This window comes from Saimiri boliviensis, chromosome 3 (genome assembly GCF_048565385.1).
Source record: "Saimiri boliviensis isolate mSaiBol1 chromosome 3, mSaiBol1.pri, whole genome shotgun sequence".
NCBI lineage: Eukaryota > Metazoa > Chordata > Mammalia > Primates > Cebidae > Saimiri > Saimiri boliviensis.
Genome location: NC_133451.1, coordinates 177,943,516 through 179,096,948, shown reverse-complemented (window position 1 = coordinate 179,096,948; position 1,153,433 = coordinate 177,943,516). Strand labels below are relative to the sequence as shown.

At 39.3% G+C, this 1,153,433-nt stretch overlaps 4 protein-coding genes, 1 long non-coding RNA gene and 4 other non-coding genes across 31 annotated transcripts; 5 read left to right on the top strand and 4 right to left on the bottom strand.

The window, feature by feature from the left end:
* The first annotated feature begins 186,457 nt into the window (after positions 1 to 186,457).
* ANXA10 (annexin A10) lies at positions 186,458 to 278,934 on the top strand. The gene is made up of 12 exons (XM_003938715.4): positions 186,458 to 186,636; positions 219,384 to 219,465; positions 229,884 to 229,978; positions 254,032 to 254,145; positions 255,703 to 255,793; positions 256,749 to 256,828; positions 269,983 to 270,036; positions 270,133 to 270,226; positions 271,490 to 271,585; positions 273,621 to 273,679; positions 276,197 to 276,319; positions 278,595 to 278,934. Exons 1-12 carry the CDS (start codon positions 186,619 to 186,621, stop codon positions 278,661 to 278,663), a joined length of 975 nt encoding a protein of 324 aa, XP_003938764.1. The 5' UTR covers positions 186,458 to 186,618; the 3' UTR covers positions 278,664 to 278,934.
* Positions 278,935 to 295,393: 16,459 nt separating this feature from the next.
* On the bottom strand, positions 295,394 to 553,846 carry LOC101050820 (DExD/H-box helicase 60). 10 transcript variants are annotated; one of them, XM_074397000.1, is made up of 39 exons: positions 553,447 to 553,525; positions 550,717 to 550,805; positions 544,533 to 544,651; positions 544,295 to 544,364; positions 543,595 to 543,784; positions 537,566 to 537,907; positions 527,537 to 527,653; positions 525,729 to 525,842; positions 522,428 to 522,586; positions 518,601 to 518,742; positions 517,395 to 517,550; positions 510,319 to 510,424; positions 509,719 to 509,834; positions 507,956 to 508,116; positions 503,081 to 503,336; positions 499,455 to 499,621; positions 498,350 to 498,508; positions 497,608 to 497,757; positions 496,120 to 496,239; positions 495,322 to 495,417; positions 492,678 to 492,793; positions 491,272 to 491,414; positions 491,034 to 491,143; positions 480,371 to 480,475; positions 479,720 to 479,848; positions 477,155 to 477,279; positions 473,136 to 473,297; positions 469,115 to 469,280; positions 467,749 to 467,901; positions 465,797 to 465,901; positions 458,982 to 459,182; positions 453,700 to 453,804; positions 453,343 to 453,484; positions 452,324 to 452,445; positions 449,354 to 449,501; positions 447,355 to 447,497; positions 445,129 to 445,280; positions 439,314 to 439,376; positions 435,243 to 436,776 (listed from the first exon to the last, which is right to left on the bottom strand). In XM_074397000.1, the coding sequence occupies exons 3-39, from the start codon at positions 544,534 to 544,536 to the stop codon at positions 436,644 to 436,646; spliced, it is 5,148 nt and encodes a 1,715-aa protein (XP_074253101.1). In that variant the 5' UTR covers positions 544,537 to 544,651; positions 550,717 to 550,805; positions 553,447 to 553,525; the 3' UTR covers positions 435,243 to 436,643. The 10 variants fall into 10 exon arrangements, with proteins under 10 accessions (XP_039335096.2, XP_074253100.1, XP_074253107.1 ...); XM_039479162.2 differs by lacking the exons at positions 435,243 to 436,776; positions 439,314 to 439,376; positions 445,129 to 445,280; ... (34 more) ...; positions 550,717 to 550,805; positions 553,447 to 553,525 and adding exons at positions 295,394 to 296,123; positions 299,414 to 299,476; positions 300,770 to 300,921; ... (33 more) ...; positions 393,432 to 393,525; positions 399,603 to 399,698; XM_074396999.1 differs by lacking the exons at positions 435,243 to 436,776; positions 439,314 to 439,376; positions 445,129 to 445,280; ... (34 more) ...; positions 550,717 to 550,805; positions 553,447 to 553,525 and adding exons at positions 295,394 to 296,123; positions 299,414 to 299,476; positions 300,770 to 300,921; ... (33 more) ...; positions 393,432 to 393,525; positions 399,260 to 399,423.
* LOC120367804 (small nucleolar RNA U13) lies at positions 392,845 to 392,948 on the top strand. The gene has a single exon (XR_005582086.1). It is a non-coding gene; the product is annotated as a small nucleolar RNA U13 (small nucleolar RNA).
* On the top strand, positions 543,234 to 543,362 carry LOC120367797 (small nucleolar RNA SNORA51). The gene has a single exon (XR_005582080.1). It is a non-coding gene; the product is annotated as a small nucleolar RNA SNORA51 (small nucleolar RNA).
* A 10,596-nt stretch (positions 553,847 to 564,442) lies between the features above and the next one.
* Positions 564,443 to 1,013,547, top strand: PALLD (palladin, cytoskeletal associated protein). 7 transcript variants are annotated; one of them, XM_039479028.2, is made up of 23 exons: positions 564,443 to 564,591; positions 579,753 to 580,727; positions 751,506 to 751,684; positions 767,263 to 767,329; positions 768,906 to 769,011; positions 771,409 to 771,483; positions 777,036 to 777,177; positions 777,704 to 777,727; positions 799,017 to 799,136; positions 801,520 to 801,862; positions 965,891 to 966,535; positions 978,654 to 978,789; positions 982,564 to 982,662; positions 984,309 to 984,359; positions 986,192 to 986,413; positions 991,393 to 991,542; positions 1,001,569 to 1,001,663; positions 1,003,756 to 1,003,888; positions 1,007,118 to 1,007,325; positions 1,010,275 to 1,010,440; positions 1,010,955 to 1,011,088; positions 1,011,253 to 1,011,298; positions 1,012,230 to 1,013,547. In XM_039479028.2, exons 2-22 carry the CDS (start codon positions 579,829 to 579,831, stop codon positions 1,011,264 to 1,011,266), a joined length of 4,008 nt encoding a protein of 1,335 aa, XP_039334962.2. In that variant the 5' UTR covers positions 564,443 to 564,591; positions 579,753 to 579,828; the 3' UTR covers positions 1,011,267 to 1,011,298; positions 1,012,230 to 1,013,547. The 7 variants fall into 7 exon arrangements, with proteins under 7 accessions (XP_039334962.2, XP_039334964.2, XP_039334960.2 ...); XM_039479030.2 differs by lacking the exon at positions 984,309 to 984,359 and having other exon boundaries at positions 564,444 to 564,591; XM_039479026.2 differs by lacking the exon at positions 1,011,253 to 1,011,298 and having other exon boundaries at positions 564,446 to 564,591.
* On the bottom strand, positions 772,829 to 772,930 carry LOC120367843 (U6 spliceosomal RNA). The gene has a single exon (XR_005582115.2). It is a non-coding gene; the product is annotated as a U6 spliceosomal RNA (small nuclear RNA).
* On the bottom strand, positions 901,661 to 921,765 carry LOC141584089 (uncharacterized). 2 transcript variants are annotated; one of them, XR_012517054.1, is made up of 4 exons: positions 920,856 to 921,765; positions 915,146 to 915,420; positions 913,848 to 913,934; positions 901,661 to 905,439 (listed from the first exon to the last, which is right to left on the bottom strand). It is a non-coding gene; the product is annotated as an uncharacterized LOC141584089 (long non-coding RNA). The 2 variants fall into 2 exon arrangements; XR_012517053.1 differs by having other exon boundaries at positions 913,848 to 915,420.
* On the bottom strand, positions 946,887 to 1,083,896 carry CBR4 (carbonyl reductase 4). Of its 7 annotated transcripts, XR_012517052.1 has the most exons (8): positions 1,083,557 to 1,083,896; positions 1,081,237 to 1,081,357; positions 1,079,770 to 1,079,906; positions 1,077,191 to 1,077,325; positions 961,633 to 961,719; positions 954,861 to 956,252; positions 952,453 to 952,544; positions 946,887 to 952,204 (listed from the first exon to the last, which is right to left on the bottom strand). XR_012517052.1 is itself a non-coding variant. In XM_074396995.1 (6 exons), exons 1-6 carry the CDS (start codon positions 1,083,696 to 1,083,698, stop codon positions 982,720 to 982,722), a joined length of 606 nt encoding a protein of 201 aa, XP_074253096.1. In that variant the 5' UTR covers positions 1,083,699 to 1,083,896; the 3' UTR covers positions 969,402 to 982,719. The 7 variants fall into 7 exon arrangements, 6 of the variants coding, with proteins under 6 accessions (XP_074253098.1, XP_074253096.1, XP_074253095.1 ...); XM_074396995.1 differs by lacking the exons at positions 946,887 to 952,204; positions 952,453 to 952,544; positions 954,861 to 956,252; positions 961,633 to 961,719 and adding exons at positions 969,402 to 982,746; positions 985,887 to 985,930; XM_074396997.1 differs by lacking the exons at positions 946,887 to 952,204; positions 952,453 to 952,544; positions 954,861 to 956,252 and having other exon boundaries at positions 961,279 to 961,719.
* Positions 973,501 to 973,603, top strand: LOC120367836 (U6 spliceosomal RNA). Its single transcript, XR_005582110.1, has one exon. It is a non-coding gene; the product is annotated as a U6 spliceosomal RNA (small nuclear RNA).
* Positions 1,083,897 to 1,153,433: the final 69,537 nt, after the last annotated feature.

Below are 1,153,433 nucleotides of genomic sequence, written 5' to 3'. Positions count from 1 at the left end.
GGCAATTTTTTATTTGTTTTGTTTTCTCAAGAGAAAAGTTAAAATTAGTCTTTGTGACTCCATCTTGGGCAAAACCTGAAATTTCATTTGTGGATATAAATTCAAAGATAATGAATAAAATATTTGAAAGCAAAAGCCAACTCTACCTTAATAAAATAATAAACCATGACATAATGAGACTTACTTCAGGAATACTAGGTTGATTCAATATTAGGAAATCCTTTAATATCATATACCATATTAATAAATCTAATTTTAAAACCATATAATTATCTTGCTCAATGTGGAAACAGTCTTTGCCAAAATGTCAAATGCAATCGTGGTTTAAAACTCTCAAGAATATAAGAATTGATAGATAATTAACATGATGAATAATTATACATGTATATATATAGAAACACACACAATGCTTATCTGAAAAGCCAGTGCTATGCTTAATCAGAAACACTAGAGTTCTTTTGATGAAAATTTAGAATTAGGCAAAGATATTCACTGACCTCATTAACATTCAATATTGTATTAGAAGTAACTGCCCATACAATTGAACAAAAGAATTCAAATAGAAGCATTAGAATTGTCAAAACCAAAATATATAGAATTAAAAATATTGTTTTAAATGATATGATATGATGATATACTCAAAAAGTCATTCAGAACCAGTGATAAAACTACCTGAAGCAATAAAACAGTTCAATAAGGTAGCCTGCTATAAAATTCACTTACACAAATAAAACCCCCTCATATGTTTGAGAAATAATGGTAGAAACGTTTCTGTACACAACAGCAAACAAGAAGATTAAACACTTAGAAATAAAATTAAGAACAGATGCACAAAAGCTCTGTGATGAAAACTATATAAAACACTTGAAAGACAACGAAGTAGACTTGAACTAATGGAAGTCTTACTCTCCCTCATCCTGTCTACCTATTCTAATTTCTCCATTCTTTTCACCCAGCTTGCATCTGCCACAATAGGTAAGCAATCTATGTAGTCTCTTTTATCATTCCTGTGTTTATGTTTGCCTAAATTACCAGACACATGTATATTTTATTATATGTCTTTATTATAAGAATTGCATACAGTATAGCTAGCTATTTTGTACTTTTCTCACTTAAAATATATTGCAGAATTGACTTCATATCTTTTTGGATATGTTTCTTCTTATTATTTGGAGCTGCAAAGTTCTCTTCTGGGTAGATCTATCATTCAACTTCTGATTTATATATGAATACTTAGGTTGTTTCCAGTACTTTAAAATGACAAATGTTAACATCCTGAAAAGCCCAGCAAAGGGTATGTAAAAAGCAGTATTTGGGAAACATTTTTCCATGTCTGAAATTATTTTAAGAAAAAGGTTACAATCGTAATAAAATATATTCCCTCTATATTAAAAAATCTGACTCTGAAAAATATGTGTACCTGTTAATTAAATGACTATTTCTACTTAGAAATAAAATAAAAGATGTTATGGGACAGCCAAAATGTACTATATATCTTTTAGTTCTATTTACTTTCTACCATTCAAGCTTAGCAGAATCTCAAACAATTATGGAAGAGAAGGTCAGATCATTCATGTAAAAGTCAGAAATATTACATAGAGGGGGATACATTCTATAGTCTCTTTTATGCAACAATGTATAATAAAGGTATTTCAATCAGGCCATTAATTTTTAATGAGAGAGTGCATTTGGACTTTTGGTTTAGTTCATCTTCAATGCTAAACACCTCAAGATTATATCTGTGATATGAGCGATAGCAAGTTATGGATCTATTTCTAGATGAATACCTTCCTCTCACTGTCTGGTAGAGAATGTATAGTTAATTGAATGTGTTAGCATTTAGAGCAGCGTCAGGAGTTATTAGCCATTATTGTTGTTGTCATTGTTACTGTGAACATGATGGGGTTGCCCTCTCTGATCTTTAACAAAAATAACTCAGCAAGCAAGTTTTAATTTTCCTTAAAGCTGTTCAACCCTGAACTACTTAAATTTCAGGCACTAAGTGATTTAATACAAGCAAGTAGAAAAGCACCATTGAATTATTCAAACATTAAATTCCATAGCACTCAAGCATCAAAGTAGACCTGCTTAAATTGGCAGCTTTCAGTCTCTCTAGCGCTCCTGCTTGATGACCTTTGAGAAGGCAATGATCTTTAAGTCATCTTGTTCTGCTTCATGTTCTGCTTTGTGTTTGGCACATAAAATCCTCCAAAATAATCACCACCCATGAATGTCAATGGAATTGTGCCATTCTCTTCTATAAACTTGGTTTGTGTCATGTAAGACCAAAAAATGCAAAGAGAGAGTTCAGACATTTCACCAAAGCACAATAGTGACTCATGTTTTAAGCAGATTAAGCTATATCTGCCACTTATCTTTAAGAAACTAAATAGCAAGATAAACTGTGGAGCAGAGATTCTGAAATGCTTTGGAGAGATTGTTGAAAAAATTTCCATTACCATGTTTAATAAGGAAGATAATTTCTCTAGACATAATGAATAACATTTGTAATCCTGGAAATGAAGTAGTCTGAAATTATTCCTGTATAGACAGGTTACAAGGTTGGAGGGAGGGGGGAAGGACAGTCCATTATAAAAAGGATTTTGAAAGATTCCCTCAGATGTCAGTCTCAAGAATATAGTAATTCTTTAACAGAATATACATGAATAAACATAACGGAATGCAGGGCCTCTGTATAATTCAGTTTATTAAGTGTATATTTAAATCTCCATGTTTTAAGGTTACATTTCAAATACCTACGTTTATAATCAATGATAAGATTTTGAATCTATTATGTGTTTTCTCTCAGCTCATTGTATTATCTTATAAAAAATGTAAAGAAGAAACTATTTAACTTATGGCAATATAATTTTAAAGAAGAGCTTTGGGAACAAGGAAATAAATATAAAAAATAGTTTAATATTCCGATCTGCTGTAGCCCCATACTGAATCATAAAAGAAAGCAATGGTCTAAGTTTGAATAGGATCTCAAGGGATATATAATCACATACCTTTGTTTAAGTGAAAGACTAGAACCTAGAAAGACTGGAAACTAGAAATTGTACATTTAACTCACTAGTAAGGACAAATACATGGTTCTGTAATTCACCCATTAATTAAGCAATTACTTATTATCATGATCTTTGCACAGTGCTGGGGAAAATAGGAAAGTATGAGGGGGAAAATATCTGTCTTCACAGAGTTTACTACATGATTATTTTAGTTGATTACTAATTTAATACATGTGAGTGAAATGACAAAGCAGCACCAAAAAAGTCCAAAAAACGGATAAAGAACAAATTCATGCAATAGATGTGCATTCTCATCATTCTCATTTATGGAAATGAGTCATTTTGGTTTTGCTAGCAATGATCTTGGGATTTAGATGTGTAATCCTATATTTCATTGTTGTTAATTTGTAAAAAAGATCTTTTAAAAATTCTCTCTGCAAGAGTTTAATGCCTTGTTTTTGTCAAAATACCTAGCTTCATTATTTTATTGTCATAGTTTCTGTGGGTATGGATCTAAAGTTTTGGAGGCCTGACACATAATCTTTGGAGTTCACTTTAGGGGAAAGAACTCAGACATCATAAATACTACATGGGCATTTGTTTAATTTTTTTAGAATAAAATATCACTCATTATTTTTTAAAGATATATTGTAAATGTTGGAAAATTCTGAAAAATTAAGTCTATTTCATAAGTCACAACCTGACATCTTAATCATTCTTTCCTTTCCAGCTGCGGTCAGCAGAGGAATTCTTTTCAGAATTTGTAATTTATATTCCCTCAAAAAAGGTAAATTAGCAAAAGGTAATTCTAAGATTATAAGTTAATAAAACCAATAAATAAAAAAAGGAATATGACTAGTCTCTTAGATCTTTAGGGCCACAATCATATTTTCCCTCCGCCACCCACATATTTTGGGTAGCAGGTAGAATAGGACATGTGGCGCGTGCCTGTCATCCCAGCTACTCGGGAGGCTGAGGCAGGAGAATTGCCTGAACCCAGGAGGCGGAGGCTGCGGTGAGCCGAGATCGCGCCATTGCACTCCAGCCTGGGAAACAAGAGTGAAACTCCGTCTCAAAAAAAAAAAAAAGAAAAGAAAAAGAAAAAAGAAAGAAAGAAAGAAATCACACTGTGTCCTCTAGCTAAGCACTTTCATAACATGACACAAAGTAGGTAGGCAAGGGGGAATTAGGGGTACCCCTGAAGGCCATTCTCAGTCAGAATGTCAATAATTTTAACACACACAGGGGGATGTCGTTTGTTACTTTATTGCCTCTCAGCTCCAAAATAACCCTTCATTCCCCATTCTGTGAAAATCAGTCTGGGCCCTGTAAATACGGTTTCTGCCAGCTGGCACAAGGTTAAGCTTTTTAAAGTAGTAGGTATGAGTGAGACCGTGCATACAGGAAGGAGTTTTGTTTCTTGATTTCAGCTGCTCTGCTTTTGTCATTTTTTTCAAGTTTTAATTTCAGGGGTACACGTGCAGGTTTCTTACATAGGTATGCTTGTTCACAGGGCTTTGTTGTGCAGATTGTTTCATCACACAGGTACTAAGCCCCGTACCTAGCAGTTATTTTTCCTGATCCTCTCCCTCCTCCCACTCTCCACCCTCAAGTAGACCCCAGTGTTTCCTGTCCCCTGCCCTGTGTCTATGTGTTCTGGTCATTACCTTCCACTTACATGTGGTATTTGGTTTTCTGTTCCTGAGTTAGTTTGCTAAGGATAACGGCCTCCAGCTCCATCCACGTTCCTGCCAAGGACATAATTCTTTTTTTTTAAATGTCTGCATAGTATTCTGTGATGTAACATGACTTCTCCTGCATTCTGGGGTCTGGTGACTAATATTCCATAGCCCTCCCAATAAGAACACCACACGTGCTAAGCTTTTAAAATATGTCTTACTCCTGTACACACGTCCTGATCTTTGCAAAGTGTTGGAGAAAATAGAAAAGGATCAGGGAATAACTTTGTCTTCACAAAGTTTACTACATGATTATTTTAGTTCATTAAACTAATTTAGTACATATGATTGATGTGACAAAGCAGCATGAAAGGTACCAAGTGCTTGTACTCTGAAGGATTGCCTGCTACCATCTGATGATTTTGAATCTGCACTGGCACTAGCAACCCACAGAAACTCTCCACCACCCACCCAGTGAGCTGCAACCGTACTTTCTCCAGAAAAGTCTCCAGGCAACTTAAAGAGGGGGATTCCAGTCCAGCTTTGTCCTCTCTTGGATAATCTCCCTCAGTCCTATAACATTATTGAATTACTGTTAACATGTTTGTATTTTCTCTTTCCTTTTAGATTAAATATGCTTCATATTAAACTTCCACCTTTAACCGCAGCATGGGTTTTGTCTTTTGATTGTACCCAGACTCATACAGAAGAGTAACTGAGATACATGTAAGTACAAATCCAAAGTAAATGTTTCCTAAACTAATTTTCCTTTGATTTGAACTAAAAAAAAAAAATGTCTATGACCATTAAAACATCACCAAAAAAGATAAGGTAGGTAAAGTTAATTCATAGTTGAAAGAGACAGCAGTTTTAATCAGTGCACTTAATTATTTATCTCTCTCTATGTATATATATGGATGTATGTGTGTATATACACACATGTATGTAAGTGTATATATTTGTGTATACATACATATATATATCCATGCACCCAGACAGGTAAACACACACACACACACACACACACACACACACACACACACACATGTCTTGGCCCTGGAAGGGTCTATGTAAGTTAGCTTAATGAAAAATTATCCTCAGCCTTGAGAAGGAGAAGTCTAGTGTGTCTCTGGACAATAATTTCTCCATAAAAAGTCCATCTCAGGATTGGCAAACTACAGCCAGTGAGAAATTCAGTCTGATGTGCTTTTATAAATAAAGTTTTATTAAAACACATCCATGCCAATTCCTCTCAATATTCTCTATGGCTACTTTCATGTTTGTAATGGCATAGTTGAGTAGGTACAATAGAGATCATATGAATCACAAAGCTAAAATATTTACTGCTTTGTTTTTATTGAGGAGATCTGCTGATGTTTACCTATATTATTAAAGGGTGTTGAAATTTCAATAGACAACCATTTACATTGCAAACAAACAAAAAATGTGAGGTCTTTCAAGTCAGCTATTAGTTTCTGATTCAGAAACTGAGGAACAGCTCTATGTATTTCTATTCAAAGTCAAGCAGTTGATAGCTACTATTTTCCTTGCCACTCAGGGACCTTACATTTTATATTTAACTCCTCTACTATGCTATGAATTATTGTTAATGTCAGAAGTCTGAACACTGAATTATTATGTTACCTTGTAACAGTGCTTAAAAAAGGCAAGGAAAATATACCCTTAAAGGAATTCTGCAGTAGGAGCAAAGAGAAAATGCACTTGAGTACCACTGTAGATAAGGAAAAGCTCTTATCAAAGCAGAAAGGCTGGGATTTGGAACTCATATTGGAAGCATTTTTGGAGAAGATAAGTGGAAATTTAAGATGAGACTGGAAAAATAGATTACTCGGGCACTTCAGCCCACAATTTCTCTCCTTTCAAATAAGACTAGCATACATAGAGAACAATATTAAGGAAGGCTTATAAAGGGATTGAGACATAATATAAAGATCAGCTATCTACTGAGATTGGCAGGATCTCTTTACTTCAAAAGACTGCCAAGTCCAGCTAAGCAATGAGATAATTCCAAAAACAAATGAGGATATATTGAAGTGATATTTAAATGGAGGTACAGCTAGAATCAAATTTGATTTTGCTTTGTTTCAAGAAAAATATGGAAGAAATACTTCTGATATGCCAACTGCCAACCTAAATAGATAAAAATATGAAAATCTGAAGTGAAAAAGACAGGTAGATCTTTCTTAAATAACAAAAACTGAAGAACACTGGTTATTTGACATTATTCTTTCTGTTCTTAAATGTATCTCAGAGAAAGATTTAAACAAGTACTCAAATAAATATTTAGCATCAATCCTATCATTAGACATTAATTTAAATGCAATCATACTTAAAATAAAATTTCCTTTCTGTGGACACCTAGGGAAAGAGGGATGTACTTAATTTAATAGGCAAATGTCTTTAACTGTGGAGTCTGAATATAGAAGCAGCTAGTTTGCATGCTCTATTGTTTTATGCATATTCTGATATATACTCTGAATCTGCCATAAAGCATTATTCACCATATCAAGGAAGAGAATTTGCCTTTCTTGATGTGGTGTGTTTGAAATATAATAGGAGAATAACAAATACATATTACTTTGAAGAGAAAATATGAAATCTCTTACAGTATAGCTGTTATTGTATTTTGTCTAAATAAGCTTTCTTTTAAGTTTGTATTTAGGTGCGAAACAGATAGTACAAGTGTTTTAAATGATTTGTCTGAAAGTCACTAGATTCATACAGTTCTTATACTTCTCAACACAAGGACATCTCATTCATTAACATATGTTTCATTACTGATATATAAGTAGTTATGATAACATTGGTATTCAGGAATTATCACTGATACCACAATAAGGCATATTAAGAGTCAACTTATTCAACTTACTCAGAGACAGTAAAAGTAGTATCTTACCCAAGGGAAGAAGAGGTGTATTTATTATAACCCTTTCCAGTATTGTCATATGGTGCCATTTTGTTGATTTTCTAAAGGAGAAAACATCTCGTAGAAGGAGATTAGTAATGTGTTCCAAGAATGGCATTTTCTAACTCCAGAGTATGTCTTGACTCCATAGGTTAAAACACTTTTATTAATTCAGTCTCAGAGAAGTCACTCATAATGAGACAGGTAAAAATGCCAACTAATTAATTGTAAAATGAAGCTTCATCATTTTTTAATAAGACTTAAGCCTCTCTTTGGTGACTCCTCTTCTTAGTACCAAGGTGCTGTCCCCAAAACAAAAATATCACAAAGTATTGATTGACAAAATGAGTTGAGCAAACCAAAAATATATGTTGCTGTCAAGTTCTTTCTCTCCCACAGTAGAAAATACTCATTTAGAGACTAGGATATTCTTAGCTCACTGTCCTATGGACAGTGCTAGATAAAGGATGAAAAATTATAAATATTTTTCCCCATTTTTATCTCCATTCAGATCACTACTCTTCTGCTAAGACAAGCTATCTTCTTATAGCTTCAAGGAAGGGATTATTTTTCAGCATTGCAGTATTACTTTCCTTTCAAACTTTAGTCCTTCTAATTCCCTATCAACAACACATTTAACTACCATTATTTAGGATAGATTTTTGTCATAATTAATCCATCTCATTCATTGGACTTTAGCTTATACTGTTTTAACTCAGAGACAGTAAACTCAATATTAACCCCAAGGAAAGAAAGTGAGCAGGAGGAAGAAAAAAATGGAGGAAGAAGAATATCATAGTAAGGGAGGAAAGCAGTCATTATGGATAACATATTGAGAATGTATTGGAAATGCTTATTTACATGTGTTTAACCAACCAACCAGACCCAAAATGCAACACAAATGCAAAACAAATAATTTGTCACTCTGAATGCCAAAGTCAACACATGGAAAAACCTGAGTTGTAAAGGTAGGGAGTGTTTTCATAATATAGTGGTATGCATATTTTCTAGTAAGAAAGATTTTAAATAACCTCATTCTTTTCTTGGTTAGTTTATTCAACAAATTTGTATTTCAGGGCTACTCTACTCAGAGATGGTTCTGGGTTCTGGGAATAGAGAGCTGAACAAGAGAGGTAAGATCCCCATTCTTCTGGAATTTGCAGTCTAGTTAGAAAAAAATTAGAGGAGAGCAACTAGAAATCATTTCTACATATTGTAAGTTCTTTCAATTGAAGCAAGAATAACATTGTGACATGCTTTAATCTGATTTATGTTGTCCTTTATTAATAAAGTTTGAAGCAAAAAAGAACATAGAAAGTGAGTCCTCACTTCAGAAGTAGAATTGTCATTAAATCAGTGTAAATTTTTATTTTGATTACATATTTTTGATAACCGTATACTGTTTAGATACAAAAGTCTACCTAAAATGTTCCACCTGTTGAGATATTGCTTTCGAAACTTCTTGAGGACAGGGTTCCACAAATTTGCTCTGTAAAAGGCCAGACAGTAAATGTTTTTGGCTTTGCAAGGCAAGAGATGAAATTGAGGATATTATATAGATACTTACATTGCTAGAGATGCTAGAGAGAAAATCATTCTTCACAAATTTTTATTGATGAAATTGAAAACATAACAATAGTAGAACTGTATTTTTTTTGTAATACAGATCTACTTATGAGTAATGGAATTTTGGAAAGGAAGCTAACACCTAATTGAGAATCAGTGATTTTATCTCATCAAGAACAACTGCATATGTTCATCTATTAATGGTAATCTGTAGTGATATTTTATATATGTTCTCTTTGAAAATACCTTCTCACATAGATCCTGCCAAATATTGATTATCAATCAACCAGCAAATTATTTTAGGTAAATATATATCTTTTGGAAGACATTTATAGAATTCCATTACATTCTTGTTCTTGATAGTTGCCTTTAAGCAATTATTATATTACAGATTAACACTTCCAATTGAAAATTAGGCAGAAGCTCCTCAATAGCATAATTAAAATGAATTTTGAAATATGAAATTTACTTTGCACTAGTCTGAGTTTGGAAAATCTAGCTGGTGCAAAATTGGGTGGGAGTGAGGATCTGGCTTCTTGTTTTAACTGTTGAGAGAACATTTGCACAAAGTAGCCTGACATTGCTTGTGACTCAAGCAATGTTTAAGTTATTGAAATAACTTTACTACAGTGTATGCTTCACGTTTGAGTACTATTTAACCCTGTAGTTTTATGTTGAACTCATTATAAAACATCAAATCTGCAGCAAAAACTAATTTAATGCTATTTATTTTCTGATAATAGTGGTTGAGGGCATTTCTTTCCTTCCAGAAAAATTTCTGCATCAACTCTGAGCTGAAAATATCACAATAAAACTTGACCACTCTTAAGCTGTTGAAATGTGCAATGGGGCGAGTCAAGATACTCAGTTTTCATTTCAGTCAAAAATTCATAAAATTGACAATGGTTGAGTCCATGAGAGGGAATGAAGTTTATTGTTGAGATGACTGATTCAATAAAACCTAATAGATTTTAGCTTTTTCTTCAAATATCTGCTGGTGAATAATAAAGTGGGCAATGGTGGCCTTTAAATACTTTACATTTTCACACATATTTTAAGTTTGTCCAAATAAGCCTTTCCCTGCTCCTTATGTATTTTTATTATCATTCGTACCAGCAGAGTCCATTTCAGGTTGTACTCTATTCAAGCTTTCTCAACCTCTATAAAAATTGCATTTGACTGAGCAATCCCATTACTGGGTATATATCCAAAGGATTATAAATCGTTCTGTTATAAGGACACATGCACAGGAATGTCTATTGTGGCACTGTTTACAATAGCAAAGACTTGGAACCAACCAAAATGCCATCGATGATAGACTAGACAGGGAAAACGTGACACATATGCACCATGGAATACTATGCAGCCATAAAAAACAATGAGTTCATGTCCTTTGTAGGGACATGGATGAGCCTGGACACCATCATTCTCAGCAAACTGACACAAGAACAGAACATCAAACACCACATGTTCTCACTCATAGGTGGGTGTTGAACAATTAGAGCACATGGACACATGGAGGGGAGCACTACACACTGGGGTCTGTCGGGGGAAGCTTGGGGAGGGACAGCAGGGAGTGGGGAGTTGGGGAGGAATAACATGGGGAGAAATGCCAGATATAGGTGATGGAGAGGAAGGCAGCAAACCACATTGCCATGTATGTACCTATGCAACAATCTTTCATGTTCTTCACATGTACCCCAAAACCTAAAATGCAATATATATACATATATATATATAAAATAAAGAATTTCTCACCTCCCTTAGTTTTGTGCACACCATTCCTAGCAGTTAATTATATAGTCAGTTAAAGCTTGGTATTGACTCATCAAATAAATAACAACTGATGAGTGTCAGCAACATCTGTGAACTCATCGGGAGCAAAGCAAAGCCACTCAAAATCATTTGCTTTTAAAAAAATTAGTTAACTGATTATTGATGCTGCTCCCAATGTCCTTAACTCATCAAGTAACTGTTCTAGCTAAAAGGCTTATCATATTAAACAAGTTTGTTTTCTCTAAACACATTTCTTCAGCTTCTCTAATCTAACACGATTTAAATAACTCAACATTGGTAAATGATTTTTCTTGCTTGGCTAACAAATGCGGCATTTGAAATTTTATTTTGGTTGTAGCCTCATTCTAATTTTTTTATTTTTCTTAAGAAATTCTGCTGTGATGAGATATGCTGTTTTAAATTTTCTAGTTTTTCTAAATATTGCATTTCTGTGAGTAGGAAATATTGTGAAGAATGCTTAGTTTGTTAATGTCAACATAATCCTTTTAAGAATAGGTATATTGTCATTGGGTAATTTGCTATGAAATTCAGTACAGAATAATTCATACTCAATTGTGCCTTAAAAATGCAACATTTGAAGTCACTTTTCTTCTTTTTGTTTTAAATTTGTGGTTGTGTATTAGTAATAAACCATACATTAAGTATTGCGTTATAGTGACACGTGGAATTTGGAATGCTGCTGAGTTTTAATTATCTTAGCACAATTTGTAGAGTACCAAGCATTAGTATGAAGCAATGAGAGTGTCACATACATACATTTTCAAGACAACTTCTCTACTGCTGTAATGCAAGGAAGCCATAGACAATACATGAATGAAGAGTGTGGCTGCCTTCCAATAAACCTGTACTTATGAACCCTAAAATTTGATTCCAAATTTTTATATGTCATAAAATTTATTCTTTTGGTATTTTCACCCATTTAAAAATGTGAAGACAACTTCATGCTCACACACTTAAGAAATTGCAGGCAGGCCAGCTTTACTCAACAGCTTGTAGTTTGCTAACCTGTAGTTTCTGATTTGGAAAACAAAATGTAACTATTTAATGTGTATAAGACATAAAATTAAAACTTAAGAATATTAAAAGCTGGGTAGCCAAATAGTAACCCAAGAAAGCTGGTAGCATTCTGCTATTTTGGTTTTTCACTTTTTAATTCTGATAGATTTTAGTGTTTTGTTTTTGCTGTTGCTAATGTATCCTCACTAAGGTTTGCTAAGCCTCCCAAAACCAATGGTTTGATATTCTTCTTCAATTTTTGAAAACTCTCAAGCACTAGGTCTCTTTTCTTGTCTCTTTTTGTGATTGTAATAATGTATTTTATATTATATAATTATGAATAATGTATATCACTTGATATTGTCAAATAGTAAACCCATCTGATTAATTTTTTATTTCTGATGTCTCATTCTCTTCGTTTCTAACATCTGCATTTGAGTTTTCTTTAAATCATGTTCATATATTTACTGAAATTCCCCATTTTTCTCCTGTATTTTTACATATTTTGTTTACCATAATTGCTATAGTTATTTTGAAGTCCTTCTTGGATATTTCCAATATCTGGGCTTTCATCCTTTCTTGAATGTGAGTCACATTTCTTTGCTTCTTTATGTGTCTTGTAGTGTTTGGTTTTATGCTGGATCCTAAGTATACAAGAAAAAATAGAGACTGAAATAAATAATACTTAAAACCAGAAAAATGCAGATTCATTCTGTCATTGCATTATTAATGTGAAAGATGAAGTTGACTTAATCCATAATGTAACTGGGCAAGAATTTGATAAAATATTTGTTTGACTCAATTCATAATTTCTTTCCAGTATTTTTTGCGCAAAGTTAGAACTGACCTTTCATTCTGACTTAGACTCTGATGTGTTCTTTTTGTGTTTAAATCCAAATCATTGGCTACTAAATCTTGGAATCTCTTGATAACTCTCTCTCTCTCTCTCTCTCTCCTGTTCTCTACACTCTGTAGACCACATTTGCCAGCTTTCTAGGTTTCTGGGGATTTCTGGGTGCCCCTACACTTTTGCTCAGTTTCCAGCCTTTACAACTAATAAAAGCTTGGAGCACCCAGGAGAACGTTTTCTCACCTCTCTGACTTCCTCAATTTGTCAGTACCCCACCATCGACTACAGCAAAACTTCAGAAGACTTCCTCTTGGATCACCTTTCTTTGGCTCTCTTTCACTGGCTCTAGACTGTGGATCACTACTCCATACACTGAATACAAGGCCCATGGTCTAACATTAGTTGGTAGATGCAGACATAATTTATTCCTAGGGCTTATCTGCATTCTAATCAGTTCTCTTAGCCAACATATGACAACTAAAAGTTTATTAACAGTTCAACTGGCTTCTCCATATTTCCATCTACAATACAGCTACTCTTCTCCTCTTGTTCTAAAATAATAGCAATTATAGATCTCTTCTGTTTTGGGAATAAAATAGAAACACTGTTTTCCATGAGATGAATTAGTGGTGAATTTTCTAAAATCTATTTTATGGAGACTCATGTATAAAATATTTGAGAGCAATTTTGGAATAAGACATATATTTATATTAAACCTAAAAGTATTTATTAGGAAACAATTATTTTTACCATTGCAAAATAATTCTCTGTCTACCAAGTTGTGTAGCTAATTATAACCTTAATGTAAATTCACTCCATTTAAGAAATCTACAGCTGGAATCATAAATGTGAATCAGAAAGTTGGTGTTCTAACTGGTTTGTTTACAGTTGGTGTACAAACCCCTAGGATAATTCTTACAAATTAGCAAACCATAAGAAGTCTAGAACATAAACATACATACAAAAGATGAAATATCATTTTACCAAGTGTCTACTGGGTTTAAGTGCTAACAATAAATTTCATAAAAATTGAGAAGGTGTGCCTACTTATATAAGGGCTACTCTATTAATTATAATGAATATCTGCAGTTAAAAACTCAAAGGATTCTGCCTGTTTCCTGTTTTTATCCTAGATTCCTACATCAGGTTGACAGATGACACAGACAAATTTATATGGATCTGGTATGTGGAGGTAGCTTAGACCATGGATTCCCTAACCATTGTTAAACATATAAATGGTAATATTACTAATAGCATTAATATTTTATAATATGAATGTCTAAAAAATTACCTTAAATTTTATATGGGCTTTTAAAATAACTTATTTCCTACATTATTATTTAGTAAAATTATCTTTCTCTTCCATTGGTGTATAGTTCTATGAAGTTTAATACATGTTTTTATTATTTTTATTGTACTTTGATTTATTCCTTCCCTACCTCAATCAGGGTAAAGACCAATTCAATTACCCAAAAAACTTCCTCATACACCCTATTTAAAACCACATCCTTCTCTTCCTCCGCTCCTTGAAACCACTGAGTCTTTTTCCATCATTTTGCCTTTCTGAGAATTTCATAGAAATGAAATTATATAGTATGCAAATGTTTGAGCCTGGCTTCTTTCACTAAGAAGGTACATTAGATATTCCTCCAAGTTGGGAGCGTATCAATATGCATTTGATTTTTATTGCACAGTAGTATTCCATCATGCGGATATACCAGTGTTTATTAAGCTACTTATTTGTTAAAAGATATTAGAGTTATTTTCAGCTTGAAGCAATTATGAATAATAGTGCTATAAACATTTGTCTATAGGTTTTTAGTGTAAACTAAAGAACATCTAAGACAAGTCTCAAGCAATTTAGGAAGCTTATTTTGAGGATGCACCCATGACACAGCTCAGGAGGTCCTGACAACACGTGCCTGAGGTGGTCAGAGCACAGATTGGTTTTACACATTTTAGGGAAACATGCCACATGAATCAGTATATATAAGATGTATATTTGTTCTGTCCAGAAAGGTGGGACAACTTGAAGTGGACAGGGGGCTTCCAGGTCATAGGTAAGAGACAAACTGTTAAATTCTTCTGAGTTTCTGATTAGCCTTTAACTGAATATATATCTTCCTGGATTTATAGAAATAATCACTAATGTCTTAGTCTGGCTTAGTTGAAGCAATAAGGCAAAGGAAGCAACTGAATATGGATTTGTCTCAAGTGAGCAGAGGCAGGACTTTGAGTTCTGTCTGCCCTCTGTCCACAAGGAATTTCTTTGTGAGAAAATTAGGAGAGAGGCAGGTAGCTTTTTTATCTTATTTAGGAATATAATGGGAGACAAGTTTGCCCCATGCAATTCCCAGCTTGACTTTTTCTTCGGCTTAGCGATTTGGGGGTCCCAATATTTATTTTCCTTTCACAGTAGTAAACACTTATTATTTTTTATTTTATTATTCTGTGGTAAATACCCAGGAGTGAAACTGCTGTCATATGACAAGTATATTTGTAACTTTATGAGAAAATGCCAAATCATTTTCTGGATTGGCTATAGCATTTTCCATTTTCTCCAGCAATGTATGAGAGCTCCAATGCTCAACATTTTCACCAGCATTTGGTATTATTATTTTCTTTATTTTAACCATTCTAATAAATATATATTGGTAGCTTATCATAGCTTTCATATTCATTTCACTAATAGCTAATGGCATTGAACATATTTTCATGTGCTTATTAGTCATCCTTTTGATGTTTATTAAAATTTTTTCTCAATTAATTTTTTTTAATTTTTCTGTTGTTGACTGTTTAACAATCTTCATATTCTGAATACAAAGCTCTTGTACTGTGATTTGAAAATGTAATCCAGCCTGCAGCTAATCTTTTTATTCTCATACAGTGTCCTTAGCAGAGCAATTTTGAGAAAATATTATTTACCATTTTATTTCCCTTTTGTAGGTACTACGTTTGTTGCCATGACTCAGAACCCTACATATCTTTGGGTTAAATTTTTTTATATGTTGTATTTTACATACTTATTAAATCCACGACTCCTTTGAAGTTAATATTGGTACAGATGTGAGATTTAAAGTTGAGATTCTTTTCTGTGTATGAATGAGAACAAATACCGAGGTATGTAAGAATATACATCATGACAGTAAAGAGTCTGGAAACATTAGAGGGCATTATTTTCCTTGGCACAGGTTTGGATTTAAGACTGAAGGGTTTTAAGTAAAGTAGGAGCATGACCAGAGTTACCTCTTAGAAATGTACTGGGAGCAAAATTGGTGGAAAAAAAAAAATCTTAACATTACTGCATGTTAATGAGAAGGATGTGAAGGAACATGAAACAGTTGCCTATTGGACATGAAAGTCCATATTCTAGATTTAAGGATATATAATATTTATTTTGAAAAATAAGAAAAGGAGAGGAATAAAGAGGTGGGAATAATACTGTATGATCCTCAGATCTCTGTATTTCATGACTATAATAGAAAATATGCCAGGCACGGTGGCTCATGCCTGTAATCCTAGCACTTCAGGAGGTCGAAGCAGGTGGATCACCTGAGATCAGGAGTTCAAGACCAGTCTGGCTAATATGGTGAAACCCCATCTCTACTAAAATAAAAATTTTAAAAAACACATTAGCCAGCCGTGGTGGCATGTGCCTGTAATTCCAGCTACTCAGGAGGCTGAGGTAGGAGAATCACTTGAACCTGGGAGGCGGAAGTTGTGGTGAGCCAAGATCATACAATTGCACTCCAGGCTGGGCAACAAAAGTGAAATTTCATCTCTAAAAAACAAAATTTAAGAAATAAAAATAATGTGGGGGGAAGATAAATTTCTAGCTGAAGAGGAAAATGATTCTATAATTACCTGTGGATTGTTGAACACAATACTTGGTCTTGGCTTATGAAATTACAATGCATCATAAATGTGCTGGTAGTTGCACAAGATTGAGCAACCAGGTTATAATGACCTCTAGAAAATGAAGCAGAAAAATTGGAAAAAGAATTGGAGAGTATTTTTTAAATGGTAGTTGAATGCATAAAATATGTGGTCTAAGTTAATGTCTTCTTAAATTCATAACACATCTACCCAGTCAGGGCAAAATCCCCCCTGCTTCTTACACCCCGTCTATTCCCTCATTTCCATGGTAGAGTAACCACAGTGATAATAAAGAGTTAGGGCAGAAATAGAAAGTGCTTTAAAATTTTGTAAAATTTTGTAAAGGATAATTTTGTAAGGAAGTGAACAAAAAAGTTGCCCAATGATTTTTTAAACTGAATCTTATCACATTATAAATGTTTTAAATAATAAAAGTTACTAGGCATTTATTATTTAAATAAATACATAAATAATAAAATGTGACCTGGATGCAAATTTTGGGGAGATTATTAAGATGCAAGGACATAATTTTCATATAAATATTAAAATATGCATATATTTATCCTAAAATTGGCATGTTTAGAATCAGCCCAGAACAAAATATATTGGTAATTTGAAGTTAAACCAGCAGACTTTTTTAAAAGTCAAATTTAGTATAGCTTACAAAACAAAATATCTATCATTTCATTTTTTTTCTTTAAGAACAATACATAATGCTGGAGAGTGACAAATTCTGGATGTTAACGTCACTAAAAAGCATTGAGGAGAATGAGATTCAATACTCAATTTTAAGTTATATGTTCCAATCTCTTGCTGATACACTGTGTTCCTGTGCAAATTTTCACTATTACCTCCAAATTTCTAATTCAGCTGCAAGGTATGGAAATTGTTCACATGTCTCTTTGTTCAAATTAAATTAAATATAATTATTAATATTCTACATATTGTTTTGTAAAATTAAATATAAAGGGCTTATGTCTAGATACATGTTGGTGCTGGGCAGAGACTGATCAGGAATGCAGAGAATCAGTAATATAGAACATTCAAAGAAAGAAGAAAATTGAAGCAAGAGATCATTATAGAATTATAAACTCCTTGAGAGTTTTCATACATACAATGAGAGAAAATGATTTTACAAAGCTAAAAGTTTTGGGAACATGCAGAGATAACTGCTTGGTTACATTAATATAGTAAGATATATACAGATATGATAGTTCTATTATGTGCTTTTGGGGCCTTCATTGTCTAACCTTACGTTATTAAATTCTAGAAAACTGTTGCAGGTATAATTACATATATTTTAATGTGATTTATTTCCTTTAAGTGAAATCTAATATACTTTTTTAGTTCTACTTTAAAGTCCATTGGTGTTTTTGGAATAACTCTAAATGTTTCACTAAACAGAATAAATTCATGCATGTGGAATAAATGGAGGGAGCTAGAACTAGTTTGATGTTTCCTTAGAGTCTCATAACATATCCTTTTGTCATTATATACTACAAAAAACGCTGATATTGATGGTATAATAGCAATACTTACTTTCAGAATACGCAAGTGGTTCAGAAATCATAATCATCAACATATCTAATTGTGCTCTTTGGTTTGTATGGTGCTTCTCTACCTGTCAGTGGTAGGGCTTTGTGCATAAACTATAATTCCAACAAAATGATTCTGAGAGTCAGTAAAACCTAATAATCCCCACACTTTCAAAGAGATGTACACTGAAAGAGATTTGTTTGGTGACTGTTTGCAGATGTGATCACTGGCTTGAAACTGCAGATAGTCTTTTTCTTAAAACAGTAATAAACCTGAGTACTATCTGTATTGAATAGATGTAACTTTATATTACTTTCATTATACAGCAAAGGACAATTTGTGCAATGCAAAACTTACTTTAGAAAAAAAGTTCAATATATCCCATTCATGTAGGATTTCTGTTCAATGAAATTCTGGTTTATTCTGATTCTGGAGAGAGACTTGTAGAGGTGAAATAATGTTAAAATGCATGCCATTTTAGTTTAGATGTGCTGTTTGGATTCACAGCATGCTATAATTAAGTAGTTGATTGCTGATGTTGTGTAGGTAATTGCTTTATAAAAGCCATGCTGGATTTTCAAGGCAACACCTAATGATGACATTACCGTTTGGATTATTTCAAAAGGACTGAATATATCACTTTCTCTTTGTTTTCCTGTGGTTTCATTGCTCATTTTCTGTTTTGCTCCCCTCTCCATTACCCACACCCCCCAACACACACATATATACACATACACACACACACACACACACACATATCTGAGAGACAGAAACAGAGAACTGAGGTGAAGACCACTGAATGTGGAGGCAGGCAAGTACTTTAATTTCAAGTCTCAGTTTGGGCCCTGTCCAACCTTCGTTCTTCAGCTTGTGCAAAAAACCTCTATGTACCGGTTTTGTTAAGCACAAAATAGAAGGATGAAGCACCTTATCTCTTTCATGTTTTTAATCCATATTTCTTGAGAGCCTATTATGTTCCAGGCACTGGAAATATCTAGAAGTTGATAGAGGGCAATTCATGGGGGTAGAAGGTGTAGTCCATGTCTAAATACTTAAACTATTTAGTTTCAAGGCAACTAGTAACTAATGATCCACTCATCAGATTTGTCTTTCTCTTCTGGGAGCATGGTGGATGAGAGGGAGGACTAGATTGCAGCTCCGGACAGAGCAGCAAGAGGAGGTTTACACTGTGAGTTTTAGCTGCAGATTGATTGCAAGAACAAGCCAGCAACCCTGAGAGAACCCACAAACCCTCTGAAGGAAGCAGACTGCTCCTGCAGGACCTGGGAGACACCCCAAATACTGCGAGTGCCCCAACTGCAAAAGTGGAAAAGGGAGACACTCCTCTCCCAAACGAACAAACAAACCCACTCGAGAAGCTGAATGTTTGCTGGAGGGAGAAGTTTCCGACTTTACTTAAGCCGAGTGAAGTTAGAGCTGAGTGAAATACAGGTGTACAGGAAGCCGTAGAAAGGCCCTGGGAGCTCGCTGGGTCCGCAAGCAGCCCATTCCTGTCTGGCACCACAGGGATCCATCATGAGGGTGGCCAGAGGAGCAGTGGGTAAAACTCCACAGGGAAAAGGATTTCTCTCACGGAGCTCTGTAACAATTCGAACAGGGCAAGAAGTGTCCAGGCCAGAACTTGGGGGAGGGTGCAAATTGGGCATGCACACTTCACAGGTGGGAAGAGCTAAAGCCCTTTTCTCTGGCAGCTGGGAGGCAGATAGTCTCATGCAAGTTTTCAAGCCCCTCTTGCCCTCCACCTAGAAACAGACTCAGGGCTGTTGATGGGACATGGTGGGAATGAGACCAGCCCTTCAATTTGCCTGGAAGCTGGGTGAAGCCCATGACTGCCAACTTTCCCCAAGTTCCCTGACAAGCTGCATGACTCAGCAGAGGCAGCCGTAATCCTCCTAGGTACACAACTCCATTGATCTGGGAATTTCATCCCCATCCCCTACAGCAGCCACCACAAACCCACCCAAGGAGATTCTGAGCTCAGACATGCCTATTCCCACCCCCACCTGATGGTCCTTCCCTAGCCTCCCTGGTAGTGGAAGACAAAGGACATGTAATCTTGGGAGTTATATGGACCTGCCCACTGCTGCTCCCTCTCCACACTAGTACAGCTGATGCTTTCTGAAAAGCACCATCTCCTGGCAGGAGGCCAACCAGCACAAAAGTAGAGCATTAAACCACCAAAGCTAAGGGCCCTCACAGAGTCCATTACATCCTCCACCACCACCACCAGAACAGATGCTGGTATCCATGGCTGAGAGACTCAAAGACAGTTCACATCACAGAACTCTGTGCAGACAACCACCAGTACCAGCCCAGAGCTGCGTAGACTCACTCAGTGGCTAGACACAGAAGACAGACAACAATCACTGTAGCTCAGCTCTCAGGAAGCCACATTCACAGGAAAAAAGGAGAGGGTACTACATCAAGGGAACATCTTGTGGGACAAAAGAGTCTGAACAACAGCCTTCAGCCCTTCCCTTTGACAGAGCCTACCCAAATTAGAAGGAACCAAAAAACCAACCCTGGTAATATGAAAAAAAAAAAAGACTCTTTAATATCCCCCAAAATCACACTGCTCACCAGCAGTGGATCCAAACTAAGAAGAAATCCTTGATTTACCTGAAAGAGAATTCATAGATTAGTTATCAAGCTAATCAGGGAGGGACCAGAGCAAGGCAAAGCCCAATGCAAGGAAATCCAAAAAAATGATATAAGAAGTGAAGGGGGAAATATATTCATGGAAATAGATAGCTTATAGAAATAAAACAATAAAAATTTCAGGAAATGTTGGACACACTTTTAGAAATGCAAAATGTTCTGGAAAGTTTCAGAAATCAAATTGAACAAGTAGAAGAAAGAAATTCAGAGTTTGAAGACAAGGTATTTGAACTAACCCAACACAAGAAAGAAAAGAAAAAGAATAAGGAAATATAAACAAAGGCTCCAAGCACTAAGCAGGTTAACATGAGAGAAAGTCAATAAAGAAACAATAGATTTAAACTACACCTTGGAACAAAATGAACTTAACAGATATATACAGAACATTTTATCGAACAACCACAGAATATACATTCTATTCAACAGCACATGGAACTTTCTCCAAGATAGACCATATGACAGGCTATAAAACAAGCCTCAACAAATTTAAGAAAATTGAAATTATATCAAACACATTCTCAGACCGTAGCAGAACAAAACTGAAAATTAACTCCAAAAAGAACCTTCAAAACCATTCAACTACTGGAAATTAAATAACCTGTTCCGGAATGAGCATTGGGTAAAAAACTAAGTCAAGATGGAAATTTGAAAATTCTTCAAACAGAATGACAATAGTGACACAACCTATCGAAACCTCTGGGATACAGCAAAGGTGGTGCTAAGAGGAAAGTCCATAGCCCTAAACGCCTACATCAAAAAGCCTGAAAGAGTACACATAGACAATCTAAGGTCACAACTCAAAGAACCAGAGAAACAAGAACAAACCAAATCCCAACCGAGAAGAAGAAAGGAAATAACCACAATCAGAGCAGAGCTAAATGAAATTGAAACAAACAAAAATACAAAAGACAAATGAAACAAAAAGCTGATTCTTTGAAAGACAAATAAAATTGACAGAACATTAGCAAGATTATCCAAGAAAAGAAAGAGAAAATCCAAATAGCCTCAGTAAGAAACAAAACAGGAGATACTACAACTGACACCACTGAAATACAAAAGATCATTCGAGACTGCTATGAGCATCTTTAGACACATAAACTAGAAAACCTAGAAGAGATGGATAAATTTCTGGAAAAATACAACACTCTTATCTTAAATAAGGAAGAAATACATACCCTAAACAGACCAACAGCAACCAGTGAAATTAAATGGTAATTTAAAAATTACCAACATAGAAAAAGTCCAGGACCAGATGATTCATAGCAGAATTCTAACAGACATTCAAAGAAGAATGGGTATCAATCTTTTTGACACTATTCTACAAGATAGAGAAAGAAGGAACCCTTAATAAGGACCCTATTAAGCCAGCATCACCCTAATACCAAAACCACGAAAGGAGATAACCAAAAAGGAAAACTATAGACCAATATCCCTGATGAACATAGATGCTAAAATTCTTAACAATATACTATCTAACCAAATCCAACAGCATATCTAAGAGATAATACAGTGTGATCATGTGCGTTTCATACCAGGGATGCAGGGATGGTTTAACATACACCAGTCAATAAATGTGATACACCACATAAACAGAATTAAAAACAAAAATCACATGATCATCTCAATAGATGCAGAAAAAGCATTCAACAAAACACAGCATCCCTTTATGATTAAAACTCTCAGCAAAATTGGCATACAAGGCACATAGCTTAATGTGATAACAGCCATCTATGACAAACCCACAGCCAACATAATACTGAATGCAGAAAGGTTGAAAACATTCCCTCTGAGAACTGGAACAAGACAAGGATACCCACTCCCAGCACTCCTCTTCAACATAGTACTGGAAGTCCTAGCCAGAGAAGTCAGACAATAGAAAGAAATCAAGGGTATCCAAATCAGTAAAGAGGAAGTCAAAAGATCACTATTTGCCAATGATATGATTGTTTACCTTGAAAACCCTAAGAACTCCTCTGGAATGCTCCTATAACTGATAAAGGAATTCAGCAGTTTCTGGATACAAGATTAATGTACACAAATCAGTAGTTCTTCTATACACCAAGAGTGACTAAGCAAAGAATCAAATCAAGAACTCAACACTTTTATAATAGCTACATATATATATATATATATATATATATATATATATATATATATATATATTTAGGACTATACCTAACAAAGAAATTGAAAGACCTCTACAAGGAAAACTACAAAACACTGATAAAAGAAATCATAGACAGCATAAATGGAAACACATCCTATGCTCATGGATGGGTAGAATCAATGTTGTGAAAATGACCATACTGCCAAAAGCCATTTACAAATTCAAGGAAATCCTTATCAGAATACCACCATCATTCTTCACAGAATTAGAAAAAAAAATTCTAAAATTCAAATGGAACCAAAAAATTCTGCATAGCCAAAGGAAGGCTAAACAAATCTGGAGGCATCACACTACCTGATTTCAAACTATGCTATATGGCCATAGTCACCAAAACAGTAAGACCTAACACCATAAAAATCCTAGAAGAAAATCTAGACAAAACCATTCAGGACATAGGTGTAGGCAAGGACTTCATGACCAAAACACCAAAAGCATTGGCAACAGAAGCCAAAATAGACAAATGGGACCTAATCAAACTCCACAGCTTCTGCACGGCAAAAGAAACAGTCATTAGAGTGAATCAGCAACCAACAGAATGGGAAAAATTTTTGCAGTCTACCCATCTGACAAGGGGCTGATATCCAGAATTTACAAAGAACTAAAACAGATCTAAAAGAAAAAAACAAACAAGCCCATTCGAAAGTGGGTGAAGGATATGAACAGACACTTTACAAAAGAAGACATACAGGAGGCCAACAAACATATGAAAAAATGCTCATCATCACTGGTCATCAGAGAAATGCAAATCAAAACTACATTGAGATACCATCTCATGCCAGTTCGAATGGCGATCATTAACAAATCTGGAAACAACAGATGCTGGAGAGGATGTGGAGAAATAGGAACACTTTTACACTGTTGGTGGGAGTGTAAATTAGTTCAACCATTGTGGAAGACAGTGTGGCAATTCCTTAAGGACCTAGAAATAGAAATTCCATTTACCCAGCAATCCCATTACTGGGTATATATCCAAAGGATTATAAATCATTCTACTATAAGGACACATGCACCCGAATGTTCATAGCAGCACTGTTTACAATAGCAAAGACCTGGAACCAACCCAAATGCCCATCGATGATAGACTGGACAGGGAAAATGTGGTACATATACACCATGGAATATTATGCAGCCATCAAAAACGATAAGTTCATGTCCTTTCTAGGGACATGGATGAATCTGGAAACCATCATTCTCAGCAAACTGACACGAGAGTAGAAAATCAAACACCACGTATTGTCACTCACAGGTGAGTGTTGAACAATGAGAACACATGGACACAGGGAACGAAGCACTACACACTGGGGTCTGTTGGGGAGAAATGGGGGAGGGGCGGGGGTGGGGAGGTGGGGAGAGATAGCATGGGGAAGAATGTCAGATATAGGTGAAGGGGAGGAAGGCAGCAAATCACACTGCCATGTGTGTACCTATGCAACAATCTTGCATTTTCTTCAAGTGTACCCCAAAACATAAAATGCAATTAAAAAAAAAGCACATAGACTGATGGAACACAATAGAGAGCCCAGAAATAAACCCAAATACTTACAGCCAACTGATCTTTAACAAAGCAAACAAAAAGTGAAGAAAGGATATTCTTTCCAACAAATTGTGCTGAGATTATTGGCTAGCCACAGGTAGAAGAATTAAACTGAATCCTCATCTCTCACCTTATATGAAAATCAACTAAAGACAGATTAAGAACTTAAACCTAAGACCTAAAACTATAAAAATTCTAGAAGATAATATTGAAAAAAGCCTTCTAGGCATGAGCCTGGGCAAGGATAATCATGACCAGGAGCCCAAAAGCAAGTGCAGTAAAAACAAAGATAAATAGCTGGGACCTAATTAAACTAAAGAGATTTTGCACAGCAAAAGGAACACTCAGCAGTGTAAAGAGACAACCCACAGAGTGGAAGAAATTCTTTACAATCTGTACATCTGACAAAGGTCTAATATCCAGAAGCTACAATGAACTCAAACAAATCAGTAAGAAAAAAGAAATCCCATCAAAAAGTGGGCTAAGGGTCTGCATAGAAAATTCTCAAAAGAAGATACACAAGTGACCAACAAACATATGAAAAAATGCTCAACATCACTAATGATCAGGGAAATGCAAATCAAAACCTCAATGCAATACCACCTTACTCCTGCAAAAATGGTCATAATCAAAAAATTAAAAAACAGTAGATTTTGGCATGGACGTGGTGAACAGGGAACACTGCTACACGGTTGGTGGGAATGGAAACTAATATAGCTTCTATGGAAAACAGTATGGAAATTCCTGAAAGAATTAAAAGTACCATTTGATCTAGCAATCCCACTACTGTACTTTGTATCTACCCAGGGGAAAATAAGTCATTACTCAAAAAAGATACTTGCATACACATGTAGTTATCATTACCCTCTGAGGGTATCAACCAGAGCGCCTCAATGCTGGTTCATACTTCTTATTCTACACACTGGCAGGATCTCTTCCATTACTAATTATGCTCCTCTATCACTTAAATAGCTTAGGGTCCTTAAATATACTGGCAATAATAATTAACACCAAAGAACTATTACTTTCCTGAACTAATAATGTTATATGACTAGGGTGCATAATAGCCTTTATAGTCTGTACAATTAACAACTGCAAAATCCTGGAACCAACCCAAATGTCCATCAATCAATGAGTGCATAAAGAAACTATGGTACACTTACACAAAGGAATACTACAGAGCCGTAAAAAGAAATGAATTAACAGCATTTACAGTAACCTGGATGATATTAGAGACTATTATGCTAAGTGATGCATCACAGGAATGGAAAACCAACATCATATGTTCTCACTAATATGTGGGAGCTAAGCTATAAGAACACAAAGGCATAAGAATAATAGGGACTTGGGAGAAAGAGTGGGAAGGAGTGAGAAATAAAACACTACAAATATAGTGCAGTGTATACATGGGTGATGTGTGCACCAAAATCTCTCAAAGCACCCCTAGAGAACTTAGGCATACAACCAAATACCACCTGTACCCCAATAACTTATGGAAAAATAAAAAAACAGAACAAAATAAAAGATATCTGAACTCAAAGAACATAATTGTCTTTCTGAGTATCATTAAGTTTGGGAGGGGATGGTGATACAGGATTTTTTAATGCTTAGTTCAGCTAAATCTGGGTTCTTGTCTCACAACCAGGAAAAATTAGGCACATGGACACATTGAAAGGCGACAAGGGCAGAATTTATTTATATATATATATATTTATTATTTTTTTGAGACAAAGTCTCACTCTGTCACCCACGCTGGAGGGCAGTGGCATGATCTTGGTTCACTGCAATCTTTGCCTCACGGGTTCAAGCAATTCTCTTGCTTCAATGTCCCAAGGAGCTGGGACTACAGGCTCCCTCCACCACACCCAGCTAATTGTGTTTTTAGTAAAGGCAGGGTTTTGCCATGTTGGCCAGGCTGGTCTCAAACTCCAGACCTCAGGTGATCTGCCTGCCTCAGCCTCCCAAAGTTCTAGGACTACGGGTATGAGCCACCACACCCAGCCCAGAATTTATTAAGTGAAAGAAAGTTCTCAGCAAAAAGAACAGTTCTGCACTCAAGTTTACACCTCACATATTGCATACCAGGCCACCACACACCAGTTGATGAGGCCAGGCTCCTCCCCAGCATACGGCACAAATTCCTGGTGGCTCTACCTCATTTCCCTCGTGCACGTGGGCCTCCAGTTCGTTGTGGGCATGCCCAGGCAAGACCCTGCGTGGGTTCCCTTATCGGCACAAAAAACATCTGGTGTAAATACTTGTGGAAGAGGTCGGAGGTTTTCCAGGAGCCCTTCCCTGTTTCCTAGTCATTTACCTGTCTGCTGCCTCTATCAATAGTAAAAGTCCCTTTCTCACAGTTTAAGAGTTAATGTATGAAAAGCAACCTGTAAAGTGTGAAGTACAAACTTATTTTTGAAAAACCACATGAATCACCAGAATTTTTGTGCCTATGCTAACGTTTACCAAAGACAAATGACTAAAGCTATGAGTTATCATTCAGAAATTATCTATTCTCGATCTGGCCATTGGATTCCTCTAAGTCCTTAACCTTGTTATTTTAGCAGATGACATTGTTTTATCATTAACAGGCATACTTTTCTTTGAATCCAAATGAAATTTACTTGTTTCTGTTTTAGTATATTTTTAAAATTACATATGCTAAAGACAAATTAATATTTTTCAGAGAGTAAAACTCCTTGGAGGTAATGATGTTTTATTTGTTCCTTTTTAAAATTGTTTAGAAAAATCAGTGACTGCATGATTTCTCCTGATTGTAAAATAATTCATATTGATTATTGAAAAGTTGGGCAATATGAAAATTATAAAGAAGATAATGAAGATGTCTTTAAAAATCATACAATAGAGATAAATATTGGCTATATTTCTTTTCAATATTTGGTGTTTGGAAAATACATCAGACTCTGAATTACTCATTGACTATATAATTTGGAATTAATCATTTTCAACAAATGATTTTAAATACCGATTTATAATTTCTACAAATCATTTCTATATATTTACATATCATAATTTCTTAATGCCTCAGGACATTTTATTTTTGCCTATTTATTTAAGAAGTGGGTTTGTATGAAAGAATATATAAATGAGATATTAATGAAGACAAAAACAGACACTAATAACTAGAAAATAAAATTTTGGAATAGATAGTCATAAAAAATAGTTATCTTTAAAAGTACAATAAAATAATCAATAGAAAGAAAATTTTCTCAGGTTTTAAATCCCAATTATGTTTTGTCCAGTTCTTCCAAAGAATTTTAAGCATTTTGGTTCACTCTGCAGTCTAAAAGCATTAATTGCCTATTGGATCACTCGTGAAGAAAAAGGTAAAGAAGTTATTATCCTTACTGACATCATTTTCTAGTGGAGAACATAATCAACTAGCAAGCAATATAATACATAAGCTACAATTTAGTTGATATAGTCTATACAAAAACAAAGCAGTTTACAGGGTAAAAATGGGACGTATAATTGTATATCAGTTAGGGCAGTCAGAAAGACCTTCTTGAGTAGGGCGACTTTTGAACAGAAACGAAAATATCGGAAAAGAAAGAAACTGTGGCATGTTTGCAAGGGCCAAAGAAGAGCAAGTGAATAGCCTCAAAACTATGTTAAAAAGAAAACAATAAAAAAAAAACATATGTTCCAGAAACCCCAAGACAGTCTGTACAGCTGTAGTGGTGTGAGCTGAAGGGTGGTAATAGATATGATTGTGAAAGTACGCAGGTTTCAGGCCCTCTGGAGCATGGTGTGCTAGTGAGAAGTATTTGTCTCTCGCAGTAAATGTATTATGGTAAACTCTCAGTAGAAGTTTTTGAATAGAAAAGGGAAATAATCATCTTTACTCTGGTTTGTCTCTGGTTTCCGAGTAGAGAATGAACTGTACGTGTCAAGATAGCACGAGGAGAAATGCCAGATATAGATGATGGGGAGGAAGGCAGCAAATCACACTGCCACTTGTGTACCTATGCAACAATCTTGCATGTTCTTCACATGTACCCCAAAATCTAATATGCAATAAAATAAATTTTTAAAAAAAGATTGAATATGGTTAGAAGGATTTTTTCAGTTGCTCACATGAAAGATAATGCTTTGAAGTGAGGTGGTAGTGATGGAAGTGATGAGAAGCTGTATGGTATAAAATATAATCTTAAAAGAAATGCAGATTTAATTACACAGAAATGAGGAGGAGGAAAAGAACTTCCCTTTATGACAGGTAAGTTAAAACCACGTCAAGACATGTGAACACCAAGGGAGCTTTGGGTACAGGGTGAAATGCAAACATTCCCTCTGAGAGAAGCTATTGAGGCATCCCAGTTCAGATGCACTGTAGGCATCAATGATATGAATTTAGAAGACTACCGTCTGGTGGTAAAATCTGAAGATATAAATTTGCCATTATTGAATTATAATATTTGAAGACACAGTAACAAAGGTGTTTACAATGGGAGAGACCATGGATAACAAAAAGAAGAGAGCAGAAGATTTAGTTTTAAGGGCACTTTCGCATGGAGAAGCTGGTAAACGAATTCACCAAAGGACACTGAGAAAAAAGGGCTACTTAATTAGAAATTAAAATATGGAAAAAAATCAATGAATATGTATTTCAGTAAGAGGGAAATAACTATTAACTGCTGCTCAAATGTTAACTAAGATAATTACTCAAAATTGACAATTGGATGTAGAAAGATGGGATAATTTATGAATTTAACTAGGCTTAAGAAAATAAAGATTAAGAAAAGTAGGTATGGAAATTTGTCTTTCTACAGATAAAGTTTGCTACTTCAGATGGAGGAATAGAACTAAATAAACAAAGACATTGATCTTGCTTTATCAGTTAGGACTAAATTTGCTGGTGAGGAACCAAAGGTTATATCACAGTGGCTTAAACAATTAAATCATTTTTTTATGTAATGAGAAAACTAGTGATAAGCAGTTTGGGGAGTTGGTTCAGCATCTTAAATAATATCAGGACTGCATTCTCGTGACATTTCCTTCATGCTTCCAAGATGAGAGCTGCTGCTGCTGCAATATTCAAATCTTAAAGAAAAGGGGGAAAGGGACAAAAGATAATGTATCCTTAGAGTAGTTTGCTTTTTTTAATCAGTTAAGAAAATAACCCAAAATTCCCAACTACCTTTCCCCTAATTTTGTCTCTTTGACAGAATCTGGTCACATGGCCTAGAATTCAACCTTCCAGTTGAATTCTGAGAATGAGAATATTTTCTTTTTTATCTTCTCTGATGCTCTAAATTATAAGCTTTATTTTATACCTACTTCTTAGTAAATCAACTTGGTATATTTTGGATGACAAATCGCTACTCAACTGATCAATTCACAGATTTTTTTTTACTCAAGTAATTGATAAGTTCCAGACACTTCTCTAGGTGCCAGGGACAACAAAATACTGAAAGCAAAACTCATGTCTTCATAAAGTTTGCATACATGTTGGGAAGACAGGTGATCAATAAATAAGAAAGAAAAGAAAAAGGAAGGAAGGAAGGAAGGAAGGAGAAAGGAAGGAAGGAAGAAAGAGAAAGAAAGAAAGAAAGAAAGAAAGAAAGAAAGAAAGAAAGAAAGAAAGAAAGAGAAAGAAAGAAAGAAAAAAGAGAAAGAAAGAAAGAAAAAGAAAGAAAGAAAGAAAGAAAGAAAGAAAGAAAGAAAGAAAGAAAGAAAGAAAGAAAGAAAGAAAGAAAAAAGAAAAAGTAAGTGAGACTTGAGAAGTACCATTTTAGTGAGAATTGTCAGGGAATACTTCTCTGAAGAGGCCATGTTCTTCCAGGGTTGTGATTTAAGAACTGAGGTCTAGGAATATCTACAGTCACTGAGGTAGACCAGGCTTCTTACGTTTAAAAGATAGAAATATGGTAAAATGGAATGACTAAAGGGAGAATCATAGGAAATAAGAAGAGAGAGGTACCCAAAAGCTAAATTGTATATATCATCTTAAGACACAATAATCACTAAAAGATTTTAAGCAGGATATTGACTACACTTGTTTATTCTTTTCAAAAAAATTACTCAAAATTTTTGGAGCATGCCCTATAGAGAAGCAAGGACAGTAAAAATCAACTGCATTTTTATAAATAAACAGCTAAGATTTTAAATAAATTTTTTTTAAAAAATGCTATTTACTGGTTTCCAACAACATGAAATCCTTTTAGAGAAATTTAGCAAGACATGTGCAAGAACTGTATGTTGAAAACAATAAACTCAATGAGAGAAATTAGATGAAACCAAATGTATGAAGATATACACCATGAGTACAAATTAGAAAACTTTGGGGAATTGTCACTATATTTATTTATGGATTCAATGCAATCCCAATTAAAATGTCTAAAGCTTAGGAAAAACACTTTGAATTTATTTTAAATTCAGTATGAAAACACATATAACCTAGATGGTGCAAAAGAAATTTTTAAAGTCATAGCAAATTTAAAGTTAAATAGCAATACTGCCTGATTTAAAAACTTAAAGCTTTAAAACATCTGATACTGTGATGTTGAAGAAAGGATAGACAAATATATCAATTAAATAGGAGCAAGAATTCAGAAATCATAAATACACACACTCAACTTTTGTGGAATGTATATGACTTTGGATACTTTAAAGCTAAATGATTTAAACATGAAAATAAGAGGCTCTTGAGAAAAAAGTGCTCAAACATAATTTTAGAAGAGGTTACTTACTATCATGTTGCTCTTGTAGAATGTTGCTGAAAATAATTGTTACTTGCCTAGGACTATGGTAACCAAGTGTCACAAATGAGGTGGCTTGAAACAATAGAAATTCTTTCTTTCATAGGTTAGAAGCCAGAAATATGAAATTAAGGTGTCAACAAGGCCATGGGCTCTCTGAAAGCTGCAGAGGAGAATCTATTTCATGTCTTCTCTGAGCTCCTGGTGCTGCCAGCCATTGTGAGTATTTCCTGGCTTGTGGATGCATCATTCTCATCTCTGCCTCTGTCATCATGTGGTGTTCTTGCTTGTGTCTGTGTGTTTGTGTTCATTCTCTTCTTATAAGGAGTCCAGTCATACTGTATTAGGCTCCACTTTTCCAGTTTGATTTTATCTTAACTACATTTGCAATGATGCTATTTACCAAGAACACACATTCTGAGATGCCAAGAGTCAGAACGTCAGCATACCTTTCATTGAGAAGAAGAGGAAAGCATGACTCAACTCAAACAATTACATTGCAAATGAGTCACCATATGATACATTCTTTATTTGTTTTAACCATCATTACTTAGTCATGGTTATAGATTATTTAAATACATGAGATAGATGAAAAGTGTGTCCATAATGTTTAATTTCATTTTCCAGGTAAAGTTTCATACCAAATTTTTGTGGTTTCCATTTTTACATATATTTTTAGTTTGAAATGTTCTCCATTTGAATTATATTTATTTTAATGACTTTTACAATATTACAGTTACTTTTACATATGGAGGACAAATAACTATGACTCAGTTTTTTCTGTATTTAAAGAAAAATCAAATTTATAATGAAAATAGGTAAGAGTAAACCCAATACATAAATAAATCATTGTTGAGGTTAAAAGTAACATTAATTTTTTGAAGCAGATATTGAGGGCAAAATTTATTTGTAAAAAACATAACATAGTCTCTGAAGAGATTAAAAATAATCAAGAATACACTACTACTATGAATGAAAAACATCATCAATTATCAAAATTCAGAGATGGGAAAAACCATAATTTAACATTTTAATAAAATATTTAAAATGGAAACAGCTGAAATCCACATTGGAGAAATCATCTAGAAAAAGTGTCATTAGTATGATTAATATTTTTAATCCTGGATTAGGGAAATAATCAATGTCATGTAGCCAACTTCAATTATGATAAGTGTTACTTTAACACAACAGGAGAACAGTATTTCAGAAGACTTGACCCCTTCCCTCAAAGGAATTTAATACCTATATATCTATTTGAGAAAGGAAATTATCTTCTGTGTTGCCACCCAATGAATTCTATGTTTACATTTTACCTGTCATATTGGACAATCCTTAGCCACTCCAAGAATGTCACATATATATATACATATATATATATATATAAATATATATATATATACACACACACACACACACACACACATACATATGTACATATATATACATATGATATATCCTTACCTTGAGTTATTTGTAATTGGCTTTATTATTGCCATAAACAACAGCCATGTTGTGTCAGTTATAATAATGAATTTCTAAAATCTCCTTCGAGGGAATATGGTCAGTGACAGGAACAATACTTTAAGATGAGGCAAAAGTCTAGCTATATTTCACGTTTTGATTAAACCACATGGATTAAGCAGTCATTTACATTTGAGGAAAATAACCATTAATTAAACGTGCAAACTGTGCTAACAGTGAGGTGCATTGACAGCATCATCCTCATACATATCTTTAATAATTCCAAAGACAGTTGCTGTATAAATAGGGGGATTTGAATTTTCAGTCTCTGGTCTGGCGTAGAAGAAATTTAGAAGTTTAGAGCTCTGCAATCGTGCTAACAAACATAAAGCTGAAAAACTTAATCAACAGCTCTTCCTGGGTTCCTATGAGGAGTGAGTTCACAGGGCAAGCCACTACCCCCAAAACTGGAGGCATAGACAGGCAAATGCAGAGAATCACAGCTTATAGGAGAAGAAAGCCGTGAGCAGTAACCCCCATAGGAGTAAACACTGGGTTAGAAAAACCTGACTTAATAGATGAGTTGCTGGAGGATCAGTATGGACAAATGTGAGAGTTGAAACAATCCAGGGGGACCTATTGATGGGAACCCTCACACTTATGTGAGTTTTACCTCCTGGAGTTCTACCAGGTTCTCACAGTGAATATTAGATAAAAATCCCCTTATGCTTCTGGCAGAGGGTGGGAAAAAGAAACCATTTTGTAAAATACAAAGCATTCTGTTCTTCTTAATAAGGTGTGCTCTCATAAGACTCTATTTAAACAGAGCCTGCCATTTTTTTGTTTGTTTGTTTGTTTGTTTTTTGAGATGGAGTCTTGCTTTTGTCACCCAGGTTGGAGTGCAGTGGTGCAATCTCAGCTCACTACAACTTCCGCCTCCTGAGTTCAAGTGATTCTCCTGCCTTAGTCTTCTGAGTAGCTGGAATTACAGGCACCTACCACCATGCCCAGATGATTTTTGTATTTTTAGTAGAGATGGGGTTTCACCATGTTGGTCAGTCTGGTCTGGAACTCTTGAACTCAGGTGATCCACTCACTTCGGCCTCCCAAAGTGCTGGGATTACAGGCATGAGTCATTGTGCCCAGGCCATGCTGGGATTTTATTACAGCCTAACTTACCTGGGAGAGAAAAATATCTAACTCCAGCTGATTCTAGATTTCCACTTGGAAGAAGAAAGATACTCCACTCCAGTCTCCTCTCACCTGTCATGTGAAAATAGAAAAACACCCAGATTCAACCCACTCTAACCCATTCAACACCTAGGGGGACTGTGGGAGAAAACTGAGAGACATTTGTGAAGGGCGCAGTCCAAAGGTACAGGATATCTAAAAGACTGTAACACATCATGGAATTAAAGAATGTTCTCCCCCTACACATTGCTTCTGCATTACTAAGCACCTATTTACAGCCATTTGTTTTAATCAGTTCATCATGTCCTAATATTATGGAAAATTTACAAGTATTACTAAAAGACCGAAAACAGCTTGAAAAGACAGAACAGCATGAAAACCTACTCAGATATGGCCAGGATATTTAAGTTATCACAGCAGGCATGTAAAACTACCGTGGTTATTATGCTAAGAGTTCTAATGGACAAAGTAGACCAAATGCACAAACAAGGGAGCAATATAAGAATAAATTTGAAAATTCTAATAAAAAGTGAAAGAGAAATGCTCAAGATAAAAAACACTGTAACAGAAATAAAGAATGCCTCGAAGGATTATAGACTGAACACAGAAGAAAAAGAATCCCTGAGATTGAGGATATCTCTGTATAAACCCCCAAAACTGAAAATCAAAGAGAAAAAAAAGACAAAAAAAAAGTATAGAACCACGAGACAACTATAAAAGATGTACATGTAATGGGAAAACCAGAGGAGAAAAAAAGGAAAAAAGGAACCAAAGAAGTATTTGAAAAAATAATGACTCAGAATTCCCCAAATTAGTATCAGATATCAAATCACAGATCCAGGAAGTTTAAAGAACATCAAGTAGGAAAAATATCAAAAATAAAAAACAAACCAAAAACCCTGTTTCTAAAACTATCGTATTTAAATTATAGAAATTAGAATTATTTTAGCTGCTTGTACTCACTGTGAAGCAGTACAGTGTTATTTGCAAGTAGACTTGGATTCATTGTAAGTGTATTGGAAACTCCAGGCCAACCACTAAAAAGTTAATAAAAAAGGAGTACAACCGATATTCTCAGAAAGGAGAGAAAATTAAATCAATAAAATGCTTAAATAAGATCACAAAATGCATAAAAAAGAGTAGAAGATAAAAAATAGGAACAATACAAGGTAAAATAGAAAATAATAATAAATATGGTATATATAAAACTTATTTGACAATTATTTTAATCACAAATCATCTAAGCACACTGATTAAAAGACAGAAAGTATCAGATGGATAAAAAATAAAACCCAACTAACTATATGTTGCCTGAAAGAAATCCACTTTACTAAAATGAAGATATATAGATTATAAGGAAATGGATAGTGAAAGATATATCATGCTAACACTAATCAAAAGAAAGCAGATGTAGCTACATCACTTTCAGAGCTAACTTGAGAGCAAGTCAAGTTATCAGGGATAGGAAGGGATACTACACAATAATAAAGGAGTCAATTTTTTTCTAAACATGACAATTCTTAGCAAGTATGTGCCTAACAACAAAGCATCAAGATATGTGAGGCAAGAACTAATAAAACTATAAGGAGAAATAGAAGAATACACTATCATAGTTGAAACTTAGACACCTTGCTATCAGAAATGATTATATCCAAGAGGCAAAAAATAAGTAAGGTTTTAGCTGAACTCAACAATACTATCAACCAAATAAATATAACTGACAGTTATATACTTCATTTAACAACAGCAGAATACATTTTTCTCAAGTTCACATAGAACATTCACCAAGATTAATCATATTCTGGGCAACAAAACCTACCTTTACAAAGATAAAAACATAGAAATTACATAATGACACATGCCTGTAGCTGCACCTACTCAGGAGGGTGAGGCAGGAGAATCATTTGAGCCCAGTAGTTGACCTGCAGTGAGCTATGATTGTACCATTGCACTCTAGCCTGGATGACACAATAAGACCTTGTCTCTAAAAAGAAAAAAGAGAGAAATCAAAAAAATGTCTGCTCTCTGATTACAGTGGAATTAACTAAAAATCAATAACAAAAAGATAACTGGAAAATCCCCAAATACTTGAACATTAAACAGAACACTTCTAAAGAGCACATGAAAATATACAAATGACAAAAAGTATACAAAAAGATGTTCTACATCATATGTCAGCAGATACCTACAAATGGAAACAGCAGTGAGATGCTACATTCTTATCAGAATGGCCCAAATCCAGAACACTGGCAACACTGAATACTGAAGAGGATGTGAAGCAACACAATCTCTCACTCATTGTTGGCCAGAATGCAAAAATGGAACAGGCCTGTTAGAAGACAGTATGACAATTTTTTTACAAAACTGACATACATTTACCATAGGATTTTGCAATCGTGCTTTCCAAAGGAATTGAAAGCTTTTGTCCACATAAAAACCGGAACATGAATGTTTATAGCAGCTTTATTTATGATTGCCAAAAGCTGGAATGACCATAATGTCATTCAGTTGGTAAAAGGATAAATAAACTACGGTACATGTAGACAGTGGAATAATATTAATCACTCAGAAGAATGAGCTATCAAGCCATGAAAAGCATGAAGGGAACTTATGCAAACTTAGTAATGCAGATTACTAAGTGAAAGAACCCAATGTGGAAAGGCTGTAGACTGTATCATTACAACCGTATGACATTCTCTGGGGATTCACTCAGGGTGGTAACAAAAATATTAGAGAACAGTATAGAATAAAGTCTCAAACCCTTTGGAAGGCCTAAGAGTTTTTTCTACACTTCTTGGCTGAAGGCAGTCTTGTCCCCTTAGTTAAATAAATTACAGTAGAAACAAAGGAATGTGGGGAGTTTACCTAACTTGTTTACTCATGTGGTCTTAAAACTAACCTTTGAGTCTTAAAACTAACCTTTGAGCCCAAAGGCCCTCTCAGGGGGAAGTCAACCAGGGAAATTACCCACTAAGGGTGTTTGCTTTAGGTCTTCAAACCTGTCCTTTTATCTTCAACCTCTGCTGGTATTGACTTGAAGCTTTTCTCATTTAATGTGTGCTGAATAAAGGCCAGAGTAGCCAGTGTGTCTGGGCAGAGATCACAACCATTTACAGCATTCTCCAGGGAGTCTCTAAGCAGCCCCCAGCCCCTCAGTCGAACTGGCAAAGCATAATATCTGTATGTCAGTATACTTTGCTCATCTGTTGCTGAGTCAGGGTCTGTAGGACAGGACCCTGCAGGTGGTGACCCTGACAGTGGAGCCCTGTGTGAGGAGGAGATCCCGACAACATTCAGGAAAAGCCAAAACTATGGAGACAGTAAAGAGATTAGTGGTTGCCAAGGGTCAAGGGGGTGGGAGGGCTGAACAGAAGTACAGAAGATTTTTTGGTAATGAAAGTACTCTGAATGGTACATATGGTGTAACGTTGGATACATGTAATTATGGATTCTTCCAGACTCATAAACATACAACATTAAGAGTGAATCCTAATGTAAACTATGGACGCTGGGTGATAACTGTCAATTTACATTCATTAACTGTAACAGATGTATTCTCTGCTGTGGTAAATCAATAATGGAGAAGTCTATGCATGTATAGGGGCAGGATACAAAAAGGAAATCTGTACCTTCCTCTTAATTTTGCTGTGTACCTAAAACTGCTTTAAAAATCTAGCCTATTCCCAGCACTTTGGGAGGCCAAGATGGGTGGATCACGAGGTCAAGAGATCGAGACCATGCTGGTCAACATGGTGAAACTCCATCTCTACTAAAAATACAAAAATTAGCTGGGCATGGTGGCACACGCCTGTAGTCCCAGCTACTCAGGAGGCTGAGGTAGAATTGCTTGAACCCAGGAGGCAGAGGTTGCGGTGAGCCAAGATCGTGCCATTGCACTCCAGCCTGGGTAACAAGAGCGAAACTCCATCTCAAAAAATATATATATATATATATATATATATATATATATATATATATATATACATATATATATATATGGCCTATTAAAATTAAAAATTGGAAGATCTGTATAATTTTCTTTTAGGTAGAGATGGGTCAAACAAAATAACAAACACTACCACGAAATTTCTCTGTTGGGGCAATGGTGCCAATGGTGCCACATGAGTAATGCCATTCTGACCTTACTTGTATGGCTGTGGCAGAACTCGAAGAAAAAAGACAAAGTACAAAGGTCTTTGGAGGCCTAAGCTCAGAACTGGCGTGTCATCAGCCTGCTGTGTTCTATCAGCAAAAGGAAGTTGTGATGTCAGATCAGATTGAAGGGGTGGGCGATTATACCCCACCCACTGATGAGGAAAACTGCAAAGACATACTGCAAAGGATGCATATTCACAGAGGTGTGAAGGGTCAGAGCCATTTCTATAACCAGTTTTCACATCAGCTCTTCCATACATTTCTGAAAAATGACACGATGAACATGGTTACCTATTGTTAAGACCACCGACATTTAGAAATTGACATAAACATTTATTTTGCTGCTATTTTTCAACTCAGTTTTCTTTTTTACTGAACTATTACATGAAATATTTTGTAGTTTATGCTCAGCTTGTCATTTCCATTTTTAAATATTGTAAATTTTGTCATGGAATTAAAATTAAGAATAAGAACTCAAGAGCAAATTAAAAGTGTAAACTCAAAGTGCAATTACCGGCCAGGCGCGGTGCCTCTCGCCTGTAATCCCAGCACTGTGGAAGGCCATGGCAGGCAGATCCACTGAAGTCGGGAGTTTGAGACCATCCTGCCAACATGGCAAAACCCCATTTCCACTAAAATTACAGAAGTTATCTGGGCATGGTAGCGGGCACCTGTAATACCAGATACTCGGAAGGTTGAGGTAGGAGAATCACTTGAACCCTGGAGGCAGAGGTTGCACTAAGCCAAGATCCCACAACTACACTCCAGCCTGGGAGACAGAGCAAGACTCCATCTCAGGGAAAAAACACACACACACACAATTACCAAAAATAATAATCTAAAGAATATTTGTTTTTATCTTTTATGTTTTTGGTGACCATAATAAATCAGTAAAAGTCTTAATTTTATTGTTTGTTCAAAATGTACAGTGTAGTGAAATTAAAGATAATTAATATTTATCTTTAAAACAAATTATCATGATCATTATTGGAACAAAATGATCACAATTAAGAATGCATGGTCTAGATCTGGTAAATGAACCATCTGATAATTCTATTGTTGGACCAGGAAGGGCAAGTAGGAGATGCTGAGTCTGTCTTTTATTCAGACATGTTTGTCATACAGTAGAATGTGAGTAGCGAGGAATTTTGCCAGTCTGTAGAGTCCCTCAATGCTAATACCAAGTTTTTTTTCTGTTTTTTTTAATTGCATTTTAGGTTTTGGGGTACATTTGAAGAACATGCAAGATAGTTGCATAGGTACATACATGGCAGTGTGATTTGCTGCCTTCCTCCCCATCACCTATATCTGGCATTTCTCCCCATGCTATCTCTTCCCAACTCCTACCCTCCATTGTCCCTCCCCTATTTCCCCCCAACAGACCCCAGTGTTTAGTGCTCCCCTCCCTGTGACCATGTGTTCTCATTGTTCAACACCCGCCTATGAGTGAGAACATGTGGTGTTTGATTTTCTCCTCTTGTGTCAGTTTGCTGGGAATGATGGTGTCCAGGTTCATCCATGTCCCTACAAAGGACATGAACTCATCGTTTTGGATGGCTGCATAATATTCCATGGTGTATATGTGCCACATTTTCCCTGTCCAGTCTATCATCAATGGGCATTTGGGTCGGTTCCAGGTCTTTGCTATTGTCAACAGTGCTGCAATGAACATTCATGTGCATGTGTCCTTATAGCAGAATGATTTATAATACTTCAGATATATACCCAGTAATGGGATTGCTGGGTCAAATAGAATTTCTATTTCTAAGTCCTTAAGGAATTGCCACACTGTCTTCCACAATGGTTGAACTAATTTACACTCCCACCAACCGTTTAAATGTTTCTATTTCTCCACATCCTCTCCAGCATCTGTTGTCTCTATATTTTTTAATGATCACCATTCAAACTGGCATGAGATGGTAATACCAAGATTTTAACAAGTAGTTTTTCCCAGAAAAGAATAGCATTGGAAAGTAGAGTTTCCTTCTTATCTACCAGAAAAAAATTATGCAGATCCCTCACTCTGGCAAACAGCTTTGCATCAGACAACTGGTCTCTGCCATGCCCAGAAGTTTCCCTATCAGTACCTCTGAAAAAAATAAAATAAAAAACCTTTATTTTCAACATGGCAGAAAGGATCATCGGTGACCACAAAAGAGTCATCTGGAAGAGTTGGAGACCAGTAGCCTTCTGTCGGAGGCAGTACCTGGACAACTTGAGAAACTGCTACTCTCCCAATGGAAGACAGCTTATTAAAAAAAAAAAAAAAAAAACTGGAATGATTCATCAAAGTGTTTGCTTTTCTTGTGTTCCCAGTAATTAGTTCAGAGGGAACCCCAAAGAAGAATAGATTTGCTGGGAACTCAGAATTATATTGCACATATTTTGAAGATTGAAAGAGTAGTTACCTGTCTTACAGATCACAAACAGGTGAAATAGATCATATCCGTAAAATTAGATAATGAAATACATTAATGATAAAGTTATTGCCTACAATGCTGTTATTATTATATAGAAATGACAAATGGAGGAAAAATGCAGTAAATTACATACAGTAGTCTGTAGGGAGTGCAAGGCAACAGATCCAAATGTCTAAGTAATTGAGAATGCCGGAAAATATTTAAAAATTGCCTCTTTTAATTAGAAATTCATTTATTATTTGCTGTCAAGGTAAGTTCCCTTTCCATAGTGACACAATAAGCTGCTGTAGAATTGTACATCACAATGCAGGTTGATTTTTCCCTTCCCAGAGCAGAATTTCATCTAAAAGACTTCATTGTCCAAGATTGCTTACCCTGTGAAAATTGTGTAAGAAGACAGAGTTAAACTCTGTGTGCAGCAATTATTCTTGCTGTCAGCAGAAGCCAAATTTACCACCAAAGGAAAATCAAACGTGCTGTCATGTAGAAGTCAAATAACACTCCTGAGTTCTTTCTTAGCTTCCTCGTAAAAATCCTGGGTAAGAAATGCTGTGGCTCATAATTTCATGAATGTGATGAAAACACATTCAAGTAGCAGGTTTTCTATGGACATGGAGTGCATTATTCTTTATAGAAATATGGCTAGTGGAGCAGTGAGAAATTATTTAGTCTGAGTTTAAGAATAGGTATTCTCCTAGGGTATCTACTTCTCTTTTATATACATGTTGAGAGGATACCTTGCATTCTACCTGATCCAATATGCTATCTGCCTATATATTTTTCCAAATATGACCTATATCTGTGTCTTTGTCGTTTATCTTCTGGAAAATCAATTCATTGGAAGACTAACTTATTTTCGAGAGTAATCCCTTACTAGGCACGTATCCTTGAGATATTCACTCTTTCTTCATAATTTCTGTATCCTCAGTAGCTCTCCTACAGGGCAGTAGAAAAATGTAAGGAGGAAAAGCTTCTGATCAACAGACAAACTAGCTTATAAACAATAGCTTTCACAGGGGATGTCCAGCCAGCTCTCTGTGGCTTCCTGCCTTCTACCTCAAAGTGGCCACCTGTCAATATGCTCATTAGCTTTTTATTTCACTCAAACTGTGGTTCTCAGTTTCAGAAGACAAAGGACTCTGTTTTCATGTTTTTAAACAATTAATGTCACAGACTCTCCAAGAACTCCCTTTACCTTTCAGAAAGCATGCAGGTTGTGCTTTTTAAAACAGTTTCACTTTTAATTATCTTGTAAAGAAAAGGTGTTTGTTTTATTTTCCTGAAACTGAAGATTTTGTTGCCATATTATTTCTTCGTAGTTTGATTTTGCACTTTGGACTTTCTGATTAGGTACAGGAAACCCTCAGAGATCTTTGGGCACAGGCTACATTCAAATTAAGGTATGTTACACTCAGAGAAAGGAAATGATGCTTTTCTGGAGACCATCCCATAACCATTTCAGGACATTTGCCATTTGCTAAAGAAGGCTGCAGTCAGCAGGGGTGGGAAGCAAACACTACAGAGAGCCCTAGATGGAGCAGTGCTTGTGGTCAAGAAAAGTAGAGAGACTAAGAGACGCTAAGTGAGGACCTGGGAATGGCGGCAGCCTCTGCATCCACGCAGGGAGAGGCGAGACTCCAAGGGCTGTCCAAGACAGATAAACAGGCATGCATATAATTCAATTAGTGCTGGTCTAGAAGTCAGCAAGGCAATGAATGACACATTTCCGTGCCTCTCCCCGACCCTGCCCCACCCCAAGAGCCTCCTTGAATAGTCTGGAAATTAAACTTCCCTTTCAGACCTTCTGATTATAGTAGGCAGGGCAACCCGGCTATTAAAAAAAGGAAAGAAAGAAAAGAAAGAGCCAGCACGTGCAGGATCTCAAGGGAAACTTCTATTTTGGGGTGAAACAGTGCATTCATTACATAAAGTCAACACTGAATTCAAAGTACTAGAAAACCCATCCAAGCTAATCACCCACGTTCTAGTGACTGTAGTTTTGGAAAGCTGTGAGGCAATGTTCTCGGAGGGAGCAGTCAAGCGCTCACGCATAGAAAAGAAGTCCACAGCATTGGAAGTGTGCAGATGTTGTGAGTTCTCTAGTTTCTTGCCACCGAATATTCCTGGGGGCCTCCTAACCTTCCTGCCAAGAGAAGGGACTGCTCACCAAAGACAGTAGGATTGTGGCCACTGAGAATACCTCAGCTGCACTTCCTAACTGGAGCATACATTGAACGGTAAAGACTATAGGAAAGCACAAATTGTAATAATTATGTAGCCTCTGCTCTAAAGGAACCTGTGTCCTTTTGGGATAATAATAAACACAGAGTACAGCGAGCCTCATCTCTGGATCCTCCCTGCAGAACCCCTGCCTGGCCCTGCCAAGCTGGACCCATTTCGGGCTCCTTGCTACGCTTTCAGTACCTGCTCTTTCCTTTGCCTGAACCTTTTCTTTTTCCATCCACTGTCCCTACTTAACCCTGAATCCTCCTTCATTTCAGATCTCCTTCCAGAATCTTTTCCTGATGTTTTAAATTGATAGGATGTACATGTCCCTCCCCCACATACACATAGGATCACAAGACCTGTATCTGTGTGTTGTCCCTACGCAATGTCCATTGCATCATATTCCACTTCCGTGGAAGTTTCCCTACACACCGATCCCTAGATTACACAAACGGCAGGTACAGGAATCATATTCATCTTGCTCACTCCTATGTTCTTAGGATCAGATTTGTATCTGGACATAATAGGAATGCAGTAGATAATCTGCCTAAGTGATATAAAACTGCACTGAAAAGTTTTAAAGAGCTTAAAACTGTTTTACAAATGCCTTTTTCCCCTAATTTGAATAATATCAGCATTTAACTCTTTTTAAAAGTCTAAGTAACTCCTGAGGGGTTTCTCCATTTACCACAGAAGCCAAAGAAGGGTTTCTGTACCATTAAGCTGAAACAGGATAGTTTGGCCAGTCTGACAGTGATTCTTTCCAGAATTGTTGCACTGACCACCTGAAAACCTGCTTTCTTCTGCTCGGACTCCCTACCTCACATGCCCATGGAATTCATCCTTTATTCTGTATACAGAGTGCTCGTCTTAAAACAGAAATTCTGGCTGGCATGATGGCTCATGCCTGTAGTCCCAGCATTTTGTGAGGCCAAGGTGGGCAGATCACTTGAACTCAGGAGTTTGAGACCAGATTGGCCAACATAGCAAAACCCTGTCTCTACTAAAAACACAAAAATTAGCTGGGTGTAGTGGCAGGTGCCTGTAATCCCAGCCACTTGGGAGGCTGAGGCATGAGAATTGCTTGAACCCAGGAGGCGGAGGTTGCAGTGAGCCAAGGTGGAGCCACTGCACTCCAGCCTGAGTGACAGAACAAGACTCTGTCTCAAAAATAAATAAATAAACAAACAAAATGAAGCAGAAACCTGAACATAGTATCCTCTAAGCTTCTTTATTGGCCATCCAACCCATATCTATATTCCATACATAGAGAATAAATTTCAGGTTACTGAACATAGAACATAAAGCCTTCTGATATTTGACCCCCGCCCACCTTCTCAGCTTCAAATCTCGTCAATTGATGCTTCAAAATATACACACCAACAAGACGAAACCATTTGTTTCCATTGCGATGTCACTATTTGAGAATAACAAAATTACACAGATAATATGAAATCACTTACATATTTACCTAAACCATAAACTCTACCTCCAAAGCAAAAGTGTGGGAAATTATACCACTTCCTTTCACACTCTTACCAATTTACAGGCAGTCCTACAGTTTACCTCTTTCTCTTCTTTAAGGTTATGTGTCGTCCATTTTAAAGTTAACTCCACAGAATCTTTTATATGTATCTCATCTGTATTGAATTGTTAAAAGAGAAAGAAGTTCAATATTTAGGTATCTTTTCTACAACCCACTACCCTGTAGAGTGAATTTAAGGGATGGTGAATTCACAGAATGGTCTTTGCGTACAGTGACCTGAGTTAGTCTGCATGGCCAGAAGAACCTTTCCTGGCTAGGAGCTTGTCCTCCTACCTGCACCTGACTGACGTCCTGAATCCCGCAGAGTTTACTGCTGTACCGATTCTCTTTTCACTTTGGTATCAAATCTACAATGGAGGACACAATAAAGAGCATCATTTTAGAGCAACTGCCAAATATTTTGATCAAAATTACACTGAAATGAAAAGCTACCCAGAATTGCCACTTCTGAATGCATACTTAGAGAACTGCATACATTTTGTGGAATGAGGCACAATGGAAACCGGCTAGCCATTGCTAATATAGATGTGAGTTAAAGGCATGCATTATGTATAAATGCATAATTTTAACTACTGAGCATTGCTGGGATAATACAGATGTGCCCCAGCTGTATTGCTAGAGGCTTTCATCACCTTCCACATAAAACCTGTTTATTTCTAAGATTAGTTTACTTGACTTAGGTTGCAGTTATCGTGACAATAGCAAATATATCTTGTTAACTGAGATTCTTATTTTAGTTTGAATTTGGCTATCACCTTTTAAAAACATACTAAATTATTAACAATTCTATGCAATGAATGTTTTTTTCTCCTTGATATTCTATCCTCTATTTAACATGTTCAAATGTTTTAAGATAATATTCAAATCCTTTAAAATTATGCATATGAGAATATATTTCAGAGCACTTTTTCAACTAATTTATATGAAATTGATATCCCTATGCAAGAAGTCACAAAAAGGGAAGAAATATTTTCATGGTTCAAATTTAAGGCTTATTTTTTTTTCTCCTTTCTATAAGAGCAGCTCAAATGTCAGCATATCATCATATCATTTCATTTTCATTGAGCTGTTTGCCCAGTATTCACAAATCCAATTACTTTTCTGTAGTGTCAAACAAGATTCTTACATTTTATTCTGCAACTCTGAACTTCCTTCCTGCTGTTTTCTGCTTTGCTTGCTTAAAAAAAAAAAATCTGACATTTTTTTGGTGATGTATCAGCAGGTTTTATCCTCATCATGGGTGAAACAAACATTCATCCAAGAAGTGAATACCAGCCTTGCTTCACACATTGAATCTAGTTAAGATGAGGTATCATAGTACAGATATTTTTCTGTCAATGATAAGCTTTAGTTTATGACAGAAACCACAAGTCCTTACTTCACAGATTGCTTTTACTAAGGACTTGATTCTGAATTTTCCTATAAATTAAATCTTTTTGACCTTCAAATCGCCCCTCTTTACAGCAATATTTTTGTATTTACCATCCTACACAAGTTTATGTGTAAAAATTACCCTTTCTCTCACTCTTAAAGCTCATTTAGATCATTTCTTCAATTGGAAAGTGAAATTTGCATCTGTTACTTACCATTGGTCACAAAGGGAACATGATAAGAATAGAGAATAGAGACAGATTAACTCAGGCAAATGTGCAATAGCAACTCATCAGTATTTGAGTGGCCGCACAGTGAGACACACGCTGTCTCACATGTCGACCTCTGTAAGCCTTTCCTATGGTTGAGACCACTATTATTTCAGAAACTGCAAAAATTGAAAACTTTCAAACAAATGAATGTCAATGGAAAATGTAGAGAACTGGGCATCACAAATTACAAACTATCTCTCTTAGTGTTCCTGAAACTGGAACCATTTAAATTATGTCACTCTTTGGCATTAGTAATGCACTCTGTGGACAAGGGATAAATAAACAGCAGGAACATGAAGCTCCTAAACGAAACTCAGAAATCCTTCAGTCATGTTGCACTGAGGTTCATCATATGTTACTCCATTCTGTGTCACTCTTTCTATAAAGTAAATCGACAGAATTAGGAAACTATATCTGTCTTTCAAGTTGAAATAACAACTAATAGCATGGTGAGTAGATTACATTTGGTAAAATCCCTTCACTAACATATCAAGTGATTTCTTAACAGATTTGTACATTGTAACTATACCAATTTTACAGCTGTGAAAATGAGATCCGAAAGGCTAAAAACAAAACATTTTAACAGCCACATGATTAACTGTTACAGCTATGACAAGACCCTTAGATCATCTGATTGTGTCACCACTGTCCCCATGACAAACAAAATGATGATGGGAGATCACAGCCCATGTCTTTCAGAGAATGGCCCTGCCCTTTATTTATCTAATTTTTCTAAGTGAACTTTGCTCTTGGAGTAGTATCAGTTTGGATACTGTAGTTGATTTTGATCTATACATGCTAACTTAGATGGAATCACATTCCTGTATGCTCTCAGGGCCTCAATGATGAATTATTTCTATGCCTGACATCACCATATCAGGTCACCCAGGAATTTTGAAGAGAGAAAGATGCAGTCTATTTAATAATGGTAGGGAGCCTTCGGTGGCATATTGAAAGGGATTTTAGAATCTTTTCATTTATTGTTAGCTTTGAGATGATAGCAGTTGAAAAAAGTATCATACAATTAGGCTCCTTTCTGTCTCGGGAGCAAATTTATTGAGATGTCTGAGATAACAGACTGATCATTTGCCTTGGTTCTAGAGTTATAGACGCAAAAGAAGCCCACAGTGCTCTCTCCACAATCACTCACTGGCCCATGTGCCTTGCACCAAATTTCAATCGATAATTTATTTTTATGTCATGTGTCTGTATTATGAAAATATTTGTCCTTCATTTAGATTATAAGCAGAAGTCAGGGATTCTGGTAGCTTGCATTGATGGTTCTAATTCTCTACTGCAATTTGAAATCCTCTTTCTGCCCACTCTTACCCTTTCCCCACACTTGCCCAAGGGCAAAAGAAGATGGGTGTCCCAGCTCAAGGAGGGCGATAATTTGCTTTCCCTTTGTGTTTTGGTTCTATTTGACCCTCTGTAGGTTGGATGATGCCCACCCACATTGGTCCATTTTTGCACTGCTATAGAGAAATACCTGTGAATGAGTAATGTATAAGGAAAAGAGGATTAATTGGCTCATGGTTTTGCAGGCTGTAGAGAAAGCATAGTGGCTTCTGCTTCTAGGGAGGCCTCAGGAAACTTACAATCATAGGAGAAGGTGAAGGAGAAGCAGGTATGTCCTACATGGCCAGAGCAGGAGGAAGAGAGAGGAGAAAGGTGCTATACATGTTAAGAAAACCTCATGAGAACTCACTGGGTATTATGACTTCAGCACCAAGGGGGATGGTGGTAATTCACGAGAAACCAACACCATGATCTAATCACCTCTCACCAGGCCCCATCTCCAACATTGAGGATTATAATTAAACGTGAGATTTGGGCAGGTACACAGATCAAAACCATGTCACTCAGTCTTCTGATTCAAATGCTAATCACCTCCAGAAATACCTGCAGAGACATACTCAGGCATGTTTTCCCAGCTATCTGGGTATCCTTGACTCACTTGACACATAGCATTAACCATCACAATGAGCTTTTACAGATGAGTTTATTACTATTACATTTTCCATTTCTACCCCCACAAATCATTACAAACTTAAACACGATTTGGCAATGATGTAGTGATGGCTTTCAATAAATCACCGCTATTGATATTATGCCCTAAATCTCCAGCTGTGAAAACATGTCTATGCTATCTGTGTTTGAACCAAGGGATTTGGCAGTATTTTCTTGGCATACAGTTTTTAACTTTAAAATATAAATTTGTGTATAAATTAGAACATACACAATTTTATTTTAAAACAAAATTGGTGATAACAACATCATTCAATTAACTTTGAAGAAATAGTAAGACAAGAAGACAAGACAGGCTGAAGACCGAAATAGTACCTGATCACAAAATATCTTACAGGCCATAGAAAGGAGTGTAGGCTTCACATAGGAGCAATGGGAATCTGAATTCATTCCCTAAGACTGCCATAATGGTATCACAAAATGGGTGGCATAACACAGCAGAAATGTATTATCTCACAGTTCTGGAGGCTAGAGGTCCACAATCAAGGTGTGAACAGGGCTGTACTTCCTCCAGTGTCCCCAGAGAAAAATTCTGCCCTGTCGTTTCTAGCTTACGGTGGTTGTTTTCAGTCCTTGGTGTTTTTGGCTTGTGGCAGCATCACTCCAATCTCTGCCTTTATCTTTACATAGCCATCATCCCTCTGTCTGAATCAATGTCCAAATTTCGCTTTTAAGGACATCAGTCATTGGTCTAGGGGCCACCGTAATCCAGTATGAACTCATGTTAACTTGATAACATCTGCAGAAAACCTATCTCCAATTAAGGTCACATTCTCAGGTTCTAAGTGAACATGACTTTTGGGGGGACAATTTTCAACTCAGTACAGAATCACTGAAAGGCTTTATGTAAGAAATCAATTTGACAATGTGACCTGTTATACACACACACACACACACACACACACACACACACACACACACACACACATATCTTAGCTGTATATAACACTGATTAGGAATCTTATTCCATTAAACGTTATTATTAACATAGAATCTTCCTTAAATATAGACAGTGTTTATCAAACATCTCAAATATTTAAAAATTTTAATATGTAGCAAAATAAAATAAATTTATTTAAATTATTTTGTATTTTTAGGATAGTGTACTTGAAATTTAGCTTCTGTGTTTCTGATTAGTTTATATTTAAATAACCAAACACATCAGTTTTCCCAGGTTTAATAGTTTGATATTGTATATGTACACACACACATACATACATGAGACATATACAGACAGACAGAAAAAAGAGAATTATAGTACCAAACATATCAATAACAAATGCAAATTAAGAAGCTTCAAGGAAAAATATAATCTAATATGATAATAAAAAGAAGAATTTGCTTAATTTAAATTCTATTTGATAATTTTCATTGCTAAAAGAGCAAAAATAAACATATCATATTTTGCAAAATGTCTAGAATATAGAGTTTATTGTCAAGGGCGGTTTCAAAATTCAAATGAATCCCTAGATTATATAACAACGAATTTCCAACGAATTCAGCCATGTAACCCACAAGAATAGATTTTCTCCAGAAATTTTGTGGCTTCTTCATTAGTCTCGGGCAGAAAAATTCCAGGAATATATATATTTTTTCTATTAATTTATGTATTTGCTTCATTTTTTTCTTCTCCATTTGATGAGGAAAAGTCTTAAAGGCACATTTCTGAAACATTTGAAATACTTGTACTGAAATGAGTTCCTATAGCTGATAAAACTGTAAACATGTGGAGACTATGACTTTGAAGGACTTCATCAGGTTTAGATTTCCAGGAATTAAATTTATATGGATTTTACACTGATGTAAAGGCTTTAGAAATGTCACCGTGCTGTCTTGTCAATAATCAATACACAGTTGGCTCTATCTTCCTTTCCCAGTGCCACAATTCCTCCTTCTCACGCTCCTAGAGCAGTCTTCTGGCGAAACACTCAGGTAAATGGATACTCACAATGAAGTCCTTGTGTAAAGCCTTATAATAGGAAACCTCCTTATATTCTAGACTAGAGTTTCTGAATTCATGACTGCTTCGATGAGTATCTCAAGTATGTGAACATCCTGAAGTTGCATTCAGCATTGTATGGGGAGAAATTATTAAACTCTCTGTTACGTATTTGGATGGGAGAACATAGAGAAGTAAGTGTTATGTGATTTGCCTATCACAAAATTTGTAAGAACTCCAAAAACAATTTCCCAGGTAATATAAAGATATAAAAATTTCTTGTAGTTTCAGGCAGTCTGTACTTGCACATAAAGTTTGTTTCTAACTTCTGTGAATTTTAAAAAGCAAAGCAAAATACCATGGTGGACTTTTGAACTAAACCTATTCTACTGGCTCTAAGCGTTGAACAGAAGCATCTCCAAAGGAGGTCTGCAATGGAATCTACAATTAGCCTAGTTACGAGATCATTAATGTCATGCTACAATGAAATATTTGAACATAAATAGCTATTTTTAAAAAGTCTCTAAAATCATGCTGTTGATGCAGAAAGAGAAGTAAATTGAAATTCAATTAGTTTCTACTTTTAGAACTCCTTTAATTATTAGGTTGGAAAACCATATCAATTGAATCCCCATTCAATAAGGACATGAATTTTTAGGATTCTCCTGAATTTCACATACATATAAAACCTTTTGTTATGTAAAGCATTTGGAGGTGTTGTTCCAAAATGAAAAATAACTAGAGCAATGTAAGTAGCACTTTAACACAGATTCTGTACTAACTTACCTTCAGAATCTGGGACTTTATTTGACTTCATCACATATACATTGCATATGTTCCACCTCTCAGCACTTGCTGGAGTTTGGATTAACAGGAAGAAATCGGTAATCAGTAATTATCATAAATGTCACTTATACATTTTGGCCTTGGTTCTAAACTGATATAGACCGATAAGTGTAAACATTTCTTCATCTTATGCACAGCTTTTTTCTTCACTGTTTTGTATTTTTCTTCCAAAAAGAAGCTACAAAGAGCCATTTTCAAAATATATAAGGTAACTCTACACATCAGTTTTAAAATCACAAGCAACCCAGTTTAAGAAAGTGAGCAAAATATTTGAACAGCACTGCACAGGAGAAAGTATCTATATTTATAATAAAACAATGAAATCATCTCTAGATCTCTAGTCAATGGAAAATGCACATTAAAATCACAAGCAGATCCTACTTCACTCTCATCCAAATGGCAAAAAAAAAAAAAAAGAAAAGAAAAGCCATACAATAAAATCCAGTCTCAAGATTTATAAAGGATGTGGAGCATCTACACTTCCTCATGAACTGCAGATTAATAAAACCATTTTGGTAATCTTAGCAGCTGCTAATACATCTGAATGTAATGCACATGCATCACCCAGTGATTCAATTCTTAAATACATACCCAATATTAATTATTATACATTTAAGCCAAAAGACATGCTTAGGAATGTTTTTAACAGTGGTATTCACAGAAACTAGAAACAGAAAACAGCCTCACACATCTATCCATAAAGTTCGATATCAGGCAGTATGAAGAACAAATCATTGAAGTATGCCACCACAGTAATACATTTCACTAACAGGATATGTATTACTCCCAAAAATTCCAGACCCAACTGGTAAATACTTTAAAATTTCACTTGAAAGCATTTAAAAGGCAAAAGTAATATTTGGTGAGAGGTCAAAATAGTGGTTGCCATTTGAGATATTGACTGAAAGAAGGCCCAGAAAAGCCTTTTGGAATGCTGAAGTTGTTGTATATTTTAACAGTTCTAAGGGCATATTAATGTGTAAAATCAGCTTGAACTTTCAAGATTTGTTTTAAATGTATGTATGAATGTATTTATGTAATTTTGCATAAGCACATACACATACATATTTTACTTCAATAAAAATGCTGTGTACATACATTTCAAGCAAATTTTGTATAGTTCTTAGTAATGTGTCAAGGAATTTTAGGTAACCAGTAGTTATTATTTTCTTCTCAACTAGTAGTCTGACATAATTAATATTCTAAAATAACTACTAATCACAATCAAAAGATACTAAAGAAATTAAAATGTAAGACAGACATACATTTTAATACTTTGCTATTTCTACATAAAATAAGAGAAATTGGTCTTAAAAATTATTACAGGAAGCAGATAAGATATTGTGATACATTAACAAACAACAATCAAGATTTCAATAAAGAAATGGCCACATGTGCTTAGAAGGAGTGGACAAAGACTTGTGTGTACATTCAAAATTTTTGCATTAAGCCAGGATTATTAAAAAGCCTGAAATAATCCCAGGTTGGTATTAGTTTAACTCACAAGCCACAATTGCAAATCATCCCTGAAAAAATGTATTCTACATGTAGGCCCTCAGATTTGATACAGATTGAATTAAACTACATATCAGATCACAATGAAAATGTATCAAATAAGCAGACCCTAAAAAGTAGGTTTTTTTTTAAACTTCTGATATTGTTTATTTTATATGGGTTTTACATTGCTTAATGTGAAATATTTAAATTAAAAAACCATGAAATCAGGAAAATAAGAAAGCAAGATATAGGTCTAAAAATGATTTGGCATATTTCAAAATGAACCATTTTGCATTTTGAGAAATAAAAAATATACTCATTCAAATAAAAACTCAGCAGATTTGCTAGAAAACAAGTTAAGCAACACAAAACAAGAATTAGTACTTAAAGGGTAAATATGAAGAAAGTACTTTAAATGAGTCTCAGAGAAATCAACAATACAAACAAGTAGTTAAGGAACATAGAAGAAAATAAAGAGGTGAAAAGAAGAGGAGATGCCAGTTGAAAAGGACATGAATCTGCAGACACAGGAAGCACAATCCAGAGGGAAAGTTCATAATTACATCTGTTGTAGAATATTATAATGACAGAATGGTTTTATCAGAACCATGAGATATAAACAATATTCTTAAATTGAGTCAGAAGGAAAAGTCAGATTACCTACAATGTACAAACTAAAACCATTAGATGAAGGGTAGAGATCTTAACCACAATAACAATGTTTAGAGGAAAGTGGAAGAGTATCTTCAAAGTGCTAGAAGAGAATAACTCTCAGTGCAGAATTATATACCCCAAAAAATATTTTTTTGTAAATAAACGTAAGAACTTTTTTGTAAACAAAAACTGAGAAAATATTTCACCAACAGAGAGTCACCCAAATAATTCTATGTACTTCAATAAAAGAAAACACATACATACACACTCACACAGAGTCTACAATAGAAGGAAAATTCGGCAAATGAGTTGGTAAGTCTTGAGATAAATGTAAACAAAAGTTATGTTATAAAATAGTAATAACAATTATAATAAAATAATAATGCCTTATATTATTATTATTCTAGGTAGTTATAGTCTCTAAAGTCACCCTGAACACGAACATATTGGAAACTGAACCATTGTTCTAAGGAAAAATATGGGGTCTTTTCTATTCCTTCCAAATTTTATTTTAGCTTCCAGGGGTACATGTACAGGTTTGTTATCTGGGCAAATTGCATGTCACAGGGATTTGGTGTACAATTTTGTCACTGAGGTAATCAGCATAATACTCAATAGGCAGTTTTTCAATCTTCGTGCTGCTCCCATCATCCACCATCAAGTAGGAGGTGGTGCTGTTGTTCCATTCTTTGTGTCCATGTGTACTCAATGTTTAGCTCCAACTTACAAGTGAGAACATGCAGTTTTGGTTTTCTGGTTTCTGAATTAACTCACTTAGGATATTGGCCTCCAGATCCATTAATGTTCCTGCAAATGCCATGATCTCAGTCTTTTTTATCGCTGAGTAGTATTCCATGGTGTATATGTACCACATTTTCTTTATCTAGCCCACCATTGATGAACATCTGGGTTGATTCTATGTGTTTGCTATTGTGAATAGTGCTGGAATAAACAGAGGCATTTATGTGTCTTTATGGGTCAGATTTAAATTTTTTGGAGTATATACCCAGTAATGTAATTGCTGGGCCAAATGATAGGTCTTTTTTGATATGGATTGTCTGTGTCTTCACCGAAATATCATCTTGAATTGTAGCTCCCATAATCCCCACATGTCATGGGAGGAACCTGGTGGGAGGTAATTGAATCATGGGGGCAGGCTTTTCCCATGCTGTTCTCATGATAGTGAACAAGTCTTATAAGAGCTGATGGTTTTATAAAGGGCAGTTCCCCTGCACATGCTCTCTTGCCTGCCACCATGTAAAACATACCTTTGCTCCTCCTTCACCTTCTGCCATGATTACGATGCCTCCCCAGACATGTGGAACTGTGAGTCCATTTAAATTCTTTTTCTTTATTAACTACCCAGCCTCAGGCATTTCTTCATAGCAGTATGAAAATGGACTAATACAGTAAATTGGTACTGGTAGAGTGCTGCTCCTATAAGAATACCCAAAAATGTGGAAGTAATTTGGAAGTGGGTAACAGGCAGAGGTTCTAACCAACTCTGAAACAATTTGGAGGGCTCAGAAGAAGACAGGAAAATGTAGAGAAGTTGGAACTTCATAGAGGCTTCAAGAACTCAGATGACAGAAAGATGTGGAAAAGTTTAGAACTTCTAAAAGATTTGTTGAATGGCTTTGACCAAAATTCTAACAGTGATATGGACAATAAAGGCCAAGCTGAGGTGGTCTCAGATGAAGATGAGGAACTTCTTGGGAACTAAAGCAAAGGTGACTCTTCTTATGCTTTAGCAAAGAGACTGGCAGCATTTTTCCCCTGCCCTAGAGATCTGTGGAACTTTGAACTTGAGAAAAATGATTTAGGCTTTCTGGTAGAAGAAATTTCTAAGAAGCAAAGTGTTCAAGAGGAGTCAGAGAATAGAAGTTTGGGAAATGTGCAGCCTGATGATGTAACAGAAAAGAAAAACCTGTTTGCTGGGGAGAAATACAAGCCTGCTGCAGAAATTTGAATAGGTGACAATAAACTGATTGTTAATCACCAAAACAATGGGAAAATATCTCCAGAGCATGTCAGAGACCTTCACAGCAACCCTTCTTGTCACAGGTCTGGAGGCATAGGAGGAAAAATATTGTTTCTGGTTTCATGTGCTGGGCCCAAGCTGCCCCTGCTGTGTGTAGCCTAGGAACTTGGTGCCCTACATCCCAACTGCTCCAGCCATGGCTAAAAGGGGCCAAGGTACAGTTCAGACTGTGGCCTCAGAGGGTGCAAGCCCCAAACCTTGCCAGCTTCTACATGGTGTTAAGCCTGAAGGTGCATAGAAGTCAAGAATTGAGGCTTAGGAACCTTCGCCTAGATTTCAGGAGATATGTATCATTGCCTGAATATCCAGGCAGAAGTTTGCTGTGGGGGTGGAGCTTCATGGAGAACCACTGCTAAGGCAGTGCAGAAGGGAAATATGGGGTAAGAGCCCCACACGAAGTTCCCACTGCCTAGTAGGGCACTGCCTAGTGAAGCTACGAGAAGAGGGCCACCATCCTCCAGAGCCCAGAATGGCAAATCCACCAATAGCTTGCATCATGCACCTGGAATGGCCACAGGTGCTTGATGTGAAACATGGAGTCAAAGGAGATCATTTAGGAACTTTAAGATTTAATAACTACCCTATTGGATTTTGGATTAGCATGGGGCCTGTGGCCTCTTTGGTTTGTTTGAATTCTCCCATTTAGAATGGCTGTATTTACTTAATGCCTGTACCACCATTGTACCTAGGAAGTAAGTAACTTGCTTTTGATTTTACAGTCTCATAGGTGGAAGGGACTTGCCTTGGCTCAGATGAGACTTTGGACATGGACTTTTGAATTAATGCTGGAAGGAGTTAAGACTGGAGGCCTGCTGAAAGGGCATAACTGTGTTTTGAATTGTGAGGACATGAGATTTGGGAGGAGCCAAGGGAAGAATGATATGGTTTGTCTGTGTCTCCATCAAAATCTTATCTTGAATTTTAGTTCCGTTAATCCCTACATGTCATAGGAGGGATGATGTGGGAGTTAATTGAATCATGGACACAGGTTTTTCCTATTCTTTTCTCATAATAGTGAATAAGTCTCATGAGATCTGATGACTTCATAAAGGGAGCATTCCCTGCACATGCTCTCTTGCTTGCCGCCTATAAGATGTGCCTTTGCTCCTCCTTCACCTTCCACCATGATTATAAGGCCTCCCCAGCCATGTGAATCCTTTAAACCTTTTTGTCTTTATAAATTACCTAGTCTTAGGTATTTCTTCATAGTAGTATGAAAATGGACTAATACATCCTTTAAGTTTTTTGAGATTCCTCAAACCTCAAAAACTAAAAACTTTCCACAGTGGCTGAACTAATGTACATTCCCACTAGCAGTGTATAAGCCTTTAGGTTCAGATTCTTGAAAGCCTCTGGTCACAATATTTTCATCAACTAATCAATACATAACATTATTTTGTACATATTCTTGTTTAAAATATCTTATTTAATATATTATTTTTACATGTAATTATATGTAATATTTCTGCATAATAAAATAACATTCCAATGGTAGCATTTTTGTGTAATGTATTCCACTGCACTGTGATTGTGCTACTTTAACTATTTTACATGGTAATACATGCACACACACACACACACACACACACACACACACACATACAAAGAGTATACATATGCTGTACTCACAATAAATACACACAGTATGCTGGCACTGTATAGTACTCACATTTAGTTAACATGCACAGTGTTGTGAACACGGACAAAAGGTATAATACAGTCATGCAAATAAAGTCCTGAAAACCTTAAAATAAAAACTAAGCATTTACCTTTTAGAAAAACATTAACTAACATTTTACTTTGAATAGAACTCTAGCATGTCATGGGAAAGTATACTGTGTGGTTAAACCTCTTAATACTGACTCTCCCCAAAACCCAAAGGACAGGTTAGTGGGACTTATTTTGTAGAAGGAGATGTTTGATGAGGATGGTATTATGACATCTAAAATTCCAACCTCTGGAGTTTGATCCTTGCAACTTTTTGAGATCATAGGCCATTTTCGCCTTCTGAACTGGCTTAAAATTGTAACTTCTGAACTAAATGTGAGTACTATATAGTGCCAGCATACTGTGTGTATTTATTTGTTCATTTGGCTTTTGCCTCAAATCTTTAAGCACTTCAGTATAAGACTTGAACACAGTGGAAGTTAATTTAAACTAGAGGATATGTTCTAGCATGTGGCCACATTCCTCCTTGTCATTGAAAAGTTTTTGCCAGGTAAAATTCCATTTAAATATTTTGGTTGCTGTAAAAGAAACAATTCTTGGAGTCTTAGGCCTACTTTCATTGCCATCCTTGTCCTTGATGACATATGCCTTGTTTTTCCATCTTGTTTAAGTATTTATTGGTGGGTTTTAAGCCTTTGTCTGTCAAAATTTTTTCCACGTATTTTTCCTTTATGTCATTGATATCTTCTACACTTATTTGCCATATGATATATATTATATTTGTGGCACTATTTTATTTTTATAACACCTCCAAAACCTTCCAAAGTATTTATCCAATATACCTTAAAAGCTTATATAATGCCCTGAATGAGAGGTAGAATGACAGATGTAGAGATTGGGAGTATAAAAATAGCTTCTATGTTGGAGTAGTTTTTCAAGTTCACAACAATATTCTAGGACATTATCCAAAATTAACAAAAATCTTGAAGGCAAGGTTTTTGACTTGGAGATAGCATTCAGTTTCTGGGATGAAGAAGTTGTGGAATATATAACAGAATAACACAGGGGCATACACCATTTTCTTGTTTTGATTGCTGAGCTATAAAACATTTTTTTTCCTTAAATGCTCAGGAATTGGGAGCTTTTTACACTATTACAGGCTTACATTTAAAGTCTCTCTTAGTGCACAAGGATACCCCAGTCTTTGAAATATTCAAAGCTAGGACTTTGGTGTCATTTATTTTATATAGGTTTGTTTGTTGATGTCCTTGCAAAACAGGCCAGTCTCATAGATATTGAAAATCTCTTTTGTCACGTAACTCTAATTCTGTATAATACATAGCAATTATTTATTTATTTATTTATTTATTTATTTATTTATTTATTGAGATGGAGTCTCACTCTGTCACCAGGCTGGGATTGCAGTGGCAAAATCTTGGCTCACTGCAACCTCCAACTCCCTGGTTCAAGTAATTCTCCTCTTTCAGTCTCCTGAATAGCTGGGATTACAGACATGCACCACCATGCCCAGCTAATTTTTGTATTTTAGTTGAGACGGGGTTTCATATGTTGGCCAGGATGGTCTCTGTCTCCTGACCTCATTATTCATCCACCTCAGCCTCCCAAAGTGCTGGGATTACTGGTGTGAACACTGCAAGTGTTTTTTTAAAACAATTCTCTTGACTCTAGATTTTCAGAAAATGCCTCGACCCCAAGTTTTACATTTTTCTTATCATATCACCTTTGGAAATGTGTGAGTTGGCGAGAGGTAACCAAGAAATATTTAACATTTTCCTGATCCTGGGTAATGTGACTAAATTTCTTTGGATTTCAGCCTCAAAGCAATGGTGTCAGCTATCGTTTTTTTTTTTTTTTTTTGAGACGGAGTTTCGCTGTTGTTGCCCAGGCTGGAGTGCAATGGCGCGATCTCGGCTCACCGCAACCTCCGCCTCCTGGGCTCAGGCAATTCTCCTGCCTCAGCCTCCTGAGTAGCTGGGATTATAGGCACACGCCACCATGCCCAGCTAATTTTTTGTATTTTTAGTAGAGACGGGGTTTCACCATGTTGACCAGGATGGTCTCGATCTCCTGACCTCGTGATCCACCTGCCTCGGCCTCCCAAAGTGCTGGGATTACAGGCTTGAGCCACCGCGCCCGGCCAGCTATAGTTTTTTATAGGCAGTCATCCCATGAATCCACAAATATAGCTGCTTTTAAACCCTTTCCATAGAAAAAAAATTTATATTACACAATTTAGATTACACACTTCCCAGAGGGCATTATGCACTGATCAGTGATTTTCCTTTTCCATTTGCTATAGGTACTGTAATGTTGCTCTATTAACGTTGCATGTATCACAGCAATAACTATAACCTTTGCCTGAATAAAACTTAACTAACTCATTTTTTTTTCCATACAACGCATCACAGTCTTCTTGGACTTAGAAACATGAGACAGGACTTTAGCAATCTACTTGAGAAACATTTTAAACTGCAAAAGTGCCAACAAAATGCACCAAAATGCCAAAAAAGTGACAGTAAATAAACCATAAAAAAGATACATTTATAGTATGAGAGTTAAACAGGAAGGTAGAGTGCAGTCTCGTTCACTTGTAGCTTGGAACGTGCACGAGACAACTCAGACTTTGCCACATTGTGCATGTTCTTGAATGACAGCAAAAGCACTAGGAGTATTAATTTTGGATTACAAGTAAATTTAGCAAGTAGACAAATTCATAAATATATACTCTGAAAATAATGAAGATAAACTGCACTTCATATAGTTTATAGTTATTCTTACTGTTGCTATATAAGCTTAAAACTTACCCCTTACATTATCTTACGTTTCAATAGGTTGGAAGCCAAGGCACAGAAAGACTCAACCCAGTCCTCTGCTCAGAGCCTAATAAGAGTAAAATCAAGAGATAATATCCATATCCGAGTAAAGGAAAGTCAGAAAAACCTCTAAACAGATTAATCCCAAATAAGACTACCTCAAGTACTACAATAATTAATTCTAAAAAGTCAGTAAGAAAGAAATTATACTGTGAGAAGCAAGAGAGAAGAAGGAAATGACATACAAAGGAGGTCCAGTCCATGTAGCAACAGACTTCTCAATCAAAACCTGATAGACAAGGAGATAGTAAAACGACAGTTTTAACATTTTAAATGAAAAAAATCCTGCCATTCAAGAATAGCATATCCTTCAAATATAAAGGAGCGATAACGTATTTCCCAGATAAACAAAAGCTGAGAAAATTCACCACCATAAGACAAGTCTTATAAGAAATGTTAAAGGAAGTTCTTCAAGCTAAAGGGAAAAAAACACTTAATGTTCACAAATAAAACATTTAAAGGTAGGAAACCCACTAGCAAAATTATGCAAACTAAACTCAAATACTATAATACTGTAAGTGTGGTGTGCAATTTATTTTTTCTTTTATCAACTGAAAAAATATGACTATGATTTTATGTTATTTTCTTTGCCTTCCCATAAGTTTAATTATAGCAAATGTATTTCTATGTGTCTTAATAAGAATATAATTTTGAAAACATATAATTGAAGGTATAAATCAAATTTTAATTATCTCATCTTAATAAAATACAGAAATAGCATTTTCACTAAGTAAAATTTAATAAACACCAGAGCACTACTACAGGTGAATTGGCCTTCTACTTCTTTTAACATCCTATGGTATTTCATTGTATGTCTCATAATATCTCATTTTCAAAAGGTAACCTCAAGGACTCAACCAGAGGTGGATCTGCCATATGTAGGAATAACCGAGAATACTTTGAAATTTTCCTGATTCATCTTACACACTCCAGATATCCATAATGGTTCTGTGTTGGATGTGATTCTATCTCAAAACAAAGGCCATCGGACACCCCATTGCAATATGCCAGTCTTTGGTACCCAAACTACTGCCCGCGGGCCGCATGCAGCCCCCTGAGGCCATTTATCCAGCCCCCCTCTGCAATTCAGGAAGGGGCACCTCTTTCATTGGTGGTCAGTGAGAGGAGCACAGTATGTGGCGGCCCTCCAAGGGTCTGAGGGACAGTGAACTGGCCCCCTGTGTAAAAGGTTTGGGGACGCCTGAAGAATCTCCAGAGGAGTGCCTTCGCCTTATACAGAGAAACAGAAAATTACATACTTCCACATTCTGTGTCAATTTCAGTGTTATAAGTTACTCCCTACTGCCAGAGCAGTTACTGTGGAAATGAGATAAAAGTGAAACAGCCACATGGATATGGCCTTCCCATATAAGCGTGTTCAATAAAATACCAGTTATGGCTTAGATATTTATGTCAGTGCTTTTATACATTAAATAACTTGTTAAGCTAGCCTTTCCGAGGAGTAGGGCTGCTCTATTTCAGCAAGTGAACCTGTGCCATCACTGTGACATCACTTCTCTTTCCTGTTTGCTCAGTTTAAACACATTGTTTATACTGCTTACATTCCGGAAAACAGAGCTGAAAACAGGTAGGATTTCAATATAGGCAGAATAATATTTTTCCTCTGTTTGTTACTGTTTCTGAGTAGGTAAAGTGGAATAATAATTATGTTTCCTTGTGAGGATAATGGTAAGAATAAAATAAAATTTTGCATACAGATCAATGAGAAGAATTCCTGTTGTATAATAAGCCCTAAATAAATAGTGGCTAATGTTAGTATAAATTATTAATTTGGAGATCAAGTATTTTATTTTTTATTTGTTATTTCTTTATTTTACTGATACAGAATAATTGCACAAACTTATAGAGTAAAACATGGGATATTTTAATATGTGCATACATTGTGTAATGATTGATTCAGGGTATTTAGGAATATTCATCAACTTGAACATTTATTGTTTCTTTGTACTGGGAACATTTCACATCTTCTATTCTAGTAATCTTGAAAAATATAATGCATTATTGTTAACTATAGTCATCCAACTGTGCTGTAGAATGCTACGAATTAGATAGAAGGAGTAGAATAATAGAATACAAGTTAGATAGAAGGAATTCTATCTAACTATATGTTTGTATTCATTAACCAACCTCCTTTCCTGGCCCACACACCTTTCTCAGTCTCTAGTACCTTTTTGAGATAATATGAGTGAAAACATGCAATATTTGTCTTTCTATTTCTGATTTATTTAACTTATCATAATAATCTTCAGTTCCATTCTTATTGCAGGAAATAACCAGATTTCATTCTTTTTTGTGACTGAATAGCATTCCGTTTTATATCTATACCACATTTTCTTTATCCTAAGTTGATGTAAATCTAAATTGATTCCATATCTTATCTATAAAATGTGGGAGTAAAGCTATCTTTTGATATGCTGATTTACATTCCTCAAGATAAATACCCAGTGGAGGGATTGCTGCATACAATGTAGCTCCATTTTTAGTCTTCTGAAGAAATTCCGTAGAGTTTTCTGTAGTTGCAGTATTAATTTCCATTCCCACTAATGGTGTACAAGGGTTCCCCTTCTTTACATTCTTGCCAGCCTCTGTTATTCCCTGTTTTTGATAAAATCCATTTTAATATGGATGAGATGATATCACACTGTGTGGTTTTGATTTGCATTTCCCTGATGACTACATATATTAAGCATTTTTCATGAACCTGTTGACCATTTTTATATGTTTTGAGAAGTATTCATTCAGATCCTTTGCCCACTTTTTAATGGGTTTTTTTTTCTGTAGAATTGTTTTAGTTTATCGTATGTTCAGGATATTAGTCCCCTATGAGATGAATATTTTCTCCTATTCAAGAAGTTGTATCCTCATTGGTTAACTATTTTGTTTGCTGTGCAGAAGTCTTATAGCATAGTCTCTCTTTTTTCTTTTTTTGTTTTTGTTGCCTGTGCTTTTAAGGTCTTAGTCATAAAATTATTCCCTAAACTAATGTCTTAAAGCATTTCCCACATGGTTTCTCAGGAAGTTTTACCACTTTGAATATTATGTTCAAGTCTTCAATCAATTTTTAGTTTATTTTTGTATGTATGGCAAGAGACATGGGTCTATTTCATTCCTGTGAATATGCATGTCCACTTTACCCAGCACCATTTATTGAAGACTATTCCTTCCCCCAATAAGTATTCTAAAACTCAGTTGGATATAAATGGGTGGATTTATTTCTAGGTTTCCTATTCTGTTTCAATGGTTTATGTGTCTATTTTTATATCAATACCATGCTGTTTTCATTCTTATAGCTATGTAATATAATTTGAGTCAGGTAGTGTGATGCTCCCTGCTTTGTTCTTTTTGCTCAAGATTGCTTTGGCTAATTGGAATCTTTAGTGGTTCTATATAAATTTTGAAAGTAGTTTTTCTATTTCTCTGAAGAATGTCACTGGCATTTAATAAGGATTGCACTGAATTATAGAAGATAGCTTTGAGCACTATGACCATATTAATTCTAAACTGAAGAGTTTTTGCATGGCATAAGAAACTATCAACAGAGTAAACTGACAGCTACTGAATGGGAGAAAATGTTGCCAACTCTGCATCTGGCAAAGGTCTAATATCCAGGAAAAATAAAAAATAAATAAAAAAATAACCGCATTAAAAAGTAGGCAAAGAACATGACAAACATTTTTCAAATGAGGAAATACCTGTGGCCAACAATCTTCTAAAACAAATGTTCAATATCACTGATCATTAGAGAAATGCAAATCAAAAACACAATGAGAAACCATGTCACACCAGTCTGAATGGCTAGCATTAAAAAGTTTCAAAAATAACAGCTGCTGGTGAGGTTTCAGAGAAAAAGGAATGTGCACACACTGTTGGTGGGTGTGTAATTTGTTAAGCTATTGATGAAAAAATGTGGCAATTACTCAAAGACCTAAAAACAGAACTACCAGTTGACCCAGCAATCCCATTACTGAACATATACCCAAAGGATTATAAATCATTCTACTGTAAAGAAACATGCACACATATATTCACTGCTGCACTATTCACAACAGCAAAGACATGGAATCAACCTAAATGTCCACCAGTGACAGGCTGGATAAAGAAGATGTGGTTCATACATCCCATGGAATACTATGCAGCCAAAAAAAATGAGAACACGTCCTTTGCAGGAACAGGAACATGTATAGTGCTGGAGGCCATTATACTTAGCATACTAATGAAGGAACAGGAAACCAAATAACTGCATGTTCTCACTTGTAAATGGGAGCTAGATGATGAGAACACATGCACACATAGAGGGGAACAGTCGACACTAGAACCTACTTGACTGAAGAAGGTGGGAGGAGGGGGAGGATCAGAAAAAATATCTAGTGGGCAGTAGGCTTAATACCTGAGTTACAAAGTAATCTGTACAACAAACCCTCATGATATGAGCTTACCTATCTAACAAACCTGCACATGTACTCTTGAACCCCTAAAATAAATGTTAAAAAAGAAAACTCAGTGAAGTTGAAGGATACAAAATCAATATACAAACATCAGTACTCCTTCTGTAAGCCAACGGTGAGCAATCTGAAAACAAAATTAAAAAGTAATCTCATTTACAATAGCCACATAAAATTAAATACATAGGAATTAACCAACAAAAGGAAGATCTATATAATAAAAACTAGGAAACAGTGTTGAAGGAAATTGAAGATATGAAAGAATGGAAAATATTGCCTGTTCATGAATTGGGAGGATCAATATTGTTAAAAGGTCCCTACTACCCAAAGCAATCTTTTAATGCAATCTCCATCAAAATTTCAATGACATTCTTCACAGAAATTGGAAAAAAAAATCCTAAAATGTATACAGAACTGCAAAAGTCTCAGAATATCCAAAGCTGTACTAAGCATAAAGAGCATAATGGGAGGAATCACACTACCTGACTTCAAACTATACTTTAGAGTTCTAATAACCAAAAGAGCAGGATTCTGGCATAAAAACAAACAGGTATACCAGAGGAACAAAATAGAGAACTCAGAAAGACATCCACAAATCTACTACAGTAAATGCATTTTTGACAAAAGTGCCAACAACGTACACTGGAGAAAAGGCATCCACTTCAATAAATGATGCTGAAAAAACTGGACATCAGTATGCACACACAAAAAAAATGAATCTAGACCCCTATCTTTTGCCATATACAAAAAAAATGAAAGCAAAATATATTAAAGACTTAAATCTAAAACTGAAAACTGTGAAAGTAGTGCAAAAACCATTGAGGAAAATTCCTAGGACATTGTTGTCATAAAAATTCTTGAGCAATAACCTAAAAGAACAGGCAATCAAAGGAAAAATGGAAAAATGGGATTGTATCAAGTTAAAAAGCTTCTGTCCAGCAAAAGAAACAATAAAGTGGAGATACAACCAACAGAATGGGAAAATATATTTGCAATCCACACATCTGTCAAGGGATGAATAACCAGCATCTATATGGAACTCAACTCTATGGAATAAAAGCTAGCACTCTGATCAAAACATGGAACGAAGATTTGAATGGAGGATTCTCAAAGAAGACATACAAATGGCAAACAGACATATAAAAATGTGCTCAATGTCATTGATCATCAGAAAAATGCAAATCAAAACTACAATGAGATATCACTTCAACCCAGTTAAAACGGCTTTTATTCAAAAAACAGACAATAAGAAATGCTGGTGAGGATTTAGAGAAAAAGGAACCCTTGTATGCTGTTGGTGGGAATGTAAATGGGTACAACCACTATGGAGAATAGTTTGAGATTTTGTCAAAAAACTAAAAATAGAGCTACCACATGATCTGGCAATTTCACTGCTGGGTATATACCCAAAAGAAAGGAAATTAGTAAACTGAAGAGATATCTACACTCTTATGCTTGCTGCAACACTGTTCACAATAGTCAAGATTTGGAAGCAACTTGCATCTTTCAATATATGAATGGATAAAAAAAATGTGGTACATAGAAACAATAGAGTACTATTCAACTATGAAAAAGAATGTGATCCTGCCATTTGCAACAATGTGAATGGAACTGGAGATCATTATATTAAGTAAAATAAGCCAGGCACAAAAGACAAACATTGCATATTCTCACTTATTTGTGGGATCTAAAAATTAAAACAATTGATCTCACATTCAGATAGGAGAAGAATAGTTATCAAAGGTTGGGAAAGGTAGTAAGGGACAGAGGAGAGATAGGAATTGTTAACTACTACCAAAAAAGTAGTTAGAAAGAATGATTAAGACCTACTATTTGACAGCACAACAAGGTGATTACATTCAATAATAATTTTACATTTTAAAATAATTAAAAGACTATAATTGGATTGTTTCTAACACAAAAGATACCTGCTGGAGGGGATAAATACCCCATTCTTCATGATGTGTTTGTTGACATTGCATGCCTCTATCAAGACTTCTCATGTATCTCATAAATACGTAGACCTATTAAGTACCCACAAAAACTAAAAGAATTAATTGTATCAAGTGCTTCCTTTGCTTCTATTGGGATGATCATATGGTTTTTGTTCTTCATTCTATTGATACGTCATATATATTGATTTGCATAGGTTGGATAATCCTTGCATTGCTGCTACAAATTTCATTTGATTGCAGTATTATCTGTTTGTTGTGCTGTTGGATTCAGTTTTGCATCTATGTTTAACAGAAATATTGGCCTATAGTTTTCTCTTTTGTTGTTGCATCCTTGTTTGGTTTTAGTATTAAGGTAATGCTTGCTTCATAAGATGAGTTAGGAAAATATTTTTCTTCAATTTTTTCAAATAGTTTAATAAGAATTGGCATTATTTCTTCTTTATATATTGGTGGAATTCAACAATGACAGACACTATGTGGTTCTGTCCTTTCCTAAGTTGGGAGGCCTTTTATTATTGATTAAATTCCTTTACTCATTATCAGTCTATGCAGGTTTTCTCTTTCTTTTTGGGTATATCCTGGTAGTTTTTATGTGCCCAGGAATTTGCCATTCCCTTAGGTTTTCCATTTTGGTAGCATATAATCATAATGCTCTTATTTTATATATTGTATTTCTTGGTACCAGTTGAAATGTCTCCTCTTTCACTGCTGATTTTGTTTTTTAGATCCTATTTTTCTTAGACTACTTTGTTTATCTTTTCAAAAACCTACTTTGTTACATTGATTTTTATATTGTTTTTCTAGTCTCTGTTTCCTTTAATTCTGATCTGATCTTCTTTCCTTCTGCAAATTTGGGGGAGGGGTGAGGTTTTGTTCTTTTTTTCCCCGCCCCTTCAGGTATGATTCGGTTGTTAATTTGAAATCTTTCTACTTATTTGATACAGGTGTTTATCGCCATAAACTTCCCTTTTAGTTGTTTTTGTCTTATTCTGTAGGTTTTGGAATGTTGTGTCTCCAATTTCCCTTATTTCAATATTTTTTATTATCTTCTTAACTTCTTTATTAAGCCTATGGTCATTTAGGGTCACGTTGTTTAGTTTCTATGCATTTGCCCAATTTCCAATATTTTTTTTGTTAATTTCTCATGTTATTCCATTGTGGTCTGAAAAGACACTTGATATCATTTTGACTTTTAAATATTTTGTTGAGACTTTTTCTGTCGCCTTAACATATGGTCTATCATGGAGAATGTACCATGGATTATAAGAAAATGTGTATTCTTCAATTGTTGGATAAAATGTTCTGTCAATGTCTGTTATATCTATTTGATCTAAAATGTACTTTAGCTTCAATGTTTGTTGATTTTCTGTATAGATGATCTATCTAATGCTGGCGTGATTGTTCAGTTCCTCATTATTACTAATCAGAGTCCCTCTCCCCCTTTACATCTAATAATATCTGCTTTAAATATTTGGATGCTTCAGTGTTGACTGCATATTTAGTTAGAATTATTACGTCCTCTTGATGAACTGATTCCTTATCTTATCTAATAACTTTCCATGTCTCTTTTTATAGGTTTTCACTTAAAATTTATTTTATGTGACATACCTACTACTGCTCACTTGGTTTCCATTTGCATAGAATATCTCTTCACCTCTCTCTCAGTCTCCTTGTGGCCTTATAGGTGACTTGCTTATTATAGGCAGCATATAGTTCAGTCATGTTTTTTAATCTGTTCAGCCAATGTGTATCTTTTAAGTGAAAAATTTAATCCATTTACATTCAAGGTTATTAGTGACAGGCGAGGACTTATTCCTATTACTTGGCTAAGTATTTTTGTTTTTTTTTAATATTCTTTATTCCATTCTTTCTCTCTTATTGTTTATCATTGAAATTTAGCGGTTTACTGTAGTGGTAACATTTGAGCCCTTTCTCTTTCCCATCTGTGTATGCATTTTACTAGTGTTTTATAATGTTCTGTTTTTGTGATGGTAGATACAACCCTTTTGTTTCCAGATGTAGAACTCCCACAAGCATTTCCTGTAGGGTTTGTCTAATGCTAATGAATTGCTCAGTTTTTGCTTATCTGGAGAATTCTTAATTTATACTTAATTTTTGAATGATAGCTTTGCAGGGTATCCTAACTTTGGTTGGCAGTTTTATTTTCTTCTTTCAACATTTTGATATATTATCCCATTCTTACTCGTAAAGTGTCTGCTGAGAAATCTACTATTAGTCTGATAGAAATTCCTTTACATGTGATTTGATGCTTTTCTCTTGTTCTTAGAATTCCCTCTTTGTCTCTGACTTTTGACAGTTTGATTTCAATGTACCCTGGAGAAGACCTTCTGTGGTTGAATACATTTGGATTTCTTTGAGCTTTCCATACCGGGATCTCTTGAAAGACTTGGAAAGTTTTCAGCTAGTATTTTGTTAGATAGGCTTTCTATGCCTCTGCCCATCTTGTCTCTTTACCTAAAACACCCACAATTCTAATATTGGTACTTTATGGTGTCCCATAAGTCATGCACCCTTTAATAATTCTTTTTGTAAAATGTGCAGAAAGCTGAAACTGGATCCCTTCCTTACACCTTATACAAAAATTGACTCCAGATGGATTAAAGATTTAAGCATAAGACCTAACACCCTAAAAACCCTAGAAGAAAGCCTAGACAATACCTAGGCATAGGAAAGGACTTCAAGACTAAAACACTAAAAACAACAACAACAAAAGCTAAAAAAGACAAATGGGATCTAATTAAACTTAAGAGCTTCTGTACAGCAAAAGAAACAATCATTAGAGTGAAATGGCCACCAATAGAATGGGAAAAAAATTTTGCTATCTATCCATCTGACAAACGGCTAATATACAGAATCTACAAAGAACTGAAACAAATATACAAGAAACGAACAAACAACCCCATCAAAATGTGGGTGAAGAATATGAGCAGACACTTTTCAAAAGTAGACATTTATACGGCCAACAAACATATGAAAAAATGATCATCATCACTGGTCATTAGAGAAATGCAAATCAAAACCACATTGAGATACCATCTCATGCTGGTTAGAATGGCAATCATTAAAAAATCTGGCCGGTCGCGGTGGCTCAAGCCTGTAATCCCAGCACTTTGGGAGGCAGAGGCAGGTGGATCATGAGGTCAAGAGATCGAGACCATCCTGGTCAACATGGTGAAACCCCGTCTCTACTAAAAATACAAAAAATTAGCTGGGCATGGTGGCACGTGTCTGTAATCCCAGCTACTCAGGAGGCTGAGGCAGGAGAATTGCCTGAACCCAGGAGGCGGAGGTTGCAGTGAGCCGAGATCGCGCCATTGCACTCCAGCCTGGGTAACAAGAGTGAAACTCCGTCTCAAAAAAAAAAAAAAAGAAAAAAGAAAAAAAAAAAAGAAAAATCTGGAGACCACAAATGCTGGAGAGGATGTGGAGAAAAAGGAACACTTGTACACTGTTGGTGGGAGTGTAAATTAGTTCAACCATTGTGGAAGACAGTGTGGTGATTCCTCAAGGATCTCGAAATAGAAATTCTATTTGGCCCAGCAATCCCATTACTGGGTATATATCCAAAGGATTACACCTTGTTCTATTATAAAGACACATGAACAGGTTTGTGTAACGGGGGCAGGGGAGGGAGAGAGGTGTCCTGAAGATGGTTTCTGTCTCCCAGATCCGTTTTTCCTGACATGCCCAGGCCCTTGACCTCTCTTACCCCAGGAATGGGGAACGGGTCTCAGAGGCTCGGTGAGCTTACCATTTGAATAAATATCTTGGACCCAAAGAGTTTAGCAGAAAGCAATTTATTAGGCAGAGAGACAGAGAGAAAGACAGAAGAGTGAGCACCCATGCTGCCATCGGAGGGGATCCAAAGGAGGAATCTGTATAGGTAAGGAGTAGTGTTCTTGTCCAATGGGAGGAATTCTTTCAAACTTCCACTGGAGTTATTGATCCTTGACTTCTACACTGGATTGTCTGCTGGCCCACAATCAGAGCCCCCTCCTTCCAGATCTTTCCACAGGGTTTTTGGAACAAAGAAACTCACCTGGAATTTCTACCTAGCTCACACCCATGGGGAAGTCAGATAAAGAACTTTATGTTCCCAAATGGGGACGTGGATGGAGGCATGGTGTTGGAAAATTTCTGACTTTGAAACAATGCCCCTTGTGGCCTCGGTTTTCCTTAACACAGTCCCTCAATTGTGGCACTGTTTACAATAGCAAAGACCTGGAACCAACCCAAATGCCCATCAATGATGCAGTGAATAAAGAAAATGTGTCATATGAACACCATGGAATACTATGCAGCCCTAAAAAGGGTGAGTTCATGTCCTTTCCGGGGACATGGATGAAGCTGGAAACCACCATTCTCAGCAAACTGATACAAGAATGGAAAATCAAAGACAGCATGTTCTCACTCATAAGTGAGTGTTGAAAAATGAGAACACATGGACACAGGGAGAGGAACATCACACAGTGGGGTCTGTTGGGGGGTGTGGGACTAGGGGAGGGATAGCAGAGTGTGGGGAGATTGGGGAGGGGTCACATTGAGAGAAATACCTAATGTGGTGGGGGGATGGAGGCTGCAAACCACCATGGCATGTGTATAACTATGTAACAATCTTGCAAGATCTGCACTTGTACCCCAGAACTTAAAGTAAAATTTAAAAAAAAAATCTAGAATTATATATAAAGCAAAGAAAAAAAATTATTCTGACAACCTTATTTCAAAAGGCCTGTCTTCGACTTCAGAAATTCTTCACTTGATCTAGTCTATTCTTGAAGATCTTGATTTTCCTGTTTTAGGTCATTCATTGAATTTTTCAGTTCAGGATTTGTGTTTGATCCTTTGTGATATATATCCCTTTGCTTAATTTTGAATTTAGATAAATAATTCCTTTCCTGATTTCTTTATCTGCGTTCTCTTGTACTGCATTAAACTACTTTAATATTGCTATATTGAATGTTTTTTTTCAGGCATTTCACAGATTGGCTTTTCATTGGAATCTGCTGCTGGATAATTATTGTTACATGAAGGTTTCATGTTTTCTTACTTTTTCATGTTTTTTGTGTCCTTATGTTGATATCCATGTATCTGGTTAACATTTTTTCCACTTTTTAGAAATCAGCTTCCTTATAGGGAAAGACTCTTCCTTTTAGATGTATCATCTAAAATTTCACTTGTGTCAAAAACATTGGCTTAGATTCTGTGTGCACACAGTAACGGAATTTCTTGGTGACATTATTGGCTGCATTCAGCATCAGTATTGTGGGAGAGCTTTGCTGGGGACATGGATGCCAAGTAGGCCAGTCCTCAGGCACCAGTGGTAGTGACAGTGGGCTACTCATGCCAGCCACTGGGTCCCTGGACAGTGCATGCGAGTCCTGACAATAATGCATCTGGGCTGGACAATTCTTGAATCTCCGGATAGCTTTCTGGGGACCCATCAATGGCAGCATTGAGCCAGGAAGGCCTCTGAGCAGTGTTCAGGGTGTTGACAATGTCAGTAACAATGGCGGGCCAACCCTCAGGCCCTCAGATAGCATGCACTAGCACCAACAGCGGTGGTGGTGGATGTGTGAGCCCATCCCCAGGTCCCTACGTAGTATGTGGGAGCAGGCTTGGAAAGCCCATCTCAGGCCCTCAGGAGGCAGGAACATGTAGATGAAGCTGTTCGATGCCCAGGCACCAAAATAACATGTGTGGCCTGAAATAGGCTTGGTAGATCTGTCATCAGGCCCTCTGATGGTATGTACAAGTGCCAGCTGCAGGGGTCAGGGCAAGTCAGTCTTCCGGATGGTCTGCATGGCCTCAGCAGTGGAGATGGCAGTGGTGGGTGAGATGAGCTTGTCCTCAGGCCATGGGATGTCGCTGATGCGGGCAGGCTTCCAGGCCTACTGAACTCTCATGCACGTGCATGTCAGTTTTGTTGCTGGCAGGGGTGCTTGCAGTCAGTAGCAGTAGCCCCAGGCAGGGACTCTCAGGCTCTGGGGAGCACACACTTGGACCTTCTGTCCCAAGGGCAGCTTCTCTGAAGTGCTGCACTGCCTGATCCCTGGGATATGGCATGAATTAGGATGTTGGGGACACAGGTGCACTGCTGATTCCAGCCAGCATCACCATGCTGTAGTGCTCTATGCAGATGTAGGGTGATGTCAGCAGGGTTCCAGAGTTGTGAATAAATGGGGGGGTCTTGAGCCCAAGGCAGGATATAGTCTAGTGGGGGTTGCGGTCTCAAAATGGCACTTTGCTACAGCTATTTGTGTTTTAAGGGGTGTGTGAGACCTAGCACAAAACTCCCTTTCTGTAACAAATCCAGCCAGCTCTGTGTCGTAGTCTCAAGGCCCAGGAAAACTGAGAGGTTCTTCTGTGGAAGGATTACAACGGTCCACAGGGCAAGTGTGGACTTCTGGGGATCTCTTGCTTACCTTTTCTCCTCACTGGAAGTTTCTCCTGGCTCTAAGCCCATTCTGGCCAGGCCAGCTTCTTCTCTTTTCTCTCCTTACATGCCTCAAATATCCCGTCACTTCCCTGCTGAATCTCAGTGTTCTCTCTTAGAGGCCCTGTTTGATATGCTATTATTTAGCTCTTTTCTGAGGCAGTAAGTGCCAGATACCTATAATCACCCATCTTCAGGCCCTGCATTAGTTCAAGTATTTTAAATTTCCCATTATGGAATGGTGAAGAAGAGCCCTAAAATAAAATTAAGGAAGACATTTAAGTCAATTTATGTTAAGAACAATAAGAAGATTCAATTTTATTAATCATTTCTTGATTTCATTTTATTAACTTCTCCATATGGATAGCCAGTGGTGAAAAAACATATCTACAGATAGTTTCAAGAAAAAGAATATGTCCTACACTGTGATCACAAATTGTGGAAGCAGAATGATTCAGGGTTCCAGTCAATACACTTATAAATCAAAAGTGAGTATCTTACAATGTCATGTGCATTGTTAGGTGAAAACTCAAACTGGTCAAAGATAGATGTAGTCCCATGTTTCTGATGGTTGTTAAAGGTGACAGGTGAAATGACTCTGGCAGTTTCACTCAGATTCCCGGAGAACAAGAGTCAAATTCAAGATACAAACAGTAAAAAAATGTTGTATGAAAGTGACACAGAGCTTGATAGATTGAAACATACTCTCAGTGCGATGGGGAGGAGAGAATAAAGCCAGTCAAGTCCTATTAAATTGTCTATAGGATTCAAGGATTATATTATTCAGTAACTAAAGTTACAGAGCATTCGGAATTGGCTTTCTGTATCAAAAATTCTATTAATTTTTTTTATGTTGGACAATATAAGGTCTCCATTCTTGTAGCAGTTTTGGCAATTGCTAACCAGTTGGGCAAATATTCTGCAATATTAATAAGCTGAAAACAAAATTCCTTATTTTATTTGTTCATCATTTGTCATTGTGTTTGTGTCTATTCATCAATTTGTACAGACTTTAACTCCTGAAAACCAGATTCTAACAAGGATGTTCTGAAATATTAAAAGACAAGTTTTTTTTTAATGAAGTGAACCTCATTTCCTATGTAGATTTATGTTACTAAGTATCGCAAGTTAAACTGAGGAAGAAACCACTCAGTTATTTTCTTGTTATAGTAATTTTATGTAAATGCGTACAGTTCTAAACTCCTTGGCACTATTTCTTCTCTTTTCAGCACTATGTATTTTGTTTTGTTTTGTTTTGTTTGGGAAGGGCAGGGTAGGGATCCAGGCTACTTAAAGATTGCAACAACATTAAGCAGAATTTTTCACAGTAATATAGATGACTCTGGAAAATTCCATAAACAATTCCTGCAGAGGAATGTCTATTCTCTCACTTGGAGGTCAACAACAATGCTTTTCTAGTAGGCATAATGGACCATCACTACATTATTTCAGAAGAGAAACTGTGGTTCAAGTTTAACATTAGACTCTGTGTTTTAGCCCATCTTGACTTTCTATGGGTCTCCTTTTATAAGCATTTTAAAGCCTTTAGAGAGCATTAGAGAGGCGTAAGCTCTACAGCCTAAAGAGGAATTTACCACAGGTGAACATTTAATTAGCCTCTTGTTCAATAGAATTGACCTTCATTATGGATCTACTATAAAAATTTCCCTGTAGTGAAAACTGGACTTGATGGTGTTTTAAGTTTTCTTTCAGGGAAGCGCTTCAGAATATACACAGCACAACTTGAAAATCAAAGAAAAACGGTCTACATTGCAATCAATTATTTCTGATACAGAGGCATTTCCTGATTTTTTTTTTTTTTGAGACGGAGTTTCGCTCTTGTTACCCTGGCTGGAGTGCAATGGCCCGATCTCAGCTCACCGCACCTCCAAGAGGCATTTCTTTGATCAATTGTAGTTTCTGTGTTCTTAATGTGCATGCTAAGCCCACACATTAAACCACATGAGAGAAATTTTGGTATGCATTTAGGCATTTAAAAAGTCATGACTTTGAACAAAATAAACAAAAATGTCATAACATTTCCTAGAAACTGTAACTTAGGACAAGTTTAAATAATTTTAAAATACTACAATATTATTACCAAATGCTTGGCCTATCCCTTATTGCAACACTATTCACAATAGGTGAGATTGGAAGCAACCCCAGTGTCCATCAGTAAATGAATGGTTAAATAAAATGTGGCACATATACACCATGGAGTACTATTCAGCCATAAAAATGAGTGAGATTCTGTCATTTGTAACAACATGGATGGAACTGGAGGTCACTATGTTAAATAAGCCAGGCACAGAAAGACAAGTTTCATGCATTCTCATGTATTTGTGGGAGCTAAAAATTAAAACAACTGGACTCATGGAAATTTACTCTTTGAAAGCACAACAGAATGACTATAGTCAATGTAACTGTACATTGAAAAATAGCTAAAAGGGTGCAGTTGGAATGTTCATAACACAAATGATAAATACTTGAGGTGATGGATGCTTTGTTTACCCAGATGTGATTATTACATAGTGAATGCCTTTATCAAAATATCCCCTACATCTCATCAATATATACAATTACTATGTACTCACAAATTTTTTTAAATGTAAAATATTCCACAAGTTGTTATCTATATACTGGTGCTTTCTCCTCCCAACAAATTACCCCATATTTGTATGCTATTTAAGTATGGGTCTTTTACAATTATAATTTTTTGGACAATTGGTAAATAGTTGTTAACTGTGGACCTTAGGTCAGTACTAGACAGTAATTATTTCATATAATACAATTATTCTGCTTGCTTCCTTCTCTTTCTATGTGTAGTTAGAATTATTGAGTAATTCTTTATCTTACTAAATTAGTCAAGAGAAGGACTGATGCTTCGACAGTTAATGTTTCATGTGGATTATATTCATGAGATATATCTATAAACTACATGATAGCTTATGTATCTTGTATTTGAGGCCATAAATTCTTACAGCCAGAGACTACATTCTTTTTCTCTTTTTATAGCTCTCTATAATGTACGTGCTAAGACAGTGCATTTAGCTTTTTCACAAATGTTTACTGAATGAACACATTTGGAATTTAAATATAGTGCTGTGTTGTTAGTTTTTCTTTGTTGATTTTGTTTATTCAAGGTGATGGCAGTAAAGGACCTTTGTTCTACCTATAAGAATGAAAGAACAAAGCTCAAACACTTCAACTTCTTCCACATATAAAAAGTAGCTCCCTGTGTGCTGGACGACATATGCATCCCTACACATAAACACACCACACTCACTAAAGGAATGTGCAAAGAGACAGAAAATTATTAAAATGGCAATAAATTTGTTAATTTTCATAAATAACAAGGTGTACATTTTTATTCCATGTATTATCTGTCTTTGTCTATGACATTTTAGTATAAGCTTCAATTCATTAATTTAATGAACTAGTAGAAATATATGCCACCTTGGGCATTTTAAAGTACACCTGAATAAAAAGAATAAATTCTATGTTCAGGGATAGGTGAGACTTCTAGAAAGCTGTTTAGTTCAAATTTGTCATATAAGGCAGATGACACTAGAGCTATGTTAGGTCAATGACAGTTTTCAAATGAAAAATATTACATTAAGCTTTGAGTATGCCAAGTGGAATTGAAACATAGAATACTGAAGAAGGAATGTTAGAGAAGAAGCTTAAACTTTAAAAGTTGATGTACAAACATCAGAGAAGTGAATTTATATAGTTGTTTTTAATTGCTTACAAATAAGCATGTGATTACTTCACTAATCAGAAAGGAGGTTGCCCTGAATTTTTGGATTTCCTAGCAAATGCATTTATAATAGTGATGATACTTACAAGAAAGAAAAAGATAATAACACATTATTACTTACTGATATTGACCAGCATAATTGCAATTTTTCTGTTGTGAAAATGTAAGATACTCTAGGTTAATTTTTGAGTATTTGTTGTTTTCTATAGCAATAACATGCTGAAATGTCTTGTAATTGCTCAGTTTTATTGCTGTCAGAAGTTTCATGCATTGTCTTATTAATTGCATTTAGCTTGTATCATTCTAAGTTTGCAACTAAAATGACCAAGACTCAGAAATGTTCAATAATTTGCTCAAAACCACAGAACTTGTTAGAAGGCCTTGGACTATAACTCAAGACCTTGGAGCTTCTTCTACTAATTGTACAAATAAAATAAAATAAAATAAGTCTGTCTTTTTTTCCACCACACACCCTCAGTATTATGCAGACTAATTTCATATAAAGATAGATTTTTCACAACTAATTTTGAAAACTGGATATTGCTTTTTGTTGTGAATTAACACCTTAAATGAGGTCAAACAAGCTTGAGAGTAAAACTATTACATATAAGACTTTCCCATTGAAAACTTTTAAAATAAAGATATTGTGTTCATTTTCTATGTATGTATAATTCATATATCTGTATAAATTTACATTGTAAGATAATTTCTGATTTCCTTTGAGGTAGGGTCTCATTCTGTCAGCCAGGCCGGAGTGCAGTGGCATGATTTTGGCTCACTGTAGCCGCCTCAACCTCCTGGGATCAAGCGATCCTCCTACCTCAGTCTCCAGAGTATCTGGGATGGCAAGCATGGGCCACCACACCTGGCTAGTTTTGTTTGTAGCTTTTGTAGAGACAGGATTTTGTCATGTTTCCTAGGCTGGTCTTGAACTCCTGAGCTCAAGGCATTCTTCTGCCTCAGCCTCTCAAAGTGGTCACAGGAGTGAAACCATCATGCCTAGTAATTTCTGAATTTTTAAATACTACCAAAACAATGCAATAAAATCAAGAGAGAGACATAAAAAGATATTATGGCTTATGTATGAGATGGCCATTTGATCACATAACTGGAAGGGTTAAGTATATAAACAAAGACTATGAATGTACCATGAGGACAACAACAAAAACCTTAAATACAAATAAGATAATAGTAGTTAGCTGACTATTAGAATGGCATGCAATGCTCTGCCTGCTGAGAATTCTAGAAGCGTTCTTCTGAAACTTTCGCAATATTGTATTTATTCAATGTCAACAACTTATCATTAGCTCTTCCTTTGGAATGTACTTTTCCGTTATGATGTTTAACTAGATAATTCAAAAAGTATCACTATTGAATTATATAACTTAAAGGAATAGTTTCCATTTTCTCCAATTGGGATCTATGAATTGAACCTTTATTTGCACACTTTCCCCACATGCACACAAATGATAAACTATAGATGTCATAGTTTGCTGAGTAGTTGTGAAAAAGCTATGTGGTTAGAAGACTATCTATCTACCCACTGTCTTCTGGGCTTGCAACATTTATCTTTGCTTTATCCTAACTGGATGTTTTATAATTTTTCTATGCTAAAAGAACATAGAATTTTAGGTAAGAAAGAAGTCAGATAGATAGATAGATAGATAGATAGATAGATAGATAGATAGAGATATAAATTACATTTTGCAGATAACTAATAATTTTTTTTATTTTATAAATGAGAACACTCAGCACAAAGAGCTGTAATTTACATAAGAACTCATGGGAGCCTGGGAGTGCAGACATCTCATTATACTATTTTTCTTTCTTTGGGTATATACTTAACAGTGGAGTTGCTGGATCATATGGTACCAATATTTGTACTTTTTCTGAGGAATCTCCAAACTATTCTCCGTGGTGATTATACTAATTTACATTGTCACTATCAGTGAACAAAGGTTTGCTTTTCTACACATCTTTGCTAGGAATTGTCATTGTCTGTCTTTTGAATAAAGACCATTTTAACTGGGGTGAGATGATAACTTATTGCAGTTTTGATTTGCATTTCTCTAGTGATCAATGATGTTGAGTACCTTTCATATACCTGTGTGCCCTTTGTATGTCTCGTTTTGAGAAATGCCTATTCATATCTTTAGTTCATTTTTTAATTGGATTATTGGGTTTTTTCCTATAGAGTTGTTTGAGCTTCTATATGTTCTGGTTATAAATCCCTTGTCAGATGAATAGTTTCAAACATTTTTCCTCTTGTTGTCACTTCACTTTGTGGATTGTTTCCTTTGCTTTGCAGCATTTTAGCTTGATGCAATCTCATTTTGCTTTGGTTGCCTGTGATCACAGGATGTTACTCAAAAGATCTTTGGTTTTCTGTTCCTGTGTCAGTTTGCTGAGGATGACGGCTTCTAGATTCATCCATGTCCCTGCAAAGGGCATGAACTCATCTGGTGGGTATTGAACAATGAGAACACATGGACACAAGGAGGGAAAAAGCACACACTGGGGTCAGTTTAGGGGTGGGTGGCTAAAGGAGGGATAGCAGGAGGTGGGAAGATTGGGGAGGGATAACACTGGGAGAAATACCTTATGTAGGTGACAGAGAGTGGAGGCAGCAAATTACCATGGCATGTGTATACCTATACAACAATCCTGCAAGATCTGCACATGTACCCCAGAACATAAAGTATAATAAAAAAAACTAAATAAAATTTAAAAATTTGCCCAGTCCAGTGTCCTAGAGAGCTTTCACAATGTTTTCTTGGAGTTCTTTCATAGATTGAGGTCTGAGATTTAAATCTTCAATACAATGTGATCTGAGTTTTTGTAAATAGTGAGATGGAAGCATCATTTTCCTGAATATTTTCTGCATCCAGGTTTCCCAGTACCATTTCTTGAAGAGAATGCCTCTTCCCCAGTGTATGTTCTTGACAATTTTGTCAAAAGTGAGTTTGCTGTAGAAGTATGGATTTGTATCTGGGTTTTCCATTCTGTTTCCTTGGTCTATGTGTCTGTTTTTATGCCATTACAGTGCTATTTTGCTTACAATTGTTCTGTTGTATAATTTGAAGTCAGACGATGTTTCATTCTTTCTGTTCCTGTTAGCTTTGGCTTTTGTGCATCTTTTGTGGTTCTATATAAATTTTAGGATTGCTTTTTCTATTTCTGTCAAGAATATTATTGGTATTTTGATAAGGATTGCATTGATTATATGTATTGTTTTGAGTAGTATGGACAGTTTAACAATATTAGTTCTTTCAATCCATGAACACAAGCTATCTTTTCATTTTTTTGGGAAAAAAAGTTTCATTCCATTCCTTTCATAAATTTTAAGTAGTTTTCAATAGAGAGGTATTTCACTTCTTTTGTTAATTTCTAGGTATTTAATTTATATCTTGCTACTCTTAATAAGAGTACTTTCTTGATTTCTTTTTGAGATTGGTCATTGTTGGTACATAGAAATCGTAATGATGTCTGTTTATTGATTTTTGTCCTATAACTATACTCAATGTACAACGTGTTTATCAATTCCAACAGTTTTTTTGGTGGAGTCTTTAGATTTTTATAAATATAAGATGAAATCATCTGCAACCGAGTATATTTTGACTTCTTCCTTTCCAATTTGGATGCTCTTTATTTCTTTCTTGAGTCTGGTTGCTCTAGCCAGTACCTCCAGTACAATGCTGAATAGCGGTGGTGAAAGTGAGCATCCTTTTCGTGTTACAGATCTTAGAAGAAAACGTTTTCCCATTCAGTATTATATTAGCTGTGGGTCTAGTATATATGGCTTTTATTATTTTGAGATCTATTCCTTCTATACCCAGTTTTTTGAGGGTTTTTATCATGAAGGGATGTTAAATTTTGTCAAATGATATTTTAGTATCAATTGAAATGATCATATGGTTTTTGTCTTTTATTCTGTTGATATACCACAGCATATTGATTGCTTTGTGTATGTTGAACCATCCTTGCATCCCTGGGATAAATGATCTTTTTAACGTGTTATTGAATTCAGTTAGTATTTTATTATTATTGCATAATTATTTAATAACAGATACTGCCCAGCAGTTTTCTTTTTTATAAATGTCTTTGTCTGGTTTTGTTATCAGGGTAATGCTAGCCTCATAAATGAGTTAGAAAGTATTCTGTCTGCCTTTATTTTTCAGAGTGGTTTGAAGAAGATTGCTGTTAGCTCCTCTTTTAAAGTTTGCTAAAATTCAGCAGGGAAGCCTCAGGTTTCAGGTTTTCTCTTGATGGGTGACTTTCTACTATGGCTTTCATCTATCCATTTCTATATAACTGGAATGTGTGCCAAGGAGCTAATACATTTCTTCTAGATTTTTCAACTTAAGGGCATATAGTTGCTCACACTAGTCTCTAATGGTCTTTTAATTTCAGTGATATTGGTTGATATGTTTTCTTTTTAATCTCTGAAAATTTATTTGAGTCTTCTCTCCTCCTTCCTAGTTAATCTGGCTAAAAGTTTGCCAATTTTGTTTATCTTTCAAACAGCCAACTTGTTTCATTGATTTTTTTTTGTATTGCTTGTTTTATTTCAATTTCCTTTATTTCTGCTGTTATCTTTATTATTACCTTTTTTCTACTTACTTTAGGTTTGGTTTGCCCTTATATCTAGCTCTTTAAGATGCTTTGTTAAGTTGTGTATACGAAGCTTTTCTTCTCTTTTGGTGTAGGCACTTATAGCTGTAAATTTGCTTCTTAGTACTGCTTTCACTATATCTCATAGGTTTTGGTATGGTGTCTTTCCCTTATCATTTGTTTCAAGATATGTTTCAATTTTCTTCTTAATTTTTTTCATTGATCCATTGGTCATTCAGAAGTATATTGTTCAATTTTCATGTGTTTGTATAGTTTCCAAAATTCCTTTTGTTGCTGATTTTTAGTTGTATTCCTTTATGGTCAGAGAAAATGCTTGACACTATTTAAAACTTCTTTGAATATTTTAAAACTTGCTTTATGCACTAACATATGGTTAATCTTTGAGAATGATCCATGTGCTGAGTAGGAATGTGTGGATTCTGCAGTTGTTGAATGAAATGTTCTGGAAATAGCTATTAGTACAATTTGTTCTACAGTGCAGATTAAGTCTGAGGTTCCTTTATTGAATTTCTGCCTGAATGATCTGTCCATTGCTGTCCATTGGTGTTGAAGTCTCCATCTAATATTGTATTAGAGTCTATCTCTCACTTTAGCTTTAATATTTGCTTTATATTTCTGGTTACTCCAGTGTTGGGTACACAGATATTTACAATTATTATGGCTAGTTGCTGAATTGACTCCTTTATTGTTATACAATAACTTTATTTGTCTCTTTTCATAGTTTTTGTCTTGAAATCTATTTTGTCTACCATAAGTATAGCTTCTGCTTTTTTGGTTTCCGATGGCATGGAATATCTTTTTCCATCCCTTTAAAATATGTTTTTAAAAAATAGATATGAGGGAAAAACTTGTTTTATGGTAAAGGTAATAAATATGATTTTTTCAAATAAAAAACTACCAGTAAATTGTTCAGATTGAAATAATCTGCAGGCCTTGATAAATGAGGAACTGAAAATTAGGACTCATAGCTGGAGGCATGAAATGAGAAAATATGTATAAAGAGGTGATAGTTCGAGTCCTGAGAAAAGGGTGAGATTTTCCCAAGTGACAGAGAAGAAGAAAAGGAGAGAGTCAATGGCAGTGTAAGCAAAGGAAGTGAAGACAACAGCACTTACGGAATGCCTCTATACAGGGTGAGAGAAGAACAGAAAGCAGAGGATACAGGACAAACTTTTGCAAGCAGGGATCAAATGTGGGGACATTTCAACAATGGCAAGGGGCAGAAAACTTTAAATGAAGAGAGACCAGGAGGCTGAGTGAAGAAGTTTGAAAAACATTAAGATGACCAAAGGATCTAAGGACTAGGAAAATATTTACAACCTTCACAAAAGTAGTTTGGGACAATGATGAAGGGGGAAAAAAAAAAGATATCAGGAGTGAATGAAAGATTAAAAAAAAAAAAAGTAATACACGTATTGGACCATCTTTTGAGAAGTTTCATAAGCAAAAAAGCAATTAGAAAACTCAGAGGGATTATGGAAAACATTTTTTTTTTTTTTTTGAGATGGAATCTTGCTCTGCCACCCAGGCTGGAGTTCAGTGGCGTGATTTCAACTCACTACAACCTCCACCTACCGGGTTCAAGCAATTCTCTGCTTCAGCCTGCTGAGCAGTTGGTACTACAGGTGTCTGCCACCATGCTCCGTTAATTTTTTGCATTTTTAGTAGAGACAGAGTATCAACATATTAGCCAGGATGGTCTCAATCTCCTGACCTCGTGATCTGCTGGCTTCGGCCTCCCACAGTGCTGGGTTTACAGGCCTGAGCCACTGAGCCCAGCCTAGGGAAAACATTTTTGGAAGTCCTGTATTTTTATAAACATAAATACAAAATTATAATTAGAAGAAATTATTAGGATAATAACTGATGGGACAACATCTACCAGAAATTCAAAATAAACCTTTTCCCAGGCAGCCAAAAACTGGGCAGCCTAGGATTGCTCTCTTACTTTGCATCTTAAAACTCTTAAATAATGAGGGAGTAATCTGACTACACAAAGTGAGAATGAAATTTTGAAACTTTGCTTTTTGAACTATAACTGAAATTGAAGAAAGCATTGAACGTATACAGGGAGGATATGGCCAGATGACTAATGACTATGACCATATGGCCAGGTGACTCTTCCATTAAACATTTTTATTTTAAAAATAAACTATATAAAAATTTCTGATTAATTTTCATATGAACGTTTAAAAATTTTAAGACAGAAAATGAATTTTTCTAATGTTGGATGATTTTACTGTTTTTGTTGTTGTTATTGTTGTTGTTCTGTATATTCAATTTATCCATAATAGTTCAGGTTCCTACTAACAGAAAGAATGGGGTTGGCAGGAGGAGCATGTAGCTACCCATGTCTCATATTGGAGGTGAATTTCTGCCAGAATTCAAGCCCACCACTTTCCTTGCCTTGCACTTTGTCCATCTGAATTTTCTTCAATCACAGTAATACTTTTAACCAACAATTGGTTATATAGAACATTGTCTTTTGCAAAAGCTAACTGGCAGGAAGGTTAGTGATTTTCAAAGTAATATTTTTCTGGGCTAAACTCAGTGTTTTGATTTTATCAGCTGGCTGCCTTTTATCACTTACATTACAGTTCTATATTCTTTTTTTTTTTTTTTTTTTTTTTTTTTTGAGACAGAGTTTCACTCTTGCTACCCAGGCTGGAGTGCAATGGCATAATCTCGGCTCACCGCAACCTCCGCCTCCTGGGTTCAGGCAATTCTCCCGCCTCAGCCTCCTGAGTAGCTGGGATTACAGGCACGCACCACCATGCCCAGCTAATTTTTTGTATTTTTAGTAGAGACGGGATTTCACCCTGTTGACCAGGATGATCTCGATCTCTTGACCTCGTGATCCACCTGCCTCGCCCTCCCAAAGTGCTGGGATTACAGGCGTGAACCACCGCACCCGGCGACAGTCCTATATTCTTAATTCTGTCGCCCCAGAATGAGGTTCTTGACAATTCAGCTGCTATTTGCCTGTTCCTCTCCATTGCTGGTTCTTCCCTTGCTCCCCTCAGTGTACCAGTTCTAATTTATATATTGGAAATTTTTCTTCTTGTTTCAATTTGCTTTTTCCTAGATTTCTTTTTCTTTTATTTTCATATATGTATACACATATTTTACTGCACTTTAGGTTCTGGGGTACACGTGCAGATCACGGAGGATTGTTACTATCTTTGTTTGTTTGTGATGGAGTTTTGCTTTTGTTGCTCGAGGTGGAGTGCAACGGTGCTATCTCGTCTCTTTGCAACCTCTGCCTCCTGGGTTCAAGGGATTCTCCTGCCTCAACCTCCCTAGTAGGTGGGATTACAGGCACCTGCCACCACACCCAGCTAATTTTTTGCATTTTGGGTAGAGACGGATTTCACCATGTTGACCAGGCTTGCCTCAACCTCCTGACCTCAGGTGATCTACCCACCTTAGCCTCCCAAAGTATTGGGATTACAGGCGTGGGCCACCTCGCCTGGCCAATTTTACTGTTTGCAAAATGCTCTCTGAAGCTTCAAGAGAACGGTTGAGGAAAAGACTGTAGCACGTATTGCCAACAGCGACCCTCACACCCTGAAATCAACTTTAAAACATCGCATGGAAATCCTCTTGTTTTTACTAAACTTATAAGAATTGGCATTTGTCTGAGGTTAATTACCTCAGCCATTACGATGGGTCATAATCTTACTCAGCAAATCATTAATAATGAGAAACTGTCTTAGAGATCAATCATTATTGTGTGGACATTAAAAATTCATTCTAAAGCTGATTATCTTTGGTGATTTTAAAAGCCTGAGAAGACAACATCGTGAAGGATATGGAACATCGTTGACATTCAGGCAATATCTAATCCTGACCCACAAGCAAATGTGAGGCACAGCCATGACTCCTCTAATACAGCAGCTTACTGATTCTAGTTTTAAAGCAGCAGAGGAAAGCTGAATGACGGAGAATGAGGAGGGCCCTGGCTTTGAGGAGGCTGATCTTGTAGGAAATAAGCACAGCTAGAAGAGTGAATTTAAGAGACCAAGATGAATTTTATATTTTGGTTCTGGTTTCAGACAGATTGGAACATGTACTAGGTCACTGTTTAATTCAATTAAAGCTCTGCATTTGAGCACCAATAAAGTACATGTAAAGATGTGGTCCTTGAGCACCCTTGCTGGCCGAAAATATAAAGCTTTCTTTTCTGGAGAGTAAGAAGAGAAAGAGAAAACTTTGTGTCACCTGATGTGTAGCAAAGGCTGTGAGCAATTATATAGTAAATACTGTACAAAAAAAAAAAAAAGGATTTTTGAAGATTTTATTACCATCTGAGTGATTAGCTATTACTTTTAAAAGTAATAATAATGTCTTACAATGTTTATTTTTGAGGCTTTCCACTGCAAATTTGCATACTGTATCCCCTTTGAATCCTTGCCAGAGACTTATAAATTAATGATAAAGAAATTATTTAGTCTTATGGGATCCAAAATATCTTCATGTATAAGCACAAAGATTTCCTAATTCAAGGCAACTAAATTGTCAGATATGATATTTATAGAGGCTGACTTCATTTAACTCAAGAGAGAAAACTAATTGGAATGTTCTACTTACATGTACTGTATTAAGTAATCAGGTAGAAGGTTGAGATCAAATATCCACTTTAGGGCTTGAATTATTTAGCATAATAAACTAAATGATGGACAAAAGAGAAAATCTCCTTCAAGTTGAATTAGACACTGCAGGTTACTTTTTATGTACAAAATACCATCCAACACCTGCTGAAGTGTTTAGAAATGTATAAAATGTTGTCAGCTGCCCCATAAGAGCTCACATAAATGCTATAGACATACGCATACATCATGAAATTCAGTAAATAGCATGGTTAATAGGGCAAGCTCTGAACTAAAATCACATGAGTTCAGACACTGGCACACAGCAGGTTCATGTTACTTACATGAATGAATTGATTCAATTGTTAGAACTGGAGGATGTGTACGCAACAGTTACTGGCTAATTCGTAGATGCATAATAAATATATGTGTGTAAAATTTGGTATAGATTCGATTCATGGTTTTATCTGAAAAATCTTTAGTCTATCTCTTTTAACCAATAGATCTTTTTTCTGTTATCTTACACAAAACCAAAGAGTTCAATTTCCTCTTTATTTGTTTCTCACTTATCTTTCTTTTACACTTTTGATCCTAGAGAGATGACGAAAGACAATGAAACTGAGTCCAACACTGACCTTGTGTTTTAGCATGTGTACGAAATGACATGGGAAAGAGGAGAGAAAGAAATAAGCTTAAATTTAAAAAGATGAACATCATCTTGGAATCTAGAGCAAAGACATTAACATGGACTCTATCATCAAACCCTGAAAATGATGAAAGTCTGTGGCTGTGGGTTCAGACTGAAACTAGGAAGATCTGAGTGAATAAATTGTTACTTATGAGCGACATACAGGGAGTTATTTGCAGAAGAGATTTTCATTTCTGTCTGTAAACTACATTTTAGAAGTGCAGCAACATGTTCCATCTTACATTTGTAAGTCTTTTTCTTTCCATTAATAGCATTATTCTCTTGAATATTTTTTGTTTCCTTCCCTTTGTTGTTTGTCTGTACCAAAATACGTACAGGCATCGTCTGCTAGAATGTGGTCTTTTTCAGTTTACACAAATGGAGTACAAATATTTTTTGTCTTTTTTTTTTTTTGTCCAAGAATTTACCCTGGTCCCTGTGTACAATCAACAAATATATTTTATCTCATCTGAACAGAGATCATTTACCAGCTTAAAATGTCTACAAAATATATTATGTTCCTGAAAACGGAGAGAGGAGAAGTGAACTCTTCAGTATCAGTAATCAGATCATGTACACACCTGGCAGATGGTCAGCAGCTTAAAGTAAATACTCTTCAAGGAGGAGAGAGGAGATAAACTACCTTTACTGAGCACAGACCTTGTGTCTGCCATTACACTGCATAACTTACCAAATGGGTAAAAAATAGATTCTGCATAAAAGGGATAAAAGGCAATATCTTTCTGTGTCACTTACCTTATTTAGCTTAGCATAATGTACTGTATCAGGATGATTCCAACAATGAATTTTTTTCTGATATTCATTTGAGAACTATTTTTGAAGGAAAGGACATGAATTGTCTATTTTAAATAATAGGAGACTTTGTGAAAAAATATTTCTCGTAATTTCAGTTTTACTTCTAAGAAACTAGAGGTAAACCAGAAGGTACTTGATTTGCTCAATATCTTACATTCTGCAAGCAACAAAGCCTAATAATTAAAGTTAATATTAAAGCAATAATAATGATAACGTTGTTAGTAGTAACAGAAATATCTATAATTTATGAAGTTCTTAATGAGACAAGAATGTACCACCACTTTTCATGTACTATCTATGTAATTGTTATATTCTCTAGACAACAGGAGGAAACAGTGACTCAAGTAAATTAAGGCATTAGATATGTACACAGAGATTTACTTTTATCATTGGAGCTGATGACTACTGACAAAGACTTGAATACCAGCCAATTGCATTGTACTTTCCTTCAAAAGGTGGCTCAAGCCTGTAATCCCAGCACTTTGGGAGGCCGAGGCGGGTGGATCATGAGGTCAAGAGATCGAGACCAACCTGGTCAACATCGTGAAACCCCGTCTCTACTAAAAATACAAAAAATTAGCTGGGCATGGTGGCGCGTGCCTGTAATCCCAGCTATTCAGGAGGCTGAGGCAGGAGAATTGCCTGAACCCAGGAGGCGGAGGTTGCGGTGAGCCGAGATCGCGCCATTGCACTCCAGCCTGGGAAACAAGAGCAAAACTCCGTCTCAAAAAAAAAAAAAAAAAAAAAAAAAAAGTAGTTCTCAAATAATATCAGGAAAAAATGATCGCTGGAATCATCCTGGCACAGTACATTATGCTGAGTCAAATAAGCCAGGGGACACAGAAAGGTATTGCATTTAGCGATTTTATGTGAAATCTTAAAAATGTCGAACTCACAGAAACAAAGACTTAAATGGTGATTGCCAGGTGATGGGGGTGGGAGATAAAGGGAGATGATTAACGGTGCAAACTTTCGCTTATAATATGGACAAATTCTAGAGATTTAATGTATAGCATGGTAACTCTGGTTAACAATAATGTTTACTTGAAATATTCTAAGAGTTCATCTTAGTGTTTCTCTCTCACACACACATATGCATTTTTTAAAAAATAAAAAGTTAAATTGTTAACAGGTTTGTAAGTAATGCTGCTGTGGCGGTTTGAGGACTTCATTTTGAGGACAATTGATTTAGACAATGGGATAATAGTTTTCTTTACTGTTATTTGCATGTAAATGTAATTTCTGGAGGAGGCACGCACCTGGACATTTCTAAGGACTCCGTGTCGCATTGACTCTACCCTCATGTGTGCATGTGTGTAATGCACAAAAAAAAGGTTGACATTTAAGAGATTCAAGGCTTAAAAAATAAGTAAATAAAAGAGAGGGAGAAAAAAACAATAAAGAAAACGGTCTTTGAAGGCACACAGAGATTAGCTAAAAGCTGAGATGTGCCCATTCCTAAATTTTTAATTCCGAGCAGATTATTTAAATTTTTACAATTTATTATATATTTCTGCAAATCGATATAATAATCTCTAATTTTAGGGACATTGTGAAGATTAAAGATTAAATAAAAGAATAGGCAATTTATGTCAATATATGAACTGTGACGATCCGGACAATATATAGCAGCCATAAGTATCACAGCCCGAAAGAGCAAAGTCGTTCACCCTTCTAGTTCCCTGTTTGCTGAAAGAAAGAATACAAAGCACTAAGTATATTTCATTTTAAAGCAGTCTGTTAATTCTTAATTGATGCCAAATGTGCATGACTTTACAGATAGTACAGAGTAAAAATAAATGTGGAGAATTAAAATTGTATAATTATATTTAATTATCTTAAAGTCTCAACAATGAAAACAATACAAAAGCAAGTCACATATTGGGAGAAAATATGTCCAAAACACATATGTGACAAAGGACTTGAATCCAAAATATACAAAGAACTCTTAAAACTCAAAGTTAAGAAAAGAACAACCCAGCCAAAAGGTGGGCAAATATCTGAACAAACACTTCACCAAATAAAATATACGGATAGAAATAAACATATGAAAAAATATCAGCATCCTATGTCAGCATCCTTAAGCATTTGCAAGTGAAAACAATCAAATACCATTACACACCTATTAGAGTGGCTAAAATTCCAAACACTGATCATACCAAATGCTAATGACAATGTAGAGCAACAGATACTCTCACTCATTGCTGGTGAAAATGCAAAATGCTATAGACAACTTGGGAAGACAGTCTGACAGTCTCTTACAAAGCTAAACATCGCCTTACCATATGATCTAGCAGTCATTCTCTTAGGCATTTATCCAAATAAATTAAAATCATAAATCCACACAAAAACCTATACTTCAGTGTTTATGGTAGCTTTATTCTGAATTGCCAAAAACTGGGAGCAAGCAACATGTCCTTCAATGGGAGAATGAATAAACACATTGAGGTATATTAAGACGATGGAATATTATTTCAAGATTAAACAAAATGAGCTATCAAACCAAAATACACATGGGGAAATCCTAAATGGATATTTGCTAAGTGAAGTGTTAATTCTGAAAATTATACACACTGTGTAATTCCTCTATAAGACAGTCCAGAAAAGGCAAATGTACAGAGATAGTAAAAATATCAGTGGAGAAAGATCAGTTGTTACCAGGGTTTGGGAAAAGAGAGGAAAGGATGAGTGGATATGGAGAAAAGGGATGTTTAAGTCAGTAAAAGTGTTCTGCATACTGTGATGGTGAATACGTGATATTGTCCAAACTCAGAGGATTGTACAGCACAGAAAGTGAATGTAAACTAAGAACTTTAGTTAAAAATATTCATCAGTGGGGCACGGTGGCTCACTCCTGTAATCCCAGCACTTTGGAAGGCCAAGATGGGCGGATCACAAGGTCAGAAAATCAAGACCATCCTGGCCAACATGGTGAAACCCCATCTCTACTAATAATAGAAAAATTAGCCAGGTGCCATGGCACACATCTGTAATCCCAGCTACTTGGGAGGCTGAGGCAGAAGAATCACCTGAATCCAGGAGACAGAGGCTGCAATGAGCCGAGATCACGCCACTGCACTCTAGACAGGGCAACTGAGTAAGACTCTGTCTCAAAAAAACAAAAATTACATCAATACTGCATCTGTTATAATAAATGTACCACACTAGGGTAGAAGATTATATGTAAACTCTGTTCTTTATGCTCAGTTATTTTAGTAAACCTAAAATGCTCTAAAATGATAGTCTAATAATTAAAAAGCAACCCACAAAAATAAAATAATGGTCTTTTAAATCTAGGTAAAACAATTAAGGAGACTATATATACTATATTCCTCTCTTACGTATTCAAAATTGCACATGTATATTAAAAGTTGAGAGGATCTAAGTAAAGAAATACATTTAAGGTTGGATGCAGTGGCTCACACCTATAATCCCAGCACTTTGGGAGGCTTGAAGTGGGAGATCACTTGAGCCCAGGGGTTTGAGAGCAGACTGAGCAACATAGTGAAACCTCATTGCTACAAAAAAAATTTAAAAATTACCCAGGAGGACCAGGAGGAGGGGTCCACCTGTGTACTACTCAGCAGGCTGAAGTAGGAGGACCACTTGAACCCAGAAGGTCAAGACAAAAAAAAGAAAGAAAGAAAGAAATATGTTTAATTCTTTTTAACCTCATGTTTCCCAAACTTTTTTGGTTACTGACTGGACTCCTTTAACCCCTAAGAATCTCTATTAACGTTCTGTGGGACACCTTTTGGGGAATGTTGCCCTGGACATTAAGTTTCTCTTAAACTACCTTCCAAACTTATTTGGACTGCTAGGATAATTATTTTTCCTTTACTTAAGCATATATTTAAATATGTATACTGACATTTATACTTATATTTAAATATATGCTTAATATAAGCTTAAGTAAAGGAAAAATAATCATCCCAGCAGTTTCATTACACAGCACTCTCTGCTCAAAACCCTACGGGTGTCTTCTGTCACCATTACTCTTTGAAAAAAACAGACTGAAATCATCATATTGGGGAATGCAAAGATCATTTCTCAATTCTAATCTGGATAAACAGTTCGATGAACCTGGAAACCATCATTCTCAGCAAACTGACACAAGAGCAGAAAATCAAACACCGTATATTCTCGCTCATAGGCGGGTGTTGAACAATGAGAACACATGGACACAGGGAGGGGAGCACTACACACTGGGGTCTGTTGGGGTGAAATGGGGGAGGGGCGGGGGGTGGGGAGGTGGGAAGAGATAGCATGGGGAGAATTGACAGATACAGGTGAGGGGACGGAAGGCAGCAAAGCACACTGCCATGTGTGTACCTATGCAACAATCTTGCATGTTCATTACATGTACCCCAAAACCTAAAATGCAATAAAAAAAAATAAAATAAAAAAAAAAAAAAAAAAAAACAGTTCAACATTGTATTAGCCAGGATTCTCTAAAAGGACAGAAATTATAGGATATATGTGTATATGAAAGGGAGTTTATTAGAGGAATTGACTCGCGTGATCACAAGGTGAATTTGCAAACAGGCCATCTGCAAGCTGAGGGGCAAGGAAGCCAGGGGTGGATCAGTACAAGACCCAAAACCTCAAAAGTAGGGAAGATGACAGTGTAGCCTTCAGTCTCTGGCTGAAAGCCAGAGAGCCCCTGGCTAATCACTGGTGTAGGTCCAAGAGTCCAAAAGTTGAATAACTTGGAGTCTGATGTTCAAGGGCAGGAAGCATCCAACACAGAAGAAAGATGGAGCCTGGAAGACTCAGCCAGTCTTTTCTTTCCAACTTCTGCCTGCTTTAGCTAGCCACGCTGACAGCTAATTAGACGGTGCCGACCTAGATCAAGGATGGGTCTGCCTCTCCCAGTCCACTGACTCAAATGTTAATCCAGGTTCCCACATAGGGTCAGTTCACTAATATGTGCCTTACACAGTTTTTTTCTGCTGCAGGTATCAGGCAAAATGATAATTTTGTGATTATTTGACTAATATCTATTTTCACTGCCACACTAGAAACCATTTGGCAAGTGTTTTTATACCATTCTATGATTTGTTCACCTTCCTTAAAGCAGAATGCCTGGCTCAGTTTTTGGCAAATATTTGTTAAATTAATTAATTAAATTCTATGTCATAAATTCAGAACATATAGGTGTGCCACTCACATTAACTTGAGGAAAAAGGTTGATTCCATGAGGATCCAACATAGTGTAGGCAAAGAGCAGAAAATAATTAGTAGCTATCCTCTCAAGCTGAAAAGAGCAGGCCAAGAAAGCAAAAATTAAATTAAAAAAAACTAGAATTTAATTAGAAAAATCACAGGTGATTAAAAAATAAAAGGGAAAAACTGTCTTTATTCCTTCTTTGCGTATAACTTGATAGCATAAGATAACAGCTGATAATACACTGAGGACTACAGTGGAATGGTAATAATAGTACCTATCATGAAAGGTTAGGTGAGACCATTGCAAAATTAGATAAATAAATACAACTAAAGCAGTTAGAAGAACGCCTGACAAATAATCAGCTCAGTATAAGTAATAGCAATTTTAGAAGGGGTCCACTGACAGTAGGTGGTTCCACTAATTTCATTTTATTGTATCCTCAGAAAGTGACCAAAAAGAATCATATATATATATGAGTGAAGACAAAATACAAAAAACTACCTATCAGGTACTACCTATTAGCTATACATGTGTGTGTGTGTGTGTATATATATATATATACACACACATATACATATGTATAGCTGTCCATATTTTTCATATAAGGAAACTGAAGCTCAATCAAGAAATTATTTTATTCCAGTTCATGAAAGCAGTTAGTGGAGGAAGTGAGATTTAACTTGAGTAATTGACAATGTTTTTCCAGCTATTTCCATTATGCTGTACTATTTTCCTTATGATTTATCAGCTTCCCAAAGGCATAGATTCATTAAAATTTAAAGATATTATATTCCAATCAACATTTTCAAAAATTTTCATTTTTACTCACTTTTTTCTTTCATAATATGGCATGTGTTTCAGCTCCAGAGTACAGGTTTCTACTTCCAAAGGTGTGAGACCTCCCTCTCTATGTTCCTACGAGTGTTGTTTTCTATGACCATGTGTTCAGCCAACAAAAAACAACGATTATGCAGAAAATTTGCGGGTTTGAAAGTTATTTAGGTAAAAATTTTTAACTAGTAACAATAAACCACAAAATTAACAAAGTTAAAAGATTAGACCCATGTACCAACTCCATGGATGAAGAAGCACAGAAATCCACGTATTTAAGATCTTTTAATGTAGGAAAATCTGATTGGAATGTTAAGATTATAGTCCATCTTACAAGTGAGTATTAGAATGATAAAAATCTATGATTTATATGATATTAGCATTTAGTTCAAAAGCAGACTTTATATGTGCTCCTTTTTTTTTTTTTTTTTTTTTGAGACGGAGTTTTCCTCTTGTTACCCAGGCTGGAGTGCAATGGCACGATCTCGGCTCACCACAACCTCCGCCTCCTGGGTTCAGGCAATTCTCCTGCCTCAGCCTCCTGAGTAGCTGGGACTACAGGCACGCGCCACCACGCCCAGCAAATTTTTTGTTGACCACCTGCCTCGGTCTCCCAAAGTGCTGGCATTACAGGTGTGAGCCACCGCGCCCAGCGCCTATATGTGCTTCTTATAGAAGAGCCATTGATTCCTCTTTGCCTGTGTTACCTAAGAAATTAGTAATACATATTTTTAATCTTAAAAGTTGCTTGACTAAGGGAAGTTCTCCTGCACATTATAATTGCCTGGAGATGGTTCTCATTACACAATGTACTCACGTTAGGGGATTCAATACTTTAACCTATATGGATAATTCAAGTATGGACTCCATGGGGGCAGGGCTCTATCTGTCTTATCCACTACCGTCAGTCAGCACCAAGGACAGTGCCCAGCACTTGCTGGGCTCTATATTTGCGGAACCAAGGAATGCCGTGGAAAGGACAATTATAACTACATGTGAATAGTACTTTTCTACACAGATTTAGAATGCTGCCAAACAACTTCAGTAACAGACCAAATTATACAGTGTTAGCACTTTTAAATTTATCATTTTCTGTTGAAATTATTCTGTATAAACTCTGATTTGGTTAGGCTTTGTGTCCCACCCAACTCTCATCTTGAATTGTAATCCCCATAATCCCCATAATCCCCATGTCTCCAGGGAGAGACTAGGTGGAGGCAACTGAATCGTGAGAGCGGTTTCCCCCATGCTGTTCTCGTGATAGTGAGTTCTCATGAGATCCGATGGTTTTATAAAGACCTCTTCCCTTTTCGCTTGGCACTTCTCCTCCCTACCGCCTAGTGAACAAGGTGCCTTGCTTCTCCTTCACCTTCTGCCATGATTGAAAGTTTCCTGATACCTCCCCAGCCATGCTGAACTATGAGTCAATTAAACTTCTTTGCTTTATAAATGTTTTTAAAAAGGAAGAAATAAAAAGACAGTTATTTAATGACTCTGGGATTTCTGTTTTCTGAGTAAGAAAATTGACATTGTGTTATCTATATTTAATTCAAAGGCAACTTATCTGTATTGTTATTATTATTATTACAGAAGTAAATATTCTTCGAAAAAGAAGAGGCAAGAATTACGATGTCTGTTAGCATTTAATATAACCTGAGAACTTTTGTTCTTAGATTAAAAAAAAAAAAAAAAAGACATTGAAACACCTGGATTTCCACACATCCAAGCTCTGTCCCTGTGTAGCTGAGTGACCCCGACCCCTTCATATGTATGTCCCTGGCACATAGTAAGCTTTCAGTAAATATTAGCAGCTTTTACTCTTATTTTTATTTTTCTCAAATGTCAAATTTGTTCTGACATTGTGGCCTTCTTAAAAAGAGAAAGACTCTGAATGCTGAAGCAAAACCAGAAGCTACCACACAATAGCAAGCATTGCACAATTTAAAAGCAACCAGTTAGAAGAGGAAAATTCATGTAAAATGGTATTTAATGTTGGCACCTGTAGCCCTCTTTATTTTCCTGTCCCTTTACATACTTCTGGGCAGGGACCTTGGTAGAGGGCCAAAGTGGGGCACTGGTTTCAGTGGGGACTGACAATTAGAACAGCATATTGAACTAAACAAGGACATGGGTTGTTTGAGTGGATAATGGAAACTGAAAGATGATATGCAAAGCTGCCTATTACACACTGGTGGTGCAAGACAATTTCATGTTTCAGGGAAATAAATTCAGGGCTCGACCAGTGGCTCACACCTGTAATCCCAGCACTTTCAGAAGCCAAGGCAGAAGGACTGCTTCAGCCCAGGAGTTCGAGATGAGCCTGGGCAACATAGTGAAACTTCTTCTCTACTAAAAATAAAATTTTAAAAAACCAGCCAGATGTGGTGGTGCACGCCTGTGGTCCTCAGGTGGGAGGATCATTTGAACCAGGGAGTTTGAGGCTGCAATGAGCCATGCTCTCACCACCACACTCTAGCCTGGGTAACAGAGCTAAACCCTGTCACAAACAAACAAGCAAATAAATGAGAGGCTTAATTTCCCCTTTGAAAATAAAGAAAAAGATTTATCTTCCCTTCGTCTCTTTTCTCAGGACATTTTTCCTTCGGTCAAAATCACATATACAATGACTTCAATGTTTAGTCTATGCTTTGAGTTTTTAATCTATGGTTCTCTAATGTGTAACATAATTCAGATTTAGGAAAAAGATTTCAAATGTTGGGCCTAATTCTGAAAACAATGTTCACTTTTCAGTGATTATCTCACATTATGCATTAAGTATATGCTGGTTAAATTAATATCTCACTGGGATGAAAAAAACTTCTCCTTTGAAACCTGAACATATTATAAAAATTGAATCTACAATAATAAAAAGTTTGTTGAACATTTGAAAACCCAATGTTCATTATTAGTTGTCTGCTTTACTTGACTAGTGTGGATCCTAATGAAATAAACTGATGTAAAAGTGTGTCATATGCTCTTCACTAATTTTTGTAATTACTTACTTATAATTAATGCAGCAATAAAATGTGACTGGTAACAATTTGGTATAAGTTGTCAGATATTAACCTAGTATTCATTATGCTTGCATTAATCATGTTATTGTGGATATAAAATATTCTTTTAGAGATATGCATTCATTATTCTGAATGAGCTGCAGCACTTTAATAGCTCCATTCTATAAAAGTACATAATTAATAGTTTTTCTTCTCTTGAAATCTATGTGCACATCAATGAATGAACATAAATTTTTTATTACATTTGTATCTCTTTAAATAGTCTTAGAGTTAAACTAAGGTCATTAGCATTCATTAACTTGCACTGGGTTTTTTATAATGGTCCTGCTGAGAATGAACTTCAGTTCACACATTTTAGAGAGAGTTTGTTCATCTTTTATTGAAAGACTATGATTGCTTCCTAAGTTTGCTATAGGCATTTCATTATTACTGCAAATAAGCTCAAAGCCATGCTTAAAATGGATTACATGCATGTGGCTTAAATATTTGTATTTTTGTTGTTCATTATTTTCTTGATAATTATAATTAAAAATGATTTTTTAACATATCTATAAGTTGGCAGCTAAACCACCAAATAATTTCAACTCCATGTATTTATAAATTTTTATCTCAAATATTTTCACATCAAAAACTTAACCACAGCTTACATTACATATTTAAATATCATAGCCAGATGCAGTGGTTCATGCCTGTAATCCGAGCACTTTGGGAGGCCAAGAAGGGCAGGTTGCCAAACCTCAGGAGTTTGAGACCAGCCTGGGCGATATGGTGAAACACCGTCTCTACTAAATACAAAAAATTAGCCGGGTGTGTCAGTGTGTGCTTGTAGTCCCAGCTACAGGCTGATGCAGGAGAATCGTGTGAATCTGGAAGGTGGAGGTCACAGTGAGCAAAGATCGCACCACTGCACTCCAGCAAGACTCCGGCTCCATAAGTAAAATAAATAAATAAATAAATAAATAGATAGATAGATAAAATTAAACCAAAATATAAGAGTATATTTTTACATTTAATATATAATTACATGGTGGGTTAGTATTCTTGGACTGCTGTAACAAAGTAGCACAAACTGGATGACTTAAAATAACAGAAATTTACTGTTTCAGAAACCTGGGGAGTAGAAAGTTGAAATTGAGGTGATGGTAAGGTTAATCCTTAAGAGAGCATTGAGGTCCTGCATTACTCCTTTCTTTATACAATACCATGAGAAAAATCATTATTGTCACCTTCATTGTTAGAATAAGGACATTGAAATACAGAGAAGTTAATAGCCTAACTAAGGTCTCATAGCAAAAGGAATGATAGAGTCAGGTTTTGAACCCACAGCTGGGCTCCAGAGTTCACACTAGAAAGTCAAAATATGAGGAGCAGGAAAGGTGTTAGAATAATATTTAAAGCATGATTATGAAGATTTGATATCCTATCAATTAACATTGTTCAGACAGAAAAGGTAAAATATTCTCATCTCAATAGGTACAAAAGCATTGAGAATATAAATTTGGTTTACATATATCATGTACATATTTTATATTTTATATAACATTTTAAGCATATATAACATCATATGTGTATGACATATGGTATACCTACATAATACATAAAAAGACCTAAATTTAGATTCTCAATTTTGTATGATTATATGTACATATAAACAACAAATATTTCTATTGATAAAGAATACCTGGGGGAAAATGAAGTACAAAAGCAAAATATAGAAACTAAATTTTCTCAAACCAATCACCATGTATCCATCAGGTAGAAATATAATATGTATGGACAATCTTCTGAAAGCAATGAATTTTTGTTTTTGTAATATATAGCAAAGTACTGAAGTTGTTATTTCAAAGCAATCAAATGGAGGTATTTGAGCTGATATTCTAAAGCAATCAAACTTTTTTTTAAAAAAGAACCAATGGTCAAATATATTGGATCCAAATCTTATGTATATAAATTATTAAGATTAAAAAGAGCTCTCCATAAAGCCTACTAAAATACATTAGTGAGGCATGCACAATGGCTCACATTTGTAATCTCAGGGCTTTGAGAAGGAGAGATGAGAGAATATTTTGAGTCCAGGAGTTTGAAACCAGACTGGACAACATATTGAGACCCTGTCTCTAAAATATATATATATATATATATATATATATATATATATATATATATGTGATAATCATTCTAAACAACTAACTCTATATAAACAAGAAATCAAACCAAAAGAAATTGAAAGACTTTGCAATAATATTGATGACTGAACTGTATTTCACAAGCTCCAGAATCTTAATATTTCTACCTGTAATACTTGTAATGCTATTTTTTCTGTAAGCATATATCTAATAATATTTGCATATTTCTCTCATTAATCTATGCTCCTTCTTTTAATATACTTTATAAGCTAGATTCATCTAAATTTTAATAAATAAAAATTGCAGTTTTAAAAATTATCCAGTGGTTTCAATATCAACAATACATTCAAACAAATGTACCAAAAGATGACTAAATAGAAAGTGTTTAAACATAGGAAGCCTTAAAAAAAAACACACAGAATGCCAATAATGGACAACGTTTACTTTCTTACAAATGCCCTTTTGTTTCTAAACAAAAACGCAATTTGCCTTGTCCCTATAAATGTGTCATCTTAACAGCTCCTGACAGAACAATAATTCACCCTTTCTTATATAGTGGGAAAAAAATTACTGAAGTCTAATTGAAAGAGGGGAAAACTAGCATAGGTTATATACAAAAGCTCTTCAACGATATTAATGTAGAATCTTAGTCAAACACCCTATAATATCAGAAACAAGCATAACCACTATTACCGTTCCTATGTGGCATAAGGCAAGCTAAGATTGTTAATATACTAAAATAAGAAAAACTTAAAATGTTAATAAAATGTAAAGATAAAGTAAAAGGTCCTCATCACTTGCCTGTGGTATGATTATGGAAAATGGACACTTTAACAAATTATTAACATTAAAAATGAAACTTATCAGACATAAAAATCAACTGCATTTCTGTACAACATACATAATCAATCAAATACATAGTAGAAAATAAAATAGTATTTGCAAAAGGAACAAAATTATAAAGATCTGTTAAAAAGCATAAAGAACACCAAAAACAACGGAATGCCACACTTTGGCTTTGAATGAAATAATTCAACATTTTAAAATTTCAGTAACTGATTTTTTCAAAATTAATTTTTTTTTCAAAAATTCAATGCTGACAATCTAAATATCTGAATATGTTTTTCCTAAATCTTGACAAATCCTATTTATAAATGTGTTCTGTAAGGAAATATTCTATAAGTAGTTAAATCAACTACACAAGGAAACTAAAACAGGTTTCCCACTGCATCAGGACATTTTTAGATTATACCTCCTGTGATGGTTAACACCGAGTGTCAACTTGATGGAATTGAAGTATCATTCCTGGCTGTGTCTGTGGGAGGGGTGCCAAAGGAGATTAACACATTTGAGTCTGTGGACTGGGAAAGACAGACCCACCATCAATCTGGATGGGCATCATCTAAGCAGCTGCCAGTGCAGCTAGCATAAAGCAGGAAGAAGCTGGAAAAAGCAGACTGGTTGAGTCTTCTGGCCTTCATCATTCCCCCGTGTTGGATGCTTCCTGATCTTGAACATCAGATTTAAAGTTCTGCAGTTTCTGGACCCTTGGACTTAACACCAGTGATTTTCCAGGGGCTCTCAGTCTTTCGCCACAGACTGAAAGCTGCACTGTTTGGCTTTTCTGCTTTTGAGGTTTTGGGTCTCAGACTGGCTTCCTTGCTCTTCAGCTTGCAGATGGTCTATTGGGGGACTTCACCTTGTGATTGTGTGAGTCAGTACTTCTTAATAGACTCCTGTTCATATGTACAGCTATCCTATTAGGTCTGTCTCTCTTGAGAACTCTGACTAATACACTTCCCCATTTCCCGTTGTTATATATAATCATGTGACTAAGTGTAGCCAATAAAATGAGAACAAAAGTGACATACGCCACTTTGGGGCTCTAGCGGCTGATTGTCAGTACATTAGTCACTGGCATTCTTTTCCCTTGCCATTGTGATGTGGGAGCACCTGCTCAGGTTGACAGCACTATGAAATGGTAGCATGTTATCCATCATTGCCACTTTCAATCCACAGAAAGCAAGAGCCCCTCTGAATCGAAGTGTGGGTATGCTTCATCAACAAAACTAAAACATTGTTTTTCTAGCACTGAAAGATCTGACAATTGTTTGCTACCACAATGTAACATTAAGCTGCTCAACAAGTGGATTTCTTCAATTTTAGGAGATTTCTTTAAATCCGTGGGGAATTTCCAACAAGAGGCCTAGGCATACTATAAAATAATAAGGAACAATAAGATGAGGCAAAAATATTAATGGGAAAAAGTAAAACCCTCAAAAAGAGTCTAAGGTACACATAGACACTTGATAGGTGGTAAAATTAGCAGCAACAGTAAATGAGGAAGTGAGATGCTATTTCAGTAGACGTCTCACTTAGCTGAGAACATTAAAACTGAAGCCTGTCTTACACCATGACTAAAAGTGGGTTTGAAGTGCGTTATAATATGAATGTGAGAGGTAAAACTACATATTGATTAGGAGAAAATATAGAGAAGAGGAAGAGGTATTTGCAGCTTGGAGGAGAGAAATCCTAAAAAAAAAAAAAGAAAGAAACGAAAAGAAAAAAGAAAAAGACCCAAATAACCCAAATTGATGATTTTGATTCCATCAAGAAAGGGTTTCACTTAAACAACAGACACCCAAGAAAAGTTAACGGAGAGATAACAGGTTGGGAAAAAAAATACTTATGATATCTGAAATTTCATGGGATTCATTTTTAGAATAAGAAGAACCTTTTATATCAACTTGCAAAATATAGAAAACTGAAAGAAAAACATGACAGATAATAAAAAGGCAACTACATGATTAATAAGTATATGGTAAGATGTGAAAATTTGATGAGACAGCACAAATGAAATAATAAGAGAGCTTTAGGTTGACAAAATTTAGAAAGTTGGACAAAGCCATATATTGGAAAATAAATTAAGGAAAACAGCAAAACTTGTATAGTACTGATAGAAGTACTTGTATACTATTGATAGAAGTATAATGTGAAGATGGTCTGGAGAAAATATGATAGTATTTACAAAAATTAAATAATTTTATACCCAATGACACATCTATATCTTGAGGTGTAGTCAAGGGTCCCTGAGGAAACATAAATGAATGTTTCCTGCATGATTATTTGTGGTAGAAGGAATTACAAGACCTTAGCATTCTGGAAACATACCCCTAGGGAGAGGATGTAAAAGTAGGCTAAAAGAGATCATGCGGATTATTACTTAGCAATTAAAAACTGCAAACTCCGTATGTTTCCAGTGACATAATTAGATAATAAAAATCTCTCCTCATTGAAAGAAACTAAACAAAGTATTTTGCACAATATTATTATACAAGTTCATAAGGCATAAATATTAAATATTTTGTAACAACTGAATTTGTAATGATAGTAGGAGTATTAAGATTGTAAATAGGGATTAATATTTTTAAGAATTAAAAGGCTTTATAGGATCCAACAATGATTACATGCCATAAATTATCTTGTTCAATAATTCCTAAAATCGATTAATGTTTTATATTTGAACAATTTCTCCATTTAATAATATAAATTTTCATAATGGAAGCAAAAAGCTCAAACATTGGATATGTTCATGTAGTTTAAACTTGAGTAGACACAGGCCCAAATTAGGCCTAACATTGGCTGATGATTTTACACTATCCTTGTATGTCAGCAAGTTACTAAACCAAAAAGGCAACTTGATCAATCTTATAATACAATAAATCCAAAGTCATTGACAAGCAGTCTTTGAAAAGAAAACTTGAATATACTGTTAATATTGAGTGTCAACGTGATGGGATTAAAGAATGCAAAGGCTTTATAAGACCCAACAATGATAACATGCCAAAAATTACCGTGTGGAATTATAAGGTAGGCATTAAATAAAAATATGCATTCACCAAATGAGTGAAGGTAGACATAAAATAAAAATATACATTCACTAAATGAGAAGGGGATTAGTGGTTCTAAAAGTCATGGTAGAGAATAATGGACTTTCACATGAGCACCACTTCAACCATTCTGTTTACTGGTACAAGGCTGTATTTTACCCAAATCATTTTACATAAGCAAACAATATAATCCAGAATAGTTGACTTCTTGTGGTTCCAGCATTCCCCATGGATTCTTTCCCCTACTAATGCAATATTGTTTCTTCTTCATCCACTGGATTACTCAGAGATTTCAGAGATAAATCTGTAGCTCTGTGTCATGACCAGTGGAAGATACCAGATTAAAGTAACTAAAATCTGTTTCCCATAACTTTAAAAAATTTCATGAGCTGGCTTGACACACATATTTTCCCAAATCAAAGCAATTCTAACAAAAGATGTGTCTGACTTTTCTGTGCCTTCTGTGCCCACCCCAGGCTGCTAACACAGCAGCACAAATGATGTGAATCCTGATGTCAATTCTTACCTACCTCCACTCTTTGCTGCAGAACCTTAGGTTATTCCCCAGTTTCCCTGCATTGTGCCAGTAAAATAAAAGTCCCACCATGTGGCACAAAGGCTGTCTAAACTTCTCCTCCTGAGAGACTCATTAATCACAGTTGTTGTGTTAGTTTTCATCCTTCAAGAGGCTGGCCCAAAGCTGGGAATAAATGTGTCAGAGGATTACTGGAGAATAAAAATTGTGTAGGAAAATGGGAAAGGAATCAATGGAGGCTGAAGAGCTGTCTGACCACTAAGATCAGGTCTGAACATGATGACGAAAGGTGAAATAATTTTGAAAGAAGATCTTATAGAAGTGCATTGCAATCTATTGATAAATGATATTTGCAGACAGGAATGGCAAATGTACACCCAGAATGTGAGATACTTAACCTAGTTGTCTCTAAAAGTTTTATAATCATGAGTTAAATATATGTTATCTCCTATTAATTGCTTTTATGTGATCAATAAATCTTTTGCAAACCCAGCTACTCATTTCTTTCCTATTAATACTTTGCCTGTTTCAATGTGTATGGAATGAGCCATATAAAGTTGTCACCATCAATGTTTTTATCTGATAATATTAAATATTTTTTAACTTAAAAAAAAAAAAAAAAAACCTTTCTGGTGTTTTTTCCCCATACCCAGACAGGAATGACAAACCCATACCCAGAATAGGTATCCATTCTCGTGAGACTGATCCAAGGGCCCCAGGAAGAAAGGGACCCAATTTAGTCAATCTACTACAAAGTGGGTGCTTCCTTTTCCAAAGGAATAGAGCTATAAAAGACACCCAGTGTTGGTCTCCACGTTGATCAGTTGGACATTCAAGGACAGCAGTATCTATATCAGCCTTGGTAAGTGGGAGTCCATACTACTGAGCCCATGTATCACTCCCATCTCTGCTAGCATGGAAACTCCACGTTGTGAATCCACAGCACCAATTTGGGGGCATCTTATAGCAAAGGCTGGCAAACGCCCACTGGCCACATCATTTTGTCCACTTGATTGCTCAATGCCTCTTCCATTGTAGACATTTTCTCACAGGTGATAAACTATGACTATATTAGTTTTGTAATGCTCCTCTGAAAAATTACCATAAAATTAGTGACTTCAAACAAATTTACTCCCTTATGCTTTTGGGGAGCGTGAGAAGTCTGACATGAGTCTTAGAAAGCTCTTACAAAGTGTTGCTAGGGCTGGTTCCTACTGGAGGCTCTAAAGAAGAAGCAGTTTCCTTGCCTTTTCCAGCTTCTGGCTGCATTCCTTCCATTCCTTGCTCCATGGTCCTTTCCTCCACCTTCAAAGTCAGCAACTTGGTATCTTCCAAAATGTCTCTTTTTTCACTGTCTTATTTCCTACTCCTCTTCTGTGAACAAACCTCTTTTTGCCCTCCTCTTATAAGGACACCTGTGGTTGCATTTAGGGTCCACTGGATAATTAAAGATAATCTTTCTATTTCAAAATCAATAACTTAAATCTGGGAAAGTCACTTTTGTCCTATAAAATAACAATCAGAAGTTACAGACTCTCAGAACATTGTTATATTTGGCAGTCATTTGTCTGTCTAACACAGTGGCACAAATGTTTACTACTTTGCATGCATTACCATGTTCATTCACATGCCTCTACACCAGACTTCCAGACTCTTACATTCCAAGCCCCTGAGTAGGTAGCCAGACCATTGGCCACTGCTCAGAAAATTGCATGCATTCTCACCTCGGGTCACTTTTCCTTCCCCATCAAAACAGTGAGCAAGAGCACTACTTTATGCCTCCAGCACGGAGAAGGCTTTTCTTCTCCATTGTGTTATAAAGCCATACCAAAATGTGGCTGTAATATTGACTGTGTTCAGTTTAAAGCCATGAATCAAACTGACCCATCTATAAACTTTCTTTTTTTTCTCTCTTCTTTCACCTTGTTGTAAAACAACAACAACAAAACCTACATATAGACATAAGTACAAGATGGGGGAAGAGAATCAGAGAAATTCTGGGGGGTGGCCTGAAGGTCTGGGCCATGTACTCATGAGATTTACTCATGCCCACTGCTCCTGCCAGAGCTCCATCTCAGAGACATCACTTCTTCATGTCTATGTTATGAGGGATTGCTGTGGGGCATAGGTAACTTTTGAGCTGGTGGGTCAGCTGGAACTCAACACATAAGGGGCAGATCCAGACCCGTTGTCATTTGGTGATCAGCAACCAAGCATTCTGTCTCTACCAGGGCCCTTTGACATGCCAGGAGCCATTTTTTTAACAGGTCTATCATGCTCTGCTGAAGATGGCATGACCTTGCTCCATTGTTCTTAGGGCTTGGATAGTAATTCCCCAATGAAGGCTTGATGTGAGACCCAAACAGCTTCTTTGTCCACCACTGTCATCTTCAACACCATTGGTTCTGCCAGGCTAAGGGCCAGGGCTGTGTACAGCAAACTATGAAGACGTTGGAGCCCTTTCCCACTGAAGGCTTTATTCACCACTAGCTGGATTCCATGTCACCTTATTTCTGTGATGTACAATATTCCTCTGTGTGAAACATTTCACCCCAAAAAAGGCCTGCTTGTTTCTGTGCTTCCATATTTTTATGTGACTAGAAATACAAGATCTCACCATTTCTTCCTTTTAGAGGCTATCTTGGCATGCCCCTGACCACTGAACTTTTACAAACTTCACCAAAAGGATAGGCCCATGAATCTTTATGTATCTCCCATCTGCTGGAGCACCAGGAAGCCAGGGTGCTAGCCAATATCCTCAGGGGCATCCATCCAGATGTGTCTTTCCCATATTTCTGGGTTTCGGGTTTTCTCAATCAGAATTCTGATATTAGAAAAGAGATATGTCTTGGCCAAACCTTTAAACATCTCGGCAGCTCGTCATCTCCTTCAAATATTGTACTTGTTCCTCAGTTGTTTCCACCATTGCGCCTCAGGAGATACAGGTGTAATTGCATGTTACCAAAGAAACCCTTTGACTCTCATGTTTAGTCTTTCATTGCTTTTTAATGGCTCTCAGGATTTTGTTAGTCCTAGTAGAATATCAATACAACTTAAACAGAATCCAAGCACCTTTACGGTTTTTGTAGGATTTGTCCCTCCATATCTTTTATTCATTGCACCAGCAAGAGCCCTCTTCTCCACTGGGTTACTTCCCCAGGTCACCTCCAGTGGACCCTTTAGCAAATAGATAACAAATAGGCTACGGATTTCCTTTGTCCCATATTCCACTCAGAATGGTGTGTGCCTTTTGTTTTGCTTGTTTTGTTTTTTCCACTAGCAATCAGTGAGTGTGTTGGTCCACTTTGCCTTGCTAAAAAGGAATACCTGAGGCTGGGATACAAAATAAATGTGCAGAAATCACAAGCATTCCTATACACCAATAATAGACAGAGAGCCAAATCAAGAGCCAACTCCCATTCACGATTGCTACAGGAAGAATAAAATACCTAGGAATATAACTAACAAAGAAGGTAAAGGACTTCTTCCAGAAGAACTACAAACTACTGCTCAAGGAAATAAGAGAAGACACAAACATATGGAAAAACACTCCATGCTCATGGTTAGGAAGAATCAATATTGTGAAAATGGCCATACTGTCCAAAGTGATTTATAGATTTAATGCTATCGGCATCAAACTACCAATGATTATCTTCACAGAACTGGAAAAAAAACACCTTAAACTTCATATGGAACCAAAAAAGAGCCAGTATAGGCAAGACAATCCTAAGCAAACAGAATAAAGCTGGTGGCATCACACTGCCAGACTTCAAGCTATACTACAAGACAACAGTAACCAAAACAGCATGGTACTAGTATCAAAACAGAGACCAATGGAACAGAACAGAGGCCTCTGGAACAACACCACACATCTACAACCATCTGATCTTTGACTAACCTGACAAAAACAAGCAATGGGGAAAGGATCCCCTGTTAAATAAATGGTGTTGGGAAAAATGACTGGCAATGTGCAGAAAGCAGAAACTGGACACCTTCCTGACACCTTACACTAAAATTAACTCCAGATGGATTAAGAACTTAAACATAAGACCTAACATCATAAAAGCACTAGAAGAAAACCTAGACAAAACCATTCAGAACGTAGGCATAGGCAAGGGCTTCATGACTAAAGCACCAAAAGCAATGGCAACAAAAGCCAAAATAGACAAATGTAATCTAACTAAACTTCAAAGATTCTGTACAGCAAAAGAAACAATCATTAGAGTGAACCAGCAACCAACAGAATGGGAAAAATTTTTTTTGCAATCTACCTATCTGACAAAGGGCTAATATCCAGAATCTACAAAGAACTAAAACAGATTTACAAGAAAAAAAAAAAAACCCATTCAAAAGTGGGCGAAAGATATGAACAGACACTTTTCAAAAGAAGACATATATGAGGTCAACAAACATACGAATAAGTGCTCATCATCACTGGTTATTAGAGAAATGCAAATCAAAACCACATTGAGATACCATCTCAGGCCAGTTAGAATGGTGACCATTAAAAACTCTGGAGATAACAGATGCTGGTAAGGATGTGGAGAAATAGGATCACTTTTATACTGTTGGTGGGAGTGTAAATTAGTTCAGCCATTGTGGAAGACAGTTTGGTGATGCCTCAAGGACCTAGAAATAGAAATTCCATTTGACCCAGCAATCCCATTACTGGGTATATACCCAAAGGACTATAAATCATTCTATTATAAAGACATATGCACACGCATGTTCGTCACAGCAGTGTTTACAATAGCAAAGACCTGGAACCAACCCTAATGCCCATGAATGACAAACTAGACAAAGAAAATGTGGCACATATACACCATGGAATACTATGCAGCCATAAAAAAAAACTATCCATTCCCGTCCTTCCTATGGACATGGATGAACCTGGAAACCATCATTCTCAGCAAACTGACACAAGACCAGAAAATCAGACACTGAATGTCCTCACTCATAGGCAGGCATTGAACAATGAGAACACTTGGACACAAAGAGGGGACCATCACACACTGGACTCCATTGTTGGGGAGAGATAATGTGGGGAGACATGTCAGGTATAGGTGATGGGGGGATCATGGCAACAAACCACCTTGCCAGGAATGTACCTATGCAACAATCTTGCATGATCTACACATGTGCCCTAGAATCTAAAGTACAATTTTTAAAAAAAGAAGAAGACATTTATTTGGCTCACAGTTCTGCAGGCTGTACACGAATAGCGCCAGCATCTTCTCGACCTCAGGAATCTTTTACGCATGGCAGAAGGTGGAAAGGGAGCAGGTGTGTCACATGGCAAGTGAGGGAGCAAGAGAGATGTCAGGTTCCTTCAAACAACCAACTCTCACATGAACTAATAGAGTGAGAACTCACTCGTTAACATGGGGAAGGCACCAAGACATTCATGAGGTATCCACCCCAATGGCCAAAGCAGCACCAAGCAGCCCCCATCTCCACAATTGGGGATTGAATTAAACATAAGATTTGGAAGGGACAAATATCCAAAACGTATAGTCAGCCAGTTCTAGTACCTACCCACACTGCCTGTGTTCCAGAACCACCCCAGCAATTTATAAGGAAAATGGCTGTCAGAAAAAAATGGAAAGGGAACCAGAAGAGACTAAAGAGCCATTCAACAGAAATGAAAATCTGCTGCCTGTGAAAGAGACAGGGAAGGAGGAGAAGATTCATAGAAAGAGACGTAGACTCCAGTGCATTTCTAAGAGAGTTCAGCCAAGCTCAAAGGTGAGTCCTTGAGCTAGAGTCACTTGTCAGAGGAGTTTCTGTCTCACAGGAATGGATCTTTCTTAGTAACAAGACTCTGCTCTGTCAGTGACCAAGAACATTGTTTTGGAAGTGTGGCTACTTCATAAGCCTAGTGGTAGATTCGGAGACATCAGTTACATCAGTTAATAAAGTCATAAGTCAATTAAGGAGATCTGAGAGGCCAATATTAATGGTTACCACAACTAGCAACTTCAAAAGAGCACTTGGTGAAAAACACACAGCAGCTACAGAATTGCTTTGTGCCTCGTTTTTTTCTGAACAAAGAAGGGTTTTGAAGATGTAGGTTTCTTGCTCATGGGCCCCACAATGTTATATTCTAGTTCTGCAGCTGCACAAACTGCTTCCCTCTTCTTTATTGTGAAGCAATCTTCTTGAAAACAGATGTGTCAGGAAGGAATGAAAACTATCTCCTCTATTCAAAATTGCATTTGTAAGAGATTCATGTTCAGTGTTATCTTAAGAATCCATTTTTCCTTTTTAAAGTTTTAACTTTTAATTATATCATTCCAAGGACAAGTGAAAAGGAATTTCTCATTGAACTATCATTTTCCATCCACAGGCCGTTTTTATTTACCCCTCAATTCCCATCAATCTGGTTCAATTCTTTTATGCATGTGCACTCATATAGAGCAGTAGAAGAATATAAAGGGATATGATTATGAAATACATTGTCACAAAGCTGTAATAAATTATTCCTCTCTCCCATCGCTTTGCCTACACTTTGCAAATTGGGCTGACTAATATTAGAGATGTGGAGTTCTATACTCTACTAATTTATATAATACCTTGTTTCTATCTTTTCTACCTTTTCCTTCTATTTAGTACACTTTCCTTCTACTTAGGTCCACTGTTATTAGTAGGGGATTAACAAGAACTTTTGTAACTTTTTAGGTTAACTTAATTTTATAGAACACTGATTGAATAGTCATCTAAGTAAAATTCGAGGATGTGGTTGATTTTCCTTCTTAATACTCCTGACAAGTATATACCTACACTCATAACTGGAGGTTGTCCTTCAAATAGCATATACCTATTACCACTTTTCCTTCACTCTTTTTATTACCCCAAATAATCAAACCTTCCCAAGTCTTGAGTCATAGAGCAACAACATAGGGCCAAATCAAAAACAAGTGGAATTGTTCTTCACAGTTCCTCCATTTCCTCACCCAGCCATGCTCCATTGACTTGATGCAGACTTCCCTGGCTTCATCACTTTTCTGATCCCAGCTCCCTGACATCCTTATCATGCCCACAGATTTTTCTGCAGATTTCCAGAACATCCTCATGAAATTACTTCAGTTTTCCCCTGCTATTATTCATCAGAGCCTCATCATTACAAGCTGAGGAGCACGAGCCCCCATGCCAAGGTGACCTAAAAACAGAGCAGAGCCCTGAAGGAAGTTAAGGTACCACATAGCCGTTACGGCAATTGTTTAGGAAGATGTCCTAACTCTCCTCTTCCATCCGCATGTCTGTGAAACTGACATTCCAGATCTTCCCATAAACAGGTAGCATCTGTTTTCCTATTTTTTGTCACTTACTTTGAAAAATAAAATACAACCAGATAATATTGTGGCAGTTTAGAGCTCAGGCTTTAAGAGGTCTTCTACAATTTCTCTCTCTCTCTCTCTCTCTCTCTCTCTCTCTCTCTCTCTCTCTCTCTCCTGTCTCTCTCTCTCTCTCCTGTCTCTCTCTCTCTCTCCTCTCTCTCTCTCTCTCTCCTGTCTCTCTCTCTCTCTCCTGTCTCCTCTCTCTCTCCTGTCTCTCTCTCCCTCTCTCCTGTCTCTCTCTCTCTCTCCTCTCTCTCTCTCTCTCTCTCTGTCTCTCTGTCTCTCCCTCTCTCTCTCTCTCTGAAATTTTAACAAGCGTCCTTGTGAACAAGCCTCAGATTGCCTGCTGGAGAATGAGAAACCATGTGCATTAAAATTAATAGATCCTAATGATATCTTTCTAGATTATCCATCCCGATTCCCAGCACACTCTAACACTCTAGCAGCTGAATGCAGCACATGAGTAAATTTAGCTGAGAACAGAAGAATCACATAGTTGAACCCCCGCCAAATTTTTGATGCACATAATTGTGAGTTACTAGATGGATGTTGTTTTAACACCATATTTTAGAATGCTTTGCTATACAACAGAGCTAACTGATACACTGTGGGAAGAAACTTTCAGACAAAAGTTAATCAAAGGTCTTAAAATAGTAGTGTTTTGGTGACCTAGAACACAGTTTATAGTAAGACTTTTGGATTTTATTCACTACATCACTGGAGATTTTTGAGCTGAGTAGTAGGCCAATGTGCAAAACTGTAATTTTAAATCACAAAGAAATTGAACTACTTCCATTTGTGAAGAGAAACTGTAACTATAATTTTTTCATAAGAGAATAGAAAATATTTGCATGGATATAGTAGACAGCATAGTAATATATGAAGATATATATTCTAATGATTTAATACAAATCCATGTTTTATTCACTTTTTAAGCATAGTCTTATAAATATTTTCTCATTTATGAAGCATATTTATGTGAAAGACAAGCTCTATAAGCCAGAGTAGAATTCCACCTCTCATTATTTTTCATATTCTTGCTATTTAAAGAAGCATAATAAAATGGAACATTGACAAATGCTTTGAGCTAAACAACTTAAATACACTTTCTAAACAGACGCTTTTTTAAACCAACTAAATGTGCAGTTTTCTTTCAAGAATCTTTCAAGTAAAAATTGATGTATAAAAATCATTGCTTATACATTCACATAAATTGTCCATGATATAAAATTATTAAAATTTTCTGCTCAGTGGAATAAAATAACAATGTATGTGATGTATAACAGGAACTATAAACACTACCAAAAATCAATATAATAAACGCTGGATAGCAAAATAATGGCCATTTATAAGTAGATTCTTGAACAGTTATCATGGAAAAAAGCTAAATCTATCTATTTAAAGGGTTTTAGAATAGAAAAATAAAGTTTATTTTCTGTCAAAAAGCTGTTGTTTATTACAATGCTTTGGAAATTTGTTATCTTAGCAAGAATGGAAGACTTAAACTTCAGTTTGAAAATACAGTATTTTAAAATAGGCCAAATTACTAAATATGTTTAAATATATTTCATCCCTACAAAATACATTTTTATTATAATAATAATTTATTCATTTTTGAGAGTGATGAGTTTATATAGTAAGAAAATGATTACATGAAAATATAAAATATATTTCCTTTACTCAGAAGTTTCAAACCAGTATTCTAATAACACAGTAGTCAATGAATTCATATGCAAAAGGTCATAGAAAATGACTTTTTATTTCAGTATGAAATGCAAACATGGTCTTTAAATATTAGAAAAATTTTGTGACCTCATAACATAAAATCAGATAGTCATTGGGTGTTTAACATAAAAAGCACTCTCAGATTACTTAATGAATACAATGTATATTATTCAGGTGATAAAGGCACAAAACACCCAGACTTTACCACTATGCAATATGCCCATGTGACAAAATTGCACTTGTACCCCTTAAATTTATAAAAAGAAATAAATAAATAATAAATAAAAAGTATTCCCAGACTCAGCAAAACTACCAAGATTTTAGTACAGAATAATTTAAATTAATATTAGCAAACATCTTTTTTATTACATTTGTGTTAAGTCCAAACACATTTTAAGTAAAGAAATAAACTATTATATTCTGTCTTTTTAATGAACTGTAAAGTTTAGATGAACTTCATCTGTGCAATAAACAAAGCAGAATTTCTAGTTTATCTGAAATGTATAATCACATGACTGGCTTCAGGCCAATAGAATGTGTGCCCATTCCAACTATAATGGTCCTTTTTCATGCTGCTGATAAAGACATACCAAAGACTTGGCAATTTACAAAAGAAAGAGGTTTACTGGACTTATAGGTCCACATGACTGGAGAGGCCTCACTATCATGGCAGAAGGTGAAAGACATGCCTCACAGGTGGCAGACAAGAGAAGAGAGCTTGCACAGAGAAACTTCCTCTTATAAAACCATCAGATCTCATTCAATTTATTCACTAACAAGAGAACAGCATGGGGAAGACTTACCCCCATGATTCAACTACCCTACAACAGGCCCTTCCCACACACAAGGGAATTCAAGATGAGATTTGGGTAGGGATATAGCCAAACCACATCATTTCACCCCAGCCCCTCTCAAATTTCATATCTTCATAGTTCAAAACCAATTATGCCTTCCCAACAGTTCCCAAAAGTCTTAACTTATTTTAGCATTAACTCAAAAGTCCAGAGTCCAAAGTCTCATCTGAGACCAGGCAAGTCTCTCCTTCTTATGAGCTTTTAAAATCAAAGGCATGTAAGTTACTTCCTAGATAAAATTGGGATATAGACATTGGATAAATACAGCCATTTGAAATGGGAGAAATTGGCCCAAAAAAGAGTCCACAGGCCTCAGGCAAGTCTGAAATCCAGTGAGGCAGTCAAATCTTAAAGCACCAAAATGATCTCTTTTGACTTAAAGTCTCACAACCAGGTCATGCTGATGTAAGAGGTGAGTTCCCATGGTCTTGGGCAGCTCTGTCCCTGTGGTTTGCAGGGTATAGCCTCCTCCTGGCTGCCTTCACAAGCTGGCATTGAGTGTCTGTAGCTTTTTCATGTGCATGGTGCAAGCTGTCAGTAGATCCACCATTTTGGGGTCTGGAGGACAGTAGCCCTCTTCTCACAGCTTCACAAGGCAGTGCCCTAGTAGGGAAACTGTGGGGGCTCTGACCTCACATTTCCCTTCCACACTGCCTGAGCAGGGGTTCTCCATGAAGGCACCACCCCTGTGGCAAACTTCTGCCTGGGCATCCAGGCATTTTCATACATCTTTTGAAATCTAGGTGGACATTTATGAACCTCAGTTCTTGACTTCTGTGCACTCACAGGTTCAACACCATATGGAAGCTGCCAAGGCTTGGGGCTTGCACCCTCTGAAGTGACACCACCTTGAGGTCTATATTAGCACCTTTCAGCCATGGCTGGATCAGCTAACATGCAGAACACCAAATCCTTAAGCTGCACATATTATGGGGACCCAGGGCCCAGCCTAATAAACCACTCTTTCCTCATTGGCCCCAGACGGTGATGGGAGTGACTGCTGTGAAGACCTCTGACAGGCTCTGTAGACATTTTCCCAATTGTCTTGGGGATTAACATTAAGTTCCTCATTACTTATGCAAATATCTGCAGTCAGCTTGAATTTCTCCTCAGAAAATGGTGTTTTCTTTTCTATCATATTGTCAGGCTGCAACTTTTTCAAACTTTTATGCTCTGTTTTCTTCATAAAACTGAATGCCTTTAACAGCATTCAAGTCATTTCTTGAATGCTTTGTTTCTTAGGAATTTCTTCCACCAGATATTCTAAATCATCTTCTCAAGTTCAAAGTTCCACAAATCTCTAGAGCAGGGCAAAATGCCTCCAGTATCTGCCAAAACATAACAAGAATCACCTTTTCTCCAGTTCCCAACAAGGTCCTCATGTCCATTTGAGACCACCTCAACCTGGATTTTATTGTCTACATCATTACCAGTATTTTGGATAAAATCATTCAACAAGTCTCTATGAAGTTCCAAACTTTCCCATATTTTTCTGTCTTCTTATGAGCCCTCCATACTGTTCCAAACCCTGCCTATTACCCAATCCCAAAGTCACTTCTACATTTTCAGGTATCTTTTCAGTAGCACCTCACTATGCTGTTACCAGTTTACTGTATTATTCTGTTTTCATGCTACTAGTAAAGACATACCCAATATTGTGCAATTTTCAAAAGAAAGAGGTTTAATGGACTTACAGTTCCACGTGACTGAGGAGGTCTCACGATCATGGTAGAAGGTGAAAGGCACATCTTACAAGGCAGCAGACAAGAGAAGAGGGCTTGTGCAGGGAAACTCCACCTTATAAAACCATCATATCTTGTGAAATTTATTCACTATCATGAGAACAACATGAGAAAAACCTGCCCCCATTATTCAACTACCTCTTCACCAGCTCTCTCCTACAACACATGGGAATTTAAGATGAGATTTGGGTGGGGACACAGCCAAACCAATATACCCTATGAAATACTCCCATGGATAACACTCTTTTTATCTGTCTCCTATACTTGTCAGATATGTATGAACACAGTGGTCTTCATGACCATAAATTGAAGATAGTGGAGACACAGCAGGAAGAAGAAGAAGAAGAAGAAGAAGAAGAAGAAGAAGAAGAAGAAGAAGAAGAAGAAGAAGAAGAAGAAGAAGAAGAAGAAGAGGAGGAGGAGTGAGGAGGAGGAGGAGGAGGAAGAGGAGGAGGAGGAAGAGGAGGAGGAGGAAAAGGAGGAAGAGGAGGAAGAGGAGGAGGAGAGGAGAAGGAGGAGGAGGAGAGGAGAAGGAGGAGGAGGAGAGGAGAAGGAGGAGGAGGAGAGGAGAAGGAGGAGGAGGAGAGGAGAAGGAGGAGGAGGAGAGGAGAAGGAGGAGGAGGAGAGGAGAAGGAGGAGGAGGAGAGGAGAAGGAGGAGGAGGAGGAAGAGGAGGAGGGAGAAGAGGAATATGAAGAAGAGGAGGAGGAAGAAGAAGAAGGGGAGGAGGAGGAGCATGAGGAGGAGGAAGAAGAAGAGGAAGAAGAAGAGAGAAGAAGAAGAAGGGGAGGAGGAAGGAGGAGGAGGAAGAAGAAGAAGAAAGAAGAAGAAGAAGGAGAAGAAGAATCTTGGAGTCCTACATCTACCACTTGGGGAAATACTGCCCACTGATAATGAATACATACTTGGAGTTCCATAACAGATAATCTTATTTGAATATTTCCTCATATATTTCAAGGTGTACTTTTTTTCTTGCACTAGCATATGAAATATATTACATTGTTTTACTGAGGAAAACAGACATTTGTGATTTCTAAGAAGAAATACATTATTACATTGACATCATGCCAACTACATAAATTTAAAATAGGCAGAAGTTATAACAGTACAGGATGTATCTCAGATGTTTGATGCTGATTAAAATAACAAATTCAGATAGATCCTTATACATATAAACTTATTTCTGCAAATTTAAAATATAAATGTAAATTAATTATCTGATTGAGAATTTTCATAACTTGTTTTAGGAGCCATAAATATATATATATTTTGTGTGTGTGTGTGTGTGTGTGTGTGTGTGTGTGTTTGTGTAAGAGCAGATATAACTGGGTTAAGATTCTTCTGTTGACTTAAATAAGATTTGGATTTTCTCTATACAAATTAAACATATCCATAATGCTCTACTCTACCTAACAAAACCATTTGAGAGAATAAAAATTCATCCAGATAAATTAGAAAATCTTATGTCAATTATACAAATGTCAATTTATCACTTCACTTTGACTGTCACATATCTGGATTCCTAATTATGGAAAAGGAATCAGTCTGGCAAGAACAAGGAAAAGCAAAGAGAAAAGGCAGATAAACTGCAGGTTTGCCTTTCTTCATGGTCCAGGACATATAACCCTCCTGCACAGATAATGTATATAACTCACAGTCTTCCCACACCCAGATTATCATCAAATACTTCAATTTATCATCAAATTCCTTGGCTGATAGAAAAATGTAAGTTGGCTCCCTGCAACCTTGGCATTATCAGTGCTGCATGTAGCTCTTCAGCACAAGTTACAGCCTATTAAATGCCCCAAACGCCTTTGTTTCCTGGCAGGCAGCTCCTCTTCTGCTGACCTACCCGTTGCCTTCTAGCAATGTATTTTCAGACTTTCTTTAATAAATCTCTCTTTCTTTACCTATAGCTGCCTTGGCAAATTCTTCTTACTCCCATGCCACCAGCCCCAGATAGTTGCTGCTTGCTCAGAGAATATATGGAATTATTTTGTTCTTAATCAAATAATAAAAACATGTAGTACAAATACACACACACATACATATGGAGATAACATAAATCATACAAACTAGTTCTTTCTTCACCAATATATTTATTGAGATGTAAGACCTAGTGAACATAAAAGATGATTATTTGATGTTAAGTATAAATTTTAAATAAATTTTTTAAACATTATCTAAAAAACAATAAGAGGAAAATGTACAAGGAATGTTATAGCTTTAGTATAGTCACCATTGTAGAAAAAGTAAATAAAGAAAGAAAAATCAGTTCATAGTTTCTCCTAGACTGAAAAGGAAAGAATTATAAGCATTCTCAGCATTGGCAATTTTTCCCCTGTGGAAATAAGCATGTGAAAACTACAAGATAAGACTGCAAGTGCTTTTGCCATCATACATTTACCATAGTTGTTTTTATGCCATTGTATGACCAAAAGCTCCTGGAGGAGAGGACCCAAGATGGCAGATGAGGAACAGCTCAGGATTGCAGCTTCCAGTGAAAGCGCAGAGGGGGAGTGGAGGCCACATTTCCAGATGGATTTTTATTGCCCCAGACCAGGAGATTCCCAGGCGGAGGAGCCCCATGGGTCGCCAGAGTGGCTGTTTAGGCCGGGGCGGCTGCTTTGCTGGTGCCCTGATGCGGGGGTTCTCCATAAAAAATACACTGGTCCAGGTGTCCTTTTAGCTGATGATTGGAGACCTGGGAAGGCAGATCACCCATTCATCTGATTTTAAAAGGAACTGAAACAGGAAGCCAGGCCAGGAGATTCCTGGGCAAAAAAAAAATGCCAGGAATCTCAGCGCTGCTATTTCAGCTGGCGCAGTGAGTCACCACACGGGAAATCACACAGATCCCAGTGTCTTATCAACAGGTGACTCGAACACCTAGGAGAGAGTTGACTGTTCAACTGAAAAAAAAAAAAAAAAAAAAAAAAAAAAAAAAAAACAGACTCTGAGTCAGGGAGTCAGGTGACTAGGCTCAGCTGGACCCACCCCCACAAAAAAAAAAAAAAAAAAAAAAACCCAGCAATTGAAAACTCTCTGGGTTGAGAGTTTCACAGCAAGCACAGCTAAACCCAGGATGGTCCAGCTCTGTTGGGGAAGGGCATCTACCATGACAGAGACACTCCACCACTAAGAATGTAGTTTGCATCACTGAGGCAGCCCAGCATTGCCGAGGAAACCCAACATTGCTGAGGCAACCTGACATTACAGAGAGAGTCTGCCATTACAGAGGCGGGCCACCATTGCCAAAGCAGTTCTAACTACACCTATATAAACAGGACTGCAGGGAAGATCCCACAGCAGCTAGGCGGAGCCCACAGCAGCTCAGCAAAGCCTCTGCAGGCCGACATTTACCAGGCTGTCTCCTTGCTGGGCAGGGCAGCCCTGAAAAAAAAAGGCAGCAGCACAACGGAAACTCATAAATAAAGCCCTAACTCCCTGGGACAGAGCACCTGGGAGAAAAAAACGTTTATGAGTTCTGCTGCAACAGACCTAGACGTACCTGCCCAGCAGCTCTGAATGAACAACGTAGCTTACAGCTCAGCACTTGAGCTCATGCAAAGGACAGACTGTCTTCTCAAGCAGCTCCCTGACACCCCGTATGTCCAAAGAGTCATCTCATAAAGGAGACAACAGACTGATATTTGGCGGGTATCCTTCTGGGACAAAGATAGCAGAAGAAGAAACTGGTAACAACCTTTACTGTTCTGCAGCTGCTGCAGGAGATCCCCAGGCAGGCAGGCCCTGAAGTGGACCTCAGCAGTCCTACAGCAGAGGGGCCAGACTGTTAGAAGGAAACTAAGAAACAGAAATAACTTCATCATCCACAAACTGGAAGTTCACCCAGAAACCCAATCTGAAAGTCAGCAACTACAAAGACAACAGGTGGATAAAACATAAACATGGGAAGAAACCAGTGCAAAAAGGATGAAAACACCTGAAACCAGAACCCCTCTCTCCTACAAGGTATCAAACTCCTAACAGCAAGGGAACAAGGCTGGATGGAGAATAAGTGTGATGAACTGACATAATCAGACTTCAAAAGGTGGGTAATAAGAAACTTCTGTGAGCTAAAAGAACATGTTCTAACCCAATGCAAAGAAACTAAGAACTTGACAAAAGATTTGACAAAATGCTAACGAGAATGGACAACACAGAGAGGAATGTAAGTGAATTGATGGAGCTGAAAAACACAACACAAGAACTTCACGAAGCATGCACAAGTTTCCTTTTTTTAAAATTGCATTTTAGGTTTTGGGGTACATGTGAAGAACATGCAAGATTGTTGCATGGGTACACACATGGCAGTGTGATTTGCTGCCTTCTTCTCCTTCACCTATATCTGGCATTTCTCCACATGCTATCTCTCCCCACTTCCCCACCCCCCGTCCCTCCCCAATTTCCCCCCAACAGACCCCAGTGTGTAGGCATGCACAAGTTTCAACAGCCGAATTGACCAAGCCAAAGAAAGGATTTCAGAGGTCAAAGATCAACTCAATGAAATAAAACGAGAAGGTAAGAATAGTGAAAAAAGGGCAAAAAGGAATGAACAAAGGCTCCAAGAAATGTGGGACTATGTGAAAAGACCTAATCTAATTGATAGGTGTTCCTGAATGTGACAAAGAGAATGAATCCAAGCTGGAAAATACTCTTCAGGATATTATCCAGGAAAACTTCCCTAACCTAGCAAGACAGGCCCATTTTCAAGTCCAGGAAATACAGAGAACACCACAAAGATATTCCTCAAGAAGAGCAACCCCAAGGCACATAATCATCAGATTCACCAGGGTCAAAATGAAGGAGAAAATGCTAAGGGCAGTCAGAGAGAAAGGTCAGGTTACCCACAAAGGGAAGCCCACTAAACTCACAAAAATGTCTCAGAAGAAACCCTACAAGCCAGAAGAGAGGGGGGTCAATATTCAACATCCTTAAAGAAAAGAACTTTCAACCCAGAATCTGATATACAGCCAAACTAAGCTTCATAAGCGAAGGAAAAATAAAATCCTTTGCAAACAAGCAAGTACTCAGAGATTTCATCACCACCAGGCCTGCATTACAAGAGCTCCTGAAAGAGGCTCTACACATAGAAAGGAACAACCAGTACCAGCCACTCCAAAAACATACCAAATGGTAAAGAGCATCAACATAATCAAGAATCTGCATCAACTAATACACAAAACAGCCAGCTAGCATCAAAATGGCAGTATCAAATTCACACATAACAATATTAACCCTAAATATAAATGGACTAAATGTCCCAATCAAAAGACACAGACTGGCAAATTGGATAAAAAGCCAAAACCCATCAGTGTGCTGTATCCAGGAAACGCATCTCACTTGAAAGGATACACAAAGGCTCAAAATAAAGGGATGGAGGAATATTTATCAAGCAAATTGAGAGCAAAAAAAAAGCAGAAGTTGCGATTCTCATCTCTGAGAAAATACACTTTAAAGCAACAAGGATCAAAAGAGACAAAGAAAGAAACTACATAACGGAAAAAGGATCAATGCAACAAGAAGAGCTAAAGAACCTAAATATATACACACCCAATACAGGAGCACCCAGATATATAAGGCAAGTTCTTAATGACTTACAAAGAGACTTAGACTCTCACACAATAATAGTGGGAAACTTTAACACCCCATTGTCAATATTAGACAGATCAACAAGACAAAAAATTAACAAGAATATCCAGGACTTGAACGCAGACCTGGAATAAGCAAACCTAATAGACATTTACAGAACTCTCCACCCCAAATCCACAGAATAAACATTCTTCTCAGCACCACCTCACACCTACTCTAAAACTGACCATGTAATTGGAAGCAAATCACTCCACAGCAAATGCAAAAGAATGGAAATCATAACAAACAGTCTCTCAGACCACAGTGCAATCAAGTTAGAACTCAGAATGCAGAAACTAACTCAGAACCGCACAGTTTCATGGAAACTGAACAACTGGCTCTTGAATGTTGACTGGATAAACAGTGAAATGAAGGCAGAAATAAAGATTTTCTTTGAAACCAGTGAGAACGAATATACAACATACCAGAATCTCTGGAACACATTTAAGGCAGTCTCTAGAGGAAAATATATAGCAATAAGTGCCCACATGAGAAGAAAGGAGAGATCTAAAGTTGACACCCTATCACCAAAATTGAAAGAGCTAAAGGAGCAGGATCAAAAAACTCAAAAGCTAGCAGAAGACAAGAAACAACTAAGATCAGAGCAGAACTGAAGGAGATAGAGACACAAAAAAACCTTCAAAAAATCAATAAATGAAGGAGATGGTTTTTTGAAAAGATCAACAAAATAGACACACCACTGGCCAGATTAATAAAAAAGAAAAGAGAGAATAACCAAATAGATGCAATAAAAAAGATAGAGGGGATATCACCACAGATTCCACAGAAATTCAAACCATCATCAGAGATTATTACAAACAACTCTATGCAGGCCAATATATATGATGAACATAGATGCAAAAATCTTCAATAAAATACTGGCAAGCCGATTGCAACAGTACATCAAAAAGCTTATCCACCATGATCAAGTAGGCTTCATCCCGGGGTTGCAAGGCTGGTTCAACATATGCAAGTCTATAAATGTAATACACCACGTAAACAGAACCAAAGACAAAAACCACATGATTATCTCAATTGATGCAGAGAAGGCCTTTGACAAAATTGAACAGCCCTCTATGCTAAAAACTCTCAATAAACTAGGTATTGATGGAATGTATCTCAGAATAATAAAAGCTATTTATGACAAACCAGCAGGCAATATCATACTGAATGGGCAAAAACTGGAAGCATTCCCTTTGAAATCTGGCACTAGATAAGGATGCCCTCTCTCACCACTCTTATTCAATATAGTATTGGAAGTTCTAGCCAGAGCAGTCAGGCAAGAAAAAGAAATAAAGGGTATTCATATAGGAAAGGAGGAAGTCAAATTGTCTCTATCTGCAGATGACATGATTGTATATCTAGAAGACCCCATTGTCTCAGCCCATAATCTCCTGAAACTGATAAGCAACTTCGGCAAAGTCTCAGGGTACAAAATCACTGGCAGAAATCACAAGCATTCCTATACACCAATAACAGACTTAAAGACAGCCAAATCAAGAATAAACTGCCATTCACAATTGCTACAAAAAGAATAAAATATCTAGGGATACAACTAACAAGGAAAGTAAAGGACGTCTTCAAGGAGAACTACAAGCCACTGCCCATCAAAATAAGAGAGGACAGAAACAGACGGAGAAACATTCTATGTTCATGGTTAGGAAGAATCAATGTCATGAAAATGGCCATACTGACCAAAGTAATTTACAGATTCAACACTATCCCCAACAAGCTACAAATGAACTTCTTCAAAGAACTGGAAAAAAAAAACACCTTAAACTTCATATGGAACCAAAAGAGAGCCCGCATAGCCAAGCCAACTCTAAGCAAAAAGAACAAAGCAGGAGGCATCATGCTACCGGACTTCAAACTATACTACAAGCCTACAGTAATCAAAACAGCATGGTACTAGTACCGAAACAGAGATATAGACCAATGGAACAGAACAGAGGCTTCGGAGGCAACACAACATATCTACAATCATCTGATCTTTGACAAATCTGAAAAAAACAAGCAATGGGGAAAGGATTCCCTGTTTAACAAATAGTGTTGGGAAAACTGGCTAGCTATGTGCAGAAAGCAGAAACTGGATTCCTTCCTGACACCTTACACTAAAATTAACTCCAGATGGATTAAAGACTTAAACATAAGACCTAACACCATAAAAACCCTAGTAGAAAACCTAGGCAAAACCATTCAGGACATAGGTGTAGGCAAGGACTTCATGACCAAAACACCAAAAGCATTCACAACAAAAGTCAAAATAGGCAAATGGGACCTAATCAAACTTCACAGCTTCTGCATGGCAAAAGAAACAGTCAGTAGAGTGAATCGGCAACCAACAGAATGGGAAAAAATTTTTCAGTATACGCATCTGACAAAGGGCTGATATCCAGAATTTACAAAGAACTAAAACAGATTTACAAGAAAAAAAAAAAAAAAAAACAAGCCCACTCAAAAGTGGGCAAAAAATATGTATAGATACTTTACAAAAGAAGACATTCATGAGGCCAATAAACATGAAAAAAATGCTCATCATCACTGGTTATTAGAGAAATGCAAATCAAAACTACATTGAGATACCATCTCACGCCAGTTTGAATGGTGATCATTAAAAAATCTAGAGACAACAGATGCTGGAGAGGATGTGGAGTAATAGGAACACTTTTACACTGTTGGTGTGAGTGTAAATTAGTTCAACCATTGTGGAAGACAGTGTGGCGATTCCTTAAGGACCTAGACATAGAAATTCCATTAGACCCAGCAATCCCATTACTGGGTATATATCGAAAGGATTATAAAACATTCTACTGTAAGGACACGTGCACATGAATGTTCATTGCAGCACTGTTTACAATAGCAAAGACCTGGAACCAACCCAAATGCCCATTGAAGATAGACTGGATAGGGAAGATGTGGCACATATACACCATGGAATATTACGCAGCCATCAAAAATGATGAGTTCATGTCCTTTGTAGGGACATGGATGAACCTGGAAACCATCATTCTCAGCAAACTGACACAAGAGCAGAAAATCAAACACCACATGTTCTCACTCATAGGTGGGTGTTGTACAATAAGAACACATGGACACAGGGAGGGGAGCACTACACACTGGGGCCTGTTGGGGGAAAATAGGGGTGGGACTGTGGGGGGTGGGGAGTTGGGTAGAGATAGCATGGGGAGAAATGCCAGATATAGGTGAAAGGACGGAAGGTAGCAAATCACACTGCCATGTGTGTACCTATGCAACTTCTTGCATGTTCTTCAAATGTACCCCAAAACCTAAAATGCAATTTAAAAAAAGAAAGAAAAAAAATTTGCAGTTGATTGCAATTTTCTTCCTCATTTGAAATAATATTATCTTTTGTGTAAAAAAAAAAAAAAAAAAAGCTTCTAGAAATTTGGCATATGCCACCATTCACATTCACATTTTGTGTTATGTATGACTTCTCCTCAAAACATTTTATTTAAAAGGTAAAGGAAGTCATTTATATTTTATTCTCTATATTTCGTACTGGGTCCTAAGTGAAATTTAGATCAACATATAGCAACCGCCACCAGCTGTGGAATCCTCTGTGTGGCCTGACCAACAACCTTCTTTAATTATTTCAACGCATATGGGATCACAGTGGTCTAACCACGTTCTCTTATTTGCATAGAGCTCTGTTTCCTCATGAGAAAATATTTAAACGTATCTTCAGTAGAGGTTAGAGAACTGATGAGCATGTCTGATAGGCCATGGAATGGGATGTCTTTTGGATGTCATAGAATCATTCTCTGAGATAAAAGCAGCATAAATATGGAATGTGAGTCAAAAAAGACCAAATGCAGCAGGGCTGTCTGAGTGAATGCAGAACAATGTGAGACTATACTTTTCCTGAGATGCCCTTCAAGGTTATGTATGGGACAAGGGGAGGCCTGGACTTTACAGCAGAATAGAGAGACCGGCTCCAGTATCCAGAAGGAGGTCTACCCTCCTTCCTTCAATTTCCAGAATCACCTGGGTCTCCTGGGCAGTAATAGCAGCTTGAGCCACTGGAGTCAGGGAATTGAGCCCTGGGACTTGTCAATCTTGCTGGATCATTTGTGAGACCAGTGTTGAACCCAGTGACCTATATCTCCAAGGGCAATCTGACCTCCAGTGGTTCCTGCCACAGGCTGGACAGGGTTGAGGTGGCTTCTTCTTACTGTCTGGACAGTTCTTAAAGTGTCCTGATTTGCCATACTGATGGTAATTAGTGGATGTGCTTTGAGGATTATGGACTTTACAGGCCTCCGTTCTTTTCCTGTAATTCTTCTGTTTTTCTTGGGCCTCCTTCTGATTCCTATTATAAAAGACCAAGGTGGCCACTCTCAGGAAGTTCTCCAGTGTACCATCTAGACCTATAGCCTGCTTCTGTAATTTTCTTCTAATATCAGGGGCTGTCTGAGTAATAAGCTTGCCCTTTAGGATCAGCTATGCTTCATCTGAGTCAGGAGACATGGAAGTGTGTTTCATAAAGGACTCTCAGCTTTTCCAAGAAAACCTTCCATCTGGTCTCTGATCTACTGTGAACAGTTTAGAGTAATTTAGAGTAATTAAGAGGTTTGGCCTCAGTTTTTTGTAGGCCCTCCAATATGTACATTAAAAAGTGAGGTCACTAGGGTCCCAGTCAGGGTTTTCAAGGGGTATTGCCTCTCTCCCTATTGGGAATGGTTGTTTCATAATTACCTTCCTTTCCTGATCTCCTCTTTTTCTTTTTTGCCTGTCATAGGAAACATGCTGTTCATCCCTGATTTTTTGTTGTTGTTGTTGTTGCCTGTAGAGCTGTCTCTCAATGACTGTTAGGATTTGGTTTAAGGGTAATATAACAACTTTCCACATGAGCTCATACAACAGGGCTAGATCTTTGAAAGCTTCTATATACCTGTTGGAGTCATCAGAGAACCTACCCAGGTCTCCTTTGATTGGTCTCAGGTCTTATAATGAGAAGGGAGCCTGAACCATTGTGGCATCACATCCATTGGACATTTCTTATAGTGGTAACAGTGAACCTGGGGAAGTAGGGAGTTTTGGAAGTGGTGGAACTGGAAAAGCCAATGGTGCAGTTGAAGAAGGGGGCCTCATATAACGGGGACAAAAAGACTGAGACACTCAATAGTTGTCTCAGAGGATTACCCAGGAATTTGTTTCCTTAGCTCTGGAGAAACAGTCCCTATAGTCATATGACTGTTAAAAGAGCGAGGTCAATTGTATATTACTTGCAGAGGTCTGGGTTGTCCCACAGGGCGAAGAAAGTTTGTACACAGGGGACGTTGGACCATTTGCCCTCCCATATACAGAAAAAATCTAATTGTTGGATAGTAAATCAAGACTTCCTTCAGAGGGCCATTTATCCAACCCCAAGCTGATAAGAAGGCCAAGCCCTTGTGCAAAAGAATGTGAGATGCTTTTTCTTCAGATTTTCAGGGTCACAGGATTTCTAGTGCTTCAGAATGCACTTGAGAGGAATGCAGGCTGAAGATCGTTCGTTAACCATCTAGAAGGGGGCCCAGAGGGAGAAAAGGTGTCCTTGAGTTTTCTCCCTTTCTTTGGAGTGACCCAGGTGGAGAGGAAGGCAGTGGGGGCATCCCCCCCATTATCCTTCTTCCTTCACTACCTGTGCCTCGGCATCTATTAAAGGTATCATCCATGAATGTAAGAGTAACCTCCACCCATGGACCAGGAGGAGTGGGTCAGGCAGGAATAGTCACACTCACCTGTGTGAGACCTAGTCCTCTGCTGATAACTCCCCTTTGATTCCTTACATTTGTGTGGTTGGCGTGTCCCCTCTATAGATGGATCTCAAGCAAGACTATGTAATAGTTGTATTTGGGCAAGGCCCTTCAATGAAGGGAGTATTCTGAGTTGAGTCCTATATTCTGTTATAGAGCTCAAAATATCTATCCTTAGGCTGTGGTTCTGATTAAACTTTTAAATATAGAATCTCTTCTTTATTTAAATTTTATTCTAGTTGGAGGCAGAATAGGTGTCTCAAAAAGATGTAACGCTTGAATGACGGTCTTTCTGTTGATGGAGACAGTATTGAGGATTAGAAGAACCTCTCCCTCCTCTGAGCTGTAGGCAGTGTTTTCCCATTCACAGAGAGGGCATAAGATCTGGTCTCTAGAAGAGGGGCTCAACAAGGAGAAGAATTGGGGAAGCAGAGGCTTTTGGCAAACAGTCAACAAGTTTCCCCATGGAGAAGATTTCCATCCATTAGGTGTCATTATAAACCTGGAACTACCAGGCTGTAGTTTTTGCCTCCAGATTCTCTCTAGACATGTGTTGAGAGAGAGGTCTAGAGTATGACAGGCCATCCCCACAACATGTCTCCCAGTAGGAGAAAGTTAGTTCATCTCATAGAAAGACTATCTAGTTCAACCGGGCAATGTTGACTCCTCTCATGGGAAAAGAAACAGTCCAAATGAAGAGGGGGCCACTCACTGGGGTTGGGGGGATAGCCCCCTATCTAAGCTGGGAAGTATCATCGTGGGGAGTTAAATGATCTCTTAGATCCAGATCGTGAAACTCTCTTGTTTCTAAAAAATTACAATAGTAATCTCTTGAGCTATATTCTCGATTGCTAAGTCACTTGTTAATGTGCCCTAACAAGTCTACTTCCCCAAGCTATAACCCATGCGACAACATTGCATAAAGAGAGGAAATAGAAGACACAAAAACCATGGAAAGAAAGGGAGAAAAATGACAGAAAAAGTTTGAAGGTTCTGTTGCCAACACCCACTGGGCAGTCAGGGGCTGGGATTAATCCAGAACCCTTCAGGTAACACCAGGTGTGGCCCTAGCCAGAAACCCTCAGTTGCCTCAGGACCTCTTCCAGCCCCATGCAACAGCTAGGCTCTCCATGAAAGGAAAAAAGTCTGGAGCAGAGCCCACGTTCTCAGGATCCTGAGGGTGCTGGGGATGAGCTAAGTCATTCCCAGCAAGCCTGTCATCTGTGTCTTTAGACAGTGGCCATGCTTGTCACGTTTTTATGGCCAACAGATGCCTGGTGTTTTTCTTGCAAGTGTTGAACAATGAGAACACATAGACACAGGGAGGGGAGCACTACACACTGGGGTCTGTTGGGGGAAATAAAGGAGGGACAGTGGGTGTGGGGAGTTGGGGAGAGATAGCATGGGGAGAAATACCAGATATAGGTGAAGGGGAGGAAGACAGCAGACCATACTGCCATGTGTGTACCTATGCAACAATCTTGCATGTTCTTCAAATGTACCTCAAAACCTAAAATGCAATAAAAAGAAATAAGAAACAGAGGCCTCAGAAATGAAAGCAAAATGTTGGGGTCTTCTCCTTCTTACCCTTTCAATGAAATCCCAGATGAGCCTCCAAAAGGAAAATGGTCTCATTCTCTGAGGCATCACCCAAAGTTCTTGGTCTCATGGCCAAGGAAATCAAAGAGGTTGACACTCTAAAGGTGAGGTTAGAGTGCAAGTTTAATAAGTGAAAGGAAGACAGTTCTCTGGAGTAAAGAGGGGTCCCAGAAAGATGGATTGTCATTTCACAGCGAAATATAAGTGTCTTAATATACAAGTTTTTCAGGAGGGGTATTTTATTTACATAAGGTGTGAATTTCTGAGTCCCCACCCCACCCTTTTTAATATGTATGTGGGCTTCTTAGTTTGAGTTATTCGATGTTCTCTCTCCCTGTTGTGTATGTGTGAAAAAGGCAGCGGGGTAAAACACTCTAAGGTGGACACATCTGGTTCAGGGTAGTTCTCATCAGTGTTGTTGTAGGTACTCCTCCTGTGTGAGTCTCCTCATCTCAATATTTTTAAGGGAGAGGATTGTGTTTAATGGTGTCCACTGTATGTCTGTATGTCACATGGGAGGCCCCTTTCTGTGTTAGAGTTTGCGTCCCTTATCTGTGTTTGTAACCTGTTCTCTCAGGCTACTCTTTGTGGAAAGAAAAATAATCTCTTGGGTTGTTTTTTGTTAGAAGGGAATTCTACCAAGGACCCTTGCCCTAACTATCTGCCTAGTTGATTTCCCTCTCTCTCATCTCACAGTATTTTTAATTTTACCTCTCTTCTGGGGTGTAATGTATTTCATTGTGATCTTTATTTTATATCTCCCCGATGAATACAGATGTTCAGTGTTTTTTTGCATTTTGCAGAACTTCAGCTGTGAAATGTTGCTACAAAAGTTTTGCCTATTTATACTTGTGTTGTACTTTTTACTACATAATATTGACCATTTTTATATGCTCAAAATATGTTATTTGATATGTATATGGAAAGTATTTTCTACCACTTTGGGACTTATCTTTTAATTTTTTTAACAATGCCTTTTGAGGGTTAGAAATTTTTAATTTTGAAAAATAACAATGTGTCTGTGTGTATGTATGATATATGTGTGTATGTATGATATGTGTGTGTATGTATGATACACACACAGAGACACACACACAATGTCTTGTCTCACTTAATAACGGGGATACATTCTGAGAAATGCACCCCTAGAAGATTTTGTTGTGCTACTATCATAGAGTGTACTTACAAAAATGTAGATGTATAACCTACTACACACCTGGATAATATGGTATAGCTTATTGCTTGAAGTCTCAAACCTGTGTGACACGTTACTGTACTGAATTCTGTAGACAATTGTAGCATAATGGTATTCATACACCTAAACACATCTAAACAAAGAAAAGGTACAATAAAAACACAGCATAAAAGATTTTTAAATGATAAACCTAGATAGGGGACTTACCATGATTGGAGCTTGCAGGACTGAAAGTTGCTCTGGATGAGTCAGTGAGTGAGTAAACCTGAAGGCCTAGGACAACCCTGTATGCTACTGGAGACTTAATAAATACTATAGACTTAGTCTTCACTAAATTTACTTAAAATTTTTTTCTTCAGTAATAAACTAATCTTAGCTTACTGTAACTTTATAAACTTTCTTTAAAATTTTAACTTTTGCAATAATTCTTAGCTTAAAACACACACACTGTATAGCTGCACAAAAATATATTCTCTCCTTTTTCTATAAGTATTTACTTATTACTTTAAAAATTCTTTTGTTAAAAATTAAGACACAAACACGCACATTAGCATAGGCCTGCATGGGGTCAGGATCACGAATATCACTGCCTTCCACCTCCACACCTTGTCCCACTGGAAGATCTTCAGGGGGAATAACATGCATGGAGCTGTCACCTCCTGCGATAACAAGGCCTTCTTCTGGAATCCCTCCGAAGGACCTGCCTGAGCCTATTTTACAGTTCACTTTTTTTTAATAAGTAGGAGGAGTATACTCTAAAATAATGATTGAAGGTTTAGTTTAAAATACGTATACTAGTAACATAGTTGTTTATTTTCATTATAAAGTATTATATACTGAACACAATACTATGTGCTATATTTTTATTCAACTAGCAGTGCAGTAAGTTTTTCACATCCGCCTCATTACAAACACGTAAGAAATGTGCTGTACTATGACATCATGGTGGCTATGACGTCAGCAGGTGGTAGAAATTTTTCAGTTTCCTTATAATCTTAAGAGATCATATGTGGTTCACTGTTAACAGAAACACCATTGTGTAGCACATGATGATAATATATAAGTATTTATGGTTGGTGTTTTTTGAGAAATCTGTGCCCAATCCAAGATCACAAAGATATTTGACATTCTTTTTTAAAAGTGTTACAGTTTGAGTTTCACATTTAGATTTGGGATCTATTTCCAATTACTTTTCTACGTGTATATGGTGTAAGGAAATGGTTGTTATTTCTTAATCACTATCCATTTTGAAATTAGAGAAAAATGCTTCCCTATTGAGGTGCCTTTGTTGAAAAGCAATTGGCAAAATATGTATGTTTCCATTTCTATATTATCTCCCCATATGTCAATCTTTTGCAAACACCATGCTGTCCTGCTTACTCCAGCTTTATAATAAGGCTTGATGTCAAGAAAAGTAAATTAATCCAATTTACTCTTTTTTCCCAAAATTGTATTGTATTTTTCTTTTACACAGTCTGTTAAATATTTGAAGAAACATGTTCATTTCTACCCCATCCCAAGAACAAGAGCCTGCTGAGATTTTGAATGTACTTACATTGAACTGATAGATAAATTTAGGGAAAATGATGTTTTAAAATGGTTGAGCCTTCCAATGTCTGCACATGCATATGAAGGTCTTATTTTCCTTAGCAACGTTTTGTAATTTTTAGTAGTACTTTCAGGTCTTGCACATACTTAGCTAATTTATCTCTAAGTGTATCACACATTTGGGTGCTAGTTTAATTTGCATTTTTTAAAATTAATATTCTAATTGTTCATTGCTGGTGCATAGGTATTTTTCTGAATATTACTCATTGAATAAATTGCCTCTAGAAATACATATGTGAGTTCTTTCAGCTTTTTGCACATTCCTTCATTTGTCTAAATACTCAATAAAGCCTTATAAGAATAGAAACAGTGTCACTAATTCATTTTCAATCTTTATGCCTTTATTTCATTTCCTTTATTTGCCTTGATGTACCAGGTAGGTCCTCCAGTAAAAACATGCAGAGAGTGGTGAAAACAGCATCAGTCTTTCTCCTGATCTTAAGAATGAGATATTCAGTATTTCATCTTTTAGAATATTTCATTTTTATTAGCCCTTTATTCTGTTGAAATCCTCTTCTGTATTAGGTAGTTGAAAGCTTTTATCCTAATTGGATGCTGAATTAAATCAAAGTTTTTATCTGTATGTATCAAGATAATCAAATGCCTTTGCTTCTCAGTTCTTGAAATGTATATTGGGGCAATGAAAATGATTGATTTTGTAATGCTAAACCAACCATGCGTTCATGAAAAAAATCTCATATGGCTGGGGTATATCATTCTTTATGAATATTGCTAGATTGTCTTTGCTAATAATTTCCAAAAAATTTTTGCATCAGTGCCTAAGTGTATTGTTCTGAAGTTTTATTTTCTTCTCAAGCTATTATTTGGTTTGACTCTCAGGAAATTGTTAGTTTTTTTTTCTCTAGAAATGAAGCTAAAAAGACTTTTTTTTCTCAAGATATGGGGCTAAAAGCCATTTTGGCTCAAGAAATTAAGCTAAAATTTATTGAGAAAATGGAACTAAAATGTTACCTCCAGTTTCCACTTTCAAAGTTGAAAATGAATGACCATTATCAAAAAGTCAAAAGAAAATAGATGCTGGGAATTTCCCAGAGAAAAGGGAACACTTATACACTGTTGGGGTGTAAGTTAGTTTGCTCATTGTGGAAAACTGTGGCAATTCCTCAAAGAGCTAAAAACAGAACTACCATTTGACCCAGCAATCCCATTACTGGATACATACCCAAAGCAATAGAAATTATCCTATATAAAAATACATGTGCATGTATATTCTTTGCAGCACTATTCACAACAGCAAAGACATGGAATCAATCCAAATGCCCATCAGTGAAAGACTGGATAAAGAAAATGTATTAAAATACATATACACCATGGAATACTATGCAGCTGTAAAAAAAACTAGATCATGTCCTTGGCAGGGACATGAACATAACTGGAAGCCATTATACTGATTTCCTTCCTAAATAATTTTTGGCCTCTTCTTACTTTAGTTTTAATTTGTTCTAATTCTGTCTTCTGAAGGTGTACACTTACTAGATCTCAGAAATTTCCTATTGTCTAACATAAACATTTAAAACCACCAACTTATCTCTAAACACTGATCTAGCTTATCCTAGAAATTAGGATGTATTGCATTTTTCTTTTGTTTGTTTGGAAATACATGTTCAAATTATCATTGTAATGCCTTCTTAACTCTGTTTTTACTTAGAATAGTATTCCTTGTTTACAAATTTTCATGATTTTCTAAATTTCTCAATTTATTTAAATTCATTGTGATTGCAAAACAAACTAATTCTGTATAAATTTAATAGTTGAAATCTAATACTTCTTTTGTGGCCTGGCATCTAATCTATTTTGGTGAATATTTTTAATAGATTGTTCAAGTATTTTTTATTCTAAAGTATTTCAGACTAGTTTACTAGACAAAATTACTGAGAAAGGAATGTTGAAGTCTTTCTGTAAAAAAAAAAGGGGGGGGTTTCTTCATATATTGGTCTATAATTAGGCACATTATACTTCTGTGATTATAATTGCTTTTCTTCATCCCTGGTATTATACTTTGACCTAAAGTTCACTTCAGTTGATATAAATACAGTTATTATAGCTTTCTAAATTTTAGTAGGTTTGTAAAGTATACTCATATTTTACTTTTATCTCACAGCAATTAATTCTCACAGGCTTTATTTTTGTAAAATGCCTTTATTTAATGTTTATTTTAAGTGATATTTATACAAATAAACAATTCTTCTTTGGTATATTTTAGGTTTTTCCTATAGCACTTTGAGAATGCTCTTCTGCTATGATTGGGCTACATTGTTTGGATGAGCAATCTGAAGATACTCTGAACTTGATCATATTGTTTCTCTTCTCTCTGGCTTCTTTGATATTTAACTTTATATTTCATTATTCCTGAATTTCAGAAAATGTATTAAAATGTGCCTTCTACTGTCATATCTGTGATTATTTGTAGATGATTGGTGTCTATCAAAATTATTCCTTCAAATTGTTTTCTGCACTGATGGACTCACTCCTCTCCTTCTAGAACTGCAATAGTTCATATGCCAGATTGCATGATATTGTCCCACAGGTAACTAAGACTGTTCGTTTTCTTCATCTTTTTTTTTTTTTTTGAATCTCTGTACATTGCCCTGAATAGTGTCTGGTCCTATGACTTTAAGTTCAGTGATATCTTTTGTTGTTATTTTTATTTTTCTTTAGTGTCGCATTATCCTATGTTACCCATTGAATTTTTCATTTTAAATATTACATTTTTCATTTGGAAAAGTTATCGTTTTTCATTTCTAAGTATTCCATTCCTCTCCTAATTATGATATTCCCCTCTGTATTCTTGAGCATATTTATTATATTTATAATAGCTGTTTAAATTCTTGTCAGTAAATCTATCATCTCTGTTGTTCTGTTGCTTATAGGTCTTTTCCTATTAATGGATTTCTTCCTTCCTGGGTTATGGATCACGTTTGATAATTTCCATAGTAGTTTTGTATGGGATGCTTGGCATTGCATATATAATGTCTAGTATTTAAGGCAGTCACTTACTTGGCCAGAGAGAATGCAAATAATTCCCAACACTGTGTGAGCACTGGGAATTATTCAACTTACAACTCTCCAAGAGTTGTTCTTGCTTAGATTCCTGGAGTTCTGTAGAACTCCGGGATAGATGAGTAAATCGTAAAAGACTCAACAGGATTTCTGTCCTGATTTCTTGAGCTCTTTTTTTCTTCATCGTTATCTCCACTATATTCTTCCTTGCAAATTTTAGCTGCCTCAGCTTCCCATAGCTCCCTTCTTTGTCTCACCTTAAGAGATTGCCTTGCTTTGCTCGTGTTCTCCCTTCTACTGTGTTCTTAAAAGTATGAGTTAAGAAACAATGGCTCATGCCTGTAATCCCAGCACTTTGAGAGGCCGAGGTGGGTGGATCACTTGAGGTCAGGAGTTTGAGACCAGCCTTGCCAACATGGTGAAATCCCGTCTTTACTGAAAATACAGAAAATTAGCCAGATGTGATGGTGTGTGCCTGTAATCCCAGTTACATGGGAGGCTGAGAGGCAGAAAAATTGCTTGAGTCCGGGAGGTTGCAGTGAGCTGATATCATGCCACTGCACTCCAGCCTGGGCAACAAAGCGAGACTCCATCTAAGAGAACTTAAACTGTAATAAGTAAATTAAAAAAAAAAAAAAAGAAGCAATTTTAGGGCTCCACTCATTTATTTCCTTTCTCTCAAGATTTTCAATCCTGTCTTGGCTTTTGTGCCAATGAATGAAAACAGATGTTTCATTTATTTTACCCAATTTTTTGAGCAGAGTATAAGTTCTGCATGAGAAATATTTATGGACAGACACATAAGTTTAAGCATGACATTTACAACACTTATATATCATCAAAATATAGTGATTTACGTTTATTGCCTCTCCTTTTTCACACCATGAGGTAACACTCTGACACAAATGGACACCGGAGTCTGCAGAAACGGAAAGACCTGTATAATCTCTCTGGTTTCCAAGCTTCAAAATTGTGTTATTTAAGCATCCAGCAAGTTAATCTCATTACTTCAATTGTGTCCTTCCTGAATCAAGCTTGACTGACAGGTAAAGTTTGTTACTGGGTCCACGAATCACAAAAACATTGTTTCTAAGTTTTTGCAACCTAGCATAATGCTCCTGATCTCATAGAATTATGAGAAAGTCCTAAAATATGCCACATGTAAACATTCTTTCCAGTGTGATATAAGAGATCATTAGGAATAATGTGAACAGTGAGAAGGACAGTGGTATGGGATCCTCAAAATTAGGTGAATTTCTCCAGGAAATGTGTAAGTCATAAGAAGTAAAAAATTTCCCATAATACAATAAAATAAATTATTCAGGTTTACATACTGCTACAAAATACTGAGTAACACATTATACAACATAGAGATATGAAAATGCATTTTAAAATTTCAGCGATTAGTTTCATATTAATTTATCAGAGCAATGAAGGAATGATAAGATGTTACTTATTTTTAAAATAATGCTAAATATTAAAGGTTATTTTCAGAAGAAAAAAATCTTACATTGGACATTATAAAAACATTGTATCATTCAAGACCATTCTAATTCTGCTGCTAACAGATTTTCTCTGCTTTGAGAAAAATCTTGAGTATGAAATTTTGAATGTGTTTAAGCAAGTTTGCAGTAAACAGAAGGCTTGCAGAATACCTCAGAAGGAACATTTTTCCAATGTTGGCAACACAGACTATGTTTTCCATGCATAGTCTGTTGGGGAAAAAAGGTTGCTGGAATACGAACACTACCGTGTTTTTCTTCAGCTGAATATGTATTTCAAAGAATAAGAGAGAGTTGAGATGATGCAAATTTAAAAAGGCTGTCTTCATTAGCAAACATCTAAGACAAATGTTGAAATATTTTGTCTGCACTGGTATAACTCCATAAGGATTTACAATCTGGCAATAATTTCACTAAACATTTAAGATTATTCTGTCAGTTTTGCATTAAACTCAAAGGAAAACTGAGTTTTAACAGCTAAAAGATGTGCTCAAGCACAAAATCTGTGATAATGTTAAGAAAATAAACATTTTGAGTTACAGCTTTCAAAGTAGACAGAGAAAAAGAAAAAATGGTAACACTGTAAGATGGAAATCTTTGACACACAGACATTTCTAAGTACCTCTTATCTTCCTATTAGTGATATATTAGCACTTACAGTAGGCGAGGTTGGGCAAATGATTAGCTTTGAGTGAAGTAAGAATCTTGAATCATAAGAATACATTTGTGATATTTTTCAAAAACTGGGTAAATAAAGTACAAACCACCTTAAAATCTAAAGTTAAACAAACTTTAGTCAATTTAAAAAATGAATGACTGACTCCATTTCAAACCATTAAAGCTAGATATTATTGAACTTTGTTAGAGATATGGCTTTCACACATGCACATGAATGTTCATTGAAGCACTGTTTACAATAGCAAAGACTTGGAACCAACCCAAATGCCCATTGATGATAGACTGGACTGGCACATAAACACCATGGAATATTATGCAGCCATTAAAAATGATGATTCACGTCCTTTATAGGGACATGGTTGAACTTGGAAACCATCATTCTCAGCAAACTGACAAAAGAATGGAAAATCAAACACCACATGTTCTCACTCATAGGCGGGTGTTGAACAATGAGAACACATGAACACAGGGAGGGGAGATTCACACACTGGGGTCTGCAGGGGGAAACTAGGGAAGGGACAGTGGGGGTGGGGAGTTGGGAAGGGATAACATGGGGAGAAATGCCAGATACAAGGGATGGGGAGGAAGGCAGCAAACCACATTGCCATGTATGTACCTATGCAACAATTTTGCATGTTTTTCACATGTACTCCCAAACCTAAAACCCAATAAAATATATATTTAAAAAAAAAAAGAAAAAGAAAATAACAAGTGATTGTGTTTCATGCTTGTACATGAACAAGAATCTATAGAGACAGATCTGAACCTAAGTCAAGGCAGACTTGTAGGGGTTAACTGATGTATAATCTGTATTTCATTTTGCAGAGTTAGTACAGAATAGTAGAGAAAATAGACTGCTTACTAATTCTACTTTCAATAGCATTGGTAGAATAATTTTGCAAACTCAAACAGGTTAATTGAAGCTTTCTCACTTTCAAGATAAAAAATGTTGATCCTATCTAGGTAATCTCTAGGATTTGTTCTAACTCTAAAAATTAAATTACAATTTTAAATGAAGGAAAAATTGACAGAATCAACAGAAGGTCCTGGAGTTCATTACAAATAGAAGTAAAAATAGTTTTGATTTTTTTTATTTCAGTAGAAAATCTAAAGTTTTGTGCAGTTATATATTATTTATACCTATGCAAAATGCTGAATTTGGTATTGCTTTATTGCAAGAAGATGTACAAGTGGTAATCTAAATCCAAAACTGTTGAGAGTGTTTGGAATCACAAATAATTTATAACTGTCATCATTTCCTTTAATCTGTAGAAGTAGCCTACATTTATTTCCAGTGAAATTATCTGTATATGTTCTATTTTCCATTAAAATAAAAAAATTACAGCAAAAGTTTATTATCCACATTGTCTAATACATGTAAAACTGTCACAATAATAATATATAATCATAGATTGATTGCATCCACGAAGAAAATATCAATAAACTTAGAAGAAAATGATAAGTTCATTCATACTTAAGGATAGTCTAAACAAAAAAACCAGGTCAAAGATACAAACTCCAGTCTGGGAAACATGGTAAAACCCAGTCTCTACAAAACACAAAAATTTAGCTAGTGCATGGTGGCGCATTGCTGTGGTTGAAGCTACTCAGAAGCTCAAATGGGGGAATTACCTGAGCTGGAGAGGTTGAGGTTGCAGTGAGCTGAGACTGTGCTACTGTACTCCAGCCTGGGTGACATAGTTGAGACCCTGTCTCCAAAAAAAGAGAAAAATATATATACAAACTGTTATACTTTCAAATCAATTCGAATAGAGACGCATTACATTACATTGTTTGGAAATCTTTTAAAAAGCAATTCTTTTTATTTTTTTAACTTTTTTCGGAGATGTTTTTATCTGTTTCTTATTTAAGTACTCCAACACCAGGAAGCGTTATTTCTTTATAATAAAACAAAATGAATTCAACTGTTAGGAGTGAATTCCTGTCTTCCAGTAACCTGTACTATCATATCGTATGCTGGCTCACTATTCAGAACAAATCTGTTTTTTCTTTCAGCCAGTCAAATATACAATATCAAATAACAGATCCCATCTTCTTTATGACACTTCTCTCAATATTGTAAGCCAACTATTCTTTTCTTGGTCTACTTCTCTCTAAACGAAGTCTCTCATTATCCTTCAGCAACTGTTGAATTGGTTTGAAGACTTCTTTACATATCATTGGCTTTCCTTGGAATGCACCTTACTCTGTTTTCTGTTAAATATTATCAAGGAATATATATACTCTATACCCAATATATTAGGCAGGGTTTTTCAGAGAAATTGAAACAACAGAAGATTATATCCCAGGAGAGCCAAAAAAGAAATGCAGTTCCAGTTCGAATTCTAAAACAATGTGCCTGCTGGTATGACAAGACCTGAAGAAAACAGTATTCCTTTTCCAAGTTTCTCACAAAAGTGATTAACTTTGGCATAACCATGACAATCCTCAGACAAAAACATGTTTAAAACATTTATATAATAATTGCCCTATATCTTCAACAGGCCAAGGTCATAAAACAAAAATAAATCTCAATAATTTTTTTTTTTTTCAGAAAAAAAGGAGAGTAACATTACAACTGAAATCAATGCATGATTCATGATTAGATTTGAGAACAAAATAGCCACTGGTGGTATAATTGGAAAAAAATTAATATGGGATGTAGATTATATAAAAATGTATGGTATTAAATTTTCTAATTTATATAAATGTACTGTTATTCAGAAAGAAAAAGTTATTTGTCCTTAGCTAAGAAGTAAATTTTTAGGGATAAAGGCACATGCTTTGATGAATGCAATTTACTTTCAATTTATGTGGTCTCAAATGACACAAGTGTATGTGGGCATGTATTTGTGTGAAAAATAGAGGACAAGAGAAAGAGAACATGAAAGAGAAACAAGGAAAGAGAATGAAAGTGAGAAAACGTGAAAGCAAATGGGACAAAAAAAACTGACAAATGACACTGAGCAAAGCTTAGGTGAAAATTCTTTATATTACTCTTATGATTTTTGCTGAACAATTGAAATTATATTTTAAAAAAAACTGACCCCCATCAAAAATATACATATTAGTGCCAACTGGAAATGTTCAAGTCTTTTAGACCAAATACATTACAAGCTTAAAATAATAGCTTCCTCTGTGTGTATGTGTGTGTGTGTGTGTGTGTGTGTGTATTATATATAATACATTACCTTAATATATAATAGGCACATATATAGTACCTTAATCATGAAGAGAATAACCTTTTTCCTCACATCTAAACTATGATAATACTAAACTTACATGTTCTCAAAAATTCTGTTTTACTATGAAATTATAATCACTTTACATCAAGCAATTATTTTTAAAACTAAAGCATAAAAGATCTGCCTGCTTTAAAAAAATAGTTCATGTAAATCTTAAATTATTGAAAGAAACATCTGTATATTACAGATGTAAGCATGTTACCAAAATGTGATTTATAGTCACTAATACAATATAATGGCATAAAATTCTAATTTGCAAAATACATGTCATTGTACAATTTTCATTTTCAAAATGTTCTTTCTCTAATAATTTATGAACCAGCAGTAAATTTTATGTACTCAGTTATTTAAATTGCTTTGAAATATAATGCTAAGCAGACAGTAAAGTGTTTAAAATTGCTAATTTAATATTGTATCATTGCAAAATAAAAGATTTTGAGAATTATAGAATATAAATGTAATGATATACATCTAAGTTTGGCAGCCATGTTAATTGATATTGTCTCATAAAAGATAAATATTGAGAATTTTTATAACATGAAAACCACCATCAGAATCTAACAAAATGTAATAAGAAATAAATATCATTATATAAAATGCATATTATCCAGATAGCATATTTGATGTTTTATTTAAAGATAAGGACACTCCTTAGAATTTTAAAATAATTATAATTTTTTTAAAATTGTACTTTAAGTTCTAGGGTACCTGTGCAGGTAGTTCAGGATTGTTGCATAGGTGCATACATAGCAAGGTGGTTTGCTGCCTCCATCCCCCTGTCACCCACACCTGGCATTTCTCCCCATGTTAACCCTCCCCAACCTCCCCAGCCCAATCTCGTTGTTCCTCCCCCAACCTCCCCCAACAGACCCCAGTGTGTGATGCTCCCCTCTCTGTGTCCATGTGTTCTCATTGTTCAACACCTGCCTATGGGTGAGAACATGTAGTGTTTGATTTTCTGTTCTTGTGTCAGTTTCCTGAGAATGATTGTTTCCAGATTCATCCATGTCTCTGCAAAGAACATGAACTCATCATTTTTGATGGTTGCATAGTATTCCATGGTGTATATGTGCCACATTTTCCATGTCCAGTCTATCATTGATGGGCATTTGGGTTGGTTCCAGGTCTTTGCTATTGTAAATGTGCCACAATGAACATATATGTGCATGTATCTTTATAAAATAATGATTTATAATCCTGTGGGTATATACCCAGTAATGGGATTGCTGGGTCAAATGGAATTTCTATTTCTAGGTCCTTGAGGATTTGCCACACTGTCTTCCACAATGGTTGAACTAATTTACACTCCCACCAACAGTGTAAAAGTGTTCCTATTTCTCCACATCCTCTCTAGCTTCTGTTGTCTCCAGATATTTTAATGATCGCCATTCTAACTGGCATGAGATGGTATCTCAATGTGGCTTTGATTTGCATTTCTCTAATAACCAGTGATGATGAACATTTTTTCATATGTTTATTTGGCCTCATATATGTCTTCTTTTAAAAAGCATCTGTTCAAATCTTTCACCCACTTTTGAATGGGTTTGTTTTTTTCTTGTACATTTTCTTTAGTTATTTGTAAATTCTGGATACTAGCCCTTTGTCAGATGAGGAGATTGCAAAAAATTTTTCACATTCTGTTGATTGCTGGTTCACTCTAATGATTGTTTCTTTTGCTGTACAGAAACTCTGGAGTTATGTTTAAGTCCTTAATCCATCTGGATTAATTTTACTGTAAGGTGTCAGGAAGGGGTCCGGTGTCTGCTTTCTGCACATGGCTAGCCAGTTTTTTCAACAGCATTTATTGAACAGGGAATCCTTTCCCCATTGCTTATTGTTGTCAGATTTGTCAAAGATCAGATGGTTGTAGATGTGTGGAGTTGCCTCCAAGGCCTCTGTTCTGTTCCATTGGTCTATATCTCTGTTTTGGTACTGGTACCATGCTGTTTTGATTACTGTAGCCTTGTAGTATAGTTTGAAGTCAGGTAGCGTGATGCCTCTGGCTTTGTTCTTTTTGCTTAAAATTCTCTTGGCTATGTAGGCTCTTTTTTGGTTCCATATGAAGTTTAAGGTTTTTTGTTGTTGTTGTTCTGTGAAGACAGTCATTGGTAACTTGACGGGGATAGCATTGAACCGATAAATAACTTTGGGCAGTATGGCCCTTTTCACAATATTGATTCTTTCATGATTGAGCTTGAAATGTTTTTCCATCTCTTTGTGTCTTCTTTCATTTCCTTGAGCAGTAGTTTGTAGTTCTCCTTTAAGAGGTCCTTTACATCATTTGCTGGTTGTATTTCTAGGTATTTTATTCTCTTTGTAGCAATCGTGAATGGGAATTCACTCTTAATTTGGCTCTCTTTTAGTCTGTTATGGGTATATAGGAATACTTGTGATTTCTGCAATTGATTTTGTATCCTGAAACTTTGCTGAAGTTGCTTATTAGTTTAAGGAGGTTTTGGACTGAGACAATGGGGTCTTCTAAATATGCAATCATGTCGTCTGCAAATAGAGACAATCTGACTTCCTCCTTTCCTCATTGAATACTTTTATTTCTTTTTCTTGCCTGATTGCTCTGGTAGAACTTCCAATAATATATTGAATAGGAGTGGTGAGAGAGGGCATCCTTTTCTAGTGCCAGATTTCAAAGGAAATGCTTTCAGTTTTTACCCATTCAGTATGACATTGGCTGTGAGTTTGTCATAAATAGCTTTTATTATTTTGTGACACATTTTGTCAATACCTAATTTACTGAGAGTGTTTAGCTTAAAGGGCTGTTGAATTTTGTTGAAGGCCTTCTGTGCATCTATTGAGATAATCATGTGGTTTTTGTCCTTGGTTCTGTTTATGTGGTGGATTAAATTTATAGAATTTTGTATGTTGATTCAGCCTTGCATCCCGGGATTGAAGCCTACTTGATCATGATGAATAAGCTTTTTGATGTGCTGTTGCATTTGGTTTGCCAGTATTTTATTGAAAATTTTGCATCTATCTTCATCATGAATAATGACCTGAGTTTTCTATTTTTCTTTTTTTTTTTTTTTTTTTTTTTTTTTTTGAGTCTCTGACAGGTTTTGGTATCAGGATGATGTTGATCTCATAAAATGAGCTGCGGAGGATTCCTTCTTTTTGTATTGTTGGGAATACTTTCAGAAGGAATGGTACCAGCTCCTCTTTCTATGTCTACTAGAATTCATCTGTAAACCCATCTGGACCTGAAATTTTTTTGGTTGGTAGGCTATTAATTGTTGCCTCAATTTCAGACTTTGTTATTCGCCTATTCAGGATTTCAAACTCTTCCTGGTTTACACTTGGAAGGGTGCAAGTGTCCAGGAATTTATCCATTTCTTGCAGGTTTACTGGTTTATATGCATGGAGTTGTTTTTAGTAATCTCTGATGGTAGTTTGTAGTTCTGTGGAATCAGTGTTGATATCCCCTTTATCATTTTTTATTGCATCTATTTGATTCTTCTCTCTTTTCTTTTTTATTAATCTGGCTAGTGATCTGTCTATTTTGTTTATCTTTTCAGAAAAACAGCTCATGGATTTATTAATTTTTTTAAGGATTTTTGTGTCTCTGTCTCCTTCAGTTCTGCTCTGATCTTAGTTATTTCTTGTCTTCTGCTAGCTTTTGAGGTTTTTGATCTTGCTCCTCTAGCTCTTTCAATTTTGAGGATAGGGTGTCTATTGTAGATCTTTCCTTGCTTCTCATGTGGTCATTTATTGCTATAAATTTCCTCCTAGACACTGCTTTAAATGTGACCCAGAGTTTCTGTTGCATTGTGTCTTCATTCTCATTGGATTCAAAAAACATCTTTATTTCTGCCTTCATATCATTGTTTATTCAGTCAACATTCAGGAGCCAGTTGTTCAGTTTCCATGCCATTGTGTGGTTCTGAGTTAGTTTCTTAATCTTGAGTTCTAATTTGATTGCACTGTGGTCTGAGAGACTGTGCTATGATTCCCACACTTGCATTTGCTGAGGAGTGATTCACTTCCAATTATGTGGTCGGTTTAAGAGTAGGTGTGATGTGGTGCTGAGAAGAATGTATTTTCTGTGGATTTGGAGTGGAGAGTTCCGTAGATGTCTGTTAGGTCCACTTGGTCCATATCTGAGTTCAAGTCCTGGATATCCTTGTTAATTTTCTGTCTCATTGATCTGTCTAATATTGATGGTAGAGTGTTAAAGTCTCCCAATATTAATGCGTGGGAGTCTAAGTCTCTTTGTAGGTCATTAAGAACTTGCTTTATGTATTTGGGTGCTCCTGTATCAGGTGTGTATATATTTAGGATCATTAGCTCTTCTTGTTGCATTGATCTTTTTACCATTATATAATGCCCTTCTTTGTCTCTTTTTATCTTTGTTAGTTTAAAGTCCATTTTATCAGAGACTAGGATTGCAACTCCTGCTTTTTTTACTTTCCATTTGTTTTGTAATTCTTCCTCCATCCCTTTATTTTGAACCTATGTGTGTCCTTGCACATGAGATGGGTTTCCTGAATAGAGCACACTGATGGGTTTTGACTTTTTATCCAATTTGCCAGTCTGGGTCTTTTGATTGGGGCATTTAGCCCATCTATATTTAAGGTTAATATTGTTATGTGTGAATTTGATCCTGCCATTTTGATGCCAGCTGGTTGTTTTGACCATTAGTTGACACAGTTTCTTCATTGTGTCAATGGTCTATATCAGTTGGTACGTTTCTGGAGTAGCTGGTACTCGTTGTTCCTTTCCACGTTTAGTGCTTCTTTCAGGAGCTCTCATAAGGCAGGCCTCACGGTGACGAAATGTCTCAGCAATTGCTTGTCCATAAAGGATTTTATTTCTCCTTCACTTATGAAGCTTAGTTTGGCTGAATAGGAAATTCTAGGTTGAAAGTTATTTTCTTTAAGGATGTTGAATATTGGTCCCCATTCTCTTCTGGCTTGTAGGATTCCAGTTGAGAGATCCACTGTGAGTCTGATTGGTTTCCCCTTTGCGGGTAACCCAACCTTTCTCTCTGGCTGCCTTAGTAATTGTTCCTTCATTTCAACACTGGTGAATCTGATGATTATGTGCTTTGGGGTTGCTCTTGTTGAGGAATATCTTTGTGGCATTCTCTGTATTTCCTGTACTTGAATGGTGGCCTGCCTTGTTAGGTTGGAGATATTCTCCTGGAAAATATCCTGAAGAGTGTTTTCCAGCTTGGACTCATTCTCTCTGTCACATTCAGGTACACCTATCAAATGTAGATTAGGTCTTTTCACATAATCCCATATTTCTTGGAGGCTTTGTTCATTTCTTTTCACTCTTTTTTCTCTAATCTTTCCTTCTCATTTTATTTCATTGAGATGATCATCAATCTCTGATATCCTTTCTTCTGCTTGGTTGATTCAGCTATTGAAATTTGTGTATACTTCGCGAAGTTCTCATGATGTGGTTTTCTGTTCCATCAGGTCATTTATGATCTTCTTTAAGCTAATTAATCTAGTTAGCATTTTGTCTAACCTTTTTTCAATGTTCTCCATTCCTTTGCATTGAGTTTAAACATGTTCTTTTAGCTCAGAGAAGTTTGTTATTACCCACCTTTTGAAGCCTGCTTCTGTCAATTCATCAGATTCATTCTCCATCCAGCTTTGGTCCCTTTTTTGTGAAGAATTGTGATCCCTTGGAGAAGGATGGGCATCCTGGTTTTTTGTTGTTTTCATCCTTTTTACACTGGTTTCTTCCCATTTTCATGGATTTATCTACCTGTAGTCTTTGTAGTTGGTGAATTTTGGATGGGATCTCTGAGTGGACATCCTTTTTGTTGATGTTGAAGGTATTTCCTTTTGTGTTTTAGTTTTCCTTCTAATAGTCATTCCCCTCTGCTGCAGGACTACTAGAGGTCCACTTCAGACCCTGCTTGCCTGGGAATCACCCACAGAGGCTTCAGAACAGTAATTGTTGTTGCCAGCTTCTTCTTCTGTTATCTTCATCTCAGAAGGGTAACTGCCAGATGTCAGCCAGAGCTCTCCTTTATGAGGTGCTTCTTTGGATATATGGGGATTAGGGAACTGCTTGAGGAGACAGTCTGTCCCTTATTAGAGCTCAAGTGCTGTGCTGGGATCTCCGTTGTTCCATTCATAGCTGCTGGGAAGATACGTTTAAGTCTGCTGCAGCAGAACTCATAACTACCTCTTTTCCCACATGTTCTGTCCTGGGAAGTTGGGGCTTTATTTATAAGTTCCTGACATGCTGCTGCCTTTTTTCAGAGATTCCCTGCCCAGCAAGGAGGCAGTCTAGTCACAGTCTACCAACAGAGGCATTGCTGAGCGGCCATGGGCTCTGCCCAGCTGCTGTGTAATCTTCCTTACAGTTTTGTTTACAGAGGTACAGTTAGAACTGCCTCAGTAATGGCAGATTGCCTTGGTAATGGCAGACTGCCTCAGTAATGGTGGACTGCCTTGCTGGTGGTGGACTGCCTAGGTAATGGCAGACGCCCTTCCCCCACAAAGCTGGACCTTCCTGGGTCCAGCTGCACTTGCTGTGAAACCCTCAATCCAGAGCACTTCATATTGCTGGTGTTTGTGGGTGTGGGACCCACTGAGCCAGATCACCTGGCTCCTGCCTTCAGCCCCCTCCATTTCAGTTGAATCAGAGGCTCGGTCTCCCAGGCATTCCAGATGCCAGTTGAAATAGCTGCCCAGGTTTCTGTGCGTTTCTGTGCAGAAGGAAACCCACGGTGCTGACTGAAGCAGCCATGCTGAAAACACTTGGCACTTTTTGGCCCGGGAATCTCTTGGACTGTGGGTGGTAAAAACTGCAGGAGAGGTGCAGTATCTGAACTGGAGTGCTGGAGTGGATGGGAAAGTCTCCGATGGCTTCTGTCGGGTAGAGAGGGGGGTCCTCCAGAGATTACACTTCCAGGGTGAGGCAGAGCCCAACCCTGCCTCGACTCACCCTTCTTGGGCTACACCCACTGTGCAAACAGTCCCATTGAGATGCACCTGGTACCTTGTTTGGAAATGAGATGATCACTCACCCTCTGCATTGCTCTCCCTGGGAACTGCAATCCAGAGCTGTTCTTATTCAGCCATCTTGGAGTCCCTAATTATAATTATTTTATTGATATTATATAAAATAATAACTTTCAAAACTTAAAATACTATTGCTAACAATATAAATTAGTTTTCTATTTTTTAATAATTAGCTAAATCTACTTTAAAACTTTTTTCTGTTAATGCTCAACCTACCTCAGAGGAAGAAGCACATTAGCTAAATCTCAAAGAATAAATAAGTGATTGCAAAGTGAAAACATTTCAAGGCTATATTCCTGAAGGACCCTGGCATGTTTAAACAACATCTCAATGTATTACAATATTTAAAAGAGGTAAGAAAGAGATCAAACATATAAGCAAGAAAAAAAATAATCCTATTAAAAAGTAGGCACAATGCATGAATAGAAACTTCTCCAAAAATGTGCAAATGGCTAACAAACATATGAAATAGTACACATCACTAATTATCAGCAAAATATCACTTAATACCACAGCGAGATACCACTTTGCCCCAGCCAGAATAGCCACTATTAAATAGTCAAAAAACAATACATATTGGCATGGATTTGCTAAAAAAAAAATGGATATTTATACACTACTAGTGGAAATATAAATCAGTACAGTATCTATGGACAATAGTATAGAGATTTCTTAAATAACTAAAAGCAGATTTACTGTTTCATCCAGCAATACCACTACTACCTACTCAAAGCAAAAGAAGTCACTGTATGAAAAAGACACTTGTACATGTACATTTATTGTAGTACAATTACAAAGACACGGAATCAACCTAAGCGTCCATCGACTGATGAGTGGATAAAGAAAACGTGGTTTTATACACACACTCACACACACCACAGAATACTATTCATCCATAAAAAAGAATAAAATAATGTATTTTGCAACACTTGGATGGAACTGGAGGCCAGTATTCCAAGTGAAGTAACTCAGAAATCAAAACTAGATACTGCACATTCTCACTTGTAAGTGGAGCTAAGCTATGGGTACACAAAGGCATGTGAAGCAGAATAAGGATCATTGGAGATTCAATGGGGGAAGATGTGAGGGGAATGAGGGATAAAAAATTACCTTTTGTATACAATGTACACTTGGGCGACAGCTGCACTAAAATTCTAGATTTCAACACTATACAATTCATCCATATATCCAAAAACTACTTGTAGCCCTAAAGCTATTGAAATACAAATTATAAGATATTAAAAAAAATAGGAAAAATAAATTTTAAAAAATAATGTGGTTAGAATGAGAAAAGTTTCATTTATGACCAGAGAAAAGGCTGGAGTAACAAGTTAGTGTTATATTGTAAATGGTCTCACAAAATCAAAAAATAAAAAATTTAGGTTTTATCCTACAGGCAAGAAAAGCATTGACTGCTTTCAAAATTAATTTTGTTTAGGAGAAAAATATATTTGGGAAAAGAACTCTACAGCAATATGAAAATGGAGCAAATGTATCAGCCAAAAAAAAGGAACTTAGTGATAAAATCTAGGAGATTGTTCCAATAGATCAAGCTAGTAATGTTAAATACCGTAAACTACATGACGATAATACCAGAGCAGAATTTAGCTTCTGGTAACTTATTGAGTGTTGTGTACATAGCACTGGTTTCTGGCTTTTGAGACTGTTGATACGGTTTGGAAATGATTTGTCTCCGCCAAAACTCATGTTAATATTCAAACTTCAATTTGGTGGTGTTGGGAAGTGGAACCTGGTAGGAGGTGTTGGGTAAGGGGGGTAGGTCTCTTGTGAATGGCTTTGTGAGGCTCTCAAGGTAGGAATGAGTTCTCGCTCTTGCACGAGTGTATTATTTTTCATCGAAACGGATTCGTTCTCACAAGCGTGAGTTGTCATAAAGCCACAGCACTCCTCAGGATTTTCCTTCTTTGCTTCTATCAGTTTCCCCTTTGACCTTGTCTGCCACATTGTGACATGGCATGAAAGTCCTCACTAGAAGCCAGGGCCATGCCCTTGGACTTCTTAGCCTGCAGAGCCATGAAGCTGAATAAACCTCTTTTCTTTGTTAATTACCAGTATTTTTATAGCAACACAAAATAGACTATGATATTGGGTAAATAGCAAAGCCAGCATTCTTAAATGTGCAGTTTGCAGTGAGTGAGGGTTAGACTTGTCACTAAGTACAATATACTTGGGAATATAATGCATCTTCATACTGTCACTGGAAAAAGCCAAGACATGAAAATGATGCTAGCTAAATTGACTATGTAGTCCATAAGGACAAAGCCAAAGAGACAAACTCTTGTTTCTGACCTAGATTTGAGAGCTCTGTACATTTGATGCTACACAAAATGCTACAGAAAATACCATGCAGCCAGTGGGGTTACTATATACAGAAGTATACAGCAAGCTGTTCCAGAATGTGAGGACAAGCTTATGCTCTGAAAATACCACAAATTAATTGCTCGTGACAAAACTTACTTCAAATGAAATTTACACACAGAATTCATGTATAAGAAAGTATTTTTGTACAGTTCTTAGATCATTAAAATTTAAATTTTACAGTATAATTTTAGACAAACATATATAAAGGTTGAATTTATTTAATGCAATTTGTCCCAGAAAAAGTCTAAGTATTATCTCTCAATTATTTTTAGAACATAACAAATGACCAAAAATTCTTCTCTGATCTTATTTTTTTCCTTTCAAACATGTATCATACTAAAACAACCAATAAAAAAAATAAAGATAAATTTAGGATAAACTTATAAATAAACATACCTAGAATCTCATTATTTCCACAAATTAAAATCTACCATATCCACAAAATCAAAAAATCTAATGTTTAATACAAATTTCCTAATGGATTGTTTCCTATAGAAAAATCCATTCAGGATGTGTTTGTATGTCTGTGTAATTTAGCTTCTAAAGCCTTATCATAAAACCACAGATCAAATAGTAGATTACCCTAGAAAATTTCTTTTATTGATCTAAATATTATTTTAGATGTTATTATTGTATTTATCTTTTGATAATCCATAATTAACCTTAATTTCTAAGAGCAGAATAAAGGTAAGCACTGAAAAAATGTTGTTTCAATTCAGAAGCTGATACACATTCTGTATATTGGTAAATAAGATACTTTTTAAAATGTTCTTTTCACAGTCCATATTTATGAAATGAATTTAGCCTAAGTCTTTTCCCATAAGAGAAGCATTTTCTGTAGGTTATTATTATAATGGCCTTTGTAAATCTGTGAAACAAAAATCAGAATTCTTAGTAGGCTAGTCAGTGCTCTAAAAGCATAGTCATTATGCCAGAAATTGTGTTTTCTTTCCCAAACTATTAATGTTATGAAAAACAGTAAAAAGATAACATCCAATTTATGCCAGATAAATAAGATATAACTATCTCCTGTTCACCACCAGGCCTACAGTTAGCAATACTGTATTGTGCACTTAAAAATTTCTTAAGGGATCAGATGTCATATTAAATATTTTCACCACAATACAATATGTATTTATACATGGATAAATGTGTGTTCATATAAATGCACATTAAGGCAAAAATTTAAAACATTTTATAGTAATCATCTAAACAATAAAATACAAGTAGATAATTAAAAGTAATACTCAAAATACAGAAATAAGAAATAAAGACATAACTATGATATGTGTCTAACAAATAGTGTGTAATGACTAACAAATATTAGAAGTTGAGAAGATAAAATCTCAAAGATGAATCTAATAATTTATTATTTCAACAGAAGGCACAATATAGATATAATGATAGAAATTGGGAAAAAAAAGATTTATGGCTATAGTGTTTGATATATCATGGCTTATGTTACCTTTAATTTCAGTTAAAAACTGGATTTAGCAACCAATCTAAAGTAATGATAGTTTTAGAATCTGTATCTTCTCTTTCCACTCTTTTAAAAAACACTTTAGTTTAAACCATATTTTCTGAATTAACTTCTCTTTTTTGAAGAAAAAGGTAGAAACCACTACACACAGAATTGTACCAGATCTTTGCAAAAATAAAACATTCATACAAAAAATTATTTGTAATATTTCACCACATTGGGTTCGATCTAATTAAATTGTCTACATATCACCAGGCTTTCCTCTTTACATGCCTAACAATACTGTGTTACAATGTTAAGACTCAAATATTATTACACTATTGAATTTTTTTAAAAAACTCATATTCAATGCAAAAGCTAATGCCCTTTTTATAAAAAGGGCAAATATAGCAATAAAAGCTCTAAGTGTTCAATTAGTTATTTGCTGATTTGGCAACAACCTACATTTTCATTTCAACTGATGAAGAATTTCTGCAAAAAAAAAAAAAAAAAAATCCAAAAACCAAAATAACACTTATTTTTCCTTAGTAATGATCAAGGAGAAATGATAGAAGCATTTTCAAGGTTTTTGCATAATGAATCTCTGCAGGTTTTCTTAGTGGATTTTTTTTCTCCGATGACTTCGTGCTTCTTATACAAGCAATAATTGAAAAAAAAAAAAAGTAAAAGAAAATGTACTCAAAAAACCACTTTATACAAACCTCTTAGGAGAAATTACGTATTAAATTTTTTTCCTCCAATTCTGCTCTCATGCTCCCTTTCCACTCACCATCTCCCTGTGCCTGCCACACACACACACACACACACACACACACACACACACTCCCTCACTATAGTAATAGGCTCTTCTTATCAGAGGGTTCAAATGGGAAAAAGAAAACATTTGTTCTTGTAAAACTGATGTTTTGTTTAAATTAGTTTAAAATCATGGCCCTTGTTCATTTATTTATGTTATTAAATGCCAACGGCTTTCTTTAAATCTTTATTGTGGTAGGCTACAGTGTCCAGTCATGAAATCTAAATTATTTGAATATATGAATCCACGTGCTATGTACACACAAATAATTAAAAGGCCCACATGTACCATAAAGAAGTTGCAAGTTTAATGATTTCCTGTAGCTAAATAAAATTTATGTTCTTCTCACTTAAAGTTATACTGAAAATAAATATCTCATTTACATTTTTAAAGACTCAGTTTATCTACATTCAGTAGGGTTTTTTGAATTAAATATGGTATAACATAATAAATGTATTTATCAACCAGTTTTATCCTTTTTACACTTACTGTGATGGGAAACTCCTCAAACTATCTGCATTTACATTTTGTGTTTAATGAGATGTCTTTCCTTTAATGCTTTCAAAATTACTTACACAGTACTAATGCTCACAGAATTCTGTTTTAAGAGTTTTTGCCTTTGGAACATAATAAAGAAAAATAAACATCTCTTATTTCCTTTGATTTTTACTGTCTCTTTGGCTTTGAACTGCATTTCAGAAAAAAATAATGCATACAATTGAATGCTTTTTAATAAATTAATGGAGTTATACAACCATCAACACATTCCGGTTTTTGAACATTTCTGTCACTACAAAAAGCGTCCACCTGGCCCTGTGTGATCAATTGCCTTTTCTTTGGTATCCTACTTAACCCTCTCACCCTCCCTACCCCCACCCTGGGCACAAAATCCAATCTTTCGGCATCTCTATGATGCAGGATATTTCCCTGACCCCTCCATGGGGCTTGCCCTCGTTTACTCAGCCTGTAATTCTCAACTTGCTTGTGGGAGGGAGCACACGGTGAACAAGGTGGGAACTGGAGTGCATGAGTGCTGGAACCAGCTGGCCGTTTGGGCACTGGCAGGACCAAACCCCACTCACTGAGACCCGCTGCGCTCCACCCCATGTGGGAGGCAGTGCACAGGTGAGCAAGTGCAGGAAGCAGAGCCAGCGCGGCAGGCGCGAACTCCTGCAGGCCCTAAGGCAGCAGACAGGGAGTGCCTGTGACTACCAAAGCCCCAGAGGGTGTGTCTTTTAGCTCTGCCATCCACAGACAGCTTCAGGGTTAACAGCTCCCTGAGCCCTCTGCCTTTTCATGGGAGGCGGCTTCCCTCTGCCAGGGAGGGCAAAGAGCCAGTGGGATGATCTTTTGTGTCAGCTCTGTGGTTCCCAAGCTCTTATCCAGTGTCCAGGAAAAATAAGGTTGCACGAAGCAATTGAAGGACGGTAAATGTGGGAAATTTGTTTGCCATTGAAAGTGGCTGCCAGTGAGAAGGGGAGCTAAAAAGGGAAGAGCGGTGTAGGCAGTGTTCCCCTGAAGTCTAGCTTTCTCCAACTGTTATTTTCTTAAGTTACCATGTCAAGCTGTCCCTCTGAAGTCAAGTCACTTCTCTCTGACATCCAGCTGTAGTTCCCACTCCTCTCCAGCTGAGTCTGGGATCTTGATAAGGTACCGGATTAGGGGCAGGATGGGCCATGGATGGTTTAGGAAAAGGCGACATTCAAGCAGGAAAACACAGATATTAAGTTCTCGCTTTGGACTGTGGTTTCAGGTTTTCCGGAGTGAGGGTGGGGTTTCACCAGGGACTCACTCCTTTCTGCCTGGAATTTCTCTGCCTCCTGTCCCTATCGTCTATTCATAGAATCATGTCGATATGGTTTGGTTTTGCCCCAAATCTCAACTTGAATTCTCTCTCCCAGAATTTCCACGTTATGGAAGGGACCCAGCAGGAGGTAATTGAATCATGGGGGCCAGTCTTTCCCTTGCTATTCTGATGATAGTGAATAAGTCTCATGAGGTCTGATGGGTTGAGCAGGAATTTCCACTTTTGTTTCTTCCTCATTTTCTCTTGCCATCACCATGTAAGAAGTGCCTTTCACTTCCCGCCATGATTCTGAGACCTCCCCAGCCATGTGGAACTCTAAGTCCAATTAAACCTCTTTTTCTTCCCAGTCTTGGGTATGTCTTCATCAGCAGAGTGAAAACAGACTAATGCAGTAAACCGGTACCAGGTGTAAAGCATTACTGAAAGTATACCTGAAAAGGTGGAAGCGGCTTTGAAATTGGGTAAAAGGCAGGAGATTGGAACAGTTTGAAGGGCTCAGAAGGAAACAGGAAAATGTGGGAAAGGTGGAACTTCTTACTGCCTTGTTGAATGGCTTTGATCAAAATATTGATAGTGATATGGACAATAAAATCCAGGCTTGAGATGGTTTCAGATGGAGATGAGAAAATTGTTGGGAACTGGAGCAAAAGTGACTCTTTTTCGTGTTTTAGCAAAGACATTGACAGCATTTTGCCTCTGCCCTAGAGACTTGTGGAACTTTGAACTTGAGAGAGATGATTTAGGCTATCTGACAGAAGAAATTTCTAATTAGCAAAGCATTCAAGAGGTGACTTGGGTACTGTTACAGGCATTCAGTTTTAAAAGGGAAATAGAGCATAAAAGTTCAGAAAATTTGGAACCTGCCTATACAATAGAAAATAAAATTCCATTTTCTGAAGAGAAATTCAAGCCAGCTGCAGAAATTTGTGTAAGTAGCAAGGAGCCTAATGTTAATCCCCAAGATAAGGGAGACAATGTCTCTAGGGCATGTCAGAGACCATTATGACTGCCTCTCCCATCACAGGTCTGGAGACCCAAGAGGAAAATGGTTTTGTGGGTCAGGCCCAAGGTCCCCATGCTGTGTGTAGCCTAGTGACTTGGTGCACTGAGTCCTAGCTGCTCCAGCTGTGTCTGAAAGGGGCCAACATGCAGCTTAGGCTGTGACTTCAGAGGATGGAATCCCCAAGCATTGGCCGCTTCCATGTGGTGTTGAGCCTGTGGGTTCACAGAAGTCAAAATTGAGGTTTGGAAACCTCCGCCTAGATTTCAGAGGATGTATGGAAACTCCTGGATGTCCAGGCAAAAGATTGCTGAAGAGTTGGGGCCCTCATGGAGAACCTCTGCTAGGGCAGTGCAGAAGGGAAATGTGGGGTCTGAGCCCCCACAAGAGTCCCTACTGGGGTACCACCTGGTGGAGCTGTGAGAAAAGGGCCACTGTCCTTCATACCCCAGAATGGTAGATTCATGGACAGCTTGCACTGTGACCCTGGAAAAGCTACCAACATGGAACACCAGCCCAGGAAAACAGCCAGGAGGGAGTCTGTACCCTGCAAGCCACAGAGATGGAGCTGCCCAAGACCATGGGAGCCCACCTCTTGAAAAATATGACCTTGGTGAGAGACCTGGAGTCACAGGAGATTATTTTGGAGCTGTAAAATTTGACTGCCGTACTGGATTTTAGACTTGCATGGGACCTTTAGTCCTTTTGTTTTGTCCAATTTCTCTCATTCGGAATGGCTGTATTTACCCAATACCTGTACCACCATTGTATCTAGGAAGTAACTAGCTTGCTTTTGATTTTACAGGCTCATAGGCAAAAGGGACTTGCCTTGTCTCAGATGAGATGTTGGACTGTGGACTTTCAGGTTAATGCTGAAATGAGTTAAGACTCTGGAGAACTGTTTGGAAGGCACAATTAGTTTTGAAATGTGAGGACATGAGATTTGAAGGAGACTGAGGCAGAATAATATGATTTGACTGTGTCCCCACCCAAATCTCAATTTGAACTGTATCTCAGTTCCTACGTGTTGATGGAGGAATTCCCACGTGTTGATGGAGGAACCCAGGGAGAGGGTTCATGGGGGCTAGTCTTTCCTATGTTATTCTCATGATAGTGAATAAGTTTCATGAGTTCTGATGTGTTTATCAGAGGTTTCCCCCTTTGTTTCTTCTTCATCCTCTCTTGCTGCCACCATGCAAAAAGTGTTTTTCACCTCCCGCCATGATTCTGAGGTCTCTCCAGCCATGTGGAACTGGAAGACCAATTAAACCTCTTTTTCTTCCCATTCTTGAGTGTGTCTGTACCAGCAACATAAGAAGAGACTAATATACATATAATATATAGTTTTTTGAGTCTGGCTTCTTAATTATAAGGACAATCCATGTAATAGCATATTTAAGTAGTTTATTCCTTTTTATTGCTGAATAGCATTTCACTGAGTGGATGTACCACATTTTTTCCACTCACTAATTTACAGACATTTTGATTGTTTTGTGCTTTTTGATTATTGTAAATAGCACTACTTCCACCCTGAGAAAAAGTACACTACTTATTGTATACACAATGAGTACACTAATAATACATTTATGTAAACATATTGTGAATAAGTACTCAGGTACAAGCCTTTATGTAGACATATATTTTCATTAATTTTGGGGTAGTACTGAGACATAGAATTGCTGGGTTGTAAAATAAATTTATATTAATCAACTTGCTAAAACTGCTGAACTTTTTCCAAGTAGGCTGTACCAGCAATGCAAAACGGTCCAATGTCTTCACATCCTTGCTATTTTCCTTTTAATAAATTATCACTGTAGACATCTTACTGACTATAAAGTGGTCCATCATTGTGGTTTTTAATTATTCTAATTAGTACTAATGATGAACCTTTTTCATTTGCTTAATGGGCAGTTCTTAAACCTTTTGCTTAAAATGGGTTGTTCATCTCCTTATCCAGTTCTCAGAGTCTTATTTTGTTCTGCATACAAATCCTTTATTGTATATTTGATTTTCAAATATTTTCTACACAAGTTTGTGGCTTTACATTTTGTTAATAAAATATTTTGAAGGTCAGGTGTCATTTTTAATTTTTATGAAGTTTACTTTATTTATTCTTTATTTTTGTTTTTAATTATACTTTTGGTTTCTTACCCTTAGAAATCTTGGCTTAACCCAGATTTTAAAGATTATCTATGTTTTTAAGAATATACATATAATTTAAACTCATCTTCAGTTCAAAAATCTACTATGTTTTTTATTGTGTGTATTGTATGAAAGAGTATAAATTCGTCTTTCTGTCTGTGAATATGCAATTATTTTAGCAGTATTTTTGAAATGAACTACCTTTTTTATTGAATTCACCTGGTTTCTTTGTTGGAAATCAATTGACCTTAAAGAGAACATTTTTATACGTAATTTTATCGATTCAATGTTTATGCTTATGCTAATATCACATTGTCTTGATTCCTTAGCATCATAGTAAGTTTTTAAGTAAGGAAGTATAAGTTCTTCTTTTCATTCTTCTCTTTAAATTTGTTGAAGCTATTCTGGATTCTTTGCATTTCCATATAAATTTTAGGATAAGCGCATCAATTTCAGCAAAATGCCTGCTGGGGATTTTATGGAGATAACCTTTCTGAACAATATTGAATCTTCAATCCTCCACAGGATGTCTCAATTTATTTAGAATTTTGTTACTTTCTATCAACAATACTTTTAGTTTTCAGTGTAAGAGTCTTACACTTCTTTGTTAAATTTGTTTTTCTCTATTTTTTTGAATATTAACATCCAAAAGTTCTTTAGTATTTCAGTTGCTAGTATATAGAAATGCAAATGATTTCTATACATTTTTCTTACATCCTGTGAACTGACTCAGCTTGTTTATTGGCTCTAGAAGTGATTTTGTGGATTACTTAAGACTGTCTACATACACAGTCATGTCGCCCGCAAATAGAGACAGTTTTATTTTTTCTTTCCAATTGAGATGATTTTGGGTTTTTCTGTCTTTCCTTATTGTGCTGGTAGAACTTTCAATTCAATATTGAATTGGAGTAGTGAGAATGACTATTTCCTTAGTCCAAATCTTTGGGGAAAAGCATTTAGTCTTTTACCCTTAAGCATGATGCTAGCTCTAGTGTTTCCATAGACGCCGATTATCAGGTTGAGAAAGTTTCCTTTTGTACTTAATTTATTGAGTTATTGCCATTAATAGATGTTGGATATTGTCAAATGATATTTCCATTTTTTATTTACTTTATTTAATATGGCAAATGACATTAATTAATGTTCTGATGCTAAACCAATCTTGAATTTTTGGGATAAATCCTACTTGGTTATGATTTATAATCATTTTTATATGTTGCTGAATTTGGTTTCCTGAAGTTTTTGATCTGTACTCATGAATGATATTAGCCCATTGCTTTCTTGTAATTATCTGGCTTTGGTATCACGGGTATTATAAAATAAATTGAGAAGTGGCCTCCCCTTCTCTATTTTCTGGATTTTTTGAAGTACTACTATTACTTCTTTCTTAAATATTAGATAGAATGATTTCTCTTTCAATTCCTTTAAAATATTAGTGTTCTCTTCAAACTGTTCCAGTTGTGCTCTCATATTATTTCATGCACTCTCCTTTAATAAGCAAATCTGCAACTATACTATCAGCTTGCAGTTTGTAAACTGAGGACGTCCAAATCTGTATCTCCAATTCAAATTTCCCTCTTAAGTTCTATATTTCTTTTTAATTGGCTATTGGCTATTTGTCCCTAAATGTTCACTGGCATTTCAACTACCAAAATTATTCTCTCTTTGATAATAGAATAAAAGCCATATAGTTTCACCCAGAACCATGAGCTTACCCACATCTATCTTGTGCTCCATATATTTGATGATTACTAAATCTTGTAAACACTACATCCAGGATATCTCTGTTGAATCTTCCTTCTCATCTTCTCCTCTGACACAATTATTTTTTCCCACTTGGATTAAACTAATCACTTAACAGCTTTTTTTGTTGTTGTTGCTCCTGTTTGGGGGCGACTTTTAATCACATGTTTTAACCAGAAGACCTCATTTGAAATATTAGGGGTGGTAACTGGAATATGCTCTAATTTGTTGGTGAAATCTTTAATCAATAGAAAAGGCAATGTCCTCCAAAGCAGCCTGACTTTACAGCTGTGTGTAGCAGTGTGATAAAGAATAATAATAGATCCCTTCTTGGTATTTATACTTTTTCTTCTTGTTGTCTTTTTATAATGTAAACACTCTGCCTAAGGTTAATACTATTCTTTTCTCCACCAAAAAATGTATCTTACCCTTAATTATTTGCTGCAAGGGGATTGTAAAATTTATCAGCTTTTCACCAAAAACCTTAGATCCACAAGGGAAGTTATCATGTATATTGTCAAAAACATAAATTACAAATAACCTTTTGGTATCATAATTTTCTTTAGTCCTCTCATGTGACTATCTACTGATAACATTTCCCTAAAAAACAATCAGCGAAAGTAGAGCTTTAAAAGAATAGATTAAAAGTCAAGCACAATTATCCATAGATAACAAAATCTGGGAAAAGAGAAAGATGAGAAATAAGAAAAAGAAATTATTTTCCTACTCCTAAGCCTCAGAAAGTTATGTGTCATACATTTGCTTGATGAATGGATATTGTAGTTTCAATCACAAAAAGCAATTACAGTGACATTTTTAACAATCTGCATGCACAATAACAATTGTTCTGAAATGCCCATGATTATATATTTAAACTAACTGCTATTAATAAAATCGCTTATTTTTAAAAAATCAGTTAACTTTACAAATGAAATAACAGTTAATACCAATTACCAGTTGTCAAGCTAACTGCTGAATACTAAAAGGTAGATATTTTGTTCCTTCAGCTTGTTCAGTTTGCTTCCAAAATGGGGAAAAGGGTATAAAGTTAAACATCTATAAGATTACAATACTGGGGTCAGATACTCTTCCTCTGGCATTTACACACTATCATTAAAGTTATATTTCAACACTATTAATTATGCTTGACTGTCTCCTTGTCTAGTTTTAAAAGCAAGTAATTACAGAATATTTATATCCTGAAACATTGCTACATCGCTAGTTCAAAAGACATGCTTTTCAATATAGTGAGATTGTTCTTTCTTTCAACAAAAGTCACTTTATTTAAAATTAAATGGAAGGCTCTGTGGAGCCATTTCTCTTTCATATAAATCACATAGAAAATTTAAAAACCAAAACCAATGGTACATACAAGACCTTAAAAGATCCACATTATGGTCATATTTTCTGATTTCTGATTTTCTGAATTTTAAAAATATACTTACAAGAGAATTTTTGTGGAACCCACTTTTCTTTGTATAGTGTTATTCTTTTTATATAATCATACATTTTATTTGTGTAAATGCTGCATACCTTGTAGCTCTTAAGTGGCAAAAATTATTTTTTGCTCAAATTTGTTCATATTTAATGCAAGTTGAATATATTGTATAAAATGGCTTTTAACATCTTGGTGTTTAAAAATATCCAGTAGATGAAAAAGATAGTCCTTTATAACAATTTATGCTATGTCAGTATCTTGCTTATATTTAGTTGTAGAAGAAGTGCTATATTCATAAAGGTCTATATGGTAAGGATATTAGAAATTATCTAGACCCACAGTTCTCAAACTGTGTTTCTGAACAGGTAGCATCAGCATCACCTGGACATGTGTTAGAAATGCACATTCTCAGGCTCCAAGAAGACCTATTCTGTGGATGGGGCTCTGACATCTATTTAAACTAGTCCTACTGGTTATGCTGAGGCCTGCAAAGTTTGAGAACCACTGGGCTAGACTAGTTATTCCCAAACACCTGTCTGTAGATGGATGCTGATACATGGCAAAATCACACCAGTTAGTGTGAGGGGAAAAAATTACAGCAGGCAGCAATTTCTTAGAAAACAGGGAACTTTACTCTAAAATGATGTCTTATTGGCAATTTCTGGAATTAAATGATTAAATGATGATGATGGTAAGTCTCTTCCTGAGGTCCTTTTTTAGTAAAATTTGAGGTCTGACACTCAATGCTTATTGTTAATATTTTTTGTGTGTTATGGGATGGGAGTGGAGGCCACTGTGTCGTGGTGAGTAAACTATTAGTTCGTATAATTCCTGTAATTTATAGATGAAAAGCTGACCCAGCAAGATTAAGGAAACGTCTCTAAGTCATATAATTATCTATATGTACAGCTAGAAAAAATCCACAAATCTGATCACCATGGAATCCAGTGATGTTTGATTATATTATGCTTTTTCTATAGAAACATAGGAGCAAATTTAATGGTACATGGTTTCACAGAACTATAAACACAAAGGGATCTATGATGAAGCAGAAGTAATAAATAATCCATAAAGTAACAGAAGGCCACGTGTGGTGGCTCATGCCTATAATCCCAGCACTCTGGGATGCCAAGGTGAGAAGATCACCTGAGGTCAGAAGTTCAAGACCAGCCTGGCCAACACGGAAAAACTCCATCTCTACTAAAAATACAAAAAAAAAAAAAAATAGCCAGGCGTTGTGGCAGTCACCTGTAGTCACCTATAGTTTCAGCTACTCAGAGGACTCAGGCAAGAGAATTGCTTGAATCTGGGAGACAGAGGTTGCGATGAGCTTAGATCATGCCATTGCACTCCAGCCTGCAGAACAGGAACTCCATCTCGCCGTGTCTCATGCCTGGAATCCCAGGGAAGCTGAGGCGGGCAGATCACCTGAGATCAGGAATTCTAGACCAGCCTAGCCAATATGGAGACATCCCATCTCTACCAAAAATACAAAAAATTAGCCAGGTGTTGTGGCAATTACCCGTTATCCCAGCTCCTTGAGAGACTGAGGCAAGAGAATTGCTTAAACCTGGGAATTGGAGGTTGCAGTGAGCCCAGATTGTGCCATTGCACTCCAGCCTGGGCAACAGAGGGGGACTCCTTCTCAAAAAATAAAGTAGCAGAAGACCCTCGGTCAGGAAAAGCCATTAATGAGGTCAGCAAATCCTCAAGAATTCAACAGGGTTGTGCCAAATGAGATCACCATGAATGACAATTTGGCTGACAAAACTGTATGGGGACCTTCATATGTCTGTACCTTCCCTTAATATTTTGCCTTTTCTCAGAGTCATAGAATCTTTTCCTCTACATTGTGCTAATAAAATACATAGGATTTATATGAAATGCTATTTTTTTTTCAATCTTAGAAATGAGCATACAGAATTCCACTCTAAATTAGATTCATTTTACCACAGCTAAGGATAATTAGCCAAATTGGGGATACATTTAAAATCTGATTTTGAGTCACAGGATGTGGAGGTGGAACAGAGAGGAAAGATGAACACAACTTCCCTTCCTGCTTCAAAACAACAGATTACTGCCTTGTTTCACAATTTGAGTGATTCTGATGCACCTTTGCAAAAGTTAAGGGTGAAGCAGAATAGTAGTAAATAAAGTGAGAAACAGAACGTGTTATCCATTCAGAGTAGCTTTTGTTTTATGTTGGTTGATGTCTAATTTCTTTCCCTTCATGAACTAAGGGGATGCTCTGTCCTTGGTTGTCAAAGTGTGATACTGTATGTAAACGAATCAAAGTAAAACAAAACAGACTTAACTTGCCGCTAACTCATCCTTAAGTAAGACATCAGAAAATCTCCCTACTTATAAAAGTTATTGCTGATTGAGATATTATATAACATGGATATGATTACTTGAGGTTTAGCAAGGCAGCACCTAATACAGTGCTATGTTTTAAAAAAATTAGTAAATAGTATAATCCATCTACCATTTTAATATGACAGACTTATTCGAAACCAAAGTATGCTGAAAGGATGAATCTTTTTTAAAGGGAACTCAAATTTATACTGAAAAATTCAAAGATTAGTTCAGCAAGTTTAATAGTTTATAAGTTTTATGGCCTTAGGTTCATATATTTAAATACGTTGTTTTTGTTTACTATCTCTACTAAAGTAAGACTAGCAATAAAATCAAACAACTTAGATGCTTCCTTTTCTAGCATCATCAATTTGTCCACTTGCAAGAGTGAAACAGATGGTTGCCTACATGCATGGTCTGAATGGAAGAATTCCAGAAAGGTTTCCTGCACAAAAATTATTCTTTCATAAGTTCAAATAATTTTACAAAGAGCCTATTATTCTTATGCATTAACCATTGCTTTTTCCATACATTCCCATTAAAATTTTAATTTGTCCTAGACCTTAACCTATCACAATAGTAAGACTATTCTTAGCAGCTTCTCTTTTCTCTTCCAACATAACCAAGGGCATCATAAGAGCACTGTGACCCTGAATACAAAAGGTAGACAGGAGTTCACTGAAGAAATACTGATTGCTACACAATACGGTCCTGAGCTTACCTCCTACAATACCTTTCTTGAGTTTTCACAGGATTTGCTATCAACACCAAGCCTTATGGAGTTTAAATTCATTTAATCAGTCTTTGCCTTTTTGACTCTCAAAAGGTGCTTTTATGGATGTTATCAACTACCTCTACCAAAATCGAATAAGTATAATTGGATTTTCTTGTATATGTATTCACAGCTTTAAGAAAAAGAAACTAATCATTTATTTCAAATACTTTTTTATTTGACTTTCACAATATCATACTCCTAATTTCACTATTACTTGTTGACTACTAATTTCTCATTTTCCAGCCATTTCAAAGCTATTTGTCTCAAGTCTCAGTCTTCAGATGTCTACACTACACCCTTGTCCTTGGTGACCTCTTCCAGTCTTGTGGCTTTAAACAAGGTATATATGTTGAGGCTCCCCTAATATACATCTCCAGTCTTAACTCAGACCAGAAATCCTATCTAGTCACTATGACTGCCTGTATATCATCTTTTCATCAAAGTCTAATGGGACTCAACTTCACATGTCAAAAAATACAACTCTCATTCCTCCCAAAAATAAACTCCTCCATTTCTCCCATGTCAGTTATTAGAAGCCAGATCTTTCCAGATACTCAAGTCAAAAACAGGGCAGTCGTCTGGGATTCATCTTTTCCTCTACCTCCCACATTCAACTTATCTGGCAATCAAATTGACTCTACCTTCAAAATCTGAATATCTCTCACCACCTTCACTTCCACTGCCCTGGCTTATCTCATGATTGTTTCGTAGTTTTAGCTTCCTAACTACTTTAATTGATGATTGTTTCCTCACCTCACCTCCTTTCAATCTGTTAACAACTCAATAGTGAGAGTCATTCAGTTACAACAGAAGTCAGATCACTTACGTGGCCAAATCCCATCGGAACCCTCTTAGAACTAAGTCTCTAGACGTGTCAAGCACCTGCCTCAGCATTCTGATCTTATTATCTATCGCTTTCTTCTGTCTCCCTTACGTACATATACACTATTTTCTTGAATGTGCCTGGAACACTGTCAGTTTGGAGATTCTGACCTTACTCTCTTCCCTAGCATGAAACGTATTTCCCCCCAATAACATTATGGCATGACCCCTCATCTCCCATAAGTCTTTGTCTGAAAAGTCATTTTCTCAGTGAGCCTTTCTTTCCACCATGTACTCAATACATCTACCCCATTTAAAATGGAAACTTCCTTCACCCATGACACTTTCTATTTCCCTTTCCTGCCATGTTTTTTCTCTGTGGCGTTTATATTGTCTAACTATAGTGCACCTATCCAATGGAGTCATTGTAGGCACTTTGGCCTTCTTTAAATAATCATATAGTTTAATTTATTTAATCTGTTATAAATTACAGAGCCTATTTAAAATATAAAGCTCCTACATTTTAATATGTTTTATTACCCTTTGTGCTGACATGTATTTATACAGCACATCATTATTTCCAAAGTATTTTTCCATTAACTTTCTTCCCAATGGCCACAAAGCAATAGTATGTTAAGTAGGGAGGCATCATTATCAAAATTCCGTTGATGAGAGCGCAAGGCCCACTGAATACGAGGAGCTGTCTACTCTTGCTTACTCGGGGCAAATGGTAAAAATAAAGCAAAGCTTTAAACATTAGCATCACTATTAAATAATGATCATTTCAAAAAAGTGTAAAATGCTTTTTGTATATTTTGAATTTAATTTTTCTTGATTTGAGGGAAAAGATGAAATAAACGACAATCTCCATCCTCTGCATGAAAATAATCCGGGTGCCAGTTTTAGCTGTAATCCACCTAAATTGATTTTTTGCTTATACACTTGTGTTTTAATTTGCTCTTTCTTCTGGAAAATCCATAGGCACATGGATTTTCATTATTTAACTATCCAGTTAATTTTTTCACCATCACTGCATTTGTTTAAATGTGGACCTTTAAAACATGAAAATGGTTCTTTTAATCTGGTTTAAATTCAGACTTGGAGAAAAATGTAGAAATACATTAAGCATTCTATATTTACTAATTTAATTAAAATTAAATGGGCGTATCAATAAAACAAGATAATAGTCTTGATAAAATGAACTACATTACTCATACAAACCCTGCATGAAAATGTCTTATGTTGTTCTCAAATTACACTCAATCCTGAATATATCCCGTGTTTGCTTGTGGTGGTAATTTGTTTCTTAGTAATGGTAAAATGCTTGCTATTATAAGTTGATGAATGATTTGCAATTGTTATAGACTAACTTTGCAAACTGGGAACAACATTCTTGCTGTTCTGCTGGTCACTACTTTTTCTAAAGTAAACAAAAAAGAGACAAACAGTGAAGAACAACCATTGTCATAATATGCTTTCATTGGAAGGCTGAAATTTTCTGCATATTTACTTCACTTTATTATCTTGTAGAAACATAGACTTCTGGATCATATTATGTTTATTTTTTCCAAAATGACTTTGTCAAAATATTTAAGTATATAGAATAAAAATTATATATGGTAATATGTTTTTACATATAATATACTTATCACTGAGTTATCAACTATTATGTCTTGATATTTTCTTTCTTTTTCTTTTTCTTTTTTTTCTTTTTTTTTTTTTGAGATGGAGTCTCACTCTGTCACCCAGTCTGGAGTGCAGTGGAGGGATCTTGGCTTACTGCAATCTCCACCTACCAGGTTCAAGTGATTCTCCTGCCTCAGCATCTCAAGTAGCTGGAATGACAGGCAAATGACATCGTGCCCAGATAATTTTTGTATTTTTGATAGATACAGAGTGTCACCATGTTGGCCAAGCTGGTCTTGAACTCTTGACCTCAGGCATTCCACCCACTTCAGCCTTCCAAAGTGCTGAGATTACAAGTATGAGCCACCACGCCCAGCCATTTTGATATTTTCTATGTGTTTATTTTGTTTGGTGTTTGGTGAGCTTTTTGAATCTGTTCATACTTTCCATCTAATTTGAAAAATTTAAATGACTTTTCTTAAAATAATTTTTCTAATCCTTCGCTTCTCTCTCTTCTTTTCTGAAACTTCAGTTACATGCTAGTTGGTGAGCTTGATATTGTTCCACAAATTACACAGACTTTTTTTTCTTTGCATTAATATGCATAGTTGATACCACTGTATCCACAGATTCACCTTTCTTTCTGAAGTGCTTAATTTGTATTTAACCTCAATGAGCATATTTCCATTTTATATTAAATTTCTCAGATTCTATTTGCTTGTATGTTTATGCATGTGATGTTTCGCATATGTTCTTCTCATTTTTTTCTCCTGATTTTTATTATTACTTTTAAATTCAGAGTATTTTTGCAATAGCTGTTAAGAAATGTGTCTGCTAATTTCCGTATTTCTACGATGTTTGGTCTGTTTTATTAAATAGTTTTTATCCAGCAAATGGATCACATTTTATGTTGGGTTTTTTTTTCCCCTTTTTTGGTACATGATTATTTTCATTGGATGCCATCGCTGCATTTATTATGTTGTTAACTATCTGTATTTTGTTGCCTTTCTCTACAGAATTTTCAACTTTGAATTTGCAGGGAGTTAACTTACTTGTTTCTGGTTATTAAGCTTTGATGGGATGTGTTTGAAGTAGTTAGAATTTTCAGAGAAAATATAGGAAGCCCAGTTAAATTTGAAATTTAAAATTTGAAATTAGATAAACAAAAACAAAACATTTTTTATTATAAGTATACCTCATATGTTATTGTAAATTAAAAATTGGGGCATTAAACTGAAATTTCAATTCTAATACTTGAGACCTCCATATATAAAAATGCTGTTTATCTGAAATTGAAATGAACTAAGCATCCTGTATTTTTTTTTAAATTTGGCAACCCTAGGATTTATCTACTGGGGTCTCTATTAAATGATCCAAGTACTCACCAAGATCTCTCAACTTTGGCTGGCTGGATGTTGACCATCTCCCATCCTATCTTACCTCTAGGAATTTCTTAGCTTACAGCTTCTTGACAATTTTCTTTGCCTGAGCTTGTGAGTTTTCACCCTGTGTTTGTGTAGCTTCATCTTCACACAAGGAGTTAAGAGAAATCCTACTTACATGTCATGGATTCTGTATTAGTTTCCTATGGCTGCTGTAATAAATGATCACAGATTTAGTTGTTTAATACAATAGAAATTAATTCTCTCATAGTGCGGAAACCAGAAGTCTGAAATCAGTATCACTGGACTGAAATCATGGTGTCAAGCAGGGCCACACTCCCTCTGGAAGCTCTCATGGAAAATTCACTCTTGCATCTTCCAACCTCTGGGGACTATAGGAATTCCCTGGCTTGTGGTGTAATCTCTCCATTCTCTGCCTCCACGTTCATATTCACGTCTTCACTTCTGTCTGCCAAAATTCTCTGTGTTTCTCTATATAATGAAGACACTTGTGTTGATTGCACTTAAGGTTGACTTGGATTATCCAGGATAATCTCCCTTTCTTAAAATTCTTAATCATACCTGGGAAGACTCTTTTAAATACAAAGTAATATTTACAGATTCCAAGGATTAGGACCTGACATTATTAGAAGCCATTCTTAAACCTACTACAAACTCTTTCTTTGCATAGCTCTGTATACTCCTCTACTTATAAAGAGCCACAAATTTCAGATGTTCTAGCATGTTTAAACTTTGATTTCTGTCTTCTCAACTCAGACTTTACTCAGCGTGGGTGCCTCTTCCCTGTGTTGTAGTTGAGAATATGTCTCCAGGCAGAGAGCAGGGTAAAATTATTTTCAAATTTATTTATTTACTAGATAAATTCTTAATAAACAGGAAGTCTGTGCCAGGTGAATAAGTTACAGTGAGTCTGCTAAGGTGGGTCCTAATCTAATGTATAATCCAGTATGCCTGGTATCCTTGTAATTTACAGTTACACAAAAAATACCTAGAAATAAATTTAACCAAAGTAAAAAAGAAAAAAAATTACAAAAACCCTATGAAACACTGATGAAATAAATTGAAGAGGGCTTAAAAAATGGAAACATCTCCCATGCTCATGAACTGGAAGAATTAATATTGATAAAATGTTCATACTACCCTAAGTGATATACAGATTCAATGCAATTCTTATAAAAATATCAATGATATCCTTCACAGAAATAGAAAACTAATCTTAAAATTTGTGTGGAACAACACAGTACCCAAATAGCCAAAGCAATTCTGAGCAAAAAAAAAAAAAACTGCATATATCACACTAACTGACTTCAAATTATACTATGAGATACAGTAACCAAAACAGCATCTTCTGGCATAAAAACAGACACAGAAACCTTTCAAACAGAAGAGAGGTTCAAAAATAAATCCACTCATTATGACCAATGGATTTTGGACAAAGTTTCTATAATATACAATGGGAAAAAGACAGTCTGCTCAATAAATGGTGTATGAAAAATATAATATCCATATGCAAAATAATGAAATTGGACCATTTTCTGATACCATGTAAAGAACACATCAAAATGGATTGAAGACTTAAATGTAAAGACCTGATACTGTGAAATTGTCAGAAGAAAACAGTGGGGAGGTAAATGCATCAGGATAGTGATATGAGCAAAGATTCTTGAATAAGATTTCCAAAGCACAAGCTACAAAAACAGACTCAGACAAACAGGAATACATGAAGCTAAAAAGCTTCTTCACAAACAACCAACAAAGTGAAGAGACAGCTTACAGAACTGGAGAAAATGTTTGCAACCTGTTCATCTGAAAAGCATACATGTGATCAATAAGCAGAATATATAAGGAACTCAAACAGCTTAATAGCAAAAAAGGCAAATAATGCAATCATAAAATGAGCAAAACCTGAACAAACATATCACAAAAGAAGACATACAAATAACCAGTAGGTATATGAAAAAATGTTCAACATCGTTTGGTCACCAGGGAAATCCAAATCAAATCCACACTGAGATATTCTCTTAACCAAGCTAGAATGGCTTTTATTAAAAGAACAAAAAATAACAGATGCTTGCAAGGATGTGGAGAAAGTTGGAAAGATTGTACACTGTTGGTGGAAATGTGAAGTAATACAGCTTCTATGGAAAAGAGTATGAAGGTTCCTCAAAAACATAAAATAGAACTTCCATACATCCACCTCTGCGTATATACTCAAAACAAAGAAGTCAGTAGGTATATGTGATACCTGCAGTCCCCTGTTTAATCCATCACTATTCAACATAGCCAAAATATTTGTGTTTATCAACAGTTAAAACGTTAAAGAAAATATGGTATACATACACAACAGAATATTATTCACCCATTTAAAAAAATTAATTCCTATAACATTTGCAAAGCAACAAGGATAAAACTGCAGGTTAATATGTTAAATGAAATAAGCCAGGCATAGGATTCTCATTCATATGTAAGAGCTAAAAAAAAGTGGATTTCATGGGGAAAGAGAGTAAAATGTTGGTGACCAGAGGCCCGGGGTAGGGGGAGGAAATGAAGAGACTTCAGTTAATGGATACAAAAATACATTCTGATAGGAAGAGTAGGTTCTAGTATTTGATAGTACAGTAGGGAGATGATAGTTAATAATTATTGTACATTTCAAAATAGCTAGAAGAGAATTGAAATGTCCCCAATACAAAGAAAAGATATGTGTCTGAGGCGATAGATACCCCAATTACTCCAATTTGATCACTACACTTTGTATACAGGCATCAAAATATAACATGTACCCCTAAAATATATTAACGCATATATCAGTAAAAAGAAAAATTACCAAAAAAAAAAGAAAGAAGAGGAGATGAGGAGACACAGAGACATCTACATGTGCACGCACTAAGGACAGGCCACACGGACACAGTGGGAAGATGGAGAGTCAAGCCAATGAGAGAAGCCTCGGAAGAATCCAAACCCACTGAAATGTCTATCCTGAAAACTTCCGTATTCCAGAACGATGAGAACATAAATTTCTGTTGTAGTCTGTGGAATTTTGTGAATGGCAGCCCTAGGAAATACAAGCATTTCTTCCGCAAACTTCACAGGAATTCACATAATGAATAACAGGAAGTTATTCATGATGCTTCCTTCTGCAAACTGCACAGTTATTCACATAATGAATAACAGGAAGTTATTCATGATGCTTCCCTGAGCAGCCCATGAAGGATCCATTAAAAGTGAAATACAACTTAAAGCTCAAAATCTTAAATCTTGTTGCTGTCTTGAAATGGTTCCTTTTGAATGGCTTACACCACTTACAAATCAAAGCAATGGGAGTACACGAGGAGGGGACTCAAGAATTCTTGCTCATGTCTGAGATACCTGAGAGGTGCATGCTGTCTGAGACTGCTGGGAGTAGCTATACATGGGTATGTAATTCTGGAACAGATATCAACCTCTTTAAGTTAAAATATTGCAGGACTACCCATAGCAAGAGTCACCACAAGGTAATCTCAAAGAAAGCAGGTCAGGATCAGTGGTGATATGATGTTGCATATTGGAAATATCATTGAAAAGATATATTAATATGTGTGTCTAATCTTGTTTCAGTCTTACAAGGTCCTCTGAAGAAGAGAGGGAGAGAAAGAGGAGGAAAAGTAGTGACTGTTTACCCTACATGTTATGTATTAATACAAAGAACACAGTGAGTGGACTTATTGCCACTGAACAACTGTTACTGAAAAGAAACTAAAAAGATGTCCCATTTATGCTAGGCTGATTGTAGACACAGAATTTTAAATGAATTTTGCATAGGGCAAAGGATTCTTGATAGTGCTTGTCAAAATAGTTCCACTCCTGGAACAGTAAGAAATCTGGAGTTTTAGACTGAGGGGAAAGCCACAGATGTGTGACCTTACTCTAAGCCTCCCCAAAGTTTATCAAATTACAATGATCACTAACAACGATGGTCATGAAGTTATATCTCATCATAGTAAAATAATCTGATGAGAAAATAATACTTTTATAGAGGAACAGAACACAGCAAACACATTAAATTTAACACTTTAGAGAAACTTGAGTTTAGTTACAAGACTGTGCCTACATACAAGCTGAAGTAGAATATTAAGAAGTAACAGGAAAGCTTTACTTAAAAAGAAAATGTGTCTACAACTGCTTGGACTCCTTATTACCTGTATTGCTGCAGAGATAAGAAGGGGTCAGCGAAACTATAAAAGCACTCCTTGCCCATCTACTGCAAATAAGGGTTTATGATGGAAAGATGATTCAGATTAGCCAAAAGAAAGGGAATATGGATAAAAGGGGTGAAAAAAAAAATCTTGAGAAAATTTAAACTGAATATCACTGTTCAGAAGGCTAATTAAAAATAACATTAATAGGCCAGGCTCAGTGGCTGACACCTGCAATCCCAGCACTTTGGGAGGCTGAGGCAGGCAGATCACAAGGTCAAGAGACCAAGACCAGCCTGGCCAACATGGTGAAACCCCATCTCTACTAAAAATACAAAAATTCCCAGAGCTTGGCCATGCGATTCTGTAGTCCCAGCTACTCAGGAGGCTGAGGCAGGAGAATCACTTGAACCCGGGAGGCGGAGGTTGCAGTGAGCCGAGATCACGCCACTGCCCTCCAGCCTGGTGAGAGAGCAAGAATCTGTCTCAAAAAAAAAAAAAAAAAAAAAAGAAAGAAAGAAAGAAAAACAACAGATGTTGTAACCGCTAAAATTGTAATGAATGGCTATGTAGAGATTAGGTGGTCTGGTTGCTTCATCAATTTTTCAACCTATAAAGGAATTGTGATAGTTTCGCTCGATTTATTTTCATTTCAATATATTTTTGAGAATCTGATTATTGTACAAAAAGAAATTCATCATCCCCTAAGTGTCAAGACCCATGAAAATTGTATGGAGAAAAAGAGAAGATTCTAGATGACAGGAGGGCCACAGTCCCTTGACTCAACACCCCAGCAGGGGATCCAAGGCTGTTTCCATTGGTATAAGTAAAATGACCCAAGGGTGGTGAAGGAACTCTAGTTGGCTTTCTGGACACTGATGTCTAATACAGCATCATACAAAGCTCATTAAGGAAAAGTTAACAGGCAGTAAAATTGAGTTAGGCAGATACAGTGAGCAACTCCAAGAAACAGCAGACAAAAGCATGGCTAGAATGTAGGCATTTATTACCAAAAGTTATATAGGGTTGTTGCCTCACTCTTCCAGAATGTTGGTTAGAATGGATCTAATGTCTGAATGAAGGACTCTTGTCTTTCCCAGGTTATTAGGGAAAAGGTTGGCTTCCAAATCCATTTTTAATTCTCTTTTACTGGAGCACAGTAGATGGGAAATTTCAAAATTATCTAAGCCCACTCAAGTGGCCAATTTACAATAATTAGAATAGACTAAGTTTGGATACCTGGGGCACATAAAGAAATATTTTTTTCAATTAAAAATGTTTTAGATGTAGGTATATTAATATCCACAAATTCCTGGTTTAATAGCCTGTGGGGAAAATGATGAAACCCAGAGATTCACTATAGAGTATAGAAATAATAATAAATAATAACTCTCATGCCACGGGTAGTACAAATATCGTATTAACTATGCAAGCTGAACAACAAGCTAAGGGAGACTATTATTCTGTGACCAGTTTGACTAATGCTTTCTTTTCTGTTTCTATTTATGAAGAAATTTAGAGCCAATTTGCATTTGCGTGAGATGGATGGAAAAATACACATTCACTATGCTCTGGCAAAGATATTTAAATTCTCCTGCTTATTGTTGTACCTGATGAGCTGAAACAGATTTGATTCAATTGAAGAGTACTGCTATTTGTGACAGTAATGATATATTGTTTATGTATCCATCTGAACACTATGCTAAAATTGCATTATAAATGCTTGTTAATCATACGATTTCAGAAGATGGCTGATTAACTATCATACAATACAGATCTCAGAAAAATGGTGAAATTCCTTGACATCTCTTGGACAGAGGAGTCTAGGGCATCCCTCAGAAAACAAAAAATAAGTTATTTTCTCTGTGAACTCCAAAATCAAAGCAAGCAGGATAAAGACTGATTAGGTTCTTTGGTTTCTAGAGAATTCGCGTACCACATCTGAGAAATGTTATAAACCCCTATTCACAAAATTACCAAGAAAAAAAAAAAAAAAAAAAAACCTGAATTTGAGCAACAGCAGTTCTTTTATTTATTTATTTATTTATTTATTTATTTATTTATTTATTTTAGTTTCAAAGAACCTTAGCACAATCAGGTCTCTGTGACCTTACTAAACATATGGTCACTTTATTACCTCCATGTTTCAACGACTTTGGAAATGTCCAGTCACAGCAGCCATGCTATGCTGACTGAAGCATTTGGCTAAAGCCCTTGACTGACACCCAGTGGTAATTGCTGGTATTTGGGACTAGAAAGTAACCTATTTCAACTTTAAGGTAAGCATCCTTTGAAAACGACCACTGGTTTTTTATCCTATAAGTGAAATCGTTTTTATTACAAAAAATATACATTTATTTTGAGATATGAGATATCTATTGTCATGAGTTATATCATATCATCATTCCTACATGAAAGCAAATGAAGAAAGGAATTTCCTCATCAAATGAAGATGGACATTAACTTTCCCCGTGGAGTTGTGAAAGGACGTAACTTGTTCTTCTGCCAAGTTTCCAAAGGGTGCTGAAGGGTGTCAAACAAGTAAATGAATTTTAGGTGGTTCCCAAGGGCGGAAGACAAACACAGTAAGATTTCAATCTAGAAATCAGCCCCATTGTTGAAATGTTGGTGACCTTACTTTACGTGAAGATGTAAAAAATAAATCTGCTTCATAGGCAGAAACGAGTCATGTTTCTTCTGGCATCAGAGGAACTGGATAATAACAAAAGTGACTTTTGCCAATTCTTGGGTAGAAATCAATAGAGTTGGCGTATAGTCCCAAAGAAAATGAACCTGAGATAACGGGAAAATAAAGGAACCCCATTGGGGTTCCGTATGATGAAATTTGATATGGAATTGGAGATCATCAAAGTGTAGCACTCAGAAAGTAAAACCCAAATACCTCCCAAAATAGCGCAGGTAACTCCTATTACTGACTACTCACTTTGGCTTAGTTACATAACTAGAGGACATAAAAGATTCCAACAGAAACTTTTAAGAAGTTTTCCCAAAACAAGGTTCATTGAACAAACAGAAGCCCAAACTGGGGAGAAAGCATGTTCTGTGCATGTAATGAAGGACTTTGATCAGCAGGCCTCTAATGTTTGCCTCAACTCTTTCCCCTACTCAACTGTGTTCTTTGCCTTTATTAAAAGCCTTGTAAAAGGATGCTGTGTGAAGTCCGGTGGGCCTTTCAATTATCGAAATCTAATTTTCAATCGATGGAATACCCATCTGTATTATTAAATAATAATAATGCCTACTTTGTAGGGTTGTTTCAAGGAATGAATTAAACCATTTAAAGTGCTTAAGATAAAAGTGGCACATTCAGTGATTAAAAATATTATTATGTCACTGGAACAATGACATCATTACAGTAGTTTATGTATAATCTTTCATGGTAAGTGACAATACACACTTGTATATATACATTATAATATATTTAAATTACTTATGAAATCCTGTATTTCAGTCAAAACCTATTTTTTTATTTCAATGGATAAAACTATTATTTGTATATATTGAAAGCAAAATATTCTCATATTATAATATACAAACGTACCTAGAGTTTGTTCTAATCTTTGTATGGGATATATGAAAATTATTATTTCAAGGATGTGGGCTTTGTTTCAAATTAATATACATGACTAATATTATAGAATTTAATTTTCAATGTGATAAAAATAAGTTTATAGTAAGTTTTTCTTTGAGTTTTAATTAAGTTTCTCCTACAAGGATTAGGAAATATAATTTTTAAATTATATTTTACTGATTCCAAGAAAAGCACAATCAGGTTTAAAGCTCTACTTGTGGCCATGTTTATTCCATAAAAACATAGTCTTCCCTACTGCAGGTAAATCATGTTGAAGATAAATAAGATAAACAAAATGTAGTTTATTTCAAAACAAAAGTATTCATAAGCCAAAAGATAAATATGGTTCGGAAACACTTGCTACTATTTCAATATTCCTTGCTTTTAATTGTAATATTACCTATCAAAAATATTCAGATGAGAACAATTTAGCAGCACATTATTTTTTCTTTAATGATAATGGTCCTCTGACTACTAATCTCTGTGTGGGATATATGAAAATTATTATTCCAAGGATGTGAGCTTTGTTTCAAATTAATATGCATGACTAATATGATAGAATTTAATTTTCAAAGTGATAAAAATAAGTTAATAATAAGTTAGTTTTGCTTTGGCTTTTAATTAAATTTCTCCTAAAAGGATTAGGAAATATAATTTTTAAAATAATTAAAATTGGATTATTTTTATTCATGACTTCTATTGCTACAAGTTGGAAAGGGTCAGTGCAAATTTCCAATTAGAATGAATTTTAAATGGACTTTAAAACATCAGAACATGTCCAAAGTATGGAAATAAAGATAATTTTTAAAATCGTATGTTGTTCATTTACCTAAAAAATGGATATTTATAGTGCGTTGTATGCAGACATTCAGTCCTGAAACTTGCTTTACATTTCTACATCAATTCCCTTTTACAAGCCATAAAAAGCAGTGGCATTTTGAAAGGGATACGTAGTATCTACAATAAAAATCTATTATTATGAAGGATCAGCAATATAATTCAGGAAAGATAATTTCTACTGGTTCGCTTTACAAAGATTCATGAAGTACATAGAGAAGGAGGTTACAGATATTGCTAGCTGGAATGATCAACGATAACATTTTTTAAGTCATAGAAAAAGAAATTCAAAGAAAAGAGAATCTGGTGACATATAACATTGGTTCTTAAGCCAACAGATGTTCTGTATACACATCAGAGGTTAAGTGGCCTGCCACAGAGGAGGGTTGCCAGGGGAAATATTATGGCCCCACCAACATAGATGACAGCCTTGCCCTCACCTACACATGTTTTCTTTCCCTTTTTTTTTTTTTTTTTTTTTTTTTTGAGATGAAGTCTCACTCTGCTACCCAGGCTGGAGTGCAGTGACGAGATCTTGCCGTACTGCGACCTCCACCTCCTGGGTTCAAGCAAGCCATATCCCTCAGCTTTCCAAGTAGCTGGGATTACAGGTATCTGCCACCATGCCTGGCTAATTTTTGCATTTTTAGTAGAGACAAGGTTTTACCATGTTGACCAGGATGGTCTTGATCTCCTGACTTCGTGATCCTCCCGCCTCAGACTCCCAAAGTTCTGAGATTACAGGTGTGAGCCACTGAGCTCAGCCACCTCCAAATTCTCAAAAATCACATTCATTCATTCATTCAAAAAATTCTTGTTGGATACTGTTTTAGATGTTTTATACACCATTTTATGTACTATCATTATGGTAGTGAGGAAGACCAAGACATTTTCTATCTATAAAGAGTTTGTTTTAATGTTAGAAATACATTTTAAAATATAACATATATATATATATATATATATATATAGTGTGTGTGTGTGTATATATATATATATATATATATATATATATAGTGAAAATATAAACCAAAAAAAAACAGAATAATGTAGATAGTAACGTAAGTGGAATTTACAACAAAGGTGACTGAGAAGATACAATCAATATAGTGAAAGTAAAACAAAGAGAATGTAGCTTCCAGAAGAATGAAGGAGAAACAATTATGTCAAGATGAGAACAGAGAATAATCCACTAGACTTGCAAAGATGACCGTCGTTTATAACAACAGCAGGTTCAGTGTTGTGAGGGAATACTTGATTGACATGTATTAAATTTCAGGGATAAAGCAGGAATAGACAAGTGGAGAGAGTGGGTATAGATAGCTGTTTGAAGCACTTTCACTATGAAATGAAAAGAAAAACAAAGTTGTAGCAGGTGGAGAATACAAAGCCAAGGGAATTCTTTTGTTTGGTTGGTGGCTTGCTTTTTAAAATTACGGTTGCTGTAACATAACTTTGGGCTGTTGGAAATAATAAAAGAATAAAATGATGATGTATAGAAATGGGATAATTTCAGGAACGAAATCTTGGATAAGTGAGAAGAAGGCATAAGTTAGCTGTGCACTGTTAGAGAGAAATGGGAGAGAATACAAAGGCACGCATACACCTAGAAGAATGAAAAAACTCCTGTTTGCATCAATGGCTGTATCCTCAGTACAACGACAAGGGAGGCATCAGCTGAAAATTAGAAGGGTGAAAGAGTATAGAGTTTTGAAGACTGATAAAAATAAAAATGTGGAGTTCGATTAGGTCCTATTTGTCTATTTTGGCTTTTGTTGCCAATGCTTTTGGTGTTTTAGTCATGAAGTCTTTGCCTATGCCTGTGTCCTGAATGGTTTTTCCTAGAACCCAAATGCCCATTGATGATAGACTGGACAGGGAAAATGTGGCACATATACACCATGGAATACTATGCAGCCAGAAAAAACGATGAGTTCATGTCCTTTGTAGGGACGTGGATGAAGCTGGAAACCATCATTCTCAGCAAACTGACACAAGAACAGAAAATCAAACATCGCATGTTCTTACTCATAGGTGGGTGTTGAGCAATGAGAACACATGGACACAGGGAGGGGAGAATCACACACTGGGGTCTGTCAGGGGGAAACAGGAGAGGGACAGTGGGGAGTGGGGAGTTGGGGAGGGATAACATGGGGAGAAATGCCAGATATAGGTGATGGGGAGGAAGGCAGCAGAAATGCCAGATGTAGGTGATGGGGAAGAAGGCACTGCCACATATATACCTATGCAACAATTTTACATGTTCTTCACATGTACCCCAAAACCTAAAATGCAATAAAAAAAATAAATAAAATTAAAATAAAAATGTGAAATAGACCTTCAAGAGTGACACAGCCAGAAAGGATATTGAGAAATAACTGGCTATCACATACTCGATATTTGCTGTCACATATTAAAATTGTAGATAATCAATATAATGCATTTCTTGTGTGTATGTGTTTCTGATATTTATTGTGACTTGACTCTACATATTTCTCTCCTCACATATAAATTTGAGTGTAACAGAAATGTGAATTTCACAATAAACTATTCACTTAACAGGAATTACTAATGTAATCTGTAAGCCTTGCACTTTTACTCACCTAATAGTTACTCACTTGGATTGTTGTTAAAACTCAAAAAGCAAACAATCCTGCATTCTAAGAAGAACACTTCAACTTATGTATAGGTATAGGACACAATGTCCTTCACTGCATTCTGAAACATAATGCCTAAGATTTTGGAGTACCAGATTCATTTAATTAGGATTAATTATTCTCTCTCACAGATGTGCCTGTGCTATTCCAATTCTGTCAGTCAAAGTCCTAAACTTAATTATAGTTGACCCTTGAACAGCTTTGGTTGGAACTGCATGGGCCTGCTTATATGTGGATTTTCTTCAGCCTCTGACACTCCTGAGACAGCAACACCAGCCACGCCCTCCCGTTCAGCCTACTGAACATGAAGGCCGTGAGGATAAAGACCTTTATGATGATCCACTTCCGCTTAACGAATGGTAACTGTATTTTCTCTTCCTTATGATGTTCTTAACAACATTTTTTTCTCTAACTCATGTTAACTACTATAAAATCCAGTGTATAATGCATATAACATACAAAATATGTGTTAATTGGCTCTTTATGTTATTGGTAAGGCTCCCAGGTTACAGTAGACTATTAGTAGTTAAGTTTTGGGGGAGTCAAAAGTTACATGTAAATTGTTTACTGTTCATAGGGTCAGCACCCCAATGCCTGCACAATTTAAGGGCCAGCTCTGTTTTCGAACCTGATATGAAATTTCTAGTATATCTATATAAATATTTATAAAATGGGCCGGGCGCGGTGGCTCAAGCCTGTAATCCCAGCACTTTGGGAGGCCGAGGCGGGTGGATCACGAGGTCAAGAGATCGAGACCAACCTGGTCAACATGGTGAAACCCCGTCTCTACTAAAAATACAAAAATTAGCTGGGCATGGTGGCACGTGCCTGTAATCCCAGCTACTCAGGAGGCTGAGGCAGGAGAATTGCCTGAACCCAGGAGGCAGAGGTTGCGGTGAGCCGAGATCGCGCCATTGCACTCCAGCCTGGGTAACAAGAGCAAAACTGTGTCTCAAAAAAAAAAATAAATAAATAAATAAAATTTAAAAAATAAATAAATAAATATTTATAAAATGTCTGCACTTCTTTCCACTTATCAAGCCTTTTCAAGGGACTTCAAAATAGTTAAGAAAATTAAACATTAACATTATTATATAGGTTTTGATATGAGGTGACAGAAACAGTTTGACTAATACGTTTCCTGTTTACAGAGTTGTCTTTCTCTGTTTGTGGCCGTTTTTAACTCTGACAACAAGGTGTATCTAGGACAAGGATAACAACACAATTATTAGTAATTAAGAAGTCTTCCCTGTTGGTGTATTTATTAAAAATTGAGAGGATAAATGAATAACATATCCTTCTGGACAAAATTTATGTTGGTGATAAATTATAATGTTAGTATCATTCAGAACTTCAAAGAATTGAGTCACATTTCTGCAATAACATTTCTTCTCTTCCTATTGAAATACTTATTTTAACATGGTTCTCAAGAACTTGTACCTCTTAAACAAGTAAGACCAGGATGTATGCTATACTTTTCCCTAACTTTAGCCATCCTTGCACACATGGACTCATTAAAAAAAATTGTTTAGCAATCTCATTGTATTTATAATATATTGGGAAAATATTATTTTTTGTGCACTATTAATCTAAGGGAATCTCCATCAAGAAAAAAATTAACACTAAGAGGCTATGCTTACAGATTTGTTTTAAAGTAAATCACAATGTATTAAGGAAAGACTTTCAGTAATGGTATTTAAGTAAAATTGTTGTGTAAGCTCTCCCACAGATAGAAACTAGATAAAACTTAAAAGTCAACTACATAAAAGCACGTAGAAATTGTCCAGAATCAGACAGAAGCGGTAGCAAATGTTATTCCCTGTCTTTCCCCGACCAACAACCCACCAAAAAAAAAAAAAAAAAAAAAAAAAAAAGCCAGCTCCAGAAAGAGTGAGAAATCTGAGATTGAAGCTTTCAAGCCTGACTGTGTGCCTTTTGGATTAAGGAGCCTCTCAACCCCACAGCTCCAGTGCTGTAAACATGCAGTAGAAAACCACTGTCTTAACGGCAAAAGTACCAGAAGTGAGAGTTCAAAATTGAAAGACCAGTTAGAAACTTAGAGGTAAAATATTGGCAGCAAGCAGACTGAAAAAGAAAGGAAGGAAAGGAGAATAGGTATCCTAGCCTTTTACAACTCTTAGCGGGAAGCATTCAGTTTTTCATCATTAAGTATACTATTAGCTATTGGTCTTTAATACGTATTCTGTTTCAGTTTGAGAAAGTTTCTAACAACGTCATTAGCTGATACAAAGTACATTTGCACAAAGAAGTTCTAAGGTGTAGGGGTAGGGCATAATAAAAAGGCAGGTATAAATCAGAGAGAAATCTACTCTTGAAAATTTTGTGACTTTTTTTTTTTTTTTGAGGAAGAGGAGTTTAACTCTGTCATCCAGGCTGGAGTGCAGTGGCACAATCTCAGCTCACTGCAACTTCCACCTCCTGGGTTCAAGTAATTCTCCTGCCTCAACCTCCTGAGTAGCTGGGATTACAGGTGCATGCCACCTGGCCCAGATAATTTTTTTATGTTTTTGGTAGAGACGGAGTTTCACCATGTTGGCCAGGCTGGGCTAGAACTCCTGACCTCAAATAACCCTCCTGCCTTGGCCTCCCAAAGTGCTGGGATTACAGGTGTGAGTCACTGTGCCTGCCCACCGCCCCTTGCCAAAAAACAAACAAACAAACAAAAAAGACTTACTTTTATGATTATTTAACTGAGTGTACTCTTTGACCATGCACAGTCAGGTGGCAGAAGAAGTCTTATTGGCTTAAAGTATGAGAAGAGATCTTAAGACCAGAATAGTGGTAGAAAATTACATGTGAATTTCTACAAACAAGTAAGCCACAGGCATGGAAGGACCACATATCTAAATATTATCTCTGGCCCAAAACTTGGGTAACAATGAATCCAGGCAAATGGAAATATGCCCTATATCCCCACCTCCCTTACCCCTAGCCCCAGCCCCAACCACACAAGAAACAAGATAAGGAAAGCAATAGTTGGAAGCTGTAAGACCAAGGCAGAAAATTCATCTATTCCATAGCATAGGGAAGACACATTTTCTGTCTGAGTCTATGCAACTTGACTAGCTATTAGGACAAAATCAAGCAATCTCAGAAGAATGCAACAGTATCCAGAGTCCATTATCAGTGGTTGGCTTTAAAACAAAAATTACTAGACATTCCAATAATCAGCAAAGTGTGGCACATATCCAGGAAAAAAGATGGTTCATTAAAACTGATTCTAAGTGTGTCACCCTATAAATTTAGAAGAAAAGCCTTCAAAGTGCATATTAAAAACATTTGAACATAAAATAAAAGATAAATTTGAATAGCTATATAAATTGAATCCATAATTTATAAAATAAACTTTTTCACATAGAAATATAGACAAGATTGGCTTCACCGGTAAAATCTACCAAATATTTCAAAAAGAAAAAATATCAATTTTACACAAATATTTTTAATGAAGGAAAATTAAATACTTTACAACTTATTTTAAGAGGCCAGCATTGCTCTAGTAAAATTCTAGACAAAGTCATAATGAAATTTTCAAAAATGCTACCAACTAATATTCTTTGTGACTATTATATGCAAATATTTGTAAATGTAGCAAATCAAAATTAACATTACATAAATAACATAATCCAGAATGACCAAGTGAAGTTTTTCCCAGAAATATAGGTTAATTTAAGATTCAAAATAGATTAATATAACTCACCACATTAATAGAATTTAAAAAAATTGATCATTTCAGTTTCAGAAAAAGAAATTTTTAAAACTACTAAACTATGAATAAAAAAGAACTTTCTCAGATGTCCTAAAAAAAGGACATCTATTACAAAACCATATCTAATAACATACATAGTGATGAAAATGAAATGCTTCCCCCTAAGATTCATAAAAGGCTATATTGCCTCTACCATATATTCAGTATTATACTGAAATTCACATTTAATAAAAGACGATAAGAAAAATAATTTTTAAAATAATTCAGATTGGAGAGGAAGTAAAACTATCTTTAAAAAAAAGTTTACCTAATCGTAATCTGTTTGGATTGCTATAACAAAATACTACAGACTGGGTAATTTACAAACAATAGACATGTCTTCCTCACAGTTCAGAAGAGTGGGAAATTCATGATCAAGGCACTGACAGGTTTGGTGTCTGAGAAGGGGCCAATCTCTCTGCTTCCAAGATGGTGCCTTGTTATTGCATTCTCTGGAGAGAATGAATGCTGTGTCCTCACATGGTGGAAGGGAAGAAAAGCAAAAAAAAAAAAAAAAAGAGGAAGAAAAAAAGAAAAATTTTTAAAAGGTGAGCTCTGTGAGAAGCCTCTTTAATAAGTTCCCTCAAGCTTATTCACGAGAAAGGATTTTTTATGACTTAATCATCTTCAAGGCTCCACTTCTTAAAACTATTGCATTGGAGGTAAAGTTTCAACATGAATTTTGGGTGGATTGCAGACATTCAAATGATAACCTGACAGTAATAACTAACAAGTTAACTTAGCAAAGTCACAGAATACAATGTGAACCTATACAATGCAATACAGCTAGTGCTCGACTTACAACCACAATTGGTTCTGACAGACCAGTCGTAACACCATTTGGTCGTAAGTCAAGTAGGCTATACGTACAGTACTGTGAAATGATGTTATAAAAATCTTTAAGTCAGATATTTAAGCCTTCTTGGCAGGCTGAGGTGTAGACAAAGACAATTTCCTCTTGGTAGACATCTTGGGAGGGGTTTGATGAAAAATATCCAAGACACAAAACACAAATTGCTGTACGGAGTCTGGGATAACAGTTGAAATGGTGCACGCGGAGATGGTAGTGCTGCCGGAAGTTGGTCCACACTGTCCTACGCCCAGCTGGGCAATCTTTGCACTGCCAGACATGGAGCAGTCGTGGCTAGTGATTGTGGTTGTAAAGGCGAATGGTTGTAAGTTGCATAGGTCGTAAGTTGATCAATACCCATAGTATATTTATTGATTGATACAAATAATTCAAAAACAAAAAATCACGTCATTTTTAATAAAATCAGAAAATATGAGGTATTTTAAAAATAAAAATAAATGCTCTTAAAGCAACAACATATTAATGAAAGTAAAGACTTCAATACGTTCAATAGAGATACAGTATGTTCATAGATCAGAAGACTGGATGTTAATATATGATCTCTTCCTCCAGATAAGCCTATGGATTTAATGTGATTAAGTTACCAGTAGGCTTTTTAAGAAATTGACAAGGACAGTCATAATTTATCAAATAAAAAGCATAACCTACAGGAGCCAAAGCAATTTTAAAAAAAAGGAGAGGGAGAAGAATAGTAACAAAGCTTCAGAATTCACATTACTTAATTTTCACAATTATAAATCTACAGTTATGAATTAAAATGATATGGTATTGGTGAAAGAATGACTATCTAGATCAATGAGGCATAAGATTAGTCCAGAAATAGACCTATACATATATGATAAAGTAATTTTTGACTAATGTGTAAAAACAAATCAATGAGAAAAAAATAAAATAAATGGTATTTTAACAACTGATTATCCCTATGAAGAGAAAAAATGAAATTTACCTACACCATACAAAATATAACTATTTATTATATTTTATAAAAACTGTAACTATAAATTTCTAGAGGAAACATTCAGATCTTGGGTTAGGCAAAAAAAAATTTAAATATGAAAAGCTTGAAGAGGAATATTAATTGTAGTTATAAATTAGAAGCAAACAAAAATATACTATTCATGAAACATTTTAAAAATAAAAAGACAAGCCACAAACTGAAAGCAAATGTTTACAAATCAAAACTGATAAAAGTTATGTGTCCAGAATTCATAAAGATCTCCTGCAAATCAATACTAAATATACCAACTTTGTTGAAAATGGAGAAAATATTTGAACAATTTGCATAAGAACATGTAAGGATGGTCATGTAACATATAAAAAGAATATATGCTTAGCTATAAGAGAATTGCAAATTAGGAGCATGATGTAATACAAGCACACAACAATTTCATAGCTAAAACTTAAAAGGGTGCAAATGTCAAGTATTAGCCCCAAATCATCTTTACTAATAACAGTCAAATGATTATCAACATGTTAGTGGATAAATAATATCTGGTATATCTATAAAATGGAATATTATTCTGTACTAAATAGGAAGAAGCTCTTGATACCTATAACATGGTTGAATCTCAAATATATTATGCTGAAAGAATCTATATATACACACACATATATATAGATTCTGCCACCCAGGTTGGAGTGCAGTGGCACAATCTCAGCTCACTGCAACCTCCATCTCCCAGGTTCAAGTGATTCTCATGCCTCATCCTCCTAAGTCACTGGGACTACAGATGTGCACCACCATGCTTAGCTACTTTGTGTATTTTTAATTGAGGTGAGATTTTGCCATTTTGGCCAGGCTGTTCTCAAACTCCTGACCTCAAGTAATCTGCCCTCCTCAGCCTCCCAAAGTGCTGGGATTACAGGTGTGAGCCACCATGCCCAGCCTAGTAATATATTATTCCATCTATATGAAATTCTAGATAAATCAAACTAATCTATAGTCACAGAATACAGATCAGCAGTTGCCTGAGGCAAGACAGGGAAAGAGGGATAAGCTATATTGGAAATGGAAAGATCTTTGTGGATGAGTGTTATGAATCTTCATTGTGGTATTAGTGTCACAGATTTGTATATCTTCAAATCTTATCAGATAGTACACTTTAAATAGATTCACTTAACTGTAGACAATTTATACCTTATTAAAGTTATTTATTAAAATAACAAAGATTGGTGGGAAGATCCCATGGCTTCCAGTTTGAATAAAGATGGAAATCGTTACAAGCAACTTTCTTTAAGTTATAAATGTAATTTATAAATATATGATAAGGTGATCCCCTAAAAGTTATTCGGGCATAAATTACCTCATAATAAATGACTATGCAGGAAATAGAATGGAAATAAGAATAAGAGAAATAGAGAAATGATCCAAAATATTCAACTGTTAAATAAGCACTTAGTTTACATATTTTAAATGAATGAAGTGGACATTGAATTGTTATGGTATTGAAATCACATTGGATGCTTTGAGAAGAATTAAAACATAACTGTGACTATTTAAACCTGAATGAAAATATTTTATATAACATTTGTAAAAAAATTAGAAGTGGTAGATAGTTTTTCCAAATTCTTTGGGGAATATTGAGACAAAACAAATTGAAGATCATTGTCTAATTGGAAAAGAAATAGTTCTATGTCTAGCCTTCATCTTATGATTGTTGTTTTAGGCAATTTGTAGTACTCAAGAAGGCAGTCAATATCAACTATACATAAATATATATATAAACATATTAAACAATTTTTATTAAATATACTTTTATCATGTATAAATTAAAAATTCCAAATCCTTAATTAATGTATATAAGCACCATAAGACAGAGATTTTTGCCTATCTTGTTTCATGAAGTATCCCAAACACCTATTACACAGTTAGAAACCTATTAGTTGCCTAATACATGTCTGCTAATAAATTGAATAAAATGATAAAAATGTGATTCCAAGAAGGATTAAAAGCTTGTTTAATATGGCACATGAGACAGTAATTCAAATTTTGCTAGATGCTGACACCAGCAACAGGAAAGAATAGAAAAATTATAATTATCCCTCCTCCCACAGACACACCAACTTAACACCTACACATGGATCAATTCTCTTCAAGAGAATGATAGAATTTAGTTGAAAGACTCCTCCACACTGGATAATTACTTTGGGCAGTATGGCCATTTTCACAATATTAATTCCATACTGCCCAAAGTAATTTATGGATTCAGTGCTATCCCCATCAAGCTACCAATGACCTTATTCACAGAACTGGAAAAAAATCACCTTAAACTTCATATGGGACCAAAAGGGAGCCCACATAGCCAAGTCAATTCTAAGCAAAAAGAACAAAGCTGGACGCATCACACTACCGGACTTCAAACTATACTACAAGGCTACAGTAATCAAAACAGCATGGTACTAGTACCGAAACAGAGATATAGACCAATGGAACAGAACAGAGGCCTCGGAGGCAAAGCCACACATCTACAACCATATGATCTTTGACAAACCTCACAAAAACAAGCAATGGGGAAAGGATTCCCTGTTTAATAAATGATGTTGGGAAAACTGGCTAGCCATGTGCAGAAAGCAGAAACTGGACCCCTTCCTGACACCGTACACTAAAATTAACTCCGGATAGATTAAAGACTTAAACATAAGACCTAACACCATAAAACTCTAGAAGAAAACCTAGGCAAAACCATTCAGGACACAGGCATAGGCAAGGACTTCATGACTAAAACACCAAAAGCAATGGCAATAAAAGCCAACATAGACAAATGGGATCTAATTAAAATTAAGAACTTCTGTATAGCAAACGAAACCATCATTAGAGTGAATTGGCAACCAACAGAATGGGAAAAAAAATTTGCAATCTATCCATCTGACAAAGGGCTAATATCCAGAATCTACAAAGAACTAAAACAGATTTACAAGAAAAAAAAAAAAACAAGCCCATTCAAAAGTAGGTGAAGCATATGAACAGACACTTTTCAAAAGGAGACATATATGAGGCCAACAAACATATGAAAAAATGCTCATCATCACTGGTCATTAGAAAAATGCAAATCAAAACCACATTAGGGAAAATATTTTGGTCTCAAATATTTTGACAACTTTTGTTCAGATTCACATATTTAGTCTATAATGAAAGCTTACTAAAATAATCATAAAAAATTGTAGTTGAAAACTCTTCTTTTGTTTCTGAATACTAGAGTTTTAATAAGTATATCTATTATTTTATAATTGCTATACGCTGTCTAAATATACACAACAAAAACACAAGACCTTGATTCATACACAGACACATACACATACATAGTAGAACTTACTACATTTTAGTGTTTTTGAACCAAAGATCATGCTTCCATATATCTCTCATAGTACCAGGTATACTGGTAAGCTAATCAGATAATATTATAAATTGAATGCTGAATAACATATAGCTGCTATGTATATATATATTTTATATAAATATATGTATATAAATATTTATATATTTATATACACATACACTTGTGTGCATTACATTAAGACATCTTGCTTCATGGCTTTTACTCATATTTTAACATCAGAATTATTTTGGGTAGTTCTAGAGCTATGGATCCTGATCAGTTGACACTTGCAGTATTCTGTTCTTTCAATAAAGAATTATTTTCTCCTAATTCTTTTTCAAAAGTTTTAAAATATTTTTATAAATGAACACTATATTGTTCACTAAGTAGCAAGTAGCAGTAAAATAACATAATACAGATTCATTTTGTTATTTTTGGAATGATGTATGAATGTATCTAGATAGTTTCCAATACCGTATTGAACTTGACAGGTTTTTCTAAAATTTGTTTCCTTAAAATGCAATCGTTAAACATTAAAATTACATATACAATATATAAAAATTAAGTACAAAAATTATGGTGAATATGTTTCTCCAAAGACTTTTATTGGAGGATAATGAGTTCTTTCCTAAATACATTGAAAATATATTTTTTTATTTTTGTATTTTTAGTAGAGACAGGGTTTTGCCGTTTTGCCCAGGCTGATATCAAACTCCTGACCTCAAGTGATAAGCCTGTCTCGGCCTCCCAAAGTCCTGGGATTACAAGCATGAGTCACCGTGCCTGGCTCCTAAATATTTTTTAAATGGTGTAGATACATATAGAGCCTAGCAATTTAAGATATGAAACTAGGGGTGGAGCACTTGAAAGAGTTTGGATGTTAATAACAATTAATCAGAAATAAATCATTAACTTTGTGGGTAATCAACTAAGCTTTCCATAAGTCATCAGCTTTTTCAAAAGATTACATTTCTTCCATTGGTTGGCTACTTTACGTGTCTTAAATCAACATGCAAGAGATTAGGTTAATGGTTCTATTTATTTTGCGCAGTAATTCTGTATACTCACCTATGATTGATAACTAAGTATAAATACGTATCTCAATTTATGCTGTGACAGATTTGCTCTTCCATTTTCTCACCTGTGTCTGAGGTGAACAGTGAATGTATTTACATTTTATTTAGTGGTGAACCTCCATTCTTTCTGGCTTCACAGCGAAACAAGTTTATGCGATTGATCAAATATTTTGATCCCTGAAGCTAACCATAATCGTCAAAATGTTTTGTGGAGATTATGTGAGTACAATGGTTATTTCTGTAAAGCTTTTAAGTCTTTTGAGAATTCATTAGTAAAATTTCATTTGTGTTTCTTGACTTTTTAAAAGAAAATATTGTTTTAATTTGTTTTTCATAAATTTTTAATTAGTGGGTCTTCAATATAACTATTGTACAGAGTTAATATTATTAACTCCTAAATCCATGCTAATTTTGAAACAATGTATTATCCCACAGAGGCCAGTCAGTTGTCCCTACTTTCATAAGTAATTTGATTCAGAATTCTAACTGAAGTTATCATAAGATTCTTTAACCTCAATATTGATTTCAATCTATAAAAAATTAAAAAATAATTTGACTACTAATTTTATTTTAAATCCATGCTTTCTTTAGAAGATAGCTTATTTTTTAATAATTTTATGTTGAACTAAAGCAATGTATAACAAGATTTAGTTTTTTATTTTTTGTTTGGTCCTTGTCTGAATCATTTCAGTGTAACTGCTCTGATAGTTCACTATTATTATTATTTTTTTTTTTTTTGAGATGGAGTTTCTCTCTTGTTACCCAGGCTGGAGTGCAATGGCGGGATCTCGGCTCACCACAACCTCCCCCTCCTGGGTTCAAACGATTCTCCTGCCTCAGCCACCCGAGTAGCTGGGATTACAGGCACATGCCACCATGCCCAGCTAAGTTTCTGTATTTTTAGTAGAGACGGGATTTCACCATGTTGACCAGGATGGTCTCGATCTCTTGACATCGTGATCCATCCGCCTTGGTCTCCCAAAGTGCTGGGATTACAGGCGTGAGCCACCCTTGCCCGGCCCTAGTTCGCTAACTTTTAAAGAGCCAACATAAACATCAAGTTATCTGAATATATATTATATGTAAAGGTCTCCATTTCACACAGTCTTGAAAATTTTATGCAAGAGTGTATCTATTCCTTATGGTCTTGGAAATTATACGCAAGTACATGTGTGTTAATGACGATTCTTTAAAAATCTGTATTATAAAAGAAAAGCTTTCTGGGAACTTTTATGCAAAAACAATCATAACATAATTATTTGGTTAAACTTTGGCAAACAAACGATATTGTTTCCTCATACAAAGTCATCATTGCAAGAAAATTCTACTTATGTATTTTGTTTCTTCACATAAATACTGAAATAGGAATTATAATGTGGCTATATTTCCATCACTGTTAGTTTAACAATCTTAATTTCATCTTAAGATTTCAAGTTCCCATTTTGCAGCTGAAAGTTACCATTGTTGTTGTATTACTTGTGAGGTAGTTACACTTCACTATAAAGAAATAAAAGTTACCAAGTAATTAGGCCAGCATGGTAAATGGTTAAATATGAAAATGCCTTTTGTTTTCTCTTTCTGTTCATTTGAGTATAATTACTTGGAAATAATTACTATTATATTCAGTGCTTTGTGTGGTCTAATGTTACTATTTATATGTCAGTTTTCCAAAAAAAAAACATTTATAAAAGCAAGATTTCATTAAGAGACAATTGCAAGCCTGAGTTTTGATATATTAGTCAGCCATAAATCATATTGTAGGAAGATATTATTATATTATAATAGTTCTCTTAGTATGGAGGAAATTGAACTATACAGGTACGTGCCCGAGCCAGTATTTAAACCCAGGTATCTCTATGTCCATAGAACTCAAATTCTTTTTATTAATATATAATGTCTCTTTAGAGTACCTCTTCCTCTTTAGAATAGAATTTTCTTGTAAAAATTATTCGCTGATTTTGTCCTGTTTTGTCATCAACTGATCCCCGTTTTTCATACAGTTGCATTTTATTTACTATAGATTCATTTCTTAGAAGCTATCCTTCCTTTTGGCTTCTCATAGGATTAGTTAACTTTAATCCTGTTTGCTTTTCTATTCTTTTGACACCTTTTCCTATTTCTATCATATTCATTGACTGACAGAAAATGTTAATCATAGCAGTATAAAAAGCAAGATACATATTGATATATTTCTTATGTAAAATAGCATTATATATTACACAAACATACAGAAATTTTATAGTAATTGCCTGAATGTCTATATACATAATCCATACCTTGTTTAATCTTCACAGCAAGTTGTCTTATAAAAATACCATTTAACATGCAAAGGTCTGAAGTACTTTTGGAGGTACTATTCTACTCAGATGTTTTATATATGTTATTTTTGTGTTTGCCACCTTCAAGGACAGTGTTAACATCCCCTTTTTCCAGATGAAAATACTGAGGTTCAAAGAAATTAAATACTTTTTCCAGAAGTAAAAAACTAAGGAGGTAAGGGATACATAGGATCCTTTGTAACTCCAAAATCATTTCTACCACAACAAGATAAAAATGCCTAGATATGATTACTCTTCGTGATCCTAATTAAAGGAGAAAATCTTAGCAGCACTATCTTTACAAAGATGTTTTGACTCATGCATTTTCCCCATAATAGCTCGGGAGCACCAAAGTCAGACAACAGCAAGTTATACAATGTCTACCATGGACAATGAGACATATGGCATTTTAGCCTAACCAGAATAAAATAAACACATTGGTTTCCAGCAGTAGATTACACGTAGTGAAGGAAAGGCACTCCATAAATCGGAAAAGAGTTCAGGCCATATTGCATGAGAGTGGTTGCAGACTGGGAACACATCTCATGGGAGGAGAGGTGGTTGATAAGGTGAGATTATTTTCAAACCTGACTTTTCCTATAGAAAGTAATTCCCAAGACAAAAACTTCCATCCAAGAAATCTGGCTTTGATTGTTTATCTGCAATATGACTTACTGAGCAAATATTATTAAAAGGTTATTCATACTTTAGATCGCTTTTCACTATCATAAGACTACATTGTCTGAACTTTACACACTTTGATTCAACAAAAGTTATGAATCGTGCTGGTTATGGCCTCAACTTTTACTGAAGCTTCTGTGGAACTAATAAGAATTGGATTGGAGCATGTTCTTCACATGTACCCAAAAACCTAAAATGCAATAAAAAAAAAAGAATTGGATTGGAAAAATTAAATGTAATAACTTTTTCCTTGAAGAGGTATGCATACATCTTGTTAATTTTTAAAAAATATTATTATAACAATGATAAATTGCTCTTAATCTAGGGGCTGGGCAAATATGACTGTAGAATAGTGACTAAACACACACTTAAAGCTAGCCTTTCTGCATAGGATCCACGTGACTGAGCACAGGTTGCTGAATATTTCTGCATCTTAATGTTTCTGCCTGTTAAGTGAGTGTGATAACAGCAGCTATCTTTATTTTATTACACTTTAGGTTTTGGGGTACATGTGAAGAACATGCAAGATTGTTGCATAGGTACACACATGGCAGTGTGATTTGCTGCCTTCCTCCCCCTCACCTATATCTGGCATTTCTCCCCATGCCATCCCCCCACCAAATCCCCACCCACCACTGTCCCTCCCCTATTTCCCTCCAACATACCCCAGTGTGTAGTGCTCCCATCCCTGTGTCTATGTGTTCCCATTTGGAAGCCATCATTCTCAACAAACTGACACAGGAGCAAAAAATCAAACACCACATGTTCTCACTCATAGGTGGGTGTTGAACAGCAGCTATCTTATAAGAGTATCTTGAGAATTGTTTGGCAGGTAAAGCACAAAGAAGAGTATCTAGAGCATAGAAGTATCCCAAAAAGATGAGCTGTTATTCACAGTTTTATTTAGTACCAGTGCCAAAACTTGAATCCAACTCTCTAATTCAAAAGCCCTGGCCTTCAGCAGTCCAATGCGCTGCTTCTAGAGCAGAGGTTAAGTGTGTATTCATTCCTAATACAAGTGTTTGTGTGTGTGTGTGTGTGTGTGTGTGTGTGTGTGTACAACACATATATAAGCATATATGTATACATGTATATATACACCAGTCCCAAATTTTATGAAGAAATTTGAGAAACATCAAAAGTTTCACACATGGAAATATATTTTCTCTTAAACTCAGCATAATGTTTATTTGTAAGTAGATTCTATCATGCAAAAAAAATTCATAAACCCACTTACTTCAATTTCTGCTAACTTCTCTTCTTTGTTATGGCAAAACTCCTCAAACATGTATTACACCCATTACATACATTTCTTCTCCTTCAATTACCTCTGTATCCACTCATTGAGTTTCTTTCTCAAATGCCCTGCCTGAACTGCTCTTATTAAGGTAAACAGTGACCTTGATTTGGTTAAATCCTGTGCCCAATTCTCTCCTGTAATCTTGCTAGATATATATGGGTGTTATTAGAAACAATCGCCTTTGAGAGAAATATTCCAGGGCTAAATTCTGAAACTATTCTCCTTCCTATTTATAGCCTCTTCTTTGTTCATAGCATCCAGGATAATGGTTTTAATTTCATTCTACATACAGATTCTTTTCTGAATTTATTTCTCAACCCAGAAACTATGCCTAAATTCCACATTCCTATAACCAAGTGTCTACTCAGGAAGTAAAAACTCATCCTCTTATTAGTACAGAAAAAGAAAAGTAAAAAAGAAAATTAAGCATTGGCTTGTTGGGATTCAGGGGTTCAGAGGAGCCCTCAGCTTCCCTGAGAGGATGTTTGTCCAGATTCTTGGTCTATCACTCTCCCAAGAATGAGAGAGCAGACCACAGCACCGTGCACTCGTGAAATAGATACCAGATCCCAAAAGTGTGGCAGAAAAGTGATTTATTTAGGTGGAGATTGAAAAATCAGAAGGAGAGAGAAAGAAACAGCTAGCTGTCACACCGAATGAGAGAAAGAAAAGCCGCTCTGACCCTGAGTGAGGTTTCCCAGAGGGAGAAAAGCAGAGAAGGAAAACTCCCCTCACAGTGAGTGAGAGAACCTGGAAAAATGGAATCCAGGAGAGGAAGGGCAGCTTCCACACTGAGTGAAAGGGGACCCCAGAGGGGGCATCCAGGAGGGGAAAGGGAGCTCCCACGACGTGGGCGGGGGTTCCAGAGAGCTGGAAATCCGGGTACGTGAGGGAGCAGGGGAATTTGTCCTGAGAGAAACTCCCACCTCCCCATGTTCCTCTGGCCAATGAAAGGAGATCCTTTAAACTTCCACTGGGGTGATTGACTCTTATTTTCTTCCCGAGCCTGCAAAATTTAAGCATAAAGCATTAAGTCACCTGGATGGAGAGAGACGGGAGGCGGGCAGGGCACTGGGAAGATCTTGTCCTTAAAACTACAGCCCCTTGTGGACCCAGAAAGGGAACACACCCCGTCAGGCTCACGTTCTCTCATACCTTACATCACCATCCTCTGCCAGCTTCCACAGTGGCTTCCTACCTGGTGTCCTGATCCCACTTTTAGGTACTGGGCAGACAGTAATAAATTCAATTGTCATAAACCCTGCCCTCTTGAAACGAGTTTCGTTGATGTACGGGACTCAGTCAGTCTGAAATTAGACAAAGTAATAAAATAGGAGGTAAAAGTCATCAAAGAGGAGATTTTGAGAAAGTCATCTAGGTTTTCAAGTTCTTAATGTGTCGTAATACCCAGAGCAATAAAAAGACAATAAATAGAATCACTTGCATTTTTCCAAGTGAGAAGTTAGAACACCTCTCTAGATATGTTGGTTTCTCTTGAATGCTAGTTTTTGAGATCATTATAAAATCATCTGTATTTTGACATTATACCTATACCATTAACATTAATACGTTGTGCCCATTTAAATAACTATTGCTTTGAATCTAAGGCACTTTTTGAATTTAAAGAAAAGATGGTTAACTACATGTTCATTTTTTTTTTATTTTTCCTAATTAATTGACTCATTTAACAAACAGTGAAAGAAAAACGTTATCAGACTATCACAAATTACAAGCGTTAAGAACTTACTTCTTTCCTTAACCCTTAAGGAAAAGCCGTCAGAAATTATGTTTGAGCAATATGAGTCATAGTTACTTTAATGAGTCATGCATTCCTGCAATTAGGTGGGGCAGAAAAAGCAGAAAGAAAGGAGGCATTTAGAGGTCATTACTTACCAACTTTTTATTATTTGGTACAGCCTCACACACGAACATCTGATCCTTACCTCCCGCAGAGTTATTCTATCAGGAGAAATTATTTGTAATCAGAAGTAGCTCAGCCTGGTTCACCAAAAAGGAAGAGATTACTATATATAACAAACTCTTCAAGATCTCACTCCCTTCTACATAAGATGATATGTTTTATATACTCCTACATATATGTTGTAATCCCTTTATTTATATATATATTTATGTGTGTGTGTGTGTGTGTGCGTGTGTGTGTATGTATCCCTATTTATGTAATTTTATGCAATCCCTATATATATGTATATATGTAATTATGTATATACGTACACACACACACACACACACACACACACACACTTTTTTTTTTTTTTTTTTTTTTTTTTTGAGACGGAGTCTCACTCTGTCACCAGGCTAGAGTGCAGAGGTGCAATTTTGGCTCACTGCAATCTCCACCTCTTGGTTCAAGCGATTCTCCTGCCTCAGCCTCCTGAGTAGCTAGGATTACAGGCACCCACCAACACACCCAGACTGGCTAGTTTTTGTACTTTTAGTAGAGACAGGTTTCATCATGTTGGCCAGAATGGTCTCGATCTCCTGACCTCATGATCCATCTGCCTCTGGCTCCCAAAGTGCTGGGATTACAGGTGTGAGCCACCGCACCCGGCCTACAATACATTTTTAAAGAGATTTCAGAGTTTATGCTGTCGATGTCCCAGTATCAGCTTCTTCTAAATAGTCTCCAGCTATTCGTAAGACATTACTCATAGCTTGTGGACATGCATTCGTCCTCGAAAGCAGAGTAAAACTTGATTCCTGGGGCCTATTTTCTTTGCCAGCATCACAGTCTTAAAACACACAGTTATGAATATATTATTCCTCAATTACACTTTTATTTATGTCCTGTAGACATTCTGAGTAATTATGCTAGAAGGAACCGAAAAAGAAAAAAGACTATTACAAGTATCATGTACAAAACATAATAGTAATTTCTACATGAGATAGTGTGTTTTATATACTCCTATTCTAGATACAGTGGGAATCCGCTATACTCACAGCAATTTTGGATTGGCTTTTCAGCTTTATTTGTTGGCAATTTGTAATAATAAAGCAACAGAATGTCTTCATGTATTTTATCATTCTATCTCTTAATTGAAACATTTCTGCTATTTTATTTTTAAATAAGCCAGAATGAAGAGCATTGTAGTATTACTTTTTCAGTTACGTAAAAAGAAAGCACTTTAACCCCAGCAGACATAACATTCTTAGTACTATGAACTAGTAATGATTTGAAAATATGTAAATCATATTGTATTTTATGGGTAGGTTATTCTTTTGTTGTTGCCATTAGTACAGTAGTTAACTTCTTTAATTATTGTTCAACCCTTTGGAGATATTGAATATATATACATATTCTTCTAGGCATGCATTTAGTAGCCAATCTCAAAATATCACTGCTTTAAAAAGTAAGAAAACGGTCAAACGTGCCAAAAGAGAGAGGCGTCAGTACCTGGAGACACACGCACCTTCTATGTACCTTTCCTCACCTGTGTGCTGACTGCCGTGTGTTGATCAAGAGTGTGACTCATATATAGAAAAGTAAACAGTCACAGTCAATATAGTAGTCCCTTCACAGCAGGAAAGAGTTAGATTCATGAACCCTTAGTGAAAGGTAATTACTGGTTTTAAAATAAGACTTTTTCATATAACAATAGTTACAACTGAACCTAACACAAATTAATGACCAGAAGAAACTCATCCCTTCTTGTTCTTAATGTTTTTCATTCCTGATAATATAAATACTAGAGTGGCTGTAGGTGGCTATGCTTGGTTTTCCTTCAAGATATTCAATGACTTTTAATTTCAAGACTTAGTGGACTTGGTCTTTTTTTTTTTAATATATGATCCATATGTGAGTAATCTGAATGCTGCAGAGACAGAAATGGGTTTTAGAAAATGTTATTTTAGTTATTTGGCAGATGGAAATCAGCATTAAATAATCCCTCTTCTAAGAATCACAGAGTTACTTATAACCTGTATGCCAATAATAACAGAAACGAGTGGGTCAGTCCCTTTCAAATATTAGCCTTCACTTCTCTCTCGTACAACATGCAAGAGTCCAGCTTTACAGTTTACGTTCATTTTCTTTTATGTTCCTTCTTGATTCTTTTTGTATATTGAGACAGTTTTCAAATAAAACTTCATGTAATCTAGAATTAGTCGCTGAAATTTTTAAGATAGGTGTACTAAACTCAGAAAACTGGTCAAATGCTGTATTGCAATTAAAGGCGTCTGATTAACTTTTCTTACATTTGGTCATGTTTTTAATCTAGATTTTTTTTTAATCTCTGATTTAGAGAGACATGTAGACAGGATACATTTTACAAAAATACTTAGCTATATTGGCAATGTAGCTTATTCTTCTCTCATCTGATTTTGAATGACAAGAACGCTCTTTCCTTAGAGTGGGATATAAAACATATTCGTTATGAAATCGTACTCCCCTGTAAGGCCTTCTGTCACCTCACTATGACAATGTGTGAGGCAGGACATTTCCATATGGTGAAGATGGTGGTCAGCCTTCTTTCTGTTCACAAATGTGTTTCCTTCTTAAGCCTCTCATACAGGTTCTTTCACCCTTAGCTCTAAGTACTCTCTGCTTCTCTCTCTTGTATAGGGTGCTCTTCAAAGTGAAGTTAAAAACAACTGGGATCTGTTTCCTGCTACAACTCATTATTATTCTCATGTTTGAACCTCTGTCTTAATTATTCAGTTGTAATTCCTGTGAATTCTTTTATCAAACTACATGATTTGAAGCTAAATTCAAACCAATATGGTAATTTCTGATTTAAAAGTTTCCCATATTTGGTTTTATGAGACTAGATGTGCACCTAAAAATACTATGTGTAAACTTTTTGTTTTGGAAAAAATTTTGATGTACAAAAAAAAGTTGTAAAAATAATTTGCAATTTGAATTACCCTTCCCCCAGCTTTCTCTAATGTTTACATTTTATTCTAATGATACTGAAGTTATCAAAACAGTTTATTAACATAAGCACAGTGCAATTAATTAAGCCACAGATATAATTTGTATTATACCAATTTTTCTGCTAATCTTTTGGTTTCCTGCTTGATGTGATTTGGATCTGTGTCCCCACCAAATCTCATGTAGAATTGTAATCCCCAGTGTTGGCGGTGGCGCCTGGTGGGAGGTGATTGGATAGTGGAGACTGTTTCTCACGAGCACTGTTTCCTTGTGCCGTTCTCGTGAGAGTGAGTTCTTGCAAGATCTGCTTGTTTAAAAGTGTGTAGCACCTCTCACCTCTCCCTCTCATTTTCCTGCTCTGGTTGTGTGATTTTCCTGCTCCAGCTGCCCCTTTGCTTTCTTCGATGATTGTAAGTTTCCTGAGGCCTCCCCAGAAGCTGAGCCCATGCCAGCATTATACTTCCTGTTCCTTTGGAACCGTGGGTCAGTAAGACCTCTCTTCTGTATAAATTACCCAGCCTCAGATTTTTCCTTATAGCAATGTGAGAATGAACTAATACACTGCTCCTAGGAGCTGATGGCCACTGGGAACAGTTTTAAGCTTAGTCTCATTTTTGACATTTCTTTCTTTTCTATTTTCTCTCTTTTTGGGGGGTGGGGGCAGTGGGGAGCTTTTCGTTACTTACAGCTACAAGATGCATTAATCTAATCTCGCATTTTTTCCTATTCCAGCCGTAGAATCAACCACTTCTCTAAAAACTCTGATTCCTTTCATTGAAAACTGATATTTAAAACCAAGATCTGGATACAATTATAGTTATACTCATTGCTACTAGGGTATCACTGTTTAGTTATACTCATTGCTACTAGGGTATCACTGTTTACATGCCCTCTTGAGAGTATAGAAAAAAAAATGTGTATATACTAACACATTTATCTGCACACATCTATGTTTAGTTTTGTACATGTATATATATATGTTTGTATGTGTACATGTCTCCATATGCCTTCTTAATTGCCTATTTCTGTTTATACATCTACCATCTATCTTCATATTAATACCTCCAATCAAATCAACAGCACCCTTCTAACCCTCACCACTATTTGTTACTTATTTTTCAGACAGTAAAAACTAACACTACCAATATCTGAAATACATTTGCTTCTTTGTTTATCCCTACCATACATATAGTTTCAAACTTACTAAGCCATTGCCCTGTGAGAAACAACTTTCACAAGATGAGTATGTTGTTTGGATTATTTTTATTTTTAGCTTTACAGTATTCCATCAAAACACTATTTTCCAAAATTACTTAGGGCACATCCCCTCTCTCTACTGACCTTATTGTGTTTATGAGATTTATTTGTAATATAAATTCATAAATTTGCTACAATCTGCATTTTCTGTTGGGTCTCCCATATATCATTGTTGATTTTGTTAAACCTACATTTAATAAAATGTGTTTTCTGTGATATACAATTTTGTGATTTAAGTCATGTATCCAATGCCATATTTCCTTAGAGAAGACTTTCATCATCCAAAAATTCCTCCACACTACCCGCCTGTAATCAGCTACAGTCCTTAAACTCCAGGCTCTGGCAAATACTGCACTGTTTGCCACTGCTATAGTTTCACCTTCTCCAGAATGTCACATGAATAGAATCATAAACTATTAAACCTTTTCGAGATGGCTGCCTCCACTTAGTAGAATGCATTTAACCCTTATTCATATTGTATTAATCAATGGTTCTGCCTTTTTATTGCAGAACTTTTTATTGCAGAACTTTTTATTGCTCTCTGTTGTATGGAGGTACCACAATTTGTTTATCCATTCACAGTTTGAATGGACAAACTGTAGGTTGTTTCCAGGTTTTAATGATTATAAACAAAGCTGCCATAAACATTCAACTTAAAGATTTTGAGAGAAGATATGCTTCCATTTCTTTTGGGTAAACACTTAGGAACAAGATTGCTAGGTCATATGGTAACAGTATGTTTATGTTTAGCTTTAGAAGAAACTGTCAAACTATTTTCCCAAAGTGGCAATGCAATTTTGCATTCTCACCACAATATATTACAGTACAATATCATTGTAGTTTTAGTTTGCCTTTCTTTATGGGTAATGATATTGATAATATCTTCATCTGCTCATCTACTAAACCTTCAGTGTGGATGTGTTTCTTTAAAATGCTTATCTATTTTCGTATCATTTTCTTTAATTGTTTATTTTTTATTGTCCTATACGTATTCTGGACGTATGAATATGTAAAGTTACATGAAAATGTAACTTACAAACCTTTTCTTTCATTCTGTGGACTGTCTTTTCAGTCTTTTAACAATGCTTTTCACCAAGCAAAAGTTTTCAGTTTTGACAAAATCCAATTTATATTTTCATTATGGATCCTATTTTTGTTGTCTAAAAATTTTTTGACTACCCTAAGTGATGTAGTTTTCCTATATTTTTCTTCTAGAAGTTTTATAGACTTACATTTCTACTTAGGTCTATGACAAATTTTGAGTCAATTTTTGTGTTAGATAGCAGGTATATGTCAAGCTTAGTTTTTTTTATATGAATCTCCAGCTTTATAGTACCATTTCTCGTGGAAACTATTTTTCTCTACTGAACTGTTTTTACAACTTTGTCAAAAGTTACTTGTGTGTATTTATGTGAGTCTAGTTTTTTTAATTCTGTTTAATGAAGCTAGTCCTCTAGATTGTTTTGCTTTTACAACTTTGTCAAAAGTAACTTCTGTGTATTTATGGGAGTAGATGTTTTTTATTCTGTTTAATTAAGCTAGTCTTCTAGATCATTACTTAATAGCAGAGTTTTATTATTACTGTGACTTTATAATAATTCTTAAATCATTTAGCATTACTTCTACAATTTTGGAGTTTCTTTTCAAATTTGTTTCAGCTATTCTAGGTACTTTGCACTTCCACAAAAATTTTGGAACAAAATTGTCAAAAGAGACAAAAAATTCTGCTAGAATATCGATTGGGATTTTGTTTAAATTGTAGGCCAATTTAAGGAGAATTGACATCCTAACAATATTAAATTTTCTAGCCCTAAAAATAATACATATCTTTATTTATATAAGTCTTCTTTAGTAACTGTCAGAGGTATTCCATTTCTTCTGTTCCAATACATATACTCTTTCTTTTGATTGTCTTACTGCATTGCCCAAGATTTTTCATTATGGTATTGAAGTGATGAAAAATAACATTCTTGCTTTCCATATATATATATACATAAATTATTGCATTTTATGTTCTGTGGTACATGTAAAGAATATGCAGGATTGTTGCATAGATACATATGTGGCAATGTGGTTTGCTGCCTCTATCCCCATCACCTATATCTCGCCTTTCTCCCAATGTTATCCCTCCCCAATTCCCTACCCTTCACTGTCCCTCCCCTAGTTCCCCCTCAGCAGACCTCAGTGTGTGATGCTCCCCTCCCTGTGTCCATGTGTTCTCATTGTTCAACACCCATCTATGAGTGAGAACATGCAGTGCTTGATGCTCCATTCCTGTGTCAGTTTGCAGAGAATGATGCTTTCCAGGTTCATCCATGTCCCTACAAAGACAGGAACTCATCATATTTTATGGCTCCATAGTATTCCATGGTGTATATGTGCCAAATTTTCTCATCCAGTCTATCATTGATGAGCATTTAGGTTGGTTCCAAGTCTTTGCTATTGTAAACAGTGCTGCAATGAACATTCGTGTATATGTGTCCTTATAGTAGAACGATTTATAACCCTTTGTATATATACCCAGTAACGAGATTGCTGGGTCAAATGGAATTTCTATTTCTAGGTCCTTGAGGAATCACCACACTGTCTTCTATAATGGTTGAACTAATTTACACTCCCACCAACAGTGTAAAATTATCCTATTTCTCCACATCCTCTTCAGCATCTATTGTCTCCACATTTTTTAATGATCGCCATTCTAACTGGCGTGAGATGGTATCTCAATGTAGTTTTGATTTGCATTTCTCTAATGACTGGTGATGATGAGTATTTTTTCATATGTTTGTTGGCCTCATATATGTATTCTTTTGAAAAGTGTCTGTTCATATTCTTTGACCACTTTTGAATGCCTTTGTTTTTTTCTTGTAAATCTGTTTTAGTACTTTGTAGATTTTGGATATAAATCCTTTGTCAGATGGGTAGATCACAAAAATTTTATCTCATTCTGTTGGTTGCTGGTTCACTCTAATGATTGTTTCTTTTACTGTGCAGAAGCTCTGGAGTTTAATTAGATCCTATTTATCTATTTTGGCTTTTGTTGCCAATGCTGTTGTTGTTTTAGTCATGAAGTCCTTGCTTATGCCTATGTCCTGAATGGTTTTGCCTAGGTTTTCTTCTAGAGTTTTTATGGTGTTAGGTCTTATGTTTAAGTCTTTAATCCATCTGGAGTTAATTTTAGTGTAAGGTGTCAGGAAGTGGTACAGTTTCTGCTTTCTGCACATGGCTAGCCAGTTTTCCCAACATCATTTATTAAACAGGGAATCCTTTCCCCATTGCTTGTTTTTGTGATGTTTGTCAAAGATCAGATGGTTGTAGATGTGTGGCATTGCCTCCAAGGGCTCTGTTCTGTTCCATTGGTCCATAGCTCTGTTTTGGTACCGGTACCATGCTGTTTTGATTACTGTAGCCTTGTAGTATAGTTTGAAGTCAGGTAGTGTGATGCTCCTCTAGCTCTTTCAATTTTGATGATAGTGTGTCAGCCGCAGTCTAGAGCAGACTGGGGCAGTGGAAAGGGAGGTGAAACATTCAATATTTCACCTTTAAGTAAATTTTAGATGTAGAGTTTTTGTAGATGTCTTTTATCAAATTACGAACTTACTTTGTCTTTTAAGTTTGCTGAGTTTTCAACATGAATAGATGCTATACTGTCTAATGCTTTTTCTGCACAGTGTTTTGATGACCATATAAGTTTTATTGCTTAAATTGTTAATATGGGGAACTAAATTGATTGATTTTTTAATGTTGGGCCAGTCTTGCATTATTGAGATGAACACAACTAAGTTTTAATACATTCTCCTTTTTATGTATTACTACACTGAGTTTTCTTAAACTATGTTGGGCATATTTAGATTTATGTTCATAAGGCATTATGATTCTACAATATTCTTTTGTTGTAATGTTGATTTGGGTTTGGTATCAGTATAATCTAGTTTCATAAAATGAGTCAGAAAGTGTTCTCTTCTATTTTCTAGAAGAAATTTGGTAGAATTCGTATTATTTCTTCCTTAAATGGTTAGCAGAAACCTCCAGTAAAACCATGGAGGCTGGAGTTTGTCTTGCTGAAAAGTTTCTAAATATGAATTCAATTTCCTGGCAGTGAGCAGAGATCTTACCACTGTACTCTGTCTGGGGAGAAAAAAAGGCAAGAAAAGAAAAGCCAGATTACCAAAAAAAATGTAAATGTGACTTTTTTATTTCATTTAGAAATGAATACCTTATGATTTATATAAACATGTGAGAAGCATAAGAAGAGCACTTGGTGGTCTATTTTCTTTTTTACAGCTATTAAAATATTTAATAATAATTTGTAGACAATGAGATCATAAATGATTTTTCATAACTTTTTATGTCAGAGGGTTTTTTATTTGCCAAATTCAATACATTAAGTACATATTAATTTTTGAATGACTAAAAAATACTGCCATCTGTATTTCTCCTTCATATGGAAGTTTAGTCTAGCAATCAAGAACCTTTTAAATCAGACAAATTTGGATTTCCATTTCGGCTCCACACTTTACTAGTCATAAGACCTAACAAAAGTAATTAATCCATCTGCCAGTGCAGTGGCTCAAGCCTGTAATTCCAGCATTTGGGAGGCCAGGATGAGTGGATCATTTGTGATTAGGAGTTTGAGACCAGCCTGACCAACATGGTGAATTCCCGTTTCTAATAAAAATTCAGAAAAATTAGCTGGGTGTGGGGCACATTCCTGTAGTCCCAGTGACTTCAGAGAATGAGTCAGGAGAATTACTTTAACTTGGGAGGCAAAGGCTTCAGTGAGCTGAGATTGTGCCACTGCACTCCAGCCTGGGTAACAGAAGGAGACTCGATCTCAAAAACAAAAATGTTGGGGGTCTAGGAGAGGAATTGAAGGGAGCTGGGGGATTGGGGAGAAATAACATTGGGAGAAATATCTAATGTAGATGACAAGGAGATGGATGCAGCAAACCACCATGGCATGATGGTATGTGTGTACCTATGTAACAATCCTGCATGATCCGCACACGTACCCCAGAACATAAAGTATAATAAAAAAAAAAAAGAGAGAGAGAGAGAAAGAAAAAGAAAAAAATTTAGTCTCTCTACATCCGTTTCTTCAACTTTAGCAGTAGGACCAATCCCATTTGTTTGTATATTTGATTGCTTAATGCCTGAGAGTTAAATATGCTGTCTTAGTTCATTTTGTGCTGCTATTACACAATATTTAAAACTATATAATTTATAAAGAACAAAAATTTATTTTCTTACAGTTCTGGAGGGTGGAAAGTCCAAGATCAAGGTGCTCTCACTTTGGTCCAGTTTCTGCTTCCACAGTGGTGCCTTAAACTTGTGTCCTCTCTAAAGGAAAAATGCTGTGTTCTCAAGTAACAGAAGGCGGAGGAACTCCTTTCATCAAGCCCTTTTATAAAAGTACATAACCTCATTCATGAGGGCAGAGCTGTCGTGACCTAATCAGCTCCCAGAGGCTCCACCTTCTGACCCGATCCACTTAGTAATTAGGTTATATTACAGATGTTGGAAATTCAAACCATAGCATAAGGTAATATAAGTTATTTAGCACTACTCTTGATATATATTGAAAATGCAATGTGTTGAATTTTCAATATATATCGATTGATATATATTGAAAATTATATATATTTCTTTTGATATATTTCTATTGATATATATTGAAAATTATATATATTTCTTATATATAAATATATAAGAGAAGAAGTAAAACTACTTCTTTTTTTCCATTCACTACTTTTTACATTTTCTCAGCTTTCATTTGGTTGGAAGTACTCTCGAATATTATGTTTGGAAAGGTTGTACAGGTGGCATTTATCTTTTTGTCTTTCCTTTAAATTATAATTTGCTGGTTTTAAAGCTTTTCAGTTTGAAACCTTTCCTGTTGGATTCTGGAAAGGCTGATTAAATGTCTTCTCACATTTAATTTTGCAGAAAAGAAGGCTGATGCCAGTTTGGTTATTTCTTTTGTAAATAAGTCTAAATATTATATTTGTAAGTAGATCTAAATATTATGTTTCTAATGTTAATCTTGTTTGTTTGTTTGTTTGTTTTTCACTAGTATTCTCCAACATGAGGTAATCACTTTTCCTTTACGGATGTGATTCTTTCAATACTTAAATTTACTTATGTTTTATTTATTAATTTTTTTCTTTCATTGCTATCGTCCAGATGTATAAAAACCTTTTGATGAGAATAGAGGGTGCTTCATGAGGAGTGGACAAATTTGTGGCATAAGAGTTTAGGATTGATGGACACATAGATAGATGGCTTTCAACATAAATGTATTAGTTCCCTGTTGCTACTGTAACAAATTAGCACAAACTTAGTGGCTTGAAATAACACAGATTTCTTCTCTTACAGTTCTAGAGGTCATAAATTTTGAAATCAATTTCACCGAACTAAAGTTAAGGTATCAACAGAGATGATTCCTTCTGGAGACTCCAGGGCAGAAACAGCTTCCTTGCCTTGTCTAGCTTCTAGACGTTACCTACATTCCTTGGGTCATGCTTCCTTCTTTCATCTTCAAATCTGGTAACACAGCATTGTGCTTTTGTTATCATGCTGCCTTCTTCTGCAGTCAAAACTTCCTCCTCCTCCCTTTCATGAAAAGACATTCAGAAGGATATTAATGGCCCACCAGATAATCCAGGATAATCTCAAGAGTCTTAATTAGCCATATTTGCAAATTCCCTTTTTTCATATAAGGCAACATCGGCAGGGTTCAGGGATTGGAGATAGGGTATCTTGAGCCTTGACTAGTAACTAGTCATTTGATACTATCTCTTTTAAGTTCAGCAGTCTTCTATTGAAGTAATTTTCTGTAACATCTTCCTAGAAATTTGTTTTTGAAAATAGTAAAAGCACATTAGTTGAAGATACACTTATATCTTAATTGTGAGAGGCTGTCTGGGTGAAATCAGTTCTCCTCTATCTCTTTTTTAACTGCAGACATCTATCTACCTAATTGTAAACATTTTATGGCAACTAATTAATCATAAATTTGGTCAAGCAGCAAATATCTTGGAAACTGGTTGTGATAGCACACCAGGAATTACAAAAATGATCGTGGATGTCCTTGACTCATGGGCCTGATTTTCATTTAGCACACTTTCCCCTATACAAGTAGAGTGAAGCAATCAATCGTCACAGAATCACAGAATTTTTAATTGTTGATAGAGTTCTGGGTTCTTCAAAAGCAGCCACCGTACAGTGAGACCATGTTTATGCTACATGGTTTTTAGGTACCTGGATTTTATAGCTTACCCTGAGCTTTGCAATTCAACTGTATATGTTTCAAAAAGTTTAGAACTATATTAATATGTATATCTTTGGTTAATAGATGAGATACTTTGAAATATTGTTATACACTGCAAACAATTGATCAGCTATAAGCCCGGCCAAAGTGCTAGGCCTTGAACTTTGAGAAATAGAAATTACTGCACAAACCATGATTCCTAACTACGGGAAGGCGTGAAATTTGGTTGTGTCCCCAAAACAAACAAATTATTTCATTGATAAGATGGTGCCACAAGAAAGGTATATACACACCAAATTAAGTAGTACAAGAAACTAGGGAAAGAATTTAAGTTTTTGGGCCATAATAGATTGGCATAAAATTTGAAAGAAATAATATTACTAAGTCTATTTTAATATCAGACTGTACTAGTACTAATGAACTATCCATCAGTCCATTAAATTTTATATTGATTAGATAACATTCATATTTTCTTTACAAGCATAACACAGCTATAAGCTGAAATAAGCTTTAAGATTTCAATTAGCTTCACAAAATTTCTATTTCAGTGACTGTCTTTCGAAAGAGTTCTTTTCCTGAGGCTAGAAGAACACAGGAAATAAAGATTAACAATCAACTTACTCGTTTGATGCTCTATGTTTTCATATCATTTGACTAATTAGTCTAAGGAACATCCAGCCAGCACATGCATACTGTCCCCTCTTTTTTTAGCAATTTTTTAAAACTTTTATTATAAGTTCGAGGACATAAGTGCAGGATTTGTTACATAGGTAAACTCATGTCATGGAAGTTTGTTATACCTAATAGTTATTTCTCCTGATCATCTTTCTTCCCTGCAAACTCCACCTTCTGAAACTCCCCAGTGTGTACTGTTCCCCTCTAAGTGTTCATGTGTTCTTATTATTTAGCTTCCACTTGTAAGTGAGAACATGTGATATTTGGTTTTCTGTTCCTATGTTAGTTTGCTAAGGATAATGGCCTAAAGCTCCAACCATGTCCCTGCAAAGGACATGATCTGGCTTATTTTTATGGCTGCATAGTATTCCATGGTGTACATATACCACATTTTCTGTTTTTTTCTTTTTCCTTTTTTTGAGGCAGGATCTTATGTTGTAGCCCAGGCTGGAGTGCAGTGGTACAATCTCAGCTCACCACAACCTCCATCTCCAGGACTCAAACAATCCTTCCACCTCAGCCTCCCAAGTAGCGGGGACCACAAGCATATACCACCATGCCCAGCTAATTTTGGGTCAAGATAGGGTTTTGTCATTTTGCCTGCTCAGGCTGATCTGGAAATCTTGGACTCAAGCAATCTATCCACCTCAGATTCCAAAAGTGCTGGGATTACAGGCATGAGTCATCAAGCCCTGCCTCTGTACCACATTTTGTTTATCCAGTCTATCACTGATGGACATTTAGGTTGATTCCATCTTGATGCTGAATAACCCTATCTTGGGCAAAACTCTGATATCTTCACTCCTCAAAAATACCACCAACTAAAATCTACTCCAACTAACCTCTATTGAAAGTTCATGACAATAGATGGGTTTACACAGGGGTTGTGCAAATAACTGGAAATACTTGACATTCTGTTCTTAACACACTTCAGCAACCCAGCCAATGGGAATTTCTTTTTGTGTGTCTTATTCTTTTTCCATCCCTTCCTACAAAACACACACACACACACAACACACCCTTCTTTCTTCTTTCTCTTTGAACTTACATAAAAATAAGAACTCATCCTTTTAGAGTTTTGTTTTTACTTGTAGGGTCCTTTGAAAATGGATTTGTTCGTATTAGTGGAAAAAAAAAAGCCTTAATAGTATATGTTATTTTATTTTACACAAATTACAGCTATAATGGAAAGGGCATAAACCGTGAAGTTAAATTTGAATTTGAACGTTGGCTTCATGACTCACTACCTGTGTGGTTTTAAACAACTTACTCAGCCTCATAACTTTGTCGTGTGTGAAATAAGATTAATATTATCAGTCTCACAAGGCTGCTGAGGTGATTACCAAGGAAATACAGGTGAAAATGCCTACAGCACAGCCTGCTTACATGAATAATGAATTTTAAAACCCATTGGGTAAACAAAAGATGTCACTGTGGTGCATGGATTTTTTTTATACTTTATAAACATGCTCTGAGCTCACATTACATATAAAGCACTGCCCTAGACACTTTTTAAAGCAAGAAAAGAAAGTCTCAAAATACTTGGTAAAATCTGTAAATATTTCACCTAATATAGTTGGAATGTGAACTGGGTCCCAAATTTTGGGTGGGATATGATCTATATAGATAAAACAGATGCAGAAAAAAATAATTTTGCTTTTTGATTCTAAGAAATCACTATTAAACACTCTATTGACAAGCATGAGTAAAATCCAAAGATTGACCTACAGATGTGACCAGCTTGGAGATTTTAGACAAAATCAGCTCTCTTTTCCTGAATCTGTGCCTCTTTGTGTAAATCACATGTGCAGCATTCCTCTGAGCCAATTTTGTTGCATATGAGCCAGTCATGGGCCGATGACCATTTACTTCAAGAAAAACAGAAGTATGGTGTTTATTATAGCATCTTCTATAGCCAGAAGAACAAAACCAAATTAAAAAATGAAAGAATGAGTATCTCCAGATATCTCCCTGCCCCCCAAAAATAACTAGAACTTTCAATAGGATACTAAATCAGAGAGGCAAAAAGGTGCTATTTTATTTTTTCATATTTTCTTTATTATTATAGAAGAAATCCAATTACTATGCTATTTGTTTTAATAATTAAGAAAAACATCTCATCATGGAATAATGGTAGTATTTTTAACTGGTGTCATTCTTTATGTAGAATAACTACCAACCAGAGCTTGGTAAGGCAAATATTTTTCTAGATGTAGGGATGTGTTTGAGCCAAATCCACTCATATTTTTTAATCCACGTCCTTTGTGACCTAACAGTGAAGTTAAGTTTGCTTCACTGAAGCCACTAAGTGATGAAACACTATGAAATTTACTAGCAATTATTTTTCCATTTAATTTTATAAATTTCCCCCAGTTTCACTAATACCCCAGCAAATTTATCACACAGAGACACAAATACACACAATGTGGTGTTAACAGCTTTATTAATCTGTACCTCATTAGTTTTAGCCTTCGCTAATTGTAAACATCAAATCCATCATAAAATAATATGTATTCAGCCAGGAGCATGTGGTCCCCACTGCACAGGAGGCTGAGGTAGGAAGATGACTTCAGCCTGGTTAGTTGAGGATGCAGTCAGCTGTGATTGCACCACTGCGCTCCAGCCTGGGTAACAGAACAAAATCCTGTCTCAGAAATACTAATAAGAAGAGGTATTCAACTATCTCTGAAAGCAATTCTGAAATTATTATTCAAAAGTGATATTTGAACAAATGGAAAAAGTGTATGTTCTCCAAGATAACTCCTTTTAAACATACAACCTTAAGATTAAATACAAAAATCTGTGCTGCATTTGTCTAATCTTTGGCAGGAACATATCACATCACTTCATGGTTTCTTATCACACACTTGGTATTACCAGTTGCATACCCACTTTTTGCAAATAGGGACTGAATCACCCATGTGTAGCTCTGCCATTGTACAGTAAGTCCTCGCTTATGTCATGGATAGGTTCTTGGAATCTGTACCTTTAAGGAAAACAATGTATAATAAGATCAATTTTACCCATAGGCTAATTGATAGAAGCAAGGGTTACGTTCCTACGTCTCTCATCACAAAAACACCACCAAAGTTCAAAATAGACCAAACACTTCCAATATTAAAATTGATATAAATGCGAGCTCTGCATACATTTAAGAAAGATTAGTAAAAACAAGATAACTATTCACCCACTACTTCCAGTTCAGGGTACTCGGTGGCCCTGGAGCCTATGCCAGCAGCACAGGCACAAGGCAGGAACTGACCTTGACCAGGATGCCTGTCCACCACAGGGTTCACTCATAGAGTACTCCTCACTCACTCATGCACTCACTCACTCATGCACTCACTCACACACTCACTCATTCACTCACGCACCCACTCACACACAAACTCGTGTACTCACTCATGCACTCATGCACTCACACACTCACGTACTCAATCACACACGCTCACGAACTCATTCATGCGCTCATGCACTCACGCATTCACGCACTCACTCACATACTCATGCACTCATGCACTCACTCATGCATTCACTCACACACATGTACTCACTCATGCCCTCATGCCCTCACTCATGCACTCACTCATGCACTCACTCAGGCACTCACTCACACACACGTACTCACTCATTCACTCATGCACTCACTCACGCACTCACACAAACATACTCACTCATGCACTCATGCACTCATGCACTCACGCACTCACGTACTCATGCACTCATGCACTCACTCATGCATTCACTCACACTCATGTACTCACTCATGCCCTCATGCACTCATTCACTCATGTACTCATGCACTCATGCACTCATACACTCACGCACTCACGCACTCATGCACTCATGCACCTATGCACTCACGCACTCACTCACGCACTCATTCACTCATTCACTCACTCACAAACGCGTACTCATGCACTCATGCACTCACACACACAGTCACGCACTCACGAGTACTCATGCACTCATGCACTCACTCATATACTCATGCACTCATGCACTCACACACTCACACACTCACGCATTCATTCACTCATTCACTCACAAACGCGTACTCATGCACTCATGTACTCACACTCACTCACACACACGTACTCACTCATGCACTCATGCACTCACGCACTCACGTACTTACTCATGCACTCATGCACTCATTCATACACTCACGTACTCATGCACTCATGCACTCACTCGTGCTCACTCACTCACACGTACTCATGTACTCACGCACTCATTCACTCACTCATTCACTCACACACAAAGTCACGTACTCATGCACTCAGGCACTCACATACTCACTCATGCAGTCACACACACACACTCATGTACTCACTCATGCACTCATTCACTCATTCACTCATGCACTCATGCACTCATGCACTCACACACATACTCCTGCACTCACGCACTCACACACTGACACACTCACATACTCATGCACTCGTGCACTCCCACACTCACGTACTCTCTCATGCACTCAGGCACTCACACATGTACTCACTCATGCACTCATGCACTCACTCATGCACTCACTCATATACTCACTCATGCACTCATGCACTCATGTACTCACTCATGCACTCACACACTCACACTCACTCATGCACTCACACACTCACGTACTCATGCACTCACACACTCACACACTGACACACTCACATACTCATGCACTCATGCACTCCCACACTCACGTACTCTCTCATGCACTCAGGCACTCACACACGTACTCACTCATGCACTCATGCACTCACTCATGCACTCACTCATGTACTCATGCACTCATGCACTCACACACTCACGTACTCACTCATGCACTCACACACTCGCACTCACTCATACACTCACACACTCACGTACTCATGCACTCACTCACACACTCCCTCACATACTCATGCACTCATGCACTAATGCACTCACTCACTCACGTACTCATGCACTCATGCACTCATGCACTCACTCACACACATACTCATGCATTCACGCACTCATGCACTCATGTACTCACTCACACACTCACGTACTCACTCATGCACTCATGCACTCACGCACTTACGTACACACTCATGCACTCATACACTCACTCACTCATTCACTCACTCACAGGGGGACCATGTAGACAAGCGGATGAACCTAATGTGCACATCAGTGGAATATGGGAGAATAAAGGAGTATCTGGAGAAAACTCACGCAGACATAAAGAAAACATGCCAACTCCACACAGTGTCACTGCCTGGGAGTCTTTTTTTTTTTTCCTCATTAATTTATAACAAGATGATGTTAAATAAAATGACATCACTAGAGGACCTGGACCTGCTGTGTGTAAGAATTGAGGACTGTTGTAAAACTCTAAAGTAACAAGGGGAAAAAATGGACTCTTGACCTAATCAGCCTGGGATAGTAACGAACTAAGTTTATATTTACTCATTCAAACGATTAACTATAAGCGTAAGCATTTCCTGTTTCAGCTGAAATGATGATGGTGAATGTTGTGTGATGCTCAGTGCCCAGAAGCTCCAGCCGTGTCCCAGCCATGTGTATTCTATTTCAGGGAGGGAGCTGTTCTAACTCTGCAGGGTCTCACTCACTTTGATGATGGTGTGCTCTCAGCTCCTGAAAAATCCTTTAGAACATCTGAGAAGTGACTGTGATCCAATTGCTCTCTCAGAGCAGCAGGGATTCTCTGATGGCGCTAGTAATGTTCTGTCTTTTCTAATGAGTTCTAGTAAGGAGTGGGGAGTTGGTACCCAACTATTGAGAACCTGGCTGGTATTTTGCTTAAAAAGGGTATATTCTCCTCAGAGAATATATTCTGTACTCTAGAGGATGTTCCCTTTACAGCCATTTAATGATAGGGAAGCAGACTTTTGGAGATTTGCTTTTAAAAAATATATGTGTATATGTATTTTTTAACCAAGAAGAAAACAATTCTGAAAACGTTGCTGAAATGCGTAAAGACACATTCATGTTATATCCTATTTTTTAATTGGAGAAAGAAATAATATCAATATCAGTGCTACAAAAATTATTATTCATAATTTTCTGTATTTTTGTATTAATATATTTTATAGCTAATTATGAAGTATCTGGCTAAGAGAGAACTATATTTGTCCAAACAATCAAAGATGATAAAAACTAGTTGCAAATATTTCATATCTATGCTTGTTTTATATTTACTCATTAATTACATGATTTTGATTTAGTGTCCTTTGACATATATTTTTCTTCCACAATGTGTAAGATTCTATCTCATATTCTCTTCTTAGTTCTAAGCATTTACTACTATTTAGATTCATGATGAAGAAATAAGGCTGGAAATAATAGGATATGACAAAAAAGTAACTAATAGTGTACAGCGCATAAAACTATCTCAGGAAACGGGGTGGAACCTCAGAAAGATAACCTCATAAGAGAAATCAGAAAAGTCTACATTGCACGTCCACATAATTGGAAATTGGCTGTGATAGCACACCAGTAATTACGAGAATGATTGTAGATGTCCTTGACTCATAAGGCTGATTTTCATTTAGCACACCTTTTCATATACAGGTAAGGTGAAGCAATCAATTGTCAAAGAATAACAGAATTTTTAATTTTCGATAGTGTTCTGAGTTGTTCCAAAGCAGCCACCATACAATGGGATCATGTTTATGCTACATGGTTTATAGGTACCTGGACTTTATAGCTTTGCATTGCAAAGCTCGGTATATACATGCTTCAAAAATTTAGAACTATATTAATATGTATATCTTTGGTTAATAGATGGGATACTTTGAAATATTCTTATACATTGCAAACAATTGATTAGTTATAAACCCATCAAGGTGCTAGGTCTTGACCTTTGAGAAACGGAAAGTACTGCACAAAGCATGATTCCTAATTATAAGGGGAATGAAATTTGGTTATGTTTCCCAAACAAATTATTTCAGTGATAACGCAGTGCTACAAAAAGTGCATACACACCAAATTAAGTGGTACAAGAAATTAGGGGAAGTATTTAAGTTTTTGGCTTGGCATCACATAAATTTCGATTCAAGCCTCTTCTTTGCCACTAAGTAGCTGTGGTGCCACAGTGAGTTTCTTACCATTGCTATGTCTCACTTTTCTCAATTACAAAATGGGGAATAATATAGCTGTAATAGCATAGGGCAGCTTTAAGAACGAAATACAATACCAAGAAATGAAGCTTTGCAACACTTGACATTCTGTAAATGGCAGCTATTATAGCAACTCATGAAAGATTATAAGTTTGGTAGCCAGAAAACACGTAATGTAGATGGGCTTTACTGGAACATTGAAAATTATGTATGAACTTCATAAATATGAAACGTATAGGAAAAAATCAAAATAGGAAGCCTCAATCCTAGAAATACTACCAGATATGTAAACTTGTTACATAATTTGTACTTAAAGCTAGTTTCCAAGAAACATAAAATTTCCAAGCAATGCCTTTCCAGGTGGAATGCCTGTTGCAATCTAATCAAGCAAAAAATTTTCACCTCAAATAAAACATCACTCATAAACACATCTTGGGGGGAAAATACTTGTTGGCAAAATTCATTTAAGAAAATATTAATGCTTCAGGAACAAAAAGCTCTGGGTAAAATAACTGGTTATAAGACTTTCTTAACATATTTCTATAAATTTATTGGAATATTGTTGAACAATTGTGGCTATTATGGTAATGGTACAGAATGTACATGTAATAAATTTTGATGGCATCGTAATGTTAATAAAATACCTAACAGCATTAACAGAGAGAAGAGGGAAATTAAGAAAAAATGTGGGATTATCAATATCTTCATCTTTTACATAATGTTTGCATTTTAATCCATCTAAAATTGAAAACTTGTTTATGAGATATAATGACTTAATGTTTCTAACTCTTTTCACCTGAAAGCGACATTTTAAAACGCAAGTACTTAGAGTGCTTACAATAGATTTGTTAAAAATCAGTTTTTCAATATCACTTCATTAATTTTTTTTTATTTAATCTAACTATTATTTACCCCAAATTGCATTTAGTAAAAGATATTTCTTGCTTTATATCCAGATGTAGGTCACAGCTGCTTTGGCTCATAAGGAAAACTTCATGTAGCTGTCTGCTTACATTTTCAGCACTTCAATTCAATGTATTTCCGTTTCTTTAGTATAAAAAGTTTTTTAAAGGTAACTTATCTTTTAAAAATGTTTATTTTTGTAACCATATTTTCATTTGATGTTTAGAATTTTTAATTCTAAGTAGTGAGATTTAGGTTTTTTTAATTATTTGTAGTTTTCTTCATCGCTTACATCCTTCGAGTAAACATATGTCTTCTACACATACCAAAAAAAAAAAATTATATATATATATATATATATATATATATATATATAAAACAAGGCATTAACTTTTCTATTTTTCATGTGAAATTATCATTTTCCTTCAAATTCCAATGTTAGACTTTTATAATACAATGTATCATCTTCTTCCTTGAATCCATTGTGTATATGCATTTAATTTACAATAGTAAAACTATATTACACATGTTAGCTGTTTAACTTTCTTCAAAAAGTAACATGACATTTAGCTATTTTGAATCTAGGAAAGTTAAATTCTATAAAAGTACAATGAGCATGGGATACAATTTAATTAAAATGTACTTTTAAAGTAAATAGTTTAATTCTCTTAATCTCAAAGTTCATCTCAAAAATTTGATTGAAAACATATTATCAAATAATTAAATACTTAGAGCTAAAAACTGAGAACACTCACTGCTTATTCAACAACGTTCCAAGCTTCATTGTTTTAGAATATTAAAGATCATATTTCGCTATTTTATAGTATACATTAAAAATATTTATTTCCCATACACTCTCAATTTTTTTCGTTGAACATGTTCTTTTCACAGAGAAACATTCTCCTTTAGTTTTTCAGCTTTTTAATCCTCCATTTTGACCTTCCAGGAAGGAGACTCATTCTCTCAAATCCATATCCAGTGAAGTCTCTTCAGATCAGTGGTATAGTGATATTGCTTCTAAACCTTCTATTCTCATTAGAAATATAAGAGTAGTAAGAGGATGGAGAGGAAGTTTCTGAGATCAGGTGATTAGAAAATAGTTACCACTTACTGGATTGTCTAGAAAGTAATTTACCTTGAAATTTGCTCATAAATTTTAAGCTCAATATAATACTATGTGCTACAGAACTAAATTTCAATTGTGTGAATTACAAATACTGAGGGGCTATATCTAGAACTGAAGTCAATATATCATATTGTATTAGGTCGTTCTCACATTGCTTTAAAGAAATAGCTGAGACTGAGTAATGTATAAGGAAAAGAAGTTTAATTGGCTCACGGTTCTGCAAGCTGTACACACATGGCGCTGGCATCTTCTTGTCTTCTGGGGAAGCCTCAGGAAGCTTTTATTCATGGCAAAGGTGAACCAGTAAGTTGTGTGTCACATGGTGAAAACAGGAGCAAGAGAGAGGGTTGGCGGGGAGGGTGTCACACACTTTTAACCAACCAGTCTCATGAGAACTCACTCACTATTGCGACGACAGCACCAAGCCATCAGGGATCCACCCTCGTGACCCCAACGCCTCCCACAAGGTGCCCCCTCCAATGCTGGGGACCACATTTCTAAAGGAGATTGGGAAGGGACACATATTCAAATCATTTCACATATTTAGCCTCATTTCAAGTTAATTTTGTGAAGGAATTTGTGTAATCAAAATTCTACCAGTCTATTGAAAGCTTTGAAAAGGTGAAATCAGAAATTTTTTCAAATCAAATACAGTACTATCAATAAAAGAACACTGCACAAAATCTATTGTTTTGAGAACTTACAGTCTAGAAGAAGCAGAAAACCATGTATGTTTTTGTGGAGGTCTGTACATAAGATTGCCTCAAATACCCTGAGCATGCAATGTGAAGTCCAAAGCCTTCCGAGATTTCTTCAAATTCCTAGCATGTTTTGCTACCATGATTCTTACCCCATGTGAGCTCTATAGCTGTGCATTGCTAAAGAAACAAGAGCTGAGTAGCAATTAAAATGGTAAAAACAGACTTTATAGAGGAACTATTGCAATAGGGGAAAACAGGCTTCAGTAAGGAATAGAACTGAGCTCACTTGCAAATATATCATGGATAACTGGGGATTTATAGTCAAGTGAGGGAAGTCTAGAATGAAAAATTACAGAGATTAAGCATCAAGAGTAGAGGGTAGATCCTGGTTTAATATACCTAACAGGAATCTTGCTGAAGGCAGACCAGGGTGACCAGCTATCACTTGGGGGATGAGGAATTTGATCAACTACTGAGGTTCATCAGATATCACAGTTGGGACTTTTTTTTTTTTAACTGACTTAGCAAGAGTCTCATTATTATCAGGTGATGCCAAAACTAACAGAGATGCCCAAATGTAAAGCAGTAGTTGAGAACAGGATTCAGAGGCGCCTAATCAAAGTTTGACTGAAGAGAGCCTTTGTCAGCATGTTATATTATTTTTGCCCAGACAAACCCAAATAACTCATTAATTTCCCCAATTTCTATTTTAAAAAAAAAGCACTTGTAACCAACTTTTAACAAATGTTAATAAAAAGTTGTGAATAATGAGAGGAATTTTGCCTTTTTCCATTTTTGTTCCTTGTTAGGTCTCTTCCCAAATTATTTCCTGGAGGTCCAAATCATTCTTTCTTTACTTGCAGAACAGTTCTGTTTTCAAATCTGCACAGCCACTCACACTCAGGTTTACTCTCAAGACAACTGAGGAAGCCCAGTTAATAGGACCCATTATTCTCAGAAAGCCAGTATAATTAGAAATGGAAATTTTCTGCTGAAGTGCAATTGATGCTGTAGTAGCGTGTGCTAAAGTTCCATGCCCAGGATAAAGTAGAAGGCACGAGGGAGGGAATGGACAGTTCTACCAGAGGCATCAGGAATGGCTCCAGGTAAAAGATGACTCTGGAGCTAAAGCTTGAAAGATGACATCTTGTATAGGTGTTCACCGAGATCATAAGGTGAATTCAAGAGATCAGAAATGGGGAGGAAATATTCAAAAGGATGGAACAAAATGAACAATGACACAGAAGTTCCTTTTAGCTGGAGTGTGTGACTGTGAGTCACGGTGTGGAAATAGAGAGGCTCAGGGGACAGAAAATAAAATATGAAACTCTCGAGGGAGTAAAGAATCAGGTCATGAAGAGCATTGTATACTCCGTTAAAAATTTGAATTGAATCCCATGAGTCATCTATTCTGATATTCTGAGTCATAGGAATACGTTGCAGCATGCATTGAAAATGTTTAATACTGAGAAACCAAAGTCTGACTTTTTCTATCCTATGTGATTCCTACATTGCCTATATAATACTCTCACTCAGTTGGATTGCAATATACTCCCTTGAGTGTGCAAGAATGGGATGTAATTAAAGCTAGCATACTGGGACTTGTTCATAAGCCTAGATGTTCTCAAGGATGTTTCTTTCTTCTGAAAACGATGCATTATGTGTGCCAGAGTAGAAAACAAATACTGAGAAGCATCACTTTGGACATTTAGTATTTTAAGCAGAGAAGGGCAAATAATACCTGATCTTTTAGAAGGATCATTTTGGTAGACAAATAGGACCTACTTACCAGATCTTATCGGCTTATCAGATATAACTCAAAGGACAATTGGCAAAGGTCTGTATTAAGTAGTAGTAACAGAAATTAAAAGAAGGCAAATTACATGAAAACTATTGTGAGGCTAGGAATGATGGAATTGGACTGAAGGGCTCATTAGCTGTGGAAGAGTAAGGAAGAGAAGCAGTGTGCTCGTGCTTGGTAATCCACCCTGTAGTGCTGGCTGTCTTTAAAGCCATTGAAACTGCTTTGGAAGAACTCTCTCGAGACATGAGGCAGAAGGTGTTAAAATGACTGAAGACCTTTAGGAGAGTTTGGGTCCAAAGTAAAATCCAAGGAGCCAAAGCTAAGTAAGTGCCATGTTCGGGGTAAATGCCTCATGAAAGGAAATCCTAAGGTTTCTGTAAAATTTCCTCTGACGGCCCTTAAAGTCTTTAATTAACTAGAGATCTAATATCAACTGTACTAAAACTAAGCTATTTCAAACACACCAAATTCTCCATTGAAACCCACACTCTTGTAAGTTGTCTTGTTAGTCAAGCTGTCACCTTGAGTAGCTGACATTTCAAACTCAAGAAGTCTTGAGGCACTCAGATTGTCAAGGTGCTTGAGACTCAAAAGGCACATGAGAAAAAGTATTCAAATGCGGAAGCCTAGGGGTGTTGGATCTGGAAGGATATGGTTTTGTGAATCCTGGCCACCTAATTGGCTATGAGTAAATGAAATATGATGCACTTCACATATTGATGGACCTAGTGATATGAGATTGTAAAATAATTTTTTCGACTTCTTGTGTAAAACAAGTTTTTTTTTTTTGAGCCTGTACTCAGTCTCAGGCATTAACAAATTTGAAATTTTTCTGTCATTTAATGAAATATATTTGCGGAGGTGGGGAGTTAGTTTCTAGAACCAAATTTTAAGGGTACAAATTACTCATACTCTTTTGTATAGTAAGTTTATGTGGCTGTTTATTCTGTCTTCTAAGAGTATTCTTTATTCATTTTTAAAACCCAAATTCATATGTAACTAGAAGCAAAGATTATATTTTTATTTCCTTGTGGTAAGAATTTAAACATAAATGATAGGCATTACAATTTATTTTGCCTTAGGCAAGTCATACTGTTTCCAAATCTGGCCACTTTCAAAGAAATTAAACAATCTTAATACATACAGATACACATTATTTCTCACAGTCACATTGAAAAATATACATTTTTTTCAAATTTTCCAATTTGCTCCAATGCCAGAATTTAAAAAGAGTCATGCATATAAAAAGGGCATTGTTTGAAATGTATAAACTCTGGAAAACTCCTAAAACAGTCTCTGCATGGTTCAAGGTAACTATTCAGGATAAACTGCCATTATTGGGTTAAGTTAAAATGTGTCTCAAAAAAATTAGCAGGTTAAATTACATTTCATTAACCAAGAAATCTGTATTTACTGAAAACATGCTATTTAGTTCAGGTTTATATTCTGGCTCAACTGGGATTCTAAATTAGCCACTCTTCAACTGGTGTTACTTCTTTTTGTTTCATTCTTTACATTGTTACAAAGTGTTACCACTGGTATTCAAATCATATTATATCACTTTCTTACTTAGTAACCTTGTGGCTGCCACCTTCAACTCTATCTTTTGCAACTCATATACATCAGCTGTGGAAACACTGCAGTCCTCTTGCCAGATCACTTGCTCATTCATACATGTGGTTGCGGTTGACCCTCTCATCTAGGACCAGCTCTTTCCCCACACCTTCTTCTCCAGGCTAACTCTTATGAGCCTGTCTGATGTATATATTGCTGTTTTATTTTCCTGATGCAAAACATTAAATATTATAAGTATAATGATTGAAGGAATCTGCATAATTCACAGAATAAGAATTTCACTGTTATAGTTGTACTTCTAAGAATGAAAATACAGACATATCACAATCATCATGTTTTTTGGTCTACTTCAAATAGACAACTTCATATTTATTAATACTGGTGAGGTAGAATCCAAACTGAATCCAGTTCTTAGTTTGGAGTTCTTAGTCCTTCAGATTCCTTTTACAAATATTTTGGTGTTGGTCTATGTCTATTCATTTAGCTAGAGATGATGGTATACTCTTCTCATTAGTTAATTAACTTAATTAATAAGAATGTCTGAGTTCCTCTCAGGGCCTAGTAACTCATTTGCTGTGGGAAGGCATAATTTCCCCAGTGTGTCTGGGCATACTGGCAAACAGAAGAGCTGCCATTCTTTATCAGTTTTGATAGACAGCTCTATTGTGCTGGGTGTGAATATATGCTGCTTAGTTCTAGTGGGCTCAGCCTAAACTAATGGACCATGTGGATCACAAGCCTGCTTTAAATGTTCTGCCATTTTACAATTGTCAAGACAGAGAATTTAAATAGAATGTCAGTTAATAGAATGTCAAGTGTTTATGTTTACCCCCGCAGCCATGAGCCTTGGCTAGATGACCTCTGCCTTACCTATATCACTTGGATTTTTATGAAGCTCATAATCCAAATTCAATTATTTTCATTTTTTCTAATATGATTTTAGGGTCTCCTCAGTGGAAAAAACTGTGGTAGGAAGTACCACTTCTAATTCATATGAATGAAATGAATCCTACCAATACCCTTGTCTATTTCAGTTTCTATAAAATAATCTCTACTCTCTAAAAGATAAATTACTGTTTGTCAAGAAGATACATATTATTAATTTGATTCTTACTTTTTTTACTATTGGTTTTAGTAGCATAGTCTCTCATTTGAATAATATATGCCAACGTAGTAGAGACCAACAGATTAAATGAACTCAATTTTTCTCTCTCCAATAGACACACAAGTAAGACATTTGTTTAACAGACTTTTGTGTATGTCTTGTAGTAACTTAAACACACAGAATATACTTTCATTTTCATTTGTCTGGAAAACAATGTTTCAACATTAACGTGAATTATTACAATCACTTCTCATTGATTTTCCCACCAGGTGCAAGGAACTATCTTCCCAGCTCCCAATTTCAATCCCATAATGGATGCCCAAATGCTAGGAGGAGCCCTCCAAGGGTTTGGTAAGTCTGATTATTTTACCATCTTTTATTGCAATTATTTTTTGCTTTACCTTGTTTTAAGACTATACTGTAGGTGTACAATAGCTGATGTCTTACAAAACACATATACAGATTAGACCAAAAAAAAAAAGAAAGAAAGAAAGAAAGAAAGAAAACCGAGCAAAGTAGAATGAGAAGAAAAATAAGAGAAAAAGACAATAATGATGAAGAAATTTGCCATGAGAAATTGCTAGTCTAATCTTGAAATACTGCTTTAAATCCATAAATGCCTCATCAGTAAGTACTAAATGAAATCTCAACTAAAACACCTTAATCTAGGATTGAGATTCTTTTTAACCTTTGCCTTTGTTTTCTAGCTTCTTTCATTTGCTATTTCCATTTCCAGTCAAATCAGACTGCTTCCTATTCCCTTAAATGACTCTGCTTTTCACATCTCTGTAAATCGGTCCAATCATTTCTCTGCCTGGAATGCTATTTTCTTCTCCTTTCTACTTTTCATCTAAATTCTCTTTCTCCAATAATCTGTTCAGATGAGCCTTCCTCTTTGAATCCTTCTCTGGGCACTGTAAGCTCAACCAGCTTTCTACCTCCCACTCCCTAATCTCACCGGCACTGTGCTTGTGTTTATATCACCTGCTCACTGAACTGTGAACTCACAGAGCCTGGAGTTTGACATAGAGGTGATCAATAACAAATAAGGCTACAGTTTAGAAAAGGAATATAGAGAGAAGAAGACAGGAACATTTTGGGATTCTTGTACCAAAAAATTTAGTTTTAAGATCTGATACGGAGGTGTTAAACTTTCATATAGCTTCCTGGAATAAGACCTGTTTTAAGAGGCCTTCTGCTGAGCACAAAGATAAACATAGACAACATAAAAGAAATCTTTGCATAAGACATGCAAAACCTTTCATAAGAAAGGAAGCTCTTAACTTTGAAGACAAGGTCGCCTTTACAGGAACTTTTACTCTGTGTGTGTGTGTGTGTCTGTATGTGTGTGCATGATGGCACATCTGTGTGTTTTGTTCACTAGCAGTATCCCATAGGAAAACAATAGAGAACTTAAAATATGCTCTCTAAAGCTGACTTCAGTAGTTTTCAATGCTTTCATGCCTTTTAAAATATCAATCACCACCAGAAAAATAAAAAGACAAGTTAACACAAAGTTACGAATTAACTTTTTATTGAGGAGTGCGATTTTTGCTTTAAAACTATAGATTACAGCAAGCTATTCACCAAAAAGTTTTTCTTTGCTCCAGTTTCAATGTTCTTGTCATTGCAATTTTAGCGTCAGAATAGGGACTCATTTTGACAATCATAGTTTGTTGCTGGTCAGTGTGTTAGACTGAAGTACGCTGGGAGGTTTTGGCTTTGATTGCACCGTGTCCACTGTAGCATACCAGAGAATGAACACAGCTCAAATTGCATTAAAGGTCTATCCATCCCCATGACTCTGACAAAGTGTTATTGAAAAAGACAATTAGTAATGTTTTCTTAGCTACTCTGTTTTATTTAGAAAAACCTGAAAGCAAAAATGTATTCTGAAACAAATGAAAATGTGTAGCTTTGATAGAAATTGCTCTCAGTTGTATAAAAAATGTATTCATCATCGGCCGGGCGCGGTGGCTCATGCCTGTAATCCCAGCACTTTAGGAGGCCGAGGCGGGCGGATCACGAGGTCAAGAGATTGAGAACATCCTGACCAACATGGTGAAGCCCCATCTTTACTAAAATACAAAAATTAGGCGGGTGTGGTGGCACATGCCTGTAATCCCAGCTACTCGGGAGACTGAGGCAGAAGAATCGGTTGGACCCGGGAGGCAGAGATTGCAGTGAGCCAAGATCAGCCACTGCATTCCCGCCTGGTGACAGAGTGAGACTCTGTCTAAAAAAAAAAAAAAAAAATTGGTACAATTCATCAGTGAAGCTATATGGTCCTAGTGCTTCCTATTTGGTTGGTTATTAATTACTGACTTTAGTTTTTGTTCATTACAGGCCCATTTAGACTGACTGTCCATTTTTTTCTAGTATGAGTGTGGATAGGCTGTGTCTTTGAAGAAATTGATCCATATCATCTAGACTATCAAATTTGTGAGCTTAAAATTGTCAATAATATTTTATTATTATTTTAATGTCCATGAGATTGGTAGTAATGGCTCCTATTTCATTTCTGATATTACTAAGGTATTTCTCTCTCTCCCCCCTTATCCTGGCTAAAGGCCTATAAATTATATTAGTGCTTTCCCAAAAAACTTATCTTTTGGTGCCATTGATGTTTTCTCTTGATTTTTTAATTTCCAATTCATTGATTATTGCTCTAATCTTCCTTTTCTTCTGTTTACATTAGGTTTAATTTGCTCTCCCTTTTCCAGTTCCCTAAGGTGCAAGCTTAGATTAGTGATTTCAGATTTCTTTTTGTTTCTCTGTAGGCATTCAGTGCTATACATTTTTCTCTAAGCATTGTATTTGCTGTATATCTCATAAATTTTGAGTCATATTTTTACTTTCAATTTGTTTGAAATTTTAAAAAATTCTCTTGTCACTTCTTCTTTGTCCTATGTGTATTTAGAAGTGTGTTGTTTAATCTGTGTGAATTTGGGGATTTTCCAGCCATCTTTCTGTTATTGATGTCTAGTTTAATCTCATTGTGGTCTCAGAGCCTATTTTGTATGTTTTTTATTATTTAAATTGTTAAGATATGTTTTGTGGTCCAGAATGTGGTCTATTTTGGTTAATGCTCCATGTAACTTGAGAAGAATGTATATTCTATTTTTGTTGCAATAAGCATTCTACAAATGTTAATTAGATCCACTTGATTGATGGTGCTGTTCATTTCAATTATACCCTCACTGGTTGTCTGTCTGCTGGATTTTTCAATTATTTATAGAGTAATTGACAAATTACTCTAGAGTTGTTAAATTGCCCAGTTATACAGTGGATTAATCTATTTCTCTTTGCAATTCTATTGTTTTTTCCTCATCTCTTTTGGCACTCTGTTGTTTGACACATACATATTAAGATTTGTTACATGTTCTTGAAGAACTGATCCCTTTATCATTTTGTAATAATCCTTTTATTCCTGATAGTTTTATTTGCTTTGAAGTATTCTTTGTGTAAAATTAATATCACTACTCCAACTTTCTTTTATTGCATTAACATGATATATAGTTTTCCATTCTTTACTTTTAATCTATCTGCGTCTTTAATGTTGGTTTCTTGTAGACCACTCAGTGCTATTAGGAAATAATTTTACTCACTTTAGTTAAAATAAGTTTTATCCAAAAGACAGACAATAACAAATTCTGGCAAGAATAAGGAGAAAAGAGAACCCTTGTACATTGCTGGTAGAAATGTGCATTACTACCACCACTATGAAAAACAGTTTTGAGGTTCTTCAAAAACTTAAAAAGTGGGCTATACTATATGATCCAGCAAATCCACTGCTGGGTATATACCTAAAAGAAAGGAAATCAATATATCAAAAAGATATCTGCACTCCTGTGCTTGTTCCAGCAATATTTATAACAGCTAAGACTAAGAAGCAACCTGTGCATCAACAGATGAATGGATAAAGAAAAATATGGTTCAAATATACAACAGAGTACAATTTAGCCATAAAAAAGAATGAGATCCTGTCACGTGCAATAATACGGATGAAACTAAAGATCATTATGTTAAGTGAAATAAGCCAGGCACAGAAAGACAAACATTGAAGGTTCTCATTTATTTCTGGGATCTAAAAATTAAAACAATTGAACACATGAACATAAAAAGTAGAAGGATGATCACCGAAGATTGAGAAGCATAGTGGAGGGCTGCTGAGGAGGTGAGGATGGTTAATGGGTATGAAAAAGAGGAAGAATGAGTAAAACCTACTATTTGATAGCATCGCAAGGTGACTATAGTCAATAATAACTGTATACTTTTAAATATCTAAAACTGTATAATTGGATTTCAATGCTAACAAGACTGGCTTATTTCATTACAACTCAATGAATAAATACTCGAGGAGATGGATAACCCATTCTTCATGATGTGCTTATTTCATTTTGCATGTCTATATCAAAACATCTGTGTACCCCATAAATATATATACCTACTATGTAACCACAAAAATTAAAAATAAAATATTTAAGAAATAATTTAAAATTTTAGTAATAATTGTTTTCTTGCCTAGGAGGCTACTTTTATGTGTTTGACCATATAATCAATCCTCATTATTTACAAATACTATAATTACAAATTTATCTACCTACTAAAATTGTTTTATAACCCTCAATCAATATTCACAGATATTTCATGGTCATTTGCAGTCATGCGCAGAGACATGAAAAATTTTAGTCACTAGAATGCATATTCCTGGTTGAAATCAAACAAGGTGACCTCTGCCTTCTTCTTTTAGCTTTCAAGCTCTAAATAAGCCCTTTATACAGTCTATGGAGTGTCACAATTTTGCATTTTTGTGCTTTACTTGGTCATTGTGCTGTTTAAAATGGCCTCGAACATAGTGTTGAAGTGCTGTCTAGTGTGTTCCTATGCACAAAAAGAAGCATTCGATTACAAAAAAAGTGTGTGTTACATAAACTAAATTCAAATGAGTTATAGTACTGTTGGCCATGAGTTTAACATTAATGAATTAGTAAAAGAATAGAAAATGTATTAATCTGTGCATGATGCTCTTTGGAAAATGCTGAAGTAACATCTATTCAATGTTATGAAGTATGGAAAAGATGAAAAAAATAGCTGAATTTGTGTGTTCATGAAATGATAGCTGATGATAAAATTTATAATTTTTTAAAATAATCAAGGTGTCAGCTTTCTTTTGAAAGTCGTGTTGGGTGGCAAGTTAGAAAAGTTATGTAGATCAGGAAGCTATAGAAGAGCTTTTAAAATACCTCTTAAATGTTTATACAGGAGAAGGATATGTGGAAGTGTAGTTTTCAACGCTAACAAGAACTGGCTTGTTTCATAAGGACACTGGCAAACAAACTTATAATGCAAATGATATTTCAGTTGACAAAAAATGTTGTAACCTTAGGGTTTCAGAAATCTCACCCTGCATTTTCTCTAGGAAAATAGTTCAATATTTACTAATTCAGTGTTCATGGCAAATTTGTAGACTGTAAATACTACATATAACAAGAGTCAATTGTACAAAATAAAATTCAATAAAATTGTGATGGTTCATTATGCCAAAATTTTCCATTAAAATCAGAAAAAGATGAATTATTTAGAAATCCCTGACCTAACACAGTAGGGGAAGAAAGAGAAAAACATACAATTATTACAAAGAAGACATCCAAGTTGTGATTATATGAAGAAGAAATTATATATCTGTAAATTCAAGAGTAATAAAAATGTACTATCATAAGAGAGTTCAGTAACTTTTTAGAATACAAAGTAAACACAAAATTCAATGTGACCTCTTCAATTAAGCAGTTATGTGTTAGTAAATGAAACAAAAGTAACATAACTAGGAATATCAATAGAAATGCAAATATAAATAACTTTAGCAAAATAAAGCTTCTTGTCATTAGCCAAAAGCTCTGCAAGTCTTTACTAATTCTTTTAGAAAAGAAATAACTTTAAATAATAGGTTGGCAGAAATGTCATGTAATGACAGAAAGACAACACTTAAAAATTAATTCTCAAATTTACAGCTATTTTAATTTTAAAATGTTAATACAATGATTGATATTCATATAAAATATCTCTGGGAAAATAAACAAGAATTACTATAAAAACTTAAAAATAAGGGCAATTCAGAGGGCTAGGATGTGGATAATCTCAATAGAACAAGAAAAAAAGCAAGACTATAATAATTTCATAAGTGTGATAATAGTAAGAATAAGACAAAGAAAGTAATTTGAAAATCTTCTATTTATTATTAAAGATATATTCATTTTGGAATGTCCATCATGCAGTTAACAGATTCCTCTATAGCTATATTTTTTTGCCTTTAGTCCAGGGTCTTATCCGGGCTTGAGCCAGACATCACATTTCTCTATGCCTTTTCAGTGGAGTCTGCCTTTTCTCTCATTACCTATTAATTTCTATATTTGGAGCCAATTCTAAGCCTTTCTCCCTCCCTGTTACAGATTTCAGAGCATTTGTCTGTGCATAAGATACCCTGATCCTCCCTCTGCTTTTCATTGGTACGGTCTTCTGTGTAAATTTTTAATACTGGTTCTCATTCACTGGATATTTCAGCACCTTGATAGCCTTCCTGTGATCCTAAGCCCATCCAGGATGGATTTAACTTCCAAAAAGATGATTTGCTTAACATCCTAGCTTTTTAATTCATTTTTCTCCCCATCTCCATTAAATATCTCCTCTTGTCAAAGAAAAATGACATCAGATGGAATTAAACAGGCAAGGAAGACTTCTGCAGCAGGGATTGAGACCAAGAAGGGAGAGAGAGTGTGCTCAAATCCTATGAAACAAAAGGCAGGAGAGTTTTTAAGCAGTGAGGTGAGCTAGTGGGGAAGTACTGAGGAATGTTGGACAGGGAAGGCATTGGTCAATGTGATTAGGCCATCTGTGATTGCTGATTGGCACTTAACAAAGGCAGGTTCTTGTCCTCATGCAGACACTGGGAAAAACGGTTTCTATCTTCCCAATTACATTTCAAAAGGATGGCTCCCATATCCCTGAGAAATACAATATTGGATTGCCAAACTGCTAGGGGCCGGGAAGAGATTTACATCTCAAAGAGGCAGAGAAAGAATTGAAACTGCATGTTTTCTAAAATAAATGCTCTAATAAAAGGAAGGTTAGGAACCTGTAGTTAGGAAGAAACCTGTCTAAATTTTCGTCAGGCTGAGGGAAAGGCTAATGTCACATTGCTCACACTGCTGTGACTATAGTTACACCTAAATTTATCTAAACTAATTGTGCACTAACCTTGTCTCTTAGTTCAGTGTGTTGGCACATGAAGAAGTGAAGGATACACAGACCAGAAACAGTTTATTTTAGGGAGGAGATAGACTGTGTTCCACACAAAACACAGCAGGGTCACACTATCCCTCAGAAGCACGCAGATGCCTTGTGCTTTCGTGATTTCCTTCTTGATTACTCCTCCCTCCTTAATACATGTACATTATAAGCCATCTCTCCCTAACTTTTCAACAAGAACAATGCAATATTAGTCAATTCCCACACTGCCATAAAAAACTACCCAAGACTGGATAATTTATGATAAAAAGACATTTAATTGGCTCATGGTTTTGCAGGCTGTAAGAATGCATGGCTAGGGAGACCTCAGGAAACTTACAATCCTGGCACAAGACAAAGGAGAAGCAGGCACATCCTAGGTGCCTAAAGCAGGAGGTAGGGAGGGAAGGGTGGTGCAACACACTTTTAAACAACCAGATCTCATGAGAACTCATTCACTAGCACAAGACCAGCAAGGGGGAAATCCGCCCCCATGATCCAATCACCTTACCCCAGGCCCCTCCTCCAGCATTGGGGATTACAATTTGACATGAGATTTGCAAGGAGACATAAATCCAACCATATCATTCTCCGCTGTCCCCTCCCAAATCTTATGTTCTCACATTGCAAAATGCAGTTACCCATTCTCGACAGTCTCCTAAGCCTTAACTCATTTCAGCATTAACTTAAAAGTTCACAGTCCAAAGTCTCTTCTGAGACAAGGGTAGTCCCTTCTGCCTATGAGCCTATAAAATCAAAAACGAGTTAGTTACTTTCAGTGTACAATGGGGGCATGGCATTGGCTACATACTCCCTTTCCAAAGGGAAGAAATCAGTGAAAATAAAGGTGCTAGAGGCCCCCATGCAAGCCTGACACTTGGCAGGGCAGTCATTGAATCTTAAAGTTCCAGAACAATCTCCTTTGACTCCATGTCTCACATCCAGGCTACACTCATGCAAGGGGTGGGTTCCCAAGGCCTCAGGAAGCTCCACCCCCATGGCTTTGCAGAGCTCAGCCCCCATGGCTACTCTCAAGGGCTGGTGTTGAGTCCCTGTGCTTCTCCAGGTGCATAGTGCAAGATGTCAGTGGATCTACCATTCTGGGGTCTGGAGGATGGTGGCCCTCTTCTCACAGCTCCACCAGGCAGTGCCCCAGTGTAGGGGCTCCAACCCCACTTTTTCCCTCCACACTCACCTAGTATATGTTTCCCCATGAAGACTCTGCATCTGCAGCAGACTTCTGCATGGACAGACATATGTTTCCATATATCCTTTGAAATCTAGGCAGAGGCTCCAAAACCTCAACTCTCGCTGTCCATGCACTCACAGACTTAACACCACGTAGAAGTCTTAGCAATTCCAGCTTGCACCCTCTGGAGCAGCAGCCTGGGAAATATCTGGAGCCCTTTTAGCCAAGGCTGGAGCTGAAGCAGCTGGGATGCAGGAAGCAGTGTCTCAAAGTTGCACAGGTTAGCCGGGTGGGGACATAAATCCAAACCATATCAGATGTTGCTCCCATTTAAACACTAATCAGCTTAAAGGTCAAGGAAGCCATTTCTGGTGGAGTAAAAGAGCTGGTTGAAGAGACGCTATATTTTCTTCACTCCCCTGTACTTTTGATTGGATTTTTACTTTGCTTTCAAAGTTGTTTATATATTTAAGAGGGACAAGTGGAGTCTGTGCTTTTAGTGTACCCATCACCTGAATACTGAATATCATACCCAATAGGGAATTTTTTAACCCTTTCCTCTCTTCCACACTCTCCCTGTTTGGAGTCTCTAATATCTATTATCCTACTCAACATGTCCACAAGTATCCTTCATTTAGTGTCCCACCCATCAGTGAGAACAAATAGTACTTGACAGTTTTTGAGTTCTTTCACTTAGGATAATGACCTCCAATTCCATCTATGTTGTTGCAAAAGACAATATTTCTCTCTTTTTTATAGCTGAATAGTATTCCATGGTATGTATATGCCACATTTTCTTTATCCAATCATCCATTGATAGATACTTAGGTTGATTCCATATCTTGGCTATTATACATGGTGCTGCAATAAACATAGAAGTGCAGGTATCTTTTTATATAATAATTATTTTCCCTTGGGGTATGTACACACCATAGTGGAATTGCTGAGTCAAATGGTCATTCTATTTTTAGTTCTTTGAGAAGTCTCCATACTGTCTCCCATAAAGATCTACTAATTTACATTCCTACCAACAGTGTTTAAGCATTCCTTTTTTTTGCACATCCTCTCCAACTTCTGTTGTTTTAACATTTTAATAATAGCCATTCTGACTGATGTAAGATGGTATCTCATTGTGGTTTTAACTTGCATTTCTCTGCTGATTCATGATGTTGAGCATGTATTCATGTTTGGTGGCTGCTTGTATGTCTTCTTTTGGAAAAAAAAAATCTGTTCATATCCTTTGCTCACTTTTTAATGGAGTTATTGTTTTTTTCTTGTTTTTATGGTGGTACCATGCTGTTTTGATTACTATAGCTTTGTAATACAATGTGAAATGAGGTAATATGATGACTTTGGCTTTGTTCTCTTTGTGTTGGATTGCTTTGGCTGTTCAGGCTCTTTTTTTGGCTTCTTATGGACTTTAGGATTGTTTTATCCTAATTCTATGAAAAATAACACTGATAATCTGATAGTGATTGCACTGAATCTGTAAATTGCCCTGAACAGTATAATAATTTTAGTGATATTTATTCTTCCAATTCATAAGCATGGAATATTTTTCCATTTGTTTGTACCATCTGTGATTTTTTTCAACAGTGTTTTGTAGTTACCCTTATAGAGATCTTTCACTTCCTAGGTTAAATGTATTCTTAGATATTTTATTTATTTTTTGTAGCTATTATAAATGAAATTGAGTACTTGATTTGGTTCTCAGCTTGATCATTGTTGGTGTATAGCAATGCTGCTGATTTTCATGTATTGATTTTGTATCCCTAAACTTTACTGAAGTCATTTATCAAATATAGGAGTCTTCTGGAGGAGTCTTTATACTTTTCTATAAGATAGTAAGATCATATCAGCAAACTAAGATACTTTGGCTTTCTTTTTTTCTAATTTGGATGCTTTTTTCCTCTTGCCTGATTGCTCTAGGTAGGACTTCCAGTACTATGTTGAATAGGAGTGGTGAAAGAAAACATCCTTGTCTTGTTCCAGTTCTCAGAGGGAAAGTTTTCCGTGTTCAGTATGATGTTGGTTGTGAGTTTGTCATATATGGCTTTTGTTATTTTGAGGAATGTTCCTTCAATGCTTAGTTTGTAGTAATGGCACTAACATAGGAAGTAGAATCCAGGCTTCATCCAGCATCATTATATGATTTCCAATTTTAGTTAAAATTGTTCCCTGCTGTAAAATGCCATCAAGGATAATGCTTGCACACTGTTTATGATCCCTAGAAAATGGATTCTTCCTAACTACAAAGTAGCAACTTTGCTAATCTTTAAGTATTATTCTTTTCCAGACTGTGACAAAGACATGCTGATCAACATTCTAACTCAGCGCTGCAATGCACAAAGGCTGATGATTGCAGAGGCATACAAGAGCATGTATGGCCGGGTAAGGTCACTTTATCTTGACCTATTTCTAGGGCAATCTCCTGAAAGACTCACAGAGAATCGGACTTATTTTTTTTTAATCTCAGATTGCAAGCCTCTCAGATACCATTGTATGTCAGAAACAGTTCATGCTCCTCAAACATGTTTCAGGGAATGAAATCTATATTATGAAACAAATATGCATGTGAAATATGTTCACACTCACAGTGACCAGTGACCACAAGTTCTTTCCCCAGAATCATTCAGTGTCCCCAAATGAAAAGTTTTGATAAACTTACATTGCCAGTGGGTCCAATTAGGCTTCAAGTGTTGTATTGGAAACGCCCCTGCCTAGAGCTGTAGGGAAGGCTTATAAAAAACTAATGATCACCAGGTCAAAAAATAACAGCTTTTCCTGCAATTCTCTGCAGGTCCTCACCTAATTCTCAACCAAAGTGAATTCTCTACTAGCTTTTCCTTTCACTGGCATGCAGCTATAGAGACCATTAAAAAAAGAATGGCAGTTTAAAAATAGTTTAAGGCAATACAACTATCCATAGTGTTTTAAAGTAATCACACTCTAATTTCAAAGCAACTACCATTAAAGACTCCCTGCTTGTGTTATGCATTTAAACCACAAATTCAGAACAAAAACTCTTCAGGCCAAAAGGGCAATTACCTCATCAGCTGAGGTTTATCCATAAAACACTAGCATAAACGTTTTCTGTAGAGTTACTCCGTGCAAATTTACTCCACCTCTAAATCCCAGTCTTTGAACAACTATAATTAATACATGAAATAAAAGATAGCCCTCAGCTTTAGATTGAGTTAATAATCTAAAAGCCAATTCCACTAGTGACATTAGTTGAATTAAGCCAAAATAGAAGAGCAGTTACACCTTCTTTTCCATACAAACTGTTACCTCAGCTTATGTCCCCCTGGCACCAGTACTAGATTTCTTTTGAAAGAGAATATAAAAACCATAAAAGTTGTATCATTGGTAATGTAACATTGTTTTAATATGCATAGCGCTATAAGAAATGTCATTTTTAAGTAACTTTTTTTTTGAGCCAAAGGTTTACATACATGTTTTCTTTTTATATATCAGGTTAAATTTAGCCTGAAAACGTTACTTTATCAAGCTCTACAAAAGTATGCTAAAGCAGAGTAAAATAATTTTAAATGAGTTACTTACACTCAAGGAATTTAAAATCTACTAAAGAATTTATACTCCAGTGAAGAACTTTTCACTATACATGTAAAGTCTCAGAGTTTGTTAAACCCTCGGTTTTGCTGAATAATTCATACCTCCTGGAAAACCGCAGCTGATACACTAAATTGCACCAGCTGGAAAACTGGAAGTCACCTTTGTCTCTCTCCTCTGAAATACCCTTGTCATTTACAATCAGTTATCAAGTTCTGTAAATTACTTCTCTTCTCACATTTCTCTCTTCAAACTCACTTACACAATCTTAATTTAGATCTTCATCATTTTGTGCCCAGACTAATGCTGAAACTCCTAACTGGTCCCGGCTACCCTTAGTCCCTTCCCACTCCGGTCTGTCCCCACACTGAAGCCAGAATGACTCAAGATCTACATTTTCACACATCACTTTGCCCCTTTAATCCTTGAATGTTTATTTCTCCCTACAAATATCCCTGTGTTCATGCATTACTCAGAAGTGTGGGGAATCCTCGGTCCTTAGTCATGTCGGGAGTAAGATAAGGGCCAAGTGACAATGCAGAGACAGCAGAAAGCTTTACTTGAAGGAAAATAGGAAGCAGAGTTTATTTAAAGAGACAGGACATTCTATATGAGGCCAACAAACATGAACAAATGCTCATCATCACTGGTCATTAGAGAAATGCAAATCAAAACCGCACTGAGATACCATCTCACACCAGTTAGAATGGCGATCATTAAAAAATCTGGAGACAACAGATGCTGGAGAGGATGTGGAGAAATAGGAACACTTTTACACTGTTGGTGGGAATGTAAATTAGTTCAACCATTGTAGAAGACAGTGTGGCAATTTCTCAAGGATCTAGAAATAGAAATACCATTTGACCCAGCAATTCCATTACTAGGTATATGCCAAAAGAACTATAAATCGTTCTACTGTAAAGACACATGCACACATATGTTCATTGCAGCACTGTGTACAATAGCAAAGACCTGGAACCAACCCAAATGCCCATCAATGATAGACTGGATAGGGAAAACGTGGTACATATACACCATGGAATATTATGCAGCCATCAAAAACGATGAGTTCACGTCCTTTGTAGGGACATGGATGAACCTGGAAACCATCATTCTCAGCAAACTGACACAAGAGCAGAAAATCAAACACCGCATGTTCTCAGTCATAGGTGGGTGTTGAACAATAAGAACACATAGACACAGGGAGAGGAGCATCACACACTGGGGGCAGTTGGGGGGGTAGGGGAGAGGCAGTGGGGGGTGGGAAGGGATAACATGGGGAGAAATGCCAGATATAGTATGCACCTAAAGTAAAAAAAATACATTTTAAAAATAAATAAATGAAAAGAGACAGGACATTTTGAAAGGTAAGGCAGAGCGAGCTGCTGAAAGAGCATGGGCCAGCAGCACCCCATGAGTCCTGCATTGGGTTTTATAGCATTGGATTTTTTCTAGATATTTCCCTGCCTGTCTTGAGTCTCTGCTTTTTTTTTTTTTTTAAATCTAGTTTTCCTGCTTCTGCCGTAAGCCTTTACCCTTTCCCTGCCTAGTTTCCACCAGGTCTGCGGGGCCCTCCCTTACTATTAGTCAGTGCAGGTGTTGGATGGGAATTCTACCTAATGGCTGCATTGCTCATCGCCGCCACCCCAGGAAGGCCACACAGCACTCACATTTATACTTGCTGTGCCTATGTATCTCTTATTCATTTCTCCTTTGCCTTTTTTTCTTCTTTCTGCTTTCAATTGACAAATTGTCTACCCACTCCTGCATTAGAGATGCTATTAATATGTAAATGGTGGGTGGTCCCTGGGGCCTGAGTCTTCCCAAGCTTTTCCTTTCTCAAGGGCTCCCCCACCTGCACAGGTCTAGCTATCTGCCTACTCTAACACATGGAAATAACCTAATGCCTCCCCAGGGCTCACAAAGCCTCGCTTGCTTTGTTTCTGCCCTCTGTCTTCATCCCTCTCCCCTTTCCTAACACCTTTCACCTGCAGCCAAATGGAACTGCTCTACTTGTAGTTCTTCACATTGACCACGCCTGCCCCTCGTCTCCAGTCCTGTTGCTGCATCTGTCTTCAATAACCTGACTTTGGTATCACATGCTGAACATCTATCATCCTTCCAGATACTGAACACAAGACCTCGCAGCCCCCCACCAGAACAAGTGCCACAGACCTCACTGCTAATACATCCTTTTATTTTCTTTTTTTTTAATTTAATTTTATTTTTATTGCATTTTAGGTTTTGGGGTACATTTGAAGAATACGCAAGATAGTTGCATAGGTACACACGTGGCAGTGTGATTTGCCGCCTTCTTCCCCATCACCTATATCTGGCATTTCTCCCCATGCTCTCCCTCCCCAACTCCCCACCCCGCACTGTCCCTCCCCTATTTCCCCCCCAACAGACCCCAGTGTGTAGTGCTCCCCTCCCTGTGTCCATGTAACACATCCTTTTTGTAACTTCCTCACGGTAATGACACATCTGTGAGCTTGTTTGTATCTGTTTCACTTTACCATGGTCTAAATCCTTGAGAGCTGGGATGATTCTTGTTCATCCTAGAGCTTACCACAAATTTCTGTCTAGCAAACCAAGATTGCTTAATTCATGTTATTGAATGACATCGTGAAGGCACATCTAGCTGCAACTCCTGCAATAACACGCAGGCATGCCTTGGCTGTTCTGGGCAGCCTGTCACACTCACCCTCTGCTCTGACGAGCTGTTTCTTGCCTGGTTCCAAGAGGTCCTTGTGTATAATGCTACCATGGCCCTTGCCATATTGAGTTTTGCTGGTTCACTTTTACATCTTGCCAACAACACTGTAATCTCCCGGAAAACCAGGGACTATATTATTTGCTGCTCTCCCTCCAGAGCTCAGCTCAGGTCTGGCATAAAAGAGGCGTTTTGTTTACAGAATCAGTGCATCTAAGAAATTGTATTGTGCCTATTTGCTTTTTTTTTTAAAGAAAAGGAAAAACACCCTTTCATTATCCACTCTGTAGTTAAAATGAATCCATACCAATTGCCTAGATTTCTCTGTTCTCTCATCCTTGCCCTGGCTGCTACCAGGTAAATATCACTGACCATCAGTAAGATCTTCTTGACATCTACTTCTGCTTACATTTAGGACTAGGTGTATCTCTGTGGTGAGAATGTATACATTAGCCCCCACGCTAATCAAATGATATTTTTAATTTATATTAACAAGAATACTCAAGAGTTGAAAGCACTATTTTCTGAGTGCTGAGTGAAGTGAAATTCTCAGCATGCTCCATAAACACTTCTTCCTTGACATTTTACATTGGTGCAGAGTGGCTGAATTTCATCAGCTTTGCCTTACCTATTGCAGAAACTAATCCCTAGACTCAACTAAAAATCCACTTGGAATTCCGCTGATTGACATATTTATCAGTATAATTCATGAGGTCACTTCCAACCTTCCACACCAAAGCAAGTGCTAGCTAAAAGCAATGCAGTGGAAGAGAACAATGGAATTCCCTTGCAGATGGGGAGAAGGACACACAGTGATTCTTGAAGGAGTTTAAATTCAGCATTGATGAACTACATGTTCTCAGTTTTCACCTAAAACAGGGACTATCTACTCTAACATATGCTGGTGTCTGTCATTCATTTAGCCCGCACTGTTGGTTAAGCAATTTAGCACCGGGGCTCACTTGCCCAAAGGTAAAACTTGAACCAAGGTTATGTGACTCTTACACTGTCTCTTCCACGGTTTCTCAGTAATGCCCGCTGTTCTCAATGGAGCAAACACTGACTTAGAAGAGCAGATATTAGCACTGTTAATCACCTCACGTCTTTCCAGGTTTTGCTCAATTGTCGACTACTCGAGGGGGACTAATCTAAAGTTGTCACTCACTCTAAGGCTTATGCTGGAGCTCCAGATACCCCTCAGCTGACCATAGGAGGAAGCCCAGGGCAACCTATCTTGTAATAGTCTTAGCCAATCTTGCTCTGTCGCCCAAGCTGGAGTGCAATGGTGCCATCGCAGCTCACTGCAACTTCTGCTTCCTGGTTCAAGCAATTCTCCTGCCTCAGCCTCCTGAGTAGCTGGGATTACAGGAGCGTGCCACTATGCCCAGCTAATTTTTGTATTTTGGTAGAGATGGGGATTCTCCATGTTGGCAAGGCTGGTCTTGAACTCCTGACCTCAGCTGATCACTCACCTCAGCCTCCCAAAGTCCTGGGGTTACAGGTGTGAGCTACCATGCCCAGCTGTTGTTCTTACTCTACCACCAGGAAATTGACTTGTCCCATTCCAGTAGCTGTAACTTCAGGTTTGTTTGTTTGTTGTTTGTTTGTTTGTTTCTATCATTTCCAACTTACACCTAGAACTTTTATGTTGAATGATCAGGTACAAGAGGGATAAAGCCATTTTCATACAGTTTCCAGAAAGCTATGATGCCCCACACATAGTGTTCCCAAAAGAATGATCCTTATCCTTATGATCTATGATGATGAGATTCCAGAGAGAATCCAACCTACTGAACCAGAATTGAATTTGAATTCCTCTGCTCACTTTTGATGAGGCTACCACCCAGCGAGGAGATCAACCAGGACACCTTGAAGTTGGTGTTGTAACCGCCCAGTGGGTTCCCTTTGCCCACTCACAAGCCAGAGCCAATTTATCAAGACAGTGGCATGTAAACAGAGAGAGTTTAATTCACACAGAGCCAGTGTACAGGGGACTGGCATTCTGCTGTTATTCAAATCAGTCTTTCTGAAAACCTGGGGACTGGGGTTTTTAAGGATAATTTGGTGGGAAGGGAGTCAGAAAGTGCGGAGTGCTGACTGCTTGGTTCAGATATGAAATCACAGGGAGTGAAAGCCGTCCTATTCACTGAATTAGCTTACTGCTGGGTGGGGACCACAAGACCAGCTAATCCACTGAGCACAGGGTCTGCAAAATATCTCAAGCACCTAAGCTTGGTTTTATAATAGTGATGATATCCCAAGGAACAAGTTAGGGAGGCTCAGAATGGTGCAGCCTCCAGCTGCAAGACTCCTAAGCCATAATTTCTAATCTCGTAGCTAATTTGTTAGTCTTGCAAAGGCATTCTAGGGGATTTGTTTTAGAAAAGGGATATCTTTGTTTCAAAGTTAAACTGTAAGATAAGTTCCTCCCAAAGTTCGTTCAGCAGATGCCCAGGAATTAACAAGGACAGCTAGGCAGTTAGAAGCAAGATGGAGTCAGTTAGGCCGGATTTCTTTCACCATAATCATTGTCTCAGTTGTAAGTTTTGCAAAGGTGGTTTCAGTATTAAGAGAGAGAAGCATCACACTCAGAAAAGGTCAGCGTGAAATTCCAAATTTTCAAAATAGGTTTACATGACCCTCTTCCTCCGTCATGGTCATTTTCCAGGAAACTGAAAGGAGGTTATTATTTTTCAGAAACTACTGAATTCAGGGACCAGACTTCCCTACTGAGCTAAGTAGGCCAGACGAAGGTCAAGAAGATAGAGTCAGAAATCTTCCTGAGCTGATCAATTGGCAGCAATACCAGAAGCCTAGGGGCAGCAGAGAGCGTCAAAGGTCTATCAAATATCTTGACTCTTAGTCTATTTTTGAGTGGCTTTTTTTTTATTATTATTATTGACAGAGTCTTGCTCTGTTGCCCAGGCTTGAGTGCAGTGGTGTGATCTTGGCTCACTGCAACCTCCGCCTCCCAGGTTCAAGCAGCCTCCTGAGTAGCTGGGATTATAGGCGCAAGCCACCACACCCAGCTAATTTATGTATTTTTGATAGTGACAAGGTTTCACCCTTTTAGCCAGGCTGGTCTTGAACTCCTGACCTCAGGTGATCTGCCCACCTCAGCCTCCCAAAGTCCTGGGATTACATGCCCAAACTTGAGTGGCATTTTTAATAAAACTGCATGACGGTCAGAGTGCAAGTAGTGTGGAAAGCCAAAAACATGGGGCACAGATTATTTTCATGGACGCAGCAATGTGGCTGAAGTCAGCTGATTGAACTGAAACAGCAATATTGTAACTTGAAAATGTGTCATTTGTGAGGACCTACAGAAGCCCTATGAGGTGATCAAAGTCTCTGCCACAACTGCAGGGGTAATGTCCAGTGAATTGTGATTTCCTTTCCCATGAAAAACACAAGTCAATCTTTGACAAAAATGACCAGATTGGCAAGCGGTGATAACCTTGGCATCAGAAACATAGAATGCTTTACCACATGTCCAGCTTTTGATGGTGTGTATATTGTGATGTCCAGTCCGATGATGAATCCAGGTAGCAATTGCGTGGTCTGAGCAATGCAGGCAAATCAGCACCTGGATTCCAATGGGTCTCATCAGAGAATCAGCCCTTACTGTGGACAGCTGTAAGAAGAACACAAAAGTTACCAGCACCTGCAATTTTTCCCCACAGACTACAGAAGGAAACTCCTGTTGAATATGCAGGTTATGTTTTTCCAAAAGTGTAGCCAAAGAGAAGGCCTAACAACCCAAGAGTGAGTAAAAAGATTGAGTTTATTAAGGGGAACACTGTTGAGAGCTGTAATAGCCTTGATGTCTTCCCATGGGGCAAGAATCATTCATTTTCAGTTTTGTACAGGTGTTTCTGAGTTGAGCACCCGCAGCAGCACAGTGGACACTATCTGATTTCAGCTTATCTGAATCACCAGCCAACCAGGCCGTGGCATTTAGAGCAACTGATTGTGGCCCCCACTGAATCAGCAGCTGGTTTCCCCCAGAAGAATAGCTGCCATTTTTTTTTTTTTTCATGTAAATTCAAGGCACTGCCGGGTCCAGACCTGCTGGATTCTTCGAAGGGTCACTTCTATTTGACAGGTGAGACTTGCTGGTTTCCTTCCACCTTGTCAGTGAATGAGTCCCGGTTGACCTACCCCAACCTGGGAATGTCAGGCATCAGGGTCACGAGGCCTCCATAGATCAGGCATTCAGTTTCTAGAAGAGTCCAATCAGAGGCCAGTAGCTGCTTTCTAAAAGGGATACACCTGAAAAAGTATCAGGAAGGCAACAAGTTTAAAGCATCAACAGGCACCTTTGAGAGGCAGCTCTCCCTCGCCAGAGGCTCCAGTCGGCAAACCATCTATCACAGAAACTTGTGCCTGAAAGTGATCCTTAGGCATATGGGACGTCATCGGTAGTAGCACTTCTTACATATGCTCTTTTCCTATGGAAAGCCTTCCTCCAGTATTTAGGAGCATTCACAGAAGAAACAAATAAACATGAATACCAAGTAAATTCAACAGTGGAAGTTATAATAGTCCAAAGGTCTCCAATCATAAGGTTTTTTGACTTTCCTTCTTCATTTTAAACCTTGCTCAAACCCATCCTTTGAATTTGGGTGTACTTCCACCTATGGGTCCAGGTAGAATGGCGACATGGACATCTGCATTGAACAAATTTATATATCCCGGAGTCCTCCTGCCCCACCAAAGGCAAGCCTGCATAGTCCTAGTCCCAAGGGAAACAGGAAAATCTCTGTCCCAACCCCACTCATCTTTTCTTGAAAGCAGTAGAAGCTGGGGGAGACGGAAGGAAAAGATCAGGGAACATGGAGAGAGCAGCTCTGTATCCGTCAGCATGACACATTGATTTCCTGTACCTGGCTGTGCACACTTTAATCAAATTAATTTCCAATGGTTTTGGGCTATACAAAGTCCTGCATCAGGTGCAACTTCTTCATTACTGACCCCAGGTGTTTCAGCTTTGTGGACCCTTGAGTCAGAGGTCAGAACTACAGTTATTTCATAGCCAAGGGGTTTGAGCCCTTTGACTGACTTGGGTTTGACTCATAGGTGAAAATTATTATTATTATTAATATATTAATTAATATATAATAGTTAATATAAATATAAAAATAACAAAGTTAATATTATTATATTATTATTAACTTCATGAGACAGAGTCTTGCTCTGTTGCTCAGTTTGGAGTGCAGTGGCGCAATCCTGGCTCACTGCAATTTCCAGCTCCCAGGTTCAAGGAGTTCTCTGCCTCAGCCTCCTGAGTAGCTAGAACTACAGGCACCCGCCATCACACTGGGCTAATTTTTATATTTTTAGTAGAGACGGGGGTTTCACCATCGTGGCCAGGCTGGTCTTGAACTCCTGATCTTGTGATCCACCCACCTTGGCCTCCCAAAGAGCTGGGATTATAGGCGTGAGCCACCACACCCAGCCGTGACAATTGTTTTTTAAAGGAGTCAGTATTTAAAATGGACTCTGTCTTACTTGCTAACCTATATTCAGGATAACATCTCTTATCTCAAGTTTTTGCCTGTTGACATAAAAGCTGAGGAAATTTCCCAGGCAGCATATTATTATTGCCCAATATTTTTATTCCACCTTGTTTTATACTTCCCCAAATTAATCATTATTATGCCATTGCGTAAGTTAGTGTTTTGTTAGTTTTATTTGTGATTTTTATTTATTTATACACTTTTCTTCTAATAACCAATTCTATCTGGTTTCAACGTGATTTTTTTCAAAAGGATATACATCAGCAGTTCCTTTTCTTCTTCTTTTTTTGGAAATAAACAAATGTTAAATTGTTTCAGTCTTGTCCTGAGAATATCTTCATCATTTCCTCATTGTTAAATATTGGTTTAGATAGTTATAGAATTCTGGGCTGAATCCTAGCTATTTTTCCCTATATCCTTGCAAATATAGCTTTATTTTTTCTTTTTCTGGTCCTTATCGACAATTTTGAGAAAGCTCTTCTCACACCGAGAGGTGTTATTTTGTTTGTTTTCATTCTTTTTTCTATAGATTCTTTTATTCTCTGGATGCATTTTTTTTTTTTTTTTTTTTTTAGACGGAGTTTCGCTCTTGTTACCCAGGCTGGAGTACAATGGTGCGATCTCGGCTCACCGAAACCTCCACCTCCTGGGTTCAGGCAATTCTCCTGCCTCAGCCTCCTGGTAGCTGAGATTACAGGCACGTGCCACCATGCCCAGCTAATTTTTTGTATTTTTAGTAGAGATGGGGTTTCACCATGTTGACCAGGATGGTCTCTATCTCTTGACCTCATGATCTACCCGCCTTGGCCTCCCTGGATGCTTTTAAGATAGTTTTCAATTTTGGTATTCTGCAGTTTCAGTGTGGTACTCAACGTGCTTGTATATTTTTGTCTAAATAGCTGAGGATTCACATATTATGGAAGACTGGAAATAGTGTCTCTCTCTACATTCTCTCTTACTGTGAATCCTATTAGATCAAACTCTGTCCTTCTTCTTCACTCTTTCAAGTCTTTTATGTCCATACCATAGATTTCTTGTCTACATATATGGAATGTTTTTTGTCACTTTAAAATATATTTTGCCAATGCACTGATTTTATCTTCAGTTTTTTGTTAGCTACTCTTAATAAATTCTAATGGTTTTTAATTTCTAGAATTTTATTTGCCTTCTTTAAATAATCTGTTAACTTTTTTCATAGCATATCTTCAGATTGTTATTAACAATCTCAAATTCAATGGGGTTCCAATTCTGATTGTTGCAGAGTCTACTAGGTATTTATTTCTTTAGTGAGAATCTTTTTCTGTTTTGGAGTGTCCAAGAATTTCTAAAGACTGGTTTTGAATTGGCTTCTTCTGTTCCATGAGAATCACCAGTTTAGGATCCGCTTTCATGATGATTTCTCTTCTTGAAGGTCTCTGTTCCTATGAGTAAAATAAATTTGAACCTCAAGCCCAAGGAAAACACAGGTCTGTTATTTCAGATTATCGGGGAACATGTCCATTCACTCAAAGCCCAGGCAAGGAGTGATGAGCGTGAGCTTTCTGTCAGTCTTTCAATGCTGAATGATTATTTTTCTTCTAGTTCATGCTGCTACTGCAGATAGAACCCTTTGAGGGTGGCAACCTCATATGTGAGGTTTCAGGCTTAATTCCCTGTGTTACATTGCCCAGTAATGTTCTCTTCTCCTCATACAGTGCCCTAAATTAGGCATTAAAGCTCAAACAAAACAGTTCTCAAAACCAAACTCTCCTTTCCCCAGTCACCTGTAAGTTCATCTCCAAGGTCAGCTCACTTGCTTACCTTCTGACTTTTCATTTTTTCCCTGATTTTTACATCCAGTGGTTTCTCTTTCTTCTGAATGATGCATACCGTTAAAGTATTTTTGTTACATTTTATCAGGTATTTGAAAGGGGAGCATTTTAACTTTCATATACTACGTTTGTCTAGAAGACCCAAGTGTTATTATCAGACAAAAAAATAAGAATGCAAATTTTATTGAAAATCATATCATTATGTAAACTGCGAAAATATCTGTAAAAAGAAGTTACTGAAAAGAACATTCTCTTACCACTGCAAAGTAACAAAGCAACTTGCACAAACGTTGTCATGATATTGTCAATGAAGAATAACAAGGTTCATAAATCTGGAAAGGAAAGCTTTATTTTTTATAAAAGGTTGCAGCCTGCAAGGAGGCCATTCTAACAGGCTTGGAAGCGTCGTCTCCTGCCAAAAACTGGAAATAGACAGTTTGATAGCCACGAGAATAAGACATGAACTTAGGCAGAACAGGGTGGCTGAAGATACATATTCAAAGAGCTACAGGAGTCATGAATATTTACAAAAGGAGAAACAGGCGCATGCGCAGTTAAGCTTCATCGCTCTCCGTGGGACCCACGTTCAAAACATGGTGGTGTTAGCATGATACGAAGGTGGAATTTTCAGCACTCTGACCCCAAAAGGGGACAGAAAACCCTCTCTCCACATCCTCCGTAGACTGGCCAGAACCACTCAGTGGCCGGTGGTCTCTATCCAGGAAAGAATGCTGAGCGGTTGTTTTGTCTAAACCACTAAAAGGAGGGGCAGCGTAAGAGGGTTGGTTGGTATGGGGTGGAGTGAATCTTTCCAAAGGGCTGGTTTCTGTTAACTCTCAGGAAAGAGAGGCGGTGAGCTAGGGAGGGCGTATCATAACGTCTGTTCTACCTGCCATCCATCATTGCCAGGAACTCAGTTTTCAAGATTTCACTAGGGCCCCCTTGGCCAGGAAGGGGTTCATTCAGTCAGCTGAGGGACTTAGGATTTCAATTTTACTTTTCAATATGATATAAAATTGTGCAAGTATTTGCATCGTGACCACTGGGGGAGGGAGGTAGAATTAAGACACATTCTAAATTTCACTTTATACAGCATGCATCATTGATATTTAAATAGCAAATACCATTTTTAATAATAATTTTAAAAAAGGCATACAAGTGAAAAGCATAGGAAACTATTACCCTAAGCATATTCAGACAAGAAAAAATGTTAGTTTTACCTCTATTTCGTGCCCCTGTTTATCCATAATAAGATAAAGGTAAGAGGAATAAGAAATAAGAAAATGCCATTTTATTTTTAATTTAAATGGTTAGAATAGCTGCAGCAGGAGTAGTCTGCAGTTACATCAGCAACACAGAACAGCTCAATTTGCAAACAAGTGCTCAATAGCTTAATGTAAGGCCAAGCTGTGATTCCAGTAGAGTCGCTTTAGGGCAAGTCTTCAGAAAACAGGAAAGCAGAGGCAGTCAGGCGGGGGAAAGTCACGCTCCAAAGGTTGCATTTGAAAAGTAGTATATATATATATATGTGTGTGTGTGTGTGTGTGTGTGTGTGTGTGTGTGTAAGTGTGTAAGTCCAAGCAAGAATTTAATACTCTAATTAGAGAACCTATTTGAAGGCTCCGCTTTGAACTTGCAATGTTTAGTTATTTAAACATGTTATTCAATATTTATCTTCCCAACTGAAAGTAATATTTTCTTCCTGTGTCCTGGTAATAGCATGCTACTCCCACTACTATAGCACTTAACCAAATTTTGTATCATGGTGTAATTGTAATTCCACTATTTCTCTGCTCTCTCCACTGAAGAAAACTGCTTGATGATAAGGACCTTCATATATTTATGTTCAAATCGCCAAGAATGACTCCAAACAAATAATTGTTGAACTTCAAGTAGTCCTCACTCATTCATTCATTCATTTTGTACCTATACTGTAAGTGATTGCTATGTAGCAGGCACAGTTCTGTGGGCTTGTGAAATAGCTGTGAAGGAAACCGACCAACAGCTCTGCCATGATGGACCTTACGTTCTACCTATTCTACCTGGCTGGGAGAGATCATGCACAGAAGGCAATAAATGCTTTGGAAAAAAGAATCCAGGTGAGAAGTACAGGGAGTGCTGGCAGACGGGGAATAAGATAAACACGGCAGGCTTCACTGAGAGGGTAGAAGGGGTGGGCCTGAAGCAGGAGCAGCCGCCAACAAACCTCTCCAACGCCGAACTGGGAAGGAAGTGGCTTTTTGTTCCTCAGGGAGTCCAGGCAGACTCTCCTTTCAAGAACCAAGCTCCCCCACTAGAACATCCTGGCCTTTTATTCATTCATTCATTTATTCATTCATTTTTTGAGACGGAGTTTCGCTCTTGTTGCCCAGGCTGGAGTGCAATGGCGCGATCTCGGCTCACCACAACCTCCGCCTCCAGGGTTCAAGCAATTCTCCTGTCTCAGCCTCCTGAGTAGCTGGGATTACAGGCTCGTGCCACCACGCCCAGCTAATTTTTGTATTTTTAGTAGAGATGGGGTTTCACCATGTTGACCAGGATGGGCTCGATCTCTTGACAGCATGGTGCACCCTCCTCGGCCTCCCAAAGTGCTGGGATTATAGGTATGAACCACCGCGCCCGGCCCATCCTGGCCTCTTTTAAAGGCTCACAATCTTAAAGGGTGCATGTGACAGGGTCGTGATGGATGAGGTAAGCGAGGGGTACGTGACTTAGGTGTGGGTCTAATTATGATTTAGCAAGAACAATACCTTCCGGGGAACGTTCCTCCATACCATGCCTGCGATCTGTAGACAGGGTAGTGTGACCTGGTCTCCGGACGGGGCTCAGCTCCCCCTGATTTGAGGTGCGTGAGGTTCTTGGGCTCCCTTCCCTCAGGAATGAAAGAGAGGCCCTGGCTGCCCTGTGAGCTTACCAGTTACGTAAGTATCAGACCCAAAGAGCTTTGCAGAGAGCGATTTATTGGGCAGAAAGAGAGAGAGAGAGAGTAGAGAGCGCTCCCACGCTGTTGTGGGAGGGGATGCCAGAGAGGGAACTCTGAGCAGGCAAGGAGCAGTGGGGTTTTAACTTTGAGGTGATTCCCGCCCCGTTCACGTTCTCATCCTGTGAGAGGAGTTCTTTCCCACGTCCTCTGCAGTGACTGATCTCCGACTCTGGTATTCGATCGGTCGCCTGGCTTGCAATCAAAGCCTCCTCCCTCTGAGCTTTTGGTGGGCTTTCTAAACGAAGGAAGCTCACCCTGGGAAAGTTAGACAAAGCGCTCCAGGTTCCTGGATGGGGCGGTGGATGGAGGGATGGCGCTGGGAAGGTCTCGCCTTTGGAACCATGCCCTTTGGCCAGGCGCGGTGGCTCACGCCTGTAATCCTAGCACTTTGGGACGCCGAGGTGGGTGGATCACCTGAGGCCAGGAGTTCAAGACCAGCCTGGCCATCAGGCTGAAACCCCACCTTTCAAATAAAAAAAAGAAGAAGAAACCAGGACCCTTGTGGACCCGGGAAGAGAAGTTAACACAGTCCCTCAGTAGGAACTAGGGTGGGGGGTTCGATCTTTAACCTCCAGGTCTGGTTCTGTCTCCTCCACTGACCTTGTGCCTTCTATTTTCAACTATTACTTCTCCTTTTGAAATGCAATATGGAAGGCTGAGGGTCTTAGAAGCTTAAGAGGAAGGAGTCTCCTTCCTCAGGCCATGTGAATACCTAAGGGAAGAATATCAAAGGCAGAGTGAAGGGCAGAAGTAGACGCCCTGACGCCAGCAGATCCGCTATTCCGGGTTCAGGAGGAAGCTCACTGTAGCCAGAGCAGAGAAATCAGGAGTGAGGAGAACTGCAGGAGATGAAGTCAGAGAAGTCACCGAGAAGAGGTCATGTGTCTTGCTGACCATGTAAGGACTTTGGCATTTACACGGGAATAAAACATTTTGAGTGTTCATTTTCTTCTAAGATGAACTGTGTGAAATAATTCTATAGTTTATTTTGCAGGGTGGAGTGAGAAAACATTTCGAGCAGAGGAGTAACTAATCTGATTTTTATTTTCCCAGATTCCACTCTCAGGAGTGTTGAAGGAGATTGCAAGGTGCAAGGACAGAAGGAAAACTCACTTGAAGTTTTATTATAATATATATAATAATATATATTGTAATATATAGTTATATAATATATTTATTATAATATATAGTTATGTCATATATATTTATTATAATATGTATAATTTTATATAATATATATTATATCCAAATATATAATAAATTATATATTTGTATAGTCGCCTCCCAGAAGTTCTATTTATATGAAATATATTTTGTGTAAATAAACTCTAACTCGTAGGGTTTATTGAATATATAAATAATATATCTATGATTTTTTGAGACAGTCAGTCATCAGACTGGCACAGTCACAGCTCACTACAGCCTCACCCTCACGAGCTCAGGTAATCTTCCCACCTCAGCCTCCCAAGTAGCTGGAATTATAGGTGCATGCCACCACACTCAGTACGTTTTTGGCATTTTTTGTGGAGACGAACTTCACCAAGCTGCCCAGTCTGGTCTTGAACTCAAGCAATCTGCCCACCTTAGCCTCCCAACATACAGGCATGCACCACTGTGCCCAACCAGAGGCTATCGTATTAACAAAGGCAAGTGATGATGGCAGCCTGGATAAGGGTTGTAGCAGTAAAAGTAGTAACAATTCAGCCGTTTCTAGATAGATTTGTAAGTTGGAGACAATGGAACCCATGGGCAATCAGATACAGCAGGGGTGTCCAAGGGAGAGAGCACAACCATGGGTCCTTAGTTTCTGTTTCTGGTGGGCCAGTAAAGGCCCTTCCCCATCCCTCTGTGATAAGTGGAAACCACTTATCACTAGAGAGAGAGACTGAAAACCATGGCTTCAAGCTGCTAAAAGCCAAAAGCAAAACAAAACAGAATAACAACAAAATAAGGCAGGTTGAACAAGCTTGAGAGATAGCAAAAGTTGCAAGAAATACGGGCAAAACTGTGAGGTAGAGAGAGAGAGAGACACACAGACAAAGACGGGGACACGAGACAGAGGGAAACAAGCTAATATTGGCATTGACACTAACTGATCATGTTTTATTTGCCACAAGTGACTTAGCGTTTTGTGGGATTGGAAAAACGTATATTGAATGCCTATAATATGCCGTAAAGTATTTTAAGAATTTTACCTGAGTTCAGCCTTTTAACATTTATATCCACCCTGCGAGGCAGGTGCTGTGATTCTTTTCACTTTGCAGATTGGGAAACAGACACAAAGAAGTTAAGTAACATATCTGGAATATCACAGCTGCTATTTTGCAGTCAGGATTCGAGCCTAGACACCCCACCTCCGGAACCTGTGCATTCTAACATTAGATGATATCTGAGATTGTTTCTTTTCCTAAAACTATATCATTTCTTTTTTTTTTTACTATAGCTATGTTCACTGTAACTATAACTATGTATACACACGCACGCGCACACACACACGCGCACACACACACGCCTCTGCGTTAAAAACAGAGATACAAGCGCCATCTAGTGGCACTACTAATCTCAGTCTATCGTTCAATATTAATATAAAAATATAATACGTAAAGGGAGTGGTGAATGTATGGGGTGGGAGTAGTGATAAAGAAATGTGACTAAAGGTTAAACAACAAACTTTTGTGATGTTTTCATCATCTTCAGCTTGAAGGTTGCTTTTTTAATCCTTTACCACGTTTTTCGCTATCCACATTCATCCATTTATTCTTTCATGTGCTTATATATTCATATTTATGAATTATTCATACACTGTACTCTACATATTTTGTGCACTCAGTACTTTGCTAGAGCCAGATGCTGAATTTTGAAGAATTTGTTAGAAAGTCCATGTCCTGATAGACTCTTGGGGGAAATATGCACATATGTTTATCATATAATGTGGTCATTGAAATATAGTGTAATAAACGCAAAGATAAAGCAGTGATGGCCGAGAAATAATCAACTTCACTTAGATATAGAAGGAGACTCATGGAAGAGATGATCGTTTTAATGTTTCTACCGTTCTGTCAACTGCCAAGTACCACTATTCTGCAGAAATAAAAATGTATTTAATTGATCCACTTGCATTCAAACCTTCAACACACTGCCACCAGATTTATTAATAAATGCCTAAAACATGCCACATGTACCACCAACTTGCTACGTTTGTCACTTTGGTGGCACATAATTAGTGGCTTTCTATGGTGCTATGTCACCTTTGTGTGTCTGATTTTCTTGTCTACATAGTAGAATGAATACAGTTCCTAACTCATAGGGTTGTTGTAATAAATTGTTACAGTTATTCTAATATGCCAGAATACTGTCTGGAAAATATTGAGTATTCAGTAAATACTAGTTGTTATGATAATCATTACATTCTTCTGCCTGGCCTACTCAACTTCCCATTATTAGGGCCTCATAGAATATCCTTTGCACTACAAGGGAGGTTGGAGTAACGGACATCCAAAGTCTCTTCTAAAATATTCAGATTTTAAATCAATCCAACATTTATTGAGAGCTAGCTTCACATGCACATTCTGCTCTACCCAGAACAGTACCTTCTCTGTCTTGAAACATTATTTACTGTTGGTATCTCCTAAGCCTTTGCCTGATCAAATCCCACTTCATCTCTCAAGGCTTACCTCACAACGCTTTCCACAAACCTTCATTTTATTAATAATATCTCTCATCTATACATTCCTACAATTCTGTAAGTTTCAATGCCTTGCCCTTAAAGGTCCCATGTGAACCCTTGGTAATATATATATATAGTTGATGATCACATTGCTTTTAAGTGCTTTTAATTTCTTGTTTTTATCCATCTTGGTGATGTTTAGCTGGAGTAAAGGGACATACACCTGGCCTCCAAACAGGAGACTCTATTAATTTTGAATAATTTTACAAACTCTTCCTCTTACCTAGGATTCTCATGTCACCTCTATCCCCAGTCCTATTAAAGAATCATTCCTCTAGGCCACCAATATTAATGATGAAGTTCACATTTTTCCTGAGGTATATTACTGTGAAAAAAATAGCTAAAATTACTACATTACCTGATAAATAATTTGAAACCAGCGATTAAGTGGTATGGCATATATATCTGAAATAAGTAAATTGAAGATTTAGAAAATATTCACTTTATAGATGCCAAAACAACATTTTAAACTTTAAATTCACAATATTAAGTACAATTTCTGTAATGTAAAAATCATTTATGTTAATTCAGTTTGGACGCAGCACAGTCAAGGTATACAACATTTTAATACCCCAGATATTGTGCCTGCTCTTTTGCAGGCTGTGTCTTGACATCCTCCTGCTGAAAGCAACCACTGATCTGCCTTCTACTTGTCTAAATGGATAAATTTTTGCTATTTCTAGAATTTAATATAGATGTAATCATGTAATATGTGCTCTTTTGTATCTGGATTCATTTTCTCAGAAGAATGTTTTTAACATTCATTTGTGTAGTACTAGTTCATTTTCTTTTATTGCTGAGTGTTTTTCTAGCACATAAATATATCAGTATTTATTTAGTCATTTCCCTGATGATAGACATTTAGGTCATTTTCAATTTGGGGTTATTATGAATAAATGTGCTATAAATATTCATGTTCTGTGAGTTCATAAATGTTCAGTTTTGTTAGTTAATGCTGAGGAGTGGATTTGATAGACTGTTTTAAAAATATGTTTAAACACATGAGAAACTACACAAGAGATTGCTGAAGTGGTTGCAATATATTACATTCTCATCAGTGATGGCAGTTCCAAATGATCTACATCCTTACCAACACCTGGTATTATCAGTCTTTTAACTTTAGCCATTCTAGAGAATAAGTAGTGGTACCTCATGATGGTTTTAATTTCCATTAGTCTAATGACTAATGTTTTAAGCATGAAAATATTTAACCATTCCACAGGCTTATTCCCAGTTTGCATGTTTTATTTGGGGAAGTGTTAGGTGAAAGCTCTTTTCCATATTTTCATTAGAATGTCTTATTATTGAGTTTTAAAAGATTCTTACATCTTCTGGGCACAAGTCTTTTGTCAAATATGTGAAGTGATAATTGTGGTTTGCTTTTACTTTCTTAAAAGTTCCTTTCAAAAATTTAAAGTTTCTATTTCAAAGAAGTTAAATTCATCCTTTTTTCATATATTGTTTATACTTTTATGCACAATCTAAGAACTTTTTGTCTACACCAAGTTGCAAAGATTTTTTTCTAGACTTTCTTTGAGAAGATTTCAAGTTTTAGTTTTTCTTTTTAAGCATATACCTCTAGAACAAATTCCAGTAGAATATCAGTAAGAGCAGACATCCTTGCCTTGCTCTTAATCTTAGAGGATAAACTGGTATCCTCTTCCCTGCAGAAATTTCATAAATGTCCTCTATCAGGTTGAGAAAGATTCCTTCTTTCTTTGCTAAGACTTTTTTTAAAATTATGATTGTGTGTTAAACATTCTCAAATGCTTTTGCTACGTGATTTGGTTTAGAGATGTGCCCCCTCCAAATCTCATGTTGAAATGTGACCCCCAGTGCTGGAGGTAGGCCTGGAGGGAGGTGTTTGGGTCATGGGAGCAGATTCCTCTTTAAGAGCTCTTTCTCTCAGCAATGAGTTCTTTTTTTTTTTTTTTTTTTTTTTTTGTATAAGACAGGGTTTCACCATGGTGGTCAGACTGGTCTTGAACTCCCGACCTCAGGTGATCCGCCCGCCTTGGCCTCCAAAGTGCTTGGATTAGTAATGAGTTCTTAAGGAGCCTGGCAGTTCCTCTCTCCAGCTTTTGCTCTCTCTTTGCCTTCTGCCATGATTGTAAGCTTCTTGAGTTCTCACCAGAAGCAGACACTGGTGCCCTGCTTCTTGAACAGCTTGCGGAACCATAAAGCAATCAAATCTCTTTGTAAATTACCTAGCTACAGGTTTTTCTTTACGGCAACACAAAGTGGACCAACACACTGCTTCTATTGAAATCATCATATACCTTTTCTCTTTCTACTGCTAAAATGAAATTTTACATTGATTAATTTTCAAATGCAGACCAGCTTTGCATTCCTGGGATCAACGCTACTTGCTTATTAGGTGTCATTCTTTTTATGTATTACTAGATGTGCTTTATAAATATATAAAGTTTTTATTTTGATTTTTTATTACGGCAATGCTGGCAGATAAAGTAAAATGAGAAATCTTCTATCATCCACTAATTTTTTTTCAAGACTTTGTACAGGATTTACTTTACTCTTTCCTTAGTGGCTTGATAGATTACATTAGTGATTCCACCTGGGTCTAGAGCTAGGAGGGAGCATTAACTACAAATTCAATGTCTTTAATTGACATTGGGCAATCAAGATTTTCTATTTATGCTTGAGACTATTTAGTAATTTGTATTTATTCTGTAATTTGTCCATTTCAACTAAATTTTAAAATATAGTGACATAAATGTGTTTATAATTTTCTGTTTTTACCCCTTAGTGTCTATGGTATACATATACACAACTCTTACACTTCCAGTATTGGTATTTTGTATTTTCTCTTTTCTTATAATGATTTTATCTACTAAAAAATAAAATCCACAGCATATGAAAGGTGTTGTTGGATTATGCCAAATAAAATGAAAATTAGGATTACCTTGTTATTTCAATGAGGCATCTTTTACTTGAATTCTAATACTGAACCACCTCACAACTAAAATATTGCAATTTTTTAAGTAAAACTAAATATACTTTACACACTTTAGTGAGAGATTATTCTAAACATCATTCAGATTTTTTGGTAACTCTATAGAAAATAAATTCAGCATATATATTTTTCCCGTCAAATTTTATTTTAAGTTCAGGGATACATATGCAGGATGTACAGGTTTATTTCATACGTAAACATAAACCATGGTGGTTTGTTGTATCTATCAACCTATAACCTAGATATTATCCCCAGCATCCATTAGCTTTTCTTCCTGATGCTCTCCCGCCCTTAACAGGTCCTAGTGTGTGTTATTCCCTTCCATGTGTCCATGTGTTCTCATCATTCAGCTTCCACTTGTGAGAACATGCAGTGTTTGGTTTTATGTTCCTGTGTTACTTTGCAGAGGATAGCAGAGGATAATAGCCTCCAACTGTCCATGTCTCCGCAAAAGATATGATCTTTAAAAAAATGAATCCTAAAAAAAAATAAAGCAAATATGCCATGAAATACTATGCAGCCATTAAAAATGGATAAGATCTTACTTTCCTTGTTAGTTGTATTCCTAGATATTTTATTCTCTTTGTAGCAATTGTGAACGGCAGTTTGTTCTTGATTTGGCTCTCTTTAAGTTTGTTACTGGTGTATAGGAATGCTTGTGATTTTTGCACATTGATTTTGTATCCTGAGACTTTGCTAAATTTGTTTATCAGTTTCAGGAGATTTTGGGCTGAGACGATGGGGTCTTCTAAATTTACAATCATGTCATCTGCAAATAGAGACAATTTGATTTCCTCCTTTCCAATTTGGATACCCTTTATTTCTTTTTCTTGCCTGATTGCTCTGGCTAGAACTTCCAGTACTATATTGAATAGGAGTGGTGAGAGAGGGCATCCTTGTCTAGTGCCAGATTTCAAAGGAATGCTTCCAGTTTTTGCCCATTCAGTATAATATTGGCTGTTGGTTTGTCGTAAATAGCTTTTATTGTTTTGAGATACGTTCTGTCAATACCTAGTTTATTGAGGGTTTTTAGCATGAAGGGTTGTTGAATTTTGTCAAAGGCCTTCTCTGCATCAATTGAGATAACCACGTGGTTTTTGTCTTTGGTTCTGTTTATGTGGTGAATTACGTTTATGGACTTGCATATGTTGAACAAGCCTTGCATCCCCGGATGAATCCTACTTGATCATGGTGGATGAGCTTTTTGATATGCTGTTGCAATCTGTTTGCCAGTATTTTATTGAAGATTTTTGGATCTATGTTCATCATGGATATTAGCCTGAAATTTTCTTTTCTTGTTGAGTCTCTGCCGGGTTTTGGTATCAGGATGATGTTTGTCTCATAAAATGATTTGGGAAGGATTCCCTCTTTTTGGATTGTCTGGAATAGTTTCAGAAGGAATGGTATCAGCTCCTTTTTGTATGTCTGGTAGAATTCGGCTGTGAACCCATCTGGACCTGGGCTTTTTTTGGGTGGTAGGCTCTTTATTGTCCTTTGCCCATTTTTTAATGGGGTTGTTTGTTTCTTATAAATTTGTTTAAGTTCTTTGCAAACTCTGATTATTAGACCTTTGTCAGATGGATAGATTGCGAAAACTTTCTCCCATTCTGTAGGCTGCCTGTTCACTCTAATGATAGTTTATTTTGCTGTGCAGAAGCTCTTTAGTTTAATTAGATTCTATTTGTCAATTTTTGCTGTTGTTGCAATTGCTTTTGGCATTTTCATCATAAAATATTTGCCTGTGCCTATGTCCTCAATGGTATTGCCTAGATTTTTTGCTAAGTTTTTGATAGTTTGGATTTTACATTTAAGTCTTTAATTCATCTTGAGTTAATTTTTGCATAGGACATAAGGAAGGGGTCCAGTTTCAGTTTTCTGCATATAGCTAGACAGTTCTCCCAGCACCATTTATTAAATAGAAAATCTTTTCCCTATTGCTTGTTTCTGTCAGGTTTGTCAAAGATCAAATGGTTGTAAGTGTATGGTCTTATTTCTGAGCTTTCTATTCATTCCACTGGTCTGTATGTCTGTACCTGTACGAGTACCATTCTACTTTGATTACTGTAGCCTTGTAGTACAGTTTGAAGCTAAATAGTTTAATGCCTCCAGCTTTGTTCTTTTTGCTTAGGATTGACTTGGCTATTCAGGCTCTTTTTGTGTTACATATGAATTTTAAAATAGGTTTTTTTTTCTAATTCCATGAAGAATGTTAATGGGAGTTTAATGGGAATAGCATTGAACCTATAAATTACTTTGGCCAGTATGACCATTTTCATGATATTGATTCTTCCTATCCATGAGCATAGAATGTTCTTCCATGTGTTTGTTTCATCTCTCATTTCTTTGAGCAGTGGTTTGTAGCTCTCCTTGAAGAGATCCTTCACTTTCCTTGTTAGCTATATTCCTGGGTATTTTATTCTCTTTGTAGCAATTGTCAATAGGAGTTCATTGATGATTTGGCTCTTGGCTTGCCTGTTGTTGGTGTACAGGAAAAGCATATATATTTTTTAATTCCACTCTACATTTGTCAAATAAAATGCAAAAAATTTAAATGATCACTTTTATATTTTTATGTCTGTTTTTACAGCACAAAAATTTAGTATGCATGTATTTCTCTTTAAATGCTTAACTTTCAATATTTAAAATAATATTGCTTGCTATTTGAAGAAAGTTCTAAGACTGCTAACACACTACTTAATGAATTTACATAAGCTGTTTGGCAATAATATAACCAGGGACTTCTGCTAAAAGAGACTGCTGCAATGATAAAATAAAATAAAGTGTTTATTTTCTTAATGTTTCAGTAATTCCACACAAGAAAACCAAGGATGCCAATTAAATGTGTTTAAGTTTTAACTTTTACATATTTTCATAACAAGATCAAAAGAGGAGTTGGAGTTTGGGGCTGGAGAAAGAAAATCATTCTATGTTCATACGACTACAACGTGCATATGCTATGTCATGCAGGGGTGATTCAAGTTCATCATCTCATATAACCCATACATATACACGTGGATCAGACTTGTTATTATGTTATTATTAAATGATGGGAAAAAGAGAATATTGAAAGACTTTCTGCCCTTATCTCATTTCTCTTGTAAATTTGATAACATATAATAAAAATATATACTTTTTCTTCCACAGGACCTGATTGGGGATCTGAAGGAGCAGCTTTCAAATCACTTCAAAGACGTGATGGTTGGCCTCATGTACCCACCACCATCGTATGATGCTCATGAGCTCTGGCATGCCATGAAGGTAGTGATCTGATCCAAAAATATGCCTATAACAAGTACAGGCCAGTATTTCAATCAAGGGGAAACTTTCCTGTGATGCTCCTACATACGTATATGATCAAAGAGAGGGGAAGGGATATCTAAGCAACGATGTAACACTGAATGTGTTGTGGTCAAGGAAGTGGCCTTGTTAGGAAGCTGGAGCCTCCTGGGCTCAGTGGCTAGGATCAACCTGGTTTTTTGTTGTACTAAGTCACAAACTTACTGAGCCAGATCCAATGCTGACCTAAGGAAAAGTGAACAAGCCTCCAGGGCTATTGAGATTTGTCTGAGTACGTATTTCTATCTTGAGGAGAATGTATTGAAAATGATGTGAACCTTGTTACGTTATTTATAAAAATTCGATTAAGTCAAAAGAGGATATTAAATAAGAGACAATATATAGATGACATCTTTATATTTTCTTTTTATGATCTGAAGTTCATTCTTTATAGAAACAATTCTTTTTTTTTTTTTTTTTTTTTTTGCTCAAGTGTATCAGAATTTTAATTCAGAAGAATTAGAATCAGTCTTTCTTACGGGAAAGTCATTTCCATGAAATAGGTTCACTGTGGGTTTGTTACAGATTTTCTTGGCTAGGGACAAAAAACAAAGAGGGCCTTGGCCTTACTTCTTTCCAAATGCAGATGTTAAGCACCTGCAGAACTGCTGAAATCATTCCAGTGTGATGCTTGCCAAGGACCAGATCACCACAATCTGTGAACAGTGTGTGACAGAAAAGAGGCAACAGGAAAAAATAAAGGACACGGATTTCGGCCATCATATTTACTGAACCAAATACGCATTGTACAAAAATTGTGTGAATTTTAGCTAATCACTTTCAACAAATGTTGCATGTCAATTCCTGTGTCTTGCAAAATTATGTGTCTAGAAGTGATTTTTAAAATGAAGTTGTATGTTTATATGTTGGCTTTGATTAAACAAGGGGATTTTTGTCAATATTTAATAGAATGCTAAGGATTTCTGAGGCTTTCCTTAAAAAGGTGTGTTATCTTTAAGATCGTTTTCACAGACCAATATGTGCAAGAGACCACAGAAAACTTCTGTCCAAATATTTATGCAAATTGTACAAAATTCCACATCTAGAGAGGTAGGCCCAGGTCCCTAAGATATTCTCAGCAAATTAGAAAACCTGTATTTTAATGTCAGCTTTCTGAAGAACTGATATTTCAGCAGCAAGTGGAATAGCAAATTTCATTCCAACAGCAAATGGAAATGCTCAGTGCCATGAGCATCACTTGAACATGTCTTTCTCTGCATTGTTTAGAAATGCTCATACTGTTTTATTCTAAATGAAGAAACAGAGTTTCCTGCAGATAATATTAATTCCTAAGGGTCAAATAGGCAGTAAATGGCAAAGCTGGAGCTGAGGTTGTGCCTACGTTGATCCTAAACACACTTCCTTGCCCCTGCCACCTCTCAAAACACTGGAAATGCTATATCCCTTTCTTCTATAAAAAGTGTGCTCTTACTCGCAGTAAGAATATCCTTGCACTTATCTCTTTTTTCCTTTCTCTAGGGAGTAGGCACTGATGAGAATTGCCTCATTGAAATACTAGCTTCAAGAACAAATGGAGAAATTTTCCAGATGCGAGAAGCCTACTGCTTGCGTAAGGAAATATACATATGTGAATATGTTTTACACTTATATGAACATTGTAACACCTTAAATATTCCAGTTTATGTATTTTAAAGAATTCTCTAAGACAGTCTTACATTTAACATAGGACTCACTGAAACCAAGAAACTCATTAGGTAAAATTAACGATTAGTGCACTAAAAATGAAACCGTTCCCTAGACAGTCAAGTTAAGCTAATTTTCCAGGAAAATAACCACAAGCCTCCATGAGGTGAACGTTTTCACTAAGACAGGAAAGTGTCCCACACTTTAATTCAGGGGGCGTTTCATCTCTTACCCTGGAAAGACCCAGTACATAGAAAAAATACAGTATAGTAATGGCTCAGTGAATTCTACAAATATATCTGATTCTCTTTACATAAATTTCCCATTCCTGTAATTTACCTTAAAATCAGATATTTATACATTTCAGAAGTAGAAAGGGTAACTATTTTAACTTTCAAAAAGGTATAATGCAGTAAGTTCTATTGCTTTATGTATTATGTGACATAGAGTGTCAAGAAAATGTTTCAGACAGTCATCTCTATTGCATTCAAACACAAACAAGACTTTTCTGAACAGAAAGTAAGGACTTTCACTAACATTTTAAAATGAGATGAAGCCCTTATTAAAAGTATTGGGCTGGACAGCAGTCTGTGGAAATAGAATGCATAATTCTGAATTTTGAGAATTAGAAAATGTGAAATGACTCTCAATTCTGTTTTTCAATTTGGGAATAAAGATTTTTTTAAAAATAGTCCCATGCTTATGTTACCATTTGGTAACAGAATTCTTTGACAGACACTTTATTAACAAAGAAATATCCACAGGTTTACTATATTTCCTGGACTTCCCAGTCACAACTGGGAAATAGTATTAACTTATTGAAAACACACAGATACATGGTTCAATGATAAATCATACCTTTAACATGATTTCTTACACAGAATACAGCAATAACCTTCAAGAGGACATTTATTCAGAGACCTCAGGACACTTCAGAGATACTCTCATGAACTTGGTCCAGGTATGGCATTTCAAAATTCACACTACTTTGCACTATTTAAAAAAATAGGTATATGCCATTGCCAAGAAACAAAATAGAAGAGAAAACTCCAGTATATTACAGTTCAGCAGTAAATTCTGTGTAGTAACATTTTCTGAAGCCATGTCAAAGTGCTCAACTAGAAACTTGAGTTGAATATAAAGACAAATATGGATAATGTATCAGGTTGATTTCCAAAAAAAGTAAAAATCTAGTCTTCTAAAGGGATTATAAATATACATGTATGTATTATTAATTATATATTCCAAAAAAGTTAAAAGATTAGAAACAATTCAGTTAAAAATTAATAATTCTAATTAGAAATCACTTATTTCTCTCTCTTTTTTTTTTGAGATGGAGTCTCACTCTCTCACTGAGGCTGGAGTGCAGTGGCGCAATCTCAACTCACTGTAACCTCCTCCTCCAGGGTTCAAGTGATGCTCCTGCCTCAGCCTCCCATGTAGCTGGGACTCCAGGCACATACCACCACACCCAGCTAATTTTTTTTATTTTTAGTAGAGATGTGTTTTCACCATGTTGGCCAGACTGGTCTCGAACTCCTGACCTCAGGTGATCCACCCACCTCGGCCTCCCAAGGTGTTAGGATTACGAGCATGAGCCACCGTGCCCAACTTTAGAAATAAATTCATTTTTTAAACTGCTACATGGGCTTGGGGCACACTCACATTTCTGAGTTTCTACAAGGTATCTAGTACTGTGTGAGAAGAGAAACCTTTTTCTCATTTAATAACAACAAAACACTATAATACAAATATTCTCATAAGTACTTCAGAAAAGAATAGAGAATCAAAAAGTATAAAGTTCTAGCTCTCTGTTTGTCTCAAGAGCTAATAAGTGAAATCCAGAATTTGAATCCTAGAGACTTCAAAGGCCAGCATATGATCTTCAGTGCAACCTATAAAAATTCTGTGGTGTTGTATATTACCAAAATGGAACATTACTTCAAGTTAAAAATAGATTTTATCATTTATGTTTCTGTACTGACTAAATGATATATAAGTATCTCCATTTCATAAATATTTCTTGAAAACATTCCACATATTAGCATTGTAATACAAATAATATTTTTATTATACTTTAGGTTCTGGGGTACATGTGCAGAATGAGCAGGTTTTGTCACATAGGTATACACGGGCCATGGCAGTTTGCTGCATCCATCATCCCGTCATCTACAATAGATATTTCTCCTAATGCTATTCCTCTGCTAACCCCCTACCTCCTCAACATTCCCCAGTGTGTGATGTTTCCCTCCCTGTGTCCATGGGTTCTCATTGTTCAGCTCCCACTTATGAGTGAGAACATGCGGTGTTTGGTTTTCTGCTGTTGTGTCAGTTTGCTGAGAATGATGCTTTCCAGCTTCATTCATGTCCCTGCAAAGGACATGAACTCATTCTTTTTTATGGCTGCATAGTATTCCATGGTGTATATGTGCCACATTTTCTTTATCCAGTCTATCATTGATAGGCATTTGGGTTGGTTCCAAGTCTTTGCTATTGTGAACAGTGCCACAATATATACTGGGTATATATTGTATATACCATTACTGCATATATACCCAAAGGATTATAAATCATTCTATTATAAAGACACGTGTACACCTTTACAATAGAATGATTTATAATCCTTTGGGTATACACCCAGTAATGGGATTGCTGAGTCAAATAGTATTTCTATTTCTAGGTCCTTGAGGAATCGCCACACTGTCTTCCACAATGGTTGAACTAATTTACACTCCCACCAACAGTGTAAAAGCGTTCCTATTTCTCCACATCCTCCCTTTATTTTTAAAGATGTAATTATCTTTTGTTCTATACATATTCTCCAATATACCTGTTATCCTATTTAGAAAAGGCACTCAGGAATGCAAAGAGAAAGGGATCAGTGCTCAGCTCTTAAATTCTGAAAGAGAATCTCGAAGGCCACAGCTGAGAAAAATGTCTTGAAAGCCAGAATTTTGATTTGGTTTTGTGGGGTATGTGTCGGGGGAGGGTGTGTGGGTGGGTGTTTGAAATGAAACAAGAGTTTTGAAATCCCCAAACCTTTCCTTTATACATCAAAGGCATAGTACTTAGCAAAGAATTAGTCGTTACCAAAGAATTTTCACTAAAACCCCAAAGTCAATAGAACTTTGTACAAGGGAACATGAAGTTAGAAAGGACTTCAATGGCTTTAAAGGAAGAAGAATACATGAAAGCCTTTTTAGTGGGGAGAAAGGTGGAAGAGTAGGACCTAGAAGAGAGAAAGATCTATAGTCCAGGTGGAGGGGACTAGAGTGAGAATCCTGCCTAAGATCCTCAAGAACACAGAGCCCCACACTATTAGGTGAGGGGTTAGAATCACCAGATAAAAATGCAAGATAGGTCATTGTCTATTCTTTCTTCCTTTGCTCTGAACCACTCGAGTGCCAGTTGCCTCCATGGGTTCCTGGATTTGTTTTTAATCTAAACGTTTCTTGGCTACTTTGATAAACTCTGAGAAGTCCTTCCCTGTCCTTTATCCTGCTTGGTGTATCTGAAAAGGTGCTGTGGAGAACAGGCAGTCCTCAGTCTCTGAATTTTTATGGTCTGACTTATCTACTTCATGGTACCTTTCTACTTTATGATGGTGCAAAACTGCTGCAATTTTCACATAGTCGTTCATATTCCATAAATTATGTGAGATGTTTAACACACTTTATTATAAAATAGGCTTTGTGTTAGGTAATTTTCTCCAGCTGTAGGCTACTGCAAGTGTTCTGAGCACATTTAAGGTAGGCTGCACTAAGCTGTGATGTTCAATGTATTAAATGCATTTTTGACTTGGGATATTTTAATTTACAATGGATTTATCAGGATGTAATCTTGTTATAAGTCAAGAAGCCTCTTTATATTCTTGAAGGTGGTACCACTTTCACAGCAGCTCAACTTTGGCAAATTTAGAGGCTTCACAGTTTGTTAACAACATACGTTATCAATGTTTCCTGGATCTGGGTTTGTATTGTCTTTGAAAATGAGGATCTCTTAAAAACTTAGAAGAGTGATGATCTGCTTGCTTTTGGTTAGGTCCCTTTACCATTTCACTATGTGCAAAGTTCTTTCCTAGCTATATTTCTCCAGGATGACTTTATTTGCATCCTTGCTCCCTCGCTTCCTCATTTGTGCCTTTTTTATTTTCACAACTCAAAAACATTTCCTTGAAGGCTCTCTCAGAAAGTAAAACTGTCTGAGTCTTCCTAGAGGGCTGAGTCGTAAAAGGCCCTTACTTTTCAAAGCCTCTTCAAGTCTCAGCGTACATTGCTTGGAATCAGTAAGTGGTTTCTATTTCTTTGTTGTTGTTGTTGTTGTTGTTTGAGATGGAGTTTCGCTCTTGTTACCCAGGCTGGAGTGCAGGTGCGATCTCGGCTCACCGCAACCTCCGCCTCCTGGGCTCAGGCAATTCTCCTGCCTCAGCCTCCTGAGTAGCTGGGATTACAGGCACGCGCCACCATGCCCAGCTAATTTTTTGTATTTTTAGTAGAGACGGGGTTTCACCATGTTGACCGGGACGGTCTCGATCTCTTGACCTCGTGATCCATCCGCCTCGGCCTCCCAAAGTGCTGGGATTACAGGCTTGAGCCACTGCGCCCGCAGTGATTTCTATTTCTAACTCTTCAAGACATCAGATTTCTAAACTTTCTTCTCTCTTTTATGTCTGCTTGCAAACTAGCCAGTTATTTACTGAGCTCATCTCTTTCTTTTAATGCATGACTAAAAGCATAAAGTAAATGCCATTTCTCAAGCTCATAGGAAGATCAGAACAGGTGCAACCGATCAGAGTGCAGTTCCCTTCCAAGAAGTGATCCAGAGACTTAGTCTCCTTTCACCCTTACAACTAGCTTGTTAGTTTATCATGTCTGTCTTCAACCTACAGAAGCAGAAAGAGAATAGAGTTTTCTTCACGGAAGTGTTTATGAGCTTTGCTGGAATGCATATCCATTTCTCCTCAAGTGTCATTGACTAAACCTCAGTCAAATAGGCCTACTTAATATCAAAGGTGGTGAAGTTATTGGTCTTCAGGGACGTTGAAACAAGTCTTACAATCTGTAATCAGTGTATTTCAAAGCTGTAGAAAAGAATTGAATATTGCAACCAAGAAACACAAATGGGTAACAGAAGATAGTAAAGACAAAGACATATCTGTCAATAAATAGAAAACTTATGATGACGACTATATCAGGCTGCAAACTAGCCAGTTATTTACTGAGCTCGTATCTTTCTTTTAGAATTTCTAAAAGGGAACGATATATAAACAACAACAACAAGACACACAAAATGTCCTGCCTTCCTTCTTAAATATACTTTAAAAAGGAAACTGTCTTTGAATTTGTATCCATGCTTTATGTTTTGAACATATCTTTACTGTGTCACCATTTCCGATAATTTTGTTCCTACTTTTAATCTCACTTTGAGAGTGATGATGTTTATTATATTATCAAAGAAGAAATAAAAGATTGTGTAAAAAGCAAAAAAAAAAAGCAATTTTAATCTGAATACATCAGATTAAAATATTTTAGTATATAAAATGTATAGAAATATGTTACATATATATCATATTTCTGTATAATTAATCCTACCATTAATAACTAGTTTCTAGGAGATAAATAAAAGGCCAAAGATGAGGCTATATTTAAATTTTTTATTCCTTCTGTTTTGTTTTTGCCATTAAGTATGTTTTAAAATATGGAGTTAAACATTTATCTATATAACAGTTTTTCTTCTGTTAGAGTTTGCATTTGTGCCCCCAAACCTCATGTTGAAATGTGATGCCCAATGCTAAAGGTGAGGCCTAATGAGAGGTGTCTGAATCGTGAGGATGGAGTTCTCTTGACTAGCTCGATGCTGATTCTCACTGTAATGAGTGAGTTCTCACCCTGTTGGTTCCCAGGAGAGCTGGTTGTTAATAAGAGCCTGGCATTTTCCACCTCTTGCTCTTGCTTTTTTGATCTCACCACATGATCTCTTCACATGCCAGTTCCCTTTCACCTTCCATTATGAGTGGAAACATTAGCATTAGCTCTCAGCATTAGCAGATGGAGCCATGGAGCTCTCAGCATTAGCAGCTGCTGCAGCCATGCTTCTGGTACAGTCTGCAGAGCTGTGACCCAAATAAACTTACATTCTTTATAAATTGCCCAACCTCAGAAATTCCTTTCTAGCAACACAAATGGACTAAGACAGAAAATTGTTCCAATACAGAACAAAAGCAGATTTCAAAAATGCCAGTATGGAATGAAGTTCATCATTTCCCATCAGACCTCGTAAAGAATCTATTCTCCAAAGCCTACTTCCACTCTATAAGAACTGCTCTCCTCCAAACCTTTTATATGCATTTGCATTATAATCTTACCCTGTGATATTGAATCTGTTTGCATATCCATCTTTCCCATTAGACTGAGTTCTCCAAACATAAAATCTAGTTTTATTCCAATTTGTAATCTTATAACTAAGCTCTTCACATGATATATTGTAAGCGATTTATATTTTTAAAAATAAATGGTAAAAAGAATAAAATTCAATGCTGGATAAAGAAAAAGAAGAAAGCTTCATATATGTTGCTTCTTTAACAGGATCTTGGAAAATGATCATCACTTGCAAACATGAGAGGAGGAAGGAAGGGTGGTTCGGGATGGGTGAATAGGTGCTGCCTGAGAATCAGGCTGGCTCAAAGGACTACTGTTGAATAGGGAACGTTTTTCCGATTAGAGAGCTGGTGGAGATGTTAAACAGAAGAGTTTATGTAGGCAGGAAAGAGCCAGGGGGAAATTTTTAAGCAGAATGTGAGATGATTAGGAAATTTTTGAGAATTGCACATGGCATGATAATTTACCACTCACTCGTAGTGAGTACCTCACTTGTGACTTAAATTAAGAGAACTTGATTTGCTTGAGATAAAAACCAGTTTTCCTTCTTAGCATTTCTTTAATTTCTATAATCCTATTCTTCCCTTTGAGTTTATATGATCAAATCAATCAGATATACCCTGATTTATATATATATATATACATATCTATATATTTATGTACTAATAATACAGTATATATGTGCATATACTGTACTATGTACTAATAACACAGTATATGTGTACTAATAATACATGTACATGTATACATATATACTGTATTATTCGTATATGCTGAAGCAATATAAGAAACTATGAGAAAATTCACCAGAAGGAGAGGAACATATAGTCAGGCAGGAAAAGGCTGGTAAGAAGAATTGTATCTTATTGTTCAGATTCTCTTAATAGCCACATTTTAGCAGTGAGCACTGTTAGATTGAATTCTTGGTGTCCTAGCTCCTATCACAGAATGAACAGAAACGAGGAAACATGCAAGTCAGAACAGAAGTGCCTAAATTCAGAAAATTAGAAAAGATGAAAAGTGAATAATGGGGTTTTAAAAGTCCATCCCTTCTCTTGATTATCATCTGTGATATACACCTCTTCAGAAAGAATCTGTCTGGATATTTTACAAAAAGAAATGGAATTTCTTCCTAGAGAGAGGTGAAATTTGAAGCTCGTGAGTTCCTAGTGGATAACTGTGGGAAACTGCTCTGCAATTAAATCTCTCCCATCCTGTTCTCTTCCATGGTCTTGGGATCATTATTCTCTCTCTCTGTCTCTCTACTCCTCCATCTCTCTCTATGTATGGGGACACGTGTGTGTAAAACAGCAAGAGCTATTTGTTTCCCTCTAGCTCTGTTATAATTCAGTTTTATGTCTTTGGATTTATCATTTAACCTTTATGAGATTCAGGTTTTTACTCTGTAAATTAAAGGATATAAGCTCATTCTTCCTTCAGTTTCTTCCCAATAGAAAAGTTCTCTAAGTATTGGGTTGTTATAACCAAGTCCTTTACCTCCCTATGCACCTTCACTTTTAAAATCAAAGGAAAGATGAACCATGGTTTTCATATTTTTAACATCATTAAAATTCAGACACACCTATTTTTTTGAATTAATAGAGACTGGAGTAATTGGAGCATAGAAACCTTAGGTTTTTATGAAATGGAAAGTGCTCAAAATCATTGTCATATTTTCCAGGAGAGAAGACCTTTTACTTTATGATCTATAAAGTATTTCCTGATGGGACAATTTCTAATAAGGAAACAACTGAGCTGTAACACATTATTCTTGAAAACTAATGCCAATTATTAAACTGGCTCACAATGCTTCCTGCATGCTTCTATTACACAGATATATGAAAGAACTAATTATCTGTCAAATAATGAAAAATTAGTCACTAGGAGATTAATTAATCAATATCTGCAAATCACACTGCAGATGATAAATGTTTTCAGGGAGAGAAAGAATGGAATTGGATACTTACTGCTTATCTTGGCTTTCAGGATTCTCCTATGACAGTTTCTTGAACTCATTCAATGAGGCTTCTGGGAGTGTTATTGCCATCAGCTTTCAATATTCATCTGTAATCAATTCGCCTCCAAATATTTTCACCCACATCTTGTTTCTTTTAATTTTTTTCCTTTCCCGTTTTTTTCATGCCCTTAAACTAAATTCTGTATTCATGTATGCCATTTTCTGGTATTGACATCAATTAAACATAACATGTGGCTCTCTTAGGCCCTTTACATGAGAAAGCCAGCTTGACTCTGCCTTTGCCAAAGCCAAATCATACTTATTCACATTTTTTAAATCCACCAGTCTGCTTAAAGAGCTCTTGGCAATTAACTGCATAGGAAAATAAACAGATGGGCACCATTTCAAGTTAAATGTCCAAAACAAATTATCTTTCCAAACAATATTTCAGATATGTGAAGCTGCAGACAATTCTTAAATATTTCTCACAAACTTTGCAAGGCCAGGAGCTGACTTAGCTATAAAGGTTGAAGATCACTAAGAAAATATCAATAATCCAGAAAATCTTTCCACATCCACTAAAGGATCTTTGAAGTCTGCTATGTAAGTTATTCCTTTACTTTTCCATTTAGCATTTATTGAATGCCTATCATGTGCCAAGCATAATTTTAGATAATTGGGAATTATTGGTGAAAAGAAGAGATGAAGATCCCAGCCCCTAAGATGTTTAGATTCTAGCAAGAGAATATGAACAGCTAAACATCAATTTAATTAATAGGTGCATTATGTATAATATTAGAAGGTTGATGAAAGATATGGCAGTAGAGAGTGACAGGAAGAGGTATTGTAGGGCTGGGCATTATGGGTATGTTGCCATATTATACAGGTTGGTCAGGTTAGGTCTCATTGAAAAGATGAGATTTGAGTAAAGAAGTGAATAAAAGAATGAGTTTAAATTGATGTGGTAGGATGTTCCAAGATAAGAGTTAACTAGAGAAAAAGTGTAAATTAAAAAAAAAAAAAAAAAAAAAAGCTAATGGGTTTGAGGGATAGCAAGGCCAGTTGGTGGCCTCTTAGTAAGCAAAAGAAATGTACTAATAATATATCAATTCAGAGAAGTAGCACGCAATGGCTCATGCCTTTAATCCCAGCCCTTTGTGAGACCAAGGTAGGCAGATCACAAGGTCAGGAGTTTGAGATCAGCCTGACCAACATGGTGAAACCTCTTCTTACTGAAAATTCAAAAATTAGCCAGGTATGGTGGTGCATGCCTGTAATCCCAGATACTCAGGAGGCTGAAGCAGGGGAATCACTTGATCCTGGAAGATGGAAGTTGTAATGGGCCAAGATCATGCCACTGCACTCCAGCTTGGGTGACAGAGTGAGACCTCTGTCCCCCCCCCCCCCCAATAAAAGTAGCATGTGGTAAGTTTATGTCAAATCCTGCAGCCATTCTAAGAACTTTGGCTTTTATTTTGAGTGAAATAGACAAGAGATAAGTCATTACTGGGTCATTAGTGAAGGAATGTGATCTTATGCTTTAAAATACTCATAATAGCTGCTATATTGAGAAAAGACTATAGGGAGACAAAAGTAGAAACAGAAGCCTGTAAGGAGGCTGCTTCAGCAGTAAAGCAAGCTATGATATTAACTTGGGCCCACAGGAGAGCATTGGCAGTGGTGATATGTGCCCAATTTCTGGATGTATAGATAGAGGCAGGAGACAGACAAACCTTTAGGCAGATAGGGGTGGTGAAACCTGACCTTCAAACCAAAGGCAGTTTAAAGCAGAAAACCGATCTACAAATCTTAGAAAAATCCACAGACCAGATTGAGAACCCCTCTTCCCATTCGAGGTGCTTTCCTCTGGTTGATTCCCACCCTCCACCTATTTTATATTTAACTACCCTTCTTGAACTGATTTTTCACACTGTTGTGCCCATCTTTGAGTGGTGGCTTTTGCGTGCTAACAAACCAATCAGCACATACTCCCCCATTCTGAGCCCATAAAATCCCTGGACTCAGCCAGACCAGGGGACTGCCCACCTTTGGATGTTGTGGGAAAGGACTACCTGACTTTGGGTTAGGGGGCTGTTCAACCTGGATCTCTCTCTGCTGAGAGCTGCTTCTTCACTTAATAAAACTCTTTGCCTTGCTCACCCACTGGCTGTCAATGTAACCTCATTCTTCTTGGATGTGGGACAAGAACTTGGGTGAGTGTGAACAGAGCTGTAGGCCTGTAGCACTCTCTTTCCACTCACCAAGCAATGGAAGAAGGAGCTGCTTGGCTCCACACATCCCGTTTAGTCAGGCTGCAGATGGTAGAACTAAAAGAGCTATTAACACACCCCTATTCACCTGGCATCTCTAAGTTTTTAGGCACCACCATGTCCCCTTTGTCTGGACAGTGGAGTCACTTGTGACATGCCTGGTCCAGCTGCAAGCCCCACATGGAGCATGCACCTGTGCCAGCACTTGGAGTCACTAGTTGGACTACATGCTCACTCATTCACACACCCCCTCTCTCTGCAGGCTGAGCACACAGTCACAGTGGCCACGGGATCCAGGCCAGGTTGCAAGCCAAACAGCCCCACAGGCTAAGTGGGCAGGGTACCTCCTGCCACAAGCCTGGGGTGAGCAAGTCCCTGGCAGGAGCATTGCCAGCCATGGAGATATTCAACTGGCAAAACACACAGAAAAAAATCCTGTGTTATTTTGAAGTCAGTGTCTTTATTATTTCCCGAGGAATTGGATGTGGGATATGAAAAGGCAAAAGAAAAAGAAATCAAATGTGACTCCGTTTCTTAGTCTGAGCAACAGAAAGGATGAAGTACAGTGTGGGAGACTGGGAATGTAGAAAGGTTTTGAGGTGGAGGGAGTTGAGGCACTGGATTTTCAACATGTTAAATCTGATATATGTATTAGAAAATCAAGTGGAGATGCTGAATTGGCAATTAGAATATACATATCTGAAGTTCAGATGACAGATCTTTGCTGGAGATCATAAATAAATAGGTAAGCTAAATGGATGTCATCACAATATAGATGGAATTTAAAGCCACATGAGTAGATAGCATCACCAAGAGAAGAAATGTAAACACAGACAAAAAGATGACCAAAGATTGACTACTTGGAGCTTCCAAAATTAAGAGATTGAAAAGAAGAGAAACCAGTTCATAAGACTGAGGCATAACCAATAAAATAAACTAAAACAAAGTAGGTTACAGGATCCTGGAAACCAAGTAATAAAGTATAGTAAGAAGAGAGTGTTAATTATACCAAATCCTACTGGTAGATCAAATAAGATGACGACTAAGAATTACTATAAATGTATGCTATTAAATAAATGGCATATAGTCACAGAAGATATAGCATATTAATTGCTTTTAATTATTTGTTGCTTGGTATAAGTTAAATTCATAAGAGAGAATTTGAAAAGGAGCCAGTGCATACTGTGTACAAATAATAAGTTATTTAAGCTCAGGGAAGAGTATGAAATCTCAGAGTCAGAAATGCCACTGAAATTTCATAAACATTCTTCTCTAACAATCAGATCTTGGGAAATTGGGCAATTCACTTAATATCTCTAACTTTTATCTCCAGAATAAGAGATGGAGCTCCTAAAGTACCTGTACCTTTACATTTTCATGATTTGAAAATAACACTCATAGTCCTACTAGTCAATCAAATTATTCCCTCCTTTAATTTAACATACAGATTTTAAAATAAGACTTGCATTCTTAGTATCCTGGTATTTTAAGCAAAGGAAATTGAAGCAGAAGAAATGTGACTGACAAACTCATGCCTATTTTTAATCAGTTTTTCACCTTTAGGCAACATAGTGTTTTAGTTATAATTAAACATTAAATGTTCCAGGGCTACAAATTTACTCACAAATGGTATCTTATTCACTTCTTTGTGAATAAATTGCATTTTCTTATATGCCTCTAGCTTTTTGTTATCAAGAAAAAAAGCCCTAATATTTAATCTAAAATGGCAAATTTAAACTATGCAATACTTTCGATACTGAATGTGGGTGCATGTTCAGTCTCATTCATACTTTTATTGAGTTAAGTAATTGACTCACAGATTTCTGGCCATCCTCCTCCTTTGCCTCCAAGAATGCAATTGGTAGAGAGATGTGTGTGTGGTTATGAAATATCTCGGCAACGAGAAGATCACTGTGTCCTTAGATCAAGATACCATCTGCATCTTTGCTGGTTTAGACTATGGAATGGGTATTCTTGGCAATTCTGAATATTGAACATATGAGATGTCAATGACCAGCATATGGGCATTTATCAGTGTTAGCTGCCAAAATAAGCCACCAATTTAATTTATGATCTTTTCTCTGTCTCACTTTGGTCAGAGCCAAACTGACCAGTTGGATCAGAATAACCTTTCAGGATGATTTTCCCTCACCTTTACTCTCATGGGAGCAGAAGACTCCTCCTAAGGCCTAGCTGTGTCTCTCACACAGTTCAAGTCAATGTGGTGTATCCTGTAGCCCTTGGCTGCCAGAACACTGTTCCTGCCACGGTCACAAACAACTCAGTCTGGCAAGCTTTCCCACGGGTTCTCAGCTAGATTGCAAGTTCCTCCATTGGGAATAGGTAAGAAATTTGGGATCCCATTATGCTATTTAGGGATTGAGATTAATTCAAGGAAGTTGTGTTCAAGACCTCCCTGTGCTGGATCTTGCTGTCTCACTGGGTTCACTGCACTGTGGCTATTTTCAGTGTTCTAAAAAATGATAGTGCTAGGTACAGTGGCTCATGCCTGTAACCCCAACATTTTGAGAGGCTGAGAATGAAGAATCGTTTGAGGCCAGGAGGTCAAGACCAGCCTGGTCAACATGGTGAGATCCCCTTTCTGAGAAAAAAAGTATTAGCCAAACATAGTGGCACATACCTGTAGTCTCAGCTACTCAGGAGGCTGAGGCAGGAGGATTGCTTGAGTCCAGGAGATTGAGATTACAGTGAACTATGATCATACCATTGCATTCCAACCTGTGCAACAGAGCAAGGCCCTGTCTCAAAAAAAAAAAAAAAATGGTAGAAGCAGAAGCTGCTGTATTTTCAGTATTCTCTTTACATAGTTGGAGCTGGGAGAAACCTCCCCTCTATATATCAATCCATAATGAACAATTAAATAGACTGATCACATGCATCCCTACCTCCTTCTCCCCACTGGCCCTCATAACCCTCAGGAACTGATGGACCCTGCACTGGTTAGCACCTTTCTCTCTTGTTTCAAATGATCAACTGGACCATGGCTGTTCTTTAAATGATCATGGAGTGAGAGTTAAAAGACTTACAAAATATACTTAGTGCACAAAGTCTAGGTTTCATTACTATTTTATTGGTGTATAAATCCTATTGTGCAAGTCAGAGATGGACTTTCTCTGCATTTTTGCTCTGACAGTGTTCACACCCATTTCTACCACCCATTGCCATGGTCAGATAGTGGATGCTCATTTTAATAAAGGAGAAGATACTCCACAGAGACCTAGAAAACTGAAAAATCCCTCAATGTCTTTCAAAGATTACCAGTATTGCAAAGAAACAGTAAACCAAAATAATGAATATTTTAAAATAAAAACTCATATGCTATCTTCTAAAGTATTTGAGAATTCAGGAAACGAAAACTTACTCCAGATAATAATAGAACCTCCTTGGGAACAATCAGAGTGTTTGGTGGTTGAAGGACTTTCGTCCCGCTAGTCCTATATGAGTTGCTGACTAAGAACATTTACATGGAAAATCTGTGCTTCCTTTACAGGGGACCAGAGAGGAAGGATATACAGACCCTGCTATGGCGGCTCAGGATGCAATGGTAACCAGAACCAGTTCTCACACTGACTGCAAAGAACCTTGGTTAAAATGGGCGGGAGTGGTTCTGACACTCCTTCTCTGCTGGCTAATGTTTCAGGTCCTGTGGGAAGCCTGTCAGCAGAAGACGGGGGAACATAAAACCATGCTGCAAATGATCCTGTGCAACAAGAGCTACCAGCAGCTGTGGCTGGGTAATTATTCACTGGGTTTCTTTCCAGCTACTCAACCTGTTGTATAACAAAAAGAAGGTGGTTAACTTGAAACAAATATGAAATATTACAAGGAAATAGAGGAGAGTCAGTTATCACAAAGGTACTTATTTTGAATTTTGTTTCTAAGATACGCCCTATTTAATGACATTACTAAGGAATAAATATTTCCTTATTGTTTTTTCCAATAACTGAATAATGTAACTTTCAAATACTGAGCATTTTAAAAATTATCTCTGTATTTGATGGAGTACTTATTCAAATATATTAGCTATTTCCTATTAGGTATATTATATGTCTTGCAAAGTATGTAGTAAATATAGTTTAACCTGTCAATACTGCGTCAAGGCCATTATTACTGATGTCATCATTTCTGCAATATTGAGAGAACCTTATTGGTCTTAGAGGGTGCACTCATGTTAGTGTGCACTTTGTTTGACATTCCCTAAACTACTGTATCGTTCTTTTTCCCTTATTTAAAAACATTTTTGTGTTTTCTATATAAAACACACAAATGCTGACAATTTTCAACAGATGGGCTACCCTAACCCAATCCCATATCTAGACTCTACAAGTCATTAAGAGGCATTACCTTTCTTAATGGTAATAATAATAATAATAATTAATAATAAGACATCTCCTTGCTTCTAACTGTCTGTAAGAATGTTTGAAATCTAAAGTTGCCTAGAATACAGTCAGATAACTAAGTTATTGAAATAAGGAATCTTACTGTAATACAATTCTAAATTAGTAAACCTTAGTCTACACCCATAAAGTTGATTTCATATTTCTCAGAATATTCTTTATTGATATCACAACCACTATATTAATCATCACAGAGAGGACTTTTACACTTAATTCTCATATTTAAGCTCAAGTAGGAAGTTTGCTGTTGACATGTCTATTATGCATGTCTTAAATAACTGGTTTGTAAATAATGGCTAATATGTTTCTTCTCCATGTAAATCAGCAGTGAGTTAGTGGGTCCCACTGGAGGTGGCATTTGGTCCCCAGGAGAAGAGAATAACAGCAGGCCTTTGAAGTTCAAGATTTATGCTGCCTCTACTAAGAGTATTTGTATTTGTTTCCATTGTATTTATACTAAACGTAATTGGTTGCAGTAGTGTTTTAAATTATTTTATGGAAAATATAAACTTTCACTATGTGTAACAATCTAATTAATATTTGTATTATAAATTTAAAATATATACAAAATCCCCTTTGAATTACATCAATATGTTGAAGTTTTCCAGGAATTTCAAAATATTTCTGGGCAAGACATCGTAGATGCCATTAATGAATGCTATGATGGATACTTTCAGGAGCTGCTAGTTGCAATTGGTAAGTAATAAATTATTGGAAGCACAGCAGACATTTTCTTTTGCAATAAATACTGAGTGGCTCTGATTGAACTAGAGGTGCATGAGTAAGGTCTCGATGGAGTCATTTTTCTCTTGAATTTTATTATTTAAAAGAATGTAAACTCCACAGGGGAAGAGTACATCAGCTACCAATAAAACGCACCACCTGGCAACCTGGTGACTTGAATGAACTGATATCCTTCCCTGACAGCTACTTCAACTTTCATATCAGAAAACACATCATTCTCAGATATTTTCTCTTTAGAATTGGCTTCTCACACTGTTCAATACATTTTATCTTTACTGACTTCCATTCCCTGGCTCAAGAGCAGATAAATAAACTTAACAATGTGGTTTTCTTCTCTTCACAAGGAAAAGGATTTTTTTAGTCACCATTACTAATAAATTTGGTTTTAGAAGTAAATCCTACTATAAAAGAGATTTATCAAGTAGTGATTTTCCTCAGGCTATTGTGATAGTGACACACTGCTTGCTCCTTCCTAAGAAGCGATATCCCTCCATAGAGGATAAAACAGCACTATTTATCCAGAAAAACTGCAATAGAACTACCTTTGTGAGGTGACAGCATACATTTCAGGGATAACCAAAGCGAATCATTGTGAAATATCCATCACAGGCATTGTCAAGTAATCACTTAGATACTAGTTGAATAAATGAATATTGTGATTTTCCATCCTTGAATGACAGAGGCACACATGGGTATGAGAGCTGAGAGATAAAGGAATTTTTGTAGCTTATCTAGTAAAGAAGTCTCAAGTTAGGGTTCCATGAAAATGGTTTGATGGAACCCCTAAAATAGGATGCAAGAAATGACTATTAATATCTGTGTGTTTCTTCTGAGAATGTCGCATTTATTCCAGAAAATTCTCTACAAAATTTAATAACTACATATCACATCAAAATCCTTCATTTTATAAACAATGCCTAAGGAAATCGACTGCCTCAAATGATTAACAGCAAAGTTATGACGAAAACTCATAATATTCGAATCTCAGGATAGCTTCCTTTCCACGAAAGACTGCTGCCACAAAGCGGTGAGCATAAGAGAGGAAGTGGCGGACATTAAAAATGCCGGGAAACGTTCCAAGTGATGGATTCACTCAGTGGACATTTATTGAGCACCTACTGTTCTAGACACGGACTTAGGCACTACAGATAGAACAGTGAAACAAGAAAAACTGCAAAAGTTGCTGCCTCCAAGGAACTTATGATGAATAGTGACTCAAGAGTTAGGACGAGGCTTTGTGTATTAAAAATGAAAGAAAAGATGAGGGTATAATCTCACAATCTAAAATAATTATTTAAAGTACCAGGGAAAACTGTTATGATGATTTTCTTCTGGCTAGAAATTATAGCCTCTCATACATTACCCATTCATGTATTTATTTGTTAACCTATTCAAATAAACACTACTGAATGTTTATGATCATCAACTGACTTCCAGGAAGGATAACTGTTGACCAGGTGCTAGACTGTTCTAACGCCTTAGCGGTTTTTATTAGATGACTTCTAAAACCAGTCTAGACCAGCTGTGGTCCATACAATTTCTCCAGGTTTAGAGACTTCAGGCTTACTTGCAAAGCTATAAGTTACTAAAAATAGTATTCAAATCAATGAATGCATTATATGGGAGCTATGTCATATTGAATCCTACAATAATAATAATCTATAATAGTGATAATAACCTAACTCTCTTTGAAGCTCTGTTGATTTAATTTTCAGATAAAGAGGATAACTTTTCCTTCACTACGCTATATGAAGGAACTAACAGGGTTCCAACAGAAATAGACCAAGTGAAAATCTGCATGACTCATTATAATGTTGTTGCTTTATATTTTTCTTCTGTGGTTTATGGTGTTATTATTACTGTAAGTGTTGAAATTATAATACAATGTAATAATTGTAACAGGAAAAGTGTTATTGTTTCTCAAATTCTGAAGAAAATATATGTTTTCACTCTTGATGTTTTTTCTTTTCTCTCTGATTTCTCCTAGTTCTCTGTGTTCGAGATAAACCAGCCTACTTTGCATATAGATTATATAGTGCAATCCATGTAAGTAAGACTTACATGTTTTCAAAATTTCTCCGGAAACTGTGTCTGTTTTCTCAAAGGATTAATTTTACTTCCATCATTTAAATGTTCATTACCATTTTGGAACTTGTATGTACAAAGAAAATACACCCAACTGGAAAAAAAAAAAAGGTTTAGAAACCAAAAATAAGACATATCAAATTAAAATAATGCTATGCTTTTGTATCAAATTTAGGGAACCAAAAAGTATGAGTCTTTAGAGTTTATCTCCCCGTGTGCTTTAGAATTTTTTCACATCTGCAGAAACTGGTAAATTCAAACGTTTTTGTATATTTCCAGAGACCCCCCACATCAGACCTATGCAAGTACAAAACATATGATATCAAGCAGAAGACGTCAAAACATTATAAACTCTCAGCAAGAAATTGCTATATTTCTGAAGTTTCATTACAAAAAATTATGTCAATGATTTAAAATTATGTCAATGATTTTAAAATATCATGCTATTTTCAAAAGGTGTTTGAAGTGGTAACAAGAAAACCATAAACTCTAAATCTATTTTTTAATTAAATGGGAATGTTTTCATACTTTAGTGTGTTATTCATTCACACAGATTTTGGAGCATTCATTTTTTAAAAAACAAACACTTAAGTGCATCACATAATGCACACCTTATCCGTATGTACATGAAACATAGTTAGAAAAAGAAAGTCTCATACAGATAATTATACACGTCATAGCCTTGAAAACGCAAATAAAAGAATTAAACACAATCCACCAACACAGTAGTTTTAATAACCAGTTTTATCCTCAAAGTAAATTTAACAGATATACTTTTTTTTTTTTTTTTTTTTTTTTTTTTTTTGAGGCGGAGTTTCGCTCTTGTTACCCAGGCTGGAGTGCAATGGCGCGATCTCGGCTCACCGCAACCTCCGCCTCCCGGATTCAGGCAATTCTCCTGCCTCAGCCTCCTGAGTAGCTGGGATTACAGGCACGTGCCACCATGCCCAGCTAATTTTTTTGTATTTTTAGTAGAGACGAGGTTTCACCATGTTGACCAGGATGGTCTCGATCTCTTGACCTTGTGATCCACCCGCCTCGGCCTCCCAAAGTGCTGGGATTACAGGCTTGAGCCACCGTGACCGGCCCAGATATACTTCTTAAAAGTAGCCAGCATTCTGGGAAAATGTGTTAATCGTCAAGAATATTTTATTTTATATCCTCTGCAGTGAATTTTCTCATTTATGCAAAGGAAGAACCTGTATCATGCCAGAACACAAAAGAAAGATCAATGCTCACAGTCTTGCTTCTCTTTTATTCTGTTTTCTAGGAGAAACAGTTAATTTGATTAAACATTTATTTGAAATAGCGTATTTGGAAATCCATTAGGACAATTTCAGTTATTTCTTTCTCAAAGAATCAACCATTACAACAACAGTATGAAGCTTCGTTTGTGAATGAGTATGGGAAAATAATCACTATTACCTTGATTACAATTATGCACAAATTCAAGGCTACTTATTCTAATAATAAATAAAAAGCACATTTTTGCTATGTGTGCTATAAGGCGAAAGGAAGGTATGCGTACTTAACAAATAGTTTATAGGTCGACAGAAGGATTGCATATTCAAGTAATCTAATTTTTAATACATGAAGACCTCAAATGTCAAATATTTGTCAAAAAGCTGCTTTAATCACCCCTAAACCAAAACTATATCCTGTGTTATTCTCCAGTGCATTCTAAGTGAATCTTCTATAATTTAAATTTGAATACTTGGTTAGATCATTCATTTTAACCACCTCAAATTATGAGAGGTTTATTAGTGATATGCATCGGAAACATTTAGACTTCTAAGATTAGATTCTGTTTGCTGGCCACTAGATGTCACATTTACTCCATTTGGAAAGACATTTTGAAACTGATTTTTTAGGGTGTAGTATTTCTTGGGCTAGCATACAGACATTGATGTTGGTATTTTTCTGCATTTGAATTTAAATCAGCAACTATTTGAAGCACCTAGAATTCTAATTTCTACAATTTCTCAATAATGACCAGAAAATAAAGTTAAAATATCATTGATTTCTTAGACAAATCAATGTCCATCTGACAGAGTTCAGAATGTCTTCCTCTCGAAGGAAGAATTCTTACCTAGAAGGACCACAGGATCAGATTTGCCATTTTTAACGCAGCATGAGCAGGACCGTGTGAAGGCCGACAAGGCTAAAAAGGAGGAGCAGCTATTGTAGAATCAGGGTGAAATGATAAGGGTCAGAGTCAAGGTTGTGGCTCTGAAATAGAGAGCACAGGCATTTAGAAAACAGAAGAGAGTAAGTCACTTTCAGCGTGCAGTAAGGGACAGAGAGAAGTGAAAGAAACGACTCGGGATCCAAGCGACGCCCTGTGTGGCCAGTGATGCCAGTGTTTGGGGTCCTCGCGAAGAAGAGAAAATGACTACAGAAAAGGGGCGAGGCCACTTGGGACAGACTGACTTTCAAGACGTCGTCTTCTCATTTCCCCCACTTTTCTGTATCTTTTAGGACTTTGGTTTCCATAATAAAACTGTAATCAGGATTCTAATTGCCAGAAGTGAAATAGACCTGCTGACCATAAGGAAACGATACAAAGAGCGATATGGAAAATCCCTGTTTCATGATATCAAAGTAAGTCTCCTGTACGTGGTTTATTTTGACCCACATTTTATCCTTTTGGAAATGGAGATAAAAGCTCTCATTCAATAACTTCATGACAGAATCTAAAAAGTTAACTATTCAGGCAGGGGTAACTTAGAAAACTCTTTACCTCAATGACAGAACGTATTTCTCTTTGATGTGTTTTACCCAGAAGCATTGATGCAGTCATGCAAAATATTCATTCTCTATAATTGTGCTTAAACAGCTAATGTCTGAAGTATGATCAGGCTCAGGGAAAATATATATTGCAAAAGGCTGCGTTAATTTTGAAGAGGTTTCTTAAATCAGTTCAGCTCTCCTCTCATGTTGTCATAGAAGTCAGGGCAGTCGGTCAAATATCATAAATGGCTAACTCGGAGGGACTTAGTGATCCTAGCTATGTACAGCTCTGCATATCCTTATCCCTTTAGCCCTTGAAAGGCAAAGGACCAATGATTCAGTACTAAACAAGCCAATGTTCTCCTTCTGATACTTTTACACTTCACCTTGCATTTTGATAAGACCTAACAAAGAATTCTCAGAATATATATGACCATTACATAACTGAGAGCCTAGTGTAAAATAAAAATAAGTTTAAAGAATTTCAAGCCAAGCACAGGGACATGAGACTAACTTTTAAATTCTATTTTGCACAGAGCTAAGAGCTATTACCTTGTTCACATTGTTTTCTGCTGAAATTTTTAATTGCAAGAAGCAGTGCTTTTGTTTATTGAAAGAGTAATCTAGATGCGATCTAAGGCCCAAGACACCACACAGGACAGAAGACTTTGTAGGCCCCTGGAGAGCTAAAATGATTTCCAGGAGGAAGAACTGATGGAGCAGTTAAGAGAAAACTTATTCCTTCGTCTTTGATAAAACTGTTCTATCTTCAAAACCCTAAACTCTTTTAGTGATAATAAGCATTTCCCATGGAGAAATGCAGGACATAATTCATTTTCCAAATGAATAAATTGGTTCTTAGGTACTTATTAGAATTAATCACAACCACCTCAAAGTCTGCTAATACGAAAATGTAATTAATGCAACTTTACTATGTACATTTAAAGCACTGAATTACAATTACATGACTTTGTGCCAAAGCACCTTAATATGAAAGTTGATATTTAACAAAGAGACATTTTATAATAATATTAATTACTATCATTGATTTCGGAAAATTTAGAAATTAGAGAAAACCATTACAAAAAAAATTAAAATTCCCCTAATTTCCTACAGATAACTATTAATAAAATTTTATTCTGCTATGGTCTGAATGTTTGTGTCTCCCCAAAATGTATCTGCAGAAATTCTAATCCCAAAGTGATATGAGGAGGTGGGGATCTTTGGGAGGTGATTAGGTCATGAGGGGAAGGCCCATGAACAGGATTAGTGTCCTTATAATATAGGCCGAAGAGAACACCTTCATCCCTTCTGCATGTGAGTTTAGAATGAGAAGAAGTCTGTCTATAAAAAACGGGCACTCAGCAGGCACCAGATCTGCTTGATCTTGGCCTTGCCAGCCTCTAGAACTGTCAGAAGTCAATTCTTATTGTTTATAAATCACCTAGTTTATGATGTTTTTGTCATAGCTACCTGAACACGCAAAGACAAGTTCTTTCAGTCACTCTCTAAATATATATAAATAATAATGTGTTTTGCTATGTAAAAGAGTATTTTTATTGAATCATGGTATTCTGTTGTATAAGCTATAAAGTACACAAACTGCCACACATTATTATACATTGCTTTTCAGTGTTTCACTATCATACATAATATTATGGTGTATATATTTCTAGCATAAAACTGTGCTTATCAATGATACATAGTAACTTTCTTAATATGTATTTCTTGAAGTAGAATTACTGCTACATTAATAATTACAAACCTTTTTAAATCCTTTGGGACCTATTAATTCTCTCTTTACATTCTACATTCACATATGATTATAATATTAATATTAGGACATGTCTTCCTGAAGTTGAGGAGAATATTTAATTCTAAGGTAAGTTATTGTTCTTATAAATACACATTCAGGTTCAAGCAACTTTATATAAACCACATACTACTGACTCTAACCAGAGTATTATTCTTCAACAACTTCCACTGGGAATAGTATTTAGGAAATGTTAAATCTTTAGATGAGAAAAGTAAGTGATTTTTGAAAGGCTAATGGTCCATGGCTCTTTCGTAGGGTAGTTCAGAGGAATTATGCTTCCTTTTTAGAACTACTGTGACATATTATTTCAAACCTATTTTTTATTTTCAGAATTTTGCTTCAGGACATTATAAGAAAGCCCTGCTTGCCATCTGTGCTGGGGATGCTGAGGACTACTAAAAAGAAGAGGACTTGCAGCACAGTGCACTTCTCTTTCTAGACACGTCCAAACAGAGATTTGTACTGTTCATGGCACTATAACGAAACTATACACTCATATTTTCTATTCTATCTTTGAAATTATTCAAAGCCAAAGAAAACTATGAATGAAAGTATATGATACTAAATTTGCCTATTATCTAATCAGCAATTAAATAAATTGTGCATGATGGAATAATAGACAAGTCTTATTGAAATAGATTCTATTTAAATACGAACCACCAACAACCTACAACAAGGCTGTTTTTATCAGGATTTGAAAGACCAAGGAAAATGTAGCACAGCCATCCTTATTTGGGGAATTTTTGAGGCTCCTGTACAATTACAATAAATCTAGAGTGATTATCTAAATGAGGCTTTAAAAATAAGTAAAGATTTAAAACAGCAAAATGCAGCCAGATATACGCTTGCCTGGATTAGGTGTATAAGAGATTTGGATGTAAAAATAGTTGTGTGTGTGTGTGTGTGTGTGTGTGTGTGTGTGTGTGTGTGTGTTTGTGTGTGTTTGACTTCCAGCTGTTTTTTTGAGACAGTACTTAACCAACTACTTGCCCAAGCTATACGAGAAAAGTCATTTCTCTCTGTTTTTATCTTCACCTTTTAACAGCAGCCTCAGTTACTTTTGGCAGTTAATACATGCTTTGTGGCATCAGTAGAGCATGGTCTCTCCTGTCTCTCAAGGTTCAGAAAGTTAGAAGTGACAAAGGAAAAATATTTACTGAGATCAGACTTGGGAGATAATCTAAACTGATGCCACAGTCTAGCCAAGACTCAAAGCAGAGGCAGGATGGGTGAGTGTAACATGGAACCAAAAGGAAGAAAGTTATCATCCTGAAAACACATGAAAATATAAAGTTTACTAGTAAAGCAAACACACAAATAAGGAAGAGAAAGGAGTCAAATAGTATCACCACCAAAAAACACCAAACCATAAGAATAAGCAGAGAGAGAAAAAAAGAAGCAAAGAATATACAAAACAACCAGTAAACAACAATATAACACGAACAAAACCTCATGTATCAGTAATAACCTTGAATATAAACACCTTAAATTCTCCACCTAAAAGATATACACTGGCTGAAAGGATAAAACAGATTCAACTATATGCTGCCCACAAGAAATGCACTTCACCTGTAAAGACATATACCGACTGAAAATAAAGCTATGGAAAAGAGATTTCAAGCAAACAGAAACGCAAAGCAAGCAGGAGTAGCTATATTTATATTACATAAAATGAAATTTATGTCAAAAAGTAAAAATAAGGCTACATAGGTCATTACATAATGATAAAGGGATCAATCCAGTAAAAGGAAATAACAATTCCAAATATATATGCACCCAACATTAGAACACCCACATTCAGAGAGTAAATACTACCATATCTAAACACAGAGATAAACTCCAATACAGTAATGTTGCAAGAATTCAACACCACATCCTTAGCATTAGGCAGATCATTTAGAAATAAAATCAACAAAGAAACATTGGATTTCAACTGCACTTTAGGGCTGGGCATGGTAGCTCATGCCTGTAGTCTCAGTTACTTGGGAGGCTAAAGTAGGAGGATTGCTTGAGCCCAAGAGATTGAGGCTGCAGTGAACTGTAGTCACACCACTGCAGTCCATCCTGGGCAACAGAATATGACCCTGTCTCAAAAAATAAATGAATAAGTTAATTGCACTTTATACCAAATGGACCTAACACATATTTATAGAACATTTTCTATAACAACTACAGAAGACACATTCTTCTTATCAGCACATGCAACATTCTCTAGAAAGGACTGAATGTTAGACCATAAAACAAGCCCCAGTAATTTTTTAAAAAAATTATTCATATCAAGCATCTTTTTAGACTACAATGAAATAAAACTAAAAATAAATAAGAAGAAGTTTGGTGTGTATACGCATAGGTGGAAACCAAATAACATGCTCCTAAGTGAACATCAAATCAGTAAAAACAATTAAGAAAGAAATCAGAAAATTTCTTGGACAAATGGAAATGGAAACACAGCATACCAAAACCTGTGTGATACAGCAAAAGCAATGCAAAGAAGGAAGCTTACAGCAATAAATAATTACATAAAGAAATCTTTCAAATAAAATCTGACAATGCACCTCAAGGAACTAGAAGAGCAAAAACAAACAGATCCCAAAATTAGCAGAAGAGAAGAAAAATAAACATTAGAGCAGAACTAAATTGAGACTGAAAAAATCAATACAAAGGATCACCAAAACGAAAAAATGGTTCTTCTAAAAAAGAATCAAAATTGACAAACTCTTAGCTAGACTAATCAAGAAGAGACATACAAATAAAAACAGAAATGAAAATGGAGGCATTAAAACTGATATCACAGAAATATAGAAGATGATCAAAGACTATTATGAATAACTGTATGCTAATAACCTGTAAAACCTAGAAGAGATGGATAAATTTGTGCAAACATAAAACCTACCAAGATTGAATTAGAAGGAAATAGAAAACAAGAAACTACCAATAATAAATAGTAAAATAAAATTGGTAATAAAATGTGTCCCAAAAAAGAAAAGACCAGGACCAAATAGATTATCTTTTGAATTCTATCAAATGTATAATGAAGAGCTCATATCAATCTTCCACAAACTATTCCAAAAGATTGAAGAGGAGAGAATTCACCTTAATTCATTCAACAAGGCTAGCATTACCAAATGCTGATACCAAAACCAGACAAGGAAAACGACAGATGAACATAAATGCAAAAATCCTAAACAAAGTACTGTCAAATCAAATCCAACAGCACATCAAAAGGATAATACAGCACAAACAAGTGGGACTTATTCCGGGGATACTATGATAGTTTTGACATGTGCAGATGAATAAATATAATGATAAATCACGTCAATAGAATGAAGGACAAAAAAACAATAGCAAAGACTTGGAATCAACCCAAATGCTCATCAGCAGTAGACTGGATAAAGAAGATGTGGCACATATACACCATGGAATACTATGCAACCATAAAAAAGGATGCATCCATGTCCTTTGCAGGAACATGGATGAAGCTGGAAACCATCATTCTCAGCAAACTGACACAAGAATAGAAAACCAAACACCGCATGTTATCACTCATAAGTAGGTGTTGAACAATGAGAACACATGGACAAAGGGAGGGGAACACCACACACCAGGACTTGTCGGGGGCCTGGGGGAGTAGGGGAGGAATAGCAGGGATTGGGGGAAAGATGAGGGGATGGATGCAGCAAACCACCATGGCACATGTATACCTATGTAACAGACTTGCACATTTTGCACAAGTACCCCAGAATTTAAAGTATAATAATAAAAAAAAAAGAGATCATAGATGACACAAGCAGATGGAAAAACATTCTATGTTCATGGATTAGAAGAATCTATATGTTAAAATGGACTTGCTGCCTAAAGCAATCTACAGATTCAATAAAGATTCATTTTCAATGGCATTTCTTACAGAATGAGGAAAAAAAACTATTATAATATTCATATGGAAACAAAAATAAGAGCCAAAATGGCCAAAGGAATCCTAAGTAAAAACAGCAAAGCCAGAGGCATCACATTACTCAAATTTAAACTATACTATAAGACTACAGGAACCAAATCCTGGTTAAAAAAAAATTTGAAAAAGACACATATGCCAATGGAACATAATAGAGAACCCAGAAATAAAGCCACACCTACAGCTGTTCAATCTTCAACAAAGTTGACAAAAATAGACTGTAGGGAAAGGATTCCCTATTTAATAAATAATACTGGGATAGCTACCTAGCCTTATGCAGAAGAATGAAACTGGACCCTTACCTTTCACCATATACAGAAAGTAACTCAACAGGGATTAAAAATTTTAGTGTAAGACCTCAAATTATAAGGCTCATAGAAGAAAACCTAGGAAACACTATTCTGAACATCAGACTCAGGAGATAATTTATGACATAATTCTGAAAGGTAATTGAAACCAAAACAAAAATCGACAAGTAGAACCTAAACCAAAGAGGTTCTGAACAGCAGAAGAAACGATCAGCAGATACACAGCCATAAAAAATGATGAGTTCATGTCCTTTGTGGGGACATGGATGAACCTGGAAACCATCATTCTCAGCAAACTGACACAAGGACAGAAAATCAAACACCGCATGTGCTCACTCATAGGTGGGTGTTGAACAATGAGAACACATGGACACAGGGAGGGGAGCACTACACACTGGGGTCCATTTTGGAGGGCTAAGGGAGGGACAGTGGGGGTGGGAAGGTTGGGGAGAGAGAACATCGGGAGAGATGCCAGATATAGGTGATGGGGGGATGGAGGCAGCAAACCACCTTGCCATGTGTGTACCTATGCAACAATCCTGCATAATCTGCACATGTACCCCAGAACCTAAAGTACAATTAAAAAAAAAAAAGAAGGAAAGAAAAGAAACGATCAGTAGAGGAAATAGATAAGTCATAGAACGGCAGAAGATATTCTCAAACTACGTATCCAACAAAAGTCTTATATCCAGAACTCATTAGGAACTTAATTGAACAAGCTAAAAACAAATAACCCTATAAAAAATGGGCAAAAGGCACAAACAAATACTTCTCAAAGGAAGACATACAAGTGGCCATCAAATTTCTCAAATAAAGTTCCATATATTTTTAATCATCTGAAAATGCAAATCAAAAGCACAATGAAGTACCATTTCATACCAGTCAGAATGGCTATTATGAAAAGTCAAATAATGCCAGTTACTGGTGAGGCTACAGAGAAAAGGGAATGCTTATACACTGCTTATGGGATTGTAAATTAGTTCAGCCACTGTGCAAAGCAGTTTGTGGCACGTATACACCACGGAATACTTTGCAGCCATAAAAAAGGATGAGTTCATGTCCTTTGCAGTTCATGTCCTTTTTTAGTTTCTCAAGAAACTAAAAACGGAGCTGCTATTCAACCTAGCAATCTCATTACTGAGTATATATTCACAGAAAAATACATTGTTTTACCAAAAAGACACATGCACTCACATGTTCATTGCAGCTCTATTCACAATAGCAAAGACATAGCATCAATCCAGGCACATATGAACAGTGGATTGAATAAAGATTATGTTGTGCATACACACTATGGAATGCTATGCAGCAATAGGAAACAACAAAATCATGTTATTTGCAGCAAGATATGAATTAACAGAAGAACAGAAAATCAAGTTCCACATATTCTCACTTATCAAAGAGAGCTAAACAATGGGTATACATGAATATAAAGATGAAAACACTAGAAACTAGGAACTACTCAATGTGAAAGTTAGGAGGAAGGGAAGAGTTGAACAACTAGCCATTGAGTACTATGCTTAATACCTGAGTGATGGGATTATCTGTACCCCAAACTTCAGCATTACACAATATACTAAAATAACAAATCTGCATATGTACTTCCTAAATCTAAAATAAAATTTAAAGAAAATAAATAAATACAATTTTAAAGAAAGAAAACAGAAACAGTTGAACTTAATTCTAATAAGTATTTTATATAAAACTCACTATATCAGGATACTATAATTTCAACATATAATGAATAAAAATATTAAAGAACTACAAAAAATCTGTTACAAAGAAAGCTTTATGTATTGAGAAAAGAGTTAATTTGTCTAGAAGTTATCACAACTATAAAGATACAGGTTCCAAATAACAGAGCCCCCAAATATATAAGGCAAACACTGACAGAACTAAAGGAAAAAATTAAAATTGACCATTCAAAAATATTAATTGAAGACTTCAATATCTCACCTCCAATAATGGATATAATATCTAGAGAGAAGATCAAGATCAACAAGTGATAAATAACGTAAACACCATAACTAGATTTAAGAGACTAATTTAGAAGACTTCACCCAACAACAGCAGAATACATATTCTTCACAGGTCTATATTAAATATTCTCAATAATAGACCATAATTTAGGCCACAAAATAGTTTTAATATACTTAAACATAGTTAAATCTTATGAAATATCTTCTCAGACCACAATGCAATAAATCTGGAAATCAATATTCAAAGAACAATTGGAAAACTGACAAATATAGGGAGACTAAATACCATAGAAATAATGGGTAAAAGAAAAAATCAGAAGGGAAATTAGAAACAAATGAAAATTAAAGGATGACATACCAAAACTTATGATATGCTGAGAAAGCAGTACTCAGAAGGAAATTTATACCAATTAATGCCAACATAGAGAAGAATAAAAGGTTTAAAATAAAAAGCCTAACTTTTTACCTTAGAGAACTAGAAAAAGTAGAGTGAACTAAAAACTAAGGTAGTAGAAGAAAGGAAAGAGAAAGTTTTATAGTATAAAGTATAAAATACAGAATAAAATGCAATAGAAACTATCTGTGAAACAATAGAAAGTATCTGTTGGATCTTTGATTAACAAAATTGACAAACCTTTAGGCAACTGTACAAAAAAAGAGAGAGGATATGAATAACTAAATTCAGAGATCAATGAAAAAAGTATTATTGATGCTATCAAAATAAAAAGGAGGATTATGAAAGAATACTATAAACAATTGCTTACCAAAGAAAAATTATATAATCTGGATGAAATGAACACCCTAGAACCATACAAATTACCAAAACTTATTCCACAGAAATGGGAAATCTAATGAAACCAATATGTAAACAAAAATAATACACAAAAAGATTGAATATGTAATAATAAACAAAAAGATTGAATCAATTATTAAAAACCAGTTGAATTCATTATTGAATTCTACTCTATCAAAAATCAAAAGAGAAAGAGTACTTCCAAACTCATTCTGAGGCTAATATTGCCCTGATATCAAAGCCAGACTAAGACATCACGAGAAAACTATAGAACAATAATGTTTATGAATATAGGTGCAAAAAGCCCTCAACAAAATACCAGCAAACTGAGTGCAACAGCATATTAAAAAGATTATACATGGCCAGGCGCAGAGAGTGGCTCATGCCTGCAATCCCAGCACTTTGGGAGGCTAAGGCGGGCAGATAACAAGGTCAGGAGATCAAGACCATTCTGGCCAACATGGTAAAACCCCTTCTCCACTAAAATACAAAAAATTAGCCAGGTGTGGTTGCACGCATCTGTAGTCCCAGCTACTCGGGAGACTGAAGCAAAAGACTGTCTTGAACCCATGAGGCAAAGATTGCAGTGAGCCGAGATTGTGTCACTGCATTCCAGCCTTGGTGACAGAGCAAGACTCCATCTCAAAAAGAAAAAAAAAAAAGATTCATTTAGATTACATATATTGTGTGTCTTATAAACTGTACAGCACTGTATAGAGACACACACATACTGTAATAGGCTGAATTGTGTCCTTGTAAATTTATATTTGAAGTATTATCCCCCAGTGCCTCAAAATGTGATCATATTTCGAGATAGGGTCTTTAAGGGTAATTAAGTTAAAATAAGGACATTGAAGTGGGCTTTTACTTAATATGACTATTGTTCTTATAAGAAGTAGACATTTGGCAGACACTTGGACATAAGATAAAAAATGATGTGAAGATATAGGGAGATGTTTGTCTATAAGCCAAGAGAGAGATCTAGAACAGATCCTTCTCTTATGACTTCCCCCAAACACCAGCCCTACTAACACCTCGATCTCAGACTTCTAGCTTCCAAAACTGTTAAAAAAATAAATAAATTTATGTTGTTGCAATGGCCTACCCTATGGTACATTGTTACAGAAGCCTTAGCAAACTAATATATACACACAAATGTATCACCTTTTCTTTGCTTTTATGTGATTATCTACAAGTGTACAATTGGCATAAGTATAGTCAGAAGAAACTTCATGATACTTCTTAAGGTTTCTCTCTATTTCCTTTATTTCACCTTGCCATAAAAGTATTATTTTAATTCTAGTATTTGAATATGAATTTAAATGTCTGAAGTTAAAAAATGAAGACAATCTGTAAATGTATTGAGTAGTGCTTCTTTATTTTTTGAGTTGGAGATTAGTTAGGTAATTTAAGCCCAAAACACAATTGCCCATATTAGAGGATATTTACTAGGTCTTAATTACCTCAATTCTCTGCTTATCAGCTTATAATTTAAGTATACTTTAAATGTATACTTGGACCCATACTTAACAGAAAATACAAAACATTCTAATGCCCACATGACCACAGAACTTGGCATCAAGCTGTCTGTGGACTCCAGCAGCAGGACACTCCCCAGAATCAGTGAGTCATCCCACTAGTGGACTCTACTAGTTGGTTCATTCAGAATCTCAGTCTGAGCTGATTGGTGAAGGAATTTTCTCATCAAAGCCAGAAGATAAAAACTAGAAGAGGTGAATGTTTTTTCAAATGCACAGACACCAGTGTGAGTATACAAGAATCACAAAGAGTCAGAGAAATATGATATCATCAATAGAATTTTAAATTTTAAAAAGTTTCAGTAACAAGCCCTAGAAAAAATTGAAGTCTATGTATATCTGACAAAGAATTCAAGTTAATCATCTTTAAGGTCAGTAAGTGACAAGAGAACACATGTAGAGAACTAAATGAAATCAGAAAATTAATACATGAATATATTATGAGTTCAACCAAAAGACAGAAGCCATAAAATAGAACTAGGCAGAAATTCTAGAGATGATAAATACAATGATTGCATTGAAAAATGGAATAGAGACCTTCAGCAGCAGTGTCAAGCAGAAGAAATAATGATCAAACTCATAGAAAGTTCGTTTGAGTTGTCCTGTCAGAGGGACAAAAAGAAAGAAAGAATTTAAAAGAGGGAAAAAATGCCCATGGGAATTATGGAGCACCACCAAGTGAACCAATTAATACATTATGGGAACTTCAGAAGGAGAGGAGAAAGAACAAGGAGCAAAAAGCTTACTGAAAGAAGAAGTAGATAACATACTCCCAAATCTGAAAAAGGAAATAGGAATCCATATTCAAGAAACTCAAAGGCCCCAATTGGATAGAATATAAAGTGATGTAGCAAGACATATAATAAATAAATGGACAAAAGTCAATAAAAACAGAATATTTTGAAAGCAGTAAGATAAAAACAACTCATCACATACAAGGACACTCTCCATAAGAATATTATGAGATTGCTCAGCAGAAATCTTAAGGATTAGAAAAAAGTTGGTTGATATATCCAAAGCACTGGGGAAAAAAAAAAACATACACACACTGCAAATCCAAATGCCAAATGCTATATGTGACAAAACCATCCTCTTGTAAAAGGATATAAGGCATAGAAAAAAACCTAGACATGAGGGAGTATTGCCAGGGGTCATTGCAAGAAGTGTGTGTGTGTGTGTGTGTGTGTGTGTGTGTGTGTGTGTGTGTGTATTTACAAATATATGTATATATGGTCCCTATATCTCAGCCACTCCAGCTCCAGCAGTGGCTAAAAGGGGTCAAGGTACAGCTTGGACCATTGCTTCTGAGGGTGCAAGCCACAAGCCTATATTTCAGAGGATGTATAGAAATGCCTAGATGTCTAGGCAGAAGTCTGCTGCAGAGGTGGAGCCTGTATGGAGAACCTCTACTAGAGCAGTGCAGAGGGGAAATGTGGGGTTGGAGCCCCACAGAGAGTCTTCACTGGGGCACTGACTAATGGTGCTGAGAAAAAAAAGGGCTACCATCTTCCAGATCCCAAAATGGTGGATCCAACAACAACTTGTGTGCCTGGAAAAGCTGCAGACACTCAACACCAGGCTGTGAAAGCAGCTGTAGGGGCTGTACCATTATGGGCCACAGAAGCAGAGCTGCACAAGGACTTGGGAGCCCATCTCTTACATCAGCGTGTCCTGAAGGTGAGAAATAGAGTCAAAGGAGACTATTTTGGAGCTTTAAGATTTAATGACTGCCCTGTTAGGTTTCAAACATGCCCTGTAGCCTCATCATTATGACCAATTTCTCCCTTTTGGAATGGAAGCATTTACCCAATGCCTCTATCCCCATTGTATCTAGGAAGCAGCTAACTTGTTTTTTATTACAGGCTCACAGATAGAAGGGACTTGTTTGTCTCAGATGAGACTTTGGACTTGGACTTGAGCTAATGCTGGAATGAATTAAGACTTTGTTGGATTATTGGAAAGGCATAATTATGTTTTGAAATGTGAGAACATGAGATTTGAAAGGAAACAGGGGCAGAATAATATGGTTTAGCTCTGTTTCCCCACCCAAATCTCAAGACTTGTAATTCTCAATGTTAAGAGAGGGACCTGGTGGGAGATGATTGGATCAGGGGCAGATTTCTCCGTTTCTGTTCTCATAATAGTGAGTGAGTTCTCACAAGATCTGATTGTTTAAAAGTGTGTAGTACTTCCCCCTTTGCCCTCTCTCTTTCTTGCCTCCATGTGAATATGTGCTTGCTCCCCTTCACCCTTCCATGGTGATATTAAGTTTTCTGAGGCCTCCTCAGCCATACTTCCTGTACAGCCTGAGTAAATTTGAATCTTAATCACTTTTTCTTAATAAATTACCCAGTCTCTGGTAGTTCTTTAGAGTAGTGTGAGAACAGACAATACATAAATATTGTGTTATATATGCAAAAAAAGAATATACATTTAAAATCAATGAATAAAATAATGGGTAAGGAAATGAATATACTTGGAGCCCAGATTGAGATGTATTCTAAATCTCTTCCCTGAAATTCCCCTTTTCTAGCACTGTAAGATAACCACAACTCCTTTATATCACGGGATATTTCCTTGCTTTTGTATTTCACTCTGCAATTTATCCCCCAAACTATAAATATAAGTAATGGTGGTATTTTAGGAAGTTAATAATATACAATATGAAATACACTTTTTATTCTTACATGGCATGAGTGAATTGGAAAATGACAGAGGTAATAGATGAATGGAAATAAAAATGTTAGCCTTGTGACTATAATAAATTTTCTATTGCTTCTATTAATAAGTTACTGTAAAATTAGTGGTAATATCACTGTTATCAAAGTCAGACATCTAAAATGGCTTTCACAGTGCTAGAATTAAGTGGCTGGCAGGACAGTGTTTCTTTCTGGAGGTTCTAATAGAGGATCTTTCTTTGCTAGACAGGGGAATGGCTGGATGGACAATGTAACTGAATAAGCCAAGGTGGAAACATAATGGGGGCCGTAAGAGTCACATGCTAGAAAGCAACATGAATATGTGCTAATAGATGTATGCTAACATTCCTATCTGTATGGTATATTTTTAAAAACTTCATATTTTCCAAATGCTTCAAAATTGCTGCAAACAGGCTTGAACACCCTGCCCAGGCATCCACGTGTACTTCTTTTCCTCCCAACTGTCACCTACTGACATTCAAACATACCAATGAAATCCCTCATCCCTGATCCCTAATAAAAACAACATATACTCCATCACACACACATCAAGACTTTCTCCCAGCAAAAGACGTTTGCCCAGGGTTCCTCTCTCTCTCCATTTCCCACCTACTTAGTTGAGCCTGAATGCTGGCCATTCCTCCCCCTCTAGAACCTGTGAGGATAATAATTCTTTTCATTTCCTCTGCCTCCACAAGTGTACTGTCTACAGCCATGTTAAATTAATTTTTTAAGACCCTACAAGAAAGACGCACTGCCCAATTTATAACCTGCTATTGATAAGCAAAATCCTAGCTCATCCTTCATTTTTTTATGTCATATTGCTTATGTAATTGATCAACAACGTAAGTCCTACTTGAGTTTACACATTCTCTGCTTTTCTACCATAGCTAATTTAATACAAGGCACATACTTGTGTCATCATGACTGTCATAGCAGCCTCCTTCCTTCCTTGCCTCCTCCAGTCTGTTTCTCACAAGGTAAAAGAACATCACTTGTACATGCAAATCATAGCATGTCTTGACATGTCTTGACCAAAATGTTCCAGTGGATTCTTCAAATCTATAGCCTACAAGCCCCCTCCTTCAATTCCACTCTGATCTCTTACCACTTTCCTTGTTTACTTCCACAGTCACACTACACCTCTCGATGTATCTTAAACACAGTTTTATTCTCCTATCAGGGCCTTTGCACTGCTGGTTCTCTGCCTGATTTTTTTTTTAATTTTTTGAGACAGAGTGTCACTCTGTCACCCATGCTGGAGTGCAGTGGCACAATCATTGCTCACTGCAGCCTCGACATCCCAGGCTCCAGTGATCCTCCTACCTCAGCTTCCAGAGTAGCTGGGACCACAGGCATGTGCCACTACACCTATTTTTGCATTTTTGGTAGAGATGGAGTCTTGCTGTGTTTCTAAGGCTAATTTTGAACTCCTGCGCTCAAGCAATCCACCTGCTTTAGCTTCCCTTAGTTCTGGGATTATGGGCATGAACCACTGCATCTGGCCTCCCTAAAAATTTCTTTCTTTGAACCCATGTGTGTTTTTTTTTCCTCCCCTTCCCTAACAGCTTTTATATAATTATCTGATCCTTATCCTATTTTGTCAGTGACTGTAATATGACATAAAATTATGTTATATATTTATGTGCAAAAACTGCAATTACTTTTGCACCAAACTAATATTTCAGCCTCAATTTTATTGACCTGTACACCCAACCTGCATAAAATCAGCCAGGTATGATTCTTTCTCAGAGAATTAAACATCCATGTAGAGCTGTATCAACAGAGCCAATCACTGCAATTAAAAGAGTCTACATTTTCTGGTTTTTATTATACTGTTCAACTGCATCAGCTATGATAAAGGCTTGCTGTTAACTTCAGAGTCACAAAGATGGTAGTACAAACATTATTTATAATAGGTGTGGTATTTATAATAGTACAACCAGTCTATTTATTACTGGGAAATGAAGTTTTGTTTCAGATTGGTGCACTCACATAAATACCTAAGAGCTAATACAGTTTTAATCAATTGTGTTGGTAAGACACAACTTTCCTTCATATGCACTCAATCTAGTAAGAACTTCAACTGTTTGTGATATAAAAATGATAAAGTGGGTCTTTATTGCACAGGGAGATACAAGCAGGATCACAAATGGATATTGACAAGAACAGGGACTGAGTACTTGAGTACGTTTTCATCTTGCTCAGAGCTCCAGTCACTTTGAGCTCTATCTTGCTCTAAGCACCATCTGCACAGAGCATTATCTTTCTTGGAGTTCTGATCAATCTTAGGTGCATCTTACTCTGAGCACCATCTGCTTAGAGCTCCAGCTTGCTCTGAGTACCATCTGCTTGGAACTACATCTTACTGGAAGCAACAATCTGCTAGCTCCTTCTGTTCTGAGCTCCAACCACTCTGAGCTCCAAAGCATACCTATTCTTAATGAGTGGGTAAAGGAAGTTCTCCCAACAGAAAGAAAACAAATACAAAAGAGAGCGTGGGACTTCAGAAAGGAAAGAAGAAAACCAAAAGAGAAAAGAAATAGGGTTAAATATAATAGAATATTCTTCCCATGAGCTTTTTAAGTCATATTTGATAGGTGAAGCAGAATTTTTAACATCATCTAATGTGGTGCTCAATGCATATGGAGGAAATTTTTAAGATTTTCTTATAACCACATATATCTGCAAATGTCTCAAAATAAATGTGTGGAGGGTAAAAAAAAAAAAAAACTAAATAAAAATAAGGTGATACAAACTTTGATACCAGTATACTGTGATAAGTTACATATGCATTGGTGCAATTTCCATGTGTCCCCCAAATTTCATGTTTTGGAAACTTAGTTCCCAGATTCATATGTTGATGATATTTGGAGATAAGGCCTTTGGGAGATAATTAGGATCAGGTTAAAATATCTGAGTGAGATCCCTATGGCAGGACTGGTGACCATAAGAAGATAAAAAGATAGTTCCAGCACTTTGAGAGGCCAAGGAGGGTGGATTACCTGAGGTCACGGGTTCAAGTCTGGCCAACATGGCAAAACCCTGTCTCTCCTGAAAATACAAAAATTAGCCAGATGTAGTGACATGCACCTGTAATCCCAGCTACTCAGGAGGCTGAGGCATAAGAATCACTTGAACTTGGAAGGCAGAGGCTGCAATGAATTGAGATCACACCACTGCTCTCCAGCCTGGATAACAGAGTGAGACTCTGTCTCAAAAAAAAAAAGAGAGAGAGAGAGAAAAAGAGACCCAAGCTGACACACTCATGCCCTCTCATGGTATGATGCTCTCTGCCGCATTATAAAGCAGCAAGAAGGCCCTCACCAGATGCCAGCACCACACCCTTGAACTTTTCAGCTTCCAAAACCAGGAGCCAAATAAACTTCTGTTCTTTACAAATCATCCATATTCTAATATTCTGTTATAGTGACAGAAAACAAAGACATGTACATTGTGACACCTAGAGCAACCACTAAGAATACTATACATAGCGATATACTAAAAAACAATATAATTAAATCAAAATGGATGCCTTAAAAATGTTCAGAGAATTCACAGGAATACAAGAAAGGAGAAATAAGAGAATAACAAACAGAAGGAATGTAAATATTTGCAGCATAACCTAAAACTAGAAACAAGCTAAATGTCCTTCAATGGGTTGAATGATGAACAAACCATGGTACATCTATACCATGGCGCTGTTCATTAATAAAGAGGAAACAAACTATTGATATAAGCAGTGGCTTGGATGGTCTCAAGGGAATTATGCTAAGTGAGAAAGGCGTATCTCAAAAGGTTACACATTGTATGATTTGATTCCATTTACATAGGTTTTTGTTGTTGCTGTTTTGAGACAGAGTCTCCCTGTGTCACCCAGGCTAGAGTGCAGTGGTGTGATCTTGGCTCACTGCAACCTCCACATCCTGGATTCAAGCAATTCTCCTGCCTCAGCCTCCTGAGTAGCTAAGATTACCTTCATGAGTCACCATGCCAGGCTAATTTATTTATATTTATTGTACAGATGGGGTTTCACCATGTTTGCCAGGCTGGTCTCGAACTACTGACCTCAGGTGATCTGCCCACCTTGGCCTCCCAAAGTGCTGTTACAGGCATGCACCACCACGCCTGGCCTCCATTTATATAAGTCTTGAGATAATAAAATTACAGAAATAGAGGACAGCCAGTGGTTGCCAGAGGTTGAAGAAAGGGAGTGTGTTAGATGAGGGGTATATGGAAGAGAGTGAGAGGGAGGTGGGGATGGTTATAAAAGGGCAAGAAGAAGCATTCTTGTGGTGATGGAATTCTTCTGCATCTCGACTATGGTATACACAAACCTATCCATGCAATACAATTGCATGGCACTAAATTCACATAAATGAGTGCATGTAAAACTGCACTATTAAACGATAGATCATTGAGTGTTAAGTTTTTCCTGGTTCTGCTATTATATTACACTATAATTATGCAAGCTGTTACCATTTGAAAAACTTGGCAAAGGGTATACAGGATCTCTTGTGTATTACTTCTTATAACCACATATATTTGCAAATGTCTCAAAATAAATAACTTTAATAATTGGCTATTGCAGGACACCTTGTAAAGGCCCAATGACAATATGATATTTCCCTCTCAGGAAAAGGATGGGAGGGAACTGTGGCCATTGTAACTATTCTCCAGCAAATCTCACCAAGGCCTCTGCATGTTTCTTAAAAAGAAAAATTACATTTTATTGCCACAAATAAACATAAAATGCTTTTAGAGTTTCTGTACAAACTCATTCTTAATAAATTGTTGCAGGTTTTTGTTAAAAAAAAGAAAAAGATTTTTTTTTTGTTTTTTTGTCTTTTTGTTTTTTTGCTAAAAAACAAAAAGAAAGCTGCCCATTGGACCCACTTCAAGGTGGTTAGGTATAACTACCCTCTTTTTAGAAGACTTTAGATTGTAAAAAAAAAGTAAATAAATAAAATCTCATTTTCCTCCTAAAAATTAAGAAGTCAGATTGGCTCAGTAATATGGAAAAAAAAATCTTCATGTCTCAATCAGACTCATGAAACTAAAATAGGGGAAACCATCATGACAATCTATTAATATTGTGTACCATTGTTTTGAGTACAGATTAACAGGCAGCAGAAAACACTTTAGTTCTTTCTTTTATTATTATACTTTTTAAGTTCTGGGGTACATGTTCAGAATGTGCAGGTTTGTTACATAGGTATACACATGCCATGGTGATTTGCTGCATCCATCTACATTAGTTATTTCTCTTAATGCTATCCCTCCCTTATCCCCCCACCCACTCCTATCTCTCCCCTTGTCCCCAACCCCCCTGGTGTGTGATGTTTCCCTCCCTGTGCCCATGTGTTCTCATTGCTCAGCTCCCACTCATGAGTGACAATATGCAGTGTTTGATTTTTTGTTCCTGTGATAGTTTGCTGAGAATAATGGTTTCCAGCTTCATCCATGTCCCTGCAAAGGACATGAACTCATCCTTTTTGGATGAGACCTATAATATGGTACATGAAATGATGGTTTAGTCAGAAATCAGAATATTTTTATATCTCCAGACAAAATGAACAACAGGTGTTATTCCACGCCACGATAATCTATTTATAAAAACTAGCATACAAGAGATAATCTTTCAGTAGGATATCTGGGTGGTAGGAGACAGCAGACTTTTTGCTCTGAGAATAAAAAGTTTTATGTTTAGTTTACAATCTAAAATAGATTCTAGAACTGTGACCTGAGGCTAACAGTAAAGAGGCAAGATTATTACATATAAATTACAATATATATAATGAATACATTGTGCAAGTGGATTGATTGATAGATGCATATATTTAACACAATAAGACCAATGATAAACAGATCAAACCCACTTTATTTCTTTGTGGTTCTCCAGTCACTTATATACAATTACAATAAAGCAAATCATTCACTATATTTTTGTTAAATCATCACAAAATATATACCAAAACTCCTATTTATATGTTTAAAAACTAGTTTAAGTTTACTAGAAAATACTATCTCAATAACAGTATAGCTAACTTATGTAATCATATTTATGTTAATTGGAGAGAATATATTTCAGCTTCAGGATACTATAATCATTTTGTCAAGGCTTAACAAATATTTTATAAATATTGATGCTGGGGATAAAAATAATGAGACTATAATATTTACTTTGGCTTCACAGAGTAAAAATGGTTATTCAGTCACATAGGAGATTCTTGCATTTTCTTAGTCAATCCTCCAACTGCCTGAGACATAAGCACTATTACTCAGTTATAAACAGAAACCAAGATTCAGGTATACTAAGCAATTTGTGAGTATTCATGATAGAACATTGCAGGTTTGATTGCAACTCTGATTGCAAAGTGCTTCTTCTTTCCAATTCATCATAATGTATTTCTGGCAAGAACCATGAGAATCAAAAGCATGACCTGAAAAACTACTACAGAATTATTTTTAAGTGGTTTGCATAGACTTTGTTTTAGACATTGCTCAACTTTTCCCAAAAAGTTGTACTCAGTTGTTCAAAGGCTAAGACAACGTTGTCATCTTCATTTTCACATAGCTCACGCAAGGAAACGCTGCAAATGAGGAAAAAAATGCACCCATTTTAGTGAAATTGAATATTTTAAGAAAGGTTTTCCTTGGATAGGAAGAAGTAAGTAAATCCCTTTAGATGATGAAATTATGCTAGCAAAATATGAGGAATAATGATAAGAAACACATTTCTTCTAAAAAATCTTGTGTAACATTTTTTTAAAAGATAACAAGACAATCCCCATGCAGTTTTTCTCCATGACTATTGCCAAGAGAGTCTGAGAGGCTATCAAATTCCACGTAACTTGATCCCTTCTTCCTTCAATAGTGCAACAACACAAATTCTTTTTCTTTTCTCTATGTATCTCTTGTGGAATCATTTTGTGTTATTTATGATACTGTGTCCCCCGTATACTGAAACCCACAGGCAGCTACACCTATGATGAGACAAATATTCCTTTCTTTACCTAGATGTGTAAAAAGATAAGGAAAACAAGATACGGTAAGCAGAATAATGGCCCTCCAAAGACGTGCACATCATATTCCCCAGAAACTGATGAATAGGTTAAGTTACATGGCAAAGGGGAATGAATTATGGAATCAAATGAGTTAAAGTTGCTAATCAGCTGACCTTGAGATGGGAAAATAATCCTGGATTATCTGGGCAGGTTCAGTGTAATCTCAAAGGTAAGTGGAAGAGTCAGGCAGGAAAGAGTCAGAAGGATGCAGTGTGAGTCTATCAAACATTGCTGGCTTTGGAGATGAAAGGGAGCCACAAGCCAAGGAATGCTAGCAACCTCTGAACGCTGGAAAAGGCAATAAAAGCAGATTGTCCCTTAAGAGTCTCTAGAAAGAAATGCAGCCCTGATGACAGCTGGATTGAGCCCATTAAGACACATTTTGGACTTCTGACCTCCAGAACTGTAAAATAATAAATTTGTGTTGGTTTAAACCACTATGTTTGTGGTCATTTGTTGCAGCAGCGTTAAGAAAGTAACGTACAAGTAACAGAAAAGGAGAGAATAAATCCAAAAAGAGCAGTACAGCTGGGCTGATCAAGGGCTGAAAACTATCATGATATGACATCTTATCAGCCTTTTATTATTCGCATCTACCTTGTCTCCACTAGAGTTTCCGTTTTTTTCTAGTGTCGTCACTAACTTACCACAAAAATTGATCAGATCTGTCTGAGTTACGCCACATTTCCTTCTGAGTTACAGACTTACATTCGTGACTACTGAACACTTCCTCCTGATTAGTATCTCCCAGATGTAATGTGAGGGGTATAAATTCTAACTCATGAATTTTCATTCTCATCCTCAAATGTCATTCTCACCCTTGTTTCCCATGCATCCTTAACAAAAATAGGAACTGTGGTCACCTTTATTAACTGCATAATTTTTTTTTTACCAATTTCTTGAATTTTACTTCGTAAATACTTTTCTGATCATGCTTCTGCATATTTCAATTCCCTCAATTCAGACCTTCACTCATTTTCACCTGCACGACTGTTGCAGTCTTTGCACCTACACATTTCTGCCACATATACAGTCCGCATGCTCAGGCCACCCTCATGCTTATGCACTGTCCACACATTGCTCAGAAGATGAAGGCCAAACTTTTTAATGTTAATATATAGACTTTCCTGATATAGATCCAAATTCCATTTAAAGTCTCTTACAACAACCTGGCATCTTCCCCCATCTCTGTCAAATCCCCACATTCTCCATGTCGATGTAATGAGTTTCGAGTCTTTCCCTGACACATCAGCCTCCTTCTCATTGCTGTACTTTGAAAATACTATTTCTTCTTCCCCATAATTAAGGGCTTAGTCAAAAAACTACTTCATGTGAGACTCTTTCTTTGAATGCAAATAGAGTTAGCCATTCCTTTAACTGCCATCATAGCTCTGGCTGTGTTTGGAAGGTCTGTAAGTCAGCTTCTTTCACTACAGTGTAAGAGTTTGTTTGTTTGTTTTTTTTTTTTTTTAAGCAGGTATATCAATTAAATGATCCTTTGGCAGGGCATGGTGGCTCACACCTGTAATCCTAGCACTCTAGGAGGCCGAGGCAGGCAGATTGCCTGAGTTTAGGAATTTCGAGACAAGCCTGGGCAACAGGGTGAAACCCTGTCTCTACTAAAAATACAAAAAAATTATCCAGGCGTGGTGATGGGCACCTGTAGTCCCAGCTGCTCGGGAGGCTGATGCAGGAGAACTGCTTGAACCAAGGAGGCAGAGGCTGCAGTGAGCCAAGATGGTGCCACTGCACTCCAGCCTGGGCAACAGAGGAAGACTCCATCTTGAAAAAAAAATGTTTTTTGATGATCCTTTATAGCTCACATACTTAGAAGTGTGTCTCATACCAATAATGCTTCAATACTTCCTAGATGATGTATAAATGAGTGATTTCCTCGGCCAAGCCTTAGAGACAGCTTCCAAGTCTGTGGAGTTTCTTAGGCTGCTCTGGAGATTATAACTTGAGTAACCACAAGCCACTCAAAGAATACCCTATCTAAAGATAATACAAGTGGACAAACCAGTTTCCTTCTGCTCCCAAAAGTTTTACTCTCTGTATGAAAAGTCCAAACAGGCCTAATTCTGCTCAGATCCAAGATATAAAACAAGACTTGATTAGCAAGAACCTAATAATGGAGAGATGTGTGTCAAATTAAATATATAAAAAGTGACAGGACAAAGAAACACCCATAAACTATTGAGATGCATCCAGATTGAAGGCTTCGGAAAGATGGACATTTAACTAAGCAACATTAGATGGTCAATTGAGCCTAAGAATGGGGTACCCAAATAAAGTTTGGTATTGCTTGGGACCCTACTAGGTTTTGTTAAAGATGAAAATAGGAGGCCAATATGAGAGATTAGAGTCAGATGGAGCCTGGAGAAAACACTGGAGAAAACAAGAAAGTCAAAGTATATAACAGAATATAAACCAGAGACCTGATGGAGCCCTAAGGAGCCCTCTGAAATATCATGTCCTTGACACACATTGCTTGTGGCAATTGAGAATACAAGGATCCAGGAGTCAGTGAAGTATGCAAAACTATTGCTGCCTGTCAGTGCATGATGCCTGGGGCTGAGACTCTAGTCTGGATGAAACTTAATCTCAGATAGACATTGGAATTAATTCTATTATAGACATAATGCAACAGGTGTTGAGGAGACATTCTGCAGAGCTTTTGGGGAGCCGAACTGCATCGCACATAAGAAGCTTAAAGGCGCTTTCATGTACATGGCTTATAGTAAGGGTTCAACATTTTTCAAATTATAAATAAATTATTAAAAACTCTAAAATCAGTATTTAAATACACAACACACCTGATAGATTTAAGGGTGAGTGCAAAATCCTTCAACAAGTAATAAGCATCTCCTTCATTCATCCTAAGCAAGATAACATTTTAAAAATTAATAACACAAAACTTTAAAGAACATGTCATTTCATATTTAAATGTTGGATTTATTGATAGGCTACTTTGTCTGTCAAGATCTATTTCCCATAATCATTTCTGCCACAGACTCCCAGATATTGATTTAATCTATGGCAATGGTGATTACGAATTCAAGAAGTGAAATTTCACAACCATAGATAATAAAAATACGAGGCTGGACATCTCAGGAGATAACTAAAATAGAAAATTAAAACTCAGCAGGGTAAATTGGAACTAGAGACTCCAAAGAAACAGATGTATTATTTACTAATGTCTTAGCTGCTTTATTCACAATGAGTCACTTTTTTTCAAAACAGTGCTCGACATCTTTGAAGATTGTCAGAATTTCTTAACACCTTAATTCAGTAAAGATTGCTCAAAATTTTACGTAAAAAGTAAATTGGTGGCTGGGTACTGTAGCTCACTCCTAGAAACCCAGCACTTTGGGAGGCTAACGGGGAGAGATCACAAGGTCAAGAGATTGAGGTCATCCTGGCCAACATGGTGAAACTCCGACTCTACTTAAAATACAAAAATTAGCCGGGTGTGGTGGTGTGCACCTGTAGTCCCAGTTAGTCCCAGTTACTTGGGAGGCTGAGACAGGAGAATCACTTGAACCTGGGAGGCGGAAGATGCAGTGAGCCAAGATCGCACCACTGTACTTCAGCCTGGTGACAGAGCGAGAATCCATCTCAAAAAAATAAATAGGTTTCCTGCTTTGGTGTGACAGAATCCCCCACCCCATGACTGTGGTCCAAGTCAATTTCTTCATCCTAGGTAAATTCAAGAGTGTTTACTCCTGGTTACTATTTTTGAAAACGTTTTTCCTGCCACAGAACTAAAACAATTGTTATGTACTCAGTCCTATATCTACTCTTCTCAAATGTTGGAGAGCAAGGCATTATTTGTTATTATTTATTGTTTTAAAATTTATATTAATGAATAAATAGGATAGTAATAAATAAAAATATATCTATGAGCATATGGAGATATTTATATCTTTAGAGTACAGCATTATGTCATGTGAGCCGGCCTAAGTATCAAAATTTTGCTGGAAAACCACAAACAAAAATAATACTGAATTTGTTATTCTCTCTTGCCATTAGTCTCCAAAAAAATCTCATATATTTAGCATGATTTAAACTATACTTGAAACTGTAATGAGGATTCTTCCTTAAAATTCATTAAATTAATTCATTAGGGATGGAGACAGGGGGACAGAGAGACATAGACAGAGAGGACATACCTGTTATCCTGGACTAATCCTAGCAAGGAGCCATGTTTGTAGAAATCCAGGGCATAGGCATTAAGTGGCATTTTCCTTCCTCGGTTATCAAATCTCTGTGACAACAGCACTGGAGCCTGAGAGCAATTGACGCCGATTGTGCCTAGAGTAACCTGAGAAAATACGATTCTCCTTCATGTATTATTCGTGTATAAAGAAAGTTTATAATTTCTTATGTGGTGCTTTGTAGTTACATCCTTTAGTCACCATTTTTAAAGCCCATTCTTTGCTGTGAAAGAAGAGGGCGTCTTACCCACACATGGTAGTAGCACCATCCTAAGCAAGCCTGGAGAGAGGCTCAGCTCCACCCCATAAAGATTATTGCCTCCACAAAATACTGATAACACTTTCAACCAACCACCCACTAGACTATAGACACACTTGCTAGGAAAGAAAACGTAACATCATTTTATTCTCCTTATTGGTGGTAGAAATTTACTTGTAAACAGAGTATCAATCAGCTAGAGGCTTATACATCACAAGAAAATAATTCAACTGAATTCTAACAATCTTTGGAACCCAATTACCTAAATTAAAAAAAAAAAAAAAAAAAAGGAGGAAGAAGGAGGAGGGACAAAAAGAAGTAAAGTGAAAACGAGAAGGCAAACCAGTTTTTCCATGTCTGTTTTTTTTTTCCACTTTTTAGAATGATTTAATTGAGATATAATACACATACTATACAATTCACCCATTTAAAGTGTGCAAGTCAATTTTTTTAGTATATTCAGAGTTGTGCAACCATTACCACAGTCTAATTTTACAGCACTTTTGTCCCCCTTAAAAGGAATCCTGTACTCACCAACAGTGCTGGCCTGCTTCCCACTCTCTTCTCTGTTGCCCCAGTCCTAGGCAACCACTCATCTACTTTCTGTCTCTAGATTTGTCTGTTCTAAGCATTTGATGTAAATGGAATGATTGATAGAATGTGTGGTTTTGTTTCTGGCTTCTTTCACTTAGCATAATGTTTTCAAGGTTCATCCATGTTGCCACTTTTCTTTTCATCATAATCACTTTTAATCATAATTTGTTTATAATCAGTAATTGGATGCATTTGATAAGATATATTTATATTAATAATATAAACAGATATATTTATATTATAAATATAAACAGATATATTTATATTATAAATATAAACAGATATATTTATATTATAAATATAAACAGATATATTTATATTATAAATATAAACAGATATATTTATATTATAAATATAAATATATATATTTATAATCAGTAATTGGCTGCATTTGATAATATATCTTATTATCAAATGCAACCAATTACTGATTATAAATAAATAAATTATGGTCAATTTCTATGACCACCAGTCTGTCTTGCTTCCTTCTTTGGAATCTTCTTTCTGAAGTACATTCTGTGATATATCAGTTCTTTACTAAGAGTCTATTAGTGGAACATAGTCACTATAGATTTTAATATGTTTTTATTTTGCTTTCATTCTTTATGATTGCTTAGCTGGGTAGGGAGTCCTGGCTTTTTCATTCTTTTCTCCTAACATTTTGAACTTATAACTCCATTATCTTCTAGGCATCCATTATTGCTGATGAAGTGTTTGCTGTCTAACTGTTGTTTTTTGGTAGGCAATATTTTTTTAAATTGCATTTTAGGTTTTGGGGTACATGTGAAGAACATGCAAGATTGTTGCATAGGTACATGCATGGCAGCATGATTTGTCATGTGTGTTCTTTTTTTGGCAAACTATACTGTATGGGATCAACAGAACTCTAGCAAAATGTTAGTATGAGTGTAAATTGGTACAACTACTTTGTAAATGAGTTGGTAGTCACTTGAAAAGTTTAATAGTTGAATATTCTTATTCCTATCTGACTCAGAAAGTTATTTTAACCCAGAAAATCAATACCTAAGAGAAACTATTGCATATATGCACCAGACATCCATAGCAACCCTTTGTGTGATAGCAAAGACTGGAAAGAAACACAACCATTCAAAACAGGACAATAGACCAAAAGGCTCTTTGATATTCACACTATAAAGTATTATTAAGTAGTAAAAGTAAAGGACAGTTTGACGTTATAACAGGGATAAACTTTAAGGCATAGCATTGAATTTAAATAAAAGTGACTTCTAGGAGACTGAAGTAACTATTACTTTACTTTTCATAAAATTCAAGCAAACAAATATAAAAAGGGAGTTTCTGATATGTAGTTTTTAAAAAGGAAAATGAAAAACACTAAGTTTAGAAAGGTTGATGGCCTGGGGGAAGAAGAAGACAAGAAAATTAAATGTGGGAGTAGCATACATATCCTTAGTACATGGTGCCCATTTAGTTTGAGGCTTTATAGCTTATCTATGTGCTATAAAAGTATGTATTTGTATGTATATTTAACATTATATTAAAATATAATAAATAATAAAAGCAAAACAATTTAAGAGGTTATAATTTATTCTAGTAAAGTAAATTTGTATAAAGTGAGTTAGGTAAGGTAAATTATGTGAGGGAATATGAAAAAAAGAAATGTGAGTTAATAACTGCAAATTTATAAATCCTTATAAAAAGTTTTTCCTGACTTGTTTTTAACTTAATGACCATGGGTGTAAAAACACTTTCTTGTTGACACTCCATTTTATACAATTAAAAGAATAATTCATTGGTTTCAGCATACCAACATTTATTTGAAACTAAAAATTATATCATTAGGAAGTATTTAAATTTAGGATAAAAATATATGTGCTTATTTAAAATGCACAAGGTGTATATCATTTTCAAAATTAAGTGATAGAGGACTATGATTTTGGAATAAAATAGAGTTGAGACACCAATATCAATCCATAACATCAAATGTAATAAAAACATTTTCCTCAAATTTTGTATTAAAATATAAATTAAATTTCAACAAGTTTCAACATTCATATGAATTATCCAGGATCTTCGAGATGTGTCTAGCTCTTTGCATTCCATTTTAGGCATCATGGATGCAGAATATAAGCAGTATTCACAGCATTTATAGCAGTACTGAGACAGCTTGAAGACAGTTTTATGTGCTACTTTCATAGCAAACCTGTGTCAATATTAGTAGAATCTTCAGAGATGGAAGAAAAGTAGTAGTGCCTGGAAACTCCTGAGTAGTGTCCTCAGGCCAGTTCTGAGAAAGTGAAATCATACTGGCTTCAAGAGCAACAATATCTGTTGATATGTCCAGATTTTTTCTTTCCTTTTTAATCAGGGAAATTTGAAGTTCTTTCTAAGCTGCCTAGCAACATAAATCCATTCTTTCTCAAACATCTTTTATTAATAAAACCCATTCTTCACTTACATGGTTTGGAGTTTCCAGTTGAAGCAAATCACCATCAAAGTTCCCAGACAGACAAACAAATGGTGAAATTGCTACTCTTCCTTCCTTGCAGCTCATCAAATGAGATATGAGTTGGGAGTCTTCACACTCTTTACCTGTGAATTCTGACCATAATAGTTAGAAATAGATTAGTTTTGAACTCAGCCAAATTGTCAAACCCCAGATACTTTCTCTAGACCATGTTACAAGGGGAGCCATTCAGCTTCATGTAATGAAGACTGAAATGTTTTGTAAGTTATATCACATAAGGTAAGTAGCATAGCTTGGCACAGAACACATTAAATGCAAGTTGGCTATTAATGTTCGTATCACTATTATAAAAATTTGTATTACATTTTAGTTGCTTTAATCAATAAGAAATGAAAGACTAAATTTAAATTGTACTCTTATCAGAGAATTATAGTTATTACCTTTGTACTTTTTCTTACTGCACTCAGATTTGGCTTCAGAATCTTTCTTGAAACCATACAGCCACTATTGGTACGTTTGGAAGTAGTGCATGAGAATAAAAAATATTTTTCATTTATATCCTTATAAATGTAAAATAGATCAGACATTCAAACTGGGCTCTAATTTGTAACTGAGGCAAAATATTAACAGACTCCAATCTCACCCCATCTGTGATGTTCACTTTTTCGTGTCCATTTTACCTTAGAGGGCTTCCATCTATTAGCTCATGAGAAGAGCAAATGCTAAGAGTGTTAACCATATGATAAACATTATTTTAAAATCTTCATATATAGTAAATTGATTATTTAACACTCATCAAAGCTAGGTAGATAATGTATTCCCTTTCTCATATGTCTTTTCAGAAAACTAAAGCATGAGTGTGGAGTCTCTCACTCAAGATCTCACAGCTAATAAGTCACAGCCAGAGTTTGGAACCAGGAAAGATGCTCAGAGTCTATGTTTATGAACACTAAGCATAGTTCCTCTCAAGACAGAGTAACAGAATTAGTCTCTAGTTTCTCTTTATCTCATAGATGACTTACTGTATTTTCCAGGCTTGACCCTGAAGCAACACTTAACAAGATGGTTATAAATGGCCCTACTTAGTTTCCATCTCTTTTTCCCTTTTATGCACAATTTTTTTCTTTAGAAAGCAAAAGGAATCTCCTCACTTAAATGCAGGATAATGGGGTTCCACTCTTCTTTGAGAATAAATTATGCTTAGACAAGATTATTTATTCTTCAAATCTTTTTCAAAATAGAGGTAAAATATACTTACTGATTTTTGACAATGGGAGTTGATACTCCTGATTCATATCAGCCAGTTTGGAAACAATTTGTAGGAAAGTGGAAAAGTTCTCCATAACTTTCCTGTTATACTCATCTAAAGCATCACTGAAATCCTCAGGGAGATCATCAAGGAACACCTAGAAGCCAAATAATTTTCAGGGAGATCTATTTACTTTCTTTCAAAACTGAATCTTTGGAATAAAAAAGGTAAAGAACATGGCAATATAATTCTATAGTTATCTATTAATATTTATTCAATAATGTCATTGTTTTATTTTTCACTGGTGAAATTCAGGTAAATTCATCTTCTGTTTCTATTTGCTACTACAAAAACAAATATCTTATTCTTTACCCTTAAAAATATATTTTAACATACTGAATCAAAACCACTTTTAAATAGAAGTGTGCCCTCAAATAGCATTAGACTTACAAATATTTTAAAGACTCTTAGTGACACATTTGAATAGCAAGCAATGAGACAAAGTACATTTGCATGCCTAGAATAAATCTCACTTAGTTGTGAGCATTTTTTAAACTCTCACTGGATTCATTTTGCTAACAATTTGTTAATTATTTTTTCACTCATATTCATGAAAGAGAAGTATCTTAATATCCAAACCAGGAAATGACATAACAACAACAACAAAAAAGAAAACCACAGACCAGTATCTCTGAGGAATGTAAACGCAAAAATCCTCAACAAAATAGTAGCTAACAGAATCCAACAGCATATCAGAAAGATAATCCATCATGATCAAGATGATCAAGTGGGTTTCATACTAGGGATGCAGGGATGGTTTAACACATGCAGGTTAATAAATGTGATACACCACATAAACAGAATTAAAAATCACATAGTCATCTAAACAGATGCAGAGAAAGCATTTGACAAAATCCAGCATCTCTTTATGATTAAATCCCTCAGCAAAATTGACATAGACGGGACATATCTTAAGGTAATAAAAGTCATCTACAACAAACTCACAGCCAACATTATACTTTACAGGGAAAAGTTGAAAACATTCCCGGGGGAAATGCATTCAAAAGCATTTTGAAAAAGACTCTCATTCAAAAAGCTTCTAGAGCTGATTGATGAATTTGGTTAAGTTTCAGGATACAATATTAATGTACACAAATAAATAACTGTGCCATATACCAACAGTGACCAAGCTGAGAATCAAATCAAAAACTCAACCCCTTTTACAATAGCTGCAAAAATAAATAAATAAAATAAAATACTTAGAAATATACCTAGCCAGGAGATGAAAGACCTCTACAAGGGAAACTACAAAACACTGCTGAAAGGAATAATAGACATCACAAACAAACTGAAACATGCTCATGTATGGGTAAAATCAATATTGTGAAAATGACCATACTGCCAAAAGCAATCTACAAATTCAATACAATTCCCATCAAATTACCATGATTATTCTTAATAGAGCTAGAAAACACAATCCTAAAATTCATATGGAACAAAAGAAAAAAAAGCCCACATAGCCAAAGCAAAACTGAGCAAAAAGAACAAATCTGGAGACATCATATTACCTGACTTCAAACTATACTATACCATTACAGTCACCAAACCACAAGGTACTGGCAGAAAAATAGACACATAGACCAATGGAACAGAATAAAAAACACAGAAATAAAGGCAAACACTTACAGCCAACTATCGTTGACAAAGCAAATGAAAGCATAAAGTGAGGAAAGGATATCCTATTTAACAAATGGTCCTGGGATAGTTGGGCAAGCCACATGTAGCCAAATGAAACTGAATCCTTCTCTCACCTTATACAAAAATCAATACAAGATGGATAGAAGATTTAAATCTAAGACCCGAAAGCATAAAAATTCTAGAAGATAACATTGGAAAAAAATTTTCTAGACATTGGCTTAGACAAAGGCTTCATGACCAAGATCCCAAAAGAAAATGCAACCAAAACAAAGATAAATAGATGGGACTTAATTAAATTAAAAACTGTCTGCACAGCAAAAGAGGTAATCAGCAGAGTAAGCAGACAACCCACAGAGTGGGAGAAAATCTTTGCAAACTACGCATCCAACAAAGGACTAAATACACAGAATCTACAAGGAACTCAAATCAGCAACAAAAAAACAATCCCAACAAAAAGTGAGCTAAGGACATGAATAGACAATTCTCAAAAGAAAATATACAAATGGCCAACAAACTTATGAAAAAAATGCTTAAAATGACTAATTATCGTGGAAATGCAAATCAAAACCACAATGCAATGCCATTTTACTTCTGCAAGAATGGCCATAATCAAAAAATCAAAAAATGATAGACGTCAGCATGGATGTGGTGAAAAGGAAATGCTTTTATACTGCCAGTGAAATTGTAAAGTGGTAAAACCACCATGGAAAACAGTGTGGAGATTCCTTAACAAACTAAAAGTAGATCTACCATTTGATCCAGCAATCCCACTACTGGGTACCTACCCAGAGGAAAATAAGTCTTTATACAAAAAAGATACTTGCACAGGCATGGTTACGGCAGCACAATTTGCAATTGGAAAAACATGGAGCCAGCCTAATTGCCCACCAATCAACGAGTAGATAAAGAAAATGTCTTACATACATATTATGGAATACTACTCAGACATAAATAGAAATGAAATAATGGCATTCACAGCAACCTACATAGAGTTGGAGACCGTTATTCTCAGTATAAATGAGACCATTTTTCTCTTATATAAATGAGAGCTGAGCTCTGAGGACACAAAGGCATAAAAATGATACAACGGACTTTGGGGACTCATGGGAAAAGGTGCGAGGGGGTGAGGGATGAAAGACGACACATTGGGTGCAGTGTACACTGCTTGGATGATGGGTGCACCGAAATCTCAGAAACCACCACTAAAGAACTTACACGTGTAACCAAACCAATTTAATCAAAATTGATAAAATCGTTTCATCAATTTTGCCTCCCCTCCTATTTTCTTGAACGTATTAATCACACTTAAAGTCCTTATATGTTAACACTAACATCTGGATCATTTATGTAGCTACAATTATCAACCTCTTTTCTTCCTGCTTATTGGTCCTGTCTTCATGCCTACTGCTTCCCAAAAAACTACTGAAATTTTTAAAAATCCCCCTAAAAAATTCATATGTGGTCATCTGAAAAAGTATCTTTGATATAAATATAAAAAAGCAAATAGTATGTTTAATGTGTTTCTAGTTATGTATTACCAAGAGTTTATGTATGTGTATATCTGATGAATGTGTGTATTTGCATATAAAATATCTGAATCAACAACAACAAAATATTGCACCATTGTCCACTAGCTTCCATTATTTTGATTAAAAAGAGATCTATCATTCTCATTATTGCTTCTTAGAAGGAAATGTGTCACTTTATTTCTGTCCTAGGTGATTTATGATTTTCTCTCTATGTTTTAAGCAGTTTTAGCTTAGTGTTTTTCTATATTTATTCTTCCTGAAGTTGACTAGGGTTTTAAAACTATGGTGAGCTATCTTTCATCAGCTTTGGAAAATTCCCAGCTATTATCTTTTTGATAATATCTTTGGCCATTTTTCTCCGTCTTCTTTTTCTGGGACTCCCATTATTTATACATTAAACTTTTTCAGTGTGATTCATGTTTCTTATGCTGTCTGATTTTTTAAATTTCTTTTATCTCTGTGCTATACTTTGGATGCTTTCTGTTATGCTACTTGTCAACTTACTGATCATAACTTCTGAAATGCATATTCTGAAAGGAAGATATTGCATTTTCAGTTCTAGAATGTCCATTTAGTTTGACACATTCTAATTATCTACTAAAAATATCCATCCATTTACCAGTTTTTGTGTCTCCTCCTATTTTCTTAAACATATTAATCATACTTAAAGTCCTTATGTGCTAACACTAATGTCTGGATCATATATGGGTCTACAATCATCAACCTCTTTTCTTCTTGCTTATTGGTTATATGTTCATGCTTACTCACCTTTTCAGGTTTTATTTTTCGTTTTGGTTTTGCACCAGAAACTGTTTTCAAAGGAGTTTACAGGCTTTAGATGTTATCTTTCGCCAGAATGAATGCCCCCATTTTCATATGTAGCCAAGAAAGTGAAAGTATGATCACTTCAATTCAAGTGCAGACTGCAGTGGATATTGTTGTACAGTTTTAATAAGCCTCATTCTATATCTGCTTTGTCATTCCAGGTCACGACTCTCTTGGAATTTTGAGAACGAGGCTAATTGGTCTTAGTCTTCTCAAATATAAAAAACTACTGAAGATCCCCCTCTTTCCTGTACAGTTCCTAAACTGCTATTTAATTTTCCAGTCCTACATGGCTTCGAAAATGTCTTGAAGGGGATACAAACCTATCCATGAAGGCAGACCCAGATCCTTTTCTCTACTCAGTTTTTATTGAATATACGGGACTTTATAAATTATTATCTAATTTTTTCTTTTTCTTAGAGATGGGGTCTCCCTATGTTCCCCAGGTTGGCCTCAAACTCCTGGGCTCAAGCAATCCTCCCACCGTTGACACCCAAAGTGCTGGGATTACAGGCATAAGTCACCATGTCTGGCCTATTTTTCAGTCATTTGGTGTAGCACTCCAACATTTCATGCAGATCTGTCTGTTACCCAGAAAAGTGTATTTTTATCATGATCTTTTTTTCAAAATAGAGATACTAAATTTTCTAAGTTAAATATAAATCTGTTTAAACAGAACAATTAAATAATTGTTTCAAAAATGTATGGGTAGTGAAAAGTGTGAAGATGATAGATTAGAGCATGTGTTCACTGCTCTAGAGGACATTCTGTGAGAGCAAAGATTTGTAATCCAACATCGTGGGATTAGAAGATATATATTAACTCTTTTTGTTTTGTTCTGTACCACCTTCTCACTACGGTTGTCTAGTACACCAGCAAATCCCATTTTATTCTAGGGAAGTATAATAGTAATAGTATTTGATGTCGATTTGATGGTAGAGAATCATAACCAAAGAAAATGTTGCATGTTACAAATAAAATTGAAAAAGTACTTCTCTGTTTTTTCGTTTCTGTGAGTCAAGGAATGGTTTCTTAGATAACTATTCTAATATTTTCTAAGAGAAGATGTTATAATTCACAACGTATACTTTCCTTCCGTAGTCCTACCTAAGGTAAAAGGATCCTAAAAGAACAGTATATTTGGCGATAAAGATAGTTGTTTCACTTAAATGTATAAATAGCAAATATTTTCTTTAGTCACCTGATGTTATAATTTGATACAATCAGATGAAAAACATGAGTAAAATGTTGATCGTGTTTTTTCACAAAGACTTGAACTTTTTGGTAGGTTTACAGAGGGAGACATGAATTACAGATTAAATATCACACTGATTACAGAAAGAACAAATTATTCTACAAAATGAACTGTCCTCTGATTGCAATTTTACTGCTGCTGAGTCATTTTAGGTAAGATCTATTTAGTGATTTTACATTACTAAATTTTATCAGAATCATACATTTTACCTTTGATTGATAGAACTCGTATTTAGCATCTTGGAACTTTGGTGGAAAATACTGTCTTCCAAAGAGATGTGCCAATACTAACATTAGCTTTTCCATAACGTCTTGAGAAAAATGTTTTGAGCCTATAGAAAACAAAGTATCTCTTTGTAAATATAAAAGGGTATCATTCTAGTTTTTTCAAGTTTAAATGGAATGTCATATTACATTTCATTTCATGGAAATTAAAAATGTATGACAAATACAGCAATGGAAGAGTTACCATATATCTGCTAACAGTTTTTATCTGTGCCTTCTTTTCCGTTCTTGTTACCTATACCCTAATTTGGATCCTAATCATCCCACACACGAATTGCCTTATTTCCTGGCCTAGATTTTTCTCACGTTAGTCTATCTTACTTAGTGATTTTAAGAATGCCCTACAGATCTAGTGTTTAAATGTAAAAATCAAAGATTTTAAACAAAAATGTATTAAATAAAATGCATTTTAAAATTTACTTATTCTGGGTAAAATTTTGGTATTTTTAGGGGAAGATATGATTCTAAATTACACTATTAATATAAAATCTGCTATTTAGGTTATACTATACAATAATAGTCAAGGCAAATATGATTGGAAGAAAATATTCACAAATATTAACAGTGATTAACTGTGGATAGTGTAATTGTAAGTAATTTTTTATTTTTAACTTAATGCTTTCCTATATCCTTTTACTATGATGATCATATATTGTATTTAATTAGAAGAAAATATTTTCTGAAAAGTGTATATTAGTTAATATGTTATTATTCCTGGAGGCAAGGAATCACTGAAGTTAATACTTTGAAGGCATTAAATAGGTGTCATAAAATATAGCTGACTATCCTATAATATGTATGAGTAGATATTTATTTTGTCAATTGAAGATCTATAAATAATCTACATATTAATTGTATTTTCTTTATGAAAAATATTCCTGCCATGTTGGTTTTCTACAAATCTATTGCTATTTTTGTACTCTGTCTCTCCATAGATACATAAAATCTCAAGCTTACCTTTCCTGGTTGGCTGACAGAGATCATGGAAAAGGCCACTTAGAAGAAAACTGACAAAAACAAGATTCGAAGGTTCATGATAATGCAAATGTGATACAAGTCCAGCAAACCCCATAGGATTACCTTCTTGATCTAAATAGCCCTAAGGAACAAAAAGCAATTTATTAGTTTGAGTCAACTCACCACATAAATAATAAGTAACTTAGTAAGTACCAGTTTAAAATAGTATTCAATGCCAATATAAGAAATATTTGTAACTATTACATGGCCCAACTTTTACAATTATACCACTTATAAGTAATATCAGTCTTTGGATAGAACGTTCCAAAAGCTACAATTAGTACAGCATGGTAAGAAATCCAGATAGTAGCAACGATATTTCCCCACAAAAAAAAAAAAAGTGTAGTTAATACATACCTCTTTCACCAGGAACTGCAAAGAAAACACGAAGTAAAGTTTTAACATGTCCATGGCTCTCGGTTGCTTGAAGGACAGCAATGAATGCTTTAGCACTGATAGCACCTTTAAAGAAAAGAGTGCTTTTAGACACACAACTTTAAGTGTTAAGAAATATATTTGAAAATGATAATAAAGGATAGATCAATGTCTATTATACCACACAGATATTATAAATGTATCAGATAAAATTCGATGTATTTGTTTTATAGTGTTACATGGCAAATTCTTTCTTTAACAAAATAGAGCACAAACACACACAATTGTCAGAAATGAAAGTACTGCCAAACAGTCTGATTATAAAAGCCATTCCAGTTGTAGAGCTTATAGCTTTTAAATTGTTCTAGAAGAAACACGAGATGTTATCCCATGTTCTGCAGTATTGCTGCAAAAATATGTAACCAGGTTGATTTCAACCAATGTTATAAAAATATTGCTTGTTTTCCAGTGTAAAACTGCATTAAAGTACATGTATCTTTCAACTTCCACTAAAATGTCTATGAAATTAAAAAAAAATAAAAATCCCGGCATCACCAAAGTTGAACTTATTAGGCCTGAGGGTTATAGAACCTAGAAAAAGTCTCTACTTATATAACACTAGTGGACTAGGAGGAAGGAAGGAGGGGGGAAGGAAAGAGGGAGGGAAGAAGGAAGGAAGGAAGGAAGCAAGAAAGAAAGGAAGGAAGCAAGGAAGGAAGGAAGGAGGGAAGGAGGAAAGAGGGAGGGAGGGAAGAAGGAAGGAAGAAAGGAAGGAAGCGAGGAAGAAAAGGAGGGAGGAAGGAAGAAGAAAGGAAGGAAAGAATGAAGGAAGCAAGGAAGGAAGAAAGGAAGGAGGGAGGGAGGAAGAAAGGAAGGAAGGAAGGAAGGAGGGAAGGAGAGAAGAAGGAAGGAAGGAAAGAAGGAGGGAGGGAAGAAGGAAGGAAGTAGGAAAGGAGAGATGGAAAGAAGAAGAGAAGGGAAGAAGGGAAGAGGGAAAAAGGGAAGGAGAGAGAAAAGGAGAAAGAGTGGAAGGGTGGAAGAAGGGAATGCACTTTCCTTCTCCTTACTGTGGGATGATACTTTCTGAGGGCATCATATATGACCTTTTTTTTACAACCTCTTCTCTCTCACATGCCACACTGAGTCCAAGATGGCAGTGGTCAGAAAACAGCTGTGTAGTAAGGAGTGAGAGTTTCATGGTGGTTCACTATAACCACAGAGATAGAGACCTTATATGTAAAGTCATACTAAGATGGTAAGAATCCTGATGGCATTGCATACTGTAGTTTATTGTGATTAATGTCATCCATATATCAATGTGTGAGTAAGAATGGCAAAATTAGAACATGACATTTCAGTCCAGAAACTACATAGATGAAGATCTGCAAAACACTGGTGTTTGGGCCAAAAACTAGTCATCCAGCTCAGATTTGAAAGGGTATTTGATTAGCATTTAAATGAATAGAGTGAAGCCAGAAGAAATTTCATACATCCTATTGCTTGGCAAACCATTAGATTTGGATAGATGCATACAAAATGATAAAATAGAAAAATCCACAACAGATCACTTCTTAGAAAAATTGATCATCTTCCTAAAATTATTGTCATGCTATAAATATTTATTGAATGTCTACTTCAGAAAATCAGACAAAGTATTGGCCTTGAAGTGCTTACATTCTAATGGGAAACATAGAGAAAATACATAAAAACATGATAGAAATACAAAGAAAGATAATAGATAGGTAGATAGATGGCTGACATGTAGATAGATTTAGACAGATAGATGATAGAACAATATATGAAAGCTAGAAAGGTAAGTAGATAGAATATAGATAGATACATAGATACATAGATAGATGATAGAAGACAGAGAGATGATAGATACATGTAGGTAGGTAGATGGATAGAAAGACAGATGATAGACATAAAGAAGGATAGGTCAATGCAGATAGATATATAGTTAGATAGACTTGTTATATGGTAAGTGATGAGAATTCTATTGAACTGAATAAGGAACATTGTCAGTGCCACAGACAGGAGAAATATTTACAATTTAGAAGTCATAGTGAGGGTAGGCTTCAGTAAGTAATGCTAGAGCAAAGAATTTAATGTGGTAAGAGAGTGAGGTCATGCATATGTCACAGGAAATATCTCAGAAGCAGAAGAAACAGCAGGAGCCATGGTCTTTAGACAGGAATATGCCTGGAGTGTTCATGGAGCGGGTAGCAGGCCACTTGGGAAAGAGGAAGAAGTGAGCTCTACAATCTGACAAGAGATCAGATTCTGCAGAACCTCATAGACTGTGACAAGGACATCTTTTCCTCTAAAGAAAAGATTTGATCTATGAAAACTGCTTTCTGTATGCAGAAAAAAAAGATATTTTGATAAAATATTTACATGCCCTCTCTCACCACTCCTATTCAACATAGTATGAAACTTCTGGCCAGGTCAACCCGTCAAGAGAAAGAAATAAATGATATTGAAAGAGGAAGAGACACAGTAAAAAAGTTGTCTTGTTTGCAGATGACATGACCCTATATCTAGAAAACTCCAATATCTCAAACCAAAAGCTTCTTAAGCTGATAAGCAACTTCAGCAAAATCTCAGGATACAAAATCAATGTGCGAAAAATCACAAGCATTTTACTATAAACCAACAACAGACAAACAGAGAGCCAAATCACAAATGAACTCCCCTTCACAATTACTACAAAGAGAATATAAAACCTAGGAATACAGCTAACAAGGGAAGTGAAGGATTTCTTCAAGGAGAACTATAAACCACTGCTCAAGGATATCAGAGAGGACACAAACAAATGGAAAAACATTTCATGCTCATGCATAGAATCAATATTGTGAAAATGGCCTGTCTGCTGAAAGTAATTTATGTATTCAGTGTTATTCCCATTAAACTACCACTGACATTCTCCACAGAATTAGAAAAAAAACTATTTTAAAATTCATAGTGGAACCAAAAAAGAGCCCAAATAGACAAGACAATTCTAAGAAAAAAGAACAAAGCTGGAGGCATCACACTACCTGGCTTCTACCATTAATACAAGGCTACAGTAACCAAAACTGCATGGTACTGGTACAAAAACAGAGAGACAGACCATTGGAAAAGAACAGAGAACTTAGAAACAAGAATATACATCTACAACCATCTGATCATCAACAAACCTGACAAAAACAAGCAATGGGGAAAGAATTCCCTATTTAATAAATGGAGATGGGAGAACTGGCTAGCCATATGCAGAAAATTGAACTGGACCCTATTCTTAAACCTTATACAAAAATCAACTCAAGATGGATTGAAGACTTAAAGGGAAACCCAAAAGCTATATTCTAGAAGATAACCTAGGCAATACTATTCAGGATATAGGCATCAGCAAAGATTTCATGATTGATGTGGTTTGGCTGTGTACCCACCCAAATTGCATCTTTAATTATAACTCCCACAATTCCCTCATGTCACGGAAGGAACCCAGTAGGAGGTAATTGAATCATGGGGGTGGATCTTACTCATGCACTTTTCATGATAGTGAGTAAGTCTCATGAAATCTGATGGTTTTAAAAACCACAAGCGCTCTCTCTCTCTCTCTCTCTCTCTCTCTCTCTCTCTCTCTCTCTGTCTGTCTGCTACCATTCATTGTAAGCTGTGACTTGCTCCTCCTTGAATTCTGTCATGACTGTGAGGCTTCCCCAGCCATATGGAGCTGTAAGTTCATTAAAATTCCTTCTTTTGTAAATTTCCCAGTATCAATTATGTCTTTATCAGGAGTGTGAAAACAGACTAATATAGTATTGCTACCAGATTGGTACCAGTAGAGTGGGGCACTGCTGAAAAGACATCTAAAAATGTAAAAGTGACTTTAGAACTGGGTAACAGACAGAAATGGGAAGTTTGGTCTGCTCAGAAGAACACAGAAAAATGTGGGAAAGTTTGGAACTCCCTAGAGACTTCTTGAATGGCTTCAACCAAAATGCTGATAATGATATGGACAATAAAATCCAGGTTGAAGTGGTCTCAGATGGAGATGAGGAACTTGTTGGGAATAAGAGCAAAGGTGACTTTTATTATGTTTTAGCTAAAAGACTGGCAGCATTTTGCCTCTGCCTGAGAGATTTATGGAACTTTGAACTTAAGAGAAATGATTTAAGGTGTCTGGCAGAAGAAATTCCTAAGCAGCAAAGCATTCAAGATGTAACATGGGTGCTGTTGAAGGCATTCAGTTTTATAAAAAAAAGCAGAGCATAAAAGTTCAGAAAATTTGCAGCCTGACAATGTGAAAGAAATTCTCATTTTCTAAGGATAAATTCAAGCTGGCTGCAGAAATTTGCATAAGTAATAGGGATCCAAACATTAATCACCAAGACAATGGAGAAAATGTCTTCAGGGCATGTCAGACACCTTTGTGGCAGCCCCTTTCATCACAGGCCCAGAGGTATAGGAGGAAAAAATGGTTTTATGGGCCAGGCCCAGGGTCTGTCTGCTGTGTACAGTCTAGGGACTTGGTTTCCTGCATTCCAGCTGATCCAGCTAAAAGAGACCAAGGTACAGCTCGAGCTGTTGCTTCAGAGGGTGGAAGCCCCAAGCCTTGGCAGCTTACACATGATGTTGAACCTGTGGGTGCACAGAAGTCAAGAACTGAGGTTTGGGAACCTCTGCCTAGATTTCAGAGGATGTATGGAAATGCCTGCATGTCAAGGAGGAAGTTTACTGCAGGGATGGGGTCCTCATGGAGAACCTCTGCTAGGGCAGTGCAAAGGAGGAATATGAAGTTGGAGACCCCACATAGAGTCCCTGCTAGGGACCACCTAGTGTAGCTGTGAGAAGAGGACCACTGTCCTCCAGACCCTAGAATGATAGATCCACCTACCACTTGTACCGTGTGCCTGGAAAAGTCACAGACACTCAACACCAGCCCATGAAGGCAACCAGGAGGGGCACTACACTCTGCAAAGCCACAGGAGTGGAATGGCCCAAGGCCATGGAAGCCCACCGCTTGCATCAGCATGAACTGGATGTGAGACATGGAGTCAAAGGAGATCACCTTGGAGCTTTAAGATTTGATGTCCCTGATGGATTCTGGACTTGCATAGGGCCTGTGGCCCCTTGGATTTGGCCAATTTCTCCCATTTGGAATGGCTGTATGTACCTAATGCCTGTACCCTCATTGTATCTAGGAAGTTACTAACTTCCTTTTGATGTTACTGGCTCATAGGTAAAAGGGACTTGCCTTGTTTCAGATGAGACTTTGGACTGCGGAGTTTTAAGTTAATGCTGAAATGAGTTAAGACTTTGGGGAACTGCTGGAAAGGCATGATTGATTTTGAAATGTTAGGATATGAGATTTGGGAGGGACCAGTGATGGAATTATATGATTTGGCTGTGTCCTCACCCAAATCACATGGTGAATTATAACTCCCACAATTCCCATGTGTAGTGGAATGAAACTGATGGGAGGTAATTGAATCATGGGGGTAAGTCTTTCCATGTTGTTCTTGTGATCGTGAGTAAGTTTTATGAGATATGATGCTTTTAAAAAGACAAGTTCCCTTGCACAAGCTCCCTCTCTCTCTCTCTCTCTCTCTCTCTCTCTCTCTCTCACTCACTCACTCTCTCTCTCTTTGCCTGCTGCTTTGCATTGTAAGATGTGGCTTGCTTCTCCTTCCCTTCCGCTATGATTGTGGGGCCTCCACAACCACGTGGAACTGTAAATCTATTAAGCCTCTTTCTTTTGTAAATTTCCCAGTCTTGGGTATGTCTTTATCAGCAGCATGAACATGGAAGAATACACTGATGAAAATGCCAAAAGCAATTGCAACTAAAGTAAAACTTGATAAATGGGATCTAATTAAGCTCAAGAGCTTCTGCACAGCAAAACAAACTATCAGAGCAGACAACATACAAAATGGAAGAAAATTATCCATTCAACAAAGGTCTAATACCCAGAATGTACAAGGAACTTAAATTTATAAGAAAAAAGCAAATAACCCCACTAAATAGTGGGCAAAGCACAGGAACAGGCACTTCTCAAAAGAAGACATACATGCAGCAAACATAGAACTGGCAACCAATAGAATGGGAAAAAATATTACAATCTACCCATCTGACAAATGGCCAATAACCAAAATCTACAAAAAAACTTAAACAAATTTACAAGAAATAAGACAAACAACCCCACCAAAAAGTGGGTGAAGAATATGAACTGACACTTCCCAAAAGTAGGCATTTTTTCAGCCAACAAACATATGAAAAAAAGCTCATCATCACTGGTCATTAGAGAAATGCAAATCAAAACCACACAGAGATACCATCTCTCATGCCAGTTAGAATGGCGATCATTAAAAAATCTGGAGACAGATGCTGGAGAAGATGTGGAGAAATAGGAATGGTGGGTGTGTAAATTAGTTCAACCATTGTGGAAAACAGTGTGGTGATTCCTCAAGGAACTAGAAATAGAAATACCATTTCACCCAGTAATCCCATTACTGGGTATATACTCAAAGAATTACAAAACATTCCATTATAAAGACACATACATACGTATGTTTATTGTGGCACTGTTTACAATAGCAAAGACTTGGAACCAACCCAAATGCCCCTCAGTGAAAGGCTGGATAATGAAAATGTGGCAATATACCCCATGGAATATTATGCAGCCATAAAAAAGATGAGTTCATGTCCTTTGCAGGGACATGGATGAAGCTGGAAAGCATCATTCTCAGCAAACTGACACAAGAATTGAAAACCAAACACTGCATGTTCTCGCTCTTAGGCAGGTGTTGAACTATGAGCACACATGGACACAGGGAAAGAAACACCACACACTAGGGCCTGTCAGGCGGAGGGGGTTGGGAGAAGGATAGCAGGAGGTGGGGGGATTGGGGAGGGATAACATTAGGAGAAATACCTAATGTAGATGATGGGGGGATGGATGCAGCAAGCCACCATGGCACATGTATACTTATGTAACAAACCTACACAATCTGCACATATGTCCCAGAAGTATGAATAAATAAATAAATAAATAACCCAAAATCACTGCTAATTAGAGAAATGCAAATAAAAATCACGAGATACCATCTCACACTAATCAAAATGGTGATTATTAAAAAGTCAAGAAACAACAGATGCTGGTGAGGTAGCAGAGAAATAGCAATGCTTTTACACTGTTGCTGGGAGTGTAAATCAGTTCAACCACATTGTGCAAGACAGTGTGGAGATTCCTCAAAGATCTAGAGGTAGAAATGCCATTAGACCCAGCAATCCCATTACTGGGTATACGGCCAAAGGAATATAAATCCTTCAATTATAAAGATATATGCATGCATATGTTCACTGCAAAACTTCACAATAGCAAAGACATGGAATCACCCCAAATGCCCATCAACGATAGACTGGATTTTTAAAATGTGGTACATATACATCATGCAATACTATGCAGCCATAAAAAAGAATGAGAGCATATTCTTTGTAGGGACATGGACAGAGTTGGAAGCCATCATCCTCAGCAAACTAATGCCAGAGCCGAAAACTGAGCACCACGTATTCTAACTTATGTGTGCGAGGTGAACTATGCAAACACATGGACACAGGGAGGGCAATAACACACACTGGAGCCTGTAGGGGAAGGGAAAGGGAGAGCATCAGGATAAATAGCTAATCTATGCTAGGCTTAACACCTTGGTGATGGGTTGACAGGTGCAGCAAACCACCATGGCACATCTTTAGGTAACAAACTTGCACATCCTGCACGTGTGCCTCAGAACTTAAAATAAGAAGATGGAAAAAAAGGAAAAATTATTTTCATCCTTATTAGATGCCAAATGATATGGCCTCTTTGAGACAAGGCACTACAGCATATGGTATAGAAACAATATAAATGACATTTTAAAAATACGTTATTATGATATGAAAAAGTGATGAACGGAGTAGTAAAGAATTTCAGGAGCCAGGCGTGGTGGTTCACATCTGTAATCCCAGCACTTTGGGAGGCTGAGGTGGGTGGATCACAAGCTCAGGAGATCAAGACCATCCTGGCCAACATGGTGAAACCCCGTCTCTATTTAAAATACAAAAAAGTAGCCAGGTGTGGTGGCACGTGCCTGTAGTCCCAGATACTCAGGAGGCTGGAACAGGGGAATTGCTTGAATCCAGGAGGCAGAGGTTGCAGTGAGCCAAGATTGCACCACTGCACTCCAGCCTGGTGACAGAACAAGACTTCGTCTCAAAAAAAAATCCTCACTTCAGAACAGTATCTGATTTTACTGGGCACACTAATTCACATACAAAAACAGGAAGAATAGGTATCATTAACAATGTATCTTCATAAAGATGAGAATCAAATTACTTAATTATGAATTTTAAATCCATCCTTGAGGGCTTGGTACAAAATTTGTATCTGAGCAACATACATCAGGAAATGTTTACAACCATACTTTGAAGTTCTGTTATATGCAACTATATCAGTGTTTAAAAATGAAATGCACACCCATGCCTAGAAAAATGACTGGAAAAAATGCTAATGTGAATGTCTTTGGGGAGTGGAGCATGGATACTTTTTCCTTATTTCAACATTCTATATTTCCCAAATATTCTTACGTTTGAGTTACATTTTTATGAAACATTAACTTATTATAAAATCATAAAAACATATCTTTTTTTCTTTCTAAATTGTAGAAAGGAATCTATTAATTGCCTGGCACTTTTTAAATCCATGGCCAGCACTTAACTACTATAGGACACTGCCTTTCACTTGAACATAGTAACTCTGTGCCCATGGGTGATTTTCAGTGCCCATCCAGCCACAAATTCCATGTCTGACAGTGGAAACAAACAAAACTGTTATTCTCCCTAGCTAGCCCCAATTCTATACTATTCAAGACATGATAAAAACATCAAGACTGATGAAACTCAAGGGTTATTGCTACAGACTTCTAAAAGAGCAGCAGACCTGACTACAGCTGGGCCAGTGATGGAGACTGAACCTCGGGCAGTGTCTAGCACGGTACCTTTGCTTTAGCATCCTCTCGGTCATCTCCTTTGGAAGCCAGCAGCATGAGTCGCAGAACCAGGGTTATGCTGAGAGGGAACTGTCCTCTCAGCTCAGGAACATTGGATTTTATGAGTTTTCCTATTTTGGGGAAGGGAATATCAAAGAAATACACATCTCCCATCAGGTCTTGACCTCTTCTTCCAGCACGACCAGACATCTGGAAAGACAATCGAATTACAATGTAAAACCTCCCCCAAATACTTCTACTGCCACAGTGTAAGCATGAGCCCTTTACTCTGCTTTGGAGCATGGAAACTGTGCGTATGTCTAACCATTAAGGAATGGACCCTAACATGCAACTACATAGTGCTTAGGAAATTTGCCATGACTGAGACAGATCTAAAAACTGGCACATCTGTCATCAACATGTACCGGTTTCATGCCATTAATTTCAGTAAGTATTTGTATAATGTATATACAAGAAATAACCTATTGAAGAAACAAAGAACAATGGCAAAACAGTGATGTCAAAATCACTTACAGAAGTGTGTTGAGTTACAAATCACAAAATAAAATGTGTACACAAATAGAATAAACATGAGTGAAATAAAATTCAAAAATGCTGCTTGTAAAAAAAAAGCAAGTTAAGAATAAACTCTGCAGAGGTTATATTAATTCTGATTTTATTAAGTGACTACACTACGCTGAGGCACTGGGAATATACGAAATGTGCCCATACTGAAACAATCACAGAGTGGAAGATTCAGAACTCAAATCCCGGCATTTCAGTTCCCAAATCCGTCATCCCAAATATCAAACACCCTAGCTCCAGAGCCCAAAGTAGAAGACTCCCAAAAGTGAGATAGAAGAATTCATTCAATGTCTGTATGGCAGCAGCAGTAGTAGAAATTAAAAAAAGGATTAGTTAGTAACATGGTAGGAAATTATATGAGGATGTTCGGCAGGAACAAAGTGTAAAAGGAGAACAAAAAGTTTTTAGAAATAAAGGGAGGGAAGCACGTTGATAAAAACCCGAACGTGGGTGAGATATCTAAATTTGATTCTGCTAGCAGAAATAGTTATCAAATGTCTCTGAGCAGGGAAGTCGCATGAAGATAAACCACACTATCTTCAGGACATGGTAGAAAAAGGAGAATGGGGAGTCGGGGAAACTGTACTAATAACACAAGGCCTGGAACGTCTGATGAAAGATGGTGGATACAGAAATTGCAAGGCAAAAATCAAATACCACTATGGGAAAGCAATGGTGTGGGCTTGATAATAGATTGAATGTCAGAAGTAAAGATGAGTAGAGCATTAACGATAATTCTAGAGTGCAAAATCTTGCACATAGCAAATGAGTGAGTAAATGTTTATCAAGCACCTTTAATGTCTAACCTTTCTTACAAATCACTTATTTAATTCTTGCCAATGCTGTGGGAGAGTAATTATGGCTCTTATTTTGGAGATGGAAAATGAGAACCAGGCAGTTTAGATATCTCATCCAACGTCACACATCTGACTAATCACACAATCCCAAATGCAGGTGCTTTCAACTACACAGCTGTAACTGACAGCCAGGCATGGATGAATGCCCAGTGATGCTACTACGAATTGGGGAGTGTTTGTAAACTAAGGGTTCACATTTTTTACTATGCTATGGCCATATTTCAACAATACAATCAGCAAGTTCATGCATATTGCAATACCTGTCTGTAATTCAGAGCATCCAGATAGACTGAGTTTTGAGCAAAAACCACAGATCTACAAGGCATGTTGATACCTAAAGCAAGTGTTCCAGTAGCTGTCACCACCTTGAAAGAGAATAAAACAATTACTTCATAAAATAGCATTTCAATAGAAAGCAAGTATTTCCTGTCATAAAGTTGCTGAAAGACTCTTTGAGCTTCAATTAAGCCACAGTGGGAAAGCTAGAGAAAGGAGACACATTGGTGTTATTGCTATTTCACAAATACCACAAGTACATTTCCAAATGTGCTGTTTGCTTTGCACAGAATATTCTTCCCCAAATATTCATTTGTCTGGCTTCTTCAGTCGTCTGCTCAAATGTCACAGAGGAATCTGTAGACCGCCACATCCAAAATAAGCACCCCACCATCATTATCTATCTCTGTCTTACATGATTTATCTTCATAGCATTAATAACCACCTCAGTAACATTACTTGTTTGTTCCCTGCTCTTATCCGAGATGCCAAACAAGATTCATTACTGTATCCACAGCACCCATAAGCATACCTGGCAACTGATACGAGTTCAGTAATTTTTTTTTTTTTGAGACAGAATTTTGATCTTGTCACCCAAGCTGGAGAGCAATGGTGCATGGTGCCATCTTGGCTCACTGCAGCACGCAACCTCCACCTCCCAGGTTCAGGCAATTCTCCTGCTTCAGCCTCCCAAGTAGCTGGGATTATAGGCTTCCAACACCACGCTCAGCTAACTTTTGTGTCTTTAGTAGAGATGGGATTTCACCACATTGGCTAGGTTGGTCTAAAACTCCTGACCTCAGGTGATCCACCTGCCCCGGCCTCCCAAAGTGCTGGGATTACATGCATGAGCCACTTTGCCCAGCCCAGGAAATATTTTTCAATGAATAACTAGAAAGTAAATTTTTTATGATTGGGAAATAATGCTTTTCCAAATCCACTTCTGGACAATTACCTATTTTGTCTACTAAAATTTGTTGAGATTACATCTATAGAAATAACATACCTCAGTAATTTAAAAAAGTTGTTTTCCCCACTAAACCTAAGTAAATAAATAAATTAGTTATTTAGATAATCCTCTTTTTATATAATGCTGGGTATTTCTAATCATCTTCTCTTTCTTTTTATATTGATTGTCATAGATGCCATGGTTAGCATTAAAGTTTAAGTATATGAAATGATTTCTCTAATTATACTGTAACTGAAATCTATACATTTGTCAAAATGCAACACACCATTTATTACCTGTTTCTCTAAAGTTTTTTGATATGAAAAAATAGAAAATAATAATACATTTAGAAAATAACTAGAAAAATACCTTTTAAAAAAAATGTTCTCTATGGCAAAGCGATCACTACCATAGCACCTTTTCTGTAGTGATCTCATTATTCATTCGTTATCCTATTAGTAATTGAGCAACTAGTGTTTAACAGATACTACTTTAAACACAGAATACACTGATCAAAATAGGTGTCTATGCTGATAAAAATAGGTGTGTCTCTCTTCTAACAATTCATAATCATGTAGAAAATATTGTATCTGGTTATCAGTCTTTAAAATAAATACGCAATTTGTTATTAGTTAAGAGAAAAGCATGGCAAAGTTGTTAATGCTACATCTTGGGATTTTTTTTAAGGCAATAGAATTGTTAACTATGGTGTCAGATTTTCCTTAACATTTAATTTAAGATTAAAAGATGCTACCTAGAGTAGTAAAAACAATCTCAATCACTTCTCTCTCTCTCTCTCTCTCTCTCTCTCTCTCTCTCTCTCTCTGATGAATGTAATGTCATACAAAATTTCATAATTTTTAAAAGTCAGTCTATTTGTGAACATTACTCAGGATCCAAATTTACAGGTAAACTATATAAAGCCCCATCTGGAGTTTATCCAGAAAATCCTCATGCATTCTCATGGGACACACTAAACAAAACAACAAGGGTTTAGTTTGAAAGTTATTTAAGTTCATCTTCCTTTTGTCAGTTATCACTGATAAGAGAGAAAACATAGATATATTTCATTGTAAAAATACTTTGAAAAGTATCTGTTTAGGATTTGTTTTTATTCTCATGCAAAAGAGATAAACTGACTGGTACACTTCAATCCCCCCTTCAATTAAGTAAGACAGAGGATACACAGTCATACCATGACATACTTCTTTAAAAGACAATTAAATGAGAAAAAAAGAAAAGTGGTGGTTGTATTCTTTACTTTTTCCACGAACATTCAGCTTGAAATAGTCATAATTTCAACTTTTAGAATAAAATAATTCACCTACCCTAAGAAATCCTTTCCTAAAGAGGATTTCAACTAATTGTTTTTCTTTGGCATTCATAGCACTGTGGTGATATCCAATACCCCTTTCTGCCAAGGCTTTCAATTCTTCACCTTTTCTTGCAAATTTAACTCGATCAAATACCTTCTGCAAAGTCTAAAAGGAGCAAGACATTTAGGGATTACGATTCAATTTTAATTATAATAAAAATGTATAAATGCAAATGACATTCATGGTATGTAATAACTTGACTAATTGAGGCAACTGTGTGAAATTGACTCTATATGAATACAAAGAACACTTTATGGCAGCAACAGTAACTACAAGAAAAATCTTCCCAATTCTTCGGACAGACTATCCTAAACTCTTACTCCACTTCTAGGGCAGAAAATTTTTGACAAAATAGCAGATCAAACACCCAGCATGGCTCTTGAGTGAGGGATGTGACTCTTGCCTGACGGATGTCACTTGGCTATTGGAGCTTTAGGAGTTTTCCCCAACAGAGAGACTTCTCCAAGAAGGCAGAGTAGGTTCCTTACCCTATGTGGTCTGGGAATGCCTACTTCCCATTGAACTTGAACACAAATGGCCTTAAAAATATCCAGGTCTTAAACAGGAAATCCAGTTGTGTCCAGCATTATATGAACAAAGATAAAGAACTGTTAACGCAGAGGGAGGGACAAAAAAAAAAAGCTTCCAAAAGCAAAGGCTGGTTAGTAGTTACTTCATTCACTCCTACAACAGAATCTCAAGGATTCATTAAAATCATGGTGTAAATTCATGCTTATAAAAATAAGACACCACGAAGCTTACAAAACAAGGTACACAGCAGAATGAACATGTGTGTGTGCGTGCACACACACACAATATATGTAAGTATGTATGTGTATAGTCACAGGAAAATGAGGTAAAAGGTTTGTCTGGTGGACTTAAAGGAATTCCTTAGGAAAAAAGAAAAAGAAAAAGAAAGGTTGGTCTGGAAGGAGAGTGAGTACTTGTGAGTGATGACATTGCTTTTATTACTACTAATTTGTATTTTCAAATTAGTCCACCATAAGAATGAGTAATTTGCATTTTAAAAGGTTTCTGCATACCAATTTTAGATATTCCAATAACTCTTTGGTGTTTTACCCATAATGTAAAAAGCTTCTGTTTTTGAGAAATTATGTGAATATTATTTGAAGTGTATTGGGCCACATGCATCCAAATTTTCAAATGAAGCATGTGAAATTGAAGTCTAGAATTCAGGCTGTGGAAACAATGTAATAGAAAGAAATAGTGAAAGGGCAGACATTTTCAGAGGTGAACTGTTAACAAGCAAGAAACAATCTACAAATCCTGAATCACTTGCACGGGTATCCTCATCTCAGTGTGTGCTCCTAGGGAACTGGACCTAGCAGACTCTTTCACAAACCCTGGGTGAGACTCTTCTGTCCTTTTTAGATACGCTCTGCAGTGCCTTCAAGAGTGATATGCAGCTGCAGGAGATTTCTCTTTTGTACGGATTGTATTAATTATGTAATGCGTTATGCATACATCTTATTAAACATTGTCTACAACTAAGAAGCGATGGCTGCTGAATGAAGTAGCCTGGAGCATGGTCTCCTTTTAAGTGCTGACCTCAGTGTCCACTGTCTTTCGATCAGCATATGTGCAGTCCTGTGGGATTTCCAGGTTCTTCTCAAGACTCTTCAGTAGATTATCATGTTCAGCTTCATGGATTAGGCTTTGATCCACATTTCTGGGTTTTTTCTGGCTCTTTTCATCTCTGTTCATAAAAATAAAATTTTAATTAACAGAATTGTAAGTAATGAATGAAGTAATTAATTAACTTGGCCACCATAGGATGCCCAAGACTTTCCAAATCAGTCTTCTTGCCCTGTCTTCCACTGTTGTGTGTCTTATTTTATTTTATTTTTTTCAAATCTTGCTCTGTCACCCAGGCTGGCATGCAGTGGTGCGATCTTGGCTCACTGCAACCTCTACCTCATGGGTTCAAGTGATTCTCCTACCTCAGCCTCCCGAGTAGCTGGGATTACAGGTGCCTGCCACTACACCCAGCTAATTTTTGTATTTTTAGTTGAGTCAAGGTTCCACCATGTTGGCAGGATGGTCTCGAACTCCTGACCTCGTGATCTGCCCACCTTAGCCTTCCAAAGTGCTGGGATTCCAGGCATGAGTGACTGCACCCAGTCTGCTGTGCAACTTTAATAACTCAGTCTTCTTCTTCAGCCTCTGGATGATATGATTCATCATGAGAAAATTCTATCATATATTTATCTTTCCTGTGATGTTCCCTTTCCTTCTGGCTGTAGCCTTCTTGCCAAACCCAGTTTTCCCCAGATGACTCTGTTTCTCCTTGCTAAAGTGATGATCATTTTCTCTTCCTTGGCCTTCATGACCCTGGACTTGGAGGTCAGGTAGGCATTCTCCTTGCTCCACATTGCCAAATTCAGTCATTCTCCTTCCCTCCTTGTAGTGGATGCTACAGCTGCTCTGAGTTTGGTTGCTAAGGCTCTCAGCTGCACCATTCCCTGGAAAATTGCCCTAAACTGACAGGGGCCTCTTGGAAATGCCTGCGTGGTTACAACCTCCCCTGGGGATGGGAAATAGCCCACAGCCCATGTCAGACTGATATGAAGTATAAAAATCAGCCCCCTTGACTCAGGGTAGGGCAATTCTCTGGTGCCCCAGCATTCCCAATAGGGCGAGAATCAGGCTATATTCTAGCAGAAGCCACATTCTTGCTTTTCTTCACCTTCCCTTTTTTGCTTCCTTCACTTTCTTACAGGTTCCTCATGAGCACACACCTTCAATAAATCCCTTCCACAGATATCTTCATCTCAGTGTTTGCTACTATGGAATCTGACCTAGGAGATACTTCCATAAACCCTGGCTGAGACTCTTCCATCATCATGCCCTATTGTGCATCCGTCACCCCTCAATGTAGCATGCACCCAAATCACTTATCCTTACTCGGATTTTTAAAATTTTCTTTTAACTGTGCACTGAAGGCAATTCTAAATATGAGATGAGCTCATTTGTATTTTATCAATACGTGTTCTTACCTCCAACCAACATTACCCTTAACTCAGGGGAACAGGTCCTGACTATGGAAGAGCCTGGCCCTAAAATTTGCAGAGCATGCAGCAAAGCTCCACATAGTATTGCCTCACTGTAAGATTTCAGTTGAGGTCATAAATTGTCAAATAAATTCTATCCTCCTACCTTGACAAATAGAGCTCCATGATAACCTGGAATTCGAGGGTGAGAGTGAGCACTGGGCATGCTGCCCCTTGCTTTATAGGAGCAGATGCAGATGGAAGAGGCCAGAGTGTGACTATCTAAAGGGCCCCCTCACTCTGAGTGTGGTAATGAATAACACATTAAAACATGCTTTATTGTCATAACTTGAATCAGGTCACAAATCCAACCTGAAATGTGGCTCCTAGTGCCCTCAGGAAAAGTCGTTGAGGATCAGTTACTAAAAAGGATTACACCTGTTATGCTGTCCCTGGCTTTTTCCCCTCCTACACTTCCAAAGAAACAGAAAAAAAGGCAGGGGAAATATAAGCAGAAGGATCAGCAGAAAATTCTACTTTGCTCTAGAATTTGGGAAACCCAAATCAGAGATGCTCTAAAAGTTGTTTCAACTTGGAGAGAGATATCTATCATTCATTCAAATATATTTATGGAATAGTATTACCTGCCGGGTAATGTGCTAAGCACTGAAGACACAGAAAGAAAAATACACTGTTCCTGTTGTAAAGGAACTTAAAATTTAGGGAGAAGAAACACATACAACAACACATTACAATAATTGATCTACAAGCTATTGAAAGTGTAGCAAGAACACGGGAGAAAGGGCAGAAAGTCTAACTGTAGTAATTAAGAAAAGATTTGGAGATGAGATAGCAAAAGTTATGAGTGCGAGTTTTGGGAGCAATCAGGAAGGAGGACACTCAAGGCAAATGGGTCAGTTAATGGAAAGAAAGACGTAGAAAAGTAAGTCATGTGAGGCGAACCATGAATGTTGACTATTGATAGAGGAAAGTGCTAGGAAAGAAGACAGAAAGAGTTAAGGCAAATACCAAAGAATTTTGACATAATGCTCAACAAGTTTAGACTCCATCAGCTAAGCAAGGGTGAAGGAAGAATACTGAGCATGGGATAATTTAATCAATTTGAATGTGTGCAAGATCATTGGTTGACTAGATTGGAAAGCAGTGAACCTCAAGACTCTGAAGTCAAAAAAATAAATAAATAAACAAAAAGGACTTCTGTGATCATCCAGGAAAGACATGATGAGCTTCTAATGCAGGAAGTGACTTAAGATGGAGAGGATCAGGGAGAGGGGATAAACATTTTGGCTTTAGAGTTGACAGAATTAGACATTGAGAGCAAGGAAGAAAAGTCACAGAAAAGAAAAGTCACGTTTGCCTGTTGGGTTTTTAATACCCACCTTTAAAATGTTACCCACCTTTTAATACCCACTTTTAAAAAGTCTTTCCAAGCACCAAATCAGCACTTCCATCCATTCTCAAGTTCACTTTTTGACCACTTATAAAACTGTGATGGTATGTATACTAGTGAGACTTCTTTATCATGACCAAAGACAAAGTGTGTAGTCTATATTTCAACCTTCTGAGGACTAACTGACAGCCAGAGTTCATATATGTCAAAGATGTGCTTACTGTGCAGGCTGATTATGTCAGGGTATAAAACTACCTAGGCTAACAGGCTGTGGTCTTCCTCTACCAAGACCTAAATGAGACTGATCGATGCAATTAAGGAATGAATGATCACTCATCTTTACCCCATTCTCTCATCGAAATGTACTCAATTTAAAAATAAGTCCAAGCAAGGCTGGGCGCGGTGGCTCACACTTGCAATCATAGCACTTTGGGAGGTCGAGGCGGGGGAATAAAATCACAAGGTCAGGAGTTCTACACCAGCCTGGCTAAGATGGTGAAACCCCATCTCTATTAAAAATACAGAAATTAGCTGGGCACAGAGGCACGCTCCTGTAAGTGCAGCTACCCGGGAGGCTGAGTCAGGAGAATCACTTGAACCTGGGGGCAGAGGTTGCAGTGAACTGAGATTACACCAGTGAACTCTAGCCTGGGCAACAGAGCAAGATTCCCTCAGAAAGAAACAAAGAAAGAGAGAAAGAAAGAAAGAAAGAAAGAAAGAAAGAAAGAAAGAGAGAGAGAGAGAGAGAGAGAGAGAGAGAAAGAAAAGGAAGGAACGAAGGAAGGAAGGAAAGGAAGAGAAAGAAAGAAAGAGAGAGAAAGAAAGTTTCCTGCTGGAACTTGAGGAGTATTTTAACCCTCTACTTATCCATTTCTTTAGTTAACTACTTACATGATCTTTTGTTTCTCTATGGATTTTTTGACTTTCCGAAGTTTGTTAGCCATGACCTGGGCTTCTTTATCAGCTTTAGGAGGCCTTTTCTTCTCCTGCTTTTCCTCCAGGAAAGCGCTCACACTTTTAGCTGTATTTTCTACAGCTCCTAACTTGAATCTGGAAATTTAAAAAGCATACGTCTTGAAAATAACATGATAAATGCAATTCAAAAACTCATATTTCCATCTACTGCTATCATCCCGACGTTTGCCTGTTGGGTTTTTAATACCCACCTTTACAATGTTACCCAGAATGTCCAGACCACGTTTTCTGAATCAGCAGACTCCTTAATAACCTCGTAGTAAATAATGTTGCCTGTCCTCCCCCACTTACCCCCACAACAGACTTTACTCCTGGGACAATGCAATGAGAACTTATGGAAATGTTTCTTCTAAGAGTAGTCAAATATTCCATAAGCAAGGAATAGAGAACAACAGCCTTTCCCCATTTTTATAGAGAAAAAAAGATAGCTATCCCCATCACCACCCTTCTGCAAAAATGAAAAAAAAAAAAAAAAGATTAATCAACAAAAAATTGTTCTTTTGGTAGAGGGTAAGAACCTACGATTCTTTCCAAAAGAATAAACATAGGTGTTGCTGAACTTCGCAATGCAGAAATGTCTGGAGGTCTGGGCTTTAAACCATTGAAATGTAGATACCTAGGAATGCAGTGACCCATACTTCCTGGTACCTTGGAGCTTGACCCAGCAACCTGGTCTAGCTTGTACTCAGCTGGCTTTCTCAGAGCTGAGCGGTTAGCTACAAATTGCTACAGACATTTATAGACAAATGGCTACAGATTATGAAGGGTAAACTCTTTCTAGAGGAGTAAAGGCAAACATTTCCTATGTTTATTTCACATGAATTTCCTGTGTCAGGAAGCTAGGGCTTTTTACCTGAGCACTGAAAAGCCCAGGGAGGTCTTCCCCATGGCACCTCGGTGGCTGCAAGTAGCCAGTAGAGATTGTCACTATATTAACCATAGCTTACTATAGCAAGTCAAAGGTTTGGTTTGTACAATGAAGTTTTTAAAATCTATGTTGTAAAGCAAAGGGTCTTTCTAAAGTCTTTATAGAGCTATCATTTAAAGGATATTTGTTTAGCTAGTGAGCAAGTAAATAAACTGGCACACTGGTGAAGTAAGAATTTTAAAAGTGACAGTCTATGCCATATGGCAAGAAATTTCAGATAGTAGACAATGAAATATTAATAACAGAAAACATTTATATTATACACAGTTGGCCAAGCATGGTGGCTCACACCTATAATCACAGCACCGTGGGAGGTCAAGGTGGGCAGGAATTGGAGACCAGCCTGGCCAACATGGTGAAACAGAATACAAAAATTAGCCGAGTGTGGTGGTCCATGCCTGTAATCCAGCTTGGGAGGCTGAGGCAGGAGAATTGCTTGAACCCGGGAGGTGGAGGTTGCAGTGAGACGAGATAGTGCCCCTGCACTCCAGCCTGGGAGACGGAGTGAAACTCTGTCCCCACTTGGAATAAAAAGAAAAATTATACACAGTTGTCAACCATTATTCTCAGTGACTTCAGTCTATTAACTCATTTAAGACTCACAATGACCCTATGAAGAAGGCGCTATTAGTATCTCTAGTATTATCCTTATTTTCCAGATGAAAAAATTGATACATAAAAAGATTAAGTGACCTGCTCAAGAGCCCACAGCTTACATGTGGCAGAGTCTGGCCTGCAAGCCTCTGTGCTCTACTCCCCTTTTTTTTTGAGACAGAGTTTCGCTCTTGTTACCCAGGCTGGAGTGCAATGGCGCGATCTCAGCTCACCACAGCCTCTGCCTCCTGGGTTCAGGCAATTCTCCTGCCTCAGCCTCCTGAGTAGCTGGGATTACAGGCACGCACCACCATGCCCAGCTAACTTTTTGTATATTTGGTAGAGACGGGGTTTCACCATGTTGACCAGGATGGTCTCGATCTCTCGACCTCGTGATCCACCCGCCTCGGCCTCCCAAAGTGCTGGGATTACAGGCTTGAGCCACCACGCCCGGCTCCACTCCCCTTTTTAACTGACATATATTGAGTCTCTTTTTACATGAATGCAAGTTACTGGGGCCTAGGAACATATTACTTTTTAAAATGATGTCACTTTTATCACAGTACTCCATTTTGTCAAAAACTCTTAGAAATAATGTTCAGAGATCACTTGAAAATAATGCTGCCTCTTAAATCTCTCCAGTAGCCTACTTACTATGTTAACCAAAACAAAATCAAAGAAAAAATATCTCCAAGTATGTTGACTACATTTGGAATTAAAAATGAGAATTATAACCCAAGATGCACAGTTATGAAAACCACATAGGTATCTGAAGGGATATCTGCAATCCCAGCCCAGGAGGCTGAGGCAGGAGAACCGCTTGAGCCTTCTGCACCATATAAAACATGTGACATATATGTGCATGCTTTTCTATTGATTTGCCTTATATCAATATAATTCTCAGGTCCAAGTAAAAAATCCTAAGGTGGTAGACGTAAAATTTTGCCTCCCCTATATTTGTATGAAGGTATGAATAATAAACGGCAATTTTTCAGTGTCTGATTTGCAGCGAGGCTCTTAGAACTATCCCAGAGGTACAGGAGTATTTGAGGAGTATAAAAGGAAGCTCGTATTGGCAAAAGGAGAGGTTCATATAAGCTGCTTAGAAACACAGTTTGTTGGTTTTAGAGACGCAAAACTAAAGCTGGCATCCGTTTATCGGTAGAGACGCCATTGCTGGGTGTTCTTTCAAGGGCATCTTATCTGAATTGCTCCAGTCCTGAAGAAAGAATTGCCTGTGGGATGATTTTAGAAAGTCCTTGAGACAGGACTTTATCTCAGCCATGCAAGCCTGAAAACTCTCAGCTCTAGTCTGTTTGGATCTGACAAAAAGTGATCATCCTGGTATCCGCAACTTTCACAAGAAGCAATGTGACCTAGAGATTTGTACGTTATTAATAACATTTTTGTAGCAATGAGCTAAGTGCTCTCATAACTTATTTTTATTTAATTCTCACTCCAGTCCTGTGTATTATTATTTTGATCATCTCATTTTGCAAATAAGGAAATTAAGGCTCAAAGTCATTAAGTACCTGTCCAGAAATAACACAGCTCGTGGGGGCAGAGGTGGGATCCAAGCTTGGGCCTGGCCATGAGGTGTGTGCCCTAAGCACACACTACTATTGGCATCAAACATTGAATATGCTCCATGCATTTTTTTTTCCAGAGACTAGACTGCAGAAGGCTGAAGGGTACACTACTATTTGAAAAACTCCTAGCGGTAAAACTTGAGCCCAGACAAATCCTCAGCTCTCTTGATGATCTGAGGCTACTTAGCACTAAATCAAATTAGGTAAGTCCAAGGCTGTTCTCAGTTTATTTTGTAGAGAATCCAAGAGTCCTATAAACATGTCAAACTTCGATTCTTCAAGTAGAATTAAACATTTGATGTTTTTGTGAAATATTTTAGTTTTGAAATATTTTAAGTATGTGACGGACTTTGGGAGTACATGCTACTCCCAAAATACACCACCTTGGCATAGTCACTATTTTGAGTTGAAAGCACGTGGAAAAACAGCAGGGTCAACATCATGCTGATCTTCTTTCTTTTTCTTAAAAGTAGCAGATTAAATGTCCACGTAAAATGTTTTTTATACCAGAAGGAGAGTAACATTCCTATCTTCAAAGATGGGAAGTTGTAGCCAAGGAAAATCTATACTAACAAACCTTGTTAAACTAACTCTTACCTTCTTAGTCACCTCTTCACCCAAATTATCCTAGCGCAAGCCCCTTTACCTTGTGATGTTTTCACAATTTACTACTCTTTGTCCAATTCACCATGCAAGTGTTCAATTCTAACTTTCATCTTTGTGTCTTCATCTCCTTATGGAGCCTTCTGCACCATATAAAACATATTACATGTATGTGCATGCTTTTCCATTGATTTGTCTTATATCAATTTAATTCCCAGGGCCAAAAAAAAAAATCCTAAGATGGTAGAGATAAAATTTTGCCTCCCCTATACGTGTACATAAGTATGAATAATAAACAGCTATTTTTCAGTTTCTGTTTTACAAACAGCTATATTTCAGAAATATCCCAGAGGTACAGAATTATTTTTGTTTCTGATTACAATCTATAGCCACACTTGAAAGTGAAGTAGGTGAGCTTTGTAAATCCTTGGCAGTTCAGATATTTATTTTCCTTATCCCAACAATGAAGATAAAAGGAGTAATATGATAGCCATTCCCCAAATTTCCAAACAGAGTCTTATATTCACCCATCATCATTATTTTAGGAATATATCACCAGTGATTCATTCTTAGCAAGACTCTGGATTTATTTACTTCAGCATCCATGACTTACATGTAGTTTAAAATTATCCAAATTTAATAGTGTTGTGCTCTAGTCCCAAACTATTTTAGCAAGTTTAATCCAGTATCTAATATGTTGTCCATTTAATAAATTATACTTTGATGTCACATTATTGAAACTGCACTATTTTGTTCAATTTTAAGCTATATTATACTACAATATATAAAATTTAGCAAGATGTCAGTGTATCTGGATCACAGTTTTCATTACTATAAATTCAGTATAATAAAATGAACTTTCAATAAGTAGTATATTGTGAGAATAGTTTAATGGGATGTGGGATACTTCTGTGCACTGAATGTGTGCATTGAATGGGTGCATTGAACTTGTAGTTCAATGGGTTTTCCAAAGAACCTAGGTATATACTGAAAATTACCAAGATTAAATAAAAACTAATAGTTTATGGTAGAAAAAATACAAAGATAGAGTAGCAAACTAAATAAAGAAGGAAATTCATAATAGCACAAATACAAATACAAGAATTTAACTAGAAACTTGTATTTAAAAAACAAAACAAAACATATGTATTCAAATAACCAATGGGCCCCAGAAATAGTAATGAATAAATACTGTACTATGATAGGAAAGTTTGTATAACTCCCTCACTTTAAAGCAGCAGTCCTCAACCTTTTTGGCACGAGGGACTGACTTCAGGGAAGACAGTTTGGCGGTGGGTGGCAGGGGAGAGGGGTGCACAAGAATGTGGGGGTGGTTTGGGGATGAAACTGCTCCACCTCAGATCACCAAGCATTCGTTAGAGTCTCATAAGAAGCATGCAACCTAGACCCCTCACATGTGCAGTTCACAACAGGGTTTGCCTCCTATGAGAATCTAGCCCCACCACTGACCTGACAGGAGGCAGGGCTCAGGCAGTAATGCTGGCTGATCCACCACTCACCTCCTGCTCTGTGACCCAGTTCCTAACAGGCCATGGGCTGGGCCGGTACTGCTCTGTGGCCGGGAGGCTGGGGACCCTTGCCTTAAAGGAATGAGTCTAATACAATTACAAGTAAAACCAAATTAAATTAAATAACTTACAAAAAAAACAGCGCAGGCAACTTCTCCATTTTCCTTAGTTTTTCAACTAGAAGTGGAAACATTGTGATCATGTTTTCTGGACTAAAATCTGCTTTAGGACTAAGAGTCTTAAGTACCATTCTGGCCTGTAGCAATGAATACAAAACAATTTTAAGTTCTGCATAAGAAAGAAATAAATTACTACTTTTTGCTAAAATATTTTCATAGCTGTCTAATGTATGTTTTTTTAAATAGTCCTATGAAAGCACATTATAACACTATGCAAAGAACCATCAAAGAAACATACATATCAATATGCTACAAAACAAAAATTGGGCAGTAATTACACACACGTGCCATTTAGCCTGCAATTTTTCAGGCAATACAAATCAGGAATAAAAACATTTTTCAGCACATGATGCTGGTTTCACTGTAACAGCAGAGCAAGTGTGAATCACTTTCTACATTATGTAGAAAAATCACATCCAAATACATCTCCAAGATTTGTAACTAACAAATTAGCTAGAAGAAAACGTAACTCAATTATATTATGTTTCTGAATGCAAAGAGATTAAGGTATAATGGCAAAAAATATCCAATGAGAAAAGTCTAATATGTGTCTTTTCTCAATCTGTACCAATAAATCAAATTTCAAAATATGAAGACCATCAACTTATTAAAACAAACATGCATAACTTACATAATTCCAGGTGAAGTTTTAATACACAAATAGTTCCTAAGACTTGAAATAACAATATGAAAAAAATAATAAACTCAAAGTCAATAAAGAAAGAGGAGTAAAACATTCTTCTCAGAGGCTGTTATTGTGAGTTCAGTCTCTCTGCTGCCACGATATCAACAATATCATCTCTACGGAGAGTGAACCTTTTGTTCTTATCTGCTAAACCATTTAGAAGCAACCAGTAGCCTCTGGCACATGGTTCACAAGACACTGAGGATAACACAAAGACAATTTACTTTCTCTTTCTTTAGTCTATTTCAAAATCACTAGACTTTGTGTTCAACTTAAAATTCTAAAATAAAAATTGAGGATTAAAAAAATTAGAAAATGATATTAATGGAATGATATACCTCAAGAAAACAATAAAAATGTAGTATGGCCAGAAAATGTGTGAAAGTTACCTCTTCTATGTTGCCATTTTTAATCCAACTTGTTAATTCCGCCTTTAGACTCTCTTCGTATTTTCTAGCATCCATCTTTTTAATGACTAATTTATTGTTAAAATGAATAAAGTTTTCTGGACACAGTTCCTTAAAAACAAATATTACAAAATTAAGTACAATCATGCAAGAAAATTCAAAGGTATTTCTTGATTATATGACTCATTAGCAGCGTTACAGGTTTCTCGAGCAGAGGAATGGTTAAACTTTTTATCTCCCCATGGCTTCTAAAGCATAACAGCAGGAGGATAATGAACACTTCAAAAGAAAAGATATAAAGAAAAACAAAGCAGAAGATGAAAACAAACAGCAATTGGGACTTAGAAGGGAAGCAAGCATAATAATAAACAGAAAATATGAATCCAAGGTGTAAGAAGACGGAAATATAATAGTGTTCCAGAAGTTGAAAAGATTTCAAAAAATAAATAAATAAATAAATAAAAATAAAAGAAGCGATATTTTCAGGAATCAAAATAAAATACAAATTAAGACCCATTAAAAAACAAAGAGAAAATGTTAGAAATATGAGAAGAGGCAATCTTATTTTAGGAAGAGTCGACTAATAATTTTAAAAGATCAGATGCAAGTGATTAGAAAGGGTGAGAGTTTGTCTTTCTCAACAGCAGTGTTATCATCGTCTATAGTTGTGTTAATTACATCATTATTATTTACCTGGGCCCGGGGCCAACTTTCCCAAATTTGAAACATGGTGTCATATAGCTGGATGCTTTCTCGAGGTGAAAGGGAAAGATCAGGAGGGAATCCATACCTTTCAATCTGTTTAAAATAAAGTTAAAATGTTTACTATTTATTTTATTTTATGTCTTATGCTTTGCCTCTTAGTCACTATCATAACCCAAGGACACTGACAGGAGTTAAAGTAAAATGTTCAAATGCTGATAGGTGCTAAATGCCAACATTGATACTACCTACAAGTGTATTTGAATCACTAAAGTGGAAAAAAAGTCAAAATCCCACCAAAAAATTTAAATGTTACTTTCTCAGACCTTTTCATTTTGCTAATTTTCTATGAACTGTCTCCATGATCGAAATCAGAGCACTGAGAAGCTGAAAGATTTGTGGACTCAGTTTAGACAAGGCATAACTTCTACTTTACAGCTAACACCATAAGTGAAGTAATTAAGAATGTGATTCTTTACTTTTATGTATACCGAGCCAGGCTAAAAAAAGAAAGTCTTATTTGCTTAAGTTACAAGATAAGAACTGGGTCAACTTCAAGATAAAGGTTCTCAAACCACCTTCAAGACTCCAAGAAACTTCTCCCAAAGGTCACTGAAGGGTCTGCTTTATGTCTTCTGAATAAAGTATGCCATTCATTTTTTCCACAAGTGGAAATAAAAATTTTTAAGTGGAAATAAAAAATTCCTGTTCTCAACAAGGTTCATTGTAGTATTTCCTACTGGTTCCAATCACTACTGCTAAAAATCATTTGCATGCAAAAACATACTATCTGAGATGTTAATAGGAATGTAATACAGACTGAATGTTTGTCTGCTCCCAAAACTTGTATGTTGAAACCAAATCCCCAATGGGATGGTATCTGGAGGCAAATCCTTTGGGAGATGATTAGGTCATGAAGAAGGAACTCTCATGAATGGGATTAATGCTGTTGTAAAAGAGACAGCAAGATCTCCCCTGTCCCTCCTGCCATGTGAGGGCACAGGAAGAAGTCAGCTATCTATGATCCAGAAAGCAGGCCTTCACAGACACCAAACCTCCCAGTGCCTTGACCTTGGACTTCCCTCCAGAATTCTGAAAAATCAATATTTGTTTCTAAAGCCTCTCCATTTGTGATATTTTTGTTATAGAAGCCTATTGAATGTGCTGAGACAGTATGCTTCAAAAAAGAAAAGGTCAGGAGAAATGATATATATTGAATCAAATAGGATTCTTAGAGATTTCTCACTGGAAACGTTAAATCTCAAAGAAGTAAATACAGTATGCAAATTTATCCAAAATAATTTGACGGTACTGAACTTGTTTTAGTAAATAGCTATTAAAAGGTTTTAAAATTCAGGTTTCAAAATTCAGGGCTAAAAAAGCCACTCCAAACACAACACAGTTGAAGAAATATGGAGATGCCATTCAGTAGAGTGGGAAGTGCACAAGAGTATGAATCAGAAGATCTGGTTCTAATCACACCTGTGAACACTAGTTCTTCATCTGTAAGATAGTAATGAAAATACAATATTTACACTTTCACCTTAAAGACTGCAGTGAGAGCGAACAAAATTAACGTATCACCATATGTTCTTCGAACTTTTAACACTGTAGAATGTAAAACAATGCCTGGAATCATCATTTAACATCTCAGTTGGAGCACTGAAAGATAGTTAAATGCTAAGGACTGCATTGCGCCAATGTACTAAATAGAACAAAACACGTATTATCTTGCAATGTTGGTGCCTTGCTCTCTTATTAGGTATAACTTATTCCACCTAACTAAAATTAAAACATACAATAAGTCCAAGATCTATTATAATTTTAAAATATAAATCTTCTGTTTTTGGTTGCTGGGATGCTTATAATTTCTTAAGTCTCTTAGCCTTTTAGAGAGGCCCAAATTTCCTCATTTCTAAAATGAAGGATAATTCTGCCTGTGACATAGATTTTTCAGGAGAATTATATTAGATAACATATGTAACATACCTAGTAAAATGCCTGACATATGATTAATGCCACAGCCATCAATCTGATTGATTAATTATCCCTTATAGGTCTTAATTTGTGAAGTCAGTTTACCAGTCCTATGCCTAAATGCCAAGGATTCAATTCAGTGATTCTCCACTACATAGTGACTAGCGAACCTGCAAACGTTGAGCCAGCCTAGGCAGAGAAGGAAGAGAAACAAAAGGTCATAGAGGCGGGCGCAGTGGCTCACACCACTGTAATCTCAGCACTTTGGGAGGCTGAGGCGGGTGGATCATGAGGTCAGAAGTTCAAGACCAGCCTGGCCAAGATGGTGAAACCCCTTCTCTACTAAAAATACAAAAATTAGTAGTGGGCGTAGTGGCAGGTACCTATAATTGCAGCTACTTGGGAGGCTGAGGCAGAGAACTGCTTGACCCCAGCAGACCGAGGTTACAGTGAGCTGTGATTGTGCCACTGCACTCCAGCCTGGGCGACAGAGCAAGACTCCATCTCAAAAAATAAGGTAATAGATTTGTACCATTCTTTGTTTATAAACACAATAGTATTATACCATGATGCTGTTTTTGTAAACATTGTCCCTATGTCATAGGTGATGGTAAGCACTGATCCACACTTAGCAGAAAGAGACAGCCATTCTTTCAAGCACCTCCTAGGACTGATAACTCTCCAGGAGTCAGCAGCTGTTGCCGTGTGGCATGAAAATTGGGGCAAAGGCCAAAGGATACTGTTCTTAGCCAGAAACCAGCTATATATGGATCAAAGGCGATTCCTCACCATGGTTGGATTCAGACCAGCTCACTCACCCTGCCCCACTCCTGAAATCATTTTTACGCTACAACTGTCCAGGAAAGGACCCAGGTGGATGGCCCTTCTTATGTTGCCACAGTTTATGTTTTTCTTGCCACTCCCTTTTTCCATTTTAATCTGAAATGTACTACATAAGACCAGGAATTATTTATTCAGCTGAAAGGCCTCCTTGGTTTTTATCACTGCTACTTTAGGATATGTCCGATATAAACACATGCTATACACAAAGCTGTCAAAATGGGCTCACTAATACCTAAGGCTTTGTGTTCATCCTGCACTCCTGCCACAAAAGTCTAGACGTCTTAAGAAGACTCATACAACAGCATGGCCTTTGCAGAAGTCATCTGGGGCCGGAGCACACTGCAGCGGCTTGACTGCTTTCCAGTGACTCCATTCATAGCTACTGAAAACAGAGGAAAGGCACTTGGACCAAAGTGACAGTTTCAGCAAGTACTCCAAACCACCACACTCACTGCTGTTTAAAGACAACCTGCCTTAAACCATCCTACACAGAATAATTGTTAATGCTATGCTATTTTAAAAATGCCGCATAATGATGAAAATGTCAGATAACTCCTGGATATCAGAAAGGAAAGAAGGGAGGGAAGGAGTGAAGGAAGGAAGGAAAGAAGGAAGGAGTGAAGGAGGGAAGGAAGGGAGGGAGAGAGGGAGGGAGGGAGAGAGGGAGGGAGGGAGGGAGAGAGGGAGGGAGAGAGAAAGAAAAAAGAGAGGATAAAGTGCCTTTTATTACTATATGTGGGTTATCCTCCATATTCTAGGTTTCGGGTATGAGTCAGGTCACAGGAATTTTGTTCATATTTTAAGTTTATTTAGAATTTGGATTGGGCCATTGTCACACAAGAGAGAAGTTTCCATAACAAAATCCTATTAGAAAACGACCACCGAAGCCAGCCTGCTTGAGGTTGCATCCCGGCACCACCATTTACTTAATGATGCAACATTGAGCCACTTAAGTTCCCTATGCCTCACCTTCCTCATTGTGAAGTGGGAATAGTGTTAAGACATCTATCGTAAGATTGCTGTTGTGGCTAAAAGAGGTTTAAAACTGTAGAATTTGTAGAACACTAAGTAAGTGCTCAATTTAAGTTGGCTGTTCTTATTTAACATACACTTAGTAAGTACCGTTTGTATACATAGCAGTTTTTTGGGAACTGAAAGACATAAAGTTTGTCTTCAAAGAGTCATTCTAGCCAGTAAGGAATATATACATGTCAACAGCTTAAGCTGTAGGCTCATCAGGACTGGTGTTGTGTTAGATACACAGATAAGGTATTATGGAGAGAAGAAAGGTTATACCTAGCTAAGACAGTCAGAGAAGAATTCTGAAAAGGTTTCACTTTAGGAGAATTATGGAAGATGGACAGGATCGGAACAGCTGGTATTTGGTATCTGGGTTGAAATATTCCAAGAGCAATGTACAGCATGAGGGCCGCCAGGTAAGATACCCCAGTGGATGAATGAAAGGACACTGTGATCGGGTCATACAAGACCTTGGCTGTCAAGCTAAGGAACTATGTATTTAGCTTTTTCCAAAAGAAGGCCAGTAAAGACTTGGAAAGATCAAAATGATCTTTAAGGAAAGTTGAGAGCTATGTTTCATTATATTCATGTTAAAATTATGTTTACTTTTGTGCTCTAAAAGTTTTGCATATTTTATCTCCTTTAATCATCACAGCACTCATGATGGATGGTCTATTATGTTTCACATGACAGAATGTAGAATATATTTAAATTTTCAGGTCTTAGCAGGAAGACAAAGCTGTTAACTAATCATCACTTTGAAAGCCACTAATCATCACTTTGGAAGCTTATTTAAATGGGTCATTTATGAGAATAGGATGAGAGAGGAAGAGAAATAGGATAAGATAGGAAGAAATACATGCAAGAAAAATTAAGAAATCTTTCTCCACTCACACCCCAGTGTACCAGCTGACATTTTTTTTTTTGAGATGGGGTCTCATTCTGTTGCCCCAGCTGGAGGGCAATGGCTCTATCTCAGCTCAGTGCAACATCTGCCTCCCAGTTTTAAGCGATTCTCCTGCCTCAGCCTCCCAAGTAGCTGGGACTACAGGTGACTGCCACCATGCCCAGCTAATTGTTTGTATTTTTAGTAGAGATGGGGTTTCATCATACTGGCCAGGCTGGTCTCAAACTCCTCACCTGTGATTTGCCTGTTCCAGCCTCCCAAAGTGCTGGGATTACAGGCGTGAGCCATTGCACCCAGCCCCCCAGCTGAAATCATCTTAAGGTCCCCACCTTACTGGCTCACCACCCAAAAGTCATGTCATGATTGCTATGTTAGGGAGAATATCATATGTAGTAGGGATTGTCCACAAAAAAACTTTATGGTTGCACTTTATAGACAGACATACATGGGTGTTGAGAAGAAGAGAAACTGGCAAAGATAACCTCCAAGGATAAATAAAATTAGCAAACACTTCCAGTTAAATCTGTAGTAGTTTTTAATCATTATTCAGACACTATTGAGGAACCAATTAAAATTAAAAGAATGTTCTTGGTATTTTTAAAATCAAGATTAAAGTATTAGTTTCTGTCATTCTGCAGTTCTATCATTCTGATAAGTATCAATTAGACAGCTTTTGTTTATAATATAGACAAATATTTTAAATGACTCAGAACAAATATGGCTAAAATATTACTTACATGGTCTGTTGTTAATGCAGCACATGGGTGGAAATGATCAAAATGAATGTCATCATCTTTTATTGAACATACATGCTTCTCTAGATCGTTGTATCTCTCTCCATAGAGCACTAAAAACCAAGAGCAAGAATTTCCACATCAATGGAAATATAATGAATGAAATACATTTAAAGTAAAAGGGATAATGGTAGATTTAAAAATAAAAATAAAAAGTAAAAGGCAAACTTTATATAAATATATCAAACCTACCAAGTCTAACTTTATATGATTGTTTTACTTGCAAGTGGTCTTTGGGAAAACTGAGATGATGACCCACATGTCTCTTAGAAGTAACAGTATTTTCAATTATTTTGTCTTTCTCTTTCCAGTACCATTTTACCGATTGTAGCCACCTTAAAAAATACAGATTTACATATTATTTAGCAGAACCTGGAACTACTTCCTGTGAAATGAAGCAGTTTAAGTAAAGAAAATTTCATGTTCCTTATAAATTGTACTTAGGGGAATAGACTCAGAAGCCAGACTACCTGAACTTAAATCCCAACCTTCTTACTAATCGCTGTGTCTCTTGATTGAATAACTTCATCTTTCTGTTCCTAGTTTTTCACATTTCAAAATGGAAATATGGTAGCAATACTGTGTGACTATTTAATAGTAGTAATGGAAGTAAGCATAAATCATAAGGGTTGGCAGACATTTAAAATAAATTAATACACGTAAAGTACTTAGAACAGTACTAGGCATGCAGGAGGTATTATAGGATCATTATTAGTAAATAAATATTATTATAGGATCATTATTAGTAAATAAATATTATTATAAAGTAAAAAAAATAGTTTTTAGTAGGCAAAAATCAAGCCCAATTGCAACATGATATGGGGCTTTCAATTTCAGGATTTGCAATTTCAGGATTTGCTATCTTTCTAAACATCTCTACAAACTAGGAAAATGGATCATAGGTCCCATGTCTGAGGGTGCTTTTATAGCATTTTATTTTTTATTTCTTGGTGAAGGACACAAAAATGAACATAAATATATCTTTTCTGACGAATCATTTTTGGGATGGGGGAAATTTCCTACTCAGTTGCAGATCTCGGTGGGAAAGTCTTTGATTTTCCTCAGCAATGGCCAGGAGGTGTAGAGAGGTGCAGTTTCTTGGAGATCCAGAAATAAACTACTAAATTCACCAGAAAATTATGAAGCTCTTCAGAACCCAGAGAGAAATTATGAAATTCAAACATTAAGACAGATAAACGCTCTGTCCAAGTTGGAACGTGATGCCTACTCGGTGAGATGTTCAGGATTACTTATGGTAGCTGAAAGGGCCAAAAAGGGGCACCGGATCATGACAAGGAGATGCTCCCAGATTTCTGCTCCAATTTCTCCGCCAAGACAATGAACCTATTGAAGAAAAAAAATTCTCAACTGAAAAGCTGATTTCAAAATAGCCACTGAAGGGAAGACATGGAATCTTGAAATTGTCATGCATGCCTTCCCATTGCCTTTAAGTGACCAAGTTTAAAGACACAGTAAAGAAATATTAAAAATCCCCACAAACAATTCACCAACAATTCTGCTTTACTTTACTTTCAAAAATGTGTTTCAAATCAATGGATTTCTCTTCATGTCTACCACCAACCCAACTACTGTCACATCTCAGCAGAGCTACTTCAGCTACTATACTAACGTCCCTATTCGCCCTTAAGTTCTTCACATCACAGCCAAAAGAAAAATTATATCAAGTCATGTCACCAAATAAATTGCTTTACTATCTTCCCTTTGCATGTGGAATAAATTATAAACTCCTTAATGGGATGTTTAATGGCTAGCATCATCTGGCCGCTGCTGCCTCTCTAGCTTTATCTCAAACCAATCTCCACCTTTACTGTGGTCCAGAAAGAATTACCTTTTCTTTGTTCCTTGAACACACCCTTCCTACCTAAGAGCTTTCCCATATATTGTTCCGTCTGCTTACAATGTTCTTACTCTTTCTTATTCTTATAACTGTAAGTTTCAGCTCAATGGCACTCCATAAAAAAGACTTTTCTGGGTCAGGTGCAGTGGCTCATGCCTGTAATCCCAGCACTTTGGGAGGCCAAGTCAGGTGATTCATGAGGTAAGGAAATCAAGACCATCCTGACCAACATGGTGAAACCCTGTCTCTACTAACATTACAAAAAATTAGCCAGGTGTGATGGTGTGCACCTGTAGTCCCAGCTACCTGGGAGGCAGAGGCAGGAGAATTGGTTGAACCTGGGAGGCAGAGGTTGCAGTGAGCTGAGATCGCGCCACTGGGCTCCAGCCTGGGCAACAGAGCAAGACTCCATCTCAAAAAAAAAAAAAAAAAAAAAAAAAAAAAAGACTTTTCTGACCACCTCTTCCACAGTTGCCTCCTCCTGCCACCTACCATGACTGTAGTCTCAACAACCAGCTCTCTCCCTTCACGGTTTGCACCGACGTGGGCTGGCACCATCATCTGTGAGCTCACTTGTTTATTTCCTCTTTCTTAAGTAAACTGCTGTCAGCTCCAGTGTCTAATAGAGAAGGTATTAAGTAAACTGTAACCTTAGACCTGAAGATTCTATTCCTAGCCACTGACACAGAGCCTTGCACCGAGGAAGCACTCCTTCAATATCTGCCGAGTAAATGAATGGATGAGCAAATCAAACCCGATTCAGAAAAGAGTCTCAAATGTGGTCTTCATTAAACAGATTAAATTATGATGCCTGGCAATCAACTGAAAAAGACTTACTATCAGAGCCAAATTATATATCTATTTAGAATATGCATCTCCACTGCCCATATGAGCTTGTCCTGGTCATATAAAATACTACTCATCAAATATTGACCTTATGCTTTGCACTAGATAGCACTTTTCCCTGATTCTGCCAGAATAGATGTTAGCCTTTAAAACCTTTCTGTTTTATCCCTCATATAAAATTGGAAAAGCTGAAATACCCGAAGTCATACTGCTTCCGAGTTTTGAGATGAGATTTTAATTAAAGTTCTAAACTGTGTAGACAAAGTTGTTGGATTTTTTAAAACAAGAATATTCAAGGCCTTCATGATGCAATATGAGATTAACCAAAAATAAATATAATAGATCAGCATCAAACAAATCCAAAGTACAGCCTATTTGGTAGCTCCAAGTTGAGAGCAATGAAAAGGTAAGTTACAGAGATTTGTTAACCTTTTCCCCTTTGAATGGAAAATTCCATGGAGTCAAAGAATATATCTTTTGATAGTGTTTTAAATCTCTTTTAATAAATATTCCTTTTTTCTTTTCTTTTTTTTTCTTTCTTTCTTTCTTTTTTTTTTTTTTTTTTTTTTTTTTTTTGAGATGGAGCTTTGCTTTTGTTACCCAGGCCGGGCACAATCTTCGCTCACTGCAACCTCTGCCTCCTGGGTTCAAGCGATTCTCCTGCCTCAGCCACCCGAGTAGCTGGCATTATAGGCACCCACCACCATGCCTGGCTAATTTTTGTATTTTTAGTAGAGATGGGGTTTCACCATGCTGGCCAGGCTGGTCTTGAGCTCCTGACCTCAGGCAATCCACCTGCCTTGGCCTCCCAAAGTGCTGGGATTACAGGTGTGAGCCACTGCACATGACCAATAGATATTCTTACTAATGCTGCAGTTTAACTTTGCTAAGTATATTTCCTTTGTCCCAATACATTGCTATAAATCTACATTGTTTTTTATTTTGCTCTCTCTTCCCAGGGAAACTGATCTATAGGCACTTCCTCAAAAGGGCTCTTATAATTTCTGGTTCCACTGGGTTTGGCCCATGGAGGTCATTGGCCAGAGATCAGAAGTGGAGAGAATGAGGTTGAGGTCTTTGTTCCATTGGCTTCTTTTCTGCAAAGCTGCCTTGAATCAGCTATGTTCCTCACTCAGTCAGCTATGGCCAACTCAACTGGAATCTCCTTTTGCCTTTCCATAATGCTTCCACGCCTAAAGGTAAGCTACTAGCTCTAGATTACTCACTAAACTTTATGGATTCCCTGACACACCCTTTTGAAAAAAAATGCTCATCTCAAATTGTATTTCAAGGGTATCATTTAATATCTGTTGGGATGATGACTGATAAATAACTTATGTGATTGACATCATCATTAGAGCCAAAAATTACTTGCTTTCTGTGGGGGCGCATGGCAACATATTCAAGCTTATATACAAGGCATTTGAGGTCGGGCAAGGAAAAATATTGAGGCACTGTGTGTATGTTATTTGTGCATGGGAATGAAACTCACTGACCCTGAAAATAGGACAAGGAGTGGAGTATGTGGTATGATAACGAACGCTGAAAACAACCTCCTGAAAATGCTGTTTGAGTGTGTAAAGGTCACAGGTGCCTCAGCAACCCACCTCAAATGACCATCTAGTGAATGTTTAGTTAACACAAGCCCTTTCATAAATACTTGGCAGACCAATGCTGGGGCAGACTCTCTCGGAAGAGCTTCCCCCAGCCCTGCTCAGCTGGAACTGTCTGAGTACTTCGTTCTTGGCGTTCGCTGCAAGCTATAAGCTCTCCACTTTAGAGGTAAAAGACTGGATTGAAATCTCATCCTAGGAAAGTTGTGCCAGGATGGTTGAATTCTATTTCCTCTGAAATAGTTGCCAATGAAAGTTTCCTCTCCCTTGTAAGAACTCTGCAGGGTGTACCATTATATCCTATTGAGTCACAACAGGTAAAGAGAGCAAAAAACTGTAATTCCTAGAAAAAAAAATACTCAGGGAAAAAAAAAAGGTGGTCTTCTCAATCTGAACTCCATCCAAGGGGATAGATGTCCTGAAACACCAAATATCTTTATTACTATGCAAATGCACACTAGGAAATTAAGCAGAGAAATAACACCAAGCCTACCTCATCAAATATAACATATCTGATCTTTTTCACCCAGTTCTGGCGATGAGGAGCAAGCAGCAGAATTTCAAAGCAGGCAGGCACTGTAATAAGTACCTACAAAAAATAATATTGTGTGAAGTAACATTTTGAGCAGTTACTATGTGTAAACATAGTTACAAGAATATATAAGATAGACTTATGAGTCCTGAATATACCTGCTGATAATTGGCATATAATACTGCTTCTGATAATTCAGGGTTTCATCAAAACTGTCCTATAGTCATCTGAACCGTATAAAACTGACACTGATAGACAAACAATGGTAGAAAATCAGATTTGAAGTTGACATCCTTGTTTATGAGCATTCAGAGTTTAAAAATAGAAATTATTCGTGGTCACAGGTTTGGTTCCTTAAACCCTAACCCTGACATAGAGTTTGGACTGAGAGATGTTTATTAAGAATCTACTAGTGTGAAAAGAGCAGGGAAGCAGAAATGAGCAGCAGGAGAAGCCTCACTGTAAGGCAGGCATGATGGAGCCTCAGCCAGCCTCGCGTGGTGCTCTGGAGTGACGACTGCTCGGCCCAGTGTTTATATCTCTACTTAGCTCGGTTGCAGGGTACAGACTGTGGAGGTAGAATTTGGGGGAGCTGATAGCTGATATCTATCTTAACCACACTCCACACATCAAGCCCTTCTTTGAAAGGCAATCTGGATAGAACATCTCCAAGTCTACCACGCAATGTTCTATAATCATGTGTTCACTCTTTTAATTGTTGATCTGTGAGTTCCTAAGGGTGTAAACTGTTTACAATTTAACACCAGGTATACTATCCCTAATTCAACATTGTCTAAATCATGAGTATCCTTAACAGATGTTTATGAAGAAAAACTAATTGATTTAAAATTGAGGTTTGTTAATTTTTTATAACATAGCATTCTTTTTTTTTTTTTTTTTTTTTTTGAGCTAGAGTCTCACTCTGTCACCAAGGCTGCAATGCAGTGGCGCGATCTTGGCTCACTGCAGCCTCCACCTCCCAGTTCAAGTGATTCTCCTGCCTTAGCCTCCCAAGTTGCTGGGATAACAGGTGCATGCCACCACACTCAGCTAGTTTTTTGTATTTTTCATAGAGACAGGATTTAACCGTGTTAGCCAGGATGGTCTCAATCTCCTGACCTCAGCTGATCCACCCACCTCGGCCTCCCAAAGTGCTGGGATTACAGCCGTGAGCCACCGTACCCAGCCCCATAACTTATCATTCTTTAGATCATTTTGAATCCATTTATAAACCAAGATGATGCACTAAACTATAAATGAAATCAGAAATCCAAAGGTCAGAGTCCTTAAAAAATGAGTTCTAGTTCTCACTATTTGAAATGTAGCAATATTACATTTTCTCTAAAAGTATTTTGTCTTTCATAAATTCAAGGAAACTATTTTCACAAAGCCTTGTGAAGATGTTGAATTTCTAGTCAAAGATACACAAAAATGCAGTTATATAATTTGATAACACACTTATTAATTAAAATACCCTACCTGACAGTTTAAGGCGTCATGACGATAATCCCTGGTGAAAACACCACAGAGAGCTTCACCACTTGGCAGATTTTTCGTAAAACGATTCTGAACAGTTGCTGCCACTTGATTAACAAGGGCCTGATTGACAAAGAAAAAGATCCATTCATCACATAATAGGGAGAGCTGAAATCTCAGAAGACAAGAAGAACTGTCTAAAAGTGTGTCCCGCCTTCAGTGCAGAAAGCTTAGTAACCCCTTTCGTCAACTCATTACTGTAAACACAGTAACATGTTCTCTTTGAGACAGTCGACTCAGCCTACAAACCTCACTGATAAACCTCAACCTAAAGAAAATTGAAATTTAAAAAGTATTCATCAGAAGGAAAAAGAAAAAACAGAAAACATTGCCTATGCATTACAAAAAAATTATGCCTCTTATATTTGGTGGTTTTCCCCCAATGTCTAAAGTTTGAAAACATATATGTTATTTTATGTATATCTTTGTGTGTGTGTGTGTGTGTGTGTATATATATATATATATGTGTGTGTGTGTGTGTGTGTGTGTGTGTGTGTGTGTGTTTATATATTATTTTAGCTTCAGAAACTAGAACAAGAAAATGCAGGTTAAAAAATAAAGTGGGCCAGGTGCATTGGCTCATGCCTCTAATCCCAGGAATTTGGGAGGCTGAGGGAGGTGGATCACAGGGTCAGGAGTTCAAGACCAGACTAACCAACATGGTGAAACCTAAAATACAAAAAAAAACAATTACTATTCCACTAAAAATACGAAAAAAAAATTAGCTGGGTGTGGTGGTGCGTGCCTGTAGTCCCAGCTACTCCAGAGGCTGAGGCAGGAAAACCACTTGAACCCAGGAGCCGGAGGTTGCAGTAAGCCGAGATCATGACACTGCACCCCAGCCTGGGCAACACAGCAAGACTCCATCTCAAAAAATAAATAAATAAAAATAAAATAAAGTGAACAGTGGACTGGATCTACCATGTGACCATGTTCATTATTCTTAAAGAGTAGGTTCAGGAATGAAAGAGAATATTGAGTACTACCTTTGTGGGCGCAACGTACACAACCACCCCATCGTCGCTCTCCCTCAGCACTTTCTCCATGCAGTAGTAGGAAGCATAGGTTTTGCCTGAGGACGTTGGGGCCACAATTACTGCTGACTCATTCTTATCCACGACATCAAGGAGCTCTCGCTGCAGGGCCAGACCATTGAGTCAAGAAAGTGAACAGCATGTCGTCAAAACAAAGACAATCTATTAATAGATTTCCAATAGGATTTTCTGAACCTCAAAGGATCTATAGGAAAATCTGAAGGTCTCATGTCATTTTATGCTTCTGAGCATCTCCAAGGTAGGTTTTATGTGTGAAAAATGGAGAGTATGTCTGAACAAAATATCTTATTATTGAGAAAATGTCTTGTAATTATTTGTTGTTTAATAAGTGCAGTTGAGAACTTAAGTTCTAAGAAGTAAACACTGCGTATATGACTGATGGTGAAAACAACAGCTGAGGAGAAGAAACATCAAACATTCTTCATTTTACTATTTATCTTCTACTTTCTATAAAGAAGCATGCCAAGCTTGAGAGAGCTCCATCCCTGCAGTCTATGCTTTTATTCATCAAGATGTTGACTAGCCAAAGAATGGTTATAAGCCTTTATAATAGAGAAACACCTCAAAACCCCAACTGGTCCACTCCTGGACACACCTCAGAATGAATTAGGCATCAGAAGAGTCACAATGTGAATGGAAATAATGGAGAGCATTACTGCCTCCCGTCCGACACTGAAGTAAGAAACCAGTCCTCCTGCTCATGAAAAGCTGGCATGAACTTTTTAACATACTCCACCATCCTAAGAAAGGTAAAGTCAGATTCTGAAGGGGACAGTCTACTAGACTGAAGTGATAAAATTGCATTGCTTTTGGTTAATAGGTTCCATTTATCAGCGTTTGTATGGTTCAATGTATGTAGAAATGCATCCTTTTCTTCTAAATCTTATATCCATGAGTATTAATTTTATATACATTTTTAGAATAGCTATCTACTATGGTGACAGATGCAATGTGTAAATATCTAAACCACTGTGCCTACTATTTAAACTATCCAAATTTCTTTATGCACATTTATATATTTACGTAAGAAATTCTACTGACATAGAAAAAACCTGGAGGCTGCTCCATAATAATAGAGCTGGATGGCTGAGACACTATCAGAGCTAAATATACGAATCCATTAATGTACCTCCAAGGAAATGGTCTATATAATAAAAGAAAATCTCATCTTCTTTAAATGGGGAAAAATTGTCCACATTTGACATTTTCAGTAACAAACTCTCTTTAAATGACATCAGGAAGTTCATGCCAAATATAATATGTAAAGCCACAATACTGAGAAACCTCTGAGATCACATATAATAAGAAACTACAGTAACTTTTTTTTGCTTTTTTAATTAATTCATTTATTATTTAATTTATTTATTTTTGATATGTTTTCCTCTTTTATTGCATTTTAGGTTTTGGCATACATGTGAAGAACATGTAAGATTGTTGCACAGGTACACACATGGCAGTGTGGTTTGTTACCTTCCTCCACATCACCAAAATACAGTAATTTTTGTTTCAGTTGCAATATTACCTGCCATGTGTCGGGAATAAAATCCTGGACCCTGGGATCCGGATCTTTTCTCTCATCTCGTATCAAGTAATGGCCCATGTATTGCAGTTGGAACCGAGCTGGCCCCATACCAACTGAATACTTACTCCTCTTCTTTGCTTTCACATCATTTTCTGCATCCTGTATTATTTTAAAAGTCCATTTTGAAAATGACAGTGAATTAGAATATCATTGAAATAAGTAAAACATTTATTACCGAGCACCTTCTATGAAAAGCATTTTACCACCTTTTAAACTTAATTTTCTAAAATCATTGTCTTAACTATGAAAAAATAGTAGACATCAAGATTTTCAAATATACATCATGATATTTGTAGCTACAACCTTATATATTTAAAGACAATTGAATAATCACACTATAGTTTTAAGATGTTTTGCTATAATTAAGTATAGGGTTAGTTTTAAGGGTCTGCAGAGATAGACATTGAATCTGTTTGCCCAGGTAAGCATTTGTACAAATTTTCTAATTATGCATTACTTTAAGATTGGGCAGTTGGGTTACTACTAATAATAGTATTTTCCATAAAAAAACAAAAATCTGGAAGAGATGACTATATTTGCAAAATACTTTATGTATACGTAATAATGACCCTGTTGAAATTGAGCTGTTCGGATAATATTACCTGGGTTGGATGTAAAGAACTTGCCAACTCATCAAATCCTAGATACTTAAGGCATCTGGCTATGAGTTGCTGATCCTCTTCTTGTAAAAGTTCTGAGTATTTTTCGATCAAGGAGTGGATCCTTTTCATCATCTGAACAGCTACACTTAAATCTTTTGTGGCTTTGCCTTGGTAAAGAATAAACAATAAAAGTGTTATAAAGACCATCAAAAATAATTCATGTTGATTATCCAAGATTAATCATCCCCATGGCCTTACTGTCTTACTTGGCATTAGTGGAGGATTTGGAGTAGAAAGGATAAAATAAAATAAAATTCAAGTTCAACTATCCACACTTCATCATCTCCGTGGATTATTGGGATGTAGCTTTGTCAGTGTTGGGGAAAAATTATAGTTCAAAATATAAATAAGCTCATAACCAATCTTTTTTCTGACTATTATTTTCATATTTCTTCTACTATGTTCAAAGAAAACATCTTTATGACTTTAAATATCTGGTTAAAACTTTAGCAACATGTATTGACTCCTACTGTTGCCCACAGGTTAAGTCTATTTGGAGTAATCACTGCAGCCCTTCAATTCAATCCATCTATTTCAACTGACACATTCAAGACTTTGCTAATCTCTCTGCATTGCTTTATATTTATACATATCCTTTTAGTTCCTCTGCTCTGCTAATTATTTCATACTTATCTTGTCAGGGTTTCTTCTAGTCAATCTATATTTCACTTATTTAACAGTATTATCAAACACCTACTGAATGCAGTAAGAGGCCACAAAGGAAATGTAATACAATTCATACTGATTAAGTTTTATGCACTGCTTTTATAAGTGAGCAGTTCACTTGGAAAAACAATGCATAACACTTGATCAGTCCCAATTAAGCAGTAGAAACAATAGGTTGGGGGCGGGGTTCAGGGTGTTGGAGAAAACATGGAGGTCATGTATTAAATGGATCCAAGTGTGGACATGCTCAAAACTGACAGATAAAGTAGGTTTGCTCAGAAGAACTGTCACTTTGGAGGTATTACAGAACAAGATCATTTCACTTGCTGTGAATTTATACATCCTGATGTGGTCCCATTTCACCTTTATGTTCCTCTTTCTGCCTCTTCTTTTCTTTTTTTACTACCTGCTATGGAAATTATAAAGCAGAGCACATGGTTTCCATAACAGCTTTGAAAGGACTCAGCATGCTAGGCAAGCAGGAATACAGTGTTACCCAAAAAGGAAATGTTTACTCTTTGGTCTCAGAATTGAATGGCAGATTCTTCCAGGGTGCCTCACTATTTTTGCTGGCTCCCTTAACTATCCCCACAACTTTAAAAGTTGTTCTTTTTGCACCCGCCAGCACCTTGACTATGGCATCATTCATTTTGTCAAACCACATACAACTGCCTGCTGTTGGATTACATTCCATCAGCAATTGATGCAGACCTTAATCTGGACATAATAATTGTGCTGTAAATTATTCACCATTGCTGATGCAATAAAAATCACCAAAGATGCGATGGATGAATTAAACCCAAAAACTATAAATGCCTGCTGGAAGAATTTATGGAATGAAGCCCTGAGTGATTTTCAAGGCTTCTTGAGGATCACTGAAGAAGTTAGGAAAATAATTCATGCAGCAAGACTAACTCATAGAGAGGGATTTGCCAAAGTGCTTGATAAAGAAGTGAAACAACATAACGAAGTTCATTAAGAAATGTTAACAAATGAGGAAATGGAAGAACTTATTGAGTCATCCACAGAGGAAGATGAAGAAGAAGAACCTGGCGCAGAACTTGAATTTGCTGAAGTGTTTCAAATTACACAGATATTAAAAGAAAAAACTATGGAATACAGTTCTTAGATGAACACAGCATTAAAGTCACCCATATAATCACAAAAGAATTGCAACCTTCATGGAAACAGTGGTGGGTCATGGTGGCTCGTGCCTGTAATCCCACCACTTTGGGAGACTGAGGTGGGGGGATCATGAGGTCAGGAGTTTGAGACCAGCCTGGCCAATATGGTGAAACCCCATCTCTACTAAAAATACAAAAATTAGCTGAGCATGGTGACACATGCTTGTAGTCCCAGTTACTTGAGAGGCTGAGGCAAGAGAATCACTTAAACCTGGGAGGCAGAGGTTGCAGTCAGCTGAGATCATGCCACTGCACTCCAGACTGGGCAACAGAGCAAGACTCCATCAAAAAAAAAAAGTGACAACAGTTACTGATAATGTTGTTCTTCCAAAACATTTCATCAGAAATCTTTCAACTATGGAGGTCCTCAATCATCAATATCGTCTGCTCCTAACATCAATCATCTGCTCCATCATGGCTTAGTGATGCAAGATCACCTGAAGCAGAAGATCCTGCACCTTTTGTATCATTAGAAGGTCAACAACAGCCTACATCATTCACGTCACTTCACCTCACCATGCAGCCATTCTATCATCTCACATTCTCATAAGAAGAAAAAGGATAGGTACGGGACAAAAAGGTATTTTGAGGAAGAGAGACCATATTTATATAACTTTTATTGCAGTATATTGTTATAATTATTAGCTATTGTTGATAATCTCTTACTGTACCTAATTTAGAAATTAAACTTTATCATAGGTATGTATGAATAGGAAAAAACAGCGTGTATGTAGCATTTGGTCCTATCTGTAATTTCAGGCAATCACTGTGGGTCTTAGAACACACCTCCTGCAGATAGCAGGAAACTACTGTAGAGGTAATAATCCATAAAACAGGATAGTGCAAGTCAGTCTTCTAATACAAGTCTTCCAGTTAGTAAATGGCAACTGTCATCATTACTTTTGTATTAATTCTCCAACTCACCGAAACGAGAAAACACAGAATCACGTACCTTCTTCACTGCGGCACTGCTCTTTCCAGGCTTTCAGGCAGGCAGTTAACCCCACCATTTCAACCCGAAATTTCACAGAGCTACTTTTACAGGATTTCAGAAAGTCTTCCAGCTTCTTTATTCCAGACTGTAAATTCGCTTTCATTTCCTCTTCAATAGAATATGACAAAGAATTCCACTTCTGCTCTTCCTTTTGTTCTTCTTTGGCAAATAATCTTTTCTTATTCTCTCTAGCAATTATTTCAGCCTTGGTCTCCTGCCCCATAGGAAAAAAGAAATCTCTTAAAACAAGTTAGAAATATTCTAAGACAATATTAAGTGTGTATTGATGACTTTGATCATCATCCCATTTTGAAAAGATGTGAAAATTTCTTTTTTTGTTTTGTGAATTAAGCCTCTGTTAATTTATAACTCATGACAATTTAATTTAGGGAGTATAAAGTCTCTCTGTAGATAATTTCTAGATTTCTGAGTGGTGTGGTTTATAAATAAAAGAGTAAATGTCACTGGGCACGGTGGCTCACGCCTGTAATCCTAGCACTTTGGGAGGCTGAGGCTGGCAGATCACCTGATACCAGGAGTTTTGAGATCAGCCTGGTCAACATGGTGAAATCTCTTCTCTACTAAAAATACAAAAATTAGCAGAGCGTGGTGGCATTTGCCTGTAGTCCCAGCTGCTCAGGAGGCTGAGGCACGAGAATCCCTTGAATCCGGGAGGCAGAGATTGCAGAGAGCCGAGATTGGGCCACTGTTCTCCAGCCTGGGTGATGGAACAAGACCCTGTCTCATAAATAAATAAATAAGAAAGAAAAAGAGTTAATATCACAAAATCAGAGACAAGAGGCCACCACTCTTTTCATAACATCTCTCAAAACAAATGAATGAAAATAAGACTCCAACTAATCAAGGCCCAGATGTTTCAGATATGAAAAAATAAAAATGACCATTAATCTAGTAAATATAAATGGGCAAACAACAGGTGATCCAAAGCATGGATCACCGCAACCTACAAATGATCCCTCTACCGATTTGACTGCCCCTGCAAACATTACAGAAAGCTGCTCCCCAAGAGGAGGAGAGCAAGCTTACCCGTAAGTCCGTTTCCTAGCAACTAAAGGCCTAGTCCTAAAAGAAAGCAGTATTTCTGTTGAGAAGAAAAATGCCTTTGAGTTGCTTTTTCATACCTATTGGAAATAATAAAAACTTACTGAGTATGTAAAAAAAAAAAAAAAAAGCAAAAAAAACGGAAAGCAGCAGCTTTTATCACCCATAAATGTTTAATTGAATAGTCTCACTGACAATCAAATCGGCTATAAAAATGAAAAGGAGGAGAGAAACAATGATCACATAGTTGGGCTTGAAGAGGCTTCTCTTTGACTCAGAAAACAAAAGATGGGACAACCCAATTTCTGCCTGAACTTTTGAAGCACTTCCGGAATAGAGGCTTCACAGAAGGTCTGAGAACTTTTCAGAGTAATTTGTAATTAGTTTTTGATGTTATCTTGAGTAGAAAATAAAAGAGCTTTTCTCGGCAAGTCCTTGAACTGATGAAGTGTCTGTCTCTAATGTTCTGCAATGTCCATTGAAGGCTTGGTGATGCACATTTTCCTGATCTTGCCAAAAATTTCACAAAAGTAATTATTCAGAAGTGAGAATAAAAATATGTTTTGAGGTCCTTATAGGTTTCATTTCTGATAACTTCACCATGTTTATTTCAATCTGTTAAGGTAGACATGTGACAAATGCCTTTATTCGTCATTGGTTTTGTTAAGCTGGTACTTTCTCTTTATATTAAAACTTTCATTTTGGGAGAAGCTTTTTGTGAAAAGAAATGCCAATCACAAATCTCCAACTTTGAGGCCCATAGAAATATGCTAAAGCCTGATGAGTTTCCCATTTGTTTAAAATGGAAACCTTTATGACCTTTCTCTAAAGTCGTAAAATCAGAAAATTCAGTTTTAAAATAAAAATTTCTGTACTTAAACATTAATGTTATCAGGAATTATCAACTGATAATTTTCAGATCATAAGCTATTAGAATTATTATTCCAGGAATAGATTGTAACTTTCCTTATTTATTCATAGGAGTATTATTATTATTGTAGTAGTATTATTTCAGAAATAGACTTGTAACTTTCCTTATTTACTCATTGAAGTATGATTATTATTATAGTATTATTATTCCAGAACTAGATTGTATTATTACAGTAGTATTATTCCAGAACTAGATTGTAACTTTCCTTTATTTACTTAGTAATAAGGAAAGTTACAATTATTTTCCTTTATTTCCTATTATTCCAGAACTAGATTGTAACTTTCCTTTATTTACTTAGTAATAAGGAAAGTTACAATCTAGTTCTGGAATAATAATTAATTCCCCAGTTACGGCCCTTGGGAAAAGCGTAGAAAAACAACATCCCAAGAAGGAAAAAGGAGAGGTCACAGGAGTCCAACCCACACAGAAAAAGGAAACGGAGACATCTAACCTTCTACCCCAAAAACGGGGTGGATTAATCAGTCATTTAAATACTTTGTAAAAGTGTAAACAATCTTTACAATTTAGAAAAAATTAGATAAGTATTTCATATCTGTTTTTACCACCTATATGAAAAAGATTTTTACTACCATTAGCTAATAAACAAATACATGTATTTTGAGATGGAGTCTCACACTGTTGCCCAGGCTGTAGTGCAGTGGCACAATCTCGGCTCACTGCAACCTCCACCTTCCCAGTTCAAGTAATTCTCCTGCCTCAGCCTCCCGAGTCACCGGGATTACAGGTGACTACCACCATACCTGGCTAATTTTTTTTTTTTGTATTTTTCATGCAGACGGGGTTTCACCATGTTGTCCAGGCTGGTCTCAAACTCCTGACCTCGTGATTCACCTGCCTCAGCCTCCCAAAGCACTTGGATTACAGGTGTGAGCCACTGTGCCCAGCCTATATTTTTAATGTTATTTCAACATTTCTAAACACAAAACTTTAGTCACTTAATTATTTTTCAAATAGATACATATGTTATTATGTATAGAATACCATTACAACTTTTTTATACAGGTTAGGCTTTTTCAGCAAGTAGTTAAAATAACAAGTAATCACTTATAAAAATATATGCATATATATGTGTGTGTATATATACATATATATATATAAAGAAAAAGCATTATATAAAAATAAAACAACAAAGGGATAACAAATATCAACTTGAGAAAAGAAAAAGAAAAATTTTTAAATTTGATAGAATTTATAGGACCTACATGTGCCTTTTTGCTCTTGGGCCCACTAAAATCTTTCTTCGACTTAAAAGTTTGAGTCACGATGACTTTGGAAGAGACTGTTTCTAATGAATTCCCATAAAATCGTTGGAAAACATGATACTTCTGCAGAGATTTAAGAGCACGAGGATCTCTAGATTTTTCTGAAAAAGAAAAGACTTAAAATGTAACATTACTGTAGTTTTTCAATAGCATTCTCATCAATTCTTCATATTATCCCATATCCAGTAGTTAAATTAGTGGAAAGTAATTTAATCTTATTATGCTTCCTAAAGAGAGAATGTAAAATCAGATTATCTATGGATAATAATTCCTTCTCTTATTTAAAAGGTGGAAGTGACAAAACTTACTTTAATGGTCTACTCCCTAAATCAAGTATCAGAGTGCAATGAAAAAAGGACAGATTTCAGGCATTACCCATGTCCTGTGCCCTGTGAATTAGTTTAAGAAGAAAGTAGAGGCAGAGTCAAGAAGACAAACATCTAAAATATTCTGACTTCTTGCATCACTGCCTATAAAAAATCCTTACTCCAGACCATAGCCAGAGAGCCAGAGCCCAGAGCATGGCAGCTAAACTGATAAAATCTAATAAGAAGTCCCAATAAACAGCAGGTGCAGTGGCTCGCACCTAATCCCAGCACTTTGGGAGGTAGGTGGATCATCTGAGATCAGGAGTTCAAGACCAGCCTGACCAACATGGAGAAACCCCATCTCTACTAAAAATACAAAATTAGCCAGTTATGGTGGCGCATACCTGTAAACCCAGCTACTTGGGAGGCTGAGGCAGGAGAATCACTTGAACCTGGGGGTCAGAGGTTGCAGTGAGCTGAGATCGCACCACTGCACTCTAGCCAGGGTGACAGAGTGAAACACCATCCCCCCCCAAAAAAAAGTCCCAATAATAGTCAAGGTATGTCTTACTCCCTTACCTCCATAAAAAACTGTAATACTCATGGAAATGCAGTGACTAAGATGATTAATTTTTCTGTATCTGTAACTATATACATCAAACCAAACCACTTGGAAGCATGTTAATGGTTCATCGAAAGCATCCCCCCACACGTTGGTCATTATTTACATACCAGGCTAATAAATACTTCATACGAGCATACTTGCTATGCCTACTCCTAGATTATTCTCAGAGTAACTCTTTGCAACTCTAAGTGGGGTGGGGGCAAGCACAGGGATACAGAAAGTTGAGATGAAGACTAGACCCCTAATTCAGTCTCTGGTGATCCACTTTAGTGGTTTTATGGGCCTCCTGTTGTCGTTTCAGCCACCCTGAGCATGAAGGCAGATAGAATGCTGGTGCTCATGACATGCAGTCAGTCAGACGGTGTGTAAACAGGTAAAACTGCTTGAAAGACTATGGTCTCAATATATCTGACTCCAAGGAATACATTCATTGCTTAAACTACAAACCATCTTTCCCTAAAACAACTTCTAGCACTTTCTCCTAAACACCTACATGTCTACATAACATACGTATGACTGCCAGTAAAGAAAAAGATAAGTTATCATTACGGTCTTTCCCAATGCACATCTAAATATCTCGTAGACTATATTCAAAAATTTTAATTTGTGTCTCATGATATGATACTTTTCCACTATAAAGTAAAAGGTAGAGAGTCAAGTAGATTTAAGTTTATTTCACCAGAGTCACAGAGCTCACCATCAAACTGACATTTGGTCCTGTCATAATCGTCACTCAAGGGTTTATGAGAATGCCAGTGCACAAGCTCATCAAATTCCTTTTGTTTAACCAATGAAGTAACGATGGGATCATCACTGTGAGACAAAAAAAAAAAAAACAAAAAAAAAAAAAAAAAACATATTTTAAATTGCACGCTTCCAAATATAACACAGCACACATTTTATTTTATGATATTTTTGAAAATCATAGCTACCCTTCTTCTTTCCGCAATATCACATGGGTGATAGAATCCAAAGAGCAGTTTATTAGAGGTTTAAAAAATCAAAATCTACTCCTTGTCTCTAACAGTCCCATCCAAATCAACTAATATTCATTAACTCATTCATTAATTTAAAATACGCAGCTGTAGTGATTCACTCTAAGATTAAAAGCTATATAGATTTTTACACAGTAATGGCCAAAGGGCACTGAAAGTTTTGATTTTAAATTCGTTGTGTATTACAAATACATGCTACATGTCATGTACACCAGTCTTCTACATTTCAAATAAGCTTTGTTGAATAACTCATGCATTCTATACAAGTATTTATTAAGGCACACTTTTGGGCCTCATACCTCTTTAGAAAAGGCAAATCTTTCAAAATATCTCCAGCAAATTGATCAACTAGAGAAGATGACATTGGAATAAAACCTAAATTGGGCACCATTTCACTGGAGCTGTCTGTAAACAGAAAATGGAGATAAGGACAAACGTAAAACTTTCAGACAGGAATATTATGTATTATTTTCTAAAATTTCACATTAAAAACATTTTGCCTTAATCTTATTTATATGTATCAAGTTAAGCCCTTCTTAGAAAGCTATTTCCCACAGTAAAAGACTTTGGCATAGAGCAGAGTATAATTAGGCAGCATTTTGGCGTATATGTGGATATGTATGGGGGACGTGTGCGTGGGTGGGTGGATGGATGGATGGGTAAGTAGATAGATCATAAATGGATAAATCAGATAGGAGGAAGGAAGGAAGAAAGGGAGGGAGGGAGGGAGGGAGAAAGAGAAGAAGGGAAAGAGGAAGGGCGGAGGGAAAAACACCTATGCCTTTTATTTTCAAGTGTGAATTCCTTTTATTATTTCTTATTACAAGCAAAGTGTTTGAAGATGGAAACCTCAGAGATTATAGATCTATATCTATATACACGTACATATACACACAGAGAGAGACTTTCATAAAAATGAAATGAGAAATAAGTAGGGAAAAATACAGATGGTAGTGAAATTATTTGATACCATTACAGTATTCTCTTGGATCTGCCTTGATTTTATACACATATATGCACACACGATGTAGACAGATAGAAGATAGATAGATAGATGTAAATAGGTAGATAGATAATAGATAGGTAGATAGATAATAGATGACAGATGATTGATAGATAATAAATGATAGATAGGTGATTAATGGAGAATAATAGGTGATAGATAATTGATAGAAGACAGGTAGATAGATGATAGATAGATGATTAATAGATAGGGAATAGATAGATGATAAATAGATGATTGATAGATCAAAGATAGGTAGATAGATGATAGATACTTATGATGATCCATATATACACACACCACACACAAACACATACACATGCACACATTAATGAAAATGAAATAAAGAAGTAGGGAAAAATACAGATGATAGTGAAATTATTTGATTCCATTGCAATATTCTCTTTGATCCTCCTTGATTTTACACACACACACACACACACACACACACACACATTAGAAAGATCGATAGATGGATCGATAGATGATTAATAGAAGATAGATCGGTAGGTAGATGATAAATGATAGATGATTGATAGATAATAGACTGATAATTAATAGATAGGGAATAGATAGATAGATAGATAGAGGTAGACAGATGACAGATAGATGATACATACATACATACATACATATCGTGTACATGATGATGATAATGGAGGAATGGATGACTTTCTGTGTAACATCTGGCTCATGATTCCAGGTAAACCGCCATTGCTCTGCCTGAGCTCCTGGCCCTCCCTCTGCCTGTGTTTGTCCAGATCCTTTCTGATTTAAGCCCCTGCAACTCGCTGCCTAAAAGAGCCAGAGAGCCCACGTGGCCCTCCCTAAATTTTTCAGCCCCTAGGATTCCTCTTCTATTGTTTTGAGCTTAGCTATAATTATATGAAAAGATATTTGGTGTCTCTTATCCAGCATTTCAGGTGTTTTACACAAAGAGATTTTTTTCTGTTGATCTATACTGCCATATTACTGGAAATGGAAGTCACATATACCTGGCTGTGTTTCATAATTGAAACAATATTAATTATAAGCAAAATGTAAACCTTGATTATTATAGCATACCACTCCAAGGAGATAGAATAAAGCTAACTTATTTTTGTTGTTAAAATCAAGTGCCAGAAAATTATTTATTCTTGCAGCACTGAATTAGTGGTGTTTACTAAACATTTTCAGAGGAATGGTGCTTTCATTTCAGATTAAATTAGAAGTTTATTACCTTTGATTGGTGACGGTTTCTTTTGAAGAAAACAAAATTTTGTTGTTCTCAGAGGAAATGGCTGTCCAACCTCAAAGTCTCTGACCACCTTTGATATGGTGTTCCAGAGATATTCATAATCTTTCATAATGGTATCTCCCAAATTCAAATGTAGGCCTACATAACAATTAAAAACACTAAATAGTAGAAGCTATTCACACCCACACAAAGAATCATTAGCCACATTTTGAGTAAATTAATGGAATTTTGAAATACTTTCTACACGGTGAAATTTTTACTGAGTTCCACATTGGACATAAATGAAAATAGTCACTAGTGTTGACAAAGAGATACAGATTGTAAAGTTTATCTTGTTTTTCTTTTTAATAACTAAGTATTAAAATTATAACTATATTAACTAAAAAAACAAATCAGCCTGTAATCTCAGAACTTTGGGAGACCGAGGCGGGCAGATCACAAGGTCAAGAGATCGAGACCATCCTGGCCAACATGGTGAAACCCTGTCTCTACTAAAAACACAAAAATTAGCCTGGCATGGTGGCATGTGCCTGTGGTCCCAACTACTCAGTAGGCTGAGCAGAAAAATCGCTTGAACCCAGGAGGCGGAGGTTGCAGTGAGCCGAGATTGCGCCACTGCACTCCAGCCCGGCTACAGAGCAAGACTCTCTCAAAACAAAACAAAACAAAACAAAATCATGAACCTTTAACTACTCTTTAAGGTAATAAAAACATCATGCCACGCATAACTTTACAACCAACAAAACTGAATAAAAACTTTAATTTTTGAGAGATGAGAAAAATTTGTAAAAGATTGTTAAGTTTACATGTAGCCAGTTTATTATGGTGATTACAATATGAAGGAACCACATCACAGTGGTCAAAACTTCAATAATGTTCAATCAGTTAGAGTTCTGTCCAAATATGTTTTTGTTTTGTTTTGTTTAACTATTAGGAAATATCAGAAACCTTATCTTAAGAAAAGATATTAAGGAAAGAAAAACAAATTATATATAAAATATGTAAATCAGACTTATCTTTTGGAATAAAATTAAATTTCTTAAATATCTTAATGACAGTGAAATGATTAATTAAATTTTATGAAGAGATATTATGCATGCATTTAAATGAAAAATTCAACTTTTGAAATTAACTGAAAATGCTGAACGTGCAAACATATATTTTCTCCAGAAATACTTTTAATGTAATATTAACTGAAGAAATATTTTAAAATACATCATTCCCTCTGATTGCAACTAAAATATTACATACATATATGAACAAAGATGAAAAATGAATATAATTGCTATGTTATATGTTGAAAATGCAGAAAAATTATTTTGCAGTTTTAAATTCCTTATAAGGCTTGTCTGTGGATGAAAATACAATTATCATAATATACTGAGATGGTACCTTTTATATTTTCATTTTCATAATAAAAAGCAATATTCTTCAACAAAAGCTCATCACTTAAGTCAGAAAGGTGAATTAAGTTCAGATTCCAGAATTCAAAACTATGTATATTTCTTAGGACAAAATATTCACACCACTTTTTCTGAAAATTGAAGAGAAAACCAAGTTATTGGCAATTTTCATATTAATAAACTATAGAGTTCATATGCTTCTGAACTGAAAGGCAGTGCATAGCACGGTTCCAATTCTTACTAATGAAAGCGCATTCAGGCTGAGGAATGGTGAATGCCTTAAGGAATTAAAGCATAAAATAAAATAAAAACTGATCCAAAAAATGTGTTCCATATAGTGCTTTATCCTGAATCAGGGAAATCGACATTTGACTCTCAAAATAGTATTTGTCTCACAATTACCCACAGATAGAATCCCAAAGTTACAAAAATATTCCTGCTTTGAAATGTGCTTCCGTTCTTTATTTAGATTTTAATATGCTCGGATTTAACTTTCAGGTCAAAAGAGCATTTTTTTAAATAATGTATTTGAGTGTTCAGGGACCTAGAAGATGTTGAATCCTTCAAACTCTAAGATTCCCATCCACCTACCTGAATGATCTCCATCTTCAAGATTCAGATTAAACCTCACGGAAAGATCCCTTCTATGATTTGCTTAGTTGCTTTCTCCAGAGGCCTCAAAATTACTTTTATAGTGAAAATATTAGGGGCTATCTGAAATTACGCTTCAAGCTACCGGGTGTTACCAAAAATGAGGCGTGGAATATGGGAAAGGCAGGACAGGTGGCTGACCACAGGCTAATCAGCTGTTGCTCCATAGGGCACATATTTGGCAGCTGGACAGAGGGAAGTCAGATCTCACCTGGATCATTCATTAGCTGTGCTCGTGGACCACGAGGCCGAGGCCAAGTTTTACCCTTGCAAAATGAGGGCATAAGAGGATCGTTGTATGTCTAATTAAAGACGAATGTTTCCTATTAATGAAAAGTACAACCTAGACCTTAATTAGTCTCTTAATTATGATCAATAGTGAGCTCCGTGTCATTAAAACCGACGTATTTTCAGTCCTCTGCCTATTAAACAATCCTCTATGGCAGCTGATACTATGAATCACAGCCACCTTTTGAACTGCCCAGTTCCTTTGACCTTCAGGACAATCTGTTCTCCTTGATTTTATTCCTATTTATCTAAGTGGTTCCTTCTCAGTGTCTTTTGCGTGGCTCAACACATAGTTAAGTGTTGAATATTGGAACATTTGAACTTACTGTCCTCAGCTCTCTTACCATATCTCTCTTCCAAAATAATTTCATCTCTTAGCATAGCATCAATTAACATCCATAGGGTAACGATTCCTAAACTTTTATCTCTAGCCCCTTCGATCCTTCTAAGTCCAAACCATTGTTTCAAATTGTTTACTAGATATCTCCAGATGGACATTTTATTGGCATTTAAACTCGATATTTCCAGAAAAGAAACTCACAGTCCTTCCCCACTAATGTGCCCTTCATCCAATGGCAGCATCCCCAAAAGGCTCAAGCCAGGGATCTGGGAGCTATTTGACGCCTTCCTTTCCCGCATTCCCCACACTCAGTCACTAAATCTGTCATTCTTCACCTTAAATAGCTCTCAAAGTCGCCCATTGCTATTCATCTCTATTTACCCCTCGCTGACCCCAACACCATCCACATGTACATGACTGAGGTAATAGTCACCTAATTTCCAAGAATCCCCCCTGTTCTGCCCCCACAGTGCACTCTCTGCACTGCAAGCCTAGGAAAGTTTTTTCCAATGCAAATGCCACTCATCCATTTGAAACCATCCCGTGGATCCTCATTGTGCTTTTCTCAAGTTCCATCTCCATTCTCTTCACAGGGCCTACAGAATCCTATTGGACTTGTCTCTTACCCACCTCTTCAGCTTCATCACTTTCCCAAATTTTTCCTACCCCTACTATGATAGATGTATCTCAGTCCCTTGGTGACACCATCCTCAGGATAATCACACATGCTGGAATCTGGTTTCATCCTCTCTCCAACCTGCTAACTTCCTCCCTTCCTTCAGGACTTGGGTCTCTTCATTCCTTTAGAAGAACCACTGTTTTCAGACTACGTTGGATCTTTTTATTATCAGATTATAAAGCATCCTATGGTTCCTTCTTCATAATTCCTTTTAAAATTTAATATCGGCCTTCTCTGGAAAATATAGCTCTCTGAAGGGGTTAGAGTGGGAAGGACAAATATGTCTTTATTTTCCTCACCCTATCCCAGTGATAAGCACAATGCACTAAATGTCTGTTGCCTGGCTCCCTAGTTGATTGGTTATAAAATACTTTCCTTGAACATTTTCACTATATGTATCATGAGCCTTAAAAAAAGTTCATGCCAACTGATCCATCAATCCCATTTCTAGCTCTCAAGCCAAAATCAATAACCCCAAATTAAAGGAAAAGGCTTATACACAAAGAGAATAACAGCATCCCTAATACAACCATCAAAGTCTTCTTAATATTTCATAATAGAGAGACAGGTAAGTAAACCATGATACTAAAAGATAACTAGTAGCCACAAAAAATGATACTAACCAATATTGTGAAAGAAAATAGAAAAACATGAAAAGAAAATATGTGTGTGTATATAGAGAGTTCCAATATAAGAAACAAAACATCGGAAAAACATATGCATGTAAAATAAAGAGAATACACCAAAATGTTAATAGTTAGCTGCAATGATTTAAGTGGTAGTACTCTGGGGAAGTTTTTCTTTTGTTTTTGCTTCTGTTTTCCTAAAGCCTCCAAATTGTCTCTAAATATTCTCGATAACAGAAAGTAATAGACTATTACGTTGATTTCTTAAGTTTCTCTTAAGAGCAGACCACAGTGATCATCAACAATCAGCTATAGTTGATAACACAAAAACCGGATCTTGGCAGAGATTTAACGACAAATAAATAGAGAGGCTTTTTCCTTAGGTTAGATACATATCATGCTACGTGTTAGTTCTCCTAAACATAGATGCTGAAATTAGAAAGTGATTGGTGTAGGCCATTAAACTAAAAGTAGTCCCACAATAGTGAATTTTAAAAGTTATTGTGGTTTTTATCTATCGAACATTCAAAATACAAAAATAGTAAACTAATCAAGAGTACATTTACCATTTGTAATAAGGGCTTTGTGTCCTCCGCCCAGTGGGAAGTGATGAATCTGGCACAAGCTCTTTGAGAAAGAGGCAGATGGAGTAGAAGAACCACAGTGAGACAATGCAGTTTACACAAATCTTCCATCTCCTGCAGGGTTAAGCAATTGCTTTTCACCTGAATAAAATAAAGGAAGTAAGCCAGAAAACAGCAGGACGCGACACTGCGTAATAAGCATATAGGACCACAGGAGCTGGCGGCCACCTTTGCTGCACAGGAATCAGGAATTATTACTTTTTTTCTTCTTCTTTCTTTCTTATTTTTTTTTTTTGACAGAGTTTCACTCTTTCACCCAGGCTAGAGTGAAATGGCACAATCTCAGCTCACTGCAACCTCTGACCCCCTGGTTCAGGCAATGCGCCTGCCTCAGCCTCCTGAGTAGGTAGGATTACAGGTACTCACCACCAGGCACAGCTAACTTTTGTATTTTTAGTAAAGACAGGGTTTCACCATATTGGCCAGGCTGGTCTTGAACCCCCAGAACTGAGGTAATCCACCTGACTCGGCTTCCCAAAGTGTTAGGATTACAGGCGTGAGCCACAGCACCCAGCTGAATTATTATATTTTTCATTCTACATTTTGTAAAGACTTTCCTTTTCTTTATAATATAAACTCCACTGCATTTACACAGATGTGAGATAAGTGGAGCAGGAAGCTGCCGGTTTAACAGTAGTTAAAATAAGACAATTTTCAGGATTTTAGTTAAGCCAAACTCTACATGAGTTGATCAAGCAACTAATGAAGTCGTAATTTCACAGGACTCTGCATGAATGGAGCCACATATTAAATGCTCTATTCCATCCAAGGCATCATATTTTTAGGATAATATTGAAATTACCATGTCGAGGACACTAGGATGGTAACAGATCTGAAAAATCTGCCCTGTGAGAACAAGGGTAAAGAAGTGGGCACATCTGAAACTGTAAGACAAGAACGTGATAGCTATCATCAAACATTTACAGAGGTGTCAAAGAAGCAAGTGTAGGATTTCATCAAGGCACCTCCAGAAGGCCAAATAGAGTCTAATCATTAGAAGTCCCAGAGAGACAGATTTGACTTAGCATCATTTTTGTGAGAATGATTTATAATAGCACATCTAGCCATGAAGAAATGTTTCACTAAAAATACATTCAACTAGATATTGGAAAAACAATTATAAGTATGCTAGGTAAAAGATCATGAGCAACCCTCCAGGAGATCATATACAGAATAGTATGTGTATACATGTGTGTCTGAGTGTGTAAGAGTGTGTGTGTATGTGTGCACATGCACACCCATAAGCACACATATGTAGAGACCACTGTGTATTTGGGGAAGGAATCCAAACTAGCCAACAGATTCTTAATGGACTTTATTAGCCATAAAGAGGGTTAAAAACGTTAGTATCTTTCTGGTAGGATGACGCCAAAACACTACAGTAGGAATGGTCTTTCAAAAGACAGTTGGTGGCTGGGTGCGGTGGCTCATACCTGTAATCCTAGCACTTTGGGAGGCCAAGGTGGGTGGATCACCTGAGATAAGGAGTTCAAGACTAGCCTCATCAACATGGTGAAACTCATATCTACTAAAAATATGAATAATTAACCAGGCGTGGTGGTGTGCACCTGTTACCACCATGCTACCCTGGGGGGCTGAGGCAGGAGAATCACTTGAACCCAAGAGGCGGAGCTTGCAGTGAGCCGAGATTGTGTCGCTGCACTCCAGTTCGAGCAACAGGAGTGAGACTACCTCTCAAAAAAGAAAAAAACAGACAGTTAGCAGTGTGAAATTTACCCAAGACAGACCTGAGCTCCATCCACATTGCTATTTACTAGCTTTGGTTTGAAAAATGTTACCTGGACTATTTCAACTTCAGTGTTCTCATATGTGAAGTGGGAATAATAGTGCCTTTCTCACAAGGCTGTCGTGAGGACTGCATGGCACAATGCATATCAAAAGCCCAAAACATAGTCGCATAGTAGGCTTCCTCCAAGTGCTAATATCCTGTCTTGTTTCATTTTCCTTTCGATGATTTAGACTCAATATATACTAAGGGAAACATCCATATAGTAAACTGATAAACATAAATTTCAATTGTATTTTTTGAAGTGTATACAAATAAGAGAAAAACATGAAGCTCCAAATAGAGAAAGTGAAAGATATAAATCAATAAAACTTCCTAGGTGGAGAGCAATAGTATTTCCCAGTAATGTTATAACAAACACACCTGTTGGGTCTCAGTTTCTGACCAGAGGAGGGATTTCTGTTTCCTTTTTTTAAAATCATTGTACTTTAATTTCTGGGATACATGTGCAGATCTTGCAGGATTGTTACATAGGTATACACATGCCATGGTGATTTGCTGTCTCCATCACCCCGACACCTATATTAGGCATTTCTCCCAATATTGTTCCTCCCCAACCTCCCCACGCCTCACTGTCCTTTCCCTAGCCTCCAGCCCCCAACACACCCCAATGTGTGACATTCCCCTCCCTGTGCCCATGTGTTCTCATGGTTCAACACCCTTCTAAGAATAAGAACATGCAGTGTTTGGTTTTCTGGTCTTGTGTGAGTTTGCTGAGAATGATGGTTTCCAGATTCATTCATATCCCTGCAAAGGACATGAACTCTTCCTTTTTATGGCTGCATAGTATTCCATGGTGTGTATGTGCAACATTTTCCTTTTCCAATCTATCATCAATGGGCATTTGGGTTGGTTCCAGGTCTTCACTGTTGTAAACAGTGCCACAATAAACACAGGTGTGCATGTGTCTTTATAACAGAACGATTTATAGTCCTTTGGGTATATACCCAGTAATGGGATTGCTGGGTCAAATGGAATTTCTAGATCCTTGAGGAATCACCACACTGTCTTCCACAATGGTTGAATTAATTTACACTCTCAGTGACAGTGTAAAAGTGTTCCTATTTCTCCACATCCTCTCTAGCATCTGTTATCTCCAGATTTTTTAATGACTGCCATTCTAACTGGCGTAAGATGGTATCTCAATGTGGTTTTGATTTACATTACTGTAATGACCAGTGCTGATGAGCATTTTTTCATGTTTATTGGCCTCATACATGTTCTCTTTGGAAAGTGTCTGTTCATATCTTTCACCCACTATTGTATGGGTTTGTTTTTTTTTTTCTTGTAAATCTGCTTTAGTTCTTCGTAGATTCTGGATATTAGCCCTTTGTCAGATGGGTAGATTACAAAAATCTTTTCCCATTCTGTTGGTTGCCAATTCACTCTGATGATTGTTGCTTTTGCTGTGCAGAAATTCCTAAGTTTAATTAGATTCCATATGTCTATTTTGGCTTTTGTTGCCATTGCCTTTGGTGTTTTAGTCATGAAGTCCTTGCTTATGCCTATGTCCTGAATGGTTTGCTTAGGCTTTCTTCTAGGGTTTTTATGGTGTTAGGTCTTATGTTTAAATCTTCAATCCATCTGAAGTTAATTTTACTGTAAGGTGTAAGGAAAGGATCCAGTTTCATCTTTATGCACATAGCTAGTCAGTTTTCCCAACACCATTTATTCAGCAGGGAATCCTTCCCCCATTGCTTGTTTTTGTCAGGTTTGTCAAAGATTAGATGGTTGTGGATGTGTGGCATTACTTCCAAGGTCTATATTCTGTTCCATTGGTCTATATCTCTGTTTTGGTACCAGTACCATGCTGTTCTTAATACTGTAGCCTGTGTGTATAGTTTGAAGTCAGGTAGTGTGATGCCTCCCGCTTTGTTCTTTTTGCTTAGGATTGTCTTGGCTATGCAGGCTCTCTTTTGGTTCTGTAAGAAGTTTAAGGTAGTTTTTTCCAGTTCTGTGAAGAAGGTCAATGGTAGCTTGATGGGGATAGCGTTGAATCTGTAAATTACTTTGGGGCCTATAGCCATTTTCACAACATTGATTCTTCATAACCAGGAGCATGGAATGTTTTTCCACCTGTTTGTGTCCTCTCTTATTTCCTTGAACAGTGGTGTGTAGTTCTCCTTGAAGAGGTCCTTCACATCCTTTTTTAGTTGTATTCCTAGGTATTTTATTCTCTTTGTAGCAATTGTGAGTGGGAGTTTGCTCATATTTGGCTATTTGTCTGTTATCGGTTTATAGGAATGCTTGTGATTTCTGTACATTGGTTTTGCTTCCTGAGACTTTGCTGAAGTTGTTTATCATCTTGAGGAGCTTTTGGGCTGAGACAATGGGGTCTTCTAAATATACAATCATGTTGTCTGCAAATAGATACAATTCGACTTCCTATTTTCCTAATTGAATACCCTTTATTTCTTTTTCTTGCCTGATTGCTCTGGCTAGAACTTCCAATACTACATTGAATAGGAGTGGTGAGAGAGAGAATCCTTGTTTAGTGCCAGTTTTCAAAGGGAATGCTTCCAGCTTTTGCCCATTCACTATGATATTGGCTGTGAGTTTGTCAGAATGATATTGGCTGTGAGTTTGAGATACATTCCATTGAAACCTAGTTTATTGAGAGTTTTTAGCATAAAGCACTGTTGAATTTTGTTGAAGTCCTTCTCTGCATCTATTGAGATAATTATTTGGTTTTTGTCTTTGGTTCTGTTTTACGTGATGGATTACATTTATAGATTTGCATATGTTGATCCAGCCTTGCATCTATGGGATGAAGCCTACCTGATTGTGATGGATAAGCTTTTTGATGTGCTGTTGCATTTGGTTTGCCAGTATTTTGTTGAAGATTTTTGTGTCAATGTTCGTTATGGATATTGGCCTGAAGTTTTCTTTTTTAGCTGTGTCTCTGCCAGGTTTCAGTATCGGATGATGTTGGTTTCATAAAACGAGTTCGGGAGGTTCCCTTTCTTGTTGTTGTTTGGAAGTTTCAGAAGAAAACTCAATTTCACTCACCTTCTTCCTGGTTTAGGCTTGGGAGGGTGTAAGTGTCCACTGTTGAATTGATGGTGATATCCCCTTTATCATTTTTTATTGCATCTGTTCGATTCTTCTCTCTTTTCTTTTGTATTAGTCTGGCTAGCAGTATGTCTATTTTCTTGATCTTTTCAAAAAAACCAGCTCATGAATTTATTGATTTTTGAAGGGTTTTTGTGTCTCTATCTCCTTCGGTTCTGCTCTGATCTTAGTTATTTCTTGTCTTCTGCTAGCTTTTGAGTTTTTTGATCTTGCTCCTCTAGCTCTTTCTTTCTTTTTTTTTTTTTTTTTTTTTTTTTTTTTTTTTTTTTTTTGAGACTGAGTTTCGCCCTTGTTACCCAGGCTGGAGTGCAATGGCGCGATCTCGGCTCACCGCAACCTCCGCCTCCTGGGTTCAGGCAATTCTCCTGCCTCAGCCTCCTGAGTAGCTGGGATTACAGGCACGCGCCACCATGCCCAGCTAATTTTTTGCACTTTTAGTAGAGACGGGGTTTCACCATGTTGACCAGGATGGTCTCGATCTCTCGACCTCGTGATCCACCCGCCTCGGCCTCCCAAAGTGCTGGGATTACAGGCTTGAGCCACCGCGCCCGGCCCTCTAGCTCTTTCAATTTGGATGATAGGATATCGATTTTAGATCTTCCCTCACTGCTCATGTGGGCATTTATTGCTACAAATTTTCCTCTAGACACTGCTTTAAATATGTCCCAGAGATTCTGGTATATTGTGTTTTCATTCTCATTGTTTTCAAAGAATCTTTATTTCTGCCTTCACTTCACTGTTTAACCACTCGTCATTCAGGAGCAAGTTGTGCAGTTTCCATGTAGTTGAGTGGTTTTGGATGAGTTTCTTAATCTTGAGTTATAATTTGATTGCACTGTGGTCTGAGAGACTATTTGTTATGATTTCCATATTTTTTGGATTTGCTGAGGAGTGATTTACTACCAATTATGTGGTCAATTTTAGAGTAAGTGTGATGTGGTGCTGAGAAGAATGTATATTCTGTGGCTTTGGGGTGGCGAACTCTGTAGATATCTATTAGGTCTGCTTGTTCCAGGTCTGCATTCAAGTCCTGGATATCCTTGTTGATTTTCTGTCTTGATCTGTCTAATGTTGACAGTGGAGTGTTAAAGTCTCTCGCTATTATTGTGCAGAAGTCTAAGTCTCTTTGTAGGTCATTAAGAACTTGCTTTATGTATCTGGGTGCTCCTGAGATTTGGTGCATATATATTTAGGATAGTTAGCTCTTTTTGTTGGATTGATCCTTTTACCATTATGTAATGTCATTCTTTGTCTCTTTTGATCTTTGTTGGTTTAAAGTCTATTTTATCAGAGACTAAGATTGCAACCCCTGCTTTTTTTTTTTTTTCCTCTCCATTTGCTTGGTAAATCTTCTTCTATTCCTTTATTTTGAGTCTATGGGTGTCTTTGCATGTGAGATGGGTCTCCTGAATACAGCATACTAATGGGTCTTGACTTTTTATCCAGTTTGCCAGTCTGTGTCTTTTGATCAGGGCATTTAGGCCATTTACTTTTAACGTTAATATTGTTATGTGTGAATCTGATCCTACCATTTTGTTACTGGCTGGTTGTTTTGCCCATTAGTTGACATCGTTCCTTCATTGCGTCATTAGTCTTTACCATTTGGTATGTTTTTGCAGTGGCTGGTACTGGTTGTTCCTTTCCATGTTTAGTGTTTCCTTCAGAAGCTCTTGTAAGGCAGGTCTGGTGGTGACGAAATCTCTCAGCAATTGTTTGCCCATAAAGGATTTTATTTCTCCTTCGTTTATGAAGCTTAGTTTGGCTGGATGTGAGATTCTGGGTTTAAAGTTCTGTTCTTTAAGGATGCTGAGTATTGGCCCCCATTCTCTTCTGGCCTGTAGGGTTTCTGCCAAGAGATCCACTGTGAGTCTAATGAGCTTCCCTTTGTGGGTGACCTGAACTTTCTCTCTGGCTGCCCTTAGCATTTTTCCCTTCATTTCAACCCTTCTGAATCTGATGATTATGTGCCTTGGGGTTGCTATTCTTGATGAACATCTTTGTGGTGTTCTCTGCATTTCCTGGATTTGAATGTTGGTCTGCCTCACTAAGTTGGGGAAGTTCTCCTGGGTAATAGCCTAAAGAGTGTCTTCCAGCTTGAATTCATTCTCCCAATCATGTTCAGGTATACCGATCAAGCAGAGATTAGGTCTTTTCACATAATCCCATATATCTTGGAGACTTTGCTCATTTCGTTTCACTCTTTTTTTTCTCTGATCTTGCCTTCTCATTTTATTTCATTGAGTTGATATGAAATAAATCAGTTCGATCTCTGATATCCGCTTGATCAGTTCAGTTATTGAGCCTTGTATATGCTTTGCGAAGTTCTCATGCTGTATTTTTCAGCTCCGTCAAGTTGTTTATGTTCTTCTCTAAGCTGGTTATTCTAGTTAGCATTTTGTCTAATCTTTTTTCAAGGTTTTTAGTTTCTTTGCATTGGGTTAGAACATGTTCCTTTAGTTCAGAGAAATTTGTTATTAGCCACCTTCTGAAATCTGCTTCTGTCAATTTGTCAAACTCATTCTCCATCCTGTTTTGTTCCTTTGGTGGTGAGGAGTTGTGATCCCTTGGAGGAGAAGCAGCATTCTGGTCTTTAATGATTTCATCATTTTTGGGGCTTGTTTCTTCCCATCTTCATGGACTTATCTACCTTTGACCTTTCAAGTTGGTGATTTCTGATGGGGTCTCTAAGTGGATGTCCTTTTTGTTTATGTTGAAGCTATTTCTTTTTGTTGTTTAGCTTTCCTTCTAACAGTCAGGCCCCTCTGCTGTAGGACTGCTGGAAGTCCACTCTAGATCTTGCTTGCCTGGGAATCACCCATGGGGATTGCAGATCAGCAAGTATTGCTGCCTGATCTTTCCTCTGGTAGCTTTGTCATGGAAGGTAACCTGCCAGGTGACAGCCAGAGCTCTCCTGTCTTTTTGGTTATATAGATGCCTTTTTGGTTATATAGGGGTCAGGGAGCTGCTTGAGGAGGCAGTCTGTCCCTTGTCTGCCTGCAGAGGCACTGCTGGGCTGTCATAAACTCAGTCCAGCTGCTGTGTAAGCTTCCTCTGGCTTTTGTTTACACAGATAGGTTTAGACTCCCTTAGCAACGGTGGATGCCCATCCCCCCACCAGGCTCAATCATCCCAAGTTGAGGTCAAACTGATGTGCTGGCTGCAAAACTCTCAAGTGAGAGGGTTTCAGTTTGTTGGTCTTTTTGTGGGTAGGACCTACCAAGCCATATCATCTGTGTCCCTGCTTTCAGCTCCCCCTCTTTCTGGGGAGTGGGTAGCTCCGCCCTGCAGGTGCTCTTGTTGCTAGTCAACATGTTCACCCAGATCTGTGCTGACAACCCACAGCATCTGTCAGAGCTGCCGCTCAGATCTCTGTTGGTAACTCATGGCGCTTTTCAGCCTGAAGGGGATTTCCTGGTCTGTGGGTTGCAGAGGGCATGGGAGAAGTGCAGTATCTGAACCAGAGTGCCAGTGGAGGGGGATGTCCCCAATGCTCTGTTCAGTTGCACTTCCCAGGTAAGGCAGGGCCCCACTCTGCCACAGTTTACCCTCCTTGGGCTATACCCACTGTCCAACCAGTCCCATTGAAATGAACCTGGTACCTCAGTTGGAGATGTGGAGATCACGCGTCTTCTGCGTCTTTCTTGCTTGGAGCTGCACTCTGGAGCTGTTTTTATTTGGTCATCTTGGTGGAGTCCCCTGGAATTTCTGTTTTCTAAAAAGCGACGATACATTCTCAAAGACAATGAGCATGAAGTAACACAATAGACACGCCGAATGTCAGAGCCTTCTGGCCAGATTTGTGTAAGCAGAGATATAGTTTCACGTGCCTGTCAAAGAAAAATATTGGAACACGTCATCTATTTATAAAAATATTTTTATTCATAAGTGATCTTATCAGTGGGCACAACTAGGCTTAATAGATGTGTGACAAAATAATCTGTAAAACAGTCCCATGACACAAGTTTAAAAATCTATACAGGTGCCCCTGAACTTAAAGTTAAAAAAAAAAAAATGAGAAGACTTTTCTGAGATGAAAGGAAACCTGTGTACACAGAATAAAAGAGCTCACTGTATACCGAGAGAATAAATGAAATTAAATCCTTGTACCATATATAAAAAGCAACTCAAAACAGATTAAAGACTTAAATATAAGACCTGAAACTGTAAAATAACTAGAAGAAAACATAGCAGGAAGTCTCTACAACATGGGTCTGAGCAATGATTGTTTTGGATACCACCACAAAAGCACAGGCAACAAAAGCAAAAATAGCCAAATGGGATGGCATCAAACTAAACATCTCCTGCACAGCAAAAGAAGCATAGACTATCCACAGAATTTGCAAACCATGTATTTATTTATTCTTTTTTTTTTTTTTTAATTTCTGAGACAGGCTCTCACTCTCTCACCCAGACTGGAGTGCAGTGGCCAAATCTCAGCTCACCGCAACCTCTGCCTCCCAGGCTCAAGTGATTCTCCTGCCTCAGCCTCCTAAGTAGCTGAGATTACAGGCACCTGCCACTATTGCCCAGCATATTTTGTATTTTTAGTAGAGACAGGAGTTCACCATGTTGGCCAGGTTGGTCTCGAACTCCCGACCTCAAATGATCCTCCCAACAAGATTCTCCCATGCCCTCCCAAAGTGCTGCAATTACAGGCATGAGCCACTGTGCCTAGCCAAACCATACCTTTAATAAGGAGTTGAGATCTAAAGTGTAGAAACAACTCAAACTCAATAGTAAGAAAACAAATAATCTAATTTAAAAATAGACAAAGGACTTGGACAGACATTACTAAAAACACACAACCAACCAACCAAATGGCCAATAGGTACATAAAAAAAAAAATATGCTCAGCATTACTAATTAGACTAATCAATTAGGCAAATGCAAATTAAAACCACAAAGAGATAACACCTCATATTGGTCAGAATGGCTTTTATCAAAAAGATGAAAGATGACAGTGTCAGAGAGGAAGTAGAGAAAAGAGAACTCTGATACATTGTCAGTAGGAATTTAAATTAGTACAGCCATTATAGAAAATGGTAAGAAACTTCCTCAAAAAAACTAAAACTAGAACTACCATATCACCCAGTAATCCCTTGTCTGGGTATGTGTCCAAAGGAACTGGAATTAGTATGGCTAAAGCAAACTAAATATATCTTGAGAAGGACTTCACTCTTCTATATTTGAGTCCTTGTAGATGAACTGCAATGTAACTTAACAGGTAGACAAGATTCAAAACCTAGTTTAGGCGTATGTTTCTGTAACAATCACTGAGTCTTGGCCAATCCCAGCAGCCACACTTCAATCACTCATACACTGCTGCACATTCAAATAAGGCAAATGCAGAGTTGTAACCAATCCAGCTCTTCTGTACCTCACTCCTGATTCCTGTACATCAATTTACTTTTTTTGTCTACAAGTTTGTTCTGACCCTGGAGTCTCTCTGAATCTGCTGTGATTCTGGTGGCCACCCAATCTGTGAATCGTTCATGGCTCAATTAAACTCCTTTAAATTTAATTTGGCTGAAGTTTCTCTTTTAACAGTATATTGAAGGGATACCTGCAGTCCCATGTTCATTGACACATGGTTCACAATAGCCAAGACTCAAATCAATCTAAGTGTTTTTCAACACATGAATGGACAGTGAAAATGAGATATGTATACACAATGGAATACTACTGAGCATTTAAAATGGGGGGAAATCCTGTCATTTTCAACAACATGGATGAACCTGCAGGACATTATGCTAGGTGAAATAAGCCAAGACAAAGAGACACCAAACCATCTCACTTCCATGTAGAATCTAATAAAGTTGAACTCATAGAGGAGAGAAACTCTTCTTTTCAGAGGGTGAGGGGAAAAATGAAGAGTTGCTAATTAAAGACTACAAAGTTTTGAGATCTATTGTACAGCAGGATGACTACAACCAATAATAATGTATTAAATATTTCAAAAGAAGTGCATAAATTTAAAATATCTCACCGTAAAAAATGATAGGTAAGCAAGGTGATGGATATGTTAATTAGCTTCATGTAATCATGTCACATTGTATATATATATCAAAACATTGTACTTCACAAATATATACAGTCATGATGTGTCAATCAAAAATAATTTTTTAATTTAAAATTTACAAAAGAAGAGAAACTATTTAAAAGATAGGAACTACTTAAGAGGACAATTTTCTTTTTCTTTTTTTTTTTTTGAGATGGAGTCTTGATCTGTCACGCAGGCTGTAGCACAGTGGCATGATTTTGGCTCACTGCTGCCTCCGACTCCCAGGTTCAAGCGATTCTCCTGCCTCAGCCTCCTGAGTAGCTGGGGTTACAGGCATGCACCACCACACCCAGCTAATTATTGTAATTTTAGTAGAGATGGGGTTTCACCATGTTGGCCAAGATGATCTCGATCTCTTGACCATGTGATCCACCTGCATTAGCCTCCCAAAGTGCTGGGATTACAGGCATGAGCCACCACACCTGGCCAAGGGGACAATTTTCTGAAAACAGCTTTGGGAAAGAAGGAAGCTCTTTAAAAAAGGAAGAAGTATCCTTTGGCAATTAAGTGGTGAAAGGATAAAAGAAGAATTTGTGGACTCTGCCAGTTAGAAGAAAAGTAGATAATTGGAGGACTCAAAACCACTCACCCACTACCAAAACAAGTAAAGAACAAATTAACAAAAACCCCGGAAACATGCCTGGACTCTGCTGGGCTAGCAGAAAAACATAACATTACATTAAATTAATTAAATTAGATAGGATTAAATTGAATTAAAATATCTTGTAACAAACTTCAATATCATTAAAATGAAAGGAAAGAGAGCTACTGCAAAAAGTATTAGCAGGAAAAAATTCCACACAAATTGAGTGAAAATCTCATCATTACCTCCAAAAGTAATAATAATAATAGCAACCATAAAGCAGAAGAAATCCCCAAATCTACACTCTAAATATGGATATGCTCAAACAAGCATTCAGTCATATGAAAGAATGATCTTTATTCGGCAGCTGATAAACCAAAAACAGAATTGGAAAGAAAGACAATAAATTATTAATTCAGCAAAATAATCTCAGAAAAATGCAAAGCTATCCAGAAATTAAGAATACGTTACAAGATGCCCAAAAAAGAATAATATAAATAAAATTTAATGAAGAAAGGTAAGAAAACAACCAAATGACATAAAATTAAAAACCAAAAAAAGTTTTTAAAAATAGCAGAAATGAAAGAAAAATATTTGTATTATCACAAATCTTACCAACAACAAAACTGGGCCAAGCACAGTGGCTCAAACCTGTAATCCCAGCACTCTGGGAGGCTGAGGCCAAGAGTTCAAGACTAGACTGGGCAACATGTCGCAACCTCATTTCTAATAAAAGTATACAAATTAGCCAGGTGTGATGGTGCAAGCCTGTAGCTCCAGCTACTTGGGAGGCTGAGGTGGAAGAATTGCTTGAATCAGGGAGGTGGGAAAGTTGCTGAGATCACACCACTGAACTCCAGCTTGAGCAACAGAGCAAGACATAATAATTATTATTATTTAATAATAATAATAAAATTAATATTTTAAAAATAATAATCCAAGAAAAACCACTATATGCAATAGATGAGTGTTAGAAGGTACTGAAAAAAATTAAAACCTCAGAAACCAAATAGTGAAAGGCAAAATAAGAAAACAGAGGATTAAGATTATTCATTTTATAAAAAAGGTACAACACAAAGGTAATTACCATCATAGAGCATGTAAAACTCCAAATTTTAAAATTGTTTAAATAAAATAACAAAGAATACACAGACCATCATTACAGAAACTTAACAAATACACCAGAATACAAATACCTCTAACATATTATAGAATCAAGACCAAACATCAGTCATAACAATAAATGTGAGACTTAACTCACCTCTAAAGGGAAAAATAATTTCAATTTGGATCACATTCCATATACAAGACACACAGCTAAAACGAAGTGATTCAGAAAGACTAAAAATCAAGGAATGGGCATAATTCTGCTAGGTCAATGGAAACTAAAAGAGAGTAGAGGTTAGCATCTTGATCTTGGGCTAAGCAGCATTCAAGCTCAAAAGTACAACATGTGAAAAAGAAAAGCAGTCTTTTATTCCAAAAGCCATAATCCATAATGAAAAGTTATCCCTTATAAAAAATTATGTAACATATAGCACAGCAACCAACTTTGTGAAACAAAAATGACAAAAGACGAAAGGAACTATATAGAGAATCACATGTAAAATAACAGATTTTAATACACAAGACCTAGACAAAAAATAAGGTAAAGAATAAAAGACTTAAACCAATGTAATCAACAGAGTAGACCTTATGAATCAAACTGCATCGTGGTGATGGGGAATCTTCATTTGTCTTAAATGACCCCAGCACATCCATAAAAATTAATTATTCATTAGTTCACAAAGAAAACATCAGTAACTTCCATAATGTAGAAATATTACAAACAGATCTTCATAATGCAATAGAGGTAGTGAAAAAAAAAACAGAAAGAAATTTTAAAAATCACAAATGTGCTTCAGTATGAAACTTAAAAACAATTTATATTATGTCAATCTTGGATGAAAGGAAATACAAACTCAAATTACAGAATTTTTTTTAATGACAAAAACAATTGACAGCATAATCTATGGGATATATAAAAGCAGCAATTCAGAGGAAAGTTTATTTCACTATGTATATTTAATAATAAAAATAAAATAATTTTTAATATGAAAAAGTTCCTGGCATGCCTAAAAAAGTCTGTAAAGAAACAGCAAAGTAAAAAACCAAAAAAGTAAAAGATAAAAGAAAACACAAATTAATAAATTTTAAAAAATCAATAGATCTCATTAATAAATCAAAATTCTTGGTTTTAAATAACTTAAAAACAGACAAACCACTAGTTAACTACATCACAAATAAAAGCAAGAGAACTCACAAATACACAAAATAAAATTAAAAGAGAAAGTAATTATTGAAACAGAAGAAAAATTAAATCACAAAAGCCTACTTCACAAAGTTCTGTGCAAATAGACTTAAAAACTTAAGTGAAATAATTTTCACTGAAGAATAAATTACTAAATTTGACTCCATTCGAGTTAACAAGCCCAAAGAAGTCAATGTCCATGGAAGAAATATGGAAAATTAAGAAATTATCTCACAAAAAAGCACCAGGACCATGTGGCTTCACAGGGGATTTCTATCAAATCTTCAGAGATTAGATAATCCAAATGATCTACACATTATTTCACAATATTGAAAAGGAAGAGAAGACATTCTAATCTTTTATGAAGCACATATAACACTGACATCTAACCAGATAAAGGCAATTGAAAGAAACCAAATTACAAAAAAGTATCATCCATGCATAGTGTGCAAAATTTCTAAACAAAATGTTATCGAACAGAATCCAACACCATATTAACAAGTAATACACCATGACTAAGTTAGATTTATTCCAGGAATACAGAGTTGCTTCAATACTGGGAAAAATCATTAATATCCTACACAATACTAATAAAACTAAGGAGGAAAAATCATATAATTATATACACACTTCTAATAAACATTCATGCATTCATGATAAAAATGTTCAAGAAAGAAGCTACAGTCAGGCACAGTGGCTCACACCTGTGATCCCAGCACTTTGGGAGGCCAAGGCAGGTGGATCATGAGGTCAGTAGTTCAAGAGCAGCCTGGTCAACAAGATGAAGCCTCGTCTCTACTAAAAATACAAAAATTAGCTAGTCATGGTGGCAGGCACCTGTAGTCCCAGCTACTTGGGAGGCTGAGGCAGAAGAATTGCTTGAACTCAGGAGATAGAGGTTGCAGTGAGCCGAGATCACAGCTAGGGCAACAAAGCAAAACTCTGCCTCAAATAAAAAAAAAAAAAGCAGCAGCAGCAGCTATGAGCTATGTGTTTAACACCAGTGTGTGTGTGTGTGTGTGTGTGTGTGTGTGTGTGTGTGTGTATTATATGTATATGTGTGTGTATATACATACACATGTAATGTATATACACACACATGTATATATAGTGGTAATGTTTCCTATACCTTTCACATACCTTTCATAATAAACATAATTAAAAACCAACAGGAAACAGGAGGGAGGCGCCCAAGATGAAATGCAAACACAAACCAATGAATCTAACTGTATTAAATAATAAAGGATAACATAACCACACCAAAGGAGGTGGGTGAGAAAATCACTAACCTAAATAACTTTGGAAACAGTATATTAACATATTCTATGGTTACAGTTTAAAAAGGGACTGCACGTGAATCTTACAATCTCATTGGCTCTGTTTCTCACACTGTATGGTTAGCAATTATAAAATTACTATACAGAGGGAAATAATAAACATGGGGGCTCCAAAAGGGGGTGGGTCAGAGAGGAGTGATGGTTGAAAAGTTACCAGCTGAGTGCAATGTTTGGGTGATGGGTACAGTAGAGAACCAAACCTCAACATTATGCGATATATTCATGTATCAAACCTGCACGTGTATTCCCTGAATCTATATAAATCAAAATAAAAAAATAACTTTATGTGTGTATTAAAACTGAGCAAATAAGTGAATATATTGTAGATAATGAAAGTGGGAAAAAGAAAAAAAGACAAAAAAAAAAGAAAGTGGGATTTCTCACAATTGAAGAAAGAAATTTAAAAAAGGAAGGGGAGGGGTAAAATGAACTATTATGGATTTGAATCCTAGTTCCATTTGCTGAAAAGCCCTAGTAGCAATGACACCCTAGCAGCAGTGCACCAAGAGAGTTTTCAGATCTGAACTTCTAAATGCCTTCTTCTTTGGAGATGTAGTTCATTTCAGGGGTGGGGTAAGGAAAATACAAGATGCAACTGGATCATCCTGTGATTTCAAAAAGTTATAAAGTACAGAAAGATGACGGCTTGTAAAAGAACACAGGCACCAACCTAAAGGGGCTTCTAACGTTCAAACCTGAGATAATTTGAGCTCCGCATAATTATAATATTGGATTTTAATGTATAATATAAAATAAATATATTTGTCCATACTGACATAAATCAATAAATGGCAGTGCTAGGACAACTGTCCCTTACAGTGGAGTTCCAAGTAATCAATGCAGAAGGAAAGAGTGAAATAAAAAATCACCATTAGGAAAAAACATCAATAATCATTGCTGCACACAAGATCCACTGCAGACACTAAAATTAATCCACTAAAGTTTGAGAAGAAACAGGATCTGCACAGTCACAAAGCATGTCCTTTAAGATTTTTTAACTACAAAGGACAGATGGTAACTTCATGGTAGAGAAAACTGTCAGGCACCAACTAATCAATGCTCAGATACCTTGTTAGAAAACACTGAGGACACAATATTAATTCCGTGACATTCTGGCCAAAGATGTATAATAACCTCATTCCAGTTATAAGAAAACATCAAACGAGCCCAAATTGAAAGTTATTAAAAAAAATAAAAGATTGGTCGTCTTCAAAAATGTCAAGGTCAAGAAGGACAGGAAGAGGCTGAGAAACTATTATAGACTGGAGAACATTCAAAAGTGTCCACTGACAGCTGAAGATAGATGTGGTATCCTGGACTGAATCCTGAAATTGCAAAAGGACGCCAGTGGAAAAGTCAGAGGACTTTGAATAAGGTCTAAAGTTTAATATTGACACAAAGTTAATTTCCTGGTTTTCATAAATGCCCCATGGTTAAGATGTTAACATTAGGGGAAGCTGAGTGAGAAGTATATGAGAACACTATTTTTGCAACCTTTCTATAACTGAAAAATTAGTTCAAATATAAAGCTTTCTAAAACATTTTGTTACCTCTTCCATCATATTATTCCATTCTAAACTTCCAAAAAGACGTGCTAATGCTGAAACCTTGTATCTTTCCAATTGGTTAAGCAGGGTTACATAAGCAACTTCAATCTTCTGTTTATTCTATAAAATAAAGGAAAATCAGGAAAATTGTTATAAATAAAATAGGTAATAATTTTCCAACTATAGAAAATTAGATATTTTAGATACGATTGTTATAAGTTCTACGTAATATATATATACATATATATGTCTATATATATTTATATGCTAATGTAATTGTAAGGTGGTTTTTTGTTTGTTTGTTTGTTGTTGTTGTTTTGACACAAGTTTTATTCTTGTTGCCCAGGCTGGAGTGAAATGGGGCAGTCTCAGCTCATTGCACCCTCTTCCTTCTGGGTTTAAGAGATTCTTTTGCCTCAGCCTCTCGCATAGCTGGGATTACAGGCACCTGCCACCATGCCCAGCTAATTTGTATTTTTAGTAGAGATGGGGTTTCTCCATGTTGGCCAGGCTGGTCTCGAACTCCTGACCTCAGGTGATCCACCCATCTCAACCTCCCAAAGTGCTGGGTTTACAGGCCTGAGCCCACCACATCTGGCCTAATTGTAAGTTTTAAACCCCAATGAGCATCACTATTGTGTCTTTGCAAGTTAATTTTTGCCTACAAATATAGTTTATTTTGTTTTTTAATAGCTTCATAAAAGTATAATTAACATAAAATTAATTCATTTTGTTACAATTCAATGGCTGTTAGTAAATTTATAGACTTTGGAACCAACACCACCATCTAATTTTAGAACACTTCCAGCACCCACCAAAACATCATCATGCCCATTTAATGCAATGTATTTTGACAAATTTCAAACATACACATAAATAAAAGATAACAAAACCCCTCACAGGTACCTATCACCCAGCAGCCATTTCCAATATGCATTGTATTTTTAATTGTATTTCACATAATCCTCAAATTGACTAATAACATAACTTCTTTAAGGTGAATATTCAACAAATTAGGAAATAGATTATTTTGCCAGAAATGAAATACTTCATTAAAAAAATTATTCTTAAGGAAAGATTAAACAGGAAATGTGTAGGTACTCTTAAAACTCAGATTTAGAAATTGCTCTAACAGAGAAAAATGAGATAATAACAGTACTTCTGTTATTATATAAACAGAAGTATAATATAAAAATGAATCCCAGGGCTATTCCTGCTCAGAGTAGGCAACCAGTGTTGAAAATAGTTTAATACTAGTCATGAGCCACATAATGACATTTCCCTCAGCCATGGACCACTTATATGTTGGTGGTCCCATATGATTATAATGGAGATGAAAAATTTCTACTGCCTGGTGATATCATCGCCATCATAATGCCACAGCACAATGCACTACTCAAGTGTTCATGGGAAGCTGGCGTAAACAAACCTACTGTCCTGCCAGGCATCTAAAATGACAGCATATACAATTATGGAGAGCATATCATACTTGATCATGATAAAAATGACTATTACTGATTTATAATTTTCTGTACTATACTAATTTTTTATTATTATTTTAGAGTATACTCTTTTCAATTATATTTTTAAAACATTAGCTGTGAAACAGCCTCAGGCAGGCCCTTCAGGAAGTACTCCAGAAGAGGCATTGTTATCCTAGGAGATGACCGCTCCCTGTGTGTTAACTGCCCCTGAAGACAGGCCAGTGGGACAAGATTTGGAGGTGGAAGACAATTGATGTTGATGATCCTGACCCTGCGTAGGCTGAGGCTAATGTGTGTGTTTGCATCTTATTTTAAAAAAAATCTTAAAAAGTAAAAAGTATATATTTTAATAGAAAAAAAGCTGATAGAATAATGATATAAGGAAAAAAAGACCAGGCGCAGTGGTTCACACTTGCAATCCCAGCACTTTGGGAGGATGAGGCAGGTGGATTGCTTGAGTCCCAGAGTTTGAGACCAGCCTGGGCAACATGGCAAAACCTTGTCTCTACAAAAAATACAAATATTAGCTGGGCATGGTGGTGTGCACCTATAATCCCAGCCATTCAGGAGGCTGAGGCGGCAGGATCACTTGAGCCTGAGCCATGGAGCTTGCAGTGAGCTGTGATCACATCACTGCACTCCAGCCTGAGTGACAGAGTAAAACTCTGTTTCAAGAAAAAGAAAGAAGGTAAATATTTTTGTACAGTTGTACTATGTGTTTGTGTAACCGTTGAAAAACTTTTGAAAATTAAACTTTACACAACAAAAAAAATTATAGTAAGCTAAGGTTAATTTATTAAATGAGAAAAAGCATTTTTAAAATAAATTTACTGTAGCCAAAATGAATACTGTATATACTAATAACATCTACAGTGGTGTGCAGTACTGTCCTAAGCCTTCACGTTCCCTGGTCACTCACTCACTGACTCACCCAGAGCAATTGCTGGTCCTGCAAGCTCCATTCATGGTAAGTACCCTATACAAGTGTATCATTTTTAATCTTTTATACCATCTTTGAATGTACCTTTTCTATGTTTAGATATGCTTAGATACACAAATAATTAACACTGTGTTACAGTTGCCTACAGTATTCAATAGAGTGACATGCTATACAAGTTTAGCCTAGGAACAGGAGGCTAAATCAGATCGCCTCAGGGTGCCAAAGGCTACACTGGCCAGGTCTGTGTATGTACACTGATGATGTTAGCACAACAGTGGAATCATCTAGTGATGCATTTCTTGGCATGTGTCCACGTGATGCATGGCTACTAACTACAGCAATACAAACTACCTTATTTTATGGCAGCCATGTGGGAATTTCCAAATACATGAGGAGGATGAGAAAATTCTCAGAGTGACAAATGTTGTCTCAAAAATGATCTTGATGAATTAAAGAATGGTCTTCTTATTCAGAATTCACCATCAGCAGTGAAAAATAAGCAGAAACTTATTTCTGCAGATGTATTTATAATTTTACAAATAAATTTTGTAATTTATAAATATATTGTTTAATTTACTAATTTTATTAATTTATGATAGGTTATTATATTATATTTGTTTATAATTTATTATATAAATAAATTTATTATAATTACTATTATATATTGTTATATCATTATAGTGATCATGTTACTTATTATAACTTTATAAATAAATATAGTAATTTATAAATAAATCAGTATGCATATTTATTCCCAAAATTTCAATACAGTAACTCTAATATACTAATGTATCAAAATAATAACATCATGGAATTAGAACTCTAAGAACTTTGAAAATTCTCCCATTGATTACTTAATAATAAGATTCAGTTATTTTCCATCTTTATTGATCTTTCCATTGTTTTCTTATCAAAGGCTATAACATTCATAGCATTTTGTTGATATATCTCAGCAACAAGGGCATAAGTTCTGCCTAATTCCATGCATTTCTGGCCTTCATTAACTTGAGGTCGATATCTTACACAGCGGTTATGGACAGAGGGGCTTGAATCAGACTGTGTCTTTTCAAATCCATGTTCCACTATTCATTTGGTGCATTTGGTGAACAGATTACTTATTCTAGTGTCTATTTTATCATCTGTAAAATACGACAATACTAATGCCTACCTTATAAGATTGATTTTAAGGTTAAATAAAAATTATTTGTGAGAAATACCAAGCACAATTTTATAACAAGTGTTTGATAAATGACTGCATTTGCATTATTACGTACTTAATATTATTAATTATTATACTTATCTGTTAAATCTCTGGTAATTTCCTAAAGGAGAAGAAAAAACACTGACTCAAGTAACTTAGAACATTTTGTAAATTTCTATAAGAAATTGTCTTTTGGATATGAATTACCATCTGGAGAAATATCTGGTGTCTGTACATGCTTGGAAGAAGGTATGCATAAAGTCGAAGAACATCAGATTCTTGCCCTGAAGAAAGCACGACATTGACCTTCCTTGCCCAAGAATGAATGATTAAAAAGTTGAAAAGGTCTGTTTGTACATCGTTCAGGCCTTCATCTGCAACTATCACGAAATATGGGTAACCCTCTTCCAGGAAACTTTCCCACTCTTCTGATAAGCACCCCGAAAATGTTGTTTGAACATCAATAGTGGTATTATTCTGAAGATGAAGAATTAAAGCAGTTCTCAAAGAAAGAAGTTCAGGGAAGTTGAAATAGGCATACTCAGCATCCTGTGGAGGAGGAGGTAAAGCACAATTTTATTTCAAAATTATCATTTAATCGTTTAGTTAGCTAGTGCATCCAGCAGTTGTGTTCTGTCTGCCTGTCAGGGAAATAGGGCCTTAAACTTTGACTGCCATCTCACAAATATTTGCCAAAAAAAAAAAAAAAAAAAAATCAGAGTTTGGATTTCAATGCATGTGTCTCCTTGAAGCAGACACTTAATACTCAGAGTTTGTCATCCTTACCCTTCCACTGTCTAATTCTTTTCCTCTCCAATCTCATTTCAGAAAGAAAAAGAACAGAAAGCCAGTGGTGGATGTAAATCATCTGTATCGGGAAGCTGAGATGAACCACTGTATTCTAGAGGATTGCTCCAGGCTACTCTGACCCTCCCGAAGCAACACAGATCGTCTCAGTATACCAAAATTAGGGCAGCCAACTAGACTACACACATTAGATCCGGAGCCTAGCTCTTTGTTCAAAACACTGCCGGCAAGCATTCAGCCACTGATTATGATTATGACTCAGTCTCACTCTGTCATCCAGGCTGGAGTGCAGTGGCATAATCATGGCTCAATGCAGTGTTGAACTCCTGGGTTCAAGTAATCCTCCCAGCTCAGCCTCCCAAAGTGCTGGGATTACAGACATGCACCACCGTGCCCAGCCAACAAAGCATTCTTAATGACTTTGCCTAGGTTCAGATATATTTTTCTCTGGGCTCATATAAACCACCTGCTGAGTTTTGAAGACAGAAGTAGTTTTCAGAGCAGGAGAACTAGAATCCAAAGTTCAACTGGGCCACTGTTAAGGAGCTTTCTCATCCTGTCTCATGATCCCGTGTGTCCTTACAATAAAGTTCTCTTCATTCAAATAAAACATAATCCTAAGTGTGGTCATTTCTGAATACTGAGATCGTGGGTAATTTTTTTTCTTTCCTTTAAAATTTCTGAACTTCTATAGCTATAATCTACTTTGTAATAAGAAAAATACATAAAATAATTTAGGAAATTTTAGTTTTAGTTCTCATATTATAAAAAAGAACTCAACTGACATGTTACCTTGAAGAAAACTACAGTAAATTGTCCTCCTTTGCTGATAAGATCCACAAGGTAGCGTTCAACCAGATAGAAGAAATGGAGGTTCTGCCCAGACTTAAATGATATCTCACAGATACATGTGATAAGTAATGAATCTCCATCAATCAAAAAAAATTCAGATTCAACAAAGTCATTGAATAAACTGGAATATCTAAAATGAAAAACAGTTAAAACAGAAATCACATATGCATTAAATACTGTTCCAAAAAGGCAGTAACATCATTATTATCCCATTATCATTATCATCGATAGCTCAATTTGCTGAGTTAATTGTCTCATGGCAGTGTCTACACTAAGGCTTTTCAAATATATTCACATGCACAACTATCCTTCACAGGAAGTAGGCAGCATTATTCACATCTTAGGCTCAGGGAGAGAGAGCAAATTATCTAAGGCCATATGGCGCAGCCTGATTGGATCAGGAATCTAGTACTTGTACCCTGCATGTAGGCCTAAATTATATTTATTTTCTGCTTAATCCATCTCATTCCCTTACATGTGGATTCACTGATGGCTACTGACAAATGTAGCAAGAGGAAACTGTTTCCACTCTCTATCAAATAGCTCTAAAAGTACTGTGTTGAACAATCATATATACGTATATATAATACTGTGCATAGTTATAACTATATTGTTATATATAATATTCTACACTATATATACTGATAGATCTTTTATATGTATATATATTACACATAGATAACATTGATATAAATACTGATATATATATCATATATGTATATATATACACACACTGTTATACTATATACTGTTGACCCTTGAACAACACAGGCTTGAACTGCACAGCTCCACTTATACATGGATTTTCTTTTTCAACAAATACATTAGAAAAATTTTTAAAAATTTGTTACTCTCAGACAAACCATGTAGCCTACAAATATGAAAAATAATTAACTATGTCATAAACACATAAACTATACATAGGAAGTCTATTTTAGCATTTAGTACCATGAAATATACACACATCTATTATAAAAGTTAAAATTTATCAAAACTTATGCACCCACTTAAGACTATACATGGCAACTTTCAGAGTTGAGAAATATGTAACCAAATGTTCAGCTGCACTATTAAATCATAACTACATAAAATTAACTACAGTATATATGGCACTACTGTAATAACTTTCTAACCACCTCCTGTTGTATGGTGGTGAGCAAGCAGTTCCTCTCCAGTAAACTGCTCTCCAATCACAATAAGAAGTGATCTCTCGTGGTTCTGGCATTATTTTTCATCATGTTTATTGAAATACCATAAACCTTAAATAAAACCATGGAACCCATATGAAGTGCCACTAGTGATGCCAGAAGTGTTCCCAAAAAGCAGAGACAGTCATGACATTACAAGAAAAATTTGAATTGCTTGAAATGGGTCAGGGATTGATGCTTTCAGCTATAGCTGCCCACCACTTCCAGATAAATGAACCTAAGGTAAGGACCATTGTAAGATAAATGTTTTAAAGAAATTAGTGAAGTCATTGTTGCAGCAGTCACAAATATCTTGTGGTTTTTTTGTGAACTCACATTGAAAATGGAGCTTTTATGTGAGTGGGGGATTGTCTAAAAAGGCAAACTGACAGGCTCTAATTTGATTCAAGAAAAAGCAAAGTAACTATTCAACAAAGCAAAAGGAAGACGAAAGAGCTAAAGCAGGAAAATCTAATGCCTGCACAGTACGGTTTGATCATTTTAGTAATACGTTTGGCTTTACAAATGTGAAGAGAACGAGAGAAGCAGCTTCAGCCAACCAAGAGGCAGAAGAAAATCACCAAGGGGAAAGGATATCTCCTTGAACAGGTTCTTAATGCAGATGAACGTGTCCTACTCTAGGGGAAAAAAAAAAAAAACAAAACTCACAAAGAATATTTATTAGTAGGAAAGAAAAGAAAAGTGAGCAGCAGGATTTAGGACAGGAAGGGACAGGCTAACTCTGTGCTGTGCAAAGGCAGTTGGTTTTCTCTTCAGGTTCGCCTTTATCTATAAAGCTGCTAACTCCTGAGACTTGAAGGGTAAAGATAAACACCAGCTGCCAGACTGCGAGTTGTACAATGAAAAGTTCTGGACAATAAGAACACATTTTCTGGATTAGTTTAATTGATACTTTGTCCCGGAAATCAGGAAGTACCTGGCCAGTAAGGGACTGCTTTTCAAAGTTCTTTTGATATTGGACAATGTCCCTGGCCACCTAGAACTACATAAATTGAACACCAAAGATGTTGAAGTGGTCTACTCGTCCTCAAACAAAATGTCTTTAATTCAGCCTTTAGATTAGAGGGCCAAAAGAACCATTAAGGCTCATTACACACAGTAATCTACGGAAAGAATCTATGGAATAGAACCCTGATAGAGAGGGCATCATGAAAGTCTGGGAGGATTGTGCCAGTGAAGATGTCACTATTGTTATGATCCACTCCCACTTAATAAATACATTATTGCTTCCTTGTGATTTTCTTAATTTTCTATACTAAGATCAAAGAAATAAGAGGGCAGGCAGAGCCTTTGAGGGCATGTTTTAGAATTTTCTCTTCATCCTAGAATCAAATATTAGCCAAGGATGAATTTTAAGTAGGTGGCATTATGATGGGCTTTGCATTTTGAAAAGACTAGTCCAGCTACAATACAGAGAATAGATAGGAAGGGTGAAAACTCCTTGGTGGAGCAGAGAGAAAGGTATTGTAGTTGAGTTTTGGAGGAGTAAAAATTTAAACATGATCCTTCCGTAGTTCATAAATGTGATGATCGGGTTTTCATGGGCATGTGTTGGATGTACCCTACTCAGCCCTTGTTACAAGGTTATCTCTTTATCTGTTTGGTATGAACTTAGAAAAAAAAAATAGAAAAATTAATCAATTAATTAACAATAATAAAAAATAGTTAAACATGAATTCTCCACTGCACGGTAGTTCAGGGCCTTCAACCCCAACATTGTTGAGTGGTCAACTGTCTATATATCAGTAGAAGGCCAAATGGACATACAGGAAATATGATAAGATGATTTCCTATTTTTATTACTCTGATAATACTCACTCAGCTTTTGGCATTTCATCCATAATTAACTGGGACATTTTCTTTGAAACTTTTGTAAGTACATGTCCTTCTAAATGTAAAAAAAAAAAAGAGAGAGAGAGAGAAAGAGAATGGATTATTTTTCAATTGGTCCTTTTTATAGCAGCTATCATTTAGTTATTATTCAAGAAAGTAAAGCAAAGCAGTAATGTGGCTTTTTAACTCCAGCAAATCTATACAGTTTACAGAATCACTGTTTTATAATCTATAAATATTTTAAGTGGAAAATTACCCATTCTTGCTGCTGCCTGTGGCAACTATTAATGGTCGCAAATATCTTGTACTTTAGTACCTCTAAGTGGCAGTTCTAAATAAAAATTGCAGTCCTACAAAAAAAAAGAAAAGAAAATGAGTCTTTATGTAACAAGTATGTATTGACTCAGTACTATATGTAAAGCAAAATATTAGACACCAGGAATACAAGAATGAACAAATCAACATGCTCTCGCAGAGCTTAAAATCTACCAGGAAAGGTAATTAATAATCAGATAATCATAGAACTAACAGAACATTGTAAAAAGGACAAAGTCAAGAAGTCAGTGGAAGTTTACCTAAAGAAATAATGCTTGGGCTGAGTTCTAAGAAATAAACAAGAATTAATTAGGCAAAAAAGATTTTTAAAAAAAGGAGCATTTCTGGCAGAGGGAATACCAGAATACCATGTGTAAAGCTCAGTGAAACGAAGGATTATGGGTGACAACCGTTCCAAAAAGAAGCCAGTAGGGCTAGAGTAGAGACTATTAAGGAAAAGACCAGAGAGGACTAAAGAGATATAAGCACATGCAGAGCCTTCAAAGTCATGTTATAGAATTTTATTCTTGTACTGGAATCAAAAATTAGCCATTGATGGATTTTATGCAGGTGGCATTGTGATTGGCTTTGCATTTTGAAAAGATCAGTCCAGCTACAATATAGAGAATAAATAGGATGGGAGCAAACTTCTTAGCAGAGCAGAGAGAAAGTTACTGTGCAGGAGAGTAATGATGATAATTTGATGTAATATAGTTTGATGGTAGTTGAGATAATAAAGCTGGAGAGATGTAGATCTTCTTGAAGGACATTTAGGAGATGAGTTTGACATACTTTGGAATTGGATTGGACGCGGATGGAGAGGAGAGGGTGTTGTCAAGGAAGACGTAAGATTTTAGCTCAAGTAACAGGATGGATGACCAGGCCATTCCTGGGCTGGGAACCTTAGAACAGGGCTACGTGTCACTACATTTGTGAATCACCTGAATTTGACTTGCTTTCAAGGTTTCCCATGAGTCAAGATATGTAAGTAGTTAAATATACAAGTCTAGAGGTCAAATACAAAGTCTGGGCTGGATTGGAAGAGGTGAGCCATCTGAGCATTAAAGATACTAATACGTAATATATGGTAAGAGTGGAGGAAGAATCTGCAAAGGTAATAGAGAAAGAAATACTAAAGAGGTAGATGAAATGCACTTGAGCATTATCATGGAAACCAAATATTGAGACATTTGCCATTCAATATGTTAGGGCTGTGAAACAGTAAACAGATAGGTAGATACATATATGATTTATTGATAGGTTGTAGATAGATATAAAAATAGATCAATAGATAAGGAAGAAAGAAAAAGAGAGAGGAAGGAAGGGAGGGAGGGAAAGGAAAGAAAGAAAGAACAGGGAGGGAAAGAGAGAAAGAAAGAAGAAAGAGAAAAGAAAGAAAGAAGAAAGGAGAAAGAAAGACAGAAAAGAAAAGAAAAGAAAGATTCCTATTCCGTGATATTAAGGATAGCACAATGGTGGCCACATGCTGATATTAAATATTACAATAATAATGCAAGAAAGTATATGGCTGTAATGACAAATAAGTTTAAAGTAAAATGGAATTACTGTGGGCTGGGATGTTCAGGGACACTTAATGCAGACAGGAGCATATAAGGATGGTCTCTCTCACTCACTCCGTTACTGTTTTATTTCAAAGATTATAGAGTATCTACATTTCACCAAACATTCCACTTGCTGAAACATATGCAAACATGCATGAAGCATGATTCTCTCCTTGTGTGACCTGGTGTAGGTTTAAAGATAACAAAGAGTCACACAGTATAGCCTAATTTGCTGTGTTCTAGCAGAAATGGCACAGGAAGCCATCAGAGCACTGAGAGGGAGTTCTTAAATCAGAATGAAGGAATCAGGGCCCTGTGTTCTGAGGTTTCAAGGACAGGTTGAAAAGACGCAGACTTATGAAGCATGTTGGGGAAAGTGAGAGATACAGAGAATTGCTTTTCAGGTAGCAAAATCAGCATCGTTTTAACACATAAAGTGGCGAAACTAGTTAGAGATACTATGGGTTGTTCTACATGGCATAGGGCAGGGTGACTCGCTGGAGATGACCCTGGAAAGGTAAGTAACAATCAAACTATAAAGGGTCTTGTGTCCAGGTAAGGAGGTTAGGTATTTTCATAAACACTCTCAGTCACCCATTGGCCATACTATCTTTCTTCAACTCTCCAAATTGCACCAAGCTCAAATGGAAAGAATGGGTCAATGAGAACCGAACAGGAAAGAGAGAACTGACCCCAAGTATATTACAGAAAACTTCAGAAAGGATAGCGTTAGATTCTACCTGTAAATTAAATGAAATAAGTTAATTTACAGGTTCCCAGGTGTTCACAATGCTCTTAGCCTCTGAGGAATTTCTTTACGCCACTCGTAGGACAAAATCAATACCTAACTGTTTCATTTATTAAGTTGTTAGCTACAAACAAATTAATAACTCTTTGTGTCCTGACAATTTAAAAATTATTTTAAGAAATAATACATAGACATTAAAAGGGATAATACCGTCTTTAAAATTAAATAATTATAACTACGAATGAGATGTGGGTGCCTGTTAAACACTGTGAAACTTTTCAACAATAGCTATGGTGGCAAAATAAAACTGCCTTGGTAGGTAAGCCCTCCTTGATTTGACAATCAAGGAATTCTGTAGCCTGCCTATGGCAAGTTTGAGATCCTACAGGTTTCTCTACATAGCATAGGACAGGGTATGTAAGACAGGATATGTAAAGCCTAATAGGCTTTCCTCTTACATACCCTATACTAGACTAGGCTTACATACCCTAGGCTTTCCCCTTACAAACCCTATACTAGAGCTACCCTATTAACCTCTACACCAACACATGCATGCCCTAACACCTAGACAGAATTCTCTGTCATCATCTCCATGTCTTCTCTGTCATTTAAGGGAGAGACATGGTAGAGATCCAGCCCCCTGTAACAACTGATGATTAAAGACTCACACACAAACACATACACAAATTGGTATCAGCAGACATTTGGGGCACAGAAAAAGCAGAAATAAGAAACCAGATGAATAAGCATAATTCAGATACCAAATAGACCTTCAGAATGTTCTAATTACTGCTGGCAAAGAATTAAAAATATTTCTCATAAAATCATAACAGGCTGCTAGAGAAAGTGAAAGCGTGCAAGCGTTCATACAAATTTCAAACATAATTTTATAAAGAAGAAAGTCATGTGCAGAACAATAAAATGAGCATGGTGGAATTTTAAGTTAGTGATCTGGGGGGTTAAAGTCCGGGCAATTTCATAAAGGATAGAAGTAAAAGACAAAGAGATGAAAAATTTCTAAGAATTCTAAAAAATACGAAGGTAAGTGAATAAGCTCTTTCTCCACCTACTAGTAATTCTAATAGGACATAACTAAGATTCCAAAATGAGTGGGGATAAAACTGATCAAAGATACATATTTAAAGTAATATAATAATATGAGACCGGAACTAAAGAACAACATAATATATTCAGATTGAAATGTTTTCCAACTACTGAGTAGAAATAATGACAAAAGAGAAAACTACATCTAGGCACAGCTTGTTAAAATTCAGAGCTCCAAGAAAAAAAGAAAGACAGATAAGCTACAAAGAAATGGAAGTCAAGCCATATGTGAACTGGTTTAAGGCATGAACACTGTTGGCAGACCATTTGCACTTTAATCTTGGTTCTGAAACATACTACAGTTCCATAAGCTTAGACAAATTATTTACCTTCTCTGAGTTTCCATTTACTCATCTATAAAATTGGAACAATAATATTATTAACCACTGACTGTGTAAGTCTACTGAAATGTACAAACTGATGGATACAAATAGATTAAAATAATACCTCGAACGCAGAACTCATTAAAATAAGCAACATTCCTGGATGTTTTGATAAAATAAAACATTTTCAAATTTCTAAAGAGAAAATAATTTGAACCTAGAATTCTGCATCTAAATACTGATTCAATTCATGGAGAAGGCAAAAAGATGTAATAAGACTTTTAAGAAGTTATAAATTTCACCAACCATGTATCTTTTTTCAAATTTCACTTTAAGTTCTCGAATAGACGTGCAGAATGTGCAGGTTTGTTACAGAGGTATGCATGTGCCACGGTGGTTTGCTGCACCTCTCAACCTGTCACTTAGGTTTTAAGCCCCCCAAGTATTAGATATTTATCCCAATGCTCTTCCTCCCCTAGTCTCCCTCCCCCGAACAGGCCCCAGTGTGTGATGTTCCCCTCCCTGTGTCCATGTGTTCCCATTGTTCAACTCGTACTTATGAGTGAAAACATGGTATTTGGTTTTCTGTTCCTGCGTTAGTTTGCTAAGAATGATGGCTTCTACTTCATCTATGTCCCTTTTAATGATACAGAACTACATGTCTTAGCAAAGGACATAAACGCATTCTTTTTTATGGCAGCGAAGTGTTCCATGGTGTGTATGTGCCACATTTTCTTTATCCAGTCTATTATTGATGGGCATTTGGGTTGGTTCCAAGTCTTTGCTATTGTAAACAGTACTGTCATCAACATAAGTGTGTATGCGTGATTCATAATCCTTTGGGTATATCCCTAGTAATGGGTTTCCTGGGTCGAATGGTATTTCTGGTTCTAGATCCTTGAGGAACTACCACACTGTCGTCCACAATGCCAACTATATATCTTAAACGATAATTTTATTTAAAGGGATAATACAGAAAATTAGGGAGAAAACATCAAGAATGAAGACAATCAAAAAACAATGAAACTTCTCATGTTTCAGAAAAAAATAAACGAATCTATAAAGAAAAACAAGAGAATCTATGGTACTTCAAATTTTAAAAGTCTATTTTAAACAGTAGTTTTAGTGATATAGAGCTACATGTCTTAGCCTAGCAATTCACAGATTGCTTCTACACTGAGTTATGTGTACATACTCATAATTTTGCCCCTGCTGTTGACTTTTTTTTTAACCGTTGACTCAACATAGAAACAAATGACAAGAATTAAAGTCACAAAATACTGTACAATGAGATAAACCTTGACAATAGAAAAGTAATAATATAATCAACCAACTTGGCAGTTCACAAAGGGATGAATTAAAAGAAAAAGAAATATGTATGTTAAGTTCTTCATCTTTCACAGCAGGAAGTCCAGCAATAGCATCTGAAGACAATACATGAAAAAATAATGGTTTATGGAATCAAGAAACTATCCTGTTCTTCTTCTAAGTACTGCATCATTGTATTACCAAAGAGTAGACACAGGAGTGATTCATTTCTAGAAACAATGCATCCCATTATTATTTCTAGATGAGACCACAGCTCTGACAGACACCTTGATTTCGGCTCGATGGGATGCTGAGCAGAGGACTCAGTTTACCCATGCCTGGGCTTCTGATCCACAACAATCACAAACTTGTAGGCCACTAAGTTGGTGATAATTTCTTATGCAACAACAAACTAATACCTGTCCCTTGACCTCGAATAAATTACTTCAAGTTACTGGAGTAAGAAATACACTTCTATTTTCTTAAGCCACTGAAATTTAAGGGTGCATCGGAATGACCTGAGGGATCTTATTACAATGGAGATTCTGGGCTGGGATGAGCACGGTGGGTGGCTCACACCTGTAATCCCAGCACTTTGGGAGGCCGAGGTGGGCAGATCAGCTGAGGTCGCGAGTTCGAGACCAGCCTGACCAACATGGAGAAACCCCCCCCCCACCCCCGCCCCGTCTCTATGTGGAAAACAAAATGCAGATTCTGCTCGTACAGGGACTGAAGAAGGGCGCTGCCGGCCGATGCCAGGGTCCAGGTTTTGGCGCTGCGCTCAGATCTGATACCCCTCAGCTCCCCTCAGCCTCCAAGACCCAGCTCCCACCGCGGCAGAGGAGGCCTCCGTCGAGGCCTGGGCAGTCCTCTCTCTCCGGTGGGGCTCATGGCGACGCCCCTTCCCCTCCCGGGGCCCGCAGGGGGGTCCGCAGGTTCCCGTCCCGCTCCCGGCACTCCCGGGCCGCCACCTCCTCCCCGAGAGCCGCAGACGCAGGAGCGAGCCCCGGAGCCCCCGCCGAACGCTCCGCCCCGGGCTCCTCGCCAGGGGCAGCCCCGCTCCTCACCGCGGACGCCCGCCCCGTGGCGGCCGAAGACCCGCGAGCTGCGCCCTCGCTGCGAGACGTGGAACCGGGAGCCCGCGCGCAGCCGGGCGGAGGCTCCGGGGCGCCTGGACCGGGGCTGGAACCGGCGCTGCCCGCCGCGCCCACGGCCCTTTATGCCGAGCGCGGGGTTTCGGTTTCCTTTCTCCTCCCCGGAGCGCCCGGGTTTCGGTTTCCCTTCTGGAGGAATTCGGCCATCGGGCCGGGCGGGTCTGGGGGAAGGTTAGTGGCCTTCCTTCAGGTCCGCACGAATCAGCCACGCAGGTTTGGGGAAAGCTTAACATCCTCCCTTGAATGAGAATTTTTTTTTTTTTTTAATACAAGGAAACTTTTATTTTCAATTTTCATCTAGAAATTTGCTGTGGTTTTTTTTATGCTTTTGATTTTTTTTTTTTTAATACTTTATTTCATTGAGCCGCTCAGTGGCTAAAGCCGCTGGGTTCCTGGTATTAAACAGATGCCGACAGAGGTAGCTGTGTCTCGCCCAGGGGCCCAGCCCACTCTGAACATCCCCAAAAAGGAGAAAAGAAAACACAAAATAAACCAACAAAATAAAACGAAAAGGAGGAAGAAATTCGGATCATTTTCTTCAAGCTGGCAGGAACCCACAACACTTTTGCGTCGAACAGGCGTTACAGTGGGGAGAGGCCAGGGTCGCCGGCTCCCCAGGCCCCCTTTTTAAGATTCTCACTGTGGAATGAGAATCTTAAAAAGGGGGCATGGAGAGACGTTGGTCAACGGGCATGAAGTTACAATCGCTGAGAAGAACCGCTGCTGGCATTCCATTGTGCAGTAGGGTGTGTAGGGTTAACAATAATGCATACTTTAAAATAGCTACAAGAGAGAATTTTGAATGTTCTCATCACAAAGAAATAATAAAGTTTTGAGGTAATGGATTAGCTAATTATCCTAATTTGATCATCACACAATGTATACATGTATTGAAACGTCACATTGTACCCCAGAAATATGTACAATTATTATCAGTCACTTACAAACAAAATAAAACTTTAAAACAGAGAGAACAGAGGCAATAAAAATGGGCTTTGGAATTCAGACATAAATGTAGAGTAAATTGAGGGAGAAAATTCTGTAACATCTAAACAAGATAAAATCAAGAAGAGCTGGAATTTAGAAATAGATAAAATGTAAAAGACACTATGAAATCTGAAACCCCACAATGAAATGTGAGATCTTACTACTTCTACTTGCATGCAAAAAGAAAAAAGAAAGTATGTAACAATACATGAATTTTCAGTTTCTGTTATGAGAAGCTGATGATTACTGTTCTGTATAAATTGTAATTGATACTTTCATGCACCAAGAAACACCATTAAAAACTAAATTGAAAAATGCAGTAGGGTCACATTTATTCTGCCTTAACTGATGAAACTTTCTCTTAATCTTTCTCTGTTGATACTTGCAATGTGGGTTTCAATACTCATGTTTCTTTTCAATGTCCTATTATGCTTAATTTCCTCAATGCTATAAATGTGCAAATATATTGAAAATGGAAGAGAATGTGGAGGAAGAACAGCAGTGAATTTAGATAATCAGAGTGACAAGAAGCCACAACCTGCTTTGTCTGAAATAAAGTAGAGCGCAAAGGTCCAGGCACCACTTCACTGGGAACACAGAACAGAGAGAGTAGCGAGAGATACACTGTCTTGTGAAAAATTAGAGTCAAGTTATTAAAAGAGGGGTATATGGGAAGGGAGGACATTTCTCACATCCATCAGGCAATTATTTGTTTATTCATTTGTTTAGAGATTCATGTGTTTATAAGTGATGAGATTAAGGAAGAAAAAAATCCAGAATTTAACACGTGATTTCAATCAGCCAACATTCCTGTCCCCTTCACTGTGATCTCTGATGTACCTACCTGCCTGTGGTAGGCTGAATAAAAACCCTGCATCCCTCCCTCAAAAAGAGAGGCCAAAGTCCTAATTCCTGGAAGCTGTGAATATGGTAACTTCCATAGCAAAAGTAACTTTGCGGAATAGACTAAATTAAGAAGTTTTAGAACAGGAGATGACCTATTACCCAGGATTATCCAGGTAGGCCCAAGGTCATCAGAAGGACCCTTATAAGAGGGAGACAGGAGTTCAAGAGGACAACGAGATGACAGAAACAGCAGTACAGTAGGTGGGCACACTACACCGAAGGCTTTGAAGACAGCGGAAGGGGTCACAGGCCAAGGAGTCAGGTGGCCTCTCGAATCTAGCAAAGGCAAGGAAATATTATCTTTTTCTAGAGTCTCCAGAAATTGGCACTGATAACACCTTGACTTCAGCCTAGAGAGACTGATTTTGAACCTCTGAGCTTCAGAACTGTAAGAGAACAAAGTTGTTCTCTTAAAGCCACTAAATTTGTGGTTAATTTGTTACAGCAGCCATAGAAAGCTAACACAGTATTGCAAACTATATTGTGGGAAATGAGTAACATATTTGCCAACAGCAGAAATAATGGATTGTGTTATAAGAAGAGGTAAAATTAATTCAGAAGGCTACTATGCAGTAAGCAATATGCTAATATCATGTCAATTATCACAGCAAGTTCATGAGGTACGTACTATTATTTCTGTCATTCTGTAGATAAGAAAAATAAAGCTTAAAGGGATAAAACAGCTAGTAAATGGTACTAAGTTCAAAACTTGGGCTAATACAATGATCTATCCATAATATTCTCTATTACATAATTTCATCAAATGCTTCAGATTCTACAACCGAAAGTGTTTCAGCTACCGGACAAATGATTTTATCTTGCTTCAGTTATAAAGTTTTTTAGAATATATGATGTGCTATGGTTGTTTTGACTTTCAGTGACTTCAGATTTATCAGGTGAGAGCTCAAGAAAACCTTGACTCATCCTCTTTCATTTTCCACCCCAAATTATGTAAACACCCAGAGACTTTACACTATTTTTTCTTTTTCACCTTAACAGCCTACTCCCATGACCACACCCTGGACTTTGTTCTGAAGCTTGATGATCACATACTTTATTTTTACTTTTCAGACCCCTCCCTTTATGCCCTGCATTTTAAACACAGAGAACCCCCAATCTTTGCCTTATCACGGTGAACTCCATGAGCCAACACTTCCACTCTCTTCTAATCAACACGTTCAGCTGCCTGAACCTACTGACCTTTCTCTACACTTGCATATAGTTTGTTAATACTGATTCATTCAAGTTTTCTTTACCTGGCCACCAAGCGGAATGATCCAGTTTTGGTCTCATCAAATGCACTGTTTCACAACACAGCTGATACCTTTTTTTCTGTTCCCCGCAGGTTTCTACAGGTTTCGTGATGACAGTTACAACTCAGCACTTTACCATTCTCCTCAAGTCTTTTAAATAATAGACCATCTGTGTGCTTAATGTAGATGCGAACCAAATAATAATAATAATAAAAAACATTTTTTTTAAGGAGAATTCTCTCCAGCCTTCTGATAACTCCATATTCCAGTCTTACACAAATTTTAAGCAGAACACATGGCATGCCACTCATCCACAACCTAACTAGGCGTCTAGATCTGGTGTAGGAGCTCTCCTCAAGCACCCTCTCCTGTCATTCTTCAGTTTGTTGTATATTTTAACATATCTTTGTCAACTAAAACATAGTTTTCATTCTGCTAATAGGTTCAAGTCACCTCTATTGTAAAATAATAACAAAAACGATATCATGCTCTATTTCAACTCTTCTCTTTTCAGCATGGTGCCCTGTAGTGGTCTTCACTCATTGTCTACACTTTTTCACTTCCCTTCAAACGTCTCAGGACCATCAGCCTAAGTCTGATCTGGAAATGCTCTGTCAAAGAGATCCAGTGAGGATCCACTAGTTGACAAATCCAAGCAACACTTGTGTAGTCCATGTTTGATATACTCACCCCTCCTAGGCATTAGAAAGGTGGTTTTTTTTGTTTGTTTGTTTTGTTTTTACCAGTCCCTCTCTTCCAAAGAGCCTCTTCTCCATTGATTTCAGTTACAGTCTTCTCCTTCAAATCAATTTCTCTTCCCACCTTCTCTGCAAGGATCAGTGGATTCATCACATAACTATTGCTCAAGAAGCCTGGGAGTCACTGTTGCATCCCCACCTCCCTCAAATCCCAGTAAATTCCATTTACAGAATCCTGAATCTCTTGTCTCTTCCATTTTTCTAAAGGCCAGAGCAAGCTTCATCATTTCTCCTCTGCATTATTGAAACAACCTCTTCACTTTCTGACTCCCTCCAATCTCCAGTCTGTCCCTCCAATTCATTTTCTACTCTGCTGAATTTTTCTAACATGTAAAACTGCATACACCAAGACCCCGCTACAAAACACTTCAATGTATGCTCATTGCTTCTGGTTTAAACTTTCTTATTAATATTTCTTCTCTTCTTAGAACACTCCAACTAGTTGAGTCACCTTCTCTTCTCTCCATTGGTGAGGAAGTGATTCCCACCCTATGGTTAAGGGATGGCCACACCCATGGCACTTGACCCTGGACTGATGAGATAGACAGTAGTTTATTAGTCACACGTCCTCCCAGCCCAGGGAGGAGGAAACTGTGCAGCATACAGTGCCACACGGGGATGGGACTCAGGAGCAAAGTGAAAAAGGAGGGACTATGGGAGGCAGGCTCTGGAATTACCAGAGGATGGGGGAGCTCCCTGGTTCCCACAGGAGGTGTGATTGTTTGATGGAATAATTGTGCTGGCTGACAAGACAGTGAAATCCAAAAGTTAAGTGCAACTGAGAGGGCTGAAAGAGAAAGAGCCAGGTGGGTTCAGAGTATATCTGGTGAGAGCCCAGAACTATCGTTTAGGTCTTTGGGGTCCCGGGAGGTACAAAGGAGCCTCAGCTTTCACATGGAGCAAGCACATGAAATTTTGGCCTTATGATACAGTGCCTTTCCATCCACTTAAAATTTGATGATGTCTGAGGCTTTCTGGGAGCAGAAGGGCTTTCCTAGGAAGCAAAGCAGCTACTTGACTGGGAGGGAGAGGATCAAATAATGACATGAAAATCAAGAACATAAAATTTAGAGGTGCCCCCATTGTGACCAATAAAATCAACTAAGGGACCCCTGTGTCACTGGGTTAGGGAGTGCGTATTCCCATGGGGGTGGTGAATTTACTTTAATTAACGCATGCATATGGCAGCAGTGACACCCACCGGGACATCTATTGGCCACTTTGTAACTTTAATAAGAGCTCTTTGGATTGCCCAATAGTGAATGCTTTCTTCAAGAACCCATTGTTACATATTCTGAGACGTGAAATGCACCTTTCTCACCATCATTAATGTCTCGAACTCCAAAGGGAATAAGGAATATCCTGGTGAGGACCTGTACTGTGGTCTTAGTATGTATACAGGTATCTAATACCTTAATTTATATTTTGGGTATTAGTGAGAAACAAGATATCCAGAGTTTTTTACCCAAAAGGAAGGAACTCATTGGCCATGGCCCAAGAATATGTAAAGTGGACAGATGGGACCAATTCTTGACGAGGGCATCTAATGCTGAGATGACTTCCAAAGTTTAGCCAACTGTGCTGATGCTTGGGTTCCATCCTTTTTTAGGAACATCCTGGTTAAGAGACGGAAAGCCACCACATTCCACTGAACTCCAGCACATATAGTGGTGGTGATTCCATTCATTAACTCTACAAACTCCCATTTCTGTTCACTCAGTTGATCCAAGAGGCTCCCCAGGGTAGTGTGGAGGCCTTCTCCAGTAATGTGGCATCTGGCAAGACTCAGGATTGGGGAAACCACCTCTTTCTACAAGTGAGCTATGCCCAAGAGGCCAAGTTTGGCTCCATCCTGCATCCAGGAGGCTTTGGTAGCAGAGCCCAGTTGTAGAGTGTTGCTTCCAAGACCAAAGCATAATGGGAAATTGAATAGAAAAGGTCACAGGCTTGGGGGCTGTGAGAGACTCTGTTTCCAAGAGAGCACAGGATGTGGCCAGTAAAACGCCAACACTCTGGTGCACATTACAAGGCTGAGGAAGGGCAATGTCTTCTATCAGAAGTCCACGGGCAAGTTACGGCCATAACGGGTGGTTCAGAGACTTCATGAGGCATGAGAAGAGGTTGTTAAAGCCTCTACGGTGAAGAATTCTCTGAGGGTACTAACAGAGGTGCTGCCCATTTCTTTGGACAAATTTTATAGCATTTGTTGGAGGGGGCCCTTTTTAAGGTGGGCTGATTTTCAGGTAACAGCATTAGCAAGATTAAGTAAAATTTGCAAATGTGAAATATGTTGCCTCCAGAACTCAAAAGGACTAAAAGATGTTAGAGAGGGGCAGTTATGTCCTTCTGCTCATCTTGACAGCATCCGAGATGGAGCAGTCCTCAGTCCACCAAATAATGTTCAGGAATTTAACCAACGTGGCATGTCTTATACTTCATGAATGAAGCAATGGACCATCCCTTTTTTTAAGCTTCTCTGTGAGTATTTGCATGTCTTGAATGAGTGTTTCAAATGAATCTCTGCAGAGGAGGATATCGTCGATGCGATATCATACCTGTGCTTCTGGAGTGGGGTAGGAGCAGTTAAGATCTTGCCTGCAAAGATTCAGTGCAACAGAAGCTGCCGAGGTACCCATGGGTGGCCTCGTAGAGGTGTGTTGTGTCCCTTCAGATGTGAAGGCAAATTGCAGTCAAGAGTCTGTTGAAATACACACTGAACAGAGCATGTCAGTGAAATCTGTCACAGCAGATTTTTTAAACACATTTCTGGTTAGATGGAACCAGTCATTTTTTTTTTTTTGGAGCATTATGTATGAGGGCCTTAAAGGGGCTCACAGCATTAAGTGTGTGAGGAGGCATTCATTCTTTCAAGGTTTAAGAACGTGGCAAGTTGGGTTAATACCCACTATTACCATATTTTTTTAGTTTTGATTTTTCTCTGATTCCAATGTGATTGCTGTTTCAAAAGCTTTACCTGACATGTGACTTTGTAAGAAAATTCAATACTACTTGTTTCTCCAGCTACAATAGGTTTTCACAAAGCCAAGATAACCACAAGCTTTCTTAAAATTATGATGCCAACAACTTTCCTTACAAAGAGAGTTCATTTTCTATTAATTTTGTTTAGGTTTAAATTGTGTAGTCATAACTTCAATACTACATTTATAAATCAGAAATAAACCTATGCTTTTCATAAATTCATATGTGTATCTATAAAAAAGTGATTATGTCAACAATTTATTTACAGAAACAAAAAAAAATTCCTTTTTTTAAGAATACATTCAAATGAAACCACAGATGCAGGTGTAAAATTAAAATGAGCACACTCCATCTGTGACATATCTGCCACAGGCTTTATCAACACCTGTTGACCAGTCAATGAGAGGAAACACTGGGGGCTAAGGATATGCCAGTTCTGTAGAAATTCTTTCCCCAAATAGTTCTGAGCAAACTGCAACCGATAGGCAACAGATCTCAGGATTTTAAGTAGCAGAACAACTGTCTTCGGTGGCTAGCATTTCTTAAATATTTAAATGCTTCTTTGGTTCAACAGCTGATTTCCTCCTTTGTCATATTCTTTCCTATTTGCTTCCCAGGCAGTGACACGCACGTCTTTCTGCATTGGACTTCTGTGGTGAGCAGCTTCTGAAATCACCCCACAGCAGTCCACAGCTGTCCAGCAGCGACCTCTTGGCTTGTAAGTTGGCTATCTCCTTTGACAAATACTCTATGAGGCATGTAAAATGGAAACTTTAAAAGAAACAAAACACTGTGCATTTTGCATTATGTCAAATAAGTCTTAGAGCCATTTTTAAATATTCAATCATTTTGGTAGATTTTCCTTCTCCCTTTAGTGGAGAAAAACAAAGTAGAAAATCAAACTGTTTCATCTAATCAATATGTTATCCTTTATTTTAACTCAATGTAAAACACTAACCCCTTCAGCCATAAAAAAAGATGCTTACATTTTTAAATAATGCCATCATTATTTAAAATGATGAGTTTTTACTGTGCTATATCACTCTCTATGACCACTGAAAAATTTCATTTATTGCCTTAATGATCTCACAAATTGGATATTTATGTTGTTTCCAATTAGTTATTGTAAATAATTTTGGGGTAAATATGATTTCATATATGTCTTCAGAATAAAGCATAACAGAATAGGTCAAAGGATATGAACATTTTAAAGAATGAACATTTTATTTTATTATTTTATTTTATTTTAGACAGAGTCTTGCTCTGTCACCCAGGCTGTAGTCCAGTGGTGTGATATCAGCTCACTGCAATCTCCACCTCCCAGGTTCAAGAGATTCTACTGCCTCAGCCTCCCTACTAGCTGAAATTACAGGCGTCCACCACCGTGCCTGGCTAGTTTTTAGTATTTTTACTAGAGACAGGGTTTCTCCCTGTTGGCCAGGCTGGTCTAGAAGCCTTGACCTCAGGTGATCCTCCCACCTCGGCCTCCCAAAGTGCTGGAATTACAGGTGTGAGCCACCACACCCAGCCTAAAGCATGAACGTTTTAAAGTGTGAACATTTAAATTGTGCAGAAACTGGTACACTTATAAATGAATCCAAAGATCTGCAAATCTACAGACAATAGCTGGCATGGAATAGAGGACACCTTGTTTCAAGGATTTAAAGTCAACTAGGGTCACCTTTAGCGCTTTGGGTAAAAACATACTAAGTTCCTATATACATGTTGTTTCAAACCACTATATCACTTCTCAGCCTTTTGTCTAAGATCAAGTGTTTTAAGCCACTATGTTTTGTAGTAATTTCCTATCCAGCAATAGATAACTGACATACATTTCGATTTGGGATTTCAAAGCAGAGCACATCCAAATGCAGCTGTGAAGCTAAAGGACTAAATATGAATCAAGGTGAGTATCAACAGGTGTGAACAGGTCACAGAACCAGTACTAAGCAATATGCAAAGGTGTAGCATAAATAGAGAAGTGATGATGTCCCCCAGGGTAATGACAGTACTTGAAAAAGAACCACAAGTCCAGCTGAGTCCAAAGTCTTGATTTTAAAAAGTAGTCAACTCAAACGTCAAGAGCTTCAAAAGTGCAGGACTTTTTAGACGAAGGAGTAACTATTTGGAAGCCACATCAGGATCCAGCCAAAAGGTTGCTCACCCCACTTCCCAACCTCAGCTACACAGGGAAGTGGGCTCCCGGTGCATGTGAAAATGCATGAAACACTCGTTTTAATCGTGTGACCCTGGGTGAGGCACAGGAAGGCCAGACGCAGAGCAAGAGAGAGGAAAGCTGGAAAGAGTTTTTCGATGTTGTTACTCACAGTTCTCTGGGGAAGCACCACCTGGAGGGTCACTCAGAGGAAGCACAGGTTTGGCCAAGAGGCAGGAGAGAGGTATCTGCCAACAAGGGCTGTACTGTGGTTTGTGAGAGGGAACAGATGGAGAAGGAAAAGCAGTTTGGGAGGAGAGATCCAAGATGGCTGATCACTAGCAGCTCGGGATTGTAGCTCCCAGTGAAAGTGCAAAGAACGAGAGGACGCCACACCTTCACATGAATTCTTGTTGCTCACGCACCAGGAGATTCCCAGCGGAGGAGCCCCACGGGTCGCCAGCGCGACTCTTGTGACCGGCGAGGCGGTTTTGCCGGCACCTCGGAGCGTCGGTTCTTGGTGCAGAGTCAGAAAAGCACCATCAATCTTAACGGCGCTGATATAGTCGGCGCAGTGGGTTGCTCAGATTTCGGCGCTGAGAATCAATAAGTTGGACGTCCACTCAGAAAACCAATTACAAAGATGGTAAATACAAAGACCACAGATGGACAAATTTATAACGAAGGGAAGAAAACAGCCAAAAAAGGCTGAGAATACCCAAGATCAGAACGCCTCTCCCTCAGCAGGGGATCACGGTTCCTCATCAGCAACGAAACAAGGCCTGATGGAGAATGAGTGTGTTCCAATTACAGAAGCAGGCTTCAAAATGTGGATAATGAGAAACTTCTGTGAATTAAAAGAACTTGTTTTAAACCAATCCAAAGAAACTAAGAACTTTGAAAAAAGATTTGATGAAATGTTAACAAGAATACACAATTTAGAGAGGAATATAACTGAATTGATGGAGCTGAAAAACACAATACGAGAACTACGTGAAGTATGCACAAGTTTTAACAGCCGAATTGATCAAGCAGAAGAAAAGATATCAGAGGTCGAAGACCAACTCAATGAAATAAAACAAGAAGACAAGATTAGAGAAAAAAGGATAAAAAGGAACGAGCAAAGTCTCCAAGAAATATGGGACTATGTGAAAAGACCTAATCTACGTCTGATAGGTGTACCTGAAATTGAGGAAGAGAATGAATCCAAGCTGGAAAATACACTTCAGGACATTATTCAGGAAAATTTTCCCAATCTAGTAAGGCAGGATAATATTCAACTCCAGGTAATACAGAGAACACCACAGAGATATTCCTCAAGAAGAGCAACTCCAAGGCACATAATCGTCAGATTCACCAGGGTTGAAATGAAGGAGAAAATACTAAGGGCAGCCAGAGAGAAAGGTCAGGTTACCCACAAAGGGAAGCCTATCAGACTCACAGCAGATCTCTCAGCAGAAACCCTACAAGCCAGAAGAGAGTGGGGACCAATATTCAACATCCTTAAAGAAAAGAACTTTCAACCCAGAATTTCACATCCAGCCAAACTAAGCTTCACAAGTGAAGGAAAAATAAAGTTTTTTGTGAACAAGCACTCAGAGATTTCATCACCACCAGGCCTGCTTTACAAGAGCTTCTGAAAGGACCACTACACATAGAAAGGAAAAAACAGTATCAGCCTTTCTAAAAAATACCAAAAACAGCATCAATATAATGAAGAATTTACATCAACTAATGGGCAAAAGAGCCAGCCAATATTAAATGACAGTATTAAACTCACATATATTATTATTGATTCTAAATTTAAATTGACTAAATCCCCCAATCCAAAGACAGACAGGTAATTTGAATAAAAAACTAAAACCCATCAGTATGCTGCATCCAGACCCATCTCACATTCAAGGATACACAAAGACTCAAAACAAGGGATGGAGAAGGATTTACCAACCAAACAGAGAGCTAAAATAAATAAATAAAAAGCAGAAGTTACAATTAAGCAACAAAGATCAAAAGAAGCAAAGAAGGACATTATATAATGATAAAAGGATCAATGCAACAACAAGAAGAGCTAAAGATCCTAAATATATACGCACCCAATACAGGAATACATAGATCAGTACCACATCATATCAACTTAGAAGTTTAAACGAAATGTTCGTTGGCTCCTTGTTTGTTATTCTCTTCCCTCATTTTCTTTTATATCTCCATTATTAAGGACAAATATGGGTATAGGCATACCCATATTTAGACTGCATTCTAGCCCGGGCAATAAAGCAATGCCCCCATTCTCTCTCCCTCTTCCTCTTTCTCTTTCTTCCTCTTCTTTATTCTTTTTCTTATAAAAAAAAAAAAAGAAAAAGAAAAAGAAAAAAGAAAGGAAGATACAGAAACAGGCTATAGGACCAGACAGCACCTTGGAAAATCTCCTGAAGGTGGCCACCATGGTCTTTCACAAGAGGGACTGAGAGGGGACCCAGGAGAAAGAGAAAGCACAAGAGAATGACTGAGGCTCTAGTGGTTGTTTTGCAAGCCTTCGGAGTCCAGGATCCCTGAGGAGCATCCACTAGGTGTTACCGGTGTGGCAAGCCAGGGCACTTTAAGAAGAATTGCCCAGGCAACAAGAAAAAGCCACCTGGACTCTGTCCAGCCTGTGGTGGAGACCACTGGAGACTGGGCTGCCCCTGGAGACAAAGGTCACTGGGTCCAGAACTGGTTTCACAGATGATCCAGCAGGACTGATGGGTCCCAGGGCTCAAACCCCCAGCTCCAGTGGCTCAGACTGCCATCACTGCCCAGGAGCCTCGGGTGATTTTGAAAACTGGAAGGTGGAGGGTGCACATGCTCCTGGATACTGAAGCCAGTCTGTTCTCTTCTCCAATCCAGGCCCTCACTGTTCCCAGAGAACAACTGTGGTGTGTGTCTCAGGAAAGACTCTAAGCTTATTAAGGAGACTTATTATTTACACATGCCTTTTAAAATCATGCCTGAGAGCCCCACTTTTTTATTGGGTAGAGACTTTTTTTTTTTGAGCCAGAGTCTCGCTGTAACACTCAGCCTAAGTATAGTGGAGCCATCTCAGCTCACTGCAACCTCTGCCTCCCAGGTTCAAGCAATTCTCTGCCTAAGGGGGATTACAGGCACCTACCACAGCACTCAGCTAATTTTTAGTAGAGACGGGGTTTCACCATGTTGGCCAGGCTGGTCTTGAACTCCTGACCTCATGATCCATCTGCCTAGGCCTCCCAAAGTGCTGGGATTACAGGCGTGAGCAACCACACCAGGAAGGTAGAGACATTTTAGCCCACATGGAGACCAGAAAAAAAAAAAAAAAAGGGTTCTATACCAGCCTGGCCAACATGGTGAAACCCAGTCTCTATTGAAAATGCAAAAATTAGCTGGGCATGGTAGTGTGCACCTGTAATCCCAGCTACTCAGGAGGCTGAGTCAGATGAATCACTTGAACCAGGGAGAGGGAGGCTGCAGTGAGCCAAGATTGCTCCACTGCACTCCAGCCTGGACAACAAGAGTGAAACTCCATCTCAAAAAAAAAAAAAAAAAAAAGAAAAGAAAAGCAGTTTGGAGTATCTAGTTTGAATAATTTCAGTGGATTCTGGGGCCGAGGGACTCCCTGTGATTGTCTGGTGTCTGGCCCTGTGGAGATTAGCTGGGAACCTACAATCCCATATGGATGGGAGATGCTTAGGGTGTGGACTTTAATGGGCTTCTCAAGAAAGGAAGCTGGCCAACTTCCAGGCAAGACCCCAAAACTGGTTCAAAACAACATTGTTTTGCACTTTTTTTTAAAGTTCTGTGATACAGGTGGAGAAAGTGCACTTCTGTTACATAGGTATACATGTGCCATAGTGTTTTGCTGCACCTATCAACCTGTCGTCTAGGTTTTAAGCCCCATATGCTTTAGGTGTTTTTGCGAATGCTATTCCTCCCCTAGTCCCCCAACCCCCAACAGGCTCCAGTGTGTGAGGTTCCCTCCCTGTGTCCGTGTGTTCTCATCACGCAACTCCCACTTATGAGTGAGAACATGCAGTGTTTGGTTTTCTGTTCCTGTGTTAGTTTGCTGAGAATGATGGTTTCCAGCTTCATCCATGTCCCTGCAAAGGACATGAACTAATTCTTTTTTATGGCTGCATAGCATTTCATGGAGTATATGTGCCACATTTTCCTTATCTAGTTTATCATTGATGGGCATTTGGGTTGGTGCCAAGTCTTCGCTATTATAAACAGTGCTACAATAAACATACACGTGCATATATCTTTAAAGTAGAATGATTTATAGTCCTTTGGGTAGATACCCAGTAATGGGATTGCTGGGTCAAATGGTATTTCTAGTTCTAGATCCTTGAGGAATTACCACACTGACTTCCGCAATGGTTGAACTAATTTACACTCCCAACAGTGTAAAATCATCCCTACTTCTCCATATCCTCTCCAGCATCTGTCTCCTGACTTTTTAATAATTGCCATTCTAACTGGCGTGAGGTGGTATCTCAATGTGGTTTTGATTTGCATTTCTCTAACAACAAGAGACAATGAGCTTTTCTTCATATGTTTATTGGCCACATAAATGTCTTCTTTTGAGAAGTATCTGCTCATATCCTTTGCCCACTTTTTGATGGGGTTGTTTTTTCCTTGTAAATTTTTTTTCGTTTTTGTTTTTTGTCTTTCTCTTTATTTTTAAAATCATTGCCATCTACAAGAGATGCTCCTTTGAAGGGAAAAATTTACGGATCATGAAAATTTGCCTGATAACAGATTTTCCCTACACAGCTAAGTAGCAGCAGCTTCTGCCATATACCTCTTGAAAATAACAGCATCAATAAAAATAATAATAAAGTTGAAATAGGCCATAAGTTTGAGACCAGCCTGAGCAACTAAGCAACATGGGAAGGGAACCCCAGGTTAAGAAAAAAAAGAAAACATTCAGGCAGTTGATGGGGGACACTGAGCCAGAGACATCAACTAAGACATGGATCAGGAAAGCCCTGTCAGTTCTCATGCATGCCTCTCCCATGGAAATCCCACCGTGAAAGCCTTGGGAGGCCAAGGTGGAAGGATCCCAAGGTCAAGAGATGAAGACCATCATGGTTCACATGGTGAAACCCCATCTCTACTAAATATAGGAAAACTAGCCAGGCATGTTGGCCAGCTACTGGGGAAGCTGTGGCAGGAGGATCGCTTGATAACAGCAGGTGGGGATTCCAGTGAGCCAAGATCCCGCTACTGCACTACAGCCTGTCATCACAGCAATCTGAAAGGTCAAGGTGGGAGGATCACTGGAGCCCAAAAGGTTGAGATCATCTTGATATGTCAGACGACACCACCTCCATAGTTCTGCATGACTGGGGAAGCATCAGGAGGCCTGCACTCATGGTGATTGATAACGGGAAGCAAGACACCTTCTCCCAAGGCAGTAGGAGGAAGAATTCTTGTAAATTTGTTTAAGTTCCTTGTAGATTCTAGATTTTAGACTTTTGTCAGATGGATAGATTGCAAAAATTTTCTCCCATTCTGTAGGTTGCCTGTTCACTCTGATGATAGTTTCTTTTGCTGTGCAGAAACTCTTTAGTTTGATTAGCTCCCATTTGTTAATTTTTGTCTTCGTTGCAATTGCTTTGGGTGTTTTAGTCATGAAGTCTTTGCTCATGCCAACATCCTGAATGGTATTTACCTATGTTTCCTTCTAGGGTTTCTATGTTTGGGTTTTACATTTAACTCTTTACCCAATCTTGAGTTAATTTTTGTATAATGTGTAAGGAAGGGGTCCAGTTTCTGTTTTCTGCATATGACTAGCCAGTTTTCCCAGCACCTTTTATTAAATAGGGAATCTTTTTCCCATTCCTCACTTTATCAAGTTTATCCAAGATCAGATGCTTGTAGATGTGTGGTGTTATTTCTGAGGTCTCTGTTCTGTTCCATTGGTCTATATCTCTGTTTTGGTACCAGTACCATGCTGTTTTGGTTACTGTAGCCTTGTAATATAGTTTGAAGTCAGGTAGCATGATGCCTCCAACTTTGTTCTTTTCGCTTAGGATTGTCTTCACTATATGGGCTCTTTTTTGGTTCCATGTGAAATTTAAAGTAGTAGTTTTTTCTAGTTCTGCAAAAAAACCTCAGTGGTAGCTTGATGAGAATAGCATTGAATCTATAAATTACTTTGGGCTGTGTGACCATCTTTATGATATTGATTCTTCCTATCCATGAGCATGGACTTTTTTTCCCATTTGTTTGTGTCCCTTCTTATTTCCTTGGGCAGTGGTTTGTAGTTTTTCTCTCATCTTCATGGATTTATCTACCTTCGATCTTTGAGGCTGATGATCTTTGGATGGTGTTTTTGTGTGGGAGTCCTTGATGTCAATGTTGATGTTGTTGCTGTTTGTTAGTTTTTCTTCTAACAGGCCCCTCTCCTGCAGATCTGCTGCAGTTTGCTGACCGACTACACTCCAGACCCTATTCACCTGGGTATCACCAGTGGGCTGCAGAACAGCAAAGATTGCTGCCTATTCCTTCCTCTGGAAGCTTCGTCCCAGAGGGGCACCACCCCGATGCCAGCCAGAGCTCTTCTGTATAAAGTGTTTGTCGAACCCTGTTGGGAGGTCTTGTCCAGTCAGGAGGCACAGGGGTCAGGGAGCCACTTGAGGAGGCAGTCTGTCACTTAGCAAGCTGGTGCACTGTGCTGGGAGAATCCCTCTTGTCAGGATCAGCTGCTCTATTCAGAGCTGGCAGGCAGGAACAATGCAATCTGCTGAAGCTACGCCCACAGGCACCCCTTCCCCTAGGTGCTCTGTCCCAGGGAGATGGGGTTTTGTCTGTAAGGCCCTGACTGGGGCTGCTACCTTTCCTTCTGAGATGGGTTGCCCAGTGAGGAGGAATCTAGAGAAGCAGTCTGGCCACTGCCTCTTTGCCACACCCAGCCCAGACCTCCCGGCATCCTTAGCACTGTCAGGGGGAAAACCACTACTCAAGTCTCAGTCCTGGCAGGCGCCCCTCCCCCCACCAAGCACGCTTGTCCCAGGCGCTAATCTCATTCTAAATGAATCAGTCCAACCTTGTTATAATAACTTAAGAGGCTTCGTCTGGTGTAAACTTTCTAAGGACAAGAACTTCTGTATTTCATATTCTTGTATTGCAATATTTTATAACAGGTATGTTTTTCTCCACTCTGTACAGAATGAAAGAAATGTCATGTTGCATTACGTTTTTTTAATGCAATCATTTCCAGTTTTGAGACCTTTCAGGAAAATAAGCATTTTTTTTTCTTTTTTTCCTTCTTATGGATTTGTCCCTTCTCTAGCCTTATACCAGGGTTTAGGGACCAGGGAACCCAGTCAAATGTTGGACAGACCTCCTCTGGTTAGTAGTCCACTGAGGTTCACTATGAGACTCATTGTTCTAATCCCCATGGTACATTACAAAGAATAGGCATCCACCACCTTCACTGCAGCTTCCAAGGGCATGATGCTTAATGCTAAGAGCCCAGCAGTCTATGCCCAGGCCTGCTACGTACGGACATTCTTCTGTCCTGCATGAGCGTCCTGGCCAGTCACAGAACCCACCATCCACCTGCTTTTCCAGGCCCTGAAAACCCAACTCTTTCTCAGACTGAGACCAGAATCCTTCCCTGGAAGCATCAGCCCCATCTGATGCTTCCAGAAGTATTTCCATCACACATATTAATTTGTGTTATTTTGAGGGTTTTAACACCTAAACTTGCAATTTTCTTATTCTTCTACTTCAGAAATACAAAGTGTGACTTTCTCTCTGGGACAAAGAACTCTGCCTATAATAAGACTTGGCTGGACCTCCTGAGAGGTAGAAGAGAAAACCTGTAATTTTTTTTATACACTTCAAGAGGAAGGGAAACATTTTTTATTCATTTTTAAAGGTTGCCAACAGCAAAAAGAAATGAGTAATGTTTTATTAAGGGAAATATTAAATGAGAGAGCATTTCTAAAAAGCCTTGCACTGAGATGGGGTTGGAAAGTTTACCTAAGATTTACAGCATGGGGAGAAATACCAGATATAGGTCATGGGTAGGAAGGCAGCAAATCACACTGCCATGTGTGTACCTGTGCAACAATCCCGCATGTTCTTCACATGTACCCCAAAACCTAAAATGCAATTAAAAACAAAAAGATTTATCAAAGTTATTGCCTGGGTGTAGTTCTGTCTGGGAGAAAAAAACCTGGTGAGACTCTGAAATATGTGCTATTCACTCAACAATAAGACACTGGAGGGAGATGGGGAGGGTGAATGGGTACAAATAAATTAGTTAGCAAGAATGAATATGACCTAGTATTTGCTAGCACAACAGGATGACTGTAGTCAATAACAATGTAATTGTACATTTTAAAATAACTAAAAGAGTATAACTGGATTATGGAAACACAAAAGATAAATGCTTGATAGGGTGACACTCAATTTTCTATGATGTGATTGTTACACATTTGCATGCCTGTTCCAAACTATCTCATGCAGCCCATGAGTATAGATACCTACTACCTACCCACAAAAATTAAAAATAAAATAAATTTTTTAAATTAAATAAACAAATAAAAAATTTGAAAACATTAGAACGCATTAACATGGTGGATGTATATAATTTAACTGTTAAGAAAAAAGCATCGATTTTATATCAAAATTAATAATATATTGTATATATATTATTCACCGTTTGTCTAATTAATCCTAATTTTCCATTCCCTGATGCTCACAACACCACCAAGATTTTTCAAATGTTAATATTTTTACATATTGTACCATATCTTGTGTGAAGAAATAAAATTGCAGGCACAGTTGAAGCTCTTACTTTCCCTTCCTCAATCCAATTCCCCAGAGGTCTTTGGATGATTCATCTGCTCTTTTTTAGGCTGTGTGTCCTTAGGTCTGAAGGCTTCCGGATTAGTTTTACTGGAGAAAAGTGGGGATGGGAAAGTAGGGTCTGACTGCACCTTAGGGATTCTTTCAACCTTGTTTGAAGCCCCTGTCTCACTACATATATCCAGTTTGTCAGTTAAAAATATTTTCAGAAAGTGCCTGGTGCCTCCAATTCCTGAGCCTCCCTGGGCTCTAAGACAAATCATTTGCATGTCATCAACATCTCTTTCTGAAGGGGGTCCTGTTTTGACTTGCTCCACTCTCTAATTTAGTTAGACCACTGCTCCATCTTTTTACCGTTTCCCGCAATCTCGTTGATTTCTAGCATATTTCACTATCGCTTACTCCAATCTTAGTCCTGTAAGGTTTGTACTATGAGATCTCTGAAGTTTTCAGAAGAAAAATTACATGTTAAGTCAATCAAGCTCACTTAGAAACTTGTTTAAATAAAAAGCTGGGTCAAATGTGATGATGAAGTGTCATCTAAGTAAAAGACTCAGTACTTCAATTCCAAGCTAACATAACAAATAATTTTTTTTTTTTTTTGAGACAGAGTCTCACTCTGTCACCAGGAGCCACGCTGGAGTGCAGTGGCACAATCTTGGCTCACAGCAACTTCCACCTCCTGGTTCCAGCAATTCTCCTGCCTCAGCCTCCCGAGTAGCTGTGACTACAGGCATGCGCCACCACACTCAGCTAATTTTGTGTTGTGTTTTTTTTGTTTTTTTTTTTTTTTTTTTGGTAGGGACACAGTTTGACCATGTTGGCCAGGATGGTCTTGATCTCTTGACCTCTTGACCTTGTGACCTACCCGCCTCCTAAGTAGCTGGGACTACAGGTGTGCTGTAGGGGCAGGGTATTGCTGCTGATCTCAAACTCCTGGGCTCAAGTGATCCTCCCACTTTGGCTTCCCAAAGTGCTGGGATAACAGGTGTGATCCACCCTGCTGGACTTCTGATAGTTTTTAATTTAAAATATAGTTTACAGTGTATTTCGTTTTAATCCGTGGCCTCTCAAAGTGCTGGGATTACAGGCATGAGCCACCACGCCTGGCCCATAACAAATAATTCTTAATGATAGTTTCATTCCTTAGATATGGTTCCACTACCAGACATTGGGACAGCCAGGATTTTTGTTCTATTTATCTATATTTGCAATGTGAGGGATTAAAATATTAGACTACATTAAACACAGATGCTACAGAATAGGTAATACAGGGCTTGTGGGACATTTTGACAACTGAAGAAAAGACTTATCCTTGTCATGAACAAGTGCTCTACCTTACAGGCTACAGTTAAGTCTGACATCTTCTGATGTCTTATGATCTGTTGCCCATTAGCAATATAAAGAAATATTTGACATTAGTCTTATACTTAACATTATTTATAAGTATTCACAATCCTATTAAAAATTCTGTTAATAGATGAAAAAAATTAAAAGTTGAGTCACTAGCAACTGAATTAAATCAATAGAGAGAGATAATTGCTTGGGCTTTTTATCTGAATCCTGGTTACAATCTTAGAGAGCCCCAATTTAAAATTATACAGTATAAAAATATGTGAGTTGGTTTCACCCATTCATCCATTTATTTATTCTTCAAACAAACATTTCTTGGATACTTGATGTGTCAGGAACTGATCTGAGAAATCAATGTATAACTTAAACCAGGAGTGTCCAATCTTTTGGCTTCCCAGGGCCACATTGAAAGAGGAAGAATTGTCTTGGGCCACACATAAAAGATACTAACACTAATGATAGCTCATTAGCTAAAAAAAAAAAAAAGACAAAATATCTCATAATGTTTTAAGAACGTTTCCAAATTTGTGTTGGGCCATATTCAAAGCCATCCTGGGCCACGGGTTGGGCAAACTTGGCTTAAACTCTGTCCCTATGATTCCTGACCATCAATTTGACTTGCTTGTGATGAACTATGTCTGTAATATTCATCATCATTAATGACCACGTTTACCTGACAATGCAGGTAGCTATTTTATAATAGTTACTGGATTACTATTTTAAGGTAATCTACCACTTGAGTAAAAAGCACATGGAAGATCGTACTAAGCAGATCCTCCATTTGGACTGTCACTTTTTCTACTTGGAATCACATACTGTACCTTTAATTGATAAAAATATACTTAAAGGGCAGGTGGTGATTTTCATCTACAAGTCCAAAGTACAGAGAAACGTGTTTAATCCTATGTTTATCAGAACCATAAATATAGTTCCTTCTATGTTAAGAGGCTTTGTTTCTAAGTGCTCAGCCTCAGTCCTGGGGGCGCTTCCCAGCCCGCTGCTGGAATTCCTGATCATGGCAGTCTGCTGAAGCATGAGCTCAGTTACCAAATATAGCTGAGTGGAGGAAGAGGACAGATGAGAGTCCGAGGCCACAGTTGCCTCAAAGTGACCACGGACCTTGCAGTCTTTAGTAAATAGGCAAGACTAACCTCCATTATCCTAGAAAAAGAAGAAATACTCATCTGAAATTCATCACTTTTCCGGAGGCTTCACAGTGACCAAGTGTTGATAAGGTCTGTAAGGCGTATCTCAAATTAACAAATAGTACATTTGAAGAACTTAAAAAAAAAAAAAAACCAGCTAATATCATAACAGTAGTTTTTCTGAAGTTATCATGCTATTTAGAAGATGCCTTGATTTTGTTTTTATTTGGAGAGGAAAGGTGGTAAGAATAGTATAATGTCTCCAAAATAGACAATACTTAAGATTACCTGCAGGCTTTATATATACCTATGCTCTCAGAGACCCTCATTTCTGCTATTACCACAAGCAAGCTACATTGGTGCTTTCAATCACAAAAGGATTAAATATACTCATAGAGCCAACTTTTCTCAAGATTGTGGATAGTTCCACAGAAAATGATAATGCAGTTATAGGAATCTTCACCCATATTTAAGCTAACTACTGATGGCTAAAACAATATATTGTATGTTTTAGTAACATCTGAAGTTGTGGATTTTTAATTATAGTTTTACCCCTTAGATATAGTTTTGCGACCATATCTAAGCCATCTAACCATTTCAAAGGATTTTTAAAAATAATTCACTAGATATAACAAATTAATTGATATACTACATAGTTTTTAAAAATCATATTAAAACATGAGATGAATATATTTATCTTTCAAAAACTTAGAACTTACTGAAGAAAACTACTATATAGTCTCTGGTTTCTGGTTAAATTAAAACATTGCATTATAACGTCACATTGCTTAAAGTTACATGTGAAACTTTCTTGAATCCAGTATGAGGCTGAGAGAGAACAATTTTAGGCTCCTGTATTTTTTGACATGTGCTATAATTGCTAATTACCTATTAGTATGAAGAACACATATAAATGAAGAACACATATAAATTATTTCTAAAAGGTTATTTGCCACCAATATAAAGCCATTAAAAATCCAGTCAATCACTTTTGCACAGAAATTAAATCCTTATTACATGATAAATATCTCTTTCCATAATTAAATCTTATATAGTTACAATTAAGAGTTTGAGAAATAGTCCAACAAATTAGAGGACAGTCTTTACTGTTCAAATGAATTATGCAAAATGATAAAATCATGGATTTCTAATTAAATTATTGCACTTATAGACAAGGGCTGAGAGATTTATTTGGCTAATGAGTAAATATATTATTCATATTCCTGGGAAAGAAATTAGAAGATATGGCACCAAAACCAACTCAAATTCAATTTCACACAAAACAAGATGTCATTCTCCCATATTAAAAATAAAAAATCGGCCAGGCGCAGGGGCTCACACCTATAATCCCCACAATTTGGGAGGCTGAAGTGGGTGGATCACCTGAGGTTGGGTGTTCAAGATCAGCCTGTCCAACATGGAAAAACCCAGTCTCTACTAAAAATACAAAATTAGTTGGGTATGGTGGTCCATGCCTGTAATCCCAGCTACTTGGGAGGCTGAGGAAGGAGAAGTCCTTGAGCCTGGATGGTGGAGGTTGCAGTGAGCTGAGATCACGTCATTGCACTCAAGCCTGGGCAACAAGAGGGAGACTCTGTCTCAAAATAAATAAATAAATAGTCTTCACTTAATCTCATAAATGACTCCAACTATCACTCCATATCTCTGCTCCCATTTATATGAAAACAAAACTTGTCTGTACTTGATTTCTTTACTTCTTCAGCTCTTAGTCTCTCCTCAAACTACTCCATCAATATTTTCATCTTGCTCATTCCCGAGTGAAGGTAACCAACAATCTCCACATTGCTGCACCCCTTTGCATCCTACTTAACATCAACAAAGTTGATTATTCCCTCTTCTTGAAACACATTCTACACTTGACTTAAAGGATACCACCTTCTCATTGTTCTCCTGCGACCTCACTGGCCACTTCTCAATTCTTTTTTCCAGCTCCCCAGTTGATTTCTGACCTTAAAATGTTAAACAGAACAAAATCTCATCTGTCTTCTATTTTTACTCACTCATGGTGATCTCATCAACTCCTGTGGCTTTATATGTTATTTCTCTGCTAACTACTCCCATTTATTATCTCAAGCCCTGGTCTCTGCCTGAGTTCAAGCTATTCCTGGAATGTGTCATAGGCTACTCAAACTAATTTGTTCCGAAACAGAACTCTTGAATCCTCCACATCCTCACACCTTCTCTTCTCTATCTCTCTAGATAGTATTCGCCCTATCACAAGGCAAGATTCTCCAGGTCATTCCTGTTTCCTCTCTTAAACTTCTATCCATTATATGGTTCATCAGCATGTTCTTTCCGTTTCACTTGAATTTTATCAGTTACTGGGATCTTCACTCAGAGTTAACCTATATACTGATGGTCAAATACCGATCCCTTCCAATTGTATTCATGACTATCATAGTAACACGCTTCCCCTCTTATCTCCTCCTTCTCTCTATGCTCATGTGTCACTGGAGACACCTTTCATAAATGCAAGTCAGATCATAGCCATATCCTGGCCAAACTGTTCCAATGGCTTTCTTTAATATCTATGTTTCACATCCTACAAGATCCAACATTCCATTGCCTTTCAAATCCCTCCACGCTCATCTCTCACTGTGCTCTTCTGGGCCGCCTGCTATGCTGGCCTTCTCTCTATAGCTTGACCACACTTCATTCTTCTCTCAGGACCACTGACCTACTGTCACTTCTGCCTGGAAATTTCTTTCAGCCAAACAATTGCATGGCTCATTTTATCTCCCAGATTCTGCATCACTCCCTATTTAGTTGTAGACTCTATTACTACATAAAATGATGGGATGTGTTACATGTCTCTTTGCTTCTTGTCTTCCTACTTCATTAGAAGGCAAACTCCTTAAAAGCAATGACTTTTTTCCTTTGCTTATTTATGTCCGTATTCTAGAACAGTGTCTGATGCATAGCAAGTGTTCAGTGAACCAGGAATTCAACTGTTGTCAATACTATCTCTCCATGGAATATTTTTCTTCTTTGTGCCAGCCAGCCAACTCTACTTCTCTGACCCACAGCAGAGAGCTTTACATCTTACTGCTTTACTTGCTAAAGAAATATTCTCTCTGTTGGTATTTTCACATCCAAAAAAATCCAGAAAAGGAACTCATTGAAAGAGAAATTTTGCATTATTATATAGTAAACAGAGCATGAAATGCTGCCAGAGTTTCCTATGAAATCATGGTGCCAGCTTGCTCTTTAAAGTTCCTGCTCAAAAACAAAGACAAAAACACAAAACAACAGAGAAATGTCTGCTATTAGACATACCTCAAATGTAAGGATGATTGGACGCAATTACTGTCCATAATATCTACCCAAGAAGAGATCTGAATAAAGAAGTTAGAAACAGATCCTCTTTTGAAACAGATACCAACTTGCATCCCATCCTCTGTTATTCTTTCAAAGAGAAGGGGGTCAAAGATTGGCTCGTTCATCTGAAAAAAAAAAAAAAGACTTTAATCTTCCAGCTAAAGACTTGGAAATGTGATAAAGAGTGTAAAACAAGTAAACAGGGAAAGCCAATTTTGTAATATAGTTAGATTAATTATTATTCCAATGACAGAAATAATTTACTCTTACATTAAGCATATGGTAAAGGATAAGAGATGGTAAAAAAATTTCTAGAGTCTCTGGTTCTCTATTTTTCTAAAACTGTGGTCACTGTGATTTTTTTAATATACTTTATCTTTAGAGCAGTTTTCAGTTCACAGACAAATTGGAGGAAGAAATAGAGATTTCTTGTATACCTCATCCTAAAATATGCATAGCCTCTGAGACTATCAAAATCTTTTTATGAAAGTAATGCATTTGTTAACAATTGGTAACCCTACAGTGACAATCATAATTGCCCAAATTTCCTAGTTTACATTCATGTTCACCTGTGATGGTGTACATTCTATGAGTTTTGGCAAATTTATAATGACATATATACACCATTATAGCATCAAACATAGTAGTTTTACCACCCCTAAAAAAATCCTCCACCCATTCATCCCTCCCTCCCTTCAACCTCTGGCAACCAAAAATTCTTTGTCTCCTTGGTTTTGGCTTTTCCCAAATCTCAAAACAGGTGGAATCATACAATATGTCGTCTTTTGAAACTGATCTTTTTTACTTAGTAATATGTGCATTTAAATACCTTTCATGTGTTTTCATGGCTTAATGACTCACTTCATTTTAGAGCTGAATAATATTCTATTGTCTGGATGTATCACAGTTTATCCATTTGCCTACTAAAGAACATCTTGGTTATTTTCCAAGTTTTGAAAATGATGAATAAAGCCACTATAAATATCCATGTGCATATTTTTCTGTAGGCATAAGTTTTCAACTCATTTGAGTAAATAACAAGGAATACAATTTCTGGATTATATAAGAATATATTTAGTTTTGCAAGAAACTGCCAAAGTGTTTTCCAAAGTGTCTGGATCATTCTGTATTTCCACAAGCAAGTAATAAGCATTTCAGTCATTCCACATCCTGGCCAGCATTCGATCTTGTTAGTGTTTTAGATTTCTAATAGGTGTGTAGTGTGTCTCATTATTCTATTAACTTGCATTTCCCTGATGACATATGATGCTGATCATCTTTTCATATGTGTATTTGTTATTCATATATCTTTTTGGTGAGTTGTCTATTCAGGTCTTTATTTATTCAGAGACTTTTTTCATTTATTTAGCCCATAAAATCCAAACATATTTTGAAGAAAAATTCTCCAAAGTAACAGAAATAAACCTCTCTTCCATAAGGTATCATGTACCTCCTGAGACTTTCCATTCAGCTTGATTTTTAGCTATTTCATTCTTGCAAGAAGTATTCTGACAACCTGTCTCTCAGTCTTACCTCATATGTGGTCTGAATGTCAGAACTTTGAAATTTAAAGGCTGTAAGATTTACATTCTTTAATGTCTCTTTATTCAAGTTCTCCATGACATTTTCAAGCAGAGTACTTTATTAGATTTTTGCGTTTGCTGCTCCCAACCAAATTTTTACATTCACATTTTCTTTGGTTGTACTTTTTATTTTTTAACTTTTAAGTTCAGGGGTGCATGTGCATGTTTGTTTTATAGGTAAATTGCGTGTTGTGGGGGTAATGATTATTTTGTCACCAAGGTAATACGCATAGTATCCAACAGGTAGTTTTTCAATCCTCACTCACCTCTCACCCTCCACCCTCAAGTAGGCCCTGGTGTCTGTCGTTCCCTTTTTAGTGTCCATGTGTACTCAGTGTCTAACTCCCACTTAACAAGTGAGAACATGTGGCATTTGGTTTTTAGTTCCTGTGTTAGTTCACATAGGATAATGCTCTCCAGCTCCATCCATATTGCTGCAAATGACGTAATATCTTCTTTTTTGTGGCTGCATAGTATTCCATGGTATCTTATGTACCAGTCCACCACTAATGGGAATCTTTACCAGTCTTTAATCTTTACCAGTCCACCACTAATGGGAATTTAGATTAATTCCATGTCTTTGCTACCATGAATAGTGCTGTGATAAATATATCTGTGTATGTGTGTTAATGGTAGAGTGATGACATTTCTTTGGCTATATACCCAATAACGGGATTGCTGGTCAAATGGTAATCCTCTTCTAAGTTCTTTAAGAAGTTGACAAACTGCTTTCTGAAACAGTTGAACTAATTTAAATTTCCACCAGCAGTGTATAAATGTTCCCTTTTCTATAGGACCTTGCCAGCATCTGTTACTTTTTGACTTCTTAATAATAGTAATTCTGACTGATCCAGATAGTATCTCATTGTAGTTTTGATTTTCATTTCTCTCATCATTAGTAATGTTAAGCATTCTTTCATATGCATATTGGCTATGTGTATATCCTCTTTGAAGAATGCCTGTGTCTTCTGCCCACTTTGAAACAGGATGTTGCTTTTTGCTTGTAAATTTGCTTAAGTTACTTATAAATGCTGAATATTAGACCTTTGTCAGATGCATAGTTTAAAAATATTTTCTCCCATTCTGTAGGTTGTCTGTTTACTCTGTTGATAGTTTCTTTGGCTATGTAGAAGCTCTTTAGTTTGATTGGGTCTCATATGTTGATTTTTATTTTTATTGCAACTGCTTTTAGTGGTTTTCTCAGGAAATCTTTATCTGATCCTATGTCCAGAGTGGTATTTCCTATGTTATCTTCCAGGGTTTTTTTAGTTTTACATTTTACATTTAAGTCTTTAATCCTTCTTGAGCTGATTTTTCTGGGTGGTACAATGTAGGGGTTCATGTTGAATCTTTTGCATATGGCTAGTTATCTTACCACCATTTATTGAAGGTGGAGTACTTTGCCCATTGCTTGTTTTTGCCATCTTCATTGAACATCAGATGGTTGTAGGTTTGTTGCATTTTTTCTGGGCTCTCTATTCTGTTCTATTGGTCTATGTGTCTGTTTTTGTACCAGTACAAAACTTTTTACTTACTGTAACTGTTTAGTTACTGTAGCCTTGTAGTATAGTTTGAAGTCAGTCAATGTGATACTTCCAGCTTTGTTCTCTTTGCTAAGATTGCCTTGCTATTCGGGCTGTTTTTTGGTTCCATATGAATTTTAAAATAGTTTTTTTTCCTAATTCTGTGAAAAATGTCATTGGGTTGATAAAATAGCATTGAATCCATAAATTGTTTTGAGCAATATGACCATTTTAACAATATTGATTCTTCCTATCCATGAGCATGGTCTGTTTTTCCATTTGCTTCTGTCATTTCTGATTTCTTTTAGCAGTGTTTTGTAATTCTTATTGTAGAGGTCTTTCACCTTCCTGGGTAGCTCTTTTTTATATATCTGATAGAATTTGACTATGAACCCATCTTGTCCTGGGCTCTTTGTGGTTGGTAGGCTTTTTATTACTGAATTAATTTTGGAATTAATTATTGATCTGTTCATGTCCTGGACCAGGATATTTCTCCCTAGTCCAATCCTGAGAGGGTATGTGTTTCCAAGATTTTATCCATTTCCTCTGGGTTTTCTACTTTGTGTGCATAGAGGTGTTTATGGTCATCTTTGTTGAATGTTTTTTAATATTTCTGCAGGATTAGTGATAATGTCCCTTTTTTTATTTTTTTCTTTATTGGTCTATCTAGTGAGTTGTCAATGTTACTTATTCTCTCAAAGAACCAATTATTAGATTCATTGATCTTCTGTGTGGTTTTCCACATCTCAATTTCCTTCAGTTCAGCACTGATTGTGGTTATTTCTTGTCTTCTGCTAGCTTTGGGGTTGTTTTGCTCATTTCTCTAGCTCCTCTGGGTGTGATGTTAGGTTGTTAATTTGCAATCTTTCTAACTTTTTGATGTGAGCATTCAGTGCTATAAACTTTCCTCAAAATACTGCTTAAGCTGTGTCCCAGAGATTCTGGTATGTGGTATCTTTGTCATCTTTGGTTTCAAAAAAATCTTGATTTCTGCCTTCACTTTATTGTTTACCCAAAAAGTAATTCAGGGGCAGGCTATTTAACTTCCATGTAATTATATGCTTTTACTTTATTTTCTTAATTTCGATTAAAATTTAACAAACTGCGGTCTGAGAGTGTGGTTGCTGTGACTTTTTTTTAATTTGCTGAGGACTATTTTACGGCCAATTGCACAGGAAATTTTAGAGTATGTGCCATGTGTAGATGAGAAGAATGCACATTCTGTTGTTTTAGGTGGAGGGTTCTGTAGAGATCTGTCAGGCCCATTTGGTCAAATGTCAAGTTTCAATCCCGACTACCTTTGTTAGTTTTCTGCCTCAATGATTTAATACTCTCAGTGGGGTATTGAAGTCCCCATTATTCTTGTGTGGTATCTAAGTCTTTTCAGAGGTCTATAAGAATTTGCTTTATAAATCTGGTTGCTCCTGTCTTGGGCGCATCTGTATTTAGGATAATTAGGTCTTCTTCTTGAATTTAACCCTTTACCGTTATGTAATGTTCACATGGTTTGGCTCTGCGTCCCGACTCAAATCTCATCTCAAGTTGTAATCCCCACATGTCAAGGGAGAGCCTGGTGGGAGGTGATTGGATCATGGGGGTGGGTTCCCCCATATGCTGTTCTCATGAGTTCCTACAAGATAGTTAGTTCTCACGAGATCTGATGGTTTAAAAGTGTGTGGCAGTTCCTCCTTCATGTTCTCTCTCTCCTGCCACAATGTAAAATGTGCCTTGCTTCCTCTTTGACTTCTTCCATGATGGTAAGTTCACTAAGGCCTTGCCAGCCATGTAGAATGAGTCAATAAAACCTCTTTCCTGACCGGAGGTTGTGGCTCATGCCTGTAATCCCAGCACTTTGGGAGACCAAGACGGGTGGATCACTCAGGGTCAAGAGTTCGAGACCAGACTGGCCAACATGGTGAAACCCCATCTTTACTAAAAATACAAAAATTAGCTGGGTGTGGTGCTGGTCACCTGTAATCCCAGCTACTTGGGAGGCTGAGGCAGGAGAATCACTTGAACCCAGGTGGTGGAGGTTGCAGTGAGTCAAGATCGTGCCACTGCACTCCTGCCTGGGCGACATGAGTGAAACTTCATTTCAAAAAAAAAAACAAAAAACAAAAAACAAAACAAAACAAGAAACCTCTTTACCAATTACCCAGTCTCATACAGTTCTTTATAGCAGTGTGAAAATTGACTAATACAAATATTCTTCTTTGTCTTTTTTATTTTTTCTGACATAAGGTCTCACTCCATCACCCAGGCAGGAGTGCAGTGGCAAGATCCCAACTCACTGCAATCTCCACCTCCCAGGTTCAAGTGACTCTCATGCCTAAGCCTCTCAAATAGCTGGGATTATAGGATCCTGTCACCACACCTGGCTAACTTTTGTATTTTTAGTAGAGACAGTGTTCCATCATGTTGTCCAGGCTGGTCTTGAACTCCTGGCCTCAAGTGATCCAGCTGCCTTGGCCCCTCAAAGTGCTGGGATTACAGGCATGAGCTACTATGCCTGGTCTTGTCTTTTTTTTTTTTTTAATTGTTGTTTGTTTAAAGGCTGCTTTGTCTAAAATTGGAATAGCAATATCTGGGATTTTTTTCTGTTTTCCATCTGCATGGTAGGTATTCCCTATCTTTTCACCTTGAGCCTACTTGTGTCACTGCATGTGAGACAGGTCTCTTACAGACAGCATACAGTTGAGTCTTGCTTCTTTATCCAACTTGCCACTCTGTGCCTTTTAATTGGGTTATTAAGCCCATTTACATTCAAGATTGTTTTTGACATGTGCAGATTTTAAACTGTCATTGTGTTGTTAGCTGCATAGTCCTTATTATGCAGACTTGATTGTGCAGTTACTTTATAGTGTCAGTGGTCTATGTACTTAGGCATGTTTTGTAGTGGCCGTGCAGTCTTTCCATTCCATATTTAAAGCATTCCCTAAAAGACCTCTTGTAGGGAAGGCCTCATGGTAACCAACTTCCTTAGCTTTTGCTTGTCTGAAAAAGGATCTTATTTCTCCTTCACCTATGAAAAGTAGTGTGGCTGGCTGTGAAATTCTTCAGTGGAATGTATTTTCTTTAAGATTGCTGAATATAGGCCCCCAATATATTCTGGCTTGTAGAATTTCTGCTGAAAGGTCTGCTATTAGTTTAATGGGGTTCCCTTTGTAGCTGACCTTCCCCTTCTCTAGAACTGCCTTTAACAATTTATTTCATTTTGACCTTAGAGAATCTGATGACAATGTGTCTTGGTGATGGTCATCTCTTTATAGCATCTCAAAAGGGCTAGATTTGCTAGATTTGAACGTTGTCCTCTCTAAAAAAGTTGGGGAAATGTTCATAGACGATACCCTCAAATATGTTTTCCAAGTTGCTTATTTTCACTCCCTCTCTTTCAGAGACGAATGGGTCATTTTGTCTACCCACATGATCCCATATTTCTTGGAGGTTTTGTTCATTCTTCCTTATTGTTTTTTTTATTTTTGTCTGAGATATTTCAGATAATTGTTCTGTAATCTCTGAGATTCTATTCCTCAGCTTGGTCGATTCTGCTGTTAATATTTGCAATTGCATTCTGAAATTCTTGATGTGAGTTTTTCAGCTTTATTAATTCAGTTTGGTTCTTTTTAATATGGCCCTTTTATCTTTATCTTTATCTCCTGTATTGTTTTCTTATATTCCTTAGAGTGCGAGGATTAGATTTTGACTTTCTCTTGATTGTTGGTGACCTTCATTCCTCCAAATTCTGAATTCTATTTCTGACATTTCAGACATTTCAGCATAGATAAGAACCATTGCTGGAAAACTAGTGTAGTTATTTGAAGACAAGAAGAGACTCTGGCTTTTTGAGTTGTCAAGAGTTCTTGAGATGGCTCTTTCTCATCTGTGTGGACTGATGTTCTTTTAGTCTTTGGCGTTGTCCTTTGGATGGGCTGTTTTGCTTTTATCTTCTTTGATGCCCTTGGGGGTTTGATTATGGTATAACGAGGGTTCAGTCTACTGGTTTTAATTCTAGGCTGCTCCTGGGTCTTGCCTGAGCCCCTTCTGATGACTGTCTCCATGCTCATGTTTCTTTGTTTTGTGTTCTGGTCCACAAGGCTCCCTCAGGCAGGGACTCCTGGTTGCCAAACAGGCTGAATCTTTGCCAGCTGGCCTTCTTCTGCTGTCCAAGTGCTTCCTGGGAGAACACAGGGTTGCACCTGCCCAGACAGTTCAGGCAGAAGTGAGACCACGGGGCTGGAAGCACTAGCAGATGTGGCCCAACTGGTTATGCAAAGCTGGGGTAGGTAGAGCTGCCATTGGGTTGTTTCCAGAGAAGAGGAGGTTGGGCCCCTCACTTGATTCAGGCAATGTAGGACTCTAGACCAAAAGTTGTATCTAGCATGGCTCACCTGGTTATCAGTGATCCAAATGGGTGGGTTCACCCACTCTGACATCTGGATGCTTCCTGGGACAAGAGGCTGTGCCCTATGGCTGAGTTTACACAAGTGTGATCACTGGGCCAGAAGTTCTAGCAAGCATTGCCCTCTGGCTACAAATGAAAAGGGTGGACGACGGAGCCCATCCTGCCAACTGGGCATTTCCTGGGACAACCGGAGGCTGCAGCTGCCTGCTGAGTTCAGGTCAAAGCAGGACCACTGGGTGGAAAGCTAGCACCAGCACTGACCCTTACTTGGCAGGTAGGATGGAGCAGTCTTACTGCTCCGTCACTGTGGCTGCGGCCTCTGTTGGAACTACGGTGCCAGTTTCTGGTCTGCTGTGGGGCCCAAGACTTGTAGACGTCTCCTTGGTCTTAAGAGTTGCCCCTGCAAAATGTCCAGGTGGTTCACTGCCCCAGCCGAGAAGCAGGGTAGGGGAAGTGTGGAGGTTGGGAGACAGGCAGGGAGAGTCTCTCATTTCCAGTTTTGCACAGGTGCCTGTGGAGAGCATGAGTCACCTGGGGTCTCTTACTCACTTAACCTTTCCCATGTCGGAGAGGTTCTTCTGGACCTATGATGAGCCCAGACAGCCCGGTGCCTGGCTTCGGGCCTCCCTGCTCTCTGTCCCCTGCTACCTTGATGGATCCTGATGTGGTTGCTCTGATGATCAGCCTTCAGGGTTAGTTTTCACTAACCATTCTATTTCTTTTCCATGAGAGGAGTGCATATGAGCTGCTTCTAGTCTGCCTTCTTGGCCCAATCCCCTTCAAGTTTTTTTTTTTTTTTTAACAGAGTTTCACTCTGTCATCAGGCTGGAGTTTAGTGGCACAATCTCAGCTCACTGCAACCTCTGCCTCGTGAGTTTGTTATTCTCCTGTCTCAGCCTCCCGAGTAGCTGGAACTACAGGTGTCTGCCACAACACCCTGCATTTTTTTTTTTTTTTTTTTTGGTATTTTTAGTAGAGATAGGTTTCACTGTATTGGACAGGATTGTCTAGTTCTCTTGATCTTACGATATGCCTGCCTCAGCCTCCCAAAGTGCTGGGATTAAAGGCATGAACTACCATGCCTGGCCCAAGATTTTTATTTTGAAAAGACAAATAATCAATTAAATTTGACTGAATCCTTCATATAAAGACACTGTCTTCAAATACTAATTATATTTGCAAACCAAAAGAAGAATAAAAATGTGTATAATAATCATTTAAACTCTGAATTTCGGAATTTTTAAGTCTCAAAGAGGAGAACATTTTTAGTAATATATTAGGTCAAATCTAAGTTGACTAAAATTATCTGACTTATTAGCCTAAGCAAATGTCTCATGAATCTATTTTATTTCTTTTTATACTTTATGTTGCCTTTTTGTAAGAAAACAACTTATAGAAATTTCAGAACTTTATTTAAGAGGGTATTGATGGCCGGGCGCGGTAGCTCAAGCCTGTAATCCCAGCACTTTGGGAGGCCGAGGCAGGTGGATCACGAGGTCAAGAGATCGAGACCGTCCTGGTCAATATGGTGAAACCCCGTCTCTACTAAAAATACAAAAAAAAGTAGCTAGGCATGGTGGCACATGCCTGTAATCCGAGCTACTCAGGAGGCTGAGGCAGGAGAATTGCCTGAACCCAGGAGGCGGAGGTTGCGGTGAGCCGAGATCGCGCCATTGCACTCCAGCCTGGGTAACAAGAGCGAAACTCCGTCTCAAAAAAAAAAAAAAAAAAAAGAGGGTATTGATTTAATTAGGGTCTCCAGAGAAACAGACACAATAGAACATAAATAGAGAGAGGTAAGAGGAGATTTGTTTTAGGAATAGGTTCATGTCGTTATAAAGTGAAGATGTTCCATATCTGCCACCCGAAAGCTAGAGAAACAGAAAAGCAGGAAGCATAATTCAGTCCCAGTCCAACGACAGGAGGATTGATGGTGGAGCCTGCGAGCTGCCAATGGTGTAAGTTCTACTATGAGACCAAAAGCCCTAGACTTGAGTGCTGATGTCTAACAGCAGGAGAGGACACGTGCATCCATTCAAGCAAAGAAAGCAAATCTGCCTTTCCTCTGCCTTTTTTTTTTCTACTCTGTTCCTCAATAAGTTTTGGGATAATGCCTGCCCCTCTGTTCTTGCTTGTTGTCTACTTTATCCATGGAAGCCCATAACAAATTATAGCTGTAATAATCATGGCTATTTTAAATATCCACTCTGGTAATTCCAACATTTCTGCCATGTCTGGCTCTGATGCTTGCTCTGTATCTTCAAACTGGTTTTTGGTTTTGGGTTTTTTTTTTTTTTTTGCCTTTTAGTAATATTTTGCCTAGTAATTTTTTCTTGATAGCAGACAGATATACTGAGTAGCAAGAACTGTTATAAACAATAGGTCTTTAGTAATGTGGTGGTAAGTTGTTGGGGGAGTGGTCTGTAGTCCTATACAGTCATGCATTACATAATGACGTTTTGGTCAATATACGTCAGTGGTTCCATAAGATGATAATACCATATACTTATTGGACCTTTTGTATGTTTAGATGTGTTTAGGTATACAAATACTTGCCACTGTGTTACAATTACCTACAGTGTTGAGTACAGTGAAATACTGTACAGTCCTGTAGCCTAAGAGCAATAGTTTATACCACATGATTTAAGAGTATAAAAGGCTATACTATCTAAGCTCATGTAAGTACACTCTTTAATGTTCACACAATGACAAAATCACCTAACAATGTATTTCTCAGGACATATCTCCATTGTTAGGAAGAAACGTATGACAATAATTATGTCGGACATTTAGTGAGCTTGTCTTTCTAGATGATGAACTTTACAAGTGTTCCTCAGCTTTGTTCTATGCCCTGCTTCAGGTGGAGTAGGATGGCTGGTGTGGGCTGAAGTTGGATATTTCCCTTCTACAGAGGTTAGTTAGTCTCTGATAAGATCCCAGCAGGCTATACTCTGAGTAACTAGTTTCTCCTGAGGACAGACCTTATTAAAAAGATCAGAGCACTCTGGCACATTTTAAAATAGTTTTTTGTTTTCCTCCTTCCAGAAGCATGAGGGGATTTTTCTCCAATGTTTACTGTAAGACCTTGGTTCAGTTCCCAGATATAAAACTCACAGAAGCATGGCTCCCAGGTGAATGTATCCCCCTGGAGTTTTCAACTCTCAGACGTGCCCACACTGAGTAGTTCATCCATTAAAGTTCAGATTTTCCTACTCCAGCACTGCTTCCTGTGGAGGTTTTCAGCCTCAGTGTGTTGTAATTCTCTGTATTCACCTGTCTTTCACTCCAATTTGAGGGGCAACAGTTTCCCCATGACATCACTTCTCTCAGGGATCTAGAAGAATTATCAATTTTTCAGTTTGTTTCTATTTTCACTAATTAGGATGGAGTGGTTGATTCCAAGCTTCTTACAAGAGAGACCAGAAACTAGAAGTCTCATCCATTTACTTTTGTTTTTGAGACAGAGTCTTGCTCTGTCACCAGGTGCCAGGCTAGAGTACAGTGGCACAATCTTGGCTCACTGCAATCTCCGCCTCCTGGGTTCAAGCAATTCTCCTGCCTTAGCCTCCCTAGTAGCTGGGACTACAGGCACATGCCACCACACCCAGCTAATTTTTGTATGTTTTAGTAGAGATGGGGTTTCACCATGTTGGCCAGGATGGTCTCGATCTCTTGACCTCGTGATCCACTTGCCTCAGCCTCCCAAAGTGCTGGGATTACAGGTATAAGCCACCGTGCCCAGACCATTTACTTTTAATTTACATATGTCTTTATATTTAAAAGGGGTTTCCTGTAGACAACATATAGTTGGTTACTGTGTTTTGATCCACTCTGACAAGCTCCATTTCTTGTTGTGTTTAAGATATTTAACACTTTGATATTTAAAGTTACTATCTATAAAGCTGGATTAATATCTACAATGTTTGTTACTATGTGCTTATTTTAAATAAAAAAAATTTAGAATTAGCCCTAAGCAAATAGTCATAAGTAAGATTTTTGGCACATGACTGATATAAACCAAATTTGGGTTAAATTCTAAGGAATAGAGGTTTTTCCATGTCTAGACAAAGTGTTTTTATAAGCATATGTAACATATCTGTAAGCAATGTCATATGATAAATGGTGTCTTGGTACATTCTAGATGATTCAAAAGGTTATGTCTTTCACCCTGAGAAAGAAATGCTCTGTGTTCAAGATCTGGGTCTAAACCAGATTTTATAGTCTGTGACCTAGAGCTGCAATAAAGGTAGGCAGCAATGAAAGCAAAATACCTGATGAACACATGCCTACAAATGGATGGACTAATGGATTTAACACAAAAAACACAACGGTAAGTCAATTTAATGCCCTTTATTTTCGGATGGGTGCCAAGTCACTTACTACATAAACAACAACAATACCAAGTTTTCAGCTCATTGTTTTCTTAAAGGATCACAGAACTTGTACTCAAGACCTCATTTACATTAAAAATTCACTTGAGGTTTTCTGGTTGAAACTTTCAATAGCTTTAAGAATTATATTCTCTAATTTTTAAATCAACTGCAGTTTAAGCTCATTTGAGAGACTTTTTTCTCCTTCAGAGTATCAAATTCATTTATCACAGCAGAAACACACCTTTAAAGGTTTGTTTTTGTTATGGTTGTTGTTTGTTCATTTTTATTTGTTTGTATGCTTGTTTTTTAAGTATGATATTGAGGGCAGAAACAATGTGAATTCCATATTCAGGTTCACAGGGTAAACTTTTTTTCTGTTACATACACACTCCTTAATCACTGCCAGAAAGTGTACTCTTGATCATTTGGAAAGAAGAAATAAGAAAGTTTGGGGGACTCAAACAAAATCTATCATTGCTATTGGACAAAATAGTTGAATCAACATGTTCTGCTTTCAAATGGAAAGTGGTTTATAACTACTCCAAGTGACTGTCTTAGTCAATTCAGGCTGCTATCACAGAATATCACAGACTAGGTGGCTAAACAACACACATGTATTTCTCACAGTTTTGGAGGCTGGAAAGTCCAAGATCAAGGTATAAGTAGATTCCGTTCTGGTGAGGGCCTGCTTCTTGGTTTGCAGATGGCCATCTTCCCATTGTATCATCCAATGGTAGTGAGCAGAGAGAGGAGAGCAAGTTCTCTTGTATCTCTCTTTTAAAGGCACTAACTACATCCAAGGAGCTTCACTCTCATGACCCAATCATCCCTAATACCATGATATCAAGGGTTAGAATTTCAGTATAAACATTTTTGAGCGGAGGGCACAAACATCCAGTCCACAACAGTTATCTTTCTTGTAAATGCAGAAGTTTTCTTACATAACTAAATTGTTGTTCAGGATTGACTTGGGTCTCTTGTGATTTATTGATCATTCATTTAAAATTCAGTAACTTGAGGATGTATCAAAAATTGGCAATGTGATACAAATTTTACTAGACATTAACTTAAACTACAAAAAAAAAAACACTGTAATTAATTAAGTCACCACCCAATCCCAATCACTTTTCATACATTATCTCATTTAAGACTCAAAACAACTAGAGGTATCCATCTTTACTCCCATTTTGCCAAAAATAAAGTTAAAGTTCAGATATATTACATAATTTAAGGTCATTCAGTTAGAAGACAGCAGAGCTAATATGTGAATTCAATTCTGTTTGGCTCCAAGATGAATATTTTTTCCATTTCATTGTGTAAACTCAAATATATCTCTCCTTACAAAGGGATAAATATCACATAATCAGACTTGAAAGTTTTCCATGGTGTTAGTGTGAGTGATTTCTTCAAGTTTCTCATAAAAGGTTTGACTCAATTGCTTAAATGCCAGGACTACATTGTCATGCTCATTTTCACATAGTTCACTCAAGGAGTCACTGTATAAATGATAATAATAGTAATGAGCCCACATTTGTTTGATAACAAACAATATTACTAAAAGGTTAGCAGAAGTAATTGTCCCAAAACCTGTCAGATGTAAACATGGAGAAAAAATATGCAGAATAATAAAAGGCACATTTATCTTATAAAATCTTTATAATATGCACCATGTATCTTGAGAAAAATAACAATATATACCTTCACACAGTTCCTCTTTATCTTACACCTAAACTTGCTCTTTGAGTTTGGAAGACCACAGAATTCCATATTCTTGGGCCCTGGAAGTGTTATTCAACTCCTTTTCTTCTCTGTATACATCTCATGAAAGCCATATGGACTTCCTAATATCCTGACCATTATTTTAAAAAACCCACAGTCACCCAATTCAATGAAAAAACATTCTGTCCCTATCCATAGATTTTAGGAACTAGAAGCTAGAGTGAATGAGAGGAGACTTAGAAAAGTGGGTCTTTCAGTACCTGACAGGTGATCTGAGCATTGAAATCCATTGTGATTTAACATTCTGCCATCCTTTTTGGCTCCATGCCCCACCTTATTCACTCTAGAGCAGAGCTTCTGTTTTGTTTTTTGTTTTTTTTTTTTTTTTAACTAGTCCTCAGTGGCTGAATATTAGGAATGATGACATCTTTATCTTTAAGTCTGAAATTCCTCTAGAGTTTCAGACCTATTATTCCATCTGACTGCTCCACATTTCCCCCTGGATGTCTTACAGACAACATATGTGACATTTTAAATCCCAACTCACACATTTTTATTGTCAGGTCCCAAGTCATCATCATGTATTCCATACTTTCATTAACATTATCATTAACCAAATCAGAAACCCCAGTTGTCATACTATCTCTTGCCCCGTTGCATGCATTCCACCTCTTACATATTTCTCTAAGCCTCATCATTCATTTCTCCCACTATTGCCTAATTCAAGCCTGGAATATAGCCCCCAACTTTAGCTCCCCGCTTACAGTTTCTCTACCTCCTGAGTTAATTTACATACTCTGCCAGAATAACATCCCTAAAACATAGATCTATGTCATACTCATCCTTAGAAACTCCTCTGTCTCACCTTTGTCTACCATTTTAAATCCAGACTTCATTGCGTAATAAGTAAGACCCTTCGCATATACAACCAAATTCCTTTCAAAGACTCCACACTCACTTCTCAGCATTTCCCCCATCCCCGTCGCAACCTCCACATTCTGTACTCCAGCATCATTAGCTTGGGGCCTATCCCTGAATACATCAGGACATTTAATTTTTCTAAACATTTGGATACACTATTCTCCCTGCTTAAAATCCAATTACTGTAATTATTCTACTTAATTATCCTATGTAACTAGAATTACATTAAGTATAATTAATCTACTTAATGAATTTTCACTTCTCCTTTGAGACCTAATTTGACATTACATCTTCTATAATGCTTTTTCTGATTTTAGTAGCATTAATCATAAAGTTATTGATGTTATCTTAGTGTTTTATATGTAACTCAATCATAGCACTTACCACATATGATTGTCTACAAGAAAGTTTCTCCCATGACATTGAAGTGCCTGCAAGAGTCCCTCTAGCACAGCAAGATCTTGATACTTTTATAATTGATGAACAGATGAAAGAATTATTTTTCTTGTTTCAACTCTTGAGATATGTTTAAAATCTCCAAAGTTTCTCAGGCTGCTCAAAGAAGTTGAAGCTTTGGTAGCTATAAGCCACTTGAGGAATCCCCCATGTGAAGATACTCAAAGAGGGAGAAGTGGGGCCATCCTAAGACTTTCAGTCTTTGTAGAGAGCTTCCCAAAGGGTCAGACTCAGCTCAGACCAAAGAAAACCACAAACGTGTCCTCACTAACAAGGTCCTCTAAATAAATATTCTCCACCCCAAACTGAATTTATGTGAAAAACTACACACACTTGAAAAAGAAGTAAGGACTAGAGGTAAGGAAAATGGAGCTAGACAAAAATTAGATGAGCAATGGAGCACAGAGAAAGGAGTGCCCACAGAGAGTTCATATTTGCTTGGGTCTCTATTGAGATTGGGGCAGATGAACACAGGAAATCAACAGGAGATGCCAGAGTCTGGAAAAGGCACTGAGTATGAGAAAGACTTAAGTGCTTTGAAGTGCATATAAACTAGAGACCTACTGAAGTTATTAGGGTGTAGCCTTCTGGATTCCCATTTATCTGACTCAGTGTGACTGCTCAGCATTTGTAGAAATAGAGTATAGTGAGGCCTGAAGTCATGAGGAAGTGCCTTCGAGGCTGTGATCTGGATGAAATTAAGTTACAAATGGATTTGAGATGAATCTTAATACAAAAAAAAAAAAAAATGTGACAGTGTCCTGAGGAATGGGTCTACAGAGCCTTTGGTCAGCTGAGTTGTAGAGAACGTGGGAGACTCAATGATACCTTCTGAGTGCTCCTTCATCAGAATCATCAACGTACACAAAGGAAGGGCTCAATGTCTGCTAAACTATCATTAAGTAATCGAGGATATCAAACTCAGCATGAAACATACCTGATAGCCTGAATGTTGAATGCAAAATCTTTCAAACACCTTAAGAGCTGTCCCATACGCATCCTAAAAAGAACAACAGTTCTTAATTAAAAGGTATAAAAACATAAACATAAAATAATTAACTCAAACTTTAATAGTGGTCTGTCTGTGGCAGTTAATTTATATGTCAAATACAGTCCCAGTTGAGAATTCATTTTATTGTATGAAATTCAGAAGCATAAGTAAAAAAAAAAAATTACTAAAGAGAGAATCTGACCATCATCAAAGGGGGAGGGTGAAATATACAAGTAAAGCTTAGAGGGCCAATAGGGACTAGAGATTACAGTGAAAACAAAACAAGTTTATACACTAATGTTATTTCTACTTGCTTCATAACTAAGGACTAGACCTAAGAAAAACAGATGTAGCTCAAGATTTGTGAAGAATAGCAGAACATTGAGCAAGATGCTATTCATCTCCCCCACAAAAAAGGACCAAAACAACAAATAAACCATTCTATTTCCACTGGAGTGATGAAGTATGCTGGAGAGCGGCAGAGGAGCACCTACGGAGCACAGAAGCCCAAGGTAGCACCGTAGAGACAGGAGTGAGGCACCCGGCTCTGCCATACTGTCTGTCCTACCAGAAATGACTGGGAGTCAGGGTGGCTTCTTCCTACAGAAAAATGCTATGCTAAAGACTTCCAGTGCTTTCCATAGCCATCACAGATGCCTGCAGTTCTTACTACAAGAGAGTCTCCCAGTCCTCACAGGCCCTGAATCTACTGCGGAGAGTTACCACAAGTTTAAGTAGCTATATCGGCCCAGAGTAAGAGCCCACATTGTGCATCCCCTCCTTCATGACTAGGCAGCTACAGCATGGTGACATTTTGAAACCAGACTTACTGCTAGGCTGTATCCCCTACTGGAGGCCAGTAACCATGCTCTCTCTCCATCCCTGAGGCCCCACCATCATTTCACATCCAAAGCTATGTGGCAGCCCATGACTTGGGAAAAGGTAGATATGCACAGCAAGAAAGCCACTGAACAGGTGGCCAGGCCACTGCACCTGTGCATACTCGTGCTGCATAGCCAGACAAACCACCATGGGTTTAGTTTGTTCTTGTATATTGTATATTCTTATATATTGTTTCTTGAGGTACATCATTGAGTTGTTTAGTAAAAAATCTTTCTACTTTTTTTGATTTGGGCCTTTATTGCCATAAACTCCATTTTAAAACTGCTTTTGCTATACTCCATAAGTTTACTTATAATGTGTTTCCATTCTCATTTGTCTTAAGAAAATTTTAAATTTCCCTTTTAATTTGTTAATTGATCTGTTGGTTTTTATAGGAGTGATTATTTAATTTCCACGTATTTGTAAATTTTCCAGAGTTTTTATTGTTGCTGATTTCTAGTTTTATACCATTTTGCTAGGAAAAGGTACTTGAAATGATCTCTATTTTCTTATATTTGTTCAGACTTGTTTTGTGATCAGACACTTCTCAAAAGGAGACATTTATGCAGCCAACAAATATATGAAAAAAAAAACTCATCATCACTGGTCATTAGAGAAATGCAAATCAAAACCACATAGAGATATTATCTCATGACAGTTAGAATGGTGATTATTAAAAAATCAGGAAACAACAGATGCTGGAGAGGATGTGGAGAATTAAGAATGCTTTTATACTGCTGGTGGGAGTGTAAATTAGTTCAACCATTGTGGAAGACAGTGTGGTGATTCCTCAAGGATCTAAAAGTAGAAATACCATTTGACCCAGCAATTCCATTACTCAGTATATACCCAAAGGATTATAAATCATTCTACTATAAAGACACATGCACATGTATGCTTATTGTGGCACTATTCACAATAGCAAAGACTTAGAACCAACCAAAATGCCCATTATTTATAGACTGGATAAAGAAAATGTGGCATATATACACCATGAAATACCACACAGTCATCAAAAAGGATGAGTTCATGTCCTTTGCAGGGACATGGATGAAGCTAGAAAACATCATTCTCAGCAAACTGACACAAGAATAGAAAACCAAATGCCATATGTTCTCACTCATAAGTAGGAGTTGAACAATGAGAACACATGGACACAGGGAGGGGAACATCACATGCTGGGGCCTGTTGTGGGGTGGTGGGCTAGAAGAGGGACAGCATTAGGAGAAATACCTAATGTAGATGATGATAGGGTGCAGCAAACCACCATGGCATGGGTATACCTATGTAACAACCTGCATGTTCTGCACATGTACCCCAGAAGTTAAAGTATAATTTTTTTTAAAAGGCAATCAGTTTTATAAGGGATGCAGAACATAAAATACTGGAAAATTTGCAACTGACAATACAATAGAAAAGAAAATCCCATTTTCTGAGAAGAAATTTAATCTAGCTGCAGAAATTTGCATAAGTAACAAGGAGCTGAATGTTAATCCCCAAGACAGTGGGGAAAATGTCTCCAGGACATGGCATAGGTCTTCACAGCAGACCCTCCCATCACAGAGCCAGAATCTAGGAGGAAAAAGTGGTTTCACAGGTCGGGCCCAGAGTCCTCGTGCTGTGTGCAGCCTCACACTTGGTGTCCTGTGTCCCAGCTGCTCCAGCCATGGCTAAAAGAGGCCAACGTAGAGCTCAAGCCATGGCTTCAAAGGGTGCAAGCCCTAAGCCTTGGTAGTCTCCACACGGTGTTGAGCCTGTGGGGGCACAGAAGTCAAGAATTGAGGTTTGGGAACCCCTGCCTGGATTTCAGAAGATTTATGGAAATGCCTGGATGCCCAGGCAGAAGTTTGCTACAGCAGTGGAGCCCCCACGGATAACCTCTGCTAGGGCAGTGCCCAAGGAAAATGTTAGGTCAGAGCCTCCACACAGAGGCCTAACTGGGGTACCACCTAGTGGAACTGTGAGAAGAGGGCCACTATCCTCTGTACCCCAGAATGGTAGATCCACTGACAGTTTGCACTGTGCACCTGGAAAAGCCACACATACTCAATGCCAGCCTGTGAAAGCAGCCAGGAGAGAGGTTGTACCCTGCAAAGCCTCAGGGGAAGAGCTGCCCAAGACTATGAGAACCCACCATCAGCATGACCCAGATGCAAGACATGTAGTCAAAGGAGATCATTTTGGGGCTTTAAGATTTGACTGCCCTGCTGGATTTCGAATTGCATGGGGTCTGTAGCCACTTTGTTTTGGCCAACTTCTCCCGTTTGAAATGGCTGTATTTACCCAATGCTCATACCCTCATTGTGTCTAGGAAGTAGCTAACCTGCTTTTTATTTTACAGGCTCATAGACAGAATGGAGCTGCCTTGTATCAGATAAGACATTGGACCATGGACTTCTGAGTTAATGCTCAATGAGTTAAGACTCTCGGGGACTGCTGGGAAGGCATGACTGGTTTTGAAATGTGAGAACATGAGATTCTGGAGGGGCTGAGGCAGACTGATATGGTTTGGCTGTGTCCCCACCCAAATCTCATCTTGAATTGTAACTCCCACCGTCGCCATGTGTCATGGGAGGAACCCAGTGGGAGGTGATTGAATTATGGGGACAGGTCTTTCCCAAGCTGTTCTCATGATAGTGAAGGAGTATCACAAGATCCGATGGTTTTAAACACAGGAGTTTCCCTGCACAAGCTCTCTTCTCTTGTCTGCCACCAAGTGAGATGTACCTTTCACCTTCTGCCATGATTGTGAGATCATGGAACTGTAGGTCAAATAAACCTCTTTTCTTTTTAAATTGCCCAGTCTTGGGTATGTCTTTGTCAGCAGTGTGAAAACAAACTAATACAACCATTAAAAGAAAAACAGCAGAAAAACTTCATGATACTGGGCTGGGCAAGGATTTTTTAAATAATATCTCAAAAGCACAACCAATTGAAGCAAAAACAGACAAAAGAGATTACATCAAACTAAACAATTAACAAGTGAAGAGACAACCTATAAAATGGGAGAAAAATATCTGCACACTATACATCAGACAAAAGATTCATATCCAGAATATATAAGAAACTTAACATCAAAAAAATTAATTTAAAAATGAGCAAAAAACTTTAATAGATATGTCTCAACAGAGAGTATACAAAAGGCCAATAGGTATATGAAAAAATGTTCAACATCACTAATCATCATAAAATGCAAATTAAAACCACAATCAAATATCACCTCACTCTAGTTAGAATGGTTATTAATTTAAAGAAAGACAGAAGAAAGCAATTGTTGGTGTGAATGTGGAGGAAAGAGAATGCTTACATGCTATGGGTTGGATTATAAATGAGTAAATCCATTATGGAAAACAGTGTGTAAGTTCTTTGAAATATTAAAACTAGAATTATGATATGATCCAGCAATCCCACTACTAGACATATATCCAAAGAAATATTAAATCAGTATGTCAAAGAGATACCTGCAGTCCCATCTTTAATGCCACACTATTTACAATAGCTATGATATGGAACCATCTTAAGTGGCCAACGATGGATGAACAGATAAAGAAAATGTGATACATATACACAATGAGATACTATTCCACCATAAAAAGGAATAAAATCCTGTCATCTGTAACAACATGAATCAATCTGGAGGACATTATGTTAAGTGAAATAAGCCAGAAACAGAAAAAAAAATATTGCATGGTATCAAAAATATTGCATGATATATGAAATCCAAAAGGAAGAAAAAATAATATAATAGAAGTAGAGGGTAGAATAATGGTTTCAAAGATTGGGGAGGGGAAGAGAGAGAAGGAGGTGGGCAGAGGTTAGTGAAAATACAAAATTACAGTAAGATAGGAGAAATAAGTTCTAGTGTTCTATTGCACAGAAAGTGTAATCTACAATTGCATAGAATTGCACTTTCTGTGCAATTGTAGATTACAAAATAGCCAAAAGAGAGGCTTTTGAATGTTCTCACCACAAAAAAAATGATAAGTATGCAAGGTGACGGACACCCTGGCTGACCTGACTTAATCATCATACAACATATATGTATCAAAATAACAAGTTTTACCCTATAAATATATACAGTTACAATGTCAATTTTAAAACTTTAAAAATAACAGCATTTAAATATTTAAAACTAATTTTGATCAGAATTATTCAAAAATTTATGTAAAATTCATATAGAATTCCTGAATTACTGTTTAAAAGGATGACTTTCCCCATTTCTACCTACTTGTTTCCATGACTTAATTTTTCACTTCCCATGTGAATTCTAAGTATTCATCCTTCTTTACTGCTTTGTAAAATGATTTTCAAAGAACTAGAACAAGCGTCCCTTTCTAACAGACAGCTGCTAAGTTAACTTTCTCATAATGTAAGTTTCTGATCTTTTCCTTCCACATCACATTTGTGGGGAAAAACTAAATATTAATTTACTTATTTCATAAAAGATAATCTTTGATATGCTTCTGGAAATCATCCAACATTCTTTCTTAATGAATAATTAGTATAATAGTAAATTATTAAAATATCTTTTTGAGCTTTGTAATGTATTCAATTTTTTTGTCTTCAGAGTCAGGTTCACCAGAACCAGTTCAAGTACCAAGATTTTGGTAGTACCTACCCCCAAAATCCAAAATACTACTGAAATTTCTAATCATCAGAAATTATTCTTCTAGAAAGTGATCTAATATGTTTTCATGATTAATCTGTATTTTAAACTCTTTAAAATATTACTTAAAATTCCTATTTAAAAATATGTTTACATTTATATAATTATATGATGTAAATTATATGCTGTTACATTTATAATATGAATATACAGTAATAAAACATAGATATATAGGTATACATACATTTTACAGACACACACCCATAAACCTACCCATTGGTTTGGTCTAATCTTGTCAAGCAGTTGTGCTTGTAGAAATTGAGTGCATATGCATTTAGTGGCATCCTCCTTCCTTGGTGATCGAATTTCCACGGCCACAGCAGAGGAGCCTGAGTGCCACTAACACCAACTGTGCGCAGAATGACCTGAAGAAAGACATTTTCTATTAATTCACTATTGATATATAAAGACGAATTGTTTGCAGTTTGAGATTTCTTTTGTATGAATCTCAGTTTCCTAAAGTATGTTCCGAAGAAGCTGAGGTGAAGGAGGCAGACAGAGGAGGACTCCTGTGGGGGTCGAGGGAAATAGGGCCCATTACAGTGAGGGAAAGGGGCGTGTTAGAGACCCTGGGCAGTGCCATGCTAAGCACAGCTCTGGACTGGGCAGCCCACTGAGGGAAATGGAAACTCTCACAACATACTGACGGCAATTTCAGCCATCCAGGTACAATACTGTAAGCAACATTCACTAAGGAAAAATACATAGAAGCTGATTTTAAAGTAGAATTTTCATCATCATCTTAACCGGTGCCCAGAATGACCTGCAAGGAGTGTCATGTAGCTGGTGTCTCCCTGTGCCCACAGGGAGAATACAATGGAACAGCACCAACCTTTGGGCTCCAGAGAGAAGAAAAAAAGTGGAGGAGGAGGTGTAGAAGAGGAAAAAAATGAAGAAAAGCAAAATGAACAAACAAAAACTAAGTTTTCATGGTTCTGGGCAGGTCAGACAAATTAATCTGTGCAGAATCAGACAAAATCTGCAAATTCTGCCAGTGCATGGATAAAATGAAACTGTGGAGCAAGCGAAATAAAAATACAAGTTCAGGCCAGGCATGGTGGCTCATGCCTGCAATCCTAGCACTTTCGGAGGCCAAGGCAGGTGGATTGCTGGGGCCCAGGAGTTCGAGATCACTCTGGGCAACATGATGAAACCCTCTCTCTACTAAAAATAGAAAAAATTAGCTGGGTATGATGACATATGCCTGTAGTCCCAGCCACATGGGAGACTGAAGTGGGAGGATCACCTGAGCCCAGGAAGTTGAAGCTGCGTTGAGCTGAGATGTGTCACTGCACTCCAGCCAGGGCAACAAATGCAGTGAGACCCTGCCTTAAAAAAAAAAAAAAAAAGAAAAGAAAAGAGAAAGAAAGAAATACAAGAAACAGAAGGGGAGGGAAGAGGAGGGGAGGGCAGGGGAGGGGAGCGGAGGGGGAAGGGAAGGGGAGGGAAGGGAAGAAAGAAGAGGAAAGAAGGAAAGAAAGAAAAAAGAAAAGAAAGAAAGAGAAAGAAGAGGAAGGAAGGAAGGTAGAGAAGGAAGGAAGGGAGGGAGGACGGACAAATTCAATGAGAAAAATACATAATGTAAAATTTGTGACTTTGAAGAAGTTATTTGATCATCTGTGTTCTTTTCTATTTGATTACTCTGGATATCAAATAGCTTTGATACCTATATTCTTTTGGATAAACTTTTAAATAATTTAACAGTTCTTTTAAAATGCCAATATTTATAATTACATTACAGCTGAAATTACATTAGCAGCTATTTAAACTTTGGTCAACAAAATTTTTAGATATCAACCCAAACTGTGTAGGAAGATTCATGATTTTTTAAATTCCTGTAAATGTTACATAGGCAAAAATATTTGAAGCCCACTCTTGACATGATATGTGACTCCTGACCCAGGGACAAAAGGAAATCAGTGTACAGTGTCAATCTTTATTATTAAATATGATCAATGTGGAATTTATTTCTCATGCTTCAGATTAAATCTAACATCTTCTAGCACCCAAATCTTCCAGGATCTAGAACCTCCCAGAGATTCCAGGGCTTTGTGGCTCCTTTGTAGACACGTATCCTCAAAGATGTATGTGATCTGGAGTACAGAAAGCGCCGTGAGATCTACATCAATATTGGGAAAATGTGAGCTACTTTCTTTTCCTCTTTCCATAGCAAACCTGTGGCAAACCTCATTTGACTAAAATGAGAAAAAAAGAAGTGGTGTTTGAAATTTTAGACAAAGCAGCAAGGTTTCTCAGGCCAACTCCCTAGAGCATAAAATCATACTGGCCTCCAGGGCTTCATTCTCTTGGACAATGGTGTCGGCATCAGGAGACATCTTTCAGTATTTTGGGTCTGAGATCCTATGAAGGCTGCACGGCAGTGTAACCCCACTCTGTCTGTTAAACACATTTTGTATGTAAGATACATCCTTCACTTACCTGATTGACAGTCTCTGGTTGAAGCAAATCAATGTCTGTGTTCCCCGAAAGACAAACAAATGGTGAAATGGCGACTCTTCCTTCCTTGCAGCTCATCAAGTGAGACACGAGTTGGGAGTCTTCACATTTTTTACCTGTGAATTCTGACCATGTTGGACTAGGTCACGTTAGGGTTTAAAAATCAGCCCACATGTTAACTCTATTAAACTCACTGTACAGTAGGTGACATTCATCTCATCAGAGTGAAAGCTGACGGAGATATGGTGCATATAGTCTTTAACCCAGCTTGGCACCAGAGTAATCATTCGATCAATATTGACTATTAACTTATTATCATTACACTTTTTATTACCTGTGATTTTTGCCTATGAACTCAGATATAACCTCAGAAACCTCCAAGATGCAATGTTCAAGCAGCTCCTACCAGTGGATTTGGAGCTGGCATAAGAGATAAAACACAGGCTGTGTCCAGCGAGTACCATCTCACTGGACTTGGAAGGCACCAAGTCATGAACTCAGGCCTCGCTCCTTCTTCCCATCTGGCCACAATCACACACTCCCACCAGCTTTTCTCTGCAGTACTTTCCTTGCTTCCACCACCATTGTCTGCATTTGCTCATGCTGTGTCCCAAATCAACAAATCTTGAGGAACTACAATGCTTACCTCCCTATCTTTTACTCCAACTAAGACTATACTAGGAGACAGGGGAATAAGGGAATCATTTTTATGGCTCCACTCTTTACTCTTAGTCTATCTTCTTCTTTCCATTTATTTTCCCTTAGAAGTTTCCTGCTATAAAATTGAAATTAGGAAGCTTAGTTACTTTGCAATATCAGTTACTCCTCAACGAAGAACAATTAACAGAAGCAAGTGATATTTGCAATATCCACTAGAACTTTTTGCAATGATAGAAATATTCTACCTGTCCTATGTCCAAAGTAGAAGCACCGAGCATTTGAAATGTAGCTAAAGTGACTAAAAATTAACTTTTCAATTGTTTTATTTTTAACCAACTTAAATAGTGACATATAGTCAGCTGGTGGCTACCATATTGGATATGACCTATACAGTGTTAACTATGTGTCATGCACTGTTTTAAAACTTTATAAATATTAAGATACCCAATCCTCTAAAATTCTGTAAGTTGGGTAATATTTTTAGTGCTTTCATTTCACAGATTAAGAAATTGAGACACAAAAATTAAGTAACTGGCATGAGATCTCATGGTTAATAATAAGTATCAGAGCCAAGGTTTGGACCTAGGCACCCTGCTTCCAGAGTTCACATGTGTAACCACCATGCTACTACCTCTCAGGGAAAAAAAAAAAATCCCAGAAATGATGCCATTTTCTTTTCTATCTGTCACATTTTCTAATCCGATTTTTCAGCCTGAACAGATAGGCAACCTGCCATCAAAATGAGGCTGGGCGCAGTGGTTCATGCCTGTAATCCCAGCACTTTGGGAGGCTGAGGCAGGTGGATCACGAGGTCAGGAGTTGGAGACCAGCCTGACCAACATGGTGAAACCCTGTCTCTACTAAAAATACAAAAATTAGTCAGGCATGGCTGCAGATGCCTGTAATCCCAGCTACTCAGGAAGCTGAGCAGGAGAATCACTTGAACCAAGAGGCAGAAGTTGCAGTGAGCCGAGATCACATCACTGCACTCCACCCCAGGGGACAGAGCAACACTCTGTCTCAAAAAAAAAAAAAAAAAAAAAAGATTCACGATTACCTTAATGTTTTTTTCTTCCCTTGCCCAATTAATACTTGGTAATTATAAAGTTTTGTTTTGTTTTTTTTTTTACTTGGAAAACAGAGCCATTATCATACCCTATGATGGGCTACATCGTTTTCTGTGGATAAAACACTCAGGTTAGTACAGCTGCCCTGGAATTAGCTCCTTTACCAGTTTTGAAGAATCTAATATCTAGAGGCTTTCTTAGGCAAGATTGTTCACCCTTTAAATTGTTCTAGAATGGAAGTAAAATTTGCTTACTGATTCTTGACAAAGGGAGTTGATACTCTTTTTTCATGTTCACCGACTTGGAAGCAGTCAGTAGGAAGGAGACAAAATCCTTCATCACTGCCAGGTTATACTCATGTAAAGCAGCTTTAAAATCCTCTGGGAGGTCGGCAAGGATCACCTACGGGTGAGATACATTTCAGAAAGAGCTCTTTACTTTTATTTAAAAAATTAAACTGCTTGGTGAAAAGATTGCAGCATAGTTCTATAGACTGATGTTCATTCATCAAAGTCTGTGATTACTTTATTCACTTTTGAGATTAAGGTAAAATTTCCTTTTGATTTCAACCAACATTTATAAATGCAAATACGTTTCCTTAAAAAAAGTTGTTTCAACTCCACTTAGCCAAAACCACCAATTTAATAGAAACGTGACCTACACTGATATTAATTAAACTTAGGTATATTTCAGAGACTTGAAGGATATATTTAGAGAGCAAGTGACAAGTTAGTGTAGTAATGGTAGCATAAAGTCTTTACTGAGTTCAGATTGTATGCCAACACTGTGCTGTGATAACCCAAGCACTTGTGTATCTTAGCTAAATTAATCCTAAGAACAACCCTAAGTATACCTTTTCATTTACATTTTGTACATGAGGGAGCTAACCCTCACGGAGGTAAACATGTTCCAAATCTGACGGGTAGTAGATAGAGAACTGGCTGGTACTGCAAGCTAACTCAGCTTCCAAATTTCATGTTTTAAGACAAATTTTTTCAGAATTAGGACTAGAAATTTCTCTAGTTGGAAACAGCTATGACATTAGAAATATTCTTGGTTTTCTTCTATTACAATTATGGTTTTTATTATTTATTTGATATTTTACTTAATTTATTCATGCCCTATACTTTCTCAAGAATTGAGGTATTTTATAAGGGTGAAGATAATGTAATATGATCATATAAATCCAAATGTGGTAAAAAGGAAAGAAAAATAAGAGAGATGAAAATGGGGCACAAATTAAATTCTAAGATTCCTAGGAGCAAGTGTGAATGACACATTTCAGAATGTCTATGAGATAAACACTTTTTATTCCCAGCACTAATATCAGATGAGAATCTTCCAGGGGGATTCTTACAAAAACATGCTGTTTGGACGTAATAAAGAATGCCCCACCAACTCCTAAAGTAGACAGTATGACAATTTCCACAAGGCTACTTCCGACTTAGCTCTACTTGTGGATGGACCAAGACAAAAGAAAAAATGGACAAATGCAGTTCCACAGTCTGGTGAGTGTGATGTGGTCCCTCCCTTTCGTATTCTCCAAAGATTCATTGCTATGCCTTCCATATCCTGCCATTGTGCCACCACTGGACACCGTTCTAGGGGAAGATGAGCTGCTTATCACCTACACCTTGTGTTGACTGCCACCTTCTTGAACATGTGTGCTATATAGCTCCATCAGGAGAGCAAGCTCTTGGAAGGCAGTAACTATGTTTCACAACCATGATTTTTGTTACAGTGTGCATATGTTTATTGTTCAATAAACCTTTGCTAATTGGCTGATATAGAACAGTTATCCCAAATTACAGCACACAATATTAGAGGTATCTGAGATGATTTAGTGTGATACGCAGAACATTAAACAATTATAAATCAGTTTTAAAAAGATAAAAAGCTGCCCGGGTGCGGTGGCTCACGCCTATAATCCTAGCACTTTGGGAAGCCAAGGTGGGCAGATCACTTGAGGTCAGGAGTTCAAAACCAGACTGGCCAACCTGGCAAAACCCCAGCTGTACTAAACATATTAAAAAATTAGCCAGGTGTGGTGGCAGACACCTGTAATCCCAGCTACTTAGGAAGCTGAGGCAGAATTGCTTGAACCTGGGAGGTGGAAGTTGCAGTGAGCTGAAATCATGCCACTGCACTTCAACCTAGGCGACAAAGCAAGACTCCATCTCAAAAACAAAATAAAATAAATAAAAAGCCATCTTATTTCCAGTTCTCTTCTATTCTTTCTGATAACCCTAGAAAGTCCAGATGCAATAGACCACCATTGTTTCCTTAAAACTTGATGATCTCTTTTTGTAGCAAAGAGAGAGCAGCTTCAGCTGAGAACCACGTTAACTGCATCTATTCCTAGGGCTTCCTTAGTATTGAAACCAGAGATCCTGGCTTTCTATTTAAAGTAGTAGTAAATATGAAGTCTCCTTTTTAAATACTCTAAAATGTGTATGCAAGAAAAAGATGAATAGTTCCAGTGATTTGCAATGTGGATATATGTCAGTAACTAAAACTGGGGGCTCAAGCCTGGAGGTATATCCAGAGGCACTGTGAGATCAGAAAGCCTAGATTAATGCTAGTTCCCTTTTAATTATCTTTTCTTTAGGGTTACTGGATAGAAACAAGCTTCTACATTCCCAGGTTCTAATGCACATTTTCTTGAGCTTTGTTTGCTTGTTCTTGTTTTGTTGTTGTGTCTTTTTTTTTTAAAAAAAAAAAAAAAAGGTAAGAAATTGGAAACAAACAGTGTTACTAATATACTTAGAAAATATTTTTTCTTTCAGTCTCTCAACCCTTAAGTTAGGGGATTCTTTCTTAGGTGACTACTGCAATGTTGTCTCAAGAGGACAATAGTGCTCATGATGTAATTCCTTCCCTGGACTCCCATCCCTAGTTGTAAATGACCCCAAGATAACTAACAGTTGTTGGTTCAGGAGTAGAGCTGCCATTCTATTGAAATGACTGTTTGTGTGTATCACCTCAGTTGCTGCTGAATTACATAATTTGCTCCAATAAAATGAAAAACTTTTAGGGGTAAGAATTTTTTGTTAGATTAGTAGGGGAAGATGTTTGAACTCAAAATTAAATGAAAAGAAAGACAACACTATTAAAACAAACGGGGTAGCTTATATTAATTTAATCCTATAGGTACTGAATGCATTCCACTAGCATACATTTAATAACTATCATTGTTACATCATTATAAGTATAACAAACTTTACCTTTGACTGAGAAAAACTTAGACAAGCATTTTGGAATTTCGCTGGAATATACTTTCTTCCAAACAAGTTTGCCAGTACTAACACAAGCTTTTCCATCACATCTTGGGAAAATTGTTGGGTGCCTATTTAAATAAAGAGTATTACTGTAAGTAAGAATAATGTTGACTCTGTGTATTTTGTGCTTAAATTTGTTTTTATATTTCATTTCCTTTCATTGAAGACAAAATTTTCTAGTAAATACAGACCTCAGTTACTGCCCATATCTGCCATGCGCACCTTTAATTTTTTGGTTAAGACAGGAACTTTTATATTCTGTGCCTTTTTTTCCATCATTGCTCTACTTGCCCTAGTTCCCACCCCAGAATGTTTACCACAGTAATGGGTTTCCTGAGTTGCACTTCTCCTTCCTTCAGGCTGTCTTGAGAGTGATCAGTCTTTCCAAAGCATGAATATAATCATGTCCCTCCCTTACTTAAAAATCTTCAAGAGTATCTCAATGGCTAAGTGAAAAATCCAGGCTTCTTGGCCTGCCATTTAGGGTGTTTCAAATCCTGTCAAAATGAAGCTCCCAGACTTCCCTATCAACACTTCTAAATGCTCCAGGTTCTGGTCACCTTGACCTCCACTCCATTCCACCTTCACTCCCCATAACGCATGAGTATTATGCCATAAGCATTAAAAGGTGGCTAGGTTTAATTACCTGGGCTCTGAAACATACTAAAGTAATATGAACATCGGAAACATTCACTTTCGATTCCTCTCAGTTGTCTCTTCTGCAAATATTCTTTATCAGTTAAGTAATACATAAGTAGCCCTCAAATACTCTTTATTAGTTAGAATAAATATAAGTTGACTTTCAGTCTAATTTTTTGGTATCTGTAAATCTGAACATATACTTAGCATTTCTTTGCTTTAAAAAAAAAGGAGGAGGAGGAAGAAGAGAAAAACATTTCTGAGGTTTTGGTTATTAAACAGATATGTAGCCATTTTTGGACTACATGTATAAAACCCAAGCTTACCTTTAAAGGCTGGTTTACAGAGATTATGAAAAAGGCCTCTCTTGAGAAAATTTACAAAAACAAGATTTGAAGGTTCATGTCCATGCAAATATGATACAAGTCCTGCAAATTTCTTTGGATTACCTTTTGTATTTAAATAGTCCTAAAAATGAGAAAAAAAAGTTGATGTAACTTACCATGTACTCAAATACCATAAAATACCAGCGTGACTGACAAATATTACCTGACTTCATTTATTAATGAATGATAAGTAACATGGTCATTAAATGCAGCTTATAGAAACTTCAGTTGGTTTAGCATAGAAAGAAATCTGCATAGTACTAGTTACAGAGAACAAAAACCAAAGCATGATCATACCTCTTTGATCAGGAGCTGCAAAGAAAATAAAAAGTAAAGTTTCAAAGTCTCCATGGCTCTTGGTCTCTTAAAAGACAGCAATGAATGCTTTAGCACTGACAACACCTGTAAAAGAAGAGTACTTCAATTTATCTTGTTTTAAACAGTATTTGTAAATACTGATATGTAATAAACAGTATACATACAAACTATATAATTTTACCAGATCTTATGTGAAAGTAGATTTCATTTGATTTCATATTATATCTTTGTGTATTTACATGGTACATGCTTTTTTGAATAAAATACATCACATAAAGCAGAACTGTTTATACATAACACAGATTGGCAAATAATATTCTAAATCTCTGAAACAGTGGTAACTAATAGTGGCCTGAAAATTATAAAGTATGAAAGCCAATCTGGCTTATAAGATTAGCTCTCCCAGACCATTCTAAAGACAAATCTCCTAGACCATTCTAAAGGCAAAAAACTGTAACTAGAAACTTCTCCTAAAAAAGTAACATATAAAAATAAATTAAAGGATCCATATACATGGGCAGAAAAAGTCAGGTGGCCTACAAGAAAACAGCAATCAGTAGGGCCACAGATTATATCTCTACAATGGTAGAAGCCAAAGAAAATGAAGTATCAACAATTTTATATTGTTCTGAGTCTTGAATTATCCCATCAAAAACTAATGGAACTAGGTAGATTGCAGTCAATAGGTTAGAAAAATTTGGATCTGTGTCATCACCCAAATTTCATGTCAAATTGTAATTTGCAGTGTTGGAGGTGGGGCCTGATGGAGGTGATTGGATCATGGAGGTTAATTTCTCCTTTGGTGCTGTTCTCATGATGGTGAGCTAGTTGCCGTGCAATCTGGTTGCTTAAAAGTGTGTAGCACCTTCCCTCTATCTCTCCCTTCCTCCTGCTTCAGCCATGTGAGACGTGCCTCCTTCCCCTTCAACTTCTGCCATGATTGAAAGTTTCCTGAGGCCTACCCAGAAGCAGAATCTCCTTTGCTTCCTATACACCCTGCAGAACCATGGGCCAATGAAATGTCTTTTCTTTATAAATTACCCAGTCTCAAATATTTCTGTAAAGCAATGTGAGAATGAACTAACACAGAAAATTGATACTGAGGAGCGGGGCACTACTATACAGGTATCTGAAAATGTGGAAACAATTTTACAACTGGGTAGCGAACAGAGGCTGGAATTTTGTGGAGGGCTCAGAAGAAGACAGGAAGATGAAGGAAAATTTGGAACATGCTGGAGACTTGTTAAACTATTGTGACCAAAATGCCGACAGTAATATGGACAATGAAGTCCAGGCTGATGAGGTCTAGATGAAGATGAAGATGAAGAACTTATTGAAACTGGAACAAAGATTATTTTGTTCAGTATTAGCAAAGAGGTTAGCTGCATTGTGCCCCTGCTGTAGGCATCTGGAGAACTTTGAACTTGAAAGAGATGACTTAGAGTATGTGGCAGAAATAAATTTCTAAGCAGTAAAGTGCTCAAGATGTAGCCTGGCTGCTTCCACCAACCTATGTGCATATGTATTAGCAAAGAAATGGGCCGGGTGCAGTGGCTCACGCCTGTAATCCCAGCACTTTGGGAGGCCAAAGCAGGTGGATCACAAGGTCAAGAGATCAAGACCATCCTGGTCAACATGGTGAAACTCTGTCTCTACTAAAAATACAAAAAATTGGCTGGGCATGGTGGCGCGTGCCTGTCATCCCACCTACTCAGGAGGCTGAGGCAGGAGAATTGCCTGAACCCAGGAGACGGAGGTTGCGGTGAGCCAATATCGCGCCATTGCACTCCAGCCTGGGTAACAAGAGCGAAACTCCATCTCAAAAAAAAAAAAAAGGAAATAACCTGAAACTGGGGCTTGTCTTTGAAAGGGAAGCAGAGTGTAAAAGTCTGAACATTATTTTCAGCTTAGCCATGTGACAGAAAAGCCTATTTTCTGGGAATGAATTCAAGCAGCCTGGATATATTTGTACAACCAAAAGGAAGGCAAATGCTGATAGCCAAGACAACTGGAAAAGGCCCCAAAGGCATTTCGGAGACCTTTGCAGCATTTCCTCCCATCACAGGCTGGAGTGCAGGAGATCATAGCTCACTGCAACCTCAAACTCCGGGACTCAAGTGATCCTCCTGCCTCAGCCTCCCAAATAGCTGGGACTACAGGTACATGCCACCATACCCGCCAGTGAAACGTTTTCTAATAAAGAAATCAAAGCAATTAAAATAGAAACCAAATTAAAAATCTAATTTAATAAATATACTTCTTACTTCAAAAACAACTTGAATGTGATAAACTGAAAAGGTTCTGCATGTGATAAACACTATCAATTAAAAAAAAAACTATAACTAGAAACTTCTCCTTAAAAAGTAACATATAAAAATAAATAAAAGGATCCATATACATGGGCAGAAAAAGTCAGGTGGCAAACAAGAAAATCGCAATCAGTAGGGCCGCAGATTATATCTCTACAATAGTAGATGCCAAAGAAAATGAAGCATCAACAATTTTGAAGACAAATGCCTCAAATCCAGTAAATTTATGCCTAGTTAAATCATCCTTACTATGAAAAAAACAAAAATCTCCTCAAATATGCAGGAGCCCAGAAAATATCCCACCCTCATAAACTTTATTATATAAAAAGCAACAACAAAAGCCTTGAAAGCGTACTACTCTCTCTTCCTGGGAGATTAATAAACATCAAGAGCTCAAGAATGGGGCCACTTTTACATAGAACTAGATGTTCAGCAGGTTCACACCTGACTCATTACAGGGTTCTGGGAAGACTCTTCCTCTTGGAAAGTGGAATCTGATGTAACCAGCCATCATAAAAAACTTGGTAACCTTACAGTGACATTTAATTAAATTTAAATTTTAATGTGAATTGCATATTCCACAATATGCCTCTCAAAATTGTTCTGATTGAAAATCTCAGGCAAATTTACCAAGTTCTGATAACTAATTCAATATACCTGCATCCATTTTTTAAAAAACAGTCACCCACATTTAAGTAGAAAAGACTGAAAGAAATATACCAAAATAATAAAGCAGTTTCCTTGGAGTAGTGGAACTAAGTATGGGTTATTTTTCTCCTTTCAGCTTTTCTATGTTTCCAAATAGTCTTTTATAAACAGGTTATTTTATACTTAAAATATAATTTGTATTTTTAATACAGCAATACTATTTCCTCATTCTTATCTGGAATTAAGAATGATATGTTTGAGAGCAAATTCAACCTTTCATTTCAATTACAATTCTTCTAATAATGCTTTAATGTAGAAATTTCTTATTTATCTAATTAATTAAGTAGCAAACGCTGACAACATAACAGAATTTAAGGTGGATGCAACTCTGTTTTAGCACGATATATATATACACAGTCACAAACTAAGTTATATTATCAGTGTTCATTCCTTTATAAAGGAAAAAGTAAACAATAACATATAAAAAGAATGAAAAAGCTAGCAAAGTGCTTTTCCCATTCTTCTCTTTAAAGAACGCTAAAGCAAAACAAAACAAAAAACCTAAAACTAAAATCATAAGACCTGAAACTACCAATGATAGTAGCTAGCATTTATATGTTTACAACTAATCGAATATGATGCTAAGAAGTCCTTGACTTGCATTAATTAGTTCATTTAATTTAACTACAATCTATAGTGGTTGTTATTGCCACTTTATAGCAGATAGTTTGGAGGTTTAAGAAAATGTAATTGCCTTTCCTAAAGTTAAATAGTCAGTAAATAATTGAACCAGGGCTCTATTCCAGACCTTTATAAGTCTATAGCCAATATTCAACCACTATACTACATTGCTTTTCACACAGTAAAATAGCCCTGCTAATTCTTAATGCCTTATGGTCTTTGGTGGTAAAACAAACCTAATTATTTTTTTCTGTCCTGAATAAATATATAATAATCAAAAAATACAAAGCATTAAAAGACTGATGGAACTCAAGAGTTATTGTTACTGTTGACCTAAAAAATACTGAGGGAAAATTCATAGAGAGAGTTCATTTGGGTCAAGGTAGAGGATAACTGTCTGGGACAGACAGACTTTCAAGTTGTCCTGGGAAGTATTCAGTTCAGCCTTTGTTACAAGCAGATTTTTAAAGGTAAAAGGGATAAGAAGTGGGCTGACACAAAGTTTTTTTGACAGGAGTTCTCATAGTTTTACGGAAATAACATTGATTTGTGATTGGCTATACATTGTTGAACTACAGGGAATGAGGTATGGTGTCCAATGTATGGCGTTTTATGGCAACTTCATGTCAGTCAGACTAGAGCCCACACAGCAAGTGGCTTCAAGAGGTAACTATTCAGGTCAAGAGGGGAGTGAGGCGTGACTGCTGTCACACGCTGTCACATTCCAATGCCTCTCTGGGCCTGATAATTAAAGGGCATTCACATTCCTCAGATAAAAAGTTTCTTGGCCAGGCACAGTGGCTCACACCTCTAATCCCAACATTTTGGGAGGCTAAGCCCAGTGTGATGGCGAACACTGAGTGTCAACTTGACTGGATTGAAGGATGCGAAGTATTGATCTTGGGTGTGTCTGTGAGGGTGTTGCCAAAGGAGATTAATATTTGAGTCAGCGGGCTGGGAAAGGCAGACCCACCCTTAATGTGGGTGGGCACCATCTAATCAGCTGCCAGCACAGCTACAATATAAAGCAGGCAGAAAAATGTGAAAAGGCGAGACTGGCTTAGCCTCCCAGCCCACACTGGAGTCCACGTTCTTTTGTTTTGGGACTCAGACTGGCTTCTTTGCTCCTCAGCTTGCACATGCCATATTGAGGGTCCTGTGATCATGTGAGTTAAAATAGTTAATAAATTCCCCCCCCACACACACACACACAAACACATATGTGTGTATCCTATTAGTTCTGTCTCTCTAGAGAACCCTGACTAATACAGCGGGTGCACTGCTTGAGCCCAGGAGTTTGAGATCGGCCTGGGCAACATAGTGAGACCTCATCTCTACAAAAAAATAAAATAAAAATTAGCTGGGCCCGGTGGTGTACACCTGCAGATGCTGAGGTGGGAGGATCACTGGAGCCCAGGTGACTAAGGCTGCTGTAAACCATGATTGCACCACTGCACTCCAGCCTAGGTGATACAGTGAGACCCTGTCTCCAAAAAAAAAAAAAAAAAATCCGAAAATAAAGTTTATTTTCTTTCTCACAACAGACTTCTAAAAGAGCAGCAGACCTGACTACAGCCAGGCTAGTGATGAAGACTGAACCTCAGGCAGGGTCTAGCACGGTACCTTTGCCTTGGCATCCTCTGGGTCATCTTTCTTGGAAGCCAGCAGCATGAGTCGCAGGACCAGGGTTATGCTGAGAGGAAACCGCCCTCGCAGCTCAGGAACACTGGATGCAATGAGTCTTTTTATTTTGGGCAATGGGATATCAAAGAAATAGACATCTCCAAGCAGATCTTGACCTCTTCGTCCAGCACGACCAGACATCTGGAAGCAGCAAAGCATCATAATGTAAAACCTCCTCAAATAATTTCCTAGGAATTCAAAAGATCTACGACTTTACACTTGTTACCCTGGATTGTGTTAAGTTATGCCTTTAGTCCTGAAACTAATCCATGTTAATATGGCACTTAAAAAATACAGTGTGGCTGAGCAAATGAGATAATGAGGGAGGCATTGTGATATATATTTGGTCTTTGACCCAGTTTTCTAGCATAGAACTCTAAAATCCTTGGACTCTCCAATATCTTTGTATGTTAATGAGTTGGCTGATGACTGGCAGGCTCTAGGCAGTTTTGGGATGTGGACTGGTCACCATAAAGACCAAGGTGTGATTAGAGGACTGGGACTTTCCGCCCCTTCTTGCAATTTCCATGGGAGGAAGAAGGGTTAAAGGTTAAGGTGATCACCAATGGCCAATTCATCAGACATGTGTCATGATGTTTTCATAAAAACCTAAAAGGACTGTCTCAAAGAGCTTCCAGACAGTTGAATACATGGAGGTTCCTGGAGGGTGGTGTGCCCTGAAGAGGGCATGGAAGCTCTATGCTCCTGGCCCCATACCTTGCCCTCACAGCTCTTCTGTATCCTTTATAACATCCTTCATAATAAACTGATAAATGTCAGTGTTTTCGAGTTTGATGAGTCACTCTAGCAAATTAATTGAATCCAAAGAGGGAGTCATAGGAACCCCAACTTGAAGCCAGTTGGTCAAAAGTTCCAGAGGACCAGATTTGTGACTGGTATCTGAAGAGGGGGCAGTCTTGGGAACTGAGCCCTCAGTGTGTGGAATCCGACACTATCTCCAGGTAGGTAATGTGGAATTGAATTGAGCTGCAGAACTGACTGCTCACTTGGTGATGGGCAGAAATCCCCACACATTTGGTCACAGAAGTCTTCTGTGTTGATTGTAGTGATTATTACAGAGTGAGAGAATACAAAAAGTAGTTTGTGTTCTTCCTCATATTCAGAGGCAGTGTCATTAACAGGTATCCCTATCATGCAGACAATTGTACTGGGCATTGCACGATGATATGTAAAAGAAACTTACAAATGAAACCTGCTCTTAAGGAGCTTACAGTCCATATACCCCCCTCTTTCTCACCACACACACACACACACACACACACACACACACACACGGGGCGGGGGGCGCTGAATAGAACTAGAGAGTGGCTTAAATAGGGAAACTTCTCAGCCCTATTTTCAAACAAATCCTTTTTAGCAAGTGAAGGATTCAAACTTCTTCTGTTCTCATTGGTTGGAATAGTTGAGCCCTGACTGGGACTGGGTGGTTTCAAGCTCCAAACCAAAAGATTCTGTCAGATGTTTCTTTCAAACAGCTAGATGTGGGGAGTTCCAACCACACTTGGAACTGTTCCCTATTTAAGCCATTTTCTCTAACTCTTTTAACAAACAGAGTTAAAAGTAATGAAAGTTAAAAAGTGTGCCTAAGCTCCTTGAGATACAAATCAAGTATAATTATTGAATGAGACAACATTTTGAAAGGCTTTGTGGATGAGGTATGTCAAGGACCAACTCTGTAGAAGAAATAACAGCCATTTATTCAATGCTTAGTATGTGCTAGGCCCTTTATATAAATTAGTTTTAGGCAGTCTTTGTAATAATCTGGTGAGGTAGAGAGTATTGTCAGCCCCATTTAAAAATAAAGCAGGACTTCCAGTGTGATGTTGAAAAAAAAAAGAACAAAGATAAGAAAACTGAGCGCAGAGAACCTAAGTCATGTAGCCACAATCCAACAACGGAGAAGTAGCAGAATCAACCAATCCCTGATATTTTTTAATCAAAGTCCTCAGGGACCATGTGAGTCTGCCTCTGGAATCCTAAAAATTAGATTCCTGAAGATTACAGGGTAGACAACCCATGCAAAAAAATGACTGCAGAGAAGAAGGCAAGAAGACAGAAATTAGAAAGATGGTTGGAAATAGTAAGAAGATTAGACTGACTAGGACAAAGCCCCATGAGCATGAGAACATACATATTTTAGATAGAGAGCAAAGGGGTCTTGTTGATACAGGGCTTGAATATTGCCAACACTGCTGTATTTCATCCTAGAGTAGAATTAGCCATCAATATTCCCTCATCAGAGATGACATGAAGAAACTATGCTATCCATCATCTGTAGCACAGAACAGAATACAGGCAAATGAGAACCGGGAGGACTGTTGTTAAAGAATGTCCCTGGCCAACAAACATAATGGACTCCTGTGGCTGAGGTGCTCAAAGTTAAAACAGAACTAGGCATCCACGGCAGGGTTAGGGAGTGGTCGTGGACGCTGGGTTCTCAGAAGGATGCTGTAAAGGTGTCAAAGGACCTCCCTTCCTACAATCAAGCCAAACCAGCTGCTGTTGGTGGTGCCAAGATCAACTGTGGTTGGAAAGCCCCACTCTTAGCTATTTGAAACATCTGATGGAAACTTCTGGCTTAGGACCTTGGAAACCAGTCAGTCAGGGTCAACTATTGCAACCAATCAGAGCTGAAGAAGCTTGAATCCATTATTTGCAAAAAAAAAATAAAGGATCTGATTGAAAACAAGGCTGAGAACTTTCCCTAGTTAAGCCAAACCCTCCCTTTGTTCTTTGGAGAGCACACTTTCACTTGCAGTAAAGGCTGAGTTTCTCCAATCTGCAGATTCTTTTCTACAGAAAATAAAACTCTGTTTTGCCTCTGCAGGTCTCATGTCCTTTTGTTAACACTCTTATAATAATCCTGGGTAAAGAATGAGGGAAGAAGGATGCTGCTACAGAAATTGTGAGACAGAAACCTGAGACACCATGGCAGGAGAGTAATCGGATGCTTTTTGAAATAGATTAAGCATCAAAAGCAAAGAAGAGAAAGGCGTTAAAGAACTCCAGAGTGAAAAAGTGTGCATAGTAAATGAAGGAGGAAATGTTTATTAAGGACCTTCAATGTGTCTCTTCCTATTCACTTAACCCTTATCAAGGCTGTGGGGTGGTGATTATCATGGACATTCTAGAGATAGTGAAGGAAGATCCCACCTCAGGTCTCACATCTGTTTGGCAATAATCACCTCATGCCCACAGATTTTCCATTATCATTGTTTCCATTATAACACAACTGAAAATGGCAGCCGGGCATAGATGGATGCACACCACACAGAAGAAATCATCAGTTCCACAAACACTGCGAGCATCTCTTGTCATCCACATGCTCATTGCTATTAGGGATACAAATTCCTTCATGGAATTTACAAGAGTACAGCGCATGTGACGGAACAAGCACAATCACATTTCCCCAAAGCTGGGGTAATCAAAGAAAATCAAAGAAAACAAATAACAACAGTTCAATCAGAACCTTACAAAAAGGGCTAGAATTTTAATCAGGGGAGAAAAGGAAAAGTCTCTAAGAGGAAAAAGCAGAACAGACGTCCTGATGAACAAGGCATAACAGAAATGAGAGGTCAATTACTAAAACAATTTGTGCCAGAAGGTTCTCACCAGGAAAGAACAAGAAACAAATACACATATTTTTTAAAAATCACATGGTGATCAGGATGCAAAGGGCCCTACTAATAACAGCTGGCATTAACTGGGCACTTACAATGTACGGGGCACAGTGCTGAGTGGTGCACACTTTTCAGTTAGCCCTCATAATCACCTTCTGAAATATAATTATTGCCACCATTGTACAGATTGAGAAACTGACACCCGAGAAATTAACTAACTTGTCCTCGACTGCACAGCTAGTAAAGAGTAAAGCAAAGATTCAAGCCTAGGGAATCTAGGACCAGATGCTCTTCTATTAATCATTACACATACTCCTTCAGAAGCACTGTGAAGACCTAGCACGTAGGTACCTGAGGCAAGACTTGAGCCAGGCCACCAGTGTCGGTGGCGAACACGCTCAGCAAAAGAGAGGCAGGGCAACGGGCTAGGCTGAATGTAACAACACTGACGTGGTGGTGAAGAGGCCCAGGAAAGGATACCAAGAGACTGTGACAGCAAAAGGGGCATTCTGATAACTAGAACTAGATAACCAGGCTTAGGCCAGTAGCAAGACTTCTGGAGACCCTGGGAGGCAGCGAATGTGCTTTTGTTTATGGGAGAGAAGTGACTCACTGGGGCCCAGACGCAGACTGGTAGGCAGCTTTCTCAGTGGCTGCTCCCAGTGAGTCTAATCATCTCAGCTTCCTGCTATTCACAGCCTTGTGTAATCTGCTCTCCTTGATTACTGAAGAAAAGTCGGGGAGGTGAAGTTAACAAGTATTCTCTTTATTTTACAGGGAGTAGAGTCCTATGAAGATTGAGTGACATGAGGAAGATACCTAGGAGCCGGTCATGACCCGCATTTGACTATAATAAATGCCATTTCAAGGAATACATAAATATTTTTAAAAGACAGAAAATGGAAATACCAAAAGGAGAAAATGGCATGTAAGCAGAAAATCCCTATTTTTTTTTCCAATTAATACAGTAAAGCGTATTCTTCACTTTAAAAAGCTAATATAAAACACATAGTTCAGGGGTCTGTAATACCTCCTGTGCTAGGAAAAATCACACTCCTATGAGACTAGATGCCTCTATAAAAGAAAGTCCTAAAAAAATGATGATACATAGCTTCATGTCATGTATTCAAACAGATCTAGAGAAGAAAAAAGATTTTGATACAACTGGACAAAAGTCAGTGAAGTCAGTTCCTACACAACCAACTTTGGAGACTGAATTTCCTATTTCTAAATAATTTATGTTGCATGAGAAACACAATTCCACAGGTAGATTTACTTTTTTAAAACTTTTAAGTATAAAACATAGTAAATGCTTACTTCTGAAGAAGTCAAAACACTGAAGATATGTCAAAATACTGACATGAAGCCAAAATAATGACAGCTAAATTAAGACTGTAGATACAGAATCATGATGAAAGTGAACTGTATGAAATACTTTGAGTACAATTAACATTAAGTGGTCTCAAGTGCAAGCAGTAGAACTAACATTTCCTGGTTCTCATTGTAAGACACATCCTTACAGACACACTGTAAATAACATGGAAATGGCATGGAAATACATTTCTGATTTCAGTGCATTTCCCTGAGCAGAGCCAACCTGACATTTGGGATGATGAGGCAGTTGTTTGGGGGTATAAGTCCCAGAAAGTTCTGCCACCTGACCCTCGAGAAACAAACAAAAATCCATCCAGAGACAAAATATATTTTATTCTGTCCTAGGAGATAATGCTAAGTCCTCAGGGCAGGATAACAAAGTTGTTCCATTCTCATTATGGTCCATAGTGAGTAAATGATGCTGGATTTCTTCCAAACAAGTTTGGCAAGGAGGAGGAAAAAAGAGACTATAATTCTGAAGGAAACAGAAGTACCTTAGGACAAACTTTGGTCACTACACAAAAAAGAGAAAGACTGAAACATTCCAGCTCAGGGGCTTTCTGTTTTTTATAACAACACATGCAAAAGGTGATACGGTCCATAGCTATACTTGAGAAAAGAAAAATACGGCTTTAAAGGTTGAAACAGCAACATCCTAAAAAATCATGAAATAGATATAAATTTGTTTTCTCTGTAAAATCACAATCTTCACATTCCAATCTAGGAGAGTTCACATGATCAACATTTTAATAAGAAAAGAGGAAAATTTCAAGAATAAACACAATAAAAAAATTTATATTTTATAATTTATCGTTTATATTTTGAGACTAGGCAAAGATCACTGACAGTGTTTTTTAGCTGTGTGTAGAGAGGAGGTAGTTTTTTCTTCCCTTTGACTTACAATATATGTCACAGATAGGGTGTCACATAAGGAAATGAGAAGATGCTCAGGTGTGACATCTTTGTCATTGTGTCTAAATCTCTGTTACATGGCCTTTCTCTTGTATTTTTATTTTTCTCACTCTCAACCTTGTTTTTCTTTCATTTATCTCCCTTTCCTTCCTGGCCTTATAATACAGACACATTTTTATCCTCAATTTTTAAGAAGTTATCTAGAGACCTCCAAGTAACACTTCTTACTCCAGAAATTCCACTAAAATGATAATGAAAAGCTTTAAAAAAAAAAAAAGCATAAACCCCCAAGAAGGTGAATGGTATTAAAGTTTTGGAATTTGGAAAATAGTAGGTTAATGACCTCTAAATACTCAAATTTGCAGTAAGAAAGTAAAAACCTACCTAATTTAAATGACAGTATTCCCAAAACACCCAGGAATTGATAATACCAAGTGCCACACACAGAGAAAGGTATATTAAAGGAAACAGATAATACAAGGAATTTCAGACCATTTTTCATACTCCCAGAAAAAAAATAAATGAGCACTATAAAGGATCCAGAATCAGCACAGCTCTGTATTTCTCAAGAAACATAAAAACTACACTAAAAACTGAACTACACTAAGATTATTAAGCCAATAAACCCTAACTGTGAGAAAATGGTGAAACATAAATCATCCAACATGAAGCAGCAAGATACAAGGTCACTGGACTCAAAAAGGCTATGCCTCATAAAAAGTAAAAGGAACAACAGAAAATGTAACCTGATACCAGATGCAAATGCCACATGGTTCATTATTTCACACCCAGCTTTCAGCAGTGGTAGTAACAGAGTCATAGAGTTACCTGTCTGTAATTTAAAGCATCCAGATAGACTGAGTCTTGAGCAAAAACAACAGATTTGCATGGCATGTGAATCCCTAAGGCAAATGTTTCAGTAGCTGTCACTACCTAGAAAAAAAAAAAAAAGTTAATTCAGCATATCTGTAAGGACACAAGATCTATCTTCCACTCCAGTGACTGAAGAACTCTTTGAGCTTGATAAACCAGGTCATTAAAATTAACATACTAGCCACACTGTTCTTACAACTGCCTGACTATTCAAAGAACACTGCTACTTCAGCATCCTGTTGATATTTGCTCAGCTAAAATCATTTCACCCAAATCTCTATTTGCAGGCTCTTTCTGATCTCTATATAAATGTCCAAAAAGACTTCCTGCACCATCGTAGTTAGAGGCACAATAAATATGTGTCCAGTGAATGCAGGAATGAATGAACAACCAGCATACAAATCTTCCTTAAGGTGGAGTAATAATGTTTTGACTTACATACTCCGGACAACCACCTTCTCTTATTCTCATGTTTGTTTATGGAAGTTTTATCTAAACAGATAACTGATCTAATCAATTGAAGCATAATAAAGTTACATTTTCCTTATTTACTTTCTTAATATCAGTTATATGCCCACTCACCTATTTAATGCTAGGTGCACATAGCTGCTCTCTCTTCCTGTTAAATACATTGATATTAACCTGTACCATAATTATTTTAATTATTTAATGATAAAGAGTAAGCACAATGACTTTCTAATTGATATTTATAAACCTATTCAAATTCAACCCACTATTTGTTCATCTTTAAAAGTTCATCAATAAAAAGGATAGAAAGGCTCAAATCACTAAACTTTAAAATTTTAGCTATAATGAGTGTCATTTTTTTTAAAAAGTGTTCTTTTTTTTTTAAATGCAAGCACCCACATTTTCAGAATAACACTTTTGTAGTGATCTGGCTATTCATTCATTCATTTATTCACTGATTTACTCACTCATTACCTTTTACAGAGCCACTACTATGTGACAATGTCTACAATACTGAGTGTGGTAAACAAAATGTGATCTTTGCCCATAATTAATAACCTTTATGAAAACTTCTTTTTCTGATTATTTGCCCATTTTAATGACAAATAAATTATACCTATATGAAAACTGAGAAGATTTTGTTTTTATAAACAGCAAGAAACAACTTTTGATATCTAATATTCCTCGCTCTTCTTAAGATTACAAAAATAAACACCCTGAATAGCATGATGACTATACTTCTACACAGCTCTTCACACACAGACACACACATGCATATGTGCAACCAAGCTATAAAGCTGGTGCTTGTTTTTCCAAATCCCTCTAAAGGAAACTGACTAGGTAATTATATGAACATTCTTGGTGAATTTATGTAGACTATCCCCACATAGAAAGAGAATGTTCCAAGCTTCTGAAACATACTAACAAAAAGTTAACAAGGATTTAACCACCAACCATGGACGATCTCCTTACCGTCTTCCAACTTCCTTTGGCGGTGTTACATCTATCAACTCTGTCTAGAACATGTTAGTCTAGTGCAAGCTTTTCCAGTTCTTAAAAAAGAAATGTCTTTCTCTTAGATGAGGAATGACATTGGAAAATAGTCTGACTAAAAGTATAGTCTTTTATACTAAAAGTATCAATATCCTTAAGAAATCTCTAGGGTAAAATTTTAAGAGCTATGTCCTAGTTACTAAGTGTTGAAGGGTAAAGGGTTGTATAATAGCTGTATTACTTCATTATAAATATATTTTTCAGTGTAGAAATGGTTTTTAAACTCCTCTAATAAATGGGAAAGATGGAGAAGCAGTTCAGTGAGTTCTAATAAAAAGACACTGGTTAGACGATTAAAACAACTGGTATAATTTTTTTATCTTTTACTGGTATTCAGCATCATATATGCACAACCTTATTTTTTAAATGCAAAGAAATGTACCTACCCTAATAAGCCCTTTTGCAAAGAGTATCTCAACTAACTCTTTTTCTTTAAAATACATGGCGCTGTGATGATATCCAATCCCCCTTTGTGCTAAAGTTGTCAGTTCTTCGCCTTTTCTCGTTAATTGCACTCGTTTTAACACTGTATTCAAAGTCTAAAACAAGAAAGGAGTGTGAAGCAATTGATCAGTATTTTACTTAATTTCAGGTTCAACCAGAATCAAGACATTTTCATGCACAAACCGCTGACACCTTGCACACAGTGAGGCTGCCCTTTGACCCTGAACCTACATGTTTCATAGCTACAGAAATAATCTGCCCATTTTTGTGAACAGACTTCGTCAGAGAAGAGACACACAAAGAGACAGAGAGACTTCTCCAAGAAGGCAGAGCACGTTCTCTACTCCAGATGATCTGAGAATTCTTACTTCTCACTGTGAACCACTCACAGGTCATATCCAAACCCCTTAAAATGTCCATACTCTCACAGCCTCACTTCTAAGAATTTATTCTCAGGAGGAAATCCAGCAGCTGACAAAGATGTCAAAGGTAAAATCGTATTACAAGAACAAGAAAAAATAATAAGACACCCTATGCAGCTTGGAGTAAGACAACTGGTTACATAAGTCAGTCACCCACAGAAATATACAGGATGCAGCTATTCAGATAATAATGTAGCTCTGTTGTTGCTGGCAAGAAATAAATAGGTAAGGGAGGAAAGAAGATTGCAGACAATTTGTATATAATATGGCCTTATTTTATTAACAAACAAATACACAAAACATCTATGTGAGTGTGGACATGTTTGTAACTACAGGCCACAGGAAAAAAAGATCTGAGAGAACAGTGAGTCTCTCTGAGCTGTGACATTACGTTTATTTTTATTTTTATTTTCTATTTTCAAATATTTCAGCAATGAACATAAATTGCTTGCATAATAAATAATGTTTAAATGTCATACCATCCTTGGGTATTTCAATATCTGTTTAATGATATGTTTTGAATGTTATATAGAAGGTCTCTGAAACTGAAACTTTCAGTTGACATTATTTAAAATATAATGTGTCACACATACTCAAATGTGACCAGCATTAAAATACATCATATTGAATTGAGTTCTACAGTCAAGCTATAAACTAATACAGGATAATAGAGTGAAATAAAATAAGAGGATGATATTCATACTGAGCAAGGAAGAGTCACCTAGAGAACTTTAGCACATTAAATTGGGATAATCATTGCAAAGCAAAAAACATACAGAGATAATCCTATTTCAAAGGTACTGCACAAGTCATTTCCACATTCAAACGATCACTATGATAAAGCATCACAACTGTAAAGTATTCCATTAATAATTGTCTGGCATACCAAGCCATTCTCCTCGGTGATCTCACTGTGCAGGGCACTGACATCAGCATACGTGCAGCCCTCAGAGATTTTCACAGTGTTCAGCTTCTTCAGGAAGTTAACATATTGGGGCCTATCCGTTAGCATTCCTTCCAGTTTTCCAGCCCTCTTCCGGTTTTTTTTAATGCTATTATTTTCAAAAGAAAATTTTTAGGTAATGAAAACTCATATTCCGTTACCACAAGAAGCCTAAGCCCACCAGATTTCCCTTCGTCATCCAATGTTGACAGTAGCTCCATCAATCCTGACTTGGTCTCCCCTTCCCCACAGATACTTCCACTATTTCATCTAGAAGTCATGGTCCTTCACCAGCAAAATCCCCTGTATTTTCTTCCTTTTCTCTGCATGATTTCTTCTCCTTCATGCTGTAACAGATATCCGGTTCTTCTCAGGACAACTTCTGCTCCTGAATCTCTCTTGAGCAGTGGCCAGAGCACAGCGGAAAAGCAAAGGAGGTGTGTGTGTGGCACAGTCTAGAAGGAGTCGTCACATCCCCTGATCCCACTAACTCTGGGCTTATAAAGAGGGTCCCAGACAGAAAAGGATACTTTAAATATCCAAGCTGAGAGCAGAGACCCTTCACGACTGGGTCCAAGAGAGAAACTGATTATAGCAATCAATATTCTTTATTTTCATGGCCCATGTAGTTCATTACACATTCAACTTGAAATGTAGTTCCTAGTCCTGAAAAAACACTGACTAAAGAGAATCAGGTGCCAAGACAACCTGGAGCTCCGACTTCTCTCTCCCAGATCCTTTTCCCTTCTCCTACGTCCAAAAACTATGCACAACAAGCAGAAAGAAGATAAAAGCAGGAGTGGAACCAACAAAGAGTTTGCCCTAGTCTTTATGAAATGTTTGAATTAGAAGGGCTATGGAAGTCATTTCAATATTGTTACAGACTGAATGTTTGTGTCCCCTTCAAAACAAATTCATATGTTTTAGGTTTGTTTCACAAACCTAATCACCATATGTGATATCAGAATGTGGGGTCTTTGGGAGGGATTAAGTCAACAAGACAAATTTTTTATGAATGGGATTAGTGACCTTATAAAAGAGGCTCCAGAGAGCTCCCTCATCCTTTCACCCTATACGGGCACAGAAAGGGCAGCTCTCTATGAACCAGGAAGCAGGGCCTCAGCAGACAGCAGCTCTGCAAACACCTTGATCTTAGACTTGCTAGCCTCCAGAACTGTGAGAAATACATTTCTGTTTAGAAGCCATGTAGTACGGTAATGTGTTATGGACTAAGACAATGTGGAGAGGAGGTTTCATTATTCTCTCAAAAGTATTTATGAAGCACTATTACTATGTGCCAGGCGATATGCTAGTATAGGGGAACTCCAAGAAGAATATGCACAATTTTCGTAAGGTGACTTCCAATCTAAAGAAAATGAAGATATGAAGACAACTGCAGTGTGGTGGTATCACTGATCCAAATGCTTCAATGATTCAAAGTGGAATGAGAACAAAAGACAAAGGGTAATAAATCTATCCGAGGGAATCATTATAAACTTCGAAGAAAAGACAGATTTAAAAGAAAGATGTGAGTGAAATGAACAGATGTATGAGCTGACAGAAAGGAAGGCCCATCAGGTAGATGCAGTGCCTAGTACATAGACTCGGGTGGTGGAAAGCGATTCATGCGAGGAGAACTCTGGTGAGATAGAGACTTACCAGAGAGGAGTGGCTGAAAATGATGACGACGCCACAGAGGTAGGCAGGGAACAAATCATGGTGATTTAGTCATGTCATGCTAAAGTGCCTACCTGAAGTCCCACCTTCAAGCTGGGGCTTGAAATCTGGGGGCTGGGTTGCCAGTCCTGTGGACTGGAAGAGGGAACTTATGGTGCTTTTTCCAGGCCTGCCCGTGACCTCTCATGGACCCATCAGCACATGCTTCCTCCCCTCTGAAGCCCATAAAAACCTCAGGCTCAGCCAGACTTGACTCAACAGATGACTAGCTGCAGAGAGGAGTTACCTACTCCAGTGTCTCTTCTCTGCTAAGAGGTGAGCAGATGTCAGGATCACCAGCTGTGGAGAGGAGCTACCCACTCCAGGACCTCTTCTTAGCTGAGAACTGAGGACTTGACAGGATGGCCAGCTGCAAAATGGAGCAACCCACTCCAGGGTCTCCTCTCTGCTAAGAGCTCAATACTCATCAGAACACCCCACTTTCAGAGAGAAACTATCCACTGCAGTTCTCCTCTGAGCTGTTCCACTGGTCAATAATGCTCTTCTTCACCTTGCTTACCCTCCACTTGTCTGTGTACCTCATTCTTCCTGGATGCACGACTAGAACTTGGGACCCACCAAATGGCAAGGCTAAAAGAGCTGTAACACAAACAGGGCTAAAACACTTGCCACATTGCCCTTGCTTGCCACATTATGGGTGACAAGAAGGAGAGAAGAAAGAAGAAGAGAAGAGCTGCAGCCTTTAGAAAAGCCCAGACCTGGGAGCTCCCCAAGCCAGGGCTGTGATAGGCTCTTTGGGGCCCTGCAGTTCCTGACATCTCTGGGCACCACCATGTTCCCCAGTGCCAGCCATGGAAGCTGCTTGCAGTACTCCTGGTCCAGCTGCAGCCACACAGGAAGCTGCTGCCTGTGCCAGTGCCTGGAGCTGCCAGCCTCTCTACAGCTGGCATTCTTGGCTGGGTGCATCAAAGGTGCCACTGGCCACAGAGGGTTTCTAGCCCAAAAAGCAACACCCCAAGAATTCCATAACAGAACAATCAGACCAGCAACTGTATGTCAATAACATTGGAAGAGGTAAACCTGGAACAAGAAATTACACAAGAGAAAGACTCTAGAGAATCCCAAACAGCAAATGGCAAGTACCTGAACCAACTCAGAGCCAGCAAGTGAGGACTGAGAGGATGTCAAGGACAGAAGAAACATTTTGACCATAGAACTGTCAGAATTAATCAGACCTTGGGAAAAAGGGGGAAAAAATCACAGCAGTGAAGTTCTACCCCTAGCATACAATTGGTATGGCAATTCATTCTATAGTCCATTCTTTGGTTTTTAAGTTTTATTTTAAGTTCAGGGATACATGTGCAGATTCGTTATATAGGTAAACTTGTATCATGGGAGTTTGTTGTACAGATTATTTCATAACTCAGATATTAAGCCTAGTTCTCATTCGTTATTTCTCTCGATCCTCTCTCTTCTTCTTCCTTCTACCCTCCACCTTCTCATAGACCCCAGTGTGTGCTGTTCCCTTCCATGTGTCCATGTGTTCTCATCATTTATTTCCTACTTAAAAATGAGAACATGTAGGATTTGGTTTTCTGTCCCTGTGTTAGTTTCCTAAGAATAATGGCCTCCAGCTTTATCAATGTCTCTGCAAAGGACATGATCTCATTCTTTTTCATGGCCGCATAGTATTTCATGGTATACACGTACCACAATTTCCTTATCCAGTCTATCATTGATGGGCATCTAGATTGACTTCATGTCTTTTCTATTGTGAATAGTGCTGCAGTGAACATATCCATGCATGTATCTTTATGATGGAATGATTTCTATTCCTTTGGGTATATGCCCAGCAGTGGGATGGCTGTGTTGAATGGTATTTCTGTCTTTTGGTCTTTGAGGAATCACCACGCTGTCTTCCACAATGGTTGAACTAATTTACACTCCCACCAATAGTGAATAAGCATTCTACAGACCAGGAAACCTCCAGGTTGTGGCCTGGGAACGTGAATGCAGGTTATGGCTAAGGCTGAGGGCCTCTCAGGAGGCCCAGTTGATACTTAAGCTTACAGATTGTGGTCTCGCCTCTCCTGACCTAAATGAACTCTATCTACATGTATAAGAGGGATTCCCTTCCTCCCATCCTTCCACCCAAATTTACTTTATTTGCAAAAACTATGAAACAATAACAAGGGCCCCTTTGTGGCCTCTAAACATTTCTGACAGTGACTTATGAATATTTTAAGTCTTCAGGGGCCAATTTGTTTAAGTAAACATTAATACCTACATCTTTTTTTCTTCCTTCACAATTCTTTCAACTTTTTTAAGTTCTTCATTTATATCAAGGATATACTGATGACATTCAGTGTGACGATGGCTTTTTGCCTCTGTCTTCTCCAGAAAAGCGCACATACTTCCAGCTCTTTTTTCCACATCACCATTCTTAAACCTTATAACAAACGAAAATAGTGCTTTGAAAAGACTATAATCATATTGTAAACCAAAAATAAAATTATAAGGCCCCTTAATCATCTGAATAGACTTCACCCTAGGCCAGGGAACTCTAAAATGTAAACTGAAAGAGTGGTTTAAGCCACAATAGGAAGTGGGGGTCACGCATGCCTCACTGTACCCTCGAGCATTCACACCAACACAGACCTTAGGTCTGATAAGAAACATCCACATCTATTCTCTCTGAAGCCTGCTACCTGGAGGCTTTGTGTGCATGCTAAAACTTTGGTCTCCACAACCTTTTGTTATTATTATTATTATTATACTTTAAGATCTTGGGTACATGTGCAAATGTGCAGGTTTGTTACACTGGTATACACGTGCCATGGTGGTTTGCTGCATCCATCACCCCATCATCTACATTAGATATGTCTCCTACTGCTGCTCCTCCCCTAACCCCCCACCCCCTGATTTTCCTTTCCTAACCCCCAACCCCCGACAGGCCCCAGTTCTACAACCTCTTATAACCCAGACATTCCTTTCTGTTGATAACCATTTCAACCAATTCCCAATCAGAAAATTTTTAAATCTACCTATAATCTGGAAGCCTCCCTCCCCAACTTTGAGTTGTCCTGCCTTTCTGGATCAAACCCATGTGTATGTTAAATGTATTTAATTGATGTCTCATATCTCCCTAAAATTATAAAACCAAGCTCTACTCCAACCACCTTGGGCACACGTTCTTAAGACCTCCTGAGGGCTGCGTCACAGGCCATGGTCACTCATATTTGGCTCAGAATAAACCTCTTCAAATATTTTGGGGAGTTTGACAATATCATATGTCCATCTACTGCTATCATCTTGACATATAATTTGCTAGAAAAAAATGTTTTGGCTCAAATATATGGAACATACAGTAATATGACACTCATTATAGCCTGAGTTCTCCATAGAGTTTTTTGAATATTACTTATGGGGCCACAGATTTACTAGCATGTTTAGAAAACAGACTTTGAAAAGGAATCTTATGTAACTGATGAGCATTAAATTATTACACTGAAGAAACAAAGACGAGAAAAGTCTGCTATACATGGTAAGAAAAAAAACAAAAATAATAATGGCAAACAATTACCAAGTTCCAGGCACTGTTCTATGTGGTTTAAACATATTAACTAAATCAGTCTCTACCATGACATTATGAGGAAGGTCATATTATCTGTTTTGCAGATGAGGAAGTAAATTCCAAAGGAAATTTTGGAATGTCTTCAAGGTTACATAGCCTACTGGTCAGGTTGCGGTTAGAACCCAGGCAACTCAGCTTCAACTTCAGAGGCTGTTTTTTTTTTTTTTTTTTTAATCTGCCTTTTGTGTAATTTGGATCTTTTCTTAATGTACATAGTGCTAACGTGAAGACCTTTTTCTGCACTGTATGCAAACCGGGTAACTAAAACAAAGCCACTTTGAATCCTTGAAGGTATATCCAGGTTTATGACAGTAATTGTGTTTACATTTTATGGTGCCTAGTATTGATAAAATGTTATTTCCCTATATTAACAAATGTTTAATATAGGGAAATATATATATAGGGAAATTGATATAGGCAAATTGATAAAATGTTATTTCCCTATATTAAACATTTAAACATTTTGAAAAGCTGCTTAATCCTTCCAATTTCCCTCCTGGTTGTAAGCTCAAGCTATAGCCTCTAAACCTGCTAAAAATCAGGAAGGAACCCCTCCTCTGGAGGGCAGATGGACTGAAGTGGCTACAGCCAGTGTAGGTAAAGAAAGCCCCCCACTGAACAGTGATCACATGACACCTGCAGATCAGGAAGGGCTGATCTGAATCCAGGCAGCAAACTCAACCCATTCTTTTGCTTTAGGGGCTTGTGTTTAATATGCGTCATTGCAATAGAAGAAGTCTCAGAGTCTCTCTCAAGTCAAGAGGACAGATGGGGGACAGGGATCCTGGAGTTTTTTTTTTTGGAGACAGGCTGACAGGCTCTTGCTCTGCCGCACAGACTGGAGTGCAGTGGTGCAATTGTGGCTTACTGCAACAGAGGCTATATTTTTTATCGCACTTTTAATTTTGCCTCCCTGTTCATAGTAACACAAGTTAATATGCAATACCGATATATTACTGGTTGCAAACAGTGCCTTAAATGATAGCATTAAATGACTCTTCTTTCTGCTTTAAAGTAAACAAACTAAGTCACCTAGAATTAATTTTCCTTTTTCAATCCCTCTGATCACCTATGACAAGAGTCAAGTGTGAAAAAAAAAAAAAAAAGTCTAGTGACTGGGCCTCAATCAGTCATGTATTCTACTGATGAGTTAAGTGTTTTATATAAATTACTTTGTTTAATCCACAACGCAACCCAATGAATTAGTTATTATCTCCAATTTTCAAATGAGGATGTGAGACGCTAAATAGATTTTCAGAAGTGACATAGCCAAAGGAGGGCAGAGCTGGAATTTAAGCTAAGATCTGACCCAAAGTGTGTACTCCTGACTCCGCCTCTACATGGCACCAGACATAAAACATGCACGTTGTCAGCACCATGCATGTTTTCTGGAGCCCAGATTAAGGAAGGGAAGTTGATCAGCTTGGGCCTAAACCAACTGTCATAGAGTTCTCAATGTTCCGGTGGTACAAAGCAGCGAACTCAGCCTAGGATTTCTGGAGCATATGTTAAAGACAACTGGAGACGCCATTCAAGCAGCAAAGATCTCACTCCCAAACATTTAAAATAACTATTCACGAACTGCACATTCTGCACAGGTACCCCAGAGCTTAAAGTATAATAAAAATAATAATATTTTTAAAATGTAGATGTATACAACTGTACAAATAATGAATCCCATTTCTATTTAGATTCCTATCCCAAAGTTGTTCCTTCAGCCATGTCTCAGTGCTATATAGGAGTACATTTGTTTCTAACTAAAATTCAGAGCCACACTGCAAGAGTAATCTATATAGGTATCGTAACATGTTGGTAGAATACTTCATTTGTCTACCTTGGTCCAAACACAGAAGAAGAAGAAATTTTCTTGTAATTCCCCACATTTGTGACTTCAGTCATCTGCTCTTTAATTTCTCTCACCATCATGTTTTAGTTACTCACCACCAGCTCGAACTTTGGATGCATAACAATACCCATGTGGCTTAGTGCTACCATTAAACATATCCACACGCCTATGTGCTTCTGTATTTGTCTTTGTAAACGATTTCACATTAGCATTGGATCAAGGTGCTGGGAATTGATTTTATATAAAACTTCTGTAGTTACAATAATTTAAAATTCCCTTGGCTAAATAAGTTTTTTGGTTCTGATTATAAGAATGGGTCCAGGGTATATGGTGTTACCCATTTAATGTGCTCCAGTTAAGTTCTCCTAATCAGAGAGAGATGCTAAATACTACTCAAGGTCTTTTTATTATGTCACGCGATACCAAGGAATGCCTCTGGCCTTGGTTTTCTTAGCTATAAATTAAAGCCAAACATTCAATAAATTTTGACTGCTTTATGTGTTTTACCTCTGTACGTGAAAAAAATCAATTTATTCCTAAAAGAACATTTCTAAATTTAATGATAGTTACTTACAAAAAACAATTAGAAAAAGCAAAAACATTTTTAAAAATCAAGTCATGGAATTAAGATGAAAAATATTATAAGGATTGACCTAGAAGGCTGACCAATTTCTTTGAAAATAAAATCTATGTATTTTTTTAAAAATGCAAGAAACTAGTAAAAATAGGCTCACTTCTCATTTATATATAAATAAGACTAATTGAAAACAAAATCAATCAAAAAAGTCTAACATATAAACAGATAAATTAAGTTTCAATTACTTACAAAAATAATATTGCAGGTAACTTATCCATTTGTCTTAACCTTTCAACAAGAAGAGGAAACATGTTTCCCGTATCTTCTGAACTAGACGATGAATCCGGACTAAGTTTCTCCAGTACTCTTTTGACCTAGAGGAGTAAGTTAAAATTAAGAAAGAAGAAGAAGAAAAGAAGAAGAAGAAGAAGAAGAAGGAGAAGAATTTGCAGAAAAAGGAGAGAGAAAGGAATTATTTTGTTGTCTAAAATTAGAAGAATTTTTCATATATAGTTTTTTGTGGGTTTTAAAAGTAGTCCTTTTATAATATATTATCACGTAGTGGTAAAAGTCAGTGGAGACACAGACATCTCTATATTAAAGAATAGACAAATATATAAAATACAACATATGATGTTTTTATAGGCACTACAAGTAAGTCAGTAGGATAAAGATGTTCAGAAAATGTTGCCGTTTCAACTGTTGCAGGGAGAGTGCCGAAGGGTTTCTCCAATTATTAGATGGGCAAAATAGCTCCCAAATATAGAGCATATAAAATCAACAATGGAAAAGAACCTCTTAAAAAAAATTAACTATTTATCTACCAATACTTTGAAAAGGCATAGAGGCATATTTATAATGCTTAACTAAAAATTCAAAAAAACAGTAAGTCACAGAGTGATCAACAAAAGTACAATAAGTTGTTTACTTCAGATATTGTTGAAATTCTGGGTGGTAATTTTTATCCTACTATTCCATATTTTATTTTATTCCATTTATTTATTTATTTTTTGAGACAGAGTCTCAATCTGTTGCCAGGCGCCAGGCCAGAATGCAGTGGCGGGATCTCGGCTCACTGCAACCTCCGCCTCCCGGGTTCAAGCAATTCTCCTGCCTCAGCCTCCCAAGTAGCTGGGACTACAGGCACATGCCACCACGCCCAGCTAATCTTTGTATTTGTAGTAGAAATGGGGTTTCACCATGTTGGCCAGGATGGTCTCAATCTCTTGACCTCATGATCCACCCACCTCGGCCTCCCAAAGTGCTGGGATTACAGGCGTGAGCCACTGCGCCTGGCCTTATAATTTTTTATAAACAGCATCTACTATATTTTTAATCAGAAAAAAATGTTATTTTACATCAGGAAAATTAACATTAAATTACTTTACATACTATACAATGAAAAAACATTGATGAAATAGTTATGTGCTATCATGAATACATTTTCTTAACAAAGTCATTTTCCATTTTAATTATCATTTGAGGGGTGGCGAGTAGGGACATTCTTGGTATTCAATTTTCCCAGGATTAACATTTAATGGAACATAGCATTCTTTGCCAAACAGGCTGAATTATTTGTAATATTTCCTTATATCAATACCATTTTTTCTTTTTAGAATGAGTCTCCCTCTGTTGCCCAGAGTGGAGTAGAGAGGCACAATCTCGACTCACTGTCACCTCTGCCTCCCAGGCTCAAGTGAGTCTCACACTTCAGTCTCCAGAATAGCTGGGATTATAGGCATACACTAGAAAATCTGGCTAATTTTTGTATTTTTATAGAGATGAGGTTTCACCATGTTAGCCAGGTTTGTCTGGAGCTCCTGGCCTCAAGTGATCCACCTGCCTCAGCCTCCCAAAGTGCTGGAATTATATGTGTGAGCCACCACACCTGGCCAATGAACACCATTTTTGTCTTTATTTCTTTTATCTCTGAAGAAAAAAAGACAAATAAACATAATACTCAGTCAGCAAACTGGAACCAAAGATCCATCAACCTTAATGCTCAAGGATATCTTTGCTTCTCAGCATAGCCACCTGAGTCTGTCATCTGTAAATTTGCCTAAGCCTCTTTCAAGTATTTTCTCATTTATAATCATGTACATGAGTTTCAGAAATTGGTTATTTTTATATAATTTATTTTTATTTGCACAAAATCTTACTTAGGTTAGCCCCTGTGCTAATTCCTGATTCCCTCAACAACATTGGTTCTCCTGTTAAAGTTAAAGATTCTCTATTTTTAGCTGTTTGTAGCTGTTACTGAAGAAACCAAAAGCCTACAACACATGTTTTGCTTGTTTGTTTGTTTGTTTTTGTTTTTGAGTCAGAGTCATGCTCTGTGGCCAGGCTGAGGGCAGTGGCACAATCTTGGCTCACTACAACCTCTGCTTCCTGGGTTCAAGCGATTCTCATGCCTCAGCCTCCTGAGTAGCTGGGACTACAGGCGCATGCCAACACAACAGGTAATTTTTTTGTATTTTAGTAGAGACGGGATTTCACCATGTTGGCCAGGATGGTCTCAGTCTCCTGACCTCGTGATCAACCTGCCTCAGCCTCCCAAAGTACTGGGATTACAGGTGTGAGCCAACACACTCGGCCTCTGTGGCACATGTTTTAAAGGGCACTGAGCTAAGAGATGAAACCAGTTCCCTCCTCCTTTTTTTTTTCTAACTCAGACGTACTAGATAATATGTTTAAATGGAATAACAAAAACAAAAACTGGAATAAAAAGATTACATAACTGTCATTGGCTAAATTATTATGCAACTCCAAACAATTAATTAAGCGAAACTTTGTCCAAGAAAGTGTGACAATTACCTGCTTCACCTTGCCATTTAAAATCCAATTCTTTAATTCTGCCTTTAAGTTTTCTTCATATTTTCTAACATCCAACTTCTTAATGACCACTTTATTCTTAAAAAGAACAAATTCCTCTGGACACAATTCCTTGGGGAAAAAATTATCACAAAATTAAGCTAAGCTTTGCAATCTATATGGTAAGAAAAATACAATGATGTATTTGAGTTTATTTGTCTCCTTAACCAAACTGCAAACTCCCGACGTCACGAGGCTGTTAAACATCTTTTTACCTCCCCATAATTTCCAACACATAAACTTATGATGATGGGTGAGCTCTTTAAACGAAAGAATATAAGGCATGGCTGACGAGAAGATGAAAAGGAACGGAGAAGAGAACGGAGAAATCTAAGTCCAAAAACACAACTAAAGTAGTATGGTATCCCAAAAGCTAAAAGAAGAAATATTTTCGAGAATTATAGAATATTCCACGCTATATACAATAATAAAGTCACAGAGAACGTCTGAAAATAAAAAATAACTGATCGTTTCAGAATAGCAGCATCAAGCAAGTGGAGAGAAGGAGCGTGCTTACCTGAAGAGCAAGTTTGCCATATTCTTGAATAGCACTAACTGAAGTTAGTTTCCATGAATATATGTTTCTATACTTACCTGAGCCCTGGGCCAAGTTTCCCAGACTTGAACCATGGTATCATAAAGCTGGATGCTCTCTTGAGGGGTGAGTGTAAGATCAGGTGGGAATCCATACTTTTCAATCTGTGAATAAATGAATTAATGGATGGTTGAACAAATAAAATTACAATGTTTGTATTTCCTTTATTTTATCTTATCTTTCACGGCTAACCCCTCAGGTCTTTATCCATGAATCCAGGGACATTAAAAGGCAAACAACTGGAATATTTCACCTCTGCAGGGATCTGTTAATAAAATCTTAACAAAGTAGCATCCCTAACCTGCAGAAATAGAAAACTCCAAAGGCCACTAATAAGTTTCAGCATTACTTCCTGAGACTATTTGTACTAGATAATAAATGAACACGGCTCTATGAAATAGCTCCAGAATGCCAGTGAGGGTACTGGACGGCTGGAAAATATGAACACTTACAGAATAGCCTCAATTTAGACAACAAATATACGTTTCATTTTGAAATATCCCTTTGAAACAGACATTAAAATATGTTTAGTGATGAAGATGATTTTATGGATACCAAGCCACAGAAAAAGGGACAAAGCTTTGTCCCTAGAGACCCAATATAAGAACTGGGTCGGCCAGGCGCAGTGGCACACACCTGTAATATCAGCACTTTGGGAGGCTGAGGTGGGCAATTCACAAGGTCAGGAGATCAAAACCATCCTGGATAACATGGTGAAACCCCATCTCTACTAAAAATACAAAAAATTAGCTGGGCATGGTGGCACATGTCTGTAGTCCCAGCTACTTGGGAGGCTGAGGCAGGAGAATCCCTTGAACCCAAAAGGCAGAGGTTACAGTGAGCCAAGATCATGCCACTAGTGAGACTCCATCTCAAAATAAATAAATAAATAAATAAATAAATAATAAAAAAATTTTTCAAAAGAGCTGGGTCAACTTTATGTGGACAAAGACCCTCAGACAACCTTCAGATACTCAAAGAAATTTCTACCTGATGGCTACCTTGGTTACTGATCAGCTCTGCCTTAAGCCGTGAGAACTCATACACTATTTTCCTCTCACAAATGCTGCTGATGTTAGTCATGCGCGAAGCACCGCATAGGGTACAAGAACAAATCCCATCTCATAGCCTTTGTGTTCTCTATGCCTTTGTCTTCAATCACTGCTTCTTCTCATCTATTATGTACACAAGGGATAAAGTAACTTCTCCTAAACCATAACACCAAAAAGCAATGTTAACGATGAGACGTCTATAGGAAAGGCCCTATTCAACAGGTTAACCAAGTATCTTTATGTCAAGGTTTCTGTTATGTTCACGTGTACTGTGAATCTCCAAGAAAGGGATAGGACATCACGCTTCTCCCAAACTTACTTGAGGAAGGAACCCTTCTTTTAAAAAATACATATTCCTGGTTCCTAGAAGATTAGAAATACTGGGCTAGGGAGTCACTGCACAGATAGAGTTCAGAAAGCAAAGAAGGCCTGCTCGGTGGGCTGTGGGATTAGAACCCACTCCTTGGAATTCTGTTTGTTGTTGCTGTTGTTGTTTGTTTTTTGTCTATAAGAATGACAATGCCTTCATTACTTGTCTTCATGATGGGGGTAAGATTCGAAAGAGTTAATATAAGCAAGAATTTCTTTTTGTAGTATGTTATTCAAGAAGAATCATCATTTAGCAATTCTCAGATTGAATTGATGAAGCTAGCTAGTTGGCTGGGACTTCATTTGAACACATTAGTAACTATATTCGTTATCTCAGGTGAGGATTTCAGTATCTCATAAATTGCATCTTTCAAGTGACCATATGTTCTGTCTACAAACAAAGCCATTCCTGACTTAAGGAATTAGACTTTTCTAAGAATCATCCAGTACATACTAATACTATGCTTCTATTTTGGTCTCTAGAATAACAGTGATTCATTTCAAACCATCTCATTTCCTTTAAGAATGCCTTGGTTTCCCATCTCTAAAACGGGAATAATTATCCTTATACCAGAGATCTGTTGTGAGGATTACATGATACCATGTGCATAACCTGCTGTTAAAATGCCCGGCTCTTTTTCCATATCCCATTCATCTTAGTGACTGGCTATTAATTTTCAGGTATTCTCTTTCATTGGTTTTTCAACTGTATCATTAAAAAGACATATTAAACTGAATTGTTCTCCTCTGCACAGCATGGCATGTAATTAACTGGTATCTCTTGAACTCCCAACCTCAGGTGATCCGCCCACCTTGGCCTCCAAAGTGCTTGGATTACAGGCGTGAGCCACCATGCCCGGCAGCTGGTATCTCTTAAGCTGGCCTAAATAATATATAAAATTATATAGAAAGATAGTATATAAGAGACCATTCTATGGTTATACTGGTTTGTAGTTCTTTATTCATAAACAAAAGCATATAATACCACAATGCTCCTTTTGAAAAAATAAAAATTAAATAAGATGAATAAAAAATAAGTGAAAAAGTTGTATGGTAAGCATTTATCAGAACTACATGGAACGAGACAGCAGTTCTTTCAAGGACTGCCTGGTGCTGACAGCCTCTTAGGGAGCTGAGCAGCTGTTTTTTTGTTTGTTTTTCTTTTTCTTTTCTTTTCTTTTTTTTTTTTTTGTGTGTGTGTGGCAGCATAATTCGTAGGTAGGCTGTGCAGCTCTTCCCTTAGCCCACTAACAAGCCATATATGGATGGCAGTGACCCCTCACCACAGCTGGATTAAAGCCAGCTCACTCATCCTGTTCCCATGGCTTCCTTTCCGAAGCTATTTCCATGAGCGTTACAGACAATAAATCCAAGGTTAGAAGTTTCCTTGACATTCTTTGCTTATTGCTTCAATGTATTCTGCTTCCCCTCATGATTGAACAATTTCAGTGTAATCTCATGAATGCTATACTCATGTGGATAGATCATCTTGCTATTGTTATTGCTACCTTAGGAGCACAAAAAAGGTCTTATATAAATGCACACCTCACAAATTTCACCAGTTGTCTAAGCATTTCTAAAAAGTATGTCTCTCTATTTATCCCCAGGCATAAAAGAGTAAAGTATCACAGAACAAAGAGTTGAGAAGATTCACACAACAGCGCGGCTCTGCAGAAGTCACACAGGGTCAGAACTTACTGTAATGGTTCTGCTGCTTTCCAGTTACTCCATTAATAGCTACTGGGAATAGAGGAAGGCACATGGCCAAAAATGATGAACTCCAAGCCACTGTACTCACAAATGCTTAAAGGTGACTTACCTTACATCAGTCCAAGCAGAGTAAACCATTAAAAAGAATTATGAAATACTATGCAACTAAAAACTTGCTGAGAATTCAATGCCAAACATGTCAAAATATAATCAGAAGTCTTAAAGAATGATGAATGCTTATCACATATCTATTCCCTGAGCACAGTCAGGGGCAGAGGGAGGGATAGGGACAGGAATGCCATTTGCAATGAGTCACTTTAAAGCCAAGAAAAAGCTACATTGCAAAATTTTGTTTGAAAACTTCTGGGAGACAGAATCACTTTAAGTGAGTTTTACATGCCGTTAATCACCATAGCTCAGAGTCTATGAAGTAATTTCCGTTTAATTCCTTACTCATACAGTCAATCCACAAATTACTTAGTATAACACTATGGTTAAGAGCATTCGGTTTTGGGGTCAGAACTTGTGAGTTTGACAGTTAGTCTGACAATTACTGACTGAGTCCTTGGGCTAGTTAAACTACCTCCCTAGCCCTCTTTTCCCTCACCTGTAAGTTGGGAATAATTATAGTATATTTATTATAAATATGTTGGAAGGTTAAATGAGAAATACATATAAGTACTTAAGAAGTGCCTGTCACGTAAATTCTCAACACATGGTGACAATCATCATTCCACAAATGTTTACTGAGCAACTCTTGTGTATATGGCACAATGAGCTAGCTCTAAGGTCATCCAGGGGTGAAATAGTGCAAAATTTTTCATAAATAATTTTATAGTTTAATAAGAAAAAGAGAACATGGAAGCAAAAAACCTGTAACAGCAGGCTAAACGTAATTGGTGTCAATTAAAAAGTACAAATAATGAGTTATCTATTATCAGAAAGGAAGATTAATTCCATGTGGAGAGATCATAGAAAGACTTCTGAAAAAAATTCCATATTAGTGAAAGCATGGAAGATGAATAGATTCTGGAAACAGAATTTGGCATCTGGAATGAAGCATTCCAGGTATAGCACACAGCATGAGCTCTTTTAGGTAAGCTACATCCTGGGTTCGAGTGAAAAGGTGAGGAAAGTCTAAGTTACAGAAGACTTGAATGCCAAGCTACAAAGTCTGAAATTTATTCCCAATAGAGAAACACTGAAGACATTTAAGTAGAATAAGGAGAAGATCATAATTATGTTTTAGGAAGATAAGTAGAACAGCATAATTTTGAATATAATTTCATGAAAAAAGGACCAGCCATTGGCTAGTGTCATAGCTTCACAAGGTAACTTGAATCTATATAATTTAATAACAGAGATATGATGGGAAAAGACAAGAGGATAACAAGAGAAATGGATGACTCCACACTCATAATCCAGTTTCTCAGCTGAGATCTCCAAAAACTTCACCTTACCAATCCACCATGAAAACAGTCATGTTCTGATTTTCATGTTAGTGGGAAATGTCTCTTCCCTGCTCAGACCATTTGGTAACGCAGAATTCTGACACGAACAAGGAGTGCCAGTACAGTTGTGGCAGCACTGTTAGTCACAGAGAAGTAGAAGACAGAAATAGATACCAAGAAGCAGCCGGATAGGGAAAGATAATGTCTGTAAATAAAGAAAAAAGATAAACTAACCAAAGAACCCAAATTAGAACTCTCCATTACTTCCTCTCCAGTTCTTAAACTTCGGGTGTCCCAAATAACTTCGAGGATCTAATGAAAGCTAGAAGAAAGCATACACACAACATTTTTGAGGTTTTTCACTCTTCTCTAAAGTCCATCCTTGATGTCCGTATACCTGAGGTTAAGATTATCAGTAAAGATGGCCTAATAGAAGCCTCCCATGAGCATCAACTCCCACCCCAAAAAAGATCCAAATTGAGCAACTACAGACACAAAAAAGCACCTTCATAAGAACCAAAATTCAGGTGAGTAATCACAGTGTCTGGTTTTAACTCTGTATCACTGAAAGAGGCACTGAAGAGGGCAGGAAAGATGCCTTGCACTGCCAAGGCCACCCATCCTACATCCTCCAGCAGTGGCCACCTGGCATGCAGAGAGAATCTGCGTGCTTGGGAAAGAGAAAGCATGGTGACTGGGACTTTGCATTACAACTCAGTGCTATCTTGTCACAGTGAAAAGCAACACCGGCCAGACCTCAGCGGGCACCCATGGAGGGAGCATTTAAACTAGCTCTAGCCAGGGAGAACCGCCCATCCCAGCAGTCAAAACCTGACTTCCAGGATGGGCAGTTCTGAAACTGGCAAGCCTCATCACTGGGGGTTAAAGTATCTTAAGATCCTGTATCAACCTGAAACGCAGCCTACAATTCCTGGGCAAGTCATGGTGCTGTGCTGGACTCAGAGTCTGTGGACTTGGGGTACATGCAACCTAGTGAGACACCCTGAGGAGTGAGTGCATCATCCCTCCCTCAACCCTAGGCAGTACAGCTCGCAGCTCTGAGAAAAACTCCTCCCTTCTGCTTGCTGAGAGGAGAGGGAAGGGCAAAGACGACTTTGTCTTGAAACTTGGACACCAGCTTAGCCACAGTAGGTCAGAGCACTGAGCAAAGTCGTGAGGCCTCCACCCAGGCCTTAGCTCCCGGACATTTCTAGACACATTCTGGGCCAGAAGGGAACCTGATGTCTTGAAGAGATGGACTCAGATGTGGCAGGAGTCATCACCTGCTGAATAAACAGCCCTTGGACCCTGAATAAGCAGCAGTGGCAGCCAGGCAGTACATGCTGTGGGCATTGTGTGACACTTTGAGGCATGCTGGCCTCAGATATGACCCAGAACCTTCCTAGCTGTGGTGGCTATGGGAGAGACTACTTCTGCTTGAAAAAAAGGAGAGGGAAAAGTAAATTGTCTTGCAACTTAGATGCCAGCTTGCCACAGTGGAGTAGAGCATGAAGCAGGCTCTTGGGGTCCCCAAGTGCAGACCCTGGCTCTTGGATGGCATCTCTGAACCTACCCTGGGCCAGAGAACAGCCTGTTGCCCTGAAGGGAGAGACCCAGGCCTCGCAGCATTCACCATAAGCTGACTGAAGAGGCCTTGAGCCTTGAGTGAACATTAGCAGTAGCCAGGAAAAACTCACTATGGAGCAGGGCTGCTGGTGGCTACAGAGAGACACTCCTCTACTGGTGGAAAAAGAAGGGAAGAGTGAGTAGATCCTGACTCCAAGCCCTGGGTCCTGAACAACATCTCTGGACCCACCTGAGGTCCAGGGAACCTGCCACCTTGAAGAAAAAGACATAAGCCTGGCTGGCTTCACCACCTTCTGATTGTAGAGCCCTCCAGCCTTGAATGAAAACTGGCAGTAGCCAGAAAATGATTACTGCAAGCCTAGGGCAGCACCTGGTGCTGTGCTTGATTCAGGTCTAACCCAGTGCAGTCTCTGTGGTAGAGACCACAGGGGTGCTGTATCACTCTCCCTTCCCAGCTCCAGGCAGCTCAACACAGAGAAAAAGATTCCATTTGTTTGGGAGAGAATAAGGGAAAAAAACAAGTCTCTGGTAATCCAGAGAATTCTTCAGGATCTTATGCAAACCACCAAGGTGGTTCCTCTATGAGTCTGCAAGAGCCACAGCCTCACTGAGCTTGGGGTGCCCCCTAATGAAGATAATGGCTGCAGTGACCAAAATCTTAGATCACAACATCCAAGTCTCTCTAAATACCTGGAAAGTCTTTTCAAAAAAGGCAAGTACAAATAAACTCAGACTGTGAAGACTATAAATACCTAATTATTTAATGCCTAAGTATCAACGAATATCCACAAGAATCAACAACATCCAGGAAAATATGACCTCACCAAATGAACTAAATAAGACACCAGGAACCAATTCTGGAAAGATAAAGATATGCGACTTTTCAGCCCAATAATGCTAAATAGCTGTTCTGAGGAAACCCAAAAAGCCAGTATTACCCTGATACCAAAACCAGGCAAAGACACGTTAAAAAAAGAAAAGTACAGGCTAATATCCCTCATGAATATTAATGCAAAAATCATCAAAAAAAACTAGCAAACTGAGTTCAGCATCATGTTAAAAAGAAATTTCATTATGACCACGTGGGATTTATCACAACAATGCAAGGATGGTTCTACATATACAAATCAATCAATGTGATATATAATATCAATAGAATGATAGCAGGATCCTATCAGATAAATTTAACAAAGAGATTGAAATAATTAAAAAGATTCAAGCAAAAGCTATGGAGTTGAAAAATTCAATTGACATACAGGAGAATGCACCAGAGTCTCTTGATAGCTGAATTAATTAAGTAAAAGTGAGCACTAGTGAGCCCGAAGAAAGGCTATTTGAAAGTACAGTCAGAAGATACAAAAGAAAAAATTAAAAATAATAAAGCATTCCTATAAGATATAGAAAATAGCCTCAAAAGAGCAAATCTAAGATTTATTGGCCTTAAAGGGGCTTAAAACCTCTAGGGTGAGGAGAAAGTTTATCCAAAGGAGTAACAACATAAAACTTCCCAAACCTAGAGAAATATACCAATACTCACATACAAGAAAGATATAGTAGACCAAGCAGATTTAGCCCAAAGAAGACTATCTCAAGACATTTACTAATAATACTCCCAAAGGTCAAGAATAAAGAAAGGATCCTAAAAGCAGCAAAAGAAAAGAGACAAATAATACAATGGTACTCCTCTATGTCCGGCAGCAGACTTTTCAGTGGAAATTTCACAGGCCAGGAGAGAGTGGTATGACATAAAGTGCTGAAGAAAAAAAAACTTTTATCATGGGATAGTATACCTAGTGAAAATATCCTTCAGATGTAAAGGATCTCTTCAAGGAGAACTACAAACCACTGCTCAACGAAATAAGAGAGGACACAAACAGATGGAAAAACATTCCATGTTCATGGTTAGGAAGGATCAATATCATGAAAATGGCCATATTACCCAAATTAATTTACAGATTCAGCACTATCCCCATCAAGCCACCAATAACCTTCTTCACGGAACTGGAAAAAACCACCTTTAACTTCATATGGAACCAAAACAGAGCCCACATAGCCAAGACAATTCTAAGCAAAAAGAACAAAGCTGGAGGCATCACACTACCAGACTTCAAACTATACTACAAGGCTACAGTAATCAAAACAGCGTGGTACTGGTACCAAAACAGATATAGACCAATAGACCAGAACAGAGGCCTCAGAGGCAACACTACACACATCTACAACCATCCAAACTTTGACAAACCTGACAAAAACAATCAATGGGGAAAGGAGTCCCTGTTTAATAAATGGTGCTGGGAAAACTGGCTAACCACACGCAGAAAGCAGAAACTGGACCCCTTCCTGACACCTTACACTAAAATTAACTCCAGATGTATTAAAGACTTAAACATAAGACCTAATACCGTAAAAACCCTAGAAGAAAACCTAGGCAAAACCATTCAGGACATAGGCATAGGCAAAGACTTCATGACCAAAACATCGAAAGCATTGGCAACAAAAGCCAAAATAGACAAATGAGACCTAATCAAACTCCACACCTTCTGCACAGCAAAAGAAACAGTCATTAGAGTGAATTGGCAACCAACAGAATGGGAAAAAATTTTTGCAATCTACCCATCTGACAAAGGGCTGATATCCAGAATTTACAAAAAACTAAAACAGATTTACAAGAAAAAAACAAGCCAGCCCATTCAAAAGTGGGCAAAGGGCATGAACAGACACTTTACAAAAGAAGACATATATTAGGCCAACAAACATATGAAAAAAATGCTCATCATCACTAGTCATTAGAGAAATGCAAATCAAAACTACATTGAGATACCATCTCACGCCAGTTAGAATGGTGATCATTAAAAAATCAGGAGACAACAGATGCTGGAGAGGATGTGGAGAATTGGGGACACTTTTACACTGTTGGTGGGAGTGTAAATTAGTTCAACCATTGTGGAAGACAGTGTGGTGATTCCTCAAGGACTGAGAAACAGAAATCCCATTTGAACCAGCAATCCCATTACTGGATATATATCCAAAGGATTATAATTTGTTCTACCATAAGGACACATACACAAGAATGTTCACTGCAGCACTGTTTACAATAGCAAAGACCTGGAACCCACCCAAATGCACATCGATGATAGACTGGACAGGGAAAATGTGGCACATATACACCACGGAATACTATGCAGCCATAAAAAACGATGAGTTTGTGTCCTTTGTAGGGACATGGATGAACCTGGAAACTACCATTCTCAGCAAACTGACAAAAGAACAGAAAATCAAACACTGCATGTTCTCATTCATAGGTGGGTGTCGAACAAGGAGAATACATGGACACAGGGAGGGGAGCATCACACACTTATCCAATTCAAAAAAATGGGTAAAAGATCTCAATAACATTTCCCAAAAGAAGATATACAATGGCAAACAGGCATATGAGAAGGTGCTCGACATCATTGATCATCAGAGAAATGCAGATCAAAACTACAATGAAATATATCACCTCACCTCAGTTAAAATGGCTTTCATCCAAAAGACAGGAAATAACAAATGCTGACCAGGATGTAGAGAAAAGAGAACCTTTGTACACTGTTGGTGGGAACATAAGTTAGTACAAACATTATGGAGAACAGTTTAGAGGTTCCTCAAAAAAACTAAAAACAGAGCTATCTTATGATCCAGCAATACACTGCTATGTATATACCTAACAGTATATCAGGAAGTATCTGCACTCTCAGGTTTACTGCAGCACCATTCACAACAGCCAAGATTTGGAAACAACCTATGTGCCCATCAACAAATCAATGAATAAAGAAACTGTGGTACTTATACACAGTGGAATACTATTCAGCCACAAAAAATAATACGATCCCATCATTTGCAACAACATAGATGGAGTTGGATGTCATTATGTTAAGTGAAATGAACTGAGCACAGAAAGAAAAACTTCACATGTTCTCATTTATCTGTGGGTATTAAACATCAAAACAATTGAATGCATGGAGACAGAGCTGAATGATCCTTACCAGAGACGAGGAAGATAATGAGTTGGGTGGAAAAGGGAATGGTAAATGGGCACACAAAAAAAATAGAATAAATAAGATCTAGTATGTGATAGCACAACAGAGTGACTATAGTCAACAATGATTTATCATACATTTTTAAATAACTAAGAGTAGAATTGAATTGTGTGTAATACAAGAAAGGATAAATGCTTGAGGTAATGGATACATACCTCATTTAGTCTGATCTGATTATTATACATTATATGTCAGTATCAAAATATCTCATATGCCCCATAACTATATGCAGCTACTTTAGATGCCCACAAAAATTAAAAATAAAAAATGTATTAAATTTTAAATAATGAATAAAATTAAAGAATCAATAAAAAAAGAAAATGAGTATCTACACATACTGCAATTCTGTGAAGATTAATTCAGTCTCTCAAGTTGTGATATACACTAAAAATTCCACTAATATGCTTTTATACTTACAATATCTGTTGTTAGTGCAGCACATGGATGAAAATGATCAAAACGAACATCACCATGTTCTACTGAACATATATGCTTCTCTAAATCATTGTATCTCTCTCCACAGAGCACTAAATATGAAGAACAAGAATATCCAAATTAATGGACATATAATTATTAGAATATGGATAACTTCATAGTAAAATATAAAAATCTCTATAAAAAACTGTATAGTAAAATATAAAAAATATGTACTTACCAAGTCTAACTTCATATGATTGATTTTTATATGAATGGTCTTGGAGAAAGTTGAGACATTTGTCAGCCTGTTTCTCAGAAATAAATTTCTCTTGCATACTCTTGTCTGCCCATTTCCAGTACTGTTTTACTGAATGCAGCCACCTTATAGAATAAACATGCATATAACTTAAATAAAATATAGATGCATTTATCAAGAACTTGAATAATTTAAACAAAGAAAATTTCTCAAGTTTAAAAATTTAGTGCATGCGCTCTCAATCTAAACCACCAGAGTTTGAGTCCCAACTCCGTTACTTTATAGCTGTGGACTCTGGGAAAATTCCTCAGCTTCTTTATGCCTCCATTTCTTCATCATAACATGGAAGATAACGAGAGTATCTTTCTCATAAGGATGTTGTAAGGCTTGAATGAGTTAATATACCCGTCACGTCAAAAGCGCTACGTGTTTGCTATCAATGTTGCTGTTACTATCATTGTTGCCATTATTAGGAAAAATCAAGTCTGGTCACAAAATGATACTTGATGTTCATATAATGCTTTGTTGTTCTCATGGTCGCCATCAACAAGATCAATGACTATGTCCCACTTATTCTCATTTTAGCTTTAATTGCTGGATAAAAACAAAGAAAGGGGGATACAATTCTCTGTCTTACTTCAGATGACATTTATTTAAAAACTCTGGCTGGGCGTGGTGGCTCACACCTGTAATCCCAGCACCTTGGGAGGCCGAGGTGGGCAGATCACAAGGCCAAGAGATTGAGACCATCCTGGCCAACATGGTGAAACCCCATCTCTACCAAAAATATAAGAATTAGTCTCAGCTGCTCAGGAGGCTGAGGCAGGAGAATCCCTTGAACCTGGGAGGCAGAGGTTGCAGTGAGCCGAGATCACACCACTGCACTCCAGCCTGGTGACAGAGCAAGACTTCATCTCAAAAATAAATAAATAAATAAATAAAATTTTATAAAGAATAATTTAAGAAATAAATAAAATTTTTAATGAATAATTTAAAAATAAAATTAATTATTAAAAAATAAATTTTTAGAAATTTTCCTACACGATTTCAGATCTGCCTATGGGAGACCTTGATTTTCTTTGGAGAAGATGTTTTCCTTCTACAACTTCCAGGAAATGTATCTGCAAAAAATTTTAGAAAGCCAAACAGGGTAATAATGTGCACCTGTGATCCCAGCTACTCAGGAGGCTGAGGTGGGAGGATTGATTGCTTCAGCCCAGGAGTTTAAGGCCAGCTTAGGCAACAAAGCGAGACCCCTGACATTTCAAAGATTGGGTAATAAATTTATTTGAAAGTTATACTATTATAGAAAAAACCTTAAAGACTTCAGACCATATAGACAGTATATAATTCAACCACTGAATATATAACCACCACTCTGTGCCTACTTAGCGAGAAGATCTGCGTTATCTATCGTAGCTGAAACAATCAAAAAGGGACATCGAATAATGACAAGGAGGAGCTCCCAAAATTTTACTCCAACTTCTCTGCCAAGATAATGGACCTAGTAAAGAGAAAGAACATCAGTTAAAAAGTTTATTTCAAAACGCCAAGTGAAAAAGATAGAAGCATAAAATCATCATGCCTATTTTTCGAGTTTCCTACAAATGACCAAACCTAAATAAAGGGAATGCTGATAAATTCAGACAAGAGAGATCACTGACACTTCACTCTCTTCAATCTCTGTAACTAATCCCTTATTAATTCCGACAGATTCCAATTCCAAAAATCTATTTTGAAGCTATTTTTTTCTCTCCATTTTTTGTTGTCATTGAAGCCACCATCACCTGGCTTTCTACAATAGCCTTCTGATTTTTCTCTTAGCTTCCACACTTTCTCTAGGCTTTATTCACATTATAACTCTAACAGTATTATTAAACAAAAATCAAATTAGGCCACATCTCTAATTAAATCCCTACAATGTCCTCTCAATGCATTTATAGCAAACTACAAGCTGCTTAACTGGAAATATAACTTCCTGCATGATCTCACTCCTTCCAACCTTTCCAACTCCATTTCAGGCCACTTTCCCTGCCATGTATGCTGCTCCCAACATACTGGTCTTTTTTTCATTCCTTGAACACACATGTCTCACCTAAGGGCCTTCACATATACCACCCTGCTACTCAAAATCCTCATCCACCTCTTGGCTGACCATTCCTGCTTATCCCTGCAAAGCTCAGCTGAAGGTCATTGCCTCAGTAACACCTTTCTGCATATCCACTCCAAAGTTGTTCTTACTTCCCATTTTGCCATTATCTTGGTGAAAACAGACTGATTTTTTATCTTCAGCATTTGTATCACACTGTTTACTTATATTTTCAATGGTGTATTTACTTATTTAATTGCTCTCTCCTTCACTAAACCACAAGGTCAGTACTGGCATACCAGGGAGAAAGCACAGTGCCTAGCATAGACTAGGTACTCAACATCTGTTGAATGAATAAATCAATTATCTTTGGTTAAATAATGCAAATTAAGACTTAGAGAGGAGGCCCAACTTTTGGTCTTCATTGAGCAGAAGAAATCATGACAATTAGGTCTCAGCTAGAAAGACTAATCAAGTCTAGTAATAAATACATAAAGAAATATATTCTCATATTCCTTCTGACTTCGATCTGCTCATACAATCACCCACTTTACCAAATGCTAATCTTATATTTTGTATCAGCCGGCAATTTCTCTGAACTTTCTAGAATAAACAATTTTTAAAGACTTCTTATAATCAAGTTTTATGGAATTATAAATCAGGAAACCAAGGTTACCCATGCTTTGTTTTTGGTTTTTTGTTTGTTTTTGTTGTTGTTGTTGTTGTTTGCTTGCTTGGTTGTTTTTTTGAGACAGTTTCACTATTGCTGACCAGGCTGGAGCGCAATGGTGCAATCTTGGCTCACTGCAACCTCCGCCTCCCAGGTTCAAGTGACTCTCCTGCCTCAGCCTTCTAAGTAGCTGAGATTACAGGTGTGCACCATCACACCTAGCTAATCTTTGTATTTTTAGTAGAGACAGGGTTTGGTCATGTTGGCCAGGCTGTTATCGAACTCCAGACCTCAGGTGATCCACCTGCTTCGGCCTCCAAAAGTACTGGGATTAAAGGCATGAGCCACTGCACTCGGCCTCATTACCCATGTTTTAACATTACTGTGCTTATGCACTTTGACACAAGACCATAATCCAAGATTCTAGATTGTGAAGATCAAGGGTTTGGTTTTGTTTTTCCTTAAAATGGGAATGTTGGAAGTAAGCAACATACAGTACAGCCTGACGCATAAAAGAAAACAGACTTTCAGAACAAAGAAAGCAGAACGACAGCGTGTCTGCCAGTTCCCAACTTCACCCAAAAAAGGAGTAGATTCAATACATAGGTTTGTCACCTAGTTTTCCTTCAAGCTGAAAATTCCTTGAAGCAACAAAATACAAAGCTTGAATTCTATTTAGTACTTTCCATTCATGGTAATAACTTAGCTATGTCCTCCCAGAGCTACACCATTCTCCACATTGTTCTCTGACCAATGAGTCTGACCTTGGAAAATGGTTCCAAGCCTCCCTAGCTCTCGAGCTTCTGTTGGGTTTGGCCAGTGGGAAGCCTAGGCAAGCGATGGGAAGGAGAGAAGACAGTGAGGTCGAGGTCTGGATTCTTTTGGCTACTTCCCTAAGAGATCCAGCTGCGTTCCTTCTCCAAGGTCACTGTTCTTCCCAAAGAGATCTATCTATAGACTCTCCCTCCTTTGGAGGTTCATACTGCGTCCTCCTTCCATCATCCTTACGGGGTTGAAAGGCTTGTGCTGTTCTGGATTACTGTACTGACTTTGTGGTGTCCCTTGTACAAACCTTTGTAATCAGCCCCTTTGTAAAAACGCTTTTTTAAAAATTATACTAATGTGAATATGCAATCTGTTTTCAGTTGGTACCCTGGCTGACGCAAAACTTAGATAATTCCTATCATTGAAAAAGCCCCATATTCTTTAAATTAGAAATTACAGTGTGCATGCAGACGAGAACATCAACCCAGAGAATTAACACCAAACCTACCTCATCAAATATAACATATCTAATCCTTTTCACCCATTTTTGGCGATGAGGAGCAAGAAGCAGAATTTCAAAACATTCAGGCACTGTAATAAGTACCTAAAAATATGAATGATTAGTGTAGTTAACTTTACTGAGCATTAATTTTATATCAGGTGTAGTACTAGGAACATAGAAAATATGATGCAGCTGATAGCAGTTTCATTAATATAATATCACATCGTTGACATTTTTCATTTAAGCCTTTACATTTATGAACATTTGGATTAACAAAAATGAAAAAAAAAGTTACTGCTCTGTAATGATTGCTTTATATTTCATTTAGTCTTAAATGTCTACTTTGTGAATTCATTAAGGGAGACAATCTATCTTAACCTATAATTTACCCATCAACGGGTCCACTATCAACATGCAATCTTTTTGAGACAAGTCTTTATTATGAGGATCCATACACATCATTCACAAGAACTAGCAATTTTGAATGGTAAGAAAAGGTTGGGTAGTCATTTAGTAATGCACTGGGTCTGTCAAATCTACTTGAATCCCTTTCTAAGTTATAATAAAATATAACCTTCTATTTGAAATTTCAGCTCATAATGTAAGTATCCATAGAAATAGTGAGCCTAGCTTTTATCTTTTACAGTAGAACAACCATAACTTTTCCTTAGAGCAGTTTTATATTTTTGTAAATTCAATGAAATTATTTCCATAAGGACTTGTGCTTTGCAGATTCCCAGGAAAACAGTTACATATGTACTGCTCTATAATTTGATAATAAACTCACTAATTAGTATGTCATACCTGAGAGTTTAGTGCATTGTGATGATAATCTCTTGTGAAAGCACCACATAGAGTTCTGCCAGCAGGTAACCTTTTAGTAAAACGATTCTGAACACTTGCAGCCACCTGAGAAACGACAGCCTGATTGACAAGAACAAAAAAAAAAAAAAAAAAATTAGTCACTTAGAAGAGAACAGACATATAAAACCTGAGAGGACAACACAATCCATATATACACACCACACACACACACACACACACACACACACACACACACACATTAATGAAAATTAAATAAAGAAGTAGGGGAAAATACAGATGATAGTGAAATTATTTGATTCCATTGCAGTATTCTCTTTGATCCTCCTTGATTTTACACACACACACACACACATGCACACACACAATTAGATAGATGATTGATAGATAATAGATGATTAATAGATAGGGAATAGATAGATGATTAATAGATAGGGAATAGATAGATGATAAATAGATGATAGATAGAGGTAGATAGATGACAGATAGATAGATGATACATACATACATACATACATACATACATATCGTGTACATGATGATGATAATGGAGGAATGGATGACTTTCTATGGAACATCTGGCTCATGATTCCAGGTTAACCGCCATTGCTCTGCCTGAGCTCCTGGCCCTCCCTCTGCCTGTGTTTGTCCAGATCCTTTCTGACTTAAGCCCCTGCAACTTGCTGCCTAAAAGAGCTGGAGAGCCCACGTGGCCCTCCCTAAATTTTTCAGCCCCCAGGATTCCCCTTCTATTGTTTTGAGCTTAGCCATAATTATATGAAAAGATGCTTGGTGTCTCTCATCCATTTTGAAAACAAAACGTAAATCTTCATAATTATAATCACAGCATACCACTCCAAGGGATGGAGGGAAAAGAAAAAAGGAAAGGGGAAGAGAAAGAAAGTAAGGGAAATAACTTAAAATGTAAATTTTTAAAATATTAATCCTTAAAAATACTACATAGCTATTTTTATATTCTTGATAGTGAAATATTTTCTAAAAATAAGTATAATTGCAGTAACTATAAATGAAAACATTAATATATTAGATGAAATGAACATATCAAAAATAGTTTTTTGGCCAGGCACGGTGGCTCGCGCCTGTAATCCCAACACTTTGGGAGGCCGAGGTGGGTGGATCACCTGAGGTCAGGAGTTTGAGACCAGCCTGGACAACATGGTGAAACTCCATCTCTACTAAAAATACAAAAATTAGCAGGACATGGCAGCGTGCTCCTATAATCCCAGCTACGTGGGAGGGTGAGGTGAGGGAATCGCTTGAACACGGGAGGTAGAAGTTGCAGGGAGCCGAGATCATGGCACTGCCCTCCAGCCTGGGCAACAGAGCAAGACTCTGTCTCAAATAAAATAAAATAAAATAGTGAATTAGATCTACCACGTGACCACGTTCATTCTTTTTGAAGGGGACATTCAGGAACAAAAGAGAAAATGAAAGTCACTCAAGCGCTACCTTTGTGGGCGCCACGTACACGAGCACCCCGTCGTGGCTCTCCCTCAGCACCTTCTCCATGCAGTAGCAGGAAGCACACGTTTTGCCTGAGGACGTTGGGGCCACAATCACTGCCGACTCATTCTTATCCACCACACCCAGGAGGTCCCGCTGCAGGGCACAAAGTACCGTTCGTGTCAACAAAGCGAACAGCGCGTCCCGAAGCGCAGACAGTCTCCTTCCGCCTCCTGTGCCTGTGTTGTGCTACCTTCGGGAGAACGCCCCGAACCCCTGAAGATTAGGTCTAGCGGACACTCAAGGATTCAGGAAAACGCCTGGATGACTCGTGCCGTTCCCTCGGAAAAGAAATTTTGTTTTACAGTTTGGCCTAGAGAGAGGGTTTCATTTCTGCAAAATAGAAAGCGAAACTGAGTACGACATCTTTTTCCATGAGAAAACACTTTTTCCAATCGTCATTAAGTGCAGGAAAAGGTTTGCCAAACTGAGTTCTAAGAACTAGCAATGCCACATTGGCCTTCACATACAGACATCAGTATAACTGTCAGTGACGGTGAAAATTAAAAGGCCAAGGAGGAGGAAAAGTGAACGATTTCTCATACTGTAGTTACATTCTCCAGGCACGGGAGAGGAACGACGTTCAACCAGATTAGAAAGTTTATGCAAAATATAACATGTGGAGACACAGTAATGAGCAGCTCTGAAGTCACGCTGACTAGAAAAGGACAATGTTTGTTGTCATTACCTGCCATGTGTCGGGAATAAAATCCTGGACCCTGGGATCTGGATCCTTTCTTTCATCTGGTATCAAGTAATGGCCCATGTATTGCAGTTGAAACCGAGCTGGCCCCATGCCAATCGAATATTTATTTCCTTTATTCCTCTCTTTGTCATCCTCTATCACCTGTTATTATTTTAATATATTACTTTCTTTGAAATCAACTTAAACTTCAAAACCAAAGAAACATTTATTAACCATCCACTTAGCACATTCTATGCACAAGGCATTTTTATATTTATTTATTTATTTATTTATTTATTTATTTATTTATTTTGAGACAGGGTCTCACTCTATCACCCAGGCTGCAGTGCAGTGGTTCAATCATAGCTCACCGCAGCCTCAAACTCCTGGGTGCAAGTGATCCTCCTACCTCAGCCCCACCACCTCCTACCCCATAGCTGAGTAGCTGAGACTACAGGCACATGTCATCAAATATGGCTAATACTTTGTGTGTGTGTTTTGTTGAGACAGGGTGTTGCCATGTTGCCCAGGCTGGTCTTGAACTCCTGGGGTCAAGTGATCTGCTCATGTTGGCCTTCCAAAGTGTAGAGATTACAGGCATGAGCTACCATGCCTGGCCTACTATGCTTCTAAAATGTGTAATACTTAAATAAGAAAAATTTTACCACCTAAAATATTATTCTTGGGAAAAGTAAAATAGCAGATATTAATGTTAAAAAAAAAGTTCACCCTGGAATGGGAACCTGGAACCCTATTAAAGATCATTCTTCAGTCTCACAACATTACAGTTTTTAGATTATGCTAGAATTAAGTATATGATTCTTTCTTGTTACCAAAAGGATTCAAAGTGGCATTTAGATATCATCTAGTATTTAATTTCTGTTTTCAGAAAGCCTCTGTACAAATTTTCTAATTTTAATTTACTTCAAAGTTCGGCAGCTAGGTTAATAATAAGTAACCTCAAATCTATTACTTTATAAACTAGAATCAGAGTAAACTTATTCAACTGATAACTCTATATGTGAGATACTTTATTAGGCCTATTAGTTATTCTTCTGTATTAAAATTTAGTAAAAGTTTAAAGTATAAGAAATTCTACTTCTCTTACCAAAGTTGGATCTAAAGAGTTTGCCAAATCATTAAAGCCTAAATAGTTAAGGCATTTAGCTATATATTGATGATGTTCCGCTTCCAAAATTTCTGGGTATCTCTCCAGGAGTGAATGAATCCTTTTCATCATTTGAATAGCAATACTTAAATCTTTTGAAATTTTGCCTTGTTAAAGAAACAATAAAATTGTTATAAAGAGCATCAAAAGTAACTGTGTGATCACTCGTGACAATCGCTGAGTTAATAAATTAACCTCATTTGATTAAACTCACTATTTTACTTGACTTTAAAGGAGATTTTTAGAGCATTAAAAACTAAAACTCATGATTAAATTATCTCATTATCAACTTAAGTAACTTTGTCATAGCTTGATAAGTATAGACAAAAAAGAAAAGAAACAAACTTTGTGATTTATAGCCAAAATAAGAACCATTTAAACTGAGCTCTGAACACATTTCCAGAAAAAATAACACAATACTACTGTGTCTTCCACTCTTGTTCATAGGAAAAAGTCCTATGGTTTTAGATGCCTGACCAAAATATGAACAACATCTACCAAGGCCTACTCTTGACCACATATGGTACTTGTATTTATGAATCCATCAGCGGAAACCTTCCATCATTGAGGGCTAAGATACAACCTCACCACATCCCAATCATTCTATCCAGACTCTCCTAAGCCCTTCTATTACCTCCTGTTCATATATAGCCCCTTTATCTCTATCCCACTACTAACCATTCCATATAAAGTCAGGGCTGCTGTAATATCCTCTTTCTTGACAAATACCACTGAGCTACTCCTTATGCAGACCACCAACGTGTGCTTTAAGGAAGTACAAATGAAATTTAAGGCAGAGTTCTTATATCGAGGAACCTTCAGTCTAATTGGAGAACAAGGGATTAGTGCTGAAACAGATAAGTAAAATACCTAAGTGATTAACAATTCAGGGTCCAAATGGAGTGAGAGAGGCAGTAAGTGTTACATGAACTGGGGAAGTTGGGGGGGGCTCCACAAGAAGATGGGCATAAACTGGCCTTGAAGGACACGCAGAATTTAGGCTGATGGAGACAGGCAGGAGAACATCTGTAGCAGAAACTGAGCACTACCTCCTCAACATCCCTTCTCACCCAATGCTTTCTTATAAATCCCTATGCTAATGGATACTGCAGTATGTCCAATTCAAAGTCCACATTTTCTAATCTCTCTATGGTTAGGTGTGGTTTTGTTACTAAGTTTGGCCATTGAGAGGTAGACAGAAATTGGTGGAATTTCTGGGACAGAAGGCTCCTTACATAGGAGAAATGCAGCATGAACGTACAAATTTGCCCTTCTTTCTTCTTCCTACTTTGTTCTGGATTACAGTCATCGTGGCTGTAGCATCAGCAGCCAACTGCATTCATGACATAACTTTAAGAATACAACTCATGCCTCTACTAAAACTACAAAAATTAGTCAGGCGTGATGGTGCATGCCTGTAATCTAGCTACTCGGGAGCCTGAGACAAGAGAATTGCTTAAACCTGGGAGGCAGATGTTGCAGCAAGCTGAGATAGGGCCTCTGCATTGCAGCCTGGGTGACAGAGTGGGACTCAAGACTCTCTCAATAAAAAAAATAAAAATAATACAACTCATGCAGTAAGAATGGTATGATAGCAGAGTCTAAGTTCCCAGTGACATTGAATTGCTTATCTCTGGATGTCTTTTTCATGAAAAAGAAATAAACCATCTTTTTAAAGCCATTGTTCATTCCTATCTCTGTTAATAGATAATGGCAATTCCTAACTGATATGGCATCATGGATACAGATAAGTAAAAACACATATGCTAAAGCTTAGAGATGAAAATGAGCATGGTCTCTGGCAGCCACTGAGGCACTGGCTTTGTGGGAAGTGGAATTAGAGGTAGGAGCGTGACTACAGTCATGGGGCCACACATGGAAAGGAGCTCAGTAGGAGATACTCAAGACAGGGTGATCAACCACAGCAACTTAAGGAGGAATCATCAGCTTGGTCTAGCATCAAAATCACATATCTCAGGCCAGGCACAGAGGCTCATGCCTGTAATCCCAGCACTTTGGGAGGCCCTGGCTGACGGATCACCTGAGGTCAGGAGTTCGAGACCAGCCTGGCCAACATGGCAAAACCCCATCTCTACTAAAAATGCAAAAATTAGCCAGGCTTGGTGGCTGGCACCTATAATTCCAGCTACTCGGGAGGCTGAGACAGGAGAATTGCTTGAAGCTTAAACCCACAAGGCGCAGGTTGCAGTGAGCTGAGTTCGCACCACTGTACTCCAGCCTGGGTGACAGGGTGAGGCTCTGTCCCAAAAAAGGAAAAAAAAAATCATGTATCTTTACCCAATCTTTTCTCTATTTCTTTCCCTTAGTTATCTCTTCCACAATTCAATTTTCAGAAAAATAAGTAATAAAAGCACACATTACAAGTCATATGAAGAAATAACACCTGAAGATAGTATGCACACATCACTTCTGCTACATATTTCACCAAAATCATTCTCTACTGCCAGTTGGAGACATTGACACAGGAGCACAGGGAGCCAGAGAAATCTGAGGGAGTGCTTAGAATGCAAGACAGGCAGGGCCCATTCCAACCCAGTTCCCTCCCTGCCTGCCCAGAGTCTGGAAATGGTTGTGTCCCGTTATCTAGGACTGCAGGCGCTGTTGGGCGTCTATTCTCCCATAGCTATGGCTCTCCAGGAATTCTGGTAACCACTCTCTTCCCTGCTCTTATCAAGTATTATCAAAGGCCTGAGATTTTATCCTATGTATAAGCTACCAATTTAGTCTTTCATAGTTTCATGGTTGTTGGCAAAAGACACGAAACTCCTGGGTCAGAGACAAAAGGTTTTATTATCATGGCCCAGTTAACTAAATAAGCATGGAGTCTATGTCAGTTCCCCTTGTGCTTCATGCGGCAGATACAGAACCCAGGTAGAAACCACATACAGAAAGGGTTTATGTCACAGCTAAGGAAATCTGAACTTAGAAAACGGAAATATTTTATAATGGGTCTCAAGCAAAACCTGCTTCTTTGCTCTGGAAGGAAATGTGTTCTTTATTACACTGGACAGTAAACACACTTGGTCTTTGCCCTAGAGAGAAACACAATTTCTTCCTTCCAAGCCTGTTCACTACACAAACATACTTAAGGAGATTGTCTGGAAGTGAACCTGTCAATGCTTCTGCAGGCTAGGCAGGAGAAACATGGAAAATCCATGGAGAATCCCCTGCTAACAGCCACTTCAGATCTCCCTGGTGCTGACAGCTTTCCTTCTCTGATAGGCGCTGTTGCTGCTGCTGAGCCTCACCCTACTTTGCTGATCCCCTTAATTCTCCCTGCACTTTTGGAAAGTTTTTTCTTTATATTCTCTTCATTTCTTTTTGAATGTGCCATCTTTTCCCCGTTGAGACTCTGTCTAACCTCTGCAATTCCATTTCCTTGTGTGCAAAATATGATAATAATAACTATTTTAAAGGGTCAAGTTGAGAATAAAATCAGACAATGGATGATACGAAGTTTTAGCACAACCATGTATTCAATAAATACATTAGCATCATTCATATTTCATCATTTCTCTTTACCTATAGAGTATGGAATCCCATACCTTTACGGCAGCAATGTTCTTTCCATGCTTCAAAGCAGGCACTTAATCCTAACATTTCAACTCCAAATTTCACTGAATTACTTTTACATGACATCAAATAATCTTCCAATTTCCTTATTCCAGAATGTAAGTTATTTTTCATCTCTTCTTCAATCGAAAACACCAGATCATCATTTTGCTGTTCTTTATTCTGATCTTCTTTGGGAATTGACTTTTTCTTTTTCTTTTTGGTAACTTTTTGGGGTTTAATATTCTGCTTAATAATAAAAGGAACACATAAAACAAGTGGGAAAATTCCATTATGACATTTAATTAGTGAGAGTATTTTTCGTTCATTTACTGAGGACTCTGGCCATCATTATACTCTTGCAAGGGCAAAAATGATTAGTGTCTCTTTTTTTGATAGCTATAATCTCTTTTTTCTTATACTTTAACTTCTGGGGTGCACGTGTAGACCAGGTTTCTTACATAGGTATACAAGTGCCATGGTGGTTTGCTGTATCCATCCCCCCGTCATCTACATTAGGTATTTCTCCTAATGTTATCCCTCCCCATCATTCTCAGCAGACTGGCACAAGAACAGATTAATGTCTTTTTTAAAAGTTAAAGTCTGTGTGATGCAGACCTATTTAAACTTCAGTATAAATGTAAATAGCCTCTTACTGCAGAAAATTTTCTAGATTTCTAAGTGGCATAGATTAGTAATAAAGGAGTAAGTGGAAGAAGACAAAGAAGAAAGAGTGGCCAAAGGGCTTGATTGTAGGGGAGCTTTTGGGGATTTGGAACTTAATTTATTCATTCTCCACTCCACAAAGCATTCTGGGCCTCCCCAATCCCACGCACTCTTTGAAGATTCATATTGAAAAACACCAACCGTCTAGGCAGACATTAGTCAATGAGGAAAAAGAATTTCTGAATTCCACTGGAAGATGGAGGAGTCACACACACTTAGTGGGGTGGTAATTGTTCCCACCTCTCCCCAAACTAGATCACACATACTTCCCTGTTGCTTCCATTTCAGTGTGGAGGCTGCTCCTAGGCCTCACGCTGCCAACGTCACAGAATTGAGCAAGCTCCCACTGGTTCCTGGCCCTGCAATCAGCACTGCCAGAGGAGCAGAGGTGCCCACCCTGGGTCCCAGGGGCCAGCCTTGTGCACAGGGCTTGGCAAAGCAAAGGGCTCAGCTGAGTGAGGCCCCTGCAGAAGGTGGTTGCTGCAGGACGCTGTATTCAGTTTGATCCTTATGCCTGAAGCCAAGCCTGGACCTTTGCCTGAGCCAGCCTCACCTGGCCATCCTCAGCCCAGAGAAGGTTAGGTCTGTGGGCTGAGGTGGGGCCTCTACAGTTGAAAGCGTGTGTTCTGTGGCTGGATGGACCCTTAAATAGCTCTAGGAGAGAGACCTAAGAGCAGTGCTAGGAAACCTACAGTGTCATTAGGGATGATGTGGGAAGTAGAAAATTTCCTCTTAAAAGTTTCCTTTCTTGTTTAAGAACAATTCATGACTGTTAGAAATAATAGTTTGTTTTAAACACTTTCTTTAAAAGTCTTCTTGCCTTTCTGCTAGAAGCCCTATTCTATGTAGCTGTTAAACATGCTTACAAGCACATAGTACATTCTATGTCCTTGTACTTTAACTGAAGTATCTGTGCTGGACATGCTCACAAGCATGTCCCAGCTCACAGTCTATGCTCCTTCCTTATTTGGACTTCCCTTTTTTGCTCTCCATTGGTTTTACCTGTTTAGAAAAGTTTCAAGTTTCAAGACAATCAAATTTTAGTTTAGATTGTGAAGTCTGGCTCCAGCCAACAGAGATCAAACACAGCAGTAAGGATAACCCCAAATGTGCAAGAAATAAATTCTGCTTTCTTTTGTCCATTGTACTCTCATGGCAAGATTGCTAGTGGGAGTACCCTTTCTGCAGAAAGTCAAAAATTGCTTTGCTGAGAGATCCTTTGTCCCAGTACTAATTCTTCTCTGCAGCACCAAAAAGAAAACTTTTATACATAACTGACTATTTAGTGTTATCTAGAATGGCTTTGAGGAGATATCCTCTCACTGACATATAAGATCTCCTAGCAGATTTTGCAACTTCAGCCTGGTTAATGAATTGGGCATCTGGCAAGGAAAAGGAAGACTCTATATCTCTGATCGAGAATTTTCTGAAATTATTGAGAAAAAGAAATGTTTTCATACTTTGGATTTTTTTCCTTCTGGGGCTTTTATGTTTCATTTTCCAAAAACATTCCCTTTCCTATTCCAATTGGGGTAAGTCAGCCATGATAAACGCCTTTGGTCATCAGTAGTTTGGTTTGTGATATTTCAAGTACTTAGCATTGCTAACCTCAGGAAGGGGATTTACCAAAACAAATAAATGTCTTTCCTTAATTCCCAACAATGAGACCAAGAGAGAAGTACCGAGGCCTAACGAAATCCCCACTGATGAAGAATGATCCCAAGGTGGTAACTCCCCAAGCAGAGCCAGAAAATCTACCATTGGTTCAGTTACAAACACTGTCATTTGTGTTGCCTGATATACTTTTCACATTAACTTTTTAATCTTTTTTTAATTATAGGGATTCTAAGTTTGTAAACAAGTATGGTCTAGTGCAAAGGCAGGAAGAGAAAGAAAATAGGTATAGAGGAGTCCCACCCTTTCAAGAAGACATGGTCTTACCTCTAACATCAACAAAAGTCCAGGGCAGATTAATGGCATAAATAGCTTAAAAACATATAGACGGTTTTCAAATTCAGGCAAAATAATGAAGCTGATGGAAACATTAAGCCTATTTTTACCACCTCTACGTGAAACAATTTTCATTGTAATAAACTAATACACAAAAATTTTTTTGTTTTTGTTTTTTCGTTTTTTTGAGACAGTCTCCCTCTATCACCTAGGCTTGGCTCACTGCAACCTCCACCTCCTGGTTCAAGCAATTCTTCTGCCTTGGCCTCCTGGGCAGCTGGGATTACAGGTGCCCAACACCAAGATTTTTTTTTTTGTATTTTTAGAAGAGATAGGGTTTCCCCATGTTGGCCAGGCTGGTCTTGAACTCCTGACCTCAGGTGATCTGCCTGCCTTGGCTCCCCAAAGTGCTGGGATTACAGGTATGAGCCACCATGTCAGGCCCACAAATATTTCTTTTGACTTAAATTAGACATTTCTAAATCCAAGCTTGTAATCCTTAAATGCTTTAAGTTTGTTATCAGATAACTCTATCTTTTCTTATCCTAAAAAGAATAGAATACTAGATTTTATGTAATCTTTGAATTTCTAATGGCCAGCAAGTAAAATAATAACTCATTTGTAAGTGATATGATTTGGGTCTGTGTCCCCACTCAATCTTACGAAGCACTGTAATCCCTAGCATTGGAAGTGGGGCCTGATAGGAGGTGTCTGCATCATGGGGAGGGGTTTCTCATAAACCATTTAACACCATCTCACTTCGTGCTGTTCTCATGATAATGCATGAGTGAGTTGTGCACAATCTGGTTGTTTAAAAGTATCACAACAGATGCTGGAGAGAATGTAGAGAAATAGGAACACTTTCACACTGTCGGTGGGAGTGCAAGTTAGTTTAACCATTGTGGAAGACTGTGGCGATTTCTCAATGATCTAGAAATAGAAATTCCATTTGACTCAGAAAACCCATTATTAGGTATATACACAAAAGATTATAAATTGTTCTATTATAAAGACAAATGCACACGTATGTTCATTGCAGCATTGTTCACAATAGCAAAGACCAGGAACCAACCCAAATGCTCATCAGTGATAGACTGGACAAAGAAAATATGCCACATATACACCAAGGAATATCATGCAGTCGTAAAAAACAATGAGTTCATGTCCTTTGTAAGGACATGAACGAATCTGGAAACCATCATTCTCAGCAAACTGACACAAGAACAGAAAACCAAACACTGCATGTTCTCACTCATAGGCGGGTGTTGAACAATAAGAACACATGGGCACAGGGAGGGGAACATTACAAACTGGGGTCTGTTGGGGGTTAGGGGGCTAGGGGAGGGACAGCGGGGAGCAGGGAGGTTGGGGAGGGATTACACTGAGAAAAATGCCTGTTGTAGGTGACAGGGGGATGGAGACAGCAAACCACCAAGACCTGTGTGTACCTATGCAGCAATCTTACGAGATCTGCACATGTACCCCAGAACTTAAAATACAATTTAAAAAAAAGTATGTGGCACCTCCCAACACTTCCTCCTACTCCCATCATGTGAGATGTTGTCCCCTGCTTTGTCTTCTGTCACGATTATATGTTCCCTGAAGGCCAGACATGATGGTTCACACCCGTCATCCAGCACTTTGGGAGGCCGAGGCAGGTGGATCACCTAAGGTGAGGAGTTTGAAACCAGCCTGGCCAACAGGATGAAACCCTATCTCTTCTAAAAATACCAAAAATTAGCTGGGTATGTTGGTCTGCGCCTATAATCCCAGCTACTTTGGGGGCTGAGGCAGGAGAAATCCCTTGAACCCGGGAAGTGGAGGTTGCAGTGAGCCAAGATCACACCACTGCACTCCAACCTGAGCAACAGGGAGTCACTCCATCTCAAAAAACAAAAACAAAAACAAAAACAAAAAAAAAGAAAAGGAAAATAAAAAGAAGTTCTCTGAGGCCCAGAAGCTGACGTCACCATGCTTCCTGTACAGCCTGCAGAACTGTGAGCCGACTAAACGTTTTTTCTATGTAAATTATCCAGTCTCAGGTACATATTTTTAGCAATGTGAGAATGGACTAATACAGTTAGCAAACATGAGAAGGAGGAACATGAAAGACACTTCCAGAGACGAATATGAGCCTAAAGAAAGCAAAACAACATCAATGGAAAAAATGAGGTAAAATCTATAAGATCTACCTGCAATTTCTCACCACTGGCACCACTGGAATCCTCCTTTTGCTGAGTAGTTTGAATCGAAATGACTTTCGTAGAGACTGATTCTAGTGATTTTCCATAAAACTGCTGATAAGCCTGACTCTTTTTCAGGAAATTAAGAACATGAGGCTCTCTAGATTGCTCTGAAATAGAAAGACTTAAAATGTAAGCATGTATTTTAAAATATTGCTATATATGTGTGCTACTCATGCATTATTTTTTTAACTCCAGAATAATAATTCAGTCTTTGCCAATGAGGTCAGACTATCATATGCTGACAAAATAATTCCCTGTATTATTTGAAGAAGAGAGAAGACAAATAGCTCTGCTGATGTTTCTCTCCAAGTACCTGGACATTGTCTCTGTCATTTGGCAGAAGAGGAGAAGAGGCAGGTTGGAGGCAGTCTAATAGCACATTCACCTAGAACAGGGGTCTACAAACTAGGTCCACGTGGTCCAATCTGATCAGTACATGTTTTTAGATTAGTTACACTCTAAATCATCATATCAGTATACCTACATCATGCTCTCAATTTTTGCCTCTTAGTTTGCAAAGTCTAAAATATTTATCACTTAAACCTTTCGAAAACGTTTATTGACCCCAGACCTAAAATATTGTCTGCATTCCTAAAAAGGAAAACCTCTACTTCTGGTAGAAGTTTCAAATACTTAGGAGCTTACAGCTGACAGATGCTGATACCAATTATCTCACGCCACACAAAAATTCAATGACACAGAAAATTCCAGGAAGCCAAGTTAGACTCACTTGAAACCTATGGAACACTCTTTACAAACATAAAAGACATAAAAAAGCTGGTGTTTTGTTGGCTTGGACGTTGCTGTTGTTCTCCGTGTCTATGTATGTGATCACAAACCACACCGCTCTGGAAGCACATCATGCAGAATCCTGGTAGACACTTACATAACCAGGCTTCTTCCTATATGCAGTTGGTATACTTATTGACTTATTTCCAGATCTTTCTGAAAAGTTTTACTAGTTCTGAGAGGGTAGAAATCAACATGGGATTGGAGAGAGACACTAAAAGAATGAACCAGGAAGATAATATCTATTAATTCCTTTCCTTAGGAGCCATTTTTAATTGTTTCCTGGGCTTTACTTTTTGCAGATTCAACTCCTCCTCATTACTGAGTTTTCATAGGCACAATTATGCTGGTACTTAGCACCATGCTATCAACTAGACAATAGTTTAGCAGGAAAAGAGCTAAAAGTTTAGGAAGACTATGGCTGTATCAGCATATTTACTTCAAGGTATAGACAGATTCCTAAAACCATCAACTATCTTTCTCACTTAAACAGCATCTGGTATTTTCATGACAATACCATGTATGTGTTTGTCCTTAAAAGATTAATAATTCTCTATTTGAATTAACAGATACATCTGTGTGCATACATACATGTGCACACCAAACAATGTAATGGGATTTTTTTCAGACAGCATGCTTCCTACAGTGCCTCTTCAATTTTATTACATATATATATATATATATATATATATATATATATACATATATACTGATCTCAGTGTGTACATATATATATATATATTTGTGTGTGTGTGTCCCTAAAATATACATATATACACACATATATATATACTGATATATATATACTGATCTCATTCAAAATATAATGTTTTTATAATGTAATGTCTTTTCACTGTTCACAAAAAGAGCAGCAAAGGCAATACACATAAGCTCTATTAGTTTGTGGTTACAGAGCTCACCATCAATGTGACACTTGATCCTGTCATAGTCGTCACTAAGGAGTCTTTGGACATGCCAGTGCAAAAGCTCATCAGATGTCTTTTGTGGAAACAGTGAAGGAACGACAGGATCATCACTGTAAAAATAATAAATAATTTTTTAAATGTTAGGCTTTTCAAATTTTAGTACAAACTTCAGGTTAAGATAACACAGAAACCTCTTTTCCTATTTTTGTGATATAATATGGGTCATAACTTTATTGTGATATTTTGTGATATATTTTGTAATATAGTATGGGTCATAAAACTTCAGAGACATAAAAACCCTGAATTTCTGCCATTCCTGTAACAGTCACATCCTCATCAAAAACTATTTAGTAAATTTTATAGCTGGAGTAATTTTATTGTAAGTTTAAAATAATAAAGATTTTTATATAGGAACGTTCAAATCATATTGACACATTAGATGTTACAATTACTTAAATGTATTACAGTAACATTATTATATAGAATTTACCATATCCCAATATGATGTGTTACATAGACATTTTGATGAGTCATTCATTACACAAGTATTTTAGAGTCAATAGCACTAAATTAAGTACTTCGTTAACTCTGTACCTCTTTAGAATAGGCAAATCCTTCACCATGTCTCCAACAAACTCATCAATTACAGCAGATGTCATCGGAATAAAACCCACACTAGGCAACTTTTCCAAGGAGATTTCTGAAAACAAATATAAAATTCAGATGAGAGGAAAGGTGTAACTATACTATATGAATTTTGAACATTAATTTTAAATTTTCAAATACATAATATTTTACCTAAATTTTATATTTACCAAGTTAGAGCTTCCAAATGAGATATTCCTCAAACCAAACATGTTGTAGCAAGCCAGTATATTGAAAATTAGTGTACAGCCATTTACGTGTGTATGTAGATGGCTGCAGATCACTAGACAGACAAACATAGGTTTCCATTTCCATACATATTTTTTTATTATTTCACAATATGAAGAATGTGTCACAGTATAGTAATAACAGCACTTGAAAAAAGAAGCACCATTCAGAGGTCACCTACATAAAAGCCTCCATGAAAATTAAATGACAAAAATTAGGAAAAAAATAACAATAAAAGCATTTTATTTATCACCAAATACTCTTTGGAGCCTTGTTGAATTTTTATTTTCATAATTCCTATACATGGCTTACATGCTGAATATAATAGACTAGAGGGTTTTTTAATTTAGCTTTGTTCATAACTGTAGAGGAAAAAATACAATTTTTCTCTTTCCTCACTCCTAAATTCTAGTCAATAAACTTCTGCCAGTGTATCTACAATTCCCATTTGCATTCCTCTTATCGTTCACTCTCCTTTGGCACCATTTCCTTCTCCCTGAATTGTAACATATACAAATATTTTTAATGAGCATATTATGCTAGCTAACTCAGTTCTTGTGTATCTGAAAATATCTATATTATTTCCTCATTCATAAGTCGTACTTATGCTGCGTACACTATCCCCCAACAACCATTATTTTCTCATTACTTAAAAGATATTATTCCATTACCATCATGCTTTTGTTGTTATTGTTGAGAAGTCTGCTAGCAATTTAACTTTTATTTCTTTGTAGGTAACTGTTTTCTCTCTAATTCTTAGGAAAACATTGTGGTATGCTGCAGTTGCATTATAATGTGTCTAGTGGTGTGTGTGAGTGTGTGTGTGTGTGTGCGCGCGCGTGCGTGTGCACACGTGCACATGTGTTGTGTACATAAATGCATGAGTGTGTATATGTGTATGTCCTATGTGGAACTCATTTCTGCATCCTAACTCCAGGTATTTGTATCTTTCATTAAATCAGAACAATCTATTTTCAGTCATTATCTATGGATATTTCTTCCTCTGAGGACTCTGTCCTCTGCTTCTGAAACTCCTAATTGGACAGGTGATTGACCTAAGGTAGCCAAAGGCTTAGAGAAATTGGAAGGTTAGAGTGGATTCATCATGTGAGATCTGCTCACTCAACGCATGAGGGTACAGAGAACACACCTTCCACCACAACTATGAGAAATAAAATTTTAAGGGGGAACCCCAGAATTCCGGAATAGCTCCGTAGCTACTCTACTGTGTAAGTCAGAATTGCAGTGAAAACTGCTACCAGCAAACTGGCATCCTTAAATGCAATAAGGATAATTCCATCCTGGGGTGGCAGGGGCCAAGCAGCAGCACTGAATCACTAAAGATAAGGTAGTCATTGCTACCACAATGGAAGGCAAAGCCAAAGCAGTAATCGGAATAGTCTGATTCACAGAAACCCACAGCATTGGCTAACTGGTCATAGTGTTCCTGGAAAAAAATCAACAGATTGGCATTCCACTAAATTCTAAATTGATCCGTATAAGCGAAAGAATTCTAGGGTGCGTGCACAAATGCCTAACTTAAATTACCAAAGTCGTGGCTCCTTACACAGTTCCTAAACATAAGCCTGTTACAGATCCAGAACGCTTTGATTGAAGGGAAGGCAGAGCCCCTTTAAGAAGGACCCTGCGACACTGCCAAAACTCACACTGCGCGTCTTTCTCCAGTCTTCCTACAAGAGACCGATTGCCATTTATCAGGGCGACTGTCTACTGGAGAAAGGGAAACCATCCAACTTTTCAGGGGATTACTGGATATTGGTTCTGAACTGGCACCGATTCCAGGAGACCCAGAATGTCACTGTGCCCCCAAGCCCCCACCCCCAGTCAGTAAGGGCTTGTGGAGGTCAGGTGACTGATGAAGTCTCTCAAGTTCATCTCACAGTGAGTGTGGTTATTTCACCAGTTTCAGAATGCGTAACTGGAACAGACATACTCAGCAACGAGACAAATCCTCAAGTTGGTCCCCTGACCTGTGGAGCAAGGGTTTATAGAAGCCACTAGAACTGCCTATACTTAGAAAAATCATAAGCCAAAAGTAATACTGCATGCCTGGAGGGTTGGCAGAGATTAATGCCACCGTTAAGGACTTGAACAGTACAGGAGTGGTGATTTTCCTCACACCCACATTCAACTTGACTATTTGGCCCATGCAGAAAGACAGACGGATTCTGGAGATTGCCAGTAGATTCCTGTAAATTTAGCCCTATGATGACTCCAACTGCAGCTGCTGTTCCAAAGATAGTTTTATTGTTTGAGTAAAACGATACAACTCCTGGTACCAGGTATGCAGCTCCCAAGCTGGCAAATGCTTTTTTCTCTACCTGTTAATAAAGACCAACAGCAACAGTTTTCTTTCAGCTGAGAAGGCCAGAAAATATACCTTCACTGTCCTACCCAAGTACACTGTCATAATTTAGACCCCAGGGGATTTTTCTAGAAGAAAATTTTTTTCTTCTACAAAGCATCTCACTGGTCCATCACATAGGTGATATTATACTGCTCAGATCTACTGAATAAGAAGTAGACACTACTTGACATACTGATAAGACATTTGTATGTCAAAAATGGGAAATAAATTCAGCAAAAATTCAGAGACTTTCCATCTGAGCAAAATTTGTTGATGGTGGAAAATGAATGGAACAGAATTTCAAGGATGTTCCACTGCTGCAAAATGTGTAGGAGTCCACTGGTGTGGGGCATATACCCTTTCTTAGGTGAAGGGTGGTTGTTGCATCTGAACCCTCCTATAATAAATTATAATGCCTCGGGGTGGGGGGCTTTGTGAATTTGGTAGGCAACATATTTCTCACTTAGGTGTGCTATTCTGGCTTATTTATCAACTGACCTGAAAAGCTGCTAGTTCTTATTGGAGCCAAGAAAAAGAGAAGGCTCTGCAACATGTCCAGGCTGACATGATTGCAGGTTGATTATACTAGATGGCTTCCCTCTGGATCTAGTGACCTTCCCTGCATGCAGTGCTTCTGCCAAAACCACCATCCTTGGACTTACAGAACCCTCATCCTCTGGGTCTGTGTTCAAGTTCCTCTGTTCTTATCAGAATAGCAGTCATTACATTAGGCCTCACCCTAACTGGAATAACCTTATCTTAACTTGACCCTATTTCGAAGTAAGGTCACATTCACAGGTAGTGGGAATTAGGACTTGAACATGCGCAGTGGCACAATCTCATCTCGCTGCCTCCCGGGTTCAAGTTTCAAGCGATTCTCCTGCCTCAGCCTCCCGAGTAGATAGGACTGCAGGCACCTGCCACTACGCCTGGCTAATTTTTTTGTATTTTTAGTAAAGACAGGGTTTCACCATGTTAGCCAGGATGGTCTCGATCTCCTGACCTCATGATCCACCTGCCTCATCCTTTCAAAGTGCTGGGATTACAGGCGTGAGCCACCGCACCTGGCCCCAGGTTTTTAGACAAAGTTTTGTTCCTTTAACCAGTTGCAAATGAAAGCATCTCCAAATCTATCTATAATCTGTAAGCCCCTGCTTCAAGATATCCTGTCTTTGGGGGCCAGTGTATACCTCCCCTGTATTGATTTATGTCTTTGCCTGTTACTCCTGCCTCCCTGAAATGTGTAAAACCAAACTGTAATCCAACCACCTCAGGGCCACTTCCTCAAGGCTTCTTAGGATTGTCTTTTCCCTAGGCTATAGTCACCAATATTAGCTCAAAATAAACCTCTTTAAAATATATTACAAAGTTTGCTTTTTCCATTAACAGTATGGTTTTTAATTCAGAGCCTCCAGAAGAAACCAATTTTGATTTCAGACATTAACCTCCAGACCTGTAAGAGAATAAACTTCTGGGCAGACACGGTGGCTTACACCTGTAATCCCAGCATTTTGGGAGACCGAGGTGGGTGGATTGCCTGAGTTCAGGAGTTCAAGACCAACCTGGGCAACATGATGAAACCCCGTCTCTACTAAAAATACAAAAAATTAGCCGGGCATGGCAGTGTGCCCAATAATCCCAGCTACTTGGGAGGCTGAGGCAGGAGAATTGCTTGAACCCAGGATGCAGAGGTTGCAGCAAGCCAAGATCACATCATTGCACTCCAGCTTTGGTGACAGGGTGAGACTCTGTCTCAAGAAATAAATAAATAAATAAAATTTAAAAAAGAGAATAAACTTCTGTTGCTGTAAGCCACCAGCTTGTGGTGCCTTGTGACAGCCCTGGAAAAGGTGTACCTCAGGCAAAGAACCATGACCAGCTGAGGGGCTTGCTGAGTGCAAAAGGAGTAGGGAATAAGTCAAAGGAAGAGGAGATGGCCATAAATACCAGCTATGACCATGTGATCAGTTGCAGAAATGAGGACTGGAATAGTTAGGAGTATTTCTTCCTTATTTTGTCTTGAATACGTATATATATTAAGCAGATACTTTTGTTTTCTTCTTTTATCAGTTTATATACAAGGCAGTCATAATAACATGCTTTGTGTCACAGTATTTAGGTTACAGGATATCCAAGCAGAAGAGTGAAAATCGCCCAAGAACTTAGCATTGTGTTTTGAAGGAAGAGTTAACATGTTTTTGGGTGTACACAGGATAGTTGTATCATGTTAAGCACAAGTGTGATTTTGTGAGTGTCTTTATTGGAAGATTAAGTATGGTGTAAGGATATGTATATGAGCGTTCAGATGACAACAGGTAGACTGAAATGGTCAGTTTTAGGTGTCAACCTCATTAGACTACAGTTCCCTATCCAATCAAACAGGAATCTGGATGTTGTTGGAAAGGTATTTGTAGATGGGCTTAAAGGCTAGGATTTATTTGCTTTAAGTAAAGAAGACTGTCCTAATAATCTAGATGAGGGTATATCCAATCATCTCCAAATCCCTGAGTGCAGAACTGAGGTTTTCCTGAAACAGAACAAATTCTACCTGTGGACTGCAGCTTCAGCTCATGCCCCAGAGTTCCAGCCTCCCGTTTCTTAAGACCTGCCCTATAGTCTTCCTTAAGACTTGCCTAGCCAGTCCCTATAATCACGTAAGGCAATTCCCTGCAATAAATCTCTTAATACATGTATCCTACTAGTTCTCTTTATCTGGTAGAAACCTGACTGATACACTTCCCAAATGGGTCTTCAATGCAATGCAACAGTAATCAACATGTCAGCAGCCAATTACAAAATATAAATGAAAATGCAAGGGACTCAGAATAAACTAAACAATCTTCAAAAGAACAAAGTTGAAGCATGTATACTGCCAAAACCAGTTTCTTATAGAATGACCGTAATCAACTTTAATATTGGTTCAAGGATAAACAAGGCTCAAGGATAAACTAATGAAAGAAAATAGACAGTGAAAAAATAATCCCTCTCTCGCACCATACAAAACTAAATTCAAGATTAATCATAGACTTGTGAAATACTCATGACCTATACTTTATAAATGAGCAAAGACTTCAGCAGGCATTTCACAAGAGGATATTCAAATGGCCAATAACAGATGAAAAGTCCAAGAAAATGCAAATTAAAATCACAATGAGCTACCCCTACACCCCATTAGAATGGCAAAATAAAAAAGGCTAGCAATAGACTCGGCATGATGGCATACACCTATAATCCCAGCAGTTTGGGAGGCCAAGGTGGAAAGTTTGCTTGAGGCCAGGAGTTCAAGGATACAGTGAGCTATGTTGGTACCTCCGCACTCCAGCCTGGGCAACAGAGTGAGACTCGGTCTCACAAAAATAAAAAATTTAAAAAAGATTGACAAGGCTGGGAAGCAATTCCAAAATTCTAAAATGCCCATATGGAAGGTGTAAGTTTGACTTGGAACTACCACCTTATAAAATATTTGAACAGTAATTAATAAAGCTGCATTTCTATGTATATACTTGAAGTGAATAAACGCATATATCTACCTAAAGTTATATGTAAGAATATGCATAACAGTTTTACCCTTCAATCACTTCTCATTACTCTTATGATTTCCTACGGCCTTAAGACCCAACAAGTACACCTCCTCAGCGTCATCAGCTTTTCTCCTCTCTGGTCACACTGAACATATCTCAGCTCCTTGGGGCATTTGCAAGTGCTATACGTCCTCTCTGGAAAACCTTCTCCTTTTCCCTTCCCCCAGCTAACCATCACTCATCCTTCAGATCATGAGTCATTTCACTTCTCTTCACTTCTTCAGAGAGGTCAACCTTTCCAGACTGGACTGTGTTTCTTAATCATTAGTTTCCAAACCAATCATTTTACTGCTTATTCAACAATTCAATCGCCAATAGCTAGGAAATGATACAAATGGACAGAATGAAATATATTCAAAGAGACAGTCCACAGCAAAAACTTTTAAGCATAATGGTACATACAACAGGCAGGAATGTCTTGGACATTATACTGAGAGGGAAAAAAATAGAAAGAATATATACTATACTATTCCATTCCAATGAAGTTCAAAGCAGAAAAAACGAAGACATCATACTGACGTCTGTTAAAGAGATGAAAGGAGGGGGAGGAAGGATTGGGAAGTGGCAACAGGAACTCACTTCTGAGGTGCTAGAAATGTCCTCTGTCTTGATCTGGGTGGTTATCACACAGATGTATAGATCTGTGTAAAACTTCACCAGGCTTTACTCTACACCCTGGTTTACTTTAACCACATTATTATATGTATTTTATACCTTGATTAAGAGGTAAACAAGAAAGCACAGTAAAGGCAAATAATTTATACTTGGAATAACTGAATTATTAAGACTTCTACAAGTTGTTCAGGATAAACGTGCTTCGGTTCCACTTTCATGTAGCCATTTAATACCTTGAATGACTGATTCCTTTTGTGTAAGAAAATGTTGTGTTCTTGTTCTCACAGGAAAAGACTTTCCAACATCAAACTCTTTAACCAGCTGTGACACAAAATTCCACAGGTGTTCATAATCCCTCCTAATGGAATCTCCCAAATTCAAATGTGGTTCTGCATAACAATAAAAAATATTAAAATCTTAAAAGTCATACACACACAGCACCTTTTGTGAATAAATCCATAAAGCTCTGGGAAGATTATCAAATATGGAAACTTCAAGTGAGTAACACAGTAGACGTGTATGAACACTCGTCATGACACTATGATAGTAGTTTCTAAAAATCATTTTCTCTTTAAATTTAACAAAGAGCCAGGCACTGTGACATGGGCCTGTGGTTCCATCTACCCGGGAGGCTGAGGTGGGAGGATCGCTTGAGCCCAAGAGTTCAAGACCCTCTGGGGAACGTACCAAGATGCCCTCCCCACCCCCCCCAAAAAATTAACAAAGGAATATCCCCGTTTTAATCATAGTCTTTATTAAATAATGCTAATGATAAATATATAATTATTCCATAAAATAATGAAGAACAACATGCTACATATAAGCTTGCAACTTTAAAAACTAATTATAAACAAGTTTTTAAAGAGTTTATAGAATATGTAGAGGGTGAGAATTTTTTTACAACTAGTAAAATTTGCTGCATTTTACACAGTCAGCTTATTCAAATGTTTGTCATCTAAAAGAATTAAATGCCAGAGGTAAAGAAACTTCAATAATATTCACTTGGGAAAAATATGTTTTGAAACGTCTTATTATTCTCTGACAATGTAAGCCACTCTAGATAAGTTACCCTAAAAAAATTCAAGGGAGGACAAAAATTATGTACGTGCCAAAATGCAGTTTCATTTAGTTTTAAGATAAATGCAAAACATCCTTAAATGTTCAAAAATAATGAAAAGATTACACTAATTACAGTGTTATAAAATATCATTAATCTACCATGTAAATAAAAATATAACTATAAATTACTAATATGTCATAGCTTAAACTCATTTTCAAATGCTATTAAGTGAAGAAAAAAATAAAATATGTAAAAAGTATATATACATACAAATAAATGTTTTCAAGAAACAAAATGTTGCTGTGGTATGTACTGGAAAATTTATAAGGTTTTATATAATTTGTTTATGATATACTGTTAATAAATATTAAGGTATTACCTTGAGTACTTTCAAATTCATAGTGAAAGGCAATATTCTTTAACAATTGCTCATCATGTAAGTCAGAAACATGATTTAAATCCAGATTCCAGGATCCCAAAATGTTTAAGTTGCCTAAAATGAAATGTTCACACCACTTGTTCTGAAAATTAAAGAGAAAACATTAGCAGGGAGTCATGGAATAATTTCGTACTCATGGTTAACCTCCTGTAAGGTAGGTCACAAGAGACATTTCTGGGTGGAATCATAAAGTCGTTACAACCGTGAAGATTACAGATGGCAGTCTATAAGTCCCCAAACTAATGCTTTCCAGTCTTTACTTTTAAAACTGGGAATTGCACCGCTTATCCTAGTACTCATTATTTACCTTATTGTACAGTGTTCCCTTAACGTGGTACTAATGCTAAACCTTTGTCACGCAGGTCCTGGAATCCCAGCCAGACCTGCATGAGTACATTCAAACAGTTGCAAAGTGGTTCCACTCCTCTTACTTTGGGGTCAACACTTACCCCCACTATACCCCTGGTGAGCAGGAAGAAGTTAGAGCAGGCTTTGCCCTTTTTCCATCTTCTTTAGCCAATACCTTAAGATTAAAGTGTTAAAAGGAGGGATTGAAACCACCATTGCAAAATTATGACTGACATGGTGAAAGAGATCTAACCTGACTAATTCCATCTTGCTTCTAACCTCCAAGCTGTCCTTGTTCATTCCTGGGTGTAGGCTGAACTAACTTTGGAAGGAACTTAGTTTATAGTTTATAGTCTGAAGCAAAGATGATAACAGCCCTTTCTCAAAACAAACCCCCTTCATTCTTTAGGCCTAAACCACCTTTGCAGGACTAATAAATTAGTCAAAAGATTAGAAATTACGGTTTGAGAGTCATGCAGTTAGAGGCTACAAGATTCTGTCCCTCCCCAGTATACTTCTCCTTGGGGATAAAGTCACTATTGTAAAACCTAAGCCAGTGCTTGAGATATTTTGCAGACACTGCACTTGATGGATCAGCTGACACCACCCAGATCTATAAATTGGCTCAGCTGATCCTGTGAGCCCCATTCAAGAATTGACTCAGGGCAAGAAGACAGATTCGGCTCCCTAGGATTTCATCCCTGACCTGACCAATCAGCACTCTCAGCTCTCTCACTTCCCCCACCCACCAAGTTGACCTGAAAATATCTGATCTCCAAATGCTCTGGGAGACTGATATGGGTAATAATAAAACTCCGGTCTCCCTCAAAAAAAAAAAAAATAGATTACAGATGAACTAACTCCAAGGAAAAAGTTGCCTCCACTACCTTTATTTTATAACCATCCATTTATTATTGTTTAATATTCCATAAATTTTGTACCCCACCACTCTACTGAAACAGCTCTTAATAATAATTAGCCTTGGCTAGGTACCATGGTTCATACCTAAAATCCCAACACTTTGGGAGGCCAAGGCAGGAGGATTGCTTGCGCCCAGGCATTCAAGACCAGCCTGGGCAACATGGCCAGAATAAAATTAGGTAGGCATGCCTATAGTCCCAGCGATTACAGAGGTTGAGGTGGGAGGATCACTTGAGCCTGGGAAGTTGAGGCTGCAGTGAGCTATGGTCATGCCACAGCACTCCAGCCTGGGCAACAGAGCAAGACCTTATCTCAAAACAATAATTATAATTGGTCTTGACTTTCATGCCATTGAATTAAAGCCACTGAATTTTCTGTCAACATCCTCACATTATCTGCAGAATATGACACTATAAACCACTCCCTTCTTTTTGAAATAACATATTTTCCTAGATTTTCTCCCATCTATCTTCACCAGGCTTTTTCAGTGTCTTTTTCTAATTCTTAAACTTCTACCTGACCAATGAATTCTGGAATATCTCTGGACTCTGAACCAAGATGTCCTCTCATTTTCCCTAGAAAAACATATAACTGGCATGGTGTTCAGAAGCATTCATGGGCTAATGAGTCCCAGATTTTTATTTCCAGTCCAAAGAATATTTAAACTGCCTTCTAGATATTTCCTTTGGAAGTCTCATTGCCACCACCTGAAACTCTGTATTTCCCAAACTGATTATTTTCCTACCCAGAATGTTCTTCTGCAGTGGCAGCATCCACACAGTTGGACTAACCAGAAACCTGAAAGTCATCTTGGACTCTTCCTTCTCCCTTCTGCCTCATAACCTATTCATTACTTAACCTTGACAGTTTCAAAGCCTAAAGAACTCTCGCATCTTCAGCTTCAACTTATTCCTATTGCCACCAACTTTTTAGCCACGTTATCGTTATCACCATGTGTTCACGGGTGGCTTCCTTACCACTATATTTGGATATCTACAATGAGCTCTATGCACTTTAGCCAAAGAACTCTTAAACTAAAATGTCAATTACAGCTGGAAACCCTTCAATCACTTCTCATTACTCTTATGATTTCCTAAGTCCTTAACACAGAGACAACAAGCACTATACTGAATTTTCTTCTACTACCTCCTCAGCTCCATCAGCTTTTCTCCTCTCTGGTCACACTGAACATATCTCAGCTCCTTGGGGCATTCGCAAGTGCTACGTCCTCTCTGGAAAACCTTTTCCTCTTCCCTTTCCCTAGCGAACTATTACTCATCTTTCAGCTCATGAGGCATTTCACTTCTCTTCACTTCTTCAGAAAGGTCAGCCTTTCCAGACTGGGTTATGTCTCTTAATCATTAGTTTCCAAAGCATTCATTAGTTCCTCCTTCATATCCACCTGTGTAATTATTTTACTGCTTATTCAATAATGCAAACTGAAGTTCCATGGAAGAAGAAGAGAGATGAGTCTGCATTTTTCTCCACTCCTTCCCTGGTGCCGATTACAGTGAATATGCACTGAATAAGCATGTCTGGACTGGCTTCCTGACCGATTGGTTTTAAAATGTCTTTGATAACAATTTGACAGTATCTATCGAAAGCCTCAAATTTTCCCTACCTTTTTGCCTAATCATCTCTTTTCCCATTTCAGAATATCTATTCAAAGTAGTTAATTATAAATAAAAGAAAAAGTTTAAACCCAAAATCCCAGCATTTCTGATACAAAAACTTCAAATGATCCTAATGTCCCATTATAGAGGTACGATTAAGTAAACTACAATAAAATCATTCACACATATTTAGTAGCCATCAAAATTATGCTAACCAGCTTGAGTGAATGGATACCCCATTCTCCATGTGATTATTATGCATTGCATGCCTGTATCAAAACATTTCATGCACTCCATAAATATGTACACCCATGTACTCGCAAAAACTAAAAATTAAAAGAATCATGTTAACCAAAAGTGAAAATATTTTACAATAAAATATGTAGTATATATAGCATGATTGCAGCCATAAAAGAAAACCTATGCTCTAGAATAAAAAATGAAAGAAATTAAGCCAAAATATTAACAGTTAATAGCATTAATTTGGGCAGTGGGAAAGTACATATTATTAATTTTTCTTCAATTGTTAACTTTCCTTTAATATATTTTTATTATAAACAGAAAAATTCAGAAATGCTTTTCCTGAGTTTCTCTGCAAAGAGTATACAATGTCAATCAATTTTCTGTGATTGATTATACAAAAAGAAGATCTCATCAGAGATAGGAAGGAAAAAAAGGAAGGCTCTCATGATTCTACAAAACAGATAAACAGATATATTATGGTGTTCCTCATTACACTACCAAAAATAGAAATTGTTGAAAATAAGACCTAATTGATGTATCAGCTAATTAGATCTGGCAATATTCCAGTATAACTCCAGTTTTAAAGGTGATCATGGTTTTCACTTCCCACATTGAAACAAAAAATAAACAAAGTATGTTTACCATTTTTAAGAAAGAATCACTGGCCCTATTCCAAGAGGATGTGATGACTCGAGAACAAGCTCTCTGTGAAAGGGGTAAGCGGAGCTGAAAAGCCACACAGAGGCAATGCAGTCTGCAGAAATCTTCCACCTCCTGCAGGGATAGGTGATTATGGCGCACCTGCATACAATAAAGGAGATGAGAACGTCACACTGTGAAATGGCATTGAAATAGGCACTCCATGATGATACACTTCCTCAAAGTCTTACATTTACATTTTTGAGAAAGTCCCCTTCTGCATACACAAACTTGGCTGCATTGACACAGCAGTGGAGGGGAAGGAGGGAGGGAAGACTGCAAGTCTCCCAGTTCACATAATGCATTTCTTAGGATTTTCAGGGAAGCCAAACTTTATGTGAGTTGACAGAAAAGGAAGTCCCTGATCCAGAAGTCTGAGCACTGGCAGAGCCCCATGTAAAATGCTCTGGCATTTCAGAGAGTTAAGAGTAATAACCACAAACCCACGGCATGTTCAGGGTGAGAAATCCAGGATGGCAATATATCTGTAAAACATACTGAATGAGAAAACAGGGAAGGAAACGGACCAGTTTCACCTCCTGTGGCAGACACTTCACAACTATTTTCAAATATATGAAGGGTTATCACATGGAAAGTAAAGAAAACAATTTGGGTATCTTCATAGAGCAAAATTAGGGGTAACTGAAATTACAAGGAGATTGACTTGGGTTCAGTATGTTCATTTTTAAAAATTAGAACCACTAAAAACATCGTGCATGGTCATGTGAAAATATTTTTCCAAAGACAACAGGCAAACAGAGTGAGAGACAGTCAAATGAGATAGTGGTCCCTATCCATCTCTAAATCATATAAGAAGGAAGCAAATTAGTAAATACGAACTTTTGGGAGACACCAACTTTTTTTTTTTTTTTTTTTTTGAGACAGAGTCTCGCTCTGTTGCCAGGCACCAGGCTGAAGTGCAGTGGCACGATCTCAGCTCACCGCAACCTCTGCCTCCTGGGTTCAAGCAATAATTCTCCTGCCTCAGCCTCCTGAGTAGCTGGGACTACAGGCACATGCCACCATGCCCAGCTAACTTTTGTATTTTTAGTAGAGACAGTGTTTCACCCTGTTGGCCAGGACGGTCTCGATCTCTTGACCTCGTGATCCGCCTGCCTCGGCCTCCCAAAGTGCTGGGATTATAGGTGTGAGCCACCATGCGCGGCTGAGAAACCAACTTTTAAACGCAGAAACCTATAACCTGTGCTATTCACACTTCCACTCACAGCACATTCTTCAGCATAGCAATAAAAGTAAATATGTTAAGGTAATTATCATTTTTAAGTGTGCCCTTAAAATTCTGATAATCATGCTGAAAGAATATAAAGTTTTTAAATTCTTCATTTTTTAGAGTGAATCTTCAAAAATTAAAGTATTCAAAGTCACAATTTTAGAGAAATCTACATAATTAAGATTTACTGTATGACATATTAAATTAAAATATTGAAGTGTTGTATCTCCTACATTGAAAAGACTACTGCACAATAATTCAGGATCTGGGCTCTGAAAACCGTGTGACTTCAGTCAAGACACTACATGAGTCAGTTCTCCTATATGTAAAAAACCGGGATAGTAACAGTACACTTTCTCATGGGGTTTCTGGAAAAACTAAATGAGGTCAGACATGTAAAATATCTAGAACATCACCAATACATAGTAAGCTGTGTTACCTATTATTATTAATATTACCTATTATTATCATACCTATTACATTACCTATTATTAACACCTATTATTAGATAGTCTTCATAACATCGCAGTTCTGTAGTTTGAAAGCAGCTATTAGCACACGTTAGACAATAACAATCTTAGCAGAGGGAATTAATAAATGTTTTGTCAGTCAAAATAAAATCAAAGATGTAAAATTCAAACTAAGGAACGAATCAAGAAGGAAGAAGCACAAAAAGCTCACCGCTCTCTCCATTCTCCATGGTGCTCCTGAAGCGTTAACATCTTTTTTTTTTTTTTTTTTTTTTTTTTAGCAACTAGAAGGACATTGTTGTCATTTGCTGGGATGGAGAAGTTTGGGGAGTTTGGGTCCAGAAATCCTAAATTTGAGAGGTCTATGACAAATCCAAGTGGAAATGTTGAGTTCGTAGTTGAGACTAGAGGTCTGAAACTTTTCTAGTTATTTCAAAGGGACATTAAAATTGCCTTTCAAGATATGTGTGATCAAGAGGTGTAGATATCCTATTTCTTCTCTCTGCCCAAATATGTTTATTTTTGGCATAACATATTGCCATATGCAAAATAAATACTTTGTGAAAACATGCTGACAGATTTAAGAAATGGACAGTTTTCTCCTACAGAATACTAATTCCTTGAGCCTTGTACAGGCATATTTTTCCTTTTTCTTTCTTTTCTTTCTCTTTTCTTTTTTTTTTTCTCTCTCTCTCTTTCTTTCATGGCTGTTTGATTTAGGAACAGAATTTTTCAGCCTGAAACACACAGATATTTAGAGTGCATACAAACTTCATGTGCGTGTGTGTGTGCGTGTGTGTGTGCGTGTGTGTGTGTGCGTGTGTGTGTGTGCGTGTGTGTACTTATGGACATGCATATAATAGAGTGGAAAATCCATGTTCCTCACAAGATTCCTAAAGGGCCCTATATGCCAAAACGATTTTAAAAATTCAGAATCTCTCTATTCTCAGTGATACTAATAAACAATAACAGAACTATTCTTTAAATACGTGACTTAACAGAGCAGAATCACTGCAAGCTGTGGCGCCAGCCATCCTAGTCAAAATCCAGGCTGCCTTTTACCATGTGATTCCAAGTAGGTTAGGGAAGTCTCAGTCTCAAAGTCTTGAATCCACAGGAAAGAGTGATAATCACTATACCAAAAAGTTGCTGGGAGATTACAGGGTATTAGGTACACAAAGAGACTGAAACATAGGGTATAGTGGGGTCCTCCTCCAATTTGTTTCTTTTCTTTTTCCTCACTTTCTCTGTTTATTAGGAGAACTGGGCTAAAGAACTACTAAGTGAAACACCAGAGAAAACGGACTGTACATGGAATTTTAAGAAAAACACTAAATTATGTAACATAATATTTTCTTATCTATATAGATTCTAATTTTCCTCTGCTTTTTGGTATTTAATGCACATAAATTGGTGGGGGAAGGTGGTAAATTCCTAATGAAGAAAATGGCAGTGAAGAATCTGATGCTACCCAGTGAAGTGACACCAGTTATACTTCATGAATGACAGCTTTCTGCTGGGCAGTTGTGTGTCTTTTACTTACTAAGATGCGGTGGTACGTTCTTAAGGACAGTGAACATGAGGTGACACAGAGAACACGCCGGATGTCCGATCCTTCTGGCCACAGATGCTGAAGCAGAAACAGAGTCCTACACGCCTTTCAAGAAAGAAAATTTCTTCAAATGCCAAATTATTTAGAAATATTATTTTACTCATAAGTGCTCTTGCTTGTAAGAAACACATTGTATAGATTTAACTAAACAGAACTTTAAATGTTTATGTTTAAAAATGTATGATCATTTTAATGGTCAAAAATTGAAAATTAATTACAATCAATATGCCAGAGAAATATGAAAGCCAAAATATGTAAAGAAATTAAATAACTCAATCAGACATGAAAATTTAGTAAAACATGAACAAACGATTCACAAAGGAGAAAACAGATTATTAATAAAAATAAAACCATTCAATTTTACTAAAAATCAGAGAAGTACATGTTAGAACAATAATTAGATATCTTGTTATAAATGTCAAAATATCAAAATTTTTAAAATAATACCACACAACATTGAAAATTGTGTGGTGAGTCAACTATCTTATAGTTTAAAGATGAAAGTACAGGTAGGTATAGAATTTCTGCAAAGCTCTTTGACAATATCCATCAAGATCATTAAATATGTTGATACCTTATGATCCAGTTTTGAATTTCTGGGAATTTAGAATAGAGTAATAATAATCCAATATGTGTACAAAAATATTATACATCAAAATGTTCAATATAACATTATTTATAACAGCCAAAATTTTGCAGTAATTTAAATGTCTAACATTAAGAAAATGTAATGCACTCATTAAATATTATATTTATGAAAAATTCTTAATGACAAGAAAATACACAATAATCTTAATGAAATGTATACTAAAAATATATATACAGTCTGGGCATGGTGGATCACAGCTGTAATCCCAAAACTTTGGGAGGCCAAGGTAGGAGGATCACTTGAGCCCAGGAGTTCAAGACCAGCCTGGGTAATAAAATGAGACATCATCTCTACATAAAATAAAAAATTAGGCAGGCATGGTGGCACATGCCTGAGGGTCCAGCTACTCAGGAAGCTGAGGTGGGGGGATCACTTGAGCCTGGGAGGTCAAGGCTGCAATGACCCATGACTGTGCCACTGCACTCCAGACTAGGCAACAGAGTGAGACCTTGTCTCAAAAATAAAAAGGAAACACAAAAACATATATGTATGTGTGTCTATATACATATACATATATAGACACACACAAAAAAACCACAATATGTCCTCAACTACATAAAAATATATGTTAAAATTCTAAGTAGAATTATGAATATTCTTACTACTTTTCTTTTTTTTCCAAACTTTCTTCTGCAACCACATTTACTATTTGAGAATCAGAAAGAAAGAAAAAAAGAGGTGCTTAGTAATCCATCATGATAAACAGGATTATAAAGCATAGTTTCATAAGATAATCAGAAAGTTAGATTTCAGAAAGTTAATTTCTTGTTTTGACTATTTATATGGCAAATGATGTCTCAGAGCCCTCCTCAATTGGAATAATAAAAAATAAACATTACATTTGCATTAAGTACTACAAATTACTAGTTTTCCAGAGTCTGTGTTAAAATATGGCTCCCAGAAATGAACATAAAATTACATATGCCATCTGATCAAGGTAGGAGCATGACATTCTGAGATTCAGATAGTATACATGTATTAAGCAGATCTATGGCATCGTTTAGTCTGGTCTAAGGACTGAACTAATCATAACTTGGTTCTCACTTATCAAATTCTATCAAATTTTTTAAAGAAATAAAAATTTTAATACCTCTTCCATCATATCATTCCATTTCAACCGTTCAAAATAAGGTGCTAATGCTGAAACCCTTCTTTCTTCCAAGTGTTGTATGACACTTTTATATGCACTCTGAATCATTGTTTCATTCTGTAAAAGGGAGAAACCATGTCAAATACATTAAATAAAGTGTTACCTGACTATAAAAAATGAGACACTTCATGCAAATCAAAACCATAATGAGATACCATCTCATGCCAGTCAGAATGGTGATCATTAAAAAGTCAAGAAACAACAGATGCTGGTGAGATTGCAGAGAAATAGGAATGCTTTTACACTGTTATTGGGGATGTAAATTAGGTCAACCATTATGGAAAACAGTGTGGCAATTCCTCAAAGATTTAGAACCAGAAATACCATGTGACCCAGCAATCCTATTACTGGGTATATGCCCAAATAAATATAAATCATTCTGTTATAAAGATACGTGCATAAGTATATTCACTGCAGCATTACTCACAATAGCAAAAACATGAAATCGACCCAAATGCCCATCAATCATAGATTGGATAAAGACAAGTGTGGTATATATACCCATGGAATACTATGCAACCGTAAAAAGGAACAACATCATGTCCTTGGAGTAACATGGATGGAACTTGATGCCATTCTCCTCGGCAAACTGTCAGAGGAACAGAAAACCAAACACCACATGTTCTCGTTTATAAGTGGGAGCTGAACAATAAGAACACATGGACACAGGGAGGAGCAACACACTGGGGCCTGTGGGGGTGGCGGTGGAAGAGAGAGCACTTTGAAAATTCTACAGGATAAATAGCTAATGCATGTAGGGCTTAATACCCAGGTGATGGATTGATAGGTGTAGCGAACCACAAAGCCACACATTTACCTATGTAACAAACCTGCACATCTGCACATGTATCCCAGAACTTAAAGTTAAATTACAATTTTTTTAAATGAGACATTTGAATTCTACATGTGTTATAATGTATACTAGTAAAATTACTCTGTTGTGTCTTTAGGACAATTTTTCTTAAGCTCTGATAAACATGTATATTTCCTGTTTGCAAATTAATTTTTATTTCAGAATATGATGAACTGTCTTGATATTATGGGGTGTTCAAAAATATAGAAAATTAGAGAAAGTAGTATGAACCCCTCATCCTGAACAATTAACAACATATAATACATCCATAATATTTATTGAGACTAATTTAAACAGTCCAAAAGGGGTGAGAAAAATAACCTTCTTTTAGGAAAATACTTATAGATAATGAATTACGAAATAATTTTACAGAAAATAAAAGCATCAGTTTAAAAAGAAAAGAAGGCCAGGCATGGTGGCTCATGCCTGTAATCCCAGCACTTTGGGAAGCTGAGGCAGGGACATCACTTAATCCCAGGAGTTTGAAACCAGCCTCGGCAACATAGCAAGAAGACAGACCCCAATTCTATTAAAAATAAATATATAAATACAGTTATTCTTAAGAAAAAACAAAACAAGATACTAGTATTGCATTTTTAAGTGAGACTCTAGTATTTCTCAGGCAAAATAGAGACTTACTGGTAGTAATATCTGTTCTCAATATGAAAATGAAGTCTAGAGGCCAGGCACAGTGGCTTATGCCTATAATTCCAGCATTTTAGGATGCCAAAGCAGGCAGATTACCTGAGGTCAGGAGTTTAAGATCAGCCTGGGCAACATCATGAAATGCCATCTCTACTAAGAATACAAAAATTAGCCAGGAACGGTGGCAAGCACCTGTAACCCCAGCAACATGGGAAGCCAAGGTAGGCAGGAGAATTGCTGAACCCAGGAGGTGGAGGTTGCAGTGAGCTGAGATCATGCCACTGCACTCCAGCCTAGGCAACAGAGCAAGACTCTATCTTAAAAAAAAAAAAAAAAAAAAAAAAAGCTGGGAAAATTTCAATGACAGGATAAAAGTAAAGCAAATAACTAATCTAATGAAGTCTAAAGTTCTAAAAAAAAAAAACTGAGAAATAATTTAATGACAGAATAAAAGTAAAGCAAATAACTAATCTAAAAGCATGACAAACATCTGTATGTCTTAATTACCATGAAGGATGTTTCTCAAAACATGATAAATTTTAGTTGGTTTTTATTGCCATACTGTACATTTAGAAGGCAATCTTCCAACCAAAACAAAAAATGAGGAGTCACAATTTCAAAGGGCAGAGATTTGCTACAAAAACTAAAAATATGAATTAGATTGAAAGATTATTTTTGATGAACTATTGAATGGCATGCATCATCAGAATGCATTTCAAAATGTGAAAACCAGAACAAGACTAGATTCACTCATAAGATTAATAATATATTTTTTGACTCACAAGTTTCAGAACATAAATACTGCATGAACCTAATGTAGAAAGTAAAAAGTTCAAAGTTTCCCTTCTTGTTAAAGAATAATAATAATAAATGTTAGAAATAATAGTTTGTTTTAAAGACTAACTTTCAGGAATAGATCCAAGATGGCCGAATAGGAACAGCTCTGGATTGCAGTTCCCAGCAAAAATGCAGAGGGTGATTAATCACTGCATTTCAAAACAAATTTTTACTGCCCACAGACCAGGAGATTCCTAGGCAGAAAAGTGCCATGAGTCCCCAGCGCTGCTGTTTCAGCCAGCGCAATATGGGTGCCATTTCAACTGGCGACTGTAACACCTAGGAGACAGAGTTGCCCATTCAACTGAAAAAAAGGGGACTGAAACAGGCAGCCAGGTGATCTGGCTCAGCCAGTCTCACCCACACAAAGACCATCAATCTGAAATGCTCTGGAATGAGAGTTTTACTGCAACTACAGCTGGACCTGGGATGATCCAGCTCTGTGGGAGGAAGGGCGTCCACCATTACCGAGGAAGTCCACCATTAACAAGGCAATCCGCCGTTACCAAGGCAATCTGCCATTACCAAGGCAATCCGTCATTACGGAGACAATCCACCATTACTGTGGCAGACTGCCATTACTGAGGCAGACCACCATTACCGAGGCAGTTCTAACTATACTCTATAAACAAGAGGTTCACACAGCAGCTAGGCAGAGCCCACGGCAGCTCAGCAACACCTCTGCTGGCAGACTGTGATTAGGCTACCTCCTCGCTGGGCAGTGCATCTCTGAAAAAAGGCAGCAGCACATCAGGAACTTATAAATAAAGCCCCACCTTCCCAGGACAGAGAACGTGGGGAAAAAAGGCAGTTATGAGTTCTGCTGCAGCAGACTTATACGTACCTGCCCAGCAACTCTAAACAGAACAATGGAGCTCATAGCTCAGCACCTGAAATCCTAGAAGGGATAGACTGTCTCCTCAAGCATCTCCCCAACTCCCATATATTTAGAGACACCTCATAAAAGGGAGCTCAGGCTGACATTTGGTGGGTATCCTTCTGGGACAAAGATACCAGAAGAAGAAACTGGTAGCAACCCTTACTGTTCTGCAGTCGCTGCAGGTGATCCCCAGGCAAGCAGGGTCTGGAGTGGACCTCCAGCAGTCCTACATCAGAGGGGCCTGACTGTTAGAAGGAAAACTAAGAAACAGAAAGAAATAACTTCATTATCAACAAAAAAGACATCCACTCAGAGAATCCATCTGAAAAATCACCAACTATAAAGACCACCGGTAGATAAATCCACAAAGATGGGAAGAAACCAGCACAAAAAGGATGAAAACACCCAAAACCAGAACACGTCTCTTCCTCCAAGGGATCCCAGCTCCTCACCGGCAAGGGAAAAAGGATGGATGGAGAATGAGTCTGATGAACTGACAGAAACAGGCGTCAGAAGGTGGGTAATAACAAACATCTCGGAGCTAAAAGAACATGTTCTAACCCAATGAAAAGAAACTAAGAACCTTGAAAAAAGGTTTGATGAAATGGGAACAAGAATAAACAGCTTAGAGAGGAATACAAATCAATTGATGGAGCTGAAAAACACGACATGAGAACTTCACAAAGTATACACAAGTTTTAATAGCCAAATCAACCAAGCAGAAGAAAGGACATCAGAGATTGAAGATCAACTCAGTGAAATAAAATGAGAAGGCAAGATTAGAGAAAAAAGTAAAAAAAAAAAAAAAATGAACAAAGCCTCCAAGAAATATGGGATTAAGTGAAAAGACCTAATCTATGTTTGATAGGCGTATCTAAATGTGATGGAGAGAATGAATCCAAGTGGGAAACACTCTTCAGGATATTATCAAGGAAAACTTCCCCAACCTAGCAAGGCAGGCCAATATTCAAGTCCAGGAAATACAGAGAACACCACAAAGATATTCCTCAAGAAGAGCAACCCCAAGGCACATAATCACCAGGTTCTCCGGGGTTGAAATGAAGGAAAAAATGCTAAGGGCAGCCAGAGAGAAAGGTCAGGTTACCCACAAAAGGAAGCCCATCAGACTCACAGTGAATCTTGGCAGAAACCCTACAAGCCAGAAGAGAGTGGGGGCCAATATTCAACATCCTTAAAGAAAAGAACTTTCAACCCAGAATTTCATATCCAGCCAAACTAAGCTTCATAAGCAAAGGAGAAATACAATCCTTTATGAACAAGCAATTACTCAGAGATTTCATCACCACCAGGCCTGCTTTAGAAGAGCTCCTGAAAGAAGCACTAAACATAGAAAGGAACAACTAGTACCAGCCACTCCAAAAGCAGTGACAAAACGAAGAAACTGCACAACTAACGGGGAAAACAACCAGCTAGCGTCAAAATGGCTGGATCAAATTCACACATAACAATATTAACCTTAAATGTAAATGGGCTAAATGTCCCAATCAAAGGCACAGACTGGCAAATTGGATAAAAAGTCAAAACCCATCTCACATGCAAGGATACACATAGGCTCAAAATAAAGGGATGGAGGAAGATTTACCAAGCAAATGGAGAGCAAACAAATGCAGTAGTTGCAATCCTAGTCTCTGATGAAATAGACTTTAAACCAACAAAGATCAAAAGAGGCAAAGAAGGGCATTACATAATGGTAAAATGATCAATGCAACAAGAAGAGCTAACCATCCTAAATATATACACACCTAATACAGGAGCACCCAGATACATAAAGCAAGTTCTTAATGACCTACAAAGAGACTTAGACTCCCACACAATAATAATGGGAGACTTTAACACTCCACTGTCAATATTAGACAGATCAATGAGACAGAAAAATAACAAGAATATCCAGGACTTGAACTCACCTGGTCCAAGCAAACCTAATAGACATTTACAGAACTCTCCACCCCAAATCCAGAGAATATACATTTTTCTTAGCACCACATCACACATACTCTAAAATTGACCACATAATTGGGAGTAAATTGCCCAAAGTAATTTATAGATTCAACGCTAGCCCCATCAAGCTACCTATGACCCTGGTACCAAAACAGAGATATAGACCAATGGAGCAGAACAGAGGCTTCAGAGTCAATGCCACACATCTACAACCATCTGATCTTTGACAAGCATGACAAAAACAAGCAATGTGGAAATGATGTTGGGAAAACTGGCTAGCTATGTGCAGAAAGCAGAAACTGGACCCCTTTCTGACACCTTACAATAAAATTAACTCCAGATTGATTAAAGACTTAAACATAAGACCTAACACCATCAAAACCCTAGAAAAAAACCCAGGCAAAACTATTCAGAACATAGGCATAGGCAAGGATTTCATGACTAAAACACTAAAAGCAATGGCAACAAAAGTCAAAATAGACAAATGGGATCTAATTAAACTCCAGAGCTTCTGCACAGCAAAAGAAACAATCATTAGAGTGAACCAGCAACCAACAGAATGGGAAAAAAATTTTGCAATCTACCCATCTGACAAAGGACTTATATCCAGAATCTACGAAGAACTAAAACAGGTTTACTAGAAACAAACAAACAAACCCATTCAAAAGTGGGTGAAGGATATGAATACTTTTCAAAAGAAGACATATAGGAGGCCAACAAACATATGAAAAAATGCTCATCACCACTGGTCATTAGAGAAATGCAAATCAAAACTACATTAAGATATTATCTCACACCAGTTAGAATGGCAGTCATTAAAAAATCTGGAGACAACAGATGCTGGAGAGGATGTAGAGAAATAGGACCACTTTTACACTGTTGGTGGGAGTGTAAATTAGTTCGACCATTGTGGAAGACAGTGTGGCAATTCCTCAAGGACCTAGAAATAGAAATTCCATTTGTCCCAGCAATCCCATTACTGGGTATATATCCAAAGGACTATAAATCATTCTATTATAAAGACACATGCACATGTAGGTTCATTGCAGCACTGTTTACAATAGCAAAGACCTGGAACCAACCAAAATGCCCATCGATAACAGACTGGACAGGGAAAATGCAGCATATATACACATGGAATACTATGCAGCCATAAAAAATGAGTTCGTGTCCTTTGTAGGCACATGGATGAAACTGGAAACCATCATTCTCAGCAAACTGACACAAGAACAGAAAATCAAACACCATATGTTCTCACTCATAGGCGGGTGTTGAACAAGGAGAAGACATGGACACAGAGGGCAGAGAGTTGCAAACTGAGGTCTGTTGTGGGGGGACTAGGGGACTAGGGGAGGGACAGTGGGGGGTCAGTAGTTGGGGAGGGATAACATGGGGAGAAATGCCAGATATAGGTGATGGAGATGGAGGCAGAAAACCACATTGCCATGTATGTACATATGCAACAATCCTGCATGTATTCCAGAATCTAAAGTGCAATAAAATATAAATACATATTTTAAAAAAGAAAGAAAACAAATTGATAGAGGTCTCTTGCAACCTGCTGAGCATAATAGCTCTGGATTTTAATTATCCTTTCTAAAACAAATGGAAGACAGAATGCATACATCTTAAAAGAAAGATCTGTTGATTTAATGCAAATTTTGATCAGTGTTTCTAGAAAGTTATTGGCATTTTTATTCATTTTATATTTACACTGCTGATCAGTGCCTGGCACAAACAGAATCTTATAGAATCTTGAGTCTAATTTGTTTTGAAGGCCTGGCAATGCATTGTTATCTTTTCTGGGGAGAATGACAAAATTCAGTCCTTTACTTTAACAGACATTATTATGAAGGCCCTGGAAAAACACATGGTCATTTTCAATTAAAAATGAGTAAAAGAGAGACTCTAAATCAAAAATTTGTGCCAATGTTCACCTTTAATAACATTATGAAATCTCACAAAAACGTAACTAAAATTTAACCAAATTTGAGCAAACTTAGAGAAAAGGCATGAGTAAGGATGTTTGCTGCAAAACGTATGATTTTCTCTGGATGGTGCTCAGGCTTTAGCTAAGCCACACTGTGACGTAACCATGACCTGTGCAAGGTCCACGTCTCCCTTCCTTATAAATCTATGTCCAAATGAAAAAGAGAGAAGAATGAAATGTGATAAGGCACCATTTTGTGCCGGAAAAAATATAAGTATTGCTTTAGAGCAATGCACACCTTTGCACTCTGTCTGCAACTTCATTACATTCTTATGGCATGGATATTTTCAATTTATAAATGTTATATATGTAGTATAAATTCATTTATACTGTAAATACTCTGATACAGATACTAGGGATGGTATCTCCAGATATGAGTTTGTTATGGTGCACATACCTCTCCCAAAAAAGTGCAAAAGCACACAACTTAAAGTCCTCAAACTGATATATACATTTACACTTGTGTGTGAGAAAAATCTTACCTCTAGAGCATTTGTGGTTAGAAAGTCAAAACTTGCCAGAACAAAACTCAGTCTTCAGAATCTTCTTCCCTCATCATAGGATCATAGCATTTCATCTGGCCTTCTTAAATCTAAGTCTTTAAAACAATTATGTTTTCTTCTTTCTCTCTGTTTTTCCTAATAGTTGGAGCTTATATGACTTCTAAGTATCTCTTATATCTACATGTAAACATTAAATGACTTTCTACTGACTATATTGTTATAGACAAAAATTATTTTCACAATCCTGTGTATATAAGTATCTCCTACATCTACATGTAAATATTAAATGACTTTCTACTGACTATATTGTTATATTATAGATAATTATCTCCTATATCTACATGTAAACATTAAATGACTTTCTCCTGACAAAAAAGACTAACTTTCTTCATAGCCTTCTTGCTTTTTGCTAATCACTCCTTGTTAAGCCCTATCCTACGTAGCTGTTAGACACAAGGGAGTAAGTACATTCTATGTCCTTGTACTTTAACCAAGATATCTGTGCTGGACGTGCTCACAGGCATGTCCCAGCTCACAGCCTATGCCCCTTCCTTATTTGGACTTCCTCCTTTCCCTTTTCTCCATTGCCTGTACTATATAGAAAAGTTTTAAGTGGTTAGTCAATTGGGTTCAGTTTAGATTGTGAGATGTGGCCCCAACCAATGGAGATCAGGCACAGCAGTAAGGACCCAATGCATAAGGAATAAATATGTCTGCCTTTCCTTTGTTCATTGTACTCTCGAGGCAAGATGGCTAACAGGAACACCCTTTCTGCAGAAAGTAAAATTGTCTTGCTGAGAAAACATTTTGTCTGAAAGCTAATTTTTCCTTGCAGTACCTGGGAACAAGCATTCTGTCTCTAACACCTAATGCCAGATATACTAAAATAGTGAACTTATCATAAAATTGGAATTCTAAAATGCTTTGAAAATTCTACAGACTTCATTAGTTTATGTTAAAGAATGAAATTATCTCATTACTTCCTTTGTCAATCTTCATGTCTTTCTCATTAAGAGTCCTTTTTCCATGTTTGCTATCATTTCACTGCCTACATTCAACATATGCACCTCTAAACACACGGATTTTCAGTTAAATGCATTTCTCGCTTTCCAAGATCTAGGCAGCAGGACACCCTATGGCTAAATACATAGAAGCTAAAGACATACTCCTTTGTTGAATCCACTGTCAACCTTTTATTAATAAAGGAAAATCACTTCTCTACTTATAACACTCTAACAAAAAAAAGTCTGGATTTTCCAATCAATAATTCTCTCATTCTCTTCAGACACCACTGGGTGCCATACAACGGAATACCATTCTGATACTAACCACCCTGAGTTAACACAGGCCTCACAGGGTAAGGACTCAGTCCAACAAGACTGCCTCCCACTTCAGACGTGAAGCACAAGTGCTAGGCTTCACATGCTGATGGACCAGCTACAAATCCGGGGTTCCCTCCTCACATTTGGTAATTTGCTAACATAGTTCACAGAACTCAAGGAAACTGGTTTGCTTACTATTACCAGTTTATCATGAAGGATACAATTGTGGAACAGCCAGATGGAACAGATGCACAGGGCAAGGTATGGGGAGAGGGGCAGGTGGCTGCAGTAACTTCCTGGGTGTACTGCCCCTGCCAGACCTTCCCAACCTGGGAGTTCAACAAACCTTACTGTTCAAGAGTTTTTATAGAGTTTAATATCTAGCCTCTCTTACTCCCCTTCCCAGAGGTTGGTGGTTGGGACTGAAACTTCAAGCCTCTGATGGCTTGGTCCTTTTGGTGACCAGCCCAATGCTGAGGCTATCCAGGGCCCCCACCCTAGGTCACCTCATTAGGAAAAATTCAGATGTGATCAAAAGCAGCACTTAGAAATAACAAAAGACATTATTATTACTCAAGAAATTCCAATTTTAGGAGCTCTGTGACAGCAACTAGGGATAGAGTTATATTTCTTCTTATACCACAAGTAAGTACTTAACATGAGCAAATTACTTCAATACTCCAAGTATGCTTTTATGGATGAGGTGATAATACCATGATTAGATGTGAATAGATAGAGATAATAATGCACAAACCTTATAGGAGTATCCTGAGAACTAAGAGAAATTTAGGAAAAGGAATTGGTATAGTGCTTAATGAATGTCTATCATCATCATTGTTACCATTATTAAATGTATTACCTCTTCTGAGACTGCCTATCATAGGTTCCACTAAGAAGACAGAAAGAATATTGAGTTAAAGATTTTGAGAATTAAAACAAACAATCAGGACAAAAAAATTATAGTTATTAATGTCAATTACCTTCTTCAAAAAAGTTTGGTTTCTCTCTGTGCTTTCCATAATATGTGCATAAAGTCTGAGAGTATCAGATTCATGCCCTGAAGAAAGCACAACATTGACTTTCATTCCCCAGGAATGTATGATTAAGAAGTTAAAAAGGTACGTTTGTAAATCACTCAGGCCTTCCTCTGAAACTATCAGAAAATATGGGTAATGCTGTTCCAAGAATAACTTCCAATCTTGTGATAAGCATCCAGAAAACTCCGTTTGCACATCAATGTTGGTGTTGTGTTGAAGGTGGAGAATTAAAGCAGTTCTCAATGAAAGAAATTCAGGAAAATCAAAATATGCACATTCAGCATCCTGTGGTGAGAAAGAAAAATATGTCATTTTTGAAATCTTCCTTTGGTGATTTGTTAATTCTGTTGCTTACAGCACAAAGCCATATAGAATCAAACCCATGTGATCTAATTGTTTTTCTCAAGGGCCTTAAACTTGACTCATTTCACAACTGTATGCCACAAGTCAAAATGTGGATTACATAGACTCCTCTCCTTTATTTGAGCAGGCATATGTTATTACTTCACTTCTAATTCTTTTACTCTCTATGTTTAAATAGGGATCAAAGTAGCAAGTGGATAGATATATTCCACCTGAATTGAGAAGCTGATGTGGATCACTATTAGCAGATATGTTCCAGGTGATGCATGTCCTCCTTAAACAATGTAAATCTTTTCTTAGCAAATCAAAATTTCAATTTTTCAAATTTACAAGAAAAAAAAACCCATTTAAAAGTGGGCAAAGGACATGAACAGACACTTTTCAAAAGAAGAAATACATGCCACCAATAAGCATATTAACAACGCTCAACATCCCTGATCATTAGAGAAATGCAAATCAAAACCACAAAGAGAAACCATCTGCCAGTCAGAATGGCTATTATTAAAAAGCAAAAAACAACAGATGCTGATGAGGTTGCAGAGAAAACGGAATGCTTAACACTATTGGTGGGAGTATAAATTAGTTCAACCATTGTGGAAAACTGGAAATTCCTGACAAATCTACCATTCAACTCAGCAATCCCATTACTGCTTCATCATAAAGACATGCATGTTCACTGCAGCACTATTCACAATAGCAAAGACATGAAATCAAACTAAATCATCGATGATAGACTGGACAAAGAAAATGTGGTATATACACATCATGGAATACTATGCATCCATAAAAAAGGAGATCGTGTCCTTTGCAGATACATGGATGAAGCTGGAGGCTATTATCCTTAGCAAACAAATGCAGAAAGAGAAACCAAAAACCACGTGCTCTCACTGAGAAGTCGGAGCTAAATAATGAGAACATATCAACACAGAGAGGGGAACAACAGACACTGGGGTCTGCACAGTGCAGGGTGAAAGGTAGGAGGAGGGAGAGGATCAGGAAAAATAACTATTGGGCACTAAGCTTAATATCTAGGTGAAGAAATAATCTGTACAACAAACACCCATAACACAAGCTTACCTATATAACAAACCTGCACATGTACCCCTGAACTTAAAATAAAAGATTTTAAAAATTGGGTTTTTTAAATCATTTTTTTATTGACAATCTAGTCTATTAGACTGTCAGTATTTAAGAAGAACCCTGACTTTTCTATATGTATCGATCAAAACACTGCTTTTACTTTTGATGGTGCCAAAACTAATCCCCACCTGCAAAAAAAAAAAAAAATCCTATGTAAAAAGATTGAACAAATATAGACTAGAATTCTTAGCAGTAAAACAACAATTGCCTCTAGGAGTAGGATAAGGGAATGGGCTCATAATATACTTTTGTATTTGGGTTGAGATTTGTTAAAATTTGAAGCCATTCAATCCGTAATTTTTAAAAAACATAGTATAATACACTGTTGAGGATATTTATATAGATCAATTCAAATAAAGATAGTGCCTCTATTGAATTTGCCATTCTACTGGAATGTAAATTAAATTTCGTCTCAGTTTTGATCCTAAAGTGCTTCCTGGAATTTAAGGATAAAAATTCAGGGAGCAAAAAAAGATTGTTGAGAGAAGTTTCCTCCTACCTCATGTTCCTAGGTGTCCTTAAAATAAGTATCTACTTTTGCAGATAAAAATTAATTTTATCTATCAACTACTCTGACTTAATGACATTTCTAGAAGATTATATTCAAGAACTGTAGACTCTATATTATTTCCAAGAACACACGGTACATTCACCAAAATAGGCCATATATTGGGCATCAAAACAAATCCTAATAGATGTTTAAATAACTGAAATTGGAATTAAATTAGAACCACAGTGGAATTAAATTAGAAATCAATAATAACACAAATAGAAAAAACAAGCATTTATACATTAAAACAACACTTTCTTTAATTTATAAAATTATCAGTAAGTGACATTATAATTGTAGAAACAGGATCTCACTCTGTTATTCAGGCTGGTCTTAAACACTTGGCCTCAAGTGATCCTCCCCCCTCAGCCTCTGAAAGTGTTCTTATTACATGTGTGAGCCAGCTCACCTGGACTAATTGCCCCTATTTATGGAATACGGGGTGATATTTTGATATACATGTATATAATGTGTAATGACCAAATCAGAGTAATTAGTGTATTGATCACATCAGACACAATTATTTGTGTGTTTGTGTGTGCGTGTGTTGAAAAACATGCCAAATCTGCTCTTCCAGCTATTTGAAAAAAATGCAATAAATTACTGTTAATTATAGCCACTCTATAGTGTAATAATGTTCTCCAAGGTCATCCATGTTGCCACAAATGACAGAATTTTATTTTTTATAGCCAAATAGTATTATACCGTGTATGTGTACACCACATTTTCTATCTATTCATCTGTTGATGAACACTTGGTTTCCATATATTGGCTATATGTATAGTGTTGTAATAAACACAAGAAGGCAGATATCTCTTTAACATAATAATTTCCTATCTTTTGAATATATACCTAGTAGTGGGATTGATGGTTCACATAGTAATTCTGGTTTTCATTTTTTGAGGAATATCCATACTGTTTTCCATATTATTGAGTTAATTCACATTCGTACCAACAGCAAATGAGTTGCCCTTTCTCTATATCCTTACTAGCATTTTTTTTTTTGTCTTTCTGACAATAGCTATTCTAATGGGGTAAGATGCTATCTTATTATGGTTTGGATTTGCATTTCTCTGATGAGTAATAACGTTGACTACGCTTTCATATATGTGTTGGCCGTTTGCATGTCTTCTATTGAGAGATGTCTATTCAGGTCAGTTGCCCACATTTTAATTGGATTATCTTTTTTTTTTTACTTTTGCTGTTGAGATGTTTGAGTTCCCTGCTTATCCTTGGATATTAATTCCTTGTAGAATAAACAGTGGCAAACATTTTTCCCATTCTGAAGGTGTATCTTTACTCTGTTGATTATTTCCTTTGCTATGAAGAAACTTTTTAGTTTGATATAATCCCAGTTGTCTATTTTTGCTTTTGCTACCTGTGCTTCTGAGGTTTTCATAAGATCTTTGCACTAACCAATGTCCTGAAGCATTTCCCCTATGTTTTATTCTAATAGTTTCATAGTTTTGGGTCCTACATTTAAGTCCTTAATCCATTTTGAATTGATTTTTATGTAGTGAAAATGAGGGTTTGGTTTCATTTTTCTGCATGTGAATATCCAATTTTCTGAATACCATTTACTGAAGACATTGTCCTTTCCATTGAACATTCTTGATGTTTTGGTCAAAAATCATTTGGCTGTAAATATGTGAATTTATTTCTGGGTTCTCCATTCTGTTCCATTGGTACAAATGTCCATTTTTATGCCAGTACCATGCTGTTTGGGTTACTAGAGCTTTGTTAGATACTTTGAAATCTATCAGTGTAATATCTCCAGCTTTTAAAACAACAAACTCCTAAACAATCCACTGGTCAAAGAAAAAAGAATCACAAGAGATGTCAGAAATTATTTTTAATTAAATGGTAAAAAAAAAAAATGCGGATTTGTGATATGTGGCTAAAATATGGCTTACAAGAAAATTACAGCTCATAAATAGAAAAGAAGAAAGAACTTGGCTTAAAATTTCAATTTAAGAAGCTTGTGGAAAAAAGAGTAAGAAAAACCCAAGAGAAACAAATAAAGACAAGAGTAGAAATCAGTGAAACTAAAAAGAAAAAAAGACAATACAGAAAATTAACAAAATTAAAAAGCTAGGTGTTTGAAAACATCAACAAAATTGATAAATCACTAACTAGATTAATCAAGAAGAAAGAACACACAACCTAGCAATAGAAAGGATAAATGAGGGCATGTCATGTTTCTGATGAGTACCCTCCTGTCATTGCATCATTGGTTGTCACTAGCAGCTGAAGAAAAAAAAAGTCTTTTTTTGCTGTATTAGACAGGATTTCTGCAGTTTATGTTTCAAAACTAGTTTAGAGTATCTGGGTGATGGGTATATATATGGTCCATGTATCCCTTTTTGGTAAGCTATAGTTACAGTCTGTGTGCTTTGTAGCCTGTTACACAGAAAGCAGCAGATAATCAAAGATTTAAGGGACACAGACAGCTGCCAGTTGACAAAATGGGACTGTAATGTGAAAGTTTTTAGAGGGTTTTTGTTTTTGTTCTAACAAAACATGTTCTAACATGTTCTAACAAAACATGTTGATTTGTTCTTTTCCTTAAGACAGGAACCAAGCTTACATATAAACTGTTGTTAATTTTAGTTTCCTTCTGTGTCATTCAGCGTAAAACTGCATAAGAGGAACAAAATACTGATACACACAACAAAATGGATGCCTCTCAAAAACATTATGTTGAATGAAAGAAGGTTTATACAAAAAGTTCATACTGTAAAATTCTACTTATTAAAAGTTCTAGAACTTTGAGAGGCCGAGACAGGCAGATCACCTGAGGTCAGGAGTTCGAAAACAGCCTGACCAATATGATGAAACCCCGTCTCTACCAAAAATACAAAAATTAGCCAGCTATGGTGACATTCACCTGTAATCCCAGCTACTCAGGAGGCTAAGACAGGAGAATCACTTGAACCCAGGAGGTGGAGGTTGTGGTGAGCAAAGATTGTGCCACTGCACTCCAGCCTGGGCAACAAGAGCAAAACTCCATCTCAAAAAATTAAAATAAATAAAGTTCTAGAATAGGCAAATCTAAATACAATAGAAAGGATTTAAACAGTGGTTGCTTCTGAGGGATGGAGTGAGGATGAACTTGGTAGGGATATGAGAAGACGTCCTGTGGAACAAAAGTTTGGCGTTTGTCAAAACTCAATGCACTGGTAAATACTGTGCACACTTGAAAGCTCATTAAATGGCATTAGGTTGGTGAAAAACTTTTTGTAATACATTTAAGATGTGTGCATTTCACCTCATGCAAGTTTTACCATCAAAAAAAAAAAAAAAAAAAACTTGCAGATAAGTACCAAACTCCGGTTAATGGCAAGTATGCTGAAATGTTTAAGAGTAAAATGTAATGTCTACAACTAATATGAAATGTACCCCTAAAATAAAAGTTATTCAAAGGCATGGATAAGTTTACAGGTATAATAAAATGTAATTGTATGATATAGATGGTGGAGATATAGATATTTGTTACACAACCTTTCAACTTATCTATATTTGAAATTTTTATAATAAAATATTGAAAACTAAAGAATGGGCTTCCTGGTGCTTACCACACACTGAATTCTTACACTGACTATATAGAAAGGGAACTAGAGTAAGCCTACCTATATACACCTCATCCCAGACTTGTGCCTGGTCTATATTGTGAATGTGCGAACATACAGTTGAGAGAAAAAAAACTTAATAAATAAAAAATAAAGAATGGAAATAAAAAAATAAAAAATAAAGAATGGATATCTCTGAGTAGTGAAATCATGGGTAATATTTTCTTTTGTTAATCTGCCTTTTTGTATTTTCCATGACATACTTCATTTTAAGTAAAATACTCTTTAGCTTAAGAGATTTCAGTTATAGTTTTCAAAGGATTAAAAAGACATCAATCATCATACATTACCTTGAAGAAAACTATAGAAAATTGTCCTCCGTTACTCATAAGATCCACAAGATAGCATTCAACCAGATAGAAGAAGTGGAGATTCTGTCCACACTTGAATGATTTTACACATAGGCATGTGACAAGCAAGGAGTCTCCATCAATCACAAAAAAATTAGATTCCACAAAGTCATTTAATATGCTGGAATACCTAAAATAAAATAGAATAAAAATCACAGATGATTTCCACAGAGACTTTGTTGCTGTTGTTATTATTATTGCATAAGCTACTATTTGTTGCATGCCTCATGTCAGTCTATGATGTCTTTTCAAATACCTCATTTAAGCAACTGTCCTTTATAAGAAGGAGATAGCACAATTACTATTTTATTAAAAGAAAATTATGCCCAGAGAGGCAAAGGAATTTCTCCAATGCTAAATGGCAGAGCCAGGATTTGAACTTGAGAATGTGATTCTAAAGGCTGTTATTCTGGATAAGGGCATACATAACCCCCAGCTCCATAAATCTGATTGCTTTAGGAAATAATCTGTTCAGTGAGAGCTATGACAACTCTAGGAAGAAGAGTGCATTCCCATCATCTCCAAGCTGCTCCAAGATAAACAGTTGAGTGATCCTGTATGTGTATATGGGTTAAGAGGTATGTGGATACACGGAGCATATAATAGTATAGCTCTTTCTTTTATAATTCACAATACTTACCCAGCTTTTGGCATTTCATACAAAATTAAGTCTGTCATTTCCCTGAAAAACACTGCATGATCCTTTAACCCTAAAAAAAAGAGATTTTGAACCATCAATATGTTTACATGTATATATAATTTAGTAATTATTAAGAAAAGGAAATATGGATATCCAATTACTTTGTAATATTACTGAATCTCAATATCTCACCAGATTGTTGTTTTATAGACTGCTAATATCAAAGATTGAGAATTACCCATTGTTGCTGCTTCTTGAGCTACAGGGTAGAAGAGTAGAACTGGATTTTATTAAATATGGCTGATATATTTTATTTTGGCACCTCTAAAATGCCTATATTTGATGTAAATGGCACCCCTGTAACAAAAGAAAAAAAATTAGAACTGTACTTATTCCTAAAACAAAGAAAATGAACCCAAAAAATATGGTTACAATTTCCACAGAGCAAGCAGTCTAGTAAAAAAGCAAAGATTGATCAAATAATCATACAAAGAATTTCAAATCACAAATGTGACAAAAGGCACAGATATGGGTGTGGCTTCCCTAAAGAATTAATGAGATGTGAAGGAAAGAATACTCCCTTATAGTTAATTTGCTCCTCAAAAAGCAACACAAAGTATTCTTGGCAAAGGGAACAGCAAGTGCAAAGGTCCTGTGACCTGTGACGGGACAGTATGGAAAGTAGCAGATTCAGAAAAGACATTAGTGTTGCTGCAGCAGAGGGTACGGTTGTTTCAGATAAGGTTAGAGAAAAGGATAAGTAAAGTCAGATAAGGATACAGAAAAAGGTCAGCTAACGATAGAGAAAAAGGAAGCCATGCAGTCTTTTAAGGAATTTTAAGGTGTTTCATCTTTACCTTCAGAGCACAATTCAGCCATTGATGGGTTCTAAACTGGTTGTAATTTGATCACACTTGCATTTGGTAAACATTACTCTATCTTTAGTACAGAGAAGAAATTAGATGGGGAAGTGCATAGAGAAAGCTACTGAAATAGTCCTGCAGAAAGACGATGGTGGTTTGAACTAATGGGGTGCTATTCAGACCTAGAGAGACGTGGATTTATCAGGGGGACACTGTGAAGATAAATGTGACATAGTTTGACAATAGATTCCACACGGGAAGGGAGAGGTGGGAGTGTCATGGATGACACCTCGGATCCTAGCAAGGACAAGAGGGTGGATGACGGGGCTCGGATAAAGCATGCTGAAAGGTGGCCAGGTTTCTGGACTAGAAATAGAAATATGAAGTCACCTGATTACTAAAAACAACTGATGAAATGAGTATACATCACAGGTAGAAGAAATCACTGAAGGTTGCTGATTAGTAACTCTGGGTCACTCCCAAAATAAGTTTCTGGCCACTACTGATCACTCCCAATGAAGAAGGGAATTAAATAATAGCAGTAATAGTAAAAATAAAACCTAATAATTTGTAGTTGCTATATAAAAAATACATTTTGCTGTGTTGTATGCTGTTTAATATAAAACCTAACCCCCAGCACTGCTTAAAATTAATTCCCTCCCTGTAAAATCTACCTTATCTATTCTTCCCACATTCTAAGCAAAGTTACCAGGCATCTCAAGACTCCTGTTTTCATTGCTAACCAGCTGCAAGGTCACAGGGCAAGATAACACTCAAAAAATCTACAATGAGTTTCTCAAAACACTATTTTTCAAATGTAATATGCATCACAAGACATGTTGCAAATTAATTAACTGTTCTTTGTTCTGACTTCCATAAACATGTTAGCTGCTACGTCATCCTGGATGTATAAAAGTACCCCATTTTATTTCTCCGGGGCTCAGACTTGGGATGCTAATTTGCTGAGCTGGTGGTCAGCTTAATAAAATCCTCTCGTTTCACCCACTGGTCTCTCCAGTCTCCTGGATATTCTGTAACACCAAAATGAACGATTTGCCCTCAAATCCCTGTTTTGGGAGCCGATTCTGGGAGAACTCACGTCTTCACTTCATACCAACCGTTAAGAACAGCAGCGAAATAAGGTTAGAACTCAATATTGCACAGGATTGGTAGGTAGAAAAGTATTTATAACCAAAGTAAGTACAGTCTCTGAAACTGAAGGGAAAGCAAACAGAATGCATTTATTCAACAACTACTGAATGAACAAACACCTGCTGTGTGACCGCACTACACTTGGGCATGGGAGTACACTGAAATGGACAAAAGTGGGCTTTGCTGCACTCTAGGAACTTATCATCTGGTAGAAAAAAAATCAATAAAAATTTAAATATGTGAAAGTTAAGTATGATTTAAAAAATAAAAGAGTTTTAATGAATTGAACAGGATTGCTACAGACAGTATCTCCAAGAAAGTGACATTTTAGATGAGCCCAGAAGGAATGAGTGGAGTGGTCATTCAAAGACTCCCTCCCATTTAAGAGAGAGACAGGTTAGGAAAACCTCAGTCAGCTTTTTTAGTAAGCACTGTAATTTTTAAAATGTATAATATCCATATAAAAGTAAGGATCATCAAATATAAAATACTAACCAGACAGAAAATAAACACCAAAAATAAAGACAAAGAAACAAACCAAAAAAATCAAAATATTCTTAAAAAAGCAGAAGAGAACTTTTAAAAATTCCAACTAGAATTTTCATAGAGAATCAAAGATATTGAATCTATGAAATAAGAGTTTGCATACTGCTGTTGAAAAGAAAAAAAATACAGGAACAAGAAAGCAGTCTTGAAAATTCAAATCAAAACTACATTGAGATACCATCTCACGCCAGTTAGAATGGCAATCATTAAAAAAATGGAGAGACAACAGATGCTGGAGAGGATGTGGAAAAATAGGAACACTTTTACACTGTTGGTGGGAGTGTAAATTAGTTCAATCATTGCGGAAGACAGTGTGACGATTCCTCAAGGACCTAGAAATAGAAATTCCATTTGATCCCGCAATCCCATTACTGGCTGTATATCCAAAGGATTATAAGGACACATGCACACATATGTTCATTGCAGCACTGTTTACAATAGCAAAGACCTGGAACCCACCCAAATGCCCATCAATGACAGACTGGACAGGGAAAATGTGGCACATATACACCATGGAATACTGTGCAGCCACAAAAAACGATGAGTTCGTGTCCTTTGTAGGGACACAGATGAACCTGGAAACCATCATTCTCAGCAAACTGACACAAGAACAGAAAATCAAACACCGCATGTTCTCACTCATAGGCGCATGTTGAACAATGAGAACACATGGACACAGGGAGGGGAGCACTACACACTGGGGTCTGTCGGGAAGAAGTAGGGGAGGGACAGTGGCGGGGTGGGGAGTTGGGGAGAGATAGCATGGGGAGAAACACCAGATATAGGTGAAGGGGAGGAAGGCAGCAAACCACACTGCCATGTGTGTACCTATGCAACAATCTTGCATGTTCTTCACATGTACCCCAAAACCTAAAATGCAATAAAAAAGCAAGATTGCAGATACAAAATAAATTAGTTTCCTGAACAGTAACACAGAATCCCAAGTTAAAAGACAGAGTCCAGAAACACAATGAGATAAAAATAAGAGAAACATTAATACACATGAAAGACTGATCAAAGCTTATAGAATCCATTTTTTAAAATCCCAGAGGAAATAACTGGGATACCAGAATGGGTGATTAAAATAATCAAAAACATAAAGTGAGAAGATGTAATTTAAGAAGACTGGCTCAGGGCTAAAGAAAAATATGAGTCCCTAGATTTAAAAGGTTCTCCAAAAACAAAACAAGTTTGATGAAAAAAGAGAAAGCTACAGCTAGACACATCCTGATAAAATTTCAGTGCTCCAAAGATAAAAAGAAAATCTAAAATCTGACAAAGAGAAAAGACACTTTAGCCACAAAAGAATGAAAACAAAAGAAGCATTAAAGTGAATAAGGACATGAGCTCTGAAACCAGGATGCCTGGGTGGAATTCCTAATTGTACAACTAACTAGTTGTGTGGCCTGAGGTAAATTGTTTACCGTCTCTGTTTCTGTTCCCTGTCTGCAAATTTAGAATGATGTTATTCTCCTAGGGCTGTCAGGATAAAATGTATTAACACATACACTGCTTAAAGAGTACCTGGACACAGTGAAAACTGATTAAAGTCAGCTCTTATAACATTGATCAACACCGAACGCTCTGACACATGACCAGTGACTTACATCCTCTTTAATGCTTTGAAAAGTCTACTGTAATCAAGTTTTAATGGATGTAGGATGCTTCTCCTATTTGGATTTAATCACAAGACTTGACTCCATAATGAATACTATGTATATAGTTATGTTATGGTTTTTTTGGTTGTTGTTCAATTTTTATTCTAACGGATATACTTAATTTATTCAGAGAACTGAAATGTAAATACTTTGAACATTGATAATATATTAAAATAGCTAACCAATTTGAGAAGTACTAAGAGGGAAAACTGGTAGGAAAAGAGTAGGAATGCTATTATTATCATTTATATATATATACATATGGAGTCTAGAAATAGCATCCAAAGATAATGCTATATACTGAAGATTTATGTCCCCCCTAAAATTCGTATTTTAAAGCCCTAAACCCCACTGTGATAGTAATTGGAGAAGGGGGCTTTGGGAGATAATCAGCATTACAGGAGGCAATAAGGATAGGGCCCTTATCTGACAGGATTGGTATCTTCTTAAGAAAAAACATCAGAGGCCCAGTGCAATGGCTCACACCTGTAATCCCAGCGATCTGGGAGGCCCAAGTGGGTGAATCACCTGAGGTCAGGAGTTTGAGACCAGGCTGACCAACATGGAAAAACCCCACCTCAACTAAAAATAACAAAAATTAGCTGGGCGTGGTGCTGCATGCCTGTGATCCCAGCTACTCAGGAAGCTGAGGCAGAAGAATCGCTTGAACCCAGGAGGTGGAGGTTGGGGTGAGGATTGCGCCACTGCACTCCAGCCTGGGCAACAAGAGTGAAACTCCATCAAAATAGGAAGGGGTAGAAGGAGAGGAGGAAGAGGAAGAGGAAGAAGAAGAAGCAGCAGCAGCAGCAATATCCAAGAGCTCATAATCAATCTCTCTCTCTCTCTCTCTCTCTCTCTCTCCCCCCCCCCGTCTCTGTCTCTCTGTCTGTCATGTGAGGATACAGGACACAGCAAGAGGGTAGGCATGTACAAGCCAGGAAGAGAGCCCTCACCAGAAACTGAATCAGCCAGAATCTTGCTCTGGAACTTCACAGCCCCCAGAATAGTGAGAAATGTTTAAGCCACCAGTCTATAGTATTTTGTTATGGCAGTGTTAGCAAACTAAGAGAGAAGATAAATCAAAAAATAAAGATTTAAACAATAAAAGTTTTTAAAAAGAACATGTTTTGCAATGAAAAAAAAATCAAACACGTATCCCCCATTGTCAATACAAAGTATAACCCTGATAAAGCAAATATTATATGAGAAGTTTGTCTTTATAGATGTCACCTAGTTCAAAAAGTAAAAGCGATGAGGAATTTATATTTTCCTCATTTTGAAATATCTAATGAATTAATGGATCTAGACATTGAACATCAATGGATACTAACATCATAAAAATAGTGATGGTAAGACATTCTCTGTCGCTGAATGGAATATGACACCATCTATGTGAACTCTTAACAAAAATATAAAAAGTTTAAAAAAAAACTGTTCATGCCTCTAATTATAAGAACTAATAGAGAATGGTGAGGGGAGACAAAGACAGAGTCAGAGATGAAGGAGAGAAAGAGAAAGAAATCCTATAGATTAAGAAACAAGGTATTTATCTACCAATTGTACTGTGAAAACTTTCTTTTGGATTCTGACTGAAGTTAAAAAATTTGAAAAAAAAAATCATATGTATCAGATCAGAGTCATTAACTATCCACTAAAATTCATGCTCCTCCTTCCACATGAAAGAATTATCACTAAGAAGTAGCTGTCTGGCCAATGACTAGATTTTCCCCATTCTTTTGCATCTGGAGCTAATCATGAAATTAGTTCTTACCAGTGGAATATGAGTGGAAGTGACAGACTTTTGAGAAGTAGGTATCCTTTCTCTATTCTTACTACTCTTCTGAAAAGTTAGGTGCAAAGAATATTAAGAATCCAGGGAACAGTGGAACTACCATATGGAAGAAACTGGGTCCCTGAATCACTCTCAGGCCCACTGGCCAGGAACATCTGCTTTGAACTCTTAGAAGGACAATATATAAATTTCTATTGTGTAATGCCATTGAAATTCAGAAGTTGTAATTGCTACAGAAGTTAGCATTCCCTTACTGGTACAGAAATTAGTACAGAAGTGAAATGCTTCCTATCTTTACATATTCATACAGTTCTATCATTCTTTTCATCTAAAAAGCCATGAATAGCAAGATGCACCATCATTTTGTGTACCACTAATTTTCTTAATACTACCAATTAAACTATAACATACCACAGATTTGTAATTTGCATCCTCATCTTAGATGTAAAAAGAGAAGACGTGGATTATAAAATCAAGCAAACATGGTGTGTAGCTCCAACCTAATGGACAGATAACAACAGGCAGTGAGACACTAGGCTTCTTGGGCTTAAAAGCTGGAAACCAAAGTGATGCAGAGCAAAATATCTGGTAGAAATCATCCCCTTCAAAACTAGGAAGCCAACCATGTGCCAGCAAGCCTGATACTCCCAGAAAAGTGACTGGAAAAGGTTGAAGGTCAGTGTATAGTGTTTTAGTTGCTGGTTTTGAGGAGCTATGACTAAAGAAGAAAGGGAAAAAGAGATAAGCAGAGCTAGAAGGAAGACAATTGGCTGGACACTGGCTCACACCTATAATCCCAGCCTTTTGGGAAGCTGATGTGGAAGGATCGCTTGAGGCCTGGAGTTTGAGACCAGCCTGGGTAACAAAGTGAGACCCGTCCAAGAAAGAAAAGATATAAGAGAAAGAGAAAAGAAGGAAGGAAAGAGAGAAAAGAAGGAAGGAAAGAGATTAAGGGAAGGGGGGGAAGGGAGGGGAGAGGGAGGGGTGAGGGAGAGGGAAAGGAGCGGAGGGAAGGGGAGGGGAGGGGGAAGGGAGGGGAGGGAAGCCAAGAAATTTGGATCACACAGGTGACAGCTTCTGTACTGCAAATAAAAAGTGACAAGACTGGGGGGAAAAAAAAAAACTTGCTCAACATAGATTCATAAAGAACTCTCAGTTAAACAAAAGGACTTAGCCTTGCCGGAAATATGACATGGAGGTGTGCCCTTCTCAAGCCAGACTATCATTTCAAACGAACTTAAGACAGATTCCGCTAATCTGAGAGGGAATGAAGGATGAACAGAAACTCTCTGGGTGTAATTAATGACATAGGGAACTAACTAGAGCATCAGAAGCTGGGTACATTTTTTAGAGAATTGTATTTCCAAATAAACTATGAGTTGCCTTAAAAATGGTTACATTAGTAAAAGAAACAGCAGGTTATAAAAAGGGGTTTTTTAAATATAAAAAGGGTTACTTATATAACCCTTTTTATAATCTGCTGTTTGTTTTACTGATGTAACCATTTTTATGAAGACCAGCAGGTCTCCATACCTACAGAGCAGAAAACGAGGCTGCAGCAGTAGAAACTGCAGAGATTTCCACCCATATCCATATAACCAAGGATGAAAATTAACACGGGTATTTTATTAAAAGTCATAAAGCTAATCCTGGGAAGAATTTTTAAAAATATAGAACTCATATTGGAAGGCAAAGTGGGTAGCATAGACGTTTCTTTCACAGGGAGTGGATGGAGTCTATCGAAAGTTGGTAAAACAAAAAACCGATTTGTAAGCATATAATTTATAAGCAACTGAGAAAGAAATTTATGGAGTAACGCCTCAGGAGGACTAAAACTGTGAGACTGAGCATGAAGGGGAAAGTACTAGAGAAGGACATTTAATTTTCGTTTAATGTCTTTCTCTTCTACTTCAAAAAAACTGATCAGTTATGACCCAACATACCATGGGATATCATACAGCAATTACTAAATGAGACTGAGAGGTACCAATTAGTCATGAAGTGAGCAAAGCACACCAGTGGGACAGCCAAAATATCTTTTAAAGTGTATAGATCTAGAGATGGACAGATGGATGGATGGAGAGGCAGAGAGAGAGAGAGGAACTATAGACGGAAACTTGTTTCTTTCTTTGTAGAATATCAGGAAGGATTCACACTAAACTACCTCCAATATCTTTGGGATAGAAGGGGAAGAGCCTTGGAAGCAGAACCCACTCTCAAGTATTTAGTATCCTCAACTCTCAGCACCTGAGCTCCGCTAAACTTCAAACAGCAAATCTTAGGTTCATTGATTGATAAGTTACTGCTTTCAGAAGAACACTGGAAATCACAAAGGTCTGTATCTCGTTGATGTTTTAGCTTGGACTTCTTATTGCGTCTTTAAAGGACTTGCTTCTGACTAGTTCTGGCCGCTTTTTCTAGCCGTCATTAGGAGCTTTCATAATCTTTAAGACCCCATCACGGACGATGTCAGCTTCTTCGATTATGGAAAGCTTTGAGGTGTTTATTACACATTTATGTATGTAACTTGGTAAACAAACAAGACGGGGAAAGAGAACGAAGTACCTTTCCAGGGAAATAGTAAAACTTGATTTCCGCTACTGAGAACTTAAATCCAAGACGGGAAAAAAGAAAGCGGCTTGCTGCGGTCCCTGTCCAGGTTGGGTTGACTGTGCCCAGATCCGAGGACCCTCATTTTCTCGTCAATATGTCTCCCCTCATGAAGTGCCACGATAAAGAGGAGGAGATGAGGCCAGGCGCAGGGGCTCACATCTGCCTTCCCAGCACTTTGGGAGGCCGAGGCGGGCGGATCACCTGAGGTCAGGAGTTCGAGACCAGCCTAGCCAACATGGTAAAACCCCGTCTCTACTAAAAATACAAAAGTTATCCAGGCGTGGTGGCCCCCTCGAGTGAAGAGGACCCCTCAAATGCCTGAGCACTGTCCTGTCCCTCTTCCCCGCCTCCCCAAGCCGGACCTCCGCCTGCCCGAGCCCCGTGGGCGCCCCACCTCCCCGCGCACGCGAAGCCCTCGGGCCCCCTCCCCGCCCGGCCCATCTGGATGCGGAAGGAAACCCAGAAGCCCCGCGGGACGGCTCCGCTCCAGGCTCCGGGGAGACACCCCGCGTCACCCGCAGTCCTCACCCGACCCCGGACCCCCGGTGTCCCGGGAGCGTGAGCGCCGCGCGTCCGGCGGGAAGAGGCGGAGCGGGCCGGGGCGCCGCGCCTGGCGGAGGGAGCGCGCGCGCGGCGGGGCCCGGGGCTCTGAGCCCCCGCAGCGGCGCCGGCGTTAATATGCAGCCCCGCGCGCCAGCTCCGAGCTAGGGCGTCAGTTTCGCTTTCGTTTCTCCACCGTGAGGCGTTTTCGGTTTCCGTATCCCCGGTGTTCTGGAGGCAGAATCTAGGTTTCGGGTAGGCAGGGGCCCCAGTGCGTTGACTTACTCTGAGGCTCTCAGGGAGCTGAGAGCAGAGGCGGCGCTGCGCCGTCCGGGACGGGCCTGTGAACGTCGAGGAAGGAGAGCGGAGAGATCCGGACTCCACGGGAGGAACCCAAGGGGCTGAGGCCAAACGCAGCACGCTGAGCGCTCTGAAAGCCTGGGGGGAGGCGTGCAGGGTTTCCTTTTTGGAAAGGTACTGGACGTGCAAAAATGGAGTAAGAGAGGATGGGGCTTTCAGTTTCTGTCCTAACACATTCGTGTTATGAAAAATGCCCAATAGTGTAACTGTCCAGTGTGAACGTTTGAAAGCCCAATCATACAAAGAATTTAAATGGAGAAGAAGCATGCTCCGTAGTTTTGTCATCGAGCTCATTCATGTTTCGAATTTGAGTTTCAACCCCAGCCGATCGTGGCCTTTAGTGCTCCAGACACTTAATTCCATGACGTTATGCATGTGCAGAATACATTAAGATGCAAGGGTTTGGGTGACTTGATCCTACAGCCTTGCTTTTAGGTGTGAACTCGGGTTGCTGGGACAGTAGACCTTGGTCCTTTCTGTGGGGCACCGATTGCATTCCAGCCCTTCTGCCCCGGGAGCTGTCTGCCCTATCACCAACATCCTCACCCCTGCATAATTCAACGGGCTCTTGATTCGCATTGCAGAACGCCACCTCTCTTTACTCATAACTTCTGCCCAGGCTCACTCCCTTGATCTGAATTCATCTACTCCCATGAAGCTACTTTGTTTTTCTTCAGAGCAATCACTGAGGTCCTCATCCTTCCCCACGTGGCTTTCTTTACTTGATCTGATCAGTGTCCTCCTGCCGAGTTTCTGACCCACTGTCATCCCCAGCCACACCTCTCTAGCTGCATATCACTTGGATTTCTCAGAAAAGCTCAAAGGACGTGGCTTCTCCCTTTTTGCTACTGACCTGCCTTTCTTTGCTTATTACTCACTGTCCACCCCCATGATGGTTGCCTCATTAAAAATATCCCCACTTGAGAAATGCCAGATATAGCCGATGGGGAGGAAGGCAGCAAATCACACTGCCATGTGTGTACCTATGCCACAATCTTGCATGTTCTTCACATGTACCCCAAAAGCTAAAATGCAATGAAAAAAAATCTCCCCACTTCCCCCAGTCACCTTTTCATGCCAAGAACAAGCACCAGTGAGTAAGAGCTACCCATCCAGCCCAGTTAGAAGCTTCCAATTCCTCAGGGTGGCCTGAGGCAGAAGAGTGTCCCTAAGGTCATCTCAGCTCCTGGATTCCAAGTCCGATTCTCTTTCCTTCGCTTCTCACTCATCTACTACGCTTGTTCATTGTGCACTACTAAGCAAAGTTAATGATTATTCCTGTCTTTCACTAAGAGAGGAGAAGCTCTCTCCCCATCTTCACCTATCTCTGTGATGCTTTCAGGGACTATGGGCCTCACACTGATAGCACTTCCCCAGGGTGGGGTGGCCCAGAGAGTCAAAGAATAGGACCAGCTGCTTCTCAACTCGGCTGACACTTGGTAGCTTTGTGACCTTGGATAAGACATCTTCTCTTGGGAGGTCAGACAAGGTCAGCTCTTACAGCTGTGACATTGTGTGAGGCCATGAAGGGGGAAAGTCCATGAATGGGAAGGTGGACCTTGATTGTACCTGTTTTGTGGGTTCAGGAGAGGTACTCTCACAACTCACTGAGGGTAACGAAGTTAGGTGAACATTTCTGTGGAAACTCCTGGCTCTGGGCTGCTCACGTCACTGATGATTGAGTGGGCACTTTATAACATACACTTCTGTCAAAGTAATTCAAAGTCCTGCTCATCATTCAGCCTGGCCTTGTCAGGAATCAGGTGCACTTGGATAACCTAGCCTTAATTCCACTCAATTTCCTTTTATCTCTTAGAAAAACGTGATTACAGTGGTTCCTCAGGATCCAAGGGGGATTGGTTTCAGGACTCCCTGCAGACACCAAAATCTACAGATGCTCAAGTTTTTTGTTTGTTTGTTTGTTTTCTTTTTTTTTTTAATTGCATTTTAGGTTTGGGGGTACATGTGAAGAACATGCAAGGCTGTTGCATAGGTACACACATGGCAGTGTGATTTGCTGCCTTCCTCCCCATCACCTATATCTGGCATTTCTCCCCATGCTCTCTCTCCCCAGCTCCCCGCCCCCCACTGTCCCTCCCCTATTTCCCCCCAACAGATCCCAGTGTGTGATGCTCCCCTCCCTGTGTCCACATGTTCTCACTGTTCAACACCCGCCTATGAGTGAGAACATGCAGTGTTGGATTTTCTGTTCTTGTGTCAGTTTGCTGGATGCTCAAGTTTCTTACAAAAAATGGTGTCGTGTTTCATATAATCTATGCGTAACTTCCCGTATACTTTAAATCATCCCTAGATTCCTTATAATATCTACAATGTAAATGCTTTATAAATAGGTGTTGTACTGTATTGTTTTTATTTGTATTATGTTTCATTGTTGTATTATGTTTCATTGTATGATTCCATTTAAAAAATATTTTTGATCCACCATTGGTTGAATCACCAAATGCGAAGTCTATGGATATATAGTCCTGACTGCATTTTAAGGCTTATAATGCTGACTTTTAATTGAAGAGTTTGTTCTGTGTTATATGAATTTAGGTTTCAGTTGTATAATCATTAGTACAGTATTCAGTTTATAACTCAGAAAGATAAAGCATATGAACAAATACAGACGCTGTCTCTATGGAAAAGGAGTTACCAAAAAATGTCATAAATGATCTGTTTTGATTTTTCCCTGCAGAAAGCCTTCCTGATTAAGAAACAATATATTCAGATGAAACTACAGTCACAGTTACAGAAGTCAAATGAGCACACTGGGTCTGTGATATTTCTGCAACAGGCTTTTTCAACACCTGCTGATCAGTCCATCAGAGGAAACCTCAGGGGCTGAAGATATGCCAGCTTGGTGGAAATTCCTTCCCAAAATAGCAATAGCTGAGCAAATTGTTGGGCTGACAGAAGTAGAGTATAGACAGTCCTTGGGATTTTCTGTGACAGAGCAACTGTCTTCAATGGCTGGCATTTTTTCAACGTTGAAATTCTTTGGTTCAGCAGCTGATTTCCTCCTTTGTCATATTCTTTCCTGTTTGCTTCACAGGCAAGGACGGCCATGACCTTCCCCATTAGACTTCTTGGGTAAGCAGCTTCTGAAATTGTTCTACAGCTGTTCATAGCTGTCTGGCAGCATCCACTCCCTTTGCAAGGTTGTTGAATATCACCAAGTATCTCCATGAGGCACATAAAATGCAAATGTTAAGAGAAACCAAATATTGTTCATTTTGACTGAGATCAAATAAATGTCAAAGCCTTTCTAAATATCCAATTATCTTGGTAGATTTGCCTTTTCTTTCTAGTGGAGGGAAAAAAAAATCACCCTACACAGTTTAGTGATGTCTTCATGGGTTGTAAAATGTCAAAGCAACTCAATTTAAAGCATTAAAACTTTCAGCCATGCAGAGTTTTTTAAGTTATATTCAGACTTCAAAGACTATTGATTTTCTTCCAGTTCCCCGTAGCATAATATAATCAGTGTTTTTCCTTTGTTAATATAAACACATCAGAAAAAAATCCTATTTTATGGCTACTTTAAAATTCCATGAGTTTATTAAGCAATTCCATAAGTTGCACATTTAGGTTGCTTCCATTTTTTTGCGTTTAGAAGTAACATGGAATTAAACGTGTTTTTATGTGAAGTGTTTACTGTAGCTAGGATTGTGTCCTTGAAGCAGATCAGAGATAGAGTGGATCAAAGGTTATGACATTTTAAAGGTAGCCAGATGAAGATGAATGTTCATATAGTACGTGCAGAATATGGTTCACTTGCATATGGGTCCGATTTGCAAATCAGCACGCAAGAGCTGATCCACAGTATAGGAAATCTGGTTTAAGATATTTAAAATCAGTAAAGTGTTTTTATTCTCCAAATAGAAACATACTGAATTCAAAATTTCTTTAGTTGATTATTTTCTATTTTATACCCGAAGACTTCAAAACATTTTACTCCTGCTGGATTAAACAATTAAAAAAGGTATTTTTTAAGATTAAATGGACTTTAGGCTCATGACTGGATTTACGGGGTCTTACTATGTTACCCAGGCTGGTCTCAAAGTCCTGGGCTCAAGGGTTCCTCCTACCTCATTCTCCCAAGCAGCTGGGAATACTGACATGTACCACTGAGCCCAGCAATTTTTTTTGATAATTAAATATAATGTAAACACATGCAAATTTCACATCCAAAAAAAATGAAAGTTTCCTTTAATCTTACCTTCTAGATACAATAACTAGTATACAATGTGTTTGTTTCACTTAATGCTATATTTGGGATATCTTATTTCTATATCACTTCTTGTTTTAGTACCTTAGAAAGCACATTTTAAAAATTATAATTATTGATAGGGAAAAGCATAAACAGTAAGAAACTAACAGTCAACACAATCTCTGATGCCATTTTTTTCCCTCTGATGCCATTTTTAAAATAACAATACAGCATGCTCGTTGGAGTCAAGTCTCCTATACAATCCTATTCGCATCCCAGTCAGAATGCATTTTCTCTCCACAATTAACTTGTCATCTTCCAGGAAAGCTTTAAAATATTTTCATATGTCAGGAAGAGAGAGAAATTATAAAAATAGATATAATTATACATACAAATATGTTGTTTTTTTACCAACTTAAAAATTTTATTTATTTATTTTTAAATATGTTGTTCTAACACACTCTTATGTATACTTTTTTTATCCTAAATCTATCTTGAATATATTTCTATGACTACATACATATTTATCCATTACACTGTGATTTTTTTTCCAATTCATTTGAGCCAAAAGAACTTCAATTTGCTGAATGAAGTGAAACAGGAATCCAGTTTTTTAATAATGAGGGGAATTGAACAGGGCCAAGAAATAAATCAAAATGTATGTAGTTATTTAATAAATGCTGCCAATTCAAAATAATGTTCTTTCCATACAAGAATAAAATGTGTCATTTTATTTCATCCATTCCTCCATTCCTTGTCTTGCCATAAGAAGTTTGTTAGTATCCAATAGCCTTGAAGGGCTTCTCCTCTGCCCTTAGTATTCCTCTTCACGGAAACTTCCTGGATACTTTGCCATGCTGATTTGTCTAGGAAAACCTTTGTATCCGTTTTTCTAGGTCCAGCAAATAATACTATTTATTTATTTTTTATTTTTGTTTTATTTTTTAGAAACAAGACTTCGCTCTGTCACCAGGAATGGGGTGTACTGTGGGGCAATCATGGCTCACTGCAACCTGGAACTCCCGGGCTCAAGTGATCCTCCCGCCTCAGCCTCCCAAGTGGCTGAGACTACAGGAACACACCACCATGCCTAGATAATTTTTTAATTTTTCTAAATTTTTAAATTTTTCTATAGACAGGGCCTCACTATATTGCCCAGGCTGGTCTTGAACTCCTGGCCTCAAGTAATTCTCCTTTGTCAGCCTTCGAAAGTTACAAGTGTGAACCACTGTACCTAGCAAAAATGTTATTTTGACTGAGATTATATGACATTTGTAGATTATTTTGATGAAATACAAAATCAGTTCTTCCTATATAAGAACAGGATAGAGCATTCCATTTATTTCATTATTTCATTCCCTTCTCTTCTTTAGTACACATTAAAACCTGCACATTAGTTGTTAGTATTCCTTGGTGTTTTATCTCATTTCTATATATTGTATCATATGTGTGTATGGATAAAAGTGTGTATGTATATACAGGCACACATACACCTATATCTTAATATACAATATTAAAGTAGAACCATTCTCTTCACTTCTCACAAAGGTCTTTTTTCACTGGGACTAGACATTGAATTTTGTCTGAAGACTCGCTAACAATCTATGGAGCTGATCATATGGCTTTATTCTTTTGAGTTATATGAGGAATTAAGTACTAGATATTTGGATGTTAAGCCAACTTTTAAGACTTGGCTAAAACCCAATTGTCCAAAGTGTATTATTCCTTTAATATACTGTTGGCTTTTATTTATTAGTATTTTTTTCAGATTTTATTTTGCTATTCAAAACACCAGTGTGCACTCATCTCTCTTTATTCAATTTTATATTACTGAATAATGACATAATGATGATAAAGGATAATATATTGATACAATAATGTTATGCTTTGTAAATTCCAAGACTTATTTTATTTGCTTAAATTCAACATTTGCTTTTGAAATCAAAATTACTGTCTATTTCACTCTAAATAATACTTTTTTCTACATTTGGACCCTTATAAGGCAGATAGAAAATTAGATTATTTCTAAAGATCATAATATCTCTTACATAACTGTATCCCAATATTCATATATAAACATACATTTTGTGTTCAGACTATTTCAGTTCTATTACCTATCAGAGTAAGATTATGATACTCTTCATTTTTGTGCACATGCACTAGTTAGCAAACATCCCAAGTAGCAGAAAAATGTGATGAAAAGACCACCCAGAGGCTCAAGCTACATTTATGCAGCAGATTTAACCACAGTTCATAAAATCAAGCTCACGAGGAACAGATCTGGAGTTCACTGCTATGTACAGATGGGCATACGAGTTTAACCAGACAAGTCTTTGGGGCCATACCTGAGTCTGTGACATGTACGCAAGCCAGATACAAAATATGAGGAAGAAGTAGAAAGACTGGTCATGGCTTGAAAGACACTTGTTCCCAGGATCACCAGATGGACCATGAGGACACTTCTGCAAGTGTTTCACGCCTCCATTTTCAGTGTGTTTGTTGATTAGACTTCTCAGTTATCAATCGCTCACCTGCTCCATGATTTTTGTTTGCTGATGGTTTATGCCAAGAATAAAGAGAGGAAAAAAAGTGAAAAGGTGGTAAGTAGACCTGTTCCTTGAAACACTGGATTCTCAAACTTCCTGGATCCTAAGAGCAAGAAAACATCAAAGGGGGATGAATGAGGAAGTCAGCAGCATTCCTTTGCACACCGCTTTCCTCAAGGAAGCTTTGAAATCTTTACTTTCTCTATTGGCTGCCTGAGAGTTTCTGTCTCCTAAAATAAAGCTTGTAAACCAGTATCCTTGACTGACCTGCAACTGGGAGGCATACTGATAGGTAATCTCAAAACAGAGTGATCTACAGCCTAGAAAGTCTGGTGAAGAAAAATCAATGCATGAGAGAGCTAGGGGAAGAAAGTTTATGGTGAAATAACAAGATGTTTGAATGTGCAGTTTTGAAAACAGAGCATGCCCCAGGGTGGCTATGGGACTGATGGGTTAAATGGAACAGAGGTATGGTAGACAATGCCAAGATGACCACCAATGCCTCTTCTTGCCAACTAGGTCTCACGCCTCTGTGCAGTCTCCTCCCACAGTGGATACTGCCCATTTGTATAAAACCAAAGGATACTGCAGAAAAGATGAAATATGACCTCCACAGCTAGATCATAAAACACATTTGGGGCCGGACACAGTCACTCATGCCTGTAATCCAGCACTTTGGGAGGCTGAGGCGGGTGGATCGCCTAAAGTCAGGAGTTTAAGATCAGCCTGGTCAACATGGTGAAACCCCATCTCTACTAAAAATACAAAAAATTAGCTGGGCATGGTGGTGGGCACCTGTAATCCCAGCTACTTGGGAGGCTGAGGCAGGAGGATCACATGAACCCGAGAAGTGGAGGTTGCAGTGAGCCAAGATCACACCACTACACTCCAGCCTGAGCAACAAGAACTAAACTCTGTCTCAAAAAAAAAAAAAAGTCATCAAGGCAGAATCCAGCTGCCATGAAGTGAAGAAACTCAGGCAGTGACACAGAGAAGTCAACAGGGCTCCAGCCAATACCAGGACTAACTTTCCAGGCAGGTGAGTGAACTGCCTTGGAAGCAGATCTTCCAGCCCCAGTCATGCTTCCACCTGAAAGAAGCTGGGGCAACATCATCAGTACAGTCTCATGATACCTGACTTGGGAATTACCCAACTAAGACTCTCATGGATTCTCGACACATAGAAACTGTGTGAAATAACAAATATGTATTGTTTTAAGACATTAATTTTTGCAGTAATTTGTTATGAAGCAGTAGATAAGTTATACCTCATTTTGGAGGTGGACGAGGTCTATTGGTGTGATCTGTAAGAAGAAGAACGGAGACGAAGATTTGTCAAGAAAAGCAGGTCCAAAACCAATATGCCAAGGTATAGAATAGACAAATGGGTGCTGAGTCACCTAGATTAATGGCAGGGTGTGGAGTGAAGAAGAGAACTAAGAGCACAACTAGATCCAAAGTCTTAATTTTAAAAACTGGGATGAAGGATGGCTGATGCAAATGTAAGTACTTCAAAAGAGCCAGAATTTCTCTAAGAAGTAACCATTTGAAAGCTGAACTGGAGCCCCACAAAAGAGCCACAGACCCACTTTCCCAACCTTGGTCTACACAGAGATGGGCTCTGGTGGGAAATAAGAAAGTGCATGAGAAATGATGTTACTGTCCACACACTAATCTCACCCTTAATATCAATTGAACCTTGCTATGACTTATGAGTGTGTTGGTCAAACTTTCTAAATTTTTCTGATGCAAATTTTCTAAGGAAAAGAACTTTTGTTTCTCAAATTCTTGTAAGATTTTTAAAACAAGGTGGGTTTACTGCACTGTTTAAAATACATACACACATACACATACAAAGTCACATTTCTCTGTCTTTTTGAGTAAAATCATATATGGCTTTGAAGCCTCTTTCAGGACCACAACCTGTATTTTTCTTTTTTCTTCTTAGGGCTTCATCACTTTGCTGGTGTTATACCAGGATTTAGGAATCAAGCAATCCAAAGAAATATGGAAGAGGCCTCATCTGGTCAGTAGTCCAATATGATTGCCTCTGGAATTCACCATGAGACTCACAGTTCACTAGAAGGTAGAGGCAAAAATCAGAGTTGCCAGTTAAAATTATTTCTAAAGATGGATTCAGTGCTTCCAATTCTCAAGCCTTTCTGAAACTCCATGGGTGAATCACTTGGTTCTTTTCTGCATTTCCTCCTGCAGGCAGTTTTCTAATTTAGTTAGATGCATCCTTATACTTATCTCTTTCCAATAATTTTGTTCATTTCTGATATCTTCTATTTTCTTCCCCCCCCCCCCCCAATTTCCGCCCTTTTCGGTTTTTACTATTATCTTGTGGTTTTAGGAAAAAGTAGATATAAATATGTGTGTTAATCAATGCTATGGTTTGAAGGTTTTTGTCCCCTTCAAAATTTATTCCTAATCCGCTATGCAACAGGGAGGTGTAACCTTTAGAAGTTAATTCAGGAGGACTCCTCATGAACGGGATTCGATGCCCTTGGGGCTTGATGGAGGAAGTTTGACCCCTCTTCCCTTCTACCTTCTGCCATGTGAAAACACAGTGCTCAAGGTACCAGTGTGGAAACAGAGACGGGAACTTCATCAGACAACAAACCTCTGGCATCTTGATATTAGACTTCCAGCCTCCAAAATGATGAGAAATCAATTACTGTTCTTTGTAAATTATCCAGTTTGTGGCATTTTGTTATAATGGCACAAACTAACACAATCAACCAGAGTTGTTTTACCGTCACAAGTATACATTTTAAAATCACCTCTTCATTAATATAATAGATGAAATGACCCACAGAAGTATCCAGTTCCAGAAAGGACCATTTATAAAGGACCAGTTTTGCCTATAAAGAAAAGCACAATAACAGATCTTCACAGATTTTCTACCATCCACAAAAAGACATCTTTAGATATTAAGCTGAATCAAATGTGATGGTCTTATCCAGACAAAGGAAGACAGAGCACTTGATTTCTAAGTTAACTGGGAGTTTTTGTGTTGCTCTTTTTGCCCCCTTTTATTTGACTTTGTTACCTGACCTTTGAACAGAAAAGCTTTTCTCTTCTTGCTGTCTCTGTTTATTTGAAATGTCGAAATACTAGAGTCTTTCTATCTCTATTTGTCATTTGAAAGACCAAAATATTAAATGATTGTGAAACACTTTTGCAACTGTAAAAGGGTTGATACTTTTCCTGCAGATATTCATTAAACATTTATTTATTTCTTCAACAAATATTTACTGGAGGCTCATGATGTTCTAGGCATTGAACTAAGAATTCAGTGTTGCAATGTGTATAAGATCCAGTCCCTGTGTGTTTATGCTTATTTAATACTATTATAGACAAAGTCTTCAAAACATACCATAGTCAGATATCAATTCTTCATTAACAATATGAAATAAGAGAACAATGGGACTTTCCACTCAATTTGACAAGTGGCTAAAGTTTTAGTTACTAAATTTCCTGTTTTAGGATCGTCTAGCAGCTGAACAAAATTTAAATGCACAGAGGAGAAGATCATAGTAAGCAGAGATTCCATTTGGAGGGTCATTTTTTCTACTTGGAGTCACATACTATACTTTAAATTGATTCAGAACATGTTAACAGGGCAGGTGGTGATTTCCATCTACAAGTCCAAAATATAGAAGAACGTGTTTAATTCCTATGTTTATCAGATCCATAAATATAGTTACTTCTATGTTAAGTGGCTTTATTTCTAAGAACCCAGCCTCAGTCCTAGGGGTGCTTCCCAGCCCGCTGCTGGAATTCTTGATCATGGCAGTCTGCTGAAACATGAGCTCAGTTACCTAATATAGCTGAGTGGAGGAAGAGGACAGATGAGGGTCTGAGGCCACAGTTGCCTCAAAGTGACCACGGACCAGGCAGTTTTTAATGAATAGGCAAGACTAACGTCCATTCTCCCAGAAAAGAAGAAATGCTCATCTGAAATTCATCACCTCTCTGGAGTCTTCAAACTGACCAAGCATTGAAAAGGTCTGTGAGGTGTGTCTTAATATACTAACTAGTAGGGCAACATAAAATTTAAGGACTTAAAAAAAAAAACTAAAAAATAACACTAGTTTTTTCTGAGGATACGATACTATTTAGAAGATATCTTAATTATTCTTTTGCTTAGAGAGGAAAAGTAATGAGAATTTTATGGGCTTTCCAAAAACAAATAATACATATGATTTGCCTGCCCACTTTATCTCTGCCTTTGCTGTCAGAGAATTACACTTTCTGTTATAAGCTCAAGCATGCTAAATTGGCACTATCAATTTCAAAAGGATTAAATGTATTTATGGAGCCAGCTTTTGTCAAGATTGTGTACGTGTTATGTTTCACAGAAAATAAAAATGCAGCTTTCTAGACCCTCACCCATATTTAAGCTAAATAAATATTGATGGCTTCAAGTGATAGACTTTAGATTTCAGTAACATTATAAGTGGTTAATTACACTTTCAAAAGATTCCAAAAGTAACTCACTGGACATAATTAAATGAGTGGAGATAGAAACAGCAGGTATTTTAAATTATATTCATGCATACAAATTTACATACTTATTTTTAATAAGATAAAGCTTACTAAGGGAAACTACAGTGCAGTCTCTGGAGTCCAGTCAAATTTAAACATCACAGTATAATTTTTATCATTTTGTTTTAAGTTGCGCATGAAATTGTCTTGAATCCAAAATAGGAGGTTGATATAAAATGATTTCAGGCTCACGTTACTTGCTAACATTTGCTAAAAATACTAATTGCCTTTTAGTATGAATAATGTGACGACATATAAAGCCCGTTTCTTGGCAATATAAAACTATTCAAAATCTATTCAATTACATACATGCAGAAATTAAATCCTCATTGCATGATAAACATGCCTTCCAATCTTTTTTCTCACAGAAAGAACTTAAATACTCACCTCGATTATTCAGATTTTAAAAACCAAAGTCTTTTTGACAAATTGTTGCTAACAGTAGAAAAGGCCGATGAGGTTTACCTGGCCACTAACTGCCCTGTAAATACACGATTACACGTTCCTAGAAAACAAATGAGGCCTCCGGCATCCTAGGGCCTGGTATGGATGAGGGTCTGTATAGCAGGACTTCTGTGTCAGTTCTTCCTCTGAGCTTCTCTGTGGTGTTGTTAGAGCTGAATATTAAAACTGGCTTTATAGTATATTTTACAATAGAATGAGGAACTGGATTGCATGGGACAAGTACAATCACTTTGACTTCCTTATCTCATTTTAAAAAAATGTAGAGTGCAATCATTGTTCAGGTTTAAAAATAAATCTGACAAGTTCTTTAAGAGATACCAAGTGAAATCTGCAAGGCCAAGACAAGAGCTCCTCCACTTCCTAAACAATACGTGTGAGGCTGTATTGCAATTATTGAGCTCCAGTTCCAAATTCAGGCCATCTAGAGTTAATGACTGTATCCTGGTGAAATTCCAGCAAGGAAAACAAAGACTAAACAAAGCACCTTTGACTGAAATTTCTAACTGTTTAATCATCATATTAGAGAATGTGGAGGCAAATTTGGTAAAAAATAGGTTTTGAATTTAAGTGAGAAGAATAAAGCCCTGAGTTAGATAATGGTAGCGGAAGTGGATGATTCAGAAGCAAAATCTAAATATTTGCAGTGGACTCAGTATGGTGAATAAAGTTGATAAGATGAAGAAGACATGGGATAACTTCAAAAACTCTGTAAAATATCTTACTTGGATTTTACAGCATTAAATGAACTCTTAGATTATGTCCTTGAAATTGAGATTAAATATGCTGTTTAAAGAGATATTTATAACTGTGGGATAAATATATCTTCTTGTAATGACAATTTAATAATCAGAAAGGAAAATAATCCGTGTGTATTTATTAAGAAATAATGTATAAAATCACAGTGCATTTTCTGCGTCAAGCATAAAATTTTGTAAATTTTTCGTGTTTGACTTTTGGCCTAAGGGACTCTTTGTGGGGAAAAAAAAGAAAGAGGAGAAGAAGAAGAAAGAAAGGGAAAGAGGGAAGAAGGAAAGGAGAAGGGAGGAAAGGAGGGAGGGAGGAAGAGAGGGAGGAAAGAAGAAAGGAAGGAAGGAAGGGAGGGAGGGAGGGAGGGAGGGAGAGAAGGAGGGAAGGAGAGAGGGAAGAAGGGAACAGATTTAGTCTAGGGGTTCCTGGTGATTCTCAAGCATAAAAATTAAGTGTTAAAGCTTTTCTAACTTTGGTTTTCATAGTTTAGGTTTTATTAAAAAGATATTTTAATATCAAATCTTCACATCAATAGTTTGTATTACTTTTTTAGTCATTAAGTATGAAAACAAATAAAACTGCTAAATCTAAAATAAAAAATCTCTTATAATTTTAATTTTTTTTCAAAAATTACAACATAAGCAACAAAGGATGGAATGTCCCACCTTCCATCTCTTACCCCTGCCTAAATCCCACCACAAAGGTAGTCAGTGTTGATTGTTTGGTATATGTTATTCCAACTGTTTTCGTATATTTATTCCTACCTATATATACATGTTTAAATGACCGTGAGAATTTTGCTATTTCATCTGGATTCTCCAAAGAATCTGCTGAATGTGGTACATGGCATTAAGTGACACTTACTGCCTGTCAGCCTTTTTCTAGCATCAAACTTTTTCTTTCAAAATTGTAGCAGCTCTTCATCGACTCTAAAAGTATTTCATGAACAGACTTCAAGAGTGTTCCCCTTATCTATATTCTTAATTTCCTATAACATCCCCAATGGGAAAAGGAAACTCTGCAGTTAAATGCAGGCTTCCACCCTGAGTTTGCCACTTTCTGGTGGCTCAGGTTGGGCCAAATAAGTGAACCTTTTACTGCTGCTATTGTGAGTAATACAAACAATAAAACAGAAAAATACCATCTATTCCATGGATTGCTCTGAGGATGAAAGTGTTCACTTGTGAAAGCAGGTAACTCCCGAGCTGTTAGGTAGGAACAGCCTGTGCTGTTTGTCATTGCATTCTTCCTACTAGACTCTGCTCTTTCCCATGTACATTCCTTGTCTTCCCAAGTTCCTCCAAGTCAAAGACATCTTTTCGCATTTCAACAGTCAACAGTGCTTTGATTCACGGCGGGGATCACACCAGGGGGTGTCCCACAAGTCTTGTTTGCTTGTTTCTTGAGTCACAGTCTCACTCTGTTGCCCAAGCTCGAATGCAGTGACATGATCATAGAACTCACAATCCTCCCACCTCAGCCTCTGGAGTAGCTGGGGCTACAGGCACACACCACAAGCCTCAGCTAAGTTTTTTGTTTTTGTTTGTTTGTTGCTGTTTCTGTATTTTTGTAGCGATGAAACCTCACGACCTTGTCCTGGCTGGTATAGAACTTCTGGGCTCAAGCGATCTTCCTGCCTCAGCCTCCAAAAGTGCTAGGAGTACAGGAATAAGCCACCATGCCCAGCCCCCTATATGTATTTCTTAACTGACAACATGGGGGATTCTCCCAAATATCATAGAGCTGCCTTTTGGGTAATCTATCCCCAAAAGTCAGCAACATTAAAAGCAAATGGTCATCATAATTTTTAAGTTTGTCTGTCTTTTCAATCTTTTGTATATTCATGTGTGAATGTGAACCATATACATTTATACCTATAGTACATATTTAGGAACTAAAAAATAAATGTTTTCCCAAATATTAGGATAGTCATGCCAAGATCAGATTCATAAAATTACTTGTGTCAAATGTGTAATATACATACCAGTGGAAACTTATTTATATGTTCTATATTTTATAGTATAACATAAATCTAACAGAATTCGGATGATACTACGTTAGGGAGAAATTGCAAACCATAAAATTTCAATTAGAAACAATGTATAAATTAAGTGGCATAAAATTCCTTAAAAAGGAATGAAATAGCCAGACTTGGTGGCTTGTGTCTGTAATCCCAGCAACTCGGGAGTCTGAGGCAGGAGGATTGCTTGAGGCCAGGAGTTCAAGAGCATCCTGGACAATGAAGGGAGACCCTGTCTCTACAGAAAATAAAAAAGAATTAGCAGCACTTGGTGGCATCCTAATTTTTCACTTTAGCTTCTCAAGTAGCTGGGACTACAGCTGGGACTACAGCTACTTGGGAAGCTAAAGCAAAAGGATCCTTTGAGGCCCTGAGGTCAATGTGGCAGTGAGCTATGATCTCACCACGACACTACTACAGCCTGGGCAACAGAATGAGACTCTATCGCCGAAAAGAAAAAAAAAAAAAAAAAAGGAAGACTGAGATACATCCGGGGAGTTAACAAAATAGGTCACCATGGATGTTTACATTTGAAAACAATATTTGCTTAGAATAAGCCAAGATCTTTATCAGGATATAAGCGGCCTGTTGACAATTCAGGGTGGATAGGATTCTGTAATGACTCACAGTAGTTGCCAACGCTCCCAAACCTTTGCTTCACCAAATGTTTGCTTGAGATGAAGAGTTTGGCATTATGCATAAATATCAAAATTCACCTTGGAGAACTTGTCTTCCGAGCGCCATGAGGTAACACAGCAGCTGTCCCCGTGGTATGATCTGAAGGAACCGAAATGTCCTCCTCCTGTGACTTTCACCACCTCCCTGCCGAAGGTGGATCTCCCAAAACAGTGTTGGTCTGTAGATGTGAACATTAACATGCAAATGTGCATTTTATTTTATCTTACGTTTTTGGCACCCTAACAACTTTCAAAGCTAGTTTGAGGATGTATGCAATAAAAGCATAGTACAATTGCCCAAAATCAGTTAAGAAAATACAGAAGATCAAACCAAGTAAATTTCAAAGTTGAAATGTTTTCTCAATTTATTACCTCTGTCTTTTCTCTTATTAGAATTTTAACTCCCTAGGGCAGTTTTCCCCGCCCCCCCCCCAAGGTCACTGTCTCTTTCAGAAGGCATCGTTGCCAGTGTTTCTTTATTGAGAGCAACAGAGACCTGGAATGAGATTTACATATATCTTCATCTCTTTGAGTATGCCAGTTGTAACACTAATAGTTCATGTCTCAGGAGGAAAAGTATTTTATATTATTAACTGTATACACATGTGGAGCAAACATTCTCATCCATAACTAAATAATAAAAAATATCACAAGCAAACGCTAATATTTTCCACTTTCTTTTATTATATTCTAAAACATCGAGAAAAGGACTGGCTGTGATCTGTTTCACTGTTTCCTCAGTCCAATAGTGGACTGTAAACCACAGTTTGAAAAAATGTGTTTGGTTTCTCATTATTTGACCTCTGAATTTGAGATCCTCTTTGTGTTTTTTTTTTGTCTATAACATCAAGGATGTTTTTACGGTTTTTGTTTTTGTTTTTGAGACAGAGTGTCACTCTGTTACCCAGGCTGGAGTACAATAGTGTGGTCTCGGCTCACTGAAACCTTCGCCTTCCAGGCTCAAGTGATTCTCCGGCCTCAGCCTCGTAAGTGGCTGGGACTACAGGCGCATGCCATCACATCTGGCTAATTTTTATATTTTTAGTAGAGACGGAGTTTCACCATGTTGGCCAGGCTGGTCTTGAATTCCTTCCCAGCTATGTTCCCAATCTATAAAAGAAGTACCTAGCAAATAGTATGCACTCAATAAATAAATGCTGACTGAATAAAACAATGAGAAAACTAAGAAAAAAAATTTTTTTTACCTAAAAACATCTGTATTTTCTATGACTGAAAATTTAATCCTGAGCTTGCTGCTATCCATGTGAAAGGAGAATCATCAAAGGTTACAGAATTCTTTGTCTAATAAAATTGCCAGAAAATTAAAAAATGTTTTTTCAGTTCCAAAGTTTTTCATGAGAAACTTCCTTTGAGGGTAATGAGAAACATTAACATCCATGTCGTTATAGATACTTTTTCTTTAACACAATGTCTGACCTATGGCTGTTTTGGCGTTAGTGAAATGAGCAGGTAAAGCATATTTTATATGTATACATGAACAGTTATGTGTTATACATATACACTAACATTTAGCACTGATTACTCTATCAAGTTCTTACCAGAAAACAGAGCCTGTGGCACAAGTAACAGTTGATAAAGCCAATGAAAAACCTAGGTTAAGAGCAGAAAAACATTTGGCTGCACTCAATGGCTCATATCTGTAATCCCAGAACTTTGGGAGGCCAAGATAGGAGGATCCCTTTAGCACAAGAGTTTGAGACCAGCCTGGGCAGCAAAGGGAGACCTCGTTTCTACAAAAGCATATTTTAAAAATTAGCCAGGCCTGATGATACACACCTGCAGTCCCAGCTACCCAGGAGGATAAGGCAGGAGGATCCTTTGAGCCCAGGAATTCAAGGTTGCAGTGAGCAATGATCATGCCATTGCAGTCCAGCCCAGGTGACAGAATGAGACCCCCACTCAAAAGAGCAAAATAACGTTTAGCTGAAGAGAGCATGGCCCAGAGAACTGCTAGAGCAGGTTTTGGGAGGCAGAAAGCGGGTCAGTCACCAGAACTTTTCCTGCTGCATGCCTTTGTTCGTGTGTCTGTCAAATCCTATCCAGGGTTCAAACCGCATTTCAAACACCAAGTATTTCTTAGCTTTTCTCCATCATCTGCCATAACCTAGACAGTGTGCTAAGCATTCATCATACATAGACGCCAGCGACAGCTCCTGCTTCCATGGGGTTCATAGTTGAATGAGGAAAGCATTCTCTAAATAAATACTTGTCATTTAATCTGATGAATGCTATGAGAAATGCAATGCAACATGATGGGCTTGGAAGAAGCAGCAAATTATATTGATTGGGGAATCATTAGAAAGCACCAAAAAGAGGTAAAATTTAAGAAAGTTTTCAAGGATGAACCGGAGTTTGACAAACAGAAAGAGGAAGCACATTTTAAGCAAAAGGAGCAGCAAGTGCAAAGGTGTGAAAACCAGAAAGGACCTGAATTATTCGAGGAATGGCGAGTGGGCCAGGGAGCCCTGAGTGCGTGTGTGTGAGTGCCAACGGAGGGTAAGGCTGGAGCACTTCCATCAGCTCAGACTGTCCACGGGCATGTTTAACTTGTGCATCGTGCTTTGGAGCTTTTCTCAGCCAGGAAGCATCATAGGAAAAAAATTAAAACCGAAAGACTGACATGGCCAAATTGGTAACTATGATCTCTCTTACCATTTTTATCCCTTACTGCAATTTGTTGAAACTATTTTAATAGCAATCATCATGTTCCTCCTTGTAATTAAGTTATTTTTTACTCTTGTCTAATCGCTTCTACTGGATTGTAAGATCATTTAAGGAGAATAACTGTGCCTGGCTCATCTCTGGCCTCCTTGAAGCTTCTCTTGCACAACTAAGCAGTTGTTCCATTGATTTCATGTTCAATTTACTATTCCGGGAAAGGGAAGTAGAAGAAAGGACGCATGACTCTAAGATGGGCAAGGCCAAGGAAGAGTCATTTATCCCACGGGGAAGAACATAGAGCTACGCAACTTCAAGCAACTTAAAGAACAGCTGTGGCTGGCCGTGTGCGGTGGCTAACGCCTGTAATCCCAGCACTTTGGGAGGCCAAGGCGAGTGAAATACCTGAGGTGAGGAGTTCGAGACCAGCCTGGCCAACATAGTGAAACTCCATTTCTACTAAAAATACAAAAATTAGCTGGGCATAGTGGTGGGCACCTGTAATCCCAGCTACTCAGGAGGATGAGGCAGAAGAATCCCTTGAACCCAGGAGGCGGAGGTTGCAGTGAGCCAAGATCACACCACTGCACTCCAGCCTAGGTGACACAGCAGGACTCCATCTCAAAAGGGAAAAAAAGAATAGTTGTGGCTAATGAGCATTTTAGGGGAAATGACAAATAAACTAAACAGCTAATGACAGAGGTGACGGATAAGACAAGGATGAGAAAAAGAAGAAGAAGACAGAAGAATTTCTAGGAAATTCCAATTCCTCCTGAGAAAAGGGTGGAGGCAGAGGACAGGACAATGTAAAGATGTAGAAGAATCCTTTATTCCCCAACAATTTCAAAATCGTTCAGTGCTACTTACTAAAGTAGAAACACTTGAATGACCCTGGTGTCCACCTCATCTCCTCTTCACTCCCTAACAGCAATATTAGTGGGTTTCCTTAGTCTATTTCGTCTTCTGTGTCTATCACACCAGCATAGAGTTACCAAGAATATTGTTTAAGAGAAAACACGAAATCTCACGCAAACGCTGCAGATGTTTGCAGTTGTGTTTCCTTCCTTTGATTGTGACCTTTCATTTTGAAGTGCTGACTGACGTGGAAATCTCTGAAGCACAATTTTCCAGTGAACTTGGCCCATTTGGAAACGGCCCTTGTTCATCCTCCTTGAATGAGCATTTTCCCTAGACCACATGCATGTTCTCGTGGCAATAACTGTGCTGCAAATTAAGCCTGAACCAGATATGCCATAGAAATATGACTTTCTTTCTCAATGTGCAAGCGGTTTTAAAGCTACACCTAATACTGACCGCTGGATCCTGTCAGATGGTGCCTCTTTAAAACCAAAATATAAGTTAATAAGCAGGTGAGATGATCTGTCTCCAGCAAACACGCCCTACTCAAGAAGTGAAAATGTTTTCATCATTCAGAAGTTTACTTTAAGTTTTCTCATATAATGCTTCTTGTGATGTTTTAAAATGTATCATATTATGTTCATTTGGAACTAAAATACAATTGAATTCATAGCAGAACTCTGATTTCTGATCCACAGTTTTGTTAGTCTGATACATTGCTTAGGAATCTCAATTATGAAAGCTACAATGGTCAGGTGATAAAGTGCATAGATCATGAGCTCTGGAGTAATTGCCTGGGCTTAAACCTTGGTTCTCTTACTCAGATTTTCTGCCTTTATTTCCTTCTTTCTAAACCAGAAGCTGCTGTGAGGATTTTAAATGAAATAATCTACATGATGGCTCTGGGCACTATGCCCATCTCAGAGTAAGCAGTCCATGATTAGCCATTATCATTATCAAACACTGTCATCATTATTAGCCTTTACATATGTTGTATGAATTCATTAGGCAGCTAATGTTCTATAGAAGAGGTTGGGAATTTTTTCTGTAAAGGTCCAGGTAAATATTTCAGGCTTTGGGTACCATACAGTCTTTGTTCCAACTACTTGACTCTGACATTGGTTCAAGAAAACAAAGACAATCTCTACATTCAAACTCCTGCCCATGAATTCCAAGCCAGCATACATGTCAAAGGCCACTTTTCCTTGCCCATATTTTCAATGACCTTGCTCACTTCCCTTCCATTTTACGTATCGAATTAGGATCATCTGTCTCTGCACCTTCACCTGGCAGGCTGAGCTCTGGTGGAATTACACGGATTAATGACACTGTAAATACATCACATTTAACTTCAGCCAGGCCCTCACTTCTGCCCATAAATCCTTCTTAGGAAATTTCTTTCTCAGTTTTTCTACAACAGCTATTTCAAATCGTCTCCTGTCCTCATAAACTTCCAATGCACAGAAGTCTGTGTGGGACCTCTCCTTTCTTCCTATTATAATTTTTTGCAGAGAATCTCATTCTTTCTCTTTCCCTCTCTCTCAGCCTCCTCACACACACACACACACACACACACACACACACACACACACACCCTGTTACTTCTCTCCTTTAACAATGAAAGAACTGCCTCTTCCTACCTGAAGCTGAACACCTCATATTACATTTGTGCTATAGTAATTCATTTCTTCTTACATATTTTGAGAGCTGACCTATATAAATTGTCTTTTCTTACATTTATTTTCAGCTTCTCCCTTCTTACTGCCTAATTCCATTTGTATAAAACATGTTACAGTCCTCTATCCTAAAAATGAACAACAAACCTCACTAGAATCTATACTTTTGTTCAACTACTACCTTCTGTCTCTCTTTCTATTATCTCTTCAAAACAATCCACCTCACCTGTAATATTTTCTTTCTTTTTTTCTTTCCTTTTCTTCCATGTAGCAATCTGGGTTATATTTCTGTTGCATACACTGAAATTGCTGTTGCCAATGATGCTAAATATTCCCAAATTGCTAAAATCAAAAGGTCAGGTACTGCTTCCTGAGATGTTTTCTTTCCCAGCTTCAATGATATCCAGCTCTCTTGGCTTCCCTTTGACTCTCTGAAGGATTTTTTCTCCTCCTACTTTTTTCCTCGATGACCTTATGCATTCCCATGTCTTAAAGTGCCACCCATCGGCTAATAATCCCCAATCCAGTTCTGCTCTCCCTCCTCCTGGGCTCTAGACCAGCACTTCAAATCTCCTAGACATCAACACCAGAGTTACCAAAGGTCCTGCAACTGCAAAAGGCTCAAATCAAAATCAAGCTCTAAAACAAAACAAAACAAAACAAAAACAGACAACAACAACAAAAAACCTGTTCCTCCACTTGTAGCATGTAAGTTAATGGCACCGCCCATCTGGTTGTTAGGCAGCAAACCTGTAATCCTGCCTTGGCATTGTCTCTGCCGCTATTCAGTTACCAAGTTCTTTCCTTTCTGTCATCTGTCTCATGGCCCCCAGACTCACTGCTTCCCTGAATCACCAGCTCTCACTTCAGAGTCCAAGATGGCCACATCTAATAGCTGTCTAGGCCAAGTGCCAGGACTTGTGCCCAGTCTGTAAGGGGCTGGGAAAGAAAATATTTGGAGATTTCACATCCCATGACATGTGAGCTCAGTTTCTCACTGAGGCTCAGAATGTGAGGAATTCTCCAAAATGAAGAAGTCCAGATGATGGCAACCAAACATGAAAGCATGAAAAATATGCACATCCCCTGGATTACCGCACGAGTCTTCTTGTGGACGGCCCTGCCTTCAGTCCCATCTTCCCCTTGCCCCACCTCTGTCCCCAACCCAGGCTGCAGTCACTTATCTTTCAACAATGTAAGTCTGGTGAGGTTTCGAAGAGACTTCACACTCTTCCTTGCCTACTGACCACCCATAACGTAAAATGCAAGCTCCTTGTGTGGCTCCAGACCCTCTCTGAGCTGACTCCTGCTTTCTAGGCTTATCTCTGGTTATTTTCCCAACTCCAGATAGATTTCTGTTTAGCTGAAACGCTTAGTGGAGTTCCCTGAGTCTGCCATGCGCTCTCTGGGATCCAAGTCTTTTTTCTTCTTCTTTTCTTTGAGACCAAGTCTCACCCTGTTGCCCAGGCTGGAGTGCAATGATGTGATCTCAGTTTACTGAAATGTCTGCTTCCCAGGTTCAAGTGATTCTCCTGTCTCAGCCTCCCAAGTAGCTGACACTACAGACATGCACCACCATGCTCAGCTATGTTTGTATTTTTAGTAGAGATGGGGTTTCACCATGTTGGCCAGGATGGTCTCGATCTCTTGACCTCGTGATCAGCCCACCTCGGCCTCCCTAAGTGCTGGGATTACAGGCGTGAGCCATCATGTCCTGCTGGATCCAAGTCTTAGAATATGTTTCTGCCAGTATGCTCTTCACCTCCCCACTTCCCCATCCCTCACACGTCATTCTTTCAGCTTTCTGTCTTTCATAAACATTTCCTAATCCTAACTGGGCTGTTGCTTCTAGGTGCTATCACAGTACTTTGTTTTTCTATACCACTGCAGGATGACTATAGCTAACAGTAACATACTATATAGTTTCAAATAGCTATAAGGAGGATGTAGAATGTTCCCAACACAACGAAATCCTAAATGTTAGAGAAGACAGATATGCTAGTTGCCCTGATCTGATCACTATACATTACATGTATTGAAACATCACTAGTTACCCCATGAATATGTACAATTATTGTTTCTCAATTTTTAAAATAAAATACAATTTTAAAAAGACATATTAAATTACATATGCTTATTATTTATTTGTAATTTGTATTAAGTTCCATAAGGGCAAAAACCTTCTCTTTTTCAAGGTAATATCCCTGCCCTTGCACACTCCCGGGCATGTGGTAGATAGTCCACAAATACATTTTGAGTGGATAATTCTGGTCTATGTAGTACATCCATCCCAGCTTAGGCTTCAAACTTTAGTCAAGAATCAAAGGTTTGTTGCAATTATCTCCTTGGATTTTCAGTTTAGCCTACCTCAGGTCTGGTTGACACAAAATGTTTTTCAGTCTCTGTTAGCACCGATTTTCACACAAAAACTCAATTTCTCCCAGGCCAAAATTAAAAACATAAAAAAAAATGACCACAGTAGCTTTCTTTCAAGGAAAAATCAATTTTTCAAGAAATGCAATAAATGAAAATATAGTCTGTTGTGCCCTTGATAGACAAACATACTTTCAGCCACCGAGTCTCCCCTTCTCCATCTTCATGTCTCTTCGGGATCCATGCTACCTGATGGCTCATCTTCCCACATCTTGTAAGAGCTGATCCTGATCCTGCCTTCCCCTAAAGTTATCTACCACGTGTACCGACCGAGGGGTCAATGGTACTTCAGAACTCAGTATGAGAGAAGCCAAGCTGCCTTGGTAGGACAAACTGTAAAATGTTTTGAAGTAGACAAAACGGTACTGGGTGTCCTTGCAGTGGAATGCTGGATGGGCTCTGGTGCACCTTTCAGGGTCCTCTAATTCCACAGGGGTAGATAGATGCCTTTTATTGTCTTTCCAATTTTACAACTCTGTAAGTTGGAGAAATCTAAAAACAATGCAAATTATACTGGTACAAAGATATAAAAATGATTTTTTTTCTAGTAGAAATTCTGTAGATTTCCACTCTATAAATGATTCCAAACATTGTATTTTATGTTCCATAGGTATTAACTGGTTTTGAATCTATTACCAGCTTCATTTTACCATTCCTGATCACCTACATATGTATCTGGTCTTCAGCATCTCCTTTGAAATGGTTGTAATATATTACTGGTTTTCTCAATTAATTTGTTAAATAAAAGTGCAAATACATGTTATTTTATTCTTATATTTTTACTATACCTTTGCCTTTTCAAAATCGTATTTTAACTGCCTGTTTCTCATGAAGAAAATATATTCAAGCATTAAAAATATACTGAATATAATTGTTTTCCTTATATGAGACATATCTAAATAACTGGAGAACATCCAAGATGTTTCAATTCTGCATTACAGACAGGACAAAGAAATTAGAGTGATACTTGGGTTGACGAAGTCAGGGAGAATGATGAGACCCTCTGAAGGATTAAGAATTGACTTGAAGAGTATGAAATATGGTTCAGTAGATAGAGTAGGGCTAGCTTGTGGAGAATCTGATAATTCAGGCACAAAAAGTGTATTTCTAAGAAGACACCTAAGACAAAAGTACAGCATTCAATTTAAGAAGACGGGGTATGTTGATATTGAGTTTGAGGCTCTCTGATTAAATATCTTCTGTTTAATCGGTCTATGACTCACTGTAGCCAATGAAGTGGTAGGTTCTTGAGGTGGATTTCTATAACCCCCTATACTCTTGCATAATGTTTTGGGGTTTTGTTTTGTTCTTTTTTGTTTGTTTTTCTTTTTTGTTTTTTTGTTTTTTTGAGACAGAGTCTCATTCTGTCACCCAGGCTGGTGTGCAGAGGCATGATCTCGGCTCATTACAACCCCCGCCTCCCGGGTTTAAGTGATTCTCCTGCCTCAGCCTCCCTAGTAGCTGGGACTACAGGCATGTGCCACCATGTTCAGCTAATGTTTTGTATTTTCAGTAGAGACAGGGTTTCACTGTGTTAGCCAGGATGGTCTCAATCTCCTGACTTTGTGATCTGCTGGGAAGCTACTTCTACGCAAGCAGCTCAATTCAGTCCTCTGGAGACAACCGTTTCTGGGAAATGCCCCACCAAGTGTACCCCTGACTGATACAAGGTAGAAAGTTGAGGTTCACCACACCCAGGAAGCTTCCATGATTCACTCCGAGACTCAGCCTTGTGGCAGAGATTACTGCTTGTTTTCTAGATCTTCCGTCTCAGTATTCTATGAACAATATACTGCAAAAGAATGACACACTTAGAGTAACAAGGAGTCATTGCCTCGCAATATTTAGTTCGAAATGTCAGTGGAATTTAAATTGCTGTAGTAGCTTACAGATAATGGAATATCTCTTCTGTAATTCGGTGATATTCCCATGTCAGTGTTCTATGCAAGGCTTCTAGTGCTCTCACATGCCCTTCAAGATTAGGTGAGGATCTCATAGCCCCTAGGTTTTCTTCACTTTCCTTTGAAGCCTTATCAAACTTTTATATTATTAGTATATTCTTTGTTTAATACCTTCTCCATCTCCTCCACTTTCCCACCTCCCATGACTTTTAAATCCTTAAACATGATGATTGTTCGGTAAGTCTGGATCAAGACTCAGCAAACATCAGCCCCTGGGCTAAATCCACCCCAACACTTTTTTTTTTTTTTTGTATGGCCTGAAAACTAAAAATGTTTTTCTCATTTTTAAACTGTTGTTTAAAAATTGTTTAAAAATCAAGTATCAAAATAATAGTTTTGACACATTAAAATGATATAAAATTCAAACATGAGTGTCCACGTTTAAAGTTTTATTGGTACACAGTCATGCTCACTCATTTACATATCACCTATGGCTGGTTTTATGCTACCATGCAGAGTTGAGTAATTACAACAGAGGCTGGACAGCCCACAAAGTCAAGAGTATCTACCCTCTGGCCCTTTACAGAAAAGTTTACCAGTCCCTGGCATAGAGCACAGCTGTACCTCTAGCACCTGAAATTCAATAGTAAGTGATTATTACTATCTGTTAAACTCTTGAGTGAATGAATATGAATGAACATGACCATGACTGGAAACCACCAAGTTTCTAAGATTTCACTGAAAACCACGAATAAATGAAAACTGGAATCCTTAAAATGTATTTTGTGGTTTAGGGTTAGATGATCAGAGTCAGATTTACTAAAAATATCAATATTCTATTGATCTCATCACATTAATCTAACGAGAGCTTTAATAAGGTGGGAGGGGGGCTGGCTGGGAGAATCACAATGCCCTATCCTACTAATCTTTTCAAATGATTTAATACTGCCTAGTGAGATAGTTGATAGCACTCACAGGGCATGTATTAAAATCATAAATGATGAATACAGTATACTTGATCGTTCTTCCAACATGAAGAGTAAAGAAAACTCATATTCATTCACTTCCGTGCTTCTCCCAAGTCGTGATTTAGAAGTTTTATGATAAAATGGGGAGAGGAAAAAAAAAATCCTTGCTGCTAGTGACATTCTGTGCCGTCTTTCAGAGCGTCAGACACAGGCGCCGGCGCCTCCGGCCACCCCGTCGGGAGCAGACGCCGAGCGCATGCAGCCGGCTCGGCGATGGCGGGGACAGCGTCCCGCGCGTCCGGCCGCGCCCCGCTCGCGGACCAGCAGGAAGGCAGCGGGAGCGCCGACTCCGTCCCCGGCCTGTCTGCCTTCCTCAGCCAGGAGGAGATGAGCCGGAGCCTGGACCTGGCCCGGAGAGCCATCGCCAGCTCCCAAACAGACGGTCTGGGCTCGGAGACGGAGGCCTCGCAGGTCCTCAGCGCCTCTCCGGCCGGCGGCCGTGGGAGCCCGTCCCGCGGGGAGGCCAGGCGGGGCGCGCCCGGCGCGGGGAGGCCTCAGGGGCGCAGGCCGGCCGCGGCCCAGCCTCCGGCGGAGCCGCGCGCTGAGAGCCTCCCCGCGCCTGCTTCCGGGAGGAAGGCGGCCATGTCTCCGCTGCTCACCAGGCCCAGCTACCTCCGGAGCCTCCGCGAGGCCGAGCGGCGCGGTGCCAACGCTCCCAACCCGAAGGTCGAGCCCCGGACGGCGGCTCCAGGAAAGCCTGGCCCCCGGAGCCCGCCGTGCGGTCGGGCGGCCGAGTTGATCGAGGAGCTGACAACCCTATTCCGAGAAGCCGCCAAGCCAAGGCGCAGGAGCCCGAGCGGGGAGTCCTCGTCGCCAGACAGCGGGTACCTGTCTCCCCAGAGTCAGCCGTCAGCCCTCCCGGGAGCCTCAGCCCGCCGGGGCCCTAAGGAGGAGCAAGGGGCGGCGGAAGGCGAGGCCGGACCTCCTGGGGCCGGGCATGGCCACCGGGCCGGCCGGGACAGGGCAGCGCCGCCCAGCCGCGGCTCGCACCCGCAGCCCGGCTTCCCAGCTGCACCTCGATTCGTCCAAAAGCTGAGGAGCCGAGAAGTCGCGGAAGGGAGCCGAGTGCATCTGGAGTGCAGGGTCACGGGAAACCCCACTCCGAGAGTCAGGTATGACGTTTATTATTATTATTATTATTATTATTATTATTATTATTATGCATAACAAATGATTTTGTTGACTTTCGTGTTACTTTGATACGGGAGGAAGGAAGATCTCCTGTGTAGTTAGCCCTCTGGAGACAGAGGTAGAGGGTCTGCAAGGACAGAAGCATCCCAGAATTGCAACCACGAGCGGTACTAGGTATCCCCAGCCACACCTATCTGTTGTCACGCACCCTCTGTGTATGGAGGGACGGCAGACGACGTGAGCGGGCTAAGAGGAAGGAAAGCGGTTTGTTCTGTAAGACAGTGAAAGGAATAAACTAGCGACGCTTAAGATGTGAAACTGGTTTACTCCAAGTGCTGTGAAACGTGTTTGTACATTTGAATACGAGTTGTTAAAGATGGTTGAAGGCACGGCTAAAACTGGCAGCTATCTGGAAGTGAAAGGCACAAGAGTGCAGAGGTGGACCTTCGGATGAGCCCCCAATAACGCACAGAAGGGAGCCATAAACCCCGAGGCCTACTTGAGGAGACAGAGTAGGAGGAGCCTGAGGGTCAAAAAACCACCTGTCAGGTCCCAATCCCATGACCTGGGTGACGGAATAATCTATGTGCCAAAGCCCTGCGGCATGTAACTGACCCCTGGAACAAACGTGCACATGCATCCCCAAACATAAAATAAAAGTTGGAAAGAAGAAAAAAGGATTCTCGTATACAAGAAAGAAACAACAAACAAACAAATATTATTCCCACCTAGATAATTCAGTCTCGGGCGTGGGTTAACTAGGCACCTATTCAGTACATAAGCACATACAGATCCCTTCAAGGCGATGCCAAGAAAGAAGGCAGAACTTTCCTAAGAAAGAGATAAACCAAGTCAGGAGCTCCACAGGTCTGTCTGTGATTTCTATACAGTCTCTGGCCACTAGAGCATAGAGACAACGAGAAATAACAGTGAAGGGAGTGTGCACAGAGAATTAATAAGCACTTACACCATCGTGTTCCTTAGAATTCCCATAACTCTTCTGACTTCCTTGTAGAGTTTATACCTTCTCCTGTACGCAAATGTTAAGAGGAAAGAGAGATACTGAAGACCTCCAGCAGGGTTTCCAGTCATGATTCCGTTTCTCAGCTGTGTGACCTTAGTCAAGTTACTCTACCCCTCTGTGCCTCAGTTTCTTCATCTGTGAAATGGAAATAATACAACCTACATCGTTCTGTTTTATGATTAAATAAGATAATACATGGGGGAAAATTAAAGCAGTGCTTTGCAGCTAGTAGCTGCTGCATTAGCGTGACCTATTATCTTTATTATTTCTCATTTCTTCATTTTATATGGCAAAATGAAAATAACACTTCGAGTCAGGATTATACTACAAAAATAATGCATATTCATTTATCTTGGATGTTTTGCTTTTATTCATGCAGAGTGCCTTACCTAAATTGCATAAATATTTTGAAAGTTAACTCAAAATTATTTAATTTGGAAGAAATGGTAAAGTAGACATCACTGATTAAGACTGAAACACTGGTGCTTTCTTTTTTATATTATTATAATAGCAGATATTTATTGGACAGTTGCTATGAAGCAGTGCTGCACAGAATTCTTTACACAATTATCTCATGTAATCTCCACAATCACCATCTTTAAGAAGGAAGCTGTTACCCTCACCATATTTCATATGAGGAGACTGAGCCTTAGAAAGTAGGAAAATTTGTCCAGATTTATAGTTTCAGGTGCCTGTCCCCCTCCCTGGCCATATGAATCAAAATTGCCTGAATTCTTTATTTTTAACAGTTTTATAGAGACATAATTGGCATACAATAAAGTTTACATATTTAGCATGTACAATTGGGTATGTTTTAAGCCTGTTAAACCATCTTCCCAATCAATATCATGAACACAGTCCACAGCTCCAGAACCTTCCTCCATTCTTTTTGTAATTCTTCTTTTGAGCCGTTTCCTGACACACCCCCTTTCTGTCCCAGGCTGCCGCTGCTATGCTCTGTCATATAGATTTGTTTTCATTTTCTAGAACTTTATGTAAATGGAATATATTATTTCAGTGCAGTACATCCTCTTGATTTGTCTAGCTTTTAAAATTCAGCATGATTACTTTGAGAGTCTTCCAAGTTGTTGCACGAGTCAATAATTCATTCTTTAATATTGCTGGGTAGTGTTCCATTTTTGGATATACAGATTATTCAGGTATGGTACTTTCTTATTAGTAGCATTTCACAGAGCACAAACTTCCCTGCATCTCCTGTGCCACTTACACAAACGTTGCTAGTGTTGGTTTCTTAATCTGACATCATTGTGTACGCAGATGAAGCGAACAGTACTTTTCAGCAGTACTGGCTGAAAAGTCGTGTGATTAGAGGCAGGCGATTTTTTCCACCACCAATTCGTTCAACTAATTCACCCCGAGTCAGCTTTTACAGTAATACTATAATTCTTTAAGAAACTGACAGCAGGGGGCAGTAAAAAACTTTAAGATCGTCATTTAATTAACGGCCATTTTAATTCTGCATTTGTATATGTTATTTATACATATATATTATTTATATATATGAATAATTTGTTTTTTACATTTTACCTTTGACAGAAATGAATCTTTTCAGATTCTATTTGGATTTTTTTTTTTTTTTTGAGACGGAGTCTTGCTCAGTCACCAAGGCTGGAGTGCAGTAGCATGATCTCGGCTCACTGCAACCTCTGCCTCCCAGGTTCAAGTGATTCTCCTGCCTCAGCCTTCCAGTAGCTTGGATTACAGACACCTACCATGCCCAGCCAATTTTTTTGAATTTTTAGTAGAGACAGTATTTCACCATGTTGGCCAGGCTGGTCTTGAACCCTTGACATCAAATGATTCACCCACCTCAGCCTCCCAAAGTGCTGGGATCACAGGCGTTAGCCACCGTACCCTGCCTCTGTTTAGATTTTTTAAACTACTAATCTTGCAATCAAATAATTTTCATTAGAAATACATTCTCATGTCATTCAAAAGTTTCACGGGTTTTCAAACTACATATGGTTCCACCGACATTTACTTCCAAAACAGATCTTCTAAATGGATTACCATGGAAAGTAAACTACAACCTTTAAAACAATGGCAGAAAGCAGTCCATTTAGCACTGAAGAATTAATTAGGTGAGCAAACTATAATTACAGTATTAAAATTCACTTAACCATTTGGTGATTCTTGGGGCCATCAAATTCACACTTCTGCCTCTTTAGGGGTAGAGGAAATAAAATTTAATTTGGTTTGTATCTGCAGTATTATTAACTAGTTTTCTCTTACCCTGTAGTCTATAAAAGTCCAAAATTCGTTGACAAATTATGCCCATCTAGAATAATTAAGTCTTTGATAAAATGTTCCATTGTTGAAAGTTAGCTGGTCATGTTTGTACCCTGTAGAGGCTTTTGGGTTTTGGGGTTGTTTTTGTTTTTGTTAGAGAGGGAGAGTATAGATGCGCATTGGATTTTCTTGATTTCTGTTCCAAAGATCTTGATTCTCCTTGTCACGTATTCATAAGTGCTGTTCCAAAGATCTTGATCCTCCTTGTCACGTATTCATAAGTGCACCAGATGCCTAAGAACCTTGAGCTCTTTTGACCACATGAGACATATGACAGTCATAAGAAAAAATTTTTGATGGAAATTTTCTATCAGGAAGAAAGCCTTTATTAAAGATTTCCTGCAATGGGGCATTTTAGAACCTGGCTCAGACTGTGTCCGTTCGGAGGACCTAAGACGTAGAGCTTAGGCAGACCTATTGATGGGCAGGCCGTGTCCTGAGGTCCTAGAAGCAGTTGAAAGACATGTGGAGAGGCAAGGGGATGTCAGGAGAATCTAAAGCAAGCCATTAGCAGAGGCGCAAGAGACGCTGGTTGGTGAGTGCAGAGACACTCATCAGCTTTGGGTAGCTGGCAGCTGTACTGGGAGGCCAGTGAGGTGTGGTGCCAAGAAGCTTGGCGACTGGCCAATGGAAAGGGCCAGGCTGACTTACAGGGAATGCACCGCAGGAAAACATGGCCTCAGAGAGGAGGATGAAGACACAGGAACTGGAACACGGAGAGAAACCTTTACCTTGCAAGAGTTGAAGCCAGTGCAAGGCAGGACCATAGCTCCAGAAAGACAAAAGAACAGAGCAGAATCTTCGTGACTCAATTGTGCTGGGTCCAGACTAGGGAAACCAAGTGCTAGGTTGACATGGCTGGGCTATGAAGCAGCTGTCTGGAGCTGAGACGATAATAGAGATTGTTTGCTTTGGAAAGCTGGCACGGTGAACCTTACAAATGTGGATAAAGTAGCCCCCGCTCAAGGAAGAAGTAACAGAAACAACAGGGTAAAACCAGGCCAGGCTAGTCATTTCAAGGCAAGGCAATTCTACTTCATATATAGCCACTTCACCCTGTCACACTGTATGAACACCAGTTATGACTACAAATACGACTGAAATATGTTTTCCTCCTTTACTCTTGCATATCCAACAAAATCTCAATGAGAAGGAAAAGCTGATAGAAGAAAACCCCATGCATAAAAATGGAAGTTTCATACATGAAATAGTGTTCACATGATATGCAAATTATATTTACAATTTGAATTACAGCTAGTGCTTGACTTACGACCCTGATTGATTCCGACAGACCAGTCATAACACAATTTGGTCGTAAGTTGAGTAGGCTATATGTACAGTACTGTGAAATGATGTTATAAAAATCTTTAAGTCAGATATTTAAGCCTTCTTGGCAGGCTGAGGCATAGACAAAGACAATTTCCTCTTGGTAGAAATCTTGGGAGGGGTTGGATGAAAAATATCCAAGACACAAAACACAAATTGCTGTACCGAGTCTGGGATAACAGTTGAAATGGTGCACGCAGAGATGGTAGTGCTGCCAGAAGCTGGTCCGCACTGCTGAACGCCCAGCTGGGCAACGTTTGTGCTGCCAGATGCGGAGCAGTCGTGGCTAGCTATTTTGGTCGTAAAGTCGAATGGTGATAAGTTGCATAGGTCGTAAGTCGATCAATACCTGTACTGCATTAAACAAAATCAAGAACTCATTTATTTCTCTGATTATGCTCAAATGTTCCATACTATCATATACTACTTCCAAACAGCATAAAGACCTGTTCCCTGACATCACTCACCTTCCCTGTTCTCCACACTCTCGACTTTTGTGAGTTGGTAAAAAAATTGTGAAGAATTTTAGTTCAGAATTACCTCTGGTATTATAAAAGGGAGACCTTATATTTTTGCTTTATACCTTTAAAATATTTCATTATGACAACTATATGTTTTAAAACCATTTAAATGTAGGGATACTGTGAAATGATGTGCCTAGTAATAGAAAAATCATTCATTAGTCATGGAGGCTGGAGTATAACTCAGGTCTTATGATTCTCGATCCTGTGCTGCAGTTGTTAATGAGAAGACTTAGCCACTGTCACTGTGGTGTTAGAAGTTATGCATGGCTTACTGACAGCCTCCACAAATGGAGACAGTGGAATTGCCACCTTTAAAAATCTACGCTTGGAATTCATATTCCAAATATCTTCAAAGAAAATGGTAGCCTGGAAATTTTCCAGTATCTTTCCATGTGAAAAAAGAAAACAAAGCCCTCCATGGGTGTCCTTCCCCTTTTTGGTACTAAGTTTATCATGGTCCATCAAGAAAAATAAGAATTCTTTTAAGGTGAGGATAGTAAGCACGCAAACATTCCGTGTTGGCAGCTGTACTGGGAGGTAAGTAAAGTGTGGTGCCAAGGAGCCTGGCGGTGGGCCAATGGAAAAGTCCAGGCTGACGCTCAGGGAATGCACCACAGGAAAACATGGCAGCAGATCAAGACACAGGGACTGAACATGGGGAGAAGCTATGTTGTTCTCCATGAAATTACTACAAGTAAAGCATTCCCATTTTATCTACAAGTAGTCCAAGCACATCTTTATATTAGATTATATTATTAACATAAAGTAAATGTGTACATATGTAAAAGAAAAAAAAACACTTTTAAACACCCACTTGGTGTAGTAAAAGTGGAATCTAGCAATGTGTTTTAATATTCTAAATACATATCTAATCATAAGATACCCACTAGGTCATCATTGTTAACTCATAAAGTTTTGTTTACTGTATGTAATTGAAAGTAATAAAATCATTTCTTTTTATAATGAAAACACAGCATATCCAATGCCTCCAATTAGTTTACATCAGCAAGACTTTGATCATCATGGAAAGTCAAAACAAGAGGATTAGTCATATCAAATCTGTGCAACTCTGTCTGTGGAAATGTCCACCTGCTCAATAGCCAGAAAAACGAGTCACCGATTTACTTTTCTTACTAAATGTATCAATATGTGATATCTCCCATCTTTTGACTGATTTGGTTTGGAAAATGTGGCAACAGCACCACTAGCCAATAGTTCATGAATATTCAGTGCTTATAAAGTGAAGATCCAGGTGGCTTAGTGCAGGATTGTTGTTGTTGTTAAAGAACATACTCAACAATGAGATAATAGAAAATACCATCAGATTATCGAAATGAAAAAATCCTGACAATACATGTGTTATTACTGCAACATGTAAAATAAGGACAACCCGTTTGGAGAACTGTTTCATAATACACAATTAGCTTAAGATGTACATACACTAAACCTTCATAGAATGCACAATTGCCTACTTGATATCGCTACCTGGATGTCTGATAGTCTTATCAAATATGTCCATAACTAAACTTCTGATTCTCCTCTCCTCCAAAAACCTTCTCTTTCCAAATCTTCTGCATGTCAACAAAAGCCAACCCTCCTTCCAGCTGTTCAACAAAAAATACCTTGAAGTCATCCTTGACCCTCTTTTTCTCACACCCCAAATTTAATTCATCCAGCAAATCCAGTTGGCATTACCTTTAATGTCTCCAAATCTGACCACTTCACCGCACCTCCACAAAGGAGGCTGTGCGTCAAGCCACCATCATCTGCGTCTTTGATATTTGCACTACCTTCCAATCCATCTCCTTGCTTTTGTTATTTTTTTTATCACAGTCTACATAGCACTCAGAGTAATTCTTTTTAGTGAAATCATGATCACAGCACTGCCCAAACACCATCCAGGGACTTCTCATTCAGTCAGAGTAAAATCCATAGTTTTTACACATCCTCATCAGGCCTCATCTCTCTGATGTCACCTCCTGCCCTCCCCAGGTTTAGTCCACTCCAGCCACAGTGGGGCTCTTGGCTGTGTCTCCATCACACACCACCATGTTTGTTCCTGTCTGGGGCCTGGCACTTTCTGCTCTCTCTGCTTGTAAATCTCCTCCCCCAGATATCTGCAGGATTAAATCCTTCATCCTTCATATCTCTGTCACATTTACAATACCACCTTCTATAACTACTCTATGTAAAACAGTAGTTGTGCCTACCCCACTCCCTATTCCACTCTCCTGTTTTTCTCCATAGATTTCATATGATATACTGTACATTTTATTTGTTTGATTTTCGTAGGTGTCTTCTTCCTTCACTAGAATATAAAATCCTTGGGTGTAAGGACTTTATCTGTTTTACTCACTCTTGTGTCCTCAGAGCCTAGAACAGTATCTAGCATGTAATAGGTGATCAGTAAGTATGTGCTCAAAAAACTGGAAAGAACCTAACTATCAAAGAGAAAATGGATAAATTAAATTGCAATATAGTCACAAAACAAATGAACTAAAATTACATGTATCAGGATGTCTGAATTTCACAAACATACAAACAACCAAAGAAAAACAAGTTGTAAAAACTTACACATAAATTACACGGACAGATGGTTGCATATGAAGTTACATTTGCAAAATAGTACTATTTCAGGCTTATGGATGTAGTAGGAGTATAGAGAAATGTGTGGGAACGAGGAACACTAAATTTCAGAGAGCAGTAACCTTAGAGATAAAGAACGTGATTGGTGGGAAGTCAACTGTATTGGTGGTGTTTTATCTGTTAAGGTGGGTAGCAGAGACACAGATATAAACTACATCATTTTAATACTTAATAGTGAAAAATATTGACTTTTATGTTACTCTGTTATCCTTGTGATGTATCAAATAAGTTCAGCAGCAATGTTTCTAATGAATACTATTGTTTACTCCATAAAAACCATCCAGAAAATAACTTGGTGTTAAGCACTGTGAATCGGATAGTTTGGCTTTTAGTCATTTGTCCATATAATTTTCAGTGTTGTTTTAGTTCTATTTTAGAGCTTTTAAAAAAATTTTGTCATTATTTTGACTTATGATGTTTCAGTAGAATATTATATGTATTCAGTCTTGTGCCATGGGTCTTTTATGGTGTAGTCTACCCACTTTATTTGCTGCAGATAATTTAAAAATCTGTATATGAGCTTCTTGTTTTTAAGAAAAAAGCCTGCATTAGGCAGAAAGGCGCACACACACACCGTGTACCTGGTTAGGACTGGTGAAAGAGAATTCGAAAAGGAAGAAGTGCTGCCCAGCTCCATCTCACCAACCCAATTGCCTCTCCCCCTGTCTACATACCTAGACAATAGGAACAAGCACAGTAGGGCAGAATCCATAAGAAAACAAAGCCCAATTTTACAGTTGCCTATTTTCTCATTCTTTTAGCTCTTCTTTTAATTTATTTGAAGTCTCTTTTTTCTTTCTCTGTGTATTCGCATTGAATGGAAAAAACAAAAGGCTTTATATTTTGCAGTGGACAATAAACGTTCCCTAGAACACCAAATTGCTGTTGAACTGGAAAGTAAAAGAAATTCAACAAGAGAATGGCACCTTTATTTCCACTGAAGTGAAAAGGTAGCCCTATCTCTGACTCCTCCACACAGATGATTTCTGGGAGTTAACTCATGAAAGGCATGTGGTGCATCATGAGGTTTTGTCCGCTTTCCTATCTTTTTCACTCTTTCTTAACCCCTGTTTTCATCCAATATCTACCCACTTGTAATTTTCACTTTTAAAACTAGCTATGCCTCTGCAGTAGTTTACCTGCAAGGTCATCATTAATGAGAATATTGAGTCTATTTCTGCAGATTTCAGTGAAATGTAATAATTCAGTATCCAGCAAGCCCAGGAAATACTGCCCGTGTTGCATGGAATTCTTATTGAATGACTTGAATATCACAGAGTGGCAGCAGCTGCCTTATCACTTCTTCTTGTCAACCCATGACACCGTGATGCTGTGAAACGCCCATTCCAGCTGTATAAATGCATAAAGCTGTGACAATGTTGCTCACACTGACATCTTAGTGAACCAGGAAGTAAGGTTGATATTCAAGGCAAAAGTCGAATGTCACTATATTGTTAGAAGTTTGAATTGGTTATGACAGTCATTGGTATCTAGTCATGAGTAGCAGTTGCTAAATTAGACAGTAGCATCAGTTTATATCTCAATGGCCAAGTTTCTGGATTTAATAAAATAAAAATAAAAATAAAAAAATAAACATCATCATGAATTCAGCTGAGGAATAAAAGTAGAGATTTTTTTAAAGGTCTTTTGCTTTGAATTTGTGGTGTTTCTCCATGTAGAATATTCCATGGAGTATGTCTCATGCCATAGATCTTTTATGGTGTCATCTATTCAGTTTACTTATTGCAGATGACAAAAAAAAAAAAATCTGCGTATATGCTTCTTGTTTTAGATAATCCCTTTAGAATTAAAAGGGATTAGTGAAACAAGCATCAGAAGAGCTTAGTGGTAGACAGTAGAGGTTCTAGAGCCAGAATGTGACTCTTTGCTCCATCACGTATCAGTTAGGTCACTATAGCAAGTTATTTCAACTTTCTGTGCCTCAATTTCTTTGTTGGTAAAATGTAAATAATAGAAGTACTTACCTCTAGGGTAATTAGGAATGTTAAGTCAACTAACACAGAGAAAGAGTTTAACACTGTTAGCACATTATAGTATCTTAATAAATATTAATGTATTATTTATAAAGTTACTTATTATTTTAAAGTGTTTACTTCTATTATTTATTGTCATTGCCTTAGTATAAACTCCCTACACTCTACCTTTTCAAAAATCTTTGATTGTTTCCTCTCTTTAAAATCTTTATACTGTCATTTTCTTTTATACTACCAAGTATTCACAATGTTATACAGCCAATGGAGTTGGAACACGTCAATAGCACAAAATAAACAAGTGATTTATCAGAAATACAATACATCTTGCAAAGTGCTTTGACTGTTTGTTGAGTCCTAGATCTGTATGTCAGAGTTAGAAGCATCACCAAGGCCGCCATGGAATAGTGGGATACATTCCCTTGGTCTCTGTATAGCATATTATTTTTTATACATTTTTCCCTCACTTGGCCTTCTCTTCCTTCACTGCTGCAGGACGTGGGATCAAAACCAAAGGAAAGTGGTTTGTTTCTGTCTCTACTCCTCCTTCATACAACTAATTATCTCCCCATCCTCTGTCTCTAACCCTCAAAGCTGCGAAGGTCGGCTGTATTGTGGATTACCATCAATTTAGAACACCTTCCAAAAATCTTTGACTATTGTTTTCTTGCTGCTTTTAAAATTGTTTAGCAACTTCCCTCAGTTGGCTTTTTGCACACTTGTTAAATATCTGCCAGCATTCACTGAAAGTGGTTCCCCAACACTTTAGCTACTCCTTGATTCTGTATTTCAATAATTTCAGCAGGGAGAAAAATCTAAAAATAATTTAAGTAACAAATGCAGCCTTTTCCCTCAGCTAGATAAATTGACCTTTTATTTTGCATTTTCTTACTATTAAGTATTATACCATGCTGCAAAGCTCTCAAAAAGAATGTGCTTTTTGGAAGTTTAATTTACTAGTATGCAAACTAGTATCAAATAGTTGTTTTGAAAGAATTTGATCCTGAAGTTTCAGAAGTTTCAGATACTTTCACGGTCAAAACTACTCAATGTCTCAAATCTTTTCTGCAGAGTCTCTTTTAAGTAGTTTTCGACCTGTTTCTTCATTTGCCTTGGGGCAGTACCTCCTCATGGATCACTGAATCCGCTTAAGCATAATTACAGCAATTCAAGAACTCCATTTAGACATTGCATTCTTTTGACATTTTGGAGTTGCTTTATAAAAACAACTGTAGCAAATACAGTTTTAAGTATGAAACTTGATATAGTTTACTGTGTGACCAAGATGCAAAATAGTTCTACCGGTTGGTGTTTCAAGGATGTATAACAATAGAAATCGTTCTTTCCTATTTAATTTTAATTGATTTGAACCAAGAAATAGTATCCTATAGAATATCTGCTGAAATAGGGCTAAACTGCTGGCCACCTGAACGCTGATAGAGAAATCCAATCAAAAGTGTTTCCTGGCTAAAAAAAAAAAAAATACTAATTGCAAGTGAAAACTAACTTTGTTCTCTCTTTTATGAGTTCCAATGGTGAAGTCTAGTTCCATATAACAGCATGTGGTAAATTAGGCCACAGAAGCAAGCTTTTAGTCACTGCTTATATGATCCACATGTTGTGGTCCAAAAAATGTAAATAAAAATACCCTAGAGAATAAGGACTTTTTCCTAAGATGATAGCTTTTAGCCTTGGTTGCTGAAAATGGAGAGTATTTCTAGTGAAATTAAAAACAAGTCTAGGGAAATGAGTTTCCAAGTAATGGAGGAGAATATTTGAGAAGGAAGAGAAAGAGAAGGGAGGGTATAGGGGAGAAGGAAGTGAAAAAGGGAGGAGGAAAGAAGAAAGGAAGGGAGGGAGGGAGAGAAGAAGGGAGGAAGGGAGGGAGGGAGGGAGAGAGAAAACTCATCTGAAGATTGATGGTTCTTTCTTTTAAAGTCAGAAAGATCTTCAAAATAATTTTCACTATTGTATAGGAATTATTACAGATTGATTGCTTCGGCAGAGAATGTTCTAATTGTGTTAGTGTATAGAGAATACAGTAGATATACAGTTGATGACATCTAGGGAGATGAGACAGGAAATGTTTCTGTGTCCATTTTGGACTCTGAACCACCACAGACAGAGACTAAGAACGCTCCACATCAATATATGAATTTGGTTATGTTAAGGAAACAGCACGGGCCCAGCATGCTTTCTAGAAGGATAATAATGAGAAAGTATTGACAAATAAGAGGATTTGTTCAAGTCAGGGCTTAGCAAGGCCTAGTCTCTCCTGTCCAGGGTCCTTGTTATGCCCTAATCAGTAGGTCCTGAAAGTTAACACCAGAAACATGGTAACATTCAACCGCCATCATATATGTCTGTGCAGTCATTGTGTAGAATTACACATAGTACTAAACCTTAGGGAGTTTATACTAAAATTGTCATTTTCACTCTTGTCAATCCTGTGGTTACTATTCTAAAGTCATCAGTTAAAATAATTCCTCTTTATTTTCCTACAGAGCTACTAACACTAAACCCTCATGAAAGTTATTGTCATTCTTCTAGTAATTCCAATAGGAATACTAATATTAACAACCAACATTTCTTGAATACTTAGTATATACCACTCTTCTAAGGGTACTACATGTGTAAACTCACTTATTCCAATAAGCAAGATACTGCCACATTTCTTGGATTCTAAGACATGTATTTTATAACATTTCAACATTTTTATAATCAGAACTCAGAAAAGGACATACTTACAACAGCTGTCAAATGACTGTCATTTTGTGGTTGCATTGCTTTTGCACGTGCAAATTTGGTCAGAATTGTTTGTCACTTTATTTACTTGGCCAGTACTATGTGCTGTTTTTTTCTTTATTAGTGGTTCATAAAATAATGGTATCTTGTGGTGACTGGCATGTTAGATTCAGCAAACTGAATTTTGCTGAATTTTTAAAGAGACAACAACATTTGTTGTCTCTATTTTAAAAATAACATACTAAGTTATGAATAGCTTAGGCAAAACTTCCCAATTGTCCAATTACTGGTAGGGATGGAATTTACACTGAGACAAGCTGGCTCTTGGGTCTGAACCTTTTGTTTCTAAATTGTATGGTGCACAGTAGGTGTATGTATTTATGGGATACATGAGATTTTTTTTGATACAAGCATGCAGTATGTAATAATCACATCATGGAAAATGAAATATCCCACCCCTCAAGCATTAATGAGTCCATACTTTTTAACTGCTATACTCTACTGCTCTTCTCAAGATCTGTTTCAGTGGAGTTCGGGTGAGTCCTCTGACCATCAGAAACACCACCACAAATACTGAGCATTTCTCTAAAAGCATAAACTGGTGAATGGCTTCCTTCCATTGCCCCCAGACAATGTTAAGAACCCTTAAAAAAGAAAAGAACCATGATCGATTATTTAGTGGTCCTCATGAGAAAACTGCTGTGTATATTCTCAGCCCACTTTATGGTGTCACATGAGGAAGAGTTGACATCTTTACTCATAGGAACAACCTTCCTTGATGCAACTTATGAAGGCCTGAGCTACAGAGCATCCCCTATTAAAGCCATTTTGCTGGGTTTCTCTCTTTCTCTCATAAACAGCACTGATCCCAAGCAGAACATAACAGATATGATTTGTAATCTGTTATAGTACTATTTAATCCTTATATTTAGCTGCCAGCATTTTAATTAAAAATGTGTTGGCATATGTTGGCCAGAATCCTGAAACATGGAATTATTCTATGTACCAAGTCCGAGGAGACAGCATTGCTGCCTAAAATCAAGGAAGAAAGGTCCCCAACCACACTTCAGTGCAAGTGACTTCTGATATACCTTTTCTACAAAAGGCCATTGCAAAATACAATTTAGCAATATCACTTTCTACAAATAAATAATTTTAACTTTGAACAGGGAGCTAAGAAGAGGGAAGCATGAAGACTAAAGAAATCAAATTAACTTTGGAACAAAAGATAGACTGCTGTCATAGCATGAAAAATCAATGAGTGAATCAAAAGGGGAGATATTCCTCTGCCACAGTAAAATTCATCAGGGGACCACCTGGTGTAGTGAATCTAGGTGTTAGGCGTGCAGACAAGGGATGATGTGCCTTCGTTTGGGGTCAGCTTTATTGACTGAAAATCTGTGCTGCCCCGTTGTACACACTCAGCTCTACAAATATCTTGACCAATTCATTTCCATCCTAGATCCTAGTATTTGGGGAAAATTTTTAATTGGAGGGGCTTGCAACATATGTTTTAAGTGCCCTGTTTGTTTTACTATTTGTTAATGGAAAATGCCAATGTGCTACCTCAAATTAGAAATACTATCACTCTTAGTAATAGTTTAAATAAGATATTCTACAGAAGAACCAGAAGAATCACTCTAGTATGACAGCAATTGTGTTTGGATTGTATTTCCTTTTCTAAATCCTAATAGGCCATGCAGGTAAAATGATGAAACCATTAACAAGGTGTTTCTATCCTGTTACAAATCAAAGTAACTTTACTACCACTGTATAATATACGACATATATTTACATACCATATAATATATAATGTATACTATAGTATTTATGTTGCCAATTTTAAAATTTTATACTAATCTAGTCCCCTTCACCTGCAAATCTTAAAATCTTAACATTTGTTCATCCAGTGTGCTATGTAAAATGACTTTAGCTCTTTGGAATTGGAAGTTGTTACACTGGAAGCGTATGCTTGAGGTGTGTGTTGGATACCTAGGAGCAGCCCCTGCCTTCCAGCATGGAGTTCAGCTTCCAACACAAACCTCAAGAACCATGGTATTTTTTTTGGAACACGAGGCCTGCTCTTAGCTACCTGCAATTTGGAATGTACTATTTGGTCTCATCCGTTTCTTGACCCTTCATGGGGTCATCTTCAAGTTCTGAGCTGTCACCCATGTCTTTCTTCTCTTTGCCTGTGAATGGTTTTCTGGTTTTCAGATTTTGACAAATCAGAAAAAGATCAAACCCAGCCAAAACCTATCTTTCATGACAGTTTGTTCTGGTTGAAATGTTAAATTTTCTCACATCCATGGAATTGAAGCAAATTACGATCCAAAATGAAAGAGGAGTTGGGTTCATCTTTTCTCTCTCACATCCACATTGCAAATCAGTCCAGTTTCAGTCCACATATTTAGTTCTATCTGTTGTCCTCTTACCTCACTTTCTTCCAGGAGGCCTTTGCATCCTCAGGTAGGTCTATAAAAATACAATTTAGCTTTCCACATCATGCAAATACAATGCTATACCTGCACTAATCACCTGTGCTTAATGGATGATGAGGCAGGGCAAGTGTTAGAAATTACCCAAGGCTCTTACACCTGGAGTGTTTTCTCACAGCCTTCTCTGTATGGATAATTTTGTCAGTCAAATTGAGTAAGTGGATGTTTGTTGATCAGAGCAAGTAGCAAACTTGAAGCTAGGGGTAAAAAAAATTACAGAGACGCAAATGAAGTCTCCAAAAAGGGAATCTGAAAGAGACAAGTTATTAGTATTAGAAGCAGATGGTATGGTATGAGAAACAGTTCCAATAAGCAATGAGAAAAGGCAGAGCTGGTGATAGTTGAGTGCTAGTAGAGACCATTCCAACATCCATATCCCAAATGGTTCCAGATCAGACCTCCCAGGGAATGAAATTAATATGCAACAGTCTCCTCCTTTGCCAGCTGCTCATGGTCTTTGTCTCAGCTCTCTGTGAAAACTTGTGTGTACCCATGATAACAAACATGTACATGACAGCAATCCTTCTGAAGCGATGTGAGTCCTTGTTGAAGAGTCCCGCTCCGGGCATTGCTTCCTTATGACTTTGAGTAGGATACAAAAGGAAAGAAAGACGGTAACCTCTGTACATCTTCACAGAGCCTTTCTTCATAGATCAGAAATGTATTCCTTTGGTTTAAGCTGCCACAGAATTGTGTTAAGATTATTAAAATATAAGTATTTAAATATGAGGATCATAAGTCTGCCCTTACTACTTTTGCTCCATTATCCTCTGACTCATCATCTTCCATAGACCCTAACAGATCCTCCTCCTCCCACTCTTCTCCACCCTACTGTCTTGCCCTAAGAGGCTGATCCATGTAGACTAGAACAGACTCCTTCAGGTTTCGGGTTGGGCTAAGTCCTGGAGAGCCTTGGCAGATCAGAAGGAAGAAAGAGAAGAATGCAATGTACTCAGTGTCCCATCTTCCTCCTACGGGTTTGCCTGGGCCCCTAAGTCAAATGAAGGTCTCCACTCAACCCAATTCTTCCCTGTGTTCAGGAAAGTGCATTCACTCTCTGTCCCTTTATGGTTAGGGGTGGTAGCAATTCTGCTTTGTAGTCCCAAGGTGATCCCTTATCTGTGTGGTTTCCTTGTACCCTGATGACACCTTCAGATCTGATCTTTCCATGAAACCCTCCTTGTGTTATCTGGGTTTTAATGTGCCCTCTCGTCCTACCTGGGACCACAACTGCTACATCCTCTTCCTGATTGCCCATGCCTAAAATGATGATGACCCATAATTATTATCCAGATATGGTGACACCAGCAATTCCTGAAATGCTTTCCTCTGAATTTGCTAAGGATTACTCACCAGCAAGTTACACAGCTTCAGTATTACTTTTCCAGCTCTATACTCCCTACTACTTCTCATTGTTTGCCTTCAGACTTTTTAAGTAAACTTCAACTCCAATTCCATAACTTAGTAAAAGAATCACACTGATGTGAAAGTCCAAAATTTGATGTCATAAGTGGAATTTTCTCATTCATTCTTTCTGTCAATGAGAAATGAAATGGCTAACACTAAATGGAGCGCTACATATGTCTGACATTTTTTACAAAGGACTTTGTATACTTTCTGTCATCCAGTTCTCTCACAAGCTCTGTAGAGTAGGCTCTGTTATTATGTGTTTTAGATGTGAGAAAACTGAGACTCAGAGAGGTAGGCAAACTACCCAAAGACATACCCTGACAGTAATGTGTCTGGGATTATTAACACCAAAAATTGGCTCTTTGGTATAATTTGTAACCATGGGTGATTCATACATTTGAAGTGGTGCTTGAGTTATTTAATGATACATAGCAAACCACTCCAAAATTTAATGGCTTAAAACAATTTATAATTTTCTCCCACTTACTAGTCTATTTGAAGACTATCTACTACAGGAAAACTCTTAGACATTTTTTTTTCATGTCTGTTATCCTGGAAAGAGTAAACTCTAAAGAGAATATAGAATAGAGAATATCATGGAGTTTGGATGAGGAGTGTGATACAACAGGCTTACAGTTTGAATTAGGAGACAAGCCAAAAGGAAGGTAGGAAGAGGAATCCATATCCATGGAAAGGAGGAAGTACCTAACACAAAAACTAGATGTGCCATTAAGAATTATGCTTTGGGCCAGGCACGGTGGCTCACACCTGTAATCCCAGCACTTTGGGAGGCCAAGGCAGGCAGATCACTGGAGGCCAGGAGTTGACCAACCTAGCAAAACCCCATCTGTACTAAGAATACAAGAAAAGTAGCTGGGCATAGCAGCACATGCCTGTAATCCCGGCTACTCCAGAGACTAAGACACAAGAGTTGCTTGAAGCTGGGAGGTGGAGGTTGAGGTGAGCCAAGATTGTGCCACTGCACTCCAGCCTGAGCAACAGAGCCAAACTCTGTCGCAAAAAAAAAAAAAAAAAAAAAAAACAAAAACTGGATTTTGCTCTTCAAAATCTGGCTCCCTCCCTCCGTCACATAACCTGCAGCATTGTATGAGTGCACAGGCAGGCATGGAGGAGAAAGGTACACAATTAAGAAGGCCATGGCCTCCCTAGGCACTCACTGAACTGCGTTATCACATGATGATGGAAAGCCTTAAGCTGGTTTCTGCCCCCCTCAAAGAAAAATGAATCTGGTAAATCACTATGTTTAACTTACGTCTGTTTTAGTGAAATCTAAGAACTATCATTTCATATAAAAAAAATTTTTAGACATTTTATTACTGAAAACTATCTAAGATACAATTCCACCATGGGTTCTAAAGTGAGAGTTCTCAGTAGATAGCAGAAGGCAATCACAATCACAAAATCAAAAAAAAAGCTGTTATAATTGTAAATCAAATAATTACAGACAAAATGACTAAGTATTGACGTTTTTAAAAGTAAACACCAGGCTAAAAAAAATGAAAATACATACTTAAAGAAGTAATCGTGGCAGCTAAAGCAAAGCATATGCCTTCTTCACCTAAAATATTGGCTTACATGTTTGTTTTCATTTTAATGAAACCCAGCCCTTGTATAATATGTGTAAATGTCAAACTAAGTTTCCAACCACTCTAACGGGTACATATTTAACAATGTTTTATTTTATTTCATTATTGCTATGGCCCTCAGGTTCTGTGTTAGAACAATTACAAACTGTAAAAAATTAGAAGAAATTTTTGAGGATTTACTCTCCAGAATAGTGACTAAATATAATTTGATAGAAATGGAGTAACAATAGCTAACTCTAATGTACCCACTGCAATTGGTGATAAAGAAAAATAGTTAAAATCTCAAAAACTGGAAGTCTGATATTTTAGCCTACAATCTCAACCTTCTCATTAAACAAAATATTTCTTTGCAGGTAAGGCCTCTGCCCCTATCCTCTCATCTTCCATTGACGTCTATTACATGCATTTAGAATATGTTATGCATGCGATGGACATTTGTAGAACACTCCTCAAGGGTAAAGCTCTGTTAGGTACTAGAGGGTACAAAGACTCACTTCATCCCTTCAATTAACCTAGAATTTCAGGAGAGGAGAGACACATGCAACTGGAAGTTTCCCCCTCTCACAGTATTGATATAATTGGCTCCTACCCTGCCAATGTTATGATTTGTGAAAGTTGATTCAAAACATTCTGGGACAGGCGCGGTGGCTCACACCTATAATCCCAGCACTTTGGGAGGCCGAGGCGGGTAGATCACGAGGTCAAGAGATCGAGACCATCCTGGTCAACATGGTGAAACCCCGTCTCTACTAAAAAATACAAAAATTAACTGTGTGTGGTGGTGTGTGCCTGTAATCCCAGCTACTCAGGAGGCTGAGTCAGGAGAATTGCTTGAACCCAGGAGGCAGAGGTTGCGGTGAGCTGAGATCACACCATTGTGCTCCAGCCTGGGTAACAAGAGCGAAACTCTATCTGAAAAAAAAAAAATTATTCCTTATCTTTTCTCACCTATTGGACTCCTGTTTCTGCACATGCTGCTTCTGTGATGCACAGAGTAGACTCAGGTATAAAATTGCAGCAAATTTTTTATTCACATTTATGAGCTGAATAAACTTCACAGAAGATGGCATGAAAGGAGACAGATGAGGAACTCACATCACAATAATGTCCACAATCTGTAAATGGGCCAAGAAGGCAGATAATCTGGAAAGCTAAATATCATTTTAAGACATTTATATTCTCCAACAACCATCAATGACCACTGCTCACCTCTCTCTCCAAACTGCCCTTTCTTCTCAACTTTCTCTTCTCTCCTGTGTCGAGGTCACCGCCTGTGGGGGTCTGTCCTGCAGACCCTGACTTAGCAGCAGATGAATAAAGTACACTGACACACAGATATTATGCTTTGCCAATTTGGCTGAGGGTCCATGGCTGTTTACAGACCCCTGGAGAGTGCTATTAACAGATAGCAGCCACCAGCTCCCACCAACGAATGAGACTCACATTTATTTTGTAGTTTAATTGACAAAGGCTTGAGTCAACACCACCAGAGATTAAAGATTAAAGCACAGGTTCCAATGCCCAAAGCAAACACCATTAGAGGATAATATCCCTGGTCAACCTTCCTGCAAAAGAGGCATCCAGCTCAAAGATTTGTTTTAAGGCCACATGAGTAAACAAGTTAGTTAGGTAAACTCCCCCATATACTCTAGCTATTTGCTTTACTTATTAACTAAATGTAAAGGGGATTTAGGCTGCCTTCAGCTGAAACTTCTACTGAAACTATGAAAAAACCCTGAGGTCATCCAAAAGGATTTGAGACTATATTCTGTAACTTTCTCTGCTATTTTTCTCTTAATATTTTTACCACCACCCTGAGTGAATTCCCATACTCCTGGGTTGCAGTAGAAGCTCCAAATTCTTTTCCCTCTAATTACAAACAGGGAATGTCCCCCTCCTCTGAAGTCTTGGCACCATCTGACACCTAGATATTCCCAATAGAGAATCCAGTCTCTAGAAGAAATGTTTGTGCAAATTACTGAGCACATTTTAAAAATATTCTCCCTTTTGTCAAATACCCCTAATTCAAGGCATGAATAAAAAGGCCTGGAAAATAATAATGTTATGATATGATTAGAGATTGCTTCTAGTCATGAAATTTCTTGATTTTATATGCATGAATATATGTAGTTGTGTGACCATGTGGTTATTTTGCCTCCTTTTCTACTATTTGTCATAATGTTTGGTAATACAACTGCTTTAGAGGAACAAAAAAATTGCTTAAGTAGGCTAGACATAAATTTTAAGCTGCTGCTGATGAATCTGAAATGGATGGTTACACCCAGAATCCTATGATTATTTTGCCTGAACAAATTACAGAGATGAAAGGCTTCCTTCAAATTTTTGAACAAGATATTCCAGGTAAAGATGGAATTCATCCTAAAGCAGAGGAGTGATGCAATATCTATTACTATAATCTAATACCAATTATATTATTACTCAGTGTCCAGCGCTCCAGACCAGAGCAAAGCTGAAAAATCAGCAGGTGTCAATGACTGATTGGCACTGGACACTGAGTGACACCATTGACATACCTTCTATCTCTATGACAAGAAAATTGACCCAAGAAACTCAGGAAGTGAAGCTTATATGTGAACCAAAGAAGTCAAGCCATGCTTAATAATCACTGAAAAATCATGAAAAATGATAGAAAAATCATTCCTCACCTTGATGCTACTAAAATAAAGAGACACTATAGGTACAAACACTGTCTTCATAGGGTATTGACCACCAGGTCAACAAAATCAGCCACCCTACAGAGGGCAGGTTCAACAGAGAACTGTTCTATCCCTGAAGTAAATCCTTTCCTCCCTTGGCAATTGATAGGTTGGGGTTTAACAGGGGAAGGGGAATCTTCCAAAAGCCGTACTTTTTTTTAAAGATTTTTACTTCTCTCATTTTTTTAACTTTTATTATAAGTCCATGGGTACAAGTGCAGGACTGTTGTACAGGTAAACTTGTATCTTGGGGGTTTGTTGTGCAGATTATTTTGGTACCCAGGTATCAAGCCTAGTACCCATTAGTTATTCTTCCTGATCCTCTGCCTCCTCCCACCCTCCACCCTCTGTTAGGCTCCAGTGTCTGTTGCTCCCCTCTATGTGCCTGTGTGTTCTCATCATTTAGCTCCCACTTAAAAGTGAGAACATGTGGTATTTGGTTTTTTGTTCCTGTGTTAGTTTACTAAGAATAATGGCCTCCAACTCCATGCACATCCCTGTGAGAGATACTATCTCGTTCTCCAAAAGTCCTACTTGTATTCCCTATAGGGAAATAAGATCTCCACTACTTCAGAGGAAACACAGTACATTCCTTGTATCAGTCATCCTGTTTTAATTTGTAAGCATGATCTAACTATCAGAGTAACCAGGTACTATAGGAAAACAAGAACTTTGCTTCTTTATCTTCGCCAAAATGAACAAGTAGGACCAATCCGAGAAGCTGAGATATCCCAAGAAAAAATTTTAGAAGAGAAGATTTTTAAATCCCAACTAACAATAAGAAAATACAATATCAATAAAATCTTATTGTTTGGGGTGGAAAATAGGATATAATGAAATTAGAATAGAATTACATAAGTGAAAATTTCAGAGAGTTGTCTGAAAAATCAGAGGATAAAGTTAAGTATCTTGTAAAAGAAAAAGTTACATTTCTTAAACTGCAGACCACACAGGAAAAGACATCATAAATAGGGGAAAGGACAGAGACTTGAGGGAGATTCATGAGGCCACAGTGCATTCAGTAGAATTTCATAAGAAGTCAGAGATAATGAAAGGAAGGGAAACCACTGAAAGAAATATTAGAAGAAAAATAGCTTTTGCTGAAGAAATACAGGAACCTTCTGATTGATTGAAAGACACATCAATCAAGCATTGGGAAAGATAAGTGCTTAAAAAGTAATTAAGCTCTTGATGCAATCTCAAGATAAAGAGACAATTCTAAAGGCTTCTAAAGAGTTAAAATAGGTTTCCCACAATGAAGAATCAGACTAACACCTGACATTTCACTAGAAGCACCAAAACCTTCAAGGACAATAATGCAAAGCATATTTGTGCGTGTATGTTTTAGAAAGACATCTGGAAAATTATACATCAAACCTTTGGGAGTTGAGGGAAAAGACTCACTTTTCACTTTCTACCTCGCTGTTCTTTTAATTTTTAAGATAATCTTTTATTACTTTTATAACCAAATTCTTTTAAAAGTCTCTTTCCTTTCTAATTAATTCTATCCATGATTTCCCTTCAACTATTTAGAAGGGAAAGAGACAAGATGCTGTTATCTCAATTAAAATAACAGTCACTGGTGAGAAACTGAGGGAAGAGGAAGTTGTAGTAACAGAAATGAGGGGCCAGAATCAAGGAAGATTTTGAAGGTATTTTTTATGATTTCATAAGTTATTGAAATTAAGAATAAAGGAGAAAGAAACAATAATGGTGATTCCTACAAGCCTGAATGACTAGATGTGTGATTATGCCATTCAGATGAGAAAGACCAAAGGAGGAATCTATTTCGGTTGGATGTTGATGTCCATACAGTGTTTACGACAGAGACTTGAGTCTGAGGTATAGGAAGAGCATTCATATAAAGGGTCTTGCCTGTGGTCTGAAATGGGGGCTGGAGCTTGGGAGAGATGTTGGTTGTGGAGAAAGCTGGGCAGTGGGGTGAGCAGACAAGAAAAAAAAAGGACTGATGATGGGGCCTTGCTGAGGGAAGAGAAGCCAGTGCTGCGGAAGGAGTGTTCATAAGGAAAGGAGGATCTGGAGAGATCAATGTCACAGCTAAAGAAGGACGTTGTCACCAAAAAGGAGAAGGATTTGCCACATCGAGGAAGACAAGAAGGAAGAGTTGAAATGCACATTTTTGATAACTGACCATGTCATCCCTCCCTCAGAAATTTCAGGTTAATAAATATTTTAATGGCCAAATAATATTGTATAATATATTATGGTTCATCCATTTGTCCTCATAAGGGCATCTCTTTATTACCAAGGGGCATTTAACATCTTAAGCAAGGCAAGAGTAGAAGGCATCTTACAAGGTCGCACTTTATCTAGATTTCTGGAGAAAACATGGAGTCAAGGAGTTCACCCCTTAAGGATGAGTTTCCAGAATTCCAAGCTGAGGTCAATTCCTGAACCAGAAATATCAAGTTTAAGGAAAAGATGGGCTGAAGTCAGGACACAGAGATGAGAACAAAGCCACCAGGAGCAAGACCAGAGCCAGAGACCAGACAGGGAAGACAAAAACACCAGTAGCAAACATGTTCATCTGAGAGTCAGTCAGGGGACATGTTAGCAGTGGCACTGGGAGACTAATACCATTTTGCTCTTCAGTCTTTCCTTGTCTGTCTTATTAGACAGGGAAATGAATTGTTATCTGATAATATTTCCCACAGAAAAAAGTTTTAATCGTGTATAGTCTCAAGATCTATGACCTATAAAATGTGCATATGGAGAAGATTGATACTTTTCTAATATGTATTATGATGAAAGAGAACTATTTATTAGGGGAAGTGATTCCTTCATGGTTTTTGGCTTTTTGTATCTTCCATTAAATATATTTTCTCTTCTGAACTTCTCCAGTATGTACTGCTAACAGCACATCTGCTCTAATCACTTACCACTTCCATACTGTCATCTTCGCAACCACATATATTATATCTTTCCCTCTGTAATCATGAAAGCCACAGGGGCACCAATTGTGTCTTATTCTCCTTTGAATCCTCTAAGCTACTACAACAGTGTACAGAATAGCTTCTCTCGTACTAATTGGCTGTCATTTATCATATTACCCAAAGATAATGATTACTGAGGATTATTCCTAATACAGTTGGCCCTCCATATCTGCATCTGTGGAGTCAACCAACCTCAGATTGGAAATATTTGGAAAAAAAAATGGTGTCTCTACTGAACATTTGCAGACTTTTCTAGTCGTTATTCCTTAATAATACAGTATAACAACTACTTACACAACGGCTATATCAATTAGGTATTATAAGTAACCTAGAGGTGATTTAAGGTAGACTGGAGGATGTGCATAGGTTATATGTGAATACGACATCGTTTTATATCAGGAACTTGAGCATCTCTGAATTTTGGTATCCAAGGGAGGTCCTGTAACCACTCCCCCACAGATACTGAGGAATGACCATAATTTTTCTTTATGTAGGTCTTTATACTTTTTAAAGTATTTTAAGGTGCATAAGATCTCTTGATTTTTCACAAGAAGTAAGAGGCTTAAATAGGAGGGAAAATGGACGACCACTTAATAGACGAGTAAACTAAGGTTCAAATAATTCAATGATTTTTCCAAAAGATTCAGGATTCAAACTGCAGTCTTCATTCCTTAATTCTTAATTGGATTCACCTTCTACTATCAGAACCGCTTTTGATTTTCTGTCATTGAGATTCAGAGAACTGAACCCACATATCCTAGGCCAGTGGTTCTGCTGTGGGCCTAGGGGATAGGGGAAGACTTCAGGGGGGTATGCATATACCACTTTCCAAGAAGAGGTTGGAAATGTGCAGAGTTATCACATGGTGGGTATCACAATGGCTGGAAAGTGATTGTGGCACTTAGTAGGATGGGGTGCTTAGTAGGATGGGGTGCTTAGCAGGATGGGGTGCTTAGTAGGATGGGGTGCTTAGCACCTTACAGTACTGATGCCAGCATGGTAAGAATTGTTCCATTTGAATACCCATTGCATCCCATATTAAGAAACTCAGCAAGTTTAGGCAAATAAAGGGCACTATAGCCACCTCTACAAATATCTGACCAATAGTCCTCCTTTATGCTATCTATATCAAAAATCTATAAAATTCAGCATTCTTAACCATTATTCTTAAAATGAAATATCAATGGCAGGTTTCCAAAAATTTGTCTTACAGGAGGTAACTGAGCAAAAGCAGGAATTCAGCACACAATCCAGGCTCATATTCTTTGTACACAAAAAAACAACTATTACATCATCAGATAAATAGTCATATAAGCAAAATAGTGTATAATTTACAAGAGTTAAAGAACTCTCAGTACCTGGTGCCAGTTAGAGACTTCACTTAATACATTTTAACTTACACTCCTTTATTTGTTTTGATTTAAAAAGAGAGAGAGAGAGAGAGAGAAATAGAATTGTCTAGAATCTTTTCTTAAGGTTAACAGCTTTCTGTTCCCCTTTCTTTAAGTGTTCATTTTAATAATCTAATTATTCCAGATCTATGACTCCTGCTACTCAGGACTTTCCCAAAAGACCCCTGACTTCTGCTGTTCCACTTCTGCCTGTCCTTTAACCCAAATAGATTCCTGCTGCCATTTCAGCAGAAATGACATGCTACAGAAGGCTTTCTTATCAGTTTGTAACAAACCCTCAACGAGGTTTTCCCTCTGTTTAGGATAAAGGTCTCTGGGCACCTAAGGCATTATGCCACAGGCAGGCATCCCCAAACTTTTTACACAGGGGGCCAGTTCACTGTCCCTCAGACCGTTGGAGGGCCGCCACATACTGTGCTCCTCTCACTGACCACCAATGGAAAAGGTGCCCCTTCCTGAAGTGCAGCGGGGGGCTGGATAAATGGCCTCAGGGGGCCACATGGGGCCCGCGGGCTGTAGTTTGGGGACGCCTGCCACAGAACATTGCCCTCCCGCATCATTATCTTCCTGGGATTGCCTTTTAAAACACTCTAGTGTTTGTTTTAGACCATCTTCACATTCTATAAAGAACTGCCTGAGACTGGGTAATTTATAAAGGAAAGAGGTTTAATTGACTCACAGTTCAGCATGGCTGGGGAGGTCTCAGGAAACTTACAATTATGGCAGAAGGCAAAGGGGAAGCAAGGCACCTTCTTCACAAGGCAGCAGGAAGAGGAAGTGCCGAGCAAAGGGGGAAAAGCCCCTTATAAAACCATCAGATCTCGTGAGAACTCACTCACTATCACAAGAACAGCATGGAGGAAACCACATCCCATGATTCAATTACCTACACCTGGTCCCTCCTTTGACACGTGGGGATTATGGGGATTATGGGATTACAATTCAAGATGAGATTTAGCTGGAGACACAAAGCCTAACCATATCAGCATTGAAAAGGTTTTCTAGAGTTTAGTGCTTTCAAATTATCCTTACTATGGATACATTTCTAAAAGGATATGTCTTTCCGATTTCATTGAATTCTTTAGGGTGAGAATATAAGGACTGAGGAATTAATCTGGGCACAAAAAACAGCACTTAACTGTAATCCTTTCAAGTGCAAACTGTCATGACAAATAGATGCTTTACGCACTCAGTAACTAACAACGTATCTTTGATTACATGAATATGCCGCTAAAAAATAATATTTTAAATGATTGAAGCAATTATTCTACATAATTTTCACTTAGCAATTCTAAGAATGTATTGATTTGTTTCCTGCTCATCTGGTATACCAGAGCAAATTGTTTAGCTGTGATACTTTATCACTTTGTATCTTCAATTAAATTTCAATTAAGAAATCTAATAATTATATCAACCAGCCAAGAGCAGAAATTCCTCATATTGAATCATACTTACACTACTAATGAGACTGTCAAGGTTTGGCTTTATGTTTTACCTCAGATAGGTGTTCAGAAACTGTGATGGTTGTCCAAACTCTGCAAACATCTTAAGTCTGCAAAATTTGGCTGGCAATCTTTTGAGATTGTGGGGAAAAAAAATCTTGTGGGAACAAGTTTTTTCTGCATGACCCGTAGTGTCTGCTTCAAGTCCTGGCTCAAAGTTAGGCTACAAAAGCAGACAGACAGTGAGAGGGAAATTTTTATCTAAGTAGTTTAAAGCTTCAAAAGGTTCATGAGAAAAATGAGTTTATTTTCTTTAATACCAGGTCAACATAATTTATGCCTATTCCCACATTCACATTTAACCTGTTACTACAGTAATAAATTGAATTCTATCCCCCCTTAAGGTGAGAATAACCATTAAGGAAACTTTCTGCGAGACAGTTTATATTCTTGGATCTTTTCCCTGTTTTAACACACAAGAATGGCAATACCAAAACAAGCTGTGTTTTTATTCGAATTGTGCTTATATATAGGCATCATAAGTACATACTGAAGTATTTGCTTAAGCAAGTAGTGTATTAAGTAGGGTTCAAAAAATAAGTAGAAGCAAAATAGGAATGATAATTGAAAAGGTATAAATTATACAATGTGCCTCATGATTTGAAGCATAGATCCCATGAATTTTTCTGAGTAAATTAACAATCCACTTCCTTTTCTCTGTCTGGAATCTAATAAAATGTTTTAAAGCCCTTGCCTTAAAATGAAAAGGTAAGTATACAAAGAGAATGGAAAGATTTAATAGGATGAGAAATTGCTTAATATAAATCTTAGTCATGACACTCCAAGTTCAGAACCATTTGCTTTAAATTTAAATAAAACAAAATAAATAAAATAAAATTTTATTTTAAATAAAATTCAGTTCATTTTAGCCACAGACTTTGTTTTTCGAATGACCTTATGATTCAGTTCTACCTGTGCACATTCTGTGACAGTTCATTCCAGAAGCACCACAATCGTACAAAGCTGAACATAAAATAAATATTGGTTTCTTACTGAATTTTAAATTACATTGGGAATGCTTTTGGAATAATTCCAGACCTTAAGGGAAAAGACATCTTCTCAACTCTAAAGTCCCAGGATCCATCTCAACTTTTCACGTTCACAGGCAAAGGCTCAAAAAAAAAAAAAAAAAAAAAATTACAGGCAAGCTTAAAAGATTAGAAAGGACTTTGCATTGGGCGAGTATGTGATTCTGCACGATTTGTGTCTGTTACAGACATCGTGTCTTTCTCTAGCCTTCTTTGTCTGTTTCCAAAACACAAATGTTCCAAGTTTTGGATGCTGTGACTTCATGTTTATGTGGTTTCAAGTTTAGCCCTCCCCCAGCCCCCAAAAAGTCTGATCTTATGAACTGTGAAAAACAGGCATTTCACAGATTTAGATAAATTTATAGTGTGCAATAAAACTAGCTCATAGAATTAAAATTCGATTTTTTTAGGAACATCGTGAGTACCTACTACCTGACGGATGAATTTTAATGGCACACCTTATGTTATTTATTCCTCACAACAGCTGTGCTGTCCCAGTTTACAAATAAGGAAAACTGAGGCTTAGAGAAATTAAGTGGCTTTTCCACAATTTGTCAGCTAGGAAATGACACAATCTGAGTTCAGATCTAAGTTTTTAGACCCCCAAGTCAAGTGTCACTGTTTCTGCTTTAAATTGAATTCATTGGAAAGCCTAAACGTGGTGCAAAGGCCTCTCACGATTTCTTTTCACAGTTAATTTACGAAAAATGCAACACGCAGTCTCATCATCAAAGCTCACACTATCTTTTTCATCCCTATTGGTGCCCTGTTGATTCTTCCAAACTAAAACACACCTGCATATATTCAGATTTATTATACTTTATTTTTAAAAATGATTTCAACTTTCCTCTTCAGGGGGTACACATGCAGGTTTGTTACATGGGTATATCGTGCAGTGCTGAGGTTTGTGGTTCGATTGATTGATCCAGTCACCCAGGTATTGAGCATGTACCCAAGAGTTAGTTTCTCATCCCTTGCCCTTCTCCCTCCTTCCCCCTTCTAGAAATCCCCAGGGTCTACTGTTGCCATTTTTATGTCCACGTCATGGTTTTTAATGATGTAAACAAACTATAGTGGAGCCCAAGACCTTAAAGGTCCCCGAAGCTGGAAAAAGCAAAAACAAAAAAACGTTCATTATGGCACCGTGTTATGGCCAGGTCATCCCAGTCTGTGCTGTGACATGAGCCCTAATGATTTTCTCATTAGCAGATGCTTTAGCTGGTTTCCATGAAGGCTTTCCATAGTGACTGGAGGTCATGGGCAACTACTATCATGTTCTGTTCTGTCTCAACTTTTCACTTTCACAGGCAGACGCTCCAAAAATAAATTACAGGCAAGCTTAGAAGATCAGAAAGGCTTTCCCACCATGCGAGTGGGTGATTCATTGGATTTGTGTCTGTTACAGTCATTGTGTCTTTCTCTACGCTTCTTTCTGTTTTCAAAACGCAAAACTGCAGAAACCACCTCACTCTGTTTATGTCCTTCGGGATCACGCTAATTCTTTTTACTCTGAAATAGGTTTTAGGATTGAAGGACCATGTCGTATGGTGATAATTCTATTCCAGTTAGACAAGACTCTAGAAAAAAATTCTTTTAAATGAGTTTCAGTTTATGTGTTTTTTTTTAAAAAAAAGAGAGCAAAAGTTATTCCTGTGTGTTTGTTTTTACATGCTTCTTTCTTTTTGTCTTATTTTGCTTTTTAATGAGTCATTAGCATGGGAAGATGAAAAACAATTTTTCTCTAGCCAAGAAAATATTGCAGGTATCACACATTCTCCTACATTGAAGCAGAGGCTCTCCAAGCCCCGTTCTTAATGAAGAGTATTTTGCAGGTGGAAAGAAAAGCAACACTTGCTCCTGGGATGATAAAAACCCACTTTTCACTGCAAATATTGCTGTAAGGAGCTGGAGTTTTTATTCGGCATTCCTTCGGACCTCACACCAGCCTTCATCTCTCACTGCGTTTTTGTGGAAGGGTTATAGATGTACTCCACATTGTTGACTTATCACAGAGACAGTAGTACTCTCCAAATTCCCTGTGGGCAAAGAGATTAGTCTCCTTGCTAATAATTACACTCCACTTCCATAAAATTTATACTTAAAACAATGGAAAATGTAGTACAAACCCATTGTAATATTTATGCAGATCTGTTGACTCACTGTTACTTAGGTGTCACTGAATTCTTCACGGCTCAAGATGGGGTTAAATATTCAGGGAGGATCACTTTCTTATACCTCATACAAAAATTAACTCAAGATAGATTAAAGACTTAAACATAAGAAGTAAAACGTTTGATAAAAACCCTAGAAGAAAACCTAGGCAATACCATTCAGGACATAGGCATAGGCAAGGACTTCATGTTCGAAACACCAAAAGCAATGGCAACAAAAGCCAAAATAGAAAAATGGGATATAATTAAACTATCATCATCTCCCCTTTGAAGCTGACATTTGAGTTGTAGGGGTGAGGGGCAAGTGGTGGTGGATCTGACACCTAACACATCTGTGTTATCACTGTGTGCTCAAATTCATGTATGTGTATTTGCCAAACTGGTCCAATCATCACAAACACGCACATATGCATGGTTAGACTGCCGTTATCCACGTTTTGCAAGTGAAAAAACTGAGGCACAGCAAGGAGAAGTAATGAGTCTGTCACCCAGGTGGCGAATGACAAGTCCCAGATTCTAGCCTGAGCAGTTTGTCTCTGGGATCTGTGTTTTTACATAACTAAAACTGCCACTCACAGCTAGGCATGGTGGGTTGTTCTTATGGTCTCAGCTGCTCAGGAGGCTCAGATGAGAAGGTCACTTGACTCTAGGAGTCTGAGGCTGCAATGAGCTATGATCACTCCATTGCACTCTAGCCCAGGCAACAGAGAGAAAAAAGAAAATTTTTAAAAATAAATTTTATCAAAAACTGCTGCTCCCTGTTTTGTTTTGTTTTTTTGTTTTGTTTTTTTGTTTTTTTTCTCTTTTTTTTTATTGCATTTTAGGTTTTGGGGTACATGTGATGAACATGCAAGATTGTTGCATAGGTACACACATGGCAGTGTGCTTTGCTTCCTTCCGTCCCCTCACCTGTATCTGTCATTTCTCCCCATGCTATCTCTTCCCACCTCCCCACCCCCCGCCCCTCCCCCATTTCCCCCCAACGGACCCCAGTGTGTAGTGCTCCCCTCCCTGTGTCCATGTGTTCTCATTGTTCAACACCCACCTATGAGCGAGAATATACGGTGTTTGATTTTCTGCTCTTGTGTCAGTTTGCTGAGAATAATGGTTTCCAGGTTCATCCATGTCCCTACAAAGGACGTGAACTCATCGTTTTTGATGGCTGCGTAATATTCCATGGTGTATATGTACCACATTTTCCCTATCCAGTCTATCATCGTTGGGCATTTGTGTTGGTTCCAGGTCTTTGCTATTGTAAACAGTGCTGCAATGAACATTCGTGTGCATGTGTCCTTGTAGTAGAATGATTTATAATCCTTTGGATATATACCCAGTAATGGGATTGCTGGGTCAAATGGGATTTCTATTTTTAGGTCCTTGAGGAATCGCCACACTGTCTCCCTGTTAATGATTATTGTGGCAGGTTTTTAGTGGCAAAGATTTCTGAAGTACTTTGCTGAGTGCTCCCACCTAGGAAACGAGTCTTTTACCTAACTTGGCATTTTATATCAACCACAATCCAGCAGTTTTCATAAGCAGAAAAATTATACCATGACTATTTATCTAAAGCTATATGTAAGGCTCTCAATATATTTATGTAAAGCTCTCCTTATATATATGTGGTTTACATGTTTCTCCCAGCTAAACTTTCCATATGTATATTCCCTATATATGTATGGAATATATAACCTTTCCATGTATACACCGTATATATACTCCATGTGTATACTCCTTTCCATATGTATATTCCATATATGTATATGGAATATACAACTTTCCATATATATTCCATATGGAATATCTAACCTTTCCATATATATTCCATATATATACTTCCTATATATTTCCATATATGTACACATGTCTTGTGCCAGTTTTCAAAGGGAATGCTTCCAGTTTTGGCCCATTCAGTATGATATTGGTCATGGGTTTTTTGTAAATAGCTTTTATTATTTTGTGATACATTCCTTTGATACCTAGTTTATTGAGAGTTTTTAGCATAAAGGGCTGTTGAATTTTGTCAAAGGCCTTCTCTGCATCTATTGAGATAATCATGTGCTTTTGTCTTTGGTTCTATTTATGTGGATTATGTTTACGGACTTGGGTATGTTGAACAAGCCTTGCATCCCTGGGATGAAGCCTACTTGATCATGATGGATAAGCTTTTTGTTGTGCTATTGCAATCGGTTTGCCAGTATTTTATTGAAGATTTTTTCATCTATATTCATCATAGATATTGGCCTGAAGTTTTCTTTTTTTGTTGAGTCTCTGCTGGGTTTTGGTATCAGAATGATATTGGTCTCATAAAATGAGTTGGGGAGGATTTCCTCTTTTTGTATTGTTTAGAATAGTTTCAGAAGGATTGGTACAAGCTCCTCTTTGTATATCTAGTAGAATTCGGCTGTGAACCCATCTGGACCTGGGCTCTTTTTGGTTGGCAGACTATTCACTGCTGCCTCAACTTCAGCCCTTGTTATTGGTCTATTCAGAGTTTCAACTTCTTCCTGGTTTAGTCTTGGGAGGGTGAAAGTGTCCAGGAATTTATCAATTTCTTACAGGTTTACTAGTTTATGTGCATGGAGTTGTTTGTAGTAATCTCTGATGGTAGTTGTATTTCTGTGGGATCAGTGGTGGTATCCCATTTATCGTTTTTTATTGCATCTATTTGATTATTCTCTCTTTTATTTTTTATTAATCTGGCTAGTGGTCTACTTTGTTGATCATTTCAAAAACCAGCTCCTGGATTTATTGATTTTTTGAAGGGTTTTTTGTATCTCTATTTCCTTCAGTTCTGCTCTGATTTTAGTTATTTCTTGTCTTCTGCCAGCTTTTGAGTTTTTTTGATCTTGCTCCTCTAACTCTTTCAATTTGGATGATAGGTTGTCAATTTTAGATCTTTCCTTGTTTCTCATGTGGGCATTAATTGCTATAAATTTCCCCCTAGACACTACTTTGAATGTGTCCCGGAGATTCTGGTACGTTGTGTCTTTGTTCTCATTGGTTTCGAAGAACATCTTTATTTCTGCCTTCATTTCGTTGTTTATCCAGTCAACATTCAGGAGCCAGTTGTTTAGTTTCCATGAAGTTGTGCAGTTTTGAGTTAGTTTCTTAATCCTGAGATCTAATTTGATTGCACTGTGGTCTGAGAGACTCTTTGTTATGATTTCCTTTCTTTTGCATTTGCTGAGGAGTTATTTACTTCCAATTATGTGGTCAATTTTAGAGTAAGTGCAATGTGGTGCTGAGAAGAATGTATATTCTGTGGCTTTGGGGTGGAGAGTTCTGTAGATGTCTATTAGGTCTGCTTGTTCCAGTTCTGCATTCCAGTTCTGGATATCCTTGTTGATTTTCTGTCTTGTTGATTGCTCTAATGTTGACAGTGGAGTGTTAAAGTCTCTCACTATTATCGTGCAGGAGTCTAAGTCTCTTTGTAGGTCATGAGGAACTTGCTTTATGTATCTGGGTGCTCCTGTATTGGATGCATATATATTTAGGATAGTTAGCTCTTCTTTCTTGTTGGATTGATCCTTTTACCATTATGTAATGCCCTTCTTTGTCTCTTTTGATCTTTTCTGGTTTAAAGTCCATTTTATCAGAGACTAGAATTGCAACCCTGCTTTTCTTTTTTTTTTCTTTTTTTTTTTTTTTTTTTCTCTCCATTTGCTTGGTAGATCTTCTTCCATCCATTTATTTTGAGTCTGTGTGTCTTTTCATGTGAGATGGTCTCCTGAATACAACACACCAGCAGGTCTTGACTTTTTACCCAGTGTGCCAGTCTGTGTCTTTTGATTGGGGCATTTAGCCCATTTACATTTAACGTTAATATTGTCATGTGAGTTTGATCCTGCCGTTTTGTTACTGGTTATTTGTTTTGCCCATTGGTTGATGCAATTTCCTCATTGTGTCATTGGTCTTTACCATTTGGTTCATTTTTGTAGTGGCTGGTACTAGATTTTTTTTCTGTATTTAGTGCTTCCTTCAGGAGCTCTTGTACGGCAGGTCTGGTGGTGAAGAAATCTCTCAGTAATTGCTTGTTCATAAAGGATTTTATTTCTCCTTCACTTATGAAGCTTAGTTTGGCTGGATATGAGATTCTAGGTTGAAAGTTCTTTTCTTTAAGGATGTTGAATACTTGCTCCCACTCTCTTCTGCCTTGTAGGGCTTCTGCCGAGAGATCCGCTGTGAGTCTGATGGACTTCCCTTTGCGGGTGACCCGAACTTTCTCTCTGGCTGTCCTTAGCATTTTTTTCCTTCATTTCAACCCTGGTGAATCTGACGATTATGTGCCTTGGGGTTGCTCTTCTTGAGGAATATCTTTGTGGTCTTCTCTGTATTTCCTGGACTTGAATATTGGCCTGCCTTGCTAGGTTGGGGAAGTTTTCCTTGATAATATCCTGAAGAGTGTTTTCCACTTGGATTCATTCTCTCCATCACATTCAGGTACACCAATCAAGCATAGATTAGGTCTTTTCACATAATCCCATATTTCTTGGAGGCTTTGTTCATTTTTTTCACTCTTTTTTCTCTTTTCTTGCCTTCTCTTTTTATTTCATTGAGATGATCTTCAATCTCTGATATCCTTTCTTCTGCTTGATCAGTTCAGCTATTGAAACTTGTATATACTTCACAAAGCATGTTTTGTGTGTGTGTGTGTGAAAAAAAACACAAAGCTGTGTTTTTCAGCTCCATCAAGTCGTTTATGTTCTTCTCTAGTCTTGTTATTCTAGTTAGCATTTCATCTAATCTTTTTTCAAGGTTCTTAGTTTCTTTGTGTTGGGTTAAAACATGTTCTTTAAGCTCAGAGAAGTTTGTTATTACCCATCTTCTGAATCCTGCTTCTGTCAGCTCATCAGAATCGTTCCTGACCTGTTTTGTTGCCATGCTGGTGAGTTGTTGTGATCTCTCTGGGGAAGAGAGGCGTTCTGGTTTTGACGTTTTCATCTTTTTTGCACTGGTTTCCTCCCATCTCCTCTGAGTGGATGTCCTTCCTGTTAAAGTTGGGGTTATTTCTCCTGTATGAGACTTTTTTTTTAAACACAGGTGTCGGTGTGCTGATTGAGACAGTCTGTCTGTTGTCTGCCTGTGGAGGTGCTGCTGGGCTTCCTTGGACTCAGCCAGGCTGCTGTTTATTCTTCACCTGGTTTCTGCTTATGCCAGTTGGCTTAGCCCCACCTTCCCAATGGCAGGCTTCTTTTCCTCTGCTGAGCCTGCTGCTCCCAGATGGAGTTCTGTCTGATGTGTTAACTGCTAAACTCTCCCAGGAGCGGGATTCCAGTTGCTTGATCTTGTGGAGGTGGGGCCTATCTGGCGTCCCCACTTTCAACTCTCCCTTCTGTGGGATGGGTAGTTCCTTTTCCCAAGCTTTCTCGGTGTTAGTCCAAGTCTCCGCCCTGGTCTGCACTGACAAGGCACTGGTCTGTCTGTGGCTGCCAGCCTAAGCTGTCACCTGGGTCTGCAACTCTGGGCCGTTCTCAGCCAGGTGGCATTTTCCTGGTCTGTGTGCTGCCGAAGTCTCAGAGTGAATTGCTGTATCTGATTCAGAGTACCAAGGGGGTGATGCCCTCCCAATGCTCTGTGCCAGATACACTTTCCAGGTGGGGCAGTGCCCCACCTTGCCTTGGCTCACTGCCTTTTTGGAGGGTTAATCCCACTGTTCAACCAGTGTTTTGGGGATGAACCCAGTACCTCGCTCGGAGACATGGATATCACTCTGGTTCTGTGTCTCACTCAGTGGGAGCTGCACTCCAAAAACTCTTCCTTTCAGCCATCTTGTTCCCAAGTCCCCCAACTTTTTAAGTTAGAAACAAAGTACATGTTCCGTTTATCATTTCTCTCACTGATATATATGATTAGTAGATGATTTGAAATTTAGTTATATGTACACATTTCTGCATATCCTGAAATGTCAGCAAGATATGAACATGCCTTATTTGCTCATTTCAACAAATATTTTCATTACCTATTATGTGCCCGGCATTATACTAGGCCCTGTGGATAATGTAACTGCAGTCTTGCCTTGAGTAATATAATATTGCAGCATAGCTCATGATACTGATAATTCTTGAGGTTCATGTGTGTGTTAATTACCTACTTATAGGTTATCCATTAATGGAAAACTTCCCAGGGTCTACTAGGCATTTAAAGATAGGACAGTGAGCTTGTTATTATAAATGAATTAGGTCAACCATTTACTTAGAATTGTTTATCCTAATTTAAAATACAGATAAGATTATATGACTTTTTAAAATCATTTTGAAGTACTAAAATATTTAAGCAAATCATGAAATCAGAAAGGATAATTTAGTTTTATACTTATTTCTATTATCAGCATTTGTAGAACATTTTATATTTCTTATCATTTCCTAGTTTGTTCAGAAAATTGCAAGGGTGTTAACTAAAAAAATTCACCAATATTGCAAGTAATTCCATAAGCCAGCCCACCCTAACAGAGAGGGACTTATTTTCACACCAGGACTGTGCTTCTCCCAGCTAACCTTGCTTCTCAAGAGTTATCCGAGTCATCTCCAGGGACACAATGGTAAAAGCTGCTTCACATTTCGTGGGTCTTTTCGAACACAAACACCACACATGTGCTCACTTGGGTAGAGGCTAGTGACCATCACTTACTTGGATAGAGGCTAGAATTGTCAGGACAATGCAAGTCTGATTTCTCAGATCCAGCAACTTCAATCCTTGGAAAATTAGATTAACACTCTCAGCCTGTGAGAGGAAATCAAAGTGGTAGCAGAAATAATCCCGGAGCTCAGAATGAAATCGTTTCCTCATGAGCTTTTTATTTTCATCCTCTGTGGTTTCCAAAACTCAAATTCCTGACCCGGTATCTGTCTAAAGCCTGAGTCCTTCGTGTAAATGCATATTTCCTTTGCTGTCTTTTAATAGAACTCAAGATTGGCTGGGCGCAGTGGCTCACCCCTGTAATCCCCGCATTTTAAAAGGCCAAGGAGGACGGATTACCTGAGGTCAGGAGTTCAAGCCTGGCCGACATGGTGAAACTCCATCTCTACTAAAAATACAAAAAATTAGCTGGGCACGGTGGCAGTCACCTGTAATCGCAGCTACTTGGGAGGCTGAGGCAGGAGAATAGTCTGAACCCAGGAGGCAGAGGTGGCAGTGAGCCAAGACCGCTCCATTGCACTCCTGCGTGGGTGACAAGAACAAATCTCTGTCAAAAATAACCCTTCCAGATTATCTGTTTCTTTTTTCCGATGGCTTCCTGCAGCTAATCTATAGCAAATCACATACCTTGTTGGATTTTTTACCTAATTCATTCTTTTCATCTGAGCCTTCTGTCTATCCTCCTCTTCCCACATCTGTCCTAGATCCAGTCCACGTGTGTGACAATGGTACTACCCTTCCCTGTCTCAGACATAATAGCATTACAAATACCAGTATTTATTTACAATGACAAAACAACCGAGCTTTGTAATTAGGTAATGTCAGTTTATCAATCTATAATATGCACCTTCTACAGTCAGAAAGAGGAACACTTCTATCCCCCTGCAATTATGATGCGAAAGGTGGAATGATCCCTTACACAGCAATTTTAAGTGAATTCATGATTTTACATTACTTAAAACAAGTGCTGAGAAACTCCCATTTGCAAACTCTTTGTTTTCCTGGCTAAACAGAGGAATAAAATGCTACTTAAATGCACAATTCCATTCTAGAAGAATGGGTTCTGTTAGGAAAGAAATCTCGGGGTGGCTCTTTCATTTAATCAAGCGTCCTGATGGCTTTTGTATATGCCCAGGTTGGCCTGGAACTGAGTTTGAGAGTAAGAAACAGAGAAAGATGAATTACTGTATGTTATTAATCTGAGAAACATATGGAGTTCCTGCAGGAAATCTGAGAGGGAAAGAATAAAGAACAAAAATGAGAGGAGAGTGAGGGCAGCCAGCAAGATCCGAGTGCTCAGAACATATCAGAAGCCAGTAAAAAATTCCAAGCTGCCCCGCCCAAAAATGGTTTAAGAACAGGGATGCCTACCTTTCAAATTAAAATGTTTATCATTCCTGCTCGTTAAACTTTCCTTGCCTCCCCCAAATTACCAGTAAAATCTCTTAGCACAGAATATCTTTGTGTGAGTGAAATTCTGCGGAAACTAGAAGAAGCAGCTGAGCTATTGGGATCCACAAAGAAAAGACTAGGTATATTCCAGGCAAGATACTCGGATTTGAACTTGAAGAAGGATCTGAGAGCCAGGGGTTACTAAAAGAATTTAAGCCCCTAAAAATTCCTAGACATCCTGCAGGTCTTTAAACTTTCCATAGGTGCTGAAATGAAAAAAAGTAGTCCGGTGTAAGCCAGTTTTTGAGGCTAGCCGCTGACATGTGTACTACAATGAAACATCAGCTTGTCAAACTGATGACAAACATCAATTTGTCACTGTCCCACTTGAAATGCGAGGCCTACAACTAAGCACAATTTCCAAATGACTTATTTCCAGCACAGAGAAGTTGGGATATCTCTCATTTCCTGAATCTTATTACCCTTCTGTGGATACTATAAAGCAGTTGATTTGCCTTATGTATTTCTACCCACACATGCTTATCTCATAGCCACAGATTTTTTATTCACATGAGCAACTGTCTCCTCTCCCCATTCCCTAAAGCTGTATTTTATAATTTTTTAAAATAATCTGAACTTAAGACGTTATATTTTTCCCTATTAAATTTTGTCTTTTGGGTTTTTGTGGCCGGCATTGCAACCTGTTCTAGCATTTTAGAGCTCTGATTCTGTTACCCCTTGTGTCAGCGGCAGATTGTATCTATCTGCCCTCACCCACAAGAGGCCATAAGGAGCTGTGGAAAAAGAAAAGGAATGCAAATCTCCAAGCCCTGGACTGCCGCCCCGCATCCCTGCTAACTGGGCATGTGGCAAGCACCAGGCCAGTAATTTACCCTCTCAGAACCTAAGTTGCCAGAGTTTGTAAAGGAGAAAAACCAATCTTTGGCAAACTTGCCTCAGGTTATTATGAAAACCAAGGGGTGTGTGTGTGTGTGTGTGTGTATCACATACCTATCAAGTCGGCTTTTTAAACTAAAATAATTGTTATGTAAATGCACACAGCATTGGTGTGATTAGCACCTGTGTATTCTGTGAGGCCAGGATAACATCGCCAATAACACCACAATGAATGTGGATCCCAATGGAGTAACTGTTAAGATTTTCTTCCAGGCCGGGCCTGGTGGCTCATGTCTGTAATCCTAGCATTTTCGGAGGCCAAGGTAGGCAGACTGCCTGAGCTAGGAGTTTGAGACCACCCTGGCCAACAAGGTGAAACCCTGTCTCTACTAAAATACAAAAAGAAAATTAGCCGGGTGTGGTGGCAGGTCCCTGTAGTCCAAGCTACTCAGGAGGCTGAGCACAAGAATTGCTTATTGTGCCACTACATTCCAGCCTGGATAACAAAGCGAGACTCTGTCTCTTTAAAAAAAAAAAAAAAGTTCTTTGCAGCCCTCCATCTCAACTCTTGATAAACACAATTAATTATCCAGCATGTGCTTCTCGAACACCAACTACGCATCAGACCCAAAGTGTTCCACATAAAATTAATGAGACAAAAGGGTCTTATCTAAAGCCATCAATAAGAAATTTGAAAAGATTAAAGGGGAGAGTTCAGCCACCAATGAGGTAATATTTACTATTAAATATTATTACTCTGACTTCAAGATGGAAGAGGCTGTTTCTTGCTATTTTTCAGATGAAAAGGAAAAAGAGATCATTTCCTTCTAATTCAGAAAAAAAAAAAAAACAGGGGAAGACTTCAATACTCTCAGCAGATCATATTACTTCTAAATTATCTTCACACTTCTTTGTTTTCTGGTGTATACAAAGAAAAGAAGCAATCATCTGAGATGATTTTGAAGACAACGTTTTTCCCGATGACTAGTTAAATCTAAAGAGATTCCCCAAGGCTGAATCTCAGAAGAAGCTAATAAAACACTGATAAGAAAGAAATATGAGAGAGTCTGGTTGAAATGGCCTGGGGTGGAGCCTGGGCATTATCAGGGAAATCTAATGCAAGTCCTAGGTGAGAACCACCATGGAAGAGACAAAGTCAGAAAAGTTCAAGTTCAAAGCTCTGTGGAGGAGCAGGCCATGAGGCAACAAATGATAATAAGAATATACAAGTCTTATTTTTAAAACTATCTTACATGTTTCCTCTGAAAGTTTGCTTTAAAATTATTACCTTAAATAATGTTATTCTTGAAACTATTTAAATACAAATTTGAGGAGCATGGTAAATAATATAAAAGTTGCAGGCTGGGCACAGTGGCTCATACTTGGAATCACAATACTTGGGTAGGCCAAGGCAGGAGGATTACTTGAGCTCAGGAGGTTGCCGGAGGGAGGTTATAGTGAGCTGTGACTGTGCCACTGCACCCCAGCCTGGGTGTGGGAGCAAGACCCTGTCTCTAAAATATATATAATTAATTGAATAACTCTTTGATAGATATCTTTGGTTTCTCACCTCTCACGAGAATATTAAAATGAAAGCTTGAAGAAAATGTAATTATCTTGGGAAAAAAAAAAAAAAAAAACACCATCTGATGATTTAAGCCACCATCTGACAATTTAAGTCACTTACTCTTTATATATTTACATTTTCATATGGTCTGCTTTTTGAGTGATGAATTTTCTTTTTTTACAAAGATATCACCGAAATATGATAAAATTGCCAATTGATTTTTATATCACACTTCTCAAAAAATAATTTAGTATTGCTGCATCTAAACAAAAAGCATAAGGGCAGTGAATGGAAAACAGATGTTCATCTTGGTACATGTTCAAAGCAATTTTTTAAAGTCAGATGTCTCGGTATATGTGTTTGTACAGCTTCAAAACACAGTCTTAACAGTTTTTATATTTAAAAGCTCACTCGTCTGATATAATATCAACTAAACAAGATAATGTTAAAATCAACTACTCAATTATTTTATTTTTTTTTCCATCCTTTATTTCTGTGGATTTTTCAAATATCTAATACTGGAAGATCTTGACCCTTTTAACCCAGTACAGGCCCTCCCTCTTATTAATACTTCACCCAATTCTCTTTTTTAAAGTATCCTTTTTAGAGGGAAGTTGGAGCCTACAGTATATTTTAATATTCTGGTGAGAGGTGAGAAACCAAAGATACCTATCAATGGGTTATTCAATTTTGGAAAAGGTAACTGGCCATTAGACATTTGTGGGCAATCATTCAAGGAACAAAAAAAAAAAAAAAAAAAAAAGAGAGACTTAGAATTGAAGAAACAAATCTTTAACCCTCAGAAAACCAAGAGATTTTTAAATATCTTATTTTTTATAGTAGCATTTAGCAAAAGGCAATGAAATTCTATTCCCAAAATGAAGAAGTTGGTGATGATTCTGATAAAAATTCACTTATGTAGAATTATATTGGTTACATTTTCATATACGTCATCTCATTTATTTCTCCCAACATCCTTGAGTAATCATTTTACAAATAGAGAAAATAAATCTGAATAATTTCTCCATTAGCCATAGTGAATACAAGACATGAAGGATTCATGCCGGGTTCATCTCTTTCCATGCTTAGTGCCATTTCCCCCATATCAGCAAATACTTAGGATAACTGTGGGCCTGGGGTTGTGGAGGGATTGGAAGTAGAGCACATTTAATAAAAAGGAGAGAAGAGGTCCTCACGGCTAATCCTAAGTTAAAAGGGATGTCTTTACTTTGTCTGAGTCAGTGTAAAACCACAATTTTTTTTTATCAAGACAGAAAATGAAAACAAAGAGAAATGCTAAGTCCTTCAGTCATACTATCCAAGGCAGAGAATTACCATATCCAAGTCATGGAGCTCCCCCAAGCCTACAAATATTTGAGATATTCTAGTTCTCTGTTCCTCTGGGATAAAATAGAATAAAACCCCGCAAGACTCATGGGGAAAGCCAAATGTGGAACCAAACCAAAAGTGGCATTTTTGGCAAAATGACAAAACACAGTAAGCCTCTATAACTAATCTGGACTTGAAGCTAGAGATATTTATGAGCTTCTAAAGAGCCACTGGGAGAGTCTCCCAGTGCCCAATGCCCACCTGAGCTTCTGCAAATACATTCCTCACTCACTATGGGGTGCCCTCTTTGGGAACTTTGCTAATCAAGCCAGGCACTCAAAATCAAATTTTTGCTATGCAAGCAAATTAGTCTCACTTATAGGAGATCAGTATTTAACTTTGTCTCTTTAGAGGCACATGTCATGAATTCTTCAATGACTAATTTAGTTTTGTTTTTCAGCTTGATACTCTGCCCCAAATCCATGTTCTTTCATGGAACTGTATGTAATGTTTTATCTACTTGTCATTATTTTTGGAAAAACAGTTTCTAATTCTCTCATTACTAGTGCTAATTTGCATACTTTGAATTCATGGAGAATTTACCAACACTGCTTGCTATGTAGCTTCTACAAAGTTTTCAGTTGCTTCAAGAATTTTTGCATTGTACAAATCCAATGACAAAGTTTAGAGTTATCCATGCATTATAATGCATGCCTTTGTTACATTGTATTTTTTTTTTTTTTTTTTTTTTTTTTTTTTTTTTTGAGACGGAGTTTCGCTCTTGTTACCCAGGCTGGAGTGCAATGGCGCGATCTCGGCTCACCGCAACCTCTGCCTCCTGGGTTCAGGCAATTCTCCTGCCTCAGCCTCCTGAGTGGCTGGGATTACAGGCACGTGCCACCATGCCCAGCTAATTTTTAGTATTTTTTTAGTAGAGACGGGGTTTCACCATGTTGACCAGGATGGTCTCGATCTCTTGACCTTGTGATTCACCCGCCTCGGCCTCCCAAAGTGCTGGGATTACAGGCTTGAGCCACCGCGCCCGGCGTTACATTGTAATTTTTATACCCCTGAAAGACTCATTACAAATCATAGAAAGCCAAAATCATTATATTCTTGCCTAAATTGGATAGTCTGTTTCTCTTAATTTCTCTTAATTTGGATAAAAAATAAATCTATTTTTGTGTGAATTTTTGAATATGAATTATATTTTCAAATGTTTATTTTCTTTTTTGTGAATTGTTGGCTTGGGTCTTTTGCCTATTATTTAAGCAACTTGAAGAAACTCTATGGTAAAATTAGGAAGCTGCCAGCCGCTTTTTATCACTTGCTTAGGAACTGGTAATGTGACAGTTTATCAGGATTTTATACATAAGGATTCCAGAAGCATACTTCATAACCACAAACTTGAGAGTCACAATTCTTTTATTGTGTAAGTGGTAGAATTCCTGAGTGCTTGGTACATTAGTTATTAAAGGAAATAAAACAATTTCAAAATGTAGTAACCATGATGGACTAATTCATTACCTACTCTTTATAAAGGAGGTATCATTGTGGACAAAAGCAAACCTGGGGTACATTTATTAAGACTTTCAAAGGCCTTTGACAATAGTTTAGAATAAAAATTTTTTGTTTCATTTTCTTTTAACATTTCATAACTTGTTGTTTTATTTTTATTTTAAAAAATAGGCATGTGAATCATGTATTTAGAGCAACTTGTCCATGGATAGTGACCTGGCTTGAAGGTAGAAAATCAAGACAAATCTATACTAAATGAGGTAGAATTAAACTCTCATGTTGCCCTATGATCGGTGCTGGAAATACCTGACTCTGATGTTGTACTGATGATTTGGAAGAGAAAATACACAGTGACATTTCCAATTTTCACATGACATCAAGTTTTTCCAAGTCATGAAATACCAAGTCAAATTAGGAAGGGAGATAGAGGAAGCTCCCATGAGTCCTTGGTTTTGGGATATTACCCTACAAGGGTAAATCGTTCGGGTAAATCTCTAATGTCTCCGGCCCATTTTAAAGATGTGAACACTGAGTCTCAGAGACGTTAGGGTAAGTCACTCAAGCTTGCTTAGCCAGTAAGTGAGGCGTTTGTATTTGACACCGATCTAAATAAGAGGGCATCCTTTACTGCCCCCAATGTGAGAGAGGAAGGAACCACATCCATGAAGGGGCCCAGAGCCACCGTGGGCTGAGGGGAGGGTGGAAAGCTGGAAAGTTGGTTTCATTTTGTTTTTTGAGTTGGTGGAAAACAAGCAGGTAGATTTAAATGTGGGGAAGTGCAAGGTGATTTGTTGTTGTTGTTGTTGTTGTTGTTGTTTAGACAGAGTTTTGCTCTTGTTACCCAGGCTGGAGTGCAATGGCGCGATCTCGGCTCACCGCAACCTCCGTCTCCTGGGCTCAGGCAATTCTCCTGCCTCAGCCTCCTGAGTAGCTGGGATTACAGGCACGCGCCACCATACCCAGCTAATTTTTTGTATTTTTAGTAGAGACGGGGTTTCACCATGTTGACCAGGATGGTCTTGATCTCTTGACCTCGTGATTCACCCGCCTCGGCCTCCCAAAGTGCTGGGATTACAGGCGTGAGCCACCGTGCCCGGCCTGCAAGGTGATTTTTTTAAGGAAGTCCAGTGCTGCAGGAAAATGAATCCCCAGAATCCATGAGCTTCCTCATACCACTTACTGGCAGCACAGGCTCTCAACACTCACCCACCAGCAACATCAACCCAGTTCATTAGCTAAGTTTTCCTGTTTGGAAACACAATGGCCAACATCATCCTACCCAGTACAAAGTCATAACTCCTCCTACAGAAAGCAAGCTGTGGAAATCTGAAGTGAAATTTTAAAATGTTTACGTATTTCTATGTATTTAATATGTATTAAGCATTGCGCTAATACCTCACAGGCTGGGTAGAATTAGTAAAGCCACACAACAACTCTATAAGGTAAAACTCTAGTGTCATCGGCCCATTTTAAAGATGTGAAAACTGAGTTTCAGAGATGTTAGGTTAAGGCACCCAAGCTGACTCAGACACTAAGTGAGGAGTTTGGATTTGAAGTCAATCTAATTAAAAACCTATTCTTTACTGCCCCCATGTGTGACAGGAGGAACCACAGCCAGGAAGGAACCCAAAAGACAGTGAGGATGCAAAAGGTAGAGATGGGTCAAGTTAAAGCAAACAGAGTGTAAGTCCAAGATAAGGTAATTTATTTATAAGAGTCATTAATGCAAGTGCTACAATGGAAAATTTTTTAAATGTAAAATGTTTAAACAAGTAAGTGATACATTTGCAATCAGTGGATTCAGGAAAACTAAGTCACTGGAGAGAATATTCTTGCGCTTGGGTTGGCACTAAAGAAAGATAACTATGTCTGCCTACACAAGAATCCGTGATAGTGCTGTCAGAAAAAGAAAGCTTTGGTCACTGAGACTGTACCTCTGTGTATAACGATTCCTTTTTTTTTTCCCTGTCGCCAGGCTGGAGTGCAATGGCGCCATCTTGCTCACTGCAACCTTCACCTCCCTAGTTCAAGTAATTGTCCTGCCTCAGCCTCCCAAGTAGCTGGAATTACAGGCATGTGCCTTCACGCCCAGCTAATTTTTGTAGTTGTAGTAAAGACGAGGTTTCACCATGTTGGTCAGGCTGATCTTGAACTCCCAACCTCATGATCCGCCCCCCTCAGCCTCCCAAAGTGCTGGGATTACAGGTGTGTGTATCATTAGATATATTTACACCCCCCTCCCTTTTTTTTTTTTTTTTTTTTTTTTTAGTTGGCCTGGCTTTGTTTTTTTGGACTGTTTTTCCTTATATCTAACTTAGATTCTGATAAGCTCCAAGCTGCTTCCCCACCTGGGTGCCTTAGAATATGCAGTTTTCCCCTTGCTGGGATGTTCTTTCTCCTCACCTTCCTATTACCGTTCGACAGAGAGGGCTTCTGGGTAAAGTAGAGCATCATGTTACTTTTATTTGCTAAATCAGGGAATTCTACATTCTGGGAAGTATCTTCTGTTGAATATACTTCTGATATTTATGACAATGGCGATTTTAAAAACTGTTCATTTACCACATCTTTCCCTGAGTCCATGGTCCATGGCAGCAGAGGCCCTGTCTGTCCAACCCACTGTGCCCAGCTCAGTGCCCGGTATGCAGTGCACCATCAGCAAGTCCTGGTTCAATGCAGGAGATGCTTTGATTGCAGATGAAGCCCAGTGGCTCTGTTTTCCGGGGCTAGGAAATGTCTGGTCGCTACCGTTTATGAAATACTTGATGCCTTAAACCCATTGTTATTAGGTCATTCCTTGTCCTAGGTTTTATTTTTGTGTGTTTTTTCTCTCAGTAAGAACGTATTTCCAGAAACTCATGATTGGCCGGGAAAGCTAGCTCACCTTTTACTTTCTCCAGTACCCTTATTTAGTTTCTCTCTGACTCTTCAGGTCACCAACAGTTAGTGGGAAAATCTACCAATGCTGCAGCAAAGACGATCTCCCATCTTTGATGGGGAGAAATTTGCAGAACCGTAAACCACCAGGCTTGAATACCTCCACGTCAGCCAATCCCTGGTCACCACAGATATTCAGCCTCATAGCAATGTGTGCTGCCAGTATTTTCAGAACTTTTGTTAAAAAAGTAATCATTATTATTTAACAACTTGTAACGCTTTCCTAACATTAAACTATTTGAGGCTAAGTAAGCTCCTAATTTTTTAAAAGGTTTTTGTTACGGAGCAATTTGAAAGTCTTTAATACTCCGTATGTAAATTAACTTTTTTTATATTTTGCTTTTATATATCTTTCCTTTAATAATATTGATTTCAGAAGCTATCAGAATTTAATCCAAGAGGTCTCCAAAAATAAATAATCAGCTTTCAGCTCACCTCAACGACTTCACTGATTAAAAGAAAAACCTATCATGTGTATACTATTTATGCAGTTTGATTTCAACCAGGTAAGATGCAAATTACAAGCACTGGGACAAAATACATTAAAATGGGAACAATGTTTGCCTTCATATGGCATAATTTTGAGTGACTTTTCCTTTCTACTTTTGTATTTTTAGTTGTATACAATGAGATTTATATGCAATGGAAAAAAAAAATATCTAGTTTATTTTACTGGGGTCCAGTCTTCTAATGAAGTTTGAAAGAAAGGAGAAACATGTAGATCTACTGTTATTAAAGATTTATACTATTATTAAGGATGTTCCTTGGCATATTTTTCCTAATGAATTGAACTTGTGAATAAGTCTTAAGAGTCGGCAATGAGATCTGAACAGGTCCCTGTTAATGCTGGATAGGAACGGAGTAGAGAATGGAGTCACAGAAACCGAAGAAGACTAAAACTGTTCCTGAGGGCTGAGGCCTGAGATAAATCCGTACCAGGTTCCAGCCTTTCCCTAACTGAAAAGGAGGGAGACGGCTGAATCTGCCTGGTGGGGAGGGGGATAATTTGTTGCAGGTGCAACCACTTTATTCAGACCTGCAGCGAGGCAGGGAGCCCTCTGGGGACCCACTTGCCGAGAAAACTTGCTGCTCCCTGGGTTTTCTCCAGAGCAGCCTGGAGACTATGTTCTAATTTTTCTTTTAGATGGCTGAATATGAGTCTTAGAAAGAAAGATCTGATATTAGCAGATCAGTCATCTCTTTCTCCGCTTTCTCTCATGCAATGACACCAGCAGGTGAGGCAGAGCGCCACAAAGGTAAGTAGAGCAGCCGTTCCATTTCAGAGCCGACTTGCCAGCCATCACAGATTTAGAAACAGCATAAACAGAATGCAGTTCATTCCAAAGCAGTTGATTTAATCCCTCATTATCCATCTGTGTATTCAGCATCATGACCGGTCTTGACACCTTATGAATAAATTATTCAAAAGTTTACCTCTGGATAGCATGGTCGGTAAGACCTACGGATCCAGTCAAAAAGAGGGATCGATTCCAGGCTCAGAGGCAAATTAACTGTGTTACTAAGACATCCTATGTAACCTTCTTAAATCTTCATTTCCTCATTTGTAAAATGTGTATAGAACAACCCTGAAAGTCCGGGATCACAGATGAGAAAGAAAATGTTTAAGATCTCTTAGCACAGTTTCTAACACATAGTGTTTGTAAACGGAGTTCACGTTAATACCTTTTAAACTAGGGACCAGAAGTTGAAGAAGAAGTGAAGAAAAAGGTCAAGTGTCTTCCCTCTTCCATTCACATATATTTTTCATTTTTTAAAAAATGGGCTTTCCGGAAGTGAAACTCGTGTACCAACAGAAGCAGAGCACAGCAGGATGCTTTCGATGTGTGCAAATGAACCTCCTGGTAGCCTGACTTTTAAAAGCCCAAACTATCCATCCCGCACACACGCCTGAGACTCTTACCCTGTGTTATATTTTAAGTCATTTAAGTCATGCTTGAGAGGAACATCGTTGTTACTATCAGTCTTAACATCTTAATTCAAACTGGCCTAACAAAAAAGACAGAAAATAGGAAAGTACAGAAATGTGTGCTGGAGAGAAAGATGGGAGGAAATGTGTCACGCCTTGGGGCTGCCCGATGCCTCCTCGCCTCTTACGTGCAGGGTGCTCCATACTCTCCTGTAGTGACTGAGGCATGAAGCCTAGAAGAAGCGGCTCTTTCTGTCTGCTTTATAGCCACGCTTTATCTCCTATTCAGCTCTCTGCACAGGTTAAGAAGGCCCCGAGCAGAGCAAGTGTTCCTGCAATCAGCCGCCCTCAGGAAATGTCAATATTCAATGGGCTGTCAACTCACATCTCCACTTGTTTTGGGTTTTTTGTTTGTTTGTTTGTTTGTTTTTAAAGATGGAGTCTCGCTCTGTCGCCAGGCTGGAGTGCAGTCGTGCTATCTTAGCTCACAACAAACTCCACCTCCCGGGTTCAAGCGATCCTCCTGCCTCAGCCTCCCGAGTAGCTGAGATTACAGGTGTGTGCCATCATGCCCAGCTAATTTTTGAATTTTTACTAGAGACGGGGTTTCACCGTGTTGACCAGACTGGTCTCGAACTTCTGACCTCAGGTGATCCACCCGTCTCGGCCTCCCGAAGTGCGGGGATTGCAGGCGTGAGGCACCGCGCCGGGCCTCCACTTGTTGTTTGTTCAGTTTATGTTTCCCCTACAGAGTTCGATGCATCTGAGGATATTCCAACAAATCTTAGAGCAGTTCCAAGCAACTAATTCCTATTGTGCTATTTCTTATATTTGTCTCTGCAAGCACTAACTTTGAAACTGTAGCCATTAAATCATATTCATTAGTTCATTCTAGGCATGCTCAATAGGTTGGACTAGGACAAGTCAAGAAGTCAACAAATCAGAATCAATTCTTCTTGTCCCCTTCCCCTTTAAATTTATTCCACTGGACTGCAGTCATTTTTCTATGTCCCAGTGTGGCAATGCCACAGACACTACCTACTCTTAGGTAAGGTGCCCTACACCCGCATTAAATCTCAAGCACAGTCTCCTTCAGTAATAAGAAGGCCTAATCCCGTGTAATTCTCAAACCTCTGAGCTTGCTGTGGTATGAGAATATCTCCTCTACCTCAGTGAGGACCAATTCCAGGCTTGAGCCAGCTGTGAGCAGGGGATTCCCTCTTGCTCCTCAGTCTCCCCCGCTCACCCCTGCCTGTGCGCTTCCTGCTGGTGGGGAAGGGGAACGGGAGGGAACGTGGGGAGCCAGGACTGTCCTTACTTGGCTGGGTGGCTTTGCTCTCTCTGGTCCTGGTCATGGCTAAAACCAGCTCTTTTTCTCCTGGAGTGCATTTTAGGCTCTACAGAGCCCGGGCAGAGGCCCTTGTTTTGGCCACCTGGGACACCTTCCTCAGCTCCTGCAAATCAGTTCCTCATCTCCAGCCTCTTTCTGATGAGGTCACCTCTCACCCCTCCGGGCTGCTGTGTTGAACCAACAGCAGCTCCACCCATTATGTGCTATGTTTACTCATCCCCCAGCTCTGGCTCCCCAAACTGCAAGTGAAAATCAGTGCTGGTGGATCAACACCTCCCTGGTTCCTCCACGCACAAGTACTGGGATCTCCTTTCCTGTGAAATTTCCCAGGACAAGATAGACCCCTGTCCACAGTACACTTTACTTTTCTCAGGCAGGAGTCAGGCACCAGCCCTCTGGGTATCCTGAATGCAAGGAAGGCGTTTCAAAGCTGTAGAGGTGACCCTTCCTCCATCAGCAGGCTTGTGGTTTGGAAATAACATTCCCCACCCACCCACCCACCACCAGCTCTTTCACGAACAGGCCTCTCTCCAAGTGAGTCTTTTCACCAGCCCTTCCTCCCTCTCCAAACTCTGACCACTTTTTATATCCTTGATGCGCTGAAAGGCCCGAGAGTCTTGGAACTGGTTTTTAATTCCTTTCTTTGAAAATCCATATATATGTATCCACCTCAGACACATACGGGTACCTGTTATCCACCACCACACTTGAGCTTCCATGGAAACAGAGACCAGAGGAGCCCCATTCTAACATCCTGTTACATAAGTGAAAATGGAATTTCTTTGGAATGCCATTTATTGTCATAGTGCCAGGAGTTCATCATAATCAACATTACAGAGGAAATACCAAAGGAAGCAATAATGATCTGCCATTCATTGTAAAACATGACCTAGGTGTGTCTTTTTTCTGTGTTTATAAAATGACAAAGTTCAAAATATAATGTAACTTTCCACACAGCAATTGAAATCGCAGACTGAGAGGTTATGACAGGACTAGGTTGGAATGAATGGATTATCCATATGATTTGACTTATCCTAATATACTTTCTTTTAGTTCCAACATGATGCAAGAAATCCCCCCTTTAACTCACCCTGAATTACAAATGACTTAACAACAGAAGCAGAAATATTTGCTCTGGAAAAACATGGTAACGTGCAAAAGGAACTCTGGATTTTTAGCCATAGCAATATTTTCACACTGCCCCTGATGTATCTGCCTTAAGGCTCTTCAGTCACTTCATATTGACTGTTCAGCCTCTGAAAACTCTAATTACTTTAACAAGTTAGCCAGCCAATGCCATAGCAAGACTGTACGAAAATGGAGAAATTCAGGTCAGTTTTGCTGAGAAGAATCATTAAAGGTACAGACCGTGGGATACTGACCCAACCCTTCTGATAAATGATGCAAAAACTATTTGCTCATGAACTGCGTAAACTATGGTCCAACCTTGACACTGAATTTTAATCACTAGAAATGGAATTATATCAAAATTCAAACATAGCTGAAAAATTTTAAGATAACATGTTTAAATATGCACATTTCAAATGAAAGAACATTATTATAGCGATAATATCAGAGCCATTTGTAGAGAGCTTTTGAGTCTTACAAAGAAAGCAATATATAGGCTGGGTGCGGTGGCTCACACCTGTAATCTCAGCAGTTTGAGAGGCCGAGGTGGGTGGATTGCTTGAGCCCAGAAGGTCGAGACAAGCCTGGGCAACATGACAAAACCCCATCTCTATGAAAAATACAAAAATTAGCCAGGTATGTTGGTATGCCTAGCTACTACAAGCATACGCTACCCACGGAGGTCAAGATTACAGTGAGCCGTGATCACACCGCTATTGCACTCTAGCCTGGGCGACAGAATGAAACTTGTCTCAGAAAGATAGAGAGAAATAGAGAAAGAGAGTGCACACGCAAACATGCAATATATAAGCCAGTGAATTTTACCTGGTGCTTTTTAAAATAATATTTGAATTTATATGAAATTTAAATAGCATATTTTACTAATTTCAATTATATTGTGTAGAAGTAATTCAAGGTACCCTCAATCTATGACATCAGGTTGATTATGAAGGGATGTAATGATCCATGCAACAAGTTCATGACAGACATGAAATGAAATGGGTTGTAAAATGTTCTTTCTGAAGTCCCATAACAAGATTGGTAGCTGGTTCTGAAATAAAATAGTTCAGGTACCCTAAGAAAAGTACATGACCTCCAAAAAAAAAAGAAAAAAAAACCTCTCTCATTCTGCAAGGCCAGTTACTTGCTTTTCACAATAACACCCATCACCTCACTGAATCCTTGAAGAATGAAGTTCTTCTTGTCCAGTAACACTGCAGCTGGGAAGCACTAGAACCATGCAGTGTTGACAGTGTAATCTGAAACCACTCAGCAGTTACTAGTATCAGGTTCACACATAATTTGAACCAGACAGATTTCTTTTGAAACTTTCTCTAAAAAGTTTCACTTAAAATTGGAAGACGAAGAGTATGAGTATCAAGAAAGAAATTATTCTTAGCAATCTAATGGAATTAAATGATCCTAAAATGATTTAAGTGATTCATAGCACCTTTCCAAGTAGTCTTGATACAGAAACAGGTACAATGGGACCTGTTTCTGTATCAAGCTGTCAGGGGATCAGAGAAGAAGCTCATTAACCCATTCAGACATGTACTTAACCAACATTTGAGTTCCTAGTAAGTGCTAAGTACTGTAATAAGCACTAAACCTATTAGTTTTGTGGAAGGCAGATCCAACCCTATCTTTAGGAAGCTTTAACCCCTACATCCATCTTCACAGAAAGCTGACCAATTAAATGTCCACTCTGGATATGGGCAAATATTTTATTCTACTTTTTAAGTGCATACAGACATGCAAATACTCTGGCATAATTAAGCTGTTGGTTATGATTTATTTGCTTTGAAAAGCAAAGTTACCAGCAATAACAAAGGAAGCAGTGTCCATGGAAAAGTAGGAAAATACATCTGCAGTCAAGAGGGAGGCATTTCAGTGCCTGTTATTATGCCCTGGAGCCAGGAAGATGATAGAGACGTGAGCAGCCCTATATCAAGCCAGTCCTGTCGGGTCCTGTGCTCTGAGGCCTCCCTGGATGCAGTCAAAGATAAGCCAGTGAAGCCAAATCACCACCAAGACTCCTTCCTTTCATGAAGCTGCCATAGACAGATACACAACCTAATAAGATAAAGACCAATTTTCTTCTTCATGTCTTTTAGTCTTTCTGAAAAAGAGCCTCACTCCGTCGCCCAGGCTGGAGTGCAGTACCACAGTCACAGCTCACTGCATCCTCCACGTTCTAGGCTTAAATGATCCTCTTGCCTTAGCCTCCCAAGTAGCTAGGGCTACAGGCATGCACCATCATGCCCAGTTAATTTTTTAACTGTTTTTAGAAATAGGGGTCTTGCTATATTGACTGGGCTAGTCTTGAACTCCTGGCCTCAAATGATCCACTTGTCTTGGCCCCCCAAAACTCTGGGGTTACAGGTCTGCACCTCTGCACCCAGCCCCAGATGACCAACTTTCAAAATTCTTTTTCAAGGTAGAAAAAAAGATATTCAAAACATATTCCTAAGCTTTTTTCTTAACTTATTTTTCTTAACCTTCATGCATGCATGTAACTCCCAGATTATTCAAATTTCTCTTATTATTTTTCTAACCTTTTAAAGAGAATTTCCAGAGCTTACCTTTACTTGAAATAGAGTGGTTTCCCCATCATTCTCAGCAAACTGACATAAAAGCAGAAAATCAAACACCGCATGTTCTCACTCATAGGTGGGTGCTGAACAATGAGAACACATGGACACAGGGAGGGGAGCACTACACACTGGGGTCCGTTGGGGGGAAATGGGGGAGGGACGGGGGGGTGGGGAGGTGGGAAGAGATAGCATGGGGAGAAATGACAGATACAGGTGAGGGGACGGAAGGCAGAAAACCACACTACCATGTGTGTGCCTATGCAACAATCTTGCATGTTCTTCACATGTACCCCAAACCTAAAATGCAATAAATATATATATATATATATATATATATATATATATATATATATATAAAGAAATAGAGTGGTTTCCATCCATTGATTTTCAGGGGGAGTAGTCCATCTGAAATGAGGTCAGTTTTGACACTTCAACGTATAAAAACTTAATTATTTCAGGAGGAATGTCATGGAAAAATAAGAGCTACCATGACTTTTTCCCTCCGTTCATCAACAGACATTTCCACATAATAATAATGCTTAAATTACATGTATTTGCTTAGCACTTTACAGTATACTTTTACAGACATTGCCTAAATATTGATTCTCATAACAACTGGATTATTATCTACAGGTAATGGACCTAAAACTCAGAGAAGTGGAAACATTGGCTCAAAGGTCACAAGGATAAAAAAATAAAAAGGAATGCAGACCCAGTACTTCTAATTCTAAGTATCATTTCACTCTATCAAATTACTTTCCAGTGTGTGCCATGAATTATAGGAAGAATATCCTTTCTACAGTCACCAAATATCGGCTCTGTGTCTTTTCTATTTCTGGTACTGTACTGGGTGATTTACATATATTATTTCTAAACCTACCAGTATTTAAAGTAACAAACAAAGGCACAGAGGAGGTAAGTACTGCCTGAGATTCATTCGTGTGTTCATTCATTCATCCATCATTAAAGAAGTTCAGGAGTAAGTCTGTGTTCTAGACACCAGAGATGTCGCTATGAACAAGACGGATTAGGTTTCTGCCTTCAAGTGTATGTGCTGGCAAGAGGAAAAAGATAGCAAACACATAAACAAATAAATACGTAATGTAATTTTAAATGGTGTTAAGTGCTTGAGAAAGATAAAAATGCAGGCTGGAAAGTAACCGGGACTACGGGATTACTTTAGATGGTGTGGTCAGGGGAGATCTCCCTGAGAAAGTAACAGAGGAAAGTGTTCCTGGAAGAGAAAACCAGTAAGAGAAAGGTGCTGAGATGGAAAAGAGGCAGGCATGTTTGAAGAGGGGGAAGGAGGCCAGTATGGCTGAGCATGGAGGGTCCAGGAGGTGACCCTGAAAAGAATGGAGCCATGTGGGGACTCTAGGCCATGGAAAGGAGATGGTTTCTCATTCTACTTGCAATGGGAAGCCATTCGATGATTCTGAGAGAAAGTGATCCAAGTTTTGTTCGCAGAAGATGCCTGCAGCTCCATCCTTTGTGTCGAGAATGGTCTATACAAGAGAGTATATGAAAGGCAAGGGATGAGTGAACCAAAAGGAAAATAGGAGTGGAGATGGTGAAAAGAAGTTGGATTTGCAGTATATTTTTAGAGAGAGAGCTGGAAGAACTTCCTGACAGACTGTTTGTGGGGAGTGGCAGACAGAAGAATAAATAATGATTTGGAGCTTGAGCAAGTGAGTGGATAGTGGATCTGTTAGCTGAAATGGGAACAACTGGTAGATGGGCAAGTTTGACAGGCAAGTGACTGAGAAGAGAGTTGGCGTCAAGCTTCTGTTTCAGACATGTTAAGTTGGAGACACCTATCTGACTAGCAATCTCAGAGCAGTTGTACATAAGAATCTGGAGCTCAGGGGAAAGGGATCAGAAGTGGCTTATATAAGGCAGTTAAAGCATGTCTTTTCTTCTGGGAAATGAGACTCAGGCAGAGCCTTGAGGTACTCTATCATTTAAAGACATATAGACCATAACCAGAAACATCCTGCTATTAGTCAGATATCTTTCTATTACATCACTCCATCTCCATGATTAAAGTCAAATCTCACTTAAACTGAGCACATCAAGAAACCCACAAAAATATTAACTACAAAACTATTTGCCAATTTTCCTCTTCAGTTTTCTTTTGTTAGTAATTTTTATTTGTCTTTTAAATGAATGTAGATTTTGAAGTGTGACATTTTGGCAAGGTCAAACTATTCATTCTTAGTTAAAGTCATATAAGAAAGTGGTAGTGTTCTCTATTTATATATATAATGCATTATAAAAACTTTTGCTTGATGTGATGTGTTACAAGCTAAGATTTTCCAAGATCAGGTAGATCTCCACTATATAAATCTCTTCCCCAAGGCACTGGTTGTCAGTCTGTGTTCTACTGATAACCAAGAATTGTGAAGCAACTCTGGTTTTGTGGAAGAAAAACACTTTAAATAAAAAACAATTTATTCATATAAATGTATGAGGTACACGTGTAATTGTGTTACATGCATAGATTGTGTAGTGTTGAAGTCAGAGCTTTTAGGATATCCATCACTCAGGTAACATACCTTGCACCCATTAAGTAGTCTGTCTTCATCTATCCTTCTCTCACCCTTCACCTTCCTAGTTTCCACTGTCTGTCAGTGTAGAAGAGAATCTATCTGGGCTTCACTAGGATGAGAAGATGAGGGTTTTATTCTGAGCCTAGCTGTCCTTTACTATCACATTATCATAGTTCACAGTATTCAAATGTGACTCACAGGCAAGTCACTCAACAGTTGCTGAGATACCTGAATTAACATTTCTAGGTCTCTTGTTCAAATGTTAATGAAGCCAGTATTTCTTAGAGGTGAGGTGAGGTTAGATAAGGTCATGTAGACTCCAACATAACCAGTGTCTCAAGTGAGGTGACCTATTCCCCTTCAACCAACCATGACTTTTAGCATATAATCTCTTCATAATTTTTCCTATAAATGTATAACTGTGTTATAAGTAATATTTTGATGTCACAAAAGAAATAGCACTCAAAGATAAATCCTCTCAGCAAGGCAGTTTACTTCTAGAAGGGTGCAGCTCATGAATGGAGCAATGGTAACCACACATTTGGACAAAGGAGGAAAAGGGGTACTTATTCCTGACGGGGATCACCCCTACTGCTGCATCATTCCCTATTGGCTAGGGTTAGACTCCACAAGCTAGATTAATCCTGATTGGCTATTTTAAAGAGAGCAGGGGTCCAAGACGGAATGGCAAGGTGGGTGGTTTGACAGGAAAGATGGTTACAAGCAGGTCAAAGCAGGTAGCCAGGGGTGATCTAGATCAAAACAGGTGACCAGAACAGGTAACTGGAGCAGGTGACTGAAGCAGGTAACCAGGATGAGTCAGGACAGAGCCGGGGGCCAGGGGAACAGATGTGAACTACTGATTAGAACTGGTGGAGAAGGTTGTTCACTGAAACTACAAGGAAGTTAAACTTGAAAATGGAGGAGAAACAACTGAGCATACTGACATGTTGATTCTTTGAAGAGAAATTTAGAGCCCATTGTATCCATTACGTTCATTTATTTGTCTACTTAGCAAGAATCTGTTCAGTCTCTATGGCATAACACTGTTAGGCACAGATAGAAATACAAATATAATACATTGCTCTTCAAGGTCTTACTAGAAAAGATGACATAATCTAAAATTGTGAATAGACTAAACAAGCTGTTTTCTATATATGGTCAAGGAGGGGCTATACAATGCCTATTAAAATTCTTGACTGAGACTAATGACAGAAATCCACGGAGGAATTGGAAGTTTGGGAGCTGAACCTATGGAAATAAAATAACAGACTATATAATTGTATGTACTATTATATATGCACAAAATTAATTTCTCTGGGATCCCAAGGCCATTAATGTAATTTTTCATTTGAAGTTTATATATTTATGTTTTTTAGGGAAAATCACTGTAGATTAAGTCATAGGTCTCTACATTGATCAAAAGCAGATCCACCCTGATATTTGCTCCCATAAGGGGACCACATATTTTCTTAAATTCAATATTATATTACCCTTAAGAAAACTTGGCTAGGTGCAGGGCTCATGCCTATAATCCCAACACTGGGAGGCTGAGGCAGGCAGATCACTTGAGCCCAGGAGACCAGACTAGGCAACGTAGTGAAACCCCATCTCTACAAAAAAAAAAAAAAAAAAAAAAAAAAAATTCGCTGGGTGTGGTGTCGCATGCTAATGTCATCTGGAGGTCAAGGGAAAGCCAGGAGGTCCCCCAGCAGAAAAACACACGTGCAAATTTACACTCTGAGAAGAAGCTCAATTCTGATTAATGGTATTTCTAGTATACTGGTGAATAATATACTTGATGTTGTCACCGTCACCCTACTTCATGAAAAAAAGAAGAGCTCATAAAAGAGAATCTGTCTGAATTGAAAGGTAAAGCTGTCATAATCGAAAAGCTGATTCCTTGTGATATTTTTTAATGCTCCATTAAATTTTATAGCCTTGAGAAAATTTTGTGTTCTAAATCTAGCCAGATAATGCTAGTGGCTGTTGCAGAATTTGCATGTTTTGTGTTATGTAATGATGTGGAATTTTTTTCTTCCTTAAAATACGCTTAGAACTTTTGACCTGTCTTGTGACCGAATTCTGGATACTATTGATAATAATAGTACAAAATAGGGCAGAGATAATGTAAGAGAAAGAATATAGTCTCTTAGCATTTAGCCAATCTCTTTGGCCATCATCCCACAGAAAACTTTCTCTGGGAGTACTAAGTAATTGATTTTTAGAAACACCAAACTCAGCTTACATTCTTTTCTAGATATAGACCCTGTTTTAAAGGATAAAATTCTTTCAGTTTTTCACAGGAAGATATTTATCTATACTAATCAATTCCATTTATTTATTTATTTATTTTTAATTTTGAGACAGAGTCTCACTGTGTCACCCAGGCTGGAATGCAGTGGCTCAATCACAGCTCACTACAACCTCGACTACACAGGCTCAATAGATCCTCCCACCTCAGGCTCCTAAGTAGCTGGAGCTACGCATGTGCCAGCAAGCCCAGCTAATTTTTATATTTTTGTCAAGATAGGGTCTCCATGCTGCCTAGGCTGGTCTCAAACTGCTAGTCCCATGAGATCCTCCTACCCCAGCCTCTCAAAATGCTGGAATTACAGGGATAAGCCACCATGCTCAGCTATCTCTACATATTTATATCATGGAAGTTATACTGATTCTTGAGTTCATGAAGACATAAACATGTTCTGTTTAATAAACATATTGTCGTTAGCATGTTTCTTTCCACAGTGGCATGAGGATCACCAATTTCATTGTTTTCCTATACTCTTAGTGTTAACCCGCTATTAAAGTAAAGCGCTAAACAGAAGAAATCTGCACATTAGTATAAACATCGGGCTCATTTATTTGTGTGTTTTTCATGAACACACAATGAAGTGTTTCTGGATAGTGCGGATTGGCCAGGCCCAACAGAGATCAGCAAATGCAGTGAAGCCGGGGATATACCAGATTGTTCTTTCCAAACTTCCTCAGGAAACATGTTGTCTTAATTGAGGAGGCAACACAGAAAAACAACTGGAACCACATTCTGCAGCCCTTTTTCTAGCTATGAGCATTTATTCCCTTACTTGACCAGTGAGTTGTCTCTCTGTAGCTTCATTTTGTAAGCAGCCAAATTTTAGTAGCATCATGTGGTTCTCACATGTTTGAGTTCAAAAATCTTTTTATAAAAACAAAAATAGACAAATAAGATTGAATTTAACTAAAAAACTCCTGCACAGCAAAAGAAGTAGTCATCAGAGTAAACAGACAACCTACAAAATGGGAGAAAATATTAACAGTCTAGCATCTGACAAAGGACTACTATCTCGAACCTACAAGAAACTCAAACAACTCTACAAGAAATAAATAACTCCATCGAAAAGTGTACAAAGGAATGAACAGACATTTTTTAACAGAAGACATATAAGTGGCCAACAAACACATGAAAAAATGCTTGACATCACTAATTATACAGAGAAATATAAATTAAAACCACAAAGAAAATGGAAAGCAAAGTCATGGCATCAACCTAAGTGTCCCGTGTCCATCAATGGTTCAATGGTTGATTGGATTTAAAAATGTGGTACACACACATGCACACACACACACACTCACACACACCCCATGGAATTCTACTCAGCCATAAAAAAAGAATGAAACTGGAGGCCATTATCCTAAGTGAAATGACTCAGAAACAGAAAGTTGAACACTACATGTTCTCACTTGTAAGTGGGAGCTAAATAATCTGCACCCATGGACATAGCAGAATGATAGACTTTGGAGACTCCAAAAGGTGGGAGGGTGGGAGGGGGGATGAAAAATTACCTGTTGGGTACAACGTACCCCATTCAGGTGATAGGTACACTAAAATCCCAGACTTCACCACTACATAATATGTCCATACAGTAAAACTGCATTTATATCCCCTAAATCCATAAAATTTTTTAAGTAATTAAAAAAAAAATCAGAAACCTTCCTGTTGGATTGTCTATTGAGGTTCTTTTCAATTATCTAAAAATATTTTTCATTTTAATTTCTAAAATATTCTAGATAAAAGTTGAAATTTCTTATTATTCTAGGGCAGAGTTTAAAGCAACATGGGCCCTTAGGTTTTGTGAGAAGTTTTATGAATATATTAGTTTATTAGTTTTTATTTCTGTTAGTAACTGGTAAATATATAGCAAAAAATCATTGAGCTTTATTGACCTAATGGTAAGAGAAAATTAGAAATATATAGATGATTTCCATCATAATTGATAATTTTTAGAAATTCTATATCAGAACACTGAAAAGCATCCCACTTGTTAAGTAATTTATTCCATTTTTCTCATGATTTGGGGTACATTAAAAGTTGGTCATTAAAGGCATATTAAATATTCTTGTTTTCATATGCCTCTGTTCATTACGTGAAGTTAAACTCAGGATCTGAAGTCTTTCCTTCACACAATCCCACAAAAATGCATATGATCAGTATAAATTGAAAAAAAAAAAGTAGGATATTTCTCTAAATACAAAAGGAAAAACATGTGTCTTTAAATTTTTTTAAACTCTGCCTAAATTGGCATGTGTTTTACATTAGTCCTGTATTATTCAAACTTGCATACATATGTGCGCATTAGGCTTGCTCACAGAGTTTGGTGATAGGGTTTCTGTATCTAAAAGGTACCTGCAAATCCAAACTACTTCATTTGAAATTTGGGAAATTTTTCCTAAAATAACTTCCACTAATATATGTGTGTTTGTGTATGTATATATGTATATTTTATATATAAATATTTATATATGCATATCATATGTAATACACATATTCTACATATGTATTATATATCTATAAAATAGCACCATGGATTGCTTTAAGTATATTTTAATTGGTTTTCAGAGTTGGGGTGTGTGAGTTATTCTTCTATATTTTAAGGATGATGTCCTTATTAGGAAAATAAGTGTGATCTTTTAGATAGATGTGCATTCCTAAAAAAGGAAAGACTAATTTAAAAAAAAAAAAAAAAACAACAGGAATTGTCTCCTGGTTTACTTTTTGCAACAGCTGTTAAAATTCAGAGAGTGACAAGAGAAATATCTATAACAATTCTATGGTTGTTCATAAAAGAAAAATCTCTCTTTTACCTGACTTGGTGAGCATCTTATCAGCAAGCACATTAACTCAAACAATAACTACTCTTATCTGCAGAGGCCAGGTTCAGGCTTATTAGTGAAGTGAACTGGCAGCCACTCCTCTCTACATAGCAACTGGAGCAAATATTGTTCCAGCCCGCCGAGTGACCAATGAGAACCCAGATAGTGCCGTGGAATCTTTTCAATACACGTAGTGTTAGTGTGAACAACCTCTCTTTGACTCTCATTCCTCCTCTCATTTAATCTCTACCATTTCAAGAGAATGATCTCATCTACAGACTGTAAATACTTGGGGACTTTTATGAAGGGAAAATATTACAAAGGCCTGAAGCTTGCTTCAAGAACAACTTAGGTAGGCACTCCGGTCTAATTACTGGCAACTTGCATGTGTTGTGGTATTTCAAAAGGGCTGTAGTGTTAGTGCATTCATTATGGAAATTTCTAAATGTCAGTGTATGAATCAGTAATAATGATGACTTTTTTATTATTCTAAAAAGATCGAATATAACTAAAATTAAGCAGGCTGCATGCTTTCTAATCATGTAATGAATGAATCAGGATTCTTGTCTGAGATGCAGGCCAAGTGTGCTCTGGAACTGGTTAGTGCGGCATATGGTGAATCAAAATCAGACTTGACCCCCACAGGTTTGTAACTGAAAATTGTATAAATTGACCACACCCTTCATTAACTCTTCTGCTGCCTAGAAAATCATTAAAAAATGTGAAATGGGACTGATGGCTTTTGAAAAATGCCATCAGGGGCTGATGTCTCTTTGCAATGCTAGAGGAAACGTCACAGGACTTAAATTCCTGCAGTGCAATCTTGACCATGTTTCCTGTGTATTCCCTTCTGCTTGTGCTTTTTGCCTTGCTTTATGATGCTGGCAAGTATGGAAGTCTTTATCTACCGTGTAAACATATATCGTTATAATTCAACAGGAAACATGGCTTCACGTTACAGCCTCTGTATGCAATAACCTTAGTTATTTACCGAGTGCAAAGTAAACAACTTGCTTTACTGTCAAAAGTTTTACTGCGATATGTTGCAGGGGTTACTACTAGAACAAACATTCAATAATCATCTGTCTATTTAACAGGAGGGTTTTATTTCAAACCAAATTGATTCTGTCTTTGTAAATGCTGAAAGGTTCGGTTCTTGTTTTTAGCCCGGGAGAAAATTCCCACAAATACAAACATATTCTGGCCACCTAAGAATTTTGTCATAGAAGCAGCATGCTTTCTTTCCCTTATGGGTTTTAAAACTTGGCCACATGGTATTTTTAAGTTGGCAAAGTAATACCTTTTAGACGGGCCTTCAGGATTTTGTTTAATTGAGTACAGCAGGTTAAGAAAAGTGCCAATGTTCCTTAAAAACAAACATCAAAATGCTCTGTGGACTTAAAGCAAATGCTAAATATTAGATTAAATTGCCAATTGCATTTTTCCATGTTTATCTTCTGAGATAGGAATAAAATTAAAATGTGTTACCATAGCAACATCTGTAACATTTTATGAGACAAAAGATCCTTTTTTCCACACAAAGATCCAAGCCAGAAGCATTATCCATTAAGGAAAGCAATAAGGGTAGAGGGACATATTTTTTATAGTCATATTATGGAAATACTAAAGATCCGATGTCCTGAGGTCAAATTGGGAAACACAGCTGTTCACATTCATTTCTATCCTGGATTGACACTCTTGGTTAATTCCTGAGTATTGATCAGTTCTTATCCTCCAACATCCCTAAAACTGGAAAAGTTCTCTCCTGTCCATAGTTCTTCTTAAATCACATTTTAGGGCATAACAAAGAGGTGAATGTAAATTTATGCTTTGTGAAGCGTTTATTTAGGCTCTATGCCTGACTTGGTTTTGTAATCTTGATTTTTATTCTCTGGAGCTTATTTCTTTGGCTCTCTTCTTTGAAAATAATGGCAGGGTTCTCATCTGAAGAAAAGCATACAGAGCTTAAAAACTTTCAGGCCATTAATTTTCATTGCATTTCATCCTAGCCACCCTGACTTCTTTTTTTCTTCTTCTTCTTCTTTTTTTATGGAGCAATCTACTCATTTATGTTGCAGGACGTGCAGGTTTGTTACATAAGTATATGCGTGCCACGGTGGTTTGCTGCATCCATCACCCTGTCATCTACATCAGGTTTTTCTCCTAATACTATCCCCCCAACAGGCCCCGGTATGTGATGTTCCCTCCCTGTGTCCATCCATATGTTCTCATTGTTCAACTCCCACTTAGGAGTCAGAACATGCGGTGTTTGGTTTTCTGTTCTTGTGTCAGTTTGCTGAGAGTGATGGTTTGCAGCTTCATCCATGTTCCTGCAAAGGCCATGAATTCATCCTTTTTTATGACTGTATAGTATTCCATGGTGTATATATGCCACATTTTCTTTATCTAGTCTATCATGAATGGGCATTTGGGTTGGTTCTAAGTCTTTGCTATTATGAAAAGTGCCACAGTAAACCTAAGTGTGCACTTGTCTTTATAATAGAATGCTTTATAATCCTTTGGGTATATACCCATTAGGGATTGCTGGGTTGAATGGTGTTTCTAGCTCTAGATCCTTGAGGAGTCACCACACTGTCTTCCACAATGGTTGAACTAATTTATACTCCCACCAACAGTGTAAAAGTGTTCCTATTTCTCCACATCCTCTACAGCATCTGCTGTCGCCTGAATTTTTGATGAGCATCATTCTAACTGGCATGAGATGGTATCTCATTGTGGTTTAGATTTGTATTTCTCTAATGACCAGTGATGATGATATTTTTTGCATAAGTTTGTTGGCTGCATAAATGTCTCCTTTTGAGAAGTGTCTGTTCATATCCTTCACCCACTTTTTGATGGGTTGTTTGTTTTTTCTCATAAATTTGTTTAAGTTCTTTGTAGATTCTGAATATTAGCCCTTGGTCACATGGATAGATTGCAAAAATTTTCTCCCATTCTGTAAGTTACCTATTCACTCTGATGATAGTTTCTTTTGCTGTGCAGAAGCTCTTTCGTTTAATTAGATCCCATGTGTCTATTTTGTTTTTTGTTGTCACTGCTTTGGTGTTTTAGTCATGAAGTCCTTGTCCATGCCCATGCCTATGTCCTGAATGATATTGCCTAGGTTTTCTTTTAGGGTTTTTATGGTTGTAGGTCTTATATTTAAGTCTTTAATTCATCTTAAGTTAATTTTTGTATAAGGTGTAAGGAAGGGATCCAGTTTCAGCTTTCTGCATAAGGCTAGCCAGTTTGCCCCACACCATTTATTAAATAGGGAATCCTTTCCCCATTGCTTGTTTTTGTCAGGTTTTTCAAATATCACATGTTTGTAGATGTGTGATATTATTTCTGAGGCCTCTGTTCTGGTCTATTGATCTATATCTCTGTTTTGGTACCAGTACCATGCTGTTTTGATTACTATAGCCTTGTAGTATAGCTTGAAGTCAGGTAGTGTAATGCCTACAGCTTTGTTCTTTTTGCTTATGATTGTCTTGGCTATGCTGGCTCTTTTTTGGTTCCATATGAAATTTAAAATAGGTTTTTCCAATTCTGTGAAGAAAGTCAATGGTAGCTTGATGGGGATAGCACTGAATCTATAAATTACTTTAGGCAGTATGGCCATTTTCACAATATTGATTCTCCCTAACCATGAGCATAGAATGTTTTTCTATTTGTTTGTGTCCTCTGTTATTTCCTTGAGCAGTGGTTTGCAGTTCTTCTTGAAGAGGTCCTTCACATCCCTTGCTAGTTGTATTCCTAGGTATTTTATTCTCTTTGTAGCAATTGTGAATGGGAGTTCACTCGTGATTTGGCTGTTTGTCTATTATTGGTGTATAGGAATGCTTGTGATTTTGCACATTGATTTTGTATACTGAGACTTTGCTGAAGTTGCTTATCAGCTTAAGGAGATTTTGGGCTAAGACTATGGGGTCTTCTAAATATGCAATCATGTCATCTGCAAATAGAAACAATTTGACTTCCTCTTTTCCTAATTGAATACCCTTTATTTCTTTCTCTTGCCTGATTGCCCTGGCCAGAATTTCCAATATTGTGTTAAATAGGAGTGGTGAGAGAGGGCATCCTCATCTTGTGCCAGTTTTCAAAGGGAATGCTTCCAGCTTTTGCCCAGTCAGCATGATATTGGCTGTGGGTTTGTCATAAATAGCTCTTATTATTTTAAGATATATTCCATCAATACCTAGTTTATTGAGAATTTTTAGCATGAAGGGCTGTTGAATTTTTTCGAAGGCCTTCTCTGTGTCTAATGAGATAATCATGTGGTTTTTGTCTTTGGTTCTATTTAAGTGATGGATTACATTTATTGATCTGCATACGTTGAACCAGCCTTGCATTCCAGGGATGAGCCAACTTTAATGTGGTGGGAAAGCTTTTTGGTGTGCTGTTAGATTCGGTAGTATTTTATTTGGCCAGTATCTTATTAAGGATTTTTGCATCGATGTGCATCATGGATATTGACCTGAAACTTTCTTTTTCGTTGTGTTTCTGCTAGGTTTTGGTATCAGGATGATGCTGGCCTTATAATATAAATGAGTTTGGGAGGATTTCCTCTTCTTCTATTGTTTAGAATAGTTTCAGAAGGAATAGTACCAGCTCATCTTTGTACCTCTGGTAGAATTCATCTGTGAAACTGTCTGGTCCTGGACTTTTTTTGGTTGGTAGGCTATTAATTGCTGCCTCAATTTCACAACTTGTTATTGTTCTATTTGGGTGTTGACTTCTTCCTGGTTTAGTCTTGGGACGGTGTAAGAGTCCAGGAATTTATCCATTTCTTCTAGCTTTTCTGGTTTACTTGCATGGAGGTATTTTTAGTAATCTCTGATGGTAGTTGGTATTTCTGTGGGATCAGTGGTGTTATCCCCTTTATCATTTTTTATTGCATCTATTTGACTCTTCTCTCTTTTCTTTTTAATTAGTCTGGCTAGTGGTCTATCTATTTTGTTGATCTTTTCAAAAAACCAGCTCCTGGATTCATTTATTTTTTGAAGGGTTTTTTGTGTCTATCTCCTTCAGTTCTGCTCTGATCTTAGTTATTTCTTGTCTTCTGCTAGCTTTTTAATTTGTTTGCTCTTTCTTCTCTAGTTCTTTTAATTGTGAGGTTAGGCTGTTGATTTTAGATCTGTCTTCCTTTCTCTACTGGACATTTAGTGCTATAAATTTTCCTCTAGACACTGCTTTAAATGTATCCCAGAGATTCTGGTATGTTGTGTGTTTGCTTTCATTGGTTTCAAAGAACATCTTTATTTCTGCATTCACTTCTTTATTCATCCAGTAGTCATTCAGGAGTAGGTTGTTCAGTTTCCATGTAGTTGTGCAGCTTTGAGTGTGTTTCTTAACCCTGAGTTCTAATTTGATTGCACTGTGGTCTGAGAGACTGTTTGTTATGATTTCCGTTCTTTTGCATTTGCTAAGGAGTGTTTTACTTCCCATTATGTGGTCAATTTTAGAATAAGTACAATGTGGTGCTCAGAAGGATGTATATTCTGTGGATTTGGGGTGGAGAGTTCTGTAGATGTCTATTAGATCTGCTTGGTACAGATCTGAGTTCAAGTCCTGGATATCCTTGTTAATTTTCTGTCTTGTTGATCTGTCTAATATTGACAGTGGGGTGTTAAAGTGTCCCACTATTATTGTGTAGGAGTCTAAGTCTCTTTGTAAGTCTCTAAGAATTTGCTTTGCTCTGTCATCCAGGCTAGAGTGCAGTGGCATGGTCTTGGCTCACTATAGCCTCTGCCTCCCAGGTTCAAGTGATTGTCCTGCCTCACCCTTTTGAGTAGCTGGGATTGCAGGTGATCACCACCCCTGGCTAATTTCCATATTTTTGGTAGAAACAGAGTTTCACCGTCTTGGCCAGGCTGGTCTTGAACTCCTGACCTCAAGATCCACCTGCCTCAGTCTCCCAAAGTGTTGGGATTACATGCATGAGCCACTGCACCCAACTCACCCTTGCCTTCTTTACCATTCAATTCTCCTTTCTTCCAGTTCTTACCTCTTTTCCTTCTGCATCATTTATTCTATACCACATGCTCTAAAACTTACTGGTTCATTCATCTATTTACTCTATGTGTGATTCTGTGAACTGTAAGTAGAAGGTTCTAGCTGGACCCATTCTATAACTAAGGTAACTTTTTTTCCCCCTAAATGTAAGCACTATGTCCAAATTATCAATCAAGTTTATCTGCTCTGATAGTTGACTCATTAGATATCTGAAACTGAAAAAGTTTTCCTCCATTCTCAATTCTTAGGTTAGCTTAATATTTACATAACTTATCAACCATTTCATTAGTAGTTTTTAAGTATATCTAAGGAAAGTTTTTAATTTCAATCCCTGACTTCATTTAAATTCCAGCTGACTCCCAAAATATGTTATTTTTCACAGATCCAGAATTTTTAAAACTATAAAAGTCATGCCACTCAGTTTTCTGTATTCTCCTTGTTCTCTGTTGATAATTTTTAGCATTCTCTAGAAATCTAATTTTATAGAGCAGAATGCAAGATTCTTTAAGGTAAATTTCATGCTATGAACATCAACCTTCCACAGTTGCTTGTTGAGTAGATTATTAAACCAAAGAATCTTAAATCTTTCTCTGAAGATTTTAAATCTGAAGAGAAGTTAGTGTTCTGAATAATTCTATTGCCTCAAGACTACTGTAGACAACTGAATTACAGAACTTTTGTTTATAAGAATTATCAGTGCCAGGCCAGGTGTGGTGGTTCACACCTGTAATCCCAGTACTTTTGGGAGGCCAAGGTGGATGAATCACTTGAGGTAAGGAGTTTGAGACCAGCCTGGCCAACATGATGAAGCCCCATCTCTACTAAAAATACAAAAATTAGCCAGCCTTGGTGACGTGAACCTGTAGTCACAGCTACTCAGGAGGTTGAAATGGGAGAATCACTTGAACCCAGGAGGCAGAGGTTGCAGTGAGCCAAGATCATGCCACTGCATTCCAGCTTAAGTAACAGAGTGAGGCCCTGTATCAAAAGAAAAAAATATTATCATTGTCAGCTGGAACAAGCACCAGAAGTTAAAGAGAAAATGAATAAATGAATTAATAATTAACTGAATATTTATACTGCCTCATAAAAACTCCTCTACAGTAGTACATCAGTATTCAAGAGCATTATTCACAACAGCCAAAATATGAAAGCCACCCAAGTGTCTATTGGCAGATGAATGAATAAACAAAATGGGACATGTACATAGGAATATTATGCATCCATAAAGCAGAAGGAAATTCTGATACATGCTACCACATGAATAAGCCCAGAGGACCTTATGCTAAGTGAAATAAGCCAGACACACAGGGTCAAATACTGGATTTTACTTCTATGAGCTGACGAGAGTAGCTACCTCACAGAGATAGGAGGTAGAATGGTGGTTGCCAGGGGCTGGAGGAGGGCAGAATGAAGCTATTATTAAATGGTTGCAGAGTTTCCATTTTGGAGATGGATGGTGGTTGTATGTCATGAATATGCTTACTGCTACTAAACTGTGCACTCAAATAGAGTTAAAATGGCCCATTTTGATCAAGACCATCCTGGCCAACATGGTAAAACCCTGTCTCTGCTAAAAATACAAAAATTAGCTGAGCGTGGTGATGTACGCCTGTATTCCCAGCTGCTTGGGAGGCTGAGGCAGGAGAATCACTTGAACCTGGGAGGTGGAGATTGCAGTGAGCCGAGATCACACCATTGCACTCCAGCCTGGGCAACAGAGTGAGACTCCTTCTCAAAAAAAAAAAAAAAAAAAAAAAAAAAAAAAAAAAAAAGTCAATTTTGTGTTATGGATATTTACATTTTTTTTCAACCTCCTATACAAAAAGTGGTATTTTATTCAGGATTGGGAGAACAAATTGCACATATAGTATTGTGGCTGGTCAATAGGCTTGGCCCTTATGAGACTTGCAGTATTAGAAACTTAAAGCCTGAGGGGAAAGGCCTTGTTAGTAAAGAGAGACTTCCTGTCCCTCTTGATCCAGTACTCAGTGCAATGGACATAGCTTTCCTTTCTTGGCAGTGAAGTCTCCCTTGGCATCTGTCACCTTCATCAGCTGCTCCTCACCACCAGGACAGCCATCAGTTTGTGGTATCATTGTTCAGCACTCAGCATGGTTCAGGCATTCCATAAGCAGACCACATCCATGATCCGATTTAATCTTCGCAATAACCCCTGACATAGATATATTTGCCAGATATGGAAACAAGGGTTCAAAGAGAGCAATTATCTAAAATGGTAGTGTAGGAAAGCTGGGGTACAAACTCAGATCATTCTCCCTCCAAAGGCCAAGATTATATCTGCTTTTCCACAGTGGTAGAAAAATGTGAAGGGGAGCCTCCTGCTTTTGATTTGCTCTGGATTAGTAAACCCTTCCAGTAGGTGTGGATGTCTAACAGGCCTCTCATACTGAATGTGTCCAAACCAATACTTGATTTGACATCCCCCTTCCCAATCTGTTTTTATACGTCTTAGTAAACAGCACTGCCATCTAGCCACTTACTTACTGCTTACTTCATCAGCAAGTCCTGCTGGCAAAACCTCCAAATCTCAACACGCTTCTCACCACCCACACTGCTCAGCCCTGGTCCAAGCCATCCTTCCATGGACATCGGCAGCTACCTCCTAAGTAGCATTCCTTCTATTGTGCTCCATATAAGGGTCATAGTGCTCTTTTTAAATTGTAAATCTGATCCAGACATTAGCCTCCTGACAACCCACCAGCAAGAGTGGTTGTCAGCAGGTTGATGTCTTAAGCACATTTTTTTTTATTAATTTAGAACAAAATCTGCTGTCCTTAATATAATCTACCAGTAAGGCCCAGCACGTTCTAGAGTCTCCACCTCCCCACCCTCATCTCTCATTCTTCTCCCCATCTCACGCCTGCAGCTGTGCTCTGAGTAAGGTTTCTTTCCATTTCTCAAGATTTCCAAGCACAGAAAGTCTCAGGGCCCATGCATTTCCAGTTCCTTCTGCCTGGAGTGCTCTTTTTCCTAAATCTTCTTATGGTCACAGGTCTCAACTCAAAAGCCACCACTACAGGAAGCCCTGCTCTGAACATTCCCATCAAAGGGTTCCTCCCCTATCCAGAGTCTTTCCACCCCATTGCCTTGTTTTGTTAATTGGGTAGCATTTACCACTCTCTGTAGTCAGTTATTTATTTACCTGCTTATGTGTTGAACTCTCTCTCTTTCCTTTTGCTAGGTCTTTAGTTCTTTATCAACTGAGTTTGTCTGTGTTTTCCAATTCTATGCCCCCAGTGTCCAAAACAACACCTGGCATATAGTATGAACGACTGAGTGAATGAATGGCTAAGAAGATTGATGGTCATGTAAGTAAACATAACCCAAATATCCTTCTGGCTTTTATTGGTGGGGAAAGGGACAATAAATCAGTAACCACAATTTAGGGAGATGATTGCTATGACTAAAATGTGCAAAGAGTTCTAAAAGAACATGGGAAGTTGGGAAGGAACCATCTCAGATCGACAGGATTAGAAAAGCATCCCTGAAGAAAGTAATGCTTCTAGGAGGCCCACTTTCCTAAGATCTATTCATTTTGTAGTACAAAAGCATAAAGGTCCCCTTCCTAAATTATATGAAGTTGCATACCATTGCTGGTGTGGAATAGTACCTGGTATTGTGTTTCTAAATGCTTGAGGCTACTAACATAATGTTGATCCCCATGTTCATTGTCCTTGGAATAGGGCCTTTTACGTTTGGATCTTTTAGTTAGAGGGAAAACAACTTCTGGGAAGCAGCTCTCTTCTTTGCAAGGTTTATCCTCAGCTTTCCAGGATAGCTGCATTTTTTTGGATAATCTGTGCCACATCTTGCTTTTAGACTCTTATTGGCATTGTCATGGTGCTTAATTAAGCATAATACTGGCATAAACAGTGTAGTCATGGAATGTGGAGGATAATAAAAAGGGCATGTTGAGAAGCATCAGACACTTACTGCATAGTTTAAAACATGACTTTCAGAAAACCTCCCAAAGTCAGAGATTGTTTAGAAACTGATTTTGGATATCCCAAGTCACTTCTTACTTCGAGTGGGTACAATGGATCAATAGCTGATTATAAATTATTGTGCTGTGCAAGATGCTTACACACATAAAAAAAACAAAGGAACAAAAAAATTAAAAACTAAAAAAGAAAGAAAGAAGATACTCACATAGATGTCCCTTCTAGCTTTTGCCACTACTTAGCTTCTTGGTTAAACTGCCCCAGTAGCTTCTTGCTTGTCTTTTTTTCTTGTTATTCTCATCTTCAAACCACAGTGAGACCAGTTATAATAAATGATCATTTTTATGTCTTCGTTATGCAAAGCAGCATACTGCAGTGAAACTATTTACTTGCTCTATCTGTCTCCCTAATAGATTGTATGTTCCCTGAGGGAAATAACTACCATTTTATCTTTGAATTTTTAGTCTCCAATATCGTCTGACTTGTGGTAGATGCTCAATAACAAGTTGAATGAATGAATCATTCCCAAAAGCCTTCATATTATTGCCTCTCCCATGTGTACAAGTGGAGAAAAGAAATATCAAGTGCCCACTCTTTGGCCCTGAATGAGTTGGAAGTTGGCAGCATTTCAAAGTAGAACTTATTAGATTCTATAGAGAAACCATAATATGGCTTTGTCACAGAGGCTGTAAAGAGTCAGAAAAAAAAAAAAAAAAACCTAAAGTAAGAGATTAACGCTGGAAGAAATTCCTGAGGCTTAGAATCTATTCATCACTCTCTGATTCACTTAAAAATGAGAGATCAGCATTCACCAGCATATTATTTCCAGTCTTTTCCCAATTGTTCTATCTGCTATTATTTTAACATCTGGGATTAAAAGCTTACTTAGCCCTTGAGATGCTAGTTAATGCCTCTTAATCACCATGACTGCAAAACAGGTGTCTACCACCAGCTGAATCCTTTTGCCTTGCATTAACCTGATTAGCTACGGCAATAGTTCTCTCACTTTAGCTGGCATCAGAATCACCTGGAGGTGATTTAACCATATCACCTGGAGGGCTTATTTAACCATAGATAACTTGAGCTCCACCCCACTTGTATTAGTCCATTTTCACACTGCTGTAAAGAAATATCTGAGACTCGGTGATTTATAAAAGAAAGAGGTTTAATTGACTCATAGTTCGGCATGGCTGGGGAGGCCTCAGGAAACTTACAATCATGGTGGAAGGGGAAGCAGGCATGTCTTACATGGCACCAGGTGAGAGAGTATATGTAGGAGGATCTGTCAAACACTTACAAAATTATCAGATCTCATGAGAACTCACTATCATGAGAACAGCATGGGGGAACCACCCCCATGATCCAATCAGCTCCATCCCTCAACTTGTGGGGATTACAGTTTGAGGTGAGATTTGGATGGGGACACAAAGCCAAACCATATCACCACTCTAATCCCAGATTTTTGATTGGCTAGGTCTGGCTTAGGAACAAAGAATTTGCATTTCTGACAAGTTCCTAGGAGCTGCTGCTGCTGTTGCTGGTCTGGAAACCTCAACTTTCAGAACTCCTGTTCTACAGTGCTTCTGTCAGATTAATGCACCTATGAATCACCTGGGAATCTTGTAAAAATGCAAATTCTATGGTAGTAGATTTAGGCTGGGACTTGAAATTCTGCATTCTAAGAAGCTTCCAAGTGATGCCACTGCTATTTGCCTGGGGACCGCTGTTGAAAAGTTCTCTCCTCTTACTGCATGTTAGAATCATCCAAAAGCTTAAATTATATTGCTGTCAAAACTCTTCCACAATATTCTGTTTCAATTAACCTTTGGGGGGACAGAAATCTATATTTTTAATGAGGAGCTCCAGATGTTTCTATTATAGGTAATCCATGGTCCACAATTGGAGGAAAACTGGTCTAGAAAGGATAAAATCATCTACAGAATTTTCATATAAATATAACTATCCAAAATACATGTATAAGTTATTTATAAAATATATAAACAGTATTGTATTTAATTGTTCCTAAGATGCACTTTTTAATGTTTCACTGTCTCTAAAATTTGAAGACCTCATAATCTGTGGTGCTTACAATTATTTAATGTAATTGGCAGCATTTTCTTTCTCTGTAGGACATAAATGATTAGTAGTGATAAAATAAAAACTTCAACTGAATTAAGTTTAAAATAGTTTAATTAAGCAATGAACAATTCATGAATCAGGCAGCCTGCTAAGCCAGAGTAGACTCAAAGACTCCACCACAGCCATGAGGTGGAAAAAGATTTATGAACAGAGAAATGAAAATGATGTATGGAAAATGGAGGTACAGAAACAGCTGGATTGATAACAAGTTGATGTTTGCCTTATTTGAACACAGTTTCAATGCTCAGCAGTGTATGAGTGGTTGAAGTATGACTGCTGGGATTAGCCAAGACTCAGCGATTGTTAAAGACACATAACTCCTGATGTACCTGCCCAGCAGCTCTGAACAGAACAACAGAGCTCACAGCTCAGCACTTCAGCTCCTATAAGGGACAGACTGTCTCTTCAAGCAGCTCCCTGACCCCCGTAGATCCAAAGAGTCACCTCATAAAGGAGAGCTCATGCTGACATCTGGTGAGTATCCTTCTGGGACAAAGATAACAGAAGGAGAAACTGGCAGCAACTCTTACTGTTTTGCAGCCACTGCAGGTGACCTCCAAGCAAGCAGGGTCTGGAGTGGACCTCCAGCAGTCCTATAGAAGAGGGGCCTGACTGTTAGAAGGAAAACTGAAAAACAGAAAGAAATAACTTCATCATCAACAAAAAGAACGTCCACTCAGAGACCCCATCTGAAAATCACCAACTACAAAGACCACAAGTAGATAAATCCACGAAGATGGAAAGAAACCAGTGTAAACAGGATGAAAACACCAAAAACCAGAATGCCACTCCTCCTCCAAGGGATGACAACTCCTCACCAGCAGAGGAACAAAGCTGGATGGAGAATGAGTCTGATGAATTGACAGAAACAGGCTTCAAAAGGTGGGTAATAACAAACTTCTCTGAGCTGAAAGAACATGTTCTAACCCAATGTAAAGAAACTAAGAACCTGGAAAAAAGGTTTAATGAAATGCTAATGAGAATAAACAGCTTAGAGAAGAACATAAATGACTTAATGGAGCTGAAAAACACAACACGAGAATTTCAAAAGCACACACAAGTTTCAATAGCCGAATTGACCAAGCAAAAGAAAGGACATCAGAGATTGAAGATCGACTCAATGAAGTAAAACAAGAAGGCAAGATTAGAGAAAAAAGAGTGAAAAGAAATGAACAAAGACTCCAAGAAAAGACCTAATCTACATTTGATAGGTGTACCTGAATGTGACAGAGAGAATGAATACAAGCTGGAAAACGCTCTTCAGAATATTATCCAGGAGAACTTCCCCAACCTAGCAAGGCAGGCCAATATTCAAGTCCAGGAAATACAGAGAACACCACAAAGATATTTCTCAAGAAGAGCAACCCCAAGGCACATAATCATCAGACTTGCCAGGGTTGAAATGAAGGGAAAAAATGCTAAGGGCAGCCAGAGAGAAAGGTCGAGTTACCCATGAAGGGAAGGCCATCAGACTCACAGTGGATCTCTTGGCAGAAACCCTACAAGCCAGAAGAGAGTGGGGGCCAATATTCAACATCCTTAAAAAAAAGAACTTTCAACCCAGAATTTCATATCCAGCCAAACTAAGCTTCATAAGCAAAGGAGAAGTTAAATCCTTTATGAACAAGCAATTGCCAAGAGATTTTGTCACCACCAGGCCTGCCTTACAAGAGCTCCTGATAGAAGCACTAAACATAGGAAGGAACAACAAGTACCAGCCACTCCAGAAACATACCAAGTGGTAAAAAGCATTGACACAATGGAGAAACTGCATCAACTAATGGACAGGACAACCAGCCAGTAACAAATGGCAGGATCAAATTCACACATAACAATATTAGCCTTAAATGTAAATGGGCTAAATGCCCCAATCAAAACACACAGACTGGTAAATTGGATAAAAAGTCAAAACCCATCAGTGTGCTATATCCAGGAAACCCATCTCACTTGCAAGGACACACATAGGCTCAAAATAAAGGGATAGAAGAAGATTTGTCAAGCAAATGGAGAGCAAATAAAAAGCAGGAATTACAATCCTAGTCTCTGATAAAATAGACTTTAAATGAACAAATATCAAAAGAGACAAAGAAGGGCATTATATAATGGTAAAAGGATCAATGCAACAAGAAGAGCTAATGATCCTAAATATATATACACCCAATACAGGAGCACCCAGATACATAAAGCAAGTTCTTAATGACCTACAAAGAGACTTAGACTCCCACACGATAATAGTGGAAGACTTTAACACTCCACTGTCAGTATTAGACAGATCAATGAAACAGAAAAGTAACAAGGATATCCAGGGCTTGAACTCAGATTTGGACCAAGCAAACCTAATAGGCATATACAGAACTCTCCACCCCAAAGCCACAGAATATACATTCATCTCAGCACCACATCACACCTACTCTAAACTTGACCACGTAATTGGAAGTAAATCACTCCTCAGCAAATGCAAAAGAAAGGAAATCATAACAAACAGTCTCTCAGACCACAGTGTGATCAAATTAGAACTCAGGATTAAGAAACTAACTCAGAAACACACAATTTCATGGAAATCAGACAACTGGCTCTCGAATGTTGACTGGATAAACAATGAAATGAAGGCAGAAATAAAGATGTTCTTTGAAACCAAGGAGAATGAAGATACAATGTACTAGAATCTATGGGACACATTTAAGGTAGTGTCTAGAGAAAATTTATAGCAATAAATGCCCACTTGAGAAGCAAGGAAAGATCTAAAATCGACACCCTATTGTCAAAATTGAAAGAGCTAGAGGAGCAAGATCAAAAAAACTCAAATGCTAGCTAGAAGACAAGAAATAACTAAGATCAGAGCAGAACTGAAGGAGACAGAGACACAAAAAAATGCTTCAAAAAAAATCAGTAAATCCAGAAGCTGGTTTTTTGAAAAGATTGACAAAATAGACAGACTGCTAGCCAGATTAATAAAAAAGAAAAGAGAGAAGAATCAAATAGATGCAATAAAAAACAGTAAAGGGGATATGACCACCAATTCCACAGAAATACAAACTACCATCAGAGATTACTAAAAACAACTCTATGCACATAAACTAGTAAACCTGGAAGAAATGGATGAATTCCTGGGCACTTGCATCCTCCCAAGCCTAAATCAGGAAGAAGTTGAAACTCTGAATAGACTAATAACAAGGCTGAAGTTGAGGAAGCAGTTAATAACCTACCAACCAAAAAAAGCCCAGGGCCTGATGGGTTCACAGCTGAATTCTACCAGACATACAAAGAGGAGTTGGTACCCCTCCTTCTGAAACTATTTCAGACAATCCAAAAAGCGGGAATCCTTCCCAAATCATTCTATGAGACCAACATCATCCTGATACCAAAACCAGTCAGAGACACAACAAAAAAAGAAAATGTCAGGCCAATATCCATGATGAACATAGATGCAAAAATTTTCAATAAAATACTGGCAAACCAATTGCAACAGCACATCAACAAGCTTATCCACCATGATCAAGTAGGCTTCATCCCAGGGATGCAAGGCTGGTTCAAAATACACAAGTCTGTAAATGTAATTCACCACCATATACAGAACCAAAGACAAAAACCACATGATCATCTCAATAGATGGAGAGAAGGCATTCAACAAAATTCAACAGCCCTTTATGCTTAAAACTCTCAATATACTAGATATCGATGGAATGTATCTCAAAATAATAAAAGCTATTTATGACAAACCCACTGCCAATGTCATACTGGATGAGCAAAAACTGAAAGTATTTCCTTTGAAAACTGGCACTAGACAAGGACGCCCTCCCTCCCCACTCCTATTCAATATAGTATTGGAAGTTCTAGCCAGAGCAATCAGAAATAAAGGGTATTCAATTAGGAAAGGAGGAAGTCAAATTATCTCTATTTGCAGATGACATGATGGTATATTTATAAGACCCCATTGTCTCAGCCCAAAAGCCCCTTAAACTGATAAGCAACTTCAGCAAAGTCTCAAGATATAAAATCAATGTGCAGAAATCACAAGCATTCCTATACACCAGTAACAGACTTAAAGAGAGCCAAATCAAGAATGAACTGCCAGTCAGTATTGCTACAAAGAGAATAAAATACCTAGGAATACAACTAACAAAGGATGTAAAGGATCTCTTCAAGGAGAACTACAAACCACTGCTCAACAAAATAAGAGAGGACACAAACAGATTGAAAAACATTCTATGCTCAGGGTTAGGAAGAATCAATATCGTTAAAATGGCCATACTGCCCAAAGTAATTTATAGATTAAATGCTATCCTCATCAATCTACCTATGACCCTCATCACAGAACTTGAAGAAAACACCTTAAACTTCATATGGAACAAAAAGAGAGCCCACGTAGCCAAGACAATCCTAAGCAAAAAGAACAAAGCTGTAGTCATCATGTTACCTGACTTGAAACTATACTACAAGGCTACAGTAATCAAAACAGCATGGTACTGGTACCAAAACAGAGATATAGACTAATGGAACAGAATACAGGGCTCTAAGGCAATGCCACACATCTACAACCATCTGATCTTTGACGAACATGACAAAAACAAACCAGGGGAAAGGAATCCCTGTTTAATAAATGGTGTTGGAAAAACTGGCTAGCCATGTGCAGAAAGCAGAAACTGGACCCCTTTCTGACACCTTACACTAAAATTAACTCCAGATGGATTAAAGGCTTAAACGTAAGGCCTTAGACCATTAAAAACCCTCAAAGAAAACCTAGGCAAAACCATTCAGGACATAGGCATAAGCAAGAACTTCATGACCAAAACACCAAAAGCATTGGCAACAAAAGCCAACATAGACAAATGGGATCTAATTAAACTCCAGAGCTTCTACCCCACAAATGAAACAATCATTAGAGTGAACTGGCAACCAAAAGAATGGGAAAAAATTTTTGCAATCTACCCATCTGACAAAGGGCTAATATCCAGAATCTACAAAGAACTAAAACAGATTTACAAGAAAAAAACAAACCCATTCAAAAGTGGGTGAAGGACTAAAAGAAGACATTTATGAGGCCAAGAAACGGGAAAACATGCTCATCATCACTGGTCATTAGAGAAATGCAAATCAAAACCGCAATAAGATACCATCTCATGCCAGTTAGAATGGCAATCATTTAAAAATCTGGAGAAAACAGATGCTGGAGAGGATGCAGAGAAATAGGAACACTTTTACACTGTTGGTGAGAGTGTAAACTAGTTCAACCATTGTGCAAGACAGTGTGGAGACTCCTCAAGGATCCAGAAATAGAAATTCCACTTGACTCAGCTATCCTGTTACTAGGTGTACATCCAAAGGATTATAAATCATTCTGTTATAAAGACATATGCACATGTATGTTCATTGCAGCACTGTTTACAATAGCAAAGACTGGAACCAACCCAAATGCCCATCGATGATAGACTGGGCAAGAAAAATGTGGCACATATACACCATGGAATATTATGCAGCCATAAAAAACGATGAGGTCATGTCCTCTGTAGGGACATGGATGAATCTGGAAACCATCATTGTCAGCAAACTGACACAAGAACGGAAAAGCAAACACCACATGTTCTCATAGGCAGGTGTTGAACAATGAGAACACATGGATACAGGAGGGGAGCATTACCCACTAGGGTCTGTTGTAGGGGGAATAGGGGCCAGCGGGGGTGCTGGGAGGTTTGGGAGGGCTAACAGGAGGAGAAATGCCAGGTATAGGTGATGGAGGGAGGGAGGCAGCAAACCACGTTGCCATGTATCTACCTATGCAACAATCCTGCGTGTTTTACACATGTACCCCAGAACCTAAAGTACAATCAAATAAAGTAAAATAAAATAAAGACACATACTCCTAACTTAGATTTTTCAATCTTTTCTACCTACTAAGTTAGCTTATGGTTTGCCACAAGAAATCAAATACGGAAATACAAAGTCCTTCTCAGGCCCTATTTAGTTTGCTTTAACAGTAGATGAAATGTGAGTATTATTATTTCTATTAAATACAGTGTATCAACTTTTAAAGATCTGAAAAAAAAATAAGCATGACATTCACAGGATAGTAACACCTTTTAGCACCCATTTAATTCAGGTTTTTCTCATATAGGAAGGATTTTGAATATACTAAAAGTATTTGTAATTTTTCTCATTTAAGAGATTGTTTGTTAGGCTGAGGCAGGAGTCAAGGGTAGAGAGGTAATTTGGAAACCGAAAGAAAGGCTAAATTGACCCTTATGCAAAAGAGACCATCAGTTTCAGGAATTCTTGGAGGACCCTGGCCAAAGAAAGAAGAGGAATAACAAGAGAAACCCAGCATGGAGCAATGGGTAGCAGAAGAGAAAAAGCAAACAGCTGAACAGCTGCCTGGAAAGTAGACCTGATAAGAGAGGACACATGAATGGGGAGGGATGTCATGAATCCCTCATCATTTCCTGGAGAAAATGCTGCAAAGAGCCATACTACTTTTCAATGTTCTTTCAATTTAATGTGTGCTTCCGCTGGATGCAGCATATACCGAGGCAAAGTGGCCTACAATATCACAAACAACTGATTAATTTGAAATTTAATAATCAATAACATTGATTTGTTCTATATTATCTTCTAGGGTCAGCAATTTTCTTGAACATATACCTTCCATTAAGTTACGACTTCAAAAAATATATAATTGTGAATCAAATAGCCCTTACAAAAACATTTCCAAAATTGGTGTTAGATATGGTTCAGCTGTGTCCCCACCCAAATCTAATCTTGAATTGCAGTTCTTGTAATCCTCACTTGTCATAGAAAGAATCCAGGGGGAGGTGATTTAATCATGGGGGCGGTTACCTTCCTGCTTTCCTTGTGAGAATGAGTTCTAACAAGACCTGATGGTGTTATAAGGGGCTTTTCCTACTTTTGCTCGGCACTTCTTGCTGCCACCACGTGAAGAAGGACGTGTTTGCTTCCCCTTTTGCCATGATTCTAAGTTTCCTGAGGCCCCCTCAGCCATGCTGAAATGTGAGTCAACTAATCTCTTTTCTTTATAAATTACCCAGTCTTGGGTATGTCTTTATTAGCAGCGTGAGAACAAAGTAATATAGTGTTCTAAATGATGAGACTATGGAAAATGTTTTAAATGTGAGGAAAAAAAGAGGAGTTAGATGATAGATTGATAGAGAGAATAGATGACAGATAGGTGATTGATATATAAATATCATAGGTAGATAAATAAATAGGTAATAGGTAGGTAGGTAGGTAGGTAGATAGATAGATAGTCCTAGTGCTTTAAAAAAACAAACTTATGATAAAAAAAAAGTTATTTGTGTTTTTAAACCTATTACTTCCCAAACTCATTTAAGCAGGGAACACTGTTTCAGGCTCACCCAATTAACAGTTGGTAAGCACTATTCTGTAAAATTCCAGTGGTGTGCTCTGTGTGTTTCAATTTCTAGTTTTAACTAACTCCTAGCCATTTTCTATTTTCAAGTAGGGAAAGGGTTTTCACAGGAAAAGAAGAGCATTTGGAGACCAAAGGAAGGGATAAAGGAGAAAATCTAAAAATAAGCTTCAGCTCTGTACTTTTGCCTGAGGCAGTTCTTACTTTCAATCCCTAGAAAGTCCTAGTAAATCTCTCACAGTGAGTAGGTCAAGGTAGTTCACCACAATGGCTAATAGCGCCATGTAAAGTGCAGCTGTTTGAAAGTTAGTTAATCTTCCTGAGTCTCAGTTTGTACCTTCTTGTAATTTGGGTAAGAATTAAGTCTCCTCCAGAGGGACATTGGAGATATTAAATGGAATGTCATATTGAAGCACACAGTAATTAATCAGTGACTGTCAGCTGCCATTATTAACAAGTGCATCCAATCACTAAATTTTAACCTCTAAATGTTTGAGAAATTGATTTGGAAGAACATAGGAATACTCAAATATTGCAGCAACGTTTTTAGCTTTGCAATAGAGTGAATAAATATGTATCAATCAACATATATCTAGTTAGGCCAATAAGCATAAAATATAGGATAGTTAAAGATGGAAAATGTCTAGGTCAGTTTTCCTAAAACAGATATTTAAAAGAAAAATAACAAATTTAAAAGTATGAGAATCATGTTTATGGCCCTATTACAAAGATGACTCTTCAGTAGCTTAAGGGGGCATTGTTTTTAATTACATAAAAATTATTTAAAAAATAATTTCTTACCTGATATTTAAGACATAATTTTTGCTGGAATTTTATTTTATTTTGACAGATAAAAATTGTATATATTTAAAGTATACAATGTGATGTTTTGATATACATATACATTGTAAAATGATTACAGCAATGAAACTAATTAGCATATTCTCAACTCCCTTAGTTACAATTTGTGTGTGTGGTGGGAACACTTCAGTTCTACTCTCTTAGTAAATTTTAAATATATAATACAGTGTTATTAATTATAATCACCATACTGTACATTAAACCTCCAAAATTTATTCGTCCTGAAACTTTGTACCCTTTGACCAATAGTTCTCCATTTCCTCCACCATCCAAATCCTGGCAACTACCATTCTACCTTCTGTTTTATGAGTTTGACTTTTTTGAATTCCACATATGTCAGATGACACTGTGTTTGTCCTTCTGTGCCTGGCTTATTTCACTTAGGATAATGTCCTCCAGCCTCATCAACGTTGTCACAAATAGCAGGATTTCCTTCTTTTTAATGGCTGAATAATATTTCATTGGTGTGTGTGTATGTATGTGCGTGTGTATGTGTGTTACATTTTCTTTATCCATGCATCCATCAACAGATGGGCAAAGGACATGAACAGACACTTTTCAAAAGAAGGCATACATGTGGCCAACAAGCATTGTAAAAAAAAATGCTCAATATCACTAATGATTAGAGAAATGCAAATCAAAACCATAAGTAGATGCCATCTCACACCAGTCAGAATGACTACTACAACAAAGACAAAAAATAATAGGTACTGGCAACGTTGTGGAGAAAAGGAAATGCTTATACACTGCTGGTAGGAGTATACATGGTGGAGAGCAGTATGGCAATTCCTCAAAGAACTAAATTCAGAACTATCATTTGACCCAACAATCCCATTACTGGGTATAAACCGAAAGAGTATAAATCATTCTTCTATAAAGACGTATGTACATATATGTTTACTGCAACACTATTCACAACAGCAAAAACATGGAATCAACCTAAATGCCCATCAATGGTAGACTGAATAAAGAAAATGTGGTACATATACACCATGGAATACTATGCAGCCAAGAACAATGAGATCATGTCCTCTGCAGAAGCATGGATGGTGCTGGAGGCCATTATCCTTAACTAACACAGGAACAGAAAGCCAAATGCTGTGTATTCTCGCTTATAATTGGCAGCCAAATAATGAAAACATGTGGACAGAAGGAATAAAACAACAGACACTGGGGCCTACTAGAGGGAAGAGGGTTGGGGGAGGAGAAGTTCAGAAAAAAAAAAAAAAACTGTGAGGTATTGTCATTTGTACCCACATGACAAAATAATCCGTACACCAAACCACCAAGTCACGAGTTTACCTATATAACAAACCTGAACGTGTATCCCTGAATCTAAAAAATATGTTAAAATATTCAAAAAATACATACCAGATACTTGGTTGTTTCCAAATCTTAGCTGTTGTGGATAGTGCTACAGTGATCATGGGAGTGCGGATGTCTCTTCAGGATACTGATTTCATTTCCTTGGTGTAGATACCTGGAAGAAAGATTGCTGGATCTTGTGCTTGTTCTAATTTTTATTTTTTTGAGCAAACTTCATACTGTTTTCCATAATGTCTGCACCAGTTTCCATCCCCACCAACAGTGTACAAGGGTTCGCCTTTCTCCACACCCTTGCCAATGCTTAATCTTTTGTGTTTTTGATGGTGGCCACTCTAACAGGTGTGAAGTGATATTTTATTGCTGTTTTGATTTGCATTTCTTTGATGATTAGTGATATCAAGTGTTTTTTCATGTAGTTGTTGGCCATTTGCCTTCTCTGGAGAAATATCTGTTCAAGTCCTTTGCCCATTTTTAAATAGAGTTATTTGGGGGTATTGTTACCTAGTTTACTCAGAAAACTCAACCAAGTTGAGTCTCTTATATATTATGGATATTAACTCCTTACTAGTTTTATGGTTTGCTAATATTTTCTTCCATTTCATAGGTTGTCTCTTTACTCTGTTGATTGTTTCTGTTGCTTGCAGAAGGTTTGAGTTTGATGAAATCCCATTTAACTATTTTTACCTTTGTTGCTGATGGTTTTGGAGTCATATCAAAAGATCATTCCTAAACCAATGTCACATTTCTTTGTTTTCTTCTAGTAGTTTTACAGTTTCGTGTCTTACATTTAAATCTTCAATTCACTTGTAGTTGACTTTGTATGTGGAGTGAGGTAAAGGTCTACTTTCCTTCTTCCACATATGGATATCCAGATTTCCTAGTGCCATTTACTGAAGACCACCTTTCTTTCCCCATTACATAATTTGGAGCACCCTAGTTGAAGACCAGCTGACCACGTATGTGTGGGTTTATTTATGGGTTCTCTATTCTGTTTCCTTGGTGTATATGTCTGTTTTTGTGCAAGTATCCTACTGCTCTTGTGACTGTTTTATAGTTCTCAGTGTGTCCAGATTTTTCACTTCCTTGATTAAATTTCTTCTTAGATATGTTATTGATTTTATGCTACTGTAAATGGGATTGTTTTCTTAATTTCCTTTTTGTATAGTTTATTGTTAGTGGATAGAAACACAGCTAATTTTTGTATGTTGATTTTGTGTTTTGCTACTTTACTGAATTTATTAGTTTTTTTTTTTTTATGGAGTTGTTAGGGCTTTCTATAAAAAAGAGCATATCATCTGTGAACAGAGACTATTTTACTTCTGTCTTTTGTGATTTGAATCCCTTTTATTTCTTTTCTTGCCTAATTGTTCTGGCTAGGATCTCCTGTACTATGTTGAATTTCTGATCTTAGAGGAAAAGCTTTCAGTTATTCGCTGTTTATTATGTTTGCTGTGGGCTTGTCATATATGCCTTTAGTATTCTGAGGTACGTTTCTTTGCTACCTAATTTGTTGAGAGTTTTTATTACGAAAGGATGTTAATTTGTCAAATGTTCTTTCTGCATCTTTAAAGATGATCAGAGAATGTTTATCCCTCATCCTGTTAATGTGGTATATCACATGTACTGATTTGTATATGTTGAAGTATTCCTGCATCTTAGGGATAAGTCTCACTTGATCCTGGTGTATGATCCTTTTAATGTGCTGTTGAATTTGGTTTGCTAGTATTTTGTTGTGGAAAAACATAATGCTACATGCATTGTTGCCTCCAACCAAAGCCATTGCCTGATAAATGGAAGGCTTTGCACTCTTGATTGAACAAATTCCTTGGTTCCAGTACTTTACCATCCATTGAAAGCCGGGATTACTGGGACAAAGAAACGACTAGAGTTGATAATGAAAGAGTCAACAGCATACTCATTAGCAGTGTACTTTCTCATCTTCTCTCCCTAATAGGACTTCAACTCTCTTCTATATATTTCAGCCCTAATGTACTTATCATATAGTCTTTAGGAACAAGAGAAAAGATCAAGCAGAATATGTACAAAACTAAAATAAATACAGAGACATTTCTTTTTGTTTTATTAGAAAAAGGAGGATGAGAAACAGTGAAATCTAAGATATTGTTCCTATGATATTTTGCTATGTGTATGGTATGGATGAGTAAAGTGATATATCCTTTGTAGTTATCTAAAAAGGATGTGAAACTGAATAGATGATATTGATACTAAAAAATTTATTTAGATCAGTGCTTCCCAAACATTATTATGTATGCAGATCACCTGAGGAGTTTTCAAAAGCACATTTTGATTCAGTAGGTCTGAGCTGGGGACTGAGATTCCACAATCCTAAAGAGCTCCCAGGTAATACTGATACTGCTGGTCTGCAGATCACACCTGGAGTAAAAGGGTTCTCAATGACACAGGCTGCCATCTTTTGGGCACCAGATTTATTTCCTAGTCTGGGTTCCACTGGAACTATTTACAATGCACCAATCACTTTGATGGAGTTGAATAAAGAGGGCAGGTCAAGATTTACTTCACTCGAAGAAAATGTTTATTTTCCATATAAGGCTAGTGGACCAATGGACTAAATATTATACAACTCAGCCATTGGGATATCTGTGAGGATATTATTCCTTTCCTAGCAATGTGCTTTTACTCTCTCTACTTCTGCTTTGCTGGGTGGCCACTGGGACCTCGTGCTTACCAACCCTGTTTCTCATGTCTACTCTCTTTCAATCTCTTTTCTTTCCTCCAACCTTCCAATTGAAACTGAGGTGGAAGGATTCCCACAACCAAGAAAGGCATAGTTCCCATTTTTCCTCCACCAGTTCTAATACATACAATTAAATTTTCTGAGCCTCAGATTTCTCATCTCTGAAATAAGGAGCGTGAATGCTATGCTTCATATGTGGGTGCATATGAAGTTAATGAAATGGCATGTAAAGTGTCTAACACAAAGTAGGAACCAAGTAAATATCAGATTCCATCCCTATGCCACTTTTATTTCGTCCCACCCCAATGAGGTTTTACGTAATTGGAAATCATTACGTGTAGACACCAGGTAAAATCTAGCCCCAGCTTATATAGTACCCTAAAAGCCTCAACTTTTTTTTTTACCTCTTGTCTTCAGTTTTAATTTAAAGCAATTAAAATTAATACATTCTGATTTCAACAAAGTGTAAGTATCCCTCTGCTGAAACACTATATTGTTATAGTGTGGATTAATTAAGGATGCCAATGGGCATGGAAGAGGTGCCAGATAACTAAGATGGTACTTTTACTGGATCTGACATTCAACAAATATAAAGAAACATGTTCGTAAATCATCTTTCTTGGATCTCAATCAAAAATTGTTACTTTGAATTTCATCATCTTTTTATTTAAATTTCTACTTAATCCTTCATTAGAGTATGTGTTAACAATCTTAATTTGTGTGATTTGCTTCATGAAAAGTTGGATATACAAAATAAATGTCACTTTTAAGGCATCTAAGGAATTGTTTTCTATCTTAATCACCAAGCATGTCAGAAACATTGCTTACAATGTCTTCTTTTTCAATCTGTGGTTTGTTCCTGCCATCCAAAAATGAGTAAACTTTAGTTTCACCCAGCTGTGTTTCTGAATATATAAGATTCAAATGTGGACCATGTGTGATGGAAAATCCTGGGATGGCTGAGAATATGAATAAGCTTGAGGGGGACTGTTTGATGCAAAGTCATTATAAAATGTACATTTTCTTTCATTTGTTTAATGAACATTTATTCTAGTTCCGTTCAGAACTAAGAACACAGTGATGAGCAAAATATTCCCTCAACAAAGTACCCATGTACACACGCACATAAACCACATATTTATTTGGAATGTCTAGTAGAGATTCCCCCTTTGTTAGCTATTTTATACCAGTTCCAATATGACTGGTTTATAGCATAATAAACATTTATGATTTTAAAAATTGACAGAATTCTAATTGACAAGAAGATAGATATGTTTGTTTTGGAAAATATTTGTTTGATAATACATTCCAAATATATTGAATTGTCTCTGAAAGATGTAGAAATACAGGACATGATATATAACAAAAACAATGGTTTCAAGTTTTATGACACACTGTAGTTTTTCAAGTGGTTTTATAACCATTATCTTGTTTAATTCTCACAACATCCTTTTGAGTAATGTGTGTGTGACCATGAGAAAATATGTGAGTGTGAGTGTGTCTGCGTGTGAAAAACAGAGTGTGTGTTTGTGTCTGTGTCTCTGTAGGAGAGGAAACGATTAACCCATTTCATAGATCAGGTGTCACTAGCAAGGTGGCTTCAATTACACTGGCAGGTCACAGAAAAGAGATTTGAACCAGCCTTATGCCTCTCCTCCCACCTTTCTTTACTGACCCACATCTTTTTATGAAGTAGGGATTGCAGCCATGGCACAGCTCATCAATGCCGTCATGACTATGCACGAAGGCACTTTTAGATAGAAGAGAAAAGAGAGGGGCCCTGGGATCCAGTCCCCAGTGCAGGCTGGTCCGAGCGTGTCCCTGGCCCCAGCAGTTAATTTTCAGCGCTCAGGACAGTATGAGGAGCAGCCTGTTATTTTCGGAGACACCAGCTGAGGGAGCTGTGGACCCAAAACCTGATGAAAAGCTCCTCAACCCAGGTGGAACCAAGCGGCCCACGCCTGCTCTGATGAGTCAAATTTCCCGAACAACGTCAGAGTTAGCTTGGGGGATCTTCTAGCACTCTTACGAGGCCAGATCTGAGAGTTCCACACAATGACATATTACTTTAAAATATTGGATCTAGGGTCCTTTGCATTGGTAGAATGTCAGGAAAATAGCATTAGCTAGATAAACTTCTTTCCCTGAAACCAAATACAGTTGTATTGTTTACTATTATAGGTCCATCTGCATTAAAGCTGCTGTTTGTTACTAGTCGGCTCATATTTTGGTAACTTTGTTGGAATTAGAAAGAACTGTCTTGAGAAATTTTTATTCAGCCAGAGTGTTTGAGCACTTTAATATGGTTTTAGTACACTACATCACTTCAGGTTCTCAAGAACCCTGGAGACAAAAAAAAAAAAAAAAAAAAAAAAAAAAGGCTTTTTATCCAAGCAGTGTCTATCAAGCTACTATTTCTGGCCCCACCAAAAAGAAAGCTGAGACCCTTCACTCCTTGATTCCAGTCTCTCAAACTCATGGTAAACCATTAGGGATTGGATACGTCCCAAATTTATGTAACAACTGCCTTCTTAAGAATACAGAGAACATTTTTTTACACACCTCATTACGCCTCACAATTGAGCCTCAACTTGAGATTCCTTTGCTCAGAAACGTCCAGAATTCACCACTGTCTGGACACTGGACCCAATTAGTTTTGCTGTCGTGATCATTAATTTGGGAATTGTGGGGCGAAGAAGGGGGGCGAGTTCCTCTCTTTACTTTAGAACTGGTAACACTGAGATAGCCAGACAGTGATAGAACTGCCAAGCTAAAATGTAAGTTGAATCAATGTGCAAGTATGGACTAGAACCCAGTACTGGGTGTGAACTGTAAATCCTGGTGGCAGAGCTGATTTCTTCCTGGGTTCAAATGGGTCATGCTTTCCAGGGGCACTCTGGACATCCAGGGAACCGGCCTAATTTAAACATTAGAGGTCTTTAAAACCCTCACATGCCAAATCATCATCAGTTCAGTCTCTCAATTCTCCATTAATTTTTTCTTGGAATTAAAAAGTATTTTCTCCTAGATTTCCTTCAGAAAAAAAAAAAATTGAACATTCCCTCAGGGCAAGGAGACATAGCTAGGGTACCGTGGGATAAGCGAATGAATAAAAAGAAGCCTAGTATCCTGGACAGTCTCTTTGAGAGCTGTGCTTCTGCTCAGAAGGCATTTGTCAATGCCTAGAGGAGACATTCTGGTTATCACAGCTGGGAGAGGGGAATACTAGACAGTAGAAGCTAGAGAAGCTGCTAAACATCCCCCAGTGCCCTGGATATCCCTCAACAACAAAGAATTCTCCAGCCCAAAATGCCAGCAGTGCTGATGTTGAGGAATGCTCATGTATAGATATAAACAACGATCTGCTAAGCTTTCAAATGATGGCAGCTGGAAAGCTCTTCAAGAGTCTAGGGATTTGGAAAATTCTGGCATCATGATAGTCTATCCCCAAGGGAGACATTCTTTTTTTCTTGAGATGGAGTTCCACTCTTGTTGCCCAGGCTGGAGTGCAATGGCACAATCTTGGCTCACTACAGCCTCCACCTCCTGGTTTCAAGCAATTCTCCCTCCTGAGCCTTCTGAGTAGCTGGGATTACAGGCATTCACCACCACACCCGGCTAATTTTGCATTTTTTTAGTAAAGACGGGGTTTCTCCTTGTTGGTCAGGCTGGTCTCGAACTTGCGACCTCAGGTGATCTGCCCACCTTGGCCTTCCAAAGTGCTGGGATTACAGGCATGAGCCACCACACTCGGTCTGGAGACATCCTTTGAAGACCACATAGGCAATCACTTGACCAAATGCCACCTAAAAATTGAAAAAAAAATTTTTTTTGAGACAGAATCTTGCTCCATTGCCAGGCACCAGGCTGGAGTGCAGTGGCACGATCACGTCTCACTGCAACCTCCGCCTCCTGGGTTCAAGCAATTCTCCTGCCTCAGCCTCACAAGTAGCTGGGACTATAGGCGTGTGCCACCATGCCCAGCTAATTTTTGTATTTTTAGTAGAGACGGGGTTTCACCATCCTGGTCTCTATCTGTTGACCTCGTGATCCACCCGCCTCAGCCTCCCAAAGTGCTGGGATTACAGGCTTGAGCCACCGCGCCCGGCCAAAATTTAAATATTTTACACGTTTTGCTTGGTTTACTAGAACACACCGATATACTCTCGCCCTTGAAGAAAGGGAAATGCTTATGTCATTCAGTAGCAGCCCTGCTTGGCTAACACAGCAGACGGCTCACCAGATTTCACTGGATGGACTGCCCAAGCCAGGCCCTGCCACGGGCTCCAAAGTGCAGGGAGGTGTCGGTGGTAGGGAGAGCAGATGTGAAGGCCGTTATGACGGGCAGTCATGCCAACACCTCCCAACTTTTCCAGTTTTTCTCAAACCTCAGATTGCCTTCTGCATGGCTGAGTTATTCCTGGCCAGCTGCTTTTTCTCTATTCTACCTCTGCCCCGCTGTACCAATTTCCTAACCAGAACTACTAAGACTAAGGATTTCACCACCTCCTCCCATTTTCCACCACACTGGAATCCACAAAACTGAGTTAGGAGAACTCTAACAGCACTCAGATGATTCATGAAAGCGCAGCGGAGTGCTCTCCAGGGGTGTGCAAGGGAGGTGCAAGGGGGAAGGTGAGATCCAGGCAGGAGGGAAATGGACAAGAGATGAGACTGCAAGGTGTGTCACAGGGAGGGAGACTCCTGCTGCCTTTCTCCGGGGCCAAATCCCTTTAGGTGGAAACGTGGTTGAGTCATTCTGAAGTCAAATCCGGGGCTAACTGGCACTCCTGCATCTGGGTCGGTCTTGATGTGGTCTGGGAATGTTTGCAGTGTCGTTCCTCTCAGCAGTCTGTGGGATTCTGAGGGCCACTCCTCTGCTTTTCTTCTCCCTTGACCCCATTCCCAGTTTCCTACCAGGATCATTGGGAGCCCTGGGAGTTTGGATTTGTGAAAAATTCCTGGAGCTAAACACCCTGAGCTGTGAAGCTGGCCTATTATGCTGAGAATTTTCAAATGTTGAAGAAATGTGGGGTCGGTTTTGAAAGACAGGAGCACCTTAAAGATGATTTATTCACCTAGTCACCCCCAGATGGTTGTCCACAGATTTTTATAGAGAAATGGAAATCGTTTCAGATGTTTTGTTTTGTTTTTTTTATTGTTATTTTCTTTCTTTTTTTTTTTTTTTTTTTTGAGACAAGAGTTTCACTCTGTTCCCCAGGCTGGAGTGCAGCGGCACAATCTCATTTTACCGCAACCTCCACCTCCTGGGTTCAAGCAATTATCCTGCCTCAGCCTCCTGAGTAGCTGAGATTACAGGTGCCTGTCACCACACCTGGCTAATTTTTGTATTTTTAGTAGAGACGGCGGGGGTTTCACTATGTTGGCCAGGCTGGTCTCGAACTCCTGACCTCAAGTGATTTACTTACCTCAGCCTCCCAAAGTGCTGGATTACAGGCGTGAGCAACCACACCTGGCCAAGTTTAAAATACTTTTTTAAGCATACTCTGGTTATCATTCTTCTCAGATTACTTCACTAAATTGTTCTAAATGTAGAAAGAGCAACATGTAATTTTTTTTTAAAGTCTTGTTCAATCTCTATCAAAAACAGCTTCAAGTAAAATTATTTTCCTACAGCAAATTTCTTCTTTCAAGTATTCTCCTCTATGAAACACTCAATTTGCAACCCTAGATGAAATTACTGAATCAATCTGTGGAACTTTCATCTGTTGCTTGACAGTAAGTGTTCATGTTTGGGTCAAAATGAACTTAACGCCAGGGGTATCTGTAAAACACTAGATAATAGGACAGCATTCTGCAGAGTCAAACAGGCTATTGTCAAGCACAACTGTGCTGGTTCTTCAGTGCTGGCTCCCTCGGCAGGTAAGGTTTGCATCCCTCCTAAAGTGCGTCACCACACTGCAATTTGTCATTCTTGATTGTAATATATGGTAAATTACGCTTCTAGAAAGTTATCACTCTGATCCACGTCTGAGCTAATGAGAACAGCTGCATCCACTGCAGGCTGAGTGCTTGTCAGCTTACGCCCTCAGGGCCAGACAGGTGTGGTCTAAGCTCCAATTTAGGTAGGAGACCTCCAGGGAAAGTCCAGGTGCTTCAGGAAGCTCCAAGATGAGATCAGAAATTGGCCTTAGTCCCTCTGAGTAAGAATTCTGAGTCATCCTTTTTTTAAGGCGATTTTTTGTCTGTTTCCTCCTTCGACTATCAGTGCCTATACTTTACAGGAAAGTGTTCTATAACTGTGAGAACTTTCCCGGGATAACCCAGCCCGCTGTTCCCACTCCCACCAACCCCCGCCAGCAAAAAAATATAGATCTCTAGCTGAGACAGTTTCTTCATATTTGAAAGCGTAAGAGAGGATAGAAAAAGTTTAAATTTCTGTTCAGAGCTGATGCTCCATATTAAAGATACGAAAGAAAAGTTTGGGGAGCTGCTAAGGATGACAGAGATTGTCGATCAATTATCTTGAGATCCAAATATTACCTGCGCCTCACTCACAACTGAAAGAATCAAGTCTAATGGACTTTTCTGCCCAGTGCCAGACTGGAAATATTTAACTCTTAAAGGTTTCTAAGGATTCCCAACTGCTCGTGTCCTCTTTGTTCCTGTTCTGTATACCTGCGTGCTGCCTTGTTTGACCCCATGGCAAGTTAAGTGTAAAACCCAGCTCTTCACCAGCTTTTAAAGGTTGTCCATTTGTACCAAATGTCATCTGACGGAAGGATTTATGGAAGCCTCCAGGACTGGCACACTTAACTACAAGTTCTTTCCCCATGTTGACTAAAAGTCTTAACCACTCTGGCCGGGCACGGAGGCTCATGCCTGTAATCCCAGCACTTTGGGAGGCCAAAGCAGGTGGATCACCAGAGCTCAGGAGTTCAAGACCAGCCTAGCCAACATGGTGAAATCCCGTCTCTACTAAAAATATGGAAAAAAATTAGCTGGGTGTCATGGGGGCACCTGTAATCTCAGCTATTCAGGAGGCTGAGGCAGGAGAATCACTTGAATCCAGGAGGCGGAGGTTGCAGTGAGCCGAGATTGCAACATTGCGTTCCAGCTTGGGTGACAGGAGCAAAACTCAGTCTCAAAAAAAAGTCTTAACCCCTCCACAAAGTCTCGATATTCGCTTATCCCCAGTGCATATCTAAGTATTTTCTTCCAGCAAATAGCATTATTCTTCAGAAAAATTCTGAGACCAATTAGAACCACCCTGTTAAAATTCCATCAGAAATTCACAAGGAAAATGCTGGCTTTCTGTATAATGATGGCGCAGCACAAACTCACTTCTACTTGTATCATCTATTAAACAATTAAGTATTTAGTGGCTTTTAAGTAGCAGGGCATATGGTTTTGAAGTTTGTTTTTCCAGTTGGAGTAAGAAACAATTCTTCATGATTACCCTAGATAACCAGGAAGAAAATGAGCAGGAGACTGGCTGGGCTTCTAGGAGATGTCTGTGGTCACACAGTAGGATCTTGTAATAACTAACTTATGCTAAAAGCAAACCTGTACTTCAGTACAGGGCAGAACACCATAGAGTGAAGAATGGGATGCAGTCTTTACTCAGAAAGGGACCTAGAAAGTATGTGTTTTCTTTTTCTTTGTTTTTGAGATGGGGTTTCACTCTTGTTGCCCAGGCTGGGGTGCAATGCTGTGATCTCAGCTCCATGCAACCTCCTCTTCCCAAGTTCAAGCAATTCTCCTGCCTCAGCCTCCTGAGTAGCTGGGATTACAGGCCTGTACTACCATGCCCTGCTAATTTTGCATTTTTTTTTTTAGTGAAGATGGGGTTTCACCATGGTGGCCAAGCTGGTCTCGAACTCCAGACCTCAGGTGATCCACCTGCCTCGGCCTCCTGAAGTGCTGGGATTACAGGCGTGAGCCACTGCACCTGGCCAAAAATGTGTATTCTCTATTATTTCATTGTCTAAGACCTTCCTAGCTTCTCCTCAAGAAATTTACTGCAACGGTTCCTCCCAGTTCAAATCCCAGTGGGCCAGATGCCATTTAGCTCTAAGTGGGTCCTTATACTCCCTGACCTGTATTTCCCAGTTTATGTAGAAGAGATCATAATACATCCCTATAAAACTGATGTGGGTATTAAAGACATAAGCACATAGTATAGCCCACACTCAGGAAGTCACAATTTCACTACTGTACGTTCTTCGTCAGCGCCAGTACAAACAACCTTTCATGAACATCTCACCTCCAACCGTGAGTGTGATCTCAGAAACTCACTCGATAACATCAGCGCAAAGTTTATGTGTAACTAATTCTGTTCCTATGTAATATTGATGTATCTATTTAAACTGTGCTTTGAGAAATTCCAAACCATGATATGATTTTTAGTATCAAATTCCGGGCCTGAGATGTCATTATATCTTCTTTCCTAAAAGAATGATTTAATTACAGTTCCTTTTATGTTAATGACTGAATTCACTGTTATTAATTTGGCCCCCAGGAAATGTTAAATGTTATCTGTGGAGAATGAAGAGGAAATAAAAGACAAGGCTTTGAAGTAATAAAAATATTATACCAAGAAGTCACTTGTGTGTTTGAGAAATAATTTTCAAAATTAGGATGAGTGAAATAAACCACAGAAATGCTACTATTAAGTACTATTAAGGATTTTTTTTTTTTTTTTTTTTTTGAGACAGAGTCTTGTTCTGTCACCCAGGCTGGAGTGCAGTGGTGTGATCTCAGCTCACTGCAACCTCCACCTCCCGGGTTCAAGCAATTCTCCTGCCTCAGCCTCCTGAGTAGCTGGAACTACAGGTGTGTACCACCACGCCCAGCTAATTTTTATATTTTTCATAAACACAGGATTTCACCATGTTGGCCGGGATGGTCTCAATCTCTTGACCTCATGATCCAACCACTTCGACCTACCTAAGTTCTGGGATTACAGGTGTGAGCCACCGCATCTGGCCACTATTATGGATTTTTATGGACTTGAAGAGATCATGAGAAGTCCCAACTATACCCTAGAACATGTATGTGAGAATGCAGTTAACAGGAGAAAAACAATAGTATTGTCATAAAAACATAAGAAATTTAGAACCTAAAATACCTGGGAACATTTTTACTTTGAGATCTCAAAAACTGGTTAAGTCAGGCTAAAATGTGCCTCAAAAAACAACTGTTAGAAAATGAATTTGAAATAGAATAAAAAGATCTAATGCTAAGATTCAGGAACTCTCCTACATGGAGATCACCAAGTTGCTACAAAAGATCAAATTAGATCTTATTTGACTTGACCCTTACTATTCTATTACGGTGATGACTTACGTTATCATATCACTGCTATAGAAGTAGTCATCTGAAGTCCTAAAAAAAATAAATAAATAAAAGTTCATCTTCATCTACAATGGATATCTTTTCTAACTTAGCCTGGACTGTTTAGAAGCCAAGGTAGAAAGACTACTGCTATTATCCTGTGTGGGGCAACAGGCCATACAGGACCAAACTTGAAGAGGAATGTAGGTCATTGTCCTGACAGATCTGAGCTTTAAAATTTTAAAGAGACCTACGTGTCTAGAACTATCCCAAAAGTCACATGAATTAAGGCTTTGCTGTGGAGAGTTATAGTTGAATAAAATGCAATGTCATTGGCCCTTTCCTTTAAAAAATAGTCAACTCCGCAAAAATTACTATAAGAGACTGCATAAAGCAGAACACAATGTGAAATTACTGGTTCCCCAATAATCTTCTCTATAAATTGTATTTTATAGGCTCTGCTGGATTGTTAAAAATCATGATGATATGTTTTTAAAAGTTTATGGTTAATTTAATCTCATACTTTCATCAGATTTTCCCTCTCCATTCTTCTAAACTCTCATCTCGCCTACTAAACCTTTTTCCAACACAGTTAAAGATTCTTTCAAACACCATGGGCTCCAGCTTCTCTCTGCTGGATCTGTTCTAATTAAAAGGAGGAAGAGAGAACTCTCCGCTCTGCCTTTGCTACTCAGCCTACCTCTGGCCAGCCAAGAGAAGTACTTTGTCTAGTAGAGAGATTGCCAGTCACCAGGCAAAAATAAAAGGAAGAGGGTCCAATCAAAAGTTCAGCTTTGATTTTCAGACCAAAAGCGCATGCTCTCTCCATGTGCAACCTCAGCCCTTCCCCACCACCTGCCTTGGCAAGTTATCATCTAGCCCAGAAGTGGGAGGAAGATGCCAAAAAGTAAGAGGATTCCAGGCAAATTGCTCATCCACAGATGATCAAAATGCAAATACACATCTCCCCTGCAAGAAATGCAGGAAGTCTCCCATTTTAAAAAGTAGTGAATTACAGTGTACCTGACAGTCAATTGTTTAGAACCAATTTGGAACCCTTTGTGTGACAAAGCAGGCCCACCAAAAGTCCCATGTAAGTCCCAACAACTTGGTTATGTTGGTAACTCTATGTACATCAGCATTTAAAATGAAAAAATAGAAAAAAATACCATTGCAATTATAATGATTCTTTTTCTTTCTTTCTTTTTTCTTTTTTTTTTTTTTTTTTTTTTTTTTTTGAGACGGAGTTTCACTCCTGTTGCCCAAGCTGGAGCACAATGGCGTGCTCTTGGCTCACCCGCAACCTCTTCCTCCCAGGGTCAAGTGATTCTCTTGCCTCAGCCTCCTGTAATTTTGGAATTACAGGCACCCACCACCATACGTGGCTAATTATTAGTAGAGACAGGGTTTCTCCATGTTGGTCAGGCTGGTTTCAAACTCCCAACCTCAGGTGATCTGCCAACCTCAGGCAATCCGCCCACTTCAGCCTTCCAAAGTGCTGGGATTACAGGTGTGAGCCACTGCGCCTGGTGATTAAAAATTTTTTAAGACATAAAGTGATTTTGTATTATTGTTTTTCCAAAGTGCTGTGCTGTGCAAAGACATTTAGTTAGATGAGTTTGTTGGGGGCTGGTAGAAAAGCGAGCACCTGGGTAGTCTCACAGCCTGTGATGTTAACGGCCCCTTGGTTTTGGGTGCAGCATTATTTACTCGCTTATATTTGTCAGTCACAATTAGGAAAATTCTTGAAATAACAAATAGAAAGTAGAGGTTTTATATAAAGGAATTGTTTGTTTATTTTTAAAGAACTGGACAAACTTTTTAAAAGAGAAAAAAATAAAAAAGAAATAGAGATGGAAAATAAGGAGATGGTTAAGGATAGTGTAAGTAGGAGTGGAAAGGGCTTTGACTAAGGTGGAATTTGGTGATCAGTTACTAGTTAAAGGCTGAATAAAGGAATAGACGTGTGTACAAGCAAGACATGTGGAAGCTTAGAAAAAGCTTTACCTTAGTCCCAAGGTGATACCATTATTCCTGAGAGTTTAGTTCCTAGACAGAGCAAGCAGAATGATGTTCATGGAGTAGCCTTAAAAAAGCAGAGACATGGCCGGGCACGGTGGCTCGTGCCTGTAATCCTAGCACTTTGGGAGGCCGAGGCAAGCGGATCACGAGGTCAAGAGATCGAGACCATCCTGGCCAACATGGTGAAACCCCGTCTCTACTAAAAACACAAAAAAATTAGCTGGGTGTGGTAGCATGCACCTGTGGTCCCAGCTACTCAGGAGGCTGAGGCAGGAGAATTGCTTGAACCCGGGAGGCGGAGGTTGCAGTGAGCCGAGATTGCACCATTGCACTCCAGCCTGGCGCCTGGTGACAGAGTGAGACTCTGTCTCAAAAAAAAAAAAAAAAAAGCAGAGACATGTGAGGGGAGTTAGTATCCTACTAATACTTACAAATTAGTATCCTACTAATACTTAGTATCCTACTAATACTTACGAATTAGTATCTTACTAATATTTAGTATCCTACTAATACTTACAGATCAAATGCTTGCTTGGCCTTAAAAAAGCAGACATGTGAGGGGAGGTAGTATCCTACTAATACTTACAAATCAAATGCTAGTAACACAGAGAATGAATTTCTTTTCAGAACCTTGTATAAAGCTTGATGAAACCAGCAGAGTGAAAGAGCATCATTTGTAGTCAGACCAACATGGACTTGAATTCAGGTTCTGCTATGTGACATTGGGTCAAGTGATCTAACCTCTCTGGTGCTCAGTTGGGATATATTACAAGTGAGCATTCAGTAAGTCATCTTGAAGATACTATATACAGCCGGTGTCAACTAGACATTCAATAATGGACAGTTATTAGGTTCCTGAAATCTGCCAATAATGGCTTACAGGTTGTGTCAGCGATATCCTTGTAGTGTTTGAACCTGTAACAGTCAGTAGATATTTTAACCCGCAGCATATTAAAGACGGTAGTAGATGAAGAACAGGGTTAACATAACTAACTCTATGTGGGATTGTCCGAGTTGCTATGGAAACTTTGCTAGGTTTATGACTTTCAAAAAAGAGTCTCAATTAATAGGATCTTCTTAGTAATCTATTTCACGTAAATGGATTACCTGCTTTATATGTAAAGGTCAAATGCATTTAAATCAGTCATTTTGGGATTTGTTTTCCCAAAGGAATGATAAATGGCCAAAAGACTATGGATTATATAAATTGACTAGATGTCATTAAAGACACTAGATTAATATTTGCTGCCTTTGACCTCCATGAGGATAAATTCTGGTGGGGTCTGTGGCTATCTGCTGTCTTTTATTGAATCAATAATTTGGTTTCTTTAATAATACCTGTTTATGTACATGCCTAGAACCAATTAAATCCTGGGCTGTTTTTAGTTTCCCAATGCAGCTGTATTTTGGCAAGTGTGGAAGAATAAATGAGACACTTTTCCAAAGCACAATGATTTATCGAGACCTGTGCTATGTAATAAACATGGGATGATGCCTAAGCCTATGGTATCATGGGCCCCAGGGGTCTTCTCTCCTGCCCTAGATCACATCATGTACTGCAAAAGCATAAAAGATGTTGAAGTCTTTGTCCAAAACACTTATTGTATATAATTATACAGATGAGCATTTATTAAAGTAAGAGTATTGGCATTTTAATGCCAAAGCCATCCCTCTCTATAGATGTTAGCAGTTTTCACTTAAAGTGTGGTTATAGGAGTAACTGTGTTAGCTCGTTTATAGTGAAGCAAGATAGTGTCTACAAATTGCTGTGACAATTGTCCTTGGCTCTTTAAAGTGAATATAAATATAAATTCAGTCATGAGAGTTCAGGGTCTAAGAAACCTAAGAATAAAAATCTGGCCTACACTGTATTATTTTGTCTACTCAACAGAATACCAGGGTGAGGGCAGAAAAACTCCCTATCAGGTACTATGTTCACTACTTGAGTGACAAAATTATTTGTACACTAAACCCCAGCGACATGCAATATACCCTTGTCACCAACCTGCACATGTAATGTACCCTGTGAACCTGAAATACACATTGAAAAAGCAAAAAAAAAAAAAAAAAAAAAAACCGGAATACCCAACTTTCAGTTATCACCAAAACAACCCATACCATATTTTTGTTGTTACTAGTTCTTACATACTACTAATAAGATTTTTGGTGGTTTAGGTGTACTCTTTATCTTCCATTTAAATCATGTTTATAGACTACTTCTGTACATTCTACAAAAATGAAAATGTCTTGAGTACCTACTATGTGCCAAACCCTTTGCTGGGTTTTGTTCATTTCAAGATGAATGAGACACACTCCTATCTACAAGAAGTTCATGGTCTAATAGAGGAGAAATATGCAGAATGTACATTATATTATAAATATCTTGAGTGCTATAAAGATACTGTAAACCTACTGCTATGGAAACTTCAGTGAGGGTGTGATTATTTGTTCCTTGGGAATCCAGAAACATTTTATTGAAGCAGCATTTCAGGCGGGCCTGAAAGGACAGGTGTAGCTTGACAGGCAGGTGGGCAGGTCTATTGTCCTGGGGAGGCTGTTGAAAGAACCAAATGTGTTTCCATGTAAGGAATTCTTGTCTTTGGTGTGAGGTTGGTGTGGTTCACTCATCAAAGCGCATAAAGAGCTAAGAGCCTGGAGAAATGACCTTTGGACATTTCATCCCAGAAAGAATAAACATAGGCACTTCCCATGGAGGACAGCAGTATAGGTAGCTTAGGTTTGTTCTTCCAGAGTCATTTCTTGGTAATGAAAATGCACTTCTTATAGATTGGATCCTGTAGATTCCCTCACCAATTCCAAGGATAGAGCAACTTGACCCTGTAAAAAAGAAAAAAAAAAAAAAAGGAAAGGGAAGGAAATATCCAGATTTCTAAAAAAAAAAAAAAAAAAAAAAAAAAATACAATTTACCATCTCTCTGACTTGGAGAAAGTAAGATATCTAGTTTTTGTTGTTTTTTAAGCTATACTTATCTCATTTAACCTTAAAGGTATTTAATTGAGTCCATCCATATTTAAGCCCTAATACATGAAATATAGCACTTTTACCCTTTTCAAAATGTTGTCATCAATTGGTAAATCTAATAAAAATTGAATTTTTCTTAATGGGAGAAAAAAATTACAGCATAAGCAAAGTCAAAGAATCAACAAATAATTGTGAAAAGGATTTGAAGCATAATTGACAGAGAGATAATTGGATTACTGTCAGAATTGTCACAGATGAATTTTTTAAAGACAATTGATAGGCTAAGATAATGAAAGGGATTTCTACATAAGATAACAATAAAATGCTCAGTTTAATTTATAATTAAATATAAATTAAAACAATATAAATACACCATATATTATTTTTCAGATTTGCAAGTATACAAAATTTTAATACTATCTAGAATTAGCAAGAGTGTGGAGAAACAGGCACTCTCATAAACTCAGGGATGGATCCACATTTGTGCCTGAAACTCATACTGTTTTGGAGACTTCTTTAAGAAAAAGAATACGATGTTAAGTATGCTCTTGAATTTTTATTTAGAATGAGAATAATTCTAATAATTTTTTAAATGACAAATACCACACAAACATTGCAAAATCAAGAATAATAATGTAATATTTGTATGGATGTACTGCCTGGCATACCTTTCTACTAACTTTTCCCTATATTTTTGATGCATATTTTCTGAGTATCATTTCATGTAACAATTTTCTAATATACTACATAGAGAGAATAGAAATATGAGTCATTTTTCCTCTAGCATGTTGGTCAAAAAATTTCTTATTTTTGATATTTTAAAAAGCTTTCAGTTTCACAACTTATTGGAAGTGTCATATAAATTTTTAGGATAACTGATAAATTTGGGGAAAAAAAAACTCTCAAAAGTTTCTTTCATGGCCATGTGCAGTGGCGCACACCTGTAATCCCAGCACTTTGGGAGGCCGAGGTGGGCAGATCACAAGGTCAAGAGATCGAGACCATCCTGGCCAACATAGTGAAACTCCATCTCTATTAAAAATACAAAAATTAGCCAGGCATGGTGGCAAGTGCCTGTAGTCCCAGTTACTTGGGAGGCTGAGACAGGAAAATTGCTTGAACCCGGGAGGTGGAGGTTGCAGTGAGCCGAGATCATGCTACTGCACTCCAGCCTGGGTGACAGAACATGACTCTGTGTCAAAAAAAAAGGGGGGGGGGGGTTCTTACACATATGATCTGTAATATTTCTGGGAATTTCAAGTATGTTTACATAGTAACCAATCAATGTTAAAGACCATTCCAGCTGATGACACTTCTTTGTTGTTGATATCCTTGTCATAGTGGTGTGTTATGAGCTTTACATTATTGTCCATGCCACTATTTCTATCAAATCAATGAGAACGTCATCATTTTCAATGTATTTCTATGATTCGCTCTTGATTATCAAATAATCCAAGAGCTTATTTACTACTCCTCTAAAAAAAAATGCGTACTTTTAATAAATTGCTGCTTTTCAGAGTGATGAATTTTTTAACAAGGCACTTCTTTTTAAAAGAATACATAATACTTATATTATTGAATAGCAATAGGTGATGCTGCCTATATCTGTAAAACTTTGGAACCACTGGCTTATTTGTTAAATCTGGTCCATGCCAGCTTTCAAACACCAGAAAAAAATGTTAGTTAGCTTCATTCTTTGATGCTTCATCCAACTATTCTACAAGATCTGAAACATCCCCCTCCTCCCCATTGTCTTCTGGGTTTGGTGCTTTGCTATTTGAGACTTGCCATGGAACTGTTTGGCCAGCTTCCTAAGGCTTGTGAAGCTGTCAGCACCAAGCTGACTTAATATTCCAGGAAGCATTTCTGTGATTAAGGTTTGGCTTCTGCATGACTGGTAACTGTGAAGGTGTTAGCAGAGAGATAAGGACTAGAGAGAAGGACAGAGAGAGGTTGGACTTCGGGATTGCTGAAATGAAGAACTGTCCCATTTTCAATCATGTTCACCTCTTTAATGCCAGCTATATTATTTACGGCCAGTTTTGTTGGAGAACTCCAAAGCTTCTTGTCATCTGCTGTAACGCACTATGTTCTACCTTCATTTGGCAAGCTGTACCCTCGCTCCTTATCTGGAACTGAGCCTGAAGTTTGGCTAACTTTCTTGATTCACACTGTTGATAAAATCCAAAGCAGGGAGGGTCCACCAACACCATCACACAGCAAGAGCAAGATCACAAGTCACTTCTGCATATCAAAATGATTCCATAGATTCCACCACTCATCTTTATTGCCTTGGTTTCATATTCCACTGACTTTTAATCTGAATTTTATTTTATTTTTTTAATAAATAACTTTAAAAATGATGAAAAAATATCATTCCTGTATGTCGACATCAAGGGTCTGTAATTCCTTATTATATTGAAACTTTCTAAAAGGTCTTTATAAAATTCTGTTAAAATAACACATCCCAACACAGCTTCTCCAAGTCTGATCCCCAAAATAGCCAGTAGCCACTCCAACTCCATGTGGCAAATAAGGGGTGTGACCGTGAAGGATTCAGCGTTAAGAGATGGTAGTCATAACCAACTGTGGTTGAAGTGTCTTACTTGTGCTAATTTTACAAAAACATTAGGAATGTCTACATATTTTAAGGGTTCGTGCAGGGCCTTATCATGCAGGTAAGAAGACTGGCTGGGCGCAGTGGCTCACGCCTGTAATCCCAAAACTTTGGGAGGCTGAGGTGGGTGGATCACGAGGTCAAAAGATCGAGACCATCCTGGTCAACATGGTGAAACCCGTCTCTGCTAAAAATACAAAAATTAGCTGGGCATGGTGGCATGTGCCTGTAGTCCCGGCTACTTGGGAGGTTGAGGCAGGAGAATTGCTTGAACCCAGGAGGCAGAGGTTGCGGTGAGCCGAGATTGTGCCACTGCACTCCAGCCTGGGTAACAAGAGCAAACTCCATCTCAAAATAAATAAATAAATAAATAAAAGTAAGAGGATTTCAGGTTGACAATCAATTGGCTTACTATAAATACTCCTCAGTATACCCTCATGGTGAAAATTTAAATTCTCATCATCTATTTGGAGGACAAGTTGACAGCATCTTCCAAAATTTAGAATTACACATCCTTGAATCCAACACTTCCACTTCACTGTTATAGACAGGCTGTCACAGACCAACAAAACATTTTGTACAAAAATATTCCATGAAGCATTGTTTGTAACAGAAGAAAAAAATGGAAACGCTGTAAGCAGAGAAATAGTGCCAGTAAAAATGGATATCTACAATATAGTACAGTGTGTAGTTATTAAAAAGAGCAAGTTAGCTAGGCGTGGTGACACACACCTGTAGTCCTAGCTACTCCAGAGGCTGAGGCAGGAGGATTACATGAGGCCATGAGTTCAAGATTGTAGTTCACTGTGATTGTATCAGTGAATAGCCATTGTACTCCTGCCTGGGCAATATAGCCAGATCCCATGTCTGCAAATATTTTTTAAACAAAATAAAGCAAAAAGAATAAGTTAAATCTCTCTATGTATGACCCCATTAAATATATTCAAGTTGTATTTCAATTTGAAAAAATAGTCTAAAACAGTGCATATATATATATATATATATGGTGTGTATGTGGATGTAACATATACACACAGATATATATACATATCATATGTGTGTATACACATATATACATATATATACATAAATGTATATAAACTGTGTGCATGTATGCATATGTAAACTGTGTATGTATCTTAATAGTTTGGCCATACTTTAATTTATATATTATATTTATACAGATTTTTCAACAGTTACATAATGTACCATTCCTCATGGCTATTTTTGGGGATTAGACTAAAAGACAGAGGACTTTTAGTTACAAAAATGTGTGTGTTTTTACTCTATTTCTCTCCACCTTTTATGCAAAATGTTTTACTTTCATAATAAAAAATTATAGCTGTTGCTCAAATCAATCTCTATGACTTCTCATGCTTAAATTACTTTCCCTCTTTAAACTCATCTTTTTAAAACAATAAATAAATGGAAGTACTTTAGGGAACCCCTGCTTGCAAATCACGAATACCATCTTTAGCTTTTAGTTGAGGTTTTGTTTTTTATTCCTCTATTTTAATCTCAATCTGTGACCAGAACTTTAGGAAAAACATGAAGCCAGAATTTGTCAAGATTTCTTAAATAATGCCTTAACATAATTAAATATAATGATGATTGAGTCATCAGAACCATTTTATTATATTTTGTTCAAAAATCAAAATAGTTTTATATTGGGGGGCAGCATCGTGATTCAAGAGAGGATGCAAAGAAAGTCTAGCCTGCAAACAGTTACCAACAGTACACAAGAGACTGAAAGACTTCTAGCCATCTCAGAAGAGAATGATGGGAGTATTCTAGAATACTTGCAAGAGCGTCTTCCTTAAACAGAAAAAGGTAACTCCTAAAGACGGCTGCGATATCTATGGTGCAATGTCAACTTTGCCTGGGGACAGAGGGGAACGTCCAGGCTTGCCAGTGAGCTGTCTTTAGCATAATATCCTATATGATGCAAATATATTAAGAAATCAGTGATTTATTGCTATTTCCTTGTGTCTCAATGTTTTTTCTTCTGCAAGTTTGGATTTGCCTTAGGCTTTTCTTTTTCTTTTTTTTTTTTTAATAATCTTAGCTAGTTATAACATAGGTCCAAAATTCCTAGCTTTTTGAGGAATTTTTTAATCCAGTAAAAAATGTGTCTATAGGCACATTACCTTACACACAGAGAGAAAGACCTATCTCTCCCATACCAGGAGACTGAATGCCTTGTTTTAGAGCAGAACAGCTTGTATGCAAATGGCCTCAAGGTAAATAAGGTTCTATTGGTCATTTTGGCGACCTTTGGCCCAGAAGATCCCTAAGGTATTAGCTCAATTCGTATGTTATCAGAAAGCAATGACTCATAATCTTCAATGCATAGAATGCCATGAATAGCCTGTTAGAAAGAACCAGGCTCCGTCACAACCACTGTCATCACCAGCTGCACTCAGGACCACACTGACAAACCTGGCTTAGAACTTGGGGTTTGCCCTAGAGAAAACGCACATGCACAAAGCCAAATCAAATTCCCATTCCTCTCTTTGAATAGATCCAAGCCTCTATTTCCTGATCTGTAAAACAAAAAAGAAGAAAAAGAAGAAGAACAAGAAGGAGGAGGAGGAGGAGGAGGAGGAGGAGGAGGAGGAGGAGGAGAAAGAAGAAGAGGAAGAGGAAGAAGAAGGAGAAGGAGAAGAAGGAAGAAGAAGAAGAAGAAGAAGAAGAAGAAGAAGAAGAAGAAGAAGAAGAAGAAGAAGAAGAAGAAGAAGAAGAAGAAGAGGAGGAGGAGGAGGAAGGAGGAGAGGAGGAGGAAGAGGAAGAGGAAGAGGGAGAAGGAGAAGAAGAAGAAGAAGAAAGGAAGAAGGAGGAAGAAGGAAGAAGGAAGAAAGAAGAAAAGGAAGAAGGAAGAAGAGGAAGAAGAAAAAGAAGAAGAAGAAGAAGAGGAAGAAAAGAAGAAGGAGGAGGAGGAGGAGGAGGAAGGGGAAGAAGAAGAAAAGAAAAATACATTGTCTGATATCTAACATGGCCACGTTAGCTTAAATAATAGAAGTTTAATGCAAGGACACAGGAGATATCAAAGAAAGCAAAGCTTCAGCAATTGTACAACTCGGTTTGCAGAAATGGAAATTCATTCCTTGCTGGAAAAGAATATTTCAGGGGCTCCAGGGGCCAAGATTAGCTCTTTGAGATCCAAAAGCATGGAGATCCCAAAGCATGAGCTTAATGAACTCATGACTCTTCATCTCTACTTTTCTCTCTCTTCACTATTTCTTCCTACCTTTTACCTACCTTCCGTCTACTTGGTTTTCCATGGCATAACTTCTGCTTTCTAAGGGTCAACTTCCAGGGCCTCTCTACCTCTTTTCCCCTTTTCCCTCTCTATTTTCTAACCACTCAATCTGACCAAGACAGGAGAGGATCACAGGGCCGGGCAACCACCATCCAGCATAGAGCACTCTTGTGACTCTTGGTGAGTCTGTAGATATTAATGTTTGAGTCAGACAGTTGGTCTAGTGAGTCAGGGCAAGAGTGCAGGGTCACAAGGTCCAAAGCATGGGAACTAAGGGTCGAAAACCCTTCAGAATGAGATTTTGGAATGGACAGGTATCTGTCAAAAGAGGGTTATATGCTACCCAGGCAGGCACTTTAGAAACCACTTACTCACTCAGGCATCCCACCATTTGTTGAATGTCTAGTAAGGGTTAAACATAAGCAACAACAGATACTGGTTAAGACATAGACCCTGAACTCTAGGACCTTAGAGTCCAGGGAGAGAGGTTAGCAGGTAATTCAACAACTATCACCCAGTGTGACAACTGCCACAACAGAAATGTGTTCAGATCTAGGGAACCCAGAGAAACAGGGAATATGAAAGACTGTATGTCAACTCTAAGCTAAGTTCCATTCATTAGATGAAGTCAAGAGGGAAGGAAGCCCATGCAGAAATACTGCCAGGTATGAAGGCACAATGGGATTTGCCCGTGTTCAGCTGGCCTAACTCTAGCTGTGTTGCTCAGTTTGAGTATCCTCAACTTGGCTTTGTTGTCCTCATTTCTAGACTCCTTTCTAGGCATTTCAGATGTTATAAGGCAACTAAAAATGTAAATTCCCTTCAACGCAAGGGACTATTAGCATCCACAGAACTGCAGAAAAATATGGTTCCTGGAGGGCGGCTTTGGGAAGAAACATACCCGCTTGAAAATATATAGAAAGAAAAAGAGACAAGGTCTCACTCTGTCACTCAGGCTGGAGTGCAGTGGCATGATCACGGCTCACTGCAGCCTCGACCTCCCAGGCTCAAGCAATCCTTCCATCTCAGACTCCTGAACAGGTGGGACTACAGGCATGTACCACCATGCCCAGTTAATTTTTTAAAATTGTGCAGACAGGATCTTGTTTTGTTACCCAGTCTTGTCTCAAATTCCCAAGCTCAAACAATCCTCCCACCTCAGCCTTCCAAAGTACTGGGATTATAATGTATGCCATCATACCTGGCCCTGAATGTATTAAAACTATGCAGTGATACCCCAGTCATGGATTAACCACTCTAAATAGAAATTGTTTCTATCAAATACACATTTATCTCTAATTTATGGACTGATAATGGAGAATTTTTTAAAGAGCCTAAGCAACCCAATGCCATCAAAACTTTGTCATGTTTATCAATATTTTATTCAACAAGTTAAATATTCTTGATCTAAGTTACGATTAAAAGTGTCTCATTATTTTTCTGAGAAAAAAATACAGCAGTTTTTGTTAATCTAAAAATCTTTATATTGTAAATTTTATGTCATAAAGTACTTTAAGGCTGTTGATGTGCTCCTTAGTAGTTGTGCAGAAGAGTAATAAATTGTACAGATGAAAACGTATACAGTTAATTATGAATATATAATTTTATCAGTGACATTTTATTACCACTTATAAATAACTTCAGGAAAGACCTATTTTTCAAAATGCAAAAAAGTACAGCTTTTTCTATGTTAGACACAGCTGTTTAAATGTGTTCATTATGTTATGCTCGGGGTGTTTCTTGTTAGTTTCAGAGTAGGCCTCAGGTTGCAATGCTTTTTTGCAAGGTGGTAGCGATAGGTGTTATTCTCTTCATTACAAATGAGGCAAGTAAGGTTCAAAAAATGCGGTGACATGCCCAACATCACACAACTGGTAAAAGCTGAACTTGCATATTCTTTCCACATTTCCCAAAAGGTTTACAGGATGCAAAAAGTTCCATAGTAAAAGTGGTTTGGGAAATTCTGGATGAAACCAAAATTAAATAGTTCTGTTTTTAAGAGTATAGTCGTCTCAGTGAATGGATATACACTAATGTGCTTCATAAATCTCCAAGTAGAAAGATAGAGTCCGCAGCATTTCCCAAACATACTTGAGTATAAATCCCTTTTATATCTCAAAATATCTCATGGTATTAATTGTGAAACATAATCTGGAAAAAACTAGTCTACATTAGGCTTCTTCTCATTTAGTAATTGAAAATCACTCTGAAACTATCCCTTAGGAAAGTAAGTCATGAGAACTGCAGTGAGAAATAAGAAGGGAAAGAAAATAAACAAGCTGGACAACTTCTGTAGAAGCTGAGGGGTGAGACAGCAACATCAGTAGTGTTACACAAACCAAAAAGGACAAAAAAAAGATACTCAAAATTCATCACGAGACAGATTTTCTTCTTGATCGAGGACAGCTGTAGAGACCAAGAGCAAACCCTGTATCATTATCTTTATGTTTCGCAGTTCTGCTTTAAGCAAGGAAATGTCTGCATTTATCTATGAAACACCTAACACCCAGAAAAATCTTATAAAATCTTATACATGGGATACCTAACATGGCCAGTTTAATAATCAGCCAAACAATCTGCAAAAATGATATAACAGGGCCTGAACATCTCTAGACATAAAAAATAAAGCATAGTTACATTAGCAGACTAACAACGCTTGATTAAGGCATAGAGAGGATTTGGAAGACACACAGAGCATATGTCTATAAAGCTTAAGTTTATTATGTTGCAATATGAATAATAATCATGCATGGGATTTAATAGCAAGAAAGTTGCATGAAGTGCACGTCTCTGAGAATTCCTGCTGTCAGTGACTGGAAAGGATCCCACTGGGGAAATGCTTTGCTACCTAACAATGCCATTGGCGGTGACTCACCAAAATTCCGACACAGGCCTAATGAGCCTCTGAGAGAATGCCTGGCAGACTCGGTCCTATTCAGTGGGGTAAATAGAGGATAAGAAACAAAGTTCTCAACTGATACAGTTTTCTCTAAAGCTCTGTTGTTTCTGCAAGTTAAGACATACTAGTACATTAGTCAAAGGATATTTGATCTTCCGGCTACCACGTAGGTTAACTGGAGGAAGAAAAACACCACGAAGTGAATTTGCTTCTTTGTTTTTTGTTTATCGACGTCATTGTACTCTGATGCCTTCTTCGGAATATCAAACAGAAACTGCCCCTCCAGTTCAGAGCATGATCAAGGGGGTAATTAACTGAACTCCAAATGGGATGTTTCTAGTGGTCACTCCCAGTCATTCTAACCAATCAGTTAATCTCCCTGTGCTCTGACTTGGAGCCTATGTTTTTAGCCCCTGGAGCAGTGGTTCTCAAGCCTGGCTGCCCATTAAATTCATTTAGGGGATTTAAAAAAAACCATATATATATATATATATATATATATATATATATATGTGTGTATATACATATATGCCTAGACCCCACCCTGGACCAACTAGAGCCAATCTCTAGGTCAACCTCTGTGTTTGTGAAAAGTTTTCTACATGATTCTAAATGAAGTCAAAAGCCTCTAAAAACTGCTGTTATGTTCATGTCTGGCTACTGAGTATATTATCTGGTCTCCAAGGAGTGATCCAAAAATCTCGAAGAACTAAGCATGAAAAAAATACCCCTACTAATGATTGCCATAGAGCTGGCTGCTTGGGACCAGCACATAGGACATGCGAAGACAGGCCCATGTTGAAGCCAGGAACTGTAAGGGCTGTGATCAACACTGGTTAGCAGGATTCAGGGAGTGACTCCCAGGCTGGGCAAGGGAGCCTGGACCGAATGTGGACTCTGCAGAGCTGTCTGCACACACTGGGCTTGGTGCATCTGGAGACCAGTGACTGGCATGTTTGTTTTACCCAGACTCTGTAGCTGCTACCACCCATACTATCACCTCTACCAGTACCCCCCAAAATAAATAAATGGATACCTAAAATGGTTTTCTTCTCACAAAAAAATTTAAGTAGCGTAAAAAATATTACATATTGAAGGAATTCTTGCCACTGGAAGAATTCACTTGTATGTTGGTATTCAGACTTGGGCTGTGCCAATGTCAATATAGATTTTTTTGTCCTTCTTTTTAAAGAGTTTGCCTAATTTTTTTTTAAGGACAAATTTCTAGAAATCTCTGTTTTTCACTAAACGGCATCTGTCTTCTAAATTTCTGCACTCATTACTAAAGTACATTCTGTAAAGCTTGTATTAACTTATACTCCTATAAATAGTCCTCTTTCTCTGTGTCCTTGCCTGTAAAGTGAATTAGAAGTTATTTTAATCTTATGGCCAGGTACAGTGGCTCAAGCCTGTAATCCCAGCACTTTGGGAGGCCAAGGCAGGCGGATCACGAGGTCAAGAGATCGAGACCATCCTGGCCAACATAGTGAAACCCTGTCTCTACTAAAAATACAAAAATTAGCTGGGTGTGGTGGCGTGCACCTGTAGTCCCAGCTACTTGGGAGGCTGAGGCAGGAGAATTGCTTGAATCCGGGAGGTGGAGGTTGCAATGAGCCGAAATTGTGCCACTGCACTCCAGCCTGGCACCTGGCAACAGAGTGAGACTCTGTCTCAAAAATAAAATAAAGATAAAAATAAAAGAAGTTGTTTTAATCTTTACTAGTATGAGAGGCAAAAACAGAAACTTACGGTTGTTTTAATTCGTGTTTCTTTGATTATCGGGGAAATTGAGCATCTTTCTGTGTGATTTTTTCACGTTTTGTCGTTGTTGTCATTCCGTGCCTCTTTGTGCTTGTAACTTACTTTAGCGTTAGTGGTGACTGCTGCTTTCAGACCCAGGCCACCCAGGACGACAGCTCAGCTAGGCCCTACTTGCCCCGCATCAGCTGGAGTTGAAGCAGTCCCTCTCATTTAAGATCAAGCTTCCTGAGAGTCAGTTTCCTCGTACAAACTCCTAACACCCCCGCAGTCCAGTGTTCCCTTTGAATCCTTACAGCCATTCTCTTCAGAGCCTGGGACAGGAACACAGATGCGTGCAGTGGAAGCCTGACCCCACCAGGCAAAACTTACCCAGCCCCAAGGCCTTCCTGAGATCAGAGGAGCCATCTTGGGGCACAAGCTGAGATTTTCTTTTGCTCATAACTTCAGTTTCAAAATTTAAGGTGTAACAAGATACAAGAGGCCAGCCGTTTTTCTTTAAGATGAGGGAGAAATGTAAAATCATATTTTCTACGTGTTTCACTAACCTGTGCGAAGAACCTAAGATACCAAAGGCACAGGGGCTGGGAGATGGGAAAGGGAGTTGAGAGGGGAACGTTATATCTAGGTGCTTGCAAGGAAGTTAAGAAAAGGTACAAGGGAGGGGGCGAAAGGAAGAAGAGGCAGGGCAGAGGACAAGTCATGTCTTCGGAAATAAGCTTAGGATGATAATGAAAGCAGATGCCCTCCCTCCTATTTTTGGGGGGCATTTGCCTGTCTCCCTTTTCATTCCCACCACACTTAATGGAGATTATTAGAAATAAACAATGGCAGAGGGAATTGGAAAGTACAAAACACATAGTGACCGGAGGTGTAACTGGTTGATTACTGTTCTGACTCATGTCATTTTCTTTGGGAGGCCAAGGCGGGCGGATCACGAGGTCAAGGGATCGAGACCATCCTGGCCAACATGGTGAAACCCCGTCTCTACTAAAAATACAAAAATTAGCCGGGTGTGGTGGCGTGTGAACCTGGCACTTGGTGTGAGCTTTTTTTCTATGAGCACTGAGTAATCAACTATAGCAGACCCTTGTCTTCAAGGCTTTGATAGTTATAGATCCGCAATACTTATAACAGATAATATTTATTGAGAGCCAGACGCTGTGTTACTGGCACTTTTGATTATTCCAACAAACCTACAGGGCTGGTTAAAAGTATGATCTCCATTTAACAATTGAAGGAAGAGAAAGTTTAAGTAATTTGTTGGGGACCACAGAGCCAAGGTAATTTGACAGCCAAGTAGTCAGGAGGCTGGGTCATGCTGCCATTTTGTTCCACTATAATGCTAATTATTTGTGGGTGTTTTTTTGGGGGAAAAAAAAAAACAGCTGCAAGAAAAAGAAAATCCACTTGAGCTAGCATAAGCAAAAAATAAAATATTATGATCAGGGAAAGAGAACTGAAGGACAGGTTCAGAAACCAGGCCTCAGAAACAAATGATAATAAGGGACTCTATACCACCAGAATTCTGCCCCTGCCTTCCCGTCGTTGCTGCCAATCTTACTCTGTTCCCACAGTCCAAGGGGCTGGAAATATGGCTACCAGCTGCTCACAGGTTTGCATTTTATAGGTCCCACCACTTAAACAGCTGGCTCTTGTTCGGTGGGTCCCGTTTTTACAATTCCGAAGAAAAGACTCTGGTTCGTCCACCTGTTTAGTTAAATAATCTCTGAGGCTGTGGAGTAGGGTCCCATTGGGAGCAGCACTGGTAACCTATAAATATGTGCTGCAGAAAGAGAGATGCTTGAACAGACAAATAGGAGCCCATTCCTGTGAGCAACTCCATGCTTTATAACTAAAGTGGTCTGCCATCTTTCAGAGGCATAAATCAATCTGAAGCCTGCCCATAGCAAGCCCTACCACTCACCCAATGAGCCCCACATTTGCGTCTCAATACAGTGTTATTCTCCTTTTAAATGCTATAATTTTCAGGATGTATTATAGTGTTAGTCTTCATGAAACTGAGACTTCATGACCTATATCAGTATGACATTGCTTCCCAAAGGATCATGAATCCATATCCAAAATTCTTGCAATGCATAATGTAAGTGCTTACTGAAGTTTCTTGATGCAGCTAGAAGAGGAATTACTGCATCATGTAACATACCTCAAAACCTCTTTAGAAAGCCTGATTAAATATTTCTCTTCTTCCTCCCCCCAAACTGTCTTTTCTCTGAATCCTTCTCCTATATCCAGAACTGCTTGTTATTGTTGATGTTGCTGTTGCTGTTGTCATTGTCACTGTTGCTGCTGTTTTGGTTTTTCATTTGTTTGGAGTTTTCTGTGCCCCTAGCTTCTATGACTCACTCTGGCATTTTTGGTATCTTTCATTTTTTATCTACTACTACTCAGATCAGTGAAACAGGCATAGGATAATAGAAGATGAGGAAGGGGAAAAGCTGTAACTCCTTTTTGCCTCACCAAGTTTTGTCTCGCTGGAATCATTGCAGTTGTCCACAAAGAAGGGGACGTCCCCCTGAGGCACCCAGAGTTTCTTCCAGTTCCTGCTTCAACACACCCCCCCCTCCCCACTTCCTTCCTGTATCCTGCCGAGCTGAGTAGAATTCTCTCCAAGGCCTTGAGAACATTACCTCTCCATAAAGTTGGGGGATCTGGACCTGTCCTGAATTCCAGCAGCAGGACTCCAGCTTCCTTCATTCAGGTGCTGTGGCTCAGGCCAAGATGTATACTTGCCAGAATGATGTTCACCTGTGAGTAGGCAACCCAATTTACAATTACTTACGTCAATAGGGGGCCATTTTTTCCTATAACAAGAAGTCTGGCCTTAGAGAGTTGCTGATGTTGGCTTAGCAGTTCTACTCACCAAGCAGTGATCCCAGGAGACAGGAATGGAGGATGGAGTGGAGATAAGAAAGCAGGAGTGAAAGATGTTACCAAAAAAAGAAAAGAGAGAGAGAGAGAGAGAGGTTCTCCAGGTGAATGACTAGGCCTGTTCCTCCTGTGACCCCTCAAGGACATCTGTCCATTGTCCTTCAGAACTGTCCAACCAGCAGATGAAAGAAAGGTGCATTGATCCCTCAGCCCCTGAGCCCACACTGGGCAAGGGGTGCCCTGCGGGATGTCACCAGTGCTTCCAGCTGTGCGTGCTTGCTCACTGAACGGGGTTCTGGATGCCTTTGTGTGGGGGTCTCAGAGAGACCTGGGGGCAGAACGCGAAGGTGCTGAGGGCAGCTTAGTGGATGTGCATTGTCAAGATTTCCTTGCAGGGAGGTGTGATGGCTGGAGTAAAAGGTGGGCTCCTTTGTGGATGTGATGTGGGACCCAAGACGCATCTCACACAGCCCAGATCCTCCTGAATCTGAGGTTTCTACATGCTTTCTTAATTCTGGGAAACTCTCTGTGACTCTTTCTTCAAAAATGTCATCCTGTTTATTCTCTTCTCTTCTTTCGGGATTCCGTCTACTTCAATGCAGATATTATCCTCCACAATGCTTCGTTTCCTTTTACAAATCCCCTCTCCTTATATCCCCTTCAGATTCCTTTACAGCGAGTTCTGCATCCCAATCTCCCTACTTGCTAAGTCATTTTCTCTCTATGTCCAATCTGTCATTCAATCCATTTACGATATTTGTTCCAACGCATATATTTTCTGACTTAATATCTCCAGTTGGTTCTTCACAGCTGCTTATTGCTGTTTTATGTCTTCCGTCAACTCTTTGAGAATATTTGATATGCTTATTTTCATCTTCCTGGCCCATCAGCTATGTTGCATCTCAGTGTCTTCTGCCAGGAGTCTTTCTCTTTCCTCTCCTTGGCAATCTTCGTGTTTTTCCCACAGAGCTCCTGTTGTCCTGAGGGCGTTCACCTCCGTAGTTGATTAAGTATCTCTGGGGTGGGGGCTAGAAGCCAGGGCCTCCGTCTGTCCCCTTCCTAGGGGGCCACTTCCAGGCTGAGACTCTTAGCTGCTACTCTTGGGACTCAATGACTTCATGTAGGGCGTTGCCCCATTTCCCATACCAGTGACCCTGGCCTGGGGACTTCATCGAAGGTTGTGTGTGCAGGAGTGCTGGAGAAGGCAATGCATGGAGCTGGCCAGACAGCCTGAGCATTTTCTTATCAGTCTCTCATGGAGCAGAAGTTTCTGCATCACCAGGTGCTGTTTAACAGCCTGTCAGTGGCAATCCGGCAATGCACAAAACCGAAAGGGGTAGAGATAGAATCATGCTCCCAACCCTGACCCTCCTCTAGAGGTCAACTCCTATCTGGGATCAGCACTTTTACACATACATTGTGATCCAGGGATCTTCTGGCCTCTCCAAGGGTTTCTTTTAGCTTTTATAGTAACTCTGGCTTCAACATTCTCCCTCTCACCCCCATGCATCTTCAGAATTGGCTTCGGGAGTGGCAGCCAGCAGCCTGGGCATTTCTATTCTGTTGATTCCCTGTCTATAGCGATCATGAATTCTTGCATTTCTTTTCTCCATGGGTACAGGGTGGCCTCTTTGCCACAACTAAAAAAAGCTGCATGTGTGATTGCACCTTCCCAAATCTTGTGCAGTCACAGGTGTATTATGAAATCTATCTCCCATCTGCTAATATCTAGAGTTTACTCCCAGCTGGAACAGTTAATCAGTATGATGAATCCTAGAAGCAGATCCTGGAAGCAGTCCATGACTACGTGCCAAGAGGCTCTGGCTGGAGCCTTGGTCATCAGGGACCAGGCCCTTGCTGGTCTGGACCTGATATCAGCAAACCCAGTTATTTTCTGGCTCTTGGGTGTATTCTACTCCAAGAGCCTGAGCCATCCTCTGCCATTTGCTCAGGTTTCCTGACAGCTGCCACAACTGCTCCTTTCTCTTTCTTCCCTCTAATGAGCTCCACCAGCAATGAAAAGTCAGGCCATCCCACCAGTCTGCAGTGAAATCTAAGCTTGTTTAGAAACTCCTTGCTATAAATCACTCTCTGCTGACCTGAATTGATCGTCTCTGATGCTGTGAGCTGTGTTCCATCACATCCTGCCAGGGGGCCAGCTGCCGGAGCTCCTAAAACACAAACACAAAGGTAGCACCTTCCTCTCTTCTTCTTGTTGACGTAGGAAAAAACAGCAAAACAAATAAAAACCCCTCAACTTACAGATCTCATCAACCCTTCAATTTAACATATCTATTTGCAAGACTGTCAGGTTATCTATAAGCAGAACTGAGCTCCTAGAAGACTTATTCTATGACCAAGTAGTAACAACAAATTCTGCAGCCTACATTTAACTCCTGGTTTGGTCTGTTTTGAAGTTTTGCCTTTCCAGGACCACTTTAATGCATGATTACCTGGGACCTGGCCTGATACTCCCAATGGATTTTTCTTCTTTCTGGAAGTACATGTTCCTTGCCAGCAGTTTTAAAGCCTCTTGATTCTCTGTCCCACTAAAAGAGCTCAGAGGATGCAGGCTCCATGAATGAGTCAGATTCACCAGTGTAAACACGACCACCAGACCGGGCTGCGTGGCTCAGGCCTGTAATCCCAACATTTTGGGAGGCTGAGGTGGGTGGACTGTTTGAGCTCAGGAGTTCGAGACCAACCTGGGCAACATGTCAAAACCCTGCCTCTAAAAAAAGTAAAGAAATTAGCCTGGCATGGTGGTATATGCCTGTAGTCCCAGCTACTTGGGAAGCTGAGATGGGAGGATCGCCTGAGCCAGGGAGGTTGAGGTTGCAGTGAGCTGGGACCATGCCACTGCTCTCCAGCCTGGGTGACAGAGTGAGACCCTGTCTCAAAAATAAAAATATAAATGTCCACCACAGACCTCTTCTCCGCTTCCTAAAATGCCAAGTTTTAAGAACTTCAGTGTCCTTGAAACCTAGGTTTATTTAAAGAAATGCTCATCTTATAATTTCCGAGATCATCTCTTCAACTCCCTTGAAATAAGGAACTGGTGTGCCACATCCCCATGTGGTTCCACCTCAACCCAGGATTTCTCCTGCAGTGATAATTCTGATCCCAGAGAAGTCTTCACAGTTTCCTCTGATTTGTGGATGATCACTCTAAGAACCATGAAAGTTTGTATCAAGTGGATCCCCAACTCCCTTGCTCCACTCTGTCCAGCAGCTGCACAATGGTGGAAGTTTTCTTTGGCTGCATTCTGCAGTAATTCTATCTAAGGTGCAGCTGTGCATTGTTCTTTAGGTCCAAAATCTGGGACATTTACCCCCAAACATGGGGTGAATTAAACCAGACTGCCTTGCAACTGCCTCAAAGTCTGTCTTAACACAGTGACCCATCCAAGAGAAACAGAGATAGGTCACCGAAAATATCTATAATTTTTGTTTTGTTTTGTTTTACTAGAAACTCCTTAGGGAGTTCACACAGCCCTTAGAGCTAAACTTCCTGCAAATCTTCTCCCAGGGACCTGGAGGCAAATAGGGCAGTGCAGAATGCTCCTTAGAAGGGAATGTGGAGGAAAATAGATGATTAGATTTAAGGGTTCACGCTTCCGAAACCCCAGAATTCAAAAAGCTTTCTGGGCTATGCCCTCACTGGATTCAGAACTACCAGGCTTTCATTATCAAGAATCCATCTTGCCAGCATAGGGCTGAAGTTTCTGCTTCCTGAATACCTTTTCCCCCATCAACTTCCTTCAGCAACCAGTGGAGGAAAGTGAAATTATTCTGGGAGGTGGTGTGACAGAGAAACCGAGTTTCTAATGTCACTTTTTAAAATGCATCACACACATTTAGATCTCTCAAAGGCCTATGTCTAGGTCTATCATAGGGTGACAAACGCTTCCTGGATCGCCTTGGACTGAGGAGTTTACTGAGATGCAGGACATTCAATGCTGAAATCAAAAAAATCCAGGACAAACCCAAACAAATAGTTCACCCCAGTGCCATGCCCAAGATGAATAGAGACACCAAAATACCGCTACGATAAACATTTTCACTGAGGTGTCTGTATTTCTGGCAGCCATACTGCGTCAAAGAGCATGCGTTGTCATTCTTTTCAGAATTCCCTTCACCTACAGAACATCCTCAGCCTCAATCTTTACCTGTCCACATCATCTTCTCCTCATCTTTTGGATGCGTCTCAACACTGTGCAATTAATGGTGTTGCATCTTGTATTCCAGATAACAATGCCAGAAATGGATGCAGATTTTGGTTTTGGCTATAAGGGCTCGGTTTGTGAAACTTACGTATTTATAATGGAGAGGAAAGTGGTGGAGAGAAGAATCCTACCTCCTTTGGCTGGTTTGTGCAATGAGCTCAGCACTACACACTTAGATATGAAGTAATTAGAAATAATGAGCCTCTGGGATTACCCCAAGTCTTCCAGGAGAGTGTACCCCGAGTCATACTGGCTACAAAGACCAGAACTCGTTATGGATAAAAGTGGGAGAATTTGATTAAACTAACTCGTGGGTGTATGTCCAAAGATTATTTAAAAACATGGCAGTGGTGCCACATAAATAATACATAGATCCTACAAAGCCATGCCAACATCGTGAAAGGAAATCTGAGTCGCAGAGCTCCACATCCCACTGCCCTCCAGACCTAATAGTGTTATTCTTCTGGTTTGTAGCTGGGAATTCATTTAAAGGCTGGAGAATTTGATTTCGACTGTTCTTTCTCTGCTTAAGTCATGTCATAAGTAATGTCCATCAGATGTAACTCTGTGGATGGCGCCTTCACTTTAGCAGAGAATCTCCAGTCTCAGGAAGAAAATGAAACGTGTCTTTTCCTCTTGGCTTGATTCCTGCCTCTTGTCTTTTTTCTCTATCATATAAGCACACTACTGGTCTTCATCATTTTTTCTAAAAAGTCCTGGATTGCATTATTATTTTAAAAAGACACTGTGGACTCCATTACTTCTATTTTTAAAATTATAATAGTAATAAACTCAAGGGAGGCCTATCTAGTGACCGTGCTGCACCAGGGAAACCCTTCTGCCCAAAACAGCTCCCAGCTCAGGAGAGGGAGAGGGCAGCCACCCTGACTGACCTGGTCAGCGTTCTCTGCCAAAGATTTCTTCCTATCTGGAAATTGCTCTTATGTATATCATACATGTTTGAAATAGCTTTCTCCAATTTGAAAAACCATAAAGCAGCAATAAACAAATGGGACACTGGTAAAATAAAATAAAATAAAAATCCTCTCTAAGTATCATGCTTTTACAAGTGTTTATTAGATGGTATCATTTTGCCTTTGCTTTTGCATAGTGAATTCTCATTGCTCATGTAAACTTCCCAATGTAATTGGGTCCCTAGACCATTCACTAACTTGGGTATACTTTTCGCTATTAACTATTAAAAAACAAGATAATAGGAAAAGAACTGAAAGCTGAAAAGGCAGCCAAAAGTACAGTGAAATGAAATGAATCCTAATAACAAAGAGCTCTCTTCTTACCAAATGGATGCATTCCTCCCCGACCCTACACCACAAACCACATCAGCGTGGGCCAGTGCCATTTCAATAAGTTATTCGAATACTCCAAGACTAAGTCCATGAATAAAAGGCAACAGCAGCAACATTGCCAATAGGCTCTGGGTATTTAAAACACAATGGCAGCAAGCTTCCTCAACTATGAGGGATAGCTGGAGCCGATAGGCCCCAGTGCATGGATATCGGGAGGCTCGATGATTAGGGTCACACGGTTAAAGGAATAGGCTAAGAGAGTAAGCTGCTGTATACAGGGTTAGCTCATATTTCCTGTAAGGCACTTTTTGAGTACTTTTGCCTTCATTCCTGGGAAAGACCCTAAGTTAAAAAGAATAAATAAATTAAAAAAATAAAAAAAATTAAAAAACCTTATAAAGCATTACATTTAAAAATTCATATAAAAGGCACCAGGAATAGAAATCACATTCATGCTTCAGTTTTACACACTTTCTGTCTAAAACAGCATATAAATAAATATATGATTTTTGTAAAAGCTACATTGTGGCATATACCACAAAGGACTTAGGTATCAGGCAAGGGGAAAATGATTTATCTTCATTACCATCTATCCACACATACTTTTGGTAATCATGAAGACATTTCTCCATGCAGTTTCACAAGAAAAATAACAGAACTTGGGGTCTGAGTTTCAGTATCTGGCCCGAATCCATTTAGTGGCAAAAGGAATTCTTCAGTACTGACATTACATTTCAACAGGGCACAGAGAGACAGGATTTACATTCCTTCTTGGATTAAGATTTGTTTTTTAGACTCGTTCTCTTTAGATAATCGAAAGCATGTGTCCCCACACCTTGCCAGCTCCACCAAGGGATCCTCAGGACCCATCTCAGAGGGGTCTGACATAACATCTGAAAGGCTATGTTGCTGCCTCCCCAGCCAAGGGGGGTGCTGGTGATTTCTCTTGCATCACCTTTGAGGTATCACTCACCAAGCAATGAATGGCAACCATTCCAAGTCTCACCAGTAACCCCTTCTGAAAAACATATCAGTAGGAGCCTTCAGTTTTAAATAATCACTGCCTCGTAGTCAAACAGAGGAAGAATACCCTAGTCAATTTATGAGGTCTTTGCCTTCAAGTTATAGATGAAAGGAGTTTGTTGCTGGCTGGGAAAGGTTATTTATAACGTGATTGTTAAGAAAGGAATGATAGCGTTCCCATTTTTTTTCCTTTTTTTTTTTTTTTTTAACCATCCTTGGGTTTTAATGATTGCTATGGTATTTTTTTCCCTGTTTTACATACTCCTTTTGGTCGACTTTAAACTGGGTTGTATTCAAAGAATCAACTTTAATTTTGTGACAAAAGAATCTGTAATCAGAGATATCCTGCCTTCATTTTGAGTACTCCCTGCGCTGTCCTCTCTCTAACTTGTTTTATTTTGAATCACACAGACAAGGAATTTGAATGACTGCATGCATTTTTTAAGACACTTACACCTTCTCTCATTCTGGGTCTTCAGGATAAAAATATCTACATTAGAAAAATTTTAAAGATGGGATCCTATATTCTAAAAACATAAAAAAAATTAATTCAGAGTAAAGTAGTTCATCAAATTAAAAGATAATTTTGTTGATTTTACCGTCTTTAGTTACAAAGGAGAATGTAGTTGCATTTCTTTCGGTCAGGGAAGTCCACCATGGACACTACAGAAGCAGGCCAGATCATGTATACAATTTTACAAGGGGAGAAGCAGATGGAATTTATTTTCTTACATGAGTTCACCAGGTCTTCTTATACCCCAGCCTCTTTACTCCTAGTTTCTGACTGGAACCCCATATGGGATTTCTCATGAATCCCTATCCATTTGCATCAAAATCACCTGAAATGAGCAGGTAGGCTGCTTGAGAAAAATGAGCATTCCCAGGCCCCATCCCAAGTCTGCTAAATCAGAATCTCTAACAGTGGCTTCAAGAATCTGAATTTTTAACAAGCTTCCCAGGCAATTCCTAAGACCCTAAAGTTTGGGGAATGACTACCATGATGTCGTAAGGGATTCTAGAATGGAGACCATGGCAGGATTGCTACGGCTTAGCCCAAGGCCAGTTTTCCTCTCATGCCTCAAGTAACAGAGCCCCTGAGTTTTGGCCAGGCATGACTCTCTTACTGCTAGGTGTGTCTATTTTATGGGTCCAGGCCACTATGGAGATGCCAGCATAAGTGCTGTGAGCAGCTTAAAAGACAGGTAGTTGCGCGGGTGTGGTGGCTCAAGCCTATAATCCCAGCACTTTGGGAGGCCGAGGCAAGCGGATCACAAGGTTAGGAGTTCGACACTAGCCTGGTCAACATGGCAAAACCCTGTCTCCACTAAAAATACAAAAATTAGCCCAGCATCTCCAGCTGCTGACTTTCTAGGGCAGGTAAGCCACCAGAATACTACATCAAAGCATCTAAAAACTGTTTGTTGCACACTCATCTTAGCCTCTATTTAACCTCTTTTGTTGTACAAAAAGAATGGGCTTTGAAAGGCCAGTTATAATCAAGTCTTAGGCGAGGCAGAAATCACTTTCAAGTAGGGCGGCTGCGCATAGCATGGAGGCCGTACTTACTCCATCATAGTCTGAAGCTCTTAGATGACATCAGGTATCAAAAATGCCACCTGTCACCACTGCCCAGCCACAAGAATGAATCCTTTCCTCCAAGGAAAATACTGAGTGTTATCAAATATGTATTTACTTATTATAAGCTTCCCTCCCCCTCAGCTCCTCACTGGCGTCATTGACTAGGCCCTTACAAATCCCAGTATAGTACGTTTTTTCTTCCACGTGGATCCTCTCTCTTAGAGTCTTTTTCAGGCTTCTAGAAGCCAGTGATAATTTCTTTCTTTTCTTTTCTTTTTTGAGATGCAGTTTCACTCTTGTTGCCTAAGCTGGAGTGCAATGGAACAATGGCACAATCTCAGCTCACCGCAAAGTCTGCCTCCCAGTTTCAAGCGATTTTCCTGCCTCAGCCTCCTGAGTAGCTGGGATTGCAGGCGTGTGCCACCAGGTTTGGCTATTTTTGTATTTTTAGTAGAGATAGGGTTTCTCCATTTTGGTCAGGTTGGTCTCAAACTCGCAACCTCAGGTGATCCACCCGCCTCAGCCTCCCAAACTGCTGGGATTATAGGCATGAGCCACTGCATCCAGCCAGCAGTGATAATTTCTATCATACTCAACATCCATCAGATCTGATGTTTAACATGTGATGTGTGGTTTTAAAGGATGTGGGTGCACAGCCATGACCAGGTCTGAAGGCTCCTTCTTTTCCCAGTGTCCACAATGGGCTAGGTCTGTATCTGGCACTGAACTGTGGATAGAAACATGTTCACGGAGCCCACCTTTTAGCAGGAGATCCGCTTTATACAAAGACTCAAAGATCTTTGATAAGCAGTAAGAAAGCAGAGCCTGAGGCTGAAGGAAGAGTTTCTGAGTCAATAGATAAGTTGGTCTTGGAGGATGGAGAGGAACTGGTGCAAAGGCTAAGTGTGAAAGGTGTTGATATGGATCAGGAACTGAACAAAACCCAGCGGGCTAGAATGTGGAGGGGAGCTGGCGGGAGCTGGAGAAGGAGACAGCAGCCAGGTCATTTGGTTGGCATTTAAATGACTTTCGCTTTTAATCTAACTGAAATGGGCAGCCACTTAGCCGTTTTAAACAGGGAACTGAGCTAATCCAACCTGCACATGAAGATGACGTCACTGCTGTTGTGGGGATAGCCAATTAAGGGGCTCTTCAGTTGCCTGGTCTGGAAATAATTGATAACTGTAGTTAGAGAAGTTTGGCGATCAACAGTTTCTTTTACTGTGGTGGGAAATCTTTTAGTAGAACCAACTCAGATCTCCTTAACAGCTGGAGGAGTCTGTATTTATGATGAGCTCCAGGGTTATCTTACATATACAATGTTCGAGGGTTCAACTGACACTTCTGTATCTTCTTATTGCCAATGAATTTCTTAAAAGGACTAAATTCATGAGTCTGGATCCACCCCAAACCTAGTGTCTCGAAAGTTTTCTAAAACATCAGATTTAACCATCACCAGAATGGTTATTCACAATGAAAAATATCGTTCTCCTAACCAATGGTCAGTAATGTGTGCGCTTTAAGCTCTTTAACAGCAGTGATGAATTTGTGCAAGTTGGCCCACACATGTTCCTGACTCACAACATCAATGTTTAAGGCTAGTGGACAAACACATGGCCTGCTGACATGGAACAGAGCAAAATCAGCTGACTTCAAGCCATGAACCACCCCACCTTCATGCTATAAATGTAATTAATGGGCTTGATTAATGATACTTAATTTGCGTTTGTGTTAATGGTGTTTCAATAAAAAATTATCCTTCAGTGGGCAAAAACCAGGGAACTCAACTAAAAAGATGTCCAAATTCTAGTGCTCAGTGAAAAAAGTACATCACAGGGTAATAAACAGAGTATAATATTATGCCAGGGCCAGATTTGCATTTGCTAGAAAGCTTTGGGCACCATGTAGAGGCTGGCTTAAGGAACAAACCAGGGGCAAACACGTGCCCTCTAGTCTGTGCAGCCAGCCTCACACACCCTGACTTTCTCTCCTTTTGGGAAAAGACAGCAGCATGCTTGTCAAGGGAAGATCTTAGACTTTAGATGCAGATGCTGACGAACTTCCTGGCTAAACTGTGGGTCTCCACCTCAAAATTAAGCAACATGGTATATGCAAAATCTATGGGTAGTAAAAGTAACAAATGTGACTTTCCCCACTCCTTTTAAAATAACATGATATAATATTCTAAACTAGTGAATTCTCAAAGTAGGCTTTGAGGTCCGTTTCCATCTAATAGCTGAGAACACTTGTTTAAAATACAGAGGGCCTGTGCTGGCCCTCTGAACCCAAGAGGTAGGGCCTGGTAATCCACATTTTGACAAGACCCATTTGATCTGATGCGCACAACTTGAGAACTGCAATTCCAGACAAGCAGATGCATGTTTAATTGTTTTCCAATTGTTTCAAATGACTATACGTTTGCTTTGTGTTATTTTTCTCTTCCCTAGCCGTTAATAAACCTCTGAAAGTTCAGCCTCGGCTTCCACCAGACAACCCAGTGGAGGGAGGGCTCACTAAACGGTGAATGAATATTGATTGATCTAATGGCATGCAAATTATATTATGCAAAACTTCTCTCATCACTACAAAAACTTCTCCAGATGTACAGTTAATTCCCTGTTGCCATTGTCTTACAAATCCTTATCTAGAGTTTCTTTCTGGGGAGAGGGTAAAAATCCCTAGCCTGTAAGTGGGGACCTATGGAACTCCAGCAGGGCAGCCTACTCAACACAAAGCAGAGTGAGAAAAAAGGTGGCCTCCTCCTATTTTCAGCTCCTCACTCCTTCCACCACCACAGTCTTGATAGTTAGTCCTAGAAATTTTTCTCCTCTGCTTACTTGATGCTTTGCTGTTTATGGAAATATGTCTTTCTCTCTGGGATTTGTTAAGGACCATATGACCATATTTCCATATTTCCTTGTTTTGGTGTGTAAATTCCTCTCCCAAATGTATATAAATCCCATAAGTGGTGAAAGGAATTTTACTAAATGGCCCATTTGCCATTTGCCAACCTCTCTTGGCAGGTGTGACCCAAAGGGTCCATCACTTTGTCAAGCGGCAGATAAGCAAGCTATGAATTCCAGTGGTCTATGGCTCACCTTTGCTTCTCAGAAGCTTCCTCCTGAATTTATGTGGGGATACGATGCTATGTAAATCTACCATGAAAGTCCTATGCACGCAAAAGACCTGATTTTCAGGTCTGCGAACACATGCTTCATCTGTTTGACTTATATGGGCACCCTAGGGTTTTTATTTGTGCCAGAAAGTGGAAGCCAAGCTTTCATTGTAAACAGATGGTGCTGCTAACAAGAAAAGTAAAAAAATTCTTCCAGTCACTCTCTTGCACCAGAGGCCCCAAGAAGATTCTGCTTTAAAAACAAATGAACAAAACTATCAAATACTCCCTCTCCCCTACTCCATAGACTCTAGGTCAAAACACACACATACATGGCCCCTCACATGCAGACAAAATCTGGTCTCCATTCCTCCCTTTCCCTATCCTCCTCCCCATGCCAAATTCTACATTCCTTCAGTGTAGATACTATAAGTATAAAAGAAACAAACTCAATCCTGAATCACGAGGGGGCTTTTCTTTGCATGACCACAACATAAGCACTGGTCCATCATTTTGGGATTTTTATGAAGCCTTGAAGAATGTTCAGAATTTCAGTGTTGCTCAAACAATGTCTCTCACCAGTCGGCATGATTCAGATGTTGAGTTTCGGGACAACCTGGGGATTTCTGGTTAGAAGAAAACATTATCCTGAAGTGTCTCAATGTGAAAGATTTCCACGTATTTCCCCCTTTTTGCTTTCAGCCCGAGAGAAAAGAAATGTGGAAACGCTTATGTTTTCTTTAACATGAGGGAATTTGAAGTTGATTGCAGTCTCCCTGTCCCTAACCCCAAAAGAGAAGTAGCATTATTATGCTGTAATCAGGTCCTTTCTTAAATTTCTCTGTTAGGTAGCATCTTGTTACATAACCACTTTATGCTCTTAAATCTGGATATCGTTGATAACAATCTCCTGACAGATCATACTTCCGGCGCCTAAGTTAGAAAATGAATGACCCAGACCCCCTGAGACGTTCTTTGAAGCATTCCAGAGGAAGGGGACATTGGAGGTTATCCAGTCACCCGTGCCTTGGGGCAAGACCACACTCAAACGGTTCCAAAGAAATGACGATCTCTTTTATTTTTCAAGTTTCCCCAGACATGCAGATTCCACAGCCTCCCTAAGTAAACCTTCAGTGTTTCAACATCGTTGACGTTTTCAGAGGAGAGTTAAACCCACTATCAATTTACTTATGATTCAATTGGCACTCTGTCCTTTGAGCCTTAGAAAATATCTCCATCAAGGCCTTTCTATCATATACCTGAAAGCTACGTTGTCTATTTGCTTGTGTCAGAAACCATGAGGAAATACTTTTTTGGAAACCTTATCTCAGTCTCTCCTATCTGTTTAATGGGGATACCTGCTCTGCCAAGCTCACAATACCACTGGAAGGATCCAAAGAGATCGTGTGTCAGACTGCCCATAGTTTTATTTGTATCACCGCCCAAATAATTATTCTAAACCTGAATCTGGAAGTAGTAAGTTACTCTATTATAAAAATAGTAGGGATTCCTGAAATAACACTTTAATTCTAAGCCCAAGTTACCAGTACAAACTCTTGGTGCATGACATATCACTTTAATGCTCACATAAGTAAACTATGTGTTGGCAACTCGCAAAGCACCAGGAAAAAATTATTTCCCTGAAGATGAAGGACTTCTGAAGAGCAATGGTGGAAAGCTACCTCCATGGTTTAGCAATTGCAGATGCAGGGACCGGGTAGGTAAGGGTGGAGGCGGCAAACTGGCTAAGAGAAGGAAGCCATGTATGAGGGACACACATGGATCAAAGTGGTTCCGAAAGCCTAAGTGTGAATGGATAAGGAAAGGCACACCAGGCAAAGGGAGCTGAAACAGCAAGGTTAGGACCTTACCCTCAGGTGAGTGGAATTCAGGCCAGAAATTAATAGAATAAGAAAAGGGGCACTGTGTCATGCTAAATAATGAAACTCAAAATGAGGCTACAGCAATTATGAATACATATTCATCGGACAACACAGCAGCCACTGTATAAAGCAGGAATTACAGGAGATGAAAGGAGAATTATTCAGAAATGAAAACGCAGTCTATGATAAATAAGTCAACATAGCTTAAGTTCAGAAAAAACATAACATAATCAATAAGATGTATGTTATTCAATTTTGTATCCTGAAAATATCTCCATATTATCTAACATCATTTTTTCAAGTGGCCAGGAAACATATATGAAAATTAACCATAAGTTAGGCCCACAAAGAAAGTCAACAAATTCCGAAAGATAGAAACATTACAAACAATATTTTTTGTCACAAAACAATAAAACAAAAAAATTGTTATCAAAATCTGAGTTATGAATATCAGTACAGAAAATTATAAATAAATACTGGCAAACATCATTTATTAGCACATTAAAAAAATAATCACCGTGATCAAGTGGAGCTTGCTGTAGGAATGCAAGAACAGTTCATGGCCAAGAAATGTATTATATTCCATTAAATTAATAGCTCTATGGAGAAAAAATATATATGATCATTTCCAAAGATACCAAAAAGAGCATTTGGACAAAAGTCAATAATCACACTTGACCCACCCCTCCCCCCAAAAAAAGCTTCTAAGAACAAATTGATATTTTCTTAGCATGAGAAAATAGATCATTCTCAGCCCAAAGCCCACATGGGTAATCACTGAAGCCAGTTCCATTAAAATAAAAAGTAAGACAAGAATACCCACTCTTACTACTTTTATTTAACACCGTACTAGACCTAATAGACAATGAAAGTTGAAGAGAGAAACTAAAAGTATAAAAATTGGAAAGCAGATGTTAATCTTTATTTTTAGATTATGTCATATAGTTAGAAATATAAGAGAACTGAGAAATGTTTATAAACAATATGAGTAAGATAGAATGGCACACCATGAATCCACTGTAATTAGTTGCTTATATCCAGCTAGAAGATGTAATGAGAGAAAAGACCCCATTTGCAATAGCAATAAAAGATAAAATACCTATGAATAAACTGAATACATGTCCAAGACACATATGAAAAAAACTGTACAACATTCCCAAAGGACACAAAATAAGACTTGAACAGATGGAAAGATCTACCTTTTCCTTGGCTAGAAAGACTGGATAATATAAAGACGTCAATTTTCTCTGTTAATTATTTAAATTTAATTCTAATGATAAAAATAGGAATAAGAATTTCTGTTATTATTTGTTTACTCTCAAGTTCATGTGGAAAAATAAACAATAAGGAAAACAGGGAATCTGAGAAGAGCAATGAGAAATGATATTAAACTTAAAATAGAAGCAATTAGCCGTTAAGTAAATATTAAAATAGAAAGCATCAATAATTAATTGGTGTGGTGGTAGCACCCAAACTAAAAAAAAAACCAAGGAAATAGAAATATAAGGTCCAGAAACAGACTCAACAATGCACAGGAATTTAATACATGATAATAATAGCATCTCAAAACGCGGTAAAAGATCATTATCATAAAGTAGTGGTGGTCATGCAAAGCACAGGCAACAAAAGCAAAAATAGGCAAATGGGACTATATCAAACCTAAAAACTTCTGTGTAACAAAGGATGCAATCAACAGGGTGAAAGGTCAGCCCATGTTACAGAAGAAAACAATTACAAATCACATATCTGATAAGGGGTTAAAATCCAGGATATACATATATATATAATTCCTACAACTCACAGTAACAAAAATAACCTGATATTTAAATTAGCAAAAGACTTGAATAGAGTCTTTTGCTCATTTGAAGATGATCCTCCAAAGATGATATTCACATGGCTGAAAAGTGTATGGAAAGATGCAAACCATCATTAATTCTTAGAGAAGAGAAAATCAAAACTGCAATGGGATATCACCCCATATCCATTAGGATGGCTACTATCAAGAACACAAAAAGTAACATGTTCATAGCAGCATTAGTCACAATAGCAAAGAGGTGTGGGCAACCCAAACATCTACTGTGGGACTAACAGATAAAGAAAAAAATGGTGGCCAGGTGTTGTGGCTCACGCCTGTAATCCCAACACTGTGGGAGGCAGAGGCAGGTAGACTGCTTCAGCCCAGGAAATAGAGACCAGCCTGGGAAACTTGGCAAGACCCCTGCCTCTACTAAAGCTACAAAAATTAGCCGGGTGTGGTGGCACACACCTGTAGTCCCTGCTACTTGGGAAGCTGAGGTGGGAGGATCACTGGAGCCCTTGACATCAAGGCTGCAGTGAGCCAAGATTATGCCACTGCATTCCAGCCTGGGTAACAGAGGGAGACCCCTGCCTCAAATTAATTAATTCATTAAATGTGTTATAGACATACAATGGAATATTATTCAGCCTTAAAAAATAAAATCCTGCCACATGTCACAATATGGATGAACCCTTGAGGATATTATGCCAAGTGAAATAAACCAGTCACAAAAAGACAAAAATTGTATGATTTAATTTATAAGAGGTATCTAAAGTAGCCAAATTCATATAAACAGAGAATAGTGGTTGCCAGGGGCTTGGGCGAGGGAGAAATCAAGAGTTGTTCAATGGGTACAGCATTTCCATTTTGCAAGATAAAAAGTTCTGGAGATCTTTTGCACAACAACATAAGTATATTTAACACTACAGAACCATACACTTAAAAGTGATTGAGATGGTACATTTTATGTGTTTTCTAACCACAATTAACATTTCAAAAATTATTCTTTTTGAAAGTGGTAGTGGGCCAACTGGATCATTAACAATGAAGCAAGATCCATACCTTAATACCTTATACACTAAACCAAGATAAAATATAAACAGACTGGCCAGGCACAGTGGCTCATGCCTGTAATCCCAGCACTTTGGGAGGCTGAGGTGGGTGGATCACCTGAGGTCAGGAGCTTCAGACCAGCCTGGCCAATATGGTGAACCCCCAACTCTGCTAAAAATACAAAAATTAGCTGGGCATGGTGGTGTGCTCCTGTAGTCCTGGCTACTTGGGAGGCTGAGATGGGAGAATCACTTGAACATGAGAGGCAGTGGTTGTAGTGAGCCAAGATCGCACAATTGCACTCCAGCCTGGGTGACAGAACAAGACTCTAAGACTCTGTCTCCATATATATATATATATTTGGACCAAATATTTAAATATCAAAATTGAATAATTTTTCAAATATCAAAATAAAATTAAATAATATATAGGATACAATAGGCCTATCTATGACTCATTTAAAAATTGGTAAATTCAATTAAGTAAAAATTAGTAACTTTTTTGAATGTCATGAGATATCATAAGCCAAGTCGAAGGACAAATGGCAAAATGAGAAAACCTGAAACATAACTCAAAGGGATAATCTCCTTAACATACGTGGAGTTTCAAAAACTCCACAAAGAACAAGACCAAGAATCCAATAAAATATGGGAATAGTATATAAACAATAAGGCCACAACAAAGGAAATAGAATTGGCTCTTAAATGTATAAAAAAACTTGCTCAGCCTCACTCAAAATCAGAGAAATGCAAGTCAAAACTATCTTGAGACATGACTTTTCACCTATCAGATTGGCAAACACCCAGAAGTTTGATTGCACATCTTGCTGGCGAGGCTATGGGGAAACAGGCACTATTTAACATTGCTAGTGGAAGTGTAAATTGCTTCAGCCTTTTGAAAGGCAACCTGGCTGTATTTATCAAAATTCGAAATGTAAAATCCAGTAATCCCACTTGTGGGAATTAATACTCTAGATATACTTGCACAAGTGTAAAATGTCATGTGTGGACGTTTGTGACATTGTTTAATAGGAAAAGACTGGAAACAAGTCAAACATCTATCAGCGGGATTCTGATGGAATAAACTGCGGTACCTTTATCCAAGGGGATGCTATGCCACATTAAATATAAGCATGTTTACTCTGCACTGATATGCACGTATGTCTCATCATGTCTGTCCTCTTCTCAAGATGCTCCAATGTCTGTCCACTGCTCTGAGAGTAAGTCCTAAAATACTTACACTGGTTTACAAGGTCCTACACTGTCTGGCTGCCCTGTCTCTCTGACTTCGTATGACATTCTACACCTCACTTTCTCTGTTTCAACCACATTGTCCCCTTTGCTGTTCTTCAGACCTGCTAGGCATGGTCCCTTTGCACTAAATTTTTCCTGCCTGGATCACTGTACTCTCCAAATCATCCCAAAGCTCACTCACTCCCTTACCATGGTCAAGTCTTTGTTCTCATGTGACTTTCTCAAGAAAGCCATCCCTGGCCATTCTGTTTTAAATTAAAATTTCCCACTGACATCCCCAACCCCCATTATCTTACTCTGTTTTCAACTGCTCTTACTATGTCCTAACTCAACATAGATTTCACTTGTTTAGCATGTTTATTTTCTACCTAATGTGCCCCTTGCTCAAGATATAAATGCCATGAGACAGAAACTGTTGTCAGCTTGTCCCTGCTGTGTCACCAACACACACAGTCCGCAGTATGAAGTAGGTCTTCAACAGCTGTTTGTTTCCAAACAAATGAATAACGGAACAGGGGATCACAAAGTCTATATATTTAAGTGAAGAAGTAAGATGAAGCCCAGTTATGGTTCTGCCTATAGTGTTTATTTATTTCTTTCTTTTTGTGATGGGAGTTTCACTCTCATTGCCCAGGCAGGAGTGCAATGGCACCATCTCGGCTCACTGCAACCTCCGCCTCTTAGGTTCAAGCAATTCTCCTGCCTCAGCCTCCTGAGTAGGTGGGATTGCAGGTGCCCACCACCATGCCTGACTAATTTTTGTATTTTTAGTTTCTCCATGTTGGCCAGGCTGGTCTCGAACACCTGACCTCAGCCTCCCAAAGCGCTGGGATTACAGGCATAAGCCCCCACACCAGGCCCTGCCTATAGTATTTTTAAGAAATAAAGAAAAAGAGTAAGAATGTATTGAGGCCTATAGAAACCTGGAAGTCTACAGAGAAAAATACTATCAGTGGTTACCTCGAGGGAAATGTATGGAAATGCATGGACTGGGCATATGGGAAAGAGTGATAGAAAGGAGACTGTGGTGCATACACTTTTATATAAATTATGTAAATATATCACTTATTCAAAACACTAAATTATCAAAAGAACAAAAAAGCTGATGTCAGCTCCCAAAGATTGTAATTCAGTAGTTCTGAGTAGGGCTCAGAGGAACCTGCATTTTCAACAAGTCTCCCCGCCCTCCCATCAAAAATCACGGTCACCACTACCTCTCCTGACCCCAAAACGCCACAAAATGTGCAACGTTGGGATAGTTCCCATTTGGAACACCAGCAAATGGGCAGGCACATCCCAGAAACAAAAGGCAGAGTTTTCAGTAACATTTGACACCACTAATAGCTGCCACCCAAAAGGTGGCCTCCTTGTGTGGAAGAACAGCAGAAACTTCATGTACCCTTCAGTCTCACCCCCATAAGCAAGCAGGACCACTAAACCCGGCGTCCTCTCGGTCTAAAACATTTATACATGTTGGGTGTTTGGACTAAATTTAAGTCTTCAAAAACATTTATAGATTTAGTGAAAGTAGTTGGAGGGGCTGTCTCAGATTTCTGTGCTTGTGGTGACCTGACACTGAATCCCTCCAAATTTTTCCTTCTGCTTTCACCTGGGCATTTTAATTAATAAAATGTCCTTCCTAACTCATAGAGGAAAGATCTAAGAACACTTGCTGGAGATGAGAAAGGTGGCGAGGGCCTGAAATGTGTCTTAGTGAGACCCACCCAACAGGACCACCCTGTTTCACTGTGACACCTTTCAGATGAACAGGAATATTCAGCTCTTATTATTCAATGGCCATAATAAAACTCTATAACTGAAGTGTAGAGGAAAAAACTAAATAAAAAGACTTCATGACGTACAAAAAGGGACTGAACCCGCCAAACCCCAGAATATTTTCAGTCTGAAAAGCAACCTCGTCCTTATTAGCTTTACATTGATTCCCGAAGAGGGGAAAATTTAATGAGGAAGAAAAAATTCAGTATTTCATGACCCATCACTTCCTCAGGATAATAAATCGGAACTAAAGATATATACACTGACTGCTTTTAACATTTTATTTTCACTTCGAAAAGTATTGTGTGCACTTTGTCTGTGATGGACCGCTCAAGATGATTCTATTTCCAGAACACACTTTTTGATATGGTTTCTAATCGACTTCAAAAATCTGTCCCGTGTTTGATATTTCATATGCTGCATTAAAATTAGTAGCTTCATGGGTCCCTCGTGAGTTTCTTCCTGAAATTTTCAGTCTGTGGTCTGCTTCTCAGACTGGCCGATGACAAGCAGTTCTGGAAGATGGAAGTAGTGAAATAATTGTTAAAACTGTGTAAAAAATTAAGCAGTGCCTACCAGTGGGTTTAGAGTTGCCAGATGGATGGGTCTTTGCTAAATGGTTGGTTTTGCTTCTCCCACTGCTGCTCCCTAATGTCCGTGTGTGTGTAACTGAGTCACTATGACGTCATGCCGCGGAGAACGCCTGCGGGACAGCCAGACGCGCGCCGGAGTCCCAGCCTCGGGTCCGTTCCCTAGACGTTGGGGGAAAGACTTGATTAATGGCAGACTTGTTCGACATAGACAAGAACAAAGACCAGATTTATTCTTGCCATTCCTCTTCCTAGGGGCTCCCTGGGTAATGGGGTAATTAATGACGGCTTTGCAGTCGGGCGGCATCAGAGGAGCGATTTAAGTCCCAAGAGGCAGCACAGCCGGCGAGTACAACGGAAAGATGCGCTGCGCGGAAGGGTCCAGAAGGAGCCCCAGGCCGGGCGCGGGCCCCTTTGATCACTAGCACAAACCCAGCGCCAGCTGCCCCCGGGGGGTCCCCTCGGAGCGCGGCCGCGCCTCCTCCGGGAGCAGGGGTCTCCAGGGACGGCCTCCCGCGCCGGCCGAGCGGGGAGGGGCTCGAGGCACCGCGGCGGCCCCGGCCCGCGACCTTCCCGCGACGCCCCGGCCCCGGCCACGCGGAGCCGCCCTGAGCGCGCGCGGGGCGCGCGGGCGGCGAGGGGGGCGACTTCCGGGCGCGAGCGGCGTTCCTCCGCGGACACACCCTCCCCCGGCCCCGGCGCCCCCGGCGCACACGCGCCCCTCGGCGAGACGCGGCGCACTCGCGCGCTGCACACGCGGGCCTCGCACCCGGCCTGAGTCGCGGCCGCCGCGCCGCCAGGAGGCCTCGCGGAGCCGGCGGGGCGGGACGTTCCCGCGCAGCCCGCCGGGGGCCGGCGTTCCGCGAGCGCCACCGCCCGCGGGCTTTCTCCGCGGCGCGCTGCACCCCAGCCCGCGTCCGGAGCCCGCCGCCGCAGCCTGGGAACCGGCCGGAGCCGGCGGAGCCCGGGAGGAGCGTCTCGGGCGCGGGGGCGGACGGCGCGCTGCGCCCGGCTGGTGAGTGGCCGCGTTCAGTCGGGACCCACGCGGAGCTGCAGGAACCCGGCGTTTCCTGGCAGCGGCGGGCGGGTCCGCGCGCGAACGGGACCGTCTGGGGCGTGTGGCTGCCGGGGACTCGGAACGCCGCGCTCCGCCGCGGCTTCTCCCATCCCGTCTTCGGGCTTCTCTCGGGGGGTGGCGGGGGCGGGACGCTGCTGTTAGAGCTGCGGTGGGGGAGGGGACACAGGCGGGAGGTTGCAGCCTCTCTTCCACCCCCCTCTCTCTTTTTCACTTTTTCCAGTAAAAAATTGGTACTTGTAGAAGCGCTTCTCTGGCGAGCTTCACTTGCCCGCGGCGGCGTGAGCCCAGGGCGTCTGTATGATCTTTCTGATCCCGTGGTAAGGGGCTCCATCCTCGCTGGAAAGCGAGGGGAACTTTCCCAAAGCGGTTTCCGACCGCCGGACGGCAGCTCCCCGGCTGCATGAGGTCTCGCTGGAAACACTTTGTTTCACAGAAGCAGGTTTGGGTGATTTTTCCCATGAGAGATCTGGGCGTTTTCACACCTGTTGCTCTTCGGTGGCCTGAAGGTGGTTCGTTTGCTTGTTTGTATGTTTTCCTGGGTTTCACTTGACGGCGGCTCTTTGTCTGACAAAACCCAAGGCGACTTTTCCCGGTTCTCCTCCTCTCCTCGAAGACATCTGCACGGGGTCCCTGTTGTTCGCATTCAGCTGGCTGCGGGTCTCAGGGGACGAGTGGCAGGCAGAGTACAATAGGGAAGAATGCGTTTCCCAGGACTCCTCTGCCATGGAAAGACTAAACTGAAAAGCTGGCATCTCCATGGTTTTTATGGAAAGCAGTGCTGACACTTCATAAATATTCAGTTTTGGTGAGTTCCTGGGATTATTTAATCCAGAAGTAACCAGCATGACTTTTAAAGAGAGCGTCCCCCTAATCTATTGGCACTGCAAGCGTAGAGACCCTGGCACCTGAACACCCCCGGGATGCTGCGGTCACCTCTCATTTCACTGGCAGGGAGGCTGCTGACAAGGAAAGAGGTGATGGCATGTGAGGAGAGGGGCAGCGGGCAAGACCACCTGAAAACCGGCCGTCCTTTGAGGACCAGCGTGTTTTCAGTTTTCAGCTTTCTGATGATGAAGAAAGTCATCAGGATATTGGAATGTCATTTAACAACCTCATAGGTTAGCTTGAATTCCTGTCCACATGATGAAAAAGACTTTCTATCAGCCCTTCTCACACTTCCAAGCGGAGCCCAATGGAATGCTTGTTTATTTCTGCTGCTGATAAATCCATGGGAAATCTCTGCTGAACCCAGCAATTTCAAAAAAGCAAGTTCCAGCTTATAATTGCCCATATAATGGCAAACAGGTTATTTTCAGTAACTCGAGACTCTTACATTTCCCCCCACGATTGTTATAGAGGTTGCATGAAGATATTATGAACATGCACTTGAGCTTTTCACCCCCACAACTGAAATGGAAAGTTATCCTGGGGTGCCATGGAAAAGATTGTTGCCAGCTACCTTAGGAGGCTATAAGATAAGATATTTCTGAAAAGATCGTAACTAGTAGACGTGAGTGTCTATAGCTGCTATATAATTTTTCATTGTTCCTTTAAGATAGAGACCTACTTTGATCACTACAGTGTTTTCATTTGTCATTTGTTGTGTGCTTTTGCTGACTCTCTTTTCTTTTCTTTTTGCTATTGAAAATCTCCCTTCACTAAATGATATCACAGACTAGAAATAGCAATGATCACTCTCTAGGGCTAAAATTAGAAACTACAGGAGACTTTTTAGGCACATCCTTCTTGTCTCATGGAAGGTTCTGCAGAACCTCCTTTAAAACTCCCACTTAAGCAATTATTGTAAGATGATGTTTACTCTCTAAAATAGCATTTTTTTATTTGGACAATTTTTTCCATCAGGTTTTAGTCATACGTTGCCAACGCATGTTCCACTTTGTTTCTCTAGGTGCCTAAAGGCACATCCAATATATTTACCATCCCTTCAAAGTCTGTATACTTAGCTCTTTGAACAGTTTCTTAAAAAAATAAAATAAACAAAACCTCCAACAGCACTTGCAAAAGACAAGACTGGGTCCTCTGATGTGATAGCAGATGGCAGTTGCATGGGCTTTGTTGATGCCCAGAACAAGCTTGGTGTCTCTTAAATTAGTCATGAATTGAATAATTGATTTCTCACACCTTAGGCTGCATTTAATCTTCAGCTATAAATTTAAAGATAGGTTATTACTGGGGTCTGGTTCACTTGGACATCCTTTCAAAGCCCTATCAAATGATTTACAATTGGGTCATATCTAATCGTAACACACGTTATAAAATGTAATGACATAAACTTCGAGCTCTCCTGGCTTTTCCATTTCCAAGACGGGCTTCAGTGACCTTCCCATTTGTTGGTCAGCCCCAAAGACGGTGGGGCTAATGGATGCAGTGGTTTCTCTGTAAATGTAATTAAACATGTCTCTGCCAGCTGCCTGTGGTATTTTCGAATGTTTTCGTAAGAAAGGCTGTTCTTCGACTTTATCTGCCCACTGTGGTTTGTGGCATGTTGTGCTATTCCGCAGCCCTTGCAGTTTTTTTCCTGAATGATTGGGCTATGATGTCATGTGCTATCTCAGCGGGAACCTTTTCAAGGCTTTGCTGGGGTCTGTGTGCCTGAGCGAGGGGAGTGGAGGCTCCCTCAGAGCGCACTTGGTAGCGACTCCCCTCTACCCCAGCACATTCCATCGCCTGGAGACCAAAGCCACCAAATGATTTGCGGTCAGAGAGATTCGGGGCTGGTTAGAGATGATTTAAAAGGAAGGTTATGGGCATATGAAGTGTAGGGTAAAGAAAATGTATTTTACTGCTTTATTGAGACCACATGGCTCCAAGTTGAACTTTTTTTAAACATGGAAATTGTTGGCTGAACTAGCTCACAGTGTTTTTTTCCTTTCTTTTTTTCCTTTTTATTGCTCTGAGCAAAGAGCTGTACTCCCTATTTATTATATGCTTGACCTCCCCATTATTTCTGAAAGTTTGAAAAACTTTTTATGTTTAAAGAAAACAGGAAGACGTAGGATTTATCTGTTGTGCTCTTCAATGGCCAAATACCATTACCAGAGAAGAGACCCAGCTCTCTCCAATAACTGAAAGAAGGTTTCTTTCTCATGTCAAGCTTGGGAAGCCATTAGTTATGAAAGAGACAAGGGCTGGCCTGTCCCATGGTACCCGAGGACCACAGCGTATCAGCACTGGCGGTGCGTGCATGTCTCGTTGACTGGGAGAGATGGTTTTGCTCAATCTCCTAAGGGTTCAGTATACCCTATGATTAATAATGCGGCCAAACAAAGCATGGTTGATCTTTTCCAATGCCGGAATGGTGACGAGAGGGCTCAGAGGCCAGGGGCTCCTTCTCATTAGTGGTCCATGGGAACATATAATCCTTGGGTGCAGCACTTCGTTTGTGAGACTAAGCAGTCATCTCCTGCCTCTCCTATGGGACTACCACAGATTGGCACTGTAAACCACCTATTGCCATGGAACACATTCCCAAATCTCTGTCCAGCATGAACTTAAACTATCTATTATCACTTCACTCTGTGGCTCAGGCTTGTACTATTTCAATCCTTGAGGCATATGCCGTAGTCTAATAGTCCATTATAAGCTATCGAATAGCCAGCTTCAACTTGCAATTTGGTGTTATGAAACTAGCTAGAGCAGTGCCATGGCAAGTGAGCTCGTGAGCATGCCCAGTCCCTTGGCAGCCGTCAGCCCAGGGTCTGAGGGCCATGACTGTGATGTAGTGGAAGGCTGCTGAGAACTCCTCACCAACCCTTCGTAGTTGCTGGTCTGTGATCCATCTGATCCAGTCTGGATTCCCGAAGTTTGAGTCTGTGTGTGTCCGGGGATAAACATGTGGAGACCAAATTCTTATGGTGCCTGATGAGAAAATCTTACAGAATTGGAAAAATGTTAAGAAGGCAACATTGTATGATGGAAATCAAACTACATTGGAATTGAGGATCCTGGTTTTGCCACTATGTGACCTTGAACCAGCTATTTAATAATGTAACATTGATAAAGCATTGTATTACATTTTATCATTTCCTTCCTAAATATGACATGTGATCCTCAGAACCACACTTGGAAGCAGGTAGGGCAGGTAGTGTTATTTCCATTCTACAAGTGCAGAAACTGGAGCTCTAGAGGTTAATGACTTGCTCAAGGTCACAAAGCATATGACTGATAGAGTTTGGCCTCAAACTCAGAACTTCTGCCAGACATGGTGGCTCATAGGCATGAACCTGTAATCCCAACACTTTGAGAGGCCAAGGCAGGAGGATCACTTGAGACCAGGAGTTTGACACCAGCCTGGGCAACATAGTGAGACCCCATCCCTACAAAAAACAAAATTAGTCCAGCGTTTTGGTGTGTACCTATAGTCCTAGCTACCCAGGAGGCTGAAGTCAAAAGATGCCTTTAGCCCAGAAGTTCGAGGCTGCAGTGAATTAGTATTGTGCCAATGCACACTCCAGCCTGAGTGGCAGAATGAGACTGTCTCAGACAACAACAACAAAACACCCAAGAACTTCTAACTTCAAATCCCATGATCTGTCCACTGTAGCAAGCAGCCCCCACAGTCTCAACCTCTATAGAACTCACTCTCCTTATTTGCAAAAATGAGACATTTGGCCCAGAAAATTACAGACCATTCCAGCTTAAAATTCTGTGTCTGATGAATCATTGGCTGGAAGGGACTTTAAAAAATTACTTAGTCATATTCCTTGCTTCCAGAAGGACTCTATCTAAACTATTTTGAAAATATCAGCCCTTTTCTTACAGTCTGAGAGCAGAAAAGGGCCCCAGAGAGTGTCCAAGTGCGTCCGGGAGTGAGGAAGAGAGAAGAAGCCACAGGTCCAGTGTTCGGCAGGGTAATCCGTCTTGGGCTCAGAAGCAGTGAGTCTTGCCTTACTGGATGTGAATGTTCAGCCCCTGAGATCAATATCTGAAGTAGGAGAGGAGAGTCACAAGCATGCTTTGCTGGTTAGAAAGGAATTCTGTAAGAGAGATCAGAAGACTGGTAACTCCATGAAGAGGAAGAAAGGAGTTAAGTGACTCAGTAATGATCTTAACGTTTATTAAGGACTCCTGGACAGCATGATGACTACAAATCAGTGGTAATGTTTCTATTTAAAGATAGAAACCATAGAATCCTGTTCATTCAGCAGGTGTGATAAGCAGAAAGCTGTGCTAACCTAGTTCTTACTTTGCTTGTATTGGAGGGGTTGGCAGCAGAATGGGAAGGAAAGGCACCCTGAAGACAGTGCCTGGGAGCCCCAGTCCAGTTTTCCCTTCTCTCTCAGCACAGTTCTCAGCAGACTGGAGTACCAGTTAGCGTCTAGTAACCTTTCTGGGACAAGGGACTACCAGCAGACAACTATCAGCAAGCACATCAACTTGCAAGTTCAGTCTCACATTGCTCAGCTAACCCGGTTTTAATTTTAAAAACTAATCTGTCTCCCATCTTCTTCCAATGTCACTTCCATGAAATGGATTAAAAAAAAAAAAAGTGGTGACTGAGATCAGAAGACAAGTAATCATCACAACTCTACAACTCATTAACTGAGCTTGGACAAGGCATTTCCTACTCTGGGTCTCAATTTCTCATCTGTGAAATGGGCTAACAATGGCCACTTCAAAGTTAAATATTTCTGAGGATTAGCCAGTTGCAGTGGCTCACACCTGTAATCCCAGCACCTTGGGAGGTTGAGGCAGGTGGATCACTTAAGGTCAGGAGTTTAAGACCCGCCTGGCCAGCATGGTGAAACCCCATCTGTACTAAAAATACAAACATTAGCCGGGTGTGATGGTGGGTACCTGTAATTCCAGCTATTTGGGAGGCTGAGACAGAATAATCACTTGAATCCAGGAGGCAGAGGTTACAGTGAGCCAAGATTGTACCACTGCACCCCAGCCTGGTTGACAGAGTGAGACTGTGTCTCAAAAAAGAAAAAAAAAAAATCTGAGGATCAGATAGGGGAACACAGATGAGCATGCTATGTAACAGTTTGCATCATTATTAATAGGAGTCCAGTTTCAGGCTTTTCTAGAAACCACAGGGTCACAGATGTTTCTTTTTATTTTGCCTTAATTCCATTCCCAAGCCAAAATCAGAATCACAGCAGTTTATCCACACTTACTATGTGTCAGGCGCATAATCACCTTTAATCCTCACAAAAATATTATGAAGTGCATATATTACCCCTATTTTATTATCTGGAAACTATGTTCTAACAAAGATAAGCATCTTGCCCAAGATCACATGGCTACTAAGTAACAGAGGCAAAATGGAAACCACATCTGTCTCACAGCAAAGCTGCTTTCAGACTTTCAGGGCTCTGAAGAACTGGGGCCTCGTCCTACCTGGGTCCCGCCCCAGTCCTCTTGGTTTCAGTTGCAGCTGATCTCCCAGCCGGCCTTTGAGGGGGTCTCCTCAGCTGTTTTGAGTCTAGATCAGGTCCTTGGCTTGGTCCCTTAGCTAATGCTTCGTCTTAATCTGTGGTTTAGTCCATTCTGGCGGCTGTAACAAAGTGCCATAAACTGGATAGGTTATAAACAGCAGAAGTTTATTGCTCACAGTTCTGAAGGCTGAAAAGTCCACGAAGAAGGTGCCAGTAGATTCAATGTCTGGTGAGGAGGGCCCACTTTCTGGTTCAGAGATGGCGCCTTCTTGCTGTGATCTCACATATCTGAAGAACTAACGAGCTCCCGTGGGCCTATTTTATAGGAGCACTAATCCCAGTCATGAGGCTCTACCCTCATAACCTGATCACCCCCAGAAGGCCCCACTTCCTAAATACCATATGAATTTGGGGGATGGGGCATAAACATCCAGACCACAGCAATCAGCTTACCCATATTCACACTCCATGCCTCCTCTGCATTTCCTGTCCTTATTCCTGGATGGCTTGCGGACCTCTCTCATGTTCCACTCCCACTCCACACATTCCTCTTCTGAACATCCTGCATTCTCTTCCCCACCTTTCTCTCAGAAGCAGATACTTCCCCGTAAGGATCTTGGACCTCTCCCCAGTTTTCCCAGCCCACGGCATCAGCCCATCAAGCCTAGATCAAATGCCAAATTCCCCAGCATGTTTACTATTTTTCCTTTCACTGGAAAGAAGTGTTTAGTGTGTTCAATACAGCCTCTATATTACTCTTGAATATCACAGAATGTGAATTTTCAAAACTGTAAACCATGGAAGTCATTGGTCGGTTGCCTTTATAGATGAGGAAACTGAGGCCCAGACAAATTAATTTACTGCCCAAAATTATAGCTATAGTCCAGAGCTGGAGCCTATTCCAAATGCATCAGCTTTGTTGTCAGAGTAGTTGAAACTGGGCGTGTTATATCTGCATCCTCCAGTCTGGTGTGGCCCCTTGGTCAAAGCTTGGGAAGGAGTTTCGCCCTTGCCACAACAGCCTGTGTGGGCTCTGACCATGCATCGTAAGAAATGTTTTATTTTACTTTACATACTTTCTTTCTGCTGAACTTAAGTCTGTTCAGTCCTCAGTAGACTACAAAGAACTGTTGTTGCCCTCTCAACTTTAATTCATGGCCAGGAGGAGTTATGTCTCCCCTTAGCTGGCCTGTCTTTAGGTTAAATAACACCAGATCTTTTTGCTTTTCCTCACAGTTCTTATTCTCCAACAGTTTCGTCATCTTTATTTCTATCTGTTGAGCTGTGTCCAAGTACTCCGTGTCTCTCAAACTGTGAAGTCCAGCAGTAGACAAAGACGTCTCATAAAGGTGTGAGAAAGTGACGATGACCTCACAGTTCCTTCAAATTCTGCTTCAGTCGGTGCTGCCAAATTGCACGCTCATGTTTCAAATGATAGCCGGGCCTCATTGGCTCCTTTTCAGCGTATTATCCTCATTTGGCTGGACATTGCTTAGCTTGTGTTTGTGATAATGATCGTTTCCTCCATGTAGCATCCAGAACTTTTCCGATTGAGCTTTTTCCCTTTGTTCCTGACTACTACTACAATTCATCAACTCATTTGGGACTCTAATCCTATTCTTCCACCTCTTAATTCTTAACCCCAGCTACTGTCCCAAGTAGCTTAGCACATTAAAAGTCCCTGGAATTCACCCCTGAGACTTCTGGCCCCTCAAAGCCCTTCTCCCTCATGGCTTCAGGATTTGATAAAGCCAGTAGTCCATCTCCCAGCATACACAAGGCACTCACACAGGGCTGTACGTTCTGAATAAAATGAAAGATCACCAGAGAGCCTTCCAAGAAATGTGTAGCTAAGGGTCATCACATGGGTAGATTCAGAGGTAACTGACCACACGCAGACCTAACTTGGGTACAATGGTGGGAGTCTCCAAGATTTTTATTTGGCTCAGAAATGTGATAATTATGAATATTTGCATTTACAAACAACTTATCTTCATTGGCGTAAGCTACACTTAAAATGAAATACGTTACCTAAGTTTACAGATAAAGAAATTCAGGCTCAGTGAGGTTAAGGTCACAAAGCCAAGATGATAATTCACGTTTCCTGTCTTTAAGTTCCTTGAACTTTCCTGTATCTCAGCAGGTTTTAAAATCTTAGAATTCCTAGAAGTCCCATGTGTGAGTTGAGTAGGGTACTTTTGAAAAACACAGATTCCTGGCTCTAGCACATATTGATTGTCTAAGTCTGAGTGGAGCCCTGGGATCTGCATTTTAGTAAGCACCGCAAAGGGTTTTGAGTAAGTCTCTGCAGGCCATACTTGAAGAAACCCTCTCCTAGACTATTCTGTCTAGGCCAAGCCCTTTAAATACTGTAGACCTACCTTTGCCCCAGCATAAAGCTGGCACATAAAAACCAGCCACAGAAATCTCCTGATCCAGACCGGAGCTCAGAGGGCTCCCTGATGACCCTAGCCCTGGTGCTGTGGTGCTCAGCGCCTGCTGCAAACCCTGGTTCTGCCCTGGTTTTGTCCTGTTCAGTTTTGCTGACCCGTTCCATTCCCCTCTTTTGAGTACTCTGCTTTGACTTCCCACTTGGGTCTCAGATATGCCCTTGCCCCTGATTTTGTCACAGCTCCAGATCAGAAAGCCTGTCTCCCTAAGGCCATTTCAGATGAGGCTGTACAATGGATCTGAAACCTGAATGAGAGAGAATCTGAGAACTATCTGGGCAACTTTCTCATCCTGTGCACCCTGCTGGGCAGCATTTACAAACAGCTCTGAGGGAAAACTTCACAGCCATTTTCCCTAGAGAGGCATAGTGGTTCTTGCAGTTATGCCCCTCAACTAAATTCACAATCTATTGTTCCTGGAAAACCAGATGCGCCAGGAGGCTGTTAGATGACTAGGGTACGGGCAGCGTGCAGTGAGTGTTGCTTGGGCACCCACAGTACACAGGCACAGCACTGATTCCTTTCCTTGAGTTGTGTCTTCTCCTTCCACCCATAGGGGACACAGTCAGGACGGTTGCACCTGCTGCCTGCTCTCTACTCTCGGGGCACTTAGGGATTGTGTGTTCCTGGAATTACAAACACAGCCCTGTTACCTACACATCCCTTGGGTTTTACAGGATCACAAAATCTTCAAGTGGTCCCCGGCTGAATTCTCTTATGTGTGTTTTATCAAGGAAAAAGCGGACCCCTAATGATAAAAGTTTCTAGATTCAAAGCAGACTAACAGAATGGTTGAAAATTGACTTGGGAGGCCAGGCGCGGTGGCTCAGGCCTGTCATCCCAGCACTTTGGGAGGCCAAGGTGGGCAGATCACCTGAGGCTGGGAGTTTGAGACCAGCCTGACCAACATGGAGAAACCCCGTCTCTACTAAAAAATACAAAAATTAGCTGGGTGTGGTGGCACTTGCCTATAATCCCAGCCACTTGGGAGGCTGAGGCAGGAAAATTGCTTGAACCCAAGAGGCAGAGGTTGCAGTGAGCCAAGATCACGCCATTGCACTCCAGCCTCGGCAATAAGAGCGAGACTCCATTGAAGGAAGCAAGGAAGAAAGGAGGGAGGGAGGGAGGAAGGAAAGGAACGAATGAACGAACGAACGAACAAACAAACGAACACACCAAACTCCCAGTCTTGGTAGACACGTTCCACTCACTGCCTCTTCTGTATTTCCTTTTTCCAAGTGCAGGCATCATCATCTTTTTTTTTTTTTTTTTTTTAAGACAGGGTCTTACTCTGTCACCCAGGCTGGAGTGCAGTGGCACCATCTCGGCTCACTGCAACCTCTACCTCCTGGGTTCAAGCGATTCTCCTGCCTCAGCCTCCCGAGTAGCTGTGATTATAGGCGCCTGCCACCATGCCCAGCTAATTTTTGTATTTTTAGTAGATCGGGTTTCATCATGTTGACAAGGCTGGTCTCAAACTGCTGACTTCAGGTGATCCACCCACTTTGGTCTCCCAAAGTGCTGGGATTACAGGTGTCAAAACACCGTGCCAGGCAGGCATCTTCTCCTCAATAGGCGTGACTCTTCATGTACTTTCTCAGCAACAAATCCAGCTTGTGATAGCGAGGCAGCACACAATAGCATATGCTAGCAGCAAATACCAACACAGTATGAAAAAGCTGCTTTTCCTCTCCCTTGGTCTCTGCGATCTTGTGACAGTCTGAAAAGAAATTCCCAAACCTAAGTCTCTTGAGTAATTGTCAGGTGTATACCTTGCTTTGTCAGCAGATGTGAAAGCTCTTTGAGAAGACAGCAAAGCATTTGGAGCTGTAGGGAAGGGAGTGTTTGTCAGGCTGGTCTCAAACTCCTACTGAGTGTTTGGAGCCTTGTTAGAGACCAGCTGTAGAGCCTTAAAATGTTCTCTCTATAGGAAAGCTTACATTGTGCTGAAAGAAACAGTTGCCTGTTGGGTTATAACTTGGCAAGTTATGTAATGACACAAATGTTGGATGACTTGTTAAAGAATCTGGGAGCATTATGGCAAAATTCTACACCCTCTTCTTAATTAGATCAAGTTCAACTAAAAGGGAAAAGGAGTCTGGTTTGCTAACCATGGTAGAAGTATTGCTTTCGGGTGGAATTCATATCCGGATTGCATTGTCTGACTTGAGCATAATACACAGGAAGCAATTTGGAGTTTTTCTTTCTTTGGGTTTTGATATTTCAGCTACAAGGAACTTGAAGTTTAGGAACTGGCTTTGCAATGTTAACAGTTATCATAGCCAGCTAACCAAAATGTCCCTGTTTAAGATCTCGCTGTTTATCATAACACCAAGTGCGCTCTGTGCCGTGTATGATTTCCAATACACATGTGCTAGTAATTACTACCAATATGAGTATCTACCCAGCCATTAATCAAGGCACCCAACACATCTTGCCAATGTACTTTGAAACTTTATCTGCTGAAAAAGCAAAATTCCCCTCCGCTTATGAGCACTTCTAGGAAAGCAGGCTGGTTAAGCGTGTCTGAAGCATTCAAGTGACAGCTCCAGTGAACTCCCATTTATGATCGCAGGTGACCTTGCAAAAACTGGGAAATATAAGCGTAGTTCTACATTTTAGCTTCTCATAAAGATCATCAGTTTAATAATAATAGTTGGCCTTTACAGAGCCCTGATTAGAAGTCTCTTAACATTTATTTTCTCCTTTAATAATTCCAGGACATAAGGTTTATTCATATCCCCACTTCCTGCTTTGGAAACTGAAGCTCAGAAAGGCTAAGTAGTTTGCGAAAATTCGTTCATGGAGGAAATGACAGAGCCAGGGTACTAACCCAGGTGTGCCTGATTCCAGAACCTGCGCTTCTTGGAGTCCATTCTTTTTTCAAAACCACTTGGTGCCTCCAAAGAGATAAATGGTTTGGTAATTAGTCCCATTTGCTTCAAATGACCAAGAGGAACTCTTTGGATGTTGGTATCTTTATTTTTTATTTATTTATTTATTTTTTGAGACAGATTCTCGCTCTGTCACCCAGACTGGAGTGCAGTGGCGCAATCTTAGCTCACTGCAACCTCTGCCTCCCAGGTTCAAGCAATTCTCCTGCCTCAGCCTCCCAAGTAACTGGGATTACAGGCATGTGCCACCATGCCCAGCTAATTTTTGTATTTTTGGTAGAGACGGGGTTTCACTGTGTTTGTCAGGCTGGTCTCAAACTCCTAACCTCAAGTGATCTCCCACCTCAGCCTCCCAAAGTGCTGGGATTACAGGCATGAGCCACTGTACCTAGCTGGATGTTGATATCTTTCTTTTTCTTTTTTTTCTTTTCAGTGATAGGAAAACATTTACTGAGCCTTATTTTACACAGGTGAAAGACCACTGACTACTCTCAAGGAGTTTATAAGAGAAACAGATTTATGAACCTAAACTTTAAACTGCAATAAGAGAGATCCTGAAATCGGAAGTAGTGTGGATGAAGAACTGATTCCTTTTCTAATGGAAGTGACAGGGAGAAGAAAGTGGGGGACAACTGTGAAAGAAATTATGTCCAAATATATCCTAAATATAAATGATTTGTAAATAATATCCTGCCCAGAAGAGATGATACCTAAACTGTGTCTGAAAGTTAAAAAATAATGGAATACTATGCAGCCACCAAAAGGAACAAGATCATGTCCTTTGCAGGGACGTGAATGGAGCTGGAAGTCATCATCCTCAGCTCCCACTTGTGGGTAAGAATATGTGGTGTTTGGTTTTCCGTTCCTGCATTAATGATGTTGATATCTTTCAAACATTCGTTGAGCACTGACCTTGTCCTAAGGGTTTAGACAGACCATATCACTGAATCCACCCAATAAACAAATGAGGTAGGTTGTGGCATTCCTGTTTTACTGGGAAGTAACCACCTGTTCCGTCCCATCACCTAGTATTGCCCCTGTGGCCCTGAGGGTTGACCAACTTTCTGTTTGAGAGGAGTATGTAAATAGGACCAAAAAGCCGCGTGATATTGTAGGAGAGAGGGCACAGCAATGCAACGTTGAAACTGTGGTCTTCATCCTCACCATCACCCGTGCTCACGCTTCATCTCCTCTCCACCTGTGTTCCCTTTTCATGCCTATAGGATTCCCTTTAACTACAGTGGAAGTGTTATCTGAAGTTTCATGAAAATAGCATATACATCGGAAGTAGGAAGAGATTAGCTGGGTACGGTGGCTCACACCTGTAATCCCAGCATTTTGAGGGTCAAAGGCAGGCATGTCACTGGAGGTCAGGAGTTTTGAGACCAGCCTGGACAACATGGTGAAACCCCGTCTCTACTAAAAATAAAAAATGAGCCAGATGTGTTGGTGGGCACCTGTAATCCCAGCTGTTTGGGAGGCTGAGGCAGAGAATCGCTTGAACGTGGGAGGCAGAGTTTGCAGTGAGCTGAGATCGTGCCAGTGCACTCCTGCCTGGGTGACAGTGTGAGGCTCAGTCTCAAAAAAAAAAAAAAAAAAAAAAGGGGAATAGGGAGAAAGCTATCTCTTCTAATTCTGGATCTTGCACTAAATATCAGTATTCAAATTGCATAGCCTTTCTGACCCTCAGTATCCCAATCTGTAACATGGAGACACTGGTACTCAGCCCTAAATATTGTTGTAAAGATTGAGTGAGACAACACATACGGTGTATGCAGCACAGCAGCTGCTGTGCCTTAGTAGTAGGGCCCTTTCAATGCCCCTTCTGCCCCCCTCTCAACTCCCTACCTCCCCATCAATATTAGTAAGTGGTGCTTAAAGTACAGATAAGATGGAGTGTTTGTGAAGAGCATCATGCCATTCGTGGCGTCCCTTACAGGGCGGCAATATCGAGTAGTGGTTAAACACTTTGAATCCCTTTAAGTAGACCGACGAAGTTGAAGTCCCTGCTCCCTTTCCCCTGTGACTTTGAGCCAGTCATTGAACCTCCTGAGGCCCAGTTTCCTCTTTCCTTAAAATGGGTCTAACAGTAGTACTTCGATCATGGCATTTCTGAGAGCACTGAATTAGTTATATACTGTAATCACTTAGAAAATACGTGGCACATATGTTTGTTGGCTGCATAGATGTCTTCTTTTGAGAAGGTTCTGTTTATATCCTTCACGCATGTATGTTTGTTGTGGCACTGTTCACAATAGCAAAGACTTGGAACCAACCCAAATGCCCATCGGTGATAGACTGGATAAAGAAAATGTGGTGCATATATACCGTGGAATACTATGCAGCCTTAAAAAAGGATGAGTTAATGTCTTTTACAGGGACATGGATAAAGGTGGAAACCATCATTCTCAGCAAACTGACATGGAGCAGAAAACCAAGCACTGCATGCTGTCACTCATAAGTGGGTGTTGAACAATGAGAACACATGGACACAGGGAGGGAACATCACACACTGGGGCCTGTCGGGGGGGTGAGGGACCAGGGGAGGGATAGCAGGGGTTAGGGGTTAGGGGAGGGATAGCATTAGGAGAAATACCTAATGTAGATTATGGAGTGATGGATGCGGCAAACCACCATGGTACACACCATGTGTGTACCTATGTAACAAACCTGCACTTTCTGCACATGTACCCCAAAAGTTAAAGTACAATAAAAAATAAAATTTAAAAAAGAAAATACCTGACCCAGAGTGAACACTCATTTGATGTTAGCTGCCAGTATGATTATTTATTTATTTATCTCTGTGATCTCTTGTAAGCTTAGGAAAGGAGCTGTGCAGAGTGAGACCATGGAACAGATTTTCTAGCGCAAGCGGGGCTGCTCGCAGGGGGCTCGTGGAGTCTGAGTGCTGACCTCGGCCCCATTAGCACCGTTCTCTCACCAGCTCAGGCACGGGACTATAATGAGGATTATTGAAGTAACATATGGAAAACTCTTAGCGTTAGCTCTTGGGAGAGGAAAAAGGCACTAAATAAATACAACGAATTATTAAAAACTGGGAGACGACCTCACAGGGATGCTGAACTTTGTATGTTATTTGCTATTCTAAGAAGAAACTGGGGCAAGAAGCCAACTTCATCGCCAGGTGACAAAGTGGTCTCCTGGCTGCTGTTCAAGGGACAGCAGCAGGCAGCGTCACCTCAGCAGATCCCAGGCCATCCACAGCCTCTTCCCGGCTGCAGGCAACTCAGCTTTCCCATGAAAGAGAAGGCCCGGGTCCTCTGCCAGATGCTGTGCCTGCCCCTCCTGTATCTCATGCCCAAATGCCCTTCCTTTGAGGAGAGCCGAGAGGTGGTATTCTGAGTTAGAACCTCCCAAGCAGAATACTGATGGTGCATTCCCGCTGGTGCTAGTACAGATGACTTAGGGCCACCAGCAATCTGTTTCCACAGCAGGACTCCAGTCCTGGACTGGGCCAAGCCCGGAGCTTCGTTGCCAAGCCTTAACAAGTATGTGGAGAGCATGCAGTTCTGTAACTCTGGAGACAGCAGTCCATCAGATTCTACTTGCAAGTTTACCACCCACCCCTGCAACATTCCTCTCTCCAGAACCAATCCTAATGCTAAAATGAAATACACTTAAAGTGGTCTCCAGGTATCACTTGTGAAATGGTGTATAGGAGGCATCCAAGAATGAATCCAGATCTGGCTCACAGCCACCACACAGCTTGGGGCCTCTGGTTTCCTCTTGATATCAGTGGCATAAGATTAATTGCTATGGCTCCAAGCAGTAATTATAGAAACATCCTATTTCTCTTTGCCACAAAATAAAGAATATCTTAGTCGTGATGTCTTACATTACAAAATATTGGAGGATAAGGATGGTGTCATCACTCAAGGATATAGCACTTCACGACATGTACCTTTATTTATGCTTTTCTGGTAGCAATCTAGTTTTAAAATACTGATGGCTTTTTCCAAATAATGGCATAAATATGATATCTCAATCCTCAAAACCACCAACAAATTTAAGGTATTTATAATACATACAACCAATACTTATGCATAAATATTACAAAAAACATTGCGTACCTATCAATGTGCATAGCAAAAAATAGTTTGAGAAAAAATAAAATTAAAAAGTCCACCACTCAAAAGAAAAAAGTAGTTCTCTTTCCTTCTTCAACCAGTTTCAAAGATGCTACGTTACCCATCAACTATAAAAGGGATCAAACATTTCAGCAGACTTAAAAAATAATTTTTTTTGACACAGAGTTTCACTCTTGTTGCCTAGGCTGAAGTGCAATGGCGCAATCTCAGCTCACCGCAACCTCCGCCTCCACTGGGATTACAGGCATGCACCACCACATTCAGCTAATTTTTTGTATTTTTGTTTGTTTGTTTGTTTTTTAGTAGAGATGGGGTTTCTCCATGTTGGTGAGGCTGGCCTTGAACTCCTGACCTTGTGATCCACCCACCTCAGCTCCCAAAGTGCTGGGATTAGAGGCATGAGCCACCATGCCCGACCTTCAGCAGCCTTTAAATCTAGAAGAAGTCCTAAAAAATGTAAAGCTTAGACAATTAGAGTATTTTCTCCGGCATATAAGATTTTTGAAGTATCTATTTCTTCAGAAAGGTTAGGCTGACAAGACAACACTGCAAAATATGGAAGATTATTGTCTAGTTCACTTGCTACAATGGAATGTGTTTTTTCTTTAGAGATCAGGATTAATTATTAAAATATTTAAAGAAGATGTTTCTAAAGCTGCCTGGAAGACAAATCATAACAGTTGATCCCAATAATAAGCCTCTGTGTAAAACAACCTCTTAAAAAAGAGGTGGCATGTGGCCCGGTGTGGTGGCTCACACCTGTAATCTCAGCACTTTGGGAGGCCGAGGCAGGCGAATCACCTGAGGTCAGGAGTTCAAGACCAGCTGGCCAACAGGGGGAAACCCCCATCTCTACTAAAAATACAAAAATTAGCCAGGTGTGGCAGCACATACCTGTAATCCCAACTACTCCAGAGAATGAGGAGAATTGCTTGAACCCTGGAGACGGAGGTTGCAGTGAGCCAAGATTGCGCCATTGCACTCCAGCCTGGGTGACACAGTGAGACTCTGTGTCAAAAAAAGTAAAAGAATCTAGAACTGGCATGCATATTTAAAAGTAGTTGCAGAGAAAGTCTTGGCAGTTTTTCAGAGCTCCTTTCATGTAATCCCTGTATTACAGTGCACCCCTGAAGTTGAACAGCTCCCATGTATTTAACATTGTTTTTAAAGAATTAAAGATTTTCTTTATCCAATTTGCAAACGTAAAACAAAGCTCTATCAATTCTCCTTTTTCCGCATCCTTCTTTCCATCCACTAAGATAGTTCTCTGGGGCTGTTGACAGCTTCTGAAGGTGATTGGTTGTACACTCCTTCCTGACTTCTGGTTTGTCTGCTGCTTATAAAGAGCTAGTATGCTCCAGAGAGCACTAGAGGCAGTTATTACCCAGCAATCCCAGAAGCAGTTTTCTTCTGCTTTTCTTACTCACCAGAGCCCTCCTGGAGTTTCAGACAAAGAAGCCGAGCAGTTTGCAATAGCCACTAGAGAGAGGTTGATAATGCAATAGCAGCTTCAAGTTTTTAATCCATCGTTGCAAATAGTTGTTTTACAACTTGAGAGAGAAAAAGAAGAAATCTATGGCATAATGAAGGGGAAAGAAATGGGTCATGTTACTGTAGAGATAGACTCAAATTCTGTATTATGTCATAAGTGAAAACTTTTTTGGTCTATATGGGTATAAATTAATAAGAGAATGATATTGGGGAAGAAAGTATAAGTACTTTGCCTGGAGAGTAAGAGACCAGCCAGTTAGTCCTAATAAATCCGAGCTTTTGGGGAGCCTCTTTTGAGGTAGGTGATGCATTGCTCATTATTAGAGAATCTCCTGGCATGAGTCCCTTTGCACTCAGCATCTGCTTTCAAGGTCTCTTCATGAATGTTGTTCTTAATGTGCTGATATCTTTATTCTTACACAAACTTGGTGGAAGGCACTATTGTTACATCATTGAATTTCCTTACTGTGTTCGACAACTACACTACCTAATGTGTTCCAATCACTCTTGCTGTACTTGGTTTTCTTTCTAACATTTCCCTGTCTGAAATTATTTTATTCACGTGGTAGAGTTTAGGTGCTTATTATCTGTCTCCCCTGCGCCCATCACCACTGGAGTAAAAGCTGCCTGTGAGTAGACTCCTTGTCATCTTCTCCTATATATTCAAGTTTTCATTTTGTTTCATAATTAGCTTTTCTCTTCTCCCAGCAAGATTTTCAAGATCCAATCCAAAGACTGTTTAAGGAATGGAGCTCAGACTTCTTTTACTTCTTTTTTTTTTTTTTTCTTTTTGAGACAGAGTCTTACTCTGTCTCTGACTACTCTGTAGCTCGGACTACAGGCACTCACCACCACACCCAGCTAATTATTATATTTTTTTTAGTAGAGATGGGGTTTCACCATGTTGGCCAGGGTGGTCTTGATCTCTTGACCTTGTGATCTACCTGCCTCAGCTCCCAAAGTGCTGAGATTACAGACATGAACCACCGAGCCCGGCCTCTTTTACTTCTTCAAGAGTCAATTCATGGATTAAAAGCATCCTGTTCTTGGGACTTTGACTAGCAGAGCCAAGAACTTTCCTATAAGCTATTGCTTGGTTGTTAAGGCAACACAACAGAATACCACGCTGATGTGTCACATTCTACATGTGCTCACTTATAATACAGTGTGATATTTTTCAGCTCCTATCTGAAGCAAGATGAGATAATCACTGGCTGGTGTGAATTTTTTTTTTTTTTTTTAGCATCTCTTTGCATCAATAGATCTAGTTTTCAGACTATATACTTAAGTTTATAAAACAGTCTGCTAACGTTTGTTTTAGACAAATATTGTAAACACACCAGTATATAACCCAGGTCTCATGTATGTGCTCTCAAATGGGAAACGTGGAAGACATTAGTTACATGCATCCCAAGTCAGAGACTTATTTTCTTCATTTGTCTTCTGTGCCTCCACAGCGATCTCTTCTCTTCGCTTTGGTAAGAAATTATAACAGCCGGCTAGCTTTATTTAGTAAAACGCATCGAGCCCACAGCAGAGGTTAGATATGTATTATCTTGTTGAGTCCCCATAACAACCTTATGAGGAAGGTACAAAATAAAAGAAGGGTTTAAAAGACCTCCATAGTTAAGGAGTGAGGAAATAATAATGTCAGTCTCTTTTCATACAACATAATTGTCCTAAAAAGTATCTATTTCTTTGCATCTTTTAATATGCACCATAAATGAGATATTCTAATATCATTATGTTTTTCTTTAGGTTTCTCTTTTGTACATATTAGTAAGTTTAAAATATATAAAGTGTCCAGGCATGGTGACTCACGCCTATAATCTCAGCACTTTAGGAAGCTGAGGTGGGCACCTGAGGTCAGGAGATCGAGACCAGTCTGGCCAACATGGTCAAACTCCATCTCTATTAGAAGGGCAAAAATTAGCTGGGCATGGTGGTGGGTGCCTGTAATCTCAGCTACTCAGGAGACTAAGGCAGAAGAATTGCTTGAACCTGGGAGGCAGAGGTTGCAGTGAGCTGAGATCACATCACTGCACTCCAGCCTGAGTGACAAGAGCGAAATTCCATCTCAAATAAATAAATATCTATATAAATGTAATATTTATATTTGCTTGCAATAAAAATAAATGAAGAATGCTCCAAAATGAAAAGTTAAAGTTCTTCTCTAACCTCTCTCAGCCCCCACCCCTCCTCTCAAGATAAGTTACAACCTTCCAAAAATATATTGTCCAATAAAACCACAATGGTATAGAATGAAAGTCTGCAGTTAGTCTACAATATGCTTTTGACAGCTGTACCTAGCATTCTTTGTAAAGGCTGCATAGTATTTCATTATATGGGATACCATAATTGAATTGCCGTTTCCTTTATGATGGACATTTAGGACAAGTTGGGTGTTTTCCTATTACTCTTTGTGAAAAGTGCTGAAATGAACATTCTTGTCTTTCCTGTGTCTTTGTGTCCTTTTGTGAGTAAATTAAGCATAACTTCCTAGAAATGAAACTGCTGGGTCAGTTGCATATGTATCCTAAGTTTTGCCAAATTCTCTTCTTAACAGATTACACTAAATTATATTCCCACATTAGTGATAGCAATTTTTAACATTATGAATGTTAGCTTGTATTTTAAATGTCTTCATTTTTCTTTTAGATGCTCACATAGCTCCCAACTGGAAAACTGGACCCATCCCCTGACACCATCTCCACCAAGAATCCTGCATACCCTCTGCATATCATATTCATATAACAGTATTACCAAGTATGGTAGCACTTTCTGAATGTCCCTGTCTTTCCTCCTTTATGGAAAATATGTACAATCTGACGATATTGTTTGCTAAACACATAAATGTATTTATAAATGGCTTTCTTCTAAAGAGTAAGTGAGTGATATGACCCAAACTTTAGAAAATTGGATTCTGCTCACAAGGGGGTTGGAAAGTGCCTTTTCAGGATCTTAATTAAACTTAGCTAATTGTAATTCCAAGACTGATGCAAGAAGGCAAAAGGTTCAAGGATGAAGTCAATTTTTCCTGAGGTTAGGAATAAATCTATAAATTCTGGTTATATGAATCGCTAAAGAATTATTGCACAGGGATCAATAAATCACTTCTAAAGCAGTGTTAGAAGGCTTTTTCATCTCAGTATACTAGTTATAATTGCATTATTAGGCTCAGGAGTGTTGGTCAAACTGGTTCTTTTAGCTTTTAACATTGCAGTAAATGGCTTGGCAACAGATTTAGCATTTTCTTTGTAACGTCCAAGGTTAACTCTTTTTTTGCTTAAGATCTGGAGTGTTCTCAACACAAAGAAATGATAAATGTTTGAGGTGAGGGACATCTCAGTCATTCTGAGTGAATCAGAACTTGTCACCCTCATGCATCGAGATACCACATACACCCTAGAAATGTGAACAGTCACCATGTATCAATTAAACAAATAGCCCAGCCCTACCTCAGACCAATTAAACCAAAATCTCTCAAGATGGAACTGTCTTTTCTTTTTTTCCCCAAGGTTAGCTCTCTAGTTACTGGCCAGAAAACCTCTAATCCCAGCAGAATTTTAGAGCTATTAAGTACTTTAGTTCTTAGCCACTTAGAAATCATGACATAATGATGTTTTACAAGAAGAGGTAGGGGAGAAGGGAAGAATTTCTACTCCTCCTCCTCAGTGACGTGAGGGTAGAGAAGAAAAATGAGAGGTTATAACCATGCGTTTCTGCATGTTATGTTTACTTGAACAAAAATACAAATTTTATCTGTTACTGAGAAGAATTGTTTTTGAACAAAAGTGAATAGCTAAAAATAGCGATTCTGTACAACAGAGGAGCTGGTTTTACTTAGTCTTTTTGTATTTGTTTGTTTGTTTGTTTTTGAGATGCAAGTTTCGCTCTTGTTGCCCAGGCTGGAGTGCAATGGCGCGATCTCGGCTCACCGCAACCTGTACCTCCTGGGTTCAAGCAATTCTCCTGCCTCAGCCTCCTGAGTAGCTGGGACTACAGGCTCACGCCACCATGCCCCGCTAATTTTTGTATTTTCAGTAGAGACGGGGTTTCACCATGTTGACCAGGATGGTCTCGATCTCTTGACCTTGTGATCCACCTGCCTCAGCCTCCCAAAGTGCTGGGATTACAGGCATGAGCCACCGCGCCCGGCCTAGTCTTTTTGTATTTGTTTTGTTTTTGTTTGACTTGTCAACACTGAGAGTACCTGATGGGGCAGACGGAGGCAGACTGAATACTCCACACCCTCTTAGGAGGCTAGAGTCTGAGGGTTAAAATGCTGAGGGGCAGATGTTGCTTGAAGCCTCACATACTGCGTGACCGTGGCAGAGTTCATCGAGCAGTGAAAAGTACTTTTCTGTCCCAACAGATAGGCTTTGTGTGTGCCAGTCCCAACCAGAAATCATGACTTTTCTTCACTCTATAGGTGATAGGCATGAGATTCTTCCCCAAGAAGAATGTTGAAAAGTCAGAAAGGATATAAAAATGGGAGGAAAAGGTGGGATAGTCAGGAAACTATCAAAATATGTACATGCAAAAATAAATTTTTCATGGAACTTATTCTTTGGTTAAATAACAACATTTTAAAAATCTCTTCAAAGCTCTCAAATGGGCCTTTGAAAAATTAAATTACAGCCACATTGGATTTGAATTTAGCATGGGATTTCCTACGGCGAACATTTTTAAAGTTTGTGGTTCTGCATCGATGAAATACGGCTAAAACATGAAGCTCGGGAAGAAACATTGGAAACTTCAGTACAAAGGAAGTTACTAATGAATATGATTAAGTTTAGAAAGCTTTCCTGTGAGAGAAAATACTGTAATGTCACACATTGATTCAGGTTTTTGTGCAAAGTATGAAAGTGCTATTTGAAATATATTTTGTGATGCAAACAGGGCAACATCGTAGTATTTTTTGTGTGTGCTGGATCTAAGCTCCATTTAACAGCTGAAGTATCCCCAATAAACCATCCTAATTAGAAAGCCCCTGGAAATCTCCTGCATTATCTTAATTAAATTAGGCTGATCTAACAAAGGCATCATAATGAAGAGGACTGTGCCTTTCGTTACTATGCAGCACACCAGGCATTAGATGATTTGTCCCACTTTCAGGCATCAGGTCATGCTTGCTAAAAGAGAAGAAAAATGATAGCACCAGTCATCATAGTCCCTCAAGGAATCATCCATCTAGTTCTTGAATTTTCTTTACAATACCCCTGTCAATTATTTCTTCCTCTTCAGAGCATCTAGTGACAGGGAACTCACTATGTCATTTTGATCTATTTCATCTTTGAACATGTGAAGTAGTTTTAGCCATAAAAAACCTCAGGAATTTTTTTACTTCCTTCAACATGGACCTATCATAGTACCCAGACAACTATTTTTAAGCTCAATTTCAAACGACCTGGAAAAACAGTGGATCAATGGAACACTAAAGGTTGTAGGAAGACTATGATCATTCTTGCCCAAAGGCATTGCAAAAAGGCAGGTGTATAAATGCCATTTACATATAGGATGGACCTCTTCACCTTTTTCTAGTACAGATTAATTTTTAATTTCCCAACATCCATAAATTGCCAGAATGGTAAAGTCGTGAGGAAACACTTTCTCCTAATGTACACAGACTTGAAAGGTGTTGACCTGTCTTCCTTACCACAGACAGTTCTTGGGATCCCCAAAGAGAGAGATGGCTGAGGCAGAGATCACATTGTCTGGCTGTTCTGCTGTACACATACTGGGCTCTGATAATTAGAACATTGATCCACAGCACAACCTTTCAGTATGCTGTTCTTTTCCTTTACAGCAAACATATAGCCACTGTCATCAGTTACTGTTTTTTTAAGAGGCAGAATCTCACCATGTTGGCCAGGCTGGCTTCAAACTCCTGGGCTCAAGCAATCCTTCAACCTCAGCCTTCTAAGCAGTTGGGACTACACATGGCTCATCAGTGATATTCTTAAATACAAAGACACATTTTTATTTGCTTATGCAAACAGAGTAACTATTATAATTTCCTGCTACCAGTAAATGTCATATGCTAAAGCCTTTTTTTCTGATTCCACCTCTTCCCCACCCCACCATGTAATTTAATAGCTTTAGAGTTGTTTTCTTTGGGGGAGGGAAGGGTGTTACGTGTATTTTTTTTTTTTTTTTTTTTGTCTTTTGCCAAGTCTCTAAGTGCCTCTGAAGCCAATTTTTAAAAGTTGTGCATTGTGAGATCACAGTTGCTTTGGGGCATACAGGATGTAAGCACAAAATGATGGACTGTAGCCAGGTAGTGAGGGCTCTAATTGTAGTCAGAAAGAAGAACATTTTCTTCATGACATGACAAAATCTGTGTTTTTCAAAGAAAATGATTTAAATCTGTATCAAGTCATAACATTAGTTTCCCACTGGGGGGAAAAAAAACTAGTTTATTATTAATAGAATGAGATGCCAGCCTTAGGCAATTTGCTCTGAAAAACCAACTGAGATGAAACATGGCATTTTATTCGTTATTCAAATAGCCAGATAAAACAAGGTGTAATTAGTTCTGACTTCCTGTTCTTGCTCACACACCTGAGGCCCCTCCCCGCTCTGCTGTAGCTCCGCACACCCAGGCAGGCTCTCAGGGGAAGCAGTGGAGCAGCTTTCTTGGAGGACAGCTCACTTGTCTACATATTCAAAAGTATGTATTTGATCAAATGGTTGGGAGGAGGACAGGTATTATTTAGAAAAGTACCTTTGTGACTAGAACAAGAAAACCAGCTGCAAAGCAGCCTTTGCAGGCAGAATGTTTGTGAATCTTTCAGGAACTTGATTCAAGGAGTGTGTCAGATGTTAAATCCAGGCATATATGTATATGGCTACTTTGTGTGTGTGTGTGTGTGTGTGTGTAAAAGTGTAATTTCACATTTTTAAAAAATGAAGACATTCACAATTTTAGCCAGAACAGTTGGTACAAGGCCCATAAGTGCTACCTGCTAAGAATATTATTCCTTCTACTTCCAAGGTTTCATTATTAAAATAGAAGAGTTCTCACCTCAGTGGATACTTAATTTATCACACCTCTCCTTGGAAAGCTGACCTCTAAATGCGAACTTCCAGAAGGAACACAGAATGAGAATAAAGGAAAAGCGTTCAGGAAAGAGGGTGGCTTTGAAAGGAGTTAGCTGGGAAAATCTTGAGAAAGAAAGTGAGCCCATTTCTGTACATGCAGTTATTGCCTGGTGGGCAGTTTACAGTTTAGCTCTGCATGTGCTCACTCCCTGTTGTAGGTACCTGCTTTGTGGTTCTGCAGAGACCACACCAGCCACATTTGAACACCATTAGACTAGACTAGAGCCAGAACTCTGAGAAGGGAGGCTCTTCCTCAGCCTCTGACAGAGTCACCACCGAATCTGACTGTCCTTCTTGCCTTGAACAGTTGAATTTGGCTCCATGGATGAAGCCTCAACCAACTGCATCCTTGCTTGGGCAGTAGATGAAAAAGAAAGAAGCAAAGGCTTCTGAATTCTCAAGTGTCAGCTTTTTCCAAAAGTAGGCTCTTTTCCCTTCCTTCTCAATCGCATCTTCCATTCAGTGTTCTCCTCTCATCTTCCTAGTCATGATTAGACAGATTAAGGCAAGAAACTGGGGGTTTTGCTAATGAACTTGGGAAAATTTTGAAGGACATCTCCTGTGTTTTGGCTTTTGGGGAAAGCTCTTCCCTCTTTAAGGAAAAAGTTGCATTGGATGGAATTGCTGGTCAGATGCAAAGAAATAACTGCTGGGCTTTCTAGGAGTCTGTACGTGAACTGTTTCACGTGGGTTTCTGCAATTCCGTAGAGTTGAAAACACCAACAGGAGCTGCAGCCCTTTTCCCTAGTTTGGCTTTAGTCCTTTTGAGTTTCATAATTCTGAGGTGATCGTTGTATTCTAGTGGACAAGTTCCAAAAGCACAGAAGACTGACAGCATTGTCTGATAAAGCATCTCCCATTTTATCCCCTTTGGAATGTAATCCAAGTTGCAACAATAGCTAATAATTACCTGCCATAATTGTAGCAACAAAATAGCTGAATGTGCACCTCTGGCTGATTTACGTATGCAATTTATCATTCTCAAGCTCGCCATAATCCATTCTTTCCCCCCAATGCTTTGAAGCCTTGGAAGCATTCAATACAAATTTTCACAATATAGGTGACTTTGAAGTGAGGCTTGTCAGGTCATGCTGACTTACTTTTGTACTCGCATAGAGAATTGGTGAGGGTGAATCTTTTATTTTAACTAACAAGTGTAACTTGAGAATTTGTGAATGACTGACAAATGGGTTGGGAACCTTTTTTACCTTCACATACTGTGAAATGTACTTCTGTCTACTCATGGGAATGAGTCAACATTTGCAAAAAGCCATAATGTTCACTGGTGCCAAAATGACATTTTTTAGTTTCTCTGGCAATGAGCTATAAGTAGGACAGCTGCCCATCCTAGTTTGCCTGAAACAGTCATTATTTATGCCCATAATTATCAACAGTTACCTATTATTTCATTCTCAGAAATGTACTGGCTTGGACAATGTATTATATGTTCACCCTGCATATCCAAATAGTGCAGAAAAACCCAGTATTTTCATGTGCCGTGGCCAAATGACAACTTATTTAAAAAAATAGAAAATTATTGGAATTAACAGTCAAAGATAACGTGAGAGATTAGAAATCAACATTTCGCATTGACTCCTGCGTGAGAAAGCAATACGTAAGTGTAGACTATTAAAACACACGAGTATGTTTCAATTCAGGTGCCAACACTAATTGGTTGGTAGTGGCTGCCCCTAGCATTCATCATTGGAGAAGGACTCTGAAACCAAGGTGGAGACCAGTGAGATATGGGTCATAAGCTCTGGAAAAGCTAGTTGTAAAACATATACCAGGTATTCAATGTCACCACCATAGAGCCAGATGAGGTTTTAGTGATAATCCAACCCAGTGTTTTCAAAATGTGTTCCCAAAACACTGATCCTTCAACATGAATCTCAGAACACATGTTCCATGGTCCAGTGAGACTGAGAGTGATGCCTACCATATTTCTCTCTCGGAAATTCAGTGTATATTGGCACAGAGCTCTAAAAAGTTCTGTTTAACTTTCTTACAGATGTTTACCTTTGTTTAACCCAGTGCTTCGTAAACCTATTTGGCCACAGAAACCTTTTCAATGTTATCTGTTAACTTGCTACAGAACTAGTTTCTTGGTACACAGTTGAGGAAACTGTAGTCCAGCTCATTCCTTGCATTTCACAAATAAGGAAACTCAAACCCCAAATGAGAGAAAGACTGGACCACAGTCAACTTGGCTGATGTATAGAACTTATTGATATAGGAGATAAAAAGAAATTACTTAGGTAGGTAGTGAGGGTATAGGAGTCCTCGGAAAGGTTTTCCTTTTAATGAAAAGCAGCCCCAAAACTATTTTTTCTAGCAAAGAGCAGCCAGTAAACTCCAGTTACAGACACAGACAAGCAAGCGCAAAGCTGGCACGGGTGAATGCCAGCAGCTGTGCCAACAGAACAGGCTAGTTGGGACTAGGCATGCTCAAAATGGTGACTCCACCTTCCCTTTTCTTTTCCAGCCACATGTACAGTAAGGAGCAGATAACATGGGCTAGTCAATTGGAAAGCCTAATTGCATAATAAGATTAGGGTGGGGTGGCCAGCCTTCCCGAAATGTCACAGCTGATCCAACCGATCTGTGGGTCCTATATCAATCAGAACAGCCACTTCGAGCATGCCTATAAAAGCCGGTGCACTCCCATTTGGAAGGCCCCTCTCAAAAAAGAGAGCTGTTCTCCTTGCTGTTTCTGTTGCCTGTTAAACCTTTGCTCCTAAACTGACTCCTTGCGTGTGTCCATGTCCTTTATCTTCTTGGTGTTTACTCCAGACAAGGACACTTCTTTATCAGAACTGCTGACTCCAAATCCTAGCTCCTTCCACTGCATTACCAATGAGGAAAATACTAGAAGCAATTGAAGATTTTAATAGCTTCGGGCAGCACAGTTATTTAGTAGAGTTTACTTATTTTTATAGGTGTGTGTTTGTTTTGCTCTGTCGCCCAGACTGGAGTGCAGTGGCACAATCTCGGCTCACTGTAACCTCCGCTTCCCAGGTTTGAGTGATTCTCTTGCCTCAGCCTCCAGAGTAGCTGGGATTACAGGCGGCTGCCACCATGCCCAGCTAATTTTTGAGCTTTTTTTAGTAGAGATGGGGTTTCACCATGTTGGTTAGGCCAGTCTTGAACTCATGACCTCGTGATCTACCCATCTCAGCCTCCCAAAGTGCTGGGATTACAGGCGTAAGCCACCACGCCTGACCACCCTGACCTGTTGGCGGGTTTGTTTGTTTGTTTGTTTGTTTGTTTTGTTTTATTTTGTTTTTTGAGATGGGATCTTGCTTTTTCACTCAGGCTGGAGTGCAGTGGTATAATCACAGCTCACTGCTGCCTCCAATTCCTGGGCTCAAGTGATCCTCCCACCTCAACCTCCCATTAGCTGGGACTACAGGCACATGCCACCATGCCCAGTTAGTTTTTCTATAGGGTCACAGTCTTGTCATCTTGCCCAGACTGGTCTCTAACTCTTGGGCTGAAGTGATCCTTCCACTTTGGCCTCCTAAAGTGCTGTGATTACAGGCGTGAGCCACCATACTCCACTTATATTGTTTTTTAAAGAGGGTAGATAAATATCTGTATATTCATAGTGTCAGACACTAAGCTACTTCTCATGGTCAAAAAAAAAAAGGCAAAATAAAATCATTTTCATAGTTTAATTTTATCTGAGCTGGTCCATTCCTCTATTTTATCCTTTTTCCTTTGGAGATAAAGTGGTTGTTTGAGGAAAGAAATGCTAGACACAAATTTGGTTTTGGTTCAAATTCTATTTTATTATTTCCTGGGCTTTGAATTTCAAAAAAAGCCTATCTATTTATTGGTCTCTTTTGGGCCATAAGGTTAAAGTACATCTGCTGTCCACACAAATTTAGCTATTGGCCTTCGAGCTAAGCAGTCATGAAATTATAGCCATAGTAAATTTAGGCAATGATTAATTTCACTTCGGTCGGCCTGTAAATCCACATGACAGAATAAACATAGTGTGTCATGTGGTTAATGTGAACACATGTAAAAAATTAAGAAATCTTTGGTGACAAGACAAAAAATACTCCATAAAAATTAATTGGTGTTTAATTGTGGATGTATGAAATGCAATACTTACAGATGGCCTGACTTGGCATGTAGACATCAACAAAACTTATCTTGGGCATCGCTTTCAAATTTTGTCTTGGTGGTTCTCCAGGTCATGGCAGACCACTGTCATTCCTTTGAGGGAAAAGAACACCTGGAAAATATAACCATTGCTGAAGCACTTATCTCTCTGGGGTTTTTTCCTACCCTTTGTTTTCATTATTATACCATTACAGAAACTGGTTGCTTCAGCTTTCTTCAAGCATGGACTTCATGAAACCATGTGGTTTCATGTGAATTGGGAGAAGGAGGCAGCTGGGGGCTAAATTTGCCATCCTGAAATCATCCTTGACATCGCTTTGAAGATAAATGTTTCCAGGAAGTACAAATCAGTGAAGTGGTGAGGGAAAAATGGAGAGACATCTTTCAACATAACCTTGTTTCCCCTTGAGCATAAAGGAATTGATTTAAAGGAGAAAATAAAAACTCAACAGTTTTTAAAGGTTTTTATTTAATAAGCACCTCATTGTTTCTATTAACTGGCTTTTAACATTTACCATTTTGCTTAGCAGAGTTGGAGAACATTACCCAAGATTCATTGATGAAACTTGATAAGTGTTATAAGTCAGATTTGTTTCCTTTTAAGAGCCACATGTTTAAAATACAGTGCACAGAGAATTTTCACGATACGTAGTTGTGGTTCAATAAAATAAAGATAGCCAGAAGAAACTGTCACTCATAAAATCTACATTTCCTGCTAAGTGTTAGTATTAAAATAGATATTGCTAGTCAACTTGTAAGCCAAGCGATGCCATATGTGATTTTTTTAACATAAACTATTCGTATTCTATACTGGAAGGTGTATCTTAGACTTTGCAGTGATTTGTTGGTTCCTTTCATTAATCATGAATTTATTCTCATAAAAATCAGCACTCACGACCCTGTCTTGGAGAATCGGAGTACTCTGAGCATTCCCAGATGTGTACTGCAGTATCAGTGCACATTTCTGAGCCTCACTGCCAGCTGCCAGAGTCACAAGAGAAACATATCACTAGGCCATGTCAGGGAGGTGAATTTTTAAACATTCTTCCACCACCCAAGGATGGAAGTGATTGGTGGTTTTCAAGGACAGCCATTGGGTCAGAAGCAGCTGCAGCCCCTTGATTTTAATTATCCTCCTGACCCCTTGATCCCTCACCAAAAAGGCTCTAAGACTGTGGACAGATGCAGCCACTTGCCTCTAACAACTGGACTCAGACCAAGTCAGCAGTCACATTTCACCTCACCTTGAAATGTAGAAAGTGAACAATTAGATATTGAACATTTTAATGTAAAACACCTTCTTGAATTTCAATCCAACCACATCCTGCGAGTGCCATAATGTGATCCTTGAATTTTTGGCACTTATCTCATTTTTAAGCTGAAATGTTTGGAAAATCCTTATGTGGAAGGAGGAACCATTATATAACAACAATAATACACACAAACATACACACACACATAGATACATACACACACATAGATACATATACACACACATACACACACATACACACATGTATACATATTTATTAAAAAACATTTCTAAATCCCACAGAATAGTATAAAGAAATACACCATCTTACAAAACTATAATGTTACAATCCTTTTTCCTCTATGTGCTATAATCCTTTATGAACAAAGGGAAAATTCAAGACTCATGAATATTATCTCCTCTCCAATAAATTGATTGCAACCTGAGTATTATATCCAAAGAAACGTATATAAGTATGAAGCTACAACCAACTTTGAAACATCTCTGAAGGAGTTCAGGTTTCTATGTGATGGAAAAACCTAAGCTCATTAAGTAAAATGTATTCATTGCATTTCCTTATGTCTACAATTGGCTTTTCTTTTCTCTTAGCCCCTGCTGCTAGACTCATGAACTAAGAAACCTGGCTTAGCTGACATCTATGCTCCCAGTCAGTTCCTGCATCATAGTTAAAGTGCAGTTAGTCCTTGATGAATGAATTAATGATTGATGAATGAATGAATGAGCATGACTACATCTTCTAATCCTTTTACATTTTATTTCCAGTTAGTACAAGGTTATTTTCATTGCCTGTTTATGGCCTTGAAATCTGACAGCCAGTCCCAACTGGTTTATTCTCATATTAGCAACTCAATTCTTTTGAAGGGGCATGTACCATGCCCACTGATTTTGCAACGTTTAGCTCTCCAACTTCCTTCAGCTCCTTGTCTGGGTGGCAGTTACACAGCTGTTTAACAGCTGCACCAGAAATTAAAGAGGAAGAATCAGTAAACTTTGTTAAAACATGTATCTGTCTACCAATAGATACATGTTTTGATGAAAGATGAAAGCTAAAAGCATTAAGGAAAATGAAATTTTGGAGACTACTGGGTTTTTATTGTTTGTGTTCTTTTTAATTGCTATAGATAAATGAGAGTTGCCTGTATCTAAAAATATAATGATAGCTACTTTGCAAGGTACTTGTGAAAATAAAATAAGGTCATATTTGCAAATAACAGGCATTTAATAAATATTAATTCTCTTTCCCTTAATCTGAATTTCCATAAGTCCTTAAGACTTATCATTATTTCCAAATATTGTATTATCTTTTCATCCTAATTATGAGATCGTAGGTACATAATTTTAATGATTTTATGGCAGAAGTTTAAAAATTGGATTGAAGTTGATATTTATCAGAAGTTCAGAATGGGAATGTAGATGGCATTTTTTAAATATGCTACCCAGAGACTGTTCACAAGATAAAAGGCTTCCAGGTATTCAAAATGGAATGAATAAAGGTTCGAGGGGGTCCTCAAGTCAAATTTTGCTTGAGTGGATTCTCTCTTAGCCGCATTACATGCTTCCACCCACCCCCCTGTCTCAGTCAAAACCCATTCCACTCTTAGTCCATAGTAATTAAACAGGGCTTTGAGGATCTGGAGGAAAGTGAGAATGTATCTCATAGAAAGAGATCCAATTGAGGATGGCAAATGTGTTTCGTTTCAAACTTCAGCTTTAGTTGCTTTGTAGCCTACACAGCTATCCTGAGCATTCTGAGGTGTTCCATTTCACTACTGAAGAACATTCTGATGAGTGAGTGACGTCTGCCACGGGAAGAAGAGGGGTAGTGTCCTTATTTGTGCCAAGCATTTGCCCAACCTATGCTTCATCCTCATATGCTTCACAGTTTAGCTTGTCAGCCCAGTATCTCTTTCCCTAAGTGACACCAGCAACAAGAATTTAATGTGAGAAAAATTTCAAGAGGTCAAAATTTAACCAGCAGATCTCACATTTTCCTCTTTAGAAAATAGTAAATGTTTTGAGTTCTTTGCCAGGAAGCTGGTAGAATTGTGACCTTTGAGAAATTGAACTAAACAAACGTGACCGTAGCACACCCGTCTCGTCCAATGTGTGGTGTGTGCCAAAACTTCAAATCTCTCAGATCCTCTTAGTTTAGGCAAGATCATTCTTCTTTAATCAGCTACGTAAAAAGTGGACGAGACGCATTTCCTTTTCTGATATTTGCACTAACTAGATTATTTTGAGTTTAATTGTATGCATTTTAAATGCACTTCAGTTTGAGTTGCTGAAGTCTATAAGCCTCTATCCATATACATTTTAAAGCAGAAACTGTGGCTCAAAACTATCTGATCAGTTCTTTCTTCATCTGTAAGCATATTATTCTTTGATAAGCTCTGTTATCAAATGTGCCCTGTTTGAAAATGTAGCTTTGATTACTATTCAGATATGGTGAGGTCAACCGATGAGGAGATGACTGTCATTGGAAAAATACTAGTTTGGTATTTGAAGTTCCCAAGAGGAGGGGCATGCGCACTGCAGGGGACTGCAGGGGAAGCTCCAGGATTGGTCAGAAGGCCAGGGAGCAAGGGGGAGCTTTGGAAAGAGCCTTTGTTAGGAACCCGCAGGAAAGGCGCAGGTGAGGCGAGATAAGCAGGGTTAGGACTGCCTCTTTTGAACACTTTCAGTGGGTTCTCAGGCATACGGGTTGTTTCTGGTTGTCTAGTATCTGGCCCTAGGTTGACGAGGGGAGGGAAGCTGTTGCCCTGAGTCTGAAAACCCAGTAGAGCAGGTGCTGAGTGTGTGGGGTCTGGATTGATTAGATTGCATATGGCACACATGCTCCCAGAAAGATCCTTTACATCTCTAGGAACTGACCAGCCCTGGAAGGGGCAGTCCCTCCAGGGTCAGCAATGTCCTAGATGCAAATTCAATACATGCAAAATTCTGTTCTTTTTCTCTCTGTACTCAAAAAAAAAAAAAAAAAAAAATTAACCTCATTCGACAGTTGATTATTTGTCCCTCTTGGATATCATCTGTGTTGTTTCCTTGTGCCATTCTTTGATATCAAATGCATTTATGCTAATTTCCCCAACTAGAAATCAACTTGATTGTTTTAAAAAATGCAGTTTTTAACTTTTAAAATTCATCTGTGCAAAAACAGAGTATTGCACATAGTTGGTGCTTTAAAATGCTTATTATCAGCCACACATTACTTTAAAGCATGGGTCTGATGAAAAAGCAAACAATGAAAAAATGTGTGCTTTAATAGATTTGTAAAATGCTACATATGTATTACATCTCACCACTTGGTATTTGCAATTCACATTTTCTCACTTAAGGCCCTGGGAAGTCCTATAGAAAAGAAATTAACACTGCCCCAATCCAACCATTTACTAAGCGTATTCGACCGTGAAAATTTTTTCTCATTGAGTACCTGCTAACAATCTATGAATATGTTGCAGAATGCTTTTCTGTCATGTTTTTTCCATAGAATTTGTACTTTAAAAAATAAGATTGGTTATAAACTGAGTGATAATGCTAAGTTTAAGGCTAAAGAAAATAGTAAATGCAAAAAAGTGCTTGAAATATACCTTAATACTGGCAGAACAGTTAAGACAATGAATAGATTTTTTTTTTACCTTAGTCTAACTCATCTATTTAGTCATATGAAATGGTTCATTATGTAATAAAACTCTTCTATAACTTCATATGGCAAAATGTTTGGTGCGTGTAAACCACTAGGCTGACCCGTTTTTGCTTTTTGGACATGCATATGTTTTGCTCTTCAGCTCAGTGAATAAAATTGAAACATCATCTCAGATTTTAACACAAAGTAGAAGAAATAATACAGAGAAACGAATAAATTTGCCCAATAAGGTATAATTGAAATAGTTAACAGGACCCATGCATATTGCTTTCAGGGACAGCAACTGTCAACCACAGAAAGTCAGTTATTGACGTAAGTGCCTGTCAGGTGACTAGTTCTATGGTGTGAAAATGTGGTAACATAGGGTGTGAACCAAGAGGAGGAGGGGAATAAAACCTGCAAATATTTGGATGGCAGGCTCTCCCTAGAAACAAAAAGGGCAGCACAGTTTCTGGCCAATATTTAGATCAATGTGTGTTTGAACTGTGATTGGTATCATTTGCATATTGGAACTAGCAATGGCAGAGCAAAGAGGTGCAACTGTGACTTTAGGAAAGTCATCTAGCTTCCAGTTCAGCTTCCTCATCTGTACAAGGAGATGAAACTTTAAGGTTGTTTTGTTAAATGGAGGACTGTATATTTAATGATTATTTCATGAAATGATGTAGAAAAATATTTCATGAAATGATGTAGAAAATTCATTGATGAAGGGTACAAGTAATTAATGGCTTTGCTTAATTGAAATATACTAGGATACAATCATGTTTCTGCGATCACAGGCCCACGCTGGACCTTTAAAGGTATAGATGGATTTGGCCCCTTGTCTTTATCACAACCATGGTACTTAATTTTCCATGTTATACTGAAATTAGCTCTTGATGGGCCTTTCTATCCTACTGGAATGTAAGTTTTTCCATAACAGCAGCCTCGTCTTATATTAACTTACTCTCTAGGTTTTAGCACAATGTTTGACACATTAATGTATTAAGGATGCCTTTTAATTTTCAGTATTTCTACTGCTTTGGCATGCAGTGGACCAGCGATACAATATACATTTATTTTTTTAAAAAAATGGTTGCTATGTTTAACAAGTGAGCAACCTAGATGGAAAGCCAAGACTCTGTAAGGCAGTTCATTCTGGTCCAGAACATATCAGACCAACACTTCTTAAGCTTTAGGTGCACGTGATCACCTGGGGATCTGAACCAATTCAGTAGATTCGGGGCAGGGGCCAAGATACTGCACTTTTAATAAGCCCCCAGGTGATGCTTCTGCTGCTGGCTCCAGGGCCACACTTTGAGTAGCAAAAAGCATGAGTGGGCAACCTTTCTCTATAAAGGCCCAGATACTAAGTATTGGGGGCTTTGAGGGCCATATAGTATGTTATAACTCTGTCCCTATAATGCAAAAGCAGCCATGGACAATATGTAAATGAATGAGCATGGTTATGTTTTCCCCCACAAAAAAACCTTATTTAAGGACTCCAAAATGTGAACTTGATGTCGCAAAATATTATTCTTCTTTTGATTTTTTTTTTAAACCTTTAAAAGTATAAAAACCATTCTTAGTTCAAGGGCCATATAAAAACAGGCAGTAGGCTTGCAGGCTGAAAGTTCCCTAAGTTAAAGGATAAGACACTAGTCACTTCGGTAGTTGGCAGAGGTTTCCCTGTGGAGTACATCTAACCAAAAGAAACGAATCCTTCTCTCTATTGAACCTCGGTTGCATTTTTTTCAGGCTTCACTTTCTCCCAAGAGGTGATTTATATCTTTTCTATGGAAGGTAGAAATACTCTAATTGACAGTGCAGACAGACAAACTCAACTAGTTTCAGAGTTTAGCAGGCATTATTTTTTCTATTACCTGTAGCAGGTAATGCAGTTCCTCACAAATAGAAGAAGCTCTGTAAGTGTATATTCAGTTTATTTTTATCTGTTGAAGAAGGCTTTAGCTTGATCTTAAGGAAGAGTAGTTCCTAGATGGGATTAATGAAGAGGGTGAGGAGATAATTCAAAGAAGAAAATGTGGGCACAGAAAAGTAGGCAGGTAATATTTGAGGACTATGTAAGGAGCCGCAAGTCCATGCAAATATTTGGCAGAAACAGAGGATTAGTGTAAGAAAACGATAGGGCCCAAGTTGTATGAAAGCAGACAATGACAGATCTGAAGTTTAGGGAATCATGTGTGCAGAGGAAGAAAGAATTTATAGTCTGCTGGTGATGGAGGGACCAATTGAAACACAAAAGCCACAGTTAGTACTGATGGGTGAGGATCTGGACTGTGGCTTTGGAAAGATAACAGAAAAAAAAGACTGGAAGATGACCCTGGGCCAGAAGGCCCTTGAAGACTTGGTGATAACAAAGAAAACCACACAGTGCTTTGGAATCAAGTAATACTGCCCTGCTCAAGTGCCTCGAAAATAATATGGCTTGCATGGCATAGAATACTCAGTTGGCTGGTTATTATGTGCCTTTTAATTCCCAAAGTCTTATCTGTTCTTTGGTGATAATCACATATTTAATGTTTAGTATGGTTTCTAGGGTTGATACTCATAGTAGTAGCAAACTCATTTGCTATATTAACTATTTTCAAATTAAATTAGACAAAAGCCTACATTCTTCCCCCAAAACAGAAAAAAGACTTAGTCTTCCATGTCACATTTTCACAAAAGGATGTGAAATCCAAGTAATTTTATACGAAATTAGACTTAGAGAAAATCTCTAAGTGCTAATGAAGAGCTTAAATGGACAATATTTTTCCAGAGAATTCAATCCTTTTAGTTCTAAGTGACAGATTTCTACACATTTATTTAATAATAAATCTCATTTGGAATTTTTCTTTTTTAGGGTGGCTTTGGGCTTTGTTTTGTTTTGTTTGTATGTTTGTTTCTTGGTAAAATGTAAAGGCAACCAGATGTTACTGAGAATCTGAGGTACTAGGGGAAGAGGAGAGAGAGTGAGAGGGAACCTGTGTTCAGTCTGACAGCCTGTAGTTTCCCACACGAAGGGCCTGATTGTTTGGGAAAGGAAAAGTGCTGACCAGCAAGAATGAATTAGAGCACAACCCCTATATCTCTCCACATCTTGGAGGCCAAGCGGTCTGCTAGAAGGTTTTGTAAATATCAGAAATGTGGAAGGCATTAAATCTGTTACTGCTCAGCTGATCAGAAGTCTTAAAGGTCAACAAAAATATTGCTGCCTGTGATTTTTTTTAACATGATGATAAATTTCCGTTCATATATTAAACATTTTTGAGCATAATGTTTATATTACTTTTATATTTTTCTTTAGGTAAGAATAATAAAATTGTAATAAATGTAGGAGGCATTTGTTACAAGCATTTTACGACACTGAGTTTCTGTTTCTTTTATGACTGAAATGGTCTTTCTGAGTTTGACAGCATCACTTGCGTCGATAAAATGTACAAGGTGCTTTACAAAGAAAACCTGTGAGAATTATCTAGTCATTAATTTCACAGTCTAAATTGTAGAGTTTCCATCAATAACACTGACACTGATTTTTTTAGTCAACTGAACACCGTTTTGCGTAGCCCCAGCCTTCGCTTCTGCTTAATTGTTTTAAACATCACCGTTTCCTTTCCCTCCCGTGCTCTGACCTCCGTTTGGCCTGCAGATGGTTCTGTGAAGGGAAGGAACTGCACAACGCTCCTGGTATCCAGATCCACTGTGAGGGTGCGGACCTCCATACCCTGGTCATAGCAGAGGCCTTTGAGGACGACACGGGTCGCTACACCTGTTTGGCCACGAATCCCAGCGGCTCAGACACAACATCTGCTGAGGTCTTCATTGAAGGTAAGGAAGGGAGCCTGGTAATGGGGGACAAAGGGGTGTTGATGTTCTAATCACTCCAGTATCCTAGGGAGTGTGAATATGCCTTTCCAATGCAAATGGCACAACAGTGTTCTAATTCAAACTTCATTTCCCTGAGAACCTTTAGAAATGGAACTGTTAGGCACCCATCAACTATCTCCAATGCCAACATTTGTTCCTTTCAGTGTAGAACGTATCCACTACATTAACTTGAATTATTTAAAATGTAAGGTATCCAAATTATTTTTATCTTTCTCTAGTAAATGAAGCATGGGAACATAACTGAAGTACCATATCAAGCAAAGGTAAATGGTAACTAACTCAGGAACTCATTCATTTTACTTTAAATGAATTTTAAGTGAATACTTTTAATGTTCTAATTTTTACTAAATTCTAGAATGTTGCCTCTTTTGTTAAGACTTCATTATTCCTGCTTAATGTACTATGAACTTGTGAGAGGTGAGAATATTAAAGAATCCATGTTGTATTAAAGAGGGTTAAGCAGAGGATGGGATCTTTCTGTTGTTCTATTAATTCATTTTTGACAGGATTCAGTCTCCAGGGAGTTGGAAAACTTGATATTAAAGCGTTATATTTTACATTTTTATTGTGTTTTGATCAATACCATTAATTTGCAATACTTGGAAGTGTTTAAAGCACTGTAATGTTTATAGTGTTCCTAAATCCATAAATTGATGGGTGCTCTCTTAATTGGTTGCTTTTTAAAATAATAGTTAAAATACAGAAAGAATATTAAAATCCTTGAGATCTGCACTTTTTAAAAACCATTTAATAGCACCCATATCTTCATTATGTAAAGGTGAAGAAGGCAAGATGTGAGCTGCCATTTATAGCTCCTTCAAGAACTGACCCACAAAAAATAGCTTTAAAAGTAGGGCCAGGTGAGGTAGTTCATGGCTGTAATCTTAGCACTTTGGTAGGCCAAGGCAGGAGGATCTCTTGAGGCCAGGAGTTTGAGACCAGACTGGGCAACATACTGAGACCCTGTCTCTTAAAAACAAAACAAAACAAAAAAACACTTTTTTAAAGTTAACCTGGCCTAGTGGCATGTACCTGTACTCCCAGCTACTCTGGAGGCTGGGGAGGGAGGATTGCTTGAGCCCATGAAGTTAAGGTTACATTGAGCCATGATGACACCACTGCCCTCCAGCCTGGAAGACAGAGTAAGACCCCATCTCTTAAAGAAAAAAGAGGAAAATTTAAAAATAAAAAGTAACTATTACCATTGACTAAAAGCATATCCCTTTACTTTGAGCAAAAGCATCCTCCACAGTATCTTTGGTAGCATCTTGGAGTGCCTCAAGGCACCTTTCCTGCTAATACAAACAAAAACAAACATTCCATATGTAGTAACAACGAATACTTACATGATACTTATAAAATCCTCACATACACACACATAATCATTTACACTTTGACGTCGCCTAAGAGGTATTATTAGTGTTCCCTTTTTACAGCTGAGGCCCAGAGAGGCAGGAGAAATGTGTTCAAAGTCACACAAGAATTTTGACCCAGACAGTCTTGCTCCAAGACCGGTATTAACCACTCTCTCATACTGATAGGTATTTTAAAGTGCTGCATGAATGAAAAATGAATGACAAAAAGATGTTTAAAATTTCACTAATGGGTTAGCAGTATTATCACAGGTGGGTTATATAGCAAACTTCTTGAGGCATCTTAGAATACAGTGAAGGGAACTTAAATTTCTGTAAAAATCCTGTCTGCTAAACGATGATCAGATTTGTCTCCAAGTTCAGATAGAGTGATTTTAATTGAAATTCTTCATTTGCTTGCAAGATTATTAGAAATGTGATAAATTTTGGGATGTGCTGCTTCTATGCTACAAATATTAAATGAAATCACATTAGATTTAAGTAAAAATCTATCAACTTAATTTAACCAACATTAAGACCCTACTAAGTACCATACGGTGCAGGTATAAATGTGGTTAAGAGACAGTCCCTGGTGTCAAGGAGTTCTCAATCTAACAGCAGAGAAGCACACTGAAAAAAAAAAAAATGCCAGGTGTGGTGGCTCACACTTGTAATCCCAGCACTTTGGGAGGCCAAGGAGAATGGATCACTTGAGGTCAGGAGTTTGAGACCAGCCTGGCCAAAATGGTGAAACACCATCTCTACTAAAAATACAATAATTAGCTGGGCATGATGGTGGGTGCCTGTAGTTCCAGCTACTCAGGAAGCTGAGGCACAGGAATCACTTGAACCTGGGAGGTGGAGGCTGCAGTGAGCTGAGATCCTACCACTGCACTCCAGACTGAGACTCCAGAGCAAGACTCAGTCTAAAAAAACAAAACAAAACAAAACAAAACAAAAAACACCAGAATATAAAATGATAAATTAATATAATAAGTGGTATAAGAGAAATTGAAAGTATTTTAAGAACTTATAAAAGTTAAATGCATGATATATGATATATAAAAATCTTATATATAATATAAAATGAGATATATCATTGCCTCTTGAAACCAGCTGCAGAATCTAACTCAGATAGACTCAAACTCTCACCACACTGATTTTTAACTTTAAATGTGGTTCTCCTATATAAAAGCCTCTGAGCTGCCAGTCCTTTCAAATCATCTGCATGAGGTGCTGAATATGAGAAAAGTATACCTCTAGTTCTATATGCCACGTATCTTCCATGTTCAGGACTTGAACAGAGATAGTGTATTTCTTCCAGTCCACAGCTTTCCATGTGACATTGCTGAACTTACTGAGACATCCAACATGATTGGGTATCTCTGACTTTAGATAGATCATACGTGACTTTAAATAAATTGAAGGGAGGGTAAGGAAGCTGGGCATGGCAAGAATGAAGAGTTGTGAGAATTGAATCTGCTAAGCCTAACAAAGTGCTTTAGAAAGCTGGCTCCTTGGCCTTGTGAAATATGAATAATTTTTTTAAAAACAAAATATTTTAGTGTTTTTATCCCTAAGAACAGTTATGTGAAGTGGGAGGGAAGCTCAGAAAAATTCTTAGCCTCAACTTACGACTCAAAGTAAGAAATTTTTATATTTTACTTATTCTAGCACTAACTTAGAGTCACCCTTATTCCTGTGGAAGTGCTTCCTGAAGCATGTTATGACTACATCAGCAGCCATTGGCAGCCTTCTATCAGAGGGTAGAAAAATTTGTTTCTGAAATTAAAATATCAGCAAAGCCTTCTGTAAAAGTTTAACAACCTGCTAATTAGAAACTGTCTAAATTTCTCTGTTTCATCATGCATCAAGTTTTAGAATGATGCAAAAGAAGTTACAGCATCAGAACAGTGGCTAGCATCCCTTTAAGCCCTGTTCTTCATTTTTACAGAGATCATCTCATTTCATCCTTACAAAAATCACTCTCTTTAAAAAATTTTTATTTTTTTAAATTGACAAATAATAATTGTACACATTCCATATGACACCACTGAACTTACTGAGACATCCAACCTTGTTGGGTATCTCTGTTACCAATGTAGTTACATTTTGATACGTATTACATATAGTGATCAGATCAGGGTAATTAGCATATCCATCATCTCAAATGTTTATCATTTCTTTGTGTTGAGAGCACTTGATATTCCCCCTTCCAGCTATTTAAGACCATATAAGGTGTTATTGTGAACTATAGTCATCCTATAGTGATATGAAACAGTGGAACGTATTCCTTTTAACAGTTACAGCTGTCATTTTAAATGGTCTCTTCCTATCCTCCCTTCTCCATCTCCTCTCCAGCTCCTCTCAGCCTCTGTTCTGCTTTCTACTTCTATGACATCAATTTTTTAAACAGAAAGTTAAACACTGCATGGTTCCACTCATGTGAAAACTTAAAATCACCCCATTTTATAGTTGAAGAGAGTGAAGTTTTAAGAGGCTAAGTGATGACCAAGATGGCACCTATATGCATGTGCACAGACACACACAAACACCTGGGAGTCAAGGATTCAAACGTAGGGAGTCAGACTCCTGAATGTGCCCTCGACCTCCAGCATAAAATGCAAATAAACTCATGACCACTGGGGCAGCTACAGTTCCTCACCTTCATCTGGTCACAGAATTTAGGATCTGAGCACAGCGCTTTTCAGGACATACAATTGCGCACTTTTTGGTCACTCTCAAGAATATAGTGGGTGACTACTGGAAGGGAGGCAGCGGTTCACTGCGAAGCACAAGGCAGCGAAAAAGCAGGCCTCTGCCCTTGTTCCACTAACACTCCCGAAGGGGAGCATATAACCCAGTCAGCTGGTAAGGCAGCAGCAAGTGCTGCAGAGGAAACCAAGGTGGCTGATGGGACATGGTCATCAGGAAGACCACACCAAAAGGATGACATGCGGTCTCAGACAGGAGCCTGAGAAGGAGCCAGTAGGGAAGACTGGGGAAAGAGTGCTCCAGACCAAGGGGACAGATGCAGAGGCCCTGGTGAGGACAGTCAGATGTGCCCAAGGAGCAGGAGGGAGTCCAGGGTAACTGGAACATCAGACGGATGTAGCTCAGAGGCTTGGGCCACAGCTGGGTACGCGGAACACAGGGACTAATCACTGTTAGTTTGGCTAAATAAAATTGAGAATCATGGAGGGTTCAAACGATTCATGTTTTTTAAGTGACACTTTGGCCTATCATTGGGGAGACCAGTAGAAGCCTATTTCGGCAGGACACAGGAGAGACACAGGTGTGTCCGGAGGACACGGAGTAGATGGCAGAGTGAGTCAGATTCGAGCTGGGCTCGGAGGTGGGTCCAAAAGCCCTGCAGTGGTTCCGTGTGGAGGCGAGGGGGTGAAAGGAATCAGGGATGACTCTGTGGATTCAGCTAAACTGCTTGTGAGGACAGTGTTGCCGATCTGTGAAATGAGGAAGACGGGGGAGGAGCAGCGTTAGGGGACAAGGAATTGAGTGCTGTGGTTTCAGTATGCTCTGTGTGTGTGTGTGTGTGTGTGTTTGGAGATGGAGTCTCACTCTGTCACCCAGGCTGGAGTGTAGTGCCATGATCTCGGCTCACTCTGTGTGTGTGTGTGTGTGTGTGTGTGTGTGTGTTTGGAGATGGAGTCTCACTCTGTCACCCAGGCTGGAGTGTAGTGCCATGATCTCGGCTCACTCTGTGTGTGTGTGTGTGTGTGTGTGTGTGTGTGTTTGGAGATGGAGTCTCACTCTGTCACCCAGGCTGGAGTGTAGTGCCGTGATCTCGGCTCACTCTGTGTGTGTGTGTGTGTGTGTGTGTGTTTGGAGATGGAGTCTCACTCTGTCACCCAGGCTGGAGTGTAGTGCCATGATCTCGGCTCACTCTGTGTGTGTGTGTGTGTGTGTGTGTGTGTGTGAGTGTGTGTTTGGAGATGGAGTCTCATTCTGTCACCCAGGCTGGAGTGTAGTGCCATGATCTCGGCTCACTCTGTGTGTGTGTGTGTGTGTGTGTGTGTGTGTGTGTGTGTGTTTGGAGATGGAGTCTCACTCTGTCACCCAGGCTGGAGTGTAGTGCCATGATCTCGGCTCACTCTGTGTGTGTGTGTGTGTGTGTGTGTGTGTGAGTGTGTGTTTGGAGATGGAGTCTCACTCTGTCACCCAGGCTGGAGTGTAGTGCCGTGATCTCGGCTCACTCTGTGTGTGTGTGTGTGTGTGTGTGTGTGTGTTTGGAGATGGAGTCTCACTCTGTCACCCAGGCTGGAGTGTAGTGCCGTGATCTCGGCTCACTCTGTGTGTGTGTGTGTGTGTGTGTGTGTGAGTGTGTGTTTGGAGATGGAGTCTCACTCTGTCACCCAGGCTGGAGTGTAGTGCCATGATCTCGGCTCACTCTGTGTGTGTGTGTGTGTGTGTGTGTGTGTGTGTGTATGTTTGGAGATGGAGTCTCATTCTGTCACCCAGGCTGGAGTGTAGTGCCATGATCTCAGCTCACTCTGTGTGTGTGTGTGTGTGTGTGTGTGTGTGTGTGTGTGTGTTTGGAGATGGAGTCTCATTCTGTCACCCAGGCTGGAGTGTAGTGCCATGATCTCAGCTCACTCTGTGTGTGTGTGTGTGTGTGTGTGTGTGTGTGTGTGTGTGTGTGTTTGGAGATGGAGTCTCATTCTGTCACCCAGGCTGGAGTGTAGTGCCATGATCTCAGCTCACTCTGTGTGTGTGTGTGTGTGTGTGTGTGTGTGTGTGTGTTTGGAGATGGAGTCTCATTCTGTCACCCAGGCTGGAGTGTAGTGCCATGATCTCGGCTCACTCTGTGTGTGTGTGTGTGTGTGTGTGTGTGAGTGTGTGTTTGGAGATGGAGTCTCACTCTGTCACCCAGGCTGGAGTGTAGTGCCATGATCTCGGCTCACTGTGTGTGTGTGTGTGTGTGTATGTGTGTGTGTGTGTGTTTGGAGATGTAGTCTCACTCTGTCACCCAGGCTGGAGTGTAGTGCTGTGATCTCGGCTCACTCTGTGTGGGGTGTGTGTGTGTGTGTGTGTGTGTGTGTAGACAGAGTCACACTCTGTCACCCAGGCTGGAGTGTAGTGCTGTGATCTCGGCTCACTCTGTGTGGGGTGTGTGTGTGTGTGTGTGTAGACAGAGTCACACTCTGTCACCCAGGCTGGAGTGTAGTGCCACGATCTTGGCTCACTGCAACCTCTGTCTCACAGGTTCAAGCGATTCTCTTACCTCAGCCTTCTGAGTAGCTGGGATTACAGTCATGAGCCACCACACCCTGCTAATTTTTGTGTTTTTAGTAGAGACAGCGTTTTGCCACAGTGGCCAGGCTGGTCTCAAACTCCTGACCTCAAGTGACTTACCTATCTCAGCCTCCCAAAGTGCTGGGATTACAGGCATGAGCCACCGTGCCCGGCCTGAACACTCTGTGTTTGAAATCTCTGCTTAGCTAGCCACACAGATGTGTCAGGTCGGTAGTTGCAGACATAAACACAGATGTCTAGAGCACAGGGTGAGAATGCTGTATTGGGAGAGCATCAGGATATAGATGGTAACCAAAGCTGTGGGACTGGACACAGCTCCAGACAGATCAGCTAGGGGGAAGAGGGCATGGGGACAAGGAGGGGGTCTGAGTCTCAACTCCTGCCTGTTGAAGTTGAAAGAGGAGTTGCCAGCAAACAAGAATAAGAAGGAAGAGCCCCTAGGGTACAAGAGATACCAGACTGAATGGGTTAAGGGAACGCAAGAGAGAGTTTCCAGAAGAGGGGGCTGCGGGCTGTGTCTCCTGAGAGATCCAATCAGATGCGGGCCAACAGCAAACCACTGGGGTCAAGCAACAGTGGGCGTTGTCAGCGATTTTAACAAGAGGAACGAGCTGCATGAATCTGAACAGGGTCAAAGGTCAGACGGTACTGGTTGAGAAAATTTTGTGAAATATGGAAAGAGAAGCAGCAAATAACAGATATTTGTTGGAGAAATTTTGCTTAACCAACAACAGGAATAGGGGCTGGTATCTGGAACGGACCATGGGGTCAAAAAGATTGGTTTTCACAGTGTGTGTGTTTTCAGGCAGGAGTTAGTAGAATATGTTTACAGGCTGATGAAAATAGCATGAGAGAAAAATGGAGCATGCAGGAGGAAGGAGAGTAAGATGGGGAAAAGAAATGGAATGTGAAAGGGCACGCTCAAGAACTAGCTGGCAGAGAGCCTCTCAAGGACTTCCTATATAAATAGGAAAGATCCATGTAAACATGTGAAATAAATACAGACATCTCAAGTTTCCACTACTGCTTCCCTGTGTGATTATAAAATGAATTACACGGACTGTTAATAGCTTTATGAGCTCCAAAGAGGGCAAGATAGTGCCCCTGAAATGTGGACTGAAGAAAGCTGGATTAGACCAGACCTTGTGGATAAAGAGGATTGGGGTCAGGTGGAGAGGAGGGCAGGGCAGCACGAGAAAGGAGGGGAACATTGAGATGCCATCTCACACCAGTTAGAATGATGATCATTAAAAAATCAGGAGACAACAGATGCTGAAGAGGATGTGGAGAAATAGGAATGCTTTCACATTGTTGGTGGGAGCGTAAATTAGTTAAACCATTGTGGAAGATAGTGTGGCGATTCCTCAAGGATCTAGAAATAGAAATACCATTTGACACAGCAATCCAATTACTGGGTATATACCCAAAGGATTATAAATCGTTCTATTATAAAGACACATGTATCCATATGTTTATTGTGGCACTGTTTACAATAGCAAAGACTTGGAACCAACCCAAATGTCCATCAATGATAGACTGGATAAAGAAAATGTGACACATATACACTATGGAATACTATGCAGCCATAAAAAATTTCATGTCCTTTGCAGGGGCATGGATGAAGCTGGAAACCATCATTCTCAGCAAAGTAACCCAAGAACAGAAAACCAAATGCCACATGTTCTCACTTATAAGTGGGTGTTGAACAATGAGAACACGTGGGCACAGGGAGGGGAACATCACACACCAAGGCCTCTTAGGGGGTGGAGAGCTAGGGGAGGGATAGCAGGGGGCGGGAGGATTGGAAAGGGATAACATTAGGAGAAATACCTAGTGTAGATGATGGGGGGATGGATGCAGCAAACCACTATGCACGTGTATACTCATATAACAACACTGCATTTTCTGCACATGTACCCCAGAACTTAAAGAATAATAAAAGAAAAAGAAGAAAAAGGTGGGGAAGGGAACCAGCATGATACAGATTGGCAGGTTCTGTTTGACACAGGCTCTCAGGGCTACAAATAATCAGATGAAATGTCAGCCCCTCTGAAGTGGCCCTGTGAAGCATGCTGTGATGTGAAATGTGGGATTGCTCCTGGTAATCACATAGGGTAAAGCCCTTGGTGCCAGGACCGCTGCCATGCCTCCCTAGGCATAGATTCCATTCAATGGGTTTTGAAAACTTTCGAAGAAAAGCTAAATGAGTTTAAGCACAGCTTGGTGGTTCTTCATGTTATCTATTTTAAAATAACTTTTCATGATATTTTATGACGGCTCTATGCTTTGGTTTCTTTATCTGGAGAAAATTAGACTGTTGTAAAGATTGAATGAGTTAATCCACTGGAGTGGTGCCTAGCACATGCCATAGGCCATTATTATTATTTTAAAATACGCTTTTTTTTCTTTTCTTTTCTTTTTTTTTTTTTTTCTTTTGAGATGGAGTCTTACTCTGTCTCCTAGGTTGGAGTGCAATGGTGCAGTCTCGGCTCATTGCAACCTCTGCCTCCCGAGTTCAAGCAATTCTCCTGCCTCAGCCTCCTGAGTAGCTGGGATTACAGACACTTGCCACCACGCCCAGCTATTTTTTGTATGTTTAGTAGAGACAGGGTTTCACCATGTTGGCCAGGCTGGTCTTGAACACCTGACCTGGTGATCTGTCCACCTTGGCCTCCCAAAGTGCTGGGATTACAGGTGTGAGCCACCATGCCCAGCCATATTTATATTTTTTTTAAACTAAAATGTACAGATAAAAAGAAGATATAAAAATCACGTGTAAGGCAGGCATGACGGCAAGTGCCTATAATCCCAGCACTTTGGGAGGCTCAGGCAGAAGAATCACTTAAGTCCAAGAGTTCAAGACCAGCCGGAACAACATAGTGAGACCCTATCTCTAAAAAAAATTAAAAAAAATAAATAGCTAGGCATGGTGGTGTGCACCTGTAGTCCCAGCTACTTAGGAGGTTGAAGTGGGAGGGTCGCTTGAGTCCAGCAGGTCAAGGCTGAAGTAGCTGTGTTGGCACCACTGGACTCCAGCCTGGGCGACAGAGTAAGATCCTGTCTCAAAAAATAAAAATAAAGGCAAGGCACGGTGGCTCACGCCTGTAATCCTAGCACTTTGGGAGGCTGAGACGGGCAGATCATGAGGTCAGGAGATCAAGACCATCCTGGCTAAAACGGTGAAACCTTGTCTCTACTAAAAATACAAAAAATTAGCCAGGCATGTTAGCACGTGCCTATAGTCCCAGCTACTCAGGAGGCTGAGGCAGGGGAATTGCTTGAATCCAGGAGGTGGAGGTTACAGTGAACCAAGATCGCACCACTACACTCCAGCCTGGGCGACAGAGCAAGACTCTATCTCAAATAAATAAATAAATAAATAAATAAATAAATAAATAAATAAATAAATAAATAAATAGAAATAGAAATAGAAAAGCATGTTTAATCCCTCTGCCTTATGACAGTCACTCAATATTTTTATGTTTCCAGTCTTTTTCCTACATGTGAGTACTTCTATTTTGCTGTATGTATTCTTTTGAACCCTATATTTTTAAATTTAACCTATTCTGTCACAAACATCTACCCATGTCATTAAACATTCTTTAAAAGCATTTTAATTCCTTTGTAGTTATTCACCATTTATCAAGTTATGTGTCACTGATATTGCTTCAGTTACTCTGATCTGTGAATGATTCTTGCTGTATTGGTAATTACAGCAACTGATTTAAAAGAGAGGGAAAGAAGTAAGTAATGGAAGTGAAAGAGTGTATTTATTCCTCAAATGTTGAAAGGCAAAATATGTGTAAAAGGATAAACTCCATAATAGAACCATAATATATAATACGTATATATAGTAAACATATAAATTATGCTTATTTTTATGTGGTTATATATTTTATTTATATATTATATGTAATATGTATTTTTTAATGATTGATATGCACCTCTGTGAAGACATCTTATTTCTTGAAGTTGAAGCTATATGATTCACATCTAGTTTACTTTTACTCAGAAATACATTTTTTCTAGGAAGATATTAAATAGACAAAAATAAAAACAATTACAACATAGCATTTTCATGAGTATAGGGAAATGCACATTTTGATATATTATGATTTTATGCATATCTCTTGGGAGATGTAAAAAACGGAAATAATGATATATCCAATAATATCGGAATGATAAAACGATGGTAAATTCACACAAACGAATTTGAAGCAACCACTAGAAAATCATGAAGTGCCTATTTGTTTACTGACACATAAAGGCATTTTGCAAGTATTAAGTGGGAGAAAAAGCAATAATTGAACAGTATACATAGCATTGCCTATGTACACAGAGATAAACTTTGGAAGAATGTACTCCAATAATATATGGGTGGTGGTATTCCAGGTGATTTTTTTACCCCTCATTTTTGCTTCCGTGTATTTCCTGGGTCTTTTCCCCCAAAAACGTATTAAATTGGGTAGGTTTTTAAAATGAAAAGGGAGCACCTTTTAAAGTCAAGGCAGGAGACTCATTTTTGTGACACTTCTACTGGCCAAAGCCTGGAGCTCGATCGTCAGCATGTGATTGCTTCACTCTGTGTGGGAGGCAGAATAGGAGAAGTTAACACTGAGGAGGTGAATGTGAGGTGAACAGATGATGGTAACTACAAGGGCTAGAGCATGCAGCGCCTTCATGCTGGCACCTACATCCAAAACTGAAAGTGATGGTTAATAAATACGGAGAAAGATGTGAACTTGGGACTCCGCAGTGTTTTGTTTTGTTTTGTTTTGTTTTTTCCTGACCAGCAGGTACAAAGCAGATGACTGAAGGGGGAAGAGAGTGCGAGAGGGAGGGAGAATTGCTCCAGGGGAAGGCAGGGAACTGGCTGGCACAGAGGGGAAGATTTGATCACCCCGTCTGCCAGAGCTGCTTTGAAACCTGAGACACAAGGCGACTTTGAGATTTCACAAGGGTTGGACAGGTGTGCAAAAGCTAGCAAATGTCTGCTTATTGGGGGGCACCCATTTTTTTGGACCCTTCTTCCTTTGAAAATCAGCCGGAAAAAAAGTAGCAAGAATGGCTTTCTAAAGAGAGGTCATCAGAAGGGATTTTTTTTTTTTTTTTTTTTTAGTGATTTAAACATTTGGAATCAGGTGATAAGTGGCTGTTTCCTCTCCCCCCGTTTTTGGCTACCTCGAGAGTATCTGTGATAAGTTCCATATGATTTTCGCCATCCTCCCCTTCTAAATGCTTTTATGATTCCAATAAAATGGTCTCTCGGGTCCCCCCGACCTTCTGATCGCCTTCACTGGTTTTTCCTCTGTCTCTCAGCTCCCCACGCCGCCTCATCCAGGGAGAACTTTCTCCGTGTCCGTAACTTGTTTTTGCTGGTCCGTCGTTTGCCCTGTTTGTGTCCCTACAGTCCTGCCAGTGAATCCTGCACGCTGACTCTTCCCAGTCCCCTGTGACCGGGTTCAAACCAGTCAGCCCAGCGCCAGGTCCTGCCTGAGCTTCTAGATTTGCCTCCCGTTCCGCCCCCCGCCTGCTGCTCTTCCCTCCTTGCCCGAGCTGCGCCGCGTCCCAGACAAGCTTCACCATCTCCCAGCTCTCTTTCTTCATTCCAGCAGAAGCCTGGAAGACGCCTGTGAGCCAGGCACGAGGCTGGGCACCCAGGCCATGCGGTGCAGGGGAAGGACACAGACCGTGAGGCTCAGCCACGGGAGTGCTTTGCCCGCCACCACCGCTTTCTAGTTACATGACCTTCTGCCAAGTACTTCACCTCTTGGTTCCTTGGTTTCCTTACCTATAAATTGGACATAACTCACTTTGCAGTGAGGTTCATTATGAGGATGATTAAATGAGATGAAGTGCCCAGCAGACACCAGGCACCCAGTACTTACTCAAAAATCGGTGATTCCCTTCCTAACCCCGTGTCAGCCCTCAGGGAACCGGTCATTTTCCAGCAGGTGTGATACTCGAGGTGACATGAGTGCTGTCAGCAAGAACGCTGAGAGTTCAGAGCAAGAGCACAGAACAGTGCCGGGGCTGCCTGGAGAAGATAGTGAATCAAGAAAAGGCTGGAGGGGCGTTTCCTAGGGAGTGAACGCTACGACTGCATGTCCAGGCGAGGAAAATAAGCAGGGAGAGAGGCCCCACCTCCTCTGGTCTTGGGGGAGCCTTCCTTGCCACCATCCTTAAAATTGCAAACCCCCAGGAAGCCCCATCACCGCCTGTGCCCCTCCCCTGTGCCATGATTTTCTTGCTTCACTCACCACTGTATTGTGCTTATTTCTCTTCTGTGTCCTCACAAGGGCGGGTGTGTGTAGGGGGGGCAGGGGATACGTGATGGGTATGGGTGTGGGTATGGTGTGTGTGTGCCTGTGGTGTATGTGAGTGTGTGGGTATGGTGTGGTGTGAGTATGGTGGGGTATGGGTGTGATGTGGTGTATGGTGGGGTATGGGTGTGGTGTGTGTGGTTTGTGTGTGTGTGCCTGTGTGTGTGGTGGGATATGGATGTGGTGGGGTGTGTGGGAGGTGTAGGGTGTGTGGTGTCTGTATGTGGTGGGGTAAGTATGGGTGTGGTGTGGAGTGTATGTGTGTGGTGGGGTATGAGTGTGGTGTGTGTGGGTTGTGTGTGTGTGCATATGTGTGGTGGGGTGAGTTTGGGTGTAGTGTGGGGGTGTGTGTGTGGTGGAGTGAGTATGAGTGTGGTGTGTGTGGGTTGTGTGTGTGGTGGAGTGACTATGGGTGCAGTGTGTGTGTATGTGTGTGTGGTGGGGTATGGTTGTGTATGTGTGGTGGGGTGACTGTGTGGTGGGGTGAGTATGGGTGTGGTGTGTGATGTGTGGTGGGGTGTGAGGGAGTGTGATGTGTGTGTGTGGTGGGGTGAGTATGGGTGTGGTGTGTCTGTTGTGTGTGGTGGGATGTGGGGGAGTGTTTGGTGTGAGTGTGTGATGGATTAAGTATGGGTGTGGTGTGTGGTGTGCGGTACGGTGTAGGGGTATGTGTGTGGCGGGGTGAGTATGGGTGTGGTGTGGGGGAGTGTGTGGTGTGTTTGGTGAGTATGGGTGTGGTGTGTCTTTGTGTGGTATGTGGTGGGGTGTGGGGGAGTGTGTGGTGTGTGTGTGGTGGGGTGAGTATGGGTGTGGGCTGTGTGTGTGGTGTCTGGTGGGGTGTGGAGGAGTGTGGTGTGTGTGTGGTGGAGTGAGTATGGGTGTGGGGTGTGTGTGGGGTGTGTGTGTGTGTGTATCTTCTTCACTACGTATCCCTTTCTTACCTATGGAGTGCACACATTAGGTGTGCGAGAGAATTCAACTCTCTGAATTAGGGTTACATAACTTGAAGTCCAAAAAGTTCTGGCAAATATAGCTAGAAAATGAAGTTGGAAATTATGAGAGTCATTAAATGACAAATTTGGGATTTTTAATGTACTGAGTAGAGACTGTAATCATCTCGTTTTTTAACAGGGAAAGCATGCTCTAGGAAAATCAGCCCGACATAGGAAGGGCAAAGATGAATTTGAGAAGGAGGAGATGGGAAGACAAGAATGCATTGTGGTAGTCCAGGAACCAGGTGAAGAAAGCCTGCACTGGATGCTAGATACAGAAATGAATAGGAAGGGACAGCAGACATTCCAGCAGAGTTACCTAAACATGACTGTTTTCAACGTCAATAAAAGACTGGAAAACATTTTGCAGTGGAGTCACTGGAAGAATACTAGGCAGCTATCCAAGAGAATGGAGTGAATGGACATATTCTAAATCTGCTGATAGGCAAGAATAGCCAAATGCAAAGTGTGCATGACGTGAATCCACTTGTATAAATAGGTACATAAATGAAAATATGTTGATATGCTGTATTAAACTTATCTGGATCGTGTGCAGTGGTTCACGCCTGTAGTCCCAGCACTTTGAGAGGCCAAGGTGGGCAGATCAGTTGAGGTTAGGAGTTAGAGACCAGCCTGGCCAACATGGTGAAACCCCATCTCTACCAAAAAAAAAAAAAGTAGCAGGGCATGGTGGCACATGCCTGTAATCTTAGCTACTCAGGAGGCTGAGGCAGGAGAATTGCTTGAACCCAGGAGGCGGAGGTTGCAGTGAGCCAAGATTGTGCCACTGCACTCCAGCCTGGGTGACAGAGCAAGATTCCATCTCAAAGAAAAAAAAAGAAAACTTACCTGGAACAATACACACCCAGACATAATATGGTACTTGGGAATGGGATTTAGGAAGGTACCACTTATCTTTGAACCCTTGCAATTTTTTTAAGTCTGTCACCTAAAATCTCTTGACATGAAATATGTAAACATCAAAATCTGATTGCAGTTTACCTTTTGACTAAATATCTGGTAAGTCCCTCCTTTATTTAAGAACAGTAATAATGCAAGTGAATCTGGGAAGCCATGATCCAAAATCAAAGGCCCTCTTATTCAAGAACAGAACCACTATCATACCCAATTGTACCCAAGAGCCAGAAAGCATCTTCTGATTAATGAGTAATAAAGACATTATCAGTCCTTATCCTGCAATCTCTGTAGAAGGTTACAGTTTAAAAGCATGGTGTTCTTCACACAGACACAGACATACACCTTTATTTCGTAGCTTTTAGCCATTTAAAAATACAGTTGTGCTGACCACAGTGATAAAAATGAAACTAATAATAAATATGCCATTAAAATTATATTGTTTTGAAGAAATATATACATAGTAGTACTTTTTAAAAATAAGTTTCTGAAGAAACAGTACAAATTAAAAAATGGTCTGAGCCTGAATCACTCTATTTTATTGTGTGTTTCGGTCAAAAAGACTTTGTATTTTATTTTGCTTAAGGGGACTATAATTATTTGCAATTATTATAGATAACACTGACATCTTAACTTTACCATTATCTTGAATGCTTTCCTAGGTGCCAGTTCAACAGATTCCGACAGTGAAAGTTTAGCTTTCAAATCAAAAGCTGGAGCTATGCCACAGTAAGTGCCTACAATTCCATCAATTATCTAGTAACAATGGCAACAGAATGGTTGGGTAGGAAACTATTCTTGCTGTGCTTTGAAGAAAAAAGTCAACTGATGTTAATCAGAGATCAAATACTGAAGTTGGAACACAGGGTTTTTTTGTTTGTTTGTTTGTTTGTTTGTTTTGGGACAGAGTCTCTCTCTGTCACCCAAGTTAAGGTACGGTGGTACGACATGGTTCACTGAAGCCTTGACCTCCCAGGCTCAAGTGGTCCCCTAACCTTAGCCTCCCAAGTAGCTCGTATTACAGGCATGCACCACCACACCTGGCTAATCTTTTTTTTATTTTTTATTTTTTGGTAGAGATAGGATCTCACTGTGTTGTCCAGGTTTGTCCGAAACTCTTGGACTCAAGCAATCCTCCTGTCTCAGCCTCCCAAAGTGTCGGGAGAGATTATAGGCATGAACCACCATGCCCAGCCCAAACCCAATTTTTAACTTGTAAATTTGAATTTTGAAGTCTGCATTTTATCATTGATAGGCCAGAATTTTACTATATACAATGTTAGCTTCAAAGACAGCCATCTAACTTATAAATGTATGGAAAGAGAAGTCACATTAAGAGAAAATCAATTAAATCATTACTAAACTGTGAGGGCCAATTTATTTATGCAAGTTCGAAAACATCTAATTAGGCCAGAAGTAGGTTTTCATTTGAATACAATCTATTTCTATTTAGAGCTTGTACCTGAAATTCACAAAAGTTAGTTCTTCCTACAAAGACCTACCAATTATTTAAAATGTTAATATCTTAATTAGTTTGCAAAAATAAATCTACCAGAAATTTGTGTTATAGAAAAGTCCATAAATACTGAGTCTGTTCTAATCAATGTATTTTATCTGATAGTATGTACATAAAAATTATATCCATCAAATAATCAGTGATGCTAAAGGGACCTTATAAGATTATTCTACCACCCCTGATTTTTGATGAAGACCTCAAGTTTAGTGAAGTTGCATGGCTTGCTTCAGATTTCACAGCCAGCTACTTGGCAAAGCTGGGCCTAGAAACCAACTCTTCTTGTCTTTTCTGAATACCTTACTAACTTACATGCACTAAGAAAACACAAAAATTCCAAGATTCTGACAACAAAATTAGAAACCAGAACAAAGAACAGCTGCTAGACTTAAAATAGACTAACAACTTTGAGTTAAATATAGGACCCTAACCCTAAACATTTCAAATATCTGCTTATTAATAAAGATAGGATTTTTTCCAAATATTTTCTTAGGATTTTCAAGTTTAATACTTTAGCGTCTTCAACAGTGTCTCAGTTACATCTAGTCACTTTTCTTTTACTCATGTACTTGTTTTGCTAAATGTCTATAAAGCACATGCACATACTGACCACAGCTATTCTAGCTGTAGATTATGCATTCCCATTGCGGAAGCAATTACAGTTGAAGTGGATTGAGTATACAAAAAGATACCCAGCTTTTCTGTTGAAATGTTTCAAAGAATTATCTCTGCTAAAAAAAATTTAAAAATTTAAAAAGAATTCTGACTAAGCCCTCACCTTCTATTTTCCAGAGCTCAAAAGAAAACAACTTCTGTCTCCTTGACAATAGGATCATCATCTCCAAAGACAGGGGTGACCACGGCTGTGATTCAACCATTATCTGTCCCTGTGCAGCAGGTAAGTGTGCCTTAAGCCAGGGTCCGTAAGGAGTCCAACTCATCAGTAAACTTGTGGATCTGAAGAATACGACTTTGATTCTAACTAGTATACTCCCTTGAAATATTTTCTAAGTGGACACAAAATTGGGAGCAAAGAAAATTGTAGGTAATGTTTCTTCTTTCAGTTCACTAAAAATAATCTTTAACTAAAGCCACATCACTGATTAGTCAACAATTTGCCTTTCCATTGGGAATTTCTTTCTCTACCAGCTAATAATCTGATAAAATGGCATCTGTTCTGGCTGTAACGATTTGATTATTCCCTCACATGTGTGTGCTCTTTTATTTAGCCAAATTCATTAGCTCAGTTAAAACAAATTAAAAGATAAGAAAAGTCTGCATACCAACAAAAAGCTTTCCCACTCCTAAAAGCTAAACAAATAAGAAAAACAACTCAGATTCCTTGACTTCACCATGCTTTTTGATCTTGCTTTTATTTTATTGTAAGACTGCTATAGCCATGAAAGAACAATAATGTAAACTACTGGAAAGTAATTGTAATGGGTTTACTCTGCAAACACCAACAACATGAATTTAAAAAAAAAAGTATAAAACCATTGTATCTGGATGTCTCTAAATCATGATTTAATGAATATGTTCAAAGACAACACTCACAGAAAGGTTTTCCCCACAGTCTTGACATGTAAATTCGTTCCAAGTCATGAGTATGTCAGACGAGTATCACCATCCCTCCGTCTTTATTACCTATTGAATGCTCAGGGGTGTTTTAGTCACTATAAAGGCTAATACATATTCTTGATATGTGGAAAACACAAACAGTAGACAGAAGACATTTGGGTCCATAAGCCTTGAATCAACCAGTATCAGTTACTCAGAGATGGCATATATAATACATATTTCCTTTAAACCCCTTAAGCAGAGTGGAATTTATAGAAATACTTAATTAAATCCATGGGCATTTTTTGATGTTTAAATATTGATAAATATTTCTGGAGTGCTTAGTATTATGCTAGGCATTTCATGGCAGGAGAACGAAATGTCACCCACCCCAACCCCAGTTTATGAACTAGTCTGAGGGGGAGGAAAGTTACACGTGAAACACTTGTTGAATGCGACAGAATAGATTTAGGTGTAAGACAGAAGCCTAGGATATAGAAAGATACACACATCTGCTTATGTCAGTACCATAGTCATGTAAAGAATGCATTTTTAAGTGGATTAAATTCTACAAAGACATGAAATAGAAGGTAATTTACCTCATGTTTATAGTTGGGAGAATGAAGCACCCAGAGAAACTCTTACCACTTTATTATTGCAGGCAATGTGATGTCAAGACTGCCTGGCTTCGAATCCCAGTTCCACCCACTTCCTAACAGAGGGACCTTAAACAAATGATGTGACCCTTCTGTGCCTAGTTTCTTCATCTATAAAATGAAGATGTTAACACCCTGTATCTCATAGGTTTGTCCTGAAGATCCAGTGAGTTAATCTTCATATGACACTTGGAACAGTCCCTGGCATAGAGTAAATATTGATACTGTAAGAGTATTCACATATCCTGGGGACATAAAAAGACAGTGAAAAGTGAAACCCAGACCTCTTGAATCACAGGCCTGTAAAGTCTTCCAGTGATGAATAAGCTCTGTTACCATCCTAGCATCTCTACTGCTCTACCGAAGTTCTTCATGATGTCCTGTGGCATAGTTAGATACAAGATACCAGACCACCATCATCTTGGGTTAAGAAGCTAACAACCACTTATATAAGTGAATAAATCCAGATTATTTAAAAATAAGGGAGAGTACACAAAGAAATATTTTCCTTTCACTACTCTCATATCCTTATATTCTCCAGAGATGAATGCTATTAAATAGGTATTTTAGCACCTGTGATTTTTGCACATCAATAAAAAAAATTTCTTTTCTCTCCTTTCTCATAATCCCTATATCAAAAAAGAGTACAAGCTAAATAAGATAGGTCGAGGTCTGATAATTTACCCTGCATTGCCCATAGCCAATGCCTTTTATGCAATGAATTCAAACTGTATTTAAAAATAAAATATAGTGTCTATAAGAACTTTTAAAAAGACCCGTGTGGAAGTCCCACACGCAGAAACCCATTTGGTAATAGCATTTAAAAGCTTGTGGATCCCCCAAGGACCCAGGGAACTTTTACCTTGAATATTCTTTTGAAAAGAGAAGAGTAACAGATGTGAAATGTGGACGTTGAACAATGTCTATCCTGTAAGAGTAGACGAGCAAAATGATGTATAGCGATACTCTCATTCACTCGTTTCATTCAAGTGGGGCGGTCGCCGTAATGAAAGGTTTCTTCAGCCGGTCTTTTCAGCAATTTATATACTTAGAATTTGATCCATGTGTCTCTGCTTTTGCAGGTTCACAGTCCAACTTCATATCTCTGCCGACCTGATGGAACCACCACTCCCTACTTTCCTCCTGTTTTTACAAAGGTCTGACATCTGGAATTCTCATTCTCTGTGTTTGCTTTGGTCCTAAAATTTCATTTAGATGCGACTTCGTGTAGCAATCTTTAAAAGTGAAAATGAGCAGATTAGTAGGCTGATTATCATGGTTACCTTTGGGACTAAAATAGGTATTTGTTGGATGACTGCCGTGTGACTATAATCTTGTGGTGGGTTCTGAGAGGTGTGAGCAGGAACCCGATAGAGCATAAAATCTAGTGGGAAAGCCAAGACAGAAAAACAAAACAAAAAAACACCGCTGTGTTGGAAATTGCTTGGGAGAGCTAGCGAGTTTTAGAGCAATTCAGAAAAACTGACTAATTTTCCATTTGTCCTGAGTTGGGGATTTGTATTGCCAGGCTGAATGACATCCATTTCATTGGTCAATCTCTCAAGTCAGAAATGGTTCCATATAGCGTTTCTCCTCTTTCTTTTTCCTTCCTTTTTTTTAAAAAAAGAAAATTATAAAGCGTTATTAAAAGACTTTTTTTTTTTTTTTGAGACCGACTCTCGCTCTGTCTTTCAGGCTGAAGTGCAGTGGCACAATCTTGGCTCACTGCAACCTCTACCTCCCGGGTTCAAGCGATCCTCCTGCCTCAGCCTCCCAAGTAGCTGGGATTGATTTTAGGTGTCCTCCAGCATGCCCAGCTAATATTTTGTATTTTAGTAGAGATAGTGTTTCCCCATATTGGCCAGGCTGTTCTTGAACTCCTGACCTCAGGTGATTTGCCTGCCTTGGCTTCCCAAACTGCTGGGATTACAGGCGTGAGCCACCATGCCCAGCCAATGAAAGACATTTTTAAAGGCCCAAATAAATGAAGACACATGCCATGCTTGAAGTCTGACAGACTGGAAAGTCATGACTCCCTGATTAATCAGTATTTAATATAAGTCTAGCTAAAATTCCAACAGGTTTCTGGGTTTTTTGTTGTTCTTTTTGTTTTTGGTTTTTCACTTTAAGTTCTGGGGTCCATGTGTAGAACGTGCATGCTTGCTACTTAGATATACACGTGCCATGGTGGTTTGCTGCACCTATCAACCTGTCATCTAGGTTTTAAGCCCAGTATGCATTAGGTCTTTCTCCTAATGCTCTCCCTCCCCTTTCCCCCACCCCCAACAGGCCCCAGTGTGTGATGCTCCCCTCCCTGTGTCCATGTGTTCTCATTGTTCAACTCCCACATATGAGTGAAAACATGCGGTGTTTGGTTTTCTATTCTTGTGTCAGTTTGCTGAGAATGATGGTTTCCAGCTTCATCCATGTCCCTGCAGAAAAGATAAACACATTCTTTTTTTGTGGCTGCATAGTATTCCATGATGTATATGTGCCACATTAAAAAATACAGAACACTTGAATTTGCATGTCTTCCTTGCACAGAGGCCATGCTAATCTTCTTTGTGTCATTCCAATTTTAGTATATATGTGCGGCTAAAGCAAGGACAGGTTCCTGGTTTTTAATTGTTTGTTTGATACAGAATTTAACAACCTGATTCAAAATTGTGTGGAGGGAAAAAATGGCTAAGAATAGCCAGGGTACACCTGAGGAAGGAAACTAACATAATGTTAGGAAGGAGTGGGGTTTGTTCTATAAGATAGCAAGATATTAGAAAGGTATAGTAATTAAGACAGTAGCATACTGGTACAAGGCTAGAGAAATTGATGCATACCCAAAATAGATCCCACAAAGATACTAAATATCTAAAGAAATTTGCAGATGGCTGGAGAAAGAGCAAATTCTTCAGCACAGGTGAGAATGTATCCGGTTAAACGCCTACCCTATGCTTTTCACAACAATCAATTCCTAGTAAACTAAAGACGAATGTGAAAGCAAATCTACCAAACTTTTGTGAGGCAGTAAAGAAAAACATTTGTGTAATCTCCATATAGGGGATGATTTTTTTTCCCTTCAGCCAGCTGAATCCAAGCTGTATAAAAGATCTTGTCGTAAGCCGTTAATAGTATTCTCAGTCGGGTGCAGGCAACAGATGATAACAGGTGGTAACAGCTTGGAAACTACCCTCCTAGGTAGACTGCTAAGAAAGAAGTTGTGTGGTGGCGTGGCTCAAGCCTGTGATCCCCACACTTGGGGAGGTCAAGGCAGGTGGATCACAGGGTTAGGAGATTGAGACCATCCTGGCTAACACAGTGAAACCCCGTCTCTACTAAAAATACAAAAATTAGGTAGGCATGGTGGCACGTGCCTTTAGTCCCTGCTACTCCAGAGGCTGAGGCAGGAGAATCCCTTGAACTTGGGAGGTGGAGGTTGCAGTGAGCCAAGATTGCACCACTGCAATCCAGCCTGGGTGACAGAATGAGTCTCCATTTCAAGAAAAAAAAAAAAAAAAAGAAAGAAGTTGTGTGAAACCCTACCAAAAACTAAGTCAACAGGCTAGCCAGTGAAGTCTTCCTTTGATTTTTAGAACAAAAAATGTTTACAGTGGGTGGACAGTCCACATTTAGAATGTAGTTTAAGAGTTTTGCGCAAGCAGCTTCTCAAGGTCATCACCAGAAAGGGTGTGCTGCCCAATGTATTGGTAACCAAGACATTGGTAACCAAGATTTGGGGGTGCCAGGGCCCAACACACATCGTGGTTTAAACAAAGTCCAGGCTGGTGGCCCAAGGGAAGGAACAGAGGATGTGAATCTTTGCTTTCTTTCCTGACTGGGCTTTCCCGCATGGGTCTGGCATGTGTAGATGTTACGGAATTCCTCCTGGGCACCAAGAGGAACTCCCAAATACTAAATACAAAATCCTGTTTCCTCCGTGGCAATCCTGCTCCTGCAACATAGACATTCTATTAGCGGTCTTTCCCCCTTCCCTGGAAGAAAACCATGAAGTATTCTTTGTGTTAACAGTACAGCTTTAAAGAGAAGTAAAACAAAACTGTATTTTTTATATAGGTTGATTTTTAAGAACTCTCAGACTGTCAATTCCCTGGAAGCTCAGAGCCACTTGTCCAGCCCTCTACTTTCTGTGCCTGGACCAGGAAACATCTCTCTTCTGTAGGGCTGTCCCCTTCCTTGCTGCATCTGCTTTTCCACACTTTCTCACTGTAGGCAGCTTCTGTCTCTGATTTGCAGGGTCCTTCTTAGGCCTGGGCTCTTGTTTTGGAGGGGTAGGTTTAGAAAATAATCCTGCTGATCTCCTCTGGAACTCAAGCTAGCCTTGACTCTGTCACTGATCGCAGCTTCGTTGGGCCTTCTCTTAGGCCTGAAGGTGACAGGGAGTGGCAGGTGGGCTGGCTTTGACAATCCAAGCATTGCCTCTGTTGTTTCCTCATGCTGCTCTGGAAAAGATTCCTGGGTCTCACAGCTGATGAGAGGCAGAGCCAGTGCTCCTGCCTGCAGGTCACCTGACAGATTGGTGGGTTATGGACCATAGGACTCTGGGTAGTATAAATGTACATGTGACGTGTCTTCCCAAATAGACCCCTCCAAGGAATCACAGTGTCAGGTGGACTTGATGTGTGGCAAGGGGGGCCTTTATATGGACCCTGAAACCTCCAGGGCCCCCAGATCCCACATGAAGTAGATGATCTTCTTCATGTTGCAAGGTGCAGCTCCCGCAAAGGTTGGCTTTTCATCTCCTCTGGGGCTCCTTGCTGTGGGCCCGAAGGTTCTCCTAATGGCTTACTATGTTTAGCCATGGCTTTTGCCAAGATAAAAATGCTAGCTCCAAATGGTAATCCTGGAATAACCATGGAGCTTTGACTGCTTAAGTTGCTTGGTAGATACCCATTTCCTACATCTCTGACTTTTTTACACTGAAAAGAGGAAAGCATAATCTTAGGAATAAATTGAAATCCTTTTGGTGCCTCAGAGCTGAAGTATAAAAAATATTTTGATGCCATTTGTAGTCTGAATGGCTTCCTGGACAAGCCTAGGGACATTTAATAGGTTAATCCTTAGAAGCTGGCCCTCATAAGTGACATTTACCCTGTTTGATCTAATAAATTAGCTGTTCTATGAACCCAGTCACAAAGGAAGAAAAATTTGATTTAAAGCCAGAGATTTTCTTCATTTAAAAATAAGAAAGAAGAATCCAATCAGAAATACTTGATCATCTAAACCTTTTTACTATAAAGACGATCTAGTTAACTACCAAAATTTTTATCAAATGTCTTCTCAGACTTCACGTTAGACTTTTATAGTTCTTCTGCCAACATCATAGGCCTTAGAATTTCCTTGGGGTTTTAGCACACTTATTGTAGGCCATTGGCTACAGATTTGTTTTTTAATTTAAACACACATGCACACAAACAACAAAGCAAAAAACCCCACAGCTCCTAACGTGAATTTGTTTGTTTTTGGTCTATATGTGGGTAAATTACTTTATTATGTTTGAGTTATTTTAAGAGTCCTATACTCTACATTAGATCCAATATTCTTTTTTTTTTTTTTTTTTTTTTTGAGACAGGGTCTTGCTTTGTCACCCAGGCTGGAGTGCAGTGGCGCAATCTCGGCTCACTGCAACCTCCGCCTCCCGGGTTCAAGCAATTCTCCTGCCTCAGCCTCCTGAGTAGCTGGGATTACAGGCTTGTGCAACAACGCCTAGCTAATTTTTTTATTTTTAGTAGAGGGGGGTTTCCCCTTGTTGGTCAGGCTGATCTTGAACTCCTGAGCTCAGGCAGTCCACCGCCTCAGCCTCCCAAAGAGCTGGGATTACAGGAGTAAGCCACCGCACCTGGCCTACATCCCGTATTCCATAGTCAGAAGTTTAAATAGTAAAAAAGTTTAAAAGGCCCCATTGCCAGTTAATTCTGGAGAAGGATGGTAGAGAGAAGATATGTGAGGGAAATATTAATGTCCTGATATTTAAAAACAAGTATAAAAGCTTTACCTCTTTGTATCTATATAGCCCAATTAATTTCTAATCTGTTGGATTGTAAAGATTTATTGGTCTGGAGTTGGAGTGTGGTCAGGGACAAGAACGGCAGGAGCAGGGAAGGAGGAAATTGAAAAAATGCACCTTTTCAATAAGGAAGAAGTGCAGCATGTTTCATTACTCAGAATCTCAAAACGAGAAAATATCAAAACCCCTTTTCTTAATAAACTCGACACAGGAATCTAGTCGGGCGGAGGGGTTACATGAAAAGGCTGGGGGATGTGACAACAAATGCATGTCTTTTGTCTCTAATTGTCTGGTTTTCATAAGAATCTACATTTATTTAGGGTGTGATTGTTTTAAGAAATTCTCATTCCACCCAATTCCTCTTAAATGTAGATAAAGTTAACAGTGTTTACTGTCAAATTTCATAAACGCAGAATGGTCAATGCAAATTTGCAGACAGGCCAGAAAGTTCTACAGGACTTATGGTAAACTTGACTCACTTTATGACTTGGAGAGAGTGAAAAGCTGATAATCAGTGGGTTCAAAGGTGTTTATCCTTACCTGAGTTCATTCTAATTAAATTCTCATGATGCAAGCTTTGCATTTTGTTTTTGTATCTGTTTTGCTTAAGCTTTGGAGTTTTTATTCTGTGTGGTAAATTGCTTAAAAATGCACCAAAGTCTCATGGGATACGTTTTCCTTGGATTTCAGGAACTGCAAAACACAGCTGTGGCAGAAGGCCAGGTGGTGGTTCTGGAGTGCCGGGTCCGAGGGGCACTCCCTTTGCAGGTCCAGTGGTTTCGGCAAGGGAGTGAAATCCAAGACTCCCCAGATTTCCGAATTCTACAGAAAAGTAAGGAGAAGTGCTCACATCACCAAATCTGACCATTGTATTCTTTCCAGCTTCAAGAAAACCAAGAAGGGCTAAATCACTGAGATGAATTGATCTCGATTTTCAAAGAGTGGTGAGATCAGATCATCTACAGTATGTTGAGATTCAGTATGGAAACTGTGACCCCCTTGAAACTCTAATGAAAGTTATATATTCAATCTTCTCAAAAAATGCATATATAAATTTATACTCAAATATGCATGAATAATTTTAGGAGGTTCACAAGGCTTCTAGAGCCCATTTGTGAACTGCCATTGGAAAAACTTCCTAGTGTAAGATGATACAGGAATTTGAGTTTCTATATTTATAGAACTATAAATTGATCTACTATCACTTTAACTGTATCTTTTGTATGGTGAAGTTTGACTGTAACATTTCTTCAGACATGTCCTAGACAAGGTAATGTAAAGGAACAAGTAGGTTTTTTTCTTAATGGAGCCCAATTCTAATACTTTCTTCTCATTTATTTTTTTCATGTGTCAAACAGAACCTAGATCTACAGCTGAACCTGGTAAGAATATTTTTAGGTTTTTTGGGGGGGTGGGGGAATGTGGGGAGTGGATAATGTATCTTTTGGGTCTCAATAGTTCTTTATTTCTATCTTAAAGCCGTAAGCTGAACAATGTTTTTGTAGTTCCCTGGAAATGTGAGACCCCCTAAAAGACAATCTCTTCTTTATCATGGAGTCTGTACACTGCATTTTACATCAACGTCTTTATTAGTAAAACATTAAGTTCCATTCAGACAAGAAGGTCAAGCTCAGTGACTTCAGGCTTTTTAAAGTACAGTCTTACAGGCTCAGAAAGCAAACTAAGCTGACGATGGAAAAACATCCTCCTCAAATTCCAGTAGAGGAGGACAATCTACCGCGTGTTTGTACTGATCAGAACCCACTAACAACCCCAGCTTAGAAATGTGTCTCAGATGAGAGCAGCTCAAAGAGGTAAGCAAAATGGACCCTCCCTCACATTTCTCCTTTATGTGCCCTGAGCCATAAAATTTTACTATTCTACAAGCATGAAGAAAGTCATCTTGCCCCGATCACTCTTAATTATCAGGTCGTTTGACTGGATCACAGTACTGTGTGACCTAGGAGCCTGGGCCCAGCTGTTCCCTGCCTCAGACTGATTGTATATTTATGGCTCCCTGTAGGCTGAACCGGTGTTTGTAAAGGAAACAGATTTTTGTCTAGGTATTTCATCGTATGTCCTCTGCAAGACTGTTTTCTTTCGTATTTTTCCCATCAGCAGAGTTGCAGTTGAAGGGTAAAAAAACAAGTCATTTTCCTGTTTCTCCTGTTTGTGCCTCTGCTTCAGTGTCAAGCAGCTCTTGCCACATGTGTTTTAGGAGCCGTGACCTTGCCGTGACCCTTCTTGGGGGAACTGGAAAGTTCTCTGTAGGCCACTGCAGGTCAGATTACTGTAGTCAGTCCCTGAACCTCTCACGTCTGTGAACTGGATCTTTAAAAGCAGAGTGCAACCCTATTAGGATCCAAAGTTTAAGGGAGGCTGAGTACCATCCTTAGGGAACAGTTGGAATTGATCTGCTGCCCTCTCATCGTGAATTACAGCTAGAGCAAGACACCCCACTTAATGTGTCAGTCACCACATCACATACTGTAGACACTTTCCAGATTGTGGAAATACACAATTGCATATTTTGTCTGTGAAATGTCTTTGAATAAAATTGCATAATGCTAGTTCCCTGATGCATGGAATTTCTGATATTAAATCTGCTGTATGAGCTAATATGGAAATCTCGTAGGGAGGATTTCCTGCAGGATCTATCTATCTTTTATCTTGTAGATAAAAGATATTTGGTTCCTACTTTTATATCTGTCTGTCTGCCTCTCTATCTTTCTATCTATAGTTAAAAGACATCTTTTGCATTTGCTATTTTAAATAACTTTAGATAGGTAGGTAGGAAAGTAGGTAGGTAGATAGATAGATGGATAATAAATGGGCAGGCAGATACGAAAGTAGGAACCAAATATCTGTTATCTACAAGAAATAGCTTATGTGAAACAGACCTATAAAGGAATTTATGTCTTTTCATGCTTTCTGTATAAATAAGACTAAAATTTTGAGCCAAAAATTATAAAAATGTTACTACTGGCATGAGTTAAGGCAACTTTTGACACTGCATTTTGGCTTCTGAGTGACTTCTGCAACTCTCTTTTCATTGCAGTGTTTTACATTGTCATCACACACACGGGTGATAATGATTTATCCACTGTCTCTCACAGTGTAGGTTGGAAAATCACAAACTAACCGTCATCTGCAAATTCAAAACACTGCTTAGAAACTGCACAGCTTAGTTTTCAGTATGTGTGTATTTGAAAATGGAAAACACTCAGAATATGCTGGCTAAGGAGGAATACATTTGGATGAGGAGGGAGGAAGGAATCATCTGCCCAAGCCCTGCATGCACTCCTTCTGTTTCAGTTACCGCTTGCTGTTTTGCTTGTACAATATAATTTTGATCATGAATCATTTAATAAAATTAGTCCTAAACATCTTCATGGAATCACCTGACCTCTACAACATCCTGAAATGCCATTTGCTTTCTTGTCGCAAGATCATGTAGAAAAGAGCAAGATCTGGATGGCCTTCCTTTTAAACCCCTGTCCTAGCAATGCAGAAACATTTTTCCTGTGTGTGTTCACTAAATTTTCTTATTTACATAGTTAGATCTGAAAACATTTAAGAAAACAGGCTCCTTCATTCCAACTACAATAACAGCGTTTTCTGAAAAATCTTTCCTGGCAGAGAAATATTTCAAGCAATGTTGTCAATATACAGAAGAAACATAATATAATCAGGAGCTATTAAAAACTAATAGCAATGAGTTTTCCTGACCTATGATGATTTCTCCACAGTTGTATTTACCATGATGCTACAAGAATTTCTCCTTTCTCTTTTATAGCGTTAAAATGTTCTGCTTCAGGAAATCAGCAGTTAGCATGCAGCATTAAATAAAATCCATGATCAGAGTTTTTAAACAACAACAAAAAACCCTTAAACACATAAATGACTACTCAAGTAACTAATTAAATGAGTTGTTATGAGTCAGAACTTCAGAACAAGCAAATGTGTCAGCATATTTGTGCTTAAACAATGTTTTGGTTTGCCTGCCAAAACCAGTTATGATACTTTTACTAGTTCCCAAGGCTTTTCCTTACATTAACTTTGAAGTTGCTATATCAGAGGAAAAAAACAAAAAATAAATATGACCATTTAACTTCCTTAAATGACCTGATGCAGTGTTACATCTAATGGACCTCTGAACTAGCCAACTATATAGAAGTATGTAGGAACTGGCTTCCCTAATAACTGGATTTTTTTTTTTTTAGCCATTGTTAAGCGGAAGGAAGAAAAACAGACATGACTACAATACATCTGAGGCAAGAGATAAATTTTATAGGACTAGGTCAGCGATATTTTCCAAATGCTAAAACCTAAATAGCCTTTGAAATTCAGGAAAACATTTAAACCTTCTGGTTTTATTACTCTCTCTTCCTACCTTCTTCCTGTCCTCTGACACAGTGACTCTTGCTCACTGCCTCCCTCTCTGCTTCTTTCTCTCCCCTCACCTCCTTCATTCCCTCCCTCTCTTCCTTTCTCCATCTCACTCCCTCATTCTTTTTATTTCTTTTTTTTTCTCTTCTCTTCACTGTCTTCCTTATTCATGGGCAAGATGTTTTAAAGCTCCTGAAATAAAATTGAAATTCCCCCATTAGGACTTAGATATTTAGATAAAGAAGGCGATAGCCGGCTGTCTCCAGATGCATCTGTGCAACTGAAACAGGTTTTTCTTGTCACCACTGCGTCGTATCTGTCTGATGTGTTTCACACTCCCCTCTCTGTCTAGACAGCAGCCAGCTTGCATCACAAATCTTTGCAGACTGTTTTGTGAATTAATAGCTAGTCAGCTTACTTAAGACCAACATCCGTTTGTCATAGTACCTTCTCTGGCCTTCTTCTTTGACATTCTGACTTTGTGCTGATAGAATCCTTCAAAGACTAGTCTGGGGGTGGAGGGCACAGAAGATTCATTTAACAGCTGTTAATACTCAGTCTCTTACTCAGCTGTCCGGAAACAGCCACAAACTGTATTGAGTTACCTCTACCTCACTGTCTAATAGCATGCAAAATTAAAAACACAAAAACGCGTCTTACTGGTTGTGGAATTATACATATAAAAGTATATTGCCCTCCTGCTTTCAGTTTGAATTCCTGCTAACCAATGTGACCCATCCAAGATCTTGTACAGTAGAGTCTAGGCTTTGATTCTGTGATTCAGAATATAATGTAAGTTACACGTAGTTAAATGTTCTAAGGTGCTTTTGTGAGAGGGCAATGATAGGGATGTTTCTTGAGATCCCAGGAGATGGTATGCAGTAAAAAATGCATGCTCTAGGTTCGGATGGTGGGTTGAATAAAGTAGACCATATGAAACTTATAGTTTCCAAAGCCTGGATGCCCTGGGGTTCCACACCACGCTGACAGGGAGGCTGTGATATATTTGAAAATGTTTATGCAAACACATTCAAACTTGACATTTGACAGATATGACACAGTGATGGGCTTGAACTGGTTCAGAATTTCAACATTAGATCAGCTCCATTCTTTTCTATGCCATAATCTCTTCGTGAAACTGAGTTTTTGATGAGTGTGTGATAAAAAGTAACTACCTCATGAAAATCCATGTGAAACATGAAATGAAGCTGGTTCATCCAGTCTGATCCAAAGAGAGGTGGGTTAGTGCCCAGAAGGTACACACAGCCATTAGTAAGAAATAGTGGCTATTTAAGAATAAAATAAGAATATTTTTTATTTCCATTTACCTGTATTTTTAAACACGATGTTGTTTAGGCAGAAATACTTACTAAGTTATTTGGAAATAACTACATAATAAACATAACTATTAGTTACGTCTTTGGCTTAGGAGCACCATTTAAAAAGTATTGAGATACTTAAGAGTTCCATGAACCAAGAAAGTTTGCTTTACTCTCTAGAGCATGAGCGTCCAATCTTTTGGCTTCCCTGGGCCACACTGGAAGAAGAAGAATTGGCTTGTGTCACATATAAAATACACTAACACTAATGATAGCAGATGAGCTTAAAAAAAATCTCGGCAGGGCACAGTGGCTCACGCCTATAATCCCAGCGCTTTGGGAGGCTGAGGCGGGTGGATCACGAGGTCAAGAGATCGAGACCATCCTGGTCAACATGGTGAAACCCTGTCTCTACTAAAAATACAAAAATTAGCCGGGCATGGTGGCGTGTGCCTGTAATCCCAGCTACTCGGGAGGCTGAGGCAGGAGAATTGCTTGAACCCAGGAGGCGGAGGTTGCGGTGAGCCGAGATCGCGACACTGTACTCCAGCCTGGGTAACAAGAGCAAAACTCCGTCTTAAAAAAAAACCTTATGTTTTAAGAAAGTTTATGACTTTGTGTTGGGCCACATTCAGAGCTGTCCTGGGCCGCATGTGGGACAAGCTTTCTCGAGAGGGAGAGGGGAAGGCGCAAGACACATTTGAGTACACACTAAAAAGAAAATTGACTTTTGGAATTCTAAATGCTAAGTGTGCCTACTACCAGTCCTCTTCCAGGACTCACTTTCCAGCCTGTGAGCTTTACCTCTCTCAGCAGAGACTGAAGGATTCTTCTCCAGCCAATTTGAACATCCCAAGAGAAAAAATAAATTCAAAGACAACGATTTGGGAGTTTCTCTTATAAAGATGCCACTTGGACTGTGCTATAGGGAAGGCCAAAGTGGTGAGTTCCTCTCTTGTCCTCAGAGCTTGATCGACTCCCAGCCATGTCAGACAAGCAGAGAGAAAAGGCATCTGGGAAAAGCGTCTGGCATGAATGATATAGAGGAAAACAAGCAACCTTCCCCAAAGACAACTTAGAGAAAATGGATTTGCAAAGAGAAGAAAATGTAAAACAAACAAAATCTCTCCTAAAGGATATAAGGAAATCATTCCACCCAGGAAATAAAAATGGAAAGCTAGGAAAAAAAAAAAGAGAGGGGCAGACACTTGAAAAACAAAGAGTTCTTTGAAATGAAAAGGTTCACAGCAGAAATGAAAGGACCAAATGTCCCACAAAGCACAGCAAGATGACAAAGAAGGAATGTAAGAGAGAAAAGGCAGCAAAATTAGAGATGCGTAACAAATACCTGGGATTTGGGGAGGAGAGAAGAAAGAAGAGAGAGAGGGAATTATCAATGAAATAATTTTTTTAAGTTCCCCAAACTGAAAATTATTAGTTTTCAGATGGAAAAAAGGCACCGATTGCGCAACATATGGAATAAACCCAGAGTCAGGCACACCATCGTGAACTGCATAATTTCCAGGATGAGGAGATCATTTTCCAAGTGTCCAGGGAGAAAACATCAGGTTTTATACAAACTAGCAAGATGCAAATAGCGTTGGTTTTCTCAGCAGTCACCCTAGACACAAAGAGACAATGATGCAAAAACTTCAAAATTGTGAAGTAAAATTACCTGCAACTTGAAATTCTGTCCCGGGGCAAAACTTCAGGTGGAAATCTAGCAAAGGTATTTTCAGAATTGTAAGGTCCCCCAAATTTTCCTCTAGAAGCCTTTGTAGACAGTGTGCTCCACCACAGCAGGAGAATTAACCCAGAAAGGGTAAGGTGTGGAGGTGGAGTACAGGAAGCAGGAGGTCACATCCACGCAAGAGGCAAAGGGCACCCCCAGGAGGGTGACCGCTGTGCATCGGGATGAAGGACAAGTTCAGCTTGGAGCTGCGCGTCTCAAGAGACAAATGCAGTGAGGCTTTCATCATCAGGAGGTGCATTGCCTCTGGTCCAGCCCATCTCTTTTGCTTGGATAACAGAACGGCAGGGCGATAAGCCTAACTCAAAAATCTCATCTCTACTTGGCCTGTCCTGCTCTTCCCTCTATGGATTTTCATGTGGGTCAGCTGAGGACACTTGCTCTACTCCTACAGAAGTGTTCTGCTTTGACTCAGTCCTGACATCTTGAAGTTGGCCACATTGAGTTTTATTAGCCCATCTATGCCTGAGGTCTGAGGTTGCAATTTTTTTTTTTTTTGAATTTTTGCGATCAGACCTTGGCGATGACCTTGATCAGTAGGATAGAAATAACTCCCAAATGCTGAGCGTTCCAATAATGGAACACTAGGTATAAATGGGTAAAAAGCAGAAAATATTAGCAGTCTCCTTGCTGGGTATATACCCAGAAGAAAGGAAGTCAGCATATCAAATAGATATCTGCACTCCCATGTTTATTCCAGCACTATTCACAATAGTTAAAATTTGGAAGCAACCTCAGTGTTCATCAGCAGATGCCTGGCTAAAGAAAATATGGGACATATCCTCAATGGAGTACTATTCAGCCATGAGAAGGAATGTGCTTCTGTCATTTGCAACAACATGGATGGAACTGGAGAGTATTATGTGAAGTGAGCCAGACACAGAAAGACAAACATCACATGTTCTCACTTATTTGTGTGATCTAAAAATCCAGACAGTAAAAGGGCAGTTACCAGAGGCTGGGAAGGGTATTGAGGGACTTTGGGGGAAGTGCAGATGGTTAATGGGTATAAAAAAATAGAAAGGCTGAAGAAGACCTAGTGTTTGCTAGCACAACAAGGTGGCTGTAGTCAACAAGAAGTTAATTGTACATTTTAAAATAACTGAAAGCATGTAATTGGATTGTTTAATTGGAGTATAATTGGATTGAATAACTCAAAGGACAAATATTTGAGGGGACAGATTCTCCATTCTCCATGATGTGATTATTTCACCCTGCATGCACATATCAAAACATGTCATGTGTCCAATAAATACATACACCTTCTATGTAACCACAATTTTTTTAACTTAAAAAAAAAAAAAGAAAATATGGAGATGCCATCTCCATCAACACCTGCATTCCTGCTGGATGCCCACACAAGGCACCACCAGATTGTGCCACCGAGTAAGCCTTATATTTCTTAGGACTCACTCAAGACCTTACCCACTGAGTGCTCCATGGGGCCCTGGGAAACGTTCAAGGACATTGAATCTAGTTGATGGCCCAAGATGATTCTTGCGATCTTTTTCCTAACAGTGACAAGGTTACCTTTTCTTTAGGCAACCAAGATTTGTGCTCACTACTCAATTTCTTTAAACTAAAGAGTGCATGTTTTAAGGATACATACATGTATGGCAAACACATAAAGAAAATCGAAGGGGTTATTATCTCAAAAGAGAATGAAAATTAAATTGGGGAGAGCATATGAGGTATTTCTAAAGTACTGGAAATGTTTCATTTTGTAGACTCGAGGATAGATACACAGGGTTCATTTCATTGTTATTCCTTAAACAGTACATTTTAAATATCCTTCTTTATATATAATATTAAATACAATTGGCAATTTCTAAAAATCCTTTGCAATTTTTTTTTAAACGGAGTCTCTCTGTCATCCAGGCTGGAGTGCAGTGGTACAGTCTTGGCTCACTGCAACCTCTGCTTCCTGGGTTCAAGTGATTCTCCTGCCTCAGCCTCCAAAGTAGCTGGAATTACAGGTGTCCGCCATCAAACCCAGATAATTTTTGTATTTTTAGTAGAGATGGGGTTTTGCCATGTTGACCAGGCTGGTCCCGAACTCCTGACGTCAGATGATCCACCTGCCTCAGTCTCCCAAAGTGCTGGGATTACAGGTGTGAGCCACTGCACCCAGCCTCCTTCGCAGATATTGATACAAGCATTACATTTACCCACATTGAATTTCATCTTGTTGATTTTAGCTTAAGAGTTCTTTTTTACCAACTGTGTTAGCCAAACTATGTGGTTTGAAAGGTAAGAGCTGGATTTCTTTTTTAGTTACTTGGGACCAAAAAAAAAAAAAAAAAAAAAAAAGTTGCAAAGGAAGCCATTTATGAAATGTCCCCTTATTACCCAGGAGACCCAGTAATCATATCCTTGCTGCCTCATCATTTTAGGAGTTTCCACAAACGAAAAGGTTTGTATTTGTATTTAACCAAGTATTAAGTAGGTCCAGGAACTTAAATGAAATTCAGGGTTGCCTTCTGGGAGATATTGCTGTGATTTTGCAATTTTTAGGTAACTAAAGAACAGAATTTATCACCAGTAAAAAGAGTTTCTGATTTAGTAATTTATTAAATGCCCTCAAATCAAAACCTTAGGAAATCAAAACATAGGAAAATTAGATTAAAATGGATCATAATTAAGGTTATTAATAACATTTTTCCATGTATACTGGAGACAGTTTCCTTAGTACAGATAAGTAAGCCTCTAACTCCCTTAATTTGACATAAGAAATCATTTTCTGATTTCCTTTCCTCACCAAAATTTATTTTACAGATGTCTTATACATCTTTATTCAAGTCAGATGCTACCAGAGGAATATTCAGTATTGCAGCCTGGCTCATCTCATTTCCTCATGGCTTTCTTCATTTTTATAATGTCAGAACCATACAAGCTATGATGCTTCATTCTCTCCACAAAATGTGAGCCTCTTGTCACTGTTGGATGAAATTTTCTTAGAGAGGAAAAGCTGGGCAAACTTGGGGATGTTGTATTAAAATTTTATCTAGTAAAAATTGCTGTGACATTTCAATGCATGAGGGTCACTAAAAGAACATCCCAATATTTCTTTTTTATTTTTCTATTTATTTTTGTTTTTTAAGTCTGTAATTTTTCTAAATGTTCCATGCGTCATGAACCATATACAGGCATACACCTTATTTACGAATGGAAGTATTCCTATAAAATCATACACAATTAATTCTGCTCAATCAAATTTGAAATACACAAAGGAAACTTGTAGGAAAATTGGTCTTACTGAGAATTCCTTTAGCAAATAGTCTTTTTAGAAGGCAAGTGTTTTTTTCCTTAATCTACATTTCATGTATGCATTTATTTAAAAACAATTACAGGGAGCCTGCCATGTGTGGGAGGCTAAGAACATGGCCATGAACAAAAATTGTTTCTGCACTCAGAGATTATATTTCAGGGAACCTGAAACTAACAAAGTAATTACACAATAAATTATTTAGCAGGGCGAGGTGGTGGCACAGAGTCCCACCTACTCAGGACGCTGAGGCAGGAGGATTGCTTGAGCCCAGGAGTTCAAGGCTGCGGTGAGCTATGATCATGCCACTTCACTCCAGCCTGGGCAAAGTGAACCCCTATTTCTAAAAAGATTTTTAAAATAAAACAAAATTGCACTAGCTGTATTTGATTTTGTGATTGTCTTCTACCATCTGCTGAAATCTCCCACCAGAGGGCTGGGCAATAGAGCAAGCCCCTACCTTCATGAATCAATCAATAGATACATGTTATTTAAGTACAGTTGTGATGATATTATTTGTGATATATATTATTTAATTACAGTTGCGATGTCTCCAAAAAAATGTTTGCCATTCTAAAATTGCTTTTAGGTGGTAAATCTCATGAAGTCTAATTTTAAAAAAGGGATTCTGAGAAAGTAATGTTTGTGGGGAAACATAAGGCTGAGTGCCGAGGTCTCCAGGAGGAGCGAGGGCCTAGAGACTCCCCAGAGCCTGGCTTTGCAAGGAGCTGCCCCAGAGCCCATGTGCCCCGTGCTCAGAAGGCACAGACATGAGAGGCACAGAAGGAGCTTGACGAGAAGCGGGGACCTGGTTATGCAGAGCTTCAGAGATCACGTTAAAATGTTTGATTTTGTTCTCAAAGTCCTGAAGAATGGGAGGATGATAACATTTTGTTCTTATTAAGAGAGCCCTCTGATTTAGAAGGGGCAACTGCGTATATAGCCTCGGGATTTCTGAAAATGGCATGACTAAAAGAACCACCAAGTCACAGAAGGATCAGAAGGAATTCTTTACAAGTCATCAAGATCATTGCTCTAAAACCACTTTTTATCATTCCTACTGCATAAAATTGTATCCTCTTTTTAAATGTAGGTTTCAAGGCACAGAATTATGTCTATGTTTATAGTGGAAGCATTCTCAGGCATTGAACTGGCAAGGACATTTCTCTATGTGTCCCCAGAAACTCCGTCTTTCCAGATATAGATGATTCAAGGTTGAGAGAGTGAAGTGCTTTCCAGAGAGAGCTAAGCCCTGGGAAGATAGTACAGGGGCCTAGGCCCTGGTTGTCCAGGCAGGAAGTGCCCAGGTGTTGCTGAAAACTCAGAAGCCTTCACCACTCCCAGCAGCATCTGCTAAGGGTGAAGGAAAGTGACTTAGCACTGCCTGAAGCCCGCTGCTCAGAACCTCACCAGAAGGGGTTCTTAGGCATGTCCACATTATCACGTACTCTTGACTCAGCTTCTATCCTGTTCCAATGTGTCTTATACCTCAGAGGACACATTGCCTCTCCCTTATGTGGGTGAATAATCCTAGTGAATCATTTGGATAATGAGGAGAGTAATTAAAGTTTTTTCAGCATTAGGAAACCCCATTTCCTAACTTAAATCTCTCATTACCTCATTTCACATCAGATTTCTTGAACCAGGAAAAACGAAGAGCAACTAGAGAGGCTTTGTGCTCTAGAAAAAAAAAGGTCACCCATGTGGGAGATGGGGTGACGAGCTTCAGCATTTTGGCTCTAGCATTCATTAGTCAGGACCCTGAGAGGATCACTTTGGACACCCAGTATTCATTGATACTAAACCTGAAGAAATGAGGGACTTGACCTACTCAATCTCTTACAGCACTGGTCTTCTAAACTGTATTTCCCCTTCTGAAAAGGCTAACCTCACTTTTAACTCATTCTGTAACCATATGCATTCAATTTAAAGATTCCCAATCCCTTGTACCTTTCCAGAGACATCTCATTTTCCAAATGATTAATCTATGGGAAGCTCCAGCTCGAATTATTTCCACACTTTCTATCATCCTCTTCAAATGGAAAGCCAAGAACTGTGTATATACAGTTGAAAAACAGGATTACATCATACTCTCTCTGGTATCTTATTGTTTTCCTTCTATTCAGTGAACCTTTTAATCAAATAATTACTGTGTACTCTACGTGTATCAGTATCTCTCAAACCTTTGTCTGGAAACCCTTTTCTTAATCACCCAGGATTCATTGATGTTTATTGAGCCAGGAACTATGCTGTGGGGCAGTATTTTTAAACTGCTGCTCATGGCTCATGGAGGTGAAAGGCAGCCGCCATGTTACAAAAATAGAATAAAAATAGTAGCATGCACCTTGTGTAGTAACTTTAAATATTCTTTTGTGAAACTTTTATTTCCATGTGTGTATATATATATTACATATTATATATATAATGTAAATATATAATATCATCTCTACTGAATAAAATTGTATCCTGTTTTTAAATATAGGTTTCAAGGCACAGAATTATGCCATGAACATTATATATAATATTATATATACATTATATATATTTGCCTATAATATGTATAATATATATGCATTATATATAATATATAGAAAATATATACATATATACATATCTAATGGAAATGTAGATATGTGTGTGTGTGTGTGTGTGTGTGTGTGTGTGTATACCTATCCATTACATGTGACTGGATTGGACATAAAATATATCTCTTCTGTGGGTTTCAATCAAAAATGTTTCATACCTATTTTTTTTAGGACACAGTTTTTTATACTTTTCTCAAGATATAAATCATCTGGAAAGGACATTAAAAAAAAAAAAAAAACAAAAAACACAAAACAAAACAAAAAAACAATAAAACCCGGCCAGGTGCGGTGGCTCACGCCTGTAATCCCAACACTTTGGGAGGCTAAGTCAGGTGGATCACAAGGTCAGGAGTTCAAGACCAGCCTGGCCAACATGGTGAAACCCTGTCTCTACTAAAAAATGCAAAAATTAGCTGGGAGTGGCGGCAGGTACCCGTAATCCCAGCTACTTGGGAGGCTGAGGCAGGAGAATCGCTTGAACCTGGGAGACGGAGGTTGCAGTGAGCCAAGACCATACCATTGTGCTCCAGCCTGGGCAACAGAGCAAGACTCCGTCTCAAACAAAACAAAACAAAGCAAAAAAAACCTTGGCCCCAGCCCAGATCTCCTAAATCAGAATCGAATCTCTAGGGTAGAGGAGGGGCCCTTGTGTAATCAATATATTGAACCAGTGAGTGCTCCGGGTGATTCTTCCCATCAAACAAGTTTGGAAAATGCCACCATGAAAGATTCAAGATTCAAAAGTTAACAATAATCTCCACCCAATCTTAAAAATGGTTGTGTCTCCCCATCACAACCAGAATAGCCCACTCGTACTGAGGAATTAAGGCACATCTAATGCAAATATGAATAATATACTGTCCTTGAGTGTATACATCCTCGAGTGTATACCAAAGGCCACATGTAGGCTAGAAATAAAATTAGAATAATGCAGAGTCCTGCCTATTTCAGAGTTGTCAGTTCATTTTTCTATCCTTTAGATTTTCTTCATCTTTTTAAACAAAAATTACTGATTTTAAAATATCAAAATTGCTGAAATATACATTATGCTTCATCGTTTTAACATGTTTTCATATTTTTGTCTTATTCTGAATTGGTAAATATACATAAATACATACAAGATGCATTATTATATATTATGGGAAAATAATTGTATTCATGGGATAAAGTGCAAGGTTTTGACATATGTATACTTGTAGAATGATCAAGCTAAATAACATATCCATTACCTCAAATATCTATCATTTCTCTCTTTTTTTTTTTTTTTTTTTTTTTTTTTTGGATGGAGTTTTGCTCTTGTTGCCCAGGCTGGAGTGGTGCAGTAGTGCAATCTCGGCTCACCATAACCTCCACCTCCCGGGTTCAAGGGATTCTGCTGCCTCAGCCTCCTGAGTAGCTGGGATTACAGGCTTGCACCACCATGCCCAGCTAATTTCGCATTTTTAGTAGAGACAGAGTTTCTCCATATTGGTCAGGTTGGTCTTGAACTCCTGACCTCAGGTGATCTGCCTGCCTCGGCCTCCCAAAGTGCTGGGATTACAGGTGTGAGCCACTGCACCTGGTCTCATTTCTCTTTAAAATACTCTCTTGTCAGCTATCTTAAGATACACAGTACTTTATTATTAGCCATAATCACCGTGAACCTGTCCGCCTGCCTAACTGAAATTTTGCACCTTTGACCAATGTCTTCCCTTCTGCTGTCAGCCACACGTCCCTCTCTGATTAACCATCTTTCTACTTTATATTTTTTTTGGATTCCACATGTAAAATCATGCAGTATTTTTTAATTATTTAAAAGGTAGAAAACCATATACCTGTTGGTACCATAAAAAATTGGTACCTTGTATTTGTATTACCTATTCAAAAAAACTAAAATGTTTTAAATAGTAGAGGGAAACCTTAAGAATAAAGAAAAAGAAGAAGAAAAGAAAAAGAATAAAGAAAAAGAAAATTCAGGAAACTTTGGTTTTGTTTTCACAGACTGAGTAAGAGGAGTTGCAAAGCTATCAGGACATATGGGGGAAAAAACCAAAAAGATCCTGTCTTTGTGATCACAGGTTCATTATAGTAGATCAAATATTTGGTCAATTCTTTAAAATACTGCAGAATGAACTTGAATTTTAATTTCTTCAGAAGTCTGAAATAGACATAAGGACCAGGAATTTTTTAATTGCCTAAAAATTTTAATTCTATATTTCCTACTTCCATCTTATATTTCAAGAAATTTTTGCAAAATAGTTTCTGGCAAACATTTTTGCTTGCAGCTGACTTCACTGCCTTCTTAAGAAGCATAATTTTGAAGGAAAGAGAGGAGGGCTTAAAAACTATCCCGTTGTCATGTGGCATGAAGGGTGTAAACTTCTGGTGTTGGAATAGACATGATGATTTTCTCTTCTTTTTTTTTCGAAATGGAATTTCGCTCTTGTTGCCCTGGCTAGAGTCCAAGGGTGTGATCTTGTCTCACAGCAACCTCCGCCTCTCGAGTTCAAGCGATTCTCCTGCCTCAGACTCCTGAATAGCTGGGATTATAGGCGTGTACCACCATGCCTGGCTAATTTTGTATTTTTAGTGGAGACAAGGTTTCTCCATATCGGTCAGGCTGGTCTTGAACTCCCAACCTAAGGTCATTCGCCTGCCTCAGCCTCTCAAAGTGCTGGGTTTACAGGCATGAGCCACCATGCCTGGCTGACCTGATGATTTTCTAACTCAAGTCTAATTCATGTAAAAGATGCGTCTTAACCCCTTGATAAGATTATAGACCAACTCAAGGACAGGAACCGTTAATCTGCAGTTATAAAACATTAAGACAGTATGCTCTTTAAAAGGCTTAACACTTTGGAAAAAAAAAAAAAAGGCTTAACACGTAGATAGATGCTGTAAAAGCTTCTAGGAGCTGTTCATGGGTGGAGTTTCAGACTTCATCCAAAAAATTTTCTTGACGTCTTATAACCTTTGGTTAATGAGTCCTTCCATTCATTTAACCTACCTTCTTCCCTCTTGCTGCAATTATGAACCATTTGTTCTTACTTGAGCAACTTCTTCCTTATTTTAAGGTCTTTGCACTTAATGATACCTATCACAGTGTTTTACTTAAATTAGCATTTGTGTGTGTGTAATTTTTTGTTTCTTGTTTTTGAGACTGAGTTTTGATCTTGTTGCCTGGGTGGGAGTGCAGTGGTCTAATCTTGGCTCACTGCAACCTCCACCTCCCAAGTTCAAGCGAGTCTCCTGCCTCATCCCACTGAGTGGTTGGGATTACAGGCACCTACCATCACACCTAGCTAATTTTTTTTTTTTTTTTTTTTTTTTTTTTTTTTTTTTTTGCATTTTTAGTAGAGATGGGATTTTACCCATGTTAGCCAGATCGGTCTCAAACTCCTCACCTCAAGTGATCCACCTGCCTCGGCCTCTCAAAGTGCTGGGATTACAGGTATGAGCCACCATGCTCGGCCTTAAATTAGCATTTAAATGGATGAATAATATAGATTTCATTGCCCTTTACTTTTTTATTATGCCCTTTATTTTTTTTTTATTTATATAACATGAAACCTACCTTCTTAAATTCATAAGAATACACTACAGTATTCTTAACCATAGCAGATGTCTAGAACTTTTTCGTCTTGCAGTACTGAAACTCTATACCCTTAAACAGCAACTGCCATTCCTTCTTGCCCCCAATGCTGGGCAATCAGCATTCAACTTCCTGCTTCTAAGAGTATGACCAGTTTAGATACCTCTTAAGTGGGATTTTGCAGTATTTCTCCTACTGTCGTTGCTCTTTACTTTTACCTCAACTACGTAATTTAGGTTCAATGTAGAACACAAAATTAATAAATAATAGAATATAAAGAAAAATTAAACTAAGTTTTCACACCTTGTTTAAACATCAAATTGAATAATATGCTGAAAGAATAAGGTGTGTGTTTTTACAACTCTTGCAATTTTAAACCTGTATTAATATATCTTAGAAATGTTTACCTTGAGCTACACTACAATGCTAACCTCTCAAAGGTTTATAATTGGGTGGGTATAATGGCTCACACCTGTAATCCCAGCACTTTGGGAGGCCAAGGCAGGTGGATCACAAGGTCAGGAGTTCGAGACCAGCCTGGCCAATATGGTAAAACCCTGTCTCTACTAAAAATACTAAAATGAGCTGGGTGTGGTGGCAGGCACCTGTAGTTTCAGCTACTTGGGAGCCTAAGGCAGGAGAATCACTTGAACCTGGTAGGTGGAGGGTGAAGTCAGCTGAAATCAGGCCATTGCACTCCAGTCTGGGCAACAGAGCCAAGACTCGATCTAAAAAAAAAAAAAAAAAAAGCGTATAATCACCATAGTCCTCAGATCTTTCCTAAGGAATGTAACATTTTGACCCAGAAGAATCCTTGCATTTTATCTTTTAACAAAATCTCAAGCAGTCTGTTAACCAGATTACCATCAGCATCATGAGAAATGGGTGGAAGCAATTAGAAATTAGAAAGAAATACAGCAGACGGGCACGGTGGCTCACGCCTGTAATCCCAGCACTTTGGGAGGCCGAGGCGGGTGGATCACGAGGTCGAGAGATCGAGACCATCCTGGTCAACATGGTGAAACCCCGTCTCTACTAAAAATACAAAAAATTAGCTGGGCATGGTGGCTCGTGCCTGTAATCCCAGCTACTCAGGAGGCTGAGGCAGGAGAATTGCCTGAACCCGGGAGGCAGAGGTTGCGGTGAGCCGAGATTGCGCCATTGCACTCCAGCCTGGGTAACAAGAGCGAAACTCTGTCTCAAAAAAAAAAAAAAAAAGAAGAAGAAGAAGAAGAAATACAGCCTACACACCCAATTTGACTTGATCTGGCACTTAATTTCTGTCCTTTACTATGACATTCTCAATTCTCCTGAAAAGGCCTGTGGCCTGGCAAAAATGGCATTTGGTGAACCAATTGCTAAATTGTATATACTGAATGAAGAGTCTTGTTTGCACTCTCATCATGCAGTTACTTAGGGACGATCTCACTCTTTGGACATCAGAAAACCAGGGAATGAAGAAGACGCTGGGAAGGGAGAGAACTAATGTCTCTCATGCTTTGTGATCTGTTCGCTGTCACTTCGTACCCTTCCATGTGCAGTTACAAATTAAAAAACAAGAATCGTATGCCAGCTTTGGATTTTTCACAGCCTCAGCCTAGCAAAAATGGTTCCTGAGATAAATAGCTGATATTTGTATCTAAAACTCAGATTGGTCCCAAAAATGCCATGGCATTCTGAAATTTTGATTTTGATTAGCATTCGACAGGATTACTGTGTGTTTGGTTTTTTTTAAAAACTGAACACTGTGATTATGGGGTTTTGTGATTTACAGAACTCTTTCTGGTAGGAAAAAATAGACCTAGGTTATGTGTAACTTTTTGGAAAGTTTAATCTGATATCAAAATAAATCATTGAAATAGACAATTCCATTGTAAAGTTGTACAGAAAGTTAACAGAGATTATACTGTGATGCTGGAACTTGGCGTGAGACACACATCACCTGGCCAGGTTTAATGGTAATTCACAGCAAAGCTGTCTGTTGTTGACCTGTTTGGGCTGTTGCCACTCAAAAGTTCATGACCAAAAATGTCCATAGTGTCTTCCTCTGAGGAAATGCGCATCCTGAAATTGAAATTCTTTGAGGCAGAAAACTGGCCTGTGACACCTTGGAAAGTTCAAGTGCTCATGTAACGAACCCGACTAAACCCCCTTTCCTACAGCAGTGTTCGCTGCGCTACCAATTTACAACTTGTGTTTCAATAGTGGAATCTATTTTCATTGTTAACACTGAGCTCAAGGAAAAAAGCTATGTGTTTTATGAATGACCTTATCTGTTTCCTGTATGATACCTTTAAGAATCATGTTCTGAGTCAGGCATGGTGGTGCATGCATGTAGTCCCGACTACCTGGGAGGCTGGGGTAGGAGGATCCCCTGAGCCCAGGAGTTTAAGGCTGCAGTGCCCTATGGTTGCACCTGAGAATAACTGCACTCCAGCCTGGGCAACAGAGCAAGACCTCATCTCCAGAAAAAAAAAAAAAAAAAAATTAAAAAAAGCATGACATCCTGTAGAGAGTGCCTTTCACTTGAGGAGTAATCAGTTTTCAGGTTCTTGCTAGCTCCGGGCTTTTAAATTTCAAAATCTAAACATTCTTTCCCACCATTCTTTTTGACTACTGCCTTTGGTTTTCTTTTCTCTCCTAAGTTTCTATCCCTCTTCTTCTTTACTTTTTTTCCTTCTTGAATTCTATCTTTATCTGTCTTTTGTTCACTTTTTAATGCTAGATATGGGCAGGGGTGAGAGGCATCAGTGAGCACCTTGGTGAGCAAGCCTGGCTTTAAAGAGTTGAGAAGAGCTTCTGACAGCAGAGCTCTGTCTTCCTCCTGTTCTCAGCACAGTGTTGCTCTTCAGTCATACCAGGATCTGACTCACAAAGGCATCTTTGAACATCCATGATTTCTCCCTGTATTGAGAGGCAGGCCCTGATCATGCCTCTTAGTGCCTGTCACCAGGTCTCCCAAATGTACTCATCCAGCTCAGGTCTCACCTGTGTTTTAAGGAGACCCTATATTCAGGGAAGTTGCGTGGACACTGCAGTAGAGAGAACTGAGAATAATCAGGCCTGTCGGTCTCACATATCATCCCTCTACCTTTAACATTCCACCTAGCTGTAGAGTCCACCTGCTTCTCCATCTGCTGAAATAAGAAAAGAAAAACGCATGCACTGATTGAAAGCCAAAAAACAACAACAACAACAACAACAAAAAAATCCCTCCTTTCTAACTGAACAAAAATGTGCAGTTAATACTTGGCGCTTGAAAATGCAGAAGTGAATGTGGAACCGAGCCTGTCTGTATATCTGGTAGCTCATTTCTTGCCTTGTTTTTCCTTACCAGTATTCTGCCCGACGTTTGCTTCTGTGATGGTTATATTGCCTAGCAAGCACACCGTGGTTGTGAAAATAGTATAGCAAAAAAGAAAAATCCTCAGCTATTGATGTACTAGATTTATGTATGTCTTTTAAACAGTTCTAGTTTCACCTTACATAGAGTAATCGGGAAAAGTGTAAAAATTCAAAAGTGAAATAAAAATTTTATCAGTTAAAAAAATATAGATTTGACCCAATAATACGGCATCAAAAACTGTATGGTTTTGAAATGATAGATACATGAACTTTTTTCTAGAACCAAATACAACAAACTCTTCGTTTGCCTTTGGAGAGTGAGATTACTAAGGGGTATTAGTAGACAAAGGGAATTAGGTTATAAAGAGAAACATTTCCACTTTGTACTTCATTGTTTAATGTTTACTTTTGTATCTATTACTTTGATTTATATGTAAAAAATTAAAATATTTAAAGCTCTCTTCAGTAGACAAAATTTTTTTTAACAACATAGCACTTCTATTTTTTTTAACAACATAGTCACTTTTACTGACAAAAAAAGTCAGTACTTTTTTTGTTTCAGGGCTTAAAGCATAATATGTTTCAAAACAAATTTGCTAATCCTCATTATTGATTATCTGAAATGTTTGCCCCAGAAGAATGTTAGTGAAGGAGGTTTATCTTATCAAATTGTATGAGTTAGCTACTGCAACACAGTACAGCACCCCAAAATAGAGTTGCTAAAAGCAGCAACCATAATTCTGTGGGTGAACTATTTGGCTTGGCCTCAGCTGGGCAGTTTTTGTGGTCTGTGCCAGGCTGGGCTGACCACAGCTGGGTTCTCCCAGTGCGGCTGTGGTCAGCTGCCAGGATGGTGAGGAGCGAGTGAGTTAGTCTGGGAGGGTCTCTTTAGGAAGGGCTACGTCTGCTTCATATGGTGTCTTCTTCCCACAGGCTGGCACAGCCTTGTTCACCTTAGGATTCATCAGGGTTCCAAGAGATGGAGCAGAAGCAACCAAGGCCTCTCAAGGCTTCAGCTCCTAATTGGCCAGCAACATCCCTTTCACCACATTCTAGGTTAAAACAACTCACAAGGCCAGCCCAGATTGAAGGCATGGGGAAAGAGACTGCAGCTTGATGGAAGGCGTTGCAGAGGCACATGAGAAAGAGGCATGTCTTCAAAGGAAGGAAGAAGGGCAGCCATTGTTACCACAAAATCTACAATACACAGTCTTACACTGCCCCAAAAATATGTGAATAATCAATGGAATCACTTAGAATCTGAGATATATCACTCTTCTTAACATTTGCTCACAGAATTGTCTTTATTTTGCTGGTACAATATAAGCAATTATTCAACTAGTAAAAGTAATCCGTACTCTAGATATAGCTTCCTTTTAATGGTAACAGCTAGCACTGGTTATGAAGCATTTGATGTATGCCAGGCAGTGTCCTAAGCACAGTACGTCTTATTACAAGAGTGGGTGGGAGCTAGGGTTCGGGGTCCGGAGCCCAGCTTGGTTTGAATCCCTGTGTTAGTATTTATTAGCTGTGTGACCTTGGGTAAATCAATTAGCTTCCATTTTCTATCTATAAAATGGGTGAATAATAATAAACTTATAAGACTGATGTAAGATTAAATTTGATCTATGTTAAGTGCTGGTCACAATACCTAGTGTATGGTAAGGGTTATGTAGCTGTCAGCTATTGTTTCTGTTACCATTTCCCCCTCCCCTTCCCCCTCTCACAGTAACCCTGTGATGGTTAATTTTGTGTGTCATGCATGACTAATACAAACTCTGTGGGGTAGCTTCTATTCTTGTCTCCATTTTATGGAGAAGAACATTGAAGTTCAGGGAGACTGACCAGAGTCACAAAGGCAGAGTGTGGCAGAACCCTCATTCGAGCTGTGGCAGCTGTCTCCAGTCTGGGATTTTCACGCCATACAATGCTGCCGTGCTGTTTAACAGTATCTTCCAGAATAACTGTCCGCAGGTCAAACATTGACAAGTTATGTTCTTTTTTCCCTGTGGTTAGAATTTCAGAGGACCTTTATTTTCCCCCTACTTGGTTTGCAGCTGAGCAGATATAAGAGTAGCTATATGTACAGAAACAGCTCCCACATGCAATCAACTTGACTCCTACATGCAAAGTACAGGGTTGCACACTTGCAGACATCTCGTTTTATCTTCTCAGGTAACCCATTAGGTATATATTATCCCCATTTTATAGATGAAGACACCGACACTGCTCTTGTCTAACATCACAAAGAATGGGTCTGCCTCTAAAGCTTTTTCTGCTAGGCAGACTTGCTAAATTAAATGTAAAGAGATTCTACTGCAAACAGTTTGTAAAGTGAATCTGTAGTAATCATTACCTAATTTGTTAGTTACGGTATGGCAGAGGGTCTCATGTCTTAGAAGTGACTTCACAGTTACACTCTGATGAACGATTCTTTTCACTTCCAGAGGAGATTTGCACCCTAGTTATCGCTGAGACTTTCCCTGAAGATGCCGGGATCTTTACGTGTTCAGCAAGAAATGATTATGGATCAGCAACCAGCACTGCCCAGCTGGTTGTCACCTCAGGTATGTGAGGAGTAAGAAAAAATGATTAGGTTCTGGTCCGCAGCAACAGCGTGGTTGGCCGAAGCAGAAAGGGACTGTCGCGTCAGCCTGGTCACTCACACCTGTAATCCCAGCCCTTTGGGAGGCTGAGACAGGCAGATCACTTGAGGTGAGGAGTTTGAGACCAGCCTGGATAACATGGTAAAACCCTGTCTCTACTAAAAATGTAAAAATCAGACGAATATGGTGGCATGTGCCTATAATCCCAGCTACATGGGACGCTGAGGTAGGAGAATTGCTTGAACCCAGGAGGTAGAGGTGGCAGCAAGCTGAGATCATGCCATTGCATTCCAGCCTGGGGACAGAGTGAGACTCCGTCTTAAAAAAGAAAGAAAGAGAGAGAGAGAGAGAGAGAGAGAGAGAAAGAAAAGAAGAGAAGAGAAAAGAGAAGAGAAAAGAAAAGAAAAGAAAAGAAAGAAAGAGACTGTCCCAGGAAGAGAACTCAGCCTTCAGGAATGCTGGCCACTCCGGGAGTGACCCTAACAAATCGATTTCATCATGAAACAAAGGCTTTGCGGAGGGGAAGAGAGGGAATGAGGTGGAGATGACAGACAAAAAGAACGATTGTGTAGCAACTGAACACGCGTGGGCTTTCTCTAAAATCGTGCCATCTTGGTGTTGGAAACGATGGAGCTGGTTTTCTAACATCCTCCTGCTAACCTAGAATCATATTCACATCGGAAGGCCACCTCTGCATCGGAGGTGCAGTCGCCTTCTCAGCAGTGATAACACATGAGATCGGGAGAGACTTGTACAGATAAAGCCATTGTCCAGTCCACTATGGAAACCTCTGCAAAGGTAATACAAGATAAGCCTTCTGTGTAAAAGGTAGCACAAGATCAACTCAGAGAAGCTGTCAAGGCCTTCAAAGTCAAATTTCACTGATAGTCTATATCAATGATAGTTTATAACTAATATGAAAAAGAAAGCAGTGTATTATTATTGAAACCAGTTTTCAAAAATATATGGATATTTTTTAAACTCAAAAACTTACCGCTAAGGAAGGCAATATGAAACAGCTTGCTTCTTTTTCTTTTATTTTTCTTTGACAGTTTTCCACAGTTACTAATGAGCGTTAGCTTACTTTAATTGCCTCATCTCTGCCATTCATCTCAAAGATATTTTTAAAAGATGTTTTTGACCAAGCCTGGGACATTATATACAGAGTAGGGAATCAATCAATGGGTCGTAAGTTGAATGATGCACACTTCGAGAGAACAACTGAATTGTACTTGGATTCCTTCAGAAGAGCAAGAACTTGGTGCTAGGTGGCAGCAGAGACACAACCAAAACTTACTTCGGGAACTTAGAGTAATTGTAAATGCTTGTTCATCTTGGCAGTTGTAATGCTTGTTCATCTTAATGAAGAAAAGAAATGGGAGGGTCATCTTTAATAGGAAAACAGTTTCTGTGAATGACTACTGTAAGTGTTAAAAGAAACCTAAGGGTCAGGATAGGAGTTACAGAGCAAGGAGGACCCCAGCGTTTTGATTTTGAGTTGGCTTGAAGACTATCCCATCAAATGGCCACAGCAATAGTGCAGTGTTTAAACAACTTTGCCAAAACCTTGGGCTCCGTAGATCTGAGTGGCAAAAATTTGCGTGTAATATTTTCCATTTGTTTGTGCGGTACATCTGCTGTAGGTCAAACATGATCAACAAGTATTTTATTTTTGAGCTTTTTGTTTACCTCAATAAGTATTTTTGAGTGCATGCCAGGAGCTCTTCTGTGCTCTGGGCAAGGTGCAGAATCTAAAAAATATGTGATCTCAAGATGCTTTCAGCCTTTTGAGGGGAACAAATAAAAATCTCTTTCATACTGAGTTATAGTTGGGGCAATCATCTAATATGAAAAAAAAATTTTTATGAGATTATGAGATTTTACTTGGACTCAGAGCTTTCCCTTCCCTAGCTTTAGATGAATATCCACTGAAAATCCTTACAGCTTGAGCCAATTTCAGTAATGACAACTAGGATTTCAGTTGAACCCATGGACCAAAATGTGAGAGAACAAACCATTGTTAATTGATACTGTGTGTTGTCATTTTTTTTTTAACCACGTTCTATCTTTAGCTCTGGTTTGAAATTTTTAATGATTCAGTAGCTGGGTTCCCCACATGTGGGCTCAGTCAGGAAACGAAACGGTAGCACTCATTCAAAGCAAGCTGGGAAGAGCCAGGCCCTCCAGCTGGCAGCGCTTCTGCATCAGGTGAGAGCAGCAGAACCAACCTCTTCTTTAACAGCTTCACACAGCACAGGGATTCTCGAAAGACTCTAGCAGTGTGAACTCACTTGTTGACTTAGTAGCATCTTATTGTGTTTTTATTCCCTTTTCCCTTCCTTAGCCAACACTGAAAACTGTAGTTATGAGTCAATGGGAGAATCCAACAACGATCACTTCCAACACTTTCCACCTCCCCCTCCAGTCTTGGAGACAAGTTCCTCTGAATTGGCTTCAAAGAAACCATCTGAGATCCAGCAGGTGAACAACCCTGAGTTAGGCCTGAGCAGGGCAGCCCTTCAAATGCAATTCAATTCTGCTGAGAGGGAAACGAACGGAGTCCATCCCAGCCACGGAGTAAATGGACTGATTAACGGCAAAGCTAACAGTCATAAATCTCTTCCAACACCAGCTGTCCTGCTTTCACCCACTAAGGAGCCACCACCTCTGCTTGCCAAACCGAAACTGTGAGTGTTTCTGCATGGTTTTATAATAATTTCCATACCCCTGTTAAATTTCCTCTCTGGTGAGAAAAAAACTTTTGCCTGGACTCAGCTATGTGGCAAGTTGCTGCTTGTGCAGGCAAGTTGTCCTTGACTCATGTGACCTTGCTACCAGGCAGTGTCCTTCAAAAAGATAAAAGATACTGAAAAATACAGAAGGGAAATGAAAAGCTTGGTGAAACCTCCCCTTTGCTAAAAGCTGTAACTGGTGATGGCTGTGAAAATACCTGCGTGTGGTGTGGACTTCCAACATACAGCCAAGGATGTAGCCACTCCCCGCAGGCCAGGGAAAAGGGGGATCTACCCTGAGCCCTTTATTAAAAGCATTTCCAGAAGGGAGTCTAAGTACTCTACATGTATTACTTTAAATGTTAAGTATCAGTAAAAAGAACTGATGTAGACAAGCAGGGAAAAACTAAAAACTGAGCTGGAGACTCAGGGTGCAGATTCTGGCAGGCAGTGAAGGCGGAGGTCAGCAGGCCTGTCGGCAAGAAGGACACCCTTCACAACACAGGCTACTTGGCTTGGAATTCCATGGAACTGCATATTTCCATGAATACCATCTTCACAGTGGATGTCCATTATTTTCTTAGGATGATAAACCTTGCATGAGCTGTTTCCATTGGCATCGCACAGCGGAGGGTTGTTATGAATGGAGCCATTACAATGTCAGAGAGAGGCAGAAATAAATTAGCTCAAACGGTTATATCGTAGCACAACAGACCCTGGATTACTGCCCTGCCAGAGGTCAGTGGAAATATAAGAATCATAGTGAATGTCGATGTACGCTCTGAGGTCACATTTCCATGAGAATGTATGTGCCAAAGCCTAGGAAAGCCCCCCACCTTTTTTTTTTTTTTTAACCCATATCTGATGTTTTTGATTCGGGACAGGAAGGGACTCTTTAGGAGTATTTCTTTATCTCCCCAGCATTGGATAGCCTACTCTCTTCTCGCTGTGATGAGTTCATTTGTTAGAAATGTTAGAATTTAACAGATATTTGAAGTAGAATGACACCTTACCTTTGTACATCATTTTGTTGTTTACTAAGTGATTTCATGAACAATGTTAGACTAATCAAATAACAAAAGCAGTCAAAAGAATACCTTAAGTTAACAAATGGGCAGACAATTTTTTAAAACTACACTTCTGGACAGTCTTGTGTTGCAGTTTCAAAAATCTATCTATTGCTACCCCCTACTTAATTTTGCATTCTGTGCTGGCTTTCTTTGAAGACAGTAGGGCTACTCACTAAGCTTGTACACAATAGTGTGAAAGGTGCTGGTGAACGTTTAATACCTATGCCCCAGCTCTATTGAGAGGCCAGACAGGTAAAATGAGCTTTAAAAAAAAAAAAAAAAAAAAAAAAAAAAAAAAAAAAAAGGCAGCCTTAAAAGAGATTTACGCTCTTGTAGCAGCAACCCATAAAATGAATTGTCATTGCTGACTTCTTTCATTTTTGCATTTTGAATATGTATCTGCAGTGCTTTTAATGAAACAAGGGACCTGCTTTCCAGGGGGAGAACGGGCAAATGTCTTTAATGACTAGGACTTGACTGGGCTCTAGATTAAGTAAAGTCTATCTGCTCTAATGGCCATCATAAATTGGATGTAAATCACAGGAGAGCAAACATGAGGAGCTGTTAAGAGACATCTACAGGCCTTCTTATCTTGGGAGTTTCAACAGCTCTGTAGCTTTCAGTGTAGATGGCAAGGGGGTAATATCCAGAGCACAGATAAAACAACTTTGTGTTTATTAAGAGGATGATCACTTACATGCAAGTTTAAAGAGTGACACCAGGATTTGCTTATGAGTGAGATTTTTCAATGTAAAATAAGATGCAAAAAAAATAGACTTCAATGTTTGAGGCCCAAAATGGGTTACTCTCCCTTCACGAGGTAATTTAAGGGGAAAAGCAGAACACAAACCCCAACAGCATTTACTTGTGCTGGGTTTTACCAGTTTTCTTTTTTTCAATTCTTCGTGTGCTTAAACATACTCTTAGGTCATCACTTGATTTTTGTTTTTTGTATTGCTTATTTACCTGCCATTTAACTAGGTAGAAAATAATATGTGGTGATGCTTTTTAAATATATATTTTTAAATTTTCTTATGATTTAGAATATATTATTGGAGTTTGTTTTATTATAAAATCAATGCATGCTTGATGTGACAATTCAAACAATACAGAGGCTATTAAAGTTTATACTCTGTGCTTCGCTTCCTCCAACCCAGCCCTCTGAAAGGTGTGGTATGGTATAGGGTCCTATCAGAGCCTTTTCTGAAACAGTTTTGTTCAGAGTTTTCAAAGTTGTATTACTGATAGAGAAATGCTGTTGAATGACATCTACAAATAATGTGCAACGGTACCTGAGTTATTGATCGTGAATGACTGTAAGTGACTACTAAGCAAAATCCTTACACATCCATTTTTACCTTTTCATACATTGTGGGAAAAGATGAGATTTTATTTGCCTCTGATGGTCAGCAGTGAGAAACTGTGGTTTGCTCCAATCTTCTTTTCCTTAGTCTGTGATTTGATTTTCTTTCCCGAAAGGAAAGGCTTGGATTTGGCAGCATTATGGCATTTATGCGTCTTCATCATTTTAAACAAACTAATAGGGAACAAGTAGGAGGACGTAAATCATAGGAAATAAAATATTTACTCTCACAATGCATTAATCTGAAAATGATGTTTGGGTTTGTCAGGTGTCTGGGGGAAAAAGATCGTTTTCAAAAAAAAAATCTCTGCATTATTTTATTTCTTGAATAGCTCTAGTACTGATTGTGGGAAAAGGAAAAAGTAAATGAAACAGAAACCTAGAAATGTCATGAATTCTTTTCTCTAACTAGGCCCAGCCCCCATCATATATTATCCAACAGAAGTGCTCCCCAGTAGACCGTCAGGCATCTCAGACCCCCAGCTGAGTCCGTGGCACCTCTCAGAAAGCAGGGGTTCCTGGCTTAGTATGGTGGAGGCATCCACTTCAGCGCCTGCATCTCCCAATGTCTTTGTTTCTAACACTCTCTCTCAAGTATAAGCGGAAGATAATTAAATGTAGGCCATTTGGTGAGTGCCAGATGTCCTGCACGCTGGATTTGTGCAAGCCTTACCACCCACTGTGGGACTGCGAAGTGTAAACGCTGCACAAGAAAAAATTAACAGAGTTATTTCTGCAACTCAGTGGCTGGCGCTCATAATCTTCGATCGCAGTACAAAAGAAGCAACACAATGCTTAAGTCGTAACATTTACAGGAGAAGAAAAAGGAGAGAATGAGTGTAAACCTAACTTACTCACTATCATATTCTTTTCCTTGGTTCCTCGCTGCCCTCTCTCTACAAATGATGCCTGAAGATTCAAAGTAAAGGTAGGGCTCACTGAGAAAAATCTCTGCTTCTCTTTATTTCTACCAAGTAACAGTCCTTGAAAAGCATGGACATGCCTGGAATCCCTAGGAATACGCTCTAGAGGGAAACTTGTGGATGCCAACATTTGGTAGGCGATTTGCCAAGCATATAGAAAGGGATGGTCATGTCACCTCCTGCAGCAGACCAAACAATATATAAATAACAGTAGGCTATTTTCAAACCCCCGTTATTACTTCCTTTTTATCTCCTTCCTTTGTCTTGTGGGAGAAAGAAGGGACTTGAAACCTGTAGAAGGGCAAAATGGGAAATCCAAAGGGAGATGACTGAAGGGTGATGTCACTCCTGCCCCAGGACAGATCAGAGGATAAAATTATGCTTATTTGTTACTCTAGAGCCAAAATGATATGCATTGCTGTAAAAGTCTGTGTACTTTTGCCTGGGAGAATAATAATGAAATGACATTTAGGTGTTTACATGTTAAATCAACAGCTTCCCTTGTTCCTATTCTTACTACTTTCTCTTACCCCAGTCTCTAAAGAAACAGTATTATGATTTTCTGTCTCAAGAGAGTGAAACAATTTCAGGCTGAATCAGCCTTTTCAAAATTACTGCATTTTACAACCTTTGCTTTTTTCTTTCTCCTTTCTCTCATTTCCACCCTTAGATGGCCTATGGTTCTGCAAATCCTGTCTCTAGAGAAAGGTGTATCCTAGAAACTCATTCATATTAAGGTGTTAGGGATTTGTATCATCACCTCAGTCCAGTTCTAGGCTAACAAAGTAAAGTACGTCTGAATAAGCAATAATAAGCACTGCAGAAAATCAGGAAACTATCATTTCATGAGAGGGTGTGTCTGAGAGACGGGGGAGAAGAAATTAGCAGCCTTTATCATTCTCTTATTAGTGACTTCACTGTGTCATGTTTTCTATATTTGGAGGTTCCTTATGGGTTTCCTCCACACTCCTAGACACAAATTGAAGTACGAGTTGTTCCCTTGCCTGGAATGTTCTGCTCTCTGGAATGTTCTGCCTCTAATGTCTGGCTCTTACTTGTCTTTCAAATCTCAGCTAATGTCACCACTTCCCTGACCACCCAGTCTAAAGCAGCCACCAGCCATGTTCCGGTAACTCATCCTCATTAATTACCACAGAGCACATAATTATTTCTGACAGTTACTTGCTTTTTTTTTTTTTTAATTGCTCCCTGCCTTTAATATTGTAATGTAGCTTTCTGAGAATGGGAACCCTGTCTTATTTTATTGTTCTTTCACTAGGACCTAGTACAGGCCTGACAAATAGTAGATGCTCAACAATATTGTTTGAATGAATGAAGCAAAAGCAAAACAAAAGAAAAATCTCCCACCTTTAGAGCAACCCCCATTTGATCTGCCACCGAACATTTTTTTTTTTTTTTTTTTTTTTTTGAGACAGAGTTTCCCTGCCACCCAGGCTGGAGTGCAGTGGCATGATCTCAGCTCACTGCAACCTTCACCTTCTGGGTTCAAGTGATTCTCCTACCTCAGCCTCCTGAGTAGCTAAGATTACAGGTGTATGCCACTATGCCTGGCTAATTTTTCTATTTTTCTATTTTTAGTAGAGACAGAGTTTCACTATGTCGGCCAGACTGGTCTCGAACTCCTGACCTCAGGTGATGCACCCACCTCGGCCTCCCAAAGTGCTGAGATTACAGGTGTGAGCCACCATGTCAGCTGATCTGCCTTTCACCTGGATATACCACAGAACTATTTTCAAACCCCACCAACTCCAGAGTTTTCCCACATTACAGTACTTTTCCAACTGACATCATTTATCTTGTAAACCAAATGAGTATGAATTAAATAGGAATCTCATGGGACAGAGATTCTCCCATTACATTAGAAAATGTTGTCCAAGTTATTTAATTTGGGAATCCTTTCAACTCCTTCCTCATTTCTTCTGTGTTCTCATTTGATCAGCATCTTCGTTTAAAACATTATGAAAAATGAGACATTTGGAAGGACCAGGAGGACATTTTCACTCTCTAGTACATACTTGCCATATCAGTTGGCCACAAGTGCGATCGAACTGCTGTTTCAAGGTGTGTGTACTTGACATGTTAACACCCTGTCAGATGCCAGATGTGTGATGAAGGGCCAGGAGCTGCTGTACTTCCTGTCCTGTTTATGTTGGACTGTAGCTGCAACTCCAGCGTGTGGCTTTGGCGACGGGACTTACGAAGCCAGACGTTATCCCGTCTTTAACCTCTGCTAGTCAAGGTTCTAGATCTCACTACATTACTGTTTGACATTAGAGCACAAACGGTTTCCTAGGCTCTATTCTAGTATACACCTTACCTGGTTGATTGAAAAGCAAAACAAAAAAGGCAAAGTGAAGGTAAGCCAAAACAAGCTGGGGCAAAATAAGTAACAAAGGGTCAAAGAAATGTAATCACTGAATGTACATAAATGTATTTTAAAATCTAGCACACTTTTTTTTTCCCTTAATCAGTATTTCTAATTTTTTACATGTCTGCAATCTGTGGACTTAAATCATCCGTAATCTCCATGGAATTTCATTTATGTTCAGTTAGCTAGCCATTATTTTCATTTCTTTTCTATTTAAATTGTAACTTTTTTGTCTAGGTAATACAGTCACACAATTGAAAGTATAAAGAAATATAGGCAGTGAAGTGTGCCTCTCAGACTCAGTAACCAGTTGTCTCTGTCTTGTGTATGCTACCAGAGATTGTTTACATGGCTATCAAGCACATGTATACATATATGTGTATTTTTTCTTTTATTTTTGGACAAGTGCCTACAAACCGCATATACTGTTCTGCACCTTGCCTTTTCTATTTAGCAGTAGATTTTAGAGACGTTTCATGTCGATAATTTAAAAGTCTGATTTTTAAGTGATTGTGTATATTTGTTGTATAAATGATTGATAATTCCTTTCTCTATTGTTGCCAATCTAATTTTTCTTTTCTTTTCTTTATTTATTTATTTATTTTTTTTTTTTTTTTGCGATGGAATCTTAGTCCGTTGCCCAAGCTGGAGTGCAATGGCACAATCTCGGCTCACTGTAGCCTCCACCTCCTGGGTTCAAGTGATTCTCCTGCCTCAGCCTTCTGAGTAGCTGGGACTATAGGCATGTACCACCACCCCGGCTAATTTTTGTATTTTTAGCAGAGATGGGATTTCACCATGTTGGTCAGACTGATCTCGAACTCCTGACCTCGTGATCTGCCTGCCTCAGCCTCCCAAAGTGCTGGGATTACAGGTGTAAGCCACTGCCCCCGGCCACCAATCTAAATTTTAATGATCTAAGTAATTATCAAAAGTATTCTTCTTTTAGGTAATTATCAAAAGTATTCTTTTTTTTTTTTTTGAGACATAGTCTCACTCTGTCACCCAGGCCGGAGTGCAAGGGCATGATCTCAGCTCACTGCAACCTCTGCCTACCTGGTTCAAGCAATTCTCCTGTCTCAGCCTCCCAAGTAGCTGGGATTATAGGCACCCACCATGATGCCCGGCTGATTTTTGTGTTTTTGTAGAGACAGAGTTTCACCATGTTGGCCAGGCTGGTCTTGAACTCCTGACCTCAGATGATCTGCCTTCCTTAGCCTCCCAAAGTGCTAGAATTGCAGGTGTGAGCCACTGCTCCCAGCCAAAAGTATTCTTTAAAAAAGGTTTTCTTACTTGAGTTTTAGGTTCAGGGATACATGTGCACATTTGTTGTATAGGTAGACTGCCTGTCACGGGGGCTTGGTATACAGATAAGTTTGTCACCCAGGTAATAAGCATAGTACCCAATGGATAGTTTTTCTGATCTTCCCACCCTCTATGCTGAAGCAGGCCTCAGCGTCTGTTGTTTGCCTCCTAGTTTCCATGTGTTCTCGTTGTTAAGCTCCCACTTCTAAGTAAGAATATGTGGTATTTGCTTTTCTGTTCCTGCGTCAGTTTGCTTAGGATAACGGCCTCCAGCTGTATCCATGTTGCTGTGAAGGACATGATCTTGTTCCTTTTTATGGCTGCATAGTATTCCATGGTGTACATGTACCACATTTTCTTTCTCCAATCTACCATTGATGGGCATTAGACGGATTCCATGTCTTTGCTATGGAACAGTAGAACACTGTTCATCTCCTCGCTGTTGGTTGAACATCTGCAAAATATTGGGTAATGTGGGGTGCTGAAAACACAGAGATGAAAGAGACAAGAGCAGTACCTTTGAATAATCTGTAATCTGGTGATCTCTACAAAGATTTTGGCAAGAACGTACACATGCACACACATATACACAAAATTCACATCTTTCAGCATCATACAAACTTGATAGAAGAATGGCCAATCCCTGAATTAGATTCAGTCTAATCCAAATGCCCTCTTTTCCTACTTTACTGTTTGGAAGATACATCATTCAGTTTTTGATTCTGAAGATTTAGTATGCACCAGCTTCCATTTCTGGTTAATTGATTCTCAGTATCCACAAAGGCTAGCAAAATAACAAACCAATTTAGTAATGGTGAAAGTATAAAGTATGCACCAGAGGGATCTTCAAAATATTAGGGAAGATAGAGCAGAAAGCAGGTTTTTTTTTTTTCAGTTTGTTGTTATAAAATTATACACACATGCCGAGTCACTAAACGCTTTGGAGGATGATAAGGAACGTAGGAGCAGTCATGGTTCTAATTCTGCAGTGCATAACCATGCAGATATGCACTCTTCATAAATACAATGTGATGAGGACTTTGCATTTGCATTTCTCTTCCTCCTGTCTCTCACTCCCACCCTTAGATAGCTGATTGTTCCATAAGTCTTGTCTCAAGAGAAAGGCATCTCCTATATAAACTCATTCACACTAAGGTATTTGCATTAGCAGTGTTGGTCTTGGATCACTTTGCACACAACCCCTCCCTGAAAATGGCAAGTCAAATCAAGGAGCTTCCTGAAGTATAAAACTTTTTTAACTAAGGAATAACATTCTGGTGCATTCATCCTCATGATTTTGTAATGTAAATACTGGCTCTGACACAGTGCCACATTCTTAGATATTAGGCTAATTGTGCTTTGCTGCGCTAGTCTCTCGGTGAATGTAATGTTTAATTTTATTTCCAGAAGAAAGCTGAGTTCCATTGTTATGATTAGGAGTCTTACTTGATGCCTAAAATATAATTGGAAATATTTGCAGATACCCTATCTGTGTTTGAAGTGATACTCAGTCATCCATAAGAAATACCATGTGTCCATTTCAAATATTAGGTGTTTTGCATGAAGGAATAACAGTATTACTTCAGCATAGCTATTTCATCTTACCTAATTGTATATGAGAGGTCTTTTGGTAATTACAAAGTAAGGTGAAAATAGTCGTCCCTACTGGATAGAGACCTTTTATTTTTAAAGGGGGAGTGGCTAAGCTCAGAGATAAGATGGAGCCACATATGAACAATATGCTCATAAAGCTACAAATTTGATGGAAAATATTAACAATATAGTGGTAAGTGACAAATATACACAAAATGGCATATGTAACTTAATGGCAATTTTATGAAAAAATAAAAAATGATACACTTTAACCAACTAAAATGTATCTTAGAAGAAAACACACCAACATGTAACCAATGGTTCTTGAGTGCTAAAAATTTGGGCAGATCTTCTCATTAGCTATTCCTCATTTTCCAACTTTTCAACAATAATGCTTACTTTTATAATGACAAAGTATTACTTTAAAATAAATAGGTACTCTTGATCCTTTCTCTTCCATCCTCCTTCTTCCGTTAAACTTCAGTTCATTTTGCTCTTCCTCACGGATGCTTCTTGTGCAGTAACAGTTGCTTGCTAAGTAAGCTTAATTTTGAGCACATTTGGAAATCGAATGCTCTGGCACTGAATGTTCTCACCTCCCCTGTTGGAGCTCCTTCTAGAAACCAGTGACCTTCAGGATTCCATCTGGATTTTTAGAAGTCTTCCTAGGAAGCCTTCCACAGAAAATGTCCTACATTCCAAAATAACTTTTCTCCACTACAAACACTGTCTTCCAACAACACCTGCCTCCACCAAACAAAACTCTTATCCCTTTAATTGTACATCTCAGGTGTTTAAATGAATATCATATGAATAAGCTATTTATGTATAGATGGATGGATGTGTTTTCAAGACCGAGTCTCACTCTGCCACCCAGGCTGGCATGCAGTGGTCTGATCACAGCTCATTGAAGCCTTGACCTCCCTGGGCTCAGGTGATCCTCCTGCCTCGGCCTCTCAAATAGCTGGGACTACACCGGTGCAACACCACACGCGGCTAATTTTTAAGTTTTCTGTAGAGATGGAGTTTTGCCATTGTTTCCCAGCCTGGTCTCAATCAGTCTGCCTGCGTTGGCCTCCCAAAGTGTTGAGGTTATAGATGTGAGCCACCACACCTGGCCAATTTTAAAGCTAAAAGTTAACCAAATACTATTTACAGTATAATCCATACAAGGCCTTCCACAGAAGTGAGATGAAAACTTTACCCACAGAGACAATGGTGAAGGAGAAAAGATGCGACGAAGCCAATTCAAATAATAATGTCAGGAAAGTATGTGAAGATGTCTGCTGAAAGAGGAAGGACAGTTATGGTAACTGTGGGTAATATTATGAAGCATGAAAAAGGTGGAGGAGAGCCATGAGAGACAAAGACTACAAAGAAAGGTATGTGTATATTTCCTAGCAATCATGAGAACCCATTTAAGTTCCAAGAGCGTAAACCCACATTCAATTCAGTGAGCACAGTTTCATGACTTTATTTCAGCAATAATGAGCACTGTGAGGGTAGAAACTGGACATCTGTTATTGGCAGTACTAGCACAGTGGAGATGTATGGTATTAAATTAGATGATCCTTAAGAAATGTCACTGAGATTATCAGCCAATCAGTGTGTAGGCTCAGAAAAGGAAGCAGATTCAACCAGATTAAGGCTTGAGGAGAGAAGAGAAAGGAATCAAGAAAATGGAAGTTACAACAAGAATGTAAATGAGGAGTGTCAGATGAGAAAATATGAAGAGGGAGCAGTGGTTGTGATCAAAGAGAGGATTCTGAAAGTTCAAAATGTTAAACTCTTTCCAAGTGAGAAAAGAATGCAAGATGTATCTGTTTAAGTGGATAGTTTAAGTGGAAGTTGAAGTTGCAGGAGCAGAGGAAGTGGTCAGGGAACCATGAAGCCAGGATGTTAGAAGGAACATTAACATGGGTGGTAGCCAACAGTGATGGCAGAAAACCAAATGCTAAATAGTCAAGTCATTGAGAAAAGTGAGGAAATGACCAAAGTTGTTGGTGACACGCAGGGAATAGAGAATGACTGTAAGTGGAGTGCACAGACTTCAAAAGAGGAGCAGATGTTTCGTAGTGATGGCAAAACTCTTCTGAGAGTTGTCTTGGGAAACAAGGACCGTGCAGAATGCTCCTCGCTCAGAATGATACTGAGGAGGTTGGAGACATCATCAGGGAAAGCCAGATTTTAGTTAAGACAAAGCATTTCCAAGGAAAAGGTTTGAGGAAGCAGAGAGTTTGGTGACAAACGGTCAGGGAATCCCACAGGCAATAGAAGAGATCTAGAAAAGGGACTTCAAGGGAGAATTGGAGAAGGGATATGGGGAGGAAGCAAGCTATAGTGCGGAGCTTTGCACTGCAAACCTCTAGCTGCTAGGGCAGATAGAGAAATTCTGTGTCAGCATTTGCACTGTGTTGTGCTAGAGCGCACTACTCTATACCATCTGATGCTGGGAACAAAAGCATCATCCTGAGGATCGCTTGCTGCTATTTCATGAAGAGTGACTAAGATTACTTGTAGTTGGAAGCCAATAGAGCCATTTCCAATATAATTCCTACTTCTTTTTAGCATCCTATTTATGTCAGTTACAGGGTAGCACCTTCATCCATTTTGTGGTTACTGACCTCTAAGTACAACCTTGAGTTGGGTTTTTATTGAACAAGCCCATTTCCTAATTGGGATATATTTAAATGATTGTTCTCAACTAATGACTTTCTAATTCACATTTACTTAATTTCATTTTATGTCTACAACTTTCACTACTAGAGAATTTATTTTTGTCTACTACAGGCTGAAATACATTAGGTTGCCAATTTTTTACCATTGATTTATTTTTTTCTACAAATGTGTGAGTTTTTCATTCATACTAATACATCACCTAATAGTAAGAACATTAGTAACAGGGAGGTTTATTTTAATTGGTTTCTATTACAGGTGTAAAACCAGACAGTTCATTTTCTCAACAAATCCGGGAGTGACTGTTTCCTTACTTGACTAAAGTGATGATTGCACAAACCTCATGGATGACAGTGGAGTCAACATGGTTTTTAAAAAAACCTTTTCCAGTTTTCCCAGCACCATTTATTAAACAAGGAATCCTTTCCCCATTGCTTGTTTGTCAGGTTTGTCAAAGATCAGGTGGTTGTAGGTGTGTGGCATTACTTCTGAGACCTCTGTTCTGTTCCATTGATCTGTAGCTCTGTTTTGGTACCAGCACCCTACTGTTTTGTTTACTGTAGCCTTGTAGTATAGTTTGAAGTCAGGTAGCATGATGCCTCCAGCTTTGTTCTTTTTGCTTAGGATTGTCTTGGCTATGCAGGCTCTTTTTTGGTTCCATATGAAGTTCAAGGTGGTTTTTTTCCAGTTCTGTGAAGAAGGTCAGTGGTAGTTTGATGGGGATAGCATTGAATCTATAAATTACTTTAGGCAGTATGGCCATTTTCACAATATTGATTGTTCCTAACCATGAGCATGGAATGTTTTTCCATCTTTTTGTGTCCTCTCTTATTTCCCTGAGCAGTGGTTTATAGTTCTCCTTGAAAAGGTCCTTCATGTCCTTTGTTAGCAGGATTATAAATCATTCTGTTATAAAGACAAATGCACACATATGTTCATTGTGACACTGTTTACAATAGCAAAGACCTGGAACCAACCCAAATGCCCATCAATGATAGACTGGATAAAGAAAATGTGGCACATACACACCATGGAATACTATGCATCCATAAAAAAGGATGAGTTCATGTCCTTTGCAGGGACATAGATGAATCTGGAAACCATCATTCTCAGCAAACTGACACAAGAACAGAAAACCAAACCCTGCATGTTCTCATTCATAAGTGGGTGTTGAACAGTGAGAACACATGGACACAGGGAGAGGAACATCACACATTAGGGTCTGTTGGGGGGGTAGGGGACTAGGGGAGGGATAGCAGGGGTGGGGAGATTGGGGAGGGATAACATTAGGAGAAATACATAGTGTAGGTGATGGGGGGATGGAAGCAGCAAGCCACCATTTAAAAAGAAGGAAAACCCTCATACCTGTAATCCCAGCACTTTGGGAAGCCGAGGCAGGCAGATTAAAAGGTCAAGAGATCGAGACCATGGTGAAACCCTGTTTCTACTAAAAGAATACAAAAATTAGCTGGGCGTGGTGGCATACCCCTGTGGTCCCAGCTACTCGGGAGGCTGAGGCAGGAGAATTGCATGAACCCGGGATGCGGAGGTTGCAGTGAGCCGAGATCACGTCACTGCACTCCAGCCTGGCACCTGGAGACATGACAAGACTCTGTCAAAAAAAAAAAAATGAAAAAGAAAACCTTTTCCATATGTGGCAAGGAATTAGTATGTCATTTGATTTTAAGAATGATGCACATACAGACTGATCCAGTCAAATGTGTAGATTTTTCTAAAATAAGTTGACTGAATAAATCACATGTCAATTTAAACATACATCTTTGTTTCATTATGTAAAGAGAAGCCATAATTACAATCAGAACTTCAGACTTTGCTATAGAGTATGCCAGTTTCATGCCTTCTAACCTCTGGATGCGAAGGTTCCCTGGTAGGATGATAGCAGCTCCTCTTGCCCACAGCTGTTGTGAGGATCACACTCACTGCAAGCGTTTTTTGTGATGCTCAGGGGAAAGGCCTTCAAAAATATGTACATTTACTTAATTTCTATATTTGCCTTCCTACTGTGTTTTCCTAGAGCTCACTGCTCTACACCATTCAACTCTGAAGCCCTGGGAATGTCTGCTGTGCTCAGTGCTCTGCTCCATTTTCACGTACTGCTATCCACAGTAGGTAGCATTTGAGGGACTCCAGCTTGACGTGAAGCTAGTAAAACAATTGGATGACTAACAGTTGAATGACTATCCAAGCTTCACTTTGTATGTCAAGAACGGAAAAGAGTAAGTGTAGCCACTGACTATTCTTTTTGCTCAGAGAAGTATATAAATAGGTCAAAAAATGGGTAATTATATGCCTCAGCTACAATTTCAAACTTCTGCTTTCCTAGCAATTACCATTAAATGAAAAGTTGTAAAAAAATTTCTGGAAAGACCACAAATATCTTCTTTTCCTTGTTTCTCTCTGTGTTAAAACAGTTCATATACCATCTTGTTTCAGGGATGTATCATTATGCTCAATAATGTTTGAAACAAAAAAACCCAAAAGCCATAAAAGGTGCATTCAGTACAATGCAGTGAAAATAACGCATGGACAATGTGTTCTCTTTAATTTCTCAGAGTTTGTAGATTAGTCTTAGTTACAGGGGCAAAGTCTTGTTCCAGATGACTGTCTTTATGTGCCTTCCTTGCCTTCATAGCCACTGCTTTCTTCAAAGGGGGTCCCCTAACTCAAATGTGACATATTTATTGAATTTTTATTCTATCACAAACAATTTTACACAGATAGGAGAAGATTACTCTTGATAAGGCATTCAACAACAGCAGCAAGAGTTTCACTTCATGTTCGCTGTAATTATTCTATCTCTGAAAAGCAGAAATATATGTGGTTATTGTCATAATTAAGACTTCCTGATACTGTATTGCTTTCTTACTGGGGAGAAATGTTAAGAATTTTTTATTTCTACCAAAAATTGTCAGAAGTTTCTAGAAGGAATTAGTTGAGTCCTCAAGTTCCTGTAACTTGAAAAGTTGATTTACACAGAGGACCCCATTTCATCAAGGTTTCAACTAGAGAGAAACTTGCGTTTTTCTTATTTTGCATTATAATAATCCATCTTGGCTTTTTTGTGACGTGTTCACTTTATTACTCCAGGTACCAAGGATCATTCATGCTCTCTTCTTTAAGTTGTGGTACACCTTATGCTCAGCAGACATTTTAAATTTTTTTCTTCCTTGAGTCAGGGTCTCACTCGGTTGCTCATGCCTGGCTAATTTTTTTTCTTTCTTGCAGAGACAGGGTCTTGCTTTGTTGCCCAGGCTGGTTTCAAACTCCTGACCTCATGTGATCCTCTTGCCTTAGCCTTCTGAAGTGTTGAGATTATAGGCATGAGCCACCACACCCAGCCCAGGGTTCAATAGACACTTTGAGAGGTCACATAGAGTCTATCCTTCAGGTTGATGAGATGCTGTCCTTTTTTTTTTTTAAGAAAATTCAACTTTTATTTTAGATCTAGAGGATACATGTGCAGGTTTGTTACATGGATATACCCAGGAAGCGAACGTAGTACCCAGTAAGTAGTTTTGCAACCCATAGCCTTCCCCCTCTTCCTCCTCCAAGAGTCTGCAGAGTGTGCCATTTCCATGTTTATGTCCATGTGTACTCAATATTTACCTCTTGAGAACATGCAGTATTTGGTTTTCTGTCCCTGTATTAATGTCCTTAGGATTATGGCCTCCAGCTCCATCCATATTGCTGCAAAGTACATGATTTCATTCTTTTATATGGCTGCACAGTATTAAATGATGTATGTGTACAACATTGTCTTTATCAAGTTGACCGCTGATGGGCTCCTAGGTTGATTTTATATCTTTGCTGCCATGAATAGTGCTACAGTTAATATACAATGCATGTGTCTTCTTCGTATAATGATCTCTTTTCCTTTGGGTATATACCCAGTAGTGGGATTGCTGGGTTGCACGGTAGCTCTGTTTTAAGTTCTTTGAGAAATCTGCAAACTGCTTTTCACGGGGGCTGAACTAATTTACATTCCCACCAACAGTGTATGAGCATTCTCTTTTTTCCACAGCCTGGCCAACATCTGTTATTTTTTGACTTTTGAATAGTGGCTGGTGTGAGATGGTGTCTCATCATGGTTTTGATTTGCATTTCTCTGATGATTAGTAATGAGGAACATTTTTTCATAGGTTTGTTGGCTGCTTGTATGTTTTCTGAAAGAAGTGTCTGTTCATGTCCTTTGCCCATTTTTTAAATGGGATTGTTTTTTATTTGGTAATTTAAGTTCCTGATAGGCTCTGGATATGAGAACTTCGTTTGGTACATAGTTTGCTAATATTTTCTCCCATTCTGTAGGTTGTCTGTTTACATCATTGATAGTTTATTTTGCTGTGTAGAAGTTCTTTAGTTTAATTCAATCCCACTTGTCAATTTTTGTTTTCGTTGCAGTTGCTTTTGGGGACTTCACCAAAAATTATTTGCCAATGCTGATGTCAAGAAGGTTATTTCCTAGGATTGTTATAGTTTGAAGTCTTACATTTAAATCTTTAATCTATCTTGAGCTAATTTTTGTATATGGTAAAAAGGTAAGGGTCTAGTTTTATTCTTTTGCATATGGCTAGCCAGCTATCCCAGTACCATTTATTGAATACGGAATCCTCTCCCCATTGCTTGTTTTTGTCAGCCTTGTCAAAGATCAGATGGTTGTGTGCAGCTTTATTTCTGAGCTTTCTATTTTGTTTCATTGGTTTATGTGTTTGTGTCTGTACCAGTACCATGCTGTTTTGGTTACTATAGCCTAATAGTAAAGCTTGAAGTTGAATAATGTGATACCTCCAACTTTGTTTTTTGTTGTTGTTGTTTGTTTGTTTAGGATTTCTTTGGCTATTTGGGTTCTTTTTTGGTTCTTTATTAATTTTAGAATAGTTTTTTTTTTCTAATGCTGTGAAGAGTGACATTAGTAGTTTGACAAGAATAGCATTGAATTTATAAATTGCTTTGGGCAGTATGAGTATTTTAACAATACTGATCCTTCCAATCCATTAGCATTGATGTTTTTTCATTTATTTGTGTTGTCTCTGATTTCTTTCAGCAGTGTTTCATAGTTCTTGTAGACATCTTTCACCTCCTTGGTTAGCTGCATTCCTAGGTATTTTATTTTCTTTGTGGATACTGTAAATTGGATTGTATTCTTCATTTGACTTTTAGTGTGGACATTACCAGTGTATAGATTTCTGTGTATTGATTTTGTATCCTGAAGCCTTCCTAAAATTGTTTATCAATTCTAGTAGCCTTTTGGTGGGGTCTTTAGGAGTTTTCTAGGTATAGAATCATATAATTAGTGAAAAGAGATTGTTTGAATTCTTTTTTTCCTATTGGATGCCTTTTATTTCTTTTTTAAAATTTTTCTTATTTTTCCATAAGTTATTGGGGTACAGGTGGTGTCTGATTCCATGAGTAAGCACTTTTTATTTTATTTTCTCATTTACCAGCAGCACATTGTCCAGTAGCTTCCAAAGATAGTGTACAGACCACATTAAGTTTCTGGAGCCTGCTTGTCTGAAAAATGTCTTTATTCTAGCCTCACACTGAATTGACCATCTAGCTAGGTTTAAGAGTATGGGATTTTTTCCTAAGAACGTCGAAGGAATTGCTTCAGATTCTAGTTTCTAGAGTTATTGTAGCAAAATTGAGTTCCAGTCTGGTTTCTGATCCTGTATATGACTGATTTTATTTCTTTCTGAAAATATCTCTTTACCCCTGGTGCTTTGAAATTTTGCGATGATATGTAATATTTTTCAGAAATTGTAGAAAATAGTTTATTGGGCCCTTTCAATATAAAAACACTCACGTATATACATTCTGAAAATTTTCTTATCTTATTTTTTAATTTCTCCTCCATTTTCCATGTTCTCTCTTTCAGAAACTTGTATTATAATGCTAATAACTTCCAATCCTTCTGCTGAATCTGTGATTTCTGCTATTGTATTTTTAATTCCCAAGAGTTCTTTCTCACTCTCTAAATTCTTTCATGGCATCCTGTGCTATCTCGTGGATGCAATAGTGTCCCTTGTCTCATATGAATATTAATCATTGGATTTGGGAGGAGGGGAGCCTATTGTTATTGTCATTTTGTTTTGGTTTTCCCCTGTTCCCAGCATTGTCTCTATTTTTTAAAATCCCTTTTTTTCCTGTGTGTATATTTGGACTAAATTTCATGTTCAAGGCTTTCCGTAAACATGGAAAGCATGATCTTTGGCAACAGCAAGTTAATGGAAAACTATATGCTTAGCTGGAATGTTAACCTAGGATTGGGAAAAGCCCCAAGATGCCAATATCTATAGGTCTTGGATGAATCAGTTTCTCCAGAAAGAAGGACATTGAGCCACCTTCCTTGGAAAGGTGGGGGTGTTTGGGGGGCAGGTACCATGCTTGGCAGACAGCATTTGGAGGCTGAATAGGGGAAGGTGGTTGGCTTTCATCATTTAGCAGACACAGACATTCATCTCATTCCTTCCCCCCCCCACCATTTTTCGCCCTCTTCTCTTACCTGTTCATTCTGCTGTGCAAGGTGTTTACACGTTTGAAACCCTTTGACTCTCGATCTCCATCAAGTGAGCTTCCTATAGTCTAGACTAGTAGAGGAGGAATGGTGGACTACCTACAAGAAATGAGGGAAGGGAGCCAGCTGCCTCCTATAGACTTGCAGCCAGTCTTCTTGTATGAGCTCCTTTCCTCTTCCCCACCTTCAGAAGAATCTAGTGAGCAAGGTTTCTGCTGCTCCACTTAGCATCCTTCCTGTTTGATTCACTCTCTGTAGGCACTTGGGTTTCTGCTTCCCTCTCCTGCTAAGTCAGCGACAACTCATCCTTTTACTTTTAATTCCAGTGAACTTACAGTTTCTTAATCCTTTACTCTTAGATTTTTCAGGATAAAGCAAGGAATAAAAATAAACATATCCAGCCCAGCGCGGTGGCCCACACCTATAATTGCAGCTCTTTGGGAGGTGGAGGTGGGTGGATCACCTGAGGTTGGTAGTTCAAGACCAGCCTGACCAAAATGGAGAAACTCTGTCTCTGCTAAAAATACAAAATTAGCCAGGCATGGTGGCACATGCCTGTAATTCCAGCTACTCAGGAGGCTGAGGCAGGAGAATCACATGAACCCGGGAGGCAGAGGTTGCGGTGAGCTGAGATCATGCCACTGCACTCCAGCCCTGGGCAACCAAGAGCAAAACTCCACTCAAAAGTAAACAAATAAAAAATAAACACATCCCACATCCATTCCAAATGCCATGTTTAAGGAAATGTCAATTTATGAGACTTCACAGCTTGTTTTTGAACAAGATTCTTTGCAGCTAAAGAAAATAGCATGAGACAGACAGAATCTCCTCTATTCCGAAGCTAGATGACCTTAGACAAGCTACTCAGTGCCCCATTTTAGTTCCTGCTACATTAAGAGGGAATCGTGGTGGTACCTACTTCACAGGAATTTGGTCACATGAAATAAAGTGCTAGCACAGGGCATGCCAAAGGGCAAATAGTCCAGTTGATATTATCTGTCTTTGTTTTTGTTTTGGTCAAGAGAATGTTCACAATGAACGCTTTGTTATTTGACTGCACATATAGAAAATTTCAGAAATAGGGCTGGGAGCAGTAGCTGGCGCCTGTAATCCCAGCAGTTTGGGAGGCTGAGACGGGTGGATCACGAGGTCAGGAGTTCAAGATCAGCTTGGCCAAGATGGTGAAACTCCATCTCTACTAAAAATACAAAAATTAGCCAGGTGTGGGGGTGGGCACCTGTAATCCCAGCTACTCAGGACGCTGAGGCAGAGAACTGCCTGGACCTGGGAGACGGAGGTTGCAGCGACCTGAGATTGTGCCGCTGCACTCCAGCCTGGGCAACAGAACAAGACTTTGTCTCAAAAAAAAAAAAAAGAAAGAAAGAAAGAAAATTTCAGAAATAAGCAATTTGTAAAACTTGCAAAAAAACTACAAGTGAATTCTTCCTGTGCTATGATGGGTTTTCTTCCTCTACCTTCAAGAAGTCACAAGGAAAAAAAAAGAGAAAAATCGCTGACCAATTAGAAGTTTTCTTAAAATTCAAACCACCTTAGAGTTCCTGGAAATTACATATATGAATGCTAGTAAGCTAAATATCAAAAATGAGGGGGAAGTAGCTGATAACCAGACTACAGATTGTGGGCTACCAAAGATTGATAGACAACCGGTTCTTTTGTGCAAGTTGAGATATGAAATCATGCAGAAAACACTTAAGAGACCACTAGGCAGAAGACTTTGTGACATGTTACACATGGATGGCTAAAGGCTGAAAATTAATACTTGTCATACTTTCTTCTTTGAAACGCTGGAGCCCTCCAGGAATTTTGTTTTAACAACCAACGGAGATATCATTAGGAAGATTCTTCTGAATTCACTACATCTCATTCTGTGACTAAGTACTGCACAAAGTTAAAATGTACCTACAACTTTCCTCCAAGTCTGCAGCACTGGACAAATCCCTATTCCACAATATCGTGTGTACAAAGAGTTTCCAAAGAACTTGTGGCATATTTCTTGTCAGTTCTCTTGAAGTTCTCACTTTCCCTTTTCCTCTCCTACTGGCAGGTGATTGATGACTTAGAGTCAGGGCCGAGTAGTAAATAACTTTAAGAACAAATCTAGAGATGATCTAGAGAAGGCGTGAATCATTCTATGTAGAAGAAATACGTATTATCTGGGGTAGGCCTAGAATCACCTGAATTTACAGTGAAGGAACCCAGTAGCCTTTTCTACAAAGCCACTTGCTCTTCCACTCTTGTTTGCTCCTAGGCAAGAGAATATCACTGGAAACTCAGAAAATTCAGGATTTATTGGAAATGTTTAAAAACTGAAAATAAACACAGATTTCTATAAGGCCGGGAGCATAACCAGAAAACTCAGAAAAGCACAGGGGCTTAAGGATGGTTCCAAAGGTAAAACGGACCTCAAAGTGAATTTCTTCCTTTCCTAATCTTGATGTAATTCTGTTCTTACTCAAGCTGAGACCACCCAAAGACAAAAGTGTTGAACTGATTAAAATATGATTCATCAGAACATTAAAATACTTATGATACAAATTTTTATACAATCTCACAGTCTAGTCCTCACAACTCATTATTTGCTTCATTTAAACTATTTCACAAAGAGAGTCTTAACCAAAACATGATCAGGTAACTACAAGCTCCATTTTCAATAGTAGGGTAAGTCAGAAAATTTACAGGGATGCCCCCCATGCTTATGAAGAGAAATTTGATACTGGATATACAGAACACATAAGCTAGAAACTTAAGTTAAAAGAAATGTTTAGGACTTCATGTAAGCAGAAATTCTTGGTATCTTTTTTAATTGATATATCATAGTTGTCATATTTTGGGGGTACATGTGATATTTTAATACATGTATATAATGTATAATTATTAAGTCAGTGTAACTGAGATATCTATCACTTCAAACATTTTTCTTTATGTTGGGAACACTAAAATTCTGCTCTTCTAGCTATTTTGAAAATAATTTATTGTTAAGTAAAATTTCCCTACTGTTCTGTCAAATTCTAGAACTTTGCATTTTTGTACCCATTAACCAACTTCTTAATTTAACCTTTAAATAAAAAATATTTTCATTCCTAACCCTGAAACTCTCCAAATTTACTGCTTAGGGATGGCTCGTGCATGCTTCCTCTTCCTTTTAAGGAGATAAGTTCTAAATCTTAGCTAGCTTTTATTAGCCATTTGACTAATCCCATTTTTTAAAAGTTTTTGAGATGTGTTAAAAAATATGACCAATGTGATGAGTACAACTCAATCATTGTAAATGAAACTTGATCATTTCATTTACAATGAAAAATCAACAATTTTTTTATTATAAAATATTAGTGTGATTTAGATGTTAGCAATTACAAAAATGTGAAATGTTTAAGAAAATGTGTAAAGACAGGGTTTTGCTTTGTTACTCAGGCTGGTTTTGAACTTCTGGCTTCAAGTGATCCTCCTGCCTTAGCCTCCCGAAGTGCTGAGATTACAGAAATGTTTTAAGTAGTAATATTATTGTTAAAATCTCAAATCTTGAGTATCTGAGATATCGATCTCAGACTTAGAAAATCATGAGCTCTGGAATCATTTTTCAAATGCATATCTAGGATTTAAATTTGCACATTAATTAGTAACATCAGTGTTAACTATAGCAACTCATTTGTTTCCAAAGAAAATTTACTATTTTAAGGTTAAATATTAAATAGCGGTATAAGTCCTGTGTTTGATTTTTTTTTGTAAGTGTAAAAATTATCTGTCTTCAGTAGGCGGGGGAGCCAACCATATATCCTGCTGACACAAAGCTAATCAGCAGCTTGACAGCACTGGTCCAACATCCACATAGAATGTCTTGGCCATCATCAATGCGTCTCCTGTATTGTTTTTGTTTTAAAAGGTTTAAAAGCAGGGGATGTGGTGGAGGAATGGTGCAGCTTGAAATTGTACGTAGTTGCCAATTTTCTTTTTTCTAGTTTGAACATATTTCTGGTTTGAGCTTCTTTCAGCTCAAGTGAGCCATTTTCTGATATTATTTCATGTGTCTTCCTCTGTCTTCTACGTTTTTTTTTTTTTTTTTTTTTGAGACAGAGTCTCGCTGTGTTGCCCAGGCTGGAGTACGTGTTGTGGTCTTGGCTAACTGCAACCTCTGCCTCCTGGGTTCAAGCTCTTTTTTAGCTTTACTATGGATAAGCTGCTTTAAACGTTTTTCAAATCACCCTCAAGGAGTACAATATTCTATTAAATAAATGACCTTTCCAGGAAACTAACTAATAGCCTTAGGAAACTAACACTATTTCTTTAAGCACTAAAACTGAAAAGGAGGGAAGGAGGAGGAGGAGCCAGGTATGGTGGCACATACCTGTAGTCCCAGCTTCTCGACAGGCTGAGGCAGGAAGATCACTTGAACCCAGGAGTTCAGGGTTGCAGTGAGCTATCATGGCACCACTGCACTTCAGCTTGGGCAACAGAGCAAGACCCTGTCTCTCTGAAAAAAGAGAGTGAGAGAGAGAGAGAGAGAGAGAGAGAGAGAGAGAGAGATAAAGAGAGAGAAAGAGAAATTGGAGGAGGGTGTGGTGTCAGTAGTAGTAGTGTAATAAGGATGGCAACATTTTGAAATGACTATTTTCTATATAATAACTGAAACTTTTATTGGAGGCTTAGAGTCATTCTCATGAATATCAAAGATTGAACCTGTTATTCATTGAAGAGCTCTTGCAATATAATAGTTGATTCTGTTTGCCCCCTAAACAATGTCTGACTCCTACACAATCAGCACTGCCTCTGAGGTCAGAAGATACATGCTGTCCCCACTGACAGACAGGCATCCACACCACAACCACTAGCCTGCCTGTCCCGGCCCTCTCTGCTCTCGCCCCACTGGCTTGTTCCTCGGGGTCCTGGCCCTTACTTCATCAGTTCCATTCAGAAGATCATCCAAACAGTTTTCCACCCAGTCTGCCAAGGAGAAGGAAAGAGAGTATTTAGAATACGTCCTTCACTTTCCTGTGAGAACAGCGTTAAGGGAAAAAAAAAAAAAAAAAAGTCACTCTGACTCAGGTTAACCCCTATTGCCTTAATCTAGAATACATTATTATGCTCTCTGAGTCTGTCTCTTTTCTTCATCTCATTGTTCTGTGACTATTATGTTGCAACCTGAGGCAGATGCCAGAAAGAGATAGGAAGGGTGGCAAAAAACCCTTTCATACTTTAGAACTCCTTTTCTTTTATTTTTTTTAATTTTTTTTAAATTAATTTTTTTTTTTTTTGAGACGGAGTTTCGCCCTTGTTACCCAGGCTGGAGTGCAATGGCGCGATCTCGGCTCACCACAACCTCCGCCTCCTGGGTTCAAGCAATTCTCCTGCCTCAGCCTCCTGAGTAGCTGGGATTACAGGCACGCGCCACCACGCCCAGCTAATTTTTGTATTTTTAGTAGAGACGAGGTTTCACTATGTTGACCAGGATGGTCTTGCTCTCTTGACCTCGTGATCCACCCGACTCAGCCTCCCAAAGTGCTGGGATTACAGGCTTGAGCCACTTTTCTTTGATTTTTAAAGCTTTTTATCTCACGCCATTAGGTTCTGTTGTTTCTAGTACTTCTAGTATATTAGTCAACAATCATTTGGTGAAAATTCCCTCAGAGCCTTTTTTTTTTCTTGTTCTTTCTTTTTTCTTCCTTGCTGGGGCCAGTAAGTTTGAGTTTTAGGTCTTAGTGCTTGATGGTTGCTGGAAGCGTTTCTTCAGTACAAATGGGGATTAATTGCATCAGTTTTGACTTGACTTTCTCTTTCCCTGTTCCTCTACCTCCCACATTTGTAAATTACTTTTATTGCTACTCTGTGAAAATCTGAATTACTCCTATTAATAGCTGGGCACTTCGTTAACATTCCACAGGTTAACCCAAGCTTTCCCAAAAGCAAACAACATGGAAAGACCCAGAAACTCTCCAGTGATGTGGTATCAGTGGAATGAGCCCTGCCACTGGAGTTCAGTCAGTGGCTCCATGAGTGGCAGAGCTCAGCATCAGTGGAAAGTCTGCCTCTGACCATGTCTTTAATTTGATTCTATTCATTGCCACATTTTGTTTCTGTTTTTTTTTTCTCTCTCTCTCTCAAAAATGGCCTCGTTTTGCGAGCACAAAGTGTTTACACTAATAATTAATAATTGCTACACTTCTGCTGGGTGCGGTGGCTCAAGCCTGTAATCCCAGCACTTTGGGAGGCCGAGGCGGGTGGATCACGAGGTCGAGAGATTGAGACCATCCTGGTCAACATGGTGAAACCCCATCTCTACTAAAAATACAAAACATTAGCTGGGCATGGTGGCACGTGCCTGTAATCCCAGCTACTCAGGAGATTGAGGCAGGAGAATTGCCTGAACCCAGGAAGTGGAGGTTGCGGTGAGCCGAGATCGCGCCATTGCACTCCAGCCTGGGTAACAAGAGCGAAACTCCATCTCAAAAAATAATAATGATAATAATAATAATAATTGCTACACTTTTATTTTGGTATTTATACATACTTAGAAAGCATCACACATGCATGCTATGCACCTGCATGCACACACACACATACATACAGTGTTTGCACTAATAATTACTGCACTTTTATTTTGGTATGCATACATAGCATCGCACATGCATGTGTGCACACATACACACGGTATGTATGTACTGGTAGCTTAGGCTTGGGTCAGTAGCTCAGAAACATCAGAATGCATTTGGGCCGGGTGCAGTGGCTCACGCCTGTAATTCCAGCACTTTGGGAGGCTGAGGTGGGTGGATCACCTGAGGTCAGGAGTTCGAAACCAGTCTGGCCAACATAGTGAAACACCGTCTGTACTAAAAATTAAAAAAAGAAAATTAGCTGGGTGTGGTAATGGGCACCTGTCACCTCAGCTACTCGGGAGGCTGAGGCAGGAGAATTGTTGGAACCCAGGAGGCAGAGGTTACAGTGAGCCGAGATCATGCCATTGCACTCCAGCCTGGGTGACAACAATAAGACTCTGTCTCAAAACAAAGAAACAAACAAACACAGAATGCATTTGAAGGCTCTTACCTGTTCTTCCTGATTATAAGATAGCTGTAGCTACTCAAACACCAAGTCCTCTCACCGTCTCCGGAGCAGGGAGGATGGGGCAGAAGCAATATATTTTGTGCGGCTCTGCTTATTTTGTTCTGAGCAAAGTCCTTTCCGGGAGACTTCGTCTTAAATGCCATTGACCACAGGGGTGTCTCGGGTCCACTTTTAGTTCCAAGAAAGGCTGGGAAATGATGATCCAGCAAAGGAGAATGGAATCCTCATGAAGACTAGGCATCACTCATTCCTGGACTTGCAGAAAGCCCTCGATGCAAAGGAGCTCCATCCACCACCTGAAGATCAGGATTCCACCTCACAGAAGGCCCTCCATAGAAAGGAGCTCCATCCACCAACTAAAATTCGGGATTCTACCTTGGTGGCACAGGATGGCTGTGAGGAAGCTAACAAACAGAGCAGCATGACCTCGGTGTCAAAAATCTGCTGACAACCCGTGATAAAGAGACCAGGAGACAGAAACAGACCCTCAGGAGAAATAGTGGGAATGGCTGGGGGGTGAAAGTGGTTATTTAGGTGAAGTCGAAAACATTCAAAGACGGGAAACAAGAAGCTTAATGAGATCATCTACAGCGGAGTAGAGGAGGTATGTATGTGTGTGCACTCTTTTCAAAAGGCAGAGCACAATTGGAATATGCAAATTGCAACCACAATTGATATAATGCATTACCTACCATGCATGTGAAAAAGAATACCAGGGTTTGTTCTCTTCTCTTTTAAACTCCCAAATTTAATCTGACCCACAAAACAAATAGGGCTAAAACTTCGGGCATGTTTATCAAGTCTTCAAAAGAATGGAATAGAGGCTAATGAGCAAAAACTTCACATCCCTCAAGATAACTCCAAGATTCTTGCTACAACACATCCGGGGCCTACGTTTTATATATATATATATATATATATATATATATATATCAAATGATATGCAACTAACAATATTTTTGAGTGCCAGATGGAGAAGACATCTGTGGAGTGAGAAACTAAAGAAAACACACTTCCAAGAGTAAGGCACATTAGAAGAACATTGCTGGCTGTGTCAGTAATGAGGAGTTTGGAAAGAATCTTCTCTATGTACAACATGCTCACTTATTGAGTGACACGAACGGCAGATGCCAATTTTGTTAAAAAACAAAACAGTTTTCTTTACTAACAAGTAGCTTTGCAGGCAAACAGAAGCACACTACTTTGCTTTCTTTCCTGACCTTTTTCTTCATTCCTCAGTGACATTCTGGTTGTTTCCATGAAGGCATGGCATTTTTTGTCACACTCCCAGTATATGCTTAGCTTTACAATGAACATATCTCTGTTCCTTCTGTCTGGGGTGACCCTCTGTTAGTGACGAACAGACCAAGGTCAAGTAAGAGACAGAAGAAGTAATTTGGCTCCTACCTCTAACCCTTCCAAAGGGCATTGCTTAGTTGTTTAATAGTTTGCTTCAAACGTGGAGGACAGGGTGAGTGCTGAAATGCTATGGCAGTGGTTTCGGGCTGAGCAAAACACGCATAGCATGCTGGCCAGAGACAGCCGCAGCTGTGAAGCTCATCTGTTTCCCAACACATTTTCTAAACTATGAAGTCCCTTTGGAGGAGGATTGCCCATGAATTCCAAGCGTGGAAGGAATCTAACCATTCTTTTTCATTTTAAAACCACATTACCTTTGTCCGAGCCTTCAACTTTCAAGGCCATTTCACTTTGCATTTTTCATTGATTTGTGGCCAGAAACTGACTTGAAAGAGGAGAACTTAAAACTTCTTATTAGTCAGAATTTGGAATCAGTTATGCTTCAAGAGTCATTTTCTGTAAGTAAGATTTCATTCCCAGAAGACATTTAGAACAATGACTTAATCATGGATTGGGTGGGGGTCAACAATGAAAAAGGACCCTCATTCATTCTTGAATGAGGAAGACACAGAACGCACGAGACTTGTACATGAGACTTGTCTGTAGCAAGTGTTAAGAAGACTCCACAATGTTTGATCATTTTAAATTTGTTGCTTTAATACGTGTTCTCTCTACTTATTTTTTAATTAATTAATTTATTTATTTATTGAGATGGAGTCTCATTCTGTCACCCAGGCTGGAGTGCAGTGGCACGATCTCGGCTCACTGCAAACTCCACCTTCCGGGTTCAAGCGATTCTCCTGCCTTGGCCTCCCGAGTAAGTAGGACTACACGCATGCACCCCCTTGCCCAGTGAACTTCCTTGTATTTTTAGTAGAGATGGGATTTCACCATGTTGGCCGGGCTGGTCTCAAACTCCTAACCTCAGATGATGCACCCGCCTCAGCCTCCCAAAGTGCTGGGATGACAGGCATGAGCCACTGCACCAGGCCAGTGTTCTTGCTTCTTTTCTTTTCCTGCTCCCACCACCCTGTTGTAGGCCGGAACATCTCATTTCCAAGTGCCCCACAACATCTAAACTGACCTTTCTCCCTCTAGGGTCTCCCCATGTTAATTCTTCCTAAATTCTTATTTACATTCAGTCCAATTAACAGCAAATCAGTTCCTCCAGTTTTCATTATCTTACTGTTTTTTTATGTTAATGCCTAAAGTATCGAAAATTACAGATGGCAACATTGAGTACCATATATTTTTGAAAAAAAAAAATAGTTTGAATTATAAAGCTTTCTTAGAGAAAAGAGAAGACATTCAAGCATAGAGTCCAGGCAGGTATCTATCATTTTGCTTTCTATCTTTATGGAATCAACATTTTTAGTTCCCATGGATGAGTGAAACATGTAATATTTGTCTTCGTTTGGATAATTTCACTTTACACAGTGATCTCCCATTCCATTCATGCTGGTGCAGATGACGGCCTTTCATTATTTTTTAATTGCAAGTTGTATGTGTATATATATATCACATTTCTTTATCCAGTGGTCCATTGAGGAGTATTTAGGTTAATTCCATATCTTGGCTGTTGTGAATAGTGCTGTAATGAACATTGAAGTGCAGTTATCCCCTTGATATACTGATTTGTTTTCCTTAGGATCAATACCCAGTGGTAGGATTGCCGGATGGTATGGTAGATTGGTTCTTAGTTTTTTGAGAAATCTCCATAACATTTTCCATAGTGGCTATACTAATTTACATTCCCACCAACAATATATAAGTTCCCTTTTCTTAGAGGCTGGAAAGGGTTTTTGGAGGAAGATAAAGAGAGCTTGGTCAGTAGGTGGAAAATATACAGTTAGAAAAAGTAAGTTCTAATGTTTGTTAGCAGAGTAGGGTGACCGTAGTTAACAGTAAGGTGTTATATATTTCAAAATAGCTAGTAGACAGGATTTGAAATGTTCCCAACCAGAAATGATAAATACTTGAGCTGATGGATACCCTAAACACCCTGACTTGATCATTGCACATTCTATGCATGTGACAAAAGATCACATATCCCCCATTAATATGTATAAATATTTGCATCAACTTTTTAAAAGTCCAGACCGGGAAAAGGCACATTTTGATGATAATACAGAAGCTACAGGCCTCTCCATCACACATGTTATAAAGGCATCACCAGAAACAAGCCTTTGCCCCAGATAAGGGGCCCCACCTACCATGCGAATTTTTGTTTCAGATTTACTTTATTGCTGCTCTAATTAGAATTCTTGTCCATTTGTTTCACACTTGTAGCATGTATCCATGTCATCTCTTTGATTTGAAAGAGGTCCTTGTTTCAGCTTAAAACAAGCTCCCTGGGCGTGGTGGCTCACACCTGATTCCAACACTTTGGGAGACTGAGGTGGGCAGATCATGAGGTCAGCAGTTCAAGACCAGCCTGGCCAACATAGTGAAACCCTGTCTCTACTAAAAATACAAAAAAATTAGCCGGGCATGGTGGCACGCACCTGTAGTCCCAGCTACTTGGGAGTCTGAGGCAGGAGAATCGCTTGAACCTGGGAGGCAGAGGATACAGTGAGCCGAAATCACACCATTGCACTCTGGTCTGGGCAAAAAGAACAAAACTCCGTCTCAAAAAAAAAAAAAAAAAAAGTCAACAACAACAAAAACAACCCCTGGTTTGAACATGGCACAGGATATTTATGTAAACAACAGGCAGCATGAGAATTCATTGATTCCTCTTCATTCCTATGTCAGCTGAAACTGGAAAAAAATGACATATGCCATTTTTAATAGGTAGTTGAGCTTCCTGTATTAAAAAAATCTTGTAAATTTTGTAATGCTACTTGGGACATATGTCGATAATCATCATATGGTTTCAAGCACTAGGAAACATCTTAAGAAGTGTTTTAAAGGATGAGTTACAAAAGGGAAAAATAGTCACAAGATTCTCTATAATTCCTATTTGCTCACTCTACATTTTCCTTCTGAATGCACTTTTTGAGAAAGGAAACATTCTTCTCTTCAGTATAATTTGAAATTTTGATTCTTTAGAAAGGCCTTTGCGATTTCTAATTTTGAATATAATATTCCCCAGTGTATGAACAACTACATTAAAAATCTAACTGTGGATGCCTATACTTGAATTAATCAGGAGTTTCATCTCCCAAAACTTCCTCATGCTGTGGTTTTTTTTCTGAGCTGCAACTGACAGATATTAATTTCTTAGTCCATCTTGCGGGTGCTTTCAGGATAATTAAGCCTGAGACTACCAGAAAGGACCATTAAAAATTAGAATCAGAGTTGGTGGTATGGAAAGTTCTTTTGAAAGATGGAAAACATTAACTTAAAAGAGTTCAAGAGTTTAAGCCAAAAGAGCTGGTCAGGTTATGGAGCAAAAAACTCTGCAAGACTCCCACAATTTACTTCTCTTTGAATAGATTTTCTACTGCCAGTTATATGAAATAGATATAAATCCTCCCAATCCAACAACTCAGGAACTCACTTAAGTGCAGGGTAAGATAGCAACTCCAAGTGAGTCTATGAAAACAGGCTGAATGTCATTAAAATCCTTTGAAAATGTTCTGTGACATCTGTTTTCCATTTTGCTACGCTGTTTAATTAACTTCAGTCCTGCAGATATGCAGAAATCTTCTTTGCTCAAAATAGTATCTCAAAGGAAGTAACCTTTATTTAATAGAGAAGACTGTTAAGTGTAATATGGGCTTGGTTAACTTCATCTCAAGTTTAAATTTTTCTCATTGGCTTCATGATCTATCCCTATCTATGGCTCATTTCCATATGACCAAATCAAACTCTGGGTGGCAGATCGCTCTTATCCAGTTGGTACTGCCGTCACGTTTCAAGGACACCAAAATGGGAAGAAATTTCAGAGAACAGTGACAGTTCAGAAACTATTCTTATTTGTCTTCATCACTGTAATATGAGATCGCAGGCTTCTGAGCTAGTGAGGAAGTCCAAGTTCTAAAAAAGATTCTTTCCCTGTATTTGTGTGTGTGTGTGTGTGTGATCTTTTTGATAAGAATCGTTGTCAAGGCTGGGCATGCGGTGGCTCATGCCTATAATCCCAGCACTTTGGGAGGCAGAGACAGGAGGATTGCCTGAGGCCTAGGAGTTTGAGACCAGCCTGAGCAGCATAGAAAGACCTCAAGAGCATGGCTCTTATAAAAAAAACAAACATAGCTGACATGGTGGCTCATGCCTGTAGTCCCAGCTCCTCAGGACACTGAAGCAGAGGATCGCTTGAGTTCAGGAATTCAAGGCTGCAGGGAGCTATGATTGTGCCACTGCACCAGCCTAGACAACAGAGTACAATCCTATCTAAAAAACAAAAAAGAATGGTTGTTGAGAAGAGAGGGAGGAGGAGGGAGGAGGAGAGAGAGAGAGAGAGAGAGAGAGAGAGAGAGAGAGAGGGAGAGGGAGAGAGAGAGACAGAGACAGAGACAGAGACAGAGAGACAGAGAAAGAGGAAGGGGAAAATAAAAAGAGCAATTCATCCTGCAAAGACCTAGAACATGAGTGCCTCTTCTGATGAGGCTCAATGGTCCTAGAAAGCTCCTATTGGACAAATCCTGGAGAGAAAACAAAAACATTTTGGAGGGGTGGGAGAGTGAGGGAACCAGTCTTAATTGACAGCTAACTTTATTTTTCCATTTGGCAGAGCACGCGAAAGCCCAGGGTTCTGTGACCAGGACAAAAGGGGAAATGGCTGCATTTCAGCAGGTCCTGGCATCACCAGAGAAAGCCTACTGGTTTCTGGCTTTCCATATGGGCAAGAGCTGGCAGATCCACCACCTGTGCTCTTGCTGCCCAACATCTAGGGAGCTCCACTATTCCAAGTGTTTATGAGGAAGCCGTATGGATTGCGCTCAGCCGGCTTTTTCTGCTCAGAGGACTTTACGGGTTTTAACTTAGAGGTTGTGGCTTCTTTGCGTCACTGGCAAGCGGTGTTCACCTCTCCATCCTTGAGTTCCATATCCTGTGCATCCTGAACAAATCTGTCTTTTTGATCTGACCTAGGCTGAGTCTACTCTCTCAGCTCCTGCCTTTGCTTATCCCTCAAAGGGGAGGTGTTCTTAGTTCTCTGACTTCCAGGCTAATACAGAGGCCAAATTTACCCCAGGGAAGGAATAAATATATTCAAAATAAGTCACTGAGAGGAGAAGACTGCGTGTTTTAAAGCCAGGTTTGTTTAAAGTGTTCTGATAGTATTAAGATGTTATTTCATTCTCATAGAAATAATTCATTTGGGGGACAGGTGCAGTGGCTCATGCCTGTAATCCCAGCACTTTGGGAGGCCAAGGTGGGCGGATTGCCTGAGCTCACGAGTTCAAGACCAGTCTGAGCAAAACAGTGAAACCACATCTCTAAAAAAAAAACCAAACAAATAAATAAATAATTCATTTGGCTAGAAGGTCAAATGCCTGGTGGTTTGAGGACCTGAACAGTTTCTGCTTCATGAACATACCTGACTCAAGAGTTCTTTTGCTCTAGATGCTGACTTAGTAGAACAGTGTTTCCCAACTGTGGTGAACGAAAATCAATAATCAGAATCTTTTGGAGTATTTAGTATTTCAAATGTCTAGTTAGTTGCACAGGCCAACCAAAATGATGGGTGTATTTGCATTTAGCAGCAATCATATTCATTATATTAACCCTATATACACTAATCAAGCTCTGATTGAGTTATATATTTTCCATTTAGCACTAAATGAGGAAAGAATGTTAGTAATTTACTGAAAGTAGTTGGATTTCCTTCAAACTACAAAGAATGCCTTGACAATCTCACTCCCTCCTTTTTATTTTCAGCAAGTCGGGTCATCTGGACTCCTGGCCTTCCCCCTGCTCTTCTTTTCTATAATCTCCATTTGCCCAACCAACTCCTAACGTGTTTTAGTGTAAACGCTATTCTCCGCCTTCCAAGTGCTATAGACGAAAATTGATTCCCCACTGTCCTCCCTGGCAGTAGGGATTTTCCCCCATGATAACTCCCATGCAGTTCCTCTCTTGGGATTCTCACACCAGAGACTGTGTATGTCTTGTTCTTTACCTTCCCCAGCCCCTGCCCCAGGGCCTGGCACATAATCTATACTCACTAAACATTTGTTTGTTTAATGGATGGATTGAATTCATTGTCACACAGAGCAACATCCATGTGGATGCTCAATTACTCTACGAGGCCGTCACATTCTGAAGGAAGATGATATTTATGAAGATATCAATCATAGTTAATCCCCAGCAACTGGTGCAGTGTCTAAGACAGAAACTTAATATAGTCCAATTACTTCCAAGATTTTTTTTTAATGGGGACACTACAGATTTTGATAAAAGACCTTAGTGATGATGTTTCCTGTTCTAGCACTAGGCAGTTCTATGAAAAGGTACTCCTTTCTTCAAAATTCCACTCAACTTAAAATGGAAGATTTGATAGGTTTGTTCAGTTCCTACTAAGTGAGCAGTACCATGATTTTAAGTCTATAAATAGCTTAAAGTTAAACTTCAAACTTTGGTTGGCGATGCTCCCCCTGGCCTCTGAACAGTTTGAATGAGATTGCTGACTGGGTCTTTTAACTTGTTCTTGTTTATTTTCTGCATGTTTTCTTTGGTCAGGTCTGGCATGGAGCCTAAAAATAAGAGCTTGCTTGCAGTTTGACTTTCACTGTGATTCAGTTTTGCAATCTTTTAAAAACATCCTTCGGGAGGGAGACCTCCATATATCTATCTGTGGACATCTCCCAGATTTTCAAAACAAGCACAAGATAAATAAGGGGAATTTGGAAATTTCCAAATTTTAACAGATGGAAATTTGCTTCTACTGTTTGAGAAATCTTTGCTGTAGAGAGAAGAGGGGAATCCCAGAGAAAAATCTTAAGTCTGAAAGCTCCACAGAGTTCTCTGCCTTTGTCTTCCCTGGAAAAGGGGTGAAAAGGGGTGTGGGGAGAACAAACAGATGCCAGAAGCCAGTGAAGTCCTGTCCTCATGAGAGCTCTCAGCTCAGAGGACAGTACTCTGGGGCAGTCACCTCAGTCATAGGATAACCCCTCCAAATAACTGATGAGCGACCCTAACCTCTGGGGTGAGTGTGGTGTCTAAAGAGTGAGAATCCTGCGTGTCCAGGAAGAGAACGCTGCTAACCAGTGACTCCCTGGGGGCCCCCTTCCCGCTCTACTTCTGTTTTTATTGAGTTGGCTGTCTTAGGAATATGGATGAGTGAGGCTGAAGTATCTCTGTTGGGCCAGTTCTTTCTTCTCTGTGCCATGGTCAATCTTCAGGCACACCCTCCACAGCCTTGAGGTCACAGACTTACTCTCTGTGTCTCCAGGCTATAGAACAGAACAAGCTCTACAGAACAGGCTATAGAGCCAAGACAAGGTGTGGGGTACAGATGATTCTGTCACCCAGTTAGTAAGCATAGTACTCCAACAGTTGGGTTTTCGGCCCTTGCCCCCTCTCTGCTGCCCCCTCCCCTCTTGTAGACCCCAGTGTCTATTGTTGCCACCTTTATGTTCATGTGTATCCAATGCTGAGTTTCTACTTTTTTTCTTTTCTTTCTTTTTTTTTTTTTTTTTTTTTTTTTTTTGGAGATGGAGTCTTGCTTTGTCACCCAGGCTCCCAGGCTGGAGTGCAGCGGCACCATCTTGGCTCACTGTGACCTCCACCTCCCGAGTTCAAATAATTCTCCTCCCTCAGCCTCCCAAGTAGCTGGGATAAGAGGTGTGCTCCGCCATGCCCGGCTAATTTTTTGTATTTTTAGTAGAGACAGGGTTTCACCATGTTGGCCAGGATGGTCTTGATCTCCTGACCTCGTTATCCACCAACCGCCTCCCAAAGTGCTGAGATTATAGATGTGAGCCACCATGCCCAGCCAATATATATATATATGTGTGTATATATATATTTTGAGATGGAGTTTCACTCTTGTTGCCCAGGCTGGAGTGCAATGCAGCTCACCATAACCTCTGCCTCCCAGGTTCCAGCGATTTTTCCTGCCTCAGCTTCCCAAGTACCTGAGATTACAGGCATGCGCCACCATGTCCAGCTAATTTTGTATTTTTGGTAGAAACAGAGTCTCTCTGTGTTGGTCAGGCTGGTCTCAAACTCCCGACCGCAGGTGATCCACCTGCCTCTCTCCCAAAGTGCTGGGATGACAGGCGTGAGCCCACCCACATATTATACCTTTGAAGCCTCTCAGGCAGTATAATATATGCTAACATAAGATTTGTCGAATTGTCAAAGCAATTAATTTTAGGTATTGGGACATACTAAAATCTATCCAGTGTAGATTACCACACTGGGAGAGCAATAGCATATCATAGCAGCTTTGCAGTCAGGTATCTCTGAGATCCATTTCTGACATCTGCAGTTAATGGCTATGTGACCCAGGGCAAGAAGCTTAATGTTGCCACTTTCCTTAATAGAGTCATTACTTAATAACTATCAAGCTGTTCTTATTAGCATTCCCTAACAGTTCACACCAGGGCATGGACTCCACAGGTTACTCTCAGCTCTGGAAGGTTAGCATGCATATGTATCATGTTCATTTGGTAGGATAGTAACTCGCTAGCAAATGTAGACTACATAAACACTGGGTCATTCCTATAGTTATTTGTAAATAGTCTCCATCTTTGGTTGTGATTTTAGTGGTTAGGATACTAGAGAAAGAGTGGGTGGACATAAGGAATTCCATTTTAATCAGTAGCACGGGAAGGCTGGTTATTTTCACAAAACCAAGGAAGATGAAATAAGCAGATTGTCCTAAATGCTGTTCTGAGGATGACACAGAACATGAACGGCTGCTTCAAGAGAATCAGAGCTGGGATATTGTGACAGGTCTGGGCTCTGTTAAACCCTCAGTCCCCCTTGCCAAACGTAGGAATTCACAAGGTCAGGCCCAAACTGAAAAGTCTGTTTCCTGTAGGCTGGGAACAGTGGCTCACATCTGTAATTCCAGCACTGTGGGAGGCCAAGGTGGGTGGATTGCTTGAGCCCAGGAATTCAAGACCAGCGTGAGCAACATGGCACAACTCTGTCTCTACAAAAAAATCCAAAAATTAGCCAGGATTGGTGGCACGCGCCTGTACTCCCAGCTACTCAGGAGGCTGAGGTGGGAGGATCACTTGAGCCCGGGAAGCCAGGGTTGCAGTGAGCAGAGATCATGTTATTGCAGTCAGCCTGAGTGACAAAGGGAGACCCTGCCTAAAAAAAAAAAAAAAAGAAAAAAAAAGAAAAAAAGAATTCGCCAAATGCAGTGGCTCTCATGCCTGTCTGTAATTCCAACACTTTGGGCAGCCAAGGTGGGTGGATCACCTGAGGTCAGGAGTTTGAGACCAGCCTGGCCAACATGGTGAAACTCTGTCTCTACTAAAATACAAAAATTAGCTAGGCATACACCTGTAGTCCCAGCTACTTGTGAGGCTGAGGCAGGAGAATCGCTCGAACCTGGGAGGTGGAGGTTGCAGTGAGCCAAGTTCGTGCCACTGCACTCTGGCCTGGGCAACAGAGCGAGACTCTGTCTCAAAAAATAAAAATAAAAATAAAAATAAAAATAAAAAAGGTCTATTTCTATTTCTTAAATACCATGTTAGAGTTACGTTCATTCCTTGCAGTCATCTAATCAGTTCCCATACCTTTCTTGATAAAAGGCAGATGTTGCCTTTCCACAGAATAGAGATGGTTATCTTGGCCAAGGTATTTATGTAAGGGGGTGGGTACTAATGATTGTGGATTTGTGCCTTTTTAAAAGTCTGTTGTACAGTTCTGTGTTCTGAGATTAGGTGGCATTGTGCTTCCTTTTTAAAATTTTTATTCTCTGTTTCCACAGAGAATATTTAGACACTTCCAAACGATCCCTGATAACTATTCTGTACATACGGTAGCATTAGCATCTATATACTTTGAAAACATGTCATTAATTTTTTTGCCATTTATATCTACTGGTGACCTCCATAACTCGAAGCTACTTTTTAGTGCCCACAAAACTTACTTCAGTTCCTAATATTGATCATCATCTCCAGTATCTAAAATCTTTTAAAACTTATAGTATAAATAATTACAAAATAACTTTGAGGAGAAAGTTAGAGAGTGAAAGGAGTAAGAGACAAGAGAAAAAAGAGGAGGAGAAGAAAGAGGAAGCAGCCTAGATGTGTGACCAAAGCTTTAACAGGGGGGTGAAAAAAAGGGAAACTCTACCAAGAGTGCATTTATGGGACAATGGCAAAGCGAACAGGCAAGAGAAGGGATTTTTGACAGGTCTCAGTTGACATTACGAATACTCTCATTGCTTATCTGTGGAGGAAATATAGCAACCACCTGACTACTCAAAAGCAGCTACTGCTACGGAAGACTCTCCTCTCTTAATATCAGTAAACGAATCCCCACCTTACTTACCATTTAAGTTCAAGGACAAAGTAGGGAGGTATAGACGCAAGTAGTTCTTTTCACATTTGAGAACCCATTTGGCCCCAAGTTCAGATACCTCAACATTTCTACCACTAACTACCTTCTTTCCTCCCTCCTTCTCCTGCTCCCTGTCCCCCCATCTCTTTGTCTCTCTCTCTGTCTCTCTCTCTATCTGTCTCTCTCTCTCTCTCTCTCTCTCTCCACCACCTCCTCTTCTTCCCTTGCTTTTGAGTTGGGAGGAATTTGAGAGGAATGAGTTCATATGAGCTCTGCCCTAGCCAGTATTCAAGATGGCCCCATGAACTTTGTCTCTTGATATTGATGCTTTTTCTGTAGACTCCTCCCACACTGCCTCAGAGTTGGTCTGTGTAACTCACAGGGTATAGCGGGGGGTGACAGTGTGTCACTTCTAGGACTTGCTTAAAAAAAATGCATAGGGGCTTCCTCCAAAACCTCCATTTTGGGAGGACGGTCACTCATCCTGTGTAGAGCCCCATGTGGATAGGAACTGAGGCCTCCCAGTGACAACTTGCCAGCCGAGTGAATGGACAACATTGGCAATGGATCTTTCAGCCGCAGTCAGGCCTTTAGCTGACTGCGGCCTTGGTCAATCAACATCTTGACTGCAAATTCATGAGAGACACAGAGCCAGACCCCCCCCACCCCGCCCAGCTAGACCGCTGCCAAGTTCTTGCCTCAGAGAATCCATAAGAGACAGTTAATGCTTATTGTTGTTCTAAGCCAATAAATTTTGAGGTAATAGGTTGTACAACAAGTGCATCCTATTCAGTAGGTATGCAGTAGTTTATAATAATACACATACTGTAATAGAAAAGTCAGAAACCTAAGGATAAAACATTCAGAGCTTTTTCTTTTTCTTTCTTTTTTTTTTTCTGAGACAAAGTTACACTCTTGTTGCCCAGGCTGGAGTGCTATGGCGATCTCGGCTCACTGTAACCTCCGTCTCCTAGGTTCAAGTGATTCTCCTGCCTCAGCCTCCTAAGTAGCTGGGATTACAGGCATGCGCCACCATGCCCAGCTAATTTTTTTGTATTTTTAGTAGAAACGGGGTTTCTCCATGTTGGTCAGGCTGGTCTCGAATTCCTGACCTCAGATGATCCTCCCACCTCGGCCTCCCAAAGTGTTTGGATTACAGGCGTGAGCCCCAGTGCCCGGCCCAGAGCTTTTCAAATCAGAATATTATCTCCCTTGAGTGTTTAGAGCTTCTAATAATTGTCCTTGTATAATTTAAGGAAGGTTGCAAATTTTCCTTTTTTGTTGTTTAGAGAAAATGTATAACAAAACCTATAAGAACTCACTGCTAATCTATACTTAGCCTCATCTCCTGCTAACTTTTTTGGCGAAATATGAGTGCTGTTCCATTGTGTATGTTTAAAATTTTAGTCATTCTTACCTAGTTAAGATGATTATATATGAGTCTACCTTTTAGTTAACTTCCTTTTGGCATATGATTTATTTCATGCCTGTGTTAATGATTGATGTTAATTCACATGAGCTGATGTGCACGCAAGTTTCTCACTGCTCTGCGGTAAAATTGCTAGTGACGTCTTCCAGAACAAAACTGAGATAAGATCATCATTGCGGATTTCCAAATACTGCTTTTCAAATACTGTTACATTATGCTGACCATTATTTTCCATTCTGGAGCTTTGTAAGCTCATTACATGGTGATGATTTGTATATGGGAAGAGTCTGAAGAAAAACAATTGTGTGATTTTAGATAAAATCAGGATTCAACCAAGATATCATGGAATATCTCAAAGTCAAATGTGCTATTCCCATCTCACGGACTCATTCCCATCGTTCTGTTCAGAGTTTGGCTCCAAGCCCTTAAACATTCATTCAATACACACGATACAGATGTGTAAAAAATGCCTAGTGCACATGGCTTAGTGCCCAACTGTGCGGGGCATCATCCCACACATGAGGATGGAACAACGAACAAGACAGACACAGCCTCTGCCCTCGTGGAGTTCTCATTTTAGTCTGGGAGACAGTTAATAGGAAAACAAGTATTAAACGGTATAATGTGGGATATTGTTAAGTACTAGAAAGGAAAGGGCAGGTTAAACGGATAGACAATGGCTGAAGTTGAGGGAGGATCAGGGGAGTGAAATACGGGCATGGACTTGAATTATATCAAAAGAGCAAACCATGCAGAAATGTGGGGTAAGACTATTTCTAACAAAGATCATGTTCTGAAGCCTTGAGTGAACAGAAGCTTGGCATGTGGGAGCTTAGAGTAAAAGACGAGAGAGGCTGTCGGGTGCAGAGGACGTGATGGGGAAGGGGGAAAACAGTAGGAGAGGCAGCTGGAGAAATAGGAAACTTATCAGCCAGGGTGACAGCGCTGGTGTCTAGTCAATGCATGATGAGAAGCCGCAAGAAAATTCCAAGCAAGGAAGTTGCGTGATCTGATTTAATTTTTTTAAATAGTGCACTGGCAGCTACATGAAAAATAGTCTGGAGGCAGCAAGGAAGCCAGCAAGACTCCTTGATGGGTTATGCTAGCTCAGGCCAGAGACGATGGTGGCTTGTAAGGGTGGACGTAGTTAATGGAGGCAATAAGAAGTGATGGGAGCTGGATCTGCTGCAAGAATTAAGGTGGCTGGGTGCAGTGGCTCATGCCTGTAATCCCAGCACTTTGGGAGGCTGAGGCAGGTGGATCACAAGGTCAGAAGTTCAAGACAAGTCTGACCAACATGGTGAAACCCCATTTCTACTAAAAATACGAAAATTAGCTGGGCATGGTGGCAGGCGCCCAGCTACTCTGGAGGCTGAGGGAGGAGAATCGCTTGAATCCAAGAGGCAGAGGTTGCAGTGAGCCAAAATCACACGGCTGCACTCCAGCCTGGGCATCAGAGCAAAATTCCATCTCAAAAAAAAAAAAAAAAAAAAACGTCAGCATCACTCTGAAGGGACACAGCTCTGTGAAAGGCCCCAGAGGAACCCTTCAGAAGGACTTCAGTCACATCAGTGTAGAACTCGGGCTCCTTGGAAAGAAAAAGCAGAGGCTCCAAACTGACAATGGAAAGATAGAAATTGGCTGCTGTATACAGTATCTGTTGTCATGCACCAGAAGATGATCAAGGGCAGTGCACTAGGCTTCTGTGACAAGGTGAGGTCTATGTGTGCTCACTTCCCCATCAGTGTTGTTATGCAGGAGAATGGCTCTATCGTAGAAATCAGAACTTTCTTAAGCAAAAAAATACATCTGCAGGGTTTGGGTGAGGCCAGGTATTTTTTTTTAAGGGTTCACATTATTTTTTTTATTTTTTTAATTATTTTAGGTTTTGGGGTACATGTGAAGAACATGCAGGATTGTTGCATAGATACACACATGGCAGTGTGATTTGCTGCCTTCCTCCCCACCACCTGTATCTGGCATTTCTCCCCATGCTATCTCTCCCCACCTCCCCACCCCCCCGTCCCTCCCCCATTTCCCCCCAACAGACCCCAGTGTGTAGTGCTCCCCTCCCTGTGTCCATGTGTTCTCATTGTTCAACATCTGCCTATGAGTGAGAACATGCGGTGTTTGATTTTCTGCTCTTGTGTCAGTTTGCTGAGAATGATGGTTTCCAGGTTCATCCATGTCCCTACAAAGGACATGAGCTCAGCGTTTTTTATGGCTGCGTAATATTCCATGGTGTATATGTACCACATTTTCCCTGTCCAGTCTATCATCGATGGGCATTTGGGTTGGTTCCAGGTCTTTGCTGGTGTAAACAGTGCTGCAATGAACACCGCTTGTTCAATATCCCAAGCCCAGAAAGATGAGTTCATCCTTAAAGGAAACAACGTTGAGCTTGTTTCAAATTCAGCTGCTTTGATTCAGCAAACCACAACAGCTGAAAACAAGGGTATCAGATAATTTTTGGATAATGTCTATGTCTCTGAAAAAGGGAGAGTTCAGCAGCCTGATGAGTAACATCAAAGAGTTGTACAGCTACAGAAACAAGATGCCAGATAATTCCCAAGACCTATTTGTGATATTTTAATAATACAATAAAAGACAGCTATTGAAAAATAAAAAAAGAAGTGATGAGTATTCAGGACCCGTATGATAGGATTTTCTGATGGCCAGCACTCGGGATGTAAGGGGAAAAAAAGATGTCTCAAAGGATAACTGCTGAGTTTTGGTCTAAGAACTGCATGAGAGGTGATATTATTTATGGATGTGGTAAATAGTAAGGGAGGAACAATTTGGGAGGTGGGAGAGAACCAAGAGATCTGTGACCAGGTTAAGTTTGAGGGGGTGTTTATAGATTTCCCTGTGGGAATGTCAGGTAGGCAGCTGGAAACATAAACCACAAAGATGCTGGACTGAGGCTTTAAACTTGAGAGTCACCACAGGAGAAATAGAGTTTAAGGCCATGAGACTATTTGCTATCTCTTGCAGGCGTGAATGTAAATAGAGAGAAATCCTAAGAACCGGTGTTGGGTTCCCAGTAAGAGAGAAAGCCCAGAAGAGTCTCCAGATGAGGATGATGTTTCAGGAAGAAAAGAAATGAGTGATCCATTCTGTCAATGCTGCAGTGTCCAAAACAAATGAGGACTGAGAATAATCTTTTGAATTTGACGAGATGAGGTCCTGGTTGACAGTGCAGGAAGGGGTGGAGACAGCAACCTGAGCGAAGTGTGTTGAAAAAGTGAAAGGTAGGAAAGTAGACCGTGAAATACAAAGAGATATTTCAAGGAATTAGCTGGGAAGACAAACAGAAAACCGATACAGTACCCAGATGGAAATGTTGATTTCCTCAGATTTCTTATCTACAAGGTGAGAAATTTTAAATAACTTATAAATCCCAGTGTATTATGTCACCAAGTCAAAAAAACATCCTAGGGTGAATGCCCGAAAGGCTAAATTGCGAAAAAGAATCCATTACCCAGGTTGCTGATGCCCCAGATGTGACGTTGTTATCACTGACCAGGGAGGGTGCTAGCATCATTTGCATCCCATGCGCATGTAATGATTTGGGATAATAATGGAAGCTTTCAGAAATGATTTGAACCAGCTGGGTGTGGTGGCTCATGCCTGTAATCCCAGCACTTCAGGAGGCTGAGGCAGGCAAATCACGAGGTCAGGAGATCAAGACCATCCTGGCTAACACGGCAAAACCCTGTCTCTACTACAAATACAAAAAAGTAGCTGGGCGTGGTGGTACGTGCCTGTAATCCCAGCTACTTAGAAGGCTGAGGCAGCAGAATTGTTTGAACCCAGGAGGCGGAGGTTGCAGTGAGCCGAGATTGCACCACTGCACTCTAACCTGGGTGACAGAGCGAGACTCCATCTCAAAAAAAAAAAAAAAAAAAAAAAGATTGGAATCTTCTATTATGAGAACAACTCCCACTTATTAGTTTACTTGTAGCCATTTCTGTGATTCAAATGAGCATAATGATCATTTTCTGAAGAAAGAAGTAAATCTCAGGACAGTCCCATGTCCATCTGTAATTAGACCTCATGGCCAGAAGGGCCACAGCAGTGAGGTATGTGACATATCACCTCTGGGCTGCTGTAGCTGTTGGTGGCTTTGATGACTCTGCACATGAAAATGACAGCAGCAATAGTAACAGATATCATCGTACCACTTTAGAATTTACAAAGCCTTTTCAGAAAAATTCATGTGCTCAGGCTGGGCACAGTGGCTCACGCCTGTAATCTCAACACTTTGGGAGATCGAGGCGGGAAGATTACCCAAGGTCAGAAGTTCAAGACCAGCCTGACCAACATAGCAAAACCCTGTCTCTACTAAAAATACAAAAATTAGCTGGGTGTGGTGGCACGTGACTGTGATCCCAGCTAGTCAGGAGGCTGAGGCAGGAGAATCGCTTGAACCGGGGAGGCAGAGGTTTCAGCCAGCTGAGATCATGCCTCTCCACTCCAGCCTCAGCAACAGAGCGAGACTCCATCTCAAAAGATAAATAAATAAATAAAATAGTGTATTTAATCATAGGGATCATTTAAAATGCTCTTTCATTTATATTACTTCTCCGGCTCTGACAGTTTGAGCGTGGTAGGCTCAGCTATCCTGGTGGCTCCATTCTACTATTTTTTTTTTTTAATGTTTACAACTCATCTTTTCAAGCTCAAGAGCTGTGACTTTGAAGAGAATTTGAATAAGCATCTGAAACTGTTGGCTCACATATTGATCCAACTCAAATTTTCAAAGCTGCTACCAGAATGCTTTTCCCGTGCAGATCCAAAACGAATGTGACATGCTGCCTGTCCTTTTTCTCCTGCCTTCTTTTCAGTGACTCCACTTTCTCTACAGCTGCCCTCACGTCAGGCAGCCTTTCTAAAGAATCCATCGCTTTGGTGTGCGTGTTCCACACGTTGCCTTCAGAAGGCACGTCTGTGCATCTCAGGCATGTAGGTTCTTCAGCATGAATCATGCACACTTGGTGAACCATAAACCTCTCCCTGTGGATATGAGTTTGTTGGTATTTTAGTCTGCTTGGAAACAGTCTGAGAAACATTAAACCCAGCTTTTTTGAGGTTCATCCAAATTATTTTTTTAGGCTGGAGAAAAAAAATATTATGTCTCCTAAGGAAACTTGTAACCACGAACAGTAAATTTTAAATGTTTTAAAATGTTTTTCTTCTCTCCCACATCCCCCCCTTGTGCAGAGTTGAAATCCCTAGTTTCTCTCATCAAAAAATCCTGCATGCTAGACTCACAGACCAATGGGCTGGGCCTGTGCAAATGGATTTCTTAAATTAAAAGTATAAAAACAAGGCCGGGTGTGGTGGCTCATGCCTATAATCCCAGCACTTTGGGAGGCTGAGGCAGGCGGATCACCTGAGGTCAGGAGTTTGAGACCAGCCTGGCCAACATGGTGAAACCCTGTCTCTACTGAAAGTACAAAAAAAATTAGCCAGTCATGGTGGTGCATGCCTGTAATCCCAGCTACTTAGGAAGCTGAGGCAGGAGAATCCCTTGAATCCAGAAGGTGGAGGTTGCAGTGAGCCAAGATTATGCCATTGCATTCCAGCCTGGGCGACAAGAGTGAGACTTCACCTAAAAAAAAAAAAGTATAAAAACAATATATGCTTCATTATACCGACCTCACCAATCTTATCCTCTCTCCCGTTTTCCAGTTCAATCATCCCCTAAGTATTGATGTATAGGAGGATTTTAAAATGCACAATACCATTCACATGCAGAAAAGCACCTTTATTTATAATATATGAACTCAACTTGATCTGCTTGGCAGGAAGGTACCTAGACCTCACTCACCTACTCAAGGAAACTGAGTCACTTCCTGTCTCGAACCACAGTTTTTCCAGGTTCACTCAATCTCTGTAGTGTTTACCATAATCAGCTTCAAAGAATAGAGTATTTCTTAACCAGGCATGGTGGCTCATGCCTGTAATGCCAGCACTTTTGGAGACGGAGGCAATTGATTGCTTGAGCCCAGGAGTTCTAGACCATCCTGGCCAACATGGTGAAACCCTGTCTACTAAAAATAGAAAAATTAGCTAGGCGTGGTGGCGCACGTCTGTAATCCCAGCTAGTCAGGAGGCTGAAGCATGAGAATCAATGGAACCCAGAGGGCAGAGGTTGCAGTGAGCCGAGATCACACCACTGCCCTCCAGCCTGGGCAACAGAGAGAGACTGTCTCAAAAAAAAAAAAAAGAAAGAAAGAAAGGAAAGAAAGCTATGTGCTGTTATAGCTGCAAGGCGTGAAGCCTCTCGCCCTCCCTGGCACGTCTGTGATGGCACCTCCCCTGTGTTTGAGGTGTCTCCTCTGCCTTTCAGCTCAGTCTCTGCACAGACTCTGCCCTCCTCATCTTTACTGCAGCATTGGCAGGCTCGCTGGCCTTCTCCTCTCACAGCCGCAGGAGTGTTGAGGAACTTCAGATTCTCCCTTGCTCCAGCTCTGACGCGGCAGGGGCCCAAACACAGCCAGCCCCTTGGTTACCCTCCTGCGACTACCTCCTTTTGGCTGCAGGCTTGGTGACCTACTTCCAAATCCCACACTGCTTCATGGGGCTTTTCTGATTTTCGTTTCCCCCACATTCTATGAGGTTTCTCTGATCTCTTTCATCTCTTCTCTCCCTCAGGAGTTATAGGGGAGTGGCAGGTACTGGGTGCCTCAGAAGGAACCCAGGCAGCAATTTCACCATAGACTCGTCCCTCCAAATTTTTCCTTAAAAATGTTCCCCCAGTCCAGAATTTTTATTACTTCCCTCTGTGGAGAGAAACCCCATGTCTAACATCTGTCTCACCCAGGAGCATGCTGGAAAATTCTTTGGCTTCACTGTCCAAACATCGATTCTGGATATTGGATACCCAGCTACAGGAAACCAAGAAGAGACTTTTCTGTTTTCTCCTTTGAGTGTCTGGTTCTTTACACTGAAACCTGAACACTCATGCCTATTGTTTTTCTTATAACTTTCAAAATTTATTTTGCTGTCTAAATGGAACAATGGTTCCTTTGTTATCCACTGAGTTCTGCCCTTCTCAAGAAGTATGGATGGCTCAACCTCAACAGATGGAAAGCTACAGGAAAATAGGAAGCACTGTCTCAGGGAAAAGAAATGTGCCGGATGAGAAATGTTGTCTGATGCATGTTTTGTTCTCAGTCGTTCTTGCAACCCAAGGACTGAGTTGTCAGTCACAGCGTTTGTCAGTGTCAAGTTTGAACCAAAGCCGAAGATCTCTGTTGTTCTTTCCCACTTAGCAGTTCTTAAACTACTGACATATTGGAACATTGCTGTGCAGGAAGAAATATTTTTAGTTTTTCATAACGGAAAAGTTTTAAGACACATACTTCCATGGAGTATATTTTTCCCACAGTGTTTTCCAAAGCCTCTGTCTTCAGCTCAGCATTTCTCCAAGTGGAAGTTTCACCAATGAGTCCCCTGTGTTTCTGCGGTCTGCTGTAGGGCTACTCTGGTCTCTGGCTTATTTGCATATAAAAATTGGAGATTCTTTCCCTCCAGTTAAAGTCATATCCACAGGATTCACAGGATTTGTATGAAATATAATGTTATATCTGGCACCTTTCTTCGTAAAGTAGCTAGAAAATGGCTTTGGGGATTTTTTTTTTCTGAGACTGGGGTCTCTCTCCATCCCCCAGGCTAGAGTGCAGTGGTGCAATCTCAGCTCCCTGCAACCTCTGCCTTCCTGGCTCAAGCGATTCTCCTGCCTCAGCCTCCTGAGTACCTAGCTGAGAATGGCATTTTTATGTGTTTTAAGTTCAATAATGTGTAAATGTTCAATCAGTGTTTGCAATTATCATGTGAAGCAATTTAAAATAATCAGAATTTTTAAGTGTATGTATGAGTCCTGAGTTGTTTCACAATGTTATTTCGCAGTTTTTAATGGATCTCTAATAATAGACTTGTCGGCCTTTCTTTTCTTCCTTTAAAAATAGACTTGTCAGGCTTTCTTTTCTTCCCTTATAAATGAGAACCACAGGGAAATAAGATGTTGCATTTGGAGAAGAATAAGAGAGGCTTACAAAGTGATAAAAGCTAAATGTGGTTCATTAGAAAGAGTGACTAAAATTCTAATCCTGTGCAGGTCCAGGATTATGAGGGAAGCAAAAAGAACACCACTGCCACTAGAATAGAATATTTCCTGCCTGGCATGGTGGCTTACACTTGTAATCCCAGCTCTTTAGGAGGCTGAGGTGGGCAAATGGCTTGAGTTCAGGAATTCAACACCAGCCTGGCCATCAGGATGGAACCCCGTCTCTACTAAAAACACAAAACTGAGCTGAGTGTAGTGGCATGTGCCTGTCATCCCAGCTTCTGGGGAGGCTGAGGTAGGAGGATCACCTGAGCCTCAAAGGTTGAGGTTGCAGTGAGCCAGGGTCGTGCCAGTGCGCTCCAGCCTGGGCAACTGGAGTGAGACCCTATCTCAAAAAAAAAATGCCATTCTCTACAGAATTTGATATATTTTTAATCTCAGAGCTTGAAATCAGTCACAACAGTATTTTAAAATATGAAATTATTTCAGGATCTTTCCATGAAATTTAGACCCAACCTTCAGATACCATAGAGTACCTACTGTGTGCCAGGGACTCTAAGTGGAATCTTCTATTTCGTTGTCATCTAATTCTCACAAGAATCCTGCTAAGCAGGTGGCACTTTCTCCTTTCCAGCTGTGAGGAAACTGAGATTCACAGCCATTCCACAGCCCCAAGCCTCACATGGAGTAAGAGGCTGAGTAGGATTTGAAGACACATGGCACTTTTAGGCCACACAATGTCCAAGATATTTAAATGAATTAGATAACTGGTTTTGTGAAGCCACACTTAGAGAAAAGACACTAGAAGGTGAGCAGAAGCTGTTTCCTGGGGATGCCAGCCTGCTACCAACCACAGCAGCAGGATCTGGGACAAGCTGACTTCCTCTCCGAGTGAGTCAGAACCTCAGGGCTGCTCTGGGGAGAGAGAGAGAGCATGAACACCCCAGTGCTCGGAGCCATTGTACCCTGGCCATGGTTTTTGTTTTAGATCAGCATCAGGTACAGAAATCCAGAACCAAAAAGAAATGAACGCAACTCACATTCCATCAGGTCAGGAGTAACCAGGCCTCACACAGACCTGTTTCCTCCCGAAGTGATCCTCAGAAGCTCTCTCCCACATGGTCCTGTATTAAACCATGTTTTTCTAGGTCAAGTAACAGGATCTGTTATTCACTCCTCTATTTATTTATTCATATGTTTATTCATTTTATTCATCTATAAATATTTACTGAAGTAATATTAACCAACATCCTTGTAGATATCAAAGAGCGCCATAGATATGAATATGGAAAGAAAAAGAAACCACTTTAAAGAAAGAAATTTCTTTAGAGGATATGCTTACTATGTGTCTTCTTCTTAATAGAGGACTTTGTAAATGGTGAGTGCTCAGTAAATATTTATAGATGAATAAAATGAATAAACACAGGAATGAATAAAGGGGTAAATAACAGACCCTTGTCACTTGACCTACGAGAACCTGATTTAATACAGGACCAATTTCTATCATTTTCCTATAAGTAATATATTCCTGTATTACGTATGATATTTTAACATAAAATATATTTTATAACTAAGTCACTTGTAGGCTGGAAAACTCATTCTATGTTGGTCCTTAGGAACATTTTTTTAAATGTTTTAGGAATAGGATCTTGTTATGCTTTCCAGTCTGGAGCTCAATAGCTGTTCATAGGTGCGATCATAGCACACTGTGGCATCAAATTCCTGTGCTCAAGAGATTCTCTCGCCTCAGACTTCACAGTAGCTGGGACTACAGATGTGTGCCACTGTGCCCAACTTTTAGAGACATTTTTTTTTTTCTGGCTCAAAAAGAAAGTCCCTCTCAGTATGTTGATTCCAAACTGTTTCTGACTGTCCAACATGCGTCAGACAAAAGAACTTCCTCCCGGCTTCTTAGATTCTTCTCAAAGATTCATCTCAAAGACTTGCTTAGAGACACGCAGACCATCTCTAAGCAGGTTTTCTTTTCTCTGGAACCTGTTCCTTGGGTTCCCGTACCTCTCTTGGCCCCAAGTGGTCAATAAACAACACCTTCTGTCCTGTCTTTCCATGGCCTCCTCCTGGTCAGAGCATGCTCAGTTAGCATCATTTAAAGCCACGCTTTGCATCTGATAACTTTTCCTCATTTGAATCAAGGGTTTATACACTGCACAAGATAGTATTTCCAATATAAACTGGAAAGAACATGATGCCTTTGTAGTAGGCAGGCTCCCCTCTAGGTTGACAATGTGGTGGTTATCAGGCTTAGGAATCAGAAGAATGTAGTCTGAATCGAATCTCTAGTCCTTAGCTTTAACCTAGGCAAATTATTTCCATCATCCGAAAAATGAAGATAAAAAGAATGATGAACAAATAAGATCACGAATGTAAAACATACAACACGATATTTGAATGTAGAGAAGGTTTACTAAATGGAAGTGATGACGCTGGAGGAGTAGAAGAAGAGAAAATTCCTAATGAGTAGCCATCTTGAGAGATGCAGCGGGTGACCCAGAGGACGTGGGATTAGGAGCCGTTGCATATTAGTAGGAAAGGGAACGGGGGTAGGAATGTACCGGAAATTCCGTCCAGAGTGGGCTCAAAGTAATGCAAGTCAGAATGGGCACTTGGGAGCGTGGAGTGACCTCAGAATCAAGGTGATACTACCTCCCACTATCACCCGTTTCACAATGTGGTCTTAATTTAGCTCCCACATGTTCGTGGTCAACAAGTTGAGTGCAGCTCACACTGCAGAACTGGGTTCCGGTTTTATAACCTTACTTAACTGTTTGCCACAGATTGTAATCTCTTTCCCAAAGAACAGACATACCAGGAACCAGAAAGTAGCTTTTAATTAATGAATTTGTCGTCTGCAGCTCACTGGTAATGAGGGAAATCCTGTGCCGTACATTCTTTTAAGTGTAGATTCAGGAACTGGATATGCACTAGTGAGGTCAGCAATTCAGCTCCTCACCTCTGATTGTGGGCCAAATAAATGGCTGAATTCCTCATGGGGGTGTGGATTTTTTTAAGTGTGGTGGGTAGAATTGGGAGGAGGAGAAGAGGGTGTGTCTTTCTTGGCACAGGCCAAAATGAATGAAAATGCTTTGAGTGTTATTATAATCTATTCTGTGACGATATCCAGGTGGCTTTCTGCCATGGATCTGGGTACACCCATATGGGCTCAGTCCCTTTCTGTAGGGATTTCACAGTTTCTGGTTGGCAAAGTAAGGACCAAAGCAGAAAGCCTTTCTTCCCTACCCAGTACACCCCTGATTCCTGCCAAATGTGAGGTGTGGGAGTGCTAATATCAATGCAGTAATGCCAATAGTAATCACAATAGGTTCTTAAGAAACTAGAAAAGTGTACTGAGGAGTTTTTTCCGCCTTTTTCCTATGTCAGTCATTGCTCCTAATTTCCCAGATGTCTCGGCTGCTCTGCCTATGGAGAAGCCATGCATTTACTCCTCTACTTTCTTAATAAACTTGCTTTCACTTAAAAAATAATAAGTTCCTAGACGTCTCTTTAGTGAACACCAGAGCTCTACCTGAAATAACATGGATTTTCCAGTCACTTCCCCAAACTCAAATTGCAATGGCATGGACTTGAAAACAATTTTAGGGACTGTCCATTCCGACATCCTGCCCATCACAGACATTCATTCCCTGGGGACACCCAAGGCAGGCGGTCATCCAGCCCATGAATGGACACATCCAGAGACGGAGAGCCCACTTCCTGAGAAGACCAAGTCATGGTGGGCGTCTGTAGCAGCTTCAAGACAGCATAATGTGGCAGAGAGAGTATAGGATTGGGAGGCATGGGAATTGGTTCAGCACTTATTCTTCCACTGACCCACTGAATGACCTTGGGGAGAAGTCACTGCGCCTTAGAATGAGTCACTTATCAGCTATGAAGCTGTTGGATATGATCTCAGTCATTCTAGCAATAACATGGTCCTTTAAAGTTGTTTTTCTATGTCCAGCCAAAACTGGCTTCTCTGTAACCGCCAGCTATTGGTGTTACAATTTTGAGAACTGTAGAGGATGGGTCTTATCTCTCTGGTGTGGCAGCTCATCAAGTATTTGAAGATGGCTGCAATGACCCCGTAAGTTATCTCTTCTTCAGTATAAACATCTCAAGATACTGTAAATCTTCCTTTTATGACTTGGCTTTTAGAAATCTTCCTCATTCTGACAGTCCTCTTCCAGACAGACTCAACTCTTTAAATTATAATCCCTAGAACTGGATGCAATGCTTCACAACTGACTAAGAGCCCAGGAAGCACTGGGACTGTAACAACAGACACTCCACCACACCTCTGCCCTTCACCTATAACAACTTGACCCTCCACCACTACTTCTACCCTTCATCTATACAACCTAACCCTCCACTACTACCTCTGCCCTTCACCTGAAACAACCCAATCCTCCACCACTACCTCTGCCCTTCATCTAAACAACCCAACCCTCCACCACTACCTCTGCCCTTCATCTAAACAACCCGACCCTCCACCACTACCTCTGCCCTTTATCTAAACCCTGTGCTGCTTTTCAGTTAAGTTTGCCTTTGTGTTACTTATTTCAGCCTCTATAGTCATCTCATGCCACAGACTGTGCTGTGGTTAGGCACAGCCCCTAGGCCCTTACACATGACCTGCTCTCCAGCCACTTCTCCCCTGTTACTGGACATACACATTGAATGATCTCCCACTTTCATCGTGCAATTAATATATATATGCAAAGTAATGTACTAAGCTGAAAATTGCAGTATCTAGAAATAACATTGTTAACTTTTCTTAGGCTAATACCATACCTTATTTTTAATAAAAATGTTCAGCATTCATGGTTTTCCTTAAATACCAAGGTTTATTTACTCCCTGTCTCTGATCTTATATCATGCCTCTTACCCTCAGCAGAATATCTCAGTATAAGCCTGCCTTTTGCCCCACACCGAAGCCCATCTTTCCAGCCTTGTCTCCAGTCATTGTCTAGCTATTACCCATGCCCTCCATGGTTCAGACTTCCATACTCCCTGTAACCTCCTAGAATCTTCCCCTGTTTCCCCATTTGACCTTTTGGAAAACTCCTGTTCATCCTTCAAGACATAGTTCAAATGTTACCTCCTCCGTGAAGTTTACCTGAATTCCTCTCTCATCCCCATTCCATTGGAATCCCTGGTTCTCTTATCTGTATTTCTGTTGATCTTTGACACTGCTCTTTTATAACATATGAGATTATAATTAATTGGAAGTGCCTGACCACGATCAAGCCCTACCCTGGGAGTCACAATATCACTGGGCAAACTTCAGTTTGTTCAAACTGTAGCATCTAAAAGCCATGTCAAAAAAGGAAGAGCTAAAACATCTGCTCTACCTGTGATTGCACCTCTTTGAATGTTCGTGTTAATTACCCTGAACCTGAAACACTTTGTTTTAAGACATGGATGATCAGACAGTGGAATAAAGGTAAAGATGAAGGGTAGAGGAAAAAAAACAAAGATATGTTCTATTTCATAGGCTCAAGTCGATTAGTCTCAGAAAAGTTTCTTACATTTATATACTGCATGCATGACTCATATGCATAGGATCTACTTATTAAAATTGTTTTCATTCAGTGTGTGTCACATAGACTCAGTTTATTTTTGGAGTGCATTGACAAATATAAAAATAAATTAATCTGGCCAAGGAAGCTAATTTGAATGGTATGTGGGTTTTTTGTTTGTTTATTTTTAGCCGGAGTCTTGCTCTGTCGCCAGGCAGGCATGCAGTGGCATGGTCTTAGCTCATCGCAGTGTCTGCCTCCTGGGTTCAAGTGATTTCCCTGCCTCAGCCCCCCGAGTACCTGGGACTACAGGTGCACGCCACCACACCCGGCTAATTTTTTGTATTTTAGTAGAGACGGAGTTTTGCCATGTTGGCTAGGATGGTCTTGATCTCCTGACCTTGTGATCCACCCACCTCGGCCTCCCAAAGTGCTGAGATTACAGGCGTGAGCCACCACACTCAGCCAGTATGTGTTTTATTTCAGTGTGTATCGATGATTTTTCCAGTGAAGAACATCCATCATATCCCAGTCAAATATTAAAAATGAGCTGTTGGCCGGGCGTGGTGGCTCACGCCTGTAATCCAAGCACTTTGGAGGCCAAGGCGGGTGAATCACCTGGGGTCAGGAGTTCAAGACCAGCCTGACACATGGTGAAACCCCGTCTTTAAAAAAAAAAAGAAAGAAAAAATAATAATTAAAAAAACAAAAACCAAAACAAAAAATGAGCTTTTCCCCTTGCTTCTATAAATCAGATTTCCACGCACACAATCCCCTAAGAGTGTATCTGTGCGTGTGCCTGCCCTGGAACTATCTGTTAGAACTGTCCTCATGGTGACATGGAAAAATTTGCCTTGTGTATATGAGCTCCTGTCTTTAGGGAAAGGAGAAAGGATTGGGAATTTCAGACTTGAATCTCTTCAGGTGCAAAGCTTGGAAGTTGAGATCGAGCCACAGAGTCCGGGAACTCTGTGTTTCTGCCTTGGTCTGCAAGAGATGGGGCCAGGGCTGTTCTCAGAGCTGCTACCTCAAACTCAGCTGTGGTCTGGCGTTACCCTTTTGAACTCCCCTGCCTGCTACAATTCTTCTCTGCTCTATCATGGATCCCAGGACAGTTTCTGCTCCAGACTGTCTGAGGACCTTAGCGGACTCTGAAAGGAAACCTTTTAAGTCTGCTTTTCTTGAGAATGCTAAACCTGCAAAACTTGGCCAGACATCGCATTGGGTCTCCCTCTGTGGTGACTCAGAAATCTCAAGCAGAGCAGGAAAATCTAGAGGAACACTCATAACGTTGAAAGGCCCAGAGGGCAGGAGGGATGAAATTTGTATTTCCATTGAGTGGGTGATACTTTTCATTTCAAAGCCTGATGTGAAGTCTTGCTGGTTTTTAGTTATCTACAGATTGAGAATATAAACACTGCTATTAAAAGATTTCATCTCTCCCAAATGAGGCCATGCACAAATTTCCTTCTATGTGCAGAGCCTTCAGCTGCATCCATACCAAGCACAGGCAAACATTCAAGTCAACTCTCTTTACTTGAAGGGAAACAGTGCTATCTCTGTAGGAGACAGAGGCTGGGGTCAGAGGAGGGGCCTTGGAAGGTCAAGGCTGAGGTAGACGAAAGGGCAAAATTCATAGGTCAGGACAGGCAAAGCAATTATAATGATTTCTATCACTAGCAACATCTACTCTGGAAATGGTTGTCTAAGGTTATACCCTTTCTGGTAATATTCGGACTTGGGTTACTTAAGTTTAGTTTAAGGAATTTGCTAGCATTTTAGATGTTGGATTGCTGGCGAGAATAGAAAAGCCTGTCTGCTTCCAGGCAAGGTCCTGTGCTGTGCTTTTATTTGAACCCCTCTGCCCTTAGAGCAGCTGGGCTGTGGGAGGTTCACACAGTCAGTCACCACCGAGCTGCCCCCACGGGTAGCTCTCCAGTGCTGCCTGCCCATTTGACAGGTCAGTACGGAGATGGGCCTGAGACACAAGTGCTGGTGATCTTCAGGACAAACCCAATAAAAGCAGAGAAACTAAGCTTGGCTTTTACCCTTCCTGGGAGAAGGAAGTATCTCTGGTTTTCATAGAGCACTCAAATCTTTTCTGTATTTCTGTCTTTTTCCACCGAAGATGGGATTGTTCTACCCTTTCCAAAGTCAGCCCTGAACCAAGGGGTTTTCCATGAGGTTCCGTGACCATCAACATTCAACTGAAGCCCATTTGCTATACACTTCAGAGACAGCTAGAGCTTCACGAGCCAATTAACACATTCCTAAGAATCAAAACTTAGTTTCTGGGCCAGCACTTTGGGAGGCTGAGGTGGGCAGATCACTTGAGGCTAGGAGTTCAAGACCAGCCTGACCAACATGGCAAAACTCCATCTCTACTAAAAATACAAAAAATTAAATGAGTGTGGGGTTGGGCACTTGTAGTCCCAGCTACTTGGGAGCCTGAGGCAGGAGAATCACTTGAACCCAGGAGGTGGAGGTTGCAGTGAGCTGAGATCACACCACTACACTCTAGCCTGGGGCAACAGAGCAAGACTTCATCTCAAAAAAAAAAAAAAAAAAAACAGTTTCTGAAACCCATGATGCAAATACATAATCCCCCCCAAATTCTCAATGTTCTTATCTCAAAATACACATTTTATTGCTTTTGAAATACATGACTATCATAACCCTTTGGCATGCATTTGTATGAATCCTTAGATTTAAATATGTAAAATACAATAAAAGCAAAAGTGTGTGAATACTCACTCCTGCAAGAGTTATGCATGCCTAATACTCAAAGCATGACACAGTTAATATGACACTTTGAAGATAGAATTAGAACACAACACATGTATAGTGTCTTTGCTTCAACTTCAAAAAGGCATAGTTGTTGAGAGCCGGGAAGAGACATTCCGGAATGGGCCTCAACAAGTCTTGGTGTGGTGCAGTCCTGCTTGTCCACTTGTTACTCAACAATGTTCCTTCCTGGAAGACATAGAAGGCATGCACCCATACATCCACACCCACAAAAATGTCACCTCATCCCTCAAAGACTGCCAGTCTGCGCACTGACCTTCACTTCAGCAGAGCATCCGTGTGGTGTGGCCCAGCTGCTGGAAGTGGAGTGGTTTCTAACTCTGGGTGCCTGCACCTTGCTCTCAGCCATCACCCCCAAGACACACCCAGCTCTCTACCACCTGCTTCCCTCAGGCCCACTCTCCTTCCCTCTGCCAGCACCCCTTGGTTGTAGCTTTGGTGACCCTGGATGCTTTAAAGCAGGCGTCCCCAAACTACGGCCCGCGAACCGCATGCAGCCCCCTGAGGCCATTTATCCGGCCCCCGCGCACTTCAGGAAGGGGCACCTCTTTCAATGGTGGTCAGTGAGAGGAGCACAGTATGTGGCGGCCCTCCAACGGTCTGAGGGACAGTGAACTGGCTCCCTGTGTAAAAAGTTTGGGGACGCCTGCTTTAAAGTGTCATTTGTCCACAATCCAGGTATAAGTGCCTATTCCCTGGATGCCAGGGAGGGCAGCAGCAGGCCGTCGTCACACAACTTGCTAATCCAGAGAGAACCCCTGAAGGAGTATTTAGGAAATATGGGGGGTAGGATATATTTTTGTAAATAGAAACTTGTTTTCCGTTAATGATTAAGCCATTTTTCTGATAGCAAAAACGTCCCCACAGGCACACTCTGTCCATTTATGGTTGGTTAACACACAGAACCTCTCCTACTGAGTGGTGTTAGTAATACTTGGCATGTGCCTAGCATTCAGCACTCAGAACAGCCTTGTGAAATGGGACTATTTTTATTCCCATTTTACAGATAAGGAAACAGAGACCAGAAGTGTAATAACTTTCTTTAAGTGACTAGAGTGAGCGAGTGACAAGTAGGACTTGAACACAGGCTGCTGGGCTTCAGGATCTAGGCTCCCTAACACCATGAACCAAAGCCAAGTCAGTGCCAGAGTTATTCCAGACAAATGGCACTTGTTTTCTCTTTCAATGTGCATGGCACCTCTGCTCTTATTTTTGTCTTAATTGTATACCTCCCCTTACATGTATTTGCAAGTCTCTCACGTTGCAAAATGGAGCAGATAATTACTAAACCTCCTCAAAAGAAGCACAAATGTCAGCAGAGTGGTGATGCCCAAGACTTAGGTGACCACAGCAGCCAGTGCTGTGCCAGTGAGTTTTGGGACTGAGCTTTGTCTTGTCTGTGGAAGCTTTTAAGTTGAAAGCTTATAAAAGAGGGTTTCTATATTCTGGGAATGATAGAGGGACATGGTGCCAATTGTATTCTGTGTTATGTGTATGTGCCTTCATTGCATAAATGTGCCTGACACCTTCGTGGAGGCCAGCTGCTGCTTCTTTTTTTTTTGTTTCACTCTTGTTGCCCAGGCTGGAGTGTAATGGCGTGATCCCAGCTCACCACAACCTCTGCCTCCCAGGTTCAAGTGATTCTCCTGCCTCAGCCTCCCAAGTAGCTAGGATTACAGGCATGTGCTACCACGCCCAGCTAATTTTTTTTTAGTAGAGATGGGGTTTCTCCATGTTGATCAGGCTGGTCTCAAACTACCAACCTCAGGTGATCTGCCCACTTCAGCCTCCTAAAGTATTGGGATTACAGGTGTGAGTCAGCACGCCTGGTGAGGCCAGCTTCTTGAAAGGAAGAAACACGCATCCCATTTGTGTCTGTATTTCCAGGGCTTAGCACTAATAGGGGCTCAATAAATATACTGAATGAATGGATAAAAATATTACTGCAAAGATCAGTAAGTGCCATGCCAAAAAAAGAATAAAAAAGGAGGGAAGGAATGAAAGGAGGAAGAGAGGGAAAGAGGGAAGGCGGGTGAGCCTCTTCAGAAAGACGGCCACTCATGCATGCTCTCTTGGGCATGGAGTGAGTCACTGGCAGGACGTTTAATGGGTTTACATTATTCCTTAGCAGACATCGTTTCAAAATGAGGCATCCCATCTCTGATGGCTCCGTGCTGGCTTGTGTTTCTACCTTACATTCTCCCAAGAGTTTAGAGTAGGAGAAGGTTTTAGAATATAATAGTAACAAGTAAAATTAGCATTGTTTGGACTCCGGGTACCATTGTTTGAAATTACATTGTTTAAAATGTAACCATAACAGTGAAATTAAATTGTTGTCTTAAAGTGAATAACTGTAAAGCCATGTGTGATCTGAACACCCCCTGCCCTTACTTAGCAAAATCCTGGTGTCTAGGCTGAGCACAGTGGCTCACGCCTGTGATCGCAGCACTTTTGCAGGCTGCGGTGGGCGGAGCACCAGAGGTTGGGAGTTCCAGACTAGCCTGACCAACATGGGGAAACTCCATCTCTACTAAAAATACAAAATTAGCCAGGCATGGTGGCACATGCCTGTAATCCCAGCTACTTACGTGGCTGACGCAGAGAATTGCTTGAACCTGGGAGGCAGATGTTGCGGTGAACTGAGATCGGGCCACTGCACTCCAGCCTGGGCAACAAGAGCGAAATGCCGTCTCAAAAACAAAAACAAACAAAACATTCTGGTGTCTAAAGAAGTCCAAAATGAAAACACACTCTGAACAGATTTCCAGCAGGAGCCTCCACCAGGTTTTCATCATAACAAGCCCTAGAAACAGTCTGGACTATAAGCAAGTCTTTTTTTTTTTTTTTTTTTTTTGAGACAGAGTTTCGCTCTTGTTACTCAGGCTGGAGTGCAATGGCGCGATCTCAGCTCACCGCAACCTCCGCCTCCTGGGTTCAGGCAATTCTCCTGCCTCAGCCTCCTGAGTAGCTGGGATTACAGGCACGTGCCACCACGCCCAGATAATTTTTTGTATTTTTAGTAGAGACGGGGTTTCACTATGTTAACCAGGATGGTCTCGATCTCTCGACCTCGTGATCCACCCGCCTCGGCCTCCCAAAGTTCTGGGATTACAGGCGTGAGCCACCGCACCTGACCTAAGCAAGTCTTTTTTAAACCATGCTCCTTTATTTAATTACTGAGATTTTAAAGTTTATAAGTTTAGAAATTCAGGGATAAAAATAACCCACTTAGTGAGCGTCAGGCATGATTTCTAAGTGCTGTTCGGGTGTGATCTCACAGTTCTCTCAGCATTTTCCATCACTGTCACCACTTCACAGATGAGAATAGTGAGGCGGACAACAGGCAAGTTACTTGTCTAAGTGGTAGAATAAAAATATAACCCCAGCTCCAGAGCCTCTGTGCTCGGCCATCATGGTGTACCGCCGCATGGTGAATTTCCTCTGGGATGTGCCAAGACTTGCTGATTTTTTGTCCCTTGACTTTTCTTATTCATATGTGTTCCTTGGCGACAATGGCATCTGCTGAACCCCACCCTGCCTCCCCGCCCACCTCACCGCCTATTCTCTCCCTCAAATCTGAAAGGTCACGGTACACACCCAGCTTCAGATAGCATTTAGTTAGCTTCCCCTCCAACACTGAGGAAACGTTCATTAAATGCTCCAGCCATTTAGCAAGTCTATTTAACTTCATTTTCAATTTAACCACGTATTATTTCAGTTTCCTTTTCCTCCGTATTGTATAGCCCTGGGAATAAGAGTTGGAAATGTGCCTATCATAAGCATAGTCACATTTTATGCGTCCCCTCCTCTCCAGTCACTGGTTTTTTCCCTTTTTCGGGGGGGAGAGGGGCGTTAAAAAATTCTGTGTAAAATAAAACAGATTCAGAAAACTGCATAAAAGAATTTATGATAAAATTTGTATATATAATGAATGAAATAAATAGAACTTTGTACTTGTACTCACCCCAGAAGCTATGTGACCCATCCCAGTCACAGCCCCTGCCACCTTCAAAGTTAGCATTATATTAACTTATAGTATTCACATCCTTACTGATGTTTTTCATTGCAAATAATTTTTAACATTTTTGAGGTATAATTGCTATATATAAGAAAGAGCACCTATGTAATGTGTGCAGTGTAATAAGTTTTGACATATGTATATGCCCGTGGAACTCGAGATAGCAAATACTGGCAGGGTGCAGTGGCTCACGCCTATAATCCTAGCACTTTGGGAGGCCAAGGCGGGTGGATCACTGGAAGTCAGGAGTTCGAGACCACCAACATGGTGAAATCCTGTTTCCACCAAAAATACAAAAATCAGCCAAGTGCGGTGGTGCACACCTGTAGTCCCAGCTACTCAGGAAGCTGAAGCATTAGAATAGCTTGAACCCGGGAGCTGGAGGTTGTAGTGAGCCAAGATCGCCCCACTGCACTCCAGCCTGGTCAACAGAGCAAGACTCCACCTTAAAAAAAAAAATGATAGCAAATATGTCCGTCATCCTCAAAAATTTCTTGCTACCCCATTATAATCCCTTCCTCCTGCCACTGGCTCCTTTCTGGTAACCACTGATCTGCTTTATTTCACTATATATTATTCTTCACTTTCTAAGGTTTTATATAAATGGAATCTTTCCATATATATTCTTTTTGTTTGATTTCTTCCACTCAGCATAATTACTTTAAAATTCATCCATACCATATTACATGTATAATAGCTCATTTCTTTTTATTTCTAATAAGTATTTCATCATGTATGTAGATATGATGTATCTATACTTATATAACATATCACAATTCATTCAGTTGTTGATATTTACGTTGTTTCCCATTTTTTCCTAGTACAAAGCTGTTTGTGACTATTACAAGTGGACAGGCTTTTTTCCAAAGTGGTTGTATCATTTTACCTTCCCACCATCATTGCATGAGCGTTCCGGCTCCGCCATGTCCTAGCCTGCGCATGGTATCATTAGTTTTTCTTAATTTTAGCTGCTTTAACAGGTGTGTAGTAGAATTTCATCATGGTTTTAATTTGCTCTTCCCTAATAACTGATGCTTTGAGCATCTTTTCCTGTGTTTATTTGCCACCTGTTTGTCTACCTTGGTGAAATGTCTGCTTACATCTATTGCCCATTGTTTAATTGGATTGCTTGTTTTCTTATTGTCAGGTTTCTTATTTATATATTCTAGATACAAGTGCTTTATCAGACATGTGCTTTGCAAATACTTTCTCCTAGTCTGTGGACTTTTTTTTTATTTTCTTAATAGTGACGGAACAGTTTTAAATTTTGATGAAGTCAAATTTATCATCTTCTATGTATCATGCTTTGATGTCATATCAAAGAATTCTTACATAATCTAAGCTCACAAAGATTTTCTGTTGTTTTCTTTTGGACACACATATTATCATTTATGTTATATATTTAGACCTATGATCTATTTTCAGTTAATTTTTATATGGTATGAGGTATGAATTGAAGTTGTTTTTTGTTTGTTTGCATTTGATTTGATTGTTTGCATTTCTTTGCATTTGATTGTTCCAGCACCATTTGTTGAAAAGACTGTCTTTCCTCCACTAGATTGCCTTTGTAACTGTCAAAATTGGTTGTCCGTGTATGTGTGAGTCTATTTCTGGACTCTATTCTGTTCAATTAGTCTGTTTGTCTTTATGCCAACACTGCACTGTTTTGAGTACTGTACCTTTACAGTACATCTTGAAATCAGATAATGTTAGCCTCTCACCTTTGTTCTATCTAAATAGAAAGTTATTTTGGCTACTCTTGGTCCTTTGCATTTCTGTATAGATTTTAGAATCAGCTTGTCAGTTTCTACCACAAGCCTTACCGAGATTTGAATCAAGGTTATGTTGAATCTATAGATTTGTTTGAGGAAAATTGATATCTCAAAAACATCGAATCTCCTCTCTCATGAACAAAGTATATCTCTTCATTTACTTAGGTCTTCTTCAATTTCTCTCAGCTACGAGTTTTTAGTGTAACAGGTCTTAGACACCTTTTGTTAGATTTATTCCTATTTTATATTTTTATGCTCTTGTTCTTAAATTTCATTTCTGATTATTTATTCCTAGTATATAAAAATACAATTGATTTTTATGGTATTGATCCTATAATCTGCAACCTTACCAAACTTACTCTGGTAGCATTTTTATAGATTCCATTGGATTTCTTTTTTTTTTTTTTTTTTTTTTTTTGAGACGGAGTTTCGCTCTTGTTACCCAGGCTGGAGTGCAATGGCGCGATCTTGGCTCACCACAACCTCCGCCTCCTGGGTTCAGGCAATTCTCCTGCCTCAGCCTCCTGTGGATTTCTATATAATAGTGTTTGCAAATAAAGACAGCTTTACTTCCCCTGTTCCAAACTAGATGTCTGCTGTTTATTTTTCTTGACATATTGCAATGGCCAGAGCCTTCAGTACAATGTCGAATCAAGTCGTGAGAGCAGATCCTTGCCTTGTCTTTTATATTAGGGAGAAAGCATGCAGCCTTTCACTATTAAGTATGTTTGCTATGGTTTTTCATAGATTGCCCTTTATTAGATTAAGGCAGTTTCCTTCTATTCCTAGTTCACTTAGAATTTTTTATAAGGATGTTGGATTTTGTTAAATGCTTTTCTGCCTCTATTGGGATGGTCATATAATTTTCTAAAATGTGGTGAATTATATCTGCTGATTTTCAAATGTTAAACCTCCTCCACAGTCTTGAGATAAGCCCCATTTCATCATGCTGTCATTTCCTTTGTTGTTGTATTTGATTTACTAAAATCGTATTTAGGTTTTTTTAATGTTTTCAGTCTTCCCAGTACACTTGATAATTTGGGATCCCAATCTGGCTTGTTAGATTTAGTCTCTCTGCACTAAACTTCAGTTACAATAGCCACAGCTTACTTAATACCCAAGTAACAACTTTTCTTCCATTTTAAATTTTCTATGACTTTAGCTGAAGGTCACTGAAAATGAAGGATGGGAATACCTGCAGGCATGCGTGCGTGCACACGCACGCACACTATCTCTCTCTCTCTCTCTCTCTCTCTCTCTCTCTGTCTGTCTCTCTCTCTCCTCCCACAATCTTAGATGGAGAGGTCCTGCCTGAAGTCTATTAAGAAAACGGTAGGAGAGACAGGCCATGAGACTTTCCAACCTTCCTGAGTAGAACTAACGTGAGACTAAGCCTACTCAGTGAGTCTCAGTGAAAACTGGAAAACAGGGATATGGAGAAGAAGCAGCAAGTACTGCTGCAGTGTGGCGTGGAAGAATGCTGTAAATATTGCTTTATTCCGTCATTGCTCCATTGTCCAGTCTTGACACAGGACTTCCTGCTGACTTGGACTGAAACAGAATCACTGCCCCAAGATAAATGTGATGGTGGAGACAGGGTTTAGGAAGTGGTATCAGACACCTGCATGATAAGAGAAATTGGAGAGCGAAAACAAGGAGACAAAGAGGAATTGTTCCCGTGGGTTTTATAGACTTAGAATATCAGCAGCAGCAGGGACTCTGGCAACCTAAGGCCGCAATACCCAGCTAACAGATAAGAAAACCAAGGCCAGGTTAGAGAGACTGTTCACCCAAGAGCATACTGTGTTTTTTTTTTTCCTCTTCTTGATATATCCAGAAAATACTCCTCCCACCCCAGTGTAGCAGTAACTTACTTCCTTGGAGAACAATGTTGGGACAGGCAGTGGCGCTTCACATGCGTGGGACTCACCACTCTGCTCATTCGATGCCGCCCCCTGACCACTCACTCCTTGGGTCTCGTCATCAGTCCTGCACTGTAATTCAGGGAGCCAGCTGCCTCTGCCAACAGTGTCAGCAACCTCAGGCTATTTGGTCATCCGTCCTGAAGAACCCAGAGGAAGCACCAGACTTAACCTCAACGTCAGATTATTTTTTTAGATCCACTTTTCCCTGTTGGGATGAACTTCTTTGTGTTTGTGGGAGAGCACAGTGAGGGATGAACAAGGAAAAGGAAAAACAGGTGGTAGGACCAGCGTCAGGACAGCTTTTACCTCCTCTTTTCTTTCTTGAATTTTTTTTCTAGAGAAGTCTTCAAATAGTCCAACCTCAACTTTGATTAAAAAAAGACTGTTTTTAGTAGGATCTTTTTGTGTCTAGCTTACTGGGAGGCAGTGGGAGGATGGACACTTTTGAGCAGACATGCATCACCCAGTCATCTCCAGAAGAACATCTGAATCTCTAAGGAATTGATCCAAATTGTTAATAATACTTAGGATCTACGACAGATAGATGAAACACCTTGTATAATCACTATATTCGATCTATTTGACCCATGTGTGGGACTTGGGATATAAATTTTAAAAATCAAAGTAGAGGCTTAAGCTTGCATCTTTGTTGTGTATCATACTGTGGCATGTAACTATGATTTCCTTGCTGTATCCCTTTAGGGCAGAGCTGGCTTTGTTCATGATCGGATCTCTGGTGTCTAGCACATAGTACTTAATAAATACTTACCTAACGAACCTTTACATGGCACTGATTATGTACCAAGCACTGTGCTAAATACCTGAAAAATGTAAGCTCATTTATTCCTCACTCACTGTAAGGAAAATGTCATTACTATCTCTCTTTTACAAAGAAAACAAAATCCAGAGAGACTGAACAACTTGTCCAAGGTCACACAACTAGTAAAGGGAGGAGCCAGCATTTGAACCCAAGCAGACTTGCTCTATTTGTTTATTTAATTATTTTTTACAGGCAGGGTCTCACTATGTTGCCCAGGCTGGTCTCAAACTCCTGGCCTCAAGGAGTCCTCCTGCCATAGCCTCCCAATGCCCTGGGATTATAGGCATGAGCCACTGTACTCAACCAAAGAGGTCCTGCTGTAAACACTTGCTAAGAATACACTGACATGGAATTTTTCAGTCATTAATGTTATGATGCTTATGAAATGGTGATATGACTCAGTATGAAAAATGAGAATGGGAATTATATGATGATTTCAGTGGTCTAAGATAGTTAACTAGACATCAGAATATATCTTCACTTCCTAAGTTACCTGCTGGTCATTGATTCTATATTGGTTGGTCCATAAGGAGGCATACATTTATTAGTGCACTCCTGATCCAACATTACTAATTACTTTGTTACTTAAAAAGCATCTGTGCTTCTTCTCTTACTCTATGGAAATAAAGATTCCTTTTGCAGTTTCGTTTCTTAATTTTTCTACATTCTGTAATGTATTAAAAACATGAAATAACTTCTTTGTTTTTCAGGAACTGTTCATTAGAAACTCTCCAACATAAGCATGCTGGGGAGAAAACATTCCTATGTGTTATTTTGATAATGAAATATCATGTAGTTTTAAAGTTTAGACGTATAAACTTCATGTAAACATTGCATGCACACACACACACACACACACACACACACACAAACACACGCCCTTGGATCTAATGTATAAATTCTAGGATAGCCATGAACATATATTTTTAGATTTTGTGAATTATTTGGCTTTTAATGCACAACACAGTAAAACTCGTTGTACTTTGACATATTTTTCTATTTTCTATGCACTTAGGGGAGCCTACAGTTATATAAAAGTTCCCACAGCATTTTTAATTAATTATTTGACTCCAAAGAATTCCCTGTAACATTCTAAATATAATCATTTGACTCTGAGTAGATCTGGTCCTCATTTAATCTCTTTGTCACTTTCCCTTCAAATTCCTTGGACTATTCTTTACTTTGGGCTAACTTTTGCTGTGCCTCTTTTTCTTCATTTCTAATCTACTATACATTCTTTTTATTTATTTTAATTAATTTTTGAGATAGGATCTCTCTCTGTTGCACAGGCTGTGGTGCAGTGGTGTGATCTCAACTTACTGCAACCTCCTCCACCTGGATTCAAGCGATTCTCCTGCCTCAGCCTCCTGAGTAGCTGGGATTACAGGCATGTGCCACCATGCCCAGCTGATTTTGGTATTTTTGGTAGAGACAGGGTTTCACCATGTTGGCCAGGCTGGTCTCGAACTCCTGACCTCAAGTGATTGACCCACCTCAGCTTCCCAAAGTGCTGGCATTACAGGCATGAGCCACTGCGCCCAGTCTCAGCTACGTTGCATTCTTAAAATGGTTTTGTCAGCGCTCTTTTTCCCCTCTTTTTTCTTAGTCAGGGTATGAACAGAGCAGAGCTATTTCCCAGCAACTCTTTCTCCCATGGCACACGGAGCTGCCCCTGGGCAGTAAGATGGGGTGCCTGACTGATGCAGTGTTGCTCTCTGAAGATTTTAATCCAGCTTTCTTAGTGTCACCCAACTTTCTGGAAAATGAGAGGCTGGATATATATTTTGCTGTTTCTTATTAAGATTTGCTTTGCTTATAATAGAGGTGTCCTGTGTAATTGCTTTCACATTTTCTCTTCACACAAGATTATCCAATATTCTCTCTTAGCCTGCCTCATCCTTTTCCTTTTCTGTAGCCAGTTTTTATGAAAGGGGTGGCCATGGCAGACACGGTTGCAGTCTAATGTCAAAGATTAGATATTTAATGTGCATGTGCCTGCATTTGTTTTTGTTTTTGTTTTTGTTTTTGAGACAGAGTCTCACTCTGTTACCAGGCTGGAGTGCAGTGACACGATCTTGGCTCACTGCAGCCTCTGCCTCCCAGGTTCAAACAATTCTCTTGGGATTACAGGTGCGCACCATCATGCCCGGCTTTTTCTTTTTCTTTTTTTCTTTTTTCTTTTTTTTTTTTTTTTCTTTTTTCGTATTTTTAGTAGAGACAGGATTTTGCTATGTTGGCCAGGCTGGTTTCGAACTCCTGACCTTAGGTGATCCACTTACCTCGGCCTCCAAAAGCGCTAGAATTATAGGCATGAGCCACTGCGCCTGGCCATGTGTAGTTTTTAAAAGAGCTATAGAGAGGAGTCGACATTTGAAAACTTTCAAAATGAACATTTTTTAAAATGCCAACAAAATACTCCCCCAGAAAAAAGAGCCACAGATAATGGTTGGCTTGCTTTCTTTCCATTTTCGTGATGACAGAGCTATTGGATTTGACTTTTAGATACTAAGTTGGTTTATCTTCAGGGCCTTTAGTAACACCAGCATGGAATCAAAAGTAGGAAAATTACTGGACTTTGGCTATGTATGCACCAGGTGTGTGGCTGTTGAACAGGACAATATTCGAAAAGATTCACTGAGGTTTTGGGAGTACCTTCCTTCCCTACATTTTGGTCAGTTTCAAGTTGAAAGTGGGCACAGCCTAGTTAATTGCAATGGATAAAGGGCAAGCCAGGAGCCAGCAGGTGGAGAGCCATGCTGTGCACTGGTAGATAGAGTGCGGTTGCTCAGCGTGGCTGGTGTGGTGGAGGGGGTAACTGGGACACAGTGTACGACCCGGGGCAGAGGCCAGGAAGCCCATCACAGCTCAGCACGTCACAGTGACATGATGACAGGAAGCCTCAGAGCAAATGCTGTTTGGAGATTCCAGGGCACTGAGCAGGCTGTCAGCATGGAGGAAAACTGTCAGCAGGCCATAGCCATGCAGGTGCCGGGCTGTGGGTCAGAGCTCCTGAGGATTATTAAGATCATGCCATCATGGGAGGGCTGGTTACGAGGTAGGATAACAGGAGAGGAATACAGAAATGAGGGACAAGTCGGACGATTCGGAGCACTGCTCATAGAAGCCAGGAACAAGACTAGACCAAACAAGTTCAAGTCCAAGTGGAAAGTCATGCCATCTGAAAAGATGTGGTGAAAAAGTCATGTACCCACCGGCTGATTGTGCCAGTTGCTTAGGCATAGTGAGAAGGTCCCTCTCTTCCTACTGTTGTTTTGATAAAGGAAAAAAAAACTTCCCTGGTGCCCATCAGAGCTAAATGCTGTGTCTCTGCCTGCCTTCCCCCACCAGGTTCATGCCTGCTTTGCCTAGGGATTATCTGATGGTACTAGCCATGTCTCTTCCTGCCTCCATGGGCATGGAAAATCTGGGTAACCACCAGCAAACTTGACCAAACTGCTACCAGTGCCTGAGACTGAGTATTATAATACCCCCGTATGACACATTCAAAGACGTTGACTGCTGTGAAGCACTGAGGTGCAGCAGGACTTTACAAAAGAAAACTTTTCAATGCACCCTTCATTAGCCAACTGTTTCTGAGTGTGCTTGCAACTGTGCTGTCATGAAGAGCAAATTCTATGTTTACTTTTAATTTTGATCCCAAACCATAGGTAGATGCTTCATTTTTAAAACAGGCAGATAGTGTCAAGAAAATAGTAGAGAAAAGTTAAGTTTAACCTAAACGTAAAAACAATGAACAGAAATGTTTCCTATTCAGATGTTTAGTTTACTTTTTGTCTAAACCAGAGATGAGTAAATTTTTCTTTTCTTTTCTTTTCATATATATATATATATATATATATATATATATATATATATATATATATGTAAAGACGGGGTTTCACCATGTTGGTCAGGCTGGTCTTGAACTCCCGACCTCAGGTGATCCTCCTGCCTTGGCCTCCAAAGTGCTTGGATTACAGGTGTGAGCCACCATGCCTGGCTGCAAATTTTTCTAAAAAGAGCCAAATAATAAATATTTTAGGTTTAGAACACCATGCAGACTCTAGGTATTTTACATAGTCCTTGTAGTGTGAAGCAGCAATAGACAATGCATAAAAGAATGAGCATGGCTTTGTGCCAATACAACTTTATTTACAGGCAAGGTGCGGTGGCTCATGCCTGTAATCCCAGCACTTCGGGAGGCCAAGGCCGGTGGATCACTTGAGGTTGGGAGTTGGAGGCCATCGTAGCCAACATGGTGAAACTCCATCTTTACTAAAAAATACAAAAATTAGCCGAGCATAGTGGTGTATACCTGTAATCCTAGCTACTCGGGAGGCTAAGGCATGAGAATCAGTTGAACCCGGGAGGCAGAGGTTGCAGTGAGCTGAAATTGCACCATGGCACTCCACCCTGAGCAACAGAGTGAGACTCTGCCTTAAAATTTAAAACAAACAAAAAAAACTTTATTTACAAAAACAAACAGTGGGCCAGGTTTGGACCATGGACCATAGTTTGTCAACCCCTAGTCTAAAGAAAACAGCATTTCTACTTACATACATATATACACACGTATACAGATATAATACTGTTTCTATTGAACAGAGGAAATGATTATTCATGGTAGCTGCAAAAAGCAGATACCTTTAGGTGACTTTTCTTCTCCTTTTTCATAGATAATGGCAATATTTATTATTTTGATTCAGTTAAATATTTATTGCTGAGTACCAGTTATGTTCTTTTTACTCCATACTAAAGGAAGATTTTAAAACTCCTGGCAGCCTCTGATCTCCAGGAGCCCATAGTAGAAGAGAGTTAAGTAATGATATTGCAGAGCTGTAGAATAAGCATAATCCAGAGAGTGAGTATAGGAGACTTTCAGAGAAGGAAGAGACCCATGTGCACTGGGACAGTTTGGTCTTTAGGCGGAGGTGTGGGTTTAGATGAGTCCTGGGACCAGCACATTTTTTTTATTTTTTTTATTTTTCTTTTTTTTTTTTTTTTTTGAGATGGAGTTTCTCTGTTACCCAGACTGGAGTGCAATGGCACGATCTCGGCTCACCGCAACCTCCGCCTCCTGGGTTCAAGCAATTCTCCTGCCTCAGCCTCCTGAGTAGCTGGGATTACAGGCACGTGCCACCATGCCCAGCTAATTTTTGTATTTTTAGTAGAGACAGGGTTTTACCTTGTTGACCAGGATGGTCTCGATCTCTTGATCTCGTGATCCACCCGCCTCGGCCTCCCAACGTGCTGGGATTACAGGCTTGAGCCACCGTGCCCAGCCTACCAGCACATATTTCTAAAGAGGAGACACACAGGAGACCATCTGGGGGAGGGGGGATGAGATTGGGAGGAGCATGAACAAAGATTATACAATCAGGGAAAATGAATAATAGTTAAAGCAGGTAACTAGGGTATTCAGGGTAAGATGACCATGCTAGCTGTGCCTCTTTCCCTTCATCCGTAAGCTATGGAGAGTAATAGTAGCTTCCTCATAGGGCTGTCATGAGAATTTAGAAAGTGAGTATTTGTAAAATTTCTAGAGTAGTTCCTGGCACATAATATGTATTATGTAAGTATTTGTCCAATAAATGCTGGAGGTAGAGTTGGGGATTGGTTAATAAGATATGGGAAGATGGGAGTCAGGTTGAGGACGAGAATAATTTTCCAAAAACACTTAGATCCTGTAGCTATATAGTCAGGGACCTGCAGTGTCCACTACCTCTAGGACAATAGCCAAACTTCCAACTAGCCTTTCATAATTGTCCCCTGATCCCAAATGAATGGTCAGTAAGTGAGGAATGTAAAAGGTAACTCCTGGGGCCAGGCACTGTGGTTCATGCCTATAATCCTCACTCTTTGGGAGGCCAAGGCAGGAGGATAATTTGAGGCCAGGAGTTCAAGACCAGCCTGGGCAACAGTGATGAGACCCCATCTCTACAAAACGTTAAACAGTTTTTGGTCTGAGAGCTAGGAGCAAGAGCTTAGGGAAAGGAGGAATAAGAGAAAGTAGTTGATTACCAACAAACATCTGAATTCTTAAGCAATGAAGAGAAATCATGTAATACTCATATATCTACTCTTTCCCCCAAATGATACCTCTTTGATATAGAAGTAATAGTGATGATTAATTCTGCAGAAAAGCTAAATTATTAAATTGAGTTTCTTGAAAACAAAACGTAATTTGGGGTTTCCAGTCATTGCCTTTATTGTATAGTGTTAGTTTCTGTTTCCTGAGAAAGATACAGTTCTTGTCATTGATTCATCTCACTATTAACATTCCAATATTTAAAGAAAAAAAAAAAGTGGTCTCAGCTACTAAGAATGAAGCAGGAGGATTGCTTGAGCCAGGAATTCAAGGCTGCAGTAAGCTGTGAATGTGTGCCTGCACTCCAGCCTGGGAAACAGAGCAAGACCCTGTTCTCTTAAGAAAAAAGAAAGGTAACTCGAGTTCTAGCACGCAGTGCCACGGCAGGGGAGAGGAAGCCACATAGGAGAATTGTTTTGTGGGAAGAAGCTGAGGAATGCTTTTGCACATGTTATGTTGGAGGTACTGGTGCCCAAGTGAGAGCCTGCAGGCAGAGGCCGGCTGCAGTTGGGGCTAGAAATGGACGCTTGGGAACTGTGAGCACAGAAGAGTCCACGAATGTGTTGAGATGAGGGAAGTGGGCAGGAGAACAGGGCAGGCAAAAGAGCAGGGCATTGAGCCTTGAACGTTGCTCACACCTTCATTGATTTGGAAGAGACAAACTGCTGCTGTCACCCCATATCTGGGGTAGGCAGAAAAAAGGACACAGATTCTCTCTTTTTTTTTTTTTTTTTTTTTTTTTTGAGACGGAGTTTCGCTCTTGTTACCCAGGCTAGAGTGCAATGGCGCAATCTTGGCTCACCGCAACCTCCGCCTCCTGGGTTCAGGCAATTCTCCTGCCTCAGCCTCCTGAGTAGCTGGGATTACAGGCACGCGCCACCATGCCCAGCTAATGTTTTGTATTTTTAGTGGAGATGGGGTTTCACCATGTTGACTGGGACGGTCTCGATCTCTTGACCTCATGATCCACCCGCCTTGGCCTCCCAAAGTGCTGGGATTGCACTTTGCTGGATTAAATATTGGAATGTTAATAGTGAGATGAATCAATGACAAGAACTGTATCGTTCTCGGGAAACAGAAACTAACACTATACAATAAAGGCAATGATTGGAAACCCTAAATTACACCGCGCCCGGCCTAAGGACACAGATTCTCTACCTCCTCTTCCTTGGGAATGCGAGTCAAGTGCGAGTTTCATAGCAGGAAGAGGATGAAGTTGTTAAGTGCACAGTAGTCCATGCGAACAGCTTTTCCCATCTTGAGCAGATCGTGCAGCGCCACAGACAGTGCCGCCTTCTGAGCTCTGGTCAGTCTGATCACGGGATACCTGTGGGGATTTCTTTCCTGCCTGGGAGAAGTGGCTTCCGTGAGACTTGGCAGGGAGGCTGATCTGAGGAATGCTCTGGCTGTGGGTGCATTCCAGCCCAGGGTGATGTCCCAGACATTTTCCTTTAATGAAGCCCCAGCTTTTCTCTCCCTCTTGCCTTTTTTTTTTTTTTTTTTTTTTTTTTTTTTTTTTTTGTAATGAAAGGGTTGTTACAAGGGAAATATAATGGGGCCCTGGCTGTGTTTCATTAAGTTTTAATTTAAGCTGTTAGTATGGAATTCATTAGCAGACTTGTGAATCAATTAGCTAGCCAGTGGGATTCCATTTTAACAAGGGGGGCACTGTGGCGCTTTCAGATGCTGGCTACGCCTGTGAATGCGGAGTTTAAGGAGCTTCGCTGTGTGTTCAACATGAAAGTGAATCACAGTCTTTCTGCCTGCCTTCTTTACTGGTTCCAAGTTGATTCTGCTAGAACAAACTGTGCACCATCCAACCCTTATCTTCTCTACAAATCCAACTTTGGATTACTGAATAAATCCAGTGGAAATTCATTTTTCATGCTGATGAACTCAAAGACTTTCAGAGTTAAAGCAAAACAGTGCACTCGGAACTAGGGTGAAACATTTGACATTGACCCTTTGATCCAGAGTTTCTCCATATTCTGGGAAGCAGTAACTCCTGGGAAATTCTGCAGTTCTTAATAAGCTTCTGAAAGTTCTTAATAAGCTTAATTGTCCTTCCTCATTTCCAAACCCCACCTCTAGTTGGGGAAGTTCTACCAGCTGCTGTCTGGGTCTTGCATACTTACCCCCTTACTGGTCGAGAGGAGACCCCGTTAACAATTTCAGCAAAGTTAAAATCCAGTCATCTCAAAGGAAGATAGTGACATAACAAAGAGGCCTAGCATTTACCCTACTGTCTTTAAAATAAAGGGAGAAGGGACAGAGTCAGTTCTAATATATTGTAGATATATATATCATTTTAAAACCAACGAGACAGTCGTTCTAATAAATTGTGTGTGTATACACACACACACACACACACACACACATATGTATATATACATATGTAAATATATAAAATTTTAAAACCAACCTGAAGAAAGTTGCTGAATTAGCATCAGAAAAAACACAGAAAAATGCATAGAGGGAGAGAGATAGGTTTGTAATTCAGATTAATATTTTGGGCAATGGAACATCATGTGTCCAATAAAAATGATTCAAATAGTATGGCAGAAGTATACTATTGGCATAGAAATATGTTTACCTATCAGGTATGGTAGCTCATACCTGTAATCCTATACTTTGGGGGCCGAGGCCAGAAGATCACTTGAGTGTAGGAGTTTGAGACCAGCCTGGACAACATAGGAAAACCCTGTCTCTACAAAATAACTTAAAAAAAAAATTACCCAGGCATGATGGTACACACCTGTGATCAGGAAGCTGGGGTGGGAGGATAGCTTGAGCTGAGGAGATCAAGGCTGCAGTGAGCCATGATTGAGCCACTGAATTCTAGCCTGGGCAATAAGCAAGACCCTGTCTCTAAATAAATAAGTTTACGAATACTGGAACATTTAAAAAGCAGTAAATAGACTATTTAGTACAATTCAATTTTAGGTTTAGAATATTTCAGGATAGTATATGCACACGGATTTATAGTCAGCAACAAAGAAAAAACTGGATAGAGAAAATTATAAACATTGTTATTAATTAAAATTGTTATACAAAACTTGAGAACGACTTGGGAGTTACAAGAACATGAAAAGCCATGGCTTGCAAGCTTCATAGGGTCCCAGAGCAAGAGGGAAGAATCCCAGTAGGAGGTTAACACTTGACAATCTTTTACCAAGGTCTGCGTATCAAACTTACTATCCAGCTAGCTAGCTAGCTAACCTAACTTGTCTTCTATCCATCTGTCCAGCTATTACGTGTCTTCATGAAACTCATTTTTAAAAGATGGGAGATAATGGCTCTAAATTTCAAAGAAATTTTTACACTTTGCCAGGAAGGTTTTCGTCTCCCCAGTCATGGAGTGCAAGTTGTCTGCTAATTGATTCGTGAACTTATTTACCTATTTTTCCACAAATATTTATTAAGAACCTGCCCATCAGCCAGGTATGGCAGGAATTCTAGGATTAAACTATTAAAATATTTTTCGTTGTTCAAGTTTTCTGTTTTCGGTCATGTTATGTGTATGCTTCCTGAGCACAAGAGATCAAGAGAGACTACTTACAGTCCTGATTTTTAATCAGTGCAGTTTCTCTGGAAGTACTGTTGAAATTGTCTTATGACTGAGCATTTTTTCTAGAAGGGTGATGGTACTACATTGGTAAGACTGTCTAAACCTGTACCATCAGCACTGTAGCCACTAACCACATGTGGCTATTTAAAGTTAAATTTAAGTAAAATTTAGTTTCTCCATAACTCTAGGCACAATTCAATTGCTGAATACCCAGATGTGGCCAGTGGCTATCACATTGAACAGTGGAGATATAGGATATTTATGTCATCACAGAACATTCTCCTGGGCAATACTGGTCTAAACCTAATTGCTCAGAACACTTGTATTTAAAAAGGCACTTTGCATATTTTTTCTCTTCATCGCTTAAGAATTCAGATGTCTGTTGATAGTCAACTACTTTCTTTTATTCCTCCGAAATTTCCCTAAGCTCTTGCTCCAAGCTCTCGAAGCAATAAGCTTTTCAGAATTTCAGTATTTATCAGCACTGGCTCCAGAGAGCACGCCAAGTCAATCCATTTACACACTTACGTATATTTATATAAATGTGGTTAAATATTAATTTGAAATGGTTGTAAATGAGATTTCAGGTTTGCAACAGCAGGAAAAAAGTATGTATAATTTCACTCTAAACATGGTCATTAGTGTTAAGTGGTTAAACTGTAACTAATCTGGCATCTTTGTTAGCTCGTCAAGTTTCACTGGGTTTTGCAGTGTAGCCTGCGATTCCAAAAATCTCAGTGATTTTTAACGAGACATATTGCTCATTCCCATAGATAGAAGGTGAAATTATCTCATTCCTAATTTTCATGTAAGTAGCAACCTAAGGACTAAATTTCAACCCAGGAATTTTCTGATGTTTCTTACAATTACTTTGAACTGGACCTTCCTTAGAAAAATGTCTAGAGGCCAGGCGCGGTGGCTCACACCTGTAATCCCAGCATTTGGAAGGCTGAGGCAGGCAGATCACCTGAGGTCAGGAGTTTGAGACGAGCCTGACCAACATGGAGAAACCTCATCTCTACTAAGAAAATACAAAATTAGCCAGGCATGGTGGTGCATGCCTCTAATTCCAGCTACTTGGGAGGCTGAGGCAGGAGAATTGCTTGGTGCAGGTTGGAGTGAGCTGAGATTGTGTCATTGCACCCCAGCCTGGGTGACGAGAGCGAAACTCCCTCTCAAAAAAAAAAAAAAAAAGAGAGAGAGAGAGAGAGAGAAAGAAAGATGCCTAGAAAAGGCAAATACATAATGACTGGTTATTATTCTACTTTCTTGGTGTTCAGAGGCAGGATTAATTTTTAAGTAGTAATTTTTTTTTAATGTGAGGTCAATCTGGAAAAGCTGCATTCTGTATCATTCTAACCATATGACATTTTGGAAAAGGCAAAACTATAGAGTCAAAGGATCAGTGGTTGCCAGGAGTTGAGGGGAGCAGGGGATGAACAGGGAGAGCAGAGAGGATTTTTAGGGCAGTGAAATCACTCTGTGTGGTACTATGATGGGGGATCCCTGTCAGGATCCATTTGTCAATATCCATTCAATGTACAACACCAAGAGTGAACTCTAGTGTAAACTCTGGACCCTGGGTGATAATCATGTGTCATGGGGTTCATCAGCTCTAACCAGCGTGCCACTCTGGTGAGAGATGTTGATCATGGGGGATGCTGTGCATGTGTAGGGCCTGGGAATACCTGGGAAATCTCTGTACCTTTAGCTCATGTTACTGTGAACCTAAAACTGTTCTTAAATATAAAGTCTGTTTTTAAAATAATGACAGTAAATGAATGAATAAAGCGTGATTAATACATACACTAACACCCAGATCAAAATTATAGAAGCTTGCCACCCCAATTTTATATACTTCTTCCTTTTTGCTACTCTCCCCACCTTGAGAGGTAACCCACTCTCATGACTTTTGTGATAAAATGTCTTTTTTTTATATAATTGTATGATCTATATATGCATTTCTAAAACAATATAATTTAGTTTTCCTGGTTGGGAACTTCATATAAGAGGCATCATGACATATATACTCTGGTATCTTGGTTCTTTTGTTAAAATTTAGTTTTCGACACTCATTCATGTTTTTTAGTGTTGCCGAGCATTTCTGTACATGTTGGCTCTGACTAGAACATTATGCCGTCTTTAAGAGGAGAGCTCAAATCAGTGCATGCTTCTGTGCAGTGGGAAGGGTGGAAGCAGGGGGCAAGGACGAAGAAAACGTTAACCAGTGTATTTGATTTGTTTTAAAACACATTTATTACTTCTGTAGTTTGTGCAAGTGTATAAATTTCCAAAGTTCTAATGCAGTATAGAAAAGACATTTAGTAGGAGATAATGCTGATAACTTGAACACAAATACTTTTGTGTTTTCATTTCAGTCTTAAAATACCCAAATATCATAACTTCACTAGCAGGGTATATTTACCCTGCAACCAGACCATTTCCTCCCTCTTTAAGGAAAAAGAAAAAGAGTATAATCTAATCTGGTAGGAGATTTTTCTGTTTATTTTTAGTAACTTAACACTGAAAAAAAACACACTGTCCTTGAGAAAGCATAATTTTTGAAATATGCAAATTTAACAGTATCTTCCTTTTAAATTGTATAAAAACAAAACTTTTGCCTAAGTGTAAGATGAGAATTTTGCAAAACTCTGGACCTGCCTCTCTGGCATGCTTCTAGTTTTGTGCAGGGGAGTGGGAGGACTGGCAATGTGAGCATCTGCAAATCGTACTGCTGCTCTGAACTGAGATTTTGTGGGGTTTTTTTTTTTTTTTTTTTTTCGTTTTTGAGACGGAGTCTCACTCTGTTGCCCAGGCTGGAGTGCAGCAGCAAGATCTCAGCTCACTGCAACTGCTGCCTCCCAGGTCCAAGAGATTCTCCTGCCTCAGCCCCCAACTACCTGGGACTACAGGCACACACTGCCATGCCCAGCTAATTTTTGTACTTTTAGTAGAGTTGGGGTTTCACCATATTGGCCAAGTTGGTCTCAAACTCCTGACCTCATGATCTGCCCTCCTTGGCCTCCCAAAGTGCTGGGATTACAGGCCTGAGCCACCACAACCAGGCTCTTTTTTTTTTTAATGTAAAAATTTAAACCATCTGGAATTTATATTGTCATCTAGTGTGGGGTACAGATTGGTCAATGAACTACAAGTAAAAATAAATTTCAATCTATGCTTTCTCACTGATTTGAAATGATACCTTTATCATTCTCGAAATGATTCATGCTTATGGCTGTTTCTGATTTTCTGTTCTGTGCTGTCTTTGTCTTCACTTTAGCCAGTGTCATGCTGTTTTAATTATTGTACCTTTAAAATCTGTAGGCATCTGCTAGCAGAGATATTAACGCACACAAGCCCTCGCACACACACACACTCACACACACACAGTATTCTCTTTTGTTACTGTTTATTCTCAGATAAACTTTTGCATATTGACTTAAGGTGGTGGTGGAATAAAATATCTGTTAATTTCAGAAAAGTATTCCATTGTGATTTTGAGATATTGATTTAAAATTAAAATTTGATTTTGTGGAGATTTGACATTGCTGATTCTTACATATAGATTTAGATTTAGATCACTGACTCTTAGATTTACATCACTGACTCTTACCTTCCATGAAAATGACTCTCCATTATTTCTAACGCCTTCAATAAAGTTTTGCCATAGTCTTCATATAGACCTTGTATATTCTTATTCCATATTCCTATGTTATCATAGATATCAGACCTATCATTGCCATCAATAACTGGCATCCAAGACCCAAGAATGATTCCCAAAGCAGTCCACACCCACTACCCACTAGGGCCCAGGAGGAAGTGTGTTTGCAGCCCTGATCTAAATCTACTTGCTCCTTTCTCTCCTCCGCACAGTGACCTCTGCCTGGCCAAAGCTCCATGGAGTGTCCGAACCAAGGGTCCCTCTGCAGAGTAGTCCTTTCTCTAAAGTGATCCCTCTTTTATTCCACCACCACCTTAAGTCAATATGCATTTTCCCCTTTGGGACTCTATATTAGTCTGTTTTCACACTGCTGTAAAGAACTGCTCAGGACTGGGTAATTTATGAAAGAAAGAAGTTTAACTTGCTCACAGTTCTTCATGGCTGGGAGGCCTCAGAAAACTTACAATCGTGGCAGAAGGCAAAGGAGAAGCAGGCACCTTCTTTACAAGACAGTAGGAGGGAGAAAAAAATGCAGGAGGAACTACTGCACACTGAAAAAGCCATCAGATCTCGTGAGAACTCACTGACTATCACAAGAACAGCGTGGGGGAACCGCCCCCATGATTCAGTTACCTCCACCTGGTCTCTCCCTTGACACATGAGGATTGTGGGGATTATAATTCAAGATGCAATTTTGGGTGGGGACACAGCCAAGCTATATCAGACCCTGATAGATTTTAAGCTAGCTGTTGATTTTCTGATTGAAATAATTCTGAAGATTGTTTTAAGCTCCTAGACAAACTATGAACAAAGCTGCCTTCTGGAGAACAAGATCAAGAGGTTGGGGGAAAGATACTTTACAGATTTCCCTACTGTTTTGTGTCATTTTAGGTCTCCAAATAAGTACTGCTTTTATCACAGAAAATCTTCTTTAAAAAATAATAAAATTGCTTTTCCCCTCCCAAGATAAGCGCTGTTTTAAAGGAGGAACTACCCAAATGAATACCTAGTACTAGTCATTCTTATCTTTTGGGATCAAGGAACTCTTCAAAAATTGGATGAAAATGGTAGGCACTTTCCTCTGAAGAAAGCACATATGTATATAGCTACAGTTTTGTGTAGGACTTCAGAAAATAAAAGGCTGTCTGGGCGCAGTGGCTCATGCATGTAATCCCAGCACTTTGGGAGGCCGAGGCGGGCAGATCATGAGGTTAGGAGATTGAGACCATCCTGGCCAACATCGTGAAATCCGATCTTTACTAAAACATAACAAAAATTAGCTGGGCATGGTGATGCACGCCTGTAGTCCCAGCTACTTGGGAGGCTGAGGCAGGAGAACTGCTTGAATCCTGGAGGCCGAGGTTGCAGTGAGCTGAGATCGCGCCACTGCACTCCAGCCTGGCGCCTGGCAACAGAGCGAGACTCTGTCTTAAAAAAAAAACAAAAAGAAAGAATAAGAGAATAAAAGGCTGCTGCGCTCAGCAGAGATCCGTATCTCTGTATAATTGTTGTCTGGTGAGATACATGTCGTTGGATCAAGATTCCCGTGGAGGCTTCTGGTGTTCTCGGCGTCCTTGCCACACGTCACGTTGCATCACACAGCAGAGGCTGACTCCCAAAAGTTACTCAACCTCCCTTTTTTTTCGAGACAGAGTCTGGCTCTGTCGCCCAGGTTGAAGTGAAATGGCAGAATCTTGGCTCACTGCAGCCTCCGCCTCCCAGGTTCAAGCCATTCTGCCTGAGCCTCCTGAGTAGTTTGGACTATAGGTGACTGCCACCAGGCCCAGCTAATTTTTGTATTTTTAGTAGAGACAGGGTCTCACCATGTTGGCCAAGTTGGTCTCAAACTCCTGACCTCAAATGATCCACCTGCCCCGGCCTACCAAAGTGCTGAGATTACAGGCGTGAGGCATATATTTAAATGTACATAATATATGCATGTAATTTACAAGTAAATATACCTACATACTATATATGTGTGTGAGTATATATATATATATATATATATATACATACATATACATATATATATATACACACACACACACACACACACATACATACATAATGCAAATAAAAATACAGAATGGAGCCAGGCGCAGTGGCTCATGCCTGTAATCCCAGCACTTTGAGAGGCTGAGGCGGGTGGATCACAAGGTCAGGAGTTCAAGACCAGCCTGGCCAACATGGAGAAACCCCGTGTCTATAAAAATACAAAGTTAGCTGGGCATAGTGGTGCAGGCCTATAACCCCGGCTACTTGGGAGACTGAGGCAGGAGAATTGCTTGAACCTGGGAGGTGGAGGTTGTAGTGAGCCAAGATCACGCCGTTGTACTCCAGCCTGGGCAACAAGTGTGAAACTCCATATAAAATATGTATACATACACACACACACACACACACACACACACACACACACAGAATAGAGACCAATGCTTTAACTGTATACTAGTTAAATTGCTTAACTTTGCCTTCCTGCTGCCTCCCATCTCACCCCAAATCAGACTGCCTCAGAAGGAAGGGTAGAGAGTATTTAAGTGAGACTACCTGAGTTTGAATCCTGGCTCTGCCACTCACTAGCATGTAACTTTGGCTAGAGATGACTGAACCCTTCTCTGAGTATCAGTTTCCCCATCTATAATGAGTGGGGTTGCTGGAAGGACAGAATGGATAAAGTGCCCGGTAAACACTGGGCATGTGGAACCCCATAAAGATCTGCACAGGAAGCGCATAGCTCATCTTTCCCCCACTCATTCGTTAACACCTACCCTGCGGTTCTGTTCTTTCACTGCAGTGGGTGAAATCCCAAATCTCATAGCTTTCCAGTAGCTTTCTGATAGACTTCTTCCCATCAGAAACAGATCATTCTCAGTATAGTAATTAAACCCTTGTGTGGTTCAGTAATCTAAACTTGGGTCTAGGCCGATGTGAAACCTCTCCCCACCCTCACACTATCCCAGGAAGGCTAAGTTCTGCCTGGGGCATCCACAAGGGAGGTTCCCCGTTGGCCTTCTCTCTGGCTCTCCCCAGCTCTCCAGGGGCTGTTTCTCTTCCTCCCCCTGCCAGATTGTCCTGCTGATGGAGTTCCTGTGATAATGACCCAGTAGGCTCCTTCCCAGGCCCACGTGGCCTGAGGTGAAACTCCTACACACCTGTGGCCTGTCCTCGGGCCGTGAGAGTGTCACCCTCTCCCACCTGCCTGAAATTCCAAGGGACTTACTCAAGCCCTTTAAAGGGTCCTCTTGAGGCCCCCCCCCACTTCACTGAAGGTGAGGGGAAAGCAACCACACACACACAAACACACACACACACCACACACACACAACACACACACACACAAACACACACAACACACACACACACAACACACACACACACAATACACACACACACACACACAACACACACACACACACACACACACACACACACACACCCCTCTGGCTGCCTCAACTCCTCTTTCACTAGCTGGAGGGATAATCAGTGGCCAGGCTGGCAGAACGGGTTTCTCACTCTGTGGACATAACCTCTAAGTCCATCTTTTAGTCCCTCAGTATGGTGGCTTAGCCCTCTCCTTCAGCAAGTGAGGTGTTCAGCATCTATTTTATTGCTCACAGCCTGTGGGGAATCAGCCAAAAGTAAGGCTGAAAGAATTGCCATGTAATATCTTTAACCCTGTGCTTAGTAAATAGTTAATGCTCAACGAATATTAGCAATCATTAGTAGAAGTAGTAGCAGTAGTAGTGTGTTTTCTTACGTTCTTCCTGTTTGGGCTACTGAAACAAACTATTATAGACTGGTGGCTTATAAATAATAGAAATGTATTTCTCCTAGTTCTGGAGGCTGGGAAGTGTCCTAGATCTAAGCACCAGCAGATTCGGCGTCTGCTGAGGGTTGTCTTCCTGCTTCATAGAACTGATCTCATCTGTGAGAGCTCCACCCTTGTGACATAATCACCTCTCAAAGGTCCCACCTCCTAAAACCATCACACTAGCAGTTAGGATTTCGACCTAAGAATTATAGGAACACACAAACATACAGTCTTTAGCAAAATCTCAAAATGCCTCCACAATATACAGCTTTACCAGCATTTGATAAGTACAGTTCCTGGGGGTGGTTTCGGTAACCCACTGTTGCGAAATCAATTTAAAGGTTCTTGAGTGGCAATTTGTAAATGAAATCAAAGAGTAAAAAAAAGAAGCCGGGCGCGGTGGCTCAAGCCTGTAATCCCAGCACTTTGGGAGGCCGAGGCGGGTGGATCACGAGGTCGAGATCAAGACCATCCTGGTCAACACAGTGAAACCCCGTCTCTACTAAAAATACAAAAAAAAAAATTAGCTGGGCATGGTGGCGCGTGCCTGTCATCCCAGCTACTCAGCAGGCTGAGGCAGGAGAATTGCCTGAACCCAGGAGGCGGAGGTTGCGGTGAGCCGAGATCGCGCCATTGCACTCCAGCCTGGGTAACAAGGGCGAAACTCTGTCTCAAAAAAAAAAAAAAAAAAAAAAAAAAGAAGAGAAAAATCAAGAATGCATAATACGTGTTGTTTTGTAAAATTTGTGATTTAAGATAAATAAGTATGTATCTGTTGTGATTTTAAATGTACATATTATATTGGTTACTGTCGACAAACTTTGAAAGGCTATATGGCATCCGAGGTGTTCCAGTCGTCCACCACAATGATTAATGTGAGAATCTTCCTGAAAATAGTTCAATGATTAATGTAGGAAAGTCTTCCTGAAAAAAGTTCCTGCATGGATGAGCTCTAAGAAATGAATCTAGAACATTCTATTCCCCACAGGTCTCTGCAGTGAATACAGTTAATTGGGAGCTAATCATAAACTGCTTTCTGTTTTTCCCTGATTGTTTATTTTTTGTTGTTGAGACAGGGTCTTGCTTTATCACCCAGGCTGGGGTGCAGTGCTGTGATTATAGTTCACTGCTGCCTCACGTTTCTGGGTGAGAATCCTCCCACCTCAAACTCCCCAGTAGCTGGGGCCACAGGCAGGCACCACCACACCTGGCTATTTTTTGTACTTACTTTTTATTTTTTATTTTTAATGTTTGTGGGTACTTGTTAGGTATGTATATTTATAAGGGTATATGAGATGTTTTGATACAGGCATGCAGTGCAAAATAATCACACCATGGAGAATGGGGTACCAATTCCCCTCTATCATTTATCCTTCGTGTTACAAACAATCCAGTTACATGCTTTTAGTTATTTTTAAATGTACAGTTAAGTTCATACTGGCTATAGTCACCCTGTTGCACAATCAAATGCTGAGTTTTCTTCGTTCTCCTAACTAGTTTTTTGTGCCCATCAACCACCCTCACCTCCTGCCTAGCCTCCCCACTGTCCTTCTCAGCTCTGACTAATTTTTTCTAATTTTTTTTCTGGAGACAGCGTCTGCCATCTTGCCCGGGCTGGCCTAATTGTCTCTTGAGAACAATTGTTCTATCCCCAAAATATAAGGAGGAGAGAAGACGTTTTACATTTCCAGTGATGCCCTCAGAGAGCCCAGTGCAAAGGAGACCACCAGTCAGTGCTGGCCAATGTCTGACATTCAGTTTGGCTGTTTCCTTGTCCTGTGATAGCTAACTGATCTTGCTGTGTCTTCTGCATGATTTGCACAGTTGGCAGTGATTAAGGTACACGAGGCTCAAAGGGAGTCCATCTGGCTTTCCACTGGGCCAGTTTTCTCGGGCCAGGATCTGAACCGTAGCCTATGCTTAATAAATATTTGTGAAATGAGTAAGAGCTTCCATCTATGAGAAGAAAACCACTGGTGGCTGATAAGGATTCAAATGGCGTGTCTCCTGTAAATGTCACAGAACTTCAATGCCATTAGGTACTTGAAGAGAAGTTTAAAATTATTCATATGCAGGAAATGAGATCATAGGATTTCTCATAAAAATGCCATTGGATCAAACGGAGGGGAAGGATACCACTTACCTTTGGATAGTAACAGCAAATTTGTTATAGAAAACACATTTTACTTTCCTTATCTGATCATTCAAGGTCATGTGAAGCTGAGTTAGAAAGAGCAAAGTACATTTTGTTCTGCCTGAACTGTCTCTAGTGAATAAAGTTACCCTGGACCTCATTATGAATACCTGGCCCGTTCTGCAAAAGCAATGAATATCACTTTAAGGAAGAAATTTTACTTACTTTATTTTCCAAGAAACTCACCAAATTGAGTTGTCTCTACTTTCCTTTCAAAACTATAAGTACAGTAGCAATGTCAGTTTACCTGTACCAATCTTTGAATATTTGAACATTTTTATCTTCAGAAAAATTACTTCACTTGAGGGAGACATAGTTGGATAAGCAAAGAAAAAGAATCAAATGACTTCCCATACTTTTGAACGGTCATAGGCTTGTTCTGAAATCCCTCTATCTATATCATCCCATCCTGTTTTTGACTTCTAATCTTCTTTACCAAATACTATGTAGCAGTATGTTGTGACTCACCCAGAAGTTGAGTATATTTAGACCACCATGACAATCTGATAGTATAAACAGAAGTACTCATCTGTCTGTTCATCATCATCCCACCCAGGGAGTTAATTCCTTATAAAGGAGTTTATCAGATCACCCCCAATTACATCACTTTGGGCTAATTTCATACCCAAGGAAATTTTAGGCATTTTTTGCCTTGGAAAAGAGTGGGTGCCTTATGAAAAAGAAACTAGATTTGTGAGATCCGGACTTAGGTTTCAAAGCTATGTCAGCTTTACTCTGAAGAGACAGCTAGGAAGAAGTGACAGTAACACAGAATTGCAGGTTCGTTTGGCAAGGTCAAACTACTCTGTATGTTAGCTTGCAAGAAAAAAAAGTTAATTTAAAAAACACCAGAGACCAAACGAGCAGTAGAACACACAGCTGGTTTAGCTCAGATTTTCATTTGTTGTATTGATCACTTTATTGACCCCCTCCTCTGCCACGTCGCCCCACCCCCACCGCCATACTCGCTTGCTCATTACCAAGCATATTCCCCCGGTATATTAATGTCATATTCAGTAAATCAGGAAATCTTGCAACTTCCCTTCTGATCCTAATCTGGCTATTTTTCTTGATTTCAGTGTCATCAAATCAGAACCAGACACTTTTGCTAAGGACTTTTATGAAAAGTCTGCCCAGTCACCCACTTTGTCCTGACCCTAGTAGAGCTGAGGCTCAGGGTTTGCAATGTAAGGAAATGTGGAGAACATTCCAGAATGCTTTCTCTGATCGGGATGTTTGATAAGACACCACACTTAATGTGTCCTCCACAGTCAGAGAGCCTTTTTCTTATCTAAAAGGCTCTGACATGTCAAAGGTAAGGCTACTATTTGGTAAACTCCTTTAAATAAGAATGCCACTAGAAGAGATTTAAATTATCTATAAAGAAATGAAAGTTGAAAAATGAAGAAGCTTTTGTTTGTTATGAAAAGTTGGTTTCAAGCTCAAAATTTTGCAAGTGTCATTTCCTGAGTTGCAGGAATACAGTAAAATTTATGCATTTATTTTAACATTACCAAAAAAAAAAAAAAAAAGTTGCTTGTGACTAAGGCATTTGGTAAAATTTTCTTACTGCTTCTGCTATAATATTGATTTATCTTTGGCTACTGAAACAAACATTAAGTATCTGCTGAAATGTTTTAAATTTTTTCTATATATACATATATATATATATATATATATATATATATATACACATATACATATATTCTGACTTATTTACTATAATAATTCATTGCTGCCCATGGTTCATGAAACTCGAACTGTCTCATTTGTTAAGGTGGGAGAGAATTCATAATGAATTCCTTGTACAGTGAAATTGTTCAGCAGGAAATGAAGAAAGAGGTGTTAAAAGAAAAACTTCACCCAAATTAAATTTAAAGGAGTTTTATTGAGCAACAAGCGAGTCATGAATCGGGCAGCCCGCAGAACAACAGCAGATTCAGAGAGACTCCAGGGGTGCCTTGTGGTCAGAACACATTTATAGACAAAAATAGTAAAGTGACGTCCAGGAATCAGATGTGAGGTGCAGAAACAGCTGGATTGGGTACATGGCAGTGTTTGCCTTATTTGAACACAGTTTGAACACTCAGCAGCATGTGAGTGGTTGAAGTAGGCTGCTGGGATTGGCCTGGACTCAACCACTGTTAGAGAGGTATACTATTAGACTGTCAATCTTGTCTACCTAAGTTAGGTTGCAGATCATCGACAAGGACTCAAATATAGAAGTACGGAGTCCTTCTCAGGCCATATTTAGTTTGTTTTAACAGAAGTAAAAGAGAAAACCCTTGGTCTTTGCTTCATCCAGGGTAGTCAGTTGGTTGGAAAGGTAACCAAACTCTTTCAGCATCAAAACATTTCTAACACAAATTCTTTAGGTCATACTGTTCCTACTCCTCTTGAACTTACAGGCAAATCCATGTTCACTTGTGCTTTTATTCAGATAACGAATTTAGGAATAGAGTTTGGAATGCAAGTCCCATAGCTTAGAAAAGATTGAGTACCTTACAATTCAGTATAGTTGTGGATTGCAATGATTTCTGTGCTCGTTAAGTAACTAAGATTTGTGTGTGCGTGCAAAAAGCACATGTAAAATAATTGAAAATCAGCACTTCTGTTTACTAGATGGGTTCCTGAAAGAGCATATGTAAATAAATTTTGGTATATCTGATGCTATATTCCTGTTAAGCTACTATGGTGATTATCTTAAACATTATATTCTTTTCCCTGAGGCAGAAAATGTAAACAATACATTCCCACAGATAACAACTATAACTGTTTCCTACAAATCTTTTCAAAAATGGTTCATGCATTTACGAGCATTTGTGTACTGTGTGGATTCATGCAGTTATATATAGGGTACCCTAAGGGATGATTTTTACATGAGGGCCTATGACACTTACATATTATTCTTAAGGGAATTAAAAGGTGGACAGTTTGTTGTCCCTAAAAAAAGGTACGTGAAGATCTATTTGCCTCTTATCAGAGGAAGGCTTCATATCTTGTAGTAAAGGAGAAAAATACAGCACGTTTGCTTTAAACGTTCCTCTTTTTATAAATAATACTCGCTAACTTTCATGCTTCTGTTTTAAAAGGAATTTCTTCCTTGTGCTATATACAAAAGTTGGTTCCAGGTGGATTAAACAAGACATAAAAAGATAATAAAGGAAAAGTCTGATAATTCAAGCAGTTCAAATAAAAAAATTCTGATCATCAAAAGGCCCCTTAAGGAGTATTAAAAGACAAGTCATAGAGTGGAAAATATCTGTAACTTGTGTAGACAACACTGAACCAGAAATATATGGGTTACAAATGGAATAAATAAAGAACTCATACAAATCAATTTTTAAAAGGCTACCAGGCAATAAAAAATAAATAAGTGAGAAGTAGAATAGCCACATCACCAAAGAGGAAATTCAAATTGTCAATAAACATGAAAAGATGTTCAACCTCATTAAGTAATAAAGAAAATATGAACTAAAGCAACAGAGATACCATTACGTACTCAGTTGGCAAAAATTTGAAAGTCTGGTAATACCAAGTTCTGGCAAGGATGTGAAGCAACAGGATATTTCATATACTGCCTGCAGGAGTATAAATTGGTAAAAACCACATTGGAAAAGAGTTTGGCACCATTTGACAAACCCAACGTTATGCAAACCCTACAACCTAGCAATTTCACTCTTGAGTACATTTCTGAAAGAAGTGCACATAGCAGCCTGCTCATCATCACCCCTAACTAAATACTCCAGAAGTCCATCAAAAGTAGAACAAATAAAGAAATTGTAGAGTAATTCAATTAAATACTATTCAGCAATTAAAGTAAATGAACTATAGCTAGACAAAACAAATCTTACACACATGATACAGAACAAACTGTACAGACAAAGGAATACCTAGAATAGGATTCCACTGACGGAAAGCTGAAAAAGGAGGCAGAAACCAAGTACCTTGTTCAGAGATGTATAACTGAATAGTAAAGTTAGAAAAGCAAGGAAATGATAACTCTGCAAGTCAGGATTGCAGTTCTTCTGGGAAATCTAGGGGCATGCAGGGGAAGGCACACACAGGAATCTTCTATTCTGTTTATTTTTTATGTTTTGTTTTTTACCTGAGCAGTGGTTAATCTGGGTGTTTGCTCTATAACTCTTTATTAAACTGTAATTTAAAAAAAAAAAAAGACATGCAGATAGAAATTATCTTAGATGATTGCAAGAGAATGACCTACCCCAAAGCCCCCCAGATAAAGTAGGAGATCACTAAGAATCCATACCAAGGAAAGTCATTAAAGGGGTTAAGATGCCTCTCCTTTTGTGATTAACACCCCATTGGGTTGCAGAGGCATTGCTGGGTGTCAGGGAACCCGTCTGCTCCTCAGCTCATCGCCCCAGAAATAACTCCAGCTCTAGGACATGGTCCATGTGAACAAATGAAGAATCTCTCCTTTAGCCAGAGCGTGAGAGTGGCATAGGTAAGAACTTGCTAATGCTCGGCTCTGCCATTTTCTTAGTGATTTGAAGGAGTTCTAATTGCGAGACAAGCTGGGAAAAGAGGCCCAGCCATGTCCCGTGAAGAGGAAGCGAACATGGAATTGGTTTAGCAGCTAGCAGCCTCAGCCACAATCACTTTGTGCACTCCCCACATGAGGGTGTGAGAGCCTGCAAAATTGGGGAGTTACTTCTCAGGAATGCTCTGTGAATGAGGAAAAACTGCTGCCTCTTTTATCTGTGTAGTCAACTTCATGGCCTAAATTCTAGAGTCTGCTCACATAGCTAGAGTTTAGTGACCAAGCACCACCAACCAAGAGATACTACTTAACAACAGGATTGCTTAAACAAATCTACCTGATCTATGAAACCTGATCTGTGAGTGAGCTTTCTGGCTCACTCGGAGATATGAACTTTACACCCACTGAAAATTGTCCCAGGACTGGATAAAGAAAACATGGTACCTATACACCATGGAATACTATGCAGCCATAAAAAAGAATTAAATCATGTCCTTCACAGCAACATGGATGGAGCTGGAGGCCATAATCCTAAGTGAATGAAGACAAGAATAGAAAATCAAATGTTGCATGTTCTCACTTTCAAGTTAAACATTGAGCACATATGGACCCAAATATGGGGAAATAGAACTGCAGACTCTGGGAGGTGGTGGGGAGAGGCCATGGGCTGAAAACTGTCCTGTGGGGTACTAGCTTCACTATATGGGTGCAGTATACCCATGTCATAAACACAAATATGTACTCCCTGAATCTAAAGTAAAAGTCAAAAAATATTTTAAAAAGAAAATTGTTGGGAGGCTGAAGTGAGAGGACTGCTTGAGCCCAGAAGTTGGAGACCAGCCTGGGCAACATAGAAAGACCCTGTCTCTACAAATAATCAAAAAAATCATACATGCCTGTAGTCTCATCTACTGGGGAGGCTGAAGTGGGAAGATGGCTTGAGCGTGGCATTTCAAGGCTGCAGTGAGCTGTGATGGCGCCACTGCCCTCCAGCCTGGGTGACAGAGTGAGACCCTCCCTGTCTCAAAAAAAAAAAGAAAATCGTCCCAGGAATTTAAAAAATTTTCACTTTGGCTCTCTCATGTGCAGTAACCGTGAGGGTTGAAAGGACAGTGTCAGGGCTCCAGGTCCTTAGAGAGCGCGCTGTTGACTTTGGCGTGGGAGAGGACTTCTGTGCGCACCGGTGTCCGAAGTGTGTTGTCAGCGGAAGCTAATTTACACCCTGTGCTGGGCTGAGACGTTGCCTGTTTGGAGCTGTTTTTCCTGCGGCTGAGGGATTCCTGGGAATGCTGTTCCAGCATGTCTCTCTGCTGGTGAGCTGCTGCTATCTTTTTCTTTTCCATTTACAGTTTAGAGCTGTTCCAGCTGTAAACAGGCCTGACTTTTTACATTATTACTCACTCGCTGTGGGAACAATGTATGTTAATGGCATACGTATTGCCCTGGAGAGTACTGCCCCAAACAGACCCAGGTTCAAAATGTATCCTCCAAGATTTAACTTTTCTGATAAAAGAAAGAGCTATGTTCCTTCTGTGTCAATATATTAACCCTGAAACTAACAGGAGGCACTTCACAGCTCATTAGTGAGGCCCCTGGAATATGGCCCCATATGTTTGCCCACAAGTTGATATAAGCCAGAAACCAGTTGCTTTTTAACCTATGTGGTGAGATCTTGTCAAGGAACTACAAAATAGATGTTTCTAAGGAGAATCTTTAGATTTTCAAGCCCATTATTCAGTATGTGGTGGTTTAAAAAAATTCAACAGTTGTACCTAAAGTGCCTTCTCATCCTAAGAGTCTGCCTCTGGCGGTACGTGATGTCTCTGGTTCATGGTGATGACAAAAGTGGATGCAAAAGTAAACAAATAGCCCCCATCATCCCATCTGGGCAGCAGCCCTGGGCAGTGACAGCTAAACAGTTGCAAAGACCTGTTTTTAGAGGCGTGTACCCATACCTGACCTACTGTTATGTAAGCATGGAAATTAGTATTTCTATTGGCTTTAATTAAGTAAATATGACAGTTTGGTCCACATCATCGAATCTCTGTCCATATTCTAAAACTCTTTTCACCACAAGAGTTTCGTATTCAGAGTAAGCATGGGTAGATGTACATTTTCTCTGTGAACGAAAAGAACTAGGTGGTGCTCATTTTATTTCAAGAGTTCCAAAAGTGAGAACATTAGTCAAAAACTTGAGGTGGGAGGCTGAATTCCCTCTGCTGTGTATTTGAAGGGTTAGTGTTGAATAGGTCATAAGCATTTCCTGAGTCTATAGGCTGAATTTCTAATAGGGTTTCCTTAGTAACCTTTCTCTTAAAGAATGTGAGATTTAAGGTAAGCTTTGCTTTAAGATTTGAGGTAAGCTTTGCTCGAGACCTTTGTCTCTCGGAGGGAGAGACTTGAGCCCTAAAACTGGTTAGAAGGACACACGAGAAGAGAGAAAATAAAACTATTTAAGGAATTTTTTACTCTCATTTTAGGCCTGAAGCAGGCTTTCCTTTGCTTGGTCCAATCCAATGCTCAAATTGGCTGAATTTCCTCTGAGGTTATATTCAAACTGACTTTCACAGTTCTCAGCATGCAGGGCTCTTCCACCCACCCCTAAACTCCTACGTGCTTGTCCTTATAGAGACCTCCTTTGTGAACTAAGAAGCCCCCGACTCCCCTGCTACAGAGGTCATTGCTTTGGCCTTACCTGTTTTACCTCCTGTTAAGTTACAGCACTTAGCATCTTACAATTAGAGGTGGTAGTTTTCCCTGCTTCTCTAGAATGTGAGATTCTTAAAGGCAGGGATTTTTATCTCATTTATTAGATTTGTATTGCATGTACCTGGCCCAGTGTCCAGCACAGCATAGTAGATATCAACTAATGTTCTCTGTGTAGTCCTTTGATGATATGGTTGGCTATGTCACTACCCAAATCTCATATTGAATTGTAATCCTGGTGGGAGGTCATTGAATCGTGGGGCTGGACTCGTGATAGTGGGTAAGTTCTCAGTTGATCTGGCCATTTAAAAGTGTGTGGCGCTTCCCTCTTTGCACTCTCTCACTCCGGCCCCACCATGGTAAGACATACTTGCTTCTCTTTCACCCTTCCGCCATGACTGTAAGTTTCCCGAGGCCTGCCGCCCATGCAACCAGCTTCCTATACAGCCTGTGGAACTGTGAGTCAATTAAACCTCTTCTTCATAAATGACCCAGTCTAGGGTAGTTCTTTACAGCAGTGTGAGAATGGACTCATACATTTGAGATTCAATCACCGATCATTTTTAACATACAGAATCAGGCTGTTATTCACCTATTATTGTTTACTCTTAACTGAGTAAAAATGTAATATAGACATACATTGCATTACTTTACATTATATTACTTCAGCTGGGAGAAGTGGTCATTTAGCATAGATCCTTTTTGTCAAGCAGTAGTTCATTTGAAGAATGTTTTTTAAAAGTAAAATATTTGTTCTTATTTTCCTGGAGCTTGCAACCTATTTGGGCTGACAAGATGCATAGATATGTGTGAATATATATGTATACATTTGTGTGTATAAACATGTGTATGCACACACGACTACACATATACATATATGCAGTTTCACTTATTCTTTCAACAAACGCATATTGAATGTTAAACACGTGCTGGGAGCTAAAGAAAGCAAACTAAGTACAAGTCAGAAGATACGAATGGGCATGGAATTTGCTGCAGTGATGAGGAGATTCACAAGACCAAAGGCTTGAGGGGAAAAATTCGGGAGCCAATAAAAAGCTATGAGGACACACACACACACACACACACACAAAGGTGAGTGATACTCAGTTTAACCTAATTCAACAAGCGCTTCTTGATTTCTGATTGTATAGAAAGTACTGTGCAACATACTGAGACTTATTCAGAGACTTTTTTATTCTTTATTTATTTTATTTATTTTATTTATTTATTTATTTTTTTTTTTGAGACGGAGTTTCGCTCTTGTTGCCCAGGCTGGAGTGCAATGGCGCGATCTCGGCTCACCGCAACCTCCGCCTCCTGGGTTCAGGCAATTCTCCTGCCTCAGCCTCCTGAGTAGCTGGGATTACAGGCACGCGCCACCATGCCCAGCTAATTTTTTTAGTATTTTTAGTAGAGACGGGGTTTCACCATGTTGACCAGGATGGTCTCGATCTCTTGACCTCGTGATCCACCCGCCTCGGCCTCCCAAAGTGCTGGGATTACAGGCCTGAGCCACCGCGCCCGGCCTTATTTGTTTATTTTTGAGACAGTGTTTCACTCTTACTGCTCAGGCTGGAGTGCAGTGGCATGATCTCAGCTCACTGCAACTTCTGCCTCCTGAGTTCAAGTGATTCTCCTGCCCCAGCCTCTAGAGTAGCTGGGACTACAGGTATGTGCCACCACGCCCAGCTAATTTTGTATTTTTTGTAGAGATGGGGTTTCCCCATGTTGATCAGGCTGGTCTCAAACTCCCAACCTCAGGTGATCCACCAGCCTCAGCCTCCCAAAGAGTTGGGATTACAGGCGTGAGCCACTGCGCCCAGCCTTGTTTTTCCTTTGAGGTGGAGTTTTGCTCCCGTTGCCCATGCTGGAGTACAGTGGTGCCATCCCAGCTCACGGCAACCTTCACCTCCCAGGTTCAAGTGATTCTCCTGCCAGGGCCTCCAGAATAGTTGGGATTACAGGCATGCAGCACCATGCCCAGCTAATTTTTGTATTCTTAGTAGAGACGGGGTTTCACCATGTTGGCCAGTCTGGTCTCAACTTCCTGACCTCAGGTGATCCACCAGCTTCAACCTCCCAAAGATCTGGGATTACAGGTGTAAGCCACCATGCCTGGCCCAGAGCTTTTGTTTTAAGAGATGATTTAGAGTATCAAGAGCTAGCAGTCCAGTGGGAAAAACAAAACACATCTCATATCTGTAATATAAGTATCATATATCCCAGTAAGCCCATGAAAATATAAGAGGAAAATATAATATATATGAGACTATAAGGGGAAATATACTAATATATACAAAAATATAAAGGGAAAATATATTAATATGTATGTAACACTATAAAGAGAAATATAAATTCCTTCTGAAAAAAATCTGACTTCATGGAAGAGGGAGATTTTGAGCTAGGTGTTTGTTTGTATTAGTCAATTTCTCACACTGCTATGAAGAACTACCTGAGACTGGGTCATTTGTGAAGAAAAGAGGTTTAATTGACTCACAGTTCTGCAGGCTGTATAGGAAGCATGACTCGGAGGCTTCTGGAAACTTACAATCACTGGCAGAAGGCGAAGGGGAAGCAAGCACATCTTACCATGTCAGAGCAGGAGAGAGAGGGAGCAAAGGGAGGAAGTACTACACACTTTTAAACCACAAGATCTCGTGAGAACTCACCACCACGAGAACAGCAAAGAGGAAATCCACCCCCATGACCCAATCACCTCCCACCAGGTCCCTCCCTACCATGGGGAGTTATAATTCGGCATGAGATTTGGGTGAGGACACAAAGCCAAAACATCTGTGTGAAAGTTGAGTAGCTACGTAAGAGGAAGCACATCCAGAGAAGTTTCATGTGAAGTATTGCATTAGTCAGTTTTCACGTTGCTCATAGAGACATACCCAAGACTGGGCAATCTGCAAAAGAAAGAGGTTGATTGGTCTTACAGATCCATGTGGCTGGGGTGGCCTCACAATCATAGTGGAAGGTGAAAGGCACCTCTCACATGGCTGCAGCATGAGAGAGAATGAGAGCCAATCAAAACAAGTTTCCTCATACCAAACCATCAGATCTCCTGAGAACAGTATGGAGGAAACGGCCCCCATGACTCAATTATCTCCTACTGGGTCCCTCCCACAATACGTGGGAATTACGGGAGTACAATTCAAGATGAGATTTGGGTGAGAACACAGCCAAACCATATCAAGTGTATAAGCAGGCTAGGGGTTTTAAGCATTTGCAGCGGGGTGCACTACAATCTTTTGAACCAGGCGATGAAAAAATGTCCTCTTACTGGTTTAAACACAGTGTCATTTTTATATACCCTATGTCTAATACATCCAGTTGTGGATCGGTTTCTTTTACTGCCGTTTCTCATTCACTTTACAGGGAGTGGTCTGTGATTAGCTTCTTCACCTTAGGCCAGTCTTGCTTTCAAGAGGCCAAGAAAACTGAAGCTCATTCTCTAGCTTCTGAGAAATTCCCTCAGGGTAAAACAGCTTTGAGTGCTCTGCTTCCCACTCTGTGTTCTCACTTTTATTTAAATTTCCCCTTATAAATCCTCCTTCTTCTTTTTTTGTTTGTTTGTTTGTTTTGTTTTTGAGGGACAGGATCTCACCCTGTTGCCCAGGCTGGAGGGCAGTGGTTGGAAAGATATTTCTGGAACTCAGAGGAGAGGTTAAGACTAAAGACATATTTTAATTATCCACCTAGAGAGAAGCATAAGGCCATAAGAAAGAAGAACTGCTCCAGTCTCAGACTGAGAACAGAGGAGGGCAAAAGGCTGACTCTGGAAAATGTCTATATTTGAGAACCAGACATGGGGCTGGGCGCGGTGGCTCATGCCTATAACCCCAGCACTTTGTCAGGCCAAGGTGAGCAGATCACTTGAGGTCAGAAGTTCGAGACCAGCCTGGCCAACATGGTGAAACCCCATCTCTATTAAAAATAGAAAAATTATCCAGACATGGTAACGGGTGCCTGTAATCTCAGCTACATGAGAGGCTGAGGCATGAGAATTGCTTGAACCCAGGAGGTAGAAGTTGCGGTAAGCCGAGATTGCACCACTGCTCCAGCCTGGGTGACAGAGATTCTGTTTAAAAAAAAAAAAAAAAGTATCAGACGTGGGGAAAAATGGAGTTGGTGAACACAACTAATTCAGAGTAGTCAGGGAGGTATTAATAGGAGGGTGGGGAGAACGGAATGTGGGGGTAAGCAGTGCAGGCAGCCTCTGAGGAAGACAGGGCTCATTCTTAAGATTAACATTCTGAAAATATTAAGGGGGAGCACTAGAAAGAGGGGTTAGATTTGGTGTCTCCGTGCCTGCTGAGGACGTTTTCAGGTATTTTGGTACAATTTGAGGGAAAGAAGCAAGATTGTAAGAGGTTGAGAGAAGAATGGGAAAAGAGCATGTAAAGACCACGTTTTAAAAACATTTGATGATGAATGGAAAGAGAGACAATGACCTGGTGATCAAGGAAGGTCACTGAAAGATGTTCTTAGCTTAAGAGAACTTTGTAAGGAGCCCATTGACAAGAGAAGGAGATTTGAAGATTGAAAATTCAAGATAGGCCAAGAGTGGTGTCTCACACCTGTAATCCCAGCACTTTGGGAGGCCGAGGCTGGTGAATCACTTGAGGTCAGGAGTTCAAGACCAGCCTGGCCAACATGGTGAAACCCCATCTCTACTAAAAATACAAAAAATTAGCCAGGCATCCTGGCAGACACCTGTAATCTCAGCTACTTGGGAGGCTGAGGCAGGAGGATTGCTTGAATCCAGGAGGTGATGGTTGCAGTGAGCCGAGATTGCACCACTGCACTGCAGCCTGGGCAAGAAGAACGAGACTCTGTCTCCAAAGAAAAGAAAAGAGAATTTAAGATAGCAAAAGTATGATAGTTATATGTGGACCCTGGAGGCATCTGGAAGGAAGGGAACCATGAACACAAGTTGAGGCTTGGGTAGTATTTCAAGGGAATGGAAACACTTCCCTTCCATAGTCAGAGCTTAAGGATGAAAAAAATCGAGTGCTCACAGGTCAGATACCAAAGCTCTCCTAGATAGAATGTTGAAAGACACGAGATTTGGTGGCTCAACGAGAATGGGAGAGAACAGCAGCATTTATGAGACTGAATCCTCTAAGGAATTAACTTTGCATCCAAAAAACTAGTAAGATTGTGGACAACCAAACGAGATAGAATTGCCTGGATTCGTGATTCAGCCTAAGTGTAAAGTCCTGTGACATCCCAAACATCTTCTGCAGGATGCGCTGTCTTGGTGTTTTTTCAGCACTGCCTTCACACCTGCGTTCCCTTTCCTTCTGTTCTCTCACAGCACCTGGCTGTTTTGGAGTTGAATTGTGTGTGTCTACTTAGAGGGAAAGATTCCTATTTTGATTCTCTTTTGTCATAAGTAGATAAGGAAGTGTAGTTTTAATCAGGTATTCAAAAAATGTTTACTGATGGCTGGGCGTGATGGCACATGCCTGTAATCTCAGCACTTTGGGAGACCAAGGTAGGAGGATCTCTTGAGTCCAGGAGTTTGGGACCAACCTGGACAATATAGTGAGACCTTGTCTACAAATTATTATTTTTTAATTAGCCAGGGCATAGTGGCATGTGCCTGTAGTCCCAGCTACTCAGGAGACTGAGGCAGGAGGATCACTTGAGCTCATGAGGTAGAGGCTGCAGTGAGCCATAATTGCAATTGCACCACTGCAGAGTAGCCTTAGTGACCAAGACACACACTCTCTCTCTCTCTCTCTCTCTCTCTCTCTCTCTCTCTGTCACACACACACACACACAGTTTATTAAATTGAGAGAAACAGGAAATTTTGGATATTATGGTTCCCTCTGTTCAGTGTAGGATATTAGGGGCGTCAAATGGCAGTATAAAAACCAAATCAAAATAGTAGGTGAAGGTGACAGTCCTACCCTGGCCTGCTTCCTGAAAGTCTATTGAATGAGATGAGAATGGTGGTTGCTATGGAGCTGCTTCGGGACTTCTGTTTGACAATATAGAAAAGGCCAAAAATATAAAGCAGGACGCCAAACAGTGGAACAATCTATTTCCATAAAAGAAGAGAACACGGGGTGAGAGTGGTTATGATGACTGATGAGAAACATATTAATAAATGGCTTTCTAAAACTCTTCTTATTCTCTTAGATCAGCGAGACAAAGACTAGACTTTGGCGTCAGGGAAATTAACCACAAATTGTGGCCTGGAGCCAATTAAGAGCCAAGCAAGGATTGTTCCCAACCCCCTTGTCCAAGATTGGCCTCTTTAGAAATACCTCAGTCCAGACGATTAGTAAGGGGTATCCAGGACTCGCGAAGAATCCCTGCTTTCTGTTGGTCACTTCAGAAAGGTGGTTAGCTTAAGTCAGTTGGTTGAGGCATTGTGTACACAGAAGGGTCTCCCTTGCGCCTCTTATGGGGCAATTACAGAATCTGTGAAATAGGGCCCATCTGCAAGGACAGACCAGGAGCGCAGCATTTGTGGAACAGGGAGTTTGGCAGAAAGTTTAGCAAAGAAGCCTCCAGGATGGCAATCTGAGTCACGGCCAGATGTTGGTGGAGAATGCATCTCCAGCACATTGCTGTGATGATTTAAGTTACACACTTTCTCCTGCTTGCTAATTTGCAAAGATTTTCCATCTCAGGAGACATTTCTGCAGCTCTTCCTAAGAGTGAAGATATTCTGAGCATGTTATATTTACAACTAGGCCTCCTTGAAGAGTATTGAGATTCAGAATCAAATTTGGAAAAGCAGCCTTCAATTATACTCATTCACGTGAAGTTTTTTTTGTTTTGTTTTGTTTTTGTTTTTGTTTGAGACAGAGTCTCGCCCTGTCGCCAGGCTGGGGTGCAGTGGCGCAATCTCAGCTTACTGTAACCTCTGGCTCCCAGGTTCAAGTGATTCTCCTGCCTCAGCCTCCCAAGTAACTGGGATTACAGGTGTACACCACCACGCCCAGTTAATTTTTGTATTTTTAGTAGAGACAGGGTTTCAAAATGTTGGCCAGGATGGTCTCGATTTCTTGACCTCGTGATCTGCCCACCTCAGCCTCCCAAAGTGCTGGTATTACAGACATGAGCCACCACACCCTGCCTCACATGAAGTTTTATCATGAAGAGTGTATGTGTGTGTGTCTCTTTTTGCATTTGAAACTAAAGTGGGAAAGCTTGTGGCAATTATTTTCCTTCTTTCCCCATCCGAACCTGGACCATAAATGTGGGCATGGAAATTAGAGTGAAGCCTAAAAACTGTATTGGTCCCCAGCCCCGATTTTGAGTCATCAGCCCAATCCCAGGCTCTTTGAAAGAATGCTGGGCCTCGGCTGAGGGACCTCCCCAGAGGCAAATCAGTGGTTGGAGTGCTGCTGCAGAAGAGCTCAGCATCCCTGTGGTTCTTTAAGTCTGGAATTTTTCTTTCTTTAGAAAAAGTTAATTTTGGACGTGGTGGTGGGGGGAATGAATTTGAATCTGTTTTCTACCATGTTCGAAGACCAAGGTGATATATTTTTTCCTCAAATAAATATAACTCCCAGCAAAGATTGAAGCCTGTAAAAGGTAAGGAGGAGGTGAAATGATAAAAGTATTATTGACGTGAGTGGAATCATAGAATTTAACTTGGCTTCTTTACATCCAAGAGAGTGCTCTTCACTCCACGTCATGCCGAACCCTTTCCTAGTTAAACAATGGGTATAAAAGAAGAGCTTTTCATGTGTCTCTTCCCCTGCTTCAGAGCAAGGCAGTTATAGAACAACAACAACCACAACAACAACAAAAATAGTGTTATCTGGGCCGGGCGAGGTAATACAGTGCTCACGCCTGTAATCCCAGCACATTGGGAGGCCGAATCATGAGGTCAGGAGTTCAAGACCAGCCTGGCCAACATTGTGAAATCCCGCCTCTACTAAATACAAAAGTTCACTGGATATGGTGGTGCCTTCCTGTAATCCCAGCTACTCAGGAGGCTGAGGCAGGAGAACTGCTTGAACCAGGACCTAGGAGGTGGAGGTTGCAGTGAGGCAAAATCGTGCCACTGTACTCCAGCCTGGGCTACAGAGTGAGACCCCATCTCAAAAAAAAAAAAAATAGCATTATCTGATTGATCAGTTGGTTGATTTTAGAGACAAGATCTTGCTCTGTCACCGAGGCTGGAGTGCAGTGGTGTGATCATGGCTCACTACAGCCTTGAACTCCTGGACTCAAGCAATCCTCCCACCTCAGCCTCCTCAGTAGCTGGGACTACAGGCACATGCCACCACACCCAGCTAATTTTTTTAAAATGTTTTAGAGTTGGGGGGGGTCCCACTGTGTTGTCCAGGCTGGTCTTGAACTCCTGGCCTCAAGTGATCCTCCTGCCTCAGCCTCCCAAGTAGCCAGGATTACAGATTGAGCTGCTGTATGATTATGTCTCGCATAATTCGATATATTTTAAATGGTAAACTTGATCTGTATAATATTTGGATTTCCCCCAATAAACAAAATCCTTCATTAAGTTTTGAAAGGCTATTATAACCAAATAATGTGTGCATAAGAAACCTTCTCCACACATCTCTGAGACCCTCCTCATTATGGAACCTCACAGCATCTGAGTCCGGGGAAGATGAGAGTGGGAGGAAGGTCAGGGATGGGAAACAGAAAGAGTCAAGTTAAAGTAAACTCTGAATGCAATAGAGAGAGTGGGATGAAGCAATAGCAAAAAAATGTATTTAGACGCTGTCAGTAATACGTTTTGCCAGCATTTTTGAGATGTTCCAAAGCAGTCTCAGAGAGTTTGAGACTAATCCCAAGAAAACAAAGAGAAAGGTTGTATCTAAGCCTAAAATTTTGGCTGAACTTGGAAATTATCAGTGTGAAGACCACACACCAGAAATATAAGAACCAACTCTTCTTAAAGTTTGGGGGTTTAGATTTGGGAAAGTTATTTGAAATCACTTCAATCTACCAATTCCTGATTTTTTTGCACTGAGGATTAAAATTCTGAATCCCTCAATTTATGTATCAAATCTGTCTTATTAGCAGTGCAGGGACAATGAGAGTGGAAATGCATTAACTAATAGACTATGTGGCCTGTCTTGATCAACTGTATAATTTCTGTTAGGATGACACTGAACCATGTTGGGAATTCTGATTTAAAATGAGGTCTGTGCTTTATAGATGTGGAAAGTAAGATTCATAGGATGAAATGACTTCCTCAAAAGTGGCATAACTGCATTGCAGCAAAAATAGCAGGAGAGTGCGGGTCTCCAAGCCCAGTCTTGGACTAGGTTCTTGATTCTAGCAGTTGTCCGGTGATACTTCCCAAGGAACTGGGCTGAAAGTGAGCAGCGATGGTCTTTCCCAAATCTCTATCATGTTCTCCATTTAAAATTTTTCTCTATAAAACAATGAATGTTTTACTCTTTTAGTGACCTCTGCTATTTTTCTTTAAGAACAAGATGAATGAGCAAATGTAAGCATTTTTAAATTAACTTGGAAGAACCTTGACAGATGTCATTTCTCATGGACACATGATTGTAGCGGTTTCAATATTGTAGGCATACACTAGCATCATTTTCCTTTAGCAGAATTGCTTGGTGCTCCTGTATTAGAATGAAGTATAACAGTGTGCAAACAGTCCCAACTTCATGTGCTCTAAAACCTAAAAAGTTTGAACCCACAAGCCTTGTTGTAAGACACATCCAGGCTCGTTAAGATTCTAACCAGTGGAAACAGTTGAAAGTATATTTGTCATTTACACCCTGCCTATATCCGAGAAGGATTTGCGTCTTCCTTCAACAAGAATGCATCCAAGCCAGTCTCAAACGGTCCTAAATAAAAAAGGGAAATACACTTTGGGAATTTCATAAGCTGAACGCTATTTCCACAGTGGTCACCATGGTGAACACAAATAAGCAAAATCGACTCAATGGTAACAAGGCAGGGAGAGAATGTGCTTCCTATAGGATTTGATCTGCTGCTTATTCTGATGAAAGTGATCACTGTAAAGGTTGGTTGCAGTGGCGAGCCCAATGCCTGATCAATTACAGGGCTGTAGGAATTAACATAGGGGACAAGGGAAGGTGCAGACCATTTTGGGTGGCTAAAGGAGAAATAATCCTGAGTGATAGGATATCCTGTATGTTTATATTACTTGCCTCTAAAACGAGCTCCAGTTTTTTTTTTTTTTTTTTTTTTTTTTTTTTTTTTTTTTCAGAACAAGTGTTGGGAGCAAACTGTGGCATTTAATCACTTAAGGGAACTTTCTTCTGGGAAAATAGCTCACTCTTAATTTTTCAGTTGAGTTAGACAAGGGCTAATTGCAAAAGGATTCAAACCTTGAAAACTGCTTTGTTCAGCTTATTGTTTCAGGTTTCCCTTTGGAGTGTGGACGATGTGTTTATTTGACATAATGAATACCACCATCCGCTTTGTTCCAGGAACCAAAAGGCTATGTGCTTGCCCAAGGAATTTCTCCGTTGTTTATATGTAAGGAAACACTGCTCTGTTTTATTGGATGGGAGCATTGCAGCTCTTTCTTAAATAGGGAATGCCTAGAGCTTTGCTTTCCTCACTGACATCTGATCAGACAAACCAGAAAATAGCCTTCAGCACTCTAAATGCCTGGTTGTTTTCAACTCAAGAGAGAAAAGGGAACAACATTTATTGAAAATGTGCGTTCTTTGCTTAGGAACCCAGAGCTTTACTTTGTGTTACTGGCACATCGACTTAGGCCTATGTTGTGTGTGTCTCTGTGTGTGTCTGTGTGTGTGTGTGTGTGTGTGTGAGTGTGTGTGTGTATTTTAAGTGTTAGATTGGAGTGCTTGGCATGTATCATAGATTAGAGAATGTTGAAAACTAACCAGATAGTGAACTCTGCCTCTCTCTATCAGCCAAATCTAACTGCCAAAATACTGAGGAATAAAGTAACCACTAATTAAGCAGTCTGGAGTTTAGTTTTGGGGTTTGTTTTTTTTTTTTTTTTGGTGGTGGTGGTTGTTTTTTAATACATACCCTGCCGTAGGATGGGGCAATTGTGTGAAATACGTGCTTTGCGGTGACTTCGAGTGTATGCAACATAGCCGTCATTTTAAACAGCTGGAAACTCTCTGGTCCCTTATGATTTCCAAAAGGTACTCCTTAAATGGGCATAACTGATGGGGGATTGGCTAATGCACGACAGAGAAGGCTGAGTCAGAATGACCTGTTGGAGCCAGCCCCGTGTGTGTGTGTGTGTGTGTGTGTGTGTGTGTGTGTAAAGGGGGGAGCAGTGGGCAAGGGGCGGGGGTGAAGGGAGGCTGCAAGCTTAGCAGAATGTTTGGACAAGACAAAGAGCAGTTCCAGCAACCAAATAAGGAAGTCAGTGCTGAAGTATTTCAGAATAGAAGTGTGTCAGGGACTCAAGGCCATCGCAAAGTAAAAATAGGCAAAGAAAAAAGGGCAAAAGATTTCTGTTTTACTCGTTCCACAAAATAAACAGGGAAAGAAGTATCTCTGGTCTTTCAGCTGGAGTGAGAAAAACAGATCGTATCTACCCCTTTTTATTGGCTTTTTATAGATGTGCGGCTGAAGAGATGTTTAGAAACTCTGTTAGTGGCAGCAGCAATAATAAGCATGCTTTCATTAAACACAGAAAACTGCAAGCTGTGTGTTAGAAGTACCGTCACATTCCCTTTATGTGTAATTCATGAAACTTTTAGTCCAAGAGGATGGAAGCTTCCAAAAACCAACAGAAACATCTGGAAACCCATTTTCAGACATGTCCTGAACACTGAATTATGATTGTATCCTTTGAGAAAAATCTTACCTCTTGACTAATTAAATGTCCATTAGCTAGTGTCTAACTTAAATCTGTTGATAGTTACTGAAAACGATGTCAAAAGAGGCAAATTATGCAAAGAAGTTGTCAGTACCTATTTTATTCTCCTCAATACCATCTCCCCAACTCTCCACAGTGAAATAATATGTCACTGATCATATGGATTAGCACTGCTTTTATTTTGATACTTTTTTGTAGTGTGGGTGGAAGAGAACAGAGATTTGGAAAGAGAATTTCAGATACTATTAAACATAATTTGAAGCAACCTTTTTTGTCCTACAAAACCAATTATTGAGAGATTATTAATCAAGAAATCAATTTACTTATGTCCACAACTAGGAATAAATAAGAGGCATTCATCCTGCTAAGACTTCTGAAAAGCCTCAATAACTCTAAATTGTTGGCAACTCTAGAATTGGCATGTGAACAAGTCTATCCTTCCGTTCCCATGCAAAATACAAAATTGGACAACCCACGCTTGAATCAGAAACTACCAGAACCTGCCCAGAAGAGTTTAGGTAGATAGCTAAACTGGAGTGCAAAACAGGAAACACACAGAGATTGGCCACGGCCTGTAGATGATCTTACAACGTAGTGCATTCTGGCTCCAAAAATAACCTGCCCCCAGCTTATATTTAAATATAAACTCCATTTAATAAGCTACCTTTATCATGCTTCAAGAAAACATCAGGCTTATGACAACATGTTTATTATCACTAACAAATTAAAATGAGACACTATGTTATGCCCACAAATACCCATTTTAATGACCAAGCTCCATCCTACCAATGCTTCACAAATTGACTTTTTTTAAATTTTATTTTAAGCAATTCAGGAATAGATGTCAAGAGCAGGGAGAAAAGGCTGGGTGTTGTGGCTCATGCCTGTAATCCTCGCACTTTGGGAGGCTGAGGTGGGAGGATTAATTGAGCTCAGGAGTTTGAGACCAGGCTGGGCAACATAGTAGGACTCTGTCTCTACCAAAAAAATATTTTTTAAAAGCCAGACATGGTGGTGAGGATTGCTTGAGCCTGGGAAGTCAAGACTGTGTGAGCCATGATTATACCAGGCACTCCAGCCTGGGCAATAGAGCGGACCCTGTCTCAAATAAATAAATAAATAGTGGTAAAAAGAACATTTGACTTCAAAATCATACTTTTTAGTATTGCCTCGAGGATGTAACTCAAAATGGGAAAATAAATTATAAGCATGAAGATGTTTAGTCTAGCATATTTTCTATAATTTCAAAACAAAAAATTTAGGAGCCAAAAACACAGAATATTATCTTATCTCAACAATGGAATATTATGCAGCAATTAAAATTAGTAATGATTAAGCCTAAAAAGGCAAAAATGTTTATGAAAAATGATATGACAGAATTGTAAAATTACACACTATCTGTGTATCTATGAGGGACTAGAAAAAATATGGAGCAATAGTACTAGTATTTATGCATAGAGGGAGATTTTTATGTCATCTTTATTATGTCTGTTTTAATAATAAATGCCTTTCAAAAAAATATGATGGCAAAAAAGCTTACAGGCAAGAGGTAGGAGTCCAGAGTCAGAAAGAACTGAGGCTTCAGAGTTTATCTCTGCAGCAAATATAAGTAACAAAGTTCTGTGTAGTTAGTGATGTTGTAATAGACTTTGCCATTTATAGAACTGCTTTACTTACTGACTTGATTATGTCGATTATTTAAAAATAGCAAAGCTAGCAAAAATAGCAAAATGCCAATTATTTTAAAATAGCAAGTGTAACTCTTTTGAGAGAAAAACAATCACACACAAAAATGTAACTGCAGAGGCTCTGAGACCATTTTGTGTGTGTGTGTGTGTGTGTGTGTGTGTGTGTGTGTGATCTCTCCAGTATAGCTGTGAATAATGTGAGGTAACCAAAAATTGGCAGAGTCAGTCCAGGATGAAACACCGTCATCAGTGATGCCTGAATTTAAAGAGAAGATTCCGAGCACCTGCGCAAGGATCTCCTTCTGAAGCCCTGAATGGCAACTGGGAACCAGCCCTGACATGGAGATCACATAATAAACGTTCGCAGAAAGAGCAGTTCATTTAATCTTTCGATGCTTTTGTTTCGGTCACCCCTCCTCCACTGCTGGGAGTAACTGTAAAGACATCCAAGTGATTAGAAAGCATTTTGCATAAATCGGTTTGTCTGAATTACTCTCTTTCCAAGGGAAATTAATTGTGACTTAGAACAATGCAGAAATTATTTACATGCTCAGGTGTCAAAAAGCAGAGGAGAAGCAAAGTAAATATATCTTTATAGAATTTCCTGTGGTGGCTGATAAAAACTATTTGGTAATCATAGAATGTTAAATGTAATCTCATCGAATCTTCTACAGTTCACATTTGAGATTGTAGACGCAGGACTCGAAGTGAATTGTGCAGGATCTCACAAGGAGTTAACAGCAGAACCAACTCCTTTGTTGAGAATTGCTGTTAAACCCCTAACAGCTGTTCCCTGGAGGCTCTACTTACCACCCTTGCCCCTTGCCCCATCCTGTGGGCACTCAAACAGTACTTCCATGGGTTTTACTTTGACAGACTTAAGAGTTTGAAGGACCTTTAGACAATTTATTGTCTTGTCTTAGGCCAGGTGATTCTTTAACAATCTGCTTCATCTAGTTACTTACTTAGAATATTAACTCCTTAGTGGTAGAAGTCATGTTTCTCAGTAATACCTAACGTTAACTGGCAGCAATGCCATGTGCACTGTGCCAAATGCTTCCCAGTGTCACCTTGAATCCTTGCAGTAGTCCATGAGGTGTGCAGTACTGTGTGTTGTTCCCATTTTACCAGAGGAGGAAACTGAGGCACAGAGAGGTTAAATAACTTGCCCAGTCTTACACTTAGCAATGGAATATTACACAGCAACTAAAACTAGTAACAACGAGGCCGATGAAGGCAAAAATGTTTCTGCTAAATGATACAATAATAATAAAAAGCTACATTGTGAAATTGCACACTATTCATATAGGGATGCTTTGAGGACTGGACAAGGTCATGGAGACATAGTGCCAGTTATACATATGGATACCTGTGCATCACAAGTGCATATGCTGAGACTTAAAGTGTCAGCCTTGGGATTTACACCCAAAGCATGAGCTCTTAAGCATGAAATTGCATTACTTCAGGAGGTGTTCAGTGAAAGTTTTTGAAAATACACTTAAAGTATCCCAAGTAGAAGACAATTCTCTTGACTATGACCACAGGTACAAGGAAGAACTTCTAGTTTAACTGAGAAAATTAAATAATGGGCTTCCAGAAGCCAGGTATCCAGGTAATAATTTGTCTATTTGAATATGAGAATGATAATCACACAGATAGCTACAAAAATTACCTGCCTCAGTGAACATTTGGAGGACAGACATATATAATTCTGAAATATTGCATATCATACCAGTGAAGGAATCTCATGATACTATTATTTATTAAGTGAGGTTCTCAATAAGAGTTATTAGATAGTGAATGTCTCTGTGTTTCTTTGGGTTATGAGTCCTGTTACGTCAGTAGGAAAAAAGATTTAGCAAGTCATATGCTCTGCTTGTCTACAACATCCAAGCTCCAAATGTTGCAGACATAAAGCTATGCCCAGAATAATCTACGCTGTAACTCACAGGGAGGGTATTCAGTTGAATCTCCATATAAAGGTATGATCTGAAGGAATTATCTTTACCTAATCCATCCTCCTCCCCAAAGCAGTGGAAAATAGGCTGAATTGTTTCAGCTGAAGTTAGATTCACATGTTTGAAACTATATGTTTATGAACCAAATAGTGCTAAGCATGACGTTAGAAATGGAAGTCCTAACTCCTCTGCAAAACATTAATGAGTTGATCTGATTAAATATTTTTTCTCTACTTATTTCATCTTACCTTAAAACCATGGGATACTAAGGTTTTTTTTTTTAATTATTCATCCCCTTTGGTAAAATATCATGTATATGTATGTGTGTATATGTAGATATGTGTGTATATAGGTATGTACAAATATATAGATGTTTTATGTATTATTACACATACAGATATACACAAAGATAGAAAAATTTGAAGAATGAGATGAATATAAGTATAAAGAGACGTCTTAGGCCAGGTGTGATGGCTCACGTCTATAATCCCAGCACTTTAGGAGGCCAAGGCTGGTGGATCACCTGAGGTCAGGGGTTCAAGACCAGCCTGGCCAACATGGTGAAACCCTTACCTACTAAAATACAAAATACGAAATTAGCCGGACATGGTGGTGGGTACCTGTAATCCCAACTTCTCAGAAGGCTGAGGCAGGAGAATCACTTGAACTAGGGAAGCAGAGGTTTCAGTGAGCCGACATTGTGCCATTGCACTCTAGCCTGGGCAACAAGAGCAAGACTCGATCTCAAAAAAAAAAAAAAATGTTTTAGTGTTTTTTCTCATCTCCCATTAGAATGTAGTTGAAGCCCACTGCTCTGAGTTCTACCCCAACCCATTTGAAGAGTTGTTAAAAGTTCTGTGCCAGGTCATGGTGGGCTGGCGTAAGACCTGATCCCAGAACCCTCCAGCCAAAGGGCATTTTAGAGATCAGCCATCCAACCCCTTCGCAGAACACATGGGGAAACTGAGAGAGTACAAGAATTTTGTCCGAAGACCTCTTTTGCAAGAGGACTCAGGACCTGATGAGGTCTTTGTTATATTTAAAATCTGAATAGCTGTGTGATAATAATGAACCGAGCTTAGGAACTGTTTTACATGTTAGGGTTTTTGTTTGGTTTTAGATTTTTTTCATCCTTTTTTTTTTTTTTTTGGTGGAAGAGGGAGGGGAGGCAGGTAGCAAAGTACTCCCTTTCCACCACAAACAAGTTGAAATTGAAAAGGAACTCTTTAAGCCCTTAAATGAAAAGTAGGGCATTTTGCCAATAAGGTCAAATGATAGTGATCAATGGGAAGCTCTGGGAGGGGTGGATGTGGAACAGAGAGAGTGGGTGACCCCGGGAAATGTCAGGAGCTGAGTGAGAAGTTGGAATCACATATTCCTATGTTGCAGTCTTCAACCTGATGCTAACTCATTCTTCAGACTCGAAGTCCAGCTTCCAAGTGCTTCAGGGATTTTTGTTAAGCCTTTTAAGGGTATCCAAATGAACTAACTATTGTGTTTCACCTACGCTCTAGTAATTCACTTTCAGTGGGCAGTGTTATTTTCCCAGATGTGCAGATTGTTCACCAGGGAATTATGAGTAATTAACTCATAAAAGAAATGTCCAAATGAATGAACAACTGCAAAGCACCTGTTGTCAACAGCTGATTTTGTCTCCACGCTTTGATTATGAAGAGCTTGAGAATACTGGATGTTGTTTTCATCTTCTAAAAACTGGTGACACCTGCTGATTTAGGTTCACATGGAATACAATGATGAATAGAGAATAGGTGGTAGAGCTTGTCTTTATAGCTAATGAAAGAAAAGTGTCAAAGTTTCCAGCTAATGTCAGATACTCAAGATTAGGGCGGCTTTACAACTTTCACAGGACAGAGGCACCTTTGCCTTTGTGGATCTGTTTCTCCTTTTAAAAAAACAGAATTGGCGTGGTGGCTCATGCCTGTAATCCCAGCACTTTGAGAGGCCAAGACAGATCACGAGGTCAGGAGTTCGAGACCCGCCTTACCAACATGGTGAAACCCCATCTCTACTAAAAATACGAAAATTAGCCAGGCATCATGGCATGTGCCTGTAATCCCAGCTACTGAGGAAGCTGAGGCAGAATTGCTTGAACCCAGGAGGCAGAGGTTGCAGTGAGCCGAGATCTGCACTCCAGCCTGGGCAACAGAGTGATACTCCATCTCAAAAAAAAAAAAAAAAAAAAAAAAAAAAAAATTAGTGCTGGGCGCAGTGGCTCACGCCTGTAATCCCAGCACTTTGGGAGGCCAAGGCAGGTGGATCATAAGGTCAGGAGTTCAAGATCAGCCTGACCAAATCGGTAAAACCCTGTCTCTACTAAAAATACAAAAATTGGCCAGGTGTGGTGGTGTGTGCCTGTAATCCTAGCTACTCGGGAGGCTGAGGCAGGAGAATTGCTTGAACCGGGGAGGCAGAGGTTGCAGTGAGCTTAGATCCCGCCGCTGCACTCCGGCTTACGTGACAGAGTGAGACTCCATCTCAAAAAAAGACAAAAACGAATTTTATTTTATAGTTGTATAGGTATAACGATGAATGTTATCCAGGCTGGATTCATTATTATACGGTCATCATTATTTATTTATTGTTGACTTTTTCCTTCTGAGTTTATGAAAATGAAAATTTTTTCATGGGATGCCCACAGTGTCAGCCCTGCCCACTGAACGTACTGTGCCTAATGAACACATCGGATCTCCCGAAGATTATGGACAAAGAAACTTCATGGAACCATAGCTGGCCCCATCGATTTTTACCCTCAGTGTAACAGAGAACACTGCTAGGCCCCTTTCTTCTATTTTTCCTGATGGTGTCTCTGACCAAGGGGCAGCTCAGAAATCAGTAATTCCTTTCTCGGCAAGGTAGTTCACGCTGCAGTCCCAGCACTTTAAGAGGCCAAGGCAGGCAGATGGGTCACTTGAGCTCAGGAGTCAGACCAGACCGTGCAACATGGTGAGACCCTGTCTCTACAAAAAATACAAAAAAATTAGGTGGTGGTGCATGCTTGCAGTCCTAGCTACTCGGGAGGCCGAGGCGGGAGAATAGCTTGATCCCAAAAGATGGAGACTGCAGTGAGCTGAGATCAGACCACTGCACTCCATCTTGGGCAACAGAGCAAGATGCCATCTCAAAAAAAAAAAAAAGAAAAAGAAAAAGAAAAGAGAAGAAATCCCTTTCTCCTTATGTAACAGTACTTGGCCTAGAAAAGCCAGCATTTCTGTCCACTGTGCTCTGCCTGGGCGATTTATACAGGGACCTTTGTTTGTAGTAGGACAATGAAGCAGGTGACTGAGTAAAAAATTAATTCCTCCATGATGCTAAGAGACTCTGCCTGTGTTCTCCAAAATGGAGTCAGTGTGGAAAGAGAATTTCTGTCGGACCAGTTGATTCACTGCTGGGACACAAGTTTTCTTAAGTGTCATGCAGTGGGCAAACAAGGGAACAATGACACCACAGTTAGGTCAAGTGTGCCCTCCTACCACCCACAAATGAAGATGGAATAATACTCTTGCCACCTATATGCTAATGAACAAAGCACGACAATGGGCTAAAGCATGCATATACCCATTGCCAGTAAATTCATCTCTAATGAGACTTTTTTTTTTCCCCGAGATGGAGTCTTGCTCTGTCGCCCAGGTTGGAATGCAATTGCATGATCTCGGCTCACTGCAACCTCCACCTCCTGGGTTCAAGCGAGTCTCCTGCCTCAGCCTCCTGAGTAGCTGGGATTATAGGCACGCATCATCATGCCTGGCTAATTTTTTGTATTTTTAGAAGAGACAGAGTTTCACTATGTTGGTCAGGCAGGTCTCGAACTCCTGACCTCGTGATCCTCCCACCTCATCCTTCCAAAGTGCTAGGATTACAGCCATGAGCCACTGCACCTGGCCTCTAATGAGACTTGTGCTAAAATTGAGGTAATGAGTTGCATGCAGAAGGCCTGGCTTTTAAAGAGGCAGGACTGAATTTAGTCTTTATTTATGGTTGCCGTATTTTCTTTTTACTTGCATTGAAAACTTTATTTCAAAATTTTGTCAGCTTTGTCCAGAAATACATTTTTTAATTTTTTATTTCTTTTTACCAACCCTATTAACTGAACACTTTTTAAATGATGTTCTAAATTCCGATTTCTCTCAGTGCAGTCTTCTCTGTTTGAACTCTTTTCATGAGCCATATTTTATTAAAATCCTTTACAACTTTGGGAGGCCGAGGCGGGTGGATCACGAGGTCGAGAGATCGAGACCATCCTGGTGAACGTGGTGAAACCCTGTCTCTACTAAAAATACAAAAAGTTCGCTGGGCATGGTGGCACGTGCCTGTAATCCCAGCTACTCAGGAGGCTGAGGCAGGAGAATTGCCTGAACCCAGGAGGCGGAGGTTGCGGTGAGCCGAGATCGCGCCATTGCACTCCAGCCTGGGTAACAAGAGTGAAACTCCGTCTCAAAAAAAAAAAAAAAAAATCCATTACGTATTGTAAAAGAAACAGCCATTTGAAAATATTTGGCTGAGGCAGGAGAATTGCTCGAGCCAGGGACTCAAAGGTTGCAATGAGCTGAGATTGTGCCACTGCACTCCAGCCTAGCAACAGAGCAAGACTGTATCTCAAGAAAAGAAAAAAAAAAGAAGAAGAAAAGAAAATATTCATGGGCCGGTCCCCAGTTCTTTTGAACATAGCAGATTGAACCAAAGTATAATTTGAAATGTATTTTGATAAATCTTATAAATTGACCAAATTTTCTCAAAATCATTGAACTTTTTCTGAAGTTACTAAAAACAAACAAATATCATATACTAATACAAGAATAATGATCTTAATTCTTGTGAGCAATGGAATTTTTTTACATTTACATCTATGGAAATCTTAGGTAAAAATCTTGATTTTATTTTTTCTTGAAATCTAGTACTTCACTGTATTAGTAGTGACCTAGTATAACTCATTTAAGGGGCCCAGAACAGGCAGTATCAATATTATTATCTGTTGTTTTAACTGTCACTACATATCAGATAAATTCATTTCTTTTTTTTTTTTTTTTTTTTTTTTTGAGACAGGGTCTTACTCTGTCACCCAGGCTGGAGTGGTGACACAATCTTGGCTCACTGCAACCTCCAGCTCCCAGGCTCAAGCAATCCTCCCACCTAAGCCTCCCACATAGCTGGGACTGCAGGCACGCATCGCCACAACTAGCTTCTATTTTTTGTAGAGATGGAGTTTCGCCATTGCCCACGCCAGTCTCCAACTCCTGGGCTCAAGTGATCTGCCCATCTTGGCCTCCCAAAGTGCTGGGATTACAGGGGTGAGCCAGTGTGCCTTACTAAATTCATTTAATTGCCAATGTTACCGAATATTTTCTCCTATGAAGCTTAGGGTCTATATTCAAAGAATTTTCTAATTTTAAATGCATTCATTACATTTTTCTATTTAAAGAAATTTTAATTGGAATATTTGACTTCTCCTTATTCTCTCTTCTCTCTCTCTCTACTAAGCCATGTTCATACTGGAGTCTAGGTTTGTACATTTTATTCTGTTAAAGATATACTACAAAATAATCTCAATGATTCTCTTAGTAGTTGGGTATCTTTGTAGTAGTTGGGTATCTTTGCTAGAAAACCTTTAACTTCAGCACTGAAGCAAATCATTATGTATTTGTATTCCTAATGAGAAACTAAAGTACTTCAGAAAACATAATCCCATTTATTTGACCCAGAGGATTCATATATTGATCCAAAGGAATGGATGTAAAGGGTTGCGTAGAAGAAAGGTTTATCAAAGTTAGGGAAACAGACCCGATTCCCTCCTTCCTGTGAACATAGTCCTCTATGTATAGTCTGTCAGAGTCCCTGGTTTCCTTTGAATGTACACCATTCTTCTGAAAACAGCACTACAACATTCTAAGCAGCTCCACTGCTGAGAGAGTTTTTCTTCCTGTATTTCTGGGGGCAAAAAAGGAATCATGGCTGATCTGGGTGCTTTCTAAGCACCCTGGAAATCTACATGAAATCTGACACACAGATTCCTTGTTATGGTGTCCCCCAGAGGTAATATGAATAGTATTAAGAGAACCAGCTGAGGACTTTATGCATGATCTTACCCATGACTTCATGAACTACCACTGGAATTAAAGTAAAACGTATAATCCTCACCTAAATATGCCATCTTTGTCTGTTATCAATCACTATATTTATAAGATACAACTTAAGATTTTTCTTATGTAGGGTAAGTTTAACTACTTAGTCCACTGATGATGGTATTTCACCATTCATTCAGGAGAATCAAATAAACAGGCAAATTCCCACTATGCCTCTTGAGTGATCCACATGGAATCTGTGGATGATTCCTTCAGAGCCAGCATAACTCATTGGATTTGGGGGGCTCAGTAGTGAGTCAGATCCTTCTGTAGATCAAGCAGGACATGTTGAGAAGCTGCCTTAACTATTTCAGACCCAGCAGACCTGACTATGCCCAATACAACTTGGCAATAATTCATTGCTCCATGGGTAAAATGGAGATCTTAGGGTCGGTGAGCGGACTTTCCATAAATACATATTTTTTACTTCAAATATATATTCCTTGGAGGTTGAACTCCGGAGGAGTTAAGGGTGTGCATCTCTGCTCCTCCCCTGACCAGCTCTGTGCCCATGAGTAAGTTACCTAACTTCTCTGTGCTCAGTGTCCCTGGAATGATAGTCACAGTGATCCTTCCTCATGGTTTCCACAGTCAGATTAAACATGGATAATGCATGTGACATGAGTGGTGTGATGCCAGTCCAAAGGAAAGTTCAGAATATTATTTTTTACTCTAACTAAATACTGTGTTTTGCAAAAACAAAAACAAAAAAATAGGCAAAACAACACAACAAAAACCAGCGCCCACCTGCTATATCCCAAACATGACAGATGCGCTGGCAGCATCGCACCGTATCTTCTCAACAGCAATCCAGGGTAAATCCCTTTGTCTCCGCTTTACAAATAAGAAAACAAAATACTTGTGAGTTCAAGGTCTCTTGTGGGACTAAGCCCACTGTCCAGCTCAAAAGGCCATGTGCTTTTCAGGACCTGCCTTCCCTGGATGATCTCTTCAGGCCCCTCCCAACTCTGAGTCCTCTGGAGTTGTCTCGGATGCTCAAGGCTCACCTCACTCTCACAAGCTCAGCCTGTTTTTCTGTTTACCCTGGCATGACCTTTCTTTGTGTTCCAACCACAGACCTTCTGGTGCATGCTCCTCGTGACAAAGCATTTGATGTCTAGCCGCATCTATACAAGTACAAACAGTCCCATTTCTTTCTTCCTGATCCATTCTCCCTGCTCTTAATAAATGAACAAACCAAAGAGCCATCAGTGCTCTTGAACATGGGATAGATGAATTTGTTTTCATGGTGAAGTATGAGTTCTCCTTAGAGGTGTGCCCTTTCCCCGCTCCCCAATAGTCTATCTGGATGATCAGATAACGCATAAGGCTGAGACTCTTTAGAGAACCCATATTTTGGTTTTTCAAAGTTTCTCACTTGTGTTAAAAATAATTACTAGTTGTTGATATGGAGACAAATGTATTTGTATAAAATGTTACACTCAGTTACAGAGTGCAAATTCACAATAGTCCCAGATTGTTAAAAGTTGCTTATTCTGGTTGGGCGTGGTCCCAGCACTTTGGGAGGCCAAGGCAAGCAGATCACGAGGTCAGATCGAGACCATCCTGGCCAACATGGTGAAACCCCATCTCTACTAAAATACAAAAAATTAGCACAGCTACTCAGGAAGCAGAGGCAGGGGAATCATTTGAACCCAAGAGGCGGAGGTTGCAGCGAGCCAAGATCCCACCACTGTACTCCAGCCTGGTGACAGAGCAAGACTCCATCTCAAAAAAAAAAAAAAAAAAAAAATTGCTTATTCTTAAAATTGAATGGAATAAAAGCTGATCTTAAGCATTCTACTCTCAGAAACATTTTTCCAAATGTAACAGGTAAATCAATATCAGGCAAAATCTATAATTAAGCTGTGATTTTCTTAGTCTTGTTCTTGCTTGACAAATGTAGTTGGGAGCCCTTGCAAAGGCAGCAACTACAATAGAAGAAATAGGCCACTCAGGCAAAACTCTGTGACTCTAAAAAATATAGTAAGAGCTAAATCAAGTTTTTAAAATTAACATTAAAGGCCAGGCGTGGTGGCTCATACCTGTAATCCCAGCACTTTGGGAGGCTCAGGCGGGCAGATCATGAGGTCAACAGTTTGAGACCAGTCTGGCCAACATAGTGAAACCCCATCTCTACTAAAAATACAAAAAATTAGCCAGGTGTGGTGATGTGCACCTGTTATCCCAGCTATTCAGGAGGCTGAGGCAGGAGAATTGCGTGAACCTGGGAGGCAAAGGTTGCAGTGACCTGGAGATTTATCAGTGAGCCAAGAGAGTGCCATTGCATTCCAGGCCAGGCAACAGCGCATGACTCCATCTGCAAAAAAAAAAAGAAAATCAAAACACCGGAAGTGAATGGAGCAAGATCCTGATGCTGAACTGATTATCACAACATCTGTTATAGACACCATTGATCACTCTGAGGAAACACATAGCAAAAGCCTCCTTGAAGAAAATGTACCAATCCAGAAGCCAGGAATCTTCTAGGAAAATCTCAAATTTTGGTAATTTTCATTAAAATATTAAGCAAAATGCCTGAAGATATATTCTTTTGCTGCTACATGGAATGAAATACATATATTCCAATTCTTCTTTTAAAAAAAATTTTTTTAAAGATGGGGCTTCACTATGCTGGTCAGGCTGGTCTTGAACTCCCAACCTCAGGTGATCTGCCCGCCTTGGCCTCCAAAGTGCTTGGATTACAGGCATAAGCCACCACACCCAGCTGATATTCCAGTTCTTAAGTTGGAAAAGCATGGTTGAACAATGTCGATCTGTGGTAGCAGTAAAAAGACATTTACTTGGTTTGCTTATCCTATTTACTTTATAAAATATTATGTTACCTATGCTGAGCATTTTGAGCTAGATGGTGTATAATACCTGCCAGTAGTCAGATAGATCAGTCTATTGAGAAATCCGTGATTTGCTTTCACTGCCAAGATTTTCTTTCTTTAGTGAATACTATTGGTTTTTAGTGTCTTTCATTTACAACTAGTGTTTTAGTTTTTAATCTCTGTTTCACTGTTTTCAGTGTGAGGAAAACATGAAAAGGAATGATTTGAAGAGTTACTTTCACCCTTTCCACCTTTCTCCTGAAATACTTGGAGAATTGAACACAATGTTTCATCTCAAAGTAAATTTGCATGTTTGAAGCCACAGATCTCTGAGCCAAAGCCTGCTGAAGGTAAAGATATGGACGCCCCAAAGCAGAGCCTCTGGCAGATAGAGCCAGCTAGGCTGGAGGCACTTCCTTGAGGGAGGCTCCTGATAAAATAAAGATTCACTGTGTATTTGTTCTCTGCCCCTTTCATCTTATCTCAAATATACAGAACTTTAAGTTTTAGTTAAGGAAGCATAAAAGAAAAGTAATAAAAGAAGACTTGATCAGAATCTTCAGTGTGCAGAGAAAGATGGAATATTCTTTTTCAAACTTGGCCAAAATTCTCCTCAGTGCTTCTACTGATACTAGTTTCAGCAATTCTGGGGCTTGTCCAAAGTGACAGCCAAGATGTGTCCACACCTCACCCAGTTCTTGTGTAAAAAGTTCAAAGTTGCAAGGCCGGGCGCGGTGGCTCAAGCCTGTAATCCCAGAATTTTGGGAAGCCGAGGCGGGTGGATCACGAGGTCAAGAGATCGAGACCATCCTGGTCAACATGGTGAAACCCCGTCTCTACTAAAATTACAAAAAATTAGCTGGGCGTGGTGGCGCGTGCCTGTAATCCCAGCTACTCAGGAGGCTGAGGCAGGAGAATTGCCTGAACCCAGGAGGCGGAGGTTGCGGTGAGCCGAGATCGCGCCATTGCACTCCAGCCTGGGTAACAAGAGCAAAACTCTGTCTCAAAAAAAAAAAAAAGTTCAAAGTTGCAAACATTAGAATCTTCAGTGTTTTGCATCAGTGCCTGAAGTCTTCCTGGATTTTAGCACTGAAAAGTGAAAACTGGTCCACGTGCATGCATTTTTCCGGGCACCTGGAGTTCGAATAAGGCAGACACAGAGATGACAGATCTCATGGATCATCCATCCTTCTTTTGCTGCCTCTTGAGAGTAAAGGAAATGAGTATGTTTTCTCACAGTCAATCAACTCTCCGTCTCTTCTACCCCATAGTCCCTTGATGACAGGTAAACATTAGAGGACGTTATAACAGACATGTGTTTTTTTCTTTCTGTGCTTGTGTTGAGAATGGACTCCTAAATAATCACAAAATTTAAGAAGTGTTACTTAGGCTGGGCGTGGTGGCTCACGCCTGTAATCCCAGCACTTTGGGAGGCAGAGGCAGGTGAGGTCAGGAGTTGAAAACCGGCCTGGCCCATATGGTGAAACCTCATCTCTCCTAAAAATACAGAAAATTAGGCGCGGTGGCAGGCGCCTGTAATCCCAGCTACTCGGGAGGTTGAGGCAGGAGAATCACTTGAACCCAGAAGGTAGAGGTTACAGTGAGTGGAGATGGTACCATTACATTCCAGCCTAGGCAACAAGAGCGAAACTCCACCTCAAAAAAAAAAAAAAAAGTGTAACTAAAAATTCGTGAGATGAATCTCATTATTGTGGAAATAAGGAAGCTTCAGAGTCCCACAGTTAATGGCACAGATCCTGTATCCTAACTCTCATTGTGATGTGACTTTAGACAGAGTCAGATCACAGCCTGCGGGAAAATCCTGCTGCAGGCCAGGTGACATTGCTACAGAGGGCCATGTGACATGGGCGTGAACAGGCTGAGAATTCAAAGAAAGGCGAAGTTAGACAGGGAAATACTTTTAGAACTATTATAATAGGCAAAGTAGTTTTCACTCATTAAAGCTTTGTCCCAGGATAATGAATTGTTGGCCTATCACCCTCTCAAAAATTGAAGAGATGATAATGCTTTGTATTATCCCCAGAAAGATGACTATGGTCAATATATTGTTAGGTTAAAAAAAAAAATAGGTACAGGCCAGGCACAGTGAGTCATGCCTGTAATCCCAGCACTTTAGGAAGCCAAGGCAGGCGGATCACTTGAGGTCAGGAGTTCAAGATGAGTGTGGCCAATATGGTGAAATCCCACCTCTACTAAAAATTCAAAAATTAGCCAGACATGGTGGCAGGCCCTGTAATCCTAGCTACTTGGGAGGCTGAGGCAGGAGATTACCTGAACTGGGGAGGTGGAGGTTGCGGTGAGCCAAGATCAGGCCACTGCACTCCAGCCTGGGTGACAGAATGAGACTTTGTCTCAAAACAAAATATATATATATACATATATATACAACATATACATATATATGTATACATATATATCCATATATATAACATATACATATATACATATACATATATATGTTATAGGCTGGGTGCAGTGGTCACGCCTGTAATCCCAGCACTTTGGGAGGCCAAAGCTGGAGGATCACTTGAGATCAGTAGAGACCAGTCTGGGCAACATAGCAAGACCTTGTCTCTATGAAAACAATTTTTAAAAATTAGCTGGGTATGATAGCATGTGCCTGTAGCCCTAGTTACTCAGGAGGCTGAGGTGGGAGGATCACTTGAGCCTGAGAGGTCAAAACTGCAGTGAGTCATGATTGCACCACAGCACTTCAGCCTGGGCAACAGAGTAAGACCCTGTCTCAAAAAAAAAAAAAAAGAAAGAAAGAAAAGAATATATATATACACATGCAAAATTGTATGGATACAATGATCTAAGCTATTTTAAGTGTGTGTTTAAATACACATACACAAGCCTGGAAGACTGTACCTTAGGCAGCTAACAATTTATCTCTGCAAGTAAAATCACAGGGACATTCAATTTTGGTTTATTGTTTAAAGAACATTTGGTTTATTAATATTTTATAGACATCATTATTCATTTAAAAGTCATAAAGATATTTCTGAGAGGAATAGACTACCCGCCAGAAGACAGTGAACCTAGAAAGGCTATTGTTAGGTATCAGCAATGAAGGCAGGGATGCCAGTACAGTACTACACCATTTCAAGCAGTGGCCTACTGGCTAGTCAAATCTAGTTGGCATTTATTGGCAGTGAGCACATTACTGAAACAGCCTGGCCGGTTAATAAGTTTAGCAAATGGCCTGTACTACCATTCCTTCATTCATTCATGCATTCCTTCATTCATACATTCATTGTGTTGACAACATACTGTGTGTGAAGGATTTGGTCCCAGTGGCCAAGGAGCATGCACTGGAAGGTAAAAGAGGGCAGAAATTGTAGCGACACGGTGTGCTAATGCAGCCACCCAGCCACCGGAGGATTATACACAGCCAGGGGTGTCCTTAGCTGATCTGGTGAAAGAAAAGTTGGTGATCTGGATTTAGGGCTAAGCCCACAATCTGTCGCAAATTTTGCCTAGAATATTAATTCTGGAAGGAATGAGTCCATTTCCTCCTTCTACAGAAATTCCTGTGTCGATGAGGGTTAAAGCAAGTGACTCAGGGCCTCCAGCAGCCGCTGACCTAAGAGGACCCCAGGGTAGGATAGGAACCGGCTTCCTCAGATGTTGCTAGAGCAAAGTGCCTGACTCTTCTCACCCTCAGGGCTCCTGAATTTAGCATTTGATTACACACAACACCGGCAACTAATTAATGGAAATCTAAAAATTGTCCTTCCTCTTCCTTAGAAAAGAGACAGACCGCATGACGATTCGTGCTTTTCGATTCCATGTCACGCGGTCATTTCGCACTGTCGGTGCGCACGGTCCGCAGAGCCGGGACCCCGCTCCCTCCCCCGGCCCCCGCCGTTCCGTTCCTCTCGGGCAGCTTGCACTCCGCCTGGACTTTTTACTGCTCTCCCCTAAAACGCCGCCCTGGAGTCGGGCTTACTGGACACTCCTTCGCGTGCAAAGGAACACGCAGCAAGCCCGGAGGCGCATCATCCCAGCAGGCCGACCCCTCTGTGTGGGCCTGAAAAAGCCAAGTTCTTTCCCGTTACTAGCGCTTCTCGGTCTGAGCGGTAGCTCGGCCGCCCCAGAGGAGCCTGCGAGCCGCAAGCTGCCGCGGGCGGGACCAGGGTCGGAGTGGGCGCGGGGGAGCCCCCGGCCCGCGCTCCGCGCTCCGCGCTCCGCCCCCCGCCCCGCGCCGCGGACTCTTATTTTGAAGGGCGGCGGGGCGGGCTCGCGCGCCTGAGTCACCCGCGGCGCCGCATAAAGCCCGGTACCTGCCCCGCGCGGCCCGCGGAGTCCCCGGCGGCTCCCGCTCTCTCCGGGCGCGGACTCGGGCGGCGGCGGCGGCGGCGGCGGCGGGACGCGGCCCGGAGAGCCGAGGTAGGCGTGCGTGGGGGTGTCGGGACTGAGGCCGGTGGGAGTCGGGGGAGACGCGTGTGGATAAAAGGGGGTGCCGTGCGCCGGCCGGACCGGGCCGGGGGACGCGGGGCCGGGCGTGGTGGGGGCGGGGGGACGCGGGGCTCGTCCCGCACTTTCCACGCGACCGCCCTCCCGTCCCGGCCCGCGGAGGGCGCTGACGCCTGGAAGCCGCTCTGCGCGCGGGGTGGGTGCCGCGCGGCGGCGGGGCGGGGCGGGCGAGGATGCGCCGCCGCCCGGGACCGTCCGCTGCCTGACGCCCGCGGCTCCCGCTCGTGGCCCCGCGCTCTGAGCGCCAGGCCCGGTGTGGGGAAGGCGGAGACCGCGGGGCCGGCGGGCCGGGGTGGGGGCCGGGAGGGGCGCGGACCTCATTCCCCGGCAGCGAGGGGCCGGGGCGAGCCCCCCCCGCCCCCAGCTGAGCCGAGAACGGCCCCGGCCCACCCTCCGTTCTTTGGGACGGTTCACCCACCTGGGCGCCATTCAGAGAGAGTCTGCGCAGATCTCGGGGGCCTTTCTCCGGCCGGGTGCGGGGTTTCTTCCGGCGTGGGGGTCCGCGGTTCAGTCCCCGCAGCCGAGGCCGTGACCGCGGCTTCGTTCGCTCCGAACCCGATCCTCCGCCGCGCGCGCCGGCACCGCGTGGGTCCCCGGCCACGGCCAAGCCGGCTAGGGAGGGTCCCGCGCGCCGCCAGGCTGGCCCTCCGCGGCCCGGTGCGCTCCCGAAGCTGCCGCGCAGGGCTCCGTCACCGCCGGTTCGCCTCCATTTAACTTACGGGGGAGGCTCGGTCCGCCTTGGTGAGCGGCCCGGAGTCCAGAAAGCAGCTTGGTCGGCGGAGCCCGGATGGAGGCTTGGGACCTGTGCTCCCCTCCTGGGGACGGGAAGGGGTGCGCTGGGCGGGGAAGGGGGCGTCCTCCCACCCTGCGGGCCGCGTCGCACACTGCACGCCCCGAACGGGCCTGGGCACCCCAAGCCCGGTTAGTGGTCCTCAGGTGAAACTCCGGGACGGGTGTGCGCTCACCAGCCTGGGAGTCTCCAGCAGCCGCAGTGGCTGGATGGGCATTTTGATGTGTTATCGGAGAGAAACCAGCACGAGGAAAGCGCGGAGGAGCAGACCCGAGTTCCAGAGGCTGGAATCATAGTCACGCTTCATAAGCCCTGAAAAGCTACCCTTGCTGCTAGTACCGCCCCCAGCCCCCCTCTTCCAGGTTGGGAACGGTGTCACCAGCCTTGACTGGGAGGATGATTTCTTGATTTGTGATATGCAGGCTCCGGCCAGGACTGTCTGAATAACTTCCACGATCTAAGGCAAAGATGGCCGGATAATTTTCCAGGGATTGGGGTTTGGGTTGCTCTAGAGCTCACAGTACAAACGCAGCATCTTTCTTGCTTTTTTTTTTTTTAAACGTTCCGCCAAAACAATTTTTTTTCCTCTTAGGACTTGGCAGACTTTGATTTAGATAAGAGGTTTGAGTCGAATTTGATTGAGGTTTGAGTTAGACAAGAGGTTTCAGTTGATTTTCCCCATGTCTGTTTAAATCCATAGATAGAGAAGATAGTTGAAGCTAACGTATCCCTATGCCTTAGTGTAAGATGTGTAACTTGAGAGGCAGTTAATAGCACATCCTTGAACCGTAAGCATGCGAAATAGACAAGAGCTAGATAATAAAGTTTTTCCCCTAATCCCTAAGCTTTACTTACTTTCTACTGATTCTTGTACTTTGTCTTTAGAAAAAGGAGGGGGCTTGGTTTCCCGGTGACCACATCCATTATGAGACTGGGCGTGTACAGCAAGTAGCAAAATATGCCAATATCCAAACCGTCTCTGGCTATGTGAAAACTTGGTGCCCTGTGTAAGGAGCATGAAGGATGGTTGGAAATAATGTAGCTTTATTTTTTTGTGATTATTTAAATTCATGAATCATAAAATTCTGATAGCGTCAGCTATCAGAATTTTATAGCTGGCCCAGGCTGTCCCAGGTGAGGCCCATTGACTCAGTAAATAATAAACAGATGTCCTACTGGTAGTAACCTTGGTATTGCTTCGGTGGATTCTTAGGAGCTTTAGATAGAGTTTTTAGTTGACTTTTAATTCTTTTAAAGATAGCAATAGGGACTGGATATGATGGCTCATGTCTGTAATCCCAGCACTTTGGAAGGCCAAGATGGGGTGGATCACAAGGTCAGGAGTTCAAGACCAGATTGGCCCACATGGTGAAACCCCATCTCTACTAAAAATACGAAAATTAGCTGGGTGTGGTGGCTGGTGCCTGTAGTCCCAGCTACTCGCGAGGCTGAGGCAGAGACTTGCTTAACCCTGGGAGGCGGAGGTTGCAGCGAGCCAGTATCATGCCACTGCACTGCAGCCTGGGCAACAGAGCAAGACTCCATCTCAAAAAATGAAAAAAAACAACAGTAAATGAATGTCACCACCTTGCATTGTACTTGATCTTCAGAATATATTGTCTTAAGCCTTTAAAACTTTGCTTGTGAACTATATTATCTGGACTACCTTCCAGGGGAGTCGCTTCTTTTTTCCAAAATATTATTTTCCCTAGGTTACAGTAAACCTTGGACTGGAACTAATTATTCCTGAAGCATATAAAGCATTTCCTGGAAATGTCCAAGGAGTCCATACTCCTGAAGGTGCTAAAGTCATTATTTTGAGAGGAAATTGTTAGTGTGTTCCAACAGTTCTTAATTGTCCAAACAATTGTTGATTCCCCCCTTTTGAACTATAAAAAGATGTATTAGACATTTTTTGTATGTATTTTCCACTTAAACAATTTTGTATCAGAACATAATGATACTTCAGCACTTATTTCAGGAGATGCTGATAAACATTGAGTAATCACATTTTTGCCTCCCGTTCAATATCTTGCCAAATAACCTTCAAGTAAATGGGGAAAGTAGGCACTCGCCATATACTTTTTAAAAATAATATGTGAAAAGAGACTAAACTGTTCTTTGAAAGTGCTCCTGGTACTAGATACATATTGGCTCATTCCAGCAGTGTTCCGTTGAGACACTACAAGAAAGGGAACGCAACCAGATTTGAGAGAAAGGTGCAGAGAAGGTGAGGATTTGTTCCAGGGCCATACAGAGAGGAAGCTGAGACGTTCAGGTCTTCTTAGTTCTGTCTCCCACGTTTTTAGCCCTAGAGATCTCTTTGAGATTGTACTAATTTAAAGGATTTTGTTTTTAAACAGGGAAGCTCTGTTATCAGATTTTAAGAGAGGATAAAGAATTAGAGATGGTAGATGGGAAATGTTTCATCCGAAGAGTTTTTTGTTTTGTTGTTGTTTCTGAGACATAGTCTCGGTCTGTCACCCAGGCTGGAGCGCAGTAGCGTGAGCTTGGCTCACCACAGCCTCTGCCTCCTAAGTTCAAGCGATTCTTGTGCCTCAGCCTCCTGAGTAGCTGGGACTACAGGTGTGAGCCACTGTGCCTAGCTCGAAGAGTTTTAATGACTAGAAAACAGTGGCCTGTTCTTGTAGAAAAGCAGTGGAGATTAAATGAAATAAGGAGAGCCTGAGCTGTCAGAGAAGAGAAACAGTATTTGAAACTGGTGGCAGGTACAATTCTCTGCCTAACTCTATGGACCACTTAGGGCACAGATTTCTTCCTGCGCGGTGAATCTTAGTTGCCTTATTGGTTATGTGCTTTAGGGTTAACTGTAATTGGGAACATAAGCCATTCCAGTTAGGTGAGCCTCTCTTCCTTGTGTATTTTGGATAATGACTACAAGGAAACAAGCTGGGAATATGGGATGGTTAACTAATGTCAGTGTTTCCTGCTGAACGTGCGTGAGCCCAGCTGCCAAAGCTCTCCCGCTGTTGGTAAGCGAAGATGGTGATTTTCGCTTTGGCAGAGACTGTTGGAAGGCAGAATGGCTTATTTGATGGAAAGGATTTCCTGCTGCGGGAGAAGCTGCCATTTGCAGACAAGGTGTGTCAGCCAGAAGAAATGAGCAATAACCCCTTCCTGGTTTCTGCTGGCGAAAACTTTGTATGTTTTTCATATAGAAGTGTTAAAAATAGATTTATTTTAAAAAAATGCATGAAACCAAGTAAAAGGTACAGACACTGAAATTTTGCCAATGAAGGGGAGAGAAGGAAGCTAACCTTTGTTGAATAGTTATAACTAACCAGGTGCTTTACTTATCACACAATGGTCTGAGGTAGGCCCCCTACCACATTGGAAAACCATGATCAGGCAAACAAGTGAAGTACCACTGGAGTGCCACGCAGGAGCTTGATGTTACCATCCATGACACTCAGGTGCCTTTGTGAGACTGTCTCACCTGCTGCCAAGTACACAGCCCTCGGCTTTCAGATGGCTTGTGTTCTGATTGTGGGTTTGTAAAACTCATTGCTGGGAACCCTGAACACACTTTGTCACTGAAACGATGGCACATTTACTGGTAGTTTCCCAGGCCAGCCCAGAAGTCATAGCTGAAGTATTCTGTCTTATTAATAGTACCATAGAACCAAGCCACTATGTATAACATAGTTTTTGTGGGAAAATGCACTCAGAGCTCCAACTTGAGTTTTTTAAGGTTTTTAATTCCAGTAACAATGGCAAAAGTGACTCCACCTTCTCTCTTTTTCCATATAAGGCGGGGAAGGAAAATAAAGGTACACAGAGATACATTTCCTTTCATACTCCCTTATGCTGACACAGACCCCACCCTGGACCACAGAGCTATGGGGACCTGGATCCTGGCAGTAGTTGGCTTCCTAGCAACAGGGGAAAGAGAAGAGGGGGAAGAGGTCACAGGTAGTGGGATAAGTGAGGTCTGGATGTCATCACCTATGGGGCCAATTTTAGGTGGCTTATTAATATGAGCTGACACTGACTGATGCCATTTTTTTTATTAAACATCATTCATTTTTACCAGAGAACCTAGTAACCTAGACCTAGACATTTGTGTTATTTAGTTGTATGTTCAGTATTTTTTAAGTGAAGATTAGATTTTAAGTAGTCTTCAGTAATAGAAGGAAAGCACATATGAAGACATCTTATTTTTCTTTTTGAGGCCAGCCTGCTGAATGCCCAAACCAGCACCTACTGGTAGCTGAATAGACTCAAGGTAAACTTGGATGCTAATGGATATAAGATGTGAATTAATCATAGACTAGATACCGTTTGTTGAGTACTTACTTCAAACCAGAAAATGTGCCAAAATGTTGAACACATTTTTTGTCATTTAATCCTCACCACATCCCACGTAGTGAATACTGTCAGCACTCCCATCTTAAAAATGATGAAAGTGAGATTTTGAGAGGGTTAGTAATTTGCCAAGATCACACAGATCAGAAATGGCAAGTCTGGGACCCCATAAATTCAACTGATACTGTTAGGGCAAGTCCTGTGGCCCAGGCTCTGTGTTAGGCTCTGGGAGTAAAGTAGTGAGTGAAATGGACAAATGTACAGAATCCTTGCCCTTGTGGAGCTTGTATGCCGTTGGAAAGAGACGAACTGTAAGCAACACAAACTCAACAGCTGGCACCTCAGATGGAGTTATGTGCTACGGGGAAATCGGATCTAGGGAACAGGAGGAATGGCAGGCGGAGTTGCAGTTCACGGATAGAGAGAATACGGCCGAAGGGCGACTATGAGTCACAATCTGTCCCAGGAGCTCACACCTCTTGTTTCTCGAAGCAAGCCATTTTATTTTGTAACAGCAAATGTTGAGCACACGGCATCCTCATCGGGCACTGCTTATCCTGTAGCAAGTGACTGGGGAGGTTTCCAAGAATGACTGATGAAGGGCTTGACCTTTTCTATCCCAAGGTCAGGAAAGATGAGGACAGTTGCCGGAGGGATGTCCTAGAGCACCTGGTGTCTGGGACACAAGCAGAGGGCTTGGCCTTAGCCAAGAGTGCAGAGATGATTCTCCCATAGCACTGGAAGACAGGTGGAACCTGGGCGCAGATGAGGACTGGGTGGAAGGAGCAGTGGAAACTCCAGAAAGTTTTGTGTCGCTTCTGTTTCCTCAGTGGAATGGGGAATGTGGTCACCAGCGGCGGGGGAGGGTTGGGGGATGGGGGGACTGGGGTGGGGATCAGTTTGAGAAGAGAGATGTGAAACAGTCACCTGGGAGAAAGGGAGCCTGAACTGAGCTGGTGAAATGTACACTCAGGATCTGCCCATGGCCAAATTCTGACTCTTAATGTCCTTCCGCAGTGTATTGGAGATCAGAATTCTCCACTTCACTTCTAGAGGAGAGAGATTATCTTATAATTTTTTTTTTTTTCTCTCTCTGTCATTTACTTGGAGCTGAGTCCTGCACTTCTACGTGTATGGTTAATGCTTGTTGAGTGACTGCTTTAGCAAACCTCACACTTGTCCAGAAGTTTCACTTAAACTTTTCATCCTAATAGTCACATTGTTCTCCCTTCTCTGAAATGCTCCAATGTTTACAGTTTCTAAAACAACACCTGTATAGCAATTACTGTTAATGACTTCATTGGGTTTCTCATTCCCCTAATGGACTGAGTTTTAGACTAAGAAAGATTTTTTTTTTTTTTTTTTTTTTTTTTTAAGATGGAGTTTCGCTCTTGTTACCCAGGCTGGAGTGCAATGGCGCGATCTCGGCTCACTGCAACCTCCGCCTCCTGGGTTCAGGCAATTCTCCTGTCTCAGCCTCCTGAGTAGCTGGGATCACAGACACGTGCCACCATGCCCAGCTAATTTTTTTTTTTTTTGTATTTTTGTAGAGACGGGGTTTCACCATGTTGACCAGGATGGTCTCGATCTCTTGACCTCATGATCCACCCACCTCGGCCTCCCAAAGTGCTGGGATTACAGGCTTGAGCCACCGCGCCCGGCCTGATTTTTTTTTTTTTTAAGAGACAGGGACTCACTACTTTCACCCAGGCTGGAGTGCAATGGCATGATCATGGCTCCCTGCAGTCCTGACTTCCTTCTCAAGTGATCGACCCACCTCAGCCTCCCAAATAACTGGGACTACAGGCATGCACCACCATGCCCGGCTAATTTTTTGTAGAGATGAGGTCTTGCCGTGTTGCTCAGGCTGGTCTCGAACTCCTGAGCTCAAGTGATGAGCCCTTCTTGGCCTCCCAAGGTGCTGGCATTCCAGGCTTGAGCCACCACAACTGGCTAAGAATTCTTAATTATATACTCTTCTGTATTACTGTCTTCAGGCCACCTAAGTCATATTGAGATTGAGTATATGAGCCTCATTCCCACCAGATGGTGCCTCTGTTGAAGGCAGTGAAGAAGCCTTCTATGTCTGTTTCACGACTTCCTGTGGCTGGCACATTGTTGTGGGCGCTCTGTAGGTAGTAGTGGGAAACGGGAAAAACACGGTGGTTAGCATAATACAGGAAATAGGTATCAGTGATCTCAGGTGAGTGAGTGGCAGAGGCACTGACTGAAGCAGGTGGATTCCAAGGCTAGTTAGGATAGAGAATTGGCTGCTCGTGGTGGTGGTGGGGTGGGAGGGGGAAGGGAGGGCGATGCATCCGAGCTTCCTCCCAGGGCTCTGCCAGACCATGGTAGGTGGAGCTGCCCTTTACAGAGGTAAGGACAGAAGAGGAAGGCGAGCTTAGTTTTGGACATCCCAAGTGGAGATGTCCAGGACAAACGGAGATACCTAGGCTACCATTCTGGGAGACCGTGATTTGGGAATTATCATCACAGATGATAATTAAAGCCTTGGAGAAGATGACTTTTTCCCCAAAGACAGCATGAAGTGAAGAAATGGGGCTCTCGGTGTTTCAAGGTTGACTAAAGATCCTGTCATTTAACTAGGCTATCCTACAGTTCACAAAATCTGCCCAGGGACAGAATATTAAAGTAAAGCACATTCTAGTAAAACCACAAATAGATTGATTTGAAACTGGAGTTAGAAAAACTTGTAGTTTTTCTTGGTGAAGCCTCATTTTCTATTTGTCTTCATAACTATAAATGGATTTATTTATTTGGAAGATGATATCAGTTTTTTAAAAAAACTATTTTTGGCTCCTGTTAAGAGAAAAAATGAATCCAAATGTATTCCATACTTTTCTCGTATCACACCATTCTGTTACGCAACAGAGAATGTTTGAGTACATACTGTCCACACCAGCAGCTACAAATCTGTCCCGGCAAGTGACTGTCAGATACCCAGGCACAAGAGATAGGGAGTTGGAGGTCACCTCCTCAGGGAGAAGCTTTTATTTGCAAAAGAGAGAAATACACAAAAACCTGCAAATGTCTTTGAAGGGCAGAAAAAATCAGCTGGGGCTCAGAAGGTAGCTGTGCCAGTTCACGATTCCTTGGCCCTTCTTTATACACAATCACCAAGAGCTGTCAGTTTGCAAACGTAGAAAAGTATACCATGGTAATATCAGTTCATCTCCCACTTTTCCAGAGCTACTCAACGGTGTGGTGGCTGCTTAGTCAAACCACCAGAGGCCAGAGGCGTGAAGCTACCAGACCTTTCCCAGATGAACTTCTTTGACTCAGGGTACAAATGAATAACATCATCTGACAACTCACCTTAAAAAGTTATTTGGAATGATTTTATATTTAGGGACTTTTTATGGCCTAAATTTAGATCCATCAAGGCATATCAAGGTTGAGCTATGTGAAATGCAGTGCTGTATGGGAGGGTCAAGTTCCGTTCATTTAAAAACACCAGGACGTTTGCCGCTGTCCAGTAGGGGAGCTGGGTAGGGAGATCTCCTCCCCCCCACTGGAGAGACTCTTAAGAATTAACATGTATAAAGGCTGGGACCTTCCCAAGCTGTACTTGTCGGACTCGGACCTCCTGAGGCCAACTGTGTTTTTCTCCTCAGCACAGCAAGCGTCCTTTGAGATGCGGAGTGATGTTACCACTTGAAAATGTGCACCAAGGGCAACTGCAGAATTTTCCAAAAGCTTCAGCACAGATGGCAAATCTGGCAAAGTCAAATTGAGAACACTGACTGCATGTTCAGGAGGAAAGTTTTTTATTTTTTTATTTTTTTATTTTTTTTTTATCTTTTTTTTAATTGCAGTTTAGGTTTTGGGGTACATGTGATGAACATGCAAGATGGTTGCATAGGTGCACACTTGGCAGTGTGCTTTGCTGCCTTCCGTCCCCTCGCCTGTATCTGTCATTTCTCCCCATGCTGTCTCTCCCCACCTCCCCACCCCCCGCCCCTCCCCCATTTCCCCCCAACGGACCCCAGTGTGTGATGCTCCCCCAGGAGGAAAGTTTTTAAGGGTAAATGCTTAAAATTCTGAAGACCGGTTTATTTGATAAAGCAATTCCTGTGGAAAAGTGCGGTTGGGTTACTGAGGGAACCATGCAGTGGCGGTTTCTGCAACTTGGCCAGCTGCCCTGGGCTGACAGTTGAGGAGAAAATGCAACAGTGGTATTGAATAGACACACCTCAGCCACGGAGTGACAGTCACTGTATTCTAGGCACCTTCTGACCTGTCTGTGTCTGCTCCTTCTGTGGCTCTATAATACCTGTTAATACCCATCCTGGGTAAGCTCTGTGTAGCCTCTACAGCTCTGCTTGGAGCTCAGTTTTCCTTCATGTTTATTTTGATCTTGTCTACTTATTAAGTTAAATGCACATCTGAAAATGAAAGATAATAATCGCCTTGGACTCCTCAATGTCATTTGGCCCCCGTTGTTTGCTGCTGCCACAGCATTCTATTGAAATCTCTAGGATGTATTTCATAATTACTCTGATAGCAAAAGAATTCCTGTCCTAGGTAGTTCAACAGTACTGGTTTATTATATGAAAAATAAGCCAAGTGTGTAGCATTTACAGAGTAATCCAGCGACACTGTTAATATTGTCGTTTGAAGAGTTGGCAAGGAATGCGATGGAGACTGAGGGTCTTGGAACAGTTTGGTTGTGCAGTTGCTCTGCTATGAATGTGGCTCTCATTTCCCTCTTCATATGTGGCTTTTGGATTGTCTTCTAACTTTGAGGTCACCTGCTCCTCCTTTCATTCACCGTGCTTTTAGGTCTGGTTTCATATATAACATTCCATCTGCTATATTCATTAAAATTAAAGAAAAACAACTTTACTTTTATTGGTGATGGGCATTCAACTGAAATTACAAATCAGGAAAACATGAGCTTCCAGCTCACAGCAGTCTGATTAAAGGTGAAACTCTTATGAAACCACAGGCTCTGACTGAACATATGGGTCATCTTCTGGCAAGCTTAGCAGTCACCTGGTGTTTTCCTTGGCCACCCAGAAATCTGCATCCTGGTGTAGATATCCTGAGTTAATTATGGAGTCCAGTGTAGAAATGTGTCTAGGGCTAGCAGGCCCCTTGCTCTGTGATACTTTCCTTGACTTTCTGAAATGGCTGTGAAGACGGCTGTCACTCCAAGCCTGTCTTCTGGTGGCCTGGTAGTTCTCATTCTGGCCATCCACAGCCAGCTGTCTTTCTCCATCAAGCTACATTGCCTTGAGTCTTCTCATAAAATAAAAAGACTAGAGGAGAGGAGTGTTAGTTCCTTCTCAGCCTTGCTGTTCTGGCGTATAAGGAGGGACTTAAAAGGCATTCCCATTCAGTTCTCTCTCTTTGTCTGCTTTGTCTGCTCTCCATGCTCTCATGGAGTATTTTGTTAAAACATTTAAGTTGATGACTTTATGGGATATGATTCCCTGGTCTTGGAGAAATAAAAAGATGAATCTGAGACATCAGTACGTGCCACATTCTAGTTCAAATTATAAGCCTGTGCATAATAAGTAAAACTATATTGGAAATAAAAGCTTCTCAAAAATCCCAAGTGCTCATTACCCAAAAAATAATGATAGAGGGGGTCCCACAAATGTGTACTTGTATGTATGTCATAGTATACAGAGACCAGGAAATAGATAGTGCCCCCTAACCTAACTAGCTTTTAAGCGTAATTACAGTGGTTTTGCCAGAAAGGAATTCTAAATGCGGTAAGGCTAGCCATTAGTGGGCCACAGAACATTAAAGACTTCCCTGCAAACCTTTTGGAATTTTTTATGCTAATTTATATTTCAGGAGATCGTACCTATTGGATGTACTATAATTTGAGAAACATGGGATGATGAAGGAACTGGTACAATGTCTAGACCAGAGTAACAGAAGGAAGTTTAGCTTGCAAAATCACAGGCTTCACCTGGTCAGCAGCTTATCTTCTTTGTTTAGCTCAAGTTAGGCAAGTTTACCTAGTTTAACAGGAATATTTTATTTATTTTTTTGTTTGTTTTGAGACGGAGTCTCACTCATGTTGCCCAGGCTGGAGTGCAGTGGCGCAGTCTCGGCTCACTGCAACCACCCTCTCCTAGGTTTAGTGTTTCTCCTGCTTCAGGCTCCTGAGCAGCTGGGCTTATAGGCATGTACCACCATGGCCAGCTAATTTTTGTGTCTTTAGTAGAGACGGGGTTTTGCCGTGTCGGCCAGGCTGGTCTCGAACTCCCGACCTCAGGTGATCCGTCCACCTCAGCCTCCCAAAGTGGTGGGATTACAGGTGTGAGCCACCACGCCTGGCCAGGAGTATTTTAAATTTACATTTGACATTTAATGATTTCAGATAGTTCCTGGACATCAGGAGAAACAAATTCAGGGTAGCACATATGTAGTGTAAGAATTCTGCTGATACAACGCCCTGCGTATAGTTGTAGCCCATTTTTCCAGGTAATCATGATGCTATAATCAGGTTTCCTTTAATATTGTGGTTTTGATGTGCACAGTAGGAAATGCTTTCACTGTTTTCATAGGCGAGGAGAGTCCACACATAATGAGAGGCTTTCCATATTAGGCTTTTTGGAGACATGGATGTGGTGGTGATCACGTGGGGTGTTTGAGAAAGTGGAGACTGACCGAATGCCGAGGCTTCTGTGGGGCAAGCAGAGTGAAGAATCCAGTCAAATGATGTCAGCCAAGGGTGGCAAGCCCGTGCCCGACAACCTGGCAGCAGCTTACCCATACCAAGCCACCTGAGACATTTCCTGGGCTGGAAACAATGTTACGGAAATGGAACTTCCCTGCCAAATTTACCACACCTCACCAAAGCATGGGCGCCTCTTTTATTCATGGGTGCCTCACGAATAATTGCAGCTATTTAGCACATCTAGTAAGAACTTCAGTGAAAGTGAGAAGGAGTTGGTAAGGCTGAATTTTAGCCAACCAGAGAAGGGAGATGTGGGTGTCCTTCCCTCGTGCATTAGAAGGAATGCTGTCGGCTTGTCCACCTACTGTGCGTCCCTACTCATGAGGGAAGTCATGTATTTGGCTGTGCGAATCAAAGAGCTTTGACTGTTTGTTTGTTTGTTTTGGTTTGGGTGCAGTGTTTCTAGAAAACCATAACTAGATCACCGGTAAAAAATTTAAAAACAGAATTGAGCGTGCCTAGAAATAAAGACTACTCTTGACTGTCCTTTCTCTACTCAAGTCCAAGTGAACTGCTTCGTCCACTTAGTAAGTATTTAGTGATGCTGGATATTTACAGAGTGTTTTATGTACATTCTGTGTTTTCTACAGTCCTGGGAGATCATTGTTTATCCTTGTTAATATACATATACACACCCCGAAGAGAGAAGAAGGAACACCACAGGCCTTGAGAAGTTAAAGAACATGTGGATTTCAGAGTTGGTTGGGCAGCTTGGAGCTTTTCTAACACCGAACTTTCCTCATTCCAAGTCTCGGTCACTCCTCAAAAACTGTGCCATCAGCGTAAGACCCTGTGATTTCTGTGGTATTCTAATTTTATCTGAGATTTATGAGAACATATGAGGTGAAAAGAAGTTGTGCAACAGGAAATTGGACTAGGGCATCCCACAGTGTATCTTCCCTGCCAACTTCCTAATGAAGGATGAACTCCAAATACTAAAAAGTTATTAAGGCATACTAGAAAGTCTTTCCAAATGCTTTAATAAGCTAGCAAGCACAACCAGTATCATTCATTTACTCAGCAAACATGTCCTGAGTTTGCTCTGTGCTCAGTGTTCCCCTGAATGAGTAGGACATTGACCAGGCCCTCGTGAGTTGGGCTTGGAAGGGAGGGGCCTGGATGCAGAATGAATTGAGATTCAGTGTCTCCTGAGGAGGGACTGACCAGCTGTGTCTGGGGGAGTGAGGAGAAGCTTCAAGAGAGAACTGAGACCCGACAGTGGAGAGTTTGATGGAGAGGCTGTGTATCTGGAGGATGGCACGGGGCTAGTGTGGCCGGAGGCGGTGAGGCAGCCTTTACCGGCTAAGGAAGGCCTTGCTTGCCTCGCCCAAAGTGCCATGGAAACATGAAAATGTGTTTTCTATCAAGGGATACAGTCATAAATTGATCAAAATCTGTCCTACCTGTCTAATCACTGGAGAAATCTTTCTAATCCTTTAAGGAATTTTAGGGCCCTCACTAACACCTTTCTTCATTTCCAATAGAATTGGCTGTCTTAGATCTAATAGTCGGCCCTCTGGATGCCTGGGTTCCACATTCATGGACTGAACCAACCACAGATCACAAGTATGTGGAAAAACAAAACAAAAACAATAATACAATAATAGAAATAATACCAGTAGAAAAGCAATATAGCATGACAGCTATTTACATAGCCTTTACACTATATTAGACATTGTAAGTACTGTAGAGATGATTTAAAGTGTAAAGGAGGATGTATTGTGGGTATGTGCAGATGCTAGGACTTTTTTTTATCAGGACTTGAGCATCTATGGATTTTGGTATCCAAAGGGTTCCTGCAACCAGTTCCCTCAAATATTGACGGGCAACTGTACTCACAAGACTAGTTACAGTTTAAGAGACTCCTAAATCATAAAACATTTTGTAAAAAGAAAGATTTATTCACACGAAGAACTCAGCTAGTCAGGACTAAGAACCGGTGGGAAGTAAAGCCATGGTTTAAATGGAAATGTCACGGGCACTCCCCAAGGGCTGGAAAGCCATGTGTCTTAAGCAGCCCTTTTGCGGAGTGTTATCCCACTGATTTATTTGACAAGCTCCCTTTTTAGTTGTTAGTGAAACTCTCTAAGGTATCACAGATTTCAAACGAATGTGGTCTCGATCCATGAGGCTTCCTTTGCAATAATCTGAGATGGCAAGTAGCTGTTCTCGGATTCCTCTTACTGCTACTCTTCTTTCCCTTACTGAATATCATTCTGTGACCAAGTCCTCTGCTCTAATGTGCATTCAGCCACGTATGTATAAATAGTAACTTGTCCATTTGCTCAGCTCTACACCCACTGCACACTTTACTATTTTTATTCTTACATAAAAGTTCTATGACAGGAAATGTATTGGGAGTGTTATACACAGCCACTACATAGAGTCAAGGTGAAGTTTCAAGTTTTCTCATGTTTCCTTTTATAACTTGGATAACCGAGAGTTAAATGTGTCCATTTGGTATGGGTAATTTAAGCAACTATAGGTACTGGGTGATTATTGTAAACCTAAGACTTTAAATAATATATAACAGGTGTCCCCAAACTTTTTACACAGGGGGCCAGTGCACTGTCCCTCAGACCGTTGGAGGGCCGCCACATACTGTGCTCCTCTCACTGACCACCAATGAAAGAGGTGCCTCTTCCTGAAGTGTGGCGGGGGGCCGGATAAATGGCCTCAGGGGGCCGCATGCGGCCCGTGGGCCGTAGTTTGGGGATGCCTGATATATAAGGAATCAATTTCAACACCAAAAACAACTGACCAACAAAGAGTTCCTTTTATAAGATGAGAAAGACATGGAATTATTTTGCAGTTGCCTTAAATCAATTTCCAACACCTGTTACGTGAGGGAGAGTAGGGATTATCTGTAAGAGGTAACTCCAGAAAGTCCATGTGGAATTCTGCAGTTTTGTCTTTACAGGTGACCTGTTAAAAAGCCTGCATGTCACGGTAGTGAGATGTAACAGAAAAGATATAGTAATTAAGGTGACTGATTACCATTCAGATACATGTAAATCACAGTCTACCCAGAGGAAGATGGGAGGCCTCTCTCAGCAAGCTCATTCCTCGGAACCAAAGGGCTTTCTAAAAATCCGAGACTCTCAGAGTGCAGGTGTGTGCCCACCCTGGCACTGCCAGGATCCCCATCACCAGGTGCCCATCCAGGGTGTCCAGTGGGTGCCAGGACATCCATTTCTTACCCAGTACTAGAAATAAGCAATTCATTTATGGTTAGCAATATTATGATGAAAAATGTTAGTTTGACAATGTTAAGACCAAAGCAAAACAGAGTTTTTGATACTTGCCAAAAAGAAAAGGCTTGAAATTAGTGGGCTGGTTGAAGGGGGCCTGGAACTCCAAGCTGCGCACATCTTCCATTCCAGCTTTTAAGGCTTCTTAATTGGATTGGAAGCTGGGTTGAAAAAAGATTAGAAAAGAATCATCTGTTCTTTCCTCTGTTTTCAGATAAAGTCCTAAGAACTTTTTTGAGGGCAATTTAACTATATCCATTAAAATGTCAAATTCACATATCCTTTGACCCAATAATTTCATTTTTAGACATGTTCCCCACAGAAAACTCAAAACAAGTGTACAGTACAAGTTGTACAGGAAGCTTTATTGCTACACTGTTTGCACTAATGAGTACTTGAAGAGAACACGTCTATCAATAAAGAATTGTTTGTCTGTACTATGAGGCCATTCAAAAGCATGAAATAAATCTTCAGGTACCAACACGGAAGGATGCCCACGGCATGTCGTTGAAAGATAAAAGATTACTGAGGAGAATGTGCATACGCTTGATCCAACTTTTGTGAACAGACAACCCAAACGTGTAAACATATGGGTGTTATAATTATTTATATTTGTGGAGTAAATGTTCTAGAAAGATAGCACCAAAATACTATCAGTGTTTTGCCCTGTGGAGTGGAATTGTATGAGGATTGGTGGTTATGGGGGAAATCCTTTACTTTATTATCCTACTACTTTCATTTTATTTTTTAATATTTTATCTTTAATTTTTGTGGATACATAGGTGTGTATATTTATGAGTACATGAGCTATGTGGATACAGACATGCAATGTGTAATAATCACATCGGGATAAATGGGATATCCATTACCTCAAGCAGTTAACCATTTGTGTTACAAACAATCCAGTTATACTCTTTTATGGTTTTACTTTCTGATACTTTAATTTCTCACAATGAATATTCTTTTTGTAAAAAGAAAAAATAGGAAGAAACCAAGTCCCAGGCATATTAAAAGAGAGCTGATTAGCAATAGAACTAATTCTGGCACTCTCCTATTTCCCAATCAGTAATATTCAGGATTACTCTTCACTTCCCTGTAATGGCTACTCCGTTTTAGAGCCAGAATTTAGTCTAATCTACTCTTTTAACCTCCAAGAAAACTGAGCCCAGAGGGGAGTAAGTTCCTGGAGAGTGGCCCTCAGGTGGTGGCTGGGGACTGAGTAAGCTTCCTCCCGCAGTCCCACCCTGGTCCCACCTCTCCCCACCCCGTTCCTTCCCACCTACATCCTACCCCGCCCTACCCACCCCTGGGCAAAGTGAAAGTGAACAAAAGAACTCCACTGCTTACTCAGCAGATGGGAGCCAGCCGCTTTGCTTTGTCTTAGAGCCTGTCCTTGATGGGTTCTAAGACTGAAAAGAAAAGCTATAAACATGTGTAATTCAGAGATTGAAGGTGCCGATCTTTGTTGTCAGTGACTGAAAACCAGGCCTAGCAAGAGCCTTGTTCACTGCCTGTCAATGTGATACACTGGAATTCTTAGATACAGATCGACTTGGTGGTGTCTCTCTCTCTCTCTCTCTCTCTCTCTCTCTCTCTCTCTCTCTCTCTCTGTGTGTGTGTGTGTCTGTGTGTGTGTGTCTGTGTGTGTGTGTGTCTGTGTGTCTGTGTTTGTTCCTAAAAGAAAGCTTCTCACACCACCACTGATGAGAAAAATAATTCAAGGAAAATGTAGTTACACTCAGTGCAGGAAGCGACTCACTATTAAAAGCAAAAAGAGGATAATTGTCAAACTTAGAACTCTGCTAATTTGAGTTCTGAGCTCCCAAACTGGTAGAATTCAAACCTTAAATGTAGAATGCACTAGCATTCTATGCCTTAAACTGTGGAAAGGAAAGGCTTAGATTGGCAAAATGTATATCATACCGAATAATGATCCTAAATCAGCCTTGTGCAAAGTAATCAGAGGCCGCTTTATAAGTATACTTTATTTCTAAAGTTTACCAAGTTCAAAGGCTACTTGGAGCTCTCATTTTAGAAATAATTTCAAGATGCCCATTCTGTACAGTTTTGTAGTATGATTAGCTTCCCAATTCACTGCAGACACAAATGAACTTTCCCTAAAATGCAACACAAGAGCACGAATTGGTGAGTAAAGATGAGAGGAGGTTATTTTACGTCTCTTCCTGCAGGCTGTGAGAATTTTTCCCTTTAAGCAGGATATACCCCTTACCCAGGAGAGCGGCTCCCCTCAGGACATAAATTAGCCTTCGTGTATTTCAAGTTCTGGCACATGGTCGCATTCCAACTGGGTGCAGCAGTTGACTTTTGTCTTTAACTTTCCTTGGCAAACTGATAGCATCAGAGGAAGAGATAAGCCACCCCTTAGGGAATTGACTGTAATGGGCCCCAGATCTCTGCACGCCCCTGGTGCAAGCACCAGCTTTCTTTTAAAGACTCAGGGTTATGTTATATGTTGGGATGTTTTGTTGTTTGCTTTCAAAGAAGCCAGATCAGATTTTGTCAACTTCAGTAGAAGAGGGATACATTTTTAAGGTGATCTCTAGAATGCTCTGGCTGACTTAGCTGCAGACGTAAAAGGAAAAAGGAAGAGACGGTGTATATTTTGGCACCTGAACGGACTTCTGTAGTAACAATGCATTCATTCACGAATCTGGGGAGAACTGAATGTCTGCTTCTTAAAGTCTGAATTGGATTTTCGACTAGATTTTGAGACCGTGAGAAGGTTTTCAATCCAAACCATGCTCAGTATTTGTGTTTTATCATTATTGATGGAAAACGAAAGGAGATTTAAATTCTTGATAGCCAGGTTTGATATTAGACTTTTACATTTATAACCTCACTTAAACTTTACAAGATATCTCATTATAGGTATTATTAATCCCATTTTTCAAGCAAAAATCACTGATGCTTGGAGAGAAGAACTAACTGGCACTCTTGAGATTGGTGCCACGTGCAGCTGGCTGCATCCACGAGCTCAGAAAGAATTCAGAGTGCTGGGCGCGGTGGCTCACGCCTGTAATCCCAGCAGTTTGGGAGGCCGAGGCAGGTGGATCATGAGGTCAAGAGATCGAGACCATCCTGGTCAACATGGTGAAACTCCGTCTCTACTAAAAATACAAAAACATCAGCTGGGCATGGTGGTGTATGCCTGTAATCCCAGCTACTCGGGAGGCTGAAGCAGGAGAATTGCCTGAACCCAGGAGGTGGAGGTTGCGGTGAGCCGAGATCACACCATTGCACTCCAGCCTGGGTAACAAGAGCGAAACTCCATCTCAAAAAAAAAAAAAAGAATTCAGAGCCGGTCCCCAGCTGCTCTTCCCATTCCCTCTTCTCACCCCCAGGCTACCTCCATTAAAAGAAATGCCAGGCTAAATTCATTCCATTTTATTATGTATACTTACGGATGCATTTGCTAACCTTTGGTGTCATAAAATACAGTGAATAAACTCCTAACCAGTTTTTCACCGTATTTCCTTAATTTTTAAAAGCAATAAACTTCTTTAATCCTCTCTCTTACTCAAAGAATACTAAGAAAGGAAAGATCTGACTTTAAGCAGGAAAAGTTTTGTCTGAGCGCATAGCCAGGAAGCTTCACTTGCCTGGGTCCTGAGATGAAGTGATCTGCCGGAACCCAAATGTGGGGGCAGCTGGCGAGGCCTCAGCCCTCTGGCTCCTGCGTGAGAGGCCTTTCTCCTGGCTCCTGCGAGGAGGGAGTGCCATCCCTTCAGCCCCACTCTGCACCAATAATTTAAAAGATAAGAGGGAAACATTTCCCTGACTATAAAATGGTTTGTTTTGAATATGGTGTGTCTGGGCCCACACCTTCTAAAAGTCCTCTGAAAGATAACAGTTGTTCACATTGCAAACCTGTTTGCAGAGCCTGGGAAGATGCAGTATTCTGCTGGGAAAGTCGGTCTCCTTTTGTCACTGACATCATTTCGAAGTCTGTCATTTCTAATATGCTCTCTCAGTTTTAGCTCAGAAGTAGCCGAGTATCATACGAAGCATGCACTTTTTACTGTTGCTTGGCATGTGTCTGCGAACCCTAGCTGTGAACCCTGGCCTTCCGTGGGCAGGCAAGAGCAATGTGCTGAAGGAATTAAATCTGGCCAGGTGTCACTGAGAGGCTGGAGGCGGCCAGGGGTTGCCCCTCCCAGCCAGCGGCACAGCCCCGCTTCCCACCGTCTCCCTCCTCGTCCTTCTTCCGCTCCTCTAACCTGCCAGGTACACCAGCGTTGATTCTCTGCCTCGGAGCCTGTGGACCCACAGTCTGGCTTGCTTTTATTTTCTCCATCTCCAGAATCTCTCTCTCCTCCATACCCCCATAAATTAAGTGACCTAAATATATAAAATCGAAGAGAGAGGCAGGATAAAACTGTTTGATAACTTAATAGTACAACTGGCCAGTCTTGTAGATTTTTTTGCATTCATTCCAAACCTGTTTGGTTTTTTTGTTTGTATTTTTTTGCATTCATTCCAAACATGTTTTGGGTTTTTTTTTTGAGACAGAGTCTGGCCCTGTCACCTAGGCTGGAGTGCAATGGTGCCATCTCAGCTCACTGCAACCTCCGCCTCCCAGGTTCAAGGAATTCTCCCTGCCTCAGCCTCCCGAGTGGCTGGGATTACAGGTGCCTGCCACCATGCCTGGGTAATTTTTGTATTTTTAGTAGAGACGGGGTTTCACCGTGCTGGCCAGGCTAGTCTCGAACTCCTGATCTCAAGTGATCCACCTGCCTCGGCCTCTCAAAGTGCTGGGATTATAGGTATAAGCCACCATGCCCAGCTGAAACCTGTTTCTATTAAAAGACACATACCTTGGCACTTTCATAAGTAATTTATTAAAAACCATTCATACTAGACATTAAAATAATTTTGACTCTCTTCCCCCATTTGATAAGCATATAGGTGACATTACACTAAGTACTATCTCTGTCTCCCAAAATAATCTAATGTGGAAGTTGCCACCACATTTCAGGTCTCCTGGAAATGTGTGGAGGTTTCCTGGAAAATGGAGGCATCACCTTGCCTTTGAGGTCAGAAAAAAGAGGGGAGTCTAAGACACAAGGTCCCCTGCCGCTGCTGCCAGCGCTCTCAGCACAGCTGAGCTCTTGATACCAGTGAGTGAATCTGGACGTCTCCTGCCTTCCTGAGTGAGTCAGAGACATAGACGCTCCCTGGACAGGCTGGAGACACGAGGGACGTAAAGACAGCACACTCCCCGCCTCACGCCACCTGACTGGAAATGCCCGCCAAAGAGACACGGACACACAAGGCTGCACAGATGTAAAGCTCAATGTATTAAATTCGATAGCGAAGAAACAGACACCCAACCCAGCAATACAAAGTACCTGCTTTAATGCACTTAAACATTCTTCTGTTTTAGGCTACACAGTTACTTGCTGGCTTCATGTGGCTTCATGAAGGCAAGTGCTGGGTCTGTTTTGATCGCTACTAGATTTCTGGCACCCAGCCTGTAGTAAAATCTCATCAGTATTTGTTAAATTCACTGAGAGGGCTGGGTAAGAAGGTAGAATGAAAAGAAAAAAAAAAAGCAAAAACCACCAGCCTGGGCAACATAGCAAGACTGTCTCTACAAAAATAGGTGCAGTAACTCACACCTGTAGTGCCAGTTACTCGGGAGGTTGAGGCAGGAGGATCGCTTGAGCCCAGGAAGTCAAAGCTGCAGTGAGCCGTGATCATGCCACTGCACTCCAGCCTGGGCAACACATTGGGACCCTGTCTCAAAAAGAAAGAAGCACCCCCAAAGTTGGTAGTCCCTGCAAGAGTATAGTTGCTCTTCAAGCTTGAATTTTTGGTTATTTTGCAAGGGGTATTTGCCTTAAGCCGTGGTGATTAGATTTATTCTGCTTTGTGGGCTTTTAAGATGGGTTAATCGGCTATAATTTCTCTTAATTCTCTCTAATGACTTCTAGGTATGGATATCAAGAAAACTACATGTTTGAATTTAGAATATTTTGTGTTTGACAGGTATCAGTGGCTAATACGACTTTGCACTAGAATTGCCTTTTTCCTGCCTCCGTTGCTTTCGGTAACATTATCTGTTTATTCCCTGTTAAACCTTACAAAAAATGTTGTTTACTTTTTAAGATTAATATATCAGTTCTTATAATTTTAGCCATTTGGGAAAAACAGAAACTGCACTACGATGTAAAGGGAGAAAAGTCACACACAGCTAATTATTGCTAGGAAAATGAGAAGAGAGCTAGCAGCATCTGGGAGGACTTCATACCTGAGCATCTCACACAGTAACTTTTTCTTTGAGCTAGCATAATTACTAGCTTTTCCCATGTGTGTACAGAAATTTTTTTGCCATCGAAATTTTGGCCTTAAAAGTGAAGTACAGGTTATCTTACAGATGACCAGTGGTCCCTCTGGAGGAAGTCCACAGAAGGTCTCCGATGCTCTGTAGACCGCCTCCACTCGCTCTTCTATCAGTATCCTGCCTCCCAGCTTGTATCTTACCAAAGCTAGAAAAGACCCGCAAGGGCCTGGCCTGGGTGCATGGAATTATTAGAGACAAGATAAACGGCATGTAGGAAGGGCTGGTGTGGCAAATGCTGTGAAAAAATGTGCCACAACCTCTGAGGGCAGGAAACTGAAGGACTTTGTGTGGTCTGGAGGCCTGAGGAAGGAGCCTCAGGAAGTGATGTTTGACTGGACATCTGGAGGCTAAAGGGGAGAGAGAGACAGGTGTGCAGTCAGGAGGAATTGCACATCGAAGGACGGGCGCAGACTCTGAGAATGGGGGTGGGAGGGAGAAGAGAGGAGGCTACAGGGGCTGACCAGGACTGGTGGGCCAGGGGAAGGAATTTGGAGTTGATTTTAAGAGCACGCGCAGGCTGTTGGGAACAGGGAAGTGAAGAGAGTCACAGGATTCTGTGTGGGTTTTGAAACTGGCTGGCCGCACGGAAGAAAGCAGCGTGTAGGAGACGTGTGGGAGAAGGAAGGGCAGGACTTGGTGGTTGAGACGAGGCGGAGGGGGTCAGGCGGGCCTGACTCCTGCAGTTCTGACTTGCGAAACGCACTCAGGGATGGTGCCACTGCCTAAAGAGGAAGAGAGGATTTTGATAACAACTCAGCACTGTTCTCTCTTACTCCCTGCAACAGCCATACTATGTAGGTTCTGTCATTACCCCATTTCACAGATGAGAAAACAGAGGTTCTGGTAAGTTGTCTAGAGTCACGCAGTACAGTGTTCAATCGGTGTTCACTGCTACTGCCTCTGTTTACTCATTGAGTCATTCATTCATTCGTGGACTGTGTGCTGTGTCTAAGATAACACTGTTGAACCGAATAGATGTGAAGTCTGCTCTTGAGAAAGACTGGGGGTGGGAGACCAGGCAATAAATAAGCAGTTATGTTGCTTGGACACGCTGGTCAGGGATGGTAGGACGGTCTAGGTTTCTTAGACTGGAATGTTAGAATTCTAGCTCTTGCATAAGTCTTGGATGGAGATACAGGGAAAAACATGCATTACTGACAGAGTCCAAAAAAATGTTTCCCAGATGTTCTCTGAGGTTCCACAGGCATCCCCGGTGAGTTAGATCAGAAGTAGGCCTTGTGCCGGTTCTATAGGTGGGAGGCTAAAGATGCGAGAACAGTAGTGTGGTCTTGCCGAGGACGCAGAGAGCTAGGGTTCCAGGTGCCTCTGCGCCCGCCGTTCAGCAGGGTCAGCTGCCTCTGGGCCCACAAAGGTGGGAAGTGGTAGGAAAGGCCCCCATCTGACTGCCTCCGTCCAGGTCAGTCACAGCTCCCTGTGCTCTGCTATATATAGTAACGACCTTACATAAGAGTGCTATTAAAAAAAGAACGACAAAGAGGAGAAGAGAATGCCAGCTGAATTTTTTCCACTAAAGCTCATTTTTAACAGATGTGTTTTCTCTGCTTCCATGATGACAGTGTACCAGGGGACTGTTCCAGGTCAGGAGGGGAGCAGCCCAGGTACTTGTAGGACTGTGATTGGGGCCGTCTGTGCTGAGCACAGCTTGCTCTGGGGTAGATTAAATTACTATTTCATGTTACTCTCCTCCTCAGTTCCCATTTTCCTGGTATCTGTGGGAAGAGGGCTATGAAGAAGAATGAAATCACTGTGAGACTACTTTAAACTTTGCAGTGTATTTGGAATAATGCTGAAAAGCAGTGTTCTAAGTTCAGCAAAATGGGTGATTAATATATAAGTGGTAGGTCTATCTTAAATGCTTTAAATTATAATTCATGATCTTTTAATTAAGTCTTTCTTACTACATCAGATCTCTTATACACTCTAGTACCCAGTGATACACAAATTTTGTTGATTTTTGTGTCTATTTGTACAGTGTGTGTGATCTTGACATTGGTTAATATTCATGGGTTGGCTACATGCTCCCTGTTCCCCACGACAGCCAATTTGTCAGTTGTTAAGAGTTGGACAATAAATTATTTACATGACTATCCTGAATACTAATAGCTGACATGGATCGAAGGCTTGCTCGAACATTGCTCAAAACACTTCATATGTACTAACACATTTTGTCTTCACGGTCAGGGACGTAAGTGCTGTGATGACCTCCATTTTATTTTCGAATCAGTGTGTACATGTGTAGGTTATTTCAAGGGCATATTCATGACGCTAAGGTTTGGGATTCCATTGATCCTCTGGGTGCACACAGTACCCAGTAGGAAGTTTCTCAGCCCCTCCCCGCCTCCTTCCCTCCCTGCTTTTGGAGTACCCAGTGTCTGCTATGCCCATCTTCATGTTTGTGGGTGTTCTGTGCCTGTGTTAATTTGCTTAGGATAATGGCCTCCAGCTGCATTTATGTTGCTACAAAGGACATGATTTTGTTCTTTTTTATAGCTGTGTAATATTCCATGGTGTGTATGTAGCACACTTTGTTTATCCAGTCCACCACCGATGGGCATCTAGCTTGGTTCGCCATCTTCGCTGTTGTGAACAGTGCTGTGATGAGCGAGCGTACGTGCGTATGTGGGGCTTTTGGTTGAATGATTTATTTGCCTTGAGGTATCTACCCAAAACTGGGATTGCTGAGTCTAATGGTAGTTCTATTTCCAGTTCTTTGAGAAATTTCCAGACAGCTTTCCACAGAGGCCTAATTTACATTCCCACCAGCAGTGTGTAAGTAAGTGTGTATAAGTGTTCCCTTCCCTCTGCAGCCTCCCCAGCAGCTGTTGTGTTTTGACGTGACAGTAGCCATTCTGACTGCTGTGAGATGGTATCTCATTGTGGTTTTGGTTTGCATTTCTCTGATGATTCGTAATGCTGAGCATTTTTTCATGTTTGTCAGCTGCTTGGATGTCTTCATTTGAGAAATATATGACCCCCATTTTTTTAAATTGCATTTTAGGTTTTGGGGTACATGTGAAGAACATGCAAGATTGTTGCATAGGTACACACACGGCAGTGTGATTTGCTGCCTTCCTCCCCATCACCTATATCTGGCATTTCTCCCCATGCTCTCTCTCCCCAACTCCCCAACCCCCGACCCTCCGCCATTTCCCCCGCAACAGACCCCAGTGTGTGATGCTCCCCTCCCTGTGTCCATGTGTTCTCACTGTTCAACACCCGCCTATGGGTGAGAACATGCGGTGTTTGATTTTCTGCTCTTGTATGACCCCCATTTTAAAGATGAAGAAGCAGGTTCAGAAAGATTAAGTGATCAAAGAGACTCGGCCAGTAAATAATAGAGTCTAAAATTTAAACACAGGCAGTCTAACTCCAGAGCTTACATGCATAAGAAGTACCTTTAATTCCTAAACCAGTTAAGAAGTATATGAATAAATCTCCCAGAGGATGGAAAGGTCCTTTGGAACTGGGAGGTTCTTTGAGCCCTTGAGTAGAAATGCTCTTCCAGTTTGCCAACACAGGGGCCCTTTATGGGGGAGCCTGTGAGCACCGTCCTGCAGTCCAGTTAACTGAGCACAAGGCACAAGGCATATTTGTTTTTCTTTCTTTTGAAAACATAAATGTTAGAAAAGTTCAGAAATAAACATAAAGACTTGTAACTGTTGGAACCTTCCTTCCTTCTCTCCACAACCCTTCTCTCATGCCCATTTCTTGGCCTCCATGTTTTCACGAACAGTGTGATTGACTGCTCTGATTTTGTTAGCTATGTACGGTGGCAAATGAGAAATCACTGAGTGACTGGTACGTACGGCCTCCAGAAGCAGCGCCGTCTAAGAAGGTGTCACTGTTTGCATTAGCACATTATGCTAATGCTCCTTTGCATCTCAGGGTTATTTATAAATTACTTGTTTTAGGATGTGTTATTAGCTTCGTTAATACCGTTGTGCACTTGACATTTCGAACTTTTCTTCTGCAACTCTTTTTTACTTATTTTTCATGAGAATAGTCCTTATATCAAGATGAAAGAAAGCTAAAGCACCAGGTAGAATTCACAAACTGATAAATAACCCTATTTAAATCCATGGAAAGGTAATGTTTAAGGGAGGTTTGTTTTAATTGATTTTTATTTTACATGTACACATTAACTTCCTAAATCTTACCTTTCACACCAAGAAGCCTAGATCAGTGAGTGTGTTAAGGTGCTGATGGCTGAGAGCAAAAGTAGATCACCTAAGTTGTCTAACAAACTAGACATCACTAGAGGAAACCCGAGTGTGTTTCAGGAGCAGCGTCAGGTCTGCCTTAGCCTTCTAATCACTGTATCACCCTGTTAAGATCAATCAGATGCAAAAATCTTTGGTCAGAACCAGTCTTAAAGAAGCAGCTAAGAATTTCCGCTTTCTTGTCTTTCTGTTCACCATAACACAGGCATGTATCAAAAAATACGTAGAAAGCAAAAATTGGAAGAGTATTACATGCGCTTTCCTAAATGCACCTTAACGCTTTCCCTGGTGTTACTGTTACTGCTGCGGGCAGTGTCACTGTTCCAATGAGCCTGTGGTCACACACGCTGCTCCCCACACAGCAGCTCTTCTGAGGAGAGCAGCCCCCTGCCCTGTGACTCACTGAGAAACATAAACTCTGATTACTTAAAGCAAAATTTCAGATTTGAAGAAGTTTTCCTAATAAGGAAGAATGATGTAATGTTCATGGAGGGGGGCCAGGTTCCCTTCGTTTGTTTTATTTATCTTAGCTGAATTCCAGGGGAAAATGGGCTATGAACATGAGGGCTGATAACTATATTTAGCCACACAAAGTTAGTAACATCAGGGGGCATTTTTTCTTTAAGTTCTATACTCATAAATGGACTGAAAGATATTTTTCCAGGCATCTTGGTTTTATAAAGTTTGATCAAGCATAAATACTATTAAGATGTTACCTTTTGAGTATGAAGAAAGTATCCATTGTAATGTCTTTAATTTGGCATGTTTCTCTTAGATACTGGTTTCTGGGTCAAAAGATAGATAACTAGTAACAATACCTTGGTTCAGAAGATTGTATTAACTTCCAGAGTGCTCACACCTGTCATCCCAGCACTTTGGGAGGACAGCACCAAAGGATCACTTGAGCTCAGGAGTTGGAGACCAACCTGGGCAACACAGCAAGACCCCATCTCTATAAAAGTAAAAAAAAATCAGCTGGGCACGGTGACACATACCTGTGGTCCCAGCTACTTGGGCCTGGGAGGTGGAGGCTGCAGGGAGCCATGATTGTACCACCACACTCCAGCCAGGGCAACAGAATGAGACCCTGTCTCAAAAACAAGAAAAACAAAAAGTGAAAACAAACAAATCCAGAGTGGGCTTTAACAAGCAGGCAACAGCAAGTGACCGTAGTTTCTTAGAAAGATAATGTGTGTTTACGAGCCCTGTTCTGCCCATTGTCTGGCACTGTTCAATCCAGATTCACTCCCATCCCCTCACCTTACTCTACATATAAAATTAGGCTGTGCATCTTAAGACGGTAGACTATCATTTTTGTACTTTTGCATTTTATTTAAACATATTAACTGGAGAAAATCAAATTTGTAGCATTAAACATAAAACCTCAGCGTTATAATTGGTCATTCCCTCCTCTTGTCAACATATTACAACGTTTTTGCTTTGCTCTGTGATGTGACTCAGCGCTTAACATTCTATTTCCCATGAGAAAAGAGTCAAATTCATCCCTGCCACTGCTCCTGAAACACACTTGGGTTTCCTCTAGTGATGTGTAGTTTGTTAGACAACTTTAGGTCATCTACTTTTGTCTCAGCTATCAGCATATTAACATGCTCACTGATCTAGGCTTCTTGGTGTGAAAGGCAAGATTTAGGAAGTTAACGTGTACACGTAAAATAAAAATCAATTAAAACAAACCTCTTCCTTAAACATTACCTTTCCATGGAAAGCCTGCTATCTTCTGCCTTTTACCTAAGTCTTCAGAGTGGACACTTCCTCCCCATGACTGACCGTAACCCATTCTCACTGCAGCAGGCGGGCTGACTCCTCTACAGCCGTGGCCTTGTAGTTGATCTGAACAGGATGAGCATCTCTGTGGAAGCAAGTCTCCTCTGGCCTCCTGAAGGGGGAGGCTGTGCTGGGGACGGCACTCTCCTAGGTGGACGGACGGTACGCATGCTGACCGTGTGTGAGTGTCTTGGGAGACTGGAACCGTTTGAGAAAGGCACTCAGAATCATTTCTAATATTACTTGATGAGAGGTCAGCAATGAGGAAGCTTGTAAAAAATTGGGAGACAACTTTTTGCCATTATCATGGACAACTCTATCACTGCTACCCCAAATACTGAGCCTCAGAGACCAAGTCCTCAGATTCCGAGGCTCTGTGGTGTGATTCCTCCTCGGCAGAGCATCTGGCGACCCCCTCCCAGGACAGACAGTAACCCTCGTGAGAAGGGAGGGGACTTGTGGACTAGGCCTCGAGGAGCGCTGTGCAGTAGAAACAGAATGTGAACCACCGTAACAACGCAGACCCCATACACCGTTTGTTTTCTAGTAGTCACATGAAAAAGGAAAATGAGATTTTAATAGTACACATTATTTAACCTAATCTATTAAAACATTGTTTTAACATGTAAATACAAAAGTTAGTCATGATCATTTTCCAATCTCTTTAAACTGGACTTTAAAAATCTGCTATCTACTTGACACAGCATGTGTCAGTTCTGTCCACTGTTGAAGCACTTAATCGCTACATGTAGCTAACAGCTACCATAGTGGGGCGGTGCAGGTCTGGGGGATGTGGAGTCAGGTAAACACAAACCGTGACACTCAGAACCAGCACTGTGGAATTAATGGTAATTACTCCAAATGCTCATCTCTTACCTTTTCACGTCTGAATTTACAAACCAGATAGCAGTAAAAGGGCCAATCCAGTGATAGAAATGGAGTTCAGTCAGTGGAGAAGGGTCTGCTGATACCAGATCCTCAACCACAGCCATGCATAGCTGAACAGAAGACCCCTCTGATTCCCAGGGCAGAAGTTGGGGTGGAGGGCTGGGCATTCAGGCAGAAAGTCTGGAAGAAATACATCAATGTAGTCATTTCAGTAATAAATGCTGTGAATAAACAAAACAGGATAATAAGAGAGAGTTGGGAAGACTCTTCTTGCTCACTCTGACAGTTGAGTGAATCTTCTGGGAAGTGAGTTGTGCTGTGGAATGTGATTTTCATTCAGCCTGAGAGCCAGGCACAGTGGCCCATGCCTGTAATCTCACACTCTGGGAGGCTGAGGTGGGTGGATCACTTGATGTCAGGAGTTTGAGACCAGCCTGGCCAACATCGTGAAACTGCATCTCTACTAAAATACAAAAATTATCCAGGCCTGGTGGCACACATCCGTAATCTCAGCTACTTGAGAGGCAGAGGCACAAGAATTGCTTGAACCCAGGAGGTGGAGGTTGCAGCAAGCAAGACCGCGCCACTGCACTCCAGCCTGGGCAACAGAGCCTCAAAAAACAAGCGAACAAACAGAAAATTCAGCCTGAAGAAGATGCTTCTTCCAGTCCTCAGTGTGACTAAAGAGATCCTCATTTTTAAGAGAGAATTTCATTATTTAAAAACACAATACCCAGAGAAATGGAAGCTGCTTTCTGTGTGCTTCAAATAACATTTTGGTGTAGGGCCTCAGATGACTTCTTTTGCTCAGGATACCACGGCTGACACAGCTAAAATATGAAATATGGCCTAAATCATACACAGTGAGCTGATAACTTAGTACATATTTTTTGTTTTAACCAAGGCAAACAAATTAAAATTTTAATCTGTTTTACTTTCATATTTGCTTAAGTAAACTTCAAAACTAATGACTTCCAAGGAATTTGGCCTCAGCTACATGCATGACCAGTGAATGCTATCGAGAGTGTGGGACTACACTGAATAAATCTATTGAGTATGGAAGTTTTGTGTTTAAAAAAAATCTCAGTAGAAAAGCACTAGAACCACCATACAGTACATATCTCTATGCTTATGATACGTGGAGTAGCTTAGGAGGGAACCTGAGAAATGGTAACAATATTTGGTTGATGCTGGAGTGGGAATTGGACTGGAAAGAAAAAGTATGAGATGAAAATATACTTTTCAGTGTTCTCTTTGTGTTTTTTACATTTTGAAGAGGTTTTTAATTCTGATGAAGTCCCAATTCATCCCTATTTTCTTTTTCCTCTTACAGATCAGCCTTTCGTGTCTTAGCTAAGAAATCTTTAACCTCTGGTCACAAAGATTTTCTTCTATGATTCCTTCTTGAAATTTTATAGTTTTAGATTCACATTTATGTTGAAGGTTTTATTTTTATTTTTATTTTTTTAGAGATGGGGTCTCGCTCTGTCCCCCAGGCTGGGGTGTAGTGGCCCCAAGATCATGAGCTCCTGGGTTCAGCCGATCCTCCATCTCAGCCTCCCAAGTAGCTGGGACTACAGGCGTGCATCAACATGCCGGCTAATTTTTTAGTTTTCTATAGAGACAGGGTCTTACTTTATCGCCCATGCTGATCTCAACCTTCTGGGCTCAAGTGATGCTCCCCCTTCAGTGTCCCAAAGTGCTGGAATTACAGGCGTCAGCCACCATCTCTGGCCTGCTGAAGATTGATATTAGTTAACTTTCGCATGAAGCGTCAGTTGTGAGCTGAGGTTGGAAATCAATAGTGTTTGGAGGGGTTTGTTTTTTTGGTTTTATGTGAGCATGTGTATTCTTACCACTTTAAAAAATAGAACTTAATTTCAAAAGAGATTAAAAAGAAATATTGTATAGAAATGTCTGCAGTTATAATTCGTAGTTCCATTTTAGAAAGAAAAAGTTGTTTTATTTTGCTTCGTTTTGAGATAGGATCTTGTTCTGTCACCCAGTCTGGAGTGCAGTGGTGCAATCGTGGCTCACTGCAGCCTTGTTCTCCTGGCCCAAACAAGAAGCTGGGACTACAGATTACACAGCACCACACCTGGCTAATTTTTTAATTTTAATTTTTAGCGTAGATGAGGTTTCATTATGTTGCCTATGCTGGTCTCAAGATGTGGGCTCAAGTGATCCTCCCGCCTTAACCTCCCAAAGTGCTGACATGACAGGTCTGCAACACTATGCCCACCAAGAAAAAGTTTTCTTACGACTACTGTACTGATTCTCAGGAACAGTCATTGTGCTTTAATTCTCTAAACCAAAAACGTCAACTTCTCTTGGGCAAGAAGGACCATGTTTTGATTGCACTGTCTCGTATGACCCCTTGCCTTCAGCCATTTTCATAATCTAAACTTGATGGCAGTGTCTTGTGATAGGGTAAGAAATGAAAAATGGTAAAAGCCATTCGTTAGGGTATACCTGAACTAATTATGTAGATCAGCTGAAATAAAAAGGGTTACAAAGACAAGTTTTCTGTCTTCAGGTGGGAATGTAGATACGAAAACTTCATTGGCGATGACAAGCTATGGATCGGTCTGTATTTGCCAGATCTGCTTACGGAGAACATACCCAGCAGGTGGAGGAAGTCTTCCCACACCCCTTCCGGAAGGGCTGAGATCCTGCCGCCAGACACATGTTGCAATATCAACAGAAGGTCCTCAGGTTGCCCTCCACGAAGGAGGGGAGTGGGTCCGTTGAATGCTTTCGTTTTGTGATACTGAGAACATGGGTGCTGCTCAGCTCTTTACCAGAGCTGGGGCTAGCCTCTTCCGATAAATGCTAAAAGGTGACTACTGCTTAGAAGGTGCACCTGTCAGCATGAGCCCGTGTGTCTCAGGTCCTTTCAGGCCATTACCGTGCATGAATAATGTACGTTTGATGGGAGATGATCCTCTCTCCCTACTCAAGTTTGGAACCATTTGACAGATAAACTGAGGAGTCAGAAAGAAATGCAAGCACCAGATTTGTACTGGGGAGAATTCAGAGGAGAAAGGGGATGTACTGCTGGGCCTTGTGAGCTGGCTTTCACTTCCCTCTTGAGCTAAGCAAGCTAATGCCCACGCACAGGCAGCATTGAACAGCTCCACGTAGATCCCACCCTCCAAAACAACAGGAAGAAAAAGCCCTCTCACTGCACCAAGATCCAAAGAGAAGAGCAAGGGAAGGGCTGATCTGGGCATGCCCAGCTCCATCCCCCACCCATGTCCGCCACAAAGGGAGGAGACAGCGACGAGGTCCCCATTCTGTAAACCCTCCATGGGAAGCAGTGAAGGATGCGGGGCCCACTCCGTCCGTGTCCACGCTTCCGCCGATCCTGCGTGGTAATTTTGCAGGATGATAGCATGATGCCCCTGAAAGGAAAAAACAAGAGTTTCGTCTATTAGGTCATTAACAGATATGACTTCAATGTCTTCTGGTTCATTTTGACATTTTTGTAAATTCTATACATCTTTTATTTACTTCCATGATAAATTTTAAAGATCAACAAATGTCAAGGAAAAAAATCACTAGTAAATGTGGAACTTTTATACTTCCATACTTTTACCTGTTACATTAATCTTGTCTTATTCAAAATGTATTCACCACAAAAAATACTTACTAATCTTGGTTTCCTGGTATGAACTGCTTGTGCTTCTGAGATTAGAGATACGCTTTTCTTCACTGGTGGCCACAATCGAGATAAGATCATGCCTAAAAGGACAAGTTAGGAATAGAAGTGTAATTAAGTATAGTCTGTGTTAGTTTTACTTAGGACTGTAATTCTTTAGCAATTTCATCAGATTTAAACTTGAAAATATGCCTGACTGCCGACACCACCATAGTCATACCCATGTGTATATGCCTGTTACTTCCAGGCAGTAGGTCACCTTCTCTCTTCAGGCCCTTGTTAGAACCTGACAGATTTTGAATAGATCTTTTCTTTGTTCTTTGTAATGTTTACCTGTATTCTTGTTAGAAATGACTTTCCGGTTCAGTTATTTAAAAGATGAAGCCTTTTAGTGAAAGAAGGTCTCACCTTGGTGTCATCACTCGAGAGGCTGGGAGTGAAGAAACCCAGCTACTCAGTTGGACGAGGATCCCGTGCCTTCCAGCCACACGTGCTGGGCTTCCCCGTGTCCCCAGCACACAGACACTATACATACTTAGTGGCTTTTTCCATTGTTTGAAATGTTAAAAAGAAAAGGCGCATTCTGGTGTACATACTACTTCTGTACATGAAGGGCCACCTACTGTATAAATCTTACAGTACAGTCATGAATTCCAGATGTGGTGTGCAACAGACTTCATTATTTACATGTTTTGGAAAAGATTAATAAAGTACAGCAAAAGAAGCTCAATGCTACAGCTGTACATACTGTACTATAAAGTATTATTCTGAAAAGCATTTCAAGATTTTGCAGCATTTTTATTGTATTGGAAACAGTCACAGATACCATATTATAGAAAACTCTGTTTGATAGAATGCCAGATATAACTGTTGACTATACACAGTCATATATAACCACACTGGAAACTTCATGTAGCTATGATAAATTTCCCTCATTTTTTCCTTCAGAGTAATTACATTGGATAATTGAGCTGTTTCATCTAAGAATTTATTTTTGTGGTTGTAGTCATTTCTCAGGGAGGGACCCTCATTTATTATAGTTTTCCCCAAGGCAGCCTGGATAGACCTCATCCACTGCCGGAAAGCCTGGCCCTGCCTGCTGAGGGGAGATGGCTGGCAGCACTGTCTTCATTGCGTCTCTTCCTTTGGCCTCTGAGGAACGTCAAGGTCAGCTGGTCAAAAGCTAAGAAGGGCCAAAGCCATTTACAACTTAGAGTTCTTTTCCACGGTCACAGTCTCTTAATTCATGCTGCTAGGCTACGTCTCTTGAGCTTGCCAAAATACATTTTTGAGCGTTTTCAAGAACGTTCTCCTACTTCAGATGAGAGGTTGGGATGGGAGTCTGATGATCAGGCAAGCCCTGCCTTCACACCAGGGAACCCTTGGCTTGTATATCTTGGCCATTAGCATTTCAACTAGCAATGGTCGACCTGTAGGAGGAAATAAATTACCCGGAGTACCCAGATCCAACTGTGCATTCCTCACATTGATTGCAAGACCAAAATATGTAGAAGATGTTATTGGTGACATTATTATTATTTATTCACAAATGTTTAGTTCTTCAGTTATAAGCCTATGTTAATTGAAATTTGAAAAGTCATCTTTTATAGAGTTGTTTATCAGCCTGTGATATAATGTTCCCAGATTGCAGCATATTTAGATACAATCTCTCAAGAGATGGAACAGCATAACAGATGAGTAATATTAGTAATATTCAGATGTACAATCTTAAAAGACTAAAAAGTGAATTTTATAGCATGGGCGAATTTTAAAAATATGTAAAAGGGACTATTTAAAAATAATTCAATGATCTGTTGCAAAGATATGAAGAAAGTCAGACTGAGAATGATTTAGGCAAGGCCACACAGATAATTGGTGGCACAGTCATGTCTACCAGGGAAAGCACCAAGTAACCCAATGGAGGAGATGCTAAAAGGGCTGTTGGTGACTTAAGAACAAGGCGATTTAGGCTCCCAACACTTGGGGAGGCCGAGGTGGGAGGATTGAGGATTGCTTGAGCCCAGGGGTTTGAGACCAGCCTGGGCAACATAGTGAGACACTGTCTCTACTTAAAAAAAAATTCAGCTGGGTATGGTGACACACACCAGTAGTTCCAGCTACTCAGGAGGCTGAGGCGGAAGGATTGCTTGAGCCCAGGAGGCTGCAGTGAGCCAAGATCAGATGCTAATTCACTCCAGCCTGGGCAATAGAGCAAGACCCTGCATCATTCACACACACACACACACAAACACACACACATCCATGTCAAGCTGTTTTTAAGAATTCAAATCCAATTATTTTGGACATTATTCTTCCTGTGTTTATTTTTTTCTACAACAAACATTGTGTTAGAAAGGACAGTTAAAGACAGAACTATAAGTACGTAGGAACTTCCATACCATGAAATTCCACAGTAGTATATATTGTCTTTATGTGATATGTCTCTCGATTTTTCTCAGAAATTTGAATTAATATTATACTTGGAAAATATGAAGTAAGCAGTTTTATCAGTTGGTTTCATCCTCATGTTCAGATATTTTGGATGTACAATGTTTAGCTATAAATACAGGTTGTCTGGTTAGTAGAGACCAACCGTTCACTAGTTTCTCAATATAATGAATGCTAGTTGATGGTACTTGGGCTGAAATAAGAAATTCTAGAAGGAAATTTAATTTCTTAGTTTCAAAATCAATTCCTTCAGGTTGCTTTGTACATTCTTACAGTTTTCCCGGTAAATAAAAGTTTTTACGCCTAGCATATGAGACACAGCTCCCTAAAATTGTATGTATAGAATGTATTCAGGACATAGCCGGGATGTCTCTATAGCTGTGCCGAGCGTCATTGCAGTATCCACATTGCAGTAACAAAGAGACGGGGTAGGAGCAACAGACTGAGAGCCATCCTCTTGAGTGGAACCCAAATTAGAAAGGTCCTCCGTGTCTGAGGAAGTCACGCTGCACTTGGCAAAAACTAGATAAGTCGTGGTGCTTTGATTAGAGACATGGTAACATCACGGTCATGAGCCAGAGCGCTTCAGTTTAAATCCCGTCTCCTCTTCTTTCCCACTGCATAGTCTCGTGCCTCAATTGCTGTGTATCTTTGTGCCTCAATTTCCTCATCTGTAAAATGGAGATAATAAAAGTGGCCTCTCTCCTAGGGTTTTTATAAAAATGAAATGAGCTTATATGGCTAAAGTGCTTAAAATGGCGTTTGGTACATAGCAAGTGCTCCATCACAGTAAGCTCTCATCACTAGATAGTGGCGACGCTGTTGGCGCTGGCAGCACTAGCAACAGTCATTCTTGATGAAATTCTTTGGAAAAGGCCTCCCTGGCAGCATTAAACACAGAGAATGGATGAGTGGATGCCCTTCTCAGGCCTCCAGGATACTTTGTTGCTGTCCAGGACCTTCTTTACCTTACAAACTTCTGGAATTTGATGTTTTAAGAGTCTTTTTAACCACTCTATTTTTTATATGCACATAGTTTAAAAGAGTCAGTCAGTATAGAAGATGATAAAATGCAAAAATAAAAGACTTCCTCCCTCCGCCTCATTCCAGTCTCACTCTCCAGAGGTCAACACATGAAACGATTTGTTTGTAGTCGTTCTGGTAGTTTCTTTCACAAGTTTATGAACAGTCTATGTATTCATCCATTTATTGATTCTTAACTTCCGATAGTGCTATTAGATTGACCCTTATGTTCTTAACAGCAAGATGTTCTTGCTGGGCCTTTGGCACCAACTGGCTGATAACAGCGATTTCTCGATCTCCTTGTGCTTCCATTTGTATATCTGTAAAATAAGGAAATTGGACTTGTTGGTTTCCAAGACCCCTTTCTTAAAAGTGTTAAGAGATCATTTGAACGAATTTAAGTAAAAAACAAGAAAGAGAGAATTCAGAGATAAAACTGTTCTGAGGGTTATCTGGATCCTGCTGTTAAAACAGTGTTCAAATTTTAACCGCTTCTCTCCCTGTTTCTTTTATCTAAAGAACTGGCTGCTTTTTATGTACTAGGTTCCATTTTGTAGACCCTTCCATAATGGCCAGGAATTCCAGAGGATTCTATCCTTCTGGACACATTTCCCTTCCATCCTCAGTATGAGAAGTCCCAGGGAAAGGCCCTGATTGGCCTGGCCTGACCTGGGTTATATACTTACCCTTGAATAATTTGCTAAAGCCATATGCCAGTTGACTAGTCCTGAATCACATGCTCACCCGGCAGCCAAGGGTGCGAGGGTTGTGACTAGCAGACCCACAGGGAATAGGATAGAAGCAGATCTGTAAGGGGAGGGAGGAGAGCTGATACCAGATGAAAGAAGAATGGTAGAGAATAAAAACAGATGTCTGCCTTGCTTGGAGTTTCAGGAAACTGACTTTAAGAAGAAACTCATTCAATCCTCCACCTACTAGTGAGTCACGACTTGCTTTTATGAATGCTTACTGCCATGCATTCAACCATTGGCCTCATTCTTCTTCCAGAAGTAAAGCATGACCTCCACCTACATGTTCTTTAACTTAGTATCAGCCATAAGCAATTCCCAGCAGGACTTCCACAACACTTGAAAGGTGAATACAGACGTGAGTGTGATGTTCCAGGCAGATATCAGTGCTTTAGATTCTAGCTCAACACAGTCACTCAATGCGGCCTTGTTGGAAACACTCTGTCTGATCTTTAGGACTTCTGTACTACACAGTGGACACACAAGGGAACTGTTTCCTCTATCTGTACAGGGACCAACTTTGTTATCTCAGGATACAGTCTCTGTTTTGAAAAAGTCACTGTAGAACAGTACAGGTATGGGAAGAATGGGCCCTCTCAAAAAGAGCTGCCTAGAGATGACTAAGGTTCTTACCAAGAACTAGAAATACCCCTTTCTCCTCAAGGTAAACAGAAACTTACTGCATTTTTGACTGATAACCAAATAAAATGGAAACTGGGCAGCAGCACAGTCTGCTGCTGCCTGGAACATGATGGAGTGCCTCACAGATGCCAGATGAGGAGCTGTATTACCAGGTTCACAAATGCTCTTGTTCAGGTTTGGGAGTTTCACATTTTGGATACTAACAAGCCAGAAATATATGAGTACTGTTACTATAAGAGCCCTGATACATACGATCTCCTTTATTAGAAGATGCATTTCCCTTTCCTGTATTCCACACAAAAGGTGCCTGGCAAACTTCTGACAGGTAGTAACTGACATCTATATGCAAAACACTGTAATAATCAACAAGACAACATATCTGGCTCCGGTGATCTGGGCTGGCGTGTGAGATAATGCCGTGCCAGCCTTGAGGGCTGGAGTAGTTGGAGGAGGGAGTAAGAACTGCTAGGTGTTATTAGGGAAGGCTTCAAGAAGAGATGGGCATTGAAACGGGCATAGAAGGATGAAGACAGTGGATAGAGAGAAATTGGTGGAGTAGCCGTCCAAGAGGGCAGTGCATGAGAAGAGGCCAGCAGGAAGGAAAATTCAAAATCGGTCTGGGGAACAGTAAGTAACTAAGAAGAATGGAAAGGTGGAGACAGAGCAGCAGTAGCTGGAGATGAGATTGTTAGGACGGTTTTGAGACCAAATTGTGGGTATCTTAAATATCAGTTATCATTTTAGGGAGAAAAGTTGGATCAGGGTGAGAGGAGCTCTGTCCAGACACAAGTTTAAAATGAAGTAGCTCATTTATGTCACGTGGAAGTGGAAATGGAATTCGGGACTGAAGGCTGGGTTAGCTCAGGGAGTGGGAGTGATGGAGCTGACTCGTGGTGCAAAGAGGAGCATCCAGTTTAGATCTCGGTAGAGTACCCACTTGGAGAGAGATGGAGAAGAACCACTGAAGGAAGGCGGGCACAGTCCCCAAAGTCTGGGAACAAGGAGGGTTGTATTAGTGATGCCAACGGAGAATGTACTTCCAGAAAGATGGAATGGGTAAGCCACTGTCAGATGCTGCAGAGGCATCAAGAAGGAGGGCAGAGAAAAGCCTGGGACTGCCGAGCACAGCACAACCCTATCTTCACATTGAATGAAACATCAAATTAGTTTTTGGAAGACGTACAAAATCAGGCCAAAACATCCAAAAGATGGGGAAAGGGTTACTAGCAGAACACTGGCCACCCACCACTGAAATAGTTCACATGTTTTCTTTAAGGGAAAGCATTATAGCAGAACCACATCCAACTCTAGCCCCATAGAAACTATGTTGAGACACACAAAACCTAAAAGCTATTTTTGTCTTGACTGGGTAGAATTTATCTATAGGTATATCTGTCTTAAGAAAAAAAAAATGCAACTAATGTTAGCCAGTTAGTTAACAGAATATTCACAGAACAGATTATTCACAGAATAAGTCTTCCTTTTGTAAGATTTACCGTGGAATTGTTTTTATCCGCCTCTCAAATGCCTTTGCATCTCCTTGTTTTCCAAAAACTGATAGATACATTTTCAAAAACAGTTGAAATAGGTGTGAAAACAGCATGTGCACAAGGTTAATAGATGCACACGCCCAAATCAAGACCATAGTTGGACTCATTTAGTTGTCCAAGTGTACTAGTTTACCAGTTTCTTGGAAATTCGTTTCCTTATAATGTTTAAATCTTACAGGACTAAAAAGGACAGGTCATAAAATCTAAAAGTTTCTTAGGACTGAACGTTGAGAACCTACCCCAGAAAAGATAAATGAATTATCCAAAGTCATGAACAGAACATGGCAAAGCTGGAGCTGCGCTATCAGAACTCTTCTCTGCTGGGCTGACTCCCTGTTTTTACTAGTAAGTAACTGCATGATAGCGGCTTGCTTTCTAAGAGGACTCTGGAAATGGAGCTGTGTTGCTGAGTGCCATACAGCTTGATGGAGCAAGGAGTTTTACACTGTATAGAAATCTAGGGATTTCAATTAAATTCAACAGATATTTATTGAGTGGCTTCCCTGTGAGTAAAGAAGAAGATACTGAAAACAGAGGGCTCAGTGAAGTCACAGAATTGCTGTTTTTTGCAAAGATACTGGAGGAGTAGATACTGGCGATTTGTTTGGAAAGAGATGACACCCTACCCTTAGTAGTAATCAACTCACAAATACTGACTCCACCCCACTGTTTTGGATGTATTCAACCCAGCAAGCATAAGCTATGATGGAAGTGACTCAAGGCTTGGCACCAGCCTCTGTTTGATGAATGAAAATGAAGAGTTGAGGAAACATTAACCATATGAAACCTGAAAATATGCCAAATTCATCATTTTACTGTAAGACAAAGTGAAATATCTGCCCTTTCTTCCGTAATTCTTCAAAATCTCAGAGAAATTTTATACCAAGACCTTCAAGTTCCTCAACATCTGCTTCACAGGGAGCTTTCCTTTGGTGTTTCAATTAGAAATGAGATCACTGATTGTACCTCAAGCATTGAAAAAAGTGGAAAAACAGATTTTTCTTCAAAAGTGTACTTGGCCTGTGTTAAGAATTAAAATCAAACATTTTCTATTAGGAACAGTCTGCATTAATTCCTTTTAATGTCCACTAAATTAGCATAGTTTTTATAAGAATTAACTAATGTATTCCTGCTGTTTCCACTGGCCTTTGCATCAGTAGAAATGAAAATCATTTTGGCCATTTAACTGTGGTGCAGAGTCGACTGTTTTAGAAACTGACCTCGCATTCCTCCCCCAAAGGCAGCTGGAGCTGAAGCACCAGTGTTCCCTGTCGATCAGATTCATCCGGACATCACAACTGCAGCATTGTCAAAGCCTGTCCCTTATCATGGGCAATTTATGTCTGGCTACAAATCCTGCTCTTCTCGGGGGCTAGAAATGCTTTGGACCACATCTTGCAGCCCTCCCAGAGCCAGAGTGACCATTTACCCCACAGAAAGTTGGATCTCCACAGACCTCCTAGATGAGAAATCACAACATCTGGGAGCCAGGAGCAGGAGTCAACTTCTGAGAAACAGTTCACATTGCTACTGACCCTTGACAGAGCACCATCTCCCTACCTCTCATTCCTGTTCCTTCTGTTACATAAGAGACTCAGCCATCCTTTGATATTCCAGAGAGGTTCCCAGGAGGATTAGGACTTGGTCATCAATTGTTCCCCTCCCCGCCCAACCCCTCTCTCATGGTACATGGAATGACTTCAAATAGAGATCAACTTTATGGATGAAGACATACAGAGCTACTGTTTTTCTGTGGTGGAGCCAAAAGTGGCTCTTATTGTAAGTACAAAGGAAAAGTCTCTAAAAGAGACTCAAGTCATGTGCTGATTTCACTCAGGTCACTTCTCCCTTGAACCCTCCTCTGTAATTGTGTTCAGTTCTGGCTTTGGAAAGTCAGCACAATTTACAAAAGATTCAGAATGCATGCAAGGTCAAAAAACGGCTTTGTAGTAAAGGAAACCTATGTCCTTATGCAATACATTTTAAACTTAAACATATTCCCAAGCAGTAATCCATTTAGTTCTAGCATTCTTTTGTTTCTGGTACTTTGTAGAAAATCCACATTTTTATCCCTGGCCTCCCCACAGCCTTAGGGGAGTGTATGTGAATTATTCTTGCACTCATCTCCCATAAGCCCAGTGCATAAATTCCCATTTGTCTCCTATTAATCCTTATTGTGTAAATGACTGTTCTTGAGATTGTGATTTGTGTACCGTTTCCCAAGGGGCAATCATAAGTTAGTGCTAAACAGATCCAGTTGTTAGATAGTGACCTTCATGCAGTGGACCTAGCTCCTGTGATACGAAGACACCAATTAAGCTATGAGTAATGGAACTGTAGAAGACAATTGAAGCACTACTATAATAAAGTTGTAGATGGAACTGAACTATACCACCTGAATGGGAAGCCCTTGGAGGAGTTTTATTTTCTATTTTATATGTTCCTAGAATTGATATATTTGAGCTCTTATGCATATGATTCTGAGCTAATCTTAGCCAGATGGGAATATATTGTGGGAACACCCAGCAGCTTATCCCCTAATTCACTTACTGACCTTCATTTGAAAATTCTTCAGATTTCCCAGTCCAATATGGGACCCTCCTAGCATAGGAATGTCCTACTCAACATGCCTGATGAGCCCAGTGGGTACAGAAATCGCAGCAAGACATTTCTGTCATTGTCATCGTCGACAGTGGTGAGTCCACCATGTTCAGTGTCTGGCCAGGTGCTGAGGGGATGCTGAAAGTTACCTTCCTTACCTTTAAAGTGCTTATACGTATCAGGACCAGAGGAGCGATGGCTCAGAAGGTGCAGTGTGGCAACTCTTCACCATACAAATGGCTTTCCTATCACACAAGCAAGTATGAAAGAAAGCGTATCAACCAACAGCAGATTTATTCATAGATCACACATGTTCTCAGCTTTGTGATCTCAAGAATTTTTCTAGACAATTAGGAATACTCCATCTTTATTATGAGCAGGGGATAAATTACTTGCAATCCAGATACTGCTCCAGAGAGACATACCAGGCATTTCCAATTTACATACAAGTTGCTTTTCAGGGGTTTGCTTTCACATCATTTATTGTGAACTTGGGTTGCAGTTTCCCAGAGAAAACGTAATACGTAGTAATAATAACCGAAATTTTAACAAACATGTTTTGTTGACTGAGCACTCTACAGAAAATGACGTAGCACCAGGCTTCTGAGCCAGCTAGCCCTTCACATCCAGGTTCTGCCCATGGACACATTACTTGACCTCACTAACTGACGGTGAATTTTTGCAATGGGGATAACAATCCCTACCTTCTAGGGTTGGAGTGTGTCGCCAGGGCGAGGCACATGGCAAGTGCCCTGCAGCTCCATGATGAGGAGAAGGGGGAGGAGCGCGGCCAGCACCAGCCGTCTGCCAGTCTCATGACTCAGCGCACCTCCGGTTCTCATCGGCCTACCTGCCGCTGCGTTCCCTTGCCAGCCGCTTGCAATGGGAATGGGTGAAGGGGAAAAATCCCCTGCCACCAGTGAAGCGTCGTTCCTGTTTTTAAAAAGTGCGGTTTGTAGAGTAACCAGGATTGTTGATAAGATTCTCTTCTGCGAAAGGTGATGTATTGAGCTCATACTCTGAACCAGGCACTGCGCTCATTTAATTCTCACAGAGACCCCACAGCTAGTAGCCGGCTGAGCTGGGTCCCACGCCCCTTGATCTGTGACTCTAGACTTTTATGTCATGTACCTTTCTGCTGCTTAGGACAGTGTTTTTGGTCTGGGTAACTTTTTCTGAACTGCTTTCATCTCGTGGCAGGAGAGGTGACTGAATTGAAATACGTTGGATGGTACATCTCTCCTTCTCCCTGTCAGATCTCTTGGAGCAAAGGGGAAAATTATTGTTGTTGAAAGCTTTGTGCAAGCCACTGGGTTAAGGGAGTGACTGATTTTCTGTAATGCAGGAGGGGAATCTATTAAGTTAGCATGTACGAATTTCCTTCCTGAGCTGCCAAGACCGTCTCATCTTTGCACTTTCTTTGAAGCCAAGTATTCTTAAATATGTATTTAAACCCTTCACTGATTATTCAGACCCTAAAGGCCCTGGACGTTAGAGCTGCAAGAAGGCATAAAAGTGAATAAAGTCCTCAGAAGGAAAATAGAGTCACAGATTTTTTTTTAAGTCACATTGAAGGTCAGGGTTCTTTTATGTCACATGCTTGAGTAGAAAAGAGTGGGGTCATACACGGGTTCTGACCTGGCTCTGCAGGTAACTGGCTCTGTGGCCTTGAGTGTTACTTAAAACCAGTGTTCCCATGTGTAAGTGGACTGCGACAGTCTCATTTCCTTCAGCATGAAAACTTCCAGAATTGAAGGGTGGGGGAGAGTGGGGAACTGCTCGCAGTTTTGGAATTAGGGGTATGGTAGGTAGAGGGGAAAAAGAAGCTGGGAGAAATGTGATGGATTCTTGTGCAAGACCAGAGATTTAAACAAATGACACTCAAGAGTACATTGCAACCAGGGTCATCCAGAACCCTTAACTTTTCATCCATTGCATAGTATTTCCAAAACATTCAGTTCAGCTTCATTTTTCAGAGAAAAGACAGCAGAAAAAAATGGAGCAACTAAAGCAGACCTGAATTTCTTATGAGAATAACTTCTAAGTACTTTCCAAAAGCTGCAGGCGATCTTGCCTTTCTCCTTTCATTCTCTTGGCCTTTTTATCTCTGAAAATCAACTTTTATAAAAATAGCTTAACGAGGAAGAAGAAAATGGTAAAATTGTGCATTTCATCACAGTCCAGATATGAAATCCATTTAACTTGTGTTTACCATTTGCACAGAAACATAGCCAGACACTTTAAAATTCAAAATAAGCATTTTTGCTCTCCTTTTCCCTACCCCTATTCTTCACACCTCTCCGAACCACTGAGAAACTGAGAAGTTGAAACTCTAGCAGAGTTCCTCACTGCAGCCATGTCACTAGAATGCCCATTCACTTCCGTGTAATGCTACATTAATCACTTCCTCCTAAAAGTAGCACTTGCACAGCTTTAACCCTACTTGGGTTAGCAGCATGGTGGTTCTTTTTAATGCCGGAATGAGTAGGCTGACCCCATGGAGAAGTTTACAACCAATATAGTCATGGTCGGGCCTCCTGACCTAGTTTCTTTGAAGACTGGCTCCCAGGAGTCACTCCCTAATCCTGGGGCCAGGGAATCCTCACATCAGGTACAGAGCATGGTATGATGTCTGCAGCTACTTCAGCAGAGCCACCACACACAGCAGTTTGCTTGATGCCAGGCCAAGCCCAAAATTCTTAAAACACAGCTGTGGCTTTGGCCATGGCGAGCCCAGGTGGGTACGGAGTGGGGGAGCAGCACCTTTCAGGAGAGCCACACAGATGGCTTCCAACCCAGATGCAGAGGTCAGCTGAAGAGTGATGATCGACATCCGGGGACTAGGATGCATGCTCCCCTCGCTAGGAAATGAGAGAGAGACAGCAAAGGCAGGAGACGAAGCATTTGGGGACTCAGAAAGGAGAGCGCTGGATAATGGATTTTAGAGCTGGTGGGTGGTATTTATGAGTTCTATTCCTGGGCCAGTTCTAAATGCATGAATACAAAAGCACATGTGCTGGACGGTCTCCCCAAACCACACAGACATCTGGAGCTTCAGGGCAGTGGTGAATCCCGGCAGTGACATGGCTGCTTTTAAAACACTCGAGTTCACTAGGACCCAACAGAGTTCCTTGTGGTTGGAGTCTGTGATGCTTTGAACATGTTAGGAACATAGAAGCTTTTACTAATTGTACTTTTGTGTAATAAAATGCAGTACATTACTGTTCCCAAGCAAGGGTGTCTTTGTCTTCTCATGGACTTAAGTGTAATCTCTTTACTGGATAATTCTAGAAGGGAACAGCAAACATAGGACCGAGTTTAGAACTTGCTGATGTTCCCACATCTAATGATACTTGATGAAAGACCTAGATACTTTTTCACTTTTTTATTGGCACCTTCGGTTATTTTTATTGCTGAGTTTTTTGGAAGGCTTGGTTTTTGCCTATAGATAGGAAAGTTTGGGGTTTTGAGTTCTAGTTTTAAAAGATTTAAAGTTAGGCACAGAGCTTGGTCTCCTCATGGGTACTTGTTTGATCCGCAGCTTGCAGTGCCACCTTCTGTTCAAGTTTCTTTTGACAGCTATTGGTGCCTGTCTTCACCTGTGAATAACGGGCAGGATGCACAGGAAAGTTTTCGAGTGAAAGAGTGAGCTGTTAGATCATTGCTAGCTGCTTGCTCTTATTTTAGAAATAAAAATTTTAACCGTCTCTTCTTAAAAGTAAATATTTGGGGAATTAAGTACACATTATAAAATTAATACTTTGCTATTATTTATTGAACACCTACATGTTATAGATGTCACTTGTTTACATGTGTTTGAAATAACACACTATTAGTGTGTATTAAGGTTTGGTAAGAAATTGGCAATTTGGTTTACTAAAATTTTGTATACAAACTTTCGAGACAAATGTGGAGATTAATTTGTTTTAAATCCACCTGTGGTATTTATTGAATGCACAGTTGACAGCACTGAGTAGGCAAATAAGACTAACCTACATCTACCCAATAGAACTTCAAACAAGTGTTTGTTTTTGCTTTTAACTTTCTCATCCTGATAGAATTCTTTTACCAAAAATCGGCTACGAATGAGAGGACTGAGAACGATGTCGAGATGTTTTTCTCTTACTATTTCTGATTCCGTTAGAATGTGGTTCCTGGAAGTCAGACACATCGCCATCAGGCTGTGTAAACGGGTTGAGATCCCCTTATGCGAGGCTGACGCGGGTCCGTGAGCCGGAAGGGCCTATCCGCTGACTTAGCGCCTGGTCCAGCTGAACCGCCGGAGCGCCCTCGTCCCGCCGGCTGCGAACGTGCGCCCGCCCGGGGTGTTCCCCACGGGGCGCGAGTGCAAAGCCAGGTCTGGCTCCCGCGCGCTCACGGCCGCCCTCTCTGAAGCTGTCGCTGCTCTCTCCGCAGGGACCCACTGAAGATCCAGCAACTGCAGAACCAGATCCGCCTGGAGCAGGAGGCCGGCGCCCGGCAGCCCCCGCCAGCCCGCAGCGCGCCGCCCGCCTTGCCCGAGCTCGCGGCCCGCGCGCCGCCCGCGTCCCCGGAGCCCATGAGCGCGCTGGCCTCCCGCGCCACCCCTGCCATGCAGTCCTCCGGCTCCTTCAACTACGCGCGCCCCAAGCAGTTCATCGCCGCGCAGAACCTCGGGCCCGCGTCGGGGCACGGCACGCCGGCCTCCAGCCCCGGCTCGTCCAGCCTCCCGTCGCCCATGTCCCCGACGCCCCGGCCGCTCGCTCGCGCGACCGCGCCGCCCTTCGCGCCCCTCTTCGGCGCCGAGCCCGACGCCCCCTGGGGCTCGTCCTCGCCGTCGCCGCCGCCGCCGCCGCCCCCGGTCTTCAGCCCCACGGCGGCCTTCCCGGTGCCCGACGTGTTCCCGCTGCCGCCGCCGCCGCCGCCGCTCCCGAGCCCGGGCCCCGCGTCCCACGGCTCCTCGCCCGCCGCCCGCTTCGGCCACAGCCAGACGCCCGCGGCCTTCCTCAGCGCCCTGCTGCCCTCGCAGCCGCCGCCGGCCGCCGTCAACGCCCTGGGGCTGCCCAAGGGCGTCACCCCCGCGTGAGTGACAGCAGCGGGGCCCCTCCCTCCGACCCCTCCCTGCGGCTCCTGCACCCCTAGACGTGCGCTCCACCCGCCCGCAACCCAGGAGCGCCGCCCTGGTAACACTGCACGCATTTCTCTCCGTGCTATGTAAAAACTCTTTTTTTGGCCGGGCGTGGTGGCTCAAGCCTGTCATCCCAGCACTTTGGGAGGCCGAGGCGGGCGGATCACGAGGTCAAGAGATCGAGACCATCCTGGTCAACATGGTGAAACCCCGTCTCTACTAAAAATACAAAAAATTAGCTGGGCATGGTGGCGCGTGCCTGTAATCCCAGCTACTCAGGAGGCTGAGGCAGGAGAATTGCCTGAACCCAGGAGGCGGAGGTTGCGGTGAGCCGAGATCGCGCCATTGCACTCCAGCCTGGGTAACAAGAGCGACACTCCGTCTCAAAAAAAATAAAAATTAAAAAAAAAACCTCTTTTTTTTTCTTTTTTTTCTTTTTGTCTTTTTTTGTAAGATGGGGTTTAACCGTGATGGCCAGGCTTGTCTTGAACTCCTGACCTCAGGTGATCCACCCATCGCGGCCTCCCAAAGTGCTAGGATTACAGGCGTGAGCCACCACGCTCGGCTGTGTAAAAACTCTTAACGTGGCAGTTGGACCCAGCGATTCTTGCCTAGCCACTTAACCATTATCAGAATCAGCACGTTTTCGTTTGAATTAACAGGAGATTCTCATCGGGAACTATTCAGAATCTATGTAGTACTCTCTCTTAACAGTTATAACAAGGAGGGCCTTAGCCACCATTTATTGTGCTAAGCAACTCACATATATTATTTCATTGGATACAGCATTGGCCCAGTTAAACTACTGAGGATTCCAGGAGTAAATAAACTACCCAGGGTCACATAGCCACTAAACAGAGACTTGAATTCGTGCTCTCACCACCAAACTCTGTGTTTTATTATAATGTTTCATACCAGCATTGCAAGGGATGTGAAGGAGTTTGGTTATTAAGTATACACTTAGTGTTTTTGAAAAACCTCAGTGAGCAGATTTCAGAACTAAGCCTTTGTGTAAATCTAGGGAGTGGAAGGAGGCAAAAGCATGTAAATGTCTTTATGTTTTCATGTAGTTAAATGAGGGTGTTTGCAGCCTACTGGAGAAGGATGGTGCCAGTTCTGTCCCTGGCCTGTGATCTCGAGATGCATTCCATGCCTTTAGCTCTGTTTCTGTTTGGAGGTGATCTGATGTCTCTCCTTACATCTCAGTGGTGATGCAGCAGCCCTGTGAGGTCTTTAAAATGGAAAGTCTTGGAGGATAAATAGCATCTATAAAAGTACAGTAAAATCCTCAAATGAAATACAGGGCAGGTGTTTGCCATGTTTGGTTGCAAAGTAGAATGAGTAAAAGCTAGTACTTAACTCATTTTACTGAAGATTTCAGAAATGAGTACGTGCTCGCAAAGGCTAGGCCAGCACCCGCGTCTCAACTCTTCTGCTGAAATCCTAGTTCAGAGTTTGCCAGAAGCATACTGTTGTTCAGAGAGAAAAAGAAGGAAACTACTATAAAGGAGATCTTAGAGTTCCAGTTATTTTTATTCATCTGTAAAAGTGTTCGTTCTACGATATACTAATGCCACTTAGAGACAAGCACTGCTATGTCAGGCCTTGACGAGATGTACAGGCAGCTTCAGTTAGCAATGCTGCTTTTGTTGGGCGCTTCCTAAATGTTGATTACATGAATTTGCAACCTGGCTTCTTCTCAGATCCTTACTGGACGAAACTCAGTCAGTAAATATGTAAAGAAACAAGTCCAGTAAAGGAGCCAAATATAGCCTAGTAACGATGTGATAATGGACTTCTGTTAAAAGTTGTCAGTCAGCTTGTCTGAGGAGAACCTGTGTCTTTCTCACCTGCTTTTCTCTTTGAGCTTTTATTTAGCTGTTGGAAATATATTATCTTGGTACAAAGAAGCTATTAGAGATACCCAAAGAGCCAGAGTTTGTTTCATGATGCCTTTTCATCCTCTCATTAAAGGGGTACCAAATCTTGCTCCCCAGAGAGAGGAGTACTCTGTACACAGTCTGTTCTAGTATTTCTCACAAAGAATTTGATCAAAGATTACTTTTCCAAAGGTGGTGATGATTGTGCCATTTACCATTTTTAGTAGAAACAGCAGTTTGTGCTGATCAGCGACTCTGAAACCCTCAAGTAGTTTTAGGGGCTTACCTCAAGTAACAGGAGCAGCTTGTCACCCTCTACCACAGTGACTCATTTTATGGAGTCAAAATAGTTGATAATTGTTACCACAAGAGTCCAGTCATTCCTGCCGTTTCTTAAAAATTAATGGAGAAGTCATGCTGATTTTGTGGTCATGGAAAACTGTACCCAAAGATAGTGTGCTTTGACATCGAAGTGGCAATACCGGACTACAGAGTTTTAGCTCCATGCCAGCCCAGTAAGCCATTACTAGGTGGCTACCCTTTTGTCTTCAAGGAATTTTCCTATTGCTAAATCACACACACTTGAAGAAATGTGTCTTTTGAAACATGTTTTTCCTCTGGCATACGATGGGATCCGTCATTTGCATTCTGAATTAAAAACAAAAATGTGACGATTTATCCATCATCATCATCCAAATCATTTGCCAAAGACTGTGTCCCTTTCAGGGCTGCCACGACTGGCATCCTGGAACTTGCAGGAACTGCCAAGTTACTGTAAGATGTATATATTCAGTTTCACTTAGAATTGTTATTTAGCTGGATGGTTTTGCCATATATATCAGGTACCAGCAAATAGATTGATTACACATGACTCAATGAAGTAGAAATTCATTAGGTTTTTTTCACCTGCCTTGTTTCACCAAAATCTTAAATATCTTAGTTTCTTAGTTTTCTTTTTTCTTTTTCTTTTTCTTTTTTTTTTTTTTTTTGAGACAGAATCTAGTTCTGTTGCCCAGGCGGGAGTACAGTAGTGCAACTGTAGCTCACTGCAGCTCACTGCAACCTCCACCTCCCAGGTTCAAACAGTTCATGCCTCTGCCACCTTAAAGAGCTGGTGTTACAGGTGTGAGCCACCGTACCCAGCTAATTTTTGTAATTTTAGTAGAGGTGTGGTTTCACCACGTTGGCCAGGCTGGTCTCGAATTCCTGACCTTAGGTGATCTGCTTGCCTCCGCCTCCCAAAGTGCTGGGACTACAGGTGTGAACCACTGCACCCAGACCCTCTTAGTTTTCTTAATCACCACAGTTGCATACTTGCTATTTTATTCTGTTTGTTTCCCATTGTTTTCATTTTAATCTGTAGACAGGAAGGTTAAGTAAGTACTAAGTTTCTAAACAGTCGGTGGAGATAAGGTCTATTACTCATAAGTTTGGGTGGCAGAGGTCAAAGCAGGGAACAAAGGTCATGGATGTCACTGATAAACCACAAAGCTGAGGCTAAAGACAGTGGGCCTCTCTCTCCAGCTCATAGCAACAGCACGCGGTTGTTGGTGGGCTGAGGTCTGGGGAACTTCTCAACATAGTTAGTTCCTCAGTTGCCTTTCTCCCTATCTGCTACATCTTCCTCAAACTTACCGGGGTCACTGGCAGAGAAAATATTGCTCTGCTCAAAGCTGTTGACAGACACAATACTAAGTTGACTAGCAGCTCTTTTAGATGGAGGGAGTAAGGAGAGCATGCCTTAGAGAGAAATCTGTTTGCACTTTTATGAAATTAATGTATTCTCCCCTCACTGTTGCTGGTAAAGCTGGTGTTACAGCCTCCACTGCTGTAACCATGTTTCTCCACATAGTAAATCGCCCTAAGAGATGCTAGGAACCCAGAAGACCTGGCAGAGCTGACAGGCAGAGTGTGGCAATTCTGCCTCTGCCAGTCTCTGAGCCACAGTGCTAAGGCCGAAGGGTAAATCACATCACACCCATCCCTGGAAGCAGACTGGTACTGTTTCTTCTGCCACCCTCACATTCTTGGAATCCATGCTCATGAGGGAGTGCCACACAGCCACAGTACCACAATGTTTGTGCTCTTAACTGCCACTTTTATGGAAGGAGGGCTTTGGTTTCAAATGCTGCCCCATGTCTGTCACAATAAGAGCATGTGTCAACAGGAGCTTTTATTATATAGGCTGCAGCTCCTTATGGACATTATCTCATTGTCACTCTTTCTCCCTGATAGGAAGCAGGTAGGTGGGGACACTGTCATCATTGTTACTCAAGAAGGGACGGGATTTCCCAGGGTTCCAGAAGAAAAGCCTCAGCAAGGAGAGAATAGCATGACTTAGGTTCATCTCAAAGCTAATGTCTAACATTTCTTGATTAAAGAAAACTGTTTTAGAAGCAGCAAATCAGAATCCTCCAAGTCGAGGAAAAGTTTGTAACAAATTTAGTTGTACTTTAAGATTTATGACACAGGGCATTTTAAACATTTTTCAAGTCAAGGCCTTGATTAGATCGTAACCAGTGAAAAAGAATCCCACAGATACAAACTGCAGTGTACTCTGCAGACATCTCATTATTCCTATTTTTCTTCTATTTTTCAAAAAACAGCCAGGGGTAGGGGGATGGCTTTTCATTCTCTGGCCTGAAGGGGTTGGAGGTGTTATTATTGGGTTCATTCCTGTCCAGTATCTTACCAAGCTGTATCCAATCCTGGGCAAGTATTGACCAGCACGTTAGTAGGTGAGGCCTCCAGAATCTGCCATGACTGGGTTATTCTGTTGAATCGTCTCTGCCCTGGGGCAGCTCAGCATCAGACCTGTAGGCTGTGTACCAGGTTGTACAGATGAATGAACAGAAGTAACCCACACGGCTTTGTCATTCTTTTCTAAAGAACCCAAAATATAACGTGAGGAGAATTTGATATTAGAATAAAGTTATCTATTTTCCTTTAAATATGAGCTTTTATACTTTAACAGCATTTGCTTCACCATACAATTCAGTAAAAGAAAAATAGAATTGACATATGAATATATGTCAAAAAAATAGAATTGTATATGTAGGGCTCTTTTATATATGAATGTATTACATTCTTGAATGTAAGTGATATCTAAATGCCAGCATGTTAATGACTTTGCTCACTCTGAAATTTTGTGGAATTTAGTTACCATCAGATTTCACTGAATATGAGAAGAGTAGAATAAGAGGACTTGAAATGGCTGAAAAAATTCTCTGATTCCAGTACCTTCCCTCTTAAATCAGTATTGTACTCTGGAAATTTGAGTTTCTGAAATCTGCTGACAGAATTGACCTAAAACAGCATGTCAAGGGAAGGATGCTTTCGAGATTATTCAGTAGCCAAAAAAAGAGACCTCCTGGGATTTGGTGGTGATTGAATCTGGAAGACTTTACCTTCCAGATGCTTGAGTATACGTTTTAGATGTTTTTACCCCAACCACGTGAATACTATTTTTAAATGACAAATGACTTACTGTTAAAGCCAGAGTAAACAGATCAGTAAGTAATGTGTTTTGTACAGTTGGGCTGAGTGTGTATACAATGAAGTATTTAGTGTGGAGGCCTGTTATGAATTGTTCATTGGTTAAGGTTTGCCTCTGAGTATGGATTTTTGTGAAACATTGTGGTTTCAGTAACTACTAACTTTGAATACTACTTTATTTTTTTTTTAAATCGTGCAAACCATCAAAAAAGATCATATCTTTGTCACCACTCTTTATTTCCTACTGACTTGCTGCTCTTCATTTATCAAAAGAAGGTGTCACTTCAGGGAGCAAAACTACAACCATCTTAATTAAGTTCTAACACAGCATTAGTTTTGTAGGAAAACAAACTCAGTGTCCAAAATTTTGCCTCAAAACTTACCATTGCTTTTCTTTCCTCATGCCTCCCCTTTCAAGACACTCCGCTTTTATCTGCAGCTCCACCTTGCATGCTACCCCTAATCCTTGTCCTCAATTTTTAACACAATGTCGTAAAGTGTTTCTAAATTACACTAGTCCAGTGAGATGCTCTCTGGAAAACAGCAGATGTTCCATGTGAGAATGAGTGTGAGAAAGCCATATTCCATCCCTGTTTCCTCAGGGTTCACACTGCCCATCCGTTGGCCTTGCCAGCCTTGTTCCGGTCGTGGGGCCTCTGCGCTGCCAGGCTCTCCCTGTAGGTCTCCCGTAGCCAGCCACTTTCTATGGTGACTTCCACTGTAGTCACCTCAGAAGTCTGACCGGCCACATTGTCTGACACGGTCCTCTCCTCATACTTCTGCACTTCACTGACTTTACCACGTTCCGACATGTCTCGCCTTCCATTCATCTCTCTCTGCCGTATTCACCATAAAAACACAGTTTTTCTAACTATCATGACCTAGTTCAATGTTATATTTCTAGCACCTGGAACAGAGTTGAACAATGAGAAGGCAAACAGTAAGGGCTTTTTGCACATTCTTGGAAATTCTGGACAAGAATTCTTGGCATCTTTTTAAACTCCTTCCCGTCTTTCATTCTGTTTCCCTCGGCCAGTCTCGTCTCTGTGACTCACTTCCATGCTGGGTATTTTCTTCTGCCATTTCACATCCACTTTTACTACACCCGGCACTGTTCTAACTCAGTGATTTTCTGAGATACAAGGTGTTAAAACCCACATTTTACAAAGGAGGAAACTCAGACATACGGTCATTAGGTAACTAGCCCAAACCACACAGCTTTTAAGTGGTTTAGGAAAAAAAAAAAAAACAAAAAACAGGTTCTCAGGTCTGTTTCTTTTTTCATGCTGACTCTGAATTTCTTCCCCTCCTCCACTCTGCTCGCCTACGCCCTCGTCATCACTCAAGGCTGTCTTAGAACTTGCCGCCTCTTCTGCAGTCATTCTAGCCAGCACTGTTTTCTGCTGCTTTTCTATTCCCATTGCACCTAGAATTGGTACCACCTTAACTTATTCCCCAACTTGGTTATTAGCCTCTTTGATCAAGGACCATCCTTTAGGATTTGGGGGGGCCTTTGCCACCTCACGTAAAATAGTGTTGAGTGTTCACTTCAGCAGTGCATATACTAAAATTGAAATGAGACAGAGAAGATGAGCCTGGCCTCTGTGCAAGGATGACACACAAAGTCATGAAATGCTCTGTATTTTTAAACCGTAGAGCCTCTATGAAACTGCCGTTTTTGTAAGTTTAAAATGTTCAAATATTAGTCATTGTAAATAATTTCCCATTGGAATCTTACTCCTCCCACCGCCCCGCCAAGTTTCAGTTTCAAGCACTGACCACTAGGACTGGCAGATCTCCAGCCACATACATTTGCAGAAAGCCAGATTTGCAATGCAGTGTGTCATGGAGCTCATGCTTGTTGAAGGGAATCTTCAATGGGCTGGACACATTCATTTTAGTAGGAGGCAGAGGTGGCCTAACAGCACAGGTTCAGAATCTAATTTTCATAGCCTTCAAGGATGAATGCAACACAAACTAAGTAGTAGACTGTGATCACCATTCCAAGTGCAGAGGCAAGTATTTGTACATGCTGTCATCTCCAAAGCACCAAATAATGCATATGTCACCACTGCTAAAATGGTCCTCTTCCAGGAGCTATTTCGGTAAAGAACCTACAGTTCCCATTGCCACCTATGTATGTATGTACAAACATATAAATTAGTCCAAATTCTAATTTTGTCTCATTTTTCTTTGCAGAAAAACAGGTAAGATCAGTAAAGGAAGATATGAGCAATTAATGTTACAGTTCTTCAATTAAATGTACTAAGAAGCAAAAACTATTTAGTATTGAGACTATAGTGACGAAGCTTTTTTATATATTCTTTCATTTTTGTGCATAAAATCTTAATACGTAGAAGTATGTCATCAGGCATTAACAATCACTCACCTTACAAACCAACTATTCTGTTCTAGGCTTAACAGGATTTGTACAGATGTATTGGCCTTGCACTGTGCCGTGCTAAATGCTTAATAAATATTTGTCTAATCACTATTAGACATTTAAACAAATATTAAAGCCAGGAACAGTGGCTCATGCCTGTAATCCCAGCTCTTTGAGAGGCCAAGGCAAGAGGATCACTTGAGCCCAGGAGTTTGAGACCAGCAGGGAACATAGGGAGAAAATGACCCTACAAAAAATTAAAAATTAGCCAGGCATAGTGGTATGCACTTGTGGTCCCAGCTGCCTAGAGGATGAGGCAGGAAGATTGCTTGAACCTCCTAGGATGTCAGGGCTTCAGGGAGCTGTGATCACACCACTGCATTCTAGCCTGGGCAACAGAGTGAAACCCTGTCCATAAAAAGAAAAATATTTCAGTTCATTGATTTTTATTTCTGTGCTAATTGTTTAGAACCAAGAAAATAGAGCACCTTAAATTCTGTAAGTAAAGAGGAAAATGTCTTTAATGTTGTGGGAAATTAGGAGTTAAGTAACTGCCCTTAATGCTGGTAATACGTTAGGTGAATTGACTTGTTAAAAGAAAGATAGAATAGGTTTTTACTTGGGCCGAAGACAAACTGGAATTGTATCCTCTGAAAGGATAAGTTACCTTGTGGCAGAGATACAAACGAAAGTGACGACTGGAATGTTCTAGAGCAGTTGTTCCAAGTCCCTTTAAGAGGCAAATATACTGAGAAATGCTTCCCAACAGGACTTACTCTACAGTGAATAGACAGGTATTTCCTTGTCTAAGAGAACTGTGGCTGCCTCTCACAAACCAGTTCTCTGCTCCTCCAGATTAGACGGCCCGTTCTGACCTTCCAGTCCCCGCGCCCCCGCTTTCTCATTTGTGCGGAGAACACAGCTCTCAGCGTAGTCTACCTGGAGAAGCACAGTGGCACCTCTGTCATCAAAGGCTGCTCAGCACACGTGCTTGTGCAGTGGTGAGCATTGCACAGGCTGACAGTGATCATGGGAACGTGTGTGCTCCCAGCCCCTGCTGATGTCACAGAGAGCTAGCTGTCCAGTTGTCTTCAGTTTACCTTGAAGGTGGCTTCAGTACCTAGCTCTTTAGTTCTCAGATGTAAGGCTGTAGTAAAATGCAGAGAACTCTCCTTCCAAAATTATGTAATTTTTACTTGTTCTGAGCCTGACTTTTTACATGTGATCTGATTTCACATGGCTCTGGCACAAGTTTTCTTGACTGAGGAGGGAGGGGAGAGAGAAATCAGAAGTAGAGATAGACCGTGCATCCATTCACGCATTCCAGAAATGTTTGAGTGTCTGTTGGCACGGTGATGAACAAAGGAGCCATCGTGAGGGAGAGACCATTTGAAAGAAGCAATAGTAGAGTGTGAGTGCTATGAAGAAACAAACATGGCACAATAAGCAATGGGACGGCTTAGGGACATCCTTTCCCAGGAGCTGTTACACTGAAGACTGACGACGACATAACCCAGGTAAAAGAGTGGGAGGGAGAGAGGTTCCAGGCTCAGGAAAACTAGCAAACTCTGCGTATGTTTGTTAAGGGATTGCATGATACTAAACACTGAAGTTATAAATAACTCCTGCAGTTCTTACTGCCAACATGTCTCGGGGTCATTGCCCACTTTCCTAAAAATCAAAATCAGTTTGCGAAGTGTAGTGTTATCTTATTTGAACTTAGGGGCAAATGACTAAAAGGGACGAACCTAGAAAAGCAGGTTTTAATCAGTTAGCATGTTTTCCACCGTAGGTGTCCAAAGACTCAACTCCCGGGAGATTCAACGCTCAGAGTTTACTGACCTATGAAACAAGTCGCGGGTAGCGCAGTCCCATGGTAGGTTAAGACAGCAGGGCCCAGGTACTCTCGGTCTTTGCAGTCTATCATCATTGGCACGTACGGGTTCTCTTCTTACAGTTACGGAGTGAACACCACCGCTTCTGGCCTGACATTTCTGCACAGTGAGACCCAGTGAAAGAAGAGGGGCATTTCTTCCTTCCATTTCCTTTTAGTGTGAGAGAATTTTAACTAGAGCACCTCACTACCTCCCACTACCTCAGTCGCATTGGCCCGGGCTATCTCACATGTCTTTAGCCAAGCTACTCACTCTCCAGGGGCTCGAGACCATTTAAATTGATGTACATTAGTTACCCCCTGAGTTTGGGGAGGGAGATCACTTTCTATAAGCACAGCGAAGGGTGAACACCCAGCAAAATCAGGGAAAGTTCAGCAGGGAAACAAAGGGGCGTGGCCAAGACGAAAGGGCGGCTGTTGGGGAGACCCGGAGCATAGGCCTCCGGAGTGCATGGAGTCGTGACTAAGGAGGGCCGGGAACAGGGTCCTGACATCTGAGTTTCTGCTGCAGACTTAGTGACTTTTATTCCCAGCACTGGTGGGTGAAATGGGGAAACCAGTGTTTAGGTGCATTCTTAGCCTTACTGGTGCTTTCTACTGGATCAGTAAAGTGACATCAGGCACACACTGCCATGGCACATTTGCAGTAAAGTTTTTTGGGTTTTTTTTGGGGGGGGGGGGCGGCGGGGCGGGAGACAGCATTTCACTCTGTCGCCCAGGCTGGGGTGCAGTGGTGTGACCTCGGCTCACTGCAACCTCTGCCTCCCAGGTTCAAGCAATTCTTATAGCCCAGCCTCCCAAGTAGCTGGGATTACAGATGCGCACTACCACACATGGCTAACTTTTGTATGTTTACCAGAGATGGGATTTCACCGTGTTAGCCAGGCTGGTCTCAAACTCCTGACCTCAGGGGATTTACCCACCTTCGTCTCCCAAAGTGCTGGGAATACAGGTGTGAGGCACCAATGCCTGGCCTGCAGCAAACTTTTTAAACTTAGAAATATCTTATGAAATATATGACAAATAAGGAACTATATACAGCGTATATGTATAGCTTAATAAAATGAAATTCTTATCCATTTCTAGTACCTTTGAAGCCCCCATGTAACCCTCCCTAATTGCATCCACAACTCTTCCTGAGAGGTAACTGCTACCCTGAATTTCTGAGTTAATCATTCTCCTCTTCATGGTTTTAACATGTATGTATGCTCCCCTCGGTTTCTTTCTAAAACTTTTGCATATATCACCTAGAGAACTTGTTCAGACACAGATTGCTGGGCCCCAACTCAGAATGTGTGATTCAGCAGGTCTAGGGCGATGCCAAAAATCTGCATTCCTAACAACTTCAGGTCATGCCAATGCTGCTGGTTCAGGGACCACACTTGGAGAACCACTGATGTAGCAGGGGACTGTTTTACTTCTGCCTGTTTATAAATAGAAGTATATTGTATCTATTCTTCTGTGACTTGCTTTTTTTCACCCGAACTTTGTTTTTGAAGTTTAAGTTTGTTGATATCGGTAGTGATAGGTCAATTCATTCCCCATGGCTTACTATTCTATTTCTCATTAATTTTTGTCCACTGCCCTATGAGGGAAAAGGAAGAAAAATAGGAAGCAACTTGCTTAAGGCACCAACAGAAGTTATTCCGTACCCATCAGTCATCCAGCACCAGAGACCCCTGGCTCACACAACTCAGGTCATTGTTGCTGCCTTTGGAAGGAAAAGTTCTGAGATACCACCTGTCCCAAGAGCCCTGGGATCTCCAGCGGTTCAGGAGACTTTGGAACACCAGGCACTGTAGGACCTGCTGACCTGCCAGAGCCCTCTTGTATAAAACAGACCTCAAATAACACTGGCCTACCCTTACCAAATCAGGATATAAGGGGATGGAAGAGAAGGTAACAGACTTAATATGCATTTCATATGGGCTAGGCACTATTATCGAAGAATGAATGACAAAGGACCAGAAGACTGAATAAAAGTATGATAAAAATATGTTTCTTTCAACCTCACAGCATTCTTATGTGGTATTTTTTAAAAACTTGCCCAAGTTCACAGACAATACGAGGTAGGGTCAGATTTTAAACTCAGGTCTACTTACAAATCACATCATTCTCTCACTTTACGTTGCTGCCTCCGTAAGACCACAATAAGATGCAGGCCTTCCCCATCCTTGGCATTTACCTAACCGCTAAGGCAGACTCCCCTAAGGAATGTGAACTTCCTCTGAAACCTGGAGCCAGTTAGTGTTGCCTGAACCAGCTTTCACGGTTCTTTCCATAATAGTTGGAATAGATGCAGCATAAAAAAGAGGGAGCGACATGCTGACCCCTTGCACTGTCTTTGTTGGACTTGAATGTTTGACTTGGATTTGTATGTCTGACAACTCACTAGACTGCCTTGTGCTTTTGTCCTGCAGCGGTTTTCCGAAGAAGGCCAGTAGGACTGCTAGAATAGCCTCTGATGAGGAGATTCAAGGCACAAAGGATGCTGTTATTCAAGACCTGGAACGAAAACTTCGCTTCAAGGAAGACCTCCTGAACAACGGCCAGCCGGTACTGACAGATTTGGGACCTGGACTTGGAGAATTAGCTACCCACATGCCTTTCCTCCTTTCTCTAAGACTTAGGTGCTTCCTAGTTGTCCACAACATGATGATTTTTGAGACGGGGTCTCACTTTGTCACCCATGCTGGAGTGCAATGGTGTGGTCACAGCTCACTGCATCCTTGACCTCCAGGCGCAAACAGTCCTCTGAGCTCAACCTCACGGGTAACGGGGACCACAGCACATGTCACCATGCCTGGCTAGTTTTTAATTTTTTTAGAGACAGAGTCTCCCTATGTTGCCTGGGCTGGTTTCAAACTCCAGAACTCAGGCAATCCACCCTCCTTGGCCTCCAAAAGTGCCATAGGCATGAGCCTCTGCACCCAGCCACAGTATTTTATTACCCTTCAATCTCAACATTTCTCTTAATGTAAGGATTTGAATCCAGAGACAAAACAGAAAATAAAAGGCCCTCCTTCCATTCATTCTTCACTGCTTTCTCCTAGGCATAAAAGCTTTCTAAGAGTGAAGAGAGTGAGTGGGAAGGAAAGGAAGAAGGAAGGGCAGATATCTGGTTGGGAGTGGAAGAAATGAGCAATGCCAATCGTATACATAAAAAAAAAAGGAACACAGGGATTTCATTCTGGCTGATGGGACTGGGGAGGGAGGGAGGGAGGGAGGGAAGGAGAAGGTATGCTCTGGAGTGGTTATCTACCTAGAAACAGCGAATTGCAGTTAAAGTATCAAAAAGAGAATTGTGTTCCATGGTATGTACTGCTTCTACACACACACACACACACACCCCCCCCTAGAGAAATCATGGCGGAAGCCCTGTCCTTTTCTCCCAGACGGCTACTAGATACTGATTCAGTATCTGAAAGAGCAAGGGCCATTCCACAGTCTTGTTCTGGTTGGTTAGAGCGAGACAACTAAACTGTAGGAAGAAATAATTGTTTTACGGCTCCAAAACTGTAAAGGACCTAAATAGGTTTGGTAAAATATACATATAAGATGTTTTCTCCACTGGACTTGGTTTCCTCATCAGTTTTTTAATCTCTTTTGTTGATGCTTTTTTTTTTTAAGTACTCTTTCCAGAATATTTTAAGGGGATGGGAAAAGCATCCCCATTAAAAGTCTAGAAAATAAGACTTAGCAGGTAAAGGAAAGGAGCCTTCTGTACCTTTTTTAAGGAATTATCACTGGAAAAAATTGCCTAGCTCTTAAGGACAAGAAAAGGATCTTTTGTATAAAATCTCCCTTTCAGACACCTTTTTCAGAGTAGAAAGCTCTCTATAATTATGTTTTCTGAGAATTTTTTTTTTTTTTTTTTTTTTTTTGAGACGGAGTTTCGCTCTTGTTACCCAGGCTGGAGTGCAATGGCGCGATCTCGGCTCACCGCAACCTCCGCCTCCTGGGTTCAGGCAATTCTCCTGCCTCAGCCTCCAGAGTAGCTGGGATTACAGGCACGTGCCACCATGCGCAGCTACTTTTTTGTATTTTTGGTAGAGACGGGGTTTCACCATGTTGACCAGGATGGTCTCGATCTCTTGACCTCGTGATCCACCCGCCTCAGCCTCCCGAAGTGCTGGGATTACAGGCTTGAGCCACCGCGCCCGGCCGTTTTCTGAGAATTTTAATTATCAAACATGGATAAAGAAAACTGTGAGAAGAGGCCACACTTGATTAGAAAGGTGGAGAGCAGAGGTGGGGTGCTGAATGCTGACTTTAATAGGATATCTTAATCTGATTAAGAAAAATTAAAATTTGAATGAAGTTTTGTGTTACTCATTTCACTGAATACAGAAGATTTTCACAAAGGGAAAATATTTTCTCCCTGAAAGTGATTACATGTGTAAATGTACATACTCTGGAAGTTTTCCCTGGCTCTGTCAACTAAAGCCTTTAAAAGATTAAAATAAATACATATGGGAACTTTTCAAGCCAGGCAAGGCATCCCTCCAGCTTTTTTTCTTTTTGGCTATTCATGTCAATATTCCTTATGGACTAAGATTCTCTTGGTTAAGGTAAGACTTCCATAAGCTATTGGTCAACCCACATTATGTATACTGTATGTATATTTATATTCATCTGTTTAGCAGTGAATAAGAATAAGTTCCACGGGTATCCACATTTGAGAGCTTAAAATGACAAGTAAGGTTTCCCTTTGTAGAAAATGGCATTCTAAACTCTGTCCTAATATTATATATTATTCTCTTATTTTTGGCATCTGTAGACAAGGGCTTTTATAGCCACATGGCATAGTGACTTAGAAACAAAACTGTGAAGTAAATTTGGCTTCTAGTGGTCGCAGGTGCATTCTGGTGAAGGAATAGATGTGAAATTGATATTTCTGCTTACACGAAACAGAGTAGAAAACACTCCAGCCCTGCCTTTGATGTGTTACAATTCTCCATGAAAAGATTAGGAAAGCTTTTTAAGAGATCAGGTATTTAAGACTCTTTGAAAACTGAATTCACTGATTTTTAGTAGGTGTGAGAAGATTAATTTAATAATAGCAGTGGACTCAGATGCTTCATGCAACACTGAGACTCCTACCGCTGCCTCTTCTCGTCCTCTGCCCTTTCGTTATTAAGTGAAATAACTGACCTGCAGGACTAGTTGTCATTTAGAACTTGACTTGTTTCACTTCCTGGTTTCAGCTGGGACTGAGACCAGCAATGACTGGAAACTGTAAATTTACCCAACATATCTTCCTGACTAGAGAGTTTCCAATCAACTTTGCATTTATATTTAGAAGTTTGGAAGTTTATCTGAAATAATTTCTGTATATTTTTTAGATTCCACCTTACCAATTATTCTCTATTTCTAATCAAACACTTGCTTATCAAATGCCCCTGATGAGGCAGATGGTGTCTGAAAATTCCCTCCAGACCCTTAAGTCTAAGGCACTTTAGAATGAGTATTGAAGAGCAGGTATCACCCCAATAGTCAGACAAAAATGCTGGCATTTCTTACATATAACAATGGCGTAGCTAAAATGTTCTGAGTCAATTCCAAAGTGCTGGCTGCAAGACAGAAGAACACTCACTTTCTTGGCCTGATGGGCAAGCAGTCTGCATCTGAGTCAAGTCGCGAAGTGAGGCTGTTAGCTTTGGCAAGTGTCTTGTATAATCCTCCTGCTGCTTCGGCCGTGTGCATCATTCTCTGGGGATTAGGATAGTTGCCTCCAATCTGCTATGTTATATAGCAGCCTGGAAAATGCTCTTAGAGGTGAGAACCCCAAAGCAGGCAGGACCACCATTGCCAGCTCATCCAAATCTTCCTTGTATGTGCGGACACTTACTGAGCACACACTGTTAAATGACTGATAGAATTATTTCCATTAGTGATACCAGTTCTGTTCTTTTTGGTCAGTTCATTCTCCTTTTGAGTATCTTTGTTTTTTTATTTGTTCTGAAGCTGATGGATGGCTATAAAAATAACTTTTAACTTGTATTTTGCTGTTTACATATCTTTTTTTCTATGTTTTTCGTTGAGGACATGACAAATCTTTTCTCTGCGATTTCTGCCTTGTCGCTTATTGCTCACTCTAAATTCGTGCTGTACCAGTTGGTGGCTCTTTGGATTAGGCCATTGCTACTGGAAAGGCAGGTAAAAGGCAGAGCAGCCGAAGCAAGAAAAAGAAACAGGCAGGTGTCTGAAGCTGCAGAGAGAAGTTACAGAAAATCGCTCCCGTGTGTTTTGTTTTATACTTTTTCATAAGGCAATGTATGTCTGTGATTCTTTTCTAATTTTGTATTTTTTGTGGCTTACTTTGTTTAGAGGTTAACATATGAAGAAAGAATAGCTCGTCGACTGCTAGGTGCTGACAGTGGAACTGTCTTCAATATTCAGGAGCCAGAAGAGGAAACAGCTAATCAGGTACCATGTTGCTCTGGACTTCTTAGACTAACATTTATTCCCCTTTTTCCATCTTCCTTATGGACACTGTTCTTGGGATTCATTCTGTGGAGAGTAGTGGGCAAGTCACAGAAAAGCAATATTAACATTTTTAATTGAACATACACTAATTTTTATTGAACATACACTGTGTTAAGTGGCTGAGAGAATTCTTTCCATCAGTGATACCTGTTCTTTTTATCTTCTTAATTATTCTCCTTTCCACTACGTTTCCATTTTCCTGTCCTGTGTTTTATGCAAAGTAATTTTGTGTGGAGAAACACGTTTCCACTGACACTGTTTGAAAGAGCTAGTGAATATTTCCCATTGGAGTTGGCCCTTGAACAAGACAGGGCTTAGGGGTCCATCCAACCCCATGCACAGTTACAAACCCACACACAATGTCTGAGTCTTCAAAAACTTAACTGATAGACAGCCTCTTGTTGACTGGAAGCCTTACTGATAACAGAGTTGATTAACACGTATTCTATACGTTATATGTATTATAGATAAGCTAGGGAAAAGGAAGTGTTTCAAAGAACGTCTTAAGAAATAGAAAATGCATTTACAATTCATTAAGTAGCAGTGGGTCATCATAAAGGCCTTCATCCTCCTTGTCTTAAATTAGAGTAGTCTGAAGAGAAGGAGGAAGAGGAGTGGTTTGTCTTGCTTGTCTCAGGGGTTGCAGAAGAGGAAGACAATCCACACATAAGTGGACCCATGCAGCTCAGACTTGTGTTGTTCAAGGTCAACTGTTTATTCTTAATAGCTAGTCAAAATAAAATACCTATGTGTAGAATCTCTCTACTAAAAATACAAAAATTAGCTGGGTGTAGTGACGTGTGCCTGTAGTCCAAGCTACTTAGGAGGCTGAGACACGAGAATCACTTGAACCCAGGAGGCAGAGGTTGCAGTGAGCCGAGATCAGACCACTGTACTCCAGCCAGAACAAGACTCCATTTCAAAAAAAAAAAAAAAAAAAAAAAAAAAAAAGTGCACTTAATACACCTAACCTACCAAACATCGTAGGTTAACCTAGCCTAGCCTATATTAAACGTGCTCACAACACTTATTAGCATACAGTTGGGCAAAATCATCTAACACAAAGCCTATTAAAAATAAAGTGTTGAATATGTGATTTCTGGAATATTGTACTGAAAGTGAAAAACAGAATGGTTGTGTGAGTACTCACGGTACAGTTACTACCAAATGCATATTGCTTTCACGCCGTTATAAAGTTAAAAATATTTTTAAGATAACTACAGTTGGGGACCATCTATAGCTATAAATCACTAATCAGCAGAAGGAACTAAAACGCTATTTTTGTTCCCCTGCTACCACCAAAAAAAGTCACTTCGTGGATTTGATGTGAGCTGCTCTATAATATCTGTTGCTTCTATTCGGAGTTTGAAGATACAGTCTCAAGAGAAAATAAAGTATTAAAACAAGTGTAAAGGGTCAAGTAAATGCTCATGTCTTTTGAGAAATGGGTCATCTTTCAGAATCTGAAAGTTTTGCTGTGCTCAGTATTGCTAGCACAAAGCTTTCACTTAAGGAAAATTGGAAATCTTGCTGCATTCTTGCTATTTCTGTTATTAGTCTTCACATCTCTTTTTCTACCATTACAGGACATTGGGTCTCCTCATGCTTCTGTAGGGAGTCCTCTGGATGGTCAAAAGGTTAAGCTGTTCACCTTTCTTCTCCTTTCAAAGTCTTTCACTGTGTCTATTTTCTTCTGTTCTTTCTGTTTTACATGTGTCTGTCTTTTCTGCCGTATATTAATTATAAATGCTATGGCCAGTATCTGTTTCATTTAATGTCAGATGTACAAAATGACTGCAGCATGAGTTTTCTTGTCATGTATTTACCAACTTGAATTTATTTATTTTTTTGAGATGGAGTTTGCTCTTGTTGCCCAGGCTGAAGTGCAATAGCATGATCTCAGCTCACTGCAACCTCCACCTCCCAGGTTCAAGCAATTCTCCTGCCTTAGCCTCCCAAGTAGGTGGGATTTACAGGTGCATGCTAATATGCCTGGCTAATTTTGTATTTTTTAACAGAGATGGGGTTTCACCATGTTGACCAGGCTGGTCTCGAACTTCTGACCTCAGGTGATCCACCCACCTTGGCCTCCCACAGTTCTGGGATTACAGGCATGAGCCACAACACAGTGTCTGGCCTCCAGCTTGAATTTAATTCTGGATTAAATTGCTGGATCCAATTGCTAGATACTCTGAACATTAAATCAAGAAAAGTTTTTCATTTGTTAGACCTTTCTATAGGAAAAAGTGCTGATTCTTCAAGTGATTAATATGATAGCAACTAGACGAAGCAAAATAACTTGTGCTATAATTCCTGAAGTTTTATTTATTATGTTGTATTTCTTCCCTCAAACCAACAAACTTTTTAAACACTGAGTAATTTCTTTATGAGAAAACATAGTTAAAATTATCTTTCATTTAATATTAAATGGGGAATATTTTACATGGGCTGCCTTGTCTTCACTGCACTTTTTCTTTTTGTTTTGGAGACGGAGGCTCACTCTTTTGCCCAGGCTTGAGTACAGCGGTACAGCCACAGTGCACTGCAGCCTCAACTTACCGTGATCAAACGATCCTCCCATCTCAGCCCCCCAAGTAGCTGGGACAACAGACATGTACCCATGCCCAGCTTTTTTTTTTTTTTTTTTTTTTTAATTTTTTTGTAGAGATGGGGTCTCACTTTGTTGCCCAAGCTGGTCTCAAACTCCTGGCCTGAAGCAGTCCTCCCACCCTGGCCTCTCGAAGTGTTGGGAATTACAGGCATAAGCCACTGTACCGGGTCTTTATTGCACTGTATAGGCAAGAAAATTGTAGGATCCACCTTAATCACCACAGGAATGTTGATAGGTTGTTTTTTTTCTTAAGCAAAATTTTGACTAGACTGTCAGTCCTATTTTTTCTTCTAAAGATGGTGGGTTCCTAACAGCTGCAGAGCTGAGGAGGAGGCCCCTGCAAGACAGGGATTGTTATAGGTGAAATAAGAAAAACAAAACATGGTACCATTTTTTCCATTATTCTTTTGCTAAAATTGTATGTAATATGGCAGCTGCTTGTCACATGTACTGTTAGCCTTCTGGAGAGATGCACCACCCTGCATCAGCTTTTACAGAAGGAAATCAGCGTTCCATTATATTTTATTGTTAGCAACAGTTTAGGAATACATACCTTTGCTTTTGCCTTTTTCTTTCCTTCCCTTTCCTTCCCCTTGCCTGAGAGAAAAGAAGGAAAAAAATATTCATCTTTTCTCCACCCTCTTTTTGGATGATAGGACTTTGAAGACAATCTGAAATACCATATAAACTCACTTCCAGATGTTTTTTGTTTCATATGGAATTGAATTGGGCTCAGACTGTGTTTTTAAGCTCTATGGTAAAAATACCAGTCTTCTAGTGCCTTATTGGGGACAGGGGTAGAATGGACACTTTGTCAGAAGGGATTGTGTCTGCTAACTTAAACTCTCCTTGATATAGGAATACAAAGTCTCCAGCTGTGAACAGAGACTCATCAGTGAAATCGAGTACAGGCTAGAAAGGTCTCCTGTGGATGAATCAGGGGATGAAGTTCAGTATGGAGATGTGCCTGTGGAAAATGGAACAGCACCGTTCTTTGAGATGAAGCTGAAACATTACAAGATCTTTGAGGGAATGCCCGTGACTTTCACATGTAGAGTGGCTGGAAATCCAAAGCCAAAGGTGAGCTGGGAACATGGCTTTTTAAGAGTCATTCTCTGAGGAAAAGTTTAGCGTCCAAAACATAGCATGCCAGTAGGAGGAAGAGATACAAACAGTCTTTCTCAATACCCACGATATAAGGGGTTTAATATTCTGAAGTTCTGGGCCATCTTCAGGAGGCATTAGAAACCGAAAAGGGTGGTTGGGGGAGTGGAGTTTGAATTTGAAGACTACAGTACAGAATAACCAACAGGGAGCCCTTCACACACCTATAGATTTATTCCTTATCGTTAGTCCTAATTGCAAGTAACTAGACTGAGTTCTGTGAGGTGAGCTGACTTTCCAAGGTCAGAGAGCTGGTGAGTGGCCAGGTCTGCATATGAACCAGTGCTCTGTACCATACAGAGAAGCAACACTCACCACTGGTTGTTCCAGTCTTTAATCTACAAAAATAAGACTGCTTATATTAAGAGGGAGGTGGGGTGAAGAATATTGTTTAGAATGGATAATAGAAACTTATGATGGCATTGCAGGACTAGACCGACCTGGATGGGAGTCCTTTCCATACAAACATTTGGAAATGCTGGCTAAGGAGCTGCCCCAACTTTACAGGAAGGACCAGAATAACTGTTTACTAGCCCAGCAAAGCAACAAACAGGAGTACACGTTTCCCTAGAACTTGAGTGAAAAGAATTAAAAAAGGCAAAAAATTAGAACCCCTAAACTACACTATCACATGATAGGGAGCCAAAAGCTGAGAAATTAATGTGAAATTTAGACCTGGATGATCAAAATTCTTAGAAGCAAGCAAAAAGTTGGCCTTATATAAAGGTAATAATATGTGAAGAAATAACCATGAGGAGAGTTGTTGGGCTGTTTTTGCATTAATACAAAGGGATTCCTGAGACCGGGTAATTTATTTAAAAAAAAAAAAAAAAAAAAAAAAAGGTTTTATTGGCTCAGTTCTGCATGGTATACAGGAAGTATAGTACCAGGATCTGCTCCTGGTAAGGCCTCCGGAAGCTTACAATCATGGCAAAGGGGCAGAGGGTGACTCACACGGCAAGAGTAGGAGCAAGAGATAGAAGTGGTGGAGGGAAGGTCCCAAACTTTTAAACAGCCAGATCTCCTGTGAACTAACTGAGCGAGAACTTACTTACCACCAAGGGGATGGTGCTAACCTATTGATAGGAGATCTAGACCCATGATCCAATCAGCTCCCCCCAGGCTCCACCTCCAACACTGGGAATCCCCTTTCAGCATTAGATTTGGAGGGGACAGACATCCAAACCGTATTAAGAATCAATAGCACAAGAAACAGAAAAACAGAAGGCCAAGTATTGCACAATATTGAACAATCTTAAGAGGCCTCTAAAATAACTTTAAAATGATTGAAACAATTTTTAAAAGAATGGAAACTATAATGAAAGAACAAGAACAAGATAGTACCAAAAATGCAAATTTATTATATAAGCATAGAGTAATATGCTCAGCGAAATAAAAAGCTTCATTGTGGCATAAAATGAAAGAACAGAAAGTGACAAAAAAAGACACTTGACACTTTTAGGTGTTAATTTCCTATAGTTCCATGCATTGTTTTGTTTTCCCATTATGGCAAGTTTTACCATCAAATTCTTTCTTAAGACTCAATTGCAACCTCAAAGTCAAAGATCAAAGAAAATAGCCTTGAATTTTCAAACCCTATCTACTTTCTAATAAAATGGAATTTTTAAAGTAAACTCCATTGTTATAGAAAACTTTTTACCATATTCTTGGCATAATTTGCACAGTAGCTGTGTATTCACACCACGTTATCAAAGGCATGTATTAAGAATAAATTTGTAGCCGGGCGCGGTGGCTCAAGCCTGTAATCCCAGCACTTTGGGAGGCCGAGGCAGGTGGATCACGAGGTCAAGAGATCGAGACCATCCTGGTCAACATGGTGAAACCCCGTCTCTACTAAAAATACAAAAAAGTAGCTGGGCATGGTGGCACATGCCTGTAATCCCAGCTACTCGGGAGGCTGAGGCAGGAGAATTGCCTGAACCCAGGAGGCGGAGGTTGCGGTGAGCCGAGATCGTGCCATTGCACTCCAGCCTGGGTAACAAGAGCGAAACTCCGTCTCAAAAAAAAAAATAAATAAAATAAATTTGTAGTTTATGAATGAAATTCAACAACGAATCATATCTTGAACTTCCAAAATATTCACAAAAAGATTCCGTATTCAAACCTTACACAAGGCTTAACATCACTGATCGAGTTCTAAGATGACTGATTCTTACAAAATACAACTTTAACTTGAAAGATGAGCTTTTGTTTTTAACATAACTGTACTTTTTTCCTAATACAAATTTAAATGTTTCACAGCTGTTAGAGACTTAATCATTTAAACTTTTTATTGTTAAATGTTCTTCATTCATCCTTCCTTTCTCTCACTCAGTCTTCATCCTCTCCATCCTTTTTCTTCCCTCTCTGATCTATTAAAGGTCTACTCTGGCATATGCCATATAAATTACATTAGGACTGTTAAAGTATGGAATATTTATGTTTAAAGAAATACAGGTTTTTTAGGCTTATGTCTTAACATATTTTATTCCTCCTTTGGCATGCTTATTCTAGTTGAGCCATAGGAAGATTGAAAATAATTTCTAATTTACCTTCTTCTCATTCTTGTGCCCTCCCAAATTTCTCCCTCCATTAGTAGGCTTGGTAAAATTTTGGAAATATTTCTTAGATCTTATTTGAAAGTTGTATGCCAAGTATAATGGAAGTCAAAAATACAATTAAAGGAAAGAAATAATTCAAGTTGTATACTTATTACACCTTCTCCGTTCTATCAGAAGTAGTCAACCATGGCCAGGCATGGTGGCTCATGCCTGTAATCCCAGCACTTTGGGAGGCTGAGGCAGGCAGATCACTTGAGGTCAGGAGTTTGAGAACAGCTTGGGCAATATGGTGAAACCCCATCTCTACCAAAAATACAAACATTAGCTTAGCATGGTGGTGCACACCTGTAATCTCATTTACTCAGGAGGCTGAAGCAGGAGAATCACTTGAACCCAGGAGACAGAAGTTGCAATGAGCCAAGATCATACCACTGCACTCCAGCCTGGGTGACAGAGCTAGACTCCATCTAAAAAAAAAAAAGAGTCAACCACTAAAAAGAGTATGAAAATTATGAAGTATGATACTTTACATAATTTAATTTTTAGAGCTGAAAGTTACTAGTCCTGTTGATGATTACTTTTTAGATTCTAGAGTTTAATAATTGAGTTTCTATAAATTTGGAGCTATCTGAAAAATATGAGTTTGAAAAGTTACAGCAGTCATCATCCTGAGAATTCATGCATTTATTTAGTGCTATACATTTCTAGTCTTTTCCTTGCTTAGAATGGAGGTTTCAGAAAGATTTTTAAGATTCAAATACTTTGACAGACAGTTGCATTTGAATGCTAGTTTATGTTACCAATTTACATACTGATTTACCTTAAGGAAGAAGTTTGTTTTAACAACAAAAGGGTCTAAAGTATATTTATTTTGTTAGGAATCAGTTAGGAATACTTTTGGCTGCAAAGAACAAAAAGTGACAACAAAGAACTTGCTGTGGCTTCAAAAAGGAAAGGTTTATTTGCTTCTGTAATAAATCTGGAGGTGGGTTAATATAGCTGTTAATTCAGCACCTCAGCCAGGTTAGGGCTGTTGGCACTGATTCATTATGATGGGTCTGTCTTTCAACTATGTTTTCATAACTTAAATCAAAAATAATAATGAGCTTGGCTGGGCATGGTGGCTCACACCTGTAGTCTTAGCTACTCTCTGGAGGCTGAGGCACGAGAATCATTGGAACCTGTGAGGCGGAGTTTTCAGTGAGCCAAGATTACATCACTGCACTCCAGCCTGGGCAACAGAGCAAGACTCTGTCTCAAAAAAAAGAAAAAAAAAATAGAATTCAGACATCATGGACAACTGGTTTTGTTTAAAAGTGAGGGAAGGAAGGAGGATCTCTGGACCACTTTAAAATATTTTATTTAATCAAAATTTACTTTTTTCACTTTTTTTCTTTTGAGACAGGGTCTCATTCAATCACCTAGGCTGGAGTGCAATGGTATGATCATGGCTCAGTGCAGCCTCAGCCTCCTGGGCTCAAGCAATCCTCCTGACTCAGACTCCCAAATAGCTAGGACTATGGGCATTGCACCACCACACCCAGCTAGTTTTTTTTTTGTTTTTTTGTTTTTTTTGTCGAGACAGGGTCTTAGTGTGTTGCCCAGGTTGGTCTTGAAATCCTGGGCCTGAGCAGTCCTCCTGCCTCAGCCTCCAAAAGTGCTGGGATTATAGGCAAGAGCCACTGTACCTGGCCCACATTTAATTTTTTATCAACTCAGTTATATATCTTAAAATTATTATACTTTTCAATACTACTGTGTTTTCTTTAACATAATGGGAAGAGGGGACAAGTATTTAACCTTTGATCATATGCTTCCTGGCCTAGAAATGAGGCAGTAGTGTTCCACCCACCAGCAATCCTTAGTCGTAACCTCCCTCCCTACCACCCTCTTCTATTTGTCAAACACAGTTCAGTGAAGTGATCAAAGTTTGAGGTCTGCTTTTGTTCTCCAAAACAACCTTTTTACCTTTATTTTATACACAATACATTTTAATTCCCCGTACATTTGAAAAAAGAAGCAAAAAGAAAAATGCCTATAATGCCATGTCATGGAAATAATCATTGCCAAAATTCAATATATATCCGTGCATATAAATAATATATGAATGTAAGTGCTATTTTGTAAAAAACAAAAGGAGGGTATATAATTTCAAAAGTCAACTAGAATTTAAATTTTTTTTTCCATTGAAAAATAAATTTCTGATTCAGGTATTTTGTTTAAAAACATGAAAACTCAGATCAGCTCTATAAACCACACTGTTACTATTTGCAGTCCTCCAGATAGAGTAGGAGTCACAAACTCTTAATCTTTCATCTTTGCTTCCTTTCACAGATCTACTGGTTTAAAGATGGGAAGCAGATCTCTCCAAAGAGTGATCACTACACCATTCAAAGAGATCTCGATGGGACCTGCTCCCTCCATACCACAGCCTCCACTTTAGATGATGATGGGAATTACACAGTTATGGCTGCAAACCCTCAGGTAAAGAAGGGTATAGGTCTGGGCTCAGTTCTGTGTCTGGTGCTTACAGGCATTTGGACAGAGGAACTATTTAAGTAAAAGGTGAAGTTAAGAAGTTTCTTTGATGTATGAAACTATTTTTCCAAATTCTACGTCCCTCTTGGTTTCAGAGGACAGAAAAATTCTTTGTTTCATGAATATTGATTCCATCAGGTGTTCTTCTACAGGATTGATTCTGGTGCAGATTTCATTCCTTCCACAAATACTACTAAGGGCCTAATATATACAAACTTTCCATGTGGTTGATGGGGGTGCAGTGGTAGACTGGACAAAGTCCTATGGTAAAAAATAAGCAATTAACAAATACACAAATAATATAACCAGGTAGGATTATATGAAGAACATAAAGGAGAAAAGGACAGAGTGTGAGTGGTATGCATAGGCTGTGTAAGGAAAACTCCACAAAGTAAAATACTTAAAAAGAAACCCATCAGTGGAATTTAATGTGCAAGTGTAGACAGTGATCATTTTGAGAGTATTCAGGTTTATCTGTTTCCATCAAAACGTTTTCTCTTGTATTTGCCTTTCGACTTAGGATAAAAAAAAAAATCAGTTGCCTTCCCAGAAATTAGGAGGAGGCTGCTGGGTATCATGTTGCCAATTCAAGCCTGCAAATTCTTTTTTATTACGTTATAAATTTTAGTCACTATGCTGGATATAGGGGGATACAAAAATGAATAAAAAGTTATTTTGTACCTTAAGAGCTCGATGTATGACAGTAGTATTACTAAGTCTGCAAAAGCCATATAAATAATACACTTTCAAAAAGAAAAAAAGGCATGGTAAAATGAACAGTTTTCTCTAGAAGTCATCTTTAGAATCTGAGCGTTTTGTATCATTTCATATTATTGCTTTTGAAGAAAATATTTACCATCAGAAAGTATATAAATAATTTTAATAACACTACAAACTTTTAATTAAATTTTGTGGCGAGGGTGCAGTGGCTTATGCCTGTAATCCCAGCACTTTGGGAGGCCTAGGCAGGTGGATCGCTTGAGCCCAGGAGTTTGAGACCAGCCTGGCCAACATGGCGAAACCCTGTCTCTACTAAAAATACAAAAATTAGCCAGGTGTGGTGGTATGCACCTGTAATCCCAGCTACTCCGGAGGTTGAGGCACAAAAATCACTTGAACCCGGGATGCAGAGGTTTCAGTGAGCCAAGACTGCGCCACTGCACTCCAGCCTGGGTGACAGAGTGAGACTCTGTTTCTAAATAAATAAGTAAAGTTTGTTCAAGGTTTATTTTCTAATATTCCATGGTCATAATAAATATATTTTTCTTCAATAATATTAAGAATGAAAACAAATTATCCAGCTAATCAGGTTGTGATAGAGGACAGCAAACTCTTCACTGTTAATGAAAAGCTTCTATTTAATGCACATTCTTGAAGTTCTAAATTTTTTAATGAATACATGACCATCACCCTGAAAAATAGTCTAAATCACAATTAAGAAGTTGTGTTTTAACATTTGTGTTCATATTTGATATATACGAAGAAACAAAAGTGGAACTTGCTTTTTTTTCTTTCTTTTTTTGAGACTGAGCCCAATGGCATGATCTCGGCTCACTGCAACCTCCACCTCCTGGGTTCCAGCAATTCTTCTGCCTTAGCCTCTCAAGTAGCTGGAACTACAGGTGTGCACCACCATGCCTAACTGATTTTTTGTATTTTCAGTAGAGATGGGGTTTTGCCATGTTGGCCAGGCTGATCTTGAACTCCTGACTTCAAGTGATCCACCCACCTCAGTCTCCCAAAGTGCTGGGATTACAGGTGTGAGCCACTGCGCCCGGCCTTTTCTTTCCTTTATTTTATTTTCAGTGCATTTCTTTGACATTAACAAATCCTAGCTTTTAGTTTAGCTTTCTGCATGTTTAAAAAAAAAATAGTGGAGAACTAACAAAATCCAAAATTTTTCTTCATGTTGGGTCGTTTATTCCTCTTTTGCCCTAGAAAGGCTGGGCTATATTATGGGATGGAGTTATTCGTGGTCCGTAAGTACTTGCCAATACTGGGGCCCTGCTATTAATTTCAAGGCATTTTTCTTAGCATGTTTTAAATTGTTACTGGAATAAGCCAATGTATAGAACAGAAGAACATAAACGTAAAACTACACTTATGAGTCTGCTTAGTGTCTTCCTCAAATTAAAGTAATGCATTTTCCCATGTGGAAAAGTTCTCAGTGGGGAAGGACTGACTCAGCGTTCACGGACAATGCCAGTGTACAGAGTTGAAGACAGCAGGCCAGCCTCAGGGCTCAGTCAGTAGTCTCCAGTCATTTAAACTCGCTTGACAAACTGAGGAAGTCACTAAATGAAGGTGAGCTGCTGAAGAGCTGCCTTGGATCATTCCATACTACATGCACAGAACATCACCTTGTATCCCACAAATGTATACAATTAGAATTTGTCAGAATTAAAAATAAATGCACTGGGCACAGTATCTCATGCCTGTAATCGCTGCACTTTGCAAGGCCAAGGCTGGCGGATCACCTGAGGTCAGGAGTTTGAGACCAGCCTGACCAACATGGAGAAACCCCATCTCTACTAAAAACACAAAATTAGCCAGGTGTAGTGGTACATGCCTATAATCCCAGCTACTTGGGAGGCTGAGGCAGGAGAACTGCTTGAACCCAGGAGGCCGAGATCACGGTGAGCCGAGACTGTGCCATTGCACTCCAGCCTGGGCAACAAGAAGGAAACTCTGTCTCAAAAAAAAAAAAAATTTTTTTTTTTAACTTATTTAGAGACAATGTCTTCCTCAGTCACTGAGGCTGGAGCACAATGGCATGATCATGGCTCACTGTAGCCTCAAACTCTGGCTCAAGCAATCATCCCATCTCAGCCACCCAAAGCACTGGGATTATAGGCATGAGCCACTGCCATTAGCCAAAAATGAATTTTTAGGAAATAAATGTAATCTTACCCAAAGCCCACTAGCCAAAAAAAGAAACCCTTGTAAACAGAGGGAAAAAAGGAAGGGAAGACAATGAGAAAGAAGTGTTACTACAAGTGCCAAGACTGTAGAGCAACACTGATGATACTGAAAAACCCAGGGTGAGGCCGGCAGACCGTGCAGTTGAGGGGTTAAGAGCGTGGACTTTGGCATCAGGCAGATCTGGGCTGGAATTCTAGCTCAGCCACTCAGTACCTGTGTGACCTTAGAAAGTCGCTTAATTTCTCTGTGCCTGTTTCCTCCTTTGTAAAATGAGAATAATAATAATACAGATTTAAATAGTACATTTAAAAAGCATTGTTTACCTGGCATATAGTATGCTTTCAATAAATGCTAGTTATTGTCATTATTTTAATTCAGAGACAGTAACTACCCCATCTTTAAAGCAACAGGCCTATGACAGAAGCCTGTGGAGCCAGGGTGTGAAGGATCAGTTCCGTGTCTAGGTACTCCGTTCCCACAGTACTGTCAGAAAGGAAGCAAGTCAGTTTGGGATGGGATTTCTACCCACTGTGTTGTTGGTGTGTGGTCTTCTGACCTTCTCGCCTTTCTGTTTGATCACCCCCCTGGGAAGGGACTTAGGCAGCAGATGTGGCTGTGCCAGAACTGCCACTGCTGTGGGCTTGGGTGGAGGCGCTGTGAGCTAGAGGACGGCCACACCCATAGCACAGCTGACATGAGCCACACATGAGGCTGGGAAGCTGCTTTCTGCTCTCAGCACCCTCAGAGCCAAGAGAAGGCCCAAAAGAGAGTGGTCACTGCCCTCACTCCAGGCCCCACGAATTCCACTACTGAGCCCCATGGTTAACCCTCGCTGGTTCTTTGCTCTACCCTTTGGAGAGAAGACAGAAATGAGAAGTGGAGTAGACCAGCCCTCCTAACAGAATATCCTATCCTACCTGTGATTTAAGCCAAGGGTAAAATGACTACTCCTACTCTGCGTCTATCAAAAGGAACAACAACAAAAACAGATTCCAAGAATCCCGGTTGTCACAGTAACCAGATCAGTTCCTGACACTACCTATTTTAGTATTCCAGCTGACTCCAAAGATCAGTTGGCACTCCCAACATCTTAATTAAGGGGTAGGGCTAAAAGTCTTCTTTACCTAAATAACCCAAGACAGGCAAAAGGATGGGAAACTCATGAAGTGAGTCTGAGTCCAGGCCTCAGTGTGTAGGTGTGTATATGCCATTGAAATTGCTGTGAGAGAGTTTCTGTATTGATGCCACTTAGCAGTAGTAGTATTTGTTCCAAGTTTCTGAGCATGTTGCCTGATTGATTTTAATTCCAAGAGTAAAACCCCTTCTTTTCTGTCTTTTCTGTCTTCAGTAACAGGTATGTTCAAATATGGCAGATATAAGTTTTGTGAGTCATCACTTAAAAATTGGAGTGAACTTTACTACCATTAGAAAAACAAAGTGGCATTTAAATCATGACCAGTGACAGACCATTTTTGTAACTCTTGGCATAAGTTACCATTTGTTGCTGCAGGGATGCCATTCTGGAAATGTTTAACACTGTTAGACTCTCAACTTTACAACATCGATTACCATATATTAAAACATTTTGTTCTCATAACTTATGAATCAAAACATGACTTGAAACAGCCATGTCATAAAAGGCAGTGGAAAAAAATTCAAAATAACTCAATCTTTCAACATACAGCAATCCCAAAAGCATAAAGTGTAGTTGACAGAAAACTGACATTGATGCCTGACTTCCTTCATGCCCTCTAGTTACCTTAAATTTTGAAATTTTAAAAGTACTTGGGTTTAGGGAAAAGAAGTAATAGGGCTTGAAAGGGGAGAATACATGTATGTTTTCTAGTACACTGTAGCCCAGATGATGTGCAATGACCAAGGACCAGAGGAAGACTAGAGTGGAAAAAATAGTTCAGTAATGAAACACAGACGGCAGAGCGCTCCTGAGCAGTGGGAATAAGTACAGAAAGCAGCCAAGAGAAGGGCGAGAACCAAGGAGGGAGGGAAATATTAAAGTTCAGAATATTTTACAGAATATGATATTTTTCCACCTGGGTTAGTCTTTTGGGAATAAGAAAAACATTCGCCATTATTGACTGCATCCAGATTCCACTTGGGATAGAACAGGCAGCTCTAAACATATACGCGGCTGTTTATCACACTCCATGTATGCAGCTCAAGCAATTCATAAGAGACCAAAGCAATCACATAGTTCAGCAAAATAATGAGTGATTGTGCAGTTACACCAAGCAGAATGCCAAAATGAGGATCACAAATAGTTTATTTTAGACTCTAATCCTATCTTTAAGAACAGCTAAATCTAAACAGGAATATTTGACTTTGTTGTGTTGTGTTGCTAAGTTACTTTGTATTGAACTTGGATTCTGGAATGGCTGTTTCGCAGTTTGATGTTTCCTCAAACTGCATTATGTATACAAGTGGCAAGCTTTTATAAAGACCTGTGTGCCACAAGTTAAATTTCATAAACTATGAAATATAGATGTTATTTCTATATTATATAAATAATTGGCCTTGCACAAAGTATGAAATAATCTTTACAAGCTGGATGTTTCATACAGAATCACTTTAAGAATTCAAACTTATTTGTAATACAAGCTTTAAACTCTGTGGATTTGTTTGGAATAGAAAAGGAGCACACAGCAGAGTTAAATATGAAACGTTAGTCTGTTGCTTATGTTTCATTTTAGCATTATAAGGTTTCCTGGCTCATTTCAAGCTTCACTTTAAACATTCCCTTCCATTATTCTTATGTTAATAGTAAAGCAGATGGAAATGAGAAAATTAACAAAAGCAAATGCAACAGCATTAATGTACATCAGAGCCTACTATGATTACCAGGGTTAATAGGCATATTATTATTAAAATCACTTATTAGCAGGGCACAGTGGCTCACGCCTGTAATCTCAGTACTTTGGGAGGCTGAGGTGGGTGGATCACCTGAGGCTGGGAGTTGGAGACCAGCCTGACCAACATGGAGAAACCCCGTCTCTACTAAAAATACAAAATTAGCTGGGCGTGGTGACACATACCTGTAATCCCAGCTACTCGGGAGGCTGAGGCAGGAGAATCACTTTAACTCGGGAGGTGGATGTTGCAGTGAGCCGAGATTGCACCACTGCACTCCAGCCTGGGCAACAAGAGTGAAACTCTGTCTCGAAAGAAAAAAAAATCACTTATTGCTAATTCTGTATGATCTCTCTCAAAAATAATATGATCAGACTTAAAAACCTGAACTTTCTATTATGCACACCGAAGGCATCTTTTCAAAAATGCTTCACTGAACTCTGAGGGTTTTTTTTCCCAATGAAAATGACAGAATTATACAGCTTCTTAGTTTGGATGCTCTCTAAATACTCCTGGTGATGTACTGGTTAGTAATATATTTAGCCAATAACACTACATAAATCAAACAGAATTCTGCCTCCTGAAGACCACGCTTCCCCCTTTCATGCTCAGAGTGAAGGCGGACATCAGAATAGAAAGATGACAAATGGTAACTATTCCTTTTTCTCAAATTTGGGAAGTTAAGGAAATATTCTGTGGCAATATTTGTATATAGCGTTCTAAGCAGAAGCAGCGAAAACCCTGAAAACAGTGTAGAAGTGTGCGACCTCCCAGAGTAGCATGCCCGCCTGTTCCCCTCCCCCCCGTGTTTTGTGTTTTTTTTTTTGAGAGCGGAGGAAGAGGCAGGTCAAGCATATCAAGAATCTGTGTAGAGTTGAGTAAGGTGTATTTCCTCCTCCGCGTCACATGCACCCGCCACACTAACAAGCACATTGGAATATGACTGTGCTTAACACCTTTCAAGCACCAGCAGAAGTTAAAAAGGTTCATCTGCTCCCACAGTCTGCCTCCTATGCCGAAGGTATTTTGTTTTTCCTTTGGAGTAAATTACATTATAATACCAAAAAAAAAAAATTCCATTACATAAACAATTCTAAAGGATGCCTCAAAACTGGTTTTAGAACTATATCCATATTGAGTGCTATAATAATTTCACATTTTGAGCACTGGCTTCATGCAAACACAACGCTGGCAGATGCTTTACAAATGCAAATGCCTTTAATCTTCATGAGAAGCCACTAGGTGTTAACTATATGGTCCGATTTTAGAGAAGGAATCGTAGAAAGAGTAAGTTACCTGCCTAAAGTCACTTGCCTGTAAGGGACAGCAGGGCTGGTTTACAAACTTAGACTGATTGCAGAGCTCCTGAGTGCCACCCTGAGGTATTTGAGGCCCATCCCAAGAGGAAAGGCACTAAGTGGCAGGGAAGATACTGGTGAAATATGAAGGAATTGTCAAAGGAGGTTAAGAGTTTACCTCAAGTAAACTATATTCACATGGAAAGTCTTACTGGGGTCCGCCAAGCCACTGGGGCTCCTAAAAACCATCTTGATGGGGGTCCATGCATAATGTCTCAGACCCATGGTAACACAGGACCAGCTATGAGTAATTTAATCATGATAATTTATGATGTCACATACCACTTGATATTTATAAGAGCATTTTAGGTTACATCGTTTAACCCTTACAACATCCTTGTGAGAGCTATACATAGCATCCCTAGTTGTACAGAAGAAGAAACAAAGGCTTGAACAAATTCAGTGACTAGCTCAAAGTTTTAGGAAAAGTCAAAACTCAAATCCAAGTTAAAAGGGCGGGTTTGTTGGACTGTTTGTAACAACTCATATCCCCTTGTCCAAATTCGAGGCTAGGTCTGAATTTAACTTACAGTATATCTTTTCCTAATTACGTAAATGATTAGCTCATTTTAACTTACCTTGTGGATCCTCTGGGCTTCCTATCACAAGGAAGGATATTATGAGCATTTCATCGTAGAAGCCAGAAGGCAGATAAGGAAGCCACATTCCATATCAGTACAATTGAAGCTATTTGTGTAAAACAATACACATACTTCCTTGTCCTCAGCCTCCCAAAAGAATCATTAATTTTATGTGTTCATTTGTTATCTTATATGATGCAACAGTTGGGTAGTTTATGATGGAGGTCTTCTAAGCAAGTTATATCTAGATTTTCCATATCACTTACAGACCTAGAGAAGTTGGATGAAATTTTTAGATTTCAAGCTAGTTTAGGGAATCCCAAATGTTTGCCAAGAGTTTAGCAGGAGAGAATCTGTATCAAGTGGTCTGTGCTTCAGATACAGTTAATCTGAGTTAGAAATAATTCTTCATAAGGTTAGACTTCGTGTCTCCTTGGAAATTTTCAGGAAACATGGTGTTTTAACCGCAGCCTCGATAGCAAATACTGTGAATGCCAGAGGGAGTCACATATGTAGTGGTATAAAACTAGTTAGGTTTGTTTCTTTGTGATGACCTGTCTTTGATCATTGCTCATTCTTCTCCTGTCTGTATGACATTCCTGTGTTTTGTGATGACCTCTCTTTGGTAATTCCTCATTCTCCTCCTATGTGTATGACATTCCTGTGTGTCTTTGCCTTTTCTGGGAGGTGCCAGTCCTAAAGAAGTCCAGGATTCAGGAGACCTGTAGAGCCACACCAGTTAGAGTACTGCCCTTCACTGAATCCTGCATTCCCTCCACTAATGCCCTCACCCTGATCCCCACTCCAGTCTACCTGCAGTTGGAAGGCAGTTCTTCAAAACACACAGGACACTCCAGCTTCTGTGGCCTGTCTCTGTGGGCAGCTTGCAATGAAAATGAGAGCCGATGGAAGAATTTTATTTTCAGTGTAAGGGCATGAGGGCCTCTCATCAACTCTGAGCTAGAATTAAGTCTAATCATTGATGGTACATCTGCTTCTCATTTTTCTTCTCTTGCTGTTACCTTTGGCAGTCATCAGAATTTAGAAGCACATCTTCTCATTCTCCTGAGCGAGTGGAGGAGAAAAATCATCTCTTTTGCTACTCTGCTGGTAACAGTGAAAAAAAAAATTAAGAGAAGGAGTGGAAACCAAAACCAAAGTAACAATGTGTGGCTTATCCGTATCATCTGGGTGTCCTGAGTATTATTCGGCTGTTCACATATGACAGCATTTATCAGACTTTTTTTGCTTGTATTATTTTTAATTGACACAGTTATACATATTTATGAGGTACAGTGTGACATATCAAAGCATGTATACAATGTGTAATGCTCAATTCACGGTAATTAGCATATCTGTCACCTCAGACATTTATCATTCGTGTTAGAAACACCCAAAATCCACTCTTCCAGCTCTATGAAAATACACAATAAATTGTTGTTATCGTCATCCTACAGTGCTATGAAACACTAAAACTTACACTTCCTATGTGCTGTCATTTTGTATCCATTAACCAACTTCTGGCTATCTATCTCCCTGACCCCGCCATCCCATCAAACTTTCAATTGACAAATTTAAGATATAAAATACAGTTTTTTATTACATAGTTTAGGTATTCAGCTCCTTCTGGTTTTTAAATCTCAAATATGTTCATTTCATAAGAACATGGTTTCATTTAATCATGAAGCTTTCCTTATCATCCCACGCATACTTCTTACGTAACACTCATTTTATCATGCTCACTTTAATACATGGTTTGGGGAAGGGATGCCCCTAACATTAAACCAGTATATTATTAAAAAGATCTGAGACAAACGTTTAAAATTGTCTAGGTTTGATTTTAGAATTGGCTACAAGTGATTAGATAGCGGCCCATGAAAATGGAATCTTCACAAGAAACTGGTTTCCTCCTGCTATAGATCACAGTTTAACAGCATGTGTTATGGAGCCCTTTGCAGGTTACAACTCATTAAACAATGGTTGTCATTTTAAACCATCCTAGATAAAACAGTAAAGCTTATTTAAGAGTTCCAAAAACAACCTTGTCACCTGAGTAAAAATAGTTTTACTGAGGCACTTAACTCACAGGGCAAGTGTTTTTCTGAAAAGGGTTAGAGTCATGACTAATGTGGCACACCGATTTGTTATGAAATAATGTCTTACAGAGAATAGGACAGTAGGCATGATAGTGCTTAATGGTTCATGGTTTTAAGTAGCAGATCAGTTACTTCCTGGTATTTCTACAGGGCCGCATCAGTTGCACCGGACGGCTAATGGTACAGGCTGTCAACCAGAGAGGTCGAAGCCCCCGGTCTCCGTCAGGCCATCCTCATGGCAGAAGGTATTTAAGATGTTCCCTTGATTACTATAAATTTAGTACTACTAAATCATCGTATAACCACAAAAGTGAACGTGATTGGAAGACAGAATATGATTACAAACCTAAAGCGTGTGGCTCCTTGATTACCATGCTCCTTTGTGATTCAGAAAGGGAATGGGAACACACATTTGCTAATGTGTGCTAAGCCCATTCACATACACGATTAGTTTGTTAAATAGGACATATTTTATAGGCAAAGAAATCAAAACCCAGCACTTTTAAATGACACATGAAAATACTACTAAATGGGCCAGGCACAGTGGCTCACACCTATAATGCCAGCACTTTGGGAGGCTGGATGTGGGCAGATCACAAGGTAAGACCATCCTGGCTAACACGGTGACACCCCATCTCTACTACAAATACAAAAAATTAGCTGGGCGTGGTGGCACGCACCTGTAGTCCAAGCTACTCAGGAGGCTGAGGCAGGAGAACTGCATGAACCCAGGAGGCAGAGGTTGCAATGAGCCAAGATTGGGCCACTGCACTCCAGCCTGGGTGACAGAGCAAGACTCCATCTCAAAAAAAAAAGGAAAAAAAATACGCCTAAATGGTACACAAATGTTTGAAACCAAACTTGTCTAACCAATAACTGTGTGAGCTGACCATTATAAGCTATTGCCACTAGGTTTCTTAAAGTCAGCTAATTTATTAATGTTCATTTTTCAGTCACTTAGTTCAAAACATAAGACCATTAGACTACAAGTCTTGTAGGTAAGAGTTGTCACATTTTAAATACGCAGATATCTGCTAACAATAGAGATGCTTTCGATTGCTAATAGTCCTGAATCTATGCAAAGACATTGATGGAACAATGGTAGGCAGGGATAGAAAAAGGATATTACTTCCTAGTAACAGACTTGCACCCAAAAAACAAAATACAGTAAGTCAACCAGCCTGCCAACTTGGGTTCCTGTTTAGATATTTTATAGACAGAATATCCTTAAGTAGTCCTGACCCTGAATTACAGGCCATAGATGCAAACACCTTTGGTGAAGAGAACAGATAGTTAGCTCACAGAGAATAAGCAGAAAAATGGAGTAAGCGTTAAACAAATGGTGTGACCGGATCCACAGAGACTTTTGTTCAGCATTTGGAAGACCAGAGCATGTGCAGATTTAATTCTAACTTCATCATGGCAATTCCTGTTCACAGGATGCTAGCCCCATGTCTTTGGGTATAAACACAGCACCTGCAGTATTCAGTCAGTCCATTGACGTGCATTATTCTTTGCTTTTCTTCTTGTCCACAACACATTTAAGCCTTTCCATAGATCAGTGGGTCCTAGAAAGCTTTTTCTCATAAATTGGGCTAAACTATATTAAAAAGCTAATAATTATTAGCCTAATATACTTATCTTTCATTTGTTCCACTCTTGCTTTTCCTAGTTATGTGTTTTTAAATTTACCTTCTCGTGACTACTGACAGGATTTATATTCAACATCTTTTAAGTCTTCTCTGCAATTACTTTCAACTGGATTCCTCCTAAAGGTTTCTCTGGCAACCTTTAAAAGTGACAGAGATACAGAATCTGGGAGATTTGTACAATCTCATTTTTAAAAACAAAAAGTAATACCTCTGCTCATATAGATAATTAATGCAAAAGAAAACTTGCCTAAAAATGTACTTTGTTTTCCTGCTTAATATGAAAAAGAGTTTTAATTTAAAATATATTGAATTTTTACAGAGTAATAACTTTTAATTTCCTAAAAATTTAAAGATCATAGTGGAAAGTTCTAGTAACTTCGGTTGAAAAAGATTTGGTAATAAATAATAGTGCTACTTTTCATAAAGTTTTAAAAATATACCCCATTTTTTTCATTTCCCCTTTTATGATTTGTAAGTAGCCTGCAATTGGCAGATAATTAAATTTATAGTAAACTTCCAAATGAAACAAGATTTTGCTTTTCTGATTTTTTAATCTGTAAATATTAGATGTAGGGATCAGATAAGGAAATCATATTATTACCCCATGTATTTTAAGAAAACAGATGACTAAAATCTGGAAATAACTACTATCTGTATTTCTGTCTGTCATCTTTCTTGTTTCAAGGCCTCGTTCTAGATCAAGGGACAGTGGAGATGAAAACGAACCAATTCAGGAGCGATTCTTCAGACCTCACTTCTTGCAGGCTCCTGGAGATCTGACTGTTCAAGAAGGAAAGCTCTGTAGAATGGACTGCAAGGTAAGATTTTGTTACTGCTTGCGTATCCATTGCCTCACTTCTCCCCACTTGCCATTTCTCTATAGTTCCTTTTGGGGAAATTACATAAAGTATAAAATGAAGGCCGGGCACAGTGGCTCATGCCCGTAGTCCCAGCACTATAGAGGCCAAAGCCAGGCAGATCGCTTGATCCCAGGAGTTCAAGACTAGCCTGAGCAATATGGAGAAACTTCATCTCTACCAAAAATAGAAAAATTAGCCAGGCGTGGCGGCACGCACCTATAGCCCCAGCTTCTTGGGAGGCTGAGTTAGAAGGATTGCTTGAGCTCAAGGCTGCAGTGAGCCATGATGGTGCCACTGAATTCTAGCGTGGGTGAGAGAGCAGGACCCTCTCAAAAAATAAAATGAGTCTAGCTTAAGAGGGGAAAAAGTGAAATATGCTGGATATGTATATATTGTTTATTACGATTCTTTACTTTTAAATCTACATTAAATATGTTCTTTACTCAGAACCCTACATGACATTCTCCAGAGAGTCATCAGGAGGTTTTATTTATCCCTTTAAATGTTAAAATAATAAATATAATAAATCTACCATGTCTTCATTCTTTTTTAATGCAGATTTTGTATCCATATTTCTACTTAGACTTTTCTTCCTCCCATTTTCTAACTCTGAGAGAAGTCAGAGTGACGACATTCTTTCACCTGTTTCATAGCAGGGCTTTTTAACCCCAGGGTCCGTGGGTAGGCAGGCTTCACTAGGTGTCTGCACTCTGAAATTACCTACAAAATTATGTGTGTCCTTATACATTTCATTCATTTCTCAAAGGCGTTTGAGGAAAAAATGTTTAAGAAACACTGCTCTAAAACTTTGTTTTCTTTTTTTGTCCCACTACTTACTGGTCCTACATTTGGTATAACTCTTAAATATGGGTAAGTTTTAAAAAGTTATTTGGGCTCCCTCTGCTGGTCCTCGATGGGGTATCAGAACACAGAAGCTGCTTAGAGGATGGGGGCATTGTTTCTTCAGAAAGTGAATCTAGAATTGTAGCAATGTATGAAAACAATAAATACAACAAAAATACTTTATTTCCCAGGATCATCATTTTTACAGTACAAATACACAAATTGAGTTTCAGTGTGTATGTATATGGGTGTATTTACTTCATTTTTGATCTATAATTAAGAATTATACAGTAGAGCTACCACATGATCCAGTAATTCTACTAGTGCTTATATATCCGAGGTAAATGAAATCAAGAGGCCAGGTATGGTGGCTCATGCCTGTGATGCCAGCACTTTGGGAGGCTGAGGTGAGTGGATTGCCTGAGCTCAGGAGTTCTAGGCCAGCCTGGCCAACATGGTGAAACCCCGTCTCTGCTAAAATTCAAAAAGTCAGCCGGGTGTGGTGGTGAGAGTCTGTAATCCCAGCTACTCAGGTGGCTGAGGCAAGAGAATTGCTGGAACCCAGAAGGCAGAGGTTGCAGTGAACCGAGATCGTGCCACTGCACTCCAGCCTGGGCAACAGAGCGAGACTCCATCTCAAAAAAGAAAAAAGAAAACGTGAAAAATCTTGCCACGTGTACAGACAGATCAGGAAAAAAAAAAATCGTCAGTGTATTTAAGCTTTGAAAGGGAAAAAGTCCTGAAGGTAAGCCAGACATTAAAGCAGCAGCTTGATTTTCCTCCCAAAAGCCCCCTTCCCTTTTAGCCCCTGAGGAACATTCCTAGACACTGACCATCCTTCACTGAACTAAATTTTTGGGAAAATAACTATTTCCACTCCTCTAGCAACAAGCATGCCCTTCCCTCCCCACTCTTTCCATGGGTGCTGAGAGTACAGATCTAGTCACACTGTGACCTGCTTGTGGTGACCTCCAGCTCCTGAGATCATGCTTTCTTTAGCCAGGAGAACTGGGGTTAGAAGAAAGGGGCATTCTCTTTGCCCTTGCATGAATAACTCTCCACTGGATAGGTTCACTGGGAATCAGGTGGTTTGAGAGTAGGGGTGCTTTGGGCATCTCTCCTGCTGAACATACTGTGGCTTCAGTCCGTAGATGGTTTAGCTAGGATCTAACCTGGGGAAATAGGAGCAAGCAGTGCCATTTTATTTCCAGACCTGGGAACTACAGGGAGCCTGACCAAAGGCATCCACTCCCTCTTCCTCCACACCACTTGTGATGACCTCCAGACAGGGAGAGCAGGGGACAGCAGGACACAGAGCCTGAGCCTCCCGGAAGCCAAGCTGCCTAACGACTGTTGTTTGTTTCCAAAACCTTTTCATCCTTTTCACCAGTCATTTCAGTTTGCTTCACTTTTTTTTTTTTTTTTTTTTTTCATGTTCTGTAGCCCTTTGCTACATGTGTGGTAGGAGGCATCTGGTAGGTAGTATCAGTAAGTATCATAGAGCAGGAGTGGAATTCGTGAGTCCTCTGGCTGATTCTGGCAAAGCTGGTTCTTCAAAAGAACTGTTTTACAGTCTAAGTGACATCTTTTTGTATATAATTTCCTACTAGAAAAGTGGAGGGTAGGGATAAAAAATGCCTTCCTTAACAGTGCATTTCTGACATTCAAAATCAAGGGCAAAACTAAAAGGCTGGCAGGTGGCAACCATGCTGACCCTCTGCGGCACAACGTGTTATTAGCAATTAAGTGTGTGTTTATGTGATCTCTGGTCAACACAACTGTCAAGGTCTCAAGATTTTATGTTTCCACTATGATGGTAATTTGTTGAGATGGCTTTCTGGATAATTTCATATTGCTCTTGTTTTCAGTTTCAAGGATTATAAAATAATAGCAGCCCTATGTGCTGACAAATGCATTCTCCATAGCTATGGCTACTCCTTGATGAGAAGCTACTCCTTGATGAGAAGCTTTATAGTCCTGTATATAAATGCCAGCTCAGTATTTGTCATTATTGTTGGATATCTTTTTTTCCAAAAAGTCCAGAGCCTGGTGCTGACATCACCCCATTAATCTCTATAGCCCTGGGCAAGGTAAGACGATGACAGCAATTCTTTTCATCCCATTTCGGAGGTCCTCTTTAGGTTGCTCTGTAATTGTTTAGATGTGAGGTGGTGAGTGCTCAGGAAGTCACTGAAAAGTTTTAAGCAAAAGAGTAACATGAGCTGATACTCAAAGCCATCTCTTGTACTACTGAAGGAGGAATTCATGTGAGCTTCTTAGCTACCAGTGATTTCACTCGGTTTTAGTAGTAGAGAAATTTACATGCGTTTCTTTTCTGATTTAGGTCAGTGGGTTACCAACCCCAGATCTAAGCTGGCAACTAGATGGGAAGCCCATACGCCCTGACAGTGCTCACAAGATGTTGGTGCGTGAGAACGGGGTGCACTCTCTGATCATAGAGCCAGTCACATCACGCGATGCCGGCATCTACACATGCATAGCCACCAACCGTGCAGGACAGAACTCATTCAGCCTGGAGCTTGTGGTTGCTGGTAGGCTAATCTGTGAATCCTTGCCCTCTGACAGAATGAACACCAGACTTACAAATGTCAACTAATTCTGCATCACTAAATATAGAAAACAAATCCAAGTACTGAAAAAATAGATTGTATCATCAAAATAGCCAATGAGGACATGTTCTAAGGCCTAGCAAGACAGAAACAAATCTTTCATTTCTCCCACTCACCTAGCAAAGAGAGAAAAAGGTTTTATTAGCTCTTCTGGGTCATTCGACCTCCTTCTGTGCGTACAGTGGCCCCCAGTGTCACATAGACAAATAGTAACAGCAGTATGGACTCCAAGAACCAAAGAATTTTCCTATATATAAAGTTATAAGCAAGTTAAACTTTTATGTAAGTTAAAAACTAGGTGTGTGTTTGTGTGTGTGTGTGTGTGTATATATATACAGATTATATATGTATATATGTAATGATATAACATATATAATCTGTGTGTGTGTGTATATATATATATACACACCTAGTTAAACTTTTATGTAAGTTAAAAATGGTGTGTGTGTACATATACACATATATAATGTATATTATATACATATAATATATAAACACATCATGTAGATTATATATGTATAATATATAAACATAATGTATATATATCTATGTATAATATATAAACACATATATAATGTATATTATATATGTATAATATATAAACACATATGCATGTTATATATGTATAATATATACACACATAATGTAAATAATATATAAGCATATATATAATGTATATTATATATGTGTATACACACACACACACGCACACCCTAGTTTTTAAAACAACATTGTCATTTACCCTCAAAGTCATAATCAAACTACACTCAGATTTGCTTTTTCATTATTATTCTGTTAAAGTGTTGTTACATGAAGTCTTACGCTTTGAGACACCTAAAAGGAAAACATTTATGGGAAGGTTTTTATACCATCCTAAAGAGTTAGTTGTAAGTAAAGATTCTGGTTACCTGATCTCTTTTTAAAAAGAACATAACAAAACATAGCATTTATTTCTTACACCTCTTTTTGCAAAGTTCTTCATGTATGTCATGTATCAATTGGCCCTCACATCAGCCTTATGAGAGAATCAGAGTAAATCTTCTCTGACTTTCCCAGGGTCCCACTTAGTAAGCTGATGATGGGATTCAAAACAATCTGTTGACTCCTAGTGCTCTTCTAATCATACTGAGTCACTGAACTCTTTTCAAGCAATAAGAGTAGCAAGGAGAATAAAACCCAGGAGGTCTTGACAAAACTCTTACATTATGATTCTAATAATGGCACTAAGATGTCTTCGCAGAAAAATGTGGTAAATATGTGGGCTGTGGTGCTACAGGTTAGCCATGCTATCAAGTTTTGTACAAAGTACTCTATGCCCTTACATGCTAGTATTGATTTCATTCATTCCTCTAACCTCAAACGAAAACTTCACTTTTCTGCTGTTAAATGTCTTTTGATCATATCTGTCCTTTAGGACCCAGACTGGGGGTCCAAAAGATACATAGATATCTCAGTATGCGTCAGGTAGCATTCCTGTCAGAAGATGATAATGTACAGTAATTGGGAGCAGAGTCTTGGGCTCAAATCTGCTTCAGTCCCGGCTCTTGTCTATTTTACTAGTTGTGGGACCGTTGGCAAATAGATATCTCTGAAACTTAATTTCTCCATGTGTAAAATGGGAATATAATACCTCACAGTGTTTTTCTAAGGATTAAATCATAAAAATATGTATGAAGCTCTGCATAACTAGTACCCTGCATAGCAGTGCTCCAGAATGGTAGATATTATTCTTTCTGGTGAGTTGCCACGACATTAAGACTTGTTTTATCTATTTTATGTTCTTTGCAAAACTGGGACCCCAGAGAGAATGCAAAGTGAGCTTCTGTTCCCACTCCCAGAATAGCCTAGGATGGGCAACCTAGGATTAAGTAAAAGTCCAACCTTCTACCTAACTCATGGTGTTGAAGAGTTATATTAAGCATTTGAAAAATTCAGGTAGAATTTTCATCTGCTTTGAGCTCTTTCCTAGCTGTTTTGCTGTGATAGATCTGTCACTCCAGATGAGGGAGCAGTGGAGGAAAAGGAATGCATTCTCAGATTCATTGTTGGTAGTTCAGAAGAAAATAAGTAAACCTTATTTATTCTCTGAAGTAGTTTTTGCCACTACTACAGTTGATCCAATAAAAAAAAAATTTCCCATTGGATGGTAATATTCAGATTGTTAACAATCAATCCTGATTTTTCTCAGAATAAGTACTAAAGTTTTCTTTTTTTAATGGGTTCCTTCAAGGTAATAATAAAGCTGTCTTTTTTATAGCCTCCTTCAACGAATACAAACTGAAATTTGTAATTTATAGGATACACATTCCTAGTTTACAGGTAACTATGTAAAGCTGCCAAAGTTAGATAAAGATACCTTCCCCTTCAATTTCCCCCTTTAAATTCTATGCCATGTCTCACTTAAGAGTTACAAATATTCAGAATCTTCACGGCAAACATTGCAAATGGCAGTGAGGGAATCTGAGTGGTCAAATTCCTAGAACTACTTGTCCTTACACCACTAGGTGGCAGTAGTTGGCTGAGGCTGTGTGTGCTGGGTAGCATAATTAGCAGTGAAGCCATCACAGATGCCAGCAATGACTCCGGAGTCTCCCACAGCCGGTCAGACAGGCATTCTGTGGAGCAGATGGCCAATGGACAGGGTGAGCCAATCAGAGTTGAATTAATTGAGGAAGTAAATGAGCAGAATGAAGCATACAAACCTTTGCTTGGTAAAAGAATACTTTGGAGAGGGGACTAGCATCTTAACACCTGGAGTAAAAAATGGCATCATAAAAGATCTATTGAAGCAATATTCCAAAAGGCGTCTGACTTCTTTCTAGTGCTCCTTTTGTATATCATTGATAGAGAATTCATCTCATGTTTTCTTAGCTAAAGAAGCACACAAACCCCCTGTGTTTATTGAGAAGCTGCAAAACACAGGAGTTGCTGATGGGTACCCAGTGCGGCTGGAATGTCGTGTATTGGGAGTGCCACCACCTCAGATATTTTGGAAGAAAGAAAATGAATCACTCACTCACAGCACTGACCGAGTGAGGTAAGACTACACAATGACAACCCGATCCTTAACAAACAGTTCAGTCCTAATGATGTATCAAAAGATATGTTTTATATAGCATGCAGATTTATGTGTAAAAGCCATGCTGTTGATGAAATCACACAAAAACCATGCTTTACCCAATGCAGGGTGAAGCTTTTAGAAGGAAGCTATAATGGTATTTGATCTAAGGGTGATTTCTTAAAAGTGTTTATTGTTCTATCTAAAGAAAAGATGAATTCATTTGCTTTAGTGGTAAAAGACTGTTCAGTGGTTTTTGTAAAGGCAGATCCTCAACTAGGAATTAAGTACACAGATTTATTAAACTCTTGACATCTGTTCTTTCTCCCATTAACTTTAATGGGGCAAGTAGTAGTCTCTACAGAATAAGTATGACCCTATTATCAGCTGCTTGCACAATTCTGTTTCTAATGATCTAATTAAAAATGATGCTTCATGTCCAAAGCGACTTTTTAAAAATGTAGAACTCTAATGACTTTATCCTTTTCCCCAGCATGCACCAGGACAACCATGGCTACATCTGCCTGCTCATTCAGGGAGCCACAAAAGAAGATGCTGGGTGGTATACTGTGTCAGCCAAGAATGAAGCAGGGATTGTGTCCTGTACTGCCAGACTGGACGTTTACAGTGAGTGCCACTTCATCTCATTGCCTTGCATTTATTTACTCATTAAATTATGAAAACTTAGACATCTGGACAGCAAATCACATTATTCTTTATAATCTTAGAAACAACTTTTGTGTTTTATTTGTCAAAAAAATTCATATTGCTTTCTCTCTTTCTATTTATAGTTTCTCAACATTAATAGTGAACCACACCAGGAGAACAAATACCCAAGTATCATTCAGGAACTTTGAATCATTAGCAAAATATGCATGTTGATTTCTCTTACATTGGCTAGTTAGTTGTGGCTGCCTTACTCAAGCATCCTTAGGAGTTAACAGTAGGCAAAGGCATAACCATGTTTTTCACATGTTCTTGTTACTGCGTTCTGCAAATGACTACCTTTTAACATTTCTTCATATAATTCTATCCCAGTGTCCTAATGCACTCTAAATGTGTGTTCCATTGATCCTGGAATGTGTCCTTTTGTGGCTTAGTGCTTTTCATTAATATATCTTAAGCAGCCAGCAGTAGACTTGTTTGTGTATGTATATTTGTGTATGTGCATCCTAAAGAAAATGGTTCCCATGGAATTTACAGTATAGTACAATAAGCATTATGTGATCCATTGACATTAAAAAAAAAAAAAACTAGAAAAAAATTAAGAACTTATTTCAAATTTTGCTTCTTCTTGAAATAACTTTGTGAGGGTCAAGAAATGTGTGGCCTCAACTTTCCCTACTGGACAAGTCCTTTCAGTTGATTTATTAGTATTAAAGCATCCACATCCAGAATTCCTAATGGCTATAATTATTGAAGAAAAAATATTCTTTTAAAAGGGGAGAGAGGATGAGAATTAGGAAGCTTATCAGCTATTCCAAAAGATTCCTTGTGCTGCCGTGTTTACTTAAAAAAGACAAACTACACTTGACCTTTGTAATCTAGCTGCTGTATTCTCACTACCCTATAGAGACAGTAAATCTGCAACATGTGAGTAAAATGCAAAAGTGTTCCTAAATTTTCCATGTTCCTATCATGGATGTGTTCAGACTTTCACAGAGTATGTGCCTGGCATATATCTAGACATTCTGTATTTATTTGAAATACCTAACGGCTTTCCAAGTTTATCTTGATTAAAAATGATCATTACTCTCTTTCTTTGTAGCCCAGTGGCATCAGCAGTCACAGAGCGCCAAGCCAAAAAAAGTGCGGCCCTCAGCCAGTCGCTATGCAGCACTTTCGGACCAGGGACTAGACATCAAAGCAGCGTTCCAACCTGAAGCCAGCCCGTCTCCCCTGGCACTGAACACTGCCTTGGTGGAAAGTGAGGACCTGTAATCCAGCATTCTTGTTAAAGCTGAGACACTGAAACAGCCATTGCCTTGACCAGCGTATTTTGTCACATTATGTAAAAGGCAGAAACATACCTTTGGCTATAAAAGAAATTATAAAAAACACCAAAATAATATTTTCTTACTTGATATACCAAACTTAGAGTTTAAGTAGATGATGCTAATAGAAATACACACATTGCACAGAAAATTCACATGGACTGTCCAATTTAAAACTTTGGAATTGCTGTGGTTACAGTGACCTAAAATGCCAAAATACTAAAGGAAATCAGTTGTTCACAGGTAATCACAATTTGTATTATCTACAAGTGCCTTTAAACACAAGATATAGGTGCTGTGTAGCCTGACAGTGTGAAATGTTAAATGAGGCAGTTGTACCACAAACAATACTACAACGATTCTGAAGTGCAGTGTATTCAGACAGATACAGTGAACCAAGTGCAATACATAAGGATAAGAAAGAGGAAATGACAAAGAAATCCAAGTAAATGCCTTGTTTGCAAATGTTTTTATATTAAATCATAAGGAAGGAACTACTTGCCTTAAATTTTAGTAATATCAAGAGTTTTCTAACAAGGTTAATACCTTAGTTAGTTCTTAACATTTTTTTTCTTTATGTGTAGTGTTTTCATGCTACCTTGGTAGGAAACCATATTAAAAGGCTAATTTACAAACCATATTAAAAGGCTAATTTAAATATAAATAATATAAAGTGCTCTGAATAAAGCAGAAGTATATTACAGTTCATTCCACAAAAAGCATCCAAACCACCCAGATGACCAAGGCATGTATAGTATTTGGAGGAATCACGGGTTTGCAAAGAAAAGGGAAGAGTGAAGGGAAATGCAACCAGCACAATTAGAGCGTGTCCATTTAGATAAAAGTGGAAGGCGCAGGAGAGGTAGCAAAGGCCAGGCTATTCTTTGGTTTTCTTGAAAATTAATCTTAAACACCGGTGAAAAAAACACTGCCATTCACAACTGGAGGAACCTCGGGCCAGCTGGAAGCGTGCAGCACACATGCGGTGGGGACCGTGGCGTCTGAAGTTTGTGTAGTGGTGGAAGAGTGTAGGTACGTAGAGCAGGTTGAAATGGATTGAGACTGCAAGGCGGCATAAATGGGAAACTGCCTGCAGGATCTGGTCCACTTGAAGGAAGTGGAGAGACAGGGGGACACAAAGTCAGGTTTGTGCCATCAAGTATTTTTTCAAAGGCACCAAGATGGGGTGAGTGGAACTATTAGTTTACTTCCCTGCTGCCTCGAAACCTTACCTTGGGAAGGTGCTGGATTCCAAGGTTTGTAAAGGTATCTCGGTGAAGACTGCTTTTTGAATGCATATGATTTTGCATCAGCTAGACTGAGTCGATTCTGACCAGACTTGATGGTTTTAAGTCGGAACTGATAAATTTTAAAAAGGACAAAAAATAATTTAACCTAGTAGTATAAAACATGAGGCTTTAATGGTACTTTGCTATGAAAAGAAAACACTGTATTCCTTACGTAAAACATATATATCTTTCATTATTTATAATAAGTGGCCTCTCTTAGCTCAGTTACTCAGTTCATACGTAGTATTTTTAAAATGATTTTATATCTGTGTACCACCCCATATATTTCATATTACTGTTTCACATGTACAGCTTTCTACTTCTTTGTAAGAACACGACCAACCAAGGTTTCAGTGATGAATAGGCTTGAGCACCGGGTGGCAGATGTTCTATGCAGCGTGGTTCAAATTTCTTTGACCACACTTATATGCGTTGCTAAGATGGGATTTAAGATACCATACAAAGTCTCTCATGGACCTATCTTTATTGTAGAATTATGACTTATGTCTTACTTGCCAAATTTTTCTGAATGTGACTTTTTTTGCTAATTTGCTGGGTTTGGGATTAACTCGTATTATTTTGCCACCTTTATATTGTATTTATAAAAAAAAGTACTATCATACTACTTTGGATTGTTGTGCTGGTGTAATGTGGATTTAACATCAATAAATATTTGACAAATAATAGTTGCAGTTTTGTGAAGCAAAATATTCAGTTTTAGTTTTCTATTGCTGCCATAATCAATTAGCATACATTTCAAGGCTTCAAACGTCACTCATTTATTACTCACTGTTCTGTAATCAGCAGTTCAGGTAGGATGTAGCTGGCTTCTCTGTTCAGTATCTTAGCTAAAGTCATTGTATCAGCTGGACTGTGTTCTCATCTGGAGCTCAACATCCTCTTCCAAATTCAACTTTTTGTGATAACTTTTTGCAGCGGGAGAAGAGACATCTCATTTAGTCCAGCCAGGAGCTGCTCTCAGCTCCTAAAGGCCATCTGTATTCCTTGCCCTCTAGCCCCTCCATCTTCAGGGTCAGCAGTGAGAATCTTCTTCACCTCAGATCCCTCTCAGCCTTGCTCTTTCGTCAGAGGCCCAGTCCCTTTTAAATTACGTCAGGTCCATCCAGATAATCTCCCTTTCTTAAAGTCCCAAGACTTTGGGACCCTGAATTACATCTGCAAAGCCCTTCAAAGCAGCAGCTAGATTCACATTTGATTGGATGGTTGGGATATACACCAGAGGATGGGGATATTGAGGGCCATCTTAGAATTCTGCCTGCCACAGCAACGTACTGTAGGTATGCATGTAAATATATGCCAGTGGCGCACAAGGATAAAGTACAACAAGATGGTATAAATTAAAAGTGAGGGGGGAAGGGAAGGAAGAGTATAATAAATGGAACAAGATAAAATTACACTCACACCCATATTCATATATACATATAGCGTTAATAATACCTAGATAGTTACAGCAGACGGACAGCATACTTGGGCCTAGGCTTTCCTGCTACAGGAAAGAGAAAGCTGGTCATTTATGTAATTCACAGCCTCCATAAAGACATTTTATCTTTTACATAAGCAATCTAATGGAGCTTTGGGGATACCTTTGAATTAGACTAGAATTGTGTATTTCACATTGCCTTCCATACCCCATGACTTGCTATGTACAAGATTCATTATATATTTTAATGCTGAATTTGTCCTTGATGTTCCCTTTTATGAACATCTATAATGTGAAAATCCTCTTGGTTTGCTCAAAAGCTAGAACCTGTATCATAACATCAATTTCGTTTGTGACTCCTTTAAATTACGGAAATATGACTTCTGTATTATGGTGCTGAGGAACTTGAGTGTTGGAGTTGGCCAGCCAGAATTTGAATCCTAGCTCTTTTCATCATGTGTGACCCATAAGCAAGTTACTTTACCTTCCCAAGCCTCAATTTCCTTATTAGAAAAATGGAGATCAAAATGGCACCCCTCTCTTTGTACCGTTGTGATGATTACAGGGGATGATAATTTTGATATGGTACCAGCACACAGTAAGAGGTCAATAAATTTCAGCTATTATTTTAGTATAGTTGGAATCTAAAGTAAAATCATTTTAATTACAAAATGTGCAAACCCAACAAAATTGTGCAGATGGTTAAAATTTGTGAACTTGGATGGAAAAAAATTAGTAACCCCCAGCTGAAATTTAGAATTTTACTCAATTATGAATGTAGGCAACAAAACACAACAGTATAAAATACCTGGGACTTTCCTGGTATAAATTATGTTACAAATACTGAAATATCTTAAAATCTGTCTAAATTCAGCATTACCTCAAAATTATGGCAGAGATGAAGAAGGGCTGGGCAGTACTCTTCTGGAAAGGCTCACCTAGCATAAACCTGCTTGTCTCCCTTACTAGTGGAGGTATCTGGGTGTGAACAGTGAAGGCAAAGAATGGTAGAGAACAGTGCAGCTCTATCTGTCACAAACTGGTCTTACGTAGAAACTTCTGCTGAGTCTTTAACTCTTTTGCCTTTCTCTTCTTTCCTGAGACAGAGTCTTGCTTTGTTGCCGAAGCTGGAGTGCAGTGGCATTATCACACTTACTGCAGCCTTAAGCTCCTGGGCTCAAGTAATTGTCCTGCCTCAGCCTCCTGAGCAGCTGGGACAACAGCGTGCACTATGATGCTTGGCTAATTTTTTTATCTTTGTAGAGATGAGGTCTTGCTATGTTGCTCAGGCTGGGCTTGAACTCCTGGGGTCAATCAATCTGGGATCTAAATTACAAATAAGATGCTAATCTGTGGTTTCAAGCCCCAGTCCTCTTGAATAGTGATGCCTATCTGTCTGTGTCAGGACATAGGAAGCCCATGTCTAGTCTGGTGCCTTTAAACCAGGCCATCTCCACTTTTGAAAATGACTCACAAGTTGAGCTAGGTTTCTTTTAAAAACTAAGTTCAAAATCAGTGGTGACACCAGGACTTATTTATTTCTGGTTTTAGAGTTTCTAAGAGACCTAGTGGAAATTGCTATTATGAAGAGCATTACCCATGCTATTATGAAAAGATTAAGAAATGTAGGCCGGGCGCGGTGGCTCAAGCCTGTAATCCCAGCACTTTGGGAGGCCGAGGTGGGTGGATCACAAGGTCGAGAGATCGAGACCAACCTGGTCAACATGGTGAAACCCCGTCTCTACTAAAAATACAAAAAATTAGCTGGGCATGGTGGCGCGTGCCTGTAATCCCAGCTACTCAGGAGGCTGAGGCAGGAGAATTGCCTGAACCCAGGAGGCGGAGGTTGCGGTGAGCCGAGATCGCGCCATTGCACTCCAGCCTGGGTGACAAGAGCGAAACTCCGTCTCAAAAAAAAAGAAATGTAGCCAAAGGTAGGTGCCCAGCTTCGAGGAAAAGTTGGTTTTTTAGGGACCAGGAAGCATTAAAGGCACAGAAACTTTACATTTTGGGGTCACTTTGTTGAGTGGGTAAAGTGAGGGATTTGGTCTTGATATTTGGCTGCCTCTTCTGTGTGTGGGAGCTCAAAGCTAAAAATAACCCACTGCAGGTAAATTAGGAGGGCAAGTCTTGTTCTTCTGCGAAATGCTAACACGCTATCTGTATTCTGAGTGGGAGCCCAGATAATGTAAGCTGGTAAAAGACATTGGGAAAGTACCAAGAAATACCAAGCTTTTGGTTTGTAACCATTATGAAAAGTTTATGAACATGTCAAAGGAATGGATGAGTGATTTGTGAGGTCTTAACTAGCTATCCTATTTTCTTTCTTGTCTTGGTTCCTTTTCAGAATGCCAGGAGAATACATGCAGGGATCCCAGCTGATCACCCTCAATGCTCTTTCTCTGTCCTGCTGGGTAGATTTAGGTTTCCTTTTTTTAGGGCCTCAGTCTTCTGAGGCCTTTGATGGCTACCACCACTCACTCCATTGATATCTTCTACATCCTTGCCTTCACCTTGCTGAAGACCAGGAAGGGAGTTACATTTTGTCACCAGCTCTTCCTTTTCCTTGCTGTATACCCCACCAAACTAGATTAAAGTTAAAAAGAACCTATTGGAGGTAAACTGGGAGAAGCAAGTGTTGGATCTGGGCTGGCCCCTTTCCCATATAATTAGGTCCCTGGTGCTATGTTCCCATAGCACCCTATGCTTCCTCTTTCAGAATAATCCTTTTCCTTGTAATGCTCAGCATCTGTATCCTGCTTGACTACAAACTTGCTGAAGGTAGGAATTGTTTATTTTGGACTTTGCTGCCAGTCCTTAGAACAGTGTCTGGTACACAGTATGTTCTCAAATATTTGTTGCTGGAATAAATGAATGAATTTAAAAAAAAAATTATGGCAGAGTTACCAATAGATGTTGTAATTTAGAGGTATCTGTATTATTATAAGTTTGGTTTTTAATACTTTAATCAATACTTAATTTGTTTCCTCTGTATTTTATGCCTACATGAACATTATTTTGAGAAGGGATCCCAAAGATTTACTAGAAGGTCAAAAAAGCATATGGCACAAAAATTAAGAACCAGGACCTACAGAAACTTAAATATGTAGAAAAGGATTAAAATTTGAGGAAAGCCTAATTTCCTTTAATTTGATTAAATTATACAACAAAATATTACTTACTATTCAGAATTAAAGAAACGAATTTGGCTGGGTGGCTTGCACCCGTAATCCCAGCACTTTGGGAGGCTGAGGTGGGTGGATCACATGAGGTCAGGAGTTTGAGACCAACCTGCCCAACATGGCAAAACCTCATCTCTATTTAAAAAAAAATACAATAGAAATGGATTTACTTCTATCAGCATGGATAAATATGAAAAACAGCACTTGACAAGGAAAGGAAGTTACATAAGAGTGATGTCAGCACGATGGCTGACAAGAGATTCCTGGCATTCATCCCCCCAAGAAAGGACCAGGAAATGAACAGTTAACATTCAACAGAAGTGTCAAAGGAAGAGCACTGGAGTGCAAGTGGGGGAGTGGAGAGGTACCTGCAGTCACTCAGAAGTCCAGAAGGCAGCATGGAGACACCTTGTCTCTGCTGCCCCATGCCCTTGCACCCGCAAACCCTTACTTGCCTGAAGTCAGGAGGAGAAACTTTCCTTTGATGGGAAAAGGTAAGCAGAGCCCCATCTTTAGAGTGGGTCACAGCTAAAGAATCTGCCCCCGTTACCACTGCAAACACCTACAATCCTCACTACAGGAGAATTCCACAGTCCTCACGAGCCCTGAACCAGCTTCGGAGACCTGCTGTGGATTCACATTGCTGTGAATCTAATTCCTCCGGATTAGAAACAGAGATGTGTACTCTTGCCCCTCAGGGGCCTGCCCTGGGGCCCAGTAGCAAATGCACCTCTCCAGCGGCTCTGTGATCCCACCAAACCCACATGGGTGGCTGCAGTGCCACAACCCTGGCTGCTCAGAACCTGGGCCCAGGATTGGCTGGGACTCTAATCAGGCACAGCAGGGAAACCAACCATCACTGCCTATACTTCCAGCCAGAGAAACAGTCTGGCAATTCTCCCAAAGCATATATACCTACCCTTGAGCTGGCCATGCTAGGCCCCTGAGCCACTGAGCACATGATATGCCCTCAGGCCAGTAGAGCAACTACCTATCTATCTTCTAAGCCTGAAAAATAGCCCAACACCCACTACCTCCATAGATATGTCCCCAGGCCTACCCAGTGGACCTGTGCCTAGGCTAGCGCATAAGAAACAGTCCAGTGGGCCCAATCCCAGCATACATGCCCCTAGACCTTCCCAGCAGCCCTGTGCTGATGCCCAGGGCCTGAGAAACAGCTTGGCAGACTCACTTCCAGTAGACACGACCCTGGGCCAGCTGAGCAGTCATATGATCATGCCTAGGGTCTAAGAAAGAGCCCCATGGGCTCAACCCCCAAGGACACACCCCCTGGCTGGCTGAGAGGCACACCACTGTCCCAAGCACAAGAAACAGCCCAGTTGGCCCAGCTCTGGCAGACACACCCCCAAGCCAACTGAACATGCCTGCACCCAGGGCCTGAGAAACATCCCTGTGGCCCCAATCCCAGCAAGCAAGACCCCAAGTTGGTTGATACTGTGCACACACATGCCCCCAATTTGAGAAACAGTCCAGTGCATCCACCGCAGCAAAGCTGAACCACCACTGCTACACATCCTCACAGCCTAGGCCCCTGGGCACTTACAAACATCAGTAGAGTGGGTCACAGCTAAAGAATCTGCACAGACACTATAGTACTGCATCCACCTAGAACCAAAGCCAACATACCCCACCTAACCGACACTCCAAGATCCCCCCATACAAATAAGTCTTTCCCTACAAAACCTTCCATCAAATTGAAAGAGGTGACTGTTCTACCAGATGCATATAAATAACGTCAAGGAACACATCAAATGTGAAAAAGCAAGAAAGCATGATACCTCCAAAAGAACACAATCATGCTCCAGTAACACACCCTAATCATAAGGAAATATATGAAATGCCATAAAAGAATTGAAAATAATAATCTTAAGGAAGCTCAGTGAGATAAAAAGAATATAGCTAAATGGTTCAATGAAATCAGGAAAATAATTCATGATTTGAATGAGAAATTCAACAGAGATGGCATTTGAAAAAAAAAAAACAAATCTTAGAGTTGAAGAATGCAATGAATAAAATTTAAAAATGCTATCAAGAGCTTCAACAACAAATTAGACAAAGCAGGGGAAAGAATTTCTGAACTTGGAGGTAGGCCTTTTGAAATAACTCATGCAGACAAAAAAATAAAAATAAAGAGTGCCTACAGAATGAATGGAACACTGTTAAATGAACAAATATTTGCATTTTGGAATTCCAGATGGAAAAGAGAAAGAAAAAGATATAGAAAACATATTTAATGAAATAATAGCAAAAAAAAATTCTCAGTTTTGGGAAAGAGATGAACATCCAGATCTAAGAAGCTTAAAGTCCCCAAAAAGATTCAACCCAAACAGGTCCTCTCTGAGGCATATTATAGTGAAACTGTCAAAAGTCAAATACAAGGAATTCTAAAAACAGCAAGAGAAAAATGTCAAGTCACATACAAGGGAATACCCATTAGGCCAACAGCAGATATCTTAGGAGAAACCTTATAGGCTAGGGGGTGGATGGGGTGGGGGAGGAAGGAATAATATATTCAATGTACTAAAAGAAAAACCCTTACAGTAAAGAATATTGCTTTAATATTCTTTATCAAATATAAGCAAACCTATTCCTCAGAAATGGAAGAAAAATAAAGGCTTTTTCAGATAAGCAAAAACTAAGGGGAGACTACACTAGCCCTACAAAAAACTCAAGAGTTTTAGATCTGGAAGTGAAAGACAATAACCACCATGATGAAAACAAATGAAGTTATCAAATTCACTGGTAGAGCCGATACATGAAAGAGAAAGGAATCCAACCTTATCACTATAGAAAACCACTAAGCCACAAAAATAAACAATAAGGAGGATTAAAGAACAAGGAATATACAACCAGAAAACCATCAATAAAATGACAGGAGTAAGTCCTCACCTACCAACAAATAACCTTGAATGTAAACAGATTAAATTCCCCAATTAAAAGAGATTGAATGAATTTTTTTAAAAAAAAAAACATGCAACTATATGCTGCCAAATAAAAACCCACCTCACCTGTAAAAGACACACGAAGACTGAAAGTGAAGGGATGGAAAAAAAATCGTCAGTGCAAACAGAAACAAAAAGTAAGCAGGAGTAGCTATTCTTCTATCAGATAATATAGGCTATTTAAGTAACAAGTGATAAAGAGAGACAAAGAAGGACATTGTAATAAAGGTATCAATTCAGCAAGAAGCTATAACAATGGCAAATATATATGCACCCAACACTGGAGCACCAGATATATAAAGCAAATATTATTAGATCTAAAAAGAGAGCTAGACCTCAATAAAATAATAGTTGGGAACTTGAACACCCCACTTTCAGCATTGGACAGATCATATAGACAGAAAAGCAACAAAGAAACATTGCATTTAAACTGTACTATAGACTAAATGGACCTAACAGACAACTACAGAACGTTTCACCCAACAGTAATAGAATACACATTCTTTTTATCAGCACATGGAACATTCTACAAGAATGACCATATATTAGGACACAAAACAAGTCTCAAAAAAATTTTAAAAACTGAAATCATATCAAGTGTCTTATGTGACCACAATGGAATAAAACTGGAAATTAATAACAAGAATATTCAAAACTGTAAAAATACATGGAAATTAAACAACATCCTCCTGACTGACAATGGGTGAAGGAAGAAGTTAACAAGGAAATTTTTAAATTCCTTGAAACAAAAACAAAAACACAAAATACCAAACCCTATGTGATACAGCAAAAGCACAATTAAGAAGCAAGTTTACAGAAATAAATGCCTAGATCAAAAAAGTTAAAAGATTTCTAATAACCGAATGATTCATCTTAAGAATCTAGGGAAAAAACTGGGCATAGTGGTGCACACCTATAGTCCCAGCTACTCAGAAGTCTTGGGAAGGATTGCTCTGAGGCCAGGAGTTTGAGGCTACAGCACACTCTCATTGAGGCTGTGAAAAGGCACTGCACCCCAGCCGGGGCAACATGGCAAGACCTAGTATCTAAAACAAGTTTTAAACTAGAAAAATAAAAATTCCAAAAGCAAGCCAAACCCAAAATTAGTGGAAGGAAAGAAATAATAAAACTTAGAGCAGAATTAAACAAAATTGAGATTTTTAAAATATAAAAGATCAACAAAAAGTTGATTTTTTGAAAAGATAAACAATAAGCGATTAGTTAGACTAAGAATAAAGAGAGTAAACAAAATCAAAAACAAAAGGAGCTGTCACAACTGATACTAAAGAAATACACAGCATCATTAGAAACTATGATGAACAACCATATGCCAATAAATTTTAAAACCTAGAGGAAATGGATGAATTCCTGGATACATACAAGCTACCAAGACTGAACCAAAAAGAAACTACCTGAACAGATCAATAAAAAGCAATGATAACAAATCAGTAATAAAAAGCCTCCCAACAAGGAAAACACCAGGACTGGATGGCTTCTCAGCTAAATTCTACCAAACATTTTGAAAACAAACAAACAAAACAATACTACCAATTCTCAAACTATTCCAAAAAAACTGAAGAGAAGAGAATTCTTTCAAACTTACTTTACAAAGCGAGCATAATTTTGACACTGAAACCAGATAAGGACATAACAAAAAAAGAAAACTACAGACCAATATCCCTAATGAACACACATGCAAAAATCCTCAACATAATATTAGTAAACTGAATCTTCTAACATCACATCAAAAAGATCATACACCATGATCAAGTAGGATATATCTCACAAGGATACAAAGATGGTTCAACACATGCAAATCAGTAAACACGATACATCACATTGACAAAATGAAGGACATAAAACATGATCATCTCAACAGCATTTGGTGAAATTCAACCATCTTCATGATTTAAAAAATAAATAAATAAATAAATTTGGTATATAAGGAAAGTACCTCAATGCAATAAAGGCAAAATATCACAAACCCATAGCTAACATCAGACTGAATGTGAAGAAGCTCAAATATTTTCAAGACATAGCAGGATGAGGATGCTCACTCTCACCACTACAGTACTGGAAGTCCCGGCCAGAGCAATCAGGCAGGGGAAACAACAGGAATCCACATGGGAAAGGAAGAAATCAAACAGTCCCTGTTTGCAGACAAAATGATCTTATATATTGAAAAACATAAGGACTCTACCATAAAACTCTTAGAACTGGTAAATGGATCCAGTAAAGTTTCATGATACAAAATCAAGGTACAAAAATAAGCAGCATTTCTATACACAAACAACAAAGGAAGGGAGGGAGGGAGGGAGGGAGGGAGGGAGGGAGGGAGGGAGGGAAGGGAAGGAAGGAATTCTGTTTACAATAACTACCAAAAAAAACAAAATATCTAGGAATAAACTTAACCAAGGAGGTAAAAGATCTCGCTACAAGAAAAACTAAAACACTGATGAAAGAAACTGCAAAAAAATGCCCCAAAAAAAGTGGATACTCAATGTTTATGAACTAGAAAAATATTGTCAAAACGACCATACTACCCAAAGAAATCTACAAATTCTGTGTAACCCCTCTCAAAATATCAATGACATTTTTCATAGAAATAGAAAAAAAATCCTAAAATTCATGTACAACTACAAAAGACACCAAATTAGCAAAAGCAATCCTGAGCAAAAGGAACAAACTGAAGGTATTATACTATTAGACTTCAAAATATACTGCAAAGCTATAGTAACCAAAACACTATGGTACTGTCATTAAAAAAAGACACAAAGACCAATGGAACAGAATACAGAACCCAGAAATTAACCTACATATCTCCAGTCAGCTGATTTCTGACAAAGGCACCAAAAATATTCATTAGGAAAGAACAATCTCTTAAATAAATGGTGCTGGGAAATGTGGATATCCATATGCAGATGAATGAAACTAGATCCTCACCTCTCACTCTATATAAACATCAACTGAAAATGGATCAAATTCCACATCAAAATCCTAACTGAAAAAGGATTGCTGGGTTAAATTGAGTTTCTTGTTCTAGATCCTTGAGGAATCACCACACTGTCTTCCACAATGGCTGAACTAATTTACACTTCCACCAACAGTATAAAAGTGCTCCTATTTCTCCACAGCCTCGCCAGCATCTGTTGTTTCCTGACTTTTTAATGATGCCATTCTAAATGGCATGAGATGGTATCTCAATGTGGTTTTCATTTGCATTTTTCTAATGACCAGTGATGATGAGCTTTTTAAACATATGTTTATTGACCACATAAAAGTCTTCTTATAAGAAGTGCCTGTTCATATCCTTCAAGGATTATAAATCATTCTACTATAGAGACACATGCACACATATGTTTACTGCAATACTATTTACAATAGCAAAGACTTGGGGACCAACCCAAATGCCCGTCAACGATAGACTAAATAAAGAAAATGTGGCACATATACACCACGGAATATTATGCAGCCATAAAAAAGAATGAGTTTATGTCCTTTGCAGGGACAAGAATGAAGCTGGAAGCCATCAGTCTCAGCAAACTAACACAGGAACCGAAAACCAAACACCACATGTTCTTACTCACAAGTGGGAGTTGAACAATAAGAACATATGGACACAGGGAGGGGAACATCACACACTGGGGTCTGTCGGGGGTGGGAGGCAAGGGGTGAGAGAGCATTAGGACAACTACCTAATGCAAGACTTAAAACCTAGATGATGGGTTGATAGGTGCAGCAAACCACCATGGCACATGTATACCTATGTAACAAACCTGCATGTTCTGCACCCACAACTTAAATTCAAAAAAAAAGGAAGAGAAAAAGAAAAATTAAAATTCCTCATTCAAATCGTAATTGAAAAAAAATTATGGATCAAAGACTTAAACGTAAGACTCAAAATTACAAAACTCCTAGAAGAAAACACTGAGAAGATGCTTCAGGATATTGGTCTAGAAAAAGATTTTATGAATAAGACCTCAAAAGCACAGGAAACTGAAGTAAAAATAAATATCATTATATCAAACCAAAAGCTTGTACACAGCAAAGGAAACAATCAAAGGAGTGAACAGACAACCTACACAATGGAAGAAAACATGTGTAAACTGTTCATCTGACAGGGGATTAATGTCCAGAATATGCGAAGAATTCAAACATTTCCAACAGTAAAAATATTTTTTATTAAAAAATGGACAAATGATCTGAACAGATATTTCACAAAAGAAGACACAGAAATGGCTAAGAAATATATGAAAAAATTCTCAACATCCTAATCAGGGAAATGCAAATGAAAACCATAATATCATCTCATCCCAGTCAGAATGGCTATTAAGAAAAAGAAAAAATAGTAGTAAGTTCTGGCAAGAATGTAGAGAAACCGGAACTCACACACTGTTGGTGGGAATGTAAACTAGCACAGCCTCTATGGAGTACAGTATGGAGATTCCTCAAAAAACTACAAAGGGAACTACCATATGATTAAGCAATCCTACTAGTGGGCATTTATTCAAAAGAAAGGAAATCACTACATCAGAGATCTCTGCACCCTATTGATAATAGTGCCACCTAAAGGCCTGAAGGTCAAATTGCACAACCCAATACAAAGCCTGCTGACAAAGGGTACAGCACTGGAGAATGAGACAAGTTTTCTGAGACCTCTGCAAACCCAGCCCTGTAGGAGGTAGTGAGCCTGCTCATATGCCCAGGACATCACTACTACTACTGGCATTTGAGAAAGCCACCGCACAAAGGCTATCTATAACCAAGGAACTCATAAGTCCTTTCCACTGAAAGCACCCAGAAGCCAAGGCAAATGACCATACCCAACATTACAGTCCTGCTTGAAAAAGCATAACTCAGCCATTGGTAAGTTGAGCAGAGCTCTAAAAGGTCCCTCATAACCTTTAATATCATAACTATCAAAATATGCCAGGAGTAAACAACTTCAAGCCAAAGTACCAGGGAGAAGTTGAACATGTGAATGGGAGACTAAACCACCACCACAGGCCAGGTGCAGTGGCTCACACCTGTAATCCCAGCACTCTGGGAGGCTGAGGTGGGTAAATCACCTGAGGTCAGGAGTTCAAGACCAGCTTGGCCAACATGGTGAAAACCCATCTCTACTAAAAATACAAAAAAATTCCCATAGTGTCACACATCTGTGGTCCCAGCAACTCAGGAAGCCGAGGTTAGAGGATCACTTGAACTTAAGAGGTGGAGGCTGCAGTGAGCCAAGATTGCAACACTGCACTCCAGCCTGGGTAAAAGAGCAAGACTCTGTTTCAAAACAAAACAAAACAAATTTTACAAGAATTTTATGAGAATCTAATAGAAAGTATTGAACAGGGAGACTCTAAAAGATTTCAAGAAATTAAAAGCTAATAAATGCTTTTAGTAGTTTTTAAATTTATAAAATGTTGACATTCCCTTTTGAAAAAGTATCTTTATTATTTTAACAAACACTAAAATGCTTCTATTTTCATGAGTTCACTCATAAAGTTTTGAGTTTTCAGCTGAATGTAGTAGCTCACACCTGTCATCCCAGCACTTTCAGAGGACAAAATGGGAGGACAGCTTGAGGCCAGGAGTTTGGGAACAGCGAAGGCAATGCAGGAAGACTCCCATCTCTACTGAAAAAAAAAAAAAAAAGAAGAGCCAGGAGTGGGCATGGGGGTGCTGCCTGTAGTCCCAGCTATTCAGGAGGCTGCGGCAGGAGGACTGCTTGAGCCCAGGAGTTTGAAGTTACAATGAGCCATGATCACATCACTGCACTCCAGCCTGGGAGATGAAGTGAAACCCTGCCTCTAAAACAAAAACGAAAAAAAGGAAAGCAAAGGAAAGAAAAAGGTTTTATGAGTTTACTCTCAATCTTAGTCTTCCAACCTTATTTTTCTCATGAGATCTTAAGTTCCTCAACTACAAGGGATAGTTTAATAAGGAATTTAGACAACATACACATTTTCATAAACTGTATTTCTTCAAAAGAAAAGAACACAGAAGAATTTCATAGGAAAAAAGTGTCAAGAGATCATTCTTTTTGTGTTTGTAAAGAATTGGACAAGATGATGTTTAATGCCAACATGCCTCTAAAGTACAATGGAACTTATATTCCTATGTGGAATAGTTCTCAATTGTTTGCTTACTGACTCTCATAAACACAGCCTGTCAAGCAACTGAAGCCAGAGATATGAATCATAAACTTGGGCTGTTGAGAGCATGTGACATTTTTAAAATTCATATTCTGTTCGCTACATTAAAACTTAAAGAGTTTACCTACTTCACCAGAAATAACTGTATTAAACAATAACCACGCTTTCACTAAATTGCTTCTTTTGCAAAGTTTCAAGGTTAGCTCTCGTATACAGCAGTCCTCCAAGTATAATGCCCAGTCTATCAGAAACTTACTAGAAATGCAAATTCTTGAAACCTACCCAAACCTACTGAATCAGAAACTCTGAGAGTGGAGCCCAGCACTCTGAATTTTAACAAGCCCTCCAGATGACTCTAATACACACCAAAGCCTAAGACCACTGTCTTAGGAGGATAAGGTATCTTAATTCCTTCCCTGCTCAATTAATACTAAGGTCTGGATGTATCCATTGTATTCTCAAAGAACCTCAAAGCATCTCTGTAAAGTTAGTGATAAATAATCTTCCTGCAGGAAAGACAGTGGTATCTGCACATGGTTCTTTAGTTACTTGGTCAGAACAACAGATGAAGACAGTTTGTTCTCTGCTGATGAGACTATCTTCTGGGAGCCTTAGGAACTTTGTTTTTCTTGATCGCTGCATGAGTGGTTACTGCTTCAGCAGAAGCAGCCTCACTTGATTTGTTCAGACTCCCAAGTATGCTGGGTAGTATCACCAGAATCCTTCCCAATGTGGGAATGAGGATTACCTGATGGGAGAGGCAAAGCCTGTCTAAGGACATGCATTTGTCCCATAAAAATAATGTACTACCACAAAATACAAGTAAGTGCTAGAGAAACAGCCATTTAAATGGGACTGCTGGGATTTCCGGCTAAAGGTGGTACCTTGAGCCCTACTATGTCCCCAAACGAAACAACAAAACCTTCGAGAGTTCTGTGTTTGTTTTTTAAAGGCATAAATCCAAAAGAACAAGAAAGAAGAGGAGACGAATGCTAGAAGGCAGATGGGAGTTAGGCACTAACAACAGACCCAAAAAGCTGAATTTTGGCCAGAAATAGGAAAAAATGAAAAACAACCAAACTTCCATGACAGAATTCCCAAAAGATGATAAAATTAGTTGATTTTGGTCCTTCTGCAAGTCAACAGGAGGGCAGTGCTTAAAATAGCAATTAGACTTCTCTCATCCTCTCCTATACCTTGCATAGGAGACAGAACCTTAAAATACAAGCTTCCTTCGCTGAGATGCCACAATAGTTTATTACAGACTACCATGCTAACAACTGAGGAATAAAACGAAAGTTTACAGCTTTCTTCTCTCTTTGGGTTCCAGAATGCTGCTAGTTAGAAGGCTGGTGGTCAGGAATGTTGACAGTCAGCTTTCCAGGCAGGAGAGTCTTCCCTGGAAAATCTGAACAGCTCAAGAAAAAAATAGCTATAACATTGGTTCTCAAAGCGTAGTCCAGGAACCCCTAAGAGTCCCTCCTCTCAGAGCATGAGCAAGGTCGGATCTATTTGCAAAATAATACTGCAATGGCATTTGCCTGCTTTACTCTGATTCTCTCATAAGTTCACAGTGGAGTTTCCATATTGATACTGTAAGATATTAAAAGCAGAAATAATGTGGCTCCAATTGTCTTTTATTAAGCTGGACATTAAGATGATTCACAAAATGTAAAGTAATGTCACTCTTCCAATATTTTATTTATAGTCATTTTTCATAAAAAATATATTATCTATATTAGCATGTAATGGGTTTACTATTATTTTTGATGAATTAATATTTTTAAATTCAGTTTTCATTTCTATTATAGTAAATATTGACAGAGGTAACCCACATAAACAAAAGTTCTCTGTGGTCCTTAGTCATTTTTTAAGCATGCACAAGGGTCCTGAGCATAGGAGAACTGATGAGCTAAAGAGACTGACATCAGAGGTCCCGCCAGTTAGAAAGTCTGCCCACATATACCATCCCACAGTAAAGACCACTGCCATCAATCCCCAACTATGCACACAGAGCTTCCAATCTGCTTTTTAAAATTACTCTAAAACACAGATACAGAAAACCACATAAAACAAATATGAGTGACTTACTATAAAGCTAACAATCTTGAAATTATCATCTAGGTCAAGAAATAAAACTTTGCCAGACACCACAGAAGTTCCTCTACCTGCCCCATAGATATACAGGTTAGTCTTGCCCCTGTTAAGTTTTTTTAAATTGTGGTAAGATCTACAACATAAAAGTTACCATTTTAATCACTTTGAATGTACACTGTGGTTTGCCTGTTCTAAAATTTAATAAGTTTCCAGTCTCTTTTAGTCTGAAGACTCCTTCCATCACTTTCTTTATCTACTGATGAAAGCAGGCTGTCTGGGCCAGTAGAGTTCTGTACCCTGGATTTTGCTGATTGCCTACTCATGGGGCAATTTCATATGTTCCTCTGTCCTCAGTATTTCTTTTCTTTCTTTCCCCCAAAGATTACTGGGGTAACAGGTGGTGTTTGGTTACATGAGTAAGTTCTTTAGTGGTGATTTGTGAGATTTTGGTGCACCCATTACTGGAGCAGTATACGCTGCAACCTATTAGTCATCTTTTATTCCTCACTCCATTCCCACTCTTCCCCCCAAGTCCCTAAGTCCACTGTGTCATTCTTATGCCTTTGCAGCCTCATAGCTTAGCTCCCACCTGTCAGTGAGAACATAAGATGTTTGGTTTTCTGCTCCTGAATTACTTCACTTAGAATAATAGTCTCCAGTCTCATCAAGGTCACTGCATATGCCCAATAATTCATCCCTTTTTATGGCTGAGCAATATTCCATCATACATATATACCACAGTTTTGTTTTGTTTTTTTCTTAAGACAAAGTCTCGTTCTGTCACCAGGCTGGAATGCCAGTGGCATGATCTCGGCTCACTGCAACCTCCACCTCCCTGGTTCAGGGGATTCTCCTACCTCAGCCTCCTGAGTAGCTGGGACTACAGGTGCACGCCACCACGCCTGGCTAACTTTTGTACTTTCAGTAGAGATAGGGTTTCACCACATTAGCCAGGCTGGCCTCAAACTCCTGACCTTGTGATCCACCCACCTCAAAAAAAAAAATTGATTTTTGTATGTTAGCAATGAATAATTTCACATACCACAGAATATTCCCATACGTTAGTAAAAACAATTGGAAAAAAAAAGAATTGTCTCAGTATCTACAGAATATTATATTATGAACAAAAAAGAATGTCTAGACATTTTAGAGATGTTTTATCCAAAAGACTAAAGAGTCCATGAACAGGTTTCTACTGTGAATCTCTAAAAATGTAAAATTTAATGTGTGTTCTTCTCTAGGGGGAGAGTCCACAGTTTTCAGTTTCTAAATAAGACCCATGAGCTAAAATAGCTTTTAAAACACTATATTAAAAAAAAAAAAAAAAAAAAAGAGGCCAGGCAGGGTGGCTTACACCTGTAATCCCAGCAACTTGGGAGGTCGAGGAGGGCGGATCACCTGAGGTCGGGCGTTCAAGACCAGCCTGGCCAGCACAGTGAACTATGTCTCTACTAAAAATACAAAAATTAGTTGGGTGTGATAGCAGGCGCCTGTAATCCCAGCTACCAGGGAAGCTGAGACACGAGAATCACTTGAACCTGGGAGGTGGAGGTTGCAGTGAGCTGAGATCCTGCTACTGCACTCCAGCGTGGGCAAGAGAGTGAGACTCTCTCAAAAAGAAGAAGAAAAAAAAAACACTATATTAAAGAGTTAAATGTCTTTTTAAAAAAAGATGTAAACAATTAAAAATGAGGTAATCTCTGAAAGAGTAGAGCAATGAAAGAAAACACAAAGGAAAACCATTTTGCTAGGTATTTCAAATAAAATCCTAAAATTAAAAGATAAATCAAAAACTGAGGAAATTATTTTTTTTCTTTTTTTTTTTTTTTTTTTTGGCTACCCTCTGCCTTTCTTGAAAGGGAAATACTTTCAATACATCTTAGCACTCTACATTATAATGGATACGGATCATAAGTTTATTTTGAAAACAGGAAGAGGTTAATCAAAACATGGAAAATATACAACCATATATGACGTTCACAGCCAAGTGTTTTTATAACTCGATAGGTGAAGATGTTATAAAGTAGGCATTCTGATTTACTGCTGTTATAATTTTCCAAGTTTGAATGATGTCAGTGGTTATTAGAATGGAAGGAGTTAGAACTCAAGGTTTCTTAGAAATCAGGGTTAATAAGATACGATTAATGAGTAAATATGTGGGATGGAAGAGAAGAAAGTTTTGAGGATAATACTCAGGGCTCTGGCTTGATCCACTAATTAATTGAGAGTGAATATTAAGATTAAGAACATAGAGGCCAGGCACGGTGGCTCCCAGCTGTAATCCCAGCACTTAGCGAAGCCAAGGTGGGCAGATCACCAGAGGTTAGGAGTTCAAGATTAGCCTAACCAACATGGAGAAACCCTCATCTCTACCAAAAATACAAAATTAGCTAGGCATGGTGGTGCCTGCCTGTAATCCCAGCTACTCTGGAGGCTGAGGCAGGAGAATCGCTTGAACCTGGGAGGCAGCGGTTGGGGTGAACCAAGATCACGCCACTGCACTCTAGCCTGGGCAACAAGAGCAAAACTCTGTTTAAAAAAAAAAAAAAGAATAATTGCTAGTTGGTAAAGAAAGATGACAAGTTCCATTTTGTACATGTTGGATTTGAGGATTCTATAGGATATTCAAGAGAAACACAGTTAAATATATGAATCCAAACTATAAAAAGAGAGCAAAAGTGAAGATATACTTGGATATCGTAAGCATTTCTATAAAAACTGTCTAGATTGCTAATGGAAATATGTTGAATAAGAAGACAGCCCCAGACAGAACTTTGGGAAATCAACAGCCAAGAAACCAGCAGAGTAAGGAAGCACAGAAAGGAAATCAATAAAGAAAATCAGAAAAAAGAAGAAAATCAGGAGTGAGATATCACAGAACCCAAGGGGCAAAAAAAACTATTTGGAATTCATATAACAGACAAGAGAAGGGAGACTAACCTGTATTAAATGTGTAGTACATACAAAGTGTTTTATATACTTATTTTATTCAACCATCACAAGTATATTTTGAGCATTAGGAACCTATCATGGCTAGGTGTGGTGGCTCATGCCTGTAATCCCTGCACTTTGGGAGGCCAAGGTGGGCGGATCACCTGAGGTCAGGAATTCGAGACCAGCTTGGCTAATACGGTGAAACCCCATCTCTACTAAAAATATAAAAATTAGCTGGGCATGGTGGTGGGCACCTGTAATCCTAGCTACTTGGGAGACTGAGGCAGGAGAATCACTTGAACCCTGGAGGCAGAGGTTGCAGTGAGCTGAGATCACACCACTGCACTCCAGCCTGGGTGACAGAGTGAGACTCCATTTCAAAAAAAAAGAAAAAAAGAAAAAGAAACCTATCATTCAGATGGTTTAAATAATTGTCCAAGTAAAACTATAAATGCTAAAACAGAATTTTAATTCCAATCTTTAAAAATCCATGTTTGTAGCACTGAAACTAATGAAAAAGAATGAGGAAGCACTCAAAAGATGTGGATGATCAAGCCCTAACTTAAATTGATTTCAGCACAACTGACTGCCAAAAGCCAGTTTTATCCTGATGTTATCATAGTATATCAGCTAGGAAAAATTAAAATGCTAATAATTTTTAAGCTCCAGATACTTCATAAATTACTCTAGTCAGATGTTCTTTAAAAAGGTGGTAACTGTGTTGCAAGCAGAGTCACTCATTCAGAGAAGATAACAGAACACAGATGTCTTATACCAGACAATGGCTTGACAGTTAAAGCACCTGAGTTCCCAAGGACATCAGCAAATTCAGAAACTCCTGTATAAACTTCTTTTTTGAGATAGAGTCTGGCTCTTGTCACCCAGTCTGGAGTACAATGAATCCTTGCCTTGCCTGGAATCGACTTTTCTCAAATTGATTTGCTTGCCTTGTCTGGAATCGACTTTTCTGGAATCGACTAATATTTCCTTGCCTGGAATCGAATTTTCTGGAATAAATTTGCCTTGCCTGGAATCGACTATCTGGAATCGACTACCATTGCCTTGCCTGAAATCGAATTCCAGGCACTTTTATTGAAGGCAAGGCAAGGCAAGGCAAGTGGATTCCAGAAAAGTCGATTCCAGTCAAGGCAAGCAATTCTCCTGCCTCAGCCTCCCAAATAGATGGGATTACAAGTGCCCACCACCACGTCCGGCTGTTTTTGTATTTTTAGTAGAGACAGGGTTTCACCATGTTGGCCAGGCTGGTCTTGAACTCCTTACCTCTGGTGATCCACCCTCCTCGGCCTCCCAAAGTGCTGGGATTACAGGTCTGAGCCACAGTTCCTGGCCTCCTGCATAAAGCATTAATAGCTACTGTACTGTCAACCACAGAATAGGCTGCAGAGGGATGCTCCAAGACAAAAGAAACAAAAAGCACCTATGGGAGTATAATGACTGTGTCTCAATGCACAATAAAGACTAGCTAGCTGTTCAAAAACCTGTTTTGTAATGACACACCCAAGAACAGTTGGGGAATACCCAAATCCAATCACAGTGAATGGCAGTACTCCCAGGATGGAATGACTAAAATGCAAGTGACAGAAAGTATAGCTTATCAGTAGTATAGTAACCCATCAAGCTAAATGCATGAATGGGATCCAGCACGTGGGAAATTTTGCTCTGACCAGCATGATCAAGCAAGCAGGTACATTTCTGTAGAAATGGCATCTGAGCCATCACAGAACAATACTCTGACAATACCATTCAACTACCTTCCCCTTGCTTGTGTTCCATGATTAGACAACTGTCTCGTTAAAATTTAGGCTGTCATGGAAAACAAAGGTCTGAGTATGCGCATGTTCTCTCAAACTCTTTCCTTTAACCTCGGCTTCCTTGAGGCCATGAAGTTTCGTCAAAATCAATTGATTTTCTTATGTCATAGTGCCAGACACAGAGCAAGGCAAGGAAAATAAAAAATAAAGATGACATTCAATCAAAACACACAATCCAGTGGAAACAAGTAAAATCTAAAAGTAGAATATATTTTTCTCCCTATAAGCGAACATACCTTCTCTCTTTTGGTAAGCAGTGGTAAAAATATCATAGAATAGTATGCAATACTCTTCATATCAAAGCAACCCAGCCACTATAACAACCACAGAGAGGTCACTATCAAGAGAACGGATATCAGCTGTAAGTCTCCAAACTGAAGCATAAACATTAATGTAAGAAATAACTCTAAGGGAGGAAAGGACAAGAAAATCTTCTGGATGATAGAGTATTTGAGAGTAGCCTTAAAAACTAAGATTCCAATAAGCAAGAAAACCTCTGTCAGGAAAGAAGGGTCTCCAAGGCTGAGGAAACATTTAGTAAGTCAACAATTATTTATTGTCCATCTATGTGTATACCACTGTGTTCAGCACTTTGAGTTATCATGAACCAGACTCTAAGGCTTACATTTCATTGGTCAGCATTGAGTCACATGGCCACACCTAGCTTTAAGGCAGTTTGGGAATTTTTTTTATTTTTTATTTATTTTTATTTTTATTTTTTGGTATCCATATATCAAACTGAAAATAGGGAGTTCTATTACTATCAAGGAAAGGGATAATGGACCTTGGAAAACAACCAGCAGTCTCTGCAACCTAGGAAATATGTCACTGAAAACAGAACTAAGCCAAAAGAAATTTCTAGGATGGTGGTGAAGGGAAGTCCTACTTTAAAAATTGTGCAGCACACTAAAAGGCATTCAGTCCACACTGGAGCCAGTGGATGGGGAGTGGGCAGGAGGGGTTACTAAAAAGTGTATCTCAAACAAACAAAAACTGATATACCATGGTACTGAGAGAAATTCTAGAGTTGAGTTTGAAGACAGAATAATAATAGATTCATTTCAAACTACACAAATATAAAATAAAGCAATTAGTAATCCCAGAAAATCTCCAAAAACGAGTATGGGAGGAAACATGATTATAGGATACTCCATGCCTCAACTGTTGTGGTAGTTAGTCTCCGAAGATGGCCCTCAACACTACCTGATCATTATACTGTCTTCTAACCACCTCACTCTCTCACTTTCCATAATGACAAATCCAGACCTCCCCTACTCTCCTCAAACATCAGTGTCTTTCCCTTGCCACTCCAAAAACTAGCAAGTAATTTCTCAGAGAAAATAAAAGTCACCATTTGAGGCTGGTAATCGTGAATTTAGCATAAAATCAATCTGCCCTTTTTTATGACTTTCTAACATAGCCCTTAGATTTTTTATAGCAACAAAATCAAAAGCTTACCATGTAAATTTATGGTTTTACCAAACACACTTATTTTTAAGGATGATAAAAATGCAAAGGAGAAAAGGATTGTAGGGCATTGCCAAAGTGTGTTACTGACTAACACGACACCATTAATAGGGTGGATCACGATATTTCACTAAATGTCAAGGCAATCAAGGTCCCGTTGGACTACACTGTGACAGAAGGCAGAAGAGTTGATTCAGCCCTAGGGCATGACCATAGACGTGTACTTTTGTCAATTCCAAGTGAATGTGAACTCCTTTTGATTCTCTTTCCTGACAATCAGGACCTGAAAGAAGGCATTCTTCATGTCAATAATTGCATATTAAGTACCATATGCTGAGTTCATCTAATCTAGTCAAGATACCATTTCTGGTACAGCAGCTGTGGCCAGGAAATCGCTTGATTAAATGTACTGTAATAGTTCACCATCACCTAGCACATTCCATCAGTCTTTTGCAAGGTTAATCTCATTAATTAAATAGGAATATGATAGGAATCACCACACCTCAACCATTAAGTCACTGAGACTGACATTAATCTCCGTCATTCTACCAAGATATAGTATTATTTGATTTACTATCTTGCACAGAAAGAGAAGTTTCAGTGGTTTCTATTTGTCTTTTCCTGCCATGACAATTATTTCTCCATAAGTCAAAGAACCAGTGTGATGGTTCTGTTATTAAGTATGTCCATGCTGATTATGCATTCAGGAAGTGGGAAAATGACCATAGAGTATGTCTAGGGACACAGTGGACCCAACTGTAAAACAGATTTGGGCCAGCACTCCATTCATTATCCCATCTGTATATGCTCCCATTTAACATGGGAACCATTACAGTGTTTGGGTACCTGGGTAGCAACGTTAGCTTGACTGTGTTCCCAATAATCTTTGAAACACCTGGTTAGATTTCTTTCTCCAGTGTACTCTTACTTGGACAAGTGAGTATGGATTCCTTTGAGAAAGGCTGAACAGCTGTTCTGTGTACATTTGCTGTATTATTGCAGGGTTCTTCATCAGGGAGACTCCTCAATTGATTAGGTCTGGCTCAGAGAACTGGCCCAAGTCTGGGAACTGAGTGAAAGATCATAATTTTCCATTGTGGTAAACAGAATGATCCCCCTAGAGATGCCTATTCCCTAATCCCTGGATCCTGTGAATGTTACATGACATGGCTAATGGGATTTTGCAAATATAACTAAGGTTACACACTTGAAAATATAGAGTTTATCCTGGATAATCTGACTAGACCCAATATAATCACATGAACCCTTAAAAGCAAAGACTTTTTTCTCTAGCTGGAATCAAAAACAGCAGCTGAAGTAGGGAGTTAGACAGATTCAAAGCATGAGTGGGACCCAACCTGCCATTGCTAGTGGACTAACCTCCATGTTGCCCATGGAAACGTGAGAAGGAACGTGGGCAGCCTCTAGAAGCAAAGGCTGGCCCCCAGCTGACAGCAGCAACAACAAAAAGTGACCTCTCATATTTAAGAGATCCTGCTGATCTACATAATCTCCAACTTTGCAACTGAAATTATAGTCCACAGACCAGTGGAATCAGCATCACTTGGAAATCTGTTAGAAATACAGCATCTCAGGCCCCACTCCAGATCTAAATCAAATGATGCATTTATAAAAGATCCATAGATAGATAATTCCTGCTGAAGGTGGAGAAGCCCTGCCCTTTATCACTTGATATTATCAGACATTAATTTTTGTCACTCAAATGTCAACTGAAATCTCATGTGGTCTTGGTTTGCATATCTCCAGTGTGAACATATGTTCAACATATGTTGGCTACCTGTTTCCTCTTCTGTGAAATGCCTGTTTTTTATCTTTTGCCCATTTTCCCATTGGGTTATTCTTATTGATTTACTGTGTATCATATATTCTTGATACTGACTCTATTCATTATCTATATTGCACAAAACCTTTTATCAGCTTGTAATCAGTCTTTGCCATCTTTAAGGGATTTTTTGATAGGACTTAATTTTAATATAGTCAATTTGACCAAACTTTTATTTTTTATGTTTAAGAAATCCTGCCACACCCCAGAATCAGAAAAATATTCACTTGCATATGTTCTACTAAGCATTTTATTTTGATATTCAAGTGCTTTTTCCATCTGGAATTTATCTTTGTATATAATGCAAAGAACCAATTTCGATTTCTTCCCTACTTGATTTTTGCTTTATGTTCCCATCAATCCACAAAAGAAAATTGTTTTGAGTAAGCTATTTTTTAAAAATTATTATAATTTCAAGTTTTTAAGGAACAGGTGGTATTTGATTACATGGATAAGTTCTTTAGGTGTGATTTCTGAGATTCTGATGTACCCATCACCTGAGCAATGTACGCTGCACCCGATGTGTAGTCTTTTATCCCTCACTCCCCTCCCACCCTTCCCTGCGAGTCCCCAGAGTCCATTATATCATTATTAATGCCTTCACATCCTCATAGATTAGCTCCCACTATGAGAACGTACAACATTCAGTTTTCCATTCCTGAGTTACTTCACTTAGAATAACGGTCTCCACTCTCAGCCTTAGCGCCATTTTCTTGGAAACTTCTGCACCATGAGAGCCAAGTGGAGGAAGAAGCGAATGCGCAGGCTGAAGCGCAGAAGAAAGATGAGGCAGAGGTCCATGTAAACCACTAGCTTGTTGCACTGTGCAGGCCACAGGAGCAGAAACATGGAATGCTAGATGCTGGGGATGCTGGTAACAAGTTGTGAGACTGCATGCTATTGTCTAGAGTTTGTGTGAATGGATCTAGAACTTCATCATCATCTGATCGCCCATCACCTCTGAGATCCACCTTGCTTATAACCAAAACTGCCCATGTTGATCCTTTGCCCAGGACCTGTTGACATTCTGGACTATTTCTATGTTTACTTGTGGCCAAATATAACAACCATACAATAAATCACCTTTCCCACTACCTTAGCTGAAGAATTTTAAAAATAAAAATAAAAAATAACTCCCAACTTTAACCACATTGCTGCAAATGCTGTTATTTCATTCCTTTTTATGGTTGAGTAGTATTCCATGATATGTATGTGCCACATTTTCTTTATCCATTCATTTATTTATGGGCATTTAGGCTGGTTCCATATTTTTGCAATTGCAAATTGTGCTGCTATAACCATGCATGTGCATGTGTCTTTTTCATATGACTTCTTTTCCTCTGGGCGTATATCCAGTAGTTGGATTGCTAGATCAAATGGTAGTTCTACTCTTAGTTCTTTATAAAGAATCTCCATACTGTTATCCATAGTGGTTTTACTAGTTTAAATTGCCACCAGCAGTGTAAAACTGTTCCCTTTTCACCATATCTATGCCATCATCTATTATTTTTTAATTTTTTAATTATGGCCATTCTTGTGAGAATAAGATGGTATTGCATTGTGCTTTTGATTTGCATTTCCCTGATAATTAGTGATGTTAAGCATTTTTTTATGTTTGTTTGCCATTTGTGTATCTTTTTTATCTTTTTTGAAACATGGCTGGAGTGCAGTGGTGCAATCTCGGCTTACTGCAACCCCCGCCTCCTGGGTTCAAGCAATCCTCCCACCTCAGCCTCCTGAGTAGCTGGGATTACAGGCACCTACCACTACACCCAGCTTTTATATATTTGTATTTTTAGTAGAGACGAGGTTTCACCATGTTGACCAGGCTGGTCTCCAACTACTAACCTCAAGTGATCCACCCATCTCGGCCTCCCAAAGTGCTGGGATTAGAGGCATGAGCCACTGTACCTGGCCCATTTGTATATGATACAGTTATTTGGTTTTTATTGCTGATTTGAGTTCCTTGGAGATTCTGGATATTAGTCCTTTGTCGGATGGATAGTTTGTGAATATTTTCTCCCACTCTATGGGTGGTCTGTTTCTGCTGTTGATTATTTCTTTTGCTGTGTAGAAGCTTTTTAGTTTAATTAAGTCACAACTATTTATCTTTGTTTTTGCTACATTTGCTGTTTGGTTCTGGGTCATTAACTCTTTAACTAGACCAAGGTCTAGATGAGCTTTTCCGATGTTATCTTCTAGAACTTTTATAGTTTCAGGTCTTAGATGTCTTTGATTCATCTTGAATTGATTTTTGTATAAAGGTGAGAGATGAGAATCCAGTTTCATTCTTCTACATGTGGCTTGCCAATTATCTCGGCACCACTCATTGAATAGGCTGTCCTTTTCCCACTTAATGTTTTCATTTGCTTTGTCAAAGATCAGTTGGCTGTAGGTATCTGGCTTTATTTCTGGGTTCTCTATTCTATTACATTGGTCTGCCTGCCTATATTTATATTAGTACCATGCTATTTTGGTAAGTATAGTCTTGTAGTATAGTTTGAAGTCGAGTAATGTGATGCGTCTGAGGGAACGTGTTCTCTTTCCAGGTCTACAAGTGGGTGTAGTTTTAAGGGCAAGAACTTCCCAGCACCATGCCCTCGTCCCATGCCTCTCCATCTAGGAGATTTAACTTTGTTTTAAATGTTCGTGCACGTGCAGGAAGAACCAAAGGTCAATCACTCCAGTGGGAGTTTAAAGGAACTCTTTTCATTGGCCAGGGGGCTTGGAGAAGGTGGAAATTCCACCCAGGTTAAAAGTCCCCTTCTTCCACACCACTTTGAACTCCACGTTTGGATCCCCTTCCATGAACACTCCCTTAGTGGAAGCTGTCTCTCTCTCTCCTGAATTTCCCCCTCTGGGGTTCCCTTCCATCTAATGTGGAAGCTGTCTTTCCTCTCCTGGATTCTATATTTCTGGATTATCTCACTCAGTGTAAGAGGAGGCTTCCTTCTCTGGTTTTCCTTGTCTGGGAACCCTTCTCACTTAGTGTGAGAGTAGCTTTTCTCTGCTATTTCTTTATCTCTCCTCATTTTTCACTCTCTGCCTAAATAAATCACTTTTCTGCAAAAACTTTTTAAGTCCAGTATTTACAAGCCCACTGCGCTGTGGCCTCCTCTCCCATTCTTGGGTGAGTGAAAGACCAAGAGCCTGGAAAAACGCCCTCTCAGGGGAGCTAAAGCATGCCCCTGCACCCTAAAACTCCAACACCTCCAGATTTGTTCTTTTCGCTTAGTCTTGTTTTGACTATGAAGGCTATTTTTTGGTTCCCTATGAATTTTAGGATTCTTTTTTTCTAGTTCTGTGAAGAATGGTAATGGTATTTTGGTGGGAACTGCATTGAACTTATAGACTGCTTTTGGCAGTATGGTCATTTTCACAATATTGATTCTACTCAGCCATGAGCATGGTATGTGTTTCCATTTGTTTGTGTTGTCTATAATTTCTTCCAGTAGTGTTTTGTAGTTTTCCTTGTAGAGACCTTTTACCTCTTTGGTTAGGCATATTCCTACATATCTTCTTTGCAGCTACTGTAAAAGGGATTGAGTTCTTGATTTGATTCTTAGCTTGTTTGCTATTGGTGTATGGCAGTGATATTTATTTGTATACACTGGTTTTGTATCCTGAAACTTTTCTGAGTTCATTATCAGATCTAGAAGCCTTCTGAATGAGTCTTTAGGGTTTTCTAGGTAGACAATCATATCAACAGCGACAGTCTGACTTCCTCTTTACCAACTTGGATGCACTTTCCTTCTTCTTCTTGTCTGATTGCTCCGGCTAGGACTTCCAGCACTGTGTTGAATAGATGTGGTCAATCTCATAGTGGGCAAAAAGTGGGCATCCTTGTTTTGTTCCAGTTCTCAAAGGAAGTACTTTAAATGTTTCCCTGTGGTCTGAGAGTTTGTCATAGATGGCTTTTATTACCTTAAGGCAGGAGTCCCCAAACTATGGCCCGCGGGCCGCATGCAGCCCCCCAAGGCCATTTATCCGGCCCCCGCTGCACTTCAGGGAGGGGCACCTCTTTCATTGGTGGCCAGTGAGAGAAGCACTGTATGTGGCGGTGCCGCAAAGCATGCGTCGCTCACGTACAGTACTACTTCCAGTGACGTGGGATGCACGCGTCACGGCTCCGGAAGTGCGTCATATGACGCACATCTGGTCTGTGACTGCGGCACCCCACATCACCGGAAGCAGTGTGAAATAACGGCAGAAGTAGGAAGAAAGGTAAAGCACTATAACCATTACTACACAATACAATGGCCCCCATAATCCCCCAAGTGTACAACATAATGGCCCCTATAACCTCCCTTTGCCCAAAAGTCTCCCCCCCACATTACTGTACACCGTGTTTCCCCTATTATAAGACCCTGTCTTATATTAATTTTACCCCCAAAAGACGAGGGCTGTCTTATTTTTAGGAGGTGTCTTATAATAGGGGAAACATGCAGCAGTGGGCTTCCCACAGAAGAGGCCCACCGCTGCTGCAGATGTCCAGGACGCTGTATACACAGTGTCACAGGCTGATCACCGCCATCCCTGTGTACAGCACTGGAGGCAGTGCTGGGCCTGTGACACTGTATACCGCTGTCTGGGATAGTGGAGGCAGCAGCACTGGCTGTGAAGGGTGTCACACCTTGCAAAGTCCGGCCCTCCAACGGTCTGAGGGACAGTGAACTGGCCCCCTGTGTAAAAAGTTTGGGGGCCCTGCCTTAAGGTATGTTCCTTCTATGCCAATTTTGCTGAGGGTTTTATTCATAAAAAGCTGGTAAATTTTGTCAAATGCTTTTTCTGCATCTCTTGGGATGATCATTATTTTTGTTTTTACTTCTGTTTGTGTGGTGTAGTGCATCTATTGTCTTGCGTATGTTAAACCAGCCCTGCACCCTGCATCCCCGTTATGAAATACACTTGATCATGGTGTATTATCTCTAATATGTTGCTGAATTCAGTTAGCTAGCATTTTGCTGTAGATTTCTGCATCTATGTTCACCAGGGATTTTTTGTTGTTGTTGTAATGTTCCTTCCTCATTTTGGTATTAGGGTAATACTGGTTTATAGAATGACTTAGGAAGATTCTCTCTTTATCTTTTGGAATCGTTTCAGTAGGATTAGTCCCAATTTTTCCTTTTTTTTTTTTTTTTTTTTTTTTTTGGTTTTTTATTGAGATGGAGTTTTGCTCGTCATGCTGGAGTGCAATGGTGTGATCTTGGCTCACTGCAACCTCTGCCTCCCGAATTCAAATTCTCCTGCCTCAGCCTTCCAAGTAGCTGGGATTACAGGCACCTGCCACCACACCCAGCTAATTTTTGTATGTTTACTAGAGATGGGGTTTCACCACATTGGCCAGACTGGTCTCAAACTCCTGACCTCAGGTCATCCACCTGCCCTGGCCTCCTAAAGTGCTAGGATTACAGGTGTGAGCCACCACACCCAGACCCACTTCTTCTTTGAATGTCTGATAGAATTCAGCCATGAATCCATCTGATCCTGGCCTTTCATTGTTGGCAATTTTTTTTATTACTGCTTTAATCTTGCTCCTTGTTATTGGTCTGTTCAGAATTTCTATTTCTTCCTGGTTTAATCCAGGAGAGTTGTGTATTTTCAGGAATGTATCCATCTCTGTAGTCTTGAATGATCTTGATTCATTCTGTATCTTTTAAGTGGAGCATTCACATCATTTATAGTCAGCATTAGTATTCAGATATGAGATACTATTCATCATGCTGGTTGTTGCCTCAATACCTTGGGTTTTTAAAATGGTGTTATTGTTTCATTGATCCTGTGAGACATATGCTTTAAGGAGGTTCTATTTCGGTGTATTTCAAGATTTCATTTCAAGATTTAGGACTCCTTTTAGCATTTCTTATAATGCTGGTTTGGTAGTGGCAAATTCTCTCAGTATTTGTTTGTCTAAAAAAGACTTTATCTCTCCTTCATTTATGAAACTTAGTTTCACTGGATACAAAATTCTTGGCTGATAATTATTTTGTTTAAGGAGGCTAAAGATAGGACCCCAGTCGATTCTGTCTTGCAGGGTTTCTGCTAAGAAAAGTGCTGTAAATCTGACAGGTTTTCCTTTATAGGTTACCTGATGCTTTTGCTTCACAGCTCTTAAGATTCTTTCCTTCATCTTGACTTTTGATAACCTAATGACTATGTGCCAGCAAGCATGGCTGAGATCTTGCCCCAAGCTACAAGCCTTCCTGCTGAGAAAGCAAAGGCTCTTAGGCCTTGCCTCCCCACCTGTGCATACCTTCAGCTGCAGTTTCTGTGCTCATATATGCACTTCCCACTTGCCCCTCACCCCAGATTCTGCGCAGGAAAGTTAATGCTCAGTCAAAATTATTACAAAGCTCAGCTAAAGCTTCCTTCACCCTGTGGCCCCTCCTCAATTCTGCCGGTTGCCTTCCCTTCCCCAAGGACCTCTATGAGATAAGACCAGAAATGGCTTCCCTGGGCTGGAGGTGAGACTAGGAGTGCCTACTGGGCTCTTCCTGACATTTCTTCTACCTTTATATTTCACTTGGCTCCCTAAATCCATTTTCCCAGTGGGTACGTGTGTTTGGAGGCCGTTTCCCCCTCTCACACTTTGGGAACTAACGGTTTTTCGCTGTCTCACAGCATTTGCAGTGACAAGCCAGTTCCTTCCAAGGGTCTGTGAATTCTTTCAGTTTTCCTGATATGATCCTGTCGTGGGTCTTGGAGTAAAAGTTCACAGTGTGAGTCTCCAGACCCTGTTCTGTCCATCTAAGTTCCATCTAACTGGGAACTGCACATTAGTCCTGTCTTCTATCTGCCATCTTTTCCAGTATCTCCCCACAAAAACAATTCTTATTGAAGTTTCCAACGATTTTCATGTTAGCAATCCATCTTTTTGTCCCTCATTTTATATGCCTAATAGTACTGATATCAAGAACTCCTTTCTTCAAGAAAAGTTTCTTTCATCAGCTTCTAGCACTCAGCTTCCTCCTGATTTTCTACTTAACAACTAGTCCTTCTTAGCTTCCTTTGCAGGCTGATCCATCTCTAACCAGTCGGTAAATGCTGCCAGTGTTCCTCAAGGCTCCATCTTATTTTCACACATAGAACAGTGCCTGACACATAGTAAATACTGAGTATTTGCGATTATCATCATCTAAACTCTCACTCTAAACTCTCTACCTATGCAATTTCTTCCATTCCTTAATGCTCAAGACTTTAATCACTGCTTCTACACGCATGATATATTTCTTGCCCAGATTTCCCATCTGAGTTCCTGATCCATACATATCTGATGTCTCCTCTCCTATCTCCAAGGCATCTGAAATCAGCATTTTAAAATTAAACTCATTATCTCCCTGCCAAAAAAATTTTTTTAAACCTGTCTTTATGCAGTGTTTTTGTGAATAGCACCATCACTCATCCAGATGTATACATCAGAAACACATATCCTAAACTCAATTCATCACAGAGTATTGTTGATTTTCCTAAATCTTGTTTGACCACTTGTCTCCATTTCTATTCTCACTACCCTAGACTCAATTTTCCATTACCTCTCACTTGAACTACTACAAACATGGGTCTCCCTGCACTATACGAGCCCCTTTCAACCTTTTCTCCGTATTACAGCCAGAATGATCTTTTCTAAATGCATTATATATCCTCCTACTTGAAATTTTTCAGTACTTCTAAGGATAAAGTCAAAACCCTTAACATGGCCTCCAAAGATCTGCATCGTCTAGACATACAGCCTCATCTCATACTATGCTCTCCTCCTCTGCATTCCAGGCATCATGGCTATTCAATTCCTGACTCACAACACTCGTCACCAAAAGATCTTTAAACATACTGTTCCTTCTGAATGAAAGGCTTTACAGTAAGCCCTCCGTGTCTGTGTGATCACTTCTTGAAGTCAACTAACTGCACATCAAAAATATTTGGGGGAGGAGAGTGCCAATATGGCTAACTAGAAGCAGCTAGTATGTGCTCCTCTCACAGAAAGGAGACAGAGTAGCCAGTAAACACCAGCTCTTTAACTAAATAGTCCAAGAGGACATGTTGGGATTCATCAAGGAAGCAAGGCAATCCACACAGAACAGTTAAAAGGAAGAGAGGACAGCTGCCCATCTGGGACTGGCACAGAGCCAAGGGAGGCACCCCACTATAGGAAAATGGTAAATGAGACCCCCAGGAACTCACACTTTTGCCACGAACCTTTGCAATCTCAGGCTCTGGAGACATCCACAACCCTCTTCCACTGGGGCCTCCAGGCTGACAGAGAAAGCATGCAGTGTGCCATTCAGGCACAAATGGAGTGCCAAGGGTCTTGGAACCCTGAGCACTCCTGGCCCAGCAGCTGTAGCTCTGCCAACAGAGGAGGCCAGGTTCTCACACATAACCCCAGGAGAGGAGCTGCATCCACAGTGCTGAGAAACAGATGAACTGCCAACAAAGTCCACTGGTCCAGGATCCCAGTGAAGCCACCCCACCCCTGCCTGAGCTCTCAAGCTGGTAGCAGCTCTGTAATTCCCTGGACAGAGTTCCCAGAAGTAAAAGACAGGCCCGCCATTTCTGCTGCTGCACAGCCCCCATGTGGACTGCTATCAGAATCAGGGGGAGGAAGGAAGTTAAGGACTACCTTGAGCTTCCAGCACAGCATAGCTCCCTTGAGGAAAAAGTGGCCAGACTACTTTCCACACAGGTCCCTCCTCCTGTTACTCCTCCTTGAGCAGGGCCTTCTGACTTGCCCTCCCCAAGCTCCCCTACCTGACTCCACCCCAAGCACAGCCAACCCATCCCCATTTCTGCTAGCTGCAGCTCCACACTTCCTTAGGATGGAGCTCCCAGTGGTAGAAGGCAGGCCCACCACTTTTCGCCACTACTGCATCCCCTGACCCACTGCCCTTTGGCTCGGAATGGAAGGAAGAGCTTAAGGACTATCATAGGCCCCCAGTACCACACAGCTCCCTTACAGAAAAGCAACCAGGCTGTATTCCACACAGGTCACTGTCTGTGTTACTCCTCTCTGCACAGGGCCTCCTGGACTGGGCCCCTAGCACAGCTACCCTGCCCCTCTAATCAGTCAGTGGCAGCCCTGTGTTCATCTGGTGAGGAAATCCCAGAGACAACCCACAGCCCCTCTGCCATTGCAGCTTCAGTGGTACCGCCCTAGCTGACCTTGGGCTGAAGAAGGAACAAAGAGCCTGGTTGCTTCACTAGCACCTCTAGCATGTCGTAGCCACCACAGGGAGAGGAACCAGTCTCTCTTCCCTGTGAGCCCCCACTGCCTACTCTTCACCAGGTAGGGCCCCTGGCTTTGGCCCCTAAAGCAGCTGTCCCACCCACAGCTGAATATTCCCACTGGCAGTAGCTCTGCATTTCCTGGGGACGCAGCTCCCACAGGCAACTGACACCCCCTCTACCACTGCAGCAGTACTGTCCTTGCTGCCTACTCTCAGACTAGGGAAGAAACAAAGACCCTGAGGGCCTCACTCTCATCTCCAGCATGCAGCAGCCTCCCTATGAAAAGCCCAGTCTGTCTTCCCTGTGAGCCCCCAATTCCCCTGCTCATCACCAGGCAGGGCCCCCCAGCTTGGGCCCACAACACTGGGATGACAAATCTGATTGACGGTGGCTATGTTTATCTCTGGGGTGTAATTGAAAGACACATGTGAAAAGCCCTCTACCACTGACACTGCCAAGGTCCTTACCTCTGCTGCCCCCAAGCCAGAGAGGGAACAAAATATGTGCATTTGCCCTAGGGCTGCAGTGCCAAGCCAGGGAGTGCCAAGCTGAGGTCTGCAGCACTCAAGTGGGAAAGGAGCACACACTCTCAGAGCACTGAGAAGGTATATGACTGGAAATGCAAGGAAATACAAAGGAGCTGCGAAGCTGAGCAAAAGCCTACCTACTAGCCAGCATGCTTACACACACTGCAGCCCAAACTTCAACACCAATAACACTTTGCTAATATACCTGCCTATGAAAGCAGAGACAAGAATTCAGCCACAAATAGGCTGGGTGTGGTGGCTCACACCTGTAATCCCCATACTTTGGGAGGCCAAGGCAGGCAGATCACTTGAGATCAGGAGTTCAAGACCAGCCTGGCCACCATGGTGAAACCCTGTCTCTACTAAAAATGCAAAACTTAGCCAGGTATGGTGGGCCCATGCCTGTAATCACAGCTACTCATGAGGCTGAGGCAGAAGAAGAATCACTTGAACCTGAGGGGCAAAGGTTGTGGTGAGCTGAGATCATGCCACTGCACTCCAGCCTAAGCAACAGAGCAAGATTCTGTCTCAAAAAAAAAAAGAAAGAAAAAGAAAAGAAAAGAGAATTCAGCCGCAAATAAAGACCCTGCACAAACTTGGCCCTCTGAAAACATCCAGAAATGAAGGCAACTGACTATAGTCAAGTTACACCATTGTTAAAGGAACATCAGTGCCCACATAGATGAGAAAGAGCCAGTGCAAGAATTCTGGCAACTCTAATAGCCAAAGAGTCTCCTTACTTACAAATGACCACACTAGCTCCCCAGCATTGATTCTTAACCAGAAGAAAATGGCTGAAATGACAGATACAGAATTCAGAATCTAGATGGCAATTAAGATTATTGAGATTCAGGAGACAGCTGAAATTCCAAGGAATCTAAGGAATCCAGTAGAACAATTCAAGAGATAAAAATATAAAAGTAGGCATTTTTAAGAAAGAACCAAGTCAGGCATGGTGGCTCACACCTGTAATCCCAGCACTTTGGGAGACCAAGGTGGGAGTACTGCTTGAGGTCAGGAGTTCCAGACCAGCCCGGCCAACATGGTGGAACCCAGTCTCTACTAAAAATACAAAAATTAGCCAGGCGTGGTGGTGCATGCCTGTAATCACCGCTACTTGGGAGCTGAGACAGGAGAATTGCTTAAACCCAGGAGGCAGAGGCAGCAGTGAGCCAAGATCACACCACTGCGCTCCTGGGCAACAGAGTGAATGAGACTCTGTCTCAAAAAAACAAAATTAAAATAAAGAAAAGAAAAAAACAAACTGAGCTGATAGAATTGAAAACCTCATTAAAAGAATTTCATAACAAGTATTGATAGCAGAATAGATCAAGCTGAGGAAGAATCTCAGAGCTCAAAGAACAGTTCACTCAGTGAGATAATAAAAAGAATTTTTAAAAATGAACAAAACCTCCAAGAAATATGGGATTATGTAATGTAAAGACACCAAATACATTACTCATTAGCATTCCTGAAAGAGAGGGGCAGGACACCTACAAAGGAAACTCCATCAGGCTAACAGCAGACCTTTCAGCAGAGACCCTACAAGCCAGAAGAGATTTGGGGGTTATATTCAGCATCTTTAAAGAAAAATTCCAATCAAGAATTTCATATGCAGCCAAACTAAGCTTCCTAAGTGAAGAAAAAATAAAACCCTTTCCAGACAAGCAAATGCTAAGGACATTTGTTACCACCAGGTCTGCCTTACAAGAGCACTAAATATAAAAGTGAAAGACTACTACTGACCACCACAAAAACACACTCAATACACAGTACTATTAACACTATAAAGCAAATATATTAATACAATTAAGTCTACATAACAACCAGCTAAAAACATGATGACAGGATCAAATCCACACATATCAATATTAATCTTGAAAGCAAACAGGTTAAATGCCCCTCTTAAAAGGCATAGCATGGCAAACTGGATAAAGAAGCAAGACCCAACTGTATGCTGTCTTCAAGAGACCATCTCACATGGAAGGACACCCATATGCTCAAAGCTACGAGATGGAGGAAGATCAATCAAGCAAATGGGAAACAAAAAAGAGCAGGAGTTGCTATTCTTATTTCAGACAAAACCAAATTTAAACCAACAATGATCCAAAAGGACAAAGAAAGGCATCATGTAATGATAAAAAGGCTCAATTCAACAAGACTTAACTATCCTAAATGTATATACATGTACTCAACACTGGGGCACCCAGATTCATAAAACAAGTTCATAGAGACTTACAAAGAGATGTAGATAACCACACACTAATAGTGGGAAACTTCAACATCCCACTGACAGTACTGGACAAATCACTGAGGCAAAATACTAACAAAGATATTCAGGATCTAAACTGGATACTTGACCAAATGAACCTAACAGACATCTACAGAACACTGCACTCAAAAACAACAGAAAATACATTCTTCTCATCTGCACAAGGAACTGACTACACACTCAGCCATAAAGCAATTCTAAACAAATTCAAAAAACCAAAATCATACCAACCACACAGCACTTGTACCACAGCACAGTAAAAATAGAAATCAATACTAACGAGATCTGTCAAAACATACAATTAAATGGACACTAAACAATCTACTCCTGAATGACTTTTGGGTAAGCAATGAAATTATCAAGAAATTATTTGAAACTAATTAAAACAAAGATGCAACATAGGAAAATCTCTGGGACACAGCTAAAGCAGTGTCAAAAGCAAAGTTTATAGCACTAAATGCCCACATTAAAAAGTTAGAAAGATCTCAAATTAACAACCTAACATTAGACTTAGGTAACTTGAAAAACAAGAACAAACCAACTTCAAAGCTAGCATAAGAAAAGAAATAACCCGAATCAGAGCTGTACTGAAACAGATGAGAAAAGTCATACAAAAGATTAAAAACCAAAAGTTGTTTCTTTGACCAAATAAATAAGACTGATAGACTGCTACCTATTTTTTTTAAAAAAGGGAAAAGATCTGGCCGGGCATGGTGACTCACACTTGTAATCCCAGCACTTTGGGAGGCCGAGGCAAGTGGATCATGAGGTCAGGAGATTAAGACCACCCTGGTTAATGCGGTGAAACCCTGTCTCTACTAAAAACACAAAAAATTAGCTGGGCATGGTGGTATGCACCTGTAATCCCAGCTACTCAGGAGGCTGAGGCAGGAGAATCACTTGAACTTGGGAGGCAAAGAGGTTGCAGTGAGCCAAGAATCATTTGAAATTGGGAGGCAGAGGTTGCAGTGAGCTGCGATCAGGCCACTGCCCTCCAGCCTGGGTGACAGAGCGAGACTCCATAGCAAAATAAAATAAAACAAAACACAATAAAAAAAAAAGGGGGGGGGTGGGGAAGAGAGCAAAAGAAACACAATCAGAAATGACAAAGGGGATATTACCACCAACCCCAAAGATACATTTTTTTTAAAATCCTCAGAGACTATTAAAAACATTTCTATGCACACAAACTGGGAAACCTAGAAGAAATGGATAAATTCTTAAACATACAATCTCCCAAGACTGAGCCAGGATGAAATTGACACCCTGAACAGACCAATAACAAACAGTGAGCAAATCAGTAATAAAAATCCTACCAGCCAGGGCCAGGCATAGTGGCTCACACTTGTAACCCCAGCACTTTGGGAGGCCACGGCAAACAGATTGCCTGAGGTCAGGAGTTCAAGACCAGTCTGGCCAACATGGTGAAACCACATCTCTACTAAAAATACATTTTAAAAATATTAGTCGGGTGTGGTGGGGTGTGCCTGTAATTCCAGCTACTCGGGAGGCTGAGGCAGGGGAACTGCTTGAACCAGGGAGGTGGAGGTTGCAGCGGGCCAAGATTGCACCATTGCACTCCAACTTGGGTGACAGAGCAAGACTTGGTCTCAAAAAAAAACCACAAAACCAATCAGCTAGAAAAAGTCTTGGACAAAGAAGTTTCACAGCTGAATTCTACCAGATGTTAAAAAAAAAAAAAAAAAAAAAAAAAAAAAAAGAGCTAGTATCAATTCTACTGAAACTATTCCAAAAAGTCAAGGGACTTCTTCCTAACTCATTCTATGAGGCCAACATCATTCTGATACCAAAACCTGGCAGAGATATAATGAAAAAAGACAACTTCAGGCCAGTATCTCTGATGAACACAGATGCAAAAATCCTCAACAAAATACTGGCAAACCGGCTGGGCGCGGTGGCTCAAGCCTGTAATCCCAGCACTTTGGGAGGCCGAGGCGGGTGGATCACAAGGTCAAGAGATCCAGACCATCCTGGTCAACATGGTGAAACCCCGTCTCTACTAAAAATACAAAACATTAGCTGGGCATGATGGCACATGCCTGTAATCCCAGCTACTCAGGAGGTTGAGGCAGGAGAATTGCCTGAACCCAGAAGGTGGAGGTTGCGGTGAGCCGAGATCGCACCATTGCACTCCAGCCTGGGTAACAAGAATGAAACTCTGTCTCAAAAAAAAAAAAAAAAAAAAAAAAAATACTGGCAAACCAAATCTAGCAGCACATCAAAAAGCCAATCCACCATGATCAAGTAGGCTTTATTCCTGGGATGCAAGGTTGATTCAACATACACAAATCAATAAATGTGGTTATCACATGAACAGAACTAAAAACAAAAAACACATAATCATTGCAATAGACATACAAAAGGGTAAAATTAGGTAAAATTCAACATCTTTCCTCTTTAAAACCCTCAGCAAACTAAGCATTGAGGGTATATACCTCAAAATAGTAGGAGCCATCTAAATAAACCCATAACCAACATCATACTGAACAGGCAAAAGCTGGAAGCATTCTCTTTGAGAACCGCAACAAGACACGGATGTCCACTTTCACCACTCCTATTAAACATACTATTAGAAGTCCTAGCCAGAGCAATCAGGCAAGAGAAAGAAATAAAATATATCCAAATAAGAAGAGGGGAAGGAAAACAATCTTTCTTCACAAATGATGTGATGCTATACTAGAAAACCCTATGTCTATGCCCAAAGGTTCCTAGATCTGATAAAACAACTTCAGGAAAGTTTCAGGATACAAAATCAATGTACAAAAGTCAGTATCATTTCTCTATACAAATAACTTCCAAGCTGACAGCCAAATAAAGAATGCAATTCCATTCACAATAGCCACAAAAATAAAATACCTAGCAATACAGCTAACCAAAGAGGTAAAACAACTCTGCAAGGAGAATTATAACACACTGCTGAAAGAAATCAGAAGCAACACAAACAAATGAAAAACATTTTATGCTCATGGATAGGGAAGAATCAATATTGTTAACATGGCCATATTGCCCAAAGCAATTTACATATTCAATGCTATTCCTATCAAACTGCCAACATTTTTAACAGAATTACAAAAAAAAAAAAAATCTAAAATTCAGTTGCAACCAAAAAAGGGCCCAAAGAGTCATACCAACAGCAATCCTAAGCAAAGAGAACACAACTGGAGGTACCACACTACCCAACTTCAAAATATACTACAAGGCCGCAGTAACTAAAACAGCATTGTACTGGCACAATTGTAAACAGAGAGACCAACCAATGGAACAGGTTAGAGAACCCAGAAATAAAACCATATACCTAAAACTATCAAATCTTCAACAAAGTCAACAAAACAAGCAATGAGGAAAGGACTTCCTATTCAATAAATAGGCTGGGATAACTGGCTAGCCATATGCAGAAAATTGAAACTGAACCCCTGCCTTTCATGATACACAAAAATGAACTCAAGATGGATTAAAGACTTAAAACAAAACGTAAAGCTACAAAAATCTTAGAAGAAAACCTAAGAAATGCCATTCCAGACATGGGCCCAGGTAAAAACTTCATGATGAAGATTCCAAAAGCAAATGCAATAAACAAACAAACAAAAATGCCAAGTGGGACATAATTCAAGAGTTTCTGCATAGCAAAAGAAACTATCAACAGAGTTTCTACAAAATGGGAGAATACATTTGCAAACTATGCATCGAACAAAGTTCTAACATCCAAAATCAAATCAACAAGCAAAAAACAATGACATTAAAAAATGGGCAAAGGACACGAACAGACATTTCTCAAAAGAAGACACACATGCAGCCAACAAGCATATGAAAAAATGCTCACTAAACATTAGAGAAATACAAATAAAAACCACCATGAGATACCATCTCACACCACTCAGATTGGCTATCATTAAAAAGTCAAAAAACAACAAATACTGGTGGTTGTAGAGAAAAGAGAACATTTATACACTGCTGGTGGCATATAAATTAGGTCACTGTGGAAAACAGTCTGGAGATTTCTCAAAGAACTTAAAATGGAACTACCATTTAACCCAGCAATCCCACTACTGCGTATATTCCCAAAGGAACATAAATCATTCTACCATGAAGACTCATGCCCTCACTGCAGCACTGTTAACAACAGCAAACACATAGAACCAACCTAGATGCCCATCAATGGTGGACTGGATAAAGAAAATGTGGTGCATATACACCATGGAATATTACACAGCTACAAAAACAAAATTAGATCATGGCCTTTGTAACATGAATGGAGCTGAGGCCATTATCTTAAGTATATTAATACCACATGTAAAAATGTGGCATTTGGTTTTCTGTTTCTGCATTAATTCATTTACAGCAAGTGGGAGCTAAACACTGAGTATACATGGACACAAAAAAGGGAACACTACACACCGAAACCTATTTGAAAGTGGAAGGTGAGAGAAGGGAGAAGATTAAAAACTATCTATTGGGTATTACGCTGATGACCTCGGTGACAAAATTATCTGTACACCAAACCCCTGTGACATGTAGTCTATGGAAACTGAACAACTTGCTCTTGAATGTTGACTGGATAAACAATGAAATGAAGGCAGAAATAAAGATGTTCTTCGAAACCAACAAGAACGAAGACAAAACATACCAGAATCTCTGGGACACATTTAAAGCAGTCTCTAGAGGAAAATATATAGCAATAAGTGCCCCCATGAGAAGCAAAGGAGAGATCTAAAATTGAAACCCTAGCACCAAAATTGAAAGATCTAGAGGAGCAAGACATGTAGTCTAGTCATATAACAAACATGCACATGTACCCCTTAAATCTAAAATAAAATTTGGAAAGAAAAAAAAAATACAAGGGGGAAAAAATAATTAAAAGTAATGCAAATAAAAAGCAATGTAACAGCTACTTTCATTGCATTAGACATTATAGGTAATCTAGAGATGATTTAAAGCATATAGGAGATAAACATAAGCTATATGCAAATACTACACCATTTTATGTAAGGAACTTGAGCATTTGCAGATTTTGGTATCCTAAAAGAATCCTGGAATCAATCCCCCAAAAATACTGAGGGCCAACTGTATCAACTTTAGTTTAACAATCCTTGCCTCAGAGAAGCCATTCCTGACCTTCCAGAATAGGTCAAATTCCCCTGCTTAATAGCAACAAGAGGTTCTCATTTTTGTAATGTATATTTTGGTTGCAATTTTATGTGTGTGTGATCAAGTCTGCTCGACTCCAGCCCCGCCATACCCTATTACTCTGTAAGCTCCAGAAACTTAAGAGTTCATTTGTTTTTTTTTTCTCACCATTCTACCTCCTATGATGAGCAGTGTTGCATATGCAGTATGAATAAATATTTCATGAATGAATGAACAAGCCGAATCATTAAGAACTTTTCCTGGCTAGGCACAGTGACTCACACCTGTAATCCAGCACTTTCAGAGGCTAAGTCAAGAGGACCGCTTGAGGCCAGGAGTTCTAGACCAGCCTGAGCAACACAGTGAGACCTTGTCTCTACCAAAAAAAAAAAAAAAAAAAAAAAAAAAAAAAAAATATATATATATATATATATATATATATATATATATATATATAATTAGCCAGGCATGGTTAACACTTGTAGTCTCAGCTACTTGGGAGGCTAAAGCAGGAGGATCACTGGAGCCCAGGAGTTGGAGATGATGGCAGTGAGCTGTGATCATGCCACTGCACTTCAGCCTGGGCAATACAGCAAAACCCTATCTCAAAATTAATTAATAAATAAAAACTTGTCTTATTTGTATCTCCACATTTCCCTCACCCTGCCTACCACTTATTAAAATTTCCAGGGAGCAGGCTCCTGATGTGTTTAAAATTTCTTTTAAAAAACATTCTCCAGGTAATACTGATATCATCTCCAATTGGATTATTAGGCCAAAGGTTTCTAACTAAATTACTGGTATTAATAATTACTCAAAACTGAAAGCATACTGCCTAAGAGAAAATAGTTGATTCACTTTGCAAATTCAGTTATAAAGTAAAAGCAAGCATCAAAGTCACATAAAAAGCCAGAGAAATGTGATCAAGAAATATTCCAAGATAAGATCTGAGAGTCTCAGTGACCTCCTCAACTATGGCACAATGTAATGACTAATGAATATTTTACTGCATGTATCCAATATAATCAAGAGATGACTAGACAAGGTGTAAGTATCAAAAGAAATACAAAATATTTAGTAGGCACTCAATATCTATTGTATTATTTAATTAGCTAAATGAATGTAAACAGTATGGTCTCTTCCCCCAGAAATTTTACAATGTAATTGAAAGACAAATTTTTAAAATCTACTCTTCTAGTTGGAGAGAAAGAAAAAATTAACATCGAAAAGTTTAAAATCATTACATACTTTATTTAAGAACAGTATGTTTATCAAGTTAGGGCAGTGGTATGATTTCTCAATTTACACATACTCCTTTTGAAATTTTAGAAAAAAATGCTTCAGCAATGTAAGGCACAACTCTTGAATATGTAAAATAGTCTTCGCTCTTTATTCTGAGTAACAAAATCATGTAAATTATCCTCTTTGCATAATTATTCCCCCCAAACTAATTAATAATATAGAATTATCTCCCTAAAAAGCAGTTATAAACCATAAATTGAATATAAATAAAATATGAAAGAGAACAAATTTTAAAGCCTCTAAGAAAAAAATTAATACATTGACTTTACCTATAAACCTTATTTTGCTAATGCTAAGCAGAGAACCTTTAAGAGCTCTTATGAGTCAGCAAACAGCTACAGATGTGTCTTCTTGTTAAGAATTTATTCAGTGCTTCTCATAATAGCAGATTTTTAAAAATGAATTCATTGAGGTTCTGGAACCTCTAAACATAAGGCAACAGTTCACAACTGATTTCAGAAATAGAATGTAAGTATTAAATTACAAATTCTACTATGTCAGTGGAAGTGGGTAGATTCATCTGGAGTAGAGCAGTCAGGGTTTATTTTACCCATTTCAAGATCTCTCCATATATTCCACCACTTTGAGGTAGGCTCGGGGAGGAGGTGGAATAGCTTAAAAGGTTATACTTCTTATTTTAAAGTATAAAAACATGTACTTAAAGGCTAAACCTATCTATAACCTACATCTTAATGTCAGCAAAACACACTGCTTTCTACCCAAATCACCAACTGAATCAGCCTTACTCATGATTTCAGAGCATGAGGTGTCCAGAGAAGAAAACTCAAGCCTGAATGGGCTGCATAATGGAGAAGTACAGGTAGTCAAGGCCAGCAGGTAAGACAGCATTAGACAAACTATTTACTACATCTGAATAAGCTCTCCTACCTGAGAAGCATCAGGTACTACATTTGAAATCATCCTGAGTGCTGCATTTCCTGTAGGTGCCCAGACTTGGTAATGCCTGATAAGTTCTGTATATCACCATATCTTGCATTAATAGACAATTTGTATAATGATACTAACTTTACTCACACTGAACTGACTTTCTCATAACCTGAGTAGATTAAATAAACTATTTCAAAGATGAATTTAAAATAATTTTTAAGGAACCCAGAATCTTGATTTAGGACATTGCTTTGACTTATATTACTTTGTATTTATTAGTATATCCTATTCATAATTTTGCACTGACTTTCAATATAAAATTAAATCTCTGCTTACACAAAGTAATTGTCAGCTCAAAATCAACATGAATGGAGTGACACTAAAAATATACTATTATTCCCCATAAAAGAGTTCAATGTAAAATAATCACTGACTGATATTTTATATTCAGATTGTGTCTTCATCTCTACTCCCAGGCAAATATTCTCACTTAAGACCAGTGCTTTAACTGTTTCTTGTAAAGACATTTATTGTTATTGCATATTTATTTATAATTTATGGTTATTCATACAGAATTTGTTTATTTCTAGAATTTTGGGGTAAGAATCATTATAATCACTAATGCAAAATACTCAATTTTTTAAATGTTACATTTCTTGTTTTTAAATGTTTTTTGTGAATAAAAAAAACACATCATAAGTTCATGAGATCTATGCAGCTCGCTACTGTATCAGATATTAAAAACCTTAAGCTAAGGGTTAATCCTGATTGCTTATGAGAATTTCTCAAGAATGGGTCAAATGCATCGCATTTAAATTTGTAGATTATTTTGTCCAGCTGCTCAGTCAAGAGAAATACCACTCAAAGAAATCAATTCTGAATTCATGTCTTTATTTAATAAATACTATGTTTTGCAACCCATATAAAAACTGATCACCCAAGCACATACAAAAGGAACATATTTATCTATAGTGGGCTTGCTAAAGTATTGACAACTAGTCACTGTCCTCTAAATACTTTTATTTTGGCAATAAGGTTAACTTTTAGAAAATTCAGCTTGATACAATAAAATAATTCATCATAACTACACAATACAATTTTTCACTTTTGAGGCAAAATACATAAATCAATACTTGTTTATATGACTTGCAAAATGTCTATACACTAAGATTGCTACAGTCTATAAGGTAACCAAAGATAAGTGATACATACCCTTCAGAAAACACAATTTGTCTGGGGGGATGGTTGCACATATATTTAAATTATGTTAAAAACCACTGAATTATATATTTTAAATGTGTGATTTATATGGTATGTGAATTGTATATCACGAAGGCTTTTTAAACAAAACAACACTGCTGTAACTTAGACCAAAAAAAAAAAAACCCATAATTTGTCACATTGTTCTTTTCAGACATTTTTATAAAGATGGAAATTAACATTTGTAGCATCAGCAGGTTTGATTAGCAAATGTTATCCATGTACGTATAATTATCTAATCAGTAGCCAAAGTGTGCCCTTGATGCTAACCACCCCTATAATTGAATAATCTGTAAATTACAACATGAGTTGTAATCCCCCATCCACTACCAGAACATGCCCTGTAATATATGGCGATTCTAAAAGAAATACAACCGCATGTGCCACCTCAAGAGTTTCTCCAAACCTCCCAAGAGGAATATTTTTCTTTAATTGTTCTTCTTTCAAGTGTTTCGTCATATCTGTGTGTACAAATCCTAAAAGAGAAATGTTTGCTTAGTTGAAAAGGATACACACTAAGACATCTGCTCAATTTCAAAAAAACAATAAATTTGTTTCCAAAAATTTTAATTTGAAATTATTTTAAAAAAAAAAATTTTTTTTTTTGAGATAGGGTCTCGTTCTGTCAGCCAGGCTAGAGTGGAGTGGTAAAATCACAGCTCACTGTAGCCTGGACCTCCAGGGCATAAGAGATCCTCTCACCTCAGCCTCCCAAGTAGCTGGGACTACAGACATGTGTCACCACACCTGGAGTTTTTGTACTTTACTTGTAGAGATGGGGTTTTGTCATGTGGCCCAGGCTGGTCTCAAACTCCTGGACTCAAGGGATCCACCCACCTTAGCCTCCAAAACTGTTGGGATTACAGGCATGAGCCACCATACCCACCCTATAATTTGAATTATTAATAAACCTTGTTTATAAAATAGTTTTGTTAGTAATCAAGACACCAAGTCTACATTTTTATTCAATGTAAATCAATGAATATTTATTGAACACCAAAATATCTGACCAAGTATCTGCCCACCTTCTTGCAAAATATAAGTAGGTAGACACAAATATGAATAAAACACAATTCCATTATGTGGGGAACCTATGATTTGTGGAGGAAATGGTCACTTGCACACTCAATTATGATGTAAGGACATCTGGTGAATGTTCTGATAGAAGTATATATAAAATACCACAGAAGAGATTAATTTTCACTTAGGGATAGAAGAGTGGAAAGTAGTGTCAAGGGAAGGAAGGCATCACAAAAGTGGTCACACAAACAGATTTTGGTAGATGATTAGAAAGGCCAGTATTTCCCATCTCCATATTTTTTAAATCTTATGGTCATATCCAATTCTGACACAAGTAATCGCAGAAAATTCAAAATTTAATATGGTACTGGTGTATTCAATAAAGACTGCAGAGAGTATGTTCTAAGGAACTTATTAAGTTCTATAGCATAAAGAACTAACTACATAATACATTAACCAATTCTAAATAACCACAAATATATACCAGGAAGAACTGCAGACTTGTGAAGAGAATCTTGTAAGATTAATATGGGACATACAAATACATATTACTAATAAAATGCTTAACCCATATAATCAATATTCTGTATATTACTCAATCATTTGGGCTTTTAAAAAGAAAGCAAGGCCAGTTGCGGTGGCTTACGCCTGTAATCCCAGCACTCTGGGAGGCCAAGGCAGGCAGACTGACTGAGCTCAGGAGTTCACCACCAGCCTGGGCAACACAGTGAACCCCTCATCTCTACTAAAAAAAAAAAAAAAAATTAACTGGCATGGCGGTGTGTGCCAGTAATCCCTACTCGGTAGGCTGAGGCAAGAGAATTGCTTGAACCTGAGAGGCAGAGGCTGCAGTGAGCCGAGATCGTGCCACTGCACTCCAGTCTGGGCAACAGAACAAGACTCCATCTCAAATAAATAAATAAGTAGAAAACAAATATTAATCCTCATGAAAAGAACAATAGTTAGAAAAAGAAATTTAAGGTCATGAAAAATGGACTAAAAGGTCAACGTGACATGTGAAGTAAACATTTGATGTACAATCTCAAAAATAGAGTTTCCAAACTGCCTTATGTTAAAACTAAATCATTTATATTAATACCTCTAACTAAACAACAACCTACATATATTAACATTTAAAGTACCAAAATAAATGTGAAGTAAACAATGAATTAAGAATTAACATAAGGCCACTGGTTTATTATGCAATACTATGTAATTACTTAACTTTTCTTTCTTGAGATTTGCAGTTATAAATATCTATGCATTTTCTTAAAAGTCAATTGTGAAAAATATTCATCGATTTGCCTATCATGAAGCCTATGATTGGTTAAGGGAAAACCTGAAACAAGCTAATGTCTTTCAATAAGAAAGTTGTTAAATAAGTTACAATACAGCCACAGAACAGAATAATGCAGGTATTAAAAATAGTACTATATGTTCTCACTTATAAGTGGGAGCTAAATAATGTGTTCACATGAACCTGATGACAATAGAGATTCAGAAGGGTGAGAGGGTGGGAGGGAAGTGAATGTGGAGAAATTACCTAATGGGTACAATGTATGTTACTCAGGTGATAGATATGCTAAAAGCCCTGACTTCCCACTATGAAATCCATGCATGGAACAAAATTGTATCTGCACCTGCATTTATTTGTATTTATACAAATAAATGAATAAGACAAAAATAAAAGATAAAAATTATGCTATAGAAGGATATTTAAATCTAAAAATAACATTTGTGTATGAAATGTAAGTTACAAATGAATTAAGTTACACCACTATTAAAAACACAAATCAACTTATACTAATGACTAAAAAACGTAATATATACCAAAATGTTAACAGTGATTATCATTAGATACTAGAATTACAGGGGATTATTTTTATTTTCTTCTTCGTATTTTTCACTCTTTCCAAACTGTCTACAACAGATATATATATACATACATATATATATATATACATACATATATATATATAATTTTTGTACTCAGATAAAAGTTGTTGAAAAAAGACACACAGTACTATCTTCAGATAGTCTGTAACGAAGGGCTGGAGAAACAAAACTAATTTTGTATTATATTTGTTTCACTGTGAAATTACACTGTGAAATACAATCTTCTCTGCCATAAAATCTGACCATATTTATTTTAAAAGCCAGCAATATTTCTTTCATTTCCTCTCATCTTTAAGAAGAATGAGATAGCCAGAGGAATGCAAGGATAAAAGGAGCAGCAGCTAACACAGATATAGATACCAGCCTCTGCAGAATTTTGAGTGAACTGTAAATGAAACTTAATTTATAGTGAAGAGCCATAATAATCAACAGGCAATCCAATCATCTTCATAACAATATCATGGTGGTTCTTGCTATCCAGAGTTTTCTGTCTTTGGACATACGTATTTTCAAAAGTGTCTGAGAGTATCCTAGGAAGAAAACCTTATCTCACACTTGTAATAAAAGAATGAATTCAAATTGTCAATGTAACATGTAAAAGTTAATGTTATCTTCTCAAAGATAGTCACAATTATCCTTTAAAGTCTTTGTATATTCTAGCAATACCAGCATAGAATACCTCCTACTAACTCTCACAAACTCTCAGCATAAAAACTGATGCATTTTGAAAATGGGGAAGATAGCCAAAAGGAAGATTGTCCAGAAGCTACCACCGAGTGAGACAGAACCAGAGCAATTACCCGTCTCAGAGCGAGGTACCAGTTCTGTTTTAAAGGGACTAGTTGAACGGCGGGATTAACCCCAAAAAAAAGACAGTGAAAGCAGCCCAAAGGTATCCAACAGAGGAAAGGCAGGGCACTCCCCCACCTGGAAATTCTATCAGGCATGGAGGATGGGGAGGGGGGCGCATCACCTCCTTGGTTCTCTGAATCAGACACAGCAATTCGCTCTTCAGCAGCACACAGACCAGGAAAACGCTGCCTTGCTGAGAACCATCCAGAGTCAGAGACCTGGGCAACAGCCCAGGCCAGCAGCCCTGGCCAGACCAGTGCCTTGTTAGTACAGACCAGGGCAGAGATTTGGACTAATACCGAGAAACCTTGTGAAAAGGAACTGCCTGTCCCACAGAAGGGAGAGTTGAAAGCGGGAAGGGGGTTACGACCAGACAGGCCCCTCCCCAACAAGATCCAGCAACCGAGTCCCTCTCCCGGGAGAGTTTCCCAGTTAACACTTCCACCCAGGAACAGAGGACTCAGCAGGTGGAAAGAGCCCGCCATTGGGGAGGCAGGGCTAACCTCATCAGTAAGGAAACCAGGCCAAGAATAAACAGCAGCCTGACTGGGACAGACGCAACCAGGCAGCACCTCCACAGGCGACTGCAGACTGTCTCAAGTGGCACACTGACACCTGCGGGGGGGCGGGGGGGGGGGCGGGGAATGCCTCATACAGGAGAAATAACCCCAACTTTAACAGAAAAGATGTCCACTCAGAAGATGGGAAGAAAGCAGTGCAAAAAGGATGAAAACATCAAAGTTCAAAACGCCTCTCCTCCCCAGAAAGATCACAACAACTCACCAGCATGGCAACAAAACAGGTCAGAAAACGATTTTGACGAGCTGACAGAAGCAGGCTTCAGAAGATGGGTAATAACAAACTTCTCTGAGCTGAAAGAACATGTTTTAACCCACTGCAAAGAAACTAAGAACCTTGAAAAAAGATCAGATGAAATGCCAACTAGAAAAACCAGCCTAAAGAACATAAACGACTTGATGGAGCTGAAAAACACAGCACGAGAACTTTGTGAATCATACACAAGTTTCAATAGCCAAATCAATCAAGCAGAAGAAAGGATATCAGAGATCGAAGATCAACTCAACGAAATAAAAAGAGAAGGCAAGAAAAGAGAAAAAAGAGTGAAAAGAAATGAACAAAGCCTCCAAGAAACATGGGATTATGTGAAAAGACCTAATCTACGCTTCATCGGTGTACCTGAAGAGGACGGGGAAAATGAATCCAACCCAGAAAACACTCTTCAAAATATTATCCAGGAGAACTTCCCCAACCTAGCAAAGCAGGACAACATTCAAATACAGGAAACACAAAGAACACCTCAGAGATACTCCTCAAGAAGAGCCACTCCAAGGCACATAATCGTCAGATTCACCAGGGTTGAAATGAAGTAAAAAATGCTAAGGGCAGCCAGAAAGAAAGGTTGGGTCACCCACAAAGGAAAGCCCATCTGACTCACAGAGGATCTCTTGGCAGAAACCCTACAAGCCTTCTCAGCGTGAGGACCAATATTCAACAACCTTAAAGAAAAGAACTTTCAACCCAGAATCTCATATCAAGCTAAACCAAGCTTCATAAGTGAAGAAGAAATAAAATCCTTTAAGGACAAGCAATTACTGAGAGATTTCGTTGCCACCAGACCTGCCCTATAAGAGCTCCTGAAGGAAGCACTGAACACAGAAAAAAACATCCAGTACCAGCCACTGCAAAAATGAACCAAATGGTAAAGACTAACAACACAATGAGGAAACTGCATCAACCAACGGGCAAAACAACCAGTAACAAAATGGCAGGATCAAATTCACACATAACAATATTAATATTAAATGTAAATGGCCTAAATGCCACAATCAAAAGACACAGACTGGCACACTGGGTAAAAAGTCAAAACCCATCAGTGTGCTGTATTCAGGACACCCATCTCACATGCAAAGACACATATAGACTTAAAATAGAGGGATGGAAGAAGATCTACCAAGCAAATAGAAAGCAAAAAAAAAAAAAAAAAAAAAAGCAGGGGCTGCAATTTTAGTCTCCGATAAAATCGACTTTCAACCAACAAAGACCAGAAGAGGCAAAGAAGGACACTACATAATGGTGAAAGGAACAATACAACAAGAAGAGCTAACTATCCTAAATATATATGCACCCAATACAAGAGCGCCCAGATACATAAAACAAGTTCTTAATGACCTACAAAGAGACTTAGATTCCTGCACAATAACAGTGGGAGACTTTACACTCCACTGTCAATATCAGACAGATCAATGAGACAGAAAATCAACAAGATACACAGGACTTGAATGCAGAACTGAAACAAGCAGACCTAACCAACATCTACAGAACTCCCCACCCCACAGCCACAGAATATACATTCTTCTCAGCACCACATCACACTTACTGTAAAATTGACCACATAATGGGAAGTAAATCACTCCTCAGCAAATGTAGACAAACAGAAATCATAACAGTTTCCGAGACCACAGTGCAATCAAATTAGATCTCAGGATTAAAAAACTAACTCAAAACCACACAACTTCATAGAAACTGAACAACTGGCTCCTGAATGCTGACTGGATTAACAATGAAATGAAGGCAGAAATAAAGATGTTCTTTGAAACCAAGGAGAATGAATACACAACGTACCAGAATCTCTGGGACACATTTAAAGCAGTGTCTAGAGGGAAATATATAGCAATAAATGCCCACATGAGAAGCAAGGAAAGATCCAAAATCAACACCCTATCATCAAAATTGAAAGAGAGAAGCAAGATCAAAAAAACTCAAAAGCTAGCAGAAGACAAGAGATAACTAAGATTAGAACAGAAATGAAGGAGATAGAGACACAAAACACCCTTCAAAAAAATCAATAAATCCAGGAGCTGGCTTTTTGAAAAGATCAACAAAATAGACATACCACTAGCCAGATTAATAAAAAAGAAAAGTGAGAAGAATCAAATAGATGTAATAAAAAATGATGAAAAGGGATATCACCACCAATACCACAGAAGTATAAACTACCATCAGAGATTGTACTACAAACAATTCTGTGCACATAAAGCAGTAAACCTGGAAGAAATGGATAAATTCATGGACACTTGCACCCTACCAAAACTAAACCAGGAAGAAGCTGAAACCCTAAAAAGACCAATAACAAGGGCTAATGTTGAGGCAGCAATTAACAGCCTACCAACCAAGAAAAGTCCAGGTGCAGACGAGTTCACAGCCGAATTCTACCAGACATAACAAAGAGGAGCTGGTACCAATCATTCTGAAACTATTCCAAACAATACAAAAAGAGGAAATCCTCCCCAACTCATTTTATGAGACCAACATCATCCTGATACCAAAACATGACAGACAACAAGAAAAGAAAACTTCAGGCCTATCTCCATGATGAACATAGACACAAAAATCTTTAATAAAATACTGGCAAACCAATTGCAACAGCACATCAAAAAGCTTATCCATCATGATCAAGTAGGCTTCATCCTGGGGATGCAAGGCTGGCTCAACATATGCAAGTACATAAACATAATCCACCACATAAACAGAACCAAAGACAAAAACCACATGATTATCTCAACAGATGCAGAGAAGGCCTCTGACAAAATTCAACAGCCTTTATGCTAAAAACTCTCAATAAACTAGGTAATGATGGAACCTATCACAAAATAATAAAAGCTATTTATGACAAACCCACTGCTAGTATCATGCTGAATGGGCAAAAACTGGAAGCATTCCCTTTGAAATCTGGCACTAGACAAGATGCCCTCTCTCTCCACTCTTATTCAATATAGTATTGGAAGTTTTAGCCAGAGCAATCAGGCAAGAAACAGAAATAAAGGGTATTCAATTAGGAAAAGAGGAAGTCAAACTGTCTCTATTAGCAAACGACATGATTGTATATTTAGAAGACCCCATCACCTCAGCCAAAACTCTCCTTAAGCTGATAAGCAACATCAGCAAAGTCTCAGGATACAAAATCAATGTGCAGAAATCACAGCATTCCTATACACCAATAACAGACAAACAGCCAAATCAAGAGCAAACTCCCATTCACAATTGCTACAAAGAGAATAAAATACCTGGGAATACAACTAACAAAGGAGGTAAAGGACCGCTTCAAGGAGTACAAACCACTGCTCAAGGAAATAAGAGAAGACGCAAACAGATGAAGAAACATTCCATGCTCATGGTTAGAAAGAATCAATATTGTGAAAATGGCCATACTGCCCAAAGTAATTTACAGATTTAATGCTATCCCCATCAAACTACCAATGACCTTCTTCAAAAGGTCACTGCAAAAAAACCACTTTAAACTTCATATGGAACCAAAAAAGAGCCCGCATAGCAAAGACAATCTAAGCAAAAAGAACAAAGCTGGCGGCATCACACTGCCAGACTTCAAGCTATACTACAAGACAACAGTAATCAAAACAGCATGGTACTGGTATCAAAACAGAAACATAGACCAATGGAACAGAACAGATGCCTCCGGAGCAACATCATACATCAACAATCATCTGATCTTTGACAAATCTGACAAAAACAAGCAATGGGGAAAGGATCCCCTGTTTAATAAATGGTGTTAGGAAAACTGGCTAGCAATGTGCAGAAAGCAGAAACTGGACCCCTTCCTGACACCTTACATTAAAATTAACTCCAGATGGATTAAGGACTTAAACATCAGACCTAACACCATAAAAACCCTAGAAGAAAACCTAGGCAAAACCATTTAGGACACAGGCATAGGACTTCATGACTAAAACACCAAAGCAGTGGCAACAAAAGCCAAAATATACAAATGGGATCTAATTAAACTTCGGAACTTCTGTTCAGCAAAAGAAACAATCATTAGAGTGAAACAGCAACCAACCAAATGGGAAAAAATTTTTGCCATCTACCCATCTGACAAAGGGCTAATATCCAGAATCTACAAAGCACTAAAACAGATTTACAAGAAAAAAACAAACAAACCCATCCAAAAGTTGGGCAAAGGATATCAACAGACACTTTTCAAAAGAAGACATATATGAAGCCAACAAACATGAAAAAATGCACATCATCACTCGTCATTAGAGAAATGTAAATCAAAACCACATTGAGATACCATCTCACGACAGTTAGAAGGGCGATCATTAAAAAATCTGGAGACAACAGATGCTGGAGAGGATGTGGAGAAATAGGAACACTTTTACACTGTTGGTAGGAGTGTAAATTAGTTCAACCGTTGTGGAAGACAGTGTGGCGATTCCTTAAGGATCTAGAAATAGAAATTCCATTTGACCCAGCAATCCCATTACTGGGTATACATCCAAAGGACTAAAACTCATTCTATTATAAAGATACATGCAGACGCATGTTCATCACAGCACTGTTTACAATAGCAAAGACCTGGAACCAACCCAAATGCCCATCAATTATAGACTAGACAAAGAAAATGTGGCACAGATACACCATGGCATACTATGCAGCCATAAAAAACGATGAGTTTGTGTCCTTTGTAGGGACATGGATGAACCTGGAAACCATCATTCTCAGCAAACTGACACAAGAACAGAAAACCAAACACTGCGTGTTCTCACTCATAGGTGGGTGTTGAACAATGAGAACACATGGACACAAGGAGGGGAGCACTACACACTAAGGGCCATTGTGGGGAGCTACAGGAAGAGTAGTGGGAGGAAGAGTGGGGGAGGGATAACGTGGGGAGAAATGTCTGGTATAGGTGAAGAGGGGATGGTGGCAACAAATCACCTTGACATGAATGTACCTATGCAACAATCTTGCATGATCTGCATATGTATGCCAGAATCTAAAGTACAAGTTTAAAAAAAAGATGCCTTTTTTTTTTTTTTTTTTGAGATGGAGTTTCGCTCTTTTTACCCAGGCTGGAGTGCAATGGCGCGATCTCGGCTCACCGCAACCTCCGCCTCCTGGGTTCAGGCAATTCTCCTGTCTCAGCCTCCTGAGTAGCTGGGATTACAGGCACGCGGCACCATGCCCAGCTAATTTTTTGTATTTTTAGTAGAGACGGGGTTTCACCATGTTGACCAGGATGGTCTTGATCTCTTGACCTCGTGATCCACCCGCCTCGGCCTCCCAAAGTGCTGGGATTACAGGCTTGAGCCACCGCGCCCGGCCAAAAAAAAGATGCATTTTAACCTCAAAAACAAAAACAGAAAAACATGATAAACTACAGTAGAAATGGTTTGCAAGAAAGACCTTGTGACTATGTAAATCCCAGGCTCAACTTCTGACCCTGCTTGCCTGGCCTTTTCTCAAAGGCAGTATTGTGGTTAAAAAAACCACTGGACTAGATTCTGTTCTCTGCTCTGCTAATAGTATTAAAGCTACAACCTGAGAAAAGTCATACACTATCAGCAAACAAATGACTGTTTCTGTATCATAAAATGAAACAGATTGAAAATGACACAGGTTTTTTTTGTTTTGTTTTGTTTTTTGTTTTTTGTTTTTTGAGACAGTCTTGCTCTGTCACCCAGACTGGAGTGCAGTGGCACAATCTCAGCCCACTGCAACCTCCACCTCCCAGGTTCAAGTGATTCTCCTACCTCAGCCTCCTGAGTAGCTGGGACTACAAGGCGCCTGCTACCACAGCCGGCTTTTTTTTTTTTTTTTTTTTTTAAATGGAGTTTGGCTCTTGTCGCCCAGGCTGGAGTGCAATGGTGTGATCTCGGCTCACTGCAACCTCCACCTCCAAGGTTAAAGCAATTCTTCTGCCTCAGTCTCCTGAGTAGCTGGGACTGCATGAAAGCGCCACCACGCCTAGCTAATTGTGTATTTTCAGTAGAGATGGGGTTTTCCTAAGTTGGCAGGGCTGATCTCAAACTTCTGGTTTCAAGTGATCAGCCTGGCTCGGCCTCCCAAAGTACTGGGATTACAGGCATGAGTTACCATGCCTGGCCTGAGGTTTCTTTTAGCCCTGCAACACTACAACTCAAAAGATTAAAAGTATGACTCATCTGTAATCCCCGCACTTTTGGAGGCCAAGGCGGGAGAATTACAAGAGAATGAGACCATCCTGGCCAACAAGTAAAACCCCGTCTCTACAAAATACAAAAATCAGCTGGGCAAGGCGGTGCACGCTTATAGTCCCAATTACTCAGGAGGCTAAGGCAGGAGAATCATTTGAACCCAGGAGGTAGAGGTTGCAGTGAGTCAAAATTGCACCAGTGTACTCCAATCTGGCTACGGAATGAGATTCTGTCTCAAATTTAAAAAAAAAAAAAAAAAAAAAAGTATGCCTCATTAACTACTCTTCATGACTTAACGTTACTCGAAGTTTAGGAAAGTAAGTTCCCCTAAAAGGGCCCTCAGTTCTTACATGGGTAGGTATGTAAAGGTTAGGATACTTCCAGTTCAAGAAGCACTAACGCTAATCTAGGTTTTCACCCCGGCTGTTTTGAAAGAAACCGATCAGCCCTGCTTCTGGGTGGATGTCAGTTCCGATGTGCTTGTCCTTTTGGAGACAAAAAGTAAGGCTACAGAAGTTGTGAGTGACCATTTGAACATAATTTTTAACCTTGAGGAAAAAAAGCAGATCAAGAATAAGGCTTGAGATACTGGAGGGCCTATAGCCTTAGACAGGCAAGGAGACCTAAAGCAGTAAGGCACGTCCAGGGACAATCCCAGTGAGATGGAAAGATGGCCTCTACCACACAGTCATAGGCTGGCACCCTTCTTTCCGCTTATATTACCTTCCAGTCTGTGCTCGCTCTCCTTTGTCCCAAAGGACTCTCCTCCATATCATTCTTTCACTTCATTTGTAAAATTCTAGAAATTTTGCTCTGCTCCCCTTTTTGCTAGGTATACATTTACAATGCCTCTCACACTAGGCTATAAAAATTACAAACTACCAGTAGGTGCCACTGTCCAACAAATGATGCTATTGCATCACCTGGACAGTTAGAGGTTTCCAATTTGGAGGACAGACATGTGACCCACAAAAACAACCAAGTAAGCTAGATAATATGAAACAGATAAAGGCTAACATCTTGAAGCTTTTAATAAGGTCCTGTTAAACATTACGGCCTGGATTCATCTCTGCTATGATCTATGTCTTTGTTAGGTCAGATCTGTACAAGACAGAGTTGTGCCCTTTGAATTCAACATGATCACAAGAAGTCCAGAACATGGATCATGATGTTCAGCCACTCACTTGAAATAAGTCTCCCTCCACTGCTCAAGCTTAGAAGGGTGTGATTTATTTAGGGAAAGTTTGCCACAACCTCTCCCCAGACCTATGAATGGACAGTTGAAATAAAAAAACATCAGGGGAAAGCTGCCAGCTATCACTGAACTCTGCACTCAAAGTACAGTGGGTGAGAGAGGCCAAGTTGAAAGGAAGGGATGAGTTCACCAATGCTGGTTTTTCCTCTGTGATTATGATATTTTCTATGGAGGACAAGAACATATCCAAAGAGCCTCACACTTCACTTTCTGTAGCTTTTTAACAAATTGATAAACTTTACATTTTAGAGGAATTTTAGGTTTACAGAAAAATTGAGCATAACGTACAGATAGATCCCATACACCCCCTATTCACATCACCCCCTTCCCATTTCCCCTATTACTAACATCTTACCCTAGTGTGGCACATTTGTTACAACTGATAAAACAATACTGACACTTTATTAAGTAAAGTCCATAGTTTACATTAGGGTCCACTATTTTCTGTATTTATTCATTTATTTAATACCATTTTGTCTTCATAAGCTAAGAGTTCACTCTTTAGATTATATAGTCTACAGGTTTCAACAAATGTATAATGTCATGTGTCCACCATTATAGTAGCATATAGAATAGTTTTACTAGCCTAATAATCTGTAGCTTTTTAAAACTCATGTATCTGTCCCCTCTTTATCAGAAGTTAAATAAAATTTATCAGAAATTAAATAAAAAAAGTAAAGCTAGTGTCTAATGATAAAAACTCTGGGCTGTATGGAACTTCCATGTCATGTTATAGTAAAGGTTATGAATCATGTGATCTTCATTTACAAATATATTCACAACCTAGGGCATGACATATAAATAGTCTCTTGGGTTCCATACAATGATCACAGACCTAAAGACAGAGATTAATAGTCCTTAAACAACTCACTCACCCTTCCTTCTGCTTGTATCACTTTCCAGTCTGTGCTTCCTCTCCTTGGCCCCAAAGGACTCTTCCCATATCATTCTTTCACTTCATTTACAAAATTCTGGAAATTCTGCTCTACTCCCCTTTTTGCTAGGTATATATTTACAATGCCTTTCAAACTACGATATAAAATCTACAAACTACCAGTAGATGCCATTGTCCAACAAATGATGCTATTGCATCACCTGGACAGTTAGAGGTTTCCTATTGGCTACAAAGTTATCACTCCTTAAATCAATGAAAAGATAACTGAAATCACAAGCACTAAACCAATTTAGAGCAAAGATACTTCTAGTTTAATTCCACATGTGATGAAAAACCCAGTTTTTAAATAGGAACTCTTCAGGAACAGGGATACGTACTCTTGCTCATAAAAGCAAATGCATGGCTCCTGCCCAGTGAAAATTTATATTTGATAAAACTCTAAAGATATAGGCCAGGCATAGTGGCTTATGCCTGTAATCCCAGCTACTTGGGTGGCTGAGGCAGGAGGATCACCTGAGCCCAGACGGTGGAAGCTGCAGTGAGCCAAGACTGTGCCACTACGCTCCAACCTAGGCAACAGAGTGAAACCCTGTCTCAAAAAAGTTTTAAACAGTTTTTCAAAAAGATTATTTCCTTTATCCATTTCTGACTATATAGAATAAATAGAACACCTCATTTCCATATTCCTAGGTCATTATTTTAGTTTTCAACATTTTTACACACAGCAAAGCCTTTATATTTAAAAAAGATACCAGGGGGCCGGGCGCGGTGGCTCAAGCCTGTAATCCCAGCACTTTGGGAGGCCGAGGCAGGTGGATCACGAGGTCAAGAGATCGAGACCATCCTGGTCAACACGGTGAAACCCCGTCTCTACTAAAAATACAAAAAATTAGCTGGGCATGGTGGCGTGTGCCTGTAATCCCAGCCACTCAGGAGGCTGAGGCAGGAGAATTGCCTGAACCCAGGAGGCGGAGATTGCGGTGAGCCGAGATCGCGCCATTGCACTCCAGCCTGGGTAACAAGAGCGAAACTCCGCCTCAAAAAAAAAAAAAAAAAAAAAAAAAGATACCAGGATTTTAGCCTATCACTAATACTAACAATTATGAGATGGGGCACAATTTGATGAATCTACCAGCTCAGATGTCCACTCTTTGGTATAAGTTTCTAGGACCCAGAAAGAATAAAAACAACCCCAGACACTTTTCTAAGGAAGAAGAAATAAAGCTCTTACCAAAAACTAAACCAAGATTTTAACCAGAACAAATTTCTATGCCTTAATATTATGTTTGTAGAGGGAAGCAGAGTGAGAAATCAACTTCATGCCAAACAGCACATAAGAACACTTAGAATATCTGCTCTGAGTAGCTGCCAAGCTCATGCAAATCTTTGTCAACAAGATTTTCTCCAAGTAGTAAACATAAAAGCTCTTCAACTTAAAAAAAAAAAAAAAGTACAGAAACAAAGTATGCTATAGAAATAAATGCAATACTTTACTATTTGTCAAAATTAAAAATGCATATACCTCTGAAGCCTTGGCAGTTCCATTCCCAAGATTACACTCATATACTTGCAAATGTGCAAAATAAACTACATACAAATATTGTTACTGCATCATTAGTTGTAACAGAAAAAATTCAGAACAAAACCAAATGCTCATCAAAAGGCAACAAGTTATATAAGTTCGGTGTACCCTTAAAACAAACATTATGTTCTGTTTTCACTCAGTCATTAAAAATGACACAACAGTCACAAAACAGCAAATATTACATGATTCTATTTATATGAAATGTCAAGAATATGCAAATCTGTAGACACAGTAGTTTAGTGGTTGCCAAAACCTGGGGAGACTGGAAAGAAATAGAGAATGAATGCTAACGGAGTTAGGATTTCTTTAAGGATAACAAAAATGTTATAAAATTTACTGTGGTGAAGACTGAACAATTCTGTGACTATACTAAAACCACTGAATTGTACACTTTAAATGGGTATGGTATGTGAATTTTATTTCCACAAAGCTTTATTTTAAAAAGTGAAGCAGTTGGCTGGGCGGCACAGTGGCTCATGCCTGTAATACCAGCACTTTGGGAGGCCAAGGGGGGTGAATCACCTGAAGTAAGGAGTCCGAGACTAGCCTGGCCAACATGGTGAAACCCCATCTCTACTAAAAATACGAACATTAGCCAGGTGTGGTGGTTCATGCCTGCAATCCCAGCTACTTGGGAGGCTGAGGCAGGAGAATTGCTTGAACCCAGGAGGCAGAGTTTGCAGTAAGCCAAGATTGTGTCACTAAACTCCAGCCTGGGTGACAGATTGAGTACAGGTCTCAAAAAAAAAAAAAAAAAAAAAAAAAAGTAAAGCAGCTCTATATGGAATAACACAGAAACATCACCAAGGTATATTGTTCTATGAATAAAGGAAGACACAGAACACTGTGAACTATACAACATAATTTGTTTTGTTTTTTTTTTTCATTTTTATTTTTTTTTTTTGAGACAGTCTCATATGGTCACCCAGACTGTCGTGCAGTGGCGTGATCTCAGCTCACTGCAATCTCCACCTCCTGGGTTCAAGCAATTCTCCTGCCTCAACCTCCCGAGTAGCTGGGACTATAGGCATGTGCCACAAAGCCCAGCTAATTTTTTTTTTTTGTATTTTTAGTAGAGACAGGGTTTTACCATGTTGGCCAAGATGGTCTCCATCTCCTGACTTTGTGATCCACCTGCTTCAGCCTCCCAAAGTGCTGGGATTACAAGCGTGAGTCACCTCACCCAGCCTATAATTTGTGTTTTCTTACACACATGCCCAGCAAGCTTTATTGGCTTATATATGAAATACAAAAGAAATTATGTAGTTAACAGTTACTTTTAAGTAACTGAATGTCCAGAGGAGAAAAGACGTCCTTCACTCTATCCATTTTTGTACTTTTGAATTTTGTACAATATGTATTACCTATCCAAAATATATATTTTTAAAGTAATATAGCCAATATAGGTTCATTTTATCAAATACTGTTTCTAATATTCAACATTTTCCATCAGTAAGATTTACCATGATCAACAGTTTATTTTATATTTAAAGTAATAGCAAAGATTAGCAGCTATTAATCTTTAAAAACAGTCAACAGTATTAGGCAATGAATGGCAGCCTAATTTATTATTTTCCTTGTTCCTTGCTTTTCCTGTTTAATTTGCTTTTAAGCTGTTTTCCTGCTAATTGGAAACTCCATTTGAAGGTGACCAGGAAACTGACATAAAAGGATACATATTCGTTAACTCCGGTGTTTGTTAGCTCTGTTACAAGATCTGTTGAAGAACCTGGTTGAAATTGCTATTTAAAACAAAGTTGGTAAATAATTCACAGAATGGTTTGATTCTACTATTTCAAGCTGCACTTTGCTTCTGACCAATGATGCATATTCATACCATCAGACCTGCCAAATATACATAAAGGCCATCCTATTAAATGGCCACATTTTCAGCTACAGGTTTTTATCTGTAGTATAAATTGCACTGGAAATCCAAAATATATAAATATATATTATGCTCCATGAAGACTGTATGCTCAACAAAAAAAGATAAGTGATAAATAAAACCACCACTTAAAAAAAAAAAAAAGACTGCACTGGAAAGTAAGATCTTTAAGAAAGAGACCACTACAACCACACTTCCGTAACAATCTTAAAACTTCCCTTAGTGTGCAAACTGGATTCCCACTATCTAGTCTACTGCCTTGACAATGATTCACTCTAATCTAGACAAAATTAAGCATTCCTTCCCTCTTCAACATTTCCGTAGCACCATATATGTACCTCTGTTATATATTTATCAGATAGCATTGCAATTATTTGTTTACATGTCAGTCTTTTTCACTATACTAGCTCCTTGTGCAGGAGCTTATTCATTCTTGTAATTTGGGGAGCTGGCCCAGCCGCTGCACGTAGGAGACATGCCAGAAAGTTGGCTGCATGTGTTATTGTTAGCTAAGAACACTCGCATTTCCCCTAAACCATTCAGCTTTTAAATGATCATGAACGAAAATTAACCCTTCATTACCCACAGTATTCCAATCCTGAAAAGAGAAGGAAGCAAATACATGTAGTCCCAAACCACAAATAATTTATTCCACAGATGGTTCATCTAGGCTAACGCTAAAATCAGTCAGCTTGCATAAAGCATACACAAATAGAAAACAGCGCTAAGACAACGACAATGCTGCTTTTGGAGTTTTTTCTCTCTCCCCCACCCCCAGAAAATAGATGTATCTGAACCACAGTCACTTATTACACATTCACGGATTTAGAATGTCTGAATGTAGCCAGTCACTGCGTCAAAAAATAAATAAAGGTAAAAAATGAATTGGGATAAAGACACAATATAGACCAAAAGGGCTAACAGGACATTTTGGTAAATCCCTGATACCCGCTGGCTCAGCTTCAGTGCCAAAGCAAACACCAACTGTAAGGTCCAAGCTGGAGCCACTAGTGACTGGAAAGGGAAGGGTGGCCAAGGCCTACTTCAGCCCTCCCTTCTTACAAACCACCAGCAAAGCAAAAGAAAGTGCCTCTTCTTATATAGGTGATTAATTCTTAAGTACCTACAGTAGGTAAGGACAAAGATTCCATGGCTAACTGGTAGAAGTATATAAAAACATTTGTGTTACTCAAAAACCATATAAATATCTAATCAAAATTTCTAGCACACTAGCTAATTCGTGATAATGTATTTTTGAGTTTTAGCACCTTTTTACTACCCTCTGCATTAATCCAGGCAATTTGATCAACTAGTAACCTGACTAAATGCAAATAATAGAAAAGTAAAAATTAGGAAAACGGAAGGTTCAAGATAGTTTAGACAGACCATAGCAGTAAAAGGAGAAACCTGTCTAAAGTTTGTGTGATGGTATAAAGGATATCTAAAAAGAAATTTTTTATTTATTTTTACAGAGATAGGGTCTCGCTCTGTCACCTAGGCTGGAATGCAATGGCATAATCATAGCTCATCACAACCTCCAACTCCTGGGCTCAAGCAATCCTCCTGCTTTAGCTTCCCAAGTAGCTGGGACTACAGGTGTGTACCACCATGCCCAGCTGATTTTTTTCTTCAGTACAGAGAGCATCTTGCTATGTTGCTCAGGCTGATCTGGAACTCCAGGCCTCACAATACTCCTGTCTCAGCCTCCCACATAGCTGGGATTACAGGAATAAGCTATCACACCTGGCAGGACATTATTTTTAAGCTTCCATTAGATGGAAATCAAGACAAAGCTTTTAGTAACAGTTCTTCCATAAACTAGCTGTGTAACGTTAGGCAAGTCACTCTGAATCCCAGGTACGGTTTTCTAATCTACAGGAACGACTGGAAAAAATAGCTAAGACTCTCTCCACCTTAAGCTATTCCATTAGCACAAAATTTAAAATTAAAGGTTCCTGCGGTTTGGATGTTTGTCCCCTCCAAACCCCATGCTGGACTGTGATTTCCAACGTAGGAGGTGGGCCTGGTGGGAGGCGTCTGTGTCATGGAGGCGGATCCCTCATGAATAGCTTGGTGCCCTCCACATGGTAAGAAATGAGTTCTCACTGTTAGTTCACGCCAGAGCTGGCTGTTGAAAAGAGCCTGGCACCTCCTTTTTCTCTTGCTTCTGCTATCCTCATATGACTTGCCTGCTGCCTCTTTACCTTCTGACATGATTGAAAGAAACCTTCCTGGGCCCCACCAGAAGCTGAGAAGATGCTGGCGCCATATTTGCACAGCCTGCACACCCGAGAGCCAAATAAGCCTCTTTTCTTTATGAATTACCTCAAGATAGTCTTTATAGCAACACCAACACACTAACACAAAGACTTTATATATGATATGAGGTACAAGAAATTTTTTTGAGTCCCCCAGTTCATTATTTGATTCTTTCACAATCATTTTACAAACTATTCTACCCAAATGTCCATCACTAATTTTCCAAATAATGGCTTTGCTATAAAATAATAATCATAAGCAAGTTAAAGTTTTCACTAACCTGGTGCAACTACATTCACTCTAATTTTCTTTCTTGCTACCTCTTTAGCAAGAGCACGTGAAAATCCAATTAATCCTCCTTTACTGGCACTGTAAACAGACTGGCCAGAATTGCCTTTTAAGCCAACAATGCTTCCTAGAACAAAAAAAAAACAAAAAGCAAATTAAATTCAATTAATGAGATTACTTGAAAATCCAGACAATTTATAGTAAATGAACAAAAAGGTACAATCCACTTCACCTTGTCCTTCGTTAAAATTAGAAATTCTAACCATTGTCATCAGTCGTTTATCAAAGATTTAAAAGTCCAGGTCTGCTCCAGATTTACATACAGAAAATAGCAGCTGAAAGCAGCTGACATAAAACTGCCAATGCCAGGCAGGTGCTTGCAAATTGATCCATTATGTGAAAGGGACCCACTCTAACCTCTGAGTAGGTCACATATGATTAAAATTCTGTGGTATTTATAAAGGCTTCCAGCAGGCAGAGGTTAAAGCCAGAAAAAGTCAGACAAACACTGAGGCTGATTAATTTTATGATTCTACAACACAGACATAGGCAGAAAGTTCTCATTTTCATCTTAAAAACTAGTTCATTTGAAGACAAATCTCACTAAAATTGAATTATGTGCATACCTCATTTGTTTTGCTGTATTATGCGTTGCAGATTCTGCATTTTTAATTTTTTTGAACAAATCGAAGGTTTGAAGCAACCCTGCATCAAGCAATTCTATTAGCACTTTTCCAACAGCATGGCTCACTGTGAGCAGCGCTCACTGTGTCTCTTTGTCTCATTTTGGTAATTTTCAAACCATCTTAAACGTTTTCATTATCATATCCGTTACAATGATCTGTGGTCAGTAATTCTTAATGTTTACTGCTGTTGGGCTGCCACAAAGTATTACTGCTCATTGACAATGCATTTGGTCACCAAAGAGCTCTGATGGAGATGTACAAGGGGATTAATGTTGTTTTTTGTGCCTGTTAATACAGTATCCTTTCTTCAGCTCATGGATCAAGGGGTAATTCTGACTTTCAAGTCTTATTTAAGAAACATTTTACAAGTCTATAGCAGCCATAAATAGTCATTCCTCTTATGAATCTGGGTAACGTAAACCGAAAACCTTCTGGAAAGGATTCACCATACTATTTGCCATTCAGAACATTTATGATTCATGGCAGGAGGTCGAAATATCAACATTAACAGAGTTTGAAAGAAGTTACTTCAGCCCTCACGGATGACTTTGCAGGGTTCAAGACGTTAGTGGAGCAGAATTGCAAGTGGAGTCTGAAGACGTGACTGAATTGCTGCAATCTCATGATAAAACAAATGGGTGAGGAGTTGCTTCTTATGTGTGGATAAACAAAGTTGTTTCTCAAGGTGGAATCTACGCCCTGTGAAGATGTGAATACTGTTGAAATGACAAAGGATTTAGAATATCCTATAAATTTAGTTGATAAAACAATAGCAGGGACTGAGAGGACTGGCTCCAATATTTAAAGTTCTACTTGCATAAAATGGTATTAAACAGCTACAGAGAAATCTTTCAGGAAATGAAGAGTCAATCAATGTGGGAATTGTTGTCTTATCTTAAGAAATTGCCATGGCCACCCCAACTTTCAGCAACCAAAACTATTATCAGTCAGCAGCCACCAACATCAAGGCAAGACCTTCCACCAGGAAAAAGATTATGACTTGCTGAAAGCTCAGATGATCATTAGCATTTTTTAGCAATGAAGTATTTATTGGCAACAAAGTATTTACATTGTTTTTTAGACAAAACGCTACTGCATACTTAACAGACCTTATCTTTTACATGCACTGAGAAACTGAACAATTTGTGTGACTTACATTATTTAGATATTTGCTTTATTCTGGTAGAGTAGAACCAAAGCTGCAATAACTGTGAGATATACTTGTACTGTCAATCTAAACTGCCAAAGCTTCAATTATAAACATTTTGTAAAACTGCAATTTCATTATATTCAGCATAAGGAGAACTGATGGGTTTTTTAAATATACCTTAAAAAAGAACATTTTAGAGTTAAATAAATACACCTCAGGTTATCAGGTACAATTGTAAATTGTACTGCCCACAGAATATTCTTGAGTGACCACATCTAATGAATATGTAGGGACATAAATGAATCTGGAAACCATCATTCTCAGCAAACTGACACAAGAACAGAAAAACGCTGCATGTTCTCACTCATAGGTGAGTGTTGAACAGTGAGAACATGTGGACACAGAGAGGGGAGCAACACATGCTGAGGTCTGTTGGTGGGGGTCAGGGGAGGGATAGTGGGAGGGAGGGTGGGGAGGGATAACGTGGGGAGAAATGTCAAGTATAGGTGATGGGGGGATGGAGGCAGCAAACCACCTTGCCATGCAGGTACCGGCCAATAGGGATGTAAATGTGTGATTCCTATTTTACTAATTAATCAAGTAATTCAATCATTTTTTTCCATAGATAATAGAAATTTCACCCAAGTTTCACAAGTGAATAAACTACAAATTAGTGCATTAAATATCTGTATGGTATTATGGGATAATTATAAATTCACAAAGGTGAAGACTCACCTACATTAACTATAGACCCTCCCTGTTGTTGAATCATAGTCCTCACGGCAGCTTTACAGGTCAGCATGGAACCCAAGAGGTTGGTATGAAGCTGAGATACCATATCTTCAGTTTTTGTTCTTACTAAAAGACTATCCCTACAAAAAGAAACGGTACATAACAGCATATAATAACAAGATAAAACAAACCCAAAAGGTCAAAACTAAGATAACATTTCTACTGAAAGTAGGGTGCAAGAAGTACTTCCTATCTGAGCTAGAGTAAGTAGAATACCTAGAGTCCCATTTTGAACTTGGTTTGAGATGCATTAAATAACAATTGATAAACCAGAAAGGATGCACTTGGAAGACAGGTTCCTACCCTTCTCAGCTTGAGTGGCAAATATTCTTAGCCCCTGAAAGTATTACCGTGTAGCCAAAATAGTTTGAATGACCTGAGCAACTGCCACACTAAGCCTTGTTTAGCAAGAAAATGTTATTCTAAATATTATCTCCTAAATTCATTTTTTTAAAAGTAATATCCACTCCATTACTCTATTAGTATTAAGTTCACAAACTGGCAAAACTTATATATGGTGACAAAATTCAGAAAATAGTTACCTACAAGGAAGTATTATTAATTGAGAAGGCACTGCCTTCTGGAGCACTGGAAACCTTCTACAGCTCAATATGGGTGATGATTACAATGTTAAACCAATTAAACTGGACATTTATTATATGTTGTATCTCAATATAAAAGAAAAGAATTTATGCCGGGCATGGTGGCTCATTCCTGGGAGGCAAGGCGGAAGGATCACCTGAGGTCGGGAGTTCCAGACCAGCCTGATCAACAAGGAGAAACCCCACCTCTACTAATAAAAATACAAAATTAGCTGGACGTGGTGGCTCATGCCTGTAGTCCCAGCTACTCAGGAGGCTGAGGCAAGAAAATCGCTTGAACCCAGTAGGCAGAGGATGCGGTGACCCGAGATGGTGCCATTGCACTCCAGCCTGGGCAACAACAGCGAAACACCATCACAAAAATAAATAAACAAAAAATAAATTTGCCAGGTGCAGTGGCTCACACCTGTAATCCTAGCACTTTGGGAGACTGGGGCAGGCAGATCACAAGTTCAGGAAATCGAGACCATCCTGACCAACATGGTGAAAACCCTGTCTCTCCTAAAATACAAAAAACTAGCTGGGCGTGGTGGCATGCACCTGTAGTCCCAGCACTCAGGAGGCTGAGGCAGGAGAACTGCTTGAACTTGGGAGGTGGAGGCTGCAGTGAGCCAAGATCCGCCACTGCATTCCAGCCTGGGGACAGAGCGAGACTCCGTCTCAAAAAAAAAAAAAAATTATGGACTGACAAGTTTTAAAATACATAGTTTTTTCTCCCAGTTAGAAGTATAATAATATATTAACTTATACTAATCAAAGACATATTACAAGTTTTTAAAATATAAATTTACTTAAATCTGTGACCAACCTGTTAATACCAGCCGCATTTACCAAGAAATTTACTCGCCCTAAGTATTTCTCCATCTCTTCAAATGTATTTTGAACATCATGTTCTTTAGCAACATCACAGCTAAATGCCAAATGATCTCCTACACAACAAAGTTAAATAACAATTACTTATGACTTATAACTCAAATTTTCAATTTACTCAATACACGTGTTAAGCATCTAAGATGGTAGGCCCGTGCTAATCTAGAACCTAGAAATTAACAAGTCATGTCATGAGGCCCGGCTTTCACAGAGTTGGCCTCATGAAACTAGGATTGGGGAGCAAGAGGAAATAAAGTACCACTACAGAAAGTTAATTTTAAAACTTTCTTTTTAATCAACAAAGAGGGCAGGGCTTTTTCAAGTTATAAAGGCTCTGTAAGATTCATCTAATAATATTTCCAGTTTTAACACGGAAGTCATGCTTCCCAATTCAACAGTCTTCTGGGTTTTACATTCCTTTTTTCAAGTTTATATCTAATTCTGTCAGGTTTTCGTTGAATTAGTTTCTCTGGCCAGGAACTCCAGAGTTTCTTCTTCTTTTTAAGAGCTACGGATACACTATGGCACATAAAGTATAATGACTATTTTTTTAAAACCTCACCATCAAGAAACATGAGATAACACTGGAAGCTGTAAAAACTACAAACCATTGGAGGGGAATAACACTTTTTACAAAAACAACTGTTACTTACCACTTTTAAAAAATGGTTAAATGCCAAAAAAACAAACAAACAAAAAAAAAACCTACACTTCAAAGGAAAATAAAGCATTCCCTATGTAATAATCTACCATTTTAATACCCTAAAATGTAGAATTGGATTTAAGAGCTAAAAAAAATTGCTTTTCTGTTTGACCTTGACAAACATATCTACACTACATTACCCTATCAAGCCTTTGGAAACAGTAAGTGACCTGGGAAATTATACTTTCTAGATGAAAACCAATCATTCATGGAACACGATTCAAAGGAATGCAGGGCCCAAAAGCAGCCTGTGTGTGTCTCTCTCTCGGTTTTCACCTGAAGACTCGCTGATTTCACAACCACCTATTGTTGAAGCTCAACTAATGGCTTCAATCTAGTCCAGCAAACACTGATGGCTTGGAGTGACTCAGTAAGGGTCACCATTTTTCCCCTTTGTTGAATGGCAAGAAACATGAGCTTCAAGAAGCATTCACTGACACTCTTCCTGAGCTGTAACTTACAGGATTTTTTTTCTTTTAGAGATCCCAATATTCTCCCAACCAACAGTGAATAGGTGATACCAAACCAATCAGTAAGGTTAACTGAAAAACTAACAGCCACACCTGGCACCTATAGTTCCCCAGCTGCTTGGGAGGCTGAGGCGAAATCTAGAGCCCAGTAAATCAGGAGCTGGGAGTCCAGTCCAGGAAACATAATGAGAAGAGCTCTCAAAAATAACATTTAAAACCCACACACAAAAACAGTAAGAGCCACAAGATGCATCCGCAGGACTCTATTCTCCCCATGCCTCCAGGAGAGTAAATGAAGTTATGTCCATTTTAGTAACTAAACAAATAGCATCTTCGGATCTAATGTCCTATTTCTCCCTAACCTCAAGGAAGAATTAAATTCACGAAATGACTAAACCATTATTAATAAGCCAGAAAAAAGAAAAAAAAACAAAACCTGAAGTTTAAATGCAATAAAAAAAGAATTTCGCAGAACAAAGTTCAACTGTCCACTGGCAAAAGTGACCAAATTTGCCAACATTAAAGTAAACCAGGTAAATGTCAACACTGGCTGGAACTCAGAAGGGTCTCTCTCTGAAACTGCTTTGTGCATTCGCACAAGCCCAGGCACGGCCCTCGTTAATGCCGAGGGAACCGTTGACACCTGGCACTGCCCTCACCTGCCCGAACCCTTTTCCGCGCAGCTCTGCCTCCGGCGACAGGAATGCGCCCTTTCCCTAAATCCAAGCTGTCCTGCGGCGCTCTCCCGCCAGACAGCAACACGGGGCAGCTCCTCGCGGTGAGCGCAAGCCGCAGGGGAATGCTTATTGGCTTATTCGCGGGGCCTCACGAGACCACGAGGTCTCAAAGAGAACCCCGAGCGCCCAGCCCTCCGCGCGCTGCGCGGCCGACGTTCCGGAGGCCCCCGGAGGTCGGGGTTCCGGCCCCAGGCGCGTTCCACGCTGCGGACGGCGAGCGCCCGCACGCGGCTTGCGGAGACACCTCCGAGCCCGAAAGCCCAGGCTCGCTCGCTTTTCACAAAGCCGATTTTCTCTGGGCTCCCGGAACACGGCCATACAGCCGGACAACTCCAGTTCGGTACCTACCGCCGAGGTTACCGGCGGCGGCTTTGGCCCCTTCCAGGTTTCTGGCAATGACCGCCAGTCGGTAGCCTTTCCGGGCCATTAACTGGGCCACGGCCCTGCCAATGCCTCGGGAGCCTCCGAAAACGGCACACACTTTGTCCATCTCGGACTCAAAAACTCGGAGGAGAGAGAGAAGGGAGAGGCGGCTCCGTGCCAGGTTCCACCAGCTTTTAAACAAAAAACAACAAAGGCAAACTGCAAAGGAAAAACGGGCCGCTCGACACCTCCTCCTGCGGCCGGACTCTGGCAACGCAGGAGGCAGCGGAGACGGGCGAGGAGTCCCGGCGGCGCTGCGCCGACGTCATCACGCACCGACTCTGCCGACGTCATTACGCACCGACTCTTCGTGCCGCGCCTGAAGAGCACGGCCGCGAGACCTACCGGCCGGCGGAAGAATGGCCCGGAGGGGGTTTCGATGCATGCTGGGACCTGTAGTCTTGACGCAGGAAAGTAACTGGCGCAGGCGCGCTGCTTGGTGGGAAAAACACTTGTGGCACACAGGGGAACCCTCTGGACCCGCTGGGTCTTCAGTCGGGGATTGGAGCCCCAGGGATCAATGGACCCGGTTTGTTCGGAACTGATAGGGTTCTCAAGACGCTGAGCTTTCCCTGGGAAACCAAGACGACTTGACCACGTAGTTAGAACCCAGAACAAGCACTCCGGGCTCCGGTGTGTGCCCTTCGCCTAGGTGTTGTTTTGGCTACAGACTTGATGTCTTGTTGAAGAAGTCCCCAAGTATCGCACCCACACCAGAACCTACCCTACCTGTTTCTCCCCCAGGATGCTGCAGGAACGGACCTCTACCCGCCCAGATGTTAGCACTCACCGCGAAGGGCGGCGTGCAGGTGAACGCCCTGTCGAACATCCAGCAGGAGGTCAAGGAATTCTAATCGATTGAATAGTCTTTCCAGATCTACGAAACAAGCTTAGGCTGCTGTAGACAAACAAAAATGGGTTTCTGCAATTCTAAATAAGATGTGCTGGGTGCTCTGAGAGTTAATAAACTAAAAAAAAAAAAAAAAAAAAAAAAAAAAAAAAAAAAATCCATGTTTGTTACAATTACAGTGTAAAAAGAAAGCATTTCTCGATAAAACATTATTTTACTAGATGATTCAGAGAAGTATGAACCATGGTCCCTACCACTAAAAAAACTACAGCCCAGAACTACGGACTAATACACATGGAACACTAGGAGGTATCCGAAATCATACTTAGTTAAGTGCAAAATTATATTAACACAAGAGCTCCAAGAAAATGGAGACCAGTGAAGAATGAGAGAGGCATGGAAAAGTTGGATTTGAGGGCTGGATGAGCTTTGAAAAAAGGAAAGTAAGAGCAAAGAGCCTATAAATAAGCAAGTTGAGCAATAATTTAAATATTTTATTCTTATTTCATTTAGATCCAAAGAGGATTTGAAATGGTTTGCAAAAATTCATGCGTATTTGATTTTAAAAGGCAAAGGGGACCACTGCCCCTTCTCGCACAAAGCCAGAACACTAAATTAGGTCAGTGGAAAAAGTATGAATAAAGTCATGCTGTAAGAATTCACTTAGTATTAAAGAAGAGATGCATAAACTCAGCGTTTCCTGCCAGCCAAAGCAACCAAGGAAATATAATTACAAGAGGTAATTTCTGTAAGAAATAAGCATCCCAGTTATGCAGCAGAGAAGCCTGAGCAAAACCCCTCCTCAGAGGTCGTCCTAAATGGCACACAGAGCAGTGTAGTAGACAGTGTGCTTCATGAAAAGAAACAAAGATTGTAAGGCTGTTTTTATAGCATCTATTAGACTTTATTAAAAGCAAATACAATAGGAAGTTAAACATTAGCAAACAGTCACACATAAGAAATGTGTCTTCGTATGTTTGAAACAATGAGGAAACAAGCCTGATTACAGGAAATTTGGGATGGTGCTATATTGTGATCAGCTTTAAAGCCAGGTGCCAAGCATTAAACAGAACTTCAACTGCAGAAGTAACAAGATTAGAGCTGCATTTAAGAATTAGTAGTGGTGGCTCCTGCGGGTAATCCCAGCACTTTGGGAGGCCAAGACAGGAGGGTTGCTTCCGTCCAGAAGTTCAAAACCAACCTGAGAAACGTGGCAAGATTCTCCTGATCTCTACAAAAAGCACAAAAAAAGTTAGTGGGCATGGTGACCTACTTGTGGTCCCAGCTACTCAGGAGGCTGGGTGGAAGGATGGTCAAGTTGGAAGCAAAGCCAGGAGTTCGAGGCTGTGGTGAGCCATGATTGCACCACTGCACTCCAGCCTGGGTGACAGAGCAGGACCCTGTCTCAAAATTTTTCAATTTTTCTAAAAAAAAAAAAATCAAACACTAGTTTCCCAGTGATGTAAAAATGGGTCTGATCAAATCTGTCTATTCACTTTCCTACTATACACAATGTAATCTTGGAAAGAAAAACTGTTTTAGACAAATTACCAATATATGGGTCAGCCTAAATGCCAATTGTATTTCTGTACCTTAGGTCAAACCAGAGAGGTTCATCTTTGTGAACAGTTCCCTCCATTTTATAGGAAAAGGGTCTGTTTTTTTTCTACACGTTGTTATTCTAGCCAAAAACACAGTTTTTAGATCTATGCCAAAGATCATTCACACACAATGCGAGGTGGTATTCAGAATTCCGAAAACCTTTTCTCACTGTATCTCTACAGTAAATGGATAAGTTGGGCTTTTTCTTCAACACATACCTCAGTTTAAACCCCAAGGTTATTATTTATTTTTTCCCCTCTTAATACAATATCACCACTGTCCTGGGTGAGAATACACCTATCACAGCACATCACCCATTAGCTTAGAAGATTACAGTGGGGAAAGTTTCTTCGTAACGCTCTGATAGTGAAGTGAGGATCTGTAAATTAAACTGGGCCTCCCCTACCCAGCAGGACATTGAAGAAAGCTTTTAAAGCGACCCACCTTTAGTCTTTCCTTCTCACTAAACATGCCACTTTTGTGATAATATATTAATATTTTATACTTTAACTCACACCCACATAGGATATATTTTCTCTTGTCTCCAATAATCAAAGGAGAAAATTTCTTATGGATAAGGACTGTTATATAAATGTTTAAATATGCCTACTTTGTATTATTTTTCTGATTACAAAAGGAATACCACTTAATTGCTAAAAGTTAGAAACCATAAACTTTTTAAAGTAAATAACTCATTAAAAGCATTGTACACTTTAAGCCAGTGAATTGTATGGTATGCAAATTATATCCCAATGGAACTGTTCTTGAAAAAAATTTATTTGAAAGCCTATTGCCCTGTTATATGAAATTAGAATCTGCCACTAATTATCAGGGGCTTGTACCTTTCTTGAATTTTTTTCATACATCAAGATTTATAATGCCCATGATTCCAAATATGCAGGAAATTTTATAAGAAATTTATAAATGATGGGCCGGGCGCAGTGGCTCAAGCCTGTAATTCCAGCACTTTGGGAGGCCGAGGCGGGTGGATCACGAGGTCAAGAGATCGAGACCATCCTGGTCAACATGGTGAAACCCTGTCTCTACTAAAAATGCAAAAAATTAGCTGGTCATGGTGATGCGTGCCTGTAATCTCAGCTACTCAGGAAGCTGAGGCAGGAGAATTGCCTGAACCCAGGAGGCGGAGGTTGCAGTGAGCCGAGATCGCGCCATTGCACTCCAGCCTGAGCAACAAGAGCAAAACTCCATCTCAAAAAAAAAAAAAAAAAAAAGAAATTTATAAATGATGATTGAATATTTATTGAGAATCCTCTTTACGCAATGCACCATACTAAGCACATCCAGCTTATCAGATCCGTAATTGACAGGTAACCCTTCCTGCCAGCAAGCAGTCTCCCAGGATTATCCAGCCAGTGATGGTAATCTGCGTGACCCGGACTGCACATGGCCAGCGTAACATCTCCATACAGACCATGCTCTTCTTTCAAGAAGAAAGATTAGAAAGCTGCCTCGGTGTGGCTGCCTAGATATAACTTTTGTGATTAAAAAGCATGTTGATTTCCTCATTGGCATTCTTGTATCCAATCTGGTGGGTAATCTAAATTGCAAGGAATATACTTTTTATCACTTATAAAAGCTTATTTCATTTTGAATTAAAAAAAAATAATGTGGCTCAAGAGCTTGTTATTTTGTAGAGTGGGCGTTCATGCCTCTGAGGCTGCCCACCAAGACCTCAACCTGGCTAGCACTCGGTTGCCTAAGGCAGAAGCAAGGAGTTTATTCCTTCCCTCTTTCACACATCCCCCATCCAATCAGTCACAAAGTCCTGCTGACTCTCCTCCCTAAATACCTTTCTGACTTGTCACCGCCCTTAAACTCCATTGCCACACCATTGTTCAGACCCTGGGGCCCGAAACACAAGTACAGAACAGCTGGTTCACCATCCTTCAGATCCACCGCATCACCACCAGGGGGCTCCTTGTAACATACAAATCGGGCGGGCGCAGTGGCTCACGCCTGTAATCCCAGCACTTTGGGAGGCTGAGGCCGGTAGATCTCCAGAGGTCAGGGGTTCGAGACCAGCCTGACCAACAAGGTGAAATCCCGTCTCTATTAAAAATAGAAAAATTAGCCAGGTGTGGTGGCAGGCGCCTGTAATCCCAGCTACTTGGGAGGCTGAGGCAGGAGAATCACTTTAACCTGGGAGGCAAAGGTTGCAATGAGCCAAGATCGTACCATTGCACTCCAGCCTGGGCGACAGAGCAAGACTCCGTCTCAAAATTAATTACTTAAATAAAATAAAATAAAAATTGGATATCAGTCCCTAAATAAAATACTGCAATAGCTCTCCATCAACCACAGGATAAAGTTAACTCCTCCCTGATCTAGTTACCTCTGCAAGGTCCCCTCCGACAAACTCTCCCCACTTCCACCCCTCACTCACCAAACTTCTTCCCAGCCACACATACTCAGCTGTACCATGTACTTACAGTTCCCTGCAGTGACATGTGCTTTCACACATTCATGCTTTTCCAACCACTGTCTTTTCAACCTGAGTGCTCCCACTACCTTCCCTGGTAACATCAAATTTACCATTCAAAACGTGGCTCAGGCAGGGCGCGGTGGCTCATGCCTGTAATCCCAACACTTTGGGAGGCTGAGGTGGGTGGATCACCTGAAGTCGGGAGATCAAGACAAGCCTGACCAACATGGTGAAACCCTGTCTCTACTAAAAATCCAAAATTAGCTGAGCGTGGTGGCATGTGCCTATAATTTTAGCTAATTGGGAGGCTGGGTCAGGAGAATCCATTGAACCCAGCAGGCAGAGGTTGCAGTAAGCCTAGGTCGCTCCACTGCACTCCAGCCTTGCAACAGAGCGAGACCCAGTCCCAAAAAAGGGGGTGCCAGGCACAGTGGCTCACGCCTGTAATCCCAGCACTTGGGGAGGCCGAGGTGGGGGATTTCGAGGTCAGAAGATCAAGACCAGCCTAGCCAACACGGTGAAACCCCATCTCCACAAAAAATTAGCCGGATGTGGTGGCGCACGCCTGTAATCCCAGCTACTCGGGAGGCTGAGGTGGGAGAATTGCTTGAACCCGGGAGTCAAAGGGTGACAAAGCGAGACTTGGTCTTGGAAAAAAAAAAACCAAATGTGGCTCAAACCTCTTTGCAGTGGAAGCCTCTCCTGACCCAAAGGAGGACATGCTGATGTCCTTCTTCACCCTGTCCTCTTACCTTTGTCTTCAAGTCTGTATTTCATGGAGTTACTGTGACCTCAGAATCCACATAATTTTAGGAAGACAGTGAATAGACTCTTGAGGATCTGTGAACCTAGCAAGCTTGATACAAAGTCTCACGTGCTTTTTAGATGAGTAGTTCCTCCAATGAGGGTCCACTTCCTTCACTGGGTTCCCAAGGGAAACTTTCACCTCAAATGCTTAAGCGCCCGGGGAAGTGGCTCACGCCTGTAATCCCAGCACTGCTGGAAGTGGAGGCGGGAGGATCACTGGAGCCCAGGCATTTGAGACGAGCCTGGGCAACATGGGGAGACGCCATCTCTTTTTTAAAAAAACATTTTAAAATAAGATAAAATGGTTAACCACTTTATGTGCTAAATTGCCAACTCTTTGAATCCAGAAATGATCAAATTGGTTTTGGGTTTCCTGTTTGTAGCACAGCTGCTAGGGCTGTGAATGCTAAATAAATGAGTTAACAGATGAATAAATGAGTGAATGAAATAACTCATTTAAAAAGAATTTATTGCTATAAGCAAGAACCAGTGTAGATACAGCTGTGATTAAGATAGACCTGGTGCCTGTTTTCATTGGGAAAATAATCTAGCAAGGAAGACAGCCATTAAATGATGAATCATGTAATTACTATTTAATTCCAATGGTGGGAAGGCCTATAAAGGAGTAGCAAAGGCTGCTAAGAGGGAGCATAACTAGGGGCTTTGATCCAATGTGGGGCCTGGGGTCAGAGAAGGCTTCTTTCAGGACATAGTGTTCTATAAAGCAAATAATAACAAAGAAGATTGCAAAGAATGATAACTACAGTTACTATCCATTTGTTATGTTACAAGGCCAACTAGGTGATAACATAATTTATACGCGAAGAATAAAAATCCGAATTAAAAATTCACTTTCAGTGATGAAAGAGATCGTTCGTCAAAGTAGGGTTAGTATTCTGCCTGGATGAGATCACTTAGGTTGGGCATTTCACCAGGAAGTACCATGGGAGCGCATAATGCCTGAAATTTTATGAAATTCTTTTTTTTCCAGCCAAAAATTTTCTGATGGTATACAGCCAGCTCTGGATACATAAAATCAGCCTCCAAATGCAGCATGCCTGCCAAGCCACAGAGAAGAGAAGAACTCAGTGTTCCTGAAATTAGTTCTGAAGACTGGCCTCAGTCCTCTGACCCTAGCCTCTTAGCACTGCATTTCCATCTCTTTGTTTCAGGCTCTTGCTGGCTCTGCCCTTCCAGCTGCTTATTAGTCTCATGTGGCTCTCAACACACCTGCTGTGTTTCCCAGACTCCATTGAGCCTTTCCCATCTGGGTCCCGCAGCTACTCAGACTCACAGACCTGTATCAGAGGCCCTGGCCTGGCAGCTTCCACTACACTTGGGCTCTGCAAGATGTTCTCGCTCTTCCAGGGTCACCTGGGACAGCCAGAATCCACACTGCATGGTTTCATATTTGAAAGTGACTCGCATGGAATGGCTTCTGCATTTCCAGATGGCACCTGTGTGACTGTAGGGATCTCATTTTAAGGATCACTGCTTTTTGTTCCTCATCTGCAGGCTACAGAGACCCATCTCTCAGCTTGGATTTTGATTAAATAGTTATACAGCATGGAAAACTTGGGCCATACACAAAAACTTAATTAAAAGAGGCCTCCAGTTGGGATTAATGTGTGTTATTGACTGAATCGTCCCTCCCCGCAACCCCCATATTAATATGTTCAAGTCTTAACCTCCAATGTGGTTGTATTTGGAGCTAGTGCCCTTAGGGAGATAATTAAGATTAAATGAGGTTCTAAGGTAGGGCCCTAATCCAATAGGACACCAGAGAGCTTGTGCTGAGAATCAATCTCTCTCTCTCTCTCTCTCTCTCTCTCTCTCTCTCTCCACCCCATGCAAGGTCATGTGAGAACACAGTGAGACGGCAGCTATCTGCAAGCAAGCCAGGAAAAGAAGCCTCACCAGAAACTGATACAAATGCACCTTGATCTCAGACTTCCAGACCCCAAAACTGTGAGAAAATTAATTTCTGGTGTTGAAAACCATCCAGTCTGTGGTATTTCGTCATGGCAGTTCCAGCAGACTAATGCAATGTGACTGTTCACTTTCCTCCCTACTACAAGCAAGTTGCAAAGTGCTGCTGGGTGATTATCACACAGCCACTGCTGATTGTGTGAGTCAAGTCGGGGAGAGAATGTTGCCATGAGACCTATTTCAGCACAGACAAAAGGAAGATTATTAATCTCTTCCTCTTCACTTGCCCGTGGCCCGCAGGCATCCAGACCCCTCTAGGTCCTCTTCTGTCTTCTTGCCAAAGATTACTCGCACGGAGGACTTGGAAATTCATTCCCTCTAGGAGGTAAATAATGTAACAGCACAAAGCGTTATGTCACCTAAAGATGTCAAAGGAACAGAGAGCTAAGTGTTAAGCTAAAGGGATGACAGTCTGACGCTGAAATGTCTTCTAGCATCTACCTAGCCAACCACACGAATCTACCGTGAGCTTAGGAACATCTCCAGTATCAGATGTAAAGCTCTGGGGATAAGGGGGTAAAGAAGGCAATTACCTGAACTGTGGAGCTCACACGTATTGAAACAGACAAGTCAGTAGATTTTGACACAGTGTGATACAGGCGGGAAATGTGAATGAAGTGCTATAGGAACATAGAGCTTCAGGTTCGGGCCAGATGCACAAGGGGGCATGTGTGTGTGTAGACATCTATATATGTATACATACATCCGCACATGTATATTTTATCATAGGTATATGTTATAGGTGTGTGTGCATTATTATATGTATGTGTATATACATAAATGTGTTTGTGACCGTGTGTAGGGGGGTGTGTGTGTGTGCGTGTGTGTAAAAGTAAGCCCTTACCAAGATAACAGCAAATGCTCATTGGGTAACTTAAATGCCATGTGCCAAGCACACTGTCTACATGTGTTTAATTCTCACAACAAACTCTGATGCAGAAAAATATTGCTACCCTTGTGTTTGCCAACAAGGACGTCAAAGCACAGAGATGTCAGATTATCCAAGATCACACAACCAGTAAGTGGAAGAACTGGAATTTCCACTCAAGCAGTCTAGCTCCAGAGTCTTCTCCCCAGACAGGAGGTTATATTTTCTCTCCCTCATCTTCCCTGGAGCCCTGAAAATGTACCTCATATACAAAAATCCAAATCCGGAAATGAACTTTAGATAGCTGTAATTGTAGTTGAGATTTTTTTTTTTTTTTTTTTTTTTTTTTTTTTTTTTTTTTTTTTTTTTTTCTGAGACGGAGTTTCTCTCGTTACCCAGGCTGGAGTGCAATGGCGCAGTCTCGGCTCACCACAACCTCCGCCTCCCAGGTTCAGGCAATTCTCCTGCCTCAGCCTCCCGAGTAGCTGGAACTACAGGTGCACCACCATGCCCAGCTAATTTTTTGTATTTTTAGTAGAGACGGGGTTTCACCATGTTGACCAGGATGGTCTCGATCTCTTGACCTCGTGATCCACCCACCTCGGCTTCCCAAAGTGCTGGGATTACAGGCGTGAGCCACTGCGCTTGGCCTGTAGTTGAGATTTTTTTGGCTGTTAGAAAGAGATCTCTAAAGCAATTCAAATATATGTTTATTACCAGGCGCAGTGGCTCACACATGTAATCCCAGCACTTTGGGAGGCTGAGGTGGGCAGATCACCAGAGGTCAGGAGTTCGAGACCACCCTGACCAACAAGAGAAAGCCACATCTCTACTAAAAATACGAAATTAGCCACAGGTGGTGGCACATGCCTGTAGTGCCAGCTACTCGGGAGGCTGAGGCCGGAGCTTGAACCCAGGAGGCGGAGGTTGTGGTGAGCCGAGATCGCGCCACTGCACTCCAGCCTGGTCGACAAGAGCAAAACTGCATCTCAAAATAAAAAATATAAAAAATTTGTGCTTATTATGCGGCATACGACATCAACACAAAGCAAGCTAGGGCCCCACGGAACTGGGGCTGGGCCTCACTGGGAGCCTCGAGGACCACAGCATCACATCCCTCCGCCCACTTCGTGCTCTCTGAGGCCGTGAGCGCCCCCTTCTCTGCTGTTTTCTGTTCTAAACTTCTTCTTCCCGCAGACCCACTTTATTTACTAATCGCACAGTTGAAAATGGCCAAGCCCCATAGGACTTTTCAGTTCAAGGGACTACATACACTCTGACTTCCTTTGTTCAAGGCAGAGAATCGGACTGGTCGTTAATGAGGGGCTGGACTGGCGCCCGTGGAGCGCAGCTGGCGGGGGTGGCAGGTTGCGTGTGAGTGAATGGGGTGCTCAGAGGCAAAGCGGCACCCGCGGTCAGGCTCCGTTGCCACAGGGGCTCGGAGTGGGCGGCCTTATTAGAGGAGGCTTGGCTGGGCGTGAGCTCCACAGCAGGTCACATCCACTGTACAAGCAGCATCCCCCAGGGGATCTTTGCACGAAATAAACTCTGTTTTAAAGGCAGCATGTACACTACTGAGTGTCCTTAACAGAGTCCCGCCTGCCTTCTTCTCTTTTTCAAATAGTAATAGCTGAGCTCAATGTCGCATGAAATCTGTAAATGTTCTGTTCCAAGTAACCAGTAGTGAGTCCCAGAACCAGCCCATAACATATAATAATATATGCAGCAAAATGGCAAAGCAGGTGATAATGTAGAAGGAGAGATACATGACTTTTTAAGAAGTGAAACAGGCACCAGGCCTATAAGGAATACAAATCAGTCCCTTCTGGCAAGTAGTACTCATAATTTCCTTAAGTTGCTGAGTTGAGGAGTACATATTTATGAGTCCCTAGATAACCTATGAGTGGGAAAAAAAAAATGGGACAGAATTCATCTTATTTTTTAAAATGGCGTATTAATTTATTTGGCTTATTTACTAGGCTAACCCTCAGACCACAGTAATTTAAAAGAATGAATATAAAATAGATGATCCTTACCCAAAACTATGGGAAGTATCCTTTTTCCCTTCTACTAAATAGAGATGGAATAAATCAGTTGAAAAGAATTGCTTAGAAGGTGACAGATGCCAGGTGCCGTGGCTCACCCCTGTAATCCCAACACTTTGGGAGGCCAAGGTGGGAGGATCACTTGAGACCAGGAGTTCGAGACCAGCCTGGCAACCCTGTGTCTACAAAATTAAAATTAAAAAATTATCTATGTCTAGTAGTATGTGCCTGCGGTCCCAGCTACTTGGGAGGCTAAGGTGGGAGGATCGGTTGAGCCTAAGAGGTCTAGGCTGCAGTCAACTGTGACATGCCACAGCACCCTAGCCTGGGTGACAGACAGAGACCCCTGTCTTTAAAAAAAAGAAAGAAAGAAAAAGATGACAGATGACAACGTGAATACTTTTCATTCACAACACAGACTCTAACTGTTTTGGCAAAATTTCATAAGCATATATAAAACTGGCACTATAGCATCATATATAACTCTGGATTTAGTCTACTGAATTTGAATTCTGGCTCTGCCACAAGCTGTGTAATCTTGGGCATGTTATTAAACTCTCTGGGCTAAGATTTCTTTATGCAAAAAATAGAGAAAATAATACTGACTTGAGGTTACTGACAGCCATAAGACAAGTTGATCCTATATAAAATACTTAACACAATGCAATCAGTTTGCAATGATCAACAGCACCTCCCTTCAGTGGGAAATAGGAATTCTGACTTATGCTTTAGACACTCATAGTTTAGGCATCACTATTGAGAAACTTGCCTTATATTTTTATTCTAGTTTCTTAAGTCTGAAAGCATCTTTTTCTATGTTTGTTTTTCTTCTGATATTTCTTACTTCTTGTATCTCACACAAAATATGTCAGTCACAATTCTGGGCCAGGAGAAGTGGCTCACGCCTGTAATCCCAGCACCTTGGGAGGCCCAGGCAGGTAGATCACTTGAGGTCAGGAGTTTGAGACCAGCCTGGCCAACATGGTGAAACCCCGTCTCTACTAAAAATACCAAAAAAAAGTAGCTGGGCGTGGTGGCGCATGCCTGTAATCCCAGCTACTCAGGAGGCTGAGGCAGGAGAATCACTTGCACCCGGGAGGCGGAGGTTGCAGTGAGCTGAGATCGCGCCACTGCACTCCAGCCTGGGTAACAGAGCGAGACTCTGTCTCAAAAAAAAAAAAGAAAAACACCTGGTTTCTAGCTTCCATTTCTTTCAAATCAATGTATTTAAAAAATGTATTTGAGACCTGAAAGTTCAACTTGGACAAGTTTCTTTAATTGTAAAATATTATCCTCAAATATGCTTCTAAGTTCCAGTCCTCAGAGTAACATAAGAAACTGTATTTCCTTGTTAGCATCTATTGTCGTCATTTCCTTTTTAGCACAAGTCTGGACCTGTGTGGAATTCTGAGAGATGTTTCGAAGCTACTGATGAGTGATGAATCCAACAGAAACAGATGCACATGCAAAGCAGCATGCATTGGACATAAATCACCACAGAGACGTCTCATCCTCATCGTCTCTGTGAAGAAGAGATGTTAACATACACCAGCCTCACAGTAATAGCAGAGATGACACATAAAATCTATGGATTTTTTTTTCTTTCCTCTTGCTTTATTTTTTATTTTTGTCTTATTTATTTATTTGAGACAGGACCTCGCTCTGTCACCCAGGCTGTGGCTCAATCTTGGCTCACTGTAACCCTGACTTCCCAGGCTCACGCAATCCTCCCACCTCAGCCTCCCAAGTTGCTAAGACCACAGGTGCATGCCACCATGCCTAATTTTTTGTATTTTTGGTGGAGATAGGGTCTCACTATGTTGCCCAGACACATCTCCAACTCCTGGACTCAAGTGATCTGCATGCCTCGGCCTCACGAAGAGCTGGGATTACAGATTAAGTCACTGCATTTGGCCTATTTTTGTGTTTAACCAATACCTTTATTTTTTCTTGTAGGTTGGATAAAATATCTAATATAGGGCTGGGCGCAGTGGCTCACGCCTGTAATCCCAGCACTTTGGGAGGCCGAAGCAGGTGGATCATGAGATCAGGAGTTCAAGACCAGCCTGGCCAACATGGTGAAACCCCATCTCTACTAAAAATACAAAAATTAGCTGGGTGTAGTGGCGCTTGCCTATAATCCCAGCTACTCAGGGGGCTGAGGAAGGAGAATCACTTGATCTCGGGAGGCAGAGGTTTCAGTAAGCCGAGATCGTGCCATTGGACTCCAGCCTGGGTGACAGAGCAAGACCCCATCTCAAAAAAAAAAAAAAATCTAATATATTCACATTTATACCAATACAGTTGTGAAATATAATTTTCTTCTTTTTTAAAAAAAGTCCAACTTTTATTTTAGATTCCGGGGGCACATATGTAGGTTTGTTCCATGGGTATATTGCCTGATGCTGAGACTTGGGATACAAATCATCCCATTCACCAGGTAGTGAGCATAGTAACCAACAGTTTTTCAACCCTCTCCCCCTTCTCCCTGCCAACCCCCACACATAGTCCCCCATCTTTAAGGACATGGAATTTTTTTGTGGAACACCACAAAATATCAATATATTTAATTTCATCACATGATCTAAGAATAACCTTAGTAGCAGAAAATGTATACTTCATATTATAGATATTTCATATTCTTTAAAAATCACAACACAGGTCCACATCAATGAGGAGAAGACTAACTCTAAAACCTGTGTGAGGGCCATGCACGGTGGCTCATGCCTATAATTCCAGCACTTTGAGAGGCCAAGACTGGTGGATCACCTGAGGTCAGGAGTTCGAGACCAGCCAGGCCAACATGCTGAAACCCCATCTCTACTAAAAATACAGATAAGTTAGCCAGAATTTTAACTTCAGTGGGGTTTAGAATTACAATGGCTTGAAACTCACCAAATATGTTTAAATCTATGAATGCATAATCACATGAAAAAAAAAACTAGTCAATTTTGGAGGCTGGTGTTCAATATGTTAACAATTTTTTTAAAATAAAGAGATACTCAAGGAGCTATATTGGCCTTCATATATTAACTGTATGATTTAGTAAGCAGTGAGAAAAAACATCTGGTTATAAGTGTATTCCAGCTAAGCAATAATAATAAAAGATAAAATATTTAAAAAAAAAAAAGCCAGGCATGGTGGCACATGCCTATGATCCCAGCTACTTGGGAGGCTGAGGCAGGAGAATCACTGGAACCCAGGAGGCAGAGGTTGCAGTGAGCCAAGATTGCACCACTGCACTCCAGACTGGGCAACAGAGTGAGACTTTGTCTCAAATAAATAAATAAATAAATAAATAAAACAATGTGATCAGCTGTGTTCAGGTTTTTCAATTAATATTTGAATAGTACATATTTGTTAATCTGGGGGTTCGTATTTCTGAAGACCGGCATCCATAGATGCACGGTGAGGTGTAACACTCCCTTCACCGTGGTGGAGCCGGGGAAGACAGCAGCGAACAGCAGTTATTCCCCTCATGCCGCCTGTAGCGGGAACGATGGATGCTAAACAAGTAATTATGTTGTGACAAATGTTAAGGAAAGAAAGTGCAGGTGTAGAAATGTATAATCTACAATCAGCCTAGGTTGGCAATCAGGAGAAACTCCCTAGGAAGCTTCATTTGAGTTGAGTCTTGGTGAATGAGAAAGGATTAATCACGTGAAGAACGCTGTGGGGCAGGGGGTGTTAAATGTGGAGAAGAGGCTGGGTGAGGTGGCTCACACCTGCAATCTCAGAACTTTGGGAGACCGAGGTGGGTGGATCACGAGGCCAGGAGTTCGAAACCAGCCTGACTAACATGGTGAAACCCCATCTCTACTAAAAATACAAAAATTAGCCAAGCATGGTGGAGCATACCTGTAATCCCAGGTACTCGGGAGGCTGAGGCAGGAGAATCGCATAAACACGGGAGGCAGAGGTCGCGGTGAGCTGAGATGATGCCATTAGACTCCAACCTGGACAACAAGAGCAAGAGTCCATCTCAGAAAAAAAAATGTGGAGAAGAGAGGTCTGGGCACCTGGCTACATAATGACCTGAGCTGGAAACTCTTCCAGAAGCTGAACCTCAGGTAACGTGCCTGAAGCTTAAGAAAGAAGGGAATAGAAAAATACAAGATGAGAAAAAGGCATTAAGCATCGGTCAGATTATGCTAAACCTCATAGGACACATTGCAGATTTTGATGTTTATCTTACAGAAAATAGAAGGCCCTAGAAGGCTGGTTTTTGGTTGTTATTCTGGGTTTTTTTTGAGGCAGAGTCTTGCTCTGTCACGAAGGCTAGAGTACAGTGGCGTGATCTCAGCTCACTGCAACCTCCGCCTCCCAAGTTCAAGTGATTCTCCTGCCTCAGCCTCCCAAGTAGCTGGAATTACAGATGCCCACCACCACACCCAGCTAATTTTTGTATTTTTAGTAGAGACAGGGTTTTATTATCTTGGCCAGGCTGGTCTCAAATTCCTGACCTCGTGATCCACCTCCCTCGGCCTCCCAAAGTGCTGGGATTACAGACATGAGCCACCGCACCTGGCCAGAAGGCTGTTTTTTCTTTTGTTTTGTTCTTTTTGAGACAGAGTTTTGCTCTTGTTGCCCAGGCTGGAGTGCAATGGCGTGATCTCAGCTCACTGCAACCTCCCCATCCCGAATTCAAGCGATTCTCCTGCCTCAGCCTCCCGAGTAGCTGAGATTACAGGTATGTTCCACCATGCCCGGTGTTGTATTTTTAGTAGAGACAGGGTTTCTCTATGTTCATCGGGCTGGTCTTGAACTCCAGACCTCAGATGATCCGCCCACCTTGGCCTCCCAAAGTGTTGGGATCACAGGCATGAGCCGCCGCACCGGCTGCTTTTTTTTTTTTTTTTTTTTTTTTGACAGTCTCTCACTCTTTTACCCAGGCTAGAGTGCAGTGGCTAGAGAATTCCACTCCCCCTTTCCTGATGATCTAGTGAGGTGGCCAGTGACTTAACCAAATTCTCCCACGTTTTAAAAATCAGGTGACCTAGTCCAGAGAAATAAGCATCTTTCTCCTAAAGATATACATCTTAAGAACTGACAGTGGTTGAGGTGATGGATACGTTGTAGCCATAAAGCTGTCAGGACGTCTGCTGCTAAGATGCCCGGAGCCCCCCGCCCCCAGTGCTGAAACCGGATTGTTTACCTCTTCCTTGATTCTGTGAGGTGCCTAGTATTACTCTAATAAATGTGCTTTTTTCATTTAATTTTGGCAGGGTGGGTTTCTCTTGCTGGTATCCCAAGAACTCTGACACTTCCAGGCAATGTGCTAGGTGATGTTTATGAAAATTCATTTAATTTTGTACCCACAGAGCCTTGAAAGGAAGGTTTCATCATCCCCATTTTACACACAATGAAAATGAGGCTGGTTGAGGTTACAGTAACTTGAACTGAACACAATATGCTTGTGTCTGCCCATTAGAAAATGTATGATGTCTAAATAACAACCTAAAATAATGAAAGACTTCTGTGGTGCATGACTGACACACAGCATATCTTCATCTCAGGGGAGAATTTCCAGAAGCTGATTTTCCAGATTTATAGAATACGACTGAGTGGTCACTGTGGCAACTGTGCCATTTTTCTACTTTTTCCGGCTGAACCAGTGACAGCCTACATCACTAACCCCGAGCTTATTAGAAGTGTCACCATCTCATGCTGGAAGCCTCTCTGGAGAGTTTGCTACTGTTCTCTCAGGTTGATTATTTAAGATTTATGTCCTGATGTGACAAACTACATTTTTAATCTGTCATCAAAGCAGATTATCAGCACCAGCAATGATAAGATTTAACACACAGTTTTTCATGCCTAAAACTAACAGCACGAACTACATTGCATTTCACCACATTCGAAGTAAACATGATATATTAATGAATGGTTTTTCCTGTCACTGAATAATTATAGATTCCTTCTTGCAAGAAACAAATTATGTTTATTTCCCTTAAGAAGACTATGATTAATTACACAAAATTACACTTGTCTTTAATTGAATAGATTTTCTTCTTTGCTCCGGATTAGTGGGATATTGTTATATTATTAAATAGCTTGAGAAAACCCAAAGAAGACCTTTCTCTTCAGGACTAAAGCTGGGTTAGTAATGGTGACTGTGGATCTGTGGAGAGGGGTCAACAATTCTTTTTTCTCTTTTTTTTTTTTTTTGAGATGGTGTCTCACTCTGTCGCACGGCTGGAATGCAGTGGCACGATCTCGGCTCACTACAACCTTCACCTCCCAGGTTCAAGCAGTTCTCCTGCCTCAGCCCCCTGAGTAGCTGGGATTACAGGCATGTACCACCACACCCAGCTAATTTTTGTATTTTTAGTGGAGTCAGGGTTTCACTATGTTGGCCAGGATGGTCTTGAACTCCTGACATCGCCCTCCTCAGTCTCCCAAAGTGCTAGGATTACAGTCATAAGCCAGCACACCTGGCCCAAAGTTTCATTTTCTTGTTAAAATGACCTATGGCAAACAGAGTTAACAGTGGCTTACAGTTCTAATTCTAATTTATTGGAAGCACATTGATACGCCCAAATGTTGGAAATTTTCTTGGAAAAGCACACAACGAAAGCTGAGAGGGATTATTCACATGTGGTGGGCTAAGGCTTGGTAAAGACAGATTCCTAAGGCAGGACTTCTCATCCTCAGGGATATTGACATTTTAGGCTGAATAATTTTTGTTATTGTTGGGGGTTGTCTTGTGCACCATAGAATATTTACAGCATCGATGCATTAGATGCCTGTAGCACACACCCTCCTAGATGTGACAAACAATGATAGCTCCAGACACTGTCAAATGTCTCCTCGAAGGGGATAGGGGCGGAGTCGGGTAGAGAGAAGCAAAATTGCCCCTGGTTGGGAACCAGCACCCGAAATTGCAGCATTCCTGTCTGGCCACAAATCTAGAGGACACTGTGCCTGATTCTGCTGGATGCTCCCCAATATGGATAATTCTGTTGTGATAACAGAAATGTCAGCTAATCGCGTGGCTATCCACAAGAAAGATCATACTTCCCAGCCTCACCTCCCTTGCAGCTAAGCAGGGCCATGCTTCTAAGGTCAGGTTAACAGGATTTAAGCAAACGCTGTGTGGGGAACTTCCTGATCACACCCATAAAAGGAAACAAACCTTTCCTCCTATCCTGCTTTCCACCTTTTTGATGGCCATCATGGACATCATGCAGCCTGTCATGCAGACAGCCAGGGCAGCCATACTGGGTGCAGGGATTGGAGCTGCGTGTGGAGGGTCGCAAAGCAACAAGAGCACAGGTGGCCGGGTGTTTGACATGGTAGAGGGCCCGTATCAGCCCTGAGATCCGAGAGAATAAACCTCGGGTCTACTGGGCTCTTTGTTACAGCAGCTGGCAACTAACCGGTAACTAACGCGCGTCCCTGCTACCGTTACACACACTAAGTGAGAAACGCAGCGCCAAGGAGAGGAGGGATCACTTCTTGTCCTTTTGGCCAAGTCCAAAATAGAAGGAGCTTCCTTGATCCCACTAGAATTTTTTAAAAAAAAGAAGCTCTAACTGGGTCTACAGGTTTACATTCTTGATTGGAAAACAGTGTTGTTTTTTTTGAGACAGAGCCTCACTCTGCCACCCAAGCTGGAGTGCAGTGGCGCCGTCTCGGCTCACTGCAACACCTGCCACCCAGGTTCAAGCAATTCTCCTGCCTCAGCCTCCTGAGTAGCCGGGATTCCAAGCGTCTGCCACCACACCTGGCCAATTTTTATAGTTTTAGTAGAGATGGAGTTTCACCGTCCTGGCCAGTCTGGTCTTGAACTCCTGACCCTCGTGATCCATCCATCTCGGCCTCCCAAAGTGCTGGGATTACAGGCATGAGCCACTGCTTCCAGCCTGGAAAACTGTCATTTTTCATTGTAACACGAACAAACACCAGGGGAAGAAAGAGTGAGCAGTGAGGGAGGAAGGAGTCAGTGACTCAGTCAGACCAACTGAATTCACACAGGCAATCCAATAGGAAGTCAGTGTGCACGGGTGGTCTTTTCTCAGCCTACACTGAGGTTCTCGTCTGGGGAGGCAAGGCTGGCAGCAACCCCTCCACAGCAGTGTATTTGAATGAGCTGGTTTGCCATGGAAAGGGCATGCTAGGCCAGGCATGGTGGCGCACGCCTATAACCCAGCACTTTGGGAGGCCAAGGAGGACAGATTATTTGAGCCCAGAAGTTCGAGACCAGCCAGGGCAACATAGGGAGATCCTGTCTCTACAGAATTTAGCTGGATGTGGTGGCACCTGTAGTCCTAGCTACCCAAGAGGCTGAGATGGGAGGATTGCTTGAGCCCGGGAGGTCAAGGTTGCAGTGAGCCAAGATCACACCACTGCACTCCAGCCTGGGTGACAGAGTGAGACTCTATCTCAAAAAACAAAAGGAAAGAAAGGAAAAAAGAGGGGAAGGAAGGAAGGAAGGAAGAGAGAAAGAAAGAGAAAAAAAGAGCGAGAGAAAGGAAAGAAAGAGAGAGAAAAAGAAGAGAGAAAGAAAGAAAGGGTCTATTAGGTTGAACTTTTGTGGAAATATAAGAATGAGAAAGACATTCTCAGTAGAAAGGATGGCCTTGTGTCTGGTCACCTGTCCAGCCCCATGGACAATGAATGAAGAGTGAAGGTTTGGCTGGGCGCGGTGGCTCACGTCTGTAATCCCAGCACTTTGGAAGGCTGAGGTGGGTGGATCATGAGGTCAGGAGTTCAAGACCAGCCTGGTCAAGACGGTGAAACCCAGTCTCTACTAAAATTACAAAAATTAGCTGGGCACAGTGGTGGGTGTCTATAATCCCAGCTACTCAGGGGGCTGAGACAGGAGAATTGCTTGAACCCAGGCGGCAGCGGTTGCAGTGAGCCAAGATGACACCACTACCCTCCAGCCTAGGGACAGAGCGAGACTCCGTCTCAAAAAAAAAAAAAAAAAAAAAAAAAGAGAGTGAAGGTTACAAGCTCCAGTGAGGAAGTAGGTTCAGGGGTAGTCATGAAATGCAGGGCACAGTGTGATGAAGGGTGCCCAAAGCCAGGGGCGGGGAGCTCTCTCCCCACTTTGGCAAGGAATGCAGTCCCAACTGCGTGAAGTTTCTGATTCCTCCATGGTGCCTCTCAGGGACCTGCAGAGAATGACGGTATTGAGCAGTGGGACTGGACTTTGCTTATAAGCACAAGAGAGATGCCCCACAGATACACCCAGAGAGCCTTTAAGATGGAGTACATTCCAACAGGACCTGGTGGTGAATCATTAGGGGAAGGCTTGAGCTGGCAAAGGTTGACCATTCATGTTGACGGTCCCCTGTGGCAGATGCTGGTGAATTCCTGACCCAATCAGCATGCCAAGGCCCTTCCCCCATCCTTCCCCCTCCAGCCAGGAGGGGATCTGAGGCAGGGTTCTGGGCAATGTGACCAAAACAGAATACTAGCGGTGTTCCTGAAAACAATTTTTTCTGTGATACAGACACTGCCTTTTCTCCTGTCTTCTTCCTGGAGGAATGTGGACAGGATTCCTGAAACGACAGCAGCTGCCACCATCATCTCTAAGCCTCTGCAGCCACTGATTTCTGCACTTCTGGTTTGCAAGGAAAACAGCCCCCTGTGCTTCAATGGCTGCAGTTGCGATTTCGATCGGCTGCAGCCATTGCTGACTAACGTGTGGCTTCAGGCTGATAAGAGCAGGGGAAATTCATATTACAACAAATGTTGCTGTCATCCCTCCCGAGAAAGCCGCCTGAGGCTCATATACAAGCCAGATATCTCCTTTCACACACTTTGCCCAGTCTATCCATGGCCATGGCCTTGGCCATCTCACGATGTTTTCGTGTTCACCTACGCATCTAAAAACGTTCATTATTGGCAAGGATTCGGGAAAACTGGACCCCTTCTACACTGCTGGTGGAAGTTTAAAATGTGCATCGACCCTGGAAAATTACTGGACAGTTTTTCCTAAAACTAAATCTGCCTTTGCCACACAACCTAGCAATCATATCCCCTTGGGCAATTATCCCAGAGAAAGGAATTACGTTCACACACACAGAGAATAAGTCTGTACATGAAGGCTGATAACAGCTTTATTTATAACAGCAAAAAAATGGAACCATCCAAATGTCTTTCAAAGGGCGAATGGTTAAGCAAACTCTGGCGTATCCATGCAGTGTAGAAGGGGTCCAGTTTTTCTGAATCCTTGCCAGTAATGAATATACTACTCAGTCACGCAAAGGAGCAAACTATGGATCCACGCAACACTGGATGGATTTTTTTTTTTTTTTTTTTTTGAGACAGAGTTTCACTCTTGTTACCCATGCTGGAGTGCAGTGGCATGATCTCTGCTTACCACAACGTCTGGCTCCTGAGTTCAAGCAATTCTCCTGCCTCAGGCTCCTGAGTAGCTGGGACTACAGGCGTGCGCCACCATGCCCGGCGAATTTTTGTATTTTTAGTAGAGACGGGGTTTCACCATGTTGACCAGGATGGTCTCGATCTCTTGACCTCGTGATCCACCCGCCTCGGCCTCCCAAAGTGCTGGGATTACAAGCATGAGCCACCGCGCCCGGCCCACTGGATGGATCTTAAGGACATTATGCTGGGTGAAAAAGTCAATCTCAGAAGGTTACCTACTGGATAATTCCATTTGACAAAAGTGTAGAGAGGGAGAGCAGATTAGCGGTTGCCAGGGATTATAAACAGGGGAGAGGGGGGTAGTAGAATGAGGGAGCTCCTTTGTGCTCATGGGACAATTCTGCATCCTATCTGTTGTGTTAGCTGCAACAGTAATTGTGCGCCCATCTAAAACTGGAATCAAATTGCATAGAACTATAAATACACACACACGAGTACATGTAAAAACTGGTGAACACAGAGGAAGTTCTACACTCTAGTTACTAGTGCTTTTCCATGACAGTTTACTGGGGTTTTTTTTTTTCTTTTTTTTTTGAGATGGGGTCTTGCTCTATCACCAGGCTGGAGTGCAGTGGCGAGATCGCAGGTCGCTACAACCTCTGCCTCCTGGGTTGAAGCAATTCTCGTGCCGCAGCCCCCTGAGTAGCAGGGATTGCAGGCGTGTGCTAGCACACCCAGCTAATTTTTGTTTCACCATGTTGGCCAGGATGGTCTTGAACTCCTGACATCAAGTGATCCACCTGCCTTGGCCTCCCAAAGTGCTGGGATTACAAGCGTGAGCCAATGCACCCAGCCCCAGTTTACTGGTTTTAATATTGTACGATGGTTATATAAGATGTCATCACTGGGGGTAGATGGGTGACGAGTACATGGAATTCTATGTGTAAGTGTTGCAACTTTCTGTGAGCCCATAATCATTTCAGAATAAAGGGTTTTTTGTAAGTCAGCCTTAATAATCAGAAAAGAAGGAATAACTGATTATCCAGAGTATCTTTTCTGTATAAAATCTATAATCATTTTCCTTCAGATTTCTTATATGATTTTAAGCTTGATAGATATTTTGTCTCATTAAAATTAACATGACATAACCATAGAAAGAAAAAAAGTTTGGTTTAAGGAGGAAGAAAGCAGTGAACAATATGTATCCTTTGGTCTTAGACATGCATGGTAATGAAAGAACAAAAATAGTTTCACAAATTTTTATTTGCAAAATTGAACTTATGAGTCTTAGTTTATTTTATTTATTTATATTTTTATTTTTTGCTGAGGTGGGGTGGGGTGGGCCAGGGATGGTGGCATGAGCCTGTGGTCCCAGCAACTGGGGAGGCTGAGGTGGAAGGATTGCTTGAGCCCAGGAGATGGAGGCTGCACTGAGCCGTGATTGCACTACTGCATTCCAGCCTGGGTGACAGAGCAAGACCCTGTCTAAACAAACAAACAAAAGAGTCTTGGTCAGCCTCAGTGGCTTATGCCTGTAATCCCAGCACTTTGGGAGGCCGAGTCAGGTGGATCACGAGGTCAAGAGATAGAGACGAGACCATGGTGAAACCCTGTCTCTACTAAAAAATACAAAAAATTAGCTGGGTGTGGTTATGAGAGCCTGTGGTCCCAGCTACTCCAGAGGCTGAGGCAGGAGAATTGCTTGAACCCGGGAGGCGGAGGTTGCAGTGAGCCAAGATGGTGCCACTGCACTCCAGTGTGGTGCCTGGCAACAGAGTGATTCTGTCTAAAAAAAAAAAAAAAAAAAAAAAAAAAAAAAAAAAAAAAGACAAAGAGTCTTGTTCAAGCATAAGCCATGGGTCAAAAAATAAGGTAACTGCTGGGCGCAGTGGCTCATGCCTGTAATACCAGCACTTTGGGAGGCTCAGGTGGGTGGACCACCTGAGGTCAGGAGTTCAAGACCAGCCTTGCCAACATGGTGAAACCTCATCTTTACAAAAATACAAAAATTAGCCAGGTGTGGTGGCACATACCTGTAATTCCAGCTACTTGGGAGGCTGAGGCAGGAGAATCACTTGAACCCGGGAGGCAGAGGTTGCAGTGAGCAGAGATCGTGCCACTGCACTCCAGTCAGGGGGACAAGAGTGAAACTGTCTCAAATAAATAAATACATAACGTAACTACACAGTGCGGATATGAATTTTTAAGTCGGTAACATTGCTTTGGGAACGCTTCATCCAATTACCCTTTGTGGTCCAAAGAAAAACTCTGTGTCACCCACCACACAATTAGTCACGTTTTGCCACCTCTCTTGAGAAAAAAAGATGAAATTAACAAATTGTGACTATCAAGCAAGTTATACCAACGCTGTATGCAATTTTCCCAGAAAGACAAATTGTACACATTTACAAGAAGAGCAAGAAATGCTTGCAGAGTTCACAAATTCTTTTGGAAGGGAATAAAACAGCAGCTATGGGGCCGGGCGCGGTGGCTCACACCTGTCATCCCAGCACTTTGGGAGGCCGAGGCGGGTGGATCACGAGGTCAATAGATCAAGACCATCCTGGCCAACATGGTGAAACCCCGTCTCTACTAAATATACAAAAATTAGCCGGGCGTTTGGCACGCGCCTGTAGTCCCAGCTACTTGGGAGGCTGAGTCGGAAGAATCGCTTGAACCCAGGAGGCGGAGGTTGCAGTGAGCCAAGATTGCGCCACTGTGCTCCAGCCTGGCAACAGAGCAAGACTCCGTCTCAAAAAAAAAAAAAAAAAAAAAAAAGAGCAGCTATGCATTGAGCCCCTCTGGTTGCCTGAAATGAGGTGGTGAGCCACCATTGAGCGTGCCAATTATGTTTGAATGTTATTACTGTCCTCGTTTCTATCTAGAGGGCAATAAAAGGTGTCAGAGAGTTTTTGCTTTTTAAAGCAGTCATCTGCTTATTTCTAGGAGTGGCTGTAGATTAGTAACTAAACCCCCAAATCAAATAAAAAAAGGAGTCCAGATTGCTAGAACTTTTGAAAGAATTACTGCAGTGTAAGCAGGTGTAGGTGTTTTATAAATGTGTAGCATTATTTGGGTAGAACTCAGAGGGCCCAGTCAAAAAACTGGTTTTGGTCACCTTGTGTTCTGAGGCTTCAGACTCATTACTTATTTTTAAAAAAAAAAAAAAAAAAAAAAAAAAAGGCCAGATGCTGTAGCTCACATCTGTAATCCCAGGACTTTGCGAGGACGAGGCAGGTGGATCACCTGAGGTCAGGAGTTCAAGACCAGCCTGACCAACATAGAGAAAGCCTGTCTCTACTAAAAATACAAAAAAAAAAAAAAAAAAAAATTAGCAGAGTGTGGTGGCACATGCCTGTAATCCCAGTTACTCGGGAGGTTGAGATAGGAGAATCACCTGAACCTGGGAGGCAGTGGAGGTTGCGGTGAACCAAGATCATACCATTGCACACCAGCCTGGCAACGAGATCGAAATTCCCTCTCAAAAAAAAAAAAAAAAAAAGATGTAAGCCCCACAGGGAAGGGAGACATCCTGATTTTGACAAACCCCTAATGCATTCATGAACTCGCACATGAAAAATTTTTACCTGTGCGCTCTGGTAGTTTGCAAACATGCAGAGACATGGAAGACATTCTGGAAGCACCGACTATGTGACACGCTGAAAAACTGCACCTATCTTCACTCCGAACACGACCCACCAGTGTCAGACCCACAGTAAAATCACGGCGTACAGTAGCCACCAAACAAACTCCTGAGGAAATGCGATTTCACAATAAACTTCTAGTTTATACTCTCTATATTTGGGGGTTACTATATCATTAAATTCAAATTTCAATGGTAATTTTCAGAAAATGTGAAATGCCAGAAGATACAACACAGTTATTCAGAGTTATTTATAAGGATTAAACCACTGGGGGGAAAGGAGAGAGCCATTTAGGGGGTTTGTTTATTTAGCATCTCATTTGCAGTAGAACTGCATTTTTTAAAAAAGCAGAAAGCTGAATGATGATATCAATCTAAAAGCCCAAGGTATGCAACTGCTAGGAAAGGCTGGACCGGGGAAAATTGTAATTGTGACCGTAATTCATCTTGTACACATTGGTCAATTTCTTTAACAGTGGCTACAGAAAATGTCAAAGCTCAATTTTTTTTTTTTTTTCTCCTCCAACCCTTTCCTATTTTGCCGTGTGACTCGCGTCCTGTAGTAACTCCTGCCTGACGTGGAAGCCTTTCTAGGACATCAATTCTCAAGACTCAATTTTCTCTATCAGATTGTCGCAAATAAATCTCATTTTATATCTCATCTCATAAGAGCAGTGAAAATGCTTTACTGTGCCTCTGCCTTCTATTGCTGTGTTTAACGCCGCAGCTGAGGACTTGATGTCCCTCCAAGAGACACTGAAGATGGGAACGTGACTTCCCTTCCCCCATCCCTGGGCTCCCGGTGACAATTGAGCATTAGGGTAGTAAATCATCATCGTAAGTGTCTCGATCTATCCAGTCAACTGGCTTAATGAGACGGGAAGTAGGTTGCTGAGAAACAGGAATGGCATTTTAACAAGACGACTCAAATCAAACTATAATTTATCCTTCACGACACCTTTAATTTTTCTGGAAAGTTATCAGAAGCAAAATCGCCATTTTGCTTATCCCTTTTCAATGACTTCATGAAGTCAACAGAAGCACACAAAGAATTCTTAAAATATTTGCACATACGGGCTAGCAGAACTCCATCTACCCACCTCGTAATCTGGTAGTTTCGTAGCATTTGAGTTTTAAATTACTGTCTTTGAAAAGACAAAAGTTCAAAACTGCGTTTTTCATTCTGCAAGACAATGCCATCCTGGCAATTCCACCTTCTGCTACGAAACTGACTGGACCTGAGCTTTGTGTTCACTGCCTCCAAATCTTGTTAACTATGTTCAAACCCCCCGCAGCCCATCAGCCCTGTTTCACCTTGGGGCTTCGTTCCGATTCAGAAACAAAGTGAAAGGTTTCTCAGGGGATCCCCCTTGCAGCTGTTTCCACAGGCACCTCTGGGGGCTGGGCCATCACTCACACCCTGGAGGGGCATCCTGGAAAGCACCAGCAACGTGAGAGCCTGGCGGTCATGCTTGCTCCTTCCTTGACGCAGGGCAGTTTCGCATTGTCCTGTTTCTGACCTCCGTGTAGATGAGGACCGAGTAGAAAAAAATTGAAATCACAAATATTTCTCTTAGCTCTCGCTTGACTTTTTGCTTGAAAGGCTTTGCCTATGCTGGCCGGGCACGGTGGCTCACGCCTATAACCCTAGCACTTTGGGAGGCCAAGGCGGGCAGATGATAAGGTCAGGGGTTTGAGACCAGCCTGGCCAACATGGCGAAACCCCCGTCTCTACTAAAAATACAAAAATTAGCCAGACGTGGTGGTGCGCGCCTGTAATCCCAGCTACTCGGGAGGCTGAGGCAGGGAAACTGCTTGAACCCGGAGGGCGGAGGTTGCAGTGAGCTGAGATCATGCCGCTGCACTCCAGCCTGGGCGGCAGAGCAAGATTCCGACTGAAAAACGAAACCAAACAAAACAGGAAACGCTTTGCCTGTGTTTTGTGTTCACTTGAACCCTTTAGTGCTGAGGTCTGAGATCACAGCAGAGCTGGGGCTCGCCCATTTCCTTGTAATTCCTTACCGCTCTTTTCTTCCTTTCCTTCATCCTAATGTATTTTTTTAATCCTTGTTTTTAATTTTCCTCTTCCTCCCTTATTCCCTCTCTCTCCTCTTTCCTTTCTTCCTTTTTCCATTTTTTCTTACCCTCTTCCTGTCCGTTCCTCTGTTCCTTCTTCTTTGGGTATTTCAGCTTCTCAGAGACCTTCCCTCTTGCTGTCTGAAATGCCTGCTGGCCCTTGAGTTAAACGTAAGCTCTAAAACAGGTGCTTCCCTGAATCTTGTCAGTCAGGATTTTGTTGCTCCTGAAAGCCTGCATTCGTGCCATGCTGTTGAGATCTAAAGGGTGCTCTGTGCTGGCATGAAACGGAGCATCCTCCCGCAGCCTTGGCTCTAGTAAGACGCAAGCACTGAGGCGGTGCAGCCCTCGCTGGTGTCTTGAAAGGGAGCCTGCTAGGAATGTGTGTTCTACACACCTGCTACCTACACCGCCAGTAGGTTTATTTGCCCATGATTTTGACTTAAAAAAGAGAATTTCAGCTGGGCACAGTGGCTCATGCACCTTGGGAGGCCAAGGTGGGCAAATCCCCTGATGTCGGGAGTTTGAGACCAGCCTGATCAACATGGAGAAACCCCATCTCTACTAAAATAAAATACAGACTTAGCCGGGCCTAGTGATGCATGCCTGTAATCTCAGCTATTCCGGAGGCTGAGACAGGAGAATCACTTGAACCTGAGAGGTGGAGGTTGCGGCGAGCCAAGATCATGCCATGGCACTCCAGCCTGGGCAACCAGCGAAACTCCATCTCATTTAAAAACAACAACAACACTTCAAACACAGAAGTAAGCAGACCACACGGTAACTGTTTCAGGCTTGTCCTGATTTCCTCTCCACAACTGCTCTAGTAGCACTATTAATATCCCCCGTTGACAGCTGTGGAAACGGAGGCACAGACAGTCTGAACACATTCCCAGTGATGCACAGCTGGTCTGTGTCAGGGCCAGGATTTGAAAGGCAGCTAGCCTGGCTCCAGAGCTCTGCCTAGAACCGCTATTTTACAACGCCTCTGTCAGTAGATGGATACACAGGACATAGTTTGGAGGCTTTTTATACCCAAATAGGATAACACTGTGTATGCTATTCTGACATTTAAAAATCATTTCTCAGCCAGGCATGGTGGCTCATGTCTGTAATCCTAACACTTTAGAAACTCCTGGCTTGAGGCCAGGAGTTCAAGACCAGCCTGGACAACACAGTGAGGCCCTGTCTGTACAAAAAAATGTAATTAGCTGGGCATGGTGATGCACACCTGTAATACCAGCTGCTCTGGGAGGTGGAGGTGGGAGGATCGCTTCAGCCTGGAAGGTTGGGGCTACAGTGAGCCATCATTGTACCCCTGCACGCCAGCCTAGGCAACCAAGCGAGACCCTGTCTCAAAATCCAAGCATTTCTAGCTGGGCGCAGTGGCTCACGCCTATAATCCTAGCACTTTGGGAGGCTGAGGTGGGTGGACCACTTGAGGTCAGGAGTTCAAGACCAGCCTAGCCATCATGGTGAAACCCCATCTTTAAAAAAAAAAAAAAAAATCCAAGCATTTCTCAAGGGTGATGGGGAGTGACTGCTTAACGTGGATGAGGCTCCCTTTCGGAGTGATAAAAACGTCTTGGAACTAAATAGAAGTGATAGTTGTGTTGTAGAACCTTGCTCCTTAGTTCAGCGAAATCCCAGGTTCTTGTCACACAACCAGAAAAATTTAGGCACACATACACGTCGAAAGGCGAGCAGAGCAGGACTTTATCGGGCAAAAAGGAAAAAAAGAAAGAAAAAATAACGCAGCCAAATTAGATGGAATTGGTAACAGGCCCTGCACTTCACAGACTGAGCCCCAGGTCTCCACCCAGGACCTGGAGAGAGCAGGCTCCGCCCCCGTGTAGGGCGCCCCTTCCCCGTGGCTCCGCCCCCTTCCCCCGGGGTGCAGGTCCAGCTCCAGTTAACCCGGCGCATGCTCAGACAGGCCCTGGGCAGGTTCCCTCGTCTGCGCGGAAGCATCCCATGTAAACGCTCGTGAGGCGGTGACTGGAGATTCTCTGGGGACACCTTCTTATCTGTCTGGGCATTTGGCTGTCTCAGTGACACACCGTGAATGTATTAAACGCCGCTAAATTGTACACTTAAAAGTGGTTTGTGGTTAATTTTATATTACAGGTATTGATCGACTTATGACCTATGCAACTTACGATCAGTCGACTTTACAACCACAATCGCTAGCCACGACTGCTCTGTCTCGCAGCGCAAACGTTGCCCAGCTGGGCGTTCGACAGTGCGGACCAGCTTCCGGCAGCACTACCATCTCTGCGTGCACCATTTCAACTGTTATCCCAGACTCCATACAGCAATTTGTGTTTTGTGTCTTGGATATTTTTCATCAAACCCCTCCCAAGATGTCTACCAAGAGGAAATTGTCTTTGTCTACGCCTCAGCCTGCCAAGAAGAAAGGCCATCGATCTTGACATGAAAATGAAGGTAATTCAGCAGTACGAAGGAGGAAAGAAAGTGAATGTGATCGCACGTGGTACGAAGTTATCACACTCCACTGTGTCGACCGATTTTGAAAGATAAAGAATTCGTGAAGCTGTGAAAGGTTCTGCACCCATGCGATTAAACAGTTATAACAAAGCAACGAAGCGGGCCCATCCACGAAATGGAGAAATTGCTGCCTCAGATGACGACATCAACGATCTGCAGCCAAGCACCAGCGGCCAATAAAATGTTTCGTACATGTTTATATATTTTGATATGTTTTGCAATTGGGAAAATGTTTCCTATGGTATTTTTTACACCTGTATTTTGTAATTTTGCATGTTTTGCAAATATTAAACCAGTTGCACTGGTAATGCAGTGTTTTACTTAAACCTGACGAATGTAAAAATAAGAAACAAAATGGTGTAGATATGATACAAATGGCATAAAATGAACAAAGAAAATTATGATATATAACAATAATGAAAGAAAATTATAATAAAATATGACTTAAAGATTTTTATAACATCATTTCACAGTACTGTACATATAGCCTACTCAACTTACTACCAAACCATGTTACGACTGGTGTGTCGGAACCAATCGTGGTCATAAGTCGAGCACTAGCTGTATGTGAATTTTGCCTCAATTAAAATTATCGGTATACTGGAAATCTTTCCATATAATTACATAGTAATCAATTTGACTATTTCCCTGTTTATGGACAATCAGGTTGTTTCCAAGTTTTTGCTCTTATAATTTATGCTTCAAAACAACCTCCTTGCACTTACATATTTGGACACGTGTGTGTTTCTTTTTTTCTTTTTTTTTTTTTTGAGACAGAGTTTCGCTCTTGTTACCCAGGCTGGAGTGCAATGGCGCGATCTCGGCTCACCGCAACCTCCGCCTCCTGGGTTCAGGCAATTCTCCTGCCTCAGCCTCCCGAGTAGCTGGGATTACAGGCACGCGCCACCATGCCCAGCTAATTTTTTGTATTTTTAGTAGAGACGGGGTTTCACCATGTTGACCAGGATGGTCTCGATCTCTTGACCTCGTGATCCACCCGCCTCGGCCTCCCAAAGTGCTGGGATTACAGGCTTGAGCCACCGCGCCCGGCCTACGTGTGTGTTTCTATAAGGCAGATTCCTCGAAGTGAAACTACTGAGTTGGAGGTTGTTCCTAGTTTAAGTTTGGACAGATGCCACCAGAGTTCCCTTAAAAAAAAAGGTGTCAACTTGTACACTTACATAAGAATCACCACTGGAGGCCGGGTGCGGTGGCTCACACCTGTAATCCAAGCGCTTTGGAGGCCAAGGGGGGCGGATCACCTGAGGTCGGGGAGTTCAAGACCAGCCTGACCAACATGGTGAAACCCCGTCTTTAAAAAAAAAAAAAAAAAAACAGAATCGCCACTGGAGACATTTTTTTTTTTCCTAACATGGAGTTTTGCCCCTCTCACCCAGGCTGGAGTGCAATGATGCGATCTCAGCTCAGCTCACTGCAACCTCTGCCTCTGGGTTCAAGCAATTCTCCTGCTTCAGCCTCCCGAGTAGCTGGGATTACAGGCGCCTGCCACCAAACCCAGCTAATTTTCATATTTTTAGTAGAGACGGAGTTTCACCATGCTGGCCAGGCTGGTCTCAAACTCTTGACCTCAGGTGATCTGCCTGCCTCAGCCTCCCAAAGTGCTGGGATTACAGCTGTGAGCCACCACACCCGGCCTGGAGACAGATGTTTATATTGCAAAGTGGTTCTCTCTTCTGTTGCGTGTTGATCTCTGCAACCACCTATTAAAATACAGTACACACACTCTCAAAGCCTCACTTTGTTTTACTCTGAAACTCAAACAGGTGGGGCCCACTGGGGTTCCTGTGCTCCTAGTACAGACTTACAGTTTTAGAGTCCTCTGCTCCAGACCCTACATCCACACATTGTCTGTTCTACTCCAGAGGCCCAACTTCACAGGTTTTTTAAAAAAAAACTATTTCCACCAAACATGTTGTCAGTTTGATTATTATGGAGATTGGGGAGCCACAGAGTGGAGTCACATCCTGCAGTAGACCCAATCATTTCACACCCAGATCCCTCTGGAAGCCTTCTTCTAGCTCTTTCTTCCCAGGTTCCATCCTCGATAGGCAGCCTCACCTTACCCTGGTCCCTCAGAGCTGGACCTCAGCCTAGCCAAACCCTGGAGGCCCAGTCCCTACCCAGGGAGACTTGGAGAGGCCATTTACCCAAAGATGGCTCTCTCCCTAGGAGGAATTTTCACAGCAGCAGCGAAAAATACACACTATTCCAAACTTCACTTCAGCATGTGCTGTATCCTTCACCCTGAAGCAAGAATGCGATTCCTCCAGTTTGTAGGGAAAGCACTCCCTGTCGGACTCACCTTTACCACCCCTGCCTCCTACGTGAGACCTCTATTTCTCTGGCTCCTGACCCTCAAGATCCTTAATTAACTCTGTCAAATTGTCCTTCATCTGTTTAATAACACCTGTCCTGGCATAAATATGTCTACTCTTTCTCAGCAGGTAAAATGAGAAAATCACCGTCCTTTGCACAAAGGCATCTGTATACTCCCTGCTTTCTGTCTGTGCATAATAACTCTGCCCCGCTCACCACAGAGATCAATTTCACTTTTCTCAGGCATCTGAAAGATGGAGGCCTAGTCACCTCTCCCAGTGTTTACGCTGTCCTAAGAATGAGGTTTGTATGGGGACAGAAAAAAATACTCTTTCCATTACCCACTTCAGGAACTATGGCATCTTGGTTCTTGCCTTTTCTCCGTAGGAGTAGGGATTTTTTTTTTTTTTCCTGTCACAGAAAACACCCCAGGAAGTAAATCTGTGGTGGAATCTTGCAAAAGTAATGGCTTCCAAGAATCCAATTATTCAGGTTCTCTATGATTCAAAATCCTTAACTCTCAAGGGTTTGGGTTTACCCTGCAGGGGCAGGCAGCCAAAAAATGAGCTGCCAGAAGGAGTGAACAGTTTCCTAAGGGACAGCAAACACCTGTTACATTCAAATCCCCAGAAGCCAAAGGCTGTCCTCTAATTTTCTGAGAACTAATTGGCCCAAGGCCCAAAGGGACCTTCTACATAATCAATTTCTGCAGAGACTTCATTCCCTAGTAAGAATAGCCTTTTCCTTTAATTTTTTTTTTCTGATGAACTTAACCTATTTAATTCCATCTAATTCTTTAATGAAGTTCTATCTTCCATATGGATTCTCACATTTTTAAGTATATTGTCCACTTCTTTTCAATAAGCATTGACAAGAACATCTGGCTTGCACAACTTGAACTGTGCCTACCCAATGTCAAAAACAAAGCAAACAAAAAACAAAAGATCCGGCCAGGCGAGAAGGCTCACGCCTGTAATCCCAGCACTTCGGGAGGCCGAGCGGGGTGGATCACCTGAGGTCACGAGTTCGAGACTAGCCTGGTCAACATGTTGAAACCCCCTTTCTAATAAAAATACAAACATTAGCTAGGCGTGGTGGTGTGCGCCTGTAATTTCAGCTACTTGGGAGCTTGAGGTAGGAGAATCACTTGAACATGGGAGGTAAAGGTTGCAGTGAGCTGAGATTGTGCCATTGCATTCCAGCCTGGGTGACAGAGCGAAACTCTGTCCTGAAGAAAAACCAAAACGAAAGATCCCAAACAAGACCAGTTCATTGATTTGAATAGCAGATGGATAATTAAGTAAGCTGATTGCTTTACGGAAGTAGCTAGTGATTTGGTCAATGTGATTAGTTGATTCACTTAACACTGTCAAACCATATACAGAGCCGAATTCCAGAAACCCTTTCAAATAATTTTTGTTCTCTTCCTTTAAAAGTAAGCAGAAATAAAGCTCCTCTGAATTTTTTTGGGGGGTGGAGGTGGGGGATTCTGTCAACTCCTGATGAAAGTTATATGGCTAAGAATTGTACAAAGAAGCAGTGCAAAGGCACTTGACACCCACAAGCAAGAAACCCATCTGAGAAGTACTGATGCTGCAGTAAAGAATCTCTGGAAATAGGCCAGGTGCGGTGGCTCACACCTGTAATCCCAGCACTTTGGGAGGCTGAGGAAGGTAGATCCCCTAAGGTCGGGAGTTTGAGAACAGCCTGGCCAACGTGATGAAACCCCATCTCTACTAAAAATACAAAAAATTAGCTGGGCATGGTGGTGCACACCTGCAATCCCAGCTACTCGGGAGGCTGAGGCAGGAGAATCGTTTGAACCAGGGAGGCAGAGGTTACAGAGAACCGAGATCTCACCATTGCACTCCAGCCTAGGCAACAAGAGCAAAACTCCGTCTCAAAAAAAAAAAAAAAGAATCTCTGGAAATATATTCAGGCTCCTGAGGAATTTTTTAGTCTTATTGGAACTCCTGCAGTTGCAGACTCCTATCTATGAATTTCAAATGGATTCACTTTTTTAAAAAAATGGCAAAGGGTAACAAGTTGATTTTTCATAATGGTCTCAGAGGGTCTTCTTGGTGGTCTGCAGCTTGACCCCTAATGAAATATTAATCATAAACTGCCATCCTGGGCAGCAGTAGCTCTCAGAGGTGGGTCCTGTATTCACTAGTAAGTGGATTTTTGTTTTTTTAATTCTAAAATATTTTATTCCAAGGGTACTCTGGTCTGACAAAACTGTCAAGTAGATGATTTTTCATCAGCCCCTACTCCAGCCCGAGTCGTTGGTTATATCCCAAGCCCTCTGGCTCACGGGCTGCAGCTTCAGGGAGGGGCAGGTACTCCTGTGTTCAGTGGCTGCAATGAGATACCCTCACCTCTCCTTTTTTTAAATTTATGTTTATTTATTTATTTTTGAGACAGAGTTTCACTCTTGTTGCCCAGGCTGGAGTGCAGTGGTCATGATCTCAGCTCACTGCAACCTCCACCTCCCGGGTTGAAGTGATTCTCCAGCCTCAGCCTCCTGAGTAGCAGGGATTACAGGCATGCACCACCATGCCTGGCTAATTTTTGTATTTTTAGTAGAGATGAGGTTTCACCATGTTGGACAGGCTGGTCTCAAACTTTCGACCTCAGGTGATCTGCCTGCCTCGGTCTCCCAAAGTTCTGGGATTACAGGCATGAGCCACTGTGCCCAGCCACCTCTTCCTATCTTTCTATCCTTACTATTTCCTGACCCCAATACTCAAATGTAGGTGTGTATGTGCGCGTACACACACACATGCGCACACACACACACACACACACACACACACACGCCTCATTAAAAAAAAAAAAAGCTCACCTTGTCTGTAGTCTTTTGTTAATTTCTCCCCTTTTTTGATGAGTTTCCAAATACGATTATCAGAACAGCTGAGTAGGGGAGGCATAAAAATATGCTGTATATGATATACGAGTCTCTCAATAGCCTGCTAAAAATCAGAAAACACTCCTCTCTCTACACCTCAGTTTCCCCTTTCAAAAAATGAGGGCAACTGTGTCTGCCTGTGGTTTGAGAAGGATGAACAGGATCATGTTTTCAAAGTCTCTTTAAGCTTCTCTACACAATGGTGCCAGCAAAGAGCAAAGTATCATTTTCCTTCGGGCAGAATAATTAAAACAAAATCTCCTGAGTCCCATCTTCATGCACGTCTCTCAAATTGATCATGCAGTGATTTTTAAGAACAGAGCCGCTCTGTGTCATTTATTTATCATCGCTTTTCATTGTTACAGTGGGGCATTTATACCCATACCTTCAGGCTCCAGGGGGACTGTTCACATTCATTAGGGAAAGGAAATCGTCTTTCTTTCAAATAAGCAATTTGATTGCTTCAGCAATGTGTCTGTAATTACTGGAGTGCTGGGATATGCTGCTGCTGCTAATAAGATAAAGAAACCCGGCTTTCTCCAAACCAGAAGGGGCTCGGCCTCTTCTTCCAGAGACTGTAATTAAAAGGGGTGGCAGTGGTTCCCTGTGCCAGCACTAGCCCCAGGATGCAAACACCAAGACGGAGGTGAATCTCTGAGTCTTGTCCTTTATGGAGTCAGTCATTCCAAGTACAGCAGCCATTGAGAGCTCAAGAGTGCTCACGCAGAAAGAGTTCACACGGAACTGCCTACTGACACAGACGGTGGGGATGGTTGAGGTCTTCAGGTTGTGATTTATATCTATGTTCTTTTTAAAAAAAACTTTGCGACAGAGTTTTGCTCTTGTTGCCCAGGGTGGAGTGCAATGGCACGATCTCGGTTCACTGCAACCTCCACCTTCCTGGGTTCAAGGGATTCTCCTGTCTCAGCCCCCCGAGTAGCTGAGATGACAGGTCTAATTTTTATATTTTAGAATATTTTGTATTTTAAGGCCGGGTGCGGTGGCTCACGCCTGTAATCCCAGCACTTTGGGAGGCCGAGGCGGGTGGATCACGAGGTCAAGAGATCGAAACCATTCTGGTCAACATGGTGAAACCCCGTCTCTACTAAAAATACAAAAATTAGCTGGGCATGGTGGTGCACGCCTGTAGTCCCAGCTACTTGGAAGGCTGAGGCAGAAGAATTGCTTGAACCCAGGAGGCAGAGGTTGCAGTGAGCCGAGATCGCGCCATTGCACTCCAGCCTGGGTAACAAGAGTGTAACTCCGTCTCAAAAAAAAAAAAAAAAAAAAAGAATATTTTGTATTTTAGAATATTCTAAAATATAAAAATTAGACCTATCATCTCAGCTACTCGGGATTTTTATATTTTTAGTAGCACGGGGTTTGGTCATGTTGGCCAGGCTGGTCTTGAACCCCTGACCTCAGGTAATCCACCTGCCTTGGCCTTCCAAAGTGTTGGGATTACGAGCGCGTGCCACTGCGGCCAGTCTATACTCAAACTTATGTAAGCGCAGTGGCTGTGTAAGAGCAGTTCCGGGGGCAGTGGCTCACACCTGTGATCCCAGCATTTTGGGAGGCCGAGGTGGGTGGATCATGTGAGCACACCTGTAGTCCCAGCCACTGAGGAGGCTGAAGCAGGAGAGTCAGTTGAACCTGGGAGGCAGAGGTTGCAGTGAGCCAAGATGGCACCATTGCACTCCAGCCTGGGCAAGAGAGTAGGAAAAAAAAAGGCAGTAACTACGGGAGCTGATGAGCTTTTAGAATCTTACTTTTTATATCCAGAGGCTACATCAGATTCTAATTGTGTGGACAAATTTAGGATTTAATACTTTTTTTTTTGTTCGTTTTTTTGAGACGGAGTTTCGCTCTTGTTACCCAGGCTGGAGTGCAATGGCGCCATCTCGGCTCACCGCAACCTCCCCCTCCTGGGTTCAGGCAATTCTCCTGCCTCAGCCTCCTGAGTAGCTGGGATTACAGGCACGCACCACCATGCCCAGCTAATTTTTTGTATTTTTAGTAGAGACGGGGTTTCACCATGTTGACCAGGATGGTCTCGATCACCTGACCTCGTGATCCACCCGCCTCAGCCTCCCAAAGTGCTGAGATTACAGGCTTGAGTCACCACACCTGGCCGGATTAAATACTTTAAATTTGACAGCAACCAATTTGTATCCTATTAGCAATGGGTGATATAGTTTTCTGGCTTTCATTTTATAAATGCTTTTAATCATGTGTTCAATCGATTTACTCCATAAGCCAGGCGTCCCCAAACTATGGCCCGCGGGCCACATGCGGCCCCCTGAGGCCATTTATCCGGCCCCCCGCCGCACTTCAGGAAGGGGCACCTCTTTCATTGGTGGTCAGTGAGAGGGGCACAGTATGTGGCAGCCCTCCAACAGTCTGAGGGACAGTGAACTGGCCCCCTGTGTAAAAAGTTTGGGGACGCCGGCCATAAGCATTTATTTCCTGTTCTACTCCAGGCAAAGTGCTTGGCTCTGGGACAGAGGGTCCTTTCCCTTGAGGAATTTGCCTACTGATCTGCCCCAGGCCTATTGCTTCTGGTTGTGCTATTTGGGTTGTTAGCCTTTTTAATTTTTTTTTTTTTCTTGTTTAAAGAAATACAGCTTGGCCAGACGCAGTGGCTTATGCTTGTAATCCCAGCACTTTGGGAGGCCGAGGTGGGTGGATCATGAGGTCAAGAGATCGAGACCATCCAGGCCAACATGGTGAAACCCGGTCTCTACTAAAAAATACAAAAAATTAGCTGGGCGTGGTGGCGCGCACCTGTAGTTCCAGCTACTCAGGAGGCTGAGGCAAGAGAATTGCTTGAACCTGGGAGGCAGAGGTTACAGCGAGCCGAAATTGCGCCACTGCACGCCAGCCTTACACCTGGTGACAGAGCGAGACCTCTGTCTCAGGAAAAAAAAAAAAAATTTTATATTTTTGGAGACAGAGTTTCGCTCTGTTGCGCAGGCTGGAGGTTTCAGTGGTCACAGCTGACTGAAACACTGAACTCCTGGGCTCAAGAGATTCTCCTGCCTCAGGCTCCCGACCAACTAGGACAAAAGTTGCACGTGACCACACCTGGCTAATTTTTTATTTTTGTAGAGGTGGTGTCTCACTATGTTGCCCAGGCTGGTTTATTTCTGTAGAGGTGGTGTCTCACTATGTTGCCCAGGCTGGTTTCAAACTTCTGGCTTCAAGTGATCCTCCTGCCTCAGCCTCCCAAAGTGCTGGGATTATAAGTGGCAGTCACTGCGCCCAGTCTAGCCTTTTACTTTCCTTCATTTCTTGTGTTTCTTATTCATCAAGCCTTTTGCCATTTTGGGGGTTACTTTTTGCTCACACCCTTATAAACTTACCAGCTAAACACAAGAGGGGACATCACATCGAAACAGGAAGCCTAATTCCCCCAACTTCTGCTGACCATTGGAAACTGGAAACGTCACCTTTCTCATCAAAAATGAAATGCAGTTTGGGAGGACTGTACATAGAACCAAGACCAGGAAAGTAAGTCTATTTGGTTATACTTGATAGAGTTAGTTTTAATAAAGGACAGTGCAAACAATTTCTGAGGACAGTTCAGCCACAGACGTAAGGGCAACTTTTCATTCTAGTGCAGGTCTGGTGGAGTTTAAGGATTTATTGTTTTTCAAAGAGTAGATTCCTCTGTCAGTACCTCAGGGAAACTATTTCTAATAGGAAAAAAAGCCGATTCTGGAAATTCTGGAATAGAAAGAGCTTTCCTTGCTCTGCAGGATGGGGTGCAATCACCCTTTGTGTTTAAAGATGACAGTGTTGGTATCATTCTAGAAGAGGATGCTCTTAAATTGTTTCTACTTCAGTGACAACGGATGGATTCATGCTTATCTACGCATTCCTTCCTGACCCTCACGACCAGTGGAATTCCCTGGGGAGCCTGTGGCAGGATCTAAAGTCACGTTAGTTAAGACCCTTGGGTATCAAGTGACAGAAACCAACTGGACTCCACTTAGGCACAGAGGGGGATTTGGTGTAAGTATATGAAAGTGTCTTGAGGAGCCCAATGTAGGACTGCAACCAGACCTCAGGAAGGGCAAGGTTGAGAACAAAAAAGCATCCGCATTCCCAAGATGCACTCTTGGTTCATCTCTCCTCCACTTTTTTTGTACATCTACCTCCTTCTCTGACACTACAGTCCTGCTTTCTCTGCCTCTTTATCCACAAGGCTGAATACCGCTGAACCACCATAATGAGTTGAGGCGATTGTTCTCCCATTCACAGAGACTGTGTGCCTGTATCTCCAGGCCTACTTCTGGGAGAAGGAATCTGATTGGCCCTGCCTGAATCAAGAGTTTGACTCTTGTCCAATCACCTGAGGCCAGAAAGGTGAGTCACTCACGTGGACAGAGTCCCTAGAAGCCCACTTATGTGGATGGGGTACATCTGAGAAAGGTGGAATGGTTTGAGAGCTGGAATGTTAAGTTTTGGTAAAGATACCTCAAGAAGTGTCTCCAGGGTGGCCACTAGATTCTTGAAACACAGGTGAAAGTATAACAAACGGTTTATAAATCGTACATGCAAATAGTGTTTCCAGACTTGCTGGCCACCTCATAGTGCAAGGAATAGCGTTTACAGCCTTAAACAGAGGCATTCTACAGGGAATGAATCTGTGATGCTGTCATTAGCCTGGATGTCCATTTATCTGAGCTAATCGGTCATAAATGCCCATGTGGCTCATGTAAATAAGATTCGTACATAATAAAGAGATAATGACCTCAGCTTTCTAGTTGCAACCAAATATTCTCTAGTTACAGAGAATACTTAGCAGGCTGATTAGTAGCATTCATTACCCTGCCCCTAGTTCCCCCAAGAATGATTCATGTGAAATCCTAAGTAACCCAAATCCTATTGCTGTGATTTGGAACTGGAGGGATGGTCCCCAGAAGGGAGCCCTACAGCTAGCCGCCATACAGCCAGAGGGGCATTAATTAACACCACCTGTTTCCAATAACGTTTAGGACAGGCCTGGCTTCCGCTTTCAACTCTTAGTGCCTGCATCCCTATGCTCCTTCGATTTATCCTCCAAATACCAGACACACAGGCTCAGGGGACAACCAGGTGGTATACTCAAATGATGACAAAACCATTGAGATTCACATAAATTAATAACTTGCCTTTCTAGTCGATGTGGAAATCCATCGTCACTCTATCGGCAATTGCCATCAGCGCTCTTTCAAGCTGTGTCCCAATTTATCCCAGATCTCAGAGCTCATCACTGCCACTGCCAACTTGTAATCACTGTTCATATCACAATCATGTCTCTTCTTGATGACTGCAGCAGCTTTCTAACGGGTCTCCTGGCTTCAACTCTTGCCCCTCTGCCCTTCATTCTCCACAGTGTGAACTTCTAAAAGTGCGAATCCTATCCTGTCACTGCCTCTAACGTTGTACTTACAGAAATAGCATCCAGATTCTTTACCATGGCCTAAGGGACCGAAGGGAGGGGCCCTGCCTGCTCCCCGTCTTCCCCACCCCACCCTCTGTCCCCACGGGCTCCCTTTCATCATCCAGGTCTCATCTCTGACGGTTCTTCTTTAGAGACGCCTTCCCTGATGTTTTAACTAAAGCAAAACTATTCCCCTTTCCCCCACATATCCCACACTAATTTCTTCACAACATTATGATCTGAAATTATTACATGAACACACTTGTCCGCATTTTTATCATGTTTCCCCCCCACCACCCCCCGCAAGGTGAGCCTCATTAGGACAGGGATCTTATGTGACTAGTCTCATTCACTGCTGTGTCCTTAGCCCCTAGCCCATAGCAAGTGCTCAATAAATAGATACTAACTCTACTAATAAAAGAGTAGAGGAAAAACAATCTAGCCAAGATTTTTAATTATAGAAATCTGTTAAGACAAAATGTATAATATCCTCTTCGTGTTTTCTGTGAAATGCTATGCAGAGGCCAAGAGTGGTGGTTCATGTCTATAATACCAACACTTGGGAAGGCTGAGGTGAAGGACTCCTCGAGTGAAGGAGCTCAAGGTCAGCCTGGGCAACATACTAAGGCCTCATCTCTACAAAAAACATCTTATAAGTTAGTTGGGCATGGTAGGGCATGCCTTTAGACCCAGCTACTCAGGATGCTGAGGGGGGAGGATCACTTTAGCTCAGGAGTTCGAGGCTGCAGTGAGCCATGATTGTGCCACTGTACACCATCCTGGGTGATGGAGCGAGACCCTGTATCCCCCTCCCCCCCCAAAAAAAAAAGCTATCCATTAGGTCCAAGTTGTACTTGAAGTTGTTAGGTTATGAAATTGAGGCTTGCCGTGAACGTGTTTATAGTAAACAAGTATCTTGTATTACCTTGATAAGATTATGGCACTTTCAGCCGGGCGCGGTGGCTCACGCTTGCAATCTCAGCACTTTGAGAGGCCGAGGCGGGCGGATCACAAGGTAAGGAGTTCGAAACCAACCTCGTCAACACAGTGAAAACCTGTCTGTAGTAAAAATACAGTAATTAGCCAGGTGTGGTGGCGGGCACCTGTAATCCCAGCTACTCAGGAGGCTGAGAAAGGAGAATCGCTTGAACCCAGGAGGCGGAGGTTGCAGTGAGCTGAGATCGGGCCACTGCACTCCAGCCTGGCGATAGGGCAAGACTCCGTTTCAAAAAAATAGACTATGACATCTTCTTCTGCTTTATTTTTCTAGGAAAACAATGCTTTTACTGAACATGCACAGGCGTGGGAATGGGAAGGCAGCAGGTGGGGTCAGGGCGGAGGGGCCCCGGCCTGGAGCGGGGAGGCTGGCCGCAGCCGGGCGTCACTGGTATGGGTCCCTGGTGACCCCTCACTAGGCGGCCGCATTGCCCAGGATGAAGCCCAGGGCCGCCGCACTGCCCAGAACGAAGCCCACGGCCAGGGACACTGTCTTGTAGAAGGCGCCGCGCAGCTGCTCCACTTGCTGGTTGAGGGTCCGCAGCTGGTCGCGCAGCGGGCCCAGGATGCTCATGAGGCGGTGCAGGTGCCCCAGGGTCAGCAGCAGGGTGGCGTTCAGCGGCGGGGGTGCGCGGTCCTCGGGGCTTCTGGGGGCGCGCGAGGCGTCCGCAGACCTCTGCGGGGACCGGTTGAAGCGGGGCGTCCAGGCGGGGTCAGCTTGGGGGCTGCGGGCTGTCGGAAGCGGGGCGGCGCCTGGGAACGCGGGGCACGCAGTCTGGTGGGGATCGGAAGGCGCGCCCATCCCTGCCCCGCAGCCCCTCCGCCGCCCCCGACCCTCCGCCCCCGCCTACCTGCTTGGCCGCGAGCCGGCGCGGGTGCGCTGGGGGCTGGACCACGGCCTTGCTGGGGGCGCCCGGGCCCCCGGTAGCGGCGGCGGGGCAGTTTGCGCCCGTGGTCGCCCGGTAGCCCAGTAAGCTCCGGGGTGTGCTCGTCGAAGGGCCGGGGCGGCTGGCCTTGCGCCTGGGGAAAGCTGACCCGGAGTAACCGGTCGTGGCGGCGGCGGGCCTGGCGGGGGCGGTGCACCTGCTGCCCGGCTAGCGCGCCCAACACGCGGCGGGAGGGGGCCCGCGCCTGGCGGAGCAGCGCGTCCAGGAGCAGCGCGCCCAGCAGCAGCGCGCCCAGCAGCAGCTCGGTCTCCTGCGCACTCCAAGACGCGCGCAGCGCCGAGCCCGGGGACATCAGCGACAGGGGCCCCGCCAGCGCGCTCGGCGAGACGGGCCTCCGGGGCAGGGTCACCGGGGCGTCTCCGGCCGGGGGTTCGGGGTCGTGGCTGGCGGACGACGGGCTCAGGGGCCAGAGCGGCATCCCGGGGTAGGCGCGCGCCGCCCGGACCGCCCGCACGCGCGCTCTTCTGTTTCCGAATGTTGCAACCTTTATAGGTTAGGAATGCTTTGGCTGTAAGTAGCGACACCTGACTATAATTTACATTGTAGAGCTGTTATGGTTCCTTAGACTATGTAACAAAACAGTGACGAATTTGTGACTTAAAACAATATTCATTTTGCGTCCAAATCTGCAATTTGGGCAGGGCTCAGCAGGTGCAGCTCATCTGCGCTCCACTTGGCTTCAGCTGGGAGGGGGCCGCAATCAACTGGAGGCTTATTCACTTACGTGCGGGAGTAGACCCAAATGTCTAGGGACAGGAACAGCTGGGGCCCCGTGAGCTTTTATCCCTTGGTGGTTCCTCCACGTGGTCGCTCTAGCATGTTACTATCTTCCATTTGTTAGAAACAACAAGCTCCAGCCGACCCATAATCATGGGAAAAAGAACTAGACTTTTCCTTTTGATGGGAAGAGAGAGAACTTGTGGATATATTTTTTAAATTACTGTAAGGAATCTATTTTTCTTACGCAAGAAAAAGTAGAAAGATCTATATCCCAAGGCTATTGCAATGGCTCAACAACGTTATTAAGAACCCAGACCATACTGGGCACAGTGGCTCACACCTGTAATTCCAACACTTTGGGATGCCAAGGTAAGAGGACTGTTTGAGGTAAGGAGTTCAAGACCAGCCTGAACAACATAGCAAGACCTCTGTCTCTACTAAACTTTTTTTTTTTTTTAATTAGCTGGGTGTGGTAGTGCATGTCTGTATTCCCAGCTACTTGGGAGGCTGAGGTAGGAGAATCACTTGAGCCAAGGAGGTTGAGGCTGCAGTGAGCTATGATCATACCCCAACATTTTAGCCTGGGTGGCAGAGCAAGACCGTGTATCTAAAATACAAAACAAAAAACAAGCCAGGCTCATACCCTGGCTCACACTTGTAATCCTAGCATTTTGAGAGGCTGAGACCTGAGGCCAGGAATTTGAGACCAGCCCAGGCAACACAGTGAGACCACTACCTCCAAAACAAAACAAAACAAAACAAACAAAACCCAAGCTCTTTTGACCTTTATTCTCAGCATCTTTAGGGTCTTGGCTTATCACATTATGTATAACCATGCAGCTGACTTCCTCTTAAATTGCATCGCATGGCTCTCTGTCAGGAGCTCAGTTGAGCTGGAAGAGAGAGCTGAACTGTCAGGGGTTCCAGTAGCCACCTGAAGCTACCACAAGCCGAAATGGAAGTCACAGCGAATAATTTAATCCCGCACTGCAGTAGTACAAACAGGAGGCCAACACTGGAGAAAGTGCTGAGCTCTCCTGGTTCATTTCCCCGTGTAACAAAGCACCCATTTGGTTAAGAGTCAGGGGAATCAGCACAGATCAGGGGGTTGTCTCACCCTTGAGGGGGCCCCAAACCAAAAGCTCCCTGAAGTGTTATGGACCAGGGACTGGGGAGTTGTGTAGTGAGAGAGGGAAAGCTAAAAGTGTAAAGGTACTGAGTCAGGGTAAAGAAAAGTATCTTCCTTTAAGGGTCTCTGAGCCCTCGAAACGGAGCACCTGAACTAGGAATGCAGATCCATAAAAGGGCAGGACCAGCCAGAGGGGCCGGAGACCCTAGGAGAGGACACTGGCTGTGCCGCCTTCCTGCGAGGCCTGATGGGTAATGCCTTTGGAATAGCAGTGGGTCAAGGCCTGAAAAAAATCACATGAGTTTTTGTTTTGTTTTGTTTTGTTTTGAGACAGTTTTGCTCTGTCACCCAGGCTGGAGTGCGGTGGTATGATCTTGGCTCACTGCAACGTCTGCCTCTGAGGTTCAAGTGATTCTCCTGCCTCAGCCTCCAGAGTAGCTGGGATGACAAGTCCTTGCCACCACACCCAGCTGCTTTTTGTATTTTTAGTAGAGACGGAGTTTCACTATGTTGGCCAGGCTGGTCTCGAACTCCCGACCTCACGTGATCCACCCGCCTTGGCCTCCCAAAGTGCTGGGATTACAGGCGTGAGCCACCGCGCCTGGCCACACATGGATTTTTAAGCAGAAACTGGACCCCTCAAGTTTCACCTAGCCACGGGCAATTGCGGGTGTTGAGAATTTCTCTCTAGCCTTGACAACAGAGAAAATCAAGGGCAGAGGTGACTGAGAGTGCATGCTGAGTGAACAGATGCTCATCATCTCCCGGGCAGCATAAATTTCCAGAAACAATGCTCAGTTTCCATGTTTGATGAGTCAACTATACATTTTTAAACACATTTTATGTTATATATATATATCAAACATCCAATAAGAGAAAATGTGCATTTGAGCAGAAAAATGTCAGGGAAACAATTGGAGAGGGAGGAAATAAGAGGAATGAGTAGGGACAAAGACAGAAGCCTCTGAAGTCCGAAAGGGCAGGAGGTGCCTGTGGACTCACACCTGGGACTTTAGGTTCTCAAACCAAGTTAGGTTGCTGTTGGTTTCATTTGACTTGCATGGTGGGACAGGCCCTCTGTGTCCTTTCCCTTCTGCGTCTCCCTCCCACTCTGCCTTGCCTCTCAGCATCAAAAAACTGATGTGGCCTGTTTCTGGCAGTAGCAGGATAACTCCTTTGTCAACATTAAAGATTTATAATTGGGCTGGGCACAGTAGCTCACACCTGTAATCTCAGCACTTTGGGAGACCGAGGTGGCTGGATCACTTGAGGTCAGGAGTTTGAGGCCAGCCTGGCCAATATGGTGAAATCGTCTCTACCAAAAACTATAACACATTAGCCAGGTGTGGTGGTTTGCACCTGTAATCACAGTAGGGAAGCTAAGGCAGGAGAATCACTTGAACCCGGGAGGCAGAGGTTGCAGTGAGCCAAGATCATGCCACTGCACTCCAGTGTGGGCAACAGAGCAAGACTCTGTCTCAAAAAAAAAAAAAAAAAAAAAAAATATATATATATATATATATATATATATATATATATATATATATATATTTCTAATCCAGACCCATCACAATGGCTCACGCCTATAATCCCAGCACTTTGGGAGACCGAGGCAGGTGGATCACCTGAGGTCAGGCATTCGAGACCAGCCTGGCCAACATGGTTGAAATCTATCTCTACTAAAAATATAAAAACTAGCTGGGCGTGGTGGCACATGCCTGTAATCCCAGCTACACCAGAGGCTGAGGCAGGAGAATCACTTGAACCCAGGAGGCGGAGGTTGCAGTGAGCCGAGATTATACCATTGCACTCCAGCCTGGGTGACAGAGTGAGACCTTGTCTCAAGAAAAAAAAAAAAAAAAAAAAGAAATTCCAAATGAGTACCTGCAGTTTTCCAGGCTTCTCTTCAAGCGGAAAGTTCTGAAGATGAATGCCCCAGCCTCACATGTTTATTTACCATCTTCTCTGCTGGACTATGGAATCGCGCTCACGTAAAAAAGAAAAGAAAGAAAGTCTCCCTGCTAAATTCATTTCTTTAACATTTAATTTTTTTTCCTGCCAAAGTCAGAGATGAATGAGCAATTACTTGGGAGCCAATTAAAATTCATAGCAAGCTGTTCTCTGACCCTTGGGTCAGAAACAAATTTCCTACAAACCTCAGGAGGGTATCTCTCCTGGGTTTTTTGAGGGTGAGAAAAATTCATATCCTGCACTCCAGTTCTCATTCCTCGTGCAGAGTGATGGCCAGCATGTTCCTGAGACTTTGTTTGTGCAACCCAGAGACAACTCTAAATTCCCTGCTCAGTTATTTCTCCGATTTGGACAGAAGATGTGGCTACAGCTGCCAGTGACTCTCAGCGGCAAGTCTATGGAAGTTGTGGAGCAAGAAGACACAATCTTTCCCTGAAGACAGGGAAAGATTCTCTGTTTTCCACAGTTCTGAGATTCGATTGTTCTGCAGAGCTGAGAAGAGAACTGAGTAGAAAACTAGCGTTATCAGGTGTTTCACAGGTGGGAAAAACATGCTAAAATTGAAGAGAGTCTTCTTTTCTGTGAGGCAATGATACAATTGTATGGTGTAGGATCTGTGAGTGACTCTAATCAGAAAAGTCTATATCGCGATGTTTAGAACTCCCATCCCAGCAGGATTCGAAAACTCTCAGATTCGTGGTAGCTGACAAATCCTTTGTGTTGATGAGAAAAAAACAATCTTTGACTTGGAGTCATTAAAAAGATTGGATACATGTGAAGTGTCTCTGTCTCTATACTTATATAGGAGCAAACGCTTTCCAGCATGGAACATCTGTGAAGATAATATGCCATCTCTGATACTGTGCCGTCAAAGAGATGGAGAAAAAATGATTTATATAAAAAGAATGCAAATATAGCTAGCTAGTTAGCCAAGAGGGCAAAAGGAGGGAAGGCTTACATTAACCTGATCTTCACAGTCGCTAAAAACCTGACAAGGGAAATACGAATTTTAACTCGCTGCCAAGCAATTGGTTATTCATGCATGAAACGAAAAGCAGGAGAAACTTAATTTTCTCCTTGTCAGTTTTAAACAGAGAGGCTGTCAATTCAGCAAGTGCAGCTACTAAACATATTTCAGAAGGGCACCATCCTACCAAATCCAGCCTCAACATGACCTCAGGCCCAAGCCCCTACACCATTATGCGCTGTTTCTTTTACTGGGTGGCACCATGTGCCCTGAGCTCTGCCATCACCCTGTGTCTCCAGTGAGGAAACAAGCGGCTGCTTCCTGAGTCACCGTCTGGCACTATCAATGGGATTCTTTGGTCACATGTAATTTTTCCAGTCACTGGTCTGGTGCTAATTTGGTTAGAGTCAATTGAACAACAACAACAAAATATTAAGCACTTTGTCAATACTAGGTTCTAGGGCTCTGTGTCAAGTACCAGTTTTTCAAATATGATTTTAAAAACTGCTCTCAGGACTTTTTTTTTTTTTTTTTTTTTTTTTTTGGCGGAGTTTCGCTCTTGTCGCCCAGGCTGGAGTGCAATGGTGCGATCTTGGCTCACTGCAACCTCCGCCTCCTGGGTTCAAGCGATTCTCCTGCCTCAGCCTCCCAAGTAGCTGGGGTTACAGGCATGTACCACTGTGCCCGGCTAATTTTGTATTTTTAGTAGAGACGGGGTTTCTCCATGTTGGTCAGGCTTGTCTCAAACTCCTAGCCTCAGGTGATCTGCCCACCTCGGCCTCCCAAAGTGCTGGGATTACAGGCATGAGTCACTGTGCCCAGCCTGTCAGGCCCTTTTTTTTCTCTCTCTTTTTTTTTTAATTGTACTTTAAGTTCTGGGGTACCTGTGCAGATCTTGCAGGATTGTTGCATAGGTACACACATGCCATGGTGGTTTGCTGTCTCCATCCCCCATCACCTACATCAGGCATTTCTCCCAATGTTATCCCTCCTCAACCTCCCCACCCCCACTGTCTCTCCCCTACCCACCACGTCCCAACAGACCCCAGTGTGTGATGTTCCCCTCCCTGTGCCCATGGGTTCTCATTGTTCAACACCTGCCTATGAGTAAGAACATGTGGTGTTTGATTTTCTGTTCTTGTGTCAGTTTGCTGAGAATGATGGTTTCCAGATTCATCCATGTCCCTACAAAGGACACAAACTCATCCTTTTTTATGGCTGCATAGTATTCCATGGCATATATGTGCCACATTTTCTTTGTCCAGTCTACCACTGATGGGTATTTGGGTTGGTTCCAGGTTTTTGCTCTTGTGAACAGTGCAGCAATGAACATACATGTGCATGTGTCTTTATAATGGAACGATTTATAATGCTTTGGGTATATACCCAGTAATGGGATTGCTGGGTCAAATGGAATGAATTTCTATTTCTTGATCCTTGAGGAATCACCACACTGTCTTCCACAATGGTTGAACTAATTTACACTCCCACCAACAGTGTAAAAGTGTTCCTATTTCTCCGCATCCTCTCCAGCATCTGTCGTCTCCAGATTTTTTAATGATCGCCATTCTAACTGGCGTGAGGTGGTTTTGATTGGCATTTCTCTAATGGTGTCAGGCCCTTTTTAAAGGTGGTGGCTCACACCAGTCATCCCAGTACTTTGGCCAGCTGAAGTGGGAAGATTGCTTGAGCCCAGGAGTTTCAGACTGGCCTGGACAACATACTGAGACCCTGTCTTTTAAAATAAAAATAAAGTACTATCATCTCCTATGGATGGGCTGTAAAAAAAAAAAAAGTGCCATCAAACCATTGGCAATCTGGTAATAGTCACAGACACCCCCAGAACACCTTGGAGTATTCAGTAAATGTAATACATACTAATTCACTCAACAAATATTCATTGCGATAAATTGCTATATAATATTCCTGCTATGAAGAACAAGAACTATGCTAAGGAGATAAAGAGATCCCATGGGGGAAGGTCTGTAGCTGCTGCAGAAAGACTGGCTAGGAAGGACCTGTCTCAGAATGTATCTGAACAAAGCTCTGCCTAAGGAGGAGCCAGGCGAGAAAAGATAAGGCAGAAAAGAGTTTCAGGTCAACTCCAAGGCCAGGACCAGCTTCCAGAGAAGTCAGAGATACTACCAGGGGCCAGACTCCAGGGCTGCGTAGATCCTGGCAAGGAGATGGAATTTTATTCGAATTGCAGCAAGAAGCCGGTGGAGGGCTGATAAAATGCTTTGGCTGCTGTGCGGAGCAAGAGTGAAAGCAGGGTTCCAGTTTAAAGGTGCCGGGCTATTTTTCTCTTCAAATGAACACTCTGTTCTATCAAGTTCCTACTGACACTCTGATTGAGCCTCACATGAATTAAATGCCTAATGTGTGTTTGGCTAGATGATTTTCAGTCTAAATTAGATCATTACGTCCTTAGAATATCAAGGTTCCACCGACTAATCGTGGAGAACTCTTGAAGCGTTTGCTCTGATCTAACTGCTCTGGATGTACCCCTTTGGAAACAGTGTCAGGCATTTGAGAAATACCTGACTAGGAGCAGAATCTGAGGCCCATGAAACAGGATTCACTGGTAAAGAAATGGAACTTAGTTCATGTCAAGGCTGTCTCCCAGCACCCAGCACAGAGGCTGACACACACACACATTTGTTGAAGGTGTTAATATATGGGTCTAGTCAGAAGAGTTCAGGAAATGCTACAGTTGAATTTTAGTAGCCCAGCACCCCAAGCAGCTAAGTAGTCTTGGACACTAGCTGTGGCGTTTGAAGACTGTTTTTCCAGAAGGGTGGGAATGAACCTATACCCTCTCCGAGCTCGGCATGCCCACATCCAAGCTTTATTTCTGCCGAGAGCTTCCTGAACTGCCTGACCATGCACAACCCCATCTCTAGCTAGTCCCCAGCCCCCACACGCAAAACATCCTCCAGAGAGACTCTGACCAGCTGCTGGCTCACACCCAGTGGCCCCCCCTGTGGGCGCCTGGCCCCTCACATAGCTTCCCAGCTGCCTCTTCCTCTGCCCCCCTTCCCACCCTGCACCAAAACAGGGGCGCCTTTTGTGGGAGCAATCAAGTCCTAAATCACTATTTATATTTCTTGGAGTAAACTTAACACTGAGAAAGGGTTCTGGAATGACTGCCCTGGGGACTGCCGCCCATCTGGAAACATGAATAATGTGAAATGTATCCCTGCATGGATCCCCCACAAGACCTATTACATGATCATCCTTTCCGAGAATTTCTGCCAATTTTTTATGGGGTCACCAGAAAGTTATATCTGAAGTGAAAACTGCACAGATTTATATAGGAGGTGGTTAACTGGTTGAGTGAGGTGTGCGGAAGTAAACTATAGGAAACTGATACTTCGCAGATGGAAATGTGTGTCGATTTGGCTCTTCAGGAAGTGGAATGGATTCATTCTGCCGTTTGCTGAATGACTACTGTGTTCAACACACTCTTCTAGGCACTGGGAGGAGAGAAATCAATGACACCAGCTGCCCTCATGGAGCTGACATTCTAATGGCCTTGGAAGATGGACCATGAAAGGCTCACTATAAAATGGTACCAAAAATCAACATGTGACTTTTAGCCCTGTTTGTGGTATAGACTCGCCAAGCCATGTGAAGAGACGGAGTTTCTTGCTTCATTAAGCTGAGGATGAGATAGATGTGCTGCCCTTTCTCAAGAATGTGGGGTGGAATCGTATTCATCGTTTGAAAACAGAATAATAAGAGATTCGGCATTTACGTGTTCACGCATACTTCTCTCCTCAAGCTGCAAAATTCAACCGAGAGGTATTTGGCAGAAGGCCTTTTGCTAAAGCAATCACCTGACAATGTGCGTGGGGATAGGAGCCAGCCAGCCAGGTTCTACCTCCACTGGCGAGGTTTGATTAGGTGATGAGCTCACATTATTCATAACGTTGCAAAGCGGTTGTAATTCACCATGTCATGGCTGGAAAGGATCTGCCTGCGAGGGGAAATGTCAGTGGAGGGTCATCTTCCTTAGTGTTGGCAGTTCCTAAACTCGTTGCCAAGGAAGCACTGCATGTGTCTGTAACAGAAAGATCCCCGCTTCTCCCCTAACAATTCAAAATGAGAAGGTCTGGGAAAGGGTCCAGGAACTCATATTTTACTACTGTCCCCGCTGACCGGTCTGCAGAAGGCTCCACACTCAGAGAACCCCCACACTGTGTTCACCGTGAGACAGAGGATTCAGACCTCCAAATCCCCTCGCCCAGACGCGAGAGCATCTTGGCTAAAACCTCTTCTTTGGAAGGGAAGGAGAAAGGGAAGCCGGTTGGAACAGTTTCATTGACTGATTCTAGCTTATTCCTTTCTCTCGTGCATTCAGCAAAAAGAGTGTGGGAGCTACAGTGGACAAGGTCCAGCCTACCCACTGGAGGGAGGGTGTTCCAGTGATGAGCTGATGCTTCCCAGCTGCCCCCTGGAGTGGAGGAAGGTCGCTCTGGATGAGGGAGTGGAATTAAGGGAGCCGGAACTGGCCCGCACGGCATTGTGCGGAGAGCACACTCAAACACCCTCTCGTTTCATCTTCCCCAGTTCTGCTTTCTAGTTTCCTTCAGGTCTTTACTGAACCATCTCCTTTGCAGTGAAACATTGCAGGATCACCCCAAAACAAACTCAATGCATCAAGAGCTAGACTCCTGATAGTTCCCGCAGAGTTTTCCACCCAGAGTCCTCCTGCCTCGGTAAAGAGCAATTTCATTCTCCCAGGTGCTCAAGCCACGAATGGAGTCAGTTTCATTCTCCTGTACCCCGTATCTGATCACCACAAGTGATCTGTTGGGCCTGCCTTTCAAGTACATCCACAGCTCTGCCACCTGCCCGTCCTCCATTGCCATCACGCTTGAACACGCCGCCCTTATGCCCTGAGTGATGGCAGTGGTCTCTGGCCAGCTTCTGCCTTGGTCCCTCTTCTTGATCATTGACACAGCTAGTGCCAGCGTGATCTTGTTAAAATACAAATCTGATCGGGTCACTCCTCTCCTCCAAACTAGCTTTCCTAGTCACTCCGAGTAAAGGCCAAAGTCCTTACAATAAGGCAGAGCCCTGACCTGCCTCGCCCTCCCCACCTGCCGCTTTCTGCTCTTCCCTCACTCCCTCCTCCCACCCACCCCACATGGTTCCACGGGGGCATCTTTGCACTTGCTGTTTCTGGAATTCTCTTCCTCCATTTGTTCATGTGGCTGGCCTCCTAGATCGCACCACATCTTTCCATGACTACTGCTTTCTCAGTAGGGTTAGCTGCCCTCCCTGTCGTATATTGGAACGCATCTACTATTTTTCCCATTCATCATCTTATTTTGCACTACTGTCTCCATATTTTTCTCTTTCTTTCTTTCTTTTTTTTCAAGATGGGGTTTCACCATGTTGGTCAGGCTGGTCTTGAACTCCAGACCTCAGGTGATCCGCCCACCTTGGCCTCCAAAGTGCTTGGATTACAGGTGTGAGCCACCATGCCTGGCCTCTTTCTTTTTCTTTTCTTTCTTTCTTTCTTTTTTTTTTTTTTGATGGAGTCTTGTTCTGTCACCCAGGCTGGAGTGCAATGGCACCACCTCTGCCCACTGCAACCTCCACCTCCTGGGTTCAAGCGATTCTCCTGCCTCAGCCTTCTGAGTAGCTGGGATTACAGGCATGTGCCACCTCACCTGGCTAATTTTTGTATTTTTAGTAGAGATGGGGTTTCTCCATGTTGGCCAGGCTGGTCTGGAACTCCTGACCTCAGGTGATCCACCTGCCTCGACCTCTCAGAGTGCTGGGATTCCAGGCATGCGCCACTGCACCCAGCTACATCGCCATATTTTTCTATTTTTATTTTGCTTTCATCTCTCTTTCCCATCAGAATGTAAGCTCCATAAAGGGAGAGATTATTGTCGGTTGTCCCCTGCTACACACCTAGGGCCTGGAACAGGGTGTGGCCTGCGGCAGACTTTCAATACTATTTGTTTGAATAAATGAATGAGTTAAATAATCAACAAATGAATAAAGTTGCAATGCCCTCCACTCTCTATCTCCCTTCTGATGTATTTTCTCCATAGAATCTGTCACCTCCAGTGTCCTCCGTAATGTACATATTTATCTTATTTACTGTCACTTTCTCCTTACTAGAATGTAAGTGCCATATGAGCCAGGATTTCTGTCCTATTCTCAAGTGTATCCTTATCACCAAGAAGAGTATGTGGTTCTTGTATTTCATATTTATTGAATGAATAAACTCACTAATGTAACAGTATTTTGGCTGGGCACAGTGGCTCATGCCTGTAATCCCAGAACTTTGGGAGGCTGAGGTAGGAAGATCACTTGGGCCCAGGGGTTCGAGACCAGCCTGGGCAACACGGTGAAACCCCTCCTCTACCAAAAAAAAAAAAGGTCTTTTAATTAGCTGGGTATAGCGGTGCATGCCTGTAGTCCTAGCTACTCAGGAGGCTGAGGTGGAAGGATAGCTTGTGCCCAAGAAGTTGAGGCTGCAGTGAGCTGTGATTGTGCCACTGCACTCCAGCCTGAGCAACTGAGGGAGACCCTGTCAAAAAAAAAAAAAAAAAAAAAAAAAAGAATATTTTTACAGATGAAGAGATTGACTCTTAGTAAATTGAGCTAATTTTGCATAGTTGTGTACACAATCAGCATGTAGCGGAGTCAGGGTTAGGATTTAGTCTGCATGACTTTAAGTCTGTGCTGTTACAGTACACCACTGGTCTGGAGAAGAAGGCATTTGAAGCTGGGCATAGTGGCTCACGCCTGTAATCCCAGCATTTTGGGAGGCCCAGGCAGGCTGATCACCTGAGGTCAGGAGTTCAAGACCAGCCTGGCCAACATGGGGAAACCCCATCTCTGCTAAAAAAAAAAAATACAAAAATTAGCCAGGCGTGGTGGTGGATGCCTGAAATCCTGGCTATTCAGGAGGCTGAGGCAGGAAGAATTGCTTGAATCAGGGAATTGGAGGTTGCAGTGAGCCGAGATGGTGCCACTGTACTCCAGCCTGGACAACAGAGCAAGACTCTCTCTCTCTCTCTCTCTCTCTCTCTCTCTCTCTCTCTCTCTCTCACACACACACACACACACACACACACACACACACACAAAGGCATTTGAGGTGGGCATTAAATGATTTTCTCTGCTGTAGAGTTCTTTTCCACCCCTCTCCCTCGCTTTCACCTCGTTAACCATCATGAAGAACGGATCTTAACTTGGGTGCGCTTCCTCTGAAAAGCCTGCCCTGAAACCCCATGCCTGGCTCTGAGGTCCTTATCTTTCTTTCTTTCTTTTTTTTTTTTGTTTTAGACAGGGTCTCACTCTGTCACCCAGGCTGACTGCAATCTCTACCTCCCTGGTTCAAGAGATTCTCCCACCTCAGCCTCCCAAGTAGTTGGGACTACAGGCACATGCCACCACACCCAGGAAATTTTTTGTATTTTTTTTTTAAAGATGGGGTTTCACCATGTTGGCCAGGCTAATCTCAAACTCCTGACCTCAGGTGATCCACCCACCTTGGCCTCCCAAAGTGCTAGGATTACAGGCGTGAGCCACCACACCCAGCCTTTTTTTTTTTTTTTAAAGAGATAGGGTTTCACCATGTTGACCAGGCTGGTCTCAAACTCCTGATCTGAAACGATCCAACCACCTCAGCCTTGTCTTTTCTTGTCACAGTTCTTCCTGCACAGCCTGGCACTGCCTATTCATCTTTTGTTTTCTCCAGTAGGTTGTAAGGAGTATATAGAGGGGGTTGTTTCTATGATTTTCACTGTTGCATTACAAGCCCACCAGATGATCCAGTTCATATTAGTACCCAGTGAAGATTGGTTCTTGTAGTGAAGGAGGGGAAGAAACACTTCGACCAAAGAGATAACTGAACCGGAATCAGAGAAATAGCAAGCCAGTAGTGCCAGGCGCCTGGGGCAGAGGTTTCAATGGGATCCTAGTGTGGGAGGTGTCTGGGAAGGTGGGCAAGTAAAGACTGTGAAAGTCATGGAAGGTTCTGGATTCTTTAAAAAGCTGTTATTTATTTGGTAAGCCGTCTGAGAATCACTGAATTATGCTGAGCAGGACGGCACATAGTGCTTCTTTCAGCAGATTAACCAGATCATGCATTGAAGGGAGAAAGGGGAGAGACAGAATTTCCTGCAGGAGCCGAACCACACAGCGGAAAACATCCCCACTAGAAAGGTGGGGAGCCGAATGGAGTCAACAGATTCAAGAAATATATTTTGAGAAAAGAATCAACAGGATTTAGTGAAGCGTTGGATGTGAAAGATGGAGGAGACAAGGAAATTGAGGCCAGCTCCACGGCTGTGAGTCAGGGTGGCTGGAAGAATGGTGGTGCCTTGAACGAAAAAAGGGGAACGCTGGAAAGAGGATATAATTGGATGGAAAGACAACGAGTTTGGCTGCAGGCATGTCAAGCTTGAAACACGCACAGAATATTTTGGTGGACATAAGCTGCACTGGAAATGAATTCAGGAGTGATGCCTTAAATAGTCTAGCCTCTCCAACAGGAGGTGAATTAATGCTTAGCGCTCTGTGGGTTTGGCTGACGTGGATGTTGAAAAATTGCACACATCGTTTAAACAAACATATTTTGAGTTTCCAGAAATATTTAGTAATCCTTTCTGATTTCATGGGGCAAAATCCTGAGTAGGCTAAGGTGTATTTCACACCTGTTACCTTTGGAGATCCAATGCTCTTTTATTATTTTTTTTATACTGATGTTTTAGAGCAGACTCTTGCTCTATTGGCTGGGCTGGAGTGCCATGGCATGATCATAGTTCACTGCAGCCTCGACTTCCCAGGCTCGAGTGATCCTCCTACCTCAGCCTCCTCAAGTGGCTGGGATGGGATTACAGGCGTGAGCCACCACACATGATCTCAATGCTCTTTTCATTTGGCTGGGCAGGTATTAACCTTGTGGACATTTAGCAAACTGGTGGAGAAAAATACACAATTTAAGTATGAGAAAAATTTGTTCAAGTATTAAGACAAACTTTTTTTTTTTTGAGATGGAGTTTCGTTCTTGTTGCCCAGGCTGGAGTGCAATGGTGCCATCTCGGCTCACTGCAACCTCCGCCTCCTGGGTTCAAGCAATTCTCCTGCCTCAGCCTCCTGAGTAGCTGGGACTACAGGCACACACAACCATGCCCCACTAATTTTTGTATTTTCAGTAGAGACGGGGTTTCACCATGTTGGTCAGGCTGGTCTTGAACTCCTGACCTCATGATCCACCCGTCACAGCCTCCCAAAGTGCTGGGATTTCAGGCATGAGCCACCATGCCCGGCCAAGACATTTCACTGGCAATTTTTCTGTTTGGGACAGAACTCTGGGACTTCAGTTCTGTGTATAAATCCACAAAGTTTCCATTATCTGAAGACCAAAAGGAAGTTGTATAGTCAGCAACTTACTAGAATCAAACTTACTTAGGTTTTCCCCTATGCTAAAAATAGATATGCAAGTTTTAAATTCTATCTGCAATTTAAAAAAATCTGATACAGGCTGGGTGTGGTGGCTCGTGCCTATAATCCCTGCCAGAGGCAGGGAGGTCACTTGAGTCCAGGAGTTCAAGACCAGCCTGGGCAACATAGTGAGACCCTGTCTCTGCAAAAAGAAAAAAGAAAAATGTTTTTAAATCAGCCAAGAGTGGTAGTGTGCTCCTGTAGTCTCAGCTATGCAGGAGGCCCGGGTGGGAGGATCACTTGTACCTGGAAGGTCGAGGCCACAGTGAGCCAAGATCATGCTATTGCACTCCAGCCTGGGTGACAGACCAAATCCTTGTCTTAAAAAAATGAAAATAAAAAATATCTGATATGGATGGGGTGAAATGTTAATATCTGTCCAGTCTGGGTGGTGGATACTTAGATATCTGCTATATTATTTTCACAAATTATTGTCTGTATATTATTTTCTTCTGTACAGTAGTTGGTAATTTTTAAAAATCTTTCAAAAACAATGTACAAAACAGAGCAGAAGACTGAGATCCTTCCCACATCTGGGAAGACGACCTGCAGAAGCAACAGTGACCCCACTTTCCGAAGTTCCTCCCCCTCTCCAGGAAGAAAAGGCCATGCTGGTGACCGGGCCATTAGAGGTCATGGGATAGAGAGGGAGGTGGCTGTTCTATTCTCAGGCTGTGGTCCCACGGCATCTATAAAAGTCCTCTTGAGGTCAGCCACCAGCTTGGGAAGTCACAGCTCCGCCACCGATGATTAGAAGTTAAGACTCTCCCATATCGAGAGTTACTTGTAACCCAAGCACAGAGGCGGAGGAGCCTCCTTATGTCACCCACACATGATGTTCCTGAGCCTAGGCTTGGTTCCAAGGACAAGGTTCCTATGTCACTTAATGTCATAGTGCTTTTCTGAGCAAAGGCACCAGAACATGCTGTAAGCCTCCTCCCAGGGCTGTGCGTGTGCCTGAATGCCCTGGGAAGGAGGGACGATTCCAGCAACACTTCCTCCAAGCCCTGCAAAGGCTTCCACCACTCTGCTCCCCTCCTTGGGGCGAGTCAAAAGCCTCTCTCTGCAGGCTCAGAACCGCCCCTCCAGAGACTATGCTTTGGAAACTTCGGCATTTCCCAGAGCTGACAAACATGTCCTCGATTTTTTCGTTTGTTTTTGTTTTGTTTCATTTTGTTTTGTTTGAGACAGTCTTGCTCTGTCGCCTAGGCTGGAGTGCAGTGGTGCAATCTCGGCTGACTGCAACCTCTCCCTCCTGGGTTCAAGCAATTCTCCTGCCTCGGCTTCCCGAGTAGCTGGAAGCATAGGCATGTGCTACCACACTGGGCTAATTTTTGTGTTTTTAGTAGGGATAGGGTTTCAACATGTTGGCCAGGCTGGTCTCGAACTCCTGACCTCGAGTGATTCCACCCCCACCGCCCGCCACCCCCCATCTCCCAAAGTGCTCGGATTACAGAAGTGAGCCACCGCACGCTCTCTCTTTTCCTTCTTTCAGTTTCTTCTTTCATTCAGGTCTACGCTGGAAACACCACTGCCTGATAAACACTGGCCACACCCGACGACATGGTAGGCCAGCGGGGTGACAGTAGTCTTCCAGCAAAACAGCTTCTCAGTCTAAACATACGAGTCGATTACTTGAAACAAATGTGTCTCCAGGGACATCCTGTAAGCGTTAGCCTTCTATGGAGTGAAGCACTCTTGATGGGGGGAAATTTGGGAGCGAGTATTTCTTTCAAGCGAGAACCTGAGTGGAAATCCTCTTGGATAAAGTGTCTCAATAGGCTGAAGCATGCCTGCCCCTGACCGTCAAGGCTTTGGAGACAGACTGCATCTTGCTCACAGTTCATCCCCTCTGCAACAGAGGAGCCCTTCCTAGGGTTCCATGAAAGGCTCCTTCGGGCTCCCCATCCAGCTGATGGGTAGGGAGAAATGCAATCCATGACTCCTGGGGCTTGATGTCTCCCCTGTCATCTGGGGCCCCTCCAGATCGCATGACAAGCCTATGCCATTGCTGCCAGCCCCTCTGCTCAGTCCCCTCTTCCAGCCAACGTGCCCCTCTGCACGATTAAGAACAGTTTCAGTGTTCTCAGCTTTTTCTTCCTGTGCCTGTCACTTCCCCCACAAACACAAGCTGCTTTGCAGTCCTAGTCACACGCCTGGCACCATTCCTGAGACAGGTCGGACGTCTGGTGCTGATCAAATTTGCTGCACCACATTGCCAGGACTTTCTGGAACAAATAACATTTCACATTCAGCTCTGGAGCACCCCCAAAACTAGGCCTCCCAAAGTCTGCTTCATTTCCATCAGAGCTTTTGAGTCCCAAATTTCATTCGGGATGAGTGATCGGAGATTATTTTAAAGCCATACAAACTCTTCCGCCCATTCTTAGCTTCCTGGGACCACGGGACTCGCAGCGCCTCCTGGGGTCTTGGGCTCCAGAAAACAATATCGTTGAGCTTTCCTTCTAACTGAGGAACCTGGAAAATTCCCAGCACATCTCCACTCTTCCAGTAACTCACATCTACCCCTCTTCCCGTGTATTTTTCTTCACAGACAACTAATAAGGACACACGGGCTCTCTTACTCACTGTGACCAGTCTGTGTCCAGCATAGCAGGCAAAATGGCCTGGAATCTCATGTTGCTGTGACTGGAGCCGATTGCTGGCACAAAATCAACTATATAGATCTATGTTGATTGTCAAGATAAACAGATACTCTTCTCGGTGACATCGGTGCTTCTTTCTTGAGGGGACAGGGTATAGAAACGGAGCCCAAGTCAGGCCTGGCTATCTGTGTAGCAGAAGAGGAAATGGGCTCCCTCTGAAAAAAAATTTTCTTTACATTTTTTGTCAAGGCGCAGTGGGTCATGCCTGTAATCTCAGCACCTTGGGAGGCCAAGGGGGGCGGATCACCTGAGGTCAGGAGTTCAAGACCCACCCGGCCAACATGGCAAAACCCCAGCTCTACTAAAAGTACATAAAGTTACCCTGGTGTCGTGGTAGATGTCTGTAGTCCTAGCTACTCCAGAGGCTGACCACGATTGCTTGACTCCAGGAGGCAGAAGTTGCAGTGAGATGAGATTGCGCCTGTCTCAAAAAAAATTAAGATTAAATGTTTAATGTTTTTGTGGATACATAGTAGGTGTATATGTTCATGGTGCACATGAGATGCTCTGATACAGGCGTGCAATGCAGAATGATCATGTCATGGAAAACGAGGTATCTGTCCCCTCAAGCATTTATGTTATGAACAATCAGGTTATACTCTTTTCGTTTTTTTTTTTTTCTTTCGAGACAGAGTCTTGCTCTGTCGCCAGCCAGGAGCCAGGCTGGAGTGCAGTGGCGCAATCTCGGCTCACTGCAATCTCCACCTCCTGGGTTCAAGCAATTCTCCTGCCTCAGCCTCCCTAGTAGCTGTGATTACAGGCATGTGACCACCATGCCCAGCTAATTTTTGTATTTTTTAGTAGAGACAGGGTTTCACCATGTTGGCCAGGATGGTCTCGATCTCTTGACCTTGTGATCCACCCACCTTGGCCTCCCAAAGTGCTGGGATTACAGGTGTGAGCCACCACGCCCAGCCTCTTCTCGTTATTTTTAAATGTGCAGTTAAATTGTTATTGACTATAGTCATCCTGTTGTGTTACGGAATATGAGGTCTTATTCATTCTTTCTATTTTTTTTTTTTTGGTACCCATTAACCATCCCTACGCCTCCCCCACCCTTCTTCCCTCTGAAAAAATTCAGTCTTCTGGGTTAGCAGGGAGTGAATGTACCTCCTGCAGCACTCAGTGAGGCAAATTTGAGGGCTGTATTCTCTGTGATAAACCAAAGCATTTGAAATCTTGGGCTTCCAAGTCGAAAAATATGTAATATCCTCATGCATGTTCATGACTTGGTATAGGATGAGGTTTCCAAAGCCATATGTACAAATTCTAGAGTTACAAACCAAAGCTGTCAGAGTGGGGAATAACGTCATTCAACTTGGCTATGCAGTTTGCCTCTTGTCCCAGTAATATATGTTTTGGTAAAATAACATTTGAGGGACAAAAACAGGATGCCAGATCTAAATTAATTTTAGAACAAAGTAATATACGCTGGGCGTGGTGGCTCACGCCTGTAATCCTAACGCTTTGGGAGGCCGAGGCGGGCAGATCGCCTGAGGCCAGGGGTTCAAGACCAGGTTGGCCAACATGGCGAAACTCCATCTCTACTAAAAATACAAAAATTAGCCATGCATTGTGGTGGGTGCCTGTAACCCCAGCTACTCAAGAGGTTGAAGCAGAAGAATCACTCGAAACCAGGAGGTGGAGGTTGCAGTGAGGTGAGATCACGCCACTGCACTCCAGCCTGGGCAACAGCGACTGTCTCAACACACACACACACACACACACACACACGCGCGCGCACGCGCACACACACACACACACAACAAAGTAATATAAAGAAGCAACCACAGGTGAAATACCCAAAGGTTATTATTTACAGATGTCTCATATTTTCAAAGCCCCCAGCCTGGCAGCTATCTTTCCCTGACCCCATGCAGCATGTTAAAAACTGCTGGTTAACTCCTAGAGGGTCACAGGGCTTGCAAACTACATGATTTGTTTAGTATGAAATAAAAACCAGAGCCTCTCTAATTGAAAGCAACACTCCCTTCCCCAGGTTTCATCTTATTTATGGGAGATGCAGCGAGGTGCAGCCTTTCCAACAGAACCCTCTGCCAGCACCAGCGCATAGTAAGTCAATGTGTGGGATCAGCAACAGAGAGCTGTTCACATTTCTTCGAGTCCCTCCCGTGTGGGGTCATCAAGATCCAAGCCTCTCCCTCTGAGCTTCCAGCTCTATAATTACATGACTCTAGTTACTTTGGCAGCGATTCAGAGGAAAGAGAAAATAAGGAGGGAGGAGGGAAAAAAGATAATTACTTAGGCATCAGCCCTAAAATTCTGATTGCATTGAGTAGGAAGGGTGTTTACAAAATAGTCCTGACCAGGCAGTGATAAGAGAAGCATCTTGGACAGCCGCTGGGGTTCACGCCTCTGCACTGGCTCTGGTTATCATAGTGGCCTTGGTGGTTACACTGAGATGTGTTCTTAAGCAAGAGGGCTCGGGGCTGTGTGGCTTTACCTTTTCCCTTCTGAATTGCCGGGAGAAAGGGCAGCTCTACAATCAGTTCTGTGTATTTCTTATTATGTTCCTTAGTGGTTCCTAAGGTGGTCATAAAGAGAATGACTCTGTTACATAAGACAGTCATTGCTGAACCAGGATCTCCTGGGGTCTACGTCTTTCCCTGCTAGCAACCGTGAAACACATTAATTTTTCCAGGCAGAGTCAAATATGCCCAAATGGGTAACAGCAATAATTCCACAAGTAAATGCTGCTTTTGCAGCATCCAAATCAATGTACTCAGCATATGTGAGTGGAAGTGTCACTGCGTTTTATTTTATTTTATTATTTTTTTTGAGACAGGGTCCCACTCTGTCACCCAGGCTACAGTGCAGTGGTGTGATCATGGCTCACTGCAGCCTCGACCTCCTGGGCTCAAAGTATCCTCCCATCTCAGCCTCCCAAACAGCAGGGACTACAGGCTAATTTTTAAATTTTTTTTGTGGAGATGGGCCTCACAATATGGCTCAGGCTGGTCTCGAACTTTTGGGTTCAAGCAATCCTCCTGCCTTGGCCTCCCTAAGGGCTGAGATTACAGGCGTGAGCCACTGCACCCAGCGGGCACTGCATTTTAGATGCTATCTAAGTGCAATCTTTGTTCACAAATGTATTGGAAAACACCAAGTTTGACCAGCCATCTGCAGTAGAAACAGTAATAACGAAAACAGGGCAATAACAAAAACCACAAAACTTTAGCATCCAAAAACTGAAGAAAGTACACATGTTGCTCAATTATCTCTTGAAACTCATCATGAGGAGGCTGCACCAGGAGGGCAATGTAACTGTGGGTACTGGGGCTGGCGCTCTCTGAGCTGTCACTCAGGGCTGTATTTATCCCACCCCGCACCTCTCCCTCAGAGCGACACAGTCAGCAAGTCACTGGACTGCAGACCGTGGCACTGTGGCCTTTTGTGCTGGTCTTCCCAGCAAGAGCCTGACTTCTAGCTTTGCCTAGCATCCTCCCACCCCATCAGCTACGGCTGTGCAGTGAGGCCAATGGCGCTGAAGCTTCAGAAGCCCTCACTGGCACCGGCCCCTTCCAAGTTCCTCCAAGGGTCCTTAGCCATGTGCCTGTGTTTATATGTAAAATGTCTAAAAGTAAGCTGTCGGTGAGGGAGGGGAGGGTGGGGAGAAATGCCAGATACCGTAGACACCTAAAGTTAAATAATTACATTTTAAATAAATAAATAAAATAAAAGTAAGCTGTTGTAACTCCAGGGGAGTAAGACCCTTTGCATTCTGCTCCAACACCCCTTGTGTTAGGGGGTCCTGGAAGTGGCTGTGAACATTTTGGGGAACAAGCTAAGGCAAGTTGAGTCAGGGATACATTTAGTCGGACTTGGTAGAATGCATTCGTCTGATTTGCAGACGTGTCTGTGCATAGTTGAAGTTATTGCTACTCATCCTGATTTAGGAATGGCTTCCAGGAAAACTCCTGCCCCCCCCTCCCGTGCCAACCTGGTGGGCATCAGGACAGGATGGTGCAGGCCAGAATCTGCATCATGATATGAACACATGCTGGGCTTCTGCCACCACAAGTATGCATCTCATGAACATAAAACACAGTTTGGGGCCAGAAGCCAGTCTAGGGGAATATTCTTTACAATTTTATAGCTTGTATTTATACCAAGAGAACTTGATAGAGGTTATACCAAATTCAACGACAACCTTAGATAGAATTTTAAATGACAGGCCAGGCGCCGTGGCTCACGCCTGTCATCCCAACACTTTGGGAGGCTAAGGTGGGAGGATCACTTGAATTTGGGAGTTTGAGACCAGCCTGACCAACATGGAGAAACACCATCTCTACTAAAAATACAAAAAATTAGCTGGGCATGGTAATGCATGCCTGTAATCCCAGCTACTCAGGAGGCTGAGGCAGGAGAATTGCTCGAGCCCGGGAGGCAGAGGTTGCAATGAGCTGAGGTCGTGCCATTGCACTCCAGCCTGGGCAACAAGAGCAAAACTCCGTCTCCAAAAAAAAAAAAAAAAAAATCATTTCTGCTGGGTCAGGCACAGTGGCTCACAGTAATCCCAGCACTGTGGAAGGCCAAGGCGGGCAGATCACCTGAGGTCAGGGGTTCGTGGCCAACCTGGACAAAATGGCAAAACCCCGTCTCTACTAAAAATACAAAAATTAGCCAGGCGTGATGGTATACATCTGTAATCCCCACTATTCGGAAGGCCGAGGCAGGAGAATCACTTGAACCTGGGAGGTGGAGGCTGCAATGAGCTGAGATCGTGCCATTGTACTCCAGCCTCGGTGACAAGAGGGAAACTCCTCGGAAAAAACAAACAAACAAAAAATTAGTTCGGCCAGACAAGGTGGCTCATGCCTGTAATCCCAGCACTTTAGGAGGCTGAGGTGGGTGGATCCCTTGAGCCCTGGAGTTCAAGACCAGCCTGGGCAACATGGCAGAACCCTGTCTCTACTGAAAATACAATTAGCTGGGCGTGGTAGCACATGCCTGTAGTCCCAGCTACTCAGCAGGCTGAGGTGGGAGGATCGCCTGAGCCCAGGAGGTCAAGGCTGCAGTGAGCTGTGATCACACCACTGCACTCCTCCAGCCTAGGCAACAGAGCAAGACCCTGCCTCAAAAAGTAACAACAGAAACCACTATCGGTTCTTGCAGGTGAAAACAGGAATCCAGATGGTATGAGGCTCCACTAAATTGCGGCGAGGACAGTGTGACCTACATGTGATTTTCTTTGCGGATGGTTTAAAAACAGAAACATAGGCAACCTTGGTGAGTTGCTTTGACCTATAACTAGGGGCATCTGCTTTCCTTACGCTATACCAGGATTGGGACAAACTAGATTAATGTCATCTTTTTTTTTTTTTTTTTTTTTTTTGAGATGGAGTCTTACTCTGTCACCCAGGCTGGAGTGCAATGGCAGGATCTCGGCTCACTGCAAACTCTGTCTCCCGGGTTCAAGCAATTCTCCCGTCTCAGCTTCCCGAGTAGCTGGGACTATAGGTGTATGCCACCACGCCCCACTAATTTTTGTATTTTTAGTAGAGGCAGGGTGTCACCATGTTGGCCAGGCTGATCTCAATCTTTTGACCTCATGATCTGCCTACCTCAGCCTCCCAAAATGCTGGGATTATAGGTGTCATCCACCAAGTTCGGCCTGTCATCTTGAATTTTATTCAAGTATTTTGATCTTCATTTATTTGAAGTGAAGGCATATGAGTCATCAAAAATTAAAATAATATGTTAGCATTTTAAAGTGAGGTTCCTTTTCTTCACCGTTATTGACTCTGCCCCCATTGGTTCAGTGGCATTCATTACTTAAGGAAAAAGTAAAATCAGAGAGAACAAAGCAGCCAGGAGGTGCCAGCGGATGGGTAATTCACAACATCTGAAGTCACAGGGGCTTGAAAGAGCCAGTCACAGGAGAGAAAGGTCGTTTTGTTTTGAATTTCAAAATGGCTTAGTTTGAACCCATTTATGGCTGAGGTGGCAATTTTTTAATTTGAAAAATCAGATGTTGGCAGTGCCTTGAGCATTAGGATATAGATAACTCCCACATGCCTGGCGTTCCAACAGCATAAATGCCTAAGATGACAGTAAAACCTTGGAGGACAGTGCACAGCATTTATAGGTGTTACAGTAAAGCAGGATTGTCCAATCTGCGGCCAGGATGACTTTGAATGCAGCCCAACACAAATTCACAAACTTTCTTAAAGAATCATGAGGCTGGGGGCGGTGGCTCACACTTGTAATCCCAGCACTTTGGGAGGCTGAGGTGGGCGGATCACATGAGGTCAGGAGTTTGAAACCAGACGCAGTGAAAACCCATCTCTACTAAAATAATACAAAAATTAGCCGGACGTGGTGGTGAGCGCCTATAATCCCAGGTGATTGGGAGGCTGAGGCAGGAGAATCACTTGAACCCAGGAGGGGCTGGCCGTGACCCAAGATTGCACCACTGCACTCCAGCCGGGGTGACAGAGTGAGACTCTATCTCAAAAAAAAAAAAAAAAAAATATGAGACTTTTTGCAATTTTTTTTTTTTTTTTTTAGCTCATTAGCTACTATTAGTGTTTGTGTATTTTACATGTGGCCCAAAACGATTTTTTTCCCCCAGTGTGGCCCAGGAAAGCCAAAAGACTGGACACCCTGCTCTAAAGGATGCAGGTCATTTTTTAGCCTCAAAAGAAAGTAATACCGATTGCTTTTCTGGCCAGGTGTGGTGGCACACACCTGTATTCCCAGCTTCTCAGGAGGCTGAGGCAGGAGGATCGCTTGAGCCCAGGAGATCGAGGCCAGCCTGCACACAGCAAGACCCCATTCCTCAAATAAAATTTTTTGGTAATAAATGTTGAAAAAAATAACTATCCTGGGACTGCAAAAGCTTACTGGGGAAGCTTCCTGACTCATCACCCAGGGAGCTGGGGAGCAGATACAGGAGAGGAGAGGTGTTCTAAGAGCCACAGACAGAGGTACGCTCATTCCCAAGGACACGGTGGCTCTGCCTCTGTAGCAGACATTCCACTGGCAGGGGACAGCATACAGGGGTAAGAGCAGAAGGGCTTGACCCTCATTTCCTCTAAAACCCTTGCTGCCGGCACCACAAGAACACGGGAGAGGAGAGAAGCAGAGTGGAAGGCAAGCAGGGCAGAGCAGGACTGAAAATGGGCCTCCAAGAACCGCCGCACCTGAGTCCCCCCCTCCCACCTCCCACTTCCTTCCTGGGTGGGGAATTCAGGGAAAGAGCCTGGAGAACGAAGCCTCCCTTGGCCAGAGCAGCACCGCCACTGAACGACGGGGTCGGGCCAGCGGGAAGCAGCCACCTCTTACTGCCTGAGAGCAGTTGACAACCTGGGCCCATGGTGAAGGCAACAGCAACCAAGACTGACACCCACCACCAAGGCAACAAGATGTCTCCAAGGCCAAGGTGGGCTGGAGGACAGGAAGCCTGGGACAGACCTGAGGCTCATCCAGAGGAGGAGATGGGAGAGCTGTCCTGATGATGGAATTCAAACCCTGGATTGACTGAGGAATTCTCCTAAAGAAGCTCTGAAACCAGGAAGGCATCAATTATCCAAAAGTGCCAAGATTAAGAGTTTTCTACTACTTCATAAGTAGATTGAGTACCATTATAGAGAAATGTTTCATTTTTGCACCTCCGAGATATCACTGTAAACTTAAAACCCACTACACATTAGAAATCCCTGCCCTCTGCGCATCACCTGAGGTTGGGAGTTCAAGACCAGCCTGACAAACACGGAGAAACCCCATCTCTACTAAAAATACAAAATTAGCCAGGTGTGATGGTGGATGCCTGTAATCCCAGATACTCAGGAGGCTGAGACAAGAGGCAGAAGTTGCAGTGAGCCTAGATCGTGCCATTGCACTCCAGCCTGGGCAACAAGAGTGAAAATCCGCTTCAAAAAAAGAAAGAAATCCCTGCCCACCTATGTTCCCAAATATTCCCACCACAGAGGCAGTCTTGTATACTGACAATCTGCCTACATTTGGTGGGGTGTGATGGCAAGGACCAGATAGCAATCAGCACTACTTCGAGCTTCCAGAAATCTAATCTGGGGAAGTATTCAGGTGAGAGATTACCTACCGATCTCTCACAGAGGACACCAAGACACGAACACTGATGGCCTCAACATCATCTTAAAAATCATAATTAGCCCAGGCGTGGTGGCTCACACCTGTATCCCAGCACTTTTGGAGGCTGAGGAGAGTAGATTACCTGAGGTCAGGAGTTTGAAACCAGCCTGGCCAATATGGTGAAACCCCATCTCTACTAAAAATACAAAAATTAGCCAGGTGTGGTGGCACAAGCCTGTAGTCCTAGCTACTCAGGAGGCTGAGGCAGGAAAATCACTTGAATCCAGAAGGTGGAGGTCGCGGTGAGCCGGGATCACACCACTGCGCTCTGGCCTGGGTGGCACAGTAAGACTCTGTCTCAAAAAAAAAAAAAAAAAAAAAAAAATCATAATGACTTTCATGATGTATACTCTAAGGCAATATGATAAGTAGTATGGTTATCTGTTCTTTCCCTCATTTCTCCCAAGCCCTGCTCTGAGTGGTATCTTGGAAGCAGAAAATTCTAATGCAACATTTGCTCAGAGTGTTCTCTTTAAATGTTTTCTATAATGATGAGGAACACCTCACAGACCTCAGCCCTGTCCAGCTGGGTGCAGCCGACCAGGTGCCCAACCAGTTTGACTACTGGTTCTCCCTTTGTTAGGCCTCTGAATTACTTCCCTCCTGGTATGGTAGTGAGAGACTCAGAAGGCGGCTCTGCACGTGCCCCGGAGCAAAACGTCCTTGCTTGTGTTCTCTGGAGTAATTTCACTTGTTCCCCTCTCCCTGCTCTGCAAGGAAGCTGTGGTTACAGGTATCCCTGACTCGAAGGATTCATGATGAATTGAAATAAAAGCAGTACAAACCCTGTAGGTAAAATGAGGACGTTCTTTAAGTTCTGCTATAAATTGGGTGTAGCCCAAGAATGAATAAGAGATTACGGTTGTCTGGTTAGAGATTAGTGGTTGCCCCCAGCGAAGAGCTTGTTGGCTTGTGTGGGCGCCCAGAAAATCTGGCAGCCTCAGCTCTGCTTGGAGTCCTTCCTTCCGAGAGGAACTGACTTCCGAGCAATTTCTTTCCCGTGACTGTGGCCCAGGCTCACAGAGGCCAAACCAAACAGGCCAGGAAGATTGGTGCCGTGGTGAGCCCGCCTGGCAGCCCCTCTCCTCTCAGCTTCGCAGCTGCCTGTGTGCGTCCCAAGCAATCTTTATCAGCAGCCTGATGGCCACAAAACTTTCTTTTTTTTTGAGACGGAGTTTCGCTCTTGTTGCCCAGGCTAGAGTGCAGTGGTGTGATCTCAGCTCATGGCAACCTCCACCTCCCCGGTTCAGGCGATTCTGCCTTAACCTCCCGAGTAGCTGGGATTGCAGGCGCCCGTCACCACACCCGGCTAATTTTTTTTGCATTTTTAGTAGAGACGTGTAAGGCCAGCTGCCTCGCAGGAGCTCGGACACGCCCATCCCTCTCCACGCCTGAAACCTACTTCACCACTGGCGCTGGGCACTAAGCCCGACGTTGGTAAAACCCCACCAAAATTTAAAAGAAGCCCTGCCCAAACCTGCCCAATAGCATTTTGCCCCACTCCCCCTGGGCACCCCACTCTCCGGAAATGCCGCCTACCTACCAATAGCAGCTTGCCCCAACCACGTGCTGTTCCCTCATAACCAACCAAGACACCCTCACTCGCCATAAAACCCCAGGCCTCGGGAAGCCGGAGCGACTTCTCTGGCCCCTTCCCCCCACCCCCCACCCGACCATGGAACCTCGCCTGGGAGCTGAATAAATTGGCATTTAATTTTCTTATACCGGCCTCAGTTTCCTCATTTTAAACTCAGCAATAACCCTTACAACGGGGTTTCACCAACTTGGCCAGGCTTGTCTTGAACTTCCTAACCTCAAGTGATGCTCCCTGCCTGGCCCTCCCAAAGTGCTGGGACTACAGGCGTGAGCTACCACACGGGCTCAAAACTTCCTTTCTTAAAAAAACTAAAATTGTATTTTAAATGTTCACGTGCACATTAGAGCTAATTTATAGTACGTTTAAAAAAAATTTTTTTTAAGTTTATTTAGTGCAAAATTAAGTTTAGCCTGAAGCTGCCTCTTGGTAATTTCCATTCCGCCTAAAGCTCTGTGATGCATAGCGCACTGTCACCTGACTGGACGTGTAAACAGATTTGTTTTCCACCTACTCTTGTGCCAATCCCTGAGTACCAGCCAAAGGCGGGCAGTTCTTCAAACCAGAGGGAATAAGGCGATCACTGAGCTGTCACCAACCTGACTTTCTGTGCCTCGCTCCTGTTTCCCATAGGCGTCTTTCCTTTTTCTCTCCACAAATCTTCCTCCACCCCGCGCCTAAGCTGGAACGTCTCTGAACCCATTCTGGTTCCGGGACTGCCCTCTTCACAAATCATTTTCTGCTCAATTAAACTCTGTTTTAAAATGTCTCTATGGTTTTTCTTTTAACACTAGAATCAGGGTCTCACTCTGTCACCCAGGCAGTCGTGTAATCATGGCTCATTGCAGCCTCTATCTTCAGGGCTCAAAAGACCCCCTCACCTCTCCTCCCGAGTAACCGAGAGCATAGGAGCACGCCACAACACCTGGCTTAGCTCGCCTTTGTAATGCCTTAGGTTTTCATTAAAAATAATAATAATAATAAAAAAGATCCTTAAGGCTGAAAGTTTGTTTAGACAGCCTAGCCTGAGGCTGCCCTGGATGCTGGGCGTCAGCCTCGAATCTGAACATCTTCGGTGTCAGGGAGGTAACTTGCTCCCTCGAAGCACAGACTCATCCATTTTTGGCTTACTCTGATGGAAACCCTTTCTTTGATGGAAGATTCCCTGTAATTTACATTGATGGTCCCTAACTTCATGCCTTGACACCTGTGGGATGAACTGCACCCATCTTCCCTGTGGAATCTCTGTGGCTAATTGGTGGCTGCTGTCATCACTCCCTGCAGGGCCCCTGTTCACTGCGGGGTTCCTACAGTGGTATCACTCTCCCTCTGCCATGGGGCTGAGGGTGGTTCCCACCCC

Coding starts and splice junctions, on each gene's coding strand:
- LOC101050820 (XM_039479162.2), bottom strand. Junction 361,101..361,581: donor GATTTGCCTTTTCTAAAGAG/GTATGAGGCCCA, acceptor TTTGTCTCACAG/TGATGATCCCATCGTTACTT. Junction 349,999..350,921: donor TGTACGTTGCGCCCACAAAG/GTAGTACTCAAT, acceptor TTTGTCAATCAG/GCCCTTGTTAATCAAGTGGC.
- PALLD (XM_039479026.2), top strand. CDS start 579,829: ATGGCGGGGACAGCGTCCCGCGCGTCCGGCCGCGCCCCGCTCGCGGAC. Junction 801,863..965,890: donor CTGCTTGCCAAACCGAAACT/GTGAGTGTTTCT, acceptor CTCTCTCCGCAG/GGACCCACTGAAGATCCAGC. Junction 1,011,089..1,012,229: donor TGCCAGACTGGACGTTTACA/GTGAGTGCCACT, acceptor CTTTCTTTGTAG/CCCAGTGGCATCAGCAGTCA.
- CBR4 (XM_003938718.3), bottom strand. CDS start 1,083,698: ATGGACAAAGTGTGTGCCGTTTTCGGAGGCTCCCGAGGCATTGGCAGG. Junction 1,077,326..1,079,769: donor AGGGTCTATAGTTAATGTAG/GTGAGTCTTCAC, acceptor TTTTTGTTCTAG/GAAGCATTGTTGGCTTAAAA. Junction 1,058,745..1,077,190: donor AGTGAATGTAGTTGCACCAG/GTTAGTGAAAAC, acceptor TTTCTCTTTTAG/GATTTGTACACACAGATATG.
- ANXA10 (XM_003938715.4), top strand. Junction 254,146..255,702: donor AGCTCTGGCATGCCATGAAG/GTAGTGATCTGA, acceptor TCCTTTCTCTAG/GGAGTAGGCACTGATGAGAA. Junction 255,794..256,748: donor GCGAGAAGCCTACTGCTTGC/GTAAGGAAATAT, acceptor TTTCTTACACAG/AATACAGCAATAACCTTCAA.